Raw genomic sequence first — 1,087,543 nt, 5'->3', positions numbered from 1 at the left:
CCAAACCCACAACCCAGGCATGTGCCCTAACTGGGAATCAAATGGACAACTTTTTGTTTTGCAAATGACGCCCAACTAACTGAGCCACACCAGTCAAGGTCTAGCCACCTTGTGCTTTAGAAGCAACCACTAAAAAATTAAACTTTTGCCTATTACTTTTAAGTCTTTGATTCACCTAGAACTATATCTAGTAAAATTGCTAAGGTATCTATTTCTTCTTGGAATAGACTCTATATTTACATTCATTTCCCATTGTTGCTGTAACAAATTACTACACTCTTTTTGTGGCTCAAAACAACACATTTATTACCTTATACTTCTGGATATCAGAATTCTGAAAATGGATCTCTTGGGGCTAAAATCAGCGTGCTAGCAGAGCTGTGTTCCTTCAAGACAGGCCCTGGGAGAATACATTTCTTGCCATTTCCAGCTTTTAAGGGCTTCTTACATTCCTTGGCTCATGGCCAGTTTCCAACTGTGTCATCACTCGTTTCTGCTTTTGTTGTCATATCTGTGATTCTGATCCTCTTGCCTCCCTCTTATAAGGACCCTTGTGATTATACTGGGCCCACCTGGATGATCCAGGATAATCACCCCATCTTAGAATCCTTAACTTAATTATACCTGCAAATTTCCTTTTGCTGTGTAAGGAAACATATCCAGAAGTGCCAGGGGTTAGGATGTGGGAGTCTTTGGGGAGCCATTATTCTGCCTACCATAACTGTCTTTTACTACTAGGTTTAATTTCTTAATAAGCCCAGTTTTGGGTTTTTTCTTTTTAACTTTTGTATTTGCTCTTTTTAAAAAACGTATTTGGCAGACTAAAATACTCAACATGGGCTCAACAGAAGTAGTGACAGTATCATCCTAGTCTTGCTCCAGAATTTAAGAAACTATTTCTAAATATTTCATCATAGAATGAGTTTGTTGGAGATTTTTGAACTTTCCTTTTATTGGTTAAAGGAAGTTTTCTTTTACTTGTACTTTCTAGAAATTTCAACCACGAATGTGTGTTGAAAATAATTGAATGTTTTTTCTGCTTCAATTTTTTTCCTGTAATCTTTTAATATGAAGAATCACATTAATTGATTTAATTTGCTAGTATTTAATCAACCTTGAATTCCTGTAATAAGCCCAATTAGATCGTGGAGTATTTATTGTTATGAACATTGGTAGATATTTGCATATATGTTAATGAGTAAGATAGGAACTTTACATTTCTTTAGAAATTAGGGAATTTAGACACAGTTAAACTCATAAAAGGAGCTGGAAAGACTTCCTTTTTTTCTATACTCTGAAAGAGTAAGTAGGATTAGAGCAGTGGCTCTCAACTGGAGCAATTTGACCCTTTATGGGACATTAGCAATATCTGGAGACATTTTTGGTTGTCAGAACCGGGGAGGTGCTACTGGTATCTAGTGGGCAGAGGGCAAGCATGCTGCTGAGCACCCTACAATGTACAGGACAGCTGCTTCCTCTTCCCCCAACAAAGAATTTTATCTTACTCCTAATGTCAATAGTGCTAAAGTTGTGATATCTTCTCTCATTCTGAATAAATTTTGTAAGCCAATGCTAGAGAGAGGGGGAAAAACAGAGAAATTCTGTTTTGATTAATTATAGTGTCTAAGAAATTGGCCATAAGCAATGATACCAAGAAACTGAAGGAAAGTAATTAGTGTGATATATGGTCTAGCAATTCCAATTCTGGGTATCTATTCTAGAGAAATGCTAGAATATGTACATAAAGACATGTCTGAGGATGTTTCCTGAAGCAGTGTTTGTAAAAATGAAAAACTAGAAGCAATCTGTATGTCAAATCACTAGTTATGGATAAAGTATGATATATTTATACAAAATCCTAGCAAAGTTAAAAGGAAACCAAATTTACATGAGTTAACATGGATATATCTCAAAATCATATTTTCGAACAAAACCCAAGTTGTATCACTATTCTTATATTTTCATGTTAATAATGTATAAATGCAATACAGCATGTGTTTATGTAATTCATTTATGTGCTATAGCTACACTCAAAGCATTATTATATATTTTCTCTGGTTAAAATGCATGTGAAATATTAAAATGGCCTTGAAGGACATTACTTTACACACTGAACAAGTGTGTAAGAGTAGTTAACTAGGAGAGAAGGGGTACAGGAACAAGATTAAGAAAAAAATGTCAATTGCACGCTAATTTTTTCTGCATTGTTTTAATTTTAAAAGGAAAATGGATTCATATGTTTCATGTTTAGTTTTAAAAAGATTATAGAAAAAATTAGATAAAATCAAGACAAATTGTTAGCAGTGTTAATTTTTGATTGTAGAAATACAGATAAATCGTTGCTACTTTCTGCTTTGTGATTTTGGATTTTCAAACTTCTTCAAAATATAAGTTTGTTTATAAAAAAGAAGTTTATGGGTACCAATTTAAGCTGTGGAAGTGAGATATTAAAACCAACATGTTTATGGGAGAGTTAAGCAGCACCCCAGTTTGAGATACTGGGATGAAATGTCACTCTTGGTGACTGACACCACAGTAATGAATTTAATAATTCATGTAGCTAATTTCAACAGATTTTCCACAGTTTTAACAATCACCAACTTTCTTTCCTTTGGGAAGTAACAGGGTGTGAGAAGAAACACTTGCTCTCCTCCCACATGCTCCTGCCCTAGCCATACGGATGGGGTGATGAAGTCAGCTGATGATTGAACTTTAAACCCTGAGAAATATAGGACTAGTTATTGTGGCTCACTCACTCCTCAACACATTCTGGTTAGTTGATAATCTTTCTAAAGATTATCCCTAAAGAGTCTTATCCCTCAGCCTCTTTAACCACCACCCTTTGCAAGACAGTTTTAATCAGTGGAATTAAAGAATCTAGATATGACAAGATAAATGTGTCTGTTTTTATGGGTGCATGAAATTTTTTAAGAACGTTACGCTAGCACTGAGCTACTATTGTCTGCAGAGTATCCTTGGTTCATGCTAACTTCCAGTCATACAAAGGCCAACAAAAATATTTAAGTCAATTATAGTAAATCTATATAGTTACTTAAAATTATGTCATAGAAAAAAGTTTAATGGCATGGATATTTGTAATATATTCAGTGAGAAGGGGATTAAATAATAGTATCTATAATTTGTACTGAATTTTTTTTTTTTTTTAATGAAAGGAGCATGCCATACATATACAAGTAAAACAACAAAAAATACACCAAAATCTTAACAGTTTTTAATCTGGGCAAAGGAATTATGAAGATTTTTCCCTTTGTGTGTTTGTGTTTTTTGAGTGCGTCCCCAAAGTATCTTCATTTAGCATGTATTGATTTTGTAATTAAAAGCAAATTTTTCCTTTTTAAAAGATGATGGTAGAGTGTGACTGGCTGGCTGTTTAGCCAAGGACTCATAGTGTATGTCCATTTGTGGGGTCATCACAAGTTCAGAGGCTCCTTCTTAACCTTCAAGTTTATATGCACAATTTGATTAATTCACTACAGAAATGATGATGGTACAAAAATGATCAGACTGGTTCCATTTTCTCAAGTTTCATTACCACTGCCCGTATTATTTTCCCATGAGGATAGAGTCCCCCGAATATAATCAATTCTTCAAAGAATTTGACTATTCTATGGCTCTGAAGCAAGGGTACCAAATTAGGTACTTTTTTTTTTTATTAGCAATGCAGAGTTGACAGTGCTACCACACTCAAGGGGTTCCCTGCTTTGGATACTCTATTCAAGAACAAGATGTGGTTGTCCTTAGGCAGTCTTATCTATCTGCAACAAGGGAGACAGGCATTTCATATCCAAAACTCTGTCTCCCAGAAGGGATGTTTAACCATTGCCTTTATACACTATTTGGTTAATTACATGTTTTCTTCTCTGCAGTTGGCTAAACTTCAGGTCAAGTTTAACAGGTTGCTGCTGAGTCTCCAAAGCATTTAGTAAAAACCGCCAAGACCCTGAGAACTTTGTCTTATCTAACAACAACATAGTGTCCTCCTATAAGCACTGAGTATTTTTATTATTTTCTGTCATTTGACAGTTTTGGAATTATTCTTCTTTAATTTGCTGTTTCAAAAAAACTTCTGGTAGCCATGACAAGTTCACATGCTTTTTACTCATTCTATTCCCTTCAGTTATGACTTTGAGAAAGTGGGGATTCCATTGCATGAAAGGAAAAAGCAGAGACGTGGGAACGGAGCACTGGGGTTCTACTGCAATAGCTTTCCAAATGGCTTCCCACTTCCACGCTTGACTCCCTCCAGACAGCAACTAGAGAAGTCACTTTAACACTTCAGTCAACTTCCTCTTCTGCTTAAAACCATGGTCATTTCCCATTGCTTTTAAAATAAAATTCAGCTGTGCCATGATGGGCAAAGCAGTGCTATGCAACCTTGTTTACTGCAGCCACGCAGGCCTTTGTTCCTCAAACATCCCTGTTGTTCTCACATTAGAGCCTTCGTCCTTGCCTGTAATACTCTTTGCTCATTTACGTAGGCACTTGGCTCCTATTCCTTCAGGGTTTTTGGCTCAAACATCACCTCCCTCAGACATGCCTTCCGTGTCTCCCGCATCCAATTCATTATTTTAGTTTCTTTATTGCATCTTTCACAGCCTGAAATTACCGTTCCTTTGGTGGTTCCACTTGTTCTTTTTCTCCCTCCCTCACCACGAAGTTAGGGGACAGGCAAACTTGACCAGCTCCTTTACTGCAGCAGTCCCAGCGTCTTGATTAGACATTGTTAGTTAAGAGAATGAATATCTATCTACATAGGCCTGCCTCAGTGCCTTTCTTCTTAAAATTCCTTTTCTGTGCAGAAATTAAAGCAGCTTATTGGCAGGGTGCCAAGCAAGGGGGCATAGTGAATTAATACTCAAAATCTTAACTCTCAGTGCCCTTCAGCTTTACTGAAGGGGTTACCTAGATGGATGTGAGCAGGTCCAAGTGGAAGTACCCTCGAAATGAAGCCAGAGCCTTCTTGCTCCAGCATTACTACAAACCACGGGAGGAGGAAGTCAATACGGTACTGGGAAGCCAAAAGGTGGAGAATACGAAAAACCAGCGCGGTGGAGTCTTTTCACGCACTGGTGAGTGAAGGAGACTTAGTACGATGCTCTGAGAGAGCCATTTAGGCATAGAGCCACTTGGAAGAGTTTTTCTTTTCAGATAAAGGGACCTGATTGAAAGCAAACGGGAAGGAAACTGAAAAGAGCAAGCGCCGAAGACCTACGCGTCCTCGCACACTTTGGCCCAACCCACATGCCCGGTCGCACGTCGCCCGCCTCGGTGCCCCAAGACCTGGGTCCTCAGCCCGCCCCAGCGACCCAGGTCCCACTGCAAACGCCTCCCTTCGTCCCCTCGCAGATCTGCTTCTTTGGACTGCTAAAAGAGCTTTCAAAACACTAAATGAAACTGACATCTTTTTCTAAGTTAAAAAAAAAAAAAAACCCTGAAAATTTCAGGAATGTCCACAAAAAGAAGGCCCAGCAGCCGCATCCCGCTGAGTCCCCTGCACCTCCACCCGCGTTCTCCTTCGCGCAAGTCTACCAGGTCCAGGGCGGGGCGTACCCGCTTACGCCGCCGGGCGGGGACTGCGCAGCCGCGGGGCGGGCTCTCGGGTGGTGTCGCGCGCCGAACAGTTCGCGCGGGAGCGGGACGTCAGGGCGCTGGGTCCGCAAGTCTGTACGAACGGGAGCTGCTGAGGGGCCGTCGGGAAGCCAGGATGGCGACTTCGAGCCGGAAGACCACGACCCCAAGCCCCCTGGCCTCCAAGAGAGCTCTCCCGAGAGATCCCTCGTCGGAGGTCCCGAGCAAGAGTAGTAAGAGTTCGGCGCCGCCTCTGCCGTTGCCGTCGTCCGGACCTTTTGTGGAAGGCTCTATCGTCCGCATCGCGATGGAGAACTTCCTGTGAGTGGCTGGAGGCCGCGCAGCGGCGTCGGGGAAGGCGAGTGGGCCCGCGAGCTGGGGGCGCGCGGCGTGAGTGTGTGCGCGTGCCTGGGTGGGTGTGTGTCTGGCTTGTGGATCTGGCCTTGAATTCGTGACGGAATTACCAGCACACATTCCTAGGCTGTGGATTGCTGTATGTGTTGGTGTGCTAGGTGTGTATGTCTTGTGTGATGAGATTTTTTAAAAAATTTATTCTGCCAACGTTTTTTAGAGACGTCATTTGCCAGGCAGCTGGAAATCACGGCCTACGGAGGAAAGACGTAATCTGTAATTCACAAAACTATGGTCCCTAAGGACTCCCAGGAAGCAACAGTTAAATCAGAGTGCTAGTGAGGTCGCAAAGTACAATAAAATTAATCCTTACTGTCAGTTGTTGGGCCTCTCAACAGACCCTTGACCCTTCCCTAGAAATCCACTTTTTTTCCCTGGTTCTTTCCTTTCTTTCCCTGTAGACGACTAATAATCATAATAATCATTTTAGAATTTAGCAATGTGTTTTAACACAAACACCGTGTTATAGAGCACCTTACAGTTCGTTTGGTTAAGATTTTTTTTAAGCTTGCACAGAGTGGCGTAGGGGGAAACAAGTGCAGTAACATCAACATTTCTTTTTTTCAAGTATCTAATGCCATTTAGGTAAGTGGGTGCTTTATTTATACAATACTCTCGTTCTTGACAACAACTCTTTATATTATCTCTTGATGAGATAAGCTCACAGAAGTTCATTTGCCCACATTTACACAACTTGTTAGAAGCTGAATTACAATTTGAATCCAGATCAGGAAAGATCATCAAATGAATTACCTATCACCATAATGTATATATCAGGACACCATGGGGGCACAAAGGATAAATGGTTAATATCTTCCACAACTGTGAGAAAGAGCTTTGTGCAGACATTATAAAAGTCTTAAAGAAGGGAAGAGGACTGTGGATGAGACTCAAATATGCCAGTTTGTCATATTTGGGAAGCATCAAGTATTTTAGCAGGCTAGACCGCAGGATGTGGACGTAGGTGGTTGCGAAGAGGTAGCTAACTATTGAAGGTCTGTGTTTACTGTGCTAAGGAATTCCTGCTTCATTCTATAAACAACCAGGATGCATATTAAGTAGGGAATGGCATATGATTTATATTACTCTGGAAACATTGTAAAGGATGACTTAGGAAGGGTGCAAGGTTGGAGGCAAGAAGACCTTTACAATATGAAGGCAAGAGATGATGATGAGGATTTGAACCTAGAAGTAGCACTGGGGAGTAGAAGCAGAAAGAAAAGAGGTTTGATGGGATTTGGCTACAGATTAATTGTGAAATATGAGGGTAAGGAAGAAGTGCAGTGTTAGCTAATTGGTCACACATGGTGCTGTTCAGAAGAGGGAGCAATTTGGAAAGAATAATAATAAGTGCCTTTTGGATCCTGTGACTTGAAGTTCCTGTGGGGCATCTAAGAGAGATCTTCCATAGGCAGTATTTTAGCTATCTGAAGCTTACAGAAAAACATGAACAGATCAGAGATTTGGGAATCACGCATATAGGCGATTGTTGAAGTTGCAGAAATGGTTCAGGTTGTCCAAAAGGAGATATAAATAGGAGGAATAGAAGGCCAAGTACAGAGTTCTGGAGGAATGCCAACACAAGGATTGAGCAGAAGAGGAATTCACAGGCGGAGAAGAAACTGTTCAGGGAGGTAAGAGAAGAACCATGGGAGAGTACTATTGAAGAAGACAAGAAAAAAGTGTTTCAAAAATATCTGCTGCATTGAAGTCAGATAACAGGACAGGAAAATAGCCCAGTGCATTTAGCAGTTAGGAAATCTTTGACCCTTTTATGAAGCAGTGGAAAAAGAAAACTTTCATAGGTCATAAAAGAATGAGTGAGGTAGTAACCTTAGATGTGAAGAGGATAAAAACATCTTCCTGGAAAATGCAGAGCTAAGTGAGGTTTTATTTTCACAATGAAAGGACTTGAGTTTTAGGAATGAAGTTAAGAGAGGTAAGCTTAGACAGCTGAAATGACCAGGAAGAGATTGGTCAAGGGAAGGATTCCTATCAGTGAACCAAGTCAGATAGGGTTGGGAGTGGAGGGAGAGATTTCTAGGCAGAAGGAACAGCATGTACAAAGGCTTGAGAAAGGCAGGAAGCCTAAAATAGTCAAGAAATTGAAAGAAGTTCAACACAGGTGGCAAGGTGTGATTAGAGAAGAGGGGAGGGAAATACAAAGTAGAAAAAGGGGAAGCTAGAGCTAAAATAGGAAGGACCCTATTTTTCTGCTCTTTTTTTTTTTTTTTTTAAGTGACATCAGATTGCATGTCCACCAACATGATTTGGTAATTGATGGAGGGGTGTTGTGGATAAAGTTTAAGGAGATGGTAGCATAAAAGATAGTTCAAAACTAATAAATGTCTAGGTTTCTGGTACGGGCAGTGGGATGAATGGTGCTACCATTCACTGAGAGATCACAGAGAGGTTTTGGACAGCGAAAATGGTGGGTCTTGTTTTGAATGTGTTTAGTTTGGGGTGACTGTTGTGGGGCATCCAAATAAAGTTACTGAGGTGGTGATTTCATTTATGGGTCACCTGGACTTTCAATATATAGATAGTACATGAGATACCAGGCAAAGTATATAGTGTGGGCGTTTGACAGTCACTGTTTCAGGGGAAACTTAGGCAAAAGTGAACTCACAAAAAGGGAATTCCCAATAAACATATTGTAGAATCAGAGCAGTTAATTTTTTTAAATACAAAAGCTTTGTTTTTGGCAACTCTTCCTGTTTATAATGTATGTGTATTGTATAGGCCACAAATGCTAATGCTTTTTTCTGTTTTAGTTGTTTTCTTAAATACCATTTGCATCACTATTAGGAAATTCGAGTGTTAAAAGAATGAGGCTTGTGTCTTGGGATTAAGAAATTCCAAGTCAGGTAGTTTTCCAGATGTGTGAAATTCCCCAACTAGTTCTATTTTAACCATTATAGAGGGTTCTTTTAAGATCCAGCTGCTAACAGGACAAAGCCTTGGAAAAGTAAAGTAGATAGATGTTGTGTAGTGATGTGGGGTTGGAAACCTGCCAGATAATACTCCTTTACCACGTGTTTTTCTGTCTGTTACCACTTGGCATTTCTAAATTATCAATTTCTTTGAGTATTAGAGTTGAAGTGTATTTGGTTAAATTATTTACATACAAGCTATAGCAAAAATAGGTTTACAGTTGCAACTATGTGGAACATAGTTCGTTCTTTTACTATCTATTAATTTTTGTATTATTTTCCATACAAACAACTGTAAACCTACTTTTACCCACCCTGTATGTAGTAGGTTAGTAGCAAATAAAACATTTATTCCTGGAGAATTAGTTGACAGCTAATTGAAACCTCGTGGGAAGAGGACATTCTTTATGGGTTTTAATTCAGAGTATTCAAAGATAACCTAGAAAAACATCTGAGTCAAAGCTTGCTTCACATTTGCCATAGCTGTCACTGGTGACTCCTAAGAATTAGATGCTGTTGTTGTAGGTAGAGTACTAGACAGCATGCAGCTTTCTGGCACAAGGGAATATTACACAATTACTTGGTGTTGATGCATTTTTGTTTCCTCTCATAGGAATGAATTTTATTTGAATATGGACTGTGCATTCTTGGGTAAATTTCTGGCAGCATATTAAAGGAAGTGGATGTAATGCTTTTAAATTAATAATAAAATGAAACCATTGGGTTGATATATATCTTCAGTTTTCTAATTAGAGTAAAAACAATTTCATTGGGTTGTTTCAAGTATTAGACTATGAAAAGTTGCTATTAAGCATTGTAATTAAGACAAATGAAATGGAAAAATCTACAGATTTCAGATGAGCCATGGCTTCTCTTACGTAAATTTTTAAAAAAATTATTTGTATAGTAGCTTTAATATACTTTTCATGTCTTATAATTGTTAAAAAGGAATAAATAATACCAAATTTGCTTTATTCAACAGGCTTATAGTTGACACAGGCATTTGAAATCTTATTTTTCTAATGATATTTTTATCTTATTTATTTTATTTTTGAATTTTATTTTTCAATCACATCCAATATTATTCTGCATTAGTTTCAGGGATACAGTATACTGATTAGACAGTCATATACTTTACTAAATGTTCCCTCTGATATTTTCAGTACCCCCCTAACATTATACATAATTATTACAATATTAGTGACTGTTTTCTCTGTGCTGTACTTTACATCCCTGTGGCTATTCTGTAGCTACTGTACCTATTGTACTTCTTATTCCTTCCACCTTTTCTGCCCAGCCCACCACTCGGCCCTCAATGTGGCAACTATCAGTTTTTTCTCTGTATCTGTGAGTCTTTCTGTTTTGTTTGTTTATATTTTTCCTTAGATTAGCTCTTCTATTTTTTTCACTGACAGATTTTTTTCCCCCTCTAGGTTATTAACAACCTATAAGTAACATTAAATTTATAAGATGAGTTGTCTTTTAAAGGGATTTGAGTAATAAGCCTGTAGATAATTATAATGTAAAGCAAGAAAAAAATGCTTTTGTAAAGAAAATATTCTTCTTCTCTGCTTAGTAATTTTACCTCTTTATAATTCAGAACATATGATATCTGTGAAGTATGTCCCGGACCCCATTTGAATATGATTATTGGAGCTAATGGAACGGGGAAGTCCAGCATTGTGTGTGCCATTTGCCTTGGATTAGCAGGCAAACCTGCTTTCATGGGACGGGCAGATAAGGTGAGTTAACATAAGTACTTTTTTAAAAATTTCAAAGCAGTGACTTGCTTTTACTAAGAAACTAATTTCTACATTTCAGTTCCTTTGATATAGCAAAAGTATAGTGTTTGATTATAAAGAATGAAGGTGGCAGATGGAGAAGCTGGGAGGAGCTTTCCATTTCTAAAAGTATTTGGGGCTCTATATATATGGAGAGAATTCTCCAAGTTTATAACATTTGAAGTTTTTATTTCTAAAATATTGTTGGGTTTTTTTAATGTATTTGCTGGGCTTGTGGAAAGGTGAAGTAAATTTACCAATGGCAGAAATAAAATAGTGTGGATCTGAAAACTTAAGCAAGTTTTGGAGTTGTTTTCTCAGGGGCATTTGCTTACCTTATACCTATAAACCTGGCTTTGAATTGGTTCAGCGGGATAGGGGTCCCTGAAGGTGGTGGGGAAGGGCTAGAATATAAAACTAGAAGCCAACTAGTGTGTGTAGCAGAGAAAACATCTCAGAATGGGACAGTGGGATTACTTACTTATCTCATTGTAAATTCTGAATGCAATGGGCGGGGGAAAAAGAAACTCTTCTAAAGAATTCTTAACCACAGCCTTAACACATGTTTGGGGCCCGAATTCATATTACCTGCATGGCCTAAATATCATAATATCTCCAGGCATTGGCAGAAGTAAATACAAATCTTAAGGAAAATAGCTTCAGTTCTGTCCTCAAAATTATTCAAACATAAAAGTGTAAGGAATTTACGAATTCATAACTAAAAATCACAAAACATAGGATGAAATGAATCACTAAAAGTAAAAGCTCACAAAAATAGTAGACTACGCAATCAGACCTAGAAAGCTTGTAAATGGACAGTATAAAGTAGGAATATTTAGTTTAAGGATATAAAAGAAGATTGCAAGAGTAACAAAGGAATAAGTAACACAAAAGATTAGGTAAATTTGAAAAAGAATCAAATAGAACTTAAAAGTACTTTGGATGAAAGGTTCAGTTCTCAACTTGAATTCACATAATCTAGCTCCAAAACATGTAAGGAAAACCAGGAGAACTCTTCCCGTCCCCCCACCTCCAAGCAGAACTTGTAATGAGAAGTTACCATATGCATAATCACGGTGGGAGGGCTACTAATAATCAATAGATCAGTTAGAGAAAACAGTAAGAATAAAGGCATACCTTGGAGTTAGGGTAAGTTTAGTTCCACACCACCACAATAAAGCAAGTATCACAATAAAGCAAGTCACATTAATTTTTTGGTTTCCTGGTGCATATAAGTTATGTTTATAGTATAAGGTAGTATATACAGTAAGTGTGCAATAACATTATGTCTTAAAAAATGTACATACCTTAATCAAAAAATACTTTATTGTGCAAACCATCTGCACTTCCATAGAGTCACAGTCTTTTTGGCTTTGATAGATTTGCTTAGCACAGGATTGCCACAAAACTTCAGTTTGTATTTCAAAAAAAAACTATCTGCAAAGTGTAATAAAATGAGGTATTTCTGTACGTAAGATCAACAATTAAGCTTGACCTAATGGAAATGCTGTACATACTGTGGTCAGCAATTGGAGAGTACACATTCTTTTTAAGCACAAATGGAACATTTAAAAAACCACATACTGAGCCGTAAAGCAAATATCAAAGAATTGTTACCATACAGACCATATTCTCTGACCACAATTCTATTAAGAGAGAAATAATAACAAAAAAAACACAAACTAAATTTATTCCATTTGTTTGGAATAAAAAACATACTTCTGTATTATACACAGGTCAAAGAAGAAATCTTAATGGGAATTGAAAAGTAAGAGCAGAAAATAATTAACAATGATATAATAAGCCCCACAAAACAAAAACTACTTCCAAAAAGACTAATGAAATCAGTAACTTCTGAGAAGATAATGTGGGTGGTGGGGTAAAGAACAAAAAATAAAGGAACGAAAAAGGTAGGAGTTAAGTGGTTTGAAAATACAAAAGGTTAATTCTTGCTCTTGCTACTTACCTAGTGTGGATCCTTTGTGGTCACTTAGTTACCTAGGCTGATGAAGTCATTTCAATACATACTTCCATGATTGTCACATTGGGGAAGGGAATTGACTGTTAAAATTTCCTCCAAAAAGTGATACATCTTTGTTTCACTCAAATGTCAGCAAAGCAAGTCAAAAAGACACACCTTGCATCAGAGAAATGAGCAAATACAAATCTACTATTGGCTTGAAGGAGAAGCAGAATATTCATGAACTGCCCTAATGAGTACCACTGGCATATTACCAGAATGCAGCAGAAATTTTAAAAGATTTTAAGTGCCCTGACCACTGTGGTTCAGTTGGTTGGGTGTTACTTCGCAGAGTCAAAGGGCGCTGGCTCCATTCCTGGTCAGGGCACGTGCCCAGGTTCAGTTCCCAGTTGGGGTGCTGATGAGAGGCAACTGATTGATGTTTCTCTCCCTCTCTCCCTCCTTTCCCCTCTCTCTAAAAGTCAATAAATAAAATTTAGAAAAAGATTATAAGAGAATATTATGAACCACTTTATGCCAATAAATTTAAAATTTTTTAAAAAATGAATATATAGGTTTTATAACTATAAAAATTATCAAAAGTGACTCTAGGAAAAAAATAAGCAAGCTTTCATGTTTTTCTCAGAACACCAGATAATTATAGATTAGTTCAACAGCAGTAATTGCTTATTTTACGTAGAGAATATGACTCTAGGTACCAAAATTGGTTGAGGAAAGAGTGAGAAAATTACAAGCCTTTCTCACTCATGAATATGGAAGCAAAATTCTCAGAAAAAAAGAAAAGAAACAGTCTGCTGAATCTAGTACTTAAAATGCGTAATACATCATGACCAAATGGAATTTATTTAAGGCATGGGAGAGTGAACGTTAGAAAAAATTAATATATCATGTTTTAAAGAACTGCATGATTGTCTCAAGGTATTATTAAATGCCACAGTAATTTATGATTTAAAAACTCATAGCAAATTAGAAATAGATGGGATCTTTATTAATTTTATAAAAGATATTTATGAAAATACATAGCAAATTTGGGAATAAGCCAAGGTTACCTACTATCATAGTTCCTCAACATTCTACTGGAAGACTGACAAAGAAAAGATACAAGTTGGAAAGACAGAAAACTGTCATTCACGGATCAGATGAGTGTCTGCATAAAAACCACACCAAAAAAAACCCCTCTAGAGAGCTTTCTGATGCATTAATATGGAATTTTATCAGGATCGCTAGATACAAGATTATATAGCAAAAGTCAATTGCAAAAGTACACTAACAGTGAACAGAAAAATGCGATAAAAGTAGGTACCATTTACAATAGCAACAAATATACATTATATAAGTAATAAGTAAACAAAAGACATGGACTATATGCAGAAATTATCAAATTTTATTAAAAACTTTAAAGTTTGATTACATGGAGAGAATCACTGTATCACTGACATAAAAATGTCATTCTTCATATTGATCTGCATATCCAATATCATTCCAGTCAGAATGCCAATACTGTCTATAGAAAATTACAAGCTGGTTCAAAATTTAGATGGAAGAACAAAAGACCAAAAGACTTGCTTAGATACTCCTAAAGAAATAGAACAAAATGGGGAAACTTGACCTACCATATATCAGTATGAAGTTATGGTAATTTAAGACATGTGCTTTTGGTCTAGGAATATTAAATAGACCAGTGTAATGTGACAGAATGAAAAGCCACAATATAAAACCGTGATTAGTATATTCTTGATTTATGACAGAGCTGACGTTGTAGATGTGGCGGGGGGGGGGCGGGAATGGACAGATAATACTGAGACAATTGGCTATCCAGATAGGAAAAAAAGGAATTGAGTCCTGTCCTCACACTTCAACAAAAAATTAATTTAAGGTGAATTGAAGATGTAAATGTGATTTACCAGAAAGGTTTTTTTAATTTTTTTTTAAGATTTTATTTATTTACTTTTAGATAGAAGGGAAGGGAGGGAGAAAGGGGAGAGAGAGAGAAATATCAATGCGCGAGAGAGAACATGGATCTGTTGCCTCTTGCTTGCCCCTAACTGGGGACCTGGCCCACAGCCTAGGCATGTGCTCTGACTGGGAATCAAACTGATGACCTCTCAGTTTGCAGGCTGGTGCTCATTCCACTGAGCCACACCAGCCAGGGCACCAGAAAGTTTTTAGAAGATATTAGTAATAGTATATCTTTTGGTGTTGGGTTAAAGAAAATTTTCTTAACATATAGATAGTAAAGGAAAACACTGATAAATTCAACCAAAATAAAGTTAAGAAATTTTTGCTTATCAAAAGATACTGTGTAGAAAAAGACAAGTCACATTTTGGGAAAATTTATATACCACATATAACAAAAGATTGGTATCTAGACTATATTATAAGCAAAGCAGTAACTGAAGAAAAATGGGGAAAAGAAAGGTTCAGGCATTTCCCAGAAGAGACAGCTCAAATAGGTAATAAGTATCTGAAAATGCTCTTAACTTCTTTAATTATCAGAGAAATGCAAATTCACTCTGGCATGGTATATCTATCAGACTCACAAAAATTCTGGCAGTACTATGTCCTTACAAGGATATGGAGTACTGGGAACTCTGATGCAGTCTTGGTGGGAATATAAATTTGTGCCACCTCTCTGGAAAATGATATGACATTACCTAGTAAGTCTGTAGATGCATATTCCCAAGTCACTAAAAAATTCTGTTTCTGGCTGCCTTAGTAATACTAGGTGGAATTATGGCAATATTTATAGCAGAATTGTTTACAATAAATTCTAGTATACTCAAAATTGAAATATTATATGACAGTGAAAATAAACTTCAGCTAGTTGGTTAAATCTCAAAAAACTAATTTTAAGGAAAAATACCAACTTGGAAGAATATATGTAATAGAAGTTATTTATAGATTGGTCAAAACCATAATTAATGTGTAGAGATGTGTATAGCAGAACTAATGAAAAGTGAAAGAATGAGCAACAAACCAGCTTAAAGATTACATTTGTTCAGGAGAGAGAAGAATGCAGTTGTGAGATACATTAATAATGCTCAGTTTCTTAAATTGGTGGTAGATACTTGGATTGACCAAAAAGCTTGTTTTTTTCTGTAAGATGCCTCTAGTAGTGTTTAGTTTCTTGAACTTTGTTCAAAACAATTTTATTAGATTGTATTGTGACAGCTTTCATATCTGTGTGCATTTAATAAAACTGATCACAATTGGTGAATTTTCGTTTAGCCATTTTAATATTGAATATGGAAGAAAATAAGCAACATTTTTAGCATATTATGCTTTATTATTTCAAGGAAGGAAAAAACACAACTGAAATGCAAAAAAAGATTTATGCAATGTGTGGAGAAGATACCGTGACTTACTGAACATGTCAAAAGTGGTTTGTGCCCTGGCCGGTGAGGCCCAATGGATTGAGTGCTGGCCTGCAAACAAAAGGGTTGCTGGTTGATTCCCAGTCAGGGCACATGCCTCTGTTGCAGGGCCAGGTCCCCAGTAGGGGGCATGTGAGAGGCAACCACACACTGATCTTCCTCTTTTTTCTCCCTCCCTCTCTCTCTAAAAATAAATAAATTCTTTTTTGAAAAGGTGGTTTGTGAAGTTTTGTGCTGGAGATTTATCGCTGGACGATGCTCCATAGTTGGGTAGACCAGTGGAAGTTGATAGTGGTCAAATCAAGACATTAATTGAGAACAACCGTTATACTATGCGGGAGATAGCTGACATACTCAAAATATCCAAATCAATAAAGTTATTGGTGAAGATGAAAAATGTGTCTTATATTTTACAGGAAAAACTAAACAGGCTTTTTGGCAACCCAGTACATGGTTGTTTTATATCTTAAATAGTACATGAGTTTTGTATGTACTGTTTGGTGTATATTTCACATAAAAACATGTTTTAAAAAGCAAGTCTTGGGAGTTGATACCCTACTGTAAAATATTCTTAAAACTTGAACCAATTCTTTATATTTTTCTAAAATTACTATGAATATTGCAATATTATCAAAATGATATTACAAGTTTCTTAGCCAGGCTTAAAATTTAATGTAAGGTTACAATATAGGTAAGGTTGCATAGATTGTTTAAGACTATAAATAAACCTATTCAAAACATGTATGTTTTTAATGTTACATGGGAGGCATTTATGAGTAGAAAAGATACCACTCTGTTAGTAATTAGCCTTCTGACCTTAATCAGTTGTCTGGACTTCCATTTTTCTTTATTTCAAAGATAAGGGGGTTGGATTAGGTATCTTCCAAGGACCAAGTCAGAGTTTTATAAATATTAATGTAGTTTTAATTGTTATAAATTATTTGTTAAATCCTTATCTTTGTGTAATGGTCTGCTAGATTGTATTCAAAGTTTGTATAGTAAGAATAGATTAGGCTGTAACAATTTTCACCAACCTTCTCATTTATTTTTGAAAAATGCAGACACTTCTCATCCTTAAGTGGTAGGGGTTTTTAAGGAGGCTGTGGAATGCATTTTCTTAGGTGACAGGTTGCAGACTTTGGGTATCCACAGATGTACAAGCATTTAGGAACTGCCCTCTTTCTCAGCAAAAATATTTTATTTTTAATATTGTATTTATGTTTAGATGCTAATAGAAAAATTTAACACTGGCATGTTGGGTATCATTCGTGTATGTACTTTACAATGAGAACTGCCTCCTGACTTTTTTTTTTCTTCTGCTTGGTACCAAGTATTTGGATTGCTGCAAGCTAATACGGATGGCACACCTACAAAAATGCCATTGTCTTTTCTATTTATGACGAAATTGAAACAGAGAGGTTAAGATTTTGCTTTTCTCAAGATCATGCATCTTAAATATCGAGTTAAGATTTGAACCTGGACAGTATATGTTAAAGCCTGTACTTCTAATCATTAAGCTGTCCTTTCTAGTTACAAGAACAGGCTTTCTTTTCCATCTTTCTGGAACTCAGTTTCATCATTTATTAAATGCACATAATATATATCATAAGGTTGCTCATGAGTATTGAATTAGAAAATTGTATATAAGGAGCTTAGCATAGCAGCATATAGTAACGCTTAGTAAATGTTGGTTGTTGGTTTTTGTGTTTATAGTTGTCATCACTGCTGTTACCATTATTAAAAAGATAACTATTTTGCAAGGTGCTTATAGCCTGATTTAAGATTCAGTCTCATTTTTTTAGGGCCAGAGTCTGTTTTCATGCTTATGCTCATATACGTATAGAAACTAGCTCAAATAGTTTTACTTAAATTGTATTTATCCTGTGTATTGCCCTTTTTTTAAAAAAAAAAATTTGGTGACAGGTATGTCCTGATTAATAACTGGATAAGTTACTAATATTTAATCTCAAATCCTTTGAAGTTTCCAGTAACTTCAGTGAGATTGGATATATATAGTTCTTTATGATTACTCTGTAGAACTTGTTTTCCCACTGGCTTTCTTCTCTCTGAGAGTGTGTTAGGTATAGGGACTAAGAACCCAAGTTCTGGAGCTAGATTAGATTACCTGGGTTTAGATCCTTGCTCTGTACCACTTAGTGGCTGTGTCATGAGTTTTGTAAGAGGCTCTCTGGCACATGAAAGGTTCAGTAAGTAGTAACTAATATTATTGCTTTTGCGGGTGAACACAATAGAGGGGCATTTTATACAGAGTAGTTATCGAATGAATCTTGATCTGACAAATGATAATAACATTGCTAAGTCTCTTAACCTAGGAATGTCATTACACACGTCACAATGTTTTGTTTTGTTTTTAAATTTCTTAGGTTGGCTTTTTTGTGAAGAGAGGATGTTCCAAAGGCATGGTTGAAATTGAATTGTAAGTATTAAAAGTGCTGAAACCACTTTTTTCCCTACAGTTTCTTAGTTTATGTTCATGCTTTCCTGGTGACTTTAGAAAAGAATAATAATATAGTATTATGATGTAAATATTGAAAATATTTCAAGAATACTTAATTCTGATAAGTTTTTTTTTAAATGCATCTTTAAAACCAAAATTGTTAAGAATTTTCTTTTGAAAAAATTATTAGGAAATTTTATAGGCAATAATGCAGTAGAAATATAATACTATTAAATATTCATTATGAAGTTGCAGTATTTTTTTACAAATTTAAGATGTTTTTGTTGTGTGCTGATTTTGAAAGTAATACTTGCTTGTTAAAAATGCAAGTAATATAGAAGTGTATAAAGTTGAATAAGAAGATCTTCTTGATATAACTGTACTTCTCAAAATAACCACCGTGAATAATTTAGTGAATCTCATGTATGGCAAGTACTTGGCACCTGTGTCACCATTTTCCATTTCCTCCTCATGGCAGAGATCGATAATTCATTATGGTATTCTTTTTCCTCGAGCCTAGATGTTACCGGTTTACCACTCTTGGCACCCATTTCTGATGGATCAGTTAGAATTTAAGATGAAACCAGTTGACTATCTTGGTTTATATACTTTTAGTCTTTTGTAGATGAAAATGTGCATAGTTTAGATGATTTTTAGATAGTGTTTTGGGGAGGAGTGTTTATAGAAAGTCATGGAATTTTTTAGCTGAAATAGCTGTTAAAGATTATCTGATAGTCCTCTCGTTTTATAGGACATGAGGAAGTGATCTTTTTACTCAAAAATTGTTAGAAAATTTTTTGTTTATGTAGAGATAATAAGCACACATGAAAGTAAAAAGAAAATAGATTTTACTTATCTTATTAAAATATGAGTATTTTATTGAAGTTTATAAAACCAAGACCTGAATAAATGTTGAAACATATTCTGTTCCTAGAAACATAAATTTAATATCATTATTAATATATCTGTCACTTCCAAATTAATATATACGTTTCATATAATTCCAATGAGAGTCTCAACAGGTAAGTTGACAAGTTGATTCTAAAGTTCATCCGAAAGAATAAATATGCCACATAACCCAAGGAGATTTTGAAAAAGCAGAATCATGAATAAGGTATTTGTGTACCAGATGCTAAAGTATACTGTAAAGCTGTTGATAGCATGATATTGGTGCAGAAAGAGCAGTAGAATGGAGAAAATAGGGACAGAGATAAATGTATATGAGAATTTAATTTATTATAATGGTAGCTGTTTAAATGTATGGTATAATTACTCATATTACATTGAAATAATTGGTTACTAATTTTTTAACATAAAACAGGCTATATACTTCATTAGTTATCAAGGAAATCACAGTAATGATTTTTTTCCTCTCTGCTAAGAAAAAATTAAATCTAAAATACACCAATATGAAGGTATAGGGAAGTTAATAGTGTCATGCACTGTTTGTGGAAGCCTAAGCAGTATATCCTATTTGGCAGTATTTATCTGCAAAAATAGAATTTAAAATATAAATATTCTTTGATCTCGCTACTGTTGTAAGAAATGTTTACTCATTTTCACAGAATTAGCATTTTCCTAATTTTAATAGTGAAAAATTGTAACTCAGAAGTCCATTGGTAAACAAATTTGATCGACCCATACAGCATCCATATGGATATATCCATATTATTCAGCATAAAGAGGAATGAGGTCTTGATAGTTCCTAGTTTGGGTGGCCCTTGAAAACATTATGCACACTGAAATAAGCCAGACACAGAAGACTATATAGTCTGTAATTCCATTTATGTAAAATGTTTGGAATAGGCGAATCCGTAAGGACAAAATAGATTAGTGGTTGCTAGGGTATGAGGGGAGGAGAGAAATGGGGAGTGACTTCTTAACAGGTATGGGCTCCTTTTGGGGGTGATGAAAAAATTCTGGAATTGTGTGGTGGTGGTATTTTTGCACAGCCTTGTATATTAGGAATCACTGTTGATGCATACATTCTCCCAACTGTATACCTTAAAATGGTGAAAATGATAAATTTAATATGCATATTTTCCCACAATACAAAAGAAAATGAATTTTATACTTTACAATGGTAGAAAATAGATGTGAATTATATCTCAATTTTAAAAATTGCCGAAGATACTCCGGGGTTAGCCCTGGGACTGTTGGGTGATCGTAATGGTTTCTTAGATATTGAAACTAAAACAAATATACTAAGATAGTTATGTATATAAAATGCAGAGGGAGAATTGGTATTTAAATTTTGAAATCCTGTCATGTATGGCTGCAGATCTTAAGCACTCTTGACTTTCTTCTATGACTTACTAAGGCGCAGTTGTTTTCTTAGTTATCTTAAGAGATAAACTACTAGCTCTAATAATCTAACCAATGACCATTAACCAGAGTCTGTTACCAAGTCCAGCACAAGGGGAGGTTTCCCTTCCCCAAACAACATGATTACATTGTGGTCACTTATTCCACTTGGGTCCACATGGCCTTGAGCAACCAAACACAAACCAGTTCATTAACCGTTACTGAAATTGTTATTGCTATTGAGTAAGTGCTGCATTAATTAGCCATGTACTCATTGAGTGGAATGGTGGATGATATAATCTCTAGCATGGATGTATGAAATCATTTTTCAACTCTTTATTGAGTGCCTATACATTAGGTAATATAACATTCTGCCTTCATGGAATTTATGGTTAGGAGGATGGCGGGGCGGGGAGGGGAGACAGAAAAATCAGTAGGTCGAATATATACTGTGTTAGAGGATGATGCGTGTATGTAGAACAATAAAGCAGAAAAGGAGGATAGGGAGGACCAGAGTGGTGTTCACAGTATTAAGGCAACCACGAAAGTTCTCAGTGAGAAAGTAGTATTTGAGCCAAGACTTGAAGGATATAAGGGCTGAGGAGCCAAGACTTAACGAAGATGAGGAGTGAGCATGGAGATACTTGGGGAAACAGCATTTTGGGTAGAGGAATCTGCAAATGCTAAGATCTTCCATTGGTACCCAGTGTGACTGGATCACAGTGAACAGGAGAAGAGTAAAAGGTAAGATCTGAAAATACCAAGAAGCCAGCTAGCCCATAGAGCCTTGTAGGCCAATGTAAAGACTTTGCATTTGTTTTCAATAAAATCTGAGGCCACCAGGATTTGAGCAGAGGAGTGGCGTTTAGATTGCTGTGTAAAAAATAGATTTTAAGAGAACAGAGGCAAAAGCTTGGATTTCAGTTAAGTGACTGATGGAATGACCCTAAGAGAGATTCAGATAGCTTGGGATTTGCTCACAAATTGGATATAAGGTTTGGAAGAAAGAACATCAAGGACTGTAAAGTATATAGCATCCCAAAGTGTGAAGATTCTATGAACTGAGGTCAAGAAACCTGGTACAGGAGGTTTTGGAGTAAGAGCAGAAGTTCATTTTGGAGTAAATCATATATCATTGAATTAAGATGCTACCACTTATAAAATGCAGATTCCAATTAAACTGAGACGGAGTTTGAAACATGCATTTCAATTTTGGAAATGTTAAAGAGTAAAACAACCACAATAAAAGGAACCAAATGCTTTTCAGAGTTAATAGACCACTGAGTAAAGTTTGAGGTGCCAAGTAGACAAATGTTGACTGGCTAGAACTAAACCCTGTTGCACTGCTACATTTAGAGTTTGAATATAGGAAAGAGTAGGAAAGGAAACTGCAAAGAATTTGCAAGTGAGTCAAAAGAATATATCTGGAAAGTAAAGCTTTAAATGGTTTCAGGATGAGTTAGTAATCTGTCTGATGTTAGTGATAGGTAAGGTAAAGTGAGGAAGTGCGGACAGAGCTCAAGATTTAGTCATCATTGTCCTTGACATGGTTTTCAGGGAGCGAGTGCTTTCATTTACTCTTCTTGAACGTTCAGAAAGGCCTGTTGAAAATAGTTATGAGCTGAGAACTGAATGATAAAAATGAGCCAACTATAGGAAGAACTAGGATTAGAGTATTCTGGGCAGAGGGAATAGTTTATGCAGAGATCTAAGGTGGCACTGTTTGTTTCTGAGGAAAAGAAAAGTGGTGGTGTGGCTGGAGTAAAATGAGATTGTTTCTTGTATGATTCTGGAAAGTGCCATTTACATGGTTGGGGATATACCCTTCTGTTTGGTTAATTTCTTGATATTCACCCAGTTTTGCATTCTTAGATTAAGCACAGTGGTCATAATTTGCTTTTGATGCATTACTAGATTTGCTTTTTTAATGTTTAATTTAGGGTTTTTACATCTGTATTGTTTGTGAAATGTTTGAATTTTACATAAAATTTACTGGTAAAATCATCTGGGCCTAGAGTTTTTTGTTATTTTAATTTTTAACTTGATTTAATTTATTTAATGGTAATGGGATTGATTATTTTTTATATTCTTGAATTTTGGTAATTTTTACTTCTCTAAAAATTTTTCTATTTTTCCTAGTTGTAGTTACCCTTTTTATTCATGTTATTTTCTTGATTTGAAAAAATTAGCTTGTCAGTTTTATTAGTCTTTTTATGTATTAACTTTTGAAATTGTAAATTTTATATAAGTTTTTTATGTCATTAATTTCTACTATCTTTACTAATCCTTTAAACTCTTGGTTTCCTTATTTTTTTCCCCCAATTTCTTGAATACTTACTGTACTAATTTTCAGTCTTTTGTCTCTTCTAACATAAATAGTTATGGTTGAAATTTTCCTCTTGGTATTTAGTTCCATCTCCCAAATTTTGGTACATAGTATTTTTCTCTATTTCTTTTCTAAATATGTTACGCATTTTCTTTGCAGTTATAATTAGAAGTTGTTTAAATTGTAATGCAATGATTTTCTTGTTATATTTCACTATTGATTACCACTTTGATATCAGTGTAGTAAAAAAATATATATATGTACGTATCTGTGTGGTCTTTATGTTACCAATCCTTTAAAATTTGTTTAGGCTTATTTTTTGTAATGAGTTTTCATAATTGTTACTTGTTAGGTTGAAAGAATGAGCTTTCTGCTGTTGAATAGGCAGTGTTCTATATTTGTCCATTAGTTCAAGCTTTTTAAGTATATTGTTAAATCTTATGTTTTTGCTAATATCAACTGTCAGATTGAGTCCTAATGACTGAGAAAAGTGTATTACACTATCCCTCTCTGTAGATTTGTCAATTTCCCTTGTCCTGGCAGTTTTTGCTTTATATTTGGAACTTTAGCTGCAACTAAGATTCAAATTTTTTTATCTTCCTGGTGAATTGAACTTTTTATTGCTATGTACAATATTTTTTATGGTTTTTGCCTTAGAATCTTTTTGATTTGTCATGAATGTAGTGAGCAGCTTTTTTTCTTTTGGTGGGGGAGTATTTTTTTTCGCTATCTTTTTATTTATTTCAATCTTTTGTCTTTTGTATTTCATTTAAACATGCATAGCTGGGTTTTTTAATAATGCATATAGTCTATTTATATTTATTATAATAACCTATATGTTTGAACTTACTTTTGCTGTCTTATTCGAGGGGGGGGTAGATTTTATTTATTTTTAGAGAAAGGGGAAGGGAGGGGGAAATATTGGTGTGAGAGAGAAACATCAATTGGGTGCCTCTCGTTTGAGTCCCCATGGGGACCAAACCCAGACATGTGCGTTGAGTAGGAATCAAACGGGAGACTTTTCGCTTTGGGGGAGGACGTCCAACCAACTGAACTGAAATGATCAGGGCTTATTCTGTGTTTTTTATTTGCCCCACTTTTAGTATTTCTCTTCTCTCTGGCATTTGTTTAAATATTTTTGTTTAATTTTTCTTTATTGTTTTGGAAATTATACCTTCTTTCTTATTAGTGGTTTATTAGAATTTTTAACATAATTTTTTAAATTTTTTAAAATTATTTTTTTAATCCTCAACTGAGGATATGCTTTATTGATTTTTAGAGAGGAAGGGAGAGAAACATCAGTGTGAGAGGGAAACATCGATCGGTTGCCTCCTGAATGTGCCCTGACTGGGGATCGAATCCGCAACCTAGGTATGTGCCCTGCTTGGGAACCAAGCCACCTAGCCAGGGCTATATGTATTTTTTTTCTTTTTCTTTTTCTTTTTCTTTTTTTTTTTTTTAATGAAAGCTTTGTTTGACTTACTGCAGCAACGAGGAGACACTTCAGAGAACCTAGGGCATCCCAGTACCAGGAGTTGAGGGGGGCTTTGTAGAAGATCTGGGCTGGTGCTGATGAGACTAACGGTTAGGAAAGCAGGGGCAGTTCTGGATTGCAGTCTCTGTTAAAGGAGGGGGTGGGCAATTCAGTGATTGGGTCTCTTCATAATTTGATAATTAATTATTGTTAATTCATTATTGCTTAGTTTCATCCATAATGATCTTGCAGGCAGGAAGATGAAAATGGGTCCAGAGCCAGCATTATTATGGGAGCAGCAGGCAGTCACTCCTGTTAGTTGGAAAGGGAAATGTTTAGTCCCATTTTTGGTTTCAGAATGGCCTCTCCTCTGTCTGGTTGAAACGTGGATGGATATGGAGAGTCCTTGTAACATGTTTATATTCTGTGGGCGCTATCTATATTCAGTTGAATACATCATAGTCTGGCTGCCAGCAGGGCTGGTTTTTGTTGTGTATTGTTTCCATTTTTTCACACACCAAGAAACTTGGGGAATGTCTTTGCGGTCTCTCTATACCTTGGCACTGGCTGCCGAGCCTTGGGTGGCTGCCTTTGAAACGGGAAAAGCCTGTGTTCCTGCTTGCTGCCTGTCACCTACCAGACCCAGTAAGCAGAGACAGGGCTTGAATCTTTCTGGGCTCTTCATTCAGATGGTCTGAGAGCTAAGAAGACGGCAGGTTTGCACCCTAACAGACCATCTTAAATTCCATTTTAAAATGGCCTTTTTTATAAGGAGAACAAAGTGTAGGTAAGAGGTTTGGAATTCAGGGAAAAGTTAATTGGATTTAAAAAAACCACAGCATTCTCTCCCTGGGCTGTGTTTTTTAGCTGTGTCTGGGGCAGTGGTCATCTCACTCTGGAGTACCGTGGCTCAGATACCCTTTTGAATTGCTTGTAGTCCTCCTGAGGCATGAAGGTGGAACTGTTTATGGTCTCCTGGAGTCAAAGTGGTTCATACTTCAGTTCCTGGAACAATAGCTTTTACAAGTGTTGGTTGATTACTAAGCTTATTAGGTATTACTTAACTAAAATTTTCCAACTTTTGAGTCCCCCATCACCTTCACATCTTGTGCCTTGGATTTCCCACAAGTAGTATGCATTGGTCCCTTTCAATACTGACACCGTGGGTGTCAACAGGGCTCATTGAGAGGTCATTGCAGCGCCCTGAGACCTTCAGCGGGAGCCTCATCTATATAAACGGTAATAAGGGAGAGAAGTAAGAAAGCACAGTTTTAACTGTTTAAAACATGAGACGTTGCACCCATGCCTTGACCCTGGTGTGACTCAATTGCCTGAAATGAGTCAGAGATTTTCAGATACCAGGAGGCAAAGGCACAATTCTGTTCAGGATTCTATAAGAATAATCCAAGCAGTAAATGACCATTAGACCTTTTTTCCCCCCAATGCTGTTATGTATAGGGCCAGGTCATCAGAGTTTGATCAAGTACTAACAATGAAAACATACACTGGATGCTTTTTGGAAAGAAACTCTTTCATTGCTTTGAGTAGAGCCAAGATGTATGAAATTATAGCAGCTGTTATTTTTAAGACCTCTTAAATGTGTCAAATGCTTTGCCTACTTATTTTGCCTAATCTGTGTAGCCACCCTATGAGATAAGTATCATCTTTCCCATTTTACAAATGAGGAAATTGTGACTCAGAGATTTGCAGTAGCTCGATCTAGACCTCTCAACCAGTGAGTGACAAGGAAGGATTCACACCCAGATGTGTGTTACTCTAAGCCCGCTACTTTCTAGCAAACCAGAGAAATTGGGTACTACAGCCTTCAGAGGTACCCCACTGTGGATGTCATTGGCCAGGGGAGCCTGAGACCTACTTTGAACCCCTCTGGGCCTGGCTGCTTCTAACTAGAAGTTTGCACTCACCTTACCCACTGTAGGTGATGGCCATTTCAGCGGCCCAGAAAGAAACCCAGCCCTACACAAAAGTCCTGATCCCTTCATGTCTCAGCCTTCATTTTAGCTCCTGCTTCCCAGTAGTCAAGCTCAGAAGCAATGTGTAAACACAAACCCAAGTAGCTCGACCGAAAGAAAGGAATGGCCCCATTATGTCAAGCTTGAAAATCTGGGCCAATTTGAGGAAACCTAGGCTACTTTGAAAAGGCTAAAATGTTTTTTGTTACCCAAGAGTCCTCTAGGTTAGGGAGTTTTGGTTTTTTAAAACACTGAGCTGGATCCTCCATGGCTTCCTTGTGGCTTGGTGATACCATCAAGACAACACCTGAGAAATTTGCCTTTGCGAGACTCCCTCCTTCCTGTTACACAGGTCTTGCAGTTGTTCATGACTAGGTCTGCTTGGTGTATTGTTTGTGTCCAGCCCCCACCTTCATGCCACACAGAGCAACTCCTATCTCTGAGATTCATGATAAGGATAGATGATATTGTAGCAGGAAGAGTTAGAGAAAGAGACTCATGAGGGAGGGTGGTGATTGGCCTTGATACATCCAAATGACCAATTCAAGACATTCAGAGGATAGTATTTGGTGCATGAATTTACACACAGATGTAGCCATACATAAGTTTTGTGCCAGGTCTTGTGGTTGGACAGCAACACATTCAACATTCATCCAGTATATTAGTTGGCTAGGGCTGCCGTATGTCCAGAGTGGCTCGAACAACAGAAATTTACTTTCTCACAATTCTGGAGGTTAGAGTTCAAGATCAAGGTGTCAACAAGTTGACTTCTAATATTAGCTGTGTGTTAGTCGTTTATGGCCTTTATTATGTTAAGGTATGTTCCTTCTATTCCCACTTTGCTGAGAGTTTTTATCATAAATAATGTGGATTTTGTCAAGTGCTTTTTTCTGCATCTATTGATACACTCAAATTATTATTATCCCTTATTTATGTGTTGTATCACATTATAATTGATTTGCAGATATTGAACCAATCTTGCATCTAGGGAATAAATCCCACTTGATCATGGTGTATGATCTTTTTAATGCATTGATGAATTTGGTTTGTTGATATTTTTTTGAGGATTTTTGCATCTTTGTTCATCAGGAATATTGGCCTGTAATTTTCTATTTTTGTACTGTTTTTGTCTGGTTTTGGTATCAGGGTAATGATGGCCTTGTAAAATGAGTTTGGGGGTTTTCCCTCCTCTTTAATTTTTTGGAATAGTTTGAGAAGAATGAATAGGTTCATTCTTTTTGACTATTTGGTAAAATTCACCTGTGAAGCCATCTGGCTCAGGGCTTTTTGTTCAGAGAATCAGCTCTTGATTTAATCCACCTTTTGTATTGTGGGGTTTTGGGTATTTTTTTTACTATTTTACATATTGCTGCTCTAATATTTATTATTTCTTTTACTCATATTAGGCTTTGTTTGTTGTTCTTTTTTTTTAGTTCCTTTAGGTATAAGGTGAGAATTTTTATTTAAGATGTAGGTTCTTTCACCCCGGCTGATATGGCTCGGAGGATTGAGTGCTGGCATTTGCACCAAAGGGTTGACAGTTGATTCCCAGGCAGGACACATGCCTGGGTTGCAGGCCAGGTCCCCAGTAGTGGGTGTGTGAAAGGCAATCACACATTGATGTTTCTCTCCCTTTTTACCTTCCCCTCTCTCTAAAAATAAATAAATAAAATCTTAAAAAAAAAGATGTGTTTTCTTTCTTGAAGTAAGCTGTATACTATGAATTTTCCTCTTAGAATTGCTGTGGTTCTGTCCCATAGATTTTGGGTCATCGTATTTTAATTTTTATTTGCCTCAAGGTATCTTTTGACTTATTCCTTAATATCATTGTTATCCCATTCATTGTTTAGTGCATAATTTAGCCTCCAGGAGTTTGTGTGTTTTTTAGTTTCATTCTTATAATTGATTTCTAATTTCATACCATTGTGATCGGAGAGGATGCTTGATATGATTTCACCCTTAAATTTATTGAAACTTGATTTGGGGCCTAACATGTGACCTATCCTGGAAAATTTTCCATGTGTAGTCTACTGCTTTTGAATGAAATGTTCTAAAAAATCAAGTAAATCCATCTGCTCTAGTTTGTCATTTATGACCAGTTTCCTTGCTGATCAGACAGATCTATCCTTTGGTGTCCAAGGGGTGTTCCCTACTATGACTGTATTGCTGTATTAAGAACATACGTGTTTACAAGAGATGTTATATCCTCTTCTTGGATTGATTCCTTTATCAATATGAAATGCCCTTTGTCTTCTTCTGTTTTGTCTGATAAAAGTATTGTTACTCCAGCCTATATTTTTTTCTTGCATAAAACATATTTTGTTTCTTTACTTTTTTATTATTAATTATGCTCCCCCTTTGCTACCCCTCCACCCAGCATCACCTACGCCCTCAGGCAGTTCCTCCACCATTGTTCATGTCCATGGATCATGTGTATAAGTTCTTTGGCTACTCTGTTTCCTGTGCTGTACTTTATATCCCCATGGCTGTTCTGTAACTACCTATTTGTATTTCTTAATCTTCTGACCTCTCCATCCAGTCCCTTATACCCCCTCCCATTTGGCAACCGTCAAAATGCTCTCTGTATGCATGATTCTGTCTCTGTTCTTGTTTGCTTAGTTTTTTAGATTCAGTTGTTGATAGATAGGTATTTTTTGCCATTTTATTCATGGTTTTGACCTTCTTTTTCTTAAATAAGTCTCTAACATTTCATATAATAGTGGTTTGGTAATGATGAGTTACTTTAGTCTTTTCTTGTCTTGGAAGCTCTTTATCTCCCCTTTGATTCTAAATGATTTCTTTGCTGGGTAGAGCAATCTTGACTGTAGGTCCCTGCTTTTCATGACTGTGAATACTTTTTGCCAATCCCTTCTAGTATGCAAAGTTCCTTCTGAGAAATCAGCTGACAGTCTTATGAGAACTCCTCTGTAGGTAACTAACTACTTTTCTCTTGCTGCTTTTAAGACTCTCTTTATCTTTAACCTTTGGCATTTTAATAATGATGGGTCTTGGAGTGGGCCTCTTTGCACCCATCTTCTTTGGGACTCTCTGTGCTTCCTCACTTTGCATGTCTATTTCCTTCACCAAATTAGGGAAATTTTCTTTCGTTATTTTTTCAAGTAGGTTTCCAATTTCTTGCCCTTTCTTTTCTTCTGGTACCCCTACAATATGAATGTTGGACCTCTTGCAATTGTACCAGAGGCTGCTTATACTATCATCATTTATTTGGGTTCTTTTTCTTCTTGTTCCGATTGATTGCTTTTTTGCCTTTTTATGTTCCATATCATTGATTTGACTCTTGGCTTCATCCACTCTACTGTTGTTTCTCTGTAAATTGTTCTTTATTTCAATTAGTGTATTCTTTGTTTCTGACTGAATCTTTTTTTATGCTGTTGAGGTCCTTACTAAGTTCCTTAAGCATCCTTATAACCAGTGTTTTGAACTCTGTATCTGATAGATTATCTCTGTTTTGTTTAGCTCTTTTTCTGGAGTTTTTATCTCTTCTTTCATTTGGACCATGTTTCTTTGTCTCCTCATTTTGGCAGCCTCCCTGTGTTTCTGCCTGGGTATTGGGTAGAGGTGCTTTGACCCCGTGTCTTGGTAGATTGGCCTAATTTAGTAGGTGTCCTGTAGGGTCCAGTGGCTGGGCTCTCGAGGTGCCCCCTCTTGCGGGCTGAGTACATCCTCTTGTAATTGAGCCTTGGTTGCTTTTGGCAGATCAATGGGAGGGATTTGCCCAGGCCATTCAGCTACAAGGATTGGCAGTGACCACTTACCACCAACCTCCACCCTCCGTGGAGGATCACCTGTGCAGGGGGCAGGCTGGTGGTGCTTGGATGTGATCTGTAGCTGTCCACTGGGTGCACTGGCACTCATGTTCCCAGGTGGTGCAGGCCAAGGTCAGCCCCCACCTATGTTTTTCCCAGGGCCACCCTGCCTGATTTATAAAGCAATCTGAGATGGCTGCTATTTGTGCTGGACTTGGAGATTCCCAGGCAAAGCCAAGCTGTGAGTTTAGGCCAGCTGCTGCTAGTGCATGTCCTGGCGCTCACTGAGACCAGTTGTTGCTTGTTTGAGATGATTTAGGAAGTTGTGCAGTATGAGCCAAGACCAGCCATTCACATGGAAAAGCCGCTTGGGAAAAGTGCTAGAACTCAGAGGGAGTGAGTCTGAGTAGATGAGTCCATGTGTGGGGTCTTTAAGGGAAACTGCTTGGGGCTCCAGAAGTTTCTTCCGCTGACTCAATCCCCACTGATTTTTGCAGCCAGAAGTTGTGGAGACTTATCTTCCTGGCACTGGAACCCTGGATGGGGGACTGGAGTGGGGCTGGGACTCCTCATTCCCAAGATATCCCTCCCAAATTTTTATCCACCATGTGTGGGTGAGGGACCAGACTGATCCATGTCTGCGCCCTTCCTACCAGTTCTTTAATTTCGTAGTTGTCTGTCCGTTCAACTTGATTCTGATGGTTCTGAGTGATAGCTATTCTATATTTTAGTTGGAATTTTGATGGGGTTGTGCAGAGTGGTGAGCCTTGTCTGCCTATGCCACCCTCTTGACCACAAGTTCCTTCATTTCTTTACTTTTATTCTATGTGTGTCTTTTGATCTGAAGTCTGTGTCTTTAAAGAAGCATATGCACAGGTCTTGTTTTCTATTCATTCAGCTACTCTGTGTCTTTAATTGGAGCATTTACATTTAAAATGTTTGATAGCTATGTAATTATTGTTTTCTAACTGTTTCTGTAGTTCTCTTTTCCCTTTGATTCTCTTGTTCTCTTCACTTTGTATGTTGGTGACTTTCGGTAATGTTGTATTTGGATTTCCTTCTCTTCTTGGATATTTCTTATAGATTTTTTGTTTGACATATTTCCATGTGCTTTCATATGTACCAAGCTCTGTCTATAGCAGTCTTTTTTAAGTTGATGACTCAATTTTGAACATATTCTGAAGTCACTAAAATTTTTATTCACCCCCTTCAAACTTCTGATGACTCAATTTTGAACATATTCTGAAGTCACTAAAATTTTTATTCACCCCCTTCAAACTTCTGCTTTCATCATTTTTACTTTTTGTGTTTGTGTGTATCTGTTAATTTATTGTTGTAATTACACATATTTCTACTTTTGCCTTTTAACTTTTGTAGTAGCTTTATAGTTTGTTGATCCACTGCTTTTACTATGTGTTTGCCTTTTTCAGTGAGAATTTTTTTCTTATTTTTTTAATCTTATCTTTTATCTTTTCTACTTGAAGAAGTCCCTTCAACATTTCTTGTAATACTGGGTTAGTGGTAATGAACTCCTTTTGTTTTTTCTTGTCTAGGAAGCTCTTTATCTCTCCTCCAATTGCAATGATTTCTGCCGAGTAGAGTAATTTTGGTTGTAGCTTTTTGCTTTTCAGAACTTTGAATATTTCGTGCCACCCCCTTCTATCCTACAAAATGTCTGTTGAAAAATCAGCTGATAATCTTATATGAGCTCCCTTGTACATAACTAGCTGCTTTTCTCTTGATAGTTTTAAAATTATCTCTGTCTTCAGTTTTGGGGATTTTACTTATTAAGTGTGTTGGTGTGGACTTCCTTGGTTTTCAATTCCTAACTCTCTCTCTTCTCTTCTGGTTCCCCTGTGATGTGAATGCTGTTAACATTTGTTTTCCCAGGGCTCATTTAAACTGTCCTCATTTTTAAAAATTCTTTTATCTTTTGCTGTTCTGATTGGGTGTTTTCTGTGACTTTGTCTTTCAGATTGCTCCTTCTGTCCAATCCTTCAACTAATCTGTTTAGTCCCTCTAATGTATTCTTACTGATTTCCATATCTTTGTTGAGGTTCTTACTGAGTTCATCTGTTCTTCCCCCTAAGTTTATTGAGCACCTTTATAATCAGTTTTTTGGTTTTTGTTTTTTTTTTAAATTTGTATCTGGTAGATTGCTTGTCTCCATTTCATTTAGTTCTCTTGCTGGAGTTTTGTCCTGTTCTGTCATTTGGGATGTGTTTCTTTGTTATCTCATTTTGGCTGACTCCCTGTGTTTGCTTGTATGTATTAGGTAGATCTATGTCTCCTAGACTTGGCAGAGTGGCCTTATGTTGTAGATGTTCTGAGAGGCCCAGTGGCACAATCTCTCTGTTCTTCTGAGCCCATTGCTTTAGGGGTGCTACTTGTGTGGGTTGTTTGTACCTTCCTATTATAGTTGAGCCTTGGTTGCTATTGACACATCAATGGATAGGATTAACCTTCATGTTGGCTCGCTGTGAGGGCTCACTGTAACTGCAGCAGACAAGCTGTTGTGTGGGGGCTTACCCCACAGTAAGGAGTTGATTTAGCAGGGCTCTGATGCCATCTGAATCCGCCCTTTAGGTGTTGTTTGTGGAGCTGATTGGGTGTGCTCTGGTGTGCTGTGAAGCTGGCCGCTGGGTTTGTTGGTTCTGGAGACTCTTAGGTGGGGCTCTGGTGCAGATTTTAGTCAGCCGTCTTTGCGCCTGACCTGGGTCCACCTAGTGGGAGCTACAAAGTAATCCATGGTTAGTTTATGTTCGTACTGGTCTTGGAGGCTCTTGGGAGAGGCTGTGCTGCAAACTGAGGCTGGCTGCCACTAGTGCTGTGCTTGGAACCCTTTGTTGGGTACCATAGTGTGCGCTGAGGCCAACTGCTTCTTGTTGAAGCTAAATTCCAGGCAAATACAGGCCACAGTGTTTTCCAGTCTTGGGACCATTTGATGGGCATTAAGATGCAAGTTGAGACCAGCTGCTACTTGTGCTGGGCTTGGGGGCATTTAGCAAGAGGTACAGGGCACACTGAATCCAACTGCTGCTTGTTTGTGGTTTTGAGGCCTTGCAGAGGTTGTAGGAAATCTACAGCACTAGCTGAGGCCCTCTGCTTGGGTCCAAAAGCTTCTGGAAGTAGCTTGGGCTGGTGCTTGAGTTGGGTGTGGCTTTGGGGGATCAACAGGCAGCAAAAATGGTGTTAGCCAGGACGAAAAGTCGTGGAGCCTTGGGGATACTGGACAGGCCTTTATTCAAGGGTGGACGAATCTAACACATGCTAAAAGCTGAGTGTGTCGACAGGGAGCCAGCAGGTTGTGTAACAGTGAGATTCTGTGCATGTGAGCTGACTCAGTGTTATGGGAACCATTTATCGGACCCAGACTCAAGGCTATGGGAATACTTACCGGGCCCAATCTCGAGGCTTTGAGAACAGTATTTATCTTAGGTCCCCAGACACCTGGCTGAGGAAGTCAGATTGCCTCCATTTACCCTACATTATCCTTCATCATAGGACTTCTGTTCAGCTAGTCTTCAGGTGGTTATCAAAGACGGTTTTTCTGTAGTTTTGATATGGCCATGGGAGAAAGTGAGCACAGCTTTTGTGTACTCTGCCATCTTGACCAGAAGTCCCTTAATGTAAACACTTTAATGTTAATTAAATATTTTTCTCCTCCCACTGAATAAGACCTTGAAGTACTATTATTTTAATAATAACATCTTCTCTGAACTTATATGCTATTTTAATTAGATCTTATTTTTTTAAACCCTTCAAGATATAACTATTATACTGTTAGTATTTGTTTAGAATTACCCCACATATTTTCTCTTTGCCTTGCTTTTCATTCTTCTATTTGTGTTCTCTTTAGGATTGCTTTCTGCTAGAGGACATTCTTTAAAGTTTCCTTTAATGAGGATTTTCTAGTGGAACACTTAGTTTTTGTCTGAAAATATTATTTTGCTCTTATCTTGAAAGCTGTATTTGCTTGATATAAAATTTTATATCAATAGATTTTTTTCCAGCACATGCAAAGTATAATTTTATCATCTTCAGATGTGAACCTAATCTTAGTTTCTTTCATAGTAATTCTCTTTTTGTCAAGAGGCTTTTGAAATTATATGTGGTTTTAGTGTTTTATTAATTTTATTATATATTTAAGTGTGGGTTTATTTTTTATTTTGTTGGGGATTTAATGAGCTTCTTCAATATGTGATTTGAAAAATTCATCTATTTATTAAATCTTTAAATACTGCCTCTGACCTATTCTGGCTCCTTCACTTTTGGAACTCTTATTAGACAGTTGTTAGGCTTCCTGACTCATTCATCCATGTCTTTCAACATCTTTCATATTTTTCTTCTTTTTATGTCTCTCTGTGACATTCTAGCTCCATTTCTCTTTGGTTCCTTTTCAGATTTTCTTCTTGTTTATTTATATTTTCAGTCTTTTCTTAAAATATATTAAACCTACATATTTTATTCTGGAGTCCATTAATTTTAATATGATTCTACTTTTCTGTTATTTCTGCTAGTTCTTATTCCTGATGCTTTGTTTTGTGTGTGTGTGCGCATGTGCATGCATGTGTGTTTTGCCAGTGAGCCAGTGAGATACTCCCATATCTTTTAACTTCATCTGTGTTAATTCTTGGAGGATAAAGGTAGATTTCCTACACAGGGAATTTTTATTAAGTTCTGTCACAGACCATTGGACACTTTAAATCCAGAATCCCAATATATAGAATTCTCAGTTGGAGAGGTTTTGAACCTCCTTAGGTATGTCATGGAACTTCAAGATACAACTCTGTTCGAGACTGACTGTTTACTAACTCTCAGGGAAGGTTTTTTGCTTGTTTCACAGTTCAAGCCATTGTTTAAGACAGACAGTTTACCCTGCTGCAGCTGGGGTGGGGAGGGTGGTGTAGTATTTCTAGTTTGCTCATACACGGAGGGTGTGGCCTTTAGAGGTTGGTTTCTATTAGACACTGTACCTTTGTAGCTTTAGGCTATGTCTGCAACATCCCTCTCCTGTGAGATCAAGAAAACGAATGTGCGAGATTACCTGGTTTGCCAAATGTCCTCATTTTTTCACTCCTGGGTCCATACTTGGGCTTTTGACTAGAATTCCTTTCTTTCATGCTAATTCATAAGTGAATTTATGTAGATGGTTCAGTATTTTACCTATTAATTTTTGCTGTACGTAGCAAGACAATCAAAAAAGGTTCTTTATTAGTCATTATGCTGAAAATGTAAATTCACAACTACTTTTTTTTTTGCCCTAAAATCTTACTCTTTGGAGAGTGCTGATTACGGTATAATCTATACATACAACATTTATAAATTATTGTCATATAGCTATTGGATACCAACAATTTATCTTTCTACCGCATACTGCTGATTCACAGTGAAGAAGATAGATGGATAGATGGGAGGTGCGGAGCAGTAGTACTTCTAAAAGCAAGAAATAAGTAAATACCCTTCTTTCACATTTTTTTTATTGTTTAATGTTCCTGTATAGCCATGTGAACTAGTCTCCTCTGAATGCATAGTGGGGTACCTTATGAGGGGAAGTCATGGGGAGCCAATTTTGCTGTCTGGAAATGCATATGCTAGAGTTGGCTTCATTTTTCAAGTAGAGGGATTTTCAAGGTTTAACTGTTATGTTTCATGCTTTTATATATCAGTGCATTTTGAACTGCAGTCAGTGCATTTAATTAGAGAATAGCATAATGATTAAAGGATAAATAACTCCACATATGCAAATCCTCTGGCAGTGTTTAGGAATTAGTATTGGCATTTATTTTAATTTTAAGTCTAAATGATTATGAATGTTGAAAGAGTATTAAATCATGTGTTATTACTAATAAAATGTCAAAGTTTTCCTCTTTAGAGGGGCCAAAATGTCAAAAGGAAAAGACTTAAAATAATAATCCTATTCAGCAACCTGTGGTGCAAGAGAAATTGTGAAGTTTTATTTCTGAAGTATTACATTTATTTTGAATGTAAAAATTTTAAAAATATTTTTTTACTAGGTTCAGGACTTCTGGAAATCTTATAATTACCCGTGAGATCGACGTGGCAAAAAATCAGTCCCTTTGGTTCATCAACAAAAAATCAACAACCCAGAAAATAGTAGAAGAGCAAGTTGCAGCCTTAAATATTCAAGTGGGAAATCTTTGCCAGTTTCTACCTCAGGTATGAGAGAATTAAATGTAAAGCTGGGAAAGCTTTGTAAATAAATATTTTCTTTTTGTGCCATGTAAGACTGTAAGTACTTTTTCAGAGATACTGTAAAGATTACCATTTAAATTGACCATAGCATTCTTAATACTAACTGTTCTTTCTAAAAGGTAGCATCTCATCTCTTACAGCAGCAATTTTCAATCGTTTTTATCTCCTGGCACATATAAACTAATTATTAAACTTCTCTGTGTTAACACCAAAAACTGTTTTTTACCCATCAGACCAAAATTAAAACAAAATAGGTGTAATTTTGATTCATTTATATCATACAGCTATGGTTATGTTGGCTGTTGTCATTTTTTCACTTGACAGTCTAAGGGAAAAGAGGTCCACGCCCCTGAATAAATAGTTAGGTATTGCATGTTTTAAAAATTCTTACTACACACTGGTTGAAAGTCACTGTCTTAAAGTATAATCTTATTAATTTATAGTAACTTGGAAAGTTTCGATTAATAGAAAGTCTGTTATATTGTACAGAAGATAAAGTTGTATTATTTTCAAGTGCAGAGAGTAGCTTAAATTGTTATGTGCTTCCATTTGTTGTAGGTTCATAAAATTTTTTAACAACTTAATGAGTAGTTTTGTATAAAATATTTGATATACTGAAACTCTTAAATCTTTTAGCATGCCTTGTAAAACCTTTATATATTTTGTTTAGTAAAAATAAAACATTTGGTAATGCACGTGAAATGTTAAAGTCAAATACCTTTTAAATTTGTCTTTGAATGCTGTCTAGTAACAGTAACTGAATTATAGTTCATTGTTTTCCAGAAACGATGATTTGATTACGTTTATAACAAATAAAATTAAGGTTGGAAAGCATTTATCAGTTGATGTCAGATGATTTCCAGAAGTAGATATTTAAAATTGCTTCTTTTTTAAACTTTCCAATTGATGCACAATAGATGATCATTTCCATCCAGGGGATTTTTTTTTTTCCTTTATCCCAAACTTAATTATGTGAATATAAATCAGCCTGGAAACATTGACATAGAATTTATATTGACCTTATTGGAGTGACATTGGTTAATAAAATTATGTTGGTTTCACAGGGGGTACAGTTCTGTAATACATCACCTGTATATTATATTGTGTGTTCATAACCCCAAGTCAAGTCTCCTTCTGTCACTGTTTATCCTCCCTTTACCCTCTCCAACCTCCGTTCACCCCGCTTTCCCTCAGGTAATCACCATGCTGTTTGTCTGTGTCTGTGAGGGTTTTTTGTTTGTTTGTTAGTTTTTTGGGTGTATTTGTTTCTGGTTTTTTAGTGTTTTGCTTAATCCCTTCACCTTTTTCACCCACTCCCTCAACCCCACCTTCATTCTGATAGCTATCAGTCTGTTCTCTGAATCTATGAGTCCATTTCTATTTTGTTTGTTAGTTTATTTTGTTCATTAGATTCTACATATAAGTGAAATTACATGGGACTTGTCTTTCTCTGACTGGCTTATTTCACTTAGCGTAATAATCTCCAGGTCCATCCATGCTATCTTAAGAGGTAAGATTTCCTTCTTTTTCATAGCCAAGTGTATTCCATTTTGTAAATGTACCACAGCTTTTTTATCCACTCATCTAATGATGGGTACTTGGGCTACTTCCAAATCTTGGCTATTTGTAAATAAATCTCCACCGAACACAGGGGTGCACATATTCTTTCGAATTAGTGTTTTGGGTTTGTTTAGCTATATTCCCAGAAATGGAATAGCTGAGTCATAAGTTAGCTTCATGTTTAATTTTTAAAGGTAACTCCATACTCTTTTCCACAGTGCCTGCACCAGTCTGCATTCCCACCAGCAGTGCACGGGGGTTCCCTTACTGATGATAGCCATTCTGACAAATGTGTGGTGATATCTCATTGTAGTTTTAATTTCCATTTCTCTAATGATTAGTGACATTGAGCATCTTTTTCTATGTCTGCTGGGTCATCTGTATATCCTGTTTGGAGAATTGTCTATTCAGGTCCTTTGTTCATTTTTTAATTGGATTGTTTGTATTTTTGGTGTTGAGTTTTATAAGTTCTTTATATATTTTGGATATTAACCCCTTACCAGATATATTATTGGTGAATATGTTCTCCAACAGCAAGTTGTCTTTTCATTTTGTTGATGGTTTCCTTTGCTGTGCAGAAACTTTTTAGATTGTTGTAGTCCCATTTGTTTATTTTTTTCCTTTTGTTTTCCTCGCCCAAGGGGAAATATCAGAAAAAATGTTGCTATGAGAAATGTCTGAGATTTTACTGCCTATGTTTTCTTCTAGGAATCTTACGGTTTTGAGTCTAACATTTAAGTCTTTAATCCATTTTGAGTTTATTCTTGTGTATGTTATAAGAAGGTGTTCACACAGAAAGTTGCTTAAAGGTTCTTAAAAAGGTGACCATTTATATCCTCAGTTTTACTGTTTTAAAGAATATATGTGAAAAGAGAGTTTATATTAAGATCACATCTCAAGAAAGTTTTTTTATTTTATCTTGACAAGTGTGATCATTGAGTGAATATGTTTTGAAGATATTTGTAAATGGTAATAGTTGCTGATATTTAAGTTTTGTGTTTTAGGATAAAGTTGGAGAATTTGCTAAACTCAGTAAAATTGAACTACTTGAGGCTACTGAGAAATCAATTGGTCCTCCAGAAATGCACAGATACCACTGTGAACTTAAAAACTTCAGGGAGAAAGAAAAACAACTAGAGGTATTTATAAATAGATGACTCATTTTTATTGTCCCTCATTAATTTCCATTTCTCAAAATGTGGGAAAGTGAAATCTGATTCATTGAGTAAATTCATATATTTGTGATTTTTTTTTTCACACAGGGTTGTATTTGTATTGCTAACATTAATTAGGTGACAAAAAGTGAGAATGGATTTGCTAAATGTAAAGTTTTAAAAATTTGACTATCATTTCATTAAATATATGTTATTAATTGAATTTCTAAGGAATAATAGTATTACAAAGTATTTTTCCCCTCTCAGGAAGTTTAAGTATTATTCTCTTACTCATTTAATATTTATTAAATACCTCGTATGTGCTAGGCAATGCGTAAGGTTTTGTGTAAGACAGCAGATACCATACAGCTTTTAATATTGTGTCTCTGTTGAACCAGCTCTGGTATTTTTTTTTCAGTTGCATGAGGGTAGATTTTATAAGAAAACTATACATTTCGTAGTAGTGTTGAGTTTTTATTTTTAATCTTTAATAAAACATATAAACTTAAAATGTCTTTTTTGCAGTCATTTGTAAGGGTGTTTTATTTAATGAATCATTTTTCAGGGGCCAGCAACTAAAATATTTTAGTAAATTTTTTAATAACAAGTCCTGTAAACTGATGATTTTTCTTAAACTGTAACTATCGATGCTTCATAATATGTGTTTTGTTATAATTTAATATTATTTTTATTATTGCACTTATGCAGAGTGAATGACCAAAGGAGTTGTGATTATTTTATCTTACTTAAGATACCCCATCAGTCCTTTTACCTTTTCCCACATCAAACAATCTAATATTCCCATCTGAAACACTTATGAAACTACCTACTGTCTTGTGAAATGAAAATGAGTATATTCTGCTAAATTCTAAGTACATCTTTGTATCTGTTACTCTGTTTTGCAATTTAAAGGCTAAATTTTAGCTTTGCTTCATCTTATTTCTAAGTCTTTAAGTCATGTGTGTTCATAATATTAATAATAATATTTTTACTTGCATATCACATTACACCTTTTGTTGAACTTTCACCTATAGCAAGTAAATTGCTTCTACCCTTGAGACCAATGAGGCAGATAACTTTCTTCTCTTTAGGCAAGAAGTCCAGGCTCAGTGACATGGCAAGGCTTCCTCACAGTTACATGCTTAATAAATTATAGAGCCTAGATGAGAGCTTACGTGTGCGTGTTCGTTTTACATGGTTCTTAACAGCATCTATGGAATTATTTATTGTAAAATGTGTCGGCATTGTACATTTTTTGTTGTTAAAAAATTGACGTGTTGTCTTTTCAGTTAAACTAATTGTTTAAACAAATATTTATTTTAGACCTCATGCAAAGAAAAAACTGAGTATCTAGAGAAAATGATTCAGAGGAATGAACGATATAAACAGGATGTGGAGAGGTTCTATGAACGTAAGCGACATTTAGATTTGATTGAGATGCTTGAAGCAAAGAGGCCATGGGTGGTAAGTCTTAAGTATTAGAGGCTAAAATAGTGATTCTTTAAGTAGCAGAAAAGTTATAAAGAAGGGCTAAGATTCAAATTAGGTGCTTTTGTTCATTTTTGCTTTATATCATATATAATAAAATTTATTTCTCTTTGTGTTATACAGCTGTGTGCTATGTTGTTGTTAATGTAATAACAAGTACCATTTTATTAAGTCTGAGAACTCAAATGTAGGATTCCTTTCAGATTTTAGTTCTTAAATATAGTTTTGTTAAAATCTAAAAATGTTTACCCATGTAGAAATTAAATTTTTGATTATCCTCAGGTCACTGAAAATTTACTTGGAGTGTGTCACTAATATCAAATTCAGCTGTAGACACAGCCGTATTCTTCTACTCAGGAGCTTTACTGAGGCTACTGTTTCTAATCATTGTATGGTTTATATTTTATTATTTATGATCATAATTTGGGTTAAAGATTCAGTTCCCTCAATGCATTCCTTTACAATGGGTGAAACAGAATAAAAAAGTTTTATGATGTTTGTTCCAAGGTTAGGATGGTAATAGTTGTTACTATACTGGAAAAATATGCACTTTTATTTGTGTCCCTCCCACCCCCTCACCCCTGCCCCTGCTTCATCATACCCTGTCCCATAATGCCATTATTAAACTTTTTCCTTTCTTTAGCTTGTTTTCATTACATTTTTCTAAACCTATTATTTTTTCTACCTGTTTTACCTTGTTTTATGAAGTCTTTATTTTTTTATGAAGTCTTTATTTTTTTACTTTCTAAGATTGATCACTTTTTTTTTTTTTGTGCTTTACTCTGTTTTTCTTTTCTCTTTTTAACTTCATCTCATTCACTCTTTACTGCTCTCTTACTGCTCCACTTATTTTAATTCCCGTGACATGACACGCATTTTCACCTGCATGCTTCTTTTTGTTTTTTTGACTCATTTTCCTTTTGTCTACTTTTTTCATTTTTACTTTTTATAACTGAGGGGTTCTTTTTGCTTCTTTATACATTCCTATATCTCTTCCTCGTTGAGAGACAGAGAAGCTCATTTTAGTAGCCACTAGGTTATAAGTTTCAGAAATTGGAAAAAATGAGTATCAGAGTCCAAACTACTGATAGAGATAAAGGCTCAGTGAGTATTGAGACTCTTAGTAAACCATTATGTCAGTATTCACCATTTCTGAAGCTGTTTCAGAGGGCAAATGTTTATACTAATAAACCTACCAAATGGCTATCAAAAGTCTTTTCATTGATTTAGTTTCTGCCTCTACCTCAATTTTAGAATATCTGTTAGTTTAAGCTAGCAGTACATTAACTTCTGTTTTTTTGATAATTGCAAGGAATATGAAAATGTTCGTCAGGAATATGAAGAAGTAAAACTAGCTCGTGACCGAGTGAAGGATGAAGTCAGAAAACTTAAAGATGGGCAGATTCCTATGACACGTCGAATTGAAGAAATTGAAGAGCAGCGTCGCAGTTTGGAGGCTCGAATCAAAGCAAAGGTACTTCTCTGGTTCATTTTTGGACTTCCTCTATTTTATTTTAGCACATACAAAAAATATTCTGCAGATTTACTTGTTGCTTCGGTTCCTTAAATTCTTTGACTAGAAATTGTACCATGACAGGGCTTTCAAGGTTCTAATCATCACTGTTGGAAGGTTGCTACTTTATAGAAATATCAAGATAATGAAAAGAGAAAAATGAAATGTAATTGTTTTAATTATAAGAGGATTCAGAGTAGTATTTCTAGAAACACTGAACTCCTTTTGTGAATTTATTATATTGTCTTTGTAGATATATACTTTTTTGGAGGTGGGTGATAGAGAAAACTTTGATGTTTCTTAGCATAAATATTATAATGGCATTTGGAATATTATCTCTACTTTGCAAATATAACTAAAATGTTGACGACCATGACTTTCGTGCTTTAGGGAGATTTTGGAGTCAAAGGTTATTTTTGAGAATGACTTAAACTATGTAACCCTACAGTCCAATAGGATTGCTTTAGGATCAGGTGAAAAAACATGAGAAATAAGTGTGAAAAGATTAAAAAAACATGTCTGCATATGCAGTTATTTTTAATATCAATAGGAATAACCGATAGATTTGCAAATAATGTATTTTTGGTGATAATTATGTAGTTGGTTTGAATGAAAGAAATGGAAAAGTATTGAGGGTTAACTTCTATAACAACTTAGTATTTGGATGGGTAGAGCACATAATTTGCTTAAGTTTTTAACTAATCTTTCTGGTTCAATCTCACAGGCAACAGATATTAAGGAGACATCTCAAAAATGCAAACAAAAGCAAGATTCTATAGAAAGGAAAGATAAAGATGTAAGATTCTATATTGAAATTTTTTATGCTAATTTGCCCTAACATTTATTTTGAGTCTGGATTTGGGGACAGTCTCTTGTTTGGGAATTATTTAAGATCTTTGTCATTATCTATTTCTTATAATCTATGAGGGAAATTAATATTTGAAAGTGTAACAGTTACAGGGAGAGTGCAGTATGATCTTTGCAGCTGTGTGGCTATAGTTTTTCTTTTTTTTAATTAGGGTAATGATAAAATTGGATTCAGTGACCTTAATAGAATTAAATTATAAGGAATTTATTCAGTTGTGTTAAGAGTAGTGGGGCATTAAAAAGCTGATTACTTTTTCATTAGTGGGGCTTGATGGCAAAGTTGTTTTAGGATGATTGGTCAAGAAAGTAGATTTTTTAGCTGACACATCCCCAGATGTATGCAGGGTTCAATTTTCCGGGACCATTCAGGGACTAAATTTTTAATTATCTGTCTTAGGGTTAGGTATATAACGTGGAGCACTCCTGGTAGTTGAAGCATTATGTTAATCTTCCAGTTTTCTGCCTCATTCCTTTTTCTTTGACTTTATCCTCAAGTTCCAGGCCCCTTTCATTTATTTCTCTAAAGAATAAACCTCAGATTTTCCTGGCAGAAGCTTGGCTGCCACAGTGTTATTGCTCAAAGTAGGTGTATGGGTCAGATGCATTGGGTAAGAAGCAGAGCTGGAGTAAGTAATTCTCTTCTATGCAATGTCTTTTATACCTGACCTTTCTTAGTTCTAAGAGTCTCTGGGGTTTTTTTTTTTCTTTTTCCAGAAGAGTTGGCCTTTTTTTTTTTTTTTTTTTTGGTAGTTTTTAATTGTATTTTTCCCCATTACCATTTAGTTCCCTATGTCCCCCTCCCCTCACAATCACCACACTGTTGTCCATGTCCTTATGTCCTTTTTCCTTTTTGCTCAGTCCTTCGACCCCCTATTCTCCCTTCACCTTAGCTGTCACCTGCTCTCCCATCTATGAGTCTGTCTCTGTTTTGCTTGTTAGTTCAGTTTATGCATTAGATTCTACATATGAGTGAAATCATATGGCATTTGTCTTTCTCTGACTGGCTTATTTAACTTAGCATAACATTCTCCCTGTCCATCCGTACTGTTGCAAAGGGTAAAATTTTAGCTCCTTTATTGTCCCTTTCTCTTATACTCTCTTTTTAAAAAAAAATAGCATTATATAAATTTTAGGCATACAACATAATGATTTGTTATTTGTACATGTTGTAAAATGATCACCACAGTAAGTCTAGGTAATATACATCACTGTACATAGTTACAAAATTTTTAAACTGGATGTATTTATCTTCTGACACCTGTCTTGCATTTCACACATCCACTAAACCCCCCACATCTGGCAACCACCAATCTGTTCTCTATCTACGAGCTTATTTCACCCAGCATAAATCCTACTGTTTCATCCATGTTGTTGCAAGTGACAGGATTTACTTTTTTTTTATGGCTACATAATATTCCATTGTGTATATATCACATTTTCTTTTTTCATTCATCCATTGATGGACACCTTGGAGTTGTAAATAATGGTGCATTGAACATGGGGGTGCATATATACTTTCAAGTTAAGTGTTTTTGTTTTCTTTGGATAAATACCCAGAAATGGAATTGCTAGATTACATGCTAGTTCTATTTTTAATTTTTTGAGGAACCTCTAAACTACTTTCCATAGTGGTTGCACCAACTTACATTCCCACCATCAGTGAACAAGAGTTTCCTTTTAACCACAACCTTGCCATTGGCTACTGGTAGCCATTCTAACAGGTATGAAGTGATACGTCTTTGTGGTTTTGAGTTGCATTTCCCTTGTAATTAGTGATGGTTAAGCATTTTTTCATGTATCTGTATGTATTTTTTGTAACAACATCTATTCAGATCATCTGCTCATTTCTAATCAGATTTTTTTTTGATAATGCGTTATATGAAATTGTTATATGTTTTGGTTATTTTCTCTCTCTCTCTCTCTCTCTCTCTGATTTGCAAGTAGGTTGCCTTTTATTTTGTTGATGATTTCCTTTGCAGAGCTTTTCTTAATTTAATAAGCACATTTTAGGATATTAATTTTTTATTGTTTTTCAGTTTAACTTTTATAATATTTTTAAATCCTCACCTGAGGATATGTTTATTGATTTTAGAGAGAAGGGGGGGAGAGAAAGAGAGAGAGAAACATCCATGTGAGAAACATGCCATACATACACTCCCTGACTGGGGATCAAACTCACAACCTAGGTATGTGCACTGACCATGGATTGAACCCGCACCTTTCAGTGCATGGGATGATGCTCCAACCAACCGAGCCACCCTGCCAGGGTAGATTTTATCATTTTTATTTTAATCTTTTCATTTGTTTAAGGATTTATAGGAATATTTGTTGTTTTAATTTTATAATTATGGGATTTTTAAGCCTTTTCTATGTAGAGTTCTGCTTATATTGCTTTATGGTTAATAAATGTGACCTTTATGAATTTATCTTAGAATATTTAGACCTCTAGAACTTAGAACTTAGACCTCTTTGGAATTTTATATTTGGTTTTGTATATTTGGTTATGTGTGAAGATATATGTGTTAGAACAGGCCTACTATAATTATATTTACACAAATGTCTTACTTTCTTATTTTTTTACCTATCTGATTTATTCATTTTTAAAGTGTCACTACCTGTGCATGTGGATTTGTCTTTTTTCCCCATGAGATTATATTAGTTTTTGCTTCCTAGATTTTAAAGCTTTATGGTTTTGTTCTTTCTGCATCGTTTTATTTACTGTAAATAATATATACTGGGTTTTGTTTTGAAAATGTTTTCTCCTCGGTGTGGGATGCTTCTTCACACAGTAAACAAGTTTAACCAGTTCACATTTACTGTTCTCTACTTTCTTTACTTTTTGTTTGATTCCTCCTATATCCCTTTTACTTTGTTGCTATTGATCAAGTTTTTCTTCATCTGTTTTTTCTAAAGCTATGTATTCTAAACCTAGTCTACTGATTACTCTTAAAGCTTAAATAACACGTTTTTCTAAAAAAGGTTAATTTGTATTTCTTCCACTTGAGATAAAAATCTTAGCTAGCTTTTATTTTGTTTTCCTCCTCTCTATGTGAGTATCATCAAGTGGATTTTATTTGTTGGTTATTTAAAATGTCATTTTTTTATTACGTTTTTATTTAGACTTAATAATATGCTTTATTGGTTTATTTGATCATGTTACTTTTTATATCACATTTCTTCTGGCTCTACCTTTTGAAGAAGTAGAGATTTTTAGAGTTTTTTCTTGTTACATATTTTCTGTAGGCGTTGTAGAGAGACTCTTTGGATGATGAATGTTCTGAGTCCTTGTATAAAACAAAACATGATGCAGAAAGAACAAACAGTAAAGCTTTAAAATTTAGGAAGCAAAACTAATATAATCTCATGAAAAAATAGACAAATCCACAATCAGGAAAAAGCTTTCTGCAATCACTATGGAATATTAATATGGTTGGATATTGAATTCACAATGATATTTTTTTTCTCAACACTTTGACAGTTCTGCCCCAGTATCCTCTTTGGTCCAATATTATTCCTCAGAAGTAGTGATATAAAGGTAGGCAAAGACTGTATTAGATGACCATTGAAGAAAAAAAGAAAGGAAATTGAAATTGATTCTAAATGGAGTAAAAAGCCTGAGAAGCCTTTGAAAACCTTAAAGCAGAGAGAAACAGTATTTTATTTATTTATTTTTAAAGCACTCTGGACTGCCTTCTGGAGAATGGACCAAATGGGGCAAAAATGAAAGTAGAAAGTTCAGTTAGGAGGCTTTTATAGTCATCTAGGCAAGATATAATGGTGGTTTCAAGAAAAGTGAACCAACAGAAGTTGCTCAAGAAGTAGAGGTAATGATTGAACTGTAGTGGAATCACGGATCACATTTAACTTTCTGATTTCACAATTGATGGGTAATGGTACCTTTTACTAAAATGAGGATTGCTAGGAGAGGGAAAGAATTCTATTTGACTCTGTAAAGTTCCATCCTTTTACTTGAAACCTATTTGTGTCTTCCAGTCTAAAGGGTGTTCTCATAAACAATATCGTTGGGTCATGGATTTTTATCCATTTTACCTATCTCTGTTTTTTAATTGGAATGTTGAATCCGTCTACATTTGTTGTAATTACAAGGTAGGATTTGTATGTGTCATTTTGCTAATTTGTCCTCAGCTATTTCTCCATTATTGCTGCCTTTTATGTTAAATATTTTCTGTTCTACCATTTTAACTTCCTTATTTCTTTTACTGTGTATTTTTTTTTTTAGCTATTTTCTTAGGGGCTGCCTTTGAAGTTAGTAACATCTTAATTTATAGTAATCTGATTCCTATTAATACCAACATAATTTCAGTAGCATATAACACTTTGTTCCCATGTAGCTTCATCCCTTCTTTGTGTTGTTATTTCATATAAATTATAGCTTGTCAACACAGATTTATAATTTCTTTTTACAGTTTTGTTTTATAACATTGTCTGATTTTCCGACACCAAATGAGCATGTCCTATATAATTCATTTCAGTTTTAATACTAACTACCTGGGATTGGAACTGATTCTACAGGAAAAGGGCTCAGTTGTACAAGATAGCTCCTGCTTAAGACAGGAGACTCAAGGCCCTAGAACCCAGGATACCCACACTTCTGTCTGACTTGGCTACAAATTCAGGGGGTTCCACAACACTCACACCCCTTTAGTTCAGTATTTGTTAGAAGTATTCACAAACTCAGGAAAACACTACACTTAACAATTACCAGTTTATTATATATAAAAGGTAAAACTCAGAAATGGCTAAATGGAAGAGATACATAAGACAAGGTGTGGGGTTGAGGGTAGAGTGGTGCAAAGCTTCTGTTTCCTCTAAGTATGCCACCTTCTCAGCCTATCAACATGTTCACCAGCCTAGAAGCCCTATCACCTTGTTGTTCAAAAGTTTTATTGGAAGTTTCATTATGTAGAAATGATTGTTTAAATTATTTGATAGTGGTCTCCTGCCCCTCTTCTGTTTTCGAGTTCATGATGGGGTTGAAAACGAACCCCTTTAATCATGTTGGTTCTTCCGGCAACCAGTCTCCATTCTGAAACTATCTAGGTGTCCTACTTAGAGTCATCTTATTAGCATAAATCCAGTATCATTGAAGGAGGCTCAATATGGAAAACAAAAGACAGTTCTTTCACTCAGGAAATTCTAAATGTTTTAATAACTCTGAGCGAGGAACCAGGGACAAAGACCAAGTATATATGAGTTCTGTGCAGAAAAAGTCCATCCATAGTTAATATAGTGAGAAAGGTTTGCTTGATATCAATGTAGCCTGGCAGCCAAGGAAAGTAGATTGGAATGTGTATGCATGAACAGTGACAACCTCACTGTACTAGTCAGTGGGAGAGGTAGACACCATTGAGTGAGCACATGTAGTGTGTGGCCATCGCATTCAAGATGACTGAGCAAGTAGAGCAATGATTCTGCACCAAATATTGCATTAAGCTTGGACATTCCTCCATGGAAACTATTCATCTGATTCAGAAGACCACAGCTATGGACAACTAGTGATTGACAGCTTCATAGCAATAGCATGCCCACTCATGCATCACATCTTGTGTAGAGTTTTTTGGCGAAACATCAAATCACCCAGGTGCCTCAGCCCTCCTACAGCCCAGATTTGGCAGCCTGCAACTTCTGGCTTTTCCCAACACTAAAATCACCTTTGAAAGGGAAGAGATTTCAGACCATGGAGGAGACTCAGGAAAATATGGGGTAGCTGATGATGACTGGGAGAACTGTGTGAGGTCCCAAGGTGCCTACTTTAAGGGGATTGAGGCATCATTGTCTTATGTACAATGTTTCTTTCATCTTCTTCAATAAATGTCTTTTTTTCATATATTGCTGAACACCTTCTTGACAGACCTCGTATATTATTATACCACTGTAGTTGCTTTTTATATCACATAGGAGGAAAAAAAGATTTACAAACAACAAATACCTCTGTTTACCTGTGTAGTTACCTTTACTGGTAGTCTTTATTATCTTTGTATAGGTTCAAGGTACTGTCTATTGTCCTTTCATTTTGGCCTGAAAGACTTCCTTTAGTATTCCTGTAAGATAGGTCTGCTAATGACAAATTCTCTCAGGTTTTGTTAATCTGCGGATAGCGTAAAGATAGTTTTGCTGGATATAAATTCTTGATTTTCAGCACTTTGAGAATGACATCCCACTGCCTTTTGGTCAGGAATCAACTGTTACTCCTACTGAGGATCTCATACTTGATGAGTAACTTTTCTTTGCTTACAAAATTGTTTTTCTTTGTCTTTCAACAGTTAACTGTGATGTTTCTAGATGTGAATCTCCTTGAGTTTATCCTGCATGGAATTAATTGAGCTTCTTGGATGTACAGATTAATGTTTTTCATCAGAGTTGAGGAGTTTTTTGGTCATTGTTGTTTCAAATATTCTTTCTGCCTCATTTCCTTTTCTCCTGCTGAGACTTTCAGGCATATTTTAATACACTTGATTGTGTCCTACATTCTATTTCTTTTTCTTTTTTCTTTTTTTCTTTTTTTTTGTTCCTCAGACTGGATAATCTCAGTTGACCTATCTTATACTTTGTTTTGCCTGGTCACATCTGCTGTTGAGCCCCGCTAGTGAATCTTTTATTCCAGATGTTGCACTTTTCTCCAGCATTTCTGGTTGGCTCTTTAAAAAAAAAAAAAAAGTTCTATGTTAATATTTTCTATTTGATAAGACATTGTTCTCTTACTTTAGTTCTTTAGATTAAAGTCTTTATTTTGTAAATCTATTCTTTGACTTTATCAGGGGCATTTTCTACTGGCTCCTTTTTTTTCCCCCCCCCGTATGTGGTTCATATTTTCTTGTTTTGGTGAATGCATTATAATTTTTTTTTAAAACAGGACAATTTAAATAGCATTTCGTGACCGTTGTGAAGTGGGACATCCTCCTCTCCCCTAGGTCATTGTTTGTTGATGATGTTGTCTTTGCTGTTTTTTAGTTTCTTTTCTAATTCGGTGAAATCTGTACTCTCTGTCATACATGACTGCTAAAGTGCGTGCTCAGTTAGCTTAGTGGTCAGCTAATGATTGGACAAATATTTCCTTAAGTATTGGGAAACAGTATGTCTCCCAGTCTTTGAGAGTCTCCAGGTTCATGTGAGGTTACACCTTTAGCACTCAGTTGGGCAGGAGTTTCACTTTTCACCAAGATTCAGTTTCTTTCTTTTTTTCTTTTTTTCTTTCTTTTTTTCTTTTTTTTAAGTAAATGCCCCCATAATTGTTGCAAATTTTGCCTAATTTTCAGTGCAAGTTTGCAACTCCGTGTTGGCCTTCACTTCCTCTTTGCACAGAGCTTTGAGATGATAGTTCGTTGTTTGTACAGAGCTAAGGGCTCCATAGGTCTTTCTGGGACCATACTCACAGGCCTGGGCATGCACACATTTCTACTTGTACGGTGGCCTTCTAGATTCCCAGTACCTTCCAAAGATTCCTGTGGGCATCCCATGCTCTAGCATTTTCTTTTTATGCGTTTTGGTTAGCTTATTATTTGCCACAACTTCTATGCATCCAGCAACTATGGTGTTAAACAGTTGTTATTTAATCTGTTTTTGACAGATGCTTTCAGAAAAAAGTTGTTTTGCAGTATGCAGGCTGTGGAGTCAGGTCAAATAAAGATAAGTCTGGAGTGTAAGGATTTCCCAGGAAACAGCCAGACAAATCAGATAATTGACAATTCTCTGAGAATGAGCTGTAACCCTGTTCTGACCTCCCCAGTGGCTGCTAGGCTGCTGACTTAGCTATGATTGCATGCTGCTGGTTTTCAAGGCTTCCTTGGGGTTTCTGGTCAAGATAGCAGTGTAGATAAAGAGGTTACTCACCTTCTTCCACAGCCACATCAAAATTACAACTTAACTACAGAAAAAGTCATTCAGAACCACCTGAAATATGGCTGCATGGAAGTCCTACAACTAGGGAATCAAAGAAGCAGCCACATCGAGACTGGTAGGAGTGGAGACACAGAACAGGCTTGTCCCACACCTACACATGGCAGATAAAAATCAGGAGGGATATCTTGGCTGCAGAGATTTCCCCCTGAGGAGTGAAGGGTTCCAGCCCCACACCAGGTCCCCATCCCAGGGTTCCAGTGCTAGGAAAAGTCCGCATAATGTCTGGCTGTAAAAAAACAGCAGGGATTGAGGCTAAGGGAGATGGGGGGCCTCTGGAGTCCCAGACAGTTCCTCTTAGAGGACCCACACATAGACGTTCTTGGACTCACTCCCTGTAAGCTCCAACACTAAGGCAGCATCTTGAAAGACACCAAAAACATATGGGGATGACCTGAAGGGTCTGGCATCAGGGCAAGAGCTCAGGCAGCTTTCTCCCAAACAGAAGTGCTGGCAGTGGACATTGTGTTTTGATATGCCCTTCCCTCACAGAGCCAGTACGCAGGTGCCATATCTGAGTCTCCATCAACCTGGCTCACACTGTTTATCCCTCTCTGGTGATTCCATCAAGCCACACCTCACCTCTATATCAGGCTCACCCAGCTCTTTCTAGTGGCTTTTCCATCTTAATGGACTGTGTTGGCCTATGCTTCAGATTTTTCTAAAATCCCTCCAGCAGCATCTGGCCTCAGCATGCCCCATACCACTCGCTCAGTGGTTTCAGGACTGGCACTAGTGGTAGGTGGCCTTGGTTTGTGTCTTGGCTTCAACTGGGCAACTCTAAGCGGAGCACAAATAGCAGCCATCTGCAGATTGCTTTGTAGCCCATGTCAGGTGGTTCTGGGTAGAATACAGGCAGTGGCTAACCTTGGCTTGCCTCTCAGGGGTCCCCACTACCAGTGCACCCAGTAGACATCTTCAGACCACATCAGAGCATTATCACCCAACCACGTGACACACTCAAGGGTAGACTTAGCAGGAACCAGACCTCCGCTGAAGTCCTGCTTCATGAGCTGATCCTCTAAGGTGCTCAGTGGTTGGTGGTCACAGCTGGTCCTTCAGCTGATCGGTCCATGGGTGTATCCCTCCCATTGACATGCCAACAGCAATCAAGGCTCAACTACAAGAGGAGGGTGTACACAGCCCACAGAGGGGACACACCTCTAGTCCCTAGCTTGGCTGCCTGAAGAGGCTGTGCCACTGGCCCCTCCAGAGCACGTACTACATTAGGCTACTCTTCCAGGCTTGGGAGATGTAGTAGCTCTACCTAGTGCATAGAGACAAATACAGATAGGCTGCCAAAACAAGGAGACAAGACATCCCAAATGAATGAACAGAACAAAATTTCATAAAAAGAATAAACAAAAGCAATCTAGTAGATGCAGAGTTCAAAACACTGGATATAAGGATGTTATTGAACTTAGTGAGAACTTCAACAGTATAGAAAAGCACCAGTCAGAAATGAAGAATACATTAACTGAAATGAATAATTTACAGATAATCAAGAGTAGAATAGTTGAAGCCAAGAATCAATACAGTAATTTGGAATATAAGGAAGCAAAAAACAACCAATCGACAGGAAAAAAAAATCCAAGGAAATGAGGATAGTGTAAGGAACCTCTGGGACAACTTCAAGCATACCACCATTTGCATTATAGGGACACCAGAGGAGAAGAGATAGAGAGCAAGAAATTGAAAACCTATTTGTAAAATAATGACAGGAAATTTCCCTATCTTGGTGAAGAAATAGACATACAAGTCCAGGAAGCATAGAGAGCCCCAAACAAGATGAACCCAAAGAGGCCTTTACCAAGATACATCATAATTAAAATGCCAAAGGTTAAAGACAAAGAATCAAAAAAGCATCAGAGGAAAGCAGCTAGTTATCTACAGGGAAGCCCCTCTAAGACTCAGCTGTTTCTCAACAGCAACTTTGCCAGCCAGAATGGGTTGGCAAGAAATATTCAAAGTGATGAAAAGCAGGGACTGCAACCAAGATTACTCTACCCAGCAAATCTGTCATTTAGAATCAAAGGACAGATGGGCTTCCCAGACAAGAAGAAGCTAAAGGAATTCATCAGCATCAAATCGGTATTATATGAAATATTAAAGGGTGTTCTTTAAGAATAATTTTTAAAAAGATAAAAATATGAAAATTAAATAGCAATAAATACATAACTGTATCAACAATTGAATTTAAAAAACAAATAAATAGAAACAGATTCATAGACACAGAAAACATTTTGACACTTGCCAAGGTGGGTGGGTAAAAAAGGTGAAGGGATTAAGAAGTACACATTTGTTGATACAAAATAAACATGGGAATGTAAAGTACAGCATAGGGACTTTAGTCAATAATATTCTAATAACTATGTATGTATCAGGATGATCATGTCTAATCACTGGAGTATGTACCTGAAACTAATATAATAATGTATGTCAACTTTAACTGAAAAATAAAAGTTATTTTAAAATGGAAAAATAGGCTGCCATGGGACTCTGGACAGAGGAACAGGAATAAGGAGATGTTCAAAATACCATAAAATTTGCTGGTTTTTTTTTTTTTTTAAGATTCAGGCATTTTTCTTGAATAAAAAATTTTTGAGTTGTTGAAAACGTTTGTTTAAATTCCAGAGTTCTGTAAATTCTTTTCTCTCTTTCCCTTTTTTATAGATTTGTTATTTCTCCATACCTGATAACATCCAGGTCTTTTCTGTATCTACAGAAAAGTGTTGCTGTGATTTTGATAGGATTTGTATTAACTGTATATATCAGTTTGGGGATAATTAGAATCTTTATTATGTTGAGTCATCCAGTCTGTTTATATCTCCATTTATTTAGATCTTTGATTTCTTTTATCAGCATTATATAGTTTTTAGCATAAAAGTTCTCATTGTGTTTCGTTAGGTTACACCCAAGTTTTTCTTTTGTTTTTCCCCTCCTTCCCTCCCTCCCTTCTTCTATGTCTGTCTGTCTGTGTCTATCTATGTTTACCTCTCACTAACTCTCCTTCTTTAATAAATTCCTTGGCATTTTCTACATAGGCAGTCATGTCATCTGCAAATGGGGACAGCTTTATTTCATCCTTTCTGATTTCTGTGCCTTTTCTTTTCCTTTTCATCCCTTATTTCACTGGCTAGAACTTCCATCACTGTGTTTAACAAGAATGGTATGTGTAAGTATCCTTGCCTTGTTCCCAATCTTAGGAGGAAAGCATTCGCTTTTTTATCATTAACTATAATATCAGCTGTAGGTTTTTTTAGATGTTCTATATCAGGTTCAGGAAATTCCAGTCTACTTCTGTGTTTCTGAGAATATATATCATGAACAAGTGTTGGATTTTGTCGAATGCTGTTTTCTTCATCTATTGACCGTGTTCATCTTTAGCTTTTTAATATGATGGATTATGTTGGTTGATTTCTGAATATTAAATCAACCTTACATCCGTGTAATAAACCCTGCTTGGTTCTGGTGTATAAACACATACTTTTACATGTTGTCGAATTCTGTTTGCTAACATTTAAAGGACTTTTTGTATTTATGAGGGTTTGGGGTTTTTTTTAGTTTTTATTTTGTACCATCTGTTTTTGATATCAGGATAATAACTACCTTAATAAAATGAATTTGGAGGAGACTATGTAGAATTGTTAATTATTCTTTCAATATTCAAAACAATTCTTAAATGATATTATCCAGATCTGGAGATTTATGGGGGGGAGATTTAAAATTATGAATTCAACTTAATAGTTACAAGGCTATTCAAATAATCTTTTCCAAATTGAATGAGTTGTGCTTGTGTTTTTTGGGGAATTGATCCATTTTGTTTAAGTTGTCAGATTTATGTGTATATAAATTCTCCTATCCTTTTGATGTCTATGAGGGCTGTAAGATACAGTGATACCCCTGTTTCATTCCTAATATTGGTAACTTGTGTCTTCTGGGATTGTTTTTTGTTTTGTCATTCTTGCTGGAGTTTTGTTAATTTTAATGCTTTTTTTCCAGAAGTCAAGGAGCACAGTAGCCAAAGAGTTAGATTGAATTTTCTGTATGTATGTTGAAGTCTCATGAGTCTCATGATAACAGGAGAGCAAGATATTAAGTCAGTTGAGTGCTAAAGTCATCAGTGAATGAAGGGGGTGAGGAAGAATTTTGGGGGAGGTAGTTAACCTGGCAACAAAGATGATGGATGGTAAAGTCGGATCATATGGTCTTCGAAGGAACTGAAGTGGGGCTCAGTTAATGGAGGAACTAGTACAGTGGGGATTAATCAAGATACTTTCCTCACTTCTGAAGGATTATAGCAGGAAAAAGTCACTACTTTCAGAGGGCTCTAGGGAGAAGCATCTCAGGAATAGCCAAATTTTATTTGTATAGTACAAATAATTTGGTACAGTTAGAACAAGAAGAGAGAACATTCACAGAAATGGAAGATAGCAGTATGGGAATGGTATCCTCGTGAAGATTGATTATCTAGAAGGCTTGGACTTACTTTGCCATAGCTAAACATAGGTCTGATGGGATTAGTCATGGTAGTTTATCGAATAATTTTTTGGTACCTAGGATGTCTCTATTTTGCTGAGAGGACAAGATTTATATTTTAAATTTCTTGTTGTTTTTCATGGACCTGAACTTATTACATATTTGGTGATTCTTAATTTTCTTCCTGTCTTCTGTGACATGCCTATTTATTCTCCTGAATGGTTTGGACTTTCTGGCTGAACTCTGTGGTTTCTTGTCTGCTTGCTTCTTTTAGGTCCATTGGACATTGATAATTTTCAGCTATGTAACTTAATTTTTCAAATATTTTTTTCTCTCCTGTGTGTTTGGTACAGGAGAGGGGATTTTGGCATATGTTTGTTCATTATCTTGATGCTTTCAAAGCTAAATTTTTAGGAATAAGAAATTGATACCAACCCAAATTTCCAACAATAGAGAATGGGCAAAATGTGGTATGTCTATATAACAGGCCATTATGCAGGAATTAAAATTATATTTTGCAAGGACATATGAAATAATGAGAGATTGCTCTCATATTTTTAGTGATGCCATTTAGTAAAATACATAGGTTCTATAGAAACGCATTAAAATGTAAATGTTTAAGGGTATTAAAGTAATAGGTTTTTTAATATAAAATTCTAATTTTTTAATGAAATGATTGTGTAAGTATATATTTATGTGTGTATGTGTCTTTAAATCTTAACTGTCTTAGGTAGACTATGTCTCGTTTTGACAAAAATTTTACTGGCATCATACATGATATGGGTTTTTAAAAAAATAATTTACCCTGAATATAAGTTAACAAATCTAAACATACAGGTCGATGTTTAAAAATTACATAATATTAATTTGAAGTGTTGGTAGGAGATAATTTTGTTGAAAGAAAATAGTTTATTTTAGTTTAAAATTAAGAGTAAAATCATTTCTAGTATTACTACTTTATTGAAAATATCATATACCTCGTGACTTTAATTTTGGTGTCAAGATACGAAGCATGTATTTACTTCCTATAAATATTTAGAAATCTGATTGGCTTTATAAATATTGTGTTTATTCAGCAAATATTTAATGAGTGGTAACTATATGCTAAACACTGCTCTAGGGACTTGGGCTCTAGGGATTAGTGAACAAATAAAACATAGATATAGGTAACCTGGTAAGAGTAGCAGTCTTCTACCAGCATACCTTTTAGTAAGGAAAACACCAATGTTCTTAGATTGTTTACATTTTTAAACTATATTACTATAAAAGCCCTGTAAACCAGGAGAACAATCAATCTCCAGTACTGATTGCCTTTTGTTTTATTAGATTGAGGAACTTCAGCAAGCTCTAACAGTAAAACAAAATGAAGAGCATGACCTACAGAGGAGAATAAGTAATACCCGCAAAATGATAGAAGATTTGCAAAATGAACTGAGGACCACAGAAAACTGTGTGAATCTTCAACCCCAGATTGATGTCATTACAAATGATCTGAGACGAATTCAAGATGAAAAGGAATTATGTGAAAGTGAGATAATTGATAAGCATAAAGACAGGGAAACTCTCGAGAAGGAGAGAAAGAGTAAGTTTTATTAAATTTAGGATGAAGAGATGTTTATAAAATGGAGGTACATCTCTAATGATGGGTTTTCTTCTCTTGATATCCTGCCTTTAAATAGTCACGTCTCCCTTTTGAGGAAGCTCAGCTCAATTCTTCCAACCTAGTGCCTCAATTACCTGTATCTGTCATGTATCATGATTTGCCAATGGCTGGCCATTATCTTAAGTCAGATTATGTCAGTTAATTTAATTCTCTAAAAAAGCTTTGCTTTATTTTTTTTTATAAAGTCACTCACTATTATTTCTCAGATCAAATGTAAACTCTTTATTCTAGCTTATATAAACTTTCTATTTACTTTGTTCCTTGAAGACTGTCCAATTACACCTTTGCTTTTCTTTCCTGTAGACCATGTAGATAGATCTATAACATTATTCAAATAGAGGAGATACCCTATTCGGTCTGCTCAGTATATATGAAAGAACCCGTTTTTGTATGTTTATCAAATACTAGATGTGTATGGTTGGAAAAAAAAAAAGAGAGAGACGGAGAGACCCTAGCTGTTGTGGTTCACTGGATTGAGCACTGGCCTGCAAACCACAGAGTCACAGGTTTCAAGTCCCAGTCAGGACACGTGCATGAGTTGCAGGCCAGGTCCCCAGTAGGGGGCGCGCAAGAAGCAGCCACACATTGATGTTTCTCTCCCTCTTCCTCCCTTCCCCTCTGTCTAAAATAAATAAATATATACATACATACTCTTTTAAAAAAAAGGAAGAAAAAGAAACTAGAACAGAGGGGGGGCTCAACCCCTTTTAACTTCCAGACCCCCTCTCAAGCATAAGCACTTTTAACTATTTGAACAGTTTTTTCTAATTGTGCTTCATATATTTTCAGCATATTCTTATTTCACCATAGCTTAATCTGTCAATTTTAGACATCATCTTTTGATACTTTGTTACTTTAGATGTGATTTCAGCTCATAATTCCCCTATTACTATAATTTCTTAAATGAGATTATTTTATTAATAATCGTTATTAACCATTAAAATGTACTAATACTGGTTTATTATAAATAGCTATATTTAGCTATTTGTCATTTAACTGTTCTCACTATTTTCTGAACGTATACTGTAAGCTAAAAACACTAGTACTCCCCTTCTTACTACTTTCCTCTCCCCTCCCCCCTTTTCTTTTTATACTCACGCAAGGACGTGCTTATTGATTTTGGAGAGAGAGGGAGAGAAACATCGATAGATGGCCTCTTGTACATGCCCTGTCCAGGACCAAACCCACAACCTAGGCATGTATGCTGACTGGGAATCAAGCCTATGACTTTTCAGTTTACGGAACGACACGCCAACCAACTGAGCCATACTGGCCAGGGCATATTCCTCCCTTTTTTCTCTCTAAATTCTCTAGTCTATACTCTAGTTTTTATATTTTTAAGGCTGAAAACATTTTATTGAGAACCAAAATCAAATTTTATGTGCTCTGGATATGGGTTAATTCTAAAAGCTAGAAATATTAAGTATTCATGTTTTACAGTGAAACTTGTTCACAACAGAGCCAGGTAATGTATTATAATCTAATTGTTTTTCATTGGTAGCTTTTTTAAAGATTGGAATTTACCTTTCTTAAAAAGCACCATTTGTTTTAGCATTTTTCTTAAATAAAAAAAATTAAAAAGAAAACTATCTTACCATTCTCTTGAGTTCCAGAGCCTTCCATACTTGTCCTTTCTAAACTGATTGTTCTCAAAACCTCCTGCATGGCAGTCATCTGGAATTTGTCTCAGTTCCTTTTCTCTGTTGGATGAAGCTATTCCTCAATTCCATATCTTCTGCTTTTCCTACATTATTCCCTTATTTTGTTAGAGTGCCTCTTCAGGTAACCTCCTAAAAAGGGATATTTTGGAATTAATTATAGTCTTGACATCCCAGAAAATACCTTTATTTTATTATTCTTCTTTCTTGATTTTGTTGTATATATAATTCTAAGTTGAAAATAATTTCTGTCAGGTTTTGAATGCTTATTGTGATTGTCTTCTGGTTGAAAATTTAGTATTTTCTCGTTCTCATCTATGTGACCTATTTGTTTTGGTAGCTCAAAGATCATCTTTTATTCCAGTTGCTTGGAAATTTGAGAATGATTTGTTGAGGATGGGTCTTTCTCACTCCATTGGGAACTTGCTGAGTGGTGTTTGTAACTTGTGGGTCTGAGATACTCCTTTTTATTATTAATAGATTATTTTACTAATGAAAGTTTTCAGAGAAACAGTACTTTGTTTCATTTTCCAATTTTAGGTGTGAATGATAAAATTATACAGTTTGACAATCTTATGAATCAAAAGGAAGATAAGCTGAGACAGAGATACCGTGACACATATGATGCTGTTTTATGGCTGAGACATAACAGAGACAAATTTAAGCAAAGAGTCTATGAGCCCATAATGCTCACGGTAAGAAATTTTATCTTGGTAGCAACTATTAGTTTTATTATTGCAATCATTAGAGATTTTTGTTGTTTAAAGAATTCTTAGTCTTATTTATACCTCTGGGTTTCCATTTTCAAACTTGTAGCAACTAGTAACGTGAGCTTTTTAAAGGGCCCTTGATCAATACATCTGTGAACTTTTTCTAGAAATATGAAAATGGGACCTTATTGACTAAAAATCATGTATTAAATTAGCTTGGTTAGCTTGTTTCTTCTGGCAGTTGCTATTCTTAGGTTATAGCAGGCAATAGATTAAATGCTGCCAAAGGGATAGAAAACTACTGTAAATAAATATGTTGATTTGAGGCAACATTTATTTATAGAAGGTAGACAAGAAAATCACTTGCTACAAAAACAGAGCATTATGAGGATTCTGAGAGTGAAACCAACAGTTTATTAACCTCATAAATATTTAATAGCTCTTATTGATGATCATGGGTCATCAAGAATAGGGTAAACTATTTAGTAAATCATTTAATGAAGTGTGGCCATGGGTTTACTAAGATTTCTATATAAAATATTTGAAATAATAAGTTTGGTCCCAAAAAGTAAAAACCACATTCTTTGGTGATGATATATTAGACACACATACATAATATTAACTTAAAACTTGCCCCAAAATGACTTCTGGATTGCGAGATAATTTCTTATTCTTGAGCAAAGAATGCATACTTGCAGGAATAAATACTTGCAGGATTCCTGAAAAGTTATATTTTCTGTAACTCATGGTTGTATTATACTTTATTAAAAATCATGTCATATAGTTTTTAAATTTTATATTAGGAAAATTAATATGCATAATACTGTATTCTCTTCTTGCTCAGATATGTATTATTAACTATGTTTGGCAGATTAAAAAGGAATATCTATTTTGAACCCAGGCATTATTGTTTTGATTAATCCAGTAAGAATTGGAAGAAAATACAAGAAAAAAATTGTAATTCTTAATATAATAAGTTACAATCAAGTTTAGTTGTAAACAAATTTTTATTAAAATGCCAACTTCAAAATAATACTTTAGAACTTTATTAGAGTGTTTTATTTTCTTGTCATTTGGTTTTTTAATAGTAGCCTATCACTAAGTCAGATGACTAGCTGGTATATATTGTCAATTTTTAAATTTTTGAGATAAAAAGATATACTCTGCTTTTTTATCCTTCCTGGAATAACCCTTTACCTTTCCTACTACCTCCTTCCAACTGTATTTCCATACACACTTATTTAACCCTTAAAGATTTAGTTGAAATGCTACCACTATGTAAGCAAATTATAAGCAAACAATATATAAGCTTAAAATTTTAGTCATATAACTTGTCAATTAGCAATCTGTTTACGTGAGTTATTTCCAAAGATTTCAATATAGAATTGGAGAAGTGTGCAAAGATATTTTTTACACTTACACTCATCACAGGAGTGTTTGTAATAGCAGAATGATGGGACAGAACAAAGTTTTTAAATATACTGTTTAGTTATGTAAATTGCTCTATATCCTTGTATTAGAATACTATGCAGCCATTAAAAATGTTGCTGTAAGACTGTTTACTTATAAAAGGACATTTATTACATGTTCATGAATTATTGAAAAGGTTACAGGATAGAATGTGTAGAAAGATTTCATTTTTAAAAATTGTGAAACAAGATGCTGTCATTAACCACCAGATCATCTTGGAGTGCTACATATACTTCCTATGTCTACCTGTCTCTCTTACTACTGTGACTGTGAAGAAGTGGCTTTGGAGAACTTTACCAAATATTTTCTTCACCAATTTTATGAGAAGGAACATGCTATGAAACTGATAAAGCTGCAGAACCAACAAGGTGGCCAAGCTTCCTTCAGGATATCAGGAAACCAGGCCATGAATGCAGTGGCCTATGCATTACACTTGGGAAGAAGTTTGAATCAGTCATTACTGGAAATTAAGAAACTGGCCAGTGAATGACCCCCTACTTATGTGACTTCCTTGAAACTTTATTACCTAAATTAGCAAGTGAAATCCATCAAAGAGTTGAATGACCATGTAACCAATTTACACAAGATAGGGGCTCCAGACTCTGACATGACAGAGTATCTGTGACAGGTACACCCTGGAAGAGAATGATTATGATAGCTAAGGTCTAGGTGGCTTATCCGTAGCTATAAAAATATTTTTTTTTAATTTCTTGTCATATTGCTTACCCTTTCTCTAAGTTGTAGCAAATACATACATTTTCTTTCATTTGTACTATTCATTCCAGTAATTTGGTACCTGCCCCCCACCCCCAAATTAGTGAAACAATAAACACTAAAATGTTTATAGTGTTTTTGTCCAGGTGATAGTATTATATGTGGTTTTCATTTTATTTTGCTTGCCTGTGTATCTTTTTTCATTTTTCTACACTGATTGATACTCTCTAACTTAAAATAGAGAGTAATATCAACCAGCACTTACGTAACTAACACTGCATTAATTTTTTCATTGTATTACCTCATTTAATTCACTTTTATTCCTGAGTTATGGACTGATTTACTATACCCATTAAAGGATGAAGTTTTCAGAGTTTTAGTAGTATTTGTTCAAGATCATACACAGGATTTTAAGTGACATCTGTCTGATCCCCTAAAGCCTTAGCTTTTAACTAGTATGCTGCACTTTGTTTGTATATAAATTATTTTCATATAATATTTATTATATATAAAACATAAATATGCTTTTATAAAACTTCATTTTTAAAAAAGCTGATTTACATCTGCTGGAGCTGCTCTCCTTTACATTTTCTAGATAGCTTTTTTTTATATACCTCTGTTATGGAGATTTATTGTATTCATCATTTGCAGTAAATAATAGATTTTACTCTTCTTAAAACAATTTTTCCTGACCTATCTTTATATCTTCAGTACCATTGAGTCTCAGCATGCGGAAATGCCTAATTAGTTAATATTTTAAAAGAAATTATTATGGTTTTATACTCTAGTGGTACAAACCTTACGTTTCTACTGAAGGTACTAATAGTGACCATTAACCCATAGCTAGTTTTTCCCATTCATTTCATAAAGCTTTATACCAGTCAGTTATTGTCTTGTATAGTATGAATTCATCTTGAAGATAAAGAAGAAAAATAATACAATTTTGGAGACAGATCAGAAATATTTATACTTTTAGATCACAATCTAAGACTGTTTCAGTGTTTTCAATGAGTGACCAGAAAGGAACTTTACTATTAGACAATATCAAAACCACTATGCATTGGGTACTATTCAAGTCTTAGCTTTCATTGTATTATGTATTGGATGTTTCTGGATGATAAATTAGATTAAATAGATGTTTTACAATGTTGACTCTTCAATAACAAGTTCTTTTTTTATTTTTGGTCTTCCTTTTTCTCAATCATTAATCTAATTAAATAAACTAAAATATAACTTTTTAGTAATCATTTGGGTTTCATTAAAATCAACTTATTTTTTTTGTTTAGATCAATATGAAAGATCATAAAAATGCCAAATATATTGAAAATCATATTCCATCAAATGACTTGAGAGCCTTTGTATTTGAGAGTCAAGAAGATATGGAGGTTTTCCTCAAAGAGGCAAGTATAAACATATTTTTACTCACTTGGCACTTCTAGTTAATTTTAAAACTCAAGTTAGAGCTAAAAGTGATAACGCCTCATTTTACCAGCATTAACTCTTGTGTAATAAGTCACTCAGTTTTGCTAATTTTTGTCCTATTTATACTATTATTGGGAAGTGAATTTGTTTTCTAAGAGGGAAAACAGCCTCTAGTTCCCTCTGTAACACTTCTGTGACATTGTTTAAAGAAAAACATCATAATGATGGACCTTTGGTCTTAAACGTCCTTTTGGGAACGATATTGGGATGAACTTAGTTTTTCTTTGGATAGGAAATCAATATGTTGTTGTTTATGATATAAATAAAATCACTTAAGGAAAAAAAAAAAATTGATCCCTGACCTGTGTGATACAGTTGATTGGCCATCATTCCACAAAGTGAAAGGTCGCCAGTTCAATTCCCTGTCAGGGCACATGCTTTGTTTGTAGATTTGGTCCCCAGTTTGGGTGCATGCAAGAGGCAATCAGTCGATGTTTCTCTCTCTCTCTTTCTCCCTTTTTTCCCTCTCTAAAAAAAATAAGTAAATATTTTTTTAAAAAATGATCATCCTGTATTTGGCTATAAAACACCACTCACCAAGAATCTAAGCCAATGAAAGGCAGCATGGCTTAGGAGTTAGGAGCCTAGGCTCTTCAGTTAGATTGCCAGGATTTGAATTCTGGCTTTGCTACTAACTTGGGCAAGTTGCCTAAATGTTTTGTGCCTCATTTTCCTCGTCTCTAAAATGGAGATAATACTACCTACTTCAAAAGATTTTTGTGAAGATTCAATCAGTTAATAAGTGAAAAAGTATTTAGATAGTGCTTCTTAGCTATTTCATGTATCGTGTGTATATTGTTATATATCTACTGGGTTGGACAAAAAAGGTTTTTTTTCCCCATAAGATGGCTCTAGTATGCTTAGTTTTCTTTTACTTCACTTGAAACAATTTTGTTAGATTGTATTATGACAGCTGTCATCTCAGTGGGCATGAAAAAAATACTATCAAAATTGGTTAATTTTTATGTAGCCATTTTAATACTGTAGAACAAAATATACAACATTTTCAGCATATTATGCTTTATTAATTTCAAGAAAGGTAAAAAATGCAACTGAAACGCAAAAAAAGATTTGTGCAGTGTATGGAGAAGGTGCTGTGACTGATCGAATGTGTCAATAGTTTGCAAGGTTTCATGCTGGAGATTTCTCACTGGATAATGTTTGACAGTTGGGTAGGCAGTTGAAGTTAATAGCAATCAAATTGAGACATTGAGAACAGTGCACATTATACCATGTGGGAGATAGCCGACATACTCAAAATATCCAGATCAAAGTTACTGGTGAAAATGAGAAATGTGTCTCTTTGACAGAAAAAACTAACACACATTTTGGCCAACCCAATAATATATAGTATATGTTGTTAGCTATGTATGCTAGTATATATTGTCAGTACAATTTCTTTTTCCATTTGCATATGCCTTCTACTTCTTTAAAAGCTCCAGAAAGATTAGGCTTAGATTTTGTTTTGTTTAAACCTTTCTTAGTAAGTCTGTGTGAGGACAGGACCCAGAATCAGCTCATATTTTTCTTGTAGTGTGACAATTAACTTTCCAAAGAGTCTCATCAATAGGACCAGAACTTCCTCTTATATGTATGTTTTTTATGTATTTTTAATTGTAAAATTCATTGAATGTAACTTCCTATAGTTGTATGTACTCAAGTACATCTTTCATCCTTTCAGTGACTTGCAAACCATCTTTACAGTTTTTGCCATTTCATATACTACCATGCACTATCATCACAATTTATAGTACTAGTACTAACTATACTATTATTTAATATTTTTCTTCACTTCTTATTACTCAAAATATTCTGAAGGAAAGTATAATATCACCACAAAATTAAAAAACATAATTTGCATAGCAGTAAAGATATTAGAAACAATGTTAGTAAATTCTAGATCTGTACTGTGTTGCTTACTGAAAGCAGAGAACTTTTTTAAAGGACACAAAGAGTTAAGGACATGCATACAGCATACAATGACTTTCTCCTTGTGGTTTGAAATATTGAAATGGAATTGAAATTATTTTTTTAATGTATACAGTTTTATTTAGGGTAACCACTAAAACAGTAACATTTTACAAACGGAAATGAGCCCTACATGCTAGTGTCATTGATTGAGTGATTCATGGACAACATTTTTTCATCAATATTGTTTAATCTATACCTTTACTCTCTTTTTAATAACTTTTTACTTTGATATAACTTTAAACTTTAAGAAAAGGTAGAAAGAGTATACGTAGAAATTCCGTATACCTTTTACCCAGATTCACTAATTATTTACGTTTTACCATATTTGCTTTATTATTTGTCCGTTGCAAATTACAGTCAGTTTCGCTATAACCCAATATATACATTCCAAAAGTCACTGTGCTATGCAAAACCTTTACTATTGTGAATAATGCCGCAGTGAACATTGGATACGTATATCCTTACGAATAAGTATTTTCAAATTAGATACCCAGAAGAGGATTGCTGGGTGATATAGTAGCTCTATTCTTAATTTTTTGCAGAATCTCCATATGTTTTCCATAGAGGCCGCACCAGTTTACATTCTTACCAACAAAGTAGTTCTCTTTTCTCCACATCCTCTCCAAAACTTTTTATTTCTTGTCTTATTGATAAGTAAGTAGCCCTTCTAAAAGGTGCCCCTTACAGCTAGTAAGGTTGAGCATCTTTTCATACCTTGCTTGGCCACTTGTATGTCTTCTTGGGAAAAGTATCTTTTCAGGTCCTCTGCCCATTTTTTAACTGGATTGTTTGGGTTTTTTTGTTGAGTTGTATAAATTCTTTATATACTTCAGATACTAGCCTCTTATTGGATGTATTTTTTTAAAATAACTTCTCTCAGCTGATTAACCACCTTGTTTTGTTGGTGGTTTCTTTTGCTGTAGCCCCATTTATTTATTTTTGCTTTTTTTCCCTTGCCTTTGGGATTAAGTTCACAAAAACCCTGCTGAGACTGAAGTTAATAAGTTTAGTGCCCATGTTTTCTTCTGTGTATTTTATTTTTTTACATCTTATGTTCAAGTCTCTAATCTATTTGAGGTTAATTTTTGTGTACGGTGACAGAAGTTTCTCTCATTCTTTTGGGATGTGAGGGCGATCTGGCTGCAACATCTGTCACCCCATTGATCGCCAGGGTTGATTCGGTTGATCTGGCTGGCTAGGTAGGTGTCCCCTTCCCTTACTGATCCATGCGCGTCCCTCCCAAAGCTGCACGCTCAGTCAAAGAGGACTACCTTCCCAATTAGAGGAGAGGACCGGTCTTCGGTCAACGGATACGAGTAGCTATGCTCCCCTGCTAGAACCTCCAAACAAACTCTCAAGGTCCATTTGTTCCTGATCTTAAAGAAAAAGCTTTCAGTTTTTCACCATGGAGGATATTACCTGAGGTTTTATCATATATGGTCTCTATTATGCTGAGATACTTTCCTTATATACCCATTTTATTGAGTGCTTTAATCATAAATGGATATTATATCTTGTCAGATGCTTTTTCTGCATCTATTGATATGATCATATGATTTTTATCTTTTATTTTGTTAAATGAGGTTGTATCACATTGATTTGGGTGTGTTGAACCATCCTTTCATTTCTGGAATGAAACCCACTTGATCGTGATGTGTTTTCTTTTTAATGTATTCTTGTATTCAATTTGCTAGTATTTTGTTGGAGCTTTTTCCTTTCATGTGCATCAAAGATATGAGCCTGTAATTTTCTTTTATATTTTCCTTGCTTGGTTTGGGTATCAGGGTAATGTTGACCTCATAAAATGAGTTAGGAAGTATTCCCTCTTCTTCAAATGTTTGGTAGAATTCACCAGTGAAGCCATCTAGTCCTGGAATTCTTTTACTACTTTATTGTGTTTCACTACATTTTCTACTACCTCAGGACAATTTGAAGAGAAATGATAAGATTGGACATCCTTCCTTGTTCCCAGATTTAGAGGGAAAACACTCAGTATTTCACTGTTAAGTACTATGTCTGCTGTATTTTCATCATATGTATGTAAAGATGCCCTTTATCAAGTAGATGAAGTTTCTTTCTATGTCAGAATAAAAATTCTTCAGAATTTTTATCATGAATGGCTATTGAATTTTGTCAACTGTTCTTTCTGCATCTACTGAGATGATCATATGGCTTTTGTACTTTATTCTGTTAATACAGTAAATTAGATTGGTTGATTTTTTTAATGCTACATCAATCTCATGTTCCTGGGATAAACTACTTGGTCATGTATATTGTTCATATACTGCTGGATTCTATTTACTAATATTTTGTTAAGGATTTTTGCACGTGTGTTGATAAGGGATATTAAGTTTTTGTCAGGTTTTGCGGTGAAGTTTATGCTGGTATCATAAAATGACTTGGGAAATGTCCTTTCCTCCTATTTTCTGAAAGAGTTCTGGCATTACTGCGTCCTTAAATGTTTCATAGAATTTATCAGTGAAAATGATAAAAGAAATAGACTCTTTTTGTCAAAACACATAACTACAATATAAAAACATAATTATATCAAGTCACACTAAAAACTTTTAAGAACCACTAAATATCCTATCAGTGTTTGAATTTTTGCTCATCCCATGAATGTCAATAGGAATATGGTAACTTTTAAGAATCACTTTGAGACTAGCTGGTAATTGAATAATATTTTTTTCCTTATATTCAGGTTCGTGATAATAAAAAGTTAAGAGTAAATGCTGTTATTGCTCCTAGGAGTTCATATGCAGACAGAGCACCTTCAAGACCTCTAAATGAACTAAAGTAAGTCTGGAAAATATTATTAGAACTAACTTGTTACCTTTCAAATATTGAGTAATCATTTACCTCTTTAATATATTTTAATTGCCTTTTTGTTACATAAATATGTTATAGGCTGTATTATTTCCTTTTAGGATCTCTACTTCAGTCTAAAATAAAGAAAAATCTAGGCCCAGGAACAGATTATGGTATAGCTAGTACATGATGGTGATATTTAAATCATCAGAACAGTATTGGACTATTTAATTAAAAAGACCAAAATAGTTGGTTATTGGGAAAATAAAATGAAAAATTATCACTTAATAATGCAAAAATAATTTCCAGAAGGACTAAATGGAAAAATTGAAATTATAAAACAGCTATAAGTAAATAACTCTGGATGGAAGTAGACATTTTAAATATGAAACATATGGGAGAAATGACAAAAGAACAGATTAATAGTTTGTAATTGTAAATATATAGTGTATTAAACTTTGATGTGATAATAAATTTCAATATTAATCACTTAATCTTAAGTAATTTTAAAATTTTTAAAGAAAAATGACTCATTTTATGTGTTGTTTATTGGCTACTTGTCACCTGTCAAATTTTTAAATGATATTTTAGGAAGAAAACCTAATAGATGCTTTTCCTTTCAGACAGTATGGGTTTTTCTCTTACCTGCGAGAGTTATTTGATGCACCCGCTCCTGTCATGAGTTACCTCTGCAGCCAGTATCATATTCATGAGGTTCCTGTAGGAACTGAAAGGACCAGAGAAAGAATTGAACGGGTAAGAAAGTACTTAATCAGTAGTTTTGTTAAAATTTCTTAGCTAAAGTCAAGGAAAAATTGTGAGAAATTTAAAGAAGTGTATCTTTCTGTTGCTTTTAACCAAAGGGAAAGTATCTTTTTGTATTTTGTATTCTTCATATAACATAAAACAGGGACTGTTGACTAATACTTTGTGACAGGAGTGAGGTGGAGTTACCTAGAGTAAATAAGTATTAAATTACCCTGCAGGTATTAAGTAAGTTAAAACCTGAAAAGAAATACCTGGTACTCTTACCTGATTCTGCCTTGCTTAATAAACCTATGTTTAAATATTATATTAATGGCTTAATCATTTAAATTCTTGTATTCTGGGTTATCTTTCAGACAAATTATACTTCAGGATGGTAGGCTATGATATAGAAATGTTTTAGTAAAACCTCCCCTTCTTAAAGCTTCCACTTAAGACTACCTCATATGTAAATGACCACCCTCTATAGGATCTCATTTTCCTTACTTAGTATAGCTGCTTAAACTCTTTAACTAATTGTTATTTATTTATTTATTTATTTATTTATTTATTTATTTATTTAATTTATTGGTGTGACATTGGCTAATAAGATCATATAGTTTTCAAGGAACTCTTATTTCTTATATTCTGTTAATATGCCTTAGAATTGTCTTCTTCGAAGTACTCTCCAAGATTCTAAACCACATTTTTTTTTATCACAGGCAGAAACAGGGAAGAAATCTGTTGTAAAACAGGTTTTTCCATAACACCAAGTTGCCATATTTATACCACTTGTAAGCATCTAAGACCCAATTACAGACCTAACTGCTATTGAAAATATTGATATTCAAAATATTAAATTTATTAGAAAATGTGTTTAAATTTTTTAACAACCAGTTTACAGTTATCCCATTGTACCTCTCTTTGGTCTTAAGTCCATGGTGTTTAGAAAAAAGGACAAGACGATCTGCATAGACCAAACCAATTTTTGTTGTAACTTTAGGGTTAGGTAGGGCTATCAGAAGGGGAGGGTAGTAGGAATTCTTTACTATTACAAAAAGACTTTAGAAAATTTGGTGAGGGCTTTTATAATTTTACTTCGGAGCGGAAAAGAATAATCACTGCACTTAGGAGATTCTTTTACTTTTTGAAGAGTACTTCAAGTTGAATTAATTTTATGTACTTTTATTTCTTAACATTTTGTTTAAGTCATTTAAAGAACTTTAACCCTACTGGTTGTAATAGAGAAATAGCATTGGAATTCAAATAATTTACATTAATGGTAAAATTAAATTTTATGTTCCACTTCATCTCTTTCAAAGTAATTTTCATTAACCTTAACCTCTGATTCTATATGGGTGATGATATTTTTAAAATCCTTTAACACACTGATGTTTCTTATACTTTATTGTTTCAATGTCCAATTCAGTACTATATTGTATATAAATATCTCTAAATTTTGATGAGATGCTTCTCAGACATGTGAATATACAGTAAAGCCAAGTCAGGAAGTATTTCAAACACTTGTAAAGTCCCTGACATTATCTTGGCTGTTTTTCAGAAGATACAAACCTTTGTTGAGGAAGCTTTCTGTCTTTATGTCTGCAATTCTTTCCATGTCTAGATAATGACAATAATAGCTATATTTCTTCGTTAGACTAGAAATACATTTTTTAGTGTAAGTTTTGCTCTATTATTAAATTGTAACATTTTAGGTTCTCTAATAACGATTATAACTTATTTATGGAAGTGTTCTCTCCCTAATATCTACGGTTCCCCTTTGGTTTAATTGTCTTCTGATGCTCTCGATGTCCTTTTTGGTGGGAGTGCTTTTCCCTCACCATTTCTGTCAGTTCGAATCCCATTTACAACTTATTTTCATGAAACTTAGGTAACCCCTTGTAGGCTTCCCCTTCATTCCAATTTATTCAGCAATTAGGGATGCCACTTAATAAAATTTGCTGAAATATGTCTTCTCTCTTCACTTAGACTGTAAACTTCTGGAGAGAAACAAACCATAAGAGTATTGGTAATAAACCTTTAAAGAATAGGAAAATCTGCATTACAGCAGCTTATTCTTTATTAGCTCTATTTCTGTATATTTATAATGTTACGGCATTTAGAGTGTACTTTATGAACCTCCTTGTATCAGTTCTTGAGAGACAAGATCCCCCCAAAATGCAAAAAAAGTGTCTGAAATCCTTGAAAAGTGTTTTCACTAAGTATTCTCTCAAATATACAGGAACTGAATATAAGATTATGTATCTTTGAATAGTGTAATTGAGTGGAAAGGAAAGTAAATGACTTACTTGAAATAGTACAGTTCACTGTAATGGATCCCTGGGTCCTGGTATATTTTTCTGTAGATACAACAAAGCTTCAAAAGTACACTGAGCTGGGAGATATTGTACAGCAAAGTAGAATATAGCTAACTTTGCTAGTTGTTTTGATTTCCTCCTAATTTCCTAAGTTGTTATTTAAAATAATAACCTGAAATGTTTATAACCTGAAAGTAATCAATGATGTCATTGTATAATTTTTAAAAATGAACATATAGCTACTGTATTTTTATCTTCTAAAATTCACTTGATCTGTATTTTTAATTCTTAGTCCTTTTAAATATATCGTAATTATTAGATGGACACTGATACTTATTTTGTGCTGTAGGTAATACAAGAAACTCGATTAAAGCAAATGTACACAGCAGAAGAAAAGTATGTGGTGAAAACTTCTTTTTATTCAAATAAAGTTATTTCTAGTAATACATCCCTAAAAGTAGCCCAGTTTCTCACAGTCACTGTGGATCTAGAGCAAAGAAGACACCTGGAAGAACATCTAAAGGTTGGATTTTTTTTTATTTCATATTAAAAAAAATATTAACTGGATTTATAATACTCTAACTAGAACTTTTAAAAATATATTAACAATTTTGAATATCCCATAGGAAATTAATAGAAAATTGCAAGCAGTGGAATCAGGGTTGATTGCCTTACGTGAGACAAACAAACAGCTCGAACACAAAGATAATGAACTTAGACAAAAGAAGAAGGAGCTTCTTGAAAGAAAAACCAAGAAAAGACAACTGGAACAAAAAATTAGTTCCAAACTAGGAAGGTATTTTGCATCCACTTTTGTGGGTTGTGGGCTAGGGGCACAAAGCACTATGGGGAAAATATTAGTTTACTCTGGACTGATAGATTCCCACAAGTACATGTTGTAATAATTTCTCTCTCAAACTTTAATTTTACTCCTGGAGTAAAGAACATTGGCTTCTAGTTTCAAGGTTTTTACCATATCCTACCATGTCATAGCTTGGATTTTTTTTTTTTTTTGTCTTTTTTTAAATTATTCTTTTATGCTTCTTGCCAATAGAATAAAGATAGATTTTAATGATATTATCAGCCTTTAATAATCAATAACTGCTCATTGCCTTGAGTAAGGTGTAAGTTGCCTTGGGTAAGATGTAAGTTTACCTAATACAGTGTGTGTTTGTAAACACATAAATTGAGTTGTTTGAGACACATTAAGAAAATTTATTTTTTTTAAAGCAAGCAGTCATTAACTTTTATTTCAAAAGTTAATAATATACCATGGTGCTTAAGGCAAGGTGTCTCTATGTAGTCTAACTGCCTAGAATTTTTTTTTAAATTTGAGCCTTTTCCAGCTTTAACTCTTTGCTTCATTCCTATCTTTAATCATCTGCAAACACTTAACCTTTAATCTGAAGCTACCATATTGGACTGTTGTATTGTCTAAAACTAAACTTCCTTGCTCTGGCTGGTGTGGCTCAATGGATTAAGTGCCAGCCTGCAAACCAAAAGGTCACCTGTTTGGTTCCCAGTCTGACCACAGGCCTGGGTTGCAGGCCAGGTCCCCAGTTGGAGGTGTGCAAGAGGCAACCAACTGATATGTATCTCTTGAACATTGATGGTTCTCTCCCTCTCTTTCTCCCTTCCTTCCCCTCTAAAAATTACTTAATTAATTAAAAAAATAAAATGAACTTTCTCTTCATTAAGTAATGTTTATTTTTGTAATGAAATGACCTTTCATACCCATTATCAGCTCTCTGTCTCATATATATACTTAAGTACTTTTGAATACTACACTGGTGACCTGGATAGTGGTCTCCCTGACTAGTCCCCTCTTTTTTCAGTGCCTCCAGATTATTTTTGTTAAATTTATCTTCTTTTCATGTTCCTGCCCCCATTCAAGAATATCTGTTGTGGTTTCCTGCCATTACCACATAAAATTGACTTAAATACTACTCTTTCCTTAGACTGGCTTTTAAGTTTTTCAAAATCTTATTTCACTCAGCCCATTCCAACTCACCTCCCTACCGGCCCCCAACACTGTCTTCCATGTATTATTCAGTCCACTCTATAACTCCATTGAACTGGTTCTTTTTTGTTGATTATTGCTCCCATCCTTTGTTCTTGCTTTATTCCCTGATGGCAGCATAGTGTAATGAAAAGAACTTTGGTGCTAAATACAGTATACCACTTAATATCTGTGATCTTAGGTAACTTAATTAACTTCAGAGCCTTAGTTACTTCACCTTAAAGAGCAAAGTATTAACTTTTAGGATTGTTGTATTAGTCTTTTTTATTTTATTATATTATTATTATTATTATTATTATTATTTTGCCTATTAAATCCCCTTAGTAAAGCTCCTTAAGGGAAGAGACTATGTTTATAAACAATATTAATAACAAGAGTAACAACTTATATGTATCCATCAGTTATGGGCCAGGCACCATACTAAGTGTGTTATGTAGTTTACATCTTCACCACAGCTGTATAGGAAACTAAAGCCCAGATGAGTAACTTCTTCAGTGTTATACTGTTCATCAGTGGTAAAGAACAAATTCAGATCCATCTCTGTGATTCCAGATACCATTAGCACTAGCATTACCTAGATTACACTGAGCACATAATATATGTCAACAAATACTTTCTGATCCTGAATAGTTGCATAAGATGATTATTTAATCTAGAAGCTATCGGTTTATACATCCTTGTAGCATTGCTAAATAGCCCATAAAATAGTGAGGGACCTAGGATTTGGGCTCAGTCCTTGTGTATAACTTTGATTTATACATTTCATACAGTTTAAAGCTGATGGAACAGGATACTTGCAACCTTGAAGAGGAAGAGCGAAAAACAAGTACCAAAATTAAAGAAATAAATGTTCAAAAAGCAAAACTTGTTACCGAGTTAACTAACCTAATAAAGGTAAGGCATTTTCCTAATTTTAGTCATACTTTTTATATAACAGGTAGCTGAGACTATGTAGTAAAATCTTACTGAGAGATTTTTATCAATAATTTTAACTTGCATTATTATTTGACATTTTTTTATTATAGGTAAAATTAATTAAAAGCAGTCATTAGACTAAGTTATTTTATTCCCAATGACTCAGTAAATTCAAAGGAAAACTAAGTTCTTTTGTAAGAAATAGTTATAAAAATAATGAGAAAGTTATCAGCAATATTAGAAGGAAATTTATTATTTTTCTTAAATGTAAAATAAATTCTTATGGGTTTTTGTTCCTAGATTTGCACTTCTTTGCATATACAAAAAGTAGATTTAATTCTTCAAAATACTACAGTGATCTCTGAAAAGAACAAATTAGAATCAGATTATGTGGCTGCGTCATCACAACTACGTCTCAAAGAGGTAAAATATTTGCTTTTTTTTTTAAGATTTTATTTATTTTATTTTTATAAAGAGGAGAGTGAAGGGAGAAAGAGAGAGAGAGAAACATCAATTGTGTGGTTGCTTCCCATGCGCTCCTTACTAGGGAACTGGCCCGCAACCCAGGCATGTGCCCTGACTAGGAATCAAACCAGCGACCCTTTGGTTCGCAGCCTACTGAGCCACACCAGCCTGGGCATGCTTTTGTTTTTTCATTTTGCGGTTCTAGTCTCAGACCTGTTTGAAAATAATATATATTGTTATTTGCAGTATGCAGTTTGTTGCTGTTTAATTTATAAATTGAATTCATTCTGCTAGATAAGAAAGCAAATACTTTATACTGTGCATTTTGTTATTTGATTAGGGGATGAGGTGGTAATTAAAAAAGAGAAATCAAAATATCTGATTTAGTCACTTGAAAACTAAAGTCTCCTGTCTGCTTTCTTATTAACTCAAATTATAGTCATTACTATTACAAAGCAGCTTTAATACAGTTTGTACATTTCTTAGAGTACACTGCAGATGAGTGCTAATCAACACTAAGAGTGTTGTATACCAGTAATCTTGGCAATTTAATCTTCTGTAAGCATCTATCTGTGAAATGGTGATAAATACTGAAATAGTGTGCAGGAGAGGAACTGCGATATATGTACTCAGTTAACTTAAACCAGAAAGAAAAGCTGGCGACAAAATGATAGTGACCCAGCAGTTTTTGAGTCTCAAATCCTTTACCAAAATTAGAAGAGCAACTAGTGTAACATAGCAACAACAAACCCATGGGCAATATATACAACAAAGCTAAGTTTCAAGGTACCCCTATTTGTGTTCTAAGGTATATTCTCACACTAACCACCCAAAGTTAGCATCCGACTGTGCAAGTTAAGGACACAGTCCCCAACAAGTCTGCCCTTTAGACACCAGTTACAAGTTCAGGGGTTCTCAGGCCATCTGCACACCTGACCAATTTGCTACAAATTGGAGGGATCCCATGACCTCAGGTTCAGTAATTCACTAGAATGACTCACAGAATTCAAGAAAATCCCATACTTACGATTACAGTTTTATTATGAAGGGTACAAATCACTATTAGTCAAATGAAGAGAGATATAGGGTGAGACAAACTTAGCAAAAGCTAAATGAAACTAATAAACCTCACTTTGTTTTGACTTTAGCAATATAACCTCACAGAAGAAAAAGTATTCCAATTGACTTTAAAACACAGACATTTGATATTAAGGACAAAAAGAACTGCAAAAAATTTTGTACTATTTTCATTTATACTGTTAATCATTTGTAATGTTTTTCTGAAAATATTACATTATAGGATAAAGCAAATAAGGGATTATGTTCATGTCATTAGGATTTCCACCATAAGGGAATAGAGACTCAGATATAAAACAAAGGAGTACTAAAAACCTTAAAGTATTTAATTTGAGTTAATAAACTCAGTGTATTTTCTCCAAAAGAAAAAACAAATCCTACATTTGTCTATTGAAAAGACCCAGATTTTGGCCTCTAAGTACTATTTGGCACTAAAATTGGCCATTGGAGAAATGGCTCACTCCCAAGCAGGGAAAGATATGTGTGAGATTAACCTCAGTTATATTGTCATACCAGAAAGCGAAGAAGTTACTAAAGACAACTTGACTCAGGAACTAACATGAAGAATCTCCTATTGGCCATCGGTGAAGTGATAATATATTGAAACACATCAAAATATCTTAATCTATGAATTCATAATGATACTTAAAAAAACAAATTGGCCACCTTTGGAGGATATTAGGGAGCCAGCTCATTTTGAAAAATGGCAAAGAATCTAGCATTTATTCTTTCTTTCCTATGTGAACTGTTATTTAGGATAAACAAAAAATAATGAGGGGAACTTTCTCTTTACCAGAAATAAATTATGAAAGGAAATTTCTCTTTATGGAAGTAATTCAGATAATAAATGCAGAAGGAATTGTTGTATTAGAATATTAACACTTTGTAGCTGCTGATGAATCAGTGGATCACATTAGCTTCAAACATCATAAAAAAGACAGATATTTATGTGTATCCTGATGGAAGGACAGAACACCACCTATGAAATAATGTTGTTGAAAATTAAATTTCAATTTGACTAAATCTCTAGAATGGGGCTTCTCAGCCTCAGCACCATCAACATTTTGGGCTGGGTAATTTTTTGTGTGGGGTTCTGTCCTTTATATATTGTAGGATGTTTAGCAGTATCCCTGGTCTCTACTAGCAAGGTACCAGTATTACACCTTCCCCCAATGCTGGTTATGACAACTAAAAATGTCTCCGGACATTGCCCATTGTACCCAAGGGAGCAAAAATGCTCCCATTTCAGAACCACTTCTGTAAAAATTACCAGTTCTCAGGAAATACAGTGAATTTAGCAAGGTTGCAGGAGATAAATTCAATATACAGAAATCAATTGTGGCTGCATATATTAACAATGAATAATTGGAAATTGAAATTCTAAAACAATACTGTATATAATTGCATCAAAAATATGAAATACTTAGAAATATATGTACAAGACCTGTATACTGAAAACTATAAAACTTTGCTAACGAAAGTTAAAATAGGAAAAAATCAAGATGGCAGAGGAGTGAATGGAAGTCACACTGACCTCCTCCCAGGACCAATCTGGAATTAAAACTAAATTGTGGAGAAATCACCCAGAACAAAAAACTGAACAATAGCGAGAGAGGAGCCTTTAACTTCGGACAGACAGAAGAATCAGCTTTAGCACAACCTGACTGGTAAGGAGTGCGGTAGAGACTTGAGGAGGTAGGCAGGGCGCCCACGAGCAGTAGCACCAGGAGGATATTGAAATGGCCAGTTGGATCCCCCTGAGAAGAGCGAGGTCTAAACCATAAGTGGGGATCTCCAGCCTACAGCACCAGAGCCCAAAATGTACTCAGATAACAACCAGCTACAAAAAGCAGCAGGGGTGCTCTCTGCCAGAAACAGGCGGCTGGAGACAAAAAGAGCCTTTTAAAGGGCCAACGTATAAATTTTTATTTGCAGCCACTTACCCTGGTCTCCATCCAAGGCGGAGGCAGAGTGGACTAGAGATGCTTGAGAAGAGACTGGGGAAGGAGGCTTTGGGGAGAAAACTGAGAGAGTAATTGGTGGGATCATGGTGCTGACTCCTCCCCCATATGGCAGCAGCTGTCTGGCTCAGGCAGACCACTCCCCTGAGCAGCAGCAGCGTGAGAGGACCCAACAACCCTGCCCCCATGAGGGACTCTGCCCCACCCTGTGCTGTCTAAGCATGACTACTGAGTGTAGAGTGACTAGATTAACAACTGAAGGAGACAGCTACAGACAGTAGATTCCTGGAAGTCTCAAACAGTCTGCCTAAGGTCAGGCTGGGCCAATATCTGACACCATCCAAGGCAGATCCAGAAAGAAAAAGCAGTGGTCTCCTACCATAGAAGTTCACACCACAATGTCAGGAAATACAGACAGATCAATTTAAGAAGCAGAAGCAAAAAAAAAGAGTCTCACAAATAATGGGAAGACAAAGAAACACCCTCCAATAGAAGGGAAAGGAGGAATCCCCAGAAAGAGAACTAAAGGAAATAGAGGCAAGTAAACTATCAGATACTGAGTTCCATACAATGGTTGTAAGGAAGCTCAATGAGCTCAGTGAGCTCAGAGAGAATTACAAAAAACTACAGGGAAACTACAAGGAACTTACTGCAAACTTTATCAGCATGAAAAAGGACATAGAAACTATCAATAAGAGATGAGAGGAAATGAAGCATACAACTTCTGAATTGAAGAATACAGTAGAAGGAATCAAAAGCAGGCTAGATGAAACAGGATTGAATCAGCAAGCTGGAGAAAAAGGTAGAAAAAAGCTCCCAGAAAGAACAAGAAAATGAAAAAAGACTCAACAAAAATGAAGAGGCATTTTGGAAAATGCAGGACAACCTGAAACATAATAATATCTGTATAATAGGGACACCAGAAGGAGGAGAAGAGAAGGGTCTAGAGAACCTGTTTGAAAAAGTCATGATGGAAAACTTCCCTAATTGGAGGAGAGAATAAGTTGCACATGTCCAGGAAGCACAGAGAGTCCCATTCAAGACCAACCCAGTGAGGCCCATTCCAAGACACGTCATAATTAAAATGTCAAATATTAAAGGCAAAGAGAGAAACTTAAAGGCAGCAAGGGAGAAATAGGTAGTAACATACAAGGGAGCCCTGATTGGATTAGCATCTGACTTCCCAACAGAAACACTACAAGCCGGGCGGGACTGGCAAGAAATACTCCAGGTAATGAAAAGCAAAGGCCTGCAACCAAGACTGCTCTACCCAGCAAGGCTCTCATTTAAAATGGAAGGTGAAATAAGGAGTTTCCCAGACAAAAGAATACTAAACGAATACACCTCCACCAAACCAGCATTGCAAGATATGCTAAAGGGACTGCTTTAAGAAGATGAAGAAAAAGAGTCTATGAATACCCAGTTCCTTTCAGTCACCAATACTTGATAATTAATCTGATAGTGACAATGATGATGTGTTATTTTAATTGTTCCTTTATTATTTGTTGAAACTAAACCTGTTTTTGTATATTTCTTGCATATTTCTATTCTTTTTAAAAAGCTTTAAATGACTTTTTGGTATTCTTTATCCATTTTTTTTTCGACTAAATGTTTATGAAACTTTTTTTCCTAAAAAAAAAACAAAATAACCATTAACCCTTTTTTAAATGTGTTGCAAATACTTTCTTATTCTATTACATGTCCTTTAACTTTTTTTATATGTATATTACTATATAGTCTTAAATGTTTAATATCATATTGTCAATATTTTACTTTGTAGCTTCTGGGTTTGAACATTTTACTTAAGGGTAAGAAAAAAGTTATTTTGTATTTTCTCTGAAAACTCCTTAGATTTTACATATTGATTTTTAACTCACCTGCATATTTTTTGTATAATGTGCGAAATAGGGCTCTAGATTTGTTTTATTTCAAGTGCTAGTGGTCCATGCACCTTATTTGTTGAATAAGCCTTATTTTCCGCATTGATTTGAAATACCAATTTAACCATATATTACATTGTTATACAGATACATTGGTTTCTAGAATGCTCATTTCATTGATCTACTTGATTATTTTTGTGCTGGTGTCATGTTTTAATTGCTGAAACTGTAATGGATTTAAATTCTTTAATATTTTATCATGGATTTTGATATTTATAAATAAAGCAATCTGAATTTTTTAAAAAAACTTAAAATAGGATTTAAGTAAATGGAGAGATTGATTGTGTTCATAAAGAAAAGATTCAGGACTTGTTTAAATGTCAATTCCCTCCCAAATCCAGAAATTCATTAAAATTCCCAGTAGGGCTTTTAGTTTTTAGAAAATGGTAAACTTGTCCTAAAATGCAGTAGATTTAGAAAAACTGAAAAAGCAATTTGAATGACAATACCTAATTTTAAGACTTATTATAAAACTACAATAATGAAGACATTATTGTATTGCTGTAAAAATAGACATGGATCAGTTAAATAGAATAGAGAATCCAAAAATGGATTCACGTATATACTGTCAGTTGTTGTTTTGCAAAGATACTAAGGCAACTCAATGGAGGAAGAATAACCTAACAACAGCACTGGAATAATTGAATAGTCATATGCAAAAAATGAACCATAATCCTTACCTCAGCACGTATGTACAAATGGGTCAGAGACTTAAATGTAAGAATTAAACCTATAAAACTTAAGAAAACATAAGAGAAAATGTTAGTGACCTTAGAGTTGGCAAAGTAGAACACAGAAGGAATCAGAGGTTGTATGGTATCAAAATTTAAAACTTGCACAACTTTAATAGATACTATAAAGAAAAGGCAGACTACTAATTGGGAGAATATATTTGTAAAACATACACTGGGCAAATGACTTGTATCTAGACAAAGAGCTATTACTGTGTAACCTAAGGTCAATTTATGTAAAGTTCCCTGCAAGCTAAAAATACTTATGGCATTTTTAAAGGGTTAAAATAGAAGAACATATGACAGGCTGTAAGTGGACCTCAAACCCTAAAATATTTACTTACTGACTCTGTATAGAAAAAGTTTGCTAACTTGTGATGGATACTGTAAAAAGAACTCTTAAAATTACCAATACAAAGGACAAATAACCCAATCCAAAAAATGGGCAAAACATACAGTCTTCCCTAAAGAAAGTAAACAGATAGCAAATCAGCACATGAAAGATTCCCAGTCTTACTAGTGGGAAGTGTGAATTAAAGCCATAGTAATGAAGTACCAACACAGACCCACTAGAATGACTAAAATTTTCACACTGAGGACACCAAAGTGCTGGTAATGATGTGGAGCAACTGGAACTCACATACATTACTGGTAGAGATTTAAAGTATATAATCGTTTTGGAAAACCATTGGAAAGATTCTTAAATGCTAAGCATATACCTGTCATATAATCCAGCCAGTCCTCTCCTAGTATTTACCTAAGAGAAATGACAGCCTATGTGCATGAAAGACTGGTACACAAATATGTAGCAGCCTCCTTTGTAATAACCGAAAACCACAAACAAATGTCTGGCAACAGTTAAATGAGTAAACAAATTACATGTATCCGCGACAGACTAACTCAGCCATGAAAAGGAATGGATTACTTATATACAAAACATGATGAATCTCAGTTATATTGAGGGAAGGAATCCAGACTAAAAACTGATTCTATTTATATGAAATTCTGCAAACTGCAGAATACCTAGTGACAGAAATAAATCAGTGGTTGTCTAGGTAGGTACAGGGAATGGATTATAGAGAGTAAAGCTGCTGAAGGTGATAAAATGTTCATTATCTTGGTAGTGATGGTTCCATTGGTGTTGTATATGTTTGTCAGAATTCATCAAGTTTATACACTTTAAAAATCTGTATATGCACATTTTTATGCATCAGTTATACTTCAGAACTGAAAGAGTTTTAAGAAAAAACTTACATTAGGATTTTTATCGTTTGTTTCATTGAGGTCTTTTATATTTTTAAATACGAAATTTTAATTATCTATAAGGATAGGAAGAGTAACATAACATCCATGTGTCCACTATTCCTGTTAAAGAAATATTATACTTTGCCATATTTGTTGCAGATTTTTAAAACTTTTCATGTATTCAAAGTCCCCTTGTACCCTTCACCATCCATTCTTCTACTTTCTCAGATTTACTACCGTGATATGTATGTGATTCACTTTGCACTTTCCACAAGCATACCTGATGTGTAAAAGTGAACTTTTAGTAATATCTTTTGTGGAAAGAGTCATTAGAGGGTAAGTTTTAGGAAATAGAGATGTAGAATTGCACAGATGAATGGAAAGATTCAAAGAAAGTGGAATAGAAGCTTCATTATTCTGAAGCCATCTTCAAACTCTATGGCTTCCTGAAAAAGCTTATGGCTAGGAAAAAACTGGAGAAGCGGGGGGGGCGGGGGGGGAAGAACTTTGCTTGCAAATAAGCATATTAGAGTAGGCAAGCACAAACACACCTAGCCAAAGGGAGCTCAGGGTCAGGTTTGATATGCTAGAATTAGTTCACTTTTAGCAAAGCTCAAGGTGTGGAAGACGGAAGGTTCCTTCCCTCATTCCTCCCCACCAAGAAATAAGGGAAGTAGAGGAGAAAGGCCATACGAGTAGCAGTAGTCATTCTGAACACAGGATGGAGCAAAAGTAGGTTTACAGTTGTTTGGGTGGAAAATAATACAATATTTAATGATAGTATAAGAATAAACCGGTGTTTTTCATAGAACTGTAAACCTACTTTTACCACACCATACACACACACACACACACACACATTTTCCTTTAATATTTGTATTAAAGGAAAAGTATAGATTTACATCAGGATCAATATAAGTTACAAGAATTAGAAATTAATGTGTTTGTTTATCCTAATACTAAATTTAGAAATTCTTTGCTTTCATCTAGCATTCTCTGCCTACCTGCTTAGCACTCGCCCTGACCCCGCAAAAAAAAACAAACCACATTCCAGAGACATATTTTAAATGAGATACATTGAGGGGGGGCGTATTTAACAAGTAAAGAGTACTGTTGCCATTACTTCATTGTTTACTATTAGATTGAAACAGAATTTGTAATCTTATCATTTAAAAAGCCAGTTAAGACCAGATTTATAAATTTCAAATTTGACATTAAAATTTGAAGTTATAAAAAAAGAATGATTAAATACTTTTCATATTTGTAAAATATGTATTCTATCTTATACATATTAAAACTTATAGGTAGCATTTTAATTTGAGACCATTTAAATTGGAATGAAATGTGGTGCCTGTATTTGTATTAAAGGAAAATGGAGGAAGAAATGTTCTAATTTACAGCTAGTGTTTTAGTAAAAGTTCAGGTTACCTAGAACTTAGTTTGGTTCCTTTAACATAGAAATTGATTTTCAGTCTGTTTACTCTTACTTTAATAAGTTGTTAAATTGAATAATTACTGTGTTAAATATTTTCATGTGTAGATGCTATTTAATAAACTGTGAACAATTCTTATATCTTCCACTAGAGGGCCTTCTTAGAGAAGCTTTTGCTTGTTTAATGTCAAGTTAAAAGAATTTCAGAGAAAAGATAATACTTAGTAATTTCTCTCAGAAGATATACCTACTAATCTTTTCTGATCTGTTGGTGGGCAATATTTTGGAAAGTTGCTCTTTTCTCCCCTCATGTCTTACATAAATGAAGTGTTTCTATTGTCTATTAACTATTAAAGGCTAGCCTTTAAACAGAAATGTAGATACAGCTTTTTTCAGTAGCCTAATTCTACAACATTATCTTACATTGTTGTATACCCCTTTTCTTTCCTTTCCTCACCATCCCCTTCAAAAATATCTGAACAACAGTTACGGTGGTGAGGGAAACAGATGTGATATATAGAAAGAACATCTTCTCTGGTAGACTTTATGACACATATGCCACCAAGCAGAAGGAAATTATTGAATGAAATTTTACCCTCCTAAACACAGATCCCCAAATATTCAACTCACAGACATTTCATTTAGCAAGGTCCAGAGGAGTAGGAAGCAGGAATAGAAGACTTTGGGAATGTTTAGTTTCTATCTAGCTGTTCCTTGTTTTACTTTTGCCTGAGTGTGATGGGCTCTAGAGAGTAGTGTAGGGGTGACTGGGAGTCTTTAACATTTTCTTTTATTTCTCCCAGGGTTTAGGGACTAAGAAATTCATTCAAGGAAACCACAGTACTAAGTAGTTAATTTAAAGGCTTGCTTGTATTTTCATTTCAGCCTAGTACATATCCTTTTCCTTTTTGTAACATTTGTCTTGGTTTAGTTTATTTGCTATCAAAATTGTATGCACAAACAAAAATCACCAAGGACCTTCTTAATAATACAAATGTCCAGGCCTCAGCCCCAAAGAACTTAATCATATGGATCCGGCATGTGGTTGGGATATCAATACTATTTTAACAATCTTAACTACCACATCCATCCACCCCAGGTATTTTTTTGTGCAGACCAAAGTTAGAGGTGTAATAGAAAGAGCAAGCTGTAGCTGTCTTCTTAGGCACTTGCTCACCTACTATTTCCATAACTAAGATTTGCAAGCCATATCTAGAAAAGGAGATAATATATTTCTTTTAGATTGTTACAATGATTAGATTAATTAACATATAAGATAGTGATTATAACAAAGGTTGGCCCACGGAAGGCATTCCACGAAGCCCTCCTCATTACACATGAAACATTTGCCTTCTGGCTCTTGACCACCTTGCCACTCTGATCTTTTACATCCTTAATGCTCCTACTACACAGGTTAGATCTTGCTGCATGAATAAGTGGGTCTTTGAGACTTCCATTCCTTTGCATGTGTCATCACCTATCCTGGGAATGCTTTCTGCTGTTTTCTCTGTAGTAAAGTCTTACTCTTTGTTCAAGACCATTCGCTTGTCCTAGCTTCTGTGACCACTCTGGCCTTCCTGCCCACGCTTCCCCTACCACACACACACTCTTTTTCCTTTCCTCTCTTCAGTCCTCTCCCGCTGAGAGGCATGAGTTCTGTAAGTAGGCGTAGATGTGAATCCTGACAGCCTCTAACTAAATGTGTGAGTTTGGACAAGTTGCTTTAATTCCTTTCCGTTGTTTTTTTTTAATATGCAAAGTGGGAACAATATTACTGTTCAGTGTCCTAAGATAAGGGAATAATGTGCATGAAGCACCTAGCATATAAGCTTTCAATAAATAACAGCTGTCTCTTTTATGATGATTTTATGTATCTTTTTACTTACCTCTCTATGATCAGTACATAATAAAAACTGGCATTTAATAGGTTCTCCATAATTATTTGGTGAAGAAACGAATGTGTCCATGAATAAATAACTACATGAAAGGCACTTGAAAAACTATTAAACACTATTTAAAGGTTCTACTTCATTTGAGTGCTGAGTTTTCTGATATGAGGACTACATACTGTGTATTTCATTTTTTATTTGAATAAAATTTTATATGTAGCTAAATTAAACACTTTTAGGTGTTTAGGAAAAGGAAAATTAAATTTAAATGTGAAAGCTCTTAAAAGTTTAAGTTCACATTTAACCTTTACAAGAAAAGAAGTCATGATTTGAGATACGGTTTCCAAATGATTTGCTTATCACAATCAAATTTAGTAATTTGGTATGTATTATAATGTGGTAGTTTAATAAAATAGCCCTCTGTTCAAATTTCCAAAATATTTCTTTTTCTTGTAATAGCAACATTTCATTGAGTTGGATGAAAATAGACAGAGATTATTGCAGAAATGCAAGGAACTTATGAGGAGAGCTAGGCAAGTATGTAACCTCGGTGCCGAGCAGACCGTTCCTCAGGAATATCAGACAGTAAGTATAAAAAGTATATAATGCCACAAGTTAACATTATTTGTAAGCTTAAAATGTATTAGGCATTGTAATGGGCCATGAAAAACATGATGTGCCATAAAAAATAAAAGACTTTCCCCCAATTTTTGTAACTATGTAATTTTGCTTAACAGATTTCTCTGCTGTACTCAGACTTGCACCAGTCATGTTGCTCAATATCAAAGTTATTAAAACATAGGTACCATGTTGCAAAATTACTAGCACCATAACGTTCATTCTTCCAATAAAAGATTCCACCCCCCCCCAACCACCTCTAAGGGGAGGGGTTGAGAATGGGATGTACTTTATCATGGTAACATAGTACCAGTAATTGGAATATAAGAAATAGTAAGTAGAGGTGGTATTTAGAAAAACAGGGAAAATGAAAATGTTTTCCTGGATAGTAGGGTTTCTATTTGGAGCTCAGTGGGAGTTTAATCTTTAGAGTTAACATTTGTTGGTAAGAAAAGGAGAAAAGAACCTTTTCTTTTTTCCATTATATTTTATATGCTGACATATCTATCATTCAGTTAGTAAAATGAGGAGATGCTGCCCTTTAGTCCAATTTCCACCATTAATTATATAGCCCTGTGACCCTAAACTTTATCTGACAAGGAAAAAAACCTTGCCTGTATTCCTATTCTCTCAGAATAATGTCACAATGAATAGAAAACAAATTTTTAAATATTTGGTATTTGTATGGGTTTTTAAATTCTTAATTTTAAATGTTATCTATTTCAGTACATAATGAAATATCTACTAAGTATATAAATAGAACTGGAAAAAATTTGAATTATAATTTTCAGTTCCTCCAAGATTTTACTTTATGATGTCAGACATAGAAACCACAGAGAATAGACCCAGTTGGGTACATGGTAGGAATTAGTAAATTTTTGTAAAAAAAATTTTTAAAGATTTTATTTACTTATTTTTAGAGAGGGGAAGGGAGGGAGAAACAGAGGGAAAGAAACATCAATGTGTGGTTGCCTCTCGAGATGTCCCCTGCTGGGCACCTGGCCTGCTACACAGGCATGTGCCCTGACTAGGAATCAAACCAGCAACTCGTTCGTTCACAGGCCAATACTCAATCCACTGAGCCACACCAGCCAGGGCAAATTTAGTAGATTTCTAAAGACAAAATGAGGAGCTGTTGTTTCTGAAGATATGCTAGAACTTCTCCAAAATACATTGGGTTATTTAAAAAAGTAAATATTAATATAATATCTATACTAATTTTTTTCTTTCAGAAAGTAGCGTGATTCTATCCTTGACAAGTCATGCTGTTTTTTAAAGGAACAGAATTAGAAGATAATTTATATATTCATTTAAAATGTATTGTGTAAAAATGTGTTGTGTGTGTGTATCAGGCATCGAACAAGACAGATATATGCATACTTCCTTCTTTATTTTTTTTAAGATTTTATTTATTTCATTTTAGAGAGAGGGGAAGGGAAGGAGAAAGAGGGGAAGAGAAACATCGGTTGGTTGCTTAATGCCCCCAACTTGGGACTTGGCCCACGTGCCCTGACCAGGAACCAAACTGGTGACCTTTTGGTTCACAGGCTGGTGCCCACTTCACTGAGCCATACCAGCCAGGGCTCAGTAGCCAGGGCTACTTCCTTTACTGAAATTTATATTCTAGTCTGAACCATGTGGCAGACAAAAAACAAATGAAAAAGCAAATAGATAATGTCGGGTAGTAAGAGAAGAAAAATAAAACAAGGTAAGAGGATAGAGTGTCAAGAAAGGTTCCTTGGAGAAGGTATTATTTTAGGTGAGTCTTGAGTGAAGAGAAGAGGGAAAAGTATCCCAGGCAAAGACAACAGTTCATACAAAGCCCCTAGGGCAGAAGAATATTGGCATGTTTCAGAATAACAGTGATCTCAATGGCACTAAAAATTATAATCCAAGCATAGAGGAAGGCAAAAGTCAGATCATGTATGGCCTCATAGACCAGAGAAGGAGTTTGGGTTTTTAACAAGTATTTTGAGATGGAATCTACTGGAGGACTTTAACCATAGGAGTGATGTGATTAACTACTAGAAGTATCAAGGGGAACCCTTTGTAGAGTATATGATTGTTTAACCACTGTGCTGTACACCTGAAACTAATACAAAATAATACTGAAAGTAAACTGTAATGGAAAAAAATTTTAATAGAAATGAACTTCAGAGAACTTTCTCATCTTATCAGAATTGGCAGTTTTCTATTAGTATTACTTAATCTTAAACTATTAATTGACAAAAATAAATGAAAGAACACTCCTAATTGGTATTGGATTGGCCAAAAAGTCTGTTACGTGTTTTTCCCACTAGTAGTGCTTAGTTGTCTTTAACTTCATTAGAAACAATTTTGTCAGATTGTATTGTGACAGCTGTCATATCAGCATGCATTTTTTTAAAAAACTTATCAAAATTGGTTAATTTTTGTGCAGCCATTTTAATATTGAAGATAGAAGAACATACGCAACATTTCGACGTATTATGCGTTATTATTTCAAGAAAGGTTAAAAAAAAACGCATCTGAAACGGCTGGAGGAGGGGAAACATGCAGTGCATGGAAAGGGTGCTGTGACTGATCAAATGTGTCAAAAGTGGTTTGCAAAATTTCTTGATACTATTGACATTTTGGCCAAATAATTATTTGTTGTGGGGCTGTCTTACTCATTGGAAGATGTTTAGCAGCACCCCTGGCCTCCACCCACTAAAAGCCAATTGCGGGAGACAGCCGATAACACTCAAAATATATAAAATCAATAGTTATTGGTGAAAATGAAAAATGTGTCTTTTATTTTATGGAAAAAACTAAACAGACTTTTTGGCCAAACCAATATATGGAGAGTAAAGTAGGGATACAGGATTGGAAGCAAGGAGACCATCTAGGAGATTATTGCCTTGGACCAAACAAGAGATTGTAGTGGAATGGATTAGGGAGGAAATACTGGAGAGAGAGAAGTAAGTTTAGAGATTTGAAGTATTTAAAGACAGATGCTACAGGGCATGCTAATGGATCTGGGGTGAAGGATGAGAGCGAGAACCCCTAAATTTTGCCATATACTGAAATGATGATTGAAGAGGAGAAATAAGTTTGTTCAAATTGGTGGGAAGGTGGTTGAAATGAAGACTTAAATTTAAGATGCCTATTAGAAAGTCAAGTGAAGATACTAAACAAGTGTTGGGCACATGAATTCAAAGTTCAGTGGACAGTCAGATTGAGCAATATATACTTGACAAATACCTGAAATCCTATAGGAATTGTACTATCTAAAAGGTTTAAAAACTTAAAATATTAATGCAGTGTTGTCAGTAGACCTGTCTTGTTCAATGCCTGACATATATATGTATCTGTTTTGTACCTTGTAGTATATGAACTTTGCAGGTTGTGCTGGCAAAACAGTGTGCTTGCTTGCTTCCCCTCTTAGGAAAGTATTTCTAATTTGTCTCTTATGGCGTGGACTCAGAAGAGAGTACTGTGGTGAAATTCTTCTGTCAAAGTAATTGGATTCTTAGGATGCTTTTTTAAGTACAGTATAAAGTTCTAACTTCTTGCTCTCTTTCAATGCCCCACATATTCTGGACCCATTCTACCAATTCAGCAAGTACCCACCATTCCAAATGGACACAACTCCTCACCCCCCATGGTATGCAGTGCTCATTCTTTTTTCCAAGCTCCTATCTCCCCTCTGCTTTGCTTTTTCTTAGCCATTTGCTTTAAGGTCCAGAGATGAATCTGGGCCTCTGAATTCTCTTACTCGCTATAGCTCCCGTAGCATGAACTGATACTTCCTTCTCTAAATCCATAGCCTATATGATATGTACTGCTTATTTTAATACTCAACATCAATACACTGCCTTAAGGTATTATCCGGTGTTAAGTGTATGTATTTTGTTACTGTTTAAAGTGTAACCTTTTTGAAAGCAAAAACCCTATTTATAATTTCTTTGATTCCTTGTGTGTTAGCATGCTGTCGAACACATAGTAGTAGATACCTGACAATATTTTTTTAACTATTTGAATTTAACTGTTTTCACTGTGCTAGCTACAATGATGGACAATTTTTTTCTTCTTTAGGCTTTCCAAGATCTTCCAAACACATTGGATGAAATTGATGCTTTATTAACTGAAGAAAGATCAAGAGCTTCTTGCTTCACAGGACTGAATCCTACAGTATGTTCTTTCTCCCATTGCCTGCTGCCGCTGCCAACACACACACACACACACACACACACTCAACATACACACACACCCCCCACCCCCCCATCCCCCCTGAATCCTACAGTATGTTCTTTCCCCATAGCCCACTGCCGCCGCCACCCCACACACACACACACACACACACACACACACACACACACACACACACACTTTTCTCCAGTACTTGCCTCCCACTCTGTACTAGAGCTCTTGGTAATAATAAGCTAGACAGCAGGAACAATGTGCTTTAAATGCCAGGTTTCTGAATCTATTAGAATTTTAAATAGATTCTTCCTAAGGAACACAGTGTTCTGTGCCTTTTCTTTATAAAAAGAATAGTTGGACTAACCTGAAATGCTACAGTGCCTATTTTTTTCAAGCATTTTCAGTATGTTACAAGAACATACAAACAATGCAACACATTGGCATTTTCAGTTGATGTCTTCATTGATGCACATTTCCTGTAATTTTATCCTTTGGTAGATTTATCTTAAAGAAATAGTTTTTCCGGGCAGGGTGGGATGGGTGGGGAGGGCAAAAGGGAGAAAACTGAGGACAACTGTAATAGAATAAACATGATTTAAAAATTTAAAAAAAGAAATAAAAATAAATAATTTTTCCCTATCAGGTTGTTGAAGAATACACAAAAAGAGAAGAAGAAATAGAACAATTAACTGAGGAACTAAAGATAAAGAAAGTTGAACTGGATAAGTATAGGGAAAGCATTTCACAGGTAATTGTTTAATCTTTTTTTTTTCTTTTTGTCATGTTCTTACTGTTACTCCATGCAAAATGACACGATACGCTTCTAAGAAAATGTGCAATGTATGTGCTCATGATTAATACTGATAAGAAATTTGTTTTATGTAAAATTGTATATCAGAATGTAATAACACTTCTTTTAATTGTGCTTTTATATTGCTTGTGTTTGCAGGTGAAAGAGAGGTGGCTTAATCCTTTAAAAGAGCTGGTAGAAAAAATTAATGAAAAATTCAGCAATTTTTTTAGTTCCATGCAGTGTGCTGGTGAAGTTGATCTCCATACAGAAAATGAGGTAAGCTTGCATTTTAAATGTTTCCTGGCAAGTAATTTTAACTATATGTATATAGTTTATTTACCCTGGATTTGAGTGTGAACATTTTGCTTACTAAAAAATTGTTCAAAGGAAGGAAAAGAGCACCGGTGGCATTGCATCAGGGTCACTTTTTTGTGTGTATGTGACATTTGAGATTGGTGACTAATACTTAACTCTTTTTATAGCCAGACTTAGTAACGGTTATTCAGCTGTGATGAGCAAATGCATTGCATTACTTTATAACTCTACCACTGTCCAAGTTAGAAGAGTCATAAATTGGCAAACATAACTGAAATATATTTAATATTAATGGTTTCCTTTTAATCAAGAATTTAATAGTTCACAAGAATGAAAATATTTGAAAATTCACTGCTAAATTCATGAGCTGTAAGTTTATGCATTGCAATTGTGGGTAAAATAAAATTATATTAAGAAATATATAAAGAGATGAACTGGGATTTGCTTCAAAATAATGAAAGAAGAGTTTGGTGGCGTTACTGTGAAACATTACAGTGGTCATGTATTGATCATAGTTGAGACTAATTGATGATACATTTGAGCTTATTTTTAGGGTTTTAATTTTGTAGATGTTCAAATTTTTCCCTAAGTTCTTTTTTAAGAAGGAAAGAAATGAAGATAAAAAATACTGCCTTCACGTTCAACATTTTACATTTTTGGGTAAAAAATTGCTCATATGCAATTTTACATGTGTGTTACATAAATAAAAAGCCAAGGTAAGGGCCTTTTTTTTCACCTTAGGAATTCTGCCCTGTGACTACATCTGTTTATATTCAGTGTGAGACATGAGGATAGCAAACTTCATTTCACTTTTAAGTTCTAGTAAGATGGTAGACCCTGCCACTGTAATTGTCATCTACCTAGTCACTGGGCTTGTTTGCATTAAGGGACATAATTTATCATATGTTTCCTATGTGTCAAGCACTGTATCAAGCACTTTTAAGTTTGTGATTTAATCCTCATAACAGTCCTATAAAGCAGGTACTCGTATCAATCCTGTTTTACAAATAAAGAACTGAAACTTACAGAAACTTCAGTAAAGGCCACAGAGCTATCAGTTGGCAAAGCAAAAAATCAAACCCCAGACCTGATCCCAGAGCTTAAGCAAGCTCTTAATTACTGCCTCGTCAGTAGATGTGGCATAGTTTTTATGGGATGGAAATTTGATCACTGAAAGCTTTGTCAAACTCAAGAGTGACTATAGTATCTTTATTCAATGGCTTGAGCAGATAAGGCATAAATATGATCAGGTAAGAATAGGGAAGCCTATGGAATTTGACCTGTCATGGAAATCCCATTCTTTAATCTTAAGTCCTATCACATGGTGCTATAACTTTATCATGCACTGTTTCTTCTGGATAACTTTTCTGTGTTTTAAATAACTCACTACCATAACAGTGATCCTTCGTTAAATTGTCCTATCTAGCCATGGGCTCAAGAAAATGGACATCTTTATCTCTTCTCAACCTCCCCCTTGGAGTGTATCTATTCTGTGCTCCTTGGTCATGGTTCTAGAACTGCCTTCTTTAGCCAGAGCTTTCAGAGATAAAGGAAGCTAGAATGAGCAAAGAATGGATGGCAGAAACCAAAAACAAAACTCTAGCAATCAGCGCTAATATAGTTAAGAAATGGCATCGTTAATAAATAAACTTGCTATGGAATAAATGCATTGTACAAATGTAAAAAGTAAGCCTTATGAATCAAAGCCATTAAAATTTATTGTCATTTATTTGTTTTGGTTTTGGTTTTGGAGGGCAAAAAACTTAATGGAGGTATCTTTAAAATTTGATAGCTATCAGGGTCCTCATATTTATGGTTAAGATATTTGTATATTTTTATAGAAGTTGTTACTGGTAATTTTAGACCTCTGCTGTCCAGTACAGTAATGACTAACTCCATATGGCTACTGAGCTCTTGAAACATTTAAAATGTGCTGTGAGTGTACAATATACAAATTTTGAAGACTTAGTATGAAAAAAGAATGTAAAATATCTTCTTAAAAGTATTTTATATTGATTACTTGTTAATGATATTTTGGGTATATTGGACTAAATAAAATATATTGAAATAAATTTCAGATATTTTTACTTTTTTAATGTGACTGCTAGAAAATTTTAAATTGCATAATTGGCTTGCATTACATCTATTGGTCAGTGCTGTCTTAGACCTAAAGCGCTATTCATTAAATAGTTAACCTTTAATTGTCAAGTTATGTGTCTCATTTTTAGGGTAAATCTGAACCTGACTAATCTAGAAATTACTAACAAAAGCAGTAAGTAAGCCTTAGAGCAGCCTCATGGGGCAAAATTTAAAGAACAACAAATATTTAGTGAATGTTTGTTATGTGTCAGGTTTTTGCTAAGTATTATGTGTATATATAATTATATATACAAGTTTTTTTTTTAAGTATGCATATAGTCTGGCTACTTTTTTATTAACAACTGAAGAAGGGGAGGGGCTCTGGGCCCTCTGTAGTGACACACACCAGCTGCCTGTCGGGGCGGGAAGGGCATGCTGCTCCACTGTGTTCTAACTGTTTGCACCTGTAGCTTTACAACCTAGCAGTTTAGGAGCTGCAATAGATAGTGCCTTTCCATGATTGGTCTCTTCACTCAGCAATTCCTAAAAACCCTTGGGAAAGTCTACTAAAGTTGAAAGGAATAGTATGAGATGAGGAAAAAAGTTACCCTCATCTGAATGTTTCTTACCTAACATATCCTTTAGAGACTCACTAAAGCTTGTAAATAGCAACTAGTTTTTTAATATTTTATTGGTTTACTTTAAACTATCACTGAATTTTAAGGTCTTTACTCTTATAATTGATTTACTCAATCTATTTTTTTTTTTAAGTAATAGTATGACATTACCAGAGAAAGCTCTTCATCTTTCATCAACTTTTTAAATGTCTCATAGGAAGACTATGATAAATACGGAATTCGAATTAGAGTCAAATTTCGGAGTAGTACTCAACTGCAAGAATTAACTCCTCACCATCAAAGTGGAGGTGAAAGAAGTGTTTCTACCATGTTATACTTGATGGCACTTCAGGAACTTAATAGATGTCCATTCCGAGTAGTTGATGAAATCAATCAGGTACAGTGATTATTCTCTCACTTGGGCTTTATCCTGTCTTGTATCTTATAAGAGATTGAATGCAATCATTATTGCTGTCATTGTTTAGGGAATGGACCCCATCAATGAGCGCAGAGTGTTTGAAATGGTTGTAAATACTGCTTGTAAAGAAAATACTTCTCAGTACTTCTTCATTACGCCAAAGGTAGGTAATAAGTAACCTGAAAGTGGCTTAATAATGTAGCAAATTTGGGCCCAGTATGTAAATCTGAATAGGAACACTCCCAGAAAAGGAACTAAAAGGATCACAGTAGTAATATTTATATTACTAAAGGGGACAAGTTCCAGTGACACACTTAATCAGAAACCTTATCATCAGAGAAAGAAGTGCAGGAGACATTGGCATGTTCTGGAACAGAGATTTCTTCATGCTTTTGGCATTTACTCCTTTAGAGATGGTCCCCTTTTAGCACTAAAGGAGGACAGGAGAATGCAGACCCTAGAACTCCAGCCTTCCTTATTTCCCAGAAAGGCCTGTCTTTGGCAACACTGTGCCCTTAAATCACTGTTGCTACTGCCCTGGCCTGGAGGAAACCATAAGTATCTCCGCATCTATTCACTGATGAGCTATGATGGAAACAGAAGTACCGTTACAGAGAATCTTCTGTAAGCTAGAACCATTGCAGTGGGAAATCTTTTTGTTACATCTTATGCTATGGATAAATTATAAAACTGATGTATTCAAAGATGTAACCAGATGTATTTCTTTTTTAACTTAGTATTCACACAAAAAAACTGTCATCAGCAAGCAGATCCTAAATTCAATCAGGAATAGTGATTATGTTTCATTGAATAGTATATACTCTCCTTGTTCCAGCAGACACTCTGGAATATCCAGAACTGTTAATACCGCATTGTTTACCAAACATCTTGTCTTATCAACCAAACATCCCTGTGACACACTTTTCAGGCTACCATTCTATCAGATTGCCTGACCACAAAAGTTGCTTGAGAAGTGTTTGTGGAAAAATGAGTGAAATTATCTATCCTAGGGAAATTCTGTAGGACACACTTCTCCAGGGTCTTTCTTAAGACTTCTGATCCCTCACAGAAGGTTCCCTAAGCATGTTGATCATTCCTTACTCCAGGCTTCACATGTGCTGATTCAGGTAAGGATCCCAGTCTGGCAGGATATATAATGAGTTGTTTGAGAGCTTCATAAGAGTTTCATTAATATTACAAATACATTTTTACATACGTAAAGTTGGACAATTGTATTTCTTAATAATACAGCATTATATGACAGTTTATTTTAACACTTACAGCTCCTACAGAATCTCCCTTATTCTGAAAAGATGACGGTATTGTTTGTCTACAATGGTCCTCATATGCTGGAACCAAACAGATGGAATTTAAAGGCTTTCCAAAGACGCCGGCGCCGTATTACGTTCACTCAGCCTTCTCAGTAAAAGTAAAAGCAGAGAACTTGGGATTTTGTTAAATTCTATTATCAGCTCAGCCAAATAAAAGGAAATTCATTAAGGCTAAAAAACCAGTTGTTTTTTGAAACCTGCTATTAAATACAAATGGGTTGATGACTGGAGACCATAATAACTTTTTTCTGTGTAAAAATTAAGTCTTTTTTGGTCTTTGTTGACTGGAGTCCTTAGCAGTCTAACCACAGTCATTGGGTTCCCATGTTAAAAAGTACTATTTCAAATCAAAGTTACAGTGGAACGTGTTACCGGTCACAAGAAGTTTAGCTGATGTGGTAACCCTGAGCTTTAATTGCAGAGTAAGTTTAATTACTTTAGAGTCTAAAGAAGACTCTGGAGTTTGTCATAGTTTTCTCCCAGTGCTGTATTTAATTTTTAAAAATTATTATGGAAAAGTCTAGTCTTATGTACAGTAATAACTTATGACAAATCTGTTCATTTTTTCCTATTAAAAAAAGATTACCTATCACCACTAGGAAATGGAATTTCGTGGGACTTTTTAAAAAGTTTTATGAAATTTGATACTATAATTGTATTGGTATCTCAAAGGAAAAAAGTACTGGGGCTCAAAAATGGTAGTTGGACTTCTTTGAAATGCCACAGGTGGCCACTAGATGATGCAAAATGCAACCAAAAGATTGACAGAAAATAAAATCAAGTGACAAGGGTTTTTAAGGAATAACTCTGTAAAGTGTGGGGTTTTTTAATTTAAAGTCAATTGTATTTTACATCTTAAATTTCTAAAAGCATTTTTATAATTATTTTAGTAAGGTTTTTCTTAAGATTTCATATACTAATTTCTACAATTTATATTTAAAATTTCTCAATGTTATGTAAAGAGTGAGGGAAAGCATTGATTTGTGTAAAACCGTGTTTCTAGAACTTAAGTTTATAGGTTTTTCCTTACAGTGTTGCTCCCACCCCATTTTCTTAGAAAATCCAACTTAAACTGTTTCTTTCAGCATGAAACAATGAGATGAGAAAAATTATTTATCTCTGAGTTATACCAACTAACAGTGCCAAACAAATTCTATTCTTTTAAAAAAAATAAACTTTTAAGATAATGGACGAGTCCAAGGACATGTGTTTGAACAGTGGATTGGATTTGTGCCAGTAATAACAGAGTTATTTTGTTGACTTGATAGCCTGAATAAATAGAAAAATTGCATTCAGTTTGGGTTTTGTATATTCTTAAATAGCCACTGAAATTTATATTCTTATGTCAAAAAATAATAAACCATAGTTTATGTCCTTTCACTTGGACATTTTCTCTTTAAAAACATATTTTTTTCTTTATAAAAATTTTAAAAGAACCTTCTCCTCTTAAACTAAATCTAATGCATGTACTATGAAAATATTTCTAAGTAACATTTTTACTGGTATGGAACATGTGAACATTGAAAAACTTGGTAAGTTGCTGTTGTTGCCAAAAGTGTTTGTTGTCTAATACTTTATTTTTCACCAAAATATCTCCACTAATATGTGCTTGGTGTAGTGTGTTTATTGTCTAAGTACCAGCCATTTTACTCCTACAAAATGAATATCAGTGTGAAAAAGAAGCTTGAAGATTAGGTGTGTTTGAAAATAAAATGCAATGGTCAATTTTATTTCACTTTACATATTCCAACAATTATGGCAAAATACCTTGTTTGTTAGCATTTATATTTCTTTACTGTACAAAGTTAATATTTGGTTTTACATTGAATTTTGAGCTGCGAAGGATAAATTATATCTCATTTCAACATATTAATAAAAGACTAATAAGCCTGGTACATTATAGTTTCTGCCACTTAAAACGTCATGTATTTTCTGCAAAAGTTGATTTTGAATTTCATTCAGATTGTAAAAACTTTAAGTAAAAGTCTGATTTGGTGAATAAAATATTTAAAACGTTAAGATAACAAGCAAGTATTTTCAGTGACAAAAATCTTCATTGATTTGTCTAAGGAGAAAGTCTGTACTGAAGGGTTTTCCATATTCAAAGTAAGAAGAAAGATTTCTTCCTGCTTTCTATGTGTCTTTTGAACGTGTGCTTATTTTCTTTGGAGTATGAATCTTTACTATGTGGAAAATATAATTTTGTCCTTCTATTGTGCGTGCCTGTGTATGTGTGTGTAATTGAAAAAACTCTTGGGAAATACTACATTGTTGGTAATAAATGCATATTTTCACATTCTTTTAGTGTATGGTATTTTAAGTGAGAACTGTTTTTATATTTTGAATCTTTTTAAGAGTCATTTTGGTTTTCAGATTCACTGAAAAACAAGTATGTTGAGTGCCTGCCTTTACAGAACAGTGTTTGGCAGTCCATCTTTGTTCAAAAGGATAGAAAATTAGAAAATTTAGTCCCCTCTCTGCCTGCAAGAAAATTACAGTAAACAAATGAAAAGGGTTTAAATCATCTAAAGACGCCAAGTTATAAAGCAAGTATAAATATTTTTAGCTTGAAACTGTAGATGTGCTTAAAAAATAAAATCATCCCCAGTAGTCACTTTGTCTTATTTCTTATATTAACCTACTATCTAAAGTAATTTTTGGACTATATTTTTTAGTCAAGCAGACTGTCGCTTGCAGATAAGTTACTTCATTCAGTTTCCTCATTAGTGAAATGAGGATAATAACTAATTCACAGCGTTGTTGAGAGAATCAAATGAGATTGGGGCCTATTGGGGCATCACAGCAGTTTATGTTTCCTTTTCTTACATGCTTTTTCAGCTTAATTGAGATCTGATATTTTTAAATCTTAAAAACTGTACTATGCATTTTTATATATCAAGATATGAGAATTCTAAGTTCATGTGGAGATCTTTTTATTCTATTTTATTCCGTTGTTCAAAGGATGTAGACCCCTATGGGCTCTGCGTGAGCCCTGGGCAGTACAGACACAGTTGTTCCCATACATCTTGTTTCCTTCATTAGCCAGATGAGCTGCCCCAGAGGTACTTACACCAATCCATCTCATTACTTTATAGTCCTTTCTGAAAACTTATGATTAATAAGACTTGTACATTTGGGAGACTGACCTAATTGACAATTTGGAGAAGTTGGAGGTAGTGATAGATATTTTTTAATGTTAAGGCATAACTATTTGCTCATTGCTCAAAAAAAAGTTACTGGAGATTGGCTAGAAGATTTTTATTTTTAACCCCAAAGAGAAAGAATAGGGCTACTCTGTGGAGCTTCTTTCTAAGAACTGTGCTTAAGAGGACTTGTTAGAGCCAAGAGGGGCGTCACAGCAGCTCTGGCTCTCTGGGCGCTGCTTTCATCTGAGACACTGTAACAGGTTGGCTGCTATTTAAGCAAGTTCGAAACATGAAAGACGTTTGCCTTCCACTGCCCCTTAATTAGTAAACTTTCATGTTGCTTTTCAGGAGCGTGCTTACATACTTCCGGCATTCAGATCCACGTGTTTAAGAGTGAAGGGACAGGGTGGTCACTTAGTTATTTATGCCAAATACTCAGAAGTATTTGTAAAGAAAGATTGAGGATAAACTGTCCAATGAATGTTATGATAAATTTTAAATTATTTTCATATTATTTAGAGTCTTAATTTAGTCCCAGTGATCTCTGTTGCATTCTTTACCTTCATATATTAGATACCAGACTTGGGGAGGATCTTCCAAGTGGCTTAGATCCTCCTTTAAACAGTTATTAAGTCATGAAAAGGAATCATTGGAATGATTAAGGCTAGCACTGATAAGCCTAAATAAGTTTATTGTAAACCAAATGCTATAATAATTTGTTTATAAGCTATATTATACTATTTTCACGTAATTATACACAACAACCCTGTCTGTAGGTGGAAAAACAGGAACTTAGCAATGTTCACAACTTTTTCAAACTTTCACTACTGGTTATTGGCAGAGGTAGAGCTGAAAAACCAAGTTCAATATTTTCTAGAATACCATGCTGCCTTTTTCTTAGTATACCTTGCCTTTTGAATTGTTCGAGCTCTACCCTAAACCATTCTTGGTTATGCAGTTACCTTCCTTGAGAGTAAATACTGCTTTTCCAATATGCTTCTATATTAGGGTACAGGCTACTTCTGCGATAACGAAAACCCGAATATAGCTTATGCAAGATAGAAGTTTATTCTCTTAACAGCATGAGCAGCCTGGGGCTGATACACCAACTCCTGTTTGTTGCTCTGCTGTCCTCAATGGGTTCCTTACGTACAAGACGGCTCTGTCAGCTCTTGCCAACACACCTGTATCCAAACAAGGAGGGAGAAAGGTGCGAGGGGAAGAAGGCCACTTTTTTTAAGAGCATGCATGGTCTTCAAGAGGCACAAATTACTTCTGCTCTTGTCTTGAACTTACTCTCATGGCCTGCAAGAGAGGCTTGAATATGTCATCTTCAGCTGTGTGTGTGTGTGTGTACCCAGTTAGACTGCAGCCACTGTTAGGAAGGGGAGGGTGACGATTTGAAGGCAAGTGGGGATCCGCCACAGACCCAGAAAGGTAACTGATTACCCAATGGCCTGTTGGCGATGCTTTTAGAAAAAAGACTTGGTAGGTTTCCTATCACAAAAATCGAGTTACTGTTGCCTTCAAAATTCCCAACTCTACCCTTTTCTAAGATGGCAACCTCAAGCCACTGCTATTCTCTTAACCCTTTTATTTCTTAATAGCATTTATCATTACTTTTATATTTAGTTTGTTGTCTCTTCCACTAGAATATGAGTTCTCTGAAGGCAGAGTTTGTCACGTTGATTGCTACCTCCCCAACACCTAGAAAAATGCTTTATATAGTAAGCACTCAGTAATTGTAGCATTAATGAATGCCCTTTCTCCTAACAGTGATTTGGGCATATTTATTCCATTATTCACCAAATAATTAGGGCAAGCATGTGCCCTAACCAGGAATCAAACTAGTGACCTTGCACTTGGCCGGACAGTACTCAACCGACGGCCACAATGGTCAGGGCTGTACCGGAACATTTAAGAGGAATGATAGGAGTGGCCAAAAACAGTAGTGAAAAATCACTTAGGAAGTCAGGACGGGGCTAGGTCATAGAAAATAAGTTACCGAATTTCCCCTTAGTTATATAGTGGTTTTGTTTGTTGAAAGAAGGAGAGCCCTGTCTGGCTGGCTTAGTCTTGTAGGAGGGTAGTTCTATACACCAAAAGGTTGCAGGTTGGTTTCTGGTCGAAAGAGCCGATTCAGTGTTTCTCTTCCTCTCTTTCTAAAGTCAATAAACATATCCTCGGTGAGAAATTTTTTTTTTTAATCATTTTTTTTAGAAGCAAGAGAGTAACAAATAGAACTGGAATTCAGGAAGATTCATTTGACCATCAGATTTAGGGGATGAGGGAAAGGGCATATGGAAGAGAGGGAAAGCAAGGAGATGTGTAATAAAGCTGGGACAGTTTCTGTGCAAAGAATAGAACTATGGAAATAGAGGGAAGACACGAGCTATTCATACGTAGAATATGTAAAAACACTGATCTGCCTACCATTTGTGTAATGTTCGGTCTTTCTCACATCTTTAATTTTGATGAAAACTATAGAAAATGATATCTCCATTAAGGAAGAAGATTCAGAGAGACTAAATGGACTTGACCAAAGTTACAAACCAAGTAAATGCTAGAATTGAGACTCTATACTGAGCAGAGCGTAGAGGATGGTAAAACAAGGTAGGCAAGCTTATAGTGAAAGATACACATGCATGGTTGTTGGTGACACTAAAATTGGGACCACCTCTGTATTTTAAGTTAAATACCCCTGTGACTTAGCAAATTCACATATAGGAAGTTACCCTACCATATTCTTTCACATGTATTTCTAAGCATATATGTGAAAATACTAAGTTCAGTGTTGTTTGAAATAGCAATTGAGAACTGGTTAGTGAATTATGATGCAAACATCTGTTTAATAGAATAGAATATCATACAGTTATTAAAAAGAGGGTTTTTTAATGTATTGATATGATTAGATCTCCAGGCTGTCTCAACTGAAACAGCAAAGTACTGAAGAGTGTGAGTGAGTGTGTCTACCATTTGTGTTAAAAATTAAAAATATCCTGGGGTTCGATTCCCCCAAAAATATTTGGATGGGGAGAATAAATGGGACCAAATATATGTGACAGAAGGAGACTAGATTTCAGGTGGTGAGCTCACAATTGAGTGCACGGATGTCACATGGTAATGTACGCCTGAAATTTATAAGATATTATTAACCAATGTTACCTGAATTTTTTTTTTAAAGAAAGCACACACAAACATATAGCTACTTTTTTTGTCTCTTGATACAGAGAAATGAGCAGTCATTTCCTCTGGTAAGGAACTAGGTAATTGAAGGAAAGGGTGGGAGGAAGATTTATGTTTTACTGTATGCCTTTTTTTCTTTAATTATGTACCTTTTATTAGGGTTTTTTTTTTTTTTTTAAGAGAAAAGAGTGTAGGGTTTAGACTCAGAGAGTTTGTTCTACGACCCAGCCAGCTATGTGACTAAGGCCAAATTATGTTTCTAACTTAATGTGACTGCATTATAGAACATGTGAAAAACTAAAGAAAGTCTGTTGGAAAGCCAACACTTAGACACAATGTAAAACTTCGGTGTAATTCTTCCTAGGCTTTAAAAAAAAAAAAATCTGATTCCAAAGTAAACAATTTAATTTTAAAATGTGTTACAAAATGCATTGGCCCATGTAAATATAGTGATTTATTAATGAAGTTTTAGAATAACAAATTGAAAGAAGTACTTAAATATTTTACTGTTATAAGTGCACCATATTTTCTAGGAACCATCTCTTCATTATTGTCAAATGCACTCTTCCTGACTAACAGCATATCCCACCCACCCCCCGCCCCCCGGAGAAGAGAACAACTATTGTTTACTTCAGATATCCTAGTTCTTGGGAATTTGTATTGCAACAATATAGGTTATCTTATGTATGCAGCCCCTAGTCCTATTTTTTTTAATGCTGGCTACATTATGACTCCTGAGACTGCATCCTCCAGTGACTTCCAATGACTGTCAAAGAGTGTTACTGTGCTTCATTGATGATGAAGACAAATACAAGTCTTGCCCAGAGTAGGCAGGAAAACGTGAACTTTAATTCATTTACTAACCATGTGAAATTTACCTTTTGAAATTTATAGCATACATGCAAAGCAATGTATTTTTCAACATTGCCTTCTCTAAGCTCTTTAGGCTATAATCTCTGCACATTTGGACCACAGCCTTATTCTCTATTGAACACATACACTCCCAGGAGAGAAAAGACTAAGCAAGGGTGCTTGTGCAAAGTGAGAATAGCAGCCCCATTCACGCAAGAAACATCTGCCCCTTGGGACTACGTAGCCACATCCATTGGAAGTAAGTCAGGACATAAATCAGAAGAGCCTGCTGGCCTCCTGGAGCTAGAATCTCAAAAGCTCTCAGAGGAGGAAGGCAGCCACCAACCTTGCCTCTACTCTCTCCCCACCACCTCCCCGACACACAACGCCTGACAGGAGCTCAGAGCTTGTGAAGGATGCTGAATCACAGGGCCCAGAGCAAAGTCTCCATTTACAAAACTCCAAATTGATCTGGACCGGAGTGTCCAACTTTTGGCGTCTCGGCCACACTGGAAGAATAGTTGTCTTGGGCCACGCATTAAATAAATTGCAAAACGTAATTTAAAAATCTCAATGTTTTAAGTAAGTTTATGGTTTTGTGTTAGGCCACCTTAATAGCCATCCTGGGCTGCATGAGGCCCGCAGGCCAAGGGTTGGACACCCCAGATCCTGGACCATTCACACAGGGAGTGTGGAATAGAGGAGAATGAGCATCTTTGTTAAGCCACTTTACCGTGGTGCATCCTTATAATTGTTAATATGCTCCCACATATTAAATATGCAAATCTTTTTTTCATAAAACTTATAAGCCAAAAAAGTATTTTATTTTTGCTTTAATTTGAAATTTGATTATATTAGTAAGGTTGTGCCTATATTTGTATATCTCAATCATTTGTATTTCTTTGAATTACCTGTTTATGCCTGTGCCCATTATTTTCTACTAGGGAACTTTTTCTCATGTTGATTATTTTTAGGGGATGGAGATAAGACACACACACACACACACCCCGCCCTCCCCCCCCGCCAGCCATTTGCCCAAGATATAAGTTATAAATATTTTTCCCAATACATCGTTGAGTGTGTTTGTTGTTCTTGTTCTAGTTAAGATTTGTTGGTTTTATGGGGTTTTTTTTACTTTTAGATTTTTCAGTTGGTGCTTTATGTCATTAAAAGGTCTTCCTACTCTTAGTCAATATGAGTAGTTTACTCATATTTTCTTCAGAATTTTTATAGTTCTGTTTTTACATTTAAATCTTTCTCTTTTCTGAAATTGATTTTGATAGAAGAATGAGGCATAACAAGCAGTTCTTACAATGCCATATATTGATTAGTCCATTTCTTCTCCATTGGTTTGAAATTCTGTCTTATCACATATTAAACCCAATGTGTATTGGGTTACACTGGTCTACTATCTCATTTTAAAAATCACTATTGCCCTGGCTGGTGTGGCTCAGTGGATTGAGTGCCAGCCTGCAAACCAAACGGTCACCAGTTCAATTTCTGGTCAGGGCACATGCCTGGGTTGTGGGCCAGGTCCCCAGAAGCAGGTTTGCGAAAGGCAAACACACATCGATGTTTTTCTCCCTCCTTTCCCCTCTCTCTAAAAATAAATAAAATTTTTTAAAAAACCATTACTGATTCATAGTACATAGTCTTACCATAGAAGTAGTTAGCTTTTCTTTCTCACAATTCTGTTTCACTGTGGTTTATATTTCCAGGTAAGCTTTAGAATTATTTAGGCATGCTAAAAATAAGCCAATTGAGATTTTGCTTGTGGTAGTTATTAATTTATAGATTAAATTTTAAAAACATTTATATAGGAGCTTCTCATCCAATATTAAGATGTCTCATATGAAACATGGATAAGATACCTCTCAATTTAGTTAAATTTCCTATAGTTCATGGAGGGTTATGGTTTTCTTCCTAAAGGTACTGCATATTTCTTATCAAGTGCATTTTATCAATTTTGGTGTCATGGTTGCTTTTGTGAAAGGCAAAATATCAAGGTGGTTATATTTCCTAACAATTTTTAAAAATCAGTAGGAAAGCTCTTGCTTTCTCCCCTCAAATTATTAATTGCACACTGACTTTATTAACTTGATAATGTATACTGGAGCATACAAATAAAACAAACAAACAAACCCCTAATGCATGAGCTTATTTCCAGTACTCTATTTGTAAATTTTGATATGAAGCCATATACCTTAGATTTTACTTGTAAATTATTCAAAGCCTTGAAGACACTAAAATATACATAAGCCAAAAATATTAAGTAACATGTAAAACATTACCCATATTGCTGGTGTAGTTTCAGGATATTGATACCTATTGTCATAAAATACATAATTCTAAGATATGGATGAGTATGGAAACATTTGTTACTATTATTTAAAAACTGAAAATTTCCACATTTCATGAACCCTACAAATCTACAGACCCAAGAAGTCTAACAAATTCTAAGTACAAGAAATATGAAGGAAACCACACCAAGGAACATCATAGCCAAATTGCTCAAAACCAGTAATTAAAAAACAAAAACTTAAAAGCAGCCAGAAGGAAAAAGACCCCATTACATGCAAAGGAACAAAGGTAAGGTTTAACAGCAGATTCCTCATTGAATATAATGCAAATGAGAGGACAGTGGGGCTGCATATTTACTGTATTGAAAGGAAAAAAAAACATTCAATGTGAAGCAAGAATATCTTTATAAAACAAGCCCAAATAAAGACATTTTTAGACATACAGAAGGCAAGAAAATTCACCACCAGTACAGTGGCACCATAATAAATGTTAAGGAAAGCCTTTCCAGCAGAAAGGAAATTATATCAGATAGAAATCTAGATCTACAAAAGAAAGAAGAAACCGTGGTAATTGTAACTACCTGAATAAATACATAAGATTTTTAAAATTATTTAAATCTCTTTTAAAAAGAAAACTGACCATTTAAACAACAATAGTAACAATGTAGTATGGCGTTTATAACATATGTAAAAGTAAAATATAGAACAATAGCACAACGTTTGGGAAGTGAGAAATGGAAATGTATATTGTAAGGCTCTAAAGTATGTGCAGTGGTATATCACTTGAAGGTAAACTGTGATGAATTTTAGATGTAAACAAAAAGGCCTAAAGCAATCACTAAAGTAACTAAACCAAAAATTTGTAGCTAATAAGCCAAAGACATAAATTCATTAAAAATATTAATCTAAACGGTGGCAATGAAGGCAAAGCACAAATGGCATATGAGACAAAAACAAAAACAGAATCTATTTATGAATTGTACATAACAATCCTGAATAGTTATGTACCTAATAACAGAACGTTAAAATTTATGAAGCAAAGCTGATAGAAACTTCTAGAAGAAATAGAAAAGAAATTACAATTAAAGAGTTCAACACCCTGCTCTCAATAACTGATAGAACATATAAACATCAAGACAGTAAAGATATAGAAGAGATGAGCAACACTATCAACCTATGGAATACATTTGGCATTTTTAGAACACATCACCTCACAACAGAATATACTTTTTTTTTTTAACAAGTGCACAAGGAACAAATTTACCAAGATAGGTCATTTTGTGCGTGATAAAATAACTCCATAAATTTTTTAAAGGCTCTATTCAGTGTGGCTCAGTTGATTGGGTACTGTCTTGCAAAGCAGGTCACCAGTTCGATTCCAATTCCCAGACAGGGCACATTCCTGGGTGGCTGGCCCAGTTTCCAGCCAGCACAGGTCAAGGCCTGTGCAAGAGACCACCAATGATGTTTCTCTAACACATCATGTTTCTCTCCCTGTCTTTCTCCCTTTCTTCCCATCTAAGAATAATAATAAATAAATAAATAAATAAATAATACATTTTTGAAAGCTCTAAGTCATACAAAATACCTTCTCTAACCACAATGAAATTAGACTTTAATAAGAGATCTATGGAGAATCTGCAAGTATACAGGAGTTAAATAAAACACTTCTAAATAACATGGGTAAAAAAATCAAAAGAGACTTTAGAAAGTATTTGGAACTGAATGAAAATAGAAAAAACATATCAAAATTTGGGGAATGCTGAAAACAAGATTCAGGGGGAAATTTATAACAATAAATAGCCATATTAAAAACAAGAAAGATTTGAAATCAGTGACTTCAGCTTCTATCTTAAGAAGCCAGAGAATTAAGGGCAAATTGAACCCAAGGTAAGCAGAAGAAAGGAAATAATAAAGATCAGAATGGAAATCAATGTAATAAAAGCCTGAAACAGTAGATAAAATCAATGAAACTAAAAGTGAGTCTGACTGATTAGGAAAGAATACAAGAATACACCAGTAACCAATATCAGGAATGAGAAGCATAACATTACTACAGATTCCACAAATATTAAAAGGATAACAAGGAAACATTGTGAACAACTTTGTGCTTATAAATTCAACAACTTAGATGATGTGGACAAATTCCTTGAAAGACACAAATTACTAATGCTTACCTAGGAAGAAATATATAACTCGAAGAGTACTAAATACATAAAAAGGATAATTTTGACCAAGTGGAGTTTATCTCAACAATGTAAGATTGTTCTGACATTTGAAAATTTATTAGTGTAATTCATCATATTAAAAAACTAAAGAATATGCATCTATAAATACATAAATAAATATATAAATTATCTCAATAGATGCAAAAAGAACATTAAATTTTTCTCAATGATTTCTGATAAAAACTCTCAGAAATGTAAGAATTGAAGAAAAATTTCTCGACCTGATAAAGGGCATTTAACTTAAAATCCTACAACTAGCATCATACTTAATAGTGAAAAATGAAATGATTACTTCCTAAGGTCAGGAACAAGACAAGAATGCCCATACTCAGCAATGAATATTCTAACCAGTGCAATAAGGCAAGAAAAGACAAATAAACACCCATATTGGAAAAGAAAGTAGTAAAAGCACTCTCTCTCTCTTTTTTTTTTTTACAAGTGATATGCTCCCTTTTGTAAAAAAACCCTACAGAAACCAATAAGTGAGTCTAGTGAGTTTGTAGGATGAAAGCACAATACAAGAATTAATTATATTTCTATATACTAGCAAAGAAGAATAAAAAATTAAAACTAAAAAGAAAGCATTGTTAAAATGACATCGAGAAAACAAAAATTCAGCCCTGGCTGGTATGGCTCAGTGGATTGAGCACCAGCCTGTGAACCAAAGGGTCACTGGTTCGATTCCCAGTCAGGGCACATGCCTGGGTTGCAGGCCAGGTCCCCAGTAGGGGGCACATGAGACACAACCACACATTGATGTTTCTCTCTCTCTCTTTTCTCCCCTCCTTCTGCTCTGTGTAAAATAAATAAATAAAACCTTAAAAAAAAGGAAAAAAATCTTAGGAAGAAATCTAATAACAGGTATAAAAGGCTTATACACTGGAAACTACAAAATATTGCTGAGAGAAATTAAAGAAGACCAAAATAAATGAAGATATACCTTGTTTGTAACTCGGAAACTCAGTATTGTTACTAGTTTTCCCAAACTGATCTCAAGATTCAACAGAACACAATGAAAATCCTAGCAGGCATTTTGTGAAAATAAACAGGCTGATTCTAAAATTCATATGGAAATTCAAAAGACTAAGAATACTCACAACAAGTTTGAAAAATAAAACCAAGTTTCAGGGCTAACACTAGCAGATTTCAAAAATTATTATAAAACTAATGTAATCAAGATAGCTCACTATTAGCATAAAATTAGATAAATAGATCAAAGGAACAGAAGAAAGGGTCCAGAAATAGAAACACACACATATATAAACAACTAATTTTCAACAAGATTGCCAAGACAATTCAGTGGAGAAATGATAACCATTTCATCTGATAAACTGGCTATCCATATCCAAATAAAACAACAATGGTGAAAAAACTTTGATACATATTTTACAACATATAAAAAATTAATTCAAAATGAATCATAAACCTAAATGTAAAACCCCAAACCATACAAATTCTAGAAGGAAATGCGAAAACTTTTGTGATGTTGAGTTAGGCAAAGAAATTCTTAGATTTAACACCAAAAGCACAATACATAAAATAACATCATTCAATTAGACTTCATCAAAATTTTAGACTTCTCATTGAAAGATACAGGTAAAAAAATAAAAAATAAAAATACAAGCCACAGATTGGTAGAAAATAATTTCAGAGCATATACCTGATTAAGGACTTGCATTCAAGATAACGTATTCCAAAACTCAATTGTTAGAAAGTAATCCAATTTTTTAAATGGGCAAAAATTTTCAACAGAAAATTCACCAAACAAAATATATAAATAACAAGCAATTTAAGAAGCACTACATATCATTGGTCATTAGGGAAATGCAGATGGAAAACATAATGTAATACCACTACATACTCACTAAAATGGCTAATTTTAAAAAGATATTTAGTACCAATTGTTGACAAAGACTTGGAGGAATTGGAACTCTCCCGCAAGGTGGTGGGAATGTAGAATGGTACAGCCACTTTGGAAAAACAGTTTGCCAGTTTCTAAAAAAGTTAAACATGCGTACCATATGATACAGCTATTCTATTGCTAAATATTTACCTAAGAAAATTGAAAGCATATGACCATGCCAAGATTTTACTTTGTATGTAAAGCTCTGTTTGTAATAGGCTCAAACTGGAAACACAAATGCCCCTCAACTGATGAATGGATAAGCAAGCTATGGTGTGTCCATGCAATGGAATAATACTACATCCATAAATTTCAATATAAGTATGGTGAGCAAGAGAAGCCAGACACCTCTCCTCTTCCCAAAATAAAACATGCCATGTGATTCCATTTATAAAAAACTCTAGGAAATGCAAACTAATTTATAGTGACAGAAAATGGATCAGGGGCTGCCTGAGTACGCGACAGAAGAGGGTGGGAAGGAATGGGCAGTGATTACAAAGGAGCATGAGAAGCTTTGGGGGCCGATGGATGTATTCGTTATTTTGATTCAATGGTTTTATGAGTGTGTACATGTCAAAACTTAAATTGTGTGCTTGTATGTCAATTATAACTCACCAAAGCTGTTAAAGTAATTTGCTAACATACTACTTGAGAACTTGAAAAAAAAATCAATCTGATCTTTCCTATTAACAAGTGGGAGAAAAGGGGGAGACTTTGATAATAGGCTCTTATTCCAGAGCGAGTCAGAGCACAAAGGCTGTTTCTTGCAAAATTTTGCTTGTTTTATTGCTGTTGGTTTTGCCTTATCCTTTGTTGGTCATAGTTCCTAGGAGTCTCTATAAGACTGTTTTGATATAGAGTAAGGAAAATCAATATCTAAAAACCTTCTAGAAAATATCCTCTCCTTTAGAATTAAAAAGGAACCACTTGCCATCTTTATAGGAGAAAATTTTCTCAGGTAACTGCAACTGCTGGTTGTTAGGAAGTTATAACCAGTCTAGTCTTACAAGTCTAAACCAGGGAAGTAAAATGTCCATTAAATGAATTCATTAGCATTGTGTCGCCTATTTTTTTTGTCTTTTTATTCTAATGTGGAAATATAAATCTACTCTGTACAAAACTGAATTCCTTTTTAAAAAATAAGGGAAGTCTTCAGAATCCACAGATACCCAGGTGGAGAAATTCTTTTTATTATCAGTTGTCCTGCCTTAGTTATAGCTTCCAGATGGGTAGGGAGTCTATAGACAAGTTGTACAGTATTTGGATTCTGGCCCAAGGAGAACACAGAGGAGTTTGGAGAGAGGACTGAGCATCACGGAGGCCAATGAACCAGTCAGAGGACAGGACGCCACGGCTTGCTCTCATGGACTTTGCTAGTCATTTGTTCTTTACATTTTTCTAAAACTGTGGTACACAATGTCTGTTTTTATTTTTGAGATATTCACTTTGTGCTCCTCAATTCCAATCAATTGTGGCTCTTCAGAAACCAAATGTTGAGGAATTTAAAGTGAGAATACTGAAGCAACTATGAGCAGCATGGAATATTATAAACTCTCAAAAACTGGGATTGGGATTGGTTGTTAAGGGGTAAGTTTTGTACAAGGTGGAGCAAAAGTAGGTTTATAGTTGTGAGTATGTGAAACATAGAGTTTATGCTTGTATTAATATTTATTAATTACTGTATTATATTTTCCTTATGAACAACTGTCAACCTACTTTTGCCCCACCCTGTATGTCTAGCCAAAGAACAATGCCCGTCTTTGAGACTGTCTTGAAACAGTCATTTAGAGACAAAACAAAAACAAAAACAACAACAATAAAAAAGGTACATGAAGTGATCCTGTTAAGTGCGGGCATTTGGATAAATGTAGTCTTCCCATGTATTGACCACCTCCTTCTCCTTCAAATAAGTTATAAGATTATGGCCATAAAAACTGCTTGAGAGCATTATCAAAAAACGTTTAAAGAATACCTCATTTCTAATGCTATCTTATGGGTAAAGTACTTTTTTAGTTTGCCAAAGCAACTTCCTAGCTCTTTCTCACAGGTTTTAATTATAAAAGCTATCTTAACATTTTACACATATACATACAATTTCCTCCATCACCTAGCCAAGAAATTTTCCACAAACATTGCATATTTTTAACACCATATACATATGGCCATTATTTTCCCTTCTTCTGTTTTTTTATTCTCAAATGTGTTTCATATTCTGGCTTCATTCCTCTGATTCCTACACATTTGTGGACTGTCACACATTGGTATTGTTTCCAAGATCCATTGTTCTTCTTCTCTCCTCCCACTTGAAAATATCCATTAATGAGAAGCAAAAGAAAGCATCTTGGGCCAGAACAGCCCAGAGGCTTTGAAGCCATGCAGACCTGGACTTGCCGCTGGCTCCAACGCCTACATTAGACCAGGGACATAGCACCTCTGTTTCTATTCCAGCATCTGTCAAACAGAGATAGTAATGGTACCTGCCTTGCAGGTTTGTTGTGGGGATTAAAGGAGATAAAATATGCTCCGGAGCCTCTCCCACACTTCCCTTTTATGCCAAGTAGTCAAAATCATTTTATATGAGCATGTTAATACCAACATTGGCTGACCTGCCAGGCCTGGTGTTCAATAGGTTGTATGTACTATATGGTGTTTCATCATTACAACCACTGTATCAGTCTTGGTATTATTCTCAGCTTACAGAGCTGATAATTAAGGCTTTCAGATGTTGTCACCTATTTACTCCAAGTCACACGGTGAGTAAGTGGATTGAACACCCACTATCTTGCTTCAGAGCCTGAGCTCTGGACTTCTGACTGCCTTCTTGTGGGATCCCTGTATCTTTCTTTTGGAGAGATTATATTTTCCTTCTTGTTCTTTTTCACATATACTTTCTAATTTTGATTTTATATTGGTTTTATCACCTCAAATATTTTGTTAAGCAAAATGGATAGGAATAAAAAATTTTATACTGATATATTAAAAGCCCTTTTTTGTACAAAACCTTCCCATAAATTCCTCCCCCCGCCCCTCCGCCCTTGAAGTTCAAATGCTGTAGCTGCATTCTGGTATAGTAGCCACCTTGCTTGCAAATCCATTGACTCCTTAAACCACCTTTGAGATTGCCTGGTATTCTTAATTCATTCCGTCATCTTTCTCATGCCTTTTTCACACTTTGTCTGTTGGGTATCTTCTCACCAGGCCAGTTCTCCCTCCTTTCCAATCTTAAACACAGGGCAGTGGAAATTCAGAATTTTGTTCATGTTTGACTTCTGAGGCTTCTAAGCCTCTTACCCTCATGCACCAGGCCTGGGCGAGCTGAGAGCCTGCGCACACCTTTGATGCCAGCAGGAGGTTCAAAGCTCAGGGGCCCCCGCCCGCCTGCAGGAGCCCTCACCCTGGGCTCACCCCCAACCACAATGAAACCCACAGCAGCCTCCTCTGCTTGCTCTCTGAAACCATTTTGTATTAACTTGGGAGGCCTGCCCTGATCTCCCCAGAAAGACCTGTTTTATGTAATAAACCGCTTCATGCTTTTTGGTGTCGGGAGGACATAATTAGTCCTGACCAAATTTGGGGTGAAGAGTCCATCCTGTTCCTGTAGTGCCCGCAACACCCTGCATCAAAGGAAGCCTTGTTCTCCTGCCTCTCATGAGTTGCCTCTGAGTTTGCCACCTTAGAAGAAACCCATGGTGCCCAGAAGTTGCTTGGCCTGCATCACCACTGTTCCAATGCTGCCTCCTAAACTTCCCTTGAGCTCAGTGTATTTCCCAATTTTTTTCTTTTTCTTTTTTTCTTGGTATAAACCAAAATTCTCACCAGCCCATCCTTTGAGAGTACTTCTTTAATATTACTCACATTATTATAGTTCCCCTTTCTTCTGTGTTTCTGACTTTCCATTTTTGTTCACCTTGCTCTGGTCTCTACAGTGAACTCTTTATTCAGTTCCACAAGTGTTATTGAACAGCAGTGCTGTGTTCTACAGAAGCAGACAGATTTGTCGGGAAATGAGTATTTGCAGTCACGGTTTTGCAACTTTTCAGCCAGTAATGACTCTCCTACCTTAATAAACTATGGCTATACTTAAAGTGAAGGTTACAAATACAGGTCTGTCTCAGAGACATTGCGGGTTTGGTTGCAGACATGATGATAAAGTGAGCCTCACAATAAAGTGAGTCGTAGGCTTTTGGTTAGTGGAAGGTCTTGCCTTCAATTTGTAAAAAACACAACATCTGTGACGTGCCATAAAGTAAAGCACAATAAAATGAGGCATGCCTGTACTGCCTATAATTATTGGCTTGTTCATTTTAAAAGCAACGTATTTTCAATTGAAAAGGAAATCCATGTTCACAGTGCACAAAGGGTAGACAATAGCCTACACCCCTCCCCAGAAGCTATCATTTTAACACTTTCAGTATTTGCAAAACATTTTTAAATATTTATAAATATATCCATACACAGATATGCACATAAACATATACTTAAAAATTATACTTTGATATATGTATTCTTTTTTTAAAGAAAAAAGCCTCACAAATAGAAATATGTTATACTAATATAAGCATGAGAATCAGAGACCTCGTCTGTCTTCAGTCCTGTGTCTCCAAATCTCAGACAACATCTGGCACTCAGAGGGTGCTCAGTAAATAATCTTGAATGAATGAATAATACTATTCACAAAGCATATATTGGGAGGCATCACATATCACACATATATTCTAGCTCTTTCTTTTTAGCAAATTTTATCTCATTTTCTAGATTTCTCATAATTTATTTAACCGAGACCCTATGGTGGACATTTAGGTTCTTTCCAAACTTTTCTCGATAGAAGGTTAAATTGACAAGATATAATCTAGGTAACGGTTTTCACATGTTACTTTCATACAGTAATGTTCATAAAAAGTGTTTTGGTCTTTTCAAGAACATGCCATAAAAATTGATAGTTTATTAGAAGTTTTGGGGGGGGGGTTTTGAAGAAAACTTATTAAAGTTGCCTCAATATGAGAAGGCAAAATGGCTACTTAAGAAAAGTACATTTTAAAAACTTGTAAAAGCTTCCTGGAGTGAACAGATGTTATCTATCTGTGAATTAATTGTAGAAAACATTGTCTGCTTGTTTGTTTTTACCAGTTTGCTTTTGGGCGATTTGTTAGAAATTTAAAAATTTAAACAATGAAAGCATTGTGTAAGTAGCAGAATAGGTATAAAACAACTTAAAACAATGGAAATAGCTCAGATTGAAAGGAATAAAAAACATCTGGCGGGAGTGAGGGAATGAATCCCTGGGTCATTAAAATTACCACCAAAGTCCCCCTTCTCATATTTTTCCAGAATGAGAAGGGCGACTTTGGTGGTAATTTTAATGACCCCAGAAAGACTTTTCATTAATGAAAAATTGTGGTGCTATTTAACTTACAGTAAACTTAATCTCACAGTCTAAAAAAAGTATGAATTCAGAGATTCAAAAATTTTTTTTCTTGTTTTATGTGACAAACATTTTTTTTTCAACTTTGTGACCAAAACTATTACTATTACCAGCTTTGTGGCAGAATTCTCTGTTCTCTGTTGAAAGTTCTGAAAGGATTTCGATCTAAAATGGAACTGGAGGGTATGAAGTGGAGAACGTCACTCATGCACCCTCAGAACTGCACGTAAAAACTGAGAGGCTCATTTCCGTAAAAGCCTGATTCGCAGAACACGGCGACTTATCTCCTGCCCAATGAACATCCGCTAAGAATTTCTGCCTATCCGCAAGCCAGCGAACTTACTGCTTGGACTCCGGCCCGACCTCCGTCCTCTTTGCCCTCGCATCGCGCAAATACAGCCTGCCCCAAATCCTCAGCGGGCTGGCCTGCAGCTTGCGCTGGCATGTGTATCCAGAATTGCAATTCCTCTGCCATTCCCAAATAAACGCAATTTCTGGTCGCTTGAGCTTGCCTCAGTTTACCTCTTTATTTAAGGTGACAAAGTTATAGATGCCAAATTCAAACTAGTTTCGACAAAATAGGAAATTCATTTACACTCGTAGCTGGGAAATATGGCGTGGACCTAGGATTCAGGCGCGTCTGTAATCACAGGTTTCCTGTGCCCTGAGGGCTCCCTGCCCGGCCACACGTGAGCTTTTCTCCCAGTGTATGCTTCCTTTTCTTCTCTGAGCACACAGTTCTTTCTTGTAGCCAGGAAAGATGGCCTCTTGCAGTCCCAGGCTCCCACAGTCCAATTAAGCAAATAGAGCAGACAAAACCACTTGTTCCCTAACATTGGTTGGGCCAATCTGAGTATCTGGAAGAGTCAAGGCATAGGAGCTCCCAAGGGACAGGGTGGAGGCATACTGCACTCAGATCAGGAACAGCTAAGGCACTCAGAGCCTGGTGGAAAGACAAGAATAGACAAACTGGTATAATTTTATAATGCTGTGTGCTACAGGAGCCAAGGAGAATGAGTGACTAAATCTTTGTCTTAAAAACTGACTCTGCCTTCCATGGTTAATATCAATGTTGCATCATCTGAATAAATGCATAGAATCCTTTGACCTTTATATGCCATTTCTCTTAAGTGCAACGTTTTCTCATGAAAAACTCACCAGTTTACTAAGCCCCTTACCCCTGGCTTTCACATCCCACAACCATTCCCTCCTGTTGAGAAAATAAGAGGCTTTTTCCAATTTTTAAATGAGCAATGTTTTCTAATTAGTCTACTTCCCCAAATATGGTGAGCTTATTTCTCAATTGTGTTCCTGTCTACGTTATCATCATTAATATTTCATGTAGTATTCTTTGATGGGAGAGGCAGAATTAAGGCAAAAGCAAAAGCATCAGGAAAATTAAATAAATGCCAGTTTCAAAAGCAAACTTCAGGCAGCCTCATTCTAAAATGCCTTTTGGAATACATATAAAATCTCAGATATTTAAATTGGAGGACACAAAAAGTAAATATTTAAATGCTGAGACATTCCTTCATAGAACTCTGAAGAGGAGAAAAAATACAAATAAGAAGACTTGATAATAAAAATAAACATAAGTGAAACATGCATAAAGGTTGACTCATTGAGGTACATTCCTTGGAGGCCGTTTGGCATTTTCGTAGGTGGTGATAACAGAGAAGTATTTTTTAGGATACCTGAAGCTGATATTCTAAGACCAGCACCAAAACATAGCAGGTGATTGTAGGCTTTTAAAAAGTGACTTCGGTTTTCTATAGAAAAATACTTTTAGCCATTATCAGAGGGAGTGAGAAACAATAGATTGCACTTCGATGCTGATCTCAAAACTGAAAGATAAACAAGTTGTTTAAAATGCACTTATCAGTGGTTCCCTTAAAAATGGGGGAAGTTGGCCGGAACCTTGTAAATCATAAACAGTATATGATGAAATTACTAAACTCATCTAAGAAAATAATAAAAGCTTGGAGAAGCTATAAACAACTTAGCACTTCTTCTATGGGAGATCCTTGTCTATTTTATTTCTATTTTGGTTTGTCAAATGTGTACTTCAATATGCAAAAGAGTAAAGTGTCTGGCCTAGGCCCGCTCTAATATCTGCTGTAGAGGCAAGGGAAAGACCCGGATGGAGACAAATGGAAGGGACTGAAGGGAAGTTAGAAGGGCTGGTATCCTGCTGCTGCTTGAGGAAAATGGGGAAATTCTGCAAACACCTGATGATTCACAGCTAGTCAAGTTGCAAAGAACATAGAAGACCCCAAGGTTTTCCCTGGGATTACAGAAAGCTAGTGAACTCTAAAACTGGGTAAATGAGGTTCTCCGGAGCTAGCATCACGAATCTGCATGCTGTGAGTCTCCAGGCCTGAGAGCAGAAAAGTTTCAGAATAAGCAATACTGAGTTCAGTTTGGCACGATTGTCATCATTCAAACATAGGACTATGGCCCTTTCGACCCTGCTCATATATGTACTGCTCTATTGTTAGTTGTGTTCAAAAGAAGAGTTTTATTTTTATAGGAAAAGTATAATGAAATGGACTGGACAGTATGCTAGACTTGCCCTCTAATTATTTTAACTCAGAGTAGCCGTAAGCAAAACTGGACAGGTTGCAGGCAGTTGCCATCATCAGAGAAGGGGAAAAGCAGATCTTCCTAGAGAGGCTCTATCTACAACAGCCTACTGTCCCTGTTCTGGGGATTCCCTTTTACAGCTTTAGACAGAAACTTGCCATTAGTATCTGGATATCTGACCTACAGAGAAATGTGAAGGTAAAAATGGTCACACTGCCTAGGAACCTTCTCCTTAAAGGGGGGTCAGGGGGTGCCCTTAAAATAGCATCTTCTCAGATGCTTGATTAGAAGTCCTTAAATACTGGGTTGGCCAAAAAGTCTGTTTTGTTTTTTCCATAAAATAAAAGATACATTTTTCATCTTCACCAATAACTATTGATTTGGATAGTTTGAGTATGTCGGCTCTCTCCTGCTATTGGCTCCTAGTGGCTAGAGGCCAGGGGTGCTGCTAAACATCTTCCAAGGCATAAGACAGCGCCACAGCAAAGGATTATTTGGCCAAAATGTCAATAATGCCAAGAAACTTTGCAAACTACTTTTAACACATTCGATCAGTCACAGCACCTTCTCCATACACTGCACAAATCTTTGTGTTTTGATTGCATTTTTATCTTTCTTGAAATAATAAAGTACAATATGCTGAAAATGTTGCTTATTTTCTTCCGTATTCAATATTAAAATGGCTGCACAAAAATCCACCAATTTTGATAAGTTTGTTTTTAAATGCACACTGATATGACAGCTGTCACAATGCAATCTACCAAAATTGTTTCAAATGAAGTTAAAGAAAACTAGGCACTACTAGAGCCATCGTATGGAAAAATACTAAATGAACTTTTTGGCCAACCCAATAACAAGGGAAGCCAATGACAAAGGAAGTATTCTAATGCTGATCAAACATCAAATGGAACCTATGATAGCAACAAATCTAAAATGATAACCATTTAAAAATAAAGATGTAACCTACAAGCTTAAACCTACAAGTTAGTCTTGGCCACTAACCTGGTGGCTTCTAACCCACGGATGGGCAGAGAGTGTCTAGAATGAAACAGGCAGCCAGATGTGCCAGGCTTGAGAACCCAAACTTCTTTCAGGTGTCACTGGGGTTGAAGAAAGGGGATGGTAATACAAACTTCAAACATTAAACCTTCAAAAGACACTGTTTTTCTTTAATTCTTTTAAAAATTTTTTTCCATTTTATTTTATTAATTTATTTTTATGGAGGGGAAGAGAGAAAGAGAGGGAGAGAAACATCAATATGTGGTTGTATCTTGCGCGCCTCGTCCCAGGCACCTGACCTGCAACCCAGGCATGTGCCCTGACTGGGAATCAAACTGGCGATGCTTTGGTTTGCAGGCCGGCGCTCAATCCACTGAGCCACACCGGCCAGGGCTGTTTAATTAACTTTTTAAAAATGCAATCCAATGAGCAATACCTCTCATATTTAAAGTTTGCCTTCAAGAAATACTTCAATAAGAAACATTTTAGAGCGGAGGGTGATGCACTTCTCCCTGAAGGGCCAGAATGAATATTCTGGGTTGCAGGCTCTCCGGTCTCTGTCATGAATGCGCAGCTCTGCCACTGCGTGACAGCAGCAGCCGTCATACACAACAGGTAAACGTACACGTGGCTATGTTCCAATAAAACTTTATTTTCGAACATCAAAATTTTGAATGTTGCACGATTTTCGTGTGTCTGGTATAATATTCTTTTTGTTTTCCTCACCCATTTAAGAATGGAAAAACCATTCTTTGCTCGTGGGCTCTACAAAGACAGACCAAGGGCCCCAGTTTGCTGACACCAATGCCAACAAGTCGCCAACACCTGTGCCCTCCCACCCCCAGTTTCAAGTTCTTTCCATAAACAATGGCTGATGGAGGAAAACTGGACCCATCCACAGGGAGAAACGGGGCTGTAACTACTATTATTAACTGAAGGCCATATTAACACTGCAGGTGAGAGGTGGAAAGAACAAATATTTGTTGAAAACCTATACCGTGCCAGGTACTCCCTGTGCTTAAGTCTTACTGATTTTTTTAAAGTACATTTTATTGATTACGCTATTACAGTTGTCCCAGTTTTTCCCCTTTGGCCCCCCTTCACCCAGTATCCAAGCCTTATTGATTTAATCCTCATAATACTATGGGATATCACATACACATACACTTTCATAGATAAAGAAACTGAGACTTAAAGAAATTATAAGTGCTTTGCCGAGGCTTGGTTCCCTGCTAGGATTTGAGCACGGGTTGGTCTTTTCAGAAAACCTTCGTGTGGTATCTTGACCTGGAAAGAACTCAGTTCGATAGTGACCGGAGGAGCGGAGGCCACACTCCGAAGAGATGAAACTCTAAGTTCAATGCCAGGTACACAGACGCGGCATGAACTAGGACACAGATAAGAGTCAGGAGAATTCACTGCCCTGCAAGGACGGCAACCCCAGAGGCCACCCCAAGTCAATCCAAACCGACTGCAGGGTGTGACCGCCAGGTTGGCCTATCCTGGGGCCACACAGGCAGGCAGGAAATGGATCATTAACAGATCTAATTCAATGAAAGCCAGGCCATGTAGCTAGTTACCCCTCATACAGGATCTAGAGGTTTAATGTTGCTCTCTTAAGAGACGGGATTCAGATTAACTTTTGACATTTCCTTTTTGTCCCCTTTTACAAATGTAACTCATACTCACTTTGTAGAAACACGAGGAAAAAATATAGATAAGTAATATAAATTAAAAATTATCCGTCGAAATAATCCGGTTAACATTTCTGTGTAATAACCTTTAAATCCTTCTAGCCTTTTCCCTACGTATTTTAAAGTGGGACCGGGCTATTCATACCACTTTTTGCACCAAATATATCGTGAACATGTTTCTGTGTCTTTTCCCAAAGTCTAATTTGCTGCGTAAAATAAAGCAAAACCACCACAATCAAACAGGTTTATGCAATTCTGCACTGTCAGCCCCTCGGGTGTTAACAATGCCCATTGCAAAGGCCTGCAAAGAGCTCCAGTAGAAAAACCTGGCTCACCTTGCTAGGGTGTCTCAATCAAACTCCCTTAACCATGGGATTTCTCTAACAGGGTTGTCCAACCTTTGGGCATCTCCGTACCACACTGGAAGAAGAAGAGCTGTTTTGGGCCATACATTAAATACATTGTGACACGTAATCACAAAAAAAAAAAGAAAGAAAAAAGAAATCTCATAATATTTTAAGTAAATTTACGATTTTGCGTTGGGCCGCATTCACAGCAATCCTGGGCTGCGTGCAGCCTGCAGGTTGGAAACACCTGCTAACATAACATTTGGAAAATTAATGTTTTAGAGAATATCTTTGCTGAAAGCTGTTTGACATCACTTGTCATGGATGCATACTATTCCATTGTTGTTTAAACAATCTATTTAGAGCTAAATATTGAATTGTATTCAAATTTTCATTATTATAAAAAAATACCACCAGATAGATTTTTGCAACTGAATCTTTGCAGACATTCACGATAATTCCTTGGACATGCAATTGCTTTGTCAAGAATATGAACATTTTTTACAGTTTTTTTTTTAAAGAAACGAATATAAATTGGTGCTTTGAAAAACTCGTGACAGCACCTACTAAAATGAGTACATGTAAACTGTATGTACTAGTTTTCTGTTGCTGTATAAAAAATTACCACAAACTTAAAACCATTTTTAGCTCACAGTTCTATAGATCAGGAACCGGTCACAATGTGAGTGGGTTGTCTGCTCAGAGTGCCATGGGCTGAAATCCAAGGCGCTGGGAGGGTTCAGTCCTCCATTAGAGGTTCTGGGGAGAAATCCACATCATAGCTCATCCAGGTTGTTGTCAAAATTCAGGTCCTAGGGGCCACGCTCCAGTCCTTGCAGGTGGACCCCTGTATCCTCAAACGAGCAATGATGCAGAAAGAGTATCTCACCTTTCAAACCTCCCTGACATCCTCTTCTGCTCCCAGCTTTTTTTCTCTTGCTTTTAAGGTCGCTGGTGGTATCGGGTCAGGCCCACCTGGGTATGTCCCTGCCATAAAGCCCACCTGGGTATGTCCCTGCCATAAAGCCCACCTGGACATCTCCCTCTCACTAGGGAGTGCAATCTTGGGGGCTGTTTTTGGTATTCTGCCTACTTCCTCCTGTCACTAAGTTCCAATCTTAGATGTATAACAAACAGAAATGCATATAAATATGTCTACCAAAATAACGTGTAAAGGAATGCTATTAGAAACACTACTCATGTTAGCCAAAATCTGGAGAAATTATTCAACAACAGTTGTGGTATATTCTTATAATTGAATGCAGAAATGAGAATGAACACACTGCAACTACTTACAACAACATGAATGAATCCCACAAACACAATGTGGCATAAGCAGATAACAGTGTTTTATGGAAGTCAATCGAGGGCTACCTACCCCAGCCCAGAAAGTCCCAGAAAGCGTCCTAGGGAAGGTAGAGCTCTCACTGCAAAGAAATGGTGAATAAAATGGGGAGGAGGACAGGGCTGAATTTTAAATTAAGAGAATAACATGAACAGAGGTAACATACCTGAAGCAATTATAAGCAGATGGGTATTATGAACAGGTGGCAAAATGATGGGTAAAAGTATGCCTGGAGAATTTGCAGGGGTGCGAGCATGGGGAACCCTGTAAACCATGTTAAAATTGACCCTAAACCTGTAGATGACAGGGATATGAGAGGTCCTTCGAAATGAAGGATATGGACATATTTATATTTGGGATCGCTGGCACTGCAAAGTGGCAGATGAAATTAAACAAGAAAAGTGGGGGAACTAGGCAAGTTGCGGGGCTACTCTAGGAGTCCAGGTGAGAGACGGTGGGAGGCTGAGTTAGCTGGGGTGAAGAGGAGGGACAATAGAAGAAACATGGATGCCTTGTTGGCACCTCCCTTCCCCAAATCTCTCCTTAAAGTCCTAAGGACATTTTCATTGTATTTTAATCCTTACAGACCAATTCTCTCCTAGAAACATGTGCCAATCTGAATTCCCACTAATAATATGCCCATCTGTCCCAATTCTTGACAAAGTGCGTGCTTTATTTTTTAAAATCTTCATCAATTCTATAGGCAAATGACTGTACTTCATTATTTTATATTGCATTTCTGACTGAAAGTACGTTGAACAGTTTTTAAATGTCTATTGACTACATTTGTCATTTTGTAAAGCACAAGTACATATCATCTCCCAGATTTTTCTAAATATGTGCACATTTTTAACTTGTAAGAAGTCATTTATTAAAGACACCCTTTCACCGTGGCTGGCATGGCTCAGTGGATTGAGCACTGACCTGCTAACCAAAGGGTCACTGGTTCAATTCCCAGTCAGGGCACATGCCTGGGTTGTGGGCCACGTCCCCAGTTGGAGACATGTGAGAGGAACCCAGCTGATTGATGTATCTCTTGTATATCGATGTTTCTCTTCCTCTCTTTCTCCTTCCCTGCCCCTCTCTCTAAAAATAAATAAAATCTTTTTATTTTAAAGATATCCTTTCAAAGTACATTTTTCCATATCCGTACATTTTAATTTTGTTTAGGCTAATTTTTCATTTATAATAGTTTCACATTATTAAATAGTTAAATCTATCAATCTATCTGAAATTGGTTTCTACCTTTAGATTTGTGCATTTGAGTTCTTCAGCAAGTTGTGATTGATGAATCTCTATATTTTAAGTGCTTTAACCATTTTGAATCTTTAATTGATATAGGATTTATTTTGGTATATAGTATCATGTACCTTAATTTTTTTTCCATATAATCAGTTGACTAAACACAATGGATATTTTAAGCTTTCCCCATTGATTTGGAATGCCACTCATAAAATATATTGAATTTTTATACATTCTCATGTCTTCCAAATAGGCTATAATTCCTGGTAGGGCAAATTCCCCTCCATTGCTTTTCTTTTACATACTACTCTTAACTATTCTGGTAAGCCAGGGTTAAAATAGCTTTCCACAGTGAACTGAGTTCTTTGCAATCATTTTGTATGTTCTATGTTCTAACAGCTTAAATTCTAAAGGAGATATTTGTTCCATAATGGTTTGAAAGTTTTTGTCTTTAAAATTATCTGGGTGCTGACATTCTATGACAATTTCAACTTCTTTTATAGTTTTATTTGTTCATGAATAATAATAAAATCATATAAAGCTCTGAATTTTCCTCTAAATACAGCTTTTTGGAATATTTTGGATATGTAGTTTTCTCTCATTTTTATTTTCTTAAACTCTGATTATAATTTGTATTTTCTCTTTGATCTAATAAAGAAAGTATTTTAATTTCTGGTATTCTTATTATTTTAAAAATTATCCTTTTGCTATGAATTGTTCACTCTACTGCCTGGTGGTCAGAAAATGTAATCTATAATCTGTTACTTATAGTCTTATTAGGTCCTATATTTTTATATAGGTTTCATGGATATTTGAAAAGAATATGTATATTATCAAAATTCACCCTTTTTTTTTTTTTGTAAGGCTGTGGTTTTCATGAAATTCTACTGCTGTTGCTGTTTTTTGTATTTTTTCTTTATATATTTTCATGGAATGTAGGCACCATTATATTATAATATAGAATGTGCCGATACAAGGTAATCACCTATTTTACCCAGGTTTTTTCCCTTAAATTCTATTCTTTTCTGATATGAATATGTTTTTGTTGACTTCTGCCTCGTTCATCTTTACCAATCACCTTGTTTAACCTTTGTCATTTCTTTTTTAAAAAAATATCTTATTTACTTATATTTTTGAGAGAGGTGAAGGGAGGGAGGAAGACAGGAAGAGAAACATCAGTGTACAAGAGAAACATTTGTCTGCTGCCTCTTGCATACCCGCAACAGGGAACCTCACCTGCAACCCAGACATCTGCCCTGCCCGGGAATGGAAACAGCGACCTTTCAGCCTGTGGGAAGGTGCTCAGTCCCCTGAACCACACTAGTCAGTGCTAACCTTTGTCATTTCATTTTAGGTGAACCTTTAGAGAAATGCACACACGCACACACAAACACACACATGCACACACACGATTTAGTTTTTGATCCCAATTGAAAACCTAAATAAGGAGGTTTAGGTGACAAGTGGATCTTATTTTCCTTCTATTTATCTGTTTTTCTCGTGTCTTCTTTCTTTTCCTATCTTTCAAGTCTGTGTATTGATCAAGGCGTTTTTTGTTTTTTTTTTCCTACAAACTGTGCAAGAATTGATTATACTTTCTATGTTTCTTCTCTGCCTGGTTACTCCTCCCCCCACTCAACCAGATGGTTATTTCTACATTTTTAAAAAAATTTTTAATTGTTGACACTACTACAGATATCCCCTATTCCTCCCTCATTCTTTTACTCCTTTTTCCATTGTTCTTAACATAATGGTGCAATGACTTTGGATTGCTAAATCCAGTGGACATTTTTAAGCACTAGTGTTAACACACCCCTCAGTGCCATTCAAAACAATCAATCACTCTGCCTTTCCCACCACCCCTTATTCTTTGACACTGCAATTTTCTATTTTTTTGTCTTATTTCTTTTTATTTATTTTTTCAATTAAGTTGACATACCATATTACACTAGTTTTAAGTGTACGTTCCAATGATTAGACATTATATACCTTACTTAGTTATCAGCAGGATAAATCTCAAACTCACCTGACACCATACAGAGTTATAAGAATATTGACTGTATTCCCTACGTTGTACCCTACATCCCCATGACTATTCTGTAACAACAAATTTATACTTCTTAATCCCTTCACCTTTTTCACTCATGCCCCCAACCTTCCTCCCACTCAGCAACCATCAAAATGTTCTCTGTATCTATGAGTCTGTTTCTGTTCTGTTTCTTTGTTTATTTTGTTTTTTAGGTGCAATTGTCGATAGATACGTATTTATTGCCATTGTTATTGTTTCATATTTTTGATCTTCTTAAAGAAGACCCTTTAGCATTTCATGTAATACTGGTTTAGTGATGATGATCTCCTTTAGCTTTTACTTGTCTGGGAAGGCCTTCATCTGTTCTTCAATTCTAAATGATAGCTTTGCAGGGCAAAGATGTAGGTCCTTGCTTTTCATAATTTTGAATATTTCTTGCCAATCCCTTTTGGCCTGCAAAGTTTCTGTTGAGAAATCAGTTGACAGTCTTATGGGGGCCCCTTTGTAAGTAACTAACTTCTTTTCTTGTGCTGTTATAAGTTTCTCTCTTTGTCTTTAAACTTTGGCATTTTAATTATGATGTGTCTTGGTGCAGGCCTCTTTGGGGTCATCTTGTTTGGGGCTCTTTGCATTTCCTGAACTTGTGTGCCTATTTCCTTCACAAGGTTAGGGATGTTCTCTGTCACTATTTTTCCAAATAGGTTTCCAATATCTTGTTTTTTCTCTTCTCCTTCCAGCACCCCCATGATACAAATGTTGGCATGCTTGAAAGTGTCCCAAAGGCTCCTCACACTATCCTCATTGTTTTAGATTCTTTTTTCTTTTTGCTGTTCTAGTTGGGTGTCTTTTGCTTCCTTATAATCCAAATTGCTGTTTTGAGTCTTGGCTTCATCTATTCTATTGTTGATTTCCTGTAAATTATTCACTTCAGTTAGTGTATTCTTCATTTCTGACTGGTTTTTATTAGTTTCCATGTCCTTTTTTATGCTAATAAAGTTCTCTAAATTCATCTATTCTTCCCCTAAATTCATTGAGCATCCCTATAATCAGTGTTTGAACTCAGCATCTAGTAGATTGCTTGTCTCCATTTTGTTTAGCTTTTTTTCTGGAGTTTCATTCTGTTCTTTCATTTGGGCCATGTTTCTTTTTCTCCTCATTTTGACAGCCTCCTTGTGTTTGGTCCTATGCATTAGGTAGAGCTTCTACAACTCCTATGCTTGGTAGAGTGGCCTAATATAGCAGGTGTCCTATAGGATCCAGTAGCACCCAAGCTGAGCACTTCAGGTGTGACCCACACCACCCCCTGCCACAGTGTGGGCTGTGTTCACCCTCCTGTTATAGTTGAAGTTTGATTACTGTTGGCATATCAATGGGAGTGATTTACCCCTAGGCTAATCAACTGCAAGAACTGGCTGAAACCACCATGGAGGATCAGCTGTGCAAGGGCCCACTCCATGGATCAGGACTTACTTCAGTGGAGCTCTGGTGCCTCCTGATTCTGCCCCTTGAGTGTGTTGCTTGTGGTGCTTCCACACAATCTGAAGCTTTCCACTGGGTGTGTTAGTTCTAGGCCTCCCGGGATATGCTAACCAAGGCCAGTTGCCACTTGTGTTCTGCCTGAGGCCACCCAGCATGAGCTACAAACTAATGCGCAGATGGCTGCTACTAGTGCTGGGCCTGGATCCAGTTATCCAGAGGTAACAGGGCATCCTGAGACCAGATGTTTGTTTCAGGGATTTTAGGAATGTCTGAAGCATGAGCCAAGATAGGCCATTTGGGAGGAAAAGCCACTGGAAACAGCTTGGGTAAGCCCACAAGGTGGTGAGTCAGGGTCTCAGGGAATCTCCAGGGAGGGGGAAACAATGATAACCAGGTTGATGGAAACTCAGACATGGTGCCTGTGTGCCAGCTGTGGCAGGGTCGGGTGCTCAGCAAAAGAACAATGGCCTCTGCCAACACTTCTGCCTGGATTACTGGAAAACTGCCCCTCCAGCTCTCTCCCTGATGCCAGAGAGTTTAGCTCCTCCTCATATGTCACTGGTGCCTTTCAAGCTGCTGCTCCAGTGCTGGAACTCAGAGGCAGTGAGTCCAAGTCCATGAGTGGGTCGCTATAAGAGAAACACCTGGGTCTCCAGAAGCCCTGTCTCATTCAACCACAATCCCTGCTGGTTTTCACAACCAGAAGCATTGGGTACTTCTCTTTCCTGGCCCTGGAACCCTGAGTTGGGGGACCTGATTCAGGGCTGTGACCCCTTTTTCATAAGGGGGACCTCCACAGCCGAGATATTCCTCCTAATTTTTATCCTCCACATATGGGCGTGGGATTGGCCCATTCTGTGCCTCCTCCCCTCCCACCCATCTCAATACGGTTTCTTTATATCCTTAGTTGTAGGACTTTCATTCAGCTAGATATCAGGTAGTTCTGAATGATGGTTGTGCTGTAGTTCAGTGGTAACTTTAATGCAGTTGTGGGAGGGTGTGAGTACCATATGTACCTACTGACCATCTTGACTGGAAGACTTCTGTCTTCTTATTCTTCAGCTACCTTGCTGTCACTTCCTCCTCTTCCTTTTCTCCCTTCCTCTCCTCTCTCACTTCCTCTTTCAATCTATATTCTAACCCAGGTGATGCCACTTCTGTGGTTTCAATTACTATCAGATATGACTGGACTTCCAAATCTCCAGTCCAGACCAGTTTTTTTGTGGTCTAAATTAACATATAGAATCGTTTTCTTGACACTTTCATGTGCCGTCTGATAGGCACATCAACCTCAACATGTCCAAAATGAGTCCACTTTTCCTTCACGCCAACTATCTCTTATCCTGCACCTCATCAAGCTGCATTAACGAAGACCTGTTTCTGCTCTTGCCCTTGATGTCCTAACATCAGCACATCCAAATGATTCCACCCCCAATGTATTTTTAGAACTATTTGCTTCTTTCCACCTCCACTGTTAACAATCTGGTCCAAATGACCACTATCTTTTGCCTGGGAAAATACAGCCATCTCCTTGCTAGTCTCTCAACTTCTATTCTTACCCTTCTAAAATCTATTTTTTACCCAGCACCCAGACCTTGCTGAAATATATGAATATGAGGCTTGTCCAGAAAGTATCCATCCATGTACTATGAATAGAAACACTTATTGAAGATGATGCAAGAAACATTGTACATAGGACAATGACGCCTCAGTTCCCTTCAAAGTAGGCACCTTGGGACCTCACACAGTGTCTCTGCCACTGTTCAAAACACTGCAAAATCCTTTGTTGGAATTGCCATCAGCTGCCTTGAATTTCCCCGAATCTCACTGATGGTCTGAGATCTCTTCCCTTTCAAAGGTGATTTTAGTTTTGGGAAAAGCCAGAAGTCACAGGGTGCCAACTCTGGGCCATAAGGGGGCGGAGTCATCTGAGTGATTTGATGTTTTGCCCAAAAACACTGCACAAGTTGTGATGCATAAGCATGTGCATTGTCATGAGGAAGCTGCCAATAACCAGTTGCCCGTAGTCGCGGCTGTTTTCATTGTATTCCATCTCTCAGCTGACAAAGAACATTGAGGTGGTATTTCTTATTGTTTGGCCTGGAGGGGTATACTCATGGTGGACACTTTCCCATGAAAAAAAAACAACACACAGTTAACATGGTCTTGATCTTGCTGCAACTTTGCTGCGCCTTCTTCGGGTGTGGAGAGCCAGGTGACTATCATTGAGACAACTGGGCCTTTGTTTCCAGATCACGGCCATAGACCCACAATTCATCTCCAGTTATGACCTTAAGGAAATCTGGTTCATTGGTAGTGGTTTGAATCAAGTCATCAGCAATACAGCACGTTTTTGCTTCTGCTCTGAATGAATTTTGCACCAGCACATTTTATGCCAAGGTCCTGCATCAAAATCTTGGACATAGTAGTTTTTGGAATCTGCATCAGCTTCTAGTTCTCACTGTTGGTCACTGATCTTTGCTGATTGCAGCCCCTACACGTTCAATATTCTCAGGTGTTCTGCTTGTTATAGGCCTTCCAGAACATGGATCACTTTTAACAGATTCTTGACCATCTTTGAAGTGTTTGTGCCACACTTTCATTTGCGCTGCACTCATTGCATTGCCCCCTAAAGCCTTCTGAATCATCCAAATAGTCTCCATGGTGGAATGTTCAAACTTAACACAAAATCTGATGCAGATACACTGCTCTATTCACTCAGTCATCTTGAATGTGACAGCCACACAGTACACATGCTCACTCAATGGTGTCTACCATCCTGATTAGTACAATGAAGTCGCCATAGTTCACACATGTGCATTCCAGTCCACTCTCCTTGATTGCCTGGTTACATTGATGCTGCATAAACTGTTCTTGTTAATATAACAATGGTTGTATTTTTTCTGGAAAGACCTTGTATTACAATACAAGGTCCTTGTAGTCTAGCTTGTGCCAACCACCCCAGCTCCCCCACCCTTCTTGTCCTGTTTATATTCCAGCCACCACACCTTCGTTCATTTCCTCCAAAACCCTGGCTGAATTCCTGCCAAACTCCTTACACTGGCTCTCCTCACTTCCTCCACACCTTTGCAGGCCTGACTCCTCCATGTCATCCAAGCCTCAGATCAGAGGTTCAAGTCCCATCTGGGTACTCAACCTAAAGTTGCCTTTTCCCATCATCCAAGTCACCTGACTCCATTTTGATCAAAGTGCTCATCACTATCTAAAACTATATGAATAATTTACTTGTGTGTCCCCACTCACTAACACATAAACAAGGGCCTTGACTGCAGAGAGCTTTTTTTTTTTTTTCACCTTTGTGTCCTTGGTGCCAAGAATGCCTGGCACTAACAGGTGCTCAATGAAATGGATCAAATGAAAATGATGCTCAGTTAATCCAGTGCTACCTGGATGTAGACATAAAAAGACGGAGATTTGGAGTCAGCAGATCCAGATTTAAATACTGTCTACACCACCTGATACATGTCTTTCAGCAAGTTATGTGACCCTCAAGTTTTTCATCCAAAATATGTGGATAACAACAGTGTCTGCTCTACAAGCTGTACAGAGCTGCTGTTAAGGATTAAATGAGAGAAAAGGCTTAAATGCTTGGTACCATGATGAGCATACAATAGGATTTAATAAGCAATAGGTAGTGAGTATATATTTATATAAATTACACACATACCACACACTTTGGTGTTCATCTTCACTCAGTTTAATGGTTCCACTGCCCTGCCTTTGACACCTCCACCTGGGTGTTCCTAACAATATCATGTCTCAGAAGCACAAGCTAGTCTCTAGCATTTTCTGATCAGTTCCCACCACACGCTGGCTTACTATGAGCTTTACAAACCTCTTTTAGTGATTTACCTGAAAATATAAATATTCCCCTCCTGGATTATACAGTGGTTTCAAGCAGCCTCCATTCTACCTACTGCTTCAGAGATCTGTGAATAGTAAATACACACAGATCTATACAAATATTGCACATGTTGAAAAGCATAGAGTAATAAAATCACCTTTGCATCCTCATAAAATCCTGTGAGCAGAGGTTAAAGTGGCCCCTACGGCAAAATAGGCCCTCATTAAAACACGTAATGGCAGGAACAACGAAATCTTTATCATTTTTATTATTTTTATTTGGACAACATATATACATATGTACAAAATACCTACTGTCAGAATCCTCTATTATAATTTCATTTGATTTACAAAAACAGGACAGCAAAATAACTTAGGTCACTAATACTGTACAAAAATAAAACTGATTAAACAGTTGTAAAGATCAGTATCTTACAGTGTTACAGATCATTCACCTGTTGTGAAGGAACATATCAATCTATCCAGAGTGATGAGTACTGTGCTAAATCAGCAAACTTACAACTAATCAGTTTCTGTAATTATAACTACCAAATATGAGTCTCAAAAGAAGCATGATGTAAAGACAGACCTTAAAGCCAGGGCATCATTCCACAGTGGTGAAGGGCTTTCTTCTTCCCTAACCAAGGAGAGGAGTTATCTTAACTCTAAAACTATTAAATTTTCCAGAATATGACAACTACTTACAGTATTAGATAAAACAACTTTTCTTTCTTTTTTAAACACCTGCAACAGTCTTTCAAAAAAATTCAGTTTGGTTAAAAAAGTAAACAAAAATTACTATCCTGCATTTGGATTTTTATAAGTTAAATCCATGGTCTTTTTAATATAAAAAGTAATTGTTTCATAGTTTTAGTGTTCAATGAACTCTAGTAGTCCTAGTTGAACCATATCTTAATGTAGTAATCTAATTAGAATGCTGGTTCCTGTTTTGTGACATTGGAAAACAGGATTTATCACAAAGAATAAAAAGCCTTGAGTTTATACGTTACATTACTATAACATATAATAGAATATCAAATGTGTGTTCGTCAACAACTTGAAAAGGCAAGGAGCAACTTCTGGGGGGAAGTAAATTGTGCATTTTTTTAAAAAACAAGTTGCTGCATTCACATCCATCTACGTGCTGGACAAAAGCCACATACAGATTTACTCCTGAAACTACAAAGATTGTCTTTCACTGACTTTGCCTGGTTTTCCTTCGTTGCTTTCTGTGAGGGAAAGATGAGTTTGTACAAGTTAGTGGGTTGCTAGGCAACCCCAAACTCCTCGCTCACTAAAAGGCCGCGTGCAGAGGATCACAAGCAGAACCATTCCATGAGTTCAGCAAGAAATAGGCAGCCTAACCTATTTCGTATGGAAGAACAGATGTCCTTAGAACTTATTTTGGACACAGAAATTAAAATTTGGTTTAAAACAAGCGTTTCAAAAATCTGAAACAGAGGTAGAAAGTGTTCTTTATTTTTCCTGACATGTTTTCCCACGAGAAAACACTTTCCGTTTTATTCCATGGACTGCTCCCAGTCCCTAAATGTTAAAAGCAGTTCTCTTTATAGAACTACTAATACAACTACGTTGGTTAAACAAAACAAAAAGAAAAAAACAAAAAACACCGTGCTAGTGATGGCTATTGTACTGGAAGTAGGAGTCAGCTGTGACCCGTGCCTGCTGCAGGAGCCCACACTGGTTCTGAACTGGAAACGAGCCCGTATCAGCTGAAATAACGACTTCACTGCGAGGGAGGTGCCCTAGGTTTACACAACACATCTTACAGCACGTGTGCAAACCAGAGTGCACCAGAGCTCCCTGTTTAATTATCAGATAAAATGGTCAGAAAGCGTTATTTCTGAAGAGAAAAAAAATGTAAACATTTCCCCACAATCACTGCTGACTCCCCCGTCTGAGGTTTCTTCTTCACTATGAAAACTCAGCTTACTTTTTCTGACCACATGAAGGCCAAGATGAAGTTTTCAGGCAAATGGCATGTTATGGGTGTAGTGGTTTAGGCCATTGTAGACACCTGGATACAAGATACATAGTGGTGAGGCTTCTGATGTAAAAGCTACAGTGACGTGTTTTCGTTCGTATGCATGCCATGTGCCTTTGTTTTCCAAAAGGGATGACTTTGCAGTCTCCCCTGAAGTCAACGTGGTATTTCCCTTGGCACTCACTGCTTTTAGGGGTATATTTTTCTTTTCACAGTTCAGCTCCCTTTTCATTTTACATAAATCTTGCACCTGTTAGTGGGAGTTTTGTAGGAACGTGGGAAGGAGACCAACAAACCTTTTCCCCCGCCCAAAATAGGTGTTTCCAGAGCTGTCTACCATTACGCACCCATTCAAATAAAACCCAACAGAGTCAAAGCCCTCTCTCCCTTCGTGGCATTATGGTACAATAAGGTGATATTAACTAAAAGAATAGGAAAATTTGGAAAGTTAATAGAGTCAAAATTCTGTTTGTTCTTTTTAAATTAAAACAAAAAACAAAAAAAACTACCCTCCTTCTCCTTCAGCATCTGTTGCATATATTCTGCCCTCACATCTATTGATTTCTTAGGGAAACGTGTATACTGTAAAATAAGCAGATTATAATGTGGTTCCAAAAAGAATGTCTGTTTCTATCCTTAAAGCATGAACTTAACTTATTCATCCTCTGCATTACAAATTAAAGTGCAGCTTATGTTCAAAAAGTACAATTCATACAAAGCAAGGTTTAAAAGTTCTGTACTTAGTGTAACCTTTCCAAGGTTTGTCATGATTAGTATAAATTCAGACTGCTTACCCATTGACTATAAGTAACTTTTTTTGTTTTCAAGTCTTTAGATGACAGGTCATGCTGGAGGAGATGTGCTCTTGCTTGCATAAAGACAGCTGTGCTATGGCGTTATTTTTTTTTTTAATCTCAAAAGTTAACGTGATTCAAGAGAGTGGTTTTGCTAAAGAAACCGAAGCACACTCGTCATTACATTAAAAGGTACGAAAACAGTTCTGAGAGACAGCAAGCAGAAAGGGCCCGGAATCACCGTGTGATGCCAGTCAACTCACCCAGTCAGACTATGTACACCAGTGTTTAATCTGGAAAATTCTACCCCAGTCTTGGCCTTACCCCTCTCCCTCTACCCAGCTCCCCTGCCCCCCACCCCCCAAACATAAAGGGGAAAAATAAAAAGCATTTGCCTTCTCTCCAAAATTCAGAGATGGTTCAGAGTTGCCTCTGCAAGGGGACCAAGTGTGGACTTTGATCTTGGGCTACAATGTGCTTTTTTTAAAAACAATGCAGGGAGAGGAAAATTCAAATATTGACCAAAGAATAGGGCTTCCTGTGCTGGCAGGCCTCTTCTGGGGCTTCATTTGCATGTCTGTCTTTTTGCTGGGAGTAGTTTCGTCTTTCCGGGTCCGTCCCTCCCTGGCTTCTGTGGGTAGCACCTCACAAAGGATTGGCCAGCGCCTTTTTGGATCGCTTGATCATACTAGGGTGGAACTCGGTGTGACGCCGGGCGTGCTTTGTGAGGTGGTCGCTCCTCATGAAGCGCTTCTCACAGAGCGGACAGCGGAACTGCTTTTCCCCAGTGTGGGTCCGGTAGTGGCGGGTCAGCTCATCTGAGCGGGAGAACTTTTTAAGGCAGTCTGGCCACGTGCAGGGAAAGGGCCGTTCACCTAAGAGAAGGGAATCAAGACAGGATACAGTTTAAAGAACACGCAACAAAACTTCTGAAGGCTGGTCATGGTCAACAAGCCGTATGACTCAAAGGGTAAATCCTTTGTATGTGAGTGTTAGGGGCTGAATTATGGCCACACACCCCCGCCCCCCACCCCGCCATTTGTATGTTGAAGTCCTAACCTCCAGTTCCTGAGAATGTGGCTGCATGTGGAGATAAGGTCTTCAAAGAGATGGTTGAGGCTAAATGAGGTCATGAGGCCGGGCCCTAATCCATGACCCGTGTCCTTATAAAAGGAGATCAGGAATAGACACAGAGAGGAAAGGTCATGTAAAGAGGCTGGGAGAAGGCAGCCATCTCTAAGCCAAGGAGAGAAGCCTCAGAAGGAACCGTCTCTGTCAAACGTCTTAATCTTGAATGTCTAGCTTCCAAAACTGTGAGGAATAAATTTCTGTTGTTTCAGCCACCCCAGTCTGTGGTCCTTTGTTATGGCAGCCCTAGCAAACTAATACCATGAAGAAATTGCTGAGAATCATCTTCTCTAAGTGAATGAGCTTGCTATTTCATACCCAATGGATCCCCAAGAGCCTGGGAAATTATTTGTTCTGGTTTTATTCTACACAGTTGCTGGTTTTGTGAATTCTCCCAGAGAAGTCAAAAAACTCAGGCCTTTGCTGAATTTCCTGGCGTCGTAGAGGTGGTAGAGAACTGAGGAATGTGGTCCAACTAACCTCCCACCTGGAACAGGCATGAACCCTCAAGCGCCAAGTGCTGCGGCCACCCAGCTGCTGTCTGAGCAAGTCTGGTGACTGGGAGCCCCGTGCCTGATGAGAAAGCCTGTGCGTTCCTCAGCACCTCTGTCACATACACTCATTGATGCAACATCTGCCTTCCTGTGAAGGCCATGTTCTAAGTCATATTGTCTTCACACTAAAGATAAGTTTGTTCCCTCTGCCACACACTAATCCTTTAAATATCTGAAGACAGCTGACATATGTTCCTCTCATCTTTCCTTGTCTAGGCTAAACAATCGGAGTTTTTTCCATTTTTCTCATAAAAGAAGAACCAACTTTATTCTAAAATAATAACCTAAGTGCAGATAAAGAGTCAAAAGCATTACCTCATTGAAATCTCACAAGACACCCCAGGGAGGGGGCCCTTTGTACTGATGAGAAAACAGGCATAATACTCAACAGTGGTTCCACATCCCTCCCTATTCCAGCTGCTTTCCTCAAGTTCACATTACTGTCTGTGCCCCATTTAAAATGTTGCTCAATCCTGCCTTCCAGACGTGATCAGGCCAGCATCAGGGGCCTCCGACCCCCAGAATGGCTGAGGAGGGAACGTGTCCACATTTGGGGGCCACATACAAGCAGAGAGGCAGAATGAGCTGTTGAAGGTGAGGGTCTCGCCTGCACCTCTGCAAAGTGCCCGCCGCCCCGCAGCTCCGAGGGCCAGCCTGCTCTTCACACTGATCCAAGCACAGCCCCACGTGGCTGCTTCACAGACACAGGGCACACGACCTCCTGGCTTCCACAGACCTTTCCAGACACAACTTTGGTAGCTGGGAGGCCTGAATATTTTCTCACTCCTGGCCCCACCTTCCTGGAACCCAGGGAGAGACTCCAAAGGCTAAGAGCTGTCCAGCGTGGTGCGACTGAATCATCCAAAAGTTACTCTTTCTTTTTCCCAGCTCCTCCTCACCTGTGCCAGAGATGTGGAAATAATGATAACAACAAAACAAAGCCTCTATCACCTGCATAACAACCTAGAATGACTAAGGTTTAATCTGCTGTTCTCTAAGCAGAGCAATGTTCTCTAAGCACAACCTCTTCAACATACTTGTTCTCATGGGAAACCCAAGGTGGGCAAAATGAATCTGCATACAGTAGTCCTCCCTTATCCACAGGGATATGTGCCTGAAACCACAAACAGTACCAAATTCTATACGTACTATGTTTTTTTTCCCGTACATACTCTTTATGGCTTCTCTCCAGCGTATCTGAATTGCCAACATCACTGTTTTTGCACTTTGGGGGCCAGGATTAGGTAAAATAAGGGTTACGCGCAGCCCTCCCTGATCCTGTGACAGTCTTTGCGAACTGCCATGGCCACAAGTGACTGGCAGGCGTGGAGCGCGTACAGCGTGGATGCACTGGACAAAGGGATGATTCAGGCCGCAGGCGGAATGATGCAAACAGCAGAATGTTCAACACGCTACCCAGAACGGCACAGGATTTACAACTTACGAATTCTTTATTTCCGGAATTTTCCATTTACTATTGCCAGACTGCCTGTTGGCTGCGGGTAACTAAAACGGCAGAAAGCAAAACTGCAAAGGGGAAATGACTGTAGCTGAACTTGCTGTATGAGGGTTTAGGTATAAATTCTCACTGAGCTCTGTGCTGAAAAGCCACGGCAGCAAGAAGCAAGAGCAAGCCGGTAAATGTTGAGCCCGACCTGAGGTGGAGGAGTGCTATTGTTAATAATTCATGAGGATGCTCGCTGTCTCTGGTAGGGACAAAAAGAAAAAAAAAACAAAGAGCTTCAAACTGAACTCTCTGAAAAATGACGACGTGGAGTTGAAAACTGTACTTCGCCACTTTAGTTGAATTAAATAGCATTTTAACCCAGTTCAGCAGAACTCTAAGCAAAAGCTGAAATGCAGGTTGTCGCAGCCCAACAAGGCTGAGCTTCCCAGGGCAAAGACAATGTCACATCTGACTTTGGTGCTACTTGTGCTGCCAAGCATTTAGTAAATGCTTTCACTTTCCCTCCCTCTCTCCCTCTGTATGTGTGTTTGTTGAATCTGCTCATCCTCCAGGTTGCTCACATGACCAAAGCCTGCTCAGAAGTTCCCGGATCATTGGGCAAGACTTCTGGGCTATTCCAGAATTGGACTGCAGCAAAATCCTCTCTAACTCCGATGATGCATCTACAGGAGAAATGTTTCTTTTAAACATGTTCTGTTAAAAAATCTGTATCTATATCTATCTATCTATCTACCTATCTATAATAAAGGGTCAGAATTCATAGTGATAAGTTGTAAAACCAAAACAAAAGAAACGAAAACCCCCCTCTCTGCCCTGTCCTTATTGGAGCCCCTCTCCACTGCTTCGTGATTTTGTGATGAGGAAAGTGACAGAAAGGAAAAGCCACGTTTTCTCGGTGCTTGTTAGGACAAAAACTCATCAGACATGGTTTTCTTGGAGCAGTGGTAATGCGGTTTAGCTTACTCACTGGCACATGTTTCTTTCAAGTGAGTCATGAGAGGTTAATTTATTTGAATGAATCTATCTCCACTGTGGGGAAAAAAGGAGATCAGAAGACCACTCTGCTGTGTGCTAGGATTATCAAGGAAGTAAGCCAGTCCCTCTGTTGAGTGGAAGATGGTTTTATGGAAGTGATAGTGGCTGGAAAACTGTTATGAAGTTTGAATCAGCTGTATGCACTGGAGAACCATTAAGTATGGATGCCCGTAATTTACATCTATTTCCAGTGTAATCAGGGTTCATTCCCACTGAATTCACTTTCAATGGAGCTAGCTTATGGCTACAGTCTCTTCACTGCCCCACAAGAGTTACCCTCATGTGTTTGTTCTCACTGCGTCTCACCCAGATGCTGTCACTGACGTGGCATTCTTATCCCTGAGTGTTCCAGAGAAGACAGGACCACCCACAGAGCCCAGCGCAAACCAGAGTCTGTAGTGGCCTTTGTTCAACTCATATAACTTGTATAATTCAAGTTTACAGTTTCCAAGTATTTTTTAAAAATGCTTGGAAGTGAGCTGCTCTTGTAAAAGCTCCAGGATCATTTTGAGTCTTCTTAGATCCTTTGGAAAAGCATTAGAAACTTTGGAACAATGCACTTAATCAACGGCTGGCAAACTACAGCCAACAGCCAAATGTGATCTGCTGTCTCTTTTTGTCAAGTCCACGAGCTAAGAATGGTATAAATACCATTCTTAGATTTGCTTTTTACCAAATGGTTGGGAAAAAAATCAAGAGAAGAATAATATTGTGGGACAGGAGAAAGCTCTATGAGGTTCAACTGTTCACGTCCACACACAAAGTTGTACTGGGACACAGCCTTGGCTCATTTGCTCACATGTTGTCTACAGCTGTGCTTCCACTACAACAGCGGGGTTGAGTAGTTGCGACAGAGATCGTGTGGCCTACATGGTCTAGAATATTTACTGTCTGGTCCTTTATTGGACATTGTCCAACCCCTGATCGCAATCTGAAGATCTGAACTTCTACCTGGTGTAAATGTAAGTGTCTTCAGAGGCCAGACATGTAACAGAAACAGGTGAAATGCCAGGTGTATAAGATCATGGGTTGCGGTGGGACCCATGGCCAACTGGGGAGTGCTTTTCCCTTTGAAAGGCATTCAGATTCAGCACTTTATAAAACACTGTGTTAGCCAAAAGCAGCATGTCTGTGCAAAGGACCCTGGACTACTCTTGGGACTTACAATTTGCCCCTTCACATCATCCCCCTCTTTGACCCAGTGGAGAGCTTGTGCACAACCTACTATGCACGCTGGTCAAGGATAGACATAGGATAAGGTATGACCTAGACAATGATACATGTTTTACACCTAAGAAAGTATGGAATGGGGAAATTATATGTAGAGGAGGAAGAGAATTTCTGGCTGAACGGGACCAGAGAGGATGTGCAGAGGAGGAAGGAGGCTGCAGAGAGGCCAAGATGTGCCCTGCATCCTGCAGCCAGTGGGAGGTCAAGTCGGGGCCTTTCCGTCAGCTCAGTGCTAAGGCCCCCAAAAGAATCCTTCTTTGTACCGAACAAAGCATGTGGCAAATCAGCTATCAGCTAAAGAATATTTAAACTTGTCTTTAGTATTAATGAGAGAGTTGCCATCCTCCTGGGGGGAGAAAAAGGAACAGACATGTACTAGTGCTTTATTTCTGGCCTTCACAGGAAAACACACCCAGAGGCGGTGACACAATAAACTCTGCTTTACTGGAGCAGAGCTGTTAACAGCCCAAGTTTCTCTGCGTTTTCATTATTTATATCACACTCCCCTCCCCTTTCAGCAACAAGCTAAGCACCTCTCGCTGACAGACTCAGCTTGGAGTATAAAATAAACTCGATCAAAACTGCTCCTGAACACTGCACCAAACGTGTAAATGACTCTCTTTGCAGAGACAGGTCAGGCCTCCAGAAGTCTCCTGGGCCTCCGGTGAGTTCAAGAGAAGTGGAGTGGGGCCTCTGGCTATGCACTTGCCTGTCTAGCACAAAAGATGGCTCATTGCTTTGAGAAGGAGCCTGTACTCCACCTGGCGATTAGGATCACTACGCCAAGTGAAGCTTGTTCTTCTTAGAAAAGTCCTGAAATGAACAGTGGTGAGTTCTCTCTCTATTTTGGGAAAAAGAGGACAAGGGCGGAGATTGTTAAATGGATACTCCCAACCCTGGGATTGGTTTAGCCAGGCTGCCACGGCGGCCCTGGCCGGGGGCCTGGGAGGACTATGCTTTCAGTGCTGCCTCTTTCCCACCTGGTTCTTCTCGCCCTTCCTTTCACAATTCCATGGTAGGCGCCTAAAATAGGCTAAACTTAATCAAAGGTTAAAAATACAAACTGCAGCCCCGGCCAGGTAGCTCAGTTGGTTAGAGAGTCACCTGATGCGCCTAGGTTGCGGGTCTGATCCCCAGTCAGGGAACACACAAGAATCAACTAATGAAGCATGAATAAGTGGAACAACAAATCAGTGTTTCTCTCTCTCTAAAAATCAATACATAAAAAATTTATAAGTACAAACTCTGAGGCTTCCATTGCTTCTGGCAAAAGTAACACAATCTAGTAAAACAAATGTAAGGGAACTAGACCGCCTCTTCAGAACAGAACTCCAAAAACACCAATTAAGCATGATAGCTTCTCACAGATGTACAAAATCAAGGCTGCCTCTTGAGGAAAAGTAGTGATTTTTGATTGCAAAAAAAGAAAAGCAAGTAGGATTCCAAAGATAAAAGGATAATTTGGTATTAGAAAATCATACTGATATTATTCCCCCTTTTAACAGGCCAATACACGCCCCCTAAGCAACACACACATCCTGCCTCGACAAATCAAAATAGCATTTGATAAAATTTAATATCCATGCCTAATAAAAGCTTTTACGAAAGTAGAAAAGCAAGCTCCTAGAGAGGATAAAAAGTACAGATCTGAACCCCTTCTCCAGCAAGGCCAATAGTAAAATGAAGGCAGCATTCCCACCGAAGTCAAGCTCAAGGCTCGACGGGCCCGCCCCCATGATCACTGCCATTGAAGGTTGTTCAGGAAATGTGAGCGCGGCCAGAGGGAATAAGCAGCGAACTGTGGAAGGAGGAAGTGAACTGGGAATTATTTACAGTTGGTACGACTGTCTACTGGGAAAGTCTAAGATAAATAACTGAAAAACTAATATAAGTTAAAAATGCATTCATAGGTAAAAGTATACAAAAGAGCAATGGTTTTCTTACATTCTAACCACAGCCAGTCAAGATTAACCTAACAATAAAAGTTCAAGACCTGTGTGAAGAAAATTATAAAGCTCTAATATAAAAGATGAATAAGTAGAACATTTCCCATGCTCTTGGATGGTAAGACTCAATGGTTAAGAGTGTGGCAATTCTATACAAATTCATCTATGAAATTAACATACCCGCAGAAATTCTTTTTTCTTGAACTTGACAAAATTATTCTTAAGTTCATTTGCAAGAATAAGTATGCTCAACTTGCCAAAGAACTTTAGCATTAGCACAATAATAAGTGAACACTTGCAACACCAGTTATTAAAATGCATGATTAAAGCTGCAATAATTAAGATAGTGCGACGCCGGCGCGGGAAAAGACAAATCAGTGGAGCAAACTCGGGTCTGAAAATAAACCCAAGACTCTACAGGGGTGGGACATGGCAAATCAGTGAATAAAAGGATGTTTAATTTGATAAATGGCATAGACATCTGGTAAATTAAATCTACCTTTCACTTAAATAAACTCCCAATGGTCCATATATGGAAATGTAAAAAATAAAACTATAAACATAAAAGAAAATATAGCTGAGTATTTTTAGAATCCTGAAATGGGAAGATACTGTCTAAACATGAAACCAAGGGCAGAATCCTATTTGAAGAATATATATTATAGAATATATATTATATATTCTACATATTGTATAATATATATATTTTGAAATATATAAAAATGTATTTCAAAGACATTTAAGAACCAGAAGAGTGAACTAATTAAGGAAATTATAATGTATAACAAAAGGTTAAAATCTGTAATAGGAAAAGGACACTTGCAAATCAAAATGAATAGCCCAATTTAATAAAATTGCACAAGGATGTAAGTAAGTTATACAATGATACTAATGGCTAATAAATAAATATATAAAAATATATTCAATCTCACAAGTAACCAAAACATACTAATTAAGACACCAATGAAATATTTATCAGGCTGGTGAAAATGTACCGTTGGTGGAGGCATGAGGAAATAGGTTCTCTATTGCACAGACTGGACTTACAATTAATCCAGAGCCATCTGGCAATATATTCATCTAGGAATTATTTTTGATAATAATTAGACAGAAACACAAAAATATATAGGGATACCAGCATTGTTTATAAAGAATAAAACTTGATAACAATTTAAATGTGTAACAACGAAGAGCTGGTTTATTAGATATAAGTATAACCACACAGTGGAATAATATGTACTTTTTTAAAAGGTACTAGATTGTTACAAAATGAAATCAAGAGATGTTAGCAGTACACCGCTAAGTGAAAAGAGCAGTGTATGATCTGCTGTGTATTTGTGTAAACATGTATGGAGAGAAAAAAATCTTGGAAGAAAATATACAAAATGTTGAACAGCAGTTATCTACAGGTGAGGGGTTAAACAGTAACTTCTACTTCTTTCTATAACTTTCCCCTATATTTTCTAATTTTTTAAAACAGTAAGTAAAGTAAAACAGTAAGTAAGTACGTAAAACATTTCTTTTATAATGAGAAAAAGTCGGAAAACGATAGCATGTCTGAGTTTGAATTTTTTCCATGAATGGATTATATAATCATGGGGAATGGAGGGGGGAGGATTTACTTTCTATTGAGAAATTAGTGGAACACTCCAGTGTCCAAGACCAAAGAAAGGAGAGAAATAATTCTGTTTCTTTCTCAGATAAATTGTTAGAAAGTGAGAAACTTTCAGAACAAACTACATCTGTTTTCTCACTCCTCCTCCACCTTCCCCTCCTTTTTCTATATGTGAAAGAAAAATGGCCCCTAAAAGAACAGACAGGACTCTCCCCTCAGATGCAGTCACACAGAGAGTAATGGCAGGGCTGCCCCACCATAGGAGTGTCCTCATTAGGAATTGCTGAGAATGTTCCTAACGAGGACTGAGAGTGCAGACGTGGGAAGCCAAGAGACCAGTGCAGCGTTCCTCACGGACGAGGCTGGCGGGGCACGTATCCACATATACCTGCCCTGACCCAAGGCCTTCGGTACCCCTTGTCCATTATCATCTCTCCTCAGTACCTAGGGCAAAGTGACAGTGACTTGCAGGTACAAAGTGTTTCTTTGCTTTATTTTTTAATCCCACTACCCTCAAGTGCAGACACACCTATGCAATTGATAGAGGAGGTATGTAGGTCATCGCTGAGTACGGACAACTCTACATTTCCCTACATAAATCAATCTAATTCACATTGGACTCAAAAACCAAGAAATCAAAATCGTCCTATCTGCCGAAAATATTGCTACCTACAAGTATAGATGTTCTGGAAAAATAAAAACACTTGACAGGCTTTGGAAGAGTAGTTCTGCCTGAATTCTATCCCATCCCATTGCCATTTGCTTGTGGCCCCTCCCTGAATCCCTCCTGTGATTCGCCTTTCTTTTATATTTTATGTGTTGATACAACAGACTCACTACAGAGTCTGGATGGATGATTGTACTTCCGGCCCCTGTGTTTATCTGTGAAAGGCAGCCAGCCCCCATCCTTTAGGTTCTGAACTGGGAAGTGGGTGTGTGTCTGTAACCTCTATCACCCAGCACTTCCTCACTGGAGCATGAGGAAGCAAGCCTGTCCGAATACTGCTAGCATGTCCCCCACCTCAACTGATCTGTGAGGCAGCTTTCGTGCTGGGACCTCAGAAAAAGATGGATGACAATAGACTCTCGGCTCTTTCAGTTCTCAACCCAACTAGAGATGTGTCTCGATGTCTCAGGTATACGGCCCCCACCTCAGCAACTCTGAGTCAGCGGAGGTGAAGGGACCTCCCCACAAACACACCACCAGGTCCAGGCCTAGCGTAGCTGCTTCTCTCACCCACATTCCTCCTACCATCCCAAACTACGATGCTTCTTCCTAGTTATTTGTGGGAAAGAGAAATAAGAAATAAACCTACTAGGCATGAAACAATAAGGGGGGGTATAGATGTTTGGTGGCAAAACTGTCCTGAGAACATAGATTCTTTGAATCTTTGCATTCTGGGTGATTTTCATCACCATGAAACTCAAACCTGTCCTTTTTCAGATAAAACCAACTCAGAGGGCAGGTGACATGCCCAAGGACACCCTTAGATTGGAACCGGTTTTCAAATTCTTCCTTCCTTTTGAGCTCAAAACAATAATAGTTGTGAAAGAAGAGCAAAGGCTCTACCTAGATGTAGAGAGAACCTTCTACTACATGTTTTTCTAATTCTCTTACTTCCCAGATGCTTTGCTTTGTGGAGGGCAGAGACAGTTTATAACAAATAAGTTGCTGCTGAGCCTTACATTTCACAATAGAGCTTTAAAGATGGAAAGCGGTCTCTAAAGTCTTTAAACATAAACTCTCTTGATTTGCCAGAGTTTCCTACCAAGACCTGAGCTGTCGAGGAGAGACATTAGAGGGGCTGTGTGCAGAGAACAGATACAGGGGTCTCTTCAGAAGTGCCTGGCATTTTCTACTTTCAGAGACAGGCTTGGGCAGTTCCAGGAGTAGCCACTGTCACCTGGCCCAGAGCCAGCACGAGCCCCTCTAGGGAAGTCCCCACAATGACTCAGGTTAGAGGAGTTGGGTAGCCCTGCTGGGAGAAGGGCCGGGGTGCATGCCTCACAGCTCTGCACCCTTCCAAATGCAGAAGAGGGAAAGGGACTGTGTGCTCCTGAGCCCCAGACCAAGCGCCTGGGAAAAGGCCACAAGGAGGACTGAGTCACAGGGCGCAAGGATCTAACACCTGGAGCCACTGTGCAGTGGGGCGCCTTCCGCAGAGGCCACACATCAGGACCGGGACCCGGGCCGGTGCATGACGGCCCAGGGGAGCCCATCCCGTCGAAGGATGGCATGCAGCACGGACAACCCTCCCACGATGCCAAATCAGGCATGAGCCTCTTGCTTAACAAGTAATAGATCACTCCCAGAAGAAACAAAGGTAAAGGGAGAGGGAGAAAACTCTGATTCTGTGAGCTTTTACCCAAAGGAGGACACAATTTAATAAAGAATTGACTGAGAGACCCTGAACTGCCAAGGTAAAGTTCTTGCATTAACAGCAGAAATGGGTCGGAGTAAAGGGGCTTAAGAACTGTCTAGTTAAGGACAGTTACTCTGCACACCCAGGTTGGTGACAGGGAGGTTCTACCCAAGATGTACAGTTACTTTACAAGGGCTGCTGAGGCTTCTGGCATCATTAGTGAAAACAAGGATAGCCTCCCCATTCGTGCTCTTAGTTAACCTGTGGCATCTACAACTTCCAGTCTGGGGACAACTGCTATCCAGAAGGCTGAAGGCTTTTGTTCAAAAAAGGCAATGGGCAAAAGGGGAAAACACTGGAGAGGAGACTGGTGTCTGGTTAGTAAATGCCTCCTCTTCCTGCCAGCCAGGCTGTGGCACTCAGTCACGTGTTTCTAGCTTTTTCTCTTTGGGTTCAACCTGTGTACCTGCTGGCACCAGAGTAAGGCTGTGATGACCATAGGTCCTCCTCACACATGCCACAGGGGCCACAAAGGATGGCAGGTCTGAGCATCCAACCTGCACCAAACAGCTCCGGCCTGATGTCCCCAGGCCCCAGCCCTCCTTGGGCAGGCATTCCTGGGCAAGTGTTTTGAAACTTCTGGAGGAGCAGGATATTGAGAAGAAATGACTCAGCTTGGAGGGGCACAGCCCGTGTTCCTTTCATGCCAGGAACCCCCGCCCCCGTGGACTAGTGCTCACCAGACAAGCATGCGCGGTTGGCCAGGGGCACAATCTGCAACACAAGAGAGGGAAAGACAGCTGTCTGGTTGTCATGCTGCTTATTCTCGTTAAAACGGCAATGGTGCAAAACTATGGTAGAATAAGGGCAGCACGGGGAGGTACTTTTTGATGTGTTTTTTAAAATTATTTTGAAGATCTAATTTTTGCCTCTTATGATTTATTACAGGGTTTTTTCTTGGGCATTACCCACGCTAAATAGACTTCTGAATCCCAATGGGCTTCGGCAAATGAAGAGCTCTCTTTGTAAAGATGAGGCCTTTATCTATTAGCACACAGGGTGACAACTGTCCTGGGCATTAAAATGGACAGATGACTGGAATGAAGACCAAGTGAATGGTGCTACTGACCACCTGGCTGCTCTGACACTTGTTCCCTGTGATGCTTTGGGTACTGGCTTCTAGCACACGCACTGAGGCAGGTCTATGGGCGTGGGCCTAAGCGTAAGAAATACATGTTGAAATCACCTGTGCTTACAAAGACCATTTAGCACGGGACTGGTGACCTGTCTTTAGGTTGAACTCCAGAGAATTCAGAGCCCTTCTCTTCAACAGGAAGAAAAATATGGAGAAAAAATGTCATACTAATCTCTCTTTTTGTCAAAATCTGCTCTTTGGAACATCCTGTTTATCATTCTAAATGGGTGGATGGCGTGAATGGCTGTTGGTTTTGTCTGGCATCCATTGCCTCTTTTGGGTAATAAATAACACACCCCGAATTTCCTTTTAGAAACCACCCCTTCCTCACTCTGAGTCTACATATAAATTCCAGAGGTGAGCCCACCACCCCAGAGGGTCCATGTAACCCATCCATGCCACGGTGATTGAGGGCAGGAATGGGCACAACATCCTAACCCACGGAAGGAACTTGAGGCCCGGACATTTGCCGGGATCATTGGGAAAGGGGAACTGTCTTTCCCAGGGCTGGATGAATTGACAGGATGGGGACCTGGCACTGCTGTGAGCCACCTAACCCCCCGGTTCAGAGACAGCCCACCCCTGAATGAGGCCAAAGCAAAAAACAGTAGAGCAGAGCCAGAGAGAGAGGTAGACCCTGAGTACCTGTATCTAGAGATACCTGTAACTAGGGCCACACCAGATGTGTTGGTAACTTGGGCCAAGAAAGTCCTATTTTTCATTAAGGCAGTCCAAGATTGGATTCTGCTGCTTGCCACCAGGAGTCCTAACTAATACAGCTATGTCCCCAGAACCACAGTCTTTTTCAATGGCAAGGAAGCAGGTTCTGGATATCTATTGGAAAAGTTGACCAGAGTCCAAGATTTCTACAGAAATGCCTAAACGAGCTTCATAAAAACCAACCACGAGGGAGAGTTAGAACACCGGAGGAGAGAGCTAAAGACTTGTAGCTTTAGGGCCAAACCCAACCCAAGAGAGCCATACAAAACATGGGGTCTCCTCCCACTGGCAGAAGCCCACGAGGTCCAGGTCAACAACCACACATGTGCAACTCCAAGCACCTAGAAACTTATTAGGAAAACTCCAGAGTAACCCTGGACTACATTAACTATCTCCAAGTCCAATTGCTCCTATAAAATGAGAATAAGAGAACCTTCCAAACTCATAGGACTTCTCTAAGTTTAAATGTGACAATGTATGTCAACCATTTGGCTTGGAACTTGACATGTAATAAATGGTGGATACTACTATTAGTACTATTATTAACATGATTATTACTACTATTAATTTACATTATTATTATTGTTTTTACTACTATTTACAACATTCACAGTGCTTGCTATCAACATTTAATGCAGCTCTTTGCATGTAGCAGCTCGTTCAAAAAATAATATTATTTAAATGAATGAGCTGCTGCTAGATTAATTTGGAGTTGTAAACAAAAATTCTAGGAAGAAGGGCTTTCTGGGAAACACATGTTATTATATTTTTAATTGTAACAGTGAATGGGGATAATGTTCTAAATGCTTTAAATAACTCATCTGAATTAAGCCTCATAACAAATCCATGAGTATGAAATTACTGAACCCCATTTTTACAGATAGGAAGACTGAGGCGCTGAAAGTTCTTTTAATTAGAGAGTGGTAGAGGTAGAATTCAAACGCAAGGTCTGAGGGGCCGGAACGCCCTACTCTAACCGCTCTCCCTACTGCAGGTAAAGGCCTGTCTGGAGGGCCCTGGCATTCAGGTCCTTCCAGGGGGCTGGTCTCTTCCTCACAGGCTTTACCCTTCTCTGACTGCCTCTCGCATCAGAGCCTGGCTCCTTGAAGGCAGAGATGGCAAATCCTTTTTTTCCCTCTCTTGAACGAAGATGATCTGTAAGATTTCTTCCAGATCTGAAATGTCCATAATGCTCAGGAGGCAGGACTTCGGTACTTCTGTCTGCCCCACTGGTTCCTGCTTCGGTTCAAGTCCAGTCCTCCAGGAGGCACTCGCTTCCAGAACAGCAGAGCCTTGCCTTTGAAAAACGTTCGAAGTTTGTTTAATATAAATACTACTGCCCGCATTTCAAATCCTTGTCATTTATCTTGTATGGCTGAAGCTCTTTATTTTAATCTACTTAAATAATGTCCTCACTTTTTAAAAAGGCTCAGTCAGGGATGAATTCCATTCTCCTATTCAAATTTGAGATCGTTCTCAACTTCATTAAAAAAAAAAAAAAAAAAAAAGTTAAAGGCTCAGAGGCCCTGGGTTTAGACAGTGAGCTAACTTGTTCCTGCAGCTCTAGGCCCTTTAGAGTTCAGATCCAGGTGATCAATTTTCATCTCAGGATTCCAAAAGCTAACGTACGTCATGATAAACTGAGATTAAAAGGGTAGCCTGCGGGTACATCATCATAAACATGGGCTTTAAGCACAAATGGAAATAAATGCCTTGGAATATCCAGGGCATTAAAAAAAAATGGATGCATCTCACTCCTTTAGTGGGGAAGGCATTCTCTATGAACAACAATGTTAGTCCTATTGTTTGTGGAGGGGACTGCTTGAGGCCTGGCTGAGACAAATGTTTACTCCTGGCCTTAATGCACCAAAAAGGTATTAAAGTTTCAGGATGGCTCCAGGAAGGGAGGAGTAGGAACTCTCACAGGCACTGGGCCTTGGGCTGTTTCACAGAGTAGGTAATACATAATAAAAGGGCAGCAGTCCAGGGCTGACTCCACTTCTGCCCTTTTACTTGGTTAATTTGGTTAATTCAAAGCAGATCTTTAAATCAAGGTTAAATTAAAAAAAAAAACAAAAAACCAACAACTTAACCACAAACTGAAATTCTCAGGAGACCATGGGAGGAACGCATTCAAATCAAAAAGCTGCAAAGAATTCACAACCAAGGACCATCTCGCCACCTGGGCCAAGCTCGGGCCTTCAGCACTTCGTCTTCTTAACAGCCCTTCAGAGTGCCTGGTGCCTTTGTGTGCTGCTGAGGAAACGTGAGGCTCAGGGAGAGTCCATGCGATGCTCAAAGTCACATGCTTGTCAAGGCAGGCAGCCAGGTTTTGAACTCTGGCCGTGCACTTCCAAACCATCCAAGGCTCTCAAAATGCTTAAATGGAACAATCCTCATCTATATGAGATTGCGGAGCATATGCTTTTTGAGAGACATAATGACGGATGTGATGACCTCTCAAGGTCACTTGAACCTCCAAATTCTATTCTTTTGATACTAACAACTGCTGCCACCAAGTGCTCTGAGTTAGGCCCAGGCCTGTGACTAACTTCCCAACAAAACGTGGGGTGGAGCGAGAGGCAGGATTGCTCAAAGGCCACTGCAGAGAATCCCATTTCTTTGCCTTTTTAACTGTCTGTGGGGTTTTTTCCTTCTCCTTCCTCTTGCCCCTCCTTTTTGCATGTGTTGCATAGAAACAGAAAGTGCCTTTGTACCAATTACTAGGCACTAATTTACACTCTTCAGTGGGAGCTGGGACTGCTGGAGAAACATTAGGAAAAGGTGGGAGGGTCGGATGCGGGGGAGGAATTGAGCAGGAGAGGCCTGGAATGCAGCAAGCTTTTTTGCCAAGCCTGAGTACAGACAAGGGGAGCGAGGAAATCTCAGAAAATTTGGAAGTCAAGACTGAGGAAAGTGACGATGCTGAAGTTTTTTTTTTAAAAAATCAAGAATGTCAATGATCATCAGGCATTGAGAAATCGAATCGGTCGGTTAGAAAGCCTACTCTAACCAGGGCATGCCAAGTTGTTTCAGGGGCTACTGAAAGTAAGTCCTGGGAAATCATCCACCCACTCTCCTTCTCCATGAACCTACTAAGGAAGACCACTGTCAGCCACTTTCCCCATAAGTCATATGATGTTTCTCCCTGGGAAGTTCAATCTGGGAATTTCCCACAGATGTTGCGGAATGACAAGTTAGCGGGATAAGTGTCAACAATTGAGACAGGAACAGGAATGTAAATCTGACCCTTGTGTTCAGAGTCCAAGAATTCATTTCCCTCAGGTTACAGCTTTGCTTCTGAAAGTAATGGGGTGTTACCATCAAAACATCAAAAAATATTTACTCTGGTACCTCCCTCCCCAACCGGGGCCCCATGTGCACCCCTCCCCTATCTCTTCTCACCACTCACATAAGATTTGAGAGGAAAATCAAGGGAAACAATGTTTTTACTCTGTAATTCTATTCCACTTGTATTTTCTGCTGTGAAACAGCAATCCTGCCAGCAGCTGAAGCTTTTCTAAGACAACCCCACTTCGTCTTCGCTAGGGCAGCTAGATGGAAGATGATGGACACACAGAACGTGAGGAAGAACAGCAACTGGTCCTTCCCACCTCTGGAACTAGGAATAAAGAGCTGTTTGGATCCCCAGCAGTCCCCTCACCCCAGGCTGCGATTCCAACAGGCCAGCTGGGCCATCTTTCCTTGGAATCAAGGGAATTTTAACCTCTTGTCGGATACCCAAAATTAATCCCCATAGGACATCCTTAGAAACCTTTCATCCTGCACAGCTAGGGGCTCTGTGCAGCCCTTTGCTGTCTTCTCAAATGTAGATTATTTTTTTCCTCACAGGATCCCTGACACTGTCTACACAGTCTTCCTGGGGGAGGGGGAGCGATACTGCCCCTAAGGGGGCAAAAGTTAGATATTTGGCAGGGAAAAATCTTGGCTATGACAACGGTTTGTGGCCTTCGATATTGATGGCTTTACAATATATTGTAGGACTAAAATGGCATGGGGTGGGGTGGGCGATTATGGAAAAAATGTCTAAAGTCTCTTAAAGGGTGATAAAATGAAAGGGAAAAAAAAAGGTAGAAAAGCTGTGTAAGCAAGCCTCACCAAGGCTTAGCTGTAAATCTATCTTGGATGAAGTATGTCAGGTTATGAAATACCATTTCATGTAACTTCAGGAAGTCCTCTGTAAAGAGGAATGGGAAGAGAGAATGTCTCTACTCATGAAGAGAAGAGAAGGTGGTAAAGGCTGGGCGGGGCTAGTTGACGGGCTGCCCATAGCCCGTCTCTGAGCTAAGGCTCCTAGCCTAGGGCTGTGGCTGCAGTAAGACCTTACCCCGTCCCTGAGCCCCAGCCTCCCGGGGTTGTGGAACTGGGTCCTTCTCACACCTTTAATGGCACTAGATTCTCCTCAATCAATTCATTGACCCTAAAGGTTTTTTCCAGTAATTAAGGGAAAAGAGTATAAAAAGCATAGCGCAAGCCTGACATCTATATAAACAAAACTTTAAAACTTTAGTCTCAGGGAAGAAACGTCCCACCTGAGTTAGAACTGGACATGCCTAGAGAGGCCAGAAAATCTACTTCCCATATTGGAAGTTAACTTCCAGGGCGGGGGCTATCCAGGTGCCTTCAGCCAGATGGTCTTTGCAGCGACATATTTAAACAGGATAAGGAGAAACAGAAGTAGCTACTGTTGGGGTATATGCAGCTCTTGTCTCTCCTTGTTTTACATAAACTTCTTTTTGCCCTATTTAAAAAAAAAAATAGTATAAATTCCTTTTTCCCTACAGAACTGGAGTGTGATGGTTGGGATTTAGGCTTTCTAATATTCAGAATCCTGAATCCAGTGTTATGAAGCTCAACGCACTGTCACCATTTGAGGATAGGTAACTTCAGTCCTTCCAAAGAGAGTAAAATTGCACCTAGCATGGAAATAAGGCCTAAGGTTTCTATCACTCGGGTGTCAACCTAGTGTGACTCCCCATCAGGCAGTTCTGATGCCTTTTGATCTGGAATTTGGATGTAGTTGTTTCCTTCCTCCAAAGATGCTCCCCACCCCAACATACCTATCTATACTCTCTACAGGGTGACCACAATATCAGGAAATTTGGAATAAACTTTTTTAAGTGCTCATGGAGGGGCTGAGGGGGCTCAGGTACAGGAAGGGGTCTAAGGAGCGAGTGGGTTTGCGTGGGTGTTTATGGAGGCCAGCTGGGGCATGTGCTGGGAGGTGGAGGAGGGTGTGGGTGGGACTGTAAGGGACACTGGAGTGTGGGCACGCACGTGCCTGCAGAGGTAGGGGTGATGATGTGGGTGTGGGTCTACGGTGTTGTGCCAGGATAAACTTAAAGTCCGTTGCATTTTTAGATAATATGCCCTAGATAATATGCCCTTAAGCTTTCAGGCAAAGTACTTCAATGTATCTAACTGTTAACATGAAACATAAATCTACTCTAAAGTGTCCAAAATATCTGAAAACAGAAGACAGTGCATTTGTTGTACTTTTTTCAGATGAACCATGGATCCACTGCTTAAACTTTAGAGGTGTATCAACCTGAGAAGATATCTGATCTAGAGGCTGAAGAAAAACAGATTGAGCATACTATTAGAAAATGTAAACTAACGTACCACTTAAAAATAACTTTATCCTATGCTTCTTAATTTTGAAGACCCTCTATCACACAAACTAGAAGATCTAGCATTTCTTGAGGGTCTACTGTGTACAGAATCCTATTAAGTGTTTCATAATTATCATCTTATCTTTGCACAAGAACCTTCGCGTTCAGTGATACTATCCTATTTTGTGGATTAAAAAAGTGAGACTCAAATAAAGCAGAGGTTGCAAACTTAAATGCCCACGGAGATGATGTAAATGATTAAAATAAAGGGCATTTCCCCATATAAAGAAAGACCAGTTCAAGCCAGTTGTTGCTAAGCCGGAATTCAGGCCCAGTATTGCTAGATCCTTCGATTTTTCCAGAGAAGCCAGAAGTCTGGATTTGTGCCAAAATCCTCTGATTTTTTAGATATTGGTAACTAATTAAATTTTTTAAACCATGTGTTGGCCAAGCCAAACAGATGTGCAAAGCAAATTCAGCAGCAGGCCCTGTGACCTCTGAATCCAAGTAACTTGCTTAAGGTCTCACAACTGGGAAACAGCAGGACAAATCAGACCCCAGCTCAACCCACCTCAAAAGCATCTTTCTCTTAGGATATTATAGAAATAGCTGTACTGAATTACATGAAATTTTGTTTAAATGATTCAACTTCTAAAGCCACTGGCTCTAGAGAAGTGGCAGCTGTAGGAGGCTCTAGAGGAGGTGAGCAAGCAGCCCGGAGGATTCTTGCTGGGCCACATCGAGCAGGGGGTGTGGCTAGAATTTTAGCTCTTAAAATCTTCACAAAATGCAGACATTCCAACTGCATCTCCTGTCCACCTTCTGGATTTAACACAAACAAAAGGAAAATCAGGAAGCTTCTCACCCCACCCCAAAGACAGTCTAACTGGAAGCTGTAACCGAAACTTCCGAATGCACAAAACCCCCCTGGTCTCTCATTCAGAGTAGCCATTACACACCTTTTTTAGCAGGAGTACCCATCTCCTGATATTTACAGAGGCTGAGGTTTGGTTCAACCGTGTCCTAGCAGTACAGAGCACCAAAACGTAAATCAGACCCCTGCAATCACCGTATCACTAGTTTCCAAAGACTGGCTATGGTATTTAAAACAGAATTAATATTTCACTTCATTTTCCATTCTTGACTGTGCAAAAGGCTCTTCTGAAACAGCTGAGCTGACTTGCCTTATGGAGAATTAAAGAGCACCACGCATGCACGCACACGTAAGCAGCCATTTCTATAAGTGCCTGAGAAAATCACTCAGCTGAGTGGTTCAGAATGTTGGGAATCAGTTTTCTGTGTCGGGTAGATTCGGGTGGCTCACACTGGAACACTGCAGGCCTCCCTAGCTGCACAACCGGGCAGCTCCCTGAAGGAGAAAGTGCCTTTGCTCAAGGTGGCAGTGGGTGTCCAAGTGAACAACGGAACTCCCAGAACATGGCTGACACAGCCAGACCCGCCTAACAGCTGTTGGTAACACCCTCGGTTTAATACACCCCCATTTCACCCCTGGCAAGCAACACTAAGGTCACATCCCCCAATTCAGGCACATGTCTTTCAACAACCTTACAGATACAAACTTTAAAATATGCTATTTTATGGCAACTTGGATGACAACCCCAAACAGAACCTGATTTTGCATTAACCACAGAGGAAATTGTTTTATTCGTGTGCCAGCAACACCTCTACAAGAAGCACTTTCCAAAGGAAATAAAATATGAGATGCAGTTACGTGGCCTTTCTTTTCAAAAGCAAAACGAAACAAAATGAACCAATCATCATTTTAAAACCACAGGCCCGGGGCCTCATCTTAAAAGTGCCAAAAACTACACAAAATGACAATACTTTCCCAAGTAGCTCCAACAACAACCTTTTAAACATGGTGTCACAGGAGAGAGGAGAAAGGAGCTGCGTGAGAAGAGCCAGCCTTGTGCCTCCTTGTCAGAACGGCAGGCCTATGGAAACCTTACTAAAGATGGTGAGGCAGCAAGACCAAGGACCAAGACTTTCCAACTTTTTCTACGTTAAACAGAATCAACGGAATTGGCTAACCATGGTCCAAGTAAGTCTCTTTGCAAAGCCCATTTTATTTTGCAACTGCCTCTCTAGCCACATTCATCTGGCCACCCTGCCTTTCGCTCTTCCTGGGAGAGACCATTTCTTGCGGCCCCCAGAACGCTTCAACAGTCATCACCCTGCCTTGACCTCCAGCAGGAACCACACCTCCTCCTCCCTAACTGCCCTATTCAGGGTGTAGGGCGAACCTAAATCACGTGGAAAAAAAAAATTACCTCTGAAATCTCTCTCATTAAAGAGGTTAACTAGTCGTGAGTTTACCCACCAACCATCACTTGATCAAACTCCTCTGCTGCCCGACGCAGTGTTATTTTAAACCTCTCTGGGGACTCTTGGCCAAATTTAAAACCACCTTGGCAAGCCCTGAAAAGTAGCAAGCATACAGCTAAATGAGTCCTTAGTCATCCTTAAAAGGTTCCATGTAAAGTGTGCCGCATCTACCCAGGTCCTGGCCACGTTTCTGCAATCTCACATGAGAATTAAATAAAAGGTACGCCATTTGACTCCCCCACCCCAACCCCCGCCAGCCTCTGCCCAGGTAGGGTAGCCCCAACGTCGCCTGGTGCGGTAGTCCTGGGGGCGGGGCGGGACAGCGCCACTCCCCGCGAAGCAAAGCACGGGGGCTAGCATTCAGCACTCACTCTGTCCGCCAGTTTAATGCTTTCCGTAGCTTCCAGAGGCTGGGGACAATTAAGGAGAGTGAGCTTTCAGTCTCTACACGGTTCAAATATTTAAATAGTTAAACAGCATCTTATCCAAAATGTTTGCACCCTTTAGGCCGAGTGTGGTGTCCTTAACGCCCAGGAACGCTGCCAGGCCAAAGGTTAACTAACCCCAGAGGTCGGTGGGAGAGGGAGACGACGCTAACCTGTATGCACTCTGTAATGGGCTTTGAGATGGGAGGATTTTCCATAGACTTTCCCACAGCCACTGTAGGGGCACTTGTGCCTCTTTTCGGAGGCGTGTTTCCCCTTCGCAGCCACTCCAGGGTGGAGGAGGGAGAGCGGGCTGGGCGCGCTGCCAGGATCCTGTCTCTCCTCCGGGCTGTGGGAAGGACTCGACCCAGATTCGGTGGTCACGTCGCTGTCGGATCCCATATCCTCATCCGGACTCTCCAGACTGTCGCTGCACACCGAGGGGGTCTGGATGGGTCGGTACTTGTTCAGGTCCAACAAGCTCTTGGCGATGGTGACCAGTGTGCAGTAATCCTTCCAGGTGTCCCCCGGGTCACCGTGTTCCTTGGTCACCTCGCGCTCAGGTAGTCGCAGCCGCTCGGCGTCCGGAGCGCCCCCATGCTCCGGAACCGCGGCGCGGTTCGAAATGGAAACCAGACACTGGGCAGCCACGAAGTCCATGTAGGCGGCCGCGGACATGGTGCGGGCGACAGCAGCCCCGGCAGCGCGGTCAAACTTGGCGGTGGCTGCAGAGGTTCGGCTTACCCTGTCCTGGCCTCGGACGACGAACGCCGCGCGGCGGCCAAGGGGGCGGGGGCGCGGGGCGCTTCCGACTCGCAGGAGCGCCAAGGCGACCTCAGCCCCTCATCTTTACGTAACCCGCAGCGCCTCCGCACGCAGCCGCCACGGTGTGAACTCGCCGCGCTGCCGCCTCTCGCTGCCGCGGTGTCCTGCGCCCGGCGCAATCCCCCCGACGGGCGCGCCCACCGCTCCCAGCCGGCTTCCTTGGAAAGACGCCACACGTGGCGGTCGCAAGTTTATTCGACTGAATACGCCCCCGAGGCGCTGGGAGAGGAAACTGCAAGAGAGGTACACGCCCTCCGCCGCCTCTCCGTAGAGCTAAAGACCCAGGACATTCACCCGACCACCCCGACGCTCGTGGCAAGGGTGGGACCAAAATCCACGTCTAAGAGACACTTTTCCCCCAGTCCACTGACGGTTTCTGAGACCCTGCTCTTGCCCGTCCGCACCGTTCCGGCATTCTCTCGCTCAGTAACAATTTCGCAGAATCCCATCACGTCACAATTCAAACCCCCTCCAATTGGCCAGTGGGGAGGGTGATTCAACTCTGTTTACTTTCTCCCCCTGCCAGTCAGAACGGCCTTTCTGTGGAGAGGTGCGTCTAGAGCTGAAGCGTGCGACCAATCCGACCGTTCCGTTTCGATGCCTCGTGCTACCCCTACAGCCAGGAACGCTGACATTTAAAAGGGTAACAGCTCCGAGACTGGAAAGGAGCAGCCGCTCATCTTCTGGAGTGTCTCTAGCTCAGGTAGCGGGTCCAGGCCTCCTGACTCCCGTTCCAGCTTCTAGAGCTGTGGGACACACCTTCCCTAGTGGTTGCGCTCGTTCTCATGATAAAAGAGAACTTCTGGTTCGCTTTTCCAGATCGCAAACAGTTAAGTGACTTCCTGCAAACGCTACAGTCCCAGCAACCAGTCTTCCAATCAAAAGTAAGTTGGTTGATGTCACTGACATTGGCTCAGCCAATCAGAAGGGCGTTCCGAAAGCAAGCGCTCAACACTTGTAAATGCTTAGAGCTATAGTGAAACTGGACACATCCTTGTATTTTGTGCTGTTGGTAGTAAATTTGAGAAATGTACGAGGAGGGCAGGGGTGATGAGTAAATGCAGTGTGAGTCTATAATTTTAAAAAATTTAAGTGAAATGTCAGGCCAAGTTGCCCAAAGATAAACAATGAGAAAGCAGCAATTCATCGCCCCCCACCCCAGTTTTGGGATGCGGCATTCTTTAGGAAAGACTTTTAATAGTCCCTCCGCCCAATACATTAACTGTGACTATTTTATCTTAAAAATGCAAAGCTGACAAAGTTCTGTTTTAAAGCAGTCTTCCTATTCGTTGTCTATTTTTACACTGAAACACCCCATCATTGCTTTTGTTTTACCTCCAAACCCCTCTCCTTCCCTAATGCAATTTATTCTAATTTTTAACCCACCTTCAAATAAATAAAGACAAAAAACCCCCATTTGTATAACTTAAAAAAAAAAAAATCGTTCTTAGCTCAGTTTCTTTCCCCCAGATCCCTGCATGACTGTTAGGCATGTTTTCTTCCTTCACCTTACAAATGTGAAGACGGGGGACACAGAGAAGTGGCTTGTCTACCTTATCAGGTAGATAGTGACAGAATTCAACTGAAATCATAGATATCCTGATTTCTAGCTCTTTGAACTGTACAATAACTGAGCTCTTTGTTTTTGTGAAATATAAAACAGATTCTTAACTGCAACCAGCCAGAGATCCTTAGCCATTGAATACTATGTTATTACTTGATCAATAATTAGTCTGGGTCTTAGAGTCTGATTAACTGAGTTTGCCTCTCCCTCTTAATGAATGATGGGGTTGTTTTCCATCTTCATAGCTGAAAAAAGAACCTAGGGCTAATGTCTCTTGCAGAAGGCTTACTGTCAGCACAATTCACTTTCCTGTGTGTGAGACGTTCCTGCTTCTATGTGATGCAGAGCCAGTGAGATCCAACCATAACCCCCAGTGGCTGTTAGCCTTTATTAAGGTTTGGGAAAGTAACACCAGGTTCTTGGTTTCTAAAGGAAGGATCTCAAATTGAGCCTTCCCCACCCAGTCTGAAGGCTAGTGTAATTTATTTTGATTTTGTTTTTGAAGTGGCATAGGAAAATACTACAGTAGGTGACTACATGGGAAAAGGAAGTCTAGAAGGGGGATGCTGGCCAACCAACAATATCATCATCACCATCACATCATAGTAAGATACGTACATACATCATACCATGGAAAAGTGTACATCAAAGCATGTTAAAGTGAAGACATCTTAGGCTTCTTGTATACTAATCCCCTTAATTTTAGAAAAAAACTCACCAACCTCAAGAGAATTGGCCTACTTCATGATTTTTCTGGGACAAACTCTGTCCCCAAGGATACGTGATCACTTAGTAATTGCACCTTTGCTTGCCTCTTTAAGGTCCAGCAGAAATACCAGAGGGATCTCTCCAGGGTCCCTATCATAACGCTTGTACAGTCTCTCAGACTTGCATTGCAACTGGCATGGCATTGGGCATCTTCAGACAGCCCTGAGTTAACACTGGGGATGTTCCAGAAAGGAAGGAAAATCTGTATCTGTCCTTAAATTGTAATTCAGGAACTTGAATAGATCCATCATCATTTTTTTAATATAAACTTTCCTTTCCCTATTTCTTGCCTCTTCCCTTTAATTTAATTTGTTTTGGATTGGACATAACTCTTCCCTGAACTCTTCCAACTCATTCATATCAAACATATAAAAGAAAATGAAGATTTCATACACATGAATTTCTCTCACACATTTACAAACATAACTGTTGTTTGACCTAATTTAGAATATCTTTTTAAACCCAACAATTCTAAAATTGTAGGCTACTTTCTTCTTTTTCTCCTTTTCCACTCATTCACTCCCTAGATGTTTATGCTTCTGTTAATGAGCGAGGCATGGGGAAATACAGAAATAAAAATGCACTCTGCCCTCAATTAGGCTTGTAAGTTAAAGATACATATACACACACATAATATGCACACACACACACATCATAACAATAATTCCTACATTAAGACTTTTTTCTTGTATATTCAACAACAGGTTCCCATGCTGTATTGAAACGCATATTACAAGTTATATGATTAAAGCCAGCTTATGCTGTTTTGCCAGCATGTAGTTATTATAATTAAAATTCTGGCAGAATAGATTATCCCAAATTAATATGAATCATTCCTAATTACAATGAATAATTTACCAGTAAAGTATATATTGTGCCACATAAATATGAGGTCTGTTTTCCCCCAAGTTAGTCTTTATAAACACACATTTCAAGTCCACACAAACCAACTGGGAGGAGTAGAATTCAAAGACTATAACAGCGTTTCTAGTTTTTAAGTATGCATTTTCCTCTCTAAATTCTGCCTTAACCTTGGCTTCATTATCCAAGTTCTCAAGAACAATGGCTTCCTGGGCCTGAGTAAAGCTGTGTTCCTTTAGACAATCTCTTAGACCTATTTCTTGTCAATTAATGGGATTCGATTCGTGCATCGCCACGCTCCCTTCCAAGCTCGAAATATTCCAGGGATTCCTCCTGCCCTCCCCCGCGCCAAAAAAATCCTAGGGAAAGACTTGGGCAAGACTTGGGTTCTTTCAATGCCACTTCTTTGCTGCAGCGAATGTCAGAATACATCGATATTTAACGGGATAGCAGGCACAACTATAAATTTGTTCAAAATCCCTTAAAACCCTTCTTCCTTAACTTCATGGTCTCGCTTTTCCTTTTTCCATGCTAGTCTGTGGCAAGTGGCCTGGAGGGCTCATAGGATCCTATTCTTTTTGCTAAGTAAGTTTTCAACCCTAGCCCAAAGTGAAGTATTTCTAGGCTGAATGCAGCCTACTCCCAGGCCCCTCCCCTGGAGATTTTTAATCAACTTGAGCGCAGAGTTTACCCAACTAGCCTGGGTAGAGCTAATCCCCTGGAGGGAAGTGTAGGTTAAAATCGCACTCTGGAGGCACTGGGTTTCGCCAACTCTGGCTTTTTCATTCTTTCCTACTGGGAGGCGTGGCCGGTGCTGGGCAGAGCTGCCAGCCTCTAGGCGGGAAGGAAGGAGAACAGATGGCCCGCTGAGGGTAGGGGATCACGTGTCAGACCTTAGTCTGGGCTGGATCCAGAGTTCTTTCTGGACCCTGGCCCTTCGCCTTCAGCGACCCCAGCTAGGCCCACAGGGCAAATTTTGGCGTAAGCAGTGTTCATCTTAGTGTAAACATAGGAATTAGAAGAAAGCGAGTTTGGGGAGGAGGCGGGGCTGAAGGGATCGGGCTTCCAACAATGGCTGAGTTCCTGGATTTGAAATACAATCAGGCGAAGCCCTACGGGGCGAAACCCCCGTGGCCTTAACGACAGTTAAAACCCAGGGGCTGGAGAGGGAGGGTGTACTCTGACCCGCGTGAAAACTTGCACGACGCCCTACTTTGCTCTCGCTCCACTTAGCAACCTTCCGCAAAACTCCAGGCCTCTCCTTTGCCAAGCAGAAAGGCCACCCGTTCATGCATATGCAGGAGGATAAGTTTAGCTCACAGCCCCCCAAGCTCCGAGAAACCCCGCTCAGCGCACGGTGAATCACCCACGTTCGGGGGCGGGCGCAAGGCTCAGACCGCGGACTGGCGGGCCGCTCAGCCACTTGCAAGCCGCGCGCCCCGGCCCTGGCATCGCCCTTTTAAAAAGTCTTCCGCAGGCGGCCACCGCAGCAGCAGCCTGAGGAGGCGAGTTCATCTGAGGACAGTCCCAGTTCTCAGAAATCCCTTCCCTGCTGGAACATCAAGCTCCCTTTACTGCAGTTGAACAAACTGCCCTAGATTGGGGGATGAGGAACCCACCCCCCCAAACTCGTGCAAGGAGCTCCGGGCGCCCGCGCCCACGTGAGCTAACCTTGAAATTAGCCCCCGCACCGGGGCGGGAGGTGGAGGGGGCGGGAGTGGGCGGGGGCGGGTTGTTGGTCCCTCGCGGTCCAACCCCTTGGGTTTGCGCCCTCCGCGTGCGCGTACCGCCCCCACCACTGTTTCGTAACTCTAGAGGGACTGCATTTTTTTAACTGTCGAGGGTAAGATAGGTGGGGAGAAGCTGTGTGTGTTGGGGAGGTGGGGGTGCGTAGGGAGGCATCTTCCCGATACCCCACGCCTGCGAGGAAGAGGAAAACCTGCCCTGCGGTACCCCCGGGAACACTGCGGAGTAGGGTGTCGGGATGACATCAGCTTCTAAACATAGGCCGTACCGCACCCCAACTCTTGAGCGTCTCGAGCAGGGTTGGGGCGGCGGGGGTGGGGAAAGCGGGGGGAGGCGGGTACTGCTGTCCGCGGGCGGGGCGGCCCGGCTGGCCTGGCTGTGCGGGAGGAGATGACTTTGCAGGAATCGTGCTCGTAGAGTTTGCAGGCAAATCTTTCCCGCGATGGTCGGGCCACCGGGTTAGGAAACATTCGAGCCATTCCGCGCTGTCCCCTGCCCCACTACAGTCAAACACATACACGCAGCCCTTGGAGCTAAGGTGCTTTTATTTATATAAACCAATCTATCCCATAGCCATAGTGCTCAGGTTCGGTCGGTCCGGGGATCACCCCGCGCCCTCCGGGCTAAGCCTGTGAGGGGGTCGGAGTGGCCCTCCCGGTGAGCACGATGGGCTGTTTCCTGTGGTTGTTGTGGAACAGTTTGTCCTTTTTACCATCCCCCCCCACCCCCGCCCGGTCTCCACCCCCTTGGTAAATATAGCGCTCACGTTTCATCATCTCTTTGTCCAACAAGCGCCAGACACCGCGGCCCCCGCGGCCTCCCTCCTTCTCCTCCCCGATCTCGGCTACCTCACTTAACCCCGCGCGGGCAGACGACGGGTAGCAGCCTGCCCCACGGCCCCGCCAGCCCTGCACCCCAGCGCTTCCCGCCGCAGTACACTCCCACACATGTATACCCTCTCCTGCTTCCACTTCCCCTTTAAGTTGTGCCCCTAAGCCTTGGTCCAATCCTCCGCTACCCGGGTGTTTTGGGGACCGGGTCGAGGTGTGTGTAGGTGTTAGGAGAAGACACCCTTCTTTCCAGCCCCTGGCGTCACCCCACACCGAAGCCAGTACTAGATATTCTGCTTATCACCAACCCCCTACCCCCTTCCCAAGACCGGCCTCTGTTCCCCTCCGAAGCTCAGGTGACAGGCAGCTGAGACAGTGTCTAATTCACCGACAGCTGAACCAGCTATGTGTACTTGGGGGTGGGCGCTTCGCGAACCGTCTCCCTCCCAACCTCCTCACCCCTGAGGGGAGTGGACTGGAGGGTCAGGAAAGGAGAAGTAGGAGGACAGCAGCCTAGAAGTGCGTGCTTACTCTTCCCTCTCTCCCTTCCCTTCCCGGTTTCATTTCCACACGTACAGCCACCCACTGGGGACCGGAGGCGGCTGGTGTTCTCTGAACGCAGGGAACTGGCTCTCTCTTTGGTCTCCTGTTTACTTCCCTCCTCTTTCCCCTCCCTCCTCGCCTCCACTACCCCACGCTGCCTCCCGCCCTGAGCAGCTGGGAAACCTGCAGCAAAACACTGCAGTCATGAGACTTCCCAGGACACGAGCTATGGCCTGGGTTTGCCCTGCCCTGCCCTGCCGTGCCTTGCCCTGCCTTGCCCTCCCTTGCCCTTCTCTGTGTCCACTTGGGGCACTTTGTCCTGGAAAGGAAGGCTCTTGGGGCTCCTCACCCGGGAATGTGGTGGAGGTGACCATCTCCCTCCCTCTTCTCCCACCTTGGCACCAGATACTATCCTGTAGGGGCCTTGCCTGGCTGACTTGGCTAGGGCTCGGGGCCACCCCCTTGAGTGGCCACCTGTCCAGGGAGGGGCAGTGAGAGAATGGACAATGTGTAAGAACTCGGGATCCAGGATGCTGCAGAGCTGGCTTACTTGCTTTCACAGGTTGTCCTGTTCATGACATGGTGCCCAAAGTTCCCTGCTGACCAAGGTTTTTAGGCAGAGCTGGGAAACCTGCTCCCAGGGACAGACACACCCTTTCCTTATGGAGTCTGGCAAAAGCTTTTTCCCTTTCAAAGCTTGTTTCCCAGCGGGGAAGAATTCAGCCTCTCTCCCTCAGTAAGCTGAATGAACAAAGAGCTCTGAGCAGGCCATGAGGGTTGACCTCTGGGTGCTGCCTGCGTGAAGTCCACCCCATTAAAAAAACTACCTCTTCACCACCACTCTCTGCTCCACTCCCTTGGTTGCCAGCTCCCTGTCCTTCAGCAGCGTGAAGTGTTGCACAGAGGCAGAAACAAACAAGGGTGTTTTAAATGTCCAAAACACTGCCTTGGTTTTTTGGTAGCAGGGGGAATGAAAGTCCCAATTGTTCCCTGGTTTCCTTCTGACCCCAGGACCCTGAATGAGTCTCTCACCCTGGATAGCCTCTCAGCGGCCAAAGGAGGGAAGGAAGCTTATTGACGTAGGAGAGAGTGGGATTCAGAACAGAGCACGTTCACCCAGGGCAATGACTTATTACCCGAGTAAGGCAATCCTTCCCTCCCGCCTCCAGCCTTAAACGTCCCCCTCTGTCCCCCCCACTCTGCTCAGTAGTACCTGCCTTGATACCATACCACCCCCCTGCTGTTGCTGTCTTCTGTAGGCTCTTGTATACTCCCCCACTTTCCCAGAAGATTCTACTACTTGATAAAACCCTGATTTTGTCTAGTTTAACATGCTGGACAAAAACAACAGTGCTAACTGTTGTCTCTAAATTTATGATCATAAATCTCAAGTGGGCTCTCAACAGTGCCTTTCTACAGCATTTCCCTAGTTGGTTTACTTTCCAACACTCTGAAATAACTACATTGCACCTTCTGTCCTCAAACTTCCAACACCCCTTTCCTTCCTCACTCTGGGCTGAAAACCTTGCTTCTTATTTCACTGAGAAAATAAAAGCAATTTGACAAGAACTGCCTCATCTTTCCACCACCTTAGCTTCTGTCCTACCCGCCTCTCTGCCGGGACACGGCCTTCCCTCCCATCACATGGATGTAGTGTCCCTGCCTTTCCACTTGGCACTAGGGTTCCTTCCTCTCTTCACTATGTCATGACTGTTCCTGAAATTATCTGCCATCTCCTGCTCATCAATTGTCTCGCTTTCCTAAATAATTCACATTAGCACAAAAATATGGTGTACTCCCTGTATTTATATGTACACATGTGTTTATCCCTTTGACCCTTTATTCCCCTCCAATATTATTCCACCTGCTTTTTCTTTTTTTGGCTGCAAACATCACAAAGTTGCTTGTACTCACTGCATATCTGTTCACAACTCTATTCTTTCTTGTTCTCACACCAGTCACATTTTTACCCAATTGTTTTACCAAAACCACTTTTGTCGACATCACAAATGACCTCCATCCTGCCAGATTTATTAGATATTTATTTCATATTTTCTACTTTGAAGCAAAGAAGGCTAAGAATGAATGGGCAGTTAAGTAAGGGGAAAATAGGAGAATATGGTATTCTAGAAGCCAAGAGAAGACACTTCTAAGGAAGGAAGTTTAATTTTTCTTTTCTTGTTTTGGTTCTTCTCCTGGTTCTCCAAAAGTTGGGGCGCCACAGGGCCCTGTCCTTGACCTTGTCTACATTTACTCTCACTCTTTGAGTGACTTAATCTTGCCTCCAGGCTATAATACCATCTATATGCCAATGACTCCCAAATTTTAATCCGCAAGCCAGTCCCCCTTTTTGAACTCCACACTTGACTATCCACCCATCTATTCATCCTCTCCACTTGAATATCTAACAGGCATCTCAAACTTAACATACTAAAATTGAACTACTGATTATTTCCCCTCAGAACTGCTCTATTGTAAACCTCCCCACCGTGGATAAAGGCATTTCTGTTTTTATCATTGCTCAGGCCATAAACCAAGGAGTTATCCTTGATTCCTCGCAGCTAATTTATACCCCGCAACTAATTTCAGCAGGAACTCCTGTTAGTTATAGTTTCCAAATCTCTGCAGAATCTGGCAGTTCTCATCACCTTTGCTACTTCCGTCAGTATCTCTTGCGTTAAATGCAGTAGCCTTCTGGTTGCTCCCCCTGCTCCCACCCTTGCCCTGACTTCTTTTCTCAACACAACTGTGAGAACACTCTTCTTAAAACATGTCAGGTCATGCCCTGGCTTGTGTGGATCAGTTGGTTGGAGCATCGTCCCATACACCTAACTGGGAGTTTGATTCCCAGTTAGGGCACATACTTAGGTTGCAGGATCGATTCTCGATCAGGGTGTATATGTTCACTCCTGGAGAATGAACAAAAGCAGATAGTGGAAGGGAGTTAGCATTTGGAAGATGAGAATGATGTGAGGCGAATTTGTTTATTATAGCTTTTAGCCTGAGGTTAGGTCCTAATTTGTTCCATTTACAATTATTAAAATACAGATAAAAAGCCAACAGTCTTACTGGCTTGAAGAGCCAGAAGGTAAGTTTTGGAGTACCTACAAGTGCTGGAAAGGGGATAAATTCCAGTAAAGAAAGATCTAGAGAAGAGGAGCCCAAAATTCTGGCTCTAAATTCTGCCCAAAGTTCTGGCTGGTTGCTGAATCAGACATGCATATGGCAGACTCTAAGCAGCCCAGGTATGCCTACACAAGTGAACCGAAATTTGAGCAGCTACTCACTGTACAGGAAATGGAATTTTGCAGTTTGAGTTCAGCCAAGTTAACTGTCTGCTTAAACTAAAACAAAAACAAAAAACAATACTCCTTGATGGAATATAACAGAACCCACAGTCTCTACAACCTGTTATTCACAATATCCAACATATATTCCAAACTTACCTGACATATGAAGAAACAGAAAAATATGACCCACTCACGTTAGAAAAGACAGTCAATGGAGATCAACCCCAAGATGACTTCAGATGTTTGAGAGTGCAGATACAGATTTTGAAGTAGCTATTATAATTATGTTCATGGATGGAAAGAAAAATATACTTGCACACTGATCAGTGTGGCTCAGGTGGCTGGGCAAAGTGAAAGGCTGTGAGTTTAACCTGATCAGGCCACACCCTTGGGTTGTAGGTTTGGTCCCTGGCTGGGGCACGTGTGAGAAGCAACTGATCCATGTTTCTCACATCAATGTTTACCTCCTGTCTTTCCCCTCTCTCTCTAAAAAAATAAATAAAAAGTTTTTTAAAAAAGAAAAATATGCTTGCAATGAATAGATAGGAAGTCTCAGTAGAGAAATAGAAACAAATCAAATCGAAATTTAAAGAATTTTAAAACATCTGAAATAAAGTATTCATTGGATAGGCTTGACAGGAGATGGAAGTGAAAAAGGAAGGAGTCAGTGCGCTTGATGATATCAACAGAAATTACTCAGTCATAAAGGAAGCAAGTAAAAGTTCTAGAAAACAAAAAGCCTCAGGAACCTGTGGGGCAATGTCAGAATAAATAACACATGCATAATTGGAGTTTCAGAAGAAGGGTGAGAGAATGTGGCAGGCAATATATACTTGAAGAAATAATAGTAAGACAGATTAACTGATTTAAAAAGTTCAGTGAACACTAATTAGGCAGGATTAATCCAAAGAAAAGCGCTCCTAAATGCATCCTAGTCAGACTCCTGAAAGCTAAAGACAAAGAGAAAATCTGACAGAAAAACAAAAAGCTATATTATATCTGGAGGAATAATGATTTTAATACCACTGACTTCTCATCAGAAGCAATAGAGACTAGAAGATGATGGATGAAATCATTAAAGTACCAAAAGAAAAAAAACAACTATCAAACTAGATTTCTATATCTGGTGAAAATATCCTTCAAGAATAAAAGCAAAATTACTTTCAGATAAAAGAAAACCAAGAGAATTTGCCACCATCAGGTCCGCACTACAAAAAATGCTTAAAGAAATTTCTTCAGGATGAAGGAAAATGAAACCTGATGGAGATTTGCATCTTTAGTAAGGAATGAAGAGAATCAAAAATGGCAAACATGTGAGTAACTATAAAAGAAAATTTCTTTAAAGTACATATTAGCTGTGTAAGGCAAAAATTATAACATTGTCTCATGCAGCTCATAATAATGTACATGCACTACATATGATAATTATAGCATAAAATATAAAGGGAGGGTAAATGGACCTATACTGTTAGAAGTTTCCTAAATTTTATGTGAAGTGGTATAATATTAACTCTTAGAAAATATATTTGATGTACCGCAAATTAATGACTACTATGCTATGCTTTCCCAAAGAGTTCACAGTATGGTGGAAGAAGACATATGTCCAAATAATTACAACACAGTGTGGGATGTGCAAACAATAAAACTTGTACAAAGAGCTCTGGGATTCCAGGCAATCAGTAATTAGCTCTCCCTGATGGTACATAAGTAAAGGCTCAACAGAGAAGTCACATTTTGAGCTGGGCTGTGAAAGATGATTTGAAGATGAGAGGAGGAAAAACGGTATCCTGCACAAGGGAAAAAAAGTATCCTGTACAGATGTGAGGGCATGATGGTGCAGAATGTGTTTAGGGTGCTAATAGTCATCTGATTCTACCTCTGGGAGTAGTAGGGACTGTGAACCTGTAAAGAAAGACCTCAGGTAGAAAGATCATCATAGAATGAAATATGGAATATAAACTGAGGCAGAGAGAACATGGAGGCAAAAAACAAATTGGAAGGTTATTATTGAAATCCTTATAAAAGATGATGAGGGCCTGAACGAAGGTTGTGGCACTGGGACTGGGGATGAGGGAATTATAAGAGAAATAGCTGGAAAACAGGATTAGCAAGACTTAGTGATGGACTGAATGTTGGGAGTAAGCTTCCGGTTTATGAATGTGAAAACTGATGCCACTTACTACAGCAGAAGAAAAGAAAACCCTGGAGGAACAAATTTGAGACCCAGGGAAGGGACTGAAGTAATTATAAAACTAAAATTAAGTAAAATAGAAAACTAAGATATAATAGGGAGTTTCAACAAAGCCTCAAATTGATGTTTTTGAAGAATTTAATAAAATAGCCAAATTTCTGGCAAGATTAATCAAGCCATGGTATAAATAAACACTATTCAGATTATAATTATAGATGCTTAGATATTTTAAAAATTCTCAGATGATGAATATAACAAGCTTATAATACTAAATTTTAAAATGTCAATAAAATGGACTATAATCTGGAAAAACATAACACACCAAAAAGCAAATGAAGAAGAATGATTGGTAAGTATTTAAGATATTGGATTAGTAGTTTTAAAAATCTTCACTTTACTGACATCAAACCCGGGTAATTTTCCAGACAAGCTTTACTGAATCTTTAAGAAACAGATCATTCCTCCTATACAAACTGTTTATAGAACAGCATGAAACAGAAGACTGACTAATTCATTTTATAAAACTAGAAAAACCTTTAAAAATCTAACTCAGAGGTGATGTACCATCATATCTGTGGTGAGCTCCAGCCCACGCTAATGGGAGGTGATTTCACAAAGGTGTGAATACCAGGAGGTGGGCATAACAAAGGACCATCTTGGAGGCTGGCTACCACAATCAGAATAAAGGAGAAAAAACACATGATTATCCTAAATGATGAAGGGAATACATTAATTAAAATTTAAAATTTATTCAGGATAAAAAAATTTAAACAAGGAATAGAAGTAAAAGTTTTTACATTAATATACAGTACATTCCAAAATTGTATAGGAGACATGGTACTTAATGGTGAAATTCAGAAGCTTTCTCATTGAAGTCAGAAACAAAACAATAATGCCGTCTTCACTACGAACACATAGTCTTCACTCAAGACTATGGAGGAAGTTCTAGATAATTCAGTAAGATAAAGAGAAAAAAGAAAAGGCATAGGTTTGGGAAGAAAGAGACAAACTTTTCAACAATTGTATTTTATAGATTTGTCTAAAGAGAAAAATCTAACCACCCAAATTATTAGAACTATTATTGTTCATCACAGGTGGGGACTGAACTTGGCCTGAACCACCCAGGAAATGCCAGAGCCTGCACACCCAGCGGACAGCTGCAGACCACGTTGAAGCACCACCGCATAGCTGAAGCATCCCTGCATAGCTGATCCTCCACCGAGGGTGGAGGTTGGTGATCAGTGGTCACAGCCCAGTCCTTGCAGCTGACTAGCCTGGGTAAATCCCTCCCATTGGCCTGCCAACAGCAATCAAGGCTCCACTACAAGAGGAGACTATACTCAGCCCACATGAAAGGTTCACCTTGAGTACCATGCTGGTGATAGGGGAGGAAAGCAAGAAACTGGATGCCTATGTGAAAAGATAATGAAATAAAAGTTCCCTAATTTGGTGAAGGAAACAGACATATAAGTCCAGGAAGGACAGAGTCCCAAACAAGATGGATGCAAAGAGGTCCTCTCCAAGACACATCATAATTAAAATGCCAAAGATTAAAGACAAAGAGAGAATCTTAAAAGCAGCAAGAGAAAAGCAGTTAGTTACCTACAGGAGTTCCATAACACTGTCGGCTGATTTCTCAAAAGAAATTTTGCATTCTAGAAGAGATTATCAAGAAATATTCAAAGTCATGAAACGCAGGGACCTACAGCCAAGATTGCTCTAAACCCAGCAAAGATAGCACTTAGAATCAAAGAGTAGATAAAGAGCTTCCCAGACAAGAGAAACACTAAAGGAGTTCATCATCACCAAATCATTATTATATGAAATGTTAAAGAGACTTATTTAAGAAAAAGAAGATCAAAACTATTAACAATAAAATGGAACTAAATACATATCTATCAACAATTGAATCTAAAAAACAAACTAAGCAAACAAGAGGAGCAAAAAGAGTCATGGATAGGGACAGTGTTTTGATGATTGACAGGTGGGAGGGGAGTGTGGGGGAATGGGTGAAGAGATAAGGGGAGTAAGAAGTACAAATAGGTAGTTACAGAACAGCCATGGGGATGTAAAGTACAGTGTAGGAAATGGAGTAGCCTAAGAACTTATACACATGACCCATGGACATGAACAATGGTGGGGGGAATTGTCTGAGGGAATGGGGAGTGCTGGGTGGAGGGGAGAAAAGGGGGAAAATCAGGACAACTGTAATACATAATCAATAAATATAATTAAAAATCAAATTAGGCATTTCAAAAAAAAGAACTAATATTATTCAGAACAGTAGCAGGTATATTTCAACAGACTTACAGAAATCAAAACCTTTGCTATAAATCATTTGCAATCAGTTAAGGTATGTGATTTTAAAAGATTGGGCTTAAAATAAATAAAAATTGTGAGGTACTTAACGTCAAAACGGGCGTAAGACCATTCTGGGGAAATTTTAAAAACATTTCAAGAGACATAAAGGAAGATTGAATAAAAAGGGATGAACTGGTTTCATGGGTGAAATGACTCAATATTTTAAAGATGTCAATTAGCCTAACAATCTATAATTTTAAGCTATTCCAAATAAAATCCCTGAGGTAGTTACGAACAGTGTTAATTTAGCTATGTATAAACTTTTTTACCCAGACTTCCCTTCATTGGTCCTGGGTTAGGATGAGCCATAAGAAAAATTTGTTGACTAAGAACTGTTGAGGGTAGGGGGAATTGGAGGGTTAGGTGAAATAGGTGAAAGGATTATGCAAAACAAACAAACAAAAACAAAACTCATAGACACAGACAACACTATGGGGATTGCCAGAGGGAAAGGGTGGTGGGTGAGGTAGAAGAGGGTTAATTGGGGGTAAATGGTGATGGAAGGAGACTTGACTTTGTGTGGTGATCACACAATACCATATACAGATAATGTGTTACAGAATTGAACATGTGAAATCAATATAATTTTATTAACAATGTCACCCCTGATAAATCAATAAAAATATATATATTTATATATGTGTATATATACATGTACAATATACAAAAATTACATGGGGTGACCCCCCCAAAAAAACATAATTATTTTCTGGAGGGCAAGGCCCTTGTCTTGTAGGCTTTCCTCACTAGGTGAGTGTTCTAGGAACCCATCTGTATCAGGTACCAGCTGGTGGTGTTGTGAGAGGCTGTGTTTGGCTTCAGTTAATTTTTTTTGAGGACTCTTTAAATGTGTTTGCCAATTTCATCATGGTGATTAATGAGCAAGTGTTCAGCAATTTTGACCAAAAATAGCATGACTTCTGTACCTCACCCTCCCTATTCACCTGATCTTGCCCCAAGTGACTTTTTTCTCACTTTCCTGGATGAAAAAAGTCCTCCAAGGGAAATGTTTTGCTGATGTGTAAGAGGTGAAACAAAAAATGGCAGAAGCACTAACAGGCATCAAAATCGATGAGTTCAAAAACTGTTTTGAGCAGTGAGAAAAACATCTCAAAAGGTGTATTGCATCAAATGGAGAGTACTTAGGAGGCAACTGAAGTTTAAACATGTAAGAATACACAATTTTTTATAAATAAATTCTGTTTTCGGGGGATCCTCACCTTATACATATGAGGTCTGTCCAGAAGGTATCCAGACATGTAATATGAAAAATAGAGACATTGAGGAAGATACAAGATATAAGAAACATTGTACATAGGACAATGATGCCTAAGTTCCCTTCAAATTAGTTACCTTGGGACCTCACACAGTTCTGCCAGTCGCCATCAGCTGCCCTGTCATATTTTCATGAACATCATGATGGTCTGAAATCTCTTCCCTTTCAAAGGTGATTTTAGTTTTGGGAAAAGCCAGAAGTTGCGGGGCACGAAGTCTGGGCTACAGGGGGCCTTAGTCACCTGGGTGATTTGATGTTTCGCAAAAAAAAAAAAACCAAAACAACTGCAGGAGATGTGACAGGTGAGTGGGGACATTGTCATGATGAAGCTGCCAATCACCAGTTGCCCATAGCTGAATCATTTGAATAGTTTCCATGGAGGAATGTTCAAGCTTAATGCAAAATTTGATGCAGATTCATTGCTCAGTCATTTTGAATGCAAGGGTCACAGTACACATGCTCACTCAACAACATCTATCTCCCCCACTGACTAGTACAGAGGAGTCATCATTGTTCATGTATATGCATTCCAGTCCACTCTCCTTGGCTGCCAGGTTACCTCTATGTCATGCAAACCATTCTTGTTATATTAATAATGGCTGGACTTTTTCCAGACACACCCCTCCACCTGTGCGCACGCGCGTGTGTGTAAATCTGGTTAAGAACTGATAGGTGGAGGTAGAACAGTAGTCCTTTTTTATGCTCAGGTCAGTCTAGGACCAGGCCCTGTCGTAACTCATGCAGTGGCAGCTGGACTAGCTCTGTGTGACAGTTCTATAATGAAGAGTGCCAGCTTTCAATTCTTTCTAAAGCATTCTACTGAATAGGTCATAGATTAGTGGGAGTTAGGATAAAGATGGTGTAGAAGGCTAATATACATGTTCCCTAGGGATCTGTAATGATTATGGGAACCTTCTTTGGACCACCAAGCAAAGGTCTTGGCCAACTCTCAGTTTCCAGCTCCTTGAGTCCAGTGTTTGTTGTTGAAAAGGTTTATGATTTTTGCCATGGAGACACACTTCCATGTCACAGGGCCTATAATGGGGTTTTGGATTTGACTGGAAACTAAGAGAATCAACTGACCTGAGAAAGTTGTACCTTGGTGTTAGGGCCATTTCCATAAGTTAGAAATTGAAGTAGTCACAGTGAGTGAGGCCACCATTCAGCCCAAGTTACGTGAACAGTGGTTTAGGATATCAGTGCTCTCTTAGTTCATATTACCATGCTGAATCTAAATGGAAATTTTACTTGACATAACCACTTAAGGGAGACTATTGTGTCTAAGTTATTTTAAAAAGACAGTCTGTCTTCTCTTTAACACTTTCATACTTTATGTTTGATAGGCATCTCTGTAACCTAAAATGGAGGCAAGCATTATCACTCTCATGTCATGGATGAAAAGTTGGTGCACACGCATTAGTTGACTGTCACCTTGCAAGGAAGTGGCTGAGTCATTTGGGGTCACAGTTCTCCTCTTTGCTGCTTATTCCACAGGACAGATCATCTCATGATCAGTGAGTTAAAACTCTCGGGTTCTATAACTGTTGAAGAAAGTCTGTTGGTGACCTTGAGAGACTTTCGTATTCTTTCTGAATATTTGTTTCTTGCTGGAAGTCTGGACAACAAACCCATACTTCTGTTTGTATCTTTTGAAAGAAAAAATTAGGAATGACGGATCGCCAGTAACTCAGAGGTGAGGGATTCCATGTTACACAGAAGCACAGAATCTCCAGGGCAACTGTCACGGTGGTCCTGAAATTTTGCCTTCCAGGGAACTTAGTGAAGGAGTTAAAAAATACAGAATCTTGAGTCATATCCTACTGAAGTGGAAAATACCAATATGAGGACAGGATTCTACATAAAAAAAATTATTCCAGGTGGTCTGGTGCAGCTTTAGAAATCATGACTGAAGTAGAACCGCTCCAAATGCATGGGAGTAGGGACGTATTCTGCAACTGCTGAGGGGTCAGGTATGCATGTTAAGTAAGTAGGGCTGTGAGATCAGAAATGTAATTCCTTTAAAAGCAATTGAGCAGATGGGAGATGGATTGAGCAGAGGTGTTGGGAAACCCTGTACCCTTTTTCGCCAGTAAGTTCCCCAGCTTAAGTATGGAAGCTGAAAAGAGCCCTGGATAGAGCGAGGCTCAGCGTCAGCCTGCTGTGTGATCTTAGGATAGCCACTATGCCCCTCTGGGCCTTTGTTTCCTATCTGTAAAATGGGACGGTAGATTTGTTCATCTTTAAGTGGCTTCTAGAACACTTCAAGATTTACCTCATGTCCTTTTTTGATGTGAACATTCTATAAATACTAAATGCTGTCCATGACCTTAATTTTTTTAATATAATGCTTTATGGACGCAGTGCTTGTCCCACAGAACCTGTTTTCAGCCATGGGTGCCCCTGAGCAGCATGAATGCTGTGCCCAGCCACTGAGTCCATGCAATTGCCCACAGTAAGCAAAGCATTCCAAGATGATTCTCTGCCATCTTCAGCGGGAAAAGCAACTTCTAAGAAGGCAAGTTCCAGGGAAGGGAGGCAGAAGTCTTAATTGCAGAGGCATTTCGAAGAAAAGGTTGTTTAGTTTAGAGGAAGGTCAATATCTTACCAGACATCTCTGCCCCAGGTGAAGGTAAGTCTATCTGCTGCGTGCCACTTCAGAAGGTGACCAGAGAAGGCTCCATCGACTGGCAAAGACTGAGTGCTTTCCAGTCCATGCTCAGCTTGCCCCTGGGTCATGGCCACTGCTGGCAGGAAAAACGTGTAGTGGCTACAGTTGCTGGCACCAGTGTTGGCTGCTCAGGCCCAACACTGGCCAATGAGAGGAGGCTTAGGAAAGAAAGACTGTATTGGTAGCAGCATCTTTGTTGGCCAGAAATGATCAAGTGTTCACCACGTTGGAAAGGACCCAGAAGAGAACAGTTTAGGTAAGAGAGCCGAAGGCTGAGGAGCTGAGTAATATCAGCTTTCTGACTTCGATCATGGGCTCCAGAGACATCACTTCTCTCCCTCGTATGTCCCCGCCCTCCTCCAAGTCACTTATCAGTTGGGCTGTGTGGAATCCGGCTCCCTGCTCTTACAACCGTCATCCCAGATGACAGCAACTTGGAAGCAGCTGATTGAGGGACACACTTTAAGGATCATGAAGTTCTTGTAGGCACCCATAAGAAGAAAGTACCTACAAAGAAACGTCTGCAAAACTTTTTTTAGGGACTGCGTATTATTTAAGGACTATTACAATTTTGAAAAAAATACATACACATAAAGGTGAAACATTACCTACATGCTAAAAAACTTACAAAATAGAAAAGTACAACTCTGCCTGGTCACAAAGCAAACCTCAGTGTGACCATCTCAGCAGGCTGGAACTGGGGATTGTCAGCCCCCAGAAGCCCTTTCATTACCCCTCCGCAGACACTGTCCTCTTGTTCTGCCACCTCTCCTCCTCCAGGAGAATCACCATCCTCCTGAAAGCACCATTGACAAACCCATACATTTGCAAATTAATACAAAATAAAAGGAAATCTTCCTTCTTTTCCATCTTTCACTTTGGGTTAATTTTTCCTTATCTTAGCCTGATCAACTCTACGGGGTCCCGAAATAGTCATTTGGTTCAATACCTACAGTAGTAACAAAACTGTGATCTGGGTTGCCCTTTGTTCTGTGTCTGTATAAACTAAACTGTGATCTTCATCAATCACCTCTGTAACTTTTTGTAGCTTATACAGCTGTGAGTTTACAGAAAGTCCATTTATCTTGAGAGAGGCATTTGCTTTTGTGTAAACAGTGGTGAGTACACTCTGAACCATTTAAAGAGGGGAAGAAAAGGAAAGGATAAATTGTTGAGCCTAGAATCTAACATTTACTTAGTTAGGTTCTGAGTGTCTTCATAGGCTTGAGGAATTATTTATCCATCCATCTTCCTAAAGCTGCTGTTCCCTTCCTTCCTTCCTTCCTTCCTTCCTTCCTTCCTTCCTTCCTTCCTTCCTTCCTTCCTTCCTTCCTTCCCTTCCTCCTCTCTTCCTTCCTTCCTTCTTCCCTTCCTTCCTCTCTCCCCCTCCCTCCCTCCCTTCCTTCCTTTTTTTCCTTTTCCCTTCCCTTCCCTTCCCTTCCCTTCCCTTCCCTTCCCTTCCCTTCCCTTCCCTTCCCTTCCCTTCCCTTCTCTTCTCTTCTCTTCTCTTTTCTTTCACAGGCTATTAGAATTGTAGGCTGCAGCCACCTCTGATACATAGGACACTTTCATTCATCAAGAAGGGAGTTTTGTATGGAGAGAGGATCTACCTAGAGGAGAGAGTGGATGGCTCAGATGTTTGATGCACTAGAGTGAGGCACATCAGGAGAGGGCTGGGCAGTGGCGCAAGGTGCTATGGAGATTTGGAAAGGCCCAAGAACTGACAAGAAGGCAGCAGCTTCCCTCTTCTGCCGTTCTGAAGGCAGGCTAGGCCAACCTCTCCAAGTTCATGTCAAGGTTTACAAGGGTCAGCGTATTTGTGCTGGCCTTGATATTTTCACAAATTGCTCTGTCGTTGTTTTTATTAGTTTCATTCCAGCTGTTGCTCCAGAACCCTTCTGGCAGCTGGGCCTTCCAGGCTAGCTTGGAATCCTTTATAAATTGACTCAAGTCACGGAAAGGTGCCATCGGCTTTGAACTCTTGCCTGCTCTAACACTGGACAGATCCCAGGCATGCACCATAGGAAAAGCAGTAATGAGGCTCACACCTCCAAGTTTACAGTGCAGAACTCTGTCTGGTCAGGTGTTAAGTGCAGAGGTGAAGTGCAAAGCCAGGGAGAGGGTTTGAAGAGTAAACAGGCCCTGAGAATGTGTTTCCTCCTGGGCCCTAAGGGATGCCAGACTTGGGAGGAGATTTCACAGCATTCCTGTCAAAACCCTGAAGTTAATAGCAACATGATGACCCAAATAAATTCACAGATATCTGTTACTCTACTCTCTGTGTTTTCATTTCACACCAACCAGTTCTCTACAGATGAGCCTCAGCTTGGGGAAAACTTGGGAAGAGGCCTCTGAGATTATTCCTGTGAAGCTATTAGTTTTACCCCACTTCATAGAGAGAAAACATGAAAAAGCTTAAGGAGGTTTAGGAAGAAGGGCCATTGCCACCATGATGTAACTGATAGATACTGCTGTTTGAAATGCTTTCTCCTTTCATATTTATTATTTAAAAGTTATGGCAAGGGCAGCATCAACAGAGCAAAATATTTATTGACTTTCATGAAACATCCCCCAAAGGTAGCATTTTTTTAAAAGTGTTATATTGATTGTAGTATAAAATCAACTCCTATATCCTTCCAGTACAATGTATGATCAGCTTATCTTTCTTTGATAAATTTTGATACTTTAAAATGGACCCAAGTCCAAGCTTATGTGTTATAAAGTTGTATCTTCTTTTCTGAATTTTCACCAAAGGATATGCTTATTGATTTGAGAGAGAGAGAGAGAGAAAGAGAGAAAGAGAGAGAGAGAGATGGATGTGAGAGAGAAACAGATCAGTTGCTTCCCATATGTGCCTTGACTGGGGATTGAACCTGCAATCTAGGTATGTGCTCTAACTGAGAATTGAACCAGCAACCTTTTTGGTGTACAGTATGCTGCTCCAACTAACTGAACCAACTGCTAGGACATAGTTATCTCTTAAAGAGGGGGACCAGTAAGCTGTTATTTTTTCATCAGGAGAGATGAATCACTAGTGGAAATCAGATAACAGCATGTTTACCAAGGCTTGAACAGGTTGTCTCAAAATGTACCAGTAGTGTTGGGTGTGGTAAGTGGGGAAGGGTGACAAATGGAGAAATGTTATAAATTAAAACATATTTAAGAGACATAGCAATGAAATGTAGCATGTGGGCCTAGTTTGAATCCTGATTTGGACAAACCAAATAGAAAGCAAAACACACAAGACAATTGTGGAAAATTAGAATACTGACTATATATCTCATGAAATTAAAGAGTTATTACTTTAAAAAATTTAGGCATAAGAATGGCATTGTGATTATATTTTTTAAAAAGAGGTTTTATCTCAACTTTTAAAGAGATACACTAAAGTATTTACAGGTAAAATGATATATCTGAAATTTGTTTCAAAATAATCCAAAGGGTCAGGTGGGCGTCAAGAGTATGCCTTTGGGTGGGGGTAAGAGACAAAATAAAAGTGGTCTTGAATTGATAATTTTTGAAGATGACAGATGCAAGAGTTATGGGTTTATTTTATTATTTTTTTTCTACTTCATGTTGAACATTTCCATTATGCAAAGTTCAAAACAAAAGACCTGAGTGGGCTCTTGCTTTTGTTAGCTTTAGTTGGTAGGGGAGGAAAAAGGTATCAAGGATTTCCTCCTCAACTGGGCATACAATTTTTATCTTTATTCCATTTATAATCCAAGAACTCTCATTGGGCTCATTCTAATCTCATGATTCTTTAATTAAATGATTCTGTGAAAATGTGGTCAATTGATACATTGATTATAACAAGCATCATCGCTGGCCCCAGTTGGGGTTGGAAAGAGGCAGAAAAGGAAGGGGCTACTTTCCACTGGGAAGATGTTGGTTTTTTACTTACACAGAGTCAAGGACTTGGTCTGAATATTCATAATAGTATGGGGACATGTGGGACAACAGAATGTTATGCTTTGGAGCACTTAAATAAATAAATGTGGGTGGAGTTAAGTTACGGTTTGTGTGATAAAACTCGTTTTAAAGAAACTATATTCTAGGATCAAAAATAATTTGTATTTTAGACTAGATTTCCAGTGTTCTCACAGTGTATTAGTTATCCATGCTGTATAACAAATTCCGTCAAAGAGTGGGACCGAAAACCATAAACATTCATTATCTCAGTTTCTGAGGATCCGGGATCTGCGTATGGCTCACCAGAGTGCTTCTGGCTCAGAATCTCTCGTGAGGCTGTAATCCAAGTGTTGCTTGGGATGTAGTCATCTGAAGATCTGACTAGGGGAGGATCCACTTCTGATTTCAATCGTGCAGCTGTTCTCAGGCCTCAAACATGTTTCCAGTTTCACTCCTGTGGGCCTTTCTACAGGGCTGCCTCATGATATAGCATCCAGCTTCTCCTAGAGCACGTGAACCAAGAGAGAGCTTGAGAGAGAGCATCACGCAGAAACCATAGTCTTTTTGTAACATCATTTTGGAAGTGACCATTCATTTCTTTGGCTATATTCCATTCTTTAGAAATGAGTCACCACTTTAACACTGAAAGTCCTACATCTTGGGAATGCCCTCAATCCTGGGGAAACTAAGACGATCAGTCACCCTACATCTAGCCCACCCTCAAAGGGAGTGAATTACATAAGGGCATGACTACCAAGAGGTGGGGATCACTATGGGTCATCTTGGAGGCTAGTTACCACAGCAGTCATTCTAAGATTTAGTTTTCTTCATTATGGAGGAACGAGGCCCATGAGGCATTTTGTAGTTTATGTATCAGAATTTGTGCCTCAGTTTTTAATGATATGATGAATTACATTAAAGTGAATTAAATAAATGCATAAATCAACATTAGAAACAGAATTTTATTTGAGGGGGACAGTGATAATGAGATTTATTACAGAAATATTTCTATCTGGTAATTATTTCAAAGCAAATACTGCTGTTTGTATACCAGCCCTCCCTTATGCTTTGATTTTTAGAATTCCTGGTCATATTTATAGCCTGTTTTTTTTTAAAAAAAAGTTAATTTTTTAAAAAATTGTACTTATTTATTTTTAGAGAGAGGGGAAGGAAAGGAGACAGAGAGGCAGAGAAACATTGTTGTGCAAGAGAGAACAGTTGCTTCTCAGATGCCCCCAACCAGGACCTGGCCCACAACCCAGGCCTGTGCCCTGACCAGGGCAACTGCTGACATTTTGGTTCACAGGCTGGCACTCAATCCACTGAGCCACACTAGCCAGGGCAGAAAATTTAACCTTTTAATTATAAAAGTACCATGCTTTATTATAGACTACTTGGAATCTCCTAAAGAGTGATATGAAGTGAAAAGGAAAACCTCTGAATATTTTTGCTTATTTCCAGACCTTTTTTAATATATTGGTGTTTTGTATTTAACCTTATAGGTACTTACATTATACATGTAATGTTGAATCCCACTTTCCCCATTAATTATTTAAGCATTTTCTATCTTATCACAAATTCTTCATTGATGTTGTGTGTGTGTGTGTGTGTGTGTATCTACATATTTTTTCAATTAATGGGATGCACCATGATTTCTTTTATATTTCCCATATAGCTGTATACTTTAATTATTTTGAATATTGAAATATATTTAAAAATTTTGAATCCAGGTTTGGAATTGAACATTTTGATGCACGCAGAAGGAAAGTCAAAACATTCATTCATTCAAGCAATAGATATTTATGAAGCATCTACTCTGTGCCGGATGCTATACTCAACATTGAGGATATAGAATTGAGTAAGAAGAACCTGTTTACTTTCTAAATCTCTTGGAACTTGGAGGCTATTGGGTCAGTAAAATGAAGTATTTTTTCCCCCACCACTGTGGGATTTGTTCCCCTCTCTTGCATTCTATTAGCGCCTTTTTCTCATGAGTATTCTGACCTCTAACATTTCATGGAAATTGTCCATTTGTATAAAAGTTTCTTCCACTACACTGTAAAGGCAAGAACTATGTCTTTGTTCACTCTTTGTAAGAAAAAGAAAAAAGAAAGAAAAAAGAAGAAGTATTGATGTCTCCCCATATGCAGGGCTTTCTGCTATGTCTTAGTTCTCTGCTTTCCTGGAGCTTCTAGTCTGCTGGGATGACCAACATTAGACAAACAGACACACCAAAAGGGTTATACATTGAGGTAAATGCCATGAAGGAAATAAAGGGTGCTGGAGAGAATAACAGGAAATGTTAGTTTGGATGGGTTAATCAAGGAAGGCCTGTTTCAGGGAGGACAGTTGAGCTGAGCTGAGACTTGGAGGAAAGGGGTCAAGCATTCATGTGAGAACCTGAATGAGGCATATTTCAGGCCAAGAGAATGTAAATGGAAAGATGGGAAAGGTCTCAGGATTTTCAAGGAACTGATAGAAGGCAATATGGCACCAGAGCTGTGGAGAAGGGGGAGCATGCTGGGAGTGAAAATCGGAGAGCTATGCAGGAGATTCATGTAGGACTGGGCTAGAGGAGCCTGAACTTCATCCTAAAGGCAATGGTGTGTCATGGTGAGAATATATGGGCAGGTGGTATCTACTGCAATTATGATCTAGTTGGGAAGGTAGTAGTTCCCTTTGGTCCCTTCATGGTGCATAAGCCAGAAGTACAACAGAGTCAATGTGGGACACCAATTCAGAGGCAATTTCAGTCATCCAGGTGGGAAATGATGGAGACCTGGAGAAGGCAGTGGCAGATGGAGAGTGACGGTAGACTTCAGATTCATGTTGGACAGGCATCAACACGTTGGTGATGGCTTGGACATGCTAGTATGAGGGAAAGTAATTTCATGAGTTATTTCCGGCTTGAATATCTGGGTGGGTGGTGGTATCCTTTGCTGAAATATGAAAACTGGGAGATGATTAGGTTTGGGATACATTTATAATGACATCAGTTGGCACGTCTTGTGTCTTTTTCCAGCAATGCTTAGCTGGTACAGAGGATGCATTTGTAGGTTTTGTCCACAGGTGAGGGTTTTTCATGAGTGGGCAACAGGAGAGAGAGAACAAGGGAGTGGTTAGGGTTCCTATGAGACTAGGAATCCTAAATTCATAGACAGGAGAATGAAGGCAGGAAGGGGCAGTTGGTCAGAGATCAGATGGTTATGACCAGTGGGTTGACAGTGGGCTACTAGGGAAAGTAAACTGGAAGAATCAGAAAATGTGGTCTTATTTAAAGATTTTATTTATTTATTTATTTATTTTTAGAGAGAGGGGAAGGGAGGGAGAAAGAATGGGAGAGAATCATTGATGTGTGGTTGTTTCTCACACACCTCCTATTGGGCAACCCAAGTGTGTGCCCTGACTGGGAATTGAAGCAATGATCCTTGGGTTCGCAGGCTGGCACACAATCCATTGAGCCACACCAGCCAGGGCAAACATGTGGTCTTATTCATCTTGGTACCCAAGCTCCTGGCATATAGTAAAAGCTCAGTAAATATTTGTGATTAGACTGAGGTCATTGTTGACTTGAGGATAGGTCTTAGAGGGATTGGGTTGCTTATTTCTCTAGTTCTTTATTTCTTGGGTTCAGCAGTCTTTCTGAATGAGTTCATCCTACTTCTATGTTTCCAGTCCCTGGTGAAGTATAAACACAATAGTTATTGCTGGCCAGTCCCAAAGTCATGCTGTGTTGTGGGAAGCTGGATGGACTGTGGGTTGATCTCTGGACATTTGTCCATCCACCCATTCGTCCACCCACCCATTCATCTACCCACCCATCCACCTACCTACCCATCCACCCACCCATCCATCCAATAAGCCCTCACTGAGCACCTACTATGTACCTATCTTCATGCTAGGTTTTTTGGGAACAAAATGAATGAATAAGTGGCCAAAAAAGTTCTGCTCATTAGGGAGCTACAAATAGCACCTGAGTTTCTAGACATGAACTTTTTGGCTCTTTGCCCTTCATACACAGTTATATTGAGAATAAAGGAGGAAAAAGCCTTTATTCTTTTGCCTGCTGTGTTGTTTTAAAATTTTATCAAAATGTACAATGCTCTGAAGAAGCCCAGGCAGAAAGAAATCTTTGTATGGGTCTAAAAATGTACAAATCCGTCCCCACAAGGGCCGTGGTAAGGTTAGCAGTCAGGCCACTGTCAAGGGCAGGACGCAGACTCTCACTACTTTAACATTTTAAAAATGACTACATATTATTTTTCAGAATGGTTTTCTCTATTTAAGGGCAATGCCCACCAACCTCCCTTCAGAAGTTGTCCAATCTTTCATGAGAGACATTTAATTTGAGTTAATTGAATCAGCCATTTATTTGGTTTTTCTAAACCCTCTGCCACTCCCAGGACATTTGAAGAAATCTCTCCTCAAAGACAACATTTTTGGAGTCAACCCTTTCCATTGCTGCATTCAGAAGGTTTGAGGGCAAAAGTCTAAAGCATTTCCTGAGTGTGTCTGGCCCAATGGGGTGCATACTAGATGCTCTTAAATTCTTGTTTTACTAATGCAAAAATTATTAGGGCTGGAATTGTGCCTGTGTCCTCAGCACCTAATGCATATTTACTATCTACCTTTTAGGTGCTCAATGAAGATGTTTGTTGAATGAATGCACGAGTGACTATTACTAGGGACTGTTGAGTTTTAAAAATCCAAAAGTGTGCTTGAGAGTTGACTCATTTGATCCCCTTCAGGCTCTGGACAGTAATATGAGATAGGGCCATGACTTTAGAATACTTTTGCTTGTGTTCTACATCCTTTTGGGGGGGATGGTAAGAGGTTAGAAGTCTGAGGCATCTTTAATCATCGCAGTGATCTGACTTTCTTCTCATCCATTGTCTTCCTGTGAAATGTGCCACTTCAATCAAATCATTGAAGTAAAAGAAAACCAAAACCAAAACCTGGGTTTAATTGTTATTCCTCTCCCTTCTGCAAGAGCTTCATGACCCAAAATGCAGAGGGGCCGCCCAAGAGGCTACAAACAGAATGAGCACTAAAAAATTAGTACAGCATAGGAAATATGGTTAATAATATTGTAGTAACTATGTATGGTTCTCTTTGGGTACTGGAAATATCAGGGGAACACTTTGTAAAGTATAGATTGTTTAACTACTATGCTGTACACCTGAAACCAAAACAGAATAACATTGACTGTAAACTGTAATTGAACAAATAAATAAATAATAAAGGCAAAAAAATGAAAGTTTGGAAAGAAGAAGGGCACCACTTTCTCAGCCATTCCTGAGGCCCTTCGCTGTCTTCTGCTGCACGGTTTATGTCTTGGCTCATGTTGGAGGGATGCTTACTCCCCGCTCATGATGTTCCTTCCATGTGGAAGGGTTTCCTGTTACTGTAACATTCCTGGCCTTTCCATACCCATTTATTTGTCCATCCGGGGAGAAGATAGGTGATATAACAGAAGGATGAATTTGAGAAAAGAGATTGAGTTATGTGACTCAGTTTCTCCCCGCCTTGGGACTGACATGCCAGCAGAGAGCCCCTGTTCTGCCCTCTGCTGGCATCCTTTGAACAGGGCAGGCCCTGCCTGTCTTGAGGGCCTTGTAATCGTTCAGAGCTGCCTGGCACCAGGTGGAAGTCTGTCTGACTCTGAGATTTGGGATTAGAAAGCTCATTGTTTTGGCTGTACACCTAAGTCACATCTTGCACTGAGTAATGTCACAGTCAGTTTGGGCTGCTATAATAAAAATACCATAGACTGGGTAGCTTATATGAGAAACATTTGCTTCTCACAAGTGCAGAGGCTAGGAAGTCCAAGGTGAAGGTTGAGCATGTTTGGATTCTGTGAGGATCCTCCTTCTGGTTTGCGGCTGGCTGTCTCCCCGCTGTGTCCTGACAAGGCAGAGAGCTAGGGAGAGGAAGCAAGTTCTTTTGTGTCTCTTCTTATAAGGGCACTAATGCCACTGTGAGGACTCCACCCTCATGACTTAATCACCTCCCAAAGGCCCCAGCTCCAAATACCATCACATTAAGGGCAGTGTTTCAACATCTGAATATGGGCGGGGCGGGGGGGGGGGGACACAAACATCCTATCTGTAACAAACAAGAACAGTATTTTTATCTCCATCTGCCTCACTCCCGTGACTTTCTCTCAGTTGGTTCCAGAACTGAATGAGGAAGGGACTTCCTCAAATACTAACAGCCGAGGCCTAGCATTTGGGGAGGAGGTTTGATCCGACTGAAAGGGGCAGGGACCAGCAGATGGTTTCTTTTGATCAGCCCTTAACTAGTTTGCATGGAACGAGTCCCATTCTTTTTTCCTTTGTGCGCCTGCACCCATGACTGCCATAGCCCTCTCCTATAGCTGCTGCTCCCTTCGCTGCATGAGTGTGACCTTCCGCTGTGCTGTTTTGCTGCAGCTGCTGTAGACCTGTCTTTTTCTCAGCATTCTCCCTCTGATAATATCTTAGGGGGTGTGTGGAAACTTTAGGGACAGAGAAAGGAGAGAAGGCAGGAGCACTCAAAGTAGTAGCTCTCTAGGCAACCCCCTGTGCCAGCCTTCTTTGATACAAACTGACTCTTCTTCAACCAAGCAGGTGCTTTGAGACTCATGTTTCATTGGGCTGAAGTCTTTCCCATGAAGCACAACTCTAATAGCTGACAAGGTTGCACACGTGCATGTGAGTGCTTGCAATAATGTTACATATTATATAATAATATACACTCCTGCTAAATGCAGGGTGGGGCAAAGTCGGTTTGCAGTTGTGAGTATGCGAAACACAGTTTATTCCTGTATTATTAGTTATTAATTAATTCATTATTTTCCATATAAACAACTGTAAACCTACTCTTGTTACATGTTATATACACCCATATATCTTAGGATTTAATGCTACTGCTGGATACACATATGCACAAAGAAGCATGTTTGTACGCATACACTTGCTAGGTAAAATAGAACAACTCTGCCCCAATAGCTGTTAAAATTCAAAGTCAACAAAGACAGGGGACTATTTCTCCATGTTTCTGCTATTCTCAAGGTTAGCTCTCTGAATCAAGCATCTCTTCCAAATTGCAACTTAATTTTCTTGGAAAGAGAGTACATGGAAGGCAAAAACTTAAGAACTTGGGTCCTTTTTCTGACCATATGACCTGAAGCACTGCCCTCCTGCCTTGTTGCCCAAGTTTCATTGCATGGTTAGTGTGGTGGAGGCTGTGCTCTACTGGCTCTAGTAGCTTTTACACCAAGAACAAATAGCCACTGATTTGTAGATAGCCAGGGGAAGGTGTAACTAGAGGGAGAAAGCGGTGACGTTTGACAAGGCAGGAAATACCGTAGCTCTCACCCACTGGAGACCTACATATTATGTAACTGGCAAAGGATAGGGGGTCACGCGTTCCAAACGAATGCTTTATGTATCTCCTCAATTACTGCAAGAATGATAATAGACAACTACGGTCAGTTTTGCACTCTTCAAAAGAAAGGCATTTACAGGTGTGACAGTAGGTAGGTAGATAGGTAGACAGAATATGAATGGAAGAATATATTGTGGGCTTGGCACTCTATTGGGTGCTGTGAGGGACACAGGATGCCGTGAGTGGACCAGCCATGGACCCTTTCCAATTACGTGCTGCTTGCCATCTCTGGCAAGAAAGGTCAGCTGTAGGCTCCGGAGGAACTGCTGCCTAAGAGCGGGACAGGTAAAGTGCTATGGAATTTGATAAACTAGAACTGATACATAAAACTCTGTTTACATCATCAAGCATTCACCAGACAAATTCCTTCAGGAGGGTGCCCCATGGGATTCATGTTTGGTTCTCTTGCTTTGCCTATCCCGCAGAAGGCATGATAAATATTTATTGAACGTATTAGCACGCATTATTTACAAAGCACTGCGCTTGAATTGTGGTTAGGCAGGGACACATGGGGAGAAGCTCTGTGCTCACTACACGTCTGTGCTGGAAAGGCCTGACTCAAGACGCTGAAACTGAGTTTCTGAAATATTTCCCTTGGTCCTTTGTGTTTTCTGCTTCCCAAGTAAACTCTTTCTCTTCCTCCAACACAGAAGGTTTAGTGTCATGGAACAGTGACTGTCTTACTAGAAACACAGCATTTTGCAAAGCTTGCTTTGTAGAAGATTCCCTTCAGTATCTACCTGTGGCAGGTGAGCCTGAGGGCGATGACATCCACTTAAGGCCTTAAGTCTGGAAAGAACGTTCTTAAAGTGGGAAGTGCTGCCTCACGGAGTCGGGCACTTCTGAAGTGAACGGCAACATGGTTCTAGGTGCCTGGTACACATGTCAGGCTCTGAGCCACAGTTATTATTATTTATTATTAATAATTAAAGCTACTCGTTTAGTGTTCACGGCAAATCTCCCAGGTAGGAATTGTTGTGACCTGCAATTTACAAAGGAAGGGACGCGCAATTTGACTAAGATAGTATCACTAGTAAAAGGCAGAGTGAGAACTCAAGCCAGACTCCAAGTTCTTTCCCTCTTGACGAATGAATGATTTAATGAGTGAGTGGCTGGTGATGTCACCATATGCACCAGGAGCCGACCTGCCTGTTGATGGTTTGCAGTTCTCGTGCTCTCCCCCCACATACTAGTGTGATTCATTATCTAAATTCAAGGTCAGTTAGGTGATGGGTCTAGACCATGGAACTCTGTTACATTCACGAGGTCACTTCTTAAACAAGCATTGTAGTGAAAGGAGGCTCTGTCAATTAAGCAACCGATTTTGTTCTTTGTATATAGATACCTAGGTTCCCACCAAGGTGAACCGATGGAAAGTTGGAATTCAGATACTCTCACATGCTCGTTGTAGCCTGCTGTTCCTTTCCCAATTCTGATGTGAATAGCATATAGTAACCCTGAGTGAACCTAAGCTCTCTGTGTTCTCTCCGTGCTCCTGTGGAATAAATGAGCCCAAGGTAAGCACCTAGGAGCCCAAGGGAAAGGAAGAAGGAATTGGAGTGATTCATATCTTGAAAGCCAATGTTTAATAATAATAGTAACAGGAGTAACTTATGATTATTATTTATAATTTCCTCATTCCTCCTCTTCCAGTTCTGTCAACTTTAAAGTCCCAGGCCTATTTGATTGTTGTCGTTCTTGATAATATAGCAGCTATCATGTGTATTACTCTTAAGGACTTACAGGTGAGGCTTCACGACAGCTCCCTGAGGGAGGTGTCATTACTGTCATTTAGAGAGATTTTGAGAGTCTAGACACCAAGGCTGGTCCACTGACTCCAAGTTCATGGCATCTCCAGAGTCCAGGGCCTTCTTCTGGGAGCTTCTTTCTACACCCTCCCCCCGTCTCAGAGACTGCCACCTGCTCTGGAGAATTCGTATGAAGAGTTCCTAAAGCCTTGGATTTTCCAGACTATTCTACTACCCCACAGAGATCGACTCACAAGAGCTTGCCCTGAAACATACACACTAATTTCTGTGCTAGATACTGACTTTTTGGTATTTCCTGCTGGAGCTCTGTCTGGGTGGAGTTCCCTTTGGAAGCGCCAAAGTGTTCCTGTTTGTGCAGTTGATTTTCAGAACCTTAAATAAACCCTGTTGTGATGTGTTCAGAATCATAACAACTCAGCAAAGACTTATTAAGCACCTACTATGAGCCTCGTGCTCGTAACTGAAGAGAGTGACCTCAGCAGACCTTGCTTTCAGTTGAGTCCAGGACACAGATTAGTAAACAGGCATTTGCCCTCCCCGTGTTAAGTGCCATGAAAGGCAAAGTCCAGGGTGCTGGGGGTGGGAGAGGGACACGAAGAGCAGGCGCAGCGAGCCTGGGGTGGGGCAGGACCTGGGGGGTGGTGTGGGGGTAGGGCCAGAAACAGCACAGCTGCACCCTGAATATAAGAAACTCATTTTTATATAATCTGTTCTCAATTATCTGCACGTAGCTGATTCCACTTGCAAGAAAATTTTAAGCCTTTTCAATGGCTTGAGTATCTCAGCTCCCTCTATTTTCACTGCATATTTATTAACTTGGGGGCACCCACCAACCGAGAGAGCCTGCCTGGAGAAAGGTTTGGGACTGGGTGACACATTGCATTTCCTGCTTGGGCTGAGGACAAGGGAAAAGGGGGTCAGGCCGGGAAAGTGACCTGTTCCCCAAGGTCCCAACAATTCAGGCCTTTACAGGGAAGTTCATTATTTCATTTGAAGTGTATTTTCGGGATATCAAGCAGGCACATCTCTATTCAAATACCAGATAGGCAACAAACACATTCCAGAGCCACCAGATGTAAATGACTCGTAGATTATATTCTCTTTTTAGATTCTCCAGGCTATTGTTCCCTTCCATTAGTGCAAATAATAAAGCCCAACTTCTTGCCAAAGAAAAAATGGGCGTGGGGATAGAGAACAATACAAAGACTTCTATGTGTCTGGCCAGACGGAGTTCCCTGAGATTAGCTTTGGATCTACTTTTGATCTCTTGTTCAAGCAACAAAATGCTTATTTAATTTTAAAACAAACTTTACTAAGGTATAATTTACATGTGCTAAAACGTACCCATTTGAAGTATACCATTCTAAGTTTTGACAAATGTATACAACCAGTGTAACCCGTTTCACAACTGAGACGTGGAACATTTCAACTCCCAAAAGTTCCCTTAGGCTTTTGTGCCGTTACCCCTGCCCCAGCCCCAGGTAACCACTGAACTGCTTTCTGTTCCCATAGATTAAGCCTGCCTGTTTCAGAATTTTCAATAAATGGAATCATACCATATGTATTCTTTTGTGCCTGGCTTTTTCACCCAGGATAATGTTTTTGAGATTCATTCTTCGTGTATCGTAGTTCTTTCCCTTTTTTTTTTTTTTACGTAATATACTGATTTTTGCAGTAGCAAACAATTGTTCAATGTACCACTCAGTAAGATGAGCAGATCAGGGAATTCCCTCTGGTCTAAAAATTCTGTCAACTTGCCCAGGAAATGAAGGCCTGAGAACTGCATGAGGTTAGTATGGATCACATTAAAGAAGTAGCCAGGCATGTGAACTTCTGAGCTCCAGGAGCACAGAAGGTCAGGAAGAGATGAAGTCTAGGTGAATGATTGAACTTATTATAAAGGATGACAGGGCTATTTGTTCAGTTCTGTTATGAGCTCAGCAAAATGTGACAATCCTGAGAAATAAAAATATAGTTTTCTGTATTTATGTGTGTTTGTCTCAGGAGACCTGTCAGGGAGAGGTGGGTAGCAGAGCAGGTTCATGCAGGACTGGAGTAGGCAGAGGTAACTGGGTAAGGCGGAGCCTGTCCCAGGCCACGTCAATGCATAGTCAATAGGTAATTGCAATGAAAGCTAATGTTTATTAAGCACTATGTGCCAGGCCCCATGCTATGTTACTTATACGCATTGTTTCCTTGAACAGGTGCCTGTAGCCTACGTAGCAAAGGCCTTCAGTCCTCTGACTGCATCCCTCACATCCTTTTACTACATTCCTGCACACACTTCCCACCATGTGCTGTGCTTTCAGCGGTCAGCACGGCGACCACTCTGTGTTGCTAGATATTCTTTGAGTTATTGGAACAACTTTGCTTATCAGCCCAGAGAACAGAAGCGTCTTGGACTTTACTGGTAACTAACCAGTGCAGGGGGACAAGTACCCCAGCTTCCTGTGCCCCCTATCCTGTCTCCAGTCCCATGGCATTTGCTTGCTTCTCAAACTTGCTCTCTCTCCTTTCCTTCCCAGTGCCATGCAGCTTCTCAAGCAGTTTTCCTTGGGGACACTTCCTAATAAACCATGTGCATATGAGTCCTTATCTCAAGGTTAGCTTGTGGGGACCCCAAATGGAGGCAAGGTACTGTTTAGTATAGTCATTTTACAAATGAGAAAATCGAGGTTGATGGGGGACGGTTGGAGAGGGAGGGATGCAGCTAATCTCTACTCATCCTTCAGATGAAAACGTGAACTTCCCTTTCTCATGTGTCTGCCCTGAGTCTCCAGTCTCAGCGAAGTTCCCTGCTCTGCTTATGGTCTCAGGACTATCCTTTAGCGCTTACCTTGGTTTTCAGTTTACTATGATCTGTGTGATTATTTCACAAAAGACCAACTCTCCTGCTAGACTGCTGGCCCAGAAGGTCAGCGGCCCTGACTCGCATGCTCCCAGCTGTATCTCCAGCACCCTAATTGAATCTTAGAACATAGTAATTGCTCAATAAATCCTTACTGAATGAATGAAGGATTTGAAGTTCCTTTAATTTCCTCATAGGTGCTCACTGGCCTCCCAGATACTTCTCAGCCTCTTCATGGGCCAGGCAAGCACAATGTATAATCCCCAAGAGTGACACAAGATTTCCTGCGCCTTCTGTTCTTCTGAGTATTTAGAAAAGAGCAATATCCAGGTCAATGTGACAGTAGTTTGCTCCAGGGGAGCAAAATTTAGCATCAACTGTAGAGTTGGATGTGGGCCTGGAAGTCTGGGTAAAATTTGAATGATTAGGATAAAATTTGAATAATAATTTTAATGAACTACATACACATTCTGAATGATATACACATTCTTGGATCCCTGTACTTCTTAAGACAAATATATTTTGTCTCAAGTTCTCATTAAGAAGCCGATATGTATCTCTTTCCTCTTATTCCAGCAGGGATGGTTCCCCAGCTCTATAAAATTTACAAACTGCTCTGAAAGCATTTGTGGAGAAAGATGCCATATGAATGTATGAGATTATTGAAATAAATGCTGATTTAGAGATTTCCCAGGTGGATCGTTAAAATACACCCGTGCACACACATACACTCATGCCCCACACTCAGGGTACTTTCTGCTCTGATCAGCAGAGATAAATTTTTCTACCTGACAGTTGACTGTAAATCAAGAAGTGTGTTTTAATAGACACAACCTTTCTGCTTCTGCGTGCTGCTGTTTCAGGCAATCCTTCACCTCCCAGGACACAGGACCTGAAGGATCTTGGCACATTCTCTCCACTGCACATGAGAGGGGGTGCTTAGCAGCAAGGTAAATATTGGCATGCTGTACATGAGCAATGAATATAAATAAGTCAGGGCATCCTTAGAAAAATTCATCTCTGGACCCACCATTTTTCTTACCAATAAGGAAGAAAAGAGAAAGTCATGAGTTTGCCAGATTCTAGCCAAATCAAAACAAAGTATTTTTGTACTAATATAAAAGTGGGAAAGTATTTGAGACTCAATAAATGCTGAATAAATAATTTTGCTGATAAATAGATGCCCTCATTTCTACAAACCTTGATTATTGGATTGGATTACTGAATTTGCTCCTCTTGACTTTATCCCTGGTAATCCTGTCCATTAGTGTTTACTTGGAATAGTTCAAATAAACCAGCTGTCCACACCCCAGGGCCTTATGCCCAGACTGGAATACATTCTATTAATCTACATGGGCTAGGGACACTTTCTGATCTTTCAACACCTGGTAGACCAGGATCACTTTAATCTAGTTATGAAGCTTTTCTTGACAAACTCTTCCATTCCCATAATTGCCACTTGATCCTGAACAAATGTGATCGCACATGTATATTTAACACCGACATGACTGAGCTCTCTCAGAAAGTCCCTGCTCACACCCTGTGCCCACTCTGAGGCCACAATTGACCCTTTGTTGCTACCCAACTGCCCCCTTGTGACTTCTCAAGCTACCTCCTAAAGTATTTTGAATAATGTACATTTTACTGAAATGTTCACAAGGAAGAAAAGTAGAGGGTGTCTATTCAATACCATATGGCCATACTTCATAAAAATCCTCATTAAAAATCTCCATCATTCCAAAAGAGTTCTCTCCCATCACCAGCTGCCTTATCTCCTCTGTCTCCCGCAGTCTCTGCTTTTCTATGGCTTCCTCCTACCCCTGGGTTCCTCACTGTCACTCCAAGCTCAGTGAGCGATTTAGCCCTTTCAGCCCTTTCTTCTTAATTAACACTCATCCTTGAAGCTTTAGGTCCTGTTCATCAAACAAAGTATCTCTTTAAGATTAGGCCCTGGAAAAAGGCAAGGGTGGAAAACCAAGCACATTTCTTTCCTTTTCACTAAAGCCTGGAGCAACTTGAGGGTAGGAATCAAACCTTATATACCTTTGCATTTCCTATGCAATATACAGGGGTGGGAAAAAGTAGGTTTATAGTTATTTGTGTTGAAAAGACATGCAGGTTATGATTATTACAATAGCTTTATTAACTCAGGATGTCACAATGGCACTATAAACCTACTTTTGCCCAACCGTGTATTTATAAAGTGAAAGAAGAAATAAATGAAAGAATATAGCCACAGATTAAAATCTCTAAAGTCCCATTCTCATCATGGTTTTCTCCTGTTTATAGATCTTCTAAACCTCTTCAACAAATGCTTCAGCCAACTGTCATTTCTCTCTGACCCTGACACTCTGCCCAGCTATGATGGGCCCTCTCCCCTCAAGTTCATTGTACATACTCTTGCCTGCAGGCCTATCCGTTCAGGCTGTCTCTCCAGGCTTGAAATAACCTATGTCATTCATGATAATGATTGGTGGTGGGTTACCATAACCCAATTAAAGGTCAAGGTGGATGCAACTGGTCTGGTTTCGTAGGTCCATCCAAGTCCTTCACACTCTTCAAGGCTCGGCACAGGTCTTCACTTCCTCAGAACACTTCACTGAGGTCTCCAGCCCAGGCAAGTATTTCTTGAATCCTTAGGAAATAAGCCCGAATGCATCCACTCTGATGGTACTTAATTTTTTAGCCTCACATTATTTGGACTTCAGGGTATAAGGCTTTGAGGTCATTTCACTTCCTCAAAATGTGGTCATCCCAGGGTCTATTTACCAGATTTTTAAGGTTGTTCCTCATTACCAGACTTTTGGTAGGTTTGTACTTAGTCTAACCCCTTGAAGTTACATGTGACTAATGTTCTTTGGCCAATGAAATGTGAGCAGAACTGACATGAGCCCCTTTAAGGAAGAAGCTTTTAGAGGAAGAAATGAGAAGAGCTGGTTGAGTGACTGATCACGCTGTCTTTTCCCCCATCATGGTGATAGGCAGTGTTGAGATATCTGGTGGGCTGTCCATCAGTGTGGGTCCTTGAGTAAGGACCCAGCTGACTTACAATGGCTATGGCATATGAAGAAGAAGTAAACCTTTGATGTATTAATGCCATTTAGATTCAGAGATCATCTGAATAATAACAGAAATGAATAAGAATAATTGTGCTTAATTGCAGCACAACCTATCCTTTCCAGATAGATAGTAAGTTCCTTGAAGGCAGCACTCAGGCATAATTCACCTTTCCATCCCCCAGAGAACATAGCACAGCTCCTCATGCATGTTCAGTAACGACTGCTGATTGCTCAGATATAACAAGTTAGAGTAAAATATATATATGAGACTGGAGAGTGGGACTTGGTGTCAAGACTTTACCTTGAGACATCAGTTTCTGAAAAACCAAGATAAATGTATAAGATGATTCCAACTGTAATCTAATAAGATCCTTGCACACAGGAGACAGAAGAGTATAGTGAAAGGAACCTGGACTTTCAAGCTGGATAAAACTGGGTTCAAGTGCAAGCTCTGTCTGCCATCTGTTTGGCTGCATGACTTTGGGCCACTTATTTAAGCTCTTTGAGTTTGGAATAACATCACTACCTAATACACAGGATTCTGTGGGGATTAAATGAGAAAATGTATGTAAAGCACCAGCACATAATGAATGGTCAATAAACATCATTCTCTAAGGCTTTCCTCCCATCAAGCCTGTGGGTTGATAGGAACTCTTGCTTGATTCTCTGGGAACTACTTTTCTTCATTTACTTTCTTTGAGCCCTTGGTTACTTGCCTAGTTCCTGGATTTATTTATATTTAGCTTGGTCTACCTCAGGTCCTTAGGGTTTTGCTTTTCCTGCTACATACATACTCTGGCCTTCTGAGAAAGTCCATCTGCAACTGGCTGGATTAGTAGTAGTAGTAGTAGTAGTAGTAGTAGTAGTAGTAGTAGTATTAGTCCTTGGCAAAGAAGGTCCAGTTGGTGGGGGAGATGTTTTTGAGATGGCTGTCTGCTGCCAGAATTTTAAACAGTGAAGTGGGTATAGTCAGGGAGGTGATCACTATAGGAAAGAAAAAAAATTTAAGATGCTATGGCTACAAGCTCTGAGGAAGCCCCCCTTTGATGTGGGCCCTGGCTCCTAGAGCAGGTGATTCCTCTGTGAATCCTGGGATTGTCTCAGTGATGGTAGCAGGGAAGTTGAGACAAGATCAGTTTAGACAGCAAGAGAAATCTTCAAAGACTGACTCTTTTCACGGGCTGAGGCTTGGTGTGTTGCCTGAGGGCTTGTGTTTTTTTGGACTCCTGGTCTAGTGAGCCTGTGTTTACAGACTTATGTATTGTCCCTGAGTCCTTGAGGCCACCCTGCCCCCTCCATGGAGCAGCAGCAGCCGCCGTTGTGCTGTGGCATGTCCAGCCACCCCAAAGGTACTTGTGTAACTTGTTTTTCAAAGCCTTGGCAGGCACTCCAGTACTGAGGTGAGAAAGGGTGTTTACATTCTGCAAGAACAGTCCCAGAAAAGTCTTGCATCAGGGCTGCTCCTGACCAGTCCCTACTCCCCAGCAGCTTCTTTCTCTGTGAGATGGCTTGTAACAGCCACAGATGATGCATTCGTCAAGCCCCAGGGCTCTGCCACTGCCTTGTAGTCACTGCCCTCCTTGGAAAGTGAAGCTTCTTCAAGACAAAGCTTTCGTTGCCCTAGTGCCTGGTGCTGTGCTTTGCACAGAGCACCGTGCTAAGTGCAGATGCCTAGCAGACATTCATTGTGAATAAACTGTAAGATCGTGCGGGCAAGAAAACATTTGAGAGGACACATTGGTGGACCTTCTTAACTGGCACTCCAGTTAACAGCTTTCTCTGAATAGTACTTACATTAATAATAACAGTGGTTATCATTTATTAAATAAGTACCTACTCTATGACAAACAACGGCAAACATTATTTCCTTATATTCCACAAGAATCAATAGTTCTACAAAATAGGTATTTCTCTCCCCAGTTAATAGCTGAGGGCACGGAGGCACAAAGACTGAGGATGTCACCTCAGGTGACACAGACAACTGGGATTCAAAGCTCTTTGCATAACTGAAGGCCCAACTGCCCCACTTCCCATTTCTCCACACAGCCCCTCACCCCCTACCCCCTCAGCTCCCCCATCCCTGGTCTCTGCATCCTGGAACAGCAGCCGGAAAGGGTGACTTTAAAGGAGACACTGGGCACCAACTCCACTCCCCTGCTGTGGGTAATTATGCATTCTTTTTGTCGTGTCTTCCTCTCGCAAATAGGCTTGAATTCAGCCTGGAGAGAACACCAGGGAAGCAACCCCCACTCCCCACCATGTGGGCTTTGTCAGACGTAAGCACACCCACCCATGTCCAGGGCCTTCTTGTACCGCAGCCTCAAACCTCTCCACCTCTCCCCCTCTCCCCCCTTCCAGCGTGGCCGCAGGCGGCTTCCCTCTTTCCTATCCCTTCTGACTGGCTCCAAGGCCAGGTTTTCGCTTCACTAGAAAAACCTCGGTACAGGTATTATTCTATGGACGGTCCCTGGCACAAAATATGCACTCGGTAAATATTTATTGAATCGTATGCTAAATTCTAGACAAAAGAAGAAAGAGCCAGGGATACAGAAGAAAACTGAAAAGCGTAGGGGGTGGGGGAGGGGGTGCAACAATCAACTTGTCTCTTTTTTCCTTTCCCACCTCCCTCCCTCCTTAGGGAAGCAGAGGCTTATTTAGCGTTAATGCTGTCATTTGATTACAGTAACATCCAAATAGATTGAAAAGCTCCAATCAATGCCAGAGCACAAGTGCACACGCAGGGGGTTGTTTCCTTGGAAATGTTTCAATTGTAATTACTCTCCGAAGAGAAATAACCACACAACTTCCTTGACCCTCTGGGGAGAAATAACAATTGGACAAGTCATTTCTATGGCCTTTTGCGCTTGTGAGTGTGCGTGTGTTTCGCATGCGCAACAAGGCTGCACCTTCAGCGCGGGTCCTGTCTGTAGGGCGCCTCTGACCGCCCATCTGTTCAGACGCCTGGGCCGCCGCGCGTTGGCGGCGCAGTGCCTGCCGCCGCCGCCGGCAGCAGCAGCGGCAGCAGCGGCAGTGGCTGAGATCATGCTGTTGATTTTGTTTCACAGACAGCAGCCCAGTCTGTTGTGCAGGGTACAGAATGTTCTCTTCTGTGAACTGAGCTTGAACTTTTCCAATCCACTTTGTTTGAGGAACTCTACAGACACAGAGGGGAAAACACAGGGAAGATAACCCTCAAATCGTTGAAATCGTGTTGTTTTCTCTGATTTGGGCCCAGATCATTGGGTTTTCCCTGCTTGAATTTAAAAAACCCAAGCATTACCGTTCTTGGAAGAACACAGTGCCTGTGATGTCCTTTTGCTAAGTCCGGGCTTGGAAATTAACAAGTCTGTCACCGTCTCTCCTCAGATTTTTTGTTCCTGTTGGGCATTCCAAGAACAATGACAACAAAAGCTATTTTCCCGCAAGGGAAAGGAAAGGCCCCCAGAGCCTGTGACTTCTCTCTCAGCTGTTCAGGCTGTCACGACATTACAAATAATGTTCCCCAATTCGCTGTATGGCCTGAGAGAATTAATACTGAGACAATTGGGTCCTTGGTCACCACATAAATCAGAGACTTGAGAGGCTGCCAATGCTTAGTAAGGTGGTTTGAAATTTCTAAAACAATCTTTACTTATTTTAAGGGCTGAATCTCCAGTTTGGGGGCACACATACATAGTTTAGGGGTGTGCTTGGAAGATCTAATGGTGAGACCTCTATAGGTTAGGCAGCAGGAGTTTTCCATCTTAGTATTTTTAATAGCAGTGAATTCTTTTCTCTATACTAAAAATTACCAAAAACCCACTGGTGAAACAGAAGAGCACAACTTGGCATGGGCTGTAGGTTTTAAACTTTTCCTATCGGGCAAGTAATGTCTTCTACAACTCCATTGGCGAAAGGGGCATAAAGCTTATCTTGTGTGCTTGCAGGGGCATTTACAAGTGTTAAGTGCTATCCTGCAGTACCAATGAAAGAGACTTTCCTTGAATTTGCAGTTCCAGCACCTACTTCATAGCTTGATGTGTGCTATCTTGTAGGTCTTGCTCACTATTGGTAAATGGGATTCCTGCAAGAGTGTCTTTGTTACCTAATAATGGACCCCTGTTGCAGGGGGCGGGGGGGGACCCAGATACTATTACTGAAACAACACCTCTCCTTCCCTAGGGTCCCCTTGTTCGAGGTTTGTTGCCCGCTGCCCTTAAAAGTTGTGGCTCTCCATGTCAGAGTTTGGTGAAAAGGAAAAGAACTATTTATTCTAAAGTTATACACGTTTTGAATAATGGCTAAATGTCACCGTTAAATCTCAAAATCCCTTTAAAAACACCCATCAACACACACAGTCCTGCCTTTCCCCCCTTTTGCTCAGTCAGGCCAGTCAGGGGTACCATCCTTCAGAAGAAAAAGAACAGAAGTTGGGGCTCGGCTAGGTAGGCCTTTCATGGTTCCCAGCACCATCAGCTGTGTCACTGCGATTTCCGGTTCTTAATCCAAAACCACGTGGCACCTTCTCATGGCCCACTAGCAAGAGTCCTTTCTCCCCTTTCCTTTCCGCATGGTCTTCACATTGTTCCCCTGTGTCTGTGTCCTGTTTTCTCTCTTGCAGGTCCTGTATCTCCTTCCCAGTTTCATCCTGCATTAAAGTTACTCAAACCTTCCTGGTTAGCCTTGCTAAGATGCAAAATAACGGTCTTTGCATGTGAGGTGTGAAGCTAGCCTGATGTTATTTATGTGCAAAATGACTCTCAATGACCCTGCTCCATGTCAGGTATGAAGCTGGCTTGTTATTGATACACAAAATAACTCTCAATGGCTCTACTCCGTGTCTCCCATCCCCCATGGTGGCCTGCCTTGGTGTGGGGGTGGTGGTGGAAGAATATTTATATTTTTCTTGGACACCCCAAGTTCTGGACCCTGTTACAAATCTCCCCTTTGGAGGGAGTCCTGGCTGTGTCCCATTACGTATTTACTTCTGAGATGATTCCAATTCCCAGAGGTGCTCTGTGACCTTTTCTTTCCAAGTCAACATGTCATCAGAATATTGGTTAATTAGTTCATTTTTTCTATACACTTCCAATGAATACTTACTATGTCGAAGTTACTGGATGGGATCCAGGAATTGGGAGAAGAGTAAGATATGTTCACTGCTTTCAAAGAGTTTATATATTGCCCAGTGGGAGAAGCAGAGATACACATACATGCCTATATACACATATGCATATGCACATACGCATATTCACATACATATGCAATACTTATGATACAAAGGAGGGTGATGCATGTTTAACGAAGGTACAAGTAATAAACTGAAAGCAGAGCATTACAGGGACAGAATGGGGGTTCTCCTACTAGAAGTTGAGACGAGAGCAGTTTACACAGCAAGATAAAGAAATCATGAAAATAGTTAATCTTTGTGGTTAATAAAATTGTGTAGTGTATTCAGGTAATGAGTAGTTCTTGCGACTGAGCAGCTGATGCTAGAGTATGTAAGAAGCAAAAAATAGATTGAGCCTAGATCAGGCATGTCTGCATCCCCCTTTGTGTCCACTGTTAACCTTTCTGGCTAATTTTGTATGAAGTCTCAAAATCCTTCTCAACATAACTCCCAAAGAAGCCACCACTAATCAGCTGGGGTTGGCACTTGAGGTAAAACCATTTGTCATTCCTGGCTTGGGCCTTAAATCCCATCCTTACACATTAGTATTTTATTGAGTTGTCCTTGGGGAATTCCTGCATGTTTTTAAGAATAAGAATCATATGAGTGAATGACGTGATTCAACCTGTGTTTTTGTAAGTTAGCTGATGGCTTCCACCAGCAGGGTTGCTTGTGTGGGTCCTAGTTGCTAATAATACTTAATGCTAATAATAACAACAGCATTATTGAATCAGACACTTTACACACGATTAGCACAATTTAACAATAAGCCTCTGAAGGAAGTGTGATTATTCCCTCCATTTTACAGATGAGAAATACTAAAGCAAAGAGAGATAACTTGCCCATGATCAAACAGACAGTAAATGGTGAAACTGAGATTCAACATCAACGTGCAGAGTAGGGACAATGAGCTCTATCTTCTTTGGTCTACCTGGGCCTCTGTGTTGTTCCCATCAGTCCCTTGTGTGTCCCTTAGCAAGACTTGGTCTTTACTTATAGTACTCTTTATTCCTTATCTCAGTAGAGTCTCCATGCATTTAAAAGTTTCTTAAATATAGTCAAATAGCTGACATGCGTTCAGGAAGTGGAGGTTGGAAAAGAAGCAGGAGAAAGAGTAAGGACGGTGGGCAGGGTGGGTTGATGAATAGGCGTTTGAGACTGGGTTGAAAAATGCTGTCTGAAGGGCCTCATCGCCTTTACCTGGCAACAGCGTCTGGACTAACTCCCTGCTTCCATCTTCATCCTGACAATCCATCCACCCTCCACATCTCCACCAGGCTTATCTTTCCAAAGCAGTACTGTCATCATCACTCTCCGACTTAATGCTTCTTGCTGATGCTGCCAGCTCATCTTGTCCCAAACTGAACTCTTCCTCTCTCCCTTCATTGCCAGCTTACCCTTCCCACTCCACCTAGTGCCTGCTCTTCGGATGGTCATTCCACACTCAAAATTGGCCCCATCCTCCCTTCCCCACTCCTTTCCCAGTTTCCCTGCATGGGGCTCAGCAGGTAACGTGTCTCTCAGTCCCTGACCTCTGTGCCTGTGCCCATGCTGTGTCTCTGCCTGGGTGAACCCCTCCTTCCAGCTCTCTATGCCTACCCATCCTTCAAGAGCCAGTTCAGCTCTTGCCTCTTTTCTTATGGCTTCCCCTGACCTCTTTTATCTTTGCATCTTTGCTTTTGGACCATGCATTTAGGAATATCACTAAATACTGTAGAATATTTAGGTGGTTCATGCTTCTACCTTCAACCAGATTCATCCCTTTTCAAACTATGTATCAAATTGCCTGTTCAGTTTCAGACACGGAAAATTTAATGACATTGAAGGTAAGAAGAGGTGTCGTAACTCCAGGATCCACAAACAGGGCCAGCACAGTCAGGGTAGGAGAGCTGTTGTTTTTGACACCCAACTTCCATTCATCTTTGAGAAGAACATCCCAGTTTTCTCTTGGGCATTCTCCAAAGTATTAGTCCATGCTGTATGAGCAAGGCTTGTCGCGGGGGGCGCGGGCGCTCCTGGATCTGAGGGTCACTGTCTGGAACCAGCTGAGGAGGAAGCAGGGCTCTGAGTCCTGCAGAGCCTGACCCGGGGGCGTCATGGATGGGGGAATAAACACGAATCGCAAACACTTCTCTGTTTGCCGGGAGAGGGGACGTGGCTCTTCCCTCTACGGGAGGGAAGGCCCCAAACCCCTGTGTCCAAAGGCTTTTACTTAGAACCATATACACAGGGGTATGGATGTAAAGCTCATCAATCAATGCCAAAAGGCCATGTTTACAGAAAACAAATAGAGATCACGGATAACAATTGGAGGAACACAGGAGATCTGGGAACTCAGGTCAAGGTTTATGAATAATGTAAATCTCCTTCCCAGTATGAGCTGGTTATCATCGCTTTTGAGGGAAGAACAAATCATGTTTACAGGAACTTACTTCTAGGCCTGATTGTCCCTGGGAACTGCTCAATCCAGTTTAGGGCTGTACCTACCTTCAGTATTGTTTCAAGCCTGAACCAGGCGGGTGGGCCAGAGCCACCAAGAGATAAGGAGACTTCTTTCAGATAGAACCAGGACTCTGGCCAGGTCCAAGCCGAGCTGAAGGATGTGGGCCTTTTGCCCTTTCTTCGTGTCCCCATGCCCATGTCTGCTGCCTGTACTGGCTGATGTCTGGCTTAGGTTGTCTCTCCTCTTGAGAGAACTTACCTGTCATCAACTACCAGCAATCACAGGGTCAAGAAGGGTGATGCGAGGGGGGAAGAAGCTGCACCCCTGCCAGGGGGACAGGTTTCATCTCCTGAGGGGCCTATTTTTCCAACGCCTCCCTGATTATTTCCAGCCTTGAGGCCCTCCCACCTGTTGATGATATTACAGTCCCCGAAACCAGGTTGGGCATTTCCCAACAAGGGCTGACCAGCCTGCCTTGAATGAGGAGCAGGCATGTGCAGAGGCCTAGCCAGTGAGAGAACCGCCTTGGTTCGCAGGTAGGGTATGTGAGTGTAGTTAGGCCAATGGAAATTAGCCCCAATTTCTTATTAGAACTATCTGTGGATGCTAACGTGGTGGAAAGTGAGCCAGGAGCTTCTGGAAATTTTTATGGCCACCATTTGGAGAAGGCCTGTCTGCAGATGAAGCCAATGTGGAGGAAATATGAGTTGAGGGATGGGAAGCAACTGGTTCTGGAGAACATCTTTTGAGCACTTAGGTCCAGCCATGACTGTACCTTGAAGTCAATAAGTTCTTTTTTTGTTTGGGTTGATTTCTGTTGAGATTCTATAATTTGTAACTAAAAGAGTTCTGTTCTGGTGCTTCCTTCAAGATCCATGATTCTTACAAGTGAGTAACATCTCAAAGGTTCTCTGCAAGTGAATAACACGTCCAAGGACAGCTCCCTGGCATCTGACCTCAAACTGTTTCCCCCAACCCTAACTAGCCTAGACTGATTTCCATCCAAGATCAGGTTGGGTGGAAGGTCAGGTTAGAGTGAGGCAGTTGGTTTAATATGACTTTAACATGGCTCTGGTCATAAACGAGCACTGCCTTTTTTCCTGCATCAGATCTTTTCCACAGTGCCCTGCTTGGTGCTGATATCTTCCAACTGTTCATTTTAAACCTGGAGCTTCTGTGCTGGCTTATATCAGCTGCTTCATGTAAATAGTTGTTTTTGCATCTCTGCCAATGATAGAGATGATCCACTATCATTTGTGGTAATAGGCATATTTCAAAATGAGATAGGTTCCTCATATTAAGCAAGAGTTATGGTAGTGTGTTTATAAATCTAAAGTGGGCTTGTCAATTGGTGGTGGTGATAAGGTGACTACATAGAAAGGAAAACTGAGAGTAGTTTTAATTTAATAATGCATATATTTCATAAACACCAGCTAGAAATTAGAGACCAAACCTTTTTCATCATCTTGCACAGCCCTAAGGCAGTAGCTGCTTAAAACAAACACGTTTGGTGATTGACAATGCTTTTCAGCCTTGACATTATTTAGAGATATGATTGAACAAATAGAGAACAAGTTCTTGGTTCTCAATATAGTATTCATTTCCACCTCTGCATCAAGGAATGATCAAGTATTCCTGAGCTAGTGGTGAGAATAATTTTTCGCCTCCAAAATTTAGCTTCTTATTCTTGGAATGTCAGTCTCCAAGATCAGAGTATGGGGAACATTTGAAAATGGTTTTAACAGAACAGGTTATGCCTTGAACTAAACCACTGCTTTACCTTAAATGTCCCCAGGCTGCCTGAGCTGACTTCCTGTGCCTACATTTAGTCTCTGGAGAAGGTCACACATGTGCACACCCTTGGCTCAGCCTCAAGTTGGAGCCTCTCCAGCAGAAGGTGCCTCTCTTTGCTTAAGTGCTTCTGCCTGGTGAATATTTGGAACATTTTGGGTGTCCTCTCTGGCCCCTATTAGTTAAATTCCTCTGTAGTAAAATCATAATAAAATAATTTCAGTGACCTTCCACTAAGGAGCCCTATAAACAGCTCCTGTTAGAGGCAGTTTGAGAAGTAAGACTAGCCAGCCACTGGTTTGCATGTGAGATGGGTGGGTAATGAGAGAACTTACAAGAGAGTAGATTTAATTAGAACTTGTTAGGAATATGTTTGGCTAGTCCTATTATTATTTTCTGAGACAGAACAACACCTCTTCACAAAAATTTGGTAACAGTTTTACTTTTCTTATAGTCAGGAGTTGGGAAATATCTAACCCACCTCCTTCCCTTCACTGAGGTTGGGTAGCCATTGGTTTTAGGGTAGACTCCATGAAAGTGGTTCTTAGTCTTTGGGGCATATTAAAATCACCTGGGGATTTTAAAAACCATTGGTGCCTGGAGTCCACCCCCAGAGAGTCTAAATTATGTGGTCAGGGGTGCACCTTCACATTAGGATTTAAAAATCTTCCCAGGTATTTTTAATACATTATTGTCATGGATTTCTGGCCAAGATGGAGGTGTAGGTAGATATACTCTGCCTCCTTGCACAACCAAAAGAAGGACAACAAGAAATTTAAAAACAAAAAATTACCAGAACTGCCAGAAAATCGACTGTATGGAAGTACAACAACCAAGGAGTTAAAAAAGAAACATTCATCCAGACTGGTAAGAGGGGCGGAGATGGGCAGATGGGGCAGAGAGGACCTGAAGCAAGGGGGCAGCTGGAGGACCAGGCAGGCGAGGCGACGGGGGTGGACTAGGGCAGGGAAGGCGGTGGCTGGTGGACCCCGCAGTCCCATAATTTGCGTATGGATAAACCAGGAGAAACAACTGGAGAGCGAAACAGACCGTGCAACCCGGAGTTCCAGAGGGGGAAATAAAGCCTAAAAACCTCTGGCTGTAAAATCCTGTGGGGTTTTCAGTGGTGGGAGAAACTCCCAGCCTCACAGAAGAGTTCATTGGAGAGACCCACAGGGTCCTAGAATGTACACAAATCAACCCATCCAGGGATCATCACTAGAAGGGCCCAATGTGCTTGTGGGTAGCAGGGGAAGTGACTGAAAGCCAGCCAAGAGCCAAGCAAGCAGCATTGTGCCCTCTCTAACCCCTCCCCCACCTATAGTGCCACAAAGCAGCAAAGTGGGTTGCCCCACCCTGGTGAATACCTAAGGCTCCTTCCCTTCCAACATAATAGGTGCACTGAGACAAAAAAAAGTGGCTCAAATGAAAGAACAGACAAAAAAACTCCAGAAAAAATACTACTAAGTGATGAGGAGAAAGTCAACCTATCAGGTGCATATTTCAAAACATTGGTAATCAGGATGCTCACAGAAATGGTTGAGTATGGTCACAAAATAAAGGAAAAAGTGAAGGCTATACAAAGTGAAATTAAAAAAATACACAGGGAACCAACAGTGAAGGGAATGAAACCAGGGTTCAAATCAATAATTTGGAGCAGAAGGAAGAAATAAACATTCAATCAGAACAGAATGAAGAAACAAAAATTTGAAAAAATTAGGAGAGGCTTAAGCACCTCTGGGACAACTTTAAACTTTCCAACATCCAAATCATAGGGGTGCCAGAAGGAGAGGAAGAAGAGAATGAAATTGAAAACTTATTTGAACAAATAATGAAAGAGAACTTTTCTAATCTGGCAAAGGAAGTCCAGGAAGCTTACAGAGTCCCAAAGAAGTTAGACCCAAGGAAGCACACACCAAGGCACATCATAATTACATTACCTAAGATTCAAGATAAGGAAAGAATCTTAAAAGCAGCAAGAGAAAAGGAGACAGTTATCTACAAAGGAGTTCCCGTAAGACCATCAGCTGATTTGTCAAAAGAAACCTTACAGGCATGAAGGGGCCGGAAAGAAGTATTCAAAGTCATGAAAGGCAAGGACCTACATTCAAGATTACTGTATCCAGCAAAGCTATCATTTAGAATGGAAGGGCAGATAAAGTGCTTCCCAGATAAGGTCAAGTTACAGGAGTTCATAACCACAAAGCCCTTATTATAGGAAATGTTAAAAAGACTTATCTAAGGAAAGAGAAGATTGAAACTATGAACAGTAAAATGACAACAGTCTCACAACTATCAACAACTGAACCTGAATACAAAAACAAAAATAAACTAAGCTAACAACTAGAACAGGAACAGAATCACAGAATTAGAGGTCACATGGAAGGTTATCAGTTGTTGCGGGGGGCGGAGGAGGAGTAGGGGGAAAAAGTTACAGGGAATAAGAAGCATAGTTGGTAGGTGCAAAATAGACAGGGAGAGGTTAAGAATAGTCTAGGAAATGGAGAAGCCAAATAACTTATGTGTATGACCCATGGACATGAACTAAGCGGGGAACATTGGTGGGAGGGGCGGTGTAGGGCAGAGGGGAATAAAAGGGAGAAAAAAAATGGGACAACTGTAATAGCATATATATTATATATATAAAAATATGCTATCATTGTATAATCTGACCAGGTCCAGGATAAAAAAAAATGCTAAATCCAGTCTGTTTGGCCAGGTTTCCATTCCTAGAATTTACTTTCTATACGTTGCAGGATATGACTTTGTAATAAAGAAATTAGGAAAAATCCTTTGGTTTTTTATTGTGATTGGGGATTGCTTGTTGCCCAGGATGGTTATGAAGCCTCAGTGAGATTATGCAGCAGTGGTGGGGGGCAACCTGCAGTGCTTTGTAAACCAGGAATTGCAGTCTCACACACCTGCTTGGGAGCGGGCGTGGGAGCAGGCAAAGACACAGGGAGGATAAGGGGGGCAGGACAGAGGATGAGGCGTGGTAGACCCAGGGTGAGGCCAAGTTCTAGCTCAAGGTGGTAACACTGACCCAGGTCTGGCTGATTGTTGCCAAATGAATCTAGCCATAATGTTTCTAGAACTTTCTTTTTTTCAAGAAGAAGACATATGTTAGGATTTTTATGCAGAATCTTTCAATTTTAAGAGCACCAAGTGCCAAAAACACATATTTGAAGACTAGACCCATAGATCATGATTTTGCAAACTCTAAAACTGTACAGAAGTGGGAACTTGTTTAAAATCAGATTTTTAAGAAAAGTAAATCACTCCATTTCCAAACTCATATTCTCATTGGTTTATGGATTAACTCTCTTCTCTATAGGCTGCTTTGCTAGAGGAAGAGGAGTTCTATATCCCTTGGAGACACTAGAGAGCACGTTAGTGTATTTTTTTTTTTGAGTTTCCTAAGCTTGAATGAGTTGACGTGTTGGGCGGGGAAGGTGACCTGGGGAAGAGTTCTGGGCTCGAAGGAATCTTACCCGTTGTGTTCTGCGGTTTCATTTGCCAGAGTCTGGCAAACCTCTGAACCAAGCTGTCAAGGTCAGGGTCTGTGGGTTGGGACTGGAGGCAGAGGGGAGGAGTAGAGTGTCACAAAAAGACACTGGGACAGTACTGACAGAGTTCCTGGTGCACAGCAGTTCTGGTTATGTGCAAAGAGTGGTATGAAGAGAGGCACAAGGGTGGTAGTACTTAAGGTGTAAGTAGGAGGGAACTGAGAAGAGACTACATTTTTTTTTAATCCTCACACAAGGACATATTTTTATTGCTTTTTAGAGAGAGAGGAAGGGATAGAGAGAAACTTTGATGGGAGAGAGGAGCGTCAGTTGGTTGCCTCCCATACACACCTGGACTGGGGACTGAGCATGCAACCTTTGGTTACAGGATGATACTCCAACCAACTGAGCCACACTGACCAGGGCAGAAGAGACTACACTTTTGTCATAGGGGAGTGAGGTGCTGAGAGTCAGAACAGAATAAGACTGATTTATCCTCATGCTCTTTGAAACTGCTAGATTTTGACATAAAAGTTTGGCTGTGGAACCAGTGGATATACTCCTGTGCTGCGCCCTCATTCTTATGACTTTAACGCATGTCAAGGAAGAACAAATACAAGAGGGAAAAGAGAAAACTGTTGTTTGGACACAAATGTCCTTAACAAAGTCCAGGAGTGATAGGGAAGCTGTTAAAACATCAATGATAAGTTGATTTATGCTGAACTGAGCTGCACCAAGTTAAACTTATTTTTCCACACTTTCTTTGAAAGTCTCTTTAGTTCCATATTTATAGCTTGTAATGCCCTCTCGAATGTGGAGAAGCAGCAGAATCCCTCAACCAAAAAACAAAGAAACACCAAAAGGTTGTAAATGCAATTTCTTCAGGCTTAAGACATCATATCATCATAGAAAACAGAAAAGAGAACTGTGGTAAGTTCCTTTGTAAAGCAAATGTAGTGTGTGTAGTCCCACTTAAGTTTATGTGTTTTGTGGATCTGATTTTGGGTTTTCTTAAAGTAGGACAGACCTGTGCCCTATCAGGACCTCTCCCCAAGAGTGAAGCAACATTGAAATGAATGAACATGAACAATTACTTCCATTATCAATTTTCCCTTTCATACCATACTATCTATGTGGATTTCCTATTTTGTATTAGGAGTTGAATAGAGTCACAGCATGTTAAAGTAGAAAGGGAGTGTTGATATCCTTCATTCTGTCCTCTTCAATTTGAAGAACTCTGAGGCCCAAAGAATTAGAGGGATTTGTCAGGGCCACATGGTCAAGTAGTGATTATAATGACATTCTTGATCTATCTAACATCTATGCCCTATTTCTCAACAGAATTCCAGTTTGGGATTTTTTCTTCCCCAGTGTGACTCAGGGATAATCAAAGTGACACAATATCCAGCTTCAGGGTAGATCCTGGTTAGTCTAAACTGATCGATCTATTCTCTTTGCAACTGCTATTGATCCAGTGGTAAGCAGACGATCTATGATGGCCCCATTAGACTGAAAGAGAGGACTGAGAGCGCACGCTTGCAGAACACTCTCCTGCATGTAGCCTCCATTACCATTGGAAGTCACTTTTTTCACCATCATGGATCTATCTGATGTCGGTGTCGAAGCACAATTAGAGCACAGGTTGACCTCTATTAAGGGAAGTGTACTTTTCATTGTACCACAAAATTGACTCACAATTCCCCCAGGCTAGGCTACTCCACTGGGCATCTGGGCAAACGGAACGTTTCCAACTTTTTCAGGCTGCTGAGTAGAATCACACTACTCAGAATGGCACTGAGGAAATTTCTCTGGCTCAGTCTTTGGTGATTGAACCTTCTGTGGGCCCCCCAGTGCTGTGAATGGCATTGCCTGAGTATGATTAATGAGACAGAAGAGGAAGAAACTATCTTAACTAGCCAAGATATTTTAGTTGTAAATGACAGATGATACAATTCATGCTGCCTTAATAAATAAAAAGTCTTTGGAGGTTAGACTCAATCTATAGGTTCAAATGATGTCACTAGACTCTGTCCTATCATCTACATTAACTTTATTTATTCTCACATTCAACACAAGGGAAAGATGGGAGAAACAACTCCAGACACACCTTCTTCCCGGCTCAAGACTGATGGAAGAGAGGTGAGCCTCTCTCCTTCTGAGGTGATGCAAATGCCCTAAACATTGAGGTGCCCAACGTGGGGGTATGAACCCTTCACTTCCCAAGCAGAAGCTCCAGGTTTTGGGCTCCCTAGCAATTTTGTGGGTCGCTGCATTGAGGGTGGGGTTTATGGCCAGACTGTGTCTCAGCCTTTCTTACTAGATTTGATGAGGTTTCCATTGTTTACTGATGTGAAGGGGTCAACTTCAATGTGGTTTCTTTGCTTGTTTGCCCAATGGCAAGGGATCCTTTCACCAGTTCTTATTTTTTTCAGAAGAAATTATTCCATATATAGCTGTAAATTCCTCGTGTCTGTGGAAGAGGAGGAGGAGGAGGTGAGTTCTGTCTCTTTCTATGTCACCATCTTGAACAGGAAATTGCTATGCAAATATCTTCTTGCTTCTCATTGGCACTGGTTGGATCATGTGCCATTTCTGAACCAATCACTATGGGAGTGCTCTGAATGGCCAGGTGTGAGTTGCATATCTTCCTGAAATGAAGAATGTAGACTGAGAATGGCATCAGATCCCAAGGGGAAAATTACTTTTCTGTTACCCAGGAGACAGGGGAATAAGTGCTAGCTGTCCAACTCAATACCTACAAGCTTTTCTAAATGTGTAGATATTTTTGGCTTATATTGTGCAAGAACATAGAATTTGAAATCAGAAAACTGAAATTTCAGTCCTAGCTCTCTGAGATTCAGCTCCACAATTGTTAAATGGCAAAGGATGCCTTTACCCAGTCTGATCCAGGTGTTGTTCTGAGGCTTGAATATGATCCTGTATAGGGAAGCCCTTTTAAAAATATTAAGGGCTACCAGGGGTGTCCATCCTGTGGCCTGTGGGCCGCATGCAGCCTAGGATGGTTATGAATGTGGCCCAACACAAAATCGTAAATTTACATAAAATCTTTTTTGCTCATCGGTTTTTTAAATGTTTGTGTATTTAATATGTGGCCCAGGACAATTCTTCCAGTATGGTCCAGAGATGCCAAAAGGTTGGATGCTTCTGGAATGAGCGAGTGTTGTTGTTGTTATTACTGTTATCTTTTCTGAATTTCTCCCACTCATGCTCTGATTATGATGCAGTTCTTTTCCAGGCAAGACATGAAGAGTAAATACATCGTAAGCAAGTGGAACAAATTTGCCCAGGGTTGCTGCAAGCATATATACTATCTTTGTGAGATTCAGAAAGAAACTCCTCCCTCCACCTCTGGGTGGTGCAGTTCATAGGGAACATGGCTTGGCCAATGGATAGCATCTTTGTGCACAGAAAAAGCCACCCTTTTCCCTAGTTAGACACACCTGCATGCTAGGTTGCATGGCTTGGTGAGTGGAATGAATGTTGATGGCGACTGTTGCTGACCCCTTGGCAGGAAGGTGGAAGGCCGGGTAGGGACATGTTCTGTGCAGTGTACAACTTGCATGGCTATAGTGTGTATCCTGCCACTGGTGATAAACCATTGAGCAGGTTGAACTCTGGAAGCCTAACTCTTTGTTTTCCTGGCAAAGTTCATCTAACCCTCTCAGACCATTTATCCCTTTCCCCTCTTCCTGAGCATTTTCACTTCATGCTGAATACTGCAGTCATGCTCTTTTAGATGACTATCCACTAGCATCCAGATTCTGCTGGCTTTTCAGATGCTCACTACACACCATTCCAACTGCAAGGAAGAGAATCCTTCTGTCTTGAGGGGTGCCGTTGCAGAGGATAGCTAACCCTATGACGAATGCAGTGCATTGGTTGACCACATTTGGCTGTTGCTGGAAAGTTAGATGCTGATTTCTCCAAAATACCCAGGAAGAGGGATGAAAAGCACGAGCAGCTTCACCTAGACTGACCACCATTGTTTGCTATTCTAAATCCTCCTAGCAACAACAACTCCAGAAAGAAATTATTTGAACAAGATTCAGCCAGCCTCCAGGGAACCAGGGATGCAATACAGTAGCCTTTGTGTTACTATGACTGAAAGTCTTCCTATTATTAAAAGATTATCCTTCTCTTGTTTGGAAGATGGACACAGTAGTTCTTCCCCCTGTTATCCACAGGGAATATGTTCCAAGAGCCCCAAGAGCCCGACTGGGTGCCTGAAACTACGAACAGTGCCAGATTCTATATATGCAGTGTTTTTTCCTATACATACGTGCCGATGATAAAGTTTAATTTATAAATTAGGTGCAGTAAGAGATTAACAATAACTAATAATAAAATAGAACACTTATAACAATATACCATAATAAAATTTTTGTGAATGTTGTCTCATTCTCTCAAAATTTCTATTTTATTGTACTCATTCTTCTTGTGATGATGTGAGGTGATAAAATGTCTTACAAAGTCAAGAAGTTTCACCTTTTCACTTAAAGGAAGCACTTAATTGCTTCTCTTTGGTATACCTGAATTTCCAGCATTACTACATTTATACTTTGGGGCCATTATTTAGTAAAATAAAGGTCACTTGAACACAAGTACTGTGATACTGTGACAGTCAATTTGATAACCAAGATGGCGGGTACCAAGTGACCAATGGGCAGGGAGCATATACAGTGTGGAGCCACTGGACAAAGAAATGATTTGTATCCCCGGAAGGACACAGTCGGACATCATGAGATTTCACCACACTATGCAGAACAGCATGTGATTTAAAACTTAAGAACTTTATTTCTGGAATTTTCCATTTAATATTTTTGGACCATGGCTGACTGCAGATAACTGAACCCATGGAAAGTGAAACTGCAGATAAAGGGGACTCCTGTAGTTAGAGCCAAGAGAAGCTCACAATGTTGTTGAGTGGGGACTGTGTTGCCCCTTTCACTTCATCCTTAGTGGCTTGGGGGCGGAGGCACCTGTAACACTTTCAAAGTGCGGTGAGCCAGAATTAACTTGTCAACGGTGGTGTGGTTTAGGTCAATTCTGTCTCAGTTGAAAGCATGCTCAGGGCTTTTTTTGCCGAGAAAACACCATTGCTTAGCGCTGCTGTTCTTGCCTCACTCTTCTTCTTTACGCAGAAAATAGCCTGCTGCCTTAGCTGCCGTTTCCTCACTGTCTCCTTGCTCTTGTATTTCCTCCTTCCTCCAAGTAGTTGGTTTTTCCATTTGTCCCTTTGTCCCCACAGGCTCTTTCCCTGCCCCTCCCGGGTTGCCCTGCCCTCAGGGTTCTTGTTGGCTCATCCAAAGGGAGTCTGGAGTGTTCGAGGGCCCTGATATGAGATGTTGGCAGGTTTTGACCCTCGACGGCAGCCTCAAGAAGGATCGGGCAGAGGCTGTGTTCCTCTGCAGTCCCATTCCTGGTCGGAGGGGTTCATCTAAGTCTCAAGTGTCACTTCATCTCTGATGTGGTTTCATCTCTTCTCCTCTCAAGGAGGGCATGAGGCACTCTCACTCCCTGCTCCCTTTACCAGGGGTAAGAAGAGGAAAAAGGAAAGAGATAAACCTGTCTTCTCATAACTAGCTACTAAAATCGTTTCGTCTTTCTTGTCTGCTAATGTCTTGGGCTAACACTAAGGGCCCATTGAGAATGTCTATGGGGCAACAGTCCAAATGCTGATTCTTCTGAGATGGGCTAAGGTATGCTGTGGTAACAAACCCCTCCCACATTTGAATAATTTATGTCAGCAAAAGCTTATTTCTCTTTTCGTGCTACAAGACCACTGCAGGTCAGCAGCTCTGCTCACCAGACTCAGGGACTTAGGGTAATGGGACAGCCTTGGTCTCTAACACTGCCACACTCAACGAGGGGAATGAGAGCGAGCTTGTAGAAGGACTCGTATCAGGATTGAAATGTAGCCACCAGGAGTGACTTATACTTGCATTTCATTGGCCAGGACCCGTCACACGGTCCCACTCAAATGGAAAGAGGATGGAAGTATAATCTTACCCTGTACCCAGAGAGGGTGCTCCGAAATATTTGGGAACGGGACTGATGATTACCACAGGGCCCAAGTGTGGGTTCTCCAGAAGAGTCAGCACGGCCTGGCTCTCTGGCAGGGGAGATCAGAATCCGGCCTGAAGACCGCTGTCGCGGCCCCTCCCAGGATTGGAAGTGCACCCTCGGCGTCTTTCTTCTGGAGCTCCCTTGCTGGCAGGCAGCCCCCGGGAGGGCGGCTGACAACAGGGCTGAAACCCAGCTGCTATTTTTTTTTAAAGGAAACTATTGTGTTCAAATACACTTAACATGAAATTTACCAATTTAACAAAAGCATACAATTTGATGGTATGTAGTACATTCACAGTGTTGTGCAGCCATCACCACTAATTCTAATTTCCTTTTGCGGCCTTTTCATCACCCCAAAAGGAAGCCCTGTACCCATTTAAGCACTTACTCCCCATTCTGCCCCTCCTGCCAGCCCCTGGCAACCACTGATCTGCTTTCTGTCCTTGAATTTGCCTATTCTGGGTATTTCATATAAGTGAAACCTACTGTGTTTTTAAGCACAGATACTTTTTGAGGTGTCCTTGGGACTCCTGGGAAGCTCCCCCGGGGTTGTTATACCTAATGGGGGCGGCGCAGGTGCTTCACAGCTACCTCTCCATCCACCTGCTGTCACTCCAATTTCCATTTTCCTGGCTCAAAGGGAGAGTAGTACCCTGCTGCCTTGCAGGAAATGAACTGCCTGCCTCCCCCTCTTTCAAGTTCCTCAGTCTCCTTGGGTGAATCTCTATGGGAAGCCCTCCCACACAGGAGGTGGTGGGAAGAAGGCACATTCCTCCCGCCCAGCGGAAGAAAAGCCACAGCGCCCCCTCCCAATCTGTCCGATTCCCACCCGCTTCCCAGCAGAAGTGCTGAGGTGGGGGTGATTAATAATTAATATTAACCACAGTTAATAAATCCTGGAGGAGTGTGACACTTGGCCCAATTTTTTTCTCCTGTATTCCTCATAATATACGTTATTTTGCTGCTGTTGTTTTCAGTTCTGGGCCTGAATGCGAAGTCTGCTACAACTAGAAAGTTTTGGTATCTTCTTCGTCATCATTTTGATCATACTCCTTCCCTACTCAACAACTTTCTGTCTCTCTATTATGAAAGCATAAATTCCAAACTCTATTTTTTTTAAAACAGGAATTCTTTTCTTTTTAAATTTTATTTACTTATTTTTAGGGAAGGGAAGGGAGGGAGAGAAGCAATGTGTGGTTGCATTTTGGATGCCCCTACTGGGGACCTGGCTTGCAACCCAGGCATGTGCCCTACACTGGGAATCAAACCAGCGACCCTTGGTTTGTAGGCTGGCACTCAATCCACTGAGCCACACCGGCGAGGGCCAAACTCTTGACTTGGCATTCAAGGCTATCTACAAACTCGTTCCAGTTTAGCTTTCTGGACTCCTTTCTCACCACCTGCCAGCACAAACTCTGTGGTCATTTCAGTCTGACCTGCTCACTCACTGTCCCCAGGATGGCCTTGCTCATTGTGTTTGTGTCCTTTTTTCTAACATCCCTGCCGGGTGATGTGCTTTCTCTCTTCCTGCCTGTGAGGCTCTTTCTCATTGTGTTCTCTCTGAGTCTATTCTCCCCTCTGAACTCCAAAGCCCGGTCAGCACCCTCTGGGCACGTGTCCTGCTGCCTCACGTGGTTAGTGACTTCCTCACATGTTTATGTCTTCTGTGCTGGGGCGTGGTGAGTTGCCGAATGACTGATTGCAGCCGACCCACCTCCCTGATGTGTCCTTAGCAAGGGACACTAGCGGAGCCAGGCAAAAGTTCTGTTAGCCAAGGCCACAGAACCTGAATCTTTTCCTGACCAGTGAGTGGGGCGTTAGGAATGTGAACGAGGTGACTCTGGAGAGAGCAGCCATCCTCCAGGGACACCTGCCCGGGCCATGCTGGGATTGGGTGTCCAGAGGGGATGGTCATAAATATTCTCAGGGTTTTTTCAGGATGACCCAGAAATGCATTCTGTTGTGGCCAGGTTAAGGTGGAGGGTTTAGAAAAACCAAGAACATGGAGGGAGCCAGAAGGGCGAACTAGGGAAGGCGGAGGAGACAGAAACAGAGAGAAAAAGGCAAGTCAGTGTGGGGGAGAAGAAAAGAGGGGAGGGGATTGGTTTAGGGACCCCAAACCTTGGATGGGAATCTCCCACACCTTGCTGAAGGGAGGAAACCCTGCTGAGTGGCTCCCACTATTTTTATCCTTCCCCTCTAACTCCCACACCAGGATATAACGCCGCCCACCCTCCTCCAAGCCCCACACCCGTTATCCTCAAGTCGCCTGCCTTAATAGGTCAAAAGCAGCCCCAGCCCAGAGTGTATTCCTCCTTGGCAATCTCCTCTCTGTGCTGTGCCTGGCTTTGTTTTTGTGTTTTTGGTTTAGTTTGTTTCAGTGGGAGGGGCTGACTTGTGCCTTGGAGGAATTATTCTGAGCCCTGGAGAAATGCCCAGAGGGACAGAGCTGTGGCCACATCCCCAGTGCAGCCTGACCTTTCTCAGGGTGGCCCAGAGCTGCCCCACGACCAGAAGGCTCCCTTGGCAGTATAGGCACGTGGAAGTGGGCACACCCGGGGCCTGCTGCCTCAGAGTCTGCGGGGGCTTGTGTATTTTTTTCCTTTTAGGGTCCCCAGCCAGGCCTCCCTAAATCAGGCTTAGCTGGCGGCATTCTGTTTGGACTTACTCTGACTTTTGCAAATCACTCGCTCCCTTAAAAGTAAAGGCAAGAGGCTCAGGCACAGGCATTATCAAGCCAGTTCCTGACACTTGTGCTTCTGTAAGGCCCATGACTTGGCATTCTCCGTCCTCTCTGCTGTCTCAGTATCATCTCTGCGCTCGTCCCGTCCGTGAGGACCTCTCCCCGGCACTGCTGCAGCAACTGCACTTGCCGCTAAGCTCTCCCCTCCAACCCATTCTCTCTGTGGCTGCTGGAGTCGTTTTGGGCCTTCTCTTATCATTCTTCCATCCAAAAACAATCTGTAGCTCCCACTGCCCATGAGATAAATAACTCGTTTGCGCAATCAGTTTCCGTGCTCACTCCAGAGGGTACAAACCACCTCAGCTCTGCCACCCTTCCCTAAGGGCAGGCCTGGGAGCTGGGGAGAAGTGAGGGACAATATACTGGGGCCCCTATCACCTGCCCACGTCTCATTCCCAGTTCCAGGGAGCCCCACTTGGAGTGGTGGTTCTGGGATGATCCTGCCTTAGAGTCAAACATCCTTTATACTTAGGGTGCCCTCCTTTCACAGGCTTTTCTCAAGCCTCTAACAATATTTACTTAGATGGTTTGGAGAAGGGCGGTTCTAGGTGAATCTCCAAGTTGCTGATAACGATAAGCTGGTGATGGCTAGTTCTTGGCACGCGTGCTCTCTCAGCTCTCCTTCCTTACCCACAGCAGATGTGACTGCTCTACTTTTGTTCTGTAAGCCCAGCTGAGGCCTCAGACACACTTTCAACACTACTCCAGGAAGCCACTACTGATCAATTGAATTTGGCAAGTGACATGAACTCTCTCTCTTATCCCTACACTCAGCTCTTCCCGGGAGTGAAACTTTAAACCTTGTAAGGCTGGATATAAGAAAACATGAACAGACCACTGGAGTGGACCCACAAGTGTCAGGGGAGCCTCACTATTGTGGGATAATTATATTTGACATTCCAACGGAGCATTTCCCCTCATTTCCTTGTGTCCCTAACCCTTCCCTGTATTCAGGCTAAAGATTCTGCTTTTATTCTCTTGGTGAATGAATGACTCAGCAAAAATACAGAAAGCTAAAGGTCTAAAGAGACTTTTGAAACTCCTGGCCGAGATAATAATTGGAGGAAAAAAGAAAAGCTTCTGAGGTTTAGAAGCGTAAGTTTTGGAGTTTCAAAAGCGTGGCTTTTAAGGGGACTCAGGGTATGGAGAATATATGATGAGTAGAATAAAAGAATGTAAACAGGTAAACAGGGAAAGCTATTCTAGAGTGGAAGTCGAGGTGGGAGGAGAAATACTGGGGAGAAGCGGGTCTTTGGGAAGGATTCCTGTGTCCTGCATGTCCCTGGGCCAAGGCTGGGTGAGACATGATGGCGCCCCAGGCAAGTTTGGGAAACTGAGGCCTCTCTTTCCTGGGGTGAGTCCAAGAAAGTGTCCAGCCTGCTGTGGAATGTGAAGGTCTTCCGACAAAACTTCTGAGTTTCTCAAAGCCTGGGGTAGTGTGAGAGCTTCTGAGAGGGTTTTGTGGTTCTGAGAGTGGCATGCAGGCCGACAGAAGGGGGAACCAGAAAAATATGGCAGAGGACAGAGGGGGCGGGGACCCCTCTGTGATACCAGCACGGCAGGTGATGACATGGAAGACCCGGTTACCCCTTCCCCTGACCTCTTAGGGGCCTTGAGGAAATGAGAATCTATAGGGATCTTGAATTTACTGAGATTAAATTTCTGCCATTGAGCAGAATGGGAGCTGAAAAGGGAACTTAAGTTAAATCACAGAAAAGGAAAGAATTACTTTGTGGGCACATTTTAGCTGATAATTTGTATGCATTCCACATAGAAAGACATGCCTTGAACTATAAATATAACATGGCATTTTCTGGCTCTTGACTGTGGCCCGGAAAGTGTCATTTGCGGTCTCTTTTAGGAAGTATCCAGCGTAAGGCAAGGGTCCCCTTGAAATATCAGATGTGGATCTGGTCAGTGAACTTCAAGGAGGACCTGCTGTTTCAGAGGAGACTCGGGATGCCAGTCCTGAGAGAAGCAGGGAGGTTGGCGGCAACAGAACTGCCATGCAGCACAACGGCGCAGTTAGGACCGGGGCCCAGGATGCTCAGTGCTGATGGGAAATGGAACCAGAGTCGGCCAGGGTGAGAGCTGGGCCCCGTGGATTGTTCGTCAAGCCCTGGAGCATTACAGGGGGATAAAATAGGCCATCTAAATAAAATGGGAGAGAAGGAAAGATCGTTTCTCTCACAGAGGATAATCCATCTTTGAGCCTGTTAATCCTGTGAGAATATACAGGTTGAAATATAAATATTTTAAAGAAGGGTTTAGTTTAGGGTTTCTTAATTTCAGAAGTTCTCTGTTGTAGAGGAGGAAATTGTCCTGGGCAGTTCAGTGGCAGCCCTGGCCTCTGCTCAGTAAAAGACAGGAGTACCCACCCCTGCCCGGACCCAGCGATAACCAATAATGTGTTCAGATATTTCTGTGTGTCTTCTAGGGGGGTAAAATCACCCCAAGTTGAGAATAGTGGGTTAATATAATGTTTCCAAAGGATGGATCATGGAATAGAGGTCGTGCAAAAAAAAAAAAAAAAAAAAAAAAAAAGAAAAAAAAAGAAAAAGAAAAAGAAAAAGTGGGGCCCTGGCTGGTGTGGCTCGGTGGATTGAGCACCTGCCTGGGAACTGAAAGGTCACTGGTTCAATCCCTGATCAGAGCACATGTCTGGGCTACAGGCCACTTCCCCCGCTGGGGGCATGTGAAGGGCAACTGAGCCATGCTTCTCTCTCACATTGATTTTTCTCTCCTTCTCTTTCTCCTTCCCTCCCCCTCTTTCTAAAAATAAATAAATAAAATATAAAAAAAAAGTGGGGTCTATCATTAAGTCAGTCAGAAAATGCTGAGTTAAAACAATCTGAACGGAGTATTTTATTTGTAGGATTTCTCAGGCCTGCGATATGCCAATGGACACGTTAAATCTCCACAGGAACGTGTGGGATGAGCATGCATTGACTACATCCCGGGCATCACTCTGTTAGATATATGCCCGGCCTGTAAAACATGAGGGCTAATAATAACAAACATGTCATTAGTGCTTTACAGATGGAAAGTGTCTGCCAAATAGATTCTGTTTTTTCCTTATCACAATTCTCCAAGGTAGGTATAATTATTCCTTCTTATAGGAGGGAGAACCAGGACTCAGAACATTGAAATATTTGCCCATGGCCACACAGCCAACAGATTGGGAAACTGGGACATGAATGGGTGTTTGATTCTCAGTTCCGTGTTCTTAATGGGTTGCTGCTGCCTCCTGGGCACGACCCTGAGCTTCTATAATTGATGTTGTGCCAGAGTCAAAGTACATCCTTGCTCTCAGTGACACTAACTTTTATATTTAGAGTTCTCTTGAGAGACTTTGCCTGCTGGGCCCACATTCACATGGGCAACTGGAGGGCTCGATGGAAAAATATTGGCCATCTACTGCCCGAGAAAGTTTCTTCTGATTACAATTCTTAAGTAAAACCTTTTTCTCCTTTCTGAAAATGAGAATAAATATATGTAATTGTGTTGTTTTATTTTTTTTCCTTGGTTGCCAGGAAGCTCAGATACAAAATTTCCATCTTGTCTGGCAGTTTTGTTCCCTTTCCCCTTGGTTTTATTATTATTTTTTTGTGAGTAGCTTTATACCATTTTATATGCTGCCTCAAAACCTTGATGGATAAGGATGTATATATACATACATAATTAAGAAATGGAAATTTTTTAAAAACATTCACCCCTTTAAAAAAAACCCACAATGCTTAAAAATGGTTCCATCTGGTTTTATTTACTAATCGTATTAGAATGCCTGTGTGTGAGTTGCAGCCACAAGTGGTTACACTCGAGTGAAAGATAAGTAGCTGTCTATATAGGAGAATGTATTATTTCTTAAAAATTTAACTGTTATTTATATAGTGTTTTGGGTTTACAAAGCCTTTGCATAAACATTATCTTATCTGATCTTGTCACCTGGCTTCTCTGGGAGCTGGGGCAGGTATTAGCAATTATAATTTTCATTTGACTGCTGATGAATAAACCTAGGCTCAATTATTTTAGGTGACTTCGTTTTGCTTTCTAATGTTCCTGGCCCAGGCTGGCTAATGGAAGAGTTTATAGGTGGATCTGTGTCTTTTCATCCAAGTGGGATTTGGGACCTGCGCAGGGGGGCAAACTGTGGCCCTTGTTTAAGACATATCTGTGTTCACCCCTGCCTCCTCCCACACACTTACACACTCCAGGGTCCAAGAGGTGGCAGTAGCAGCCCTAACTGAGCTGAGCTGAGCTCTCTTTTCCCACTGAGCTCAAACATAGCCAGAGTCCTCAACACAGTGCCTCAGCCACGCACCACCAGTGACAATGCACAAGAAATCCCAGGACTGGACGTTTTTTAGAATTCTGTTTAATTCAAAAATTTCAAATTGTATGGTGGATATTAAATTAGAAAACCTGAACTCATAGGGTTTTGTTTATATCATCTGTGTGGCAATTTTAAAAGTAGCAATGTATAGTAAATCCTCACTTAACATTGTTGACAGTTTCTTGGAAACTGACTTTAAGCAAAACAGAGAATAACAAAACCCATGTTTCCACAGGCTAACTGGTAAACAAGTTCCTACCGCATAGTTCTGGTCACAAAAACATCACCATACTTCTAAATAAAGACCCCAAACACTTGTAATATTAAACACTGAAATTGATGTGAGCTATACATACATTTAAGAGGGATTAATAAAAAGTAAGAAAATTCTTTTCCAGCCAACCAATTCCAGTTCAGTGTCCTGGGTGGTAGAGCCTCTCCCAGTAGTTCAGGGTGCAAAGTGGGACCCACCCTGACAAGACACCCTTCAATCACAGGGCCACCCACACCCACACACCCACACCTGGACTGGGACAGTTAGACACACCAGTTCACCCCATGTGCACATCTTTGGGGTGTGGAGGGAAACCAGGATCCTCGGAGACAACCCAGGCAGACATGGGGAGAATGTGCTAACTCAGGCTGGGAACTGATTTTTTCCCCCTTATCAACATTATCATGAAATAACATTATTAGAGGACCAGCTGCTATAGCAAAATACCATGGACTGGGCAGCTTAAACAACAGAAATGTATTGCTCACAGTTTTGGAGGCTGAAAGTGCAAACTCACGCTGCTGGCCAATTTGGTTTCCAATGAGAGCTCCTGTTTTGGCTTACAGGGGGCCACCTTCTCACTGTGTCTGCATGTGGCCTTTCCTCAGCACGTGCATCTGGAGAAAGGGGTGTGGGGCGGGGGAGGCTGAGAGAGGGCGAGAGAGAAAGAGAAGGGGAGAGAGAGCAAGGGCAAGAAGTTCTTCTTTTTATAACACTGCAGTCTTTTGGGACTAGAATCTTACCCTTATGACCTCATTTAATCTTAATTACCTCCTCAAACCCTGATCTCCAAATACAGTCATACTGGGGCTTCATCAATGCCTGAATTTTGTCAGGGGGACACAGTTGCATTCATAGTATACAGATATATCATTTAGGGTAGTCCCCGCCTCCCTCCCTGTCCCCCCTTCCCCCGTTCATTCCAGTTTGGATGGGGCTAACTTTTAAATCAACTGTTACTAATGGACTAATAATAGCATACATAAAACACCTGGCACAAATTAGTTCCCCATTAAAAAAATCTGGTTGCTTCTGCTATACTGCATAGAATTCCCTTATAAGTTGATATTTGGAACCCTGAACTCATAGTAACTGAAAATCTCTTAATATTAGTCAACATTATAGAATAAAAGAATTAGATAGCTAAGAAGAAGGAAAAATGTTTTCTTTTAACTTTTGAGGATGGCTCCGGCCAAAACCAGTTCTTTGTCCTCATGGACACCATGATCTCATCGTTTTTGCTTTAATATGGCATACTTTCTCCAAAGCCTTTTCTTTTATGTGGCTTTCAGTTTAAATTAAGAGCAATTAAAATCAATGACTTGCTCGTTGCATGGTATCGTTTACCATAAATTTGCTTCCTTTGCTATCTGGTCATAGAGGATGTAAAACCTCTGTGGCCATTGATAAGGTGGTGAAATCCCAAATCCTTTTATTCCAAAGGTTGTTGTTTAAGGCCATGATTGTATTCTTTTTGACCAAATTTCCTTAATTTTATGTGAATGTGCTAGAGAATGACCAAGTGATAAAGGAATTTTTGGACCATTGATGGACAGTCACGGATCATCTCTGTTTCTAATTTCTTTCCCTCTCTCTCAAGCATAGGGATTCTGAGCTTTACACAATAAAGCCACAAATGGAACTAAATTATGCTGAGCAAAAATAAATTCTTTTACTGAAAATTTCCCAGGAGTTTTGATATTTTTGACTCTCGCTCACTAAATATGGAAAAGATTGAGACACCATGAGAAGCAGGGGAGTTGTTCTGCTTTTTTTAGTTCTTTTAAGAAATCATTTCATCCCTTTAATGCTATGTTCCCAATATATCAGAAATCCCTTCAATGGAGAAAAGTCACAGCCCTCTCTACATGGTAACAGTTGCCGGAGATATTCCCTATGCTTCTATTTTTTAAAAAAGATTTACTTTATTCTCTTTTGAGAGAGAGAGGAAGGGAGAGAGAGAGAGACATTGATGTGAGAGAGAAGCACTGATCAGCTGCCTCCTGCATGTACCCCAACTGGGGATCAAACCTGTAATCTGGGTGTGTGGCCTGACTGGGAATCGAACTGGCGACCTTTCAGTTCTGGGACAATGCTCCAATCAACCAAGCCATGCTGGCCAGGGTTAGGCTTCTATTTTTACATAAAGACTAAAGCTCTGTGAATTATAATTTATATTTCCTCGTGGTCTGGATATTGTCCAACACATGGAAATGATGGAAACAGACATTTCACAGCATCTTTCATCTTTCAGGACTCAAAATAATCTCTTTTTGTCTCCCATTCAACACAGGCTCAAAGTATTATCCAGTGAGTGTGTGTGTCAGTGGAACTATGGTGGAAAGGACTTGGGTACAAAGGCTAGGGCAGAAATTTTGTACTTCTTTATAAATGTGTAGGATGCCTTTTTATGAAGGAATAGACATGATCAAGAAGTTCAATTAATGCAGTTTGTTTGAAGGTTATGACTGTGGAAATCAAGAAGTGGAACAATCTAAACAGTTCAGTTTACTGAAAATGAATGCATTGTTCAACGAACCGTAGGATTCATTCAGAGTTCTAATAGTTTGACAGCAGTACCATCTAACAGTGGCCTGGTACCCTACAATACCCCTGACTCTTTCACATCTTGCCCTGGTGTTATTTCATGTATTTCTCTATCCCTTGTGATATATGCAAATTGATAGCTAAACCCAAACGTTTGATTAGATAATCATTCTTCTTCTCATTCTTCTCCTTCTCCTTCTTCTTCTCCCCCTCTCCCTCCTCCTCCTCCTTGTCCTTCTTGCTATAACTTCAGAGTTAGTGGTGTATTTTTTGTTTTGTTATCTTTCCCTTAGGATTGTGATCAGCCATTGATATTTGTTGTCTGGATACACAACACACACACACACACACACACACACACACACCCATAAAATAACAATACCAACACCCCAACCAATAATATAATCACTAAAAAGAGTTGAACAATTTTTTCAGTTCTATATCATAAAGTAATTTGAAATAGTTTATTTCTGTGTGGTTATGCCACCAACTGGACACATAAGTTTACTTGCTTTATTTTATTCCTCACTTTTAGGGTTGTTTTTGTATTAAATTAATTTTGTTTTAATTATGCAAAGCATTAAATAGTTCCAAAGTTAAATCTATGAAAGAAGGCATATTCAAAGAAATCAAGCTATTTTTATGTTCTATTTCTTTCTACATCTATAGGTAACTTTTAAAACATTATAGCTTATTATTCTATTTTAAGAATATAAACAAACATGCATATATCTACTTACATTTCCCTCCTTCTTAAATAAATAATATACCATACATACCTTTTCTCCACTTTGCTTTTTTTAACTTAAAGATCTATGTTAAATATCACGTGTCAGTAGCCTATATTGTTCACATTCCTAAAAGGGCATATTTTTAACTGTGTTCTTGCACTATTCAGACCTGAACAGTCTTCAGGGCCACACAGAGAAAAAAAGACCCTTTTAGAAAAACCTTTCATACAGTGTTAGTGAAAATGTTTATTGTTCCAACCACTTAGAAAGACAATTTGGCAAAATCTAGAAAAGATAAAAATGTGTTTCTACAACCCAGCAATTCTCTTTCCAGAGAAACTCTTAATGTTGAGGCATACACTATCATTTACAATAGGGGCAATAGAGCTCCCCTAAATGTCCATCAAAAAAAGAATGGTTAACTAAATTGTGATATATTTAAGTGATAGAATACTATGCAGCAATGAAAAGGAATGAATTAGATCCGCATATAATGATAAACTTCAAAAACATAATTTTAATAAAAACATATTGTAGATGAATATTAATATCATTTATGTAAAATTAAAATCTACAAACAGTATTATGTATTATTCATGGCTGCATAAATAGAGAGTAACACTATTAAAGCTTGAACAGAGGTCTTTTTTCTTTGATCTCGCTGTGGTGGGAACAGAGAATTGTACTTTGTAAATTGGTATTTTTGTAGTGTTTTCCTCTCTGTTTCTCTGCTTATTGCTTTGCTTTGCCTAGGCTTTCTTCTAGGAGTTAAGACTGAGTGATTGATCGATTGATTAATATATCTACTTTGACTTACTTTCGCTAAGAAATACCAAAAGCAATATATTAACCATGTCGGGCAGCAGTGCACCTTGGGGGCCCAGGGTGGAGGTAGCAAAGGTAGTTGAAGTAAGAGAGAACTCCAGGTCATAATTATTTGGTGACCTCTGAAACTTTTTAGAAGGAAGATCTCCCTGTATAACCATGTCAGATCTCTCAAAACTACAATGAAATCAGTTCCTGAAATTGCAAAATATCAGTTACAGCGCTATGTGTTCTGTGACAGTGTAAAGTGCAAAATTTCATCACTGTAGAAGACAAAAACAAAGAAAATCCGAGTCCTGGGCAAGGGCAGGGTAGAAGCCACAGTGTGTTGGATCGGGAGAAACAGTCATGCATGACGAGAAATGAGACCTTGGGCTACAGGACACAAACTGACAGCGCACAGATATTTTTGTTGAAATCATTTTGGAAAAAAATTTTTTGCTGAATTTTTATTGAAACACATATGAAAAAAGGCTAACTTAAAAATATCTAAACATTTAAGTATTGGGGATTTTACATTTAAAAACCAAGATTTCTGGATTTTCTTGAAATATCAGAAGACTTTGCACCACTAGTCCATCGCAGAGCTTGGTAGGCGGCATTCACCTGGAGGTGCTGCCCCCTTTAGGTGGAGCGTGTGGTCCCCAGCTAACCTGACAGTGACATTTATATTACCTGCCTGATTATCAGATTGATAATGCCTAGTTTAGGGTAACAGATAATGGCATTTGTATTTTTCCCCCTAACAGCTTCTCCTCCTTCCAAACATTTCAGTCCTGTGTTTCCAACTGCATTTAAACTGAAACTCAGAGGACTTGCAAGTCAGAGCTTCTAGGCGCTACCATCCTTCCTTGAGTCTTTGTTTTATTTGGAGGTGGAGCAGTGTGATTCAATTAAAATTACAGCTGGAAGGCCCTCGAAGCCCTGTTTCCTCAGTGGCACAGAACTATGGCTTTACTGTTCATTCTTGGTCCTACGTGGCCTTGAGAGATGGCTGTGCAGGAACAGCAGAGTGCAACAGGCAGCAAAAAATAATTTTTACAATTCTGAATGTAGACCTCACTCTATTATTTATAACACCCACAGCAACAAATCCCAAAGAACTAAGTCTAATTAATAATTCCTGCTTATTATGTAGTGAGAAAATAGATTGGGATGATGAGTCCTAGACCCCATCCATGCCTATGGCATGGAGTGTGGGTGGAAGAGCGAGGGCTTGCCAGTTGGTTTCTGTCAGGGTGAGGAGACAGGCTCAACAGCAGGTTCAAATAGCTCGTTTAATCAAAAAGACATTTCTTCAGGGAAACCTCTCAGAAGACTTCTTGCTCAATGCCGCGGTTGGAGGTGGGTTCAAATTAGTCAGTGAGAATTAAAAGGTTCCAATACAATAGATATTGCTGGACTAAGTACAACACACGTAGCCATAGCTGGGCTTTTTACATAAAGTGGGCACATGCATGATGTGAATAACACATGTCAAGAAAGGGAGACACAAAGGATACCCACCAACCCCACCAAAGGTTTCCAAAATTCACTTTCTATCTCTGCTTCTTCATCTGCCTCATACCCCATCATAGACACAGAGTCATTCCTTTGTATTTAGGCACTATCCCTAGCCATTTTTTTGTATTAATATCTTTTGAACAAACTTTTAAAAAGCTTTTAAAAATGCATTTGCTGTTTCTGCCAGGCTTTTCTAATGCATGAATTCATGTCCAAGGTCACATAGCCAGTTAGTGGTCACCAGATTTGGAGCTCCTCTAACTCTACAATCATTCTATGCAGCAGTTGTTAGTGTGTGTTCTTGTGGGTCCTGGGGGTCCTGGATACCCTTCTGTGGATCTGTGAAGTCATAACTATTTTCATAGGCATACTAAGACAGTATTTGCCTTTAAAACTCGTTCTCTAATGACTGTATGGTGAAGTTTTTCAGAGGCTAAATGACATGTGATCACAACAGATTGAAGGCAGGAACAGATTTGAGAATCCAGCTGCCTTCTATTAAGCTGGACACTACAGAGGTTTGCAAACATATACAACAATGCCATTCTACTCACTAATGTTTTGTTTGTTTATTTTGGAGCTCTTTGGAATTGCCAATAATTTTGAAGAGTGTTATACATCTGGAGATGAAGATTCTTGAGAAACACCGCTCTGTGATACAGTTAGGAGGGAGCCTCGCTTTCTTTGTCTGAGCATGGGCTGAATTATTTTTCCTCTGAGATGGCTAGTTAAGAAAGGCATGGGGTATGGAAGTGGGGTGGGGAGAAAGGTGGTCTCTATCCCTGGAGGATGCAGGCTTAGACATGAGAAGGTAGCAGGAAGGCCTTGAGGAAGAGGAGAGAGCACAGAGAGGGGAGTCCAGAAACATTTGGAACAAGAATTTCTCCTTGTTCAGGATGGACATGGTATAGTGGTAGGAACCAAACCTGGTTCAGAAGACTTGCTTTAGCAAAATCACTTAGAAATGGTGTGATCTGGGCAAATTATTTTTCTTTAGCGGGCAGTCACTCTCCTTGGACTAAATCAGAATTTTCAACCCAATATTGTGATAAAATAATAGATAATATTACCTGTAGAAGTAATTAAAGATAAAGCAGTAGACAAAATAGCAAAGTGTATAAATACTTAGTAAAAAAATTAAGCCATATTTAGCATCATCTCCTATCATAATGCACACTACTCGAATTCTGAGGTGCTTTCCTGCATGGGACTACTGTTAGCCAGAATGACTTAGCCTAGTGTAAGTCCCAAGAGCAGAGAGGCAAAGGGCCATTGAAAGTAGAAGACTTGGTAAGGTTCTCTTCCAGCTCAAAATCTCTAGATGTCTAAAAAGTATTGGTGCCCCTATACTGCAGACACGTGTCCTCAAAGAACAGAAAAGAAACCTGCTTAGAATGAAGGTCAAGAGTCATCAAACTTTTGATCCACATCAACCTGGGATTATTTCTCAACTCTGTCACCTGATATTGGTGTGTTCCCAAGCAGAAATATAACCACTCTGTGAAAAGAGGATCGTAACGCTCACTTTATAGCGTGGTTGCAAGCTGTTCAATGAGAAAACATGAATCAAATTGGCTGGCGCATAGCCAGCAGTCAATAAACATTGGCCTTCTTCTCTTTTCTCAAAGTGTACAAATAGAGAACTGAGAGATATAACAGGAAGGGTTTGTCTTTTTTGGTGCCTCTTGATGAGAGGGAGGGCTGCCTCAGAGGAGTGATATTTGGGGCACTTAGATGCCGACTAGGAAAGGGAGCAATTTGGTAATTCCATAACCTGTGGTCGAGCATGTCTGGAGCTGCCTCCATGGTGACGTCTTCCTTCCCGGTGGCCACATGGGATGTTCTCCCTTATTCATTCCTGTTCCCCTCGGTCCCCCTTCCTGGGAGACATGATGGATGAACCACAGCCTACGAAGACTTTGCTCCCAATTTATCATCGTCTGGCTTGCTTAGTGGAGCCATTTCCTTTTCAACAGGTGAGTCAGAGGAGATGGATTACATGTTGTCAAAATAGTGAGTAATGGAATGTTGTGGTCATTCCTTTGTGATATGGAAATGGGAAACATTTAAGCATTTAATATAACTTAACAGAAAGCTCAGGAAATGGGTATACATGATTCCCAATCCTTTCTTCCCTATCTCTTTTACGTATTGACTTTAAAATCACCACAAAAAGAGCCTCATTCAGGTTAAAAATAAAAGCTATTGCCTTGGCAGAAAAATGTGTAGAAAAACAAAGTAAACACTGATGGAATGAAACATTATTTTATAGTACTTTATACAAATAAACAAGGTAGGCAGAGATCTGGGAGGATGTCAGTCAGGATTCATTGGTTAGTTCCATCAAATGAGCTCTAACTGGAGAACTACCCTTTGGCAGCCAAGAACATAAAGAGATACAGAACTCCAAACACATGGTTGCACATGCCCTGAGAGGAAGGGAGTAGGTTAAGCATAGGTCTTGAAGTCTAGCAATTCTGGGTTTGAACTGGGGATCCACTACTTACTAAGTGTGTAACTTTGGAAATACCTTTTAACCATATTAAGCCTCAATTTTCTTATCCATAAGTTGGAGATAATAAAATGTACCTTGCAGATCAGTTTTGAAGATTAGACATAATATATGTAAAATGTCTTGTAATGACAGATCCTTACTAAATGGTAGCTCTGATGACAATGACTTCTGTAGTCTGTACTGACAAATAGGGTACACCTAATTTAACCAGAACTACTTGCTCTATAGAGTTACCTCAAAGTACACTTTTATATACCATGTACTTTTCAGTTGTGTCCTCTAGTGTGGCTGAAAATTCCTAGGTTTTGGGAGAGAGGTTTAAATTATTAATTGACTAGCTTAATATGTATCGTCACAAGCTGCATAAATAATCTTATGAAGAAAGAACATTAACAGCTACGAGAATATATATGTATATTTTATAAGCATAAGACCAATTGCAGGTACCTTATGGATAAGAGGCTCTACCATTTGTATTTCTCTAGAGGTAACAGCGATAACTTTGGAATCACTGAAGGCAGCACCCCTAGACATGGGTGTAAATACCTTAGAATCACTTGCGGGAGGCACTCTTAGGAGGACATGTCGTCTGAGTCACTGAGAATGGTTTCCCTTAGACGGATGTATAGGAAAAGGGAGCATTGTCAGACCCACTCTTTACAGTTATAATGGAAAAACCACTTGCTCCCTAATGTGGATCTTTGGGAAAAGAATGCAGTTACTTCCATCACAGAATCTACAAAGTAGAAGATGACACTGTTAATTGGAATCAGCACTTGAGGGTGGCCTGATGTGCTGTGATGAGTCTGTGATGTGCTGTGATGAACCAGAGAACTGAACTGGGGGCCTATGGAGTAGGTACCCATAGTTCCCTTAGCATTGGTGGGCGGGGATCAGCCTCCTTAGCAGACCGAGCAGCCTGTGTGAAGATCTCGACTGAAGTGATATGATCTCAGGGTTGGCCAGAATCATTAGACGGTGCAGGGCCAGGCTTCAACAGTGCCAATGTGTGACAACAAGAGCCATGGTAGACTGATTAGACCTAATTCTCATATCACTTGAATGTGAAAATAGGACCAACCCTTTAGATGAATTCTAGAAGGGGGGTGCATTTTGCAACCCCCAATGTAATAGTGACTTAGTCAAGCCCATCAACTGATACTAAAACCATTAGGCAAAAGGTTTTTGGGGTAATGGCACATTTCCATGTTACATAAGTATTGCCCCAAGGTTACTTATGAGTTATAAAGGTGAAAATGTATGGTCACATTGGCAAGATCTAGTGGTCAAACTTAGCACCACTATTACTGGTGAAATACTTGGCACTATGTGCCTCCAAGTATGATACAAAAGAATGTAAGATATTTGTGAAGTATTCTTGCCAAATGTGATTAACCAGGATCCGGGAAAGCCTTTAGATCAAACTTCCAGTTTACAGGAAATATGGGGATGGAGGAGTATAAACAGGACAAGAGAAAAATAATTACACAGATTCAGAATATGGGACATTCTACAGGTCAATTGTCCTGGACTCTTTAAAAAGTCAATGTCATGAAAAATAAGTGTATGCTCTAGACTAAAATGCTAAAGAGGTATATCAACCAAATGTGATGATTTGGAAAATAAAATGGCTGCAGAAGTAAACTTGGAAACAATTTTAAGAAATTGAAATATGAGCCAGATATCAGATGGCATTAAGGATTATTGTTAATTTACTTAGCAGTGATAATGGTATTATAATTATGGAAGAGTATATTATCATTCTAAGGAGATAAATTTTGAAGTATGTGGACATAAAGTGTTTTAATTATTATATCTTTTATAATTTAAGTATTATAATTTAATACTTTTCACATATACAGAGAGAAAGCACATAGAGAAAATGTCAGTAATCACTGATCATAGGTGGAGGGTATTAGAATGTTCATTGTCCTATTCTTTCCATGCTTCTGCATGTTTTAAAATATTCATAACTAAGAGTTAGTGGGACCCCAGCCAGCCAGCGTAGATGGTTGGAGCATTATGCTGTACACCAGAAGTTCAATGGTTTGATTCCCGGTCATGGCGCGTACCTATGATGTGGATTTGAACCCCAGTCAGGGCATGTATGGGAGGCAACTGATTGATGTTTCTCTCTCTCACTGTCTCTCTCTCTTTCTCTCTCTCTTTCTGTATCTGTCTCTTTCCCTTCCTCTCACTCTCAAATCAATGGACATATTTTTGGGCAAGGATTTTTTTTAAAAAAAGTTAATGGGCAAAAAGAAGGACTGAGAGACTCAGAGGTTGACACTAGACTGTGCTACCAAGACATGACGATTCAAAGATTTACTGGAAAAACTACAAGATGCGACATAGTTGTAGAGCATCATCGTGGCACAGCAGCTCATTGTGGTTTCAAAAATAGCAGATAGCCTGTTCACTTAGAACGTCTGGGGTGACAGAGAGGAAACCTAGCTAAGTATCAATACCATAAATACCCCAGGAGAAAAGTTGGTGCTTAGATATGGGAGGCTTTCTCATCAGCAGATAGTCCTTCATGGAGGCAGGGAGACTGATCTGAAGACACACTGATAATTGACAAGACTATTAGTTAATATTCATTTCCAGGCAGAACTTACAGTTGGAGGGCTGTTGAATCTTTGGTTTGCAGGAGTCTGGAGGGTGCACAGACTGTTCGCATTGCCTTTGTCAGGAATAGGTTGATTTACTTAATTCAAGATCTTACTGTCTCGACTTCAGCGCATTTGTTCAGCAGCTGTGGAGGAGGACGGCTGGGCGCCTGCGGCTCACATCGTGGCTCATCCAGCTGTCAGCCTGATTTCTTCTGCAGATAGATGTTTCAAAATGACTGTGTGTGCTTCCTGCTTTGCCAGCCTGCACGGAGTCTCAGCTTTAGAACTGGAAACACATTTGATTCTTATCCTGGGGTTCATAGAGTCCTCCTTTGGTGACTGTGGATGAGTTTCTGGGATTCCATAAGCCCCTTTAAAGAGTCTCCAAAAATCTAAGCTTCCCCACCCCCCGCGCTTAAGGTTGACTAGCTTTCAAAAGAGTCTGATAAACGGTTAGTTATAACTCGAGAAATTTAAGAGCCACTGATTTGATCCAACCTCTAAACCCTGCATAACAGAGAAATTGAAACAACAAATTAGGATAAAAAGCAGTTTTAGAAATTTTGGAATGTCTGTATGCTTTACAGAACTGACCTGGTTTTCTGTCACAGCAGACTGAGCTAATGGTCCAGGAAAATTGGTTGAATGAAATAGAGCCACTAGGGAGCCTTTGGTGTGGGGATAGAAACCTAAATAGCAGAGACAAGTCTGGTTGAAATCCCTAAGAAGGCAACATAATTTAGGAGCAGCCTCCGCAGTTCCCAGAAGCCAGTACATGGCAGAGACCAGGTTGATTTTTTGCATGGTTTATATCTGAGCTCTGAAAAAGAAAATATTCAGAAATATCTATGTCAACAGATTTCATCCCTCTACCCACTTTCCTCCCCATGTTTTGCCTAAAATCCTGCGCACGTCCCTCCTTGGACATATTTCTATGTCACAGTTTTACCCAGAACACTTGAGTTGCTTTCTTCTTATCACAGAACAAAGTCCAGATTCTAATCTGGCACCTATACATAAAATGATGAGTCACTTTTCCCCCCATCTGGGACAGGAGAGTAATAATGCTAATTTCATAGATGTGTTGAGAAGATTAAGTAAATGTAAGGGGTTGTTAAACTTTCCCACAAATCTCCAGTGTGAGTACTCTGCCCTGGTCAGGTTGGTTTCTTGCTGTTACAAAGCACGGCTTCATAGTTTTCATGGCTACACCTTTGCTCCTCCTGAGGCTCCAGCCTTGGAAATGCCTCTCACCTTTTGTCTTCTTTAGTCCCTGCCAGGCTACAAAAGTTTGTTCCTTCCTCTTAATCCTAAGAGCATTTCTAGTTTGTTCTATGCAGAATCTCAGAGTCCAATTCCCTATCCAAGTGTGGGAAGCCATCCACACACTGCCTTCTTGGTGGCTATTTTGCTTCAAGTTGAGTACTTTCAGTGTTGATGAGCTAAATTTGGGCTGCTCATCTTCATTTTTTCAACAGCTCTAATTAAATAACTACAACATGTAATTATATTCTTAGTCATGACAGCCTTGCCTTTTTAATAAAATTTTCAGTTCTTCCAGGGGAACAATATAGCTGCTCAAAAGGCATTGATTGTATTTATGCCTAAAATTACAATTTCACGACATTAGTAGTTAAGCCATTGCTACCACTTTTATTATCTTTTCTTCCATGTTCCCTTCCTCAGAGGAGGCAACTTGCCATTGCAGGATGTGTGACTTTTGTGACGATGCTTAGAACAGGTCTCTGAACAGAAAGAAGGCAAAGAAAACCTTCCTGGCTGATGTCTATTAATACTTAAACTAATTCTTCTTAGGCTACTTTGAATTACTTTTAAACAGTATTTGAATTTTTGGAAAAATATTCTGTTGCAAAACTCTTACTCCTTTTTTTTCCTTTTGGTATATTCTTTCAGTCTTTTTACTATTCTTATACAAATATATCGATATCTGCATACCTAGTTTAGTTTTTGCAAAAATGGGGATTAGACCACATATCTGCTGTTAGAGACTTAATAATACACCAATGCCATCCTTTCATGTCAATATACAAAGATTTAATTATTTCTAATGGCTTCATGACATGGCATAATTGATCTGTATTTCTTTTCCTATTGATCAACACATATACTATTTTCAATTGATTCTTGAGCTCTGATTTCTTTACCTGAGAATGCATTAAAAAGATAAATTTGATCACATTTCTACTCACAAATTCATCCAGTGTTCAGGGTTGAATTTTTTTGCACCACCCCCACCCCAATTCCTATGTTGAAATCCTAACCCTTTGTACTTCGTGGTGTAAGCTTATTTGGGTAATAGGGTCATTGCCAGTGTAATTAGTTAAGATCAGATCATACTGGACTAGGGTGGGCCCCATATTGGTGTCCTTATAAAAAGGGGAAATTTGGATACACACAATACACAGGGAGAACACCATGTAAGGATGAAAGCAGAGATCAGGGTGATGCTTCTATAAGCCAAGGGACGCCAAAGATGGCCGGAAAACCTCCAGAAGCTAAGAGAGAGGCACGGAACTCGGTCTCACAGCCCTGGGAAGGAACCAACCCTGCCAACACCTTGATCTTGGACTTCTGGCCTCCAAAAATGTGAGACAATACATTTCTGTTGTTTAAATCACCCAGTTTCTGGTGTTTTTAAAAGGCAGCCCCAGCAAACTAAACTTTGGCAAGAAACCAAATGTTACAGTGTTTCATTCTGGTTAGAGCTTCCAGGCAGCCCTAGCTGCATGGGCTGCGTCTCCAGCATGGACCCCAGTTTTGAGAATGAGTCTTGGCTACTAGCACCTTTATCTTTACCTTCCTTTCCCATTGGCTTGGCCTGCCCAATATTTTGAAAATGGAATGACTGGCATAGTTTTCTGCAAGCACCTTGTCTGTGTTAATCAGTATGCACCTTTATGTTACATACACGATATTTAATCATGCGTTGAAATGGGTTTTTAGTGCTTGAGACAAAGAATATTGGGGGGCAACAGTCCATGATTTTGAGTGAAGGAAGGCTTTTCTAGGATAACACAGTATCTATCCTAATGGTACGTTGTAAGAGAATGACTGTTATACAGACCAAGGCTTCTGGTAAATGACTTACAGTATAAGAAAGTAATGTGCTGAATGTTTGGGAAGAGGCTAAGCTAACAACCAGACTTCAGGAAGGGTAAAAAAGAAAGAATTACTGAGAACATGTTACTGATAAGGGTGTGATCACCTGGACCTTTATATGGCAAGCCATGTTCTGGCTTCTTATCAAAGAGGGTAATATAAACAAACACATTAGTTCAGAGAACTTAGTTGTCATCTACCTCTCTTGATATCTCCTTCAAGAAAGCCCTACAAAGGTCTAAATCTGACATTTTTGCCAGCAAATGATGGTTGACCTGATTTTCCAGGAAATTGAAGACACATGGTTGAATATAGTATGGGTTATAGAAACATGTGTATTTATGGAAAGGAACAAGGTGCTTGCAGAAAACTATGCCAGTCATTTTCAAAATATTGACTAGACCAGGCCAATGGGAAAGATAAAGACAGACGTGCTGGTGGGAGCAAAGCCTCATTCTCAAAACTGGGGTCCCTGCTGCAGATGCAGCCCCTGAAGCTGGGGCTGCCTGGAAGCCCTAACCAGAGGGAAGCACTGCTACATTTGGGTGCTTGTGAAATTAATGTTCCTCTTACCTGAAGTGTCTGTCTCTGCCTGATTAGTTAAACCTTCCCTGCCCTTTTGGGTACATTCAGTGGAGCCTTCTCCACCGAGACATCCTTGTCCTGAGTCACAGAACATTGTCACTCCCCTGAACCTCTAGACTCTCACTTCTCATATTCTATTCCTTAGACAATTAGATGGTAATTACAAGACAGTACATAATTACATTTCATTACAGCTAGATTTAAAACTCCACATGGCAGGGACTTTGCCACTTTATTTATCTTGACATACCACTGGCACATAGCAGGTACTCAAATTATTTTTTGAATAAAGAATTGCATGTATATATGTTCTGCATTTTTCTTCTCACTGTTATTTGAAATTAAAATATTTGTATGCTCAAGGACCATTGTTCATTCTTTCTGGCAGGAGCTACAAGCAGAGTTACTTACTGAGGGGTGGGATTGAGCCCGTTTTTCCCATCCCTCATCATTCTCAAGGCCGGTCCAATAAAAGATCTTAATAATATACTTGAAAATGGATTATGAAAGCATGCCTGCTATATCTTTAGTGTGAAGACAAGTTCCTCATGTGTCTCGTATCCAGGGAAATTGCTACCCTTACGCTTTTTCTACTCAGAAATTCTAGAGCTGCCACTGTCTTTTTTATATCTCTTAATAGAGGGGTCTAGTACTCCGATGCATATAAGGCTTTCCAGGTGATGCTAGTGAGTGAAGGGAACCACATGGAAGAGAGAGAAGGAGTGGTGGGGACCGTAGTATATCAGAGGGTACACGTTCCTTATAAAAAGGCAGCCAAGGTACCATGATTGAGGTGATTATTGTCATGTGGGAATATAGGTCTCATGTTACTAGTTCAGATTTTTCAAGACAAGACAGGAATATGGAATTAGGTGGGAAATGTGTCCGTTTTTATATCTTTCCATTTTAAAAAAAAACACCATGCTAGCCACCAACACCTCTTCTCTGCTGGTGAGGCATGGCCCGCAGGCCACCAGTTTGTAATCTCCATGGACTGAGTCCTAAGCAATCACCTCTGTGTGCCCCAGCAGTTCTTGGCATGAGGATGGTAGAGATGAAATGGAGGCAAATAAATGCACAAGGAAGTCCAAGACATATTTTGAACTACTGAAGTTTTTCTTTTTTTATTGCAAAACGTGTGTTACAGAAATTTCAGAAAGTTTTTCCTGTGGTATCTGCTAACTTCTGCTTCGAATTATATATCTAAACAAACAAGCTCAAAGTGCATTGTGAATCCAATAATAGACCTTTAAAAAAAAGAACAATTCCTCTAAGAATTGATATATATTTATAATGTCGATAGATATGCAAACCGCTGCTTATCCATACATAAAGGAGGAAAAGATGTATATATATTTAACAAACCCAATTTCAAAATTGTTTTATTTATAGGAATTCATTTAAAAATGATATTTTAATAATTTCCCCATTACAAACTATGGTTAGAACATTTACAAATGAGAGTCTAAATTCTATGTTATGAAACAGCAATGAGTACAGTTACTGCGTGTACTCTTTTTTTGAACAGCAGGAGCAACAATATAAACTCAGGTCAGATGCTGTAGTGACAGGAAGCAGAGAAGCCTGACACGATGCTACGGTACTGTTCTTCTTCTGAATCTCCCTCACAAAGATCCTGCATTTGCGTTCAGAATAATGTGGCATATATCATTCGGAACGGTAAGCCCCTGAATAGGGCGAGTTCCTCTCCCCCACCTCAGTTCTCAGTGTGTTTTGTATATATGCTAACTAAGTTGGAATCAAGAATATGATCCCAGTTGGCTCGAAATCAGAGGTCCCAAGCTATTGCCTTTGGGACTGAATGCTGCTGGCAGGTACATTTGTTTGGCTAGCACAGTGTTTACAAATGGGAATGTGAATGTCTTTGTAGAGGGACGTGTGTTCTCTCCTGCCCTACAAACCCCACTTCTTCCTGCTGTCCCTTACCAGTCCAACCTGCACACTTGTGGTTCCGCACCCAGCCTCTCCACCTATTTGACTTTGCAAGCCCACAGTCCAGATGCAGATGGCTGATTCTGATGACCTGCAGGAAGGTGTGCTGGAGGTGTGAAGGACCCTTTTGGGATTCGGAGAGGCAAAGAATTGGTTGCAGCTGAGGGAAACACCAGCCAAGTTGGTTGTGTGGGGTAGAGCTGGGGGAGGAAGCTAAGTTAGTGGGAAGATTAGGGCTGGAACATAGTCTGAATGTTTGGCTTTTTCCACGAAGTAGCCACTATTTCAGTTTACTGTGCCAGGGTCCATAGGGTATTGAGGTAATGGGCCCAGGGTCTGTTGGTCTGGCCAAAAAAGCATCTTGTGCTACACTGAGAGAAAGGAAGAAAGTCAAGGGCGTGAGGGAGATTGCACTCTAGGCACGAGGCTGAACTTCCACTGTGTCCCACAGCTCTTGGCAGCCTGCCTCTGCCTCTGCCAGGGCAAGGCCTGGGCCAAGTTTCGTGATGACACTCCTCAGAAAGCCTATGGATATGTCCTTTTCCAAACATTGTGCAAACAGGCAGTGGTCTGGAAGTAAGGCAGGGAAGAGGGAAGTTCATCTCACTCTTATTGCCATGTAGATTACTCGGCCAATGAAATCCTTAGACAATGTGTACAATAGAAATTGTCATTTCTTGATTTCATTTGCAGTGATCAGTGCAAGGGATTCAACAGATAAAAGTTAACACAACTACCTTCTCAGATAAATTTTAAAAAAAGGAAAAGAAAAAAAAATCTTGTTTTCCTTATATCAGAACCAACCGCTCCTTTGGTTGACTCTACTAAGAGAGAGAGAGAGAGAGAGAGAGAGAGAGAAGTAAAAAGAAAACTTGGGCCAGCGTAGGTTGAGAGAAAAGTTTTCTCTACTCTTTTGAGGAACAGTCCTTTATAAGACTGTGCAGATTGGCCCCTCTCTTTTCCAGGTGTTGAATGGCTTCTAATAATGAAATCGTGATTTCTTTAAAGGGCAAACTCTTCAGAGTCACCCAGTGCTCAATCAGACTCCCAGTCACCCATCTCTCACCTGCCCCCAGGGCAGGCTCACCACAGGAGACAAGCTACCATGTAGGAGGGCAGTCATACGCTTTATCGCGGGACCACTTATTCACGATGATCTGTGGATTTCTGCACTGTCATCAACGGACTTCTCACTCTCATCTCTGGTTTAGCAATTTGTACCCAGTGGCCCTAAAGAATCAGAAACACGTCTTTCATATATCACAGATGCACCGACACCTAGACCTTGGTGAACCCAAATGGCGTTGGCTAGCGTTCTCCAGGTCCCATAGCTATACACTTTGTTGTTAATACTTTATTTCATATTATTTGTTCAGAGCTTAAAAACAGATTTAAAAAAAAACCCTTGGTTACTCTTTTTGTTTTTAATTTTTAAAACTTGAACATAATCCCCAAACAGTGTAAGAAGCCCAACAATTTGAGTGAATTCCTAACTCGTTTAAGTGTCACAGCAGGCAAGAGTAAAATGTGAAGTGTCTTTAAAAAGTCAAAAGAAATGCATAAAGCAGTGCATGCATTATGTTGCCACAAAATTAAGACTGGGTTTAGAGTGGGATTACTTCATTTAAGTCACATTGCTATTGTTCAAGAAGAGTGAGTTATAATGCAATATCTAGAACAAGTATATTACCACTTACACATTAGCATCACTTTATCTAGAAACAGAGTAGTGTTACTAAATGAGCATATTTATAAAATACTGTACACTGCTTCCACATTGGGCCAGCAGATGTAAACAAAGAGCTAGTTAAACTGGAGTTTAAAATATTATTTTAGGTTCATTTGTCAGATAGTCTTTTGCATAACATGCCAGTTTGTCTTTCACAAAATTGCAACGTGCCTATCACAGCTTGCAGGGCTGGTTAGAGGCTGTACATCAGCTTATACAAATATTTTACAGTGGTCTACAGGAAAGTGAAAAACAAAGCAGACCAGGAACAAAAGTGCCCATTTCACGAGGATGCTAAATAACATGGAATTGGGGACATAATTAATCCTTGCAACATGTGCTTCTTTATTGAATGTTACAGATTTGTAATGATTATAAAGCTGTCCTGTAACGTTCATTAATACAACCACATGCTACAATTATGCTCAGTTAAACACGGGTTACATATCTGTTTACATGTATTTTATTATACAGCATTGCCCAACACATTGAATGGAATAGCCTACAGATATAGCATGATGGATGACTGGATAATATTTATTATCATTAAAGAAGTTAAACAGCCCAGAAATTCAGGAAGATTAGACTGTACAGCCTCAGAAAGTAGAATAATGCACTATCCAGTTATCTACCATAATGTTATCTATAGAAACCATCTTTTAGAATACATTTGAAACATTCAGAAGAAACACATTTTGTGTTTTTACAAATACATTTTCCCCATTTGATTATTCTTATATATATATTTTCAAGAGGGAACTTTCAAAGTGCTAAGTAATATGTTAGACCTAGAAGCCTAGAGTTAAAAAAAATCCAGTTCTGTAAAGTGCTGCATTCTGACCGCTAATACACTGTCTGGCTTGGAGAAATACACAAACTAGCCATCACAATGACCCCCAAGCTTTCCAGCTCCTCATTCAAATCCATTAAGGAGGGCATTTCTCACTATAAATATAAGGTATGTTGGTTTATCAGGAAATTTTCATGGTCATTTTCATAAAACATCCTTAATTTTTCAAAAGGACCAGGCAATTTAGAATGAATCATTACCTATAGTAGTATATAAAAATTGGCACCTTAGAAGCAGATGATTAAACCAAAGCTATTACTTCCTTGAGTTCTCTGAGTTCTCTATAACTTTATTTATGTTCCCCAATAACTTGCTGCTCATGAGCTGCTTAATTCACAGAGACAGATAATTAACATCCCCTCGATCAGGGACATGGTGGAATACATGAGCTGCACACAAGCTGACTGTACAAGGCCACAGAATCGATGCCCCATCGGTGGGCAGAGGATCCAGAAACAGAAAGAAATGGATTGAAACATAACACACATGTATGCGCACAGGAAGGAAATGGCTCACAGAGGTTACACAGTTTGTGTTTAAAGTCATTTAAATTTGGCTTATACATTTCATTAAAATAAAGTAAGAACTTTATTTTCATGCACAACAACAACAAAAATAGGTAGTCACAAGGTCAGGACTGTTAAGTACTTTGTTTCCCAGGTCCTGTTCTGTCTTTTCCAGAAATCGCAATGAATGGAAACACCCAGCCTACTACTTTCTTTCCCCCACTTTGTCTGGTCCAGAATAAGGCCCTGGAGGTGCTGTGATGTCCTGCTCTGTGGTCAAAGAGTAATGGTTTCACCTCCTTCTTGGATTCCTCTACAGAGAGCCTTCCTGCTTTGTGAGTGTGCTCTGTACTTATAATCATCAATATGTTAGGATGTAAGCATATCAGACTAGCAAAATCTAATCTAAGGAACATAAATTACAAAATCTTGGTTCTAACTCTGGTGTTGAGACTTGGCCTTCCTGAGAATCACAGAGAATTGGTCTCAAAATGTAAAGTGCCTATTATTACAACTGTATTGATTATGAACAAACATGGTTCCTCTTTCTCATCATCAATCAGTATGGAACCAGGGGTACAAGAACCTTTTAAAGATATATTGCAACTTTCCATATGTATATATATATTTTTTACCCTGGGGAGAGGGCCCAGAGCTTTGATCAGATCCTAAAAGAGATTCATGACTCTAGAAAGTTTAAGGGCAACTGATTTATCTCAGACCAAATGCATATATGCTTGTTTCTGACTCACCTAAATACTAAGGAGTGAAAAAGAAATCCCTTAATTCTTTATATGGGGCCTCATCACTACTTTTACACCCAAAAATCTTATTCAGATTTTTTTTTTTAAATTTAAAGGCTAAAGTTTTTGCCCATGTATTTACTTGATGTCACATAATGAGAAAATTTGGGGTTCCCAACAATCACTAAACAAAAGAACCAGTTTTTGTTTTGGGCCAGGAACATTAAATCATTTTCCTTTAAGATTTTATTTTATTTTATTTTTTTAAATCAGTGATCCAAATAGAAATCAAAAGAATTGAGGATCAAAATTTCTTTATCCCATTTCAAATCCAGATTCTGATGTAGAAGCATGTAGACCTATATTCTAGAATCCATAATACTACCTGGTTTAGAATGATGTCTGTTCAGGTTGTACTTGATGTAATCACTTTGTGCAGGAGAAATGAGATGTCATGAGAGTGACTGCTTTTGGGCAAAAAAAAGAGGGGGCAGCGCGTAGGTAGCAATTCATTCTGACAATTCTAGTTTGGTACAAGAAAATGTTAGGGTCATAGTGATTTAGAAAATCATAATTTCCACATCTCTTGAAATATAATGAATTCTTCCAATGAAATTCCTTGGATATTAAAAATTGTGGTTATACCTCAAGGTGATAGAAAAGTCCAAAGCTCCATATACCTGTTTATATACTATATATAACATGTCTCTTTGTGTAAATGTATATATATGTATATAAGCAGCATATGTTATAGAACTCTTTACATGGTTTCTTTTCTTTCTCTTTTAGTCTACTGTATTTTTTTTTAATAGCTCTGTATATAGGAAAAATACTCATGGTGTGCCTGCAGCTGATGGCTTTGGGTTGATACCAAACTCCCAGTCAATGCGAAGGTTATTTATGGTTTTGTCACTTCCTTAAAAAGTACTTTGGAACATTTCTGTAAAAAAGATACCAGCCCTTGAAAAACTCCAATTAAATTTATGCTGAGCTCAGATTAAATGGCAAAACTCTAGGTATGAAAATATCCACCAGATATTCATATACAAAATGGTCCTGTGATGAGTGGTGTGAAAAATTGGCAGTTACATCTTGGAGATGTTCAGAAGACATGGTGAGGTCATGCACATGATGAAGGTCACACAGCAGCATCACACATGACATGACTGGTGAGATATCCCATATGGCAATTTTAGGTGAGTTCTGCCCGCTCTCTTTTTTGTTAGTTCACTATTATACGCTCAGTGAGCGAATTCATTGATGACAGGTAAGATACAAAATAAATTAGAAATATAAAATTACTTAGTTACATTCATCCTGAGCTTGCTCAACTATACTTGAATGCCCACTCTATATAATAGGCCACTTGACATTTGTTTTTAACATTAATTCTTTCATTTCACTCGCAATATACAAAAAGGCATTTCTTTTCCCTTATTTTCTTCAAAAAAGATGAACAGTTGTGGCACCAGAAGTTAATATATGAGACAGGTGAACTATGACTGTTACCTTGTTCTTTCTTTATAATGATCAATTACAGAAGTGTTGGCATGAGAAGGATGTGGGACGTTAGGTAGAACTGCTTGCTGCCGGCTTATACTGAATAAAAAGGATGCTCTTCATCAGTCACCAGTGATGGAGCCAATGTGAAAAGAAAACAGAATTGAAGTTTAGAATATCTCATTTGTATGCTGGCTACTTTATTTATTTTGCAATTTAGCCCTGCATCCTAAAACTCTTGATAATGGTCAGAAATTGAAAGATGCCTCCTGCCATGAAGAATGCATGAAGTCCCTTCATTCCCAGAGCTCAACGCTTTCTGAAGTGACTAGTGATACACATTCATATCAACCCCTCTTCTCCCTCTCTTTCCCCTCCCTACCCATCAAGTGTGAGCGTGAGTTATAACCGCTGTGTTTGGCACTGGGCCAGATCAAATGCTTTCTTGATCTGTGGCCCAGAAGTCAACTTTGAGTTAACACCTCCCAAGGCATTGCTTTCTTTGCTCAGTTAAAAATAAAGCAGGTATGCTTCAAGGAATGGGAACAGGTGGAGTTTGGGGAGAATTTTAGGGCTGGATTCTGAGCCTCCTGCAGTGCTTATTAGGAAGGTTTAGTTGTGCTTGCTTTCAAAGCTGTGGAAAGCAGAGGTTCTGGACAGTCTCCTCATGGACAGGCTGTCTGCTCGGCCCTCTGGCTTGGAGGACTTACTCCTCTGGAAGGGATTTCGCAGGCTCGCTGTGTTCCGCTGCCTGTCGAGTTTGTCACTGATGGAAAAGCTCTTCCTGGTGTGTGCATATGGCGCACTTGGCTCCTCTGCTGAGTAGCTATTGGCGCGCTCTATCTTGGGAACTGTGATGTTGTTGGAAAGGGTTCTGTCTGAGTTATCGCCCTCCTGGGAGGGTATTGCTAGGGCAGCTCTCCGGCCTTTGCCCTCATTCTCCTCAGTGTCAGAGCTGGGGTGACTCAGTTCTGCTTCTCGCTCAGGATGGCAGCAAGATGAGTCCTCCACTTTGCCTCCAAGACCTCCAGGGAAGGTAGCTCTGTCAGCAATTGCTTGAGGGGCATTGACACACCTTGTGTCAATACAATCTGTAATACTTGTGTATTCTGCTGTTTTCACAGGTACCCCAAAGTTGGCATAGTAGCTCCTCGAAGGAGAAAACATAAAGCTATGAGATTTCACGATGGGGGCCTCTTCTAGGAGAAAGGGCGTGGTGGCTAGGTAGCGGCTACTTTTGGAACGTTCGATGGTGTGGTACATTGGAGGGTCAGTGTCCCACGGGTTTTGGCACTCTGGGAGGTGAGTGTAGTCTGAAGAAAAAGATCTAGTGTCCATGGAGGTGATGTCCTCAAAATCAATGCTCCGGCTTGGAGGTCTGTCTGTGGGTGCGAGAGTTGCATAGGCACTACTCGAAGGAGCTGTGGAAGGTACTTGGGCCAAAAAGCTTGGTTCGCCCAGCCCAAGGATGTTCATGGAATTGTCCAGAGGGTCTATATCACAATGGAGCTCATCCATGGCAGAGACATAGATGTCTATACATGATGATGGTCTTCTGGAATCAGGAACAATGGCCAAGGTGTTTGCAGGGGCCGCAGGAGCTTTGGATTCCTTTGCTATAGAGTGGGAACTAGTAGCCCGGTGTAGGCTCAGGGACCTTTCCTTAAAAAGACTTTCCAACTTTTCTACACCACCTTTGTCTTTCACATTGACCGAATAGAAAGAATGGCTTCGCACACGGGGCATTAGGGTTGGAGAAGTTGGGGACATGGTCTCCTCACCTGCAGGGTCTATACTCTCTTGGAGCTTGAAAGTGTTCCCCTCCTGGCTGTTGAAGCTGCTCTGGCGGACTATGTAGGCTGCGTCTGTGCAGTCCGAGGAGGTCCGAGAGCGGATTTTGTTGGACTCGGCCCGCTCCAGACCCGTCAGACGCTCCAGGGCAGTGGCCATGCGCCCAATGAGGTCCTCGAGCTGTGCCAGCCTGATATCCACGGTCTGGAGTGAAGCCTTCATGCAGTGTTCTCTCTCGTTGACTTCCTCCAGTCGCATGGACATGTTCTCCACCCTGTGCCAAGAAGAGAGAATGTGAGTCACTGCTGTTTGCTCTGCCGGAGGTTTAGAGAGCTTGGACAGGTAGGTCAAATCTGTGCCTGGACCTTGGTCATCAATGTCCTACCAGAGGGAAACCAAGAGGAAGGGTTTTTGCAGTTTTGAGGAGGGGGTAGGGAGGAGAGAAGGGCAGTGATGTTCTCATTGAGAACCGTAGGATCCAAATCTTTTTGAGCTAGAAGGGTCTTTAGAGATGATCTAATCCAGTGACTTTTAATGGCTAATCTCCTTTTACCTCAATGAACTTTAATGCACAATCCTGATAAATAAGCATCAAAGATGAATAGTTCTCATTGCAGTGGAGTCCCCCACTCTTACCACTCCCATGGTTCAGCTGTGACTTGGGACTGGGTTTAATGACCTATATATGTGTTAGGGTGTTGGCTTATCAGAGTCACCAACAAAATGAGAATGTTGCATTATGATGACTTTACCCAGAAATTTTCAAAAGAATTTTAGAATGTAGCTATTCTCATTGTAGTTTATATGGACTGGGATTATTTTATTTGCATTTATACAATAAGCATGTTGTTATGCATAATAATCCTTTTAAAGGATTTAGTGCCTCCAAAGGAATTAATGTGGTCCTGTTACTGAAGCACCTGGAGTCGATTTAATCTAATTCAATACTGTCAGTAACAAAAGAAAAACAACCATCAAGAAATTTAACCAAGATTACATAAAATAATTTGTGTGAAACTCGCAGGGGTGTCCCACCTGTGGCCTGTGGGCTGCATGGAGCCCAGGATGGCTGTGAATGCGGCCCAACACAAAATCGTAAATTTACTTAAAACATTATGAGACTTTTTTGTGTGATTATGTGTTACAATGTATTTGATGTGTGGCCCAAGACAACTCCTCTTCTTCTAGTGTGGCCCAGAGGTGCCAAAAGGTTGAATACCCCTTTGTGTCTATCAATAAGTAAATTACCCTACTCCTTTCTCTCTGTCTCTCTGGGTAGCTGATCACAGATGCTTTACATTACTGCTACTTTGAGGTGTTTTGGCTCTCCCTATTGTAAATTCTTAAGGGCATAATCTGTCTCATATTCCTGTTTCCATTTCCATGTTGCCAGCCCAGCCAATGCCTGCTAGGAATCAATACAGTTTCACTGAGTCAATCACTATTATGAACTTGATTTCAATGATCTAATAAACTACCTGGTCACTTATTTACAAAGACAGAAGCCACATGTTTAAAATAAAATTGTGCCATATTTTTCACTTGCTTAAATTAACTTGGAAAAGACAAACCAAAGCCAAGTCATGGTTTGAGCTCAAATGTTCACTTTTAAAAACTCCAAGGCAAATCTTTTGGAGAACCTGAATGCGATCCATTCTCAACTTTTCTAGAGAGGATAAAGATACTTTCCCAATATTCCTAATATGTACAGTAAATTGCTTGACTGCTGGCCTAAACTTAAAAAGAACAACTGTTGTGTACAGAATATGCTGTACAAAGAACAGTGGGAATTAGCGCGGGGTCCTTCAGCTGTGGTGCTATCGGTGGTGGTTTGTTAATGTGATGACACCTCTGTTAGGGAGGAACATCGTGTCAATGCCAGAAGGAGGTATGAGGCAGTGACTTGTAGGCTTTTTTTTTCTTTTTTTTAAACTGCTCTCCTGCTGGTCAGGGTTGAGGTGTGTGATTCCTTTGTCTTGGGGCCCATTTCTGTTTCTCTCTCTCTCTCTCTCTTTCTCTCTCTCTCTCTCTCTCGCTCTCTCTCTCTCTCGCTCGCTCGCTCTCTCAAGCCACCCAACCAACCCTGCCCAACCAAACTCACTCCATTGACTGCCCTTTTACCCTTCATCTTCACTTCACACAGCCTAAGGTTTGGGAGACATTTTTTCTTTGCTCTTTCCTGCCGCCCCATAACCAACTCAACACTGCCTAGAGTCCAGGAACACTCAGTTACAATAGTTAGGTATATTCTCAAAAGACGTGTAAATTGAGCAATTCTGCACCTGGCAAACCTGATGCTATTCACCCAGCTAACACAGCTATTTCAGAAGGAAAATACAATTTTTCCCTCTTTCACTTTGTTTTGTGGTATAAACATAGCCTGAGAAACAAATTACTTAAAATAATAAGTTTGTGTGTCTTATAGACTTATAATTTACTTTTTCATCATCTAGCTGATGGAGTTTGATTTTGCAAGTACTGCAATTTCATTTTTTGCAATGCAATAAGCTTTGGGTAAGTGAGTAAAATACTTCTTCATTAAAGTCAGGAGAAGGGCAGAGCATGCATTTCTGTAGAATGAGACTTTTTGTTTTGGATACTCTAGGTACTGGGTCCCCCTAGCTTTTTAGTGTTGGCAGAGTAACAAAAGGTAGGATAGTTTTCTTCCTCTTTCTCCTTTCCTGGAGCTTAGTGAATACAAGGTTGTATGCAAGAGATAAAGATGTTCTTTTAGCATAACTGCCTATGGTCATTGGTCTGAGCACTGTGAAATATCTCTTTGGAATGTAGGGACCCTGCTCCCCACATTTCACTTCCCTCCAATCCCAGGACCCTGTACTGCAGAGAAACTAGCAGGTGAGAGATAGAGCTAAGGCAGAAACAGGAAGCACTAAAAGGGTCATAATCTGGTTGGGGGCAGTAAATGGGACACAGACGAAGGAGCCCGAGTCGATGGGAGGAAGACAGGAGGCGCAAGGAAGAAGAGGCTCTCTGGGAAAACAGGAGGAGCCCAGTGGGAGGCTCAGGAGTGAAGTGTGGCCTTAGGAAGCAAGGAAGTAGCGGAGGAAAGCCTGCCAGAACAGGGTCAAGAAACTATTCCTCACCAAATCTTAACTCTCCTATGGGCTCTCAGGGGGTTTGGAATTAAAGACTTGGAAAAAAAGAAAAAGGAAAAAGGACTGTCTCATCCGTTTACTTCCAGGATTCAGGATGTGTGTAACAACCTAACTGTGTATCATTTAGGTCATGGATGTGATAGATAGGGGTTTAATAAAGGAGTTATAAAAGAATAAACATGCCCACAATCAAATTTCAATGTTTGTTCTATAACAAAAGTATGTCCCTTAGTTAAAAAAAAAAACCAACAAAACACTTCTTGAAAAGTTAAGTATAAATGGGCATGCATCACAGATATAAATAGTTCTGAGGAACAAACCAAGAGTTTTAGGTCATGATTGTTGCCATTAGGAGCTGACTCTGGTCCAGCTACTCAAGAGATAAAATGGAGATAAGGATGATACAAATTTATGGATCAATAAAAAGTCCCAAGGGGACCGATACTAGAATTGACTAAGGAACCAAAGAAGAGGGACTATGGAATGGAAGGTGTTGAATAGGAGGAACTCCTTATTTTTCTTTCCTCCTTCACGTGTCCAGACCTTGTATGGCTCATTTCAGAAAAACTCAGGAGGCAATCACAATAGAGATGCAACAGGGCTCAAAGATGCGAGGTGGCTCCTGCTCCTGGGAGCCCAAAAGACTGATAGTCAGGAGGGGCCCATGAATAGGCAGGTTAGTGAAACGCCCAGCTAAGAAGATGACTAGCTTCTCTAGCCAAGGCGATGAGGAAAATAATGTTCAAAAGAAGATTCTGGTGACACAGCTTCAATAGGTAACTGCTTAACTTAAGGATTGGTATTTTCCTGAAATTCATTTTCTTTTCTGATAACCTCGAAATGTGGTTAGAAGAAATATGGTTAAAGGAAGAAGATTCGGCAGGCTATGCCTGTTCTAAATTTCAGACATTCCCTCGAGTGCCCGCAGCAGTGTGGGTGACGGATGAAAGGTAGGAATGACCCTGCAGCAAGGGAGCCCAATCACGGGGGCTCTCGTGGGGAGGAAAGGGCCAACAGTAAACAAAGCCAATGATGCACAACAGCTAAAGCTAATTCTTGCTTATCCATAGGCTGATACTTAATTTATGAATTTTTAAAGTCCCTTAGGGTCATCTATCCTTCCCTTTGAGCCAATTACTCTTCTCATTAACTCTGAGAAGAAAAAGAGAGACAATCTTAAATTTAACTCAATCGATGGAGATACCAAAGACCAGCATGGGGAAAAAATATGGCAGGAGGTGCGTGAAGCTCTCTTTTTTCGGTTTACACTGTTCTGAGGTTTTTATGAATCCCATACATCCTAAATTATTCCTGTCTCTGTTTTGAAAAAGTGTACATCGAATATACTATTAATAGTCAAGTGTCTATCACTTTTTTGGATCTAGGTGAAGTGAAAAAAGGATATAAAGTCCGGTGGCTCAGGAAAGATAATTTTAGATTAAAAGATGACACTAGGAATAATGTATATCCCAGTTTGCTTAAATTGTTACTGCCAAGAAGAAAAGTCAAATTGTAACTTCTTCTGACAGGTGGAGCCTGACAGGTGGGGTGAGGAGGGTGAGGATGATCTTAAAGCTTTAAGTGAGGGGCATAAGAATTAAATGCCTATAAGCAGGGCAGATAAGTAAGTAGGTGAAGCAGGCGACACATGAGAATAGAGGCAGGGACTCTGGGGTAGCAGAGCTTGCCCAATCCAAAGGCATTCCGAATGAATTTTAAATAATCATTGCAAGTCCAACACAGCAGCCCTCTGTGGGCAGATGGTACCTGAAATTCACCAGTATGCAAACGTTGCTTTAAATCAGTGGAAGGAGCCAGTAAATAACTTCCAGCCGTGATCACCAGAAAACGTATGTAACTCTTAATAACCAAAGGGAAATTGCAAAAAATGCCAGGAGGCTGCAGATAGGAAAATGTTTTCCTGATATCCAGCATTCCTGGATTCTAGGAATTACAGGAGTTTGACATAAATCCTGGGCAGCATTAAAGAATGGGGCTTCGTCATAGGTAATTAGGCAGATGGTATCTTTTGAGTACTTGGAAGAGATAGGGTTTGTTAACAGGAGACTACATGGGCCCAATATTACTCTTGTCTGTCTTCTGATAATGTGGACTAATAGAGTGACATAGATACACGCCATATGTGGTAACGTACACTGTTCTCTTAGTGGGGGGCTGACATACTGGGCTGACTAGAGGAATGTAGATACCTGGCTGGCTAATTAACCAAACAAGAAATTATAGAATGATGGACCGATGTCATCATGAGAAGTATTTTTTGGAGTCAAGAAATATCTTGGTACTGTCTTGGTTCACCTAATCTATTCTGGTGAGCATTTTGGTGAATTATATTGAAGGCATAGTAGGTATACTTATTCAGCAAACCATGACATAGAATGGAGTGAAAAATTAATATACTGGATGATGAAATCAGGATCCAGAGTCCTTGAGGTTCTGAAATAATGAGTAAAAATGGAAAAAAAATTTTAAAAATTCATAGCAATGAATGTCAAGTTCCAATTTTAGGTTAAAAACAAACATCTCACAAGAACATACTTGTGGATATTTGAATCAGCTCAGGTGAAAAGGCCCTCATTTTAATTAATTGTAGGCTCACTCAGAACCAAAGATATGACCTGGCTGTAATAATCATAATATGAAATAAAATATGTGATCAAATAATAATAACCACCACCATTCATTGAATGCATACTATCTCATGTCATTTCAATAATGTTTAATACTCTAGGTTAGGTATTAATACTCTATTATACAGATGGGAACATAGGTCAAAGGAATTAAGTAACTTGCTCAAGGTCACATAGCTAGTTACTAGAAATTAATAATAAAATCTTTCCATTGTACTGTGTTCTTTCTTTTATAACATGAAAAGAACTACTTGTCCTATTGTACTGTATGAGTATTAGCCCAGCATATAGTAGTAAAGAAAAGAAATAGTAAAGGAATGAATAAAGGAACTAAATCTAGGCTGTAACTACAATCCACAATTAATTTCCATTTAGGTACCACATTATGGTGATCTTGACAATTTAAAGTGCATAGTGAGAGGACTTCCAGTCAAGATGGAGTGTGTGCAGACATGGCTTGCCTCTTCGCACAATCACATCAGAATTACAACTAAAATATAGAACCACCATCACTCATAACCATCAGAAATCGAGTTGAATGGAAGTCTGACAACGACGGAATTATAGAAACCACATCCATCCAGACTGATAGGAGTGGAAATGTGGAACAGGCTGGTCCCTCACTCATGTGTGGTAGATAAAAATTCATGAGGGATATCTCAGGAGTGAGGAGTCCCAGCCCCACACCAGGACCCACAGCCCAGGGTTTTAGTGCCAGGAAGATAAGTCTCAAATTCTGGCTGCAGAAACCAGCGGAGATTTTTGGTGGAAAAAACTACTGGAGTCCTAAACAGCTTCCCTTAAAGAACCCACACATGGACTCACCTACTCAGACTCACTCCCTCTGGGCTCTGGCCTTGGGGTGGTGGCTTGAGGGGCACCGGAGTACAGCGGGAGGCTGAGGTGTCTGGCATCAAGGCAAGCGGGGCCATTGTCCCTTTTCTGGGCCCTTCCCCCGCAGAGATGGCAGATTGGTGCCATTTCTGAGACTCCATCAACCTGGTTAACACTGCTTGACCTACGTTGGAGATCCGCAGAGATTCCACCCCACACAATTTATGGCTCACTCAGGTTGCTTTTCCATATGAATGGCTGATCTTGGCGCCAGCTGCACAACTCTCTAAGTCCTCTCAAATAAGCAACAGCTGGCCTCAGTGAATCCCAGGCCCAGCTCTAGCAGCAAACAGCCTAGATTCACAGCGTGATTTCACCTGGGAATCTCCAAACCCAGCACAAGTAGTAGCCATCTCAGATTGTTTTATAGCTTAGGCGGGGTGGCCCCAGGCAAAACAAAAGTGGGAACTGGCCTTGGCCTGCACCACCCAGGAAACCCCAGGGCCAGCGCACCCAGTGGACAGCTACAGACCACACTGAAGCACTACCACCCTGCCCCTACACAGCTGATCCTCCATGGAGGTTGGTGGTCAGTGGTCACAGCCAATCTTTGCAGCTGATTGGCCTGGGTAAATCCCTCCCATTGATCTGCCAACAACAACCGAGGCTTAACTACAAGAGGAGGGCGTACTCAGCCCACATGAAGGGTGCATCTTGAGCACCCAGCTTGGGTGATAGGGGAGACTGTGCCACTGGACCCTAAAAGAAAAAAGTGGAGGATATTTTTAACCCAATAAGATAATTATATTCTGGAATTGTATCCCATCAGAATCATTGCTACATAAAAATGGGAAAGACAAGGATTTTTCAGAATCAAATTCCTTCAAGTTATTAATGATCTCCCAAATATTGTATTGAATTCTTTACTTACCATTTAGGTGCAAAATTATGATATAATAGTGATGCATTTAAATGCATAATTATGGAAGTAACTGTGTTTCTGAAATGATTCATGCAAATACTGTCTGCATAAATAAATTATATTTTAAGGACACTGGCAGGGGGAGGAATGTAGGGCTCATTATGTGAAGAAACCCTTTCCCTAAGTCTTTTAGTAGAGCAAAGTGCCAGCTCTTAATTTTTCTGACTTCAAATTTCTGTACTGGAGCTATCTAACATGAAGGGACAGTTTACTTATGTAAATTAAACCTGTACCTACCTAAATGTGTGTATATACATTATCTATCTATCTATCTATCTATCTATCTATCTATCTAATATTAATAGGACAGGTGATTTCACCTCCCCCTTACTCAGAAAAGACAAGATGTCCTAGAAGGTGTGTGAGATGAGTAACATGAATCTACTCTTCCCTTCGTTGATCTCTGTTCCCTCGTGCACCTCATTGGATTTCTGATGTGTTGAGGCAATTATAATGTTTAGAAACATTATTTTTTGCTACATTTGCAAATGTAAAGCAAATCAAAACCACAACCAACACCAACAAAAACAAAACCCCAAACACAGATTGAAGCACCAGAAGCAGCATAAGGCCTTAGCCTAGGCTCTCTACTCTGGCACTTGGGCTTGGCTGTGGGGTTGTCCTGGTCCTCCTGGCCCCCGTGACTCCAGAAGGTCAGCTAATGCTTAGGACACACAGGGGCTGGGCTTACACTCTGTCCTGGATTTCTGGGAATTGCCTACCTTGGTTACCCTCCTGAAGGGTGGGGACTCTGTATGTAGGCAGAGAGGACCAGGTCTTGGGGTAGGAGTCTTCTGGAAGTGTTTGCTGCTGTTGGGTGAGAGGCTCAAGTGGAGGTGCTATAGTTCCTTTTGGTTTCCATCCAACAGGAACTGGTGAGGTCATTACAACATGCTCACATGCCCTGGTGTCTGCACCTCTCATCTCGTTGCCCGAGAGGCAAGGCTTCTTTGTATCTCCACACTTCCTCCTCCTGCCTTTGTTTCCTCCCTTCCAAGTCTATGGCTTTCTGAACCCAAAAAGCATCCGAAAGGCCCCTGGACATAAGCTTTGGAAGTGTGTCTGAGCAATGGGCAATGTGTCTACATGGCACAGTTTTCTGGGAACCACATGGTTATGTGTCCATTAATAAGTAGTTTTTTCAAGGCCTCAGAATAAGAGGATCTTCATATTTGCAGCTCCTTTCTTAGTTTGCCAGAAAATTGCTTCCCATCATATCATCTTGAAATGTCCTATTTAGCAGTGACAGATGTGTATAAAATCTATTCATGGCTTTAAACTTTATTAATATTGGCTAAGTACCTATGGATACAATCACTCAGTAGCATATGCATACACACCTACGTATGTAGACTATATTCTTTGAAGAAATAAAGGGCTAGGGACCGAAAAATGCCATTTGTGTAATTTCTACAAAACCACTAGAAAATGTATGAAGTGGATAAGCAGACAAAATGTCATTTTTTGAAAACTAGAGATGACTGATTCAAATGGGAGAAGGCTGAATTATATCAACTAAAATCATCCGTATGTTATGCCTTTCCCACTATTTATAAGTTGCTTCTGACCTCTTTATATTGCAAATGTTTAAAATTTAAAGAAACATCAAAAGCTTTGTAACACTCTGGGTGTTCTTTAGAACAGGGGCTCCCAAATGCTGGGTTTTCTAATGTGTGAGCCTGAAGTGAAGTTTTTATGAGTCTACAGCAAAATGAGGAAAGAAAGAAAATGTAAGTTCATTTGCCTAAAGCTAGACTTAATTAAATTAAAACGATTCTCTTCTCTTCACTTTGATATTTTTCTTATAGCCCTACTAGTCCATAAAACCATTTGGTCAATAAGATCTAAAAATACATGGTCACTGGGTAGAAAAATCTGATTTTGTTTCTTTGCTTTTATTTTGTTGTATAAGAAGAAAAAATAAAAATAATTCCAGGGGAAAAAACCAAAACATGAAAAACCTCAACTATTATTCTAATTCACAAGTCTCCTGCTGTTGTTTACTCAGAAGGTACAGAGCATCCACACAAACCAGGCACAAGGACTAGCTATACCTTTGGAGAAGACACTCAGTGATTTACATAACACACAAACCTTTTGGAGAGGCTTGAATTGGGTTGGGTTTCCCTTGGTTTGTGTCTGGGTCAGAACCTTCCAATTTCTGGTCTGAGCCAGCAACTCCTGCCCTGTTCTGGGTGCAGCAATCTCTAGCATCCAGGAAGGTGGCTCCTACTGCCTGCTGGAGAAGTCTAGGATCTGTATGTCTGGGATTTTGATCTGTGCACCCTTCGGACAATATTCTGTTCTCTCATAAGCTTAATGATTTCTTGGACAATAACACAAGAGGTCTTTTTTTTTTTTTTTTGGCTGTGCAAACAAAAGCAATTGATAAAGCACACCATGACCTAAAACCTCCCAGGGGGCACGACCATGGGACTCACCTTTCTGAAGTCACTCGTATCCTCTCATCATTGGATGAATTGAATCGATCATCCTTTTCCCTGAAATATTCCTCTATGCACTGCTCTTCAAAGTCATGCACTTTCTTGAGCTCATCATCAGTTATGAACAGCTCTGTGGAAAAGAAATGAGATATGAGGCAGAGGAGTAAAAGTGATGGCCTCTGGTCTGTGGGTCTAGTGACATTTCTAATCTCAAGCAAGGCTAGGAGAAGGGGTCTAGAATCTTTGCTAAGTCTCTAAATCTGAATCCAGTCAGGCAACTTGTGTCACTGTCCCTTTTCTGTGCGTTAGATTCACTATGGGTCCCTGAAGTTCATCTGGGTATATCTGATTTACTGCAGGCACTGGTTACACGTATTCGGGTTGTAAGGCCAAAAATGTAGCTAAAGTCAAGAAAGGGACGCAAACGGAGGTTTCTCAAAAGCTGAATTTTTGGGCTGAGGAGTATGGCAAACAGACACTGTTCCCTGGCCTTATTTAAAGCCCTTTTTCAACCTTGTTCCCTTAACCCCCTTCCTCTTACTGAGGGTGGAAAGCCAAATACACACATTGCCAGCCTCCCTGGAAGGGAGCAGTGATGATGAGACCTAGCTCAGCTCAAGAAACAAAGTAGTCTATGGGGAGAAGGGGTGGTGTATTGGGAAGAGATTTTGCTTTCCTGATAAACTATGGTGATGTGGTTGCTTCTTTCTATGGTGTTTTTTTTTTTTTTTGTTTTGTTTTTACCTTTCCCTTCTCTTTTTGCCTTAAATATAAATGTGATGACTGAAAGTGCAGCAGCTATTTTGCTGCCACAAGACAAGACAGTGCATTAAAGGAATGGCTGAGCCTAAAAATAGGACTCTGGGTGTTTGACTTCCGTGAGCCGCTGTTGTGCTCTGGGTTACCAACCTCGGCACTTTTTTGCTTCGTGAGAAAAATAAAACCTTGTTTATTTGTACTGTTAGTCTGGTTTTCTGTTAATAGCAGGCAAACTAATCTGTAACTGATCTGGGCATAGAAAAATGACCCAGTGTAAATTTGAACCTTTTTCCTCCCCACCCCACCCGCTTTCTATTTGTCTAAATTTATGTTTCAGAGGGAAATAGTGAACTTTGGAATTCCCTGCCCCTTCCATCTCTCCAATTTTTATGTTTAGAAGGAAGTCAGCATTGCTGTGTCAGGGAAGTTGTTAAAAGCTTCAGACTTAAAGAAACAGTTGATTAAATGGCTTTGGTTTTAAACCCACTAGTCATCACCTGGAGATAATTTCTGGGCCTTCATTCTAGAGGCTCCTTCAATAGATTTAGTGTAGGCGGTCTACTTGAGAAACCATTGTAGCTTGCTTGTATGGGGCTGGATGCCTAACGGTCCTTAACTGTGAGTGGTACCCAAGGGACATTTAGCAATCTGCAGGAGCTATTGGTTTTTAATGTGTGGAGGCTGGATGTGCTAAATTCCCTATAATGTGTGGGCCAATCCTATACAATGAAGTAGTGTTCTGCCCCGATGCCAACAGAACTTCCTTTTAGAAACACTGGACTAGAAGGTGGGTGGTGGAGGGTCTTCTGTTTTGCCCTTTGAACAATGGAAAGCAGGGCTGGTGTCCTCATGAAGTCAGATGAACATAACCCCTGAGGCTTGGAAAACATTCAAGACCTAAAAAAATGATTGCTCCAGAAATGATAATGGAAAATCAAACTTGGACACCTATAATTCAACTCAACTCACATAATGATGCTTACATTATATATAACGCAGCATTGGGAGCATCTAACTATAGTTGATATATTTTATAGTGGGACCTCTGGAAAGTAAGAAACTTAGAACCTATGGAGGTACTAAAACAGCCATGCTGGAGCCTGGCTTTATCTCACTAAGAAAGATGTGAGGCTAAGATTGCTTGATTTCGCTCTTTACTGTCTTCTTTCTGGCACTGTTTCTTAGGCAAGCATGCTGCCGTGTTCCCTTCCAAGTCTTCAGAGTTGTCAGCAGTGTGCAGGAAGCAGGAGGAACCAGGTGGCCACAGGTCCTCCAAGACTGCCTATAGGAAGTGGTAGGGCTATCTGATTTGTGGCTGCTGGGAGCTGTCACTCAAAGCTTACTCAGGCCGTAGTCCCTTTCATCTGGATCACTCTCATGTTTCCTCCATCGGCAACACAGGTGCTGGAATATCATGGTCATGTGGCTGAAGATGATCAGAGGTGGGGGCAGAACCGGCCTTTCATGGAAAGTCATGATGAGCTGATACCTCTGAAACTTCCACACTTGGTTGGATATTGATTTTACCTCAAAAAATGTATTGCTGAAATAGAGACCAGAAAGAATCAAGGTGAGAGACTCCACTGCTTTCTGGAGTACCACACCCCTCCAGCACCCTCACTTCACACCAAGCGCTCTGAAGGAGGACCCACTTACTTAAAGACAGCGATGAGGAGGTTGACCAGCAGGATGTTTGCTACTAAAAGGTAGCAGGCCATGATGGCTGGCACGATCCAAGCTCCTGTCTTGCAGGGAGGCAGCTGAATTATTTTACCGTCCTCTCGGGTCTCATTCTGTCCACAGGGAGCTGCAGGAAGCAACAGATGCAAAAAATGAGAAATCATGGCTATTTGATTAAAAAGGTCTGACTGAATGAGAAGGTTTTTTTTTTTGGATGGAGGAAAAATACAGCCATCTCAAAACAAACAGAAACAAAGGTTTTCTTTTAAAAAGTCAAAATGGAAAAAATGAAAGCTTCACGAATGTCCCAAGGGGCTGCTGTTACCCTAGGGGGGACCTGGTTCCTCGCATCTCCCAAGCTGTCAGCCAACTTGGAAGAGGTAGGCGGAGCCTCTAGCTTGCTCAGGCTGTCTCTTGGCACCTGGCTTTCTCTGAGGGGCATCCTTGGTGTCCTTAGGATGCCTGGTGAAGGCATTCCCAGGGAGCAGCGGCAGGAGCAGCGGGAGGAGCAGTCTCCCTGCCCCATCAAGTTCCTTTCAAGTGTGCTGTGGAGGCGGGAAGCCACAGCTGTAGGGGCAGCAGCACGGAGGGGCTATTGATTGGGAATTAATACCAGGCAGCTGTTAATTGCTGCCAGAAACAACCCAGGGCTCTGAGTTAACAGATTTGCTGTCTCAGTGAAGAAGGAACAAAACAGGGCAGCACCTTGGGAAGTATTTAGAAGCTTGTCTCTTGGTGCTCCTGACCAATGGCATTTCATGAAGTTGGGGTGTGGAGGGGGCAGGCAATGAGGGATGATGGGCCAGGACCCCTGAGCCTTTTGTCCGGCAACATTTCCATTCCAAAAATGTGCTTTTCAGGGCACAGGGGACAAAACTTAACTGCATTGAAAAAAAAAAAGGGCAAATGGAAAAATAAAGGATCTGGAGGTGAGGGTGAGGAGGAAGGTGATGTGTGGGACTGGGGAGTGTGAGTAATGTGCTAATGAGGCCTGCTTGGGGCTTCCAGGTAACGTCAAGGGGAAAAGGAATCCTTGGCAAAACTCCTCAGTGCTGCACAGACAGTACGGCTCAGGGAGGCAGACGATGGCCTTAGGTGCCCAGAGATAGGTGAGGTCCTTCTGCTGCTCTGGCTGTCCCTGTCCTTATTTGGCCTTAGAACAGGATCTTTTTGCAGCTATCTATAAAAAGGGGCGTGGGGGCATGAAGAGGTCTCAGCAGTTGCCATCGGCAGCTTTTGAAGATCTGCCAGGAAGGTTTGCAAAGTTGACCCATCTTTGGATCTTCTTGGCCAGAGTACCTGGCAAGGGGAGTCCATTCACGTCTCAAGAGTTAATGTTGCTAAGCTGAGCACTTTTCTGTAGTTTCCACCCCTGGCCATACCGAGGATCACTTGGGGAGCTTTAAAAAGCTGCCAATGCCTAGCTCCACCCCAGACAATTCAATCAGAATCTCTGAGGGTGGCCCGGGCAACACTATTTCTTTCAGAGCTGCCCAGGTAATTCTCAGCTGCTGCTAAGGTAAGCTCACTGAGCTAAAATCAGGCTGGAGAAGCTTTGTGATTTCTGACATGCCCTCAAGCCCAAAATACATCTTCTCAGGCTATGAGAGTTTTCATAATACCAGGACACCAAGGCCCGTTTTTTACAACCAGAGAAAGATGGCCAAAGCGCTGCCTTTGGATCTGCCTGCAAGAGGACTTGGTCTTGGAATCAGATGTTTTCAAAGAGCTGGCATCTTTTTTTTATATATCGGTAGTTGTGGCACTAACCACCCAAGGCAGCTATTCCTCGGGAGGAAAACCTGGTGATGGAGGCCCCCATTGGCTCCAGGACGCAGTCCAAACTCTGAGGGTGGCTGGCCCAGTGCCATCTCTTGCTACTTCCCACCTTTCCCTATGAGCTCAAACTGGACCAAGTTCCTTGTAGTTCCTAGAAATGCCATGCTGTCTCTTACTGCTTGATTTTTGAGCTTTGCTTCTTTTGCTTTTGCTCTGGTGCCTTGCTACCACTCCCATGAGTCACTTGGGTGAATGCTACTCAATTTTCAGTGCTCACTTAGCTCTCTGAAGCCAACCCCAGCTCACTTTCTGCCCCAGGGTCTGGGATAGGTATTGACAATGATTTTCTGTGGAACCAAACTCTACTCAGGCTCTTCTGAGCCCTTTTCCAAGTAGGTCTCAGCTTATGGACTTCTGTGTTTGTCTCTGCATTGTCCAATGTTAGCAAAAATCCTGCTAAGTCAGTTTAGCCAGAATCCTCAATATCTTACCACTGCTGATATCAAATCAGGTTTCTTATCCTCCATCATACCCCAGATGATGTCTGATCACCCTGCCTTCAACAAAAATCCTGTTTGTTCAGTTTAGCAAGAATCTCTCCTATTATCCTTGATGTTTCCTCTAAGCGATTTTCCATCCACTGATTACTATGCCCCTGGCTATAAGTTCCCAATTTTCCTTGCTGTGTTCAGAGTCGAGTCCAATCTCTCCCTTATTACAAAGCCCCATTGCAGTGGTCCCACTTCATTGAATAAAGTCTTCCTCATCATCTTTAACAAGTGTAATGAATACTTTTTTTTTCTTTACCAAATAATGTTTCTTTAGTAATTCTATCTTCCTTATAATCCCAGAGGCCCCCCTGCTTACCCCTTCGGAAAACTTCCCACGCCATGTCACCATTGCCAATGTACTCATCTGTGTCCCACCCGAGATTCCCAGTGGGAAAACTGCTCTCTCTCGATTCCTGTTACATGACTCAGTGCACACACACAACATATCCACATGTACCCACACATGATCACTGTTTGGTTATGAATAAAGGAGATCATTGGACACATTTGGTTGTTGAGCACTGACAGACATTTCCCACAGCTCTGCAGGCCTACTCATGAGGGACAGACCTAGCTCTGAGCTGTTGTTGGCTCCTTCTTTAGTTCCTTTCCAGAAATCCCACCCTTGGCTTGGCAAGGAGCCTTCTCACTCTCAACCAGACTTCAGAGTCTCTGTTACCCCCTGGGCCACGGACCTCAAGGAACCACTTGCTTTGCTTTTCTCTCCTCAGGGTAGCTTGCTCCACTCACCCACCCCGTCCTCCCAGCTGACCTTCTGAGGGGCTGTCACTCCTGTGCTGCCCTCTCCTCTGACGCCTGCTCAGGTTTCTGTGGGGAAACCGATAAAGGGAAGCAGAAAAAACTGCTGGGGGTAAGTTACAAAGTGCACAGTTTAGGCAGATGTGGTCCCTGATCTCCATTTCTCAATGCCATTCTGAGAATTCTCTTTACATTCTGTGAGAATGTAAAATAAACTTTTGAGGGCAGACACATCCATCTTGCTCTTTTGACCCCATATTTAGTGAAACACACAGACACTTCCTCCACTAAGGCCCCCCTTCTAGCCTAGAGAGGAAACCATGTTTCGTGGCCCACACGCATTTCTGTGGGCCTTTGGGTAGTGTCATCAACATATCTTTCTAGACCTCTGCTTGGTTCCTCTGCTTCATTCCTCGAAGGCCCCTCGTGGTTAAAACATTGGCCCAGCTTTAATACCTTTGCACAAGATTTACTTTGGTGAGGGAGCTCCCTGCTGATCATTTGGGCATTACTTTATTTTGGCTTCTCCCATACTGTTTATACATCCTGCCTGTAAAGAGATGGTATTACTTTAGTGGTTAGAAATATGCCTTATAATCAGGCAGACCTGGGTTCAAACCCTGAGTACACCATTTTCAAATGATGAGACATTAGCTTACTTCATGATCTTCAGCTGCCTCATCTGTAAAATGGGTGTAGTAATACTATGAAACTTGGGAGGAGGTTGTCAAGATCATTAAATGAGATAATGCATGCAAAGCACTTAGCTCTAGATACTCTAGCACATTAACACTTGATTAACTTTAGCTGGTGCCATCCTTAGTATTGCTACTTTTGCAATGACTAGACTTTGTTCCTCAAGGTTAGGGACTACGTCTGATTCCTCTTTGTTTTGCAATCACTATGCATAGCACTTATTCTCTAAACATTTAGTGAGTGGTTATAATAGGCTGGGTACAGGGGGCAATGGGAATCAAAGGGACGATCCCTGTTGTTTAAGCACCTCGCAGTTTAGTAGGGGGCAAAGAAAGGGGACAGAACACAGTATTATGGTATGATGTGAGCTCTGTTGGGGCTCTGAGAAGCACTGCAGAACGGCTGCAGGCCCTCTGGCTGGGATCACGCCGAACAGTCTGGTAGTCAGGACCAGTCTTGAGGACCATCATCTAGATTCTACAGCAAGTGCAGTACAAATGAATTAGGTGATCCTGGTGACAGTGATAATGATAATAAAAATGACTCACTGAGCAATAGCCTTCATTTGGTAATATCAGCAAAGAGGCAGTGAACATTATATGCAGCAGTTACTGCAAAACACTGTTCTATAATGGCTGCTAATGATGTCCTTGTTCTGTGTATTTATCTGCATTAGAAAGTGCTCTGTCTCAAACTTACAGATGTCTACCATTGATGAGAAGAACTGGGTGATTTAAAGCCCTGACAAGCAGCAGATTTCATGATGAGGGATGTTACTAGGTTGTCATGAGGCACCAACCCAGGTCTGTGGTGCATGTTCCCAGGAAAACACTCCGTGGCATACCCACCCAAGATGACACATGGGTGGATGTTTAGGGGCATGTGGGCTGGTAGCTACCACTGTGGCTCCTCCTTCCCTGCTTGGAACCTGACACTTGAGCGGTTATTTTCCCAATGATTTTGCAAGAAGTAAATGAATAGTCACTATCACCTTCATACTGTCACCTTTGTCTACCTTGTTAATGATGCAGAGTGCCTCTAGCGGATGTTTGCCGGTTCCACCTGCCCAATATACATTTCCCCTTCTCTGGTAAGAGCACCCTGGCTTCCCTTTGTGGAACCATCCCTGCCCCACTCTAAGTCCATGAAGTTTGGGTGAAATGAACTCCAATTCTGCACCTTGGAGATTAATCAGTCTGCTTTATCCCCAGTTGTATCACTTGGTTCAGAGATGGACATGTGACCTTAGCTTGAGAAATCAGAGCCAATGAACATCAGCCTGGGGAGTCTTGCTGGAATTGGTATAAAACGGGTATCTTTTGACAATGCGATATAATGCTACCAAGTGGAGAGAGAGGGCCTGCCTGGGAGTGACTGTATCATGGGGAAGAGAAACCGATTCCTGATCCAGCCATGCCTAAAACTAGCCCTCATCAGTTATATGAACCACAAAATTCTTTTTTTCCCCCTCAAGTCCATTTTATTTGGGTTTCTATTACTTGCAATTAAGAGTCCTGGCTAATACAATCACCCCTGCCTTCAACTGCTGTCCACAGGCCAGTAATAAAAGACATTGATATTTTGAGCACCCCATTCCCGAGAGGCATTTGGATCTTGGAGTAGCATGAAAAGATTGGAAGGGGCAACTGGGAATGGGAAGTCTGACCTTGGTAAGGTTGAATCACAGTGTCAGGGTTTTAGGAGCCAGTGGCACTGTTGTTCTCCTTCCCTCAAGCATCAGAGAACTTAATGGGTCTATAGTGATCAATGCTCAGTTGTTCAAAGGGAGCCTCTGACTCAGCAACTGACAACACAGATTTCACCTATTATCAAATAAGTAGGGTAAATGCAGTTGGGAAATTGGGTCAAGCACCTGGGCACAGCCAACCTGCTCCTAAAGTGAAGAAAACCTGATTCTAGAAGCTGATCATTGATAGATTAGTTGCAGGGACAGAGGGAGGAAGCTGCATCTACGCAGTTGTGGCCACATTAGAAGGGATCAAATCTTTGGAGATTTATAGTCTCTATGGTTTATCTATGTGGGTCACATTGACACATTGTGTGGCATGAAGTTGGAGGTGCTATTTCTTCTAACTAAGCATTAATAGGTAGTAATGAAATGGGTGATGGGACTCTAAAACAATGATAGGTTGTGCAGTCAAAATTTGGCCATAGTATGTGAATGATAGTAAGAAAACCCTCCCTTTTCTTTACATGTTCCAGAGAGCAGCCCTCCAATAGTTGGACCTTTTTTTTCCCATAAATAAACTTCTATCATAACTAATACAAGTGTCAACAGCATCCCTTACTAAAACATAAATTGCATGGGGTCTGGAGTCTTTGTCTGCTTTGTTCAATAAACAAAACAGCAGTTAGAACACTTCCTGGCACATAGTAGGTGCTGAATAAACATTTGCCAAATGGATACATATTGTAAATTTGACGTGCTTTGTCAGGCATTTCTGTAAGGGTTACACCTGATCATTTCCACTGGGTCAGTGTCTGTTTTTCTACTTACTTTAAGATCGTGAGTGTCACCATGACCTGCCATGGTTCCTGTAAGAGCAGATATTTATTTGTTTGTTTGTTTTTGCCATTGCCAAGTTTTACAGTTAAAGGAACATGCCTTGTCTTTGGCAACAGCTATAGCAACTCTCTCTTCTGCATGCTGCTGTGTAAATCTCCAGGCACACCAACTATAACACCCCCTCGTGTACCTGGGCAGACATTGTCAATCAGTCATGACACACTTTCCTTCTGAGCCAAGTTGTGGCCTTGGATTCCTTTTCAAGACAAAACTACCAAAGGCATAACCAATCAGCTTAAGTTGACACAGAGATGGAAACTTTCTCTCAGTTCCTTTGAAAATGAGAATATGAGGTCAAGGGTAAAAGATCATTTCTGTGCCTGTCTTCAGGATCCTCCTCATGTGCACATGGCCTGGCCAGTACCCAATCTATACCACTTCACAGTTGTCCAGGAACTGGAAAGTTGGGTCAAATTAGACATCTGGCTCTTCTGAAACCCTGACATTTTTGATAAAAGACCACCCTGTGGGACCTCTCCTTCATACATCCTGGGCTCCTGGACACTCCCACTGCTCATTTAAAAGACAGCTTTTAAAATGGGTACTTCCCCAGGAAATTCTGATCCTATTTCTTTATCTGGGATCCTCAAACATGAAGGACAGTAGAAATTTGGGAATAAACATCAAGGGAAAGCATAGCATGTGCCAGCTTCTGTGCTGGGCACTTTACATTGGCCATTGCCTTTAAGCTTTTTAGGAGTTCTATAAAAAACATATTATCTTTGCTTCAGAGCTGAGGAAACACACACCAAGGGATGAAATGACTTACCAAAAGCCACTCGGCTAATAAGGGATAATGCGAGAATCATTCACTCATTCATTCAAAAAATACTGAGGTTTTGCTGTGTGCCAGTGGGAACTGGCACTGGAGATGCAATTATGAATGATACAGAAAGGAATCCTATCCTTTCTCTGACCCCGAAGCTTATATGTACTCTGCCCTATCTCATGTGACCTTTCCAATGCAATAACACATAATAGCGACCACCTATTGTATGCTTAAATGTAAGGCTCTGTGCTTTGAGCTTTACTTCTTTCACCTTATTTTAATCTTTATGATTATTATACCCATTTTACAGATGAAGAACTGAGGTTCAGAAAGCTTTAGCACCTCTATCAGTATCTCAAAGACAGTAAGAACAGAGTCAGGAGGTCCACTCAAACCTGCTCCACCATGAAGTCACTTTCCTCTGTGTTTCTGAACACACAGCCAACAGGGAGTTGTGAGGGACCCCTCAATTGTGAACAAATATAGAAACAGGTTAATAGGCACCTGAATTTTTCTTGTTTCCATCAGCAAGGATAATGGCCTGAACAGGTCAGATGAGGCAACAAATGTATTACACACTAAAATTCAGAATGTGGAGAAAGAAATTTAATTTCTGGAGACAGGTGCAGGCACTCATGTCTCCAAAATTAAGAGATTTGCCCTTTTGATATCATCCTATAAGGGGAGAAGAAACACTGATTTATTTAACGCACATACCACATTGTTCCCCCAAAGCACAAGAAATTAAAAATAAAATAGCAATGTTTGATATAATCAGCATCATTAAAAAAATGATGAAGAAGGGCATTTCTCAAAGATTGTCCCTTCTCCAAAACACAGGCAATGGAATAAAGAGCTTAGTTGAGTATATGACTACATTTATCCTATTTTTTTTTAAAGAAAGGATTTTCAACTAAAAATCCATCTTGAGAAGATAAGGAGCCAAAGAGGATTTTTCTACCTCCTTTTGAAAATCCATCCAGTTTGCCATGGAGAATTGAGAATGCCATTAGCACAGCCCCTATATGTCTGACTTCCAGGGGGAATTAGATGTAGATAGCTGTGCCTTCTTGGCCTTTTTCCTGACATGTTTTTCTTGGCAAGACAGCTGGAGATTCTTCTGTTCATATGGCTACATCTTTCTAAAAGGTTCTTGATCTAATAGACTTAGATAGTAGTAGATCCAGGCAGAAGTTTTCTTTCTATTTATTTTAATAGGCTAGCAGCAATGTCCTCTAGTAATGAAGGACAGGAAGAGCAGAGGTAATTGAAAAGGTAAGCTCCAACTTTGTATAGTCAAAAGCATCATCCGCCAATTCTGCCTCTTACTTCTTTTTGTAATTCATTTCTTTTCCCTACTCATAATCCAACTGCTGATTAAGATGCAAATGAGTAGTGGCAGGGCACTAAGGCAAGCATTGGAAAGGCATAAGAGGAGGCCTCAGTTCCTTCACTTGTGAATATAAGGATTTAGACTATCGATATTCCCTACAGTGTGATGCACACACAATTCGAAGTCCAAGATGATTTCAGGACACAGGAATAGAGCATTAAATAACATTGAATTGAACAGTGAAAAAGTGGTGACCTTTTCAAGCCTCTTTCCATCTTCCTGACTCTACCAGAGAGAATGTGTCAGTTTGAGGATAACATTTCTTGAATGCTTCCTTCACATTTGCTAAATTCCCTTTGCAGTAAAGACTGGGCAGGCTGAAGACTCGGGCATCTGGACAGAATTTCACAACAATGTGGTATTTTCATTCTGTTTATTTTATGATTATCTTCTATTTACATCAAATCATACTGGTTCTTCTATTTATGACCATCATATAAATTTTTAAACATAGATTTAGATTTTTTAAATGGGCCAACTTAATTAAAAATATTAAAGAGTAGAACAGATGTTACAAAACAAAGAATGGTTAATGTGACTAATAATTGGGAAGTGCTGTATTAAATGATCTCTAAGCCTCATCTAGTCCTGATAGTCTATTACTCTATGATTCTATGAAGAGAAGCAAAGACCAGAATAACCCCAGAATGGATTATCTATCCCTTGAGCTAATGGTAGGTCACTTATGGAAGAAGACTTATTCTTGCCATTCCATAAAAAATGTAGCCTGTACTGTATGACATGGAATCCAGCTACCACAGGGTGGAAAGAGGATGACAGAGCCAATCACTCTTCAGGGCTTCTTGGTTGACTTTCCATTTGCACACAGGTTTAGCTTTGAGCTATTTAGAGAGCAATTAAATGGAATAATCCTCATTTTATAACCTGATGAATTACAAAGTAGGATGTCACAAGCCTAGGTAAGTTGTGTCTGAGTTGTGGGGAAAGAAGAGAAAATTCAATTCCCCCCCCCCCCACCCCCGTTATCTTGGTCCTATGTTATTGTTAGTATATCTATCTAGCTTTACCTAGAGACAAGATTTTCATTTATTTGCTGTCATTGGAGAGGTCTTCGTTATTCTGGACTTGGTAGTTCATTATTCAGTATCAGGAATTAGTATCAGAAAGATTCTGTGCAAATATGGTGGGGGAGGATGTGCATTTCTACTAGCCTGTTATACATGTCAGTGAGTTTGTTGCCACAATGTAGCATATTAATTGCATTAATAGCTCCAATTTCTTTTCTCTCCTTGTATCTGAGCTCCTTTGCCATGTGATGTGATAGTTTTCCTCACTAAACAGGTAGGATCAATTTCCTTGCCCCTTAATTCTGAATTTGGTCATGTGAGTTTCTTTGGCCAATGTGATATTAGCAAATGGTGACCCATATAGAACTGTAAAAAGACCCTTGAGTGTTTCTGTTTCCACCCTTCTACTGCAGCCATCACCATGAGGAACATGCCCGAGCTAACCTGCCGGAGGATAAAATATAAGAGCTGCTGCTCCCAGCACTTCTGTTGTCTGAGCTGAGGCTGTTCTGGATCAGCTGACGGCCCGCTGGTTCCCTGGCATGTGATTGAGTGTGATTGAGCCCAGCCAAGTACAAAAGAACCATCCAGCCAACTGCAGGCTCCTGGGCTCAGTACATCTTGGCAGCTTTAACCCACTACCATCTGGGGTATTTTGTCCTACAGTATTATCAATAGGTTATATCAATAAATACATGATATACATTCTCCACTTCCCTTGTCTTGATCACAGCTAGGCAGCCCTAGGTCTTCCAGGGTGACAAAGCACTCTCCTAATTTCTTCACCATATCCCTCAATTCAGGCTGGCTTCAATCATTGCCCAAAGAGCAGGTCCCATCATTACCTTAGGAGGAGTGAGTTCATGATTGATCAATGACTAATCAGACTCTGTCTTTAGAAACTGAACTGAGGTGTGAGACTTTAGGTGACAGCAGATACTTCATTGAAAGATCATATAGAGTCAGATCATATTAAGTCATGCAAAAGAAAAACAAGATGTTTGAGAGGGGTGCGGGAAAGGAAGGTGAGGAAGAAAGTGGAGAGATTGAAAGAGAAAAAAGAACATGAGAGATGATTGATTGATTGAGACGGGAGAGAAGTAGAGAGAAAAACAGGGAGGGATCAGGCCTTCACATTCTGGCTTCCCATTTCCAGTAAGCTCATAGCATGCTTTGTTTCCTGTCTTTTAGTGTCTTAGAGCTTTCCTCTTACACACTTACAGTTACCCTTCCTTTATTTAATCTAGTTTAAGTGGGTTTTGTTTTCTTGTGATGAACATTTTCCTCTAATTAACACCTTAGAGAGAGTCAGCTCTCAAGCTGGTAGTTTCATCAGAGGAGGGAAAGATCCAGATCATTGGAAAGAGTGTGGCAATTAGGGAGGGCCAGTGAGAAGGGGGCCCTGGGAAGTGTTGGAAGGGTGAAAATAAAAAGCGTTTAACTTAGAATTTTACTGAGGGCTCACCTAATTCATTTTGATATTTGCCTAAATAAAATCAAATTAGATATGCTATTTATTTCTTTAAACAAGAACAACAAAAATTCAGAGAAAAAGTCAAATAAATTATTTACCTTCCTAGATTTTCATGCTACTGTCTACCTCCATTGTAATTCTTCACTGTGATGTTTTCATCACAACTCATCATGTTGCAACAATACACCCTCCAGAGCTACAAGGACATCACAAAGTATGGGGAGCTCGATTCCATTCTCACTGCTTGGAGAGTGGAAGGTTTCTCCTTGTGGTCCACACCACCTTAGCTGCCACAGCACACATTGAGAAATATGCTTGTTGTTTCTGTTTAAAATGGGACTGCATGATTTTTTTAGAAATCCATACGTCTGTCCCTTAGGGTATTGGAAGAGGGAAGAGCCAGAGCCTTCTAGAAGAAGGGAAAACCAGCAACCACACATTAGGGCTCTCTGTGCTGAGAAAGATCAGCCCAGTGAACCAGACCATGCATATCTCTGTGTGGACATCCATCAGGGACACCAGGCGGTGCCAGCTCCGCAGAAATGATCCATGGCTCCTGCAAACTACTCTTGGATTATGTCCTCAGGTTATGTGACATCGAGGGAAAGAATCATTGTGGCCCCTAATAATCAGAACACACATATAAGAAAACACATTCTGTGGACATAATCACAAATTCCCTGGTAAACTATAGAAATTGTAACAAATCCATTTGTACTCACAGCTCACTCTCCTTGCCTGTTGTGTTGGCACATTTTCCTCTTGATGCTTCTCATTCCCTTACTGCCCTCTCAATCCCAGACTCTATTCCCTCAGCTTTCTCTTTTTAAGACCATGCTGCCCACTCATCTCTGTTTGCTGTTAAAACTTGAGCTTTCACACTTCAATTGGTGCTCCTCAAAGAGTAAAGAATTCTGATCATGGTCAGTCCAAGTTCAGCTTAAACCTAAATGGCTACAAGTGGGCTCAGGTTCCAGTGCCTGTCACTTGCTGTCATGTTGTGAATATGAGTCCAACCATATGCCTAATATAAACATTTTTATTATTACAATAAAACAATTGGGTGACAGTACACCCTTGTACAGTAGATTAAAAACTTTTTTTTCCCAAAGCAACACTGACATGTATTGGCTAAAACAAGATAAACACTTTCATCTTGAAAGATTTATCTGTTAATAATAAACTCTGATGTCAATTAAGTAGATCTGGTCCATTGTTTTGAGCTCTGTCCGTAACTGGTCCATCTTACTAAGGATTCTTTGAAGTCACTAGACATAAGGCACTAATCTTGGATTGGTAGTTTGAGTCCCATATCTGACATTTTGTCATCTTCTTACTACTAAGGAAGTCACATAGTGTGTCTGAGAGGAGTTTCCTCATCTCTAAGCCTGACATAATAATGATAATAAGGGAGATCAAGATGGCAGAGGAGTGAGTGGAAGTCACGCAGATCTCTCCCAGGACCAACCTGGAATTACAACTAAATTGTGGAGAAATACCCAGAACAAACAACTGAACAATAGCGAGAGAGGAGCATTGTAACCTCGGAGACAGAAGAATCAGCTTTTGCTCAATCTAACTGGTAAGGAGTGCGGTACAGATCTGAGAAGGCGGGCTGGGTGCCCACGGGCAGCAGCATCAGAAGGATATTGAAATGGCCAGTTGGATCCCCCTGAGAAGAGCGAGGTCTAAACCAAAAGTGGGGATCTCTAGCCCACAGCACCAGAGCCCAAAAAGTACACAGAACACAGCCAGCTGTGAAAAGCGGCAGAGTTGCTCTCTGCCAGAGACAGGCGGCTGGAGATGCAAAAAGCCTTCTAAAGGGCCACCCCCAAATTTTCATTTGCAGCCACTTACCCTGGTCTCTGGCAAAGGCAGGGGCAGAGCGAGCTAGAGATGCCTGAGGGGAGACGGGGGAAGGAGGCTTTGGGGAGAGAACTGAGAGAGTAGCTGGCAGGTTCTTGGTGCTGACTCCTCCCCCATATGGCAGCAGCCATCTTGCTCAGGCAGAGACCACTCCCCCTGAGCGGCACCAAAGTCAAAGGACCCAATAGGGCCGCCCCCAGGTGGGATTCCATCCCGCCATGTGCTGTCTAAGCTGCCTGCTGAGTGCAGAGTGGCAGCCACAGACAGTAGGTCTCTAGCTAAAGGGGGTGCACAGAGGTCTGGCGACACTTGAGGAGAGACTGGGGATGGAGACTTTGGGGAGACAACAGAGAGAGTAGGCGGTGGGATCCCGGTGTGGACTCCTCCCCCATACGGCAGCAGCGTGAGAAGACCCAATAACCCCGCCCCCAGGAGGACTCCACCCCACCCTGCGCTGTCTAAGGCACCCTGCTGAGTGCAGAGTGATGAGATTAACAGCTGCCGGAGACAGCCACAAATAGTAGATTACTGGAAGTCTCGAACAGACTGCCTAAGGTCAGACAGGGTCAACATCTGACATCTTCAGAGGCAGATCCAGAGAGTAAAAACAGCAGTCTCCAACCATAGAACTTCTTTTCACAATTTAGGAAATCAAGACAGACCAACTTAAGAAGCAGAAGCAAAAGAGAAGAGTCTCACAAAAAATGGGAAGACAAAGTAAATACCCCCCACTAGAAGGGAAAGGAGGAATCCCTAGAAAGAGAATGAAAGGAAATAGAGGCAAGCAACCTATCAGATATTAAATTCCAAACAATGGTTCTAAGGGAGCTCAATGAGCTCAGTGAGCTCAGAGATTACCAAAAACTCCAGGGAAACTACGAGGAACTTACTGCAAACTATATCAGCATGAAAAAGGACATAGAAACTATCAATAAGAGACAAGAGGAAATAAAGAATATAATTTCTGAATTGAAGAACACAGTAGAAGGAATCAAAAGCAGGCTAGATGAAGCTGAGGACCAAATCAATGAGCTGAAGGACAGGGTAGAAATAAGTTCCCAGAGAGAGCAAGAAAATGAAAAAAGATTCAAAAAGAATGAAGAGGCATTTAGAGAAATGCAGGACAACCTGAAACGTAATAATATCCATGTAATAGGGATACCAGAAAGAGAAGAGGATGAGGAAGGGATAGAGAACCTGTTTGAAAAAGTAATGATGGAAAACTTCCCCAATTGGAGGAGAGAAAAAGTCACACAAGTCCAGGAGGCACAGAGGGTCCCATTCAAGAGGAACCCAATGAGGCCCACTCTAAGACACATCATCATTTAAATGGCAAATATCAAAGACAAACAGAGAATCCTAAAGCAAGCAAGAAAGAGGTAGTAACATATAAGGGAGCCCCTATATAGCTAGCATCTGACTTCTCAACAGAAACACTGTAACCCAGAAGGGAATGGCAAGGAATATCCAAGTCATGAAAAGCAAAGGCCTGCAACCAAGACTGCTCTACCCAGCAAGGCTCTGACTTAAAATGGAAGGTGAAATAAGAAGTTTCCCAGACAAAAGAAGGCTAAAAGAACACACCTCCACCAAACCAGCACTGCAAAATATGTTAAAGGGACTGCTTTAAGATGAAGAACAAGTTTCTATGAATACCCAGTTACTTTCAGAGTTGCCAATACTTGATATTACCAATATTATTAATACTCATTAATTTGATTGTGACAATGTTATTTTAATTGTCCCTTTACTATATGTTGAAACTAAACATGTTTTAGTATATTTCTTGCCTATTTCTATTTTTTTAAAAGCTTTAAATTACTTTTTGGTATTCTTTATCCATTTATTGATTAAAGGTTTGTAGAACTTTCCACGCCCCCCCAAAAAAACCCCTATTAAACATGTTTTAGATGTGTTGCAAATACTTTTCTTTTCTATTCCTTGTCCTTTAACTTTTTTTATATGTATATTACTATATAGTTAAATGTTTAATATAGTCATATTGTCAATATTTACTTTATAGCTTCTGGGTTTAATATTTTACTTCAGGTCATGAAAAATATAAGTTCTATTTTCTTCTAAAACTCCTTAGATTCTACATATTGATTTTTAACTCACCTGAATATTTCTTGTATAATGTGTGAAATAGGGCTCTAGATTTGTTTTATTTCAAGTAATAGTGGTCCATGCACCTTATTTGTTGAATAAGCCTTATTTTACCCATTGACTTGAAATATCAACTTAATCATATATTATATTGTTAGACAGATATATACATTTGTCTCTAGAATGCTCATTATATTTCACTGATCTACTTGATTATTTCTGTGCTGGTGTCATGTTGATTTAATTGCTGAGACCTTATAATGGTTTTATTTTTAAAAATATTTTACAATTAACTTTGACATTTAAAAAAATAAATAAAATCAATCTGCATTTAAGAAAGAAAGAAAGAAAGAGAGAGAGATGGAACTCCTACCTTTTGTGACAACATGGATGGAACTGGAGAATATTATGCTAAGTGAAATAAGCCAGTTGATGAAAGGCAAATACCATATGATCTCACCTATAAGTGGACTCTATTCAACAAAATAAACTAAAGAACAAAATAAACCAGAGGCATGAAGACATGGAGCAGACTGAAAGTGACCAGGAGTGAGGCGGTGGGGGGAAGAGGACAATGGTGGAAAGAAGGGGAAGGGACTAGATAAAGACCATGTATGAATGACCCATGGACACGGACAACAGAGTGGGAATTGCCTGTGGGAGTAGGGGGCAGGGGTGGGATGGGTGGAAGGGGGTAAAGGGGGAAATATGGAGACAACTGTAATAGAATAAACATGATTTATAAATTAAAAAAAGATAAAATGATAATAATAAAAGCAATAGAAATATTAATAATAATGATGATGGTACATGCTAAGCTTCCCTCATCACTCATTCAACAAGTATTTGTGGAGGCCCTGCCACGTGCCAGACACTGTTCTAAATGCTTGGGATGCACCAGTGAACAAAACGTCAAAGATCCCTGAGCTTCCACAGTTAGACCTGCGGAGGGGGGGGGGTGGTGGTGAGGGGCAGTGGTGGTTGTAGGTGGACAGAAAATCAACAATAGCATAATAAATAAGTAAACTAAGTGGTATGTTAGAAGGTGATGACTGCTGTAGGAGAAAAGAAAGGAAGAGCAGGGCAAGAAGGATCAGCAGTGTGTGGGTAGCTGGGAGCCACATTGAGAGGTGAGATGGGAACAGACTCCAGCCTTGAAAGAGGGCTTTGGCCAAGTGGCTCTCCGGGGAAAGGGTGCTCCCAGAAGCAGGCACTGCTAGGGCAAAGGTGCTGGGGGAGAAACATGTCTGCTGTGTTCTGCGAGCCGTTAGATATTTCGTTCCTGTGTCTGAAGTAATGCAGAGGAGAGTAGCTGGACAAGAGGAAAGCATCCTAAGAGGTGGAGGGAGGGAGAGCATCATGTGAGGCCTTTGGAAGGACCTCTTAGGATCCAATCAGATAATAATAATGCATTATTATGTATTGTAATTCTTTATTGGCTTTATTAAAGAAACGGAGTAATTCCCCTTTATCCATTCTAGTTCCTGCCTAATGGTTTCTCATTACTTCTGTGTTTCCGAATGGATTCCCCAATGCCCTTAAATGAAATAGGGACCAACCCGCTGGACCCAGGTTGGAGAATGGAAGGCAGCTGAGTTCTGGTTCTCTGCAGCTTGCAGCAGTCAGACTCGCCTTCGCATCCACCTACCATAAAGAAATGGATGGCTAATGAAAAGAGATGCCTGGCCCACTGAGGCTTTCTCCCAACCCTATCCACATAAAGAGCTATCCTGCCTTTATTGGCCAAACAGCAGCCTGCTGAGCAAATGCTGATTTCTAATTTGATGTGAGAAAAATCAACTTGTATAGGTAGAAGAAACCTTCACAGTGGCAGGCTTAGGAGAGGGAACAATAAGGTTCTAATAGATGACTTCAGAGCACAATCCCAGCTTTTCTCAGGGTGAAACTCCTGAGTGGTTCCTGCGCAGTGCACGCTGTCTGCTGTGTCTGCGTGTCCAAGAACAATCAGCTCAGGTGCAGACAAACCCCTTGTTCCTTAAGTCTCTTAACCTCCCCTGGGGCAGCATTTCCAACCAAAAGCTGTAGCCAGTGCTTAAAGTGAACATTTCCAAACAGTTTTACTCAACAGTTTGCATACCTATCACAGAGTATATTAAGAGTAAGAACAGATTTACATTCTCTTTTCATTTCTTCATGAAGATAGGAGGTTTGTTAATTCTTTTTTAAGTTCAATTGATGGTTTATATAAAAACTGTATTTTTCTCTTAGACTTGAACAAAAAACCACACACACACATGCAGACACCAAAGATGCTGCTGTTTTCACAAATGACCAACTGAGCCAACCATGTTGGTTAGAGTACAGGCGTGGGCAGAAGTAGGTTTCCAGTTGTTGGTATGGAAAATAATACAATAATTAATAAATAATAATACAAAAATAACCTTTGTTTTGTGTACTCAAAACCGTAAACCTACTTTTGCCCATCCCTGTGTTTGAAAATACTTTGTCATTGCAGAAATTATAAACTAGTAAAATGTGAAAACTGACCTACATTTTTTTAAAAAAAATATGGCCATCCCATTTTTAATAAACTTATTCTTCTCACAGCTCCACTCTAAACAATGCTGTGTGGTGGCATGTTCTTTGGCCAAATTGGTCTGAATAGATCTGTGGGAAAATCCAAAGCTAAACCACAGGCAGTATTAAACTGGCTAGTTTCTAGGTCCTATGTAGAAAGGAAACAAGTTGGGCTCTTCCCCACTATATCTCTTGCCTAATTGTTAAACAAAAGCTGTTCTCTGGGCTCTGGTGGACTAACTTGCGGGATGCAGGCCTGGGGAGTTGGTAACTGACTGTTCTGTCTTTCTTTTCCCATACCTTGTATTACTATTTAATCAAAAGAAGATGTTTAATGTGCAAGCTTTGTGCTGCATGCTCATTGTTCTCACACACACACACACACACACACACACACACACATACACACACACACACACCCACCCCCGGAGAGAAGGAAGAGGGAAGAAAGAGGGGAGCTAAAAGAAATTTTGGTGTCAAATCCAGCTTGATTGCTAAGTTAGCAACAGGATACAGAGGAGTATCCTCCTGCTTGCATTTAATGTATGACCTGACTACAGTCACACCCTAATGTAAGATGCAATTCTATTTAAGGTGACGTAAAACCAATGTACAATAGATGGAGAGTGATTATTGTTCCTTGTGGCCATGATAGGACATGCTAAGTTGGACAGACATAAAGTAGATGGTCAAGTTCTTCTCTACAACTTTTCAAAGAACAGAGCTGCTGTGAGTCTGATGTAAGAAGTTTTAAACTCAAGAACAGGAAGCATTTATAATTATATAGCAAACAATTGTGGTTACAATCATTCTAGAGATGGGTGTGTCATTCTATGCCAGATGCTTTCACATATATTAGATAATTTGATTGTCATAATAACAAACACAATTTTTAAGAAAAAGCATTAAAGAGGATGCTTATTAAGACAAAATGGCAGAAATCCTTCAAGATACATTTTAGAATTTCCCACCTATTCATTTGCTTTTTAAAATTTCATTTGGCAAACAATAAAGTACTTGCTATATTCTGGGCATTATTTTGCATTTCTTATAAATTTCATCTCATGGGAAATTGTGAGAAAAAACATAAGGTTGTGTCTTAGCTCAAACTGCTGTAACAAAACACCATAGCCTGGGTGGCTTAAACGGCAGACATTTATTTCTCACAATTTTGGAGGCTGGAAGTCCAAGATCAAGCTGCCAGCTGATTCCATTACCTAGTGAGAGCCCTTTCCCTGGCTTGCAGATGGCTTCATATGACAGAGAGAGAGGAAGAAAGTTCTCTGTTGTCTCTTCTTACAGGGGCACTAATCCCATCATGAGAGTCCCATACTCAGGACCTCATCTAAATCTAATTACCTTCCAAAGACCTCATCACAGTCACATTAGGGGTTAAGCAATCAACACCTGAATTTTGGAGGGACACAACTTAGTCCAAAACAGGTAGGTACTATTGTTATATCCTGATGAGTAAACTGAGGCACAAAGAGAGAAGTAACTTGCCACATGACACATTGCTAGTAAGATGGCTCAGTGCATGGATTCAAACCTATGATTTCATCCTTTGAACTACACACATTGTGCTCTTTCTCATAGTGAGAGAGTTGTTACAGTCAAGATGGTTTGAATGCCCAGACATCTGCATTTAGACTTTCCTTTGTGTTTCATTCTTTTATCTGGCTCAGTGATTCTCATATGGTGATGTCCATTAGTCATGCTCTTTCTATATTACAAAGACTTTTGAGAATATGTTTGACAATAAGAGAGTTTTGACCATAAGTGAGTTTTGGCCGACACGTTTACTTTAAGATCCACATCTATGTGGTTAACACATTCAACATAAATGAAAAATGAATGTTTATCACCACAAATATAATTAAAAAATTGAAAGCCCAGTTTTCATTTTATTTATTATCTAATGGTACCCTTGGAGATGAGTAAACAGATATTCTTTGAAATAGGCATGAAAATTCCAGACCAGGAAGTGTCATTTTTAGTGCCTTGGACAAGGTATATCATGCTACAGGTTTGAACACTTGATTTAAGTCCTCTTCAGTCTGTTTTTAACCCATGGACACAGAGCTCTCTCCTTTTCACTAGAGTGAATAGATAAGCACAAGAATAAGCAATTTGCTAAGGCATAGCTGTTTGCACTCACCATGACTGATGGCTTCATTTTGCAGAGTAGTGTTCGGTTTGCAGTAGGAACTCTACTGAGAAGAGGCTGAGGACTGGCCTAAAATAATGTACAAGCAATGAACAAAGCCAAATCTTGTTTTGCTGTGTGTCATGAAGAATAGCCTATTATTTCTTGTTCTAGGTGAGTGGAGGAACTAGTTATATCAACAGTTGCCATGGAGACACACTGATCCAACTGTTCCCAGATTACAATAGGAACCAGTGATGTTGAGTTAAAGTATATCAGGCAAAGGCCTTTGGCTTACCAACTGGTAGAAGTCTGTATGACAACAATGAAACATGTTTATGTGTTTCAAAATCCAAGAAAATTGCCCTTGTAATGGCAGGTTTACAGGGCCAAGAGGGCAGAGTAGTCCCAATAATATATTCATTGCAGTGCTCTTTTCCTTTAATTAATTAAATTTTCATGTGAATCAGTTAACTTTTTTGTACTTGTCTTACTTACACCTATCTCCCTTACATCTGTCTCCAGTCTAAGTTATATTTCCATATAACTGACCCAGAATATTAGTCCATGAAGTCCATGGGACTTAACCTGCTCCATTTTGAGATTTAAAGAGGTAAAGTTAAGGATGTTTCCATCTTTGTGTAGATTTGGCAGCCTGAGTTACTTAGTGCTCAAGATTGGAGTTACTTTAGGTTCTGGGACTTACTATTTGTATAAAATCTTGCTAGGCAATCCTTAGCTAGCCTAATGTAAAATATTGTACAAATGTAAAAATAATGGATTTGCGTTTTAAAAAATCCTGTAATTTAGGTTTTTCTTTTTTGTGCTAATTTGAGTTCACTTGGTATTAAAATTAGTAAGGTTTTAGGTCATATTATTAGATGATATTTTAAAGAGTTAATTTGCTAGAGAGCAACATTTGGCTATTTTTCTTCTCTGCTTAAGAGAATCCTGGTGTAAATTAAGTCATTTGAATATAGGGCCATTATAACATGACCACTTGACTCTTGGATAGAGTAGATCTAAGAACTGAATGTCTATTGAATGGACAGAAAATCATTTAAGAGTAGGGAAAGGCTAGCCAATTGCAAAGAAAATGCTTGATAGTACTTTATAGCCTATCTTCCAGTCTTCCACATTCTCTTTCCCTTCTTTTTCTCCATTGTCTTTCATGCTTTCTTCTATTTCCTTGCTCATTTTTTAAAGAGCTTATGAGGCCAATTTTCCACTCCACTAGAATAACAATGTCACTCATTTTGAGCTGGCCAGAAAATATAATGTTCCCCTCTTGTGTGTCTTACCAAATGCAAAACCCTCAACATCTGTTCTGAGATTTGACAGGAAAAGCCTCTTCTCTCCAGGTTATTAAGTGGCAGTTAAAGCTTGTTTCAGTCCAAATTCTGTCACAACATACCTACAAGTACATGAGAATCAGGGAGCACTGAACCCAGGCTGGGGAGCCAGCCAGGCTGGGTTCAAATCCCAGCTCTGCCATTTATTTAGCTGTGTAACTTTTGGCAGGTCATTTAAAGCTCTCTGGGCCTCAGTTTCCTCAACTATAAATTGGATGATTATCATATCTTCCTCAAGAGTGTTTTTGTGAAAATAAATGAGTTGTTGATACATAAATGGCCCCAGACAGTGCTTAGTATACAATAAACACTCAGTAAATTCTGACCATTTTTGTACAAAGCCTCGTAGCTTGGAGGCTCCCAACACAGGTTCCTGAGCCAGCTGCCAGGGTTCAAAGTCCAGCTTCACCTCTCAAATAGCTGTGGGACTTAGACAAGTTACTTATTAGGTCAAACCATATAAACTTTCTGAGAGTAGAGAATTTTGTTCTACAAAAATGGCAACTTTATAAGGTTCAAACTAATAATGTAGATAATATTCTCTGTGCCTCAGTTTTCTTACCCTTTAAAAATAAGGGCAATAGTCCTACCTCATAGGATTGTTATGGGGAGTTAATGAGTGAGTGTTCATAAAACATGTGGGACAAGGCCTGATATATAGAGTGCTATTTAAGTATTTGCCATTATTATTTTTATTACCTTCACATCTCATTACTGCTTGAACTAAACTTTCCCCAAGAATAGCCTGCTTATTAATCCCTCTTTTTGTTTCTGTCAATCAGCCTTTCTGCCTTACCTGCAATGTCTCTGTTCCTTCAAAGCTTGGTCTCAATTCATCTGATTGATCCATCTACTCCATTTCCTTCATCTCTACCGTGTCTCTTGGCATTTGCATATCCACTAGGGACATGACGTTTTATGTTAGCTGGCACTGGTTCCCCATGTTTTCTTTTTCTTCTTCATATATTGACCCTGGAGTATAAGGCTCCAGGGAGGGTATGACATTTCTTTTGCTTCAATTGTGTCTTCTTATGACATGATTACTTTATATCTTCAGGAAAATTCTTTAAGTTATGTTTAAATGTGAGTCCTTTAATGGCTTCCTACGTTTAAAAAAATAGACTTAAAAAACTTGAATAATTTTAGATTTATAGAAAAGTTGCAAAGATAGTACAGAGAATTCCTGCATACCCTTTAACCAGTCTTCTCTAATGTCAAAGTCTTAAACAACCCTTGTACATTTGCCTAAACAAAAAAAGATGACATTGGTACATCACTATAAATGAAACTCCAGAATTGACTCAACCTTTCATCAGTTTTCTGTTAATGTCATTTTTCTCTTCCAAGATCCCATCCAGATGTTCATTGCATGTGGCCATGATGTCCTCTTAGTCTCCTCCAGTTTGTGGCAGTTTCTCAGCCTTCCTTGTTTTTCATTAACTTGACAGTTTTGAGAAGCACTGGTCATTCATTTTGTAGGTTGTCACTCAATTTGAGTTTGTCTGATTTTTTCCCCTCATGATTAGACTGGTATTATAAATTTTGGAAATAATGCCACAAAGGACAAATGTCCTCACCACATTATAAAGGGAGTAAACAATACCAACATGATTTGTCACTGGTGACATCAACCTTGATACCTCTCTGGGTTATTTAACAATGTGCAATTTTTACATAAGATCCTCTACATGTCAAAGTTATCAAGAGGTCATCCAAAGGGAATAATTAGGTAAATTCCTAAAATCATAGCATTTTTGAAGCACCGAATAGGCTTGTTCAGTTTTCTGAACCATGTCAGATCCAAAATCCATTTTAAAATAAATATTTTCTACTGCCTTCTTTACTATTACGAAATAAAATTTATCGCTGGTATAATTTACTTGTACACGTAATCCCAGAAAAGTCAATATAATGTCCTAATTTTAATATAAAGGGGACATAAAAGGATAGCAATTTATAATAAAATAATAATTTTGATTTGTAAATTCTGAGGTCTGACTATTCTACAAGCCACAGTGAAGTAGTCAGATTCTTACACTTCTGTGAAGAATCTTCGTGTATGGGACAAGCCTAAATGTAGATTGATAGATGACTCAAGTACCATTAGCAGCATTGTCATTGGTGGTTTGATTTTCTAAAAGGGTGAACAACTCTTGGGAAAGTTCCAAAACGAACAAAATACCATTGCCCTCAATGTTCATGGTGGTTTCATTCCAGGAAAAATTCACTGCTTATTAAAAACATGCAAAAATATTGTGTCTTTAAATGTAAAATAGAGTTAGGCTCAGATAATCATAACCAGGCTTTTTACCTACATGCATGTCTGCTGGGACACTGGAAAGCTGTGTGGGACACAGAACAGTACCTGACTGCGGCAATGTCTTGTGCATGGCAGGATATTTTCCCTTCCTGGACCCTATATTCTAAATGCCAGTGGTGCCCCCCCGAGTAAGGGAGGACAAGCAAAAACACTTCTTTATGGATTTCAACATAAAATTTCTGAGATATGGTGGCCATGCTGTCCCAGTCAGTTCGCATCTAGGAGCTGGGCTCAGGAGAGAAGTCAGGCCTGGAAGTCAGGTTTGTCAGCTCCTAGTCTGCATGACCTGGTGCTTGTTGAGCCCTCAACAGTACCCATTGATAACCGTTGGATTGATGCTGATTGATCAAATCATGCAAGTCATACCACACACGTGCGCACACACACACACTCACATAAGCATGCACACACACATCCTACCATCATCACTAGACCACTATCATCACTACAACTCAGGTGCTTCAATGAAACCCTTCATAGGTTTTCCATTAAGCAGGAATAAATTCACTTCCTTACATTGGCCTAAAAGCCCAACACAAGTTGGTCCTCCTTTGCCCCTTCAGTTTTACTTCACACCATTTTTTCCCCTTGTGTGTTATGCTTCCACCAGGCTGGTCTTCTCCCATTACTAGTGAGGGTTACCTCTTTTCTGTCTCAGGGCCTTGGCATGGACTATGTCTCATACTAGGCTCTTCCCTTATTCTTTGCTTATCAAACTCTTGCTGATTCTGCATAGCTTAGCTTATAAGTCGCTTCTTCAGAAAGCCTTTCCCTGAGCCTGCTTGTAAGGTGATATCATAGCACCTTGTATTTCTTGAACATACACTCATCAGAGCTTATGATTAAGTATTTGTGTGATTCTGTGTTTGCTATCTAATAACTCCATTAGGCTATTAGTTCTTTAGCAGGCAGGTTTGCTGGTTTTACTCATTAATATACTCCCAGTGCATAGCATAGTGCCTGGAACAGAGTAGGTTCTAAATATTTGCTGAACCTATAAATAGATGAATACTGTATAAGCACCCAGAATGACTTTCAGATTGGCTAGAAGGCAGACACAATAGGGCAAACAAAATTGTGGTTTTTCATGATGAGCAGTAGCAATGACCATTGGTTCTAGTCTGTTGTGTGGAGACAGAGGCATGCTATTTCAGACAGCTCGTTTTGGCTTAATTGTTTCAATGGGATTGGTTTTTAAAAGAAAACAGTGGAATAGAGGAGGCTAGAAGGTACCTCACTGTTTAGACCACTTAAGACTCTGGAGTCTATCTAGAGCTGGATTCCCTTCTGGAAAGGACCAGAGGCTCGAGTAACAGCTTTGACTTTATAGGCCTCAACCCCACAAGAGATCTCACTTCATCCTTCCCCTGTTACTACCAATAACACCTTATGTCTGAGCAGCTCTTGGCATTGTGCCTTTTAAAGTGCAAATTTTGTTTCATTCTTTCCCAAACTTCAGTCCCTTGGGTATCATATTAATTAATTTGGCACATTTGCACATCACCAGTGCTACTATTTATTAATGTTTTCCTTTGAGTACATCACACCCTGACATTGATGTAGATTTCAGCTTCATTGTAAACACTAATTTGCATGAACTCCTATGTTTCTTAGGCTCAGTCTATTCATTCAGGAAGGACCACTCTTTTTCTTCACAGTGCTCCTATGGGAGACGCACGCCTAGACAGAGTTCCTTACTGTCTTTAATTTGCTAATACTGGAGAACAAAGAGGTTCACCAACTTGCTCAAGGTCACAGAATTATCAGAGGTGACAGACAGGGATTCAGAGTGTCTGACTCTAGTTCTGTCCTGGGCTGTCCTTGTCACCCTAACTGAAACCATTCTTAACGGAATTCTCCACCCACCCCAGGCATTCCATAAATGTGAACTGTTATGGGACTAATAATCATGTCCCAAAATAAACTCTTCTAGAAGATTGTTTCCCCCTGAGTACATTACATCCAGTGTATGCTGTTGGTATCTTGGGGCTAGCACATTTTAACTGCCTCTTCCCCCTAATTTGTAATTTTCTGACCTATCCATAAGCTATGTCCCATTTACAAATACTGCATTCTTGTCTACATTACTAAGGCATCACAGTTTTGATTATGAATGCTATTTTGACATGTTCATGGGACAGGTGAATCTCTGCTTGGGAGGGACAAGGTATTTTTCACGTGGATGTCTAATTCATCTATGATGGGCGCTTCTGGGAGTATCCAATTTGTCACCATCCCAGTGCCATAGGGACATTTCAGGGAGGTCAGAGCATGGCTCCTACAGCAGAGACAGCTCCCTTCCTGATTCTGGGAGCCACTGGCTTCTGAAAGATTCCCAACCATCCTGACAGTCAGCATATTGTGGTGTGGTGTTTCCTGAATGATTGCAGAGTTGCAGATTCTGTTCTTAAATCTGGTCCCTAATTTAGAATTAAGTCACGCACTTGAACCCAGGAATCCCATCAGGACACATTACACTGACTTAAGCTGCTTTAGACCTTCAACTCCAGTCACACTGGTACCCGTTCTTGTCCCACTTGAACACAGCGAGATCATCCCTACCAAAGGGCTTTTGGCCCAGCTATTCCCTCTGTCTGAAATGTCCTTTCCCATGTTCTGGCCACACCTGTTTTCATCATTCACATTTCAATTCCTTCTCTCTCTTCAAGGACTTTCCCTGACCATCCTACATAAAATTGTACTCCCAACTCCTCACCCCAACCACTTCCTAGCCCACTACTTGGATTTATTTCCTTCACAGAACTTAATACTATTCCAAAGAAGCTCTTTTTGTTTTCACTTTATGTATGCATGTATGTATGTATTTATTTTTACTTACTGTCTGTCTCCTTCCTTCCCCCAGTAGAATGCAACTACCCTGAAGAAAAAGACAAGGTCTCTTTTGTTTACCACTTTCTCTTCCGGGCTGAGAAGGTTCAGTAAGTAGTTGCTAAGTGAGTAAATGCATGGCAGTGCTCCAGTCACCACAGTAGGATGCCAGCAAAGAGCAGGGCTATGGAAGGAGGTGGGAGCGGCTTCATGTTATAACGCAGAAATAAGAGCACTGGCTTAGCAGTTAGATACACCTTGGTTCCAATTCCGTTCGGCCTCTTCCTGGCCGTAAGCAAGGTATTTAGTCTCTGCTCCTTATGTGCACTAACAGTGAATCAGGATTAAATGAATTGCAGTATATTGTGTGCCTGGTCCAGGGCCAGCCATTGTTATAAGATTTCAACTAATGTTAATGGACTTTTGTTCACCTAGAAATACCAAAAGAAACATGTGAAACTCATGACACAGCCTTTGTAATACACCTGACAGCTAATAAAGAACTCAGGCATCCTTATACTCAGTACAATCTGCTTAAGCACAACTGTCACACAATTTTAAAAAAGCAGTGGCATTTTTGACACTTGGTTATTTTATGTAGACTCCTGATTGGATGTATAACCTTAAATCCACTGCAAAGGATCTAGTCTTTTAGTGAATGACCTATATGATAGATGTGTTTCCTGCCCTGTATATTCAATTACTTCATGTATAATAAAACTGCATGTGCTGTCTATAGTTCCTTCAGTGGTTGAACATTATGTTCCTCGGGTGGCATAAGTGACTTTGAAGTACTTGTCAGCAACTGGCTTTCCTGGAACAGTACTGTAACCATTCAGTTCACAGCGGCATTTTACTTCTAAAGCCCTTGTTCAGAATATTAAAAAGGGCATGCCGCAGACTTCATTCTTTTGCTTAAAGGACTATGATTTTGTAGAGCTGGACCCTGTGGGCCACTTATGAGAGAGTCATGGGCTCCAGAAAATGTTCAGAAATGGTTTTGAATTTGGTCCAGGGGTGTTAAGTTGGTCAGTAACTATAACTATTGAGCCTGATCACAGGGAGTGTGGTTTTCCTTCCTGCTTCTTCCTGGATGATGGGCTGGATTGATCAAACTGGATCATTCCATAGGACTTCTGAGGTCACTCTAACCACTTTCTCTGTTAATCCATCATGGTGTTTTCTTGTTTACAAAAATCACTGGCATCTCTCAGATATAAACTTGGGAAGGGAAGTATTAAAGTTTGCTAGACTTCACCGGTATGAGCAAAATATTTGGTGAATTCTAAACAAGTTAAGGCCTCTGAATTTTTCTAATTCTTCAATGGTAGCTGAATTTATTCTATCTAAAACTGGCGCCCACTGGTGTTTGCCAAAAGTGGCTTGTCATGTTGACCTTTCTGACACCATGATTGTATGATGTCCTAACTTGGTCTTTGGTCTGAAAACAGAGTGAGCAGAGTGGAGGGAGATGTTGGGAAATTGGAAGGGATGGCAGATGGGGGCGTGGAGCACTCTGTTCCTGGCCTCAGACTGTGATGACCCAAATGGGATTCTTCTCAGACCCATCCTCTTTAGGACTTTGCAGATGTTGACGACAACTACTTTGTGCCACTTTTCTTTGAGAAGCGATAATAAGAAGTTGAATTTTGGATTCTGACAGCCCAGGTTTTCTGACACTACTGACATTTGTGGTTGGATAACATGGGGGTGGGCTGTCCTGTGCATTATAGGATGGTCATAGAATCCCTGGTCCCTACCACTGGATGCTAGCAGCATCCCCCAAGTGATGACAACCAAACATGCTGCTAGGTAGTGCCAAATGTCCTGAGGAGGGAGAGGGGTGGAGCAAAACTTCTCTGGTTGAGAACCAGTGATAGAGGCCTAACTGTGAGAAATTATTTTATGGTCACAAGAAAACTCAGAGTATTCCAGCTTCTTGAGTTTCTTGGGAAGTAGATTTTTGATAGGCAAACGATGAACTAAGGGAAAAGGTGAGAGAGGGTGGTATCTGAATGCATTTAACTCCTCACCTCTGTCTTCCTTCCTCTCCTTTGCACCTCTGTTAGTCTTCTAGCAGGGGAGAGGTGGGGGGAAGGTAAGGAGAAATCTGGCTGAACTGGAGAAGCTGGAGTTGCGAAGCCCAGTGCCTGCAGACTGAACTGGGGGACCCTGAGGCTCTTAGAACTTCAAGCAATCCTGATATTTAAATTCAGGAATCAGCAATTTACTGCAGATAGCATAGACGGTGGTTTTTGGAGGCAAGCAGGCATTTGGTAGGGCCCTTGGCAAACTGCAATGCAGGCAAGGCTGTTTTTGCCACCACCTCTCTTTCTGAATACCATTCCCTCTCACCCCACATGTACCCTGTCTCACTTTCTTTGCCCTCCAGGCACACTGTTGCCTGGTGCTGCCCGCTGGCTATTCAAAGTCCTCGTCTTCCAGCCTGAGCCATCTGCTTCGTTATTGGCCCCTATTTTAACTCTCCTTCCCTGAATGTTGATTTCAGCTCTTTTGGGGGTTAAGATGAAAGATTCAAATACTTTACACTAAGGGGAGAAGAGTCAGTAGGTTTAACATATTCAGGGGATGTTTTGACTCTTTCAAACTTGCTACTCCTCTTGAAGATGACATTTTGGAACAATGGACCTTTTTAATGGTTTATCTAGTTTTCCTGAAATGAGCACCGCAGTTGTCTAATTTCCAACCATAATCTTCCCACTCAGAAATCACAACCTCTGAATTCTATAAACCATAGCCTCAACTTTGAAAAAGGCTCCACACAAGCTGAGCTGTGCCTTTCCCTATAAGAAAAGATCCAAACTCCTTAGTCTGGCACCCAAAGCCTTTTACAATTTACCTTTCTAACCTCTTCTCCATTCACCTACTCAAATATGGGAAAAGATGCACTTGGCCCCCCATCTTCCAAAATGCATATATGATGCATTTTGTCCAGAAAAAGTCTAGCCATTGTTAACATAACAAAAACAGTTTGTGCAACATCAACATAACCTGGCAGCCACAGAGAATGGACTGGTATGCACATCTGTGAACAACGATGACTTCATTGTGCTAGTCAGTGGGGGCAGTAGATGCTGTTGAGTGAGCATGTGTACTGTGTGACCATCACATTCAAAATGACTGAGTGAGTAGAGCAATGAATCTGTATCCAATTTTATGTTAAGCTTGAACATTCCTCTGCAGAAACTATTTGGATGATTCAGAAGGCTGCAGCTATGGGCAACGGGTTACTCGCAGCATCATCAGAACAATGTGCCTGCCCATTCGTCATATCTCGTACAGTTTTTTTGGCAAAAACATCCAATAACCCAGGTGACTCAGCCCCACTACAGCCCAGATTTGGTGCCCTGCAACTTCTGGCTTTTCCAAAACTAAAATCGCCTTTGAAAGGAAAGAGATTTCAGACCATTGATGAGATTCAGGAAAAATATGACAGGACATCTGATGGCGATTGGGAGAACTGTGTTGGGTTCTGAGGTGCCTACTTTGAAGGGGTCTAAGGCATCATTGTCCCATGTACAATATTTCTTGTATCTTGTACCTACTTCAACAAATGTTCTATTTTTCATATTACATGGCTGGACACCTTCCAGACAGACCTCATATTTCCATGAGGAATACACATAAGAAACCAGACAAACACAATACGATGCCACCTGTTAACCCAGGGTAGGTATAGGAGGCGTGGGAGCACCTTGTAGAAGGGATTAATCACTCATTGCCTGGTCTAGCAATAACGTCTCATTTCCCTGCTGTTTACACCTGGCACACCTTACCATCGCTCTCTAGCTTTGGACATAACGGTCTGTCCAGAATGCCCTCTCATGATCTGTCTGGAAAATATTTCATATCTTTTATGATCCTACTTAACTGTTACCTCCAGGAGAACTTCTCTGGCTGTCCTTTGTCCTCTCTTGCTTTTCTTTAGGTTCCTTTCATTATCCCCTACCACCTGCTACCCACCCACAAACAAAAATATGTTCTTTCCTTTGAGCTAAGTCCTTATACATTACCCCCAAGGAAATATACATCATGCTGATTTCCAGTGATTATTTACTGTTAATCTTCCCCATTAAACTTTTTTCAAAGCTAGGGCAATAATGTATGTCTCTTTTTAATCCCTAGCTCCCAGCACAGTACTTGGCACACAAATGTGCTCAGTTGATATTATTGAATGAACAACCCCATTCAAAACTGAATCTGGAAATGTGATAACAGAGTGATTGTTTTATTCCTTGTTATATGACAACATGAGATATATCAAATATACAGAAGAGTTCATAAAACACATGTCCAGTGTAAAATGAAAATATATATAAACACGAACCAGGTCAAGAAATAGCCCCTTCTATTCTTCATTCATCAGTGCATGTCATGTACCTGAATTGAGTGTGTCACTAAGATGAAGACTCAAAATTCTGTACCTGACCTGAAGTTATTGGGGTCTTCTGCCTAGCACGTCCTCATCTTGAACCTCAGGCCTGATATTCTAGATACCAAATAGTTGGCTGAAAGCCAAACAGTTCAGTCAAATATCACTTGGCAGACAAAGTCTTTTCAGATCTTGTGCAGAAAGCTATTTGCTCCACTGGACAGTGTTTTGTAAAAGATCTTGGGCATCTTAGTTCCCCTACTATATTGAGGCTTCGGGCCCATTCGGACTCTGTCATATTTGAGAAAAGACAATTAATGTGTCAGTACTGCTGGAATGATCTGCTAACAGTTAACCTGTATTGAAAACAGTCTAGTTTTTGGTGGTTGTTAATACAGATGGGTTAAAATCTTGCCATGTTATCAGAAATGGTGTATTCTGCTCTGAGTGAAATCAGCCATCTGCTTCACTGTGTTCAGTCAGAACACTGCCTTTGGAAAGGCTATAGTTACAGGATGCATGGCCACCTCCTCCAGTGTGCACAGAACGGTGTGGGCGGGGCTCTTAGCTTGGGTCTCATCTGGCCCCAATGCTGGGCTCCCACAGCTCTCTCCCTTCCTCAGCTGCTCCAACAACCAAGGGCTTTCCCTCCCTTCCTCCTTCCTTCTCTCCCTCTTTTCCTTTTTCTCTTTCTTATAGCTGAACAACAATTTATTTCTGCATATAGACTAGAAGGATGACTTGTTTAATGAGTATTTCTTGAACCTGGTTTGACTAAATTGCAGAGTTATCAAAGCTAGGATTTCCTTTGAGTTCATCTCTCTCTCTCTCTTTCTCTCTGAAGCATGAATCCATGATCATAACATTTAACTAAATCCAAATTTTAAATTCTTTTATAATAAACTTAACTCCTTTTCACTCTCTCTACTGACACATTTTTAATTCCCTTTTATACATAGTCATTGAAATTTTTTTTGATTGTACAAAGCAGATAACAACCTTACTCTCATTTTTTAAAAATTCCTTACTTGAAGGGGTTTAATTTAAGCACCAACTATTTTCTGAGCACTGACCACATGCCAGACACAGTTTGAGATGCTGAGGCTACAGCAGGGAACATGGCAGAGACGGTCCTGCTCTCGTGGAGCTGGCATTCCAAAGCATTTTTATATTCTAGAACTGAGCTGTCCAATAGGGTAGCCATTAGCAACATGCAGCTATTTAAATTACTTAAAATTTTACATAATTAAAAATTTGCTTTCTCATTCACACTGGCCACATTTCTAAGGCTCACTAGCCATATGTGACTAGAAGCTACAAGATCAGACAAAGCAGATTTAGACTATTTCCATCATCACAGAAGATTCTATAGGACAGGGCTATTGTGGAAGAATCTGCCAAGCCTACTACTATTCTGAGTGTTTAAGAAACCCCTTGAGCAATACTGTTAGATGATTTATTATCACACCAGATTATGATTCCTTCATATACCAACCCCCTCTTTGAAACACAAAGATTACATCTAGCACACCTGGAGCCAATAAGTTAATTTTTATTTTGGGGATCTTGTTTTTATGTACAAGATGGTTAAATCCATGAAGTAGGTCAGCGTTTTGAAATGTTCATTTATTCCTGCCTGTCTTTCAAATGGGTATTGGCTTTGCACCAGCTTATGCGTTGGGTGTTCAAAGTAGAAATAAGTGGAATTAGAATAAAAAATAAAGTTTATTTTCTGGCAGAATCTGCATTTGTTGTCTGGGAGCCATACCTAATCCTAAAGCAGGGTGCTTACCTTATGCACTAATTCAAAAACAGACATCTTCTCCTTTGATCTTTTCTATTTGAAAGAGCAGAAGTTGGCCAACCCTCACCAAGATGATAAACCCTTAAAAAAACAGGAATGGTGGTGATATATCTTCCTGTTTCCTCACAGGGCCTGCATGGTGCAGAGTAGGGATTTGGGAAATATGGTGGAATAAGAGTCTGAGGCTGGAATAGACTTTCCACCATCAAGAATGACATCTTTCAGTGACTCCCACAAACATAATGTCTTGAATTAGAGCTGTTAACTTCAGGTGTGAAAGCAACACAGGTGCAAATAAGTTTCCATCATTTATAATGAGAGAGAGAATCTTATCTTCTCACCTTGTTAATACAGGTGACTAGATCAACCATCTGCTTTATACAGGCATACTTTGTTTTATTGAGCTTCACTTCATTGTGCTTCACAGATGCTGAGCTTTTTTACAAACTGAAGGCAAGACCCTCCACCAGCAAAAAGACTATGACTCACTGTATTGCGATGGTATGGAACTAAACATGCAATATCTCCAAGGTATGCCTGTATGTAATCTGGGTGCCCCATGGCTTCCTACCATGCACTGCAAGGAAGGTTCCTGAGCTTCCAGCACACGTGATATCAGATTGTATCTGAATGACTGTCTTAGATTGGATACTTCCTGGAGTGACCCTTAGTAAAGGATTAAGTGAAAGTGATGTGTTAAGGTAGTGCTCAGAAGAGAAACTGGGTAGAAAGTGGAGGAAGCAGATTGGGTGAAATTTCAGGTCTAAGCCTTAGTCTGATCCCCTAGGGCTCTCTGGAGTATGAATTTTCACCTTACATTCAGGAAGCTATTCTGCAGTTCTGAAGGTAGTAGATTTTCCCACCTAAGCAAGAGACAAGGAACTAAGGCTTATATGCTGCTCACCACTTCCTTCCCAACAGGCATCATCAGAGTACGGATGTCTCGGAGGTACAAAAACTCTCAGGCACGTGAAGCTCTCTGGGTGGTGAAGAGACTCCAGCTGCTCAAGGGCAACTATATGAAGTTCACAGCTAACATCCCTAGCATCAGAGCTCCTAGAAGCTGGAGGATGGGTGCAAAACTTTGGTAAAAGGTGATGAGAGGGGATCTGAGAAGAGGATTAATGGTATCATCAATGTGACAGACTGGGTGTCTTCTTCACTAATATTTATGTGTGATTTGGGATTATATGCCATTTTGAGTTATCCATGTCATTTCTATGAGATGGGTCCTCCATTGTACAGCAGAATCTTCTTCTTCCTCTTTTTCCTTATCCTTTTCCTTCAAAAGAAAATTATTTTGGTGTAGGGAACAGAAAACTCCACTTTTTGTTCAAAGTCTCTCTTTTTATGATTACAAAGATAATATTAAAAAAATCTCTTTAAGACTATATTATTTATCCTGTAAAATCTGTTGGGGGAAATAAATCCCCTAAGTTCTCTTCTTTCCCTGCAGAATGGTGTTTCTTTTATTTGACCTAAGTCTTCCACTTTCATACTCCAAAGGATTCTTGACTCAACTATGCTGGGATTTGGGGATCCATTTCATGTTTACATTGTCCACAGAGAATCACTTTGGAAGTCCACAGATTCCAGGCATGGTCCCTTTCACCTTCCACTGGGAAGAGCTCTAATCTTCCTGATCTTCCCTCAGATGGCAGCTTTTCATTCATTCCCATGATTAGCTTGGCTGCTCTGCTCTAACTCAATGTATTTGTCTTCCTTGAGGGACATTGGTCAGTATTATACTTGGTGTCCCAGGCACAGATTCACACCACAGCTTCACATTAGCCCCTTCAGTTTTGTTTTTTAATGCTATTCTAGATGTTTTGTAACATCTTTTGGGGTTGTTATACACCATGAAGTCTCCAGTATTCAGTCCATAATGATTGCCTTTCCTTGCCTGTACTTGATTATATCTATAGTATCTAGGTATAGTATGGATTATTACTGTTTTTTTAAAAATCCAAGGATATGTTTATTGATTTGAGAGAGAAAGGAGAGAGGGGGTGGGGGAGAGAGAATAAAGAAAATAGGGGTGGGGGAAGAGAGAGAGAGAAAGAGAAAAATATTGATGTCAGAGAGAAACATCATCAGTTGCCTCCTATATGCACCCTCACCAGGGATCTAGGTAAGTGCTCTAACCAGGAATCAAACCTGCAACCTCTTTGGCTCCAACAAACTGAACCACCTACCAAGGGCTGGAGTATTGTTGTTTCTCAATGCCTAATTTCATCTTAAACATGCTCCTAGGAAACATTAGCCTTTCTGAAGTCTTTCACTGTTGGCTTAGTACTTGAAATCACCATAAACTACTTTTTTCTCCAAATTTTGCAGACTCCCATTTTTAGATCGTTTTTGCACATGCTGAAGAGGACAAGTTCCAACACAGTTTTTATGGAAATCCAACTGATTTGCCTGTATGGAGGGGTACACTCTTTTTATACCTCTTTACCCTCAGGAATAAGTTAGTTCTCCATAGATGACAAAATAGTTCAACAACTAGATGGGAAGTCAACTTTTCTCTCCCAATTACAACTTTTTAGGAAGCGCTTTGGTGCTCTTCTGAGGTTTTTAGAATTTTAAATATGTCCCATTTGCCGATACCTTATTTTTCATAGGGTTATATGAGATTTACTAAGGGTATTTGTTCTAGAGTAGAAAAAACATGGGCTTTGGAGTCATGCAAACCTAGGATGTGCTAAAAGCACTCTGTTAATGGCAGAGGTACAGGAGGCTGAAAATGGTCAAGACGAACTAAGCACTAAATTTAATCATAGGCCAAATGGTGAAGGGGTTAGCCAAAGAACATATAAGTATAACCCATGGACACAGACAACAGTGTGGTGAGGGCCAGAGGGAAGGGGGAGCGGGGACTGAGAGGAAGGGAGGAAAGGGGAGAAATGGGGACATCTGCAGTTGTGTTAACAATAAAAGTAAAGAAAAAAGATATGAGCAAGTCTAGAAAAGGTTAAAAAAAATTGACTATCCCAAGCTGATCATAAGAGCTCATTCTTCTGAAAGGTGGTAAGTGATGCTTCTCTAGAATCACAGGACACTGCTAATCTCAAAAGGAGAGCCTCCTCTGAGATAGAGACTTCTCCAGCCATCTGGTTGTTCTGCACCACTACACAAAGTCTAGAGTTCCATCGTTTAGAGCACAGAACAATCTGTTCCCAGTACAATTTTGGAAACCTCAGCAAAGGCTACTCTAGGCTGCCTATGAGACCATGATATCATTAGCTTCATCTGGCCTCTTAGAACTGCTGGGGTTCCAGTCTTCATCTGCCTCCTCTGCCTCAGAACTCTGGAACAGTTATTCCTACCACACTTTTTATATCTATCATCCTCTATTCCTGCAATGCAAGCTGCTCTGGTCAACTATCCTTCCCTATGCTACTTGTCCTCACATGGTGCTGGGTCTTCTGCCCACTGACTTTTCCCATCATTTCTCCCTCTTCTCCCTTTCCCCAGAGCCTTCTGGCATTCTCTTATCATTGAACACAAACTCTGCTTCTTTCTCCTACTTACATAAGCCCACTTTCATAGTTTCTTGCTTTAACCAAAACCCAGTTTGCAGGAAATCACCACCTCCCTGTAACCTTCTCAAATAAAAATTGTACAGTCTTGTACATCCACCATTGTGGTTCCCATAAATAGTGTTTGTATTCTCATTGATACTCTTTGCCTCTTCCAAATCACCATTTTTACTTCTTGTGCAAAGAGCACTTTGTCCTGTGAGGTTCAGGCCATCCTGACCAGAGTCTTCTTTTTCACTCTTTCTCTTGTCATTTTTATGAATACTTCAATATCTCTATTGACAAACACAGAAGAGCCTAGCTTCAAGCTGCTTGACCTCAATTCCAACATATTCTAAAATCCATTCTCATAGGTTCCTCTGGACCTTATCATTAACCTAATTTTTTCCACCTTTTAATTCTGAATGGCAGTTTACTATTCTCTGGCCACATTATCTTATCATTGCTACCCTTAGGATTCTTAGTTCTCAACCAACTTGGTGTTCAGGCTAGACCTCTAGTCCTTAGATCATTCTTTTTTCCTCGTAGGTACTTACCAACATTATACCTTTATTTTCTTCTCCCTTCATCTTAGATTTCATAAGGCATAACTTTAAGAATACTTGCAAGCATCTTCCCTTTCTTTCTGCCATACTGACATTGCAATGCTTCCATCTTAGATTAATCCAAATATTTGTTTTTCCTGATATGGGCCGCTGAGTCTTGACTGAGAAAACAGACAACCTAACTTTGCAAATTGGTGGTCTGGAGCAATTCTTTGATAGGTACTGATTCACTGACTTCCCTGATGGGTGATAACAAAACTTTAGAGTAGTTCCCCTTCTCCAAGATTTCACTTTCTGAGATTTTAGTTATCTGTGGCCAATGACATTCCAAAAAAAATTAAATAAAAAATTCCAGAAATAAACAATTCATAAGTTTTAAATGGAGTGCTGTTCTGAGTAGCATGTTGAAATCTTGCACCACCCTACCCTGTCTCACCCAGGATGTGAATCATCCCTTTGTCCAGTGTATCCATGCTGTATGTGTCCCCCCATCATTAGTCACTTGGTAGCCCTCTTGGTAACCACAGTGTTTGTATTCCAGTAACCCTTAGAGTAGCCTAATGCCTATGTTACGATCCCTATCTCATCCATCTCACTTCATCTCATCATGTAGGCACTGTATCACCACCTCACATCATCCCAAGATGAGTACAGTACAATGAGATATTTAGAGAGGGAGAGAGAGGGAGACCATTTGCAGAACTTTTATTACTGTTATAATTGTTCTATTTTATTATTAGTTATTGTTGTTAATCTCTTACTCTTCCTAATTTCTAAATTAAACTTTATCATAGGTATGTATGTGTAGGAAAAAACATAGTATACATAAGGATTCAGTACTATCCCCAGTTTCAGGCAGTCACTGGGGAGTCTTGAGAAAATATCCTCCACAGATAGTGAGTGACTACTGACTCTTCTTCTCAAAGCTCCACTTCATCAACACCCCTAATACATGTACAGCACTCCTTTCCCTCTCCATGAGTAAATGTTTTACTTTGATGTGCATCTACTCTCAAATCACTGCAATTGGCTTTTGCAGTTACCACTGAAGTGATTATTCTCTAGCCAAAGTCACCAGTGACACCCCAAAGGTCAAATTGAATGGACTCTTCTAAACATTTACCCAGGTGGACTCTTATCTTGCATTTGATACTATTGACCTGTCCACTCTCAGTGTTGTACTCCGGACTTTTCTCTCTACCCATCTCCCCTGGCGAGCTCACCCGCTTTCATAGCTTTAACTGATAGTTATATTCTTGATCCCCAAATCTATATCTCTAGTCCAGCTCTTTCTATTTAGCCCCAGAGTTTTATATACAAAATAGCCATTGTCATGGTTTTCCTGGAATTCCCAAAGGAATCTCAAACTCAGTCCACTCGCAACTGAATCTCCTTCCTGCCATCCTTCCTCTTTCCAGGTTCTCTATGTCAGTAAGTGATATTACTTTTTAGACTAAGCCAGGACCCTTGCAGTGACCTTCAATTCCTCCATCTTAAATCCTTATTCACCTCACCCCCACCACCTTCTGTACCACCTGACTTCTTGAGTCTAGGTCCTTCTGATTTTAGCTTCCTCAAGTCTCTTGTAGCTCATCATCTCTACCCAAACTGCTATTGTGTTAGCTAATGTCCTGTCACCTCCCATCTCAACTCTGTTTATGGACCCTTACAGTTTTGCTAAAACATGTACCACATCGGGAACTAGCCAAGCATGGAGTATAAGTCCTCCAAAATCTATGCTCCTGTCTATCTCTCTCTTAAGACCTATCTGTCCTGCTTCCTGCTTCCTGCCTTTTACCTTACGGTCAGCCATATTCAATGACCTGTTGTGCCTGGAATTTGCCATGCTAACTCCCAGTTTGGAATGCCATTCTTCACCTTCATACCCCTCTTCTCCTTTCTGCCTAGCAAATGTCTGCTCATATTTCAGGGCTCAGCTCAACCCTCTCATTCTTTGTAAGGTTTCATCTATTGTGTTCCTACTTTCACCCCAGAAGTACTGACTACTTTCTTTTTGGGGCTCTATCTCCACCTACTCCTGCCAACGCCAGGTTGACTGTCCGGGACTGTAAACTCCTTGAAGACAGCATCTCTGTCACGTTCTTCTCTGTATCTCAGTAATCACCTCATAGCGGGGGAAAAAAACAAATTCTATTGAATGAAGAGTAAACAAATTAAAAATGGAGGCCAACCTGTGAGCAAAGGCTAAATGAACATTATGATAGTGGAACAAATGTTGATCACAGTGGCATACTGGATCATCACAAGGGCCTGTCTGCAGATAGCTCTGCCATTTGTAAAGCCACTAAGCCTCATTTGCATTAGTATCCAAATCAGGTAGGTATTCCTTAAAATGTAAACTGACTTTCAGGGACAGGGGATAGGGGTGGTGCCTCATATTGGCTTGCTTCCTTAGCAATTTGTGAAAACAAAACCCAGCAAAACAATTCACTCCTTTCCCAAAAGTTGGCACTGTTTCAAGTTTTTCTCCTCCAAAATACTTTCTCTGGCCCAGCAACACTCCCCACGCGATAGCTGTCAGGCATTAGCACGCTCTGAATCCTTCAGAGAAGGTCCGTCCTGAATACCAAACAGATGCAGAGCCCTGGAATCTAACAACTGAAGTGCGTAAACAATAGCCATCTTCCCTCTGTTTGTGCTGTTCTAAGTTTCACCAAAAACAGGTGTATTTTAGACACTGGCCTTGAGTTACTCTAATTTCCACACCTGACGTGAGGAACAAATAATTTGAGGCAGAAAAGTAATGCAGGAGAGGGTTTTAGCTTTACATGCTCATACGTATTCCTTGTTTCTCGACAAAAACAACAGTTGAAATCCAGTCAACATCATAGAGACAACAAGGGTACAACACAGTGAGGATTTTTTTTTAATAGCAAAACTTTTGTACTAATTAATGAAGTAGAGCAGAACCGAATCAAAACTACCAAAAAAACCCTCACTCCAGATTACCTATTTTTTTCAGATGGAAAGCCCTAGGCAGCAAGAGAGAGAAAAAAAAAAGTTGGCCCATGCGTTAAGTAGATTGGCTAGTTAATTTAGTGCAAGTGGAAACAGCCAAATAATATGAAGTTGTTATGGTAGAAAGTAAGGCTTTCACATTACTACCCAAACTTGTAAAAATACTCAGAGAGGCAGAAAGAAGGACTAAATTTAGACCCTGATTTAATGCATTCAAGAGCATGATTCATCTTCCCCTGTCCTGGTATGGCCTAGGGAATCTGTGTGTACGACAGGCAACACAGGGGTGGCCTGTAAATAAAGGGCAGTCTCATTCATTCAGAGGCTCAAGGAGGTCAGGGACACCCTATTTTCTCTGCCAACAAAGGTGTCTTTCCAGGTACCTCACACACCAAAACAGAACCAGGTTTCTCAGCTGGCAAGAGGCCGTCAAATTTTAGCTTTGTCTCAGCCTTGGCATGAATGTGCTGGAAATTTATTTTGTTGCTCCTCTTCTCTAAGTGGCTTTTTCCCCCTCAGGCTCCAGTCAGATCCTGAGTGGCTCTTGCTTTAAGGAGATGCCCAAACGAATGTCATCATCTGGTAGCATGCATTTAGCAACCTGCAGCCCCAGTCACCTCACAGTGGCCCATAGGTGGGGTCTGGGAGAGTTAGTATTTTATACAACAAAAACCTGAGATAATTTTGAGCTATTTGAAAAAACAAAATAAAACAAAACAAAAATGAGCCAACCAACTAGCAATAGCAATTTCAATTCCCATCAGTTTATCAGGTGTTGGACAAAGTGTCCAGAGACGACATTGCTGTCCCTGCCCCAGTTTCACTATCTGCTGTTTCTAACCAGGTGTTTGCACTCACTTCCCCTCCCACCACCAGAGCAAATATTTCAGCCTGTACGTGTACTGAGATTAAAGCCAGACTATCATTTGTGTTAAATCAATGTGGTTTACAGGTTAAAAACACCTATGTCATTTTGTGAATATACAGTGACTCCATTCTTTGTTTTAAATCTTTTTCTTTTAATATGGAAGCACATTTGGAAAGGAACCTTATAAGTCTTATTTTAGCTTTTTTGGCCTTACTGATAGTCTTTGGGCTTAGGACAAACTACAAAACGGAAATGTATATAAAAAAAAATCTGTTGTTCAACATCATTGCCCCCGAAAGTGAGGGCATTAAAGCTGCCCTCCCTTCTGAGATATCAGATAGATATTAAAAACCCAATCCTAGGACCCCATATATCCACATACGTTCATCCCAATTAGGAAAGATTATTTCTGCAGACATGAAATGGGTTCGGCAGTTTTGCAGTTAAAAACAAAAAGGTATAGAGCGCGTGCATTACGTTAGAAATGAGTTGCTCTGCGGTGTGTGTGAACGAACAGCACTTGGAGCGGCCCACGGGGCACATCACAGCAGGGGCTTGGTAAACCCTGGGCAGGGCTGTGGGTCCAGGTGGATACGAGATCCCATCAGCCTGAACACATGCTTCACAAACCAACCTGGACACGGCACAGAAAAGAGGCAAGACACTGCAGGGCAGCATAAAGATTTGTGCCTTTCTCAAACAGCTTTGTACTTGGGTCTCCCTGGCAGTCCTGAATGACCAAGTTGGGCAGCCACCCAATTCTCCTTGGGCCTACCCAGTGCCGTAGCATGAAAACCAAACATTTAGAGGACAGGCATGGTCCTTGACCTTGGCCAAATGTGATGACATATTTGGGGGCATTCTTCTATACCCGTTTGAGAAAGGACAAATATTCTTTAGCACTCTAGACAGAAAACTGGCTGATTTAGCTTAGAACAGTGGCTATCACTGTAGCCAATTTCAGAACATCAAAAAGGAAGTAGTTAGCGGAAGGGTGTCATAAAGGTTGCATCCAAGGCTGGGCTGGTTACATATTGGGATTAGGGGTAGAAAATTATTCTCACACACATAAAGCACCACAGATCTAATTAACAATGTGGGAAATCTGTTTTCATACTTCACTCACACAAAACACCTCTCTTCTTTCTCTGGGGGTTTTCAAGTTCTAAACTACAATCAGCCCTTCTTTTAAAATAACAGTAATAGATCCTCTTATTCAGCCAGATGGTGGTGTTTGTTGCACTAGGCTGGGTTCATAGTACAACATCAATAAATGGCCACTTGTAGAGGGACAGACAGAATCCCATTCATAAAACACACCTGCACCACCCTCTTTCTCCCAACCCAAATGTTATATTATTAAAACACCCATGAGCACTTAATTTCATTTTGGGGAAAAAATTAGAAAAGGCAAAATAATGTAAGTGGTAAAGCAATTTCTTGGGGGAAAATAGTACATTTAGTTTCAGAGGAGAATGATTGTTGGTAGGCGTTTTAAATGTCGTTTTGTCTTGAGGATCCATTTGAAAGGAGGATTCCAAAAGAGCTTCCCCCGGTCCCTGGAAAGCTATCTTGGTGAAGGCTGCACATCGTCAACCAAAGACATTTCAGCTGGGAGAGGGAGTTAAAATTCTTCCTCAGTGAGTTGGCTAAGTCTTATGAAATGAATATTTGTTCCAATTAGGTGTTCCAAAAAGCCTTCTTGCCTCAGATAACTCATTTTGGGAAGGAACGAGTATTGTTCAAAATTGATCATGGAAGGGAAAATGATGGGGTTGTATGTTCTGTTTCCAATGGACACGTGCTCTTCCCAGGCCTGCAGGATTCATACTCTGGTGCTTTGTCCTTACTTGCCTGGTCTCAGTCCTACCTGGGTGGCGATGGGAGAGGGGTACTGACTAGTCTCTGTTCCTGCGTTTAATAAGCTGTACTACCTGGTTATGTAACCTTAATCCATGTCCACAGTCCAGGGCTCAGATGGCTGGCCTGTCAGCAAAAAATGTCTGAAAAATGTTAATTCAACAATGTTGGAGGGATGTTATTTCTAGAACTGAAGTCCTCAGGGAAAATGAGAAATAGTTGCTCTTGGGATTCAACTCCTCAACACGGAGAGTTATTTCTTTCCTGATGCTTTCTTCCCAAACAACTTCCCAATGCCTGGTATGCCCTTACATTTGGTCCAAATAAAACTCTGGAACAGATTCCTAGGATACAACTATCTTCACACTCTATACAAGAGGAGTGTTTATAATAGAAAATCTGTATCTATTAGGGCTTGAAACATTAGGGGCCTGCTGCTGCTGCTGCTCGCTCCCCTCACTGAATCACTTCATTATATAGATACTATTTTATTTTTGGCATTTACAGCAAGCAACTCAGTTTATAACCTAAGGCGTTTTCCATACTTCCAGGCAACGAATACTAGCTTCTTTTGAGTCTCAAAAGCACATAATTTAAGACAGTGGGAAAAGGAGCCGGAGAATAGTTTCCAGTGCAAGGAAAACATGCAGATGTTGGCCCTCACTCTTGAATTCTGATGGTGAAATTGAGAATTGTTTATTTGTTCTGAAGTCAAACCCAAGGAATTTATTTTTTACAGGCTGGAGTAGGGGTGGGGCATAGTGATGTAATAGATTACTAATATTGAAGTAGTCAACACATGGCCTTAAGTTTTGAATCTCTAAAGAATTTCAATCTTGTTAAATGGTTTATTTTTTGATCAAATTGGGCACACCAGATGTTGATTTGTGTCACAGAAAAGACATACCTGGAGAAACACCCGAGGACTACTTTGCTTTGAACTTGCGTATTCACTTTCTGTAATTGTTTTTTTTTTTTTTTTCCTCCAAGATAACAAGCTAGGAATTGGTCCTCTATCTTGAGCCATTTATTGAGAACAAATAAATGAACTTGGAAAAGACATGACCCAATTGAAGTTAAATACCTGACTTTGGTGTATGAGAATCATAAACTTGCTTACGGTCTATCTGGTCCGCAAACACTTCCCCATAAATCATCCAATAGGGCATGTAGAAGATGTTCTTGGCCAATTTCCATGATGGCTCCTCGTTGGGAAAGAGAATGGCTTGCCTGGCAACCCCAAAACTCATCAGCACCACCAGCATAATGATGACAAAGTACATCATGTCTATCATCTGGAAGGGTGGGGAAGCAAAGGGAGAAACAAAAGAAAACTCGTATGATTGAGTGTTCCAATGACACTGACATTGATGGAAATCTTTGAAGGAGATTCATGTTTGATAATGTTCATAAGGGATGTTTAGATAGGGAGCTGCTGTGTCCTGATAAGAGGACACTTGATCTATTGAAGCCAATGTCCATAGAATCTTATCAGTAACCCAAAAATCATTTTTAAACCTCAAACATATGCCCAATGGAACCTTTACATTTTCCATTGTTGTCTGTGGGCCTTGGTCAATACTAGACCCGGGAGTCAAGTATTGGTAATACAGAAGCTTGGATATCTATATAAATTTAGTACTAAGTTTTTCTCTGCTCCTAGGGGAGGCAGATTCCCTTCTTGGGTCTCTTCTTACCAAAATTAGAATTGGGATAGTTGAGCTATTTCAGAACTATTGCAATGCCATAAAATCTCTAAGTTCTGAAAAACTAATGAGTAAGTGGAAAGCTCAAGAACATAATCATTTGTAAAGAAAGCTAGGACAACAAATATCCATCATATACCATGTCATCCTTGTCGCCTCACTCATTGAGTGGTATTCTACAACAAGCCAGTCTCACAGAGAACCACTTTTTGTGCACCTACTCCTCCTGCAAAGTATCTTACCAGTTATGAACGGTGTTTGTTTTCATAGGCATTAGAATCAGGTAGCCCACTCCTGTGCCTGCTGTTGAAAGGTTGGATATTCATCCTGCCATGTTTATAAAATTCTCTTGACTGCATTCAAATATGTTATCTCTTGTTCCTCTTCCTTTTTTGCTTGTTTTCATGACACATGTTATTTGGAATCTGTTTCTTATATGCCAAATAACTTTCCTTTTATTACCCAAAATAGGCAAGGATGTAATAACTATTATTTTTCCTTGTCAGAACCCATTGCCTCCTTCTTTTAGAAACCATTCCCATCCATTTTGGACAGAGTTAGGTGTCTTTTCCTGGCTGGGTTAATCACAGGACCTCCCCCTCTGGCAATAGCAGTGATAGGAAGTAAGCATGTTACACAAGAACCCAACCAGGAACATTTCTTGGGATATTTTTCAGCTGAAGTTGGGAAAGAGATACTCCCTTTCTCTCTGTAATGATGTTAATTCAGAGTCTCTGAGGCTAAGTGCCCCACTACTGATCAGAATTAGTGAAGCAGATATCAGAGAGAGAGAGAGAGAGAGAGAGAGAGAGAGAGAGAGGGCATGTGGTGACAGTGGTTGAGAGCCTGACTGCAGTAGCCATTAAGGCCAGTTCCATCATGCCCAGGTATAAGTCAGTACATTCCTCCTGGGCTTAAGCTAGTTGGAGATTAGTTCCCATCCTTTGTATCAAACCATCTAATACGAAAGAGTAACTTCTCTTTGATATCAAACATCCTGAAGGAATGTCTATCCACAAAGAAAGACCAATGATAACCTTATTAATGATAATAAAGACTTTAAATGGAATTCATTACATTGTGCCTGTTATTAGAATTTAAACATTACAGTCTTCCTGTTTGCAGTAGGGTACTTGGAGCTCAGTATATTTTAGGTCAATTTATTAACTTTCAAGGTAACTTCAAAATCCATCTCTCAAGTATTGTATGAAATAAGAATCTTTCAAAATGTGACATTAAATTCATATTTGTTCACTGTCCTTAAAATATATATGTTAGTTAATTAGTTATTCCTTTCACAACTTAGTGTCCTCAAAACTCTCTTCAAATGAGCCCTGGCTGGTGTGGCTCAGTGGACAGAGTGCCAGCCTTCTAATCAAAGAAAGGGTCACTGGATCGATTCCCAGTCAGGGCACATGCCTAGGTTGCAGGCCAGTTCCCCATTAGGGGGTGCTCGAGAGGCAACCACACATTGATGTCTCTCTCCCTCTCTTTCTCCCTCCCTTCCCTGTCTCTAGAAATAAATTTTAAAAAAATCTTAAAATAAAAACTCTTAGAATGAGCAAGCCAGCTGCTTTGTAACAGTTTGAGAAGAAACATGGGTCAGCTTCTCATCTTTGCTTTCTTTTTTATTTTGTAGAATTCTTTCATTATTTATTTACAAAAAGTTCTACCAATGAAGAAACACTAATGGATTTTTCATGTTATATTTATTTAGATTGACTAAAAGATGGGTGGGGAGAGGAAGGTGTGTACTCATGAGATTGAGGAGCTAGTCTGATCCAAGAAAACTCAGCCAGTAAATACAGCAACTGTTCTAATTTCTCAGGACTGTTTTCATTCAGATTGATTGTGACATTTATCCAAAGGGTCAAAACAACCAAAAATAAGAAACATTCTTCCCAAACACTCAATTTCATATATTTCAAAGAACTCTTAGCTTCCATTCAAATACCAAAATCTGGAAGAGTGGAGTGCAGAAATAGGACACTATTAGTGAGGACTGGGACTGGTTATGTATGTTTTTAAAGCTAAATTGTCCAGCTGGCCCATTATTAAGAGACCCGATTCTGTCTCATTCTTACAAATATTCTTTATTGTGTTTTACAGAGAGCATATGCTGTGATGGTTAAGCCTGTGTTCTCAGGTGTCAGCTACCTGAGTTTTTTCATCTTGGCTCTATTAGTAAAAACAGCTAGGTGGTCTTAAACTTTTTTTTTTCCATTTTTGAGATGGTGATAACAACAACAATAATAATGCATATTGCTTTTGAAAGGATTAAATGAGGTAAAATGTGAGATGCTTAATGTTGGTAGATTTTAGTAGATGTTAATATTGCTATTAGAATTGGAAGAAGAGCAGGCTATGGAGTCAAATAGACAGGAGTTTGAATCCTGCCTGTCCCTTGCCCAATTTCAGTTTATTCCATTGTCAAATGAAGACACTAAAACCTAGTTCATGGGGTTATAATGATAGTATGTCTGATGTGGTATTTGGCACATTGTAAATGATAGCTATTATTATTGTTTTTCTTATTCTGATTTATATAAGTGAACTTCACATGGGCTTAGAGAATTTCATTGAGAAGTGGTACCCTGGATTTAAAGATCAATGGGAGTCATTCTTGATCAGTATTGTATTCAGGTATCTTAGCAGCTGTCTGTCCCTAGATTACAGGGCAGTTACTTGGCAGTTTCGTACTGAATAGGGACTCCCTCATGTTGAGGGACTTCCAGTGTAATCGCATCTGGGCATATTTTGTTAAGCTTCCAGCCTGGCAATCCATCTGGCTCCCTGATAAATTCTATAGGCATATTTTACCTACCTTCTGGAACAGTGACTCAATTATTGAACTAATTATCTTAACAACCCCAGTGAGAACAAAGCCCCCAAATATACTCATTTTCTACTTATTCTTGACTGATAAGTGAAGTCATTCATAAGTTAGAGTGTAGAGAAAATGCAGTACATCTCTCTTGCTTACTCCATAGTAAGATTTAATTCTAACAGAAACTGGGGATAATTATGCCATTATTAAAATGATAGATGTGGATTTTAAAGTAATCTTGCTGCTTTAATTTGACTTTAGATATTTCAACTATTTAAATGCCACCCAATCTTTTTAAAAGTAATGTATTTGGTTTGTATGGGTCTTCTCAGGTTTTATTGATTGAAATAAAATAAAGTAACAATCAAGTAGAATAAAACAACCAATCAGATTATGTAACCACCCAATGTAGTGATTCTCAACAGAGGGCAATTTTACACCCTCCTACCCCTATCCTGGAACATATGGCGATATCTGGAGACATTTTTATTTTGTGTGTGTTTGTGTACATACTACTGGCATCTAGTGGGTAGAAGATGCTGACAAGCATCCTACAATGCACAGGACAGCCCCCCAGAACAATGAATTTTCTTGTCCAAAATATCAATAGTGTAAAGATTGAGAAAACTTATCCTAATTTTGCAGCTGCTACAGTTCTTCACTTTCTTTGTGTCCATTTGAGAATCTCATGGAAGCTTCTCCTTCCTGTTCAGAAAGTTCACATACCCGCACATTTTTATACATAATCTGGGTGGAGGGATTACAGATCCTGTCTTTTAAATGTCTTCCACAGACTCTAAATTGAGACTCTCTGCTTTTAGAGATAGGAATTTTCACCACAATCTCAAATTTATTACTAGAGTCCAAAGAAGGCTGTATTGCAGGCAGTATAATAGAGTAAGATGACTTTTTTCCTAGTCCAAAATCCCCAGCTGAACTGGGATTTGGCTTTGGGATTTGGTCTAACTCAAGCTTGTTGAATTTAAGTTTTTCTTCTCTAGAATAGGTTGGGATATTTTCCCCAAACAATGCTGGCAATATAAATGTCAAGCTTTTGTACAAAAGCATTAGGAATAGAGCAGAATAACTATGCTCACCAATTTCTCCCCTTTTCATTACATTTTAACAAACACGATATGGGCATAATAACAGGTACAATTTGTTAACTACCTACTTAAAAAGCCATAAACTATTGGCTATTTAACACGTGTCATTTCTAATCGTCACAACATCCTTACAAGATATGGATTTGTTGTAACTACTTAAAAAATTAGTAAACTGAGTTTCAAAGAGGTTAAATGAATTGCTAAAGGTCTCATAACCCTCTCTTTTTGGATTCAAGCTCTCCCTCTCTTTGCACAAGTTTGCCAGTGCTTTTGTAAGAAGAGTCTTGGTCTTTCAAGACTCATTTTAGCAGAGTCGCACACATGCACATGTAATAAATATTGATTTGTTGACTGAAAGGTAAGCAGCAATAACGTATAGTAAAACTTGAGGGAGAATGATAAAGAACATCTATTGACAAATTATTGGTTTCAGATGGAAGTCGAGTAGAAGTTATTACCAAAGAGGTTTTTTCAATAAGAGGTGTTTGCCATTGTCAGACAGATTACTTGATTTTCCCACAAATATCCTATAATGGTGAAGTAGAGAATACACTTATAAAAGTGGAAGAATTGATCCAAAAAGAGCAGTCCAGACCCTGATTCTTCCTGTGGTGAGTTTGGAGAGGGAGCTGATTTATGTGGGTGCTCCCTGGTTCCCACTAGTGCTGTCTCCAAGGGCCCAGTTCTTATGGAGGAAGCCTGGAAACGAGAGTGGTCAAGGGCTATTGGAGCAAGTCCACAGCCATGTGGGGGAGCATATTAATTTGTCACTTGGGATTCCTTTTTAAAGAATAAGACAAGTAGGGCACCATTCTGGAACCTAGTTTTTAATAGACATCATTTTTTAGTAGTGTAACAAAATGCATGATATATTGATAGAACTTAATTCAAGCACAACCTAACTACTGGATTCAAGTAAACTATGTTTCTCTCTCCTTTGTGTAGAGAAAGGCATTTTCCTAGCACTTCATTTTAAAAAAGCAATGTTAAAAATCTGTTAAATATTTGGAGTGGAGACTTCTCCAAGATCCATCAAAAATATGTCCTCCATGTGAAACCTTCCCTGACCTACTTTCTCTTTTCTCTGTTCCTATTGTACTCTATATACATATCTGTTACTGCATTCTCTTGCTGTATAATTGTTTCTCTTTCTCTCATCTACAGTCTTTTGGAATGAGCACCTTTATATACCCAACTCCTAATCCAGTGCTTGGCACAAAGTATATGATTTTTATATATATTTTTAGTAAGTAAATGGATGAGTGATGGCTAATTGCCAAATTATATATAGAGAGGTAGTCAAACTTCAGAACATTCAAAAGGAATTAAAAAAATAAAACACTCCCAGGGCCATCTCAGTTAGACCTCGCTAGCAGACCCAAATGAGTTATTTCTCTCCTCCTATTATTACCACTCCTCCTCTGAGAATTTATCACATGACATCAGAGCACCCTGCTTACCATTTTCCCAATCATCATTACATATGGGCCCAAGTACTTGTTCACGCCGAAGATGTCTAATAGGCGGATGTACCAATAAATGATGTTCACACAATAGATGACCCTCCCATCACTCCTGAAGGGCTGGTCTTGGAGACGAAGGATCATCCCAACAGAGAACAGAAGGATGGCTATGAGGTCGGTGACATTCCAGTATTCTTGCAGCCATACCTTCACTTTCTGCAGTAACTTCCCTGGCTCTGACATCAGAATCTAAAAGGCAGGAAAGAGAGGGGCGTTAGTTAGGATTTCCGTCTATATTCTTTGCCAAAGAACTTTGCCAAAGTCGGAGAGTGCTTGGACTGTTAGTTGACATCTGTAGCTTGTTTTGTTTGTCTGTGTCTGCTTGAATACTTGCATGCTATTGATGTACAACTGAGCAAAGTGTGGGCCACCGAGATGCAAATATTCCAGAGGCAGATATAAGTAATAAGTTTGAGCTTTCAAGTTGCCTTATAAATTCTAAGACACAAATTAGGGCTTTGCTATAAAATTATTGATTCCTAATACCCTGTAAATCTCTGAAATCCCCCTCCAATTCAGTAAACAGCACCACATCTTGAGTTACTCAGACCGCTAACTTGGGAAGACTCCTTTATTCTTCCCTTTCACACCCAGATCCTCTGCATCAACATGTCCTATCCCCTCTATTTCTAAATACAACCTAATTCTACCACTTCTCACCACCTCTGCTGCTGCCGCTATAGTCTAAGCCCCATCGCATGTCCCAGGCAATGGCAACATCCTTCTAACTGGTATCCCAGCTGCCACTGTGGCCTGCTCTGCCCCCAGCCACTCTCGGAGCAGCACACAGAGTCCTTAAGCCATGCTCTGGGGGGTGAGTACCCCGTTGTATGAGTAGATAAAAACTCATCAAACTGTACCCTTATGAGCTGTTTATTTCCTTACAAGTAAATTATAACTCAATTTTAAAAAGAGAGTGACTTCAGAGATATATGAACAAGAACAATAAAAACCAAAGCAAATGATGGTAGTTGAATGCGTCAATCTTCTGATAGCTTTATTACAAATAGAGAAGATCCACACTCCTTATCATGGCCTCATTTGATGTCCCACCATATTGTCCCCATTGTCTGCCCCCCTGCCCCAAAAGCCATGGTGGTCTGTTCATAAGTATGGTAAGTCCATCCTATACTCAGAACATTTGCACTTGTTCCTTCTGTTGGGCATTTTTTTCTCCCAGGTTTTTACATGTTTGGCTTCTCCTCATATGCAAAGTTTCTATTCACATTTCTCCTTCTTAGGAAGACCTTCCTTGGGTACCCTACCTGCAGGAGTCTCCACAGTCCAAGTCACTCTGTAATATATTACCCTGTTTAATTTTTTGAAGATTTTTTATCATTATATGAAATTAACTTCTGTATGCTTGCATCGTATGTGCGTGTCTATGTGTTTGTCTGCCTATCTGTCTGTCTACCTACCTACCTGCCTACCTATCTCTGTATTTATCATCTCTGTTCACTAGACTGTGAACTAGGAGGGCAGACCCTGTGTTCCCCAGAGCCTGTCACGTAATACTCAATAAATATTTGTTGACTGACTGATTGTTGAATAGACATGTCACAGCAATTCTCCAGTCCCTTAGCTGCTGGGTGGGGCTCTGACTTACCTTAACCCAGAGGTGCCTTTTTGCTCACACACACTCTATGGAATGCACAATTACATAGCAGAGTTGCCAGCCATCCAGTACCACAGCCTCTCCCAGGACCTAAGGAGCCAGGGAAGCCTGCCTGCTGAGGCTATGTAGCAGGGCTGCTTGCATGAATCATTTGCATTTATCGCCAGGACTTCCTTTCTTTGAGCTATGACCCACTCCCTTCCCAATCCAGGACCTCTCGAAGGAGAGAGAAAAGACTGGGGACAGTCTTAATTTGTGGCTATTTGTTTGAATTGGCATATCACCCTTTCGACTTACTTTGTCTCGAAACAATAAAGAAGGGAGGTCTTAGTAAGTCAGGGCTAGGGCTTGGCAGGCTGAGCAAGAAACCAGGAGATGCCTGGTGGCCTCTTTCCTAAGCCAGGTCTCCTTAGCCCTTAGCATGCGTTAGACTCCCCTGGGAGGCCAGTAAACCACAGAGGGCTGGGCCCCACCCCTGGAGTTTCTGCCTTAGCTTGCCTGGTGTAGGCTCGAGGATTTACCTTTCTAGCCAATTCCCAGGTCAAGCTGTGACCCCAGAGTAAGAACCACTGCCCCTTCGATCAGGAATTCCTGCAGCTGCTGGGGCCCCAGCTCCTTCCTGACTAGGCAAAAATCTGTGCGCACATGTGGGGCCTAGGGCTCGGGTGCCTTAGAGGTTCTCTAACCCCTTGCTCACGCTTTCCTAAAACTGTTAAAACACAGAGGTTTAAAGTATAATTTTTTCAATAGTGAAAATATGCTTGTGAAATCTCAACATAAAAAAAGAGTTAAAAGCTAACGGGCTGGAGGTGAAGCTGGCGTGAAAAGTCGAGCCCCCACCCCCGCTCCTTTCACTCTTCCCACTAGCTCTGGGCACCTCTTAGGGCCCTGGGGCTCTGATGAGCATCCCAGTTTGTAACCCACTGTGTAAGTGAAAAGAACTACCTAGAGAGGGACCAGTTAGTTTTAAGACCCAGTTCCCCTTTCTGGCTGTGGGATACAGAAAAAGAGCTCAAACAGTGAGGATTACTTCCCACATTAGCAAAGCTGGGAGGTCATAAGAGCCACAGCATTTACCTCACAGAGTCATGGGGAGGAAGGCCCAAGTGAGAGAATGTCTACCGATGCACGTCGTAAACTGTTCCGTGCTATTAAGGGATTACCGCGGCTTGTTTTGGTGACTACACGCAGAAGTATGTGGTTCTGGGAATGGGAGGGCAGCATGCGAAACCACAATATCCCTCCTCAGGAGCCTACAAACTTTTCCATGCTTCCAGGAGCTTGGGTCTGAGAACTTGGGGGCCTGCATGCTGACTGTGAGGATGCACGAAGGTGGGACCTGTGGGGTCTCCACTCCCTTGGCAGTCGAGCATTTCTTTAATGGCTTCAGGGCCATGGGGTGGGGCAGGGGCGGGGAGAGGTGAGGGAGCTGCCTCCCCAGGCTGAGGAGGAAAAGGTCAGACGCTAAAGAGGTCAGCGCCTCCCTCCTCACAGCTTCCTCAGAAGCGAGGACTCTTCCGCTGACTCCCTGCTGACCCCAGCCTCTAAGCCCTCTCTGCTATTACATGCTACCTCAGGAGAAATGGATATCCAGGCCTTGAGGTTCCTGGCAGACCGCCTGCTTGGCAGCCTCTTCCAGAACAGTCTGTGGAGTACAGACTGCTCCCTGTCTTCTTCCAGTCTAGTCCCTGGAGAGATTCCAATCTCTCTGCTCAAGTCTTTCCCTTTTCTGCTTATCGTGGGGACAAAATATGCATCTGGGCGTTAAATCACCAGAGAGGGAGCTGACGCTTCACAGCAACAGAGTCCTTCACAGGGGCAGGCCTCAGTTCTCAGAGAGCTGTATAAAGACCAAAGCAAATTTATGACTGTTTTCAGTTTACAAATGGGAAATCCACAACTGGCCAGGAAGTAGAAGGCGCTATCAGCTGGTTAGAACAAGGCAAGAAGGCAAGGCCCCTTTTTTGTTTTTAAATAAATCTAGTCCCTTATAAAATGGGAGTAGTTTACCCACAGCCAGACTTTCAGGATGGGGGCATGCTGGTTAGAATTTAAATAACCCCAAAGCAATTCAAAAGCCCAAGAGAAAGGGCTCGAAATATATAGATGGAGTGTGTGTGGCAAAAGTAGGTTTACAGTTGTTCATTTGGAAAATAATATAATATTAACAAATAATACAAGAATAAAGTCTGTTTGCATACATACAAAGGTGTCTAACAGATACTGCATCTTTGTAAAGGAGAAGATTCTAGAGCTAAAACCTAAGATAGTAAGGGCTTTTTAACCTGTTTTAGTAACAAAGACATGGGTGAATTTGTGGATTTGTAGGAATCCTTTTTTCTTGGAGTCCAATATTATTTTCCCACTCATTATAGTAGAGAGAGTAGGATTGTTCAGGAGCTCTAGATGGGTGCAGTAGACTTGACAGGGAACAGTTCTTCCAGAGAAGACCTCTGTTGCAGATGGTAGTTTCGGGGGGTGGTGGGGGCGGCGGCGGGGGGGCGGGGAATGCAGAGGAATCATCATACCGCACAAGTCTGCCTCCCTTGCAGTTTGGGAATGGGTTTGTGGAGTGCGTTCAGCATGGTGGCAGAGCCCTCTGGCGGACAGTTGCTTAACTACATCCATTTCAGTGGCTCTGAATCTGATGGCCTGAGTCTAATACTGACTTCAAGTGTCCTGTTGGGGTGGTGTTATGAGGGCTTTTACTCGATGGGGGTGGGGGAGAAGAGAGGGACTCACACTCTCAACCTAAAGGGTGAGAAATATGCTCAATTCATCCCGGTGATGCCCAGGGCTATTGGAAAGGCTGGTACCCAGTCAGTGCATAATATATATTAAAAAGGAATGAACCAGAGAACGAATGAAAGCATAGCTCCTCTTAGAGCTGCTGAAATGCACTTGGAGAATCATAGGTATTGGTGGACCCTGTCCAAAGAGACCCAGAGTGATGGGTTTTTAAAGGGAGTTAAAAGTGGAAAAATTTAAAGATGAAAAAAAAGTGGAAAAACATAAAGTCATGTTTCTAGGGATGAGTGAAACATTGTAAACAGTGTTTTATAAACAACTTGAAGGTGTCTTGGGGTGAGAGCTATATTAGCAGAAAATGGACTAAATCCCAAGCACTCATGGAGCGACGACCCTATACACACACTGGGAGGCCTCTCCAGGTTTGTCAGCAGCCCTCAAGGCCAAGGACACATTTCTGTGGTGGCATTAGAGAGCATGTCCACTAATGTTCTGGATCAGGGTGGATCTGGAGGGTCCCATGCCTCCCTCCATGCACAAATTAGGTAGCCACTGACTTTCTCTTTAGTTCTCTTTTATGAAATTAGTTACCTCTCTCATCTTTTCTATCCCCAGGGTGAAAATGTAGGAAATGACGATCCATTCCTGGGTGGAAGGCCAGCGCTCCATCTTCACTAACACGATATAGTTGAAGAGCATCAGGTATCCGATATACGCCAGCTGTAAGGAAACACAATACAGTGCTCTGGCTGCAAATCCCCGGGAGGCCTGCCCTTGGGCAAGGCCACCGCATGGCAGGACTCAAACAAGGTCAGCAAGCAGAACCCGGAACTCACTACGAAATGAACTCCAAAGCGCTAAACTAGCAAAAGGATATAAAAAAGGATATAAAAAGACTGCAATATTTGAAATAACTTGATATGCAATTTCCCTTTTGACTCTTATACTTGTCTCTAGGTCCCAGTGCTTTGCTTGTACTTATGTGTCATGATGTATCCTTTTGTTTTGCAATTATCCAAGTCTCTCATGTCTTCCTGGCAAAAGAGGGAACCTCTTCCTGCAGGGGCTGCTGTTGCTCATGCAGGAGCCTCACGTTCTTGAACTAGGGCAGCACAGAGCATTTTTGCCTAATGAGTGCCAGGTGGATTAAATGTCAGTAAGAAAGAAAAGAAGACGCTTGCTATACTTATAAATTGGTTAAACGAACATAAAAATAGCCCGGGCTTTATCCAGAAGCCCCATTTTAATTCTCTTCTGAGTTAATGTCTTTTTTTCCTCTCCTACCTTAATATGCTTGGCCTGACAGTGCCCTGGCAGGGTCTCACCTATTTCCCATTGCACCACCATGCTCCCCTAGTCAAGGTGGAGCAGTCCTTCCTGGTTTCCGCTTCTTTGAAACAAAACAAGGGAAAACAGAGCAATCTATAGAAAGAAATGGCTGACTTTGTGGCCATTGTGGGTGGCCGGCTATAGCTTGGAGTGGAGTTTAATCCTTATAAAACTCTAGCCCCAGAGGTTGAACCCCATTGGAACTGACTGAAGAACTTGCTGGGTGCCTCTGGAAAACTCGGGGTTCAGGTTTCGTCACTGCCACCCAAGGATTCAGTGACACCTAAGAGGAATGGAGTGTAGGAGGGCCGGTGAGGTTCTTGCAAAAAGGGCCGAGGAGCCTCTGGAGGAAAAATTCACCTAGGGAAAATGGCATATAAATTAAACCTTTTCTGGGCAATGCTTCAAGTTGAGTAAGGCACTAGCTGGCTTTAGGAACCTTAGACACTGTGAGTAGGAACTAAGAGTGAGTTTATTCAAATCTTCTGTGCTCTTTGGAGTCAGCATAGCAAATAAGACACAGAGCTGGCAGAGGATCAAGGCCTTGAGGGCTCTGGAGACACACCTGTGGGCAGCTTAGAGGGTGGAGCAGGGTGCCCTGTGGCTGTGGCTGGGGGAGGCAGAGGGGAACCGGCAGCCTGCAGGGCTAGGGAAGTGCCACTTTCTCCACTAACGGGATCACCCTTTCTTTCTTTCCCTTTCTCTGTCTCTTTCATCCCCTCCCTCCCCACCCTCCCCACCCTCCCTCCCTCCCTCCCTCCCTTCCTCCCTTCCTTCCTTCCTTCTTCTGTAAATGCATAGATTGTTAATGTGAGTCCAAGGTCGGAGCTTTAAGTCAGAGTTCAGGAGATCACAGAGAGAGGCAGGAGGGCGGTTACGCAGATGCTGGAGGGCCCACAGGGCGTGCTCCCTGCTTCCCGCTCTCCGCCTGAGAGGTTTGCTCTGGCACACCCGCCCCCTCAGGGACTGGTATTTTAATCCAGGCCTCAGTTCCTGCTCCTCCCCTTCAGGATCATTAGCACATTGTGAAAAATCTCCCCTGAAGAGTCTCCTGTACATGAAATCACATAGGATGCCGTTTAAAATGGAATTTAGTTCTTATGGTTGGTGTTTACCATTATACACTGGCATTCACCATATGGTCCTTGCGCATATGGTATTTTACAAAACACAAAGAAAGAACTTCAGTGGTTAAACTCTCAAATACACTCTCAGCTGCCTTCTGACTTGGAATCCTTCTCCCTTTCTGGTTGTTTCTTTCTCTTTGTTGAATCACATTCTATTGCTTCTAGATGAAAGGAATCTTGTTAACTGTCCAGCTTTTTATCATTTTACCCAGTTCATTGTGAAACATCCCAAAGCATTATCCTCTTTTGTCACCTGTAGGCCCAGTGATACACACACACACACACTTTCAGAACCTCTGTATTTTAGTGCAGGCCTATGGTTCAGTGCCAGGCCGCTGCAAGAAAGTGAGGATCACAATAAAGCGAGTCCTAATCTTTTTGCTGGGGGAGGGGTCTTGCCTCCAATTTTTAAAAGACACAGCATCTGTGCAGCACAATAAAGCTAAGCGTACCAAAGCAAGGTGTGCCTGTAACTCTTCCAACCTTTCTCTGTCCTTTTAACACAGGTCTGGCATATTTGTTTGGTGGAAGAAATAGTATTTGGTGAAAGGAACTTGGATTTAAATCCTATCTCATGTGCCTGCTGGCTGAATCATTTTGTGTATTTCACTGCACCTGCCTGGACCTCCATTCTGTAAAATGGAGGTGATCGCTACTGACCTTCCAGCGCTTTGGGAAGGATTGGGGTGTCGGTGAGGGGATATGTATTTCTCTCCTGACACTGTAGAGGTCCAGTGAATGGTGGCTAATGATATTATTTGCCTTTTTTGTTAAGAAACTTTTATTCATCTTGTCTTCTCTTACCTCAGCTGTGCTTCCTTTCGATCCCATTAACTATTTATAGCTCTCCTTTTTATCTTGTACAAATTGCCCTCATTGTTTTTGCCTCTTCCATGATTATTCTTTAACTCCTGCCTGTTCTTGAAATCACAGTTACCCTACAATGCTTTTCTCCCCATAATTGAGATTAATATAATAAAATAATTTTCGGACAACTTTCAAAATATGGACTTCCACAAATAGGGCTTTAAACATGTTTAAAAGGAGCAACAGAAGAGTAGGTGCTGTGTTGGAAGCAACCTACCTTAGAACTTGCCAACATTCATGGGGCTTGGCTGCAGATCACTTTAACGTGATGCGCTTTAATGGTGTGTGTGTGTGTGCGCGCGCATTCAAACACATATATTCTGTGAGCTTTAACAAGCTGGATGTAGAGTGTCAAAGCTTTGAAAAGAAATAGAACCTTATGATTCTTATTTAAGTCAGTGGGTGTCTTGTAAGAATTTGTATTTTATATGCTTATATTCTTTTTATAAATTTTCCATTAATCAAGATGCCTGACTCTTAAACTATGAAGTGCAAGCACCCAAGCCTACAGTTGCTTGTGGATCCCTGGTGGGGCTGTGTCATCCCTTTCCTCCTTTTCCTACTGACCCTAGAGAGTGGAGGGGGCCGCATGGTGTTAGTGGAGGAAGGAGTCTGTCCCTGCTGAGCAGAGCACACGCCCTGCCCTCTGCCACTTCACACCCTGAATGTGCATACTCACCAGCTGGGTCCTTGAAACCAGGCCCCTTCACAAACGTGGCCTGGGAGTCAGTTGTATCCCTGCCTTCTTTCCTCTTGGAATAGAAGAGGACCCCGCCTGCTCCTCTGGAAACTTGCTATGACATAGAAGTGAGGTTATGTGTAAACAAGGTGTGTCCTGCTTTCAGAACCTTGAGAGTGTAGAAGGGGATACTTTTGGAAATAAGAGAGGGAAACACTCTAACAGAAAAGGATGCAGCCAAAAACAAATGGCACCTTTGACCTAAAGCTGACTTTTATGGTGCTTCATCTCTGGAGATTTAAAAGTTTGGCACTCCACATCTCTATTTACTTCCTTGAGGCTGGGCTTCGTCAATACCTAAATATGGATTTCTGAAAACCTTGTAAACACCGTCGAACATGACTGGAGCATCCAGTCTGATGGGTTTCCTGAGGCTAATCCAGCCCTCCATGAAGAAGGGAGTGGATACACATGCCTGACTTCTCAGAGAGGCAGCTTCTCAAGGGGAATGGTGTGTCCCAGGCTTCCTGGGCCACAGCGCTCACCTGGGAAGCTTGTTAAGCACACAGCTTCTCAGGCTCCTCTGAGCCTGATGGGGCCTGATGGATCTGTGATGGGGCCAGGAATTTGCCTTTTAACCAAAACCCCTTGTCATTATGGAAGTCTGGGAAACACAGGGCTAAACAGCCCTCCTCTGGGCTAGCTGGTGTCCATTCTGGCTGCTCATTACAACCGCCTGTGAGCTTTGAAAGATCCTAATGCCCAGGCTGTGCCCCATACCAATGACATCAGAATTTTGTCAATGTGTAGCCAGGGCTGAGAACCATTGGCTAGGGCATTTGTGATTAAAAACCTTCTGGGCTAACAACTTGCCTCAGCTGAAAAAATGAGGACCAGAGTAATCAAGGAAATAATATGGACACTGAACACAGATCAAGAGAAAAAGAGAAATGCCTTGGAAGGATAAGAGAAGGGAGTACTTTTCATAAAGGTGGTAGATAATTTTTCTACTGTGTTGTTTTATGATCTTACTGTCACACCTGCACACGTATTTTGTAAAGGACCAGATGGTTCATTTTTAAGGCTTTGTTGGCATGATGGGCTCCAATGCAAGTGATCCACTCCAGAGCTGTAGCATAAAAGCAGCCAGAGTACAGGTAAGAGTGAATCTGGCTTTGTTCTAATAAAACTTTCATATAATGTAAATTTCATATAATTTTTATGTGTCACAAAGTATGCTTCCTTTGATTTTATTTTAACTCTTTAAAAATGTAAGTCCATTCTTAGCTCCCAGGCCTTAATAACAGGCAGTGGCTGGATGGGCCCATGGGTCCTCATTTATGCCAAGCCCTGCTATAGGTGAGACACGTGGGGCAGCCCTCGCATAAGAGGAAGTACAGACTGGAGTATAAAATGCAGTAAAAACATTGCATTGATTGAACTCTTAGATTAGGGAGAGTATATATGAGCACCTAGAACATACTCATAGTAAGCATTTGATAATGATAGTTTATTATTGTTGAGTAGATGGATGAATAAAACACTAACTATTGCTCTGCAATGGAACTAGCCGAGCAGTAACAAGTTACATTTATATCGTGCTTGCAGGCACTGTTCTTAGTGCTTTACACATTTTAAGACATTTAATCTTTACTAAATCTTTTACAGTAGGTACTGTTATTATCCCTGTCTTAAGAAAAGTGGGGACAGAGTGCTAGGAAATCTTGCTTGAAGTTACAAGTTACTTTCCTAAGAGATATAGACAGGATTTCCACTCAGGCCGTCTGACTCCAAAGTCCATGCTTGTCACTACTAAGCTGTTTTCTGCAAGGTAAAAATAATATATAGCTGTATACAACATATGAATAGAAATAATTTTTGCATGCCTTCATTATTCTTTTCTGAGGGAAAATGTCTTTATTGTTGACACTGTTGCAGACGTTGCCCATTTTCCCATCTCTGCTCCCCACCACCCGGCCCCTGCTCCCCACACCCGGCCTCCCACTACATTGTTGTCTGTGTCCATGGGCTATTCCTATATGCATATATGTTTTTTGGCTAATCTCTTCCAGACCCCCTTACTCTCTCCCATCTGAGATAGGTCAGTATGTTCCACATATCCATGTTTCTGGTTCTATTTTGTTCATTCATTAGATTCTACTTATGAGTGAAATCATATGGTATTTGTGGTACTTGTCTTTCTCTGACTGGCTTATGTCACTTAGCATAATAATCTCCAGGTCCATTCATGCTGTTGCAAAGTGTAAGAGTTCCTTCTTTTTAATAGCTGCATGGTATTCCATGGTATAAATGTACCACATCTTTTTAACCACTCATCTACTGATGGACATTTGGGCTGTTTCCAGATCTTGGCTATTGTAAATAATGCTGCTATGAACATAGAGGTGCATAAATTCTTTCTGATTGGTATTTCACGATTCTTAGGATGTATTTCCAGAAGTGGGACTTCTGGGTCAAATGAGGGAGAATTTTTTTTAACATTAATAAACTTAAGTTTGACTTCCCTAAAAAAATCTAACCTTTATATTTTGATAATATCTCTTCCTTTCTCAAGACCATACTTTAAAGCAGTGGTTTTCAACTGGTGGCAATTTTACCGACAAGCGGACATCGGGCAATGTCTGGAGATGTTTTTGGTTGTCATAATTGGGTCCTGAAGAGTGCTACTGGCATCTAGTGGAGAGGGGTCAGGGATGCTGCTAAATGTGCTGCTACAATGCACAGGACAGGCCTCCTTAACAAAGAATTACTCTGCCCAAAATGTCCATAGTGCTGGGAAAGCCTTGTTTAAAGCCGGTATTCAGTGTTACATAGAGGACCACACACACAGCCCTTCATCTGGGCATTTGAGTCACTGCTGCCTCAAACTCAGATAATCCTGTTGCTGACTCAAGTGACTGGTGTGTAGCTGGTTGCGAGAAAGGCCAAAGGGCTATATGCACCGTCCTTCAGCGGGCGCAGCTCCACTGTGTCTGAAGAAAAGCAGAGATGGCCTGGGCCGCAGCTCACCTTAAACTTAAAACATCATTGAAAAGCAGAAGTAGAAACCCAACAGTCGAGCTATTTCTACCACACCAGGAGGCTATTTCAGGGACAATCTTTCATCTTGTGGGCTGGAAATGTTTGCAGGGTGTGCTTAACTGAAAAATATTTGCCATGATTGTATTTTGCTTTGAGTAGTTTTCGCTGCTTTGTTTGCATGTTAACTGTGTCAGGGCAAGAAAGGTTGTTCAATGGCACTACTAGATGGGGAGAAATAACACGCTAACACTACCCATCTTTAGTAGTGTTACTGCTAACGCTCTGCTCAGCTCGTACCTACCAATGTGCCCGTGAACCCAGCACCAGCATCTAAAACAGGCAACTCTGATCCAGCATTCATCTGTCCAGAACAGGGAAGTGTTTTATAAAATGACATCTATTTTCCTGCTTACTCATCTCACCTCTATTTCTGTTAATTCTCACTTTGACTATTTCCTTTATTTTCTGTGAGAAGGAGAAATGTAGAAGCAATGGAAGCAACCTCACACACTCCACAAATCCTTCTAAGCTACTGGAAAAAGCGAGGCCGCTGTAGAGCTTTTGTTTCTGCCCGTGTGGTCCTTAAATTATGACTCACGTAGGATACCACGCAGGTGCATGAGAAATTGACATTGGCTCTTTGAGGCCATCCTTTAGGGAAGGATGATACTTACAGTGTAGAACCAGAACTTCACGATGGGCGCATTGTAAAATTCATAGATTTTTCTGCCCAAAGGGATTAACCGATGCCTGCTCTGAACTTCTTCTTCATCCTTTTTCCTGGAAGATTCTCCATTGTTCCGTCCCAGCATTGCCTAGAGTGAAGGAGAATTAAAACCATCAAAGCAGGGCTCTGAAGATCATGGGGTTCAATGTGTTCATTTACAGAGGAGGAAAACATGCTCATAGAACCTTAATGCTTTGTCCAAAGCCCACAGAGATTGATTTAGAGATTGTGCCCTCCCTGTGCATTTGCATTTTACATAGAATCTGTGTACCTTTGCTTTGGGTAGAAGCCCTTAGGGCTATTTCTTGATTATTCTCATCTCTTCCACCCTGAGGGCCTCTGGAAGACGAAAGTGATAGAAGACACCCAGAATTCTGAGAGGGAGAAAGAGTGTTGCCCGGAAAGGCCATGAATCTGTCTTTTCTCCCAACTCGACTCTCCCCATGTATATCATGAAACAGGCAGACCTGGGTTCAAATTATGTCTTCACTCATGCTAGTGACTCTTAAGTCAAAGGTAAATTGGACCACTAATACCTAATTTATTCAAAGGTTATGGGTATTCAAGAGGTTCGTTATTGAAGAGCCTGGAGCTTAGTTCAGTTAGAATCATCTCCCCAACCCTTTGGCATAAGCCTTTGTTCCCTGATTTCAATCACTGTAGAACCCAAATTACTGCTGGTGATCATTTCATGGCAACTCCTGGGCACACTGTCTTCCTCTACATGACAGAGTCAGCCAGGCGAGGCTAGGAGAAGCCTTCATCTCAAGCTTCTGGAGATTTCCTTGAGAATGGAATTATTTCTTTTTCATTCATGACAATAGCAGCAGCAACAACAACAATAATGATTGCACACTGTAGAGAGGGAAGAATTTGAGAAGAAATAGAGACATTCTGCCTGGATGGGAAGTGACAGGATGCCCTGAAGACGGCCAAGATCCGAACAGGGAAGAGTTCCAGGCTTCGGGTCGCTCAGAAGGAGGATCGAGTCCCTTGGATACTAAGAATTCATTACACCTTAGACAAGTCTTTTACCTTCTCAGAGACTTAGTTTCTTTGTCTGTAGAATGAGGGTAATATCAGTGCCTGCCAGAAAGCTGGTCTACAATCAACAACTCTGGTGCTTATTAAGTGCTCAGTGAGCGTTACAATAGCTAGTCTTTGAAGTGATCCGAAACTCTCAAATACTGTTGACTGGAATGATGTAGTTGGTATGTCTCACCAGAGAGTTATGTTATTAGGTGTCTGTTACAGTATAATTTCTTGGCTTTAATTTTTTCAATATCATTCTGGGACCAGGTTAGTTCTACAATGTTTGGGAAATAAATTTTTCATTAAATATGAGAATATGGTAAAACCTTTTAACTGCTTGGAGACTGATAAAGATTTGGGACAAGAAAAAGCACTGGGAATACAGGTTTGGAGTTAAGAGATTTAATTATAGAAATAATTTAAGGTTATCTTGAAGTTGAGGATGTAGACCACTAGTCCTCAACCACTAGACCACTAGTGACTAGATAATCCTGGTTTCAAACCACCTTACATATAATACAGAATATTAGTTCCGACTGTTTTTGTCATTGCCTCAAATATGCACTTTACTCACCTAAATAACAGTCACAAATGATTTACCTGTAACCAGTAGGACTTCTGGAGAAGGTAACTTCCATTTTTTTTATGAACCCTTCAGCTAGAAAAGTACTTGGAGTTGATGAATTAGGTAACATTCTATTCTATGGCCTATTTAGATGTTGATTTTGATTAGTAAGTTGAATCAATTTTTGTGATGGATATAGCAAACAAGAAATCAATAAACTATTGATCATTGACTTTAAGAAACTGTGAGGTTATATATTTGTCCCTCTATAATTTATACTTTATGTAGCATAAACAACTTATCCTCCTTCTGTTTGCTTATTTATATGCTCAACAACATGATGCTGTTTGGGGACACAATGAGATGACAGTAAAGGTAGCTTAGAGGGTTTAGGCATCTGGGAAAGGGGTATCTTCCGGTAACCTCTAGGGACAGTGGCTTTCCCAACAGAGTCATAACAGTGTCCTAGGTCTGTGGACATGTAGGGACTTCATTAGGCAAAATGCAAGACATTTATATGACAATGCAACAATAACAAAAATAGAACCACCTGTTTTGCCTCTGTTATTCAGATATATTCCAAAGTGAATGCATTTTTAAACTGTTTGTCTTTCATGGGTTTACTAAAGCATTTTTGTTATGTTATTAATTCCAGCCTAAGCAGCTTAAGTTGCTGATTTTGTTGATTTCTTTCCCCAGCAGTCAAGCGTTTCTTTTGCTTATATTCCTTAAAGTAGAATGTAACAGGGTCAAATGTAGACAAAACTGCGCAATATAAATTTGAAAAAAATCTTTGCTGCCTGAACACAGATGTCATCTGAACTAAGCTATTAAATTCTACTAAAATGAAGCAAATTGAGGCTGCTAGGAAGGCCAAGAGAAAATGTCCCATTCCAAGGGAGGAAATAGTGAAGCTCAAATAATCTTACAAAAAAGCTGCATTCTCCATTCCTGTCCATGGTGAGCCAGTATCAGGGTTTGAGTAGTGACAATATTTGTCATTAGGGTCAAGGGAAGCTCCACCTTAAGGACAACTGCGGTTCAGCAGGAGTTTCCCAGCCGACAAGCCCCTCCCTTCCTTTCCTTCCCCTTGCAGTTGTAACCTGGGGGGAAGAAGGTCAGTAGTAGAAGAGCTATTTTGGTGTCTGCTACTTGGGTTCTCAATGAATAACTATGGAGTCTATTTTCTGGGAAGCAGGCTTTGCTGTCAGTCCAGAAATGCATCTTTACTGTGGCTTCTTGAAGGATCACTCCTTAAAGTTGTAGACTGACCTGGAGAAGGAACTGCCTTCTTTGTTTTCTTTCTTAAAACCCAAACCAGAAAGAACACTGCCTTCAGCTTCTGGCAACCTTCCTAAAATCCTTCCTTGAGCCTTCATAGGAAGTATACCAATGTCAAGGTCACAACATACTTGACATAGGAGTCCCATGTATCACTTTTGGATTCTCTCTGCTACATGGTGGACCAAACCAGCTGAGTTCCTACATTTGAGACTAGGGAAAAAAAAAATTAGCATCCCTTAGCTGTCAGCTGAAAGCATAGCCAATGGAACCTCTATGCCTGGGTTCTAATGCCAGCTCTAGGACTAATTAGCTGGTAACCTTGGGCAATTTAACCTCTCCGAGTCTCAGTTTTCTCATCTGTAAAATAGGATAAATAATATTACCTACCCATGGGACTGTTATGAGGATTCCATGATTAAGTGCATGTGAAGCATTTAGTACTGTTAAAACAATATGAGCAAATGTTTATCAAGGCTCACCACGTGCTAGACACCAGTCTACATAGTGGGCATGTACACTTTTTATATAGTTTGCATATGCCTATAAACTATTATTGTTCCCGTGTTAGAGGTGAAGAAACGATGCCTGTGGTTCCACAGTGGGTAGGTGATGGGGCAGGATTCTACATCCAGAGCCCACACTCTTTACCGCTCTGCTGAAGTAGTCAATAAAGAGCCTGTAGTGCTACTACGTTTCTGCTAATAATAAAAATATTTTCTATCCATGAAGGGGTGCAGAGGTCAAAATTATGGTAAGATGTTTAGGGAAGACAGTCACCCCATCAGAGAGAAAAGTAGAGATTCCATCAATTTTTATAAATTGGAACTGAAAGTAAACTTTGGCTTTAAACTCAGTGAGTCAATAGCTATGAATGATTAATCAATCAAAAGTGTGGCCTGATGTGTATACTCTGCTCTATGTAGGATTGAAATTGTGCCTGAAAGTACATCTTTAGAAAGGGCCTACTGGAAGGAAATATTGTTTATTTGGAGGAAAAACAATTCACAGAGTGGTCCTGCTAGGATAATAATGCAAAGACCTTTTGTCACCTGAGCTAAACCAATTTTTGTTTTTTCCCCTTATAGCTTCTCTGGGCCATCACAGTCATTGGTCAGAGTGCTGGGGAGGATGGGGAATATCAGGGAGGTCCCATGGAGTTGTTGCTTGTGTCTCCAAAGCTATGAAGCCTTGTTTGTCCCTTTAACAGCATGTGATATTTTTAGACCTTGGATACAATCCAGCAGCAGTCACGCTGCTCGGGTGGGGGTTGCGGGAAGCTGTCCCATGCCCAGCTGCCCCATTCCCCCTGCAGAACAAAGCATCCATGCTCTATAATTATACCAGGAAGAGCTAATAAAAGCCTTCCATACAAACCTCAAAATTCAATTAGTCCTGCATTGTGAGTCTGACCCTGAAGACAGATAAAGGCTTAGCTTCTGATCAGCAGAACAGTTCCAGCTCAGTGAAGCCGGCTGCTCCCAAATCACCCACTCCCTCTCCTTCTGCATGTGCTCAGGCTGCCACATCTCCTGGTTGTTTAGAAAGCACTGCCTGTCTGAAAAATTTAGGGTGCCTTGCTTTTGAATTTCATTGGGTTGTCCGGCACCACTGATCCTGGCTGAAGAATGTCACATAGAATTAGTTCCTGCAGTCATATTATTTGCGCATAAAGAGGGCACAAATGAAAAGCACCTGGTCAAGGGCTGACCTCAAGAGTTATTGAATCCTAAGCCAGATAGATGGGACAAGGGGGTTAGGGATTCTCCCTGTAGGCAATAACTGAGTAGCACTTTCTTACGGTCAGTTCCATATCCTCTTCGTCTTTTTCTTTTGTGGGTTTTTCTGGTTCTTCCGGCTCCTTCTCTTGGAGGTGGATTTCCTGGGCCTGAGTCATATAGGGCATGTCGTCTTTGTTCTTGAACTCCAAGCTGAGAATTGAAGGAGGAAGTAGAATTCCCAGAATTACCTAAAGTAATAATAATGATAATAATAATAATCACATTTAAAGGGTTAAGATTAGAATGGTTGCTTAGAATCAGAGGGCCTGGGGCTGTGGTGTGTGTGATGTGTGCATGAGTGTGGTATGTGCCCCGAGTGGGGACCTGCATATCGGAATAACCGTGCACGTTAATGCTACGAGAGTCATTTCCATCCACCTGGGAACTGTTATGCAACAACTGCAAGCTTCTTTGCCGTAAATATCTTTGCCATTAGCCTTTTCACCACAAAACTAATTGGCCATAAGGCAATTTTGCCATAAAAGATAAAATAACTGGTTATCAGTTTGGGGTGACAGTTTATACCCACTTTTATATAACATAAACCTTAGCCCTCATGATGGTCTATGGTACAGTGATGAGTAGATGCGGTGGTCTTAAAATAGTGAATAACTATGTATATTGACTTGATAGAAAATATGGTGATAAAACTTACTGAAAAAGTGAAATAAGGGAGTGTAAAGTCAGATTTCATGCTATACTAGAATATGGTAACTGATCTATCAGTTTGCAAGTCTTTTGGTGATTCAAAGGTGCAGAGTTGAACCCACATTTCACATAGGACTTTGGAACATCTATCAATAGACGTGTGACAATATGCCAAGAATAAAAGCAACAGTTAAGAAACTCAGCTCAAAAGAGGAGATAAGTCAACAAGCAAAAAAATGTGTGAGTGCTTAAGTCAAACCCACAAAATAAAATAGGTTATTTGCAGTGTTGACATGAATCAAGACATATTTTAATGAATTGAAATACTTTGTGTTTTGCAATAGTCTTCTTAATTTTGTTATGAAAATGAATTTCATTATGTCCTTTTTAATGCCCCCCCTTTATTTTTTAATTATTTTATCTTTTATGGAAGAATCACCTTATAGCTGATTAGTTTTGTGGAGAACATGTTTGTGGCAATGATGCTCATCGCAAAAATATCTATAACTGGTATGTCCAATCTGATTTTGGAGAAACAAAACATCTTACCCAAATATATATTACCCACTTAATACTCATTTTGCATTGGGGGGAACTGAGGAAAAAGAGAGAAGCTACTCAAGGCAAAAGTGGGAAAGAATTGAGGTTCCTTTTTAGCCATGAGATAACACTTGACTTGGTGAAATCAATTCATATATATGTCAATTGGCATTTATTTGCTAATTGTCAAGTGGAGTTAATTGTATCCTCTGGTTATCTCTAAAAAATGCTGTCCTAAATTGACCTTGAGAAAGTCCATGAAAGAAAGCACGTTATTCATTTTAGAGCTTTCTCCTGCCATTTACTACTATCCAACAGAAACACACCCATGCCTACCCCAAGTGGGCTCTGCATTCACCATGACAAGCCCCTGTTCAAATACCCCAGGAGGGTCCAGCACTGAATTTCTCTCATGTATAAACAACATGCTTAAATGTCCATATGAGGACACTAAATACATGGGCCTTTTTCACAAGAGGGCAACCTTATTCCCCATTTGCCAGTAAACAAGTGCATTTCTGAATGATAATACTGACATCTGACTTGTGTTCCCTAAAGCTCTCACCTCTTCCCTCAATCCTAATGGTTCTGCTGCAGAAGGCTCCAGAATATGAACCAAGGTCAGGGCCGAGGAGCATCCTAAAGCATAAGTAAAAATGATTCTCAAATAATGAGTCTGGGACAGCCTGTGCTCAAATCCCACAGGGACTTTGGAGCAGCTAAAGGAAAAGAAAGAGCGGTGACCCTGAACTCAGGGTGTCTGGCAGGCTGGGAAAGCTCAGGTGGCTTGCTGGCAGCGTCCAGGGGACATGACACCCTGTCCTTGGAGCTGAGAGCCAGGCTTGGCGGTCGCCAGCAGCACAACTATGAAACACCCATGAGCCACTTCATGGAAACCTTCTGTGACTCTGGGCCAAGCGCCCACGGAAGGGCAGCAAGGGCGGGGGAGTGCTGGTTTAGTCAGGGTGGCCTCAGCTATTGCTCTGGTCTCGTGGCCCCTCTGCTTTGGGCTGATCTCAGAGTTACCCAGATCAGGTAGTTCTAGGTGAATAGGAGCCTGGTTTCACTTGTAACAGGCACAAGCTCTAGACAGATAAACTATTTTAGCACATTCTTTTAATCTTCCCTCTCCCATTTTTACTTTTTTTTTTACTTTTTTCAGTTGAATGTTGTCTTTGGAAAACATTCAGAAAATATAAAAGAGCAAAGCCACACATCATCCTTCTTATACTTCAACCCTAGGGGTAACACTACAATTTACGGTGTATCCTTCCTGTTTTTTTTAAAAATTATTCTCTACAGATATAACTATACATGTACATACTTTAAAAAAATGGACTTAGGTAACAAATTGATCTGCAACCTGTTTTCTTTCACTTAAGAATGGATCAAGATTACCTAGCACTGTCTTTACATAAATCTTTTGCACTGTTATCTCAGTTTTAAAAATTTCTCAATTGTAGCTGAATAAGAGCCAATGTCTCTTTATGACATGGTGTAAAGGAGGCCAGGGTGTTCAGTATCCCTCAGCAGTGAATGGTTGCCCAGGTAAGCACTCCTCATATAGCATAGCTTGGGCCAGAGCACATGGTACCCCTATGGTACCTGAGTGTGACCAAAACTTTTGGATCTTCTGAAAAATATTAATGTCTAGGTACCATCTCTAATGATTTAGCAGAATTTAGGGAAGGTCTTAGCCTCTATGTGAAAAATAAGAAACCCAAACTCTACTATACAGAAGATCCTGATGCCCAGCTGGGGTTCAGAGTCACCCTCCTGAGACATGAGAATGCCTAATGCCACTGCATATTTAGTTTGGAAAACGCCAACCGAACCTCTAGTGCTCACAGCCAGGAGGGCCTTCTGGGTGCACTGACCTTGAGGCCTGAGTTTTTGCGCATCCGGAGCCGGCCCATCCACATGTCTGTGAGCAACATTTGGCTGCACGTGTGTGCGATGAAGTCGCGGTGCTTGGCAGCCACAGCGAGCTGCAGGCATGTGGCATTGCTCCAGTTCTTTAGCTCATACGTCAGCAGTTTCATGGCCAGCTGTTCATCCTGCTTGTAGGACTGGTCCAGGAGCTCCACGGCCAACTGGCCAAAGTCCCTGAAAAAGAAAATCTTAAGAGTCATCTTTTGGCCATCTTGGAGACCCACTGGCTGAGCCTAAAGAGGTACATTCTGAGTGGTCTGGTTGTTTCTTATGGGGATCTAGCCTCTTCCTTCATTCACCCAGCCAACATCCATTGAACATCTCTATGTGCCAGACACTGTGTTTAGAACTGGGGGTGTAGTCAAATTGGGCATGACCCCTGCACTCAAGGCCCTCAATTCAAGGTATATGGATGGGGACTGCAGACCAATAAATCAATGATTACAGAGCTGTATGTATGTCTTCTTAAATGTGACAGACCCCCATTCAAATCTGCCAACCACAGGTGTGTGATCTTGGACAAGTTTCTTAAATTCTAAGTCTCATTTTCTTTAGTTGTAAAATAGGCATAACAAGAGGACCTATCTCTTGGGGCAGAGTTCTCAGTATTTTTGCTGTAAGCGTTTTTGTTGCACAACAATTTGGCTGTAAGGCAATTTTACTATAAAAGATAAGATAAAAGGTTGACAGTTTGGTTTACATTGACAGACTTAAGTCACTTAAACTAGTTGTCAGTTTGGTTTCATTTCTCCATGGAGGAAGTTCTACCACTTACTTTCATCTTTTTAATTATACAAATCTTAGTCCTCATAATGATCTATACAATGATGAATAGACATGGTGTTCTTAAAATAGTGAATGGTAGCAACTACATATAAAGCAGATTGCACACTATACTAGAAAATGGTAACACATCAGTTTGCAAATTATTTAGTTTGCAGAGTCATCCTCTGCCCATCAAAACCAAAAGTTTAGCAAGCTGTAGTAAATATAAAAGAAAGGTATAATACTATGAATGAAAGACTTCAAAGACAATGTATTTTCATTTTTTGCAATATAGTTTTTAAATTTTGTTTTTAATTTTTCATGTTCCATTATGTCCTTTTTAATGTCTTTCATTTATTTTTGTTATTTTATCTTTTATGGAAAAATTGCTTTACAGACAATTGGTTGTGTGGTAAACATGCTTGTAGCAAAGATGTTTACAGTGAAAATACCGGACATGTTGGGGCACTCGAAAGGATGAAAAGCCATCTCCTGTGTATCTCTACATACTTCCATATCTAGTACTGTTCACCATATACATAAATTCTTCATGTCCACTCTCTCTGTGCACTATTGAGGTGATACTGCCTCACCTTAAAGTTTTAGGTAGCTCAGACCCTCCATCCAATATTTGGGGCCTACCTCCCCTTCTTGTCCCCTGATCACCCCATTTCCTGGGCTGGCCAACCTGGAGTTGTGGTTCAGCTCCTGGGAGATGTCATCGACCATATCATTCTCCGAAGCCTCATGAGCCATGGCTTTGCAGAGCTTACAGGCCACCAGGGCCTTGGCCATGGCCTCCTCGCCATGCTGCCAGAAGAACAAGGCCATCTTCTGCCGCTTCATCAGGACAGCCCACACCATCAGCTCGTGGAAAGGAAAAGGGAAGTGGTTGATCTCAGGATCATCCAAGTCAATGTCTACCTCTTCTTCACGTTTCTTGGTTGTCTTTCTTCCTCGCCTCAAGGGAACATCATCCTGTAATTTTAGGGAAAAAAACATAGAGGTGGAGTTAGAAATGAATCAATTAAATTCAGTAAACAGATACTGAATATTTTATGACTGGTCCAACTCTGACAGATACATAAATGAACTATAGGCATAACTCATTTGGTTGTGTTTCACTTTATTGTACTTCTCAGATGTTGTGTTTTTAACAAATTGAAGACAAGACCCTCCACCAGCAAAAAGATTATGACTTGCTTTATCGTGGTAGTCTGAGACCAAACCCACAATAGCCCTGAGGTATGTATGCCTGTATCCTATCCCAGTTCCAATCCTAAAAGAACTCACTAACTCATGCATGCCTAATTTTAAGACAAGTTAGAATAGTATAAGCACAGTCTCATGGGAATATGTCATTATTATACTTCACTTTTTTAAAAGTATTTTTAATGGGCCATTTTCTTTTTATTTTTACTTTTGTCCATTTTTTCGCCTCTGCAGGTAGGGTTATTTGTCCCTCATGATGGACAGCGCTCCCTTTTTCTCTCAAAGGACAAGGACATCCTACACTTGTATTTGCATATACAATAATAACCACATTAACAAAAGATGGGAAGAAGGTAATCTATCTTGAGTTTCTGTATACCTTATTAGATGCATTTGTGAAACAGTTCTGGCCTTTGGATCTCTTGCCATTTGTAAGCACTCACAAATACATTTCACTTTCTGGAATATATATGTTTTCTTGGTTTTCAAGTTCATATTTTGAAAAGGATTTATTTCCTTGTTTGCAATGCTAATGTAACCTCATGGTGAAATTTTCAAAGCTACTGTCACCTGCCCCCTCAACACTGGGAAAAATTTTACTACCTTATTTTAGAATCATGTACTAAGCTGTATTACCACTAAGATGAACTTATGTATATATTTAAAATGTGTAGAAAATAGAATAATTGGCACTAATAATTTGAGCACTTACCTCCATTCCCAGTAGTTTCAAGGCTTTGGGCTGTTAAAAAAATTTTCATGTACAAAGTTAGATCTTTCTTTAGAGATATAAGAAAAGAATCCTTCTTTATCTCAAACAGATAATGAAACAATTCCATTGCACCATATAGCATTTATTTATTTCACTAAATAAAATACCACAGAGGGAACCTGTTTATTGAACATCTTAGAGAATTAGGAATTTAGTGATTTTGGTGAATCACAGAAAATAAGAAAACTTGAAAAGCATAACGTGAAGACCCTGCAGGTTTTTCAATCCTTTTGTGGACCAAAATTTTTCCTGTCTTCCCAGAGCCATCCTGTTTGGCGTCTCCATGGCATCAAACACTTGAGTCAGCAATGAAACATTCAGTTAAACCATGAGATGTTTCTCAAACCTCTGAAAGACCTATATTACCTGGACACTTGGGATATTTTTCAGAAGTGTATGTTTAGATGCTTCACGCTGGTCATCTCCCTACACTGCTGTTCAGTAGAGCAAGGGTGAATGGGGCCAGGGGTCACATGCTGATGGTGCCAAAGGCACTGAGCGGCACTGGGAGTGCTAGCACATACAGAAGCATCATTGGTCCTGCTGGGGATGTACAAAGTAGGCACAGACCAAGATGAACAGAGAAGCAATGCAGCCAATTACAGAAACTTGGTTTACATTTAACAAGGGGAGATACAAAATTACATCTCAGGGGTCAGGGATTCTAATTCTATGTTTTAAGTATTACAAAATGGTTGGGTGCCATCCTGAAAGTTATTTGAGTAAAAAATAAGATTACATCACTTACAGTTCTTCCAAATTTTATCTGACCGTTCAAGGACGAATCACTTGTACCTTGTCTCTCTCCCTTTCTTCCCCTTTTAGCTTTCATAATGATCACCAGTTTGAAATTTGTGCTTTTTGAAAATTTACAGTTTTTAGTATTTTCATATTTCTCATCTAGCACCACAAAAATAATTGAATAATCAGAAGATAAGCTTTGGCCAAAACAAACAAACAAACAAAAAATCATGCCTACCACCAGTTACAGCAGAAGTGCTCAAAATGTTGTCCAAGGACCATGTGACCTGTTTGGGGGTTGGGCTGGCGGTTGGGTCCGGTGTCTTTCCTGAGACCCTTCTAGGGATCTGTGAAGTCAACTCTATTTTCACAGTAACACTAAGATGTTATTTGAGATTGATACTGTATTAATATTTGTGCTGATGGTGCAAAGGCAATGGTTGGTAAAATTGCTGGGTGTTTTAGCAAGAATGAAGGCAGTGGTACCAGAATTTATTAGTTATCATTAGATTTTACCATTATATACTCCAAGTTTAAAACAAAACAGTTTCACTTAAGAATGTGCTTGATGAGGCCTAAAAAATTATTAAATTTATTAAATCTCTACTCTTGCTAGTAAAAAAATGTCTTTTTACTACTCTGAGGTGTGAAATGGGAACTATCCTTTAAGCACTTCCGCTACATACCGAACAAGCACGGGCGTCCTGAGGAAAAACACTTACAGGGTTGTCTGGACTGAATGATGTCCAGTCTGTTTCATGAATGATCACGTGAAGGAATAATCGGCAGATAACTACGGTTGTTTAGACTTGAATTGCCGACATTTGGAAAATGAACAAAGTAGGACTGTCATTTTAAGGAAAACAGCTCACAGTATTTGTTGTCAATGATAAAATTCAAATTTTCAAGCACAAGAAAGAATTTTGGAAAACTTGTTCTCCACCCCCCCCGCCCCGCCCCCGCCTGATAGTTTTTCGGTACTTAAAGACTATTCTGATGAGATTGGAAGTGCTAATGAATGCAGACTTTTGAAATTGCATAATAAAAATGTGTCAATATTTGGAATATCTGCACATAACTCAACAAACTGATATTTTACAATTATTAATGTTAAAAGATTCATACATATTAAAGTTTGAATTTTAATGTAACTGTATGAAAAGTTCACTGACATGGTTTCAGGTTTTATGTTGCAGCTAGTCTTCAAGAAATTGCCTTTTGTTGAATTTTGATGTATCAAAAAAGAGTATCTACAGTTATCTGTAAAGATTTCTTTCTCCTTTTATTAAAATTAAAGATTTTATTTATTTATTTTTAGAGAGAAGGGAAGGGAGGGAGAAAGAGAGGGAGAGAATCATCCATGTGTGGGGTAACATCAATCGGTTGCCTCTTCTATGCCCCCAGCTGGGGACCTGGCCCAAAACCCAGACATGTGCCCTGATGAGGAATTGAACCAGCCACCTTTCGCTTTGTGGGATGACACCCAATCAACTGAGCCACATTGGTCAGGGCTACTTCTTCCTTTTTTGTTATATCTGTCATATTTGACATGTTTTGTGACAGATTTTCTTCTTATATTTCAACCAAAACAACATCTTGCAATGGACTGAGTGCTGAAGTAGATATGTGAATCTAGCTGTCTTTTAAGTCAAACATTACAGAAATTTGCAAAAAATGTAAAACAATGCTACTCATCATGGATTCTGGTTTTTGAAGACTTAGTTGTTTTTCATAAACATGTTATCTATGTTAATATGGAATGAGTGGACTTCCTATGGACATCTTAAAATGAATTAATAATTATTTTAAACAGTCCCAACTTTAATTTTCAGCATGATAAATATTGATAGCACTCAATGTAGAGTAAAACTTTTGGGAGCCCTCAATAATGTTTAAAGGTTTAAATAGATCCCCAGACTCAAAACCTTGAAAACTGTTGAGGTACATAATAAGGTTCATTTGAATTTCATTGCTATTCCCTCATCTTTAAGGCTCACTCTCAGTGCCAGTTTTTGATTTGAGGTGGACCTTGGGAGGAAAAGAAAGGACTGTACTATCACCAAATACATTTTTTCTTTTCTCTCTCTTTTAATGGATTTGATGACGGAGGGAAGAAGAGGTGGAGTGTTGTTTCTCCTCTGATCTCCCACTGGGAGAGAAGGAAGACACACCCCAAGTCTGTCTCACCCTAGTCCACCCAGAAGCTCAGGAAACAGAATTTGCCCTCAAGTCTCACCCTCTTGGGGCCGAAGAGATTGTGGTAGAGTGTCCGGAAGCGCTTGCGCGTGTAGTTGCAGCGGTAAGCGCCACCCATCAGGTACTCGATCACCAGGCCGATGTCGATCAGGCTGATTCTGTAGTCAGGGGGCAGGTTCCCCTATGAGGGAAGAACGAAACAAACACACCCAAAAGACAGCGTGATTTACTAGGGATTCTATTCCATGTGCTCTGTAACTATTTTAGAGTAAAAAAAATAATTAAAAAAAGAAACATATGAATGTATTATTATGCTGGTTAATTAATTCACCTTAAAATAGATCCAACCGAAACCTGGATATTCTCGCTTGGAAAGAAGACATAAGTTAAATAAGAAGATGCAGTAATCGTCGGCAATAACAGAAAATCAAAATATTTATTCAAGTCTTCAGCTGAGGAGAAAAAAACACCAGTGTAGCAGAAAGAAACACAAGGCTAGACAAGGCAAATGCTATCGCTCCCAGACACTAGGAGCTCGCTTCCCTAGATGTTCCCAGGCTCCTCTGCTCTGCCTCTGACCTGGGCCTGTTACTAACCTCTTGCTGATGATTTATTTCTTCACAGCTACTGAGTGAAGACTCCTTCCAGAAGCTGATTGTTACTACCAGGGCTCGCATTAGGTGCAGTACACATTGAGCTCAGATCTCTTTTAATTCCAAACTTCTATTAACAATGACTATTTGGCACCTTTTTCTTAAAAGGAGAGCAGAATGGATGTCAGGATGAAGTCATTTCTGAATATCCTTTGCGTTGAAGGAGAAGGCAGGGAGGAATTGCTTTATACTCTTAATTGTTTTATTTATCTTTGTATTCCCAATGCCTTTTATAAGGGCCTGGTGTGTGGGAGCCATTCAAAATGCTTTGTGTGGTTGTTGTTGAAAATGTAAATGAGTAAAACAGTGACATTAACTAAGGTGCTGGGATCAAGTCTCAGTTTGGGATTTTTTTAGTGTCATGTTCTCAGTAACAGAACTAACTAGCCACAGTGTGTGAGTCACCCCTGTTTGAGGAAGCCTTATTTTACTGCAGAAATTTGACTTGAAATATGTGTCTTGATGGGTCTGTGTGGGCAGGAATGAATGGATAGCAACTGACGCAACCGCCCAAGTGGATGGAGACCCCAGTGCTGCCCTTTCAACTTCCTTGCTGCCTGTAGATTTAGTTCTGAGCTCCCCCGTTGTGTTTTACCTCTCCCTTACTTTGGGGTATAAGGGAGGCTTGGGGACCTAATCTGAGCCGCCTGAGCAAAGTGGGGCTGTGTGAAGGGCATCCTCGATAAGATAGAAGCTCTTTGAGACACAGAACCCCTCCCATCCTTGACCTTGGCCCATTTCATTAGCTGAGTTGCCCCTTCACAGACAAGTCTCTCTACTCCTCCCCATCTCTCTCAGAATTTCCAGGTTTCCTTTGTCTGAAGATTATCTCATCGATCTAATTGTCTGATTTCTTTATGCAAAGCATAGCAAAAATATAAAAAAGGAAACTTAGAGGTTTTATCTGAAGATTGTAACTTTTCAGGTATTGCTCTTTCCATAAACATTAAACTGAGGTTAAAAATATTACCTGTGCAATAATTTTCCTCCATTTTTTTGGGACAAGTTAATGAGGCTGCAGTTTCTATCTGGTCTGTCTCTAATAACTCTGGTGTTTCAAAAGCAGGAGAGCCCTAGAGCCTGACACGCCCAAGTCAGCCTCTCTCCCAAGCATTGGTTCCTATAAGAATGACCTTGAGAGAAGGCCCGCCCCACCTGTGTTACTGTCCTTGGCCCTGGGAAGCAGGCAGGGTGGGCAATACTTGCTATGAGTCAGCTGCTCTGGGCTTCTGCCTGTCCTTAACAATTAATTCACTCTCCCTCAGTTTTCTTCCTAGTAGAAAGGGTTGATCTTCATGGCCCCTATGTCTGTAATGTACCCAGTTTTGAAAAAAACCCCCAAAGGATTTATTGTGATGCTGTTGAAAGGCAGTCACAGCAAGTCTATGAATTTGCGCCTATTTTTAATCTTGTAGCAATTTTCTAAATTTGAAACGTGGGTAATATTGAGTCTAACACCTATATATTTCCTTGATAAATCTGTATGTAAGCATTAGTTTAAGTTCTAAGAACAAGAACCAATATTGACTGAAGGCCAGTATTGAATGGCAATATTTATACATTTGAGGTGTCTGTAAGAGTGGGAGTTGTCAGTAAAGTGGTGATAGTAAAATTCAAAATAAATAAAAATTTAAGAGGGGCAAATAAAACATTTTTTGCAAATGACATTATTATTCATAAAGGGCTCTTTGGTTTATATACTACCAAATAAGGTAAGAAAACTTGGTTTTAGAAACTTCTTATATAAAGCTTGGTTCTTTCAGAGTGATGTATAATCTGATCTGAATCAGGAGAAAGGATTCAGAGACTATCATGTGTTCTACCCAACTTTCAGTGAAGGCCAGGATTTTTTAAAAAAAAAAAAAGACTGCATTCTGCTTGACCACAAGGCGGCGATGTTCACCTAACCAAAGCCAACGAGGGTTCCTTCCTCTCCAGCATTTGCGTACCTACTGTTCAGTGTAATAAGGCAATGTAAATGAATACAGAGCAGGTTGGAGGATTTGGGGATAAGGAGAGAGTCAGCTGCTTTTGTAATGATATCTGGAGGAGGGAATGCTTACTTTACCAGGCAATGTGTTTGCACTCAGTCTGCAAGACTGACTGCAGCTGTTTTTTTCCCAAAGCCTTCTGGAAGCAGAGAAATTAAGGGAAATGAGTTTCGCAATTTTTACTGGGAAGTGTGGGAACCTTTTGGGGACGATGAAATAGATTTTCATAAAATGAATAAAACTACAATAACTGTGCCCTGGGTGAGCTCCGAAGGGGATAGCAGCATTGGAACCTATCTGAGCCAATGGCCTCGGCCACCTGTGCCCTGCAGGTGTAATAGGTGTGCAGAAAAGAGTCAGCAGTATGACCCTACAGGGGAAACAGTGCTGCGCTGGACTGTGGGCCTGGCCTGTCAGCCTGACCAGATGACACCCTTTCTTTGTACCTCAGTTAACACTTTGAAAACAGGCAGTTCGAACACAGTTACTTTTAAGTTCTTGTCTCTATCTAAAGGTCCGGTTGTCTGACTACTACCTGGCAGGCTGCCCTTGTGTCTATGCTGCCAGGCCACTGGGCAAAGTCTCTTGTCCAGAGCTTCCAGGGTTGATGTGGTTTCCACTAATCCTCTGAAATGTGGTCAGCGGACCTGGCGGCTTAGAGACAAGGGATGGAAAAGGGATGGACAGGGATGGGGCAGTGCTCATCACATCCACCTTCTGTGGACGAAGCAGAGAAAGCGACCAGCACCCCAGACGCCGCAGGGAATGCCCAAAACCTTCTGCAGGAGTCTTCCTTAGCTCGGGTCCTTCTCAAATAGAACGTCAACAATGATACTGGTGTGTTACTCCCCCCGCTTGCTGTTTCTGTTATTCCCCCTCCTCTTTTTGGTAATTAATTTGGTACCTAGTACGGCCTGAACACTTATTTCCCATTTCACGACTTAACAATGCATGGCAAGCCATGCGATTGAAATAATTTGATCCACAGGATAAAACAGAGAAGCTGGGTCTAGGGATAGGTACAGCTTGAGAACTTGAAAATGTCATCTTATTTTTTTCATGCTATGAGCTACTACTCTGTAGCTAAGTTTTAATTCATGCCATACCTAAGGATAACATTAATTAAAAGAATAGTTTAAATTCACTTAGATCTGCTCTTCTAAATGCACTCTGTTTTTCAGATGTCAGCTTATGATATCACTGTCAGATTTCAGCTATTTAGGAGACTTTTTTTTTTTTTCCTGGGAAACTTACAAGTCTTCAAACAAGGTGGTTTCCTTCTGATGCATGTTAGGTGTGAATGAGAGCTGGCTATCAGGTTTACCAAGGGAGAGTGGCGAAAAGGCTGTGCTGGTGAAAGTTTATGGAAAAAGAAGAGGACATTCCTCCAGTGCCTGGCATAGTAGTAACAGACTGGGCAACTAATTTTATTAAAAATAAGAATGGGTTTGTAAATTTGCATGAATGTAGCAGATGGGATTATAAAATGTCCTTTCTTTACTCAACGTGTGTCTGAAATGCTTTTTTTCTTCATTCCGTAAAGCTCTGAGTCTTGATTCCCATGTGAATGAATTTTAAACTATCATCATTACACACTGCTTCTATGTAAAACTTATGTATCATACTCCTTTGGTGGGGAGGGATAGTATAGGTAATCATCTGAAGTATTAGCACATTTAATTTTAACAACTACTTTAAAACATACAGAGGCACAAATCGAGCAGACAGTTAGCTACTAAAATAGCAAGTTAGAGTTTATGAAAAAGCAGACAGACTCAGGCCACTCTGGCTTAATAAGAGAGCACTGGTACATCCAATGGATTTATGCATGAAAACAGTTCAGGGAATTGGGTTGGTTTCTATCATTTTAAATTTCTAATGGATGCTGAATACCAACTCTTTACTTCATTGCTCCTAGATTGCCCCCTTGGTATCAATAATTTGAGATTTTGAAATTAGCTTGGGAGAAATTCTCCACATTCAACTCTGTTGATTCCAAAGGATAGTCAGACTTTTAGATGTCACACTAGTTACCTTATGATGTCTGATAATTCCGAAATGCGTTCCCTGGGTTTGTAAGGGTTACTTACGTTTCATTTACAGACATATTATCAAACAGTATGTTTAGGGTCCAGAACTGTGTTCATAATTTATGAACAACATTTTGTACCCGGGTTTATCACCTACAGATTAATTTTTTGTCACAGATTAAATCCGTTGATATGTACATAAAGTCCTATACTTATAAAGCACAAAGTACATTCTAATAATTATTTTCCTTAATTTTGACAGTTGCTTAAACTGTTCAAGATTTTCTTAGCAATTTAAACCTAATTTTTGTAGACTTTGACTATCTTATTGGCCTAAATTGCTCGAAGTCTTCTGGAACCACCTGAGGAAAATGTGCACCAATATTAATTTCTCTACCATTCACTTCTTTAAAAAAACACAAACAACCACTCTTATTTTCAGCTCCTTTTTTCCACGTAACAACATGTAGACACTTTCAGCTCCTTTGGCTACCACTGTTTTTCTTTGCTCTCCAATAGTCACATGCTCATCTTTATCACAGAAATAGATTCTGCATTTCCTGCTCCTATTCCCAAAGGAAGAAGCTAAACATAGGCTTTCTGTTTCTCCCCACTTTATTGCCAGTCTCCATTGCCAGGTTAGAAAGATAAATTGTTCCTAAGTCAGTTCAGTACTTTTCTGGGTGATCTGTTATCAATTTTTCCCCAGTTACCAAATCAGTAAGTAAATGAACTCTTATGTAACTATATTCTTGCTCTAGTATTTGGATAACACTAAAAGAAAAATGAAACTGCTTCTAACTAATACTCCTTCCTTCCAAATTCTTACCATTTTGTTCTTTCTTGTTAGTTATTATTTTTGAGGTACATCCGTAGCTAAGAGTTAAAAAAAAAAACCCTACCTTAAGAATACTCTACATGCCTTTTAATACAAGTGAACAAATGCAAGAGGCAGCTACTGGGATTTCAGAAAAGAGAACATGACATTGCAAAGCAGAGTCTGGCAAGGAAGAACACCTATGAGGAGAGGTTCTGATCATTTGTACTCAGTAAAATCTAACTAGAAAATCCCTTTGAAAATCACAAAAGACATTGAGAAGCTGAGTGATGGAGGTGGATGAGTGACTTTATTTAATGGTTGGGATTGGCCGACAGCTGGGACTGAGGAACAAAGGTACAGCTGTCTCCTCAGAGAGCCTTCCCGTTCCTTCAGTGACACAGAGTAGCTTAAGGTAAGGGAGATAGTATCTTATTATTTTAGAAAAACCTCAAGACATTTTATTGAACACGAGCAACAAATATCTTGTCAAAGAATACATATCGGATGTGTACACAGTCTTCTGGGATACTGCCCCCTGTTTAGTTTCTAGGCAATTGTCAACCAGGACAAATTAAACACAATGGAAAGAACTGAAGGAAAGAGAAATAGGTTTGTGGAGAATGGATGTGCTTATGGCTTGAAATGGGGTGGACCAGGGAAAGAAGTGATTTTGGTAAAATGGTTGTTGGGTCCAGCTGGTTCACAGGTACCAGCTGGTAATGGTAAAATACAGGTAATGGCATAAATCCAGACAGTATAAGCAGCCCCTGGGCCTTTTCTTGGCCTTTTGAAGGAAAATGAAAAAGAGGCTACAGGACACCTATGGGTCAGTTCTAGCCAGCAAGTTCCAATGATGTGAAGGGATTGGACTCTATTCTTGACCTTACTGTATAGCTTTCTCTGAGTATGTCTTATGGACTTTGGTGAAGAGTTGCTACAGATTGGTAGGTGGGTATACCTGTGTGTGTGTGTGTGTGTGTGTGTGTGTGTGTATGTACACATGTGTATGGGGTGGGAGAAGTGCCACCATCTGTTTTGTCCATTGGAGTTAATGCATCGCTCCCTGGGAGGGCTGTCAAAGACTCAGACCCAAAGCTGCCTCTGAAGAGATTGTATGGGGCAAAAAAATAAGCACTTGGCTAAATTAAAAAATAACCTCCCTGTGACTCACTCTTCTCATCTATATTTGGGAACAGTACTATATAATAATGAAATAATAATACAACAGCAATTCTACTTCATAGAATTGTCAGAAAGATGAAATGAGCTAAGATGCATAGAAAACTTAGATTGGTGTCACACACTGAGTCACCACTAAATATCAGGTATTATTATTTTATTATTAATCAAAGGTTCTGAATTCTAATCCTAGCTCTTCACTAATTACTTACTACAGCTCTCACCTCCTTGCATTTCAGCCTCCTTATCTGTAAAATGTGACAAATCTCCTGGCTTTCTTTCCCCCATCAAAATCTTAGATAATGAATGTGAAAAAATATACAGGCATAAATAAAGTATTAGAAGAATGGTAGACATACATGTGTTTTAGTTTCTATTTCTCTGAGACTTTCTGAGCTATTCTTACTACACTCTGTATAATGCTAGGCCTGACAGCGATACATTGCATCAGGAGCTACTAAACGAAGATACGTCTTATGGTCAGTAGGGCAGCACGGAAACTAGCTCCCCAAACAGTGAGGGGCATATGGAAAAATACAGGTAATGGCATAAATCCACATGGCACAAGGAAAACGCCTAGAGTTCCACTATCCAAAAGCACCACGTCCAATGAAAGCATCTAGAACACGGAGACTGGAGAGAAACCGCAGCTGCACCAGAAGCAGAGATGTCAGAGTTAAAAGACATACACACATGCTGTGTTCTGAAATGAGGGATCTGGCAGGGATAGGAATACTCTGGCAGCTCATGCAATGCTAAACAGAGGCGCTTTCTAATCACAGGAAGCAGTCAAGATGGCCTCCGACGTTCAGTCGAGAGGGTTCTTACCTTTTTGACATCCCTGACCAAGTGGTACAATGTGTTTGAGGGCCCATGTCTCTGAAAACAATAAAGAAGAATCAAATGGTTTTGCTAGTCGGGCTCTCTCTGACAAGGCAAGAAAGATCTGGAAGGAAGGGTCTGACTGGCGAGGGACATTTGTTAAGATGAACCTTGTTGTAGTTGCTCAGTTGTACCTGCCTTTTCTAAAGAAACACACTGGCAGATTTTTAGATTGTGTTTCCTCAAGAGAAAGCATTTGAGGCTCTAGGTTCAAACCTTATAAAGGAAGCCATCAATGCTGTTGACAGCTAAACCAAGACATCATTTAAGGGGCTAGTTTTGCAGTAGGTGGGAGGGACAAAGGGGCCAGTTTATTGCATTGGAAGTAAACTTCATCACTTTGCCAACTACATCTTTTTTATTATCCATATGGAATGAGAAATTATCTAAAGTAAGGATTGGCAAACTTTTTTGGGGGGGGGGCGGGTAAATAGCTAGGTAGTCAATATTTTAGGCTTTGTGGGCCATGTAGTCTTCATGGCAACTGTTCAACTCAGCTGTTGTACAGAAGCAGCCAGAGATGATACTTAAACAAATGAGGTTGCCTATGTTTCAGTAATACTTTATTTTTGGACACAAAATAGAGTAAAATTTCATATAGTTTGAATGTCACAAAAATACCATTCTTCTTTTGATTTTTTTAACCACTGAAAAAATGTAAAAAATCCCATTCTTAGCTTGCAGGCCATACAAAAATAGGTGGCGAGCTTGGTTTGGCCCATGGGTGGTAGTTTGCAAAAATCTAGTCTAAAGAAAAGGCCATAGGAAGTTTGGGAAAAAGAGAGGCTTGGGAGAAAGATGTATGCTTGCTTAAGGTAAGAATAAAATGAAATGGTTTGCCATCCAATTGTCTTCCAGGAATAGGAATGCTAGCTAAAATACAGAATGCCCAGTTAAATTTGAATTGCAGACAGATGGTGAATAATTTCTAATGTAAATATGTCTCATGCAATACTTTGGACAGATTTATATTAAAAATTACTTGTTGTTTATCTGAAATTTAAATTTAACTAGGCATCTTGTATTTTTTATTTGTTTAATTTGGCAATGTTATTGGAAGATCTCAAACTAGTGATGACAAATCCTTAAGCACAGGTGAAACACAGTTAAGGATTGAGACAATACCTCTCTACTACCTCAGCAACCTGCCCATTTATGCAGACATACCCATCAGAACTCATTTTCCACTGAGGGATGCAGTATTGTGTAGGGATTAAACATGCAGGCTCTAGAGTCAGGATGCCAGCCTCCAAACTTGGGTCTGCTGCTTACCAGCTGTGATTATGGGCAAGCTACTTAACTGTGACTCAGTATTGCAATTTCTAAAATGAGGATGACATCTCCATTTATCTGGGAGAAATGTTGTAAAGGTTAAATGATAAAATATTTATAAAGCTATTGCAGAAATGCTTAGTACTCAATAAATGTTAGCTATTATTATTACTGAGGCCATTCACTGTTTTATAATTCTCAACAGAGTTCTCCAGGGAAACATTACCAGTTGATTGGAGTGATAACATCTATTGGCCTTTCTCCATCTAGAACTTTCCTATTTCTTGACAATCACTAGAATAAATCACCCTACTCTCTTAATTCTCTAATTGAGAGGCAAGAAATTCAACTCTGTGCTTTATTTTTTATTTTACCAAAAACCCATCATTCTACTCTACCAAAAGCCTTATTGAAATATAATTGACATAATATTGTGTAAGTTTCATGTATAAAATGATTTGATACTTTTATATATTGATTGTGAAATGTTTACCATAATAAGGTTAGTTATCACATTTTTCATCTCACATGGTTACCATTCTATTGTTGTTAAGGTGAGATCATTAAAGCTCTACTCTTGTAGCAACTTTCAAGCATACAATGCAGCATTGTTAGCTATAGTCACCATGTTCTACCTTGGATCCCTGGAACTTACTCATTCTATAATTAAAAGTTTGTACCCATTGGCCAATACTTTAATTTTTTTGAGGAACCTCCACAGTGTTTTTGTATATTGGCTCCCTTGTCATATGTTAGTTGACCATATATGCGTGAGTTTATTGCTGGGCTCCTGATTCTGTCCCATTGTTCTATATGTCTGTTTTTAATGTCAGTACCCACTGTTTTGATTACTATAGCTTTGTGATGTAGTTTGAAATAAGGAAGTGTGATGCCTCCACCCTTATTCTTCTTTCTCAAGATTTCTTTGGCTATTCAGGGTCTTTTGTGGTTCTATGCAAATTTTAAGATTTTTTTTTCTATTTCTGTAAAGAAATGCCATTGGAATTTTAAAGGAATTACACTGAATCTATAGATGGCTTTGGGCAGTATGGATATTTTAAAAATATTAACACTTCTAATCAAGAACACATCATATTATTTTATTTGTAACCTCTTCAATTTCTTTCATTAATGTCTTATAGTTTTGGGGGTATGGTATTTTACTTCTTTGGTTAAATTTATTTACTTAAACTCTTAAGTAGTTTATTGTTTTTCATGCTCTTGCAAATGGGATTGCTTTATTTTTTTCAGATAGTCCATTGTTAATGTGTAGAAATACAACTGATTTTTGTATGTTGATTTTGCATCCTGAAACTTCACTGAATTCATTTATTAATTCTAACAGTTTTCTTGATTGAGTCTATAGAACTTTTTTTTTACCCTGGTAAAAAATTTAATTATGCTGAGGCTATACCACATTGTCTCCTTACCTCAAGAAAAAATGTACCTTTTAGATGTGGATAAATGGTAACAATTAATCATTGAGGGCTGTTTTTTTCCCCCCTTACAGAAATGTCTTACATTCAAAACATACTTAAAAATATGTTTTAGCCATCAAAATACCTGTTTGGCATCAATGGCAATACAGGAAACCTCTGTTCCAAAGTAATCTCACATATTCGCATTTAAGTGTTACTTAGGAACTGAGAAGTAATTTCAAGGATTTTTACTGCTGATTTCCCAACTAAAAGTTAATTTCCTATGCTAAATAGAACATGAACAGAGCCATTAAAAAAGAGTGATCATATTAGGCTCAAATTTGCCAACCTAGTTTTAGTCCAGAAAAACCAGCAATAGATACAGTCAGGATCTATTCACTAGGTGAACTGATTTCCTTTCTTGGCTATTTTTTGAGGGATGGATGATACAAATAAGGTGTCAAAGTACCAGTGAAACATTTGGAGAAAACACCTCATTTTCTTCTTAACCAAATTAGTTAGCCACTGGCTAGTCATCTTGTCTCAGTTAGGTCATTAGATTCTTGTGTGCTTGCCTTCTCTGAGGGAAGAAACCTTAAAACCTTACATCAGTCTTTCTTTCAGATGTAAGATGCCGGGTGAATATTTTTTCCACTCATTGTTACTGGAAAAAAGTTCCCCCCAAACATTCAGTAATGAATGAGCACACAAACAACGTTTGGATATTAATCCCATGGTTCAAGGATTTCCTGCAAAGTACCTTTAATATGTTTGCATTGCAGCAGGCATTAGGATGTGCAAATTTTGGCACCGTAAATTTTATGTGTAGCACTACACATTTGATACTAAGTCACTCCAACAATATTTATCCACATGAATAGAAAAATTGAGCAAAAACCATAGTTCTGATAAAGGTTGCACTCATAAATCCAATATAGTTTAAATTAACTGTTTTCACAATCACGGGCTACCATTTTGGAATGTTTTGTTAATGATTAAAAACAGAATTTAGAAGATAAAATACTTCATTCTTCTTTCCTGTTGCATCTTAAGCGTCTTCTATATATAATATACCCTCAAAAAGTCATGATGCTTCAAATAAAAATTAAAGCTAACACTGGTGCTTCAAATAAAAATTAAAGCTAACACTGGTGCTTCAAATAAAAATTAAAGCTAAGTTGCTGCTCAGCAGCTCCATTCAAATGAATGCTGGTACTTCATTCTCAAAAAAAAAAAAATATTGCAGCTGAGGCGAAAGCTTACAAATTTGTATTCTAGCTGTGTAAAAGAAACACCTCACTCTGTATACTTTAAGACTGCCACTCTGCTTCCGTAGCATGAATCCACCACATCTTCAACAGGTAAAGCACTCTACTGAGAATATAAAAAGTTATAAAAGGCAACCATAAAAGATTAAATCTTGGTAGGCATGTCAGCTTTCTTTAAATAAAAACAACAGTCATTGCCATCTAGTTAAATGTCTCTTTGTTATAGAGTGTTTTCAATTGTTCAACCAGGACTCCTAGAAACCCAACTGCCTATATCTTTATACCCTGTCCCTTTTTACCCTAATACACATTGGAGGAAAAGAATCATTTGATGTGCAAATTGCCAAAACAAATGTGGAGGAGAGGGGACTTTTTGAAATGGTGCACCCAATCAATTCTTGGTTTATTTTACAATATCAACTTCTGTCCCAATAACACAAAGTATGTACAGCATGTTTAATAATATGCAAAATGTTAGGCTTTGTGTTGCTGTTAGCAACCTTAATACCCACCCACCCTCCTTATTCACAAGTGTACCTCTACTAAACACAATTATGTTACTAAGCCAGTTAGTTTGAAAAAAATCTTAAATTTGTTAAAACTAGAATACCTTTGTGTAGGGGCTCCACTCATTTGACTCAAGGTTCTAGACTTCTACGGTGTTCAGAAATTCATTGCCATCAAATCCTCCCACCGCATAAATGGTGATCCCCACAGGTGCAATCCCAGCGTTGCTCCTTGGTGAAGTCATATTTCCCATCATCTTCCATTCATTTCTAGTTGGATCATACATCTCCACACAGCTGATGGTGTGCGAACCATCAAAGCCACCACCCACAAACAGTTTTCTGTCCAGAACAGCTACTCCAGCTGATCACAAGCTGCTTGATGGGGACCTACTAGATGGACAGGCTGAGGTGTTTGGCTCCTCTCCTGGCCACATTCATGGGTGCAATTAAAGTCTGGGTGTTATTTACAGGAATGTAACATTCTATGGTGCTCAGGCACTTCCAAGACTCTGTGCCTCCAATTATGTACAAATAACTACCAAGTTCTTAGACTGCAGACTGGTGTCTATGAATGTTCAGAGGAGCACAGCTTTGTTAAAGGATCAGAAACATCACAGTTTTTCAGTGCTTTTTGACCATATGGATCAGAGCCACCAAGGATGTGTAATTCCCTACTCAGAGCATACACCCCTGCATTACAATGGCTAGTTCTCAATTCTAGAACAGGAATCCGGACATCTACATATGGATCATATATCTCTCCCCCACTCAGGTCATCTGAGTGGCCATTTGATTCAATACCCACATAGAGTTGGCCCATCAGCACAGCCATTTGAAATCAGGCTCGTGGTGTTCTCATGGGAGCAAGGAAGGACCAATGATCTGCATGTGGACCATAGCACTCAACTGTTTGAAGACATTCCTCTCTATCATAGACACCTGCAGCTACGAGTTTGCCATTCATCTCTACTGTCCCCAGACCAGGCCATGCATAATGCATAGGTGATGTGGGCTTTTCTATTACCTCATCTGGTTGCATCTCAAAGCTTAAACTTTTTGTTAGTTTTGGAGTACTTGTTGGTGAGCTCTGCGGGCTGTTTCATCCATGAAGGAAGATGAAACAGAATATAGCATCCAGCACAGCCAGGTACAAGTAGGTGTTATTTGAAGTATTTTCTGAAGCAATGATTTTCCACTCAGACTTAGGGCTTTATACCATGGCATTTGGAGAAGAGACACATCCAGTGGAACTGGTAATTATCTGCTTATGGCCATTCTCACGCGGTAGCTTTTACTGCACAAACTGGATATGGTCATCATCACTGCCAAACACCTCAGCCTGTCCATCTAGTAGGTTCCCATCAAGCACCTTGGGATCAGCTGAGTAGTACAAGGTCTGAACCTCTTCCATCAGCTCATCCAGAGTGTCTCCATTCTCCCAGATGCTATGCTGCACCCAGTTGATTACCTTTGTATACAATTTGCCATTGCTGGGTAAGCAAACATTACCTTCAACTTTAGCTGTGGAAGTTTAAGAAACTCTTCCTCTTCTGAAATATGTAACAAAAGCTCCTGAATATAAGCATCAACCTTATTCAACAAACGCAAGTCTCCCATACAACTTGAAAAGTTTCGGTAAGAGATGCAGCTGGTAACATCCATTCTAGACAGTAAGTAAGCACCGCAAACCTGCTTTACTCCATCCATCTTCAACTTTTTGGCTGCAGAATAAACATCTTTTACTAATTCCCTATCAGCCTTCAACTGTGCAGTGCAGGCATAATTCAACAAGACTTCATCAGCTTCTGGGTTGAGATAATCAACTTTAACATGAGAAACTCTATGAGGATCAATATCATTGTTAAATATTTCAAACAGGGACCGCAGCAGCCAGGACTGCTCTGTGCGCTACTGTCTTGTGGCCACACATCTGAAGTCGAACATCACAGACCAGGTCACTTTTCCTCAGGGCGTTTAATTTAGCAATAGAAGACTCAATGAAATTTTCATCTTCGAACCTTAAATATCCATTGGGAATCATTTTTCCTTATAAATTTGGCTACTATACTGTCAAGAAATATACTTCTGGGATGTCTTTAAAAAATCCAAGACAAAGGAGTGTTAAAATTCAGCACTTCATTAAGGTATGAAGACGGTTGAAGTGAAGGCAGAGGTGTCTTAAGCTCTGATGGTGATTCCAAAACTTCAGGCTTGGAAATGATATAATCAAGTCCTTAAAGCTATAGAGATGAATTTCTTCTGTGATAATCATGCATCATAAGCTTGCTCATCTCAGCAAAAATGGAAAAACTCGTTTCTGGAGCTTCCACTGGGAGTAGCAGGAAGCTGGCAGGACCACGCTTAATGGAAAAGCTCCTCGACGCCATGGAGGTGGGAAGCCATAGAGCAGGAGGACGCAGTCGGTTCACTGAGGTTGCGAGGAGAGAGGAGCACCACCAAGCGTTCGCCAGGACTCTCCTCGCTCGCTCCCTCGCTCGCGGGCATTGCCATCCTGAAGCAGCAGGTGGAGACACTGAGCCTAGCATTCCCCAGCAACCGATCTCCACGCGCGACCCAGAGACACTGCTGCCACCGTGCCTTCTTGTACCTTTTGGGATTTACTATGCAGAATAGGAGTGGTGAGAGTGTCCTGTCTCTGAGCTCAGACGGAAAGCTTTCAGCCTTTCACTATTGAATACTATGTGAGCTGTGGGTTTGCCAAATGTAGCTTTGTACTATTTTGAGGTATGTTCCTTCTAAACACAATTTGTTGAGAGTTTTTTTACCATGAAAAGATACTACAGTTTGCCAATATTTTTTCTGTATCTATTTGATATGACCATGTGGTTTTTATCTTTCATTCTATTAATGTGATATAACACTTATTTTTAAAAAATATTTTATTTATTTATTTTTAGAGAGGGGTAAGGAGGGGGAAAGAGAGGGAGAGAAACACCAGTTGTGGTTGCCTCTCATGTGCCTCCCACAAGGGACCTGGCCTGCAACCCAGGCATGTGGCCTAGACTGGGTATCGAACAGCCAGCCCCCCGGTTTGCAAGCCAGAACTCAATCCACTGAGCCGCACTAGCCAGGGCTGATATAACACTTACTGATTTGCATATGTTGAACCATGCTTGTATCTAGGATGGATCTTTCTTGATCATTGTGTATAATCTTTTCAGTGTGCTGTTGAATTTGGTTTGCTAGCATTATGTCAAGAATTTTTGCATCTATATCCACAAGGAATATGGACTGTAAACCACAAGGACTGTAGTTTTCTTTCTTTGTAGTATCCTTATCTAGCATTGGTATCAGGGTAATGGTGGCCTCATAAAATAATCTTGGGCCCTGGCTGGTGTGGCTCAGTGGACTGAGCACCGCCCTGCAAACCAAAATAATTTTGGGAGTGTTCCCTCCTCTTCAATTTTTTTTAAAGAGTTGGAAAAAAAAAAAGGGGTTAATCCTTTAAATGTTTTGTAAAATTTACGTGGTCTTGGGTTTTTTTTTTTTTTTTGGTTGGAAGTTTTTTTATTTACTAATTCAGTCTCCTTACTTGTTATTAATCTGTTCAAATTATTTATTTCTTTATGATTCAGACTTGGTAGGTTGTACGTTTCTAGGAATGCATCTATTTCTTCTATGGCTAATTGTTAGCCTTTTTGTAGGGATGGAAGGTTGGGCTTCCTATTCTGCAATTTTGGTCTATTATTCTTACTGAAAGTCTCAGTATGCTGAACACCCTCCCTCGATCCCCTGCAAGAAATATATGCAGAGTAAACAGAAACCTGGAACCACTCTGATAGCCTGTTTTCTACGCTCATCAGTGGGAATAAGATAAAGCTAGTGTGACACCATTCAACACCTAAAACTGGCTGGGAATAGGTCAATGAGCGTCATCCACTACTGCTGTGGGTGGTGGGATAGAGAAGCATTGTGACAAATGAAGGCAAGAATAATCTCTAAGACAGAAGCTTTGGTTCAGTAGCAGCTTATTTCTTAGGAGATTTGTGACCTTCAGTGAAGAAATTCACCTTTTGGCCTCAGTGTTCTCATCTGTAAAATAGGGGAATGCAGTATCTACATTTTAAATTTTACTGGACCTTAGTGAGTATCAGCTCAGAGTTAAGGTACTGAATTCATTGAATACTTCTCAAAACTTCATAGTTTTTCTTATAATTACTCCTTGGTATCCCTAGTGAATGAATTAAAACATCATTACAAAACAACAAAAAATACTTTCGGGTAGTCCCAGACAAGAGGTTTTTATATTTTATTCCATTACAGTGGAAAAGGAGTAAACTTCATAGTTCTGAGGATAGCAGGATGGTGCAGGATAGTTAATTTGCCTCCTTTGATGCTTGGTGTTAAATCAGTCCTCCTCTGCTTATTTCCCCAGACACCGTCTGGGCTTACAAATAAACTGTGTCCTAATTTCTAAATACTGATGGTTTGGTATAAGAATCTGAGAATGTTACCTTTTGGTGATCACATAACTTTCTGCCTTAGATAATGACAACTGAGCAGTTAAAACAAGCGGAATCTTGGTGACTTGGTTTTTCTTGTCTACACAGGTGTAAGGGAGCATTTGTGAAAAATGATCCATGCATTTGGAGGGCAGGGAGGAGATTCACAGGCATGTAGGGGAAGAGGAGAAGATAAAACAAAAAAAAAATGCAGAGAAAATAAAAAGTGCCTTAGCTTGGTCCTACCGTATTGTACAATTCCTCTAGTCTGGAGATGGTGAGAAAACGGTGCATGCTTACTCCATTCTCTATGAGTAATTTCACAAAATCCACTCTGTCCAGAACTAGGGCATCCAACATGGCTTGTTCCAGAGACCCCACCTGCAAATCAAGTCACTGAGTTAGTCTGCCCCAGGCTCTAGAGATGTAGTTTTTTGGCGTTCATCTGAACAGTTTCAAAATGGATGCCTTTGACATCTGATAAAACTTCAGCACATTCAAAAACATACCAGCAAGACTGTTCCCAACTCCACTTTTAGGGGCAGCTACAATCTCTCGTGTGTTTTGGGGTCTGTCTTTGCAGACAGAACTCAAGGATTTCTAGTTGCTAAAGTTATTTCCTTCTTGAATCTCTCTCTCTGATCCTAAGAAGGTACAAAGATTTACAAGGCTTTTTCTCTCTCAACTCACTGTCCAAACTTCTGCAACCGCAGTAAAGTGCTCAGGTGCGTACTTTGCTGTCTTTGTTTTCATCTTCCTTAGGCTCCGAATTAGACCTCAGCTGGCTTGAGAAGAGGGGCCCCAGTAAACAGAACAAAAAGTAAGCTGTTCTATTTTTTTTAGTTAAGTGATACCACCTTATATTTGTCTCACCCATTCCCACCTGAAGGCATAGCAACTATTTAGGTCCTTTGGCCTGTTTACTAGGGTTTTATTTAATTCCTTTTACAAAAATTTTCCAGTGTCCAGGGTCCTTGGCGAATCTTTCCACACCGGCAATGCACTAGTGACACTAAATGAGCAGAAGCTCTCTGGGGAAAGGAAGGGTTAAAAAAGACCTGTGCAGTAATTCCAGGCCCAGAAATCCAATTTCAGGCTGCTGGTTTTCTCCTGGGGGTATCTGCCTACATCACCCAATGGTCAATTTTCCAAGCTTTTATTTTTGGTAGTTAATTGAGGGAAACAAACCAAGAACAGTTATATAAAGCTTTGGTTCCCTCTGTGCTGTTCTCAGGAATAGGGAAGACCTGCGCTCAGCCCCAGGACCAGATGGCACCTGCAGGGGGAAGCCTGCTCATTCTGCCGCCGAGGTGCGACCGGCCGCGCACCAGCACTGATGCCACCACTTGGAAGCCGCAGCCTCAAAGACAACCAGAAACAAATTGCTAATTCCAATCCCTCCTTCATTTTAATTAATACAACTTTGTATTACACATTTTTTTTCAGACATTTAAAATAAATGGCATCATTTGCTGCTGAGAATTGCTATCGAAGGCCACACAGAGAGATGGAAATGTTTTGGAATGTTTCGAGTTGTGCTCAGTCGTATGTTCCACCAGGTGGCAGTGATTTCCTAAATCATTCCCATCCGAAAACAAAGGCGGCATTTCCCAGCTGCTCTGAGAGGCTGCTGCTGCTTTTTTTAAAAACAAAGTTTAAAAAATTATATTTTATTGTTTATGCTATTACAGTTGTCCCAGTTTTTTCCCCTTTGCCCCCTTCTACCCAGCCGCCCCCTCTACTCCCTCCAGCAATCTGCACACCGTTGTCCATGTCCGTGGGTTGTGCATGTAAGTTCCTTGGCTACTCTATTCCCTACACTGTACTTTACATGGCCATGACTATTTTGTAACTACCTATTTGTACTTTTTGGTCCCTTCTTTTTCACCCATTCCTCTGACCCCCCTCCCATCTGGCTACCATAAAAATGCTTTCTGTAACTATGGTTCTGTTTCTGTTCTACTTGTTTATTTTGTTTTTTAGATTCAATTATTGACAGATAGGTATTTATTGCTATATTTATTGTTCTTATTTTTGCTCTTCTTCTTCTTCTTAAAGAAAACCCTTTAACATTTCACATAAACACCTTTGCCCAGGCAAGTGGGCTTTTCAGGGGTGACAACATATACTCTACCGGCCACTGTTGCCCATAAATAAAGATCTGGCTGCGAGCGATGTCGACTCTGTTCCACGCTAGGGCCAAGCTCAGTTGGTCTGGGGCAGAGGCATTGGCTCCTGTAGACAAGTAGGAGAAAAGAGTAGGACAGGGAAAACAACGAGGAGTTATACCAAGGAGACCCACCCCATCCCTCTGGCATCAATACCCCTCTTCTCGGCTCAGGTGTATAGAAGGGTTTCTCAAACTTGGCACTGCTGGCATCTTGGGCAGGATAATCCTTTATTGTGGGGGTTACCCTGTAATTGTGGAATATTTAGCAGCATCTTTGGACTCAACCCATTAGGGGACAATAGCACCTCTTTCCAAAGTCATGAAAATTAAAAATGTCTACAGACATCGCCCAATTCCCCCAGGGCTGAAGGGAGACAAAATCAGCCATTAAGAGCCACTGCTTGACAGTCTTTCTTAAAAAATTAGTATATTGCTATACAATATTACATTAGTTTTAGGTGTACAGTATAGTGATTTGGCATTTTTATACCTTACAATGTGTTCACCACACTAAGTCTAGTAATTATCTCTCACCATGCAAACTTACCACAATATTACTGACGGTATTACCCTTCATCTTTTTCACCCCTCCCCCGACCCTCACCCCTGGTAATCATCACTTTAGTTTCTGTTTCTATGAGTTGATTTTTGTTTTGTTTTCTTTGTTCATTTTTTTTAATTCCACATATAAGTGAAACCATTTGGTATTTGTTTCTCTCTGACTGGCTTATTTAACGTAGCATAATACCCTCTAGGTCCATCCATGTTGTCACAAATGGCAAAATTTCATTCCTTTTCATTGCTGCATAATATTTCATTGTATATATGTACCACATCTTCTTTATCCATTCATCTATTGATGAATACCTATATTACATCCACATCTTGGCTGTTGTAAATAATGTTGCAATGAACATAGGGGTGCATATATCTTTTTGAATGGGTGTTGGTTTTTTTTTTGGATAAATACCCAGAAAATGAATTGCTGGGATGTGTGGTAGATCTCCTTTTAGTTTTTTGAGGAATCTTCATACTGGCCGAACCAGCTTACATTCCTACCAACAGTACACAAGGATTCCCTTTACTCCACAATCTTACCAACACTTGGCTATTTGTTGACTTTTTGATAGTAGTCATTCTCAAATGGCATTTCTGATTTTAGTGTACATGCTTGTTGGGTTCAGTATAAACCACATACTTGTAGTAAGTTAATTAGTGTTTGAAATGATGAATATTAATTCAATTTACACAGGGATTTTTTTTCCATAAAAATATATTTCTTATCTCTTCATATTACAATAGGGACTGCAAACTTACACTAGGGTTACTGGTATAAGAAACTATTAATGTATTAAATTCTTAGAACAAATGAACCAATTATGAGGTGCCATTATCACCATTTTACAGATGAGAAAACTGAGGCACAAAACCTTGTCCAAGGTGAAGTAGATAGGAAGTGCCAGAGATGAGATTCAAACCCAGGCAGTTTGGTTTCAGAGTAGATTTTTTTTTATTCATAGAAACTTAGAAAGTTTTATTGAACTCACGATAACCCCTACACACAAAGTGAAGTAAGCAAACAGGATTTTCTGTCCTCTATCCTATCACAAAACTTCCCACACTGCATTAATGAACAAAGCCAGAATATCCTCTAATGCTGTATAATTAGGGCCAAAAATGGTAAAATGTTACCTAAAATTCATGAATGAGCTCCTTTGATTCTTTTTAGTTTTCATCAGTCAGCCATTTGGGCTTGGAGATATACTTATTTATCTAGTTTTATTAAAATATAATCAACATATAACATTGTATTAGTTTTAGCTGTATAACTATGATTTGATATATGTATATAGTGTGAAATTATTACCACAATAAGTTTAGTTACACATAGTTACAATTTTTTTTATGTGATGAGAACTTTTAAGATCTACTGTTTTGCAACCTTCAGGTATACAATACAATATTATTTACTGTAGTCACCATGCTGTAGGTTACATGCTCAGGGCTCGCTTATCTTGTAATTGGAAGTTGGTGTGTTCCGGTCACCTCCACCCATTTCACCCCCCCACCCCTCAACGCCCTGGCTGAAATCTTGATGTCTTCATTATATTGCCCCTGGCGCTGAGAAAGGGGACCGGGAGACGCATTAGGGAAGAGAGCTGGATCCCCAAATGGTTTCATTTACTCAACAGATTTTTACTACACTCCAGTTCTCTGCCAGCCTTTCTTGTAGACACCGGGGAAACAAGGTTGGACCAGAGTTTGTACTCTCAAAGAAAAGGAAAACAACCATCCCCTGCATGTGTGTGTGTGCGTGTGTGTATTTGCTGTTGTTACTGTTTTCTTCTACTGAGTCCTCCTTTAGGTTCTATTTCTGAGTCTCTGTTAGGATGAGGTCCTTCGAAGTCTAGCTAATAGTCTGTGTCAGTGGCTGAAGTGACTCACACTTATTCCCTTTGGAAAAGCAAAGATTGGTTCTCATTTGGGCTCCATCCACTCCACCCTGCCAGCCTCATTCGCATCAGTCAAGCCTTAACTATTGCCACATCTCTCTCACAGTCATAAACAGGAAGTCTCCATTTTAAAGTCACGCTGTAAAAAGGAATATTGACAAAACAGTGACTTAGGTAATGTTTATTTTATAAAAGAATTTCCTTCATAAAAGTTTTTCTCATTCTTTATTTTTTCAATCCTCACCTGATGATATGTTCACTGGTTTTAGAGAGAGAGGAAGGGAGGGAGGGAGGAAGAGACAGAGAGGAAAACATTGATTGGTTACCTCCCATGCACACCCTGACTGGGTATTGAACCTGCTGGTTATAACCCCTGACTGGAGTGAACCTGCAACCTTCTGGGGTATATACGGGGTGATGCTCCAACTAACTGTGCCATCTGGCCAGGGCAGTATTTCTCTTTCCTAATTAGAAGTTTATAAATATATCTAAAGTATGATGCAATACGAAAGATAAAGTTTGTAAATATACTTTAAGGAAGTTATTGATTGGATAAAATGTTGGCCACTTCTGCGGGCAGAATAAACCCTTTTTGGACATTTTTATATCTTATTTATTTGGAGACTCTGCTTTCCAGTATTAATAAGATTTTTAGAAAGTATATTCTTAAGTTTAAATTCCTCTGAAAAAATACTTGGCATATTACTTATTTTGTATTTCTCTATGCTGTTTATTTGTTATAATAGGCTTTGGCATTCTGAAATGCAGAGGTGCATTAAAATTTCCCCTGAGCCCACGAGTATCTCTTTCACTGGTGTCTTTTTGTTTATACTTTTTATGTTATGCTATACTGTGATATATTATGGCATATACTTCTACTGTTTATAGATCTTTGAAGACTTTGTAGCATTTAAGAGGTCATTTATCCCAGACATTAAGAATGATGCATGCTGGCCTCCTGGAGAACTGAATGCGATACCAGCCAGATGGCAGCTGCCTGGCTCTGTTCTGATCCGTGTCCAGTCACCCTTTCCTGGAGGGCAGATGTGTGTGAGTGTAAGGAGGGGCTGTAACAACTTCTTTGGGTAGAAGAGAGGGCACTGAGCTCACTTATTATGTGTGGGGCTTGGGAGATTTACGTATCCTTTCCAAGATTCAGTTTCTTCATGTATAAAACAAGATCAATAATACTTCCCTTAAGGGATTACTTCGGAGGTTAAATAGAATAATAGATGGAAAAAGTCTTTGTTAAATTAAAGCACTGTGCAAGTATTTTTAGTGTTTTACATATTTCTGACAATAAGTTTACCAAATTAATAATACTAATTTAACAAATTTATCAGGTTAATAATGTCAGCACCATGCAAACATCCTGGATGGTGAACAATCACCAGCCAGACTATTATTACAGTTTCTGCTGTGGTCAATGTGAATGATTAGGTTTCATTGAATTTTCATAAAAGGAGTACTTACTGTACAGTGAAACAGTAATTTTCAGAATTACGTACTGACAGTCCCTAAATTACCCAGGGCTTATACACATGTCAGAATTGCCAATGGGCATTAGGGGTAGTTCTCTGACAGAGCTTGTGGAGTCGATCAAATGCTACCTTTATTGGAGATTTTTATTTCTTTAGACATTCCCTTAGGTGAGCTGAAGCTTGTAGGTGCTAAAATATAAACAAGAAGAGATGAATTTGTTGGGATGAAAGAGTCTCAATTTACATATAAATGCTCTGTTTGGATTATAAGAATGTGATTGTTTCCTAGGAATGTAAATTGAGAAGATCGATTATGTATTCATGCCTGGGCAGCCCGAGCTAGGGGCACTTAGGGGGTGTTTCTTAGGAACTCTAACCACACTCAAGTAGCAAAGTGCATCGGGCCCCTCCTCAGGGGTGTAACAGGGCGGCCCTCCTGGGCACGGAACCTGCTCACTCTGCTCAGAGAATCGCTGCACCTTCCCTGGCCTGTCAGAGGCGACCAAGGGCTTCTGGGGAGCGGGGGGCGGGGGGCGGGGGGGGGCGCGGTTAAAGGCTGTTCCTCCTCTTCCACGTACCCTGCATGGAGTGACAGCTGGACTCTTTCTCTCACGGGTCCTTACACTTCCTAACCCCTCCCTGCGCCTCAGGGTGTCAGGAGGTGGAGATTAAGCTTTGTTTTGTTCCTCTTCTATCTATTGGGTCTGAATGTTCTGCTTGCTTGGGATAGGACAAATAGGAATCCATTTACGTAGCTGAGTAATTAAAATAATTGCATTCTCCATATTGTGATTCTTAGCTAGCTTCTATGGAAACATATGCTCAGGAGTTCTGCGACATTTTCTGAAATTATTGCATTGATGATTCTGTTCTCTCTTCCTTTTACTCATTGTCTCTTTCTTTAAGAACTGGATAATCCAGGGACTATTATGTACTTTATTTTTACTAAAGTTGTGCCTGCATAGAGATTTGTTACAAAAATCCTGTCTCATCATCCAATTCTTTTTCCCCATAGGCAACCATGCATCTCTAGAAGCTGATTATTTTGTTTCTCCATGGTAGCTGGTCTTCAAACAGAGCTTCCAAGGGAGATACCTCCCATATTCACACTCTTGGGATAGTCTCTCCCTGCACAGAATCTGGGCTGATTTTGTGACTTGCTTTATAGTAGAAGTGACACAGACTTAAGCCTTTGGGAGGTCCTGCTTTTGTCTCCACACCTGGTGCACAACTGTCATCTTGAGCCTCTCCTTCCTCATCATCCAGGGATTTCCAACACCTCTCTCCTATGTTGGTGCTCCTGTTTCCCATGTTCCATGTCATCTCTTTCATTTTGCTTTCTCTTTCCTTTTGGTGGAGTACATGCTCCAGTAATTTCCAAAGAAGTGGTTCCTGGGAATTGACAGTTCATGTCTGACAATGTCTTTATTCTACCTTCACAAGTGACTGGTAGATTAGATATAGAACTGTAGATTCCAAATAAATGTCCTTCAAAATTTTTGGGCATCGCATGATAGCTTTTTGCATTATTGGTTAGAAGTTTAAAATATTTGGGCTCCTGGTCCTTTGCATATGACCTGTTTTTCTCATTGGAAGCACTTATTTTATATATATATTTGGACTCACATATTCCACAATATCATGATAACATGATTTAGTATGGGTTTATTTTCACCTATTGTGCTGGACACTCAGTGGGTCCTTATAACCTGGAAACATGTATTCTGGAATTCAGGGACATTTCTGGAATTGTTGCATTGACAATTTCCTACCCTCTTATATTTTTAAATTGATTTATAGGGAGAGGGGGGTGGGGGAGAGAGAGAGGCAGAGAGACAGAGACAGAGGAGAGGAGAGGAGAGGAGAGGAAAGCAAAGGAGAGGAGAAGGAGAAATATTGATGTGAAAGGGAAACATTGATCGGTTGCCTCTTGTACACATCATGACCAGGGACAACATCCACAACTGAGGCATGTGCTCTGACCAGAAATCAAACCTGTAACCTTGCAGTTTATGGGTTGATGCTCCAACCAACTGAGTCCTACCGGCCAGGGTATTTCCTACCTTCTCTTCACTCTTTTATTGTTTCTCTTTCTGTAGTTTCTGGGAGAGTTCTTCAATGTTATTTTTTAGTTCTTCCATTTATTTTTTATTTGACACTATTATTTTTAATTTCTAAGAGCTCTCTTTAGTTCTTGAATGGAATAGACAAATGCTGTTATTTTTTAATGACTCAAATACTTAAAATTTCTTTGAGGGTATTAATGATAGTTTTGAACTTCCTTCTTCTTTCAAAAGTTCTGCTTGCTCCAGGTTGCACTTCTATGTTTGTTTCTCTGTCTGTCCTCTATGTTAGAGGGCTTTCCGATACGCCTGGTTGCCCTTGGCCATCTGCTCCTATTTAAGAGCAGGGCACGGAAGTGCTGATTGAAAGCCCTAAGTGCATGGGTAGAGATTATCAGCGGTAAACTTCACTGTAAGGTAAACTGGTTGGGATCCTTAGATGTGGAATCAGTCGCGGTAGTATCTTTAGGCCTTTCATTACAGGAACATCACATTTTACGGAAAAGTCTCTTCCCATCTCCTGCCTGAAGGATAAAGATTCCAGCCACCAGCATGCTAGGAACCAAGTGAGGGAAAAGGTTTAGAGTTCCAGCATCCAATATATATTAATTTATTAAGGGCCACACCTCATTTTCAATACTATATATGCCAGCTGTCCAATCTTTACTTTTTGTTTGGAGAGGGCTTAGGGGATTTGGGGAGAAGATATGACATTCTAGCCATTTAAAAAAGACTCCACAAATTATTTTATATTTGCCTCCCTTTGCTCCTTTTTTTGAGGTCCTGGGTACCCCAGTTTCAGTGCCTTTTGAACATTTTAAAGTATAAGTCAGCTTGATACCAGCTTAGTGTTCAGTTTTTTTTCTCTCCTGGTCATATGGTTCCAACCTCTCTGCGAGGGAGGCTGGGATATTTAGCCTTCCAGCATGCAGGAACATAAAATATTGTTTCCGCTCTAATGATTTTAAATAAATAACACTTTACTCTTGCTTGAGGAGGTTCACAGGAGAATAAGTAAATTTACTTGTTTGGTGAACTATATATACCTGGGAGTCTGACTATATTTTTTCCTGCACTAGGAAAGTTTATTCATCATTGATTGTTCAAAACATGAAAAATAAGTGCAGTCTTTAAAATCTGGCCCTGGCCATAGATACCCAGGATGCAAAGCAAGTGTTCTGGACTCAGATAACCTGGGTTCATGTCCAGACACCATCGGTTTCTACCTGTGTGACTATGACTGCCATACTTAGCTTCTCTGTGCCTCATTTTCTTAAACTGTAAAATGAGTGATACTGACAGTACTTGTCCATTTTGGTATCATGAGGATTAAATGAATTAATAATTGTACTATTGTAAGTGCCATATTAGTTGTTATTGTTATATGTTAGTTTTACTGTTGTTATCACTATTACTTGTATTATTAATGTAAAGCATTCATTTGACAAATCATGCTGCTGTCAATCTGGATGATTATATAATTTAGAAGGTGTAATGATTAATTTAATGAATGAAGTTGATTTGTTGCTCTCAGGTAGTCAAGGAAGAAAAAGTGTGATCCCATAGCTCCACTGGCTAGTCAGGAGCACACATGCTTTGGTTTGCAATTAACTTAATGTGCAGATCATTGAGCACACTGGCGTTGTGCCAGCTCCAAGGAATGAGCGAGCCATAGAGTAAAAGGGTGTTTAGCTTCTGTGTAACAAGGAGCCCAAAATGACCACATCTGTCATGCAGAGCTAGCTTCACGGTGCAGGGAAGGAATAATGTGCCTGGGCATCCACAGACCTGGATTCTAATTTCCCTTCGTCCAAACACCAGCAGAGACATTGCAGTGGACCAGACCTTCGTAGCTCTACCAGCTGTCAAGTTCTACGATGAGACAATCTTATGGACACGTTCATGACTTTGGAACTATCCTAGGAATGGCCTCAGGTCCTGTTGTTCATGGTCCTTGCAAACACTTGGATGTGAATGTTGTACCTTTCCTACTGGTGATTATACCCTTGGAGCAAAGAACATTACACTTTCATTCTCTGATGAGAAGCTGGAATCTCAAGCCCCACTCTCATACTTACTACCTATATAAAAGGAGCTGAAGAAATCACTCTCTTCCATGAGTTGGCACCAGCATTCTGCTTAGAGAGGGGAAGTCTTTGTTTGAAAAATACCTTGCAGAGGTTATTTTGGAGATACCTTGCAGATGAGCCCTTCAGGGCTGGGGCCAAAATATCAGAGAACAGAGATGAACCTCTGTGTCTGAAAGGAGAAGAGGACTTTGTTTTACTCTTAAAGGAGAAGCATGAGGAAGAAGGAAATGGTGGAAGAAGATGGGGGAGGGGAAGCCTGTGGGACAATGTGACAGGTGGGGGAGTCATGGGTGAAGGATCTGTAGAAAGTGTCCTGTATGCATAGCCAACATATATCAATATTGGAGCTGCCTGCTGTTCAGTTAGAAGTGTTTACATTATTCAGAAATAAACCTTTTTTTCCAGCCGTACCTATGTTTTTAGAAAAGTCTACTATGTCCATTAAATGCTTTATGTTAAGTGAATTTTATTTTTGTTTTGAAGCTGTGGAAGGGTCAAGTTTTACATTTTTGACTGCTATGATGAGGAGCAGAAATAATATATGTGAATGAGGATCCTGAAGGCAGGGATGACAGGGAGAATTTAGTAATTTTAGCAATTTGTGGAACTCCTGGGGATGGTATAGGATCTGCATTTCTGTGGATTATTGAGAATCCACATTAATGAAATTTCAGGGGTAAGGAGGCCCCAGTTTATGTCTGTGTTGTTTATGTAACTTCGGCTAGTGGTTGATTAGGCCAGGACTCTACTTCTTTCAATCAATGGATATTTATGAAAATTCCATGTCAGAAGTTTTTCTGGGCATTGGGATATAAAGGCAAATAAGACATAATCCTTTTCCTCTGGACAATTTCTAATTGGAAGGTAAAGTTTGTAACCAGGGTGTTAATGGTTCAGAGCTTGCCTGGATATTCTTGGCTTATTCCCATTTTTCTGGCATAATTATCAATACTTCTCACTTTATGCCTAAGAAAGTCCCAATTTAGAGATAAACTAGCTGGTTACCATTGCATGGAGTTGTAAAGATTAGAAGATGATTAAAATTTATGTGAAAGTGCTTTGTGAACTGTAAAACATTATACAGATAGAGATTAAGAGATTTAAGTTTTTTATTGCATTTTGTTATTAGAGACAAATTGAAATGTCTAAAATTGCTGTCTACTTTGGTCTCTGTTATTACTTTGAGATCTACTTGGATTTGCAAGAAAATAAACTTGCAAGAAAATTTATTTCATTTTAAGGCAGCTTAGCATATTCTTGACCATTTTCAAGATTAAAATCCTTTTTGTGGTCTGTTTTGGATCCTTTCATGTATCCTTGAAATTTATTTATTTAGTTGTAAGGAATTTCCCAGACAAAAGATGGCTAAAAGAATATACCTCCACCAAACCAGCACTGCAAAATATGCTAAAAAGACTGCTTTAAAATGAAGAAAAAGAGTCTGCAAATACCCAGTTCCTTTCAGAGTTGCCAATACTTGATATTATCAATATTTTTTAATATGTATTAATCTGATTGTGACAATGATGTGTTATTTTAATTGTTCCTTTATTATTTGTTGAAACTAAACCTGTTTTTTGTATATTTCTTGCCTATCTCTATTATTTTTAAAAAGCTTTAAGTGACTTTTTGGTATTCCTTATTCATTTTTTGATTAAATGTTTGTAGAATTTTTGCCCTAAAAAACAAAACAAAAACAAAAACAAAACCATTAACCCTTTTTTAGGTGTGTTGCAAATACTTTCTTGTTCTATTACTTGTCCTTTAACTTTTTTAATATGTATATTACCGTACAGTCTTAAATGTTTAATATAGTCATATTGTCAATATTTTACTTTATAGCTTCTGGGTTTGAATATTTTATTTCAGGGTAAGAAAAATATTAGTTTGTATTTTCTCCTAAAATTCCTTAGATTCTACATATTGATTTTTAACTCACTTGAATATTTCTTGTATAATGTGTGAAATAGGGCTCTAGATTTGTTTAACTTCAAATAATAGTGGTCCATGCACCTTATTTGTTGAATAAGCCTTATTTTACCCACTGATTTGAAATACCAACTTAATCATGTATTACATTGTTAGACAAATATATACGGTTGTTTCTAGAATGCTCAATATATTTCATTGATGTATTTGATTATCTCTCTGCTGGTGTCACGTTGTTTTAATTGCTGAGACTTTATAATGGTTTTAAGTTTTTTTAATATTTTATAATTGACATTTAAAAAATAAAATCAATCAATATTTAAGAAAGAAGGAAAGAGAGATGGAACTCCTACCTTTTGTGACAACATGGATGGAACTAGAGAATATTAAGCTAAGTGAAATAAGCCAGTTGATGAAAGACAAATACCATATGATCTCACCTATAAGTGGACTCTATTCAACAAAATAAACTACTGAACAAAATAAACCACAGGCATGGAGACATGGAGCAGACTGAAAGTGACCAGAGGGGATGGGGAAGGAGGACAATGGTAGAAAGAAGGGGAAGGGACTAGACAAAGAACATGTATGAATGACCAATGGACATGGACAACAGAGTGGGAATTGACTGTGGGAGTGGGGAGTTGGGGTGAGATGGGTGGAGGAGGTAAAGGGGGAAAAATTGAGAAAACTGTAATAGAATAAACATGATTTATAAATTAAATTTAAAAAAATAAAATACTTAGGTTGGAAAGTTTAAAAAAATAAATTTATGGGTCCTTTCAAATTTACCATTATATGATTCTGATGTGTTTTGGACATGAGGAACATGCCAGTTCTTTAAGAATTTTTTAAGCCTATTTTAGAAAGGAATGGGTATAAAACTAATACATGTTAAGTATTTATCATAGAGAAGGCATATTGCTTTCCTTCAAAGATCTTTTACTTTAACTATCTCATGTGTTCCTTACATCAACCCACATGAGAAAGGTATGATTTCCCTTTGCCCAGGAAGGGAAGTGAGGCTTACAGAGGTTAACTAACCTGCTTGCTTAATGCCACAGCTAGTAAAGCACTAGGATGTAAAGATATATCTAATCTGACCCCAAAGCCTGTTGATCATTTATTCATGAGTGCAATAAATAGTTACTGAATACCAACTATGTGCTAGGTGCTATGTATATGAGGTGTGTCCAGGAGGTATCCAGCCATGTAATATGAAAAATAGAGACATTTATTGAAGAAGATAGAAGATACAAGAAACATTGTACGTAGTACAATGATGCCTCAGTCCCCTTCAAAATAGGCACCTTGGGACCTCACACAGTTCTCCCAATAGCCATCAGCTGCCCCATCATATTTTCCTGAATCTCAATGGTGGTCTGAAATCTCTTCCCTTTCGAAGGTGATTTTAGTTTGGGAAAAGCCAGAAGTTGCAGGGTGCCAAATCTGGGCTGTAGGAAGGCTGAGTCACCTGGGTGATTTGATGTTTCACCAAAAAACTCTGCACAGGATGTGTTGCATGAGCAGGTGCATTGTTGTGATGAAGCTGCCAATCACCAGTTGCCTATAGCTGTGGCCTTCTGAATTATCCGAATAGCTTCCATGGAGGAGTGTGTAAGCTAAATGCAAAATTTGACGTAGGATTGAGTGTAGGAGGTGGGGGTGGGGTGCCGTGGGAGAGAGTGGTGAGAGGAAAATGGGGACCACTGTAGTTGAACAACAATAAGAAAATATTTGATGAAGATTTGTTACCCTACTCATTCAGTCATTTTGAATGCAATGCCACTTGGTACAAATGCTCCCTCAACAGTGTCCACTGCTCCCAATGACTAGTACAGTGAAGTTGTCATTGTTCACACACGGGTATACCAGTTCACCCTCCTTGGCTGCCCGGCTGCATTGATGTTATGCAAATCATTCTCATTACATTAACAATGGCTGGAATTTTTCTGGACAGACCTTGTATGTGTTTGTTGGTTAGTAAAACAGATGGTGCTGGTGCCCTGTCCTCATTTCTGGCTTAGAGGTGGCATCATTGTCGCCATCATCTTCATCATCATCATTATCATCATCATCATCATCATCATCAGGCAGACCTCACTTATTAATGAGATTTCCAGGCCTGAATAACTACTGAAGGCCAACCTGCTCTGTAACACTGAAGTTAAAGGCTTGACTAAAGGAATACACTGAACCATCAGGAAACAAGTGTATTTGGAAAAGCCTGATTTAAAAGTCAGAGGACACATGGAGAACAAAAATTGACCTCATACTGTAAAAGGCTTAATAAATACTGAAGTACAGAATCTACATTGTAAAAATTACAAGGTGAATTTCATCTCCAACTGAAATTTTTACTATTCTCCCACAGTTTACTTCCATCCCCTTTTAAATCTAAAATAAAAGGGAATATGCCAAATATTTTTGATTTTGTATATCTCTTTTAGACAGAATTTCATCTACTTCCATTTGTATAATGTTTAATTACTATAACTTTGTGTCTTATTAGTGATGAAAGTATTAACATGCATGTCTCCTTTTTTGGCCTTAATAAAGCTATCCAAAGAGTTACAGGTTAAAAGAATATTAAAAAGAAAGCAATCATGCATGTGTTGTATGTAGCTGCCTACATGCAGGAAAGAAGGGTGTGAAAGACAACACCTAACTAGAAATACTTTTTTACTTTCAAAGTAGGGTCATAATTAATTCCCACAAAACCTATTCATCAGTCATCACAGTTTAAGCAAGGTAGCCTCTCAGTAAATACTCCAGGATACTATTTCCTTTGAGATGTATCTGGTGCATAGAACTGGTTGGATATAAACTACTTTAGAATATACTACAAAATTTTGTTTTGCTAGGGATTAATTGAGCCATTTAAAAAATAAGAGGAGTTATTTAGCAAGACTAATTGCCTATTGATGTCAGTACTAGTTTGTGATAATTACTGCATTTTTTAGTTAATAGAGTCACAGGGGCATGCATTCAGAAGCAGTTTCAAATTACTAAAATATATTTTTTTAAAAAAAGATTTTATCTACTTTTATTTCAAGTTTAGTTTTTTTAAAAGATATAATTTTAAAGAAAAATGATTTAGAACCTAGTGATTTCATTGTTTTGCATATTATAGTCTAATCAGTGGCATTCTTGACATTTTTCTAAAGTTAGAACATATTGGTTATTCTTTTGGCATTTGAAATTTTATTTTTCAATTACAGTTTATATTCAATAAACTGTATTTTGTATTAGTTTCAGGTTGGCATTTGAATTTTATTTTACACTTTTTTTCTTTATGGTTTGAATAAACTTACAAATGTATATCTTAAAAAGAAGTTGTCATCCCCTACTTAAGAATCTATAAGTAATTAGTTTATTAATTATTGATTAGCATTAATTATGTCTGAAGAATAAAACATGTGAAGTGAAATAGTAGAAACTAGGTAATTTTCTCTGAAATTACTTTAACTCCATAGGGGAATTGGACTTCCTACAAATTATTTTCTGTTAACTTTATATTCATATTTCTCTTGCTTAGGTTCTCTAATGGTATTTTTAATCATTTATTATATCAATAGTGCTCAGCTATTATCCATGTTTATGTGATTTATATAGATATTTTATGTTAACTATTGCCTGTACCTGTTATGGTACTCTGACTGTATATGTACTTGACTTTTACAGTTAATTCCATAAGATGTTTTTTCCTTTTCTATCAGGTTTTCTTAATTTTTAACTTAATACTTTTTTTTTTCTGTTTAAGGATCCCACTCAAGAAGCCACATTACATTTAGTCTTCATCTGTCCTTAGGCTGTAACTATTTCTCAGACTTTTCCTTGTTTTTGATGGCCTGGACAGTTTTGTGTGGGAATGTATTGTTTGTACTTTTATTTAGCTCTTTTAAATTGCTTTGCAGAAAAAAAGTTAGCAGTAAAGTTTACTCTCTCCCTGTGCTGTAGGTAATTTATTTACGAATGAAGATTAAACCCAAAGAAAAAAATTTCTCATTTAGGGAGGACAGTGATCATCACATATTACACTTTATTGCATGTATATAGATAGGTATGAAGAGTGTATACCCATGTGATTCGACTTCCAGGGTGCATGAGAATAAATGAAAAGAAAATTGGGAGTAATTTTATCCATAGAAAGCATCAAATACCATTGCAATAACTTCTGCTATGAGCAGATGTTATCTGGCTTTATTGAGCCTGGAGCAAGAAGTTTATGTTGCTATATGAGAGACACAGATAGTATGAGGTGCCTGAGAGAGCACGCTGGTAAATGCCTGATAGTTTAAGATAAGCCTGGGGTTTTCTCCAGTGGAAGTCTTATGTAGTGCTATGATTTAGGCAGAGCCTGGCTGAGGGATGGAGGCAGGCAGTAGAACTAGGTCTCCCTAGATTCTTGAGTACTTTTCCCATAGAACCTCTCAAGGTGTCAGACCTCCACTGAGTAGGTTAGCCTAATTAGCAAAGAAGAATACAGGACTCCCAGTTAAGTTTGAATTTCAGATAAATAATGAACAATATTTTTAGTATAAGTGTGTCCCATGTAATATTTGGGACACACTTATGCTAAAAATTTGTTGTTTATCTGAACATTCAACGCCCCATATTTTCTCTGGCAACTGCACTCTGTGCCAGTTGCTTGGGCCGCCCCGGTGTGTGGCGGTGGTGGGGGGAGAACGGAGGAGGTGGGGAAGGGTGTCGTCCCGAGGCTCAGACCGTCACCTTGGAGAGTGGTCCTTAATGTGAAGGACAAATGTGACATCACCTGTTCTCAAAAGCTACTCAGGCCAGCCTTTGAAGAAACTACGGGCCTCTTAGATCTCTGTAACAGCATTCACTGTCTTCTTTCTCTCTTCATTTTTGAACAGATACCCAGTAAGTCTGTATCATATAAACAGTATCTTTTAATATGAACAGATCCAGAGAAAAATAAAACCCAGTGGGGTCAGAAACAGGAGACAGCAAAGGTGTATTTTCCCCACAGCCACCTGGTTTCCTATCTGTCTTCTATGCCTCACAGGCTCTGGACTTTTGGACCAACCAGTGGTTAGTTTCATAACTCTCTCCTACCCCTCTTATCTAACTTCTAATTTTCTCAGATGATGGAGAGAATAAAAACTGTACAGTACAAAGGTTTCTCATGTATTAGATAATTGAAAACTAAGTATGGTTATAGAAAAATTAAGTGTAAACAGTATTACATGCTCAGGCATAATTAAAAATACATAGGAAGAATAATTTAACAAACTAAAGAATTTGAAACTGATATAAGTATGCTCTTGGCCTCTAAGGTAGAATCAGCAAATCTACTTTGAAATGCTTCACAAATCTACTGGGTAAAAATCAGAGAGCATTTAAAAGCCTTCACAAAATAGATTTGACATATCATAATTTTTTGATGGCATAAATTCCCATTAGCATCAACTGCTGCATAAATACAGTTCATTATAATAATTAAAATGTTAATTTCTTAGAGCAATCATAATTTCCTTTAATCTTCTGTGGCAGTGTTTTGTAAATTTCAGGTTATGACCCATTAGTGGGTCATGAAATCAATTTAGTGGGATATAATTTAGAGAATAGAAAATACTGATTTTATTACCTATAGTCAATGTAAACATTATTTCATGTACCTTAATTTCAGTTTTCTAAATACGTATGTATAACTAATTGGTTATAGTATAAAATGTATTTCATATGATCTGTCATGAACAGTCAGAAAACAACTATATTCTATTTATATTACAAATACATTCTAAGACTGATGAAAGTGGAAGCACAACTTTAAGTCACAAATTAGTGACAGAGGACAAAAATACTTTCAATAGAAGATAATATGATGGTTAATATGTTTTAACTAATAATGAGGTTACTTCTCCTTTTGCTGTGAGTTTGATTCAAGGTGATAAATATGGTGTTCCACTTATTATTACCAATGAGAATGCCTTGGTGGTATATGTGAGGTCTATGGGGTCAGACTGTCCAGCTTATCTTGGGCATGTTACTAAATTGTTCAATTTCCTTGTCTATAAAATGGGCCTTGTAATAAGCTGGTCATCACACAGTTGTGTTGATTAAGTGAATTTATACAAAGAATGCATCTAACAGTGTTGGGCACTTAATAAGTCCTCAATAAGGATTACCAGCTTTATGTTTTCTTATTTTTATGTAAGAATAGCAAATATCAGAGTTACATGCCTCAAATTTTAATTTTGTCTGATAAATGGAGGAGGGGACCCAGGATGTATGTTGTGGCTCAGCCCATGCAGGTCTCTTAATTTCTCTGCGTGTTTGTATTTCTTAGTCCATTGGAACCAAATGTCTTAGAACACAGGTTCTCAACCTGGGACACATGATACACTTCCTAGGATTGTGACCTTCGTGCAATGTGATCAGAATCTTGAATAAATGTGCATGTCTTATTTGGGGAGTAGATGGAGTAGATCAGCTTCTAAGGTCAAAGGGGACATGTAGTATAATGAAGAGTTAGACATACTTTTAAGTCCAGGCTTACTAATTAGTAATGATAACCTTGAGCAAGTTACTTAATCCCTTGTAGCTCCACTGACCCCATCTGTAAATGGCAATTAAAAACAGCTTCTTCATGACACAGTTGTTGCAACAATTAATATTTATAGCATTTGTAAAAAGCTTAGCACTTAGCATAGGTACTGCCACACGATAGGTACTCAAGGAAATATTAACAGTGGAAGAAGAGTCGGTAGATGGGAAAATAGAATACAGTGGTTGCTAGTCTGAGTTTTAATTTTGGAATTTATCACTGAATTAGGAAGGCATCCATTCGTTCTTTCATTTATTGAACAAAAATTGGCTGAACACATGCCATGTGGTATGGATTATGTGAGGTGCTGAAGAAGCAGTGACGGACAAGACACATTCTCCGCCCTCACAGAGCTTGTAACCTAAGGAGGGTTACAACAGGCAATGGTCAACCAGGTGACAAATGCTGCAGCAGGCAAAGTATGGGCTCAGGAAGAATGAGGAAGTCATCTCTATCCAGGACCACATTCAAAAGTTTTGTGGTTTTGCTTCATCTTATAGTTCCTGTTTTCACTTCAGTGTTAAACAGAGGCAACTTTTTTTTTGTTTATTTTAATACCAAACATTATTATCCAGAGTAAAATACCTATTAAAGGACATTAAAGCAGGGTTTGATCTGCAGAGGTTGAAGAAAATTTATCTTCTCTTGGATATGGCTGTAAGGATGAGGGCATGTAGTGAAGCCTCTTTATAACACTGGGACTAGAAAACAGGACAAAAGCGCCAGCAGTCTCCTTATAAAGGAAAATCAGTCACTCCCGGCATTTCTATTTTTACCTCGACTTTGAGGAAACTTAGAGTTAAATTTAATGCTCAATTATAACAAGTACAGTAGCCAATGTTTTTGGTTTCTTTCTCTATTGCTCTAAATGGTTTTGATTTTCCATTTTAATAAATTATGATATCTCTGTACTATTTTTCATGCTATATTAAGTGATTTTTGAAAGTAGATAGGGCAATAATTATTAAATAACTTCAGTAACTCAGTGTGTCACATATCACATTAGTCTTTTACTTTACATATTTTTATCATTCAGTGGACAGGACTGAATTGTAGTATATTTAAATTTTATGAAATTGAGTCATTCTGTAACAGCTCCATTGTAGAAGGATTGAATAGCAGGAACGTGTCTTTCGGGAGAGGTCCTTATGTTGTCTACAATTGGATGTGTAATGGTGTCATTTTGAATTATGTCCACTATTAGGAGACATAAGGTTGCTGCATTAACCCATTTAAGTTATTTTTGCACTCTCTGGATATACAAACTCTCTTACCTTTGAGCAAAGCTGTCAGGATAGCTAAATCAATGTCCTGGTGTCCTTCTGATCCCATCCGAAATACCGTAATCTGCAATATGAGACATGACCATTAGCAATGCATTTTCCCCCCAAAAGAAATTAAATCAATGAGGCCATATCTGAACACAGACTATTTTAATATCTGTAAGGTAGATTCTTAACCACAACAGAAGCACAGATAGCAAGAATTCAATTAGAGGGCTCTGCAGTTCATTAACAGGGAAATGCCTCAGTAGCCTCCTGACAGAAACCGTCTTGGATAATTGCATTGATTATGGTTACAATGAGGGGAAGCCAGAAACAAAGGAAAATGTCCTCTTCTAACATTTAAGTTTTAAAATGAGAACTTGCTAGACTTACAGAAATGGATACACCATAATGTAAACTATGAGATAAGTAATTAAGTGTTTAAAAATAGCTAGTTAACAGTATGCCCTTCAGCAAATGGCTCCATTATGTGTATGTGTGTGTATGTATGCATGTGTGTAATTTAGCCATTGCTACACTTACTCCTCAGCAATAGCTACTCAAGGTTTTCAATGCTGTGATTCTTTTAGATCCTCCAGGCCTCTCAATAACCTTGAGACCTCTTGAGAATAATTTATCAGTACATCCAGGGGAGAAAAGTATTCTCTGGGGAAGAATTAATACATGTTGGATTAATATGAAGTCCCCAAATAGTGCTTAGGTACAATAAAGATTTTTTTCTAACTCAGAGGGAAGCTACTTAAAGAAGCCAAAAGATTTTTAAAAATTTCTACATTGAATTACTATTGTATTCAACGGCTTTAGGCTTTGAGTTTCCCTGTTTATAAATGGGAAAATAATAGTGCTTGCCTATTTCCAACTACATAGAAAGTAAACATGATAGAATTTGCTAATATATAATTCTAAATTTTGCTACTATGATGGAGAGAGTGGATACAGAACCACAGACTGTTAAACTATCAGTTGCCTTAGAAATTTTCTAGTCTACTACTCACAGAAAAAGAGCTAGTGCTCAAGGTCAACAGCTAGTTAGAACAGCTGTGATTGGAACTCTATAGGTCTTACCTTTTAGTCTTGTACCTTAAGCATTGGGAAGAAGTGAGGAGAATGAACAAGAACATATGTGCTCTTGTGAGTTGCCTAATTCTTTTGTGTCAGTTTATGTTCTGGGATGTGTATAAGGCAGAGATTGCAAGATAAGATGCCTTCACAGGCATTTGAACTCAAAAATGTAAAAAATATAGAAAGCCAGATAAAATTCATTTGTGTGCTGTGTTTGGCTCATGGGTCACAGTTGTGGCCTCTGGTAAGGGCCATTGGGTGAAGTTGTGCCTCATCTCTATTAGATTCCCACAGAAACCTGCTTCTGTACAACCATACATTTGGCCAAAGTGCCATTGAGACATTGCTCTAAATAGCACTTGATGCCCTCACAGAATCCACTTGGGAGATGAGAGGCAGCTTGTATCTGCTCTGTACTCATGGGAAGAAAATTTAGGTTAATTGGATTAAGAACCAGTGGGCAGAAGTGGAATTTTGGCTAACTCTTAAACCCTTAATTCACGGCTGGGTATAGTCTGAAAGGCATTATTGTATAGCAGGCTGAAGCATCGGATAACATCTGAGCTCACCATTTTAGAAGATTCAGAAATTAGACATCAAACAGAATTCCTCAAATATAGGACCTACTTGTTCTGCAGATGGGTAAGTTTTCACAGCCTCATTAGAGGCTACATTTCTGATGCAAATTCTCCTGAGGCAGCAAGTACATAAATCAAATTTGCCTGACAATATGAGATTATCAGGCTTTCCTGGAAATTGACTTGAGGAGGGGGAAAAGAAAGTGTATAATGTTAGCTTTTTAAAGGATTTTAGGGTGGGCAAGTGGAGACCTGGGTATGTGTGCTCTTGTTTGCCAAAGGGTCTGAAATGGAATTGTATGCCAAGACTTTGCAGTTTTTTTTTGGATAACTAAGAGGAGGAAATGGCCGCCCACATGTCCATACCCCCGTCCTTGTATGCTTAGATGAAGAACTCAAGGACTCTAGAAAGAGGGAAAGGAAGCACTGAACATAGGCTGGAGGATCCAAAGATAAAATTTATCTCATAAGTTTGCTTTGAATTGACCTGGGACATTACATGTTCATCCCTACTCTAAAACTTTTAAATTTGAAATTTAAAAATTTCACCTACTCAATACAAATGTAAGTGTCTATTTCAGGGAAAAAAAATCAAACAAGAAAACCAGAGTTTTCTCCTACCACTCCCCAGTGTTGGCAGAGATGCAGAGAATCAGGTGGGAAAGTAAATCAAAATAGTAGTTTTAAAGTCTGATATAAAATTCCTTGGTTTTGATTTGTTATTCTTTAACAGCATGGTTTTTATTTGCTGGTATTTTATCTATGATCTTGGCAGCTATGTTTGTAAGTGAGGTTGGTGCATGTCACAAACTTGACTGCTTTTGGTACTAGAGTTACAGTAATTTTCACTGGGAATTGGGAGGCTTCATTCAGTTGTGTTCCAGAATAATTTACATAACAAAGAATTTGACTTTTTGGCAGATTTAGCAGGATGGTTATAAACTATCTAGCATTGAAGTATTTTTAGAAATAGCTGATCTTTCTTAGAAATTTTTCAAGTTATTGATCAATTTAGATTTTCTGCCTCTCCTTGACTCAATTTCATATATTTTCCTAGAGGAGCAAACATTTTATGTAGATTTTCAAATTTATTGATATACAGTTGTACTTAGAATTCTCTTATTATTTAAATAATCTCCTCTCTATATAGAATTATATGGCAATTTTTGTTTACTTCTCTTTATTTTTTAATTTTTATCCTCATCTGAGTAAATTTTTCTATTGCTTTTGGAATGAAAGGAAGGGAGAGAGGAAGGCAGAGAGTGAAACATCAATGTGAGAGAGAAACATCGATCAGTTACCATCTGACAGTCCAGACCCGGGATCATGACCACCCAGACAGGGGATGAAGCCCACACCCTAGGCATGTGCCCTAAGTGAGAATTGAACCTGTAACCTTTTGGTTATGGGATGAAGCTTCAGCCAACTGAGCCACACTGGCCAGGGCCATTCCTTTTTATTTTTCATTTGATTAAAACCATGGTCATTTCAAAGAATCAGGTTTTCATTTTATTGCTCAATATTGTATTTACAATTTAAATATTATTCTGTTTTTATTATTATCCATTCATTTCTTCTAATTTGCTTCCTTAGCCATTCTTTTCTTAGATCTTTGAGTTGACTTGTTAGTGAACTTATCTTTATTTTTTAAAAAATATATATTCAGCCCTAGCTGGTGTGGCTCAGTGGATTGAGCGCTGGCCTGCGAATCAAAGGGTCACTGGTTCGATTCCCAGTGTAGGGCACATGCCTAGGTTGCAAGCCAGGTCCCCAGCAGGGGGCACATGAAATGCAACCACATATTGATGTTTCTTTCCCTCTCTTTCTCCCTCTCTTTCCTTCCCTAAAAATAAATAAATAAAATCTTTAAAAAAATTTTAAAATTATATATTCATTTTATTTTTTTGTTTTTTTATTTCTTGTTCTCTAACACATGCATTTAAGATTATGTGTCTCACATGCTTTTATATGCATTCAACCATTTTCATTCATTTTAAATATATGCAATTTATTTTCTCTTAGAATATTAGAATGTATATGTATATTTATAACATTCTGCAAATGTGTTATATTGTTTGAAGAAAGTATACAATCCCAATATATATAGATTACACTTATTAACTTTTTATTTAAATACTCTATACATTTACTAATTTCTTACTAGCATGTTAAAAATCTCCTGTTAAGATTATATACTTCCCAATTATTCCTTGAAAGTAAACAGTCCTTACTTTGTGTGTTTTGAAGCTTTTAAAGAATGTATAAAGGTTCATGGCAATCTCTTTGGTGGACTGTACTTTTTACCAGCATATAATAATATCTCCCTTTCCTATTTAATGCTATTGCTTTGTATTATATTTTATTTTCCATTATTATTATAATTGTCACAAATCTTTTTATGGGGGTTTAGGATTTCCCTGGTACACTATTCCATCTGGATATTTGTCACTTTTTTGTTGTCATTTTGTTTTAGGTGTGTATCTAGGAAACAGCAATGTTAGATTAAAAAAAAAAAAAACTAAATCAGAATACCTTTCTCTTAAAGGCAGAAAAGAATCCAGTTATATTTAATATAATTATTGATTTTTGTCTTATTTCTTCCATATTATTTTATGTTTTTTATTTTTCGTATTTTTTTTATCATTTCCCTTCTACATCTTCCTTTTCCTTTAAAAACATTGTATTTGCAAAGTTAAAATCCCAATAGTATAAAGAGATACACAGTGAAATTAGGTGCATCACTTCTGCCTTTAGTTTTCCAGTGCCCTCCACAAAGTTGGCCAGTAGACGAATGGGACTGAATGAATCATGGACTTACCACTTCTAAAGCCCAGCAAGTCTTGCAGTTGAACAAAATGAGGGTATAGAAAAAAAAAATTGGTAAAATTAAACTGACTCTCTTTCAAGGTCTGTTAATTAGCTTAATATGTGATTTATGTTTATGTCACAGTGAGCAATGAATCTATGAAAACAGACATGGAGATTGAAGCGAACTTTTGAAAATGAAAATAACTACGATACTAAACTAAAAAACATCTGTAAGCTATACAGATGCTTTGGCTCATTCTTTCAAAAAATCACTTCCTGGTATGTTAGATATATAAGAGATGATATCTGAGTTTGACAAATGGTTTGTAACACATCTGAGAATTTTAGAGAGATAACATAGCTATACAATGGATAATCAGTAAATCAGGAATTTATGAAAGCCCACCTATAATGTTAAGCAAAGGTTTAAAGACATTACACAGGGTGGGGCAAAGGTAGGTTTACAGTTGTGAGTATGTGAAACAGAGAATTTATTCTTGGATTATTATTTATTAATTATTGTGCTATTTTCCATAAAAACAATTGTAAACCTACTTTTGCCCCACCCTATATATGCTACCTATGGAACTTCCTTAAAAGAAGAAGCATCTTTAAAATGTTTCCTATTTACTCATTCAATTTCTTTAAAAAACTCTAGAGATGTTTCCTGAGGATAGGTGCAGGAAGAGAGGGAGAAAATTAGATCCATAGCTAATTCAATCATTGCAATGACTTCAAAAAATCACTAGCTTAGCAGAATACTTCTATGATGAATTATTAATATTTAAAATAATGTGACACAATTGAATGGTTAATATAAAATGCAAAAATTCATGTTTATCAAGATATAGACTGATACAAGACACCTGGTAGGGATCTAAACAGGAATCCTGGTTGGTACTGTAAAAGGTCTTTAAAGAAACACTGGCTTCAGCTTTCACTTTGGCACAGCAGAAATCAATTGGTAAAGAGAGGAGAACGATGCAACCTGATGAATAGAATACTATGCACCCAAAACATACTTCTATTTGATTTTCAACCCTTGAGAAAATGAATTCCCATTGGCTGACAAAATTCTTAAAGTTAACATTTTGACAAAGTACTGGCTTTTAGAAGTGGACATGCTGATTTTTATGGAGGAAGGGAGAAAATCAGAGGAAATTCCACACACCTGGAATTGAGCAAATGGAAGATCAGTGGAAAGTGATACTGAAAATTTCTGTCAGAAAATTAATATCAAGTAATTTCAATTTTTTATCAAATTCCATATAGACTATACATTTGCTTTCCATGTAATATTTTTAAATAAGACTCAGTTTCATATTGAAATAGGTGAATAAAAAGTGATGTTATTGAGATAGAAATTGATGAAATTAATATAATTCTAATGTGTCCTACTTTGAAAAGTCTGTCATATATGTATAAGTTTACATATTAGATAAATAAGTGATTATTTGACTGTCAAAAGGATATTTTATGATCTCATCTATGAGTGGAAACTAATCAACAAAACAAACAAGCAAGAAAAATATAACCAGCAACACTGAAAGAAAAAACAAACTGACAGTAACGAGAGGGAAAGATGGAGGCGGGTAATGGGGAAAGGAAGTGGAAGGGTCAAATCAAAGAACATGTATAAAGGACCCACGGACAAAGCCAAAGTGGGGAAGGATTGAGGGTGGGAGGTGGTGGTGGGAAAATGGAGACAAATGTATTTGAACAATAAAAAAATAATTAAAAAACCAAAAAAGGATATTTTATTATACAATTTTTTCCAGTTTATTTTAAAGGGGTGTTCCTTCTACTCTTAGTACACAACTCAGTTTAGATTACTCTCAGTAATAGATTGTCTCCTAGATTAAAGCACACCTTAATTACCACTCAACCTCATGCTGTCTCAAGAGACCTTCATGCATGAACTTGGCGATTAATGAAGAGTGCCATTCTCTTCAATAGAAAGTTTTGCTTTTCTGATTCTAATCTTTGACTCCCTTTTCTGTTTTTTTTTTCCCTCCCACTGTAATCTAAGAACACTAGAGTTTGTTTCTCCCATCAACAAATGTAATTCAGAGGCCAGAAACCCGCTGGTTCCAATACAAGAAAAAAATATTTTTTTTCTTATAAAAACAATGCATGATTGTCATTAGAAATTGTAGGAAGTTTAGAAAAAATCAAATGAATAATTTCCAAAATCAAACCTCTTACACAAAGACAGCCAATGATGATATTTTGGAATATTTCCTTTAATTATTTCTCTTCATTTTCCATAAGCATAGTATGTATATGAGTATGTGTGGGGGGACATATTTGTGAAGTTCTATTTTGCATTATTTTCTTTTCTGTTAGGCACTTTTTTGTATTTAAGCACTTTCTTGTATTGCTGGGAACACTTCAAAAATATAATTTTCAATATCTACAGAGTATTTTGTCCAATGAACATGTATTGCTCACTTATCAATACCTCTGTTACATCTAAATCCTTGCTATAAACAATGATGTAATGAATATCTTTGCATGTAAATCCTGTTCTGTATTTGGCATTGTGTCCTTAGCATAAATTCCCAGAAGTTTGGTGCTCTGTCAAAAATTGCCTCATAGCTAAAAGTGAGGATTTTAAGCACATAAAAGCTAGTTGAAGTAAAAGGAAGCTTGTGCTGTCCTTGGACCAGATTTGCTGTAATGGCTGAAGAGAGGGAGGCAGCTCTTAGGGGCTGGTTGTAGCAAAAAGGTAATCAACAACATAGATACATGCGTATGCTGTATGCTGACGGTGCAGCCTCCACACCTGGATGCAGAGGAGTTGTTGGCAGGATCAGCTCTTGTTCCCTTTCTGTTTGCAAAGTCTACCAACTATCAGGATGCGTTTAGGTGCTTGGTTTTTTTTGTTTTTGTTTTTTTTAATGGGTCTTAAAAAGCAGATTAACCTTATCACTTTCTTCCAATTTCAATATCTTGATTTTTACTTTAGCCCTTTGAATGCTGTGTATGTTGTCCCAGGGCAGTGCTGGCTTAAATAACTGGGCGGTGCAAGTAAAATCATTTGATGGAAATGAGCTTTGGATCCTTTTTTAAAGCACATAGGTCATGTCACAGTGAGGAAATTGTTAAATATGTGTCAGGAACTCAACCCAGGCTCTCAGGATGCATGACTGATATGTCCTTTGTAGGAAAAAAGAAAAGCACTTCCTGATCCTAAGGTGACATATAGGGAAGACAGGAGAAAGTGGCCTGGCTGATTTTATGATGAAGGAAAAAAAAATAGGAACAGGCTAAATTCCTCATCTATGAATTCTTTAGAAAAATTTCAGTGGTGCTTTCTGGGGGTTGGAATAGATGACAGCCTGTCATCTAGTATCTCCTACTTTCAGTTCCTCTCCTGACAATTGATGGTACATTTTTCATTTATTATATAACTATGTGATATACCTCAGTGGGTGCCAACAGATTCCAGAGGTCCAGCAATAGTATTTCTAGAAGCTTCTTTATTTATCTCATGGCCTTGGCTAGCAGAATCAAGAGTATTTGTCAGCCACCATCTTGTCAGCCAACCAGATGGGTGAAAATTCAATTTGACCCAAGGTAATATTTTCCAGCTCAGGAAAATACATAGACATCTCTCTGAGGAGAATATGTGGCACAACAGATGGTTCTTATAGGCCAACACCATATGGGCTTATTAGGTGGTAAATATTGTTAGTGGGTTTTTGTTTTGGTGGTTTTATCTTATTTTTTATCATAGCAGGGTAAAACTATATATTTTTCTGACTTCCTGTTGTAATTATCAAGACATCACATACTTCGGCAGCCCAACTACTTCTTTGTGATCTCTCCAGGTGAGAGTTGCCAAGAAAGAACTGTAAAGTACTATAGACAGAGAATTTCTCTTGCCTCCCTTCAAAAGCCAGTCTAGTTCCCCTGGTAATCTTGTTGGCTGTTTGTAAGGTTGGTGTACCAGATCCCCTGGTTTACTGCTCTGGGAACCTGCCCACTAGAAGTCATACCACTTGTTGCTGGGCCAGCCTCACCCTTCCCCTTGTACAGAGCAACCCTGAGTCTGAGCCAGTGAGAGAGGCCTTTGAGAGTAAGGAGAATAACATTCTAGATTTTTTTCTCACTTTAGGAAACGATACATTTCACTTTTCCTTCCCCTCCTGCCCAACTGTAAAGAATACAAACATCTTGAAAGAAGGGCATGTAAATTTTTTCCAGACTTGCTTTCTGTACCTTTCCTGGGAGAGCAGTGGAAGAAAGCTGTTTAAATAACACTTATTTCAGAGCCTGTGGAAGACTCAGCTATGGAGGGTCAGGAGTTTTGGAGGAAAATGCCCATTTCAGACTGTGTGGATACTTTCAGATTCCTGGGTTTTCTTTGTATGGCTGACAGGATGAAGTCTGTTTCACATGGCAGATGTCCCATGTCAAAAGAATCTTGGCCTAATCCCCTCCCTTTTCTGAATTTTGGTTTTATTATCTGTTAAAAAAACAAGAACATGCTCTGCATCACTAGCCATCAGAGAAATGCAGATCAAAACCACCATGAGGTACCACCTCACACCGGTCAGAATGGCCATCATAAACAGATCCACAAACAACAGGTGCTGGCGAGGCTGTGGACAAAAGGGAACCCTAGTCCACTGTTGGTGGGAATGCAGACTGGTGCAGCCACTATGGAAAGCAGTGTGGAATTTCCTCAGAAAGCTGAAAATGGAACTGCCTTTTGATCCAGCGATTCCCCTGCTGGGACTATACCCTGAGAACACCAAAACGCCAATACAAAAGAACCTCTGCACCCCAATGTTCATAGCAGCACAATTTACAATAGCCAAGTGTTGGAAGCAACCTAAATGCCCATCAGTAGATGACTGGATCAAAAAATTATGGTACATATACACAATGGAATACTACGCAGCAGAAAGAAAAAAAGAAGTACTAAACTTTGCGACAGCATGGATGGAACTGGAGAGCATCATGCTAAGCGAAATAAGCCAGGGGGCGAAAGACAAATACCATATGATCTCACCTATAAGCGGAACCTAACCAACAATGCAAAGAAGCAAGGAAAATATGACCAGCAACACTGAAAGGAAAAGAAATCAACAGAGACAAGAGGGAAGGGGGGCACAGGGAAAGGGAAGGGAAGGGGAAAGTCAAGGAACATATAGCAAGGACTCATGGACAAAACCAAAGGGGAAGAGCTGAGGGAGGGGAGGTGGGAGGGGGCAAGGGAAAGAGGTGGGGGGAAGGCAGAGACAAATGTATTTAAAAAGTAAATAAATTAATTAAAAAAAAAAAGAACAAATAACTGATTAAGTGATTATAGGGATTCTTTTTAGCTCTAGACATCACAGAATTTCTTTCTTCATGCTCAAAGTAGCAGAAAATGAGATCAGGATTAGGGATATTGAACAGGTTCAGCTTTCTACCTGACACATTATGTCCCTGTTATTCCCTCACCCCAAGAAGAGATCTGGAATTTTGTGGTTGGTAGCATATGAAAATCTTGTTTCCATTTACTGTCTTATTTAGTTTGTTCAGTAGTTTAGGGAAAATTAACATTTTTAATTGAATATAATGACACACAACATAGTTTAAGTCTAAGGTACCTTTGAATTGATTTGATACATTTATATATCACAATATGATTACCACTTGAGTGAATTAACCATATGATTCAGCAATGCCACGTCCAGGTATACATCTAAAGGATGTGAAAATAGGTTATTGAAAAGATATTTGTACTCTATGTTTATCATGGTATTACACATAATAGCCAAGCTATGGTAAAAAAAGTCCATGAATAGATAAATGGATAAAGAAGACGTGGTATATACATATATACAATGGAATATTATTCAGCTATGGGAAAGAAGAAAATCCTGTCATTTGTCATAACAGGGTAGGTCAGGCCAGATCACTGGGAGCAGAGGGAGGGGCCCCAATCTTGCATAAGAAGCTGCCTCCCACCCCCAGGAGAAGGAAAGGCATGGGGAGAAACTCTGAGGTGGTGGATTGAAGCAGCAGCTGGAGAAAAAGCCCACCTCCCTGAGAGAAGATGGGAGGCACTGCTACAGAGGAGGCTGCCCCAGGCAACAGTGAGCAAAGGCAAGCTGGTTGGTGCAACTGGTGAGTTCATGACATGGGGTGGGGGTGGGGGGGCGGGGCTTGTACAGAGACTGTGAGCAGGGGGTCCGGACACCCCATCCTAGACTGAGAGGCTTGTACTCCTGTGCATGGCTGGGAAACTCTGTCCCCTTCCACAAAATGGCAGCTGGAAGAGGGTCAAAGACACTGGAGAACTGCCACACATGGTGCACATTGATTGAAATGCCGGATGCTTCATTGTGCAAGGGTTTCTGGGCCTCGTCTTTAAAATGGAATGTGTTAGGAAATATGTCGTCTTCGTTGTCCCCTCACTAGTCCAGTCGGCCACAGGGGACCTGAGTTTCTGAGACTGCAGGCCCTGGATACTGCATGGTCTAGCAGCGTTCCCAGCACCACTCTTGCATAGAAAGTGGCTGCAGCGCTGGATGGTGCTGTGCAGCCTTCCCCTGGCAGGTGCACACAGACTCATGAGAGATGCCTGGAGCTGAACTGGGACCAGGAACCTGCCAGGCAGCCTGGATGAGCATGCTATAGCCACCTGTGTTCCCCAAAGGAGAGTACTTTTAAAATGGGAAAGGGATTCCAGGTGCTTCCTGGAACTGGTTTAGCCTGGTAGAGGGTGGCAGGGTTATTTGTCTTTGGGTGTTTTTAAGGGAACAGGGTTCTAAGGCAGAAACCTGCTATTATTCTAAAACTGTATGGCCTTTACATAAACAACTCTTTTTCCTTTTCACTAAACTTCTGACTCCAGAGTTTTGTCTATTGGTGGCACGCAGTAGAGCCCCACTGAGTGCTCTGCAACAGCACTGGCTATTCTGTAACATTGTGACAACATGCATGGACCTTGAAGTCATTATGCTAAATGGCATAAGTCAGACAGAGATAAATACTATATGATATCACTTATACATGGAATCTAAAAAAGTCAAACAAATTAACATTTTTAAACGTTGCCCTTTTATGTTGCTGAACCATGGCACCGTAATCTGTGCTCCTTGCCATGTATACCACATTGTTGATACTTAGCTTTTTATACACCCAGCTCTTACGCTTCTGAAGTTAGTTAAGTGGCACAAGGCAACCCTACCTTTGTTTAGGGAGACCTGTCACTCTCAGTACTACAACTCATCAGTGACCATGGCACAGGACAACACCCAAACCCCTTACTGTGCATACTGCTCTAGCCCTTGAGTTCCCATCGTCCACAGTCCCCACAACCCTCCTGAAATCTTGAAACATTTTGTGCTCTGGCTCAGTGAGGACAGCCTGTGTACAGAATATGAGCTTTAGAATCACAGACTCAGGAGTGAATCATGCCAATTATTAGACTTTAGGTGCCATTGAACCTCTCGGAGTCTCGATTTCTTTCTATGTGAAATAGGGATAACTCTTTGCCTAAAGAATTATTGCAAAGCTTTATGTGGGATCATCTTTTTAAATCATACAGCACAGCTTCTAGTAATTGGCATGGGCTCAATAATTAATTCTCTTCCCATTTGTTTGCTATCCTTGGCATGTTCCGGGGCCTGCTCCCACTGTCTCCTCTCTGCTGGTATTTCTTGCCTCTGAAGCTCTCCTTGGCTATATGCCTTGTGTCCTCTGACCCAGTTCAAGCATCATCTCCTGCAAGCCCATTTTAATCCTAATTATCCTTTGCCTCAGTTAGATGTCAGTTCTCCATTCAAATTATGTGAATATACATCTATCATGGTACTGACACTATAATACAAACAATGCCAACATCAGTGACAGCAATATTACTGAGGAAGCTTATGGGTATTTACAATGTTTCAAGCACTGTGCAAGCACTTTACACACATGACTTCAGCCAGTCCCACAAAAATGTATCATTTAGTCACTGTTACTATTCCCATTTTACCACTGGCGACCATGAGGCCAGAGAGTTTAGATGCCACATGGAAGGCCATGCAGTCAGGAAGTCATTTACCCTGACAACCCAGCTAAGGACACAATCTCCTATTTGTTTGCCTGCCTCCTTCAGTGGTCTTTGATTTCTTGGAGGGCAAAGACACCACTTCTTCCTCTACTTCCCTGTTACCCAATAATGTGCTTGGTACATGGTGGGTGCTCAATGAATGTTTGTGGAATGAATCCTTCATTCTGAGTTCAAATCTGGCCAGTAGTGTTCAGATGAGGACTATCTACGACAAACACTCTCTCTTTGTCGAAAATTTACTCAGCCTCCTCTGAACCTTCTCCTCCACTAGGCTTTTACCTTTGGGCTTCCCTGTTCATCTTCTCATTGCCCAGTTTTAGTAAGAATCCTGCTAAGTCAGGTTATAGAGAATTCCCCACCCTAGGTATCTATCACCCTTAATATCGAACCGAATTCCTCATCCTATACCACCTTCTACATGATACCAGATCACCCTGGGTGCCTTCAGTAAGAATCCTGTTAGGTCAGTTTAGAAAGACGGACCCTGCCCCGTTAGAGATTTTCCATCCACTGACACCTCTCCCATTCTGCTTCTTGGCCATAAATTCCCACTTTTTTTTTTCTTCTATTCAGAGTTGAGCCCAATATCTCTCCCTTATGAAAACCCCATTGCAGTGGTCCCTTGAATTAAGGTTTCCTTACCATCTTTAACAAGCATCAGAATTCATTTTAAGTTAACACATCTGAGACTGAACAGTTCTCACCGGGCTCTGGAAGGGCAGGACTGGAGTCTTAGATGTTCACTGTTTGGATTCAGGTGTCTGTGTATCTCTGCATTATTCCCCATCCAGAGACTGATCAGGTTTCCACCCAGTCTCACCAGTAAAAACAGGGCAGGCTTAGTGCTAAATTCCAAGGTATGTCCAGTATTTTTGTTGTATTCTGGACACACATCTTTGCTTCAACCATTTTTGCCACATTACTAACTGACCATAAGGCAATTTTGGCATTAAAAAAATAAAACTATGACAAATAAAAAATGGACATTAGAAAAAACTAATAAAACATGAAAAAATGAAAAACAGAATTTAAAAAGACATTATTTAAAATGTGTGTAGACTCATGGTAATACTGTGCAAATAACTGGCTTTATTTTGTGGATTGTACCAAAACACTGTCTTCTTTCAGTGGGAAATGTGGGTTCAACTCCGTGTAGTCAAGGAGGGCACTCGCATCTCTTTCTCCTCCCAATGTAGTATGTTTCAAAATAAGAAACCAACTCTTGGAGCAAATCATTATCAGCTGGAAGGAATGCTAACTATTTTAAGACCACCTTCACCAGGTCTACTTATCACTCTCTAGGCCATAATGAGAGCTAGATAAGATTTATATAGAATATAAGAATGAGAATAACTGTGAGACCTTTGTCCATGGAAAAATCAAACCAAACTGACAGGTAGCTTAAATACATTAAGTATACCAAAGATGGCTGATTCATCAATAAATAAAACCAAACAAAAAACACTCAACCTGTCAGCCAGTTATTTTATCTTTTTTTTTTTTTACAGTAAAATTCCCTATGGCCCATTAGTTATGTGTTGAAAATGTTTACAGCAAAGATGTCTACGGCAAAGATGCAATGGTGAAAGAACCTGGAACCATTCCAAAGGTACTCAGATCCTTAAGTGTCAGGATTCACTTCACTTACAGCCTTGCAGGCTAATCATCAGCAAAATAGACACTGCCGTTTTGTCAAGAGTGTCCTCTGTGGTCAGAAGAACCAGCATTAAAATAAATTCCTAGCCTGAGAGAGGGTAAGAAAGAAAACCTTTGGGCTGCTTTGTAGATATGTGCACGAATTCATGTTTGAGGGGCATGTTGGACCAATGCCAGAACATCCTGGGACATGTGTCTGACTCAAGATAATTCTGAATTTTGTGTTTGTTTGAGGTAACATATTTGAAAGCATTTGCACATGAAGATTTGCAATTATATTTTTGTCTTGAGCAATGGCACATAAAAGAGAAAATAACAAAGATCTTTAATGGAAGTCAGACATGCCTCTGTCTTGGAGTTTGCTTGTCTCCCAGGGGCTGCTCTTCTGTTCTTGTCCTGTGGGCCTGGCTCGGTCCCTCCGGCAGAGAAAATCCTTGTTTATTTACACAAATCCCAGCCCAGAGATGCTGCCACTACTGCTATTTTTTCAGTTTTTGATTGCAATTTATGCTTTCTCCACAGCTTTTTTCTAGGGCCACTTGAGAAGAATAAGAAGCAAGAGCCTCCTTTGTCATATGATAAGAATGGAAACACAAAGGGAGACAAAAGGCATCCCTGGTAGGTTTTCTCTGTAACCAGTTTCCCCTTTGTCCAGCTTGGCAAACTGAAAATGAAGAGACATTTTCTGACCTGACGATGGAAGGACATGACATTTGTTAAATGGTAAAAGAGAGTGTCCATTGCTGTCATAGTATACCAACTGACAATGAACCTTATTTGGAAAAGTTTTCCGTCCTTTCAAGCTCAGAGAGAATTGATTCAAAGAAAGAACAGTTTAGTTTATCAGCTCTATTGTTTCTCCCTAAAGCCAAGTAATCCTTCTCTTTGGGCCCATGTAGGCTCACAGCCCTGTATCCTGACATTGAATAATTGACTATATACTCATTGTTGCCTATCATGTAAACAATAGTTGTTAACTGCTCCAGGGTAAAAATTCTTCAAAAAATTGCAGGCTAAGGTTTCAGGATTTTTAACACTTAAAAAAAAATGGCTTGGAGGAATAACTTTTCTCCTAAATGGAGAAATTTTTTCCTCTCTCTCTTATGATCGCTTTACTGTTCCTTGTCATATGTTCATGTGTCACGTGTAAAAACATTTGGGGAGAAAGAGATTGAAACATGATCAAAATGTGGAAGCTGTGATGAAGCCCACAGGAAAACTGTAACTAGGGAAAGAAAGTAGACATTGAAGAGACAAAGGTCATTTCTGGCTGGTGTGACACAGACGACATTGAGAAGGCCAAGATTCTATCTAGACTTTGTGAGGTAGTTAGAGTGTCAGTAGGGAAGTGTGGTGATGAGGAGGAGCAGGGAGAAGCAAATGATAAGAGGAAATAAGAGATAAGGGAACATTTAAAATGTTACATGGAAATATTCAACCTGGCTGGCACATTGGGTAAAGGGAAAGTAACTTATGTAGGAAGGTTGGGGTCAGGTCGTGAGTGATTTATAGTGTGAAGGAATTTGGACATAATTCACTATATACTAGACCATGCACCAAGTATTTTACATCTATTACCTTGTTAATCCTCACATCAACCCTGTGAAGCTCAGAGGTTCAGTTAGTTACCCAGGAACATTTAGCTGATCAATGACAGAGGTAAAATTGGATCTCACATCTGTGCAGCTCTAGAGGCTGTGCTGGCTGTCTCTCTTGGCTACCTTGCTAAAGTTGAATGCTGTTGGAGACAAACTAATCCTGGAGTGAGGACTGGAGGCAGAGCCCAGCTTCATGGCCATCGCAGCAGGCTCGAGATAAAATAACAGGAGCCTAGATTAGGTGGTGGCTTCGTGATGCAGAGGATACACAAGAACAACCATAAAGTGGGTTGCCAGAGGGGAAGGGATTGGACTGGGTGAAAAAGGTGAAAGGATTAAGAAGTACAGAGTGAAAGTCACAAAACAGGCACAGGGATGTAAATACAGCATAGGGAATATAGTCAATAATATTGTGATGACTATGTATGGTGCCCGGTGGACAATGGAAATATTGGGGGAACATTTTGTAAAGTATATGATTGTCTAACCATTATGCTTTACACCTGAAACTAATACAAGATAATATTGAATATTAACTGTAATGGAAAAATAAAGATTAATGGTTAATACTGTAAAAAAAAAGACTCAATAAATTTCTAGGCAATTATATGCTGCAACAACAACAACAACAACAAGAACAACAAACACAAAAGAAATAACTATCATAAGGTGGGTTGATTGTCAGGGGACAAGAGACAAGGAGGAATCAAAGGTGACTTATATGAGTTTTCCAGCCTCAGTGCTGAGAGCATGGGGCTATTCTTGACAGAAATGGGGAAGCCAGAATATTTTGGGAGAAGGTGGTGGGTTTATCCATAACTTACATCCTTTTTGACTCAGAAGTTGAGTGCAGGCCCAGAGCAGCACCGTGGAGGGTCAGAGGTGATTTAGACAGCGCTCAGCTCTGCAGTGAAACCATAATGCATAGAGTCTCTGCCGCTCACGTGCCCTCTTTGCACTGGTGAGCAAAAAGAACAAGCTCTTTGTTTTACTGTCTTTGAATAGAGCCAAGGCATAGCCCTGGGGAGATTATCAAAAGTGAGTAAAGGGAAGTATTTAGCAAAGCTTAGAGGCTATCAGCAACTTTTTAGGTTATAACTGCTATAGAGCAATGTGCGTGTACATGGAGAACCCCACGACTAAAAAGAGAAGCTCTCATCAAATTGCTCTTTTTGAAGAGCAAAAGTGGGGGGAGGTTTTAAACACATCCATCTAACTATTGTGACAATAGGAGACATGTGCATGTGCACAGACACATACATACAGTGGTATCATGAGTCACGTGACTGGGCAATGTTAAATATGTTAACCATTATTCAAGAAAGCAATTCTATACAGTTTGAATGTGGCTCTCTTGGGCAACAGAATGTGCATTTTTTTTTTATCCTTACCCAAGGACATATTTTGTTTTCCATTGCTTTGAGAGAGAGAGAGTGAGAGAGAGAGAAAGAGAGAGAGATCAGTTGCCTTCTCGTATGCACCCCAGCTGGAGATTGAACTAGCAACTTGGGTGTGTGTATATGTGCCCTGACCAGGAATCAAACCTGTGACATTTTGGTCTACTGGACAACACTCCAACAAACTGAGCCACACTGGCCAGGGTGGCAGAATGTGCATTTCAGCACGCATTGCTTTCCCTCAATGAACCATCAGGTTTTATATATACCTCTTCAGTAAAATGCTAGCATTTTTTCACATCTCCTATGACCTCAGTTGTGCATTTACACAATGCCCATTTTATCTGGAGAGGTTAAAGAATGAAGTATTCTAATAGAAGTGAATTTTCCAGTTAATTGTGGGTTTTCCCTTAATGCCAATTAAAAACAAGTGAATTATTTTGGGTGGAAATTTTTCTAAAATATAACACTTTTGTCATTGTAGATAACATTAAATAAAATGAAAATCCAGGGCTTTCTTCTGGTGTGACTTAGTGTTGTTATTGACTCAAGAAAAGTAGAGCTAATTGGCTCTCTTTAAATGGCCTCAGACTGCTCATGTTTAGAGTTCATTTATCTCCTATTTATAGTCTCCTGACTCTTCAGTTTGACTAACTTTTCTCACAACCCTCATTTGTTTTACCTCCCTGTTTTCTTGCTGCAATAGGCAGTAAGAACAGCAGTGGTTTCTATGGCATTTAATGTCTATGACTGTGTGGAATTTAGTACACAGATTGTCTGATATCCATGTCAGTATTCAAATAAGTCTTTTAAAAAATTCTCTTATTTTCTGGCTCTGAGTAGTTGAAGTTTCTGCATAAGAGACCTTTTAGATAAATTAAATATTATAATATTTTTGGCAGGAAAATTTCTAATTAATTTTATTTGAGCTCTTTCTGCTTTTAGGGAGCAGGGATTGAATATTTCTAGACTTTTAGGGAGAGCAGTTGCTATGTGAAATTAACACATCAGCCTAGAGTGGGAATAGAAGCAAGCCCTGATTAATTATAACAGACAGCAGCTGTGGTGTGCAAACCCCCCCCCCCCCCTTAAACATTGTACCTGTGTAACTCTCACTTAACCTTTCTGATGGCCCTCTTTGGAAAGTATTTTCTTATTTTCCAGTAGAGATACCTGAGGCTTAAAAAGGCAAATTAACTAATTCAAAGACACATAGCTGGAATTCCCATGCTGTCCTCTCAAGTGCTACCCGGCTGAAGGCTTCCTGCTCATTCTGTTGGATGACTCGTCAGAGTTTCCTGGATTCTACAGAGGGACAGGAGAATGAGTGGAAGCCACACTGAAGTTAGAGGGAGCGTCCTATATTCGATGTCGATGGCTACTGCTTTCTAGCAAATAAAGAGCCTGCTGAGAGAACAGGTGCAGCAGCAGAGCTCTGTTGGCCACACTGGAGGCTAGACAGCTTCAGGCAATGCTGGCCAGCTGCTCTGTTAATGGAGCCTCATTTCCCCTTATTTTATGGGGTACATTCCTCCATTCAATAGACTCAAAGAAAATGAAAAGCTTATTAGAAGAAACAAATTATGACTGTTAGTCATTCTTCCTTTTGATCTCTATAGTTCAGAATTCAACTCCTGTTACTTCCTGTAAGAACATCAGTTTGCAGAAGAGGATTTAAAAAATCCTGAATACAAAGAAAGAGATAGGGTTACTAGCCAGTCTTGAGCATCCTATCTGTCGCTTTGGCAAGAGAACCTACTGATTGTTCAGATTATTCATATTTTATCATTGATCAACAGCTCCTTTGGACTTTGCTCTTTAAGCAGAGAATTTCTTAGATGCCCAGAGTAGAACTAGCTTAGAATAAAGCAAGCTGCTAAAGAAAGTCAAATTCCAAAAAAATAAAAAAAAAAAGGCATGGAAGAATGGCATGAAAATGTGCATGTTTTTAGCTAGGAATTATAAAGCTACTGCATTTAATGGCAGTAACAATGGCACAAAGTAGAATGTAATTATTTTTTGTCCAGCATCTGCCTTTGAGTCTATTGCTTTGTTATTCATTTCTGGGCATCAGTAAGAGATGTTTCTTTCCTTTTTCACCTTTTCTTTATCAGTCCACTGCAGCAAAACATCCCTTAGCTTGAAAGTTATGTATAGATAGATGCATGGGTACATTCAAGAAATATTCAAATTCTATCTCTCTCATACAAACCCTGCATTTGTTTTGCTTATATTTTCAACTGCCCTTTGTCTTTCCCTCTTCATTCCTTCCCTCTCTTCCTTCTTTCCAAAAATATTAGCTAGGAGCTATTAAAGTGCTAGGCACTGTGAAATGACCTAGAAACATATATTTGTATAAATATATTTATATATGTGTATATATACATGTATACATATTTACGTACATATTTATATACATATTCACATACATATTTATACACATATTTACATACATATTTTATATTTACATACACATTTAAATATGTATATAAATGTGTATACAAGTATATTTACACAAATGTTTTTAAATATATTTATATATTTATACAAATATATATTTAAAGGCTCCTAGTTTATGAATATATCATATTATAGCATATATATGTATATATATACACACACACACACATTAACTAGGAGTCTATACATATATATTAGGAACCTTTATTTAAAATATTAACTAGGAGCCTTTAAAGTGGTGGTGTAGTCACTTGCACAGTGACTTAAAAACTCCTAATTGATATGTATATTATATCTGGTTACTATAGATTATAATTTACATAGGGATATATCTATATTATATATATTTATTTACTCTGACCACCTTTAAAATTATATACTTACCCTTTATGTTTTGGATAATTGGGTAGATATAATCAACTTTTTACTAAACTTTAATGACATTGTGATTCAAGGTACTCATCTGTTTCTCTGGAAGAGGAGCTATATGTAGATGAAGTTCAGTTCAAAGTTTATAACCTTAAAAATGCCATCAATTTCATTGGTTAAAAGAGAAAATATAGTTTTTAGATGAGGAGATAAATGTGCCTAAGAGAGACTTTTTCTCTGACCATAGTTGTTTAGAATAAGAAACAGTAGAATATACTAGCAGCTAATGAAGCTAAATTTAGCCATGGGGAAAAATTTAAAAATTATGTACTAGTCAGAGGGTCCCTAAAGTTCTGAATGAAAAGAAAATTAGTGGGTTTATACCATGTACGACGGACAATTCTAATTCCTTTGAAGTCTAGGTTATTCACCCTTAGGAAAAAGTCCCTAGGTTTTATTAAGTAGTAGAATGTGTTTGCCTCCACCATTAGTGGCTGTTTATAATTATATTTTCTACCTGAAAGAGCAGGCAAGGCCAAGTTTAAACATACTATAACTGCACAGTCCTAAGACTTAATAGAAATGGGGCAGTCCTTAAAATACATTGGACTATGAGAAGAATATTTTTTCAAAGAAGCAATATTTTGTGAATGACAATTCCTTTAATTACTTGACAATATCTGTTCAAGGATCTTATCAGCTTTTTATGAAGACCCTCTAAAGCATGACCACCACGCCACCAGGAACTAACAAGGAAAACAGTCCGTGCATGTCCACTAGTATCTTTGATCTGTGAAAGAAGGGAAGACTCAAGAACATTTTCTAGGTTGCTTGGTTTCTGAGGCTATCTATCAGGCTAGTTCAATTTCACTAAGAATTTCCAGGCAGGACAGGCAGGCAACAGCTTTGTTGGGCATGATAAGTTTCATTTCAAGGAGTCTAGGTTGTAATTTCAAGTAGACTGGCTGCTGTTACAGGTCCAATCAAGCTGAGGTTTCAATTGCCTTCAAGCGGTACTTCATTGAGCACACTAAGCAATCACAGGACCACCCAGGCTAATGTGACAAAGGCTGGGAAAGAACTAGAAAGTCCCTTAAAAGAAAAGCACATTTTAGCGGCTTTCTGAATCAAGCATCTTAAACATAGCTTTTTGTACTGACTGTTCCTATATTTGCAATATGGATGAGGAAAGGAGGCATTTCTGGATTTAGGATTATATCTAGGGGAGAGACTTCCTCTTTCTCACTGGTAACTTAATTTTACTGACTTATGAAAGAATATTGGATACTCTGCTCTCTGATTTAAATTTTTATTGTACTTTACCCACAGTTTCTAAAATTGCCAAGTTTTAAAATTTTGTAAATGTTTGGCTTAAGTATCAAACAAAAGAAATTTAAAAATGTCAGCCTAGCTCTGGCTGGGTTGCTCAGTTGGTTGGAGGGTTGTTCAATGCATCAAAAGGTTGTGGGTTCCATTCCATCCGAGACACATACCGATGCAGGTTCGATCCCCAGTTGGGGCACATACAGGAGACAATGAGTCAATGTTTCTCTCTCTCTCTAATCAATAAACATATCCTCTGGTGAGGATTAAAAAGATGAAAATGTCAGTCTACATTTTACACTGGTACACACCAAATATACACATTACATACCCACATTAAACACATGCAGAATCATTCCTGCTTCAAATATTCTGTCAATTGTCAGCTACCATCCATGTAGTCTAAATTTCAGTTTTGAAAATATGGTCTGTGGACTCATATAAGACACTGTTTTGACTTTAAGATTGAGCTTCATATTTTGATTCAATAGATGTTTTCTGAAACCACCAGATGCAATGCTGGTATTTTAATGCAGTATCTAGTGAAATCAGAGGACCTTTAGTATGTGGGATATGGCATATTATTTTTCCCTGGTTTTCCTTACCAAGACATGGTGGACTTACTACAACACTCTTGAATGAAGTACTTGATGTATAGAATCTTTTAGAAAAATAGATTTTTAAAATTTTAAATAATATTTATTATGTGAAATAATACATTTTAAAATGATATATTATCACATAAACAAATATTATAGATAATATATGTATTTTATAATATGTAACCATGTGATATTAGACCACTTAACTGGTTCTGTTTGTATGAGCAAATTATCTTTTTGTTTTACAGACAAGGACAGTAATAATATTGTCCTCATAAGTTGTTATGAGAAAAGTGAACTAAATTGTTAGAAAAGATCTTGGCATATTCTTAGGGAAATTGAACTAACTTGACAGATAAATTCAAAAAACCAAGCCACCTAGAAAATACAGATGTTTGATAAATGCTGTTGCTATTATTGTTATTATTTAAAGTCCTAGTTTCCTCACCTGTAAACTGAACAGGTAGATTTGATATTGACAATCTCTGCAGTTTCTCTCTTTTTGGGGACCCTCTGCTGCTCTGTCCTTAAATTTTCTACAAAGTGACCTACCCCCTAGATGAGTGGGTCAGCTTAAATTTAACACAAATATAAGTTCACCCTGAAGTATTAAAAACCCATGGTAGCAAAAAGAAGCAGAGGAGTAACTATTTTGCCTTGCTCCATGTGAATAACTTCTCTGTGTTTGCTTTTTTTTATAGTGCCGGAATGATGAAATGATAATAAGCAGGTAATTTCCCCTAGGGGCTTAAAAACTTGGCCTCGTTTTGAATGCTTTGGGATCCAGAAGGACAGACACCCAGCTCAGCCCTAACAGGGAGCAGAACAGCTTGTAAATTGGTTGTTTTACCTCCCTGGAGGCTCATTCTCATACATTAATTTTGTGTTATAAATCTGGGAGAATGTTTGTACAGGCTGAGAGCCAGTTGTTCCAGCAACTGCTATGCAAATCCTTCACTCCCCAAATAGTTGCTCTTTCTCTTCTTATGCAAGATATAGGTTGGTCATGGGGGCTATAAACTGCTTAAAATTAGGCTTTGAGCTAGTGAGTATGTCCTATCCTGAAAAAGACATTTTTTCCTAACATTTTCCGGTATTTTGGCTCTACCAAAAATCCAAGTGTTACAGTAGGCAGTTAGTTAGATATAAATGAAAAAGAAGGGAGCCAGACACCTAATTAAACTGGATTAACTGGGAAGGGGCAGCTTCACAGTCACTCCAGGGAACAGCTGCCACCAGACACATACTAACCCCCAAGTAGGCAGGAAAGTCTAGGTTTCCAATTTCCCCAGAGAACAACGATCCATTTCTCCAGATTAATCGGGATAGGGAGAACCAGTGAGGGAAAATTCTTCTGCTGAAGCATGCACAGAAGAAGCCAAAGTGGCTACCATAAATAAAGGGGAGGTTTCTATCCTGGAAAAATCTAGGAAAAGGATTGTATAGGATAAGGGCATGAAACCTGGGGAGATTCAGGAAAACGATTGAATTGTTTGAAAGGAAGACTACACTCACCCAGACACAAGGAAATATAATCAAAGCTTAACAAAGGCCCGAGGTGAATGCTCCCTTCAGCAGACATGTGGGCCAAAGTGCAGCACGGATGGGCTGGGTGGGAACAGGCTGTGCTGGACTACTGGATCCCTGGATACCAGGCTAATGGCATGGCAGCCCTGAGTCCTGGCCTTCCTCCTGGGCCTGGTGAGGACAAGTGAGGGACTGTGGCCCCAGAGGCTGGACTTCCTCTACAGTGAGACAGAGCCGAGTTACCTGGTCATAGATAAAACATCGGGCATGGTATGTTAGGGGCAGTCCTTTTTTGTTGCTCCAATAAATCTTGCCACTTTACTTCAAATCCTCCTATGCGTGTGTGCCTGAAATGCATTTCCTGCGATACCATGGAAAAATCCTATTTTCTCAGGCAATGCAAGGGCTCTATTTCTTGTTTCCAAATGCATAGAACAAGTGTTTTTTTTTTTTTTTTTTTAAGTAATGGTGACGGAAAAAGCAGCCAAGATGATACAATCTTCCTCAGGGACAACAGTCCAGAAAAGAAAACAAATATTATCTATCAACAGTTTAATTTCAATGATGTCTTACATAATGAACCACTCCTGATCAGACAGAGATTTATTGGCAATACTGCTTGCAAAACAATTCCAAAGGAAAAGAAAGACAAAAAGAGAAATAGAGCATGCATGAGAGAGAGAATAAAAGGGAATTTTCATTTGTGGTTGTAATTGGTTTCTAACATTGTCCTGGACACAGCTTTTGTTGCATGTAAAGAATATGTATACAGTGACCCAAGTCCTCTTCAATAATAGATCACTGTTTTGTTAGTCAACAGCTGGTATGTAAGTAACATCATTGGTTGTATTATAGCAAGGAAACAAGAAACTTACAGGGCCAGCATTATGGGCCCATTCATGGAGAATGCAAATCAAACACGGCAGGACTGGTAGCAGTACATCAGTGAAAGGCTGCATTCATTACCAGTGGCAAGTACAAGCTGGGTCTTCATGTTTCTTTTTGTCATGCAAAGTCTTCTTATCTTGTGGCCTCCTCACTTGGAGCTGTGTATTCAGGGGACAAAGGCTCTGTAGTAGGTTTTGACTACCTCAAAGTCCATGATGCCTAAGAATCCATGATACTCACCAACTCAGCAGATTGCCCAACAAAACGCTGGGACATTAAATGAATTCAAACTAAGTGTATTATATAAACTTCATGAGTGAAAGGGGTCAAGTAGTAAGGGTCATCTCTGTATTATAATATTTAACAATTATCTTCTGTTCAAATGTTAGAATATTATGCAGCCCTCAGTAGATGCCTATAAACAGCATTCATGTGCAATTTTAATGGTTCAGGGAGGGCTTTGTTAGTCAGATGTGGGGTTTGCATGCTTCTAAATCCGAAGTTGTTTTCAAGTGTTCTCAGTAGGGTCATACCATTGGTAACAGAATGACCCCAAAGTATATAATTGCCAAGGCAGCTCCATTACAAAAGCAGTTTTGAGAATTATGGTATAACTGGGGGAAGAAGCTCTTAGTGGCACTGACTTGGGTGTTGCAATCAGACACCTACTCTTTTTTAAAAGTGTGGCTGGGAGGCCTTAGTTGCACTGTCAGTATATTTTCTTGAGTTTAAAATGCAACCTAAATGTTTTTCATGAGGGAGTTTCACTATGAAATAATGAATGATTTAACCCTAAAAAAATGTATGTTTCTAAGTAGTATGAAAAAAATGCAAGGTTTTAATTCTAAATGAGAAATATCACTGTATAAATATTACATGATTATCACTATGTTTAAAATAAAATAAATTTAATAACTTACGTATAGGAAAGAAAAACACCTTAGAAAGAAATTCAGGGTCAAATCAAGGAACATGTATAAAAGACCCACGGACAAAGCCAAAGTGGGGAAGGACTGAGGGAGGGAGGTAGGGGGGGTGGGGCAGGGGAAAGTGGTGGCAGGAAAATGGAGACAAATGTATTGGAACAATTAAAAAACAAACAAACAAACAAACAAACAAAAAACACCAAAGAAACTCACCCAAAGTCTGTGGTGCTTATGGGGCTGTGTGATACTTTTCCTCCTTTTATTTTTTTGGCAGTCTCTAAAATTTTCTACACTAAACACATTTTTAATCAGCATATATTACTTTCACAATGGACACATGAACTGGATAAAAGCTACATTAAAAGTCAAGTGCAAGATGATTCTTCACCGAGAGATATAAAATTGATTTGTTAAAAAGTAAAAGTAATAATTTGCAATATAAAAGAAAACTCTTTCTATGAATTACCGCATCCAGGCAAAGCAGCGCTGGATGGGACTGAGAAGTCACCTGGGTCGTGTTTCCACCTAATCAGGTCACCTGAAGGGGAGGATTTTTAAGGCTGGAGAGCTAAAAGCCTGTCCTTCTCACCTCCAAAGAGAGAAATGGAAAGAACACAGATTTTTTATTTAAACAAGTCTGGACTCAAATTTTAATGCTGCTCCATAACTCTGTGTCCCTAGGCAAATTACTTAACCTCTGTAAGCTTCAGAGAGAAAAGCTCTCAATAATACCTACTTCTTATGGTGGTTTTCAGATTTAACTGGGAGAGGGTACTAATTGCCTAGTACCTAAAGGGGCCAAACAAGTGGCAGCTTTTTAACATTATCATTTCAAATTTAACATTATCAAAAAAATATTAATATTTTTTTCTTTTGAGTTTATAAGGGAATGAAGATAACTACTGAAATCTCTGTCCTGTGTATTCCAGTGTTAGATAGGATAAATATTTCAGGCCATGGTATATTTTTTTAATGGGTAAGAGTTATTGTGGTATCATCTCTTGATCTCTGGTCTCCTCCAGCTTCTCTCCCATTTTTGGTTTTCCTTTATTGCAAAATTTCTCAAAGGCATTTTCTATTCTGTCTCAACTCCTTGCAGTCTCCTTCCCTCTCGAGTGCCCTCCATTCAGGATTTGCTCCCGCAACACCACTGAACCTGCACTTCTCATGGTCACCAAGGAACACCATCTTGCTAAAACTGGTGGCAAATTTTTAATCCTTGTAGTCCTTGATTTATTAGTGCAAGATCATTCACTCTTCCTTTCCATGTTTTTATTTCTTATTTCTTTATTATCTCTTCCCCACTGAATGTAAGCTGAATGGGGGTAGGTACTGCTATATCCCCAGGCTCTAGAATAGAGCCTGGCACATGGTGGGCACTCGATAAATGCTTGTGGAATGAATAACGGCAAAAGTAGTTTGGTGAATGAAAGACTGCAGTAACAGGCAGACTTAACCTTCCTCCGTGTGACTTTGAAGTGGACCCTAAGTGGGATGGGAATGCATATTCTAAGTTGAAGGCCACCGCACCGCTGCCACTCATAGTTTCTAGACTTCTGTGCAATGCTTATCCTTTGTTGGCATGTATGATGCTTTGGCTTTCAAAAAAGATGCATTTCCTACTTGGATTTTTCTGCCGTGAGCTTTGGTTACATACGCCCATGTTTACTTGTGTGCGAGGTGTGCTGGGCCTGGCATCTGCTCTGCCTCCCGCCCTCTGGGTGCCTGTGCCCAAGGGGTGTCTGGGAGTTTGTCAGCGTGTTATAAGGAGGCTTAGAAAATTCTCCTCTCTGAGCCTTCTGGCTTATCTTATTGTGGCTGAGAAAGCTACCAAGTTTCCTCAGTTGGCAGAACGACAGAGTCAACCCATACAAGGAAATAAAACAGCTGCGCTGGGGATAGAGAGCTTCCGAGGACAAATGAAAGGGGAAGACAAAGCGATTATGGCTCATGGATGGCAGATGGTTGAGGTCCGGTTAGAAAGCAGGTTGTCAAGACACATTTTATCTTAGTCAGAGTTGGAGTGTGGGCATTTAAAGCCACAGATAGGCCATTGACAAGTCTGGCAGTCTCCAGCTCTGTGTCACAGGGAGGTCCTCTCTTCTATCACTGTACCCACATCTTTTTTGTCCATATAGAACTTGCAAGTTAGTTCTTGTGAGCCCTGGTTTTTGGGATGCTGGTAGGTGTGTTATCTGTCCACTGTAGCCTTTCTCTGGAGCACTCAGCCTTGCAGCGGCATCTCTCTGAAGGGGCAGGGGCTGGTAATGGTGCATTGAGGTCTGCTGCACTGAGGCTCTGAATTAGGTATTAAGAGAAGAGATTTCTGTGAAAGCTGTGGAAAAACAGTTTGCTATTCAGAGTGGCTTCCTGACTTCAGTGTTTTCAGAGCATGCTATCTGTGACAGGGATTATTTTCCCTGTTTTCTGCCAGTGAGCATGCATGTTTTTTACAATGTGAAATGGGGGCCTGAGGAAAAGAAATGAACAAATAAAGGAGAGGAAGAAAGGTAAACGAGAAGCATTGCTGTTCAGTTTTTTTGGAAAGATTATCTATTCCTAATATGTTCTCTCTCTCTCTCTCTCTTTTTTTCCTCAGAGATAGTGTTACAAAGTGAAAAGAGCAAATGCTTTGGAATTAGATGCATCTTTGCTTGAATCCTGGATATTTCAATGTTATAATGTTGATTTAGGCAAGAAACCTGCTCTCTCAAAATTGGTAAAATTGGAGAAATAACACCTATCACACAGTGTTGTTTTGAACCTTAAAAGAAATACAATTAAAATGCCTAACATAGGGTTTGAAATAAAGTTCATTCTAGGTAATAGTTATGAAAAGAGTGTGGGAAGCATCAGACGTGGCATACCTGGGCTTCATTTGTTAAGTTACTCAGCAAACATTTAAATTGAGGATCTACTTTGTATCTATAAATGTGTGATATGTTGGACAATATAGATATGTCTGCTAAACATGCAGAGAGACAAAACATGTAAACATAATAAATAAGAGGACTGTGAAATGTGGCAAGTGCTATTAGGAAATGAATAGTGGAATGAAAGGGGTAACTGCTCTATATAGGGTAGTCAGAAAAGGCTTCCTGGAGGAGGTGATGTTCAAGCTGAGAATGAAGAATGAGAAGGAGCCAGCCATGGGAAGACTAGAGGATAGGATTTCAGGCAGAAGGAAGGATGCAAGGTAATGCCTGTGACCAAAGATGACTCAGGGTTGTTTGAGGTACTGAAAGAAGACCAGAAAGCTTAGATGAGAGAACAGTGCCAATGTAAGAAGAAACCAAGTGTGAAAATATTGTTAGTCATTTCTAGGGAAAAATCTTTCTTGAGAGACTGCTGTTCCACCCCCTCCCAAAGCCCAACCCCAACCCCAAGAAAATGCTACTTTGTAAAAGATTTCTCCCTTTGGTTATACTATTCTGTCCTATACAATTTTGGAAATGAAATGATGACTTTTTTTGAAGTGCAGTAGTTTGCCTATATAGAATATTGTAATCATTAGTGTTTGATTGTTTCTTAATGCTATTTGGTGGGAGGATGATGGGTTTTTGTGAATGCTCTGTTGTTTCCTATGAGAACAAAGTCTCTGTCTCAATTGCTTCTTAACAGAAGCCCTCCAATCCATTCCTTGAGAAGCCTGGTGAAAAGTCTCACACTCTGCATTCATGCAGCACCTGTTGGAACCTGCTGGTGGAAATTGTTTCCCCTGACCCAGGTCCCCTTGGAGGCTGAGATACTGCCAGAAAACCACAAACTCCATTTCTTGGGCCCCAAGTGGTTCTGCTTCCACCAGGAGGGCTGAGAGCTGTAATTCTCATCCTGCCTGGGTAGAACCTGCACTTCCTCCTGCCTGGAACAAGTTGGTGGGAAGGAGCTAGGGAACTATTTCATTCATAAACGGAGAGTCTGTGTTCTCTGTCCTTCAAAATTAGGGTGGCGGTTCTTTGAATGGATGATGATAATGGGGGGGGGCGGTGGTAGGAGGAGGCCCGATTATGTCACTTACTAACAGAGTCACCTCGAGCTAATGGTTACCTTCTCTTAACACGCTTTTTGGCTGTAAAAATAGGGATGGTAGTATCTCTCTTTTAGTTTTGTGGGGAAGATAAGATCAGAAAAAGCAACTGGCAAGCTAGGTATTAATTTACTCTTTCTTTCCTCTTTTTATTTCTTTCCCTCAGCTAGTCACTAACACCTCTTTCTTGTTTGTCATTTATCACTTAATAGCTCATTGTTGGTGTGCGCAGAGAGCGTGGGGCGTGGTAGTGAAGCCCCAACGGTCATTCTCATCCCTTGTTAAGTATCACGCCCAAGTGCTTGGAGAAGAACGTGATCACAATATTTAAAATCAAGTCCGTTGTGGTCCATTTCATTTAATTATGCTCTCTCTGCTCCAACCCCCATGAGGCCTGCTCTCAATGTATCATGATGCTTCATTTGTGGGATATTTAAAGATGAGGAGTTTCATAAATGAAATTTTAACATATTTTCCAGGAAAGTTAAGCCCATCTCCTGTGGCAAATTATGCCAGACCTTCTCTAGGTCCAAAGGCACAAAAGCAAATAGAATGTGTAAGAGGTAATGGTGCAGAAGCAAGAAGTTCCTGATACCAGGAGGTCCACCCGGGAGAGCTTTTAACATCTAATATCCCACGGGGCAGAAGAATCTCTAGGAGTGGAATCCAGGCATCAGTAGCTTTTAAAGCTCCACATAATTCTAATGTGTAGTCAAGGTTTAGGACCACTGCTGTGTGGTATCTTAACACCCTCGACCTCTATGCTTCTATGGGTTATGTGTCTGTGTTTCTATGGATTAAAAAGAAGGAGGAGGAGGAGGAGGAGAGGAAGAAAACTATAGTCATGTGGCCAACACAGGCCAGTGGGGTGGCCCATAAGACAGGGGTGAATAAAGTGTTAGTCATGTCATTATGGACATGAAGGTAATAGAACAGCCCCGCCATGAAGCCTGAGCACCAGCTCCTATTGCTGGTAACTGTGCCGATAACAGGGCTGATAATAAAAAGTGGCATAGGGAAGTAGGATAAAGAAAATGCAAGAGAGAAAAGGCCAGATGAGAGGGGGAAAAGGAAAATAATGTTTAAGATAAAGGAGGAGATTAGCAGGTAAAACTTTTAAATTCTCTTTGATCGAGAAAATGGCCAAGGAAAGCAGATAAAATCTAAAATCAATGATAGAGATAATGGTAGCAGCAATAATTTTTTTTGTAGTGCCTGTTTGTCTTCCTTGATTAGGATAAGTTTCTCAGGACAAGGTTTGGGCTGGGTAGAGGCAGATAATAAACAGGAAAAATGATATATTGAGCAATACATAATCGACAACATGCTAATGGTCCTGGCTGAAGCCTTGGAATCTGATGAATGTTTTCACTTACTCAGCTTCACATCTAATAGGAAGAAACATAAATACTAACATCAAAAAAAGTGTGGGTGAATGAGTTTAAACAACAGGAGGTATTTTACACACTTGATTAGCATGGAAGAGAAAGCAGAAAGTATCTGGTTTTCAGATACCTGCTTTACAAATAACCCAGGCACATAGATAGCCTCAATAGCTCCTTCCCATTTATTTTCCTCTATCCCTCCACTCCCCTCTTTCTCCTGCAAACACTGTGGGTCAAAAGCACAACAAAGCTTAAAAAGTTAGAGTGAATTTTGTGGAATCAGAAGTGGAGGAAGCAGTAAGCTGGGAAGCATCTATTTTGAAGCAGTGATTTTCAAACTTTAGTCCTACAATCTTTTGACAAAGAAATATTACTGGGAAAGGGTTAGAGAACTAAGATGAATTTAAAACAGAAAGGGTGGATGAGTGGCTGTTATGTTTAGCATTCTCTTTGCCTTCACCCATCATGAACATGCTGTAGGGAACAGTTTGGAAATGACTGGAGTATGAGAGTTGACATGGGAAGATTTCTATACAAGACTCAAATTGTAGTCCACCCCACCCTCACTTCTCCCTCCTGTATTTCCCCCTTCAGTTGTTTTCTTTCCTAAAATTCCCCTAATTAATAATTCTTTTGGTTCAGGATATGTCCTCTATTGGAAGTTCGAATATGTTATGGAGATCATTCTGACATACATGAGTGTAAATTTAATAATATTGGGCCTCCAGAATCCCAGGCCAGTTCCTCTTCAGTAAGGGCATGGACTTAATTGTGGGAGGTGAGGCATGGGTAACTCTGTAGGAAGAAGATGGGGGAAGTTCTGTTAGGGTGGTAAAGGGGGTTTTGGGGGTGTTCCTGGGGAGCAATGCTACAGAGAAGGAGGGAATAGTTACTCAAATACTAATACATTAACAGCTTTGTCTAGGGTCAATCCTATCCCCAAAAAGGAAATAACAACTCTTCTTTCCTACTATGTTTTTTGGTCTCTTATTCTCAGGCTCTTTATAGAAAACCAAATTTTGCTAAATTATTTATATTGCTTTATGAGAAAATTGATTCTAGGATCGATCTTTGGATCATAGACTGTTGAAAAGCTGATGACTTCCTGAAATATATGACTTAGCATGTAAGAAATTACCTGTAATAAACTGCTAAGGAGAAACATGGGGGGTTGCATGTTTAAAGATTCCTCAGAAGTTAAATATGTATCCAGATGAGGTATCTCCAAAACACTAGAAGGATTTAAGACAATGTTTGTGGCTCTTGTGAGTTTAACTTATTGCTGCCATGGAGAGACCTCTGTAATTCAGTGGTTCTTAACTCTGAGTTGCTCATACCTTGGGGAATCTGAGAACCGGATGCATTCTTCCCATAATATGCTTATGTTTATAAAATGTTCATCTTGCACATACTTTTAAAGGATTTTCAGAATTCCATAAAGACTTGTAGTTATTCTTAGACACTAAGCTACGAATTGTTTCTCTGTTAAATTCAGGGAAATCACTGGCCCATATATTTCTATTTGGAATGGAAAAATTCCTATTTGGGAATAGGCTGTAGGGTAGAGGTGGATAATCAATCCTAGTGTTTGTCAGACACAGTGCATTTAGTATGTGAGAGAGGATCCAAGATCTTGCCCAAAATAAAGAATGTATGAGGCATAGATTTTCCGGCAAGGAAAATTAGATTTGATTAGACTAGAGTATAAGCGACAAGAGTAGTAGTACTAGTAATTCTGGCTGGAAAGGTAGACTAGATCTGAATCATGGAAGGTCTTTAATGTCACTCTAGGGAACTGAAACTTAATTCTGAAGGCAGGTATGTCTCAACCTAAAGTCATTCTTGTACAACTTCATCTTTTTGTTATATTTATGTATAAACATTATAAGTAGATTGTTTTTCTTCAAATTGATTTCCCTTAAAATTTGTATTTATTTAGGTTTAATACCTATAGTATTGTGTTATAATAATGATTTCTAATATACAGGGGTCTGGCAGAAGTAACACCTGCTTGAGTGTGGTTGGTAGGGTAATAATATGGGTATAATAATTTATAGTTTTAATTGAACATTTTGTCATATGGTGTGCTTGATTGTGATATTGTTATGTTACAGAATTACATGCTTATGATTTTGTAATAAAAGGGGTGTTATTTGTACTGGACCCTGTATATGCAAATAAAAACATACTTCTTAAAATAAGGAATATAAATTTGCATTTCACCTGAAAGTATCTCATTTGCAGTCAGCATTTCTCAATTTGGGAAACACTAGTGAGGGCAATGGGGGTTTCATTATGAGAGTTTCCCTTTAAAAAGAGCCCTTCTGCAGCGTGTTTGTTAGTTAGAATGGAGAGGATAGAGCTGTGAGACCAAGCAGAGGCTGATTGTCTAGATGGACATGATAAGACCATGGGCTCAGGAGGCAGAGTGGGAATACAGAGTGGAATCTCTCCAGTCTGTGGAAATATCTTCCTAGAGTTGGAACTCAAAATAATTGTCACGAAATTATATAGTAAGCAAGCTCTTAATGCAAATAAAATATTACAGCCATGTTTATTTTCATGTATTATTTATATTTCATTTATTATTTTAATTTTTTTCAATAAAAGAGAGTACAGTATTTTCTATGTTTTTCTATTGCCTCTAGTCTACTGATATGTTTAATGATTATGGCTGAAAAAAGACCAAGGGCCATTAAAATGTTATGCAGTTGTGTTGGTTATGAGAGAGAATCTGAGATCTGGATAGTGAAGTTGAAAATCAAATGGATATTCTCTGTATACTTTTTTAATCTTCTCCAATTTGTTTACTTTTTCTTGTTAGCCAAAAAATAGATGTAATTCTTGCCCCATTGCTGTGCAGCTCACATGGTACAAGGAATGCAACAGAACTTTGTCCATATAACGTGTTATAATGCTTTATATATCATAAGATAAAAGGTGTTATTAGTATTAGTAGCTGTCTTGGCAAGAAATCGTATAAATGGTATTTCCTTCAAACTCCTGTTTTATTTCAATGAATATTTTGTGAGACAGGCATGAGCTGATGTCTAATTTTGGGCTTCTAGTTAACCTGATTAAATATTATACTGAAAAGAATAATTTTAGTTTATCCTTGATGTAGAAATATCAAGTGTCCTGGATGTTGTGCTTACATCGTTCTTGTAGAAATATAATGACTGCTACATAGGGGCAGAGGATATCCCAGGAATAGGGACCAACAATGTATTCTTTATTTTTTTCCTCCAGGAATCTCAAAGTCTAATGAATATTTGTTTAGTTTACTCTGGGAATGAGAGAGAAAATGGGTTTCTACCTAAAATCATTTTAAACTTGGTCATACTTAATATTTACAATATGGGATCAGCTGAAATATGGCAAAAGGAGGCCAGGACTTGCAGAAAAATGCCCTGGGTTCAAGCCATGGGCTTGTCATTTAAGTCTTTGAGTTTTGGTTTCCCTCTATAAGATGGTGATACTAATACTGATGTTGACAAAGCTAGCTGTAGTATCAAGTGAGATGACATAAAAATAATCTTTGTTAAGTATAAAAGGCTGCAGAGACATCATCATCATTGTTAAAATAAAGGTATTTATTGAGTGTTTTCTATGTTCTTTGCATATGTTAACTTACATAATTGTTATAGTTAGGCCAAATAATATAAATACTATTATTATCTCAATTTTCTGGAAAAGAAAACAAAGACCTCTGGAGATTCAATAACTGTCCCATTGTTATGTATTAAGATGACTCCAAAGACTGTATCTTCCTTACCCTTAGAACAGATGACCTTCTAATCATCTAGAGGAGTTTCAGAACTTCCAGAAATTAATCTGCAACCCATTATACATTGAAAAATAATACGGAAAACAATTTTAATGGAGCAATACTTTTTCTTCTATCTTCTTTCCATTGTCTCTTTTAAAATGTTTGGACTTTGTTTATATTAGGATGATAGTTCAACTTGAAAGTAGCTAGTACAATTCTCTATTTCAAAGAACATTCCTGTTTCTTCACAAACATTGTATGGAAAGAACTGTTTTCTAAACTGGATACACGATTCTATGATTTTCAGCTATTTGACTTAAAAAGGCCCTTTCAGCTATAAGAAGTTTTTTATCCTGATGAGCATCGGGGGCCTCCTGCCCATGTATGAAATTCAGAAATGCAGCAGCTTGGAGGAAGACAAGGCTAGGGAACTGTGCATTTAGGAGTTGTCTCAAAATGATAACCGAAGTCAGAACAGTGAATGAAAGGAGATCAAGCCAGGAATTGATATTTGATGAATATCTCTTTATAGAAGAGGGAGGAAGAAGAGGAACAAGCAATGGAAAGAGGAAATGAACTATAAGAAATGAGGAGGCAATAGAGAATCTAGGGAGTCCAATACCATTGAATCCATGAGAAAGTAACTTTGAGGAGGGGAGAGGAGTGTCTTTACCCCCTTCTTCCTGATCCCTTACATTTGCCCCCCAAATTAATATGCTGTTGTGGATAGTTTTTATCTCTTTGATTTTTATTTTTTCTCTCAGATAACAACAATGAAACAGCTCACCGGTTGATTCCTAGGAGGATATATGTTCTCAGAAGGTGATAGGTTTTGAAATGCTGTTTTGACCCAAAGTGGGAAGTAAGCAGAGAAGTGATTTTTTTTCCCATGAACAATATGAACTAAATAGAATGTACTCACACAAAATGTCCACCAATGCATATATTCCATGAGGCCACATGGCCCAGAGTCCCATATTTCACCAGCTAAATATGCATCTATAGTAGAGTTGTTTATTACATGTTAGTAGAGTGTTAGGGTGAGAAAGATGTCGGATTTACTCCAGAACCAAATCCCTTAGCTGAACTTGGCTATGGTTAGTTTGACCTCAGAATATTATGTCTCATTTAGTTTGTAAAGGGAATCAAAGGAAACTTGGAGGAGATTAGAGCGAAATGAAACTCCACTAGGCAATACCTCCTTGTTTTGTGTGCTAACTATGCAGCTAACTCACTCCCTAACTGTGGTGAGTAGAAGATACCTGGGCTCTGGAGCAGGACAGTCCTAGTGGAGCTGCCCCTGCTGTGCGCACGCCCTTCACCTCGCCCAGCCTCAGTTGACCTCCCTGCTCCCTCCAAGGGAAAAATTGATGTCTACCTTGAGGCACATAGATTGTCCTTCAAAAATGGAAATTATTATAATTATATTTATGATGAAAAATCTTAACTGATTTCTATCCAGATGTGCAGATAAGGACAATTTATTTCTTGTTACCATCACATTGCCTTACTTAACAGCTAGGGATACCCCATATATCTTGCAATAAAGATCTCACATTAAAATGCAGTTGACCTTTTCAGCAGGAGCCATAAATAAATGACACGACAATTATCTGGCAGAATCCCAGGGAACAGTCCTGTGGAATACCCAGAGAAGCACATTCAGCTTCATTTGGTTTTATGACTTCCAACTGGTTCCTAGAATTTTAATCCTAACTGCTTTCCTAAGAAACTTGCAGGACCGCTGAAATATATAGTTCTGATAAATTTTCACAGGCAGCATTGGCCTCAGCATGGGAATTAATTGGTACTCAATCAGGAGAAAATCCATAGGGTGACACATGGAAGCTGAGGGTGTCTAGTGCCTCCTTGGGGGCAGAGGCAGGGCTGAGCTGAACAGCTAGCTGTGAGCGAACCAGCTCCTGGATGGGAGAATGCCAGGGGCACTCTCCGTGTTGACAGATGTTCTCCTGGGTCATGACTGTGGACCCCATGTGCACGCTGGCTTCTCTGTGCAGGAGAGACAGGCTGCTGAGGTCTCTGATCACTCAAGGTGATTTGAGGTGTCGACCCATCCTCCTCACCTCCCCCTTTTTTACCCAAACCTGGAAGCTGAATAGAGCTTCTCACAAAGATCACATGGATGTTCTCCAAAGATGGCTCTTGCTTACGTCAATCAAATTCCCCTTTTCTAAATGCTTTGCTTCTCAAACTCAGAATTTGCCTCCCACCTTCCTTCCTGGCAGTCTCAGTGAGCCCCTGTGTGCCAGCCACTGTCTTAAGTATAGGAACACTGTGCCAAGCAAGACAGTCCCAACCCATGCCTTGAGGCACTCACAGTCTAGTGGGGGAGCTGGATAAAGGCTCCTCCTACTCTGTCTACACCCCTGTGGTTGAGCCCTTTACGGTCTGGCCCTAGTGACTCTCTATAGGAGGGCTGCCCCATCATGCCCCAGGGGCAATCAGTCCAGGACAATTACCTCCACTTTAGAGTGTCTAAAACCTGAGTGAGGCCACTGGTAGGGTTTGAAGTGCGCCTTACCCCCCTGGTCAGCAGGTGCGCTCAAGTCTCCCTGCCTGCTGTGGCCTCTGGGGAATCTACCCAGAACGGGCGAGCTCACTACATTGGCTTCGGTGAGACAATCTATGAATAAAAATATTTCTGACAGGCATCAAACACCGCAGGCTTTGAGCCGTAGTCCCTCATTTGCTAATCAAGTGATTTTGAATTTCTTTGTCTTTAAGGTAAAAACAATAATCATACCTTTCTCATTGGGACAATAGCAGACATCACAGGAGTTAGTACCTGTAATGACAGCATCCTGCCTGGTACATTGCAAGTGCTCGTTACTTGTTAGCTGGGTTTTTAATTTCTGTTCACCTAACAGAAGGGCTCTATGACTATACCACATTCTATAAGACACTTTTCCAAGATGCAGGAAATGTTTCAGTAGCTATTCAAGGATACTTAGGAAACTACAAAAATTTCCAGCATTCCTTGGTTTCATTCCCCCATTTTCTACCTGTATAGATCAGCATATTAGCCTGGACACTGTGTTACTAAGATATCTGACAATAAGTACATCAGTGACTCACTACTCACAAGCACAGTGAGACCTTAAACCTGAGAGGATCAATTGAAGCATTTTGCAGGAGGAAACTGGTTTCATCTCCTCGACTCATTTGGTTGAGGCAATCAGAAGCATTAGGGGAAACTTCAATAGGAAATGATGCTGAAACCCTGCCTCACATGGTTCTCTAAATTAGAGCAGGAAAAGCAGTGTCTTAGCCACTGAGGAGAGAAAACTATAGATGACAATGGGGCCTGAGGAAGTTTGTAAGCTTGGCTGGAAAAAAAAAAAGTGTGTGATTCAAGAAAATGGTTAAACAGACAGAGGGAACATGAAGAGAGCTCTGCCACTCACACGGAGTGGTGTTCACATACCAATTCTTTTTTCTTCATGCACTCCATGAGGATGATGAACAGATGCTGGGCCTGGGTTCGAGTGTATGTGAAAGTCTTCTGGATGGTCACCAACAGCTGGTCCCGCAAAGATTCATTTATAAGTCTGCAATTAAACACGTCAATACAGGTCAACCCAACTCCTCTTCAGTATGTATTACTGAGAAATATTATAGAACATAAGAAAGCATTATGGCCATTTAGATAGGGGTTACTTCTTTCTGTATTTTTCTCACACTAGTTATTTTGACTGGGATAAAAAAACAACAACAGTGCATTTAAAAAGAAATCCATTTTCATGTCTCAGAACCTAAATAAGTGAGATTAGTTCCTTTTTCTTTTTCTTTCTTTTAATGGGATGTGTTTAATTCTCAAGTGCTGTAATTAAAATGTCTTTAATTAATCATTAGCATTTTGGTAAAAATTTACTATTACTTATCTAAAGATTTAAATTTCAACTTCATCTCTAATTGTAAAACATTATCTCAGTAATGGAGTTTTGAGCATTGGTAAGGATAAATAGAAATTATGTTTCCTTTAAATCATTTCATGTAAGTGGTAGCTTATCTGGCCTATGACTCATGTCATCATTATTTATGTTGAGATTTGGGTGTGTGATAGCTAACAAGGGTCTGGCCCATACATAAGGAGGTATCATGCTGACTACTTTATAAGACAGTTTTTACACTATAGAAGAATTAGTGAAAGCAAGGGAGGTGCATCTTATCCAATTAATGCTCTGTTATCTCTTAAATATAAACCAATCAAAACTAAGTTTAACTCCTCTCTCACTAGCCTGGTGAGAAAAAACTGGGATATTTCTACCAGCCATTGAATGGCTGGGAATAAAAATTGAGTTTATTTAACAGGTAATATCCAAAGTCAGGAAGATAAAACTTTTTCTTTTAAGAACCAGTGACAAAATTTTAATAATTTGCCTAGTATTATAAAGTTTACCCTTTTTTAAAATAATTGAAGTATCAGCAACTCCTACATACAATAGTAAAATAAAATTATTATATCTTTTTGTGCTTAAAAGAATCCTAGAGCCAAAAGATTTATGTAATTTAAAAGGGAAGGAATATTTCATCCAAAATGAGCCGGATGCATACGGTTACTCAGCAAGTAAGTGGCAGAGATAGAACCAGGATGTAGTTCTGATTCCTTGTCTAGTGCTCTCCCCACGATCCCACACTGCCTTTTATTATTCCAGTTGCACTGCACCATTGCCTTTCTTCATCACTGTAGCTATTTGAACAGGAAATTATAATGTTTCATTTAACACAAAGGCATGGCAAATTTTGTTACTAAAAAGAAAGCAAGATGGGAAGCTTGAGAATATGATCACATCAATAACCTGCTGTGCTCCAGAATTGTGTGAGGACTCAGCTGGACCCCCTAGGTTGGATATTATGGTGGCCCAACTTTGAAGAGGGTGCATTCACCATGACAGAATTATACAAAGGATCCTGGAATGTCTCAGTTTAGTAGTGGAATGGATTACTCCTCTGTCCCTCAGGAAAATTTATCATGAACATATACAGTTCGAAAAAAAAGATGGTCCAGATAAGATTGCAAAGTGATACCAGATCATCTTAAGTTACTATTTTGGATAACTGTGCAGTCTTAGGTATTGACTAGTCTAATACCATTCATTCATTCATTCATTCATTCATTCAACAATTGTTTAATGATGTCTGTGTAGTGCCAGACACTATGGTGCCTGCCAGGGCAATAGGGATAGATGAGATATACACACTCTCAGCTTTCAATGAGCTTACACACCAGTGGAATAGGAAGACATGAACTAGCAATTCAACTGTGATTGACAGTGGTAAAAAGAAGTTGTAACAGTTGAATAGAATCTAATCTAGAGAGCTCAGGGAAGATTCCATTGAGAAGTGCTGCTTTATCTGAGACTTGAAGAATGAATGAGCATTAGCATCTTCAGGAAGTGGTGGGCCTGGGTAAGAGCATTCTCGGCAAACAAAAGAGCACGGGCAGGCCTAGGTTAGAGAAAATAAAAGGTTAGCATGCTTGGAGCATAGAAAATAAAAGATAAAGTGGAACAGGATGGGGCCACAGAAGGGGTGAGCGAGGGCAAGATAACAGGGGAATTTCAGAGAGAGTGTTTGAAATCTCAGATTTTTATCCCTTCACCCCCAATGATAAGCCATTGAAGGATTTAAGTTGGAAAGTGACATGGTTACATTTGTGTTGCCAATAAATTTTCTTGAAGAGTCAGAGCCTGAGCACTTATACCTGGGCATGTGTCTAGTTGATAAATAACCTATATGGATGGGTCTAGAGAATTCTGCAATATCAAGTGTACATAGATGTTTTACATGATTAACAATAGAAGAGATTCTTCTGATTAATCACTTGATAGATCTAATCATTCACCTGCCGGTGTTTAATTTTTATAACTCAAAATTTGTTTTCCATTGCTAACCATCTGTAATAAAATCCCAGTTCTCTGAGGTCATTAACTGCCTGAGGGATCTGCTTGACACTTGTATCCAGCCTGTCATTTTGTAAAAGTTCAGGAGTGATGTGCAACTTATTTGATTGTAGGCTTCAGTGGTTAGGAGAGATGAAAGACACTAAGAATCTTATACTTTTAGCTCAGTTTTGCAGCTGACTAAAGTGGTAGTTTTGGATAAATCATTTAGCAATAAGAATCACGGAATTCTATTTCTAGAAGTACAAGAATTCTCAAGTTTGGTTGTTTTCCAAAGTGTGTGGTACCTGTCATTGATGCAGCAGTTGGTTTTAGGTTCAACAAAGGTGATTTGGTTCTTTTAAAACACTGGTTATACTCAGTAAACATTAATAACTGTTATTCCTGGTTTAGTTCTTTTTCCATCCTTCTGATTGTGTCAAGAGGAAAATTTGATTTTTGGTGGCTTTTTGCCTTTAACTACTCCTCAACATTTGCACATCTCCCCCTTTTGACAAAGAAATAACAGATATTAGGTCTCATGTCTTTGTCCTAAGGAGTTTAATAACGATGTTTTGGAAAAGATCCTGCATAATGTGATATGTACATAGCACATAATGTTTTATGACACAGTGGGTTACAGTGATAATAGCATTTTATCTTCATAACACTCTGTGCATCAAACACCTTTTCCATTTTGCAGAGGAGGAAACTGTGACTCCAGGAAGTTAAATGATTTGTGCAAAGTCACATAACTTGAATTGAGTCTGCTGATTTCAACCATTCCACCATGGTGCTGACTTTCCTGACTGTAACCTATAAATATGTCTTTCAGTTTCCTAATCATCTTCATTGAAGGTAAAAATTTAAATATATTTGTTGTAGGAAACTGATTTTTCTTTAGTGATGTGGAGAACATCTGAAAGAAATCAGGCAAAATATCATGAGGAGATAAGTAAATGACTGGTAAATAAGGACAATGGCAAAGTGCATTTAGTATGTGGAAGATTGTATTTGCTTCTAATTTTTTACAAGTACTTACTGTGCTGAATCAAACACTTTGTGTCTGGCACAAAGGCTTCCTCTGTCTTCTCCTAGAACCCTTTCTTATTTTGTGGCCATATTCTGTAAGATATTGAGAAGCTTGCTTTCTTGAAATTATTGCTTTCTTAGCTCTTCCCCCCTCTTTTTTTTCCCTGAAAAACACTGGAATGATTTAAAAATCTTGACTATGATATTTAGTCATCAGCAAAAATAGAAATAAGCCCAATTTAGTTTTCTTTTTATGGCATTATAATAGTAATTGGAAATTTCTTGATCACAATATGGTCATGTAAAATTTTAGTTTTAGAATTTGGTCTTTGACAAAGGGGTGCCTATTTATGGAAGCTGTTAATTTGTGGCTCCATAGACCAATGCTATTTTTGTCATCCCTAAAATTGGAAGTGCAGCCATTAAAGTGAGGGAAATTTTTGTACTGTGACATTTATGTCTCCTTTTAAATGCTCTCCTTGTGACCTGGAGGTTTTTAGATGAGTCAGAGTTATTTGAAGTAGGTCAGTGTTCATCCAGCTCTTGGTGTAACCAACAAAACTGCTGTTAGTACTCTATTCAAATGCTAGCAATACCACCTGAATACACACTTTCCTCAGAATGAATTTAATTACCTGCAATATCAGATTTTTTCCCCCTAGATTCCAAAATTAAAAAGTGCATTTATAATTCAATGGGACTTGAAGAGCCAGGCTTGAGTTAACGGCTTTCAAGGAGAGAAGCCCTTTTAATGCTTCCACAGACACTCTCTATTAGTTTATTCAGATACAGTATGAGAAAAAATTACTTACATAAATAAAAAAGATAGTTAATAATATCACATTCTGGTATTTAAAAGACATCATTTCCTATGGAATCTCTAATGCTCTAAAGAAAAATAAAATTTTGTTATTTTCTTGAAGCCAAAACAAATTTTTACTAAATGTAACATTAAGGACACAGAAAAATTACATGACTTGCCTAAGGTCACAGAGAATGGCATTTTTCTTTTATTCTTCTTCTTCTTCTTAAGCGAAAGTGACCACTTTCTCCCAAATGTTATAATTCTGGGTTCTAAGTAACAGCATGTCCTTCCCAAAGATGCAGGACAACACGTGAGTAAAAACATCATGGCTGCCAAGGCCAGGCTGTCTGGAGTTAAGCTGTCACTTGCCAGCTGTGTGATCTTGTGCAAGTCATTTAGTCTTTCCATGTCATGTTTTTCACATCTGTAAAATGTGAATTATAATAGCGCTTATCTTATAGACTTGTAAATATTAAGTGGGTTAATCTTTGTAAAGGGCTTAGAAAAGTGCCTGACACATACCAAATGCTATGTAAGCGTTTGCTACTATCCGAATACTTTCCTGACGCTGGCCAGGTGGCTCAGTTGGTTGGAGGATTGTCCTATACACTAAAAGGCTGCAGGTTTGATCCCTGGCCCATGTACCTAGGTTGTGGGGTTTGTCCCTGGTCAGGGTGTGTGTGGGAGGCAACTGATTGGTGTTTTCCTCTCACATTAATGCTTTTCCCTTTTTCTCCCTCCCTCTCTCTCTAAAATCAATAAACATATTCTCAGGTGAGAATAAAACAAACAAAAAACAAACCACTGTCCTACAATTCTCCTTAGGAAAGAGTTGCTAAGTGTTCATTCTTGTTAAGCAGCACAGTCAGTGGCCAGGGCCTCTGCGTGCAATGCAGAGTTCTGTCCTGGGATCTGCAGTGCTCTGCACACCTGCTGAGCCCAGTGGTATAGGACATTCCCAATTCAGGCTGGAGAAATTACCTTTCCACTTCAGAGAGGCCAGAGATCATCAGCTCTTTTTTACATTTGGGGAACAGAGGTACTAAGTAGATTTGGGAGGCTCAGTTAGAGAAGCCCTTATTCCAAACCCTCCATGTAGACATCTGCCCATCTATTTAGTTACTCACTCAACAAATGATATGAGTGCTTACTATTCTTGGAGTAAACAGATGAAGACTATTCAGTCCTATCCTCAGATAACTCATTTGGATCGTATATTCTGATAATCTATTAATTGTTAAGACACCCCAATACTTAGGTAAAACAGTATTTATTTATTGTGTTGATGGTTTTGAGGGTCAGGGATTCAGGCAGAACATAGCAGGGATGATTCATCTCTGCTCCATGATATCTGGGGCTTCAGCTGGAATGGCTGAAGAGGCTGTAAGTGCTCAATTGAGACTACATGTCTGGGGCCTCAGTTCTCCATGTGGCATCTGTTGGGGCTGGAATATCCAACTTGGCTTCTTTACTCCTCCTCTAGTATGGGGCCCAGGATGGCTGAGTGACTGTGGAATGGCCCACATTGCTCCCTTTGGTGGCTGCAGGGTAGATGGACTTCTTACATGGCAGCTGGCTTCTCTCAAAGTGAGGATTTCAAGAAAGAGCGTTCAAAGAGGCCCAGGCAGAAACTGCAAGGCTTTTTATGACTTAACCTTAGAAATCCCAGAATGTCATTTCCTTATTATCAATTAATCAAGTCACTAAGAGCAGCCCAGATTCCAGAGGAGGGAAGGAATAGACCCCATGTCTTGATGGAAGAAAAGTATAAATATACAGAGAAGGAATATATTAATGCGGGTCATCTTGGAGACAAGGAACTCCATCAAATGATTCTGTTCAGAAGAGATATTGTAAAGCATTGATCCTTTCCACATTTAAGGAGCATCAGCTTTTTTACTTTAAACTTCTTCTTTTTCATGGGCATGGACAGCAGTGTGGTGATTGCCGGGGGAAGGAGGTAGGGGGAGGTGGAGAAGGATATGGGGGGATAAATGGTGATGGAAGGAAGCTTGACTTGGCACGGTGAACACACAATACAGTGTACAGACGATGTGCTGTAGAATTGTGCACCTGAAATCTATATAATGTGGTTAACCAATAAATTCCATTTAATGTGTCATCCCAATAAATTCCATTTAAAATAAATAAATAAATAAATAAATAATAATACATTTCCTCTTTTAACAGCTGATTATGAGAACCACAATTCACCTTAAAAGTGGTAGTATAACCACTGATAATATCTTCAAAATGTTATTGCTTATTCGAAGCATAGAACCTACAAATGTTTCCTTTTGATTCAGTGGCAGTGGCCTATTTACATTTCTTTAGCACCTACTATGTCCTAGGTATTTCTTTTAGGCCTTGGGCACCTGGCTGGACCCTTTTTTCCATGGATACTATCATTACACCTTGTCTCTGTTAAATGCTGTCTGTAAGGGACGTCTGTAAAATGCGTGCATGCTTGGATCGAGCTGCAGTGTGCCCTGGTTGTCACCTGCAAAAACAGTGGAGTGTTTTCTGGTGCCCTCATCTCTTTTTGGGGTCTGTTAGGAGAGGAAGAACAACAGCAGCACCTTCCAGAAACTAAATAACAGAAATATAACTTCCCAAAATACTGTTCTAGTCAACATCATTCTTGATATACCTTGGTTTGGGCCCCTTACTCAGATGATCCCGACGGACCATTAATTGGTTTGTTCACTATATGTTTCTAATCCAATCCCCACAGTGTTGATTAAATGGTGCTTCTACAAAGCAAACATGATTCTATCACATCCTTCTTAACCCTGCAGGGCCATCCTGCCAACTCTTGATATTTCTGGAGCCTGTATGTTTTAAGGAAAACACTAATCTTAAAATCCTGCTGAGGGATTTGAACTTCAGGATAAACGAATGATATAACTTCAGAGCAACCATTTTACAGATGAAGAATCTGAAGCTTACAGAGGTAAACTGACTCACTCAGATTATGTTGTAGCCAAAAGCATCAGAGCAGGGTCTAGAGGACAAGAGAATCAGGGAGGGAGAATCTTTGATAATAAATTATATGAATCTAAATATATAGGTTCAACTCAGTGTAACAATGCAAAGTCAGTCATTTGTGGTTTAAATGACTGGATACAAGTGGAGATTTCTTCTGCTTTGTTATTGAAACAGGATCCTAAAAGTCATGTGTGAGAAGACTAAGTTATGTGATTTGAAGGATCCATTACTTTCCAGGAGTTACTCCCTAGCTTATCAGATGCCCAAAGTTCCTTTTAATTAATTAGAAGGGAAATAAATATTTTCAACAATTAGAAGTCCTATGAGCAATTTGGGATAAGTGATGCTTCACGTTAAACTCAGGCTTAATTGCAACTGACTGATGTGGATGGTTTTCAAAAAGCACTAGTTGAATAGAAAGTTGGGGACGATGTGAATGGAACACACAAAAGTAAACCAATGAATGGGATGGGATGAGTAAACTGATTTGCCCAACTTTTTACTGAGGGTCAACTTCAGATACAAATGGCCTCAGTCAGCTAAGGCCTGTGAGACATGGCACATCTGATCTTACTTTAGAGTCCAGCCTAGAGAAGTTGTTCACTGGGGCTTTTCCTAAGGGCTCCTATCCAGCGATATGAGGTAGTTAGAACAATCTTAGAGAAGCTCCCTGTAATTGGGCAGAATGCACACACCTTGATGGTACAACCTGTTCAATAAATTTCACTTACCACTACTCATAGAGTAGGTGTTTCTTACTTTTGTTCATTTTCTTTTGTTTTACTTTTTTTTAAAAAACCTACTGTAGAATCTCAAGCTAGATTCAGTAAAACAGAAGGCATATATACACATACGAAAGGAAACATGGGGTGTTGGTGCCATGGAGTAGAAGGTGGTAAGAAAGGCATTTAGTACCTATTATAAGGGATGTTTTGTGCTATACATTTTATATGTGGCATTTTATAAAGACATATTAGCCTAAGAAAATCCTAACTAGACTGTGACTCCTTAGATGCAGGTGCTGTACGTTATATTACTACATATTCTGTCAGTGCTTGCCCAGACGCCAAAGATGGAGGCTTTTCCACTACCCTGTAACCTTGAAATCCCCTCCATTAACTTTATCTCCTTCTAAAATATTATACAACCTTTTATTATGCTTATTAGTTATTATCTATCTAATCCTGTCAAAGTGTAAACTTCACAACAGCAGAGATTTCTGTCTATTTAGTTTATAGGAGTGTTTTTGCCAGCACTGGGAAGACAGTAGGTGTCAAAAAATATTGTTTGAATGCCTGAATAATATTGGCTGAATGAAAAAATGTCATTAAAAATAAAGGGAACATGGAAATCTGTCAGACATTCAAGGGTTCCCAGTTTCGTAAAACCCAACTGCAGAAATGATAGAGCTGCGCACTCCTGTACAGCAGTCATTAATCATGGGGCAATTTAAACTTAAATTTATTACAATGAAGTAAAGTGTAAAATTCAATTATTAGTCAGTCCAGCCACAATTCCAATTCAAGTACTTAGTGCTTGTCGGATAGGACAGCAGAGGTCCAGAACATTCCCATTGCCAGAGAAAGTGCCATTAGAGAGCACTGCTCTGGAGGCAGGCACAGCTGCCAAGCTCCTCACATAAGGCTGGGACTAGCAGGACATTTAGGTGACAAATACTGATCAGTGTCTCTGCAATTTCTCTTTTTTACTTTGTCTTTGGTTACAAATGTGCCCAAAAGGAGAACTTAAAGCACTGCCAAAGGATAAGGGGCTGCCACATGGCCAGGTATCTTTTTGCTGCCAAAACTGTAAGGAAAACATCCTCAGAGTTCATTCCAAATGAAATTCCATCAACAGCTATTGCATCGATCCAGGCAAAAGGAATATCAAACTTTGTATTGCTTTAGGCCCTGTGAAAAGGACAGAATCAGAGCTGACTGAGATGCGTGGACTCCATGGAAGGCAAAAAACATTGGCACCTCTTCAACTGACTTGCTTTGAAAGTTGGTCCAACATTTGTTCAGAGAAGTCCTTTAGGCAGATAAATTTCTTAGGCCTGTCTAAAAGATTTTGTCTTCACATTAGAGTAAGAGTATACATCCATTGCACTTGAACTGTAAATTTCTTTTTCTGCATGTTATTAATCTGTCACAGTAATCTTTCCTCTGAGCCCAAATGTGATCTCAGAGTCATTCTCAACACATCATCGGGCCAGGAAGTCAGGACCAGTTGATTATTGTTGACACTCAAGATGAAAATGATTTGTCATCCCTGCACTAGAGATACTAAAATCTCAAATGGTAAAAACAAAGGAGATCATAAAGAACTCCAAATTTTAGATCTCTAAGACACTAAACTGTGGCTTCCATGAATTTAGAGAAACCAATTCTTTACTGCTTACTCAAGACCTTGAGCAGTCATTGCTCAAGGTCTTGACAGACACTTGATTTACACTGAATATCTCCATAAAACACAATAAATGTGTCTATCAACTCTAGGACAGTTGTCCACCAATTAGGACAATAAAAGAAAGACTTTATTAAAACTGAATGGACACTTTTCTAGACAACATTAGTTCAGACCCATGTTGTCCTTGGAATGCTACTTTAATGCATCTTTAGTGTTTTTCTGGTTGAAGAAGCTTTATGGCAGATGATCATGATTATATTTAGTTTTTATAAATCCTGTCATCCACAATCAATATTTGAGAATCACATGGGAAATCTGGAGAAAATCCATTAAGTACATTGCAAACATTGTTTATTATCAATGATACCACTGGGCAAGATGTTAATCCACTCTATTTCTAGCAGCTGCCTATTCTAATGTCAGCCAGGTTGATTCAGAACTCATTTCCTCTAAGGTAGGGGCATTAAATACCAGGGAATTTTATTATCTGTGCCTCCCTCAGACATGTTTTAAACAGATTTTAAAGCTCTCACTACTTCTTTCTTTTCATGAGAGAGAGGCTTCTTTTAATGAGAGAGAACTTCAGAAAAAAATTTACTAGCAATTAAGTGTCTAAAGAAGTGTATATGCTGTGTTGCATATTTCAAAGTTGCTTGGAGAGTAGATATTAAATGTTTTCATTACAAGAAAAAAGTTTTTTTGTAACTACGTAAGGTGACTAATTTACTAGACTTGTTATAGTGATCATTTCTCAATGTATATAAATATTCAATCCTTATGTTGTATACCCAAAACTAATATAATGGTATATGTCAAATAAACCCCAATTAAAAAAATAAAAATAAACAATAAAAAAGAAGTGTAGATGTACATCGCATGTGAAGGCAGAGATGCCTATGGCAGCATATTGTGCTTGGACAACTGTGGGGAGGACAGTTCTGTTGGGATGCTGGGTGAATAAGAGGTTCATGGAGTTGGCTCTAGAGACAGGCTGGGGCCAGAATTCAGAGTGAGTCCAGGTGGAGGGATGTGGACTTAACCTGTAAATTAATGGTCTTCAATGGGTTCTTCAAAGAAGCCCCTGGAATTTTGAAGAGGAGCACCAGAGCTGCCTTAGAGCTGCCTCAGAGCTGTCTTAGCAGGTGAGAGCCTGGCAGAGAGGGAGGCTCTAGGCCAGGGGTTCTCCAAGGATGGTCCCTGGGCCTGCAGCACCAGCGTCTCCTGGGTACTTCCTTGAAATGTAAATCACTGGGCCTTAATCAATTTACAGAAGTAGAAAATCTGAGATGGATCTTAGCAATATGATTTTTAATAAGCCCCCTGGTTAATTCTGATGCAAGATAAAAATTGAGAACCAGTAGTTAGGCCTCTCACTCCAGTTTGAAAAGAATAAACTTTTGTCTTGTCTGTTTTATGTATTGCAGTTTTATGTAAGACATCATTTTAGAAGGGTTCAGGGGCTTTATAAAAGTGAAAATCAATACTACACACAAGGGGGAAACTGGGATTCTTACATGGCTGTTCATGTGTGTGAATAGACACACATGCACACACGCACATGAGGTCTGCTTGGAAAATGTCCAACCATTGTTAATATAACAAGAATGGTTTGTATGACATTGATGTAACCTGGCCACCAAGGGGAGTGGACTGGAATAAGCACGTGTGAATAAAGATGACTTCACAATACTAGTCAGTGGGGGCGGTAGAAGCCATTGAGTGATATGTACTGGGTGGCCCCCACATTCAAAATGACTGAGAAAATAAGGCAATGACCCTGCATCAAATTTTGCATTAAGCTTGAACATTCAGAAGGCCGCAGTGATGGGCAACTGGTGATTGGCAGCTTCATCATGACTAAGCACCTGCTCATGCATCACAACTTGGGCAGAGTTTTTGGGTGAAACAGCAAATCACCCAGGTGACTCAGCTCCCCTTATACAACCCAGATGTGGTGTCCTGCAACTTCTGGCTTTTCCAAAACTAAAATCACCTTTGAGAGGGAAGAGATTTCAGACTGTTGATAAGATTCAGGAAAATATGACAGGGCAGCTGATGGTGATTGGGAGAGCTGTGTTAGGTCCCAAGGTGCCTACTTTGAAGGGGACTGAGGCGTCATTGTCCTACGTACAATGTTTCTTGTATCTTCTTCAATAAATATCTCTATTTTTCATATTATATGGCTGGATACCTTGTGGATAGGCCATATCTATCTATCTATCTATCTATCTATCTATCTATCTATCTATCTATCTCTCTATCATCTACCTATTATCTATCATCTATCTATCTACACACACACACACAACAAAGTTTTGTCACACTGTCTTAAAGAACTTGTCCCCTTTACCAGTTTTCCTTCAATCCTCTTCAGATTGATTCTTTTTTCTGTGTTGGGTTTTATAAGGGAAAGATATATATTAGCTTTTCCTTGGTCATTCATGCTGACTCTTAGTTTAGATCTAGTTTTTTGAGGAAAAAAGGAGAGAAGGAGCAAGGGAGTTATTATATAGTCATTTTGTGGATAATTAACAAACATGGTTCCATTGAATAGGTTCTTGTGAAGAATGCTACACTCAAGTACCTTGTCTTCTGTGTTTTTGTAATACTTTATATCTATTTATTAAAGCACATGCCCTTCTAGTTATCTGTATTCATGCTAATGTTTTAATCTCCATTAAAAATCCATGATAGGGCCATGTCTCACTAATCCTCTAACAGTTTCATGATTAATAAATGTTAAGTTGGAAAACAGTTTACAAAAACAAAACTTTTATAATTAAGGCCACTAGAATTCTTCGTCTGTATAAGATGTTTCCCACTTTCCTTACTTCCCTCTGAGAAAGTTAAACAGAATCAAGTTTGGACATGCCTTCCTATAGAAAATTCTAGGAAAGAGACAGGTAAGATGAAACTGACAGGAATGAAATTGGACACTTGAAGTCAGCATGCATGGTATTTGTTTCCTTCTTTCTCACTTGACATTCCAATTATGTCTAAATCATGCTGGGATACAAACCATCGCTATCAATTACTCTCTCTCAGCAGATCTTATAGAGACAGATGATTGGGCTGTGACATCCTTCAGCTTTAGACAGAAATCTTGTGAGCAGCAGACGAAAACATTAGTGACCACTGCATAGAATGATATGTCTGTCCTAGGGTTTAGAAACCCAGACTGCACCTGGGTTTCTAAAATGACTTTTTTTTCCTCCTGTCTTTGCTCATTTTGGTATGTATTTGGAGAGAGACAAACTTCTGTCACATCTCTGCTAGGATATAGTTTTATAATTTGAAACCATGCAACATATTTTTCCTTTTTCATCTCTACTTCATGTTCCATTTATGCCTTTACCTCAGCTAATCTGAAAATGTTGGGACCCTTATAAAGATCCCTTTAAACAAGAAAATTAGATTTTTATTGGAATGTATTATCTATTCCCCTGTTCTCAAGAGCAAGTCATTGCTCAGTTTTTCTTCACAATATCAAGTACAAATTCCACTGGCACATAATATCAACAGCTAAAACTTAATTATCTCACCCACTAAAAATAAAGAATAATTATGCAATTAGTAGAGGTGCTAAATATTGCTAACATGGCAATCATGTTACAATATATACAGCATCTGGCAGAAGTAACACCTGCTTGTATGCCTGTTAGTAAGGTAATAATTTATAGTTTTAATTTGAACATTTCACGTACCATCATATGGTGTGCTTGAGTGTGATATTATGTTACATAATTACATGCTTATGATTTTGTAATAAAAAAGGGTGTTATTTGTGCTTGACACTGTAAATGTATCATATTAACACACTGTACACCTACAGTTTACATGATGTTATACATCAGATACATTTAATTAAAAAAGTATTAAGAGTATTTGGATGTTTGCCTCATTGAGAACTTCCTAAAAGTTACGAACAGACTACTTAAAAGCTGTTAGGTGTTCTGCTTCTGCAAGTTCTACTTCTTGCCCTGGGGTGTTTAAAGATGGTGAATCCAAATGCTTATTCAGGGACAAACATGCCAAATAAACCTAAGTATCAATAATAAAATTTGGTTGAATGACAATTATTCAGATGCCTTTTGCACACTGACACTTTTCATCTGTGCAATGCATGCTCACTGACTGATAAATTTCCCTGTAATATTAGACTTAGGTTGCTGATTACCAGGGAAAGTCATAGCTAACTTCAGTTTCAGCCACCTGCGGCCTGAGAGAAAGGTTTGCTTTAGTGGGTATCTTGCTTAGTCAAACATAGCATAAAATGGAATCCTAGTATTTAAAAATGTAAGTAATTGAATGTAATGCTAATTAGGCAGCACTAATCAATTTATGTTCGCAGTGTTTAGTCCTTTATGATTCAGAAATAAAATTTGGTAATATTCCTCAAGCAATGATGTTGGTTAAGGAAAGTGGAAGAAATCCCTCTTGATAATGAAGTCTCGGTGGGCTAATTCCTTTTTTAGCACACTACTGCAAAATAATGTTCTTTGGAAATAATTTTTTAAATTGGCTGCACATGTGTGGCTAGACAATTTCATTTCAAGCTAAATAAACATGATTAAGCCTGGCAGTTATTCAGATGGTGCAGAAACATTCCAAATTCATTTTATCATGATAAATTTATAATTGCTTTCCGAGAATAGCAAGAAAATACTTTTACCCATAATACTTTATAATTTTTTTTACAATTTTAAAGTTTTAATTTTAAGTAATCCACATACAAAATTATATCTTAATTCTTCATCTCCATACTAGTTATGTGCATGACTTCATATTCTTTGATAATCAGTCATGGTTCATATGTTTGTGTAGATCCCATATAGATTGTGCTCTTGCATATTTTGACCATAGAATAATTAGAACTAAAGCTAAACTTTAGTTTTAAAACTAAAACTGACAAATTAAAGGGGCATGGGATTTCTGACTCTTAGTTTTCAGGTTGGGGTGGGGTAAGGAAAAGAATCCACATAATGTAAGGCTGATCAGCCTGAACACTGGTTTACAAGCAGGAATGCACTGATTTTATCTTTTTGGAATGCACATAATATTAAAAGGATTAAGAAATTATAATGCAAAGAGGCAGCTGAAGGCAACTTAAGTGCACTTTTAATTTAAAAGAGAGAATTATTGAAGTACCTCTATATGAGAAATGCTAAAGCGCATACCAAAAAAACACATTTCAGTGAACTTTTATAGTACACCAGAAAGAACCCTGAGCTGGGATTGTGGGTTGTGTGATCTTGGAGAAGCACTAAATTTCTTCACATCTGTCTCCTAGGTTAAAAGATACAGAGTCCCACCCAGCTCTAACAGGTATAAGATTTCTCTGTTATCAAAACAGAATCAGGAATGGAAACACCAAATACTTTAACATTTTCAAGATACACAACCCAAAATAATGACAACAGACGCTAGGTATAGACTTTCATTGTGTATAGACCCAGAAAGCCTGAAATGCTGAGATACACAGCTTGTTTTTTCATTAGTTTTTCTGAAAGGAAGCATGCATCCTGAATGTAAACTTTACAGAAATACAGTAAAATAATTACAAACACTAGGAAGCAACAAATAAGCCAAAGATAAAAAGTGTATAAATTCTTTACTTATTTCAGAAAAAGGAACAAATTGCTATACTTGAATCAATAGGAACAATGGCTAATTTTTTAATAAAAGCAAAGCACAATTGAGGATCTTGAATTCTTACTGGTAACAGACATGGAAGCACTTGGGCAAATGTTCTCTTTCTTTATCTCCATAGCTAAAAAAGTGGACCAATATTTACTACCCAAGAAGAAGACAAAAGTAATTTAATTAAACTTGCTGGTAAGCAAACCTCAACACCATGCTTACAAAATTAGCTTTAAAAAAGAGTATCAAAAGCCTTAACAGGGCCTAAAATCACTGTCATTGTTTGCAGTGTTGAGCTGGAGGCCCTAGGTTTTCATTCTTCCTCCTTTCGCATAGTTCAGTCCATGCACTTACCAGGGGAGGGCGCTGAGTGAAGCGCTCACCTGGACCGCTGGCGGACATAAGGAAAGGACGGGAAGAGAGGACATGGTTTTGAGCTGCCATGCTGAATCTCTTTACTCTCAGGCAGGCTGGGTGGGAGAGAGGTAGAATGGGGAGTGTCCTGACGTTAGCAAGCTCACCTGTCACTTTTATTATTATAATTTTGTCCATTTAGTAGATTTCCTGTGAGATCTTTGAGGGTAAAAATAGTGTGTTATTCTTTTCCATATCTCAGTGCATGGCACACAGTAAACACTTAACTGTGGATTTGTAAAAGGGATGAATAAAGGTCCCCCATCTCCTTTGGGACTCCTTTCTCCCTCTAGTTTCATGTGTTCAGAGAATTGATTAGGTTAGGAAGTTCCTTATTTAAAACTTTGGTGGCTCCCTTGAGTTGTCCTCCTTCAACGCATTCACACCTTGAAGTGAATTTGATCTAGCAACCTGTGAGTTCTTGGATCTCTTGGATCTCCGGTTGGAGAAGAGGGCTCTGAAGGAAAGTCCTCCACGGGGCTGGGGGCTTCGGATTACTGAAAGCAGCCCTGGGAGCTGAAGACCAAGGAAAGGACGTGAGGGAGTCACAAGGAGTTTATTCAGGGCCAGAGTGGTTACCTTTACAGGGATTCCACTTCCCAAACCCATTCGGAGGGATTTGACAGCACATGCTGCCAACCATTTCTGTAAACATTTAGCATTTGTAAGCACGCAGTGGCGTGGTGATGCCCGTGTTTGGTGGCCAAGCCCACAAGCTGCACATCCCAGTTATTCCCAAGTTACTAACCTGCACTCTATGGCCCGGGTTAGCTGTGCTAATGAAGAAAAGAGACAGGCCTTGATGGCCCCCATTTTCCCCTTATTCTCTTTATCGTCAGTGTGGTCTAGCGTAGCTTTCACAGAATTTCACACTTCATAGGACATTTGGAATATGTTCCCCTGCTCTTCCTCACTGACCTCCCATGTCACCCATCTTAATCAACTAATACCCTCTCTTCCAAGCTTAGAACACAGGCTTTGCACTTACAGCTCTCCTATGGGGCCTGGCAGATTACCTACCCGCCTTCTTCTGAATATTTATGCCCAAATGCCAGGATGTCAGATGCCCGTCCACTCCCATCACAGACCACAACCGGCACAGGAGGGGTGTCTCGAAGGTACTCCAAGACAATTGAGATCACATTGGGTCCTCCTTCCACAATGAGTGCCACCACTGGAACGCCTTGACCGATTCCTGCATTAAAAAAGGAAAATAAAAGGAAAAAAGAGAAAAGAACACAAAGCCAGCACACCAAAGAGACAAAAAAAAAAAAAAAAAAAAAAAGAAAAAAGAGAAACAAAAAGCACAAACTAAAATTACTGAGCACAGGGGGAGGTAACAACATATGAGGGAATAAAATACTGAGCAAAAATTTACAGAAAACCCTTTAGGAGGATGCTCCCACCAGAAAAATCTATATGATTTTGCCCTTTCCCAACAATCCCCAGGATGCTGGGGTGTTAAGGCACTGATTACCACATTTTACAGGACAGAGCACAAGAGAAGGAGGAGAGAAAGGAATTGATTAGTAGATGAAGCCCTGGGCCAGCAGACAAAGATTGGAAAATAAACGTGATCTTAAACAAGTCATGTATGTATTCAATGGTTCAGTTTCTTACATGAAAAATGGGAAGTTAAAAATGCCCCCTTTCTGAAGCCAACACAGTGGTAAGAAAATGCCTAAATGGTTCTTCTTATTAAAGACTGTTAAAATCAGCTGAAGGCATATTTTAACTTGTTGAATGAATTACTGGCTAAATAAGGAGTTTATTTCTGACCATAAATGATCAGCTTGGTTGTTGATTCTTAACAGTGTGATAGTCATAATAAGGTGCCAGGAGACATGGCATCTGCCATCTGCCATTATTGCACCTTCATACTGAGCAAGGAGCCAGGCACATGGCAGCTGGTCAGTAAACATTTGTTGAATCCAGTGATTTCACAGTCCTTTCTTAAAGTATTTAAGCTGAACCACAAGACATTGCTGTTTTCAAGTAAAAATTGCCCTAACATCAGCATTTACCTATGGCTCAACCTAACATATTAACAAGAACTATTAAAAACAAATGTCTTGGAGAGACATCAGAAAGAAATCAAATTCATTTTCAAGGATCATCATTCTTCATTGAATAGATTCCTTTTACTCAATTTGGTATCACACTGTACTTGCTCATTCGACCTTCTCAGGTTTTATAGGGTATACAAAACAGTTATCTTAAAGAACTAATCAAGGTTCTATACCACATCTACAAATAGGAACCAAAATAAGGCTTTAGTCATCTTAGCTCTCCTCCTCCCCCTATGCTATCGTTTTATCTGATACCAAGAAACTGCTCTCCTGTGAGAAATAATAGTTTGGGGTTTGGTTTCTCATTCCATTAATAAGAGATTTTATTTGACTTGTGTGTGACTTGTTTTACTTCTAAATCAGTATTTTTTCATGGCTTGATTTTCATCTTAAAAGAGTGGTCCAAAATGCCAGCTATACAGAATGGGTGCTGTTTTAAATCTACATTTCAAAAGTGTAAAAAAAAAATGACAATTGTTGATCGAGGCAAGATGCAAAGATTTTTTATTTTTGTTCCCTAGAGGGGATTGGGAGAGAGAGAAGACTCATGGTTCCATTAGAGTTTTCTGTGCATGGAGAAGTTCTGAGAGTCACTCCTTCAAATCCAAGGAAAAGGAAGTGAAAGGTCATGTTGCTCTCTCTTTTGACCCAGAAGCCCTTCATGACTTGCTCAAAAGGTTGCTTTAAAGCTCTGTTTGGGTGTCTCTGAGGAAGACCATTTTCCCATTGCTGCTGATTTGGAGGATTAAGTAAATTCCTGTTGAAAGGCACTTTGAAGATTAACATCTAATTTGAAATGTTAATACAGCACATTTCTTTTGGAGGAGAATTTGCTGATATAAAAAATACCTACCCTGATAGATTTGTATTTTAATGTGCTTTGGAAGTGTATCTTTTCCAATGTTGAAAGTTAGTTTTGTAAGGTATCTTTCAAAGTACTATGCTGTTTAACTTTCCTTTTTGTTTTGTTTTAGCACATGTTCCCATATTGCTTCATATCAAGAAACAATGAGCTATACTTGATATTTTATACCAAATGATATATTTAGACTTATTCTAGGTTCTTCTAAGGGAGGCCTTTGCCAAATTTTGACTCTTGAGCACTGATTCTGTCAGTGGGATCTTTATTCCAACTCACACAACAATGGAGATCTACTTACTGTTCTCACAGAGAAAGAAGTCCTATAATGGACTTTCTGGAATGTTCCAGTGATCTAGAGTCTACATGATAATAGGCAAGATGTCTGGAGACCTCTCTTCTTTTTGAGAGGATACATGGGTGCAAAGGATCAATTTTCACAGGATGATTTGAGAGCAATAAATTGTCAGTTTGTAATTAAGTTGTTATACCCTCTAGAAATACAGAGGTTCAGAGTTCCTATGTTAGGAATAAAGTTGTAATCAATTATAATGCTGAAAAACTATATCAATTCTATATGAATATATGATAAGTAGATTAAATTTGGTAATATATGGTAACATTAAGCCTTTCTAACAAGACACACAAACACATACATATATTATCTTTGTTTCTGAGAAAAAAACCCCTCAAATAATTAGTAATGACTAAAACAATGGTTCTTAGACTATTTTAGAGAGTAGGATCTTTTAATACTTTCCTGTATCTGATGACAGCTATTCATACTTTCTCCAAAAAAAAAAAAATAGCTGCACACATGGACAGTCACAAAATATTTCTGTGCAGTTTCAAAGGGGTTCATGGATCCTTGAAACCTGTTCATGAAAAACTTGCTAATGGACTTCTATATAACCCATTGATATTTCTGCAAGGAACATTCATTTGTGTTCTTTTATGAAGCTCACTGAAGCCTATAAGACAAATTCTGGAATGGGTTTTCAAACAAAACTATGCCCATGGAAGCTATATCATGTTATTGCTGCCTTGTTACATTGATTGACTTAACTTTCCAGGATGGAGCACTACCTATAGGCTATCTCTCTTCCCTCCCCTTCATTTCTCTTCCTCGTTTTTGTTTCTTCTGTTTACAGTTTCATTCTGAATTACATTTTAGACTAGAGTATTACAAATATTCTCTAGAGAAATTAACAAACTTACAAAACAGTATCGGTAGCACCTAATTTTATTTGTAAAGAAAAAGCTTTTTAAAAAATCATTAACGGTATGTTTTTTATTGTTTACATAAGGAAAACATTCTGGGAATCAACTGCAGGTCTAGGTAGATGCCCAGTGCCCACTACCATTTTCTTTATGCTCATAAAAATCAGTATTAATTCCTTTGAACATCCTCACAGATGTATGCCTTGCTTAGCCAAACCCACCAACCATTCACAAAAATAGTTGTTTAGACCTGGAGTTTTAAAAATATAATCTCTGTTATTTAGGGAAAAGAAGTTTAATTTTGTCTAGATCCCTCAGGGACCTTTTTGTGAGTACTTGTTCTTTTAGTTTTGAGGAAAAGTAGGTTAATTTCTCACTTGATTGCAATAATTTTTCATTTTCTACCATAACCAAAAACTTGCAGTGGTTCTTATAGATATTTCCATTAGAATTTAATTTTTGAGCAATGTAGATTTACTTAAGAATCTTTTGTAGTTTCTTGCCACACTCTAGCTTTTGCAGTTTTAGAACTGGATGCATTATAGCCTACAAAAATGTGAGCATGAGTCATGGATTTAGTAGCTAAATTCTGCAGGATTCCAGGATGACCAAGGGCTCTCAAATTACTGACTGAACCCCAGTAGTGTTTTACAGAAGATAATCTTTTAGACTGACATCACATTTTACTGTGATTGTTATGCAGTTCAACCTGGGCTCCCAATAAGGCAAAAAGTGTCAAAAGTGGCTTAAACAAAGATTGGGTTGGGTATTGTGAGGAAGGGAGGTGGAAGGAATGGAAGGATGACTTAAAATTCCAAAGGTCTTTTTTCTCTCTTTTTCTGCTGACATGATACCATAATTTATGATCAGTTCAGGTACTTTTGAAAGCATGTGGTGTGTTGTAGTGAACTGCTTAGACAACTGAAAATTTTGATCAAACCATATTTACACTTGGGTTTCATGTCAATATCAAGCTAAATTGACACATTGATTTTACATCAACATCACCAGATATGATCTAAAATGCCTATGAGCCTAAGGAATGATTTATTTGCATTTGGAAATGGTTTATATTTACATGGAGTTAGAATGTGACTGATCTTTAGCTAAATCCTAATGACCAAGGCCACAGATCATATGATTAGTGCAGCATAGGTCATTTTTAAAGGAAAGTTTGAGTTTTATGTTTGAGTTTCCTAAAGATCTTGAGCATTTCAAAGCTATGTCTATCCGTGGTGGGTGGACACTTCTGTTTAACAGATAAAGCTGTATAGCAATAACATGAACACAATTAGTTCACTGGCCTTGCCAGCTCTGGAATTAAGTGATTCTTGGTTTAGAAGTTTGTGTAGAGAATTCATATGCTTTGAAATTATGCATGTAATGAGACTTTATTGAAATATTTTATTTTGCACCATTTAAAATTTGCATAGTTAAATTTTGCTTAAAATTAAAAAGTAATGAACATGTCCCCTTCATCCAGTTTCTCACTTGAATGGCCTGGTCTTTGATTCAATGGTTTACACAACCAACAAAATACTGATCACCATTTCCTGTATTTGAACTTCATAATAGGGCCATAAAAACGCAGTAACCACCTAAGATTGTGCATTTTTCAGATAGAACCTTACATAGACTTGGGGGACATTAGCCATTACTGTAGTGATGGGAGGAGTAGCAGTCAAACTATTTGTCTCATTTTAATGGTCATTTATTTCCTCCCTACTTCCAAAGAAATGGCCCAAGTTTGCACAATACTACAGCTTTTCACAAATAGTTCCAGATTTAGATTCTGGATGTCTTAACTTTTAGTGCTTCTCTTCTGTGGTCTGGAAGTTGTGAGATGGATTTATGAAAACTACATAAGGCTGGTAATTAGCTGTGTTTAACTGACAATGTTCAAAACTATTCTTGATCCAGTATGAGTTGCTTCTTACAATTAGGAATATTCCCAGTGCATGAATATTCAGATACAACTGAATATTATTGTACAGAAAGAGAATATTTAATATGCTATCTCATGCAAAAGAAAATGCTATTGAAAATCTTCAAGCTTCTAAGGGATAGAGTGAGCCCAATAAAATATCTAGGGATGACATATGACAAAACATGCATCTTATTTTAACTAGAATATCTCTTCAGCCTTCTCTGAAAGCAGATGTTTTGTTTATTGCCTTCATGGTTTGGAGGTAAGATACAATAGCTACTCATGACAACAGAACCATAAGTGGAATGTGTCTGACTTTACTTGGAAGTGAGAAATAAACCAAAATATCTATTAGCGAATCCTTATGATGTCCTCCACAAGTGAGTGTCAAACCTACTGCAAAGCAATTATGTGTGTTGTTATCACTACACTTGTTTTGCAACTATAATTCTGCACTTAAATTGATGCTTAAGTAAATACTTGGAATTGTAAATTAATGCACACATTATTAAGCAAAGTAAAAACACAACAAGATTCTTCATTTTCAGATACCTGTGGTTCTCTAATGGGGAAGAAATTCCTTGAAAGATGGCTGGTTCTTTCCTTGTGGTTAGGACTTCACAAGGCATTAATTTTCAACTCACTGTAGGACTAGGCAAGGGTGAAAATAATGTGAATTTCTTAAATGTCTTTTCCTGCCAACACCAAACCCTACAGCAACTCCTTTATTGGTATTTAACTTAATGGACCACTTCCATATACAATCTTCCTGTATTTAAAGCTAATACCAATATTTCAGGATAAATAAACATGTATATTTTATCTTGGCATTTAAAATCTCAGCACATTTGACTGGAGATACCATATTTTGCTATGTATAATATGCACTTTTTTTTGCCCAAATTTTTGAGGGGAAAAATAAGGATGCACATTATACATGGGTATAATGATTCCATGTGTAATGTGCACAAAAATGTGGGTGTGCATTATATACAGCAAAATACAGTTTGAGGTTGTCAAGACACTGAAGATAACAGAGTTTGGAATAATGAGACTGCCTCTCTGAGACAGTGGTAACAGATTGGAAATAATGGCACAGCATTTCTTCTGGGGTCTGAGAATATAAAAGCTATTGCATTAATATGGCAAACACCATTTTTTTCTGTTGGTTTTCAATATTGTTGAAGTAATCTATTTTGTGAATTTTCATTGCTGCAGGTATTTTCATAGAAATCCTGTACTTGCCCCTACCAGCTGGCTTTTATTTTGAGCACTATCATCTTGCTTTGCTTTTCTGTCCAGCAATCAGAGGCCAAAGGACAGAACGAGGGGAGCGGATGAGTAGATTGAATGGGAAACCTCATAAGTCAGCCAAGGTCACTGTGGCATGTGGCCTGGAAACACTCATCATCTCTCCCTTATCCACACTCCCTTGTCAGAGAATTGAACAGTCCACGGCACAGAAGGGCTGCCTTACTTGGCTTCTTTCAGTCCTGGTTTGATTCCAGACCTGCAATGGGCTAGATTTACATTTCTGGAATAGGAGTTGAAACCTGGGCCCAAGGTGAGTAACTGGGAGATCGGTGGGCATTTGTATTTGTTGAGTAAATCCTCTATTACTGGTGGCTTTGATGGAACTGGGTGAAGGTGAATAAGCAGGCGAAGAAGCCTGATGCAGGAAGAATAAAAGGAACTAAGGATAAGGTCCCCAGAGGGCACCATGGAGGAGAGAGCCTGTGGTCTGAATGAGAGGGAGGCAAAGTGTATGTGTGAGAGAGAGAGGAAGATGAGATAGAGAGAGAGATTTCCCAAATTGTAGTGACTTTTCAGTCCAAATTTCAGTCACTTGGCTGTAGTTCCTATACAGAGTCCTCTATAGACCAGGGAGATAATTTTTTTTTTTTGTAAACGGGTTAGATACTAAATATTTTAGCCTTTGTAGGACAATGGGTCAAACTGAGAACATCATGCAGATACTTATATAACAAGAGAGAAAACAAAGTTAAACATTTTAAAGAATATATTTCAAAATACAATTAAATATATACTTTTTTTTGTACTACAAGTATATTAATGAGATAAAGGGAATTTATATGGATGCTGAAGTTTAAATTTGAAATAGTTTTCATATGTCACAAAAGATTTTTTGATTTATTTTTAAACATTTAAAAATGAAAAAGAACATCCTTCGCCCATGAGTCATGAAAACAGGGTAAAGACATATTTCTGTCTCCTTATCAAAAATATCCCTTTTTGTATTTTGAGTGAGTCTCTTTTTATTGCTACCAAACATTCACCTCCTTAGCTTCAGCTCTTCTCACTCTATGGAAGCCTCCACCTGTCTTTACCTTTCCTAAAAGTCCTCATGCACGCTTTTCTCAGCATGAAGACCCTGGCATGGAGATAGTCCTCGCGAGCTCTTTGTATACAAGGAAATTTGGGTAGCTGTGTTTTTTTGTTTGTTTGTTTGTTTGTTTTTTGGTAGGGCTTTAAGAGGCAACACTCAAGTCAAAACTGAGCAAAGACTACTAGATGTACAAGTGTCAGGTGGGCCTTCCTTTTGGAACTTAAACTGATGCTCATATGGGAAGCCTGGTTATCGGTCACAGTGAACTGCTCTGCTTCTCTTACTTCAAGGTAGAAGGATGTCACTCATGTTGTATAAAAATGAACTTTACCCTAACAACAGTAGGGGAGGTTTTGATCCTCTCTTTGGAGACCTCTGTGCCCAATGGAAGAGAAAGAAACCACTCCTCTTTGACTATCCTTAGTTCCTAGAAAACAGCACCATCTTCTACATGAAACTAGTCTGGGGTCTTTGCTTTCTCTTACCCTGACGTTGTGGGGTCCAAAACTGGGGTTTTGCCATGGTTTGAGTGGGCTTCCCTGGAAGCACTTTTTCACACAAGGTCAATATTATCTTTATCCTACACTTTGAAAGCTTTGATCTCCGATTGAAGTTTTTCCTTAGATGGCGGGCTGCATGCATGGAATGGGGCTGAATCTGTCCTGTCCTTGTTCTCAGATGCTGATTCTCAGTTCCATAACTACCCCTACTTTCATTTGTCTGCTGGCTTCCTACTGACTCCCACTTACCCTCTCAGCATGAGTGACTAGTATATTTTACCTCTCTGCTACTGTAAACTTTGACAGCATGGCTAGACTTCACAAAATTAATAACCTGTTATTTACAACCATGCAGGTCTTGGTAGGGCAAAAATACAGCTTGATATAAACTGATATACCAAAAATATATTTTGATATTCTATACAGTATCTAACATATGTAATTCATACGGTTGTTCTGATTAATAAAGAACTTATTATTTATAAAGTACTTAGAACAGATCTTGGGACTTAATAAGAACAATATGGTTAAACAAATGTAAACGTAAAGTTTCTTATTTATATTTATTAAGTTTATATAATGTTTCTACTTTAAGTGTATAAGTAATTTTTGAAGATGAAAGTAAAATAAATGCACTTTATGTGTTTAAACCAAAAAGATGCTCTGAAAAATAAACAATTCAAAACATGCTCTAAGTTTAAATAGTCTCTTACATAGACCAACAACATGCTTAGGAAGCCCAATTCCTTTATCTTATATCCAGAAGGCTAACACTTTGCATTCTGGGACAGCTGACTTTTTGCAGCACCCCTCAGATGCTTTCTGCTAGGGGCCTCTCCTCAGTTCTTCAGCTGGCTTAAGTGTTTTGAGTCCTGTGGGTTGGACAAAATATAAATGCCAAATAACAAGATCTATAAACCATAAACTAACTCCAAATATATTATATGCTAATAAAGTAACTTAGCTTTTGACTTAGTCAATGGGAAACAGTTATTCCCATACGGTCAGAGAACTCTGATTAAAATATTTGGCTATTAACGTCCATATATAACCAGGATATCCAAACATTTCACATGAATCATTTCAATAGAAAGCAAACAGCCAGTCCCATGGGCTCTAAGGCAAGTATTACTTTCATAAAAGGAAAGCCAGCATTATTTTCTTTGGGGCCATTGTTTGCAGGCTGAATGTTTTAATGTAATTGATCTAAGTGTACAAGAAAACTCACCCAAACAAAGCTATAGTCTTCTTAGTCTCTGCTCTGTTCAAAACCCACATCAAAAGGCATTCATTGCCTTCTCAAATGTAAGGTAACCAGAGCGGTTCTAATTCATTTTACTTTATAATGCTTTGCCCACACTCCCCCGTAACTGTGCCAGGAGCTAGGCCCACAGCCTGTGCAAGTTCATTTGGCTTCTTGGCAGAAATTAGTAAGTGACAGAGGAGCCAAGGGAATTATGGATTGAAAAAAACATGGAAAGACCTAGTCCATAGTGCAGAGCAGAGCTGGGTAGGAGAGGCAGATGGCAGGAGAGAGGGAAATATTGCTGGTGATATATGTATTAATTTGCCGTTCTAAAATTATAAAAAGAATCTTTTTGCATCAGTTGAGGGAGACTGCAATTACTTTTCTCTGCCCCAAACGTAAAAGGTTCTATACTCTCATTAAGGAATGTTCTGTTTGGTTTACTTTCTGTGAAGAACTGATACTCATCCTTTAATTTTCAGGTTCAAGGACAAGCTTTCCTCAGGTCCCTTCCTTTGATCCCCACTAGGCAGAATTAACCATCATCATTCGCGTATTCTTGTAGCCTTTGCCTTTTGAAAAAGTATGTGTTAATAAGTATGTACCTTACATATCTCTTGAAGTTTCATCTCATTAATTACATGTTTGGGCATCTCTTTTCTTTTTTGTTTTATCTTTGTATTTCTAGCATATCCTACAGTACTCTCTCTATATAGTAGATTATCACCAAAATTTGGGGTAAAGAAGACAGGCGGGACACTGAATTACCATCAAGTATATCCTGATTTCTCATAGGTTAGATGATAATGTAGTTATTTCCACAGGAATTTTTAAATGTGTTTATAGCATAAGCAACTTTACCTCAATCAACTGACTTAAGACCCAGGATACTCAGATGTGATTGAAATTTTTATGAAATCAGAAATTGTGCCAAATACCCAGTATCTATGCTTACTGGTTTTCCCGTGGACTACTGAGGCTGTGTCCTAACTGATTTTTTTCTGCCTTTCCAACAATAATTGCATAACTGCTGGTTATAATCCATAAACACAGCCTTGTCTGTAACAATTAGAGGGTTCCCACTGCTTATGGATAAAAGTCCAAATCCTTTCATGGGACAGACAAGGCTCCCATATTCTGGACCCAAGCTCCATTTGCAGCCTCACCACTCTCCAGAACTCTACATTCACTCTGATTCTGATCTCTTCAGATTATTTTCATGATCCTCCATCTAGGATTATTTAATTTCCCATTAGCCATCCTAATTTTCATGAAGAATTTTTCCTCACACTGTTGAGTTTTCTATGCTCTTTTACTCACTGGGCTCTTTGGTAAATGTGAGGAGAATTACTAGGCTTGCTGACTTAGCCTCACGTTTCTCCCCTTTGGCATCTGCCTATCTGTAGGGAGCCTGAGATTGCCAGGCTCCCCCGGGGGCCCTGTCACTGAAGGTGTGTGTGTGGTGGGCTGGGGGTGAGTGGGGAAGGCGCACCATGAGATGCTGCCCAATTCAGGGGAGTCACTAAGCCCACTGCCAACAGACTTAACACCACATATGCTAACTTGTCCCCCCACTAAACATGATATTTTGAGTTCTATCAAGTACTTATTTTATTTTTCAATAAAACGAAGATGAGGAAGAGTGGTGCTATTTATTGTGGGCCCTCAGATACCCCAATTCAATCTTCTAGGTCCAGTTTAAATGTTACTAAATCCTGAGACCTTTGCTAACTCCCTCAGGAAGTATTAATTATTCATTCTTTTGGAGTCCCATTGCTGTTATTTTTTTAAACATATCTTTGGGCAGTTATGTTATTCTGCCTTATTTTCATGGAAGTTTCATCCACTCAATTATAAACTCCTTGCGACAGAGACTCTCATTCCTCCTAGGTGACATTCTGGTTTGCACAGTGCCTCACACTTAGAAGGTAGTTCAAATAAATGCTTCTGATATAAAATTAAAGTGTACAATGCCCAGGCTCTATCCCTTGGGACTAATACAGCCAAAGGGACAGGGAGCAGTTGGTGATTGTAAAGGGATTGAGTGTCATATCTTAATACAATACTGTGGATGCATGTTACTGATAGCCATTTAAGGGGCCCCAGAGTGTCCTTTCCCAGGTCTTATCTGGGCCTCAGTGGTCAGGGACATGGAGAAGAACATGCTGAGTGACCTGGGTGGGCCATCACATGTCACTTGTCCATCTGGATTGAGTTTGGAAGAGTCCAGATTCTCAGGGACTTGAACAGGCAATTTCATTTCAGCTGTCTTGTACTTTTAAATTGAAGCCTTGCTATTTCTCAGAATTGGACCCAGCTAGAGTCTTGTGTCCTGGCCACTGGGGAGAAAGATGTACACAAAAGTTTACATTCTTCCCCTTGCGGGAAGGATGTCCCTGAAAATGATTACCTCCTCTAGTTGAGATGAATAGGAAATGATACGACTCAGATTGAAACTTAAATTCTGTTTCCTCTGAGGTGATTAATATGTTTTAGCAGCTAAGGTTCTGTAGGTTAGGAGTGACCTTCATTTACCACCAAGGTTATTAAAATAGCCGACTGCCATTATCATATATGAAACAAAGGAAGGGGACTGATTATTTGGGATCTAGTAATGGTATTTAATGCAATTTCTGACCAACAGTTGGGAAAAGTGATACATTTTTATTTGATTATCTGGACATCTTTCCCAAAAGATAATGCAAACCTAATCTGATCAAGTCTTTACTGTGACTAAATCCTTGGTAAGAACTATGGGTGGCAATGTTGTGGGGGACCTTCTTTCCTCTAGCTTCAAGTTTCCATGTGGAGGAAGTTCCATTAGTGTGACACATTTAGCTCCTTGTCCTTCCCTTACTCCTCTCCACATGCAGAATTGAGTAACCTAATTAGTGGTGACTAATGCCTGTATTTCTTGATCAGATAGAACTAATCTACTAAAAGTCTTCAGTAAGGAGGATTTCCTTTCCCACAATGTACTAGGGCCAGTCAGTGATATTAGTAAAAGTGTCTGTTGCAAACCCAAATTTCTCCTCTGCTTGACTATCTGGGTGGGGACAGAGGTAAGCAGGTGAATCCATTTGGCCCTCATTCTATGTCATTTTCTCCAACAACTTCATCATTAATAAAAATGATATTTTAATCTTATCTGCCTGACCCCAGTGTCTAACTCTCAATTTAAAACTTGTCCTATCAAGAATGAAGTACAATTTATTGGTCTTCCTCAAGCTTCAATACCATGAGCTGCAATACTGTCATTTCTGTTTCTGGTTTTATTTTGCAGCAGCATCTAACAAACTTGAGCCTGCTATTCAAGTTGGTGAACAGGAACTTATTTTTTAGGTGCAAATATGGCCTCCTCTGAGGGGCATTTTTTTCTTTGATGTCATAGCTCCTTAAAAGAAAATAACAATTGCAATGTGTGTTTTTTTTTAAAGGTAATTACAAATGGAGTCAAAGCGAGGTTGATTATGAATTTCAGGGCTGCGGTGAATGATTTCATGTAGTGAAGTCCACTGGGCCAATAGAGTGAAGGCAGCTTCTCTCTCCCCTAGGAGCAGTAGCCATTGCTGAGCTTAGCGGGTACTGGGCAATCAGCCAGACAGGTTGCACATGCTTATTCAATCTACTCAGCAACCCTGTGATAGAGATATTATTATCCCCATTTTACCGTTAAATAAATTGTACATCTGAACTGGGTTTCAAAGAGAGACCCGTTAGGCAATGCAGAGTCTGCAGTCTTTGCACTCTGCCGGGTTGTGTCTCACTACAGTGACCATATGATTTATTATACAAACACCAGGATGCTTTTGCAAGTGAAGAGGTCATCATTCATTGTTACTCTGGGATGACAGGGATAAAGTGGAACTGGACAAACCAGTATGTATGGTCACCCTTTTTCATGTTTTAGGGTCTCAAACTCATTTCTGGCAGGTTTAAAAAATAGATGCAGTCCTCATGTTTTTAGAAATGGGCTTGGGTTTGCTCACTGTTCCTTTGTCGCATCTCTTCCCGCTTAAAAATGCCAAGACTCACAGATGCCCCGCCCTGATTCCTGGGATCAGGTTTCCAGCTCTATCTAAACCACAGCTGTTCAAAGTCAGAGTTGTTCCTCTAGATACACAGAGGGATGAAAGCTCCAGGGAGGGATCAGATCATTAAGCAAAGGAAAATAGCAAGAACAATACAGCAGCACCTGTGTAAATCCTGTAGGGGGAAAAACTACCAATTTAAAGCTTTTCATACATTCTAACATATCCAAGATGGTGCTAGTAATAAATCCTTTCGACTTTTCTCTCCTATAAATGAATGCCTCTTTACATTCTATCACATGCCCATTGAAGAGCACGGTGAGGAATCAGGAGACGGTCATGGCCCAGGGACATGCAATGGGTATCTCGGGTCCTCAGTCACTGGGGGGTGCTTAACCTTATTATCCTGCTTTGCCATGTTTGTGTGAACAGCCACGTGGCTTATTCCTACTGCTGCCACCACAAATCATTTGACTGCAATAATAAGTGGTAATACCAACATTCTAGAAAGTGGGCTATCCTAATGTACTGTATAAGAAAGTGGCACTCTAAGTACTGCTCTGAAAATCCCAATTCAAATGTGCAAAGAACTACTTTGTGTATTGGGGTGTGAAGAAATGCCCATTTCAAGTTCTCAGCTCTTCTTATCAGTGCCTGCTCCAGTACAGTGGCCCTCAAGCCCGGCAAGTATCAGAATCACCTGGAAGAGCAGATAAAACACACACTGCTGTGCCCCATTGTTAGAGCTTCTAAGGGATTTGAGAAAGTGTATTTCTGACAAGTTCACAGGTGATGCTATTGCCTCTGGTCCATGGACCACACTTAGGGAACCACTGCCCTGGTGTAAAGCTGCAGGGAGAGCAGACATTCCCCTGGGAAAAGCACTGACATCTAATCTGTGTCCCCTCAAGTAAATTAAGATGAAAGCCCATGGGGTAGGACTGAAACACCTGTGTTATGTTTCTAACAGTTCCTTTTCAAGTCTATACTAGGAGTTAGCAAGCTTTTCCTGTAAAAGATCAGATAGTAAATATTTTCAGACTTGCAGGCCAGATGGTATCTATTGCAAGTGCTCAACTCTTACTGCATCTCTAAAGCAGCCATAGGTGGTACGTGTAAGAATGAGCATTGATATGGCTGTGTTCCAATAAAGCTTTATTTACAAAGACAGATGGCACACTGGATTTGGCCCACAGGCCATAGTGTGACAACCTTTGGGTCTAACTAATGTGATAAAAATGATTCACATAAGGCAACACCTGTTAGTTTGCCAAGCCTGGGGATGCCTGTGGTCAATGAGAAACTAAACAAGTTGGAAACCTGACTATCTATGTAAGCCAAGCATTGACACCTGTTCTAGTTGTGCATGACTGATACAATATGCCCTGACTGGGCCATATGCAGTCTTCTTGCAGTTCAGCCCCTAGAACCAACTATTTAAATAGGACTCTCTTAAGCACTTCATTCTATTTCAATAGGGGTTTTACTGCCCTGCTGGAAATTGCTTATCTATATTTAATACATTCCTTACTTGGTACTATGATTAAAAGCAAATAACATTTTTTTCTGAGTAGCAGACTTATCTGTAGAGTTATTAATTAACTCATATTTTGTTTTCTATTGGTTTTTTCCCCTCTCCTCACTTCAAAAAGTGTCCGCTAGGCTGTCTTTTTTTTGGGCGAGGCTTGCATTGCTGACCTGAAGATAAGCCTCCTCAATAACTTTTGTTAAAAAACTAACCAATTAATGCCCTGAAGGGGAAGAAGAGAAGGCAAGTGTTTTTGAAGGGAAACGGTGGGAGCAGGTGAGACAGGAAGAAAATCACCCAACCCTGGGACAGGGAGAAGGGACTCACAACATCACTAATGGTCAGTTCCCGGGTCTCTTCTTACTTGGCCTGTCAGCAGCATTTGACACAGTTGGCCAATCCTTTCTTTTGAAAATAAGTACATTTTTTAGTGGGCTTCCAGACAGTCCTCTCTCCTGGTTTTCCTCTTACCTCACTAGCTGCTCCCTCTTCATCTCCTTTGCTGGCCACTCCTCATCTCCTTGACCTCTGATAGGACTGTCTCAAGGCTCAGTTTTGGGTCCTCTCCTGTCCTGTCCTCACATACTCCTTCGGTAGTCTCATCCACTCAGACGATTTCATGCACTGCCTACACATGGCCAACTTCCATGTTTACATTCCAGGCCAAGTGTCTCCACTGAACTCATCTCACATAACCATGCCCCTCTCGACATCACCACACATGCCACAGGACATCTCCAATATGCCCAAAGGTAAGCTCCTGATATTGTCTCCTAGCTGCCATCCCCATCCCCACAGTCTCCCCCATCCTAATAAACGGGAAGTCCACTAAAAAAAAACTTGGAGTCATCTTTGATGCATCTTTTCTCTATCATTCCCCACATCTAATTAAATGGCAAATCTTGCCTGCTCTACCTTCAAATGACAGCCAGATTTTGACTCCTTCTCTCCTCTCTAACCCGAGTCTAAGTCACCACCAGCTTTTTCCATGATTATTGCCATTTTCTCTTAACTGGTATCTCTGCTTTCATTCCTGCTTGCCATTCAGGCACTCTCAGCTCACGTAGTGAAATGATTCTGTTGAAACCTACGAGACCATTCATTCCTTTGCTGAAAGCTCTGCAAGCTCCCGTTCAACACAGAGTGACTGTGAATGTGAAAGGTCTTACAATCCTCTCCGGATTTGGTTCTGGTTCCTTCTCTGGTCTCCTTTCCTACTCCTCTCCTCCTTGCTCATTCCACATGGCCACACAGGCCTCCTGAGGTTCTTCAAACATGTTGCCCACGTTCCCTCCTCAGCACCTTCTTACTGCTATTCATTTGTCTAGAAATAGTCTTCCCCAAGATACCACATAGCTTGTTCTCTCACTTCCTCCAGGTCTTTACCCAGATACTCCCTTTTCAGTGAGGCCTTCCCACTGCTCTGTTGAAATGGCAGTGCCTTCCCTTCACTCCCTTTACTCTTTTCTTTAACTCTGTCCCTAGTACTATCACTATCTAATAGACTATGTATCTTATTTATTTGCTGTCTTCTTTCACCCAAATGTAGCTCCCTAAGAGTGGGATTAGCACAGGCATCTTCTCTGGGGGGACTGCTGTGAAGCGTACCTTGGGGTGCTGAACCAAAGGCTGCTGTACCCTGGTCGCTGGTGAGACCAGCTGTGGCAAAAATCCCACTGTCTGTCCTCAGTGTGGGAGCGCCTCTGGCTGGGAGGGGCCAAGCAAGTGGGCAGTTAGTACATCAATGGTAACCTTGGCTGAGGGAAGTTAAGAGGCCCTTTTCCAATTGTCCAGAAATAGTGTAAGTTTGAGAAAGGCAGGGTTAGAGAGAGGGATGAGAGGGGAGGTGTGGGGAGAGAGAGAAGGAGAAAGGGAAGGATGGAGGAGGAAGGGAGGAAGGGAGAGAGGGAGATGGGGAGGGATGGAGAGAGGAGTGAGAGGAAAGAGGGAAAGTGGGAGGTAGGAGGGAAAGAGGGAGGAGGAGCAGGAGGAGGAGGAGGAGGAGGAGGAGGAGGAGGAGGAGGAGGAGAGAGACAAAGAGGCCTAATAAAGATTAAGACTGAATTTGCAAATACTAGATAAAAAGGGGCCTAAAATTGGATTTATTTGAATTAAGGAAAGATTTTACTACACGTAATTCCCTAAATACCTACATTTATGAAGAGTAATTTATACTCACTACAATGATTCTTATTCCTTGAATACTGGAACCAAATAAATCAAAAGAAGAAAACCAGTCCTGCTCCATGCGTGCCAAAAAAGCAGCATCTCAGGGTGGATTTACAAGGGGAAGTATGCTTTCCACTTCTCCGCAGACTCCTGATGCAGGCACACCACATTTAATGGCTGCTTCCTTCAGAATCTCCCCCCAGATTTCATAATAAGTTCTGATGTGCACTCAACTCAGTGTGCACTTTCTGTGTTCTCCCTCTGGATGGGAGAAATGCTGCTAATGAGGAGGGTTCAGCTCAGATTTGTCTGATGACCAGAAAAGCTGAATCTTCAATCCTCATCCTCCTGTTTTCACAAAGGCGCACCTGTTTTTTTCCACCCTGCCTCATTCCGGCAGGGATTGCCCACAGAACCCCATGTGGACCCAGAGAGCTCAGGCTCATTAGCTAACAACAATTGTTGATTTCTCCGCCAGAGATTCAGGACGTCACTGTTTGCCTGCAGGGCTGTGGCATGTGGAACTCCACGCAGCTTTTGAAATCTGGCCTCCTCACAGAACAGGGACAGACTGTTCAGTGAGGGGAAGGGTGCTTGTTTGTTTCAGCTATGGGTGCCAAAAAGGAAAAAAAAAATCAGCTGTTTGCTTCTTTGGTCAATAATAGGGCATAACATCTTCATTATCCTCACTTTTCTCAGGTGCTAATGATCTTTAGCTAAGGGTTCAAGGTTAAAAGATTTTATTCTGTTAAAATATATGACAACTCTATTAGTGACATCTTGGGAGCCCTATTCCTAGTCATTTTGCAAGCCTATGTGAATTATACTTTACTCTTATGTCCATTACTTTCAAAGGCTTGAAATGTTCCAAATACATTTTTGGGCAAAATACTTTTCATCCTGGGAAGGGGCTTTGAAGGGTCTTATGGTTAATTTCCCTGGCCTGATTCACTTCAAGCAAATTAAAATCTCAGTTCATTTTTTAAGAACCCTAAAGAATGAGATTCCTTAACGTCTCTAAATATAGCCAGGTGTAAATTATTGATTATGGCAGGAAAGTTCTCAGTCAGCACAAGTTTTCTCATTAATTTCATGTTTATCTAACTTTTTAAAGTTAGCTGTGCGTTTCTATGAATGGATTGATCCTCATCTAGACTGAAAAACAGACACAGACAACTATCACTTTAAATAACTGGGGAAAAAATCAATAGGTATTTCTTTTTCTGCATAACTGGAAGCAATGTAGCCATGATGGCATTGGCAGCTATAAAAAAATATATTCTTAGACTCTCTAAATTCATACGATGGAAATGATTTAACAGCAAGAGCAGGAACACAGTAAAATTTCCCAGAGTAAATGTTTTCATACATTTGACAGAAGCATGCATGATGGTCCTTGCCTGGACATGTCCCTATTTATTTATCCTCTTTGAGTCTTTCTATGTATTATTGTTTTATTATTAGTCCTTCCTTTATAGCTTTGAATACCTAAGCTTGTCTATTACATTTTTATGTCAAACTGGGCACCAGATGTAAAAATAAGGCCAGAAAGCCAAATATCAGTGTTTTACAGTAAAAGTTTATTGAGCACCTACCTGCATGTGCCAGGCACTGTGCTCAGTTTACAGGAGGACAAAAATGAGTAAGACTCAGCCTCTGCTCACAAGGAGCTCACGATCCGCAGGTGATGGGGCAGTGCCGGTAGGTAGACAGATAACCACTCTATCAGAAAGAGGCAGTGCTATAACAGAGGTTTGCATAGACTGCTGTGGGAGTATGGAGGATGTGGTGAATAAAAGGATCATGAGAGGGAGGGGGAGAGAGGGGGAGAGAGGGGGAGAGAGAGAGACAGAGAGAGAGAGAGAGAGAGAGAGAGACAGAGAGAGAGAGACAGAGAGACACAGAGAGAGGTTTCTGTTAAGATTTCAGAGAAGAAAAGATTTTTGAGTTGAGACTTGGAGTGTAGGTTTTGCCAATAAGTAGAGTAGGGGAGAGGTTGGAATTTCACCAAATGTCATGACAGGTCAAAAGCATGTTTGACAGGTTATGCCATTTAAAGGAGGCTGCAAATAGCTTGAAATGGGTGGAACATCAAGCCCACATGCATTATGGAAGGAGAAGCAGCTAGCAAAACAAGAGATAAAAAGATACGAAAGTCTTTTGGTAGTGAAACAAAGAAGAGATTGGGTCCCAGCAAGAAGGTTTTGTTAACATGAAAGGAACTTATTTGATCCGACCAGCAAAGCAAACTTCACTGACTTTGAGACCAAATGCCAGTCAAAAATTTGCAAACCAAATCTTTCTGATCTGAAAGGCGAGCTCAGCATTCTTCCCTGCATGTTAAAGAATCTAACTAAGATCTTATCAGAGCAGTGGACATTTCTTCTGTTCAGACTCATTTGTTTACAGGAACTGTCCCAGTCCCCGAACAAGGAACTCTCATGTGGAAAAGGCTTTTTCCTCAAAAAGCGAGAGCTAATAGCTTGAACTGGAAAATGAGTCAGATAAACAAGGCAGACAAACCTTAAAAAATAGGTATTACTAAAATTTGTTCTACTCTTCCAACATTTTTGTTTGTCTCCATTTGTTGTCTTGATTGACAAAGTGACTCTTAATCAACAAGCATGACAAACATTTCAGTGACACAGCCAACTGTGTCAAGCCAAGATGAAGAGAGAAAGTAGATGTTTAAACTATGCTGTCTTCTTTACACAACATCTTTAGAGGGAAAATTCTTTAAAAGGCAGAGAAAACTTTGAATAGCTTGTTCAGTTGATAACATCTGAAAAATGACAAGTTGTCATATCCAAAGTTCATTGATCATGAATTTCGTATTTGTATTTTGGATGGTCTTTTACTTGATTGGTTTCTACCAGCAATAGAAAGTCTGAATGTTTGGGTTGAACAGGTTAAAACATCCACAGATGGCCATGATATGTTTCTGATATACATGTAACCTGCCCATAGAAAGTTTAACTTCCTTTTCAAGTCATGTGATTTGAACCCAGGGCTGTCAGTCTATGGGCATATAAATTCACTGCTTTTTACTTTCGGGATTCCCTCGATGAAGTTTTTCTATGGTCTATAACTTACAGGGTTGTTATTTATCTCATGGAACAGTTATGGGTTCAATGATGGAAAATTTCATGTCATGGTTCCCTCAATGCATTTGATGATGGTACAATGATCAAAAAAGATGCCAGTGATGACAATTGAACGTCCCTTTGCCTTCCCAGCCTCCTTCATATATTCTCAGGCATAGGATGACAAAGGGAAGTCCACGAGTCACATGAAGAAAGACTGTAGCCATGGGAACAGGATCAGGAGCTCCTCTCTTTGTCTCCACCCCACCCCCCAGGCCATCGCCCTGTTCTACCTCCCTCTCATGCTGTGTCCGTGAATTCCTCCACCATCTTTCTACTCACCACTATCCTCTGCCCCGAGTTCTTCCAATGACTAATTCCAACTAAACCAACCTTCAAAAACATGTCTGGAATACTTTGTGTTGAAATACAGTGGTGTCTCAGTACTCGTAAATTCATTCCGGAACTCATGATGAGTGCTAAAACCCATGAGTACCGAATAATGAAGCATTTTCCCTTGCAGGGCAGCATAGTGGCTCTTACTAGTTCTAGCTAGTGCAGTGAGTTCCTGAGCAAATGCCAAGTGCTGGAACATTTTTGACTTGTCAAAATGCACAAGTACAGGGTTTGATAAGAGTTCTGAAGCTGATGAATACTGAGGTATGACTGTAGTTATTGAATAAAATAATACTCTCTAAGTCCTCCATTGTAACAGGATTTTAGGGAAGTGTCTTATTGAAAGAAATAACTCTTTTTTATGTAGGGGGAAAAGAGGAAGTGTTTTAGAATCACATCAGCCTAGGAAGATAACAATTCTTACCTTGAATGCTTTTGTGAGTATTAAAACAGGTAATGTGTGTAAAAATGCCAAGTGTGGTGCCTGGAACATACTAGGACCTCAGTAAATGCTCATTTCCCTCTTTCCTATCTTATTTTAGGATGATAAATAATATGGAGTAACTAATCTCTGATATGTTTGGTTGTCTTAGAAGAGAAAGAGATAAACAGCAGTCATTGGGAAGGATACTGTTAGGAATTTCTAAAGGAAATAAATGTCTCTATGGTTATTTTTCTTGGTTGGGGTTTAAGAGGAAATTCATGTTGTCCATCAGTTATACTTACCAATTTGGTCTAATTGGCAACTACCCCAAAATGAATAAAACAAGCGGGAATCAAGAGAGAAAAACGGCAGGCATCCTGTCAAAAAATAAAATCTTTGAAATTTCTACAACCCAATGGTTGGATAAACATTTTATTAAAGCAGACTGATCACCCGATTTATATAAATTTACACATGTGATGGCAACCCAAGTTGCACATTCAGACTATGCAAAGCATATAGTAGCCCTTCTATATCATCTATAGATTGTCTCATCACTCCTTTAATTCTATAAATAAGTCCTTAAATTCAGCATTCCCTTTGCTGGAGGAAGTATCCTTCACTGTTCTGGTTCAGCCTAGAAGATTGCTGTGGTGGATCAACAATCACAGAAGATTGCTATGGCTGAGTGAATTCATGTAAAGTGCTGCAACAATGCTTACTTGGTAGTAAATGCCTCAAGAAATGTGAGTTGTAATATTAATTACAATAATAGTTATAAATCTTTCAATTCTGTGTCTTCCAAGACTAAACAAGAACTGGATGCCCTCTTCCCTACTTTTAAAAACATTTTCCTAACTGTTGGAGATATATGTCCTATTCTCAGGTGATTACCTACTTTTGACCTAAAAGAAGCACTTTTACAGAGGCTAATGTACTCAATTTCTTTTCTCTCTAAAGGGAAATCGAAACCAAGGCCAATGTATCACTCAACATACATAATATTATTTACTGAAGAGATTCCTACATTTTCTTCTCTTTCATTGGCCAATAAAATGACTAATTAGATAGATGGATAAATAGATATAGTCTCATATATAGATTATACCTATGTCATATATATCTATTTCATCTTTTTATCTCTCAATTTTCAAAAAAGTCATCAAAGCTATTTCATTATAATAGGTTTTCTACCAATTTGGCTATTCTCCCCCTTACTGGATGATACATTTAATGGTAAATCATGTCTCTGATGCTGTTAACCTACTAAACAAGCCAGCTTTGGGTTAGATGGCTCAAGCAGCTTTTCTCATTGTCAAAGGCAGGCTTCAGAGGAGAATCCCATGAGCTTGAGTAGCTATGCTCTGCCTTTTGTTCCTTCCCTAGAAACAGCATCTATGGAGGGCCCCAGTTAGATCTTCTGGCCCTAGCTCCAAGCCAGACTTGTAGAGCAACCTCAAACTGTGACAGTTATTGATGGTTGGTGGTTGAGGAGGGGGTGGCTGATTGGCAACAGGCTTGGTAGAGTCTCATCTCACTTTTCACAGAACTTGGTAAATCCTCACTGCCCATGACTTGGCAGAATTGCCTTTTCATAAGAGTGTAGTCATTGGGGAAAGCACGAAGCAATATCCTTCGAAGCAGAAAATATAAGATTTGTTCCACTAGATTCTCCATGGTTTGAAAAAGAACAAGCCAAGAGTAACTACTGTATATTTTCCAGAAAGTTACTAATTAGCATGTTCCTGAGAACATAAATTCAGCGTGTGAGCACAAGTCTCCTTGGGTTGCTCTACCACAGTATAGAACAATTAGACCGCTTGCTAAATACTGTGAGCAAAGCCTCAACTAGAGAACAATACAACTCTGCTGGAAATGTAGAATGAGCATTTGTTTATGGAACACAAAATTGGCTTAGCTATGTTTTTTCTGCAGAGTGAACACCACAGCCATATTTTCAGTATATTTCTTTATCCCTCCAGTTACCAAACCCTAATGAATGAAAGTTAAAATTACATTTTAGTGAAGATCAGCCAGAGTCTGGATATCAGGTATCCATTGATTGTGACCCCAAATGTCTTGTTATTTCCTTAATTACCCTTCAGGACATAGTGGAAAAAATGTTCTCAAGGGGAAAAATGAAGGAATAAAAAGTCTAAGGATTTTGCTTCAAATGAGCTTAATGCCCTAAGTATGCTGCTTTTGTTCCTTGCTCGGGTGCCTGGAAAAACTTTTCGGATTAGGGTTTCCCTGGTGCTAAATTAAATGAGGTTAGAAAAATACCTCCTAAACTAAGATTGAGACCATGCTGAGCAAAGAGCTGCAGACTAGAAGTGCAGAGTTCTGAGTTCAGATAAAAGCGGTGCCACTTAATTCACTGCATAAGTTTAGGCAGGCCACTGACCTTTCCCAAATGGACTTTCCTATCTGAAAAATTAAGACAATAAACTAATGAGATAAATAAACAAATAAAATATCTATATTTATATAGATATATCTACATACCTATATCAATAGCACATGCATATCATTTATCATATTATTCTATAGTTTACCTTTCTATCATATTAAGAAGAGCTGATAAAAGGTAAACAATGAAGCATATATAACTTTTTCTTATAATTCTAACGATCATATTTCCTAAAAAATGAATCCTAGTTCACATGTAATTTTAGTTTATAGTTGCAGCTAAAATTTTGCTAATTCAGACAGGATAAACAATTTAATAAAAATAAAACACATTTCATTAGGCCACATGTTATTCACTATGTTTCTGGGTGTTGAAAGTTTTCACCTACATCACTTGCCATTATTGCCTGCGTCACACCTATCAAAGTCTTCCTTAAAATACCTCAGCCCTGTACCCTTATGAATATTCCCCCGGAGGTGTTAGGGGAATTCATGTTTGAATTCCTATTGTACTTTGCATCATTGAAGGACATTTCGCACTTGCTGCTTTATGCTCAGCTCTTTGTGTGCTGAGAGGCAGTGGAGCACAATGGTTGAGGCATGGATGCAGGCAGACTTTTTGGGTTTGCCCCTCATTAGCAGCATGACCTTGGGGCTATTACTTGATCTCTCTGTGCCTAAGTTTTCTTTTTGATTAACATGAGCAATGATAATGGTACCCACCACATAGGGTTTCTGTAAGAATGAAATCAAATTTTTTGTTGTAAAATGTTTAGAATAGCTCTCAGTAAACACTAGTTACTAATGTATCTGCAAAACTCTTAAGTTCCTCAAGTGTAAGCTAGGTCTTATTTATCTTGCAACCCCTACAGTGATTTGTATGTTGTAAGCACACAAGCCAAACACTGGTAAAGTAAGAGAGGTACTGTCAAGGGGAAATAGAAGAGAGAGAGCAAATCACTATTTATTTTAAATGAAAGGTATTTTGAGTACTCCTTTTTTGCCACATTTTGAAAAGTTGTAGATCTTCTGACATGTACTTTGGTTCCATATGAGTCATCTTAAGAAGTATAGAGGGATAAAGAACATAATGGGAGCCACTGTTTCCGCAGTGAGCATTGTAATCTTCAACATGAAACAGCTATTCAATGAGCTATTGAGTGAGTCAGTTTCCATCATAGGGAGCAGGACCCAGAGAGAAGGGAGCAGGGCCTTGGGATGCCCAGGAGCATGATGAAGGAAAAATAAACAGTTCTAACTCTAGTGAATTGTACTCATGGTAGAAATTCAAAAGCAGAGGATTTTCAGTAGCCCCGTTATACTAGGATATCTAGTTATGGCTAAGGCCTGGGAATAAATTTAGGCTGTTTTTTCATTCACCAATTTTACTTTCAGTTTAGGTGTTATCAAATTTAAGCATCAAACCCGTTACCTTGGTAGCATAATTTTTATACGTATTCTTTTTATAGGATTAGAGAGGATTATTCTCCATAATGTGTCCTTAACCAGTCTCTCCCCTTAGGTTTTCTGACTTGGCTGTTTCCTTTTGTCTTAGAAGGAGGGGAGGATTGCCAGCAGACTGAGTGAGCAAGGGAAAACAGGGTACACTAAACACAGCCGTGCTGGCTCCTTATCCACAGGCAAGGATGCTATAGTATGTGCACTTGAGGGAAGAAGGCACTAAACCCCTGTATTACATGGATAGGCTGACTATTTCCAAAGTAGTTTTTTTCTTTCTTCCTCCCTCCTGCCCTTCTTCATTCCTTTCCTTCCATCTTTCTTCCATTCCTCTCCTCTCCACCCCTCCCCTTCCATTCCCGCTCCTTTTCCTTCCTCTTCCCTCCCCTTTCCTTTCTTCTCCCTTCTTCCTCCTCCCCTACTATAAAATATATAGTTGCTCACTGCGAAAAGCAACATTGAGAAGTTTTTAGAAGGTATAAGTGAAAAAGTATCAATTCTTACATTACCTTTACCACCTCAAGTCTCATTCTCTAGAAGATATAACTAATAATTGTTCGCTTGTGTCTTTTCAGGTATCTTATTAGTTTATGTGTGTATGTGTATAAAATTAAAAAAAAATGAATGTGATATTAAACACACAGATTTTAACTTTAGAAAAGAAGAAAAAATTACCCTTGAGTATCTTTTTATATGAACCTGAACAGAGCTATTGCATTACTCATAATAACTTCAGAGTATTTAACTGTATGTCTACATATAACTGAATTAGTCACTTATTAGTGAACCTTTGGGTTTTTTCCATTTTTATTCCTTTACACATTATTGCAATAAACAGGTATAGTATATATTCCTAGAAGTAAAATTATGGGGCCAAAGGATACGTGCATATAAAATTTAACAGGGGTTACCAAACAGTTTTCCAAATAAGGTTGCTCATATTTTCACACACACCAGTACATAGTTCCATAGACTACATTTATTGACACTAGATATTGTAAAACTTTGTGTTTTGACAATCTGATACATTAAAAAACATTTTTTTCTTAGTTTTCATTTCTTTGATTTTGACTGAGGCTGAGCATTTGTATTTTCTTCCCTGTGATCTTTCTGTTGATATATTTTGCCCATTTTCTTATAGGAGTTTTCTTTTGGATTTGTTTATGCTCTTTGATTATTATGGAAATTAGTCCTTTCTTTGGATAGCAAATATTTGCTTTGCTCTGCTATTTGTTTATAGTGTTTTCTAATGGGGCTTCTAAACTTTGAATCTATTCTCTGCAGAAACTTAGCTTATGTGCATTAAAGAGTCATAATAGCTCTGAGTTTGTTATTATAAGAAGATGAAGGAAAATATGTTAGGTATGGCAGAAGCAAAGCAAAAAGAACAACAACAACAACAACAACAAACAAAAGATGTTCTACATATAGAGTATCCAGAGAGGAAAGGTGAGGTTTCTTTTCAAGCACTTGCCTTTAGTTTTATTAAACCTGTAAGGCAGTGGATCTTCCTAGGCTTTATTCCCTTAGCAAGGCAGAAGGGAAACCCCAACTGTTGGAAACCTCCACCTTTTAAGTTTTATTGAATAACATGAGCTAAAATCAAAAGAAAAACTAAGGTTGGATCAATAATGGCATGTGTATCTCGGCCTCTAAAACTGGTGACCCCACTCATCATTTATGAAGAGAAGCTCTAAAAATTATTCTTATTAACTGTCAGTGTCAGCAAATACTCTCAATTATATATTTATTGGCATTCAGAAGGTTTCAAGAGTCCTTCAGCTATGTCTTGCTAAATTATTACTTATCATTTAGGGATTATTAAAATGTAGAAATGTCAAGTTGGATAACTGATATAAAAAAGCTTTAAATTCCTCTCAAATTCATTTTCTTATTAGGTCTCATCAAATGTTTCCTCAACAGAGTTGGAAGACGAGCTGTTCTTATTCTCTAAGACAGGTCTCTTGTCCTTTCTCCCCAACAGGACCAAAGCCCAGTTATAACTTTTCCTACTCAGGATGACTTTGAGAAGTTGGCCACTCTCCATTCTACTGTGTGTTGAGAAGATTACAGTCATGTGTAGGTCACATTTTTCAGGATTTATATTTGGAACATAAATATTAACAGTATGGTATCATAGAAACATAGAGTCTATTCTATTTATTTTTAATGTCTTGGGATTTTAAATGTTACCAAATAAAGTGCAATAAAATATGTGGCTAAGGCTCCATTATGGAAGGCACATGCATTATGCATAGCATGGCTCATGCAAGCACTCTTAGGCTAGAGATCTGTTTGAGTTAGTTAACTAAATCAGGATGGTCTAAAATAATCTACATAATTTTAGACAGCTTGTCTCAATCTGATTCCACAGGGAAATTATAGTTTTCAGAGCCAGTGACAGACTCTTCAACTACGTATCACTGAAAAACTCACAGATGAAGGGTGTCAGAGCAAGACATGAAGCATTTACTATGAGTTATTTATGGACATGGCTCTCCAGTGATACTGAAACATATAGGTTTACCCTAGTTATGAATGGCAGATACATTTTATCTCATGTGCCAGCTCCAGTTACTTCTTAATAACCATCTGGAGTGCATATGCTGAAAAGGTGTGGCAAAACCCCTGCTAGTTGTACCCCAATATTTATTCTTTCTTTCCTTTGTAGTGATAGAATTTTTAGCTGGCTATGTGTTTGTCCAGGATAAAGACTACATTTCAGATTCCTTTTTAATCAGATGTGAACGTGTGACCAAATATCGACACATAGTATATAAGCCAAAATGGTGTGTATGACTTATTGTGCCTTTAAAGGGAAGGGTTATGATTTCCCCTTGCTCCTTCCTGATTCCTTCTGGCCAGGATGTAGATACGATGGTGAGCTCCCATGGACCATGAAAAGAGCGATGGGCAGAGCGAAATAAAGAAAAAATCTGAGTTCTCAATGCTGTGAGGCTGTCATATCAGATCTGGACTCATGTTCAGAATAAATATGCATAAGGAATAAACTCCTGTCTCATTTAGGCATCCATTGTTTTGAGTCTTCATTATAGCAGTGGAACCTGTGTTCTAATGAATGAAAATGGTTCTGAGTTCTACATGGCTCAGTGGGAAGAGTGTCAGGCTAGGTTTGCAATGTTGACAGTGGGCAAGGGACTTAATGGTTTCATGAACAACACTTGCTGTGTGGATATCCAACTTACTCAAAACGGGAAGCTTCCCAGAGGCTCTCTCATGTAACTCACATCTTTTATCTTCCCTTTGCCATCTGCCTCCCTCTCTGTGCTACTGTTGACCAGTTCAGGCTTGGCCTCTCTGTATTTGGTGTAAATACAAAGAAATGAGACTGACTTAACAACCATATGAATAAAAATAAATTAATAATAGAAATTAAAAAATAAATTAATAAAAGAAATTATTTCTTTATATATAAGTGATCATAAGCCTCTAAAATTGCCTCCTGGTATGCTATATGTTATTTTAATGGTAGTGCTATTGCTAAAACAGTTTTGAAAATATTTTTTAAACTGTAAATTCACACATTTCTTATAATAATATGACTGGTCAAATCACTTCAATTTCTTTCGTGCTAAACCAGCATCGCTTTATTGAGCACGTACTATGTGCATTAACATTAGTTTTGGTGTCAGAGAGGCTGATAACTCTATTAAGGATTTACGGTGTTCCTTAGATAATCCATGTCAAATTTTCAGGGTAAGTTGACTGCATAATTTAACAATAGGAAAATACTCATTCATGAAAGGTGTCTACTGCAGTCCAGGGGATTGAGAGGCAAATACCAGAAATGAAAGATGAATTTTTAAAAAGCACTCTTTTGTGCTGTTTTATTTCATGAGTTTATTCATTCACTCAAGATTTATATTACTGCCTTCCTCCCTTATTTACAAAATAATTCTCAGTGATTTATAGGTAAAAAATTAGAGTTTCTTTGGATTCAATTTTGAACTCTTTATTCTAGTAGAACCTTAATTTATTAAAATATTCCTTTGCAATGAATTCTAGAGAATAGGCTCTCCAGGGACTTACTGGTAAAGTAACTGCATTTTGGGACCTCTGCTTGTACCCCCAAATCAGCTAATGACTGTGAACTGTCGGATTCCCCTGAGCTTCAAGCCCTCTGACAGGGGAGCTGCCATTGTTGAGCACATCTCTAGAGCCACCGAACTTGCAACAGCTAAAGCAGTGGTGCTAAGAGCAGGCGCTGCTGAACTGGAAATTCTGACTGACTTTATGAGTCAGTTCGGCCTGTTAAGCGGGTCAGTGTGTCTTTCCAAATGAGAAACAGCTTCCTTACAGCCATTACGGCGGAAAGGTCACCTCAAGTCCATTTACAGTTTTCAAATATACCGAGAGCTCTGACATAGAAGTGATTTTGGTCCTCACCCAGGAGAGAACAGACTCAGCATATGAAGTTAGATATAAGGAATAACTACTCAAGAGCAAGTGACATGAGGGTCTTATGTCACTTGCTCTTGAAGGAGATATAGGAGGGCTGATGCCCAGCCTGTGCTGCAGATGGATTTAGGACATCCAAGTCTTCACAGGTTGTTAAATATTTTGAATCTCCCACATGTCTTTTAACTAGGACAGGGTATCTTGGAAACATGGCCTGTTGAATCAGGATGAGCTATTGAAAATATTAAGGAAAAAAGCAAAAAGAAAACTCGAGGTAACAAACACTGTCAGAGTAGTGCTCCCTAAGGGATGTGCTTGGCATTTGGCCTAGGTAATTCTTCATGTGGAACTGCCCTGCGCATGGTTGACGAGTAACATTCATGCCTCCTCACCTGTGCCATGCAGCAGCACCAGAAACTGTGTCAACTCCAAGTCCCCCGGATATTTTAAAATGCTTTCTAGGAGGCAGTGTCATCCTAGTGAAAGATTGTTATAGCCATAGTTAATAGTTACCACCAAAAACTGGTGGTAAAGGAGCTAGGATATGAATGATGCAGTCATGAGTACGTCTTTCTGATTATGGAAATTTCACTGAAATGAAACACTTTAAATTGGTGTGTGTCACCTCACAGAGACAAGCTTTTTAAAATAACACCTCCTGTAACCAATTGGACTTGACCACTGTTGACTCACTCTGTGCATTAGAGTGTTTATGGGGCTCATCTGTCATACAAATCAGTGAAAAGGGGAAATATTTGTTCCATAATGAAGCATAACTTCTTATGGATGATAGTCTGTACTGCTGAGAGACGATATTGTTATCATTATTTTTCTTAGTTTGTGTGAGTATGCACACAATCGTATATGAATAGGTGTGTTGGCTTAGGGACTGAATAATAAAAGACATGTGTTTTCCAGAGAAATCTAGAAAGCATTATCCTCAAATATCACAGTTAATTATGTTTTATGAATTTTGCAATCATTTCTCCTACTTAGCAATGCCAAACCCATTTCAATCTGCTGTTTTAGAGAAACGTACTCTTGGTGGCCTCACCCAATGAGGCCACACTCAAATGTAAGTTGCTAAAAAGGGGGGGAAAAAAAGAAAACATGAAATTTTCTTTCAGGTATATCCTCACTATAGCAAATGCACTGGTTAGGGAAATCTAAACCTATCCAGATACTCCTATTAACTAATATCACAAATTAGGTGTATCTATAACAACTGTGTCTATAATACCTTAGACCTTGGAATTTAATTTGATATAGACTCCACTTTGTAGTAGAGAGATGATAACGTCATAAAATTCTAGTCTTATAAGAAAATTGATGTTCAATTTTCAACCAAATTTGATGTTCACTACATAATCAGACATGCAATCCAAATAAAAAATTTGCATTCAGCCACACCTAAAATAAAATTCAAATACAAAGGAGTAACACTTTAATCAAATATAGCCCAAAGAGAACTAGATTTCTGTCCTCTTTCTCCAATTACCTTTTTTAATAAAATGGCTTAATTTTGAAAATCATAAGAAGAAAATTTGGTACTGGACCAAATCTAAACTTTTAAGATACGTTCTGGGCTAACTCACATTTAGCACAAATTCTGACACCTCCAACAATGAAAGTAGCCAACAGTCCTAACTGGCATTCATAATCATTATTCCAACACACTGAAAGAACTTGAATCTCTAAAGAAAGATTAAATTTTCTCATTATTCTCTGTTTACTTAGGCAGGAGGAACAACTACAGTTTAGGATATATTTTCAATATTATAGAAAAAAACAAAGGCACTTTCTTGTTATTGTTGCAATAACCAAGAATGTAAAAACAAATTACCCTTCGATAAGTAATGCTAACAGAGGTTGCGTGATGTGCTCCAGAATGTAATTTTGAGCCTCATTTTCCATTTTCCCCAAGGATCCAGGGTTTCTTAACGATCACAGCCAGTTTCCACACATGATAGAGATATTCTGATGAACACCCTGGACTCTGATGGGCTTTGAATGGAGGGCTATGGGTCTTAGGATGGAAACTGTGGCAGCCCCACCAAATAAACATGGGGCATGGCTTCCCACAGGGGCACCACAATGCACCAAAGCCAGGAAGGCAACGGATCATTCTGAGCCCCCACATGCCAGAATCCTTTCATTCACTGACTTACTTAATCACAACACTGTGAGGAATTATTGGTTCACAGTTTCAGAAACAAAGCCTAAGAGAAATACAGTAATTTGTTCAAGGTCACAGAGCCATGATGATCTGAACTCCCAGGTCTCCCTGCTGCTTACAGCTTATTATCACTGGCAATAAACAAAGATCTCCTCTTTTTCCAAATGTTATATTCTTCCCTGTAAACTCTTTATAGAAAGCCACAATTTCTGGGGTTTTCTAATCTTTCTTTTTAAGGATTGTTAGATAATACAGGGTCCGGCAGAAGTAAGGCCTGCTTGAGGGTGGTTGGTAGGGTAATAATATGGGGGTTATAATTTATAGTTTTAATTTGAACAGTTCACCTAAAATGTCATGTGGTGTGCTCAAGTGTGATATTGTTATGTTACAGAATTACATGCTTATGATTTTGTAATAAAAGATTTTGTAATAAAAAAGGGTCGTTATTTGTGCTGGACCCCTGTATTTGTTTTAATGGTTTTTGGCCTGCTAAGAATAGAACTTGAGCTTGAAAAGATGATTACCAAATTTTTTGGATGAATTTTAGAATGCAAAAATATAGTTCTTCACTTTTATTTTTTGAAAGAATTTTTAAAGAATTCTTGGATAATATTTGCCATTATGTTGTCACTGAGTTAAGAAAATATTTTTAAGATCTACCCTATATGTTGCCAACACAAGTTAAATAATCGTTTCAGTGCTGAAATATTTATGGATAAAGTATTTATGATAATGAAATATACTAAAAAATTTATGGATGCCTGGATTGCCTTCAAAATTATTCAGAGGAGAATGTAGGTATATATATAGAGTGGTATCATATATACATATAAATATACATATGAGATCTGTCCAGAAAAAGTCCAGCCATTAACTTAGAATGATTTGAGTGACATTGATGTAACCCTGGCAGCCAAGGAGAATGGAGTGGAATGTGTATGTGTGAGCCATGATGACTTCATTTTACCAGTCAATGGGGTGGGGGGTGGTAGATGCCGAGTGAGCATGTGTACTGTGTGGTCATCACATTAAAAATGACTGAGCAAGTAAAGCAATGAATCTGCATCAAATTTTGCATTGAGCTTGAAAATTTCTCCATGGAAACTGTTCAGATGATTCAGAAGCCTACAGCTATGGGCAGCTGGTGATTGGCAGCTTCATCTAGACAACACAACTGCTCAAGTATTATGTCCCGTGCAGAGTTTTTCTGAGAAACACCAAATCACCCAGGTGACTCAACTGCCCCTATACAGCCCAGATTTGGCACCCTGCAACTTCTGGTTTTTCCCAAAACTAAAATCCCCTTCGAAAGGGAAGGGATTTCAGACCATTGATGACATTCAGGAAAACATGATGGGGCAGCTGATGGCAACTGGGAGAACTGTGTGAGGTCAAATGGTGCCTACTCTGAAGGGGACTAAGGCATCATTGTCCTATGTACAATGTTTCTTGTATCTTGTATCTTCTTCAATAAATGTCTCTATTTTTCATAGTACATGGCTAGATACCTTCTGGATAGACCTTGTACACATAGGTGAATGTAGGAAATATATATAAGACTGCCCTACAAGGCTGCCTGTAGGCTGATAAATTTAGAATGACAGTTATAGGAGCTTATTATAACATTCTCTAATTTTGTATTTGTTTGAAGTTATTAATGATAAAAATGTATACAAAAAGTATGAAAGTATGTTTGGGGTTTTAAACTCTCATTAGGCTACCTACATGTTACTTTCTCGAACGGTCCTTTGGTACTCAGTCTTTGTGTCTAACAATGTGCTAAGTTGATTCAACTTGTGTGAATATGTAAACATCGATAAAATAAATAGGAGATATGTTTTACTATGAACCTTTTATTTTAGTTCAAGCTTAGTATATGTGATGTTTAGCAATACTAACTAAAGGTCTGGGTCACCTTTGATAATTCACTTAATCACTTCCCTTTACCTTGGTCTGATCTTTTAAATGAACGATTGTATATTCTCATGAATATCAGCCACAGCATTGCTTTTATCCATGGACATTTAGGGATTCAGGGTAATACTCTTGGGATATATGTATGTGGAATACATGCAGCTTTACCCCCTTGCCTCTCTGTCCCTCTTTTATACTTGCCTGATGAAATCCCAGTGTGTGCTCAACCCAACTTAACAACTATTCTACTGCTGGAGCTGCACACAAGTGGAAAGAAAACATACAACCCTGATGTGTCATACCACTTTAAATTCTTGATCACAAATATCAAGTGGATCCAGGTTGCTGTGCGGTTATCTTATATTTCCCCAGTTCGACCACTCTCCCAGTCTCTACACTAACTATAGTTTTTTCCTCTTTCTAATAGCCTATACCTCTTTCCTTCCAACTCTCTCAGACCATGGCTTGTATTGTCTTCTTTAGACACAGAAGCTATCTACAGAGAATGATCTGATCTTCCCACCAGAAAATGCCCCATTCTATTCATATCTGCACTTATATACTTTGCCTTTCCTCCTTCTGCACAGGATGAAATTGTCCCTGTTTTATTTAAGGCCACACTCTTCATTTGTGTGCTGAATCTCATCTCCTCCTGCCTTCCAAAGGACCTTATTCTGATTCCCCTGACACTAGTCTTCAAATTCTTTTTCTTCTCTGTAAAAACATACTCATTAGAAGCTCTAATCTACAACAGTATCATTATTTGAAGAATGCACTGGTATCTCTATGGATGACCATAGAGCATCCTTGATGTGTCTATTCCTTACCCTGGATGCTCAATTCATTAGCAAGTCCTCTTGAGCTCTACCTTCAAAGTATGTCCTATGACCAATATTGTGATGAAAATTTCTGGGGATAGAGAGCAGTGATAATTGTACACCAACAAAATTTACTTAATGCCATTGAATTGTACACTTAAAAGTGGTTAAAATGGTAAATTTTAGGTTATGTATAATTTGCTACATTAAAAAAGATCAGCGAAGAAAAAAAAATATACATTTGAGTTCAAGCACTTTTTACAACCATATTGGTGCCACCTAATTCAGACTGTCATCTCTCACCTCCATCATCGCAATTGCATCCTAAAACACATCCCTGCTTTTAATGTTGTGCCATGCCTCAGTCTGCTCTCTACACACAGCAGCAGAGTGAAGCTTTCAACCATTAGGGACATCCTGTAACTTACCAGATCAAAGCTTTGTTAGAATAAAATCCAGCTCTTTACAAAGGTCTTGCACTTCACTGAACACCTGGGGCCTCGGTCCCTGCTTTCACTCTTTACAGAATGTTCTTTTCACAGCTGCTCCGACTCCAGGTCTCCGCTTACATATCACCTCCTCATAGAGGCCATTTCTAGCCATCAAACCTATACTATCCTCCCAACAAACATGTGCACACATGTATACACAGATATATCTTTCTGTTTTATTTTTCTTAATAGTGTTTTTTTACTACCAGACATCACCTATTTACTTGTTTGTTTACTTATGGAACTCAGTTTGCCCCTCTTGATTTAAGCTGAAGTATCCACCACTGCTTTTCTAGACCTTAACTATGACTGGTACATAATAGGAGTTCAAGAAATATTTGTTTCCTAGAGGCATGATTAGAATTGTTTGAGGCTTTGCATATTCAACTTGAAGTTTAGAAAACTGCAGATGGAACCGTGTTCCAAAGCAGGCAGCTCCTCACATCTGAAAGAATTCTACTCCAAAAACAAAGCCCTTTAATAACCAGTGCTGATACTTCAGCACAGACTGTTGGCAACAGAAATGAGTGGAGGGAGGGGAGAGATGAGATCATAGATGCCAGAGTGCCATGAAAAATGTCAGACACTGTGCTTGTAATATGTAATTATAAATAATTGGGATGTTGATGGAAAAGGGTTTAAAGGTCTCCTGAGCAGGATTTGCTTAATATTTAAGAAAAATTCTTCAGAAGATTATATTATTATGTAAGAAAATAGACTTGTTGAAAGGGTACTGTGGCATGCAGATGACCCCTAAGTAACGAGGCGGAATGGCACTCAATGAAGAAAATGCCGAGTGTGTGTTCAGGCTTCCCAGGGTCATCCGAAGTGTGATGGGTGGCGGATAGAGGTTTTGTGGTCCCCAGTGGTACAGCGTATTCTGGCAGAGTGTTTAATTTTCAGGAGACTAAATGGGGACCCTCTGAAATTGAGTTCCGCTGGTATATATTAGATTTCCTAAACTTTTGAAGAATGAAAAGAAAAAGTAAAAGGGGTTTTTAAAAATAAACTTCTAGAATAAGATGTTATTTTAAAAGGAAGAACCACGTTATTCCTAATTGTGATATGAAGAAAAAAATCATGTCCAGGTTATACAGCAGAATTACGATGCGAAAATATTGACTAAAGATTTCATGAAAGGTCTCTAGTCTTTATTCTGGTGTTTCCTGTTATAACCGGGTCAACCTTCCCCCTTGTTTTCCAGTCTTGTTCTGGAGGCTTTTCTCAGTGGGCACTTTACTGGTAATTAGCAGAGGTCTCAAAGTGTGGCACTACTTCTGAGAACTCCTTGCTGCTCCCTCCCTGCTTTGTGGGGTGAATGTAGTAATAAAAGAAGTACACGTAATTGCTCATGAGTCTCTGACTTGGAGGGTGACCCACCATCTCAGTTTACCTGAGACCAGAGGGGCCCCGGAACATGAAACTTTCATTTGCTATATCTGAGAAAGTCCTGGGCAAACTGGGATGAATCGGTCACCATTCCACTACTAAGTTCAGCACTTGAACTGAGGTAGGAGCTAACACAATGCTTTTAACTTCCTGTGACCTCAGGGATCTCTGCTGAACACCTTCAATCCTTCTCTTCCGATTTAACTACATTCACTGAATGAGAGACAATGAGTTTCCTATTAAGCCTCAAGTACAAACCCTCAAACAAGAAGGAAAATTATGTTTATAAATTATGATGATTATAATAACCGTGTGGCTCTCTCTACCCCACCTCATTCCAGATACTATCATTTAACCCACTCTGGGGGCTCACACCCACCCCAGACTCTAGGCCTAATCCCAGGGCGGACCTGGAGCATTCCAGGAGTCCCAAGCCAGCTTCTTTGACTTTATCCTCAGCTCAGTAAGCTGTTTGTGCTTCTCTTGACTGGGTCTCCACTTGTGAATACGCCTGTGTGCTGCTATCTGTCTTGACAATCTAACTAGGGTCCAGGGTCTCCACACATGACCGCCAGGGTGTGTATGGGATTTGGCTCCTGCAGTGTGGGGCCCCCCCAGCCTGGCCCATGATGTCCTGACCTGCTCTCCAACTCTGCGCTGCTGGGCTCTGTTCCTCTCTTCACCTCCCTGGGCTGGCCCTGCAGGGCCACTCACATGTGTAGCGCTTCTGTGAGCTTTGGAGAAAGGCATCCTCCAGGTAGATAAATCACAAAAGGGTACCCTTTTGGGGCTGAGCAATTAGAAAATGGCATCCTTTCCTTAGGCAGCAGGTAAGGCACAAGGCTCGGCTAACAGCCCTGGCTATGTTTTAACTCCCGCTGGCGTTGCTAACTGGCACGCTAACTGGCGCCGCTCCTTAGCCGAGTGTGCAATTTAAGCACTCTCACCTATCTGTCCCCCTAATGCTACTGACTGTCTCAGGTGCCACCGGGGCCTGACATGATGACATGCTTGGCATGTCTGGACAGGTTTTGTCTCATTACTGAGCACTGAACTTGAGCGAATGTGCTCCTTGTCCACCCTGCTCCCATCTCCTTCAGCTTTCAGATCACCCCCGTGTAGGGTCTCACTCTTAATCTGATGGCATAAAAAAGTAATGCTACAGCTTATAAAAACTTAAACAGATAACACTAGTTATGTGACTTTTACCCATTCTATCAATTACTATAATACAATTCAATTTTAGTGTAAGAAAACCTATCACTCCTTGCTTAATGGTGCTTTATTACATTTGATCAATGCTGATCTCTGGATAGATCTAGTCTTTTCTACTCTCTCTGTCTTTTTTTTTTTCAGGATAATATTGTTTTCTCTTTCCACAGACAGTTGATGATTCTTAGATACAAAAGAGCTCATTGATATAATTTTTATTTCAGGCCTACACCAAAATTTATTGTTCCTGACTTCCCTGTGAAAAAGATGAAGGCATGAAACTTGACTGCCTAAACAGCAGTAGTTCCTAAAAAGTAAAACCAGAAAATAGAGAATAAGAAAAAGAAGCTGTGGTCTGATACGTTGAACATTCCAGCCCTGGGAGAAAAGTGGTTATGGCAAGGACATGGCAACTGCAACAGATGTCAAGAAAAGACTAAAGAAGAGAAAAGCCATTTGGACAAGTTGAATCGCATTACACCGAACTTTTGAAAACTTATCTAGCCAGGGAGAATCTTTTTCTTATTTGAAACTGTAGGCTTTGAAAGTTGAATCAATTCAATTCAAGTTTCTCTGATGGAACATAAAATTACCACAAAATTTGAACCTGCCACGAAGCCTCATGTGTTACTATGTGAAAATGAATTGAATTGCATTTTGTGAGGAGGGACAGGAGATTATTTTCATACCTCTATCACATTTAAATGCAAGGCACCTACTGGTCTGGGGAGCATGGCTGTTTTCACGATGCTACCTTCCACAGTTAAAACAAATAAGTACCCCCAAAATAAAGCATAGAACACATAGATATTTAAGAGAGAATTTTAGTGTAACCATTGGATATGTATTATGTGGTATACATATATCTAAATACCTACGCGTCAAGAGACAATGGATGAACGCACACATAAAACTGAAACAGAACTGAAGTTTCATCAAGATGGTTACACATCTTGCTGAAGACGCTTTAGTGTAGAGAATGTCAGTTCCCTTGAAATGCCTTTGCTCAGCTGTATCTGTGCTAAGATCAAAGCCAAATTTTTTTTTTTCCCCTCAGTTACCCAAAATAGCTTAATAAATAGAGACAATTTCCCTAGGGTGCCTTTCCTCCTTAAGAGTATTGTGTAAAGGATGAAGGAAAAGTTTGGAAAGAAAAACTTATCTGCATTTACAAACCCCAGATGGGGTTGAATTTTTCCTGCATGGTAAATGAGATGGAGCCCGCGAATGAAGTGTGTGGGCACTTCTTCCACCACCAACAGGCCTCCTCCGGAAAACTTCCTCTAATTCTAACCATTGGCCCAGCAGTCATAATGATCCATGTTGGAAACCTTAAGTTTTCAAAATATTTCTACCTGGTGTACTTAAAGTTATTCATTTTCAACAGACTTCCTAGGAGGCAAGAGAGTGGGAAAAGTAGCTACTTACTTGTGTTTATCTTCTGGAGTGAAATATGCTTTTCCAGTTGCCTCCTAAGTTTCACCTCTGCTCCATATTTTCCGGTGGTCCCGTTGTCAGCCAGAATGAAGTGGGAATGCATGCTGTTGAGAACAGTGAGCTTGCTCATGGGGTTGGACATGGTCTGATAGGGCCGGACAACCTGCAGGATTTCAAAAGAAAGAGAAAGGAGTCAGAGAAAAGAGAGAAAAATGTTAGAAGGAGAACTGAATGGAGAGAAAAGAGGGAATGGAGGAAAATCAATTCTTTGGTGCGGTGAGAGTACAGTCTACTTCCTCTTCTTAGTACCGCTTTGGGCAGAAGTGAGATTTATGGTAAATGTTTTATTAAAAGCAAGATGATGCTTAAAGGATTATATATTTATTTATTTACTGAATGTGTACAGAAACTAGAGTTAGTAATTTCATTGTACACAAAAATTGGCATGTGAATGATTGTTTCATTTTGAAGTTAATCTGTTATTTGCTGATGAAAAATAATTTTAAGATTTAGTTATTTTGTTTCTTTCTCTTCTTTATCATGTCCATACTCTAATACACACAGCAGAGCAATTGTGATTTGGAGAATGGCGGAGACTGGGGGATGAATTTTTCTGTTAAATTCTTTCAATAATCTGAAATTCTGTTATTTCAAATCCACACTGTTCTTATTAGGCACATTATGTAAGTGAAAATGTCGAATGTAAAATAACTGCCTCATGCGGTGAATATGAATCAGGCTCAAAATGATCATCATTGTCTTATGTTTTGTTGTTATTTTAATTTCATAGTAAATTACACTACCTAAAACAGAACAATTCTTAGTGTGGTCTTTCAGATTTTTGATATAAAAAGAAAGTAACACTTATCATGAGTTAGTTGCTTTATATACATTACCTATATTCCTTGCAACATTCTAATAAGCAAGAGGCTGTTATGTTTATTTTGTAGATGAAGAAACAGGCAAAGTACAGTTTCCAAGAGTTTAATACACATAGAACCAGATTTCACACACAGGCTTGTCTGATTCCCAAATCTATGCTCATTCCTCTTTCCCATACTGCTTACATATGATGAAAACAAGTATGTTTCATTTTACTCCTAAAATACTTAGGTAGAAACTCCCCTCAAGACTATGGAAAGGAACATTCAATAAGCTCATGGTCCAACAGTGTCTTTACGGTTATCCCTCTACTGAATCACCAAAATTGACAGGACAGAAACAAATGCTGTTAGGTTTCTTTTCTGTGCCTTTGAGAGGTGTGTATATTACCCACGAAGGTGAGATGTTATTTTTAATTTTCACTATGTCATAACTCATCATGAAAAGGTATAGTAAGATTGAGTAGTTGATTAAAAGAATTACAAGGCAACTTAGTAAGAACATTCTTCAATAGTAAAGATCTCATGAAAGTCATTTTTTTTAGACCTTAATGATTTTGAAACTCCACATTTCTACAATATTTGCCTGCCAATCACAATCTACTCAATAAATAGTGAATGAATGAATAGGACAACTTGAGACAGACATGCTTGTGTTCAAAACTGAAAAGAAAAACCTTCTTTTTTTCTGAATTGTTTTAATCTACATTTAAGATATATAATTCTGAGCTTTTGAAATATCTTTCATTCCTTTTAATGTATGTACTATTTGTTAATGTAACATTAATATAACATTAATTCATAGCTTCATTTTAGTTGGCTCATGTTGATAAAGGAAACAGAACTTTTTGATTCTTATTGTTTCCATGGAGCAGTATTCTATTGCTCCTTTGTCTACATTACTGAATGAGAGTTCTCCAAAATACAGAGACAATGGTTGGCCAACTCCATTCTGATCTCTTTATCACTGGAAGAGTAAGCCACTTGTTGTTGAAATTGCCATTTTGTTGTTACTCTTTTTTTTAATCATAAAACATTCATTCTACATCAGAATGAAAGTTAATAAATATTAATGCTTTATTGAAAGAGGCTTAGCAGAAAGACTTTCTCTTATTCTTAAAGTGCCTCTGCATTGTCTTTTTGGACAAAAGAAATAATACTTGAGTTACCGTTCTCCCTTTTCTGACAGCAGGCTCCATGCCAAGAAGGAAGACCCAAAGCAATTCTGTGAGCAGCAGGGGCAGGGGTGCGGGTAGTAGATTTTTTTAGTGGTTCGACTCTGTGTGACAGTGAACTCAGACATTTGTTCCAGCTAAGACACGAGGACATGTTTTGTAATTTCTGAGAACTTAATTATTAAGGCCATCAGTGAAAATGACATTTTCAAATGGAGAAAGGCATGAAAAAAATTCTGGGCCAAGCTCATGTTCTCACCACAGTCTAAGAATAAAAGAACATAATTAAATCATCAGACTACATTCTATATATCTGTTTCCTCCATCACAGGATTCTAAGGACATTGCTGCTTCTGTCTTCTGAGTGTTGACCTTCTTCCCTTGCAAAGCATGGCCCACCAGTTCTTTGGGAATACTGTATATTTGAATCAGTCATGCAAGAAGATCAAGTTTACAGTATCACTCATGTATTTTAATTTCTTCATCTTGATGTTTCCCATTTCTTTAGAGCTTATATGAAGGGGAAATTAAAGGTGATTACATTTTGGCAGAAATTTTGTCTGCTGAATAGGGGATATAAGTCTAAAATAATGAAAATGTCCTTATTTACTTTCTAGTTATCACTGAGGAAGATGTGCTGAATCCTGAAACAATGCTGTACGTATGAGCCATAGAAATCTGTGTGAAACTCAGTTCTGGCATTGGCTGTTTGAATCTGAGTCTCATATTTTTAATCTCTGGAAGGAAAAGAGTAAAACTACTTACCTTAGATGAGATTATATGTGCAAAGCACCTAACACCATGTCTAACTCCTAGCAGGCAATCTATAACTGTGATTTCCTTCTCAAGCTCGGTTTTATTTTACCAACTATACAGTGATTTTCTAATTGCAAACTGGTGACCAAAAGGAAATGATAGGAGACAATCACGGACTTTGGTTTTATACAAGGGATATAAATCAAGCAATGTAAGTAAAAGCAAAAAATGAGCAATTGTTGAAAAATATGCAAAATGGTTTTTCTTTACCTTGTCCTCCCAGGCCAGTTAAGAGGGCAATGCTCTGGAACTATTTGTTGATGGCTTACAAAGTAGGAGATCACCTCCCAAGTATTTCAGACAAATTACCTACAAAATACACTTGATATTTTTGATTACAAACATACCAACAGTCTATTTTTGTCTGAGTTTCAATTTGCATACCTGCAAAAGATTTGCTGATCTTACTGTTATATTTTTCAAATAGAGAAAAATAATTCCTTTGTATCACATAAATATGAATGAATTTTCCCCTCTGACAAAATTTTGGAGATAATGTATCCACTTTATCTTTAAGAGCTCACAAAAAGAGAAATTTAAAAAAGTGTGTATGTGTGTGTATGCATGTACGTATATGTGCACGCACAGTAAGAACAACTGTGACATGTTCATGGCTTGTAGGTGCATTAGATTACTGTGTACTCCAGCCAGTGTTCCCTGAGAGTGTTGATCCCTAATGACCTACAGCACCCACTGTAAGGAATGGATTACCTACTCTCCTAAGAATAAAGGATGGTCTAGGTTATGTACCACTCCTGAGAGAAATTGAGAAGAGAGTCAATCAAATAAATTTCTGTGTTTGAAATTTCAGATGAGGAATTGGATTGAGAAAGGCTGAATGGTGTCTGAAAGGCCTACATATCCATTGGTTTTTCATGATTGGCAAATACAGTATCTAGATCCAGAAGGAAAATTTGGTTAGAAATGGAATTTAGACACTTAGCATTCTTTGGGTATCATGGACCAGAATACCTCTAAGTAATGACATATTCTTTCTCTTTCTTGTCCCTCAGCAGTACATGAGAGACTTCTCCACTCAATCTGTTGTACACTGACTGGTGTCTACTGGCTGATTGGTAAAATTCTGGTTCCAAGGCCTTTGTATACCTTGACTCTGAAACAAAGAGGCAATGAAGTGGAAGCTGTTTAAGGCGCTAATAGAGGTAGGTGGAGGTCCTTTACAGAAGGCATTTGTAAGGTCATTCTCATTGCCAGGAAGGGACTGATCCAGAGACTCTGTGGAAAAACTGAACATCCTTTATGTACTGGTGCCAGAGTGCTGCATTTATTTTCCCTGGATGGGCTTAAATCGATCATTTAGGAGTTGATCTAAGATAATTGCTTGAGTTTCCCTAGCTATTTTCATGAATGTTCTGATCTCATCCAGGAGTACACAGTGGGAAGTCAGGAGATGGGGGTTCTGGTTCTGGGTCCTCCAGCTACTAATTTATGATCTTTGCTAAGTCTCTGAATTCATTCATTCATTTACTCATTAAGAATGTTTAGAGAAAATGAATGTGATAAGTACTACTGTCCTGTCTTGAGGAGATATATGAGCTCACATCTAGGTAATATCTCACAATAAACATTCAAAATATATTTAGTAGAAGAAATTTTCGGATGGTAGACTTCTCATCTCTAAAGAAGACTTGACTATAACTTTAAAGGCTTTTTACCTCTAAAATCAAGTCTGGATGGCTTGTGTTAAAGAGTACATTTGTCTTTTTCCAAGTTAGTGCAGAACAATGAAACTCTATTGAGTTGGCTACAAAAAAATAGTAGTTCACTCATAACCTGGGGTCTCCTTCATTTTGTTGTGCTTTCTATGATGCAAGGGCAGTTGGTCATCTCTGACTCCTTTCCTGAACAGAACTGAATTGAGCTGAATCAGGTTTTTGATTCTTCATTAATCACGGGCCTTCTGCAATCCCAGACCTCACTATGTGGTGAGGTGTGGGTCAGCATGTCCCAGGCAGGGTAGGGGGTGTGTGTCCACAGAGTCACCCTTCCTCTCTCAGTAGCACTATGATTTTAATTTAGGCAAGAAGAAAACTAGCATTCACTGACCACTTTATACGAGGCACTGAGACTGACTCTTTCACATGGATTAATCCATTTCATGTTCATTTCGTAGGTAAAATTACAAAGGTTTCAGGGACAGGAAGTGTCTTGGCCAAAGTGGTCCCACTAGCAGCCTCTCCTCAAATCTCTGAATAGTCTTGATTTCCCTTACGGACCAGGAGACATTAGAGGGAAGACAGGAACCAGCCTGATTTTAATTTTCTAAAAGATATTATGATTTTGCTGCTGGACATTTTTGCCGGTGGCTTAACTGAGCATTAAAATCCTTCTGACAGCTGATCAGATTATTTCCAGAAGAGTCCTCCAGAACTGTACAGCATACAGAGGTCAGGAAAGGCACCAGCAGGCAGCAAATGAGGTCTGGGCATTGGAGAGAAAGAAACAAAGGAGTGGTGGGGTTCTCTGAGGATCAGGCATGCATTTCGAGGAGAGAAGAGGGGACCCTGCCGAGAAGTGGGAAGCAACCTCTGTGTCTGGGACAAAGGAACATAGGGACTGAGAGAATAAAATGAAAAAGAAAGAAAAAGAAAGGCACTGTGTGTACTTATAATCAGAGAGGCCTGTGCTTGTGGGGCCACTGGCTTGTAATATGCTATTCAGACAGCTCAGCTGTAAGTCTAGTTGTAAAGCGGGGTCATATTGAAACTCAGATGCTGCCTCACAGCTCAGCAATTCAAACAAGAATGCAGCCAACCCAGGGATCCATCTCCATAGAAGGCCCACATACTTGAGCTGTGTGACTCCCATTAATGTACGTGGGAAGACAATTACACCTTTCTGCAGCACTTTGAAACTGTGTCCCTCAACTTGTGGGCTGCAGAGTTACACCATCCTCATTTCAGGCTTTTCCCTTGAAAAGACTCACCTCCCTTGGTCCTGTCCTGAGGGGAACTGTGTGCCATTCCCACACAGGGCCTACTGGCTGTGGGAACAGATCCTTCAGTTCAAAAGGGCGTATGTGCTTTAGAAATCACCAATTAGCAGTGAGAAAATTTTAAAATATGTTCAAATTCTTTGAAAAACTTTCCTTAGTTTGGGCTGTATTCAGGGACTCACTTCTCAAAAATAGAATAACCATAAGCAATGGTATGAGACTTCTAAATCGAGGTCATAAAAGGATTCCTCTTAGCTTTCCCTTGGATCACTTATTCTGGGGGAAGCTGGCTACCGTGTTGATAAAGCAGCCTTTTGGAACTCTTAATCAACAGCTAGGTGAGTGAGTCATCTTAAAGCAGGCCCTGTATCCCCCTTCAGTCCTCAGATGATGCAGCCCCAACTGACGTGTGACTTTAAGAGGGACCTCAAGGTAGAACCACCCAGATAAGCCACTCATACATTTCTGGCCCGCAGAAACTGTAAGACAGCAAATGTTGTTTTTAAGCCATGCCATTTTGGGGTAATTTGTTGCATAGTACATAGATAACTGATACAGTAGCGTATTACTATTATTATCTTTTCTGAGGCTTCACAATGCATCCTTTCCCTTCTCTTCTGGATTGGCTGATGCAACACAATTTCATGATTTCTTGTTCCCACAGTGTTCTCTGTGCTGCCTGGCATTCTTTCCTAGGATTCTTAACAATTCTGGCTTCTGTTTTCCATTGGGGCCATGACTATCATCCTCTCCTCTCCTCATGGTGTGACTCAAACACCATCCTTTCTCATTTAGCAGATGATCTGACTCCTGCACCTGCACACTTGCCAGTCAGGTGACCCTATTTAGGTTACTTACTTTCTGTGTCTCAGTGTCTCCTTATGTAAATGGAGATTAATAATGACTATAACCACCTCGTTGGGATGTTGTAAGAACACAAAATTCATAGAACAGTGCACATATGAACTCAAATAAATGGATAGTTGTTATTATTATGGAGAAATAGTATTGCATAACAAGTATGAATATGGTCTTAGGAGCTAGATGGCCCATGTTTAAATCCCAGCTGCCTGCATTATTAGTCACGTAATATTGGGCAAGTTACTTAAACTCTCTGTGGTTAGTTTTACCATCAGTAAAATGGAGAGGATGATGGATAATAAACTGACAACTTTTTACTACCATTGAGATAATTAAATGGTTATCTGTATAAAAGTACTTAGCTGGGTGCTGATATTTATTAAGCTCTACAAAAGTGCTGATATTGTTTTTATTATTATTTCAGTGATAAATAATAAATCTCCAGATTAAAACTTCAATGTCCTGCCATGAACCTTCTCTTCTTCTCCTTTAGTTACACCAGTACAGATGGTTAATCTACTCTTTAGCTCTGATCTCCTTTACCTCAGGGCCTTTCTAGGACTCATTTTGTCAGTTATTTCCTTTATATCTCTAGATTCCTATCTACCGTAAACATATAAAGAAACTCCAGTCTCTTCTATCTTGATGGAAAACCCCCCCTCAATTTATGGCTCCCTTTGGCTATTTATACATACCTCTTCACTGTTAAACTTATGAAAGAGTAGTTTCTACTTGCCATCTCTACTTCTCCTTCCTCAGCTGATTATACTGGGAGCTTGCCCCTTTACCATTCTTCTGATACAGTGATGCCAATGATGTTCATCTTGATAAATTGAATGAACACTTCCAAGTCCTTTCATTCTATAGCCTCTCAGTTCTATTTGGCATTGCCCTTCACTCCATCCTGAACACACACAGTCCCTTGGATTCCATAACACTCTCTGGTTTTGCTCCTACCTTTGAGCCTTTCTTTTGGTGTCCTTGGAAGGCTGCTTTTCCTCTGCTCAGCCATAAAATGTTGGAAGAGCATCAGGATCCAGGTGTAGGCCTTCCTTCTCCTCACTCTACACACTGTTCTTTGGTGACCCCATCTACGAGAATAACTCTAATTGTCATCCATATGCGGATGCCTTCTGAATTGAAGTGTGTAGCCAGATCTTGCTCCTGAGCTTCTGTCACATAGTCTCACTGGCCTGCTAGATATTTTCACATGGGTGTCTCCAAAGAACTTTGAAATTAACATATCCATATCCAAACTCAACACTGTCTTTACTGATCTGCATTCCCCCATGTAAGTAGATGTAGCCTAGAACCTGCGTGTGGTCCAGGTTCAGTAAGCAGTGGATCCTGTATAACTGTAACAGACTTGAGAGGGTTTCCTTGCCTCTCAACTTTTCCTTTCACATATCCTATTACATCTTATCTAAAGTAGCCATGGAAGTCCAATAAACTCTATATAAGCCCAATAAACCCTAAGCTTACTTGGCTTGCCTTAGAAATAAGTGATACATGTATTGAATTGATAAGTACACCAGAATTATCATCAGGACTTCTGACTAAGATGGAGAAGAAGGTAGATAAACTTTGCTTCCTTGCACAACCAAAAGAAGGATGAAAAGAGATTTTAAAACAAAAACAACCAGAACTGCCAGAAGATCAAACTGTATAGAGATCCAACAACCAAGGAGTTAAAGAAAAAACATTCATCCAGACTTGTAGGAGGGGTAGAGACAATAAACCAGGGTGGAGAGGACATGCAGCAAGGCCACAGACTAGATGGGCAAGGCAGCAGCTGGCTGGAACAGCTGGGGAGCCAGACAGACCACATAACCCAGGGTTCCAGTGTGGAAACTAAAGCCTCAAAACCTCTGGCTATAAAAGGCTGTGAGGATTGGTGGTGGAAGAAACTGCCAGCCTCACAGGAGAGTTCGTTGGAGAGACTCACAGGGTCCTAGAACATACACAAGCCCACCTACCCAGCAATCATCATCAGAGGGGCCCAGTTCATTTTTGGGTATCAGCGGAAGTGACTGAAAGCAGGGAGAGAGTCAAGCAAGTGGCATTGTTCCCTCTCTGACCCCATCCCTACATATTGCACCACCACACAGCAAAGTGGGTTGCCCCACCTTGGCGAATACCTAAGGCTCCACCCCTAACAATGTAACAGGTCTGCCCAGACAAAGAAATATGACTCAAAGGAAAGGTCAGAAGAAGAACAAAGTGATTCTTTGTTCAATTCAAACCTATCAGATGCAGAGTTCAAAACACTGATAATCAGAATGCTTATAGAAATGATTATGACAAAAAAAAAAAAAGGAAGACAATGAATACAAGGCTATGCAAAGTGAAATAAAGAAAAATATATAGGGAACCAACAGTGAAGGGAAGGAAACTAGGACTCAAGTCAATGATTTGGAGAAGGAAGAAATAAATATTCAATTGGAACAGAGTGAAGAAACAAGAATTGAAAAAAAAAAGAGGAGAGGCTTAGGAACCTCTGGGACAACTTTAAACATTCCAACATCTGAATCATAGGGGTGCCAGAAGGAGAAGAAGAAGAGCAAGAAATTGAAAAATGATCTGAAAAAATAATGAAGGAAAACTTTCCCAATCTGCTGAAGGAAATAGACTCCCAGGAAGTCCAGGAAGCTCAGAGAGTCCCAAAGAAATTGGTCCCAAGAAGGAACATACCAAGGCATGTCAAAAGTCTATTACCCAAGATTCAAGATAAGGAGAGAATCTTAAAAGCAGCAAGGGGAAAAGAGAGAGTTGCCTGCGAAGGAGTTCCCATAAGACTATCAGCTGACTTCTCAAAAGAAACTTTACAAGCAAGAAGGAGATGGCAAGAAGTATTCAAAGGACCTACATCCAAGATTACTCTATCTAGCAAAGCTATCATTTAGAATGGAAGGGCAGATAAAGTTCTTCCCAGATAGGGTCAAGTTAAAGGAGTGCATCATCACCAAGCCCTTATTATATGAAATGTTAAAGGGACTTATCTAAGAAAAAGATCAAAACTATGAACAATAAAATGACAACAAACTCACAACTATCAATAACTGAACCTAAAAACAAACAAACAAACAAACAACAAACTAAGCAAACTACTAGAAGAGGAACAGAATCACAGAAATGGAGATCACATGGAGGGTTATCAGTGAGGAGTGGGAGGGCAGAAAATGGCGGAAACATTACAGGGAATAAGAAGCACAGTTGGTAGGTACAAAATAGACAGGGGGAGGTTAAAATAGTATAGGAATTGGGGAAGCCAAAGAACTTAGATGTATGACCCATGGACACGAACTAAGGCAGGGGAGGGGAATGCTGAATGGAGGGAGAGTGCAGGGCAGAAGTGATAAGGAGAGGAAAAAAAATGGGGGAAGTGAAACAGCATAATCAATAAAATATACTTAAAAATGAAGAAAAAGAATTATCAATCATGTTATTAAACTTGATTTTTCTTGGTTTGAAATATAAAAATGACATCAAAAGGATATTTTCCAATTAAATAGAATAACTCTTAAAGATTATAAAATCCTGAGAATAAATCTATAATTTAGAAAACTATAAGATATCCTTGAATGTCAAGATAATTTGATAACCACATAAGATAATATGTTGGAAATCTCCCCAAACACAATTTTCATCCTCAAGTTAAAATGAAAAGTACTTTTTCTTCTGATCATATCTGGATTTTTAATCTGACATGTGTGTTGTTAATCTAGATTTGGGAACAAAACAAATTACAAAGGGTTCAGAAAGTATTCAATTGCCTGAAAAAATCCTGGGAAGATGGTTTTCTAATGGATATAGGTCTAAATGAGTTGTGCGAAAATTAAAATACATTGGAAGTTCTTTCTTGACTTTGCACTGGTGACACTTTCATAATCATCTATGCAGCTTGAGATCTTCTAGAGACAAAGTAAAGGACTCTGGACACTCTCATTGAGTCTATTTTTAGTTCAACCTACAGCCATAAGATCTTTGCCAATTATCTCAGCTAACAATAAGAACACAGTACCATTAAATATTTGCTTATATCTTATTTGGCATATTACTAGCTAAGCGTATGGCTTTGGAGACATTGGATCTCTCTTCTAATCCTTATTTAGTGGCCTTACTAAAAAAAAAGGATAACATATACATCACAAAGCTAATAATATGCGCCATCACAGAGACCATCCCAAAATAAGAGCTCAATAAACTACAATTACCATTATTATGATTATGCTCATATAAATGTTATGATAGACAAAACAGGTGTTTTTATAGTCCACTTAGAGATGAAACAATCAAATCTTACAGAGTTTAAATAAGATGTCAATGTTTCATGTTCATGAAATGTATTACATCAGCGGTTAATATGAAACAAAAAAATAATTCAGTCCCTATTTTTGAGGACTTATGAATTAAGTTGGGGAAGAAGACTGAGAGAATTACAATCAGGATATGATGTTATGGGTGAACATAGAGAAGATGTCTTAGTTGAACAATATACATTTTCATGTGTAATGTCCAGACAAAAAGGTATTACTTTCTCAGTATTCATAGCATTATTCCTAAGCAAAGTCTCCTGTATTGATCTATTAATTGAAAAAAGAAAGGTTTGAATAAACAGACTAGAAGATATTTAAATTTAAAGAATCAAGGCTAGTTCTGTCACTCAGCTGAGTGGATCATGCATTTCTCAAAGGGTTTAGAGAAAGGCCTGTTCTCATTCTACACTTTGCCCCCATACTCAACATACTGAACTTTAACCATCCACCTCCCACCTTGAGTTGGTAAATAAGAAAATAGTTCTATATTCACATGTTTGGTTAAAAAAACACCCTCACTTAGTCACTACAATATGATCAACCTTGGGAATGTGATGAGAAATGAAGTTGTGGTAAAGCTGTGAACTAGTTAAGATTTATCGCAGTATTTTTTCCATAATGTTTATTTTCCTTGTAGCCTGAATTTCATCATGCTCAATCCAGCTTCATCAATACTTATTAAGCATCTACTACATTGTAGGCTCTAATCTGAGCTCTGAGAATCCAAAAATATATGCCTTATATCTTTAAAGTCTAATAATGTTTAGTTAAGAGGTAAGACTTGAAAGGAGGTAAATGCTTCAGGATATCTAGAAGCAGGCTCAGGGTAAGTTAATCTTTCTTCTTTACATTTAGAACTAGTTTTGCCTTTTAGTACCATTCCAAAGGGATATTCATATTCTGAATTAAATAGCAACTAGCAACTGCTGTGCTGACTACTTTTATCAATAAAATAACTCTAGTAGTACTTGCATGTTCAGCTTCTAAAAGTGTTCATTTGAGAGTCATCTCCATAGAAATAAAATAATCTATATTCTCTATTAGTTGGACAATAAATCCACTGAAGTAATTATCAGACAAAAGAAACGGATTCTTTCTTTTATCCTTATATTTTTATTTATTTTGAGTTAATTTCCTAGATTTCCCTTGACAATTTTTTTTTTGTAACACTTCAACATTACTCTGGAATAAAGACATAGACTTGACCAACAATGCAACTCTTCTATTTTTTTTTAAATGATTGCATTCTAATAGAATTATGAAATGGTAAAGATTTTTTTCGTAATACATTAATTTCTTTCCCTGCTACCTGAGGTTTATTTTTTTGATGTTTATTACAAGTGAGTTTGATTATATAAAGTGGAAGAAAAAGGATAGAGGCAGTAAATTAAACTAGCTATGAAAATTGTTATAACCACTTAAGAAGCTTACCAGAAAACACTTGTATTTTGATGATTTTTAGAGGGATTTTAACCAGTGATCACCAATATTTTATTCAAATACTACTTTTAATGACAACCTAGCATTACATTCTTTTTCAAAGATCACATTAGAATAGTAAACACATATGAAAAATTTCCACCAATATGTCATAATATACACCTAATAATTTTGCTAATAATTTTTGCAATAATTTACAACTTGAGAAAAAAACTGCATTATTATACGAGGCTGAGAAGTTCTATGTATATTTCAGTTACCCAGTTTTTGTGAAAAAAGTACTAGCATGGTTGAAATTTAGTAGATCTCAGTCAAAAATTAACTAAAAAACTAAAATACAACTGTTTTTCCTGTGTTCTCTACAACCTGCCAATTTCATTTCCTTTCCTCTATGGTTTCTCTGCAGGTTCACTTGGATCTTGGTGAGCTATGGCTTGTCTTAGTTAGACTCCTATGAGCAGGGATAATGAATACGCACATTTTACTGTATGTACAAATGTCTTTTTCTGCCCTATGGGCTGGTATTGAGACCATTTTTCATTGGAAAGTCAGACAATATAACTAAATCCCGTTGGCACAGGCATGCATAAGTTCCTATTGGCATACAAGTGGTAAGAAATATAGGGAGAAAGAAGAGTATAAAACAAGCTTAAAAGGAGGTAAAATCAGAGAAAAAAATGCTGGAATCGGAGGAAAATGAATCAGGGTGATTCTTTCAACTCAGAAAAACAAGTAAATGTAATATAAGTGTTGTGTTTCTGCAATTATATAGGATTTACAAGATGAACAGAATGATATGAAAGGCCAGAATTCTCTGCAAATGTTTAGGCAACTGAGATAACTATCTGGGTACTCTTTCTTAAATAAAGAAATAATCAGCTTCTGTTTATTCCTAGAACATCTTAATGAGAAAGTTCCAAAATATACCCCCCGCCCCAAATTGAATAACAACAACTTAGGTTTACAATGGAGATCTTGTGCTACGAATATTTAAAAATGACTGCTGAATCATTACAACATTAAATAATTAATTCATTTTTTAATAAAATGAAATAATAAATTCCAGTTCTGGTATTAGGGAATTGTAGCACATTCTAATTCTTTAAGAAATATATTTATTCTAGGTTACAATCAACATACACTTAAAAGCCAACTTGGAATCTAAGGTAAGTATTAACCCAAGTGTACTCCCTCAAAGAGCAGTCCCAGACACTCTGAAAAAATTAGTGATATTACTTTTACAGTAAGTTCTGAATACATAACACTTTGGGAATTGCTGCTTGAGATACTTAATTTGTGTGTGACATAAAACAGCCAGTAAATTTTAATTATGAGCATATTATATTGATTAAACTATCTCATTCCCTATCCTACATATTTTGGATAAATTAGTATGTCAAATATAATTTGGTAGAATTGATATGGACACTTCTTGTCACTTAAAATGAAAGCCCAGAAGGATTTAGAGTATTTACTTACTGCTTGCGTTTCATGATATTGAATTTTTTAATCCAAAGTATTTTGTATTAAATTTGAAAAAAATGCATATGTTGTTTTGCGTCGAAATGAGATGGTTTCACTGTATTGCAATAGAATAGAATAAAGAGCTTATGTCCAGTTAACTCTCAACTGCTTTCAATTTTTTCTCTTTTGATTTTTTTGACAGACCTCATAGAACTTGTAAAAGGCTACTTAGCACATTTGTTATACTCTAATGAAAAGCCTAGGTTGGGAAGGGCTACTAACCTGTTCTGATGTAGTAAAGTAATGATAAATAATTAATTGTTACAATTATTGGGGGAAAAAGAAGTGAATAAAGTACGGCGATTTTTGTACATAGTTTAGTCACAATTTCTATCAATGGAATTTTGAGCAATGTTATATGGGGGAAAAGTTTGGTTGTTAGTAGGAGGGAGGCTGAGAATGGCCTGTTTGTGGTTTCAAAAAAAAAAAAAAAAAAGGAGAGCGAGAAAGAGAGATCCCTGGAAGAAACAGAAATAAGATGATGACTCATTAAATGTAAGATCAAACTCTCTCTGAAAAATTGTTCATTAATTGGTCATTGTGTACCTCCGGAAATCAGAATAGGAAAAAGGTGCTGGTACCCTGCTGAATTTGGTCAAGGCTTCTAGATAGTTTCAGAATGGGCAATAAAGAACCCTACTATGCCTGCTTATTGCCCAAGTATTCAGTGAGAGAAAGATCAACCAAGGAAGCCACAAACTCAGAGGAAAGAGCCTCCCTTTGTAGTGCTCCCAACCTAGGTGAAGGACACTAAGACAGTAAAGAAGCTGGTGACCTGGGGTGAGGAGAGTCCTCTTTAATGTATCGGTCAATGAGTCCATGCTGTTAATTAATCTTAATACAACCTTGCCAACAGCGCTTACAACATTTGATGGTTGAAGAAAGATCACTGCTTGATTCAGACCAAGAAGGCAGTTCATAAATCTTACTTAGGACCTTCTTGGTCATAAGAATTGACACTGGAGTTTTCATAGATAGGCTTTGGAAAATGAATAGTCTCCCAATTCATGGTTCCTAATACAGGTTTCACTTTGGGAGACAGGGACTAAAAGAATACTGTAAGATGCATATTTTTAATTCTAATTTTATTTAACTATTTTGATGTCACCTCTATGAGAAGTCACATGCAGTGGAAGCTCCCAGGACTTACATCTCTTCCAATCAAGTCCTCCTGGTTTTCCACAATTCCCCAGGGGGCGATACCTATGGTACATATCTTCCCTCGAGACTTTGATGCATGGTCTTTTAAGGCATCTCCAACATGACGAATTACACCTAAAAGGAAAAAGAGAAGTATTACTTTTGTCTTTTAAAGCAATTACTTTTCATTGTTCTAAAAGAAATTGTGATAACTGTTTCTCCCAAGATTAAATATATTGGACATAAAATTTTGACACATTTCTACACAAACTGCACGTGTTTATTTGAATATTAACTTGTGCCTCTAACACCAGACACATTTGCCGGACTGGCATGTGAGCTCCAGGAATGCATTTCTTATCCTATTTTATAGGAAAAAAAATGCTTCTAACATCTAGAAAAACATAAATACCAGTCTTTAAACTTAGGAAATCTTTTTCTTGTATTACAAGCTTAATGATGTGTTAAGTGTGACTAAGAACCAATTCCATGACTGTGCCCTATAAAAAGCACCATATATAGTATTATATTTAATCTATACCACAGTTTGTGTAAAAGTTAGGTCATTCAAATAACGTAGTGACAGCTCAGATTTTGTCAACCTTTATTTCATCTTTCTATTTAAAGGTACATGATGTGCAGACCCTACTTGTAAGGAAAATGTTGACATATTCCAAGGAAAGTTTATGTTAAAAATATATAGATACATTGTTTTTTATCTTTACCATTGTAATTGTTTTCCTCTTCTGTCATGAAGGCCTTTGCCATCACCATAGTTTTTCTCACCATAGTTAAAAGTGAGAATTCAGTGTGTAATATGGTAGGGGACCAATGGCTTATCTTTTTATAAACCATTTAAACAAGTGCTATGTCTAATCTTTTACTTCTTTCTCAATGATCATTTTTATAGAAGATATGAAATATATTCTCTAAGAGAAGACGTTTCTACTTACAAAAATTCCACCCATACCTCAAGGAAAAATTCACACCTAGTTGCATCTCCTATATGAAAGCTGAGTTGGATTTTATTTTTCATAAGTTTGAATAGGATTATGGTTTGCATATGTTAAATAGCTCAATAGGCCACCTAACATAATCTGTCATGCATCATAATGACAAATGAAGATGCCTCCTTTAAATGTAAAATGCTTTGAGGGAAAGTTTGGAAGGCCAGTGTCTTACACATCTTTGGGTGTTTCAGAGGCGAGCGTAGAGTGAGGGCTCAGAAGCTGTCACTAAACTACGTAGATACACAAAACATACCAGGAAATTTAATGATGGGACAGGACATACATGTGCAAACAACTCAGTTCTGAAATATTCAAAAGATGGGACAGAAAGATTTTCCTTTAAAAAAAATCAAATAATGAAATACCGTAAATAGCCACTAATCCACATTGAAATATTCTGGGAGTGCTGAGAGGAATATCAATTTCACTTATTAGCTTATCTATGGAGTTCCTAAGTGAGAGTACTGGTTTAAAAAATTTAAGAAGTAAAGCTGTGAATATTAATGTGAAAAAATTTTCCCATTTGTATGCAAAAGCCGTTTCAGGGCCAGTCCTGGACAAGAAGTTTAAGTTCATGGTATGCCCTCCGTCTGCCACAATTCCACCATTATCCCTCATCTAACCTGAGTGTGCACCATTGAATATTAAGCCTGGATTGAAGTAGAGCCTCATGATGGGTACTGCATTGAATATGAAGCCTGGATTGAAGCAGAGAGGAAATCCTTGGTTTACAGTATTTATGCTGTAAATTTTTCTTTGGCTATGAGTTGTACTTCATAAGAGAAGAAAAACAATAGTGTTCCAAGTACACAGAAACAGGAAGTTGGTAAGAATTGTTTGAACCTTGAGAAATTTTGAGTTGGTTTCTATATGAGGTGCAGGTTATGTCAGGAAGGCAAAAGACGTTAATCCCAGGCAATGATGCCTGTTAAGCTGTGAGTGAAAGATGAAGCCTAAAGCCTAAATGATCATTGAAAGAACATTGCCATGAAGATGTTTGATTACTACAAAATAAACAGTGAAGAGCTGACTGAGCAGGTCATTCTAAATCATGTCAGTTTGCAGACCAAGTCAGAACTTCACCGAACTATGAGCACGGGCAATCTGCAGAGCTCACTGCTGAAATGTGTCTACAGAGTTCTGTGCTGAATGTTCACAAATACCAGGTGTGGATGAGAATCCTGAGTGCAGGTCTCACTCGAACATCATCTTAGCTATAAACTCAAGAATAAACAACTCTGAGATAATCTTTTTATTTAAGACTCGCTGGTCCAGGGTTACATTAGAACGTTCCACTAACTCCATGTGTCTACATGTTCAGACCTTGAACTTTGTAACCAGTTTGAATGAAGTCACTGCAACATTACTTGTGCACTTCCAGTTGGCACTTCAGACTCAGGCTGGGGAAGTATGTCAAAACAATTTACAGTCATCCATTCCATTCTCTGCTGCACATTAATTCTGCAGATAAGCACTTGAGTATAAATGAGTTTGTAAGAATTGGTTTGACAGCCTGCCTCTTTCACTTTGATTTTGGATGGTGGACACATAGTGCAACATACAGATTTTGTTTTATAAAAATGTATACCAGAAACCTGTATGATCATCATAACCAATGTCACCCCAATAAATTTAATTTTTAGAAAGGATTGCTCAGCCAAAACGCATTTGGCAGGTATAAAAAACTGTTTGGAATTCAGAGAAGAGTGTATCTTCTACTGATGCAGAGATTATTTCATAAAATATTTGAAATAATAAACAACTAATACTCTGTGCTTTGCTATCACACTTTATGTCCCAGATGGGAAGGACATTTTACAAAAATTAAAGCTATTTGCACTTAAGGGCCAGAGGCAGAGCTTCTAATTTAGAGCAAATGTTAGTCCTTAAAGAATTACTTGTACAGCATAGGGAATATAGGCAATGATATTGTAATAATTATGTATGGTGTTGGGAGGTACTAGACTTATTGGGGGGATAACTTCATGAATGATACAAATGCCTAATCGCTATCTGATTACCTGAAACTAATATAATATTGAATGTCAATTTTATTTGAAAAATATAAAAAATTAAAAAAAATTATTGGATGCTTATTTGGCAACTTGAGGTGTTGAAAATATTCTATGAAGTTCCATTCATCACATTTAAACATTCTGTATAGTCAAATATTAAATATCCCACTTGTTTCTTACATGTAATTCTTCTTGGTTGAGAAATAACAGTACAGTTATTTCAGGTAAAGGAGGGAGAGAAAATCAGTGAAAGGAGAGATAGCCAGTGAATATGGACACGTGGGTGGGAGAAGGTGCGGGAATATTTAACCTTAGGAGAAAATGATCTTAGTTAGAATGTTCTCATGGCCTTATGTTGCCTCCTCTGTCCCACTTCCAATTACCTGTGTTAACCCCTCCAGTGAATATCCATGCGCCAGTTGTCATGGCTGCTTTGATAAGACCTTTCCCAAAGACTTGCTTGAGTTTTGGCTGGAGTTCAAAGTTCTGCAGGCCTCCATGGACAGAGATAAGAAGCTTGGGAAGCTCCAGCTGCCATTCCTTGGTCATCAGGTGTAAGAGGAGATCAGGTTTTGTATCGAAAGATACTCGCACATACTGGAAGAAGAAGAGCCTTGATTAGGGAGTCAGAGCAGGTCTAGCTAGTACTGCTTATCTTTAGTGATTACAATGACATGTGTACTTACTTGAAGAAAATATGTCTCATATGAACTCAGAATTCAAAAAAAGGCCCTGGCTGGTGTGGTTCAGTGGACTGAGTACTGGCTTGAGAACTGAAGTGTCACTGGTTTGATTCCCCATCAGGGCACATGCTGGGGTTGTGGGCCAGGTCCCCAGTGGGGGGCATCTGAGAGGCAACCACACATTGATTTTTCTGTCCCTCTCTTTCTCCTTCCCTTTGCTTCTGTCTAAAAATAAAGAAATAAAATCTTTTTTTTTTAAAAAGGGGCAAATCGTCTGCTTTGCCAAGTGAACATACAACATACAAAGGGAGTCAGCATTTTAAAAGATTTTCTTGAAATTGTGAATTACTACCAACTTTCAAATTGTTTGACTTTCTAAAATGCAGCACAAGCACAATTTTTCCTGGAATGTGTTCTTTGCTCCGAGGAAATCATGTTTACATTTTACCAACACTAACATTTGTGCAACAGTTCAAATGTTTCCAATATGTTCAATATAAGTAATCCCTTTATACCAGCGACACATGGCTCTGCTTCTGTGACCCTATTATTTTGAGAGGTTTTGAAAAGTTCTACAGTTTGACATAACGTAATGAGAATTTAAAATAAGGAAACAGCTGATTATATTTATTTAAATCTATAATAACTTCATACCAAATATTTTATCTTTAAAAGACAAGTAACAAAAGACATGTCAATTACTCTTGCAGAATAGTTGAAAAAAATTAAAGTGTATATAGAAGGTATAATAAGATATTACCAGATGAAACCAGAAATAGTTATGATAAGTGTATACAAATGAAATGCCATAGAACATATAATGATAAATTTATGTTTATGGTTACCTGCATCAAAATATATACAGATACTCCATTTAGATCTCAGTTTAATTGTATAAAGCCTTTCATCTCTATCTGGAAACAACTGAGACACTGAGAAAATATATTGGAAAGCCTTTTGTAGTTTGGTGCTGATCTGGCAGAGAGAGAATATTCAGATTCCTAAATAAAATGGAAGCTGGAACCTCAGGAGACAAGGAAGCACTAGAGCAGGCTTTAGCCCAGACAGTTTCTTCTGAACTCTGGAAGACCCTGAGTACTTGCTTTAATGACTTTCTGCAGTATGGGTGAGTCTAATGTGGCACCCCTATAAATCTGGGATTTAATGCCTCCACCCTCAAGAGTAAAGAAGAAAAAATAAGTCTGATGTACAGAAGAAGAGAGCAGGGGAGTTTGCCTGCTTACCTTTGTTCTAAGTAGATAGGAAAAAAATTCCCCTCTGGTTATTTATAAACAAACATGATTCTCACACTGGTTTTGGTCGACATTCACACTATAAGTTTGGTTTCAGAAACATCAAGCAGAGTAATGCAAAGTGGTTCTGGTGCGGTAAGGGCTCCAGGTAATGGACACAAACAAAATGCAAATGCTTTGTGCAGGAATGTGCCAACAATCCAGGTCTCAAATAATTCCCACAGGAAAATAATAATTTCATAGCAAAAATTAAAATAAATTACACACGGAACTAAAGCAGCATGAATGAGAATAAAAGGAAAGGACAGTAAAATAAGATTCTCAAAGATGGTGAAATGATCAGACACAGAACAGAAATAGCTGTATGTTAAAAAACATAAATGAAAAGATTGCATATGTGAGTAAAGAACAAGAGATTATAAGGAATGACCACATACACTTGAAAAATAATCAGAAAAAGAATTTCTGAAATGAAAATGTAATAATTTAAATGAAGAAAAATGGATAAATTAAACTACAGATCAGACATGCTAATGATAAATCCAGAGAAACAAACCAGATGCCAGTGAGAGAGACAAAAAGAATTGAAAGCAGAAGAAAAATTGAGAACCTTGGAGGAAATAACCAGAATTCTAGATAAAGATAAAAGAGATAATGGTGAATAGGCAATAGCTGGACAGATACTGGCTGGGAATTTCTCAGAATTGTTGAAAAGCATCAATTCTCAGCTCCAGGAAGCTCACTGAATCCCAGGCAAAATAAATAAAAAGAAACCCTACCCATAGACACCTGATAGAGAACACCAAAGGGAGGGGAGGGGAGAAACCTTCAAGAGCAGCTAGAAACAAAGGCAGATCACCTACAAAAAACATTTACCAGACTGAAGACCTATTCCTCAACAGCATCAATGGATGCGAGAAGCCAATGTCTTCCATGTGCCAAGAGAAGTTGTCAATGTAGAATTCCATACTTGGCAAAAATACCTTCTGAAAATGTGAGCAAATTAAAGATATTTCAGACTATCAAAATTGAGAATTTACCTCTAGGAGACTTCATGAAAGGAAATTAAAAAATATATATAGCAGGTAGAAGTTACATCATTCAAAATGGATGATCTACGGTACACGAAAGAATGGTAAAGATATTAGCAAATATACAGTAAATGTAAGAAAGCATTGGTTGTCTAATTTATGGTGGAAAGGGTTAGAACTAAACCACAAACTTAATATAACATATAAATTGGGTCATAGTAATCATAGGTAAAGCATTCTAAAGTCTGTATATTGTATGTGAGAAGAGAAAGTTATTGATTAACTTTAAAATTTGTTAAGTATTAATGTTACAGTGTCATACCCACAAAAAGAATAGACCAACATGTAATCATACAAACACATTTTTGGGTGGATAAATAAACTTTTTTGTGAGATGATAACTTATTGTCATTTTTTGAATCTGAGAGGCCCATTTTTGGAAAAACCTAAAAAATTATGTCAATTCTTTTGTTGAAGTATTTTAAATATAGTTAGTTGAAATGTGAGGCAAAAACACTCAGAATATGAAAGTTGTTTGATAAAATAAACTGCATCATCAAAAAATACCAAAAAGCTAAAGTTTTCTATACCCATATAAAAAACCTAAAGAAGTGTTAGAATCTAATAAGTTGGTTCTATATTGATTTGATCTATGTAGCAAAAATCAATTCCAGAATGGAAAGAGTAAAGGTTGGCAATTTTAGCTAAGTACATTATATCAATAAAGTTTAACTGGAGTTTGCAATATGAAAATGGCATATTTTGTGCACAAACTCTCATGCAGTAGGCAAAGAACTTTCAGATAATTATCAACAGAAATTTTCAACAAAATTGTGCACTTCTGTGCCATGAAGGAAGCCGTGGGCCTGGAGACAGGATATTTCAATATGGGAGCAAACCAAGTGTTTCTTAAATAAAATCTTATTAGGAATCTATTGTTACATTTATATCTCAATGAGTGACTGCTTGTAAGAAAAATATCTAGATAATGAATGCTATAAGATGAAAGAATAAAATGTTTTCTGTGTCTGTACACTGAATCTGTATTACTTGATTAGTTAGAATTTGGCGGCTCTGCTGGATTGAATGTTTATCATTTTGACTAATCCAGAAAGGGATTTTTAATAAACAGAAATAAACAGAACTGGGACTCAACACATCTTTCAAACTATACAAACCAAGAATGCTTAGTGTGAGAGATGGTAAGAAATTTCTTTTCAAGCTGCTGTTGTCTTATTCACAAACTTGAACATATCACTCTCTTATTTCTTCTAAGAAAAACACAATTAAATAAGGACCCATATTCTTCTAAGGTGAGATATGTTATACTTTATAAAAAAAATATAGAAAACCATCTAAAGAATAAAGATCCTTCTAAAATTATGTGTTCCTTGAACAATGCTCCTCACAATTCTGAAGGATTGTAAAGACATAGTTCCAATGATTAGAAAAGGCATATGTGAGAACAGTATGTTTTGAAAAACAAGGTAAGTAGTTATTATTTGTAGCTTTTGGAACTTCAAGACACCTCATTAACCATCCCTACCTATACATTTCATTTATTCAGGTAAATAATGAGAGATTCAGAGCTACAGTTAGTATCAGGAAAAAGAAGTGGGTACATTATTAATTTACATAGTGTGAAAAGAGATTAAAATTGATACTAAATCACCACAGAGATTTGTAATAATTTTAGTAAGCTGAAACCAGCTAAATAGCATAATATGAAATTAAATTATTCATACTAATTGGTAATAATAGTCCAAATGCGTTTTTAGGAATAAGCCTCACTTGGTAAATAATTCACTTTGGGGCCTTCTAAAGTTACCTGTACAACTTACCAGTAAGGAACTGATTTATTGATCATGTGAACAGTTCACTGGAAAATGACCAACAGATTAATGAATGTGATGAGATTTCTGTTGAACCAGCCTTATCCTTTTACTAGTTGGTGAACTAATAAAAGCTTGTTCATGATCACAGAATGCTTGTTACTCAGCTAATAAGTTCTCAGTGAGGGAGTAAAGGAGTGGCCTTGATCACCTCATCCCAGCTTTGTCTTCCTGATGAAGAGATGGAAGCTCTCATTGTCAGGCCTGCGTACAGTCACATTGTTCATAGGCTCTCTTCACATATTTCTCTTGATTCTCAGTTTTTTAATTCTACTGAGGAAAAAATCCTCCAACTAACACCCAAAATCCAGGTGTATTTACTGTGTTGCAGGCACATACATGCTGTGCACTTCCTATGCATCATTTCATGGATGCTTTCGAATCATGAGAAGATTGATATCATCCACATTTTACTGAAGAGGGGCAGAAAGGATCCATCAGGTTCTCAAATACAAGTGGTGATGTCAGGAGTCACAACCCAGGTCTGTCTGACTCCAGGATCCTTGCTCTTGACCTCTAAAATAATAAATGCCTCCCTGTCCTTCCTTCTTTCCCTTCACCTACAACCAAGCAGAGTCCGAGTCCTAATGATCCATTTCTCAAAATGTGCTCTCCACCAGGTTTCCCTCTATTGCTTCAGTTGCTATTTTAAGAATAAATTGTCCTTAGAAGGATGTCAGCTTGGATATGTTAACAGTCCTAACAGCTTCTTCTTTGTGAGACACCAACAGGAAGACTTCTTTCCCCAAATTCTTTTTGATCATATTAATTTCCAATTCAAATTGTTATGTCATATGTGAACTACATTCCCACTCGGCCTGTCCTGGTCTTCCACAATTTGGCCTCACCCTACCTATTTAGAGTCATTTCCCCACTTTTCTCTGTATTTGGCTAAGGCTCTTTCCCAAGCCCTAGAAAACCCAGTCCTTCCCCTCTTATCTACCTAAATTGTTCTAGTCTTTCAAAGATTTTCACTGACTTTTCCTGAGAATGCAAGTTCATGTTGATGTCATATAACTCTCCATCAGACTCAGTCTGATTGACGTTTTTCTTTCTGGTTGTTTCTTGCATGTGTCACTTTTATCTCCCCATGTTGCAAGATCTTAGAGGGAAGGGACCATGTTTGACCTGACCATGTTTATTTCAGTACTGGCTATGAAGTAATGATAGACTTAGGAATAAAATGAAACTTAGAAATACATTAGCAATCATGGGAACTGGAAATCATCTAGTTCAACTCTCTTGCTTTATGGATGAGGACACTGAAACTCAGGGGAGGTGAGTGCCTGGAACCAGGGATAGTTATCCAGTAATGAACCACTCACTAGCCCATTATGAAAGTTACTGCTACACTGGGAACTCTAGGCTGAGCTGTGCTTCTTAAACTAACATGCAGGACTGACCAGGAGGACCTCAGAAATCCCGGTTCTGATTCAGTAGGCCCGAGATAAGGCTTGAGGTTGAGCATTCCTTTTTCTTTTTTTTGAAATTGTTTTATTATGGTTGTCCCAATTTTCCTGTTGCCCTCCCCAGTCCTGCCCCACTCCTCTAGGGACCATGAGTAGCAAGGATCATAATTCCCAGACTAAAGATTCTAAGTGGTGTGTTTGTCATTGGGCCAAAGGAAAGAAAGAATACTCAATATTTTACATGAAAATCAAAGAGAAAAATAGAGGAAATACTGGAAGAATTACTCAGGCCATGACAAATAGGGAAGTGCAACCACTGACAAGTCACTTAGGATATCTCTAAGTATCTTATCCCTGTTGACCAGGACTAATTCTTAAACAACACAACAGTGGTTAATGGTTAAATATAGCTTCCTCTTGCGCCCCCCCACCCCGCACCCGGCCCTCCCCCTCGCACCTCCCCTCCACCCTGTAATTATAAACACAAATACTGGGTGTCTCTGGTCCTTTGATGTTATCTATTATTTGTGATTTAGCTATTATTTGTCCCTTCCCTTTGAGAATGAGAGGCAACATAAGGAAAAAAAGGAAGTATTTAAATGAATCAATTTATTACTTTTTATTATGTTGTTGTTTAGCAACTCAATGAAATGGTTTTGGGTGAAAGAAAAAAAATTCTGAGATGTTCTAAATTAAAGAGCAGGCTGGAGAGTGGGATAGAGACTGAACTATTAGTCTGTTAATGGCTGCTGACCAGCTAACAAAAGACTTCTCATGTTCCTTGGAATTCTGGATTCATTTCCAGGTGGTTATTTCTGTGGTTTATTTTAGCCAGGCACCATCTAACTCCAGGAGCCTTTACTCATTTACACATGGTCTTTCCCGAGACTGCTGCCCACAGCCAATGATCCAAGGAGTGTACATTTCTTTATGTGGATTCTTCTCTCAGGGCTAGCCCTGCTTCACCAGCTCCTACACCTTTGCCTGTAGCTCATATAAATCCATTCAGACTACCTCTTCCTTCCCCCTGACCCTTACTTGATGTATTAAAATGCTTGCAAGACTCAGGGACAATGGACATGCTGTCTTTTTTATCTAGCGCATTTGCTGCTGGTGATTTAGACTCCATGCCCCAAGACCCGTGTTTTAGCTAGCATTTTTGAATCAATAAAACTTCACTTAAAAAAGAGCTCAGTCAAGGAAGTTAAAGATTTGTAATTTAACATGAAGAGAAGAGAAAAATTAAGACTAAGGGCTAAAATAATATTTTATTACATTTGAAGCTTTAAAACTTTAAATTATATTCTTATAAAATCAGGTTACTGTGTAAGCTCTCCAGGTGCTTGCAATGTAACAGCTGAGCCCTGTGCTGAATCAGCAGTCTCAGGGTCATAAATGACTGTGCCTGGAACAATTAATCAATTCCTGCTAAACAGTCAATGTGATTTAAAATTAGGAGCTATTTTGGATGTCAGGATAAGCACTTTTAAGTGTGTACTTATGAGCTCATTAATTGCCAAGGGACCACCTTACAAATAAGAAATCCTCCTAATGTGTACATTAAGTTTTGTCATCAGGGCATGACTCTGACATGGTGACATGTGTTTCCATTTCTAGATTTCTCCGTCACGTGCAGTATCGCACTTGGGCTTCAGAGAGTGGCCCTGTGCACGCCATATGGCCGATGTGAGCCCCCTTTCACACGAGTAGGGAGGATCCCGACTCTCTCTCAGGACACCATAAAGACTAAATTATGTGAAATTCCTGTCATGGCAGAACAACTGATACACGTAAATCTGGTAATGGTTATAAGCATTCACTTTACAAATGATTTCCGCATACACAAGAATTCAAATAACTTGCCTCTAGCCTTTTATCTAGGGTACCCTTCTCAGTAGTGCTTTGTACCTCAACTCTTTGTTACCTGGAGTGACTCGTGAGGGTGTTGATATAGAACGATCTGTCACGAGGGAGAATGCTAGAGCCATTCTGGGCTACCTAAGCCATCCTTCAAGACATGCTCTTACAGCTCCCCAATTTTTAATTTCTAGAGGTAAACTGAGCTCAGATGCGTTATCCATTCCTGCAGCTCTCTTCCCTTTTCCTTTTCCATCACTAGCTCTCCTGACTGACAGAAAGCCTTGTCATGAGCTAAGGGCATTTAGAGTACAACAGATGTTTGCTCGAGTTGAAATTGTACTATTTGATCTGTTCTTAGGTGCTTTGGAGGTCAATGCATATAGCGTAACTTTCACAAGAATATGCATTTTGAGTTCCGAATCAGCAGTTTCAAGATCCAGCTCACAAACTTAAAAATAAAAAATAAAAGTTGAGACTATAATAGGAATCTAGAGATTTGCTGTTGTTCAAATGGCAGGGGGCTTTGCTAACTAAAACTCTTGAGATTTTGTTTTGCCTGGTGCTAAAGATCTTTTTGTTTAGCAGGTGACTTCATTGCAGCTTTTTCCTAAAGCCGCTCTTACTGCTTCCATCCTAGAAATGTTACTATTTACTTATCAGAACAGAATTCAACTTTACTATGGCCTTGCTCCACACTAAACTTAGGGATCACAAAGGTGTCACAAACCAGACAGTATCCTTTCCCTTTATGACACTTGGGATGGTCAAAGGCTGAAGAGTGGGGAAGCAGCCAGTACTATTCACAACAGATTAGGGCTTTTTAGTTAAGAAATATAATCAGTCTTCCTTGGGCATTATGAGCCTGCGCTCCTGTGGAGTGTTTTGGCTCTGATAACTAGTTATCTCTTTAGCCCAAAGTTTTTACCCATATCGCTTTACCCAGCTTTTTAAATGAAAATGTGAAAACAAAACAAAACAAAACAAAACTGCAGAGCAATAAATCTGGCTACATCCTTGGAAACGATGAATGAAAATTCTCCTCCTAACATTGCAAAGCCACCTTTAACTCCTGGAAATAATCAATTGGTGTTTGTTAGTGGTGCTTGTTTTGAGTAATGGAACTGCTAATGCTAAAATCTATTTTAACAGTATTTTTAATGCCTTTCTTATGAGACTGTAGTGGAAAATTTGCCTCATTTTCCTTTCTCTTAAGAAATGTGACAAGTATCATTTCACTTTCTAATTCTCTGCAGCCACATTTTAGATGAGCGCTTTTAATTAAAGCAGTGGCCAAGGAGACCGTGTTGCTCCAGATGACTATGACAATTTTGCTGACATCAGCTTTTCAAGTCTATGAATCCTTTTGCTGTGCAGCAAGAGTTGAATATATATAGTGTTTAATACATGTAAAAGCTCCCTGGAAAGAAAATATTTGGAATGTAAATGTGAAGTGTCACTGTTATTGGATTTCTAGTTTGATGACTCAGAACACTTTGGAAGTCAAAATGCCATTGTAATTTATTCTATATTGTTTTTATAATTCCTCAGTGTTGATACCTGATACTTCCAGGTGATGGGTGCTAATGAGCTAAATCTAAAGGTTTATAAATAATTATAAAACCTCACTGAGAACTATGAACAGGTCACAGTGGGTACTCTATGATTTTTCTGCCAGAATTATTTAGTGTAAAATTTTCTAGTAGTAAGGAGGTGGGAATTTTCTAGAAGAAAGATGAGTTCCTTGAGGAAGATTGGTTCTTCATTCTTTGTAGGTCTATGATTAGGATCAGAAGTTTCAATGACAAATTTTAGTTTTATTCTCAATTTCAGAAAGGTATTCTCAGTTCAATGGCCTGGAGATTACAAGATGAGAATTGGAAATCAATGGAGCAACTACAAAACCCCTCAAATACCTAACCATGCTTATATAAAGCTGCTTAGTTAGCCATACATAGTCTAGTGATTAGCTGTTTTGCTTTGTGAAATGAGATTCATTTAATTTCATATTTGGTGTGTGTCCATCAATGACGATTCCCAGATCCAATTTGCATAATGCAAAGTATAACAAGTTTTAAAAGTCAAATTCAATCCCAAAGCATTTTAAGAGTATAAGGCTGTGTATGACATGCTGCTGACAGCCTCCCCACCCCTAACCTCGTACCTTCCCTTGCCCTCACTACTCCCTACCAACCTCTACCTACAATGCTCAGTGAGACTTTCATCTTGACAGTCTCAATAGAGCATTAAGTATGAAAATAAGGCATATGAATAGTTATCTAAATTATATGAAAACTGTAATAAGAAGCTCAACCTGATCTAACAGGCAGAGTAAATAACATGGCATAACCTGAGAATTATATGTGGGACTTGAGAGGTTTGAATACAAGTCCATAATTATGTTCTACCTACCTTGTCCACAAGGCAGCTCAGCATTAATTAAAAGGGATGATTAGTAAGCAAATAAGATTCTAACTCATTAAGTGCAGCACTGCTTCCTTTTCTAAATAATCTACAGCCTTAGCCCCAGAAAAAGAGTCTTTGAAAAGGACCCAATGTCTGAGGTTGGCCTATCTTGTTGTTACTCTCTAAGACAGTTTTAAGTTACCTGAAATGCTGAAATCAGAGCTTTAGTAGCTTAGTATCTCTTTTTTTGGGGGGGTGTGTGTGGGGGGGTTTCCTCTTTTCTAACTTTCATGATGTGTCTGAATACACTGTCAGGTCCCCCAGAAGCCCAGAAGTGCCTTTTTGGGGGCAGGCAGTTTGGTAAGATGTGGCTTGGTGCTAAGAAGAAAAGGGAGTGAGACACCTTCATTCACTGTCAGCTTTGAATATCTCCTTGCTGCGTCACCATTCCTGTCTGCAATGTGTGAGAGAAGTTGGTTTCATTTCTATTTTACTAGGGCTTGTCAAATCTGGGAGTGGAGGATGGAATACCACAAAGTACAGGAAGGGCTCAGAAAATGGTTCTATTAACAACTTGGATGCAATTTTACAAACAACTTTTCCTGCTCACAGCTTTTGCGTCTTATTAAGCTTGTAAAATAATAGTGATTTTATACCTCTACCACAAAGTTTTCAGAATCCTTATAAAAAGCTAGAAACATAATGGTAATTAGCTTCCTTTCAAAATGCAACTATAGTGTGTACCAGGCACACAGGAGAGAGAAGAAAGAGTACTGATGGGGAGTCCTGGGAGACTGATTTTTGGGAACTATCTCTGTTAAATAATTGGATGACTCTTGGAAGATAATTCAACTTGACTGGGCTCCAGTTGCCTCATCTATAAAACAGGAAGAGAGGATGGGATTATTTAGTAATTTTTAAGCCTCGCTGAACAGAAGAATAACATGGCCAACTTGGAGGCCAGTTTCTATCCCAGACCAATGAAGGAGACTGACTCTCAGGGGGAGACTCTTGCTGTGGGCATTTGCAGCAGCCCCACAGGTTTTCCTGAGCCTCCAAGTTGAGAACCACTGCCCCTAATCCCTTCAGTGTCTTTGGTGCCCAGAGTTCTGTGACATCATTTGGTACTGCCTATGTGCTAACACGCATATATAATGTTCCTGAACAGATGTGGTTTTAATAATTTTAATAACAATTAAAATAATTTTAATAATGATTCTCTTTTTCTCTAACGGTATCTTCTACCAAACTCCAGAAAATTCTGCCTCACATTGTGACCAGACCACTTTGGCATTTTGGAGACCCAAGCACTTCATCTTGGTCTGTCTTAAAAGGAAAAGTTAATGTTATACCTCATTTTTTAAAAAAATCAATGGAGGTCAAAGTTAATCTGCCCTCCAGAGTTTTTGACCACTTTGCTAAAAATCATTTCAACTTTCAAATATTTTTGTCAGGAGCAGGGGGCCAAAGACATAGTGAGTTAGTTGACCTGTTTCACTTAAATCTTGGCCAATAATTAACCATGGCTTTTCATCTAAAGGCTGGTGCTCTTAACACAGCAGTTGCTGATGCTTCCTTTGTCCAAACTGCATCCTTGTTTGTTGGAGAGAACAAGAGATAAGATAGGTGCATAACGACCATCCTGCCTGGTAAAATGAGACCTATGACCTATGGACAGCTCAGCTCCTTGGCCTAGACAGGAGAATCAGAATACATGGAGGGCAGATATTCAAAGTGGACAAATGTTCATTGTGTCTGGTAAATAGCAGGGGCTCCCACATATTAAACATTTGATAATAATAAAAAGGAAAACTGGCCCTTGTTTGGCGGATTAGACTCAGGAAGAAAGGTTTTCCCTTGCAATGGCTGCTCTGAGACTGTCTAGGGCAGATGAGACTTAAATTCAGTGCAGTCACATTACTCAGAAGGGCAGTGAGTATGGTTTAATGCTCTGTACTTATTGTCTTGAAATTCTTAACAATTTTATCCTTGAATCTGTGTTCTGTAAGTGCAGTTTGATGGGGCAATGAACCATGTGCAGAGAGGGCTTGGAACTTGGGCTCACACATGGTCTACAGTCACATAGCCCACCTCCAGCTGCCTCCCTGGGATGGGATCTCAGCTACCTGCTTCTGTTTCAGGAATCCCTGGCAGCCTACTGCATGGCATAGTGACAAGGTGAGTTTCTATCACCACCTTCATTTCTGGCTGGAATCTGGGTGCAGACAAGAAAAGGGCCAGTGCTGGACACATGCCCTGTAGCATTCCAGAGCTGGGCAAGGAACTGGCTGTCCCTGACTTAGGCTGATGGTGCCATGGTGTCTTTTATACCAAGTCTGGTAGGAAGTCTCACTCACACCAAATACTGAGTGTGTTCTAGTGGGGAAATGGCAGTGTCTTGGGGGTTGCAATTCCACTGCAGATTGGGGCTGTCAGCCATGGGGAGGGGCATTGATTTCCCTGCCCCTGTTGAGGGCCTACATTTTCACTTTACACTGGGCTCCACAAGTCATGTAGTTGACCTTGCCTAACCTGTTTGCCAACAGACAGCTCTGGGTTCCATGGAGCTATGTGAGCCTGGGGAGGGCTGTTAAAGTCCCATGTCCACATGTGTCCACTCTCCTGGAACAGAGTGAAAGCTCTACCCATCTTTTTTTTTGTCTACTGCTAAATATCATAATATACATATATAATATATTAGCTGTGTGACATGAAGCAAATTAACTTTTCTGGGCTTCAGTATGTTATTCTGTCATATAAGAATAATACTACTACTGTTGTAAATATGAAGTGAGCCTGCCATACATAAGTACTTGGCACAGTGCTGGGCACAGAGGAGATGTTTACTAAATCTAAGTTGCTATGATTATTATGATTGTCATTATTATTTCCTATGAACCCTGGAAGCAGTTACGAAAGTATTTTGAATAATACTTCGAGGGACACACATTCTAACAAACTCATTTGGGGTTCCAGTCTCCAGGTTTCTTTCCAATATATTGCTCAAAAGTGAGTTTAATCTAATATGTAGTTCAGAATTAATTTTCTTAGGGGAAAACTGGGAGAATAGCTTAGTCAGCTATCTCGGTGAAGAAAATACTGCAGTGCAGAGGGAAGGCAGATGTGCTAAAGGGGAGGGGAGAAGAAAAAAAGACATGGCCTTACTGCATGCTTTTTAGATTGTAACTGGTGTGAAGCGACTTCTGTTGAATTTTGCAGAATGCTTCTCTAAGCAAAATTTTCTCTACAAACTTGGAAACCTCTGTGGCATGCCTGAGAACAGCCACCTCCAACTGCTCCAACCTCAGCTAACTCTCTTTTTTAATAGTTAGAGCCAAGCGTGTTGGAATATAGCATTTCTAGAATTTCCAAAACACATGGTATACTTTTCTCCTGGCAAAATGTGACAGCCAAGTAGGGAGAGGTCCATGATGAAAGATGAAATTTAGAAGTGATAATTCTTAGAAGTAAAATGTGTTTGTTTCCTAAAGCCTCCTTTCCAAAGAAAAATGCATTTCATATGGAGCTCTTCCATTGAGGATGTTATTGAACACAGCTGCTTGGAGAAAAAGCACTCAATTTGATAGAACAGAGAAGAAAATAGTCTGCATGATCATTTCTACTTTGAATTGAGAGAAATGCTAGTTACCATTAGGACAAAAAAGAGACCTAAAGGCAAAATATTTTTTACTAAAGGAGTTAGAAAAACTTGTCTTAACAGATGAGACCTAGAAAGTAACATAATAAAAAATAGGTAGAAAGGTACTTTTAATAAAAACAATAGTCAAGTATCTGATCTCATACTAATTCTTTCTGAAACCCTTGGAGGAAGGTTCATTTGCCTCATTTTATAGAGAAAGAGCAGAGCTGCCTGGGGACAAGGTACTTAGAGCAGGTTACCCAGCCAGGAAATGGCAGAGTTGGGATTAGGTCAAAAGACTAAATCTCTAGCACTTTACCACAGCGTTGCAGGACTTGAGTTAGAATTTGGAAAGTGACTGAATGCTTTTGTAATTACCATGGCTTTGTTGGAATGGCCACCTCCTTGGAATTCAATGGTCCCAAAAGCATCTGTTGGGCTGAGTTGCGTGTGCTTGCTGATGGACCACTTCTCGGACTGGATGTCATTTCGAGAGAGGCGACTCTCGTTTTTCTCATTTTGAAGGACGGAGATACTGGGAGTGAGGCCGACATGCTGGCCTATTAGACGCCCGCAGCAACACCTATAATGTAAGAGGTCAAAGTGAACCCACTGTATTAGCCACAGTTGGAATACACACTTAAGGCTGAAAAAATCTGCACATGGTAGCAATCTAGTTAGTCAGTTTTTAGGTGGAATCCCATGATGTGGTTGTATCAAGCAAAGGGTGAACTCAGGATTTACCTAACAGATATACTTTTCCTTTTGTGCCTCCTCCTCATTTTCCCTTAGCTGTATAAGCTGTTATGTGTCTCCTGTCCTCTACCCACTTTTTCACACCTGTCACATTGTTCAGGATTGGAATCTTGAACAAAAGCTCTGTAGAGTTTTCTTACTCTTTTTGTGTATCAAATATTACAGGAAGGGCACTGAACAGCTTCAAGGGAAGGAGTTTAACATGCACATTTAAATGAGGAATCTCGCTCATAAGTGAGTCACAACCTAACTTGTCTTTTCCAAATTGACATTCACTGTCAAATATCCAGTTTAGAGGAAAAAAAAATCTGCAGGTTAAGTGTTCTTGAAGAAACAATGAAAAAAATTATTCACAAGATACTTGAAAACAAAATTCGCACCTTCCCCCATGAAAATGTCTTTCAGACTTTACTACCACTGTTGTTATGATTACTACTACTAATATTGCTACCTAGTTACCATTTATTAAATGCTAACAATATGGTGTTCATTTTATGTGTAAAATATTGTAGTTTTAAAGGTTAGGTAAATTTGCTCAAGGTTACACCTTGACTCTATAGTCTATATTTTAAACTGCTTAATTACATTGCCTTTTCGAAAAGGCATTCCTAGACATTGATATGTTACTTTATCCTGAATACTTCCCACCTTATAGTCTGTTGATCTTCAAGAAGGTAAGTCAGATATTGAAAATGTGCTTGAATAGGGATCTGAAGGTCTGCAGTCTAATTAATAATCTGCTAGGAGTCATTTATTTAAAAATCTCTTTTTTTACTATTGTAAAGCAAGTTGGTACAAACTAAGTAAGCATTTTGGTGAAATGCTTAAAAGGGAAAACCAGTAACCATACTAAAAATATACATATAAACCATTCTTAGATACAGTGATTAATTTGTCCTCAATGGTATATCTGTTATTCTGAATAGACTCAGAGAATTAACTAACTGCCGAGATGGCATATTATGTAGGGGTATGTGTGTGTGTGTGTGTGTGTGTGTGTGTGTTTGTGTGTTTATCAAACATGTCCAGTAATGATAAAAACTGATCTTTAATTTCACATTGGTCTACATGTAATGGATAGTGATTACTATTGTAGTTTTGTTCCCATAGTGGCTACTTTATGTTCTTGGTATGTTATAAAGACAGCAAGATTACCTATGGGGGTCTTTGGTGCTGGGTATGATGTGAACACATTCCCTTTTATAAAATGCTCTTTCTATCCAGGATTTCTGAGCCTAAAAAGAAAAAGAAGAGTACAAGTGAGCACAATATTTAAGTATTTTTGACTAGGTAGCAAAATTTCAGAATCACATGATAGAATATATCTCATAAACTGAATTAAAATTGTTATACAAACACTGTATATAACAAAAGTAATCACTCCCAGAATATGATGATTAGTTTAACATTATAATGTTGAGAGTTAAAGGAAATGATCATAATGGAAAGAGTGATGGAACCATATACAAATATTTTTGAAGAATGGAAAAAACAATGCTATTTACAGAGAAAATGAAAAATATGGAGAAGTATGCTTTTAATCTTACAGATAACAAATGTTCAGTTGTGGGAAGATATACAGTTGACCCTTGAATCACAGATTTGAACAGTGTAGGTCCACTTACATGTGGATTTTTTTTCAATAAATACTGTGTGTATTTTTTTCCTTATGACATTTTTAATAACATTTTTTTAGCTTACTTTATTGTAAGAATACAGTACATAATACACATAACAAAGAAAACACACATAAATCAGTCATTTATCAGTAAAGCTTCCAGTCAATAGCAGGCTATTTTCAAGTAAGTTTTTGGGGAGTCAAAATTATACTCCAATTTTTGACTGTGCAGAAAGTTGGCTCCTCTAAACCTTGCTTTGTTCAAGGTCAACTATATATCTAAACAAGTATAAAGTTTTCATGGCTGATACTTAGATTTTCCTTGTAGGAGGAAAGAAAAATGATGAGGAAATTACAAGAGCCCTAATCTATCACCATATTTTTTTCTAAAATCTAAATTACCAGTGCTTAAATACAGAGGGGGAAAGAAAGTGAACACGTAAGGAAGATAAATGTCTTCATCACAGTCCACAATTTCACAGGTAATGCCTTTGGAAATAAGCATGATAGCACATTTTCTTTTTCTTTTCCTTTTTATTTGTTTCTTTTTATTTTTTATTGTATTTTTTCCATGATCATTTACCCCTGTTATCCTTTCTTCTACCTCCACCCACACCTTCCTCTACAATTACCACACTGTGATCTATGTCCATCCCACATGCCTTTAAGCACACCAAGTGCAGCTTCTTAGATGGGCTTTGTTAGGATTGTCTATCCAGAAATTTGGCCACTAAGCCTGGGATCCCGGAAAGATAACGGCAGTTCCGGAAAACTGTACCATCTTTGTTCCAAACCAGACTGTCCATCCTGCATCCTTTGACCCCTTTCTTTGCCAGGATTTAAAATAGTAGAGGACAACTATAATTGGACAATAATAAAAAAAGGATAATGCACATCAGAAAATTTTAAGAAAATAGTAGAGAAGTCTATTATGGAATCCAGTAAGCTACTCAAAAGATTCCTTCTTTAAGTGTTTAAGACAAAAGATGCTATAGCAAGTTACAGTGTTACTTCTATCTGGTATCATCGTCAACCTAACAAGCACCAGGACTAAATGCACACTCTTAAAATATGTAAGGCCAAAGTGCAACCAAGCTGTTTACTCGGCCTGTCTCAGTGACCAGTGTTAACTGTGACAAGTCCCCTGTTTGTTGGTCATGCTTGATACTGACTCTGCCCAGAACCCAAACGCCTGTCTGCATCGTACTACATTCTGGTTTGCCCTGCCCCCTTAATCGTGCATCTCCCTCATCTCTGAAAAGAGAGTTTCCACAAACATGTGGCTCTGAAGTCAGTGGTTGGCTAATACTCAGGGCGATGCACAATTTAGAAGTAGCAACGTGGGGGATGCCTGAGGGCTATAAAGGAGCTACATCCTGTGTCAGTCACGGTCACATAATTTCTGAGTGGTTATTTGTTTCTGCATTGTCCACAGGGAAGGTGCACCCACTTTGCCTGAGAGACCCTTGGGGCCCGGTGGCTCTCTGCACCCTTACACCACAAAAGTAGCATTTGCAGTTCTGTTTGTCAGCTGGGCATGAAAAAAAGCCCCAGTGTCTATTCTCAAAGATTTTTCTCTTCAAATATGTAGGAAAAGCTAGTGGTTACATCTTTGCAACAGAAACGAGTTTAGCAGTATAGATGATAACCAGTCTTTATCTCTCTAAAAAGCCTGTAAGTTAAACTATTCATAGGCTGTGATTTTTCCTAGACACTGAATACTTTCATTGATAACATCTCTTGGCAGGAAGATGGTAAAAATATTCCTCACTGGACATTTGAAACCAACTTCCCTACACCTTGGGGAGCAGAAAAGAGTACACTTTCCTTTTTTCTTTGTGGCCCACTTTGGCTAGGATTCAGTAGTATCTTTTGGGGGAGCACCTGGGGATTTCAGGGGGTACTGATCACTGCTCTCTGAGAGAATGCAGGGATGGCAATATCATGGGAAGAGCATGGGGTTCACAAGTAGAAGGAGTGGTGTGAGTAGGGCTCAGCAATGTGGATGAAGTCATGTAATTCCTTCATTCCTCAGTTTTCTTCATCTATAAAATGGGCAAAACAGTAATGCCAGACACACAGAGCTGTCATCTCTATTATTTGGGAACTGTGTTTTCACTTCAAGAAAAGGAACCCATACTGGGTTGGTTCTGGTACTAAAAGTTCAGATGAAGCTTCAGAAGAGACTACTATAAAACTGCTGTAGCAGAATGTCCTAGATTGATCTCACTTTACATTGGGGATGATACGTTCTCAAAAGACCTGGATGGCCACTAACAAGGTATGTAGAAAAGTCACTTAATTTCCCCTGAGCCTTTACTACAACATGAGGATAATCATAGCTATTTTGGTGAGTTGTATTAGTTAAAGAAGATGATTCAGAGAAAGCACCTGTCACTTCGTAGGAACTCAGAAGTTAGTAAAAAATGCCTAATCTTTATTAACAGTGCATTATGTGCCTGAAATTGTGTCCTATATGTATTGTCTCCTTGGAGCTTCGTGAGAACACTGTAAGGGAAGTACTACTATTATAACCATTTTCCCTATGAAGAAACTGAGTCAGATGCAGCAAATCAGTTTTAAAGCCACAGTTTGAAGTTGAGCAGTCTGACTCCAGAGTTCGCACTCTTACCTGCTCTGCTAAACTGCTTCCCCAAATTGGATATTATTAATATTAAATACTCTTGATCTTGGCAGTGCCATCTGGGCATGTCTGGAAGTGCCTTCGTATTGGAACGGAGTTGGGCTTGTAGAGGCATGTCTTAGAGCCAGTTCATACTTGCATCTTTCCCCTTCTCATTTCCCCTTTCCATTTCCCATTAGCAATGAACACTGCTACCTGTTCTTGAGGTGAAGGATTTGGGTGGGACATTAGGGAGCCATCAGATTATGGGAAAGAAGTATACAAAGGGGCGGGGGGAATCTTTGTAATAACTACAACAAAGAAATGTAGTCACAAGACTCACCGCTTGAGAATCTGGGGGGACCAGACTTTTCAAGGGCACCGTGGTTATTTTTCTCACTCATGGATCCCAATTTCAACTTGAAAAGCCCTGGAAATTTTACTCAGAAACTATGTAGTAAGAATTACTACATGTAGATTGCCAACTTGTTTGTTTATCTTTCATTATAAAGTAATTTGATTTGTGTGAAGTTTAGGAACTTAATTATCTTCTCAAAGGTGAAGAGGTACCTCACTGTTAGCAAAGGGATTGAGGATTAGTTTTTATTTCTTATTATTAACAGATTAATCATTTCCCTTGCAAAGGCACAGAAAATTGGGAGGAGGAAAAAAGGAAATGTAATGTAGAAAGAATCTTTCCATCACTCATAATTGAATTAGATGCTTTTTTTGGGGGGGGCGGGGAAGAAAGGAATAATACATAACAGAAAGAATGCATGTATAACACATGAATTAGAAATTATACAAAATATCATGCATAATTTACTATGCTCTATTGTGGGCTTTGCTTCATTGAGGTTTGCTTCATTGAGGTGGACAGCTATTAGACTTTTTAAATTATTTTATTGGAGAGAGCATATTTGAAGTATAATCATGGTTTAAGTTGTTCTCTAAACCAATTCCCTTTTCATCTGTTCAAAGTCTTTGAACTACTCTGCGTCAGGTTTTAACTTGGTTTCAACATCCAACTAAGTGAGTTCAGAATGGCGATCCTTGTTGTTAGAAAGCATGAAATAGCTTTAACATGCCATGTGTCCTAAAGTCTCTTTTTCAATATACTTTGGAAGTCTCATGAACTCTTACCTTAGAAAATCACTTATATATATTCTTTTCTAAAGGTAGAATGGTCACATCACCATGACTGAGTCTGTGAAAGGCTATTTTCTTTCTTGTCTTTCTGCATTGTCAGTCATGTGTGATGTGTAGAAGGAAAGTGTTTTTCAAAGGCTAATGATTAAAGGACATCTTATTCAAAACCACAATGAGGACATTCACATTTTAACAAATATATAATGATTACACTCAGAGAACAAAGTAAGTATAAATTTTGAAAGTCTAATGTACAGTCAATAAAGATCAAAATGATAGAAACAAACAAAAAAAGCTGTAAATATTGCCTTCAAAAGAAAAAAAATAAGTTGTTTCATTTAAGCAGGTTTTGCCTCTTTTTCACAAAGGCTCTGCTACAAATGTTAGTCCCCCAAACTACTTTGAACTACTTTTACTACCCACTCCACACTAGCTACAGAATCAAGAAGTTCTCCAGGCAGGAACGGTTTACAAGTGCATACATAGGGTGCGTATTAAATCAGAAATTTTTGGACAGTGCTATTGCATTCCACCTTTAGCAGGGCAACTTCAAAAGAAGGACAACACCCCAGACCAGTAATCATAAGATCAAAGAGAGCCCACTAACTTTATAGGAATAAATTACAAGCAAATATTCACTATGTTCCTCATTTTGAGATTCTCATGTTTTAAATGTACACTTTGTCCTAATGAGAACAAAACACCCAAGACCCAAAGGTACTGAATCCTCTATTCATTTTCACCTTCTGCTTTCCCTTAACATCTCCCTGGGCATCGTTTCGGTCTTCCTCTAGGTCCCCAGATGCAATATTGGGAAGTTGAAATCATTTTACCTGAGCACTGACTCTGGGTGGTGGCCAAGGCAGTCCTGCGAGCAGCTCCTGTTGCTTTCATTTTGCTGCGTCTGGGGCTGGTCATCCTGTTAATAATGCTCTTATGACCGCCCACTGGAAAAAAAGTCACTTGCCCGGCTCTTCCCCCAAGAGACGTTTCAAGTAAGCAATGAACTTGGGCAGATTAGCCCCTTGGAATGTGCTGCTTTGGGATTAGCCTCAGTAAGAATCCCATGGACATTCCCTCACAGCCTCAAACACTGCTTGATTTGAACATCTAATCTGACACCAGAAGAAAAACAAATCCCCGGAGAGATCGGATTTAACTGGCACAAGTCCTGACAGGCTCTCCCCCCTTTGCTTTTTCCATTTTCAGAGAGAAGGCTTGTGAAAGTGTGATAAGGTGTTCTGAGTTCTGAAAAGTTCAACTTTGGAAAGCAAATCCTTCTAAAGAAACAGTGTATTAATGCTCCAAGTGGGTTGAACACACAAGCTGCATTGTTCGTTCCTCCCCAAAGAATGGAATGATAGCATTTCTTTAAAGAGGAACTGCTAAGAACGGAACATTTCAAAAGAATAGTTTGATCCCTGAACATGAGCCCAAGTAGAATAAAGTTGGAGTTTGCCAGTGACCTTCCACAACTTCTAAAATGTCAATAAATAATAAAACGTGTCTGATCACCCTTATCCTGCAGCTCCTCTCCCACAATTGCAGAGGTGTGATTATAACCCTACACTCCGGTCTCCCTACTAAAAAGAGAGGAGCTGTGACCGCTGCAGCACATGGGTGCAGACTGAAAGCAATGACGCTGCGATGTGTTCATCTGGGCTGGCCCGACGGAGCGGTTCTGGCTCTCACAAAAACGGCCCTTTCGAATATCGCCCAAGAGTGAATTTTTCATATAATAGTCGTTCTTACCTAACGTGAACAATCCTGGGGAGAAAAAAACTCAAATTTCAACAAAGCAAAAATACTTCTTCGATAGGTGACTATTTGAGCACCTCATCTTCAAAAGATTGAACTCTTCCCACAGACAGAAGCTAGAGCTGAAAGGTGGTGTGCACGATCATCCCTGTGGGCTGGAAATCTGTGCGGGCAGTGCCACTTTAGTCTTCATTTTCTCATAATCTCCTTCGAAGTTTCATGTGGACACTCACTGAAGGTCATAGTGTGAACTGAATGACTTATTTCAAACTTAGATTGGATCCTTAGCCTTCTCCTCGTCTCTCTGCTGTTTCCAGGATTGATTTCCCTCAAACTCCCACATCTTTTGGTCTCTCTCACTTACCAAGATTTCCCCAGGCAGAAGGAATAATAAACTACTTAATGTCTTCTAACTGAGGAAACATTACAATAACCAAGACCCAAATTGAACATCAGACTTAGATTTAGCATTAAACGCACAATTCAGAAAGTCCCCTTAGCTATCTTCAGGAGTTGGCTCTGGAATAATATGTAGTGACAGCCTTAATAATTTACATACACTTCCTTCTATGAAGCTGTAACATTCCTAAGCATTTATTATAAGGAAATCATCAGAGAGATGGTCACAGAAAGATATTCACTGCAGCGTTAAGTATAATACAAAAAAGTTGGAAACAAATTAAAGTCCATCAGTGGAAGGCTAATTACACTAATTAAATTGATCATGCCACTACTTCAGCCTTTCATCTGACTTTAAATCTTGAGTTCAATCACATACATACTGAGTCTTATATGTTGTCCATGTATTCTTTTACCCTATTCTCTCTCTAGTCTTACTTATTTTTTGTTTTTCTTATTGCTTAGTTTTTCTTTTTAGAAATATTTGATAGGGACAGAATATGAGGCACCTTCCATGAACTTTATTTACACCAAAGACAAAAGTATTGTCACTAGAACCATAAACATTTTGTTTAAGTAGAAAAGAAAGCCCCAGGTGAAATCAGCACAATTCTTTCATATGAGGTAAGAGATGATCTCAAGACCCTTTGATTTAAGAAGGTAATTAGTTCCAAACAGACTTGTAACTCTGAGCCACGTTGTCCATGTGATTTTTTTTTTAAATTGTATGTATCACCCAACAATGCAACTCCTGACAGCCTCTATTACCAGCCTGATTCAGATGTATTTTAGAGAGAATATAATTTGAATACTAACAAGAGGAAACTACAAGTGTAAGGTAACTGTGGTTATTCTTCACTCCTATCTTTATATAATGACAGAGTACCATATTCTTCTAATTCATCATTGAAGAAAAAAAAATCACATGCAACTAGAATACACTAAAAAGTTTTCACTGATACATAATTTAATTTTTAAAAAAGAAATCCAATTTTCTACAAGTAGAAACTAGATTTTGACATACAAAATGTACATTTCATTGTTGTAAGGACGTCCAAAGCATTTTTTCCTGTGATGTCTACCTTTGACAACAGGCACAACAAAGCATGATATAGAATAGGGGTCAGCAAACATTTTATGTAAGTGGCTGGATGGTACATAATTTAGTCTCTTTACAGGCCACCTGTACTATGTTGCAACATTCAACTCTGCCTTTGGAGTGCAGAAGTGACTTTGGGCAAAACGTAAACAAAAGAGCTTGGCTGCATTCCAATAAAACAGCCGCGGGGCTGGAGTTGATGTGTCAATAAACCTTGGTTTAGAAAAAGGAGGCCTGTGTGATGGGGCCCCTGGGGAAGGGTGGCGGCCCTAAGACCCAGGCATCCCCGGCACCCTCGTTACTTTGTCTCGGCTCTTCCCCCAGCATGGGAGGCAGGTTCCCATCTCGCTGCTCCTGCTCCTGCTGCATCTTCTATCTGGGGAACCCCTTTGTCAGCTACCCCATAGCTCACCCCCTCAGCACATGGGACCCCCGAGAGGCCTTTGCTGACCGTGCCATCTAAAGGCACACCGTGTCATTTTCTATCCCCTAATTCCCTGTATTCTCCTCACAGTCCTCCACATTTCCTGCTATGTCTTTATGTGTTTTATTTTTGTGTCACTTGCTAGAATATAAGTTCTTGGTGGCTACGATTTTGTTTTGTTACTGCTGTCTCCTCAGCACTGTGTTTGGAACATGGTAGGAAAACCGTGTGTGTGTACCACACGTGGTGCTATAAAAACTTAGAAGACACACACACACACACACACACACACATCATTTGATTTGCCATCAATTCCTTACCTGTAAAATGACGGTATCAAGTGGGCCCCTATTTCCTAAAGCAGAATTTAAGGTGCTACCCAGAAGGGTATTTTTCTTGTTAATAGTTGGGTTTATATTACTATATAATATATAAGCAACGGCTAAACCTGCAATTTACCAAATACTATTGTTTAGGGATATACATTTTCCTTTTTGGAGTTGTAAAGAAATGAGTTTATCAAGAATATTTAATAAATTCAATTAAAAATGATTTATAAATAACAGAAAAGTTATGGTATCACAAAAGTGACTGAAGTTGGGGAAACATAGGATCAATCCCCTTTAAATGTCCTTCAGGCTTCTTGTTTTTATTCTAATGCATTAAAATACATGTAATGTGTTCTCTAATGTGCAGAGTTGCCATTAGCCTGTACAGTAACACAACGTGAGAGAAACATGACAAAGCTGGCTGCCTACAGAGCACACCGACACCCACTATGCTCTTCCTAAAACAAGGGATCAGGCCGCCTCCCGGTCAGCACCCTTCTGAGGCACCTGGTCCCCCGCACAGTCAGGCCAGTTCAGTATTTAAAGCCTTTGGGGTCTGGCTCTGGAAGTATCTGTTTAAATCTTCCAATTTCCCTCCAAACCTTGAAACACGTAATGTATATTCCAGTAAACTGAAGTATTGATTGCTCCACAGTTCTCAACCTTTGACTATGTTGTCCCACTGAAATGCTAGGGTCCTCCTCTGTACTTAGGAAATGCCTCTTTACTTTTCCAAATTCTGCACAGAACGTTGTGTCCTTTGAGAGAAATGGCTGGACGTTGCCAGACAGAATGAATCATGGCAACTATTGTATCATTTCCATACCTTATTCAAACTTCTGTTAGGGAAAAAGCTGTACAATATCATCATTATTTATTTTTATTTCAAGTTTATAACCATTCAATACCAATTTCCACTATAAATACACAGTGTCTGCATGTATTATGGCATAACTAGAGTTCTGTAGCCTTGCTTAAGACATGTCCCTTTTTTCTTCTCCTATTTTTAACATAGCTTCTACAGTAATATCAATTTCTTATTCCTAATAAGTAATCTTTCAGGCCTAAGTCTTTTTTTAAAAAGATTTTATGTATTTATTTTTAGAGAGAGGGGAAGAGAAGGAAAAAAGAGAAACATCAATGTGAGAGAGAGTCATTGATCAGTTGCCTCCCATACACGCCCTGGACTGTGGACCAAACCTGCAGCCCAGGCATGTGCCCTGACCTGGAATGAAACCAGTGACCTTTTGCTCCTCGCGACATTGCCCAACTGAGCCACACCAGTCAGGGCTGGGGACTAACGCTTTATGGATTGAAATTATTTATAATAAAATTCACTTTATAGCCTCTAAACCTAAATTATAGACCCTTTAACATAAAGTTAAATTAGGTTGTACTTTTTATCACCAGCCTGGGAAAAGACTCAATAAATTGTATTTCACAATTAACAATGAAACTCTTCTTTTACTAATAGGTTATGCCATAAAAATTATATATACTTCAATACATGCAGAATATTTATGTAGAAGTCATATGAATATATATAAGTGTTAATCTCATAGAATTTTCATAAAAAATTGAAATATATTTCCATGTTTCTTTGGAAAATTGTTTCCTCATTACAAATCAATTATTCATTACTTGGCAATGATACATTATATTTATAAAGTGTTTTACAATTCTTTAGAATGCTTTCACAGACAGTATTTTATGCCACAGGGAGGGCAATATTCACAGTAACTCCATAAGGTGGGCATTATAAGATTCAGTTATGCAAATAAAAAACCAGAGCTCACAGAGGTGAAGCATCATGACAAAGTTATACATCAGTCATTGGCTTAGTCTGATATACTCAAAGCCCTTTTGTTTCTATTAGGGTACAGAGGACCCTGTGTCCTCATATTCTGTGACCGATTTTATAGATTCAGAATGATTTTTTTGTTCTTTGTAGTGAAATAGTTCATTTTCATAATTTTCATCCTAATAAAAATGTGCACACTTCATCAAACATAAAAGACTGCTAAAAAAGTGAAATGAGGCTGTAGGCCTCTGTTTCAAAAGTACAGTGTTATATTGCTGGTCAAGGATTAGCCATCTGCTTGAACATAAAAGCTACACACAAGGTGCTGTTTGTACCACACATGGTGCTACAGAAACTTAGAAGCCACACACACACATTTTGGGACTTTACTGCCTTCATTGACCAAAAAACATAACAATAGTGTCATTCTTATAAAACTGGTATACATCTTAAAAAATAATAATAGTAATAATAGGATGTGCGCTGGCCGGTGTGGTTCAATGGATTGAGTGCTGGTCTCCAAACCAAAGGGTCACTGGTTCAATTCCCCATCAGGGCACATACCTGGGTCACAGGCCAGGTCCCCAGTTGGGGCACGTGAGATGCAAACACACATTGATGTTTCTTTCCCTCTCCTTTTCCCTCCCTTCTCCTCTCTCTAAAGTAAATAAAATCTTAAAAAAAAATAATAGGATAAACTTTACACAGAAAAGAAGGAAATGAAAGATAAAATTACCAACAGAAATACGAGACTGAGATCTGACATGCTCCTCAGCGGCAGGAAGCTTAAATTGATGGATCATTTGTTAGAAGGCAACATCCGTGTGATGATGCCAGCACATAACGCATGACCAGGATGGTTTTCTATATTCACAGAGGCTGTGCCTGTGAGAAACAGAACTTGTTCCCTGTTACAGTAAATGCAGAGCTGGAGCAACATAATGTCATCCTTCAAGACTTTAATTTTGTTTAGCTTTCACAGCTCATTCTTGCAACATTCTGATTGTGTCAGGAGCCAAAGAAATGTGCTGAGTCATGAAACTGGAATTTATGGTATGCAGAAATGTGGCATTTATGTGACAAATAATTTCATAGATTCAGAGGCTGATTTCTATACCGTTTTACCTCTTTTGAGCTGGGAGGATGAAGATGTGGGAAAGAGGGTGAAGACAGATAAATAGCTATATTTGTAGCTATAGTAAAGTTCTCATATCAAGATTAACTACCAAGGAGATCAGCCTCTCTTTCTTCATATATATGTAATTATTATTTTTTTTTTAAATCACTAGTCCTAACTGCTTTATAGTATTACTTGGGTAGATATACTGATTTATTTTAATTAATGGTGATCAGACGGTTTATTCTCACAAGGTACAGACTTAAATCTGACTGTATGACTGTAAGATTTTATTTTTGAAATTTTGATTCTGTTTTTGTTGTTGTTCAAAGCAGAAGACAGAGCCTGGCGGAAGTGTGGCTGATTAGGGGCCCTGAGACATGCATTTCAGCCATGGCTTGTTGACAACTACGCTGTGACCATGGGTGAGTGACGTAATCTGGGTCACCAACAAGGTCAGTTTCAGTTCTTAGAGGAGTCTGGGAAGAAGAACCTGACAGTTTTGTCATTGGCCCTTCATTAATGTGTACAAAGCAGGGGTAGAGGCTTTTTGAAAATAAAAGGGTTAATTTTATTTTAATTTTTACTTTAATTTTTATAAATTTATGGAACCTTAATCTTTTAATAAGAAACAACTGTAGCAGAGCACAAGGTTTTTTACCTACTGAGCACAAAGTACATAAGGAGATTTGAATTAATAAATAATCTCTGAAAGAATTCTCACCAGACTCCAATCATTCTTAAGAATGCCCCTGTCTTAGGAACCTGGCACACATACAAAATTCTAATTCTGTTTCAATAAGACTTCAAGTATTGTGAAGATGTTATTACAATTAATAACTCAGCATCTCTGGTCCTGCTATTGAGAGAGTTTGCAAGACCAGAACTTGGTGTTCTCTTGTCCTAATCCTCCACCAAATGATAAAACAAATCTTGATGATCATTCAGGTAAGAATGTGCAGAGATTGCCCACAATCTGTATGTATTTTTTAAAACTCTAACAATCAAGAACTATTTAATGGGAGAGACTAAGACCAAATCAATCCCATTTTTTATCATCAGAAGCAAGTTATAAGCAGACAGTTCCAGTAATATAACTGTAAAGCTATTCTTATTACTCTCTGGAAATGAAAAATTATTAGATACTAAGTTAACGCAGTATAAATGTATTTCTGTCTGATAGTCATCTTTCTCCGTCAAATTACTAAATTGTTAGGTAGAAAATAAACCTATCCACATAAATTCAGCCTCTGGTTATGTGACAGTTTTAAGGTTGTTCAGGGTTATTAGGTCCAGCTTTGAAATATTGTTAATATTTTTCCTTGCATGCTTATTTCTAAAACCTGTGTCTTTCTTATTTTTACCTTAGTATGTTAATATAAAATCTCTCCAGAAGATTGTAGGTCCTAGAAGATACTAATACCTATATTAGCTTTTTCTAAATATAATAACTTAAACTTGATTTCATAGAAATGAACTCAAACTCAAAAGTAGGTTAATAGGTAGTACAGCACTATAGAGTCGGTCTCTAGTTTGTGTTCCATTAACTGAGATTTTTTTCTCCTTTGTTTTTTTACCATTTCACCTTTATTCCAATGTAGAGTGTTCCAATCTTTGAATCTGATGCCCAAATGAATTTCTGATAGCAAAAGTCTTCTGAAAGAAGCTACGCTAATATACAGTGCTCAGCAGAAGTAACGCCTGCTTGAATGTGGTTGGTAGGATAATAGTTTGGGTGTAATAATTTATAGTTTTAATTTGAACCTTTCACCTAAAATGTCATGTGGTATACCTGAGTGTGAAATTGTTATGTTATAGAATTACATGCACATGATTTTTTTAGTAAAAGACTTTATAATAAAAAAGGTGCATTATTTGTGTTGGACCTGGTATTTTAAAAAAGTGTACCATGCTGTCTTTCTCACCAGAGAAATGAACATAATTCATTCTCCATAAAGCAACAAGAGTGATCTTTTCCTCCTTCCTAGTTAATAAACTATTTCTTAGAGCAGTTTTAAGTTTAAAGAGAAACTGAACAGAAGTACAAGAGAGTTCTTATATACGGCCTCCCTCCCCCTCTTCCGGCAGTTCCCCTGTAATTTGATATCTTGTGTTGGTGTGCTATATTTGTTCAAATGCATAAACTGATATTGATACATTATCATTAACTGAAATCCATAGTTTATATTAGGGTTCACTCTTTGTGTTATACAGTTCTATGGGTTTGCCAAAGGCATAGTCTCATGTATCTATCACTGCAGTATCTACAGAATGTATTTACTGATAATCCTTTAAAATGATAAATTAGCTTATTACATTCCATTTCCCTCACCACAGAATCATTTAGTGACTTTCTGTTATAATAAAATCTAGATTCCTTAATGAGCCTCCCACGTCTTAAAGAATCACAACCCAGCTCATGTCTCCAAACTTTTTCTATGCCAAAGTGATACAATTTACTACCTCCAACCATACCATCCTCCTTTCAGATTTTCCACTGTTCCAAATAAAAAGGTAGAAGAGTAAAAATGTCATGACAGAAGCTAGTTTTTAATTTAAATACTATTTTTGAAGGGACACAAACAAATAATATTCACGACCTTGGTGGAGGGAGCTGTGGATGATTTGATTTTTCAAATGTAAATTTTCATAAGCAGCAATTCTCCACTGATTTGTTTGATAAAGTGATTTTTTAAAAGATGCCTATTTGGCACATGATGGATACATTTGAAAAGTACTTTGGAAGTAATTAGTAGAATTATCATCCCTGGGAAATCTTGAAGCAAAGATCAGTATCTTGATTCATCTGTCAACATAAACTCTAAACCCTAACTTTGCAAGAGTTCTTAGGTCCTTTCTCCAATAGTTAGCAGAAAACGGACTTTTTCCTATTGAATGATACTTTCATTTTAGCTGATAATTTAACCGCAAAGGCAAATCACGAAAGACACATATGCTCAAATGAAACTCCTAACAGTGGGCTGCTATCCCCTGTATTAGAATACTATTGTGAATATTTGTTCCCATTCATTAAAACTGTCACTATAGGTAAAGCCATAAAATATACTATTGTGCTGGTTGACTTTCACATACACCCTTCCAAAATAAAAATATGGTTCTTTTTTATGAACAGGTATTTCTTTTTCCTTTTATTTTTTTTCTTTGAGTACCACATAGCCTCCTGATGTGTACATTACTACTAAATACTGACTACCTGAGGCCATAGTAGATGAGGAACAATAATGAAATATGAGACCAAATTTAGCTATGTGTGTAGGTATTTTGTCACTTCATATCACAATGTTAGTTATTTGAAAATAAGTTATTATGAAATTGGGCATGCATTTCAACAAATGTACAAATCTAGTATTTCACAGGAGGGAAACAGGTAAAGAAAACACCTCCCTGTGCTTACAGTTTTAACACAGAAGTCTTCTAACACTCATTAAGAATAAAGTGTAAACAAAAGCTTAGTTGTGGTATGCTAATTGTACTTTATGAAAGTTGATGCTACCTGAAACTCTGGCTCTAGCCATTTCATGGTGAACTTGAAAATGGGCATTAAGAATTATATTCACTTATTTTTAAAAATTATTTCATACCAGCATCCAAGGATATCTGTTGAACACCAACCTAGTGCAAAGCTTTTTTTTTTTTTCTTTCTTTTTTTTTGCTGAGGAGGTAGGAAACATCACAAAGATCCTTTATCTGCTTTTAAGCTCCACAGCAATGCTTCTCAAATGATGTGTGATAAATGATCATTGTTAGGCAAAATGTAAATCCATTACTAAATAAGAGTTTTGTAAATGTTAGGAAGATGATTATGAACTTGGATTATGAATTTAGTGGTAAATTGCTATAGAAGTTGCTAAGTGCTTATTCTCCATTTTTATACTTTTCATCATTCACCAACTGTTCACGGGCCAGCAGCAGTTCATGAGCCACAAGGCACTACTCAATGTGTAGTCCCTGGATCAGCAGCATTGGCAGCGTTTGGAAACTCATTAGAAATGCAGGTTCTTAGGCTCCAACCCAGACCTACTGCATCTCCACCTGCAATTCAATAAGGTCCTCAAGTGATTCCTTTACATTAAAGTTGGGAAGGCACTGTCTGGAGGGAAATCAATCAGATGAATGAAAAACTACAATAACATTTAATACGAGCAATCATAATAAACTGGTGTATAGTCCTTACAATATATATACACTGGTCTAATTATTTTCATATGTTAACTAACTTGAATCTCATAGCAAATCTGTAAAGGAAGTGCTTTCATTAGGTTCATTTTTCATGTATGGGCAGTGAGGCAGTAGAAGCTAGGCTTCCTGTTCACTGTCACACAGCTAGGAAGCCAAATGCAGGGATGCAGAACAGCTTAAATGATATAAGATAAGTAGAACTGACCGGAAAGGGATGCCCAGAGGAGGGAGGGGCCAGTTTTGGCCAGGAGAGGGAGTTGAGCTGGTTGTGGCACATAGCTGGTGCTCTTAGCATGAGTAGGCATTTAATGCTTTTTGTTGCATTTGCTGAATTAAATAACTTTTGTCCGTCCCTATTTCCATAATTTCAGAAAGATGGTCTCACTTTAATGACCTCTTCTCATATTCCCTGCCTTTAAGATTTAGCTTCGAGTTCCCTTTTCTCTTCTGGTTTCCATCTCTACAATGCAAATATTTGTTTTCTCTCTTGAGCTTCCAATTACTTCATTCTTTCTCTGCCTATTAACACTTCCTATTCTAATAATATTAGGGCATCCTCATGTTATACCCTAAACTCAATTAGGGTAAGGACTGCATCTATGTACCTTTTCATCTTCTTCTCTAACCCTAAGTGGTTGATAAACTCTCAATAAATATTTGTTAAAATGTAGATCATTCAACTGTTGATGGAGCATTCTTTAAGATGTTCACTAACCGAACACCTTGTTCTTCTATTTTTTTTAACATGTTCTGCACCAATGGAACTGTCAAGCCTTAAAATATTGAGCAAAATGCATCTACCTGTCTTAAAGTATTGCCACTAAGTTAACTGAGTGATTGCACTGGACCACATGCCTAGCCACACCTTGCACATTTGCACATTTTTTTTCTGTTAGAATCTAACAGATACACTTCAAGGTCCTTTCTCACCAATTCCATATAATAGGAAACATGCTGCTAGACAATGAAAAAAAAAAGAAATATATAAGAAATATATTAAATTTCCACCATTATCTTTGTTGGTATTATAGATCATTAGCTCTTTTGAAGAACAATGTATCCATACTATCATTCTTGAATGTCTGAGCCTCCAAATTAATATTTCACGGACTAAGGAAAAATCTTAGGGAAGATCTAGATTGTCAAATGCTATTTTAAGAACATGCGAAGTCTTTCCTTAATGTCAGTGGTGTCATTATTTAAATCCAGCCATTTGTTAAATAGTATAATTGCCCATCAATTATATTTTTCCACTGAATTTAGATCACATTAAACATCTTCTTTGCTCAATTTTTTTTGTCTTAAAAATACAGGCTGATGTATATAATCTGAAAAATAATTGTAATCAGCATAATTCAAAATAATAGAGATCAGAACTTACATTTTTTTAGGTGGCTTTTAAATTATAGTCCTTGCTAACTTGTTAGCTTTTGTTTTACACAGATAGAAAATCCCCCATTTTCTATGTTAAAAAAATAAAATTGTGCCAGCAGAATCCTAAATGGGTGGATTTTAGTTGGTATTTGCAGATGTGTGTAGTTGTGGGTGCCCTGGGCAGGTTTAAATGATTAATTAGTCTATACGACTGAGAAAAAAATCCTAAGATGCTTTGTTCAGCTTAATTTAATGACTACCTGTGTGTTCTTAGGTGCACAAATCCTACCCTCACCTATACTGCATTTCTCATTACTTAACATTTAAGACCTAACTGGTGAGTTCCTCATGACACTGTTACTATCAACTTGTGCTTTTGTGCTAGACATCAATATAAGTAAGTAACTTGGAGAATTATTTACATGAATCCTAACCCACTCAGTTAGTGATTCTATTCTTACAGTCCTCTCTTGCCTGGGCTACTTGGAATAGAAAGGAGAGATGAAGTGGTAGTCTATTCATGTTCCCAACTGCAAGTGTGAGAAATTATTCCATTGCCTCAGTTTCTCCTCTTGCAAACCTAAAGAATGCTGCCCATCTCTCATTACGTCACAAAAAAATGGTAGTCTGGATTGATAACAACCCTGGATTCTTTTAGTGTCCCATGAGGAGCTGTTAGCATAGGGTACTGGTTTGCAATAAGCAGAATAAAATATTTTTTTATGTTTTCTTTTTAAGATAATAGATGGCTGAATTTAAGCAGTTTTAAATTACATTCCCACTTGTCTTATACATAAAAGTCAATTTTCTTTGGATTAAAAAAGCACTGTGTGAATTAATGTGACCAAAATAACACACACACATACACATGCACATAATTACAGATTTTCTGAGATTTAAGTTACATGGAATTTGATTACACAGTGCATTCTGGGGCTCAGCCGCAGCAGGCTGTAGATACCAGTCAGGCTGATTATGACTGAAGCATTGTTTCAGTGTGATTTTGCAAAGGATTTCATTTAATGCAGATTAGTGAATGTATTAAGCCGCTGATAATTGAAGCCTCTTAGGTTTAGTAAGTACCATCCAGTGAGGTAGATTAGTAGGGTTTAATTTGTTGCTTTCAAATAGCAAACAAAAACTTAGTAGAATAATTACCTCTCCTCTGTAGGCTAATAAAAGGAGACATCACAATGGTGCTTTTGGCTACTTCTGCGTTTCTGCAGTTTCCTGTAGAGCACCACCTCTAGAGTTTTCTGCATCTCTGAAGTGACGCTCAAACCTATCACCTATAAATCACATGCTTAGATATTCAAGACGTGCTCTGATGAAAGTTAAGCCATGAATGAAAATATTCACTTCAGAGCAAGCTGTCCCCTATCTCAGTTACAACTTTTCTACCGTTTCCTGAAATTTCCTGTCCATCTTCTTGTCCATAGTATAAATACCTTGAGGGTAGCGACCATGTCTCCCCTCTGATTTCTTAACAATTACTACAGTAACTGGTATATTGAGGCACTGAAGTCTGCTTGCCTAAGAATAAATTAATTTGTAAAGTATAAATGAGTTTCTTAAATAATCATAAAGTATGCTCTGAAAATAACATTATCACCCAATGTTCAAGTTCTAGGAAGTTCATTTTAACCAGAGTGTATAGCTGCTGTTTTACTTAAAAGGCTGAGTCAAGATATGAAAGAGACTGTATTAATGAGTAAAATGATTATTTATTATCTGATAGATTCTTGGCCACACAGAACATTCAGCCCAAGTCAGTTGACTAAGCAACTTAAAAAATCAACTTAAGTGTCTTGACATGGCCAATCTTCATTTTAATTGATTTGGTTACCTGCATATGGTATCACTGCAAAATGACAAGAGTCCTTATTCCACTGGGACTCCTAGGTCTGCCATTTTTCTGAGTCACAAACCAGACAGTGAAAAATATGACACTGGGAGGAGCTGACATAAATAAAAATTCTTAACAGGAAATGCCAAAGCTGTTTGGAATGGCTGGAAGTGAATATTTAAGGTCAATCTTGGTTTTCTTTCTCCTCCATTTCTGGATGTTCGGGCACCAGTAAAACTGCAGGTGTGGACACTCAGGCCTGGGATAATTGCTAGTTTCTGTTTTCTCCATTGGCTTTTCAGGGACATTATTATTATTTTCTTTTTTTCAAAATAACAACCAAACTTCAAACGTAGCAAAGCATTTTGAGTATTCTGGAATACTAAAAATCAGTTTTTTCACTGAATGCCACTCCTGTGTCTCCCACTATACATTGTTGATCACATGAGCTCTACCTTGAATTACTGATAAAGTTCTCCCTCACAGATTCTACTAAGTGATTTTTTTAGGCATGCTAGCAGGTCATGGCAGCTGTTCCAAATGACTTCACAACATCAAAAAGAACAAAGGAGAGTAAGTCCTGAATCTTGTCCTTTATTTGAATGATTGGAGACTTTGTTTTAGATTGGGTACCTTTTGAACCATGGACCTGTTTCTCAAAACAACGTCTCTAGTTATATATGTTCCCATGTAATAGGATAGTAACAAATCTCAAAAGGATATATGTGTAAGAGTGCTACAGCCAGGAGTTATAAGCAATACTCAAACCAGTGTACTCCCTAGAGATCTCAGTCAGTGCCTGTCTGTGTACATTTTCCTGGCGATACCGCATCCTCACCCACCCACCGTGGCCATAGCTGAAAAGACCAGCAGACCGGTGGGGGTGCCCGACTCCAGCGAGAAACGTTCATAGGCTAGCCACTACCTTTAACTTATGGACTGGCCCCAAAAAGAAGTTGAGGAATCATCTCCCATTCTTTTAGAAATTTAAAGTTAGAAATTTAGAGAACCTAAGCTAGGAACCATGAAGAATGAATGCAGGGAAGTCTTGAGGTAGAGAAAGTTCCAAATAGGAAACAACACTTACGCATAAGCAGAAATTGAGAGAGGGGAACATATTCATTATGAGAGTACTCTCTAGTACCCATGCAGTTAGAAGCAGAAATGCTGTGTACGACATAGAAATCAGTAGCCTATGAAAGACCAAGAGATGAAGAGAGTAGTCCTGTTTCCTGATGATTTTCTTATTCCAGTCCTAGTCAATTACTAGCCTCACAGTAATTTCCCCTCTCCTGAAGTGACTTAAGTGATTCCCAGTAGTACAGCCAGGAAATGTAATGATAAAATCATATGAGATGAAAGATACCAAAAAAACCCCTTATTTCTTCATAGTTCAGAGATCCAGCTTTCAAGTGCAGTTTCTCATTTGATCTACCTGAGCCCAATGGTGTAAGAAATTGACATTCAGAGAGGGCATATGACTTGCTCAAGGTCACAGCACTGGCAACTAGTGAAGGCAGTATTAAAAGCAAGCTTTTCTAACCCAAAAGCTTGTGCCCTCACTCCTGTGTGTGGAAGGCACAGTTGGCTAGCTTCAAAGATAAAGTATATCCTTCTCTGGGAAAGAGCTAATTTGTAAGACAAGTACAGAGATGCTGAAACACTCTGTTTCTTTCAGGGGCAGGATAGTAGGTATTATTTTGCATTTGGACACGGTAACAATGTTAGCTCTGATAGTCATGGGTCTTCGATGTCCCAATGTTTCACTTAATGGGATTCATGTAAAGGAACTTGATTTTCAGCATTTGGGCAGTTGTTTTGGGGTTGTATTAAAAACATATTTTTTATATAGGGATGTGTATTTACAGTGAGATTCATCTGCTTTGTGTCTCCATCCTTTTCCATTGTTCATAATGAAGGGCTTCCTAGGGTGTCTTTCTGTATTAGGGTGTGGTTCACAACGATCCCTTGTATGCACAGTGCCCAAATGCAAACTCTTCAGCTTGCTTGTTTACAATTTATTTTGTTTATTTTTTCCTTATCATAAAAGCTGTGCTAATGCATTGAGGGCTTTTTGGGAAATAATTACATAAAAATAAAATATAATTTACCTCTAACTCTGACTCCCACCCAGAGCGATCTCTGATAACATGTTGGCAGATGCTCTTGGTAGAAAAGTTTAGGACACCCCAGAAGCCTACAAGGCGAATGTCTGATTTCTCCCTGGGATGCAGTGACCTGGTGAAAGCATGCAGAACTGAATTAATCATGCATCTGAGAATGTGCTGACCAGGCATGCGAGGGCAGAACTAGTGATGGCCCCACCATGGGGCAAAGGTGCCCTCATTACAGGAAAGACATGGCATTTGATATAAACACACCAAACACGTCCTGTATATAGAGGACATAGCTATTCTTTTGTTTTTGCAACATCCTAAATGTGTTTATGTCCCTCCTTCACAGATGGGGGGTTATGTAGTCTTGTAATTTAAGTGATTAAAAGAATTAGAACAATCCTACAAATAATATAAACACCCTGATGGATTAGAAAACAAGTTAGGAATCAACAACTTGAGACAGAACTCCTGCTAAAAATTATCCCAGGAGTTTGGGGAAAAAAGTACATTATGGTCCCTTGCTTACAGGTTGGTGACCCTCACCCGTAGGTGAGGGTTGGTCTCCAGCATCCCAATTTTTAAATAAGAATCATAGATAACCCTGTGAAAGACTCTCTGAGCCCACACTGTGAAAGTTTTGATCACTGGTTGGATCTGAGTCTCTCAAAGTTAGCTGCTAATGTTACTTGCAATATAGCACACCCACTGCCACTGCCTCAGATAAGGTGCTCTTATCTCACTCCAATGCTGTTACTGCAGTTTTCTAACAGGTCTTCCTGTCCCCAGCTTCCTGTCCCCATTCCATTCTTAACAGTGCCAGAAGAAACATCTTCTTAAATTAGATTCTCTCAACCTTGGTACTACTGACATTTGGGGCTAAATAGTTCTTTGTAGTGCGTGGGCTGTCCTGTCCTTGAAGGATGATCCTTGAAGGATCATCTATGGCCTCTGTCCACTAAACATCAGTTGCCCTAGTTGTGACACCAAAATTTTTTTCCGGTCATTGCCAAACATCTCTTCGGAGCAAAAATGACCCTGGTTGACAACCACGGTTCTCAAACTTGAGGGAGGAATGGGCTAATCTCCTTCTCTATTGTTGAAATGTTTACCATGACATTCAAATATCTATGCAATTTGCCTCCAGACCACATTTCCAGCTTTGTCTTCTGCTAAACTATTCAGTGACTCTCACTCTTCACCAACTACACCACTCTTTCAATTAACCATTGCTTTTCATACCTCTATACATTTGCTTCTGCTTTTTCTCAGGCCTTGTGTATAGGTTTTATTGTTGTCATTGTTGCTTTCTGAGGAAAACCTGACTCCTTTCTTCAAAGGTTAGTTCAAAACTCCAAAGATTTTCCTAATTATCTCTACTCCTTCCTTGTGTACTACACATTTACTTCTGCTTCTACTTACGGTTTATTCACCATTTTTTTCCCCCATCTCTTTTCCCTTCAATTGCAAAGATAAGAACTTATTTCATAGTCATGGGCACTTACATAGGAAAAGTACAAGTTTCCCCTTAATATCTGTACAAATGAATAAAAATTTGACATTTAAAGGGTAGGACAGAGAGTAAAACATTTTTAAATCTATATTTTGTAACTGACTCACCAAAAGTAATGCAAATGAAATTAAATGTGTGTTATAGACTTATAGCATTACATTTAAAGCCAGGATATTAACCATTAGCCTTTTACACCATCTCCTTTGTGTTAAGTCCTTAGCTAAAGTTAAAATCAGTTAAAAAAAATAAAAGTTACCGAACTATTCATAAGCACCCCAAATTAAACAAAACCATCTCCCAAACAAACCTATAAGCCATGCTCACTTTAGGGTCTTTCCTCCTTTTTAATAAACATAAATTATAATTAAAGTCATCTTTGAAAAGTAGGTGCTATGTAAGTATCTTTGGGAAAATTATTATAAAGGGAAACCCACAGAGGTCCATGGACTTAGGAATTACTCTATTATTGGCTTAACAGTTGCAGTTATTTACAGCAATTTAGCTTGCCTCCATTTCCCTGTCATTGCCTTGTGCCTTTACTTTATGTTTTAGTACAAACACATACAATTGATTCTAACCATCCAACCGTAGCACCAGATGTAAGTTGCCTATTTCTACTACCATAGCTACCCTGAACTTAGAAGAAGGAAATAGGAAAAATGGCTTGAGGGTAAGGTGAGGACTCCTGAGGCAGATATAATGGTGGTGGTTGAGGTGCTTTGAGAGCTTCTCTACTTATTTAAAAGGTGCTAACATTTATGACTGATAGTTGGGAGGAAATAAAAACAAAGGTTGAGTTGGAAGAAGGAGGGACATTCTTCTATTGATAGATGAAAATCTGTATTAGCATTCTGCCTAGAGTTTGCCAATACTTATGTATAGGCTACACGATTCCTACGTCATTTGGATTTCTGTAAACCACATCTAGCTGATTGGACTACCGCTTAGAAAGAACAAGGGCAGAGGATGTGAATTAAGTTTTAGTTTAGGTTGTCCTGGTCTTATGAAGTCCAAATTGTGTCACATCTACACGTAGTCTTCTTTCTAACATTTGTGTTTGTTACAAAAGAAAAATGAAAGATTATTTAAATGTTGGAAAGATCTTCAAAGAGCTAATTATTCACTGACAAAAATGATTCCTAACTATATCATGACTCATCTAAAGTGCTAATAAAACTTACTGGGAAACAAGGTAGAGACTATAAATATAGAAATGCTCTCTCTTTAACTTTGAAGTGCACACTGGAATGGACATGTGGTGTAAATCTAATGGGTATAATTTCATACTATGATATTTATGTCAATAGAAAGTCATTTTTATGAAATATTACAGAAGAGTGTTTCCCTGGATGTCTGAAATGATAAGAATAAACTTTGGCAGGCAACTGTAAGTTTCTTATTCCAGTAGTTATGATTCTTCTCATTATTTATGTTACGTTCAAGAGAGTGAGGTGGCCCATACAAATCTTACATTTTCTTGATACCTGGATATCTGCATGTTTCAACATCTATTTTTTCAAGTATCAGCCCTTTCTTCTTTACCACCAGAGACTGGTTTGTTCTATTTTACCTATGTACATAAATATGTATTTACACTCTCATATATGTGAAGAATTAAAATTGGGCAGAAGTACAGATATTACGAGAGTCTATAAAGCACTGTGTATCTTTCTCATAACCATCACATGATGAAAAATAATGCCAACAGTTGTGCAACTGCAGTATAACAAGTATGCATGCCCTAATTGGTCAATTGGACCAGGATGATTTTTTTTTTAAACCGATGTCACTTCTAATCTATTACAACAGTAATGAACAGCAAAGGGGCCTATTTCCCACGAATATCTTCAAAGCACTACAGATTGCCATTTGAACCATTCTTTAATTGCATCTGGCACAGACTGGCAGGCTCCATAGAATCAAGAAGGCGTATTAACTAGATTTGGCCATCCCTAAGTCACTATAATGATGAGGTTTTATGTGACTAAAAGTTTAGCTTCATTGTTTACTATGAATGATTATAACCACTGAGCACATAGTAGGTACCTGAAATCTTGATTTTTTTAATTATAATATATTTTCTTTAAACATTTTTCTGAATAGGCATTAAGAGTATTTTTGCTTTTTTTTCCCCCCTGTGTGTATGTGTATGTATGTATGTTGTATGTGGCTTATCTATTCTTGGATGTAAAATTTTCTGGATAATTAAGATAAAATTAGAAATGATCAGATAGTATATATACTCCACTTTTCTCTAAAAGTTTCTCTCTTATTCATTAGGTAATTTTAATTTTGAATTTATTTTGCTGCTGACAGATGTATGTTTTGCTTTCAACTTTTGCTTGTCTTACCTTCATTGTTAATGTATATTGTATATTATTTTAAAAATGTTCCATGATAATTGGAAGGAATGGCTCTACCATACACTGAGTTAGAGATAATTTACTCACTGTTTCTGTCTGCCTCCTTTGAGTGAGGCTCAGCAGATTCACTGTCTTGACCCCTGGGCCTGGAACAAGAATGGGAAGGAGACCTGATTCCCCTCAGGCGGACCTTTGCTTAGCATTAGGTGTGATAATGTCCATTCTGGAATAGGAAGGGGACTGAATTGATTGCACATCAAATAAAAATGGTAGACTGTATATATGCATTTTTCCTGGTTCCTCTCAAATAATCTCCTCAAATGATGATAAACAAATGAACAAAGTTAGGCATATCCCAGAAGGACAAGGGGATGGCCGAGGTGGGAATATATGAGGGATGTCAACAACATATTCAGAAGCTTCAAAGTGAATCAGTGGTAATTCGCATAGCTGACTTGGGAGTGTTCCAAGCTAAGAGTCTGGAAACAGTGGTATAAAGCAACAGAAAATCAGCTGATTCACTCTGCTGAACTTTAGACAGATTAGGAATAGAGGAGACAATAGGTATTTTTGAAGGCTGGGTTGTAGGTATGGTTGTAGGACTAAACCTATATGGTTGAAAGTCTTTAAAAGAAGCAACCAAATTTCCTCTTCCAACCCACATAGCCAGGAGCTGTCCCTCTCTCACCCAGGTAGAGGACCAGAGATTTAGCCTTTTGAAAATTTGAATCTCAGAGGACTGAATCCCAAGGCACAGATGAAAGAAGGTATTAGTCATCGTACTGAAAACAAAAAGATTAAATAAATTCTACAAATGGACCAGTGAGATACCTCATGTTCCTTACTTTACTCAGCTGCTAGAACATCTACATTTGGGCTACATATCCTCCTTACAATCTTTATTCACTCCTATCCCACTCCGCACACACTTTTAGGCAAAACATTGGAGGGCTGTTCTTTGTAAATATTAAAGAGCACCAAACAGAGATCTTGAAATACTACAGAGCAGCAAACAAAGACACAATAATCTTGACTTTTAAGGCCATCCCACAAAATACTGGGTACCCACTGAAAAAGACCACTAGTCAGTAAGTCCCACCTCAGTACAAAGAACTGTCAATTTTAATTTAGTGACTCATTTTCAAGGAAAATAAGCCAGGCATTACCAGGACTTGAGGAAAACCTCTAACATGAAAAATAGAAACCATCAAAATCAACAAAGGAAACAGCACCAAAAACAAGGGCAATATGTATAATCAGTAGCCTCAGATGAATAAAGAAGGCCTGGTATGAACGAAAAGAGACTATAACAAAGGGCATTTCAAAATAAAAAGAGATTATTAGAAAGTTGAAAGTATGACAGAAATTAGAAAATAAAATAAAAGTATTAGAAGATAAAAGTGACATAACTTCTTGGAAAATAGAACCAATAAAGGAGAAAAATTTGAGAAAATCAGAGAATCAGTAATGAAGTTCTGTATAAAAAGAGAACAGAGGAAAAATTATTAATAATTATTAAAAATTGGTGTAAGAGAAGTTTCCAGAATTAGCACTTTCAGATCTTAAATTTACAAATTGAAGGAGCCACTTGGTGCTCAGTCCAATGGGTGAAGATAGACCTCACCAAAGAATAACATTGTAAAATTTCCAAAGTCTGAGAAAAACAGGATTCTTTACACTTCTGGGCAAGGGGAAAATAGGTGTCATGAATAAGATCAAGAGTCAATGAAATCTAGAAAGCCATGGGACTTACCTTGAAATTATGAGGGAAAGTAATTTTCAGTCAAGTATGAGAATAGAATAAAGGAATTTTAGCACCAAAATAACTCAAAAGTTAACCTCCTAAGCACCCTTTCACAGGAAGGGTGGAAAGTATGTTCCATAAATATGAAGAAACATGGCATGCAAAGAACAGGGAAACAAGCATAGGGCAGAGGCACATGGAATTCACAGAGGGATGGAAAAACCTACAACAGCACAAGACAGCTATGCAGCACACCCAGGAAAAATGGTTCCAGACTGGAGCAGAGGGACCGATGTGGACAAGTGGATTGAGACACGTTTCATATTGCTGCTGAGGATATGAGAAAACTAGCTAGAGACAGAAAGAAAGACAGGCATATAGAAACAACAACAAAAACAAACACACACAAATAACCTAAAGTTGTTCAAGAAAGCAGACGTTGTTTTTTGGCTCAGCCGTGAGCAAAGTTTGCTTAGTCATAAAAATTAAAACAATGAATATAAATCGAAAAAAATTCGCTAAACCTCAATGGGGAGTAAAGCAGAAGAGGAAGTGTGTGTTGGGAAAGGAGAGTAAAACAGTTACATCTTGTCCTTCATAGTAAAAATATCTACTATGAAAAATTTTTAAAAAAGTAAAATTGTAGGTGATCTATTTACAAACACAGAGGTAAATACCAGATGATGCTAAAAGAGTAGAAAGTGGATGGGAAGCAGGAATGTGGGGTGAGGAGGAGTGGGTAAAGGACTCTGGCTTTTGGGTTAAAGGCATTGTAGTACTATTTGACTTCTTATGCTATATAAGAAAACTATGTAATAAGAATTAAATTAACAACAACAATAACAAAATCTAAGTAGGAGTCTAGTTTCCTGGATTGCTAAGGTATCCAGCTGTGTAATATGAAAAATAGAGATATCTATTGAAGAAGATACAAGAAACATAGTACATAGGACAATGATGCCTTAGTCCCCTTCAAAGTAGGCACCTTGGGACCTCACACAGTTCTCACTATTGCCATCAGCTATCCCATCATGGTTTTCTGAATCTCATCAATGGTCTGAAATCTCTTCCCTTTCAAAGGTGATATTAGTTTTGGGAAAAGCCAGAAGTTTCAGGTTGCCAAATCTGGACTGTAGGGAGCTGAGTCACCTGGGTGATTTTATGTTTCACCAAAAAACTCTGCATGAGATGTGATGCATGAGTGGGCACATTGTTGTGATGAAGCTGCCAATCACCAGTTGGCCACAGCTGTAGCCTTCTGAATCATCTGAATAGTTTCTGTGGAGGACTGTTCATGCTTAAAACAATATCTGATGCAGATTTATTGCACTATCACTCAGTCATTTTGAATGTGAGGGCCACACAGTATACCTGCTCATTCAGTGGCGTCTACTGCCCCTACTGACTAGTACAGTAAAGTTGTCATTGTTCACACATGTGCTCTTCAGTCCTCTCTCCTTGGCTGCCAGGTTACATCCATGTCAAGCAAACCAGTCTTGTTATATTAACAACGGCTGGACTTTTTGCAGACAGATCTTATAAAACAAACTCATATTAACTATTTTGAGCCACTGTGTTAGGCAGTTTCATATGTACCATGTTAATCTTAATGACAACCCTACCAGGTAGGAATTTTTTCCCCCTTCATTCCATACAAAGAACTCAGGCTGAGTTTCAAAGGCTTGGTTGTCCAAGGTCAGAGGACTAGCAAAGTGAGACCCTATCTTAATCATTTTTCAACTTGAACTCCATTTAATTTTATAAAAATTATAAAAAAAGTTTGGTTTCATATAAAATTTTAATTTTAAAAAAAGTTTGGTTTCAAGAAGTTGTTATGAGCCACCATATTTCTCCAGGTCTTTGGTGGTCCATAACAAGGTGGGATCCTAGACATTAACTTTAATCCTTCTTTAGTGAAAATTAATAAAGAAAGAGGGAGAAAAAAGGAAAAGCAAGGTCTGAGAAGACTTTTTATTCTCAGAATGCATTGCCCACCCAATTTCAACACCTTGTGTCTTAAAGGTTTGAAAGATTGTACTTGAAAATTAATGATTTATGGTGGTGAATCATTTACTCTTTCAGGCAACAGAGTAGTAGAGATGCCAAAATTGGAATGAGTTAATGATACTAAGTATCTTTCAGAGAAAGAAGTCCCTATTACAGTCAGAACATTAAACTAGTTATTTATAAATTGGTGGGAATAACTAGAAAGAGGGTAATTTCCCTATATCAGCACTTTCTCCCTTTACAGTTACATTAATTTACATCATGAGTCAGATCTTGAATTATGAGATTAAAAATAAATTCATTTGATTATTTTCTGGGAAATAGTTGTAGCTTTTACTGCAGCTGTGCCACTTTTTTGTTTTTAAATAATTATCATGAAAGAAATATTATGGTTCAATTCAATTCAATTTTGGACACTTCAATATTTTATGCTTTTGGAATGAAAATAAAAACAACTTAATTGTTCCTTTTTCTTTCAATTCAAGCTTTGCATTTGCCTGTTTGACTTAAAAAAAAGGATCAACAAATTAGCCGATCTGCAAACATTTGTGAAAATGATCATATTCATGGGTGGTTAAAGCCATTTCTAAGAGGATCTATTTCTGCATTAGGTCAAGGGTTTCCAATTAAAGAGACTATTCTAATTCTTAATGAATACCAAAATGTAAGCGGTTAAAATTGTTACTGTTTATTCCAGCAATACTGTGTGGTAGAATAGAAAATAACTTGAACAACAAAAAAAGAATACGATAGGCTCCTCTTTCCAGGTTGTTGTTAATTACCTCATGTATCTGGGAAAGTCACTTAATTGCATGACAAAATATGCTCATAAATAAAATTGAGAAAATACGATCCATTTTAACTATTTATGAGGTTGTGAGTATGCTGCACTTTATACAAGCACCAAGCATCATCTACATACAATATATCCTGATAAAGAGGCAACGTTGATAATCTATTTCCCGAAAGGACAGTCTCCTGCAGTGGATTGCTATTACAATATCTAGGTGTGGATATTGCCTGAGACAGCAATAACACATTTGCTAATAAAACTACTCCCCACAGGACCTCTAAATTGGAAGGGCTGCATAACCATACTGTGGAGATTTGCTTGGTGAAATCACATGGACCATGTCAGGGGTTTGGGTCAAAGACCTGGTTTTGCCACAAGGAATCTTGGGCAAATAATTGAAACATTCTCAGCTCAAATTTTCTCACCCATAAGGGAGGCCCTGTTTGCTTCAGAAAATTTTTTTAGGTTCAAATGAATAAATAATATGAGTGACTATTGTACAGTAAGTTTATTATAAATCATATAGTACCATACAAATATGTTATGATGATATTACTACTAACACAAATAATAATAGAATAACAAATATTAAAATGCCCCATGGTGCCAACCAAGGGCTCGTGGTATACTAGAGATGCTTTTAGTAGTATCTTGATGACTTTGGGATTAAAAGTGCTTCTCTCAGATCTGGGATAGTTAGGGCCCTGTACTCTTATTTATTGGAAAGGGAAAACTAATTCGTGCAGTGAGCATCACATTACTATGGTAGCAAAGCACCATCATCCCCAAATCCCACATGTGGTCAGATTTAAGGGCTAATGGTAATTAAAGATTGACACAGAGTGAATAAGATTAATATTTGAAAAGGATTACATCAAAAAAGATTTACATCAAAGGATTCTTTCTCTTTTCTCCCCAAGAAGGCCTGGGACACAAAAGAAGTCTTATGCAAAGTATTCTAAGCCTCTCAGTTATTTGAACAGAAGTTAAAAAATATGATGAGGTGAGCACAGATTTTTTTCCACTGGAAAATACCAGAAGTTAAAGTATGCTTAAGTTTTTACTTCACATATAGGAAATATATGTGAAGTAAAAAGTTTACTTACTACATCAGAAGGTAAACTGAGTCATGGATGTCCAGGAACTTGGGAATCTTGTTTGGAATCGATAGAGAAGAGCATGTATTGTAGACAGAATAAATAGGTCTCCATAAGTCAACCCATCAAATTTCAATACCAATATATGCTTCTGGTTAAGTTGCAAAGATGGAAGTTTTCTTGTATGGTATTGTAGACAAATGCAGCACATTCATGTCTATTCATATCTGTTTGTAGACCATCTGTTGTACAGCCATAGAACCCCCACCCTACACACATATACACATACACACCAATCAAGAATGTGACCTAGAACCAAAATAAAAATAAGAGAGACATAAAACTAATATAAAATGTCTATTTTGCTTTATAATAGCTTAAAAATGGGGGATTCATTTCATGACAGATATGTGCATGTCCCTATTTTATAAGTGAGGAGAAAGTATGTTCTTCAGAATCACAGCACCCAAAGGGAAAGGACTTCAGAGACAGGGAACCCAGTAGGGTGCTGGGACCTGAGATTTTTCCTTTCAGAGTTGTTTTGAGCCTCACCACAACATCTGTAAAAACACTTGGGGAACTCTTACAAAAATAAAAGGGAAATTTTCAGTGGGGTTGTCCAGGTACACTGACAGCTATTAAGAGGGGGAAGCTTAGGGCCCAGTCGAGGTTTGCTCTGGGCCATGGGGTGAATGGATACCAAGGCCAGATGGACCATGAGCCGTCGCGTGTGCTTCCTGGGACTGCATCACTCTAGTTGGCTATTGTCAGTGTTTACATCTCATGGGACATTTCTCCATAAATCAAAATTTATGTCTTTGGTACAAGAGCAAGGGTACTATCATCAGTTTTCATCCATTCAGTTATTCAACAAATGTTCCTTGAGCACCTACCATGTACTAGGCATTGTTTTAGGAAGTTGACTGTGCAGTATTGACCAAGACAACATTGAACATAATAAAAATATAAGGTTGAGTGCAATTGAGAATTCTGTAAAGAAGAGAAAATGCAACGTTGGGCCTCTGCAGGTGCCAGACCTGTATCTGTTTGGGTTGCCTTATAGAACTGTCATAATATTACCAACATTTATAGTATTGCGCTTGACAGTTTGCTACATGACAGTAGTGTCTTGACAATAGTACTTCTTAGAATAGACCTTGAGAGAATCTTCCAGAAGCTTATGTCTTAGTGCTACATTGGTTTAAGGGGACACACTGAAGCACTTGGGCCCTCCTGCTAAGTCTCTGCATCTGAAATGAGAAAAAGAGCATACGTTTTGGAGTCAGATAATATCAGTTTATGTGCTGAGTCTACCAGGCACTAGGGCCAGGACTTGGGATGTTGTTTATATTTTCAGAGCCTCTATTTCCTCATGAGCCCAGGGAAGATGACAGTAGTCCCTGTCTCTCAGGTGCACTAACCTTCAGATGAGATATTATCCATGAATGCACTTTGCAAAGTGTCAAGTGCTGTACAAACATTAGTAGCATTATGACAGTAGCATTCTGTATGCCAGTTTGAACACTTATGGGTCTAATCTCTGAAGAGATTCACTGCCTTTTCTCTTGTTTATGGAATTCTCAAGTGCACACAACTTGTATTTTGTTCTATGTTTGATGTTTATTAAGTTTTCAGAAACATTTTTTTAAAAAAGTATTTTCTACCTTCAGCCCCATTTCAAATAGGCACATCTATCTACAAAGTATCTTACACACCACTGAAAATCTAGAGGAACACAATAAATCCCAAGCTATTTGAAATGAAACTACATAATTAATATCTGAATGGAATCCTAACTTTTCCTTTCCTTCAGATCAGATATTTTAATTAGAATTACCTAATAATATAAACTGATCAATTTAAGATGACCTATGATAATTCCCAATATTTATGATAGACAAATGGATTATAAAAAAATTCCCAGTATTTATGAGTGAAGAGAATTTTTAGACAATTTTATATTTCATTTATATATGTTACATATATTAAAGTACGTTACATATTCTAACATTATATGTTTATATATTTTATAACTATATTTATGAATGAAATGATATGTCTAAATAGTTTCATGATAATACATAAGGACAGAAAATGTGTAGTAGAGTCAATAAAATAAGATTGGTCATGAGCTGTTAATACTGAAGGAGAGGGATGGGTATATAAGGGCTTACTGAATATAGTACAATATTCTCTGTACTTCTTTGTATGTTTAAATTATGCTAACCTCTACACTTTTGAAAAATCCATTTTAATGATTTTACTGCAGTACAAACTATTTTGAGGGAACTTGCACTGGGGATATATTTTATAGACAGAGTAGGACCTCAGAAATTTAAATATTTATAACTTACAAAAAGACATAGACCACAGACTATTCCTCAAAATACCCCAGGAACTAAAGGGCTAATCTCATAAATACTGCATCTGGAAGAGAGCAAATTTGACTGTGATCAAAAAGGTAGTAAATAACCTCATATTAGAAATGTAGTGATTAACAGGAGAGTGACTCCAGTGAAATCTCATTACAGAGGGAAATGTCCCCTCTTATAAAATCTGTCACTGGCCAAATGGACCAGATAGCAGGTGGTTTAAAGGATGAAACAGGAATTAAAAAAATATAATTGCTAGATCACAAGACAGACCTTAGAGATTAAGAATACTTTTGGGAATAAAGATAAGATGAAGTTCAAACTCTAGAAAAAGAAATAGAAACTAGAACAGTAACAGTTCATGAAGAGGTTTAGAGCGATATCTTTTGTTTTGTATAGGCCATTATTAGTGTTTTCGCTATATAAGGTGTCTACATAGTGGCCAGTTTGGGTCATGTTCACTTCTGTCTGCCTGTCATGCCTTTGTGGAGTAGGCGACACAGGATATAGCTCTATAGCCTAATGGTAGGTAGTGATTCAATTGTATAAATTTATTTAGGTAAATTGATCATTGAAAGGCTAAAACCCTTCACAATATATTGGGATCTGGATGAATTTTCTACTTCAACTACAAATATTGATTATATTACATAGATAGCTGTCATATTTGCAATTATTTTTTATGATAGAGTCATAGAAAATAAAGAACCAGATGATAGAAGACAAAAGAATTAAAAAATAAAAGCATGAATTATTATACAAAATGTACTAATCAATTTGTGAGTAGATAAAGACAATGAGTACTTACAACAAGAAAAGAAACAAAAAATATAGAGCTGTTTAATCACAGATAATGTTCATTATGCAGTAAGATATTTTAACATTAATAAAAGCTGAACATATGCATTGTATATTACTCTTGGATTGAGTTAGACAGATTTTAGTTAAAATATTACCACTAGCAAATAACAATGATGAGATTTGTAGGGATTGATGCCTAAACTAGGAGATTTACATCTTATTGAAACAAATTTCTCTAGTTTACAAGTTTTCTAAGTGACAGAGCAGGGTAAAGCACTGCCTACCACCACAGAGCATTTTAGAGTTGAGCAGACTTTCTGGCTAATCTTTTTGACAGGTTAAAAAACCGAGGTGCACAAGGGATAGCAAATATCAAGTTGGAACCAGACCCTGATTTTCCAACAATTCCTTATGGAGATCTTTGATTATATTGGACAGTTGCTGCACAAAGCTCCAAAGAGTCTTGTAGTGAAAGCTCCAAAAAGTTTAGGCTGAGCTTTGAAAAGGAAATTGTTTTCCTAGAGGCAATTTCCAAGAACAGTTATAAAATCTGTATGTTAGTGTCTCCCCCTGGGAAAAGAACAGATTATGTTTAGTGAAGGGAAGAAGCAGGGTATGTTAATGGGTTATAAAATTAAGCAAACAATGGCTCCTAAATTATGCTGATAGCATGGAAGAAAATTCTCTATTTCTGTGTACCAGTTTACTGGCCCTTAAGAGAGTCTCTTGTGAAGGTCAAAGAGGGTCAGACTGGTAAATTATATAGCAAGGCTCAAGCTTTTTAATCAGTTATCATTAAACCACAGATAATGAGCAGTTCAAGACAAAATAAAACATTAACTGCAATTTCTGGACCGTTGCTAGCTCGAAGGATATCCCTGCTTGAGTAAGATCCCTGGCAAGTGCTACATGTTGAGTGATTCATTAGGACAGTCTTTATTTTGTTATTGCAGAGACCTAAATTTTCACTGAACAGATTACAATAAATTTAAAAGTAAATGTTTGTGAAAGATATACTTGTTTTTTCTCTATTTCTTCCAATCAGAAGGCAGCGTGAGGATAGCAGAGGCTTCTGACAGAATTTGGACTGAAAAAGGCTCTTGAATTCCTGGGTAGGAAGGTGGTCCAAATGGCTTGGGAAATGTGTGCCTAATTGACACGCTTATACCACTATGGAACTTGGACAATAGATACAAATGTACTATTCCCCTGTAGGAAACAACCAGTAAGAGAAACTAAAGCCAAAGCCGGTGCCTGAATAGAGTTCAGAGAACATGAAATGTGATTTTGCTAGAGAGAGAAAGGAGCAGAGAATAGAAGGAAATAGAGGACTGAGGTATCAAGGGAACTGACATGAAAAATTAGGTAAACAGTTGAAAGAAGAAGAGATTTCATTTCATTAAATAACACGAACTGTCATTACTCATTGTAAACCTGTCACCATATTTTGTTGTAGCCTTTAAAGATGACTTGTCATTCTTGGAGGTAATCTTATTGTTATTGTTTATTAAAACAGGTTTTCTCAGGCAAATCTGATTATAACCAAGATCCTCATTGCCTAAAGGTTTGTGTTCAAATTTATAATGATATTCAGAGCCCCTTTTCATCTTTTTTCTTATTTTTTACTATGTTCCACATTCGCACCTCACACGTGAGCCACAGAGCTACTTCCCAGACCCTAAACTGCTTATATTGGTTCATATTCCTTGGTTTTTCTTGTATTCTTCCCCATGGCCAAACTGCTCTTTTTATCCCTCCTCCTGGCCCCTTATGAATCTGCTGTCTTGCGAAACTCAACTGAACCAGTATGTCACCTATGAAGCTTTTCTATATCTACACCCTAGGGAGAACGGACCATTCATTCCTTTTGCCTCAATGTACCCCACATATTCTGAGGCCATAGTAATGATTCCACTTGATGGCATGTACTTAATTGTGTTTTTATCTCTACTAGACCACGAACTCCTGTGGTTAAAAACCCTCTCTGCTTTATCACTGTAGAAATAGTTCTTAGCACTGTGCTGGCATTAAGATGTATCAATCATATCTCAGTAAAGGTGTATAAAAATTTTTGAAAATTCACACAATGTTTGAAGAATGAATGACTGAATCAACCAACTACTGGATAAATGTATGCTTGAAGAGACTGGTCTTATTTATGTTATTGCAGCATTATAATTGCTTTAAAATATCAATAAAGAATATAAGAATAAGCACTGCATAAATTCTCATTGCCCTTTTCTTGCTTGGATGGAAGAAATATTTCAGAGAATCTCAGGGTTGAATGGCCCTTAAAAATAAGTTTATTAAAAAAGTAAACTCAAGTTCCAAGTATGAGAATCATAACTTTTGTAACAGATATAATCAAACATATTAAAGGTAAAAAAATAAGTCCCTAGAAAATCTAATGAATAGGGATACAAGTGTGAGTCATGGTTTAAAGATTTCTTACAGAGAATAAGAAAGTTAAAAAAAAGTAATAGAATTTGGAATTGCAGGGCATAAAAAAGAATAACTGAAGAAAACAAAGAAACCCAGAGCATTATAGAATACATTATTACAATAAGAAGATAATCAAGTAATTAAATATTTTACTTCAAAAGGCATATTCTATAAATTATAGCACAAAACTTGGATGTGTCCATAAATATCTTTTAACAAAAATTTCAAGTCTTTTTCCACTGTAAATGGATGTTCACTTACATCAACCTTTACACATATACTCTTATCACTTTCTCTTAGCCAAAGGTACTGCACAACCTGACTGTAGTGCAGGGCTTCTGATTCTGCCCTATATCATGGTTATGATCAAGACTCACAAGACTGATAATGATATGAGAAAGGTCAGCCTAGAGAAAGAAGTTATGTTTGGCCACATAGGCTGATAGTCACAACACTTTCATAAGGGCACTACTTTCCTTCTTGGCTTATGTCTTTGAGGTTCCTAAAGAGCTTTCCAAACTATTTTCTATGATAATTCCAATGGGATGTAAAGGGCAACTTTCCCCCAATTTGTTTTCAACAGAAATCATGATCGTTTTGCCTTCATATTATCCTTTGGTTCACATTGTCCATTGTCCTTTGGCTATTTGTTTACTGCTTTGTTTCAAAAGGAACAGAATAGCCTGAAATGGAAGTGTCATGAAGAAAAAAATCAGGGTGGGCATGTGTAATTTAATCAAGGTGTTACGTGAAAATGCGTAGAGTAAGGACTTACACAATTGTTATGGGTAGGGCTGTGATGACACAAATGAAAATCAAGATCACTGGGCATAGTAGACTAATAATTGCATAAGCATTTCCACATAATATAGAGTCAGTCCTTTGAGGAAAAATGCCCTTGAAAGTCTCCAAATACTGCCAAGTAATATGAAAGGCAGGATATTTTGGAGACATGTTTCTAATCTGATCGCTTTCTTTGTGTGAGTAAAAACTACCAAGATGTAATATTCAACGTTTTTCCTTAACAAGTTAGGTTAAATGTGACTTTGTAAGCAACATCACAGATGTGTCCAAGGTGGGAAAACACTTCAGGGAATTTGAAATATACCATGGAAATCATTTATTCAGGAATTTTATTTTATATTTAGAAATAAATTTAATGCATATTTTCCAAACAAATTGCAAATAAAATTTAAGCATTCAAAATAAAATTTTAGTTGTTTATAATGGGAGAGGCACAGCCATATGTAGAACTGTGAATAATCATTTGACTTAGACAATTTAAAGCATTTGCGACATTAAAGTTTTGATATTACCTAATGGCACAAAGGAACAACTAAGTGAAATAAACCAGTTAGAAATAGACAAATATCATATTATCTCACTTATATGTGGAATCTAATGATCAAAATAAAGTGATGAATAAAATAGAAACAGAGGCATGGATACAGACTGACAGCTGTCAGAAGATAGTGGGGAAGAGGGACCAGATAAAATAAGGTGAAGGGATTAGCCAAAGAACATATATGAATAACTCATAGACACAGATAACAATATAGTAATGGTCAGAGGGAAGAGGGGGTAGAAGCTGGGTGGAGGCGGGCAAAGAGGGGAAAATGGGGACATCTGTAATAGTGTTAACAACAAAAATAAAGTAAAAAAAGAAGCCAGAAGGTGAGTTTTGTTTCCAAGTTACTAGTATTGATTAGTGACTCCAGAGGATGAGTTATACCGATACATGAGAGCACGCACATGAAAGTACTTTCTAAACTTTAAACCAGATGATGATGTTCATTATATGTCTCAACTAAATGTCACTTGTGTGTGTTGTACAATTAGGATGAGATGACATGGGAAGATACCTGTAGCCACAAAAGGCAAGGTTTATGCACTGCTATTCCTGTGTCTTGGTATTTGGGGGTAGGGTTACATGGACTGTTAGGGTCAAAACTGAATACCTAGTCAGCAACACACAGCAATATTTTTTGTAGTTCTCCTTAACCAAATCTGCTTCTCTCCAACATGCCTAGCTGATAAGGAACCAAATTTACCACTCCTGCAAGCACATGACATGTAGCAAAGGTAGAATCAGAGATAACCAAGGAGAAAATTAGCAGAATCTTGGGAGCTTAGCTGTGGCTTCTGCCCCAGTTCAGGCATGTGCCTTCATCTATTCACACCCCATATTCAGCAAAGCTGCAGTTATGCTTGACCTCATGGCACTCAAGATCTGGAATGAATCATTTCCTTTGTGACTGACACTGTACATAGTCAATAAATGCTGAAGACTGAATGGGAACTGATTGAGATTTATTTTTGTTACTTAGAAGGCCACTTATTTTAATGTGAAGGAGGATAAGAGAGAGACATAGATTTTAGATTTTGCATAAAAGATGCAAATTTATTGCCCCTGTAGGAAACAAGTGTAGTATAGTTTGCCTTCAAATTTTTCACCTATTATTTGAATAAAAATCATGTCAACTGTGAGCAAGACACAGGCCATTCACTCATTGATTCAGTTTTTGGGGACCCATTTATCCCTAGACACCGCATTAGGTACAGGGGCCCTAATGAATAAGTACCAGAGTCTGATGCCTAATGCATCATGAATGAACAAATTAATGAATCAATGAATCAAAGTATCAGTGAATGAGTGAATGGCCTGTTACTAGCACATAGTAAGGGTTCAGGGGAAGAGAAAGTTGTTGGCTTGAATCTTATTAGAATATAGGTCACAGAACCTATTGAAAGAGCTCACTGTTTCATGTTACAAATAGCGGAGCGACATAACTCTGTTCCTGCCTCCAGTTTTCAGTCTGGTACAGAGGTTTCCCCAAGCACATAAGATTTCATAATACAAGGCATAATGTGTTCTGCTGCAAATGTAAAAGAGGAGGCAGAGCGGATGGGAGACGTGAAGATGTTATCCACGTAGCTGGCCAGGGGAAAATTACAGCCGGAACTCTTTCCCAGGAGGGAATTCAGAAGCTAAATCCAGTACAAAAGAAAGATGACTCCGTGTTGGTTTGTATCGTACTCTCCTCTCCTGTGCTGAAATGTTAACATATTCAGATATAATGGGCTTTTTTTCCAGGTCATAAAGCACTGACAATGTGCTTGAGGCCTGAACAAAGTTGGCCCATCAGCAGGGCTTTGCACTTAAAACAAAGATCTGAACTTTCCTGGCTGGTTCAATGAGAGTTGAGGCATTAGTACACAGGGAAATGATTGACAAGTTTGCTTGTGGGGATTAGCTCTGTCATTTGGAAATGCCACGTTGGCACTCCTACAGTATCATTCTGGACCTCTGAAATTGTGAATGGAGGTTTCCATCTGCCTCCCTGAAATGATATTTCCCTTAATATACTATGTTAAAAGTGTTCTTGGGATAGTTTTAAAAAATAAAAGGAATTGGGTAAAAGGAAAGGGATCCCACTTAGAAATCAACATACTATATATTTTTTAAATATGGGAAATGAAAGATATAAAATTTGCTTTTTAGTTGAGTTTATCATAAGGAAAATGAAAAAGCAAAATATTGACTATAAGTACATTTATGTATATCACTATATATGTATATATAGATATCCCATTGACTGTATCACTGAAGAGGGATTTAACTTAAATTTTACCTGTAGAATATTGTTTAAGTTTAATTAGCTTAGAACTCCTATACAATAAAGGCAAGAATCTGGTTTGTCATAGTTTCTTTTATGCTTAATTTTGAAGTGAATACAAATATTAATTTCATTGCTTTTCTGGCAAACCTGACTATTCAAAACACAATCCCAAGCTATAATAATATTTCTTGACTGAATACTTGACTTATTAGAAAAAACACAGGAAAGTTTTCTGAGAAGATACTTCTTTCTAATCAAAGAAGGGCAACTTAGGTGCTCATTCAGAGAACCCACTTTCTCTAATTCACTACCTATACTAACAAGTATAATAAATAATGTGGTTTTCAGGAGCCCATCAGATTGGTAACAGCCAAAAGAAAGGTGTGAAGGAGGAAGAATAGGAAGGAAGGAACTCACAGGAAGATAAGAAATAGAAAGTAACCTCAGAAAGAGCAGCCTGGGGCTGTCTAGGGATGGGATAAATGACCAATATATATTAATGGGACTGGAGCAACACTGACTTCAGCACAAAATGTCACAAAATGACACATCCCCAAGGACGGGCTAGAGTGGGTTTTGTACACTCAGTCTAAGAAGGCATTTAGAATATTTTGTCTTCAAAGATGTTGAAATAAAGTTTTGCTAATTTAAAGACATTTTAAAAGAGGACTTACAGGACAGTCTTGTCATTGGCAATTGGTTCCTTTTGATAATAACAATATGAAAGGAACTTTTCTAAATGTTCTGTTTGTATTCCGGAGTCTAAATTTTCTTTATGGCTGGGGAAGCTTTCCATGTAATGATCTCTGAATCTCATATTATCTGCTTCATTCATGGTGTAGTTTAATAAAGTAGGTGAGCAAAAACCCAACTGCCTTGGCAGGTTTCATGATATCCTAGGGAGATGCCAGTATTACTTAAAAAACCATCTCCAGAGCATGAATAACAAATAGACATGGCTCCTATCAATCATTAATTATCCATTTTTCTTCCACTATAATTTCTAAGCCTACAAATGTAATGTAGGTTATATTCTTGAGTAGTATTTCCAAATCTATGCCTTTGATAGCATTCTTCCTGCAAGATGTTGCTGGAAAGGTTTCTGAAGTTAAGTTGAATTTGAGATTGCACTGCACTGTGATCTCCTTCTGGAGACACACAATAATATTAGCATATGAAGGAGCATATGCACCAGCAAAGCAGCTGTTTAACTTTGTTTAAATCAACATTTCCAAAACTAATTAAAAGTTTCTCTCTCCTTTGTATAGAGACCAGTAGCAACCGTTAACATCTCGCAGAAGATAACAAAGTGCTTGTGTTAGAATTTTCACTGTGTCATTAAAACCAACTGAGAGGAATGGCCTATTTTTAGTCGTAATTATACCATTTCCTCCCAATAAAGTATATTTAATTACTCAGAAGAGTAACATAATACTGTGCAAAAGGCCAATAAGATTTATAGCTATAAAGAGAAGGAACAATACTTTATAAATAACTGGAAATAAGAAATGCTATGAATAGCCATTTGTCATCTCTGTAACTAATAAATATGCCCAGGGATGAACAATATACAGGCATAACATCCATTCTACAAGTCTGTGACCTGGGTTCTGATAAGGGATTAAATTTCTTGTTTGAGAATCCTCTGATTTCTCTAGTCACAAACAAACTGTAACGACTCACAGGAAGACAGGATAAAATTGTGACTTTGTATTTTTCTGACTTAAATAATCACACCCCCTTTTTTTGCTGAATATTTATTTCTGTAATAACTTGAGGAGAAGTCTTGTGACTCAGTAGCTATTTCCTATGGTATACAAATGATCTCAGGTGATAGGCAAGGATTTTAGGATTTGTGTCTATCACAGAAAAGAAATGAGGAGGTACAATAAAGGAAAATCTGAAAATGGGGATGGCACATGGGTTTTATGTTTTGCTGTAAGCCTCTGAGAGAGGCTAGCTGAGCGATCCTTCACTGGGCCTGGGTTTTGAGGGAGAGTGCTCAAATCCGAGGTGAAAAGGGCAGGTGTCCTCTTGCATGTTGTTAGTGCCAATGCTCTGTTAAGTTTCAGGGAAGTAAATGCAAACGGAGTTTTGGAAATTCCTGGAAGTTTGTGGAAGATTCCGCTAGGCCAGCAGAGTAACGTTTAGATGGGGATTTAAAATTTTGTCAAAGTGGATAATAATGATGCTTTTTAAAAGCTGAGAAACAGAAGAGGAAAGGTAGTGGCATAAATGTAACTCATTGTGGCACAAATGAGTTACAGTGAAGTAGAACATACCCAAGTGAATGTGAGCTATACATATTTATCTTGAAACTTATAGGACTTTAGTTTACAGCAGTTTATTAAAAACAGTCTAATTTTACTTAAACAATACAACTGATCCATATTGGTCATTGAGTCCCCCATAATTTATTTGTAATTCCAGAATCAATATGCATTCATTGGACATGTGTAGAGTGGCAAAAAAAATTGAGTTATCTGATGTGTCCATTCCCAGCTGAGGTCAAACAAGGCGATGCTTTGTGTTTCTGTTTCAACTCTCATACTGCACACTTTTCAAGGTCTGTTCAGTGCCATATTTGCCACATTTTTATACTTTTTTGCTGATGATTTCTTTGTTCAAAATCTACACCAAATATTGTGCTTAAAAGTGCTGTCTAGTGTTCCTACAAGAAAGCTGTGATGAGCTTTAGGAAGAAATACTTGTGTTAGAGAAACTTCGTTCAGACATAAGTTATGGTGCCTTTGTCTGTGAATACAATGTTAATGAATAAGCAATTTATGTTAAATGTATTTAAACACAAATGCACATACAATGTTTTCAGTTGATCAGTTGATGAAAATGTTTGAGCAAAGGTTTATGGGAACTCAACCTTATTTTTCTTCCCCTAGAAGCACTAATTCTATATTTGCTAATTCAGTGTTCATGGTGACCTTAGAAACCACAATTACTGCAAATAACAAGAATCAATTATTTAATTATATAATATTTAATTGTATAATATGAAATTATTTAATATATCTAATTATATAATATTTAATTATTTAATTACGTAATATTTAATTATTTCTCTGTCTCTATTTAGAGAGGTAGACAGAGTTTCACTTAGGTAATTGTAGACTAGCTGATTTCAGACCGATACTCCCACCAAGAACTATAAGAGTTGAACAAAATATACATAAAACTTTTAAAGACTTTAAGAAGGTACAAAGGTAACAAAAACTGGTAGGGCCAAGGTCCATGAGCAAAGGGGAGCCCATAAAAGTGAGCATAACCATATTGAAAGAAACTAAAGAAGATCTATACAAATGGATTCTTAGAGTGAAAGATTCAATATTGTGAAAATCAGGTCTCCACTAAATTGATCTGTATTCAATGTAATTTCAATGAAAATCTCAGGTCTTCAAATAATCCAAACAAGCTTGAAGAAGAGAGAATCTGGAGTATTTACACTAGCATATATGAACAATTCTTATAAAGCTACAGTAATTAAGGCAAAGTGATATTGACTCACAGATAGACAAATGGACAGTGCAACAGAATACAGGATCCAGAAACAGACCCACTCATATTCTGACACATAATGTATGATCAAAAAGACCCTTCAGAACAGTAGATAAAGGGCAAATGTTGCTGCATTAGTTAAATGCCATACACACACACACACACACACACATGCTACCCATTATCAAAAAGCAATCTCTGATTGTAGATATAAATGTGAAATGTGAAATAAAACTTCTATAAGGTAGTAAAATATCTATGTATTTGGAGTAGGCAAATATTTCTTAGGACACAAAAGCATGAATTGTAAGTAAAAAGATTGACTCACTGCAATACATTAAAATGTAAACTCCTGTTAACCAACCCCCCCCCAAAATAAACACCTCTCGATTATAAGAATTAATGTAGCAATATTTTTGCTGATATATCTCTTAGGGTAAGGGAAAGAAAGGAAAAAATAAACAAATGGAACTACATCAAACTAAAAAGCTTCTGCACAGCTAAAGAAAACATCAGTAAACTAAAAAGTTTCTGCACGGCTAAAGAACCCACCATCAAAATGAAAAGGGAACTGACTGTATGGGAGAGCACATTTGCCAGTGATACATTGCACAAAGGTTTGATCTCCAAAATATATAAAGAACCCATATGACTCAACACCAGGAAGACAAACAATTCAATTAAAAAATGGGCAAATGATCTGAATAGACACTTCTCCAAGGAGGACATACAGACGGCACATAGGCATGTGAAAAGATGCTCAACATCACTAACCATCAGAGATGCAAATTAAAACCACAATGAAATATCATCTCACACCTGTCAGAATGATCATCTTTAATAAATCAACAAATAGCAAGTGCTGGTGAGGATGCGGAGAAAAGGGAACCTTAGTGCACAGTTGGTGGGGATGCAGACTGCTGCAGCCACTGTGGAAAACACTATGGAATTTCCTCAAAATACTAAAAATGGAACTGCCTTTTGACCCAGTGATTCTGTTGCTGGGAATATATTGTAAGAATCCTGAATCACCAATTCAGAAGAACCTCTGCACTTCATAGTGGCACTATTTATAATAACCAAGTGCTAGAAACAGCCTAAGTACCCATCAGTAAATGAGTGGATCAAAAAACTCTGGTACATTTATGCAAAGGAGTACTACACAGAAGAAAGAAAGAAGGCACTCCTACCTTTTGTGATAGCATGGATGGAACTGGAGAGTATTATGCTAAGTGAAATAAGCCTTTCGGAGAAAGGCAAATACCATATGATCTTACCTATAAGAAGAATCTAATGAACAAAATAAACTAATGAACAAAATAGAACCACAGGTATGGAAACATGGAGCAGCCTGAAAATGACCAGAGTGTATGGGGGAGGGGGATAATGGTGGAAAGAAGGGGAAGGAACTAGACAAAGAACGTGTATGAATGACCCATGGACATGGACAACAGTGTGGAAACTGACTGAGGGAGTAGGGGGCAGGATGAGTGGAGAAGAGCAAAGGAGGAAAAATTGGGAAAACTGTAATAGAATAACAATAAAAATGATTTAATTAAAAAGTGTTTGGGGAGAAAAAGAATTAAAAGGCAAGTCACATAATGGGAGAACATATCTGCAATATATATAAGCAATTAAGAATCTGTACCAGGAGAGAGAGATATATATATTCCTTTAAATCAATAGCTCAGGTTTCCTAGAAAATAGACCCCGAGTAAAAGCTAATGGGATAATATTTTATTAGAGGGTAAAAATTCCAGGGCAACAAGAGTTAGGGAAGTAGGAAAGTCAGGAAAGTAAGTACCTAAATACCCATAGCTTTCTAAGAAAACTTAGCTGATTACTCATTTTGCAGACAGAACATAGATATTTAGCTCAGAGAAGTGTATGGAGGGGAGGGAAGCAGAGGAATTGTATGCTGATCTCATTCTTGTTCCCTCATTGTCATAATAGAGCATTAACTTTTTTTACATTTCCATGTTAAGTCACCTGACTTTTCCAGGGAGCCTCTAGGGAATCTCTAAAGTGGTGGTAGGAAAAGACAGACATTCAATAGTCTGGCAGTGTTGTTTTTCACAACCAGAACTCCTGCAGATCCAGCTTGGTAGGCACGAAAGAGGCCATACTTACTCTGAGGGAGCCCTAGGCAACCTGTGGTGTTAGGAAGGGAGGCAACAGCATTGGCAGTTTGGGCTGTTCATTAAACAGGTAGCTAAGGGCCCAAAAGTTAGGGGTAAAAAGGAGTGAGTCAACTGCAGAGACATAAATTGGGTCCAATAAGCAATCAAATGGGAGAGTTGGCAAATAACTTGATGAAGTCCTTTGAAGATGACCACATGGCCAAGGAACATATAAAATAAAATGTATTCAAGCTAATTTTTCATCAGGAAAATAAAAATTAAAACCATAAGGAAATACCGGTACATTCCTACCCTAATGGCTAAAAGTAAAATGTTGACAATATAAAGTGCTGATGATATGAGAATTGATGAATAAATTACTACAATTTTGAGAGTAAATTGATATAATTACTAGGAATTTTCTACTAATTTTGAGTATATGTATACTCTAAAATGCAGCAATTCTACTCATAGGCAAATATCAACACAAATGCATACATATATTCACCAAAATATATGTGGATAGCTGTGCATATATAGCTATATGTATATGTATCATTATACATAACAGCTCTAAACTAGAAACAACCCATATTTTTTGTTAATTGTAGGATAGATAAATCAACTGTGGCATGCTCACATGATGGAATACTATGTAACTGTGAAAAAGAATAAACTACTACTATATGCAGCAACATGGAGGATTCTCACCAATAAAATTTAAACAAAGAAAGTCATGTGCAAAAGAATATGATTATATTTATATAAAGTTTAAAAACAAGTCAAATTAAACATGGTGTTGGAAGTCAGGATATGGTTGTCTTTGGGGAGGAGGGTATGGCTAGTGTCTGGGGAGGGGCAAGAGGATGGGTTATGGGGTTCTATCTGGACCTGGTTGGTAGATACTTGGGTCTGTTCACTTTGTACCAATTAATTGAGCAATATATTTTTGTTTCTGTGTGCTTTTCTACTTGTTATACTTTAACTTAAAATTTTATTAAAAATAAAATATAGTAAAATTATAATATCAATAGAAATATATTTATAGGAGCTGAATCTTTGATTATTTCTTTATCACATTCTGCTCACTCTTTAGCCTTTAGAAATCAAGATTCTACCACAACATGCAACTGAAATTGCCAAGCAATGAATAATACATTAGAGCACTTAATATGGGCCAGGTACTGCTCTAAGTAATTGGCATACAGTTACTCTTCCTACCCTGCAAGATGTCTTAATGCGTAATTACTAGTATTTTCTGAGATCTTAACCACTGCAGATTACTACCAAATGTAACAGATGGCTTTCACCTCAAATATGTCCTTGACTTGGCGTTGACAAGGGAAACATGTGATATCGCCTTCCTTAAAGTGCTCATATTTTGACTTCTACTAATTAATTCTTTTCTAAAGTGTGTTTCAGGAATAATAGTAGTCTCATGGAATGTTAATGATGTGCACTATGTCTGAAAAGTGCTCTGTGGCCCAGCATGTTGAGAAACCCCTAGATTATATAACTTAAATAATTTTCCTTATGAGAAGATTGTGCACATGGAGACTCTTCAAGGAAGGAATGTATTATACAACATTTTTCAAATGTATTTGACAAATGAACCTCATATCATATCAAATTATAGGAGTATGGTTGCTCCTGAACAACCCATTATGATGGGGTTATGTCCCAGGAAAGCCATTGTAAATTGAAAATATACTAAGTCAAAAATGCATTTAACACACCTAACATACTGGACATTGTAGCTTAGCCTTGCCTACCTTAAACAGGCTCAGAATGCTTCTGTTAAACTATGGTTGGACAAAATCACCTAACGTAATAAATACACTGAAGAGTAGTGGTTGTTTACGCTTGTGATTTTGTAACTATCTGGGAACAGCAGCTCATTGCTACTGACTAGCATTACAAGACAGTATCATACCACATATCTCTAGCCCAAGAAAAGATCAAAATTCAAAATATAGTTTCTACTGAATGTGCATTACTTTACACCATCAAAGTTGAAAAATTATAATTTGAATCATTTTAAGTCAGGGACCACATGGAATATCCTACAGTATATGCTTTGGGAAGCATTTTATGAAATCAATTAGTCTTGGTTTTTCTTTAGCCTTTCTAGACTTTTCTAGCCATTCTTTCTAGCTCTCCTTTTCAAGGTCCTTTGAAACACGGGTGTTCCATAAGTTTCCTTTTAGGGCCTCCCTTCATTTATCTTATGCCATGTTCTCTGTTCCTGTGTAACTTTGTATGAAACCACACCTCAATTACCACCTAAAATTTGATGACACCAAAATCCTTGAGTTAAACCTAGATCTTTTTTCCAAATTCTTTATCTGTACAATCAACTGTCTACTAGTAATTCCAAATTAGATGCTTTGAAGGTATTTTTAATTTGATATGCCCCAACATGAACTCACAGGTTGCTACTACAATTTGCCTCTTCTATATTCTCAATTAGTAAGCATCACCATAGTGAGTCCACCAATGATTAAAACAGAAACCTGGATACCAATAGTCACACTCTTGTTACTTACTTCCTTACCATATAAAATTCACCTGGTCCTTTTGATTCTAGCTCCTAAATGTATCTTAAATCTGTTTTGTCTTCTTTGTCCCCATTGTCACTGCAACTGTCTTAGTCTATGCCTTCATCTCTTCTTGCTTCCTTACAGCAATATCCTCCTAACAAGCTTCATTATATCCCATCACCCTCCTCTTTATTTGCCTCCTTAGGATTAACAGATATCTCTTGCATTCCTTTCACTGTCCCTTCTCTCCCTTCTGGCTTCAACTGGTCTTAGCTTGAATTAGCAGTGGTTTAGTAACCAGGGATGAGGAGTTAATGACGCACAGTAATGAAGGGGATGGCTTTGACCTTAGGTAACGGAATGGTGTCTAACCAAAGAGAAAAGTAAGAATGGAATCAGAATAATCAAAGTGGATTTCTCATGATTGTCTCAATTAGTGACTGATTTGAGGACAATCTTTGCGGCCAATATAGGTAGGAAGAGTTAAGACTGTATTTTCTAAAGTTTAAACATTTTTTCAAAGTTAAAATTCCAGAACCTTTTGACTAGTAAAATATTATATTGAAAAAAGCTATAATTATTCTTGACAAAAATTAAAAACAACAATTCTCAGGTGTTCTAAACAGCTGCCTTACAGTATGATAAAGTGAGGTAACCTTAAACAGCTAAAATAAATTAGAATTCCTTAGTGTGGTTTCTCAGTGTAGATAGTAGAGAACTGAGGAGAGGGGGGGTGGCACAGTAAAATAAATGTGAAAACATGTTTGTGCTGCTTATCTGAAAATCAACAAAAATATTTAGAAAGCACAGCCAAGTGAAAGGAGCAGTGGCTGGGAAGCCAAAGCAAATGTGGACATTGCCCCCAAGTAAGTGTTTGAGAAAACATGCTCAGAAAGGGAGCCTGGAAAGAACAGTAAGTCATGGGAAGCAGCAGCAAACTAAAATGTACTGGGCACCAACTCTGTGGCAGTGACCATTGCACAAGGTTTTTAGATTTCCTCTCTGTCTCTCTTTGTCTTTCTCTCTCTGTCTCTCTATCTCTAGGTCTGTCTCTTTTTCATTTTTACAATGTTACTGAGATACAACTGACATTCAATAAACTATACAGATTGAAATGTGAGATTGGATAAGCTTTAACATGCATATACAAGCATGAAACCATCACCATTTGGGGGATATAAGCCTTTCTCTCCATGGCTACAATTTCCTTGACAGCGGCAATTGTGCCCTGTTTATATCTGTACCCCTCACGATGCCTGTGTGCCTTGCACGTAGTAGGTACTTAGTAAAGTTTTGTTTCCTTGCTTAATGAGTGACGTCGGTGCTTTGAAAAGTCTGTTCGTTTTCTGCTGTAGTGATGAAACAGAAATAGTGAGAATAATGAAATGTGGTATTAGATTAGAAACAAAAGAAATAATGGAAAATGACAGATCACATTAAAATGTCAATAATTCTGGGATTTTAAAGTCTCCTCTGTCACATTTTCTGCTAGAACTGTAACAAGGAGCTAAAACAGATGATTTTGGCTGCTCTATATTTTCCTAAAACTACATACTCATTATTATAAAAATAGTGATGAAATATGCCATTAAAAAGAAAAAATAAATCCCTGAAGATTAAGATGAAGAAACATGATACCCCCAATCTAAATAATCAGACATCTACCCACATTATTTCATAAATAAGAGAAAATATTAACATTCTCAAATATAAAAGATATAATGCCAGTAAAAGATACTTTGTACTTTAAATTAAATAAATGCAAAATGCTTACTATAATGTTTGTATTTCTCATTTCATCCTGAACTGATGAAAAGTGTGTTGTAGAACAACATTAGGGATTCATTTTTATCAGACTCTTCAAATACAGGTTGCACACTCTTAATTCAATATTCCTACTCACTCTGGCCAGAGAGTGTTGCAAACCAGGTATAGGCCATTCTCCTTTGAGTCTGTGTTTCTCTTTTACTCTAATTTGCCTTTTCTTAGTCTGTCTAAAATATTTTATTGCCTCCCATACTAGTTTTCTATTAACGAGATTCATTTCTCTCATGACTGTGACCTCTTCATTCTTTGCCTACTTATTCTTTATCACACAAATAATGGTACTCTTTCACACAGCTTATCTAGGCTTTCTCTTCTAGATTCACCACACAGTTCTCATTTTAAAATTTGCTGTCCCTGTGCACTTAAATAAAATTTAATAATCTACTTCTTCATTCTTTACTGCCTTTCGATTAAGAAGTAACGGGATTTACAATGGAGTATTTTCTGCTTCAGATTTCCTGAGGCCTAAATGTTAAATTATAAATAATTGCCAACACCCTTTACAAAGTAGAGAAAAATAGCTAGCTTGTGCACGTGGGGTGTGCAAAGAAGCAAGCTCCAAATTAGTGCTGTCGGAATCAGCCAGGTGTCCCACTCCCACAATCTAAGTAGGAGATCAGTATTAAATGGTTTGAGAGGCAGAATACTTTGGAAGAGGGTGTTGAGGTGCAATGACAATTCTTAACTGGGGAAAAAGGTTACTTTTCCTTTAGCTAAGTCTTAGATCCAAGTGGGTCAACAGGCAACCCAAGAGGAAAATTTGGTAAGTGTCTCTTGGAGGGAAGGCTACACAGAGTGTGACTGTATTTCTCACCCTAACAGGGCAAAGGTCTCCTCGTTCTCCTTCCCTCTTGCTCTGCCTGCTTCTCTCTTGCTGTCTGTGAGAAAGCAAGCTGCCATGCTGCCATTTGCCATATGGAGAGGCCCACATGGCAGGGCACTAAGAGTGGCCTTTGCTGCAACAGTTGGCATGAACTTGAATCTTGCCAACAACCACATGAAAGAGTTTGGCAGAGGATCCTTTCCCAACAGCGTTTTAAGATGACACAGCAGCTTCCGCCGATACCTTAATTGCAGTCTCGTGGGAGATCCTGGGGATCCAGCTATAAGTCATATACCTGGATTCCTGCACCACAGAAACTGGGAGATAAGAGGTGTTATTGTTTTAAACAACTAGGTTTTGGGATACTTTGTTACATAGCCATGGATAACTAATACACCTGGGAACCAACTCTGGATTCCATGAGTGGGAGCTGGCCTGAGGAAGCCTTAAAAAGGATCTTCTTGCAGAGGAAAACCTGGGGTGTAGAGGGAAACTCCCCAAGAGAGGGACGACCAGTGAAGGACAAAATAACAAAGGGGGATCTCAAGTCAGAAGCCAGAGGAGGAGACATTGCCTGAATCAAGAGAAGATCTCAGGGAGTTGAGTGGAGAATGTGCAGGAGAATGTCTAAAGAACAGCAAAAGTGTCCATGAAGGAAAAAAGTTTGTACTGTCCATGCATTATACCAGAGAACACAGTTGCTAAATTGCAACTGTACCATTCATGTAACTCCCTCTTCACTTGGGCTGGACATTAAAAGGCATGCAAATGGCAGCTCAGGGACCAGAGAGCAAGCAAGTTAGGGAGGAAGGATCAGCTACTCATGTCCCCTTCCTGCTTGTTTCCAGCAGGCCTGAACTGCATGGGAAAAAATGTTTCCTCTAAATGAGTCTGTACTTTTTTTGATATTTGGCCAAAAGATTCTGGAATTTTTTGATTCGTTGCTTAGAGTGGATCCTTAAGTGCTTGAAAGTGACCACAGGACTTTTTATTATCATGAAATGATTGGAGAAGATATGGATCCTGCCTGATACTTTGTCTATGGTGGGACTAGCGAATGCATGAAGTGAGTTTACAGGAGGGTGTCTCAAGCTCAGGACCTTTGAAATGGGGAGCACAAATAATTCCTTTTTATGTATGTGGGTAGAGGAGAATATTCTATGCATTGCGGGATGTTTAGCAGCATCCCTGACTTCTTCCCACCAGATGCCATTAGCATCCCCCATTTGTGATGACCAAGAACATCTCTAGGCATTGCCAAATAACCTCTGAGATGGGGTGGGGATCACCCTCGGTTAAGGCAAATGACTCAAGGACATAAACATCTTTCCTTTTTCAGTAACTACATTCCTTCCTGGTCAATTCTTGACAAAACAGATTCAATTTTGAATAAATACCACATCTCCATATTCTTTCCTCAAGCACACACACATGGCCCCTTGTAGAATGTTATTAAGGTTTGACTGGGGCGATGAAATAGGTTAGGTCTCAGAAAGAAGTTTAATTGGTGTGCTGATTGCAAAGTCCTGTAAATTACCAAAAAATATTGACTAGCACTCTTAAAATGAATTCATTCCATGTTGTACAAATTACACTTCAATAAAACTGCTTTAAAAAAGGATTTTAAATAGCAGAAAGTCAGTGTTCACATTTTTGTATCTGTGCAGGTTTGCAGATACTTTTTCTGCTGCTATTGAAGATATATAAGCCTTTCCTTTGATTACTATTTTTTTCCCTATTAAATAATTGCATTCAGAATTTATTACAACTCCTTTAACTTAGCTTGTGGCTAAACCCTCATACACTGATACTCCACTGGTGAGAAAATTTCATTTCAAAAAATTGGAAAGGGAAACAGCTTGCTCATTTTTATTTGATTTCAGTTATTGTTGTGCAGCTAAGTGGTCTCAAGCTCGTTTTCTCTCCACATATTGAGCTTGCATCTCCAAAGAGGCTATTTTTCAAAAGGATATTTTGTAGGTAACCAGCATGTTATATAGAATATGATATTTCGGGCCTGAGCAAAGAGCGGAGACTCTGCAAAATGTTCCACAAAAGTTCCTCTAAAACAATGCAATTGTGGGCTTATCAAAAATAATGCCCACCAAGAGTAAAAGAGATTGGTCTTCCTGATTTTAGGCTTCTAGAAGGAGTAACCTGTTGGGCCTATTTTAAACTTTGGTGCCTATCCAGGCACAATGAACTGGAACCTATAAATTGTTTGGTTTTTCAATTTCTTTGACAATTTGGGTCAACTAGTTAATGAGGAAGCCTGGAAAACCTGAAGGTAAATGTTACTTAACTATGTGTTTTCATTTTCAAGTCATTTTATACTTTTCAATGCATGTTCATATTTACTATATGGCAATATTACAGGTTTAGTCCTACTTTAAGATGATGAAAGGGACACAGAGAGAAGATAAAACTGATCAGGATTCCATCAGGACAACAGTAGCCACCATCATCAGGGCATTTGCTTCCTAGCCTGCTTCGCGGGTTTCTTAAAACACATTTCCCTCCATGATAACTAATTTGTGTTAACTGTAGAAAAATATAAAAAATGTAGAAAGTACAAAGAAGAAAAAAATAAATCCCTCATCATCACCTGTCAGTGATGAGAATTTTCTTTTGCCAAGAAATGACTACAAAATAATGCAGTTAGTACAAAGGAAAAGAATACCTAAATACCTAAGGGTCATAAGTCAAAATTGTTTTTCCCTTTAATCTATGCATCAATATGAATCTCCTATGAGTTCTTTTTGCCAGATCTCAAATCCATTTCCTAAGAACTCCTTTAGGCGAGACCTTGGAGAGGAAGTAGTCACTTTCAATTTTTTCCATTTGGGTCTTATAATCAGTTTACTGATTAAGTTGGGTTTAGTAATGTACAAACACAGAAATAACTTTATTATTTTTAGTACTTTTCTTTAAACCAGTAGTTTTCACTGAGGGTACACTGGACGCCCAGAGGACTTTTGGAAATGTCTGGAGATATATTTGATTATCACATTGGGATAACGGTGCTATGACATTCAGTGTGTAGAGGCCAGGGATGCTGCTAAACATTCTTTGATGCACATCACTGCCTCCCGTACACACATGACAAAGAATCATATGGCCCCAAATGTCCATAGTGCTGACAGTGTTAATAAAGATAACCACTGTTGACATTTTGTTCCATGTCTGTCAATATATTTTTTTCTTTCTTGATTCCCTTTTGTTTTTCCTTCCAAAATTATATTCACACTGGCCAATTACTTTCATGTCTCTCTATATTTTTTTTTACTTATAATCATATTGTGAATATTTCTGCACATAATTCCTCAAAACATGACATTTAATGCTGTACAGTATTTTATCATATGATATATTTCTTACTGATGATCATTTGTATTTCCAGTATTTCAGCATTATAAATAATGTTGGTATGAACACACTTGACCATAAACTTACTTCCATTACTCTAATGATTTCCTAGAAGTACAATTACTGACTCAAACTAAATGAATGTTTTTAAAGCTCTTCCTCTTCTTACCAAATTACTTTCTCAATTAACATTCTCTCCAACAGTGTATCAGAGTACTCATCAGGCTTGTACTCTTTCTACTTTTAATACATCTTGCTGAGTCAAAATTTGACATGTTAACACTAGTACTTATATCTCAGCCTGTAATGTGACTTAGAGGGTCTAAGCATTTTTTCAATAGAATGACCTCCTCATTGTGACAACCATTCTCTCAGATGATTAATGTGAGGTAGGAAGTTCAGGTCCTCTTCCCTACCTTACTCCTAAGACCCATGTAAGGAACTGGTATTTTGAAGAAGTAATTTCCTCCAGGTTACACAGGTTTAAAAAAAAAAAAGATGAAAGTTAAATCAAGACCAGAAACGTACCTTCATTCTGTGCTCTTGCCACTGAACCATAATGCCTCATTATCATTGAAACAACACAACTTCCATCTCATAATGTGAATTATTTGAACATGAACAAGCATTTTTGAATCCAGGATTCAAATTGCCAGGATCCAATACCTGGCGAACATGTATTGCCCTACCTGCCCCTTTCCAGCAGATGGTGCTTTTTTCCAACATTTAAATCTGCTCCATAGAAAATTATAACAATTGATTTGAGCGGGGCTGCCTAACAGTGTTCAATGAAGTCTACTTTACACAATTTTGAAATTGCTCACAGGAGCAAAATTGAACCTGAAAATGAGACAGCATACTTCAAACACAAAACAAGTCTTTGCACAATATTGATGGGAACAATGTGTTTCCGAAGTACTGAGAAAAAATAAATTATGAATCATCACCCTACAGCAAGGATGTATTAAACTAGACCTTTCTCCTAAAGAAACAGAGGTAAATATTTTGGAGAGGCTGTGAGAGTCAGAGATGGGTCTTAAAAAATGGTAATTATTAAAATAGAATGAATCATTATACAGATTCTATATTTTTCTTTGGGAGATATCACAGAACAGATGTTAATATAAAATGGATCAGATGGCCAGAGTATAAGCAGTGACTCATTTTCCAAAATAATTTAATGTTAAGATGGGTGAATAATTTTAAAAAATTTTAAAAGTATGAATAAAGAAACACAGTACCTCCTTTCAGTCAGACCAATGGAGGTAAATCCTATGATCTGACCCGGCAATTCCCCTGCTGCGACTACACCCTAAGAATCCTGAAACACCAATTCAAAAGAACCTCTGCACCCCAATGTTCATAGCAGCATTATTTACAGTAGCCAAGTGCTGGAAACAGCCTAAGTACCCATAGGTAAATGAGTGGATCAAAAAACTATGGTACATTTACACAATGGAATACTACGCAGCAGAAAGAAAGAAGAAACTCTTACCCTTCATGACAGCACAGATGGAACTGGAGAGCATTAGGCTAAGTGAAATAAGCCAGTTGGTGAAAGACAAATAGCATATGATCTCACCTTGAAGCAGAATATAATCAACAAAACAAACAAGCAAGGAAAATATAACCAGAGACATGGAAAAAAGAACAAACTGACAGTGACCAGAGGGGCGGGGGAGAGGGTAACAGGGGAAAGAAGTGGAAGGTTCAAGTCAAGGAACATGTATAAAGGACCCATGGACAAAGACAGCAGGAGGGGGAGGATTAAATGTGGAAGGTGGGGGGTGGGTAGGGAAAGGGAGAGTAATAGGGGAAAAATAGGGACAATTGTAATTGAACAATAAAAAAATTAAAAATAAAATAAAATGGAAAAAAATGAAATACTATGATCTACTTGTAACTAGGAAAGAAAAAAAGATGTGCTTGAAAAAAAAGCAAAAAAAAAAAATCCCAAACATCTTTAAAGTCAATCTACAATTTGCATATCTCAATGGTTACTAATCCACTCAGAGAAGTCATTCATATTTCAAGAAGTCCAAAAACAATCTATAGGCTGTTTGTAAAGAGATTGATGATCAATGATATTGACAAGTAGATGACCTATAATGGTTTCCTTCCCAAATCTGTAATTTAAGAAGAAATGGAAATAAATTATAAATCTGGATTTTGTGTTTTGTGTGCCCTTCAGAGTGAAGTGCCCCCAAGGCCAGAATGACACAACACAATATTTGTAAAATATTTCAGGTCTAGCCAAAACTAATGTATTTATTTATGAAGTTATCTGTACTTATTTGTAGAGGTTTGTGATTATATAATACAGAGATACTAATGTACTAGGTTGGCCAAAAATTTCATTTAGTTCTTTTTCCGTATAATAAAAGACACATTTTATTATTTTCACCAATAACTTTATTGATTTGGATATTTTGAGTATGTTGGCTATCTCTCACATGATATAATATTGATTATTCTCAATTAATGATTGATTTGATCACTATCAACTCTAACTGGTCTACCTGACTGTGGAGCATCATCCAGTGAGAAATCTCCAGCATGAAACTTTGCAAACCACGTTAGACAGGTTTGATCAGCCACAGCACCTTCTATATGAACTGCACAAATAATTTTTTTGTGTGTTTGAGTTGAATTTTGCCTTCCTTGAAATAATAAAGCTTAATATGCTGAAAATGTGTATTTTCTGATGATGAATATTGATTCATCATCAATATTAAAATGGCTACACAAAAATTCACCAATTTTGATAAGTTTTTTGAAATGAACACTGATATGACAGCTGTCATAATACAATCTAACAAAATTATTTTGAATGAAGTTAAAGACAACTAAGTGCTCCTAGAGACATCTTATGAAAAAAAAACTTTTTGGCCAACTCAGTATATACCATTTTCTTGCAAAATCACACATGTACATATGATCCTATAGAGGTACTAAAAAAAAAATAGATTCTCTCAAAAGGAAATGTTAGGCATTTTGAAAATAGGCAGGCAGATAACAAAGATAGGTCTTGAAACATCCTAGAAAAAAGCCACAACTTTTCTTTCTATAGTACTGCTTCAAAGAAACAGTCCTGGTCCAAAAAACAAAAACAAAAACAAAAACAAACCACCATTCCTCACATCACAGTATGGCGGTATGGGGCTTCAATACTACAAGTCAATTTACTTAGTCTTCTGCATATTCATCGGACGCATTTGGCTGTGTTGCTCCTGCACACGCTGTAACTGATGAGCAATCTCAGTCCTGGTGTGCTTAGAGAAGGCATTTTAAAGATTAAATTTTCACAAGTATCAGCATCCTTGTAGATTTGACATCTCAAATAATCCACACTGCAGAACATGTGGACTAAATCTTCCAATACAAGGAGACCTGTGTTGACAGCTCTCCCCAATGCATTTAATGGATTTAATCAGAAAATTTCCAGCCTAACGGTTGAATGCTAACTTGAAAATGAATCATATCTAAGGAAATTCTTCAAGTAAAATGAAAATTTATTCTATAATTCACCATGACTGCCACAGTTGAAGGGTTCAGTCTTATATCAAGATTTGATACTATACTTTATTACCAACACATTGAAATGTTGTCCTGTTTTTACCACTTAGTATCTGAATTTATTGTACTCTAGTTCTCTTTTCATGGGATGCTGAGGGGGCTAAAGAAAAAGCTCTATTATACAGAGACTTGAGAGAGAGTGCCTCCTTACATTTTCATGAAAATTCAAATTTACTTTCACACTATCATGTTCTGCTTGTAGGAGGTAAAAATACATTAAGCTGCAGATAAGACACTACTGAGTGCTCACTGCACGATATTGTTAAATGCTAGCCATAGAGGACGCGTCAGATAGCTGTATAGACCCATGGACAAAATCTCCAGAAATTCACAGTACGAGAAAAGGTAAAGGGATTTCAATGCAGCTATCAAAGACTTAAAGCCATCGAAATCTCCCAATTTAATTTTGTAAATTAGAAAAAGTACATTAAAATTTTCTCATGAAGAGAGAAAAACATATGTTTCATTATATACTTTCTTGGCTTGCCTGTTTCCAGTGGTTGGTTTAATGATCTTTGCTATTAGGAAGAAATTTCTGAATCCTTTTCTTCTGGTCCGTCCTTCCAGTGTTTCTTTTAGGTGTGGGCACCAAGTCTCAGGTGCTCCATATTGTATGCAAAAGGGAGATTCAGCAAAGTTATAGCACCCTATTGGCCCTGCCAGCAAAAGTGATTTAGGGCAAAATTATGAACTAGGTGCAATCACTCCAGGTCTCTTTTCTTTTAGGTATTGTCTTAGGTTTTAGGTATTTCTACCTCAAATTTAGGCTGCCTCCAGTCTGTTTTTAGCTTTGGAAGAGTTTCTAACCTCCCACTAATTGTTTGTAATAGCATTTACAAGCACTATTTATTTTTTATTAAGAACTTTTCTTAGACATCTCTTATTTCCAAGATAGTGACTACACTGCTTGGAAGCATAGATGCTATTTTGGAGACGTTAAGTATTTCTGAATTGTTATGATTTCAAACAAATTGTCCCATCTTCGTAGGCCATCTGTGTATTTAGCTGGGAAGGAAAATGGGAAGAGGAATCAAGATGGTGGAGGAGTGAGTGGAAGTCACGCTGACCTCCTCCCAGGACCAACCTGGAATTACAACTAAATTGTGGAGACATTACCTGCAACAAATGACTGAACAATAACGAGAGAGGAGCCTTGTAACCTCGGAGACAGAAGAATTGGCTTTAGCGCAATCTAACTGCTAAGGAGTGCGGTAGAGACTCAAGAAGGTGGGCTGGGCGTCAATAGGCAGCAGCACCAGAAGGATATTGAAACAGCCAGTGATATTCCCCTGAAAAGGACAGGGTCTAAACCAAAAGCGGGGATTTCTAGCCTATAGCACCAGAGCCCAAAAAGTACACAGAAAACAGCCAGCTGCGAAAAGCAGAGGGTTGCTCTCTGTCAGAAACAGATGGCTGGAGATGCAAAGAACTGTTTAAGGGGCCAACACATAAATTTTTGTTAGCAGCCACTTACCCTGGTATCCAGAAAAGGTGGGGGCAGAGTGGGTTAGAGACACCTGAGGAGAGACTAGGGAAGGAGACTTTGGGGAGAGAACTGAGTGAGTGGCCGGCGGAATCTCAGTGCTGACTCATCCCCTACGTGGCAGCAGCCATGTTGCTCAGGCAGAGACCACTCCCCCTGAGCGTAGCAGCTTCAGAGGACCCAATAGCCCCACTCCCATGTGGGATTCCACCCTGCCCTGTGCTGCCTAAGCCTCCTGCTGAGTGCAGAGTGGCAGCCACAGATAGTAGATACCTAGCTAAAGGGGGTGCAGAGAGATCTAGAGACACTTGAGGAGAGATTGGGGATGGAGGCTTTCGGGAGAGAAGGAAGAGAGTAGCCGGTGGGATCCCAGTGCTCACTCCTCCCCTATGACACAGCAGCAGCATAAGAGGACCCAATAATCCCACCCAGAGGAGGGACTCCGCCCCACCCTGAGCAGTCTAAGGTGGCCTGCTGAGTGCAGAGTGATGAGATTAACAGCTGAAGGAGACAGCCACAAACAGTAGATTCCTGGAAGTCTTGAACAGACTGCCTAAGGTCAGACAGGGATGACATCTGACATCATCAGAGGCAGATCCAGGAAGTAAAAACAGAGGTCTCCTACCATAGAAGTTCACACCACAAAGTCAGGAAATCAAGACAGATCAACTTAAGAAGCAGAAGCAAAAAAGAAGAGTCTCACAAATAATGGGAAGATGAAGAAATACCACCCACTCAAAGGGAAAGGAGGAATCCCAAGAAAGAGAACTAAATGAAATAGAGGCAAGTAAACTGTCAGATACTGAGTTCCAAATAATGGTTATAAGGATGCTCAATGAGCTCAGTGAACTTGGAGAGAATTACCAAAAACTACAGGGAAACTACGAGGAACTTACTGCAAACTATATCAGCATGAAAAAGGACATAGAAACTATCAATAAGAGACAAGAGGAAATGAAGAATACAATTTCTGAGTTGAGGAACACAGTAGAAGGAATAAAAAGCAGGCTAGATGAAGCTGAGTATTGTCCATGAGCTGGAGAACAAGGTAGAAAAAAGCTCCCAGAAAGAGCAAGAAAATGGAAAAAGATTAAAAAAGAATGAAGAGGTATTTAGGAAAATGCAGGACAACCTGAAATGTAATAATATCTGTATAATAGGGATACCAAAAGGAGAAGAGGAGAAGGAAGGAATAGAGAACCTGTTTGAAAAAGTAATGATGGAAAACTTCCCTAATTGGAGGAGAGAAAAAGTCACACAAATCCAGGAAGCAAGAGGGTCCCATTCAAGAGGAGCCCAATGAGGCCCACTCCAAGACACATTATCATTAAAATGGTAAATATCAAAGACAAACAGAGAATCCTAAGGCAGCAAGTGAGAAAGAGGTAGTAATATATAAGGGAGCCCCGGGACAGCTAGCAGCTGACTTCTCAACAGAAACACTGCAAGCCAGAAGGGAATGGCAAGAAATATTCCAAGTCATGAAAGGCAAAGGCCTACAACCAAGAATGCTCTACCCAGCAAGGCTCTCAGTTAAAATGGAAGGTGAAATAAGGAGTTTCCCAGACAAAAAAGGCTAAAAGAATACACCTCCACCAAACTAGCCCTGCAAAATATGCTAAAGGGACTGCTTCAAGATGAAGAAAGAGTCTATGAGTCTAATACCCAGTTCCTTTCACAGTTGCCAAAATTTGATATTACCAATATTTTTTAATATGTATTAATCTGATTGTGCCAATGATATGTTAATTTAATTGTTCCTTTATTATTTGTTGAAACTAAACCTGTTTTAGTATATTTCTTACCTATCTCTATTATTTTTAAAAGATTTAAATGATTTTTTGGTATTCTGTATCCATTTTTTAATTAAATGTTTGTAGAATTTTTTCCCTAAAAACAAAACAAAACAAAACAAACCATTAACCCTTTTTTAGATGTGTTGCAAATAAATAAAATCAATCTGCATTTAGAAAGAAAGAAAGGAAGGAAGGAAGGAAGGAAGGAAGGAAGGAAGGAAGGAAGGAAGGAAGGAAGAAAGAAAGAAAGAAAGAAAGAAAGAAAGAAAGAAAGAAAGAAAGAAAGAAAGAAAGAAAGAAAGAAAGAAAGAAAGAAAGAAAGAAAGAAAGAGAGAGAGAGAGGGAGATGGATCTCCTACCTTTTGTGACAACATGGATGGAACTGGAGAATATTATGCTAAGTGAAATAAGCCATTTGATGAAAGACAAATCCCATATGATCTCACCTATAAGTGGACTCTATTCAACAAAATAAACTACTGAACAAAATAAACCACAGGCGTGGAAAGGTGGAGCAGACTGAAAGTGACCAGAGGGGATGGGGAAAGAGGACGATGGTGGAAAGAAGGGGAAGGGACTAGACAAAAAACATGTATGAATGACCCATGGACATGGACAGCATAGTGGGAATTGACTGTGGGAGTGGGGGTGGGGGTGGGATGTGTGAAGGGGGTGTAAAGGGGGAAAATTTGGGACAACTGTAATAGAATAAACATGATTTATAAATTTAAAAAAATAATAAAATAAAATTGAAAATAAAAAAGAAAATAGGAAGAGCATGGGCTTTGGGGTCTGAGAGATATATCTAGGATCAAATGCCTGTTCTGTAACTTCCTAGGTAGGTGACATTGGAAAGAAGCTTTAATACTGTGAAGCCTCGGTTTCCTTATTTGTGACTTGCGGACAATACTATCTGCAGGATTGCTGGCTCTATTAGCAATATTAGGTTTTGTTTGAACAGACCATGTCCACTCATTGCATTTAAAAAATTGCCTTCTCTTCAATTTCTGCTACAAGGTTTACTTAATAGAGGCGATTTTAACTCTCTGGCCAACAGTGCGAGATCAGTTCCCTTATCCAAATGGAAGCCATTTAGAGATTAAGTGCTGCCAATTATGGTGTTTTTCTTGAAAATTAATTTAAAACACATACACAAAATATAGTTAAGACACTATGCAGCATGGGAGCTCTTGTGATGTTGACTGTCAACATTGGATTGCTTCTCTTTACTTCATGATGTCTAGCAGCTGAACTTGTTCAACTAAATTAAAAAAAAAAACCCATCATGCCCAGGCCAGTCTGGCTCAGTTGTTCGGAGCATTGTCCCATGGACCGAAAGGTCATGGGTTCGATTCCTGGTCAGGGCACCCACCTTTGTTGCAGGTTCCATCTCCACTTGGGGCACGTATGAGAAGACAACCAATTGATGTTTCTCTCTCATATAGATGTTTCTCTCTCTCTCTCTCCCTCCCTTTCTTTTTCTCCCTCTTTCTAAAAACAATGGAAAAAAAGTCCTAGTTTGAGAAAAAAAAACCCATCATGACAAACCGGAGCCATTGATGACATGGAGGAGTAGAAACCAGGAGGCTCTGAGAAACATGATTTTCAGAGAGATGTGAGAGGGGCAGGGAGGAAAGTTCAGCCAGGTCTCAAGCTTGCATGATACCCACTCCTTCATTCTCATGGCCAAAAACAAAGCAGATGTGTGGAAAGAAGATAGAGTGGGGATTATGCAAGCTTGAGGCCTGGCTGAACTTTCCTCCCTGCCAGTGGATATCTGATGAGAGGTTGCCCTGACATTTAGCCACCTACCATAGAATCTAGCTTAAATGGGTTTCTGTATTTTTCATCCAAGCTGTCCCTAGAAAAAGGCCTCAGTTCCTGTTCTGGCACAGCACGATGTGTGATGAGAATTATTATGATTCCCAGTCAGCCAGTCAACCATGGCTCTCTCTACAGTCAAGGGATGACTCAGCACATATTCAGGAGAGAAAGCATTCAATGGTCTCACTGGTTCTAGCCATACTCACAAATGGTGAAATGTAGCCTTTTGATTTATTTAGTGGTAGCTGTTAAGTTCCAATGATCTTCAAACATTGCCTTTTTTTGGCCTCATCTCTTAAATACAATTCTACCTCTGGCTTTTTCATTCTTTTGAGCCTAAGCCACTGGGAAAGTCAGTTTTAGAAAATCAGATGTTCTGGATGAACCTTGAGGATAGCTCTATCCAAAATCACATATTCTACTGGGTGCTGGCTGAGTTTCTTTACAGCTGATGTTGACAGCTGGATGGTCTATCCTTACCATGGTCAGGGGAAAAAATTGCTTCTCCCATGCTTTCTGACACAAGATCCTTGTCTTAACCAAGAGCTTCTCCAAATGCTTTTTAGGGCCACTTTTGCTGCCCTCCTCTCCAGCCCCACACTTTGGCCTCTTTTCAGCTCTTTGTCTGTTTGCTAGAAGAGAAATTGTGGAATCTTCAGTATCGACTTCTGGATGCACATAATGTAATTTGTTCATGACAATGAATTTTATGAAGTGAATATTGTATTCCCATCTTCCTTATGCAGCAACTGAGGCTCAGAGAACATAAAAAGAGAAAGTACAAATCCTAAAGGTGGTAAACGGTGAAGTGAGGATGTAATACCTTGGGCTTCCTATAGTATTTCTTTCCACACCCATTTGCTTGGGGTTGGAGTGGGAGAAATGAAGAGATCTACAGAGACAATAGAGGATGGTGGGGAAAAACCAATTAATGGAAATATAGTCACATTTGTAAAGTGTCTAGCATGAGGCCTTATACTGAGAGTATGCAGCAAATGGCGGTGACTTATCATTTTTTTTCAAAATTGTCACTAAATGCAGATTACATGAGGTCCTATGTGAGGATTCAGCAGTGCCATGAAAACTATTTCTCTGGGTGAATTTTATACATCATTTTATCATCTTTAATTATCTTTTTCTTATTGTTTTATTACTATTAAAAATGTACTATGTATATTAGTGACCCTTTTATGTATTTAAATATTAACATGTAAGCCACAGTATTTTAATGTTTGAGCCCAAAATAAATAAAATATTAAGGAGAGAGCAGGACACCACAAATTCTTATTAATGTTTTGTCAGGAGGTACTGCAAAAGAAAGTGTATGGTTATTGAGGAACAATGATGTCATGGAATGTGACTGCATTTCTTTTATGTAATGAAATATGATTGAAGCTCAATTCACTTAAATATCAAAAGTTTCCATGAACACTTTGGCAAAGGAATGTCTTCATTTTAAATATTCATTGAAAACAAAAGTCATACATTTAGTTGAGGTGAGGAAAAGCAGAATAAAGAAAAATATCTAAGGAAAAATAAATTACACATATTCATATATATCAAATGTAATAATCAGTGCCAAGAAAATGTAGGTAACTTTAAACACTGGGGCTCTGATAACCGTATCTTCCAAGCTCTGGGTTGGTAAAGGAACCTATTTATTTTTCCCCCCCAAAAAAGTGATTTCAGTTTTTGAATGTAATACAATGGTTTCCTACATTTTATGAATGAACTAAGCAACCAGAGTAGACATTGTTCAGAGTCTGCTGAAACTTATGTTCAGTAGGATTTCTAGTATAATGATAATTATCCTTATAGTAAAAGAACTTATATACATGTCTAAGTTATACATTTTTGAGATGATTTAAATGTGTAATTTGCATTTGGAAAAATATAAGAGCATTCTGAGGACATTCAAGAAACAAAAATAAAAATGCAAAGGCTATTAATTTTAAGACAGTGCATTCAGAATACATAAGAAAATATGTCCATAATTAAAAAATAAGAATGACTTCAAAAATGAGAGCTCCTGATGGCTAACACTGAGTAGAGACAGAACCCAGATAATAGAACTAAACCCAAAGATGTATACCTTTACCTACCAGCTTCCAAATAAGAACAATAAAATAAAGTTTGAAGAAAGCATTTCATTTTTTAAAAAGTGAGAGACAGAATTATTCACCATTTTACTCTTTTTGTTTTCTGTGCCATAATTTTTTTGCAGCATAGAAGGATAATCAGAAAGAAATGGAAAAATAAACTCTACAGAGAATGATGCTACTGTTTTTCCCCAATGACAAACTTCTTAGTATCTTCATCAATTCTTTTTGTATTCATGCAAAACTTTAAAATGAAAAATTATGATAAATCTTGAAGTTTGTTTAACACATATGGTATGGTGTTTCTAGGCTAAATGAGCATGTAATCGAACATTCTACTGAGTGCATGAACTCGTTTACTAAACTTAGTCCCTGAAGTTAAGGAAGCCACATAAGTGCATTCCCTGGCCTCTATTGTTTTTACCAACACACCAGACACTAAAGGGATTTCTCTTTTCTTCGTCCAGAAGATGCATTTGTCAAAATCTTTTTATAAGTGTACCAAAATCTGTGGAATGTACAGGATAGCATCAATGTGTGCTGAGTCTCAGCAGACTCAAGAATAACAAAAAAGGACACATAATAAGTCTACAATATGGAGGGACAATGGGAGGATTTGTCAAGAAAACCGTATTTGATGATTCTAGGATTAGGCCTGGGCAAAACTGAGAGCATTTCAGATTTGCTTTATGAGCATAAGTGTCAGTTACAGAGAAAAAAGTAGGTTTGGGAATCAGTTGGATTAAGGTTCAAATCCCAGTTCCACCATGAGCAAGTTATTTAGTCTTTCCTAGACTCAGTTTCTTCATTACTAAATGGGAATAAAATATGATCTCATAGAGTTGTGAAGATTGAAATGAATAATATATGAAGTTATATAATATATGCAGAGTACCTGAAATATATTAACTGTAACTTGTAAAGTTATTATGATGATGAATATGGGCTAATCATCTACTCTTTCTAAGACTCAGTTTTCTCAACTTCCTCATCCTAAAAAAATGAAGAATTAAAAATACCTACCACCATGGACTTGCTGAAAGAATTAAACAGGATAATGTGTGTAAAATGACTACTATGATAATATTTCCTTCTCACTCAGAATAAAAGTTGAGCATCTTTCTTTACCCATGTGTTTTCAATGAGGAGTGTGCAGTTGAGGCACAGCTCTGAGACACCTAACCTTGGATTTTATGAATTATGCCATAGAATGACCAGAAAGAGCTAGGTATTCATGTGCTGATACAATTCTAGGTAAGACATTTGCAGTCTATCAGGCTTTTTCCATGGTAACAAGTTCTCAAGAGAATGAAGGGCAAATTTCTACAAAGCCCTTCATAGCTGAACCCCAATCTACTTCATAGCCTCATCTTCCTCACTCTCCTGCGCCCTACTTTGCAACTATACCATGATCTTCATTCTACCTCTTTCATCTCTTCCCACATTCATGGCTTCTCTTATCTACCTCATTGATTCCTACTCATCCAACTGAAATAGTCTATTTTCTGAAGACTAACCCAATTCTTCAAGTAGCTGGGGTGATTTTTTTATGTTTGTTCTTATTTATTTGTTACTCTTAGAAAATCTCATTTTTAACTGGACTCACACTTAAGGGTAGAAGCTTTCAGAGGACAGCCTATGTCTCTTGATAACCTGTTCCTCGCATTTTTCTTTGGTGTCCTTCATTCTCTTAGCCAAAAATTTAGCATATTCTGCACCCTCTTCCTTATTTTTCATAGTACATTGTTTCTTCAGAGCAATATACTGACATTTGTGTTGCAGGTCACATGGAGGTTTAACAAGATGCTGAATCTTGGGTGCTTTGGTTCTAGGTTTCTTACTTTCTTTGATTAGGGACTTTCTTACAACATATCGGTGGACATCATTTTCTTTAGAGAGATTGAAAAGTTTGCTGATTCTGCTAGCTCTTTTGGGTTCCAGGCAATGAGGCATAGTAGTATCAGTGAGACCAGGAATATCTTTCTTTCCCTTTTTTACAATGACCAAGTTGAGAACACTGAGATTGTCATCCACAATGTAACCGATTTGAACTGAATGACAACTGAACAGATTTGTGCTTTCTCTAGTCTGTCTTGGTCTGTAATAGGAGTGCTCCTTGCTCAGCAGCAGGCAGACATGGCCATGGGTCAAGGCACCTTGCTTCATGGGGAAACCTTGTTTTTTATTTCCACCACTGATTCAAACCATATAACCCTTCCACTCTTCACCCAGAGCATCAGCAGCAACTTCTGTGGCCATATGCTTCTCACAAAAGGTACAAAGTTTGCATTCATCGTCCACTTAAATGAGTTTCTGGCAGCTGGTGACTGGGAAAGAGATGTTTAGCTTCACCCTGAAGCAGCTGACTACCTCTGAGGTGCAATGAAGTGTAGCAGTAGTTTATTTTTATCTCTTCCCTAGGCTTATCACAGTCTGAACATTTTTTTGGAAACCATTTTTAGATTTCAATTATAGTTGACATACAATATTATATTAGTTTGAGGTATACTCCCTAGTATTTAGACATTATATAACTTACTAAGTGATTATCCCAATAAATCTCTTACCCATCTGACATCATGCATAGCTTTTAGAACATTACTGACTATATTCCTTATGCTGTACTTTACATCCCCATGACTATTCTGTTACTACCAATTTGTACTTTTTAATCCCTTCACCTTTTTCACCCAACTTCCCAATCCCCCCTTGCTGTCTGGTAATCATCAGAATGTCCTTTGTATCTTTGAGTCTGTTTCTGTTCTGCTTATTCATTCATTTTGCTTTTTAGTTTCATGATAAATAAGTATTTATTGCCATTTTATTGTTCATGTTCTCCCTCTTCCCCCCCTCCCCCTTCTTCTTTTTCTTCTTATTCAAGAAGACCCTTCATGACACTTCATGGAATACTTGTTTGGTGGTGATGAACTCCATTAGCTTTTTCTGGTCTGGGAAGCTCTTTATGTGTCCTTCAATTCTAAATGGTAGCTTTGCTGGGTTGAAAATCAAGACCTACAACCAAGACTATGCACTATGAAGGTCTTGAGCATACGTGAATTGTGATACTTATCAGGTTTAATATACTTAGTCTGTTAATGGGTTTGCGTTCCCCACAAGACTTTGAGCACTTAGGGGCAAAGGAACTGATTAATTTTTAGAACCATGTCAGTGCCTTCTGCAATGCTAGGCTATTATGATGTTCAACAAATGCTGGATGAAGTAAAGAATACATGCTGGGGATAATTTAAATAACAAGTCTGACTTGTGCAATTATCTAACATGTATATCTGTTAGAAAATAATACCATCTAAACAGAAAGATGTTCACACTTCACGGGTTGCCTGCAAATATATCTAATCTTTGGCCTGTACGTATTGAAAATTCATGATAATTACCTATTACCTTTTTACATTTACTTTGCTCCTTTTCCTCATGATGTATGCACTGTATATTTGTCTGGGTCATTAGGCACCAGAGACCCTGACAAACTAGCTATATCTAGGAATTAGCCTGATTCCAAGAATAGGTAGACATTTAAATATGTTTTCTGGATAAGACTTAAACATAATCTGTTCATATTTGTGAACTGATTAAAAAGAGGAAACAGATTCCCCTACTCACCAAGCATAAGTGCTCTGTATTCTAATGTATTTTGGTATGCTGTTCACTCAGATCAGTTACCCTTTTCCAAATTTGCTGTGGCATGCTTCAAAGCTGTGAGGCTTAGGAAAAGTAGTATTAGTGGTCCAGTTACTGACAGAACAAAAAGGCCTGCAAACACTTGTGTATTTATGCACTTTCTTTCTTTCAAATGCTTTCTGATAATGGCAAAGACACCTGGCACTGCTTTAGCTAAAGGATTAACTTTGGCTCCAGGAGAGAGAAGAAAGAGCTTTCTTGGGGTGATTGCTCCATGAAAGTAAATTTATAATTTGCAGTCTTCAGGCTCTAAGGTTTTTAACATTGATTTATGACATAAATGTACTATAAGTTCAATAAGTGAAGTAAATGAATAAGCCAATGACTGACTGTAACAGCCTATAGATATGAATAGTAGTATTGCTTTGCTTTGATTCAATTTTCAGGAATTTCTAAAACAAAACAAAACAAAACAAGAACTTGATTCAACTCCATTACTAAATTCTATATGAACACCTGGCAGCCAGAGAATTTTTCTTAAAGAAAGTGAAGTATGTCCATCTTTTGCAAAACTTTGGCTAAGGATGGGGTTCTTACACTACAGCTTTTGACAGAAGGTTTCATTATCAATTCTTTGGAATCAGATAAAGAAATCCAGGTGGAATGAGTGGAAATGGGAAACCTCAGCTGGAACACAATTGATTTATTCAATCAAGACTGCTATGGGTTAGTAGAGGAGTGGAAATCAAAACTAATCATGGTTTGATCACTCCCAGGCTCTTGGATGTTTTGAGTAATGATTCAGATGAACTGAGAGCTGAGATCTTTACCCCTCAGGTACTCGGGGCTTTTGTTTCACATAAGCCTCCTACACTTCAAGTTTTCTTGACTCAGTAAATAGATTTTCATTATGAATAAAAGGGATATGCTCCTTTTGCTCAGGAGAGCTGTGCCTATGGATGAAGTGAATTAGAACTGAGCTCATTCGTACTCAGCCTAAGTGACTTCAGGCTTTGCCATCAAAGAGGAAATTTCAATATAATTTCTCTGCTAGAACTCATATCTATCAAGATTTTCAGACTTTCAGATGCTCTGGCTATACAAAGGATACATGGCTTACCACCAATTTTCAATCTCTGCTATCTCAAATCATGCTTGGGAACAAATCAGCCTGTGGCATCAACTATTTTACCCTTTTGTTCAGTATTAACACAATGAGGAATGTGTCATAGCTGCTGAAATAGTTTTCAAGAAATTAATGAATTTGTTTTGTTGTATATATTGATGCAACTTTGCCACATGGCAAGGACTGATGAGATAACTTCTTTTCATAACTGAACATTACAAAATGAGATATGATCTCACCTATAAGTGGAACCTAATCAAGAAAACAGACAAGCAAGGAAAATATAACCAGCAACATTGAAAGAAAAAAGAAACCGACAATGGCATGAGGGAAGAAGGGAGGGGAGTAACAGGGAAAGGAAGGGGAAGGTCAAATCAAGGAACATGTATAAAAGGCCCATGGACAAAGCCAAAGTGGGGAAGGACTGAGTGTGGGAGTGAGTGGGGCAGGGGAAAGCGGTGGTGGGAAAATGGAAATAACTGTATTTGAACAATAAAAAAAATTAAAAAAAAACATTTTTAGAATTGGTTAATTTAAGTAGAGAGTTAGGCACAAAAACAGGCATTGAGCTCAGGGTTAGATTTAGGTTCTGTTCTCTTTTCTAGTTTTCCTTTTCATATTGGCGATAAACTGGTATCTCTGGGTAAATCTCTTAGCTACCACTTCCTCAGTGTACCCATCCCTAAAAGAGAAGATTTATTTATGATTCTAAAAGCAGTCCTTTGATGATCCAAAGTGTAAGATGCTACTGAAAACAGTAAACATGGAAATATTTCAGAATATTTAATTTCACTCTTGCTGAAATAATGGCAATATATTAGAGAAAGAAGTGATCAAGTTACTGAGACAATACAAACTTTCCTGTGGACAAAAACCAATCACACTTTTTTAATTGACTGCCATTCTTTAGTTAAATAAAGTAGCATATTTCACCGACTCTTTTGTGTGGAAATCTCATTAGAAAAACAATCTCAGAGGGTGGCTGACTGATAATGTAGCTATCACTAAACAGAAATTTGAATGATCATTGGGAAGACTGTGAAATCCTCTTGAAAGTTCTTTGGGTAAGGGAGCTCAAGCAATTGTATTCGTGAATCCTTGTGACTCTAATAGGTCCTAAAGAAAACAGCTGAGGCCCTAACTGGATTCGCAGAGGAAAAAGCTAGCAATGCTTGCAGAGGGGACTGCTTCCAAAGAACTATTATAATCTAATCGTTTTGAATTTTGACATGTTAGTTATTTGCTGAGGATTTGTTCCTTAATTTGCCACTTTTCCTATAGAACTTTCTTCTCCTATTACAGTATCTCAGTATATTTTGTCCAGTATGTAAGCAGAATTTGAATGACCACTTTTAGGACAATGAAATGTACTGGGATGGGAAACAGAACATAGGGCTGCATCACCATAAGGTTACAAAGGAGTGCCTGGTACTTAGGGCTAGGTCACCAAGGTACTGAGGGAGTTAGGGCGCTCAATGATTTTTCTTCTGAGTTTTGAGTTGCTGGGTGAGGCTGCTTCAAAAACTACAGAGATGTGGACAGATTCCAAAGAACCAATTCAAGCATGGAGTAGCCATGTCATCTCCATTTCCTCAGGCCACATTCCCTTTTCAGCTTGCTGAGCCCGGAGCCTGCTCTCTTGAAGGTCGCCACTGACTCTTTGTTGCTGACTCCACCCTGCCCTTTGTGAGTATTATCTGTGAGGAGCCCTTTGCCCATCTGCCAATGCTAACTGTGCCTTCCTCCTTGATACTCTCTATATTTGCTGAATATGTCTCTAATTAATCCTGGCTTTTCTTCTATCTCTCTGCTGATTCTTTTTCAGACTTTGTAAGGTTTCTGTTCTCTGAACATTCTTTAAATAGTGATGCCCATTTCAGCTCCCTTTGTATCATAAAATGTTGTCAGTTATCAGGAATATTATTTCTTTCTCCCTCTACCAAGGTGTCTCAGCAGCTGAAATTCTACCATTAGACATTAATTTCCTTATGATCACTTTGAATAATATAATATCCTATATGTAGGGGATACCTTGCTAAACTACTAATCTGTTAAAAAGGCCTGCTTTCAGAGCCATTCTCCTCTGTGAAAGTTGGGGCATAGTGAACCATGGCTTTCTCTTTCAAAGCAACTAAGAAGGAGGGGAAGAGAAGCCTGAAAGGGTGGCAGGGAACACCTAAAATGAGGTTAGTTTCCTTTACAGTTTTGCTTGAGGTTGTTGCTCTTTACCAAAATTTTCACCAAAGTTACTGTCTTTATTGATGACAGAACTTTTCAAAGTGAGCAAGAAGTTCCACCTACTATTGCTGCTAATTACCCAGCAGTCTCTGAAATTTCTTCTTCTCAGATGTCTGTAGTACTTCCTCACTTTTTCTCATAGATGTTAATTATTCAGTGAGATTAAAAACTTACTCTGATTTCAGCAGTAGAGCAAATATTAGTCAATCCCATTGCTTAGAGCAATGCAGGATCTGAATAGCAAAAGAAATATTTGCCTTAGCACTTTAAGGAATAGTTTCTTGAGATAAGTCAACAAATCCCTAATTGGGTTATAGTAATCAGACCTACCCACAAGGGTTGATTTTGCCAGTGAAAGACTGAAAAGAGAATTTCCTAAGATAAATCCAATTAAATTTTATATTGAAACCGGTAACAGGATATCTAACAGGAGAGACAGCTAAATCTTTTGAATTGAGTGCTGAGCTATGAAATAGACTTGCTGCAATCTCTTCCTAGCATCTTTATTCACTCTTTCTTTTGCCTTGGAGAGTCCCTTCTCCTGGATGTATTCATCATTACGGTAAAATTAATTAATCCTGCTAATGGCATAAGATGTTCCTTGAAGCATAATGATAGCATGAAAATATAGCGCTTAAAGTCCTCTGGAAGTCAGCTTGATGAGGCAGATTCTCCATTATAAATACGGTAAGTTTCTAACTAAAGTGAGGAATCCAGATGATGTCCTAGTATTTGAAACAAACAACCCTGGTTCTCAGTTGGGTAGTTTCAACCTTCTTGTGGTGAACTAGGATTCCTGCAGGTGCTGGAGGCCCTGTATCATAGATTTAAAACTATTTCCTGAGAATAATTGCCAAAATTTGTGTGCCAGCCACTGTTGAAAAGAGCATATAACATGTGTTAACTTATTTAAGACTCTTTACAACCATTTAGTTAGGTACAATTACTAACTCCAAATTGTAGATGAAAAAATTTAGACACAGAAAGAGAAAATATTTTGCCTAAGTTCACCAAACTCTGATGTGGCAAAGCTGGGTTTGAGTTTATGTTTTCTTCATCAAGCTATATTATCTCTTTAAGTTTTGGTGAAAGCTACTTAAGATTCCATTAGACTATAAAGACAGCATGATTGGGAGATATTGGGTAAAAAAGTAGGCAGAAACTGACTCAATCTCAATCTTTTGGTCTTGATGGTCCATTGGTTAAAATCTTAAACATTTACTGCGTGCTAAGGGTGATGTTAGGTGATGGGTGTTCCTTGTGCCATTATGGGACTGGCAGTATAGTAAGGAAACAGAGGAATATGTAACAAATGAAGTAAACAAAAATATGTAAGTGTATGATGGTATACAATATTAACAGTATGAAAGAAATAATCATAGGGCATTGAGGCACAGACCTGTTTCCATAATGTGGTCAGGAAAGGTTTCGCTAAGGAGGTAGCAGTGGAATTAAAATGGAAGGATGAGGACTTAGCAGCGAGAAGTCTGGGGATGGGGAGGTAGAGTGGAGGGAAGGAGAGTGTTTCATGATGAGGGAGCATGTGTGCAAGAGCTTGAGGAGAGAAGGAGCTACTTTGCATTTGAATAAATGAAATATGGCCAGTGCTGGTGTGTCTTAGGGAAGAACAAAACTGCCTCTCTTTTCAGATATCATTGTAACTGAAGTATTTACCTAACATTTTCCTTCAAAATAATGAACCATATGTGATTTCTAATAGTTTGCATATAAAGAATGCAAGAATGGAATTTGGAAATCATTGTGTAGTGTGGAGGGAAATCTGAGGAGGTATCATGGTGGCATCTGCCCTGAGCTGAGAGGTGTTCCAATGGCCTAAGGATTTGATGATGCACAGTCTGGTACAGAAAGGCATGGGTCATGGCAAATTGTCGACTTTCTGTTCACATTGCAAAATACCCAGAGGGACTGGATTGTGCCAAATGAGCATCTGGGTCCAATTTTGTTCCCATGAATCTCAGGGTACATCCTGAGAACTCACTGGACTCTTTGGAAAATAGATGTGATTACTGTTTACCTTGACTCCTCAATTCAGCAAGTAGTTTCCATTCCCAAGTCTGTTACTTGAGACAAAAAAAAAAAAAAAAAAAAAAAAATAACCTGTCTCTATCAGTTTTAAGAAGAATCAGTAGAATCCTTGGGAAATTTTAATGTTATTTTCCTCTAAACCTGCATGTTTTTTTACTTTAAAATATGACTACATACTCTTTTCAACTTCCCTTTAGATGCCATTTGGGTTTCATCTGTGAGTCAAATGGATCATGCAGGTCAGTTAGTAAGCATCAGCAGGAAGCATTGGCCACACTTTAACAGTTAATAGTTAAAGTTTAACTGATGTACTTTCTAGAAACAGACCTTTGAAAAAGTAGAGACAATCTTCCTTCTCAAATGTCTACTCCAGGACCACTTCCTCTGATACTCTTTTTAGAGCTAACCTTGAAAATCTCAAAAAGACTGTTATGTATATATGTATACATGTGTGTACACACGTGTATGGACACACACACTTGAATTAACCATTCAGGTAAAGTAGGGAGTCTCAGGCAAAGGAGAGAATGACAAACACATTTAGGCCGAAAATGCATGGAAGTCCAAGAGGAGAGGCAAAAGAAAAGGATGATAAGATTGAGAAAGAAGCGATGAGCATTTCAACTATCAGCAACCATATCAACATATGGCACTACTTATTTACAAACCAACTCTGGCTGTTGGAGAGCAAAAGCTTGTTTGATAATTTCACTGGACAGGACTTCTTTTCTTCTTTATCAGTGATCATATTGGAATAAACAGTGGCCTTACATAGCGTGTGCCTTCTGTGCCTCCCAGCTCCACTGACATTGCACCCCAATTCAGAAGCAAGGTCTTTGGAATAAGACTGGATTGAGTCTTGGCTCCAACATTTGGAGCTCCACCAATGGCTCCACCACTGTTTTGGGGCACACTACTAATCTCTGTAGAATATCTGTAATAGGATGATTTGATTAGTGGTTCTCAAATTTTGGTAGACAGCTAGAAAAGAACATAAAGATTGAGCTTATTAAAGGAAGGCAGAGTCTGGGCACTTGTACAATATTTTCATCAAGTCCCCCTGGTGATTCTGATGGTCATCAAATTTGAGAACCACCAATTTGGGGGAGTAAAGAAAAGCAAATGTAACAAGCATCTGGATATCAGTAATATTTTCTAACTAGGATCATGTGGTAACATGGAAGGGGATTTTGTCTGCATTGTCCTAGACTGGAATTCCTACACGGGTTCTGCTGCCTACTAACTGTGGGAGTTCAGCTAAGTCACTTAAATTGTGAGGCCCACAATGTCCTCGTTTGTTAAACAAAGATTGTAATGCACCGTATCAACAGGTTACGGGTTTAATGAGATGAAGTGGCTCACAGAAGGTGGCTGATAAATGGCTGAAGCAGAATCTCTTCTTATATTTGGATATTTTTTTTTTAGACACGTCCAGACACAAAACTTATGTGGATTTCATTCATTGAAAACTCATTCAAGACTTTTCAGATAGATTACAGATTTCTTGAGTGTAGGAATTGAATGTATGACTGCCATTGTATTTACTCACAACACTCAGTAAAACTTTTGACACAAAATGCTTTGATTACATAACACATAATTCCTCTGTGCCCTAACTTAAAAACCCCTGTTGGTTTCTTATATCTATTCAATAACCTGAGTTGACTTTCTCTAAAGGGACTGAGAAAATGTTTTGTTTTACTGGGCTACAAGTTATTTTTATTGACTATGAACAAATCCTCCTAACTTATGACCAAAGTCCTAGTTAATCACAAATATGGGCTACAGTTGCTGACATATGCTTCTGAGTTAAGCCAGTCCTTCACTTTATTAAACTCAAAAAATAAAATCTTACCATTTGGTTAGATAATTTTGTATAGACATCAAAGTTTCTAAAATGCCTGATGCTTAATAACATTGTTATTGTGCATAAGTTATGATGATGATAATGGTTTTAAAGTCATTTTTCATGAAATGATGACTCCATAGAGTTATGCAAGTAACAGAGAAGCAAACTCAATCTGTCCTCTGGTTTAGCTGGCAGTGCAAAGAAGGAAGTGTTGCTGGAGGTGGATGAATGAAAGCCAGAGAAGGTGAAATAAGCAGCAGCATCATTAATGACCACCCTACTTGCACAATCCTGCCACCAATAAGCAAGGAAGCCACAAGCCTAAGTGAGAAACAGCCTTGGAGAAAGGCATGTGTTTCTCTCCTCTTCCTTTATTTTGTTCTCTGACCAAAGTGGGCTCAACTTCCTCAGACCACAGAGCCCGCATCCCTCTGCTTCATTTCCACACCCCCACATTCTCTTATTTTCTCATTCCTTTCTTTCCCCTTCCTTTGGCCTGATCTCTTTTTTCTCCAGTGAAAGAGCACATTAGTGAAAAGTTATTCTAGATCCTTCCTCTAAGGACTTCCCCTTTTCTTTTCCACAAATATCCCTCATTCCTTAATAGGTTAAGAGTGGATGATAATGTCATTTGACACCTATTCAAAGTCCTCCACACTGATCGCTTATACCAGTTGGAGAAACTTGATTTAGAGGCACTAGAAAAATGTATAACACAACTTCAGATTTCCCTTCAATTTTCCCAAAGATTTCTTGATTAAAATGACCAGAAGGACAAAATTAACCCATTGGAGTTTAAAATTTTAAAAAAATTATGGTACATATACACAATGGAATACTACGCAGCAGAAAGAAAAAAAGAAGTACTAAACTTCACGACAGCATGGATGGAACTGGAGAGCATGATGCTAAGCGAAATAACCCAGGGAGTGAAAGACAAATACCATATGATCTCACCTATAAGCGGAACCTAACCAACAATGCAAAGATGCAAGGAAAATAAGACCAGCAACACTGAAAGGAAAAGAAATCAAGAGAGACAAGAGGGAAGGGCGGGGGGCAGGGAAAGGGAAGGGAAGGGGAAAGTCAAGGAACATATAGCAAGGACTCATGGACAAAACCAAAGGGGATGAGCTGAGGGAGGGAAGGAGGGAAGGGGCAAGGGAAAGAGGTGGGGGGGAGGCAGAGACAAATGTATTTAAAAAGTAAATAAATTTAAAAAATAATAAAAAATAAATAAAATTTTAATAATGATCTTTTGTGGTTTGCAAAGAAATCTTTACATTCATTTATGTTCTGAAGGTTTTTATCTTCTGCCATTGCACAGAGACAGGTTACTCCCTCACAGGAAAATGGGGGGGGGGGAAGACAACACAGAAAAGCCTCAATACAACTAGGTTAGTAATCAGAAATCAGTGCAGTTGTGTCCATGTTTTCCATTAAATGTTAGGCATCAACAGGAGCAAGCACTTCATTCTTTGGGCCACATTCAATTGTTTTTTTGCTTTTAAAGGTAGCATGCCTCATGGAAAAATCTCTCTGGGGTTGGAGCATGGACATAGGTATTTTCTGATAGCTCCCAGGTAATTCTAATGTGTATCCAGAGTGGAGCAATGTTGTTTTCAAGGAACTGAGGAAGCACTGGAGAGGCTTTAAGCTCTCAGGACAAAAGAGCTCCTACCCAGCCTTGCCAGTCTTTTCCGACCCTGTCATTGTGTTATACTACTTTTTTCACAGCACTAACTACCATTGAAATTATCTTTATATATTTGTGCGTTATTTGTTTATGGTCCCTCTCCTTTTTTAAGAATGTAAGCTCCTGAACAATATTTGGTACAGGGTAGTTGCTCTGTATTTGTCAAATGAATAAATATAAATCTATTAAACACCAGCTTTTTCATCTTACAATAAACAAAATGCTATTACTATCTACCCTTCTAGATCACTTTGAAGATTCAAGGAAATCATGTCCCTGTAGATTACTGTGTATAATGTGAAATGCCTAGAAATATTCTTGTTACTACAAAAAATCCCTATCTAACCCCAAAATATTTCCCCAAATAGCTCCTGGCTTAAATCTTTCAACATTAAGTTCCCTTATTTGGCTTTTGGCTGACTATTGTTAAAATGTGAATTGTTTACCTCGGTGGAATAATATCAGATAAGTGTTTGTCACTTAACAACTACTAGAACAAGTTAATTCTGAATTAAATTTAAAATTGAAGAGGTTCTGTACTATTTGTGCAGGACCACCCTAGTTAGCAGGAGGAACTGGCTAGCGGCATCCACAGGAGGACAGACATGGAGCAGGGAAGTGAGGACACTGAACGAAACCAGAAAAAAAGGGAGAGAGAAGTATGTGAATGACAAACCTTGTTGACTCTGAACAGAGAAGACCTTGGGTTAACTCTGGTCAGAAAAGTGAAGTAGTCATGTTTTTAGTCAGCATTAGTTAAGTACCTTGGGGGCTAGATAGCTGACATGTTTTATATCATTTAACCCTTAGGGCAACTCTGGATGTATTAATATCCCAATTTAATAAATGGTAGTTCACAGATGTTAAGTTCCTAGGGAAGCAGCACAGTATAGCGATAAGGAAACTGAGCCCACAGAAAAGCAGGCTAAGTTAAAAACCCAGTTTCAACATGCCCCAGCCATAGGACCTCAGGCAAGTTACCGCATTTTGCCATGTATAATGTACATTTTTTTACCCAAATTTTGTAGGAAAATAAAGGTTGCTCATTATACATGGGTATAATGATTACATACCATAGGTATAATAATCCCATGTATAATGTGCACAAAAAGTGGGTGCACATTATACATGGCAAAATACGATATGTACTTCTCCATGCATCAGTTTCCTCGTCTGTTAAACAGGGATGATAATAATTGTAACTATCTTTTAGGGTTGTAACTATCTATAAAGCACTCAGAATACTGGAATAGAGCAGATATTTATCATAGATAAGGATACACAGTGATAGGGGGAACCAGAATTTTTAAAGCTAAGAAAGTTTATACATATATAGATGGATTTTCATACACTGAACACACTCATGTAACCAGCACTCAATGAAACAGAATTTTACCTGTACCTAAAATCTCCTCACTTGCTCCTTTCTAGTCATATCATCACCCCCCAAATCACCTGACTTCTTTTTTGGGGGGGGATGTTATTTTTTTATTTTCGTTCAAGTACAGTTGTCTCCATTTCCTCCCCACCACCCTCCCCCGCCCTACCAGCCCCCACCTCCCACCCTCAATCCTACCCCACTTCTGTTTGTCCATGGGTCCTTTATACAGGCCTTACCACCCTGAATGCACCCGATACAGTCTGACTTTTAATAATAGAATAGCCTTTCCGGTTTTTGTAGTTTATATATTGTGTTGGCCAAAATGTTCATTTAGTTTTTTTCTATAAAATACTTTCACCAATAACTTTATTGATTTGGATATTTTGAATATGTTGGCTGTCTCCTGGGTGGTATAATGCTGACTGTTCTCAATGAGTATTTCGATTTGATAGTTATCAGCCTCAACTGGTCCTCCCAACCATGGAGCATCATTCAGTGAGAAATCTCCAGCAGGAAACTTTGCAGACCGCTTTTGATGTGTTTGATGAATCACAGCACCTTTTCCAGACACCGCACAAATCTTTGTTTTGCGTTTCAGTTGCATTTTTACCTTTCTTGAAATAATAAAGAATAATGTGCTGAAAATGTCTATTTTTTTCCATCTTCAGTGTTAAAGTGGATACACAAAAATTCACCAAAGTTGATAAGTTTTTTTCAATGCACATTGATATGACAACTGTCACAATACAATCTAACAAAATTGTTTCAAATGAAGTTAAAGATAAGTGCTACTAGAGCCTTCTTATGGAAGAGAGCAAACTTTTAGGCCAACTCAATATAAGGAATCATACAATCTAAAACCCTTTGTATTTGGCCTCTCCCACTCAACACTATACTTATGAGATCCATTCATGTTGCTGTGTGAAGAGAAAAATCCTTTATTCTTACTGCTATATGGCATTCCATTTGTAAATTTACCACAATTTATATATGCAATCTACTGTTGATAGACACTTGAGTAGTTCTAGATTTAAGCTTTAACCAATAGTACTGTTATAAACATCCTACCAACACTATTTGGTGAACATGTATGCATTTTTATTTGGTATATACCTACAAGTGGAGTTTCTGTCTCATCAGATATGAATATAGCCAGCTTTAGAATACAGCATAAAACAGAAAACAGTTGTACAATTAATACTGTCATCAGTAGAGTTTGGAAATTTCATTTCTTTGTTTTCATTGTATCTGTTTTATAGGTGTAGAGTGATATCTTACTGTGGTTTTACTATGCATCTTCTTGACAATTAATGAGATTGAACTTCTATTTTTGAGCTTTCGGATATCTTCTTTAGTGAAGCAATACAAAGATTTTTCTAGGTCAAAAGCCTGTGCTCTCTATAACCCCACTTAAAAAAAATTTTTTTTGCCCTTCTCCAAAGCTTTTCACAGAATTGTAAGTATTGTAAGTCCTAATTTAGAAACCAAGGGTATTCACTATTTTTATTTTGTATTCACTTTTTTGTAATTTAGAAAATTATCTCCTGGTAATGTAGGGAACAAAGGGGGTTCTTCCATAAAGAACATTTTTGTTCTTTCTTTTGTTGCCATTCAAAATGAGATTAAAAATTATCTTGGCTCTGCAGGCCAGCTCAGAGGAGGGGGAAGGGAAGACAATCAAGAAAGCTGACCTACTTCTGGAGGCTCTGTGGCACCATTTACAGTAACTGCCAGGCGCTTTCATGGCATTTATATCTGAAACTGAGCCAAGTGTGTTGGGGGAAGGAGGCCAGGTGTAAGTGTGAGAAAAATGACAAGACAAAGTCGGTGAGTATTTTATACAGGAAAACATAACCATAGTTTTCAGTTTCAAGTTTTATTTTCACTGTTAACACATACCTGTTTTCTGCACTTTCCCCAAAACTTTTTGTGGTAAAACTAAATAAGAAAAGTTACCATTATAAGATATACCACTTGTAAAACCCTTCAGTTGTTCCTGCTTTTCTTTTTCTATTTATAAAAGTACACAGGAATACCGCTCAATCTCTTAGCATGACTTGATTCTATAAAGAACAGCAAATTTTTATTCTCACCCTCAAAAAGCTCATCTTTTTCTTAGCTTTCAGGTAGAACACTAAAATTCTATTCATTCCCATAAAAAGAGTTCCAGCTAACAAATATATCTTCTCAGCTTATGTTTAAAACACACCGTTTCTTTCTCCTAGATTTGAAAGAAATTTATTCCTTAAGAACCCTTCTCAAATATAAATTAAAAAAAAATTACCTTTTAGTTTGCAAAAAACAAATAGGAAGAAACATTTTGAATCACCTGTGCTAGTCTGAACACTGTTGAAAACAAAATATACTGTAATGGTTCTAACTCTAGGCATTCAGCCCTATTCTGAACTTTTATTGTCTATCTCTCTATTGATACACTAAGCTTAAAAACCAAAGAGCCCTCTGATAGCTGTCATGTTTTTGGAGGATAACATGCCCTCTGGTTTGATATATCTGTAAAGAACTGAGACTGTGATCAGCATCTGGGCTGTAGGTTAAAGATTAATGAATCTGTTAACAATTGGAGAGGCTGTCTTCAGAAACATGACTTGGTTAGTTGAGAGACTATTAAACAAACATCACCCTCATTAGGGATTTAGAATCAGCAAACTGAATTTCCACTGCTCAAGCAGTTGATATTCTGGCTACTGTTCACTGTAGGTGGCCAGTTCCCAAAGTAGTCTCTGCTTCTGGTGCACTCACAGCATAATGTTGGACCTAGAATCACTTTGACACAGATTTTTCCCAAACTACTTAAACCATTTGCCCTATTGGAGGTTGCTCCACAGTTAATGGGCAGACAGGTCATCAGGCAAATGCAGTTAACCACAGTGAAGAGGAGAAGCCTAACATCCTGACCTATGAATTCACTGAAATTAGGATTCTGAAAAGTCCTGCTAAATCTTATCCAACCTCTCCACTGCCTTGAAGTCTTTTCTTGAAGCACATCTACATTGTTTTTATATTTGACTTGTTCTTCAATTATTCAGGCTTCAAGGTTTCCTTCAATATATAAGAAAATATTCTGATTCAATCAACTTAAGGGAAATGATAGGTTTCACATTTTAGGATTCAACTTTAGTAAATGTTTAATTAGTATTTAGTGGATATGTAGAATGTCAACAAATAATGATGATAAACTTCTTGAGCAATTTTCATTTTCATATTTAAGTAACTCCAAATCTGCAAACCATATGACCAAGTTAATTGAAAAAAATAATATAGTGACAGAATTCTATTACCCTGTAAAGCAATCAAATTTTGGATTAGCGGAGCTTGTTATTAATGTCAACATATGTATTATCCATGTAAAAGATCAAGGAAAGTAGGTACAACATTAAGAGGTAAACTAAATCTTTCAAATATACCTGTATTTTGCCATGTATACTGCACACCTTTTTTTCCAAAATTTTTGAGGAAAAAATAAGGATGCACAGTATACACGGGTATGATTCTCTACCATGGGTATAATAATCCCCATGTATAATGCACCCAAAAATCTGGTTGTGTATTATATATGGCAAAATATGGTAATAACATTCAATTCCTATTTAGTCCATTATATTACTAGCTCTTCCTCACTAAACACACTTAAGTCAGGCATACTGTACCATTAATATCTTTTTAGAATTTCAGAAACAGGCCAGAATGTAAGTATTGTTATTTATATTAACTGAGGGGCAGTAAAACTCATTGATAATATTTCTGTTATAGTCTATTCTTGTATCGTTGAAGTAACTTTCAGGGAAATACATATTTTGCAGAACTAAAGCATTTCTTCTGGAAGGCCGGCTTGTTCTTTCCTGCTTCCTATTACTGTTCTACATGACAAGTGTTTTGGTAATGAGAAAGGAATTCTATGTAAACCAACCAACCAATTCATAAACATTCAAATAAGCCATGACTTGTTTCACTGCATTTCAGCCTTCTGGAATTTCTGATCAGTTCAACAAAGCTTCTCTCTAACCCAAGGCTGACTCTGTCCTGACAATGGCTTCTCTGGGGCAGAACAAAATGCTCAGGGTCAGGAGGCTCCCTGGGACCCAGCATCCAAGAAGGTTTGATTCTGCCTCCAGAAAACAAATGCAATGCGGTGAATAGAAAAGCGCCATTCTCCTAACCATCAATGAGCCTAAATTTCTTCCTTAAAAGATTTGCTTACTGTCTTTCAACTAATATTTTTGTATTTGATGAATTTGTGGCACTAATGAAAGCACTTTTTTTTTTTAGCAGCAAAATTTTGTTGCTCATCTTGCAGTCTGAACCCATAGACAGGGAATGGTTTTGCTCCTACAACTGCAATTATGTTGAATTCTTAAGTGGTATGTTAGGACATATTTTTTATGTGAAATTCATAAAATAGCTTTTAATAGGGATTTTAGGAATGGCCAAAAAGACTCATGCTAGTGAGATGTCACAGAAATTAAATGAGCAATTTTTGAATGATTGTTTATATTATATAAGCAGAAGACTCTTGACATTACGGCAAAGATAAGAGAGAAAATGTCCAATTGTAAAGCTCATTTCAGACATAGCAATTGTTGGATTGTTTTGAGTTCCTCTCATATACTGGCTTTCTGATGGGCACCAGGAATTTGGAGATGAATAAGGCATAGCCAATTTTTAGAGACACTTAAAATCTATTTGCTTTAAGGGTAAGTAGAAATTCATTTGGAAGATTAAATAAGCGAGGGGGAAAGGGAAAGATCTGGAGCCATACAGAGGGGTTAGCAAGTGAGCATAAGTATGGGGGAAATGGCAGCCATTCAGTGAGGCTGCAATGAAGAAAACCTGTGGTAGGTCATTGGGAGATGAGTTGCTGAAAGATCTAGTTGAGCCACCTAAAAAAATGTTGGCCTTTATACAGAAAATAAGGGCGAGCCATTGAAGGAATCTTTAAGCAAGGAAGTGACCAGTGATAAAACATTTAAACCATTTTTTCTGCAACTATGCCAAGTGCTAGAAAAATGATTTCTCTACTGACTCAAATAAAATGGAAACAGACTGAAAAATACGTGTTTCTTTTCTGGCTAAGAGGGTATATTTGTAAAATTTGAATGGTGGTCCATAGCTGTAGGACCCAAAACGTTTCTTGCTTCATTTCTACTCAACAGAACTTATATATCACAAACAAAAGACAAGGTCTATGACATACCCTCAAATATTCTCTTTTATTTTCCCATGGTGAGGAATCTACCCAAGAATGTTTCATGTAATGGTCCGTCTGTTTCAAAGTGCTTTTGCTTTTCAGGGTCATGTAACCAGATGAAGGTCTGCTGAGAGGCTGGCATGTTAGCATTTATGATTGGGGCATGGTATTTGCCGGACATTCTTTCAAAGTGAAACCTACTTCAGATTGAACCAATCAGCCCTGGAGAAGATTGTTTGGGTAATCTTCTAATCTCAAAAAAGAAACAAACAAAAAACAAAAACACAAACACCCCCTCCCTTCCAAAAAACACACTCAGTTAAAGATACAATACCATTTCCAGAAAAATTTGCGAAATTGTCAAGCATTTTAAAATGTTTTCTCATGAGCGCATACATACTGTCTTCAGAAACCATAAAAATATTTTTTAAAGAATCCTGATTATGCATGCAGTTTTTCAATCCCCACTCAGCAGCAGTAAGAATGGGCCTTGAGCCTAGAGTACTTTCTTACAAAAAAATAAAAATAAATTAGAAGTGCTCATAGCCTGTGTGGGACTTTACTCTTGTGTGGGAATATGTCTTTGTTTCAGGCTCTTCGTGTATTCCTTTGCTCTACTTATGAGTATGTGTTATAAGACAACTGGCTAACTCCACTGCTATATCTGTCCCTTGTGGGGGATAGATGGGGCTCTTTGTTCTGTGTCACAATTGGGTGCATGTAGTGCAGCATGTGGCCATTGGCTACGGGTGACTGAAACTTACTACTGAAGCTGGTCTTGCTCTGTTTCTCCTCTATGTGAAGAAAGAACTGTTCCATCCATGGATTGACCACATTGTCTTTTCCTTGCAACTCCGATACCAAGATGCAGGGGGCAGCAGTGTTCAGACTTCTACTCCTAATAATGGGCAACATATGCTAATTGTTCAACACTGATTATATGCTACATTTTTTGGAAATTATTTTGTAGACAATAAAAATGGCTTTATTCAAAACAAAGTAAGATTTCTACAGATTTTGGCTAAGGACCCAAGAACTTGGGTCATAAATTGGCCATTGCTCCCCACCAAATCTCAAATGAAATTTGTACACATAACCCCTAAACTCCAGTGTAGAACTCTTCAGTGAATTGGAAGAGGCCCTAGGTAGAAGCCATATCACTTAAAAAAGGAAGATTTGTCCAACCCCAAATCTCAGATCTGACTGTGCCGCTACTGCACACCTTTCATTCAGAGCCAGCTGGAGACCTCAAAGAGGAAGGTAGAGAGACATTTTCTGTAATGCCTACTACAGATTTAAACCTCGCTGAGTCTTCTGAGGCCAGGGCATCAGAAGCATCCCTGAAGAAGCAGCATCCCAAAAAGAAATACAGATAGAAGATTATGCTTCTTCCAAGAGGAAGTGAACCACCTCCACTCTGGGAACAAAGGTCAGAAGAGAGCAGAAGGAAACAAACGAACAAAAAACCCCCCGGAAAATTCTCTACTCCTCCCTAGTATATTATAAGGAAGCCCATGTAAAAAGAGAGGCTGTGACAGTCCCTCTTCCCCTTTCCGTCTCTGCTATGGACAGTGAAACTTTGTCTCCATCACTCCGATAACTCAGCGACCAATACAACATCCTTGAGCATGTCTACCAGGCCTCTTTGGTAGTGGAGTGAAATGTCTTGATCTTGACCCAATTTTTTTTAAAGGATCAGATATAAGTGTGTAGAGAAGTGATTTTCACCCTTTTTCATCTCATGACACACACAAAGTAATTACTAAAATTCTACAGCACACCAAAAAACAAATATTTTTTGCCCATCTGACAAAAAAATAGATATACTAGTCTGAAAACTATTGTTGTGGTGGCTGTTGTCATTTTTTAAGACTTGACACTAAGGGAAAGGAGGTCAGTGACCCTGACTAAATAGCCAGGCATTGCAGGTTTTCAAAATCCTTGCAGCACACCGGTTCAAAACCGCTGGTGCAGAGGTATGTGAGAAGGAATGAGGATTTCCAACTTCCACTAGAACTAGAAATATGAGTAACATCATGTTTCCTTAAGCCTAATCTTTACATTATTATCAGCAATGATTTGGGGACAAGTCTTACATTTGACATGTACCTTTTATGTTGTTTTTTTTAAAGGTCTTATTAAATTAATATTTCAACTCCTAATCACTGAAAATTTGAGTTATCAAAATAGTGTAACATATGAGAGTACAGGAAAAAAGCCTTGTTTCCCCCTCTCAAATACTTCTGATTTAACATTTGGAATCCTTGGTTTGTAACATTAGTCTTTTTATCCAAGTGTTATTAAAGAAATGATTATGAAGAACAGTAGGGTGTGAGCTTGTCTCTGGTCAACTATGTATCACTCCTCATCCTTGGGGAGAAGCCTGGGACCTCACTGCCTAGGGTCCCTTGCCAACTAAATTGCAATAGGAATTATGCCACTGGGAACTACTTGCAGGAAATATGAGAAGAGAAGAAGCCAGGTGAATATAACAGAAGCCTAGGGAAGGTTTTGCCATGGGCTTTCTGTGGGACAGCTGGAAGTTGAAGACACATATTTAAGATCATCAATAGCTTGTCCGTGTTTCCTGTACTTCCAGAGTTCTTGAAAACAAGCAGTAATTTTTCCCCTGACTTTTTCTTCTGCAGCCCTTCCAGCAGCTATATCAGCCCCTGTTTCCATGTATTATATCCTTTTGTTCTCAAAGTTCTTAGAATGACTGAAAACAAAGGAGAATCACATACTTCTCTTACCTAGGTGATACTCCTCTGTGTTTAGCTAACAAAACTTTTTAATCATCACCTGTGGATATATGACTTTAGAGAGAGAAGAATGGGCAGGGGTGGGGGGAGGGAGAAAGGGAGGGAGAGAGAGAGAGAAGTGTGGGAGAGAAACATCGATCAGTTGTGTCCCACACAATCCAATCTCAGCATAGGTATGTGCCCTGATCAGGAATTGAACTGGGTTGACCTTTTGGTGGACAAGATGATGCTCCAATCAGCGGATGAACTGAGGCACCCAGCCAGGGCTGGGGGAGGGGTAGTCTCTTGGAGGCAGTTTCTGTGTTACAGAAGAGATTACAGGAAGACTGAGGACTTTTTTTTTTTTTTTAGCGTTATGTCATTCCCTTGTCTCATCCAATTATTTTTATTTTTATTTATATTTCATGCTCCTGTCTTTAGATGTCCTCCACTATCCCACAAGGCTGTATAATGATAATTTCAGTAGCAGTTAACATCTCTAGTTCTCAATACTTTTTAGTTCATGTTCATGTATACCATCCCACTTGATCTTCACAGTAATTTTATAACTTGAATGACATGGTGTTAGCTGTTCCTATTTTATAGATGGGAAATTTGAGACCTAGAGAGGTAAAGTGATTTATTTGAGGTCCCATAGAAAATCAGGGAATGTGCAAGGACTAGAATCCAAGATTTTTGACCATTGCTATCCCAGTGTATCTGACAGTATCAAGTGAGATAGCAACTCTCTGCATACAAGTTCCTAATCTGGGAAAATTTTCTATGGGATAAGCCCCATTAACCTTCAGTCGCCATGTTTCTTTTCTGTGTATAGAATCCAAGTCTTTGTCAATGCTTTGAATCTCTTTCTTCAAATTCATATAACAAGCTCAAGGGGTACCTGCAAGATCATTGTAGGGGAAGCTCTATGATTGTTGTTTGGCATCTAGTATATTTGGTATCCTAGAAAAGTATAATAATGATGTCAATGACAATATATCATTATCCCTGACAACTTACCTGGACAATACCAATTAGTCAGTGGCATAATATCTACTAAGTGAGTTTCCATACCAGATGAACTCCTAAGACTCTCATTGAACAGTTTGACAGTGTCATTTGAAGGTTGCCCAACTAAGAATCAGGGCAACATAAATGTTTGCTTATGCAACGGTATGCTTTTCTCAGAATAAAGATAAAGAACTGGGAAATGCCGAGGGTCTCAGACAACAGGGTGCACTTCATATATGAGTTAATGGAGAATTTGGAGAGCACTGAGGATTAATCATTTTTTTAATCATGTAAATAAACATAGCCAAGATTGTACTAAGAGAAATGCACATTTTTAACCCTAGGAAGCTTTGGTTTTTAGTAATTCAACATTTCCACCTAAGGGTAGTAAATTTTAAATAGAAAATAATAAGAAAAATATATAAATTACAATAGGTCAGCAAGGCAAATAGATTCGCTGTAATACATGCTTAAAGCAGAGAGAGATGTTGACAATCTGTAGAAACTTGGTGTTAACTAGATATGGGTGTATGTGCTATGTACTGATATGCATATCATATATAAGTAAAAGTTTTAATGATTTACTTCTTATAGTAACAATTCTTCCAAATTTTGAAGTTTTATTTAAATTTTTTCAGTAGCAATGGTTAATTACAATGTTATTTTAGAGAGGTTTATTCCTCAAAATGTACTAGAAAATGTCCAAATCATGAGAATGTTCATCCCCGATGGCCTCCCCTGCATCCAACTTTGTTTCTCCATGTCCTTTCTGTGATTCATCCAGAGAGGCCAGGGCCTCATTTATGTCACTTGGAATAGTTTCACGATGTATCATCATCCTCGATATTTAGACTTTTAATACAATAGCTTGTTTCATCTGTTTCCCCAACACTTATGTTCTCTTCCCACAGCATTGTTACTTTCATGCTTCATTGGATTTTCAATGTAAAAAAAATCCTTAATTTGTTCCTCACTGATATAAAGATGTTTTTCAGGAGATTCAGGAAGACTTCACCTGGCATTCTTCTTCGACAACCATTCATTATAAAAAGGCCACCATTTTTTTCAGCTTCAGCAGTTTCCGTCAGAAGTTCAATTGCCTTTTTCTTTCTAATTATATCACTACTTAGTCTATCAGATCTTTTCTTTGGCTCCTGAAACCTGAAAGACATCTCGTCAGCCACTTCTGAGAATTGTCTTATGTGATCTCATACCAATCTCAATAGTTCATTTCTGGTCCGTCCCATAGTCTGTCTTTGACAGGTCATTTCTGTTTGAGATGACCTTGCCCATTTTTCTCTTCCTTTGAACCTGATTTCTTGCCACCACACATATATTCATTTAGTTCTCTGTCTAATTCTTTTGTTTGTTCTTGAAACTCCTTCTAAAGTTCCTTAGCAAGTAAATAATTGTAGGTCTTGGGTTGTCTGCTTTTGTCAATGGTACCTAACATTTCCTAGATACCAAGTCAGTGGCCTCTGCATCTTGGTTCTGCTCTTGCAGCACAATACCCCGTGTGTTATTAACCTTCTTCCCTCCAGCAAAGGGCAGTTTCTGGCTGCCCTGGCCAAACTCAAAAGGCTTTGGTTTGGGAGGTGGGGTTAAAACATTTTTGTTGCTTGTGTTTTTAAAGAGAGCTATCATCATCTGAATGGGAAAAACTCTCTCTTCACTTGAGTCCGCACCTTTAATGGTCTGATAATGTGATACCAGTGCACAGGCTGTTGCTGTCCCCAGGAAGGGCCTCACTGCACTGTCCCCACCTAAAGCTTTTGATACCTGCAGCGGCCTGTCACTAGGTGCCATCTCATGTCTGAATCCGAGCCTGAAAGCCACCCATTTTCCCTGTTGCCTGCCTCCTTCACCGTGTTCCCACGGTGCAGCACAGCAAGTCAAGACTGAAGTTTTATTTTTAATGCAAATGCTTTTATTTTTTTATTTTTTTATTTTTGAATTTGATTTTTTTTTAATTAATTTATTTACTTTTTAAATACATTTGTCTCTGCCTTCCCCCCACCTCTTTCCCTTGCCCCCTCCCACCTTCCCTCCCTCAGCTCTTCCCCTTTGGTTTTGTCCATGAGTCCTTGCTATATGTTCCTTGACTTTCCCCTTCCCTTCCTTTTCCCTGCCCCCCCCCCCCCTTCCCTCTTGTCTCTGTTGATTTCTTTTCCTTTCAGTGTTGCTGGTTTTAAACCGGACTTGAATATAAATACAATGGAAAAGACAAGAGCAGAAACCATGACCTGCTAATAAGCACTTATGAAACATCTACTGTGTGTTACCAACTGCCCCAAGTGTTATTATTGTCAAGGTGGGAAGTGGCCTGGAGTCAGTAGGACTGAATTCGAACTCTGGCTTTGCCACTCACTGGTTGTGGAACAATAATGTTTTCGGATAATATTGTGCATATCCTTAGTTTTCATAGCTGTGAACCTCATATTTGACTTTCAAGAGTATACCAAATGGGATAGATATTTCAATTATTTAGCAGAGTGCCTGACTCACAGTTGGTCAAAGAATACCCATTCCATTCAGTGTCTGTAAATCTTGAGATAATTCAAGTACTCTGTCCAAAGTCTTTAAAACCATCAGCTGGCCTGCTTGCCTTTCCTCCTGTTTCCCCAAACTTCATCTTGTCTGTGGTGATTAGATAAATATAATCAGTAAGAAGAGGCAGAACTTTTTAAATTTGGGAAACAGATTTTTAGTAAAAAAGTGCCCCTCCAGTTCTTCAGTGCTCTTGCCAAGCTTCCACTGCTGTAAAGGAATGACATGTAAAAAAGATTGTGCTTTGCTTTTAGAACTCACTTCCCCAGAGATACTCCCTGGGTGTACAGGGAAGAGGGTTTAACAACCATAAAATTAGGAATAGTGCCCAGGAGACACCTAACTAGACACGGAGCCTCGTGACTTCCAGATGAAGTACTGGAGAAATGTCAGGTGGCAGGAGATCACCTTCTCTTAGGCTCTCTCCCTCATTACTGCTGTGATTACCCCCAGATGCCAGTGACTCCAGGGCCCCAAGTGTGGGAAATAGGTTCAGAAAGTGTAGGCTGCTACAGCTTGTAGTCCATTTGGTTTTCTGTATGGGTGAAGGACTTCTTCAAGGTGACAAACACAAGTACAAATTCACTAGAGGTTATCTCCCTTGATGATAATACTCTTGTAGTAATTTTTAAGTACAAATGCCTTATAACATTGTGTATTCATTATTTGTTTATGCATGTTTCTCTCAATATAGTGAATCTCTAATACGCCATACTCTGAGTCTTAAAAGATGCTTATTATAATTGAATGCAATACTATAACAATAACGATGATACTAATAAAAAACACAGCCCTTGACTTGTCCTCTTTGGAACCCCCCACATTCTGAAGTCTGAGTCCTCTTGGTGGCTGAAGGGCAAAATGTTCTTGAATGAATAAAATGGGAAGTGTTACTTTTAAAGGGAAATAAAAGTGAAAAGAACCAAGTAAAAAAGAGAGGCATGTTCATTTGGCAGCCAAAGATTACATTCTCCTTAAAAAGCCTCTCTTTGCCAAGTTTTTGGCTTCTGTTTGTTGTTATTTAAAAGGTAAACACAATTAAGAAAGAAAATAGCAAGTCTCTAAAAGCACCAGCTGAATATTTATGTTTTCTCTCGGAGACTTCTGGGCTTATTTCTGAGAATCTGTCTTTGCTATTGAACATCACACAGTTAAACACCTCCATAATAGCTGCTGCACCGTTCTGCCTTGGAAACAGGGAAACATTTTCATTTCATAATGTCCATCCCTTCAGACTTTATTGTAATTCCTCTGAGTCTGAACATGAGCATTATAATTTTCTCTCCCATTTCAGAAAACACATGCTTTTGTTCTGAAAATTCCATGTTATCAAGTCTTAGTAGGCAGCTATCTGATCCATCTTAATTACTTTACCCTAGATAAGCAACTGTATGGATGATAGGACTCCCAAATGAGCTGCCAAACCATTTGGGCTTGCTCACTCCTGAACTACCTGAATTTGCTTTGCCAGGCAGGTAACTCCAGCCCTTGCTGAATGTTAGTGAGAACCCCCCTAAAAATCTCTTGGTCTATTACTGCAAGTCTGCTAATTCATTTGATTCTTGGGCTTTTGTCTTTTGTCTTCTTTTTATTTTTCTAATTTCACACCCACGTGAAGCCATGGCTACAGCTAACTCTAATAAAGTAGCGTTTGAATCAAAACTCATTGTGCGTGACAACTTATTTCAAATTCAGGACAATATGGAAAGGGCAAATGACAGAGAGGAGAGTTAATGAATAGCATCTCAGCTCTATTCTGAATGCCACTCTGGCTTCTTGTTAATCAAATCATTCCTCCCAGCTGCTACCACAAGATATTCCCTACTGTCCATGGAAGCAGCCACTCTGGGAGATCAGTACAGCCTGTATAATTGCCCATTAGAGACTACTTTTTAAAAATTTCCTTGAGAATGGAAATGCCTTTGGGATACCTGGAAGGTTGTCTAGAGAGGTAGTTCCCAGCTCTCTGAATATCCCATGTTTTAAACATGATACCGATTCCTCAGAAACCAAAACACTTCCATATTACTCCTGCTCCAGCAGGAATATTGGGAGGCAAGAAATTTGTGGGCCTCTTTAGGTAGCTGCTTTCCATGGATAAGCAAATAACCAGTTAGCGCAGGCTCACAAGCTGAGGCTGTGTTCACGAGTACAAATGTGGGTGGGCATGTGGGTGGTCTCTCATGCTCACACATGACACACACATAGAAATACAAACACCCCCCCCCCCACACACACACACTGTCAGTGATAGATTCAACGCTCTGTATCGGTCCCCTTGCCTCCTTGGTTTTCTGACCATTGCTCTGCCTTTTACTTTGTACTTTGCTGATGTCACTCCTCAGACTGAAATGTTCAATAGTTTCATGTTGTGCAGGATAAACTTAAAAGTCTACACTTAAAAACCTCTTCAATATGGTACTCATTTGTAGTTGACAGAATAGCCACCCTGTGCCCCGCAACCAGATGCCCAGGTCCTAATTCCCCAGAACCTGTGAATATGTTATCTTAACTGGTGAAAGGGACCTTGCAGATGTGATTTAGTTTAGAGGTGAGAAGATAACTTTTGATTATTCCAGTGGACCCAATGTAATCACAGGGCCCTTATTAGAGGAATTTTGATGATATAAACAGAGATTGGAATAATATGGTCTGAAGAGGAAGGAAGGGGCCATGAGCCAGGGAATGCAGGTGGCCCATAGAGGCTGGAAGAGCTCAGGAAAGATTCTCTTCTAAAGCCTCCAAAAGGAATGCCTTGATTTTAGCTCTACTGATGCCTTGATTTTAGCCCCTAAAACCTATTCTAGACTTCTGACCAACAGAATTATTAGATAATAAATTTCTGTTCTGTTAAGCCAGTAAGTCTGTGGTAGTTTGTTACAGCAGCAATAGGAAACAAACATGTTCACCTCTAACCAATCTCGCCTTGTCTTTTTGAGTTCTTGGTTAAAGCCATGTTTTTTTCAGCCAAGGTGTTTTACAGTCAAGCCTGCAGACTCTACTTATCCTGCAGGAGTACCTTCAATCTCATCACTTTTTTGACCAGGTGGTTACTACTTTCTCTGGACAGCTCTAGTCATTATTCTGAGGACACCTTAGATGTCTTCTTACTCATCGGCAGTATTATGACAATTCCACTACTTTAAACTAATATTTCACTATCCATGGTTATATTATTGTCCTAACTAAATTTTAAGTATGCTGAGGATGAGGTTTATGTCATATTATTTTCTTGTTTTATCCACAGTCCCTAGCATGGTGTAGTGCATAAAGAAAACACTAAAGTATTTGTTAGTTTGGTTTTTGTAAACTTAGAAATATTAAATAATGCTTTAGGAGGATTTATTATATGTAATAATCCAAATAGCCCCTCTTACCAGCAACTTCATAGAATTAAACTTGGCCATGGGTTTCCACAGAGGCTCTCTAGGTTTCTGAAGTAGCATCATGGAACAACTCTACAGGGCTGTGATTATTGGTCAATAATGGAAAATAATGAAATAGGTAAAAATATTATAAAGATGAAAAAGAAGGGAATGTCAGCTGAACTAGAGAGGACACTAAAGTCCCCAAAGGCATTTTCCCAGATGACAGGATATATTCTAGTGCAGGTGTAACACAACAAAAATAGATTTAGGCTTTAAATTTCAGGGCTTTTAATGAGGCATTCTGTGGCCTGTGTCCTTCAAGCTCTGTGGAATGATAGATATTGAGGACCTTCCCCAGTAAATTTAGAGGGGAGAGTGTTAATAGAATTTCCCATTGTTTCTTAAACCAAGAACTTCTCCAATAATAAGTTGAAATCTATAGGTGATAACCTTTGCTAAAGAATTGCAGTAAAAAAATGACAGGATCTATTTGTATCAGGGGCTTGCACATTAGTAGTTAAAAATCTACATTCTAGTGTTCCAGAGACGAATGGCCTGGTGTGACAGCCTAACGCCGTCTCTTAGTGGCTGGGTAAGCTTTCCTCCTTCTGGCCTCAGTACCTCCCCTCTATAATGGGCATAATATGATTCCTTCCTCATTCAGCTGTAGTGACAATGAAGTGAGATAATGTATGTGAAGTGGTAAGTAGAGTGCCTCATGAAAGATTAGTTACAATTATTATCTTTGAACCTGCTTGGGTCACCTCTATAATTTTCTGTGGGCACAAATCCATTGAGCCTCCTTGGAAATGAATGAAGGAGGAACTCCTTGCTGCTCCATAGTAGAAAGCAGCATAGAGAAGAAAAGAGTTTAATGCCAGGATTATGGGCCATTTTTACACCATAGAATTCTGGTGGGCTGGCCATGGTCCTTATCTTGATTTGTGTGGTGTCTACAGAGATTTCTTTTGGTGATAATTTGTTAGGGTATACATTAAAATTTTGAGGGTTTTTCTGTGTGGGTTTCAACTAAAACGCTTACAGAATCGAGGCTCTGAAGGGTGAAGCAAGTTTCCCAAGTTCACATGAAAAATGTCTGGAAGGGTATGAATTCACACCCTTGTTTATCAGAGTGAACTCCAAAAACCCACAATCTTCCCAAAGTTCTGCTGCCTTTAAATAAAGTGAATGAAAAGACTTCTGCCTCAATAATAGGCCATGCTCTGGTCTAGAAAAAAATATTTTAAAGCAAGAGGCTTTTGTTCCTGTTTTTTTAATCTAATGAAGGACAATTATGACCTTTAAGAGCCTATTACCTTCACATTTTTTCTTTGCAAAATGCATTTTCCCTGGTAGTGTCTCCTTTGTGTTAGAGAGGGTTCTAACCTCAGTTTTTTCCCCTTTTTCTTGATTTTATTGGGGTGACACTGGTTAACAAAATTATACAGTTTTAAATGTCATAGTACTTTATTGGCAAATCAGTGAATACCAATCAGTTTAATAGAGTGATTTCTCAGAGAAAGGTGAGATCTCTGTTCATCCGGAGCTGCCACTCTGAAGTAGTATAACCTTCCTGAGTATTTGCCACCATTATTTTCATTATTATTATTTACCCTAACTATTACTAGTATATATTTTCTTTCTTTCTTTTTTTTTGTCTGTGTCTTCTCCTAGACCATAAGTCCTCAGATGGCACAGTGTATATCCAGCACCTAGAACAGAGAATAGGCTCTAAGAGGTTTGAGCGAATGAAAGCTTAAATATATAAATGAGTTTTAACAGAAAGAAAACAGAATAACAAGAATTTAAAAACTATGAGGCATTTTGGAAAATGACAGAGGTACATTACTAAACAATACCACGCAATCACTGTCATTGAGGTTTTTTCCTTGTATTTCCTCATTCTGTTCTGTTTACCCACATGACTAGTCTGGAGAGCAAGCATTTACTGAGAGCACTTACTAAATTCCAGGCCCTGTGCGTGGGGTAGCAATATTCTGGTTGAAGATCTCATAGATAAATTTCTAGCTATATTCTGAACTAATGTGAATTAATAGCAATAATTTTGAATCATCATCACAGGTATAATTCCTTTCCTTGACTACTTTTTATAAATCACAATTTGGATTGAGTAATGATATTGTAATTAACCACAGCATTTCAAGTAAATCATCTTTTATATTCCAAAGATTCTGCTTAGGTGTCTAATTCTATTTTAGAAAATCATGAGAATTTTTAAAATCAAACTTTTTCTGACCCTTCCCTATTATATGAAACAGCTGAAATTAGCCTTAACCTCTATATTTCTGCCTAATTTTAATTTTCTGTCTATAACATAAAAAGCACCGCATTAAGCTTGTGATTGTTTTTGAGTTAGTAAACTAGTAGCTGACACAATCACTCTGTACTTACACCTCATTGTTGCTGATCTAACTACTCCAGTTTAACTCACCCTCTTCTACCTAACTCCAGCGTCCCCAAGGATGGCTACAGTGTCACACCCTCCAGCAATCCTTTACCTACTTTTTTTTTTGAAATTCACAGTAGAAGTGGCTTATGAGAGGTTTCCTTTAGAACATGTAACATATCCATTGGTGCTTTAGGCACAAGGCCAAAGGGTGTCTCACTTGAAAGAGAAGCACTGAGCATATTTATTACATTTTAAATTGAGTAAACATTGTACTAAATTTTACTTCAATAAGGTGCCTCAGTAATAAATAAGTAATAAATAATGTGTTAAGTTTCAATTAAAAAGTTGTATTATATCACTTTTTTTTTGAAAAGTGATTTTAAATAGAAATAGATTTTGATATAGCTGTTAAGTGTTAAAAGCTAAAAGCTATCAAGATTCATACAGGGAGGAGAATCTTATTTTTTTTTTTTGTCAGTTGTATTTTTTTAAAAGACATGTAAGAAATTTAAATGTATGTCCATGTCCAAGTTTAGAAGACTCAAACTTAATATCTGTTTTGTGTAAATAAAATGTTTGTAATTGTGAATTTGGGATTGGATCACAAGGGGAGAAAAAAAGGAAAAAAGAAAGGAAAAAAGAAATAAAGCACTTTCTTTTGAAACTTCAATGAGAAAGTGCTGCCTTTTCTTTTAAAACTGTGGTTTTCTCACAAATTTTACTCTAATCCTATTCAACTTCATGAAATGTGGGACATTTTAATTCTGCGTAATTCCTGTTTCTTAGAGACGACTCCAAAAGCCCCAGTTCCTTGGGGACAGTCAGTACGAGACAGGGCAGAGAACAGAAGGAGCCCTGTGGGCAAGAGGGCACTAAGGGTGGGGAAGACTTTGTGAAAGAGAGAAACCTGGACCCGGATTTGAGTAGGTTGAATTTGGATGGTAAGATATAACTCAAAAAGTGCCTTTTCTTTTTACAAATATACAAGTGGGAAAAGCTACTGGGTAGAATGAGAAGTTAAAGTTAGACCCATTTTTTGAACCAAAGGAACTCTGTTTACTTTGTGACCTTACACTATGATTGTACAAAATAATGTGAGCGATCATGTCACTTTAGGCAAGTATGCATAGGACTGTCATGTGGATAAGCTTTTCATAAAATATATCCTATGGGACGCTTCAGATATTAACAGATAAACTCTGAATAAAGAGTTTCCATGGTCAAAATATTTGGAAAACCTTCTAATTAAACAAGATCCAACCATTTCTTTTTATCCTCAGATACTTCTCAGCATCATTATAATGCACATGTCAATTGAGAATCTCTGAAAGGGGGAATATATTCAGTGTTTTTCAAATTTATTTTAACATAAAACTTCTTTTGGAGTATGTCAAAGTATCTACAATGCACTATGAAAAATACTGATTCACATTAAGTCATGTAAACTCCACAGAACTAATCTGGTGTCCTATATAATCTGTCCAGAAAGTATCCACCATGCATTATGAAAAATACAAGATACAAGACCCAAGAAACATTGTACATAGGACAGTGATGCCTTAAGTCCCCTTCAAAGTTGTACCCTTCTTGGGGAATTCTGCTTAATTGGTAGCGGTTTGAATCAAGTCATCAGCAACTGCAGCATGATGTTCCTTCTGCTCTGGTAGCTGAAGCCGCGGAACGAATTTTGCCATGACACATTTCATACCAAGCTCCTGCATCAAAATCTCAGAAACAATAGTTTTTGGAATCCCCAGATCAGTTTCTAGTTGTCACACTGTCAGTTGCTGATCATGGTTGACTGCAGCAGGTACATAGTCAACACTCTCAGGTGTTCTGCTTATAGCAGGCCTTTCAGAACATGGATCACTTTCAGCAGATTCTTAACCATCTTTGAAGTATTCATACCACACTTTTATCTGTACCACACTTATTGCATCATCCCCAAAACCCTTCTGCATCTGAATAGTTTCCGCAGAGGAATGCTCAAGCTTAAAACAAAATTTGATGCAGATTCGTTGCTCTACTCACTCAGTTGTTTTCAATGCAATGGCCACACTGTACACTTGCTCACTCAGTGGTGTCTAATGCCCCCACAGACTAGTACAGTGAAGTCATCATTGTTCACCCATGTGCATTCCAGTCTCCTCTTTTTGGCTGCCAGTTTGTATCAATGTTGCCCAAACCATTCTTGTTATATTAACAATGGCTGGACTTTTTCTGGACAGACCTCATATATTTTATATCTATCTATCTATGTATCTGTCTAAAATTTCTTGGAATAGTACTTGATATATAGTTAATAGTAAATATCACCACTCTGACTATTACTATTCCAGCGTCACATAGCTAACATATGTTAAAGCTTAGATTTGGAACCACTTTGGATCTCCACATTGTACAGTAAAATTAGTATTTACGTGAACAATGGTAGAACCAGTATATGAAAGATGTATCTTGAACAATAGAAAGAACATGAGCTTTAGCAACAGACAGAGCTATGTATAATCTCAGTAGAACCGATTATTTACTATACACCTTAAGTAAGCTAGTAAATCTCTCCAACCTCAATTTCCTTATCGATTATGTGTCAATGTTAGGACCTGTATCATAATGTTTGAATACTAGAGCTAATGTATGTAAAATGTTCCTATCACATGACTCTTACAAAATGGTAATTTTCACTAATGAAAATAAATGATGCTTGTTAGGGCGATATTGAGGAGGAGATTAAGTAAGGCCCAATATCCTGACTCTAAATCTTGGCTATTTTCTTCTGTGTCAAAGCTGCATCAGAATCCTTTTAGGTAAAAGGCAAATTAAGATTATTTGCTTTCAAGTCTCAGGTGAGTCTATAAAGGCTGCCAGTCTCTCCTTCTAGATCCCTGTGCTCATTTATTATCATTCAAGTTGTTTCAAATAGAGTTGGTACAGCTGATGGGGCTTTTTTTGGTGGGAGGAGATAGCAATTCCCTAATACTGTTTTGGTCTGTTCTTTTTCCCTGCCACTCTCCTCTCTAAAGTGATTTTGAGCTCACATTATTGTCCTAAACATCATTTGCCCATCATTTTATGTTTTCACTATATCCACTGCATTAAACTATAAGAGCTGAAAAAGAAACCTGTGGTAAAAAAAAAAAGCTAAAGTGAATGCTTCTAGGCAGCAAAGCTGATCTGCAAGGCAAATCACCAGCAAATGATGCATCAGCAAGAAAAATGGGCATTTGGGAAGCATCCTCACCTTCATCCTCATCACCTGTAGATTTGCTGAGCTGTCTGAGCAAAAGGAAATATTTGAATAATGGCCTATCACCCACAGATCTGGTATATGTCTACTTCTAAGATATATGTCTACAAAGAAAAAAAAAAACAAAAATGAAAAGAGAAAGTTTTTTTTCCTAACTCATTTGGCAACAAAAACAGACCTAAACTGATAAAAAATTACTTGAGATTTTATGCCCCTTAGTGTTATATACATTTAATTCTGTGTTTGATTATAGGATGCTGCCTCAGACCCTTACCAGAGTATTCTATGATACATATCTGGATTAACCACAGTATTACTTTTCTAAAATCTGAAAAATATGTTTAATTGGAAAACATATCTAGCTCCAAAGAACTGTGGATCTTTATAATCAAAACACTGTAGCTTTGTTTATTTAAAACTAGGTTTCTTTCCCCCTTCTTCCAATTGATCTCTTCACAACTCTCACTCCCATGATATTGAACTGACCTGTAAGGCCCTTTCTGCTACCTTAAACATTAGCGACACGTTGAAATTATTGATGGTCATCAACATAAGTGTTTTCTGTCTCTGCTTTTTGTGCCTTTCTTTAATTTACTTGGTGATTCTTTTTTACTGTTCAGGTATCTGGGCTCTTTACTCAATCCTAGGACCACTCTTCATTACCCTATTAAAACTTTCCTAAAATAATGGTGTGAAAAACGATACCAGAATTCCTTTAGGGAGGGTATTATCTTTTTAGGGAAAAATACATCCTTTGGGGAAGAAAGTGAGAAGCCATGACAACCTCAAGTAAGGCAATGAGGAAATTAAGCGGTGCTGCATGAGAAAATAAGAGAAAATTGTGTTGTATTTCTTGAGAGGGCCTGGGGAGAAGAGCCAAAAAAAATACATTGAGGAAGTGAATTACATGTGTGTGGCGGGGTGGGTGGAGGGGAGCAATTAACAGGGAAACATCCCTTGGCCAAAAGATCTTTGAAGGTTAGGGTTGTCATAACTCTGATTTTAGGTTGTTTGACTGCTAAAATTTTTGTGAACTCTACTATCTAATAGATGTTTTATGAAAGAAGAGTTTGGGTATATGTACGTGTATCTCTGTGTGTCTAGAAATCAAGGAAGAACATGGTATTCTTGTGTGTCAGTGTGAGAACAGAAGCACTATGTGGGAGGAGCCCAAAGGTAGAGGAACCATAAAAGCATCAATGCCACAGCATATATAAAAATCGACTCAAAATGGATCAAAGACTTAACCATAAGTGCTAACACTCTGAAACTTTTAAAAGAAAACATAGAAGTCATTCTTTGTGACCTTGCAAATTTTTACATATAGCTTCTTACACATTATAACTAAATATATAAAAAAATTATTTGCAAATCATATATTTGATAAGGAACTTGTATCCATAATATATAAAGAACACATAATTCAATAAAAGACAATCAGTTTAAATATAAGAAAAGTATTTGAATAGATAATTCTCCAAAGAAGATATAAAAATAGCCAATAAATACACGAAATAATGTTCAACATCATTTGTTATTGGGGAAATACAGATCAAAGCCACAGGAGATACCACTTCACACATAATAGGGTGGTTATAATGAAAAAAGCACACAATAAAAACTGATGGCAAACATGAGGTTTAATTGGAATCCTAATATGTTTGTTGGTGGGGATTTAAAGAGTGCAACTGTTTTGGAGGCAGTTCCTCAAACTGTTAAACAGAGTTACTATATGACCCAGCAATTTCTTTCTTAGGTATATGTCCAAGATAATTGAAAATGTATAGTCACATAAAAACTTACAGACCAGTATTATTCATTATAAAAACTGGAAGTGATCCAAATGTTTATCAACTGATGCGGTATATGGAATATTCAATTGGACAATGTAATATTACTCAGCCATAAAAAAGGAATGAAGTTGTGATACATGATACAATATGGATAAATCTTGAAAATATTTATCCATGTTGTATTATGTTGTAAAGTGAAAGAAACCAGACATAAAAGACCTATATAGTATGATTTCATTTATATGAAATAGTCGGAATAGGCAAATCTATAGAGACAGACAATACATTAGTGTTTTTCAGAGGCCAGGATGAGCATGCACATTAGTGCTCTGGACACTCTCCAGGTTCCTGAAGAGAGCTTTGGACTTGGGTCAGTGCATATGTTTTTCCTACATCTCAAGGGACAAAGAAACCCCAAATGGATCTGGCTTATAATACGTGAAACATTTCTTCCAATAAGCATTATTCAGCTTAGAATGAGAAGTTTCTCTAATCAATGCCCAGTGTGACCCACCAATATTATTATGTTCTGTGGAAGCTATAATTTCTAAAGAATTAGAAGCATGGATTGAGGTTACACATGATTTCTGCTTTTCATATCCTGACTTTGGAATCTCACTCCCTGCATGAGATACAACCATTCTAACACCCTATTATTCATATATGATATTTGTATGATGTTTTTGGTTTTTAAAGCACCTTGGCATTTATGCTTTTGATAATAATTATTATTTCCAATATAAAGATGAAGTAACTGGAGTCTAAATAAGATTTAAGTGACATAGAAAGCAACCCTGGAATTTGGGTCTGCTGAATCACAGCCTAATCCTCTTGACATCTTACTAGGTACAATCATTTCTCAACTCAAAGGCTGTGACTCTGTCACAGCCCTGATGGGCTGTGGGTGGTTAATATTAGCAGGGACCTCTTTTTCTTAGTTTTCTTCCCCTACTAACAAGGTCTCTGCTTACCATGCTTACTTTAGCTGAGTTAGCTGGAATACAAGAAGGTGTCATTCACTTATGAATGTATGTAATTTCTAGCAAAAGTGGCTTATGCAAATATACTCATTCTTATGGAGTCCTCTGATTGTTTGTGTTTATATGAGATTTGAAACCTTATCAACTATATCTACACAGGCGATGGGAAACTGTCGGGCAACTAATATCTTCCACTTCATGAGACATTTATTTTTTCTGAGCTTATCTTGGTATGTAGGCCATTCTCACTAAACTTGAATTTACAGCATCTTTAAGATAAGAAATAAAAAGATTTTACTCAGGGGAACTTATTGTTATCATTTCTTCCCCATTTCACATTGTGGCATCATGTTGTTAGCAGTAACTCAGCCATGGTGAGAGTATTCCATAGGAATTGGCAAATGGTGCAAATTATGTTCTTTATCTCCTTCCATGACCTGGTTATTAAACATCACCCATCTGGTTATAAGACATTTACAGCAAGCCACTGGGTGAGAACTATCTCCCATTAGAAAGAAATAAAAACTTCAGAGTAGAGTCATTGGTAAAGGACTACTAATGGTAACAGATATTTCACTGAATACAATCTTTAAATAGAGCTCTATAAGTTGCACAGCATAAAATTAGTCACTTTCAAAGACAAGATAGAATTCCTTATGGATGAACAGAGAATTTTATAAAGCAGTTTGTTGCCTAAAAGGACAATATTCCCAGTAAATTAAATGAGTTACTATTCACGAAATGCCTAGCACTAGTAAGTGAAGTATATATGCATAAACACTGTGTAAATAACAAAGAATGATACTTACAAATGCTATTAACTGCCTACTAACGAAAGAAGCCAGCAGGCTAATCCTGAAAAGTAATCAGATATTATGGTAGGAAAGCAAATTCTTTCTCTCTGAACAGCGTGATAAACTCACCAAAGCATTTTCACATGCATTAATTTTTTTGATTGCTGTAACAGTTTCCAGATATAAAGAAGAAAGGCTTTTTTTTTTTCATTTTGTTTTTTTTAGCAGAAAATAAACATGAATTTCAGAAAATGTTAAGAAATGTACATAAAAAGATTCAAAATCATTTGTGGTTGATTCACAAGAATGAAAGACCATCAGCTTCTCTAGGATGCTAAAGGCAACTTCTGTAAAGGAATTGTGAGTAGAGTTATTTTATAGTATCATGTTATCCTATTTCAAAATGTACTTTTAAGAATAAAAACCAGATAAATTTAGGATTCTTTAAAAGAAAAAGAGCTTACTACTTGCACCGCAGCTATTCCTGGAAATACCTAGTGGAAAATCCTTTTGAACATCTACAATATTACGAACACCTCTATGTCTTCTTACACACATAACACTACCCAGGGCTTTAGGCCGGACTGCATTATTCATATTAATAAAAGTTGGGTTTTTATATGTACACTTATATAACATTGAATAGTCACAAATTCTAATGAAAGTTCTCTAATCAGTTGCAGTGGATAAATATTATCTAAGCCCTTAAGTCTGGGAAACCTCTCAGAAGAGACCTCTATTACCACATCCCTTGCTAAAAGACAGCTACTTCAAAGGTTAAAGATGTTGCATTCTGTATTGTTAGGATCACCTAGGAGCTTACTCTGGCTTGCTACCTGCCCGGTCTTGGCCAGCCTTCCTCTCAGTAGTCAGCAGGGTGTCATGGAAGAAGCACACTATCTGGAATCACATAGGCTAGATTTGAATTCCAAGTTTGTCACTTTTAACTCTACAACCTTGGTCATGTTACCTAACTTCTCTGAGCCCAGGACTGTCATATATAAGAATAGATAACAAGTTCCTTGAAGGCCACTTAACCAAATTATCCAGCCTAGTGCCTAGGAGTTACATTTTACTTTCCCTTCTATCCATCACTCTCCCCCAAGCTCAAGCTTCATTCCCAGGTTTTAAAAGAATCCAGGGGATCTCATTTCTCTGTATCCAGCACACACTTTCAGTGCAATTATTTAGTGAGAATTAGTCACTTCCAAGTGGAAAGAAAACTATCCACGGTGAGATTCCCTGGACCATTAGAGAAAGGAGAACACAAATATGCTTGCACTCCTGATGTAGAACAACTCAGGATGAGATATTGGTCAAGAAAGAGCAATGTGAAGTAAGTCTCACCCTATGAACCAAAACCTCAGGAACTGAAGTGTCTGTCCCTTATGAAAGAAAACATAGAGCAGGGAAGCTCAACTTCCCCTGCCCAGGGGGTCCTGAAGTAGGGATTTCTTAACTAGATTCATCAACATCCACACAGGTGAAAGTTCTCATGATGCCAAGCAACTAGGGAGAATGTCGAAAGTACAAGGGAAAAGTCAACCAATTCAAAAGTATCCTACCCCACCTCAGATACTGCTTATCTAGACAACAGAGGTGTTCTCAAAATGTGGCTTGTCCACAGGTACCTGACTTTGACAGAAGATTTCTGGGCCCCAGCCCAGACCTACTGAGTCAGAGGGTTTCTGGATATTCTTATTATTATGCTACACTCAGCTACAGTATGAGAACATCTTCTAAAGAAGCTCATTTCTCTGAAAGCACTTATGCCTTTAAAAAGGCAGGCTGTGCAGCAGTTAAGTAAATGGAATCTGAGAACCTGACCATCTGCATTTAATGTCTGGCTCTTCACGTTAGCATCTCTGTGGCCTTGGGTAAGTCACTTAACCTATCCATACTTTAATTTCCTCTCCTGTAAAAATGTGCAAAATAATAGTCTCTACACCACTGAATTTTTCTGAGGATTAAATGAGATAATGTGACACTATATCTGATCTAGTGAGTATTTTGTAAATAAAAGTTATTAAAAATAAAATTCCTTGCCTGAGAATGAAGGATCCTAGCTGCCTCCACTGATGGACAGTAAGCAAGTCCCTGATAACCCCTCTGAGTAGTGATTTTCTCATTTGCGAATCACCATAATGTGATTCTTTTTAAATCTAGATATGTTTTAAGAAGAAGAGGAGAAAGGCACAGCATTAAATTTGAAGGTCAAAACCACAATTAAGAAATATATGTAAATACAAAGAATTTAAAACATGCTCTACCTGTGTGCTGGGGGAAATGGGGGTGTCAGCCACTGTCAACTATAGCGCAGCTTTGACTAATGTGAAATGTGAAATGAAAAGTGTCTCGGGTGGTTTTCAGGACCACTGTCTGCTGAGATATCTATGTCTAGTGACCAAAGCAAATGTAGTTTAGACCATGGAGAGTAAGAAAAATCACTATCTTCAGTAGAGTATATTTTACTTTTTCCAGTCAATTGACATTGCTCAGAAAATCACTTTATGGGTTTCTCCTTTTTCAAAACTTGTGTCCTTTTCCTTTTTCCAGTAACAATTTTACTTATTTAGTGTACCTATAGAGATGCTTTCAGTGCTTCCGAAACATCTGCATTCAAGTTACATTCCGTGTCTTGTCTGCAACATAAATTTCTGAAATGCTGCCTCCATGAGGGCATGCTGTCTCCTGTCATAGGGTAAGGCGTTTAACTTTGTGCTCATTGGCCACCAGCATAATTTAAACAACTTCATAAAACATAAATGGCATGAAATGCAGATACATTTATTTTGTGGCAGTCAGCTCTGTTTTATGGGAGGAAATGTGTCAGGTGGCCACAGGCACGCTGGGTGCCCTGTCAGTTGTGTCTTCGACACAAACACTGAGGTTTGGATGCCACCTATATCGCAGGGAAATGAACACAATTGTTCCAAAGTGCCACGCTCATACCATTTCCACACATGCCAGAGAAAAACCAAGATAAAATGAGATTTATTTCTCCCAGAGAAGAAAGAAAATCAGAAGATTCAATATTGTTTTCTTGGTAAATATCTTGAGATAAGTCATCTTTTAAGAGCAGAAAAGAATTTCCAACTACTAATACAATGACTCCTAAGGCCAGATTGTGCACTGCTTTTTGATACCAGTGATAGGACAATATAAAAAGTCCCCTTTGGGCCAAATGATTTGTCCCTTCAAGCTTATGCCTTCCAATTGGTGCCCCTTATCTCCTGCTATACCTCTCCATTTCCCATCCCATTGCTCATTCATACCACTAGACTTGAGGAGATGTGTATTGAGGGGGAAGGTAATTTCATTTACTCATTTATCAAATATCTACTCATGATGGATATAAAGATGATTACAGTAGTCCTCCCTTATCCAAGGTGGCACCAAACCCTATATATATCATGTACATACATACCTATAATAAAGTTTAATTTATAAATTAGGCACAGCAAGGTATTAACAACAGTAACTAATAACAAAATAGGACAATTATAAAAATATACTGTAATAAGGTTTTGTGAATGTGATCGCTCAAAATAACGTTCAGTAGTCACCTTTCTTTTTGTGGTGATGTAAGATGACAAAATGCCTACTTAATGATACGAAGTGAGGTGAATGAGACATTAAGAAAAATAAGGGTTACTTGAACCAAGCACTGCACTATACCACATACTGATGTGATAATCGAGATGGCAGCTACTAAATGACTGACAGGTGGGGAGTGTACATGGTGTGGAGACTCCGCATAAAGGGATGATTCACACATGTCCTGGGTGGGACAGGACAGGACCTCGTGAGATTTCGTCATGCTGCTCCACAATTTAAATGAATTTAAATGCATGGTGCACAATTTAAAACTTAAGAATGGTTTGCTTCTGGAATTTTGACTTTAATGTTTTAAGTCCATGGTTGGCTGTAGATAACTGAAATACAAGAAAGTGAAACTGCAGGTAAGGAGAGACTACTTTATAGTGATTGTTAGCTTTCTAATTTTAACTTCAGTCATTCTATTGCATTTAGAGGAATCTCCATGAAACACGTAATAACTAGTAAAACCATAGCTTTTTTTCTAAAGAATTGTCTCAGGCCTCTTTTATATTTTACTGGATTGTTGAAATTTGGGAAGCTAGCTTGAGCTAAAGTGTGGGCTTTCTTTCTCTTTTGATGTTTAAAGATGATCAAACTTCAGTTTTGGCTGCCTTTTGCAAAACGCTTTATCTCACACCTCATATTGAAATGAATTCCTAGTATTCCTGCCATAAGCCTGCCCGCTCCCCCAGCCTTCGTCTCAGTTGGTGGTCACTCCGTTTTTCCTATTTCTTGGGCCATATGCTTTGAAGTTATAACCTGACTTTTCTCTTTCTCTCACACTAAGACACAGTCTGTCAGGAAATCCTGCTCGCATCTACCTTTCAAACATATCTAGAATTTGATCTCTGCTCTCCACCTGTCCATGTGTTGTGCCATGTAACTAGCTCTTGCCAATGAGTTGTGAGAAGTGAAATGTGTCACCTCCAGGTTAGGGCACTTAGGTGTTGATGTGAGACACTTGAGAGCTCTTGTTCTTTGTATGGAGATCAGTAATGTTTGTGAATGGCAACATTGGTCTTTGAGTTACTCCACCCCACCAAACTACGATACACACAAAGCATGAGCAAAAAATAAGCCTTGCTGTCTTAAGCCACTGAGATTTTGGGGGTTGTGTGATAACACAGCTCCTCCTGAGTTACTCTGACATATGGAAGATGGAAAAATTGCTTGTCCGATGTCACATAGCCAGCAAGTCCAGACATTCCTCTGCTATCACACATAATGAATTTCTGAAAGTGCATTGGAAGCCTAATGGTCTAAAAGTCAAACAATGTATTTGCATGCTTTAAAATGAGGTCTACTCCCAAGGAACTAAAGTATTTTAGAGAACCTTGCATGTGGCTTGTGCAGATGCTGCCACCTTAAGAATCAGGCAACTAGCAAACAGGGAAAGACTGATAGATAGCTAGGCTTAGGTGGAAGAGACTGCAGAGGGTTATGAGTTTTTTGTACATGCTGGTTTGGTTCATCCAAGCATTTTCCTTTTCCACTGGCCAGGAAGCCACTGTAAACAGATTCTGGTGAATCCTCCTAAAAAGCTGCCTTCAAGACTAAGCTGATTAGGTCCTCAGACTTTCATGAATCTCTGAATTGCCTGGAAGGCATGTAAAACATAGGCTTCTGGGCTCTTCTCCTGGCAGATGTGGGGCAGGCAGGCCTGAGAACTTGTATTTCTTACACATTCCCAGATGATTCTGATACTACTGGTCAAGGGACTATACTTGAGAACCACTGAATTTAACAGTAAGCCAACTAAGTATTAGCCCCTTCAAAAAATAAAATATATTTATCTTAGAGAGAACTTTTTTTTTAAATCCAATATTTCCAAATCAAATTAGGTATCCTGGAAAAGAACCTCCTTATACTTTTTTTATGGTATTAGATTAGGGTAATCACACATCTCCCATTTGCTCAGCACATTCCTGTTTATCCTATTGTCCCGGCATTTGTCACTAGCTGCTCCTTTTACTCTCAAAAGCATCAAGGTTTGGAAGATAAATTATATGTCCATTCACTTTAGGCTTGTTTACATTTTTTACTTACATCTGGTTATACAACGATTTCAGGGTTTAGGACCTCAGCAGTCTTAACCCCACCCAGGTGGCAGTGGTGTGGATAGGAGAAGGCGATCGAGGTTGGGAGGATCTTGGTCCTAGGGGAGAAAACAGCTCTGGGTCCTGGTTCCTGACCTCAGGCCCCCTTTTGGTTTTCATGGGGCTGGGGGAGATGAAGGCAGGGATAAAATGGGATGGGCAGAAGTTGAGCCTGGACTTCCCTCTTCTCTCCTAAATTGACTGATACCTGCCAGAATTAACAATCGGCCTTGTCTGATACAGGCAATACAACATCTGGAATAAGAAAGGGTTTTGGAGTGTTGATGTATAATTAGAAAATGAAAGGTTGTAAAAAATTGAAGATCTCAATACACTTCCCTATTCCCCGCTCTCTGCTCATTCCCTCACAGTGGGTACAGAACCAGAACTAATCTTTCCTCTCGATGGGCACTGCCATTTTATTCTCCATGCTGGCTCTGAAGCCCTATAAAGCACAAACATTTGCTCTTTGCCAACCTTGCAAATATTCCTTTCTGAGGTCCAGGTTGCTAGACTGGAGTATCTAATGGTAAAGAGGGTAAGTCTGCAGGGGCACAGGTAACCTCAATGAGAAAGAGCCCCTCAGAACCACCCTCTTCTGAGTCACAGGGAAGGATTCCTTAAAGTAAAGTCTGCTGTGACTGTGCTGTCCCAGGTTGGAGAATGAAGAATTGCCCCACTACCCTTCTTAATGGCATCTAATTACTTCCAGGTTTCTCCTAGACAGTTTTTCAACACAGTGATTTAATGAGAAAAGTGCTTTTTTGGCTACACTATCATACAATACCTATTTCTTGATAGCTGCAGGTGTCCTTACTTAAAAGTTTGAGTTCTACACCTACAAATGTGTACAACTGGGTATTGCTTTAGTTTAACAGAAATGCTAAAGAGCATGAAAGAGCTATACCTAATTTGCATAACCTCTCAACTCTCCAGGTTATTAAATAACTTTTCTCCAACCTTGTCCTGTATGATCTAGAACTTGCAGTATTGCTACATATGGACCTCTGGTTTCAGGTAATGAGAAGTTTGCTGGAGGCAGAGGAGAAATTAAATTGGGGAGCCAACTGGATGCCTGAAGCAAAATGGGCAGGACATACTTAGTAATATTGAAAGGAATAGCAAAATTTACTGGTATTTATTAGGTACTTGCTTTACTGTAAACATTGTGCTCTTACTATAAATACAGTTAAAGGGGAAACCCTTGACTGTGGGAGTTTTATTCTAACAGGGATGCCTTAAATTTAAACAACACTCTTCGCAACTGCCACCACCTCCTACCCACAGTGTTGTGGACTGTTCTGGCTGTCATAAAAAAATGCCAAAGACTGGGTAGCTTAAACAACAGAAATTCGTTTTCTCACCAGAGACTGAAAAGTCCAAGATCAAGGTGTCAGCAGGTTTCAGTTTGTAGTTAAGGCTCTCTTCCTGGCTTTTTAAAAAACCCCATGTACTATGTCCTCCTGTGGTGACAGGAAATGGGAGTTTCTTTGGGAGGCGATGGGGCATCTCTCTTCCTCTTTTTATAAGGCCACAGTTCTACGAGATTAGGGCTCTAATCTACCCATTTCATTTAACCTTAATTATCTCCTAAAGACTCTCTCTTTAGAGGAAGGGCCATAAAGAAAAGAATAAACAAATGTGACTTCATAAAAATAAGCTTCTGCAAGGCTAAAGAAAACATCAGAAAAATAAAAAGGGAACCAACTGTATGGGAAAATATATGTGCCAATGATAACTTGGACAAGGTTTGATCTCCAAATATATAAAGAACTCAACATGATTCAACTCCAGGAAGACAAACAACTCAATTAAAACATGGGCAAAGGACCTGAACAGACACTTCTCCAAGGAGGACAAACCGAGGGTCTGGAGACATGTGAGAGGATGCTCAGTATCACTAGCCATCAGGGAGATGCGAATTAAAACAACGAGATACCACATTATACCAGTCAGAATGGCCATCATAAACAAATCACCAAACAACAAGTGCTGGTGAGGCTGTAGAGAAAAGGGAACCCTAGTACACTGTTGGTGGGAATGCAGACTGCTGCGGCCATTGTGGAAAACAGTTTGGAATTTTCTCAGAAAACTAAAAATGGAACTGCCTTTTGACCCAGCAATGGAATTGCTGGGATTATACCTTGAGAATCCTGAAACACCAATTCAAAAGAACCTATGCACCCCAATGTTCATAGCAGCACAATTTACAATAGTCAAATGTCAGAAGCAACCTAAGTGCCCATCAGTAAATGAATAGATCAAAAAACTGTGGTACATTTACACAATGGAATACTACTCAGCAGAAAGAAAGAAAGAGCTACTACCCTTCTCGACAGCATGAATGAATCTGGAGAGCATTACTCTAAGTGAAATAAACCAGGTGGTGAAAGACAAATACCATATAATTTCACCTATAAGTGGAACCTAATCAACAAAACAAGCAAGCAAAATATAACAGAGACTTGGAAATAAAGAACAAATTGACAGTAACTGGGGGAAGGGGGATGAGGGGGAATGTGATAAGAGGGAAAAAAAGGGGAAGGGTCATCAAGGAACATATATAAAGGACTCATGGACAAAGCTTAACGGGGGTAGGATCGAGGGGAGAAGTGGGGATGGGTAGGGTGGTGGAGGAGTGGCAGGGGGGAATGGAGACAACTGTGCTTGAAGAACAATAAAAAATTAAATAAAAAATAAAATAAAATTCTGAAGTACATAAAAAAATAAAGAAAGAAAGACTCTTTCTCCAGATACAGTCATACTAGGGGTTAGGACACGTGTCTGGGTTCTAAGACATATGCTCCATGTTCTTATTTTGCTCCAGTCTGTACCCAAGCTGGCTGATTTACTTACCTCTCTGAACTCAATCATCTGGTTTCCATCTCCTTTATTCCCACCATCAGTTTGTTCAATAGCATCCCAGCCCCTGTCAACATATCGCCCCCATCTCCATTCAACTGCCTTGCCTTGAACTTCTGCTTCAAAAAGTGGACAGAGGTGATTAAAAGTCAATTGAGCTATTTTTTAAATGTGGAAATCCAAACTCTTGATGTTTTGTGCTGCCTTTGTCTAAACTTTTAAGGTAAATGTTGTATTATAGAGATAGGCCCAGTGCTATGCCTTCTTCTCCCTTTTTTCCATCTTTGCCTATGTATTACAGTTAAGAAAGTGCATTATGTTAATTTATTTTAAGAAACCTGTGTCACAAAAAATGTAGTTGATGGATGTGTTAATTAACTAGATGGGGGGAATCCATTCACAATGTATACATATATCAAATCATCACAATGTACACTTTAAATATAATACAATTTTGTCAATCATATTTCCATAGAGCTAAAATTAAAAAATATACACACACACAAATCTAAAGCAGCTTTAATACATACACACATTTGAGTGCACACACATGCACTCACACACAAGAATACCTCTATTCTTGGCTGATTGGGAAGCTCAAGAGTCACATAAAAGAAGTTGCTTCCTACTTAGCATGAGCTTTGATGAACCTATAATCTGTGTCAATTCTCTGCTCTTCCATCCCCACAGACTTGCTCACTTCTACTGAGAAAGCTAACAATGTGATTTGGTCCAGAGATTTATACATCTTGATTTTTAGAGCTGATGTGCATGAAAACAGTTCTGTCACCTCTTTTGCAGTTTTATAGCACAGTGGCTTGAAAATAGGAGAGTAAAAGCACCATTAGAGCTATCTCTTTTATTTAGGCCACTGTCTCTACAAATTTCCTAATAAATTATGAATAAGGTGTCTGGGAGTACATGATTAACCCATTAGCAAAGATTGTTTTATTGCCTTGGTTGGAAAGGAGATAGATGTGTCATCTGTCAGAGGAAAGAGTGTTGGGCAAGGTCTGAGAAAGTAAAGCTTAAAGGGAGACAGTGGCAAAAAGAATTGAGACGTTCCTGAAGATGATTTTTGCCTGAGAAAGTCTAAGGTTCTCATCCTGGTTCTATTACTATCCAGCAGGGGGACCTCCAGCAAATCACCTACCCTTTATCAACCTTAGTTTTGTTGATAGTAAGATGGAGATAATAGTAGTATCTAAGTTATATGGTTGTTATAGGCAAACATTTGGCAGACTGGTTCATTGTTAAGTACTCAGTTAATGCTAATAATTATTGTTTTGTCAGGATGATAGCATCTTTTTGCTCACTCCATTTTGTGTGCTTCTAAGACAAAAATAACATATATTTCAAAAATGCTATAGAGAATCATAGAAGCATTTTAATCTTAGAAAATATTATCTTTGTATTTCCTCCAAACAAATTGGACTCAATCCAATAATGCACTAAAACTATTCTTAGGAGACAAAATGATTTCAAGAGGACTATGCTAATGTGCCTTGATATCCTGGTGTGACTCAAGTGAACCTTGCAAAGCTTTTAGCTCCTTCTGAAACCTCGGAGAACTGGAGCTAGCTATCTCACCATCTACATTCCATCAAATTTTAGTCCTGGGTTATATCCACTCTCCAAATTAATTTCACCTCATCCACCATGAACATGCTCTTTTCCCTCTCAGTCTAGCGTGGCATCTCTCTAGTGACTTTACTTCCCCAAGTCAGTTATAATGTACAACCTCACATTCTTGGGTCAATTTACTGTAATCTTCAAATGGGCCTTCAACCCTACCTGGCATTCTTTCCATTACTTCTCTAGTAAACTATCTATAATTTCCACAGAGACTATTTGAAACATTTCTAATCTCATTTCATGTTACTCAGAAAATCAAAAATTTCCAAAGGAACCCTCTTAAAAATGACACACCCACTGAACTAGATAACAGTCCTTATCGTCTCACCTGTGGAATTAAAGGTGTTATTCTTTCTATTATCTAATCTTTAGATCTCTCTCCTTCAGTCTTAGGAAACTGACATAAGGTTACTCATTTTCCTCTTCTATAAAATCAACTAACCCCTTTCAAATGTATCCTTCCCATCAACATTTAAACATGTGCAACCTTAGTTATCTTCAAATATCCATTTCCAATCCTCACATCTTGCTCTGACTCCCAACACATTTTCACCATCCATCTTTACTTAGTCAAACTTGTTGAAAGCTCATTAATCTCTTGGTTTTCATTTCCTCCTGTCTTTTTCTAGATAACCTCCACAGTCTAGAATCCATGCCATCACAGTAAGCATTTCTGCTAGCATATTTAGCAATGTGACCTTCCTATTGTTAAATCCATTCACTTTCATCAGCATTAAATGCTATGAATTACTTCCTTCTTCTAAAACCCCTCATCCCTTGACATCCATGGTCCTCTTGCCATAGATTTTCTCCTATCCTCCTGATATCTCTTTGTACTCTTTTGTAGGCTGATACTGCTTTTCCCAGCCATTAGTTGTACAAGTTCCTCTAGCATCAGTTCCAAAACCTCATTTTCCCCAGCACTGTTATTCACCCTTCATGTCTTAGACCCTTTCGATCAATGTAACTCAGTGCCTGCTTAATATGTATACTTTAATACTTCAAAGACATCAAATGCATCCCCTCCAAGGTTCATTTTCTCTCATTTCAGCATTTCCTCTCTAGTTGAAAGACATCTCTGTGGAAATAAACAAACTAAAAAAAATCCCTACCCAAATGTGAACAAGAAAAGGCTATTTATTCAGACCAAGAACATCAGTCAACACACACTGGTATTTGGCAGAAACTCAAAGGTGGGCAGAGGGATGGAAATGCTTTGTAGTGGAGAAAAAGAGAGGCTTCAAGTTATGTCCTGATTAGAGGCTGTTGACATAGGGTAGTTGTTAAGTGGAAACTAGAAGTGGTTTCCTATATGATTGATTAAAAGTATATATTTGGCTTTCTCCAGTTGGTCCTATATTGGAAATGGGAGCAAAAGTTAGGAAATATGTCAGTTACTAATCAAGCCCTGGCTGTTTTAAGCTGATTGTTATAGGGATCCTTGTTTGGTTTCCTGGACAGGTTGCCAGACATAGTAATCTGACATTCTGGTAGGATAAGTATAAATAGTAGGTTAGCTCCCTGGGCTAGTTGGGCAGATTATGGGTCATATTTCTACTTTATTTATGGTCTGGCCATTGTGTAGCTGTATATTCAGCCTCTCACCTCCATGAGTCCAGTCAGGTAAACCAGAAACCAAAGCAGGTACAGTTATTGCCTACCCAATGGCCACTACTCACACTTTTGTAAAGGTGTTAAAAGCATTATTCATCAACTACTTGGTCCAAGGATAATCAGGAATGGTTATAAGTAACCATTATAAGTAACAGATCCTAAAATGAGAATTTAATTGAAGAAAGAGAGGAGATGGAGGGTATGGAGAACTCCATTGTTCCTACATCGGGAACTGATAAGATTTGTCATTCAATGTCAAAATGTTTAGTTTGGTTTGGTTATTGACTTATTACTTTACAGTAAAGATAATTTTAGTATTATAAGGCAAATTCATCCTATCTATGTGTTAGCTATAGTCTTGTAGAATTCAGTATAGAGTTTAAAGAGTCAAACTTCCTAAGAGAAGCTATTTCTGCCAATAACCTGAAATTTAAATAAACCAAGACTTCTATAATTTGAAGCTTTGCAGCACTGGAATAATGGAATACCCATCTTGAAATAGTGTAAACAGAGAGAGGCAGAAAATACATCTCTCTCCTGATGCCAGAGAGTCCCTGCTTTTCCTATATAAAAAGATATGATACATGCCATTTTTCATTGGGTGTGTTGTTTCTCATTTTTCTTTTTCTTGAATAGTAGTTTTAATTGTACTTCATTTATTTAAATGTACCTCATATATTTACTTCTTTGGCATAGTAGTTTGGTGAGATAGGACTGAACAAGTTTTCTTCTACACTTAGAATACCTAAACTTGAATAGTCATATTCAGATCTGATGCAGGGAGATACCTTTCCACCAGTTACTGCAGCAGGAAAAAAAAACTGCTTAAGACAAGTTTTCTTCATAGGAGAGGAAGTCAGTGTATTTCATGCATACCATTTCTTAATGTATACATGGGGTAATGAAAATTTATGGACCTCAGGTAGTCAAAAAGGTGGACTGTGGCAGATACTTTGGGCAGACAATTCAACAGTCATCCTCTATCCCCTCCCTCACTGATTCTTCATAGATAAAACATCATGCTAATGTGTAAACTTGTCATGTGTTTAGTGTAAGCTGAGCCTTATTTCAACCCCAATGTAAATCTTGTTATTCTGAGTCAGTCTTGATATTTCCATTTAATGACAGTGATTGCTTTAGGAACGAACACATGATGCAATGCTGGCCAATAAGATAGAACAAGAAATATGCTGAAAGGTTCCTAGAAATGTTTTTCTTGTCTTTTTAAAAAAACAATAGAAGAAAACTTTCTCAACTTGATTAAAAAAATCTACAAAATATATATAATTAACATCATGCTTAATGTAACAAACTCAAATCTTTCCCATTAAGATCAAATATAAGGCAAAGATGTCCCCTCTTACCACTCCTTTCTAATATCATATGGGAAGTCCTAGCTAATACAGTCAGACAAAAAAAGGAAATATATATAAATTGGGAAGGAAGAAATAAAACTGGCTTTGTAGATTACATATCATATACATAGAAAATCTGAAAGAATCAACAATAATAAAACCCTCTGGAGCTACTAAGTGATTATAACAAAATTATAGCAAGGAGGCAAGCTTTTTAAAAAACGTCAATCACTGTCCTACATACCAGCAATAAAAGCAGATTTTGAAATTCTTTCTTTCTCTTTCTTTCTTTCTTTCTTTCCCTTCCTTCCTTCTTTTCTTTCTTCCTTTCTTCCTTCCTTCCTTCCTTCCTTCCTTTCTATTTTTCCCTTCCTTCCTCCCTCCCTCCTTTTTTCTCTTTCTTTCTTTCTTTCTTTCTTTCTTTCTTTCTTTCTTTCTTTCTTTCTTTCTTTCTTTCCTTCCTTCTTTCTTTCTTTCCTTCTTTCTTTCTTTCTTTCTCAAATACATTTGTCTCCATTTACCTGAGCCAACTTTCCCCTGCCCCACCCACCTCCACCTCCCTCCCTCAATCCTTCCCCACTTTGGCTTTGTCCATGTGTTATTCATATATGTTCCTTGATTTGACCCAAATTTAAAACATATCATTTATATTAGCAATCCCAAAGTAAACTACTTGACTATAAGTCAAACAAAATATGCACAAGATCTATATCAATAAAACTACAAAACTTATGAAAGAAATGAAAGATGAATTAGAGAGATATTTATGGAGAGTAAAACTCAAAATTGCCAATATATCATTTCTTCCCAATTTGATCTATAAATTCAATATAATCCCAACATAAATCCTAGTGAGTTATTTCACGAATATTGACAAACTGATTCTAAAGTTTATATGGGAAGACAAAAGCACCAAGACAGTCAATAAAATATTTAAAGAGAACAAAGCTAGAGGACTAACACTGCTGAACTCCAAGTCTTACTATAAAGAGACAATAACCAGACAATGTGGTATTACTGAAAGAACAGGCATATAGACTGATAGACTAGAATAGCCCCCAAATAAACCCACATAGTCAACTGATCTCTGACAAAAAAACAAAAGCACTACAAAGGAGCAAAGATATTCTCTTCAGCAAGTGGTGCTGGAACAATTGAACAGCTAAGTGGAAAGAAAAAAAAGGATCTAGACACAGACCTTATAGCCTTCACAAAAATTAACTCAAAATTGACCAAATCCATAAATGTAAAATGTAAAACTATAAAATGTTTAGAAGACAGTATTGGAAAAAACATAGATAGCCTTGGGTATGGTGATGGCTTTTTAAATAAAACTTCAAAAGCACAATCCATGAAAAAAAAGATTGATAATCTGGACTTAATTAAATACAAAATTTCTGCTCTGAGAAGGAAAATTTCAAGAGAATGAGAAGTCACAGACTGGGAGAAAATATTTGCAAAAGACACTTCCGATAAAAGACTGATATCTACAATATACAAATTTCTTAAAATTCAACAATAAGAAAACAAACAACTTGATTAAAAAAACAGGTCAAATATCTTACAAGATGCCTCACCAAAAAAAATATACAGATGGCAAATAAGCATATGAAAAGATGCTCCACATCAGATGCCATCAAAGAAATGCATATTAAAACAACAATGAAATACCACTACAAACCTATAAGAATGGCCAAAATCTAGAACACTGACAAAGGCAAATACTGGCCAGGATATGAAGCAACAAGAACTCTGCTTCATTGTCCGTAGGAATGCAGAATGATACAGCTATGTTGGAAGACAATCTCACAGTTTCTTAGAATACTACATATACTCTCATCATATAATCCAACAATCATACTGCTTGGTTTCTACTCAGAGAGTGGAAGACATATTTCTACACACAAACCTGAACATGGTGTTTATAACAACTTCTTTTACAATTGTTAAAACTTGGAAGCAATAAGATGTCTGTCCTTCAGTAAGTAAATGGATAAACTGTGGTACATATACATAATGAAAATTGTTCAGTGATAGAAAGAAATGAGCTATCAAGCCATGAAAAGATATAGAGGAATCTTAAGTTGATATTGCTAAGTAAAAGAAGGCAATCTAAAAAAATTACCTGCTGTATAATTCTAACTATATGACATTCTGAAATATGCAAAAGTATGGAGACACTAAAAAGATCAGTGGTTGCCAGAGATTAAGTCTGGATGGATGAATCAACAGAGCACGGAGGATATTTAGGGCCTCCAAACTGTTCTCTATGATACTGTATCGTGGATACATGCCATTATACATTCTTCCAAACCTGTAGACTATTCAAAACCAAGAGTAAACTGTACTGTGAACTACAGAATTTGAGTAATTATGGCATGTCAATATAGGTTCATTAGTTGGAACAAATATACCACTCTGGTAGAAGACTTTGATAAGAGGAAAGTTATGCATGAGTTGGGAAGGAAACATATGGGAAATCTCTATAATGTCTTCTCAGTTTTGTTGTGAAACTAAAACTGCTCTATAAAAATAAAGTCTTTTAAAGAAGAGGAATACTTGAGCAAATAGAAAGATATACCATGCTCTTAGAAGTACTCAATATCAAAATGATGTCAATTCTCAGAATTAATTTATGAATGATATAATTCCAATGAAAACTTCATTCAGTATTTTTCTGGTACCAAATTAAGTCAGCTACAAAGTTTATTTGTAAGAATGAGCAAGCACATTTTTTAGGAAACTTAAAAAACATCAATGTTGGGAAGGGGGCAGGAATAGTTAACAGATATTAAGATATTATGTAAGCTTCTCTAATTAATATAGTATGTATAGGTATATGAAGAGAGAGATAAACCAATGAAAGAGGATAGAAAACCCAGAAATAGATCCAAGTACATTAAAAAATTCAGAATATGATAAAAACAATTTCTCAAATCAGTTACTTGAAGGAAAATAATCGACTTTTTATCAAGTCAATAAAGTGAGTAGAAATATGGAAAAAGGTAAAATAGAACAGATTTCTCACAATACACACTAAATATATTCCACATACAGCAGAGAACTGAATATAAAAATAAAATCATACAAATGTTTTCACTAGTTATGAGGAAAAATTGATAAGTTTGAGTATACAGAAATAAAAGCTTTTGACTAACAAAAAGCATGAGCAGTAAAATATAATGCCAAATGCAAAATAGGAAAAATATGTTCATCTTAAATCACAAAACACTATAATCTTAGATATTATGCAAATAGATATGTAATATATAAAGATCGTCTCAAAATTTAGGAAAAAAAGACATACAACAAAATAGAAAAATAAGCAAATGATGTAACCAGACAGATGACAGGAAAATAATGCAAACAGCCCTAAACACTTAAAAAGACATTTAGTCATGCATCTATCAAGACAAATGCAAAAGAGAATATAATATGATTGTACTTTTTCCTCTATCATATTGGCAAAAATCCAAAGTCTGACAATAATCCTCACTAGCTAGGCTATCAGGAAACAAACATTCTGATATGTTGCTGGTGGGAAGGCAAAGAGCTATAGCGTATCACTGCAGAGGGGAAATTATGTTCACTGTTGAAATTACATATGTATTTACCCTTTAAAAGAGCAACTCCTCTTCTGGGAATCTATTTCAAAGATATACTAGAAAGAATTATGAAATGACATATATGAACACATATATTTATTATAACACTATTTGTAATAGCAAAAGGCTGGGATTTATCCAAGTGTCTATTTATAAACGACTGGTTGAATAAATTATGGTAGAGCCATAAATGGAATAGGAAAGAGCTATTAAAAGGAGTGAAGAAGACCTTTATATATCACCAGGGAGTGATCATCAGGGAATATTGTTAAGTGAGAAAAATCTATGGGCAGAATGATATGTCTCATATGCTGTCCTTTCTAAGAAAAGAGGGGATATATACATCTTAATATTTGCTTTTATTTTCAGAAAGAAACAATGAGGGAAAAACCATCAAGCTGAAACAAATGTTTACTAGAGAGAAAGGAAGGTAACAGAGAGGAGACAGGAATCGAATGCTTTTCCTTCTGGATGTGGCCGTGTGGGTAGTGCTGACTGGAGCTGCTCTCGCCAGCTTGCAACTATGATGGACACTACCCAAATGCTCACGGTATGCACTGAAGATGGTGGGTGGACCCAGGATAAACCTGGGTCCCCGATGACATTAGAGGTGATAGATCAACAACAAAACTACCATACTGGCAGACTTTTATTATGCAGTCTAACACTTAACCATATTGAATAGTCTTTTTCTTCTGACTTAAAGCCAACAGTATACTGACTGATACATTATCACCTAGTTATTGTAGAACATGAGAAATAATTCATGAAAAGTATTTAGTATCACACCTCATTACATAGTAAACATTTAATAAATGTTAGTAATATTATTATCTATTTTCTTATTTTCTAACCTATCATCTAAGTCTTTCTGTCATCATTTCCTCAATTTCATTGATACTGTTTTTTTTTTCTTCATCCTAACAGTTACCATAATCTTGCTTCTGGAATATGTAGAAGCATATTCATTGCTAACCTTATCATAGAGTGAACCTGACCCTTTCTTTCTGTTTCCACCCAACTAAAAACCCTCAATGTCTTGGCTCTTGGCATAATAACAAAAATCTTTAACATGACTTACAACAGTCCTCCATGGCCAAGTCATGCCAACTATTTTAATGGCATCCTCCACTACTCTCCCCTTGCTCCCTGTACTCTAACCATGCTTGACTTATTTCAGTTCCCAGAGTAATCTGTGCTCCTTCTTACCTCAGGGCCTTTGCACATGCTGTCCTCACCTGCAGTTCATCCCAACCAACCCTCCCTGTTTTTCTGAATTCATGACTACTCACCATTTAGTCAAATGGTATGTTCAGGGAAGCTTTTCTGGAAAACTTAGTCCAGATCAAGTTCTTTTGTTAATGTTTTTCATAGAAAGTTTCTTTCCTCCTTCTATCTCCTATATTTTATATGTGTGATCTCAACAAGACATAGGTTTCTTGCCTATTCTGACATACATATATGGCAGATCATTCCTTCTAGCCCATTCAGAAGGCTGGGGGTTGTCAATTTAGCATTTTATTTCCTGAGAGAGTCCTTGACTACTTGAGGCTTATGTGTTTTACTTCCTGGTGAGTGCATAGCAAAGTTTTGTAAGGAATATGGACTTTAAAGTTATATAGACTGGAATTTAACCTTGCTCCTATTCCTGATGAGCTGTAAGACCCTGGGGAGTTATCTCTGAGCATCATTATTTTTTACTGTACAATCATGACTATGCAGATTGTAACAATCTGCCATTATTTGCATAAAGGGCCTAATGGAGTACCTAGTAGGTACTATTACAGTGGTTTCTCCTCTCTTCTATATTATATCATTTCTTTACTTAAAGTCTATTTCTGGTCCAATCCTCAGAAATTTTTCCCAAAATAATAGCTCCCGCCATGGTTTAAATCCTTGCATAGTTTGAGACTCGTGAGTCCCCCTCATAGTATTCCTGTAACTGCTCTTTCAAGGTCTGGTGATGCCCTGCAATGCATAGTAAGTATTTCTCATGTGATTATTGGAATCTCTTTCAAAATTTTTTTTTTGAAGATTTTTTGGGGGGGGGGTTTTGGGGGGGGGGGGGTATTTTTTTTTTTTTTTTTTTTTTTATTTGGTGGGGGGGGAAGGGGGGGAAATTTTAATTTTTTTTTTTTTTTTTTTTTTTTTTTTTTTTTTTTTTTTTTTTTTTTTTTTTTTTTTGGTTGGTGGGGGTTGTTGGGTTTTGTTTTTTTTTTTTTTTTAAAATTTTTAAAAAATTAATTTTTTCCCCTTTTCTTTTCACATTAATTTTTTTTTTTTTTTTTTTATTTTTGTGTTTGTATGGGGTGGGGGGGGGTTTTTATTTTTTTTTTTTTTTTTTTTTTTTTTTTTTTTTTTTTTTTTTTTTTTTTTTTTTTTTTGTGTTATTATTTTTTTTGGGTTTGTTTTTTTTTTTGGGTTTTTGGTTTTTTTTTTTGTTTTTGTTTGGGTTTTGTGGGGGGGTTTTTTTCTGGGTTTTTTTTAATTTAATTTTAATTTTTTGGGGGGGGTGGTCCTCCTCTTTCCTTTCTCACCACCCATGCACCTATGCTCATATTTATAACATAAACAAGAAGTGACAATTCTTATCCTCCAAAGGACAAATGTTAGGAAAAACAGCACATCCAGCATTTTTACATATCACCAAGGACTACATAAATGTACATCTCTTTCACTTCACCTCCTTTATTTTGCTGTAAATTCCCTACAGTGTAATAACCTTCCCATCTTGCCACAGGCTTAGTGAAGAACCTAGAAGTGAAAGCAACTGAACTTTTAACTTGGAGAAAATGGCAATCCCCAAAGGCTTACAACTGTAAAGAGCTTTTTCCCTTATTACTGTTGTTGGCTTTTGATTTTCTTAATCCTTCTATATGGCTGGGGGAAGAGGGTTGGTGCTTTTTGCTCTTTTGATCTGACCAAGATCAAGATTTTCACAGAAAATCTTTGGACTTCAGGAAGATCAGTGTAAGCCTCATATGTTTTTCAAGCTAAATCCCAATTGGTTTAGATTGTTTAGACTAGGAACTTGGATATTCATCCAAGCTACATCTTCTAATGTGTTTCAAATAAAAATAAATCTTGTCACAAGCCTCAAAGAAGTCATTGCTAATAAAAGTGTAATGACTTCTTTTTCCCATTTTTATAACTGAAAGCAACTATACGAGTATTTAGAAACCTCTACTTGAGTAGGAAGGCTTTGTGTAATCTATGTAGATAAAAACACCTAACATTTATTATGAAATGATATGCCAACCTCTGTGTCCACTTTAAGTGCATTAATTTAACGCTTTGAGAAAGATACCATAAATTCTACCTAATTTTTTTGGTACAATGAGCAGGAGTATTTAAATAACTTGCCCAAGACCATATAGTTAATAATTGGAACAGTGAGGAAACCAGAAATTCTAGCTCTCAAGTTGTGTATTTTTTAAATATATGTCATTGATTAAGCTATTACAGTTGTCCCAGTTTTTTCTCCTCTTTATCCCCCTCAGCCTTGCACCCCCCTCGCCCATCAGCATTCTCTTCCTTAGTTCATGTCCATGGGTGGTACATATAAATTCTTTGGCTTCCCCATTTCTTATAATATTCTTAACTTCCCCCTGCCTATTTTGTATCTATCAATTATGTGTCTTATTCCCTGTACCTTTTCCCCATTCTCCCCCCTTCTCTCCGTTGATCTCCCTCCATGTGATCTCCATTTCTGTGATTCTATTCCTGTTCTAGTTTTTGCTTAGTTTGTTTTTTGTTTCTGTTTTTTAGGTTCAGTTTTGATGGTTATGAGTTTGTTGTCATTTTACTCTTCATAGTTTTGATCTTCTTTTTCTTAGATAAGTCCCTTTAACATTTCATATAATAAGGGCTTGGTGATGATGAACTCCTTTAACTTGACCTTATCTGGGAAGCACTTTATCTGCCCTTCCACTCTAAATGATAGCTTTGCTGGAGAGAGTAATCTTGGATGTTGATCCTTGCCTTTCATGACTTGTAATACTTCTTGCGAGCCCCTTCTTGCCTGCAAGGTTTCTTTTGAGAAATCAGCTGATAGTCTTATGGGAACTCCTTTGTAGGTAACTCTCTCCTTTCCCCTTGCTGCTTTTAAGATTCTCTCCTTATCTTGAATCTTGGGTAATAGAATTATCATGTGCCTTGGTGTGTTCCTCCTTGAGTCCAATTTCTCTGGGACTCTCTGAGCTTCCTGGACTTCCTGGAACTCTATTTCCTTCCCAAGACTGGGGAAGTTCTCCTTCATTATTTTTTCAAATCAGTTTTCAATTTCTTGCTCTTCCTCTTCTCCTTCTGGCACCCTTATGATTCAGATGTTGGAACATTTAAAGTTGTCCCAGAGGTTTCTAAGCCTTTCCACATTTTTCTGAATTCTTGTTTCTTTATTCTGTTCTGGTCGAATGTTTATTTCTTCCTTCTGCTCCAAATTATTGATTTGAGTCCCAGTTTCCTTCCCTTCACTGTTGGTTCCCTGCGTATTTTTCTTTATTTCACTTTGCATAGCCATCATTTCTCCCTCTATTTTGTGACAATACTCAACTATTTCTGTGAGCATCTTGGTTACCAATGTTTTGAACTCTGCATCTGATAGGTTGGCTATCTCCTCATCGCTTAATTCTTTTCCTGGAGTTTTGATCTGTTCTTTCATTTGGGCCATATTTCTTTGTCTCAGCATACCTGTTATGTTGGGAGGGGTGGAGCCTTAGGTACTTGCCAGGGCAGAGCAACCCACTTTGCTGCGTTGTGGTACTGTATGTGGGGAAATGGTCAGAGAGAGAGAACAATGCTGCTTGCTCAGCTCCACTTTGTCACTTCCCCCACTACCCGCAAGCAAATTGGGCCCTTCTGATGATGATTGCCAGGTGGGTGGGCTTGAGTACGTTCCGTTTTGGTCTCTCCAATGAACTCTCCTGTGAGGCTGGGAGTTTCTCCCACTGCTTTAGCCCCCACATGTTTTTATAGCCACAGGTTTTGAGGCTTTAGGTTCCCATGCTGGAACTCTGGGTTGCATCGTCTGTCTCATTCCCCTGCTGTTCCTCCCAGTCTATCCTCATGTGAATGTGGGATCACGAGGTCCACCAGCCACCTCCTCACCTGGCCCAGTCTGTCACCTTGCCCTGTGTCCTCTCCATCTCAGCTGCCTGTCTCCACCCCTCCTACCAGTCTGGACAAATGATTCTTCTTTAATTCCTTGGTTGTAGGACTTCCATACAGTTCGATTTTCTAGCAGCTCTGGTTGTTTTTTGTTTTTAAACTTGTTGTTGTGCTTCTTTTATTTGTGTGAGGAAGCAAAGCAAATCTACCTGTGCCTTTATCTTGGCTGGAAGTAGGGGAAACTGCCTCAAGTTGTGTATTTAATGCCTATTCTATTCTGAGAACAGACAAATTATTTATCTCAGTTTACAAATCGTCTGCAAGCAAAGCGCAGAGTTTAGCAGAGGATTTCAAAGTATGTTTCTGCTTGGAGAGACAAAATGCACAGGCGTGAAACAAGGAAACATCTAAAACAAGCAACTGAGTCCAAATCATTCCCTCTCCAAACATTTCTTTCTCTTTCACTACTGTTATTGGCGATAAAAATGAAGAATAAGAAAGACTACTTTGAAACTTCTGCCTAGAGCCTAGAAAAATTCAATATGGCACCATAAACCAGACAGTACAGTTTAAGAGTTATAAGAAGATAGCAGCTTTCAGTTTAAGTTATGAGATAAATAGGTCTTGAAAGGTGATTCCCTTGGTTCTTTATAGTATTTTCTTGGAAACTAAATACAATGTACTTGAAATGCTTGTGTTGAAATAAAGGAAGGTAAAATTCACTTCTCTCGATCCTGGGCTGTTTGTTATTGTAACTGATGTGAGGATATTAAATAGCATGTGCATGTGTGCACATGTACACATATTTACAAAATAAATACATAAAGGCATAAAATGCACAAAAAGTTTTTCCTTCCCGGAAGAAAAGATTTTAGAACTACTCAGCTCTCTTCTCACCATGTTTCAAATGGGCTTTGATGACAGAACTAGCATAACTGTATGTCTCTGGAAATGGTGTGTTTTAGAAACTTGCATACCTTGAAAGTGCTATAAATTAAATTATATGTTATAAAGTAAGGGGTACCAATTTATAGGAGGTTAGCAAGGAATCAATTCCAACACAAATCATTACCCTTTAAATGATCTATTTGGAAGTGAATATGTGCTGCGTCAATTTTAAACTGCTCAGTTCAGGCTTCTTCACCTCGCATCTGATCAAATGCAGGGTCTTTCTAACTGCTTCCCATGTCCCCTCCCTCACAACATCCACTCACATTCTTTTGAACCCCCAAGTCATTTTTCTATAACAGCTAGAGTAGAGGCTCTTCATATGGATCCACGGATAAAAATTCAATGGTCCATAAATTTGGATAAAAAATGTATATCTTTATTTTCACTACACTCTAACAGAGATTGAACATTTAATTCCATCATGAGTGGAGGCAACAAGACTCAATATTATTTCCAATAGCAGCGACCTTGTCACCAGATGAATCACAGACATTTTTATATTTCATTACAAATGTAGTAAGTATTCTCAAATATTATGTAAGCTCACCACCATTCAAAACTATCATAATTATTAGACCTGCTGCTAGGTGTCACTATTTAGTGCATTTAATAGAGCACCTCTACTGTTGTTTTACAATTTATTTTTATATATTTGGGTCACTGTATTTCAAGATAATTGGTCTTGTTTAAAAGTCTATATGTGTTTACAAACCAATTCTCAGACTCTATTGGCTTTTGTAGACTGCTAACGGGGTCCGTGGCACATGCACAAGAACTAAGAAGTTCTATTCTGAAAGAATCTTTCTAAAATAAAGTTCTCATAATGGTACTACCTTAACTTTAAGCTTCCTCAGTGGGACCAAGTCATCTGCCTAACAGGGTCCAAATCCTTTGTGGTTCATAGAAGGTCTTTCGTGACCTCTGTCTTCTTCACTGCCTTGTCACCTGTGTTGTCATCCTTGTACTCTGCATTCCACCAGTCCCAAGCTGTTTCAAGTTCCCAGGTGTACTGAACCATCAAAGATCCTGTTTGTCTCTGGGCATACTGTTTGTTCTCTCTGATAAAAATATTTCTTTCTGATTGACTGCTGATACATTCCTACTCATCCTATGAGACCCAGCTCAAAGTCACTTCTCTGTGTGACATATTGACTCTTCATCCCTTCCAGACTCAGGGCAACCACTTGTTTCCTTGTTTTGCTCCTGCGCACCCTACCTGTATTAGCACTTAACGCAGGACATGTGATTGTCTATTTACATGTTCCTTTGATTTCAAGGACATTTAAGTCTGGGAGCTCTTTGTACTGTCTGTTGTGCAAAGGTGCCCAGAATGCTGTGGGCATTTTATGTACATGAGCTTGATTAATGTCCACAAGTGTTAAATAAAGGAGTAAATCTTGAGTTTCCTCAAAAGCTTGTTTTTCAGTCAGTGTAGGACTCTCAGCTAAATAGGAAGTGGGACTGGCTCATTTGCTTTGCAGATAGCCTCTTTATGAAGTAGAACTGCTAAATTCCAAATGTTAATGTTGATATCCTGGCCCCTCTGGGTAGATTAATTTACATTTTCACAATGTTCCTAGGGAGACTTCTTCTGTGATAAAAGAGCCTTTAAGCCAACAGCTTAAATCTTTGTGATGTCTCCAAGTGGCCTCTCCTCCTGAAAAATTAGACTCCTTTTTATACACACCGTTTGTTCATCTACTCATTCACTCATTCAGCAAATATTCCTGAGAGTTTACTACCTGCCAGACACTGTTTGCGAGATCCAGGAATGAATGAGACAAGCCCTAGCCCTGCTCTCCTGGAGCTTACTAACAATGTAGGGCAGTGCTCTCCAATAAAACGTTCTTCAGTGAGAGAAATGGTAAATAAAAAATGATAAATACATGCCTTGTCCAATACAGTCACCACTTGCTACCTGTGAGTATTGGGCCCTTGAAATATTGCTGGTATGAGAGAGAAGCTCAATTTAAAAAAAATTTAATTTAACTTAAACAACCATATGTTCACAGTAGGTACCATATTGACAGTGCAATTATAGAAGGTGTGTGATACAAAGAGGTAAGTGAACAGATATGTGAATATATAGATAAGAAAACAACCAAATAAATTAACAAGAAAAACCTCAGATATTGAAAAGTGCCAATGTAAAGAATTAAGCAGGTCAATGTACAGTCATTGGGGTGTCAGAAGTGGTTCGTTCAAGGAGCTGAGAATAGACTATCAGGAATGATCTTGCTATGGGAAGAAATGGGGAAAGAGAATTTGGCGTAGAGGGGAGAGAAACAATTACAAACCTATAAGAGTTGTACACTTGGCTTGTCTGAGAGATACAAAGGCAGTGTAACTGGAGCAGTAGGTAAAGTGTTGGTCTGAGGAGGGCTAGTGCTACATTGCAGGATCTGTAAACCAGTAAGTAGTTTGGATCTTTTTTCCCCAAGTGCAGTGAGAAGCCATTGAGAGTTTTAAACAAGGGGACATCACAATTTTCTCTGCATTTCCTCAAGCTCATGTTGATGGCTGAATGAAGAATGGCTCTCAGGATGGCAGCCAGGAATCCAGGGGTCAGGTAATGGCAGATTTGTGTCGGGGTCATGGTAATGGAGGTAGAGAGAAGTGGATCGAATCAGCTCATATTCTAGAGGTGGAGTCTCATTTTTTGCACCAATCGAGTGTGTACAGTCAGGAGGAGAGAGAACTGATAGTTATTAATATCACTCTGTCCACCGACATGCCCTGGCAGATTAGTAAGAGCATCTCTATTTTACAAAGAATGTAACTGGGATACAAATAAGTAGGCATGCAGACCTGAATTAAAATCTTGACTGCTTATCGACTGTATAACTTTGGACAAGATACGTAATGTCTCCCAAGTTTTATCAATGAAATGAAGTTATAGAGAATTAAGTAAAACAATGCATAAAATATTGATGCCTAACATATAACAATTGTCTGTGCTGGCTGTTACTGTAAAATACCTCGGCCAGTGTTAGCAGTCCCAGTTGCTGTGCGGTACATCGAAGAAATTTACCTGGGTGTGTGTGCCCCAAAGCCTGTGATCTTCTCAGGGTTCCATGGCTCCTGTGCTTGAGAACTACCTGATTTTGGTTCTTTCCCTTCTTTCTCTTGCTAACTTCTCTAAGGCTCCCTAAAAATAATTTTTTAAATTTAATTCATTTTTTAAAATTGGAAAGTGCCACTTCCTGAAATGGGCCGTGCTTTCTGCTCTCTGGCAGGAAAGTATACAATTTTACCTCTCAAATATATAGGTAAACTCTTTCCTCCATTGTTTCCCATTTCCTCTTCCCAGCCCACCTCACTCTGCGAAGGGACCTGGCCAGCTTCCTCAGCACCCGGAGCTCACCAGCAAGGCATCCAGCACTGACTGCTCTGCCCAACCTACAGTTAAACACAGGATTAGCTATGTTCCTGCTGACTCTGCTTCTGCCGTGCACCCTATTCAATAAACCTCCAGCCACTTTGGATGTGAGAAACAAAGAGATAGCAGATAATTTATTTATCCCTGCTGATCAATTAGAGACAGGGACCCAGATCTGTATCATCATCTCTAAAATGCCTTCTCAGGTTTTCTGCAGTGTAGCCTGCATTTCACTTTGCATTTGCCCAGTGATTCATAGGATCCATGTGGACACTTTTAATGAACAACATCACCAGTACACACTTAGGGGACTTTTGCAGGAAACAGAACATGCAGGTTTCCATGATAACTGTTCTGTGTGTGTGTGTGTGTGTGTGTGTGTAATCTCATCAGCATTTTCTACCTTACTCTTGGCTGAAAATTAGTCTAGGAGTCTTTATAGTGCAACATTTGCATGCTGACCATTTTTTAAACAGCCAGGACATTCTAGAGTTAGAAATTTAATGAACTCTCTTTGGATTGTCCTCACTAGGGTTTCCTAAAAGGATTTATTTAAAAATACATTTAAATCAACAGGTCAATCAAATTTTCTCTAGGTCAGAGCAGATGAGAAGTACAAGAGAGATGGACCACTTGTTAATTTAAACTCTTATTTTTCGTATACTGTGCATGTTAGATGATATTTTTAAATATCAATTTAATCTCCTACTGCAACACACTGGGTACATTTTTACTCAAATCTTCTTTCATTTTGGCATTTCTCATCCCTGTATATCAATTGTCCTGTCAATTAGGAAAGACATCTGGTAGGACTTTTTGACATTTTTCTTTCATTAGTCTGTGGCAGAACCTGCTAAAGAAGAGTGAGATATTGCTTGCCTGGCCATTCATAATCCTGCAACAAGAGACATTTGTTTTAATTAGCTATATCAGAGGTTCCTAGCATCTTTCTACATGTGTGGCAAGATGACAAATCAACTTAGCATTCCAGGGTCTTAAAATATAATCCAAAAAAAAAGCCCACAGAAACCTAGCTGCTGTCTGTCCCCATACAGACTGATTGCTGCCCATTGCAGACAATTTCAGAAAGAAACTTAATCTGGTCACTTTTTCCATTAGCTCTATGTGTCTCTTTACTGTAATGTAGAATGCATTTTTAAGATTGGCTTGGGCTTGTTTACCCCAGGGGACTTGAGAACTGCTTCAGAGCAATTACTGTCTTACTTGCTTTTATAATCACAGAATCTAGTGTCTTATACATTGAAGGCACTATATTGTGGAATGAATAAAAGGTCTTTCTTCACCTTTTTAGGTGAATGGCCAATGATATCCTTTCCTTAAAAATATTGATCACGTATTCATAAAAACATAATTCTGCCAATCATTTTAAGTGGTTAAGAACTTTTACCTACAGACATGAGCTCATCTTGTTCAGTCTATATAGAGGGTGAAGGTTTTGGTGGTCAAATGCATGGACCCCATATTTTTAGATATCATGGGGAATCTGATAAAGAAATGCTCTCCTCTTATTCCTGCTCTATAATGACACCAAAGGATTTGGGTCATCTACGTCTCTTTCAAACAAACCTTGAAAGTCAAACCAAGTAAACAAGATGTCCAAAAGCATTATTAAATTGGCTCCTGAAGGACTGAGCAAACTAGGATAGTAAATATATAGTCTCACCTTACGTTTGCACCCCATGGCCACGGCACTCAGATGGTATCCAAAATTAAGAGTGAGTTATTGGCCAAGTCACAGCATTAAATACTAGTTTGGGTCACTGGAGCATTTCTAATATACTGAACACTCTGATTTAATAGTTTATTTGGAATTATTTTTTCTTTTCATTTAGTAGCTTGAAGTTTTATTTTATTTGGTTTGGTAATTATCTGGTTAAATTTCCTCCAAAGCTTTAACATTTACTACCTGGTATTTCAAAGTTGCCGTTTGGTGCTTTTAACCAGGTAGGTATAGATAACGCTTTTTGGGTTCTCAGGAGTTTTTGGGAGGTTTGCCATTATTTATTCACAAATGAGAGCAAATTTCTAATCATAAAACCTTTAATAAGGATTTACAACTCCTGTTTTCTTCTCCTTCTTCTGTCCTAATTTTCTTTAATGGTCTGTTGAATAGGGTTGTTTGCATCTAAGAAGGTCTAGATGGACAACATACTTCCCAACATTAGATCTCCAAACTGTTTTATAACTTCACTAATAAATTCCTTTTTCTTTTCTTTTTTCTCCTCTGTATCACATTTTTACACTTGTTAATCTCAATGCTTTCTTTGGTTTCCTTCCACCTTTTCAAAATCTGACTTTTTCACATTCTTTCCAGGACTGACATTTCCAATTTACTTTGGAGTCTAGTAAATTAAAGTAAAGGCATTCCCAAACTCTTTGATCTTCACCTTAAGCAGGGACACTAGCTACTTTTGCAGCGCACATCGTTGATATTTAGTTTCAGAATAATCTTCATAATATACACTCTCTGTAGTTAACCTGACAGAATCTTCCACGTTCAAGGTTCCTGGGTATCAATATTAATTTTATTTTATCGTGGATTTCTACTAAAATGTTTACCATTTTTTTGTATATCTTATGTGAACAATTGTACCCTTTCTTATCTGCTTGTGTGTCTACCATATCTGAATTGATAGTAATTTACAAACTTTCAACACTCCGCTAATACTCACTTACCCAGTGCCCAAAAAAGATCTCTCAAAGCCTCACAATAGAAATTCCACATCCCACAGCATACAGCCCGCACAGTAACAAGAAATACCTTGTCCATATGCTTTCAAGCCTGTTCCTATTGTTCTTGGGTTGTGGCTGTAGCTGAAAAATTCTGTTTTTAATTTTATTTTCTATTTATATACCCCATATATTGCATTTTAATTGTATTTCTTAGTTTTAGTTCTTTTCTTATCCTGATGTAACCCCTTTTAATACATTTTATTTGTATTGCTATCACTGGTTTTTAGTTATTTTTGAGTATTTCTCTCTCTCATGCCTTCTTCCATCCTGTTCTATTTACATCATTTCCATGAAAAGTATGCATTATTTACTGCTAGAATTCATATTAAAACACTATAAGACACACAATTTCACTAGTGTGATTTAGAGGTCCTAGAACTGCACTTCCATTTATTTTTAAAATAGTGATCTATGCATGCTGTTTGAACCTTTATTTTCTACCCTTCTATACTCTGTAATACTATAGAGCACACACAGTATTTTCATACTTTCCATGTTCTGTAGCATCTATATAAGGCACTGTGGTGAAGTGTAGACAAACTTATGAGGCACGTTTCTAACAAAGCCCTCTATTTCTGCCCAACAATCACTATCTCCATGAAGTTCTTTGGTTCCTCCCAATTTCACCTCAAGATCAGTTTTCCATTTTTATTCAATTCTAATTGCCTTTTAGGGAAGAGAGCACATGAGAATGAAAGCGCTCAGCAAAGGTGAGTCAAAGTATCTGGCCTATCTTCTACAGGACCTCACTGGAAAGAAAGAATTACAAAGGCACTGACCTGGTAATATGCTGTCTGTATCACCTGAAGTAGAGTGCCTGTGTGCTCTCAATTGAATTGATATTTCAGGCTGTGTGAATGGGGTAGTCTTTCATTGTCCACACTTTCTCATTTGGACTCCTTCAGATAATGGCTTGTGCCAGAATTCAGTATTATACTTAGAATTTATCAGGACAGGGAACAGGAATTCCTTGATAGGACACTGATCAAAAATAATAAGCAGAAGTGATGATATTACCCTGGATGAATCCAGAAAAGGAAAATAAAGGAACTTGCACTTCTTTTCAAATGTGAAAGGGTCAACAGTTCAGTAGGTAACATCAGAGGAGATAAATGGCTGGAAACTCCAGTATAATCATTGTTCTACAGTGATGCTTCTTGAGAGCACTTGGCTAACATGCATACTATCATAGGTTCGGTGTACTTTAATTGCTTGTTATTTTTGGCAAGGTGGCATTTTAAAGTTTTGTTCCCTAACTGCAGAATGCATAAATATAGCACTTGACTCATATGTTGATTCAGGATTATTTATATTTTCCAGCACCTTCCAATGTCACAGTAGACGAAGATACAACTCTTTCTGGGCACTCCTCCTACAGACCATCAAATAGCCACATGGCCTTTAGGAGCATCTGAAACAACCCACAGTGAGGTTCACCAGGAGTCACTCAGGGGGAAAACGTGTTCTTTTTCTATGAATTCGGCATTCAGACCATTTTTAAAGGCAGAGCCTTCTACAAAATGAGGGGCCATGCCAAGCCTTTAGTTTCCTATATTGCGACAGTCTGGAGTTTTTCTGATCTCACTTACCCTGAGAAAGCTGACAGGGAGGGCCCTACACAGACAGTCGACCCCAATTATGGCTTCTTTCAGGGAAGGGAAACCCCTCTAGGACAAACAGGAAATGATCTTTCAGCATAATGTATTCCCATTGGGAGCAAGTAAACAGTTTACTTTCCAGTTCAAAGCAGTGAATTCAAGACACATAAATTAGTTTTGGCTCAATGTGACCCTAAAATCAAGTCAAATGGAATGAGTTTACAATTCAAAGCCTTAAGATTCTGTTCGGCTGAATACTGAGGTTGAAGTGTTGAATTCCATCTCATTTTAGTTATTGTTTTTTCTTCAGTCATTTCCAAAGTACAGCTAAGTTTTGGAAATAAAATAAAGAAAGTGCTAAATTGGTTTTCAGATCCATGACCAGGCTTTCCTGGTGCAAAAATAATCCCCTGAGGTGTGCTGTTAAATATAAAATAAATTTTAAATGTATACATATAACATAAGAATTTTTTCTTGATCTAATTGGGATCTTGGAGAAATTTTAAATTTGCTTTATATTTTGATATTTTTTCTGGCAGTTAATAGTAAAACTTATCTAGTTTTATCACCTGTAGAGCTAAGTAAACACAGTTTGCTCATTAAATAACAGTTATCTGTCATCACAAAGAAAAAGGATCTTGCCCTTTACTTCATTAGCCAAGACCCCTTATAAGAGGCTGGCAATAAAATGTACATCTGCTATTTAGCCCACAGGGTTGAAACACTCTGAAAAGTAAGGTGGATTGTTTCTCCATTTTTTCATTAGTATGCATAAAATTAAAAAGTTTCACAGAATCAACATAAATTGCAATCGCTCCATCTTCTAATATATTAGTCTTGTTTTTCCCATAGAAGAAACTGGTATCAGTCTGATAAATTTTGTTGGTGTAAACATAATTCTAGCCAGAAAAAAAACAAACAAAATACTTTTTCTTATTAGAAATGCCTCAACAAAATACATGCAGAATACAAAATGAGTTTGCCCTGATAAATTTCCTTAGTTCTACCTAATTGTCTTCCATTCTAATAGATAAAAAATTGGAGTAAAACATCTTTGAGTAGTAATTGGTGGATGGATTATTGAATGAGTTCTGATTATTGTGTTTTGGGAACCCAAAGCCAGTTTCAGGTCACTCTAGAACCCTTGGGTCTTCCCAAAAGTAAGCCCAATATGAGGGTTATGTCTCTAGGCAACTCGGTACTCACTGTGCCTTCTGATACCATTTATAAGCCCTGGGATAACTACTGAATACAGACACACAGGAAAAGACATAAACACAACATTGCTGTCCCTTAGGTATTTACATATTTGTTCTTTCTCTTAAGGTCATTTTGAACTTTAACGCGGTAAGCCTAGGACTTACGGTATGTCATAGTTACAGCATCGGAAGGTACAATGTTTCTACTGATCCAAAAGCATTCTGAATTATTTCCAAATGGCTTCTAAATGCTAAATGTCCATTAAGGGGAGGAAGAAACCAAACCAAAAAAACCCTCACAGACCATAGAGGCATATTGTAAAAAAACCAGACTGTCCTTTTATTTTTCTCCTCTAAAAACAGCAAGTCCATAACCTTAAAATATTAGCTTTTGGGGTGTTGAATCCAAAGCAAAAAAAAAAAAAAAAAAACCACTCTAATGGAAGGAGGACAGCACTGCTCACCTATATGTGTCCAGGCAGCTATTTTGATTTTTAACCCAAGGGGGAGTACGAGACACATGGCATCTACTGTGTGATGGTAGTAATTTGGAACTTACTCAGTTTTGTTTTGCCTTTCCTGATCAGTTGGCAGGGTCACATGTGAAAGAGATGGAAGCTGCCCAGAATGGTTTTGTACAGTATAACCCTAAGGAACAAAAGAAGTACCTTTGGGTCGGCACACAGGCCACAGACCAGGTTTTGGGTCTTGAGTGCCCCCTTGTGGTTGATATGCCAATACATAAGGAGAAATTTAGTAAGGCTGAGGAGGGGGGAGAACAATTTGCATCCTGTTTTTCACTATTCATCTTTTCCTTTTTTTCATCAGTTTCTAGAAATATATCTCTACATTGAAATTAGAGCAGTGGTTTTAGCTTTTGAACTTTAAAGAGGAAATTCAGCCTCCAGGAAACCAAGGGACCACATTTCTTTTTAATGAGAGCTCTCAGAGGAAATGATGGACCAACAACCTTTTAGCCACACAATTACTCTACATTGATATTTTCAATAAAACTGCATCTAGCGTGTTGATCATTTTTCTCCTTTGACTCCCCTGTCCTTCCACTACACTTATCTGTTCTCTGGTAACCCCACTAGATTCTTTTGTTCATTATTAAATAACAAATATAACAGATATTCAATGAATGTTTCTTTGGTTAGGATGACCAATTTATTGCTTTTAAACATTAAAATGTACACCCAAATTCTAATGAATTACAAAATAAGTAAAAGACATAGTTGTTATTTAAATCATCTTTTACTCTGGACAATCCTTTTGTCCTTCAAATTATTATTTGAATAATCTCAAATTTGCTTTTGAGTTGAAATAACCATACAATGAGTAACACTATTTATTAAGAAGACTATCTACGCCATTTATTACAGATGTTACTTTTTCATATACTACATTTCTACATATACATGAGTTTGTTTCTTGATTTCCTACTCCATCCTTTGGTTTGCCTGTCTATTCATATGCCCATCCCACACTGTTAAATATAGGAGCTTTATAGTTTGTTTTCATATCTGGTAGGGCCAGTCCTTCCCTTACTGCTTGTCCATTGAAGCACTTTCTTAGCTATTATTACACATTAATTTTTCGTATAAACTTAAAATTAACTTGTGTATCTCCAGGAAGAACAAAAATGTTGTGTTTAGTAGGCAAATATTACATTTATATATTAACTTGTTCACCTTTACTTTTGTATCTTGTATGATTGCTTTGAAGTTTTTCTGATACAGGTTTGGCACATTTCTAATTGCTTTTCTATGTGTGCATGAAAGCTAATATTTATATGTTTATTTTATAGTAGTTTTTATATGTTTATTTTATATAATAAAATATGTTCATTTTATTTTATCAGATATTTTACTGAATTCTTTTATGATGAATTCATAATGAGCTTAATTATTAAGGCTGTTAAGATTTTTTAGATATCATACTATTAGTAAATATAGAAAGTACTTTCCAAATTTTTATAACGCCATATATTTACTCGTTTTACCTCATTGGCTAATACAGTCGATGCACTGTTAAACAGTGGTAGGTTATTGGCCATCTTCCCCTTGTTCCTGAGTATAATGTGAATACCTTTTATGCCCTTATTGGTGCTGTGTTTTTATTTATATATATGCATGTATATATATACATATGCATGTATACATAGATATTTATACACATACATATACAACACGGATCTACGTATGAGCAAGAATGAGAACAAGAAAGAGAGAGAGAGAGAAACAGTGAGTCCTGCTAAGGAAAAAAATCTATTAATTCCCATTTTGTTGATTGTTGTTTTAAGTCAGAAATGGGTGGTGAATGAATGAAATGCCTTGTTTTATGGAGATAATAATATGATTTTTCTCCTTAGATCTATTACTATGGTAAATTATATTGGTGGCTATCCAGTTATTGAATCATCCTTAAATTTCTGGAATAAAACATTCTTGGTTGTTCCAAAAATTTTAATGTGCTACCAGTTTTTATGATTTTTACATTAATAACCATATGTGAAAACAAGCTATTGATTTCTTTTTTGTGCTATCTTTATGATATTTAGGAATTAATGTCATACTTATTTTGTAAGAATACTTTGGAAGCTTTTGTTTTTTGTATTTCTGCACAATGAAACAAGTATGTTTGAGATGGTCAAGCCTTTGAAGGTGTGGTAGAATTTGCTTGTGAAACTATTTAAAGGAGATTTTTCTGAGGTAATACTTTGATAACTATTTCTATTCTGTGGAAATTGGTCTGTTTAAAATTTTTTTCTCTCTTAAAGGTCAGTTTTGTAAATTGTATTATCCTTTAAAATTATCCATTTCAGCTAGATTTCCAAATTTTCAAAATTTCAAAATTTTCAAATTTGCATAGAGTTGTGTGAAGTAGCTTTAATAATTTTTTTAATTTTCTTTGTTTCATGGTGTTTACCCATTGCCATTATAAAAGAGTGTCCCCTTTATCATTACACTTTGAATTTTATCGTTTGGGTCCTCTCACATTTCTTCTGTGTTCTTAATCTCTAAAACCAAAGCTTTTCTTGTAAAAATAGGCTAAGCAAAAAGAAAGCCAGTGAATTACTGTTGACTTATTTGATTCCCTAAGAATTTTGGACATACTTTTGTTTCAGTGGAGTATTCATGTGTCATACCAAGGAGCAGGTTTTGAGCAAGTCCTTAGACAGCACTTCCTTTAGAGCTGCCTAATAACAAATCACAAGAAGAAATTCTGAAAACAGTATCTTCTGTGAGTACACTGCAGACCACATTAACAACCCCTTCTAAAATTGTAATAAAATACATATCACTTAAAAGGTGACTTTTTAACCATATTTAAGTGTGCAGTTCATTGGAATTAAGTCCATTTACACAGTTCTAAAGCCATCACCGCCCTGACCTGAGTGGCTCAGTTGGTTGCATGTCATCCCCAAATATGAAAATTCGCTGGTTCAATTCCCGGTCAGGGCCCATGCCTGGATTGCAGGGTCAGTCCTTGGTTGGGGCAAGTACAAGAAGCGACTGACTGATGTTTCTCTCTTGCATCGGTGTTTCTCCCCTTGTCTTTCTCCCTCCCTTCACTTTTCTCTAAAAATAAATAAATAAAAAATCTTAAGAAAAGTGAAACCACCACCAGCATCCATCTCCATAACTTTTTCCATCTTTCCCAACTGAAGCCCTGTCCTCATTAAATAAAAACTCCCCATTCCCCCATCTCTACCCTCAGTCCATGATAATTACCATTTTAATTTTTTATCTTTATGAATTTAATTACTGTAGGTACTTCATATAAGTAGAATCATATAATATTTGCCCTTTTGAGCTGACTTAATAAGTCTTCAAGGTTCATCCATGTTGCAGCATGTGTCAGAATTTCCTTACTTTTCAAGGCTAAAAATATTTCATTGCATGTATATACCTTCTTTTGTTTATCCATTCATTCACCCATCCCATCCATAGTGCAAAACTGTTCCAATTTCTCTACATTTTCACCAACACTTTATCATTTACTTTGTTTGTTTTAACAGCCATCCTACGGGGCATGGAGTGGTATCTCATTGTGGAACATGCCTTATATGCTTATATTGTATTTATATTATAATATATAGCTATAAACACAAGATTCAGATTCAGCTGAGTAGACATTAAGACATTATGCCACTATGTGCCAGGTATTGTGTTATATACTCTTATAATTATTTGCATATTTACTGCATATAGCAAATCAGTTAATCTACTTCTCATGTAAATATATCAAAGAAGCTTTTCAAAATGTTCCCAAGGAGACTTAGAAAGGCAGCTATAACATATTTCTGCTCTACTAAGTTTTCTAACATTCTTAAATAAATTAACTTTCATAATAAAAGAGGACAATAGAGAAAAGGGAACCCAAAGGATATGGGACCAACACAAAACAAATAGTTTAATAGTATATTTGAATTAAAAATATATATATAAATTAGTATATGAAATCTCAATGGACACAAATTAATGAACTAATTTAATTAAAGGGCATGCTGGGTCAGAAAAAGCAAAATAACAAATTAATAATGAACAACAAAGAAACATTGTATACCGATTTTAAAAAACACATTCTAACTATAAAAATATAAAAAGGTAGAAGATATATTCCATGTAAAGATGAAGCAAAGAAAGGCAGACTAATATCAAACCAAATAGGCTTCAAGGTAAAAAGCATCATTAGAGATAAAGAAGATTATTTCATAATCATAAAAGGTCATTCACATAATAAGACTAATATGTATATACTTAATTATATAGCCTTACAATTTATAAAGCAAAAATTGATAGACTCAGTAAAAGAAATTCTATAATAATTGTAGAAAATTATAAAACATTTTTTCATAACTGATATAATACATGGGGAAACTATCAGGTTTATAGAAAATAACTAACAGACCTGACCTAACTGACATAAATAGAACTCTAATCCAAACTAAAAAAGTTTCAAAGAAATAAAATCATGTAGAAATTATATGTGATCACAGTGGAATTAAGGTAAACTTTAATTATAAAAAGATAACTGATAATCCCCAATGTTTGAAAGGTGAACAATACAATTCTGAAAAACTCAAGAGTCAGATATAAAATCAAAATGGAAAGTAAAGAATATATTAGAATGAGTAACAATGTATAAATTATAATTGGAAGGATCTTATATTATATTATATTTATTATATTATATTATATTATATTTAAAGCTCTAGATGGAAAAAAAATACAAAGCCTTGGTTGAATATATTAAAAAGAAAAAAAAAGCCTGGAAATCAATGATTCAAACTTTTTTCTCAAGAAAATGCAAAACAAGACCTCAACTAATTAAATCAAATAAAGAATAGAGGAAATAATAAAGAAGTGCCAAGATTAATGTAATAAGAAAACAAACATAAAATGGAATCAGAAAGCCAAAAGGTGACTTTTAGAAAAAACTAATAGAATTCATAAATTTTTGGCAAGACTAATTTTTTAAAAAAGAGAAGGCCCAAACACCAATAGTATAAATGTAAAAATGGTCCTTACCTTACTACAAATGCACATTTTTTAAAAAGAGAATTTTGTAATAATTTTTATGCCAATCAACTTGAAAATTCAGATGCAAAGGGCAAATTTCTAAAAAAATAAAGCACCAAAGTTGACATAATAGAAAGACTAAAATATAAAAACCCTACATCTTTTTAATAATCAAAGCCATAATTTAGAACACCCTGACAAAGGAAACTCCAGGCCTAAATGGAAATTCTTGCAAATACTCAAGGACAATAGAACAGCAATTGTAACCAAATACTTCCAGAGGACAGGCAGGGAGTACATTTTCCAGATTGCTATGAGGCCGACAAATCCTTGATACTGAATAGTGACAAGCACCTTGTGATAAAGATAAACTGCAAGCCAATTGCTTTCATAATCTTAGATTAAAATATTGAACAAAAATGAAGTAAATCAAATCCAGTAATACACAAAAAGGATGCTACATTACAACCAGGCCAGGTTCATTTTAAAAAGATGTAAGGATGGTTTAACACTCAAAATTTAATTAATTTACCATATTAACTTAAAAAATGATGATGGTAATAAATTCATGTGATTATGTCAAACATGCATATAAAGAATTAGGAATAAAAGGAAATTTCTTGTTATTACTTGTCTTGTTAATAATGGCCATTCTAACAGGTGTAGAGCGGTATCTTATTGTAGTTTTGATTTGTTTTTCCCTAATAGCCAGTGAAGTTGAGCATCTTTTCATATATCTTTTAGTCATTTGTATGTCTTGGGAGAAGTGTCTGTTCAGGTGATCTGCTCATTTTTTAATTGGATTGTTTGTTTGTTTTTGAGTTGTAGGTCCTTCATATATTCAGCTTTTTTGGTCATCAGGGAAATGCAAATTAAAACCACAGTGAGATTTTAAAAACCTACTCACCAAACTGGGTAAAATTGAAATAACAATCAAGACCACTGTCTTTGTGTAGAAAGTGATCAAATGGAATTCTCATACATGCTGGTGAGATTTAGGAATAGCAAAACTTAAGAACACTGTTTAGATGTCTCCTTGGAAATACTCATATTCTTTAACAGCAATTGCACTCCCGACTTAAGTCCAACAGAAAGTTTACATGCATGTACCCAAAGACAGGTAAAAGATGTTCATAAGATGTTCATAAGAACGTAGTCATAATAGTGATATGGGGGGAAAAAAGCAGCAAGTTTTCACCAGAGTTGGAATAAAGAATTATAGCATTTTATACAAAAACTACTTTACATCAACAAAAATCAAGGAATTAGTGTTAAAATCAGCTATATGAATGTCTCTCAGAAACCTAATGTAAAGTAAAAGAAGCCAGATCAAAACATCAGTATTGTATCCTTCAATTTTATATAAAATTTAAAATCAGGTAAAACAAATATAATTAGTGTTTGAAGTCATGACAATAGTTACCTTTTGATAAGAATAAAGAGTGACTGGGATGGTGCACATGTTTTTTGGGTGCTGGTAATGTTCTATTTATTATAAAAATGTATCATGCTATATTGTTACACTCTATGCTTTTTATAAGTCCATATATACTTCAATTAAAATAATTTTAAAAGATTGGCAATCGCAAATTAAGGAATAAAAAATTTATCGTTCAAGTGTGAAGTAATCTAAAATTTGACATAATTTTGATTAATAGGTGGGGACAGTCTATTTCATTTGGTATTAGGAGCATATTTATTGGAATGTTCCTTGGATAGTTATTTGGCACAGTAGAGAAATTTATAATTAAATATTTATATGTTTAAAGCTAGTAATGTTGAGTAATTTTTAACTTTTCATATTTAATTGCAAATTAGAAAATTATTATAATACAGAAAGCAAACGTTGAAAAGTTTGAAAATCTTTAAGACACAGAATTTGAGGAGAAAGAGTTGGAGAAGCAGAAATGCCATTTTACTAAGTGAGGAGTCAGAGTTGAAGGTCCAAGTATATGTTTTGAAAGTGTACGGGTGACCAGTGAACAATCTAAACACAATGGTTGAACCATAGGGGAAGGGGGATTGACTTATGTGAGCTAAGACCCTATGTAATACAGCAGAAAGCAAATGCATAACATCAAAAGTTAATAAAGCCAGAGGTAGCAGTTTGAGCGTATGAGGGTATGATTTAGAGATAAAAAGTCAACAAACGTAAGAGACTAAAGTACAATTAGGAGACAGTTGTTGCTTCCAACAGGCTGAAATAAGGATGTGAATGAAGCATGGGGTGTTGCTGTTCACTGCAAATTTACATTATAAGTTAAATATAAAACATTTAAAGCAAACTTGAAAAAAGTGGGAAAATTCACTGTACCCAAAATTAAGTCTGACTAATAACTAGATTAATCAGGACAGTGTGGTGTTTGTAGAGACCTGTGCACATGGACTAATGGGACTGAATAGAGAACCCAGAAGCAGAGCCACACAAATATGTCCAATTTATTTTTGACAAGGGAGCAAAAGCAATTCACTAGGAAGGATAGCTTTCTCAAGAAATAATACTAGAGTTATTGGAATCCATCGAGAAAATAAATAAATAGATAAGCCTGGTCCTAAACTTCATACCTCATACAAAAATTAACTCAAAATAAATAATAGACTTATGGAAAACCAAATTATGAAAGTTTTAGAACAGAAACTCGAGAAAAATCTCTTAAGTCTAGACTAGGAAAAGAATTCTTATTCTTGACACCAAAAGCATGATTTATTAAAGAAATAATTTTAAAAAGCTGATTGTTTGGACCTTATCAAAATTAAAAAATTTTATTCTGCAGATGACTCTGATAACAGGAAAAAAAAGGCAAGTTACAAAATTTGAGAAAATATTTGCAAACTACATATCCAGCAAAACACAATTACCTAGAATATATAAAGAACTATCAAAAGTCAACAGTAAAAACCCCCCAAAAAACAACAAAACAGCCCAATTAGAAAATATGCAAAAGACATGAACAGGCATTTCACAAAATAGGAAATAAAGCTGATAAACACGTAAGATGTTTAACACCATGAGACATCAGAAAAATGCAAATGAAAAACACAATGAACTATCACTATGTACCAATCAGAATAGCTAAATTAAAAAAATAGTAACAGTAACAAATGTTGGTATGGATGGGGAGAAACCTATATCACTCATATTCCTGGCAGAACTATAAATAATACAGTCATTCTGGGAAAATAGCTTGGCATTTTTTTATAGAACTAAATATCAACTACCATATAACCCAAAAATTGTACTTTTGGATATGTGTCCTAGGGAAATGAAACCTTATGTTAACAGAAAAATCCGTATATGAATGTTAATAACAACCTTATTCATAACCGTCTCAAAGTGGAAACAACCCAGATGTCCTTCAATGGGTGAATTTTTAAAACAACCATGAACTACTACCCAACAATAGAAAGGACACATTTTTGATATGTGCAACAACTTGGCAGAGTTTCCAGAGGACTGTGCTGAGAAAAAAAAAGCTAATCCCCAAAAGTTATATACTACATAATTTCACATATATTAAACATTGAGAAGGACAAAATTTTAGCAGTGGGGACAGGCTCGCCATTGTCAGAGGTTAGGGACAGGGAAGGAGAGTCTTGGGAGGGAGATGGTGTGGTTTATAAAAAGGGCAACACTAAAGATCCTTGTGGTGATGGAACTCTCCCATATCTTGATTGTGGTATAGACACAGGAATATACTCATATAATAAAACTACAGAGAACTAAATAAACAAACAGAAAAATGAGCACAAGTAAAACTTGGGAAATCTAAGTAAAGTTAATGGATTGTTCAATGTCAGTATCCTGGTTGTGACATTATATTAAATATCCTGGCTATGATATACTATGGTTTTGCAAAATGTTACTATTGGAGGACACTGGGTAAAGGATACATAAATGTCTTTCTGTATTTTTTTCACAACTGTATGTAAATTTAGATGTATCTCAAAATAAAGTTTAAACAGAAAAATATCGTTAATAAACTCAGAGTCTGTGTGTGTGCGTATAGATATGCAAATATATACAGATAGAGTTATACCCACACATTAAGACAAGCATAGAATGAAGAACTGAGCCATTATCAGGTTCTGGAAAAGAAAGAACAAATTGGATAAAATAATACAAGTGAGGTAAAAATATTGAGGAAAACTTAAGCTAAAATTTAAATGAAGAGTTGGAAAGGGGGGGGGGGGGGGGGGGGGGTTTTCTCCAAAAAAAGAGAAAAAACAAAAAAAAAAAAAAAAAAAAAAAAAAAGAGAAGGGGGGGAGGAAAAAAGGGGGGAAAAAAAAGCAAGTTTCTACCTACCCAAGGAATGAAAATCCAGGGAAAGTATATCATGGTACCTTCTTGATCTGAATATATCATCACCCAAAATATAGAGTAGAGTATAATTTTTTTGTGAGCTCTAAACTTGACTTCCTGCCAATTATTAGCAGTATGACTCTGGACGATTTATTGAGACTTCTCTATGCCTCAGGTTCCTTAGAATACATGAATCCCATAAGGTTATTATGAGGACTTAATAACTTAATGTATATAAAAATCATAGAAAATTGCTTGGCATTTACTCAGTCTTAGCTAACATTATTGTTATTTGATAGTAGGACATTTCTTATATATGACAAAATAAGCTATTATTTTCCTACTTTTTCTTACTACTTATTGTGTTTTGATGATTCCACTATCTGAATTCATCCCGCAGTGTCCAGGGGAATTGATACCTCCTCATCTCTGATTTCTAAAGTCATTTGAAAACAGGTCAAAGAAGCACAGCGTTGGGTAGGTGGCTGCTTACCCACACAGGCACTCACAACATTACTCAGAGAAGGAAGAAACTGACTCATCAATACAGCTCCCTTGAACTTATCCCCCTTTTCTTGGCTCTAGTTTCTAGCATATCTTTGTTTTGTGAATCCAGTACAAATTATGGGTCATTCTAAAGTTTCTTCACCCTTTCAGCACCACACAACCTATTTATTCTTGGCCAAAGCACAACACACCATTGAGACATTCTTTTCCCAAAAAGAAGGTATAATCATCATTTTGCAGCCCTGCCAACATTTTTCCCCCTTATTTTTTGCAACCCTCTTGACTGATGAAGATTGACAGATAGTAATGATCTAGACTGAAGTTGTCAGCTCTAAATCCCTTACGAGGGGGGTGCTTATCAGAGCAGCACAGAAATAGCTGCTGGAGTAGCCCTGAAGCTGACAGAATGACAGCCATGAGAATTCCACTCTGTGAGAGCCTGAGCTTTCCTGGCAAGAATACCTGATTCATGGAAAAGAGATATTTCTTAAATTTGTAGGGATGAGAAATATGAGGCTGATATTTTCTAATGAGCCGTAATACAATCACTCCTAAGGAAAATACCATGTTGGTAGTATAGACCAACATTTTTTCTGACTTAGCAGCCATAACTATTAGTGTACCATGCACAAAATGCAGGCATAGAAACACACAAAAACCACACAGTGCGATAATCAGAATCCAGTCCATTATGTGGCTCCTGTTAATGTCACTAAAAGATATTTATCATAAGCAATGGTTGCTCTCTCTTGTTAGTTAACTGCAGGAGTTTCGACATGTAGGTTTATCATTTCTACTTCCCCTTAACCAAATCCCTTTAGAAAGCCATCATTTATACACTAAACTGTTTTGAGTTCCCTTTCTTTGTTTATATTGACAAATATCACCTTTGGAGATGAGTAGTTTCATGTTTATTACTTGCTGGGTATGGCGTTTCTATAATTCATTCTTATTTAATTTCTTAAATCCAACCATTTAAAAGTTCTAGCTTCCAGAATTTGGTTAACAGAGTCATCTCTATCTTATTTTTACCCTTAAAAATTGTATAGGCCTTGAGTTTGTTCAGTCCTCGTCTTCTCAAATCAGGACATATATCCATCCCTTGTTCATTTTAGCTAACACTCACTAAACTTTCTCCACATTAATCCTTCTTTTTGTTCAAATTAAGAAACCAGAAACATACCCCTGGCAAGAGTATATAATGATTAGACACATAATAGTAACAAGATTTTTATTTTTTTTCTTTCTGGAAATCCTCCTGAGGATAACCAGCATTGGCGGCGGTGGGAGGGGAGGAAGGGGTTGGAAGGGGAAGCACTTCTGACTACAGAACACTACACTTTAGGAAAAAGTCAACGATGGCTTCTAGATCAATAGATGATTTTTCTAGAACTGTTTTCTACTTTCCTTAAGAAAGCACATATGCCAAGACTTATTAGTTCTTTTTGAAATGATCCTTATTAATCTGGCAACTAATTTCCTGGATGAGATTAGCATAATCTATAGATAGAAAGATTGGAAATTCCCTCTTCTAGATCCTTTGGGATCACCCTGTTTATTCTTCTCCATCTATCTTTTTATCATTCCATTTTGTTAATTTTGAGGTTGATTTCCTATCCAAACCTTCTCAGTTCTTTAATCACCTTTCTTTTTAATATGAAAACTAATAAGATATTCTGAAGTATAAGTATCAAGAAAGATTGGCCCTATATGATACAATACAAAGGAGTATTATGTAACCATGAAGAAAATGTGCAAAAAATATTTAATGATAAGGCAGAATCTTTCTGATATATGAACAAAAAATAAGTTATAAAACTCGATACATGCTATCATACCACTTTTATAAATATAAGTATGTGCCTAAGACTGGAAAAACAGACATCAAATAACAAGTTATTTCTGAGTAGGAAATATAGCCAACACCTATCTATAAATGAAAGAAAAAGAGGTTGATATCAGTACTGTTGAAATAAGCATTTAAAAATATATATCATAAATAAAAATCTAACTATGGAATTTGGTTTATAGGTCATCTAGCCTTATTCTTAGAAAGCTATTAATGTTCTAATCTAGATATTATTTTTATGTGTTGACATATTATCCTAATCTTTGGGAATGAAAATGAATAGGTGGATAATGGTCTTGTTCTCAAAATAGTTTTTATGCATAAAATAAACTACATTTATTTACAAATAAAACCTATTGAAATAGTAAAATACTAAATATTGTTATTGAAATATAGAAATAAAAAATTGATGGTAGAATGACATATGCAAGCCTTTATTAATACATAAATATCAAGATTTAGCAGTAGGTCTACTAATTGCTGTAATTCAAATTAGTGATGAGTGTAATGAAATTTTAAGATATCTATAACAACTGTAAAGTCATGCAAAAATATCTGTGAATTTCATTGGTGACAGTTATAGATATTGCTAACACTCCTGTGGTTTGTTGTCTACATTTACAATTGAAGAAACTGCTAAATTTCAGTTTGAGGTTAATGGAGATGAACATGTATGTGTTTTTCTTATAAATTCAATCCTTGAACCCTTTGGGGATCTGAGGATTCCAGGTAAAGATCTCTAATGAGAGCAAAGTAGTCCCATCAATAGAGAGTAAAAAATAAATAGCCAAGATATGGAAGCAACTAAAGTGTCCATCAACAGAAGAGTGTATAAAAAGTTGTGGTATATACACATATAGACATTATTATTTTTATGTGTGCATATTGACACACATAATACATATATTATGCATACATATACACATACATTGTGTATACATATATTATATATACATATATATTGCTATATATACATATATATTTTTATATATGTGTATATATAAATACATATGTTATTCTATCACTAATTTTTGGTTTCTATATTTCAATAATAATATTTATTATTTTAGTATTTCAATATAATATGATTTATTTATAAATAAATATATATACATATTTTATATATAATATATAGGTATTATATATAAATAATATTACTCATCCTGTATATATATACATAATATTACTCATCCATAAAATAGAATGAAAACTTACCATTTGCAACAGCGTGGATGGACCCAGAAAATATTATGCTAAGTGGAATAGGCCAGACAAAGACAAATACCATATGATATTACTTATATGTGGAATCTAGAGAACAATAATAAATGACAAAACAAAATAGAAACAGACTTATAGATACAGAGAACAAACTAATAGAGGCCAGAGGGGAGGGGTTTGGGGAGAAGGGGTAAAAAACAAGGTGAAGGGATTAAGAAGTACTAATTGGTAGTTACAAAATCAGCATGGGGAAGTAAGGTAAAGCACAGGGAATATAATCAATGATGTAATAGCAATCTATGGTGTCAGGTGGGCACTTGAAGAATTGCAGGGAACACTCTGTAACCTATATGAATGACTATCCTTTATGCTGTATACCTGAAACTAATTTAAAAAGTATTAAATGCAAACTGTAATAAAAAAATAAAATTTAGAAAGCTTTAAAGAAATAAAAAAAGTAAAAAATAAAATACTGACAGGAATCACCTTAATATTAGTAAGAGGGGTTATTTAATATATTCTATGTATTCACAGATTTCTAGTACCAATGATATACAAAATTCAGTATGGAGTAAAAGCCACATTTGAAAGATGCCAAAATATAAAGTGACACCAAATTAAGACATAAATATTGTATTAATAAACAGTTCAATATTTACCTATTTGAAATTCAACTATTATGTGAAGATATGATAAAGGAAGTTACTATTGTAAACTTATATGCTCCCAATATAGGAGCCCCCAAGTTTATAAGGAAATTGTTGGATGACTTCAAAAAAGATATAGATAGCAACACACTGATAGTAGGGGATTTCAACACCCCACTGTCAAAAATGGACAGATCTTCCAAACAAAACATTAATAAACATATCGTGGCGCTGAATGACACACTGAATCAAAGAGACTTAACTGACATATATAGAACCTTACATCCCAAAGAAGCAAAATACACATTCTTTTCAAATGCTCATGGCAGTTTTTCAAAGATAGACCACATGATAGGACACAAAGCAAGGCTCAGTAAATTCAGGAAAATTGAAATAAACCAAACTTTTTCTCAGACCACAAGGCCTTGAAACTCGAAATCAAACTCAAAGAGAAACTTCAAAAACTTGGAAACTCATGGAGACTGAACAGTACACTATTAAACAATGAATGGGTCAATAATGAGATAAGAGAAGAAATCAAAAAATTTCTGGAAACAAATGAAAATGAACAGACAACTGTCCAAAACCTATGGGACACAGCAAAGGCGGTCCTGAGAGGGAAGTTCATAGCAATACAGGCTTACCTTAAAAAGATAGAACCATTTCAAATAAAAGACCTAACACTACAACTTGAAGAACTGGAGAAACAACAACAAATAAATCCCAGAGCAAGTAGAAGGAAGGAAATAGTCAAGATTAGAGCAGAACTGAATGACATAGAGACAAAAAGAACAATTCAGAGGATCAACCAATCCAGAAGCTGGTTCTTTGAAAAGATTCATAAAGTTGACAAGCCTTCAAGCAGACTCATCAAGAAAAAAAGGGAGAGGACCCAAATTAATAATATCAGAAATGAAAGAGGAGAAATAACAACTTATACCACAGAAATACAAATGATTATCAGAAACTATTATGAACAATTATATGCCAAGAAATTTGAAAATCTTGATGAAATGGACAAATTTTTAGAAAAGTATAATCTTCCAACACTGAAGGAGGAAGAAACAGAAAGCTTGAACAGACCGATAACAGCTGGGGAAATTGAAGCAGTCATCAAGAAACTCCCAGCACACAAAAGGCCAGGGCTAGACGGTTTCCCAGGAGAAGTTTACAAAACATTTAAGGAAGAGCTAACCCCTGTCCTTCTCAGACTATTCCAAAAAATCCAAGAGGAGGGAAGACTCCCAGACTCCTTCTATGAGGCCAGCATCACCCTGATCCCAAAACCCGATAAAGACCCTACAAAGAAAGAAAACTACAGGCCAATTTCGCTGATGAACATAGATGCTAAAATCCTCAACAAAATATTGGCAAACCGCATCCAGCAATACATTCAAAAGATTATCCATCACGATCAAGTGGGATTCATCCCAGGGATGCAGGGATGGTTCAATATACGCAAATCAGTAAACGTGATACACCACATAAATCAAAGAAAAGACAAAAACCACATGATCATCTCGATAGATGCAGAAAAAGCATTTGACAAGGTACAGCACCCATTTATTATCAAAACACTCAGCAAAATGGGAATAAATGGGGCATTCCTCAACGTAATAAAGGCCATATATGAAAAACCGACAGCCAATATCATACTCAACGGGCAAAAACTGAAAGCTTTCCCACTAAGATCGGGAACACGACAAGGATGTCCGCTCTCACCGCTTCTTTTCAACATCGTATTGGAAGTCCTAGCCACAGCGGTCAGACAAGAGAAAGAGATAAAAGGCATCCAAATAGGAAAGGAGGAAGTAAAGCTATCATTGTTTGCAGATGACATGATAGTGTACATAGAGAACCCTGTAGACTCTACCAAAAAACTCCTCAACCTAATAAGTGAATTTGGCAAAACAGCAGGATACAAAGTCAACATTCAGAAATCAAAGGCGTTTTTGTACACCAGCAATGCAATAGAAGAAGAAGAAATCAGGAAAAATATACCATTCGATATAGCACGAAAAAAGATAAAGTACCTAGGGATAAATTTAACCAAAGACACAAAAGACCTGTATGCAGAAAACTATACAACATTGAAAAAAGAAATTAAGGAAGACACAAATAAATGGAAGCATATACCGTGCACATGGATTGGAAGAATTAATATCATCAAAATGCCCATACTGCCAAAAGCAATTTATAGATTCAACGCAATCCCTATTAAGATACCAATGACGTATTTCACAGAAATAGAACAGACATTTCAAAAATTTATATGGAACCATAAACGACCTCTAATAGCCGCAGCAATTTTGAGAAAGAAACACAAAGTAGGAGGGATCACAATACCGGACATCAAACTCTACTACAAAGGCACTATACTCAAAACAATCTGGTACTGGCACAAGAACAGACCCATATACCAGTGGAACAGAATAGAAAGCCCAGAAATAAGCCCAGGTCTCTATGGACATCTAATATTCGACAAAGGGGGCAGAAGCATAAAATGGAGCAATAACAGCCTCTTCAACAAATGGTGTTGGGAGAGCTGGATGGCTACATGCAAAAAATTGAAATTGGATCATCAGCTGACACCATACACAAAAATAAACTCAAGATGGATAAAAGACTTAAATATAAGTCGCAACACCATCAAAGTCCTAGAGGAGAACATTGGTAGGAAACTCTCAGATATCCCACGCAGCAATTTTTTCACTGATATGTCTCCTAAAGTAAGGGACATAAAAGAAAGAATAAACAAGTGGGACCTCATCAAAATAAGAAGCTTCTGCACGGCTAAAGAAAACATCAGCAAAATGAAAAGGGAGCCAACCATATGGGAAAATATATTTGCTAATGATACATCAGATAGAGGTTTGATATCCAAGATATACAAAGAACTCACTCGACTTTACTCCAAGAAGACAAACGATCCAATCAAAAAATGGGCAAAGGACCTGGGCAGATGCTTTTCTAAGGAGGAGATACAGAGGGCCCAGAGGCATTTGAAAGGATGCTCTGCATCACTAGCCATCAGAGAAATGCAGATCAAAACCACCATGAGGTACCACCTCACACCGGTCAGAATGGCCATCAGAAACAGATCCACAAACAACAGGTGCTGGCGAGGCTGTGGAGGAAAGGGAACCCTAGTCCACTGTTGGTGGGAATGCAGACTGGTGCAGCCACTATGGAAAGCAGTGTGGAATTTCCTCAGAAAGCTGAAAATGGAACTGCCTTTTGATCCAGCGATTCCCCTGCTGGGACTATACCCTGAGAACACCAAAATGCCAATACAAAAGAACCTATGCACCCCAATGTTCATAGCAGCACAATTTACAATAGCCAAGTGTTGGAAGCAACCTAAATGCCCATCAGTAGATGATTGGATCAAAAAATAATGGTACATATACACAATGGAATACTACGCAGCAGAAAGAAAAAAGAAGTACTAAACTTTGCGACAGCATGGATGGAACTGGAGAGCATCATGCTAAGCGAAATAAGCCAGGGGGCGAAAGACAAATACCATATGATCTCACCTATAAGCGGAACCTAACCATCAATGCAAAGAAGCAAGGAAAATATGACCAGCAACACTGAAAGGAAAAGAAATCAACAGAGACAAGAGGGAAGGGGGGGGGCAGGGAAAGGGAAGGGAAGGGGAAAGTCAAGGAACATATAGCAAGGACTCATGGACAAAACCAAAGGGGAAGAGCTGAGGGAGGGAAGGTGGGAGGGGGCAAGGGAAAGAGGTGGGGGGGAAGGCAGAGACAAATGTATTTAAAAAGTAAATAAATTAATTTGAAAAAAAAGGAAGTTACTGTACCATAATAAAATTTACATAATGCAAGCGTATGACTGAAAGGATAAAATCAATATATTTTTTAATACATGTATTCTTGAGAACAGTCCTTGGCGTTATAAAGCCTTTCTGAATCAAGGTATGTAACAATGTTTTATGAGAGACCTTCAACAAGAAACCATAATAAGTCCCTTCAGATACTTATATAGATATGACTTTAAGTGTCAATATTATGGATACCAATAAAAAGCAATAGTCAGACAGAGAACTAGAATTCAGAAAATATTTAGTAGGAAATTAGAATAGGACTATAATATTGCTTTGGTGGGTTATGCTTATAATTTGAGTCACCGTTTCAGGATATAGACTAATCTCTTCCCTAAAAGAAGCAACTCCAGTGGTCCAAATACTTGAAATAATATGTTAAGGCTTTCTATAGACACAAGAATGTCTGATTCACATTCCCCTTCTACTGACTCACATATCATAAATAAAGTATAAAGTCTCTTAGGACACAAACGTATGTTTATGAATGCTCACTGTGGTTATCTTAGGCTCAGGAGATAAACAAGTATTTGATTTCTTATTTTTGATTATACTTTCTAAAGTTTATCCAATGAACACATTATTTCATAGTTAGGGAAAGTTATTAAATTATTTTAAAATAATTTTTCATCACTTGTTTTTAGAGATAACAAAGAAACCTTATTTGGTAAGAGGAATTCTTTTTTTCCCTCATGACAAAAGAAACCTTATTTGGTAAGAGAATGCTTTTTTTCCCTCATGACAGAATTTTACATTTTAATAAAGCTTTAAGATTGTTAAGCTGACATGAAGGTTTTCCTTGACTAATCAGGCTAAATGACATTTTAAGAACACAGAACATTATTTTAGTATAAGCAAGATTATTCATTTTGGAATCTAGTGCAACAAAGCTATCTTGGACATAAACAATAAATATATTAAGTTGTATTAGAAAATTTATGAATTAAAAACCTAGGGTGTAGTCAATACTATTTGGTCATTTCACCTGGGTTACAAAGACTGAATGAATATAAATCTATTTCTCTTAGAGATTTTAATCCTTGCATTTATTATGCTGATAGATAACATGGAACATTTGAAAAGAAATTGCATAGGCACAAGGTATTTATTGGTCACCAATAAAATTATTTGAATCAAATGTTAAATTGTTGAACTAATGGAATTTTTAAATTTATTTAAACATCTCTGTCATCTTCCCTAGATTATATCAGGAGCTCCGACTACTCCCCACTGCTCCATGCTGAGGAGTTAAAATGCTGCAGCCACCTGAAGTCATACGGTCTCACTAAATGTCTGAAAGTATGAGAAAAAATTAAACATTATAATTCTCACTTTATAGACAAGAAAACAAGACAGCTAACAAGAACTTAGAAGAGCTGCTCCTATGTTTTTTCAATCTACACATATACATTGAATGCCAAGCAAACTATTAGGTGCTGGAAATAGAAAGGTGAGCATGATCAACATGGTCTCTGCCCTTTCAGAACTAAACATAAGATGGCCCTGGCGGTACAAGAGCACAATTAGGGTCAACTTGATTTGAGTTCGAGTATTGGTTCTACCTCATAGTCTACTCTGAAGTTCTCTAAGCTTCAATATCTTCATTTATAAAAAAACAGGATAATGGTAAGTCCTTTGTCAAGTTGCTATCAAGAATGGATGCAGCATATATGAAATACCTAGTGTAGTACTCAGCACTTAGTGATACTTAAGAAAGTCAGACACAAAGCAGAACTTTAAAAAGCATATAATTATTACTATTTTTGCAGTTGTTGGCATTTTTAGAAATATTAAAAATATCATGCCAAGTTATATTCCACTAGGGCCTTGGAATTTCCAATTTCTGAGATCATGAAAGATTTACATTCTCCCTTTTCAAATGTAAAAATCTCATCTCGAGGGTCCAACCTGGAGACACTGGGCAAATCCCATCCCAATTGTGTTTGGCCACCAGTTCTTTCATAAAATATATTTTATAAACAGTAATTTGAAGCCACTGAAATTTGAAACATCTTACTTTTTGACCTAAGGAGAAGATATTGAGACCTATCCTTGACATATTTACTAATGTCAGGATTTTAAAAACTAAACACCAGGTTATAAATCCACCATTAATTTTAATACATTATAGAAATATAGTCTGAATATTTCAAAAGTGTAGCAGACTAATTGGTCAAGAGTAAAAATGGAGACAACTCTAATTAAACAACAATATATTAAAAAAAGGAAACAAATAAAAAACCTGCCTCAAAAAAAAGTAAAAAGAGGGAAGATGGCAGAAGTGATAGTTAGAATAAGAAAATAATCATTATAAGTTTACATAAATGTAATAACATTTCATTAACTAGAGATAATATAAAAGAGTACACAATGTAAAGATCTGGACCAGTAAATTGAAAAAGCAATCTCCTGTGTCCAATTAACCTGAAGCCTGAAAATGTAGGCATTTATTTTTTCCTTCCACATCACTGAGAGAATGTTTTTGAAATCTGTTTAAAGGCAGTTTTACCATGATGATTCCTACTATTAGCTTTACTATTTTGCCTGTAGATTCGAAGAAATGAAGTACTTTATATGGAAAGACATGCTGGATTACTCTGTCATTGACTTTGTATTATAAAATTTCATCTAAGTTTTTAACTGACTTCAATAAGGCCCTAATTCTGTAGATGAGGAAACGGTTTGTTGAGTAGAGGCAGACAATTTCTAGAGTGCCAGAATCATGCCATTTGGTATGTTATAATATATGACACACACCTATTCATATCATCTAGGGTTCTCAGTATGTATTTATTCATTGAATTTACTGAATCTGTAAAGAAGTAACTTTCCTCCCTCTCAGATGCATTTTACATATTTGGATTAAATGTAATCTTTCTTTTTGAATTATACTCTACTACTTCCTGGACTTCATTTTACAATCTATTCATAACAGTCCCATTTACCTTGATTAAAACTTTCCACTTTACTTGGTGCCAATTATTTATTATAAACAGAGTTAAACAACCATATCTTCTTTCCATCTGACTCCTTTGCACCCATCTGATATGCTACTGAGGAGTCATCTCTCCATCTCAAGCAGGTTGGAGCTCACAGTCAGTTAACAAAGGAAAAACAAGAGAAGGAGCCCTGAACTGTCGAGAAGCCAAAAGCCAGACTGAGTTCTTCTAAGAAGCAGGTTGTTGAGAGCCAAGGAGCCAGGGATGCAGCTGACTTTAATATCTCCAAAGCGTATACTTTGAAGCTGCCCTTTCTGGTTCTCCTGGTGGCCATGCCCCAGTTCTGCTTGGGATAGCTGACCTCCAGGCAGCACTCAGCTTGCTCAGTAAGTCACGGTCATTGGCAAGATGATAGGAAGGTTTGGTGAAGAATTCATGCTTATAGATATCATTTATCAATTGAACGTGTTTTACTAAATTGTGCTTATTCCCAAGAAGAGGTAAACCTCATTGTTCTAAAAGTTGACTGAAACATGGGGATAAGAAAGATAACTATTTCCTTATACTAGTTTAGATAATTTTATACTGGATTTTGGGTCACTTCTGTGAATGAGTCACAGATTCAAAACCTGATATATTAGAGGTTCAATGGTATATGGGGGTGGGGAGTGCGGTGGTTTGCTTGAGCTAGTTACCTCAGTGTAAGAGCTAATTGCACATCCATCTTCCCAACTCTACACTAAGTAATATCAACTTCATAGCTTGAAATGGGCCATGATGGAAGTCTTCACACCATGAAAATCAACAATGCTAGTAACCAAGGCATTTGTATTATTATTTTTTTTCAGAAAGCTGTTGTGTTGTTAAACACATATTAGCATGCCTTTTAGTGGGTGTCTGTATATGTGTACATGCACTCATTCTGGAAATTTGATTAAAATAACTTTAAATCTTTCTCTACCTCACTCATGCCTTAACAAAGTGGTCAGGTATATTGTTTAGCATGTACAAAATTTCTTAACATTGTTACCTTGTTACTTATTCATTTTTCACAGTAAGAAGTTGATGACAGTGGGCTAATCTCAACAGCGGGCAATTGGTAATTCCAGATCAATTCTTTCCTTTAGTGGACCAACCCTTTTGCTGTGGTTAGAATTATTCCAACTACATTTCCATTTCTCATTTGTTTTTCTTGAACAGTAAAAACTGGTTAACAACAACTGAGCTACCCTTTAAATAACCAGCAAATTTCTAGAATATAGATTGTTCAGGAAAAGAAAAGTAAAACTACCAAAATGATTAATTGATTAAAACTCTTTAATCTTCCCAGAAAAATCTAACAACAACAAGCCAGAAACTACTTTTGGAGACTTGATATACTTCAAGAACAGGTGCCAGGAGACAAAGTTGCCAATTCATATACTGCATAAAAACATAATATAAAAATTTACTCCATCAAATTTTCTGGGGATTTGTTATAATTAGGACCTCTCAAGAATAAATGCTGAAAGAACTCACCATCTCATTGGGGTCATTTCATAAATGACATTGCAGTATTTATTGAGTTGAGATAGAGGAAGTTTTTATAAAGAAATATATTCTAACTGAATTTATTGTATACCATGTTAAAACTTGGTGATGCAAATCTGGGTTTTCAAAAAAACAGTTTTGCGATGTTTTTCCACTTTTAGCAAGAGACAAAACAGAAATTATCAACAAACCTAATTTTATGATCTGGAAAGGGAAAGTTTTAGATTGGATTTGCAAAGTCTCCATCTTCTAAGCTGTTAAGAGATTTCCCTCTTTGCCACATTACATTTTCATAGCTATGGACATTAATTTATTAACCCTCAGTTGATTGGAGGAGTCAGCTAAATACAATACTCTGTTCCCTAACCAAACCAGCAACCTGAAGTGTAACTATAATTGCTTCTTATCCAGATGACAGAAAGCAATTTCAGTGACCGCTTTGCTTAATTAGGATGCATGAAGTGTGGACCTCCAGGTCACATCCCTTTAAATTATGCCTCTCCAATTTTCTTGAGAAAGCACTTAATGTTTCAGGCACCTTGACATGGTTTTTAGTAAGACCAAATATAAACTCAGTGCAACCAAATTTCACTTATTTGTGGATATATTATCTAGACTACCTTCTGGTTTCTCCATCGACCCCAGTTCATGTATTTATTTATTTTCACTTGCTGGGCATTAACTGAGAATTTAACAGTAAAAAAAAAAAACCACTTCACTATATATTTGTTGGCACAACATTTTTGAAGGAATAGGTGGGTGCAGTAGGGAACTCCCTCAGTTTACTTTGCCTGTGGAGAATTCTTTGAAACCGAAGCTTTTGGCCTCTTGCTTAGATTCAGAGAACTTTTGAAAGAAGACTAAGTTTGCATTAGTCTGAAGAAAACTGGCTGTCTACTGTCATGAAGCAACTTGTAAGAATGGCAGCATGAGGGAAATAGAAAATTTCTCTGCACTTTGGGGATGCCACTGCTCATCCCCAAATTGCAGCTGAAAAGCAATAGCCACTCAAATATGAGCAAAATACACATTTCAAAAACGAACACAAATTGGTCATTTTTAAATTATGCAAGATTCAGGAGAATCCACTACAACAAGATTGCAAAGCATTTACTAAGCATCTATGATGACAGGAAACTCTTACTGAGATACCAAGAAATAAGAGACATAGTTTTGCGCTCAAACAGCTTATGACCAATAGCAGTAACAGCAAGAGAAGCATCAGCAAGAACCCAAAACTTTATAAAAGCGTTCCATATGTAAAAGTATACTATATTATGTATAAACTCTACATTTATTTTCTTTCTTTTTAGGGATATTAATTAAGAATTAACAGCATCTTAATCAGCCAGCTTTGATTAATTCTTATTGTGATTATTTTTAACTTTCAATAGTGAAGAGATATTAGATATGTAAGACTATCCTAGTTTAATCAGTAAGTAGCTACTCCTTAAACCTCAGAGTGAGTTTTGGTATTCTGGGAAGTACCACATTTAGGGTTTGAGCATACAACACAAATCCAGTGTTTTGATTTAATTTAATTTTGCTAGGTGGAATACAAGAAAGACAGTAGGGCAGGGGAGAGTAATGGGGGGAGAAATGGGGACAGCTATAATTGAACAACAAAAATTTCAAAAATTTAAAAAGTCAGTGGCTTTTCCTGTATTTATAACATTGTACATATATACGCATGTGTATATTTGTGTACACCTTCAAGTGGGACAAGTTTATGTGTGTGTGTGTGTGTGTGTGCGCGCGCGCAGAAAAGTATGTAAAGTGTGTGCGCATCCACTCAGCATGACTCTTGCCTTATAGAGTTACAAGGCTGCACTTCTTGTTTACTCAAGTCTTCCCATTACAGTTGACTATGTAGTTCACTTCCTTTCTTAGCTAACAGCCTGTGGAACACTGGTATGATAAAGTACACACACACAGGAGCCTCTCCATAAAATGTATCACATTGGATCAAATCAGTAATGTACAAGGACCCCACTGGCTGTATAATGCAGGCCATGTTGCTGTTCTTCCTTCTTGCCCACTCACAGTTCCAACAAGCGTGGATGCCACAGGAGAATCCTAATCAAGAAAAACCTGGATAACTACATCATTCCTTTTAGAAAATAATATCTGTGCATTCATATAAATGGTGCAGCCTGTCATTCTTGCTGTTCAGGCTCTTATGTGCTTTTATTTTGCCTTTTTCAGTCAAAGTATAGTAGTGCTTACTGATTACAATGAAAAAGAGGTCTGAGAATTGAATTTAATGACTATTTAACTTTCAACAGTTTTAGTTTACTGAGATAAAAGCTGGAATGCTAGAAAACAGTGTTTTCAAACATTTGCATTACTTCAGGCCAACGATTGTTCTATTCTGTGGGATGGAGAAGTGCATATTGGGCATCTGAGAACACTTATTTCCAGACAACTGTAGTTCTGCAGAACAGCAGACTTTTTAGAGATTTGAGATGCCTCTTGTCATCAAGTTCAAATCCTAATTTTACTAATAAGAACTTAGAGGTTCAGAGAGGAGAAATAATTTATTCAATACTATAGAACAAATGAATAAAGGGGCAACTAAATTCATGTTTACTGGTATAAAGTCAAGTTTTTTCACATTACAATACAGTGGTTGGAAAAAGTAGGTTTACAGTTTGAATATGTGAAACAGGTTATTCTTCTATTATTATTTATTAAGTAGGATAGTATTCATTTGTATTATTTGTCTTATTCACATTATTATTTTTATTATTTCACATCTTTACTTATGGTTTATCTTTTAGGTAATGATGGCTGGTAATTCAGCCTACCTTTGCCCACCCCTGTATGTTTGTTCTATAACGTAACAGAATTTTTCTTTCTTCTCCTCTCTACCTTTCTTTCTCTTTCTCTTTCTCTCCTTCTCTCCCTTCTTGTCTCTTTCTAACAATATCTCTCCCTCCTTCCTTTTCTCTCCCCTTCTGTCTTCTTCCCCTTTCCTTTCATTTTCATCCTCTCATTCATCCATCTATTTAACAATTATTCACTGAATATCTACTATGCACCAGACATAGTGTTAATGACTAGAGACTCAAATGGGTCCCTGGCCTCAGGGAACTTACAGGTCCGGAAACGATTTGTGAGGGAGTCATATTTACATTGAGACCTGAAGGATGGGTAGGAGACAGCTTGTCCCGGAATGGGGACTATAACATTCCAGGCAGAGGAACCGCTTAGTGCTATGTTCTCATGTCAGAAAACTGCTAGAAGAGGCCATGAGGGGGATCATAGCAGAAATGATATACGAGGCAAGGGCAAAAGAGTATTATTATTTGACTACGTCCTCAATGTTAGGGGCCCAATCTCCAGCCCAAAATCCCCTCTAAAATGTTTTCATTCTTTTATAATCTTTAAACTTTAAAATCGGGAGTAGACATTTTGAAGTAAACTTAACAGAGGAAAATGTGTCTTGTGTTCGTGTTAAGACGCTGTGCTGTAAACGTGCACATTAACCACACATCCCTGCACCCTTGTGAAAGCCAGGGTGGTCAGTGTGGCATGTGGATTATGGACTCTGGAATCAGACCAAACACGGAATTTAATCCTAACTCTGAACTTCCTGATGTTATGATCTTGAGCAAATTTATCTCCAAGTGTCAGCTTCCCCACATGCAGAATCGGAATTTACAACTACCATCCAGAAGGTATGAAACCAGAGGGCTATACATGTAGATCCCACCACAGTTCCAGGCACATTATGTACTCAGTAAACATTCAATAAGTGGGTTAAAAGGTATAGAACATTTTAAAAGTAAAAGTTTTAAACAGTAGGTTCACTTTAATAATACCAATGGATTTACAGAAAGGTAAATCTATATTCTCTCACTAGATACTGCCAGGGATGAAAGAGTGTACTATTTCCAGTGAACATCTTACGTCTGGAAATGCCACATGTGACCACAAAAATAGAAAATATTAAGGGGGAGGGTCAAGTTAAAGTACATGTATAAGGATCCATGGACAAAGACACCAGGGGGAGGGGACTAAAAGTGGAAGATGGGAGGTGGGTTGGACAGGGGAGAGTAATGGGGACAACTGTAAGTGAATGACTATAAAAATGTTTTAAAAAATATTTATGAGCCTTTTGAACTATGGCATGGTCAACTCAGTCTCAATACTATTCTCATTAGCACAGATGAATAAAAACAGGTTCTAACTGTCACCATTTATAAGTAGGACTCATAAACACTGGAAATGAAATAATACTTAACTGCTCTCTGTCTCAGTTTGTTTTCTGTAAATCAGGATAATACCCCACAGGGTGGTTTGGGATTATCTGAGAATACATAAAATACCATATTAGTGTATCCTGTACCTGGGTCATAAGTGATAAGTACATGTTATACTTTTAATTTATGATATACAAAGGTCTTATTTCAAAATATGTTTGAAATGCTAATATTTGATAATTTGATTATAAGGACAATAATGAAAAAAGTGGCTGAACTTTTTTCTTTACCCAACACATCTCATAGGTGTTAGGAGAATTAATTTTTGGCCATAATTTTCAGGTAATAGAAAAAGTGAGTTAGCTAGTGTCCCTATGCAGGGGAGAGAAAGCCTGTGGCTGTTACAAACAAGGTTTTAAAGGTTTCTAATCTGCTTTCAGTCACATACACACAAATTTATTGCTTCAGCAAAAGCAAAAGACAAAATTTCTCATGTCTTTAAGCAGAAACAGGTCCTGGTGGTGAAAGCTGGAATTCTTCATAAAAATAGTTTATGCCACAGCACATAATATTCTCAATGGTTTACCGAAATCATTAGTGCACAAAGTTCTGTCTGTAACAGAAGCTTTGAAATGCATAGGTAGCTGTTCATGGAACTGATATAGCGTCCTAGACCTTTTCAGGAGAGGCTAGCTCTATGACATTAAAAGTCACAGCTGGGTGTTAGCAATGTTTCCTCAGGTTGTATATAAAAAAATTTTATTTCAAGCTGGCATTTTGTAAACTAGAGTCATTCACATAGATTAGCATCTTCCTGAATACACAATTTTTAAAAATTGCTTTTAACCTGGAATTTTAAAAGTCATCATTTAGCTATCATCATGGTTGTAACTGATTCAGAAAAAATCATCAACGCTGCTAAAACAAGTAAGATAAACTTTAATTAGTAATTTGATATTTACAAAATTGGAGAGTGAGGCAGAGGAGAGCAGGAGAAACCTGGTCGGCGTCACCTTAACCTACTGGTGAAAACTGTCACTAGAAATGAGAAACAGACATTAAGTGCCTCCAGATATGATGCACTGCAAAGGACACAAACAATTCTGTGGCAAAAAATGTATAACCTGAATGTAATCATGAGGAGATACCAGACAAACTCAAATAGAGAGTTGCCAAAAATATCCGCTGTCCTGTTCCCATCAAAAGTGTCAAGGTCATGAAGGACAAGGAAAGACCGAGGCATTTTCTCAGGCAGAACAAAAAATCTGGAAAAATCTGAATAAAGTATGTAGGTTAGATAATATGTTTGTGTTAGTTTTCTGAGTTAGATCTCTGTACTGTTGTTATGAAAGATAATGTCCTTGTTTCGTGCAAATACATTAAAGATACATTATAAGTAAAGACACGTTGTTCTGCAACTACATACACATGCATACACACAATCTAACTTTTCTCTAAGTCTTCTATGGGGTAGCCATTATTATTCTCATTTTACAGCTCAGGAAACTGGGGACCAAAGTTAAGGCAAGTTGTTAGTCGTTTGGCCTTGCCATTTCCACACTCATTTCCTAAAGTATGTACCTTAGAATGTTGAAGTGTTTATTTGAAAAAAATAAAATAAAAGAGTACATTGGTCAAATATGTTTGGGATATGCTGTATTAAATAAAATTAATTAATTAAATTAGCCTCTACTGTGCTAATTTGTTACTGTTATTCATTGCGTATGTATTAATGCAGCATTTCCCATTTAATATATACCATGCTATTGAACAGGATTTAAAAATTTGTTTGTCACTATTTTATGTAACTTTGTATTATTACCCAAATAGACAGCATTTACTTGAAAAATGGGATTACCCAAATAGACAGTATTTACTTGAAAAATGGGAAGCACATAGTAGGTGTATTTAATAAATACACCATAATTACTGGCAGGAGCACACTAAGTCTCTTATATGGTCCCATTTCTTTTTATCGTATTCCTTAGTAGTTCTCTTTGAATTTTCATTCCTCCCATTTTCTGTAAAAAGCTAAAATTTACATGTAAACTAAGTAACCTTTTGATGTCCTGAAATTGACTTCTAATCATTAACAGAAGCTTCAGCTTTCTGACAGCCTTTGATTACATTTGTGTAACACTTCATTCTCTCCTTACTCAGGTAAGAGTCAATTTTGCAAAAAGCAAAAGGTTTTGAATAAGAGAGAAAAAAATTTAATTTAAATAAACATTATATACCTGGCAGCTGGGAAAAATGAAAGGGCCATAAACAGTTCATCAGAAGCATCATGGTGTGTTAAATTATAGGCAATAAAATCATAGTGTCATGAAGAAAACCACTACACAGACTTTGAAATAGCTTTTCTAAACTGCAAGAGTTGCACGAATTCACATAGCCTGGGTTGCACATGAGCATGACTGCATTTGGTGGGAAGCACACAGACTCACTGCCAAACTCTTGGAGTTTTCTGAGAAAATAGAAATTCTGATATCTTTGCAAAAACATCTTGAGTTTTGAAGCACATAAAGGTAAAAATGCACACATTGCTGCATTTTCAAGGCTACAGTGATCTTTGACATATTCCCCTGATCATTTTAATCATTAAACTCTGCAGAAAGTTTCAAATTTTCCTATATCCCAAATTTGATAGAGGGCAATTTTCACACTACTGGTATATTCTGGATATAAGCTGAAATTTTGGGGCAGTCTGGGGGAAAGAGATGGAGGAATTTAGAAAAGGTGACTATATTTAAGAAGTCTTCTCTATCAGAGCTAGGAGAAAAACTGGCTATTGGTTATCTTCAATGTACAGGTAGCTCCTGAGTACCTAATATATATAAGCTACCATGCCTGACTCTATGGGAGGAAAAATCAGTCCCAGAACTACAGCATTTTCCGATCTATTTTTCATAAGCAAATATGTTGAACTTGCCTCCATTTGCTGTATAGACATCATATTATCATTTATTCCCTTGTTCTCTGGCACCTGTTACAATTTTCCATCACTCCATTACAGTTCCTGTAGCAGATGGCTCCTGTACTAGAAATATTAGCATTAGCATCAGTTGGGAATCTTAGAAGGGGGGATTTTCTGGCCTTACTGAAGATCTACAAAAATCACACTCTTTGGTAGGGATGGTTAAGAAAGAGAACTGATCTGCAACTTGGGTTTTAGCAAGCCCTCTGAAGAGTCCCAGTGCACGCTAAGTCAGAACCACTGCCCTCTTGGAACCGCTCTCTCAAAGTTCGATAGTGACCTCTGATCCACCACGCCTGGTCCTTCTTTCCCTCTGTTCTATCATTCTGTCATTCATTTCTATCATTCTATCATTCATTTTAGTAACAGGACTTTTACAATTTTATATTTTATCTGAGGCTCTATATTATTCTTCAAGTTTGCATTTCCAATTGCATACATAGAAATACTATCTCTATATTCCATGGCCTCTTAAAAGGAATACGTCAAAACCCAAATATTCAGTCATTGCCAATCCCAAAGCAGCTGCTCCTCAGCTTTCACATTTTTTCCTCCAGGCTCTCCAACAAGAAAAGTTCAATGACTCAGGCTCATCCTTGTTTTCTATTCTCTCCATGACTTGTTGAGATTGTTCATATATTCTTTACGTTTCCATCAACTTCCCAGTGGACCCAATTTCTACTCATCTTTCACTTGAGTTTTTCCCCTAGTAATTGCTACGAAGTTAATCTTCTCACTGTTTTGATTGTATCAATGATTCTCTGATATCTGCCTCTGCCTTCCATATTAAACCTTCATTCATTAGCTTGACACATGAGATTATCTACTCCATAACTCTGAACTTCCTTTCTAAGTTTAGCTCATACTGCTCCCTGTTATATTCTTGCCAGGCTGGGAGTCTCTTCATTAGAGAGACCCTGGGCTTGATTATTATCTTTAGTATTTCTGTACTTTTATTTTTTTTAGTGCTTTCACCCAATGTGGAATACCTTTCACCTCAATTTTCCTCTATGTCTTTCTTTTCATGTAGTTCTCATCTGAATATTATCTCTCCCTTATTTTCACTCCTTTATATGTTTTTTATGGCAGATGACAGATGTGAAAGTTATTATAACAATGTATACAGGGCCTCCTCTTCTTGGCTAGATTGCAAACTCCTTGAAGAAAAATACTGAGCTGATCTCTAAGATTTTCTTTTTTACCTGAGTACCGAGTGCACAATTTGTCACATTATAGATGTTTAATATTTTGTGTACTAAATAAATAAATTGTCTGTAGTTTGCTTATGAGAGGCTTGATGGGTCTCGTAAGGCCAATGAGGAGGAGGGAGAAAGGACAGATGGAATCTAAAGCAAGCAGATAAGAAGTGTTATGACTGAGGGAAACAATGACTGGAGTTTTCCTGGAGCAGAGATTTAAGAAAGCAATGTGGGTTTTTCTCAATTGTGAAGAGTTCTAAAAGCAGGCTAAGGAACTGTTACGGAAGAATACTTGAAGGGGTGCTTCCCACAGAGCTCAATGTACTGTGTAACACTAGTTCTGAGGAAAATGAACAGCTGATGTAGCTCGTTAAATTGGGGGTTCTATGGTCAAATAACTGAGGAAAACCTGACACACAGAAATGAACAGGATTCCTTATTGTATCACTTCCTAGATGTTTCCATTTATTAATGTGTGACCTTCCAGGAGGGCCTGTAGCCTGTGATACTTCCTACACTTACAGGACCAGCCACTCTTTTATGTAACAGGGGTGTCCAACTTTTTGGCTTCTTGCGCCACACTGGAAGGAGAGTTGCCTTGGGCCACCCGTTAAATACATTGTGACATGTAATCCCCCCAAAAACTCATAATGTTTTAAGTAAATTTATGATTTTGCGTTGGGCTGCATTCACAGCCCTCCTGGGCTGCCGGGTGCCTGCGAGCAGCAGGTTTGGCAACTCTGACAGAGCACCCTGTGGGAACAGCTTTTTTGAGGAACCCATAATGGGAAATACTGCATGACTATCTCTCTGCAATGGGATGTTTTGTGAGTTTTTAAATAAGAAACTAAAGGCAAAGTTAATCTTCACTACTTTAGAAATGGAAAAAAAGTAAATTAGTTGGCCCATAAAATGGTAAAAAAAAAAGGGCACTTCTATTTCAAGCATCCAAATATTGTTGTCTGCTTCACAGTCCCCTCTCCCAAGAGGACTTCCCAGACTACCAGTAATTTGTTGCCTGTTTCTAGCTTTATCCTCTACCACCAATTCTCACTTCATGAAACACTTTTTTTTTTTTTGGGAGGTATCTTCTTAGCAATCCAAGAAAGGTGGGAGAAAGAAAAGTAACTACACACACAACTTTCAGGCTCTTATAATTTAAAATGGAATTACCATGACTGTAAAGTGTTGCTAAAGCAACACATCTATTAAATTGCTGTTTACCTGGGGGTACAGAATAAGAAACTGACCTGAATGGAAAGGAGTTAATATTCTACCTGGTTATTATTATTTTATAGTTGTGGTACATTTTAAAATGCCATGACATTTACTTAAGCAATGTTCAAAATAATCCTTTACAGTAATAAACACCAAATATCACATGAGTTTCACACTATGCCAAAATAGTCACTCTTGTAATCCCTAAGAACTGACTTTTATAATATCCTGAAGGTAAAATACAAGCTGTATTTGTAGTGTTTTATAAAGATGAATTCCTCAGGGCTGTTCTTTTAGAGGAAAAAAAAGAGTGCATGCATGTGTGTGTTTGTACATATATACATATACATATGTATATATGTACATATATAATCAATTTAATGAAATGTCTTCCCAAGAGATGAAAATGGTCCCAAATTAATCTGAAAAATAAGCTCATATGTGGACATGAACCTGGCAATTTAGAATCAAGATCATTAGTGATTAGTAGGAATTACCTACTAATAGTAGGTACTTTTTACTGTAATTACTATAAAGAATACCTTACTTGTACATCTACTTTTGTTTATATCTATATGTATTTATATCTGTCTATATCTATATATATTTATACAGGTGTATAAATATGAGACTCTTTATTCATTCATGAACCTTCAATATTTTTAATATTAGTCCAGTTTTGTTGGTTTTCTTCTAAATATTCAAATGCTCTAGCTTGAACTGATCATCAGCTAAGAAAACTTTAACAATTTTCTTCCTGAAATTCTCATGAAATATTTTACTTAAATGCCCCAGAATCAGGTTACATCATTAAGAATGTAGACATGGCACAAATACTGTGAAAAAGAATTCAATTAATAGGCTGATTTTGTGCAGGGATTGAAATCTTCTGGTAGAAAGGAAGCTGTCCAAGCTCCTGCAAGTTTGGCCATCCACTAGATAATATAAACACAGGGCTTATTTGATTATTTCACTTGAATAGCATTTAGAGAAGACATGACCTGGGCTGCTGGTTCACCACATGCAAGAATTCATTCCTTCATGATCAGTGAAAGCTAGCAATGACTAAATCTGCCCCACATTCAGAACTACATAACTGCAAGTTTGTATATATGCAATCACTAGAGAAAATCACTGCCCTTCAAATGTAAGTCCAATGTTCACATCCCCCTAGAACAAAAGTGTGTTAAAGGCAGAGAATTTGACTATCACTTGCAAACACTTTATAGAGTACCTGGCATACAGTAGGTGTTTAATAGGAATTTGTTGAAATGAATGATTCCATCTTGTCTTCCCCAGTCATATCATTAGTCGACTCTAATATAGACATTTAATCTAGTATGTTATTGATATTTTTTAAAGGTAAGAAATATTATCAGCTCACACAGAGTCCAGGTTGGTATTCTACTGAAAATAGATGCACAATATATTTGTTAGTTGAAAGGATGACTAAAACTATCTTACTTTTGTGGAGTGTTTACTTATTAAACTACCTGCCCCATTTTATCCCAAAAAAGAAAAAAAACTGAGCAACTACTCTAGGCTAAACTGCCCAGAATGTTGGTCTTCGCCTAATGGCAGGCTAACTGGCATCAAATCCTTGACTTTTGGACCACTTCACTCAATGGCCACCCATGAAGTGCCCAGCCTTCCCTAAGCAGGCATGCCAGGCAGCGTGTGCTTTCAGCAACAATCCTGCAATTCTTACTGACCACATAAATCAGGAAAATTCTCATTGGTTCTGTTTCCCCTCTAGGCCTCGATTTATTATGCCAGCCAGGGTTGGGGGCTGGTTGCAGAGAGAGCCTTGTCTAACTCACCTCAGTTGATTCTGTGATTTGAATCGACTCTGTTTTATGTGTGAGTTAGAATCTGAACCTTGCACTGAAAGGGGATGAGCAACTGCAGACCATCACACCCCTGCATAGAAACTGCAGGTGACTGGAAAACAGTGTCCAATTGTTGAGACTGCCTCAGAGAGGAAAAAAATCTCACTTTGATGCTGATATGAGGGGAACGTCAAGAAGGGTTTCCATGGGGTATTAAATAACTAAAGCAACTGGAAATCACTTGTTGTTGATATAATGGGGATGTAGGATTTTTCATCAGGAGCTTGAGCTATGGCTTCATTCCAGTCCATGCTAGCTATTATAAGATGAAAGCAGAAAGAGATTATTCATTCCTTTCAAGCTCACATTCTTAAATTTTGTGCCATGAAATAGCTTCGCCGTGATCGTTCACTTCCAGGAAAATATGACAAGTGGGCCTTCCCACAGAGTAGGCTAAGGACTCTCACTTTCTCCACCACATCTTTGCTACACTAACATTTCTGGCACCGTTGTTCTTGCTCATGGTTCACAGGAACTATGAACGACTCCATATCACTAATCTTTTTTATCACGAAGCACTTCCACCCTGACTACCTCACCCCAAGGCTGTTCTGTCCTGTCTTAGCAACTCAATCCTCCTCCACAGCTCAGCTCGCATGGGGTGCCAGTGAGAGCCACGTCAGCCAAAATGCTCACAGCCGTGGCCACAGAGTTCATTAGCCATCTTTCAGGGCATGGGGACACTCTGCATAACAATGCTCTGACATTTTTCATATCTGAAATGTGAGTTTTCATTCCTAAAATAACATTTTATAATCTTGTAGAAACTAAGTGAACCAAGTTTTGTCTAGCTCATGAGAGGAAAGGCAAACAGGTGGGACCAAGGGGCCCAGGCCTGTGTGTCGCCAGAGTTTGGGAGAGGAAGGGAAGGAATGGACAAATGAGAAGACCTTTGGAGTAACTGACACTAAGTTTTAATTTCCCTGGTCGTTATGGGTATATTGGATTGGCTCGGTTGAACTGTTACTCTGTGGTATAATAGAAAAAAGAACAAGGTTTAAAGTTCTAATGAGCCTAGATTAGAATCCTCTTTCCTCAGCTGTGTGAGTCTGGGAAAATTACTTCACTTTCTGAGACTCAGTACCCTTGTCTGTGATGAAGGGAGATTATTAATAATCATCTCCCTTTATTAATTATTATTAATAATCTCTCTTGGTGTACAACATTGTACCTATTATCAACAATCATCTATTAGACACTTAAATATTTGTTAAGAGAGTGGATCTCATGTTATGTTGTTCTTATCACAATTAAAAAAACCCACACCTTCCTCCAGGTTACCTTGGGGTTAAAAAAACATAATGTAAAGTGAAATAACAACTGGACTTGGAACACAGAAGGTGCCCAGAAACCTTACTATTCTACAAAGGGACCCCCTCATGACACCTGCACATTGTAGAAAACAGTGCAAATAGAAAATTATTATATGAGTACTGTGACTCTTTCATCATTGTTTTGCTATTGGGAAACACTTGGGACCCAAGAAGCTCTCAATTAATATTATGCATATGAATGAGATTTATCAATTATTTTTATGAGACTCTTTTAAGTCTCAGACACACCTATAATTGTATAAAATAATAAACACTTCTCTTATATACCATACTCAAGTATATTCACAACTCTGATGTACACTCATTTTTTAGACATTTATTCATTCATCTGCCCATGTAAATGGGCCCATAACAAGAGAAATGCAGGTCAGCAACTATTCTAAGTAAAGGAACTAATATTAACTTAGAGCCCACGCTTTATTTGGTCTCCCTTTTTAATGTCTCTGGACATCAGTTCACAGAAGAGGGTTCCACATAAGTTTGTAAATGCAGTGAAGGCACCTGATAAGATGGGATGGGAAAAAACCTCTGATAAGATGGGATGGGAAAAAACCTAACATATTGATTGACTAGCAATCACCAGTGAAGATATTGTCTTCAGTTCATGAGGAATAAGTCCCTCACATCCATAGGTTTATCATTCTTATCTATAAAATGAAAGATTTTGAACTGAGCAGTGTTTTTGAAAACTGTCTCTAGCGGCCCACAGGTAGTTTCAGCGGAAAGGGTGGGTATGCCCAGACTGGGCTTTGGGTTTGCCTCTTCAACCCGGGCAGGATCTTTTTGAATCTGTTTTCATTATTGGCCTTCCATAGTAAGGCTTTTTTTTTTTTTTAAATAAAGTGTACTAAAAGATCTAGTAGGTCGGTGATCTCAGCCTCTGTTACATACTTGGTTTGCATTAGTTCAGTATCTTTGAGCATTTTTAAAATTAAATGTATTGGGATAACATCGATTTCAGGTGTATGACTTCATAATCTGACATTTATATGCTCTATTGTGAGCTCACCACCCAAAGTGTCATCTCCTGTCACCATGCATGACTCCCTTTACCCTCTTTGTTCTCCCCTCACTCCCCTTCTCTTCAGAGAACCACCATACTGCTGTACATATCTAAGGGTTTGTTTTGTTCATTCATTCCACATATGAGTGAAATCACACAGTTCTTGTCCTCTATCATCTGATTTATTTCACTTAGCATAATACATTCAGGATCTACCCATATATTGCAAATGACAATGTTTCATCTATTTAATGGCTGAGTAGTATTCCATTGTGTACGTGAACCATATCTTCTTTATTCAATCTCTTTTAAGACTCTAAAATACATATAAAGGCTTTGCAGTTTATTTAACGCATTACTAAATCACATTCACTATCTCATTTTAACATTGCTATGAAGTTGGTACTATCATTCTCATCCGTTTTAAAGATTGGGAAGCTGAGGCTATAGCAGTAAGCCATGTACCCAAATATGCACAAGTTTTCAGTTTTACACCTGACACATAAGCATAAGTATTCTGATTGCCAAGTTCAGTGTCCCTCTCTCCATAGCCGCTGCCTCACCCACACCAACATAGGGGGTTCTCCTCCTTAAACTGTACTGTACAAAAGAGGAGAGAAGTAAAAAATGGAAGATTATGTGCTCTGAGTGTTGGGGCCAATACATTACTTGGCTGTTTTTCTTTTCTTTTTTGTTACCATGGGTTATTATAGGACATAGTTTTGGTGTTCATTTCAGTCATATTATCATCAAGGGGATAGGAGGAAAATTGATTATCATTTAATGTCACCCTTTTTAGTGTTCAAATCTGCATATATTATCTGCTTCTATACTACATGTATTAATCAATTATATTCCTGACAATGGAATATGCAAGACAGAAGACCAAGAAAGCTGGACAGTGTGAAGGAGAAAGTATAAAAGGAACACTATGTTATCATTGGTGGTTGGCTCTATGTCATGGGGGAAAGCAAAAATTTAGGGCACAATTTGGCATCATGTTAATGAACCATATTTCATACTAGAGGAATAAGATGAGTTAGGAATCTTGGTTAAGGTCACATAGCTAGAAAATGACAGATCAAGGATTCATGCCCCAGAATCTCCAAAGCAGCTGTTAAAGGTACAGTTAAAATTAAGTTACGGTAAAGAGATAAGAGCTCATTAACCCAAACCATGGAAAATTAAGTGTGCTATACTTAGAACCCCTATCTGTTCCTTGGATGTCCATGAGGCTGAATCTTGGAGTAGCGATTGGGTTTTGAATACTAATTCTTGCTAGCTGATAGCAGCTTCTTCAACTGTTGTGTCAAGAAAAGATACTGAGGTCTTGACCCAAGTCAGTAGGAAAGAGCGACATGTTCAATTAGTTATATCTGCAAGGAGTATGTGGGTATGTAAGCAGGAATGGGGACGTCAGTACTCCATGCTTCACGACCTTTACCCTAACTATTGACACTAGAAAATAACTAATGCTCCTCACAAATACTTTATAGAAATTTTTAACCATGAATTTGCCTCCACCTCTATTCACTAGCTGAACCCAAACCCATATAATCATCTATAAAATCCTATAATTCCAGGTATCCAGGAGTTTGCTGCACACTGTCAAGGAACCATTGTTTGCTTTCTTCAGTGCGCAAACAAAGCATAACTTATTTTCACCATATAAGTTGAACTTCTCATACATCAATGAGAGATGATTATTTTTATTGTTGACTGGAATTACTATCAGAAGCTCTATTTTTATGAGAAAAATGTATACATTTACAAAAAAATAAAATGGCAAAACAACATTTCACCTACCCAAAGTGGATCTCAGTAAGTCTCTTGGCACCAATGATGAATGGGAAGTTTCATAATCAGTAAACTAATATACCTCTTTTATAGGACCATGCTATATAAAAAAAGATGAGCAGAGAGAGAAAAGGGAATTTGTTTTCTAGCCTATCAGTAGGTGTTCAGAATCTTGCAATTACCAGCCTAGAAGGGGCCTCAGAATCAACCATTTCAACATTATGCAGAAGAAGAGGGTGGCTGAAGCCTGCGCCACACTGACCTCTGCAGATGTTTGAACAATGCCGGGTCTTTCAAGCTAACACATTATCCTCATGTGTACACTGCTACCCATCTTATTTCCCATCACATTCATTTAAGGGTTTCTTATGTCACTCCAATTTCACAATGATTTTAAAAAAGAAGTGTCTCTACATCCTCACCAACACTTGTTGTTTGTTGATTTATTGATAGCCCTTCTGACTGGTGTGAGGTGGTATTTCATTGTGGTTTTAATTTGCATTTCTCTGATGATTAGTGACATTGAATATCTTTTTAAATGTCTATCGGCCATTTGTATGGAGTTTCTTCAAAAAATTAAAAAAGGAATTGCCTAATGGACCCAAAGATTTCACTTCTGGGAATATACCCAAAGAAACCAAAAACACTAATTCAAAAGAAGGTATGCACCCTTATATTCACTGCAGTGTTATTTACAATAGCCAAGATTTGGAAGCAGCCCAAATGCCCACCAGTAGATGAGTAGATAAAACAGCTGTGGTACATTTATATAATAGAATATTACTCAGCTAAATAAAGAAGGAAACCTTACCATTTGTGACAGCATGGATGGACCCGGAGATTATTATGCTAAGTAAAATAAGCCAAGGAGAGAAAGCATATGCCATATAGTTTCACTTATATGTGGAATCTAATGAACAAATTAAACAAAATAGAAACAGAGTCATAGATACAGAAAACAAACTGATAGCTGTCAGAGGGGAGGGAGGTTGGAGGGCTTAGTGAAAAATATAAAGGGATTAAGCAAGAATAAAACAAAACAAAACAGAAAACCTCGAAGACACAGAGAACAGTAAGATGATTACCAGAGGGAAAGGGGGTGGGGGCAGGTAGAAAATGGTAGAGAGGGATAACTGGTGATGGAAGGAGACTTGACCTGGGGTGGTGAACATACAATACAATATACAGATGATGTGTTATATAATTGTACACCTAAAACCTATATAATTTTATGAACCAATGTCACTACAATAAATTCAATGAAAATTTTAAAAAATAAAAAAATAAATGAAAAATATATCCCAGAAATGAAAAGATTTATTGATAAATATATACACAGAGGTTATAGCTTTTATTTTTTTTAATTTTTTTTTAATTTATTTACTTTTTAAATACATTTGTCTCTGCCTCCCCCCCAACCTCTTTCCCTTGCCCCCTCCCACCTTCCCTCCCTCAGCTCTTCCACTTTGGTTTTGTTCATGAGTCCTTGCTGTATGTTCCTTGACTTTCCCCTTCCCTTCCCTTTCCCTGCCCCCCCTTCCCTCTTGTCTCTGTTGATTTCTTTTCCTTTCAGTGTTGCTGGTCATATTTTTTCTTGCATCTTTGCATTGTTGGTTAGGTTCCGCTTATAGGCGAGATCATATGGTTATAGCTTTTAGAATTTAAGGTCTCCTCCCAAGGTGATAGTCACAGGGGATGACTAGCAACTTTCTCATTGTGTATGAAACCCAAGATTATGAAAGTGGTACAGATGGCATCTACAATTCTCCTACCCAATTTTGACAAAGGTGTGCTATTTTTCAGCTCTGTTAAGTATCAGATTGTCTCCCAGTGATATGAACTTGGCAACAGAAGCTTCTTTCTGGAGCCTGCTCTGCCTCCTCATACTCCCTGGCCAGCACGGCCTCAGCAGATGTAAACCAAACTAGGCTATAATGGCTGGTATTGCTCCAGCAGGCTCCCCTAAGGCTAGAAGTACAAAAATCATTAATGCTTATTGTTGGCCAAACATCACAAAACAGTGTGAAGGATCTTCAGACGCTGAAACGGAAGAGCCTCCAGCCAACTCAAGCACTTCAGAATCAAAGACAACCTATGGGAGAATCACTGAATTTTAGAGTTGGAATGGGTTTTAATATATTAGTGTTAAAGCTTTAAATTCAGTTAGCAGGCTTAAATCCTAGCTCTGTCTCATACTAGCTGTGCTATCCACAATTGACATATGTAAGTCTTTATCTAACATATAGCATATAAATGTTGGTAGATGTTACTATCTTCATGAGTCTCTCTTTTTGCATTAGAGGTGAGGAACTTGGTAGAAAGAAGTGAAGTGGCTTGCCCGAGACAATCCAGTAAGTTGTGTGAATGCTAAGCAAACAAAATGGTCCCAGTGAGGGTGACAGCCAATTTTGTTGACTGACTTGAGATTTTTCCCACATGCAGGGTTCTGCATCTTTGGTTATTCAGGATGCCAGCTATGCAACTCTATTTCCTCTTGTAGGAGGCCACATATCAGCAATATTCTTTGATGTCTATGAACTCATAAAGTTCACAGACTTTGTTTATTCTGCCCTTGAGGTAGACTGAGGCAGTTGTGAAGTGCAATGAGATTTAATTTAGTTCAGCTTTTGCTTATGTAATTCTATATGGTAACACTAGGTACCAATTTGTTTTTTAGTTTTATTTTATGCTTTATCTGAAATCATCTGTTCCATCTATTTATTTATCAAACATTTATTGGGTATGTGCTGTGAAGCTAACACTGTGCTAAGTTGTATAAGATTATATATATATTAAATATATACATTATATATATTTTATATATATATCTTTCTTATAAAGATAATGTAGTGATATAAAAAGATGATTTAAGTTAAGCGTTCTGCACAATGTATGGCAGCTAGTGAGCATTCAATAAATTTTAGCTAGGTTTACAGTTTAAGCAGAGATTCCAGTTTATCTGAAACACAAGTGAGGTGCTAAGGCTCCATTTAGTTATGTTGAAACCAGATTTTCCTTGTGCTTAAACCATTTGGGAGGCAGTCTGCTGACTAAATATTTGCTATTTCAAGTGGTGGGTTGAACAGAGTTATATTTTAAGAAACTTAATCAGGGAAGTGGTTGAACTGGAGAGGAGAAAGAATGAAGTCAAGGAGACTAGTTATAAAAATAATAATCTTGGCAAGAGTCAGTGAGTACTTAAGGAAAAGTCAGTGCAACAGACACAGATAGATACACTGAAGAAGCAGTCTAAAGATAATTAGACACCATTAGAAAAAGAGAATAAAATGGAAGGAATTACATGTGTCCCTAAGATTTCAAATATAATGCCTAGCAAAGTAGAGAATTCAGGATGAACAATAGAGTTAAGAGGAGAAAGAAAAGTGTCTAGTTTCTTATTTTCACATTTATTTTTGTAGCCAGGGCTATGAGTGGCCAGAAAATATTCAATGCACACCCTTTCTTTTATCCAAATGAAACATTTTTTTTCCCCTAAAAGGGCAGCTTCAGCTGGATAAGAATTCAAATGCATGCATATCCTGGCAATATCACTTATTACTTCATGCTGTTTTCTCTGATACATAGCATAGAATCCCCAGCCTTACTGCTTGCTCTCTTGAAGGAACTAATAATGTAGATAGCAGACATAAGAGTTCATATTTTTAAGTGAATTATTTGAAGACAGTATTACATGTGCTGGGGCTGCTACAATTTAATGTGAGTGTGTCCTTCTGAGTTCATAAAAGAATGCTGATTTGAATGAATGATTTGGAAGTAATCGGGAATAGTTTCTGCTTTTGACAGAGAACATGGTTTGAAGATCATTTCTTCCTTCTTACTACTTCTCAATCCACAATCCAAGAAGTAAACTTATTTTCTATATATTTTTTATACAAATAAATGTCATAGCACTTTACAGCCATTATGTCTTGCTATTCCTTAGCCTCCTATCAGGTAATAATCATCCCTATCTTACATAGGAATGGACTGAGACATAGATGGGCAAACTTGCCCAAGGCCACTCAAATAGTGGCAGAGCCATGATCCAAATCAAGCTTAAAAGAGTATTTTTTTTCTATTTTATTTATTTATTTTTTAATTTTATTTTAATTTATTTTTTCAAATACATTTGTCTCTGCCAACCCCCCACCACTTTCCCTTGCCCCCTCCCTCCTTTCCTCCCTCAGCTCTTCCCCTTTGGTTTTGTCCATGAGTCCTTGCTATATGTTCCTTGAAATAGTATGTTTAGGGCTAGAATTGAGGCTAGAAAAACTGAGGAAGAATATATTATATTCCAGTGTTTACAAAACACTCATTAGCTGTGAATGGCAATTAACACACCAATCACAGTGTGCTGCCTCTTATTTTGATCTTTTTATAATATGTTCAAATGAAATTGAATTTTATTAATTTTAAAACTTCAGAGAAATTTGCTTATTTGACTCTAATCCTTAAATTACACTGCAAAGATATGGACAACTAGACACTGTTCATTGAGACGAAGACAAAGCTTATTGTCTAATCAATGGGTCACAATGTAAATTCTTTCTTTCCAGGAATGGTTAATGGACATATAAATGCCCTGAGTTATGTCTTCCAAAATTCATATGTTGAAGTCTTAACTTTTGGTACCACAGAATGGGACTATAATTGGGAGATAGGTTTTTTCAGAGGTAATTAAATTAAATTAAGGTAATGAGAGAGCGTCCTAATCCAATATGACTGGTGTCTTTAAAAGAAGAAAGTTGGACAGAGGTGAACACAGCAGGAAGACCCAGGAAGCAGGTGGCCATACACCAGCCAAGGAGAGAGGCCTCAGAGGAAACCAGCCTTGGTGACACCTTGACTCAGAATTCTATCCTCCAGGAGAGTGAGAAAATAAATCTGTTTTCTAGACCACCCAGCCTTGGGTACTTTGGTATGGCAGCCCTAGGAGACTAACATAGCAAGCTAGGATTCATCCACACGCCAGAACCTGGTTTCCCTTGTGAAGAAAAGCATATCAGCATATTGAGTAAGACAGATGAAAGGATGGGAAGAAATACTTTGGAGGCTTGAGTGTTTAGTGACAAGATATGAGTCACTAAAATAGAGAAAGGGGATAAAAAATTCAATCTGTATTGTCATTTTCATTTTATGAAGTCTCCAAACATCCATACAAGGGGCTCGTGAGACCCTTGACACAGAATGGCATTTCCTGCTCCTCTTCAGTACTTCCAATTAGCCAGGGGTCCATGTCACACTGTCTCCATTTCCTCTGAAGGGCCAAAGGGCTGTCAGTCCTTTCTCTCTTAACCTTTAACTGAAACGTGGGACACTTTCCATACCATTGAATCTACTTTCGTGTAGGGTCTAGCCTGGCCTCACCCCGGCTGTTGTATTCTCATGCTGCTTTTGTGTTTGAAGCTAATGTCAGATAATGAAGTGCCATAAACTGGGTCAGCTAAACTGCTGCTTACTTACTGTGATGCAGGCTCACAGATATAACGAGTTTTTCTGCCTTTTTGTCTTACTGCTAGATCTTTACACTTTGTTCTTGTCTTCCTGCTAGGCGTGGCATTTTCTTCTAATAGATCTAAAATACTAAAAGCAATAAATTCTATTTATAGAGTGCTTATAACGTGCCAGGTACTTCATATTATTAGCTCTAATCCTCAGACCTATCCTAAAGGTTAAATATTATCATTTCCATTTTATGGATGAAAAAATAGAAGACCTTAAAGAAGCCATCATGGAGATGAAATTTAAAGAGAGTTCTCCCAGCAAAGTCCAGCCTTTTCTCAGTGGATATGTGTGTTCTACCTGTAATCATTCTCAGGTCACTGTCATAATCTTTGCCACATCCGCCTCCTGTCTGTTATTTATTTAACATTTTTCTTTGAATAGACTCAAATTTTTATTAACATTATGTTAAGCGATGTGAAATAACTATAATTTTACATAGCTTAATACAATAGTTATACTATCAAAATATGTGTTAAAATAAATACAAACTTATATCACATTTTATAAGAATATGTACTAAAATAAATAAGCACAGCTACCTAGAATTAAAAAATCATCATCCATGTAGCACCTAAAATTATCTGGTGAGTCACCGATGGTATGAATATCCTTCACTGCGAAGCACTTCACTACAAATTGATACCTCTTATGAACAGGATGAACCCAGAACATACCCAACACAAAACTTGGTGTTTTCCCAAAGTCACTAAATACATGTTTTAAGCAAGTTTTGTAGCCACCTGGCAGCATCTTAAAATCTATAGATTTAGATGATGGGTGTTGCAGTTTTACACTATTTTTGAAGTAAAATGCTCCATTCTTTTGTTTTCTCCTACTGATCCTTCAGCTGCTCAATCCCTCTTGATATTAATAAGGGAATTAGGAAACCAAACCAGGGGCAGAGGCAGCACAGCTGCCTAGATGCAGGAGAGCTGGTCCTGTAGGCTGGCAGGGCAGAAGCAGTTCTGGGAGAGGTCAGCCTCTTGACAGGGAGAGTGAACAGATCTCAGGAATGGAGAGTGGGACACAGCTGGTCCACCTGATGAATCTTGTGCGAGTTTCCAAAAATAGCTCTCTCCCAGCCTCCCTTTAAAGTCTAAAGTTCAACTGCAATGAATATATTCCTATGACATGGTTTCCAAATTTCAAGAATCATCTGTTAGGCTGTAAGTAACTTGTACAAGAAATAATACTATAAGTAATTGTTAACTAATACTATGCTAGCAGCTTCTATCTAGGTAGCAGTTAGGGACATGTGCACAAAATGGCCGGACTGGGGATGAGGAGGGGTATGTTAACAGCTATTGAAAACAAAGTAGGAGCCTGTCAAAGAAAACTGTCTCCTTCCCTCCCTCTGGGCTCCTTGACAGAGTCCTTCTACTCCCCACCCTCCCTCCAGTTTGGGCTTTTCCTTTATTGTCAGGCACTCTCTCACCTGGAACAGAGCTTCTCCAGCAGGTTCCAGGCCCCCTGCTTGCAAAGGTGTTCTATGTTCATATAAATGAGTGGGTGCCATCTGGATATATCTTAAAGGTTAATAAAATATTAGATCACATTAATACAAAAGTTGTTTCCAGATCAAAGGAGCTAACATTATCCACGTGGTACCCTAATCAAAGAAAATATTTTGTGCTTAGTTTTAATATCATAGTTTAAATATACTGCCTGGGATAGCTTTATGCCTACTTGGCTAGACTATATTACCCAGTATTTCATGAAACACTAACTTGGGCATTGTTGGGAAGGTATTTTGTTGATGTGATTAACATCTATGATAAGTGACTTTGAGTAATTTATCATTGATAATATGGGTGAGTAGACTTTATTGAATCAAGAGAAGGCCTTAAGAGCAAAAACAGGTTTTCCAGGAAGAAGACATTCTCCCTCAAGACTATAGCATCAGCTCCTGCCTGAGTTTCCAGCCTTCCAGGGTCTGCCCTACAGATTTTGGGCTGTGAATCCTTGCAATCACATAAGTAAATTTCTTAAAATTTTATATATATCCTACTGGTTCTACTTCTCTGAAGAATCCTAAATGACCCACTGCCCAAATGAGCAATTGTAGAAGGAGGTACCCAAGATAGAATAGGGTCTGAAAACCAGGATGGCCTGAAAATTATAGTATGGGAGGGTTGGTTGAGGTACCAGAGATACTTAGTCTAGATGAAGGGGGTCTAAGTGTGATCTGACAGTTGTCTCTATACATTTAAAGGTCTTAAATACAGAAGAGAGATCAGACTTATACTGTGTTATGCCAGAAAACAGAAATGGGACCTAAGTTTAGAAGTTACAACAGGCAAGGTTTGAGATGAATACACACAAGAGCTCACTAGCAATTTGAGCTGGATCAGCTCTCTCAAGAAGTGAGCTCCCAGGGACTGGCTCTCTTAACAAAACCATGATGCGTGGAGGAAAACTATAAAAGGGACTCCCTAATTAGGTGAGAGGAAAGAGTGTGACTTTGAAGTTTCTACCCACCTTGACAGTTCCAAGACCATCACTACCATTTACTGAATGCTTCCTAAGTACGAGGCACTGTGCTCTGTACTTTATACATTTGATTTTACCACACCATTCTTTCAACTCCTAAGATGGGCTTAGTATCCTCACTTTAAAGACAGGAAAATTAAGGCTCCTGGAAGGTCAGTAACTAGTCCAAAGTCATCCAATAGGTTGGTTTCAAAGCTAGGTTTCATCCCAGGTCCAGCTGACTCCCTAGGCTCCCCTGAGGAGCCATTGTGCTCAGAGGCAACTGTATGTGGAAATACTCTTCTTACCCAGTGACAGTAGGATTCGAAGTCACAGGCATGAGCACAAGTTGTTGTCTATTCTACCTTTAGCACATGCATCCTAATGATATATTTGTGACCTTCAGTTCAGCATGGTAAATTTATCTGTGATGAAGCCATATTTTATTTGTCAAAGCATTGAATGTAAAAGAAACATTCTTTCATTCAACAAATACTGATTGATCACAGGTAGTAGTAATCTAGGAATACAGTTGCAAACAAGATAGACACAATCCCAGCCCTGCCAATAAACTTATATCTAACAGGGAAGGCAAATATTAAATTAAAAGGTACAGATAAATATTTAACTACAATTGCCATCAATGCTGAGAAGGAGGATGGAGTATTCTGAGAGCAACAAATGGAGCCTTATCTCATCTGAAGGGCCAGGAAAGATGTCTCTCAGTAAGTAGTTGCCAGGATAGGAGCTGAAGGATGCACAGTGCTCAACCTGGTGCATTTTACAGCAAGGCCCTGAAACAGGAAACCACTTGGAGCATTAGAAGAAGTGAAAGAAGGCCAGTGTGGCAGACTTCTTATTAACAAAGAGGCAGTGTCATAAGATCGACTAGACAGGTGGACAGAGGCCACTAAATGCAGGGCCATGTAGAATAGATAATCTTTTTAAATGAGTAAAGGAAGAGATAACTTGGTGGCTTAGGACATCCCAATCATATCATCCTGAAATGCCATTGCACATGGGACTTGGGCAGTGTGTAGAAAGACTCAGCATAGCAGACCTGAGACTGATATCCTTATAGAGTCCTGTTTGCAAGGTTGGTCCTTGGCTGGCTTCGAGACACTTGGACACTGAGAAGGCTCCCACCATTCTCAGAAGTGATAAGAGTGGCTCGCTGTGCCTAAACTGTTTGGGAAAACAATATAGCCTATGCTGAACATCTTTGTTGTTTTTTAGGAGTTGGGAATCTTGGTTTGTGTTCAGCAGAGGATGCCTGTATGACCAATCCCTAGTAGAAACCACGGGTACTAAATGCCTAATGAGCTATCCTGACAACATTTCACACTCATTGCTACAACTCATTGCTGGAGGGATTAAACACATTCTCTGTGACTCCACTCACAGAGCTGTAGAAGTTTGTACTTGGTTTTCCTCAGACTTTACCCTGGGCATCTTGTTCTGTTGCTCATTTTGCTTTGTGTCCCTTCTCTGTAATAAAACTTAGCCATGAGTATGACTCCGTGAGTCTTATGAATGCTCCTAGTAAATCACTGAACATGGAGGGTAGGGATTGGTCTTGTGGACCCCTGATACAGGGAGTGTGACCTTGTGATCCAAAAGCCTAGGGTAACCATAGAATCAAGCCTTCCTTTCTGGCCACAGAAGGGCTTAACAGGGTAGACCAAAATGGTTTCCCTTCTTCTGGGGAACTCTAGCCTCTGCAGTTGCTTCACTACTCTAAGGTCTAGGAATTTGTGCAGTGTTCCACAGCTGGGTAATCAAAATTTAACAACATACACCAATTTCCAATGAATATTCATAATAAATATTAAAGAGCCACCTGTGATCCCTAGTGCCACTGCCCTGGATTTACCATCTTACCTTCAGAAGTTCAGAAAGCCAATTTTTTAATGCTCTATAGCTTTAATCTACCTGCCCTTTATTAAAATGCACATGTGCCAAGAAGCCTAATAAGATGGTCTTAAGGGCATTTCAGTTTTATATCTTTATGTTACGTCAGCCAAAGTTATGGTTGGAATGGCCTCTTATTTTATGCTTTCAATGTATTATTCAAGACCAGGATAAATTAGAGTCTTTTTTTTGTATTTTATATTTTGCTAATTGCAAAAATTATCAATATAAACATACCAGAGAACTATACAAGAGCAAATTTTATAAAATGTATGCCAGCTTCACTATAGCTAGGTGGAGCAATGCTTAAAACTGTTGATTTTGCTTACTAAATACTTTTGTTTCTTTGAGGAAATGAAGATCCAATATAGTACTTACTCTGATACTCCCAAGAGAGAAAAACAGCAATGAAATATTGATGAGATAAGAACTGGCATGGAAAACAAATCTTGCTTTCTAAAGTAAACAACCAACCAATTCTACTGGCCTTTGTGCTCTGGAATCCAGCCATTCTAGTCATATTATGAAAGCAGGTCATATTTCCTATCACAGCACTTACTCTCTCCTCCATGACATGCCACTTGGGAGAGTCATAACACTCTCAAACCTGTTATCTCTGGGGAGCCTGGCAAGTTATTCCTATGGAGGTTCTCATTGATGTGAATCAATAAAATGTCTTTACCTTTGCTGAGTACAGTTAAAATTCTTTTATGGACTCAATAAACATTTACTGGGCTTCATGCAAGGCATGTGCTATATTGTGAAGGTGACATAGTCCTTGATGTCTAGCAACTGTCAGCCCTAGCTGTGTAATCACATGTTGCACTACAATGAAACAATAGAAGAGCTGTGTTGCTATGTACAAAAAACAGATGAATATCTTGACATCAGAAAGAAAAGAACACTCTGGATCTAAACAACTTTACAGAAAGGATCTACATTGAAATACGAGGATTGGTGAGATTTCTGATGGAGTTGAAATTTATACACATTATGGAGAAAACAACTAGAGTAAGGTGGTTGAAGGGAGAGTATATTTAAGAAAATAATGCAAGATAAGGCTGGGCAGGTAGGCTTGGAGCCAGGCTGAGGGCAGCCTAAATGTAGCCTAGGAAGATAGGTCTTCCTCTTGCTGATGATGGAAGACCACCAAAGGATATTTGCTTTCAAGGTAACATTGAGGATGCTTAATTTGGGGGAGTGGCATAAGAATGACAAAATGGGAGAGAGGGGTGGAAGAGGCTGTAAGTCACTAAAATAGAGATCTGGAAAGTATCTGAAATGGAAGGGAAACATAACATGTCTATTGAAATAAGAAGAGCTCAAATTAGATTGAAAACATAAGAAGAGGGGGAAAGATATATATATGATAAGCAAAACGAGGGACTTGCCAATAAACATTAGACATTCTTGAGATATGGAGCTCCTGTAAAAAAAAAGTTTAAACAAATTCATTTTAATACACTTGTATAAAGTGTTGAACTTCTAAATCATAACGTTAGCATAATCAAAACAAAATATTCATTAGTGTAATTATTCTTATTGTTATTCTCTTCTAGGCTATAGCACTTTGCAGGCTAGAATTGTGTCTCAGGTGGCTGGGGTAGAGTGTGGCATACTACCATTGCTCAATACCTGGGATTTAGTATGTAGGCATATTAAGAAGAGGAGCTAGTTTGAGAAAAAATGATAAATCTAGTTCAGAGAAGGTGAATTAGAAGTAAAATGCCTAGTAAGACCTGCTTATTTATAACACAACTTACTACAGTCAGATGAGAGAGTTTGCAAGCAATTGCTATATATCATACCTTTCATGATATTTTGTATGTGACATTTGTCTAAACCCCTGTAATAATGAGCCTTGACATGAAACTGGGCTTTACTGTAAAATATAATTGTCCCTGAAGAATGGAAAAGTTGATAGATGAAGAAATCATGTTTTAAGTAGGATTGTCTTGTCAGGGTGATTTTTCGTGCTAAATTATTAAAAAATGCCTCTAATTGGCTTACATTTTTTTCAGGCTTCTCTTTGTTTGAAGCCCCGTTTCCTCTTAAGTTTCAATAACTTCAAAATCTTTCTGCTTATAAGGACAAAATTAGCCCCTTTAAAACACCATCTTGATGAGTGAATGAATGACCAAATGAATGAGTGAGAGCCCTGCACAGCAGCAGATTTAGGCGACCATCTGTGCTGGAACGGAGGGGCTGACACTGACTGGCTACGTAATAGTGCTACAGTCAAGTTGCAATCGCAGCATTCTGTGACCCAGCCACCCATCCTACATTTCTAAACAATGGGACCACTAACGTGTTCTAAAGACTTTGAAGGGAAGGAGGGAGGGGGTCGGGGAAAAGGAAGGGAAGGGGAAAGTCAAGGAACATATAGCAAGGACCCATGGACAAAACCAAAGGGGAAGAGCTGAGGGAGGGAAGGAGGGAGGGGGCAAGGGAAAGAGGTGGGGGGGAGGCAGAGACAAATGTATTTGAAAAAATGAATTAAAATAAAATTTAAAAAAATAATAAAAAAAGACTTTGAAGGTATACCATTTAGTTTAGTGAATTCATTAAAAAAAGAATTAAAAATACCTATTGATGCTGATAGCAGAGTATCTCTTATCTAAAAATAACATTCATCTAATCACCTCAATGGCCTGAAGCAATTTGGGAACCCAGGAAGTTAAGAAAAGTAACCAAAATTCATATAACTTCTCTGTGACTGGCACACTGGCAGGAGTAAGAAATGATATCTAGAAGTGGGAAAGTAAGGGAAGAGATTTAAAAAAGTTAAGTGCAGACCTACAAACTGCCCTAGCACAGTAGTCTAAGACTTAAGTGTAGGGGAAATACTGCAAACCCATCAACCCTTCAAGTATGTGCAGTGGTGACCCCTTAGTACCCAGAGGACAGTGTTTTGCTTCAAAAAAGACAGAAATGTATTACATATTTGAGTAATGATCCTACCCAGGTTTCAAGTTAGAGAAAATAAACTTCAAAATCTTAAAATTATAAAATTCAGTCTTATGAAAAAAATTCACTTAAGTACAGTATTTTATATCCTGATGACAATAATATCTAAACAAGGCTTGACTTTGTGACCTTCATTATTAAAAAATTGTCAAACTTGCCTATGGCATAGCTTGTCACTTGCTATGAGAAATACTAAGATTCCTAAGAAACAAGGTATGGTCTGACCTTCATAGCAGGAGGCACAGTCCTAGGAAATGAATTTTGTACAGACTTTCCAAGAAATTACCCATGAACTTCAGATTTGAAATTATAACAAACTCCATGATACAGGCCACAAATAACAGATTCTAAGAATGTCTTTATAAATGGGGCCTTGGCAGATGGGGTGTAGTCTTTTAAGTTGTTGCTGATGCTGTTTATGACAGCATAGGGCAGAGCAGGCCCCCTAGGACCTTCTATGTGGAGCAGGGTCACACTTCATGCTGTTGTCTAATTAACAACTCCAAGTGTCAGCATATCAAGACACACTAATAGGTCCTTGCTGGCTAGCACTGAAGAATGTTGCATATTAAATTACTTTTTCTATAAGGTGAGGAAATTACCACTGAATATAATTTATTCTTTATCTGTTCCTGTGTAGCCTATCATAAAGACCAACCCCCACCAGTCTTTCTTAGCCCCTGTTCCCCCTTTCCATTTGATCTCACCAGTTTCCAGTCTTATTCACCTCTCCGTAACCAAAAGTTAACTCCTACATTCCATCCTTTCATAGTGTTCTACAGATGAAGTTTGGAGAAACTCTTTCTTTTTGTTGATTTTAGAGTTTGGTGCTATGGTGTCATATTTTAACCTATGAAAGCATTAAAACAGTTGTGTCAGCCCTAGAAATTCCCACTGTACAAGAGCACTCTGAAGATAGACAAGAATATACCTTAGAGGCTTAATACTTGACAGTAAATGTCTGTAGAGGTCAAAGATTCTGTTCAATGGCCTGAGACAAAAATGAAGGCAATGAATGTCTCTAGGTTTATTGTATTTTGTATAATATTTTTTAAAATGTATTTATTTTTTTGTTCAAATACATTTGTCTCCACCTTCCCACCACCACTTTCCCCTGACCCCCTCCCCCAACTCCCTCCCTCAGTCCTTCCCCACTTTGGCTTTGTCCATGAGTCCTTGGTATATGTTCCTTGACTTGACCCTTGCCTTTCCTTTCCCCTCCAACCCCCCCCCCCTCTTGACTCTTGGTGTCTTTTTTCTTTCAATTATTTTTAAAAATAATGTTCTTTTTTTGACTACCAAAATAGCAGACACATTTTGTAGAAAAATTAGAAAACAGAAAAGCACTAAGCAAAAATATAATTACACACATTGCATGATCCAGAGATAACCACTGTTGACATTTATCTTTTACCATTAAAAACATCTCAATGGTGTTTCTTCATTTTAAGGCTCACCCTGTTCAAATGCAGAAGTTAGCAGGAACAGAGCCAAGGTTACCTTCTCTTGTGTTTCATGAAAGTGTGGATTTGTAAAAGCTTTGGTTGTCATTCTCCCAATTGACTTTAATCATCATTTCACAGAAAGAAATGACAGAGCATAATGATGAAAAGATTGCTTGGGGAACCAAACTGGTGAGGTTGAATTAATACATTCCAATGACTTAAAATTTCTCTGTACTTTATTCTCCTTGTAAATAAAATGGGGATGATAATAATAATACCCTTACTTTATGGAGTTATTATAAGAATCAAACGAATATGTAAGTACTTAGCACAATGTCTAACACAAAGTAAGTGCTCAATTAACACTTTCCATTATGAAGACTGCAGATCCTGGCAACGGCATGTTGATTTTCAAAGGCTTACTAGGCCATCTTTATATATTATTTCTAAATCCTGATTTACAGAATATTAAGATGTTAATATTCTGGCCCCATCCCTGCCACAAACAATTCTGTGACCTTGGTAAGTCATTGCAATCCTTTAGATCATTGTTTCATCATTGGAAAAATAAGGGTGCTAGGCTGTATTAGTGATTATATTCTTAATCACTTTAGGGAGCTCAGAAACCCTTTTGATGTGGAATTTTATTTATGATTTCAGGGGGTCTACTGACGCCAGGAAGTTAAGAATCTTTGTGTTACATGATCTCTGATGATTCTTCAAGACCTGACATTCCGTGGTGTTCAGTTCCATAGGTAAGGTTCAATTTTTATGATTCCTGATCTGACTATGCTGGAAACAAGAGAAAAACATGGAAGATCAGTTCAGGATGCAATTCTTACTCATAAAAGATTTCTTTGTTTTCTGTTATTGGAGATTGTAAGAGTTTCCTATTTAAATCCCTCACACATAAGTGCTTTCAACTCCTGGTACACTCTGGTTTTGGGAATCCAACAGCACTTATTTATATGCTAATTTACAAGAGAACTGTAGGCTTTCTCAATCCCAAAATGAACAGACAACTCACAGAATAAGAGAACATATCCACCAATGATACATCTTCTAAGGGGTTAATATCCAAAATTTATAAGGAAGTTATAAAACTCAATACCAAAAAAACCAAACAATAGAATTTTAAAAAATGGGCAAAGGACCCAAATAGACACTTCTTCAAGAAAGACATACAGAGGGCCAATAGACACATGAAAAGATGCTCAGTGTCATTAATCATCAGAAAATTAAAACCACAGTGAGATATTGCCTCATGTACATCAGAACAACTGTCATCAATAAATTAACAAACAACAAATGTTGGCGAGGATGTGGAGGAAAGGGAACCCTTGTGCACTGTTACTGGGGATGCGGATTAGTACAGCCACTATGGAAAGCAGCATGGACTTACCTTGAAATATTAAACATGGAACTGCCTGATGACCCAGTGATTCCACTTCTACAAATATATCCAAAGAAACCCAAAACTAATTTGAAAGAATATATGCACCCCTGTGTTCATTGCAGTATTATTTACAATAGCCAAGGAGTGGAGGTAGCCCAAATACCCATCAGTAGATGAGTGGATAAAAAAAAAGCCAGGGTACCTTTACACAATGAAATACTACTTGGCTGCAATGAAGAAGGAAATCTTAACTTTGCAACAACATAGATGAACCAGGAGAGTATTCTGCTAAGTGAAAGAAGCCATTCAGAGAAAGACAAGTACCATGTAATTTCACTTATATGTGGAATCTAATGAACAAAATAAACTAACAAACAAAAACAAACAAAATAGAAATAGACTCTTAGATACAGTGAGCAGACTGACAGCTGTCAGAGGAGAGGTGGTTGGGGGCCTGGGTTTAAAAGGTGAAGGAATTAAGCAAAGAAAAAAAACCCCATAGACACAACAACAGCATGGTGAACATGAGAGGGAAAGGGAAATGGGGCAGGGAGAACAGGGTATGGGGGAATAAATGGTGATGGAAGGAGACTTAATTTAAGGTGGTGAATGCACAATACAATATACAGATAATATATTATAGAATTGTATACCTGAAACCCAGATAATTTTATTAACAAATGTCACCCCAATAAATTTCACATAAATTTTTAAAAAAGAGATATTCAGCCTCATACTTTGCTGCACCCACTATAATCTAAGACAGGCTGTATGCAGCCAGGATGCCAAGTGCCTTGGAGAACATAGGCTACTCCCAAGTACCACATGGATCCAGGTGGTAATGCCATTGACTACCAAGCATGATGCCCTTACACAGATAATATGTGCCTCTAAAGACTGTCAATAGCTGTGTGTTAACGTGTGGCCCAGGAATCATTGCTCCCAAATCATCTAGGGTATATGTTAACAAGCAGGGCCTCTATGTGAATAGCCATGATGGAATTTGGCTACCTGGGATAGCTGTGTTCCAGCAACTAACCCCAGACATACTAATAAGAACTTACGAGAATGAAGCCAAGAAATCTGCATTTTCAAAGGTATCAAATAGTTTTCTTGTATTCTGAGAATCTCTCACACAGAAAAACTTAGTTGTGAGCATATGGAGAAAGACTTTCTTAACAATACCCAGTATTTGAGAACTGATAGTATTAACTCCAGCATGGTGCCGTAATGTAAACCGATCTACCGGACTCTGGAAAATAGAGATCATCATGGCTATACTGTAGGAGCTCCCTGAGCTATGGTTTTATTTGCAAATTCAGTATAATAATGCCTACTTTACAAGCAGTTTAGGGTTAATTGAATAATGCCCCTTAGACCGGTTCTGTAAATTCTGTCACAATGGAAAAGTATGCCGCTCTATAAAAGAATAAGTTAGTTGCCTATGTACTCATATCAAATAGTCTCCAAGACATTTTATGTGAGAAAAACAATATACACAGTAGTATATATAATACTTTATATACTACCTTTTATACAAGAAAGCCAGGGAAATAAGAATAGGTATTTGCATTTATATGTAAATGCATAAAGAAAGTAATAAAAATGTTTACTATAGAGGGTCACATGATGGAGAGAAACAGGTAGGTAGTCAAAAGAGGACCTCTACATCAAAATTAAATTTTTAAGAAAGCATACACTTCAGCTTCTTTCCCTAATTAACATAAATTTATTCTAAGCAGAGACCAGTGGACTTAGAGCCACCAGTCTAGTAGTTTAATTTGCCAAGTTATTACTCTTCTGTTTAATTTATATTTTGATGAGTATTGACCATGAAATTATATTTCATTCTGACAGTTGACAAAACTGCTCATCACCTAAATCAACTCACAGATGAAGGGGAGAACATATCAAAATGAAGTGTTATTATTAAAATGTATCAGTAATTTGCTCCTGAAATGGGATTGGGAAATGTCCTACATCAGCAAAAACAAAATAGGAGAAGACTGTTAGCTCCTGGTGAACTTATTTGTGCAGTGGGATTTCTTCATTGATTGCTATGCACTTCGTCTGCCCCATTGGATCATGAATGATGCATGGTGCTAGAGAAGTTCAGCTATACAGCTCTCCACTGATGACTGAAACAGAGAGGACTGTTAGAGAGTAAAGAAAGATGTTTCACTGTTTTTTTTAGCTTTGCACCAGCTTGTGAAACAAATCCACTACAATTTTTCTGAGCTTTATTCCCTAAATTCTCTAGTACCAGATTTCTTATCAGATGTATTTTCCTTTAAAAAATACCAAAATAAAACAAAATCATAGCAAGATATATTAGAAGAACAACATTTGCAAAATTCTGAGTTACTGAATACTCACTGTTGACTAATATCTATGCAAATAACAACATATTCATTTTTTTTAAATGAGGTTTGGAAAGGGAGAGAGGTAATAGAGGTGTCCAATTCTGAAATTATTTTTTCAGTGTAGTTATTGCCTTTTATAATACAAATGTAAATCTCTGTCTCTAGTTAAAATAAATAGAAATCTAATTTTCTCCTATCACACTTGCAGAACTCTGCCATGGAGAAGAGCTAGAGAGTTTCCCAACTCAGCTGATGGGCCTGTAATATATAGACCTTTCTATATATATGTGAAGACCTTATTGTTGTCTTAACAGATTTTTGTGTATATATTCACGCAGAAAAACAGATTTCTTTTCAGCTCTAAAATTGACATAACCCGACATTGGTGAGGCTCCAGAGAAAAAATTAAGTGGGTAAGGTGAAACTTCATCAGAGAAGACATTGAAATCTAGGTCAGCTTTAACAGAAGAGACAGTGGGGAGTGTTAGAGGTTCTTTAGTTTGGGAGTGATGAGTCAGATAGCAATGATTGTACCCCAGTATGTATTTTTTCTTCTTTCTTTTAGCAGTACAACCTCTATTCCTGCAGCCACTTGGTTAGAGGGTTCACTGGTTTTATTGTATGAGTACCTTTGGACCAATGAGATATGAATGGCACCAACATGTGCCACTTCTGGGCCATCTATTTGGCTTGGCCTACCTTTTTCTCACTTCTTTGAACAGAAGCAATATTCAAAGCCATGTTTTGAGAACAGCAGAAATGCTTGCTAGTCCTGACTATTACATGAGAGATAAACTTCTTGTTTGAGTCACTATATTTTGGGATCTTTGAGTTACAAAAGCATAGCTGGTATCTTAACTAATAAAGATGGCTTGATATAGGAAATATAGGATATAGGCTTTTTTTAGGAAATTAGCTTAGCTACAGGTAATCAAGAAAGGATAGGGTCACAAAGAATAAAGGATGAGAGGGTGTTAGAAGATTGTAGCCACAGGAATACAATCATGACAATGAAATGAACTATATTAAACTATCCAGGAAAACTGTTCTTCAAAAATTTAAACAGGAAATTGTAACCCAGATTTCATATCCATTGCTACAGATTCCTAATTAAGCTTGACTGAATTAATGCATTATAGCTATACCTTTATCCATAGACTGTGGTATAGTGATTAGAGATACAGAATAGACTATATCTATAATAAAATGGGCTTTAACACCATATAGACCAGAGTTTGAGTCCAACTTTGCCACTCACTAAATGTAAGATGTTGGGAGATTCATTTAACTCCTCTTAACTTATAGTGTAAGTGAGGATATTAATATTGGCTTATGACATGAGGATGCAAGTTAGAGTTTTGAGCAGAGAACATGGTTTGTGCATTGGGAATGAACAAATGTCAGGTGTATTTATCTCTCTTCTACTTCTTTTGAGGGACATCATAGACATCTCAGTGCCAGAAATGCAAGAAAAAAAGAGATAAAAGAGTATAAAATGGGGTTCTTATTTTTTGGGTATCAGATTTCTTGATTAGGTAGGATTAATCTCCTAACCAGATGGAAATCCTAGCATTACTTGGCCTAAAACTGTAAGACATAGTTTTAGAGAGGAACCAATTGATACTGTGACAAAACACATGCCCCTCTGATTTTTTTTTAATATAAGAAAACTCAACATTCATATCTAGTTTCCAGGAGTTTATAGAATGCCTTCATTGATTACAACTTGTACATTGTTTGAGATTTCTCTATTTACAATTATAGATGGTAAGTATCAAGACCACATTTTGCTTTCAGGGTGGTCAGCAGTTAAATTTTTGTTTAAGTGAAGGTAGTTAAACCTACCATTATGCCCACAAATCATTTTATCTTATATTTGCCTATTTCTGCCACCCTTATTCCAGGCATGGCTGTCTGTCCATCTGTATCTTTAATAGCTAATACTTGTTGAGAACTTGCCAAGTGCCATACTCCTTTCCAAAGCACTTAACATGTATTACATCATTTATTGTTTACAATAATAACCCTAGGAGGCAGGTGCTATTATTATACCATTTTACAGAAGAAGAAAATGAATGACTGATGAATTCAGTTGTTTGCTTGAAATTACACAGTTCGTGAGAAGTAGCGTCAAGTAAGACCTAGGCAGTCTTATACCAGAGTCTGTGCAGTTATACTGTCTCTTTAAGAACGCAAAATGATTTGCAAAGACTAAAACAATACACAAAATAATGCACAGAAACAAGAAAAAACTAAAACTATGAACAGAAGGCTAAGAAGGGAAATTCAAGTAACGAAGTTGAGGATGGGGCATGGAGGGAAGGTGAAACTTAACGGCCAAAAACACAGCCTTAATACAAGATCATGATTTTGAGACAAAATTGTGCCTCTGAGCTTCCTGGAAGTTGAGGGAGGAAAAAAAGGATAGGTGGTATGGTTCTTACTACATGGTAAAAGTAAGACTACTAGTTTTCAAGGAGAAACATACTGCAGCATACAGTATTCCCAGCCTCTCATTTAATTTCCCAGTTCTAAGCTTGAGAAAGCGCAGAGATATCATCAGTGATTAGCTCCTGACACTATCTAATTGCTTTAATTTTGCTGGCCAAACATGTAGCTTCAACTAATGTCCTCTCCCAATATACCTATTTATATTTCTTGAATAAGATTTTAAAGCAAGCTGTAATGTGTTTCTCCATTCCATTCCACAGATTATCAAATAAACCAATTTGTCTAGAAAATATTATTTCTGTGTCATATAATATTAAAGCAGACAACTTTGTTTTTCAAAATGGAAGCTTATATATGGCAGGACTCTGTGACACATGAATTAAATATTTTTTAATTTTTAAAAACCCAGAAAAAAACATTGCTGAGATAATGCTGAAAAGGAATGCCAGAATTTATAGGGTACAAAGGCATTTATGATTATCTCGATTTCATTTCCCTAAGTAGCTATTAAAAAGCTGGAAATTCCCTAATTTAAGGAAACAATATAAAATTATTCTAAATTAAACTTTCTTTGCTTGACCAGTTTGCTTCTTTGTAAAAAATATACCTTTTGATTTTACTAATTTGGGGTTTGTAAACAACACTAATAATGTTAAGACCTACCATATGTGTCTTCCCTCCCCTTGACTAACAAACCAGCAGCACCATGATTACTGCTAACAATACAATTCAACAGCCTGCAATTACCAGTAATTCTACTTTAGTAACTACCAGAGTACATAAGGTGTATACAGTTGGCTCTTATTTAAATTATTGTCCAACTGTTGTACAATATTTTTTGGCACATGACGCAAGCTGTCTGTGCAGCTGTTTCTTGCAGTATATTTTACTCCAATTAGTATCTGAACAATCTAGTTACTAGGTAAAGGATTTTCTAGTATAAGTGTTTGTTTATTCTTGTTAATAGATTTATTTCATATTTAAAGTAGATAAGAATATGACTTTGGTCACTCCCCCATCCCATTGTGAAGAATTGAGAGTTCTTGGTATTCTTGGCTCTGTTTTGTCACTGGTAAACATTGATGACAGGCTCCAGCCTCAGATGACCTGTGTCTAAATCCTGCCTCTCCTCCTTGGCAAGTTACTTATCATCCTCCAACTTCAGTTACTTCACATGTAAAATGGTGATAATAAAATTTATATTTCACAGGATTGTTGTAGCAATTAAAAAAGATAACACTTATGAAGTATGTAGAGTAGCACATAGTAGAATAGTACATAGCAGATTCTCAGGAATTATTATCGATGTCATTACTACTAAAAGAGTAGGGACCTGGCAAGCTCTGGGTAGAATTCAGAAGTACATCACTGTGGTTATTTTAAGGATAACGGTTACTAAGGAAAGGCTAACTTTATAATGACCCTATTTAAAGATAGAAAAACATTTCATTATAAATAGTGGGTGCAAAAGTTTGAGATTTTATTTAAAAAAAGATTCTGCATTCCCACCAACAGTGTACTAGGGTTCCCTATAGATAACTGTACTTGAACAACAAAAAAGGAACTGAATTATGAAAATAGCTCCTACATATCAAAAAACTGAATTATAATTGCTTCTATATATGGATCCTTAGAGTTAGCCTATTGTTTCCAAACACAAATGGGTTCTACTATTTGTTTGTTTGTTCTTGGTAGATGGGAATTCAGCTAAGTTTCTTAATAAAGATGCATAATACCTTGTAGTGCAATTATTAAGCTACCCATTTTGGCAAAAATACCTAATAATTTTTGCAAAATTTTATCTCAACATTCTGGTATTTGAATAACTCACTTCTGAAGAAGCTATCTTGTCTTCATCCTCAGACTTTCTCAATTCCTGATTCAGCTAACTCAACAGATCATCATTTGTTAATGGGTTTGCAAAAGATTCATACCATTCATGAATACTGCCTTAGATGAAATTCCACATATTCAAGGATTTCCAAGTTTTCTTAGAAATCAGTCTGTGTTTTGTACTGCATTTTGTTTAGTGTTTAAACAGACAAGATGCCAAGAGGAGAGGGTTATTTTAATGGGGGCTAATTTTCTAAGCAGTTAGTTCATTTGTGAATATTTTCATGACGTGGTCATCTTTGCTTCCCTATTCAACCTTGTCCCCATAGAGACCTGGACAATAAATGCTCAGAAAAAAACACCCCCTCTCCTATACTACTTGATAGATTTAATTTAAATATATGTCTGTTTTAACATTAAAAGTCCATAAAACTTTGTAATCATGAACCAACTTCATAAAGCCATATAAGAGTAGCTGTGGGTCATGAATAAACATAAATAATAGATATCTGGACCATTTATTTAAAAGTTGAAAAATAAAATATTAAAACAAATGCATTTTATGCTTTGAGGAAAATGGTAATTCTTTTGGGGTAAGTTTATAACAGGAACTCTCAGAACACAAATATTATTGTACACTATTTTTAATTGTGATTATATAAATGAAAAGTCTTAAGAGTGCATATTAAATAATAACAAGATAAAATGTCCCTATAAATGAAAATCAAACAGAAGATGGAAATATCTTATCATGGTAAAAGGAATGAAACCTACACCTGAATTCTTCACTTTGTTTTATGTTTACTTATGTAAGTTAGATATTGCTTATATACAATATAAAAGTGCCAACTCTACCTTTATGCGAAAGAAACTACCAAAAAATAAAAGATAACTGAAATGTAGGGATGGGGGAAAGATACATCTAGCTGTGTGCTGGAGCTAGCTCTTCAGTTTTCCTGAACCTTGCAAACCAGGTGTTAAGCTGCTGTCAGCTTAAAATCAGCCATGGGAGAGTTTTTACGATACACCATGAAATTAACGAATGCTATCAGTCAGAGATTCTGTATTTTTCCAGTGCGGATTGTTAACCATTCACTAGCATATCACTGAATCTTACAATGAAAAACAATAGGCTAATTTGCTACTCGATCAAGTGGCCATCCTTACGAGAGAGAGAATAGTTCTTATCTGTTCTCAGATTCCTGGACTGAGTAGAGAGTTCTCTGCAGCAGCCATTGTCTGAGAATGGGAGGCCACTGCACACACAAGGAAAAAACCTCTGGGAGTCACTGAAGCTCACCACTCCACTGGTCTAAGCACTCTCCACTTAGTAAATGAATGACATATTCACTTCCTCTTCTCCATTCCACCCCCAAAACTGTTGACAATACTACCATCTTTCCCCTATATAAGAAATCAGGGAGGAGAGGGGAGCTGAACTGGAAGATGAGGAAAGCTAGAAAAAGGTAATTGTTCCCTCTTCAACCTCATACAGATCTAGCCAAGGTTCTCAATACTTTAGCTCTTAAGAGTCTCCCAGGGAGCCTTCAAAAGATATCAGTGCTTTTGTTCATAAACTAATGAACAAGGTAGAGACAGTTTCATGGATGGATACAAAGAACAAACTGACAACTGTGAGAACGGAGGGGTTTGGGGCCTAGGTGAGAAGGGTGAAGGGATTAAAGAAAAAAGAAAGACAAGCAGGGAAGGATTGAGGGAGGGAGGTGGTGGGGGGTGAGGCAGAGGAAAGTGGTGGCAGGTAAATGAAGACAAATATATTTGAACAATAAGAATAAATTTTAAAAAATTTTAAAAAAGAAAAAAGAAAAGGGAGGAAGGGTGGAAGGAAGAAGGAAGGAAGGAAGGAAAGGGGAAAGAAAGAAGGAAAGAAAGAAGGAAAGAGAGAAAGAAGGAAAGAGAAAGAAAGAAAGAAAGAAAGAAAGAAAGAAAGAAAGAAAGAAAGAAAGGAAGGAAGGAAGGAAGGAAGGAAGGAAGGAAGGAAGGAAGGAAGGAAGGAAGGAAGGAAGAAAGAAAAGGCAAGACTCCTGGACACAGACAATAACATGGTGATTCCCAGGGGAAGAGAGATGGGAGGAGGTCGGAGGAGAATAAAAGGGTGGTAAATGGTGATGGAAGGAGATTTGGCTTGGGGTGATAAATCAATACAATACACAGATGATGTATTGTAGAACTGTGTACCTGAAACCTATATAATTTTATTAACCAATATCACACCAATAAATTCAATTAAAAATAAAATAAAATGCTTTGAGATTTTATCCTTAAAAAAACAAACAACCATGAATGCTTGAGCTCCTAGAACCAGTGATGCATCTGAGGATGAAGCCCTGGTATTAGGTGCAGTGCAATTGAGAATCATTTATCAGAACCATTGAATAGAGCAAAAACCAGAATATAAACTCAAAGAAAGCAGGGACCTGCCTTGTTTATTATCATCCTGTCCCCAGGAACAGAGAATTCACACCCTGCACTTTTCCAAAAAGAAGAAAATTCACTTTCCTAAGATACAAACAAGCATTCCATACATTATAAACACCTGACCTTAACAAATGTTGCTTATACCATAAACAGATTACAGGTAGTCTTTCTTCCCTTTCACCCAAAGCTGTGTAGTCTATCTGGAGTGGTTCTCAATCCTAGTTGTGCATAAGAAACCCCTGGAAGATTTATGCACCTGGACAGAAAAAAATACCAATTCCTTTGGCTTCCCCCTTGACTTCCTATATTAAATCACCAGTATTTTGGAAATGCAGCACCAGGAATCTGCATTTCCAAAATTTCCAAGAGAGGCTGAAGCAGTTTCAGGCTTGACAACCACCGGTTTCAAGCAAGCACTACTAAAGCCCACTTCCCTTTAAAGATCAGCCAAGGGTTTTGGGACAGACATCATAACCTGTTGGACAGTTTGCAGAGTTGATGCCAAGCTTCATCACCGTACAGGCCCCAATTCCGTTTCAGAACACCTTTTTCCCATGTTATACACACCGTATTCAAATTCAGTTTTTTTTCTACTCTTTCTTCCACCTCTTTCCTTTTCACTTCAGGAAAACCTCTCCTGATCCATTTCCATGGTTCAGGAAAAAAAGCTAGTGGCAAAGGGAAAAAAGTAGATATTAGGATAGCTTTTTTAACTTCTAAAGCCCCGGAAAGTTTCCAGAGAAACAGCCAGTGTCCTTCAGTATCTCCACAGACCTTTTCTTCTCTTTTTTTCTTTTAAATAGAATTTTTTATTTTTCTTTTTTTATTGTTATATGGGTTCTGGGTGCACAATTCCACAACACATCATTTGTACACTGTATTGTGTGTTCATCACCTCACGTTGGGTTTCCACAGACCTTTACATTTTCCTCTAACTTAACCTGGTAGTCTCCAAGTGCATGTTAATGGTAAGCTACTTATTTAAATGGATTGTTTTATCTTTTGTTTAATTATCTATTTTTACCACAATATTGTTGCTTTCTTTAACCACAGATGTATGATGTCTTTCTGCTACATTGTGGGAAAGATATGCTTTTATGTGATGGTTTAGGACCTGAATAAACTATGGCAATGTTTTAGTGAGGAAAGGTCCTCGATGGACTTAATCAACTTTGGAGATTCAACCGATAGCTAAACAGGGAGCAGCCTGAATTCCAATTCTTCTTGAATTGCATATAATGCTATGGGCTAAAGCAGAAAGATATTTGATGTTCAAAAAAGAACTATGAACATGAGCCGTTTCTCCAACAACAGACCTATTAAAGGGAAACCTCAAGGGTGAGAGAGCTGCGGCCAAGCTCACCGGCGGGCAGCTTCCTCCTCCCGCCCTCCATCTCCTTCTTCTCCAATACTGCTCAGCACCGGTAGGTACCACGTGTTTGATAAACTGAAATAAACTACTTATTGTTTTTATATTCCATTTAAGTTACTATTTCTTTCATGCTTTTAGCCTCTCATAACATATTCCTTCAACTCATAGTCATCTGTATGGGTTTTACGTTTGTCTTTATTTTGCTATCTCATCACAGTTTTTCAAATGCTGGCCAATCACACCAGCTCCTTGGAGTGTACTTTGAAAATACTTACCAAACATTTTAATTGCATGCATCTTTTCAGCTAGTAACTCCACCTTTAGAAAATCATCTTAACTATTTCTGCGTATGTGTGAGCAAAAGCATATTCATGAGGGTTTTTTTTTAGTGGTGTTGGTAATTGCAAAAAATCTAGAAACCATCCTATTTGAATTTTTACATAAATTAAGGAATATCTTTAAAATGAAAATATATATAGATGGTAAAAAATGAGACAGGTCTATTTGTACTTATATGTAACTGTCTCCTAGATATAGTTTTACATGAAAAAAAGATGCAGAATAATAAGTATTTCTACCATGTGTATAAACACACATTTTTTTTTATAAATAGCAAATTTCTAGAATGATACAGAAGGAATTTTTAACAGTAATTGTCTCTTGGAAGGGAGAAGTTGGAATTAATTATCAGTGATGAGGTGCCATGATATTTTTCATTGAATATTTTCTTGTACCCTTTAAAATTTTTGCCATGGCCTCTATTACTTCTTGATTAATAACTGCTAAAAACAAAATGACCATAATTTAAAAAAAACAGAGTTTTTACATATTTAGACTACAGCATATATGCAGGTATAACATTTTGTTAAATAGAATGTGCAGTGTTAAAGAGATTACCAAAGCATCTTCCCATAATCATCTTGCTTCTTTAGGGAGTACGATGAAAGGGTTTCTGCTGGCAAGTCCTAATGGGGGAGCCTGTTAGAAAATTTAGTCTGTGAACCTAGAATTTCAACTAAAACATTTTCCAATGGTATTTCAATGTGCAGCACAACAAATTCAGGAACAATTCCAGAGCAGATGCCTAAACCAGCACAAAGCAAACAGGCGGTACAGTTGCCACCTTTCCTGCCCTGGCGTCTGGAAGGCCATGGCCACGGCTCAAGCCCACTTGCCCAATGAGCCTGGGTGCAGCTTCAGAATCTGCAAGGAACTCCTTGCCAGTTAAATAGAATGAGAACCAATTTTTTCCACCTCAGCCCCGAACTGCACCCTCGGTCACTGCCTTGAATTCCAGGGGAGACAGGAAGAAGCCTCTGTGCTGGCCCGGCTATGGGCTCTGTTTGCACAATTCAAACATCTGAAAAGAGAGAAAATGTTTGACGAGGTCCATCAGATTTGGTGGCGGGTAGTTGGAGAAACCACCTGAATGATGCATGAGTAATAAAAGAATGTGTTCTATGGGGAAGGAAAAGGTATGGTCTATGGGCAGTGACAAGTTGGGGTCTGGAGTGAAGGAGGAATTGTCAGGGTAGCACTCTGCACTGGGATATGTGGCCTCAGGTTGGCTTCGATCCCAAGGAATTTGTGTCAAGTTCCAAGGGAAAGTGTGCTATGACAAAAACCAGGCCAAATAAAATTATATTTCTGGAGGTGTGTGACCTTAGGTGAAGTTAAGTTACCTCCCCAGCCTCATTTTTGACTTTGGTAAAGTGTATTGGTGAGATGACTTCCAAAGTCTTTCAACTTGCACATTCAGAACTGTACCATTGGAAGGTAAGCTGGGAAATACCGTATTTTGCCATGTATAGTGTGTGTTTTTTGCTCAAATTTTTTAGGGAAAAATAAGGATGCACATTTACATGGGTAGTAGTAATTCTGTATCTAAATAACTGTCTTTTATTCTTTTGTTTATGCTTATGCATTAAAAGTGTAACTCTAGAAAGAAATAACAATATCCTTATGCAGAATAATACCCTGGAATACAACAATTGGTTTTGTTGAACTTTTTAAATTGAATTGAAACATTAAAATGAAAGATTTTTTTTCCTGAAAGTCTGAGCAAAAAAGTGGGTACTCATTATACACAGCAAAATATGGTAAATAGTTCTTTATTTAAAATCCCTATGAAACAAAGTGCTTGGTTATACAAACTGCACCTGGCTGCTGCTTCTTCAGCTTGCTTAGTAGTCAGTGTTTCTCAGTGAGTCCAATGAACATGGACACTCTGCCATCACAACATGGGGCGAGTTCTCTTATCACGCTGGCAAACCTGGTCCATCCTGAAGTGGGCTTTCGGTACTGCCCACATTGCTCCCCAGCAGTCCTCTGGTCACCTTGGGAAGGTTTGTAAGTCCACAGAGGTGATGCTTGGCCCTCTGAGACTTTCAGTCGAGTCACGGGACTGAGACAACAACAACTACCCCAAAAGATGCTATCATGCTAATAGTGGCAGGAGCAAGATGTAGCTTAGAGGGGCTTTAAGCCATACTCTCTACCAGCTCTGATCCTTAAGTCAAACCAAATGTATACGTATAAAGAGCCAGCTTCATGATCTCACAACCAGTGCATTTGCCCAGACCCTATAGTCAGAAGAGAGAACTGTCCTTGGAATTGAGTACTTTGCAGTTGCCATTAAAAATTCTTAGTAATTTTATTTTAAATTTGCATTCTGGAAGTGAGGTTCAGTGAAGCAATGGAGGATGCGCTGGGGCTTTGGAGCCTAGCCTCCACCACAGTCCCATCTCCCACTGCCTCCTTGGAATGGGTTCTTAGTTATCTACAACCCCACATCAATTGCCGTCCCCCTTCCTTCTGCAGAGTCCTAGGTGCATTTGTCTAGTGAGTAATCTCCTGCCTGAGGGAACATAACACTGAATTGCAAATAAACAATCACCATGACAGACACAAAGGGAGACAACAGAAGAAAGAACATTTTCTCCTGCTTTTTGAATAAGGTTCCCCACATATTTATTTTATCCTAGGCCTAGAAAATTATGTAGCTGGCCTAGTATTGGGTTGGTCAAAAATTTTGTTACATTTTTTCCATATGGTTGTTCTAGTAGCTAATTGTCTTTAACTTCATTCAAAACAGTTTTGTTATATAGTATTGTGACAGCTGTCATATCAGTGTGCATTAAAAAAGACATCTAAATTGGTGAATTTTTGTGCAGCCATTTTAATATCAAAGATGGAAGAAAATACACAACATTTTTGGCATATTATGCTCTATTATTTCAAGAAAGGTAAAAACACAACTGAAACGCAAAAAGAGATTTGTGCAGTGTATGGAGAAGGTGCTGTGACTGATCGAATGTGTCAAAAGTGGTTTGTGAAGTTTCTTGATACTATTGGCAGTTTAGCCAAATAATTCTTTGCTGTGGGGCTCTCTTAAGCATTGGGAGATGTTTAGCAACACGTCTGGCCTCTACCCACTGGAAGCCAGTAGCATGAGAGAGCCAACCTACTCAAAGTATCCAAATCAATGAAGTTACTGGTGAAAATGAAAAGTGTGTCTTTTATTTTATAGGAAAAAAGTAAAGAACTTTTTGGTCAGCCCAATACATACATAGTAGGCATGAAAGACGCTGATCAAGAATGGCTGATCCTAAACTGCTTCTATATACACTTATTCTAGGGTCAATTATGTACCTAAAAGAATGAACGAAGAGCAGGAGAGCATATGGGGGAGGTGTGTTGGAGGTAGGACTACTCCTTCCAGCTCTACACTCAGGATACCTCCTCAACCTTCACCTTTCTGGATATGAAGCTAAAATGATCTTTGTCAAAATAAAATATACTCTACCTTTAAGAGTATAAAGAGGAACAGTGCCTATAATGTATTAACAAACTACCTGAAAGAAGAGGATCTAGTCACCTAGAATGGTAATTAACAGTGAAGGAGTGAGGCAATCTATAAAAGTAGTTAGGAAGATGGGCTTTCAAGGAAGATTGTGCTTAGATTCTACTCCTGGCTAATTTCTCACCAGCTGCATGCTTTTGGGAAAAGTGGCCTTTGTATTTTAGTGCTCTCATCTTTAAAAATAGGATAATAAGAGTAGCTCCCCTAGTAACTGTTGAAAGGATTAAATGCTCAGAACACTGCCCAGCATGCAGAAGGGCTCTAATCAATGTTAAATATAAGGTTTCAAAAAAGGAACGTTTTTGAGAGTCTCAAGGCAATCAAGGGAAGATTTGCAAGGTGCCAAGATGAGTATCCCATATTGAAAGTTTGGACAGCATTGCTAAGAAAGCAGTTGTGAGCTTAATATAAAAGCTTTCATAAGAAGGATCTTTAGTAGAAAACCTAGGTGAAAATGCTTTATGTCATTATTTGAAAACACACTTATACACACACACAAGAGAACACTTAGAAATAAGAGACTTAGTTTAACTACATGCTTTTGAAGCTATTTCTGAAATGATTACTTTTGGTTATTCCAATTTCACAGAGTCTTGATTTGGTATTAAGCAGTTCTAATGAAAGTGTGCAAACATCTGTCTTATATTCTGGCTCTTTCCTTAGCTACTCTGCCACACTGACTTACTGGAGTTACAATTTAGGATGATTTTGCATAAGATAAAAGCCACATCTGTCTATCTACAAATCTTTATTTTTTTTTTCTTGCAGAAACTTAGGTCCCTTCACAGATGTAACAACACCACCAATTGATGTTTTAAAATAAATCCAACTGGAATAATGCATAAAAATGCATCTATTCTGACTATGAATGTATGTAATAGACAGGGTTCCTAAAGTACCACTTTAGTTAACTGTGCGTTCATTTAATAATTGTATACTCTCAACTAACCCTAGCACCGATGTGCTGAGGGCAATTTCATTGACGTTTATTGATGATCAGTTGGTTGCTTTGGATTTAATTTCAAGTACTCGTTCCTATGAGTATGTGCCCAGAAGGCTAGATAGATAAATAAGTGGAAATCATTCAAATGATACCAGTTTTTTTGACATTGATGGACTGTTATCTTATTAACAAGGCTGGGTAATTTTTCTGTTCTGCAGTGTCCTCTCATGTAATACCTACTAGCATAAGGAGCAAACAGAGAATGCCCACAAGTTCAAATGGAGCTGTGTTCCAATTTCATTTTAGGTAAACAAAGGAAATCTATGCTTGGTTTTAAGACATAAGGCCCAGACAGTATTAAATGTTAGTTCACAAGACGCCTTAACTTCTCAGAACTTTCCCTTCATCCTGTGTATAAAGAACAAAGTGAACTAGATACTTTACAAAATGCCATCCAGCTTCAAAGGTCTACCGAAATCTATTTTAGTGGATTACGTGATCTTACATGGCTTGATCCCCTGTCAAATCAGAAAAGAGGGAGCAGGTTGTTATTGGAATTAAAATGATCAATGTCAGAAATAATGTAACCATCCGTAGTGAGTTTACCAGGAAGAGCATCTCTGTGGTACTGGAGGCAAGAAGAATTGAATAAAAACACAACAAAGTACTGAATTTCACTTCCATTGTAAGAGACTTTGGAATGGCAGGAAGGAATTGAAAAGGCAGGAAGAGGACAGATAACATCTTAAAAGAAAATTTGAAAAATTCTTTACATGGAGGTTTCACATGGAGGATTTTAGCTTGTCCTGATAGAGAAATCTTGCAAATTTCCCTATGTGTCTGTTCCAAGAAAGAGCTTCATTTAGATGATAAAACATGACAGGTAATGCATTTCACAGAACCCACTGACCGCTTAAAGGAGGTGTGAGACTGAATTCCAAGTAAACCCCTTCGAACATACTAGAACTAAAGTGGCTGAGTGATTGTATGAGATGGAAATTATTTCATAAAATTGTAATTAATGTCATTCTGATAATAATAGCTACCATTTATTTAGTGGATCAGAAACTATAAGGGATGATTTACACATAGCATCTCATCTAATGCATATAGCATTGTAGTGGCACAATTTATACTTGAAACAAATGTTCAGAAAGGAAAGCAACCTGCTCAAGGTCACAGCGATGGTAGGTGGGAGACTGAAATCCATGGACCTTACTGACTCAAAGCCCATGGGTACTCTTTCCCATCTTTTATCCTGCTACTCTTGGCATCTTATTGGGTGAGCCAATCATAAGAGGCACATATTCTGAAACTGTAAACACCACAATGCTCTGACTGTGCAATGTACTGTTTTCGACAGATGTACAATGTTCTGTTTCGACAGAAAATAAGTAAACGTAGTCCTTATTCTTAATGACTATTACTTTATGCATTATTTGGTTTTTTTTGAAATTAGTTAATCTATATACTGAAAGGTATATATGTGGTCTGTCTGGAAAAAGTCCAGCCATTGTTAATAAAACAAGAACAGTTTACATGATATCAATGTAACCTGGCAGCCAGGAGAGTGGACTGGAATGAGTATGTGTGAATAATGATAACTTCACTGTACTAGTTAGTGGGGGCAGTAAACACCATGGAGTGAGCATGTGTACTGTGTGGCTGTCACATTCAAAATGACTGAGCAAGTAGAGCAATGAATCTGCATCGAATTTTGCATTAAGCATGAAGATTCCTCTGCAGAAACTACTTGAATGATTCAGAAGCCTGCAGCTATGGGCAAGTGGTGATTGGCAGCTTCATCATGAAAACACATCCAGTCATGAATCATGTTTCCTACAGAGTTTTTTGGCAAAATATCAAATCACCCAGGTGACTCAGCCCAGATTTGGCATCCTGAGACTTATGGCTTTTCCAAAAATTAAAATCACCTTTGAAAGGGAAGAGATTTCAGACCTTTGATGAGATTCAGGAAAATACAATGGGGCAGTTGATGGCAATTGGGAGAAACCTGTGAGGTCCCAAGGTGCCTACTTTGAAGGGGACTGAAGCATCGTTGTCCTATGTAAATGTTTCTTGTATCTTATATCGTCTTCAATAAATGTCTCTATTTTTCATATTACACGGCTGGATACCTCTAGACAGACCTCATATATACATATACACACACACACACATACGCATAATATATCACTACTGTATACATGTACCAACTTGTACGTTATCTATATACACACATGCCTATATGTATTTATTTAGTATATATATATATAGGTATGCATAAATGTTAACCGATTTTTTTCTTCCAGGTAGTGGTAAGATATATTAAAATGAATCAATTGCCCGGCATAGGATATTTAAAAAATACTATAGAAGAATTGTCTTAGCAGTGGAATCTTAAAGTTAAGTGATGTGAATCCAGTCCATGGGGGAGGGAGTGATTCTACAGAGAAAAAAAGTTTTTCAAAGAAGGGAATAAAGTGAACCAGTATTTGACTGAGGACACACAATGTGCCAATATTGTGATAGGTGCTTTCTGAATAACTCTTACATGGGTGAGAAACAGCCTGGCAGACTGTAGTTGAATAGACATTGTTGAATGGATACTCAAAACATATTGTACACTTTAACAATGGACCGTAAGTATATTTACAGCTTAAAAACCATTCTAAGAATCAGTGATTATTCATGACTTCACATAGGCAATCAGTGATGAATTAGTAATAACATGAAGACCATGAATGATCAAATGTTCTGTGACACCTACTTCTTGGTTTTAAGAGAGATTCATTGTAATTTTTTCTCTTTTCAGCAGCCTTAAAAATGAGCAGTAAGGCTGAATTAACATAATGAAATACACAAGTTCATTGCTCACAGTTAAATGCTCATCACCAGTCTGTTAGAGATGTCCTTATTTCTACCCCAGACCAAAAACCTAACCGAAAGAGGTCAAAATGACAAAGACCTGAGAGGTGTTATGCATATTCTGTCAGGATAAGTGGGAACGCAAGTCTATGGAGAATCAGACCTTCTTCTAATTGGCCTGGTTCACTGTAATACCTCACTGCAGTACAACCCTTTCATGCAAATTAGCCTCCCTCTTTTCATACAGAAATTGAAAACTGTGGCCTAAGGAAAGAAGCTAGTTGACCACTTTCAGAGTCACAGAAAAAAGAGATTGGAAATATATGAATATCATTCACAGCAATGCCAACTTTATTCTAAGCAGGGCCAGGACTAGGTTAAGGTGAATGAGGCACCATTTCATGCATTTGCATCATTCTAAGAATGAGTGTCTCCTTAAATTTATATCCCAATGCACCTCACATGCTTTTCCCAAGGCCCAGTCTTTATTCAAGAAGAGGAGAGTTATAGCTAAGCTTTTTGCTTCCTTATGAAATTACCAAATTTCCTCCTGTTTATAAATTTACTCTGATATCTCTGATCTTGCAAAATTCTGAACACCATGACTTTTCTTTTTCTTGCTTCAAAAACTTTAATTATCTTCCTATTGCTGCCTGATAAATTAAAGCCAGGTCCTTACCTTTTAACAAAAACTTTTGGCACAAATCTAACTTTCCACTCATATTATATGGAGTCAGGGGGCTGACCACTGGCTACTTTGTCAGCTCCTGCATTTTATACTCCATCTCCATTCCTACATCCCATTTGTGCCAAAGAATAGCTTTTAACCTGGTTGCTTCCAGTCTTTTGACCAACATGTTTTCCTCCTGGGAGTTCCCTCTCCATACTGCTGACACTGTACAATGCATATACTATTTACTAAGAGCTCAGTGAAATGTCCTTTTCTCTGGAAGGCATTTTCAGGTCCCACCCATATGAATTAATATTTTTCTCCTTTTCTTACCACTCTCTTTGTTCATAACATTGAGACAGCATGTATCTCAGTGCTCCTTTTACTAAGAGAAAAAACATTATTTGCAATTATGTCTGTCCTGTGACTATGCTTTGGACTCCTGGAGGGAAGAGTCCTTTTTATTTGTCTCTGTATTCCCAAAGGGCCCTGCAGTGACTTGCAAATGGTGAGCCCTTAACATATTTGCACCTCACTGCATGACTGGGTACATTCTTTAGTAAAGTAAGTGTACATGGATTAATAAGTTTTGGGGAGGGTAAATGCAAGCTCACTTCCTTCTTTCAATCAGCAAAGTAGATTTTAAATTGAAGCTGTTGCATGTTTAGGCCAATTTTACTGAGTATAAAGACTAGGAAAACACATAACTAATAAATGACTTCAGTGTAAGTACATGGTGTAATTGTATTTTGAAAATTACAACCTGCATGAGTACAAAACAAATACATATTGGAAGCTCAAATATTTGAAAAACTCAAAAAATGTGGACATGATGTTCTTTGGATTCAAATGTTGACAGGAAGAAATTTCATTTACGGCAGTCCATCTGCCTTAACCCTTATACTGCTACTCATTCCTTAATCAAGTGTTTACTATATGTCTCCATTGTGCTCGAGTTTAGATTAGCTGTTAGAAATACAAAAAAAGAAGACAAAAAAACACTATATTTTCAGTAAGATAGTGTTAACAATGAGATGAGTTATACCTATCAGTTTGCAGTAACTCCATAGCCAACAATGGAAGAAGAGACACATGGTAGGTATATATACAGACATTGGTAGAGAGAAGCATTTATGAACTCAAATTCTATGGAGGACAGAACATTGGTTTTATCAGAAAAGAGGAAACCGATTTCAAAATGGAAGCTGTTCAAACAGACCTTGAAGGTAGAGTGGAACTTGTCTGAATGGTAAGCGAGGAACCGCATTCTATGAAATGGGAACGGAAACATTAAGAATTCTGAATGGGCTTAATGTATTCTAAGAGCTATTATGTTTTTAAGATATAAAATATCTTTGAAAGTCAACATAATCTAGAAATACAATATAATGATAGTATATTATACGAAATAAACTCTTGCTACCAAAATGTTTCTAAATATATCAATAATATTTGTATCTGGTTCTGGACTCGAGCTCAATTTTAAGGAGCCCAAATTGCTTATGCCAGCCAAAAGCCAACTGGCATTTCTAAGTATAAGCACCAGAATTTCAAAGGTATAATGAGGTTTTCTCATTCTTAATTAGTCCAAGATAATATAATTAACATATGAATGTTGGTGAGCTCATTTAAAGCTTCAAAATTCTATAACCCCACTTCACCCAATTTTCCTCTCTTTGAGAGATTCTTCATGCTCTTTGGTTTTGGAAGTGGCTCCACCCACACTTGTTATTTGTACTTGTATATTGAGACCAAATGATAAGATTTATAAGTAGAGAGGTAAAAAATAGAGTGAGGAAAAGGGGTAATGTAGGTTGGAGGGGGAAGGAGACAGCTTCTAATATAGTGGTCTCCTTTTTTCTCTAGTTCATTCTTTCTTAAAAGTGAGCCTAGCACTATCATAGCTGTGTTCCAGGGTAAAAAGGCAACCTCAAATATCAAGCAAAGCTTGTAAATCACTGTGTGTGTGAACGAGTTGTATAACATATACATATGCATTGTATATACACATTATACATCTATAATGTGTGTATATATGGTTATATATATTATGCTATATATACAAATATTTGCTTATATGTACAGTTTCTATGTACCTAAAAAATGAAATGATTTTGCAGAACTCTGTTATAACTCCAAACATATACAAGGATATAGCATGCATGTAAGAATACATATATACAATACATATTTTTCTTTACATAGAATTTCTATATCCACATAAATTGTATAGATTGTCTATTTAATAGATAAGAGATAGTAACAGGCTCTATGTCTATATTATCTATATCTTCATTTATATAACCTGAAAGTATTTCCGTCTAGCTAGAGACATCTAGACACTTCAGAGACAGAAATTCATTTAGAGTTGATTTTTTTCCTGTCAAATGCCTAAAATAATATTTGATAATGAGGTGAAAAAGTACAAAATGGGTGTAAAATTATGCCATAAATATCATAGAATTTTCGAATGAAATGGGGTGTTAGAAGTCATATAATGTACCTTCCACTTAATGAAGGAATTTACCTTCATGACCGTGGTCTTCAGTTCTGCGTTGAAGATGACCAGGGACAGGAGTTCAGTGTCTCTCCAGCTAGGTCACTTTAGCAGGTGTCCTAAGCATCTGCTATGTGCAAGGCTGTATGGGGCCCTGGGGAGTGATTTGCAGATGAAACTGGCAAAGCACTTGTCCTTAAATAGCTTATTGGCTGGAGTCAGAGGTAAGATATCCACATTAATAAAGGATAGTACAAGGCAGTGGTGGTCTCTTAGGAAGAGCAGAGTCTCAGTGCTCTGGGAGTTACTGGAAGGAGGTAAGCCACTTGATGGCAGTGCTAAAGGGAAATCAAGCAAGGCCTCATGGAATAAAGGGCATTTTAAACGGTCAAGACTGAGTTGTGTTTAGACATGTAAAGAGAATGGAGAAACATTCTAGAGAGAAGGAATGGCATATGCCAAAGGGTAGTGTCTAAAAAGCCTTTCCTTAGTTTCTGTCTCCCTGAAATATCCAATGCAGGGTAAGTATAATTCCATACCTACAAGCCAGTTCTCACAAGTAGCATACTATGAATATTGCGTGACCCAAGCATTCATATATAAAAACCCTCATCCCAGTGTGACGGTATTTGGAAATGGAGCCTTTGCACGGTAATTAGGTCATGAGGATGGAGCCCTCATAATGGAATTAGTGCCTTTATAAAAAGAGACACAAAAGAATGTGTTTCCTCTCAGCACCTGTCACGTGAGGACACGGGGAGAAGACTGCCATCTGGGCACCAGGAAGGAGATCCTCACCAGAACCCTCTGTTGCCTTGATCTCAGATTTCCAGGCTCTGAAACTGTGAGAAATAAATGTTTGTCACTGAAGCCACCCAGTCTATGGTAACTTGTCTTAATAGCCTGAACGAACACACAGGCAAAGTCATGATGCCCTTTTCCCTTGATGTGGTCCTTCTCATCGGCCAGTTTCTAGACTTACCACCAACTTGGCCATCCTCCATACCATGTTTATGAAGGTCTCCCCTAATTTATGCTTCCCAGGCTGTCTCACTGCTCCATTTGTCCTGAATGGTACAAAAGCAGTGGGGAAACAGCTTTGCTTGCTACGTGTTGTTTCTGGTAATAGAGTAGGCCGAGAGCATGGGCCGCTGCCACTCTCTTTCAAACTGCACTGAAGTTTAAGGCTGGCTCTCCTGTTCATTCACTCTGTGATCCAGGACAAGTTATGTAACTCCCCCAACCCTCAGGACCCTCATTTGTAAAATGAAGAAAACAACTTACCTATTTCGGTGGTGTTGGTATTTCGTATAATGCCAGGCATTTCGCAAGTGCCTAATAAATGTTAGGCACTATTAATACTCCAGTCATAGGTATGTATTGATTTTAAAAGTACCAATAAAACTTTCAGATACTTGGTTCATACCTCCTGTTGAAAATTTTTAACTCCCTCCTCACCACTTTTTTCTTTTAACAAGTCATTTTCTACATTTTAAATTAATTTTTTGCTCCATGGCTTTTGACTCTGGCTCTTTAAAGAACATGTAGAAACACAAAGATTTGAAAATAAAATGTTTGCCATTCCCTCGCAGATAGCACCGCTTGTATTTTGCATGTAGACATTCAGGGTTGGAGTGTGCATACGGGCCTAAGCACATAAGAGCTTCACATCCCCCTTACAACAGGGGTGGTGAGACACTCTCAGAGCTTTTGTTGTTGCAGTCACCTTCAGCCACAAGAGGAGATTATGACTGAGACGGGAAACAACCCAAAGAAAATAAGAGTAAAAAGATGAAACAAGAGAAGCTGAATACCAGCAATGTTGTCTACTCTAAGTCATGCAACTCCTGGAATTTCCAGTTACAGGACCCAGCAAATTTTTGTGCTTGACACTGGTTGGGATTGGATTTTCTGTCACTTTCGGCTCACAAAGAACCAAAGTTGATACAAATCAAATCACTAGTGACATGTATTGCTAAGGAAAATCAAGGATATAAATCCTAGAAGACACCAGGTTCCAAGCTTCTTCTAGTATTGGAAAGCCCATGCATCGAAAGAGGGAATTTGGGCTATTGTGAGTGGTGAGTGTATATTAGGAATAAAAAAGTCTCTGTGGATGCCCCAAATTTAAAATACCAAAATAGCCTTGGTTTCTAGCTATCCAAGCATAGCATATATTATTTATATCTCTATACATCCAAACCTCTAAATATCTGTACCACTAGATCATCAATCACATCTGCCTGTAGATAAAGATACTGTCATACCAGTTTAGTGTTTTTCGTTGACAGATGGTAGGTAGATCTCTTTTAGAGATGTCGTATCCATCTGACATACATATTCAATAGTTTTGAATACATATTCAAGTAGTTTTCATATTATATTAATATGAAAAACATCCCTGGATAAACTGATGGTTTTTCAAATAGGAATCTATTGCTTTCACCTAAATGGCCCATATGGAGAGAAGGACAGGGAGGGAAGCTGGTGCCTATGAAACTGGAGAGCCCCGTGAGTCAACACAGACTCACAGCAATGGGAACGGTGACCCCTGGCGTTGTGCGCTGGAATAACCTGAGCAAGGTTTTAAATTAAAGGAAGTAAAACAACATGGATTATCTATCTTCAGGATAAACAGGAGGAGATGTGAATTTATTGAAATTTAAATATGTTTTCTCACCCATTTGTTTCCCTAGTGGGAGTAAGAATAACTTCTCTACTTACCAAGTATAGATTTTTTTCTGCTTTTATTTCTTAATATTTTATAAATTATGAAATAAACTCAGCTTGATATTTCAGGATCTGATTAGGAAGATAGCCACAGTAATGTCAGTTATAGTTCTTAAAATTGTAGTATTGACTTAATAACAACAAAGACAAAATATTTAATTCCTTTGTGCTCTGATTGTAAGTTCCTGAATTTTAAGACCAATATGGCAGCATTCACTTGAAATGACCAATCAACATCCTCTGCTCTTTGGCTGTTATTATAATGTATCTTTTATGTTAAACATAGTAACATATTTAAAGATGTCTAATATAAACATTATTTTAAAATATTTGGGTGCCCCTATTTGCTAAGCACTGTGTGCTAGGAATACAAAAATGAAAAGAATAAACAAGGTCCTTCTTCATGTAGAAATTATCTCTGATGGACATTTAGGACAAAAATTGAACCTTCTTCCAGTCCTGGTATTGTCACATTTTATTAACTTGAGTGCTTATCTGTTTCTCTTCCATTTCTATGCGCTGTGCTTTACCATTTGAGAGAATCCCCCTTATTCCATGGAAGGGACAGAAGAGTATAGCAGGAGGAATAGAGCAGGAGGAAATCAGTTAGCAGTTAAGGGCACAGACATCAGGTTCAAACCCCAGCTGCCATTTACTACTATTTACTAGCAGTGTAACATCTAATGCTCTAAGTGGTATGTAGAAAGGGTGATCTTATGTCACAGGGCTGTTGGGAAGATGAATGAGATAAATGTATGAAGATAATAAACACAATCCCTGCCACACAATAGTTGTTCTGTGGTATGGTAAATATTATATAGGCACGTTCTAAAAATCAAAATATGTCCTAGCTGGTGTGGCTCAGTGGATTGAGTGCTGGCCTGTGAACCAAAGTGTCACTGGTTCGATTCCCTGTCAGAGCACATGCCTGGGTTGCAGGCCAGGTCCCCATAGGGGGCGCACGAGAGGCAACCACACATTGATATTTCCCTCCTTCTCTTTCTTCCTCCCACCCCTCTCCCTAAAAATAAATAAAATCTTTCAAAAAATAAATAAAAATAAAAATTTGCCTTTGGTTTAATCCCTTATAACATTAAAGAAAAAATCTGTTCTCAGAAATATGACATTGATTTCATGGGATACAGTCAGGATTTACAGGGAGGGCCAGGAAAAGAACAGCCATAAAGCTCTCCAGGTGCGGAGTACACACAGCTAGGAAGGTCTTAAGTCCTCTCAGCACTCTCCATTCAAAACAACTATTATACTTTGTATTTGGAGGAGGAACCATATCATCTCCACAGATGACTATCTACAAAATGGACTGTAATACAAGCCCTGGGAAATGCCTTGGCTTTTATCTGAAGTAGAGCTCAAAGGACATATTCCCATTTCCCTTTTGCTTTTTGGACTGAGTTTCTGATTACATCTGGCTGTTAAAATTTATGTGAACAAAACCTCTCCTGTTTTCACTAACAAAAGATTTGCTTATTAAATGAATACAGAAGGGGTCAAGCTGACTCCACCGTCATGTATAAGAGATAGAAGCATTTTCCAGATTCCCGTCTTTTTCTTCTCTCATGAAATAATGTGGAATTGGGGGGGGGAGGGGAAGGGACATGAAGGGAGAGGCCTTTGTTTACGCTGTCGAACAGTTTCTCATGAGCTCTTAAACACAAGTTAAAACAGGTGGAAGGCAAAATGAAGTCTTCCAACCCAAGAGGATTTTGAGAATTTTCCATATAAGTGTATTATTTTCTAATAGTTATGCGGATATTTCCATTGTTCATCTAGATCACTACCAGTAAGGAATAGACACCTGAGATTTTCATGAGAATAACATCTCAAGGAATTACAGTTCTCCTTTTCCATTATCAGAGAGATCAGTCATATAAATCAAAGGGGGCCTGAGGTTTTCTTTTCTGGAGACCACCATGGGTTTATCCAGTTAAGAGTTAAACAAAGGTATTTATTCAAGCAGGATAACTTACAAGATAGGTTTCTTGCTTTTGGAGGAGCAAATTTGATTTTAAGTGAAATTAATGTTTCAAAATAAGTTAATTGACTACCACCTAAAAACACATCAGTGGTCAGAAAAAATATGGTTGAAAATAATGTCAAAAATGTTATGTTTCTGTCCAGAATCAAAACAACATAGAGTAAAGTAGCCTTTAACTGCAATTGATTTTTATATCTAGTGGCTTTTCTCTATCTTTGACTACTAAGAATTGCTGTAACTACCCTGCTAGGACTTCAAGGAAGAGTTAAATTTCTAAGTGAAAATCGTTAGAATAACTTTAGTCAGGAAGCCTATGAAAAAGCAAAGTATATACTACATTGCCTCTAGGTGCTGTGGAAACTTCCAGAGGTTGAGAGAATAAGAACCAGGATGTGAGAAGCTAGCAGCATACCAGAACCCTCACCCTCTGTGTGTACGCACACACAATTGAATAAAATGGTGAGGGAAGTACAAGAACGTAAGCAAGATGGCCCTGGAAGATTTTATTTACCTGCAGTGCCATAATCATTACCTGTAAACAAATAGTCCTTCATAATTAAACTTTAACTTTCAGATCAGCTGGTGGTCAACTTAATTTATGTTTCTGCAATTTGTGTGAGTGGAAAAACATTATCTGGAGCTATTTGAGAGGAAATTTAGAATTCAAACATAATCAGACAATCTCTAGAATGGTGCTGGAGTAATCTGTTTAGTTATACCACAGCAGTCACTTCATTAATCACATATATCATTTGGTTCAAAGTAGTTGGTGCTTTCAAGAAGGAGGTGGGGGTAGAAATGAATGACTGTGACCTATCTCACCAGAGCCCAGGTAACATTAGCAATTTCCATGTCTTTCCTGACTCCGGCAGTGTTTACGGTTCATTATCAGAAAGATGCAAGTATGGGTTTTCTTTACAATGTTTGTTTGTCTCTTTTTAAACAAGGGCTTCATGCTCATTAAAAAACAACTGAAAAACTCAGAAAATATACAAGAAAATATAAATTGTAATTCTGTCCTGTAATAATACTAACACTTTTAGATGTACATATGTACATATACACACCACTGGCCAACACACACACACACAAACATACACACATGTATATGTAATGAAAGTTAGGATATGTTTAATTTACATGTCTGTATAGTATTTACTTACAGTTAATATTATGCACACAAAATACATTGATATGTAAACATATGCCTTTTAGGTTCTGGGTTTTTTAAACTTTTCTGAGCTTAAAGCAGATCTTTCTGATCCTTCAAGCTGTGTGTTCTCATTCTTTCTGGCACCACTGATTTCTCCTAGACCAAAATACATGCTTTATAAGAAAAACAACTTTACCATTACTCAAGCTTATGTGGTTCTGCATTTTAGAGTCTAAAAGAAGGTCTAAGTGACAAGAACACCATATAGAAGAGAGATGATTATCCCAACATCATAGGTAACAAAAAACAGTTTTAAAAGACATTGCCAACAAACAAAGTATTTCAAGCTTTACTCCAGCTGACAGATGCAGGGGCTAAGGGGTAGTTTGGATAAACTAGCAGCTGCCAAATATCAAAGGTGGCACGAAGTTAGAGATGTGAGGGAAAGAAGGGATATATGTTTAGATCAGTCCAGTAAGGAAACGATGCAGATAATAACGCTCCTTAAACCATTCCTGCTAACGGACACTCATGAACATCCTGCTATAAAGCAGAAGAAAAGAGGATGCATACATTCACCCAATACCAGTATAGCTTCTTTGGTGAATGCTTATACCATGAGAGTTTCATAGTGTAATCATGGCTCTGCGGTCAACACTGGAATATGGGTAATGTTTATTAAGCTCCTATTCACCCCTTTATAAGGGCTATGAATCATGTCAGTTATCCTCATGTTATTAACACAATCCCAAAGCAAAAGGAAGGAAAAGGAAAATAAAGTAACAAGTAAAAATAAGCGCTAGAAATCACAGTGTTTAGTATGAACCTAGTCACTCCTCAACATTGATTGATTTAGTGTGTGGGAGTTAAGAAAGTCTGTTTCAAACTATCAATTAACTAGCAACCTTTAAATAGAGATAAAGGAGCAGGTATATGTGGGAAAATAAAACAAGTAAGGCTCCGTGGTTTTTTACACTGAGGTTTTCCGGTTTAATGCAATCACTTTCACATACTATTCAGCTCAGTAAAACTTTTCATAATGCTGGTAGGCAATTGGCTTATACAGCGATGAATGTTTCCCTGTCACTCAAACTGTTAAACATACTTTTATTGCAGGGTTTTTTTTTTCCATTTTACTTTATTTATTTATTTTTTTTGAAAAACTGTGAAGCACTTTTTGTTTTAATCATTTTTTTTAAAATACATTTGTCTCTGCCTCCCCCCCCACCACTTTCCCTTGCCCCTTCCCTCCCTCAGCTCTTCCCCTTTGGTTTTGTCCATGAGTCCTTGCTATATGTTCCTTGACTTTCCCCTTAAAACCATCATCCAGGCTCTCTGGATCACAGATTAAGGGATAAAATTGGACCAGATGACCAGTTACATTCTTCTCAGCTCTAGAATTCTACATAATTCCCATTCCTCAGACCACACTGGTGTGGAAGTTGTAAATGTATGACTATAATTGCAGCACAGTTCTCCATCTCTGACCTCATCCAGAGGATCTTTAATCCTCCTAAAATTTTGTCCATAGATATCTTGGAGCACCCTGGAGATTTCAGTGGCCAGTGAACTTGTGACAGCAGCTCACAAGGATCGCTACATCCAAGACCACTATTCTGGAAGTGATACCCAAAGCAATGTTAGCTGATACTTTCAATATCTCATGCACTTTATAGGAAAAGAGCTCCTCCCTCTCCCCACTATATTTACTTCATAATCCCTGTTTCCTGAAATGCACAGGTTATGTACAATGCTGTATATCAAATTACCCCTCCCATCTGGTGTCAGGCCTTTTTAATGATCCAAGCTTATGTGTATTATACCTTTAGATGAGTTCTTTCCCAGGAAGCCAGGGCAAACTCATTGCATGGGCTATACACATTTCAGAAAAGAAAATGTCACTTAGGCTTCACTTAAGATCTATGCTGCATTTGTATTATTACTTTAAGTTCCCTTTCATTCATTTAATATCAAATAATAAGAGCTAATATTTATTGACTATTTATATCTATAAGGTTTTAAGTGCTTTATGTAAATTACATTATTTGATCTTAATAACAGCTGTAGGAATCATTACATATAAGGAAACAGGTTTAAAGAGATTGAGTAATTTACTCAAAGTGTCCAACGATATTTGGGCATATGGAACACCTAAGATAACCAGAATCCTTTTTGATGTTTATGGAGCCTATCATGTGCCAGACAATATGCTGTAGTCTTTCCCATTATTTTTAACACTAGAAGAAGTTAAATGTGCCTTTGTTTAAGAAGTTCTACCTGACATAGCAGGGCCTCAGATCTTATTTGCCTCACTTTAAGGGATTCATACACGTATTTCTGTGTGTCATGTTTGGTAAAAATCAATTCCTTTCAGATTTTCAAATTCTAATTTTTATACCCAAAATTTTAACTCCTTTCATTAACAAATCAGTTCACAAACAAATATTCAATTGACCACAATGAGCCAGGAATTTTGAGTGAAGAAGATTCAAAGACACCAAGTCAATGTCTTCACTTTGATGAGTATAAAATTCATAAGTCAGTAGTCTTAAATGATGAGAAAATAAGAAATCATTGGAAATTAGAGGTGAAAAAACTCTGAAGCCTCTGGTCTTATTTCTTTACTATGAGGCAGTGATGGCCTCTGAAGGCAGAGTCTCTAAGTTCAAATCCTAGCTCAGCTACAATTGTCCCCTGAGTGTATTTCACTAAAGATTTTGCATCTACAAATGACCAGAACACTACTCCCCTCTTCTCTTATACATTTATGGCAAGGATTAAATAAAATAACATATCTAAAGCATGTAAAATGCTACCTAACATACAGAAATCATTTCCTAAGTCTTTACTACAATTGTCTTAAATGACAAATTTAAGTATAAGAGTCTCCAAATTATTTTCCTTCTGCATCAAAATCTATTAGCCAATCTTATTTCTGCTTTAGAAGATGAAGTGTCATTTCTCATCCATTGACTTATTCAACAAATATTTATTGTGTGCTCACTGTCAGACTTTTCCTTCCTAAGGAAAACTACTTAGCTCTTATTTTGACTGATTTTTTTCCTTAACTTATGTTTGAATTTTAAATCTCCTTTTCTCTGCTTGCTCTTCTTCTGTGTCTAAAAGCTAAATACAGAGGGTATTTGACATACGATGGTTCAACATTTAATTTTTGGACTTTACAATAGTATAGAAGCAATATACATGAATTAGAAACTGTACTTCAAATTTTGAATTTTGATCATTCTCTGGGTTAGCAACATGCAGTACAATATTCTCCCAGGATGCTGCGCAGTGGCTGCAAGCCACAGTTCCCAATACTCTGCATTGTCCTGCACTGACAGCATTTTTGGATATTGTGTTTTCACCTCCCATTATGTCTACAAAATGCCCATCTGTGTCTCCAGCTTCTGGTGACAAGAAGAGGAAGGCAACTATTGATGCTCCTCACTTACCACAGGGTTACGTCCTGATAATGTAAGTGTTCTGAGCACAATTAAGGCAGACCAGGCTAAGCTATGATGTGAAGTAGGTGTATTAAATGCATTTATTTTCCATGTATATTTCAACTTAAAATGGGAATCAGGACATGACCCCATCTTAAGTCAAGGAGTATCTGTGGGCCCACATAACTTTCCTCTGGGAACATGTAACTACCTGAAGCTCACCCACTATGTTTCTTCTCCTCCAATGTTTATTCTGTTGAAATACTATACCCATGGCCTTCACTTCCTGCTTACTTATTTACATACTTATTCAGGAAATATATGAATATCTACAATGGCAGTGCATGCGTTGTGGAATAAAACATGAATAACTTATGATTTCTTTTCCTGAGATGGTCATGGCTGTTTTTGTTACTTGATCACCCTATCATAGCTCTACATTTAGTTACCCTTTATCCTCCAAATCACTCAACTCAAGAGTCATTTTTTAGTCCTCACTGACTTCCTCCTACTAGGGAGGTTGATGTAATAAAATCTGCTGAAGTAGTCTCAAACAATTGTTAAGACTGTTTCTAATGACCAAAAGGAGGAATGATTTGTGCATTTATGTGTAATTGAATACAGATATAGTGGAGAAAAGTGATGAACACAGGTAGGGTGAGATGAGTAATTCCCAAGAAAGTAGTTCAAACTCAATTAACAAAGCCTAAAGAGTGGCACAGAACTATGTTGTCAAAGATAAACATCACAAAACACATCATCCATCAGAAGCAATTTGCTTAGGAAATACAATTGATTTCTTCAAGGTAATGAATACTCAAGACATCACTTCCTGTGAGGAGGAGAAAAGAACACTGTAAATGTGTTCTTTGTAACCCTTCTGACCCAGTTTAGTCACTAGTTTAATATTCAAAGAGCATATGTGTCCTTTTCCCTTCAGGAATTTTGATGTTCGAAGACAATTTAGGTCATTGGCTCCTGTGACAGCAATTTCCCTGTGAGAAAGCTACATTTAAGCATATATATCTTGTATTATTGATAATACAAGGCCTGCGAAGTCCAACAGCTTTCTCTCTGGGCTGCTCAGAAGAAGCAATTAAATCAAGACTACTTTCTTTTATAAGGATATGTATATGCTTTAAACCCCAAATCTGTGACAGTTCTAGCATAAATTTTTCTCTTCAAATATATTGCAAGCATCCCCTCCATACCAAAGAAAAAGCAGAAACAACAATTACAAATATATTAAATTTTTGGTTCCCAACATGAATATTTTTATCTTGGTAGTAAATGGAATGAGTTCTTTCAAAGGCAAAGCAAAACAAAGCCCCCTCCCCTATGCTCTCAAATCCTTTCCCATTAAGGAAAGAAAGATACCTCTCCTTTATTTCTGTGCTGATCTAGCTGCACTTGGGATTTGGGAGAGCTGGGAATACATTTTTACTCATCATTGTGATCCTAGTGCCTAGTTCAGACTATGCCACATAGCTGATTTCTGTAAATAATTGTTGAATATATTTTCCCCTAAGAACATTTTAGAGAACATTTAAGATGTAAATTCCAAAGGACTGAGCATTGCAATCAGGTTTTTCCTGTCCTAGCTCCCTCCGCATTGCCCACTTTTCCCTCAGGCCTACTTTACTTAGCTTCACTGATCCACTTGGTATCACCCAACATGGCAGGCTCATTCACATGGCAGTGCTTTTGCCTGCATTCTGTTTTTTTATCCGGAATGTCCTTTCCCTCATTCTCTTCTTGTTGAAATCATCTTTTAAAATTTGTGCAATCCAGATATGGATTCTATGGTTCCTTTTTCCTCAAGCACAATTAGTTATTTCACACACTGTTCTCTTATAATATCTGGAACACTTTTCTATTACATTTTTATTAGAAAGCATTATGATTAATTGTTCATGTCAATATCTGCTATCAGTTGGTCAGATCCTAGAATGTACAGATTATACAATTTTCATATTTGTATTGCTAATGTTTAGCATGGAGTTTGAAAAATAGGAAATGCTCAAAAGTATTTATTGAATTAAGTTGATTTATGGTTCTCAGTCTGGCACATTATGCTTTGCCCCTTTCTGATAAACTGGTATTATTATGTTCTCCCAAAACTTGTGTTTTAACAAAGTTCTGACGTATAGTAATTTTTTTTAAAAAAACTGGACAAAGAAGTTGTTTTTAATTTTTAATAAAGATATTATTACTTAAAATTCTCTTTTACATAAGAGGACTGTAAATAAGTAAAGAGTATAACAGCTTTGGTCATTTAAAAATACTTATCCCTTATAAATCACATGATGAATTTTTTAATTGAATTCAGACTGTAACCAAAGTAAATACCCCTATTAAATTTTATTATTATGAAATAATAACCATTAAAAATGAAAAGTGAAATAGGAACCTTAGAACAAAGTGAGGCATATATTCTCTCTTATCATCTGACTATTTTGTGAAAATGAGTCTTTCAACTTGATGAGGTCAAAATATGATTATGTATTTAAGAAGTCTGCCAAATAAGGTCTGAGATTTTAGAAGCCAAAGTTGTAAAAAAAATTATGAACTACTTGCATAGTAATTTGTGTCACTGTAATCTTTGAGGTTTACTTGGAAGGGACCTCTAAAAAACAAAACAGACAAAAATCCTGACCCAAACACAAACATCTTGCTAACTGTAGACACCTGGAAGCCAGTAAGTCTTCAAAAGTGCCCTAAGTGTTCTAAATATAATTGATTAAGGAATTAGATGTGTTGAGCTGGGGGGAACAGAGTACATTGACGAAGAGAAGAAAAGAATATCTTTGTGATTTCATGAAAGCTAACAATAATCACTATACAAGTTTGCATTTCCAGCACTCACTATGACATCTCATGCATGGGATACATCTGAGAAGTTTGGTGGAAACAGTGAATTCCGCACTCAGTTAATGACAGGCTATGTCTTCTTTCTGAAATATAAACATTCACTACCCAAATCAAGCTACCTGGAATAACTATAGCTGAGGACAATTAACCCATTTATCAGCTTTTCAAGGGTAACCATCACCACTAATATAAATCTATCCCTAGTGATATAGCCAACATTTTGTAAAACTTCCTCATGTTAACATCAATAGCATAAATCTGTGACCTAACACATCCCAATTTTCCTTAAAAGCCACAAGCAAAATTGTTTTTATTTACAGTTTGTAGAATTTGTTTCAAAACAACAAACACTTGAATGCTTCTCATGTGCCACGCACTACTCAAAGTACTTTATATAAAAAAATAACGTGAAAATGTACAACCCATTCATTTCTCCCAAATACATAGTAAAGGAATTAATATTATTACCCTCTTTACTTTATTTAACATCTCTCAATTACAAATTCCTCATCTGAATACTGGAAATAATATTACCTCATTATTAAAAGTTGACAGGATATAAATCATGAGTCTTATTTTCTAGATACAATAACAGCTCAATAAAAGTTAATTTTCTTTCCCTCTTTCCTCAATTTTACCCATACACATTTTGCTATTGTTACTATTTTTTACAAATATTTTTATATGTGAAGTACAACATCACATTACTCATTAGAGAAGTAAAAATTATAATATAATAAAATGTAATAAAGCTATACACCCAACAGAATGGCTAAAATTTTTTTAAAAAGAAAGATAATGCCAATATAGGTGAGAATATGTAGCAACTGAAACTCTCATCTATGGTGTTAAGGGGTATGTAAAATGATATGACCATTTTGAAAAACTCTTTGGAAATTTTCTATCTAGTGAGGTCAATACATGCCTACTCTATAACCCAGCAATTCCCTTTCTAGTATGTAACAAAACAAGTAAGTTCATGCGTTCACAAGAATGTTCATAGCACCTTTATTCATAGGAGCTCAAAACGGGAAACATCCCAAATGTCAATTAACTGGAAAAAGGATAAGACAGGATGGTATACTTATAGAATATGATACTACACAGAATGATTGACAAAACAAAATGGATGAATGTCAGAAATATTGTGTCGAATGGAAGAAACCAGACACAAGTAAGTACTGTGTGATTCCATTTATTCAAAATTCTAAATCAGGTGAAACTAAGATAAAGTGATAAAAGCCTGACAGTGGTCACCCTGGGTGGTAGTGACTGTGGGTGTTAACTGGGAAAAGGCATCAGGGAACTTTATAGGGTGGGATAAATTAATATGTCTTGATATGAGCAGTGGCCACATAAGTGACTATATTTGTAACAATTATTGAACTTATCGTTAAAACTCATGGACTTTACTGTATGTAAGTTTATCTCAGTTTAAGAAAGTTTTTTTGATGATGTTCAACAGTTCACTTAAGTAGTTCACCTGTCAGAGCCTTTTACAAGGTTGTAGGGGATGACTGTCCCAGAGAAGTTAGGTCGCATTTAGACAGTCCTGATGTCTACAGTTCATTGGTTATGTGAAGGAGGCACATCTGAACGCACACCTATTCCTTCAGCTTAGTGATATGCCATATTGTCAACTGAAAAGTAAGCTCCCAATTCCCTTCGCCTGACATTTTATAGAAGTACAAAGCAAAAAAAAAAAAAAGTCTTGCACCATAGCTTTTGTTTACTATCATTCTTACAAGGCCATTATCTCTCCACAGGAGGACATTTTAAAATGTATAAAACAGGAGAAAACATTTCTCCATAATGAGGCAGTTTGCAAAGTTGTTTGGATATGAAAAATGAGTTTGCTAGGGGCACAAAGAAGAAAAAACAAAAAGATAAAGGAAGATCCCTCCTACAGTGTAACACTCTTAATAGAGCATTCTGCAGCTGCTGAGCAATTCTTAAATGACTATTAAATCTGGTTCGCCCCTGCATTTGCGCAGCTGGGGGCAATGGTGCCATCTCCAGGGCTTTGAGGCAGAGGGTGAGGAGGTGGCAGCATCCCACTTCAACTGGAGCAGCCTAAACTACTGGGAAGACTGTTAAGTGGGTATGAGCTATACACCAGATATATATTCCCACACCCACCAGCAGCGGCAGTTTCTTGCTTCACATCACTCTCCTCAACCCACTGCTCACTACGAAGTCCCTGTCACATGGGAAATTTCAGCTTCCTTCATGGAACTTCTTCCATGAGCTATACTCTCTAGGGTGCCTCCTTGCTTTTATAAATGCCACTCTTCTATCAGGAATATTGTTTTCACCCCAACTTCCCATAGGTATCACCTTCAATATTCAGATAAGGAGTTGCCTTTTCTAGTTACTCCCAGGCTATCTTTGGTCATCCTTATTTATAGTTGCCAATAGGAGAACATATAGCAAGCCATTGTGTCATTACCAATTTGCTCATCTTGCGTCCCTTTAGCTCCTTTTAGCTAATCGGGGGCCTACTATTTTCCATTTTTCAATTTCCAGTACATTTGCATTATTTCTGAAACATAGCAATAGATGATCATAGAACAGATAAGTGTATGAAGAATGAATAAATGTGGGAGAAAAGCTAATTTTATATTCTTGTTTTGATTTGTGAATTATTGTACAATGAAAAACAAAACAATACGCAGTCTGACAGAATTAAATGTGTATGAACTTTTCTTCTTCAAAAGAACATAGACAAAAACAGGATTATTCTGATTAAAACATTAGTGTCTCTTATACAGAACTCCTTTAAAAATGATTGTTTTAAAAAAAATCATAAAACTTTTCTCAAAGTCAGTTTACTGTCATATCACTACTTCTAAACAATGAGATTTCGCTTTCTTCTCTCAGGGACATGAAATCGGGGTGGTGCAATTTCATTCAGCAGGAAGAGCTGACAAACACACTGAAAGCGTCCCAAACCTTTCAGTAGTGGTGAAACCATAAACAGAGGGGGAACTCAAGGCGGGATTTAAGGGGACAATGGAGCCCATCACACTGTCTTGGAGTGGGACTCTAAAAGCATTTCTTCCTGACTTCAGTGTGTTCCTCCAATAGAGAAGAACCTACTACTTTTCTGGACTCTCTTAACCAGAAATATTGTCTCTCTAGCACCCCTGAAATCAGGTTCTGTAGTTGGAGTTCAATTTTTCCTGCTATGTGTTAGTGAAGGATGCACAGTAATTGGTTATCTTCATGCGCAGAGTGAAATTTTAGTTTTGCATTACTTGCAGTGAAGTTTTAGGCTTGGGTGGCTTTCAGAACCATTAAGCTATTGTATGTCTAGGGGATTCATGCTAATTGAATTAGCAAAGCCTTGTGCCTACATTCTTGCTAAAAGAGTCTGTTCCCACCCACATTACATACTAGAAGAATGGGTCTCAATGGCCAGAGTTATAGCTGATGATTCAATTTCTCTGACCTTAGCTTTGCAGGCAAGGGTGGATACTCGACAAAACCTGACTCAGTGAGGTTCCTGAAGGATATGGGAGAGACATACTGACAAGATGTAAGAAATGCAGCTGCAAGATCATATAGAACTAGACACTGTGGCAAGGATCAGTGAAATACAGAGAAAGAGAGGAAGCTGTTCTACCGAAAACCAAAACCAAACAAAACCAAACAAAACAAAACAGTATAGAGTTGATGAGCCAAGAGACTCCAGGGCCTCATAATAGAGAAGCCTGGATTCCTGTGTTGCCTGGCTTTGTTTTCATTCCAGTTTCTGAATATCCTAAAAATAAGCCTTAGGAGACAGTTTTTATTGAAGTTAGCATGACTATATTTCTCTTATTTGCAAACTACATTTAAAAGAGTAATTTTAATATAACTGCAACAATGATTTATGTAAAGGTTAATTTTATATGTCAGCTTGTCTAGGCCACAGTGCCCAGATATTTGGCAGAGCATTATTTTGGATATTTCTGTGTGAGTGTTTTTGGATGAGATTTGCATTTAAAGTAGTGGTCTTTGAATAGAGCAGATTGCCCTCAATAATGGGGGTGGGCCTCATCTAATCAGTTGAAAGCATAAAGAGGAAATAAAAGGCAGGTCCTCACTGAAGCAGAAAGAAATTCTCCAGTTGACTGCCTTTGGACTTCATCTGCAACAGTGTTTCTTCCTGGTTCTACAACAGATTGCCTTTGGACTCTAACTGCAATGCTTTTATGAGTCTCCAGCCTGCAAGTCTCCACCATCAAATTTTAGGCTTGCCAAACCTCTACATTCATGTGAGCGGATTGCTTAAAATAGAACTCTTGATCTACATATGCACACACATTCTATTGGTTCTGTTTCTCTGGAGAACCCTGACTAACACAACCTATAATAACTACAAAGTATAATTAGTTGTACCTAAATAAAATGTATTCCCTAAGTTCAAATTATTACAAAAGACATCCTGAATTCTGTTTATTTGCATTGCATCATTTGTTTTATTTGCATTGCATCATTTCTGTTTTATTAGGTTGAAAGAAAAGACCTCATATTTACTGAATACTGAATAATGTGTATGCCAGCAATTTTCAACCTTTTTCATCTCATGGCACACATAAACTAATTACTAAAATTCTGTGGCACAGCAAAAATATATACTATATTTTTTGTCGATCTGACAAAAAGTAGATAAAATTTTGATTCATTCACACCAGACAGCTATTGCTATGTTGGCTGTTGTCATTTTTTTTTATTTGACAATCTACAGGAAAAGAGGTCAGTGCTCCTGACTAAATAGGTATTGCATGTTTTAAATATCCCTGCTACATACCAGTTGAAAATCACTGGTATATGCTGACACCAAACATGTATTTAGTTCTGAACAATACAAAGCAGTATTTTTATTTAATTTTTAACTGAGAAAACTCAGGTACAGATAAGTTTTGTATCTTGTCACTTTGAGAATATGCCTTTTAATTATTTTCTTTCTTTTTTTGTCTAGCACCCAAATAATCTATGCATTTGTATTGTCAGTACATAACTCTTTAATCTAGCTGGGTTTCATACTAAAAGAGAGTTAAAGGAGGGGGACAGATGCAAGATGCAGAGAAATATCAAGAGGGAATTATGAGTTTAGAATTAGAAAAATCCAGTAATACATGGCTTAACCTATCTGCGCCTTTTTTTTTTTTTTTTTTAGCTACAAAGAGGAGTAATTGTGTTTATTATATTTGTTTCACAGGCTGCTATGAAGTTCAGTTCATTTTATACATAAGCAAGGTACTCTGCAAATTAGAAAGAACTTTTCAAATGTTATGTTTTAATATAATTTAACCTTAGGCCCCTGTACATGTCAGTATAGATTGTAAATAATGACTTCTTTTTTGAAAAATTGCAATCTTCTTTTTTTAGAGACATAGAAGTATACCCTAACATACACTAGATGTGAGTTACATGGTGAGATAGCAAGCCCATGGCTCACTGCTCCCCAGTGAGCATGAGATGATGCTATAATTATATAAATAATTTACGCTAAGCTTTTTCAGCTATCACAGTAATTTTAAAATAAATAGGGCACACATGGATTTCTATCATTCCTACATAATCCAAGAATGTTACAGCTGTCAGGGACCTTAACGATCACCTCGTGTTTGGCAAACTGAAGTCCACAGACCAAGTTCTACCTGCCCCCTGTTTGTGTACAGACAGTGAGCTAAGAACAGTTTTTACATTTAAAAATGTTTGAAAACGATGAAAGTAAGAATATTTTGTGATGTCACATGAAATTCAAATATCAGTTTGTCTTCGTTCAGGCTGCTATTAAAAATATATCACAGACTAGGTAGCTTATAACAGCAGAAATATATTGCTCACAGTTCTGGAAGTCCAAGATCAGAGTCCCATTATAGTCGAATGATGGCCCTCTTCTCGGTCACGGACTTCGCCGTGAATCTTCACATGTTGGAAGGAGCTGGGGAGCTCCCTGGAGCCTCTTTTACAAGGCACTCATCCTAGTCTTAAGGGTTCTATCCTCATGACTTAAATCCCTCCCTAACACTCCACCTACTAACCTCATCACCTTTGGGGAATTAGAGAGTCAACATAGGAATTTTCAAAATGTGAATTGGAATACAATTACATTCATCAGTTTTATGTTGTGTATGATTGCTTTCTCCAACTTTGATGACAGACTTAAATAGTTTTGACAGAGACTGTATAACCCACAAATCCATTTACAATGTCTTTTATTTTTTAAAAAGTTTGCCAACCCTGAGCTAACCCAATTCTGTCTTTTATAGATGAGAAAACTGAGGCATTGAAAGATAAAACTATGCTAGGTAACTTAAGAAGGATATTAATTAATGCAGTATCAGGGCTAAAATCTAGTTTTTCTGTTCACTTTTTGTGCTGAATTTAATAATAAAAATTAGCTTTGATTAGACTAATCTTTAAATTAAAATGTATAGCCTCCTTGTACTAATTCCTGGATTTACTGCAAAATCTTTGATTGCTCACATAAACTAACTTTATATAAAAATGCATCTTGATAAAGTAAAATATTTTCATCATTTATTCACTGAAATGAATTTATATTGTATTATTCTTCAATAGTTCTAAATAGAAGTTATTATAGAAAAATATAGATAAAATTAAATATTTTAACTTGATATATCAATCAAGTTAAAATATCCTCTGCTTTTAATTCACAGAGCAATAATATATGAAACATTCAAACACTTTCAGAAAAATTGGCCGCATTCAATTTTCTTACAAGAGATGACTGACAATAAGATGAGAAATAATTCATTAGTCATTTTGTGTTTAGTTAATAGAGCTAGACCAGTTATTTTCCCAAATGTAAGCTAAATTTCAGTCTTCTATAAAATGAAAAAAAAAAAGTGTGCCTAAAGTCAAAGTACCCCATTCATATCACTAGGAAGTCTCTATTGGATTTCCAGTAAAATCAATTACTTACCCACCCTTTAAAATACACCTGTAAGATGAAATGCTTAAAGCAGTTGTTCTCAACTGGGGGTAATTTTGCCCCCCTCCCTATATATTTGTCAATGTCTTGAGAAGTTTTTGATTGTCGCAATGGGAGATGGGAGGTACCCGTGGTGTCTAGTAGAAAAGTTCAAGAATATTGCTAAAAGTCCTACAATGCACAAGACGGTTAGCCCCCACAACAAATATTTATGCAGTCCAAAATAGCTGCAGTGCTGAGGTTGAAAATCTCTATTTTAAAGGAAAATCATTAGGCTAGCCCAAAGCATTCAACAACTACAAAGACAGATTCTAAATGTTCAAGTCATCATTTATTCATGAACTAGCACTATAGAGCAAATATTTTTATGGATGTTAGTATGACAGCTCATTTTCTGAAATACCTTTATTCATTTCTTTCTTCTAACAATGAGATGTATCTCTCCTAGTATAGAGATTATACCAAAAAGAATGATTTACCTTTTTTCCTTCCATATCTATCATTAATCTTAACCAACATGTAGTAAGATAATTTTCTAATGATTCTGATATCTTCTATAAAAAATTTATTTTGAGTTCAATTTTCTTCCCAGTAGGAACCTAATAAACTAACACTTCTATTTGACTTTTATCCATGATACCTGATATAGCAAAATAATCTAATATTAAACATAAAAACATGTCCCAAGTCCAATTTACCCTTAAATGGAAATGCCAACATACTTCAATAGGATTGTGTCTACATGGTTATCTCTAGTCATTTGCAAAAGGCATAGTTAAAGGATAAAGCAAGAATGGCTCGGCAAGTTTAACAGTGTAGTTTTTCTTTCAATAGTACTTACTCTAATTCATAGTGTAACCCAGTCAACAATATTATTAAGGGTAATATATTAAAGTCTCTTAGAGCACTAAATTAAGGAATACACTTTCACCAACATAATTAATAGATGAGGTAATTTCAATCTCTTTCAGTAAATATTTTCAAAACAGACATCTGGTGCTACCTACTTCCAGTTTCTTCCTTGAGTACATATTGGTTATGTACTCAATTCCTTAACTCATCTTTCAATTTGGGGAACATATGAAGTGCAGAGTGGGGCAAAAGGAGGATTACAGTTATGAGTTCACAAAACACAGAGTTTATTCTTGGGTTATTATTTATTAATTATTGTATTATTTTCCATTAGAACAACGGTACACCTGATTTTACCCAACCTGGTATGTCACCTCAAGCTCAAGTATTCTTTAATTAGACAAAAATGCCAAGACCCTATAATACCTATAAAAAATTTGGTTTTTCTGAGTAGTGACTTTGGAGCACTGCCTCGAGGGCCCAGTTATCCATTTCCTCCAACATTTGCCTATTCCAGCATAGTTCATCTAACACGCAGAATATCTTAGGCTCTCTGCTAAAAGCTGCATCTACCAACTTGTCTAAGATATAATTTCCTGACTTTAAGAATATCTTTAGATGATGTAAAAGACCTAATAATACTATGACACATTAAAAGCAAAGATAGAAGCACCCACTGACTTTTATGGCCATGCACATAAAAAAGCTTCATCTGGTTTTGGAGACTGAGGGACATTTTTTCCTTAATTCATCCAGCTCACCTGAGTTTAGTACTAAACTATGGGCAGGAGTTAGGTAGAAAAAGGCATGGTTCAGATTTTCCAGGCAGTTAAAATTGCTTGTGCAAAAAGCCTAGCTTTAAGGAAAGCAGAGGACAGATCACTGAGGGTCTTATACACCATAGCAAGGAGCTTAGATTTTATTCTACAGAAGGAGAACTGAAGAATGTCAAACATGGGAGCATCCTTGTCTTTAAAGTGAGCCATTTTAGTGGCTGTTGGAAGGGTCAACTTGAAGTAGACAGCTGCAGTGTCTTAGACCCAGGAAAACGAGAGACTGATGTTAGGAACTAGGAATAGACAGAGGGGGTGGAGTAGAGACATATTTGTGAGGAAATCTGATAGAACTATTTGCCTGATTACATTAAGGTTATGAAAGCAAACAAAGCAAAAGGCATATGTCCAGGTTTTCCAGTTTGAGCAACTTGGATGATTCTAGCAATTAGGAGAAATTATCCAGGAAAAGGAACAAATGTATGGGAGCTTGCTTAGTTCACCAAGAGCCAAATAATTAGGACAGAGTTTAAACTTAGTGCTCTTTCTTTGTGGCAAAGTTTTTCTGCCTTCAACCATCATTATGTAAATGTATGATCCCTTGAAATAAACAAGAGGTAAATGTGCCATCTTCTAATTTAGGATATTACCTATCTGCTACACATTCCTAACACCTAAAGCAGTTTTCCTGCATGGTCCCTTAAGAAATAATTAGGAAAGTCACTCAATGTTCTGTCAGTATGGGGACTTGCAAGATGCAGTGATGTTATGAGCCTATATAGATTGACAGAGAAATATTGGGTGCTCAATTTTAACAATAAAAATTAGATACTGAGGTGTGGTCATACCAGAAGCATGATTTTAACGAGCTAATGTCTCTTTACTAAAGTGTCACACTTCAGAAGAGATTGTCTCAAATGACAAAAAGCATAAGGTTCATCTGGGTTGCTTGTCAAAATGTAAGACTGCACTTTGAAAAACGCTTCTTCAAGAGCTCATTTTGATGGCTAAATCTCCTTCCAAGTAAGGTAATTCAATATATAAAATGTTGCTGTTAATGGATTTATAAACAACAAAATTCTCCCTTTATCTATCTACCACCTGTCATCTATTTGTCTATTAATTAAATCTTAAAAAAATCTTTAATTATTTGGAGGAGAAGCAACACTTATCCATACTATCCCTAAACTGCAATTTCCATGCACATGCCTCCAAAAATGGAATAAGAGGAGAGCCGCTGGTTGGAGCAGAATTCCTAAATGCTTTTAAACATAAATTTTACATGATTAATGTGAAAATTAAATGTCCCCTTCCTAGGGAATTTGTTTTATCTGCCCCCCCACCCCCAACCCCTGCACCTCATCAGTTATAGCATTGTATCCTCCTCGTGTGCTCAGGAGCCAAAACTTTTTTGTTCAGCTCAATTTTCCATATTTATTAGTCAATACTAGGTATCTTTTTTTAAATTTTTAAATATAAAATTAATTTTACTTTGAATGTAGTGTTCCAAATTAAAGCCTTGGGTGTTGTCTTCCTCTTCCTCCCTGTCCAGAATCTCTTTCTTCTTTAGTTTCTGAAAACTATAGGCGGGAAGGGGGATCTCTACCATTGTGGGCATCAGTCATAGATGCTTTGGCCTTGGCCCCTGAGTGAACTGGCCTCTTCTCACTTGGTACTATCACATACCATTGGAATTGAAGGGGCATGCACTTGAGTGACCACTGCAATTCCAAGGGCCATTACAGGGAACGTTAGATAAAAGGAGCAGGATGCTGAAGAATCTTGACCATGGACGCTATCTTTGGAAGCTCATGTTTCCATATAAATTCAATAAAATAGAAAAAGCTAAAATTATATGTCATGTGACTAAAAACAGTCATGAAAATATGCAGAGAAATATATAAACAAAACATTTAAAAATACAGACAAACATTTCTTCAGATTATGATGTTATATCATCTACAAACAAAACCAGGTTAGCTGAACACAATTTACTTCTCTACCTGTAAATAATCTTTCATGATTAAATTTTGAAAACCCACGAAATGTTTACTTAAAAAACTTGCTCTCACCGTTGACTAACACATGATCTGTTCTGCCTAGATGCCAGTGTAAGAGAGGGCATTTAATGGGCTTTTTCCTCCAGCTCAGCTCAATCCATGGCAGCTTTTCTCAATGTGTGGTCCTTCTAAGAGCTGTTCAAAACAGAATCACTGGAAGAGCTTGTTGCAATGCAAGGTCCTGGGCCCACAACCGACCTACTGAATCAGCACTCCTGGGATGGGCTTTAATGTCTACTTTGCTTACAAGCTCCCTAAGTGATTGCTAAGCTCAAGAATTCTTAAGATTTCATATATCATTTACGTGTTTGTTCAGCCCTTTATTCTTCAATAAACATTTACTAATTAAGTTTGTTAGCCACAGTTTTTAAAACTCTTTTTTAGATGAGCTCGTAGCTAGTTCAGTTGCGCCAAGAGACAGAGGGAGGCGGGGATGTGAAGCCACTGTGGGCAGAGGCAGCATTCTCTTTCCCTGTAGGAAGTCGTCTATGAGGAAGGCAGACCCTTTCCCTTGAGACAAACCTTGCCCCATATTCCTGTGGCTGCACAGTCATCCCAGAGCCAGGTGGCCCTAGACTTGGACCTCCCAGCTACATCCTCCCTCATTCCCCAGTGACCACACACTTTCCTTCTTTCCTCCACAATAGAGCGCATCAGAAGCCAGAGCTCTCCAGAGAGACAGGAGGGTTTCTTGTTGCCTCAGGAATTTTCTTCAGGCTGCCCGAGGAACATTTCACAAAAAGGCAAGTTGCGTGGTCACTGTTCAGCAGTCTGAGTCGAAGCCACCATTTGAAACACACCAGATAAATTTTCTTTCTATGGGGTTTTAATTTGGGCACATTTTCTTTTCTTTCTCTCATTTTGTTAAAGGGAATCTGAGGCTGGCGTGCTGAGATGAAGAGACAAAATTTCTTTATTGTTAGGCCCTTAAAACTTCACCTAACAATACACTGTGTTCTCCTAAACACAATTTGTTCTTCAAGTTTTCCATCTTTAAAGCACTTAGTGGAATTGGTTCCTAACAAGTTCCCTGACCTAACTCACCAGCATGTCTAGATATATTAGGTGTGTGTTTCTGATCTTGCTATAGAAACCAGTTCATTGGTATTATTTTACCTGCCATGTAAAGATTCAGAATTTTAGATATGTAAGGGAGAATTTCAAAGTCCTAAACTTAAAACACAAATTTAAATGATTCTCAATATAATTGTTTTCTAAGAGAACATGAAAGAAAAGTCAGTTTCTGGAATGTCTGGCAGAACAGAGACCCAATTCATTTTGTTAGGATATTGTTATGCTTAAGAGGCAGTATAATGGACATTGATTACCATTATATGGAATTAAAGGGGCAGAAAACATTGGTATTTGGGCAGAATTGGTGATCTGTTTGCCTAACTTGATCACTGTACTTTCCATTATTTTCCTTGTGTTACCCAGTTTACTCTCATTAATCCTTTGATTAACATAAAAGAGAGATTGGAAGGAAAAATAAAATAAAATTCTGAGTTTTTTTTAATACTGGATTCCAAAATATTTGGAGTTTAATATGCATTGGGAGTTGTTTTATAAGAAGTCAGGGTATAAATTGCAAAAGTACAGTCTAAGAAAATTAGAAGTGATATTACAAACTGTATATGATTTACTTCAAAGAGGTCCTCTATCAAACATTCAGTGGGGCTCATACCCATCAATGATATGGAATTATATTTCTTACTTTTGTCTTAGTCCCATCAGAATCAGTGACATAATTTTTCTAGCTCACAAAAGAACTACAAAGTGAGAAGTTCTGTCCTTTCTTCTCAGGACACTTATTCTCAGACAGTGGGACCACCATCCAGCCAGATGACAAAAAAAGAAATGTGGAAGTTATCCTATATTCTTTTATCCACCACAGCTAATCAATTCAATAAGGCCCTTTTAATTTTACCTCCATTACTATTGCTTTAGTCCAGGTCCTCATCAATTCTCCAGGCTTCTAATATAATCTCTTAGCTTTCAGGCCTGCCATCTCTCCATTCTAGACATTACACCCAGAGCATTGTATTTAATACCTGAATTGTGCGGTCACCTCCCTGATCAAATCCCTTTAATGGCACTCTGGAGCTTTCAGGATAATGGTCCAATGCCTTAGCTTAGCAGTCAAGGCCCTCTATGATTTAAACCCTGTTGACTATTCTAGTCCTTCTTCCATTTTAATATCTAATCCAGTTTAACTACTTTTATCCCCAATAAAGTATGTTCTTCATTGCCCACAGAGCATGGCAGCCTTCATCAGAGGGAAGTCACAGTGTTGCATCTAAATCAAATCAAGATATAATCTGTTCATTTAAAAAAAAAAAAAGGACACTAAGCTACAGAGAGGCTAAGTAGCTTACCTAAGGTCACACAGCTGGTTAGAAACACAATGGAATTAGGACCCAGTGTTTAGGCTTAACCTTTTTTTTAATCTCTTTCTGACATTGCTCAAAGTGGGCAAAGTCATACTCTTTCTCAGAAAAAAACTTTGAAAATCCTAAAATCATACTAATCCTTTGGTCTTCATTAACGAACTGGCTTTAACATGTGTATAAAAAATCTGTTACAAGTACAGAGTTTTCCTTTCACCCAATGCAACATATTTTTCAGAAGCCTTCTCTTTAGTAAGTCCACCAAGACTTCAATACAGAGAAAGCTCTCTACCTGAAGATTAATCTTCAAATTCAACACATTGCCAAAATAAAATCTCCCAAATAAAACAATGGCTGAGGCAGATCTGATAATGAATATAAAATATGCCAACAATCACCTGTCACAGAATATAAAATATGTCACAGAATCACCTGTCACTTGACTTTTGTGATTAATAGTAAGATGAAATCTTGAAACACATAAGAATAAAGCAAACAACCAAACAGGAATATTTTGGAAAGGGTCCTCTTTGAAATGTACCTGTTAGAAAACAGATTCTGTCTTTTGGTTATTATCATCAGATGCCTACCCAGAAATTCATTTTCAAATCTTATAACCCAAATGCAACCCCAAATTCAAAATTTGAATTGGTTGGCGTGTTCAAAATCTGCTCTGAGATGGACAACAAACGAATGAAATGTTTTCAGAAGGAATAAGCAGCACATTCCAACATTGATTGGGTTAATTCATGCTTCAGCTGATGGCCTTCCCTTTCTGGTTCTTTAGTATCCTGTTTCTATTAGGAAATGAAGAATCCAGGAAATGGGATTATGAAGCCATCTCCAAACATTAGTATGGTACTGAAAAAAGTGAGCAAAGAGACACAGATTTTCAAGGGAAGGATGGGGAGGGAAATTGGCTTGAGCCCAAACTGTCAGAAATGGTGAGTGAGGTGGGTTTATCGAAATCTGATCATGTCATCATGCCCTACACTGCATTTACTGGCAAGTCAGGGCACTGGAAAGGGCAGATCACATTAGGAAAATGCTTGGAAGAGGAACAGAAATTACCTGTTGAATAGTAGAATTTGATTTGTTAGCTTAGGATTTCAGTAGACTCCTGGATACCCAGAGAATCCATCCATCAAATTAACATGGTGGTGGGAGTGTGGGGCAAATAGAACTAGAGATTGTGAGGAGAGGGAAGGAGCAGAAAGTAAGGAAAGAATAGTAAGAATTACTATTACTAAATATTTAATTTATGGATTAAACCAGGAAGAACATTGACTAAAAGATGCAAAAGATTACTCAGGAACTTTCATTTTACTTGAAATATAAAAGCCAGGCAAGTATATATAGGGTGTAGTGAAGAAAACACAACAGCAACAACCCAGAGGGAGGGAAATTATATAACACTCATATCCATAATGTCAATACTACAATTACTCATATAAAAAAGCAGATTTAATTTTTTTCAAAGTATTCCTGAAATAATTTATCTCTTTATTTTTTTCTTTATTTCTTTTTTATCCTCATCTGAAGACATTTTTTCATTGCTTTTATAGAGAGAGGAAGGGGTTGCGGGGGAGAGAGAATCAATTGTTTGCTTTCTCTTCTCGTAAGCACCCCGACCAGGGATCGAACCTGCAACCTGAGTATGTACCCTGACTGGGAATCAAACCTGCAACATTTTGGTCTATGGTACTACACTCCAAACAACTGAGGCACACTTGCCAGGACACTTTATTATTTTGTTTAAGAGCTTGAAATATGCTCTATATCAGAAGTCTCCTAGGATAGCTATGATCTTTCAAAAATCCAGATGTCACCTGGAAAAGAAGTTCTCTAGTAAAACACACCCTGCCTTTTGGATATTGAGAAAATTGGAAAGGTTCTGCTTTGTTGGATGAATTGTAATAAAGCACCTTGTTAATAAAGGATATTAATAAAAGATGGTAGGGTTGAGCTGTATGCCAACAACAGTATTGGTGTAGTATTGACAATGTCTGCTGATACATAGCATGGCCAGTACTTTCAATTAAAAAAAGATGACAGGTCTTCTAAAAATATTTTATCTCAGATAGACACTTCTCTGTTGGTTTTGTGGCATGTAAATGATGAATAGCATTTCCCATTAAACAACTAGACTGTTAATTAATTAATAATGACAGTGATATGTACACACCTGTTAAGAACATTCTGTAAGTTAGAAAGCATCATTTTAGGGTGAAGCCAATGACTGACTTTAACTGAAAAATGCTTTTCATTGTACATCAAATTGCTAGAATCAATTTTCACTACCATAGTTGGATTTGCCAAGACATTCTTTGCCCCAGACCCTTGATTCAGCAGTGATTCTGGAGAAAAATTTACATTCATTTGTTAGTTCCCTGGTCTCATTCTTTTTCATACCTTATTACACACGTGGTTCCAATACAGGAAAAGCACTTATATCCAAGAAAGCTTCTCTCCCATTCCCCATCTTCAAACCTGCTTTTCTTCCTGAATACTCTTTTAGAGAAGCAAACCATCACCATGACAACAATATGATGGGGGTTTGTGCAGGACATGGGGGCAGTTTGTGTTGAACAGAATAAGGAAAACTCAGAAGGTGGGAAATAAATACTCCTTTGTGAAAAGCCACTTAGCTATACAGAACTAATTGTCCACATCAAACTTGACTCAACCAGAACACTGCCTTGGTGGAGCGGGGTGGGGGCAGGGGGCAAGGTTGAAAAACACACATTGCAAGTGTAGTCTACTCAGAGCTAATTCTTTAATCTTTCATGTGGCTGATTGGACTCAATGTCCAGTGGTTATTAAGCCAAAATATCATATTAATATGGAAAAGAGAATTAAGAACTTTGCCTTGCCTTTTTAACTTCTAATGAAGGTGGGATATCCAGAGATTAGCACGTTTCCCAAATAAATGTTTCCATATTCTCTTTTTCTGGGGAAAAATATCTGTTCTCTGTACCTGTTAAATTTCATTTGTATTCCTTTCCCTACAAGGCAGATGATGAAGGCAAATTATTATGGAGTTGTGGGGGCTTTTTCAATACCTTTAATGTATTTGCTTCTACAAAGAGGAGTGCCGCAGACACAAGGTAGCAGTCCTAGCCCAGGTGTAGTACCATTCTTTTGTGTATCTCAAAGCCTGTGAGGGAGAGCTCCAGGCATACATTGAGCATATATTTAACAATACTTTCCCACTACTGACTCCTCTTAGGAGTCTAAAATTATCATGCTGGTTTTTAAAAAACAAACAAAAAAAAAGACACAAAAAAACAAAAAAAACAAGAACACCCAAAAAGTCACAATCTCATGAGGTTCATTCTTTGTCTTTACCTGAGCAACCACCTAAGGACACAGGACTTTTAAAATAATGAGGAGAATCCTTTGTTCTCTCAGGTTCCATTTAAAGGGAAAGTGGGTCGCAGGGCTTCCCCAGGGAAGGGGGAAAAAAACCCAAACAAACCCTGGAGCCAAACACAGGGGAGTAAAAGATTTCATTCCCACTATTGCTCCCACCTTCCCAAAGAAGTTAATTAATTCTGTTTAAGGGATATTGTTGAGGGGTGGAGCACTCAGGAAGCCCATTTTCTGGACTATAATCTTATTCTCCAATGTGGCTCAGACCATGGTCTCCTCCCTGCCACCATGGGGTAAGAGGCACTGAAAACCTTTCCAGCCATGGGCAGCAGAGTCGGTATTGCATGCATTCCTGCTCCCCAAAATGTGCTGTCCTGGCCCAAGTGCAAAGTTGGGTATTGACACCTGAAAAGCACAATTAGAGCCATTCAAAGCAGCAAGTTACAGTACCTTAAGAAGTCTGACAGATGGGAGAAAGGCTGCGTGGCACAGCTTCCGAATGGTCCAGTTTAGGGGTCGAGGAGCATCAGTCTGATTCATGACCCCTTGAAAATTCCACCGGGAAAACCAGAAACTGCAAACCTGAGCAACGCCTAGAAAATAAATGGCCCCCCACGCCCCTGGCGTCCCATGGTCATTTCCACATCTGCAAATTCCATTAGGGCAGAGGCTTCCTGGAACTTGGGAGACTAGTCAAGTGGCGGTGCCTGAGCCACTGAACCTTCTTGAGAAAGCCACCTCCCCTCTGCCTGCAGCGGTGCTCATGCATACCAAATGTGGCTGAATGGAGGCACACTGCCTGCTGCTTCGGGGAGCGGATGCACGGTTTTGAAGGAGAGGGGCAGCCTGCAGGAAACAGCCTGTGGTCGGAGTGAGAGCAGCCTGCTCAGAATGCGCGCTCCCTCTCCCGCTCTCCTCCCCGTAAAGGCAGGGCAGGCACTGGGGGAGAACCCGGGCCATTTGCTCTGCTCGCTTGGTTTTGGGGGGAGCCAGGAAGAGAGGAAAGGGGAACATCAATAAAGCCAGAATGGGGAACTTGCACTTTCTTACACAAAGCATCTTTGAGGGGCTGGAAACTGGCACAAGGGGAGGGGCTAGGACACAGGGAGAAGGGAGGACTCCGAATGATAAGATAAACACTTCCCTTTTGATTTATGTGACAGAATAAATTGAGAGCTATTATAAAATTGATCTATACTAAAGGGGATCTCTTTCATGTTCTGGGATTTTTATTAACTGTGATTGACGGTCCTCATCCCAATATAAACATTATATAGGTGACAGACGGCAAAAGAAAAGCAAACTAACACGCACCCAGGAGCTGCGAGTTATTCCTTTCATAGAAAGCAGTGTAAAAGAATGCGTGTTTGGCTCGTCTTTCAAATGTGGCACTACCTAAATTGGGGGTTATCCCCTTCTAGAAAGCTACTTGACACTCTCTGCGACAAAATTTTAACCCCTGAGGTACCAACTGGAATGCTCTCTATAAAAGATGGAGTTTTCTGAAGCAGGGATACACACCCTCATCATTTTCCAGGGAGAGCTTTAAGAGAGAATTGCTGTGTTGGCGTATGTAGTCTTTAGAGATCCTGAGGTAAGAGAATAAAGGGGAACTTTTCAATTTGAAGGTGGACATTGGATAATTTCCCTTACAGTAGTGAAGTTCGCTGGTTGGGCAGTTGAATTCCCCCATGAGTCCAGGCGTGGGAACTCAATGGATGCAGTTAGCCAGTTGCTGCCCCTGAGAATTCCCACATCTTTAGAGCATTGGCCTCTTATTTTTCCTCTCTATGTCCCTCCATATGACTATGATTTTCTATTTGAAAAATAAGATTTTCTATTTTTAATTAACTTGAAGAGACTGGTAAATCCCAGATTCATGACTACTATGAATTCTGAAGCAGAATGAGGGCGGTAAGAGCAGATGTGAAACACAGGAACCCCGCTGTGATTCAGAATTTGGGAAAATGTGAATCTTCCCTGGGGTGTAATAAACACCTGACACACTGCATTACAACACTGTTTCCCGCACAATGGTCCTGTGTTCCAGATCTAAGGACACTATTGCAGAAAATCTAGTCCATTGGTGGAATCCAGACCCTTAACTTGCCTCATATAATAGAATTCGTGCATCTGAATATCTTCTATTAAACAATGTTACTTTAATAGACCCCCCACACAGTAAGTTCATTTGCTGTCACCATTCTACTTCCACAAAGGAGTAAAGGTAGCTTTAACATAAGTGCTAACATGTCAGGCATTGTGCTGGGCAACTAAATGCATTACACAAGTTCATGTCAATACAACCTTATGAAGTAGGTGCTACTGTCATATCCCCATTTCACAGATTAAGCAACTGAGGTCTTCAGAAATGAGTAACAGGCCTAAACCACATTACAACTGAAACAAGTCGACCAGACTACAAAAATAAGCTCTTTTTTTGCTCCGATTTCTTTCATAATTAAGGGGGCCACAGCAGTAAAGCCACTGTCCCATTTCCTGTTGTTTTAACCTTATCTAAGTGGCAATGTAAAAGATCTTGAAGAACTGCTCAGTATTTCTTTCATATTATTTCTTTGGTATGACATTGAGGTGGTAATTAACACTATGAATTCTGAAATCAGGCTGCACGGTACAAATTCTAATTTTGACCCTGGCCTTGGGCAATTTACTTACTCCTTATCTATAAAATGGAGATTAAAAATAAAACCATTCACCTAAGGCTGTTGTGACCAGTAATGAGCTAATACCGGGAAGGACTTAGAACAGTGCCTGACACATACTAAGTCCCTTACACCAAGATTTATCTTCTAGGCAGCATGTACTGATATTGAGGACAGAAACCACTGATAATTTCCAGGAAGTAAGCACAAGTGTGCATACTTATACTACCAGGTAATGAAGTCAAACAAGACAGATTAAACCTGAATGCTTCTTATGAGTTACCATGAGTTGAATAAATGGGGTAAAGAGGAAGGTGGGAGAATACGAGGGCAGTACACATTTCCTTATGCTATATTGCAGAGTGGTATTCATCAGATCACAAATGTTGCCTTTAGTTAGGCTACAAGGCTCCAGCCTTTCTAAGCTATTAAATGCATTAAATGCTATTAAGTGGTTCCGTTGTGGTTGGGAGAAATCTGCTCCACGAAAACGCTAAAACACTGCAGTTGCCTCTCCCCTGCTCTTCGAGGTGCCAAAATGTTAAGGACCCCACAAAAATGATAGCATCATTTTCATAACACACAGCCTTTGATCCTCCTAGCCCCTTTAATTTTTACTGAATAACTTTGGTCAAAGAGAATAGTTAGGAACTCTGTGGAATGGGGAAGTAGGAGGATTCACAGTCCTCTCTAACATCAATTAGAGGAAAGGAGCACAAAACTTCCAGAGAATTGATTTGGAGATTACACTGCAAAACGGGTAAAGATCAAAGAAGGAGGACAGTGCATGAGAGGGTTTTTTTTCTTCCATTGTTGGAGTAGTTTGTGACAGAATTCTTTGCTAACAAAACATCTAAAGCAGGATCCCCCGGACCCATCTTTCAGGAAAGGGTATTTTGACATGGAATGATGCCTCCCTGGGTTCTAGAGAACAGTCTAATGAGGAAAGAATAGAGAGAAGCAAGCGTAGCCCCAAAAGTTAGCATCTCATAAATCCAAAATGCTTGTTTACAAATTTTATGAATGTGGATATTTATAAATCTACAGAACAAATCTAGCAGGTTTAAAAGTCTGGCTTGACCACATTAACTTTCAGTACTCTAAAACATAGCAAACCCAGCATGTCAAATCTCTGTACTTCGAAGCCTGCACTTGAAAAAGCTAATTCTCTCCCATGCTACATAAGCCTACATCCCACTGATCATCATCACATTTTATTTCCTATGTAAATGATGTTGAATTTAAGAACCATGATAGGATTGAACTTCCTTAATGCTAACAATAAGCCACAGTATAGACATTTTGCATTCTTTCTTTTTGAAAACCATGTTCCCTTTCTTTAAACACATCACAGCAACATCGATGTAGCATTACACCCCTTTCCAAATGTCTTCCTTTGTACCCCTTAGATATAAAAGAAGCTGACCCATGAAAAACTAAGAAACAGAAAAGGAATGATACAGTGACCAGGTGTTCCAAAGCCTCCTGCTAAAACTTATTTTCTGTTCACAACACTCAAAAAATATTCCAGTGTAATTGTTAACAGTGTATTACTATAATATTGGAATTCATAGGTGCATGGGCATTAATTGAACATTTTAGGGATCTACTAGATGAATGTAATATACATAGTACAGAAGAACAATATTTATTTATCCTGGAGAAATATCAGGACCGGCCCAATAGTGAGCCTTTGTACCTAACTTCATTTACCTTTATATTTTACAATCTCAGCACTAACATCTTGGCTGCTTTATGACTAACCTCATTTATTAGCTTTGTTGTGTTTGATAATTCACCCTTTTTGTCAGAAATTAATTTGTTATGAATCCTATGGCAATTTATTAATTTTTGGTCAAAAAACATGTTCTTCCTGTTTCTTCCCCTTAACTGTACTCAAAAACAGCTATACATTTTTTGGAAATTTTAGATGTTTCTACAATATGTTCAAAAATATTAAATATCTTTATAGATTCCATTGACCTAAAGAATAGTTCTTAGTTATTTTCAAATATTTGCTCTTGAAATAGATAAAATAACTTACTTTCTTTACTTATTTTTTGCCTTTTGGCATCTTTTATGGGTAGTAGATTCTAAGGTACATTAAAATCTGTTAAAATAAATGACCACGTTGTTAGGTAGCTTAAATAGCATTTAATCTGTGTAAAAAGAAAAGACCTCAGAATTAGAGTAGTTTTCTACTCTGTTTTCTCCTTAGAATTAACTGGAAGCTTACCACCTGCTTCCCTGACTACTGCCCACCCCCCAGCCCCATGAACTCCTGTAGTGACAGAGAGCAGGTGAGATTTTGAGGCAGCCCATTCTGTGGCTGGACAGCTCTAGTTGACAGAAAGTTTTTCCTAAAACCTAAATAAAATGTGCCTCGCTGTCACCTCCAGGTTGAGTTTCTCTTCTGGAGAATGCTTCTCCAAATGTATAATGACAGGCAACAAGCACCACTCAAACTTGCTCTTTTCTGCATTGGACATCTTGGGCCTTAAATCCTTCTGCACATGTTGGAGTATAGTTATTTAAAACCCTCTTCAGGGCTAGAGTCAATAATATGTTACAGGGGCACTTTAAATATAATAGTGTCTAATCCTCTTAAATCCTTTGACTTCTCATAAATTCCTTTAGGGATCTTCACTAGTAATTTAGCTTCTTTGAAAAATTTTCTTCATGAAGGTTATGCAACTTTGGTTTAAGTAATAGCTGATCCCCCCTGCCCGACCCACACAGACTCAAAGCGAGTGTGCCAAACAGAACCTCTGCTGCAAAGTGACCTCCATTATATCTGAAGCCAGAACGCTTCTAGTTTCCCTCTCCCTCCCTCCCTCCCTCCCTCTCTCCCTTCCTTCCTTCTATCCTCCCTTCCTCTCTTCCTTCCTCCCTCCCTCCCTCCTTCCTCCCTCCCTCCTTCCCTTTCTCTCTGTCTCTTTGACTCTCTCACACTCTTTCTTTCTCTTGACTCACAAAGAAGGCAGTGATACCCCCTGCAAATTGGGGATAATAATTCTACCTATGTCAAAGGAATACTGTGAAATTAATTAGCTATTACCTGCAGAACCCTTAGAAGAGGAACCAGTACACAGTAAGAGCTCAAAAATATTAGCAATATGAAGTCATTCCCAAAGCTGATGCTCTAGGAAAAGCAAAGCAAAACAAAACACCTTAATTTCCTTCTTTGCTTCTTCCAGTATGAGAATAAGCTGCAGAAAACACACAAAAAAGAGAACCATATCTGACTTTACTTAACTGCTTTCCTCTCTGCAGTGGAGAAGGAATGATATATTTTACTACTAGAGTCTAAAACTTTAATACATAAAATGTTTCACTTTGGAAAGTACTAGGGTTTACAAGCAACTTCTTTCACCAAAATGCTAAGACATATAAGCTACTTCTTTTTTTCACCAAAAATAGAAATTGTACATATACACCCACAATAAAAATGTATAACAAATTTTCAAAGGCCAAAAGCTAAAATACATCCTTATTCAAGCTTTGAACTTTAAAACTTCTATTCACAAAGGGAAGGAATGATTTTTTTGTATGATTCTAAGATTTTAATGAGTCCATAGAGGCTTGTTAAAAATATAAGAATTTGAGATGTGCATTCCTAAACCAATTAACATTTGCATGTTTCTAATATGGTAGATGTTCTTTTTTCTGAACCTAGACATCACAAACACACACACACACACACACACATGCCACCCACATGCACACACTAATATAGGTATTTAAAATAATTTTATATCATGAAAACCATAAATCTGACCAACATTAAATCATTCATGAGTTCTTTAATTCATGAATGAACACCTTTCGGGAGGGGAATTTAAATAGTGAATCTCCACTTGCTGCTTGAATAAGTTGTGTGAAGCAGAGGGAAGCTCAGCATTTCAATGCAGCATTAATCAGATCTCCTGGTCAATGGGGATTCAAAGTAGACACAAGTCCAGGCTCAAGCCTCACTGTACCTTCTCAAACACCAACTGATTCCCACCTGTGAGAGCAGAAAACCTGCCCCAGCCTCACACCAAACTTGTGCATCTGGGTTTCTGAAACTAATGGCTAGCACTGGGTTGAACCATAAGGCCAGCTACCTGGGAAAGAAAGACATGCTGTGATCTGGAAAATTCTCAAAGCGGTAGATCTGCACAGTGGAGGATTTTAATGAAGAACGCTAATGAAAACAGTATTTGTTATTTATTTTTGTCAGCTTGTTAATTCTTATTCTGGTATCATATTTTTATAACCATGAGCTTTAAATTTTTATATTACTAATAATAGTGGCAGGGATTACATGATTTCAGTTTTTGAGAGGTATGGCACGATTTTATTTTTCCTCATGAGGAGGCATAAAATCCATGCAAGCAATTTGGATTTTGAAATCAGGAGAACTGAGGTTTAATCTACATAAAGTCATTGGGCAATTTATATATTTTTTACAAATTCTCATAATTAAACACAGTGGATAATCACAATAATGTTAACATAATGATTGATAATTTTTCGAGCGCTTAATATGTGCTAAGGGTCTTCTAAGTGCATAGCTCATTTAGTTATCACAACAAACCTATTAAACTTGCGGCATTATTATCCTTATATTACAGATGAGAAAATAGTCTCAGGGGGCCATAGTTTCAGAGAGGTTAAGAAAATCACAGAAGGTCACATGGCTGGTAAATGATTCTATAATCTGTGTTTATTCATTACACTATGTTACTGTCAATTAAAAAATATATATAAATGTGTGTGTATGTGTGTGTGTATACAAGTTTCCTGTGGCTTTCCAAAAGGAAGACAGTATTTGATCGCTAACAAAATCTGAAAAGAATGAAAGTAGCTTAGTGTATCTAACCTTAACATCAGATCTTGCACAGCACAGGAAAGATCAATGGTTGTCCCAATGGTTCTAGGTTTCCTATGTTTTTACTGCTGACTTCCACATTCCTTCCCTACTCTCCAGTTCCATCTTGCTGGAGCAACCTGTCCTGGGCAGGAAGTTCAGGCCTCTCTGGAGAGACAAGGATTTATCCTTACTCATTTGGTATATCTGATATATAACACAATGCCTGGGACACTGTATTTCTTAAGTAGAAAAATAAATGTTTCTGAGGAACTCACGTAATTGAAAATATGTAGCAAATTATATATGTACATAAATATATACATAACTTAGCTAAAAACTTAGTTTTATATATAAAGTTATGTATAATACACATACATATAGATGGTAAATTATATATACATATATATATATATACACACTCAATTAACTCTCACTACTATCCTAATTTTATCTCCACTGAATTTTTTTAAATGAGGAATCTAAGGTACAGAGTTTAAATATTTGACAAGATTACACAGTAAGTTTCAGAGTCATAGTTTTAATTAAAATATAAAATCATGCCTTGCATAATGTTCTATAATATATAAATAAAAAATGTATTTTAATGCAAGTGAATTAGTTTCAGATACTCAGATGTTTTATAAAGCTGTGGTGTATCATTCTTCATGCCTGAAAGCATATTCTAGATATTTGTCAGGGTAACAGGAAGCTTCAATCACATAAAAGATACACTTGGCCAGAAAACCTGGTAACTATTACCATAAGTACCTGCATTTTGCCATGTATAATGAACACTTTTTTGCCTAAATTTTTCAGGGAAAAATAAGGATGTGCATTATATATGGATAATACTATTCTGTATCTATATAACTGTTTTTAATTATTTTATTTGTTTACACTTTAAAAGTGTAACTCTCAAAAGCAATAGTGATATCTGTATGCAAAATAATACCCTGGAATATGATAAGTGGTTTTGTTTTAAAATATAAATAAATAAAAAATTGAATTAAAAAATTAAAACGAAATATTTTTTTTCTCCTGAAAGTTTGGGCCAAAAATATTGGTGTGCATTATATACAGAAAAAAATGGTAAATACCAAAGATATCTTTGCAATTATATAAATTGAATTATGATGATTATTGAAGGTTACTTGACTTTTATATAAAATGTAGAAAACATTTGGTGAGAAAACAAAACAAAATAGGATCAAAGTGCTAATTTTGCCCTGAAGCTATTAAATTAGGAAATAGTACCAAAGAAGAATTTTATAATAGCTTCAAAATTGGCTAATAAGTTAGATTTTTAAAAATTTTTTATTTTATTTTTTTTAATTAATTTATTTTTTCAAATACATTTGTCTCTGCCTACCCCCCACCACTTTCCCTTGCCCCCTCCTTCTTGCCTCCCTCCCTCAACTCTTCCCCTTTGGTTTTGTCCATGAGTCCTTGCTATATGTTCCTTAACTTTCCCCTTCACTTCCTTTTCCCCTGGCCCCCGCCCCTTCCCTCTTGTCTCTGTTGGTTTCTTTCTGACTGCTGTTATTCTAAATCTAGCCAAAACCAACCACAGGAGCCTAAATGATACATTCGCCGACATGAAGTATCTGGTTGACGGCAAGGGACCCCCAGCTGTCCTCGGGAAGCCTTCTCCAGTAAGGAAGCCGAGAGATGATAAGAGAGGAAAGAATCACAATGCTTTTTAGTACCTGAAATTATCCCAAAGAGAAAATATTGAGAAATTATTGTTTTAGAAAATAATGGATGGATAAAACTTTAATGTGTGAATTTTTTTCCTTTTGTCTTAAATTCTTTTCAAGTAAAGTACTGACTACAGATCAGGTGAGAGAATAATCAATTCAATTTTACCCAAAATTAAAACAGATCAAGACACCACCATGAGTAAAACCGCTCAGTTCTCCCCATGGAGTTAGGACAAAACCCAAACTCCTCATCTTGGTCTATAAAACTGAAAGTGATTTCATCTTGTCCAACTCTCCAGCTTTATCTCTGGACTTTTCACCACTCATCATGCTTCAGTCACATTGATTTCTTTTAATTTCTGTATTCCCTGTCACGGGTCATTTACCTATGGCGTTCTCTCTTCTAACGTTCCTTCACCCGGCTCTTCACAAGGTTAGCTCCTTCCCATACTTCAGGTCTCCCTCAGTTAAAGTGTAATTTCCTTAAAACACCCTTTCTTGATTTCTCTGCCTCTGTCTCACCAGCCACTGCAGCTCTGTGTTTGAATTTTTTTACACTCATAAGAACCTATAATTATTAAATAGTTGGGTTTTTTATTTCAGCTCTTCATCTCCTATGTGAATGTTACAGCAATTATCAACTGAATCCTAGGTCCTCCAGAATGTCTAAAACGTGATGAAACCTCAACCAAAATTTGGTGACTATAGAATAAATAAATGATAAATGAATGACCTAGACATGTCTGTTGTATTCTTTCTTTCAAGTCATTTAAAGTTATCTTATGGTGCCTAGGGCTTATTTGCAAACTGGTAAGAACACATTGATTTTTTTTTTCCAGTGCCTTCTTTTTTTAAGAAGGCACTTAACTACTTAACTCCATTGCCTTGAAAGGTCTAAGAATTACTTATTTAGATATCAAAAAAACTAATAAAAGGAGGACGTTCTCAGACTCAAACCTTCTAGTAGAGACCAAGCTCTAAACACATAGGGATTTGGAACAGAAGAGCAAAAGGAGAAAAAGGGAAAGTATGGATATCAGGACTTCAACCTGAAAACAACTCAAGCTAGAGAATTCAGTCATTTACCAATTGTGACAGCCTGGCCCATTCTCAAGTGTCTGTCACCATGGCAGTTTATTAAGGGATTAACTCAATACTAGACTATGCCTTTATGAAGGCTATTCTCCATTTTATATACACTCAAAATTGGTAAATTTTTTATGTACTAAAGGTGGGAAAACTACATTTACTATTTTTTTCCTGATTATAAAAGAACAACTTTTCAATACAGAAAATATATAATATGGAAAATTTTGAAAATTCATAAAAGCATAGATTAATACTTTTTATTTATTTATGTATTTATTTATTGTCTATAGACAATAAATAGATATTCCATATAATTTCATTACCCATAAATAACTACTGATGTGATATTTGGAAATTTTACCATGTATTTTAGGAACCATGTTTTATCTATAATTTAATATGATTATAATGTGAATTGATCTCCATGTTATTGAATAATTTTAGAAAATAGATTACAGGTTTATATGGAATTCTACTGTTATTTTATTCACTGCAAGATCATCAGCTTGTTTCCATTTTTGTCATAAATAATGCTCTTATAGATATTCTTGATCATACCCTTTTATGCACATCTCTGATTATTTCCTTAAGATAAATTTTGAGGTGAAAAAATAATTGGTTCATGAATCATGAATATTTTTTCAGGCTCTTGATAGTTATTTCCAAATTGCTATCCAGCGATGCACCATTTTACATGCCCTTCAGCAATATATAAAAATGTCCCTATTACTGAATCTTTGATAAAACCAGACATATCATTAATTTAAATTAAGTTTTAGCCAAGTTTTTTTTCACAGAAAAAGAAACATATTTATTTGGTAACTTATAAAGTTCCATTTTCTTGTGGCCATCTGTAATTGTTTAGTAAATTGCTTCTTCTTTCCATTAGAATTTTATTTTTCTTATTAATTCATAAGAGGTCTTTTATACTTAGGACATTAATCAGTTGTCATGAGTTGCTACTGTTTTTACAGTGTTACATTTGTCTTTTAATTTGGTTTATGTTCTTTTAAGAAAATTTTTACTTATAAAATTTTAAAAATATTTATACGTTCAAATTTAGCACTCATTTCCTTTGTAACTCCAAACTTAGATGTTATTGCTAAAGAGAGACCATCTTCAACCCAAGCTCAGATAAACATTCTTACAACTGTTTCATGGGCTGTTATCAGCTCTTACTACCATCTCTGCTTCATTCTCCTTCCTTTGTGACCTTATGATTTTATCTACTATCTATGATAGTCTGCATGTATGTCTCTATTTCTGTCATAATAATTTAAATATTTTGACTAAAATTTACCTGCTGATACTTAACCAAACTGCAATCCTATATTACTTCTTTTTATTATAGACCCAACCAAATGGTGTGATAACATTTCTGAAACTGCAACTGTGAAAACAGGAATCTTCTGTTCCATGATATAACCCACAATCTGTTCTAAATGAGGCATGCTGCTTCATATTTTCAAAAATTATTAAGGGTTTTTCTTTTTCACAAATACTATCTCCATAGACTAAAGAACCCTAATGCCTTGAAATCTCTGTTTGCTTCAGCTCTCGCAATGCAGTCCTGAAGCATTCAGCGTAGCAATGATCTCTTCCTCAGAATTGACTGGCAAAGCAATGAATGAATTGAATGTTCCCTTACTGCCAGGATACTGAGTAAAGGTAATGTAGAGATTTCTCAGTTTACCAGGATCTAAGCCGCTGGAGACTCTGAAGATCCGAGCCAATACCTTGAACTAAGCTCTCTGGACTGGTAGCCAGAAAATAGAGAACTTCTGTTTTTAGAGCTGTCAACCTGGCACCAAACCAAATGGGGAAAAATCCAAGTTGAAAACTCACGAAATCCTCACAAGAGGAAAAATGGGCAACTGGCAGACATAGAAAGAAGAAAGTCAACAAAAGGAACTTGAAACATAAAAACAACCTTATAGGAATATACCTAGACCCCCAAATTCTGGAATTATCACTTAGGATAACTTTCAGCATCCTTGAGCTATTTTAGTGACTCCTCAAGCATTCACCTAGACCTCAAAATTATTTCTGGACTCATAGAGTAGCCTTTGTTGGCATCTTTCCCATACATAGGACAGAAAATTCTCGGTCACCCTTCAGCTTCCTATTCCCCTTGTTACACAAATCCTGCCATCTGTTACCTTCAGTTCTGATGGAAAGGCAGAGAGAAGAGTGATAAGAAGTCATTGAGACATGTTCATGTACAGTGGGAGTAGCACAGAAGCCCATGCATCTGGATGGTCCCCGTGCTGTACCACTAAGGAGCAGTGTGAACTTTGTCAGGTTCCTCACTCCTCAGGGTCTCAGGATAGTGCTCTGTTGAATTCTTTCCAAAACTAACATTTCAGAGTTTAAGACCAATCCCTCCCTATATTGTTGCCATCCATTTCCAGTATGCCCCAGATAAAACATTTGTAGCATTACCTATTTAGAATAGAAAGTGAACATTACTTAGTATTTACTAAAGGGTTCCGGGTAACAGGGCAGCCTAATAAACTCACTGAGAGCCATGTGGAATCATAGATGTAGAGAATTTTTGCATACCACAGCAGTTTTTGCTGTGAAACATCGGGGCTAGATATACCTGAGCATGTGTTTATCTTCAAGCAAAAGGGAAAGTACCAGCAAATTTTACATGATACATTTTATTTTCTCAGTAGATTAAAATACTCCTGGCGCTATAAAATACAAAGATTATATGTTATTCACTGAGGAATTACATAAATATATTAATCTAGACCTAGAATTTATTTGGTGCCACATGCAGCTTGATCATGAAACTATTTTAGCAAGCTTATAAATAATATTTTAAAAAGATTTAATTAACATTGGCTTGACTAATTGCAGATTTGTTAGTATAACCAACTCTTTTTGAATGCGTGCTAGGTGTCCAGCACTATGCCATGTGCTGATGGTACACAGAGATTAAAATATAATTCACAGGTTAATGGAACACATGAACAGATTACTCAAGAAAACAAGATGTTCACATAGTATGGTAAATGCTAGCCTAAAGATAGGATTATACAGGACAGCCTCCTAGACAAGCTAAAACCACCAATTCTTTAGCTAATGGTTCAAGAAAGTTGAATCCTTTCAGTATTACTTTGGAGGCGTGGGTGAGTGTCATGTGGTGAGTGATTTACAATTGCTAGGCCTAGAACAGATATTTCAAAAATTTACATGGAACCACTGAATAGCAACAGCAATCTTGAGAAAGAAGAACAAAGTTGGAGGAATCATGCTACCTAATATCAAACTATACTCTAAGGTCATAGTAATCACAACAGCATGATACTGACATAAAAACAGACACATAGATCAATGGAACAGAATAGAGAGCCCAGAAATAAACCTAGGCCTTTATAGTTCATTAATATTTGACAGAGGAAGCAAGCACATATAGTGAGATAAAGATATAGTTTATTCAATGAAGGGTTTTAGGAAGATTGGACAGGTATATGCAGAAAAATGAAACTAGGTCAGTTTGTTACACCACACACAAGGATAAATTCAAAATGGATTAAAGATTTAAATGTTAGATTTGAAACCATAAAAATCTTAGAATAAAACATAGTAAGATCTTGGACACTGCTTATAGCAATTTTTTTTTCTGATGTATCTCCTCAGGCAAGGGAAGCAAAAGAAAAAATAAACAAATGGGACTACATCATACTAAAAAGGTTTTGCACAGCAAAGCAAACAAGCAACAAAATAAAAAGACAACCCACTGAATGGGAGAACATATATGCCAATGCATTTGATAAGGAGTTAATATCTAAAATTTATAAAGAACTTGTAAAACTCAATACTAACAATCAAAACCCTCCAAATAATCCAATTTTAAAAATGGGCAATGGACCTGAATAGACACTTCTCCAAAGAGGATATACAGATGGCCAATAGACATATGAAAAGATGCTTAATGTCACTAATTATCAGAGAAATGCAAATTAAAACTATACCTCACACCTTTCAGAATGGCTATCAATAAATTGACAAACAACGAGGGCTGTTGAGGATGAGGAGAAAGGAGAACACTTGTGCACTGTTGGTGATAGTGCAGAATGGTGCAGCCACTGCGGAAAGCGATATGGAATTACCTCAATAAATTAAAAATGGAATTGCCTTATGACCTAGCAATTCCACTTCTGGAAATATAGACAAAGAAACCCAAAACACTAAATAGAAAGAATGTAAGCACCCCTGTGTTCATGCAATGCTATTTACAATTACCAAGATATGGAAGCAGCCAAAGTGTCCCATCAGTAGATGAGTAGATGAAACAACTATGGGACATTTATGCAATGGAATATTCCTCAGGCATAAAGAAAAGAAGTAAATTTTACCCTTTGTGGCAGCATGGATGGACTTGGAGAACATTATGCTAAATGAAATAAGGCAATAAGAGAATGACAAATACTAGATGATTTCACTCATATGTGGAATCTAATGAACACACTACACTAACAAGCAAAATAGAGCCAGGCTCAGAGAGAGAGCAGGATGACAGCTCTGATGAGGGGCAGAAAGGGGTGGAGAGGTTGAACAAAAAAGTAAAAGGACTCATGATTTGCGGGCACAGGGAGAGGGAGCGGGGTGGGTGGAAGTAAAGAGGGTAGAAGGGGGATAAATAATAATGGGGAAAATGCAATAAAAAATAAACTATTAAAAAGAGATTGGTAGACCTAGGCTCTCCTCTATTGCTCCAAATCAGTCAGCAGTGACATCAAACATGGATACTCCACCTGGCAATGCAGACAGGTCACAGGGACCCAGACTCACCCACCAGAGAAGGGAGTTTGGGGCTAAGGCCATTTTGTGACTGGAACTCGCTTCCTGGGGATTTTCACTCTTTGGCCCGACTTACTCTTTCCATTAATTCTTCCCAACCGCACTGTAGTCTTGCTGAGAGGAGTTCTAATGAATTTAATATCCCCCTCCTCCAGTGGTATTTCCACTGGTATTACAGTATGTCTAAAGAGATTCAAATGCCCATAATGGAACAGGAACCAGAGAGGTGCTCCCACATTTGCTCCTTAATGCAGGCCTGGATGGACATATGCACCAAATGCTAAAGGGAGCACAGTTAGGGGAGCATCTGGGAGTGGCCTCTGCATCTGGGGCTTTGGGAGACAAGCAATATCTGAGCTACTTCTGGAAGCACAATAATTTAAGTCAGTTTCACCATAGAAATGGGAGAAAGTCATTCTAAATAGTATGAAAAGCTCTGGTAAAGGCAAAGAAGCATCATAATTTTTAGACAGAAAGTAGTTTTGCATGGAGGTGGATCATAGTTTGAATTATGATGCTTCTACTGTATCATTAAATCGGATGGGGTGGGGAGGTCATTGAAGTTTTTAAATGTGGGAATAAATGCGATCAGGATTGTGTTTGAGAAAATGACTCTCATATCTGTGTAGAAAATGGATTGGAGTGGGGCAAGACTAGAGGAAGGGAAGCAAACCTTGTCAATTGCAGGAAACAAATATTAATTCTTTATTTTTGAGTGGCTTATATAAAATATTTCTTTAACCCCTAAATCCGAAGGTAAAGAGTCGAAGTCAACCTATGCAGAAGTTATTTTTTAAGTTGTGGTTTTTCCATAAAACTAATACAAATATTGAAGTGTATACAACAGAGACAAAAAAGAAGATATTACTTCAAAGAAATAAAATGCCACCATTTTCATGCTTTACACTAACTCAGAAACTTGATATGTCTGATATAACTTCTCCCCTGTAGAAAGAACTGATATCTAAAAAGAACCCTAATAATCTAATAAATATCAAGTAAACAGATTATCTTAAATACTTAAGTAAATACTTAAGACAAGCTTGTCTGAGCATAATACATTTAACATGAATAAGTGATAACTGAGTTCTGAAGATTCATTAGTGGGATTATAGACAATATATTTGGTATGTGTCAGCATAAACTTTGGTAAATTGAACAATTCCAATTATTTTCATCTTTTTTCTGGAAAAAAACATTGTTCTTATCTTACTCCCCTTTTCATTTCTGAATGGAAGAGCATATGACTGCGCTTTAATCCTTTATTTTCATTTGTCAATGATGGACTCACATGGAAAAGATTCAAGATATCCAAATATCTGCAACATATCCAAAAGGAAACTTCATGGTTGAATGATACATTTCAAGTATTTTTTTTAAGGAAAGTAACATTTTTACATTATTTAAACAATATATGTTTAAAAATTCTGCAGTTAACATTAAACAATAGCATTTTGTGAGGAGGAAGAATTAGAAATCAAGAAAAAATAAAAATGACCCATAGCAACAAAACCTCCTTTCTCAAATTCACACACTTTGTTCCCTGTCAAGGGTCTCTTCGTCGTCTTTCTCCACCCAGCTTTCTCCCTCTGTATTTGTTTGTATTTGATCCCAGCATCTGAGAAGAAAAGCTGGTACTTTCCTACTCACAGGTGAGTGATCAGATGCACACACTAAGGATGTCTGAACTCAGGAAATGGAGAGCAATGCAGTGCTTGAATATTACTTTTAATTTGTTCTCAGGTTTTAAATAAAAATTTGTCCTCCAGATGATTTTTTTTTCAGTATTTAGCTGAGCTTCTAATTGAAAATCAGCATTTTCTAAGCCTCCTCTCTCTCTTCTTTTATCTCTTATTTTTCAGTTTGCTTGCTTCACTTAAAAATAATAGGACCAAACATTGAATTGTATACTGTAAATGAGTAAACGTTATGGTATGTAAATTATAACTCAATGTCTTGTTTTGTTTAAAAACAAAACAGATAATAACATACAAAAATAATAGGTTTGGATTATAGGATTATAATCTCAATTTCCCAATATTTCAACTGTTTATTAGGTGGAAATCACATCTGGTTTCCCTGAGGAAGGTCTCCCTTTCCTAATTGGCTCTCTGATCCCTCCTAGTATATTGATGTCATACATTGCAAACAGTCATGCATATTTCTGCCTGCTCCAATATTTAAAAAAAGATTTTTAAAATATGATTATTTTTCTACTTATAAACATGAAAATATTATTGCTTAAGGCTCCTGACTTTGCAGGTTATACTATTATATAACTTATATAATATAAAGTCTTATAATTACTAGTACATGTACAGGGAGTCTCTTAATTTACTAGCATAACAAATTTGGCTCTAGATTTTACTTTCACCCTTCTCTCTCTACTCTAGAGGTTACTTTTCATTTTGTTTGTTTTGTTTACCTCTTTGGTATTCTTATTAGATTCCCTGAATACATGCTATTTTATCTTCCCAAAATGCTGTTTCTTTTACCACAATTCATGTTGTAACTGAAATGAGCAATGTCCTCAAAGATTAAATTGATGGGAACAGCATATTAGATGAATTTTCCCGTTAGCTATATCGTCCACATAGAAATGGCTGTGTGGCAAGGTATTATCTCAAGAGGTTTTCTGCAATGAAAATTTTATAAGTTGTGAAACTCTGAGGTAAAATTTAACCTTAATTCCTAAGGATATTTTTTAAATAATTAAAACAAAAACTTCTATTTATCTTAATTGATATTTTTTTAAAAACTATTTACACTTCAGCCCTGAAAACAGGAACAAACTCCTTCTCTTAGATCACAATTTGCACAAAAACAGAATCGGGGTAGGATAAAGAAAGGATGAGGGTGGAGATAATAATACTAAAAAAGATAATAATGTTGTAGTAATGACTGAGTTTAAAATTATTTATAAAATAATTGTATGTGACAGGAAGTAGCATATTTTACCATTAAAAAAACCCCTTAATTATACTGGAATGATTCTTTATGGTGCAGTACATAATAGTTATAATACTAGTAATAGTTATCAAATAAAAAGTATTTGATAATAACAATATCAAACCTATGCCAGGCATGATACTAAACAGTCATAATTCTCTTAACAATAGTAATATACACTCTTGGCTGGCAACCCCACTGCCATTATCAGCCTCTTTCTTATTTGTCCTTCTGCTAGAAAGGCTAAAAATAAGTTGTTTGTTATTTAAGCCCCCTTACTGTTAGATCTGGTCAATAAGGGAAAGAAATGATGTGGGGTTTGGGCAAAGATTTCCCTTCCTGAAAAATGAGAAAGGCACTGAGTTATCTTGCAGCCCCTGCCAAGCCACTTAACTGTCTCTCCAACTGTCTCTACCTTTGTGATGCTGTCATTTGAGAAGGGGATGCCTGGGGCTATAGTCATCATCATGAAACTGTGAGGGACCAAAAGAAGACAGACATGGCAGTTCAGTGGTCTCATATCTTAAGATGCAGAACTGATCTAGAATCTACTGCCTCTAAGACTTCTAGTTATACAAGATAATCAAATGTTTTTATTATTTAAGCAACTAACAGGTCTTCTGTTATTTGCACTCTTATACTTTAGAATAAAAACAGTCATATGAAGCAAAATATGGATGAAGAAATATAAGGACAGAAGAGCAACCTGCTCAACGTCTCAGAACTAGGAAGAAACAAAGACACAATTTTCACTCAGGTGCTTTGTCTCCAGTGTCTTAATGCCTATTCGACATTGTCCTGTATTTTCAAAGGAAATGGCACAGTTTTTGAAAATAAAGTTACTTCCCTTTTCTTCTTTATTCTCCTAATTTGTTTCAATTTAACCCCTCTTTTTCTCCTCCCCTTCCTAATACAGCATCCTGACATTTCCCCAAGTTCGGCTCCTTATCCCATCCAGAAATAATGTTTGAAACTATTTAAATGTCACAGAACCTTTAAACCAAACAGACCTATAACTTTCCCCAATGACCATTCTAAACATATTGGGTTGACCAAAAAGTTCATTTTTTAATGTTTCCCCTAAGATGGTTCTAGAAGCGCTTAGTTGTCTTTAACTTGATTTGAACAATTTTGTTAGATTGTATTGTGACAGCTGTCATATAAGTGTGCATTTTTTAAAAAGAAAAACATCAAAATTGATGAAATTTTATGTAGCCATTTTAATATTAAAGATGGAAGAAAAGCAGTATTTTCAGCATATTATGTTTTATTATTTCAAGAAAGAAAAAAAATGCAACTGCAATGCAAAAAAAAAAAAGACTTGTGCAGTATATGGAGAAGGTGCTGTGGCGGATCAAACATGTCAAAAGTGTTTTGTGAAGTTTCATGCTGGAGATTTCTCACTTAATGACGCTCCTTGGTTGGATAGCCCAGCTGAATTTGATAGAGATCAAATTGAGACATACTCAAAATATCCAAATCAATAAAGTTACTGGAGAAAATGAAAAATGTCTCTTTTATTTCATGGAAAAACCATACAGCCTTTTTGGTCACCCCAATATTACTTCATTCATTTATCCATTCATCCCACCCACTCATTTACTGAGCTTCTGCTATGTGCCAGGCCCTGAGATAAGTAGAAAGGACTAGTGTCTGACAGTTGAGTCATACATGTACCAATGTATGTACCAATGTACAGGAAAACACTGTATAGTAATAGATTGTATAAATAAATATAGTGAACAAGCTATGATTTTATCAGGGGAATAAAGCAACTTGTTCTGTCTGGCGTATCTTGAGGGTTCACAGGGGGCATGCCTGAGCTGGACTATATCACATTCAAGTTTAATTAGTTTCTGTACTAAAAGGTAGGCAGATAAGACCCTTTATATCTAGTTCATTTGTCATGTGTTCATTCACGTTGAAATATAAATTTCAACATAAATATCATACATATCCCATCTTTACCTTTTTATATTTATAAAAATCCAAATTGATTACATGAAACATGATGCAAAAAAACCAGGAAAAGTTTGCCCTGGCTGGTGGTTCGGTTGGAGCATTGTCCTGTACATCAAAGGACTGCAGGTCTGATTCCCAGTCGAAGTATCTGGGAGGGGCAACCAATCAATGCTTCTCTTTCACATCGATGTCTGTCTCTCTATCTCCTTTCCTCTCTAAAATCAATAAACATATCCTTGGATGGGGAATTTTTTTAAAAAATCCTAGAAAAAAGCTAGAAAAAGCAGATTCTTAAGTTTCTAATTCCTACTCTACTTTTAATAATTTAATTAGTTGTACTAAAATATTTAATATTACAACTAATCAATGATCTTCTCTTCAGTGGTCTTTATAACCAGCATCTAGTTGAGTAGGATTTTGATAAACTTGCACAATTTACAAATATCTTGAGCATTTAATATAAACACAAAAATACTGAAATTCTTAAGATGAATTTTAATGTTTAAAATGAGTGTAATAAGCTGTGAACATTTAGTTTTTTTATTATTATTATTTTTCAATCTTCATCCAAGGATATGTTTATTGATTTTAGAGGGAAAGGAATAGGAGAGACACACAGAAAGAAACATCAGTCAGTTTCCTCTTGTACATGCCCTCACTGTGGATCCAACCTGCAACCTAGGTACATACCTTGACAGGGAATCGAACCTGCAATCTTTTGATGTTGGGGATGACACTCCAACCAACTACTCCACCTAACTAGTGCAGCATTTAGAGGGTGATGGATGTAATTTAGAACTTTGTCTTCTGATTCTATTCTTTTACTAATGACTTCAAAGCAGATCTTTCTTAACTAAACTTTTAGTTCCCAAATAGTCCTTTTATACATTATTTATTAGGTTAAAGGGGCTTCTCAACAAAACCCTGAAATAATCTGAGTTAATAAGATTACATGTATTATATGTGATTATTTGAATCTGCAGCAAAACGTGACAGTGTTTGAAGCATATCACTGAGGCCTTTAACAATGGAATTAATAATATCACTAGCACATAAAATACATTTTTATTACATTTCATAGGTTGACTACACTTTTCATATGCCATGTTCACTCATGTTTGTACAATAATTCTATTAGATTTTGCCATCTTGCAAAATCCCAATTATTAATACTTCGGTATGGCCTTTTGATTTCCAATGGAATGAAGCTTCTTCCTCCATAAGAACATTTTCATCACTTCATTACTGTACTGGTTATGTTTTGATTGTTTCTGAAATTCCATTCACTGGACCTATAAGATAGCCAAGTTGTTTGTCTATGAAGGATATCATCAAAAAGGCCAGTTTGAAATGTCTTCAAAACTAAGCAGAAAGGGTTTTGTCAAAACTACAGTGTTTTTATCATAATTTTTTATCTCTGTAACATAAAGACTTTTACAATGTCTAATAATATCAAGAATACTAAATTTGGAGTCCAGGGGTAAAATTCCCTCTCTTTGAAATATGACACTGGATGAGGTATCAATCCCTCTGGACATCTGGGTACCTACTTCTCAAGAGAGGTGCTTGAACTGAGTAATTTCTTGACTGGGCATCTCTAAAACCCATGTGTACATGGTGGCTACTCATCTGAAATGGCTTAAAAATCTTAAAGGTCTGAAGTTGCTTTGAGTTCTCCCTAAACAAATTTTGAAACAAAAATGTGAGTGCAAGAGATCTTTTTGGTAATTATCCCAGGAAACACAGAAGGATAGAGAAATTGGTCCTGGAAGGGAAAAGACAATGAGGAAGATGTTATTAAGCTACTAGAGTAAATACCTAGAGTTTCATGGCACCTGGATGCTTTGGGGCCTGATGTAGAACATGCTCACCTGCTCTACAGAGCTGTCTTATCTGAAGGCATAAGGAGCCAGGGAATTTGTACACCAACTCCTGTCAGTCACTGGCTGAAGGCTGCTGAGAGGAGAGGTGCTAACATCAGCACTGCAGCCTGCACCCAGAGGAAGTTCTTAAGCAATGAGGAGCTGTAAGGTGGGTCAATGTGCACTGAAATAGGCTGAAGACATAAGTGAGTCTGCTACACCCCTCTTCTTCTGTTCTTCTCCCAGTTTACCTAGCAGACTCATGGTCATCATCTGGACTAGCTCAAATGGTACACCATCTGTTTGCAACTTCCCCTGACTCCCCAACTCTGAGGACCACATCATTCCATTACAGAAATGATCCCTTTGCATGTCCCTCTCCTCACTAAACTCTAAGTTCTTTGTATCTCTAGACCAGCAATCTATCTACGTATTTGATCAATGCTGTTGGATCAGCCTGTGGTTCCTTTGCAAAAATTTAGCACTCACCGGGCTACCTCTTCATTTCTCTAAAGAAACAGAACATGCAGAAATTACTAGAGTTGCTTATGCCAAATAGCCATCCTTGTCTTTGACTCTTAAACTATTTAGACATCTAAATAGTGAAGTAGTTTGTGCTGACATTTTAATGTTGCTGTCAAATTCATAACACCAAAAATTCAGTGAGCTCTGATGTTTAGAAATTCATTCAGCTCCAGCAAACATACATTGGATTCCTAATGTGATTAAGGTGCTATGTTACTTACGACTTTTTTATTATTCTGCACACACATGCCCACTATACACACACACATGCACACACACACATAATTTAACCTAAGATAAAAATCTAACATTTGAATTTTAATTCTTAAATCAGATTACCAAAAAACATCAACCAAACTAATTTGAGCATGTTAACTGTAACAAAGCTAACATCCTCAGATTTTGTTTTCACTGATAATTTATAAAAAGAAGCTTATCTGACAGTTTATATTAAAGTTGTCTTTTCTGCCTATGTGAAGATGCATTTTTTCATGCACTGTCAGATTCTGTTACTTTCTATAAGTAGTATAGTCTTAAAGCAGTTTCATATTTTTCCACTGGTAGAACTTTGTCTGGTTAGCTATTGAAGTAGTTAATACAGCTGCCCTTAAATAAATGTTTGCATTTCTTTAGTTTCAACAAAATATCCCTTACTTTATGGCTACTCTATGATAGAGAAAAAGTACAAAAACATGAATAGGTGAATAGGAAAGTTCTAAATTTTGTAATGTTCATGGTTTTTAAACTTCTTATTACCCAGGTTTGATTCTGTGTACCCAGCAGAAGCAGTACTTTCTATTAATTTCAGCCTCACCCAGTGCTGGCCAGCTCAAAAACAAAATAAAATCTTTTTCAACTCCTTTCATCCAACCCTCTGCTCACAGACCCTGATCAATGTCTGGTTCTGCCCATTCATCCATCTATTCTCATTCACCTCCTTCTTTTGCTGCTAGTCTATACTTAATAATTGTTATGATATCTTTAAAATAGGCAGAGCACAGTGATATTTTGGGACTTTTCTTAGAGGATGTTAAAGTTTTACTTTTTATTTCTCCCCTCTGGGTCAATTAGGTTCCTAGGAGCTCCCTAGTGAGTTGGTCTAACATATTATAATAAGTATTATTCTGACGGTTATATATAAACCTTACTTGACATATCAGCAGGAGAAAGGAAGACTAGCAAAAGTCAACCTAGACTGCTGCTGATCAGTCATTTTGACACAGTTCAAACTGTTCCCTTTAGCAATAAAAAGTCTTTAGAGGAAAAAAAAACAATAAAGGAGCAATAGGCTAAATAAAATAACCTTAGAGAAAAAGAACCTCAATTACAATATCAGTATTTTTGGTTAAACTACATTATACACTAAAAATAATTTTGAAATAAGTTGATAAAGGAAGCTTCTGCATGTACATATACATGACAACCCAGGTTTATATTTTAAGTTTGAAATAGCTATGTCACCAAAATATATAAATTATTTAAAAAGTTATAACAGGATACAATTGTTTCCATAAATATCTATTAGTTAATAGTCTAGTAAAGAAACTTCATAGCAAATCACAAATTATGAAGTGTTTTAAATATTCTTAGAGAAACAAGAAAAGCTATTTCTTATAATAATTATAAGGAAGAGCAAAGAGTTAAGGGTCACATGCCCTTCAGACTATTGTGAAAGTCAACAAGGACATAAAAATAAGAGAAAATGTACATGCTGCGTTATATACCATATGGAGCTCCATTTGGAAGTGTGATATGGTAACGTCTCTAGAGCTAATACACAATAAAGGAGAATAACAATAGAAGAAAGAGTGAATGTGAGCATTCAGCAAGAGTTTCTGCTACTTTCTTTTTTGCAGCAAGAGGTGTTTAGACAAGGCTTTGAGAAGAGAATATGGAATAATCTGTGAGTGAAAAAGCAGAAAATACCATGTGTTTAGATTGTGTTTACTCAGATTACTCTGAAAGCCCCAGTAAACTCTTATGAAGCCTGAGGTACCTTGTAGAAATAATTTGAATTTCTCAGAAAAGAAAATATAGATAATATGAAGAATGGACAAAATAGGCATTCCAAAATCTATTTTCTTATGTAGAATCCTAACTGTCCTTTTGTGTAATCAAAAAGTATACTACTGTTAATATAGCATTGTAATCATATGCACAGAAAAAAAGCATTGCAAGAAGCATGTCTTAAAATGTAGAATTTAATCTTCAGATTAATATTTTCCAGTGGAATCTAAAATTTTCTTTTAACAAAGGAAATTCTTACAAACTAATGAGAATGTAATATGAGAAACAAAGAGAATCCCAAAGTACAAAATTAAACATTTCAGTTCTCCCTCATTACTAAATTATATTTTCATCTCATCAGGTTTGGTGAAAAATTCCAAAGAACTAAGAAAAATTGGCCTAATGACATGGTGCTTCATGAAGACATATGAGGTGGAGTCTGATGTATTCCATGATGCTAAGTTAGGTGCACATTTACTCTTTTAGGCATATGTCTGCTATTTAGATCAATTCTTCACTTTCAGGCAAAAATGAACTAATAAATTCTTCTTATATTTGCATATTTGGCAAAAAGAAAATGTTACCAAATCATATTTCATTTTCTAGACATGTACTCAGATGTTTCATTTCCCCCCAAGCTTTACTGAGAAAAAATTGACATATAACATTGCATAAGTTTAAGGTGTACAACATGATGATCTGATATATGTATATACTGCAAAATGATTACCAGTAAGGTTAGTTAACACATCAAGCACTTCATATTATTACCATATTCTTTGTAGTGAGAATATTTAAGACCTATTTCCCAGAAACTTTCAAGTGTACAATACAGATAACTAGAGTCACCATGCTGTACATTAGATTCCCAGCACCTACTCATACCTGGATTTTGTACCCTTTGACCCTATCTTCCCATTTCCCCCATATCCAAGCCAAGCCCCTGGCAATCACCATTCTACTCAGTTTCTCCCAGTTTATTTTCGATATCTCATATAAATGGAATTATGCAGTATGTGTTCTTTTGTGGTTGGCTTATTTCTCTTAGCATAAAGTCTACAAGGGTTGGCTTACCCATGTTTTTGCATATTGCAGGATTTACTGTTTTTAAGGGTGAGTAATATTCCATTGTATTGTTAGGTAGGAGCTAGAAAATTAGGAAGGAGGAAGGAGGAATTAGGAAGGAGGAAGGGAGTTCATTGTTCTTAACAGAAAAACAAACCAAAATAATTTCGACTAACGGCCTCTGGATACATAGCTGTTTCACAGTGGATGACCAGATACTGCCTGGAGAGGAAGAAAAGGACCCAGGGAACAGACCCCACCCGTCCCCATGTTTAGATGGTCAGATCCTTCATGGAAAAGCCTGCATGTTAGCAACACTGTTATCTGCTAACCACTCTGTAACCCCCATTCTCTAATGTCATACTAACCCTCACTCCACCCTGAAAATTAAATAAGTCCTCAGGACAGGGAGCCTATTCCTCTCTTGCCACCCTCAGCAAGTCCCTTTCTCTTCCTTGAGAATGTACTAATAAATTCTGCTTGCATACTTCTTGACTTGCTGATCTGTAAATCTTTACTGTGTTGGCAACAAGAACTGAGTTTTCAACAGGATTTCACATATACCACATTTTCTTTATTCATTCATCATTTGATGTACATTTACTCATCTTGACTATTGGAAATAGCACTGCAATAAATATTCAAGTTCTCTTTAGGATCCTGATTTCCATTCCTTTGGATAAATACCCAGGAGTGTATTTGCTGGATCATACGGTAGTTCTATTTTTAATTTTTTGAGGACTTTCCCTAGTGATTTACATAATGGCTGCACCATTTTCATGTCTACCAAGTTCACAGATGTTCCAATTTCTCCACATCCTCACCAATACTTACTGTCCTTTTGTTGTTGTTGTTGTTGTTGTTGTTGTTAATAATAGTCTTTCTAAGAGGTATGAGATGATATCTCTTTGGAGTTGTGATTTGCATTTCTCTGATGATTAGTGATGTTGAACATCTTTCATCTGTTGGCTAGTTGTATGTCTTCTTTGGAGAAATGTCTGTCAATTCTTTAGCCTGTTTTTCAGTTGACTTATGAGTTTTGTTTGTTTTGCTATTGAGTTGTAGGAGTTCCTTTATGTATTTTTCTCTTAGAGCTCAATTATGCTCCAGGGTAACCCTAAAATAGCAGTAGTGGAGATAGGCTGTTTTGTCTCAAGCTACATTCTTCTGGAAGCAGAACCATTCTTCCCTAAGGGCAACCAATTCTGTTTCCTGTCCAGTTGTTCTCACACCTGCTATATGACTCAGCCCAGTGCTCCAGATTCTGCCCACAGTGACTGGTTCTAGAATAAACACGTGGCCCAGACTAAGCCAATAAGAGCTCCCCTTGAACTTTTCTTCTAAATCTATAGGAAAAGGCTACTATTTGCTGAGTTAACTAAACTGATAAGATGTATGCCTGAGGCTCCTGGATGTTATCTTCCTACCCCAAAGAGAAATTTTGCATGAAAACAAAGCTAAGTAGGAGCAAGCAAAACTGGAAGACAGGGAGAAACACGACAACTTTAGTTGAGCCCCCAAATCTAGCTATCCAAAATCAATAACACCAATTTGGATTTCCCAGTCTGGAAGCCAAATATTCCCTGTTTTGCTTAAGCTGATCTGAGTAGGGTTTTGTCACTTGAAAACTACTAAGGGTATAATGTTTTTAACAAGGAGATAGCTCCATGAATTTCTTGTTTAATATTAAATAGAGCTTAAAAAAAGAAATTCCTTAAAGAATATTTCTTTCAAAATATTGTGTTATAAAGTAAAAGTTTCCTTTACCCTTTTCTAGAGAAACTAGAAAAGCTATTTCTTATAATAATTATAAGGAAGAGCTAAGAGTTAAGGGTCACATGCCCTTCAGACTATTGTCTGCAACAGCTACCACATTTATTTTTATTAGCTTAGTTTGTATCATCAGAATTACTTTTTCTTCATGTTTACAAATGAAATATAGAAAGAGGGCTAAGTATAAGTATACAAACGAGTAAATAGCCTCTTTTACAGATACAGGAATAAAAACAATAAATGAGTAAATATCTGGATAAATGAATAGACATTTTTATATGCTTTAAAATAACTGAATCATTTTATGTGTGGTTGTATGTTTTTGCATCTTGCTCCATTAGCTTATCAATATGCTGTAGTGATCCTTAAAGCGTCAGTATATTGATCTTTTTAAAAATGCTAAATGGCTCCATTGAGGTGAATGTATTATCATTTGCCTGTTTCCTTATTAATAAATATTTGTGCTTTTTCCTTTATAATTATATACAATGATACAATAAACATCCAAATCTAGGTCTTTCAAAACTCATACGTGCCTGAGGTAAGTAATGTTGGATGTAGGAATGGGACAACATCCATCTCCTTGGAAACTTGAAAGAACATGTTTTCTCCTGAAGATCACAACAGCTGGTAGCCTTGCATATTTAAAATTTATTAATATTCCCTCATTGAACAAACATTTGTTAAATTACTGTCTAATGCAAAGCACTGTCCCTAATGCTCAGACTGAAAAATTGAGAGAACTTGCATCCTGTCTCTAAGGAGTTTACAATTTATTAACAATAATTATGAGAAGAATATATACTATATACACATTATGTGCAAAGCATTTTGCTAAGTCCTTTACCTGTATTGCCTCGTTTGGTCTTTTTAGTAAAAAGACCAAACGAGGCAATACAGTTACAGTTGACTTACGTTATTACATTTAGTCTTCAGAGGACCCTTCACATCATTCTTGTTTTACAGATCAAATGAAGAGGCTAATATCATACAGTTAATAAAGCTCAGAGACAGAGTATGACTCTAATCTCTGTCTACAAACTCCAGATTTATAAACATTTCATCAACTGCATCTACAATAAATAAAGGCATTTAATTTTGTTTGTATTGGGTGAGAACTGGTTAGAAGGAAAGGGATAGAGGGAGGGGCATGCCACAGGCCTGACTTGTTAATGGGAAGACAGGAAGTTGGATGCTTAAGAAGCCCTAAGGTTAGGAAATACCTAACTCATTCCTGAGCTCCCTGTCAGTTCTGGGTACTTCCCAAAATTCCCATGGATTTGGTCTCTGCTTTCACTGGTTTCTTGGAATGTATGTGTATTAACATATTTCCTTGTGTTTCCTTAATTCACAATACTCAACATATGTTTGTTAAACAAAATAAAGAATTAAAACATGTAACATACTTACAGCTATATCTCAGGAAAAAGAGCCTGAGAATGACTGTAGGATTTCATACAATATTGAAAGACATGGGTTAATGTGCTCCTGTTTAACAATCTTGCGTTAAAAATAGACCTTGGAACCTTTAGAACAAAAATTTCATATAGGAACTATTTAAAATATAACTGTACTATAATTGAGATAACTATATCTCTTTTCTATTAAAACAAAATACACATACCTACCATTAAACACTCTCCTACCCTACCCCCATCAACACACCCAGGTCAATAAAATTTATACTGTCTGGATAAGGTTAATGGAAGCTAATTCAACTTTTCTTCCTCATAAGGGAACTCTGTCCCAGAGCTTCTTTGAAGTTCTATGCCCACACTTGACAGAAACCCTCAAGAGATCTGGATTGCATACTCAGTGATTCTTTTAAGCCAATTGCCAGTGTGAATAGAAATCATGTTTAAAAACTATTTTAGAACTCAGCCTGTTTCAAGAGTTCTAATCACATAACAGACTCAAAAAATAACTTTATCTGCTGCCAACCCTGCTGACTCTAGTTCTCCCAGATAGAAAATGCTACCTCCAGACAAAGGTGTGTGCAGAACTCTTATCTCAGACCTGCTGGAAGAATCAGCAACACTATAAAGAGGGGCCTCACAAGTGGTACTAATTACGTGACACTTTCTGACCAATATTTTATTTTCCAGGAATCTATAAATATTCTCTCTCCCCTCTCTACCTTGACAAACATTTATCCATCTTAAGAGTTACCTCATCAAAGAGCCTGCCTTGAAGTATCTACCCAAAAAGATTCCCTCCTTCCACTCACTACCATATTTTATTTTGTACTTAAGTACTGATTCTTTGGTTTTTTTTTTAAGATTTTATTTATTTATTTTTAGAGAGGGGAAGGAAGGGATGAAGAGAGGGAGAGAAACATCAATGTATGGCTGTATCTCATATACCCTCTACCGGGGACCAGGCCTGCAACCCAGACACGTGTCCTGCACTGGAAATCGAACTGATGACCCTTTGGTTTGCAGGTCGGCACTCAATCCACTGAGGTCCACCAGCCAGGGCTAATTACTGATTCTTAAATGGGAATGACAAGGATTGGTAGAAAGGAATTGTCTTAAGTTTGAAATTCTTCTCAAGTGATTATGACATACTTGTTCTTCCATTTGGAAAAACTATTAGAGGCAGAAATACCACATTTTTCTTGACTCCTTAGGAAATAAAAAATTTCACAGAATAACTTTTTTAATCAGCTAAAATTATCATATAATATTTAAAATATTATAATATTTCATTAGTTGCTAGAATATTTCTAGTGCTTACTTTGGTAGCACATATACTAACATTAGAATATTTCTAAAATATTATACATTTGCTTCAATTTTTATAAATAATATTAAAAGTAATTTACATTTTTCTTAAAACCCTGGGTCATATTAATACATACCATTACTATGTGATATGCTACAATAATGCTTTGAGATACAACTAGTGCTCTGAATGTTTTTTTTTTTTAGAAATACTTTGCTGTTATGGGATGTAAATTCTTAGGTTTTGAGAATTTTTTGAGGGGTGGTTAATCTTATTATTTTTGACTTTAATTAGTTTTTTTATATCTCAATTACAGTTGATATACAATATTATATTAGTTTCAGATGTACAACCCAGTGATTAGACATTATACAATCTACTAAGTGCTCCTCTTTTTTTCTTCTATCAACTGTTCACAGAATTCTCCAGAGCAGAATATGTAACTAGTACATGGTAGAGTGATACCTAGGAAGATATTAGGAAAAGCATGAACCAACAATTTTATACCCAGATAAGCAATCATTTGAATGTAAATGCCACAGAAAAGCATATTTGAACATGGAAGAACTCAGAGAATAGTGTTACAAGAAAGCTTTTATGAAATAGTTTAAAATTTCTTGAAAGGAAATTTTAGAAGATAAACTTCAGCAGAAGAAATAAACAATGGAATAAGAATAGCAGATGGAAGTGGCTATTGAACCTAATTCCAAGATAAAGAAAAAAATCAAACATGTCAATTATAATAACAGAACTATAAAATGTAGAAATAATACAACTACAAACATGAATAAAGAAGGAGATGGTAGTAGATATATACTGATTCCTCTCTTTTTTGAGCTGAGAATTCAAAAGGTATCACATATAGCTGATAAATCAAGTAATAGAAGTAGTGGTATACACAGATATAAATAAAAATACCAGAACTAATAAAAATGTGGTAAACCAAAAGTGTGAAGGAAAAGACAAGAAGGAAGGCAGGTGGCATGGAGTGACAGGATACTAAATTAAACAACGCATATAAAGGAAAGCCAATAAATTTTGTCTAAATAAATAGGAATACACACAAAATAGAATGACAGAATTAGTCCTAACCAATCGGTCTTATAAATAATAATTTTTAAAATATCATTATCCATTGACCTGACTGGTGTGGCTCAGCGGATTGAGTGCCAGCTTGCTAACCAAAGGGTCACTGGCTCAATTCCTAGGCAGGTCCCCAGTAGAGGGCACGTAAGAGGCAATCACATACTGATGTTTCTCTCCCTCTCTCCAAAAATAAATAAATAAAATATTTTAAAAAATCATTATCCATTGATAGAAAGACATTCTTAAAATAAATCATAGCTATGTGTAGTACACAAGAAATGAACTTATAGTGATTAAGAGTAGTAAAAATAAAAATTATAAACAGAGGTACTCCAGGAAATGCAAATAAGTGGAGTTTAAGGGTTATGAAGTTAATATTAAACAAGGTTAAGTTCGGGGCCATAAACATTAAACCAAAACAAAGACATTCAATGATGATTAAGAGTTCAACCCACTAAAGATTTAACAGTCATGATACCTGTAAATAAAATAATATTGCATTAAATTTATAAAGCAAAAACTACCGGAACATAGGGAGATGCAGATGAAATTGCATCAGTCATAGAGATTTTAATTCCTTTTTCCCAGCTCACAAGAGAGCAAGTGGACCAGAAATATCAAGGCCATCTTAGGCTTAAAGAATAAAACTAACAAGGTAATTAATATAAATTTTTATATCCTGTAAACCAAGACAATAACTTCTTTTGAAGTAATGATGGAATAGACACCAAAAAATTAACCATGTATTGGGGCATATAGAAAACCTCAATAAATCTCCCCAATATATATTCAGTACAGATGTATGTGATTTAGAGGAAATGAATATAAAATTACAGAATATTTAGGCTATTTAGATAATGAAAACTACCTTAGAAATAATAATAGCTAAAGCCAGATTTAAGATAAAATTTGGAGTCTTAGTTATAAAATAATGAAAAAGAAAATTACTGAATAATTATACAACCTTATGCAAGAACTTTGAAACAAAGCAAAATGAAGCCAAGCAATGCAAAATGAAAGAAATGGTAAAGAAAAATGAAAAGCAAATAAGTGAATACAGAAGTGTGGCAGAATCAATCTGCCACATTTAAATTTAAATACATTCAATTTAAAAAATACAAGAGATACTTTAAAAAAATAGAATAACTAATAAATACAACCAAAGAAGGAGGCACATACAGAAGGCTGAAAGGGGAAATAATCTCAAGAACAGAGGAAATGAAATAACACATGGCTATTATTCTCAGCAATTTGAAAATCTATATGAAATGTGTGTTTAGCTAGGAAACATAATGTCCACAAACTGAGCTAGAGTAAGGAAACAATGAATAGGCAGAGCACAGAGGATTTTAAAGCAGTGAAAATACTCTGTATAATACTGTAACGATGAACATGTGTCATGTATTTGTCCAAACCCACTAAAAGAACAATGACAAAAGCCAACCCTAAGGTAAACTATGGACTTTGAGTGATCATGATGTGTCAGTGTAGGGTCATCTTTGGTTTAAAAAAATAAAAATAAATTAAAATAAAGGAAAAGAAAAGAAGTACCAGTCTGGTCAATATGTTGGTAATGGGCATTACCAACATGCATGGGAAACCTCTATTTCTTCCTCTCAATTTCATTGCAAACCTGAATGAGTTAAAGAAAAAAAAGTCTTTATTACTAAAAACTGACCTAGATAAGCAGATTATAAATATCCTAATTGGTGAAAATAAAACTGACAATATACTAGAGGAGTCATTGTCCCCACCTCTTAATATACCTTTGAAAAATCATTAGGTTCAGATAATTCCCAGGTTTAAAAAAATATGTAAGGAGTAAATGGATACAAACCTATTTTAAATTTGAAAGGGCAGATATCTCCAATACTATTAATACTGTTCAAAAAAAAATCTTTCATATTATTTATATGAAGCCAGTATAACATAGACTCAAATGAAATAGGCTCCCATTCCAATCACATATATTGGGTTGGCCAAAAAGCCTATAATGCTTTGCTTTGTCCAATAGTTCTAGAAGTGGTTAGCCATCTTTAACTTCATTCAAAACAATTTTGTTAGATTTTATTGTGACAGCTGTCATATCAGCGTGCATTTAAAAAAAAAGCACAACAAAATTGGTGACTTTTTGCGCAGCCATTTTAATATTGAACATGGAAGAAAATACACGCGCAACATTTTCAGTATATTATGCTTTATTATTTCAAGAAAGGTAATAATGCAACTGAAATGCAAAAAAAAATAAAAGAGAGAGAGAGAGATTTGTACAGTGTATAGAGAAAATTCTGTGACTGACTAAACATGTCAAAAGTGGTTTGTGAGGCTTCTTGGTACTATTGACTTTTTTGCCAAATAATGCTTTGCTGTCTTATGCATTGGAAGATGTTTAGCACCCCTGGCCTCTACCCACTAGAAGCTAAATGGTGGGAGATAGCCGACATACTCAAAATACCCAAATCAATAAAGTTATTGGTGAAGATAAAGAATGTGTCTTTTATTTTAAAGAAAAAAAATGTAAAGAACTTTTGGTCAACCCAATAACTAGCACTTAAGAAAACTGATGCACAAACCTTAAATACAATTCTAACATATTAGACCTATATCAAGCTGTTTATTTAACTCACGTGGAAGAATAAATGTGCACAGAAACTTTTTTAGAAAAAAATTCTGATGAATAAGAGGGGGTAGAGTGAAAGTTAGTTTTATTATAAGTCTACCACTATTATTAAAATATTGTGGCTCTAATGCATAAAAAGATAGATCAGTCTTAGTCATAAATCAGATTAGAACCTAGACATAAATCCCAATACATATGAGACTTTAGTTTATGTTGTAAGTGGCATGAATAATCAGCAGGAGAACTAACTTAAATGTCATTGACAGAACTGGGAAGCCATCAGGGAAAATCAGACTGGATATCTATCTCATATCAAAATTAATTCCAGATAAAACAACTGGAAACAAACAAGAATGAGAGAGAGAGAGAGAGAGAGAGAGAGAGAGAGAGAGGCTGCAATGAGAAGTCATAAAGATTCATAAATGGAAAAAGTTAAAAAATCCCTAAATTTTCTTCATGGCAAATATATCAGTAAAAGACAAATGAGTAAAACTAATACTTGAAAATCCTATGAAAATCATAGATTTTCCAATATGGAGTTTCAACAAATCAGAAATGAGCAACTATCCAAGATTTTAAAATGGGCAGAAAAGACAGAATTCATAGAAAATAATAAATAATCTCAAATGTTCTCTTTTGTAACAAAATCTGTATAAATTAAAAGTATATCAATACCATCTTTCATTTTTCTGATTGGTAAAGATCTAAAAGCTTGATATACATATGTAAAGAATGATGCATCTTCTCACACTCCTGGTCAGAGTATAAATAACTGCAAACCTATCCAAAGGGCAATTGGACCATCTTTATCAAAAATAAAAGACCCCAGTGCCTAGCGATTTTAGTTTTCTGCAGAATATTCACCCATTAGCTCAATGACACATGCACCCAGATATTCTGTGGGTCATTGTTTATAGCAACAAAAGTTTGAAAACACATAACCATCCTCATATGGATGAAAATTCATCTACATTATGTAAACCCAAACAAAAGGATATTTAGCAACCATTTTAAAATTGAGGAAATTCTATATGTACTAATATGGAATGGGCTCCATGTGGAAAAAGCAGGGTGGACAACAGTGAATATTTCAGGTTTCCATTACTGTAAAAACATTTTTCAGGCTCTCATGTGAATGTTGCAAACTTTTTTACTTCAACTATCTGCCATCAACAAGTGAAAAATGTGTTATAAAAACCATATTGTGATATATCGACCTTCCCTTTTAGAGGAGGTTTAAGAACCATGGCTTGTTTTGCAATCAATTTATATGTCATAGCTGATTTTATAATAATGAGGGGTTTTTAAATCTGAACATATGTTATAAATAACCAGAAGTATATGTCCTTAATCACATATAAAATTGTGAATTCCTTATTAATAAGAATTTTATCACCTTCAACTTGCTCTGCTATAAACTGCAAGAGAAATGGTTCTGAGATTTACTACATAGTAACTTGGAGATTTATTTTTCAAGTCAAGGCCACTGCTAAAAACCAAGTCACTTTAGAGGGCATTATGTTATGTATTCTCAAGAAATGTGTTCAATGTTGATTGCCTAGGGCCTTGCTTCTAAGGACTTACTGAGAATTTCTTTACAATTACCACTGTACTTATATGCGTAAACCACTCATTAACAGGCTTCAACCTCAAAGAAATCTTTAAATGGGAGAGTAAATACAGCTGTGAGGAAAAAAGTTCTATTTTTCCATTTCACTGGATCATTAATGTCCAATGAAAATATGATAAATAAGGGAGAATTTTAATTTATGAATTTCAATCCATTAAAGGCCTACCTCGGAGATACTGCAGGTTCCATTACAGACCACCACTATAAGGTGAGTGTCGTGTAAAGCTGGTAGTAATTTTTTTTGCCTTTGGAGGGTCTCCCCATCAATTTGTAAAAAGCACAGCATGTGTGAAGCCCAGTAAAGCAAAGTACAATAAAATGAGGCGTGCTGCATATTTCAAATGAACTGAAACACAGAGGAGAGACTCAGAGGAAGATAACACATAGATATACTAAGGTCCGTCTTCACATTAGAGTGATTCAGCACCGGCTCTTCCTTGTCTTACAGCTTTCCAAAAAGGTTGAAACCATCAAGGAGTAAAATACATACTCAGCCCTCCTTTATCGGCTCATTACTCTATTAGGGCAGAGATGTGAACTGTCAAAGTAATAACAAGATCCCTAGTAAAGTAACTTTTGGATGTGTATTTATTTCAGCTCTTTAAAGAGGACCTACTCCCTATCAAGAACTGTACTTGGAAGACTCAAAAAACAACAACAAAAACAACAACCACAACAAAAACTGTGGCCTTACCCTGAAGAAAACCTAGTAGAAGAGACAGCAGGTTGGTGTGGGGAAAAAGCAGCTTAACAGTAAACACTGAGAACTGAGAAAGAGCCCCGAACTGTGGCCACAGCCAATGACGACCATTTTACTACCTATCTTACAGAACGTTATAACAACAGCCCTGTGAGGGTGGCAGGGTCAGAGGGGTCACCGGCCACACTGAGCCCAGGGAAAGTAGGCCTATCATATCATCTCCATAATGTAGGTAACAATGCTTGTCACGGGGTGGCTCTCTATCTTAATCACTCTTTCTCGCTAATTAGGTGTTAAGCTTAGCATTTATGCTGTCAATATGTAAACATTACACTATTGTAAACTGTGCCATTAAAATTTTATTTTTAAAAATGTTTGTACTCCCTTGGGAACACACCCCTGTTCACTTTTGTATTTTTATCTCATAGTAAATTCGAGGCTAAGCCAAAGGAGCGGCAGGGAGGCCCTGTCACTTGCTCTAGGGCCCTGGTTCATAAGAAATGGAGTAAGACTTGCAGCCAGGTTAACCTGACTCTGAAGCCTGTGCTTTCCAACTACAAAATCTCCCATAGAAGTTAAAATTCTTAGAGTAGCCCTCCCTTGTCTGTCTCAGGGGATATGTTCCAAGACCTCCAGTAAATACCTGAAACCACAGCACCCAACCCAGTATACACTATCTTTTTTCCTATACATACATGCCTACAATAAAGTTTAATTTATAAATTAGACACAGTAAGAGAATAGTACAATCATAAAATAGAATAATTATAAAAATACACTATAATAAAAGTTTTGTGAATGTGATCTCTCTTTCTCAAAATATTGTATTGTACCTACTCTTTTTCACAATTTTTGTTTTCTTCACGATTTCACAGATAGAAGATTTATCCATAACAACCTTGGCATTCTTAATATGTAGAGAACTTTTACTCTCTCACCTAAAGGAAGCACTTTGTAGTTTCTCTGTAGCATATCTGGATTGCCAGCATCATTACTCTTGCACTTCAGGGCCATTGTTAAGTAAAGTATGGGTTACTTGAACACAAGCACTGTGATACCAAGGCAGGTGATCTGATAACCAAGATGGCAGCTACTACATGACGAATGGGTGGGAAGTATATAATATATATGGCATAGAGATGCTGGACAAAGGTAAGCTTCACGTGACCCAGGCAGCATGAAGCAGGATATTATGAGATTTCATCACACTACTCAGAACTGTGCACAATTTAAAACATGCATTGTTTATTTCTGGAACCTTCCACCTAATGTTCAGACTGTAATTGACTGTGGGTAACTGACACCATGGAAAGTGAAACTGCGATAAGCGGGGACCACTGTATCCCCCAAACTGTGACACAGCAAGTGCAACGAGCACCTGCATTTTTTTCTTGCAACCTAGGAACCCAACGTACTTTCACATAGTCTAATTTAGAAAATTTTCTTTGAAACTCCTTTAATATTTTGCAATTCGAAGTGTATATAGCCATCTTTACAGAAAGCCAATGTTAGAACACCAGGAAAAATTTTATTTTGGTACTGGGAAGGTAAGTCTGGAGGAAGCTGCCATGACAAAGTTCAAATCTTAAATACCAAAAAAAATTTGGAGTTTATAATCTTGGAGTTCTCCAAAAGTAATTTTATTTTAGCTATATCCACAGAAAAACTTTAGTTTCAAATTGTCAGTTGAAATGACTGCTTATTCTTCAGATCTCTCATCCAATGATATTTTGCATTTATTTATATGCATATATATTCTGACTACAAGATATCCAGCCATGTAATATGAAAAATAGAGACATTTGTTGAAGAAGATACAAGAAACATTGTACATAAGACAATGATACCTCAGTCCCCTTCGAAGTAGGCACTTTGGACCTCACACAGTTCTCCCCATCGTCATCAGCTGTGTCATCATATTTTCCTGAATCTCATCGATGGTCTGAAATCTCTTTCCTTTCAAAGGTGATTTTAGTTTTGGGAAAATCCAGGAGTTGCAGGGTGCCAAATCTGGGCTCTAGAGGGGCAGAGTCACCTGGGTGATTTGATATTTAACCAGAAAACTCTGCACAAGATGTGAAGCATGTGTGGGCACATCGTTTCGATAAAGATACCAATCACCAGCTGCTCATAGCTACAGCCTTCTGAATCATCTGAATAGTTTCCGTGGAGCTGATGCGGATTCGTTGCTCTACTCAGTCATTTTGAATTCAGTGGCCACACAGGACACATGCTTACTTAATGGCATCTATTGCCCCCACTGATTAGTACAGTAAAGTCGTCATTGTTCACACATGTGCATTCTAGTCCATTCTCCTTGATTGCCAGGTTACATTGATGTCACATTAACTGTTCTTGTTACATTAACAGTGGCTGGACTTTTTCTGAACAGACCATTTTTTTAATAGACACACATATTATATAGATACACACATTATGTTTAGAACATGTAGTTCAGGCTTTGTAAGCACAAATAAAAAGATTTTCTCTAGAATAAACATAAAAACATACAGAGTAAACAATCCAGTATCTTAGTTAAAAAAGGCAAAGTGGTCACACTGAAATTACCAAGAAAAGTCAGAGTTCCAGATTCACTTCTTTCTGGGTCTTAGTTTCCCTGATGTAAAATGAGGTGAATAAACCAAATAATATGTAAGGTTTCCTCACACTTAAAGATGCCTTGAGTACATTGTTACTTTGCAAGGTAGCAAACTTCAATTGGTAGCAGGTAAAAAAATATTTGCATGAGATGGAACCCACCTATCCTTTTCTCCCTTCAAAATAATGTAGCTGAAAAAACTTTTCCCATCCCACAATAAGCACTGAGCCAATTTTACTCAAGAAAGGATCTTTCTTTTATATTATCTATAAATTTGTACCTGAATTGGGCAGTCTCTAGAAATTGCCATCCTGAATAAGCAAAGACCAAGAATTTCTCCTATGAAATATTTTAAATATCCCCTACTGCCCAACTTCTCATCTCTACAAAAGGAATTTTTTCCAACCAATTTTATTTCATCCAAAGAATATTGTGCCATGTCGAAAAACCTTGTCACCAAAAAAGAGAATGATACAGTTTCTTGGGAATTCAAAACCCAAGATTCCCTTCAAAATGATATAAACTACAGAATTAAATCTAATGTTAGTAATAATATACATCCATCCAAAATTCATTGCCTTGAAATTTTTCTGAATAGTCTAAAAAAATTAACCTTGCTACATATTAAAGATGTCACTTTACTAGAAAACATAATGAATATTTCTCAAATACAGTGTTGTATACTGAAACAGGAGTTACCATACCAGCTATAAATAAAGGCTTTATCAAATAACCTTAATTCTAAACTAAATCCAGAATACTTCTACCCGTACACCAGCTGTGTTCTCTTCCTAATTATCTAGGAAATAATGATATACATAGAATCTGTGCTCAAAATTAGGAGAGTCAGTTTAATTTACAACCAAAGAAATAAACCAAAATCTATCCTAAATTTTCTCTGTTTAATCACTCATTCAACATATTAATTGAATGCTAACTATGTGCTGAACTCCACACCTTGTGCTAGAAATACACACATGCTAAATCAAGACAATCAAGACAGATGGCAAGGACACCAACAATAAACAAGTGAAAATCAGAAAATTGAAAAAAAAAAAAAGAGGGGGGCGGGAGGCAGAGCTTCATTGGATTTTAGGCCAATTGGAAAGACCCTGAGGCAAAAGTGAGCCACGTCCATTCTTGGTTTAAACTTTCGTTCCTAATGCACGCTACTGTATTTTTATTATAATTATTTAATAGCGTGAATGTATTAAAATTAAACTTGAAACAAACCCGAAACATTCTACTGAATGCTAGTGTCCTACAAGAAACAGATTGCTCTAAAAAAATGCCTTATATATTGGCTGCACATTAACATCAATTACAGAGCATTTAAGAAACACCAGTGCAGAGGACTCCTCAAGACCATTTGAATCAGAATCTCAATATATTTTAAATTTCCTCAGATAATTCTGATACACGTGAGAGTTAAAATCCATTGCTCAAAATTAATCTAGAAGTTGTCATATTCTAGCAATTAGACTCTTGGGGTTCCTCACTCTAAGGGTCAAACCCAGGTTGAATTTTGCTAGTTCAGGCACATTGAGAATTTGAGAAAAGCCATTGAGTATGGTGGTAGGTGCCATGGGGTATGGAGTCAGATCATTTCTAGTTTGAGTCCTCTCATCTGGTGTACAGACTTGGGCAAGTTAAGTTCTTAAATCATTGTTTCTTTATAGACAATATGAGGATATGACCAGTATTTACCTTGTTGTTCATCAGCTAATGAACATACAGCATTTATCACTGCACCAGGTAAATAGTAACTGATCAGTAAATGCCAACTATGATAATAATTAAAGAAACAACCTAGTCTTTTTACCTACTTTTGTTTTAAAACAAATCTCATCTCCTGCTCTCAGGATTAATTTTTAATGCTTTAAATGAGAAGAGCTGATTGTGATCAGGTTGCTACCCATATCATCCCTTATAATTGTTTTATTAAATGCTTTTCATTATAAGATAAAGGTGTTCTTATATTTCAAAATAATTCATCATCATACAAAAGGAAACTTGTTATAAGCATTCCTCGGGATTTTTTGTTGTTGTTGTTCAAATACATTTGTCCCCACCTTCCCACCACCACTTTCCCCTGCCTTCCTCTCTGACCTCCCTCCCTCAATCCTTCCCCACTTTGGCTTTGTCCATGGGTCTTTTACACACATTCCTTGACTTGACCCTTCCCTTCCCTTTCCCTGCTTACCCCTCCCTCCTTCCCACTTGACTCTGTTGGTTTCTTTTTTCTTTCAATATTGCTGGTGATATTTTCCTTGCTTATTTGTTTTGTTGGTTAAGTTCCACTTATACGTGAGATCATATGGTATTTGTCTTTCCCATCAACAGTGTACTAGGGTTCCCTTTTCTCCACAGCCTCGCCAGCATCTGTTGTTTGTTGATCTGTTTATGATGGCCATTCTGACCGGTGTGAAGTGGTACCTCATGGTGGTTTTAATTTGCATTTCTCTGATGGCTAGTGATGCTGAGCATCCTTTCAAATGTCTCTGGACCCTCAGTATCTCTTCCTTAGAGAAGTGTCTGCCCAGATCCTTTGCCCATTTTTTAAATGGATCATTTTTCTTCTTGGAGTGGAGTCATGTGAGTTCTTTATATATTTTGGAGATCAAACCTCTATCTGATATATCACTGGCAAATATATTTTCCCATACAGTTGGCTCCCTTTTCATTTTGCTGATGTTTTCTTTAGCCGTGTAGAAGCTTCTTATTTTGATGAGGTCCCACTTGTTTATTCTTTCCTTTATGTCCCTTGCTTTAGGGGACATATCGGTGAAAATATTGCTGTGTGGGATATCTGAGAGTTTCCTGCCTATGTTCTCCTCTAGGACTTTCATGGTGTTGTGACTTATATTTAAGTCTTTTTTCCACCTTGAGTTTATTTTTGTGTTTGGTGTCAGATAATGATCTAATTTCAATATTTTGCATGTAGCTGTCCAGCTCTCCCAACACCATTTGTTGAAGAGGCTATTTTTACTCCACTTTATGCTTCTGTCCCCTTTGTCAAATATTAATTGACCATATAGACATGGGCTTATTTCTGGGCTTTCTATTCTGTTCCACTGGTCTATGTGTCTGTTCTTGTGCCAGTACCAGATTGTTTTGATTATAGTGACCTTGTAATATAGTTTGATGTCTGTTATTGTGATTCCTCCTACTTTAAGAGACATATATATTTTAAGTATAGGATGAGGAAAATTCTACCCTTTTGAAAATTTGCAAAGTCTTATAAGAGAATGCTCACTCTCACTTGTGAATATATCCCAGGTTGCTTTGGAAAGAAAAATCATGATAGCTTGATGACAACCATCCTCCAAGACCAAATCACTTGAAAGTGCTTTAAGTTATAACCCTTGTTAAAAGGGGCTTCCACGAGAATTGTCTTAAGAATATCAAAGCCCAATATAATTTCCATAAGTGTATTCGATCAAACATTTAAACGTTCCACTTCTGTCTCCTTCCCACACACATAAAAGAGATAGGGCTTCCCTGACTGTAATAATCCACATTGGACACATACTGACTTTTTTTAGACCCCAGGTTTATTTTCCAAATATTAATAGAAGATGATTAACAGTTTAGCAAAAAAAAGAATAACACCTACACTATGCTGAGGGAACATTTTTGTTTGCTGAATTAACAAGTGTTAGAGTTCTGAAGGCTAAAAATATTTCTGCCTAAGCAAATAGCAAAGTGTCACAACTTTTTTAAAAAATCAGAAGAAAATTAAAATGAACACATATATAATGCTATCTAGACATTTTGCATAGTACTATTTTTATTCAAAAAGTTTTGAAGGCTATAGCTATCAATTTCAAAAGATATTGGTTTCTCCTATTTTCTATCCTACAGTCACCTGAACATGCAAGTAATATCTTTTGTCCAACTCTTGCCTCTTCTACAATACAGCAGGATAAAATTCAATCAATGTCAGTCTCTAAGGAATCTTGTTATACTACAAAGATGATATCAATTAACATCTATACGACAAAGTAAATACATTCTGATTTTGCATTAATAAGTATTTTTCAGAGACTCAGAGCTCTGACTGAAGTTCAGTAATTAGCTATGTTATTAGCCTACAAATGCTTTATTGTATCAATATCAAGTATTACAAAGGAAAAAATGGATTTGTGATAGTCTAACATTTAACTGACACTTAATATTTGAGTGCATATGGTAAGTAATACAATATATTGGGTTAGATATACGCAATTTTTACTTATTCTTTCATAGATAGGAGGAATTGAGTAGCTTAATGTGAGATCTAAGCTGAAGAACACACAGGCCACTGAAACTGAAACAGTTAAATTATGCAAAAGCTATGAGGACAGATTGTCAAAAATTTTGTGCATTTGACCCTACAGAACACTTGACCAGGTTAAATGAGGTTAATACAACTGGTGTGCAAGGCTAGGAATGAACTTTCCTTATTGAGACCTAATTATAATGTTTTACAATGAACTGTATTACATGCAATTTTGAAGTTGTGACATCATTTATACTATTAATCCTTAATATAGTAGCATACTTTGCCAAACACAAAGAAAAGGTGCTACTATAGTCAACTAAAAAACTGTATAAAGAACTCATACAACTCAAATATCAAACAAACAATCCAATTAAAAAAATGCGCACAAGACCTGAACAGATACGTCTCCCAGAAGACACACAAATGGCCAACAGATATATGAAAAGATGTTAAACTTTACTAGCTATTAGGGAAGTACAAATCAAAACTACAATGAGATACCACGTCACACCTGTAAAAATGGCTTTTACCAAAAAGACAGGTAATAACAAGTCTTGGAGAGGTTGCAGAGAAAAAGGAATTCTCATTTACTGCTGGTGAGATGTAAACTGGTACAGCCACTATGGAAAACAGTGTGGCAGTTCCTCAGATGATTAATAAAGTTACCATATGACCCAGCAACCCCTCTTCTGGCATCTACCCCAAAAACTCAAAACTATTTATTTGCAAAGATATATGCACCCCTATGTTCATTGCAGCATTATTCATGAGGGCCAAGACATGGAGAAAACCATGATGTCCTTCTTTAAAGGACTAGGTAAAGAAGATGTGGTACACATATACTGTGAAACACTACTCAGTCAAAGGAAAGATGAAATAGTGTCATTAGAGAATACTATGCTAAGTGAAAGGTCAGTCAGAAAAAGCTAAGAACCATATAATTTCACTCATATGTGGAATACAAAACTGAAACTCATAGACACATACAATATGGTGGTCACCAGAGGGAAGGGGATTGAGGGGATGGTAAAGTGTAAAGAGGGCCAACTCTGTGGTGATGGAAGACAGTTTGACTGCAGGTGGTGGGCACACAATACAGGGTACAGATCATGTATCATAGAAATGTACACTTGAAACCTATATGATCTTATTAACCAATGTCACCCCAATAAATTTAATAAAAAATAAAGAAATAAAATAAAAATATAAAACTGAAGACTTACTTAGTCTAAAATGTACCCTTATTCAAGTGTACCCCTGACAACTCTGCAAGGTAGATGGGATTATCTTCATTTTATAGATCAGAAAATGAAAGCTCAAAACTGTAAAATAACTTGACTAAATTCTGACCATTCCTTAGGGGTGAAGCTAAGATTTGAATCCAGAACATCTAAGTCCTACTACCTAAATTAGTCTAGGATACCATATTAGGTAAAGATGAACTCCCTATAGCCATCAACCTATTAAAATATATTTCTTCTACTGGACTCTAGTTACATATTATTCACAAAGTTAAAAAAAGATGATAATTTGATACAAAAAGTTTAAGATCAGAGCAATACGAACTATTATTACAGCATTAAAACAAATAAGTTGTGCAATTTGGGTAAAATTAACTTCTCTAAGCTACAGGTAACTCTTCTATAAAATGTGAATAAAAATAGCTCTCCTATAGAGCCATTGTAAGGATAAGTGATAAATTATAATGCAAACAGTAGTGAACACATTGGACTATAGAAAACCATTAACATACTCAGGCACACACAAACATATGTTTTTACATATCCTTGTTGTCGATGTTGTCATGGGGTAAAAGAAGACTTGGCTATACAATCTTTCCTAATAAATTTTCCTTGAGTATTCTTGAGGGTAAAAAACCCTTTCCAGTGAAAAATATCTTATACCTGGATATGTTTCAATCACAGGGAACATTTAACAATCTGAAATGTTGCTTTCTTACTATTTGAAGACTCATAAAATCATCTCCATTCCAGAGATCTATGAGGTTGACTCAAAATTTGAAATAGAGAATCTATGTTGATTCCTTTTGCTAGGATACAAATAAATAGATCACCACATCCCTTCCTGGGGAAAGCTGTAGCAGAACACCAACTCCACATTTATTATGAGATATCAAAATTGTGATCCTGTTCATAGTTTGGGGCAAGTGTTGGCAGAGGATTTAAGAAAATCCTTAAATCTTCTATCAGACCCTGTATGACCCACCATCACCCCTCCACACACCTCTCTAACTAACCTTTGATTTCTCTCCTATTTACTAAGCAGCAGTTATACAGGCTTCCATGTTGTTGCCTGAACACATCAGGCACACTTTGATGTCATTATTCTCTTCTCAAAACATTCTATCCTGACATATATGAATGGTTCTCTTCCTTATTTCTGTTTCTTCTCAAATGTCATTTTTATCAATGAATTTTACTTGGACTATCCAACTTAAAATGTCAGTTTGCATCCTTCAGACATTGCAATCCTTTCACCCTTCTTTAAATTTCATTTTTATACCATAAATACTTCTAAAAGCCTTTATATTTTCTTATTATGATTATTGTTTATCATTTGACTCTCTACACTTGCACATAATGCTCAATATTTGTTTAATGTTGAATGCAAAGCATGTTCTTCCACATAGAGTATTTTCTTAGCTTTGCATCATGTCACCTCTGTCTTAACCCATGAAGACCATTGACCATTCTCCTTGCTCTTCTTAATTTCCATGTTTTTCTCAGAATATAGTTTTAATTAAAATTATCATTGTAATTCACTTCTACCTGTTAAAATCCAACTTTCTTTAAAGCCTGCTCATGTCCTATCTCCTCCGTGAAATATTCCCAGTTTTCACTAAAGAGAAATAATCCTCTTTTCTTCTTTCCCATCATAATTGGGCCTTAGTTATAGCATTTGCCACGGATATTTGTGTATCTTTTATCAAGATGTCCAAGTAAGTATGGCCTTTAAAATATCATCTATAAATTTCCCTTAGCTCTTAGCACAGTGCCTGATAACTTATAGGTCTTCAGTTATACTTAAAAGATTAAGCTGGCCATAACTCTGTTTTGGCGATAAACTAGCCATAATAACTCTTGCCCCAAACTATGAATAGTTTCACAATTTTGATATCTCATACTAAATATGTAGTCAGTGTTCTGCCACAACTTTGCCCAGGGAGGGATGTGGTGATCTATTCATTTGTATCCTAGCAAAAGGAATCAACGTAGATTCTCTGTTTAAAATTTTGAGTCAACCCCATAAATCTCTGGAATGGAAATGACTTTATGATCTTCAAATAGTAAGAAAGCAATATTTCGGATTGTTAAATGTTCCCTGTATTTTTGGTAAACAAAATATTCGCATAAATAAATCTTATACTTTATAGAGAAACATACTCAATGTAAATCACTTCAGTCTGATTTAACATGAGGTATCTTAGTAACATTTTACTGAGCATGGTGGTGACTCCAGAAACCTAAGATTTTCCCTGAAGTGTAGGCAAAATTATATCAATCTTCCCAATCAAATAAATGAAAATTATCAGAATTACTAATTTTGGTTTTATAAATATCCCTCAATTTATTTATCACAATTTTTAATGTTTCCTTAGGAGGAAATCCCAACTTCTTTTATGGAATCTAAGCCTTTCTCCACCTTTTGGCTACCTCTGGTTTGGCCCTATCTCTTGTTATGTCCCAGTGCAATAACCTTCATTCCATAAACAGCCAAACGTGATTCTACAGCTAATCTGAGATCCATGTGCCCTATCTAGAGAGTCAATAACACGCTTTTGGTGATCTATGACCTCCTGAAAGTTTATAAACACTTATAAGTATACATACATTCTTTTCAAGTGAACATGGAATATTCTCTAGGATAGACTATGTTAGGACACAAAACAAGTCAATAAAATCAAGAATATTGAAAATATATCAAGCATTTTCTCAGACCATAATGGTATCAAACTAGAAATCAATTACAAGTTAAAAAAATAAACTGGAAAACACTCAAATACATGAAGGCTAAATAACGTGTAGGAAATGATAAATGGGTCGACAATGAGATCAAGGAAGAAATAAAAAGTTACCTTGACACAAATGAAAATAAACACATTACAACACAAAATCTGCAGGATACAGCAAAAACAGCCCTAAGACGGAAATTCATAATGTTATAGATATACCTGAAGATGAGATAAAAATATCAAATAAATAATCTAATCCTATACTTAAAAGAACTAGAAAAAGAACAATAAACAAATCCCATAGGAAGTAAAAGGAAAAATAATAAAGATTAGAGCAGAAATAAGTGACATAGAAACTTAAAAAAAAAAAAAGTCTATAAAAAAGATCAATGAAGCCAAGAGCTGGTTCTTTGAAAAATTAAACAAGGTTGAAAAACCTTTAACAAGACTCATCAAGAAAAAAAGAGAGGGGCCATAAATTCATAAAACAGGAAATGAAAGAGTAGAAGTAAACTAATGGGCACAAGAAAAATACAAAGGATTGTAAGAAGATACTATGAACAACTAACTTTATGCTGACAATTGGGCAGATTGGGCAAAATAGATAAATCCCTAGAAACATACAACATTTAAAACAAAATCAGGAAGAATCAGAATATCTGAGTAGAACAATTAAAACTAATAAAATCAAAGCAGTAATCACATAAAACCCAGCAAACAAGAGTCCTGGAGCTGATGGCTTTACAAATTTTATCAAACATTCAAAGAAGAATTAACACCTATCCTTCTCAACGTATTGCAAAAAATTCAAGAGGCTGGAAGCCTCATTTTACAATCTCTAAGATATGGAAGCAGCCCTAGTGTCCATCAGTAGATGAGTGGACAAAATATCTATGGGGAAATTTACACAGTAGAATACTACTTGGCCATAAAAAAGAAGAAAAGTTTACCTTTTTGTGACACTGAATGAATGGACCTGGAGAACATTATTCTAACTGAAATAAACCAGACAGAGAAAGACAAATATCATATATTTCGCTTATATGTGGAATCTAATGAACCAAATAAACTAAAAAGTGAAATACAGACACAGTAATAGTAGAGCAGGATGACAGCTACGGGAGGGAGTGGGTGGGTGGGGGTTAAGAGAGGGAGGGATTGAGCAAAAAGGAAAAAGGACCCATGCACATGGACAACAGTGTGGTAACTGTGGTGGGGAGGGGGTATAAGGAGGACAAATGGTAAGGGAAAGATACAATAAAATAAATAATGTGCAAAAAACCGAAGTGAAGTCACTGCTCTTGACTAAAGAGATGAGTTTGCGGTAGGGGACCTAGGCAGTGACCTCAATACACTGAACAGTGACCTCACTTCCTAACAAGAGCCCAGTGGATTTGGAACCCTGGTAACCAGGCATCCACATTCTAAAGCTGCCCCACCTGGCTCATTTGGCAAGAGGAATTTGCCCAACAGGATGTTTTCTTTTTTATCTGCCAGTGTCTCAAGGCCATGGCCTCAAAAAGGCAGTGATGATAATATATTCTGCTGAGGCCACAAGTGGGTCTGGACTCAGCCCAGATGCCTGTGGCCATTCTACATCAGGTCACAGAGGTTACACAGGGAGGCCCAGGGCAGTTGTTCGGGGGGGACAGGCCACCATTCAGATCCCACCTAAGCAGCCCTACATCCCCTCCCTGTATGAATGTGTGAGTATGTGCATGTGAAAGGGGGTTCACATGGGGAGGGCCTGCCCAAGAAGGAACAGGCTGGGGTGAGAGGTCAGAAGCCTGGTGGGCCCCTCACATTCACACGTCAAGTCGAGGCTGACAGGGTGGACCTAGAATGTGGGCAGCGCCCTCTGCCGAGGTTTATCCGTAGCCCTGGAGGTGAATCTCACTTCCCCTGGGTGGAGGTCTGTGCAGACACAGGGCTGGGCCTGATCCAGGAACAGAAGGCCCAGTGAGCAGAAGCAGCAGCGACTAGAGCCGGGCAGGGCTTGAGGCCACTGAGCTAGTCACTATCATTGATTGCAGAGCTCAACCCAGGTCATGGAAGAACAGCAGATGGTGGACAAAGACCCCTGCCCCATCACCACTAGCAAGGGGCAGCTGTGCCACATCACCAAGGGCCAGAGAAGGACAGAGGTGACTGGCCACCCGGGAGTCTGGGGACCCAGACCCCATGGACAGCCAGAGAAAGATACCATCCCTAAAGCCACCCAGTCTCCACAGCCCATTCACGATTTCCATCTGCAACCGGGAGCAAGGTACCCACATGAAACAAACCACGCTGGAGGACCTGGAACCCGAGGAGGCAGAGCCCAAGGGTGAGAAGTTGGGAGAGGTGGGCGTGAGATGGGCGTGAAGGTGCATGTGAGCTTATGGGGAGGGGTTGGTTCCAGACACACAGGGAGCACCTGAAAGTCTGGCCAGGAGCAAAGACTGGCCTCACCATGTCTGCTGGACTGCCTGAGGAGAGAGCGTCCTGTGGTGGTCCTGTGCTCTGGCTGTGTCCTGTCTGCAGGGGACACACAGAAATGCTGGCACGTGGGTGATATTTTATCCCCTCACAACTCCAGCACCAGTCCAGGAGGCAGAGCTGGCTCCTGCTGCCACACTTGTCATACATCCCGAGGAGCCTGATGCAGGGGCAGACCGGGGGCCGCTCCGGACCCAAAGGGGTGTCCACCTCCAGCGATCGTACCATGTCTACCAGATGCTTCAGCCACGGCTCTGGAGCTGGAGCCGGACTGTGCAGCATCCTATGACCTGACTGAGGCCCCACCACCCCTGCCTGAGGGGCCCTCCCTGGAACCTGCCCTGGCTCTTGCCGCAGAGGAGCCGCCGCCGCAGGAAGATGCAGCAGGGCCAGCTCTTGAGCTTCCTCTCTCTCTCTCATCAGAATTTGTTTTACCTTCATTCCTTGACTTTTTTCTTCTATTTTCTCTTATTGTTATGTTTTTCTTTTCTCCAAGGCATGATTCCGTTTGTTATTTTTTTATTTTTTGTTTTTATTGTTTGGGGTTTTGGGGGGTTTGTTCTTATATTCTTCTTTTTTTCTTTTTCGCTTTCATTTTTCCATGGCATGATTCATTTTAAGCAATAAATAAAAATTATTGTTTGTATTTTAAATTGTGCCATTCCTGAGCATGCTGTACATTCATGGCACTGTGTGAGCATCACCACTGTCTAGTAGCAGGATGTTCCATCATCCCAAAAGGAAGCCTTGCGCCAGAAGTACTCACTCCCCACTCCCACTGCCCCGGGCACCCTTGATTTGATTTCTGTCTCTATTCTGTTAACTATTCTGGACATTTCCTATAAATGGAATCTTACAACAAGGGGACTTTTTGTGTCTGCTCACATATTTTTGTTTGTTTTTATCTGAAATAGCATTTTAATTATTTCAAAGGGAAATTCCAGATGGATTACAGATCATGGGGTGGGGGGGCCCTTTTAGTAAGTGTGTTGATAGTCTTGAGATAGAGACCACTGTGTTAAGTGTGGCCCCAGAGCCGGAAGCCAGTCATGACTATTCCAAAAAATTCGAGAATATCAGTATGTGCATTTTCCTTAAAAGAGGACCTATTTCAGATTCTGAAAGGGTCCACAATTCCAAGGAGATGAAAAACAGTCACTCTACTTCCTGTTCTCTGTTACCTTATAACCTTGAAGATATTCTTGGTTTTGCAGATGGTATATTAGGGGCTTTAGTGGGTTAGAAATCCTCCAACTGTGATAAAACTAAAAAGAAGAACATCTTTGGAAAGCAGACTCAAGATAATGTCACTGAGGACCTGAGTATTGTGTCCATGCTAAGAAAAAGGTGAAAAGAGGAATCTCTGATTACTCAAAATCTAGAGCAAAGTGTAGTTACTTTAGGAAAAATTTGAGAGGACCCACGGACAAAGCCCATATGGAGAAGGATTGAGGGTGGGAGGTGGGGGTGGTGGGGCAGGGGAAAGTGGTGGCAGGAAAACAGAGACAAATGTATTTGAACAATAAAATTTTTTTAATTAAAAAAAAGATGTTATACATTTAACAGCGCTGTAATAGAGAGGAAGGTAGTAAGTACTACATGAACAAAATAAAAGAAAGATGATTGATTAGAGACTTCACTAGACATGTAAGGACAGGAAATTTGTCTTATTCACACAATGTCAGGCACATGACAGTTTCTATATAAACACTGGTTGAAAGACTGGGAAAAAAATGTTGTATTCCAGGAAAGGTATTTTAAAAAAGATTCTTAACAATGTAAAATGTTGCACAGAAATGTATAAAATACCTAAAAGTTTGTTATGCTTATATTATTGAGTATATACAAATGTCAGAGGATATTTTAAAACAATCTTATTAAAAGGAAATGGCTGCATTGAGAGATAGAGAGTAAGATTAGTTCATAATAAAATATAATACTTCTGACTTTCTGATAGCCTACAGGTCCCTTATTTATCATATAGTAACAATGGACAGTTATGACGATGGACATAAGACAGAAAACCACTGAAGATTCAATCACCTACACTATGATATTTTGGAATTATGTATTTTATTATATTCTTATTCAGTAAAATGGGCATACTTTACATGGCAAATGCAGCTTTATACAATATATACATGAAGAAGGAGCATCTATGTTAGGTTAAAAGGTCAGAGGAGGTTTCCTTGGGGAGAGGAATCTTCACATGTACCTTATAGAACAAGGGTAAAGGCTTGGAAGAATAAGTCTACATGGTGCATTTAGAAAATGCTATGTTTGCTATTGCTGGAATGATGGGTACATGTCAGAAAGGAAAAGAATAAATGTTAGACAGGTAAACGGGGGCCAGGTAATAGGGCCTTATGCTCATGTTAATGAGATGATTCTTTGTTCTAAAGGGAATAGACATCTAATGACAACTTTTACCCAGAGAAGTGACATAATTTAGAAGAGCACTTCAGAATTTCCCGCCAAGATCATGATTTTAAGGATAGATTTGAGGGAGATTTGAGTGGAGAGAAAATAATCGTTCAGAAACAGTTGTGGTGATTTTTGGAAAGAACAGATGAGACCTGCATTAAGGCAGGAGCAATGGTGATGAAGAGAGGAGAGGGGAGAGGAAGGGTTAATAATAACTGGGGCGATGGAAATGGTAGGATTTGGTGACTGAACGGATATAACAAGGGTGGCTGAGATGGCTTGGTGACGGGGTGAATTTACCATATAGGCAATATAGGAAAACTTGGGGGAGGAGGATGAGTTTGAAGTGCTTATGAGACGATCAAATCAAGATAACAAGTATAAGGTTGTACATGTGTCTGGAGGTCAATAGGGAAGACAAAACAAGAGAGGTGTTTGAAAATTATCAGTTTAGATGCATTATTTGAAGCCATAGGCATGGATAAGTACATTTAAGAACGTAAAGTATGACACCAGAGGGTCAAAAACTGAGTCCTGGAGAAGGACACTATTAATGGGAATGGATTGCTGAAGAGAGATTTGTAAAGGGGATATAAGTAATAGCTAGAGAGGCCAAAAATCCTGGAAAGAACAACTCTGGAAACCAAAGAAAGAGATTTTAACGAATAGAGAATGATCTCCATGGCAAAAAGCCATAGAATTATATTGAGAAATATGATAGAAATGTAGCTACTGGATTTGCCCATTGGAGGTCAGTGATCACTGCGGCCAGAGAAATTTCATCGGAGAGTCAAAAATACAGCAGGTAGCTAAGCCGCAAACCTAACTCTGTTAGTGTGTTATTTTATATATATAGTAAAAAGTACAGTTTTAAAGACTTGTGATCACACATGGTCTGTGAGCGAGAGAGGGGCACAGAACACGTGTGATCACAGGAACCATGAATCAGGACTGCTGGATGTCCCCAATTTTCTGCTTCTGCCACTCCCAGCAGAACTGCTCAGGGACTCGTTGAACTAAGATTCTGAAGCATTAGTACTTTTTCCATCCAGAACTTTTAGTTACTTTTAGTACCTTTGCCAACCAGAATCAGCTTAAGCACAACACATTCTGGTATCACAGGATGAGCTGAACAACCAGGAAGGCAGGAACCAGGACACCTTCAGGGCCAATATCCCAAGATATAATTCACCATTTCACCAGCTGGCTGAAGGGCCACTTTATTTAAAGCCAGTTTGCTAAAAGCCAAGTCAGCAAACAACCAGATCACTGAATTTACTTGTTCCTTTTAACAATTTGATGGCTTACAGAAATTTGTATTGGATGAGGGAGAGAGAAGCTTGTGAAAAATTAGGCTGCTTTAGTTGAGCAGTTCTTAATTTCTTCTCCAAAACGGCATTGTCAAGAGAGCTCAGTTTGCCCCACTATTAGAGCTGAAGTGAGCTAGATGGAGACGCGGTAGAGAGCAAAGAACCTACAGGTGGAAGAGAGCAGAGAAGGGAGTCAGAGAGCATCACAGCTGCTGCTGTGGATCAGCTGAAGGGGAAATGAGTGGGTGGAGAATGAGGGGCAGAGAGAGAGGAGGAGAGAGAAGGGAAGTGAGAGAGATGGTTCAAAAAGTATGCTTACACCTAAAAGGAGGTCATCAGTGATTTTTAAGGAGATAAAAAGTGACAGCAATGAACTTCATTGTTTGAACTTTGATTTTATTTGTCTATAAAACAAAATAGAGATACTAGATAGTATCTGAGATGAGATGACAATTGCGTTTTGAACTTTTTAAACTTGACTTTATAAACACATCTAATATATTCAGGGACATATACTCACTAAATAACTGCTTTGACACTTATCTTTGGAAGGAATTGCTTTAATGTTCTCAATTCTGTCATGACTAATGTTTGTACTTATATTAAATCCATGAAGATCTTTATTCACTGAGTACAAATAATTTATGAAGTTGCATACATAAATAACAATCACCTGATTTTCTTAAAAGAATCTATTTAATTAAACTTTGATATGTTCCTTCACATACCAAATCAGACTGAGCAAATTATATTTTTTGTCTAATTAGCTTTACCAACAACACCTGTTCACAATAATGCCATATATTTATAATAAGGACAATCAGCAGAGATGAGCCTCAGACCAAGGCTACTTGGGTTCCAAAACCAGCTTCACCACTTACCAGCCATGTGACCACAGGCAAGACACTTAACCTCTTTGTTCATTTTCACAAGGCAGCATTATAGCAATAATACCAACCTCATAGGGTTTATGAGAATTTAATATATTAACATATATAAAGCTTTTAGGATAGTGCCTAGTCTATAGATAGAACCATTTAAGTGTTTGCTGTTATTATTATTGCTTTCTATCATTTTATTGTTAGCAGGGGTGAAAAATGCTGCAAGACATGGTTTCTGTCTCAAAGCAGCTTAAAATCCACAGAAAAAAGATAGAATGTCACACATGTGTATACACATACTCTACCAGCATGTTCAGTTGGACCATTTATATTGCAGAAAGGGTCCAAAATTGCACTAACAATAAGCCACAAGGTGTGTTCCTCTCCTAAAGGAATTAGAGGTGGCAGAACCAGCTTCCCCATTCTCCAACCTTTCTCCCTGCTCTCTATTACCCCAGTCCATAGGAGAAAGAGCTAGAAGGACAGCCTTAGACTTGATGAGTATGCACTTTGTGCTGAAAGATTGCTTATCCCTGTCCCAACCACAAAAGAAAGGCAAGAATAGTCTGTTTCTAAAGCCAAGAATTTCAGGGGAGGAGGAAACTCATTTATAGCAGTTGGTAGGGGCGCCTGGCTGGTTGATTTTTGAGTTGAGCACAGTGAGAAAGTTCTTAGGTGAGGTTAACATCCATCCCCTGGAATGCAGGAGATACACACATACAACACATATACACATGCATGTACATATACACACATATATACATGTACATATATATGTACATATACATATATATATAGAACCTATTCTCCATCTCTGGGCTAAAGTTGTCTGCAGGCAGAAAGGCCTTCAGAGTAGCCTAGTCAGCAGGTGTTAAAAAGACTAAAGCCCATGATACATGTGAAGAAATATGATAGGGCAGCCCCTTGTAGGTTCCCAGAGGCAGCCAGTGGGCAAAAAGAAGACTGCCATGTTTCCTGTGGCTCCACATGAAGGAGCAAGGAGGACGGAGGAAGGGCAGAGACAGGTGGGAAGTCCCCACCACAAAAAGGGATTGAGAACATGCCTTCTGGAAGGACTCAATGGAAACCAGCTGTCCTTCTCTGCAGGAATCATCAACAACAGAAGTCACCAAAAGGAGGATAAACAAGGCCCTCACTTCCCTCCAACCCCACCAAAATGTAAAGCATCTATGTGGAGCCACTCTCTCAGCAGGTCCCAGATGGAACAAGAGCAGCCTAGTTACATGAGCAGCCTAGGGACATAACAAGTTCTGCTTTCACCATTCCTCTGTTTTCCTATTTCAAGGAACTAGACCTTGACAAGGAAGAGGAAATGAGGATATAAAAGGTAGACCCTCCTACTCTCCGAAGTCCAAGTAGCCAAGATGATAGCCTGGATTAGACTAATTATAATTACCCAAAGTGAGGAGACAGCTATGGTAGCTAGTCAAACTGGACTGGAAGGGAATAGGAAATTCAACATAGTGCATTGAAAACTGTTACTAAAGAAATAAAAGTTTTCATGATCGTATTTTTTTCAAAAACAGCATTTTGAGAAGGATTAAAAGGACTAAAGAACCATCAATGTAGAGGCTCAAAAGCAAAAATTAAATATGACTTTGATGATACAAAAGTAAATCTAGTTTATTATTAAGCGTAAAATATTGGAAGTTGACTACTGAAGAGAGTAACAAAGTAAAATAATGGGTTGCGTAGGTTGAAATTTTGCACAAATGACCTGGAATCATCCTCTGATTAAAAGCGTTGTGGCAAAAACTATGGAAATATCCCAGGTACTATCAACATCATTTCAATTTCTTCTTATCATCTTGTTTGAGAAAAATGAGATAAATGGCAGGATAGATTTAAGAAATTCATTGAGTATTATATTCTCATAACCAGTAAATATCAATGGTGTTGGTCTCTAACATAGAGTTGATCCACAGATAAAAGAAATGGGTTACCAAATATAAAACAAACAAAAAAGAAAACAAAATTTATTGGAGATAAGATTTCAAAAAACTGCATCAAGTGAAATATGTGATACATTACAATGTGAGATGATGGTTAGTGGTTAGTTCAAAACCAATAAGAGAACATCCAGATTATTCTGGGAAAAAAGTTCATTTCAGTCTGACTTACCTAGTTAGTTCATTTTCTCATTTATTTAACTTATTTCCCTCATGTGTTGTTTGTTTTTTTTTTTTCAAGACCACTGGGTATGGTATGAAGGTACTGTTATCTTTCAATTAACATTCATTGTTATTTCCCTCTGCTACCCCAAAAGGTATACTAGAAGACTTTGAGAACACAAGCGGAATTTACAAAAATAATGCCTGTTTTGTCTATAATACCAACCAACCAATGAAATATCTCTAGCCCCCCAAAATACCCATATTTTATTATCCCAAGATATGAACTTCATATTCTTTATGAATATAACTTCTCCACATAGTGACAATACATTCCTAACTTCAACAGTCTTTTACCCTATTCAGAGGTTAATTTTTGGCCTAATTAGCAGTTTCCAGAATTCTGAGAATCATAGGTTTATGGCTGAAGTTACAGATAAAGGTCCCTGCTAACATACTAACTCTCCCCTTGCATGAGTTACAAGGCTTTTTTAAAGTGTTTTCCCTACTAAGCTATGAGAGACTTATCCAGACTTTCCCAATAAACCACTTACAGAGGGAATCATGAAAGTATAATTTTTAAAAGTCTAACAGCATCCTAGTTGCATTACTAGGAAGAAAAAATTGAGAAATTAGAAGAGCTAAGTGGAGGGTAATAGGTGGGAGAATAGAGGAAATAAAAGAATAGTTTTTATTAGGTACATAGTTATCTTACCTACAGCTATATAATACCATGAGAAATAGACTGCTGAGGGATTGTTTTTGGTGAAGTTGAATATAAATACACTATGATATACTTCATTTAGAGGAAGAACTGTTATTATCATCTTATAGAGAATATAAAACTGAATTGCCAAAAATATAATTTTAATAGGAAAAGCAAACCAAATTAAAAACTAACACCCAGTATTGTAGTGGTATTTAGTGGTATTGTTTGCATGTCTTTGAAACCACCAGGCACTTCTGTTTCCAAGTGACATCCAGACTGCAATAATTCTGAATTTACTATTTATCTGCTGACTTCCCTTGTGGTCTAGTTTACACTCATGTGTACTCCTTAGAATCAGAGAATAAACCAGGGCAGACCCTGTAACACCTGTCTTCTCCCAGTCCAGCCTCCCATTCCATGTGGGTGAAGAGAAAAAGACAGCAGTGGGTATTGTATGGTGATTTAGAGTTGGAGGGAGCTTAAGTCAGTGCCTTGTTTCACCTTTATTTGCAACTCCAACATCTCTGACAACTTTGTTTAACCCTGACCTTCCTACGTGGATTATCCTGTGCCACTGGCAAAGAGTTGCTTTTGGGACTGTTACTATTATTTTAACAGCGACATCATTCTTTTTTTATTTTTCAAGCGTCACCAACTTAAATGCCTACAAGAACAAGAAACTTAAATGAGTGAAGATGTCCAGTTAAAGTTCTAGACATACATTTTATTTCACTTGATATGTAAGAATATGCTACATAGACACAAAGAAATAAGTAGTAGTTTCCAGTTTTTGCTTGAAATAAGCTGCTCTCTTCAGCCATCTTTCATGTTCCTTTAATTGACAAAGCCATGAATATAAGGAAGTATTTCTCTACAGTAAGAAAATACAGTGAGGGAACTGACTGTGGGAGAGGGGGACAGGGTGGGATGGGTGGAGGAGGGCAAAGGGGGAAAAATTGAGACAACTGTAATAGAATAAACATGATTTAGAAATAAAAAGAGGAAAAATAAGAAAACACAGTGAAAGGGCAGAAATGACTAGCAAGCCTCCGTATCGGGGAGACAGCAGGGAGTGGTGAGGACTGAGCTCTGCTGGGGACTGAATATTTATAAAAGATGATGTCATTGCTACTAAGCCCCCACTGATTTTTTCCATGTTGTAAAATGGATTATCTGTTGGAGGTTTTAAAAAAGCAGAACCTGGAAAGATGAATTTTTATGTGAAACCTTCTAACTTTCATGTGTTATCTGAAAAATAATTTTTTTCTGTACTTTGCTCACCAAATTTGCAAAGCCAAGCCTCCAGTTTGCAAGGCTTGCTGTTCATGTTCACCAGCAGCAGCAAACAGAATCCCCCAAATTTATTCTGCATAGGAGGAGATGGGGAAATGCAGCCTTGGAAGGGGAGGGCATGTAGGTGAAAGTTATTTATGTGCAACAGACAAGTGCTGTGCAGAATGTGGCCACATGTACAGATCTAGGATGGATCAGGAATGTTAATTAAAAACTATGTCTGGATAGGAAAAAAAAATCTATTTAGAGACAGTTGTTCTAATCAGTTACTTTGCTTCAATTAGACAAACATTTGATTCCTTATTATTAAACCATTTCTCCCCTCCATTGGGAAGGAAGGCAGTGATAAAATCCAAATTCAACGTTTATTGCTGAATTTCTGAATTTCGGTGGCAAGTGTGGAGGAGGACAGTGAGGATGCACAATTAAAATAAGGAAAAAGCCCTGCTGGAGAAATTGGAAGTGGTAGAGTTTTAAAAAGATTCTTTAGTATTATTTCTATAAGGTTAATGAGTCAGGGGGACAAGGTGATAATGGCCAACGAACAAGGTTACAGCAGACAGAGAATGCACAGATACAAGGACGGGGAGAGATGGTCAGATCAGAAGTGTACAGGACTCTTAGGAAATGGAAAGCCCACTATTTTGGATCAGGAGTCAGAATCGAGGAGAAAGTCTGAACTGCTAAACCTCTAAGTCAGGATATGTAACAACCTTGTGAATTTAAGCCTGTCTTTGAGTCATCAGTGAGGTTTGAATTTTACAAAGTGATTCAATTTGGTTATTTATTTATTTGTTTGTTTGTTTGCTTATAAAGAGGCTGGAAGGGAGGGAGAAAAAGAGGAAGAGAAACATTGATGTGCAAGAGAAACGTTGATAGGTTGCCTCTCGCACTTCCCCAACCAGGCACCTGGCCCAAAACACAGGCATGTGTCCTGATTGGTAATTGGCATTGTATCTCACTCCACACAGCAGTCTTTTGATTTACAGGCCAGTGTTCAATCCTCTGAGGCACACCAACCAGTGCAATATTTTTTTTTTCAGTAACAAAGTAAACTTTTATTCTGTGCTTAATATGGACCAGGGATTAAGTCATACTCTCTGTCTCTAAAATACTTACATATATTAGGAGATAGAAATATAACTGAAAGAAAACAATACTGCCACAGGGGAAAGCAGTGGGTGCTGTGGGATAAGTACCCAAGGCTGCTGCATGTTGCCACTCAGTCTGGAAAATGCGTAAGCTCAGGACAGCCGTTCACATAGACTGGAAGTAAAGGTGTCCCCTGGAACTGAATTACGTGGCATTTTCAAGCGTCTTACTGGGATGAGTTTGGGTCACAGGGCTTTTTGAAGGAAGTCGCTCTTAGAATAACTTTTAAAACTATCAACAGAATTCAGCCATGCAGAAATTGGTGGGGGAGAGAGAAAAGGGGGAACAGGGAAGATCTCCTTCCTGTCAGAGGAACTTAAAAAAAAACCCAACAAAAAACAGGATAAATGTCCTTATTAGTTTCATCATTGTCATGTTTAAAGGGCATTTGCCACCAAACAGGAAGTCATATCTTTGTGAGGTCTCAGAGAGGAACAATGAAAGCTTTCTCACTGTAGCCCAGATTTACTGAATGTGATGTGCATAAAGGAATTCCCAAACAGAATTCCTAAATAGTTTCTTCTCGTTGACCTGAAATGGACTGAATCAGGTTTCTCATTGACCTGAAATGGACTGAACCAGGTGCAGTGTAAGAAACACAAAAATCAAAGATGGTACAAACTAAAGTATAGCAAGGACATCACACATGGAAATTGGAGGTATTTAAAGGGCAGAAGAGTGAGTGAATGAGAGATGTTCTTCTCTACAACAGCTCCAACACTTATTATTCTTGTCTTGTTGATAGTGACCATTCTAATAGAAGTGAGATAGTATCGCATTGTAGTTTTGATTTGCATTTCCCTAATAGCTAGTGAAGTTAAGCATCTTTTCATATACCTATTGACCATTTGCATGTCTTCTTGGGAGAAGTGTCTGTTCAGGTCTTTGGGTCTTATGTCTTTTTTTTTTAATTGGCTTGTCTGGGGTTTTTTTAATGTTGAGTTGTATGAGGTTTTTTATATATTTTGTACATTAAGACACATGGAAAACATTATGGAGGCTTCTCAAAAAATTAAGAATAAAGTTACCATATGATCCAACAACCCATCTTCTGGGTATCTATCCAAAAATTTATAAACATTTACTTGCAAAAATATATGCACCCCTATGTTTATTGCAGTATTATTTATTCACAGTAGTCAAGACATGGAAACAACTGAAGTGCCCTTCACCAGATGATTGGATAAAGAAACTGTGGTCCATATAAACAACGGAATACTACTCAGCCATAAGAAAAGATGAAATACTGGATTTGAAAAAACATGAATGGATCTTGAGAGTATCGTGCTAAGGGAAACAATTGGAAAAGCCACAGAGATACATGAAGGAATAGCTAGTAGGACCTTTTCTCTGCAAACCATAATGTCTCCCTCCTCTGACAACCTTTTGACTGAACCACCCACTTGTCAATGATGCCCTACTTTCCTTTCTAGTTTTTTTGCTCTATCTTCATTACTAGACTTTAAGTGTCTTGTCTCATAAGTCTGAGTTTTTCACAGAGCCATGAGCATGAACCTGGGGCATTAATGTTGATGATGAGTATGAACAGAAAACAATAGCATCCCCAACTACTTTATGATATGAATTATAACACCACCATGTGCAACTGCCCCCATGCAGACTTTATGAGTGCCATCAGGATGTAGAAATCTTTGCATTTTCCCAAAAGTATCTGCTTACACTGAAAAGGATTAGTAAGCAAAGATTTTCCTGAACATTGCATGGCATAATTGGAGAAGGGCATTGTATCTCACTCCACACAGCACAAATTTTAAGTCCCCATTTGATATGTTTCTTTTCCTCCAGTTCCTTCACCCAGCCTCCTTCTGAGGTCCTGGGAATGTACCTAGGACAGCGTATTTACCATTTGCCCTAATCTTCCTCTATGCCTCTAATACTTCTACCCATCCCCCCCTCTTTTTTTTGCATAGCAATTTAACTTTGCCCTAGACTCTCCAAACTTAGTGACTTAGTTTAAAAGATCTCTCCTGCTCCTAACACCTGTTTTCCTTAGTAAGGTATTATAATTAACTTTTCTAATTACAGAATAATAAGGAAAACTAGAGAAACAAAGAATGCAAAAGGGGGGTAATGGGAAAAAAAAGGGAAAAGGTAAAGTCAAGGAACATGTATAAAGGACCCAGGAACAAAGGCAAAGTGGGGAAGGATTGAGGGTGGGAGGTGGGGGTGGATGGGGCAGGGGAGGGTGGTGGTGGGAAAGTGGAGACAAATGCATCTGAACAATAAAAAATTTAAAAACTAATTTTTTTAATTTAATTTTTTTTTTAATTTTAAAAAACTAAAAAAAAAAACCCCAAAAGGTAAACTGAACTGATGGAGTTCAGGACATGCTGTGCTAAAATATGGTATCTTGGCATACTGAATATTTAAAGCTCAAGGAGTCTGAGAAAACAAAAGCAGGAAGGTGACTCTGATCTTTCCCCACAACTTCTCCCCTGAAACAAGTGATGACTTCACAACCTCATATGTGAGAGGTGCTCCTCCTCCACCCAGAGGAAAGGAGCATACATATCTCTGAAGACAAAGGGATGTCCCAGTGTCCACACAGGCAGATGTTGCTAAGTTCCCCCCAGGAACTAGACTTAGACCTCAGACTCTTTAACCTATATTCTTCCATGACCATGCACTCTTCATCAAACCTTGCATAACAATACTTAGGTCTGTTTCTTCACATCACCATGCCCTTATGAAGGCTCCTGTGTCATGTAAAACTTACATTAAATAAACTTGCATGCTTTTTTCCTGTTACTCTGTCTTTGCCTGTTAAATATTCAGATCCAACCAGGTACCCTAGGAGAATGAATGAAAACTTTTTCCTCCCCTAAGGGACGTATATAGGAAGACCATATATTGATCTTATAAATCATATATTTGGGGTTGATGTACAAAACGAGTTTACACTTTGCAAGGGTTCTATTCCTTAGAACATAGTTAGCAAGGGAAGCCCCTGTATTTGAAAGAAAAAAGATTCATAGCTGTGAATTGATGGAGATGCCTGGATTCTTTATGGAAAATTCCATGGGGCTACAGGGAGAGACAGAGTACTACCTTCCAGTAAGGGAGCTTTGGAGATAAGCACATCACAAATCATCCATTTAAAAATTTTCATCTAAGGTAGAAATGATATTGAAATGGCTTCAGGACAGCTTAAGTCAACTTTTAATTTCTTTTTAGATGTATTACCGTAGAAAACTAGTTTATTTCTTGGAATTACTGTTCTTACTTGTGAGCTTTAACTTGTAAAAAAAAAAAAAACAGCGAATTTGATTATCAAATAATTGACATGATTCTGGGCATTGTTTTGCATTACAAATTGCTAAAAATAAAGTTATTCCATATTCACTGCACTCAAACATAAACCAGATCACAGTAATCATCTGCAGTATAATGTACTTTCTGAGAAGGAAAATATTTCAAGATCTATGGAGGTGATAACTCGTTCTGCATATGATTATTTTAGCACCAAGCCAAAAGACTGTGTTTCTCTTAGTATTACATTTCTTCTCTCAGATATTAAAATAAATTTGGAAATAAAAAAATCATTTGGAAAAGGAATGGCATGGGGGAAAAGTTTGGAGACAGATAACTGATTAAAATTTAGACAGTTAAAATTTTAGAAAAAAACAGGAAAATTTGTTGAAATGTTCAGGAGTCCTTTGAAAATGGAGTTGTAATTTTGGAGAAAGATTTGTATTGGGGAATATTTTGAGACAATACGAAAATATAGTTGATAGTTGGAACTAGGAAATGCCAAGCAAAGAATAAGGAGGGAAAATTATCCAATATAAACTCCTTAAAAGATATTCATCTTAGAGTCTGACTGGTTTAAAAAAAAATAGCCATCAGTTAACAAAAGGAGAATCAGAGCAGGACTGTTGGCAGAATTGGGATTCAGCAATATTAGAAGCCAGAGTCCAAGGACTTAGGGAGATGCTGCTGAGGAAAATGATGTAGCAATCAGGTAAGGACCACACATCCTAGCAGCTCAAAAGAAGACAGTTAGCCAAGAATACTGAAAGAGGCCAGCAAAGCCAAGCAAAAGCTGTTTGGTGCTTCATTTTTAGATACAGAAAAGCTAATCCTGTTTAAACATAGAGAGAAGGAGATGGAGTTATTGGAAGTCAATGATTGACAGAGAGCCTTGAAGCAGGTAGGACAAATTCTGTGGAGGCATGATGTGTAGGAAGAAGAAGACTGGAATGAAATGACACATGGAGATAACATGACTGAAGATACAGAGCAAGTTTTCAAAACTGTAATGATCTTTGTCATAAATTTGGAAGTGAGGAAGACAGGATTGAGATTCAGAGTAGAGGAATAGAAGGTTACAAGTGGCCTCTGTGGAGTAAGTTTAGTGTTGCACAAAGGGGAAGTAAATGGTTTGTGAAGCTACATGAATAGCCAAACTGAGTATTTGTGACCCTGAAATAGACTCAGCCTGTATATTTCTACTCTTTCTCCCATCAAGCTGAGCAGTTGAGGAGCAGGAGAGCAGAGAACATGAGCTCAGACAGCTGCTAGTGTTATCAGTGAGTATGGGAAATAGAGGCTGACAACAAGGGACAGACTGTGGGCAGGGAAAATACATTCTATCTAATATTACAAAGACTGGAGGTAAATGAAAATGAAGAGTATGATGAGCTGGAAAGCAGCCAGTGCTGTAGATGTAACAGGCAGGCTGGAGTGCCCAGGCAGTGAGGACAGTGTAAGAGGATGGAGGAAAGATCTCTGAAGCAATGCTCATCAATCAGGTTCAGTGTATGGGCTCCTGGTGAATGGCTGTGTCATCAACAAAGGCGTAAAGCCATGTGATATAAAGGTCAGGTTGGTTTTCAACATAGAGATTAAAATCAGCAAATGTTAAAGGACTTAGATAGACCAGGCATTAAAAATCCAAGCCAATAGCAGAAGTGTTGGAAGGTATGAAAAGAAATCAGTGATTTCACCCTGCTTGGCTTTGTGAGGGTTGGTAGTCAATGTTGATAAGATCCCTTTAGGAGGGAAAACCTAAGCCAGACACAGCTGAGATGGGCAGCAGAAGACAGATTTTGAGGACACGGAGAAAGGGCAAAAAGGCCTGCACCCTTGGCTCAGCTTGGACATGGCTAGCGTCCTCATTCTATCTGAAAGAAGTCTCCTTGTCTCTTAGTGGCTCCCTCCACCCACCTGCCTCAGGCTCAAAACAATACTGCAGATAGTCCTAAACTGGATCTGGCAGTTCCCAGGGAAAATCAGGCCTAGAAGTAAATTCTTTAAAGCGTGCTTTGTTTCTCCGTCAAAAGCTATGATAGCCAGCTGATGCTGGGAAGGAAACTGACATTCGCAGACCCAAACCTTATACCCTTTGGCGCTCTCATGTTTATGCTCTCATGTTTACTAGTCTCCTCTCAGACCCAGGTAAATCAGCATGTTCCCACCATTTGTTTTCTTCAAAACATCACCTATTCTCTGTAAACATTAACATATTGATGTAATGAGATCACCTATTACTTAGCACCACTGATAACCCTTTCAATAAAAGCCTTTGGAAAAAGGAGCTCAGGCCTTCTCCACTAGAAGGAAGTGCCGTTTCTCTTCCGGCAAAAGAGAAGTGTTCGCGACGACTCGTGTTTATTGACCACATCTGTGACAACCCCAGGACAGGCTTTGCAGGATTCAGAGTCCCGTGTCCCACCTCAGCTGGCTCCTGACAGTGACCTTCAGATCCAGGAGCCCCATGCTCCCCACAACACCAAGGAATACAGAAGACACTTCACAATGGGTGGTAAGGAGATTTTATAGGTGGAAGGGGAAATACCTACTGTGTGGCGCCTGCAGTCACAGAGAACCTGTTTAAAGATCACAACTTTACAGCTCCCTCCCCTCCCAGGGCAGAGAACTAGCAGACCCAGGCCAGGGGTGACATGGATATACAAAGTCAGGGACATCCAGGCTACACACACAGAGTGAGCAGAACACCCATAACTGAAGCAACAAATGCCAACCAGGAGAGTGCCAGAGAGAGAGGGATTCTTTCTGTATCTGGGTCAGGCAGAGGAGGCTGTCCACAGCCAGCCATGACTGTGAGAGACTCTTGACTTTTTGGAGAGGAAGTATATACGGAAAGCCCGACAGAGACTCAGTGCTGCAGTGGGAGTGCCCAGAGAGACTTTTAAAAAGTGAAACTGAGGCGTGCTGGATGGGGACCCCATGCACAGCTGCCCTGCCAGCAACAAGAAAGCCCAGCCTTTCTCTAGGGCTAAATGAAATTGAGGCAAGCAATCTATCAGACACAGAATTCAAAATAATGGTTATAAGGATGCTCAAAGAACTCAGTGAGAACTACAAGGAACTTAGTGGGAACTACAGCATCATGAAAAGAGACATAGAAACCATGAATAAGAATCGGGAATAAATGAAGAATACAATATCTAAAATGAAAAATACACTAGAAGGAATTAAAAACAGGCTAGGTGAAGCAGAGGACCAAATCAGCAAGGTGGAAGACTAGGTAGAAACAAATACCCAGTGAGGGCAACAAAACAAAAAGACTCAAAAACAAGGAAGATAGTTTAAGGGAGCTTCAGGACAACATGAAATGTAACAACATTAGCATCACAGGAATATCAGAAGAAGAAGAAAAGAAGCAAGGGATAGAAAACCTGTATGAAAAAGTAATGAGAGAAAACTTCCCAAACTTGGTGGAGGGAAAAGCCATGCAAATTCAGGAAGCACAGAGGGTCCCAACCAAGATAAACCCAAAGAGGCCTATTCCAAGGCAAATCATAATTAAAATGGCAAATTTTAAAGGCAAAGAGAGAAGCTTGAAGGCAGCAAGGGAGAAACAGCTAGTAACACACAAGGGGGCTCCAAGAAGGCTGTCAGATGATTTCTCAACAGAAACACTAGAAGCCAGAAGGGATGAGCATGGAATATTCAAGGTAATGAAAAGCATGGACCTACAAACAAGACTACGCTATCCAGCAAGGCTCTCATTTAAAATGGAAGGCAAAAGAAAGAGCTTCCCAGACAAAAGAAGGCAAAAAGAGTATATCTACACCAAGCAAGAACTGCAAGAAATACTAAAGGGACTGCTATAAAAATAAGAAGGAAGAGAGATAAAGGAAAAACACAAGTACATAAAAAATGGCAATGAATAAATACCTATCAATAATAATCTTTAATGTAAGTGGAGTAAATGCTCCAATCAAAAGACATAGCATAGCTGAATGGATAAAAAAACATGACCCACATATATGCTGTCTACAAGAGACCCACCTCAGAACAAAAGATCTACACAGGCTGAAAGTGAAGTGATGAAAAAAAATATTCCATGCAAATGAAGACAGAAAGAAAGCTGGGGTGACAATACTATATCAGACAAAATAGACTTCAAAGCAAAAGCCATAAAAAGGGACAAAGAAGGTCATTATATAATAGTTAAAAGAATAGTCCAACAGGATATAACTCTTGTAAACATATGTGAACCCAACATAGGAGCACCTAAATATAATTTAAAAATCTTGGAGGACTTCAATAAAGATATTGACAACAACACAGTCATCATAGGGGATTTTAACACCCCACTGTAAACAATGGATAGATCTTCCAAAGTATCAAGAAGAATATTGTGGAATTGAATGATACATTAGATCAAATGGACTTAACTGATATACATATATATAGAGAGAGAGAGAGCCTTTCATCCCAAAGACGCAAAATACATATTCTTGTCAAATGCACATGGAACATCTTCAAAGATAGACCACATGATAGGACACAAAACAAGCCTAAACAAATTTAAGAAAATTGAAATCATAACAAGCATCTTCTTGGACCACAAGGGCTTGAAACTAGAAACCAATCTCAAGTAAAAAACTAAAAAATATTCAAACTCATGGAGACTGAATAGTATGCTATTAAACAATGAATGGGTTAACAATAAGATTAAGGAAGAGATCAAAAAGTTCCTGGAAACAAATGAAAATTTGTTTTGAAATGAAAACAGTCCAAAACCTATGGGACACAGTGAAGGCAGTCCTGAGAAAGAAGCTCATAGCAATAGGCCTACATAAAAAATATAGAAACATTTCAAATAAACAACCTAACCTTACATCTACAAGAACTGGAGAAACAACAACAAACAAAGCCCAGAGCAAGTAGAAGGAAGGAAATAATCAAGATTAGAGCAGAACTGAATAACATAAAGACTAAAAGAATTCAAAGGATCAATAAATCCAGGAGCTGGTTCTCGAAAAGATAAACAAAATTGACAAGTCTTTAAGCAGACTCATCAAAATAAAAAAGCGGGGGGACAGGACCCAAATAAATAAAATCAGAAATGAAAGAGGAGAAATTACAAATGATACCACAAAAATACAAAGGATTTTAAGAAATTACTACAAACAACTATGCCAAGAAATTTGAAAACCAGGATTAAATGGAAAAATTCCTAGAAAAATATAATCTTCCAAAACTGAATGAAGAAGAAGCAGAAAGCCTGAACAGACTGATAACAGCTGGTGAAACTGAAGCAGTAATCAAAAAACTCCTGGCACACATAAGCCCTGTCTGCACTGTTTCACAGGAGAATTTTATAAAACATTTAAGGAAGAGCTAACTCCTGTCCTTCTCAGACTATTCCAAAAAAGCCAAGAAGAGGGAAGCCTTCCAACTTCTTTTTATTAGGCCAGCATCATCCTAATCTCAAAACCAGATAAAGACAGAACAAAGAAAGAAAACTACAGGCCAATATTGTGGATGAAATTTATGCTAAAATCCTCAACAAAATTTTGACAAACCAGATCCAGCAGTACATTAAAAAGATCATACATCATGATCAAGTGGGATCCATCCCAGGGATTGAAGGATGGTACAATATTTGCAAATCAATAAATGTAATACACCACATTAAAAAAATGAAGGACAAAAATTACATGATCATATCAATAGATGCTGAAAAAACATTTGATAAGGTACATTTATGATAAAAACACTCAGCAAGATGGGAATAGAGGACACATACCTAAACATAATAAAAGCCATATACAAGAAACCTACAGCCAACATTATACTCAATGGGCAAAAACTAAAAGCTTTTCTCTTCACATCAGGAACAAGACAAGAATGTTCGCTTTCACCACACTTATTCATCATAGTACTAGAAGTTCTAGCCACAGCGATTAGACTAGAAAAAGAAATAAAATGCATCCAATTTGGAAAGGAGGAAGTAAAGCTATTCTTATTCACAGATGACACAACAGCGTACATAGAAAACCCTATAGTCTCTACCAAAAAAACATTTCAACCTGAGTGAATCTGGCAAAATAGCAGGATATAAAGTCAATATTCAGAAATTGATGGCATTTTTGTACACCAACAATGAAATATCAGAAAGAGAAATTAGGAAAACTAGCTTATTTACTATAGCAACAAGAAATATAAAGTACTTCGGGATAAATTTAACCAAGGAGGTAAAAGACCTGTACTCAGAAAACTATACAACAAAGAAGAAAGAAATTAAGGAAGATACAAATAAATGGAAGCATATACTGTCTTCATGGATTGGAAGAATTAACATCATTAAAATGTCCATAGTTCCCAATACAATCTATAGATTCAAAGCAATTCCTATTAAAATACCAATGGCATATTTCACAGATATAAAACAAATATTTCAAAATTTTATATGGAACCCAAAAAGATCTCAAATAGCTTCAGCAATCTTGAGACAGAAGAACAAAGTGGGAGGAATCATAATACCTGATATGAAACTATACTACAGGGCCACTGTAATCAGAACAGTCCGGTATTGGCATAAGAACAGACACATTAAATCAATGGAATAGAGTAGAAAACCCAGAAATAAATCCAAGTCTCTATGGTGAATTAACATTTGACAGAGCGGGCATGAGCATACAATGGAATAAAGACAGCTGCTTCAATAAATGGTGTTGGGAGAACTGGACTGGTACATGAAAAAAATGAAACTAGACCACCAACTTACACCACACACCCAAATAAACTCAAAATGGATAAAAAACTTAAAAATAAATCATACCATAAAAGTCCTAGAGGAAAACATAGGCAGGAAAATTTAGATATCCCACATAGCAACATTTTTGCTGATATATCTCTTATGACAAGTGAAATAAAGGAAAAAATAAACAAATGGGACTACATCAACTTAAAAAGCTTCTTCATGGCTAAAGAAACCATCATCAAAATGAAAAGGGAACCAATTGTATGAGCGAACATATCTGCCAATGAAACTTTGGATGAGGATTTGATCTCCAAAATATATAAATAATTCATACAACTCAACACCAGGAAGACAAAAAAATCCAATTAAAAAATGGGCAAAGTATCTGAACAGATACCTCTCCAAGGAGGACATACAGATGGCCCATAGACATATGAAAAGATACTCAACATCATTAGCCACCAGAGAGATGCAAATTAAAACCATGATGAGATACCATCTCACACCTTTCGGAATGGCCATTAATAAATCAACAAACAACAAGTGCTGGTGAGGATGCAGAGAAAAGGGAACCCTACTGCAGTGTTGGTGGGAATGCAGACTGGTGCATCCAACTGTGGAAAACAGTATGGAGTTTCCTCAAAAAACTAAGAATGGAACTGCCTTTTGACCCAGTGATTCTGTTGCTGGGAATATACCCTAAGAATCTCAAATCACTAACTTAAAAGAAGTTATGCACCACTATGTTCATAGCAGCACTATTTACAATAGCCGAGCACTTGAAACAACCTAAGTGCCCATCAGTAAATGAGTGGATCAAAAAACTGTGGCACATTTACACAATGGAACACTACACAGCAGAAAGAAGTCCTACCTTTGTGACAGCATGGATGGAACTGGAGAGTATTATGCTAAGTGAAATAAGCCAGTCGCTGAAAGACAAATACCATATGATCTCACCTAGAAGAGGAATCTAATGAACAAAATAGAGCTACAGGCATGGAAACATGGAACTGACTCAACGTGATCAGAGAGGAAGGGGAAGAGGGATAATGGTGGAAAGAAGGGGAAGGAACTAGTTGAAGAGCATGTATGAATGACTCAGGGACATAGATGGCAGTATGGGAATTGACTATGGGAGCAAGGGGTGGGATGGGCGGAGGAGAGCAAAAGCGGGAAATTGAGAGAACTATACTAGAATAGCAATAAAAATGATTTAAAAAATGGTTATAATAAACCTGTCTTTCCTAACAGAAAGTGTTTTTTATTAAACCAAGGAAGGATCTTAAACTCTGTACAAGTATAAGCATTATTCAATTTGGTAGTCTTTGGGTTTTATTTTCCTCCAGATAAAGTTATTATCATACAGAGACACTGTAAAAAGAATATAAAAAACCTACAAAATGGAAAATGTAGCAATAGTTATTTATGATTTATAACATAGCATAGCATTTATATTGACAAACCACACTTCAGGAGGAATTCTTATGTATGTTATATATATTTCACAGCTTAAAAAACAATGGAATAGAGCATATTACAGAAAGTGGGTACATAAACTCAATATATTTTGTTTTAGGTAGTATAAAGATAATAAACTAATGTTTCCCATAGTAGTTTAATATAAAATCCTCTGAATAGAGTGGTTACATGCCTAAGAAATTTAAAATAAAATGAAAATTAAAAATAAAATAGAGTTTCATTATGGAATATCTCAGGCAATTTATTTTTTGTTAAAATTAATAATTCTTCATTATTACCTAATACGGCCTCTGTCAGTAGCATTTCAGAACTTGCTTACATTGTAGACTTTTAAGATTCAATAAATCTGACTGATATATTGCAAATAATTATTAAATCATAATTATTTTCTATTGTGGCAACACCTAAGACTAGATCTGTTTTAGGATATTATCTTTATGGTACTGGTGTTTATAGGATAGTATTTTTTTAAATAATCACCAGAAACAGGAAAATTATAAGAAGATGAATAATATACATTAGGGGAAAATAGCAATTTTATAAGATTCATTTCTAAGAATACTTTTCAATTAAATACAAGGCACAAATGTTTTGAATCCATAGCTATCTTAGCCATCAGCATCTTATCCCTGCTATTCTGATCTGCTGTTAAGTATGTCTGCTTCCTCCCACTGCAACCCTGACAGACAGGGATGCTCTTCTTACTTCGAAGGAGCTCCTTAATTAATCTGTTTTATTCCCTCAGTGATACTCCAGCCATCACAGAACCTAGATTCTAAAAATTAACTTTTGTTTAAAAACATTTTTAAGAGAACAGTTTAAATTTTCATTAAATAGAAATTTCATGCATTAGAATGATGAACTAGATAAAAAGTAATTTCCAGAAGATATGGCACCTTGATTTTCCTTAGCTTTTATATCCCAGCATTTACCCTGATTACAAGAAATTGACAACCCAGTTTAAAAGAAAATGAGAATACATCTACAACAAAAACACTTTGGTGCTAAGTGCAGTGGGCCAACTAAAAATGCATTTAGTGCCAATATTGGTGAGAGATTGGACTGATGTATTCAAGATTGGGCCTAAAAAAATTGATAGAAAGAGCCAATTATTAAAAGGGGCAGGGAAAAGCAAGAGGCATCACCATTTATGATCCCAAAGACCGTTAAAAGTCACCAGACAGGTATCATTTTTCCTGGCAAAATAGCAAAGCTTATACCATATCCAAAGTTGTGGGCACAGAATCTCCCCACATTTTTGTTGTTTGTGCTTGACTTTGCTTTACTTTATTAGGAGCCAAATCTAAGGGCATATTTTGTAAAATAAAATGGAGGAGTCACTATTTTTTAGCAAATTTGAAAAGTTTAGTAAATATTGAGGCTATAAAACAAAATGCAAGGCAATAAGGAAACTAGGCTCTACATTTTTTTTGAAGAGGCAGGATATCAATTTAGCTAAAGACGGCTGTCATTAGAAGCACTTAACTTATCTTACCAAGTATATATAAAAAACCATTGGGGGAATTTTCAATTTGGGAATATTTTTCTATAAACATTTTGTGTAAACAAAATTTAAAAATCATATTGAGAATTCCTAATCAAATCTGTCTCCCAAAATAGAAAGTAGACTTTAGTGGTTCCCCTGACAATAGCAGCAGGACCCAACATATAGCATTTACGTGTCTGGGATGCTAGCGTTCATCATTGCAGGAAATTGCTTCATTGGAACTTCCATGTCAGAAATCACCTCTCAGTAGAACACAATAAAAAGGGAGATCCTTAACATTCTTCTTTCTTAGAAAGGAACATCATACCAAATGTATTTCAAATTAAGTTAATATAAAAAATAATTTAACCTGCAGATAATTCCCTAAGGTGCAGGTCATGACCTGACCCCATTTCTAGAAAGCAGCTTATACTTTAAAAGAGTTAGAGATGAGGTTGACTCTCATTTCTTAACCTCGTGCAGGAAAGATTTCACAACATGAATCCAGGTGATTTTTTAAAGGATGTTTAGTAATGCTGGAGACAGTGAAACAAAGGAAGGGCTTAAGATAGAAGAGACAAGACCATAGCAACAGCAGTGAGCCTAGGCAGCACTGTCTTGGCCCTTTGGAAAGAAAGTAATGGAGACAGAAGAAGTGAGCCAGCTGGGCTGCGTGGACTCCAGAAACAAGTTACAGAGGCAGAAATGGGCCCTGGGAGATAGGTTCATGGGCTTAGCCCAAGTTAAGTTGCCAATGGTAGTCTCCTAGGAGTTTTTAGAGCTTAGGAGAAAGAAAGCAAAGACATATGCTTGAGGAAAGAAGTGAGGGAAAGATGCAGGCATGGTTCAGGGAAAGCATGCACTGGATCCTTTGTCTTAAGAGTTTTTATCTGTTTTCTAAAGGCAGGAATTTCAGGGGAGGTCTTAGGAGAGGACCTCAATAGAATATTCATTAGCTTTCCAGGTGTGTCCTTTCAGGATCGTGGTCTCTGTTGATTGGTCAGCACTAGGGCATGGGATCACTAGTCATTGCATCTGGTCCTGGTGGCAGCCATGGCACCACTTTGTGGGGTTTCACTGCTTCTGGGCTTGGAGATGAAACACAAGTGAGGCCTAGATGCTATCCCTAGTTGGGCTAAATCTCTGTCCCTGTGGTCAGCAGACCTGACACTTTGCTCCTAAGAGTATCTGATGTTGATCAGAGTCTCATTATCTTAATTCTTAAGGAATGTGTCTACAAGGAAGGAGGAGGCAGAGGAGTTAGGGTGCTGGACAAGACTGGTTTGAATCAGTTATCTGTCTCAGTTTCTCCATTCCATTTGCCAAGGAATTTTCTTAATTTCTTATTATTCTAATTTGCAAGTTCTATGCTTAGTGAGAAATGTAAGTTGCAGTACCACACATGGAAATCCATAACAAGACGTTCTAAAATCAGATTAATTTCTGAAAATGTGTTGTATCGAATATAAGGGAAGGAGGCAGAGTAGGTACACAGTTTTCATTGAAACAAGTAGTGAGTTTCTGCAGGGATGTGGAAGATGTCCTAGACCACATGTTCTTTCCATTGCCTAGAAAATGCTGAAAATTTTTACTATAAAGAAGTAAGCATATATTATAAGAGATTTCTCTCCTGTACAAAACAAGATTTAAATGATTTGACAGCCCCAGTTAAAGCTTCTAAATCCCAACACTAGATAGAGCAAATAAAAGGCTAATAGTTATTGAAAAGAAACCCTTCACTTAAATTCTGGCATATTAGTTCTTCTAATTACAAAATAATAGTTCCATTTAAAGGTTTGGCGTTTCAGTCTTGTGAGGATTAAGTTGCTAGAATAAAAGCAAGTGATTTTGAAGGCTTTACAGTGTTTATTTTCATCACACTAATTTAGTCACAGGGGATTAAAAAGATTGCCATTACTTGAGGACTCAGATGCTTCCGAAGTTAGATTCATTTTTATTAAAAATAATTTAACAATGACTTTTTTACTATTCCTCCCTTATAGAACAAGAACAATCTGTGATCTTCATGAGAACAAAGGAATATTCCCAGTCATTCACCACTCAGGCTATTTAAGGTTCTCTGTAAATTGTATTGCAACTGATCATATATTACTACAGCCTTCTACAACTTTAAACCCTATTAGGAAAACTATATAGGCTTTTTTTTTTACTACAACTTCTGTTTCAATCAAAATAATTGGACATTGCTTTGCATTCTTTCCAATGTTTCTGGCTCCTGACCTAGATTTTTAAACAACTAGTCCTTTGATTTTGTTTTGTTTTGGTTTTTTTCTTAAATAATGCACTGGGAAACTGCTGTTTTCTTTTGATTAGAAGAAAACCTAGTTCTTCAAAACAGTGATAAAGATGAAAAAGCAAACCCATGCGTCAATTTACACTATTGAAAAGTTAGCCTTAGTGGGTGTGGCTCAGTGGATCGGGTGTGGGCCTGCGAACCAAAGGGTTGCCAGTTTGATTGCTAATCAGGACACCTGCCTCTGTTGTGGTCAGGTCGCCAGTAGGGGGCGCATGACAGGCAACCACATACTGATGTTTCACTCCGTATCTTTCTACCTCCCTTCCCCTCTGTATAAAAGTAAATAAATAAAATCTTAAAGAAAAAGGAAAAATAAAGCAGTAAATAGAAAATGCATAACTTACATAATAGGATGATAAGAATACATGATGTTCATTAAACATATTATCAGACACTATGTGAAATACTGCATGAAGTATTTTACAATTACTGTCTTAATCTTCCCTATGAAGTAAATGCTATAATTATTGCATTGGGTTGAGCTAAAACTTAATTTGGTTTTTTTTCCATAAGATGGCTCTAGTAGCACTTAATTGTCTTTAATTTGAAATAATTTTATTAGGTTGTATTGTGACAGCTGTCATATTAGTGTGCATTTTTTAAAAAAATTACCAAAATTGGTGAATTTTTGTGTAGCCATTTTAATACTGAAGTGGAAGAGGATATGCAACATTTTATGCTTTATTATTTCAAGAAACATAAAAATGCAACTGAAATGCAAAAAAAGATCTCTGCACTGTATGGAGAAGGTGCAGCAACTGATGGAACATGTCAAAAGTGTTTTGCGAAGTTTCGTGCTGGAGATCTCTTGCTGGACAGCACTGCAAAGGTGGGCAGACAAGTTGAAATTGACAGTGATTAAATTGAAACATTAATTGAGAACAATCAATGTTATACCATGTGGGAGATAGCTAACATACTCAAAATATCCAAATCAATAGTTATTGGTGAAAATGAAAAAAAAATGTGCCTTTTATTTTATGGAAAAATCCATACAAACTTTTTGGCCAACTCAATTATTTCTACAGATCAGCTTTTCCTTTGAAAACTTAGAAAAGTGATGCCAAATGAACCATTGTTCTTTAGTAACAAAAAGGTCATTTTTCATTTGTCTTTTCTTATGTCTGCCATATACACTCGTTCCCCTGGGACTGCTGTAACTGAACTAGCCAATGAGTAAGTCTTAGGTAAAACTTTTGCTCAAATGTCTGACCCCAAGTAATACTTTTAAGATTATCTCACCATGACGAGCATAAAACATAGGTTTAAGATTATCCCTTCAGTGTTGCCTCTACTACCTACCTACATGTATCATAATCACCCAAAATACAAATTCCTAAACTACTCTTTAAATACAGAACAAGAATCAATGGGGGCCTTGCAATCTTTGACAAACTCCACAGGCCATTTTTAAAATTGAATTTCAGAGGGAGTGAGAGAAAAAGGGAGAAAGAGAGAGAGAGACAGTGATTTGTTGCTCTACTCTTTTATGCAGTCATTGATTGCTTCTTGTAAGTGCCCTGTCCCACAACCTTGGCATATTGTAATGATGCTCTAAGCAACTGAGCTACCCAGCCAGGACTCCACAGGCCATTTTCAAGCACAATGAATGATGGAAAGCACATCCTCTACATGATTCATGCCCCAAACTCTTTCAAATGTTATAATCAGCTATCTTATTTTTTTATATAAACCATATTTTGTCAGGCCCACACTAGCATAGGATAGGTACTTTAAGAGTGTTGAATAAAAGTTCATTTGGTTTTTACTGTACTCAAACATATTCCAAATATGTATTTGGCGCTAGAATTTCAGAGATGTTTAAGTTGAAGTTACAGCAGAGAATAAGAAATAGAACAATTATTGGTGTTGTGTGACAAATATGGCTCCTCCACCAGGTCACATATCCCTAGAGATGCACACACTTTCTGCCCCATTGAATTTCCCTCCTCAAATGTTAGCCTCAAAAGGAAGAGCGACTCTTTGGGATTCCAAGGCTACATAAGCCACCTGGATTCCTCTGAGTCTTAAAATTATTCTAAATGGCCAAGTAAAACCTGACTATTTCTCTTTTTTTTAACATAGCAGGTAGATCTCAATGAAGACAATGGTTCAAAAATATAAAAGAGCCAGTTTGTCCTAAAATACCTTTTTAACAATTTTTAAATCTTATTTGATCAAATTAAACATAATTCAGAATAGTATAATGGTTTATTTGTATGACCAAAAATGCTCACTACTGAAAATTTTAAAAATAGGTCAAGAAATGTAATGATTTAACTCATTCCCCAAATGAGGTTAAAAAAATATTAACCAATCTGATGGTATACAGATAAGATATACTTGGCAAGGCAATAAACAGGGAGTTAGATATATAGGAGAATATGCTTTATGAGATTACCCATCATTTACCACTTGGGTAAGACCTAAAATCAAATAAATGTTCATGATCGAGAACTTATTAATGTATGCCCAATTAGATCAGCACAGTTGATGAACACTGCAAGGTCAAGGCGTGGACTGTGCTTTCTGGTTCACAATAGCATCTGTTCATCTTCTGCCAGGTTCTCTAAGGATAACGAAAGTTAAAGAGCAAAGAAGGAAAACATCTCACTTGAATCACATCTTTCTCTCGGAAGTCCTCAGTGTGGTAATGCTGGAGGCATTTCTCCCTCAGCCTTCCAACCCTTTTGACAGTGCCTTTCCTCTTCTGGTCTTTAATTTCCTGTCTTATTACAATTATTGGCTCCTTCTCCTGCAAACCACCCTGAAAACAGTCTAACCAAGGAGAGTTGCATTGAATGTTTTTCCCATTATATACCAACTTATTCTTTTCCAAGCTTTCATGATTAATACCATGCTAATTCCACAATTTATATTTAATATGATTTATTTAGAGCACTTTCTCATCCAAATACACACAGCTAGGAAAATCTTCCTCCTCTCTAGTTTCTAATCATATCATTGCAGCTAATTACACTCTCAGTGAACACACTAGTTTTAAATAACATGAATAGCATAAGTTGTATAATTTTCTCAATGTCCTCTTTAAAAAAAAAAGATTGTATACCATAATTTAACCTACGGAAGCATTTGAAATAAGAAGTTTTAGGATATTTCCCCTATGGAGGAATACAGGCTAAGGAACAGTAGGAAAAAAACACAACAACAGCTTTCAGGCCTCCCTGATATGCCCATTACTGTATACAGTGTAGATAATTTAACAACAATTCAATCAGGGCCCCTCTGACAAATAGTGAGCCATGTAATTGTAGCTTTGTTACGTCTTTTCCCTCACTCTTGTCAGGAAATGTCAGTTACTACCATCAGCACAGCTAAAATCAGGACAAGTTTCCAGCTACCCAGGTAGCTAGCTTTTCAATATAAATCTGCAGAAGCAGCTTTTGGGGATTTTCTTCCCCATGTCACCAGTGTGCAAATGTCAGATAAGTGACTAACACCTTCCACAATGAGGTATAACTATTACCTACAAATAATCAGTCTCAAACATAACATGTGGAAATGGATCAAAACATAACCAATAGCATCCATCCATGCCAGGGCCTAGGAGTGGGGCTCAGAGACAACCACTGCTCACACTTTGGAAGAGCCTCAAATGTGGACTGCTGGCTTTCTCTCTAAACAAAAGAAGAGTTAACACATTGAATGTAATAATTTAAACCATACTGCAATTTTTGTGACCTGATTTGGCAATTTTTAATTTTCTTTTTAATGTTATTGAGGTCCTAAAAAAGAAAGTACTGTGGGCCTTTCTTGATATTGTTAGTCCTCAATTGATTTCATATCTGCTCCCCACAATGATGCCATTTGGACAGATCTGTGTCTGTACTGAGCAGGCAGACTATCTTCTGAAGTGTTAACCCAGAACTAGCCTTGGGCAAAATCAGGAAGAAGGCAGAAAAAAATCTCAAAAGCACTCACCCTTTGCCTTTTTCCTGTTTTATTGACCCTTTCTTTCTCCCTACATTCTTTTAGCCTCTGGCTCATTAAAAAATCGCTACTTCACCCTGTGCCCCTGCTCTCAGGCAAGGATCTGACAACTTTTGCATGAAATTTAATTTCATGTGTTGCTTACTCCAGAAGAATTTGCATTTGAGTCCCATTTTTAATTGATGAAGAGGCTTTTTAAAATTCTTATAAAAAGAAAGGTGGAGAAAAGTAAGACATAGGCTGTCAAAATACATGCACACGCGCATGCACACACACATTAGAACAACATATCAAGATATAGGAAGACCAGCCTAAGATTAGTTGGTTCACTAAGATAAGCAGATATGAAAGTACACGCATTGATGAGCAATGTTCATGTTCAGAGAAACCAAAAGACTTTTCAAAAACTGTGCTCTTGACTGAACTATAGCTGTGGAGAAGCTACAAACTACAGCGATAATAACAGTGCATAACTGATACATGAAAGGAAAAGAAAGACATTAAAGAAATCAATTTAGAGCAATCTTGGTTGTAAAACTTAGTATAACTACAGCTGTTTTATTTCCATCCTTTCTCCTCGCTTTTCATCACTGAAAAGCATTATAATGGTCCTTGAAATAAAACAAATCTATTAACTTGTAGAAATTCCACAAATATCTACATTGTCATAGTGAATGATAAAAATATAACTGAATAGACACAACAACAAAACCAAAAAAGCTTGTTTTGGAAGTAGCTAGCACCTCTTTGTTTCCTGCTCAGTGGTTTGGGCCAGGCAGGGAATAGCCCAGTCTCTGACATAGACCTGGCTTCACTTACATAGAGTCTAATTGCAACAGACCTTAGACAAAGCTTCTCAGGGGCTATCTTCTGCCCTCACAACTCACAAAAAGACAATGCATGAGAACTCATGTTTATTTATTAAGCATCTATTATGTACCAAGCTCTGTACTCCCTGTTTTATGTGTGGTCTCATTGAATGACCGTGCTATGAGGTATTAGTCTAAATATTTTATAGATCAGAGAACTAAGGCTCACAGAAATAAGGTAACTCATCCCTGGGCAAATCTGAGAATGCCACAGGGTTTTAAACATATTTCATATTTTCCCCTATCAGCTAAAAATTCTTAAAATCACCTATAATGGTGCATAATACTTTATCATGTTTTAGAAACACGCAATTCTGGGCCAGTTTTAATTAAAAGATAAGCCTGGTTTATAATTATTAATATATTTGCATACCACTAATTGGCGCACTAAATTTTTAAAAGGAGTTCTATAGAGCAGAACAAACAAGGCTTTGGTTATCTTTATAACAGTACTACTGTGATTGAAAAATTTCTTCATAATTCAGATAAAGTTAAACTTTAGTTCAATTTAAGTTAAATTATTCTCTTATTTCTAATTAGTCAATCTCCATTCAAGAGGTTTTATACTGGCATCCCCGTCTTTATTACTACATAGTTTGTTCCAACTGAATTATCTTTCGACACACCTTTTGAAGTTTTCTCTTCCCTCCAGGAAATTCCTACACACAGTGCCCACAAAACTGTGTTCACCTCATGTTCTTCTGCATTCTACTGGATGCTCAGCACTCTAAGCAAAGGCTACCAGCCAGAAGGGGTGAATGGAGTGGAGAACAGATGTGCTCTCTTGGTCTTTCTACCAGGTTTATTCACACTGCACCACTATCTCCAACAAAAGAATTTCTAGGAAACTAGTCTGAGAAGATTGGCATTAATGAAATTTGGGAACACAATTATCTCATGCAGAAAACTAACAAAATCAAGTGATTTCTTTAAACCTAAGGTTTATTTTTATTTAAAAAGGCTTTATAATATAAATGTCGAACACAGAAGTATCTTAAGCAAAATTTAAAAGTTCCCCTTCCTACTTCCCCATTACCCAAAGCTAACCACTCCTAATTTTGTTTTTATTTCTTCACTTTCTAAGAATATAGTCATGTATAGGCACATGCTTCTCATACCACAAAAAGGAATATATTGTACTTTCCATATTATTCTATAACACTCTTCTCTCTGAACATGCCTTCTCTTTTCACAGCACAACACGCACATACATTTACATATATATTTTTTAATTTAAGCATTATTCAATTATATAGCTATCTCATAATTCATAACTTATTTAACTTGTTCTCTTTTAACATTTAGGTTGTTTTTATTTTTTTCTGTTACAAACTGTAAAAAACATCCTTATACAACTTTATTCAGACACAAACATTGTAAGTGTCTAGAAGGAGAAGTGCTAAATAAAAATTTGCACATTTTTTATTTTAGTGGGGAGCATCAAAGGCTGTACCAGTTTACATGCCTGGCAGCACTGTGTGAGAGTGCACACTTCCCCACATTCTTGCCAACACTGGGTTTCATCAACATCTTAATCTTTTCCAATCCGATTAGGAAAAGGGAACTTTTTAATTAAAAACATATCAACTTGACAGCAGGGCTAATTTATAAAGCTGACATGCATAGGTTGACCATGCCCCTAGGTAGGTTTATATCACTGTAATCACAATGTACAAGCAGTTTTATGTGTTTCCCTTCTTGTTTAACCTACTGGTTTAACCTTTTGGGGCTACCATGCAATGTTTGTGATGATAATGCTTAGAAACACTATACGGTAGATTTTAAACAGCTCAGGGGCTAGGGAGGAAGTGCATGTCTCTCAAACACCACGGAACTGCCCTAGGCGGACCTCAGAGCACTGCCCCAAGACACCCCTGTATATTCCACATGGTCCAGAAGCCACTGTGCTTCCTCACCTGGATATAAATCGCAATTTTACAAACTCAAGAAATGAAGAGACTGACTGTTATCATCCCCAAGCCCTGAACATGTAATTCCCAGAACTGCTTTTAAATCTATCTGCGGAAATGCCACTTCAACAAAGATGCTTCTGAAAGCCAGTCAATCAGCACTAGCCTCTCTTCTCTGGTGTCCAGGGTTTCAGGGATAAAGGTCAGCCAGTTCCTAGACATTCTCACCTCTAAAAGTCCTCTAAACTCTAATTCCAGCCCTCCTAAAATTCTGTATAAGATCATCTGTTTACTTTGTCCAATCTGCTTTAGAATACAGCTTTCCTTTGCTTAATAAGCAATATATTCTGGTTTTTGTTTCTGATATGGTACATTTGTATGAAAACCCTAAGGCTAACATATTCCCTTTATTTGCTATAGAGTGAAATTTACCTCTTCCTTTCCCTATGAATATTTCAGTCTCCAGCATAAGCTCTATATCATCTAAGTTTTCTTGAGAAAAGAGAAATAAAAACTGATTGCTTTCTCAAATCTTATCATACACACCCCCTCCTTCATCAGAAAATTATTTTTGAGTGGAGGATTAAGGTAGGTCAGTTTATAGGAAAAACTGTTGTTCCTGCCACATAAATCAGTCAAGATAGGAATATACATTTGATTTGGGTCCAACTGAGTGTATCGTTGTTTTAAACAAAATTACCCATGTGGTAGATCGTGGTTATTAATTCACATACACATGCACAAATCTACAAGCTGCTGAGTTTGGCTTATATATTATTGGATATACTAATGTCTTAGCCCCAAAGACAGGGGTTTTTTTTGCGTTTTAGAACTATCATCTCAGTTTTTTTCTTTTAATCCTATCCCATGGCTCCCTGGCAGCTTCCACTTTTTCATGTCTTTGTACTTGTGAGCACACTGCCCCTCCTGCCTAGAAATACTGCCTCCTCCCCACACAGCCATTCATTTATCAATCTCCCACCCATCCTTCAGGCCCAACTCAAATGTCTCTTCCATCGCTTACCCTCATTCCTCTCTCACTTCTCCCATAACACTCTAAATATGTCTCAAGTTACCTCTTTCTACATATATCTTAATTTATCTATGTATCTCTCCCTCACCCTAGGGATTCAATACCTCTTGAGAACATATACCTAATGTTTTTAAAATATTTTGTCTCCAAGACTTTCCATATCAACATATGTGTGTGTATAGTGTGTCTACTCACATACACTATTTATATAAAAATTCATCTGCAGCCCACAATAAGTTACAAATTGATTTCCCCAATGGCTATCAAAGATGTAAGGGTTTGAATGAGCAAACCAAATAGCTTGCTTTGACTTTGTATTAAAAGGTTTGGGCTTGGTTGTGTCAAGAGTTCAGTACAAAAAACAAGAGCAGTAGTACCGAAGAGTTTTTGTACAGCTGCACAGTATACATGTCATTCTGTACAGTTGCTCAATATACACAAGGCGGCATTGGTACTGAAATCTCTTTTTGAATTGGGATGCACAAGTGTCAAACATGCTGAGCAAAGCAGCTCAGTCCATCCTGCCCCTAAAGGACTTCCATAGATGCCTGAGTATTTAACATTCAATTCAATTAACATATGCTGAGTAAATGCTGGGTCAATTTGTATCCTCACCGATTCAAGTACTCCCGTTCATATCCAAGTACCATACTGAAGTTTTTGCCACAGAAACTTAATGCAATTAGCCTGAAGACAACAATGCTCTTTTCACATTCAATAATTTTATTTAATTTATGAAATATCTGAAAATGCATATGTCTTCTGGGTATCCAAGGCCACTCTGTAAGGAGAGATGGGTAGGCTAATCAAGGGTGGGGTAAAGGGAATGTTTAATTTTGTATAGGCACTTTATAAACTCTTGGCATTAATGTCATACATTCCATTTAAGACATACATTTCGTATAAAATAGAGTTTCCATGGCTACCTATGTACAGAGAACCACAATATCACTTATTCTAGGATATCAATCTTTAATAGCACCCAGATGGCTGCCTTGTTCCTCTGCTCTAGAGCACCTGTTACACAACCACTATGATCATGATATAATGTACTCTGGGAAGACTACTGTGAGGACTTCTTATGAGCTATAGAACATGCTCAAATTTCCAATCACCACTGAAAACCATTCGCAGATTGTCTCCCAACCAAGCACCCTGAGGAACTCTCCTACTGTTCCACTAAATGTAAGTTTCAATCACAGAAGAGCATCTTCCTTTTCTAAGCTCTAAATTATATACACACTGCATTTATTAGCAGAGATATATTTTCTCATTTACTCTTACAACAGTTCTGGCAAAGAACCATATGTCTTAGATTAAGAGATGAGGAAACTTAAGCCTCACATGATAATGTAACTCTTCTAAAGCCACAGGCTAGAAAATAATGTAGCTAGAATTTGAATATGGACTTCAAGCCCTCTTAAACCTGCAGCTGTATTGAACAGGCCTATAGTTTCTCATTTCAACCCTCGTCTCTATCCTCAGTGGCCAGTATAATGCTGAGTACATAGTAGTCACTCAATAAACAAAAGGATCCTGCGAGATATGCTCCCTTTTTGAGTCTACTGACAAAGCCCCCTTCCCTAATCTCCCTTTAACTCCCTTTCTAATTTTATGTTCTTCCACAATACTTTCCACAACTGGCCTTTCCAGATCATTTCTCCCTCTCCTTAACTCATGGTCTATACTAGAAAGTCACAGTTAATGCACTGCTTCCCTGAAACATTTATTGTATCTGTTATCTTTATTTTTCATTTATTTTTATTCACATGGACTCATTAATTCTTAAATTCAATACTTTACACCACTTAGCTACATGACTGGACCACAATGATAGATTCTGTAGACATTTTCTGTGCTGGACTGTGTTATACTTGCCTGCAATACTATGAGATAACTATTTGTAAGCACTGCAACTTTGACAATTTGAAGCAGTTCTTGTTGAAATATAAATTTTTGTGGACAAATTATTATTTTAACTTTAATATGTTTTTATTTCTCTAAGAAACAAATGAATAGCAATTTTCTGAGCTCACCATGTCATCAAGGATCAGAAAACAGGAGCATGAATTAACATACTATGTGGTTCATTACCTTCCTCTTTCCTGACCTGCAGAGCTGATGAGAAGCTGCCTTTGGCTGCTTTGCTCCCTTATGTAGAAATGAATATAACATTCTGATGGACTTGTTTCTTTTTTGCCTTGCCTTTTCAATAGAGAAATAAAAAAAAAAGAAAAATGCATCTCATATATGGAAACCTTTCATTCTAAGCTTACAGAAGTCAATGTCTTAAATCTTCATGTAACTATAGCAAAAAAAAAAAATATGGAACGAGAAGTCCAAAGGGTGTCATGTGACTCTCTCCTTTCTTTTAAATATCTGAAAAGGTGGGGTAAAATAAGGCACGTAGTTTTGCTCTCTGAAAGTAATTTGGCAATGTGAGGTCTAATCTTAAGAATGTTAACCAATGAATGGAAATTCTTTTAAAGGAATTTTTAACAGAGAAGTGTGTGTGTGTAAAAAAATTTTAGTAAAGATATAATATTAATAATTATTTAAAAACCATTTATGGCACTAGATATATTTCTTCAAAGGTGAGAGAAAATTATTTTTGTTTTTATGAGGAATCTACTACATTCTCAAAAGTCCTTTTATCTCCATTTTCAGCATAACAATGTAGCCTCATCTCCCTCTCATTTCCCCTGTGGCTATTGCTTTTGTGTCTTCTTTTTTCTGCTCTTCAATCCATTTTAAAGTCTTCCACCTTCCCGATTCTACTGAAAATACCTGAAAGGGGTCACGGATGCCCTTCTTGGACTCAATATCTGATGCTGCTGCTGCCCATTCTCTCTTCTTAACTTTCATGACTTTATTCTTCCATATTAAACCAAACTCTCTTCAAAGTTCAGTTTCTTGAATGAATTCAGATCCCAGATCCCCTTCATTTATTATCCTTGCTCATTTCCCAACCTCCTCTTTCTTGACCAGTGCTTCCTTAAATACATATTTTCCTCTTTTAATTTCAAATGACACTACGATGCTAGTTACACATTTTCTATCGCTAATCTTCAACTTTCTAGTTGTCTCCAAAATGGAAATTTAAATGACCTGTTAAATTTGTTCACAAAATATCTCATGTCAAACCCAGTAAGTCCAAAACTAAACACAAACTTGTCTCTTTTACTCTCCACACTTCCTTTTATTCTCCTGTGCCCCCTAAGTCAATGGATGGTGTTGCCACTCAAGTAATTCAAGTAAGAAATCTAAAATGTGCAAATGCAGTGCGGGTTTGGGAAATATGCTACTCATAGGTGGTTTGACATTGAAAAGTGACTTATACTAACTGAAATTCAATTTCTTTGTCATCAAAATGTAATGGTTCTGTGTTTCTCACATTGGCAGCATTCATTAAAGCATCAACTAATAAGAATTCAGGGTACATCAAAACCATTAAATTTAGGTAGAGTTAAAATAAATACACATACATAAAAATTTTAAAATAAAAAATAAACCCTTTACAGTGTAGTTGATACTGAAATCTTTCATTGTTGCGAGGGATGCTATTTTTTCCAATTTTTGTAATTGGGTACGGTGATGGGTAGATTGATCAGGTTTTTCCCACCACCTACTCTTTATTTCTACTAAATAAGAAAATTGCATTTACAGTTACTGGTCATGGAAATATTTATTGTGTTTGTTGGCTCTTCCTAATAGTTCAGAATTGATTTTAGGAAGGGGATGAGAACATTCAATGTGTGGGAGAAAGAGTGAAATAGATACATGGTGACCAAGAAGGTCAGTTGTGACAGAGACTATGTGGTCACCACATCCTGTTCATCTCTTTCTTCTGCGTACATTATACTATGTTTCTCAACCTCCCTTTAGTTCCACATGACCCTGTTGCTGCCTTGTAGCCAATAGAATTGAGCAAAAGAATGCGTTCTGCCTCCAGATCCACTGAGTCCATGAAAACCTCCCAAAGGTGATCACTGGTTGGAGTGAATCCAGCCTCCATCCAGCGTCTGAGCACCATAAACTGAGGATGGTGACACCACAAGACGGCAAGAGCCCAGGCGCTGAGTCACTGCTTGGAGGAAAGCCACAGAATTGGGAGCATCCTCCCTGATCTCTGACAGGAGTGAAAGGTAAAGTCTTACTGTGTTAAACCACTGGATTTACCTACCACAGAAGCAAGCTTTACATTAACTGTTATACATGAATTAGGAAATGTTTTTACCCACATACGATGGGTTCCTCTATGATATTAAAAGCATACTTCACAGTTGAAGGTGTGAAGTTATTTAGGAAAAAAAAGAGAACCTTGATTTTAATAGTTCTGAGAATTCAGCTAGACTTGACAAAGTGATATTATCAAAATGTGTGTGACAACAACAAAAAAACCACCAAGAATAATCACCCTGAACTTAAGTAGGTCACTGATTCAGGATCAATGGCATATATGTTACACATAGAAACATTGACACCTTATCTCTCATTTCATTAACTAAAAAAAGAAGCAATGCAGAACAGACATCAACCATCAATTCAAAGAATATTGTAAAATATAAATATATGCATTTTTAAAGTACTACCTAATAGTGTTTTGTTCTTATTTGCTCTACTCATTGTATATTTATTTGGTTTCCCAACTTCTTGACCTTAACTATTTGTTTTTCTTTTTTTTAAATACATTATTTCAGACAGTAGTGAAATAACAGAAAGCAAAAACAAAACAATAAAAAACTTATCACCTATATTACCATCTCCAACTGCATAGTTTTAAATCTCTGTCATTCTTTGGTCCTAGTTCATGTGTATATTCAATATTTGCATTTGCACTCTTATATCATGGGTAGAGTTTGACAGTCTACATTTTCTGTTAGTAAATGTCATGTGTTCTTTGCCACATTCACTTTCACCCCTACATATTGACCTGCCCTGAAACTGCCACCTCACCGGACTCCTCCCCAATCATCTTTTAATGTTTGGTTTCCTAGTTGACACTTGGCAATTAAACTCCCACTTAACCAAATAAATATCAGAAACATTATGGGTTTCTCTTTCCTTTAAATTTTATTTAGCAATACTTACAAGACTTCTACATATTTCCACAGAAAACGAAGATAGAACAGCACATTTAGCCATTGTTTATGCACATAGGTGCAACTGCATAGCACTCTTTGCTATAAAACAGAATGAAGTATATGTCAGTTCTTTCTGGACAACTTACAAGATGATTTGATTAGTAATGTTTTAACACGACTGGGTTACAGAGTTCCCTGGCATGGACTTCATAGGATGATAACAATCTGAGGTTGTTATTTTTAACAGTTTCTGACTTTGGCTTTGTGCTCGCATCTTTCCAGGTATAGCAGATATATGTTAGGTTCATGGAGAAGACAGCTAGGGCCAGCACTCAGTTGGACAATGCAGGATTGGGTGTCAGTAAGTTAAACTTCAGTACTCTTGGTGGTACTACTTTGATGAAAAATCATTTTTGAGCATTCAGAATATGCAGCCAGACTGCTCAGGTTTCAATGCCAACTCTGCTGCCTACGAGAGCCTTTACTCACTGCATTCCCATTAGTAAGATGAAGCCTATAATACAGCTTACCTCATAAATGTGTTATGAAAATTAAACAATAAAATTTATGTAAATAGCTTGAAATAGTGCCTGATACACAGTAGATATTAGAAAAGGATTCTCCAAGCAAGGACAACTTAAATATTGAATAATGTATCTTTCTTTGCTAAAAGAGATACTCCAAAACTGGCAAGTAATACCATAGTATGCCCTGACTATATGAAAACAATATCAATTATTTAAAGCGAGGTTGTGAGTTAGTGACCTGCGAGTTGGCGCCCAGAAGCATTTGGTTTGGCCAGCATACATGTATTACTGGTTCTGCCTCTCCGGTTGACACTGACTGATACAAGCCCTCCATGGAAGGTCTGGTTCCAGAGAAGCTTCGGAGCAGAACTGAGCTGTTTAGAATGCTGGCCTCACCACTTAGCACATCATGCACATTCATTAACCTTTCTTGGCTTCATTCTCCTTTATCTGCAAATCTGGAAAATATTCTCCTCATAATGCATATTCAAAATTATTTTTACCCCCTTTTCCCTTTTAATATGTCTCAGTAACTTGCAGCCAAATCTACCATACTTGCTTTTATATCAAGATATAACAAATTCCAGCATTTTTAAACTTTTATTTGCTCATTTGTTTAATCAGCCAAAGTTATGTCTTAAAGACTCAGTAGGGGCTGGGTAAAACTCAGTATTAATGATATTAGATATTAGGAAGGCAGAATAACCCTGGAGACAGACTGCCTGGATTGAAATCCCAACTTTGCTATGGACTGCACTAGCTGTGTGACCTTGGAATTCTCGCTTGACATCTAGGTGTCTCAATTTCCTCATATGTAGATGATTATAGTTATATCTGCCTCTTACGTTTGTTGTGAGAATTAAGTGAATTAACATACCTATGGCACTTTAAGCAGTGCCCAGCACAGCATGAGGAATTTTATACCAGTGTCAGCTATCATCAGCCATCATTATACTAAATGGCAATTTAGTGCCACACTTAGCAACAGAATTGTCTGTAATCCCATATTAAAGATTTAAGTGTAAACAGAGGGGAAAAAGATTGTTTGAGAATATTTATGAAATATTCTCAAAGCTTAAAATAAAAGGCTACTCATGGAGCTCAAAATGAACATAATGTGTTCCACTTTGAATGTACTCGAGTTTTGTGAGTACCTGCCCCTAGGTGAGCTTCTTTTTTGTGACGGGGTGGAGGATAGTTGCGGAGGAGTGGAGCTGGACAGAAGGGTGAAGGGGATGGAAGGGTACCCATGCCGAGTTTCTTGGGCACTTTTAAAATAAAATTATATGCAATGCTATGTGAAGTGTTAAAACCCATTAGGGGTTGTCTGAGGACACAGATAATATAAGAGCTATGTTTACTGATTATACACTTTCCTAAGAATATATATTGGTATATTTTGAAATATGTACTATGTAGTCTGAAAGATATCAGCTCAAAAAGTAATGATTCATCCTTCCCAAGTTTTCATTTTGTATAGTGGCAAAAGTGACTCATTCACACAAATTAATAAATGTCTGCTGTCCCCAGAATGAACAAATTGAACTGTCTACCTGTACTTTTCATGAGAAATGACAGAAACCCCTATGTTTGCACGCTATGATTTTAGGAAAAATGAAAGTGTGAAAGAGTCACCTCAGGTAAGGAAATCAGTCAAATGAAGCCGTGGCTTCCACTCTAAGAATACTCTTCAGGAATTTGAAAGGAAAAGATGAGGGATACTAGATGGCCAGAGTAAAGAGAAAGTTTACCAAGCAGAGAAAATGCATACATTTGCAAAATGCTTTGCAGGATGAAAATGATTTATAATATACTAAATGGGTTCTCTAACTTACCCCAAATATACCTCAGACAGCCTTTATGGGATGGTCTACTTTTCAACAGTTGGAGTGGGTACAAAAGCTAAACTAGGAGACTAAGTAGCTGTTAGTATAAAATAAAGTTGATCTTTTAAGTCCATGGTATTTACCAGGACTCTGAACAGAAATGATAATATTTTTCCTTGAAATTTTATGGCTCAAGCAACTAGTTTCTACTAAAATTCTTTTTTCTTACATACAAGAATTAAGATACTATAAAAACATCTAACATGCCACTAACAAATACAGACCTAATTCCTGTATTTACTTATTCCTAATTACTTATCCTGAGATAAGTAATACATCTCATATATTTTACGTTTTTTCAATGAAAAGATGAGATTCTTCAACAGGGTGTGCAATTGAGTCAAATTGGTCATTATTTCCTAAAGTGACTTTTTCATAAGAGATAAAGAGATAAGTGTAAGATATACAACTGATATTGTAATAGATATCGCACATCATTTATTTTAGTTAATTCCTCACTAGATGGAAATTTGTCACTTTGTAGTGTGGCACTACATAATGTTTCCATATAGTAATGGATAGTGTAGTCACAGGAACTGCGTGAATCAATTATTGTTCAAAATGAAAATGAATTTTACAGAGTTTTTAAATATGTCATATAAAACCAACTGATCTTTTTTAATGCTTTCTTATATCCTCATTGCCCATTTAAAAAATCAATTTAAGAAAACATAAAAAGTTGGTAATATGTCAAACATTTTTATTTTTATCAGTTCCCCAATATAGCTCAACTTTTTTTCCTTAAGTATCCCCAAATTACACTGATAAAATCTTTGATGAACACTGTGTCCCTTTTCCCAAAGCTTTCCTTTCCTAGGTCTACACTTGACCAATGGAAAAAAGGTGTCTTATATTAGAGAAGTGAAGAGGAGGGAGGGAAGCTGAAAAAATTGGTAAAGGTGTTATTTCAAGTTTGTTCTGTCGTCTCCAGTCCTGAAAAGAAGAAGAAAAGCAGTCCTGAAAAGAGAGCTATTTTTTGGAGCTGTTTTGCCAAAAAATAAAAATAAAAATAAAACAACAACAACACAGGGCAGAGAGAACATTATTGAATTTTAAAATAATTATTTTTATCTGGCATGCATATCTACCCAAAATTGGCATTCACCTTAGATGGAATGCTCCACTGAATAAAAAGCACTTGAAACATTGAAATTCTACACTTTGACTTTCATACTTTACCCCAAAACCTGAAATAAAAGTCAGTAGAAGTGGAAGATATATAAACATTTGATGGTGGCGTGTGATGGGCGGGAGGGTGATTTAAAAATAAATAGCTCACGTTGCTCTATGAAAGCCAAACTTGGTTTGCATTAATTAACACTGACTGTGCAGTCAAGTCCCAAGAAAAAGTCAAGAATCTACTTAGGTCTTTGAAAACAAAATAAAATATTCTATTTTTATTAATGTTAATAAAGCTAACAAAAATAAATTCACATAAAACTTTTCTAAATTATCTAATTACAATCATATACCATCACAGGAATGGATTTTATTATCAAAATAATATCTCTAAATATTTCCATGGTAACTGCTAAATAACACACCATAATTCTCCCTTTTTTTTTGGTCCCATTTCCCAAGGTAAAAAGTGAAATGGCCAAGGACATATACACATAAATGTAACCCTCAGTGACTGAAAAATTATGTAGTTTTATTATGTATCTTAAAAATCCTAGTAAACCTAAAACATTTCTAGTTGTGCAAATCTAAAGACGTTGGTAGCAGTCCATGAAACTATTTATTTGTGAAGAATTTACATGAATATAGACCTCTTAGCCCATCCAGACATGATGTAAACCATGAAACTTCAATCCTTTTAATTATTCATATGCCATAGTTAGAGATTGAACTCTGGCCAATGTTAAACTGGGAAAGAGTAATTAGCAAATTGATACTCCATTTCTATTCTGCATCATGATTGCTAATTCTGCTTGCTTTAAAGAAATAAGCTTGTAAATTATAAATATTAGGAAGTAAATGTTTGCATTTTCATAAGCAAAATTTACTTTTAAGCTTTAACTCAGAAAAGGAAGCCAGTTCCATGAGTCATCTTGAGTTAAAACATCTAACCAATGAAAGGGGCCTTCAATTAGAGAGATAGAGATAGAAAAATGGGGAAAAGAGGGAGAGAACTTACTTCTTTCAACAAAGTATTTTTCTCTAACATGAGTATCAAATTGATGGAACAAAAATAAAAAAACTTTTCATAATAATCTCTAACCAAATAGTACCAGGTAGCGGAGCCCACCTTATTTATTCCTCAACATCTGCCAAATTATCATTGGTACAAAAAGATCATCAGGGAGCTTGGCCAAATTCGAAGGTAGGAGCACCTGCTGATGAGGAAGAGGAACTACCTATGATAAGGAGAGCAAGCTACTGCCCACAGGCCAAATCTACTTCACTGTCTGTTCCCATATGACCCATGAGATAAGAACAGTTTTCATATTCTAATATGGTTGAAAAAAATGAAATGGATAATATTTCATAACATATGAATTTCACATAAAATTTAAATGTCAGTGCCTACAATAAGTTTTATTGTTGCATGGCTATGCATATTCACTGATATTTGTCTACGGCAGAGTTGAATAGCTATGACAGAGACTATGGGGTGCACAGATCCTAAGATATTTCCTAGCTGTCCCTTTACAGTAATAGTTAACCAACCACTAAACATGATATTTGGTTTCTTTCTTTAGTTTATTTATGCTTAAGCTTAGAATAACTTTTAAATCTTTATAATGGCGTCATGAATCACAAGGCCATTGTTTGTCTTTTTTTTATTTTTTCCTTTTAAGGAAGGGATACAAAACAAATGAGAAACATCAGTTCTTGAGGCTACTAGGAAGTGAGTGCATTCAAGGGATACTACAAAGATCCCCAACCTTTATTTACATGCTGACCAGAAGGCTAAGACAAGGCCCCTATTTTGCATTAAGTCTGTAGTTACTTCTTGTATAAATAAATGACCCCATCCATTGACTTTTTAAAAGTCAAGAATGCCCAGTTTTTCTGGTAATATAAACACATAATAGAACCAGTTTGCCACAGTAGAGCCAGGTACAAATTTATGTTGACTTACTTAAGTCTAAAGAATGTGGTATTGTGATATTTTTTATTTTTCTCTTCAAATGCTTCCTTTTTCTGTCTCCAAGTTTCAAAAGGAAAGTAATTTTACTTGGGATGTAAGATTATTTCCCTCAAATGTTGTCTCAAAATGCATAATTTCTTAAAAGATACTGAAACTCATAATTATGTAATAGGATTTGTTGAAGTAGAAAACCTCGAACTCATTTAACTGTTGTAAACAAGGCCAAAGGCAGGCTGCCAGCATCCCAGAATGAAGAGACTGAGAGAACTGAAAGTCTTGTTGGAAAACGGCAACTGTTAAAGGAATGGAACCTGAATCATAGCTTAACATATTAGATAAATCGGAATTTCCACACACTGCAAAAATAAATTGTTAGTAGTAGTAAAATGGTTTGGAAATTACTTCAAAAATTAACTATATCTATATCATACAACTCAGTAGCTCCACTACTGAGTATCTACCCAAGACTAATGAAAACCTACATGCACACAAAGAGTTGCACACAAACGTTCACAGCTACACAATTTGTAGCAGCAAAAATTGTGGCAGCAGAAACCTCCTTTACAGGTGTTACTTCCAGGTATCACGTATTCCGGGTATATGAGACTAACAACCTATCCCTGCATAGTCCATGTACTTCCACATTCCATACCTCTGCTTCTGTTAATTCCTCTGCCTGAAATGTTCTTCTCCATCTTATTCACCTGGAAGCTTGTCTTCCAAGGTCAAATGAAATAGACTCTCACTCATCCTTGATGCCTTTTCTGAGTCCTTCCACTTTCCCAGGTAAATTATCCTATTGTTTTATACCCAGAGGTCTTTTTGCAACTGTCATAATTTTATAATTTTTCACCTTTTAGCAGACATTACTATATATCTGTCCATCCCTATTATAAGAAACCCTCAATACTCTAAGTTCTATCAAAATAGGAAAAGTGTTTTATTCATGCCTTACTCACAAATGCCTGACAAAAAGCTATGGTTCATAAAGTATTTGTTAAGTGACTACTATCCTTAAACACACACATATTTTTGGTAACATTCATTTATTTTTTAAAAATAAACTTTCAATTTTAGAAAGTTTTAGGTTAACAGAAAAATCATAAAAATAGTCACCCCATACGCAGTTTCCTCTATTAACATCCTATATTAGTAAGATGCCTTGGTTACAATTAATGAACTAATATTCATACATGATTATTAGCTGAAATCTATACTTTATTCAGCCTTCCTTGGCTTCTACTTCATGCCTTTCTCAGTCCCAGGACCTCACCCTGGACACCACATTGCATTTCGTTGTCATGCCTTGTTAGGCTTCTCTTGGCTGTGCTAGTTTCTCACACATGACTTGTTTCTGATGACATAGACAGTTGTGAGGAGTACTGGTATAGCATTGTACACTACTCACCAGCACAAAAAAAAAATCTTACTTCTTAAGGTATCTTAATAATACGTTGAATTCAACTTGTATACTGAGATGTTGAACAGCACTCATTTAAAGCATAACATTAAGCCAACAATGAAGACAAAGATCATTGTTTCAAGGCATTTGTTTGTATTTACTACATAGTCTCTGTAGTCCCATCTCTAAAATCTTGTAAAATTTTTTCAAATTAAATTTATTGTGGTAACATTGGTTAATAACATTATATCAATTGCAGGTGTACAATTGCGTAATACATCATCTGTATATTTCATTGTGCTCACCGCCCAGTGAAAGCCTGCAGGTTAAACTAGACTGGGTTCTCTGCTTTGCAGTTTACTTTTGCTCATGATCACAAATTTAATGTTAGTATCCATGGGATTACATAACTTCTTAACTCCCCTGATTTTTAGCTTAAGATATTCCTTCTAGAAGCGATCAGAGTTAAAATTTGTTTTTTCCTTTGAACTTGGATGACTTCCAATGGATGCACTAAATTTTCTTGACATCCTGGGGAATCCGAAGTTCACTATTAAGAAATTGGCCAATTTAGGAGGCAGATTTATTTAAGTATGAAATAAATTTGAATGAAATCTCCAGAGTGCCAGTTCCACTTTGGAAAGGAATTGAGGACTTTTCTTTCCTGGTGGTTTTAATTGTATAAGGCACTTACTCATTTGCTGTGTTAAAAAATGTATCTACTGCTTTTCTTTTTGCCTTCTTTTTTTTTTATGCCAACATGAACAGACATTTAAGTGCAAAACAGAGAAAATTTATATCACTGAGTAACAGGGAGACCCTCAAAGTTACTTACAACATATGGAAATGTCTGCTTCTAATGGGCTCACATGATGGGAGGATAAAGGCAAATGTTAAATGTTACAGCTAAAACAGAATCGGAGCTAACAGGTGTGAGCCAGCAGAATTTGTGGAAAAGGGTCCAGCAGATGACTACTGTGAAACCTCATCATTTGATGATTGAAGCAAGAACTTACACCTTGACTGTAACTGAAGTATAAAATTATTGACATAATTTTGCTCCCAAATAAGGGGAACTGTAAAAATTTTTGGTTATTTATTAACAAATATGAGTTTATTAAAAGCAAGAGAATTACTGCAAACAACTAAATTGTAATACTAATCATTCACTACTAATTTGTGTACATCTTAGAATAAGTTGACCTTATAGATACCTATCAGAATAAAATAAATTCAGAGATATTTATTCTTAATTGCCATTCATATTTCTTAGTTCTTGAATAGAAAACGAATCAAAGATTATAAATCACTTCCACAATGCAGTTGCCTAAAAGAACTCACTTAATTATTTTACTTTAATCTACATAAAATATAAATAAAATAAAGCTCTTTTCTTTGGCAGAAGGTTGCAAATTTGACTTTGGGCCTTTGTGTCCATATTTCAGTACATTGGTCCATGTTGACTTTTAGATACATGGACATGGAGAGAAAGGTAAGCTTATTTGTTAATTATTCCATAGGGCTGAATAGAAAATGAAAAGTTAAGCAAAGAGCATGTTTGTACTAAATTCAGTATGAAACCTAGTATATATATACACACATATATATTTAGTTAGATCTTCTCCCCCATAAATTCCTTTAAGGAAGAAATTTATCTTCTCATCTCTGTAGGTTAACTTCACTAGGCACAAACTGGATGTGCAACACATGTAGTAATACCATTAATTTGAATATCAGCTTTCTAGCCTTATCGCTCGGGGAAAGAGCAAATACCTCCACACATATCTCCAAGAAAATCTACTTCATGAGAATACCCTAGTGAGATAAGCCTTGTACAAGCACATTCAGTGGCCCTCTTTTAGAACATTCTCTCTCCTATGGATTTTAGACAGTGCAATGGAATTCATGGCCATATGTTTAGCAAAGACATTCCATGCTAAGTTCAGCTTATTACACTTTGCAGGCACTAATGTATATGTGTGTCAGGGGTGGGGAGAGAGAACTAAGAGATGTTTCATGTTCGTACTCTACGATCTAGTAAAATGTTAAGCATAGCAGTCATCTGCGCAGCTACCTTCATCACTTCCCTGCAAAGTCAAAATTTATGTCCATGGTATTTAGTACAGTATCATTATTACCATGTGTATAATAAAACTTTATTGATTGATTAATGCCATTTAATAAAATATTAGGCTAAAGATTAATGGAAAGCCTTTGACATATAAAGGTTTAATGCAAAGATTTAAAATATGAATTGAAATCAAGCTCTCTTTATTGAATCCAATGTTCTTTCATCAGTTCATCCTACTTTGGAGAGAGCTAAACAGCTGAGTTTGGAAACAAACCAGCAGCAAACTTGGAGTAATGGACAGAAGGTTTTAAGCAACAGTGAATCCTGGCCACAGTGACCCCTCCAGGCCTTCTGTTTAACTGTGCTTGGCGGCAGTCTGGGGGGTCTGGAAGAATTCAGGAGCCTCATCTACCACCCAGCTCATGATCCTGGAGTGACTATGACCTAGAAAAAGAGGAATTACTGTTTCCATTCAAATATTTCCTTGCCAAACTGCAAATTAATTCACTTGAATCAGACCACATCCTTCTGTGTTCCCATAGCACTTTGCTTTAACATTTATCGTATTTTGTCTTATATGCAAATTCTTATTTGTATGACTTTCTATTGTGAGGGCTTTATTCCAAGACAATTGTAAAAATGTGAGAATAGCCAACCAAGAACACTGTTGGGATCATGGGAAGATGTAGATATGTTTGTGAGTTAATGAAAGACTCAGAGAGAGAGGCAGAGGTCCAAAACCCAAAGAAAATCAAAGTCCTTGCAGGAAATAGTTACCCATTGCTTCAGGTCTACGTCAAGTGTCCATAAACCATGGTCCATAGTTGAAATTGGTCCGGCCCCTGTCGTGGACAGTTTGTGAATATAGCCATACTCGTCCATTTTGATCTATGACCACAAGCCAAAACCATTTACTATCTAGCCATTTACTGGAAAAGTTGCTTCCTTAGAGTAGAGCTGTGAAATACGTGTAACATGCTTTTAAATTTTAAAGGTTATGTAATATACATATTACATAAATTACATAACTTTAAATTTTCTAGTAGACACATTAAAAAAGTAAAACAGCATTATTTTGCTATTTTTAATCCCATATTATTAACAGCATCAAAAATTGCTAAAGAGATATTTTACTTCCTTTTCCCCATACTACATCTTTGAAATTCAGTGTATGTTCACACTTAAATCACATGACAGTTGGACTGGCCACATTTCCAGTGCTCAATAGCCACATGTGACTAGTGGCTACTGCATTACATGATGCTGGTCTAAAGGCCCAAGCGTGGCAGTGGCATGATGAGGACAGAAGCGGCTGTGTGATCAGGCCTTGGCCAGGTCACGAGCCTAGACACTGGCATTTTACCTCAGGGAGCCTATCAGGCAATGAGTAACTCTGGAAACTGTGTTAAACAAACGAGGGAATGAAACACAGGTAAGGTAGGAAGCAAGGAAGTTAGCATGTGCCTGAGGGAGAAGGATGGAGGGAAATGACAGCCCCAGGAGATGGAGCCATCAGTGTTGCTGTGAATGAAGGTGTATGCCCAGCTCTTCGAAGTTTAATAAAATTCATAAAATTAAACATCAATTTCTCTACCACTTACCTGTAAGTGGTAGAAATGTTTCAAAACAATTCTTACATTTGTTATGTGCCCCTAATGGATCATTAGGTCGTGAAAGGCAAAAGCTACGTTATATTCACCTTACGTGACCAGGGTAACTACCATGGTGTCTGGCCCTCAATGTGTGCTTAAAATGCACCCATTCCAGTTGAAGCTAAGCAGTATACTGGTGATAAGTGGATAAAGAATAAATGACTCTTTACGAATGACCAAAAATACAATAATAAGCCATTTCTCAGTGACTGATCAAAGTTTCTACCTCCCCAGAATGCTTGGAGTTTAATAAGGATCAGAGTCTGAAAGTTACATAAATAAAGTTCTACTGACAAACAGCAAGCATTATCCTGGTAATATAAGAAGTGATCTTTTACTCTTTTGGTAGTTGTTTTGGGTAACTCCAGACCACAAGTCGCCTACATGTATTCTTTCCAATAATTAACACAGCTAATTTTAACACAGTAAACTAATACAAAGGTGCTTATAGGCCAACTTGGACAAAAGCCAAAAAAAAAAAATTCTGCCCAAATTTCTGCAAAATAGATGTGGTTCAGATTCCTTATGTTCTCACTCTGAGTAATTTAAGGGCCCTGATACACATAGCTTTTAAAGCAGTGAAATACAAAATTGGACATAATCTGAAGACAATCTAGGGGTACACTCAAGCTTCCAAGACTTGTGATTGCAAATGTTGTTCTGCCATTTCCCATGTGTCTTATCTCTAAAGCACTTATTTCTGTTGTTTTACACGTTGGTTTTCTTTAGCACGTAAAAGGCAAACTTCAAATTACTCAGACCATAGGAAAGTATTTGTCACAAAATATAGAGAAAATGTCTATTACTTTTTAGTTTCACTAGGTTTCAGAGTCACAATTTAACCAGTACCACCTAGCAAAACTTCCCCAACAGTGACACAGGGAAGAAGATAGTGTTCTTCTGTGGAAAATGGCAAGCTACTTAACATCTGCATTGTGGAGACATTTAGATCAAGACAATAAAAAACTATATTCAGCATAATACATAAGGAATTCATACAACTTACCACCTGACTTAAAAAATGGGCAGAGACCTAAATAGACATTTCTCCACAGGACATACCAATGGCCAACAGACACACACAAAGATTCTCAACACTGCTAATCATTAGGAAAATACAAATTAAAACCACAATGAGATATCACCTCACACCTGAAAGACTGGTTATCACCAATAAATCAACAAATAACAAGTATCAGTGAGGATGTGAAGAAAGGAGAATTCTTGTGCGCTGTTGGTGGGATTGCAAATTGATGCAGCTTCTATGATAAACAGTATGGAGTTTCCCTCAAAAAATTAAAAATCAAACCACTGTATGACCCAGAAATTCCACTTCTGGATATTTATCCAAAGCAATCCAAAATACTAATTCAAAAAGATACATGCACCCCTATGTTCATTGCAGTATTATTTACAATAGCAAAGAAACGGAAGCAAGCTAAGTGTCCATTGATAGATAAATGGATAAAAAAAGTTGCAGTATATATTTACAATGGAATATTACTCAGCTCTAAAAAAGAATAAAATCTGGTTACTTGCATTAAAATGGATTTACCTAGAGGGTATTATACTAAGTGAAATAAGCCAGATAGAGAAAGACAACACAATATAAGTTCACTTACATGTAGAGTCTAAAAAACAACAATAGAGAACAAACAACAGAAAAAAACATAGGAATAGAGAGCAAATTCATGGTTGACAGATGGAAGAAAGGTTGGGGAGAGAGGTGAAAAGGTGAAAGGGGTTAAGAAGTACAAATTGCCAATTATAAAGATAGTCATGGAGCTGTAGTATACAGCGTAGGAAATATAGTCAATTATATTATAATAACTACTTATAGTATCGGATGGGTACTAGGCTTACCAGGGTGATCATTCGCAAGGTATATAAATATCTAATCACTATGTTGTATACATGAAATTAATATACTATTGTATGTCAATTGTAACTGAAAAATTTAAAAAATCAAAACATGACAACCCATAAATAGACCTAGAGAATATTATGTTAAGTGAAATAAGTCAGACAAAGAAAGACAAATACCATATGATTTTACTTATATGTGGAATCTAAAAATCAAAATAAACAAACAAAACAGAAACAGACTCATAGATAGAGAGAACAGACTGATGATTGCCAGATGGAAGGGGTTTGGGGGAACTGGGTAAAAAAGCTGAAGGGGTTAAGAGGTACAAATTAGAATTTACAAAACAGTCATGGGGATGTAAAGTACAGCATAGGAAACATAATAATACTGTAATAACTATATATGGTGTCAGGTAGGTACTAGACTTATCAAGGGGATCACTTCATAAGTTATATAAATATCTAACCACTCTGCTGTATACCTGAAACTAATATAATATTGAATTTCAACTGAAATTGGAAAATAAAATAAAAAGAAAAAACAGCAACACCTGCAGCTGTGATATTTCAAACAGACAATCACTATAACAGCAAGTGACAACCCTGCAGCCTGCAGGATCTGCTAATAAACTGTCTGCTGTGACTGCTACTAAAGATGAACTTATGAGTTATTGTTATTCAACCATTAAACCTAAGCGGAGGATGTCATAGGCTGAATAATGGCCCACCCATGCCTTCATCCCCAGAGCCTGCAACTAGGTTACCTCCGTGGTGAAAGGAACTTTGCTGATATGATGAAGTTAGGGATCTTGAGGTGTATACATGACCTTGGATTATCCAGGTAAACCCAATGTAATAACACTAGTCTTTATGAGAGGAAAGCAGGAGGGTCAGGGTCAGAGAAAGAGATTTGATGATGGAAGCAGAGAGTGAGAGACATTGGAAGATGCTCCCACCTGGATTTGAAGATAGAGAGAGGGTAAAGCCATGAACCAAGAAACGCAGGTGGCCACTAGAACATAGAAAATACATCTAAGTTTCTCCTCTTGATCCTCCAGAAATAACATGAGCCTGTCCACTAATATTTTAGGGTTTTTGGACACCAGAATTGGAAGACAATAAATTTGTGCTTTCTCTAAGCCATTAAGTTGGTGGTCATTTGTTACAGCAGCAACGGAAAACTAATACACACATTATCTATACACATATACTTACATTTAAATAATAAATTTAAAAATCAGGTTATTATTTAAATACTACATTTATATGACTCTTTTCAAGGATTTGAACTCAAAGCACTCCAAACACACTGTGTTCCACTTGGGACTTAAAAGATGCTTGCTAGCTAATAAGCTATCATCTTTCAGAAGTTAAAAGTAAAGACTAGCCTTAAAGAGCAGGATTTCACGCAGATGTTAATAGCAAATGGGGAAGATGCTAAGAAGGAAAAGAACAAGCGAACATAGGAAACTGGAGCCTCCCGGCTAGAAACAGACTGCAACTAGCACGCTCACACATTAGTCTGGCCTGCACCACAACAACAATCTGCCAAGATCAGACTATTGATTAGTAAATAGCAGAACCAGGAGTTACACTGAAATGGATATGACCCCAATGTACATCCTACCAGTGTTCTACCACTCTGCCTCCCATATATTTGCTACAACAGTATTATTTGTTCATTTTCCTTACCCTGTTCACATCCTGATGTATATTCTCATGCATTTTATAAACTGGATTCAGTGTCAAGGTATTGGTTCTTTAATTTGTACCCGCCTCCCTTCCTGGTCCTGGTCCACTTTGTATCTCTCTTCCCTCCATTGTGTTGTCTTTGCTACTGTGCTTTGATGAGCTGATGCTACAGACCCCATCATTACCCAGCTGTCTTGGGGGAATGTGGGGATCACTTCCCTTCCATGAGCAGGCTTGTATCTGCTAACTGTCCTCAGTCTCCATTCAAGAGTGACCCAAGCTCCAGACTCTTTCTGAGGTGACATTTGAAAGTGCCACCTGTAGCTAGGAAAAGGCAAGCCAAGGTGTTCATTCTACTGTCCTGTTTTTCTATCCAACAGTATATAATAGCATAGGACAATTAAATTTATGAACATAGTAATGAAATAAGAGAATGTTATTTTCAAACAAATAAATTTTATTTCCCTCTTTTAAAATTCAGAAGAACAATAAAAAATCCATATTAACTTTATCAAAGACTTTGTTTCATTTTCATTTTGTAAAAGTTGTAATCCCTTAAAACTGACAGACATCTTATGTCTCCAAATGACAATTTTGGTAATTAGTGTTTCACTACCAAGTACTATATTCAATCAATATATCTGCTGTAAGTATATGCAGATACCTTCAATTGCTCATTTCCTTGCATAAGTAGCTATATGCAAAATTAAGTGGCATGTTAAGATGGAGTCTTATTTTAATTTGCAAAGGCATAATTTATACCATTAAAATCAAAAAACATCATCTTACCCATCATCCCATGGGGAACAGCCTGGATGCTTTTAGAATACTAACTATGCAAATTCTAGGAAACAGCAGAAAGAATTGCCATCTTCAAGATTAAATTAAACACATGGGGGCATTCATTTAAAACTACAGTTAAATAACTTGTAGGTGTTATTATTAGCATTCCAGAGTTTCCAAGAAGCCAAACTTTCAAAGATCCTATCCAAAAATTTAGTTAGGCCTTTTAAACATTCTAGGCTTGGAATTTCTCTTTGCAGTGAAGCTTGAAAGTCTTCCCTTTAATTCAGACTGAATAACATCCCACTCACCAACTATTAGATTCACAAGAAGTAATAATAGCTATCTTGCTGACTCCCTTTCTCTCTATTATATTACCTAGCTATTTTTATGTAACAAATTACCCCCAGATTTAGTGGCTTAAAACAACAATATACATTTATTATTTAATGATCCCTATGGGTCAAGGTTGAAAGCGGCGTGGCCGGGTGGCTTTGGCTCACGGTCCCTGATGAAGTTGCTGTCAGGATGTCAGCCATGACTGCAGTGTCCGCGTCTAAGAGTCCTCACTCTCACTCACATGCGGGCTATTGACAGGAAGCCTCAGTCCCCTGCCACGTGGACTTCTTTACCGAGCTGTTAATCTGTCCTTATAACATGGCTGCTGGCATTTTTCAGAATGAATGGTCCAAGAGAAAGGTAGCAGAAGCTGCAATATCATTTATGACCTAACCTTGGAAGTCCACCATCACTTCCCATGAGTTAGACACATCAGTTCTATTCTGTATGTGAGGGAACCACACAAGGGTGGGAATACCAGGAGGCAGGGACCACTGGGCACTATCTTTGGTGCTGACTACCACAACTAGAAAATTTCAATGGCTCCCAGATTCATTAGCTTTCTAGGGCTGTCATAAAGTACCACAGATCTGGTGGCTTAAACAGTTTTTCCTTCACTGTTCTGTAAACTAAAAGTTTGAGAACAAGGTGTGGGCTGGGGTGGTTTCTTCTGAGCCCTTCTCCTTGTTTACAGGTGACTGTTTTCATGTGTCTCCACTGGTTTTCCTCTGTACATGTCTACATCTTAGTCTTTAATTCTAAGAACATCAGTAATATTAAATTAGGGCCCACTCTAATAATTTTATTTTAAGTGAATTACATTGTATTTTATTCTTTTATTGTTCAAATACATTTGTCTCCACCTTCCCACCACCACTTTCCCCTGCCCCCCTTATTTCTTTAAAGGTCATATCTCCAAATAAAATCATATTCTGAGGTGCTGGAGTTTGGGACTTCAACGTGTAAATTTCGGTGATGTACAATTCAGTCCGTAACATCTTATAGTCTGTCATCTTCACAATAGATGTTCTTTGACCTTGACTCATGACAGCAAGTATGCACAGTGCTTACTCAGGAAGTCCTTTAACAAATAGTGAATAGGTGACTAGTTTATATCTATCTACATGTAAGTCATAAGTTTCTAAAGGAAAGCTTCAAGAAGATAGGCACTAACTTCAAATTCTTTTATTTTATTTTATTTTATTTTTTTTAATTAATTTATTTACTTTTTAAATACATTTGTCTCTGCCTTCCCCCCACCTCTTTCCCTTGCCCCCTCCCACCTTCCCTCCCTCAGCTCTTCCCCTTTGGTTTTGTCCATGAGTCCTTGCTATATGTTCCTTGACTTTCCCCTTCCTTTCCCTTTCCCTGCCCCCCCCTTCCCTCTTGTCTCTGTTGATTTCTTTTCCTTTCAGTGTTGCTGGTCATATTTTCCTTGCTTCTTTGCATTGTTGGTTAGGTTCCGCTTATAGGTGAGATCATATGGTATTTGTCTTTCGCCCCCTGGCTTATTTTGCTTAGCATGATGCTCTCCAGTTCCATCCATGCTGTCGCAAAGTTTAGTACTTCTTTTTTTCTTTCTGCTGCATAGTATTCCATTGTGTATATGTACCATAATTTATAGATTCAACGCAATCCCTATTAAGATATCAATGACGTATTTCACAGAAATAGAACAGACATTTCAAAAATTTATATGGAACCATAAACGACCTCGAATAGCCGCAGCAATTTTGAGAAAGAAACACAAAGTAGGAGGGATCACAATACCGGACATCAAACTCTACTACAAAGCCACTATACTCAAAACAATCTGGTACTGGCACAAGAACAGACCCATAGACCAGTGGAACAGAATAGAAAGCCCAGAAATAAGCCCAGGTCTTTATGGACATCTAATATTTGACAAAGGGGGCAGAAGCATAAAATGGGGCAATAACAGCCTGTTCAACAAATGGTGTTGGGAGAGCTGGATGGCTACATGCAAATTCTTTATTATAAACTGAATTTTCTCCATCTGATCTGGTCCCTGACTATCTCTAACCTAATTCCATACCGCTTTGCCTGTTTAGCACACTTCAGCTTCCTCCTTTCTCCTTTAATAGGCTTCTTTGGAAGGTCATTGCCATGCTGTTCTCTCCCTGGAATGTTCTTCTGCTGTATCACTGCAAGACTTGTTTACTCACTTATTAGGACTCTGCTCAAATTACTCCTTTTCAGAGAGAACTACCCTGACTAACCAATCTCTTTAACTTTCCTCCCTCTTCCCTAGTTATTCTCCTAAAGTTTACCCTGGCTTAATTTTTATCATAGAATATATAGCTACCTGAAATTATAGTAAATATTATATTTCTAATTCTTTATTGTATGTCCCCCACACTAATTTATGGGGCTCATAATAATGGGGGCTTTATTTATCCTGTTCACTATGTATTCCTAGTGCCTAGAACATAGTATATACTATATAAGCTTTCCATTTATTTGTTGAATAAATCAACAAATGACTAAATAAATTAGGCTAGCTTGGGCAGCCTTACCTGCAGATGTACCAGAGAAAGATAAATTAAAGTGGTATATATGTTTTGGGGTCTATATCTTCCAGGATTTCTGATCAGCATACTTTTGTTTTTGTTTTTGTTTTTTTGCTTTGATAATATAATTTCAGCAAATTGCTTTAATCATACTGGAAATTGCCAGTCAATGTTTGTTTTCCCTAAATGCAAGACTCTGACATTTAAATATTACATATGCAATGTTGAACAGGCAAACACAAAAATTAATGCCAATCTGGATACGTTTCCCAGAAATTCTCATTATTAAAAAACTCAAGTTCCCATATTTGCAAAGGTCTCTCTGTTGATGAACACTGCTTTGTACGTTATCCAAATATCAAGCTTACAAAGTGATTCATAACTTTTTTTTTTTTGCTATGCATTAATTTCTTACTTGGAAACCAAGTCCTGAGCCTAGAAAATAACTTATCTATCGTGGTGTGACAAAAGATTAAATAGCTCAGCAACTGTATATTCTACACATGCCATATAAGAAATTAATAGCCATAACCAACATAAAGCACTTCCAGAGACACATAAATTATCTGTGCCCAGTATCAAATTTATTATGTGTTATGTGCCTCATGACTGGGGTTCAGAGGACCTGATTTCTAGTGTTAGATCCACAAATAAGTGTGTATTGTAGCAAGGCATTTCAATTCTCTGGACATCAGTTTCTTTATTTATAAGTTGAGGAGTGATTGTTCAATTTGTATTACTTCTTTTGATTCTAAAGTTCTACCACTTACTTTTTTTCATCCTCTTCCTTCCAGATTTGGAGACAAATACAAAGAAGTAGCTGGAAAAGCTTAGGAAAAAAAGTAGTATATGAGGGGACCCTCCCAAAAAACAGAATTTATTTATTTAAAATTGTGTATACATTCTTACATGTTGAAACTTTAGTCACCTTCAAAATACTCTCCATTTGATGCAATACACCTAAAGACATTTTTTTTTCCACTGAATCAAAAATCATCACTTTTGATGCCTTTTAGTGCTTCTGCCATTTTTTGTTTCACTTCTTCCACACTAGCAAATGTTTTCTTTTAGGACTTTTTTCATTTGGGGAAATAAACAACAACAAAAAAATGTCCCTTAGGGTAAGATCAGGTAAATAGGGAGGGTGGGGCATGAGGGTCATGCCATTTTTGGTCAAAAACTGCCAAATACTCAGTGCAGTGTGGGCAGGTGCATTCATAAATCACCCATCATGAAATGGGAAAATGGCAAATGCATTGTGTCTTCAAAAAAAAATTCATTAAAGCCAAATGCAGCCTCTCACAGCAATGCCAGCGAGTCCACTGATACAGATGGTTCCTAGTTCTCTCCGCTAGCAGGAGAAGCCTGTACTGCAAGGGACCTGCCCTCCAGAAGATAATTCCAGTTTGGGGGGAATCCTCCCTCATATAAGTAAATAATGTTATTTCACTTAGTAAAAATTTTAAAAATGTACTTTACTATTACTTCGTCCTCAATTGGTATTCCCAAACCTGTAGAGGATTTTCTGGTGATAAGAGATCCTAAGATACACACCTCTGTTGAATGTTCAAGCTAGAAGAAATTATGCACCACTCTGCTAATATCAATTAAATAAAGGCAGGCAGCATTAAATTAACTTTCATAATTTAAACTCTACACATACAACATATTCATAAACATTAATTGAGCATTAATTGAGTCCTCTCAAGACAGAGGCAGGATAATATATCTTATGTTTTATAGCAATTATGTAATTAGCATGCTCAAAAATTGTTCATAATATGCCAGGGTCTTTCTCACTTCTATAAGTTTTGTGTAAAACTTTTCATCTGTTCTGAGAAAAAACTATATGAAAGAAGCTAAACATTGAAATAGGTTGGTTCTGAGCTATACAAGAAATGGGTACAACTAGACTGTGTGGTTTTGACACTTCCTCATTCATCATCTTGACCTATTCCAAGTCTTCTTAATATATACTCTTGAATGAAATGCTGTTTGCTTTTGTCTGAGTGTAGTGATTATAATATGAATAGTCCAAGAATATATCCAATATGACTTTGACATTTCCCTAGATTGTATCCTTTAGAAATATTTCCCCCTTGAGTTTTTAAGTAGAGTCTTTCTTTATCCAGGCACATTGTTTCAGAAACCTCCTTCGTTTTCTGTGGGGAGCAGGTCTGGGTAGCAGGAAAAAGTGCAGATTTTATACTTTTATTTATTGGGTGGTCTAGAAGAGGAATTCCATTCTAAAGTCCTCTGGAATTTCTAATAGGATTTAATCTTTTTATAGTTATGACACTATTTTTTATTTAAACACAAATCTCCCCAGCAAAAGATCAGAAGAATCTCCAAAAGTGACTGGCAGATTTTTCTTTTTCATTTTTCCCCTTGGAGGGTACAGGTTCTACCTATCAAATTTCTTATGGCTCATTGCAATGAAGAACTAACAGATATTTAACATGTTTTCCAAAGTAACATGCATTTCCCTAAGGTATGCCTATGAAGAAAAAAGCTGTAGTAGCATTAAGTTATTAGGATATCCATTTTTTCTCCTCAGTTAATCTACCTTTATTCCATCTCACACAGATCATAAGTATCTTCTGCCCAGGATTTCAGAGAATAAGTCTGATTTCTTTCTCCATATACCATTCCCTAACTCAGGTTAAATGATCACTATCTCTCCCCATCCAAGTATTACACAGTGATGTAAATTTAGTGGTCAACTCAACCACAGGGAAAACTACTACTCTATTTTGTGGCACCCTCAACTAATTTCGGCCATCTTTCTCCCTTACCTTTCAGGTTTCAGTTCTTCTCAAGCTCCTACTGCTCCAACATTTACTAACTGAGTGAAGAAATCCTCTTTCTAGAGTTATATGAAATGAAAGTATGATGAATATCAAATTTAGTACTACACATCTTCAGTTTTCAAGAGCCCTTTCCTTATAAACTCAATGTCTCTCTAATCGGTAGAACTTTGAGCAGTGAGACTGTGAAGACTGTCAGGAAAACAGGTAAAGGAGATCTTCTTGATGCTACTTAAATAATATTTCAGAGTTACTTATTCTTCAGAGTGGAAGGGTATTTGGGCTTTCTCTCTTCTTGAAGAATGCCTTTAAAAAATTGTCAATCCTTGCTCTAAGAGGTATTATGTTACCTTTGGCATGACTCCCAACCAACCGTACCTGTGGTTACAAAAATTCGGTATGCTGTGAAAGATATCAAACTAGAATATTCCGGAAGTGTATATGAATGTATTGGATCAAATGCATATCTCTTCTTGAGATAGCCTTTCTTTGAAGAAGAAAAAAACTTAAAATTTTTAAAACCTGGTGCTACAAATCCAATGTGGAATTTTAACATTTCATTCAGGAAAATTTAGCAATGTAAATAATTTTTTTTTGTACAATAGCATTTCCAATATCACAATTGTTATATTTTGAAAAACTTAACACAGAAAAGCATTTCAAAATGCATAGTGCTTGCAATTCAGATGTCTTTGGGCACTTCTGAATCATTAAAATAGTAAATTACTATGTACATCAATAATTTTAGGAAAATATATACCACATTGATTCATGACTTATCATTCAAAAATTATTAAATGAGTATTTTGAAAAAAATTAATTTTGTTAAAAAGCAGCACAAACTTAAAACAAAAATCACCTTTCCATATCAAATATCATGAATCAAAACAGGGATTTCATTAGCTATAGGAAATATTTGCCTGGTTCCTCTGAAAAAACTCAGTATATTATATAATTGAAAATATAATGTATTTTTTCATTCCTTAGAATGGTAATATGCTATGCATTTCTTAGAATGAGTAATTAACTGGTGATCTTTTTTCTTTAAAGATGAATGAGAAAACTGTATTTTATAACTTCAAATCCTTTTTATTGACTTCAAATCCTTAAGTATACCAAATATAAAAGTTATGCATTGAAATTATGATATCACTGTTAATAGAGCCTGATAAATTAGAGTTTACAAAGACTGCTTTGCCTACTTAGGTCTTTGTTAAAGGAAAATTTCATTGTATTTAAAAAATGGAATTAATTAGCACAGCCCATGGAATTTATTCATAACATTTGCTACATAGGGATTTATTTGCTTGAAAGGTTTCATTCTTTTGTCAAGGATTAACTGAAGAGACCTTTATAGCATCTAAATATAGTTCAGAGGAATAATTTAGCATATCTTGAAATCCATTACATAAACGTAAAGTTTCTTTTCACTAGAACTGGATGAGCTTTATGTGTACCACTTTTTATACCTATTCCAGATTATCAAAAATAAATTTTTACATCAACACTAAATAAATGTTTTGGTTCATTTAGGAGATGTTTACGTTATCATTACAACAAAATAACCACCAGGAGAAGAGAGAGTAGCCAGGTGACAAACTCTTGGAGGGCAGAAATTATATCACATTCATATTTTTATCCCTGGCGTCCCATTTACCAGAATAAGCAATAAACAAATGTTATCTTGAATGAGAGAAAGAATAAATACATTGTAAATGTAGCCATGACTATTAGCCAATGGGATACATTATCCTTACCACCTGGCTCTACTTATTAACATCCTTTATCCAAGTCTGTATTGATTTTAATACAGATAGTTTGTGAAAGTGTCAATACTACTTTAAATATTTGCATTAAACACAGAATTAAACAACAATAAATGTATCCTTTCTTATTTAAAACAAAGATAAGCATTTGAATAAAGGTGTCTTGTGTTTAAGACTTTTATGGAAATGTTTTTAGCATTTAATATAGATTTTTTTAAAAAAGGAGAGAAAACAGAATGGGAGAGGGAGAGAGGGAGAGAAGAATACCAACATTTTTGGGGAAATTCAAAATAAAACTTAACAGAAATCTGTAGCCTACCCATTGTAAGGTTAGCTTGCTAAAAGGAATTCAAAGAGTGGTATCTAGGTCATGCCAGGAATAAAATTTTAATTGAACTTTTGGACTCCTAGTAGGAAACCAAATTGGCTATTAAAAATTTCCTACAATGTAGATTGTGCTTTATATTCTTAGTTGATTATTAGAACTTTTATGAATATTGTGTCTTTTAAAAAACTATTTCTTTTCTTTCCAAGACATGAAAAGCTTTATAAACGTTCTGTGTTTCTTGGCTTTTAAGAGAAATGCAAATGGAAGGAAATACTTCAAAACTACCTTTTCTTTGTAGAGTATAAAGTTCAGAGCAGAATAGATTACTTCACCTAAACGCAGTCCTTCAAATAGACCTTGACCCTTAGGTAAGTATGCACTCTCCGGTTCTCCTGTTTCACGCCTTCAAATTTAAAATCTTTGGTAGTTAAAGAGGCAAAGCTGCCAGAGGTTTTCCTGCTTATGCTCTTTGTAGCTCTTCTCACTATAGTTTCAGTGGCTTTTTAAAAACCATTATCTAACCAAAAATTTACTTGGTTCAACACTCTAAATATAATTCTGGGTTGAAATACGGATTTAATAATTTTTACATGATATATTATAATTCTATTATGTAATGCATTAATGCTTCATAAGCTCACCCATTTGATATACAATGAAATCTAAACTCATCTTGCAAAAACCTAAATCATAGAAATAAATGTGATAGATGCAAAGTTACTTTAAAATTAAAAGTTGAAGAAATACACTTTGGACTTGGTGCAAATTAGTGTTGACTTAAAATATTCTTAGGCAAAAACTACCTCACATGACTTTATTCAGGACATTCATTCATCAGCTATCAGCAACACTAGTTTTGCCAGTGGGCACACCGAATCAAAATGACTCAGATATAATATTGCTTTTGGAAGATGACTTTAAGACAAAAAACCCATTTCTCACATTTGCATATGTGTCAGCTGGGGAAATCTCTGCCTCTCAAGAGATGTAAATAATTCTTCTAGCCAGCAGATGTGGAAAGTAGTATTTCAGGCATAAGTTTCCAATGTCCTTAAGCAGCACAAGGTACGGGCTACAGCAGCGCATGGCTGCAAGAGACAAGAAGCCACAAAGAAACCGAGTCACCTCCAGCTTTGGTCACTAAGTCCTTGGGTGCATTTTCTTCCCTGGCAAATGACCCACAGGTGACTTTCAGTTCTAAGAAGCTGATTCTGTGAAATGATCAGTTATCTGAGGAAATATCTCATTTCCTGCAGCCTAACACCCTGTAGAACTGTGAAGTGCCATTCTAAAAAGTCTAGGTGCTTATTGGGTTAAATGGGGAAAAATGATCTATTTACTGAAGCTTGACTTTTGTTAACAGAATGGCATGTCAGTGAAAGAATTTAGATTTTGACCCAAGAATTCAATTTAAGTTAGCTGTTTAAAAACTTATTTCTACAAGTATTCAATTCAGAACTTGACAAAGAAAACAAGCCTATATTACTATTTTTGCTATATTACTGATACAAGCATTGATGCTACTTTTATGATCTTTACTACTGGTACCACTCCTATTACTATGACTCGCCACCATCATTACCACAACCGCTCCCCGCCTGACCTTCTGTAATAGCCTTCTCACCAATTTCTCTACTTCTTCTCTTGGCCTTTTATTGTCTATTATTGCCTTTAGCAATTTTCATTATCCAGTCCTCATATGGCAAACAAATTGAGCTTTCAAAAGTGTGAATTAGATGATCTCAGTCCCCCGCTTAAAGCCCTCCAATGATTGCCCATTTGCTCAAAATAAAATGCAAGCTGTTTATCTTGTTACACAAAAATTATCTTGCCTTGCTTACCAATTTCATACCACACTAGTGTAGCTGGGCTGCATTGGAAGGCACAGTCCACTGGCCCTCATTGCCCCCAGTCTCGTTGAGCTCACTCATGCCCCAGGGCCTTTGCACCTGCTGTTTGTTCCCACTGCAAAACCTGGAATTCTCATGCTCCAACTTCCATGTGGAGGTTTCTCCCAGCCACTGGCACCTCTATTGTTCAACTGTCACTTCCAGAGAGTATGCTTTCCTGACTGCACTGTGCTGCCCTATAACTCTCTAGCATTTCATTTTCATCTTTTTCATTGCTTTTGGCATAACTTGCAATTCTTTTTAAGTCCTTACTCTCTGTTTCTCTAAGATGTAAACTTCATGAGGGCAGGAATCCTGTCTGTCATTTTCACATAAAATTATGCATGCTGTATTGTAATTCCTAGATAATATTTTTAACAAATGAATGGAAGACTGAATTACTACTATTAAAGTGAGTTTACATTACTAATCACTTAGGAACCAGGCAATGCATTGTGATTAGATTATCATAATTAATCTACCTGTCAGCCTGTAAGGGAGGGAGGTGTTAATTATCTCAGTTTCATAGCTTAGAACATTCAAGGCTTAGGGAAGAAGACAAATGGAGACCTGCACACCTTGTGTTTAAATACTCAAAAAGTAATAAACCAAGCTAATGAACTGTTGAATAAAACACGTTCTCTACCCTTATCTTGGCAATACACCGTCATTAAAACATAAATGAGGCTTGAATTCTTAAATTCCTCAAATTCCTCACTGGCACACAAAGGCGTGGGAAAGACCACCGTGACCCCGTCCCTTAGCCAACCCTCCATTGTCTCCCACCCCCAGACTGTGTCCCATACCGTGAGAAACATCATGTGCAGCCTGTGGACATCTCAGCCTGCACGTCTGATCTCAGTGCACACCCCCTCAAACAGCCATCCATGTGTGCCCGCCGTCTCCCCTAGAAGACAGGCTGAGGAGAGAGGCCTGTGACATTGTGGAAGCATGTACAAGCTCATCTAGGGTAGAAAGTCCCAGGACTCTCGAGTATTATCTAGATGCAGAAATACTGGCTCCAGGTAAGCATGCCTTCTTTGTAGCATGAACGCTTCATCTTGTGAAGAAAAGTGTGGCCAGAGGGAGGCCAGAGCAGAGCTTTCCAAAGCAGAGGCCCCCTGGACCCAAGCCCAATAATTAAGACTCAAAAGTTTGAGAGGCAGAGTCTGATTTCTAATCCCGCCGTTCTCATTCCTGCAGCCATACTCTTAACCGCTCTGCCAACCTTGGTCATATCACAGTAAACACAGAAAGTGATAACATTTTTAATTCCTACTGGGGTAAATCATTCAAGCTATCCCAAGCCCTCTCCTGATGCCTTGAATGAAAAAAAGGATGACTATTTGGACACATATAAAATTTACTTGAGGCAAACTAGTGCATTGCATACTAGAAAGTTGAGCACTGTGCTTTGCTTTTCACTATAAATGTCAAAAATTATAAAGATCACATCAAAACATAAGTCAGACTATTTGAATAACAGGTGATTTCATTCCAGCAAATGTTATTGAGTTTCTGCTACGTGTAAAGCACTCTGCTAAGTGCTTGGAGCAGGGAAGTAGAAATGGTTTCAAAGTAAGAGACAGTCACCCTCCTCAAAAGATGTGTCATCCAATGGGGAAAATGCAAGTGAATCACTAGATACAATAAAAAGCAGGAAAGGTGAAGTGATTTGATAGCACTATGAAGAAATTAGGAGGACAGGAAATGCTTGGTTAATCCTGACTGAAGAAATCATAAGTTTATGAAAGTCTGGGTGACATTTGAAGTGGATCTTGAAATATAAGTAGGCCTTTAAGATTTTAGGGTGGTGGGGGGGGACATTCTGGGTAGATACAACAACGTGAGCGGAGGCATGACAATCATAATGATTGATGCCGCATTGGCAAATGCAAGGCAGCTAAATCAAGGAATATTCTGGGAGAGGAGTTTGCAAAGGTAGTTTTATGTCAGAGTGAGGAAGAGTGTAAATGAAAAGGGAAGACATCTAAATTTAGCCTTAGACCACAGGGAGGCACTGAATGTGAAGCCAAGACTTAACAATTCTAAATTGTTTTTAAGAATATAGCTGAAGGAATTCAGAACAAGAATAAATTAGTGAAAAGGATGTACTGATGAGGTAGGAATTGGATAGAAGAATTATGAAGTTAAATGAACAGGAATGAGTAATTACTTGATCAGGGGCCCTCGGAAGGGACTAGTAATGATCTGAAACTGTCTAACCTGAGTAACTGGAAGGACGGTGGCTAAAAGGCTCAGGAAAGAGGAACAGGTGATATCGAATATACAAGGCTTGGAGTTTACATTGACCTAAAAAGGAGAGGAATGGAAGAAATATTTATAAAAGAGAAGTGGTAAGGATATCTGGTGAAGTTAATAAAGGATGAATTTTATTTTCTCAGTGAAGCAAACCCAAAATCATTACTTAAGAAAGAAAGAAACTAGAGCTTGGTTGTGGTTTTAAATAATGTTTTAAAACTTTTAAAATTATGGAGTGAGACTTAGATGGGGGTTTGGGAAATGAATTGCAGGATTGTTCATTCAGATCCTGATTAGGTTCCCTAATGTACCTTTTACTTGGTTCACTGATGGGGGAGAAGTAATTCTATGAATGTTTTAACACTAAAATGGTTTTACAAGAATGTTTTATGTTCTACTCCAGGGTTTGTAAATTTTTGAATGGTTTTTAAAAATTTTAAAGTATGCATATTTTAGAAAACGCATGTTTGTCAAATCTGCAAATACGACTCATCATATTTTAGAATTGTGAATGAATGAAATCAATGAAAACAGAAGTGGAGCGGTTATCAGAGCACTGGGCTCACACTAAATGGAATTACTTAGGGTGCTGCCCCTTCTCACTTTCAGCACATAATTATGGAAAATGAGATATTTCACCAAGCCCTTCAGTCTTGGCCATATTATAAAATGCATTGATATTTTAACTAGGAAAAACGGAATAGAGTAAACAATGGTTTTTTACAAAGAGCACCCAGAATTGAATTGGCCCTATGTAATAGCCATTTATACAAATAACTAGTTTCACAAAATTAACTGACATTCGCCTACAATTGTATCAACCTATTTTCAGGGTATGAATAATAATGGGATTTATTTTGTCATCTCAAAATTGGCCTCTGTAAATTCACACAATTCTATTTATCTACCCTAATATCAGGATGATTTAATTGTAAGACACTTTAATTAGTGCTCTCTCTCTGTACTGGTAGTTAGTTGCTACCATTTTAGCCTCCTCAGGTTTTATGTACACCCTGTTATTCTAGTGTGCTACAAAGCAAATATAGAGAACAAAAGGTTACCTCTCTGAATACTTTATAAAACTAGCAAATAGCAGAATAGAAATTCTATTTTAAATGCCAGGCTATTGCACAACTAGATTCAAGACACATAGTCCACTGAGCTCCAAGAACCTAAAATTACTTCAGCAAGAGAAGTCGGGAGTGGCAGTCGGGAGGTATAAGAGTGATAGCTAAGAGGGAGAATCAATAGAAATTGGCAACTCATTGCATGTGGGGGCATGGAAGGGTCAAAGTTACGTCCAAAGTGTCGTTGGAGAAGGACTGAGATGACAAGGCTCAAGGAGTCAGGAGAGAAAGGAATCAGAAACAGCGGTAGTGAAAAAACAGCATTGAAGGGAGGCGAGGTACTCCATACTCAAAAATGGGATAGAAGGAGGAGAGACTCAGAAGTGACAAAGGGAAGGCCATCAGTTAATGGGATTCATAGGAGCTGACCTTTATTTTCTCAGTGTGGGGGAACAGCTGCTGTGGGTAATGAGCTAGCAGAATGCCAGAAAACATTGCTTTCTTCTGCGTAGATATTAACGATGGCCTAGAATTACCGTTGATGGTAGAAAATATAGGATTCAGCAGTCATGAACTAGGCTTTAAAACAAGGAGGCCCAGCCCTGACCGGTGTGGCTCAGTGGGTTGGGTGTCATCCCACAAAGTGAAAAGTCACCAGTTCTATTTCCAGTCAGGGCACATGCCTGGATTGCAGGTTCGGTCCTATGAGAGGCAACCAATCAATGTTTCTCTCTCTCTTTCCCCCTCCCTTCCCCTCTCTCTAGAAATAAATAAATAAAGTCCTTTAAAAAACTAAAAAACAAAAAACAAAAAAACAAGGAGGTCCAGACCCCAAATCTTCATTCTATAACAAATACTCTATTTTACTAGCTAGAGTGAAAGCTTTAAAGTAGATGCAATAGTAAAATATTTGAGGGGACAAAAAGGAACCAGCTTATCCCAAGCTGACAGCACATCTTCAAAGGCTGAAGGACCATCATTTTCAAAGTGTCCATGATCTAAGAACATTAAAACTACTGAGATTTTTAAAGCAAACTCTTACTTGATTCATGAAATTGTTCAGCCCTCCCAAGCTTCTAACAATAGAGAGAAAAGTAAAGCATCAGAAACAGTTGGTTGTCTACTCAAAGTCCATTCACTCCTCTTGGGTGTTTTTCATTGGAAAAATCTCCCCACCACTATGTGGCTCAGTGGTAAACTGAATAGTCAGAGCAATCATAGACATAAATTGCTTTGCCATACATTAGTTTAGAGAGAGTTCAACCAATGAGACCAGGGAAAGTTGGCCACAGGCCTCTGTGTATGGTTAGATGGGATCCTCTTTCTCTGGACTTTCTAGTATTTGAATGTAACTCTAGAAATATACAATCATCTAGTGACTGTGAGGGAACAAGCCAGAAGACAAAGCCAGATGGCTGGGGATGGTAGAAGGGAAGGAAAGAGGGGATATCTATCAGGCTCTATGTTAACCAACCCTGGAAACATTTTACCTTGGTTCTTCTTTTCATATATAGGAGGACACATGTTTCTTATATTTTACTCTAGTTAAATTTTTGTTTGTTTTCTGTTATTTGGAGAAAATTCCATCTTAATTGATTTAAGAGGACATAGAAGAGAGTCCCTATTCCTAGCTAATTACTAGTTTCATTGCTTGATTGACTCACTCAGCCAAGGCACTTTTAACAGAGCCCTGATATACATTAAAATTCATGTTTAATTATTGTCACATTCTCTATGCTTGTCAGGCTCCCTGAGCACTAATACTTTGAAGAACTCTCAAGATCATAAATATAATTTTTGGGTATTGTGGAAAGAAGAGAGCCTTATTCTAAAGTATAAAGAAAAGCCATTTGAGGATACACAGAAAAAAAATTTTCATGAAGAAAAAATATAAAAACATTTATTTCAAAAATAGATCATCTTAATAAGCTTTAAGATCTCTATGATTTTCTTTTAAAACAGTAGGCAATGAAAAAAATGTTTTATGTGGAATATGCTCTCTGACTTAAAAACAGCATTTACAAACTAGTAATAGCAAAACTCATCTGGAGCACCTTAAAAGATGCTCTGAAAGAGGACTCTCTGAAAGTAGGATGCCCAAAGCTTTGTTATAGAGAATGCCAAACAAAATTTCTATTTAAGGCCAAACAAAGAATTTAATAAGGAAACATCCAAACTCAAAGGAAAAATTTTCTTAAGGAAAAATATATACATTTTAAAAGGTTCGTTTGTGTGCAAATACAATAAAACCAAAGTCTAAATTACATTGGAGCTTTGGGGTGGATAGATGTTTTACCCTAAATACTTAAACCAATCATAGGAATTTTTAATAAGCAAATGAGGTTTAAATATTCTGCATTTTGCTATGAAGAGTAGAGCTTAAAGCTCCCTATGTGGAATCATAATATTACAGTTCAACAACCTGATGCTATTATACAAGCTAATCATAATGCCTTTAAAACAAAAACATGACACACACACATTATATATACATAATTTTCTCATAAATTTTAAAGAATCCTACACAGTTCTCCATTTCATTTAAAACAGAGGGAAAATTTTCTTTGTTTTAAAGTACAATTGAAGCAATTAGAATGGAAATTTTTCACAATGAATACCCTTCAAAAGAATGTCTTAAAGGTCTTCTTTTTAGGAAAACTTACACATGACTAGTATTGCAGGTGGGAATTTATGTGACAGGGAAGAAATGCAGAATGAAAGCAATACAGACAGACAGGGAACACAAAAGGAATCAAGTTGAGTGTGTCAAGAGTTCTTGAAAACAATGGAGAGATGCCATCAAGTGGCCAAAGAAAGAATTTCTTGAAGTGGGGAATGGTTTTCCCAGACATTGCCATCTGGTGGTCACCACTGGAAATCATTTTAGTTTGACAACAATGTGAATATTGGTCTTTCACGTGGCCCATGCTTTAAGGTTTCATAACTCCCCATTGTACTAACAAAGTAAACTCTATCAGTAACTTTTATTTCACATTTTAAAAAATGAAAGTTTTATAAAGAATATTAAGAATGGAATATATAGGGGGTGGAAACTATATTTAAAATTATTACATCTATTTTAATAAGCATTTTTTAGGAAATTTTTCTATACTAATTTCAAATTAAGTAGATATTTGCAATTGTATTTAATCTTGGCATTATAATTTTTAAATTAACTCATCAAATTTTTTCTTTTGCTCTTTTGCTTTTTACCTGAAATGACTCATTCATTCATTCATTTCCATCTTCAAAAAATATTTCTTGGCAATCTTGTCATTCTGGCACTGACCTAGGCATTGGTTATAAAGTGCTGAACAAAATAGACATTCACCTTGCCCTGAAGAGGTTTATAATCTAGTGAAGATGACAAACACTAGAAGAGATGTATTTGTTTATTCATTCAAAATATATTTACTGATTATAGACCATTCCTTATGTCTTGTCCAGGGACACATCAGTGAGCAAGGTAGACAAGGATTTCTACTCTTAAGGAGTGCTTTGAAGGAGGAAGTGACCACAGGTTGTGATAGGTATCTTTTCTAGGGAAGTGACATTTAAGCTGTGATATAAAACATGAGAAGCAGCCAGTAGAGGGACAGGGAGGAGCCAAGAGCAGAGAGAATAGCAAGGTTCTAAGATGGGGGTTGGGAGCAGACTAGCTAGAGCACAATGAACAAGAAGGGGACAGTGATATGACTTGAGGTCAGAGAAACAGGAAGATTTGGCTCATTGCAGCATCTGGTAGGTCATGGAAAGGGATCTGATTTTTAGTTTAGGACCAAGGGAAGTCATTGAAGGGATTTAATCACTGGAGCAATGATTTGATGTTTTGGAAAAATCAGTACAACTGCTGTTCGGCAGATGGATGTGTGGATGGGTGAATGGGTGGAAGGAAGAATGGAAGGACAAGAAAGGGTATTTGCATATTTTTAGAGAAACTTTCCTTTTACTGTTTTGTTTAAAGAGAAAAATGAATTCAAGACCAATCTATTGAAACCACCGTGACAACTTTCTACGAGCTTCAATAATATAAGAGGATGACATTTTTGACCTGCAAACAGTCTTGTGCTCAAGAAATAAGAAAGAGCAAAAACTGATGCTCATTTTGCCTCATTTATCAGTTATACTTCTTCACTTCCTCACTTGAGCTTCCCTACTACATCACAAGTCTGACTTTCTAATGATCTAACCTAATTATTTTATGCTCATCTTCCCTATAAGACCATAAATGCTAGAGAATAAACAGTGTCTTCATTTTTTTTGAAGTACACAATACTGTCTTTTATATTTGAGAGCTTTACAATAAATATTTAGCTAAGTAAAAAAACTGAATTATAATGTTAATTCATTGTGACATAGAATTTTAATGTTTAAAATTAGAATCTTTACCTCTCCAAAGGACAATTTACATCCAAGTTAATTTATTTTGAGTTCATTTATTTTATAGGCTCTCTAATATAATAATTGAAGTAGAATACATGGTTCTTCATAAATTCTGATGCTCAGTTCTTCAAACAAGGGCACCTGAGCATGAGAGGGTAACAAAATCATTTTTCTTGGGTATTTATATGACATTCTCCGTTTTGTTCATTTTCTTTAAAGCTATGACACTGGTTCACCTGACATTGACTTGCTTACTTAATATTTCTGAAAATGATGAAAATTTGTGATATCAACCACCTCTGTCACAATGATTCTCTACATCAACACCCAGGAATGCTGTGAAAGTCACTCACCAGGACCAACTTCTTTTAAATAAAATAACACGATTTTTATTGGAAGCAGGTTCTAGTAACTAGTATTAGTGATGTCTCCACACCTACCTGGCTAGAAGGGGACTTATCTCCCAGGGAATGTATCTAAAACAGGAGAAACAGCTCTGAAAATAATACAAAGGTGTTTTGCATTACAAAACTTCCCTGAGATCTTCCTCTTGAATTTGATTCTGCATCCCTTGAGCCCCAGTAGCACCGCGGACTTATCTCTATAGAATTACACTTTGTACCCTACAGAGTCATGATTTATTTCATACATCTGTCTTCCTTATTAAAATGTAAGTTCGTGAGAGCAGCTTCTTGTTTATTTTTGTATCCCTAGCCTCTGATTCATTGTAAGATGTTCAGCATATGTGTGATGGATAAAGAAAAAGGGACTTCAGTACTAAACTTTTCCTGACTGAAAGGCAACATTTTACTTCACAGTAAGCAAAAAACCACACACTGCTTTAGGGCAATTTAGGCCCCCAGGATGCATTTGTCAATATCTGGAGACATTTTTGGTTTTGTCACAACTGAGAGAGGGCGGTGTGTTACTGTCATCTAGTTAGTAACGGGCAGAAATGTTGCTATATGTCGCTAAATCATACTTTGCACAGGACAGCTGAATACAACAAAGCTTTATGCGATCCAAAATGTCAGTAATGACAAGGATGAGACACCCAGCTTTAGGGTAAGTTTTCAATTACTTTTCACACATATTAAAATAGAACGGCAGCCCACAAACTTATCCTACCATACACTGCTTTGGTTTTATCCAAAGTCTTATGATCTACAAAAACAGCATTTTTTAGAGAGTGAATGCAAAACACTTTAGCATTCTGGCCTTGTATATCTTCAGATATTTTGTAAAAGCTTTATGTGTACATGATGTTAAAATAAAATACGAAATGGGGAGCAAACTTGAAAATTCCCAGAGCCAACAAAACTCCTTAAGCCATGTAAGCAAAACTAAATCTAGCTCATTTCCTGAACATGAGCAAAACGTAGGTTATTTCTTGTAAATGTCTGTGATCATCACACAAAAAAACTTGTCATCCTCCTAAAATGGTAGAAGATAATCACTTTTAACAAATATCTTTCCTTCTGAAAACCCTCATTGTAATATCCATTCATTGTAAAGGTTAAACTACTTTCTCATTTTTACTTTTCAAGCCACCCTGTAAGATCATGCTTGAGAACTTCATACTGGTTTTGGGTTTGAAAGCTCCCAGTTTGCAAAGTTCTTTTCTGCACAATAAACTCTTGCTAAATACAACTTTACTGACCTAGTTTAATGTTTGCTGTTTCTGGAATGTTGACAATGTCAAGATCGAATCTCAAGAGCAAAGAGGGAAAAGTAGGCAGGAATGAAAATAAAGACAAGAGAAATAAAGATAAATGGTCCCTCCTTTTGTTCAGATAAAGTTGGCCAAAAATTTTAATAATTTTTATTTGAAATATTAAATATTTAAATATATTTTAAGTATCAAATGAAAGCCCTACCTCTTTCATAGATAGCCCTCATTCCAACAAAGCCACACCCAGTGTTGAATTCTGCTGGTTAGTGTAACGTGAAGTGGTGGCCTTTCCAAAGCCAGCTCGAGGTGGCCCACAGGAAGACTGTGTCAAAGTCCCTGCAGCTACCACCAGTCCATGGCCGATCACACTGTGAGCAAACATGACCAGAACCTGCTAATGTGACCATCTCTGCCCATTTCCACCTTCCCATTGCCTCATACCTCAACTCCCTGGCTTCCATAAATGTTAACATTTTCTGTGTTTTTTAACTAATTTTTCAAATGCTCATTTTAAAGAAAATGCAGAATAGATGGTCAGTAATTTGGGTTTCCCTATATTAGAAAACAAATAAATATAAATTCAAGAAGTATGCTTTAGATTCATCTTGCAAAACTTTTCCAAGATGGTGATCCACTAATACACTAACTAGCTGGCCAAGCATCACTCACCCTGCCCACGTTTACAAACACCATCCATCACTTCCTAAACCCTTCCTTAATATTCCTCTACATTGAACTCTGCTAAAACAACTTACTAGCATGAAGCATCAGTTAGGGGAAAATATATTAAAAGACATACACTACACACAAATTGAAGGTAAAAAGAAAAGACAAAAGCTTGATAACAATATTTTGCTAAATGATCATCCAGTGTACACTGGTTTATTTTTCTAGTCTTATTTAACCTGTCTTTTTAAATATTGGGTATTTTTTTTCTTGCAACCTTGGGAAAGTCTTTAATTCTAGGCCAGCCCCATTTTCTTTTGTATTACAACATGGGTTCTATATGTCCCCTTTTAACTGTAAAATCCCTGTAATGATATTATTCTGAGTAAATTCATTCTTTGAATCTTTTCTCCTGGGATAAAGCCAGCTCCACTGTTTGCTTCTTATAGACATCTGTTGCCACAATTATCTTTTTTTCTAAAACGAATGATGTACAGCCAACCAAGAATGAGTGGTTGAATCAAAAGGGGGAAAAAAAACTATTATAGTTTTTCCTTTGATCTCCTTCCAAGATGTGAGATGTGATATATCCGATAATGATTTCAGCCCCTCTGAAGGCCATTCTGTTCCTTTCCTCTTTTATGCAGGGATACGGTGGCCATGAAAGCAGGAAAAAAGAGAAGGTAGGAAGTAAGCTTCCAAGTTACAAATGCTTAGCATTTCAACTGAGGACATCTATTTGAGTAGACAATGTAGTTGGAACTCTGATGCTATTTCTGCTGATAATGTTTTCATATTTGAAATTTCTATGTATTAATGAGTAAACAGCCTTGCCTCTGTGCTTTCATTACAGTCCTAACTTAGTTGCACCTCAGCTCTCTTCCGACAACAGGATGACCATTTACCTCTACAAAGCACTATTCCTTTTCTTATTGAATACCAACCCCATGCCAGGTGCAAGGGCACAGGATTGAAGAGCACCACCGACAATTAAAGAACCCCTGTCTGGCACAGAAGGGTGGCTATATACAAATATCTTATTATTAATAAAATGTGATGAGGATGACAAGAAAGAGAAGTACCAGGGGGGTACAGAGGAGCCATTGACCCTTGTGTGGGTCAGGGAAAGTTTTACAAAGGAGGTGTTGCTTGTACTCCATCTTGAAGGATAAAGATGAGTTCACCAAGCAAAAAAAAGTATGAAGAAACATTTCAGGTACCGAGAGCAGTATACACAAGTCACGACAATATACATGACATGGGGCCTAGGTTGAGTTGCACGGGGCCAGAACAAAAAGGTCTGTGTGTAAGAACAGATGCAGGGTGTGGGGCTCAGATGAGGGGGTGGGGGTGACCACAGGGGTTCCTGCAAGCCAGGTTCTTCCTTTACATGCATTATCATATTTAACCTTCTCATTATCCACAGAATATTTTACAGGTAAGCAATCTGAGCTCCAGAGGGCTAACAAGCATTTTACTGGTCTCAGCACCCTTACAAAACACTGGGCTTTATCTTACAGGTTAATGTGAATTTTTAGGGTTTGTAGAGGCAAATAAAATAATATTTCACAAAGTGCATTTTACAGAACACCAGTCCTCTCTGTACTCTTCCAAAATGGAGGGTTTTGGTCAGTAAAGTTGAGGAAAAAAATGTCTTATAATAACCTCTTGGAAAAGCATAATGGGTAAATTTCAAAACCATGGTAAGTCTTACCGCGAAGGATCCTGCTTTACATACTTTAACCCAGAATTTCCCCAAAGTAACATTTTTAACATCCTGCAGGATGAGTGTTTGCTGAGCAATATGGGAAATGTCTGATAACATAATTAGATTTGCATTTCAGAAGAGCTGCTTCCAGGTCATATTCTAAAGTAATGTAGCAGATGGATCAGAGGGGGAAACAGGTAGGAAAGTGCTGTAATGGTGCCGATGAAGATGACAAGGCCTTAAATTAACATTTAATGGGCTTTTAGATAAAGAACATGCAGGGGAGAGACTTCGAAGAATACAGTAGCTGACTGGTTGGGAGATGAGTACCCTGTCAGGAAAAAAAGAAAAGATGAACCCTAGGCTGTCTAACATGGTAACAGTAGATGGCAGCCCATCTGACAGAAGAGGAAAATAGGAAGAAGAACAGGTTGGGAGCAAAACAATGATTATAGTTCTGGTGCAAATGAAAACTTTCATGTCTCAGTTCAATGGCTGGTCAATAAAAACTATGTGATAGTGATGACCAAAATATTACATATAAAATATTTTTCAATATAATAGCAAAGGTTATTGGTCTGAGCTTTTAAGCATATTTTGTTTACATATTTATATATACAAATTTATATACATTGAATTGATTTACATCAAAAGAAAATGTGTATTTATAGCAATCTTAAGGGAATTTCATAAAATCTGTAATCACAGTGGAATGCACCTTTGCCCTAAGTTTACACTAGCATACATCTTGATTTATAAAGCCGAGACCTACTGGTGGGTCTTTTGTAATGTCATTTGACAGTCAATACTCCTCCATTATTGCCAATATCCTGGTAACTGAGTGAACTGTTTTAATTTTCATCCAGATGTCTGATTGCTTCACATCCTGAGAATGAAGTAATGCTTCTTTATAAAATACATAAAATTGGGGAGGAAGGTAAATTGGTCACTAGTATTAAATTTCTCTGTGGGTATATTTGCCTGCACTCATTTAACAAATATTCACACCTCAAGAATACAGCATCTGAAGATTTTCAAGATCTAAAAGCATCAGGACTTACATTTTCCAAGAATAGTATTTTATTTTATTAACACAGTGAATGGATGAGTGGCTAAAAATATGAAAATAAAAGTATTATATGGCATAAAGCTTCACAGTCACATTTTCTAGGTAAATTACATGGCACTCATTAATGTACCAAGCACTGACTTCAGCTCTTTGCACACATTAACACAAATCTTACAGTAACAGTATGAAGTGAATGCTGTGATTAACCCCACTTTACAGACAGGAAAACTGAAGCTAAGGTGTCCAAGTACATGCAGTGAAGCTGGAGGTGAATCCAGGCAGCCTGGCTCCAGTGTCTGGGCTCTCGATCTCCTGGCCACACCTTCTTTGTGTTTGCCCAGCAGTGACCTTCCGAACTCATGCCCCTCCCCGCCCCCATGAATTCAGTTTATTACAGGGAGCACAATCTATTCATCATCTGAATTTTATACATTATTGAGAATATACACCTATATCCTCTTTTTTTTCTATTCAAAAATAAATAAATGCTTTTCATGATCAAAATAAATGGGTGTCTACTGTGTGGGATTTTCATTTTGAATTTCTACCCCTGAAAGTAATGTTTTTATTTTTAATTGATATGTCAATACTTTAAAATATACCAATACATTAAATTAATATCTTCCTATGTGATTGCTGACTGCCAGATACTGTGGTAATTGCTTTACATGCATTATCATGTTTAATCTTCTCATTATCCACAGAATATTTCACAGATAAGCAACCTGAGCTGAGAGGGCTAGCAAGCCTTTTCCTAGCCTCAGGCTCCTTAAAAACTACAGGCTACTTACAATTTGCGGATCACAATAGATTCGTAAGTTCTTGGTGATAACAATTGTATTTAAGTACCTGACCTCCTCAATTTTTAAACTGCATTTAAAAGAATTTTAATGGCTTTAAGGAAAATTGGAAAAAACTAATAATCATTATAAAACCACAGTTTACACTAATGACCATATTTTAAATCTTTTTTTTTCTAAAACTACTATAATCCTGACTTCACTTAACATTCACTCATGTGTTTTATAATTATCATTTATAATGGAGACATCTTATTTCACTTAGTTGACATTATAGCAGTTAACTTTCCTCCAATCATTCATATTTAGCTTGATTACAATTAAAAAACATTTTCTAAAAGTTACAGTAACTAAATTTGTGTAAACTTTTTTCCTTCTTTTTGGGTTAATTCTATAAGATTAAATTTCAAAGTGAGCAGGAGACAGTACAGTCAGAGATTGTTTATTTTGTTTGAAATTTACTTCCAAAATCATGAGGTAGAACAGTCCCATAAGATAAATCTCATGAGGGCTTCTGTGTCTTCAACAATATGTTTCATCTTTCAATTCTTTGAGTTATAATTCCCATGACATTCATCACAAATCTTCATGTAATTATAAGTAAACACTGTATATGCTGTGATGATTCATTCCTTAGACTAAGTATTCTTGCCTATTTACCTTCTCTATACAGAAGTTAGCTTGTTCTGCTTAGAGGGCAGAAGCAAAGTTGAGTGTTGATTTTGGCATAACCCCAGCGAGTCGAGAAATAAAGTGTTCATGAATATGTACAAGAGGCATAGAACCTGCTGAAGGAATGACCACCCAAAATCTTGAATAGGGAAGTCCTCACTTGTTTTAATTTGAACTAACTTCCTACCCCTTTTTCTAGCCTGCAACAATGAATGTCTTTACCTTTGACCCAATTATTCTGATTCTGGAGTAGCAGGGGAAGGAGAAGGAAACAAAAGTGACAAAGAAAAGGATCAAGAACTGAACCAAAAAAAAAAAAAAAAAAACACATTGTGGAATGGTGTGCTCCCTCTAGAGGGTGGAATGGTGAATTTCACCTCTAGACTGACAATAGTGGGCTCCACTTCTCTACTGCGGGATGTCCTGAGGAAACAAAAGTAACTGATTTACCCGTCCTCCCATTAAATGATCAAAGAGAGGTTCCCAATATACCATAGGAATAGCCTCCTCTTAGAAGAAGATTCATAACAGCTGAGGCTGCACCATGTACAGTCTCTAAGAGTTTTAAACACATTCACTTATTTGATCCTTAAAAATCGTCTGAGGCGGAAACCATTACCACCCATTTTGCAGATATGGAAACTGGAGCTAGAAATTCTGCGTGGCTTAGTCAAGGCTGCCCTCGCTCAGAGCCTGAGTAAGAATCCAGGCAAGTGTATTTCAGTGCTGCACACGTACTCATTGGGCCTCTCTGGGTTTCCCTAAGCTTCATTCTACCTTCCTTTCTTCTCACATCATAAAATTATTTTATCTTTCATCCTCTATAGTTAAAGCAGAACATTTCTATGATAGGGTATATTTTGAAACTCTACTGTATGCCAAATTTAAAAAAAATTCTTAGATGCACATTGGTTGTGTGTGGGTGTATAATTTCTCATTAAAACCGAATAAAAAAGAATAGAATGTTTAAATCTTACACAAGGTGTTCTAACAAAGAAATACATTTAATTGGATGATAAGAAAGCATCCAATTACCATTAAAATCAAATTATCATTTTGTGATTTTTACTTTTCTTTGAGTATTATAATACCAAAGCGTCTGACAGTAGTCACACAGACTATTCATCTGGGTTATCTTTTTGACATTAACTTAAATTCCTCAATCAGCTTATGAAACGTGTTTATTTTCACATTCTTTAGAACAATCACTTGGATAAGATATGGAACTATGAATTAGTAAGATTAATTTTTTAAAAAAACCTTCTTTGAAAAGGTTGACATTTTTTGGATATATGAGTGTGTGCTGTTGCTTTATTGTCCCACCTGATTATATATGTCAAGTTAACTAAAATTCAAGACATCCTTGATTCCCACTTCACTAACTTTATTCCCAGTGCCTCCTTTCCCATCATTCGTTTTCAAACTTCTATTTTCAAAAGATGCTCAAGCCTCTTTTAATAGCTTTTACTCCTCTGTGATATGCAACCTAAAATTACTTACAAGTTCATTATCATAAGCGCTCTAGCATCACGGATAAATCTCTGTGATATTAACAACATCAGCACCATTTGTGTTTTCCTTTCTAATGTCCAACAGTTGGCTTGGTTAGTTAGCTAGTTACTGTTCTGATTCTTCCCTCGCACTGTCACCTCTCCCAACCAGTAACTATTTTTCTCTCTCACTTCTTTTTCTCCCATATTCTACATTCAAGTGACCCACTCCACTGAGATCCAAAACTGTCCTAGCTATTATCAACTGATGTCACACTCTGACTGCCCATTGAGAATAAGTAGCCTCTTCCCATTTAGTATCAACCAACTTGCTGTGCTTGCCACCACTGTGGCTAAAGAAAGGTCATTTGTGTCCATCACACTTCTAACACCATGAGTGGTCGAGGTCTGTCAGACCCCTCAAAGCTAAGGAGCCTTCTGCGGTCAAACCCAGATTCCTAAGATACTTGCCATTTCCCAGGTATTTTCATAGTCTAACTCACATACTTGCATTCCACTGCACAATTCCAGTTAGCTTAAGCTTCTCAACTTTTGCCTCTATTTTATCTAGCCTTCAGGATTATGTGATTCTGGGCACTAAACCTGGAGAATAATTTATTTGAAGATGTCCAAATAAAGAAAAGTTGAGGGTTGTGAACACGTGCTAACCTAGTAATTTTTCTATTGTGAAGGCATAAAAAAAAGATAGTAGTCTGAAACGTGATGTTCAGCAGTCTGAACCGTGATGTTCCAGCCAAAAAGAACAAAACTATTTAATTGTTCATGCAAATAATGCATCGACATTTTATTTACATTTTATTCTGTCTAGTTGCTCTTGCTGTGCCTTTGTCCCTCCAGTAATTCCCTCTTGGAATCCTCTTCTTCCTTGTATCTTTCTCTCCCTTCCTACACTTTCTGCAAGCAGCAAAATGAGCACAGATGCATAAATAAAAATAGTTTTAATGTGTTCTTTTTTTATTAATAAACAAAATATTAATTCTTCAAATGCCATTCCCTCCTTCCCCACCAAAAAAGAATCACACCAAATGATAAGTGTTCATTTTAATTTCACGAGACTCAAACTTTTTTTAAAAAAAGCAAGAAACTGAACCCTGTTAGTCATTTATGGTAAATTCGTGGACGAGAGGACCCTAGGAGCCTTTCCGTCCACCTGGAGCGCTGGCTGTCCCATCGCCTTCCTGCCCCACCCCTCCTTGTCCTCCCCACATCCCGCCCTCTTGGCCAGCCTACCTCTTTGTTTAAGACTCAACTTAAATGTTACCTCCTTAGAAAAGCCCCGACAAAGTTAATGCCCCATCAACTATTATGTGCTTTCACATCCCCAGAATATTACTTATGAAATATAAAAATACAGTAATACAATTGATCCATGTAATCAAGTTTGTCATCCTTTCTACACTGGAAGCACCATGAGGACAACGTCTGTTCTGTTTCATTCAAAACTGTACCTTCAACACCCAGCACAGTGGCTTCCCAAAGGAGAGCTTGGTAGATGAGAGTTAAATAGATGAATTAATAAGCGAATGCACAGGTAAATGGATGATAATTTCCCTAAATACTCAGCACTGCTCTATTTCCTGTCACCCTCCCACTCCACAGAGAGAGTTGGGAGTGCTAGGCAGGCTCTTTACTGACATTCTATTCATCATCTCTGCCCGTCCACCCTCAGAGGACCCAAAACTTTACAGCCCACATCCCACTTTAAATGCCAAGGCTCACTCTTTTAGTGCAATCATTACTTATATTTCCTTTTAGAATCTTCAAAGACACAAGCGGGCATTTATTTGCTGCCACATGATCTAAATGGACATAACAGAAGATGGACTTCAGTATCATTTTTCTCATATTCCAGTGGGTAATAAATGACGAGAACAATCATCACATAAATAAAATGAATTTCAGATCTTCCTGATTTTTGCTCCCAAAGCTTCTATGAGTATGCCAAAAAAAAAGGATGGGAATTACTTTCCATCTCAGTGCATTTAAAATCCCTTGAGATCAATCAACCTGAATTTGTTCCTGTTCTTGAAGCTGTTACAAGATGCTAATAAGCAAATGATACAGGAACAAGTTTGCCCAGAAACACTGAGATACCTTACACTGATGATTTAAAATGATTTGTGCTAATTCTTTAAGATAAACATTTATTGAGTTTATGATATATCAGATTATGAATTATGTCTTTAAGAAAGTATGGTACTTAATATAATCTTCCAACACTGAAGGAAGAAGAAACAGAAAGCTTGAACAGACCGATAACAGCTGGGGAAATTGAAGCAGTAATCAAAAAACTCCCGGCACACAAAAGCCCAGGGCGAGACGGTTTCCCAGGAGAATTTTACAAAACATTTAAGGAAGAGCTAACCCCTGTCCTTCTCATACTATTCCAAAAAATCCAAGAGGAGGGAAGACTCCCAGACTCTTTTTTATGAGGCCAGCATCACCCTGATCCCAAAACCAGATAAAGACCCTACAAAGAAAGAAAACTACAGGCCAATTTCGCTGATGAACATAGATGCTAAAATCCTCAACAAAATATTGGCAAACCGCATCCAGGAATACATTAAAAAGATTATCCACCATAATCAAGTGGGATTCATCTCAGGGATGCAGGGATGGTTCAATATACGCAAGTCAATAAATGTAATACATCACATAAATAAAAGAAAAGACAAAAACCACATGATCATCTCAATAGACGCAGAAAAAGCATTTGATAAGGTACAGCACCCATTTATGATCAAAACACTCAGCAAAATGGGAATAAATGGGGCATTCCTCAACGTAATAAAGGCCATTTATGAAACACCCACAGCCTATATCATACTCAACGGGCAAAAAATCAAAGCTTTCCCACTAAGATCGGGAACATGACAAGGATGTCTGCTCTCACCACTTCTATTCAACATTGTATTGGAAGTCCTAGCCACAGCGGTCAGACAAGAAAAAGAAATCAAAGGCATCCAAATAGGAAAGGAGAAAGTAAAACTATCATTGTTTGCAGATGACATGATAGTGTACATAGAAAACCCTGTAGACTCTACCAAAAAACTCCTCAACCTAATAAGTGAATTTGGCAAAACAGAAGGATACAAAGTCAATATTCAGAAATCAAAGGCATTTTTGTACACCAGCAATGAAGTAGAAGAAATCAAAAAAAAAAACCAAAAACACCATTCGATATAGCAAGAAGAAAAATAAAGTACCTAGGAATAAATTTAACCAAAGAAGTAAAAGACCTGTATGCAGAAAACTATACAACATTGCAGAAAGAAATTAAGGAAGACACAAATAAATGGAAGCATATACCGTGCTCATGGATTGGAAGAATTAATATCATCAAAATGTCCATACTACCCAAAGCAATTTATAGATTCAACGCAATCCCTATTAAGATACCAATGACATATTTCACAGAAATAGAACAGACATTTCAAAAAATTTATATGGAACCATAAACGACCCCAAATATCCGCAGCAATTTTGAGAAAGAAAAACAAAGGAGGAGGGATCACAATACCGGACATCAAACTATATTACAAGGCCACTATACTCAAAACAGTCTGGTACTGGCACGAGAACAGACCCATAGACCAGTGGAACACAACAGAAAGCCCAGAAATAAGCCCAGGTCTCTATGGGCATCTAATATTTGACAAAGGGGGCAGAAGCATAAAATGGAGCAATAATAGCCTCTTCAACAAATGGTGTTGGGAGAGCTGGATGGCTACATGCAAAAAATTTAAATTGGGTCATCAGCTGACACCATACACAAAAACAAACTCAAGATGGATAAAAGACTTAAATATAAGTCACAACACCATCAAAGTCCTAGAGGAGAACATTGGCAGGAAACTCAGATATCCCACGCAGCAATTTTTTCACTGATATGTCTCCTAAAGTAAGGGACATAAAAGAAAGAATAAACAAGTGGGACCTCATCAAAATAAGAAGCTTCTGCACGGGTAAAGAAAACATCAGCAAAATGAAAAGGGAGCCAACCATATGGGAAAATATATTTGCTAATGATACATCAGATAGAGGTTTGATCTCCAAGATATATAAAGAACTCACTGGACTCCACTCCAAGAAGACAAACGATCCAATCAAAAAATGGGCAAAGGACCTGGGCAGACACTTTTCCAAGGAGGAGATACAGAGGGCCCAGAGGCATTTGAAAGGATGCTCAGCATCACTAGCCATCAGAGAAATGCAGATAAAAACCACCATGAGGTACCACCTCACACCGGTCAGAATGGCCATCAGAAAAAGATCAACAAACAGGTGCTGGTGAGGCTGTGGAGAAAAGGGAACACTAGTACACTGTTGGTGGGAATGCAGACTGGTGCAACCATTGTGAAAAGCAGTGTGGAATTTCCTCAAAAAGCTGAAAATGGAATTGCCTTTTGATCCAGTGATTCCCCTGCTGGGACTATACCCTAAGAACCCCAAAACGCCAATTCCAGAGAACCTATGCACCCCAGTGTTCATAGCAGCACAATTTACAATAGCCAAGTGTTGGAAGCAACCTAAATGCCCACCAGTAGATGATTGGATCAAAAAGTTATGGTACATTTACACAATGGAATACTACGCAGCAGAAAGAAAAAAAGAACTACTAAACTTCTCAACAGCAGTGGATGGAACTCGAGAGCATTATGCTAAGCGAAATAAGCCAGGGGGCAAAAGACAAATACCATATGATCTCACCTATAAGTGGAACCTAACCAACAATACCAAGATGCAAGGAAAATATGACCAGCAACACTGAAAGGAAAAGAAACCAACAGAGGCAAGAGGGAAGGAGGGATGGAGTGCGGGGGAAAAGGAAGGGAAGGGGAGAGTCAAGGAACATATACCAAGGACTCATGGACAAAACCAAAGGGGAAGAGTTGAGGGAGGGAGGCAAGAGGAAGGGGGCAAAGGAAAGTGATGGGGGGTAGGCAGAGACAAATGTATTTGAAAAAATAAATAAATTAAAAGAAAAGAAATTATGGTACTTAGGTCTAATTTCTCTTTATAGAGGCTTGAATATCCTAGCATGAGTTTATGGAGGGAAATGGAGTTAGATACGTTCATAGGGACCAGAGAAGGCTTCTCAGGGAAGTGACATTTGCCTTGAACTTTGAAAGGGAAGTATAAATTCACAAGGGGAGTAAGATTAGAGGACATTACAGGCAGAGCAAATCACACATGCAAAGGAGTGAAGATAGGAAAGTACATGGTATACTTATCACTGATTAACAGCGTAGAGTGTACAGTGTGGGCACAGGCAGAGAGTGAATCAAGATACGGGTTTTCAATTCTATAAAGAAAGTACATTCCAACTCTTAGAAATATTTTAAATAAAAAAAACACAAAGTTTACTAGATTCATATTTGAAAAGTTGGTACATTATATATAAGTCTCTAAAAGCACGTGTTCCTGGTAAGTGAAAAAAAAAAAGATGAAAGAAATTTAAGCAGTAAAGAGATAAGAATGTCACATCAAAACATTATATCTGGAGTGCTCGCTTTGGCAGCACATAATACTAAAATTGGAATGATACAGAGAATATTAGCATGGCCCCTGAGCAAGGATGACATGCAAATTTGTGAAGCGTTCCATATTTTTGAAAGAGCTGCTACCCTTTGCGACAGCATGGATGGAACTAGAGAGCATTATGCTAAGTGAAATAAGCCAGGGAGTGAAAGACAAATACCATATGATCTCACCTGTAAGTGGAACCTAACCAACAAAACAAGCAAGCAAGGAAAATATAACCAGCAACATTGAAAGAAAAAAGAAATCAACAGAATCAAGGGGAAGGCGGGGGCGGGGAAAAGGAAGGGAAGGATCAAGTCAAGGAACATGTATAAAGGACCCATGGACAAAGCCAAAGTGGGAAAGGGTTGAGGTAGGGAGTTGGGGGAGGGGAGCAGGGGAAAGTGGTGATGGGAAGGTGGAAACAAATGTATTTGAACAACTTAAAAAAAGAGAGAGATAGGGAAAAAAACATTAGACCTGGAGAAAGGTTAATTTTGCATACATGATCAGGATCAGAGACTATGAACATTTTTATGTGTGACATTCTAGTACCGTTGAAATGTTTTGAAGAGCATGACAGATATTCAACAGAAAAACTGAATATATTTCTCCTCAAGTCAGTGAACTGTGGCTTGAATCTCAGCACCTGCACAGAGCAACAGAGCAGAATAATCTCATTTGAAATAAAAGGCTGCATTTTCTCTGGTTGTTGGATCCACCTTAAAAAGAGCAAGACTCACAACTGTAGCTGAACAACAATAAAAAAGAAAGAAATTGGGTAGCAATTAGAGAATAATAAAAATATCTGCTACTGCAAAACAAAACAAAACAAAAAAAAAGGGCAACACTCTCCATTGGCCAGTGAGATGGAAAGTTAAGATGTAGAGTCAGAACAAAGAGCTATTATTTTATGTCTGATTGAATTTTCTAAAAATGAGTTAAAGCCTACTTTTTAACAACACAAGAAAGAAATGGAGAAACTGGAGTGAATGACACTCTATCTGGCAAATAACAGGGAGAACTCACAACTGCTTCAGCAGGAATGTAACTTGGCCCTTGAAACATTTATAAACTACCACCTAGATATATTCTTGCCTGAAATTCCCTGTGGATTTTGGTTCCAAGAAATGGTCAGGATGAAAAGTAGGGCCTCTTTTCAATTGCAGAACTGACTGGAGGTCAGGGCAGATTCAGAGAGCTCACACTTCAATCCCTGGACCACTTTTGTTCTATTACTCAACTGAGTGGAATAAATATTTCTCATCTTTCTGAGTTTTCACACTATGATCATCAAGGGAAAAAGTCAAGATTCTTAGTCTAACTCATTCTCTTTAGTATTATAATTTTTCAGGTCCAATTTATTTCTTAGAATTATACTTTTGTTTAACAGATAGGCATGCAGTTTTTGTTAACTCCTCTGCCTAAAACCTCCCAGCAGTGTCTCTCCACACTCAGAATAAATTTCAAACCCTTATAAGGTCCTATGAAATCTGGCCCTTGCTCATAGGACTCATCCTATACAACCCTTCGACCTACTCAACCTAGCTTTATGTCTACCTATTTTCTTCCCAATTTTATTTTGTATTGGTTTCAGGTATACAGCTTAGCAGTTAGACAATCATAAGCTTTACACAGTATTCCTCTCTATACTTCTAGTACCAAAATGGGCAACATACACAATTAGAGGAATATTATTGACTATATTTCCTATGCTTTACTTCCCTGCCCATGGCTATTTTGTAACTACCAATTAGTACCTCTTCCTTCACTTTTTCACCCACTCTCCCAAACCCCTCCCTCTGGCAATCACCAGTACCACCAGTTCTCTCTCCGTATCTATGACTCTCAATTTTGTTCATTTATTTTGCTCTTTAGATTCTACTCTTAAGTGAAATAGTATGTTATCTCTCTTTCTTTGTTATGTCTATTTCTTGAAAACACGAAGATTTCCCTGCTGCAGTGTCATAGACCTGCTGTTCCTTCCAACCAGAATACCCTCCTCTCAAGCATTCATGTAACAGATTCCTTCTAATTGTTCTGGCCTCAGTTCAGCCATCCCTTCCTGTGGTAGCAAGCATCCAAGATGCAACCCCAAATGATCCTCACATCTCCTGGTATCCATACCCTTGTATCTATCTCCTCCCACATTGCAAGATCAATAGTATAGAAGTAAAGCCATGTGACTTACAAGGTTAAGAAATAAAATATATTGCTGCTCTGCTTTGCCCTGTTGGATCATTTGTTTGGGAGAAAATCAGTCCACATTTCATGAGAACACTGTGAGCCCTTATGGAAAGATTCATGGGGGAAGAAATGGAGGCATTGTGCCCATGGCTGTGGGAGTGAGCTATCTTGGAGCGGGGTGGAGCAGCTTCTCCACCCTGGTCAAGTTCTCAGATGGCTGCAATCTCCTAAGAGACCCTGAGATAGACTTGCCCGTCCAAGTTGTTACTGAATTTCTATTTAACAAAAGTCAGGTGATAGGATAAGTGTTTGTTTTTAAACTGTCAGATTTGGAATAATTTATTTATTCAGCAATAATAACTATAAAACCTTCTCGAATAGGTCTTCCCTAACATGCAATCTAAAATGACTCTACCCCATCACATTTTATGAAACTATTCCATTTTATTTTCTTTCTTGTACTTATCCATAGCTTGTTATCGTGTTCATTTTTATCTCTTTTTTTTTGTACTTGTTTCCCCTACACTGGAATATAAGTTTCTTGAAGGCAGAAATTTTGCCTGACTGATTCATTACTATTTATTCCCAGTGTATTACTATTTATATTATTACTATTTAGGTCATTTAGAGTGGACAGTCAATAAAATATCTGTTGAAAGAAAAACCAAGCATTCTGTACAAATATGATTCCACTTATTCCTTCAAGGTGTAGAAGGTTGGCTGGGTAGTTGAATGGTCGTCGCAATCTGTACAGTGTGTTAACACCCTCAGGTTCCTTGCAAGAGTAAGGGAGTGTTTTTACCCAGCAAAGAAGGGGAACCGGGGGTGTCAGTTATCCCTTAGCAAAAATGAATTCTTAACTATAGAAAGGGTCAAGTTTTTGTTTTGTTTGAGTGATCTTTAGGACATTTTTTTAGGACAGAGACTATACGGAGATCCAGTAGAAATGTACATGATGTGAAGAAAAGGATTTTTTTTTAGCACGAATAAAAAGATATTAGAGGATCAGCATTACAGTAGAAGAGATGATCACCATCAAAAAAGGGGGAGGAGAAAATATAATCAGGTGGGAAACAATTTAAAGAATTGTAATGGAGGTAGTCTGGTTATCTTCAGACCATCTAAATATTTGCACCTGAACCATCCAAAGCAGTTATAAGACCAAGGCAGGGAAAACTACTGTATATCAAGTCACTTTCTCTGCAAAGTAAAACATACTTACTTAAAGAACTAGTTAAAAGTCCTATGTAAGTACACGATTTAAAGCCTTATAAGCATAAAGTAGGTGTAGTATATACAATTCCATGACCAAAAAGTGGGGTAAAAGATCTACACACATCCAGCATGAATATCCACACAAACAGCATGTTATTTTAATGTGGTTTTTACAGAAGATTCAGTGGAGAAAAACTGGATCGGTTTCTTGGCTTCATTTCAGGAAACCCTTTCAGCCCCTCTGGTTTAGGTCTTGCCATCTGTACAAAGTCACAGCTGCAGAGAGTGTCTGTTTAATCACAGCTTTCAATAATACAGCAACATTATACCCCAACACACCCTCACACGCTTGCCATGTGCTCCCGTATGTATGACTTTCCAGTCCCGCTGCCCCAGACAGTATGCTGGTATTCATGTACCAAGAGAGGCACAAACCATTCAATGTGTCAAATTCCAATCGAAATTTTAAGAGAAAAATAAAATATAGTTATCCTAAATTTGATGTGGAAAATATTTTCCATGCAGTTAAAAGATAAATTTTGCAGGGAGTTATGCTATCAGAGGTTTGGAAAACCATATCAACCATATAATTTTCAACAAGCACTAGTAATAAAATGAGTCTCGGCTGACAAATATAAAAAAAGAATAATTTTTTTCCCCTGCTTCCCATCCTGTAATCAAAACTGACAAGTAATTTGCCTACATTTAAAATTATTAAACCTATTTTAGTTGCAAAACTTAATCATTGAATACAGATGATCACAGTTGGAAAAAGATGTCCCATCCTTTGACGTAACATATTTTCTGGATTTCTCAACTGTGGATGCAAACTTAGTACCAGCTCATCAGGTCCATAGATAAAGGAAATGTCCATGGATAGAGGAAATGTAGATTGTTCTTACAGTAAAGAAAAGGGCCCTGGCTGGGGTGCCTCAGTAGATTGAGCGCTGGCCTGCAAACCAAAGTTTCGCTCGCTTGATTCCCAGTCAGGGCATGTGCCTGAGTTATGGGCCAGGTACCCAGCTGGGGACGCACAAGACAACACCACATTGATGTTTTTCTCCCTCCTGTTCTCTAAAAATAAATAAATAAAATCTTTTAAAAAGAGAGAGAGATGATTGTGCCTGAGAGGCCATTAGAGGCCACATTAAGTGAGCTCTGATGGGGCAGAAGAAGAGTGTCTGGTTAGGGAAAACAAACAAACAAACAAACAAACAAACAAACAAAAAACCCTAAAAGAGCCACGAGTGGCTCCCAGAGGATCCTGGTTTCATTTGGATAATGACTGAACTGGCAAATGCTCCTCCACGGAGCTCTCGATGGGAGGTGTCACTATTGTCCCCAGAAGTCCCAATCACACAAAGTGCAGTCATTTTTCACTTGATGAAAAATAACAGAAGTTGTCTCTTTGAATCAAAAGACAGGAAAGAGGTGTCACATGAAACAGGAGTGTGAGGAGAGGAGGGAAAAGATAAAGATCTATTCATACTCTCTCCCTGGGGGTCCAAAGCAGGGGCTGCCATCCTTCCTCTGTGGAGAGCAGATCAGTATCACTTATCCCAGCCTTGTTTTGCCAGCTGGAGCAGCTGAGACAGAATTCTGGGTAACAGGGGGAACACCTTTTAATTCAAAACTTAGAAAAGTAAGAGTTTTGCTTCAAAGGAATCTTGGCAAATGAACCCCAGAGGCAGTAACTTGAAATGAGAGAGTACTCTATTCAAACACTGCCTGGGTATGAAAGGAAAGCATATAATTTTTTCTCATCTTTTTTCATTTTCAATGATTAAGACATCAAAAAAGCAGAAATGGCATGGAGAGAAACTGATATTTTTGAAAGGTGATTGCAATTTTTCTAGATTCTAAATAATAACAAAAATAATTTTAAAAATTACAAATACAAAAACCTGTACATTAATATAAAGTATTTTTAAAAAGTCAAAGAATGTGTTCTCTTCTTCTCTTGGCATTGGTCTCTGACAGGCATAGCTTCAAATCCTAGCCTCAGCCACAGAACATGTCATTCAACTTCTCAGTGTCAGGATTTCCACTCTGTACAAAAAACTGAAAGTAGAATATATACCTCACCGCATTGTTTTGAAAACTAAATAAGGTGATGCCATAAATCTTGGCAGGATACTCGATTAAATTAAAAAAAAACAGTAACTAATAGCCTTTCAAACTATTTAATTAAACATTCTCCCCATTCACAAAGTATAATTTTGATTTTTTAAATTATTTTTCTTAGCAAAGTTCCTTTTTAAAGTTTGTTGATAATATTCTCACATTATCACAAATCCTGATTAATAAAGCAATCAAATTAGTTTACAAATAGATTGCCACACAGGCAGAAAACAAAAATAAATAAATAAAAGTGGAAGTCTATTTGGCAATATATTTGCATAAAGCTTAAATAAGCCAGTATGTACCAACTAGTTTTCCTAGGGAAATACCACGTGTTAGCATATTTATGTATGTACGTTATTAGCTCATTTACTACTTTATTCACTTATTTACTTATATATTAACTCATTTATTAATTTATTCACTTATATACTTATGTATTAGCTCATTTAATAATTTATTCACTCATCCATGTATTTATTTATTTGCTAAGTACTTAAAGAGCTTGGGCAATACAAAGGTGAATCAGACTCAGAGGTTTAGAGTCTAGGATGAGTAGATTAAATGCAGCTGTATTCACTAAAACAGGCTTATATGTCTATACAGTATTTAGTTCATTGGAGTCTGATGCCATGAAATTAGCCCATTTGGAGTTGGAACCATATGAATTATTTATTTTATATATTATAACATTTTATATAATAATGTTTATTTCATGTTGTTATTTATTCATAATTATGCTCTGTGTAAAACGAGACCTCAGATGTATTGTTCTAGTAAGGTAAATTGGGGGCCAGGTCAAAAACATATATAAATTTATACTATAGAAATTGTATTGAAGCATGTTTAATTTTCTAACAATAATTTTACATGGCCAGAATCCTGCAGTGAAAAATAAAATCAAAATTTGACTTGTACTATGTCCCCCTTAAGCATCATAGACATGTTCACTTCCATCTACAGAGTTTTTCAACAGTGATTACTAGAGCAAAGCTGTAATCACTGCGCTGTGGTGTTGACAAGAAACATGACAATGTTGGAAGAAAGAAAATGATAGCCCTGTCATCTGACTTTTCACTACCAATCTGTTTTCCTGTCATCTCTTGGCATAGGAACAGAAAGATGGCCTTCACAGATCAAGTTGATGCAAATAAGTGATCATTTGATAGTGGTCATTACACCCAGTACTTTTTCCCTGTTAGGATTTCAATTAAGAATATCAGTAAGGTTATACATTAAGGTTTTAAGATCAAAAAGAAGGCTTTATGTGATTCTGAGAACTTTACAATGTTTATTATTAATCTACTCCCCAAAGTGGCAGTTAAGGATGTTGTTCCTATAACAGACTTGAAACTCTTGGGGAAGATAATGATTCTCTAAAAATAATTTCGAGTTTGTGCATCACTTTAATGTTTGTGCCCAGAACAAAGTTTGGCTTACTCTGGCGGAGACACATGTCTGCGAGGCATGATGAAATGTGTTTTCTAGGCCAACCTTAATCACTACATTAGTAGATTCACAACACCCCAATTACATCTCACATACTGTTCCCCAAGACTCTCTCCCTGAGTTACCCTACATCTTTCAACTCCGGTTCACAACAATAGTGTAGAATATGACACCTCATGTCTCTGAGCAAGTATTTATACATCAAATATATCCATGGATAAAATCCATGCATTTCTTGCTCTGATATCAATGGTTGCAGTATAAAATGTTTATTCCCTCTGCCCCAGAACTGTGAGCAAACCATCTCCATCATCCATTATTCACCCACGACCCAGGCTGTTCTGGTGGTTCATCTTATTTTCACTGTGACAGGTGTGTGCCAGCCAGTGGTGCTCCTAGACCTGTTATGCGTTGGATTTGATTTCTAAAATCTCCAGGTTGATTTGAGGAGAAAGTCTCCTTTATGCCAGGACAAGCACTGAGAGTTGTTTTTATTGGGGATAGAACTGAGTGGTTTTTACTGAGAGCTCTGATGTTTTTTACAATGAGACAACTGAATAGTACTATTGTACTGTTTTCTTTCCATCACTTACATTTACACTTACCCAGTAAGGTACTATTGAAAGAGCACACCAGGTTCTCTCCTACACTTACTGGGACCCTTAATGGGCCCTGCAAGCACATGTCCGCATTCCCTTTCTCCAGAAAATGCTGCAAAGACTAATTAACCTGGCAGCCACTGTGTTGCTCTCTAATGGGGTGATTTTTGACAAAGGAATTCCTTAAGAGATTGCCCACTGAGAGAGCGAGAAAATGCTTACATGAAACTCTGATGAAATTTTATGCACTGGAATAAGTATCATTTTCTCAAAAATATTCACTGTGTAGTGGCATGTATTTTTGTCTACAAACTTAGATATACAAGAAATATTTTATTTTTCTCTAATAGAAATTAGTTTTTCCTTTGAATCCCTAATATGCTTTGTGGCATAAACATAACCTTAATTTGGCATATTTTCCTCTGTCTCCAGTGATTTGTGTCAATTCTTAAAAGCTTACATAAAATGTTAAATCTTCATGTAGACTGGGGCAGCTCATCTGATTTTCATTGGTGAAATATTGAAACCATCTCCTTTGAGTTTGCAAAAAAAGGCAAAAATATCTATTATCACACCTATTTATGCTTGTTTTGGCATTCCTAGCCAATCTAGTAACACAAGAAAAAAATTAAGGTTTAAGGATTGGAAACGTAAAAACCAAAATTATCTTTATTCACAATAACATGATTATGTTTGTATACAACTTTTAAAATTTTGCCAATTATCATAGCTATTAATACAATGAGCATGATTATCAGATATAAATCCAGCACACCAAAACCGTTTGAATTTCTATTCACCTGCAACAAAATTTAGAAAATGAAAACTTTAAAAAAAGACACAATTTACAGTAGTATACAAATCATATGCAAAATATCTACAGTGAACTCCTAATCCTTTATTGAAAGACAATGTAAATAGTTTAATAATTATTTAAAGACTAATTTACTAAGTGGAAATGGCATATTAAAGATCTAGAATACTCGATATTGCAAAAATATTATTTGACCACAAATTTATCTATAATTTCAATTCCAAAAAAATGCCAGCTCTTTTTAATTGAAATTGAAGTTATAGATCAATTTGTGATCAAAGAACATGCATAAAGGACCCATGGACAAAGCCAAAGGAGGTTAGGATTGAGGGAGGAAGGTGGGGGTGGGTCGGGCAGGGGAAAGCGGTGGCAGGAAAATGGAGACAACTGTACTTGGAACAACAATAAAAAATAGAGAGAGAGAAAAAAATAAAATATATGGGAAATTTTTAGTTCCAATAATTGCCAATATTCTAAGCAGGAAGAGGAATAATATCATGGTATGTGATTACCAGATACTAATCTTTATTGTAAAGAAATATTAATAAAGGTAGTCAAGTATTGGAGCTGTGACTGACAAATAGAATAACTAAACAAAATAAGATAGTGATTGTATAAACACAGTATATGACTGAGTTTAACTGCAGATCAGTGGAGAAATAAATTTTTTAAGATAAATTGAACTAGGGCAACTGACTACATATGTCGAGGGGGTGAATACCTCTCTGTTATACATATAAATCAATTCCCAATATATTAGGCACTTTAATGTGAAAGACAAGATATTTTCAGCAATTTAGGGAACTTTTTTACCTTGGGGGGTAGAAAATTTTTCTCAAGTAAGTCAAATTATAGGCAAACTTTGAAAGGAAAAATTGGGAAGTACAATTACATAAAAATAGAAACTTCTATCCTTAAAAGTCATGATGGAGTAAAAATAAAAGCTACAAATTTAGACAAGAGACTTACAATACAATAAAAGGTTTCTATGCAATATATACATACAACTCTATGACTCAGTAAGATAAAATGAAACAACACTATTGAAAAATGGAAAGAAACACAAATTTCTTGAGAATAAATAGCCCCAAAGCATACTGAAAGATAACCTTTTTAGTAATAAAAGAAAGTGTAAATTAAAATCATGCTTACATACAATTCACACCTACAAGACTGGCAAAAAGTAAATGTAGAATAATAGAGAGTGTTGCCATAAACACAACATGTAGCAAAGAGGGTTCTCTTCCATCTAAAATAGACACGGAAATGGGTAAAACTAATTTGGAAAATCGAGTGGAAAAGTTGAACATGTGCCTAGCCTATGAGTCAGGGATTCTACTTTTAGGTATTTATCCTGGAAGAAATTCTTGCACAGGTGCACCAGGAAATATGTATGTGAATATCTACAATTATGCTGCTTATAATAGCAATTAAACTGAAAAACCTCTATGTGTACCTCAAAAGATGGAGAAATAAGTTGTGATATAATTATACTATGGAATAATACACTGCTATTAAAAAGAATAAACATTTTTAAAGGTCCTCTTTTTTAATATTTTTATTGAATTTATTGGGGTGACCTTGGTTAATTAAACTATATAAGTTTCAAGGTACAATTCCACAATACATCACCTGTATATTGCGTTGTATGTTCGCCACCCACAGTCAAGTGTCCTTTCACCATTTATGCCCCTTTACCGTCTTCCCCCTGCTCCTCCCTACCTATCCCTCTGGTAGTCAGCATCCTGTTGCCTGTGACTATGATTTCTTGAAAAAAAATACACCTAAGCTGTGTTTATCACAATAGATAAAACTCAAAAATAGACTACTGAACTATAGCATCAAATCACCTAAGAATTCATAAAGTATGATTTTATTATAATTATATAAATTACAAAAACAGACAAAACTAAACAATATGCCATTTAGGAATTCCTACAAAGTTCTTTTTTTTTTAAGCTATTAAGAAGAGCAAGGCGATACTTAATGCGGTATTTAGGATCATAGTGCCCTCTGAAGGCCTGCAGAGAAAAAAATGAGAGTAACAGGGAAACGGTGAAAATAATTTTTGCTTTGGGTGACCTATACACAGATAAACATTTCTGTATTATTCCTAAACTGCTTATGTTTTTCTGTATCTTTCATATGTGGCCTATTCTCCTCAATAAAAATATTTTATTTTACTTTTTATTTTTTTTAAATTTTTATTGTTCAGTTACACTTATCCCCAATTTTCCTCCATTACTCTCTCCTGCCCTGCCCACCCCTCCTCTCCCACATTCAATCCTCCCCCTTCTATGGTCCATGTCCATGGGTCCTTCATACATGTTCCTTGACTTGACCCTTCCTCCTTTTTCCCCCATTATCCCCCCTCCCTCCCCTCTGGTCACTATCAGTTTGTACTTTATTTCCATGTCTCTGGTTCTATTTTACTTGCTTATTTGTTTTGTTTATTAGGTTCCACTTATAGTCACCTATAGGTGGAGATCATATGGTATTTGTCTTTCACCTCCTGGCTTATTCCATTTAGCTTAATGCCCTCCAGTCCATCCATGTCATTGCGAAGGGTAGGAGTTCCTTCTTTCTTTCTGCTGCATAGTATTCCACTGTGTAAATGTGCCACAGTTTTATGATCCACTCATTTATTGACAGGCACTTAGGCTGTTTCCAGCACTTGGCTATTGTAAATTGTGCTGCTATGAACATTGGGGTGCAGAGGTTCTTCTGAATTGGTGTTCCAGGATTCTTAGGGTATAATCCCAGCAGCAGGATCACTGGAACTAAAGGCAGTTCCATCGTTAGCTTTTTTAGGAAATTTCGTACTGTTTTCCACAGTGGCTGCACCAGTCTGCATTCCCACCAACAGTTGTAAAGTTTATGATGGACTATTTATACTTCATGTAAAAATATGTATGAGTGGAAACTTTTAGAAAAGTCAGTATGACAAACCAAAGGAGCATGATTAGATTTGCTGATTTTTAACACTTATTTAAATAAGAAAGATAGGACCAGTAAAGAGCAGTAAAAGGTGGGAAATTCTGAAGTGTACAAATGAGGTTTAGTAGGCTATAACATGTTCGTTCATATGGTGAGTTAAAAAGCAGAGCATCTCTCCAAAGAGAAAATGCCTATGGTCCAGGTTGAGTATAATGATATAACTTGTAATGATTTACTTTTCCCTACAAACGTCCAGCCTATATTTAAATTAGAAGAATACAATATTCAAATAAGAAAATCATTTCATTGTTGTATAATTCACATACACATGAAATAGCTAAACACTATGCTCCACCGATGGGTTTCAAGAAAAGAGGATGCAGACACAGATCAGAGAGTCAAAATGTAATGCCTTTTATAAACATAAAAAGGGAAACATAAGAAGGAAAGAAAAAAGAGAAAGAGATCTAAGTAGAAAGAGTGTAGAAGAGCAATGCAATGCAACACAACACAATTGTCTCTGGGGTAACATCAGTGCTGTTCTGGGGAAGCTGCTCACACATATCACGTAACAGTGAGCTGGAAAAAAATAACTACTCTATCCTTGATCCATGGGAAACAGCCTAATTAGTTCAATTCAGGTATAAATACATACATACATACATACATTTATACATTAAATGGGAATCTATTATGAAGCAACCACTGTCCTAGATCCTAGGACTTGGAAGTAAATAAAGTGCAGTTAGGGGTAGGAAAATCAACAATACCAGTAGAAGTGGTACCTTCCATGGGAGAAGTATGCATAGGACCCCACTGAAGCACAGAACATCAGCACCCAATCAAGCCCAGAGGGTCAGAGGAGGCTTCCCAGAGTGGGCAATACTTGGGCTGAATCTAAAAGTTAGAGAGGATGTGAACAGCAGAGTCTTAGAATCAGAGGAAAAGCAAAAGGTACCAAATCAGCTAAAACCAGACCATGCTGGAAGAGTCTTCTAATATTATAAACAAGAATAAAGTACTTATTTTTAAAGAAACACAATTTTTAAATAAAGGAATAAGTATAGATTATTAGGCATGAACAAAAAAATACATATGAAACTTAATATAATCTGGAGTGAGTACAAACACTAAGCCTGACATCAAAGGAATAAACTATTTAGTTTGAACCACATGTAATTGCTAGAGTTTTTAACCATGTTTGATGAACAGAAACGGCAATGGCGTGTGGCTCAACCAGATATAAAGGACTAAATGGACAGATTTGACCAGAAATAAGAACCTGGAACATGTGACAAAGCGTTAATGATTGCACATTAACATATGCATATGAAACATACATATAACAATCTTACCTATCAATAAGAAAAGCCAAGCTTCAAAAGAAAAACAGGTAAGAGACATGAAGAAGAAACGCACAAATGATATGGTAATGGTCAACAAGTATAACAAAAATTTTCATCTCAATGATAGTAAAAGAAAATAATGAGCATAAATGGTCATAGGGTGGGGTTTTTTTTGTGTGTGTGCCTAAGCAGGATAAGTTTTGGTTAAAACAAGCTAAAGCAATAAGATACTCATTTTTATTCATCAGATTGTCAAAGATTACGTTTATTTCTCAAGTTCTCTATTAACCAAAACTTATCCTGCTTAGGCACACACAAAAAAAAACCCCACCCTATGACCATTTATGCTCATTATTTTCTTCAAGTCAGGTTGCTGTAGATTACCCCATACTGGAAATGAAAGTAACTTAATTTTTTTGACAGATTGTCCTTTACAGCAAATATTTCCTTTGGCCCAGCTACTAAGCCCAAAATGTTCAGAAAGGCAGAGGAGGGCAACCCCTTCCTGTGAAAGTATCAACAGCTGGAGTGATATCCACTGGGTAAAAAATATACTATGAGAAAAAAAAATATGGATAGTTACACAACAGAGCTCAAAGCTATGTTGGCTTACTGAGAGGTTTGCCAAGACAATAGATGGTGTAGTTAAATATTTGCTTATCTGGCACTTTCAAAAAATAAAGTATTTTTAAAAGAGAAACTAGATGTAGGCCAAATATAAAAACTTTTTTTATCTAAATGGGAAAAGTTGAAATAATATATTTTTACCCAGCATGTGTGTTGGTGACAAGGGTCTCAGAAGAGAAGGCATTGAGGAGGCCTGGTATGACATGGGGAACTGATAGGGATTCTATGGCATCCTAAGAAGAACGATGATGGGTGCACCTGGAAGTGTTAGCCCCCTGGATGCACAGAGAACAATGTCTGAAAAAGGAGCCGAAATGGTGGGACTCAGCGTAGAGAGGGGCAGATGATTTGGAGAGCGATGCGGATTCATGCTTTGTCAACATCCAGCATGAACAGAAATGACCCCCAGGTTCTTGAGAGAGAATATGTGGGGAAAAATTAAATAATGATTTTAATGAAAAATTGAATACAAAATTTAAAGTTAAATAAGGTTTTAACATAAAGTTTGCTGTAAGAAACACATTCAGGCCACCCAGTGTTCCAGTTCAAACTCAACGTCACGAAAGCCTTTGCAAAGGTCATTAAAGGTGCGGGATTTTGTTACCCTTTTGTTTCCTTTGGCTAAGGGTCTTTGCACATGGTGTTCTTACTGCTTAAAATGCAACCCTCCCCTCACATAAATATTTACATACACAAATACACATAAAAAGGCTGATTCCTTCTTCCGACTTCAGCTTAAATGGTACATAATCAAGGAGGAATTCCCTGAATACCATGTCATGTCTAAAGTAATTTCCCTTATTGTTCTCTATTTCAACATCCTGTTTGCTTTCTTCATGACACTTACCGGATTCACCTGAGTGTTTATGTGTTTTTTGCATGTTCTTTCCCCTATCTAGGCAACAAGCTCCTTGCAGGCAAGGACCTTGTCTGTATCATTCATCACTGTGTGTCCAGCACCTGGCACAGTGCCTGACATATAATACATCCTCCATAATATTTGTTGAAATGACCATTGAATGCACTGAAGCAAGAGGCACTGCCACAGTCAAAATCAGGACTTCCAAAGTGAAAGTGAGAGGTATATTGATGTGACAAAAACCTATCCTGGCTCATTGTAACCGCGAAAGCTTAACCTTCAAATATGGAAGATGCCAAGAAGGCAGTAGCAATTCAGAGCACAAGGGGCAGAAGAGAGGCAAACTTCAATAGAGACAATGATCCAACTGGAATGAGTGTTAAAAAAAGAGCGTGTAAGCACCTGAGACGCATAAGGATCAGGGAAACTTGGGTCGCCTAGCCTCCAAAACACTCAACTCCATCTACATGCCACCTGTTTTATTTTTACTTTCTGTAATAAAGCTCCACAGAAAAGCATTTTGCCCATTGCATCTGGTTTGTAGTATGCACTCAATAAATATTTAATGATTAAACGAATTCTGTTAGTAGGGGTTTGGAAAAAATATGTTATAATTATCACTGTGATTGTTATCCATATCTCATTGTTCTTTCCTAAACTAGAGAAGTGTGCTCTTCCTTTTGTTTTAGAATTTGCTGGATCCCTGAGCCATCTTGTTATTTCCTACTAAAGTCATAAAAAGGAAAGAAGAAAGCCACATTCACGTGCACGTGCATATTCACAACAGTGAGGTACATATAAATGTGAAAATAATAATTACATAAAGGTTCACTCACTCCAAGTAACTGAGACTGGTATTATTTTTAAAAAGAAAGGTATGCCAAAGCACTACAAAGTCTGTGTGTATTTATGTTTGAAACTTGAAGTGGAGTTGTGATATTTAGAAATCTGTTGTTTGGAAACATCTGTTAGTACCATCTGTATGGAATTCAAACTCAAAGTGAGCAGCATGCTCTTTCTTGTTTGAGGCCCAGCCGCTGAAGAAGCTAAAATCATTGGATTGGTGTTTTCACTTTAAAAAATATTGCTATCCCTGCCCACTATCCCCTGTGAAGCAACTGATTTCCTTATTTTTGGAATATAATCAAACTGCGGCTGATGTGACCAGATCCCTTTAAGTCATTATCAGGTGTTCTTATTTAGGCAGCTGTGTGTGTGTGTGTGTGTGTGTGTGCATGCGCGCATGCATCATGCTACAGCACTGTAAGCTACTCTCAACGTGTGAGAATGTTTGTCTTGTACCCCCACGGGTACTGCCATCGGTAGCTCTCCCATCTCACTCACCATTCTTTTTCAGTCTTTCGGGCCACCTGTGTTCTTCTCCAGTGTTCCCCAAACTCCCACATTCAGACCCTCCCTTTATACCTATAATTTGGGGGGACAGGAATTGCATCTACTCCCATATTTTCAATGACCATCAGTATTCAAAAACTGGGAGAGATTCCAAGCTGGGTGTGTTTTCAAAGGCACCATCATCCATGTGCACATAGTTATCTGTCTTCTGATGTTTGTGTTTTATAATTGTATTTGTACTCTTCATTTTTAATGTATGGATCTGTCACATGCTCAGTCACCAGTGGGGCTCCTCCAAGCCTTCTGATAGGGACACAATATATCAGGACCCAGACTGCCAAGATGTGAACTTTGGGTTCTGCCACTTGCCCTCTGAAAGACCCTGGATGGCTCTTGGGAATTTGCTGAATGTTTGTGGCCCTCCGCTTTCTCACCTGTAGTGTCAGCCTCAATGGGTTCTTGTAAGGACAGAGGAAAATGAAACATGAGAAGCGTAAGCATTGTAATGATATATGGACAAATGTCTGATATGTTATAAAACCAAACAAAAAACTATTATTACCTTAAATTTAAATTAAAAAATTATCTTTGCAAAAATAAAGTAAACATATTTCTTTATAAAGGCTTGTGATTCAGGTTAAGAGTCCAGTGCTTTTAATATTTCAGGTAGCTTACCTCAATGTTTGTGAAGATCGAAAGTTCATTTTAAATTTTCTTTAAAAATCAGCCATGCTTATGTGTGAGGGAAACATGGAGAACACAGCTCTTTACCAATTAATGTCAGAGGAGACTAGACCTGATGGTCTTATAAGTTCTCTTGACTTTTTTTTCTCTCCAAATCTGATTCTAATGGGTTCTTTGCTGTTATATCATTTAATGGTTCTTTTGAGTGGTAACATTACACATTTCTGATGACAAAAAAAAAGAAAAACACATTATATGTTAAAACCTATTCAAAATTAAACTATTTTTAAAAAGAAAACATCTATAAGTTATTATTTAGATTTTTAGCATAGAAAACTCTGTTACTTAAGTAACTTAGAACACTAATTTTTTTAAAAAGCTTATAAATGAGCATAAAACTATATCCCCTTTAATTTAAGGAGACAGTGAAATAGTCATTGCTTATTTTGTTTCAAAGGCTGACTTTTTAGTGCCCTAGTTTTGAGGGGAAAGTGTCTTCCAGTTAATATTTTTGTAATTCAATATTGAATCAAACTTATTCTACTTGGCAGGTTCTGTCTCCCACTCTGCAGACCTGTAGGCCAATTTGCAAAATCTAACCCTTCTAATTATGAGACTCATCTATTTCTATAGCCACCAATAAATAAGTAAAACTGAACATGCTAATCACTTAAATACTCTGTGTAGGGTAATGAGGGCAAAGTAATTACTAACCTTTACTGACTTTGTACTTTATCATACTCAATTAAGATTTCATAGGTTAAAAACTGAAGTGCTATATACATGACTTAGTATAAACAGTTCTGAACTCAGCTGGGGATTAAAACACTAGTCATCCTGAAAAATGCTATAAAAGCTAGATTAACTACTCCTAAGAAAGGAAGAATAGCAAATTAAGTCTGAATTTTGTATTCAAGACTAAAAAGCTGAAATTCTGAATTCCTATTTTAAAAATATAGTCTCCATAAAATTACTTTTATTTAAAAACAGCAAACAAAAACCCAGTAAACCCAGGGGTGGACCTACCATGAAATTCATGAAAAAGCACTCTACTTGTTTTTGCACATTTGCAGGTTTTTACAAAACTTAAGATATTTAGCATTCTTTTTCTAAAAGGAGGTCCTCAAATTATGTAAGTTTTAGGCCCCAGTAAACCTCCACCCAATTCTGCTGGGGTATGCATGATTCGCCTGAGTGTTAGAAACAGTTCAATTATTCCAGACTTGCTGTTCAAATTACCTGCATACTTCCCATGGCCCACGAGAGGGCCCTAGCTACATTATGTAAAGAGATGCTCCGGGCCTCTTTTTCTTCCAGTTCCTTTTTGTGTGACCAGACAAGCAAGTAAACCCTGAGCAAACAGCTCTCATAGTTGAAAAGCTGTCCCTTAGCTCCAAATTGAAAATGACTGCCATCAGCAGACTGGTGTGGCAGAAATGCCTTGCTCTGCTCCACTGCTGCCAACCCCTCACTTGGCAAACTTGAGAGGAAAGAAAACCACAGCATGCCCTTAACATTTAACAAAGTTAAATGAAAGATAATTTCATCCGAGGGATACTTAGTCAAAATCAAATAATGCCTAAGCTGTTTGGTCCAAGCCACACAAGTGCCCGGACATCACATAAGGCTTTCTTTGCTGAGAACAAGTGCCAGCACCACCAGTTTCTACACAGGTTCTGCTTGTTCCTGCTGCTTTCTGTAGCCTAACTTCCCAGCAGGGGTTTGTACCAAATTCCAAAATCAAGCCTCTCAGAGAACTGCCACCTAGACTCCCTTTGACAACCACCCTGCAGGAGCAAATTAATCTATTATGTCCATAATTTCAAAACAGTAGCATACCCATCTTTCAAAAGCAGATTTATAATGCAACAGCAAAAAATTACTTATACTTGCTTATAGTTTTTCTCCAAATCCTTATCCCTTCCAATGCTTATATCCTCCAATGCAAAAAGCCATGTGACTTTGAGAAAAGAGAAGGTCTGTGTCAACAAATGTGGAGACATATGAGCCATGAGATAAGGGTCCCACATCTATGAGAAGGATATAAGGTTTAACTATGTCCCCTAAGATCACAAGAATTCCCTTTCAGAGGCCTCTCGGAGGGGGGTAGGCAAGTGTGGTAACCATGGCAATTCTGTAATGAAATTCTGGGTCATCAGATCGGGAATAGTCGTTTCATAGCTTCCCAATCAACTTGTTGATAAATCATAATTAACAGTTTGGGGAACTCATATTAGACAATAGTGATTCAAATTAAGCTAAACCAAGGGAGGGCATGTAATTTATTCAGATTTGCAATCTGTTTATTGCAAGAAGCCAAAATCTTGCTGTGATCTGCCCTTCATGTGCAAAGCTCACTTTGCAGAATCTGTCTTCCAGAGAGGGAAAAATCTCTTCCCAGAGAATCCAGCTCATTAATACCATTATTCTTTAATGTCTCTATTCTTTAATACCTCATTAAACAAACTAGCTTTTTTGGTCACTTGATCCCCAAGGAGTTACCATGAGTGCAGAAGGCTGGGATAGAAAGAGACATTCGCTGGCATCAATAGCTTACATAAAAGGAATAGCAAAGAGTTTAAAGGGGAAGAGACAAAATGAAGAGGTCAATATGGTAAATGCTATTCAATTCCAAGTGGAATGTTGTTGATAAAAATCCATATTGAATAACCTAGCCCTGGTGTGCTTCTCAGATTTCATCTAGTACCACTCCATGCCTTTTTTGTTATGTTTCAGTTACATTGGCCTTCTTCCTGTTTTTCAACACACCAGCCTCTTTCCCATACCTAATTGTTCTCTCACGTGCTCACATGCTTAGTTTCTCTTCATTTCTTAATTCAAAGCTCAGATGACACCTCTCACAGACGCCCTCCCTGGCCCCCGTTGCCAAACCAGTCCTTCCCATATCACATCTCTTATGACTCCAGAGAACTTACAACTATTTAAAATCCTTCTTAATTTACTTGTTTATTTTCCTGCCGATGTAAATTCCATGAGAACAAGGGCTTGTGTCCCTTTTTCACTAATATGCATGCATAGGCCAGAGCCAAAAACCTTTCTATCAGGTGCCTTTTGGTAGGTGTTCAATGAATACTTGTTAAATGAATGAATGAGAGATAAGCTTATTCTCAAAAACAGTATTATTTTTAATAATTAACATTAGAAAACTATATTAAGATACCCATCCTTTGGGGATTTGCCATCTAATTTGGGAAGTATATTATATAAGAAAAACATTACCTGGATGTATTGTACAAATGCCAAGAGGAAGAATTATAGGTGTTCAGGGAAGAAGCAATGACTTGTCTTTCCTTCCTGAGTCTCAGGGATATTGGAATACACGTCGATGTACTTTAGTGGCTGCATATCAAACAGATTTTTACGCTGGTAATCACTATAGGGTTGACACACAAATTCCACTTTATGTGAGGTACAGAAAAAAACAGTAACCTGGGTACAAAATTCTGCATGTGCTCTTGGTAATAGATAAGATTTTTTTAATAAATGCTGAGCAATTTCAAAAAAAGGTAGAAACACAACACTTGTAGGTCCTCACTTGGGCGGGTAGGGGGAGGGCCTTCAAAATTCAGCTGCTAGACTTAAATACACAAAAAGGCTAAAATCTCTAAATCATAGAATATGTTGTCATTTACTCAGAAAAATAAGACCTGAGCTATTAGTACCTGATTCTAGACATGCACTATGTAGCTGGGTGCATATGCTCTTTTATTTCTCACAGCGGCTATATGAGACAGATAAAACTATTATTTTCATTAAACCCATTGTGTAAATGAGTAAAGAAGCAAGGTACCCAATGTCACATACATAACAAGAGCTAAGATTTGAACTCTAGAACTTCAGGCAAGGTCACATTTCTGAGAATTCCTCTGCCTCTTTGCTCAGCTATTTACATACACTGCCAAAGACAGGTAGCCATGGCCCTGAACTTAAAGTTCCTGACAGAAAACCTGCATCAACTGTCTCTCTTCTGTGACTGAGTCCAATCCTAAATGTTTGTGGAGGTGGCTTATTCTTTGTTGCCAGAAAACTTTAGAATATTTGCTGCCTTCTCAAAGTAAAAGGTTTCTCCCCATTATCCCTTGCTATAAATTCCTGATATTTCATTTAAACTGTGACATTTAAAAAAAGATACCTTGAAGAATAGCATGAGAACTTATGAATATATAATGTGGCTTTACAGTATATGTAGTTTTCTGTATGTAGTACTAAAGTTGGTTATTAGCAAAGTTAGTTTACTGACATTATTTTTCCTTAGCATTAAATTTTTTCATGAACATTTGTGTACACATAGACACATGTATACATGTGTGTATATGTGTACATACAAACACATAGACAAACACAAACAAAAATAAGACACATCTGAATATAGCAGAATGTTCTCTAATGAAAAATATGCACATTTGGTTTCCAATAGTATGGCAGATTAGTTTTAAATAAACAGACACAGAAACTCTGTGACAGAGAAGATCTAAAAATGATGAATTTTAAAAGCAATTTTAATGCAGGGCTGAGCTGGTGGAGAAATGAAGAGAATTCCTTGAAGGATAGAAATGACAAAAAAAAAAAAAAGGATGAATCCAGAGGTAAACAACACTGAAGCCAGTGTTTGCCAATGGAGTATCAGCCAATCCAGTTACCCAGACCCAGATTCTTGAAGGTTGTATGACCACAAGACAGGAGGAAAAAAACCTTACAGCTCAAGTTGGCAGAAGATCACACAGAAGACCTGCATACATGGAAGCTGGAATTTCTCAAATGTTTGAGCTAGAAAAACGAAACCTCCTGCAGAGGTTGGCAGTGGGCATCAGGCCTTTGGGAGAAAAATTTTCGCCTGAGACTTGCTAACCCCAAGTCCAGTTGTATTTTGGGAGTTCACCGTAAGTGGCTCAAAAATTCCTAATGTACACATTTATTTTAAAGAGGTAATGAACAGGTAGTGTATCTAGCACCACACACAAAGCAAACTCAAATCCTCTCTGTAGAACCTGTAATAGAAATCAGAACCTTAATGAATGAGCTTGACAGGAGATTAAACACAACTGAAAAAAAAATTGTGAACTTTAAAGATAGATCTGAGTAAATTAATGTAGCAATGAGAGGCAAAATATAAAAGAGTCTAAAAAGGCTCAAGAACAGAATGAGAAAGGGCAACACCAGTCTGTTCAAAGTTCAAAAAAGAGAGGAAAGACAAAATGGGCAGAGGCAACATCTGACGAAATAAAGACTCTGATTTATACAATTTAGAAGCTCAAAATATCCCATAAAGAGAAATCCATACTTAAATATATCATGGTGAAATTTCAGAATATACTCTCCAAAAAAAGACATTGAAAATAGCAAAAAAACCCCAAAAACCAAAAAAAAAAAACCTCTATAAATAAGAGACAACTAAGTTGAATGATAATTTTTATCTGCAATAGTAGAAACTAGTAGTTGAAATAATAATTTCAAAATATGAGAGGAAAAAAGTCAACCAGAATTATTATCCAGTGGCATGAGGAAAGAACAAATATACAGCAGAAGTAAGGCCTGCTTGAGTGTGGTTGGTAGGGTAATAATATAGTGTAATAATTTATAGTTTTAAATTGAATATTTCACTTAAAATTTCATATGGTGTGCTTGAGTGTGATACTGTTATGTTACAGAATTACAAGCTTATGATTTTGTAATAAAATATATTGTAATAAAAAAGGGGTGTTATATGTGCCAGACCATGTATTTTTAGATCAATCAATAGAAACAGAGTTTAGAATTATGAGACTATCTCTAAAGGCCCTTCTAAAGGGTATATGTTAGAGAAAAGAAAATATCTAAAAATGAATACATAAGATTTAAGAAGTAATGAACAAGGGAAATTTGTGAAACTGTATAAAATAAGAATACTAATACATGCTTATTTCTAGACAAAAGAATCAAGATACAGATAAAATCTGGGACAACTATTCAAGTCAGGAAGAAAATAATGCAAGTTAAATCACTGTAAAATACATTTGGGAAAATGTTAAAATATAGGTTAGCATTGGACTTTGCTAAGTTAAATATTCATTTTTTTCCTCATTTCATTATTCTCCTCCATAAAAAATATATATGAATTTATATATATGAAATTAGAATTTTTATGTATGCTATGTCTATTCTAAAACACTAATGAAATGAGGAACATTTGCAAACAGGCAAATAAAAAAGAAGAAACAAAATAGAAAACACAAATAATAATTAGAAACAAAGAAAAATATACTGAAAATATTAAATGTAAATGGACTAAACTCTCCAATTAAAAAGATCATCAGATTTGATTTAAAAAAATCCAAATATATGCTGTTTGAAAAGAAACAAAAAAAAAAATAAAGGTAGTAAAAATTATGTTAGTTAAATACTACCTGAACCAAAGTAAGATAATGTATGATTACTAATCAAAATAAACTCTAAAGCAAAAATCATAACAGAGATAAAATTTGTCATCTATTGATAAATTATTTAGTTTTCTAAGAATATATTAACAATTCCAAACTTCTATGCCCCTAATAAGGTAAACTCAAAAATACATTAAGGAAAAATTAATACAATACAAGGAAAAATATGCCATCCAATAGAGGTTCTGATATGCACTGCTCAATAATTTATATTATAAAACAATAAAAAACAAAATTGGTAAAAATAGCAAAGATTTGAATAGCATAATCATGAGCTTGATCTGATGGACAAATAGAATTCTGCAATCAATCACTGAAGAATATATATTCTTCTCAAGTTAACATGGGGCATTTAGGAAAACTGATTACCATTTAGAAAATAAAGCAAATCTTACCATATTTCAGAAAATCAGTGTCATATGGATCATGTTCTCTTACTACAAACAAGTTTGAAACAAATAATTAAAGAGATAAAAAGAGGCATATGACAAGAAGAGCAGGTAGAAAAAGGAGGAGGAAGATATAAAACAGAAATTTAAAAATTTCATTTCTAATAACATATGTGTAAAATAAAGCATAATGAAAATAAAGAAGAAATGTTTAAAATTCAAAGAATAACTAAAATATTTCAAAACTTGTAAAGTATGCTTAGAAAAATATAAAATGCATACACATAGATTCATACATGTCTAAAATTGGCTAAGAAATCAATTTAAGAAGATGAAAAATAGAATTAATTTTTTAAAAGTCAGCAGTAGAAAGCAATATAATAAAAGCTAATATAGAAGACAAAACAAAGAAATGGAAGTAGAAAACAGATACAATAGAGAAGATTAGTGAAGTCAAAATCCTTGTTTTTAATGGTTAATAAAAATGAGTGCTATAAAAAAGATTGGATTTTTAAAAATAAAGGCACAAATAAATATTAGGAATAAAAGTACAGTTTAAGAGAATATTAGAAACAATGAAATACAATTAAATATAAAAACAAAAAGGACAAAGTCTTAGAAATGTATAAATGATTAACATTAACTCTAGATAGAATATTTGAATAATCCTATTAACATTTTTAAAATAAGTAAGTTTTTAAATTTTTTTTTCAAGAAAACATCATACCTAGAGCATTTTATCAGCAATTTCTACAACTCCTCAAGAAACCAATAACCTCAATATATTACTGTTACTCTTAGGAAATTGAAATGATGGAAACAACCTTCAATAATTTTATAAATCTAATCTTTGACACTAAAACCAGACAAGCAGAGAGCAGGAAAGAAAAATACCAGACCAATCCTTATTTTAAAAATACATACAAAAACAATCAACTAAAATAGCATGACTAACAGCAATGCACAAAAGAAACTAAATGCATTATGACCACATTGTGTTTATATCAAGAATGTAAAGTTGGTTGGACATTAGAAATCAGAAATGTAATTCATCATATTAACAGTTCAAATGGGGACAATCTACACATTTACCTCAATTTATTTAGTAAAAATATTCTATAAATTTCAGCAACCCTTCATATTAAAACCCTTTTTAAAAATTAGAAATCAAAGATTCTTTTTATCAGAAAAGTTATGTACAATAAAAAGAGCAAAATCTTATTCAATGGTAAAATGTTAAAATCGTTCTCTTTGAATTTACACCAAAAAATGCCAACTGTTACTCTAGTCAACATTTGATGTTTTTTAATCAGTGTAATAAGTCAAGAAAAAAAATAACATACAAAAGGTTTGTAAATGAAGAAATAAAGCATCTATTATTCATCAGTAACATTATTATATATATAGAAAACTGAAGCATTTCCAAATTATTAGAATAAAATGTATTACTTTTCAAAAGAACCATTTAGAATATACAATTTTTGAAAATATAGTACAGTTCAAAAAATTAAGGAACCTAGAAACAATTCTAACATAAAGATATGCAAACATTTATGTGGAAAGTATAACATTTTATTAAAAGACAATAAAGTATATCTAAATAAATGGAAAGAAATGTTTGTGATTAGACATACCCAATACAGTAAAGGTATCAATCCCCTCCCCCAAATTGATCTATACTCTCAATGCAGCTCTAATAAAAATCCCAGTGGGATGTTTCATAGGGCTTGACAGAATTAGTCTAAATATTTTCATGTAAGAATAAAGGATCAAAAAATGATATAAAAATTGCCCTATCAGTTATTAAGACTTATTATAAAGCTATAATTTTAAAACTATGGTATTGTGCCAGGAATAGATAAAAAAAGCCAATGAAACGAGTGAGCGTTCAGAAACAGACTCATGTGTATGTGGAGACTTGATATATGATAGAGCTGGTATTTCACACCTGTGGGAAATACATTTTTCAATGAATTATGCTGCAATAATTATACATTCACATAGAAGATAATATAAAATTGATTCCTTCCTTGGAATATATTTAAAAATCTATTCAAGGACTTTAATGTAAGGAATTAAATATTAAGGTTGTTTTTTTTTTTTTAATATAGGAAAACATCTTTAAGACATCCAGATGGGGGTTTTAGGTACCAATTTAAAAGAAATAAAAATATTGATAAATTCAACTGTATTAACACATAAATATTCTGTTTATCAAAAGGAATCATGAAATGACAAAAATATGGGAATGCCAAATAAATAGGTATTTGAAAAGATACTCTGTCCCTTTAGTAAACAATGAAATTGAAATTAAAATCTCATGGAGATAACATTTCATACCTACCAGGCTGGCAAAACTTGAAATCTTGACAATGTTAAGGAGGCTATAAAGCCCCACAAATTTTCATGTGTCGCTGGAGGGAAGTGTAATTTGAAATGATTACATTTTAAAACAAGCTAGCATTTCATAGTAGAGTTGAATATGAGACTATACTGTGACTGAGTAATACAAATTCTAGGTATACACGTAAACCCTACAAAAATATTTGCACATGTGTACTAGCAGGCATACTAGATTGTCCACAACAACACTGTTCATAATAGCAAAAGAGTATAAACAGTTCAAAAATCAATCAACAAGATGATGAAGAGATGAAATATAATTTATTCACATAATGGAATTCAGTACTGATGTGAGCATCACTGAAATACAGTTACACTCATTGACATGGGTGAATCTCAAGCTCTTAAAGTAAAAAAGCAAGTCACTGAACAATCTATACAGTATGATTCCATTTGTATAAGATGAACAAAAAATAGGCAAAACTAAACATATTGTTCAGGGATATAAAGAAAATCATGGGAATCATCTAAGTGGAGAGGGAGCACACAAAGAATATCAATGATACTGATCTTGTTATATTTTTAAAATCTGAATTGTGAAAATATATATGTTCATTTAATTGCTTTTAAACAATAATATACTCATTTTACACATACTTTTGTACATGTTTCTCATGATATGTTTCAATATTCACAATTGCATCCATAATATAGGTATACAAATGTGAATCTTGTCAACTCATTATGAAAATAACATGAAGCTCAAAAGGATGAATAGAGGCTAGATATGAAAAATGAGAAATGCCAATGGTCAGTACTTTCAAAGTTTGGAAATAGAAATTTAAAATTATATTAGAAAGTTCATATAATTAGCTGAATATAGTACTATAGAATGAGAATTCATGCCAAATATTGAACCTTAGAAGAGGTGAAAAAATATATAGAAAATTAGCTCTAAAAACAGATTTTAAATGATTACAGGAGAGCAAATTCACTGTCATGGGTTCAAAACCTGTTATAGTGGTTTCCTTTTTTAAAAAAAGATTATAATTTATTCTTATGCAGTACGAGAATATATCTAATGTCTCTTAAAACTTAAATGTTGACTATATTCTACTATAAAAGTTGGGTGATAAAGTGAGGGAAATCCTGGACAAAAAGCCCCAAGATCCAGGCATTAGTCCTGACTCTCTTTGTACCCTCTGGATTTTAGAGGAGTCTCTTAAGCCTCTTTCTTGGGACATTTGCTGTATTAGAATAAGAAAATATGGAAGTGACATAAAAATACTAAGAAACACTAAGGACAAATATTCATCAGTTGCCATGTGCTAAGCTGCTTGGCTGCTTTATGCATAGTTTCTCTTTTAACCTTCAAAACAAGCCTGTGAGATGACTGCTATTAGCCCCTTAAGTAAAACTGCATTCAAATGTTAAATATACACTGAAATGGAAATAATAATAGTACTTTTAGATGCCCAAGACTTGCATGGCCCCTGCCCCCATGCAGCTTTAAATTCTAATAGGATGATGGAAAAATAAACATATAAACAAATTTAAAAATTCAGATAGTGTGTTGAAGACTACTTCTACTTGGGGTGATGAAGGACTGTCTTTCTGAGAAAGTAACATATGACTGAGACTAGAATAAAGAGAAGGAATCAGGCTTATAAAGATCTGCAGAAGGAATATTGTAGGCAAAGGGACATCAAACACAAAACACCAAGGAAGAAGCAAGCTTTATTTGGCCCTGACTGCCATGAATGAAGAGAATGAGATTAGGAAGGCAAGTGGAGAATTTGAAGGTCACTTAGATATTGGAATTTTATTCTAATGCACTGACATCCTAGGCAAATTATCTGATGTATGTTTTAAATTAGTACTCTGGTCATTACTGATAAAAGGACTATGGAGGAGTACAAGCCATTAAACAGTTATCTTGCAGGATCCCAGGGAAGAGATAACAGTAGCTTGCACATAGCTACTAATATCTCAAAAATAAAAACTAGTTTTGAGATATATTTTGAAAGTAGAGAACAAAGAACTACTTAGGTTCCTCAGTTTTGGTTCTGCACTACTGCCTGAAGGGCCATGCGGTTCACTGAGATGGGATACAATGTGGAGAGAAGATTTAAGGAGATGAAAATTGAGTAATACCTGAATGTAGATGAGAATATTTCCATCCTTTCTCAGTATCTCCGGGAGAAAAATCTGCAGCCTCCTTTAATCATCGTCATTGTAGTAGTAGTTGGTAATGGTAGTAGTAACATTTGTTGAACATACTGTATACCAGACCCTGTTCCTGATCTGAACCCTTAGATATAGATACTCTCATCATGTCCATTTGATAATAGATAATGAAGCACTGACTTTCTTAACTGGCCCCAGGTCTCAAGGCTAGTAAGTGGCAGAAGCAGGAGGTTGAATCTTGAACTAGACACTCTGGCTCCATTATCTTTACTCTTGTCCACTTCACTGTGTGATTTCATGTTTTACTTAGCACACACAGAATACAACTGGCCCTCATAAATAATGCAAGGTGAATACTAAAGTTCAGCAGACTTAGCTAACTACCAACTCCTCCGGTCTCCTAAATTATTTTTTGGAAACATAGCAGCAAAACATTTACAGTTGCAACTGAGAGATACTTTAGTCCAGAGTGGTCATTCCACAGTATACCAATGAACTGCGTCACACAAAAAAAGTTCCTTTAGGAAACTGAGTGAAATAAACCTATCTTTACTAAAGTACATCTTAAGTTTTTAATGTAATAATGTGCATTCTGAATCTCTGACAGGAATACCAGATATTATATGCTGACCTTATTTGGTCAACAAATCCTTGGAGTTTGTTTTGCATGACATTAAAAAGCATGATCCATAGGCCCAGTTGGATCAACCCAGCAGATCAAGAATGCCATGCACTGAGATAAGTGACATGCCCAAGCCCCAAGGGTAGAATATGAGTTTATGGCTCTGCTCACATTGAAATTTGATCCCCTCCCCCCAATTTTATTATGGAACAAGAAAGGACTTTAGAGATAATCAGAACAAGTATTTTTCTTCTTACAAAGATGAAGAAATCAAGGTTCACAGTCGTAAGTTTGTCCAGCAGAAGTAGGTGCTTAATACAGTACGTTACTAATCCCTAGACCATTGCCTACTCTTTGTTTTGTTTTTCTCAATGTTAAGAATTCAGAGCCTAAACAGATGCCCCATCACTGCTTGGCAAGGGTCCAAGAGTGAACTGCAGGTAGGAACGCAGAAAAGGCCTTCTAATGTCACCTCTATGATATCTCACTTCCTCTTTCTAGCTCCAAACAGGCCTCCTTCAGAGTATTTGCGTCACTGGGTAAATGTGCTTTTACCTGCAGAAAAGATCTGAGTATTTTTATAGAGCCTTACCTTTTAAGGAAAAAGAAGACACAGAATCACAAAAGTAGTATAGGAATAAGAACCAAGTCAATTTACAGCCCACATTGTCCTACTTTCATAGGTAAGGCAAACAACTTAGTATTTTATTCTTCCCATTTCTACAAAGGTAATACCAGGTAAATCTTTGCCCAGAGGAAATTAAAAAAAAAATTACTGGATTTGATTTCTTAATGTTATCCTCGAACCCAGACAACTTTTTCCTACTTAAGACTAGTGCTTTCTGATATACACCTTCTGAGTGATGAAAACCACTGATTTTGTGTGCAAAACAGAAGAAAGGCTGATGCCATAGAGCCAAGAGGTTTGGCTTTGAGGTCTCACTTTGCCTCTGACTAGCTGAAATAGCTTAAGCAAGTCAACAAACACTAAAATGATTAAGATTACTATGGCTCTGTATATTGTAAGCCTGTGTGTGTTTTGACTGAGATGATGTTAATATTAACCCCCAAAATCATGTGTTCGATTTAACAGCCAAATTTGATTGAATAGTTACTCTGTGCCCAGCACTGTGCTAAGTGCTAGTGCATGCTGATATCTTTTTGTTTCAAGAATTCTCTTGACATATATTAGGTGCCAACATCATCCCAGTCTGACAGATGAGGAAATTAAAATCTAGAGTATTATATGAATAGTTCTTTATTTCAAAACAAGAATGCTGATTCTGAAGGACGCTGTCATGGCATTTGAATTTTATCCTACAAACCAGAGATCTGCTAACTTTCTCTGTTTGCAGCTCCCCCAATCTCAGATATGTTTTTCACTGGGATTCTCGGCCTAAAGAAATACCTAAAGTCATTCTTTTTGTTCAAGCAGTTACATATCTTTAAATATTTATATCCTAAAAACTTAGTAACCATTTCCAAAAATAATACACATAGAATGAAAAAAAAGTAACATTTTTATTTCCTCCTTAAGCAGCCACGTTACTTACCACTGGGGCGTGCTTGGCTGGGCACTGCATATCTTCACAGTCTTTAGAGTCAGAGTGGACACTGCCACCTTCCATTTTTGTTTTACTTTTTTTTATGCGATACTTGTTTTTTTATCACAAACACCACTGGAAAATGAGCTTCACAAAACATGACATCATCAAAAGGAATGCAGCCAATCTAATGTTGAAACTGAAAACCCCAAGCTGGTACAGAGGGTATTCAACAGATTTATTGCTTTGTTTCCCCCCAAATATTTAAAATAGCTCATCATACTCGATGAGGTATGATGTTCACGGCAGTGCCTCCTGCACTGTAGCATTCAGCTTGGGAACCACAGCTCTAGCCAACGAGGATTCATGGAAACGTTTCAAGCAGGAAATACACATGATTCAGATATACATCAAAAAAGATCATTAATCATCAGAAAAACGCAAATTAAAACCACAACGAGATACCACCTTGCACCCGCGAGAATAGCTGTCATCAAATTAACAACCAACCAAGTGATGATGAGGATGTGGAGGAAGGGGATCCCTTTTGCACCGTTGGGGTGAGAATGTGGACTGGTGCAGCCACTTCAAAAGCAATAGGGAGATATCTCAAAAAATTAAGATTGGATCTGTCTTTTGACCCAACAATCCCACCTATGGGAAAATATCTGAAGGAACCCAAAACACTCATTGGAAAGAACGTAAGCACTCCTCTGTTCATTGCAGCGTTATTTACAATCACCAAGATATGGAAGCAGCCCAAGTGTCTATCAGTAGATGACATAGGAGTAACTATGGGACATTTACACAATGAAATACTACTCAGCTGTTAAAAAAAAATAGCGTTACCCTTTGCAACAGCATGGATGGGCCTGGAGAGCATTGTGCTAAGTGAAATAAGCCAGTCACAGAAAGACAAATACTATATGGTTTCACTCATATATGCACTCTAATGACAAACTGAACTAACAAGCAAAATAGAAATAGACTCATAGATAGAGAACAGCATGAGAGCTGGGGGGAGGGGCAGTGTAAGTGATGGAGGGATTGAGCCAAAAGGAAAAAGGTTTCGTGGACATGGACAATAGTGTGGTGACTGTGGTGGGGAGGGTGTATAAGGGAACTAAATGGTAATTAAAGTAAAATAAAATTATTAAATAAAAATAAATGTATCAAAATATAAATAAATAAATAAAACAATCACCCTGGCAGCTGGCTGGGGAAGAGAGGCAAATGCCAAAACTGAAGACAAAAGATGTAATTCAGAGATAGCTTCAGCATTCCAGGATGAATTTTAGGTGTTATTAAACCACTGTAAATCTCTAAAAACAGCCTCTTTAAATCAGATTAAAAGAAAAAAATCACTCATAAAAATATACTATCAGTTTATAAATAAGGGTAAGATGGAAGGATAAAAGGAGGATGTGGTCTGAGGTTATTTCATTGTATTCTTACAAAATATGCATTATTTTCATTGCTATAGACCATTCCTGTTACCCGGGGGCACTCACTAGGTGTTGGAATAGAGGTGAAAAAATACAGCCAAGAAAAAAATACAGGTGAGTTTTGATAAATATACTATTGTCATGTAAAATATTAAAGTTTAATAAGTTCAAAAGCAAATGATATCCAAAAAGAAAATATCAGGAAGGGGAGGGAAAGAAAAGAATTACAAATTTAAGGGGAAAAGGGAGAGAAAAAAATAAGGGAAGGGAAAAAAAGGAAGGGAGGGGGAAAAATTAAAGTATTCCAAGTTGCAAACTTTATCATTGCTCAACTACTGGTTTTAGTGTAAAATGTATGTCTCAGTTCTCAGAAAAATCAAAGATCTCTTTCTACCTAAAAAAAATTTTCAAGATGGCAAACACATCTCTATCTACAGGTTATTTTCTACTGGGAAACTGGAGAAGATTTATGAAAAAAATATAACTTTTGAGGAATAAACACTGGAAAAGGGGCAGAGATTTTCTAAGTTTAAATAGGCATATCAGCTTGCATTATAGTAGAGAAGGAAAATGGCATAAGAATCCATTAGAAGGGTGCATTTATATGAAAGAGATTTGGTAGTAGAGGTCTTTCTAGGAAAGTAATATAATTAGCTAGACCTATCTGCCTTCATGTGTTATTTCCTATATACAAAGGGGAAATGGAATTTCTAATTAAAAATTATCTTTCTCTATACTTGGAGCCATAAAGAAGCAAGACATCACTGGCACTGTCCCTTATTTCATGGCTCCTAACAGGAAAATAAATTCTATTGTGATGAAATATTATTAATTATAAGGCAAACCAAAAAACAGCAACTTAAATATTAACTTTATAAATATTGAATTTAAATGCATTCTCACAGATGGTCAAAACATATTTTTGAAATGCGCGAAGTTGTGAGCTGGTTTTCATGGAAGCCCAGAAATGGTATGCCTGCCTATTAATGGGATAGTAAATTATATAATTGGATTTTTTTCTCCATTTAGTTATAGAGTATGTGCATTTCTTAGCTCACATAAGGTTTCTTAGTGTCTTCTTTTTTTTCAGATGTTTTTATTTTATTTTTTATTCATTTTTATTGTTATTCTATTACAGTTGTCCCAATTTTCCTCCTTTGTTCTCCTCTGCCCATCCCAACCCCCACTCCCATAGTCAAATTCCCACATGTTGTCTATGTCCATGGATCATTCATACATGTTGTTTGACTAGTCCCTTCCCCTTTTTTCCAACATTATCCTCCTCCCCTTTCATTTCTGGTTACCATCAGTTTGTTCTTTATTTCATGTCTTTGGTTCTATTTTGCTCATTTGTTTGTTTTGTTTATTAGGTTCTACATATAGGTGAGATCATATGGTATTTGTCTTTCATGACCAGACTTATTTCACTTATCATAATACTCTCCAGTTCCATCCATGCTGTCATGAAGGGTCGGAGTTCTTTTTTTCTGCTACATAGTATTCCATTGCGTAAATATACCATAGTTTTTTGGTCTACTCATCTACTGATGGGCACTTAGGTGGTTTCCAGCACTTGGCAATTATAAATTGTGCTGCTATGAACATAAGGGTGCATAAGTTTATTTGAATTGGTGATTCAGGATTCTTAGCATATATTCCCAGCAACAGGGTCACTGGGTCAAAAGTCAGTTTCATTCTTTGTATTTTGAGGAAATTACATACTATTTTCCACAGTGGCTACACCAGTCTAAATTTTCCCTAACAGAGTACTAGAGTTCTCTTTTCTCCACAACCTCAGCAGCACTTGTTCTTTGTTGATTTGTTAACAATGGCCATTCTGACTGGTATAAGGTGATACCTCATTGTGCTTTTAATTTGCATCTCTCTGATGGCTAGTGATGTTGAGCATCTTTTCATATGTCTATGGGCCCTCTGTGAGTCCTCCTTATAGAATCTACTTTGTCAAAATGCAGAGTGAGGATTTAAGTGTAAGATTTATACACTTAACCACAACTTAAGATATTTAACCCTTTTCAGCTGTGCACAGTTAAATCCAAACAACTTCCTGAATAATGAATAGGGCAGAGCTTTTGTTTATATGTTTGTTTTTACAGATGATATTTATATAAAAGCTTAAATATAATTCTTTCAGGAATTTTCTCATATTCCAAATTTAGAATCCTTAACTCATTGTCAGTCTTTACAATGCAGAAGTTCATTATTAAGAAAAGCCCTCTCCAGTCAAGATGGTCAAGTAGGCAAATACTATGCTCATTTCCTTCCATGAACACATCAAAATCACAACTAAATTATAGAACAACCACCTTTGAGAACCACCTGAACATTACCTGGACAGAACTCCTATAAATACAGATAAAAAGAAAAAGCCACGGCAGAACTGGAGGAGGGGTGGGGACACAAAATGGACTGGTCCCACACCCATGTGTGGCGGTTAGGAAGTGGAAGGTATATCTTGACCATGGAGGTCTCCCCTGAGGAGCCAAAGACCCCAATCCTGCACCTAGGTTCTCCAGCCTGCACTACCAGTGCCAGATAGAGGAATTCCCACAACATCTAGCTGTGAAAATAAGCAGGGGTTCCATCCAGATGAGACAGAGGGATACTATAGTTCCGTGCATATCCTTTAAAGGGCCCACACATGGACTTACGTGCTGATGGACTCACTCACTCTGAGCTCCAGTGCTGGTGCAGCAGCTCAGAAAGCTGCAGGGACATATGAAGAAGAACAGAATTGTCTGGCTTCAGGGTGAAGAGCAGCTCTCTTGGGACTAAAGGGCTGGCAGATGCCATTGTTCCTTTGTTGAGCCTGCCTCCTATCCACCTAGCCTGCAGGAAGAATCAGGCTCCAAATCTGAGTCTTCCTCAAACATACCCAACCCTGGAGATTCCCTGAGAACTTGACTCACCCAATGCACAGGCTGGAATCTCTTTCAGCCCACTCTGTGAACTTACCTAAAGTCTAAGAAAAAAATTTGCAAACTTCAAACAAAAAGCAGCTGGTGTTGGGGTGCTCTGCATCCCTTCCTAAGTGTTCCCTAGTCTGGCTCTAGCAGCACCCAGTTTACAGCACAGCCTCTCCAATGCACCTTGAAGCCCAGCATAAGCAGATACCAAGTACAGATCACGTTGTAGCTCCTATTACACTGGGCACAGGGAGCAGCTGACCTGGTCCTATACCACAGCTCCTTCTAAGGGGTCCTGAAACCGACATATCTGAAAGCTGGCTTCAGACCACACCAGGGTACCACCCAATTAACTCCACAAACAACACATTCAAAGGGTGGACTCAGCAGGCATTAAATTTCTACTACAGCAAATCTTACACCATGGGATCAGGCCTCACACAACAGCTCATCTGTTATGACCACTCCTCATGGCTAGCGAGAGTGAAGGTTAATTCCACCCACGGACGTGCCAACAGCAATTAAGGCAACTACAACTCTAGGTCACATATAACCCACACAAGGGACACTTCTGGAGCACAGCTCAGTTGACTGAAGAGGCTACAGCACTGGACCCCACAGGACACTTTCTACATAAAGACCACCCTGCCAAGACTATAAGTCCTATCCATGTACCTAATATGTAGAAACAAACACAGGGAGACAAACAAAATGAGAAGACAAAGAAACATATCCTAATTGAAAGAATAGGATGAAATTCCTGAAGAAAAAAATAAATAAATAAAATAGGGGCAAGTAATCTACCAGATACAGAGTTCAAAACACTCGTTATAAAGATACTCATTACACATGGGGAAAAATTAATGAAATCAATGAGAATTCACACAAAGAGGCAAAAACCATAACAAAGAACCAGTCAGAAATGAATACAATAACTGAAATTAAGAATATACTTGATGGAATCTACTGCAGGTTAGATAAAGCAGAACATTAAATCAGCAATCTGGAAGACAAAGTAGTGGTAAACACTAAATGGAACAGAAAAATGAATTTAAAAAATGAAGATAGTTTAAGGGACGTCTAGGACAACATCTAGGATAACAACATTCACATCAGAAAGAAAAGAGAGAGAGCAAGGCATTGAAAACCTATTTGAAAAAATAATAACTGAAAATTTCGCTAACCTAATGAAGGAAAAAGGCACACAAGTTCAAGAAACACAAAGTCCCAGAGGAGGCCAGGGGAAAGTGGTGGTGGGAAGGTGGAGACAAATGTATTTGAACAAAAAATTTTAAAAAGTTATTAAAAAAAGAAACACAAAGTCCCAAACTAGATGAACCCAAAGAGGTCCACACCAAGACACATCATAATTAAAATGCCAAATGTTAAAGACAAAGAAAGAATCTTAAAAGAAGCAAGAGAAAAACAGTTAGTTTCCTATAAGAGGGCTTCCATAAGACTGTCAGCTGAGTGCTCAACAGAAACTTTTCCAGGCCAGAAGGAATTGCTATGAAATATTCAAAGTTATGAAAATCAAGAAACTACAATCAAGATCACTCTAATCAGCAAATCTGTCATTTAGAATTGAAGGAGGCATAAAAAACTTCCCAGACAAGGAAAAGTTAAAAAGAGTGTCTCGCTACCAAACCAATCTTACAAGAAATGTTAAAGGGACTTTGTTAAGGAGAAAAAAAGTCAAAAATATGAATAATAAATGGCAATAAGTACATACCTATCAGTAAGTACTTTAAAGGTAAGTGGATTCAGTGCTCTAATGAAAAAATATACAGTGGCTGAATGGTTAAGACAACAAGACCCATTTATACAAGAGACCCAGTTCAGATCAAAAGAAACACAAACTAAAGTGATGGAAAAAAAATATTCATGGAAACAGAAACAAGAAAAAAAAAAGAGCTAGGATAGCAATTCTCATACCAGACTAAACAGACCTTAAAACAAAGGCTACAACAAAACATAAATTAGGACATTTCATATACAGTAGCCAAAATATGGAAGTAACCTAAGTGTCCATCAACAGACAATTAGAGAAAGATATGTGCGACATATATAAAATGGAATACTGCTTGGCCATAAGAAAGAGTGAAAGCTTACCATTTGCAACAACGTGGATGGACCTAGATGGTATTATGCTAAGTAAAATAAGTCAGACAGAGAGAGACAAATACCCGATGATTTCACATATATGTGGAGTATAAAGAACAGAATATGTGAATAAACAGAACAAGCACAAATTCATAGATACAGAGAAGAAACTGGTGGTTGCCAGATTGCAAGGGGTCTGGGGGATGGGTGAAAAAGGTGAAGGGATTAAGTGTAAATTGGCAGTTACAAAATAGTCATGGGGATGTAAAATACAGCATATGAAATATAGTCAATAATATTGCAGTAACAAGGAATGATGCCAGGTAGGTACTAGACCTATTGGGGGTTGTTATTACTTCATAAGATATATAAATGTATAACCACTATGTTAGACTAATATAGTATTGAATGTTAACTGTGATTGAATTTTTTTTAATTATAAAAAAGCTCTGATAAGTTTTTCTAAATTGTACAATTCATTCCTAAATGATATACAGTAGTTCAAAGAGAATTTTCTTAAATGGATAAAAGTACCTAAAGTCAATGATGTCCCCCAAAAGATACATGGAATTTCATAGCTTGTAAAGGTGCCTGCTACTAACTCAGTTTCTCCAGATAAGACTGCGTCCTCAGTCATCGTAAGAAGCACCTTGAAAATCAATTCAATGTGATTAATTCATATTCAATAGCTAATTGGTACTGGATTCCTCACTACTATACAGAGGCTCCATTTTACCATTCTTTCATCCCATTACCATCAAATGAATATGTACAGGCACTTCCTACATATATAACATCGTAAAGTACAAAAAGAAATCTAGGAAAACAGCATACCTTCCCTCAGGACTGTCTCAGGGCAACATGTGCCAAAAATGTTTTAATTTAGTGTTGACATCAGATTAGATGTAAGAGATTATATCTTACTTATCTTTGTCCTGAGTGTGTGATGTCCAGCCCGGCACATAGGCACCCAAGGGATGCTTGGGGTCCTGAATGGTACTATGAATAATTTTTTGCTTTATGGGTAGGACAGAGCATGAGAAGGGAAATCTTCCTTTTTCTAAAATAATTTCCAAGAGGGGATACTTATGCTTTCTATGTTGATTACTGTTATGTCAAACTCCCAAGAATCACTGTATTTATGACAAACTATTATGCTCAGTGGTCTAAAAAATCATGTATTTATACCTACTTTCAAAGCACATAGTCAATATGTAGGCAGAGTCAGGCTAAATTTTTATAGGTTACAGCAAAACATAATGTTATTAAAATATGTTTTTAATGACTTTCTGGTTACATAGTTAACTGTTTTCAATGAAATATCCCTTTCAGAAATATGACCTTACTCAAAAGTCACCTGCTGCTCATCTGATGGAGAGAAACTGTAAAAAATGAGTTTTGCATTTGGCATTAGGTTGAAAGAAAGAGACGTAATTTTTAATTACAGTTTGGCCCTATGCTGGTTGCTTCATTATAAAGTACTTCATTGTTATAAGAACTACATATCTAACAGAGATTAAATAAAACATTATATGCATATGAGCTATTAGTGTAGTACCTGGCATATAGTGTATCCTTCATAAATAGGAATTCCTTTTATATTTCTGTGGAAATATGGATTTACCCTGAAGATATTTTCTCAATAGTTATAAAATCTGATCAATTATTCTCCCTACCTGTGGTGCATTGAATGAAGCTTATTGAAATAGCTTTTGTGTTTATGCCCTTCTTTATCCTGACTCATTAGAGATAATTGCCATCACACTGGGAATAATAGAGCAAACTCCAAATGTCTATATAAAACACACGCACACACACACACACACATATGTATATGTAAAATTTAGTATCACAGACTAACCCCTACAATGTAGGGTTTTAAATTGTTTTGTATGTAACTATAGTTTTAAAAATCTACACAGTAAAAAAAAAAAAAACAGTAGTTATATAAATCTCACAGAACAAGGGTCATTGCAGAAATTTTTTAGTGTGTGTGGAATCATAGGGATCTGCCAATGAATATTAGTAAATTTTTTGTGCACTATCATTACCTACAATTTTTTGATCAAATGGAAAGGCCAACAGACTATTTGAATAAGTAGGGCTACATAATTAATGCACAAGTTTAAGAGAAGGAAATATTTTCTGGAACAATACTGTACAAAACTAATATGCAAGATCTGTAACATATTTAAGGAAGATGGGGACAGACTCCTAGATGGAGAGCAGGGTGACAGCTAGTTGGGAGGGGAGGGTTGGGGGAAAGGGACTGAGCAAAAAAGAGAAAGGGCTCATGGACAACAGTGTGGTGATAAGGGGGAGGGGGTTTAAGGGGAATAAATGGTAATGGGAAAAATACAATAAAGATTAAATAAAAGATAAATTAATAATAGCAAATAATTCTAAAATACTATTTAATGCCATTTTTCTTTAATTTTGCTCTTAGTCTGTATTCTTCAAAGTTAAAGTATCCATTAGTTCCGAAGAAAGGCAGAATCTAGCAGAAAAATAAAATAATATTCTACTTCTGATTTCTAAAATAGGCTCTTCAGAGACATCTCTAATGTCTACTTCAGAGACATTGCTGTGAGACCTAAAGCTCTTATTTGTAAGAGCCAGGTGTTGAGAGCCCAGATTTATGAGGCCCAATGAGTCAAAGTTGGAAGGCTCGGCATGCAAATACTCGAGGTCAACTGCAGAATATGGAATTTTTTTATTATAAATGATTTATTTAAAAAGCCCTTACAAGCTGTACTGCACAATGAAGAGATTGTAAATGTAGAAGTCTAGTGTTAAGATACTGCCTATGTCACTGAGAAAGGCCTGGGGTGAAGATGAGAGGCCAAGAGAAAATAGTACCAATTCCAGACAGACTGAAGGGTAACCTAAAATAGAGAGGACTTATGCCCTGGCTCATATTTGAGGCTGTGAGAGGAGAATACCGGGTGGTCATCACAGATTTGAAGTAGGCATGTGTAGAGTTTCTGAACTTTGAGGCCTGAGGCTATCCCAGACTCCAGGGACAGGAGCAGTGAGTGGCAACCAATGTTCAGATGAGGGCAAATCTGGTTACCTCCCCCACAGTGGCCAAAGGGTGCATAGAGGACATACGGAAAACTCTATCCCATCTCACCTCCTCACCATGGTGTTAGGTAAGCTTTCCCCTCTTTCCCAAAAGAAAGAAAGGAAGGCGGGGTGGTAGAAAAGGATTCTGGACTCATTGTCTTATACAGAGACTAAACTATGTCAAGGGAGAAAATGAATTACTTGGAAAAAGTAAGACAAAGTTTCTTTTCCCCCACCATAATGGAAGCTCATAATCCAGTTGAGTTTAATTACAGAAAACAAAGTCAAATTTCTGTGTATCTGCATCCTGCAAGTAAATTCTAATGGATTACAGGGTTTGTTTGTTTTTTTCCTTGATGTTTTTTAAACTCTGGCACAACAGAGAAGCAGAAATACTCAATAAGAACCTCAAGATAAAGAATTAAAAAGTTGGCAAGAACTCAAAGTGGACTCAGGTAAAAGATGTGGGGACCATCCTCATTCTGGTGGTCCTAATCCCATGCATTCTTTGGCACATCAGTGTTTTTTAAGTTTCTAGCTCATTACTGGAAAAAAGAGATGAGCTTCCTGAAGGGGAAAAAAGAGGAATGATTAACCCTGTAGGAGGAAACTAGCCCTTACCTGCTACTAGGCAAAATGAAATCTAAGAGCCTAGATTGTCCAATTAGCTTATTAAAAGAAGAGATACACACAATAAATTGTAATATCAAGACCACAGAAGAAAAGGTAGAATATAAAGGTTTTTATATTATTTTAAATGGGTTTTTAACAGAAGTACTTAAGGAAAATAAAACTATGCTTTATGTTCATTATATTGCAGTGATTATTCAAGGTTTGTTACTGTGAGGTATAACCTCCCCAAATAAACTGCTCTCAGACTTACACAAAAGCACATGTAATACAAACATACCTGCAAACTCTGAGACACATACATTTTGGGGATTTATAGGGGAACTTCCTAACTTGAAGAAATTATACACACCACTGATGTAACTAATTAAGCTTAATATACTTAAAATAAATTGTCTACATACCGATACATAGTTATATAATGATATTATGTAGTAATAAAGCTATATTATAGCTTGATTAAATTAACATACCAAGATAAGAGTAATTAGAGTTCTCCCAGTGTAATTTTGATTTTGGTTTTAGTTTTCACATCGACTTTATTTCTTTCAAACTAGTGCAGGCCTTGGAAAACTGCAGTGAATGAGCCTTACCTTATTCAATAGAGGGTAAAATTCCAGAACTCTCTTTGTTCAGTGAGATGAGAAGTCTGCATCTCTAGGACTGGCTTAACTTATAAATAAGCACAGTCTCAGAAAGCATCAGCCACACAAAAATTAGAATAAAGATTTACAAATTTCAAAAAAGAATCCAATCTAACATTTATTGTGAAGGTAATCCTTTCACTAAATCAAGTTCCATTTTTAATTAATCCTAACTGAATTCCTCCCAAGGCCCCACATTGAAAATAGTGCCTAAGGAATAGATAGATCATGCTACTATATAAATATGAAATATGATGCTAAAAATTAGGTCAGCAATTATATTTACAAAAGTTATTCTTTAGAGCAGGGGTCTGGCCTGCGATGTTCTCTCTTGAGGCATACTTAATACTTCAGCATAAAGTACAAAAGTAATATAGACATGGAATGAATTCATGTGTACACAGAATGGAGTTACCTGTGATTCATTTAGTTTGGTTCTGTGGCTTGAGTGAGTCTCTAGTTTCGATCATGGCGACCTCTCCCACATTTAAGATTCCAAGAGCTTTTTACACACCATCATTACCATGAAAAATTGTTCAACTTATAGAGCATTTTTGCCTCATTTGATCCTTGCAATATCCTTGTGAGACAGAGATTAGTCTCTCATTTTACAGATAAGAAGGAGGGAAGAAGTGGAAGGGTCTAATCAATGAACAAGTATGAATGCCATGGACAACAGGGAGGGGATTGATTGTGGGAGCAGGAGGTGGGAGGAGCAGGGGAGAACAACCAGAGAGAACTGGGACAACTGTAAGAGAACAACAATAAAAAAAGAAAAGAAAAAGAAAAGAAAACTAAAGTGGAAGAGAGCAAGTCATTTGCCCAAACCTACTCAGTGATAAGAATCCAGACATGCCTGTGAAGGCCTTGCTCTTCTCGTTATACCAGCAAGAGGGATGTGAACATTTGGTGCAGTGAGAAAACCAGGCATGCTTTAAAAGGTTTAATTATAATTAAAATACAGTCAGAATGCTGTGGGATCAGAGGAAAGCAAGAACCAAAACAAGAACTAAGATTTGAAAACTGCTAGATTCACTGAGCTGGAGGATCATCTTTAGACATGTTGGTAAAAATAATCTTTCAGGAATGATGAACTTCATTAAGTGACTGAATTTCTCATTCCAGGGGAGTATAATGCAGAAAACTGCCCACATAGATCTAATTTATGTTTGGCTTTCTGATACTGCAGTTGCTATTTTTCTCTAATTTAAGGGGTTTGTAAATAAAATTTTAGAAAAATATGAAGAATAACAGCAAAGATGGAACTCTCTGAAGCTGACTGATGCAGTTGGAAGTGGTTAAAGTGACAGATTTCAATACAAATATTATATAGCTTGTTTCTACAGGATTGCATTTCCATGAAATTTAATGGGCTCCAATGCAACTAAAAGCACAATTCCTCAAAATACTTTAGTGTGTAAAGAAAGGTTCACAGTGAATTTAAGGGTTGCTTTTTAGCCTGCTGGGAAGCCCAGGTTAATGACGTAGCCGACAGCCGAGCTCAGAAAAAAGGCAGCCTCTTCCCACCACAGCCATGCCGTCTGGAGTTGCAACTCTAATCATCAAGGGCAGTGGTTTCCAAAGTGCAGTCCCAGAACCAGCAGCATCAGTCACCTGGGAACTTCTTAGAAATGCAAATTGTTGGGACTCTCAACACAGATGTATTTTAATCATAACTCTAGTGGTGGGTTCCAGCAATCTCCAACAAGCTTTCCAGGTGATTCTGATGCAGGCCAAACCTAGAGAACTGAGAACAACTGATCTAGGGAGATTTTAAAATATGACAGTGCCAGGCTCCACCCTGGAGCATCAGATTTAATTAGCCTGGGGTAGAACTGGGCATTCCACCTCCCGCCCCAAAGGTGCCTAGGATTTTCTAATGTCTCAGCCACAGTTGAGAACCACTGGCCTGTTTTCTCTTACGGTTTGGTCCAAATGGTACTAGTACCCATATTATTCCTCCCAAAAAAATAGTACAGAAAAAAAAAGTATCTGGCTGAACTGAACAGACTAATGTTTTCCTTCTCTCAGTAATTCTGATCTCCAAAGAGTTCAATTACTGGGTCCATGCCTGACAGATGGCAGCTCCAGTAACTAACACCATAATAACAAGGAAATCATAAACAGCTTCCAGGATGTGCCTCATGATTCAACTGTCTTAGAAAATCACACGAGATATATAAAGACAAGAAAAAGACACCACACTTCGAACCAGACAATCCAAGCACACATGTTTGGTATATGAGGTATGGGCTCTGGGATTTGCCAATCATCATCCCTGCCAACAAACTGGGAAATTTGGAAGTGCAGAAACAGCTTTCACTGATTTCCATGAAAAACTTACAGGAAAAGGATCTCAAGTGGCTCCTAAAATTGGCAATTAATAGAACTCAAAGATTAGTGCTGGCTGTATGGAGGAATACCTTATAATTATATTCAACATTAGTATTTATTTTTTTCTAACAAGGACACTAACAAATATTTAAAGAACATCATTTTTCCTCTAACCCAGAGACAAAGGGTACAAAAATAGATCATTGAAAAAATAAGATTTAAAGATCCAAGACCTAAGGCTCCAAAATGTGGTTCCCAGTCAGCATCGGCTGGAAACTTGTTAGAAGTGCAGGTTCTCAGGCCCCTCTCCAAACTTGCTGCTCAGAACCTCTGGAGATAGGTCAGCAATTGTTTAACAAATCCTCCAGGGGATTCTCATGCTCATTAAAGTTTGAGAACCACTGTTCTGTAGATGCAATGTGCATTTTCTTGTCTAGCTGGCCAAAGGAGAACATAGTTTCCTCCCACAAATTCTGCCCAAGAACCAACCTGGAGAAAAAGTCACGTGGTAGATTAAATGAGCTTATTTAGATTATGGAGCTAACAAGAGGCAGAGATGGTTTCCACAGTAACAAGCCAAGTATGGGTCAACAATGCAAAGATATGCTCCAAGCCTCAGACTCCCATGCGGTTGACTCATTTGTTCCTACAGTTCTGTTTTTACTAACTTGTGTCAGAAAGTATGGAACCTACTCTGATCCGGGAAGAGTTGATTTAATGTTACATTGTAAGAGCAATTTATCAAATCCTTTTGGCTAATAATCTAACTGACCATGTGCCTTAATTCTAGTGTCTTGACCTTATTTTTGAGACCAGACATTTTGGATACTTGGATTCTTATCCAATTTTACAACCAATGACTAATTCTTTTTCAAATGATTCAATAAGGTTAATTGATATGGGACCTTGATAAGTTTACTCTAGACTAAAGAATATGAACTGCCACCCTGCCAGCTAGATTTAATCTGTGAGCAAAAAAACTCACAGATGTATAATCTTCTGCTTGAAATGTTGATGTGCACTGAGTTTTTTAAAAATTGGGGTGTCAATATTTAAATATTGAGTGGCTTCACATGGAAATATGAATCTGTCTCCATATGCCCAAATATGGGTCTGCATTCCTGCATGATGAAGGGCAGCTGCCATTAGTGTAGCTGACAAAAGTTAATTGTTCTTTCTTACCTTCCTAGGCAGCAATTTTCAACCTTTTCATCTCATAGCATATATAAACTAATTGCTAAAATTCTGTGGCACACCAAGAAAAAATATTTTTTGCCAATCTGACAAAAAATAGGTACAATTTTTATTTATTCATATGGAACGGCTGTTGTTGTGCCGTTTTCATTTTCTAATTGGACAGTCTAAGGGAAAAGAGGTCTGTGCCCCCGACTAAATAGTCAGGTACTGCATGTTTTAAAAATTCTTGTGGTATACCGGTTGAAAATCACTGCCCTAGTACTATGTGTATATATATATATATGGTAATGTAGAAACTAAAATACATCTATGCCAAGTAGCTATTAAAGTTGAACAAGATAGACCCCAATGGTCATGTGTCTTTAGAAAGATGCAAGAAAGCATATATGTTTAAAGTACAAACTATTCCTACACGTTAAATATGTAAGCAACGTTTGTGCTCTGAAAGAATACCACTGAGGACATCATTATGGGAAAAAAAAAAACCTGGACAGCTTCACTCATTTGGACTATTTATCAGGACATTTTTTATAATCTCTGCTTTTCTTTGCAACCTCTCTTTATGATATAACTATTTTTAAACCATTGATATTTCAATAAGGCATTGATCTCAACATTGGCTGCATATGGGTATCTCTGGGGGAGATTTAAAAACACCCCAGAGGCTCCATTTTAATTGTTCTGTCATGGCGTGGAGGTCAGGAATTTTTAAGCCCTCGAAGACAATGCTGACATGCAGTCAGGGTTCAGAATCTTTCTACAGAATCGCTCTGTGAGGATATAAAATGTGAGCTCTCAGATTAGGTTTACAAAATTTAAAAAGCTAGTGTTGCCCTCCTTTCCATTTCTTTAGGCCACTTGTTCTTCACAACTACATCTTTTTATAACCAGGATTTACTTTACATGTATACCAGAATTGTGTTTTTCATGTGGGAATTTCTTTATGCAATTATGGCTTATTCCTGCCCGGGATGTTTATTTGCAGTTTTCTGTAGCTGCAAGAACGTCTGAGAAAGGTGATGCGTGTACACTAAATTTTGCCAGTCTGCACGGGGGAAATGGCTTCGCTTTGTTCCTTGCTGTTACCATAAGCTTATTTGGTTGATTATAGTTTGGAAGATGGGGGAAAAAAAAACCATTTTGACCACTGAGATCAAATCATAATTCCCAATGTACCCTGCAGACTTAACTTTTCTGCAATATAAGCGGACCATTTCTTCCCTCTTACATGAGTTCTTGCTTGCCATGCAGCAACGCACTTAAACTGGCCTCGAGAGCCTTGATTTATGTAACTGGTACCCGGCGGCAGAGAATTCCTGCCTGAATTGAATGAGCAACATCCCTAAGGACACTTTGTATTTTCCTTCTTTCAGTTTGATATTCTTATAAGTAACAGACAGGCACAGTCAATATAAAAAGATTTTGTTTATTTCTCAGTTTAATTTTGTTATTTTTATATTTAAAAAATCAAGTAACTTTGGAAAACAGGGGGTAATATATAAATTCACCATTCTAATATAATTATCTCTATGTCTTTATATTTCTTTCCAAATGCGTAGTTTAAAAACACCTTGAAGTACCTGCTCAAGGATATATCCATATTCTCCTGATTTTATCAGTTACTGTCTATAAAAATATTCCTCTGGCATTACTACAAAACATAATTTAACACTTCACATCTTGGTCACTGTTTAGTTTGCTTTTAATTTTTTAACAGAATAAATGCTGCTGTGCTGGACATGTTATTCATTTATAAGCCTAATGGTTTTAGTTTTTCCTCATTTGGATTAACCTGGAATGCCAAAGTGGGATTACTGGGTCAAAGGCTATGACTATTTCTGTAAATATTAATAATCTTTGAACTTAGTTTTATAAGTACTGACTGAAGCAATATAGATACTTTATTGCAATGGTCTGGAACTGAACCCGCAATATCTTCAAGGTATGCCTGTATATAGTGGTTTTATGGCGACCTCATGAGAGAAGGTATTTCCTTCTTCCTTACTTTTTATTTTTATTTCTTTTTCCCTTTGTTCTTTAATTTTTTCTAGTATAACAGGTGCTTTAATCTTTCTCTATTTTCATTTTTATTTACTAATATAGTTCCTCTTTTGTGAATTTTATGTTTGACTTGGCCTTTTATTTACTTAATCAAATGTTTTTCATACCAAATTACATAATTACATATTTTATTATTATATACACTATATTATATATAAAATGTATTTTAAATATAATATAGTAATTTAAATTATTAATATTTTTAGTATTGTACTTATGTAACTTTTACAAAATTTTATATAATTACACTTATTGATCTTTTAGACTTCTAGCAATTTTAGATTAGTTTTTCATGTAAGAGCTGATAAATGTTCTATTATTTCTTACTTATTTACATATTTATTATAATTTAACTCTTTGGAAATTATTGTAGTAAAATGTGCATCTAACTAAATTTGCCCCCCAAACTTCCAACAATTTAATTTAAAAAAATTTATTTCATATATAGTTCATTTCACCTCTTTTCAGTAGGTTGGGAGCAGTGTATATGTGTATTATAATTAGGTTTATTCAGTGGTCACCTTTTCTTTTATAAGAACTCATATCTTTTCTTGGATAAAAGCATCAATTTAAAAGATTAATTTTGGATGTATTGCTATATATATATGAAATATAGTTTTCCCACTAGAAGTATATCTATTTACATTAGCTTTTTATTGTCTCAGTAAAGTTTCATAAGAAATGCATGGTCCCTTTGCATGTTATTTTTTAGGTATTTCATAACCATCTGCTGCTATTAGGAACTGGCTTTTTCATTATCTTTTCTAATTGGCTAGTAAGGAATTTTTTTGTTGTTTAATTTTTTACCTTGTATTCATCTACTTTACTAGAGACTTTTATTAGAAGTTGTTTTAAATTAATTACTATAAATTTTCATGGTTATTATAATACTGATATTTTGGGGTCGATATTGCATTTGTCAAAACATCAAAAATACTATTATGTTAAAATAATCATGACAAACATATTTTATATTTTATAAAAACAGAAATGTTTTTAGCTAGGTATAATTAACATATTGCTTTGAAATATGTACATTAACTGTACATTAACTGAAATATGTACATATAATATGTATGTCAAGGAAATATCCTGACATTTATATTCTGAATGGCTTTATAAATTTGCATTAATATATATTAATTTTTTCTTATCTATTAACATAACCCTATTGGTTTCCACCAATTTGCAATTTAGGTCTCTTTCACTAATGAATTTACTAATATTGAACAAATTATAGAGTAAGTCTGAGTTGTTTGAGAAGGGTTATTCCTTTATCATATTGTTTAACTTTTCTACTTTAGATTTTTATGTCCCCAAAGTGGTAATAATTATCATGTTTTAGGGTTATATTTTTAAATGTATTGTGATTGATTTCCCCTTGAAAATATTTTTATCTTCCCTGGCCAGGTGACTCAATTGGTTGGAGCATTGTCCCACATACCAAAAACTTTGCAGGTTCAATCCCCAGTCAGGGTCCACACCTAGGCTGTAGGTTCAATCTCTCGATAGGGTACAAAAGGGAGGCAACTGATCGATGTTTCTCTTTCACATTGATGTTTCTCTCTATACAAAATCAATAAAAACTTATCTTTGGATGAAGATTGAAAATATACATATACATATTTTATTTAAGATGTTTATTCATATATCAATAAGCAATGTTTAAGGTTAATGTGAGTTTCAATATACAGGGGTGGACCAAGGTGGTTTACAGTTGTGAGTACATGAAACACAGAGATTATTCTTGTGTTAATTATTTTTTGCATTATTTGTCTATTTCCAAATGAACATTTGGAATTATAAACATACATTTGCCCATCCCTGTATTCTGGTATCCCTAACCCTCAAAATCAATGTTAAAACTTTATACTTACAGTCTATATGAAAGTAGTTATAACATGTGAGAACTATTTATCTATTTAAAAATATTACTCCACTTATTTTGATACATTGTCACTGCCTAAGTATAGAGGGTTACTTGAGACTTCCTCAGTATGAATTCAGAACTAAAGGGAAGATTAATAAGGTTCTTTATACATCTAATTAAAACATCAATTTGTGTTTACTACATTTATCTGGTCTTAGGAGTTGAGGCAGAGTGTAGTTGTCATTACTATTTAATGATCAGTTATCACTTCATTATAATGCCTATCTTAAAGGTAGTATATAACACCTTTAAATTAAATAACCTAATCATTTTCTGTTCTAGGGCATGCTGGAGACCAGGTAGAACTTGATCTGACTCAGAATGAAAATTTTTCTATACTTCAGTAAACAAAGTAATCAGGTGCTTTGACATAAACAGTACTACTGTGCCCTGTAATTGAAGCTCAAAGACAGATTGTGAAACCACAGATGCAGAAAACTAAAATAAACTTTCAATGAAAAGAAATATAAGCCAATGGTGCTTCTGGTTAAGACTGATTCTCAACCTTTAGAAACTTAATTATGAAGCCAATTAATTCTAATGCATTGGGATCTTGTACTGGCATTAATTGTACTCCTTCCTCACAGTCGCTCTTCAAGGTTACCAGAGACTTTATTTTTCTTGCATCAAGGGGCATCATAGCATAAGATTTACTGGGGCTGTGAGAGTTTTCATTGGAAAGGATCTTGCCCTTGCTGGACATTATTTGAAGGTGCTGCTACATGTTTCTAACCATCCTATTAGCCACTCTACCCAAAGAACTTACGGTTTAGTTTGAGAAATATAAACATAGCATTTCCTGAAAAGTACTTTTAATCTTTAAATGTGCAGTAAATAGTGTAACTTCTCCATATTATTTATTCCTTTTCAAGCAGATTCACAATAAGCTATCTTGTCTATTGCTCATTTCTTTATAGATGTAATTTTCTGAAGAGAGATTCATAAATATTCTACTTTTGTGCTCTATCCATGGCAAAATTACCATTTGTTTCATGGATATTCTATACAAATAGGCTCAAGGTAATATAACAAACAAACATTTCTCATATTTTTTCAGAAAAATACCAAATGTGATAGTTTCATTTTTAATGCATGCAAAATGGACATGTCCCAGTATAGACTGTTAAAGGCAAAATCATTTCAATTACTTAATAGACTTTTAAGCAATGGAACCTGTCCATCATTATAACCACATATCACAAAAATAAAATACATTTTGCAAGATCCACCACAGTTGCATTTTCCTAATGCTGAATCTTATTTTTGTAATCTTATAATTTTAGTGTAATTATTAAAAGTATGCACATGAATAAAATGTATTTAATAAACATTTCAGGAAGAGTCACAACTTGTATATTGTATTTATTTTTATTTTCTCAGAATGACATTTTTTACAATCTATATTTTGACATTTTAATTTAAAACTGAAATGCACACACTTTTATTTTCATTAAAATATCATAAAAACATCATAGCATAATTGACAAAATGACAGCAAAATAGATTTCTTCGGCATGCTATTTTTCTTTTACCTTTCTAAAGGCAATTTGTGGGATTCAAAATTGAATAAAATATTTCTATCTTTATGATTCAGCCTATAAGTAGAATTATGTAAAAGACATATTACGGAGAGCAAACCTTTAGAAAAAACTTAGCTTTCATAAAACAAAGAGTATACCACATATGGTGTGTATCAAAAATGCTAAACTACTGATATTGATAAACTCTCAAAATAAAATATAAAATTAAAATTTAGATCTTAGTATATCATAAAGTGTTACAGGAAAGAAAACAACAGGCCAAAAAAAAAAAAAATAGGAGACATTCTTAAGTCAAAGTATGTCAGTCTCTGAAGTTAAATGAACTAAGAATCAACTTTCAATAGCTGGAACTCTTTGTAATCTATCTTGTATTATTACTTTTAGATAGTTTCTAAAGAAGAAAATGGCTATGAGTCAGCAGAATAAGCCCACAGTAAAATGAAACTAATCTGAAATAGACCATACCTTTAATATAGAAACCAATATTTTATGAAGGATAATTTAATGACAGTATATTACAGCAACTTTAAATAATCTAGAAAAAATGAGTTGTAGAGTAAAAAAAATTAAGAGGAGATCTGGGCAACATCTCTAGTTATTAAAATAACCTGAAGGGGCAAAGGGCACTTTGTTAATATTCAATTTCCATTGCTTTAATTTCATAGCCTCCCAACAAATTTCTTATCTATAATTTGGCCACTAGAATATATGCACTTCCTCACAGGGAGTATCTTTTTTTTTTCAATTACAGTTAGCATACAATATTTTATTATGTTAGTTTCAGGTATACAGTATAGTGATTAAACATGTGTGTAACTTACAAAGTAATCACCCAAATATGTCTAGTACTTATCAAAGGGAGTATCTTGTACAGTTAACTGATCCAATTATAGTACAAAATGTAGCTCCCACTGCAAATTGAGTGGGCATGAAGACTTACAAATCAGTCTCTTGAGACTTTGGCTAAAATAATCAGTCTTTCAGACTGTATCACCTTCAGCTCACCAGACATGCCCCGAGTTTTCAAGTGTAGGACAATATAGTAAATAATACCCTTTACCAAAACCTAGGCACCAAGGGAGGCTTAACCTGAAATAGCGCGATGTATTTAAATGTACCGCAGAGCCAGTCAACAAAGAGATGAAATAATTAAAACAGTTTATAATTTGATATTACTTGTTAATTTCTCAACCCATCCCTAACTGTATTCTTGAATAGAACTTCCCACTAAGATTATTAGAAAGATTATTCTAGAATTGTGGTGAATAGAAACAATAACGGTTTCTTTTTCTTCACTTAAATACTCTTTCGGAGAGTGACTTAAAAAAATATATACAAAATAGAAAATTTAGTTCAATATCATTCTAATAGTTAATCCATGTTCATTCTTACAGAAATTAAGTTTTAAATTTGCATAAATATACAGTAATACCAAACTGTCACTAAGAAAGAGCATTTATCAAAAAAGTGTATTTTTCTGTAATTTTTAATTATTTTTTAATACAATTTAAGCTCTCTGGTATATTAAAACTGATTTCAGCATTAGAAAAACATTCTACAAGAATACAATTACCATATTTTGCTGTATAACGTTCACCCATGTTTTTTCCCAAACTTTCAAGGAAAAAAATTTTTTCATTCTTAATTCAATTATTTATTTATTTATATTTAGATACTTTTTTATTTTTGAATATATGAGTATCATTATTGGTTTCTAAAGTTACACTTTTAAAGCATAATCATAAATAAAACAATTAAAATCATATAGATACAGAATTAGTACTACCCAGGTATAATACACATCCTTATTTTTCCCTCAAAAATTTGGGCAAAAGTGCACATTATGCATGATGGTATTTTGGATAAACTATGTATCACACTGAGGCAAAAAGAGCTTTATCTCCTATTAGTTTTCAAAGTATTATCTCTTCAAGGCAAATAATAGATGTACATAATAATGGAACAGAATAGAGAACCAAGAGACAGCTTCACATAAATATAGTCAATTGATTTTTGACAAGTGAGAAAAGGCAATATAATGAAGAAAATAGTCTTCTCAACAAATAGTACTGGAACAACTGGACATCAACATGCCATAAAATGATTTTAGACACAGTGTTTATACGTTACACAAATATTAACTCAACATGGACCATAGATATAAATGCAAAATGAAAAGTTATAAAACTTTTAGAAAATAATATAGGGGGGTTTCTAGATGACCTTGAGTATGATAATGATCTTTTAGATACAACATCAAAAGCACAATACATGAAAAACTATTTGATAAACTGAACTTCATTAAAATTAAAAACTTCTATTATGTGAAAAACACATAAAAGAGAATAAAAAGACAAGCCCCAGACTGAAAAAATATATTTGCATACGACATAACTGATCAAGGAATATTATCCAAAACATACATAAAAGAACACCCACAACACTCAGCAAAAATAAAATAACTCAATTAAAAAAATGGGCCAAAAATCTGAACAGACGTCTCATCACATAAGATATAAAATAAATGAAAAAGTGTTCCACATCAGATGTCAATAGGGAATTATAAGTTAAAACAAAGAGACATACATTTATTAGAATAGCCAATATCCAGACACTGACAATACCAAATGGTAGTAAGGATGTGGAGCAACAGGAAATTTCATTCACTGTTGGTAGGAATACAAAATGGTACAGCCACTTTGGAAGACAGTTTGACAATTTCTTATAAAATCAAATATACTCTTATCATACAATCCAGCAATCATATCCCTTGCTATTTACCCAAAGGAGTTGAAAAGTTATGTCCACACAAAAAACTGCACATGTTGCTAGCAGCTTTATTCATAATTGCTAAAACCAGGAAGCAGCCAACATGTCTTTCAGTAAGTGAACAGATAAATAAACTGGTACATTCAGACAATGAAGTACTATTCAGCACTAAAAAGGAATGAGTGGACCTCTGGTCAAGATGGAGGTGTAGATAAACACAACTCATCTCCTCACACAATAACAGCAAAAATTACAACTAGACTATGAAACAAATATCACCTGTAATCATCAGAAAATTGAGCTGTATGGAAGTCTGACACCAAGGAATTAAAGCAGCCACATTCATCCAGACGGATAGGAGTGGTGGAGACAGGGAAATATGCAAAAAGGTGTGCAGCCACAAGGAGAGGCACAGTGAGGTGCAGAGGTGGGTGGTCCCACATGTACATGTGGAGGATAAAATTAGGAGGGATACCTCAGGAGTGAGGGATCCCAGTCCCATACCAAACAACCCAGCCCAGTATCCCAGTACCAGGAAGATAAGTCCCCAAAACTTCTTGCTGTAAAAACCGGGGCGGGGGGGGGCTGGGGTGGTGGAAGTAACAGCAGGATTCTCAGAAGTCTTTTCATAAAGGGCCCGCAACAGACATGGGACTTAGAGACTCTCTATCTCTAGGCTTCAGCACCAGAGCAACAGCTGGAAGGGCATCAGTGGCGTATGGGAAGAAATTGAAGTGAATGGCATCAGGGAAAGTGCCAGAAGACAGCTTCCTTCCAAACAAAACTCCAGAGGCCAGGCAATGCCATTGATCCCTCTCTGAGCCCTTCCACACACAGCCACAGAGTGGCAGCATGGGTTGCCTGGCCCTGACAATCACCTAAGGCTCTGCCCCATCCAACTTCCCAGTGCACTTTTCTACAGTAGGCCATCCTACTAAGACAGGGAGTCGAAGCAACACTACCTAATATATAGAAACAAACACAGGGAGGCTGCCAAAATGAGGAGACAAACAAATATGACCCAAATCAAAGAACACAACAAAACTTCAAAAAAAGAACTAAACAAAATGGAGATAAGCAACCTACCAGATGCAGAGTTCAAAACACTGATTATTAGGATGCTCAAGGAACCTGTTGGGTACTTCAACAGCACTAAAAAGACCCAGGCAGATATGAAGGCTATACTAAGTGAAATAAAGAAAAAAATTATAGGGAACCAACAGTGGAGGGGATAAAGCCTAGAAGCAAATCAATGATATGGAACATAAGTAAACAAAAAAACATTCAATCAGAACAACAAAATAAAAAAGATCTAAGAAAACAAGGATAGGCTAATGAGCCCCTGGGACATCTTCAAACATACCAACACTCAAATCATAGCGGTGCCTGAAGGAGAAGAAAAAGAGCAAGAAACTAAAACTTATTTGAAAAAATAATGAAAGAAAACTTCCCTAATTTGGTGAGGGAAAGAGACATACAAGCCCAGGAAGCACAGAGAATCCCAAACAATATGGACACAAAGAGGACCACATCAAGGTATATCATAATTAAAATGCCAAAAGTTAAAGATAAAGAGAGAATCTTAAAAGGAGCAAGAGAAAAGCAGAGAGTTATGTACAAAGGAGTTCCCATAAGACTGTCAGCTGATTTCTCAAATGAAACTTTTCAGGCTGGAAGGGACTGGCAAGAAGTATTCAAAGTGATGAAATTCAAAGGACGCACAACTAAATTACTCTATTGAGCAAAGCTATCCTTTAGAATTGAAAGGCAGATAAAGTGCTTCCCAGACAAGGTAAAGCTAAAATAATTCATCATCAACAAGCCATTATTATATGAAATGTTAAAGGGACTTATCTAGGAAAAAGAAGATCAAAACTATGAACATTAAAATGGCAATAATTCACAACTATCAACAATCGAATCTAAAAAAACAAACAGAAACAGAATCGTAGATATGGAGGTCATTTGGAGGATTATCAGTTGGGAGGGGGAAGGAGGAAAAGGGGCACAGATTAAGAAGTACAAAGTGGTAGATACCAAACAGACAGGGGAATGTTAAAAACAGTACAGGAAATGGGGTAGCCAAAGAACTTATATGCATGACCATGGACATGAACTAACGGGGGAATGATGGAGAGAATGGGGGCTACAGGGTGGAGGGGGACAAGGGGAGAAATTGGGACAACAGTAGTAGCATAATCAATAAAATACATTAAAAAACAAATTAAAAGAAATGAGCTATTGAGCCAGGAAAAGACATGAAAGAACCTTAAAAGCATTTAATGAAGTGGAAGTAACCAATCTGAAAGGACTACTACTTTGTGATTCCAAATATATAACATTCTATAAGAAGCAAAGCTATTGAGGCAGTAAAATGATCAGTAGTTTCCAGAGGTTACAGAAAAAGAGAGATGAATAGGCAGAGCACAAATATTTTTACAGCAGTGAAAGTAGTATGATACTATAATAGTAGAAAAATATCATCTTAATATCTGTCTAAACCCACAGAATGTACAACTATGGACTTTGGGCAATAAAGTTGTGTCAGTGTAGGTTCATTAATTCTAACAAATGCACCACTCTGTTGTGGCGTGTTGATAGTGGGAGAGGCTGTGTACATGTAGAGCAGGAGGCATATAGGAATATGGGAAATCTATGTACTCTCTGCCCAATTTTGATGTGAACCTAAAACTGCTCCTTAAAAGTGTATTTAAAAGAAAGAAAACACTATAAATTTAAGAAGTAATATCTTTATGAATTAACATAATCTAAATCATTGCTTACTGATATGAATACCCAAATCTATTATTTTAAGAGGTTTAAAAAGGATGGACTGATACTTGATACAAGTTGGTTCCTAAATTTCTAGATGACTTGAGTAGTTCATTAGACAGAGGTAATTTTATTTCAAAGTAAATTACAAAGAAAAAGAGCAAATTAAGATACTATTTATATCTTACATTGAAATTATATAATTAACTTATATGATTGCTTCCACAAAAAAACATTTGTTAAAATTTTTCATTTATCCTTAGAGAGAGGGGGAGTGAAGGAGAAAGAGAGGGAGAGAAACGTTGATTGTTTGCCTCTTCTACATGTGCCCTGACCGGGGTTACTGAACCTGCAATGTAGGCACGTGCCCTGACCGGGAATCAAACAGGCAACATTTAGCTTTATAGAACGATGCCCAACCAAATGAGCCACATCATTCAGGGCCACAAATCAACATTTTAATGTCTGAAAACATGTGCCTTATATGATTTTAGACATGCTTTTTCTTGATTTATCAGAACTGAGAAATTTTTGTTGAATTACTTTTCTAATTACTTTTTCCTGTTGTTAACAAGATTATTTAGGTCTGCAGTCACTACCTGATTTCTACCAGCTTTAATCAAAGAAAGATCACTGAATAAATTAACCTGCAACAATGGTAAGTCCCATCTGGCCAAAAGGATCTTTTTCTTCCCTAATTGGTCACTTGAAAATTCTCATAAAATCTTCTTTTTCATTTTGGAACCTTATTTGTTTTCCTGGTTGTAAATATTGGAAGAATATAAGGAAGCAGAAAAAAATATCAGCAATAAACCAGAATTCCCTAGGCAAGGCAACCACTGTTAACATTTTAGCAGTTTTATTTAGAATTTTTATGTATTTTCAACACTAAGAAAATATATCTCTAACTTTGCATCTTATTTTTAAAATATTTTTATAAATTCTTTATAAACTCCACTGTTAAAGGCTAAGGATATCCTATTAACAATAATAATTCCTTTAACCATTTTCCTATTGCCAAGTATTATGAGGTTACAATGAATATCTTTTTCACAGCAAAGTGTGTCTACATTTTAAGAACTCCTTACTTGTACTTTTCTAAATGATATCATATTGGCCTTAAAGATAATTCAAATATATGTGTTATAAATAAACGATGAATACAATTATATTTTTCTTTACCACATGAAATTGTCATGTAGATCTATATCATTTTATCAAACATTTCCCACATATTCCTACCTTCCTTACTCCTCAATACATAAGAGGTTTTTTTCTCCCTTCAGCAGTCTGTGTGGTAATTCATTTCATCTAGTTTTGGCTATAGTCCATGTTATTGAAGAAGTTCTTTTAAAATCAGGAAAAATTATTTTGGGCCCATTTCTACCCCACTAATCCCCAGTGAGTATAAGGAATAGAGGAATAGACAAGAAAGCAGGAGTGTTCAGAGAAATTTCGTGAGGGTTGATAAGACAGGGAGATCTGAGCTATAACCATGCCACATCACCACGCAGAAAACGCTACAGACTGCATAGTCAGTCTGTTCCCAGAGAAGATTCATAACTTGTGAGGAAGGTCTAGGTTAGAGAAGTGAATGGATCATACAACTAAGATTGAGAAAGGCTTGGTGATGGAAAGGCTTTTCTAATTCAGGGGCTCTGGTGTGCTTTGGGGGATCCTGTAAACCTGTCAGAGTCAAAGGCTTTGAGGGATATTTTTCTTTTTTGATTTTTCTTTTAGGTACACAGTGCCTTCTATTTGAGGAGAGGAAGCAGAAAGATGGATCTCAAGGTCAAGAAGCAGCATGGAAGCAATGAAAATAACAAAGCTTTGGGGTCAAGTCTATGTGAGTTCAAGTCAGGCTATTTACTGCGTAGGGTGTGTTAGACAAAGTTCTTGGCCACTCCAACTCTCTATTTTCTCTCCTGGGTAATAAATAACTCAAACAATTGTGACAACTGGTGTAAAGCATGAAGCTGTTTACCCGGTACGGGATAGATGTTTAAAAGGCATTCATTCCCCTCCCTGCCTCCAGATGACCTCCACTTCCAGCAGTCCTTTCTGTTTCTCCTCCAGACTCAACAGTTATGAGATTAAGGAGACTCTGGATTCTTTCTAGGTTGTCCAGCCCATTGCACGATGTGGAGGAAGAGAAATATACAGGTAAATACTGTGATAATTTACAACCTCATATGGGTTAACTTTTAGAAATAGACCATATAATTCTATTGCATAATTCAGTTATTTATTGTATGTAAAACCAGTTATTAAAGATCAGTGTTGGAAGGAGGGCATTTTTTCCAACATTTTGTATTTGAAGCTGAGGAATTTCCTGTGACATGCAAAATAATCTTCCCCCTCTGCCTGGATCACTGTTTTTCTCACTTTTCCCTGATTTTACAACTTGTAGCCAATTAGTTAGTTTTCAGACCATCAAATCCACCTATACTTTCAGCTGTCTACTAGATTCACTTGAGTGGTAATTTTACCCTGCTCATTTGTTAAAATCAATTTAAGAAAAATGCAGTTTTAAATGAATTCTTTAAGAAATTAAAGGCATTTAATTAATTAAAACAAAGAGGATATATATGGCAATGCTTTTATAAAATATTTAGTGTAATCTGACTTTTCCTATCAACTAAATTTTATATCAACTGGAATTTTTTGTTTTGATAATTTAAAAGGTTGAACTAAAAATTGCCCTCCTATTGATGTTTACATATCATAGTTTTATCTAAGGAAAAACATCTTGCTGAGAAGACATTTGGCCTCTAGTAGAGCTCATCCACAGTCACTATCACTCTCCTATGGATCCTAAATACACCCTGAGCAAAAAAATTCTAGGTTGAAAAGCTGTCCATTAACTTAATTTTCTTTTATCTTAATAGTTGTCAATTAGTTCTCATAAGTGTTTGCACCAGAACTTCAAGTACCTAAATGATACAGTTGCACCTGCTACTCAGATTAAGAAACAGATGACAGATAGGATTATTAGTGTAGTTTATTTAAATGTTGAATGAACAAAGAATATCACTCCTTAGGTACGAAGTGTCGTAATTGGTAACTAAAATGTGTTTTCCTAATGCCTATTTTTCTTTTGGTTAATAATTTTCTGTTTCATTTGTTGATTATCCTTGTAGAAAGCTACACCAACAGACAGTCTCTAAAACTTGCTCATTTATTCAATCTCCCCCTTGCCCCTGTTTCAGCCCCTAACAGTTCTTGTACCTCAGCCATATAGTAGGCAGAATAATGGCCTCCCAAAGAAGTCTATGTCCTAATCCTTGGAACTTGTGACTATGTTACCTTACATTGCAAGGGGTGTAGGAGTTCTTAGAAGATGTGATTAAGACTATGCACCTTGAAAAAGGGAGGTTATCCTAAATAATATGGGTGGGCCCAATCTAATCACATGAGTCCTTCAAAGAACCTTTCTGACTTGAGATAAGAATCAGAGAGAGGTCACAGGGAGATGCCCTCTTGCTGTCTTTGAAGATGAAGGAGAGGGGGCGTGAGCCAAGGAATGCAGGGCAGTGCTCTAGAGGCTGGAAAGGGCAAGGGAACAGATACTCCCCCAGAGCCTCCAGAAGTGCATCTAGCCTGCTGACACTGATTTTAGTGCAGTGAGATCCTCAGAACTCTAACCTAGAGAACACTAAGACAATAAACTTTTATTGTTTTAAGCCACTAACATTGTGGGAATTTGTTATACCAACAATAGAAAACTGATTAAAAAAACCCACAAGACTTACTCTCATTGTAAAAGAAAAAAATATTTGTGGACCAGCTGACTACTGTGCTTTTCATATGAGTAATGTCATTCACAACTCTATGATATTACTTCTAAAATATGTTTCTATATTAAGACAATCTATATGGTGAATCCCCCCAACTTTTTGAGAGATGGAAGATTTTGAGGTTATACATAAGCCACATTCCTGGTGCCACCTTTTGATTTCTGTCATTCTCTTTTGCTCTCTACTCCAGAAGACTTCAACTATGTGTTCCTGCAAAGAGGATGTAATTCTGACCTCTCATACTATGTGTGCACTGTAGTGCACCTGTGAATGCTGAGAAAGGCTGAAAAAAAAGAATGCATGAAAAAGAGACTAATTACTTCTTTGTAGAAACAAAACCATAAATATTTTGGCCAGAATGATAACAATGTCTTGTTAAGTGAAGAATGGTGATTGATTAAAAAAATGTGTTTTCTACAGGATCAAGAAAATAAATTGTTCAAAATATAGAACAGGAAAAATCCCCTATTATTATAATTCTATTTATAGTTTTGAACAATTATTCTTCTCATTTATTCTTTCACCTAACAAAATACTTTTTATTTTTAAGAAAGTACTTAAAAATTATCAAAAATAGCATTAATCATGTTCATTAAATTTTGGCACATCTATGACCAGATGCTTTAAATAAAAACAATACGTATCTTTTAAATATATCCTAGAAAAAACTGCAGGCAGAATGTTGGGTTTCAACATTTTAAATAGAATAGGAAAAAGAGAAGCTTTGTAAGTGATATCTAATAATAGAGATTTTGTGATAATTCAGAAATGTATTTGGTCATTATTGAATTCCAAGTTATTAAAAAGTACTCAAACACTGGTTGGTGTGGATTGAGTGTCAGCCTGTAAACCACAGTGTCGCTGGTTCAATTTCCAGTCAGGGCACATGCCTGGGTTGTGGGCCAGGTCCCCAGGAGGGAGCATACAAGAGGCAACTACACACTGTTTTCCTCTCTTTCTCCCTCCTTTCCTGTCTCTTTAAAAATAAATCAATAAATTCTGAAAAAAAAGTAATCAAAATCTGGAGTTTTTGTAATACAGGCTTAACTCCAAATATAATCATGTCCCATTAATATATCATTATTTTTGACAACTAAAATGACATTTTCTTTATAATCTAAAATTTTGACTTGTGAAAAACTTGGTCAGGATTTCCATCACTCTACATTAGTAATGAGGTTTTATTGCATGTAAGTAAAGGGTATGTGAATGGTTAGTATACAATTTGATTAGCTTTGACATTTGAAACCATCACCAGAACCAAAATAATGAGCATTTCCATTATCTCCTAAATTTTCCTCTTGTCCCTTGCTAATCCATCTTAGGCCTTATCTCTAGACCCCTGTAGCCACTAACCTGCTTTTTGTTACTATAGATAAATTTGAATTTTCTAAAATTTTGCATTGTTAAAGTTACACAATTTGTATCTTTCTTTGCCTGACATCTTTCACTCAGCATGATTTTGCTGCTTATATCAGTATTTCCTCCCTTCCTATTTCTGAGTATTATTCCTAAATTTGATTTTTTAAATTCATATAATGAACTTCCAGTGAGCAAATTAATGAACTGGGATTCACAGTTATTTCCATTGCTAAATGTTACATGCACTTTGCAAGATAATATTACTAAATTAACATATTATTACTATTTCAAAATGTTAACCTCAGACATTACACTACTGTGGCAACAAGCAAATGGCCCTTAGCAAATGGTTATTGCTGCATGAAACGGGAAGGGAGTTTTGAGAGGGGAAAATAACACGACGTCCCTTGTGCCATCCCTGCTGGTTCCTGAGATGCCTGACAAGGAAAACTGACAAAATCCCAGTGGAAGAATTTATATTTTCTGTGCTTTGTCATTTTGAAGGATTACACTACAATATTTAGAACAGATGAGCAAAGCACATGTAAAACATGATTTCCAATAAAGCTTCTGGAACGATAAAGATTTGAGTAAGGGAGGAGGGAGTATCTTCTAGACCACAGCCATCTCAGAAGATACTATTTGTCTTCCTTAAAGTGCAAAAGATCTATTAAAAAAGAACAGAAGAGGCAGTGAAGCTAATTCTAGAATTATATATCCTTTAATTCTGGTGCTGCAGACATGTTTGCAATGTTAATTAAGAAGAAAAACAAATATATTTCCAATGGTCTAAGCACTGAGCAATTGTTCACAAAAGAGAATTCTCCACTTATCAAAAGAGTCTTCGTAAACAAATCAGACCAACGTAGCTTAGAGTGGAAATTAGAAAATACCAATGCTGGTCAGAAACAAAAGAGGAAAAAAAACCCTTCTATCAATATCCAATATGTTCTTTATCACTCATTTTTTCATTGCTCCTGCCCAGTGAAATCCAACCCTGACAGCTTCTCCATCGCCTTTTCAGGTTTAACTTCCTTGGCCCAGTGGGTAAATGCTAAGGTTTTTCTGAGCTTCGCAGTCAGCCCTCCTTTTCCTCTCTGACAATCTCATCCACTCCCGTGCCTTTAATTAGCACCTATACATGATGACTCACAATAGTATTATTTCCAGCTGAGACCTCTCCTCACAGCTCTAGAAATACATATCCTTTCACTTACTTAAAAATTCCTCTTGAGTGTTTCAAAGCCATTTCAAAATCAACATGCCAAAAATAAACTTTTGATCTTCCTCCCAAACAAGATCTTCTTCTACAATTCCCCATCTCTGTGAGTGATTCATCCAGTCACCCCTACACAGGGACCATCCTTAACACTTCCCTCCCTTACATATCTCCCACATCTAAGCCATCCTTAATGCTTGTTTTCTTTGCCCTCTAAACATAGTGTCTCTCTGGAATCGGTCCATTCCCATTCATCCACTGCTTTCATCGAAGTCCAAATTGCCACTGTGGACAAGCGCAGTAACTCATGAACAAGTGAACCCATACTTCTTCCGGTGCCCTCTATTCGTTCGCAGTGCAGCCAGAGAGATCTTCAAACCACAAACCATATTCTCCTCTTGCCCCTTTCGGCACACTTGAAATTCACTCAAAATTTTAATTCTACCTACCAAATATCCCTTGAATCTGTCCATCTTTCTCCAATCCCAATGCCACTCAACTAGACCCTGATAGCATCACTGTCTCTTGCCTAGATTATATCATCCATTTTGGAACTGTTTGTTCCATCTCTAGTCTTTGCCTTCCTAATTTGTTTTATAAGTGCAAATTCATTGTTCTAAAGAAAAAGATTATTTCTCTCCCTTGCTTAAACTACTGAATTGAAATCATACAAATAGAAAAAGAATGATTAGCATGAAACTATGAATATACATAAATATCACTTTCAACTTATATGAGTCTTTCATATATGAGACTTCCCCACTCCTAGAATGTCTAAGACACAAGAAACAAAAATAAACAGTTAAATTTTTTATGCATTTTCCAATAAGATATAAAGTATATTACATAGATGTTTCAACTAAGTCAGAATACTTACTGTGAAGAGAAGCCCTTGGTAAATATAACCTACTAGAGGTATGAGAGTAAACATGCCTATGAGCTGCTAAGGGGTCTAAGCTGGGTCTACCACCTATAAAAAGAAAACTTATTCAAAAAATGTTTACTGAACAGCATTTTTTCATTAGGTTAGTGAACAACTTTTGGTACATACAGAGGTATAAAAAAATGGTCCTTATGTTCAAGGTGCTCATAATCTAGTTGAGATATAGCTAATATATAAGATAAAGTCCAAAAGCATGCAGTCAGAAGCTATCACAGAAGGAAAAAAACAAAGTCAGGGAAAAGAGATTAATAGGTACATATAAGCTTTGTAGGAAATAAACAGAAGGAGGAGACCTAAATAAGAATTTAATAAAAAGGTGGAGATGAAGTAGTCTATAGGTAGGGGACCAGGAGGTTTGCCTTAAGGAATTAATTATCAAAAAAAATTTGGTTATATAGACAACTTGGACATTTTGTGATATGGTGAGGAATTGTGGTATGCCATAATATTTTATCTGGTTTGAGTTCATTATATGTTTAGCAGTGCTTTTAAGTCCCTAATTATTTTATATTATTAAAATCATTTGTCATTCATTTGACCATAAGCCATCTTAGATGTCAAGAGACACACCCCTGGCATGTTAAATGAATGTTGGCCTGTGAATTTTGCACAGATAATTTACATCTGGACAAACCACTGAAATGACTCACACAACCAGATGATGATATCATAGTTGTTGGCTTAATATATTCAAAACATGTACGTAAAACTGCAATAAATTCTCTTAAATGAAAATTTATTAAGTATCTTCATATATAAGTAGCTTTCCAACCTGATATATTATGCTAGAAATGACACCTCAGTCAGTCACATTACCTCAGCTTTAAATTATGCCAGCATGTTCTATGTGAGTAAGGTAGTTACAAGGACATGCTGAGTCCTGTCTCATGAACAACATTTAAGGAGCAAGGCAAAAAAAGTATTTAGCATTTTTCAATTTATATTTTATGAGGCCAGTAGAGACCATTGAAAAACAAACTATATCAGATAAACATTTATCCCCAGATTTTGTGAATAAAGTACCACATCAAACAGCTAATATATATTTTTTATTTTCTAGTTGATTTCTTTTTTCAGTTGCTGTTCAGTTACAGTTGTCCTGACTTTTTCCCCATTGCTCTCCCCTGCCCTGTCCTCCTCTCCCCACTTCCAGTCAATCACTCTCATTGTCCACACCCATGAGTCCTCTATTCATGTTCCTTGACTTGCCCCTTCCCAATCTTTCCCTTGTTATCCTTCTTCCCCTTCCCCTCTAGGGTTCCCTTTTCTCCACAACCTCACCAGCACTGTTGTTTGTTTACTTATTAATGATGGCCATTCTGACAGGTGTGAGGTGGTGTCTCATTGTGGTTTTAATTTGCATCTCTCTGATGGCTACTGATGTTGAGCATTTTTTCATGTGTCTCTAGGCCCTGCGTATGTCTTCCTAGGAGAAGTGTCCTTCAGGTCCTTTGCCCAGTTTTTAATTGGATTGTTTGTATTCCTGCTGTGGAGTCATGTGAATTCTTCATATATTTTGGTTTAGTTGATTTCTAAGTTCTGAGACAGTTTGAAATTTTTTCATGTAAAAGCACAATAGCAAAGAACTAACTTCTTTATTTTTAGACGATCTCTAAGTTCTGATACATGTTCAAAATGATGAGTTTCACAGTTCAGCAATTCTCCTTTGATTTCATCATTTCCAAAGTAGAGAAAAAAAGAGTAGTTTAAGGCAAACCATAAATTAAGTACATGAACTTGAAAAAAAATTAATAGTTCAAGTTCAAGGTTATAGTTCAACTAATAAAGTATGCTCCTAACAAAAAAGATCAGTCACTTTCATTCACCTTTTTGGAATATTTCTAAGTTATTTTTTGCCCTTTGTAATAAAAAGGTGATATATTGTAAATGTCAAGATTAGATGATATATTAAATATTTCAACATTTGGGAAAACAAAAATCTCTTTTTCTCCTATACAGTTTCAAACTAATTTGTCCTGTTTTTATATCCTAGTAATTTAAACACACTGTGGTCTCTGTTCATTCTTCAGAGATATCATTTCATTAGTTTTCATGTCTTATAGCACAGTTGGGGCTAGAGTCCTCAAAATGAGTTGGAGTGAATTTAAAGGGGAATGGCTATAGTCTCAGGAATACCAGCTGCCAAATGCTTCAACTTACCCAGTAACAACTGAAACCCAAAGTAATTGTTCCTCGCTATAAAACTCTTTACCTAACAATATCACATGGTTTTATGTGATTCCTACATTATACTTAGAAGGTAGTACTATTTACATTTTTGTCAGGTTACAAAATATATCTGAATCTAATCCAAGCTTGCTGAACTAGTAATGGTTTACCAGATATGCTTTCTTAACTGTACCCTTCCCAAGCAAAGCTACCAAATTCAGCAGGCATGGATATTTGACCTCAAGCAACTAACAGCCCATAAGATTGTCTGGAGAATTTGAACCAAGACTATTGTCAATCACATGTAGGCGCTGGAAATGAAGGTCCACGCTGCAGTCTGAGGGACCACTAAATGACTTTACTAAGCCATATCAAGTATGAGCAAGCAAAAGAAACTTATTAAGAAAATAAAATGAAGTCAACCCACTAACATCAAAGGGAAAATGACATGAAGGGAATCATGCAACTTAAACAGAAAAAGAAAGGGATCTCATAGCTGGTTTTCCGGCTCTGATCTCCAAGATGTGGCTGTACTTTATTTCCTGATCTTGGATGACAATGAAATTGAGTACTGGAGACTTAAGATAAATCTCCTTGCTTAAACTAGCCTGAGCAGGCTCTGTTACAACCAAAACTTTATTTAAAAAACAGTAGTAGAGACATGACTTGAATCATCATTTTCTGGATTTTATTCTTAGTGCAATTTGGTGTTCAAAAAATTGTGAATTTTCCCTTCCTTATGCAATTCATTCATTCAATACCTTAAATAGAATGTCAGAATATGCTCACTGGTATAACCTTCTATTCTCTCTATATAGAGATAGAAAGATTGGCTGTATAGAATTGTTGTTATATATAATTAGGAAAATAATAATTAAGTTAAAAATAATTAGGAAAAATAGATAAATAAAAAGAGTCTTGAAAATCATAGGTCTCTTGAATAAGTGATTCTAAATTATGTTTTCTGTAACCTAAACTAAAAAACAGATTCTCTCTACCATAAAACTTTAAAGCAGACTTCCACATGACTGTGAAATAGGACTAATGTAAACAAAAGCCAGTTTCTACATTTAGAGCCAATGTGATATGCAAGGAAATGTGCTGTCATGTCTTCAAGCACAGTTTATCATATGTCATCTTTGAAGGCTGCCTATGTATTTGTGGTATTTTTCACATAATGCATGTTAAATCCTCACAACAATCTCATAAGGAAAGTGTTCCCCCATTTCATAGGTAAGAAAACTGAGGCTCACAGAGCCCTTGCCAACTTAACAGAGAAGGCAAGTTATAAAACTAAGATTGAAGAGACTATCATGTAACTTTAATCCACTTTTGCCAATAGATGAGAGAGAAGAGGACACATTTTAAAGAACTGTCTTTCATCTAATAGATAACTTTATTAATAAATGAAATTGCTTAGGTAGAGGGAAAGAATCAAGACAATAATCAAATCAAATATGCAACTTCCCCCTTCTTTGTTCTCATAGATTCTGGTCCCACGTCTCCCTCTTTCTTTCTCTTCCTCTCTCTCCCTCCCTCTCTCCCTCCTTCTACCTCTCCCTTCTGCATACATGCACACACAAATAATGATGTAGATCCTGCCACATACTTCATTAAATGGGAATAGTAATTTGATGACAGTTTTCTCTTGGGACTTTGTTTCTCTCATTCTGCTTTATAACAACATATTTTTAATTGCTAATCATAACTGATCCACCTAGATGTTTTATACACATGTGGCAATCTTGGGCAGAATCTAGGACTATCATTTCAGAAGGTATTTCCACTACAGCAGAAGTCCATTCTAAAAGTTAGATTCCAGCCATAAGATGAACATTACACTGTATCTGAATTGTATATTTCCTCCAATTCAATAATACTTGCCTGTGTCAGAAAATACCTTTCCTTTTTAGGTTCAAAAGTTTTAAAATACAGACATTGAGCAATTTACTGTAAGATTGTTGGTTAAATGTTTGATAAATATGGGCAAGTGCACATGTAATAACTGAATCAATAAAATGATGCCATCATATAAGAACAAAATATTCTACATTCCTAAGAACCGTGACATTTATTGATAATAGGTCAGAAAGAATCATGGAAAACCAGACATGAATAAAAGCCATGGAACAATTTCATACAACATTTCTATTGTACCGATGAGGAGATTAAGGCTTTTCCAGGTGACCAGCAGAGTAGCGATGCCTACCTGGTATTCTTTGTAATACAATTATTTCCCTAGCTAACTATGAGCTCTCGAATGGCGAGGAATATATATTTTATTTATCTGTGTATCCATAACACCCAACAACTTACAAGGTTGAGCACGTCTGTGTTGTAAGTGGTTGAATGAGTGAAGAATCTGTAAGATACAACTCAGATCCCCAAAACATGAGTTATAACAAAGGCAAAGCAGTATATGAATGCTGTTTTAACACAGCCTTTACCATGGTTTCCACTGCATTGAGTGTTCCTACTTGGCTTGCAAAGCATCCCAAGAATGCTGTTGTGACATGGAAGATGGACAGGGAAGACAGGAGACATCTGGAGCCTCCCCAAGTCCAGAAATATCTTTTTATTCTTAGTAGCCCTGAGCCCTGAGTATGAATCAGGGTCCTCTCTCATAACTTCCTCTGAGCCAGCAGATAAAAAAAAAAAATAGAGCTGGTATCTCCGGTATGACTCGCAAGCCCTGGTCTTCCTAAATGCACACTGTGGGAGAACAAGCTACCTGTAGTCTTTCTCTCCAAGTGCAGTACACACCAGTTATGAGCTCAGCCCACATGACAACATTTGGATTGTGTCTCTAGATTAGGCTGCATGAACTGACCAATCATGTGTGCTCTTCATAGAGACTGTACACCAACACAAAACTCCGCTCAGCTACAGATTCAGGAGTTTACACTCTTTCTTAGAACTTGTTGTTTGGAGTTAGGCTGCTTCTCCATCTTCCTTGGACTCAGCATCTGCTTTCTTGTGATATTTAGGATTTTGTTCAAATGTTATAAGGGTCAAAAGATCATTGAAAAGAGGTGATCTGTGGACAGCAATGGACAACCATCCAGTTCTAGTATTTCTGGGAATGCCTAAAGAATCCAGCATGCTGGAATAGGTAGATCGATCAGCCACATCACACACTTTCTGCCTCCCCAGCTAATGTGTCCTTCAGCAAGGAGGTAGTGGCTTTCCAGGTTACAGAAGAACTTTATCTGCAATAAGAGTCACATTGGCAACTTTTGAAACAAAATCACTGCATAAATGTGAAGTATGAGATTAACACCATGACCAGAAGGAAAAACACAGAACAGAACCAATCACTTACTGTCTTTTCCAGCAAAAAAAAAAAAAAAAACAAAAAAAACTATACAGTGAATTAACCAGTGTTTCAAAAGATTTAAATAATGTAGTCTTTTTTTTTACTTTTGTGTATCTGGAACAAAACACACACTGTTCTTAGGTTCCCTCAACCTTTGTTTTCTCTAACAATCTCTGAATTCCCTTCAGAAGTTAGCTTTTCTTCTCAAACAATCTATGACAACTTCCTGAGAAGTTCTATCAATGTTTTTTAAATGTTGTAATACATTAATCTTTATACCTTGACTGCTTCCAAAAAGGAGGTAAGGAAAATTAGATCATGAATGTCAGCTATCTGTATTATTGAACTTTAAACAACACAACAGGAATGCAGTCCTTCAAGTAGCCTGTTGTTCTCGAGCCCTGAAGCTGTGCTGGCTGCTCTCCAGCACTACGGGCCTGGATTCTTTTGGGGGATGATGAACCTCTAGACATTCAGGAGAGTGCAAATGATTTCATATGGCATTAGCCAGAGAAAAGGTATACTGTCTTTTTGAGAAGAAAAAATATCCAAATGACCAGTATGAAAAAGCCAAAGGGTCTCCAAACACTTGTCTATAGATTCTGTGACTTCTCTTTTATCTTTGCTACTTCCCTGGAGCTAACTTGTCCCAGGTTTGTCACTCAGTTGCCCTACTAGGACACCTCACATTTCATACAATCCTTTCCCGGCCGATCTTTTCCTTGTCCGCTCCTGTCCCATAAGGCCATGGGCAGTAATGAGTATGAGCTCAAAATGTGAGGTGTAGACTTTCTGAAATTTTGAACCAAGGAGCAAGGAGGGAAATGGTTTTAACTAATTCACTAATAATACTCAAGAACTAACTGACTACAAGGGTCTAAAGAATGCCTGTCACTACTACTGCCTCAGTGATTCCACTAGGTTTCAGGTAAGCAGGCTTAAATTCCTCACAATTTCTGCTGGAGCAGAATATGATCAAATAATTAAGGGGTTCAAGTTAATTCCAGAGCATGTGAAAGATTACTAAAAAATGAAGAATAAGCATCAATCAAGTCTCCATGTCCAAATAATTAATGTTAAATTCTCATCCAAACACTACGTTGACAAGCATGGGTAACTGTTATAGACTGAAAAATTGCTATTAATAAAATATTTAGGCAGCCCACAAAAAAGTCCATTTTTTCACCGTCAGTTCTGAAGAAAACCTTGGTTGAAGAAGTCTGAGATACCAAATTCTATTTCCAGATCTATGACTAGCTCTGTAACCTAGGATGAATCATTTAAGGTCTTTCAGGGATTTTTTTCATCTTTCCAATGGACATAGCTATACCTGTTACAACACAGGAGCTTGTTGTGATAAATTCATATCTATGATAGTATATAGGAAGCTGCTTTCAAAGTACAAAAGGTTATGCGGTGGATTTATTAATTTTATTATGTCTCATGCATTGCATTACAGCACAGATCTGATTTGTATTTTAACTGCTTTCAGTGCTGTCAGACAAAGAAATGCATTCCTGTCACTGTGCTCCGGAGGCCAAGTCTCACATATGGACAACCCTGAAAGCCAGCAAAGTGTGACAACAAAAGTGTGGATTTAGCAGGTTTCAAAACTCAGCTCTGGTGCATATGGGTAAGACACTTAACCTCTCTGAGCCTCAGTTTCTTTATCTGTAAAAGAGGGGTGATAACAGAGATGTCTTGAGGTTGAAACAGAATAAGGCAAGAAAAGTACCTGACACTATTGAATTAAGTGTTAGCTGATCTTTGTTATCTTGGGCTTTGCAGCATCCATGCAGCAAGATCCCCCAGACCATCTACATATCTATAATTAATTATTTACATGATTGTTCACACTCATTTCATGTATTTTATATTGTCTCTTAAATTAGCACCTGAAAAGACATGAGTAGGTCTTACAATTTTCTGTATTTTGTATAGTATTTAGTATGATTGTGAGCACACAGTAGACAGATTAAAGTGGTTTGAATTATTTGAAAATTCTTAAATATTTCAATTAGTCAGAAAAGTTGAGTAGGGAGTATCCATAAGCCATATAGCTAAACTCAGCCTCAGGAATATAAATGATATGTAACCACAAACACAAATCGATATGCACCTTAGATATCTTCCATCAAACCACTTACTAACTCTAAATTCTACAGTGATCTTCCTCTATGTTCTTCCTGCATTCCTTATCCTGAGGAAGAGACATGTGCATGATCCTAAAACTTGGGGGGTACCATCTCTCTATATCAAGGCAAAAACACGTTTGAATGTACCCCAATTCTGTTAAAGAAGCATTCCTGAGCACCTGTTGTATGCTGAGCATCCAACAACTGAAACACAAGTTACCCATGAACCTTTATGGAAATATAGAAAATTTCTTGGAAGCATCATATTCTGAGTTTAAATTTGAAGCAGCGGTGGGACGTAATCATACCAGACAAAAAATAAGGAAGAAAAATAGGACCCAAATTTAGAAAGAAAATAAAAGAAAGCCATCACTCCAGATATTACTTCCTGGTAGCAGGTGTAACATCATTCTCTACATAGCACCCAAAAAAGCATTCGTTATGCATTGTCCCGGTACATTCTTCAAGCAGGTAACTCTCATGTCTGTCAGACCACACACAGGAATATCTCATGAACGTTGCCTAAGTACAGCAGTAACTTCAGTCTGAATTTGTGAAATACAAAATTGCACAATTTTTTTTACATAATTTAGTTACTTTTAAGATTATAAATAACTCTATTAAGCTAATAATAGGTTTACAATTTGGCGGGGGACCTACTTCAATGAGTAAAACATGTTTTTTATAATCATTATGTTAATTCATACATAAATTGTATTGCCACAATTCAGAATCTTATACTAATTGGTTGCACTAAAAGAAGGATAATGAGCATTATTTAATAAATGCCAACTTACTAGATATATTACTAATGATCAAAATATTGCTAAAAAGTTAAAATTTGTTATTGCCAATACTTTTTGAAATAGTCCCATATCCCCATACCCATCACTAAATATCTACCATTTATGATAAACTCAAAGTCTCAGCCAGGAGATAGTAATGAGTAATACTCCCAGTCCTAATGATAGCTTCCTGGGGTGAGGGGTTTTTTGCTAGTGTTGAGAGATTAGAATGGAAGACAAGATGAGACAAATTCTCTTGGGGACCAGGTTTCTTAACTACATGACAGATCTATAATTACAATAAAATCATATCATATTAAGGTAGTAAATGGGATGAAGGAAAAAGAATCATGTAACAGAAATATATCAAAAGAGTTGTGTTGTGAACTCCTAAAATATCTGTGTTTAGAAGCAAAAGAAACTTTTCATTAATGTTCAGGTAAGATAAACTAGCCATATATTTATTTTGCCTCGTAAGTAGCAAACATCCTTGAAGTGATCTAGGTTATAAAGTAGACTTACAGTAAAGATGACTGATATTTGATTTGATAACAGTGTTACTGCACATGACTCTCTATGAAATTCTACATGGAGGGAAAAAAAATACCTAGCAAGAGGAATCATAGTAGACACTAAGCATACTTTTAAAACTTCTTATCATTTAAGTTATATCTTAAAAATAGTGAAAAATAATTATGGTAAATAAATTAATATTTATTCAAGTTATTATTCTGACACTGTTTATAAAATAAATTATGTAACACAGTAGGGTCAGGTAGTAGAAAATTCTGGCTAATTGAATATAGTGGTAAAATAATAATCAATACATCTGAATAACTGATAATCTCTTCAACATAGAAACTATACTATATATATTCAAATATTGGATGATTAAAAAAGATATTTCAGAATCTTGCTGTACCTCAGAGTCAGTATTATAAATATTTGTAGCTATTTAAGAAGTTAAGCTTTTATTCTAATTGTCTATTTTATAATTTTAATTAGGAATAATAGAGCTTTTACTGAAAATATATCTTGGTAAAGTCTCTCTAACCCGAAGGAAAATTGGTCTAGCTCAGTGGTTTTGAATATTGTTTATGTTTTTTAGCAATGAAATCCTTTGCAATTGAGCTGAAAGTGGATTTTATTAACATAAATAAGTTCATATTTAAAAATTTACTAATAAAGTCAGTCAATGAGAATACATTCTGTTCTGATAGAACAAAAAAATGTGAAATTGGGGATAAAAACAAAAGTTACAGAGGTATATTCTCTTCATTATTAATTTATTCATATATTTCATTTTAGCTGAATAATTTCATGAAAAACTTGCTTCATACCTTTCCATATGAATGCTTTATACCTTTCCACATGAATGCTTCATACCACTGAGCATTTATGTATAATTTTATAGAATTTTTTTAAAGACCAGTACAGTGCCACAATCTTTTAATTAATAACACATCTACATGTATTTAAAATGTATGTGCAGATCATTTACCCAGAAAAACACAAATTAAGCTTTGCTGGTTTCTAAGTGTGACAACATTTATGGAATACCTTCTAGTAGGTTTTCTTAAACAGTTTTTAAATAATTGAAACACCTATGTTAATGGAGTTTGGATTAAAATTTAGAGTATTCCTAAAGAACTTCTGAAACACTAAGTGGTACATACTAGCCAGCCAGTCTACATTAAATCTGGTCCTTTTCAAGTATACTACTCCGACTCCATGTGGTTATCTTGCCTCCACAGGGCAGAGAAGGGAAGAATTTGGAATTGTGGAACAGACATTGCTACAAAAAAGACAGTGACAACAACATTAAACAGGGCTTCCATAGAATCTCAGCAGGGGATGTAACCAGGTTAAGGGGACTGGACAAGGTCAGCTGTTAACCAGAGAGTTCATGGCCTACTCCTAGGGAGCCAGTCAGCACACTGTCAGCACTCATGGCTGTGCTGTGAAAACTCAGGGAGAGGGAACAATAGATGACTTCTAAAATGGTTCCTTTTTTTTTTTTAAGTATATTTTACTGATTAAGCTATTACAGTTGTCCCATTTTTTTCCTCCCTTTTATCTCCCTCCACCCTGCACCTACCTACACACCAGCATTCCCCCCTCCTTTAGTTCATGTTCATGGGTCATACATATAAGTTCTTTGGCTTCCTCATTTCCTATACTATTCTTAACCTCTTCTGTCTATTTTGTACCTATCATTTATACTTCTCTTTTCCTCCATTCTCCCTCTTTCTCCTCCCCACTAATAACTCTCCATGTGATCTCCGTTTCTGTGATTCTGTTCCTGTTTTAGTTGTTGGCTTAGTTTTTGTTTTTATTTTTGTTTTTTATGTTCAGTTGTTGATACTTATGAGTTTGTTGTCATTTTACTGTTCATAGTTTTGATCTTCTTTTTCTTAGATAAGTCCCTTTAACATTTCATATAATAAGGGCTTGGTGATGATGAATTCCTTTAACTTGACTTTATCTGGGAAGCACTTTATCTGCCCTTCCCTTCTAAATGATAGCTTTGCTGGACAGAGTGATCTTGGATGTAGGTCCTTGCCTTTCATGACTTTGAATACTTGTTGCCAGCCCCTTCTTGCCTGGAAAATGGCTCCTGACAGCATTCACCCACTTAGGTAATCTCCCCTTGGGTGTGGGCTAGAGCTAGTGACCTGCTTCCAATGGAGGGGGAAACCAAACAAACAAACAAACACCACAGCAAAGGTGTCTGAGTGGCATTGCCAAGATTAGGTTACAAAAGATTGTATCTTTGGTCCTGCTGGTCCTCTCTCTGGCTCTTATTTTTGTTCCGATGAAGCAAATTGCCATGTAATAAGCTGCCCAGTAGAGAGGACGACATGTAAAGGAACCAAGGGAGGCCTTCAACTAATATCCCTGAAGAACTGAAAACTTCCAACCACCTTGGCAGTGAGCTTGGATGATCCACTCCCAGTGGAATCTCATAAGGACATGATGACAGCAATCCTAGCAGACGCCTCGAGTACAGCTTTGTGAGAGACCCTCAGCTGCTCCCAGATTCCTGGCCCACAGAAACTGAGATAAATAGTGTTTTAAGCAGTAGATAGCTAATGCAGTGTCACCAGATTTTCCAAATTTCCAAAGCAGCTAGATAAAAATTCAGATTCGTATGCATAAGATCTCCTAACTTTCTAAAGTTGAAAACTAATTTATTTAACAGATAAATACATAGTCACATCTGAAGGCTGAAGGGGGCTACAAATTTCCAATTTCTCACTGATGCACTAACAAGGGATATGCCAGGGGTGATGACCAGAAGGGAATGCGTATATATAACCATGTGGGATGAGGAAGAAGTCCTCTAAAACTGAAACAAAAAGACATTTTGTCTTCTAGTTATAAAGAACAGCATGACAGAGAGAGTATATTGAAAGGTAAGAAGTTCCTGTTGCAAGTAAGTATGACAGTAATAAAATTAGAGGGGAAAAAAATCTAACTAACTGAACAATTCACCAGAAAGAGACCTTAAATCAATCAAAGTTCTAATGTTAAATCTGCTTAACATTTTGCTCATGTTTTTTTCTACTAAATGCTAACAGCTAGCAGCAGAGTGAACCCAAGGGATTTTTTTTTTCCTTTTTAAATTTGAAAACCTATACTATTGTAAATATACATGAGCTCCTAACTGCTAGGAAAAAGAGGCCAATTTCTAATGCAGAAATGTTCTCAGGGATAAAAGTCATACTAAAATACTTTAAGACTAAACGTTTCTCTAAATTTGTGCCATAGAATTACCATAATATCATCTGCTCTGTCACCAATGATGGCTAATCCCATCTTACTCTCAACATTTCATTTATCACTTCTATGAGAATGAATCCCAACTATGCATTTCTATCCCTGGCTACATCCCAAAACTTCAATTCTTTATTTCAAATTGTATTTTCTCTTAGCTATTCCACTTATTCAGCAATCATCTTTCTCCTCAGTATGTCTCCCCCATATGATACCATCACAGCCATTTTCATTCAGTTACCAAATCTAATTAAAGAAAGAAAATTAGAGAATATCTAGTCATATTATCTTAAATTATCTTAAATATTTTAAATATTACTTCCTTTATATTTCTACAGAAATGACACTGGCTCAAGCCCTCACCAATTAACTATGTTTCTATTTATTTTTTCTTTTGAACTACTCATTATTAGTTTATACACATTGGTACATAACACCAATACATAGTCATGCCAAGACTGAGTTCCTTAAAATATCACTGTATACAATATCAATTATTAATAATAATAGAATTTCGCCCTACACTGCAAAATGCAATCACCACCAAATTTTTAACTGCCATAATGCATGAAATGGGCTAGGAGATATTAGAACGGAGATAGACATAACCAAAAATTATGGATAAAACAAAGTATAATCAATTTTAATGACCTGGATATATATTAATTTATTTGCCAAAATGAGACTTATGGTCAAGACTCACTTGGTAAGATTTACTGCTTAGCACAGGTTGGTTATTACAGATTGCAGTAAATCCATATCTGGCCCTGAAACTCTGGGTAGAAGTTTAGGCAAATCAAACTCTTTCAGATTACATTTTATTTCAAAATATTAGAAGCTCACTTACACAAAATCCATATTAATCAAATAATGTTTTATAAAGTGAGTAGACATTCTTAAACTTAACAACTAGTAAGTTCTCATATACTAAGTTCTCTTAAAACAAAACACACTTTTATAATTTTCCCATTATATGACTCATACTAAACCCTATAACTTGATGATGCTGCAAAAGAAAGCCTCGGTATCATATATGAAACAATTCTGGAGACAACTGACAAAATTAAATTCACAATTTTTTCATTTAAAATGAGGAGGAAGAAATCATAAGTTAGTCTGATATTATGCTCCTGGGACCAATAAACTAGTAAGAATAAGCAATCTTTTTAAAAAGAGGTTTTCTCTTATGAATTTGCCATATATTTTCCAAGTCTTCAAATTCATTTTCTAAACATGACAAACATCTGGGTAATGTCTAATATCAGGTAATATCTCTTAGAATCGAACATTTTAAAACTAGTTTTGGGCTTCAATACGAATTACATGAAGGCTAAAGGGAGTTACAAATTTCTAGTTTCCCACTGTTACAACAACAAGAGATATGGCAAAGATGATGACCGAAAGGGAATGTGTATATATAACCATGTGAGAAGAGGAAGAAGTCCTCTAAAATTAAAACAAAAAAAAATTTCTTCTAGTTACGAAGTAGAACATGAGAGGGTATATTGAAATGTAAGAAGTTCCTTTCAGTAGAGGTGGGAAGACGCTTCTTATTGGGAAGACAAGGTGCTCTTTGGCTTCAGTCTCTGTATATAAACAGCATAAAAGCAGCAGGGGGATCACCAGAGTCAGGCAAATCATCACGGGGCTGGCGAGGGTCTGTTCAGGAGAAAATATTTAAAGCGGCTGCTCCCTCTAACTACCGACGAATTCATTAAGAACAGTCAAGCTATTAACTTACTACCACACCAACACCACAAGGTATCTTCTGGCAATCCAGTTTTGATAACCAAAAAATTGTCAAACACATAGGAAATACCAATCAAGTAGGTAGGGCAGTGTGGGGGAATGGAACAAGCACAGACATTGGAGTTAATTCCACTGGCACAGGTCTTGGTTCTAGACTTCTGAATCCAATTGGCACAGTTGTTTATATCAGACTATATTGTAACTTGCCAATAATAATATAAAAAAATCTAGGGAAAATATTTTTAAATGTGTTTGGAGATATTGGAGAGTGACCAAAATTAGACAGGAACTGGAAAGAATCCATCCCTTGAAAGAAGGAAATGACACTGAATGAGATCCACATGTATACAGTTACTCCTTTGAGAGCACCAATCGCTCTTTCCAGAGCAAGGGCTAGACCTCAAGCAGAAAATGGTAATCTTAATGAACTGAAGATGTCAGAGGCAGGTTGCCAGAAAAACTAGAAATCCAGGAGGAAATTCTTGAAAGAAGGGAGCTACATAGTAGGGAATCCCAAATCTGCATACAATTTTTCTCTTGAAGTGTTTACATGGCTCCTAACCACACATGTTCAAGGCAAGAATCCAAGGCAACCCAGGGGAAAAGATAAGAAGGTGAAATGGCTGAGCAGAAACTTCGGCATCTGTCCACTATACAGAGGGGCTTGGTAAACACTTCCGTCATTCCATTGAAGTTCTTGGTTTACTGGAGGAGTAAAAATTACATTTCATGACTAACAGATGTTCCTTAGATTAGGGGCAAACTTGATACAGGACCACTCCATCAAAATCTGAAACCAGGCCTCCAGAAGATCAAGGTGATCTGCCAGTAACTTAAGTGGCTGCTAGAAAAACACTCAACAATCTTCACAGGGACATGATAAACCCAAAGTCTCCTCAGGGTGTCATATATATCATGTAGCACACTAGCAGAGAAGCATGAAAATGTGACTCACAGTCAAGAGAGAAAAAAAAAAAACCAACAGACCCACTGTCAAGACAGATTTTGGAATTAGCACACAAGAATTAAAAAACAAAAAGAACCTATGGTCAATGTTAAACTATAAAGATAAATTTTTGAGGGAGATTTTAGGGAAAATATGAAAACTATAAAATAAACCAATAAATCCTAGAATTAAAAATAAACAATATCTGAAATAATATATATAATTGGTTGTGGAAATGCCTTTGACACACTTTAACAGCTGTTTCTAATAAGACCCTTGATAAAGGGGAATGAATAGATACTTTCTTATATATGCATACACACACACATACACACACACCCCACCTCAGTCTTAGGACTAGTATTTAACTTGATGGGGAGACAAATATTTCTATTAAGGTCAAGAACAAGGCAATGACTCTAGTATTCACTGTCTCCAGTGCTAATTAACAGTATGCAGGAGACATTAAAAGGAAAACAAAATTATCTCTGTTTGCAGATAACATGATATTATACCAAGAAACTACAGAATCAATGAGAAAACTAACCAAAACAACAAAATAATTAGGTACCAGATATAAAATTAGCATGGAAAATCAGTATATAACAAATAATAACAAGCTAGAAGATAAAATGGAAGAGAAAATTTAATTCACTATAACAAGTAAAAATAAATTCAGAAATAAATTTATCCACTTAAATTAAAAATATTTATGAAGTAAATTATGAAAACATCCATAACGTAATAACTAGAGACTTGGTAAATGGAAACTATCCCTTTTTAATTGATTATAAAGTCTTAATATCCTCAAGATGTAATTTCTCCCAAATTTAATTAATAAACTTAATGTGATCACAATAAAAATCTTTTTTCCTGGATCTAGGCAAGTTGATATTACTGTTCAAATGAAAAAAATAGATATGCAAGAATAACTAGGAAAACAGTAATTAAAATAAAAACTAAGGAAACTATCTCTACCTGTTATTTGAATATTCTATAAAGCCTTGAAAATTAAAGCAGTGTGGCTTCTGGTGTATGAATAAACAGATAAACCAATATAATAACTAAAAAGTCCTAAAATAGACCTAGCAATTTACAGAAATTTAAAATATGATAAAAGAGGCATCTCAAACCCATATCTTCACACCACTAGAACTGACTGAAGTTTTGTGTATAGAACTCAAAATACACTAATTTTTTAACTGTAAACTGGATTTCATCAAAATTAAGAACTGCTATTCATCATAAGACACTGTTTAAAAAATAAAAGTGCAAATCAAAGACTAGAAGATTCACAATAAACATATATGATGAATGACTTATAACCAGAGTATATAAAGAATGACTACAAATCAATAACAAGAAGACAAACATGCAGTTTAAAAACAGAAAAAAGATTTACACAGACAACACAAAAGAGGCTACATGACTATTTAACAACTATATAAAAATATGCTGAACATCAGTCATTGGAGAAATGCAAGTTAAAACTAGAAATATTACCACACAAACCCTATAATGACCCATGTTGAAAAGACTGATAAAACACAATGTTGGCAGGAAAAATGAGACTCTTAACTTAGCCAGAAGTATAACCACTTTGGAAATTGTTTAACACACTTTTCTTAAAAAGTTATACGTTTATTTAGATACTTAGGTATTTTCCCAAAAGAATTGAAATTATGTCTCCTCAATATTCACAGCAGTTCTATTCATAATATCCCAAAATTAGAAACGTCTATAAAGAAGGGAATGGATACACAAATTACATGGTATATTCATATGATATAATACTACTGAGCAATAAAAAGGAATGAATTATTGATACATAAAACAATGAATCTCCAAAGCATCAGGCTACATGAAGGGAGATAGGAACAAAGGAGTATGTGCTACATGACTGCATTTCTATGAAGTTTGGGAAGAGGTAAATCTAAGATAAAGGGATGCAAATTAGAACAATGTTTACATCTTAAGGGAGAGAGAACTTTCTGGGTGATGCAAATTATGATATCCTAATTGGAGTAGAGACATATGCAGTTATCAAAATTTATCAAACTATTCATTTAAGATTTGTGTATTTATTGCATACAAATCAAACCTGAATTTAAAAAAATTTAAATCTTGACCTCTTCCTGTTATGACCTTTTTTATTTCCAATCCATGAATCTTTGTCCCTGCTGTTCTGTAAGTTTTTACCAAAAGCAGGTCCACAGCTTAAGGGTTTGTGTGCTGCTTCTACAGTTTTATGACCTTATTTTAAGGAAAGGAATGCAATATTGCAAGTACAAAATTAGGTACAGAGCCTAATTAAGCTCCATTAGCTTCAAGGTAAACACATTCCTGATTGTTACAGACCTTACCTACGGGGAGTTCAAACTCTTTGCAAAGAGAGCCAGTGTCACTATTAGCTGCTGTAAACCAGAAAATATAAGAAATAATTTTTTTAATTAGAAAGAGGCTCCTTCTGGGAAAAAGAGGAGTCATCGGTTCATGAGCCAAAGGAAGCAGAGAGGAAATGATAGGAAAAAGAGGTTGGCCTCAGATGAAGTAATGATAGAAGACATAAAAATTAAGATGAGTGGACAAAGACATCTCCATCTTAATGCCTGGGTTGAAACAGGAAAGCAAAAGGAGAGATCGCCACCACTGCACACCCGAAGGGGCAGAATGGGGTCAGAGTGGTGTGTTGATGGAGTGGGGGAAATCAAGACATAGACTCTTGTTTTCTATTTTTGTTCTCTGGTCCTCAACCTTTAGTATATAACATTGCTCCTTTTGTTTGGCAAAGAAATTTGGCACAAACCGCAAGTGAACCCTAATGAGAGAAATCCTGATGTTTCTGGTATGTTGAGAAGGCTGATTATTAAGCAAAAACCTAAAGGAAGAATTCCCTCTAAGGGAAAAACAGGCAATGTACAGTGACTCTATGTTCTACTTTCCAATTTATTCCTTTATTCCAATATCATGCTTAGTTTAGCATTTTAGTGGTTGAAAGCTATCCCCATTTGGACAATAAATTATATATTCACCCAAGAATGATGTTGCTGAGAAAATTAACCATGGAAACAACTGCAGAAATGCCTAGCACGTAGGAGGCATTTGGTTATGTCCATTCCTGTTACTCTCCGCAACTCTTTTTCATCATTAATATCTTTGCATTCCTTTGCATCTTTTCCCCCAGTGAGTTGAAGTTTTCTTGTTTTGTTTTCCTCCTAGGCATTTTTCTATCTAGGCAGAGAGAGCCTTTGTTCATAAATTTTACTCAGGTATGTTCAATGGTCTAGGTAATCTACTTACTATTACTGAAATACACTATTATTGTGCTTGGGAGAGAATGGTTGATCTTCAAATGAAACTTTTATGTGGATACTGTGGTTTTACAGTTTTAAAATCACAAAATATATGTTTTGGATTAAGTAGTTTAATATTTTGCCCACCAGATAATATATTCCTTATCTGCACTTTGACAAGAAATTAAGAATAAGTTAATAAGGCTAAACAACTTTTTAAGTTAAAAATTACTTAGTAGCAGTTTACATGTAAAGATATGCTATCGAAAGCTCATTTTGTGAAACATTCAAAAGATACTATATAATAGAGCTGACTTATTTGCACTTTTACTAAAAAAATTTTGCTCTGCTTTTATTGAAGAAAAAGTCCAAATGAACAATTTTCATGAACTTTAAGGAATATTTTCTTTTCTATCAAAATGTCACGTGACCTAGAGAAATACAAAATTTAAAAAATTTGTCATTTGTTCTGCTTATGGACAAAGAGTTTAAAGTTTAAAGCACTAAAAAAGAAAAATTACTGTTTCTTATTTTTGCCCTAATGGTAAGAATCTAAAAGTTGCTATATCTATACACACACACTTCCATGAGTAACAGTGGTAACAATTCAAATAAATGTCAATGATTATTCAGAGACTACCCAGGAAAGATTTTGTGGCTTATTTATAAATCATTGCCGCATTTTAGACATAATATTTTGTCTAAATCTAGACAACTATTTTCTGTTATTTGTGATTGAATATCTTAAAGCAAAATTCTCTTACTTCACTGCTTTCTTCTAGGTAACTACTGATGGGCTAAGCACTGTCACAGAAATCACAGCTCATTTAATCCTCAAAATAATCCAGGAAAAAAAGCACTACCATTTTCATTTTTGCAGACTGAGAAACTGTTTCAAAAATTCTTCAGTTCATGTAGTCATAATTTTATAGCCCACTTTTCTGAAAACAATTTTTATTATTTCTGATTGAATGATGAGCATACTCTTTTCCTGGAATAGCCACTTAAATTGTTTTTATGCTATTTCCTAAATAAAGCTATTAAAGATCAGTTAGGTTAGCCAACCTGTGAAATCAAAAACAAATAAAACATCCTATCTTTAAATCCAACCTTCCTGGGCTTCAAGTACATAATATATTCAAGAATATCAACCTATTTTATATTAGGGCCAGATAAGGTTTTCATTCTTCTGAAGGGCACGCCTCAAGTACCCAGCTTGGGGGATAGGGAGGCTGTGCCACTGGACCCTATAGGACACCTACTACATTAGGCCATGCTACCAAAGCACAGAGTCCAAGTAGCTCTATGTAATACATAGAATCAAACACAGGGAGGCTGTCAAAATGAGGAGACAAATTATCATGGCAAAATGAAAGAACAGATCAAAACTCTAGAAAAAGAACTAAACCAAGAGGAGATAAACAATCTATGAGATGCAGAGTTAAAAACTCTGGGTATAAGAACGCTCAAGGAACTTAGTGAGGACCTCAACCATAAAAAAGATCCAGTCAGAAATGAAGGATACACTAATTTAAATGAAGAACAATTTACAGGGAAACAACAGAAGAGTAGATGAAGCTGAGAATCAAATCAACGATATGAAACATAAGGAAGCAAAAAAACAACCAATCAAAACAATAAGAAAAAAGAATTTCAAAAAAATGAGGATAGTTTAAGCAACCTCTGGGACCACTTCAAGTGGTCTAATATTTGCATCATAAGAGTATCAGAAAGAGAAGACAAAGAAATTAGAAATCTATTTGAAAAAAAATTGAAAGAAAACTTCCTTAAGTTGGTGAAGCAAATAGACATGCAAGTCCAGGAAGCACAGAGTCCCAAATAAGATGGAAGAAAAGAGACCCACTCCAATACACACATCATAATTAAAATGCCAAAGGTTAAAGATAAAGGCAGAATCTCAAAAGTAGCAAGAGAAAATAAGTTAGTTACCTACAGAGCAGTTCCATAAGACTGTCAGCTGATTTCTCAGAAGAAACTTTGCAGGCCAAAAGGGATTGGCAAGAAATATTTAAAGTCATGAAAAGCAGGGGCCTATAGCCAAGATTGCTCTACCCAGCAAAGCTATAATTTAGAATGGAAGGGCAGAGAAAGAGCTTCCTAGAGAAGGGAAAACTAAAGGAGGTCATCATCACCAAACTATTTTATATGAAATGTTAAAGAGACTTATTTAAGAAAAAGAAGATCAAAACTATGAACAATAAATGGCAAAAAATACAAACCTATCAACAATTGAATCTAAAAAACAAACTGAGCAAACAAGAAAAGAGACAGAATCATGGATACAGAGAGCATTTTAATGGTTGCCAGATGGGACAGGGATATGTGGGAATGGGTGAAGAGGGTAGGGGATTAAGAAGTACAAATAGGTAGTTACAGAATAGCCATGGGGATATAAAGTACAGTATAGGAAATAGAGTAGCCAAAGAACTTACACGCATGATCCATGGACATGAACAATGGTGTGGGGGTTTCCTGAGAGAATTGAGGGTGCTGGGTGGAGGGGGGGCAAATGGGGAAAAATCAGGACAACTGTAATAGCATAATCAATAAAATATAATTTAAAAAGAAAAAGAAAAACTGCCTGCTTGACTATTTCTTCTGTGGCTGTCCCTGAAGAATTGTACACTGCTACTATCCTCTGGTTAAAGCAAATTGCAGCAAGGATAGTCCATACTCACACACTCTAAAAATATAAAAGCAGAAATTAATGTTTCAAATTACCAACATTCAGAATTATCCTATTTAATATTACTGCTTGTTTCTATGACTATAGGTAAACCTTCTGAACACAACAGATAACAATTCTTGTAACTTGTAACTAAATACATTTTCTTCTAACTTAAAGAACTAAATTGAAAGTTTCAAATTAAATAGTATGAGTACCTACTAAAGCCGAGTAACTTGGGCACACAAAGTATGGCTCTAGTTAACGATTCCATGAAATTTCATCCAGAACTTGTAAGATAAAAGAAATAATAACCATTTCAGGAATTAAACTTAGTAGATATGGGTTTGGGTAAGCACATTGGCACTTTATTGGGATTGCTTAAGAGCATTAGCAATTCTTTAATTTAACACAAGTGAACAAACTGAAAAAGTAAAATCAGTTTTAGAGCAATACATTGGAAAAAAAGAGCCTTCCTAATGGTAAGGTTGAGAAATTAGAAATGTTAATTTTTTTCATTTTATTACCTATGCTATTCATGAGGGATCACAATGATAAAATTTTCATTTGGCAAAATCTCTGCATGAAGTCTCTACTGGAATCCAACAAATTACTATTGGAGAGTTAAGAGTATATTAGGAGAAACACCCAGCTAAACAAGAGGATACCTGCTATTATTCCCAGGCTAATAAAACCATTTACCATCATTTACTAATGTGAGTGTGAAATTACTAATTTTGGTTTAAGCCCTATCCATACAACACCAATAAGTAGTCAACCTGCTAACAGACCTGGAGTTGTACTGCTTTTTAATGTTTCAAACAAATTGAGAGATCAAAGTTGCCATTAATTGAATTCTTGCTCTATTCTAATCATGAAGTGTGTACTTTCTATTTATCATCTTAATTAAACATGAAATCATTGTCAGGTGGCTATTATTATTGTAGTAACTATTATAGTAATTATTATAGAGATGAGGAAATAGAGGTTTGGTGATATGAACTTATCCAAGCTAATTTGTAGCAGGGCCAAAACTGGAACACAGAGTAACTCCAAAACCTAAGTCCCAACCTCTCCACTGACTGCTTCCCTTACAGGTGACTGTACAACTGCATAAATGTGATGTGCCATGGAAATTATTTCACAGAATCTGGATTGCTGGGCTGTTAAAAAAAATCAAAAACTTTAGGTCCCATCAAATTTGTCTTTTTAAATTTAAAGGAATAAAACATAAAACTCCAAATGTGTACTCCAGAAAAACACATAGGAATGAAATACTCCAAAATTCCTGCACAGGTTCTTGAGCCCAAAAAGAAGATATAAAATTCATTTGTCTGTAGAAACTATATTTATATTCACTATTAATTGCAAAAAAATGCAACTATCATCACCCTCTTTCCTGGAATAGGGTTATTTGATCCTGAAAAATGTACTCATGCCATGTCATAAATAAGGGAGCAAAATTAATCACTCGATTCAAATACCTTTTCATAGGCTAACTAGCTCACCCGACTGCGAATGTTTAATGTTATAGATGGCTTTCAGATCCTTCCGAGAGTCCTGAATCAGTAACAAAATGATACCATTTAAAAAGGAGCTACTGCCCTGACAGGTGTGGCTCAGTGGGTTGGGCATCATTCAGTGAAGCAAAGGGTCACTGGCTCTATCCCTGGTCAGGGCATCTGCCTGGGTTGTGGGTTTGGTCTCCCACTCAGTGCACACATGAGAGGCAACCAATGGATGTTTCTCTCCCTTTCTTTCTCCCTCCCTTCCCTTCTCTCTAAAACTAAATAAAATCTAAAAAAAATAAAATAAAACAAATAAAAAGGAGTTACTGTATACTGATATTTTACACTTCATTTAATCTTAACAAACCCTAGTAAGAAGAGAAAATGAAGACTGACAGGGTTAAGTAATGTATTCAGAAGCACATACCATATTTTGCTGCATATAATGTGTACATTTTTGCCCAAATTTTTGAGGGAAAAATAAAGATTGTACCCATTAGTACATGGGCAGTACTAATTCTGTAAATTCTGTATCTATATAAATGTTTTTAAATCTTTTATTTATGCTTATGTGCTATGTAACTCTAGAAAACAATAAAGATATCTGTATGCAAAATAATGCCCTGGAATACAATACTCAGTTTTATGTATAAATTTTAAAAATTCATTAAAAATTTAAGACGAAAGACTTTTTGCCTGAAAGTTTAGGCCCAAAACATGGGTGCACGTTTACATGGCAAAACACAGTAATCAATAAAGAAGAGGTGGGATTTGAACCTAAGCTCCCATCATTTCAGCATCATTCCATTTTCATGTCACTATGCTGCCCCATATAGCTTAATTTTATATTAAGTTTTATTTTTTCAACTCAATGAATTGCTTTTTGTTTGAAACAACTCTTTTGGTCATAGTTATCTACGTAAAATACATTTGCCAGAACTGGAAGCCCATAAGCACATAAATGAGTAAAAACATGCTTTGTAAAATCTCTTTTTCTAAGCTCACATTCTCACCAGCATGTCTCAGCTTATATCACAGTTCCTCTGGGGATTCTTCCCGGCTGCCTCACAGGAGGCCCCTGACACATGCTCCCGTAGCTCCCATGCACTGTCAAAACACATCACACTAGATTTAAGTGCTTGCTGAAGCCTGCCACCCCACTGGTCTGTAAATTCTGTGAGGGTAGATCCTGAGCTTATTTTAGACCCCACTCTCTCCCAAGACCTGATACATAATAAATGAACAAAAATGCTTAAAAAATAAATGGATGAAATCGTATGCTAAACCTGTGGTATTTAAGTTCACTTGGATTTTGAAAGCTGTTTGTTTATTAATGCCAACAAATAAAAATAATAAGACTGGAAAAGAACTTAGGGCTATCTCACAATAGAATAGACATCTCTATGCAAAGAGAAAAACGAGATATTGAAAAGAAGCAACGCACATGGAGTATGACCAAAATATCTAAAAATATAAAACGTGTTGGGCCCCATGTACAAAGAGAGCATTGTCATTCCAGGGGCACTGTCAATACTGGGAAGAAACATTCCTTAACATTTCTATTCACCCCTATTAGGATATATCAATTCCAAAACAGTATTGTGTTTTTCAATAAAACAGTATTGAAAACTAATTCTTGAACAATTGAAAGGAACTTGAGCATTTAAAGGTAATATGAGACACAGGCAGTCTTCATTTGCCTCTGCCTAATTAAATGGGCTATTCTTCTGGATATTTTCAACCACTAATTGGTCCGGGTAAAGCATGTGTCTGGTGGACAGATTACCTTAACACATCCGCCTGCAGCAGTGTCGGGGAGAAAGGGAGAGTCATTAGGAAAAAAGGTTGGCTAATTTGTTTACTTATCACAGAACCCAACTAGTCATTCCAAATGACTATAAAGGATTATAAATCTTCTTAGAGTTTAATGTAAAATTCAGAGCTAAAGTAGGACAAGGAAGTGATTTTAAAATCTTCACAAATCCTAGGAGAGGGGAGGTGGCAAAGATCCCATGGATGAGACAATAAGAGTATTCATACCTACATCTTGAGAGCAGCATGTCTCATTAAACAAAATGTCTTTTATCATCCTAGACAACTGAAGTTACTGACCCAGGGAACAGAAAATGTCAACAGACGCATCTACAATTAAGAAAACCATAAACTGTGAATCACTACAGATTTACTCAGACGCAGGAACAAATCCCTTTTCTTTTTAACTGAATAATCACATGAATGTTCATAAATATTCCCCTGAGGGGGAAGCTATTTTTCAGAAAGGAAATAACATCATAAGATACACTCTCGTTTCTCACTAGAATCTGCTTATTTTAACAATGCAGACCTACAGACAAAAACAAAGACCTGGTGTCACTAACACCAGGTCAGAAAAGAAAAAAACAACAACAAATAATGAGAAACGATACAGAAGAATATAAACTATCAAAGGACTTAAGAGCAGCAGAACTTATTTCTCAAGGTCACTGTAGACAATAGGCAATGTAGACAACATGTCATTGTAGACAACAGACCAAGACCCTTCCTCCTCTGTTCCATGACCATGGGTCCCTGGAATAAATGAGCAAATGGACTCTACCTAAAAATGTCCCACTGGTTCATGATAAATTGTTATATTAAGTCACATAATAGCATGTTTTTTCGTTAAGATTTATTTTTCCACTAATCAATCCCAAACACCATGTAAAAGTCATAACAAAGATTTTTCTCTCTCTTTCTCTTTTTTTTTTTTTTTTTTTTTTACTATTTTTCAGTACCCAGGCGACATATTGGGCTGATCTTCAAATTATTTCTTTTATTCTACAATAATGTCCCTTCTGACTTGATTTCATTCAAGATACCACTTTATCTTAGATTCTCAAAATTCCCCAAATATAAACATTAAGTGGATAAGCTATCTGCACAGATAGAACAAATGGCAACTTTTTTATTATGATTTTAGGGATTCTGAAGGGTATGCCATAGCAAAAGAAAAAAAAAATCCTCTCCTAAAGAGCTCTTATATCTTCTGCCATTTAATAAATTAATAAATTAGGGCCCTTCTTCCTTGTTATATCAGGGGTGGGGAAAGTTACAGCATGATGTAATAAGAGTCTAAGGATTTAGAGCCAAACAAACCTGGATTCTGACCCACCATTTTCTATCTATGTAGGTTTGTGCTCATTACTTAACTTTTCTGAGCCATTTCCTTATGAAAATAGGGATAATGCCCAACTTCATTCAATAAATATACATATGTAGCCTCTAATGTTATAAATATGGGGGATACAATGGCAAACAAAACAAAGGTCACATTCTCATGGGGCTACCATTTTAGTTGATATGACAGAATATGAACAAACATCTAGATAGATCTTGGCTATAATACCAATTTACAAATGATATGAAACAAAATGAAGTAGCAAAAGGGGGTAAAGGGGGACACAATGGGTGCCATGTCAGACAGGAAGGCCTTTCGGAGGTTGTGCTTGAGCTGAGACATGATTAGGTAAAATTAGGTAAGACTGTTAAGAGAGTTCTCAAAGATTGGTCATCATTTAAAAATTATAAATAAAGGACCTAGTGCAACAAATGTTTAGTGCCTAGTTTGCATTCAAACATGGTAGGTATCATGAAAAATTTGAGTTCATTTCTTTTCTATCCTTAAGGCCCAAGTTATTAAAATACAAAAGTGTTATTACCACTTCATGATTGTCCACAAGCACCCTACCCTGGATAGCTTTATCCTCTTGCTGTTTCCTTGGACAATAAGAGAAATGGTGTTAGAGAGCCTAAAGGAATGATAATACTTTGTGATGGTAGCAGGGAGAGGAGCAGGGAGGTGCATGGGGCTTGAGACACACACTGGCTGAGGAAGCCGTGCAGACATCCTGGGGTCTTAAGGCACAAGCACAAAGAGAGACTGAGGAGGTGGGGAGAGAAGAGAAAGAAATATGAGTCTTCACACTTAAGCCCACCTATGGACCAGTTCACTTAGAGTTTGACCTTGTAGAGCCACTATAATTGTCTTTGTATTTTAAGGATACACATTTAGTTGCTCACTTAAAATATTATATCCCCAACAGAGCATCCTTCTACTAATAATTAATTCCATAGGGCAATAGGGTCATAAGATGATGTTTCAAATATGTACTTTTTTTAATTACCTGAGAGCTGTATCAAAGATGAATTCAGCAACTTCAATAGAGATTACTCTCTAATAGAAACAATTTGGCAGTGGTGGATCTGTACATTCAGAAATTTAAAAAGTCATTACAAATTCAGATGGATTTCTCATAGATGAGATTCTACCAATTGAAATCAGCTGAAGACATTCATAAAGCAAGTAAGCCTATTCAATTGACTGTTTGAAAGTATCAGGCAGACAGAGGGCATTAACTTGTATATGATGAAAAGAATCAGGACTTTCTTACATATTTTTTAGAACTTTTCTTACTTTTTTTTAGAACTGTCTTGTTCTAACAAGAAATACACAAAACAAAATGATCATAAGAAAAATACTCAATGCAATCTCAGAATCAAATTTTCTTTCTTAAAACCAAAGCTTGAAAAATCTGGTGATATTAGCAATGCTTTGCCCCAGGCTAAGAGCACAATTGGAAAAGGATATATATGAACAATAAAAAGAGATCATGCATAGGAAAACATTTTGGAAAGTCTTGCATAATAACAGCTGACCCTCCTGGAGTGTAGACCTATGTCCCAGGTGCTCATGCAGACCATTAATCCTCAGGAGAACTTTATAAGGGAGATTTTATTATCTCCATTTTGTAGATAGGGAAATGAAGATCTGCTAAAGGTCATCAAGCTGTCTAGAATTCACATAGTAAAATACAAGTTTATAAGTAAAATATTTTGTGAAGGTTTTCCTTTTTTATTCTCTTTTGATTAGTGGCAAAGTAATATCACAGAGAAAAAACAGTGATCAGAGGAGAAGACCTGAGCTCTAGTTACAATCTCACCCTTCTCTCCCAGACTGTTTTCCATCGAAAAGATCTAGTCCAGTTCCATGCTCACCAAAACTATTAAATAAAAGACAAAGACAAAGTGCTCAATAAACAAAAGAGAACAAGACATGAGGAAGTGACAATTTCCCCATGTTGCTAAATTACTGGCAGAACACCCATGAAGAAGTTATCACCTTTCTTAGGGAACATATGCAGTTGGTGTCTGCCCAAGTCCTGGGCAAATGTTCAGCTACTATTAGGATGGTGGGAGGTTGCTTTTTTGCCACCCTCCTGATAGGTGTTTTATCCTACTTCAAATGCCTTAAATAGCTGGTCTTAACTTGCGAGCTTAGTGAGTGAATGAGAGAGAGAGAGAGAGAAAGAAAGAATTAGGTTCACTGACAGAAGTACCAGTAACTAGGGACAGACCTGCAATCATTGACAAGAACCAAGATTTTAGTCACGATGCCACTGTGACCTTAAAATAATTTTTTTTCTTTGGTAAAATGTGATGAGGCTCCCGACAGTGCTATTCCCTCTGATTGTGAGAACAATTGTAGAAGCTGATTTGGACCTTCTGATTACTTGTTTGAGAGATACAGAGTTTATCCATTAGCTTAGGGGAACTAGTGCCACCCTGAAACTTTTACTGACAAACTGAGTGATTAGAAAATCTGCAGTCAGCTGGTCACACCAAGCCTGAACTCCCACGGGAGTTCTAGTGACAGCAAGGAAACATTTATTCCAAGGCCTGTCGGGACAACGTTCCACCATTGGGTTGTTCTGTGCCAAAGTAGTAAAGCGGTGCTCCACTCGGTAGATGGAAAGCCCCCTGAGAGCAGGGACCCTGTATATGGTGCTCAATCATGTCTGCCCAGTAGAGAGAAGAAGGAATAGTATACTTGAGTGAGGTGCTCTGAAACATGTTAAGTGAATGAATGACTAGACCTGCAATAAGATGAAAGATTCTACTATGTCTATGAGAAGCCCCTGAACGTGTGTAAGTTGTGTCTGACGGGGGAAAAAAGGAAAAGCAGAGAAATGTTATGACTAGAGTCCTATACACATTTCAGGGTAATTTCAAAGCAATACATAAGTCTGTTTATTATTGTCTATGTCATGACTCCTTCCAATAAAGTTTGGAAGCACAAAACATAAAATTTCCTTTAACTCCGAATATGTCTTAAGTTTTAGAGTTTCGTGCTTAATAGCATTAATCAAATCACATACTCTTAAAACCTCCTAGAATGGGCAGTGTGAGTATTTAGGATACAGATCACAGACATGGTCTGAATCTTTAGCAAGTATACACTCATTAAGAGGTGCCACAAACTGACAACATATACATGCAGCAACATATACATGTGGCCCTGTGCACTTTAAACCACATTCTTGATTTACTGTGTGCACTTCGTATTTTTTCTTTTCATTTTCACTTTCCTTTCATTTTCTCTTTGAAAGAAAAAACGGTATTTTAAAAGCTAAATTTTCTGGTTGATTTGTTACCTTGCTAGTTAATCAGCATTGTAGACAATACCTGCTTGTTGTTATCACTGAATATAATCTAGTGGTATAGCCAGAGAATAATAATCTATACAACCACTTTTAACTATATCATCATCTAAATCATTTTTTAATTTCATGTTTTTAGAGTTAGGTAGTATGGACCAATAACCCACTGTCCTTTAAAAAAAGTGAAACAAGGAAGCCAGACACTTTTTTTTACCCATTAATTCCTAGGATCTTAATTTAAAGCCAAAAGAAAATTAGAAGACAAAAGAAGCTTGTTAATCATAAGTTCAACTAACTGAAGCCATTTTGTCATGAGGAAACCAATCCACCATTACGCAACAAAATAAAGTCATAGATGCTAGTCAAAGCACTATGCAGAAAAGTGCTTTGGAAAAAGTAGCACAGTATGAAGGTCATAAGGTCACCTCCTGCTTCATGAGCGCTACACCCAGACTAAAGTGTTTATTTCACTGCAGCCTTCTATTGTGCCATGGAAACCTCTAATTTTTCAGAAATTGTCTACTTTGCTCCCCTCCCTCCCAAAAAACACCACTGGACCTATAGTGCAGCATTTAAAGGCATATCAGCAAGTGCTTCTAAGAATTTGTAACAAAAAGTGCACTTATAATTTCAAGCTGAGGAAACAGAAAAAGGCATAATTAGCAAAATAGTGCAAGTAAACAATCTCATTTTTTAAATAAAACATAGTTTTTTGATTCACTCTTTTATGGATGGGCACTAAGGTTCCTTCCAGCTCTTGGCTATTGTAAATAAAGCTGCTATGAACATTGGGGTGCATAGATGCTTTTGAATTGGTGTTTTGGGATTCTTAGGGTACAGTCCCAGCAGAGGAATTGCCAGGTCAAAAGGCAATTCCATTTTTAGATTTTTGAGGAAATTCCACACTGTTTTCCACAGTGGCTGCACCAGTCTGCATTCCCACCAAGAGTGTACTAGGGTTCCCTTTGTTCTCTTTTCTCTGTAACCTCACCAGCACCCATTGTTTACTGATTTGTTTATGATGTCTATTCTGACTGGTGCGAAGTGGTATCTCATTGTCGTTTTAATATGCATTTCTCTGATGGTGAGTGATGCTGAGAATCTCTTCATATGTCTCTGGGCCCTGTGTATGCCCTCCTTGGAGAAGTGTCTGTTGAGGTCCTTTGCCCATTTTTTAATTGGATTTTTTGTCTTCCTGGAGTGGAATCGTGTGAGTTCTTTATGTATTTTGGAGATCAAACCCCTGTCTGAGATATCATTGACAAATATATTTTCCCATATGGTTGGTTCCCTTTCAGTTTGCTGATGTTTTCTTTAGCCATGCAGAAGCTTCTTGTTTTGATGAGGTCCCATTTGTTTATTCTTTCCTTTATGTCCCTTTTTCTAGGGGACATGTCAGTAAAAATAATGTTGAGTAGAATATCTGAGAGTTTCCTGACTATGTTCCCCTACTGGATTTTTATGGTGTCACAACTTATATTTAAGAGTGTTATCCATCTTGAGTTTATTTTTGTGTATGGTGTAAGTTGGTGGTTGAATTTCAATTTTTTGAATGTAGCTGTCCAGCTCTCGCAACAGTATTTGTTGAAGGGGCTATTTTTATTTCATTTTATGCTTCTGCCCCCTTTGTCAAGTAGTAATTGACCATAGAGACATGGGTTTACTTCTGGGTTCTCTATTCTGTTCCATTGATTTATGTGTCTGTCCTTATGCCAGTGCCAGACTGTTTGGATTAGAGTGGCCTTGTAATATAGTTTGATGTCAGGTATTGTGATCTCTCCTACTTTGTTCTTCTTTCTCAAAATTGCCGAGGCTCTTCAGGGTTGTTCATGGTTACATATAAATCTTTTAAGTGCTTGTTCTATGTCTGTGAAATATGTCATTGGTATTTTAATAGGGATTGCGTTGAATCTATAAATTGTTTTGGGTAGTATGGACATTTTGATGATGCTAATTCTTCCAATCCATGAATACGGTATGTACTTCCATTTATTTATGTCTTCCTTAATTTCTTTCTTCAATGTTGTACAGTTTTCCACATACAGGTCTTTTACCTCCTTGATTAAGTTTACTTCTAGGTACTATACTTTTCTTGTTGCTATAGCAAATAGAATTTTTTTTCCTGATTTCTAATTCTGATATTTCATTGTTGGTGTACAAAAATGTCTTTGGTTTTTGAATATTGACTTTGTATCCCACAGTTTTGCCAAATTCACTAATTAGGTCGAGTAGTTTTTTGGTGGAGTCTGTGGGGTTTTCTATGTACGCTATCTTGTAATCTGCAAACAATGATAGTTTTACTTTTTCCTTTTCAATTTGGATGACTTTTATTTCTTTTTCTTGTCTGACCGCTATGGCTAGGACTTCCAATACTATGTTGAATAGAAGTGGTGAAAGCAGAATTCCTTGTCTTGTTCCCAATCTTAGTGGGAAAGCTTTTAGTTTTTGCCTGTTGAGTATGATGTTGGATGTAGGTTTTTCATATATGGTCTTTATTATGTTGAAGTATGCCCCCTTTATTCCCACTTTGCTGAGTGTTTTTTATGATAAATGGGTGCTGGACCTTATCAAATGCTTTTTCAGCATCTTTTGATATGATCATGTGGTTTTTGTCTTTCCTTTTGTTTATGTGATGTATTACATTTATTGATTCGCAAATATTGAACCATCCTTGCATCCCTGGGGTGAATCTCACTTGATCATTGTCAATGATCCTTTTAATGTATTGCTGGATGCAGTTTGCCAATATTTTGTTGAAGATTTTAGCATCTATGTTCATAAGCGATATTGGCCTGTAGTTTTCTTTCTTTGTTGTGTCTTTATCTGGTTTTGGGATTAGGATGATGCTGGCCTCATAAAAAGAGTCTGGGAGTCTTCCCTCCTCTTGGATTTTTTTGGAATAGTCTGAGAAGGACAAGGGTTAGCTCTTCCTTAAATGTTTTGTAAAATTCTCCTGTGAAACTGTCTAGTCCAGGGCTTTTGTGTGCAGGGAAGTTTTTTGATTACTGCTTCCATTTCACCAGTTGTTATCAGTCTGTTCAGGCTTTCCGCTTCTTCTTTGTTCAGTGTTAGAAGGTTATACTCTTCTAGAAATTTGTCTATTTCATCAAGGTTTTCAAATTTCTTGGCATTTAATTGTTTATAGTAATTTCTTACAATCCTTTGTATTTCTGTGGTATCAGTTGTTATTTCTCCTCTTTCGTTTCTGATATTATTTATTTGGGTCCTCTCCCCTTTTGTCTTGATGAGTCTGCTGAAAGTCTTGTCAATTTTGTTTATCTTTTCAAAGAATCAGCTCCTGAATTTGTTGATCCTTTGAATTATTCTTTTCATCTCTATGTCATTCAATTCTGCTCTGGTCTTGATGATTTCCTTCCTTCTACTTGCTCTGGGCTTTGTTTGTTGTTGTTTCTCCAGTTCTTGAAGTTGTAGGGTTAGGTCATTTATTTGAAATGTTTCTATCTTTTTTAGGTAGGCCTGTGCTGCTCTGAACTTCCATCTCAGGACTGCCTTCTCTGTGTCCCATATGTTTTGGACTGTCATCTTTTCATTTTCATTTGTTTCCAGAAATTTTTTATTTCTTCTTTGACCTCATTATTGACCCATTCATTGTTTAATAGCATGTTATTCAGTCTCCATGAGTCTGAATGTTTTTCACATTTTTCCTTGAGGTTGGTTTCTAGTTCCGAGCCCTTGTGGTCTGAGAAAATGCTTGTTATTCCTTCAATTTTCCTGAATTTGTTGAGGCTTGCTTTGTGTCCTCTCATGTGGTCTACCTTTGAAAATGTTCCATGTGCATTTGAAAAGAATGTGTATTTTGTTTCTTTGGGATGAAAGTTTTTATATATGTCAGTTAAGTCCATTTGATCTAATGCATCATTCAGTTCCACAATATCCTTGTCAATGTTTTGTTTGGAAGATCTACCCTTTTTTGACAGTGGGGTGTTAAAATCCCCTGTTATCAGTGTGTTGCTGTCTATAGCTTTCTTGATTCCTCCAAGATTTTCCTTATATATTTAGGTGGTCTTATGTTGGGTGCATATAATTCCTAGTAATGTTGATTAAAGGACAAAAAGGTGGAAAATCTAATTCTGTACCTAGATACTTCCTGACAAGACTACAATCTCTTTCCTCAAGCTCACAAATCATAATATTAAATGTTGGATGGTGAGTGTGTAGAGGTTATATTCAAATCCCGTTGAATTAAACTAAAAGAAATGTGAGGGAAAATCAATTTTATATCTCATTATTTTCATTTAAGTTTAAGAAAGATCAGGCAAAAATATAACAGAGCTTTCAGAATATTAAAGCCAACACTTAAAACTTAGAAAAAACAATTTTTCCCTGAAAATGGTTTATATGAAACCCCTTGACAGAATAAGATTTAAAATCTACAACATTGTATTTCATAATTATCAGTAAATTGTTCTATAACTCAAGTAATTTTCCAAGAGTTCTATATTTGTAGTACATTTAAAATGATGTTTTAACCTTTCTCTTGTTGGGATAATAATAATATAAATGTTCTATTTTATCCAAGTTGTTAGGACTTAATAGGGAAATTTATATAGAACTGATATAATTGTGCCTGCCATGTAGTAAGAACTTAATTATTGCTAGCTATTTTATCACCATGTTCATCATTAGAATATTTCCTTTTCTCCAAATTAAATGTATCCCTCCAGGGACCTGTCATCAAAAATAGGTAATATGGTTTATATTTGAGTCTATCTAATTTGCTAATATACTAAGAAAATTGAAATTTGGAAATTCTGTGTTTCTACTCACAAAGGCACAGTGAACTATGAATTAAAATGTATACTTCTGCTCAATATGCAAGTTAAATTTAAAAGTATTTTCTATTTTATATGATAATTACATAATTTAATAATCATCTTTATTACTGCACTTTAAATTTTCTCAAAAATAAAATTTTAAATTCTTGAAAGGCCACAAAATTATATAATAATAGCTGTCAATGATCATGTACTTACTATGTGCCATGAGAGTGTTTTTATCGTATTATATAAATTAGAAATCACTCAAAAATGAAGAAACTTATACAGAGGGAACAACTGATAAATGATATAAATGAGTTTTACAGCATTTTCTTGAAATGCCACATAATCTTTCTCTCTACCATACCACACTGCATCATATGCATAAAAAATTTAAGCATAATTGTCACTTATTAACAATTCCTATTAACCAAAAATATTTTGGTAACAGGTTATTATGATAAACTGGGATATATGGGCATTAGGGCCTTCTAAGAAATAAATTATCCGTAAGTTTAGAAATGAAGTCTTAACTAACATCCAGACAATCATCTGAGCCATTTAACAAGAAGGAAGGATAGATGTCATGGAGGTTCTTATCTAAATTTCTTTAAACCAAATCTCAAATTTAAGCTTAATATAAAATATTGTTACTTGCCCCATTAATTGCTTATATTCAACAGCCAAAAGTTTGATATGGACCTTGACCAGAGCCAACACACCATGAGGGAAATCTGAAGCAAATCATGATGTCCATTACTTTTCATCCTCATTAAAGAAGTTCTGCCTTTGATGAATATCCTCTTATTACTGTGGTTAGCCTGTATCTTTCAATGTAAGGTCTTTATTGAAGCACAGCATTCATATATAGAAAATTATACATATATACCAAAAAGTACACAAATCATAAATGTGTAACAATGTATTTTATTAAGTACACACACCAGTGTAACCAACATCCATAAGAAAAATACCTAGATATAAAAACAGGGCATTACTAGTCTCCTATCAATTACTTTTGGTTTTTTATGAATATTACATATAAATCAACTCATATAATATGAACTCTTTTGCATCTGGCTTTTTACATTTAACATTATGTTTGTAAGATACATTTATATTATTCATGTAGCTGTAGTTCATTTTTCTCATTGCCGTGTTGTATTCAACTGTATGAATATACCATAACTTATCCATTCTGTTATTAATGAACATTTAGATTGTTAAGTTGACACTATTCAAAAAATTAAAAAGCAAGCTACAGAGTCGGAGAAGATATTTGGTATACGTGTATGTCTAAATGATTCAAAAATAAAGATAAAAAAACAGAAGATATAAATAATACATAAATTGAGAATTAAAAGACAGACAACCCAACTGAAAAATAAACAAAAATATTTGAAGTGGTTAATTCAAATAAAGGATGTATAAATATCAATAAACATCTCAAAAGGGACTTAATTTTATTAAACATCAGGGTGATGCAAATTAAGACACAGTAAGATACACACACTGGAATGCTAAAGTGGAAAAGACTGAAAATATCTAGTGATGACAAAAAAGTGGAGCAACTAGAACTTACACAAACTACTGCTGCAACCGCTTTAGAAACTGATAAAACCACTTTAGAAAACTATTTCACAAAAATGTTCATAGTAGCACCATGTGTAATATTCCTCATTTGATAATGCTATACTTAGAGCCATTCCAAGACACCGAACACCTTTGCCATAAGTTTTCTAGCCTGACAAAATGGAAAACTATGCAGTCAACAAACATTTAGTGAATACCAAGGACATCACAGACACCATACCAGGTCTGAGAATTCAAGGCTCAAACTTATCGTATTTTACTATATATGATGCACACCCATGTTTTTGGTCCAAAATTTCAGGAAAAAAATCTTTCATTTTAATTTTTTAATTCCATTTTTTATTTATTTATATTTAGATACCTGTTTTTTGTATTATAAAGGAATTTTAGCATTTATTTTTAAACATATTATAGTACAAGAAATCTTATGTAACAAATAATTATAAAACAGAAGAACAGATACAAGTTATTTCAGGTTCTAATCATGTGTAATGGGCATCCTTACTTTCCCCTCAAAAATTTGGGCAAAAAGTTAGCATTATCCATGGCAAAATACAGGTACTTCTTGCATTTTTACTCTAAGATACTTCTTGCTGCCCTTTGGAACTCTTAGGGGATGTTTCCATATTGTCACTATTCAAATTATCAACCTTAGAATGTAACTTTAACAATGCCCTTTTGAGTGAATGCCTTTATATATCAAGGTAAAACTTCTTAACAAATTATGTTCATTAATTTAAAAAATAAATCCCCTTGGATAGAACCTAAGCAAGTCCAGCCTTTACATTAGATACCATCATAACATTTTACATTATTGAATAATATATACTGTGTGTGACTATCTCTGAAACACAGTCAATGGCATAATATAGACTTATATATTTCTTCTTAAAAGTCTAACAATAGTAAAATTAGAATTACAACTTTATGTAAGTTTGAAGATATAAATATTAAATCAGCACAAATTTAAAAGACAAAAATCATTGTTATCTAACTTTTTAAATCCATTTTAGGTAAATATTACATCACAGAAATTTATACCTATACCTATCCTCACTAGAAATAAGACCATGTTTGTTTCCTTATTATATAATACTTAAATATTCTACTCAATATTCAACTTCCGATAAACGGCATATTTATAATACAAGGAAATATAAATGCTTAATCATATCTTTATGATGTGTGACAGATCTACTGTTCAAGCAGGTCTTATGAAGCTACAATATATTAAAGAGCATTATTTGGAACAAAACTTTAAATCGTATCAGTTTTTCTAGAACAGGATAATGTAGCTCAGGTTTGCGAAAGCATATTTTAATTTTTACTGCTTTCATGATTCTTCAGCATAGTCAATTAACTAATTGGCATTTATCTACATTTGATTCTCTCAGTAAACGCTTGTAACAGAAACATCTACTTTAAATAATGCTTTTAGACTTTGTATTTATCATCTTCTGGGTATCCAACAGTTACTGTATTGTGTAGAGTATTATTGACTATCATTTCTTCCACAACAGCCAATTATGAAAGATAATCATAGTTTAAGAAAGCAAGGAAAAAAAAAAAAACAGAGAAGGAGCAGCTGAGTTTCATGATTGGCAGGCTACAGGGTGTTCTTTTCTTCTATTCTCCATAGAACTTGTTATTGTTTGGGGAAGATTAAATTATTTAAGTTATTTTCCTTTTGTGTTTAGAATTAAACATGAAAGAGTACAATAAGCCCTGTTCAATATAGCTACTTTAAATAAATGCATGTAATGGTATAACTATACTATTTAACTATAACATACATGAAGAACTAGGTTGAATTGAGTGTAAGTTTTCACTGACAAACTTTACAAAGGACGATGAATTCTGTTCTAAGTTTGAATATAAAACCAACTCTGTTCTGTCTACACAACGGGGTCAGTCCACAATCTTTATGTGTCCCTACTATGGGAAGCAGTGTTCAACACTTAGGCAGTAAGATTTTAGTGAGTAAGAGTGAGTATTATCAAAATGGAAGATTAAATTTTTATACAATGGACTTTAATATTTAGTAAGATTTTTTAATTATAAAAAGGAATTAAAATTTTAATTACCATATTTACCGATGTTAAACAATATATACTATACTTCTGCATTTGTAAAAATTAATGAACCAGGTTAATTGGTATAAATTGTTTAAAAAGATTCATGATATGAAAGGTTTCTTTAAATATTTCTTCACTCCCTTCTTCCCTATCAACCATTCTCCCAACCATTATGTAATATAACAATATCACAACTGTTTTCAGGAACTTTAACATATTTAGAGTATAAAATAAATGTGATTTTTTTTGTAATCTTTGTTATGATTTTTCATATACTACTCTTAGTACATGAAAATGAACACTCCTTTTCATGTCAAGTAGTAACCAGATGTCTAATTCTAATTCAACAATTATTTATCCCAAATCTATTTGGTGTCCAAATCTCTGCTAATTTTGCCAATCATTGTTTTAATTTATGACTAGTTAGTTTGATTCTAGGTCAAATCGTATAGAGAACCTAAAGAGTCAATCATTTAAAAGCTTTTGTGAAGAAATCATCACGAAAGAAAACTACAGCACACATACACACATACATACTCCCTCTTTCCCCTTTCCCCCACCTTCCCCCTGCCCCGCCACACCATATTCTTCCATTTCTACAATTATGTCTTATCACACTTTGCAAGAAACAGATATTTTCCCTTTCATCTCGCTCAACCTAATTTTTAGGAAACCTAATCTACTAGTTACATAGAGACCATGCATATTGCAAAATCTTTACCAGCCCACATAATCTCATTAATAAAGAAAAATAAAAAGGAAAAATATTAAATAGTATCAGTTGTACCTCTCCAACATGAATTATTATTAATATTTGTCCTATTAATTTAGATATTCCAAAGGCTATATATACAATATAAAATAAACATAATTTATATAACTTTGGAAATACTAAAAATCCCACCATTCTTAGTATTTGTTGATTATTAAGATATATCAGAAGTTTGTCCTGTCTGCTTTTTATTTTTTGACATGGTAACACAGATTAATCTTGGGATCACTACCAAAATAAAAAACAGTGGCTCTTCATTCTAACCACAGATTGGAATCATTTGAGCAGTTTTCATATCTAAAATAGTTTCACCCACTTAATTGTTTTGATGTGGGCTCTGAATAATACAACTTTATAGAGCTTGCCAGGTGATTCTCATAAACATGGGTGGCAATCACTTGTCTACAAAATTATCTTCCAGATTATAAAAGAATTACTATTTTAACTTAAATAAATGGTTGATTTCCCTCTATTTATGAAAAAGAACTAGCTTGGATACACATTAATAAATCACACATGCCCTGCCCTCAAAAACTGTATAATCTAGCAAGGAAGATGCTAAAAAGTTGTATTTCCTCCACTGGTTTTGTAAAATGTGTCAAGGGAAGGCATAGAATCAGCATTCTATTCATTCCTACAGAGTATACTCTTTGTGTATGAAAGGTTTTCTTTCTTAACCACTATCCATGTGTTCATTCCCTGACCTCTGGTTCTATTTTTATTTAATTTTAAATGAGGAGGGGAAAGCCAAGGCATATTCTACCATTGTCTTTCTGATAGTGTATATGGGTAGATTTGAGAAGTACAAGTCTTGATTTAAAATGTTAGTGTCCATCACTCTCAATATTGGAACACCTAGTTTTTTCCTCAATGTGCAGTGATCTTTTTGATTATTTGTCTGGAGGAAATTCTTTTTTGAAAAAAAATATGCCAGTAAAATGTCCTTAGTGTTCCTTAAGCTTGATATAGCAAGCCATGAGGTGTCCCCAAAAGTCATATGTACAAGGGACAACATAAAGAAGAAACAATGAAAGAGTTTATAAACACTTTAAATCTTTCCCTATATTATGAAAAATTATACATGTTTTTAATTGTATAATATTACTATCGCAGGATTAGGGAGCCCAACTCTCAGCACCAAAATTAAGAATGGAAGAGTTTAAACTTGATTTTATCTTTGTCGATCATTTCATAGACTAAGGAGGGAGGCAGGTCACCTTGACCGTGAAGAAGCAGTAGTCATCTCAGGTTCACAGGACTCAATCACGGATCAACTCATCCAATCCACCCCCAACCCCCCGTGGGAGACAGGTCCTCCCAGGGGAAAAGCCTTCATCAGCAGACATCTAAGAAATCAGTGTAGCCAATATCTGATTATTATTTAATACTATGTTACACAGGAAATAAAAGTGAGTTTACTAAAAAAGTCCATTTTTCCTGAGTGTTGTCTCTTGAGTTTCTAAGTCTTTCACTCTCTCTCTCATGAATAAAACTTATTTAATAACTTAGGGCCTGAAAAGCAGAAGGCAAGTCCTCTGATCTCTGGCCAAGAAGATCGCTGAAGCACCAAGCATCTTGACTCAGAATCCCTTAAAACACTTAGAGAAAAAGTTACACAGCTTGCCCTTACATGGTAGGATGAGAATGAAGAGTTGAAACTTTTCTCACATCCCCTGTGAAAACATAATATGTAGATGTTGAATAAGCATAGTCAGGGCAGAACCTGCACTGAAATAAGGATCAATCATGACTATATCTAAGATTAGACATAGTAACTGTCTGTAAGCCTCACCCGTATGGAATGATACCAGACAACTTCAGACAGCATAAAATAGTGACATATTACATGGTAGAGCCTAGAACACTCAGCCATCAATAAATGTTAGAGGGCAGGGAAAACTTTTGGGAAGAATCGAAATTGACATTATATCTTAAAGATCTGGTGACATTCAGAAGCAGGGAACAGAGAGGAGGATTCATCCCAGACAGAAGGTGAATATAATCAAAACTGCAGAGGTAGAACAGAGCAGCTGAGTACATTCCTGGAAATCACAAAGTGGGACAAAATCAGGGTCCCCTAAGGTCAAGCAACTGTCAAGTTTAAAGCTGAAAAAAAAGACCTGGCTGTATTGAAAAACAGGTGACCTCAAAGTAGTCTTACTACAACCACATATTGAATGTTAATATTTAGCAGAAAACAACAACACATACTCACAACAACATAATGATGTAACTACTATTAACCACAACACTCAGGTAAGGAAACTGAGGCTCAGAGAAGTTAAACTGACTCAATAAACAAGCTAATTAAGATGTGAATGCAGGTATGTCTATTTCAGAATCCACACAATTCATTTTGACACATGGTTTTCTCTAATATTGGTCATGACTCTAGTTTTCAGACAAGGGACTATGTTCTCTCTTGTTCCTCACCCCTTTTATTTGTCCCCAGCAGCTAGAAAAGGGCCTAGGTTCAGTTAACATTGAGTGATTCTAGTTTTTGAGCACCTTCTCTCTACTTAGACCTGGCCACGCAGTGCTGCAAGACTCATGGGAAAAAAAAAGAAAGCAGACAATCACAATACACTGTGATACACGACAAAGTTGAGTAAATTAATGAATTGACAGTTGAATAAATAAATACAAGCATGTAATTTAACACAATTAAGTATTTGAAATTTTGGTTTTGATTAAGAACATGGCTTTAAAGTGTTCAACTTTTGAATCCCACTTTTGGCATTTCTTACTTGCACAACCTTGTACAAGTGATTTAACTTCTCAAACCACAGTTTATTCCTCCATAAAATGAGGATTCTAATACCTGCAAGTTACAGGGTTCTTTTTCAGGTTAAGTGAAATCGTGTATGTGAAGTACTCAGTGCAATGTCTAACATTAGGTTCTCAAGTAACTGATACATTATTGTCATTGTTCGTGTAGGAAGTGGTGGTGTCCTGTGGTCTAAGGTCTAGACGGAGACCTGTGTTTTTGTGCCACTAGGTAGATACAAGCACTAACAAGTTTGAACATGAATAAATGTTTATCTTTCCTACTATTTATCAATGTCTACAATTGTAACATGGTCAGTAAATTTGAGGAAACCAGTTGAGAGTTTCTGTAGACTTGGGTCATGAAATGTACAAGTAGACCAGAAGCTACCTATGTATAACTTGTGGAGCAATGAAACTGAATCCTTGAAAGGGACTACTTGTTTCACAAAGGGGGAAAATGAGTCACAGACTAGAAAAATCAATGAGAATTTTAGTTAATTAAACTTTTGAAGTGGTTACATTTCTAAGCCCTCACAATAACCCAGCAGACTGTTTAACTGGTAAATAGAATGGGCTTATTTTATTTTATTTTATTCTAAGTTCACATTTTATGCATAAGAAAACTGAGGCACTAACATGTTAAAATCAAAATCACACTACTAGAAAATAGTAAAACCAAGGTTTGAATTCATGTTTTTTGACTAAGTACAAGGTACTTAAAATTGAATTTAAACAATCAGAGGAAAAACAAGCAAGCCAGGCCCATACTTCTAAGACTAAGTGAGAGAGAATTTTAAAAAATGCTTGCTTGTGTAGTGCCAGAAAAAGTACCAAATGAACCCCCAAACAAATGGTATTTTAATTCTTATTTGGAAAGCCAAGACAATCAAAATAGTCATGGAATTTTTATCTCTAAATTCACTTTTCCAGTCCACCACATATTGCTTTACATGTTCTTTAGTCCCTTGATGATAGTCTTCTTTCTCAAATAATTAGTTCTTTAAAGGCCAGAACAATGTGTCATACTTCCTTTTTACCTTTACTCAGAAATGAGCATATTCATAACATTCAACCACTCATTGAGATAGTTTATATAATAGCTTGTCTGAAAACAGACATTATGCATTAAAATAGTGTCCGATAATCTTTTTCAGGTCTATGATAGCTTTTTAAAAGGATTATTTAGCTTACTTTGTATAAGCCCCCAAAATATTTTATACTGTAAATAATTACTGAATAAATGGATGTGAGCATGTGATTTAACACAAGTACTTGAAATTGTTTATAAATGATTATTAATAATGACTAAGTAGAACTCATTAATATTTTAATCAACCCACATTAATGTTCAATTCTGCTTTTCTTTTTGCTTTTTTTCTTTTTTTGGTAGAGCATAAAAATAATTCTAACGTTTTACATCAATATTTATATCACTACTAACCCAAACTAATACAGATATACTTGTACATGTATACGTGTGTAATATTTTAAAATCAAACATTTATTTACATTCTTGACATTTTGAAGTGTGTGTCATTTCTGGTAATGCTGGGTATCTTGTGTTTGACCCTCGAGATCCACTTTCTCCCTTTCTTTTCCCAGTTCTGTGTCATAGTAAATTGACCATTGGGGACTTGGTCTATTTGCTTGTCTTCTGATTTGTGCTGGGTCCAGTCAATGGGAGTCACCAGCAAGAGACTGAGAGGGAGGTGAGGGTGGAGAGAGCAGTAGGGTATTTATTCCCAGGGCTCTTGCTCTCTCCTAAGCTTCAGCAAGTCAATCATCTGTATCCCTCTGCAAAAAGCGGAGGATCTTGTCAGGTGGCACTCTTCCACAGCCACTCGCTCCGGGTTGTGGGATTACTCCTTTTCTTTTGCACCATTTAGCCTAACTACTCCTAGCTAGTAAGAGCCCTGAGGATACTATCCCGTTTTTGCTTTCCCTAAATCCTGTTTACAGTTATATAAATTTTACATTTCCTCACCAACACAAACATATCAATCTCACCAAGCAGGCCTCCAAAAAAATGATTACACAAGCATCTGCCCATGAAACAAAAACAAAATGTTTTCACAGAGTGTTTTAAACCTCAGGCATAAGGCCAGAGTTTATTTCTGTGGTTGAGTCAATCCTTCACTAACACTTCATATATGCATCCCTAATTATGCACTCAGCACATTCAGGCATGGTCCATTTCTTTAGTGCTTATGTGAAATTAGAGATTTTCAAAACACAGCAATAAGGACAATTCACCAAAAGCTGTTACAAATGGAAGCATACATAGGAAGAACTTGAGTAGTGATTACTTTTGAGCATTCTTCTATTCTATGCCAGCTGTACCAACAAACCCTGTCTTTCTAATGCAACAAGAGTAAAGCTTTAATACGTTATGCATTCTGGTGATTGACTCATGTTCATAAACATCAGAAAGTTGGAATAACTCTGTAGTTATTTTCACATTTGGAGACACCACTCCCTGAAATAAATGTTTAAATTTAAAAGTAAAATCATTTGAAAAATCTGCATTCTTTGGGTTATTTCAGGAATGCTGCCAAAGGAGTAGTTTGTAAGTGAATAATCCTCTCTGTAATACAAATGTTTAAAAATGTTTGTTAAGAATACCTCAAAAATGTTAGAACAAGGGGAATTCCTTATTTTGACTATGTATTTTGTAAAGAATAGAAAGATATTAATTTGTTGAGAATTTTCTTCTAAAATAACCCAATAGGCTTTTAAAACAAATCTCATGAGCATAAATTTCCCCATTCACAATGCTGTTGTCATGGAGACAAATCTCTGGCACATTTGATGGTGTAACCTACACATCTTTCTAGCCCGAAAATTCCGTTGTTGCCATAGAAACTGCCAGTCGCTAGCCTTTTTATTCCTTGATGCCCCCGTAGATACCACTGAGATTTCAGCTATGATTTTCTTAGCTTTTAGCAGTCTTTGGCTTTCTGGCAATGCCAGAAAAACAAGCAAACAACTCCTTTTATCTTGTGCCTAAAATGTAACGACTTATATCAGTCATCAAAATCTGGGCAGTAAACTTAATATTAGAAATATTTTAATAGAATTCCAAGTGAGCCTTAACACTGTTCAGGAACTCTCAAGATTCTAAAATGAAAGATTATTTCTGCTGTCATTTAAGAAAAACAACAGTCCTAAACGACCGTAATTCTTCAGTTAATAAATACCTTTCAGATAATAGAGAGAAAAGGTTACTTAATGTAATGGATTTTGAAGTCTATCCCTTTTGGCCAAATATAATCAAGAACATACAAATTGTTGAGTCTCCTGAGATAACTCAACAGGGACACAGTTATATTCCATTCCATTTTGGGAATAAAGCTAATCTTCTTCCTTGATAAAGAAAAAGACAAAGAAAACATCCAAAAGGTTTGAGCAGCACATGAAAAGCAATAAATTTGGATTAAAGGAGTTCTCTTGAAGTTCCAGAGAATGGCTCCAGAATATGAGGAGGTAGAATACTATCTCCACATTTGTCCCTCAGTAATCTCAAATTATCTCTTCAGTATTCTTAAAATATCAATCTATAAAATCTGCTTTTCTGAAAATGTAATTATTTCTTTAGTAACTATTTAGGGTCTTTAACTTGATAGCAGCAAATTATCTGTGGGATCTCTCTCAGGAAAGGACCTAGTTTTGCAGATAAACAGATGACCAGAAGTGATAGGATCATAAACACCACATCTTTAGTTTTAACAAGAACCATGGTATTTTGCAACTCTAATTGAGTTAATGAAAAATTTTTGTGAACTACAAGAAAATAGAAAAGGAAGATTGAATCTTTATGAATAATAATATTAATTCCACAGTTTTTCAAACTAAATATTTGGTATCTATAACACCTCATGTTAATACAGTTGGCAAAATAAGGAAAATAAGGTAACATTATTTTGATTATTAATTTTTATAGTTTGATTAAATATTACTTGTTTCTTTTCTTTCAGATTTTATTTTTAGAGAGATGGGAAGGGGGGGGAAGGGAGAGAAACATCAATGTGTGGTAACCTCTCATGCATCCCCTACTGGGGATGTGGCCTGCAACCTAGGCATGTGCCCTGAGTGGGAATTGAACTGGTGATCCTTTGATTCACAGGCCAGCACTCAGTCCAGTGAGCTATACCAGCCAGGGTTACTTGTTTCTTATTAAAATATTTATGTGTTACATAATGTGAGATGAGAATTAAAATATATAAGTAATTTAGATAAGGCATTAACAATGCCTGACACATTAAGCCCTCAAAAATGACCACATATTATTATTAGGTACTTTTACTATAATTTATTTTTTTACAAAGACCACATCAAAAACCAAAATTCCTCCTCTAGAGATAACCATTATTAGCACCAAAATGCATATCCAGCAGTACACGTACAGATACAGGCACATACAGATGCATATACACATAATTTTTTTCCCTGGATAAAAATAAAATCATATTTTAAAAGCCATGTTGTAACATGTTTTTTCCATTCAGTCATATACTGTGAATATATGTCCAACATCAAAATATATATACGTTCATCTACATTTTTCATTAACTCTTCCATGGCCCAAAACTATCCTTTGGACAGCTCTGGTTCTAAGAACTTCAAGGATTCTTTTCCTGTCTTCAAAGAAACCACAGTAGTCAAAGGCTCATTAATCAGAGATTTCTTTGTCACTGTCTGAAAGATTATGGCAGCACCCATCGTGCAAAGCTAGACAAGAGAAAGAAGACCCTCCAGTTACTTGAAGAAACAAGGGAAAAAATCTTGCCTTCAGGCATGTCTTTTCATAGTTTTTCTTTTTACAGTTTACATACATTTTTATTTTCATTCAGAACCATGCATAGGCACACAAAGTTTAGAGGAATAAAAAAGTAAAAAAAAGCCTCATGTCTTTAAAAGAAAGAACAAAAACCACAAGCTCTGGCTATTTAATTACTTCTGTCTGAGTCAAATTAAAACTAGGCCATGGGGAAGATTTAAAACAAAAATTAAAAATGTGGGAAAAATTTGCCACAAATCCCTTCCCACAAAATTTCTAAGTTAAAAGCCTTAGAATGCATACATGGTATTTGCTGTAGTATCTTGGCCTCATTCTATGGGATGCATACAGGAAAACCGATGATAGTTTTAAAAGTCCTTTAAGGAATATGTAAGGCATTTGACAATGAAGCAGAAATTAATCTATGCTCCTGCCAGGTCTACCTATTTCAGCCTAGAGAATAGTTAACACAGTGTTCTGGGGCCTACAGACACATTTTACTAGACTCTAAGTTCTGTAATGGCTCTACATATACCAGCCAAGGGAGGCTTTAGCTTCAGAGCAAAGTCATTTAAAACTCAAGAACAACAACAACAAAAAAATTGTCTTCAGTTTTCCTAATGTGGCTTCAGTAATCTCCGGGAGAGATTACTCTTAACAGTCTGAGGAAATGCACATATGCAGTCCAGAGCCCAGGGATCAACAGAACCTACTGCATTTCAGAGAAATCAAAATGAGAATTGTGGAGACTTGAACTAATGTAAATAGGTTTGACCATTTGAAAAGTATGAGTTCCCGCTGTAAGAATCATAGCAAAGCAACAGTTCCTTAGAGAAGAAAAAATTATGTGATTAAAAATAACATAACCTCATCTCCATGTAAAATTCAAATGATCACCAAGAAAACTTATTTAATATTTTAGGGAAAATATCATTGGTGAAATACACATATATATACAGATGACATATACATATACATACATGCATACATTCATCAATGTACTCCATATGGTGGGTGGATGGATGGATGGATGAATAAGTAGGTAGGTAGTCAGATGATAGATAGATGATAAGTAGATAGATAGATAGATAGATAGATAGATAGATAATCCATCTATCTCACTGGCACATAGAAGGAGACAGGAGGTAAAACTATTAGGAGCCCATTTATTTAGAGAAAGAAAGGAAAGGAGAGGGGAGAGAGGGAGAGAGAAGGAAGGAATGCACTGTGTCATTTGTTATACATATTTAAGAGAAAAACAATAATAAACAACTAAATTACTTTCTCCATCTGAGTAAAGAATGGCACTTAGCTCTTGTAGTCTGAATAGCACTTATATTTATAAGAGTTCTCCAAATTTTAGCTTCAGTCACTTGCAAATTTTTAAATTCTCACCATTCTAAATACAGAGCCCATGTGCTTGGTTTGACTAAAGACAGGATTCTCCTTTCTACCAGCTCCATAAATAAGAATCACTGGTCCCTCTTTTAGACACACATTATTTATAACTGAAAAATTACCTTGAAGCGACTATGACTACCTAACAGAGTCTTACCCATCCTGATCGTGCATGTGCCACTCTAAGTCTTGACATTCACTAATTACATGTGTCAGGCAGTCTGTCATTGATTCTTCAAATATTCATTAAACACTACAGTACTATGGGTCAGGTAGCATGCTTGGCCCTGCAGTGATGGGAGCGAATGAAACTGATGTAGTACCATACTGGAGTTTTAAATATTAGAGAAGATATTAGACACTGAACTACATGATTGCTTTTTCATTGCACTAGTGGTAACTGCTACAACGGAGAAAGAAGCTCAGGGTACTGTGAGATGTGCTCTTGTAAGTATGAGGAAGATTACGGTTCAAGCAAAGATTAAAAGAAGACTTGAAGCTGGCTGGAGCAAATAGAGCAATAGCAGAATGAAGAGGTAAAAGTGTTGATCACAAGGCCAGAGATATTTATTAGGCAGATCCAAGTGAGTAGAACGTGAATAAATAAAACAAGCAAACATAACCTCGATAATTACAAATTAGCCTTATTTGTCACCAACACGAGTGTCTATTACATACTAGGCATTGTCCTTGGCCTCCTAATATGTACTCACTTATTTAATCCTCCCAACAAACCTGTGAGAAGGGTATTATCACCATTATACAGCAGAAAACTGAGGCTTAAAGATGAAGTGACTTGATAAAACCAAACTTTAAGTTCAGATAACTGATTCAACTAAGCAACTACATCTACCTCTTCATTTCTTGAGGAAAAAAATGGTAAAATATATAATGTGATTCTCTCAAAATAATCTTTTCTTTAAAAAAATATTTTTTTCTATTTTAAGTATGATTAATAATGGTTATTCATATACTCAGATTAAAATGACTTTTTAAAATTCTAACTTATAAATGTAATAGTCAGACTCTATTAAATGCTATTGGCATTTTTCCACATGAAGAGTGCTAAATAAATGAACTTTCACTAATACAATTTTAAAAATCTGTTTTACACTGGGAAAGTATTCCTAAGAGAGAAATTCATAGCATTATAGGACTATCTCAAAAAAAAAAAGCTCAAATAAACAATCTAACTTCACACTTAAAGGAACTTGAAAAGGAACAACAAACAAAGCCCAATGTGAGTAGAAGGAAGAAAATAATTAAGATGAGAGCAGATATACATGAAATAGAGTATTAAAAAATAATTAAAAGATCAATGAGTCCAAGGTCTGGTTCTTTAAAAAGATAAAGATTGAAAAACATTTAACCAGACTTATCAAAAGAAAAAAAAAGAGAAAGGACCGAAATAAATTAAATCAGATATGAAAGAGGAGAAATAACTGATACCAAAGAAATACAAAAGATTATTTTAAAAAATTATGAACAATTATATGCCAACAAACTGGACAACCTGGATGAAATGGATAAATTCCTATAAATATCCAATCTTCCAAAACTAAATCAGGAAGAATCAGAGAATCTGAATAGACAGATTACAGGTATTTTTTTATCTGAATAGACAGATATTTTGTATCCTTCAATTGCAGGATATAAAATTAATATTCAGAAATCAGTTGCATTTTTATATGCCAATAACAAACTGACAGAAAGAGGAATTAAGAAAACAACACTATTCACAATTGCTTCAAAAAGAATAAAATACCTAGGAATAAACCTAACCAAGGATGCAAAATACCTGTACTTGAGAATTGTAGGACACTGAAGAAAGAAATTGAAGAAGATACAAATAAGTGGAACCATATACCATGTTTATGGGTAGAATGAATTAACATCATTAAAATGTCCATGCTACCCAAAGCAATCTGTAGATTCAACACAATTCCTACCAAAATTCCAATGATGTATTTCACAGAACTAGAATAAATATTTCAAAAATGTAAATGGAACCACAAAATGGAGCTTGGTATAGCAATAGCGATCCTGAAAAAGAAGAGCAAAGTTGGAGGAATCATGCTACCTAATATCAAACTATACTACAAGGCCATAGGGTCAAAACAGCCTCATACTGACATAAAAACAGACACATAGATCAATGGAACAGAATAGAGAGCCCATAAATAAACCCATACCTTTATAGTCAATTAATATTCAACAGAGGAAGCAAGCACATACAATGAGCTAAAAATAGTCTGTTCAATAAATGCTGTGAGGAAAACTGGACAGATATGTGCATAAAAATGAAACTAGACCACCTTCTTATACCACACAAAAGAATAAATTCAAAATGGATCAAAGACTTAAATGTAGGCCCAAAACCATAAAAATCCTAGAAGAAAACATAGGCAACAAATTCTTGTACATTGCACATAAAAGTTTTTTATAGGATATAGCTCCCCAGGCAAGTAAAACAAGAAAAATAAACAAAGAAGCAAGGAAATCATTAACAAAATAAAAAGACAACTCACAGAACAGGAGAACATACTCGCTGATACATCTGATAAGGGGTTGATGTTCAAAATTTATAAAGTACTTACAAAATTCAATGCCAAAAAAACAAACAACCCAATTAGAAAATGGGCAAAGGACCTGAATAGACCCTTCTCCAAAGAGGACATACAGATGGCCAATTGACATATGAAAAAGATGTTCAATGTCACTAATCATCAGAGAAATGCAAATAAAAACCACAATGAGATACCATCTCACACCAGTCAGAATGGCTATCATCAATAAATCAAAAAACAAGTGCTGGTGAGGATGTGGAGAAAGGGGAACTTTTTTGCACTGTTGGTGGTAATGCAGACCAGTGCAGCCACTGTGGAAAGCAGTATGGAGATACCTCAAAAAATTAAAATGGATCTGCCTTTTGACCAAGCAATCCCACTTCTGGGAATATATCCAAAAGAATCCAAAACACTAATTTGAAATAACATGAGCACCCCTATATTCATTGCAGCATTATTTATAATCACCAAGATATGGAAGCAGCCCAAGTGCCCATCAATAAATGAGTGGCTAAAACAACTATGGGGCATTTACACAGTGAAATACTACTCCACTGAAAAAAGAAAGTGTTACCTTTTGCAACAGTATAGATGGGCCTGGAGAATATTATGGTAAGTGAAATAATCCAGTCAGAGAAAGACAAATACCATATGATTTCACTCATATGTGGAAACTAAAGAACAAATTGAACTAACAAGCAAAACAGAGACAGAGTCGTAGATGGAGAACAGATGACAGCTAGTGGGGGGCTGGGGTTAGGGGGTGGAAGGGTTGAGCAACAAAGAAAAAGGACTCATGGACATGGACCACAGTGCAGTGATTGCTGGGGGGAGGGGCATATAAGGAGACTAAATTGTAATGGAAAAAATTAAAAAGGTTATTAAAAATATATTTAAACAGAAAAATCCATTTTAGGAAATTTCATAAATTTAGAAATTTAAAAAAATGAATTTGATTTTTATTATGTTGAACGGGTTGAAATTGCTAATATTCAGCCACTTAGACCAACAAAAAATAGTCATTCCATATGGTGACCAGAGCAATCCCTCATTATGAAGAGCGGTATTGCCCAAATGTCAATAGCTCCTGTGAAGTGAAACACTGAGCCTTTGCCTGTGTTCTTCCCATCCTGCCCTCTTCCCTATGAAACTTCTCCAAATACTTCACTGCACCTCTCCTCTGCATTTCCATCTCTCACACTCTATTTGGTTCTTGTGGTTTCTCAAATAAAGATTTAACAGCTTCAAATATAAATGCTTCATATTCATTAACGTAACTGTGAGCTTCCAAGTGTGTGGTGATCCAGGAAAAATCTTAGTACTATCATCTAAGAAAATGCTACGCACTATCTGAACAAATGAGAATACATTACATAGAAAAGGTCAGATATTATAAACACTTTAAATTTTCTAGGAAGAGTGATTTTTTTATTAAAGAAACAAGCACATGTTGAGCTGAACAGTTAACCTTAATGTCCTGTAATTGACAGCAGCAGTAGTCCTGTGCTCAGGCAATATTGGTACCAAAGTAGAAGATCAAACATCATTAACTATTTCCCTTTCTGATTATTCTAGTTCTAGCAAATTAATGAAAGCTTATTACAACATTTTGATTTGACATCTTGACTAAGGTCTTAAAACTCTAGTTCACTCTTTATCATCAATACTAAAAGCACTTATTAGGTTCATGTGCTGGGCAAGCTTCATACCAATTAAAACTGACAAAATGTTTACCTTTGAGTAGTTTACCATAAAAAAAAGTATAATTTACCATGCGGAAGTAAAGGACTTAATTTTATGGGCCTAGGACGATGGGGGTCAGGGAGAGGGCCTTGAATCCAAAGACAGGAACAAAGGAAAAATGGATGCTTTGGAAAAGAAATAGCTGCGTGTTGAGGGGGGAGGAATGACGCTCTTTAGCCATTAAAGTGAAAACAATTTTGAGAGAAAGATGGAGTTACCGAGTTGATGTAAATTTTTAGGAGTTGACAGTCTGAGAGCAGGAGACAATTTCTGTTTGGAATGAATTTGGAGAACAAACAGGGTAGGAGTGGGAACAAAAAAAAAAAGATCAAGTGAAGAAAATGATCAGGAAAATCACCTTGAAAAGTAATAATGGGGAAAAATGAGAATAGAAAAAGTGAATATCTCTCTATAAGAAAAAATAAGACATATACAGTTGAGTAAAAACATACACAAGTTTTATGGGGGTCTATGTTTATATTTAAACCTAACTATGTTATTTTGTGAGGCAGGAAAAATAAAGCCTCATATCACAAATAAAGAAGAAAATGTGTTTCAAACATAGAGAATTAATTCAGTAACATTAATGTAGTACAATAAGATATTTCTAAATAAAAATATCACAGTTGGTGATCAGGATTAAATCATGTCCCTCCAATGGTGAAACACATCTCCATTTAAATAAGGATCATTTTGCTGCTACTATTATACTCCTTTACAGCTAATACAGTAACTTTTAATCTGGAGGATATTAATAGGCCAAGGATAATAGATTTTGTTTATAAAGCATAGTCATATATTTTCTAATACTGCTCTGTTTTTAAACACTTTTAGGTGTAATCACACTTCCCAATCTTTTCTTCTCCTTTTTACTATAAAGAATGGAATATCTTTCTGAAATCAGCTAATCTGAAGGTAACTGTGGACTTGAAACCCTAAGATCTGTTGAATATTACATTCAGCATTGCAGTAAAGTGTTTATTGGATTAAACCTTTAAAAAATGCAAATTTCACTACAGAAGAGTTGGCGTTTCCCTCCTTCCCCAAGGTTCTCTTCAACTACAGTCTTTCCAAACAGAAAGAATGACAAAAAATTAAAACTAGCATCAAACCTGTGACCCCCTAAATCAGAGGAGCTTGAAATGAAATTCCATATGAGCATTATGAAATCTAAACTCATGAGTCTAATATTAAAATACATTTATTCAGAACTCTCACTTCCATATCATAAAGGAAAAAAACTAAAAAAGGGAAAGATGGAGAGACTCCATTTGTACTCAGCAACCGTGTATGGAGTGCTCAGTCCAGGTCAGACACTGGCGTAGGCACTGATAAACTGATGAACTGGTTTGCTTCTTGAGCTTCACGGTGCATCAATTTAATTATAATTGATACTCTCAGGTAGTTTTAATTTCTCTTTTACCTTAAAAGTCCAAGGATCTCTCCTTTGAAAAGATTTTCTTTAGGCTAGAGTAGGGTTGAGGGGAATCTTTAGGATAACATATAAAGCCATGTTCTAGTCCCAGCTGCATCCTTGTTAGTTTACTACCCTTAACAAACAACTTTTGAAATCTCTCTTCATATATGAGTGTATAACATAAGACTCACACATGGCACTATCTCTCCTACAAGGTTGTTGCACTGAATAAATTAAGGTGTTGTGTGTACTTTGAACCTATAAATCACTATACAAATGTAGTGGTAAATATTGGGTTGGCCAAAAACTCCATTTAGTATTTTCCATAAAATAAAAGATATATTTTTCATTTTCACCAATAACGTCATTAATTTGGATATTTTGAGTATGTCGGCTATCTCCCACGTGGTATATAACATTGCTTGTTCTCAATTAATCTATCAATTTGATTGCTATCAACTTCAACTAGTCTACCATGGAACATCATCCAGCAAGAAATCTTCTTGCTGGAAGCACAACACTTCACAAACCACTTTTAACACGTTCAATCAGTCACAGCACCTTCTCCACACAGTGCAGAAATCCTTCTTTGCATTTCAGTTGTGTTTTTACCTTTCTTGAAATAATAAAGCAAAATATGCCGATAAGTTGCTTATTTTCTTCCATCTTAATATTAAAATGGCATACAAAAATTCACCAATTTTGACTTTTTTTAATGCCTCCTGATATGACAGCTGTCACAATACAATCTAACAAAATTGTTTCAAATGAAGTTAAAAACAGGTAAAGTACTGCTAGAGCCATCTTACAGAGATTAAAAAAACCTTTTTGGCCAACCCAATATAAGAAGCATCTACATAAAATACAGAACACAGAATGTGAACAGGCAATCGATGACAATAATAATAGAAATCCTAAATGTTAGAAAATATTTAATTTCACAAATAATAAAAAGTAATGCAGACTTTAAAGTAAAAATTCTCTTTCTTATCCATTCAACAGAAAGAGAAACCATCCCAAAATTGGTAATATTTATCAAGGGTACTAATGATATCCATAATTTGTCATTAAATTGAAGAATTTTGGCCATACTCTTTGCCTCAATAATTCAAGCATTTATCATTTTTTAAAAGCCAAATATTTACAAAAATATTTGTGTTCAGGAAGCTTCATAGCACTATTTTATAAGGAAAAGTATGGCAAAAACCTAAATACAGAAAATAGGGGGATGTTCAAAACAACATAGTATATTGTAAGATGGAATATAATGAAGCCATTAACCATCATGATTGAAACTATTTAATATGGAAATAAGAACAGTGGATTGTCCTTGTCAGTGTCCAGCAAACATCAGAGAATTTTCAAGGTACCAGAAGAGTAAGCAGACAAACTCCCTGCTTCATGGAGCTTAGAGTCTAAGTAAAATGGCTAGATAGAAAATCATAGATTTCAGATGGACACAATAATTATAGTTATACATTAAATATATACACAAATAAAAGACTGCAAGGAAATCTATAAAATGAGAACAACAGTTATGTTTAGATAATTTTTAAAGTATATTAATTTTATTCTTATATTTTATTCTCCAGAGGTTCTAATTACATGGAAAAAACAAATTTTATAAAAATACCTTCAAAGAAAGGATTTCTAATTATCATTAATAAAATGACACACATTCAGTAAGAATCAATGATGTAGCCAGTAATCACAGCCTTCAAGGAACTTAGAATTCACCCTGGCTGGTGAGGCCCAGTGGATTGAGTGCCTGCCTGCAAACGAAAGGGTCTCTGGTTTGAATCCCAGTCAGGCATATGCCTGGGTTATGGGCCATTTCCCCAGTAGGGGGCACTCGGGAGGCAACCACACATTGATGTTTCTCTTCTTCCCTTCCTTCCCTGCTCTATAAATAAATAAATAAATAAATAAATTTTTTAGAAAAGGAAATAAGGGTTCTGTGTAACTGAAACAAATGGACATGGAGAGGAAAGAAGATGAGGAAAGGATCAGATCAGAGTGGGCTGGAATAGGTAGAGGAGTAAGGGACCTGGAGGATCTCAGAGGTCACCTAGGATTCACATGAAAGGACTACTGAAGAAAAGTCAGGCAGATGGGGGACATGGTTTTGAGAGGCCCAAGGGACAGTAAATAAATTCATCTATTGGAAAATGTTTTTTTTCCAACTTTACTGAGATACTTTTGAGATATAAAAATTGTATATACTTAAGGTATACAACTTGATATTTTGATATGTGCATACATTATGAAAAGATCACTACGATCAAGCTAAATAATTTATCACCTCTACAGAGTTACCATTGCATGTGTGTTGAGATTTATTTTAAAATCTGTCCTCTTAGCAAATTTTGAGTATACAATACAGTAATGTTAACTATTGTTACTGTGCTATACATTAGATCTCCAGAACTCATTTCTCTTGTATAACTTTATATCCTAATTTCTCCCTCCCCACCCCGGCCCTGACAACTACCATTTATTTCTCTAATTCTATGAGTTTGACAAGAGATATCTGCACTCCCATGTTCACTGAAAACAACCCAAATTTTATAAAAATACATTCCAAGGAAGGGTTTCTAATTTTCATTAATAAAACCAGACACACATTCATTAAGAATCAATTCTTCATAAGAGCCAAGATATAAAAACAGTATTTTCAGTTAGATAAGAGAAAATCCAGGATTACAGAGACAGGTTGGAGCCCTATTTTAGAAGACTAAATAGCTGAAGTGAAGAATTTGTTCTTGACAATGTTCATTGATTATTCTGGGACAAATAGTGATATCCTGAAAGCAAAATTAATACACAGGGTTTTCAGAGAAGAGAGTAATTAGGAAATGGGCAATGAGCTAAGAGGCTGAGGTGCTAAGCAGTTGAACAGGAGTACTGACAACCAGAAGGAAGAAGGAAGCACAGCACCTGCTTGTCATTTCAAAGGAAAGTCTCTGAAATTCTATAGGCTATGTAAAAATAAAGCTTAGTCTCAAATACAACCACAAACAATTAAGTAAGGAATTATTTTAAATAAATGATTTATCCAGCTGAACAGCCTTCAAGCAGAGACAAAAACCTAAAATTTCAAAAGTTAATATTATCCCCTCAGATCACTCTCGTGGTTTACTAGGAGAAAGGCCGCTATAAAAAGGCCACTATACACGATCTGTATATAATTAGCGAAGTGATGGCTGGTCTACGTATTCGAATTGTTTCTGCCAACTTTCAGCCAGCAAGGTTGAAAAGGAGAGACAAATGAACATTTGAACAAAATCGTCACCAATTGCTTATCACAAATTAGAATCCGCACACAAGTCAACATAGCCTGGCACTTTGCTGCTTACATATGCCAAAATAAATTTAAATCCAAAGAGCTGTTTTAGATATATCATTTGTTTTTAAGTGTCAAGACAACTTAACAAATATGTGAAAAGATGTTATAAAACCTTGTTACTGTAGTTGTCAAAATAAGTACACACAATATCCTGAAATTGGAGAAAAGATGTCTTAAATTTGATTTTCTATCATGTGGTTTGCCATCTCCCCCAAATGAATTCTCCTTTGATAATCTTGGTACCCCCTATTTCAGCCTCCTCCCTACTCAGCTATGTTTAAGGTGCACTAACGTCTTACATGACTGTATTGTGGGTCTATGGCATTGCCTCTACATATTTCGATAATCTATTAGCAGGCCTTTCCAAAGCATACAATTAATCAACATCCCCTTCCAAAACTCTTTTTCCACGTCATAAAATTATTAAAATTGTACTTAACTGAATCATCTCATTTCAAAGACATGAAGAAACAGTTTTTATTGAATTGTTTCACTTCAATGGCCTTTTAAAGTTGTACTCTTTTTGTAGGGAAAATAACTTATTTAAAAACAAACAATAAGGAGTTTGCATATGCCTATTTCTTGTTATCTCTGAGGAAGAAAGCCTCACCTTTCCCAACTATAATCCGTGCTGGTTTGGCCTCAATTTGAACCTCCCACTAATCTTATCAGTTTAGGCCAGATTTCTAAAGAGCAATTGAATCACAAAGCCAGTGCATAGCACCCTGCTAATGAAATTCATCCATTCACTCCAAAAACATTAATGAGCCTTCTCTATACTTGGAAAGGTATAAGAAGTCTGAAAAGGCAAGCTGCAATCCCTGCTCTCAAAGTTCTCAGTCTTGTGATAAGCAGACACAAATTCCCACGTGTAAAGAGTGCCTAGTAACAGGTAAATAAATGAGTAGGTAAAGGCCCACCTGGAAGGGGACCCACCTTAGATTGGAAAATTCAAGAGAATTTTCTAAAAGAGGTTGGCAAACCATGCCTGCAGGTCAAACCTAGCTGGATACTTACTTTTGTACAGAAGTTTTATTTGAACACAGTCACAGTTATTTCTTTAATATGCTGTCAATGGCTGCTTTTGTGGTACAATGACGACATTAAGTAACTGCTATGTATACCTAATGGACCTCAAAGCCTAACATAATTACTGTGTGGCCCTTTTCAAAAGTTTTACCAACTCCCGTGCTAGAGAAAGAGGTGATAGAGGATTTGGAGATAGGTTTTGACCATTCCGGGTAGGAATGCATGTACATAGATAGCAAAGTAACAAAAAATAGTTGTTTCTGGAAACTAGGTGTTTCAGGCTGGCTAGAGGGCAATGTGCTTGGGGAGTGGGCAAAAATACCGCTAAAAGGATAACACCAGGCTACAAGTACTTCACGCTTAGGTAATTGAAAAAATACGTGTATTAATAATGACTACCACTTTTTAATGTTTGCTATATGCCTGATACTACAATACTAATTATTTCACATTCATTATCTCCTTTAAGCTTCACAACAGTCCTATAAAGTAAAACTATTACCTTCATTTGAGATGTGAGCAAACAAATGCAGAGAAAATCAAAGTGAGGTCACCTAGCTAATAAATGACAGACAAGAGATCTCTACTCAGGAGGTATGGTTCCTATACTCTATAATTGTAAGGCGAAGTCTCTGGCAGATGCCATTAAGAGAGCTTAGACATATGGAACCCCACAGGCTGCTGCAAAAATAGAGCATGTACATTTTTCTAAGGATAATTAAGGATCCACAGGAAAAAAAATTGAGTCAAGAAATTCAGTGGGTGTCAACAGTTGGTACTTCTTAATGACAAATTAGAAATATTTTTTCTTTCAAAATCCTGAAAATACAGGGTATATGAAATTCTGACATAGAGACACAGAATAAGCTAACGCAAAGATGAAAGATTTAGGATCAGACATGTCCAGTCTTTGTTCTATTTGTAAACCTTTTACAAGTTCAGCAAGTTACACAGGAAACTAATGATTCAAAATTTCAGCATTCCTCATCTGTAAAATACATACTGTCATATACACCTTCCACAGTGACTGAGGATGACAAAAATGTCTCAGTGTGTAGCACCATGCCTAACACAAAGTAGCAGCTTAATAATACTTGTTATTATCATTGAACTTTTAAGGAGAAATGAATGCTCAACACATAACAGAAATGAAGCTGTGTTCGATAATTGCTGGTTGTATTAATAGATCATCATTAGGATATGAATTTAGCTAACATCAACCTTAATCAGATGCATTTCCACTGGAACAACATAACACAATATGAGAATCTTTTTAGGAATTGAAATTACCCCAGATGCCTTTCTCTTGTCTTCCATCTCTCTGTTTATTACAATTTAATTAATCACCCACTTGTTTCAACTCTACCTTAAAAAATCTTAAATCTCTTCTCTCCTTTCTTATCTTTGTATCTCATCAGGCAGACCCTGGTCCTCTCTCGTCTGGTGCTATCACCTTCTGATTACTTTTGCTGCTTCCAATCTTCCTCTCCTACAGCCCATTCTCAAAACTGGCTGCTGGTATCTGAAGATGATATCACTGTTCTTGTAACAACCTCCAATGGCTCCTCATTGCATAAAGAATAAAGGTCTGAACTTCACACAACACACAGAACCACCCATCCCTGGCCTTCATCTAACCTCTCTGCTTCTGTGTCTGCCACTTCTTTATGAATTAGGTTCATCTGCCCTTGTCTTGTTTGACAACTAGAAAATCTCTGTAGATGTAAACCAAGTATCTCCTGTACTTTGTGAGGCCCTCTCTAACTTACCCGGGCAGCAATGGTCCATGGTCCCTTTGGTTTCCATAGTTCTTTGTAGCTATCTATATTTTGGCATTCCCACAATATATTATAATTAACATGAGTGTGTCTCACTTAAACTGTAGGTACCTCTAAATTAGCAATTTTACTTTATTTGACTTCTCATTCTCAACACCTTGGTTATTTCTTGTCTCATACTAATTACTAGTAAATATGTGTCAACTGGTAAATGAAATGATAATTACTTCTTATCTGACTGTCTTCATAAATTCTACCATCATATAAAAACGACATGGTTCTGGGTCTGTTAGAATTTAGCGTTTCCATACCTACTGTATGTATGGTCCTGTCCTGTGCCCAATCAGATATACGAAGTAAACACACATACATTATCTTTTCTCTTGTACCAAATTCTAGGAATTTAGGAAAGGGCACAAATGATCTTTCATTGTTGAATTTAGATTCGTTAGACACACACACAGCTGCCCAAGTCCTCCCCCAAATTCCCAAGATATTTCAACACCAATAGTTGGTAGGTTTTCTTTTCATGTAAACAGGATCTTATTCTGAAACTTCAAACATGCACATGGATTTTTTTTTTCCTTTCTGTCAATGTTGTACAAATAGGTATGTGTGCATTTCTTTAGGAATATGAAAGACAAAAGCTTAAACCATTCTAACCGCCAAAAGTTCAGAGAGTTCTTTGGAACATTTTTTAATGCATTAAGATCTAATTATAATTGTTTTTTAACAAAAATATCATTTTATGAGTTTTCTCTCCTCCTGATGTTTCTTTTTTTCACAGTGCCATAAATTATCAACTCTATCTGTATTTATTCTCTGTAACAGGGCTGCTTCAAAGAACAGCAATTAATATTTGGCAGGTGACAACTAATACATATTCAAAACAAAAATATATTTTAAAGGGTGCTAAAAGCTAAGAAAACGTCTATGTACCTATTCTTCATTGCCTGACACCTAGGTGCATAAATACTCCAAGGCAATGGAATAAAACAAGAAAAATAAAAAATAAAGTCTTCCATCACTGAATACAGTGTTAATTTTTAAAACACTAAGAAGTTGGTAAATAACTCCCTTTCGCATAAAATCCAAACCCACCTATTTTGTTTACTGTAGCATTCCTAATGCCTAGCACAACGTCTGAGATATTGGGCATGCTTAATAAATATTTGTTGAATAAAAGAATGAATAAAGAGAAGAATGTAGAGCAATGTAGGAAGAAACACAATATAGTCTCTGTCTATGGAGATACAGTCTATAGAAAAAAAGAAATTTAAGGAAATTAAAAGTTGACCAAAATTTTCCTCAAGAAATAGAGGACAGTGACATATATTGGAAAGGGGGAACACTGAGGGAAGAAAAGTTAACCTAGTTAAACTTTACCAACCGCAGCATTTAGCCAGGGCTAGCCTTTCTCAATAAGGAAACCATTTATATCAGTTTACCAAGAGAAAAATACAACACACACACACACACAAAGTACAAATGAGTCTTTTATTTTTTTAAATAGAGAGAGAAATGGAATGTCTGTCCATGGTAGGGGGTGGTGAATTAATGTAACTAGAACTTCTCCAGAGACTTAGAATGATCTGTAATCCATTCAACTCAAAGATGTTTCTCTGTTTCCGTCCAGCACCCTTGTGACAATCATGTCATCTGTGTGACGGCCTTTATGAAACATAACAAGCAGTTTCTATTAGATTAAGGGACTTTGTTTTGAGGTATTGAGTCTCTTTACAAAATTAAAATGACGATATTGTTTGAGGGATCAAGGATTTAACTCAACGACAACAAAATGGTCTGAAATTAGAACTCAGGCTTTAGGGGTGCAGGTTTAGAGCAATGATTAGTTTTGAAGCAGTGGATTTAAGGGCCAGTTGTGGGGATTGCCAAAAAGCTCTGATTTATATTAAAGGAAAAACTTTCATTGGGTGTGTATGTTGACTATGACCTATTTATGTTAAATTCATCAAACTGGCAATTTTCTACTATATGATTTTATATCTAGTTCTGACCCCAAAAATCAGTAGCTCACATTATTACTAGACAGTAGGTACTAGTCCTTAAGTGCCTTGTTCATTTCACTTGACTTAAACCTCAAAATTATTAGATAATAGAAACTATAATCCTTTTAATAGATAAGAAAATGCTTTGGGGGCTGACGTAAATAAATTTTTCAAGGTCATAAAATTAGTAAACAGCTGCAATGTGATTTGTGTGCATATGGTCAGGTCCCCAAAATCACCCCAAACAAGTCTGAATATTGTTTTGTCTCTTCATGTTTGTTCAATGGGTAAATGAATAGTGCTTACTGGGTATGTTTATCTCCCCCCCGGCTTGTATAGTGTCTGCTTACTTTTCATTCTCTTCTGTTTCACCTCCTACAACTATGGGCCCTATAATGCCCCCAAGAATAACCCTTTGCTTTGTAATATTTATAAGGCTAAATGAAAACAGTCTTCTAGTACTGCAATGTAGAAATGCAATTTAATTTATCCCATTGCATTGCAGTTGTTGTAGTTCCATTCTTCCTAATGTATAGGGTAATCTAACCTCATACACATGCTGCTTGTCTGTGGTCTACCAAGCTAAAGACACTAAGAAAAAAAAGATTCTATCATTTGAGAGCAGATGCCAGCCTCTAGTGAGACCATGGAAATAAAATTTTAATGTGATAGTTTTTTTTCTACATCAATGCCTTTTTATAAGAGTCAGTTCATCATGACAATAATAGGCTGTCATAATTTTATGTTGTAAAACAGACTTGATATCACTGCTTTTAACAGCTTATTCATTGATTACCTTTTTACTTCCTTTCACAAAGTGAAAAATAGAAGTGGGATGTAGTGAAGCTGGAAAAATAAAATGCCATTAATCTCTTGAAGAGATACTTTTAAAAGGCCTACTCTGTCTGATGGTCTATATGCAGCAATCACATTTTCTGAATCAAAAATGTGACCTTTAATGGATACACTGGTTAACAACAGGACTGAGTGTTTTAAATTAGTACTCTCATGGAAATTCCCAGGTACACGATATATGGAATAATGTGCACATAGATCATGTGCTCAAAATCTTTACTCTTGTACTGAAGAGACAAGACACTAACTCGTGAAGCAGAGAAAACCCGAGATTCTTCTGATTATTATGAATGGCAACAGACAGTGTCTTATACAATAGCAGTACTCAGTCTTTTCTAAGTTAATAATATACTTATCCTGCAAAATGTGTAGGAATGTGCTTTGAAGTGACAGGGGGAAAAAAAGCAATGTAATTAGAATAGAAAGCTTCATTTTGTAGGTCTTTGTCATAGGCTGAATAATGGCCCCCAAAAACATGAGATCCTAATTATTCTCTGAAACCTGTAAACATTACCTTATTTGGGGAAAAAAAACAAAAACAAAATGGTTTTTGCAGCTGTGATTGCATTAATGATATGGAGATGGAAAGATCATCCTGCCTAGATTACCTGGGTGGGCCCTGTATAAAATCACAAGTGTCCTTATGAAAGAGAGGCAAAGTTAAACTTGACTAGACAGAAGAACAGAAGGAAACAAGATGGAGGCAGAAACTGGAGTGATGTGTCAATAAACCAAGGAATGTCAATAACCACCGAAGCTGGAAAAGACAAGGAACAGATGCTCCCCTAACGTCTCTGCAGGGAGTGTAGCCCTGATGACACCTTGATGCCAGCCAGTGACACTAATTTCTTCTAGCCTCCAGAAACATGAGAGAATACATTTCTGCTGTCTTAAACTATGTAGTTGTGGTTATTATATTAGCCACAGGAAACTAATACGATGATGAAATTTCAATATAGTATGATTGTCTGTTATTCAAATACATATAAATATGTAGTTTTCTATTTATCTAGAACTGTTAAAAACAACCTAATAAGAAAAATTATTTTTAATTGCAAATAGTAGTATTAAGGGTGATACAGAAATTGCTTTTAAGAGATAAACCCTCAACTAAGTTTCAGAACTACTTATAAAAACTGCAGGTTTTTAAAGAAATTATAAACCTCAGCTGCTATTTATTGCCGTTAAACTCTTAATGACAATGTAAACATTGATTGATTGATTCCAGCTTACAAAATACTTCACATACTTTCCATTGCTTCTTCACTGATAGAGTTTTTTACATACTCCCAAACTGAAATGGGTGTTTAAGAGACTGTGAGGTCTCTGTTCCTAACAGCTTCTTGAGATTTATGATACAAGGATTTTTATAAACATAAACACTAAAATTTAAATAGTATTAGAAAAGTAAAATTTAAAAAAATTGTGAAACGGTTGTTGCGAAAAAAAAAAAAATTGCTCTGAAATTGTACTAAAAAGGGGAATGGTAGAAAAATGCTGAATTTGTATATTACCAGAGACTTTGAAAATACACATTTTTAAAAATAATCCTAATATAATATCTCAATGATGGGGGGGGTTGTAAGATATTACTTCCCATTACTTGGACAGGAAGGCTGAGGATTGCCCTTCCCAATTAATGAGCTTTTAATATGCCCTTACTTCATACACACAAAAAAGAGGGACGTATTCATATTACCTAAAGAATCAAGGTATCGTTGGTATTCATTTGCACCTGTTTAAAGTCGTAAATCAATGGAGAAGGTTTAATAACATAAAGAAGGTATTTAAGAGAGCATAAGAAAAGTTAATACGATGTGTTTTTTTCTTAAAAGTTTTATAAAATATATAATCAAATATTAAGTTAATAAATTTAGGGTATGATCATCATCATTAGATAAGTCAGTTGGATTGGTTGACAATTTCATACCACCTAAGATAAAAATTTGTGTTTTTGCTGCTCTAACATTTTCCCCCAAACTAGTAGCACAAGTTACTTAAAGATATGAGGACTTGTCTAACTCTTGTTTCATAATCAAAATAAAACAGTTTTTAAGTAGAAAATATATTTGGTTTCTTGGATAATTTCCTCATCTTATATCACTATATATAGATGGGAATTTTTATCTAAAATTCTCAAAACACTATATGATAATATAAGTAAGTGCCTCTTGATGTTTCCAATTTAGTTACAACCTATTTCAGATATGGCTTATAATATCAAAGGTCTTTTAAGGATAGAATCCACCTATATTTTTCCCAATGTCTTTAAAGTACAATTTACATACAATAAAATGTGTGCACTTTAAATGTACATTTCAATGAGTTTTAACAAAATTATACATCCGTGAAACTCAGGGCCATAAGTTGCAGAACCCCAAAAGTTTCCTATGCTCCAGCCCAGACAATGAACGCCTGGCCCCAGGCCTGGACAGTCACTCATCTGCTGTCACTGGGGAGTGGTTTTTCTGGAGGTTTATGTAAATGGAATTATATGCTGAGTCTTCTTTTTTGCCTGATTTCTTTCACTCAGCATATATTTAGGATTCAACCCATGTAGTCACATGTATCAATACTTCCTTTTTATGGATGAGTCTGCCATTGTAAGGATAGAGATCAATCTGTTTATTCATTCACCTAGTAATGGATATTTAGGGTATTTCCAGGTTGGGACTCTCACAAATCAAGTTATTACAAACATTCATGTGGAAGACTATGTGTGTTCATATATTTTTGTGGTGATCATAGGACTACATGGTATATGTTTAATTTTATGAGAAATTGTCAAACTGTGTTCTAAAGTGTGTCTGTTTGTAAATAATATATAAAACTTCCAATTGCTCTATATCCTGGCAACACTGGGTATAATCAATATTTTTAATTTTAGCCATTCACCTGGGTGTAAAATAGTATCTTGTTGTGGTTTTAATTTGCATTTCCCTGATCATCTAATGATACTGAACATCTTTTCATGTGCTTATTGGCCACTTATATATCTACCTTTGTGAAGCTCCTGTTCAAACCTTTTGGAGAATGACTATTTGACTTGCTGAAATATATATACCCATACTCTAACTCAGTGCCTGCTCTATGGGCACTCAATAAATACTAACTGAATGAATGACTGTTGGGTATTCCAAAGTATCATCATATAGTTCGCGGAAATGAGTGCTCTGATCTAAATTAGTGGATAAATAATCTGTAAGAAATAACTACTGGAAACAGATACCTGAGGAGGGTATTAAAAAACTAAAATGCCAAAAGAATGGAAATATTAAAGAACACAGTATGTTAGACTCTCTACCTCATAGACTTCTAAACTAGAAGTTCTCTATTTCTAAGAAAATTACTTTAAAGGAGGAAACAATAAATCCAAAAGCCAAACATCAAACAATTTCATACCAGGTCTATTTAAGCATTACTGACTTGTCTCAAGGCATTTTTTTTCTCTTAAAACAAACGATTTGCCTGAACTTGATAAACTCTCTTGATCATGCTCTGTCACTAGCATAACACCTGAAGAAAATAAATTTTAAAACTTCTTTTTTAAATTCTCAAAAGACTAAAAACTTTTCTATGGTGACAAGGGCATACTGAAAAGGGGGGAGGAATAGAAAAAAGATTAAAGGAATTGGAAATCATTTTTTAAAAGAATGAGCAATTATTCCTTTTAATTTGACTTTAATAGTGTGCTTTTATAGAACCAATATGTGTTAGCAGCATGATGGAACACAATGAGCCCAGGAATATCTGGGTCCAAATACCAATTTTTCCAACCCTGACAAAGGGGATGATCTCGTGTTGGGTTTCAGGTGGCAGGCAATAGAAACAGATCTTGGCAAACTCCAACAAAATGGAATTCATTGGAAGGATATCAGGGGCTCCAAGACTTTCTAAGGTTTTGAGAACTTGAAAGAGAAAAAACAAGGCAATTCTAGATTAAGGAGTATGGCAATTCATTAGCTCCTACAGCATAAATACTCTCATCTAGACACACCTTTGTGTGGAACTTGATCTCTGGCAGTCTCATTGTTCGCAATCCAAAAACAGAGCATCTAATAGTATTTTAGGTTTCATACTGCCCCCATGATCAGGTGTTGGTGGGTCCCTCACTACAGCTCCTACAGACTACATTTAGAAGAAAATGGTATTCCTATGTGGTTAGGAAAGGGGAAAAAGTCCTGAGCAGTCAGGAACTAATCAATCTCCACTAACAACCTCAGAGAAGTTAAATATCTCAATCTATAAAATGCCATGGAAAATGACCCTTACTCCCCAACTTAAAAGGATTCTGAAAAGGCTCTAACAATGCAATATATGGAGTACGTAAGTGCTTTGAGGACCATAAAGCACCTAGCAAATGTTAACATTTCATTACAATGATATGTACTGGAAAAGAAAGTATGAAAACACACAGTGGGGGATGCAAACCTGAAGAAAATAAACTAAAAAGCCAATATAGAATGTAAACCATCAGAGCCTTTATGAACTTTGCTTATCCTAATATAGTATCTACTTCCTAAGGCAATTTTTCTTCCTAAATAACTTGCAGGACTAGTAAAAAGAAAAGACCTCACTGGTAGAACTTAAAGAAATACAATAATTATATATAGTTGTAATAATGTGTGGTTATTTGTTTATTCTAAAGATAATTTTTTGTATTAAAAACATATTCCCCCCAAAAGGATGCAGAAATCAAATAACTATTCAGATATTACAAGATTAATAAATTTATTCAAACGTGTAGAAGACACTGCATTGGCAAGTGGTATTTTTATTTGTTTGCAAATTGGTAGGTTTCTCCTTACCTGAGGAATAGAGTTCTGAGATAATTTATTCTTGAGCAAGTGAAAAATCAGTCAGACATCAAATCAGTTAGTCTCTGTTGGCCGTAAATTGTGAATTCTCTTAGTTTAATTTTCATAATTGGATGAGTAGTAAAAATAATCAAAACATTTGCAATTAAACCTTGGAACCAGAAATACAAGTCACAAAACATGTTCCTTTAAAAGTTCTGATATAACAATGTGAATGTAGTTAATGTCAGTGAACTGTACAGTTAAAAAATGGTCAATTTTATGTTATGTATATTTTACTACAAAAAGAGTTTAAACATACTATTAAAAAGTTCTGACATAATTTATCTCATTTTGGCTTATTTTCTTCTGATAATAAAACCAGACCAAAGAGTTCTATTCCAAAATAAATATGCAAATAGTGGTAACTATGGGTCACATTTTGGTTCAGATACAAATTTCAAGTATAATTCTGACATTCTCTGAACATTAAAACTCTTGAGTTTTATTTAATGAAATCAAAACTATTTTTTGAAATAAAATCATGCATTATGTTATTAGTAATTCACGGTCCAATTGGTTATACATTCTTACATTAATGTATTCTTCTACATCTCATTTTAAATAACAGTTTTTATTGTTTCCATATTTAAAACCATCATAAATGTTAGCCATTCTTCTTGTCTCACATTCCTGTACATAAGGAGGAGAGAACAGTAGGGATCTGAGACACCACGAGGTGGGTGGTATGGGTAGGGTGTCCGCTGGGGAGGGAGCAGGAACAGGAATGAATTAGAGGGGAGAGTGAAGAAAAACACCGAGGGCAGGAATGCTACATGGCCCTTCCATTGACAACTTCCTCCTTCAAAGAGCCACCTAATTAATTATAACACGTTTGTCGTGTATAAACCCCTCCTTCTTTTAGGATGATGTTTAGAGCAAATGTGTAAAGCACATACTCTGAAGGGTATAATGTAGCAATTATCACAGAAATGATAATACAAGTACCAATTTATGAAGAAGCCATGACTATTCTGACATCATACTAAAAGGAAAACATGAAAAAAGGAATCAGCATCTTCGATGCTGAAGGAAAATGTGGTCGATTTTCTGTACAGTTATAAATAGACACTCACAGCAAGCAATGCCATCTGCATGTATTATTTAAGGCAATGGTTTTCTACCCTTTTGACTGAAAGAACCCTTTTGCCTTTGAGACCCCCTCAGTCTATTCACTACTAGACCTAGTGGCAAATAAACGGTCATGACCTCTTGAACACATGTCTAGTTTCCCAAGGAATCCCCATACACATTGTCTAAAAACCTGGGATTATACCAAATATAGTTTGAAAATGACTGCCCCCTTAGACTTCACAAATAACGTAACTCGGCACATTTTTCTCTAGTAGTATACCCCCAAAGACTTCCCAATGGACTAGAAACATTTCTGTGATCGCTGAAATTGAAAGGGACTCCAAATAAGAGATGTTTGGCTGAATTTGTATCATACTGCTATGTTTAGTTTCTTAGAAACAGATAGCCTTTGAAAATTATTTCACTGATAATTAAAACAGACATGTTACTTGATATTTTCCAGTATCTCTGAACCTTAAAATAACTGTACACTATAGCAACTCGGATGCCTTTTTTTCAGGGGTGATTTAAGAAGTTTTTAAGCCTTTATCACGTGGTAAGTGTGACGACCTTTGAAGTGTCCCTGACACTCATATTACTACATCAAGATGCAGTATCTACAAAGCAAAATCTACTCTGCCTAAATCTCAGCCCAGTAAACTAAACAAATGTATCCTATGACAATCTCCTACATAGCTGATTATTGAAAATTCCGGGAAATGAGTAAAACTCTTATTTCAGTCTACGATCACTTGCTCACCAAAGCAAAAATCCAAAGTAAAACTCCTTTCCCTGCTGTGAGCAAATTGCTTTCATTAACATTAAATTCACTTCTCATGTTTACAGCAGTTTTTCACTTTTTGACATTTAACTTTAAACGGAACATATTCTAAGACAGTGATAAACAGAAAAGATCCCATGAAGGTGGCTAGAAAGAAATCCTTAAATAGAAATTATTTTTTATTTTGTATGAACTACTCTTTAACAACCAATCAAAATTTGTCATTTTTGTGTTCAAGATTCATCTTTTTTAAGACTATGTGTAAATGTGACCAGAATACAGAAACAAACGCTTAACCTAAAGAATTTTTAAAAACCTGGTACTTTTTGGGAAACTATGCCTTTGTTTTCTCAGAACAACTTACTGTCATTATTATCTACAAAACAGTCTTCCAGAACCAAATAAAGCCTGACACCATGAAAGCAGTTTAAGTTAGTTTGCTCATGACTGAATCTCCATTGATAGAAAACATTATCTCTGTGCTTTTCTAGATATAAAAACAAAATTATGTACATTATGTCTTTTGACTATGAAATTTAGGAAGTATATATAGTTTGAGTAAATCCAAAAGGATGATGAAAGACATTAACATTATGGGGACAGTTTTGCCTAATACATTTAATATTTCTCTACTATTTCTGACAGTTTATTTCTTCTTAACTCTTAGCCTCAGCCCCCTATTTCATAACCCAGAGAAGCACTATGTTCTTAATGAGGTTAAAATTATTAAGATGTCAACCAAGCCTACATGTAACTAACCTTCTTCCTTCATCTGTCTTTCTTCCAAATCCAATAACATCTACACCGTTTTTGTGACAAGCTGCCATAAGGGGCTGAATGAAATTAGGCTGGTTGAGCTTCTAGACCTTGAGTGCTTCCAGGCACAGCAAGCGCAGCTCAGAAGTTTTCCAAGTTTCCAGGGTTTGCCTTTGGGTTTCTCCCCAGGACTCAAATCATTTGGATTCTTAAGGATGCCTTCCTTATAGATTACAATCAACTTTACAATGTCATGAGGTTCCTTACAGGTAATTCAGTACAGTTAGTCTTCAATAAAGAAATCTCATTTCTTCATTGTTTTATATCAAATTCAGCAACCTTAAGTTCTGATTGGTATTTGTGTGAAGATACAGTTCAGGAACTGCCATTTTGTACCCATGGCAAACTATCTACCAGTTAAGAAGTCTAGGTTTAAATTTCCATTTTTTTCCCACTACAACATTTCAGGAAACTCATGGGCGGCACTTACGCTGAGGCACTGTGCTAGGGGCCAGGTCAATGAGGCAGGTTTGCCTCCCCTGGGAGCTGGCGAGCCAAGGGGAGAAATAGAGAATCCGTATACAATCCAAGTTAAATAATCCAAATATAAGCAATGCCATAAGGCAGGATAATGGCAGGTTTATCCTGGTGTCTTCTTATTCTCAGAAAGTCAATCTGCTTTTTTGTGGAATCTTATTTTATAGAAGAGCCATCCCCTCCAGCTTTCTTTATAACTTTGTATTTTACAGTGTCCCTTCTCTTCCGTCATCATTCCTCTCCTCTACAGGCATAGCTCATTTTATTGCACTTTATTTTATTGTATTTCACAGATGCTGCTTTTTTTTTTCTTCCAAATTGAAAGCATAGCCCTGCATCGACAAGAAGATTACGACTTGCTTTATTGCTGTGGTCTGGAACCAAATCCACACTAATTTTCGAGGTATATTTGTATGTAGCATCACTCCTATCAACACACAAACATGTCCTGGTGTTGTTCATCTTAAAAGAAAAGAAGTATCATGATTGCACACATCCTCCCTGGTGCCTATCCAACAGTTCCTGCTCTCTTGTACACTGAACTTCCCAAAATATCGAGTACACACACTGTCTCCTCTACCTCACCTCATTCCTCAGCCTACACCATGTGCCTTCTGTCCCCATTACTATAACCAAAATGCTCTTGGCAAATTCACAAAGAATTTAAATTGCCAGATACACCAGGCTCTTTAGTATCTTCGTTTGTCCTGACCATCTCAGCAGCATTCAACCCTCTTGGTCACTTCTTCCTCAAAAGACCGTTGTCTCTCAGCCACTGTGACATCATTGTCTATATACATCTCTGATTGCACTGTTTTCTTAGATGGCCCCTCTACCAAATAAATCCTCAGGATTCTAACCTGGTCCCTCTTATCATTTCTCTATGCACTGTCATCCAAATTAACATCATTCATTCCCAGGGCTTTAAAATACCATCTATAAACATAACACCCAGATTATCTGTAACTCTGACCTCTCTTCTGGACTCGTCACATATATCTCACTAACCAACTTCCTATCACCATCTAAAAATCATTGTGGTCAAAAGGGAACTTTTGACGTTTGTCCAAAGCCCATTTTTCTTCATGTCTTCATGATTCCTGTGAATATTACCATCCATTCAGCTGCCCAACCCAGAAACATGGGAGCTATTCTTGACTTATTTGTCTCTCTTTACACTTACAAGAATCCCTATTGCAAATCTCATTGCCTCTACCACTAAAATCATGAGAAAACCAGTCAATTTCTTCCCATCTCCACTGCCACCAAACGGGTCCAGAACATCATCGTTTCTTACCCTGTTTTCCACAATAGCCTCTCACTTGCTCTTATCCCTCTCCCAAGTATTGTCTACAAAGCGTTTGGAGAGAGTCGAGCAATACCAATCAGCTCACATTATTTCCCTGCTGAAAGCTCCATGGATTTTCCACCATGCTTAGAATAAAATCCAGCCTCCTACTTTGACCCACAAAGGGCTACAAACCTGGCGCTATGATCCTCCCCAGTTTCATCTCCTAGCACTTTCTACCTCATTCTCTGGCTGCAGCCTACTGGTCCTTTTTTAGTTCCTTGAACACATCAAAGTTTTCCCTGTTTAAGAGGCTGTGCATAGGCTATTCTCTCTATGTGGAACACTCTTCCTATAACTGGATTTTCCTCCACCTTTAGATTGTAGCAATTTAAATGCCATTTCTTCAGAGAGGCTTTTCCACACCTCTTGTGGCAGTTATTTCCTTCCATTGCACTTTGTATTTCACAAACACATTTTCAGCCACTTGTTTATTGGCTGTGTCTCCCTCTAGACTGTGACCTGCATGGGGACAGTGGTGAGCCCAGCACTTAATATACTACCTAGCAGCTTATAAATAATCAACAAATATTTGTTAAATGAATCAGCTTTATAAGACTATGAGATATGACATACTGGGGACGTCAATATCCAGTCCTGCCCACTTTTTTTTTTTTTTTTTTAGGATTTTTTTCGATTGTCTTCCTAATACCATGCACTACCACAGGGATCTTCACTATTGAAGACCTAATTGCTTTTCTCAATAAATTTTGAAAGTAATAATTATTTACCAAACTGTACATATCAAGCAACTGAGGAGAAAAAGTATGTCACTCATGATAATACAGAATGTCAGGGATGGAATTCAAATCTAGCTCTTAACTCTGAGTCCTTTGAAGCCCTTTTGATTATACCCAGAGCTGGTTTCATGGGTTTAAGAAGCTTTTAGGCACACAGGGTCCCCCATGCTTTGTTTAGAGATCTCACTGCCATCTCAAAATTCTTAATTTCTGAACATGGCCAGGCACTTCATTTTGTACTGGGCTCCACAAAGTATGCAGCTGGCCCTGACTGTACCGCAGGTTTTGTTGTGAAGAGCTTCCTAAATTTATTCCCACTACTTTGGCATTTTCTTACTTGGAACAATTTAGGATCTAAATACCCTGAATGATATACCATTGTATTCCCAGTTGTAAGGCATTTGCTAGTGTTAAGGAAATTTCCAGACCTAATCCCAGAGGTAATTCACTACAGCAATATCTCATTTTATTGTGTTTCACAGATATTGTGTTTTGGGTTCTTGTTTTGTTTTTGGGTTTTTTTAACAAATTAAAGGCAAGATCCTCCACCAGCAAGCAGATTGCTCCTCGCTTTATTGCAGCGTTCCGGAACTGAGCCCGCAATCTCTCTAAGGTGTGCCTGTATTTCTCTTTCTCTGTCTTGAGAAATATCTGCTTATTTTTTTTATATCTGTCATTAAATCAGATCTCATCCTTGGATAAAAGATTACTTTCCCACCTCCTCTCTTTCCAATCCCATGAAACTAGATTATTTTAGAAGTTCTTAGTCTAGAATCCAATCAAATTTTTGTCCGATCAATTATTGCCCTGGTTAGCTCATTATTCACCAAACTGCAATGGAGTTCATTGAAGGCGGTCCCCCTTAGCCCTTAGGGGGATGTTCCAAGACCCCTAGTGGATGCCTGCAACCAGAATGGTACCAAACCCTTCACATACTATGTTTTTCCCTGTAAATTCATACCTATGACAAAGTTTAATTTATATTAGGCATAATAACAGATGAATAACTAATAAAATAGAGTAAATATAATATACTATAATAAAAGTTATGGGAATGTTGTCTCTCTGAAAATATCTTATTTCATGAATGGAAGGTTGGTTCTTACCTTATATCTTAGCAACCTCAGCATACATTTTTTTCCTTTCCCTATTAAGTTGAGAACTTCCATCTTTTCACTCAATGGAAGTGCTTTCCAGACTCTCTTTGGCATATCCAAACTGCCAGCACCATTATTCTTGCACCCAGGGCCATTACCAAGTAAAACAAGGATTACGTACTTGAACACAAGCACTGAGATACCACAACAGTCAGTCTGATAACGGGCTGCTAAAGTGACTAATGGGTGGGCTGTGTATGTGGCAGAGAGACACAGGACAAAGCAATGATTCACATGCTGGGTGGGAGAGAGCATGATAGCAAGATTTCATCATGCTACTCAGAATGGCAAACGATTTAAAACTTATGAGTTGTTTACTTTTGGAATTTTTCACCTGATTTTTTCAGATCACAGTAGACTGCAGGTAGCTAAAACTGCAGAAAGCAAAACTGCAGATGGGGGAACTACTGTACCTTAGAGCAATGATGTTGCCATACTCACTATAATTTTTTTCTTAAGTGGTCAGTGATTCTATACCATGGAGTCTTTTGGATACTGTTAATAAGTGACGTTGCTTACCTGTCCTGTAGCTTCCCATTTCCTACTCTGAAGTTCTTGTAAGTCAGGGATTCTCAAAGTGTAATGCCCAGAGGAGGAGCCGTCAGCCCCAGGTCTGGGAACTTGTTTGAAATGCAAATTCTCAGACTATTCTTTGGGTCCATTTAATTAGAAATGCCCACAGCAGGGTGGTTTAACAAGCTGTTCAGATGATTCTGATACATGCTAATATTGAGAATCACCATCACAGATAATATTTATTAAAATAGTAGTATTCAAATACGGGTTATCATCTAAATCACCTGGGTAATCTTTTCAAATTACAGTTGACCTTTGAAAAATTGAGGCTTAAATCACGCAGGCCCACTTATATGTGGATTTCTTTTTCAGTTGACTCTAGCAGTTTTATTGAACTGGGCAGCTCAAACCCAAGTGTTGCTCAAGGGACGGCTGGCTGTATAGGGTTCCCAGGCTTGCCACAGAGACAGAAAGTCCACAGGTGTGGTGAGGCCAGTCCCTAGGTGATTCCAATGGCCAGCAGGTTTGGGATCCCTTCTTTAATGCAGTTGTTGAAAATCAGTTATACATTTCAGTTTGAAAAACAGTTTTACCATTTCATCGTTGAATACCTTCAGATTACTTTTCATTGATATATCTCTGCAGAGCTTGACAACTTTAATCTAAAACTATTTGTTCTGATGCTCTGGCATGTTTCAGCAGACAAATTTGCAAGTAAAACAAGCCAAAGAGTCATGTGTAGTGAACAGCACAAAATGCAAATTTTTAAAAATATGGCAATAACAAAAACAAAGTTAGACTGTCTCATAACTTCTTTAAACCCTTGAGCATATTTTGAATACATTATAATCATCAAATTGCCCCAGGTTTCAATAGTTGGCTTCTAGGCTTAGTTTAATATAAAAAACATTTGAAGCGTATTTAAAGGGCTACTTATTGAGGACCTACTATGTGTACACTATTGTATGTCATTGGTTAATCAAATTTTCACACTGACCATAAGCCAGAGGAAAGCTTGGGGGAGAAAACACTTTGACTAAATGTTCATCTTTACAACCCCCCATCATATTCTTCCTTTTATATTCTTCACAAGGATGAGTGATTTTTTTTTTTGTGATAGCTCATCTGTCAGTCTTTGCTCCATCTTTCAGGAAAGTAATGGATGAAGAAAAAAAAAAGAATGAAAGAAAAATTACATCTTTTCCCATTGTGTTCATTTCTTATGAGTGAGTACAGAATATAGAGACAGGCAGCCTGATTTTAAACTTAAACTCCATGACATTGGTCAAGTTCCTTAATATCTCTATGCCTTAGTTTCTTCATCTGTAAAATGGGTACAATGAGGTTATTGTAAGGAACAAATGATTCAATAAATGTAAGCTTCAAAGAACAGTTTCTGGCATGTAGAGTTCAGTATGTGTAGCTACTACTAACATTCCCATATTACTGCTCTTTGTGGTTTAATCTGCCCTTTGCCATTTTAATTTGTAAATCCACATGTACCTGTACCCTAGAGCCTCAGCCCAGCAGCCTGTGTCATCTGCCTCCAACAAAACATCTTGCTGTCCTATTCTTGATTTTCTATGATACTAACAGTCTATCCTGCAAAGCCTGGAGTTGTCTCTAACTTCCTCTGTCATTCTCCTTCCACTCTCCTCCTGGCCCACTCAGCTTCAGTGTCTTTGGCCTTCTTGTTCCTTGAACACTCCTTTGCCTCAGGACACTTGTACTTGCTGTTCTCTCTGCCTGGAACATTCAACATTCTTCCCCAGGGAATCCCCTTTCCTTGCTCCCTTCGTCATTCTGACATCTGTCCCATAGCACCAATACAATTCCCTCTAGCTGAAATCGTGCCCCCTCTCATTTTCGACTTCTGGCTTTATTTTTCCTCAGAGTACCTATAATCACTAGACATTTTATTCTATATTTATTTGCTCGTCTGTGTATCTTCTGTCAGCCTTCACTGGAATATAACCTCTGGGATGGAAATTGGTAAAATGGAAACAACGCTCACCTAATCAGATTGTTTTATGGGTTGAATAAGGTAATGTGTATAAAATATAACATTGTTATAAATATTAAAAAGCCTAACAAAATATTGAGCACATAATACATGCCCACCCTCTCCCTATTCTCACGATAACAAATGAAGAGGGTAGACGCACGTTGCTTCTCCTATATCCCTACGACCACTACCGTGCCCCACAGTCAGTGCCCCAGAGGTCTGAGAAAAACGAATGACAACTCTTCAATTGTGTGATCATTATTTAGATTTGTAGCACAAGTCAGCATATCCTGATTAGATTTTAAATATACCTGTGAAAATATAGGCATATACTTCTTTTGCACACACAAAGTCAGATTAAATAGGAGTGCTTGTAAAACGGGATATTTTAAGTGATTTTTCTAGTTCATTATCAAATCAACTTTCACCCATTGAACATGTAATTGAACATATCTCTTCCTGATCTTTATTCAGTTTCTTGCCTTAATAAGTGGGAAGCATGGAACCTAAATCCATTTTCTCTTATATCTGAGTACAGCATCTTGACTGAAGGCATTGTTATGGACACTGATTCCCACCTGATATAATTAAAGACATTAAAGATACAGCATATTGAACCAACTCTATTCTGACCCCATGATGAACAGATGTAATTACTTTTTTCAAATTAAACTCCTAGTAAAGGTTCTTATTTAGCTCTTATTTGTCACATTTTTCTAATAGTAGATCACATACACACAGTGAGAACCTATTTACCAAGGATTCTGTACTCAAGTTCTGTTCACATTTGAAATGTTTTAGACCTGGTTTTGATAGACATCACATAAAATAACCAGAGTTTATTTACAACTTGAAAGAATAAATGAATGATTCAACATGCTAAAAATAAAGGAAATACAGTCTTATGATCATGTAAATACAATTATATTTCCTTATTTTCACTGTAAAATATTGAGAAGTAGCATCAAAAATACCACGTTTTTCTTTCTTTATTCAATGGCTTATTCCTTTAACTAAGCTTTTTTGCAGGACTACTGACAATATAGTTTCACTGCTTTCATTATCTAGTTCTACTCTGAGTGACATCACCACCCATAGTAATGTAAAAACTCTTTATGCTGTTTTAATCATCTTATCCCTAACTCACAAGTCAATGGAGTATTGAAAAAAAATTAAAGAAGGTACATTTGAATGTTATCTCTGTCATTGCCCAACTATCCTACTTAACACTTCCTTGACTTCTCTGAAATTTAGTTTTTTTGCCTGGGCTTTGGGCATCCAAATAAAACCTACCTCAGAATGATATTGAGAAGATTATGAAAGAGACCATTGAAAGTGCCTGGTATTTTAAAACACCAAAATGGTGCTTGTTTTTCTCCTCTTCTTCATTGTTTCTCTTTCCGGGGTATGAAACACCTAAGTCTAGAGCATTTTCACTATGTCCTTTCACTTACTCCACACACAAGTTCCAAATTTTCACAGCATGCCAGACACTGAATAAGATTTGGGATACACTAATAAATAAAATACATTCCTTGTCCTAAATGAGATCCTAAACCAAAGGACTAGGTTTCATTCCAGGTATACCTGAGGTTATGTTTGACAATCAGACGTTTTCCCCAGAAAGAAGAAATAATGCCTGGCTTTCGAAAGCTTTTACAATGTGTATGATTCACAAACTATGTGGTAATACAATATCCTGTGAATTACCTCACAGCTCAGATCAATGCAGGACCATGATGTTATCATACCAGCTTAGTTGTCTGTCTCCATCAGTGGACCCAAAGGCACCAGTTGTACACAATACGGTATGAGCTTTTGGGTAAATTTAAAAAAAATTTACCTTTCCCAACTGTACGTAACGGATAATGAGACAAAAGAGGACTTAGCCATTATTTATCACTAGTTCATCCTGCGTTCAGTTTTCGTAGTCTATTTATTTGGAGTATGTGATCTTCATAACATGAATTAAGCTCTTGTTTTAGTTACTGTTACCACTGCATTCTATAGTTCCATCAAATAATTAGACACTTCTTTTAAAAAATGAGCTCTTTTTGTAGCTGCAACTCAAATTGTTCCCACTTTGTCCTAGGTTCTGCTAATGTGAATCATTATTGTTTATATTTTAAGAAAACTAATTTTATCTGGTGCTAAGGTATCTAAAGTTTTAAATGCTTAAAAACATTTAGTTCTCACAAAATGGCTGCTAATAATCAGAACAAAGAAGAGCAATCTTAAAGTTTATCTTTTTGTTTAAAATATATCTTTATGTAAAGGGACAACTCTCTGATATAAAGTCAAAACAAACAGGAACAGATCTTATTTTGATACTGGTACTCACATTGGACAATGAGTCAGTGACCATGAATGTCTATCAGGTCCAATTATGCTACTTTCCCTCAATAACTCCTGAAGGGCTTCTTTTATGACAGACTTTACAAAGGCAACAAAAAGAACAAATTGAATAGAGTTAACTTCCCAATTACCTTAAACTTAATCACATATACATAGTTATAGCCATAGTAAAACCCTTAGTCAGAAATGATAAAGGGAAATGTGTCTATCTTGAGTCAGGGTCTGAATCTTTTGTCTTTATCTTGGTCCTTTTGCCTTGCTATGGATGTGGTTTTCAGCTCTCTCTGGTTTCTGTTCCATGTTTCACTAGTAGTTCTTTGTAGCCACTAGTAACCAACTATAGAATAGCTGAGCTTTCATGTCCTACTACTTAAATAGAGTCTTCATCAGTTGTGTATCTTCAAATACATCAGTTTACTTTCCCTAATTCTGAACACATGGTGAAATTTCAAGTTTTAAATATTCCTTATATGTATAAATGACTATTTTTGATACATTGCCCAAGAATGCTACAAATACTATAGTCAGAATATTTTTATCTCTATTCATCCATATCTCCCTATCTTCCCCTCCCCCTTCCTCCCTCCCTCCCTTCCTCCTTCTAGCTCTCTCTCTCTCTCTCTCTCTCTCTCATCTGGGATAAGAATATAGGAAGATAGCAGCTCCGGGCCAGGGTACATCTCACTCCCAAACTCTCTACTCCCAATTTAGAGGCTTCATGCACCACAAAAAAGTTCCCAATTTCACCATAGAATGTCTTCTACCATGTGACAGATGTTTTAGGGGAAACAATTGACTTGCTGCTTCCCTGAAATTGTACAGTTTAATTGTTCACTGCCCAATTTGCTGTAGCTTAGGCTATCACACTATGGGTCTCTAAAAATTACTATCAGCTATTGCTTTAAAGATAAAACACTTCCTTGAACAAAACTGCTTCTTCAGTTGTATTTCCAGTAATTTGGTCAGAATTTGTTTTGTTTTATAAGGATTATATTACAATATATGTGTATCAGATTAACATGTAACATTCCTTAAATTTGCACAATGTTGTATACCAAATATATTTTAATAAAAAATTAAATAGGCATATTTTTAAAAAGACTCAATTTCTCACCTCATTTGACCTCAACATTTTGAAGACTTTTATCTATTGCTATGTCCTAAATTGGTGCTAATTATTCATCCTCATTTCTTTCCTATTAACATTAATTTATAATAATTATCTTCTATTATAATAATTATTGAGTAAAGGAGACACACACTTTTGTGAAAAATTAGAGGTCCTGAAATAACGAGAAAAAACTGTAATGGCCCTATTTAAAAAATAGTTGTAATTCAAACTTTCAAGTAAAAGGTTATTTTCATTCATTAAGAAGAATAAAATTAATAAAATATTTACAAAGCAGTAAAAATTGCTCTTTGCAAGATCTATATAGAAAATATTTTAAAAAGATAACCAAAAAAATTATTTTACCTGTACAACTTCAATTCAGTGAATCAAAATCTGAAAACTCCATCGTTTCTTTATTCATAGAACCAATCAGTTGATTTTTTTATTCATTTGGCCAGTCTTACCAAGCTTTATAATGGGCCAATATTTTAATTAAGACAATTTTAATGTACTTATGAATATAGTGTTTACTTATAATTGTTAACCACATACCTATTATGTTTATAATATAGCGTATCATGCTGCCCTCCCACCACTATAAGTCTCCCAAAAGCCTTTTTCACGTTTGTTTCTCCTGTAGCATAAAGTTTTATCTTGTACAGCGTGAGTGCTTATCAAAATGTATGTCAAAACAAAATATTTATATTCCCAAATCTACTGGTGAGGAAGGTAATTTTCACTTCTACAGACATCACTATAAATTCAACACTCAGAAAACAAAAGTCTAAGTTTCAGTTATGCAGGATAAATAAGTTCTGGATATCTAATGTGCAGCATGATGACTACAGTTAATAATATTGTATTATCAATACATACTTGAAATCTGCTAAGAGAATAGGTCTTAAATGTTCTAACCACAAAAACAAAAATAGTACCTATGTGAGTTGATGGATATGTCAATTAGCTGGATTGTGGTAATCATTTCACAAGACATTATATCTGGAAACATCGTGTATAGAATTGTATATATTTAAGGTAAGTTGTATAGCTTAAATTTATACTATTTTAATTTGTCAATTATAGTTCAATAAAGCTGTGGGAATGAGGCAAAGAATGCAGTGAATTCTCATCTACTCTGTTCCTTTGTTTGCCAGCAGAAACTCATTCCAAATAGATGAGTACTTACCATGGATTTAAAGGCACCTTAGAGAGAGCATCTTTCACCACCATTTTCAAAACTTTGTTTAGTAAAGATTTAACAAATGAGACTGATACCTTAATGCCTGTAAGAAGCAAAAGAATGACCTCCCAAAGTAGTCCAAATCTTAATCTCCAGAACCTGTGAATATGTTACTTCACACAGCAAAGGGAATTAAGGTTCCAGATGGAATTAAAGTTGCTAGTTATCTGACCTCAAAGAGGCTGCTGTGACTTATCCAGGCAGGTCCAATGTAATCATAAGGGACTATAATATGGAAAAGGAAGGGAAAAGAGAAGGTCAGAGAAAGCAATGTGATGATGGGCGCAGGGGTCAATGAGATGCAGTTGGGCTGCCACTGAAGAAAGAGAAAGGAGCCACGGGCCAAGGAATGGTGGACTTTTCTATAAGATGGAATAGATAAGTAAATGGATTCTCCCTAGAGACTACAGAAAGGAACACAGCCCTACTGATACCTTAATTTTAGTCTGGAAAAATCTGTGTCAGACTTCTGAACTACAGAACTGTAAGATAATAAATTCATATTGCTTTAAGCCACTAACTTCATGGTAAGTTCTTAAGGCAACAGTAGAAACACAATGCCCAGGATTTTTTTTAAATTCTGAGAGCAAAACCTTTTACACAGAAATAGTTAGACAATATATTTTTACATACTTCTATTTCTTAATGACAGTTTAATTGGCCTCCATGATAAATGAGCCAAATATTTTCTGTGAGTTAACTGAACACAATGACCCAAATAAAATTTAAGCCTGAAAACAAACAGATCAATGCCACAATGTAGCTTCTATTATTACTATTAATTCAACTCTTCAGAAATTACCTCTCTCAAGCATTTATCTTGACTTTACTGTATGAATTATAATTCAGGGTAAACAAACAGTTGATGGGGGGGTTCCTGTTTATAAAATTAGTTAATCTAATAAATTAAAAAGGAAGGAAAGAACTGAAATATCATCATTTTGCAATGCTTTAATGAAGCAATGTAAATGGCCAGGGATCAGCAAACTCCCACCAAGGCCCATGTCCAGTCCATGTGAGCTGGAAATGACTTTTACATTCTTAAATGGTTTTTCAAATCAAAAGTAAAATAGTATTTCACAACATGTAAAAATTATATGAAAATCAAATTTAGCATTTGTTTATAAAGATGAATTGGTAGAAGCCATGCTTATTTATTTATATAATGTCTATAGCTGCTTTTGAGCTATTACAGCAGAGTTGAGTAGATGTGAGAGATCTTATGGTGCTCAAAACCTAAAAAATTTACTATTTGGTCCTTTGAATAAAAATATTGCAAATCCCACTGTAGGCAATGCTAATCTATGATAGCTAATACCTAAAATGAGAGTCAACCAGCACACCTACGAAGTATTCATACCAAAATAAATCAAAACTGATCAAGTATGTTTGTCAAACTACCAGTTCACAGGAAATACAATGGACAGAGAAACATGTAAGATAACACCATTGGGATGTATTCAGCAAAATATAGAATGTAGGAAACAGTATATGACACAAATTTCTCTGACAAATAATTTTTGATGGAAAAAAATTATCAAGAGGTAGGGGAAAACTATAGACATAAAAAAAGAAATGGGATGTGTCAATTAAAAAACTGTGGTTAAAAAACAGAATTATGAGATAATCGAGGAAATGTAACCTAATTTAATATGTAAGGGTAGTAAGAAAGTATTAATTTGCTTAAATTTCATTTTAATAAGGAGTCTTTATCCTTCAGATATTTTTTAGATGAAGTGATATTTATCTGGCATTTGCTTTTAAAAACATAGTGGGGAGGGAAGAAATAAAAAATAAGGGCACAGACAGAAATAAATGCAGACCTCTATGATCAATCAATGTTCAACAAAGGATACAAGAGTATAAAATGGAGTAAAACTAGTTCCTTCAACAAATGGTATTGGGAGATTTGGAAAACTACAAGCAAAAAAATGAAACAACCACCAGCTTATACCATACACAAAAATAAACTCAAGGTAGATAAAAGACTTAAATATAAGTCATGACACCATAAAGGTCCTAGAGGAGAACATAAGCAAGAAATTTTCAGATATTCCATGCAGCAATATTTTCACCGATATGTCCCCTAGAGCAAGGGATACAAAGGAAAGAATAAACAAATGGGACTACATTAAATTAAAAAGCTTCTGCAAAGCTAAAGAAAACATCAGCAAAATGAAAAGGGAACCAACTATATGAGAAAATATATTTGCCAAAGACCTCGGACAAGGGTTTGATCTCCAAAATATATAAAGAACTCACACCACTCCCCACCAGGAAGACAAACAATCCAATTAAAAAATGGGCAAAGGACCTGAACAGACACTTCTCCAAGGAGGGCATACAAAGGGTCCAAGGACATATGAAAAGATGCTCAGCATCACTAGCCATCAGAGAAATGCATATTAAAATGACAATGAGATACCACTTCACACCAGTCAGAATGGCCATCATAAACAAATCAATAAACAACAGGTGCTGGTGAGGTTATAGAGAAAAGGGAACAAAGGGAACCCTAGTACACTGTTGGTGGGAATGCAGACTGGTGCAGCCTCTGCGGAAAACAGTTTGGAATTTCCTCAGAAATCTAAAAATGGAGCTGCCTTTTGACCTGGCAATTCCTCTGCTTGGATTATACCCTAAGAATCCCAAAACATCAATTCAAAAGAACCTATGCACCCCAATGTTCATAGCAGCGTTATTTACAATAGCCAAGTGCTGGAAACAGCCTCAGTGCCATCAGTAAATGAGTGGGTCCAAAAAATGTGGGACACAATGGGATACTATGCAGCAAAAAGAAAGAAGGAGCTCCTACTCTTCACTACAGCATGGACAGAACTGGGGGGTATTATGCTAAGTAAAATAAGCCAGGCAGTTAAAGATAGATACCCTATGATCTCACCTATAAATGGAACCTAATAAACAAAACAAACAAGCGAGCAAAATAGAATCAGAGACATGGAAATAAAGAACAAACTGACAGTGACCAGAGGGGATGGGGGAGGAGGACAGGGAAAAAAGGGGAGAGTCAAGTCAAGGAACAAGTATAAAGGACCCAAGGACAAGGACAAAGGGGAGGGAGGATTAAATGTGGGAAGGGGTGGGCAGGGCAGGGGAAGGTAATGGGGGGAAAATGGGGAGAAGTGTAATTGAACAACGATGAAAAATTCAAAGAAAAAGAAAAAATAGGGGCATAGATGAAGCAAGATTTGCAATGATTTGATAATTGTTGAAGCTGGGTTATGGGTACATGGGACTTATTATATTACTCCTTCTACTGTTACATAGATTTGAATTTTCCTTAATAAAACTACTTTGAAAAGCTATCTTTCCCAAAAGTCATAAGGTTTTGAACAGAATAACTTTATAACTATAATTTATTTCATAACATAAAGAACTCAATGATAAAAATGCCAAAAACAATGAGTATCTTATATGTTAATATGGTATAGATTTCATAGTTATCTCAAACTGTCAAAATTATACCTCCAGTAAAAACATAAAATGCTTGACATTTCAAGGGCCAGTATCTATGTGAAAAACAACCATCTTGAAGAAGACAGGCTGATTTTATTTTTGGGTATGGGAGGATAAATGGTAATGGAAAAAAATACATTAAAAAATGAACTATTAAGAATAAATGTTTTTAAATCAGAAGCCTCATACAAACAAACATTATATTACATCTTGGCGATAAACTATGACATTTCAATTTCAGAAGAATTAAAGACTGCAAATAGCACTTCCCCATCAAACAAAAGCATCTTCTGCTTTTGATATTCGCTGTTAACACCTCTAGTTAACACCATAGTTATGTAATGTTCCATTTACCAAGTAGCTCTTGGCAGACACTGAACTAGCTCTACACATCAGTGTACAACATTCATACTTCATCCTGGGGGCAGGTATTCCCATCCTCCTATTTTATGATTAAGGTACTGAGACACAAAGACTAAATTGAAAAACCAGTTGATGACCTAAGTCAAACTGGAAATCAAGTCTGTCTGATTTGAGTGTCAGCACAGTCTTAGAGCAGCAGGCCAGCACCACTTCCTTCAGCCCATTGCAAATTTTGGCCTTGTTCAGACATTAAGACCTAAACAAACTTGACCTGACCTTTCTTCCCTGGAGCAACTTTAGAGAAGAAGCCCTGCTCCTTATGTCTTCCAAAGAGCAATCTCAGTTCCTGATTTCCTGAGTTTATAACCTGTCAAAAGTATTTGCAAGTACAAGTACAAAGAGACAAGTGCAAAGATGTTCATGAATATTGTTTGCAATAACAAAAAAAGGAAATAAACCAAATTTTTTCCATAGAGCAATGAGTAAATTACCTGTGGTACTAACAGATGCTGAAATAATAGGCAACATCTACATGTAACACCTTGATATACCTCAAAATATATAATGTTGAGTGAAAAAAGCAAATTGCAAAACAATACATACTATACAATAAACACATGTAAAAAACTTTAAATTATTTATGCATCTTTATTAACACATATGTAGAAGAGATTTGAAAAATAAACCTATATAAGAACAATAAGCCTCAAGTTCAGAATATTTCTTACCTTTGGGGAAAGAAACAAGAGAATGGTAGGGAGATATTTCAATTGTATCTATAACACTTTACTGTTAAAAATATATAAAGAAAATATGTCAAATTATTAACATTGATTTAATGTGTGTTAAGAGTATATGGATTTTTTCCATAATATTTTGTTATTTTTGTATATTTGAAACAATTCAAATTTTAAATAAAAATAAATACAGTAAATATTTTTTCTTTAAAAAGAACACTTGAGGCAATTTTAAACATTGGGAAAGGAAAAAGGAATTCTCCTGATAAAATTGGAGAGGAAAAAGTCATAGAAATATAATTTGTCTATGGCCACACAGCTAGTAACTGAGTCAGGATTTCAACCTAGATATGCTTGATTCCAAAGCTACCATACTATTCTCTTAATTCCAATTTCCATACAACTCCCAAAGTAAAGATGACCTGCATTCAAATTGAGCCTCTTGGGAACACTTGCTCAATAGAGCCCTCCCTCCTAATCTCTCCATTATAAAGTTCATTCAGCGAAGTCCTAGAAAAACAGCAACCTTCAAAAAGGACAAAACTTAATCCGTTATTAACCATGGATGTGTGCCCTTTTATGTGACTACTTTGTGGTTGAAGTTTTGATATCCTAGAGAGGATGTTTTGAATGAATATGCAATCCCATAATATTGAATGCATGGATTGGCAATTTCTTACATCAACTCTGACCTTAAATAACTGTTTTTAGGACAGTGAAAGTAATGATTCCCACCTTTTGGGAATCTTAGAAATTTCCCACATCTCTTGAGGTATTTGGAGAGATCAAAGTATTGATGTATTTGAATAGGTCAAAGACTCAAAGTAACACTTTTGCAATCTCTGAATTAACAAACAAAGGTTTTTATAAAAATACATATTTTTGTATGATAACATTGAATTATTCACTAACATTATAGACTAAACATGTACTAAGTAAAACCTGGAAAGAGGGCAATAATGACTCTCAGAAAGGAATTATTGCCCTTTTACCAAATGCAAACAACTTTTTATTCTTTATCATCTTTTAACTTTTAGTCATCAAGTCTAGGAAACTTTTTTATCTAAACTTCTTATCCTCTTTTCCCCTTATAACACATCAACTATTTCAACCTTTGCTCTATTGCATTCTCACTATAAGGCTGAACTTTATAATCTCTCTCTTGTTGCCTGGCATGTGCGTCCTGTATTAAGTCATCAGTTTTGTTAGGAAAGTTGTTCAGTACCTACCATAGTGCCTAACATTTTCTGACTACTGAACCAAAGTTAGATAAATAAAACTTTGTGTTTTTTTAAACATTGTTCTCTCCAGTCCTTCCATTTTTGCTCTACCAGCCATCCTCTGGCTATGCAAATGAAAGAAACAGAAAGGAAAGGCAATGCACAGACCATCACATCTGGTTAGAACAGATGACTATAATTTTTTACTACTATTTTTAAGTGATTTTAATGATTCAACTTTTAAAAATATCTCAATAAAGGGTGACAGGAGGAACTGTTCTAATATATTTTTAAATAACTGAAAACACATTTAAAAACATAATTGTACAAGAGTAGCTTACATCTCAAAATATTTAATTACTCATTTGCCTCCTAATATATTCATGGCCCTCAAATTAAAGATGAAACCAAGTAAAATTTTAATTCACTATGACTGATGAGAAAAAGCTTGTTGGTTGTTATATTAATTACCAGGAAAAGATGTCATTTCAGAAATGCTTCAACAAAATGAACCAGGATCAGAAAATGGGTTTTTTTCCCCATGAAAAAAAAAATCACAATGACAAGAGAATACATCTGTATTCCTGAGCAATAAAACTTTGCTCCTTTTTAGTTTTTTAAACACAGTGAGTAAAAGGCAGTAGACAAAAATCAACCTGTCAGGAAATGGTTTATTCAGTAAGGGGCTAGCACTGCAGGGGATTCAGTCTGCTTTCACCAGGAGAGCCCTTTGTGTAACAAGAACAAACTATTAAGGGTTTAATGACAGTACAATAGCATATTAGACACTGAAAAAGGAAACAAGGATTCTTTTCAACAACTTGCTGTTGTTTCTACTATAGCCACCAAGGGATCTACCATCCACACAATGCTCAAGCGGGCAATTGGTTTGGAGATGAGTTTTTCTGACTTTAGCCCTGCCTTTGACTCAGTTTTTCCACATTTATTTTAAGATCTTGAAAAACCCAGCTTCACAACTAGATCTTGAAGAGCCAGAAGTTACCTACTAGGCCCAAAGGGGTAAGTCAGCTCCAGAAATGGAAACAGTTTTGTTCATGGAATCCTCCTGCACACATACCATCTCAAACAGCTGTGGGAAGAGTAAATTTGGTAACCAACTGAACTGGACTTCCCTACTTTGCAGCACTGTGGCTTCTGTACAGCCACTGTGGTTTCTATACACTCTCAGTTGCCCACGCGCCTGCACAAGGTGTCATGTTCTGTGATTGGCATCTGCTGATAAGGGTAATTGGGGCATCAGTGGAAGCAAGCATGCCATCTACGGTTGAAAAACAACTCTAATTACAACTCTATCATTTCACTCCCTCAGAACTGTATTTTTTTGTTGTTGTTCTTGTACATAGCACTTACTTGGAGATTAAATTAAATCTGCAACTATTTGAAAACAAGCCTTTAAATAGAGGAGAAAGTCACCTTTCAAAATTAAAAATATGTACATGCCAAGGTGAACATTTGATATTTGTAATACCAGACGGCACTTGTTGAATCACCTTTCAATAGATCTCCATGCATTTCTGTGTAGATAGAATTGAAAAAATAATAAAAATAACAAGAACAACACTTCAAGTAAAAGTAGGAAATTCAGATCATATAGAATGGAGGCATAGAAATTGTATAATACTTTTATGTCTATTGACCAATTCAATAGACATTATGTAACATATTAATATCCAGAAGCTTAATTTCATATCCCAAATTCAAATAGGTAACCTTTCATGCTAACATACCTATAAAACTGACATTATTTTAAAAACACTGTTTTTGATTTAAAAAATGTAATCTATGACCCACTTCCAGAGAGGAACAAATTCTAAGGAGTAAATATGATTAAATCCTATTTCACTCTATCAGAATTTTGTGACTTGGAATGAAATTTGAATACTGTAGATTATAGATTAAAGGTTGCATTTTCAACCAAAAAGCACAAGAATAAGGGGCAAGAAGGGTGTTTCTTAAATTATAAAAAAAGGAAAACAATATCCTTGTAAATCATCAAAAGTTGATTTGTTAGATATACCCATGACTGTGGCCCAGAACTTGAAAACACACCCTTTAAATGCCACCATTGTGACTCAGAACAACTACCTTTTCCCCCAGCTGCATAGGATGGTGCTGAACAGAAGCAGACCCCAGAGAGCTGTGGCCGGGACAATACACTCTCTTACCAGGGCCCTACCTTACTCCATAAAGAACAGCAGAAGACCATTTTCTGCATCCCAAAGAGAAGGACAGAAATGCAACTTTTCAATTTTTTTAAAGACTTATTTACCTTTAGAAAGAGGGGAAAGGAGGGAGTCAGAAGGGGAGAGAAACATCCATGTGTGGTTGCCGCTAGCAAGCCCCCTACTGGGGACCGGGCCCACAACCCAGGCATGTGCCCTGACTGGGAATCAAACCTGTGACCCTTTGGGTCACAGGCCAGAGCTCAATCCAGTAAGCCACACAAGCCAGGGTACAACTTTTTGATTTTTAACAGTGGCATTAAAATCATGGGGCCAGCCTCTAAGAAATCTCTAAAAAAACTACAACATACTTAGTGACAAATAGGTAGAAAATCTAGTTACCAAGGCTGACTCAAGCAGACCTCCCCTACACTTCACACCCAAAAACCCCATGACTCAGATCATAGAAGAAAAGTACTTTTTATGTGACCAAGAATATGTCAGATCGCTCCTTGCTAGAGAAAATCTTTCCCATTATTTATGATGCATGCATGCTTTGTTGTTCATTAAAATGAAAAATAATGCAATCATTTTCATTGGGTAGAAAGTCATGAACTGTATTGTTCATTGGGAATAACTTTAACTGGAAGTGATTTCAAGATTCTAACTGTAGCAAAGAAAAGAGTAACAAAGGCCATGTTAATAAAACAACTATATAATAATTTTACATTCTCAAAATAAATATGTAAAAAAGCTCCCAATGTATTATTAACTAAATTTTTACACATCTATTTTGTCTTCAAAGAAAACAGTAAACTCCTCATGATTTTTATCAGGATGGATGCCACAATATTTCTGAGTATAACACAAAATAAATAAAATCCAGAGCCACATCACAAGATATTTTATTTATTCATAAGAGTAAATTAAAAACAGCATTAGTCATATTAGTCACTTTAATCATTTCCTACTCTATAGTTTCAGCTATTTCTTTATATGAAATACAGTACATTGAAAATAGCACCAGCTCATCTTAAGAGAAAAAATATCTTACCCTGAAGATTAAAATTTGTACAAAGTATATCTGCTGCAAGCATTCTTATCCCCTCTCTCCTGTTTGCATATATAAGTAGGGTGTCTGTCTTACAAATGAAGGAAAAAATCTTTGTTAACAATTAATGGAATCAAACCTTGGTTAGAAACCTCATTAGCATGGCTAGGAGCACTTATATTTTTCAGAACAAAATCAATATCAAACTTGCCATGCAATATGAGAAGAAGCTCAGGCTTTTACCATAACTGGTTTTTAACTGAATTACTAATGTTTCAATTAACAACTACTGCAGAGAAAAATAGTGCCTTCATCACCCTTAGTAAACAAGAGGACAAGGTTACTTTTCCAGATGTCTTCTGGTTGTCATGGTATCCTATTATGCCCTCTTTCTCACACTCATCTTTATTCTAGGTAACAAACGTGAGAATAATTTAACCCAGCTTATAAGTTATATGAAGATTTTATATGTTCCTGATAGAGACTCTGCACACACCTGTTGAACAGAATCAAAGAAGCAACATAAGTTATTTAAAATAATGCTTAGACTTTCTAGTAAAAGGGGGATAAAATTAATTCTTAGTTCACATAATTGATAGAAACCAGAAGTCATCAGTGTTATATTTTTACATAATTTGTTTCAGAAAAACCTATCTTCAGATTAGTAATATTCTTTAAAAAAGTATTTAAGCCTACATTTCTAAACAAATAGTATTTCATGCCTGTAATAAAACTAGTTGCATTCAAAGTGTACTATATCCATATTTAAATAAAAACTCACAAAATACACTAAATACTACAGAAAATATTTCAAATTTAATAACATTTTCTGTTAGTACTATTTGTGAGCAAGCAAACAAAATAAACACACCATAAATTTTAACATGTTTATATATCATTCTGTTGAAATAATGTTTTAAACATCCTGCCTTTCAGGGATTAATTTTTATCCTTTGATGATGACCCTGCTCAGAAACAGAGCATGGTGACATTATTCGTGCTACGAAACACAATGCTTATGTACCATCCTCTGCTCTAATTAATTCGATTTGTCTTCACCATGCAATATTTGCTGTCAATTCCTCTGTGTGTAAAACGTAAATACACACACACACACACACACACACACACACACACACACACAGGCTGATGTCCTCAATATTTTGGAAGTTAAAATTGGTGTGTCCTTCTTCCCTATGAGCAACAGGAGGGCTTGGCACGCTCTTTTAGAACAGAGTTCTCTCCCTCTGGGCTGAGAAACAGCTAATATTTAAATACTAAAAATGCAAATGAAGCTGAAGTTTTTACCAACTGTACTTCTCTACACACATGATGCCTATCTTTATTTCACTTGAGTGTTTCTGTTGCATTAATTAGACGTTGAGGAGGAGCTGACACATGGGAAAACTGTTTTCTGAATGCTTCTGTGTTAACAGTAGGATTATAAGCACCTGGGATATTTTTGCTATTCTCTTCATGCAAATGATATTCTGCAAACAATTAAACGCATCCATTAACATAGTGGGGGTGTGGTATGGAAAAGAGCAACTGTTAAGAGTAAAAATCTGGCATGCCCTTCCTATGCCACCCTGATTCAGCGGTTGCCCAGTACCTCCTAACATGCTGCACAGAATGATCCTCAGGACGCACAAGAGTCACAACTATACACTCTACAGCATCTCACACGCTCTGATAATTGTTAAACTCTAGTGATGACGAGCCCCTCGCCTCTCAAACATAGCTTTCCAGTTTTTAAGAGAAACCAGACACGTTAGGAGGCTCTCCATAGCTGAAGGAAGAGCAGTCATCCCTTCTTGCCCTTCCTCACAGACCCCACTTTTTTCATTAGAAGCGACTCCAGAAGTTCCCTGGCTCGAGCCCCTAAGGAGGCAAGTTCAGCACCATGGAAAGGGCTCTAGTCCTGTGCGGAGGGAGAGAGGGAAGGAGAGACCTAGGGCTCTCTCCCAGCCACTCACCGGCGTCTGCTGCGAAGGGAGTCCCGAGCGCTTGGTGGACCCCTGCTTGGAACTTAACCTTTTCCACGACTCGGCAAACCTGCCCCTGCTGGCGCTCCGGCTGCGCCTGCGGCTCTCCGCGCTGTCCTCTCGGTCCGAGCAGCCCCGCTCCATTTCCGCAGCATCCCTCCACTTCTTCCCCATGCTAAGTTCGCCTCTCGGCTGGATAACACCCCAGCGCCGGCGCCGAGAGCTCTCGCTCACTCCTCTCGCCGCCGGGGTCTCACCACCCGTCGCGGAGCTCTGGGTTGGCGCCGCCTTTGCCTCCGGTGGCTCCAGGAAGAGCCCCGCGCTTGGTTATCGCCGCCGCCACCAGGCTGCGCTTGCGCCCGCGATTGGCTAAACTGGGCTGGGACTGCGAGCGCCACCTGCGCTGGAGCCAGCTTCCTTTCGCTCCCCAAATTTCTCTCCACTTTACAGCAGCAGCCGCCTTCCCTGGGGGAACACGGCCCACGCCTGGGGCTATTGTTGCGCCGCTGGGTAGGTACCTCCAGTCACCAGACCCCACCCAGTCTCCCAGGCCTAAAGACCAACCTCACCCCACTCCAATCTGCAGGTGCAAGCCTGCGTTAACCACTCTTGGTGAGTGGAGATTTCCTTGACTTGGAGAAAGATAGGAAGGGTGCGACTTTGTCATCCTTCCTTTCTCTTTCTCCCTTTCCCCTCTTTGCAGGAACAACCGTCTCGTATCTTTGGAGAGCAGAGCTTCATCTTGTCAGGTCCCACACTAATTCCTTCTCACTCTTGCTCGGACTAGCCCACTGGTTCTTAAGCTTGACTGCACACTCTAACTATCTAAATCTTTTGTTGTTGTTGTTGTTGTTGTTGTTGTTAATACTGATATTCCTAGGAGGTTAATTTAATTGATTGGGCTGTGGCCTGGGTATCGGAATAGCCAAAAATCTCCCCAGGTGATTGATTCTTTCTGCTCTAACCCCAATTAACATCTTCAGGGACCCATACGATGGGGACAAGGCAGAAGGGGGTCCTTGAAGGGAGGAAAGAGTTGATTCTTCTTAATCAACTCATTTTTCTCCCGGGGTAGGAATGGGACATTCAGTTTACCCTCTCACTCCTGGAGCAAGGGTGATACAGTCAAGCAGTGAGGATGATGCTGAGCTCCTGTGTGTTGTATATTCTTTTACACTTCCACCTCATCCTAGATTCGCATATCTGCCTTCTGCTCATTAGAAGGAAAGCCCGCAGTCTCTCATAAGTTTTGTGTCAGCTATTTTAACAGACTGAGCTTCTCTTATGCTTAGAAATGCCCTTGATAGGAAGAGAGAGAGCCGTTAGGGGCATCACAAATTTACAAAAGCTGAGACAATCACCTTACTCATTATTAAAGAGAGGAAGACCTGAAATTGCTCCTGGTTGGAAGGGTTGTCTGGTTGTTTATCTGTTGCAATGGCAACAGACGTTATTTTCATTCTTTTTTCTTTTCTTTTCTTTTTTTTTTCTGAAATAGAGCATACTCCCTCCTATTTGGAAAACGCCAAGTTCTCCCAGGGGAAAAAAAAGGTAAAAAAGGATCAAGAGGAAAGGTGAGCAGTGAAAATACTGTGCAAAAATTGATAATGTGATGCCAGTTGTGAAAATCATAATCTGAGTTGTCAGTGGTCAGTCTGATTAAGCAGAGATTTTGGAATCAGCTAATTTACGGAAATGAAATACAGAGCTCTAAAAACCCACATCTGTGCACCTGTGTGTAGTGCTACATTAATATTAATCTTGTCATTTTAAGCAAAGGGACTCAGAGAGCATACTTCCTATCTCTTTAAACAACTGTCTGTGTCCAGAAATCATACGCCCATGTTAAACAAAATGAAACTCTAAACACTGTTTGCACCGCACAATGCCATTTCATGGGAAAACCATTAAATGGCTCCATTTTGCAGTTTCTTACTTCCTATCTAAGTTCATGGATTTGAAATTATTAGTAACATTTCATGGAAATATAATGATTCGATCCATATTTCTCCCTCTCACAAAAATAAATCAAAATCATTATGCATAGTTTACAAATTAGACGGGTATGAGAACTAAACATCAGTTGAGGAGTAGAATAAAATTCAGCAAATTATATACTTAAAGTAAATACCTTATCCTTTACTTCACCAAAATAGGAGGAAACTCCCTAGAAAATGAAAAGTATGTGTGCTAAACTAGATGCCTTGAAAATTCCCTTTTAATGTATAATGGTAAAATCCCTGATAAGGAGCTAAGAGGGGCCTTCGCAGATACAGCAAGGAATGTTACCCAAGAGCACTCACCTCACAGAGCCATGAGGCCCTGGTTCACCCTCATCAGCCTGTTAAGGGGAAAATAACCCTGTCATCAAGGGTATCTGTCATGAATGATAGTACCAGCATTTTATGAGCACTCACAGCAACTGATGATTTTTTTTTAGACATACTTAGAAAAATGTAATGATGATTGGTGATTGCACATATCTTTTTTTTATGTTCAGCCTAAAAATGAGCTTTCCATTGCTCTTGTCTAACAGTAGTGTTTTTAAAGCCTTGTTTGAAAATGATCTCTGCTTTTTTTTATTCTTTTTGTATTCTACACATACTAAAAATATCTGGGAACTGTACAAAAGGCTAAATTGGTGTGATTATAGGCAAGCAGAAAATGGGCGCTTTCCACTTCTGATGTTCATTTGTCTTCTCCAAATTTCCTAATAGCCAGGAAGTGGGAAATTGAGTTGAAAGTCTATCATATTTCTTACAAAGTTAGGAGAGAATGGCAGCACCAAAGCTAAAAAAACATTTAAAATCACCCGCGCTGAAATTCCAGAATCAGAGTTGAAAGCCATTTCCAGAGCAACTTAACTTTACTGGAAGAATCACTGTAATTAAAAAACATGGATATAATACATTAAAATGCAAATGGGAAGTATGATATAAACCTTTTGTCTGCCATGGTGAATGTGAATATTAGTCGATCAAGATTAAGGCAAAAATTAAATTGTTAAATAAGAGATATTCTACATAAAATAAAAATATTAGTTATATCACCCTGGCCAGATGCTCGTTGTTTGGAGAATCCTCCGCGAACACCAAAGATTGCCAGTTTGATCCACAGTCATGCTGGTCACGGCTCAATCACCATACAGAAGGCAACTGATCAGTTTCTCTCTCACATCATTGTTTCTCTCTCTCTTTCTCTCCCCCCCCCTCCTTATTTTCTCTCTCATATCAATAAGCATATCTTCTGGTGAAGAGTAAAAATATAGAGAGAAATAAACGTGCAAATATATAAATATTAGTAGACTGAGATTAAAGCAAAAATTAATTATATTGTTAAGTAATAGTCTATGTAAAATAAAAATGTAAATATATATTTTTATGTTTGAACCAATCAAAATGTAGTATTGTACAATGTTCTGGTCAGGAAAGTAAATTTCAAGTAGTATCCCAAAAAATTCTCAAGAAAACCTCAAATGCCAACAGTACTCTATTAGTCCTAGGAACTCTATGAAGCTTGCATGGCCCTACTAGCCTGATGGGTATGTTATAAGTCAATAATCAGAACAAATGCTCTCCAAACCCCATTTGCCCTAGGTCACATGGTCATGTACTTATTGTATGGGAGTTAATAAGAAAATTTCTTTTTCTTTTGGTTATTTCCAGTACTTGTTAACTCTCAGGCACATCCTGGGACTAATTAGATCAAGTGAAGTACAAGTGGTCGATAAACAGGGAAAGTGATGAAAACTACAGAGCCATGTTTGATCCAAAAACGCTTGTCAAAAAATAAGACAATATAAACCAATATTCTTAAAGAATAATTTATCAATTCTGCCACCATCTGTTTTTTTACACTTTGAACCTCCCTGAAACAAGACGTCTTTTATAATAGATGGTACCTCAGATTCGGTGTAATATGAATCATAGAGCCTCAGAAACAGATAGGCTCCTAGAGTTCTGGCCTTTGAACTCCAACACTCAATCATTCATTCTTCATTCATTCTTCCTAAACATTCATTCTCCAGCCTTAGAGTCTTCTTTCTCATAAGCAGGACATTTCATGTTTAAACAGTTTTAATCAGTATGCAGCCCATCTTTATAAATTAAGCTAAAACCCATACCTTCTACCCTTATTTTATATTCTGGAGTCACAGTAATTTAACTTACGTTCTCTTTCTTGTGATAATCATCAAGTACTTGAGGGTGGCTTTTGCAAATCCCCTTAAATTTCTTTTCCCTTAAGTTATATAATGTCTCATTCCTTTTGTCGCCTCCTTACACCATAAGGGAGCAAAGGTAAAATCAGCACTCTTGCATACTAAGAGAAAGGTGAAAATGGTGAGTGTGAAGAATCTGGGGCCAGCTGTTCTGTGGATTCACTAAAAGCTTAATCACTGTGACTAGCTGCACAGCAAAGTGGAATTAGTCAGTACCTATGAAGCAGGAGACAGGATGTGGAGTTTGTGTTCAGTCATTATCAGGTTCCCTTCCGTAAACATGATGGCTGAGTCTCACACACGCCAAACAAATGTGAGAGTTGAAATAATTATTTCCGTAACTGAAATGAAAAATCTCCCAAAGCCCACAACTATTAATAGAGAAAAGGAATAGTAGGGTTAAACAGGTTTATATAAATCGACCGGCTATGTGGATTAAATTTACTGGGTGATAACTTCCTGAAAAATTCTCCTCCTTCTCAGTGAAAAAACAAATCTCATTTCTTCCCTGAAATACCAGCTGACAAGGCCTTCTGGTTACACATCCTGTCAAGACCTCCTACAATAATCATTGCAGGTCAGAGAATTGAGCTACATATCTGTACAGTTTCCTTTCTTATTTGTGCCCTACCTACCTACCTTCCTATCTCTTTTCCCTCCTTCCTTTACTCCCTCTTTAGTGCTCTCTCTTTCTGTTTCTCTTTCCTTCCTTCTCTCTCCTCCTTTTCCTTTCTTCTGTCTTCCCTTCTTTCCTTTCATTCTTTCCTTCCTACTTTTAATTTTTCTGTAAACCATTCCCTCAACATAGAACAAACAAAATCCTACAGTTGCCCAGGCTTTCTACTCTTTAAATTCTATTGTAATCTGTAGAAATCTTTACTATAAACCCTCTTTATATTTCTTTGAAATATTAGTATCAATTTATATATACATTAACAATTTTTCCTCTTTCTAAATCTATACAAAGATATTTTATAAAGCTTTGTTTCAAAATTAAGAGATAATGACAGAAGTGGATGGTATAAAATTATAATGGTAAATGGTAATATTGGGTTGGCCAAAATGTCCGTTTAGTTTTTCCCATAAAATAAAAGATATGTTTTTCATTTTTACCAATAACTTTATTGATTTGGATATTTTGATTATGTTGGCACTCTCCTGCTATCAGCTTCTAGTGGGAAAGGACGAGGGGTGCTGCTTAACATCTTCCAAAGCATAAGACAGCCCCACAGCAAAGAATTAATTGCCAAAATGTCAATAGTACCAAGAAATTTTGCAAACCACTTTTGACACATTTGATCAGTCACAGCACCTTCTCCATACACTGCACATATCTTTTTTGCATTTCAGTTGCATTTTTACCTTTCTTGAAATACTAAACATAATAGGCCAAAAACATTGCTCATTTTCTTCCATTTCAGTACTAAGATGGCTACGCAAAAATTCATGAATTTTGATAATTTTTTTACATGCACTCTGGTATGATAAGTGTCACAATACAATCTAAAAAAAATTGCTTCAAATGAAGTTAAAGACAACTAAGCACTCCTAGAGCCATTGTACCAAAAAAAAAAAAAAACCCAAAAAACTAAGTGAACTTTTTGGCCAACCCAGTAGAATTGAAAATAATATAACCATTACAATTGGGGAGAAGGGAGAGAGAACTGAAAGGGGATAAAAGGGAAATATAAGTGAATTAAATTCCTACCTATTATAAAATAACATCTAAAATAAATGAATAAAGAAAGGTTGATATAACACTCCCATCAGAATGTCTAAAATTCTACAGATAAAAAATTTAAGTAGAAATAAACATAGCAAGTATTTTCAAGGATGTAAAACAGCTGGAACTCACACACAGATCGTGGGAGTATATTGGTACAACCATTTTGGAAAACTATTTGGCGCCATCTTTTAAAGCTGATGATACGCATACTATGGCTCTGCATTTTTACCCCAGGTATATGCCCAACAGATAGGCATAAACAGGGTCATTAAAAGAGCACAAGACTATTCATAGCAGCACTATTTGTGAAAGTCCCAAAATAGTAACTACACAAATGCCCATCAACATCAAAACAGATAAGTAACATATGGTATATTAAAACGAATTCTATACAGCAATGGGAATGAATGGACCTTTTTTATATGCAAAACCAGAGATGGTGCAACAACATGTTATAGACTATCGTGAAAAAATATAATAGTGATAAAGTAGAAAAAAGACAGAAGTTGGCATCTACCAGAAAGCTGTGCAGTTATCATTAAGATCTCTATTTTAAAGAAATGAAGCTGGAAATTAGATCCTGCATTATGGGTGTGGTTTATGTAAAACAATAGGTCAGAGGTTCAATTACTAGATAAAATGACCCTTATATGAAAAATAGTAAATCAACATAATATGTTTTAAGTTAAATAGGATGCTTAACCTTATTCAACATTTCAACTGGTAGAAGAGTCTGCTGTCCCCAGGTGGAAATGGTTTTGTTAACAGTCAAAGAAAAAAGTTTCTACCCATCTAAAATGACTTCATTTTTCCTCAAACTGCTTCTCTGAGATCATAGATACCTGAACATCTACCTTTACAATTTCACTACCTTTACTTCACTAGAAATGCAACTCCTTCTGCAATGAATATTCCTTTAAATTTTATCACTTATTATCACTTTTGTGGTCAAGATTTTTTAGGTGTGTAACAAGAACTCTAGCAAATTGGTAGAGAAGGACACACAACACAAATGTGGCAAGGAGAGGTCCAGGATCCAGTGCCTGGGGGTTTCTAAAGGTAAACTATTATTTCCTTCCTGCTCTTGAGTTAGAACACTGAAACAGAAGGCAATCATGTGTGCTACAGTCCAATTATTTTCGTTTGTCCAGTATAAATGGCTGGTAAACATCAAAAGTCATCTTGAAAATTAACACACATTTTTAGAGGCAGGATGTAGTCATTAGGGGAAGTCATTACTTTTCTTCTTTTTTATTTTTAAGAAAGAATGGATTTTTTTCAAAGTAACACACAGGTCAAGAAAAATATTTAGTAGTAGGTAATAAATTATTAGGTCCAGCACTTAGGTATGTTTAGTTTCCTAAATGTAAAGGCATTATAAATGGGCTTATAAAACTGAGATTATAAACCGTCCTTTTGAACAATTTTGTTCAATTTTGTCGTTTTTGTGTGGAAGCACAAATAATAATGTCATCTGGTCCTTTAAAAAACAGAGTGAAAGAGAACATGGAAGTGACCATGCCAAATTCTCACATTTCTAAGAGTCACAATTCCTATTTACGCTGGAAAAGAATTATTTAAGTGTGATTTTGAATCTGAACATATTAATTAGAATCCTATCAAGCATTTTTCACTGCTCAAAAAAACAAATTTGAGCATTTCTCCCTTCTAAAGTACAAAGTGAAGTGAAAGTAATTACTTAAACAAGTAATAGTTTAGTTACCTTTTTATTTTTTATTATACTTTCAAAATTCACTTCCTACAATTCATGCAAAATAATTATTGGAGCTTGAAGAGCCTGAAGGCAGTGGTTCAATGAGCTAACTAAAATCCTCAAGTGTTTCACAAGTCTCCTTTGACTTCCACAAAAGAAACAAAGCCAACAATATGCTAAAAAGGAGACAAGCCATGGTCATTAACACCATGTATTCCATGGATATTATCTTTGCCATGTGAATGGGGTCTTGAGATATTTGGAAGAGATTTCAATGCCTGCTATGATACTTACAATTAAAAGATGGTCTGTATTAAATTGGGTGGTTTAAAAAAAAATACACTGTACCAGATTATGCAGAGTCATGCCAATTATTTAGTTGAAAAGAAAGCTGATCTGAGTGGCTAAAATGGTCAACAACAAGGGAGGTTAGCAAAGTTGCATGTCCAGGTTGGTGTCATGGAAACAAACTCACCAGGGTGTTGAAAGCATAAGAAGATGTACAGCAATGCCAAGCAGGTTAAAATAAAAACATACCCAAAATAAGAAAGGCAAATGGGAGAGTCATAGGCCTCCTGAATGCTTGCTTTCGAAAAGGCTTTATAGAGAAATGTTACTTTTACCTAAAGGGGAAAAAATTAAGTGATCCTTAGGATTCCTACCAACATGATGCCTCAGTACTTGTAGATAGGTTAGTCAGCCTTGCTTCTTACTTTCTACCAGTATTCTTCAGTCAGACCTAACATGGGGCCACGGCACACACATCGAGTGCTCCTACGCATTACTTCCATCACACCCACTGATAAAGACTCTGCTGGATGCTGCACGCAGTTCATCTATCTGAACAAATTTGCAAGCTGGGTGAAAGTTTCTCTCTGGCCAGCTCTGCAACAGTGGTGTGCCCTGGCCAGCGGGGCTTCAAATATTACAAGTATCTGTGATTTTTTTTTTAAATGTTTTCAGAATCTCAACTTCTTGACTGTTTCGATGATGAAGCTCAACTGAAGATAATGGGTAACATAAAAATGCTGTGTGTCTGTCATGACCATATGTATCCTTTTCAAATTGCTTTATGATGCAAGGCCAGCATACTAATCAAGAATGTGGTGGTAGTTTTAGTTCTGCCACCAATTTATTCACATTGTATAAATGGGTGGTCTAGAAATCCAAGTGATATGTTGAAAAGAATCCAAAAGAGAAAGAAAAGCAGAAAATGTATAAAAGGAAAAAGGGAATGTAAGAAGCTAAAGACTAATAACAGTGGAATTACAATGGTTAACATTTATTAAGCACTTACTATGTTCCAGGCATCATCTCTCTACATGCATTAATTTGCTTAATTCTCACTACAACCCCATTTTATAGATGAGGAAAGGGAGGCAAAAGAGGCTAAATAAATTGCTAGAAAGCAGCAGGCCCTAGACTTGAATGCCGGAAGTCCAGCTCCTGAGCCCACGCACTTTACTGTTATGTCATTCTATGCAGAAGAGCAAAGAGGGAGGAAATAATTGTAATGTCTGCCTGATAAGGGTTGCTTCCTTTGTGCCAAGCACTGTGCTAAGTGTCCTGAATGAGATCATTAATGCTAGAAACTCTGTGAAGTATAAAATATTATTCTAATTTTGCAGATGAGAAAAGCAGAGATTCACACAGGATAATAACATGACCTAAATGATTCAACTTTTCAGTTGCAGCATGGAGATTAACCTCCAATCCGCAGTTAGTTACTGACCTCTTCACAGTAACAATACCAATAACAATAATAAACTCCTGATATTTATTATTTACTATAGAACCATCACTGGGTCTCACACATTTTGGAATAAAGTCACTCAAAACTCAAAATATTCTGAATTCATATTTTATGTTTCTGCTTATCTTTTTAAATAATCTATATTAAAGAATGTTATTTAATGCTATTTATCAAACTGGCTATTAAATATTTACATATTCTTTCTTGGTAATATCTGCTCTCCATCAATTTCTTATTAATCTGACAGAGTAAATTATTACTTTTAAGTGTGGAGGCACCTTTGAGATTGTTTACTGTTTGTGAAGGACTCTGCACTAACCGTGGCAGTGCATTTTTTAGAGACTTAATGAGAACATACGCAGGCACAGTGTTTCTTACCTTTGGGAGAAAAAGTAATTAAGCCACCCAATCTCTTTCTTTATGTTTTAATTTATTACAACCTGTGTTTTTGAAAGAGAGATTTCCTTTTCTGTTGTACTATTTGTAAATAGTCCCAAAACTAAAGTTTTGGCTTTCTCTAAAAATTATAAAATCTCCTTTTGAAAAGCCAATTATTTCCTTCATTATTTCCCTTCCTTTTTGCCAGATGTATTTAATTCCCTTTACCCTGGAATGTCTCCTGGCCAGAGGAGTTACAGCTGGACCTTTATAAACAGCTCTAAAAACAGAAGCTGTGATCTCCACAAAGGAGAGAGTCTCTGTTATTAGAAAGAATTATATGGAGGGGAGCGTGTGTGCATGTGAGTTTTCAACCCCAAAAGTACACAATGCATACCATTCAAAAGTTTGATTGAGGGTCATGTCTCAGACATCACATCCCACCCCATGTTCAACCCACCTCTCGTATCTTGAAGGCTTGCTCTGTTTCAAGCCAAACGATGCAATTTGGGAATCAATTAAAACAACCCATGGGAAAGCCAGAACTAAAGAAGGTTCCAGAATTCCCAACTCTTCTGATGCATCCTAGATTTTTATCAGAATAAGTCTGTCATCTTAGTCCCTCCTCTAGTCCAGCCTAAGAAGCCATGAGCACTTTAAGTTTCATTTCCTTTGAGTCCCTTGCTGTCTGGATTCTCACCCTTGGAGATGCTCCAGAATATGCCCTGTCGTTGGAGAAGGTGGTAACTTGAGGGTCACACATGCTGACGGATTAGAGGAGGCTGGCAAACTCTTCCCTGCCTATTCCCAGCTCCATGGTTCCATAATGCCAATCCTACTCTTTTACCCAAGTGCTGTTCTCCAGATGATAAAATAGCATACCACTTCTCACAGCAGACATACCATATGGTGCTCATTATTTCTTCTCTCCTAAACAAAATGACTAGAATTATAAAGATTTTCTTCTAGCTGCAAAAGATAATACAGCCTAGTGTTTGTATTTGTTATATATACATATATAAAATATTATGACAATCCTTGTTGACAACCTCATAAATTCAGCAAGTTTCTGGGGGAAAGGCTCCTGCCATGAGAATAACACGAGGTGATCTGATTCTGAAACTCCAGCCCATCGAGTTTTCCTTTATAAGCTCAACTTTCAGAAATAAAAGTTTCCTAGGTGATCTTTCCCTTAAATACCACATTTTTGCAAGAATAACAGTCTTTTACCTGTAGCTAAATCGTGGGCTCAAGAAGGCCAAGAGGAGTTTGACCTTTATGTCAGTCTTGTCTTTGAAAAGAAAACACTTTGTCTATGCCAGGAAAAAAATGATTAAGTCTAAAGAGCAAGATTTGGGGGATCAGACAGGTTTGAGTTCAAACTCCAGCCCTTACTTTCCATGTATGTGATTTGGGGCAAATATCTTCACTTTTCTGAGCCACAGTGTCCTTGTTGTATTGCATGGCATATAACGTGGGCATACTATCATCTATCTGGTGGTAATTATAAAGCACAGAATACCATGACTATTGGGTAAATGGTAGCTAAATAATACCTATTATTTCTCAATGTTACAATAACTAGCTTTTTACAATAACTACTTATTAAACATGTACTATTTTCAGAGTTTTATATATAATTTAATATTTAAAACTGACTCAATCATTTCATTGGCATTATTCTTTTTCTGTTCTTTAATCAAACAAGCTAACAAACTCTCTTCCTCTTAAAAAGATTTGTTTTTTAATAATAAGTGTATTTGCTTTTTTATTTGTGGGCATAATAATTAATAAAATTTAGATATGAGGAGGGACCCCCCCCAAAACTGGAAATATCCCCTGGAGTGTGGGCCCCTTAGTATAGGCTTCGCCCACTAGGTGAGTGTTCTAGGAACCCATCTATATCAGTGTACCTGCCGGCATTGTTGTGAGACTCTATTTGGCTTCAGTGAATTTTTTTTAAATATTTTATTTATTTATTTTAGAGAGAGAGGGTGGGAGGGAGGGAAAGAGGGAGGGAGAGAAACATCAATGTGTGGTTGCATCTTGCGCTCCCCCTACTAGGGACCTGGCCCACAACCCAGGCATGTGCCCTGACTGGGAATTGAACTGGCAACCCTTTGATTCCCAGGCCAGTGCTCAATCCACTGAGCCATACTAGCCAGAGCTATTTTTTTCTTTTTTGAAGACTCTTTCAATGCATATGATTTACAAATGCACCTGCCCACACCGCAGTGAGTGTTCGTTTTTGACTCAAAATGGGAGGAACCCTACACCCCACCCTCCCTATTCACCCAATCTCGCCACAAGATATTGTTTTTTGTTTCCCCAGATGAAAAAAGTCCGCAAAGGGAAACGTTTTGCCTATGTGGAAAAGGTGAAACAAAAAACAGCAAAAGCACTAAAAGGCATCAAAATCAAGGAGTTCAAATACTGTTTTGAGCAGTGGTAAAAACCTTAATAGGTGTATCACATCAGATGAAGAGTACACTGAAGGTGACTGAAGTTTAAACATGTAAAGATAAATACATAATTTTTTATAATAGATTCTGGGGGGAGGGGATTGGTCCCACCTCATTCATAAGCTCTAAAGCCTTTTTTTCCTAAGTTAATGAGTCACAATACAATAGAAACCACAAGAACCTGGTAGTCACAAGACTGCTCTCTGCACCCTGTTTCTGTATAGAGGAGTTTTGCAAGGGTGCTGGTTGTATCGCAACACTGGAGCTGCAAATATAAAGTAAGGAAAATAATACTGATCAGAGTTACACGCAAGTGCTCACACACACAAGCCAGTAATAGTAAATATAAAGACAGTTATACCTCTTTAGAAAAGTAAGCACAGAAATCTAAAACATGAAAGAGCTATAACATAAAACTTAGAAGACCTAAGAAAATCATTGCAATGTTTGTCACATGATTCGACAATGTTGCAATAGAGAAAATCAGTAACATTTAAGGTTTTATTGTAAATTGGTGGATTTAGATAGCAGTTAAAATAACGTGTACAAGGTGGGTAAAGAGCAGGTTTACAGTTGTTCATATGGAAAATACAATAATCAATAAATAATAATACAAGAGTAAGCTTTGTTTCATGTACTCACAACTGTACGCCTAATTTTGCCCCACCTTGTATTCTGAGGGTCTCCCAGAAGAAAGGATAAACGGTGATGGAAAGAGACGTGATTTGGGGTGGTGCACACACAGTACAGTGTACAGATGATGTTTCTAGAATTGTGTACCTGAACGCTATGTAATTTTATTAGCCAGTGTCACCCCAATAAATTCAATAAAAAGGGAAAAAAAGAAGAATTTAAAATTCATTTGTTTTACTCTGAGGGGAGTAAAATGTTGAATGAGAAAGACCTCGGCCTCAGAGAGCTACCACAACATTGTACATTAGGAAACTTCGAATAGGGATCTAGCAAAATCACTCCCCCTGTCATTTTTGTCAGGCTCATCTCTGGCTTGCCGGCCAATCAGAACATGCAGTCCTGAAGGGCGCCCTTTAATGCATATGGGAAGTGGGAAAATGAGTGCTCTAATTCCTCACTGGAAGGAGCCAAGATCTACCCAATGAAGGCTATAGCTTCAGGAAAGAGAGGACTGGGATAGAGTCACACTGACAACAGCAGAACACAAATATTCATATCTCCTAGGGTTATTGACTCATCTGCTTTTATTATTTTTTAATTATGGTCGACATACAATATTATGTAGTTTTAGGTGTACAATCCAATTATTAGATATTTATATAATTTACGAAGTGATCGCCCTAGTAAACCTAGTACCCACCTGACACCATACATACTTATTAGAATATTATTGACTACATTCCCTATGCTGTGCTTTACAACCCCGTGACCGTTCTGTAATTCCCCATTTATACTTCTTAATCCCTTCACCTTTATCACCCATCCTCTCACAGCCCTTTCCATCTAGCAACCATCAAAATGTTCCCCATATTTATGAGTCTGTTTCTGTCTTGTGGTTGATTTTGTTCATTAGATTCCACATATAAGTAAAATCATATGGCATTTGTATTTCTCTGGCTGACTTATTTCACTTAACATAATACTCTCCAGATCCATTCATGCTGTAACAAAGAGCAGGGCTTCCTTCCTTTTTACAGTCAAGTAGTATTCCATTGTGTAAATGTACCACAGTTTTTCCTTTTTTATCAACTCATCTACTGAAGAGCTTATGGGCTATTTCCAAATCTTAGCTATTGTAAATAATTCTGCAATGAACATAGGGGTGCATATATTTTTTTTAAATTAGTGTTTTGGGTTTCTTCACATATACTCCCAGAAATGGAGTCATTGGGTTATAGGGCAGTTCCACTTTTAATTTTTTTGAGGAGTCTCCATATTGTTTTCCACAGTGGAAAATGTTTTAGTTTGATGTAGTCCCATTGGTTTATTTTTTCTTTTGTTTCCCTTGCCCAAGGAGACATGTCAGAAAAAATATATATTACTACAAGAAATGTCCAAGATTTTACTGCCTATGCTTTCTTCTAGGATTTTGTGGTTCTGAGTCTTACATTGAAGTCCTTAATCCATGTTGAGTTTATTCTTGTGTGTGGTATAAGATGGTGGTCCAGTTTAATTTTCTTGGATATATCTGTCCAATTCTCCCAACACCATTTACTGTGAGCTTATTTTGTTTAGCTATGATTTCAGTGCAATATCTTAGCCTACAAATAATCTGCTTATGCTACACTGAACACAGGAGATGCTTATGTAAACCAAAGGACGATACAAAACAATCACCTTTTCGTGACTTCCACCAATAAAGTAAACCTTATCCAAGTGAAAACTATATTTTTAGACATACTTGTAAACAGAGGAGACACATTCTGTCATTGAAACATGTAACAAATAATAAGTAATATTTATTTGGGACTTACTATTGATCAGCAACTAATCTCAACCCTTCAGTAATTATAATATATAAATAACATCAAATAAAGCTAATCAAAATACTTTCAGAGTAGTTATTGTGTGCCAGACTCTGTTAGAAGTGTTTCCTCTATTAGCTCATTTAAGCCTCACAACAACCCTATAATATAGGTACAATATCCCCATATTGCAGAAAAGTAAACTAAGGCATTAAAGGTCACAAGTAACTTGCCCTTGGTTATACATCAAGGAAATGGCAGAGTTAGGATTCAACCCCCAATCTGCCTTATTCCAGGGACTTCACTTTAAACAATTACCACATTTCCTTTCTACTTAATGATTACCTATTTGTCGCTGCTTCAAAGTGGTGTTTACAAAGGATACTTAAGAAGTATATGTCCTGGAGATTAAGAAATAACTAGCGAATGGCTCAGGAACCCCAGGTTATACCCTCCATGAGAGAAAGGAACTTCTCCATTTTGGTCATCACTATATTCCTATCACCTACTGGAACATTAACCCCACTTGGAAACAGTACATAGTAGAAACTCTCCTGGAGGGAACAAGCTGATCCACATTTAGAAAGATCTAGGAATTATTCTACTGTGAGGCTGGAATTTTACTATGAGACTGACTTTGATGAAATTCTAAGCCTTATCTATATGCAGACTTTGGAGGATTCAGAGTATCTTTCTAAAGAAAGAATATGGGAACTCTAAGGAAGCTGTGAACCTCAATCCACATACAGTCATGCGTTGCTTAACAACAGGGATGTGACATGAGTGCTGTTAGGCAATTTCACCATTGTGCAAACACCATAAAGGACAGTCACACAAACCTAGTTGTATAGCCTACTACACACCTAGGTTATATGGATAACCTATTGCTTCTAGGCTACAACCCTGTACAACCTATTACTGTACTGAATACTGCAACACAGTGGTAAGTATTTGCAACACAGTGTTAAGTATTTATGTATCTAAACATAGAAAGGTACAGTAAAAATATGGAATAAAAAATTTAAAATGATACACATGCTTAGGGCACTTCCCATGAGTGGGATTTGCAGGACTGGACGTTGCTCTGGGTGAGTCAGGAATGAGTGGTGGTAAATGTGAAGGTGAAGGACACACTGTACACTACTATTAACTTAATAAACACTTATGCTACACTAAACTTATCTAAAATATTTTTCTTTTTTCAATTATAAATCAACCTTGGCTTACTGTAACTTTTTTAACTTATGAACTTTTATTTATTTAAACTTTTGACTCTTTGAACATAGCTTAAGACATTAACTCATTGTACAGCTAGCTGTACAGATGTATTTTCTTTCTTTATATGCTTATTCTAAAACATTTTTCTTTTAAGTCTTTTTTGCTTTTCAGACTTTTTTGTTAAAATCTAAGACAGACACAAACAACACATATTGTCCTTGGCCTAGACAGGGTCAAGGTCATCAGGAACACTGTCTTCCACCTGTGCATCTTAGCCCACTGGAAGGAAAGTTTTCAGGGATGATAACAAACATGGAGCTGTCATCTCCTATGATAACGATGCCTTCTTCTCAAATTCCTTCTGAAGGACCTACCTGAGGCTTTCCTTGAGGAGGTGTCTCTCTTCTCAGAAATATGTTCATGGTGGATAGTTTGTTTTTGTTTTTGTTTTTGTTTTACTATAGATTTACTTTCTATTAATGAAAATACTATAGTGCTGAGGTTCATGTTTTCAACCTTTTGAAGGAGCTTGTTGAGATTTGCAAACGCTTTTGCTAAACCCTTCACTGTGAATTTTCTTGAGGATTTTTCTCTTCGCCTACTATTTTATTTTCTCTTGTCTCTTCAGCTGCGCATTCTTGTTCCAGTTGCAATGACTCTTTATTTGTCATTCCTCAGGAACCACTCTAGGAGCTCCTCAGTGTCATCCTCATCCACACCCAGGAAGTCCTACGCTTGTTAATTGCTGCAAGCTTTATGCTACCTTTCCTGGCAACCTCCTAAGAATCTGTAACTATTTAAAACTAATTTTCTTAAATTCTTATCACCTTCTATCTACATAATTAAACCTACAATTTGTGAAAAGAAATATTTTATTCTTTTAACATAATTATACTTAATAATAGCAAAAGAATTTATTGATGCCAACTGCAACAAAAAAATACGAATTGAACATATGCAATATATAAGGCATGCTGCTACACCAGAAAAGAAACATTAGGCTTCTTATTCTTTTTGGGAGGGAAGAAGGGATTCCTATTAAAAGTAGTTTTATAATCCTCATTCTTAATTTATCAATATATAGTGCTCTTAAATTTTATTTTAATAAAGATACCTATGTTAAGTGAAGAATGAAAAAGTCATATTAATTTTTGCACTTCAAAATTTTGGCTGTTCATGGTACTTGAAAATGCCATCACTGATGGTGATAATTATCTTTAGAACAAAATGGAAAAAAATATAATTAATACACATTTTACAATAACGTTTGGCACTTGTATGTTATTTCTCTTTTTACTTATGTAACCAATTTTAGCCCTGTGAGAGTGGGGAAGCAAACAGTATTAACAGATATAAACATACATATTTAAACTGCTCTAAGGCAAATGCTGACAATTTATTCAGTCTTTAATGGAGAAAGTCAGTCCTTGATGTCTCATCCCCAGTACGATAGTGGTGATGGTGTTACAGCATATGAACGATAATAATGATGCTATACTTATTTCTGTATGGTCCTACTACCTTATCTACTCTTTGGTTTAGGCCTAATCCAGAACAATGTCATCAAGCATTTTAGTGCTTTTGGAAACACCTCCCACCAGCCAGATTTCTAGCAAGACTTTCCAGCTAAGAACTGATACTACAGAAGTTCTATCACCAGCCGCCCTCGTCCCTGCTCACCAGGGCTGGGGAAGAATGGCCTGTGAGTCATGGAAGCAGTTGGTAGGCAGGTAGCAGCTCTACCCACCAAAGGTTATTTTTTTAAATAACTGAGGGTTATTATCATACCTTCAACCTACAATTTCTTAGCCTCTGCCACTACCAAGCCAATGTAGTGGCGCACACATCATCAGGGTTTTTCTATTCATTTACTATTTTCTATTAATTTACTATTCATTTTTAAAATTTGTTTTAGGTGGATTTTTTTAAGCATTCTGATATTGAAACAGAAGGGAAGGGAGAATGTACAGAAGCGTCAGCCCTAGTTCCTTCCTCTCTAGCAAATGGCAGGGCCCCTGAGTTAGACTCCTTTCTGTGCCTGATAATCTCATTACATTTTCCTATGTGAAGGAGAAGTACAACAAATATTGCTTCTATGCTTGTTAAGTTCTAAGACCTAACTGTAAGCACTCTTGGTGGGCCCTTGACAAATGGAAACATAAAAACTTGGAGCTCCTTTCACAAGTCCTCTTTTTGAGCTTGGGAACATGTACTAGGTATCTCTTATATATATTCACAGAGTTCTTGATGAATAAACCACTCAATCTACTTATGATGTTCAGTTCCCATCTACATCCAGATTTATCTACTTATTATAAGTAAGGCAATGCAAATCCATGACACTTACTATTTTTTAATCTTCACACCTACTTGCTCCCCGTCAGATATATCAATCTGCCACTTTGCTCAAAGGTGCAGAACTCTAGGAAGCATTTGACATTCATCATAACAGGTGGATATTTATTGAATATAATTAAGTTTATAGGTTATTATGTTTCTCATATACCCTGCCTTCTTCTAAGGGAATAAAAATTACCTTAAACTTTTTATTAACTTTCTTGTGAAGGTGGAAATACTTATTTATAAATGGATTTGTTTTTCATTTCAACTCTTCCCACTATCTTAATTATTGCTTTTATTTTTCCTTTTTGTCAGCAAGAGATCCCGCCTTCTGTCTGATTTAACTATAATTAGCTTCTCTGTTTGTTAAGGTTATTGTGTTTTATATTTACCGTTTAATCTCTTGCAGTGGTTTAAAATTGCTTCAAATAAAGTTTTAAAATATGTGACATGAAAAAACAAAATAAAATATATGACACAATATTTCTTATTTCTTTATTCTCTAAAATTTCTTATTTAATCTCCTAATCTCCAAATTACTCTACTTTGCATATAGATTGTATTTAGTAAACACATGCTTTTTTAAAATATGTCTTCTAATAAATAAAATCATGAAGGAAGCTAGTAAGCATCAAAGACAGACTTAAGTGGAGAAACAAAGTCCCAAGACTAAAGCATGCCTCATGACCTTAGCGGAAGATGGATGAAGGGAAAGTTTTTGAGGTAGAACAGGATCCAAGTAATTGTATTGATTGGCTATAATGATGATGGCTTAAGAAGTTAACATGTATGCATTCTTAGAAAACATTGAGATAAAAATAAGAAAAAGTAATTGTGAGGAAAAAATATCCCATATGGGAAATATAAAGACTACTATAAGCCTCCAGGCTGGCCTTTTATATCTGCTTGCCTTTCATTTAGCATCATTCTATTCAATTCTCTCTCTCTCTCTCTCTCTCTCTCTCTCTCTCTCTCTCTCCCCTCACCCCCACCAGCCCAACCACCACATCCCTCCTTGTAGCTCTGTATCTATACACACAGACACACACTCATACTATATGAGTATCTTGCCATTAAGTCATCATTACTTTTTTAAACTTCATTTTGAAATAACTGTAGATTTACAGGGTTTCAAATATAGTACAGACCTCATAGACTCCTAATCCACCATGGAAGAAAAGATACAGAATTATTCCAAAAATCTAGTGATGTCCGGCTTTTAAGAGAGTGAAAACTTCTCTTCATTTAAGGCCCTTTACTCTCTTCTATTTATAATTGTCTAAGGAATTTCCTCTGCACATTTTGAGATCCACATCAGACAATGTTTTACTTTTTGCTTAGGCTGTCCAGTATAATTTGGGAAACTTGGGAGGAAAAGAAAGTCTGTTGTATTTACCCATATTTTGGCTTTTTTTTCATTTTCTTCCTTCCTTCTAGCTGTTCTAAGATATAGCTCCTCTTTCAAAACTTCTTTTTTTATGTGTAATTTTGTTAAAACCTCTTTAAGCTATTCTTTTAGGGTAGATCTGCTGGTGAAAATTCTTTTTGTTTCCCTTTGCCTCACAGTTCTGCATTTCCTTTTCATTCTTGACAGAAAATTTTGTGTGATGTAGAATTCAGAGTTGATAATTCTTTTTTTCAGCACTTGAAAAATGTTTTGCTACTCTTTCTGGACCCCATGGTCTCTTTTCTGATGATAATCACATGCCCTTTGAGTTGTTACTTTGACAGTGTGGTTTCTCTATCACTGCTCTACCACTGCTTCCAAGATTTTTCCTTGCCTTAATTTTTTTGAAGTTTAATTATGATGTGCCTTGACACGCATTTCTTTGGGTTTATCCCATTTGAGGTTTATTCAACTTTTTTTTTATTTTGACAGCTTAATTGAGATATAATTCACATACCATGAAATTCACCCATTTAAAGTGTAAAAGCAATTATTTTTAATACACTCACAGACATGTGAAACTATCACTACAATCTAATGTTAGAATATTTCATCACTTTAAGAAGAAACCCCACACCCATTGACAATCGTTCCCATACTGCTTGCCCTCCCCTCGTCCACGCAACCATCAGTTACGCTACTTCCTGCTTTTATGGATGTGTCTTTTCTGGACATTTTATATAAATAGAATCACACAATATGTAGTCTTTTGTGTCTGGCTTCTTTCACTTAATATAATGCTTTCAAGGTTTATCCGAGTTGTAACATTTATCAATAAGGTATACCTCACTTTATTGCATTTCGTTTTATTTAGCCTCACAGGTGTTGTGTTTTTAAAAACTAAAGGCAAGACCCCTCACCAGCAAAAAGATTATGACTCATTTTATTGCAATATTCACTTTATTACAGTGGTCTGGAACAGAACCTTTAATATCTCTGATGCATGCCTGAAGTTCATTTCTTTTTATTGCCAAATACTGTTTCATTGTCTGGAATATACAACAATTATTTATCCATTTATCAGCTGAGAAACTTTTGGTTTGTTATCATTTTTTACTTAGTATGAGTAAAGCTGCTAGCAACATTTGTGAACAAGTTTTTGCATGCATGTTTTGGTGAGGATATATACTCAGTAAAATTATTGTGTCATATTGTAAATGTGTAACATTTTGAGGAACTGACAGATTTCCAAAGCACCTATGCCATTATTTTACATTCCGACCAGCAATATATGAGGTCTCAATTCCTTCACATTTTTATCAACACATTATCTGTCTTTTTTACTATAGCTTTCCTAGTGGGAGTAAAGTGATACAGCCTTTTGGTCTTGAACTAATGATGTCATTCATTTTTACATGACATTATTGATCATTTATATACTATTAATGTCTATTCTAATCCTTTAATCATTTTCATTGATTTTTATGTCTTTTTATAATTGATTTGTAGGTTATTTAAATATTTTATGTACAGGTCTCTTATCAAATACGTGATTTACAAATACATCCTCCCATTGCGCGCGCTGTCTTTTCAAAGCCAGGGCGGGGTCAAGTCAAGGAAGGGGCGTAGAGGACCCATAGACAAGGACAACCGGGGGGAGGACTGAGCATGGGAGGGGGCTGGGCTGGGCAGGGGATAATAATGAGGGAAAAATGGGGACAACTGTAACTGAACAACAATAAAAAATATTTTTAAAGCATAAATGTTTTAATTATAAGGGAATCTAATTTACCTATTTTTTCGTTTGTTTGTGCTTTTGGTGTCATATCTAAAAAACCATGGCCTAATTTAAGGTCATGAAGATTACCCCTGTGTTTTTATCTAAGAATTTTATATCTTTTACATTAGGTCGATGATGAATCTTCTTTTTTGTGTCATGTAAGAAGGTGTCCAAACTTCATTCTTTTGCATATGGATATGTAATTGTCCTAGCACCATTTGTTGAAAAGATGGTTCTTTCTTGCATTGAATTTTCTTGATAACTCTTTTGAAAAAACAATTGATTGACAATGTAAGGGTTTACTTCTGAAATCTCAATCCAATCCCATTCTTCTCTCTATTCTCATGCCAGTACCAGACTGTCTGGATTACTGTCACTTTGTACTGAGTTTTCTAATTGAATAATGTGAGTCCTCCAACTTTGTGTCTCAAGATTAGCTTGCATATTCAGGGTCCCTTGCATTCTATATAAGTTTTAGGATCAGCTTTTCCATTTCTGAAAAATACAGTCATTGAGATTTTGATGGAGATTGCATCAAGACTATAGATCAGTTTGAAGGATATTGTTATCTTAATGATAATATTTTTCTAGGAAGACTACCAACCCATGAATGTGAAAGTTATTTCCATTTATTCAGACCTTATTTAACTTCTTTCAACTATGTTTTGTAGTTTTTAGTGTACAAGTTTTGCAATCCTTGGGTAAATTTATTCCTAAGTATTTTATTCTTTTTGATGCTATTTTAAGTAGAAATGTTCTCCTAATTTCACTTTGGATTGTTTATTCCTAGCATATAGATATATAACTGATTTTGTATTTTAATCTTATAGCCTGTATTTATGCTGAATATATTGACCAGTTTTAATAACTTTTTAAATTAAATTATTTAAAATTTTCTACATATAAGATTATGTCATCTGCTAATAGAAATAGTTTTACTGCTTCTCATATTTTTATTTTTTACTTTTTTTATTGTTGTTCAATTACAGTTGTCCCCATCTTGCCCCTATTACGCCCCCCACCCTACTCATCCCCACCTCCCACATTCAGCCCTCCCCCACCCCATTGGCTTTGTCCGTGTGTCCTGTATACCTGTTCCTTGATGACCCTTCCCCGTCTTGCCCCTGTTATCCCTGTCCCCCATCCCCTCTGGTTACTGTCAGCTTGTTCTTCATTTCTATGTCACTGGTTATACTTTGCTTGCTTGTTTGTTTTGATGATTAGGTTCCATTTATACTGCCTCCTTTCTGATTTGTATGATTTTATTTCATTTTCTTGCCTAATTGCCCTAGTTAGAAACCCCAGTACAATGTCGAAGGGGAGTGATGAGAGTGGATAGTGTTATATTTTTCCTGACCTTAGAGGGAAAGCATCCAGTCTTTCACCATTAAGTATGATGTTAGTTGTAGGTGTTCTGTAGATGCCTTTTATCATATTGAGGAAGTTACCATCTATTCCTAGTTTGTTGAGTGTTTTTTTTTAATAATAAAAGGGTATTGATTTTGTCAAATGCTTTTTCTGCATCTATGGCTTTCATTGTGTCTATGACCATGAAAAATTGATGATAATATTCATTTCACAATTTCTAAACCCTCCCTACTCTAAAGGACCACTTTCATCTGCCTGTAATGACAGTTTCTGCCAGGATTTGGGGGTGATAGCTGATTCTCTGATTTTGTATACTATGTCTATAGTGACTACCCATGACTCTTGTCTCTTTGTTTATAAATACAGGTTGTTGCTGCCAAAGAAGACATAAGAATATTATGAATGATAGGAGGACAATATGGTCATCAACTTAATTAAAATGAAGACAAGTAGTTTATCTGAGAATCTTACTCCAAGTGCAAACAAATAAAGTAAATGTCATACTCTGAGGACATAATCAACTTTATGAAGTAAGATGTAATATTTTCCCAACCTCATAACCATACAAAGTCCATGAGCAGACTGCAAGCACAAGCATGTACTTTTTCACTGTGAACAAAGATGAGAACTATAAGAAAGGAAAGTGAAAGAACATAAATATATCTACAGGAAAGGATTAATTATGGATAAAGTCAATTCTTTAAAAAATGGCCTGGTTTAAACCTTCCTCTGTTCTCCTTCATCTATGCCTGTTACTTTTCTAAAAATGAGATAAGCATTTTTAATTCCAAAACTGTATCTTGTGAATTCTGCAAACAATTGTTACCATGGAGCTCTAAGTAGCCCAAAGCAAACTAATACGTTCTTTGGGCTAATGCTGTTTTGGCATTTAATGTGCTTGCTACTTCAATAGAGAAACTTGGGATGGAAGAAAACTGCCTCCATGCCCGATTATTGCTTTTTAAACACATTGGTGTCTCTCTTTCTTTCATCAAACTGTGTTAAAAACTCATAGATGAGAAAAATTAAGAAATGATTTCTTTTTTTAAGAAACTTTGTTTAGATGTATGCTATGCAAATCTGACTGTGGTAAAATAAAGCAGGCATATAACCAAAAAGATGAGTAGTAAGTTAAAAAAAACAACTTTCCATTGTGCAATTTGTTGTTGAACATCTCAAGACAAAAACAATGTAACAGAATATACTGTTATTAAATTGCCTATACCATCTTTCATCTGAAGCTTTTAAATCATGTTACAAATTTACCTATCCCACAAATAATCACAGGTGAGAGGATGTAAAAGAAAAACAGATTCAGATCCTGGACATTTGCCCTTCTTCAATAACACTATCATTTCTTAGATGATACAGCAATAATCTGATCAGCCTCAAGAAAAAAAATCTCAAAAGGTATCATGTTTAAGTGTAAAAGATTACTACAACTACTTTATAATTAGAACTTTAAGGCAAAGAACAAATTTTTTAAAGGAGTTATCAGAAAGTTAACTACTCAGCAAACCTTCTCTGTGCTTTCATTATTCTTTTTTTAAAGATTTTAATTACTTATTTTTAGAATGATAGGAAGGGAGAGAGAGAGAGAGAGGAGAGAAACATCAATTGGTTGCCTCTTGCGCATCCCCTACTGAGGACCCGGCCCAAAACCCAGGCATGTGTTCTGACTGGGAATCAAACTGGCAACCCTTTGGTTCGCAGGCCAGCACTCAATCCGCTGAGCCACACCAGCCAGGGTATGTGCCTTTATTGTTCTTACTGTTGCTAAAAATGTTATTGTTTTAAATTATAATATATCACTCTACAGTTCAGAAAGAATTTTCAAACACACTTAGAGAACAATCTTATGTAATATGCTTTCATCATAAGGATGGGAAAACTAGAGTTTAAAGAATTTGTATCACTTGCCTAGAAGCATACACCTAATAGTAAGCGAGAAAATAGAATTTAAATCTAGACAATAGAACATAATAATTATGTGCATAAGTTTTGGAGCAAGGGTGTCTGAGTTCAAATCTCCACTCTGGCCCTTGCTGTCAGCCCCACCTTGAGCAATTTACTATCTCTGTGCCTTAGTTTCCCCACATGTAAAGTGAGTGTAATGATGCTACTGCTTGAATGGATTATTATTAAAGCTAGACAAATTTAAAGTGTATAAAGCAGTATGAAACATACGTCAAATACTCAGGATCAGGTCTTTTTATATTCTAACAACCCACTTTTTTCTAGATTTTGTTAATTTTCATGCCCACAGTATCCCAAATCTCTTTTAAAGGAAGCAGGCCATGAGCAGCCATTGATGTATTATGGATTAGACCAAGATATAAGCTCTTGACATAAATATAGAAAATCCACTGTGAACAGCAGAGCTGGGCCAATCTTACTCCCATGGAATTTGTATTCTAGAAATGGGGAACAGATTAAGTAGTTTGCAGATAAGCCAACACTAAAAGGGTGTCATGAAGAAGAGAAGTAGCCATAAGTAGAGCTAGAGGGAGAAGTATGAAGGAGAAAGGCACCATAAGAGGAGTGCGCAGGGTTAACGTTCCTTTGGTTCCTAACTTCTCACTTCTGTCCCATACAGAGTTTTTAAATATTTCCCAGTGTGCTTTTCCCAGGATAAACATTAGTATGGACCCATCTCAGGTCTTTCAAGACACCTGAGGCCAGCTATGCTCCCTGACAGTGTCTATTTTCCTGAGTTACTCCACTCAGCTACTGACTTCATTGTTTCCATCTTATTTACTATATACCTTTTACTTCCGAATCATGATTTCTTTTACTTCATTACTTCATTTTGTCTTATAAGTTCCAGACACCTTATTAGTAGTCAGCTGTTGAAGAATGAATAAATCAATTTATTAAGAACGTTTATTCAGTGTGGCCCACCCACCCTTCCTTTCATGACCCCTTTGCCTGAACCTAAAGGGTACAATCCATTTATTAGGTAACGAAGTATTCTTTCACAATAAGAATTGAGCTTTTAAAGTGTAAGAGTTAATGTATTTTTTTTATTTTCTACAAAGTTATAAATGGTTTCCTGAGAGCAAATTTTGAAAATCAAATGGCATTAGAACTCAAAAAAGAAAGCACAGCTGGGAAAAGACAGAGGAAAATTCAACTGAAGGCCCTTCAAGCCACCACACACTCCCTCCTGAACACCCCCCTCCATTATGGCTCACTGAGAAAATTGTCTTCCACTCAGCTGTGTATATCCAATTTCCAAATTTTGGGTTAAGTTAAGGCAGAAATGTGTTACTATTTATCTAATAACTTAGCAAGAAATAATTTTGTTATTAGAAGTTCTGTGGAGTAATAGCAATAGTTAGAGAAGAATCTGTTTTGGCAAATTTAAGGGTTTTGCAATAGTAATCTATTTTAAAATCTTACATAAAATATACAATTTTGCATGAAAAATGAACCTGTCAAGTGCAGGATCTCTACGGGGAAGTTAAGTCAGGCAATATGGATTATAAATAATGTATTACTTACTATTGCATTTATTCATTTATTGTATACCTCCTATGTGCAGGTCAACATTCTGCTTTCTCAGTCACTAGAAATGGCATTAAAGAGAGTCCTTTGATGCCACAATAAAAGGGCAAAACTCTATCTTGTATCCCCAGCACCTAGCTGAGTGTCTGGCTGGAATGTTGGGGGGTCTCTACAGATCTTCTAAAAAGAGGGAGATATGCGATAAAAGCAGACCGCACTCCTGAGAATTATGTGAACAACATATAATATTGTTTATTCAATATAGTATAATAGAAGAAAGTATCTTACCAAGTCCATTTAGTTGATTAAACTAATTTTCCCAAAAGCCGGATCTCTTCCCACTGAGCCAGGGCCATGAGGGTATGCAGAGGCAGGCTCTGAGCCCTGGCCACCTTCGCTCCCAGCCCAGGGATGCCTGCCTGCTCATCGATTACCACCCTGAAGGGATATTTTGAAGTCCCATTTTTATACTTATGCTTTCAAAATTAATGTTTAAGTTTAATATTTGCAAGTCCAGAATTGGGCCTTTTCTGCAGATGCAGTCAGCCACTGAGATGAATATTGTATGTGAATTCAGCTAAGTGTTTGAAGAAAATCACTCAATGAAGTTTCATCCATCCTCATGTATGAGCCATATGTGGCCTTTCCATGCCTCTGTTTACTTTTTAAGACTTTGCAGTTGTACGATTACTGTGTTTCTTAAAAAAAGAAAAAAAAAAGGATAGGTAGCAACTCCTCTATCGGACTGGAGCTAATAAAGTAGCACGTTGTTTAAATAGGGCACTCATTCTTTACATAGAGATATGAAACAATAAAGTAAAAACAATGGATACTTCAAATGGTTTTTTTAAATACCAAATTTTGATCTCATAAAACAGTTTAAAATAGTCTCCCCATGTAAGCACTGACTAAATAAATGAGGCACTGACTCAACAACTCAGAATGCAGACCCGCTATCAAATAATGATACAGCAAACTACTAATAGATTATTAAAACTGTGCCATCATACTTTTGCTAAATCTACCTGTATTCTTATTGATAACCTTAAAATGTTCATAAATTTGGTGAAAGATTTATTTCCATTGTGTTGGAAATAAATTTCCAACCGACAGATTACAAAGAGTCTGTATGCACCCACATACATGCATAGTTTCCCTTCAGTCATATTTCAGGAACTAACTCTACCATGAACCATTTGCTAAATTTAGAAACCTAGGCAAGTCATTCTGACTCCTCCCTTTTCTTCATCCTATATGTTCTATCAATTACCAAAACCTGACAATCTCATCCATATACTTCACCTGACTGGCTATTACAATGGCCTCCTTACTTCCATTTTTAGTCCTTTCCAATCCATTCTGCCCATGAAGCAATACTAAATCTTCTAAAACATAAACCTGACCATATAATTTCCTTGCAAAGCCCTTAGTTATGCCCTTTTACTCTTATGATTATGTGGCAACTTAATATAAAGCTATAAAGTGCTTCATGGCCTGATTTTGCCCACTCTTTCAACAGTGCACCTTTCTATTCTCTCCTTTTTCATCCTACACCCCAGCTCCACTCAACTTCTTCTAGGTCTTGGAGGGCTCAATGAAAGGTGTTGGTCACCTCTTGTTCTCCCTTGCCTACAACACTCTTCACATTCCTATTTACCCTGGTGATGCCTACACATCCCTCAAGTCTCAGCTGAAATGTAACTTCCTCGAGTAAATAAATCTTCTATGATACTTTTCCTAACACTAGTCTAGGCTATTCTCCCTTGCCATTGGTTCTATGTCATGTTTCACTGTACGTATTTCACTGGATTGTGGTTGCTTATTTAATTACTGTATTTTGCTGTGTATAATGAGTGCCCAAGTTTTGGTGTGCGTTATACATGGATTATTGTACCCATGGTATGTAGTCATTATACCCATGTATGATATGCATCCTCATTTTTCCCTCAAAAATTTGGGCAAAAAGATGTGCATTATAAATGGCAAAATATGGTGGCTGCCATATCTGCTAGATTACACACTTGAAGAACAGAGGCATCCTCAACCTCTCTTTTCATTCTAACCCTTCACCAAATACAATGCGGGCACTTAGTAAATAATGTTACCTACATAAACACATGCCTGCCAGAAAGAGTCTTTCAAAGTATAGTTTTCCCCATTAATAAAAACTCAGTAGATTCAAAAGAAGGATCCAGTAAATTTACCCAGGCTATTGCCTTTATGCCGCCTTATACACTGTATTTCTAGAAAAGACCATGTTCCCCACACTTAATCTTTACTTTCCTGTTTATCTCCTTTGCTCATGCCGAAATGCTCATCTTTACCACCTCTACCTGTTAAATCCTACCTATTATTCAGAAACTAACTAAGGTTTATACACATTTTTAATGATTATTATTTTCTCCTATAACCCTTGTAATTTCATGCAAAGACTAACTCTCCTTCCTATGGCATTTAGTGCATTTTTAAAAATATAAGCCACATTTTTTTCTGTAGTGTAGTTATTTGTCTATATGTTGGCCATAGTAATAGATTGTATGTTCCTTGTAGGATAGTGTTGTTTTGGGGGGTTTTTTTTTGGTCTGTCTTCTTTATCAGATGAGATCATTAGAGAAGGAACTATCCATGTCTCTTTCATTTTGTATCTTCCAAACAGTTAGTATAGTGCTAAGGCGTTGTATAGGTCATGAGAGAGTAGAAAGTGAAGGCATTTGCATCAGGCAAATTTGGATGTTTGATCTTGTTTATGCTACTTAATATCTGTCAACCTTGGTTTTATCATTTGCAACTTGGGGTTAAAAGGGCTGCTATATGTTAAAGTAATATTTCTAAATTCTTTCTTATTCAATAAATATTGACAATTTACTATGTTTAAAGGATTGATTTTTTTCAATAAATATTAATGGAGCACCTACAATGTGAAAAACACTGTTCTATGTGCCTGAAATATATAAGTGAACAAAATAGACTAAAATCCCCACATATGTGAAGCTTACATTCTAGTGGGGGGAAAGAGAAAATAAATCTAATAAATCACTAATTTTCATAGCATTTTAGATAGCAATAAATGTAATAAAAATAGTTTGGAGGGGAAAGGGGAGAACTTCAGAAATTCTAGGGATGGGTGGGAGGTAGGGCAATTACAATATTAAATAGGGCAACCAAGAGTGACCTTACTGAGAAAGAAAGACAAAGTTGAGCAAAGACTCAAAGATGTGAAGAGGTGAAATGAGCTATGTGGATACATAGACAAATAGTGCTCCAGACAAAGTGAACAGCTAACATAAAAACCTACATGCAAACAAGCCGAATGTTTTGCAGGAAAGGCTAGGAGATCGTGTGGATGTGACAAAGCAAGGGAGAGAATAGCAAGAGATGAGTCCAGACAGGCAATGAGACGTCCCTTGTCACAGGATTTTGCAGTCCATTGTAAGTACTTTGGCTTTTACCCCAAATAAAATGGGGAGACACAGGAAGTGTTGAACCAAGGAGTTGTCTCACCTAAGTTATATGTTGACAGTCTCTCTCTGACTGTTAAGTTGAACATAGACTGTAGCGGGCAGGGCTGAAAGCATGAAGATCACTTAAGAGGCAATTGGCTACAGCCCGACTCAAGGGAGATTGGCTATGATCTTGAATCAGGGTGGTAAAAGTGGAGGTGGCCAGAATCTGAATCAAGTTTGAAGACAAGGGTAATGGGATTTCTAACAGTTTGTATGAACAGTATGAAAGAAAGGAGTCAAAGATGACCCCAGGGTTTTTCATTTGAACAATTGGAGGAATGTGTTTCTCATCAGCTGAGATGGGAATATTGAACATAGAGTAGGGTTAGGAAAGAAGCAGAAGTTTAGTTTCAACATGCTAAGTTGCAGATGTTGACTAGTTATCTGTGTGGAAGTACTGAGTGGGTATATGAGTCGGGAGTTTGAAGTTGTGTCTGGGGCTTAAGATACTGATCTGGAGTTGTGAGCGTAAAAATGGTATTTAAAGCCAAGAGACTGAATGCTCTGGTGGTAAATGAAAAATCAGAGTGCTTGGTGGCAGGAAGCTTATAGTCTGCTTATAGTTAAGTGCTCACAAAATATATGTGTCCTTTTCCCCTACTGGTGATACTCAAAGTATGCTTTGTAGAACACTAGTTATTCGTTAGTATCACCTGGGGGACAGTTGTTAAAAATATAGATTTCTGGGTCTCATTCCTGACCCAAAGAATTAGAAATTCTGGGAGTGCAATCTTGGAACCATTTTACTTTTTTATTGAATTTATAGTTTTCAGGTGTGCAACTCTATAATACATAATCTGTATATTGTATTGTGTGTTCATGCCTCCTGGAACCATTTTAAATAAGCCTTTCAGATGATTTTTCTGTTTGATATTTGAGAACTACCGTAATGGGAGCTTAAATATTTGTTTAACTCATTCACATCTTTTACGTTTTAATTTGTTTAATAGCAATGTAACACTCATTGGTTCAACATGATTTCATTTCTAATCATCATTGTTGAGGCTGAATTTCAATCCATATATTACAGATTAGGGCTAATATTTCCAAGCTGCTGAATGCCATGCTGTGAGAGCTCAAATGATAGAGGACAGAGAAAAAATTCAACTGGCATCGTGATCCTAATTTCTTCTGCTAACATGGGAAGGGAGCACTGGAATTATACAGTGTGTCAGCGAGAGGGGAGAACATCAAGGCTGCTTTTTTTTTTTTTTCTTTTTCTTGTTTTCTTTGTCTTGGGCTCTCCCTGGGCGGCAGGCCAGATGATATCTCAGAGGTCCTCCCAGTTATATCCTTCTGTGATTCCTCCCCTTGAGGCATCTACAAAAGTCACCGTGAACCAAGTCAGCTGTCAGCTGTCACCAAGTGTGATCGCCCACACAAATGCACATTTCTGATTTCCAGCCCAGGACAGTCAGACAAAGCCTGTAAATAAGTAGGCAATCCCAGGGGCATCAGTTGCCACCAGACACAAATCATGTTGGTGTTGCTGGCCTTAAAAAGAAAACGCTGCTCTGACTGGTGTGGCTCAGTGGGTTGGACATCATGCCACAAACCAGAGTGTTGCAGGTTCAATTCCAGGTGAGGGCACATGCCTAAGTTGCAGGCCAGGTCCCCATCTGGGAGAGGCAACCAATCAATGTTTCTCTTTCTCTCTTTTTCCCTCCCTTCCCCTCTCTCTAAAATAAATAAATAAAATCTTTTTTAAAAAAAAGAAAATTCTAATCCAAAGTAAAACTATGTGTCCATGATGCTTGTGACTCTGTCATCTGGGAGCACAGAGCAGCGGGCCTCTGGAGTAGACAGAATCAGAGATGTTTTGAACTGAAATTGATTATACTTTGCTAAAGAGTTTGTGTGAATCTACCCAGCATCTTTGTTCTTACTTTGCTGAACTCTGTTCAGCTGGATGAATGAAGACTTGCTATCTCCATATCAGTTCCAAACTAATTTCAGAGTTTATTCACACCTTGCCAGGGATAAGTTTGGCTCCTCCAGGAGCCTTGGATACCTACATATCCACAGAATCACAGGTTTCCCTTACCTTCCACTTTTCTTGCCCCTACGTATGATGGGTTTCTGTTATGCTTTGTGTTTCCATTCTCTTAAGGGATGAAAATCCTGTCCCCAAGGCCAGGTGGCTTGGTGGGGATGGGGAAAGGAAAGAAAGAGCAGAGCCTGCCTATCTCTTGCCCCAGCCTCCTTCCCTCGAGTGTTGTACCTTTGGTACTTTCAGCTAATGATGGGAAGCCTCTGCTTTAGTTGCCAATTCCCCAGAACTACACTGTGATCACTCACTATTTTATTGTAAGTTTTACTTTGGCATGTTCATACAGGTGATAGATGGTGGATCTGGTCAGATCTCATTTTTCTAAAACAACTATAAGCTATTGTGCTGTACCACTCCATGTTGGCCAATGCAACAGTCAGGAGCCAACTCGGCCCAAACCTCAGTCCTGCTCACTCCCCAGTTCCTTCCCTCCCCCAAAATCAGTGCCACCAAGTGTTCAGCATGACTCAAAGACAGACTTACCCTAGCTATGACCAGGCTCTGCTCTTCAAGGCTTCCAGATTAATACAATGATCAACAACCATGCCCACAATGCAAATCATCTAATTTGGTGATCATTCTTCAAACCACTGTATGAATCAATGTAATTTAGTATTAGCCATAGCTGTATGAATATAATAACTGCAATACTTTCATTGGCAGGCATACTGCTTATCTTCTGGGCATATGCTGTAGTCAATAGCTGAAAGGACAGACATTCTTCATCTTAATAACCCAGTTTCTTTGAGTGTTGAACACCCAGCTTCATTCACTGTAAGCCGCACATATTGAAACCTACTAAGAGATAACAGAATATCAAATTAAAGGACAGAGGCTACTAAAGAAGCACCCAGGATGAGGTGAGGAAATATCCAGGGCAAGCAAAACATAATGGAGAGTGGGAGGCAGCTGTGTCATGCCTCAAAGAATCTAGTGTAATGAAAGTGATTTATTAATGATCTGGGGTGCAATAATTATAGTTTGAGCCCAAGTTTGAAGACAGAATCTATATTTGAGTCATCTTCTCCCCCCATGATCTTGAATATTGTTCTCACCTCTGAGGGCCAAATAAAAATCTAGTGAGTGACAAGAAGGAAAGGAAAAAGAAGGGAAGGGAGATAATGAGAAGAGAAGAAAGAAGAGAGGAAGAAAAAATAGAAGGGGGAAGGAAATTGTTTTCACCATTGGTGAGATTTTTAATAAATCACCAAACCAGAAAACATATTACTTCTTCTAAACCATCATGTCTCCTTTTTGCCTATGCTGGTTAATATTCCTGTTTTTTAAGATTCACATTACAAAAAAAAGTTTTTCTTTCTTTTGATATACCTAACCAACTTCTATTTTAGTCAATTAGACTGAAGTTGTACATGCAGGTCCTGTCTTTATCATTTTTAGGAAAAAAGAGATAACATTCATCTCCAGATATATTATAAAGCAACTATTTTAACCGCTCCATCTTTCTGCAGCCCACCTCTGCTCTCTACCTTTCTATCATTGCAATCTCTTAAAACTGTTCATTATAGAGAATGCCAGGTATAGGTCAGTGCAGTTCTCCAGGAAGAGAAGCGAAGAAAAAGACACCTTACTTCTTATTGAATGCTTGTTAGTGTGAAAATACAATAGATCTGTTCTCTCTCTCTCCTCCCCCTCTGATAAATCAGCCTGCAAGTCTGGTCAGCTCACATTGGATGTGAATTTGTTTTCTGACCAAGTAATGAATCATTCTAATTAGAATCATTAATTTATTTGTATTTCTCAGCATAAGAGGGTGGGGCTAAGGTTTTCACCTAGAAACAATGAATCTAGGAATTCAGGGGAATCTATATTAAAACAGTAATACAGGCAACCCTGCCCTATAAATTTGTCAAAAGTAAAATCTTAGAAATTTTTAGTCAAACATGAAGAGAGAAAACTATATTATAATGTAGCCTTCTTCCTGTTTTATTTATGTATACCTAATGCAATAAATGGCTCCCTCAATGGTAGCGGACAAGAGCAGCAGCTTCACCTTGAAACCCAAGAAATAAGTTTAAAATGATATTCTCAGACCCCTGCTCAATCTCCTATTTCCAAAACTCTGGGGAGGACACCCAGCACTCTGTTTCTCTACAAATCTTCTAGGTGATGCTGAAGAGGCACTCCTGATGAGTTCTACTTGTATAAAGAATGAAGTATCACGCTTAACGAAAGTATGATAATGAGGTCTTATCTGCCTGGCTTGTGTTAGCGATGCTATTGATTTATTTTTTAAAAAAATTTTTTTTTATTTTTTTACAGTTCTATTGATTCTTGGTAAAAGCTGTACAGACCACCAGGAGGTGACCTAGCTAGAAAGCTCCATGATGGAGCCAAGGCCATGGAGTTCAACAATATGATTGGCCACCAGATGGCTGTTTCAGCCTTACAACTTCATCTGACACCATCCATGGCCATGACTGAGGGACTCTAAGAAACATCTTCACATGTGGGCTGCCAGCCAGCCACCTGGTTTTGATTTTGCAGTGGAATAAAAATGAAGCAATTAGCTTCCTGTTGCTAAATGGACTTCTCCTGATGCTTCTTACACATGTATTTTTCCCCTGTTGAGATTTGCTGTGATGAATTTGTGGTTTTATTGTCCCACCCCACATTCCACACTCTTAATAAATACAAAGATGGCTCTGTTGGAAGGATCTGAAGCTACAAACATGACACCACCCTATATCTGGCCAACATAGAGCTGCCCAGATCTAATATCAGAGCCTGCAAAACTCACAAAAATAAATCTCTTTCTCAAGTTCTTTTACATTTAAATACTTATATAGCTACTTCTCCAAGGTATTATTTTTTTATTTGTTATAATAAACAAATCACTTTTACTAAAGAAAAGATTGACATTTACTTTATTACTTCAGTAGGACTGAGAACCTGGGAGAATTTGGATATAAGCTTTTTTTTTTAATTTCTCTACTTTTATCCACAACATGCAGAAGTAAAAATATTACCTATATATCATTTGAGAAATAGCATGTCAATCAATTCCAAAAAATATTACCCTTGGTCTTTAAATATGAGTTGACTTCATCCACCCCTGAAATTCTTACACATATCCTTTTTTGCCCAACTTTTTTATTCTGTCTTAGATTCTGACCCTTTTTGCTTTTGCATCCTATTTCTGTGCAAAATTATAACTCTAGAGTTCTAAGAATATATTTCATGCTTGACTGTAAAGTCAGCCTCAATACTTCAGGATCATAACTCTCATGTACACACATCTAGGTCTTTATATAGCAACATTTCTCCAAGTCATGTTTCCACCAGTCTCTATGGGTTGTGTGTATGTGTGTGCATGGTTGCCCAAGAGGCAATCCTAAAGTGTCCTTATTTAAGTACTTTTCACAAGGGCTAAAAGTAATAACGGCATAGCTCTATGCTTCTACACCTGAAAAATTCATGTCATTGGCACATCATAGTCAAGGGAACTCTCCTGAGAACACTGGGCAACTAATTTCCTGAGAATGTGGTGCTGGGAATCATCCACAGTCCATAATAAATATCAGTTTGATTAAGTTAATGCCTAAATTAATGAATTAAGAATATGTTAATGGAAATATGAATAAATGGAACACTGGCAGCTGAATTTGTTGCTGTGGGTCAAGGCCTCCCAGGAAAACATCTTGAAACAGTTTGAGTATTTTCTTGCACTCTAACATTTCTGCCCTGCTTCATGATACCACCCAGGACCTCCCAGGGATGGCTGCTCAGAACTCTCCCTCTCCTAAATCCCTACCCCACACCCCCTACAGTATTTTTGAATGCCCAGCTTTCCTAAGAGTAAACACAGGCATAAGTGATCGAAGAAACGCAAAGCATTCTATGATAGGGAAATCCAGACCAGCCTGACTCCTGCCTCTGAACCATGGGATGCCAAGGATCAGCCAGGCATGAATGTCTTCTTCCCTGGAATATTCGGGAGAATGATACTTTGAAAGGAGAAATTTTCTTCACCTTTACTGTGTGTACAAAATGGAAAGAGTTGGGAGGAAGTCCACACAGGTAATAAAGATGCCTTCAATCTGCCATTGAAGAAATTAAAAGACTAAAATGATAATGGGGAAAAGCTTGATAATGAGTGGTCTTATCTTGGAGACCCATGAGAAAAAGGCTACAGACAAGATACTTAGAATTTGACTGCAGAAAACTGAATAAAACAATATTAAATAGAATTATTTAAAAAGTCTGATTTTGTTTTCTTTCTTGGCATATAAACCAGTATCTTCCTGTTATTAAAAAAATACATTTATTAAAAGGTCCAAGGTTAACAGGTTTCAAACTACCAATTTCTTAAAAACAGAAGTAACAATTATCTTACGAGTTTAAATCAGTGCAGTAAACTCAAGAATCACCAGAGAGATCCTATCAATATCGAATGTCATGTTACTGACACATGCACTTAGAGAGGCTTTTCCTTTTGAAACATTTCAGATGGGAAAAGGATAAAAACCAGACTGAGAAAGAAATTGAAAAGTAAACATTTGAGTTCCAAGGTAGCAGAGCTGACACTCTTGATGACGGTGGCCTTTTGACTTCAACAGATCATAATAACAGCCTGTCAGCTTTACCCCCTCCCTGTACCTCTGCTGAGGTCTGTGAGCAAAGAAACCATGTAAAAAACCTGTGAAAAATTAACTGAGAACATCATCTGTGACATTTATCTGGAATCCTCCATGGATTTTTGGTCATGGTCTCCTTCACCTAAACTTAACACCAGCCTAATGATTTTCCCAAGAAGAAAAGCTTTAGACAAGTTGTGACTTTTAAAATTATTCTGCTTTCAATCAGAGAACTTCCTATAAAATATTATTACTATTTTTGTTTCTGATTTCCAGTGAAAAATAATGCAAGACTGGTTTTCTCTACACAGTCTTTCAGAGCACAGGATGTAAGAACATTCATATGTTCTGGACTATGGCTTCTTAAAAGATATATATATAAATTCCTATGCTCGTATATCTTGTAGACAACATATAAATGTAGAGAGAACATTGTTGTTAGAGACAAACCCTGGGTTTGAGTACCAGCTTCAATACTGTGTGTCAGGAGTAAAGCCTGGGCTCTCTGCGCTTTGGTTTTATATTTATAAGCATGCTTCTTGCAACTTAAGTTGGCTGTTTTAAGGCTCTAGTATTGAGGAATAGAAATTGCTTTATCTCCTATAGAATGCATACAAATAAAAGTATTACTATGTTTATTTCTCACTTGCCTTGATGTTTGGTTCATGTAAGAGGGTCCAGCTTTTTTGCAGTACAAGTGTCTTTGACCTATGTCTTTTTGTTGTTGAGTAAAACTTATTTAAGATTCCCAGAGTAGAATACATAATATTATCAATTAATAAACCCATTTGGTAAATGCTTTTTAAAACATCCATTTGTCTTTTAATCTATACTTTCCTGCACTCTGTTTGCATAATGCACAATGCTCTAAGATTTATGTCAGCACTTTCGACATTAAGGGCTAGATCATTATTTGTTGTGGGGACTGTCCTGTACATGGTACAGTTTTTAATAGTATCTCTGGCTTCTACCCACTGGATGCCAGTTAACGACTTACACACATGCAGACTCACATGTGACAACCAAACTATCCCCAGGCATTGCCAAAGGGTACACTGGGGAAACAACATTACCCTTGTTAAGAATCATTGCTCCAGAGTTAGAGAACATAGACAAAGGAGGGAAAATAGATTTGCTTTGAATTCAAGAATTCTGGATTCAAATCCAATCCCAATTCTGCCTCTGGTTATAAAAGCTTGAGCTAATTTTTCTGAGCATGATTCCATGTCTACATGAAACAACTGAAAAGGTAAACTTCAACAAACATCTCAATTCTAATGTTTTTATAACAGCCATCAGTCTGTTCTCCGTATCTATGTCTGTTTGTATTTTGTTTGTTAAGTTATTTTGTTCATTAGTTTCCACATATCAGGGAAATCATATGATACGTGTCTTTCTCTGGCTGATTTATTTCATTTAGTGTAATATTCTCCAGGTCCATCCGTGCTATCATAAAAGATGAGATTCCTTCTTTTTTATAGCCTAGTAGTATTCCATTGTGTAAATGTACCACAGCTTTTTTATCCGCCCATCAACTGATGGGCTCTTGGGCTGCTTCCAAATCTTGGCTATTATAAAAAACACTGCAATGAACATGGAGTGCAAATATTCCAAGAAGTGAAACCATTGGGTCTTAAGACAATTCTTTTTTTTGGGGGAGCGGGGGGAAAACACCATAATATTTCCACAGTGGCTGCCCCAATCTGCATTGCCACCAATGGGGCCCAAAGGCTCCCTTTTCTCGACTTGCCAGCACTTGTTGTTTTTGATTTATTGGCATTAGATGATATCTCATTGTGGTTATAATTTGCATTTCTCTGATATTAGTGACATTGACCATCTTTTCATAGATCTATTGACCATCTGTATGTCCTCCTTGGATAAGTGTCTTTTCAAGTCCTTTGACCAGTTTTTAATTGGATTGTTTGTCTTCTTGGCATTGAGTTGTACAAATTCATTGTTTTGTTAAAAATGCAACTATATTTAAGCACAGTCAAAGACCTAGAAGCAGAAACAAGTACAGCAACAAATATATTTTGGAAATTAACCCTTTCTCAGATGTATCATTGGTGAATACATTCTTCTATTCAGTGAGTTGTCTTTATTTTATTGATAGCTTCCTTTGCTGTGCAAATGGCAAATGTTCTTAGTTTGATCCAGCCCCTTTTGTTTATTTCTCTTTCTTTCCCTTGGTCGAGAAGATATATCAGAAAAAAATATTGCCTCAAGAAATGTCTGAGATTTTACTGCCTCTGCTTTCTTCTAGGATTTTTATGGTTTTGAGTCTTACAGTTAAATCTTTAATTCATTTTGAGGTTATTCTTCTGTATGGTGTAAGAAGGTGGCCTAATTTCTTTTTCCTTTTTTTTTTTTTTTGCACATATCTGTCCAATTTCCCAGAACCATTTATGAAATAGAATATCTTTATCCCATTGTATGTTTTTGCCTCCTTTGCCAAGTATTAATTGACTATAAAGACTTGGGTTTATTTGTGAGCTCTCTATTCTGTTCCACTGATCTGTGTATGTCTGGGTTTTTATACCATTACCATATTGTTTTGATTACTATGGCCTTGCAGTATATTTAAATATCAGGTAGCATGAGTCCTCCAACTTTGTTCTTCTTTCTCAATTGCTATGGCTATTTGGGGTCTTTCTGGTTCCAAACAAGTTTTTGGAATATTTATTCTGGTTCTGGGAAATACACCATTGGTATCTTCATAGAAATCATGTTGAATCTATAGATTGCCTTGGGTAGTATGAACATTTTAATGATGTTAATTCTTCCAATTCATGAACATAGCATATACTTCCAATTATTTTCATTTTCTTTCACTTCTTTCTTTAGTGATGTAATTTTCCAAGTATAGGTCTTTTACATCCTTGGTTAAGTTTATTTCTAGTTTTTTTTATGCAATTCTAAATGGAATTGTTTTCTTAGTTTCCCTTTCTGATAGTTCATCATTGATGTATAAAAATGCAACTGATTTCTGGATATTTATTTTGTATCCTGTTATTTTATTGAATTCAGTTATCAGTTCTAGTAGTTTCTTTGGTGGAATCTTTAGGATTCTCTATATCCAGGATCAAGTCATCTGCAAATAGTGACAGTTTTTCCTCTTCCTTTCCAGTCCTCTGCTTGTCTGATTGCTATGGCTAGGAATTCCAGTATAATATTGAATAGGAGTGCTGAAAGCAGACATCCCTGTCTTGTTCCTTATCTTAAGGGAAACACTTGTATTTTTGCCCAATGAGTGTGATATTGGCTGTGGATTTATGATATATGGCCCTTATTATGTTGAGGTATACTCCTTTTATTCCCACTTTTCTGAGAGTTTTAACTATAAATGGGTGTTATACTTTATCAAATGCTTTTTCTGCATGTATTTATATAATAATATGGTTATCTTTCATTTTTTTATGTGATTTGTCACATCTATTGATTTGTGGATATTGTATCAACCTTGGGTCGCCGGAATAAATCCCACTTGATCATAGTGTATGATCTTCTTAATGTATTGCTGGATCCAGTTTGCTAATATTTTTGTTGAAGATTTTATCATACTTATTCATCAGGGATATTGGCCTAAAATTTTCTTTCTTTGTAGTATCTTTCCCTGGTTTTTGAAGTAGAATAATGCTGACCTCATAAAATGAGCTTGGGAGTTTTCCCTCCTCTTGAATTTTTTGAAATAGTTTGAGAAGGATAGGTGTTAGTTCTTCTTTGAATGTTTGGTAAAATTCTCCTGGGAAGCCATCAGATCCAGGATTTTTGTTGTTTGTTTGTTTGTTTGTTTATTGCTGCTTCAATTTCATTAGTTGTAATCAATCTATTCAGATTTTCTAATTTTTCCTATTCATTTCTGGAATATTGTATATTTCTAGGAATTACCCATTTCATCTGTGTTGTTCAATTGTTGTCATATCGTTGTTTGTAATATTTTTCTTACAATTCCTTATATTTCTTTGGTGTCCATTGTTATACCTCTTCTTTTGTTTCTGATTTTATTTATTTGGATCCTTACTTTTTTTCCTTAATGAGTTTGATTAAAGATTTGTAAATCTTGTTTATCTTCTCAATGAATCAGCTCCTGATTTCATTGATCTTTTATATATTTTTTAGACTATTTTTTTTTCTGCTCTTACATTCATTATTTCTTTCCTTATATTCACTTTGGGCTTTGTGTTTTTTCTTTCTATTTCCTTTATGTTAACCTGAGATTTTTCTTGTTCCTTGAGGTCCAGTAATGATATGATTCTTTTTCTCTTAAGACTGCTCTCTCTGAATCCCATAGTTTTTGGGGTTTTGTGCGTCAATTTTCATTTGTTTGAAGGATCTTTTCATTTCTTCCTTGATCTCATTGTTAATCAATTCATTGTTTAGTAACATGTTACTTAACCTCCATGTCTTTGTGTGTTTTTCACTTTTTCTTGTGATTGATTTATAGTCTCATGCCATTATGGTCAGAGAAGATGCTTGATATGATTTCAATATTCTTAAATTTATTGAGACTTGTTTTGTGTCCTAACATGTGGTCTATCCTAGAAAATGTTCTCTGTGCACTTGAAAAAATGTATATTCTGTTGCTTTGTGGTGAAATGTTCTGAAGATATCAATTAAATCTAACTGATCTGTGTGTCATTTAAGGCCACCATTTTCTTGATTTTCTGTCTGGAAGATCTATCTATTGATGTCAATGGGGTGTTAAAATTCCATACTATGGTTATATTACTGTCAATCTTTCCTTTTATGTCCATCAAGATTTGATTTATATATCCAGGTGCTCCTATGTTGAGTGCACATATATTCACAAGGGTTATATTCTTTTGTTGGATTGATCCCTTTAGCATTATGTAATGTTCTTTGTCTCTTGTTATAGCCTTTGTGTGGAAGTCCATTTTGTCAGATATAAATATTGCTACCCCAGATTTCTTTTCATTTTCATTTGCATGGAATATTTTCTCTATCCCTTTACTTTTATTCTGTGTGTATCTTTCATTCTGAATTGGGACTACAGTAGAAAATATATGTATGGGACTTCTATTCTGATTCAATCTGCTATCTTATGTAATTTGTAGGAGCATTTAGGCCTCTTACATTTAAAGTGATTATTGATAGGTATGTATTTGTTGCTAATTTTACTCTTTATTTCTTCTTCTTCTTTCTTCTTCTTCTTCTCTTTCTTCTTCTTCTTCTTCTCCTTCTTCTTCTTCTTTCTTTCTTCTTCATCTTCTTTTTCTTGTTGTTGTTTCTTCTTCTTCCTGTTTTCTTCCTTTTCTTCTTCTTCTCTTTTCTTCTTCTAGAAGACCCTTTAATATTTCTTGTTATCCTGGTTTGATGATAATGAATTCCTTTAGCTTTTTCTTGTTTGGGAAGCTCTTTATTTCTCCTTTAATTTTAAGTGATAGCCTTGCTAGTCAATGTGGCCTTGTTTGTATGTCCTTGCTTTTCATCACATTGACTATTTCATGCCAATCCCTTCTGGCCTGAAATGTTCCTGTTGAGAAATCAATTGATAGTCTTATGGGAGCTCCCTTTTAGGTAACTGTCTTTCTCTTGCAGCTTTTAAGATTCTCTCTTTGATTTTAGCCTTTGCCATTTTAATTATCATGTATCTTGGTGTAGACCTCTTTGGGTTCATCTTGTTTGGGACTCTGCAGTTCTTGAACTCATGTTTCTTTTCTTTCACCAGGTTAGGAAAATTTTCAGCCATTGTTTCTTCAAATAGGTTTTCAATCCCTTGCTCTCTCTCTTCTCCTTCTGGTATCTTTATGATGTAAATGTTGTTATGCCTCATGTTGTCCCAAAGGTCCCTTAAACTATTCTATTTTTAATGGTTTTTTTCTTTTTATTATTCTGATTGGGTGTTTCTTGCTATCTTGTCCTCCAGATCACTCATTCAACCCTCTGCTTCATCCAATCTACTTTTTATTCCTTCTAGTGTATTCTTTATTTTGGATACTGTATTCTTCATTTCTGACTGGTTATTTTTTATGGTTTCAATGTTTTTTTTTTTCATGCTGTTGAAGTTCCCATTAAGTTCTTTGAGGATCCTTATAACCATTTTTTTTCATTCTATATCTGATAAATGCTTCCTTCCATTTCATTTAGCTCTTTTTCTAGAGATTTTGCCTATTCCTTTATTTGATGTATGTTTCTTTGTCTCCCATTTTGACTGCCTCTTTGTATGTGGGTCCTCCTGTTGTAACTGAGTCTTGAGTGCTCTTGGCCCACCTATGCATACAGTCAACCCTCAGGCTGGCTGAATGTGAGGCTCAACTTTAGTCACAGTGTACCAACTGCTATGTAGGTGCTGACCACACAAAGCAGAATTCAACACATCATGGTTTAGTGCCTACTGAAATCTCCCTTTGGATATGCTGCTATGAAACTTATTGGATCCTGCTCTGGTGTTATCTAAAGCTGGCCACTGTGTGAGTTGGTTCTGGAGCCTCTGGTGTAGACTAATGTCAGATGCCACCTGTGACTAGATTTGGGCAACTTGTCTGGAGCTACAAAGTGATGCAAAGTTTGTGGCATCCTCTTCTGGCCTGGGTGTGTGTGGGAAGGACCAAGCTGTGCACCAAGGCTGGTTTTTTCCAGCACTGGGTCTGGGGGCTGGTCAGCAAAAGTCCCAAGGCAACCTGAGATCCACCTCCATCTGCCTCTATCTGTCAGCTGCCTGTTAGGTTCAGTCACTGAGAGAGCATCTGGCCATATGTGAGTTGCAAGAGGTAAATTCTCAATAAATCATCAGGTAGCAGCAAGTGCTGTTCACCAAGCTGATCCAGGTTCATACTCAATGTCAGTGTTGGTCTAAGGCCACCTGGAAAATGTCCCAGGATATACCAAGTCCATCTGCCATCTGCTGGGTGCTCAGTCACTTTTGCTCAGGGGGAGGGTCTCAGGGAGTCCTCAGGGTGAGGCTGGCAGAGCTTATCAGGCAGAAATAGACCAAGATTTGGCTGTGTGAAAGGAGATCCTCATGTGTGCAAAGGGAAAAATGAATCCCATCCTAGAGCCACACAACTCAGTCAGTCCCAGATTCTGCCAAGGGCTCAGTGTCAGCCTGGAAGGGTCTCCAGGAGGCAGGGGTATGAGGTTAGTAGATCTCCTATGACGGGGAGGTGCTGGTGAGGCTTGGAAGTAGGTGTGGAGAGTGGCTCCCTCAACAGAACCACACAGCTCAGTCAATTCCAGATTCTACCTCAATCTCTGGGAGCCAGGTGAGTGGGGCTAGTAAATCTTCTGCGAGTGGGAGGTGCCAATCAGGTTCATGGGGAAGTGGGGGGAATAGCCCTACCCCTAAGCCATACAACTCAGTCACTGACACTCCCTAAGTCTTCCCAAACCCCTACACCCTGGCCAAGGCAGCTGGCTCCTCAGCATGGTGCTAACTCTGAAGGGTGGGGTGAGAGGGAGTTCAAAGGGAGGGGCTATTGCATTCCCCTAGGCTAATGCTGTTTGGAGGGGAGAACTCCAACCAAGAAGGATGGCATCTACAGTACAGGTGACTCACTACAGGGATCCTGATGGTTGTCCCTTCAGCTTTCTGACAAGAGCCACAAACCCCAGTCTGTTTTCACATGACTCTAGTCTGCTCAGTCCTCCCTCCACCGAAGTCCTGTGTAAGTGGCTGCAAACAAGATTTTGTGCATTTGCACTTTAAGAGGGCACCTGTGTCTCCAGCAGACACTTAACTCTCTCTAGTGGAGAGAACCCCTGACCCCTGCTGATTTCACAGCCAGATGTTATGTAGGTACCTCTTCCAGGCTCTGGTGCTCTGGTCTGAGGAGCCTTGCAAGGGGGTGAGACCTCAGCCACTCAAGGGAAAGCTTTGCAACTGAGATACCTGTCAGGAATCTCAGCCATCACTGTAGGTATGGTGCCAGCCCTTTTCCATCTCTGCCCTTCTTACCAGTCTTGACATGGCCCTTCTGTAAATGCTTGGTTATAAGACTTCTGATCAGCAGTTCTTCAGTTAGTTATTCAGGTTGATTGTTCTGTATTTTAGTTGTAATTCTAGTTTATTTCTAGGAGGAGGTGAGTGTAACATCCACCTTCTCTGCCACCATTTTGGATCTCCTTCAGATTTGTCTTTTCAGTAAACTGAGGTTTTATGTCTTTTGTTACAAAGAGAGCTTTATTATTAATGTATACTTGATAATGGCTATTTATATGGCTGTCATAATAATGTTTCCATAATTCTACACTTGCATTCCACAATTCCTACAGCTGGATTTTCATATAATACATTGCATTTCTAAGAAAAGAGAAACCCATATAGGTGGACTTGGAAGTAAAATGATCTCCTACATAACTATATATATATGGGGAGTCAGCTGGAGAAGGTAGCACATGTGCAGAATTCTGCTTGCTGGAAGAATATGATTTTGTGGCAGGAGAGTAGACTATTGTAAAAAAGGAATGAGTGAAGAAAGGTGTAAAAGTTAGAGGCAAATACCTCAGACACTGATTTTCTATATATATATATATATAGTTAATTGCACTCCCTTTTATCTGTAACATCCATTTACTATTGGCTGTGAGTCAAACTTCTAAATGAAATACTATATTCTGTAATCACTTTGAACCAAGTATTTTCTCCAACTTGATGAGCTGCAAGAAAATATCAAAACCCAACTTTGTTGGTTGACTTCAGGGACAATATGAAAGGCCTAATAATTTTTACCCACTCAAAAATAATGCTCAGAAACAAGGGACAGTTAGTTCCCATCCTAAAGTCTTGAGAGCTATGAATTACCCACAGTGATCCTACTCAATGACAGCAGAAACCTCCCAAGTCTGAACTCAGATTCTGTTGTTTATGGAGCCCCTGTCCTCCTTCCACTCCTCCAGGCTTGCCTCTCAATATGTCCTCATTCTCTGCAGGAGCATTACCCCAGTAAGGATTAGAAGAGCACAGAGAAATGAACCTCGAGCCCAAGGAACCCATGGGGAGTCAGAAATGAGAATTCTGGATGCCGGGTAATACAAGGATCCGAGGGCTTGTGTCAGGGTGATTAGAACTGATTTGGTTTGGGCTATCTTATGTATTCTATCATACCTGATAAGAGGACTTAAGAACATAATGTCCACTTACATCATTTTTTCTATGGGTATAAGTTGTCCAAAGTTCTAAACCATACATTAATATGAAAATAAAAAAATCTGTGAAGATTGAAATGATGGAATTGATCAAATAATAATAAAATATACACTTTTAATTTATTTTTAAGAGTTGGGCTTTAGCCTAGAAAGACTTTTAAAATGTTTGTGTAAATACAAAAATTATCTAGATCTTTTTAAAAATGTATCAGTGGTGTATATTTTTTTTAAAGAACAAGCAAAAGAAAATGAGTTCCTCTCATTTCCCCTCCAAGAAAAGCTAATGTACTTTTCCTTTCTGATGGGTAATTGAAGTATTCTCAAGACCAGTCACTTCATTGGACAGTTTCCTTTTATAGTTAGTACCATTCCCTCAGGTTAACCTTGAAAAAGCTTGGCTTATTTTCATGTGTGATGACAATTACAACATACTGTGCTTTTGCTCAGGTTTTGCCAGAATATTAGGCATTAGTAGTCCTAACACAAACCTTGCCATATTAAATAGGGACCAGTAATTAAAAGACCCTCTCACAATGTCCCCTCCCTGATAAAATCCACTCCAGATCTGTGATTTCTAACAGTGGAATCAAGTCATGTTATATACAAATAAAATAAGGGCCATCTGGGGAAAAAATTCATTCAGGGTTCTTATTTGACACCAGCTACACTCTCCTCTTCACGATTCAGTTGTTAATTATATCTCCTCTGACCCCTGTTAAATACATCAGCACTACATGTGTGAATTTTAACAAAAGCATCCCTAGAATTAAAAGGTTTCCTTTGTTTCTAGATTACTTCTCTATTAATAAAAGCAGATCACATGGCAACTCATAAAAATAAATAATTTCATTTAATTCCACCTGAGTATTGTGAGCAAGAATAGCCTTAAATAAAATTATGAGATAGATAAATATATTTAATCTGCTACCCTTTAGTGCCCGTGCTCACTTTGTAAGTGACTCGTGCCCCTAGCATTCCAGGGTTCTCAATGAATCCCAGTCCTTCTGCGACCAAGAGTAAACAGATGAATGTACTCACACTGAATCATTCTGTATACTTATAGAGCCAGGTTTGAAAATTTTTAACACAGAAGAGTGAATTGGTAATGGTGCAATTTCAAACCTAAACTACATAGCATTTGGAAAGATATTTTTTTATTGCAGGGCTTTGTTTCTGCCCCTCAAATCCCAGTATCTAGATGACAGCTCATTTTACCACCACATAAAACTAGCAGTGGCTTCAAGATGTGGGTAGGCTTTCCAGACAAGATCTAAAGCAGCTTTCAAGATTCCTTCTCATCCTACTCAATTCAGTAGCAAGAAACAGTCAGGAGCCTTTGTCAGTCTTGGTCTTCCCTATCCAGACCAAAGAGCTGATTGAGACCTGAGATTGATGGGAAAGGTGTCATGATTCTGGCTCATATCATGTTCTCAACTGCAAGGACTCCATACTGCACTCCCCCTTACATAAATTTGGGTAACCTTGGAAACAACTGTTATCTGGCTGGAGGGCCAGCTGGAGAAGGTAGCACATGTGCAGAATTCTGCTTGCTGGAAGAATATGATTTTGTGGCAGGAGAGTAGACTATTGTAAAAAAGGAATGAGTGAAGAAAGGTGTAAAAGTTAGAGGCAAATACCTCAGACACTGACTTTCAGATTTCAAAGTAAATAAACAAGATGTGAACATTTGGGACCAAATGGATGCCCCTTGTACCCAGCCTGCACTAACACACACATCTTTCACGAGTAGGGAGACAATAGGGAATCGGGGGATTGAAACATCTTTGCCAATTAAGAAAGCCATTGAGGAAATGGCCTGTCATGCACTCAGTGACTTTCTATGCCAGGGAAAGTTTTGCTAAGGCAGGGATATTTCTCTCTCATGTTAGTAACATAAAACTAACTGTAGAACTTATTGTATCTTACTAAAGTTTTGGCTGCCTACAGAATTTGAACAAAGTTGCTAGTTTAATTATAGCAAGTAATTGAGATTTTATAGCCCAAATTTGTCATATTTTCTCTCAATCTTAGTATCCTACTCAGTGTTTCTAACATTTGTTTTTATTGTTTATTTGTTTATAAGATGTTATTTTATTTCATTTTATTTTATTTTTTGCAAATGTCTGTGTTGTATAGATTTCATTGAAAGAGTACTAAGAGCTGTGTAATTTGGGTTTGGTTTTTTTTCGTGTTGAACTTTTCTTTTTTTATTGTTGTCCAAGTACAGTTGTCTCCATTGTCCCCCCTCATCTCCCGCCACACCCCACCCATCCCCACCTCCTACCATTGATCCTACCTACCTTTCACTTTGTCCACGTGTCCTTTATACATGTTCCTTGATGATTCTTCCCCTTCCTCCCTCCCCGTTATCCTGTTCCCCTGCCCCCCTGGTTACTGTCAATTTGTTCTTTATTTCAGTGTCTCTGGTTATATTTTGTTTGCTTGTTTGTTTTGTTGATTAGGTTCCACTTAAAGGTGAGATCATATGGTATTTGTCTTTCACCACCTGACTTATTTCACTTAGCATAATACTCTCCAGATCCATCCATGTTGTCACAAAGGGTAGGAGCTTCTTTTTTCTTTCTGCTGCATAGTATTCCATTGTGTAAATGTACCACAGTTTTTGAGCCACTCATTTATTGATGGGCACTTAGGTTGCTTCCAGAACTTGGCTATTGTAAATTGTGCTGCTATGAACATTGGGGTGCACAGGTTCTTTCGTTTTGGTGTTTCGGAATTCTGAGGGTATAATCCCAGCAGTGGAATTGCTGGGTCAAAAAGCAGATCCATTTTTATTTTTCTGAGGAAATTCCAAACTGTTTTCCACAGTGGCTGCACCAGTCTGCGTTCCCACCAAAAGTGTAGTAGGGTTCCCTTTTCTCCACAACCTGGCCAGCACTTATTGTTGATTTGTTTATGATGGCCATTCTGACCAGTGTGAAGTAGTATCTCACTGTGGTTTTAATTTGGACCTCTCTGATGGCTAGTGATGTTGAGCATCCTTTCATATGTCTCTGGGTCCTGTGCATGCCGTCCTGGAAGAAGTGTCTGTCCAGATCCTTTGCCTATTTTTTAATTTGGTTGTTTGTCTTCCTAGAGTGGAGTCATGTGAGTTCTTTATATACTTTGGAGATCAAACCCCTGTCTGAGGCATCATTGGCAAATATATTTTCCCATACAGTTGATTTCCTTTTATTTTTCTGATGTTTTCTGTAGCTGTGCAGAAGCTTTTTATTTTGATGAAGTCCCATTTGTTTATTCTTTCCTTTATGTCCCTTCCTCTAGGGGATGTATGGGTAAAAATATTGCTGCATGGAATATCTGAGAGTCTCCTGTCTATATTCTCCTCTAGGACTTTTATGATGTTGCAACTTATATTTTAAGTCTTTTATCCATCTTGAGTTTATTTTTGTGTATGGTATAAGTTGGTGGTCAACTTTCATTTTTTTGCTTGTAGCTGTCCAGATCTCCCAACACGATTTGTTGAAGAGGCTATTTTTACTCTATTTTATGCTTCTGCCCCCTTTGTTGAATATCAATTGACCATAAAGACATGGATTTATTTCTGGGCTCTCTATTCTGTTCCATTAATCTTTGTGTCTGTTGTTATGCCACTACCAGACTGTTTAGAATATCGTGGCTTTGTAATATAGTTTGATATCAGGTATTGTGATCCCTCCTACTTTGTTCTTCAATAACAAATAATATATTTCTACTTCAAGTCTTTTGTGTAATAAAGCTGAAGAAAATGGGAGATACTTCTAGACACTAAGATGTTAAGACATGTCAATGTCATCCTTATCTCCATGAGACAGCTCTATTCTTATTACAAAGGTCCAACAATGTGTTCCTCAAAGTATAGATTCATGACCACCTTCAAAAGAATTCCCTGTGTATTTTTTAAATGCTGATTTTCTGTTTCACCTGAGATATGTTGAATCAGAAACTTTGCGGTGGGTCCCAGAAATCTGAAGCTTTGAAAGCATCCCTTGTTACTATCCAAGTTAGAGAACCAATGATCTAGGGGAAAGGCCTCTTTCTCTAGTGTGTAGCATGTCCTAGACAAAAGTTAAAGCCTTAGGAACCTGAATTTGAACTTGGAAGATTGGTCATGCTGCATATTGCTTTACCGTCAAAATATCGTGGGATTCCTTAATAAATTTAACTGGAACTTCAGCCTCTACAAATTCTGTATTCCAACCAGTGTTATATTAATAGAATACAAGGATTACTAACTTATAAAATTGAAACGACTTGTTTTTTAACCTGTAGGTCAAGAGTACCTGTGTGTTTACAAAAAAAAAGAATTTAAAAAATTTAAAAATCCAAAGGACAGCAATTTTCTTGTAATTTGGTCAGAGTCTTAAATTACCTTTTCTGTTATTGGGGATAGTGTGCCAATATTTTACCTATCTCCTAAAACATTTAGCCCTTGGGAAACATTCCCATGTTTCATTTGCATGATAACACATCAAATTAGTTCCAGTGGTGGTGCTGGTTTGGTGCCATTATATGCAAACCAAGTGGTTTCATCTTACCTGCTTTATAAAAACAATGAATAGCTGAAATTAGAATTAACAGGCTGGGACACTCTACCAAGACCCAAATATTTATACTAATTATGTTTTCATTTTCATTTGACATTTAGATAACATAAGTGAGAAAAACATTTATTTCCTTCCAAAAAGAGAAACAAACACTGATTAAAGAGGAAAAGGTGAAATTTCATTCCAGTCAATGGCTGACTTAGTCTAATAACATTTAGAGCATGTGTAGCTATTATCACTTTAAAATCATACAATCCATTTATCTGCCAATCACTAATTCATTTGCATTCCGTTATCATCAACTTGATGATCCCATTCAAAGCTAGTTGGATCTGTGCCTTGCACATTGTACCAGAAAATTCATTTTAATTCACTATGCTAAACTTATTCTCATACTGCAAGATCATCAGTCTGTTATACATGAGACCTAAAGTGAGCTGGAAGATTAGTATTTTAAACTTCATGAGTATCCTTCATAAATACCAAGGTCATTTTCAGGTCTTTCAAGGAGAAAAGTGGAGTGCAGTATTGTGGGTGTAATTGTTGTGCTAAATGGAATCACCCCTAATTTATCCAAGGTTTCTTAAGTGAACATGTTAATGTCTTCACTGATTGGATGGTGAAAAAATAGCTGCATTATTTGTTAAAGGTATCCAACCTGTAAAAAAAAATTATGTGTTCTTCTAAACCTATCTATCCCCACTTGTGCAATTTCTACTTTACCATCCTGGTAAAACTACCCATGCACTTAGCAATCTTTTTAAATTTTATTTTATTTTTATTTTTTATTATTATTTTTTTTCAAATACATTTGTCTCTGCCTTCCCCCCACCACTTTCCCCTGCCCCCTCCCCCCAACCTCCCATGCACTTAGCAATTTTACTGTAGAAAATTCGGCATGCCAGTTGGCCTTACAAAGAATAATAACAATAATAACTAATATGTGGACCGCAGAATAAAGACTAATGGAACTGACTTGAGTCCAGCACACAGTAAAAGCCAAGGTCAGTTAGCAAACAACTTGAAGCAGTTATCCCAGCCAACTCACAGACATGTGAGAGTAAATATAAGCTTTTAGATTTTAGCTTTTAGTTTGTTACACAGCAATAGCTCACCAATACAGGGATCATCTATAAAACATGAAAATTTATCTGAAAGTAGACTTCCCAACAACCATAATGGAAGCACATTTTCAATTTGCTCACATAAAGTAATAGCTGAACTAGAATTCTATAACCCCCAAAACTATTCCTAACTAGTTAGAGGAACAGGGGGAAGAGTTCACTTACACACAACAGATATGTATCAAAGAAACTTCAGAAAGGAAGTACATGATCCCCAGAAGAAAAGTCTGAGATGAAAGAAATAATGGTGAGTAAATTGGGAAATATGTATGTATGTTTAAACAAACAAGGTTGATATAAAATAATTCTTTCTAACTAGCAAGATTTTTTAAAGAATAGAATTAAACTGCTAAATAATTCATCCTGATGAGAGTAAAGTCTCTGACATTCTTATAATAGGATAATGATTAAAATAGTAACTATAGATTTTGTTACATTAAATGCTCATGATAAAATTTTTAAATTAACCACAGAAGGAACAGAAGCAGAGTGCATAGCTACTAAACTAGTAGGAGAAACAATTAAGTAAGGAAAGCTATGCAAGAAAATTAAAACCTCAAATAATGTTTAAGGGCATAAAAGAAACATATGAAAGAGGACAAAATAAAGAGTATAGAAACAGACCTATGCATATATGAAAATTTGATATATGGTATGGTACTTGGATTATTCATTATACATAAGGCAAAAAACTGAAATTGAGTGCCTACCTCACACCATTCACAAAAGTCAATTCCCAACATATTAAAGATAATGTAAAAGTAAAATATATGAGAATATCTTTATTACTTTAGGTAGGAAAGAATTTCTTAAATACAAAGCAAGAAACACTACTCATAAAAAAATATTGAAAATTCTGCTGCACCAAAAATAAGAACTTCTATTCTTCCAATACTACCATGAAATGAAAAACAAACAAAAAACAGCAAAAACAACAAAAAAACAGAAGCCACAATGCAAAAAAAATGTATTTGCTGTGCATAGATACAATAAAAAAGTAATATCTAATATCACAATAAAGGACTCCAAAAAATCAATTAGAAAAAGTCAATCCAAAATTTGAAATATATGTGGGACTTGGCCTGACCCTTTTCAAAAGATGGAACATAGGGATTAAAAATATAAAATATGGTTCAGACTTATTTGTAACTCAGAACAATACAAAGCAAAATCACAGTGAGATCCAATTTTACAGCCACCAGAATGGCAACATCCGATGCTGCTAAAGATTTAATAAAGTCAATTCTTGCACACTGCTAGTGGAAATATAAACAGGTTATATCCCTTTGGAAAATACATTGACAATAATCTTACAAAGTTAAACATTCACATATCCTGCTACCCATCAATTAGACTGAGAGAATCTCTTACGTACAGCAAGAGGAGATGTGTATGAAAATATTCATAGCAGCATTAACTGTCATAAAAGAAATGGTCTAGAACAATGAAAAATAAATAAAGTTGTGTACAGTAACATGGTTGAAACTTAGAAATATATTCTTGAATGAAACAAAAGCAATTTCCAGGTTCTTATTACATTATGCCATTTTTAAAAGCTCATGAAGAGTGATACTTTAAAGTATAATGTATAGGAAAACATATACAATGCATTACATAAAATTATATTTTTAAAGCAAGGTAATAATAAATACAAAATTTTAAATACCATTTACCCCTGGTAGGGGCAGACAGGAGAGGGAGGAACTCTAAGATGCAATAGGATAGGTAGGCTTCTTGCTGTTAAGTTGGTGGTGAGTTCATGAATATTTGTTATGTTTTAAAACATAACTATTTCATACATATTCTGTTTTATATATCTAAGAGAGCATAAACTAACTGGATTATAAGAGTAATGATATAATGAGGCAGAGTTCCTTCACAGACTGAAGTTTAGGACCATAGCAAGTAACTGAAGTGAGGTAAATGTGTGAGATTAGGTAAAACGGTGCAGCAGATAATTATTGGCAATTATGAGCTGAATAAAGTCTTTATGCTAAGATATGAGTTACAGGCTATGCAAAGGCAAGAGTTAGGAAATGTCGACACTCTTTGCAAATCGATTTCAGGTGGGGAACATTGCTAGCTCGAGAAGGGCAGAGACGTGGCCGTTGACCTGATTCAGATGCATAGTGGGATTTGACTTCAACCAGCATTATGCGCTAATTCAGAGGGAAAGGGAGCTGGCCGAATATTTTAGGACCCTCTCCGGAACAAAGGGTTTCAGTCATATCTGTTTGAGATGCCAGCTATGAGCCCCAAACTATAATAATGGCTATAATGTGAATATCCAGGAACATGTGAAAATTTTGCCACTCCTGAGGTATCATTAGAAAGAGTGGGGAAACATCTCACAATAGGGAACGCAATCACTTAATCACACTGGGCCTCTTTTTCCAACTGGAAAATGTGATCGCCAATAATACCTACCTTAGAGGATTGTTATGAAATATATTTTCATGAAGAATTAAACATACCCCTACCATATAACCTAATCATTCCAGTCCTAGGAATTTACCCAAGAAAAATGAAAGTTTACATCTATACAAAGACTTGTATCTGAAAGTTCATATCAGCCTCATTTGTAAGAGCCAAAAACTAGAAACAACCCAAGAATCCATCAACAGGTGAATGAATAAACAATTTGTGTTACTTCATCCAATAGAATACTACTCAACAATGAAAAGGAACGCCTGCAGATACATACATGAACACGGATGAGTCCCAATAATTATGCCGGGTGAAAGATGTCAAATCAAAGAAAGTACAAGTATATAAAACTCTAGAAAATACACAAATCTATAGTGACAAAAGGATCAATGATCATATGGGAATAGAGTTGGGGAAAGGGCTGAGGGGAAGAGGGTGATTACAAAAACGCAGAAGAAAACTTTTGGTGATGATGGCCATGTTCATTGTCTTGCTTATGGTAATGGTTTCACCACTGTGTACAAAATTTATGTACACTTTAAATAGGTAAATCTTACAAAGTTATTTTTAAAGAAGGCAAGTGCTAATGAGAAAGAATGATGGATCAAAGATGAATGTTACCTACTTAGAATGGCCAGAACTAGTGCTTCTCAGTCTTTAAAAGTACACACAAGTCCCTTGGGGGATCTTGTTGACATGCAGATTCCGACTCAGCAGGTCTGGGGCAGGCTTACCCATGTTGCATAAGGTGGGTGGACGGATGGATAGATGGATATCCACGCTGTGATCAGTGAATCAGAGTTTGAGCAGCAAGGCTCTAGAACCACTGCACAATGTGGTTTTCATTATCATCACCTGTGGATCTTCAAAAAAGTGACTGATGCCTGGAGGTTGTGATTTAACTGCTCTTGGGAGAGTCCTGGGAATTGGGAAGGTTTTAGGACCATACCCCTCCCAGGTGATTTTAATATGCAGCCAAAGTTTTAAAAAAATTAAAAAACAAAAAACAAAAAACCCAGCATTTTAGGCTGTGATTGAAGTTGCACCAGATGGCATCTCTGTGAGCTAAATTGTGTATAAAAGAGGCACAGTGTCATTTTCTTAAGAGGTTAACAGCCCTGATAATTATAGTAACCATATGCTTGAAATGGCAGACTATTGTTTACAAAACCATAGCCAGCATATATCTATTAGATACTCCTCTAATGCCACCCAACTCCATGGCTGCAAATGAATTCTTCATAGCCACCCAGGGAACTCCTAGCACAGCATGACTCCACTTTCCTTCCTGAACACAAATTCTTCCCTTTCTCTACTCATACACAAACCCAGGGCCTCCTGTTGTCTCACAATTCATGAGGCTCCCTGTGGTGGCCTCCTATCAGTGCCAAGCTAACCATTATCTCAGTATTTCCTCTTTAAATAAAGTGAGAGTTTCAGGCACCTTAGCAATCAGGGACTGCACTGCCTGTCAGTCAGGATTCAGTCATGAAAACTGCAACCTCTGTACATTGTCCAAATTTAGAAGTAGAGACATACATAGCCCCTGAAAGTGTTGAGAAAGCAGAAATAGGAAAGCTGTCACTGGTGACCCTTTTGCTGGAAAGTGGCTAAAGAATCTCCAAAACTTCTGAGATGCTCCCCACGGCTAGCTCAGGCTTCAACATGAAGTGGGTGGTTCTCCAGGATTTGCCCAAAAGTTCTTAGAACTGCTTGTTCAGGATCGCATCTGTCCACCACTGTCTAGGAAAAATAATGGTCTCTCCGCCACCTCCTCCTTCCAATCTTACATAAGTGGCTTTCAGTAGCAGACCCTAACAATGAGCCCAATGGGGAAGGGAATTCTGGGGAAAATAGTTCTTCAAATTTAGAATGAAGTGGTCAGGATGTTGAGTGGACAATATTACATGTTTGCACAGGATAAATATTTTCCATCTGTGTCTTCAGATCCAGTCTCCACACTTTGCTACCTACTGTAAACTTCAGAGGCTCCCTTGCCTCTGGCTGATGGCTGGTTTCGGCTAATTGGAAGAAAAAGTAGGAGGAGAGTGAGCCAAGGAATGTCTTGTCTCGGCTCCCTCCCTGCTAGGCTGTCACAGGCTGGCTGTGTCCATCTCCTGGAGGACACCGCTCCTGTCAGAAGGCCGTCTTTATATAGCTGCTCTGTCCAAGTAACAGGTAACTGCTCTCTCCTAGGGAAAGTAAAGACACTGATTGGTTTCCCTAAACCTGGCCATAAATTTTGCTGTTATTAAATATTCAATTATTCAGTTTGAGCCTTCTTTGTTTCCTGCCAGGTCTCGGACTCACAGATTAAGGACAGAAAAAACAGCAGGACAGGGATGAGGGGAAAAAGTAATGGGTAGAATGAAAGGGTATTCCCCAATAGAAGCATACATAATTTGAGAGTAGAGACATCAAAACACCTTTCCATCAAAGATAAAGGCAGCAAGATGGGGCATGCCAAATATTACATGAAAACAGCAAATTTCTCCAGGAGAGAGTGCTCAATGTTAACCTTTGTTCTGGTTTTCCATCTTGTCAAAAAAAATTAATTAAAAAGCATAAAAAGCTTTGACTTATGCTCCCAAATTTAGGTAGCTATATTTATGTTTCAGCTCCTATCAGATTGCTGACAGTTAATTAGTCTTCATTTTCATCATGACTGTACATTGTGATAGGGGAGAAATATAACCTGGGGAACATAGAAACCTACACAAAGTACAATAAATTATTAATTTTATATCATTCAATTAAATGACACTATATTAAACAGCATTTCTGCTCACATGTATTGTATAACATGGTATTTTACACAGAGAAAATATTCAACAAATGGGTATTAGACAGAATAATGTATAAGCCAACATAAAAGTAAAAGAATGATTAATTTTAATGGCTCCAAAGTACAATGAAATACTGAACTATCTTCAGAATTATCAAAGAAAGGTCAGACACTATGCGTATTCCACCAATCAAGATATTTATTGTCAGAGCATATTATTTTCTAACCATTGCTGTTAGAAAGAAATTGCTATACCTAAAATTTCATATTAATAAATAAAATACAGTTTGGGACGGTAAAATGAGATGAATATCCATAGTGACAACAAAAGTAGCTCACTTTTACAAAAAGCCTTTTTCTTTTTGTCCTAAACCATCACCTTGATTTTAGGAAATACAGCGAACTGACTTAGACACAAGGTGATGTTAAAAACCTCTCTAAGAAGGCACGTTCTCTGGGACATTCACCACTTTGGCCTCCAGTGAAGAGAGCTCTTCTGCTCTTATAGACTCATTAGAAACAAGCAGTAATTCCTCCAGGGTAGAATCCCTTTCATTCATTATTCAGTATACCAATACTGATATGCATTCAAAATCTCTCTTTGAAATGAAAAATACCCACCGTTTTTCAAGTGCTCGGCTATCTTCTGTTCAACTGTATGGCCTTCTTAAGAGAGTTAAAAGTAGCACATGTGAATGAAGAATAATGTGTTTAAAATTTTTTTTGTCTTTGGAATATTTTATTTTCCAGATACTTAGATATTGAATTTTAGGTACTTTGTCCCAACTATTTAGACAGCTCAAAAAGAACTTGCTCTAACTTAAAAAAAAAAAAAAAAAAAAAAAAAACTGGTAAATTTGATTATGGAAGTTCTATAACCTGTAAATAGTATTGCTACTATATTTTTTACTAGATTAAAGTGGTAAGTCAAATAGGTCTGTGAGTCTTTTAATATCAACTACCAATATGTAAACACTGTTGTAGACCAAAATAGCAACGTGAGCAATGCAGTTTTGCCTTCAACAAATGCACACTTGTTTTCACGAAAATTAGATACATTCTTTAAATAATGCACACACTGACTGCTATTTTGACTCATTCACTATCAGTCAGATATATACTTGGAATGTCCAAAGACAGATAATTTTGTAGGAGATCAAGCAAACATTTTGAAGATAAGCACAAGGGAGAGAAATAAGTCAACCCAAGAAACCAAGGTTTGATTAGGGATTATTTTTCCTCTAAGCTAAAAATTTTAAATAAAATGAAATTCTATTTTCTTATATGAAAATGAGCAATATCTATGCCCAAGAAATATAAGGGATATACTAAAATAATCAACAATATAAATATATAATTAAGAACTCATTAGTTATGTTTACATGTGACCAAAAGTAAGCAGATTCTGCGGTATGAAATGGGGGTAGAAATTTTGAAGAAGGGAACAACAACAATAAATTTCCTGATTTTAAGTCCTTTAATCTAAGGGCAATTCCCTTCTATCATCATGCTGATGAAAACCTGCAGTTCTACTTGCATAATAGAAGGAGAGATTTCAGGACAATCACAGCAACTGGAAAGTTAGAAGTCCCAGATAAAAAAGAGAACTGAAAGAGTGATAGCCCAAAATCTGATGTGAAAACTGCCCAAATCTTCACCTAGCCTATAAAATACTCATAAACTGCACAGACTCCAAGCAGCTCGACTAAGGGTAAAAAAAACTGGCCTAAGATGTTAGTTCCCCACACGGAGAAAATTGAGTTGAAAGTATCAGTTCAGCCCCATTAACTGCCTGCTAGAAAATTCAGGGTGTGGGGGAAGTTCAAAGAAATACAACAGAATATAGGGTTTCTATAATATATAATCAGCCATCAAGATGGAGGCGTTGGTAAGCATGCTGCCTCCTTGCGGAACTATAGCAAAAAATACAACTAGACTTAAAAACAAATATACCCAGAATTGTCAGAAAATCGAGCTGTATGGAAGTCCAACAACCAAGGATTTAAAGAAGTCACATTCCTCCAGACACGTAGGAGGGACAGAGGCATGGAGTGGTGTGGAGAGGCACAGAGATGGGAATGAGCAATCCCACATCCACATGTGGTGGATAAAAATCAGGAGGGATCCCTCAGGAGTGAGGGATCCCAGCCCCTCACCAGACCACCAAGTGCCAAGAAGATAAATTCCCATAACTCCTGGCTTGAGTACTCAGATTATGGTGCCAGGATGAGTCACAGGCTCTCAGTGAATTACATTCCATTGGTTCCTAAGGCTCGTGCCTCTTGGGAAAAGACACAGTCAGAGAAGGGTCAGAATACATCCTTTAAATTGTTGGATACAGAACATGGGACCATTTGCTTAGAACTAAAAGTGGTACTGCTCATAGTAGACTCTGTACTTTGGATTAAAAAGGAAAAGTTTCTAGCTCTGAATCTTTTACTTACTAGTTACATGACCATGAGCAATTAATTTGATTTCTGTGCCTCACTATCCACATCTATAAAATGGGTAATAAACACCCTGGTGTTTTGCAAAGATTAAATGAGGCCATGCTCTCTGTGCACAAAATAAGATTTCGGCCCATTTTAGCAACTCTCATTATTTTTGTTTCTCTTAATGGTTATTGGTATTTCCATTCTATTATTATATTTCCACTGATCTGTATGATTTGCATATCTGAATGGTTTTAAAGTATAAGCTGTTAATTTTTAAAATCTATATAACATCTCTTTTTATGAAGAACCACTGTGGTACCTGAAGTGAAAGTGAGCCTTTCAAATTCTTTCTCACTTCCAGATAGTGAATAATGCACAAGTTCTTACAATCATCCATAATAAATGAGAGTGTTTATGTTCATTGACTGTCTATTAAGTTCCAGGATTTGGGCATAAAATTCTGTATACAGTATTTCATCTAATGTCTTTAATAAAGTTGAGAAGCAGACGCTTTCCCCATCTTATGGATGAGCAAATTGAAGTTCAAAGAGCTTTAGCATGCCATGGTCACATTGTTAGTAAGTAAGCATAATGAGATTCAGATCAAGCAGCGTTGTGATTTCTTTATTTAGGTCATGTGAAAATTGCTACCTATTATTAGAAATGCTCTTTATCACAATCACAATGTTAGAAAATTAAAGCTTTCTGTTTTCAGTTCCTTTCAGATCATGATCTCAAGCTCATAGAACATGAGCAAATAATTCTGTGTTATACATCATGTAAAGATACTATCATTAAACGCGCACCTCTATTTATTCCTAAGTCACATGGATAAGGTCCAAAGACAAAACTTCAGAAATTGGAAAATGATGAAAAAAGGTATGATGTCATCAAGACAGTGACATAGATTGTTCTTGACTTCAGTGAACTATTCATAGACAAGAAACCACTGAGAAAATCCCAGAATTTGGGGGCAGGCTGAAGCACTCCCCTGGACCATAGGATGGAGGAAGGCTTCTCTTTGACTACATTGCCTCTCTTCCAGATGAGCACAGAACTGCACCACACCAAGATGACCTCCCCGTCCCATAATTTCTCCAGTGGAGGAAGAGAACCCAAGGTGGACAACCACATTCCCCAGCATTACTGGATGCCTCCAGGGAGGCCCACTCAGAACTTGCTTCACAGAATTCACTAGGAGTGACTGTGGAAAGTGGCCACTGATCAGAATGAGACAGAGAAGAGGAAGGGCTTATAGCAATTAGTGCTCAAACGATGGTAGAACACCTTCCTTCTAGTAGCAGCCACTAAAGCAGAGATCCCAGCCAGTGGCTCTGTGCTTCTGACATGCTGGTAGCCCCATCTGGCCTGGGAACTCAGATGGCATTTATGGCTGGATCCCCAGCGAATGAACTGTAAAGCACATTCTTTGACTACACCCTAGTCGGGGAGAAAGCCTACAGTACTACTCAAGTGTTGAGTATTGCCTCCAGTCCTGCTTCTCTGGGAAGCCTGGCCGCAGACACTTGGCAGACACTTGGCAGACACTTGGCAGCCACTAAACAAATCCTGTCGCCACCCAGGCAGGGAGCCAAGCCAACAGCCTTACTATTGAACATAGCTTCTAGCTCCACATAATCAGGGACCCTGAACAGTTGCACAGTGCAGCCTCAGGGTCCAGCCTACGGTACCATCAAGTCATGGAGCCCAGCCTACAAACCAAACATTTTAGGAAGAATTAACACCAATCATTCTTAAACACTCCCAATATACTGAAGATAAGGTAACACTTCCAAACTCATTTGACAAGGCCAGAATTACTCTAATACCAAATCCAGATGAGGACACTATAAGCAAAGAAAACTATAAGCTAATACAGATGCAAAAATTCTCAACAAAATACTAGCAAACTGAATTTAATAGTACACTAAAAGGATCATATACCATAATCAAATGGGAATTCATCTCTGGGATGCAAGATTGATTCAACATACACAAATTAACAAATGTAATATATCACATTAGCAGAATAAAGGATAAAATTATATTATCATTTCTCTTTTTATTTTTTAAAATTTTGACTGTTGCTCAATTACAGTTGCCCCCATTTTTCCCCCATTACTCTCCCTTGTCCTACTTACCCCCCACCTCCCACATTCAATCCTCCCCCAATATTATCTTCTCGATAGATGTTTAAAAAATCATTTGACAAAGTTCAACTTCATTTTATGATAAAAACTCTCAACCAACGAGTTATAGAAATAGCATACCACAACATAATAAAAGCTAAACATCACAAGCCCACAGCTAATATCATAGTCAATGATGAAAGGTTGTAAAGGTTTTCTCTAAGATCAGGAATAAGACAAAGTATCACTTTACCACTCTTATTCAACGTAGTACTGGAAATTCTGGCCAAAGCAATCAGGCAAGAAAAGAAAATAAAAATCACCTGAATCAGAGAGGAAGAACTAAAATTTTCTCTTTGCAAATTAATGGTATTATGTATAGAAAACCCTAGAGACTTCATGAAAAAACTGTTAAAACTAAGTGATGAATTCAGTAAAGTTGCATGATACAAAATCAACAGACAAAAACAGGTAGCATTTCTATACACTAACAAATCATCTGAAAAATAAACAAATAAAACAATCTTATTTGCAATGACATCAAAAAAATAAAATACTTAAAAATCAATTTAACCAAAGAGATGAAAAATCTGTATACAGTAAATTATGACAATGATGAAAATATTTAAGAAAATAAATGGAAAAATATCACGTTTATGGATTGAAAAAACTAGTAATGTTAAAATGCCCACAGTATCTATGGCCATCTTTAGATTTGATGCAACTCCTATCAAAATTCCAATTAATTTTTTGCAGAAATACAAATAACAATTCTAAAATTTGTATAGAACCATAAAATACCCTTGATAGCCAAACTAATCCTGAGAAAGATAACAAAGATAAATGCATCACACTTCATGATTTCAAACTATACTACAAAGCTATGGTAAACAAAACAGTATGGTACTGACATAAAAACATCACATAACTCAGTGGAACAGAAACAAGAGCTTAGAAATAAATCCACACATACATGGTCAACTAATATTTAACCAGGGATCCAAGAATACTTGGGGGCAGGAGATAGTACTTTCAATTAATGATGTTGGAAAATATGGATATTCACATCCTGAGGAATGAAACTGGATCCCTGTTTTCCACTCACAAAAATTATCTCAAATAGATTAAAGACTTAAATGTTAAGACCAGAAACCATAAAACTCCTAGGAGAAACAGGGGGAAATCTCCTTAACATTGGTCTTGGCTATAACATCAAAAGGACAAAAAACAATTTCAAAAGTAAATAAGTAAGACTACATCAAACTAAAAAGCTTCTGTACAACAAATGGTCAACAAAATGAAGAGGCAGCTTACAGAATGGGAGAAAATATTTGCAAATCATATATCTGATAATGTGTTTACAGCCAAATGTATAAGAAACTCTCAGAAAAGGGAACCCTTGAGCGCTGTTGGTAGGGTTGCAAATTGGAACAACCACTGTGGAAAACAATATGGAGAGTCCTCAAAAGATTAACAGTAGTACTACCTTGATGATCCAGCAATTCCACTTCTGGGGCTATATCCAAAGGAAATTAATTCACCACTTTGAAGAGATATCTGGACCCCCATGTTCATCACAACATTGTTTACAATAGCCAAGACATGGAAGCAACTAAGTATTCATTGATAGATGAACAGATAAAGAAAATGTGATACATACACACAATGGAATGTTATTTATCCATAAAAATAAGAAAATCCTGCCCTTTGCAACAACATGGATGAAAATTGAGGGTATTATGCTAAGTGAAATAAGCCAGACAGAGAACAGCAAATACTGTATGATTTCATTTATATGAGAAATTAAAAAAAAAACAAACTGAACTGATAAGAGTAAATGAGTGATTGGCAAAGGTGGGGGATGGGGGAATGGTTATGGTGATTAAAGGGAACAAACTTCCAATTAAAAAACAGGTAAGCTCTGGAGATCTAATGTACAATAAGGTGACTAGAGTTACCAATACTGTATTGCAGCAATTTTCAACCTTTTTTATCTCATGGCACACATAAACTAATTATTAAAATTCTGTGGCACACCAAAACATATATTTTATTTTTTGCCAGTCTGACAAAAAAAATATGCATAATTTTTGTTAATTCACTCTGGATGGCTATTGCTGTACTGGTTGTTGTCATTTGTTTTTTTATTTGACAATCTAAGGGAAAAGAGATCAGTGCCCCTGACTAAATAGCCAGATATTGCTTGTTTTTAAAAATTCTTGTAGCACACTGGTTGAAATTCACTGCTATATTGTATACTTGAAATGTTCTGAGAGTCATAAATGTTCTCCTCTCCCAAAAATAAAATATAATGGTAACGATGTAAGCAATGGATGTGTTAACGAATTTATTGTGGTTCTCCTTTCACAATGTATGTGTACATCAAATTATCTTGCTCTGAACTTTAAACTTACACAATGTTGTATGTCCATTATATTTCCATAATGCAGGAAAAAATGAAAATTAAAAATAGAAAATTATGAAGAAACTACTCAAAGGAAAAACAAAGACGAGTGAAAAGAAGCAAAGAAAGATCAGTATCCAGCTCCTACCAAAGTGAATGCCTTTGCAATTAAACATGTAGTGACTGTGACCTTAGTAGAGAAAGAAAATGACATCTAACAGAGTATCACTGCTAATTCTCTACCTTTCCCTTCCAGCACCACAAATACTGTTAAGTGAGCATTGATGATCTCCCTAGCAACAATCTCCACTTGCAATATTTGAAGATGTTATTAGGGGGTGACAGTGAAGCACCAGTGAAGGGGAGAGGATCCAGAACACCTCAAAGTTCTAATGGTGCAGAAGGACAGAGCACTGCCAGGTCGCGCACTCAGCTGCCCTTTATTAACCTGTGCCATCTCCGTCTCTAAAACTCAACGGGCACCATAGCACATCCAATCTTGTTTTTTTACTTAATCTGTTACATACAATCTAACAATTTAATACAGCTTATGTTCTTTGCTCCTTTTTTGGTTTTTAGTTTGCATACCTTGCTAGGCTAACTACAAGGCAGGTTTTCAAGTGCAAGGGCTTTGGCTAAAACTGCCCTTGAACCACGCATGGTTTCACTGTATGGAATAGCTGAGTTGATACTCAAAAAATCCGAGTGAGAAAAGCTCCTAGCTGAATAAAAAATCAAAAAGCAACTATATCTAGTCTACTTCTCTATTTCTCTTGGCTTCCTGATTTTTCTCAGAATTCTATGTTTACTCACTTCCTTGCTTATTTATTTCCTTTCCCTCCCACCAGACTTTCAGGTCTAGGATCAAAGGGATCTGGTCTGTTTTGTTTACTATTATTTTCTAAGAATATATAGTGACCCAGTTCATAGTGAGCACTATTCATATACATGTATGTGTTCAATTCAGTGAATGAATGGGTAGCTGGATGGATGGATAAAAAGGCTTTGATGTCATATTCTGTATGCAGATTTCTGAATTCCCTTCAGCCCAACAATATAGACATACTAGAAAGAATGCAATGTCTCATTCAGCCAGCTAGATCATGGGTGGGGCAAACAGGAGTTTTTTAGGTGGAAGGGTATTTAAGAACTATTTTAGGGATGTTGGATTTGAGAAAGAGTGGGCTGGGCTAGTGCCCTGGCAGTGGGGCACTGGCATGTTCAATAGAGGGCTTAGTACACACTTACTAACCCAGCCCTGCTGATGTTTGGCTTGTGGACCCTTGAGGGAATTTTTTCTTCTTCTTACATTTTCTTAAAGTTGTTTACTTAGTGTGCTTTTTGAACTGGGGTGGAGACGGAATGAGTTATCATAGTTCAGAGTATTTACTGAGCATCTGGTATTATACATGCTCAGTTCTGTAATGGCAGAATTGAGAAAACACAAAGAAAATACAAGGCATGGTCCTTGCTAAAGAGGAGCTCACAATTTAGTTCTAGCCTTAGATCAGTCCGAGGCTGTATTTAGCGGTGTATGTTGCTGAGTCCCTGCAGGACCTCCTCCCCTCCTTCTATCAGCATTAGTCTGAAGCTGATTCAAACTCAGTTTGGTAGTATAGGAACTGAAGAACCCAGGCAAATAGCCAAGAAGTCTCTCTCATATTTGCAAAACTGAAAGGCGGACTACTCCAATTTGTAAAGAAAATCTGGGGCATATTATTTGCAGATCTCAGGGGCGAAGAGAGTTTTGAAAAGGGATTGTGATTTATGTTCCCTTAAAGATGCGACTGCTTTCTGGTTAAAAAAAAAATGTTCTTTAATTGATATTCTCATTTTTCAAGTGAAACTTTATGTTAATTCATGTTGAATTGGCAGTATTAAAATCCATGGCTCATTTGAGAAGAAAGCTGTTCTGTCTGTAGTTATTCTGTCTTAGAAGAGTGGGAATCCAGGGGTGTCTAGGGTGTGACAGGGTGATACACGGCTACTTGGGGAGATGGAAATACAGTTGGAGAAAGAGCAGTGCAGCCGCTGATGATGAGCTTTCTGCTTGCTGGTGCTGAGTAAAGATGAGATGCCAGTGATCTTAAACTATTGTTACTACATGGAACAGGAAGTTGCTCCTGCGGCAGCTGCTAACCGTCACTTCAGACAGCTACATTGATTTGATTGGGTAATATCTGCTAAAAATAAAAAGATGTGAATAATCATGAATAATCACAAAAGCAGTTATGGGGAATCTTACAAAGTTAAGAGGTGATATTAATGGAACAATTGACACCTTCTGAAACTGGTAAAGAATCTTTTTTTGGTGGAAAAAAAATTATCTACCTATAAAGGTATGCCAATGGGCAATCTAGGCCTTTTTTGCCTTAGCAATGAGTCTGTTTTTATACAACTCTCTCTTGGGGTCTTCAAGGAAGCTGAGCAGAAGTAGGACTGGTGTGCGTAAAGAATAAAGGACACTGAGAAATGGGATACCCCTGACCCTATACATTGTATGGGGCATGTTACGCCAGTTAGTTTCTCCAGTTTATTCATGGGACCAAGTATGAAAATATTATACTGTTTGAATACAAATATTAGACTCCAGTGATGGAAATGAGCAACTGAATTGAAATACCTTTAAACAACAGAAAGCATGAGTGCATGTGTGCCTAAAGGATGTTTCCAACATACGATAGCAAATTATGACAGCAAAATTATGCCCTTATCACAGAAAAATGATCATGCCTTCTTATTTGCAATGACAATAGGGTCCATCTATGGGTCAAGAAGCAGAATCAGGCCACTTAGATATACTTGTGGAACACCCTTATGCCTGGCATTTTGTGAATTCAGGATATTTTGAGTCTCTTAATGTTAAAATATAGGTTTTTATAAGTATTAAGAGATAGGGAGTAATATTAAACTTGAACATTAAGACCAACTCCTGTTAAAATAAAATAAAATTATAATACCATGCCAGATAAATAAAACCTGTAAACAGAATTGTGTTTTTTCTTGCTTTAGTCTCATAAAATGGGAGAATAATAGTTAATGATAGGATGGTTTCACCTAAAATGTTTTCTCTCCATTTTAAAAATATCAGAAACAAGAAAGGTGGGTTTTTTTGTTTTGTTTGTTTTATTATTATTGTTCAGTTGCTTAGTGTTTTAAATTAGTTTAATTTGAAAGTTTAAGAGGGGGAAATATAAAAGACTTTTAGATCACTAAAAACACATGAATCTTACCTTGTCTGGCCAATTCAGGCTGAAGCTCTGATCCTCTTAATCCCAGGAAATAAATTAGCACTTCTTGAAACAAAAAGGAGGCCTTCCTACCCCTAGAGCATTTGACCACACAGCCTCCATCAGCACTTGTTTCTAGAAATGCTATACCAATGTTTGTGCCTGCAAATCTACACTGAGCACCAGTACAAATAATTCAGATATTCAAAAGTCAGTTCTTGGGGGACATGAAAAGAAGCAGTTTCATTTTCAGTTTCCATTGCATATTTTTCTTCCACTCAGTCTCTTTGAGATCAATAGGCAGTCTACAGGGTACAATCAGAAATAAAAACACATCCAAAATGCAGAGAAATGCATGTTGGATTAAGGAAACAGCACTGGGAATATCTATTAAATTCCCCAGCATTAAACATGTGTAATTTTTCAGTAAGGAATGTGCATTAGGGACTGTGCAAAGCCAGAATTTCTCCCCACACACTCTTAAAGGAAAAAAAAACAAAAAAACAAAACCATAAATGGATTTCTCTTTGACCGACTTTAGAGGAGCTTCATGAACAGAGGCCAAAGGAGGTCAATGTTGGTACCAAGTACTAACCATAAAGATTGTCTAACATTTACATTCACTCAGCCTCACTTAAAATCTTTGGTTCTGGAAGGAAAAAAAGAAAAAAAGCACTTGACAATCTGGTCAACATCTGGTTTTCTGGCAACAACTTAAAACTTTGCTGCAACTTTCAGTTTCAAGACACCGTGGAACTCCCTGTAGATAGTGCCTGATCTTGGGAGGTTTAATGCAACAGATGGCTCTTCTAAATAGAAAAATAAAACTGTAGAGGCAAGCACCCAACAAGCTCCCTCAGAGGAGCAATTGTTCTCATCCCCAACTCTCACTCTGCCAACACCATAGGAAATCACTTATGACCTTTTACCAATTTTTTAATGAAATAATATTTAAAAACCAAAGTGATCAATTGCAGCCTTTTATCTCATTTCCCATTCAGAGTCTTTATCAGGATAAAGAATTTATTTAGTATTATTCTTAAACAAGGGAGCACTCCTTTAAACCTGTGTTCCTCAGACCACTTTCTACACTAGATTTTATATTTGTCAATCAATTATTTTCATTAATACATCAAAAATCCCTCGTGGCTTATGATGCACACATTGGGAAGGACCTCATAATTAGATGTTCTGTAGATAAATGTTTCTCTGTTCACAAGTCCCTCTAGAACCCCAAAGGAACAAGTCAGCAACTCTGACTAATACCTAAAATCAATCACAAATACTCTGAGCATTATATTTTTCTCTTAAAGATGAAGAAAACACATATTTCTCCTCACTTGGCACAAGAATGAAATTCTAGTGCCTATGGCATGAGTAAGACTCTAGTCCCTTAGAATGTCCATTTCTGGTCATTCCAGTATTTATTGAGAACCTATATGGTAGGAACTGTGTTAGAGGCCAGGCATACAGTAGAGAACAAGGAAACATGGATCTGCCTCATGTAGCCTATAGCCTAAAGTTTTCCCAATCCCTCAACCATATTCTGCCATGACACACATGGTAGATAAAGCACACATGAGTCACATACTCCAAGAGGAATGAAAATTGTAGGTAATTCACGATGCTATCCCAAACTCTACCCATTCTTTCCCCACTAAGGAAAATGTCAGAATGCAAATGAATGACAATAACATAACTATAGGCATAAGTTTGAATATACTCAGTTTTTAAAGGGGCCCTCTGAAAACTGGATCTTTGTAATTAGTAATAAATTACTAGCAACAAATAATTTACTTCTTGCAAATTATGATGACATTCCAAGATATCTACACTGGGGACAATAACCAAAGCTCTAACTAGAGCTTTGTAGGTGACACATCAGTTTTACTCCTAACGTCCATTCTACCCTTATAATCACCTTGTAAGATAAATGAGGCGTGCATTGTTAGACTCGTTTTGTGGATCAGGGAATTATGACTCAAGTCACTCAACTAAAGAGTAGCTAATTCTCTCCCATGGTCCTCTTTCTCCAGACCACATGCCCTTTGCACCAGTGCAGGAGTTAGCCATTGGGATCTTCCAGGTAAGAAAAAAAATACATGGCAAGGGATTTGCAAGCATTAAAAACTGCAACTAAAACATTGGCATCAGAGAAAAGAAGAGAACAGAACTCTGAAGAATTTGATAGTTAAGTCTACATGGTGTATAAGTTAGGTCTGAAGCATATACAGGGTAGAGCAAAAGTAGGTTGGCAGTTGTTCATATGGAAAATAATACAATAATTAATAAATAATAATATAGGAATAAGCTCCGTGTTTTGCATATTCACAAATGTAAACCTACTTTTGTCCCATCCTATATATGGTGTCCAGCTTGGTCCTGATTAATACATATACAAGTCAATCCTTTCTTTTCTTTTGCCCGTTTCATTGTTAGAGAAGGTACCCACATCATCCTCTGAAATTATCAGCCAGGCCATTTCTTACTGAATGGATAGCAAATTTCTCTGAGAACTGTCAAGGGAACCAGGTGGATGCCAGACCCAACCTCAATCAGTCAGAGTCTCATTCTCTTAAATTTGAGTATTGGGTTATAAGAACATGTAAAGTCAGAGCTAAGGTGGCCATGTTCAAGACATGAAAATAAACAAATAGAGAAAATCAAACTATAAGCACAGAAGGACAGAATAAAAACAGACAAAAAGAGAAGAGAGGTTCCAGAGAGAGAAAAAGTAGCAAAAAAAATAACTACTCTTATCCCTTGGGCATTCCTGTTTGAGGCACTATGTGGCACTAGTTCTCTATGTGGCCAAACTGTATGGTTTGTCTTTGAATT

At 37.5% G+C, this 1,087,543-nt stretch overlaps 3 protein-coding genes, 1 long non-coding RNA gene, 1 other non-coding gene and 2 pseudogenes across 17 annotated transcripts; 3 read left to right on the top strand and 4 right to left on the bottom strand.

Annotated features, from left to right (window-relative positions):
* Window positions 1–5,617: 5,617 nt before the first annotated feature.
* SMC5 (structural maintenance of chromosomes 5) lies at window positions 5,618–97,371 on the top strand. 2 transcript variants are annotated; one of them, XM_054583034.1, is made up of 25 exons: window positions 5,618–5,910; window positions 10,534–10,675; window positions 18,454–18,506; window positions 36,389–36,551; window positions 39,152–39,286; window positions 40,625–40,765; window positions 42,102–42,263; window positions 43,027–43,098; window positions 56,892–57,147; window positions 59,427–59,581; window positions 63,067–63,180; window positions 67,935–68,029; window positions 68,665–68,797; window positions 71,453–71,626; window positions 71,730–71,899; window positions 73,894–74,017; window positions 74,339–74,461; window positions 85,238–85,363; window positions 88,977–89,021; window positions 89,453–89,548; window positions 90,204–90,308; window positions 90,510–90,629; window positions 93,582–93,761; window positions 93,850–93,945; window positions 95,066–97,371. In XM_054583034.1, exons 1-25 carry the CDS (start codon window positions 5,726–5,728, stop codon window positions 95,207–95,209), a joined length of 3,309 nt encoding a protein of 1,102 aa, XP_054439009.1. In that variant the 5' UTR covers window positions 5,618–5,725; the 3' UTR covers window positions 95,210–97,371. The 2 variants fall into 2 exon arrangements, with proteins under 2 accessions (XP_054439009.1, XP_054439010.1); XM_054583035.1 differs by lacking the exon at window positions 88,977–89,021.
* Window positions 97,372–129,525: 32,154 nt separating this feature from the next.
* On the bottom strand, window positions 129,526–155,030 carry KLF9 (KLF transcription factor 9). Its single transcript, XM_054583033.1, has 2 exons — window positions 154,363–155,030; window positions 129,526–133,406 (listed from the first exon to the last, which is right to left on the bottom strand). The coding sequence occupies exons 1-2, from the start codon at window positions 154,865–154,867 to the stop codon at window positions 133,177–133,179; spliced, it is 735 nt and encodes a 244-aa protein (XP_054439008.1). The 5' UTR covers window positions 154,868–155,030; the 3' UTR covers window positions 129,526–133,176.
* A 76,391-nt stretch (window positions 155,031–231,421) lies between these two features.
* Window positions 231,422–325,664, top strand: LOC129078268 (uncharacterized). 9 transcript variants are annotated; one of them, XR_008529947.1, is made up of 7 exons: window positions 231,422–231,794; window positions 234,421–234,572; window positions 238,106–238,265; window positions 242,217–242,306; window positions 287,245–287,348; window positions 308,749–308,943; window positions 325,591–325,664. It is a non-coding gene; the product is annotated as an uncharacterized LOC129078268 (long non-coding RNA). The 9 variants fall into 9 exon arrangements; XR_008529943.1 differs by lacking the exon at window positions 325,591–325,664 and having other exon boundaries at window positions 308,749–309,910; XR_008529946.1 differs by lacking the exons at window positions 308,749–308,943; window positions 325,591–325,664 and adding an exon at window positions 287,739–287,911.
* On the bottom strand, window positions 238,254–731,901 carry TRPM3 (transient receptor potential cation channel subfamily M member 3). 4 transcript variants are annotated; one of them, XM_054583031.1, is made up of 27 exons: window positions 731,524–731,901; window positions 493,265–493,344; window positions 491,732–491,936; window positions 477,566–477,779; window positions 474,168–474,292; window positions 459,040–459,211; window positions 420,546–420,720; window positions 403,780–403,903; window positions 365,889–365,961; window positions 347,989–348,089; window positions 346,101–346,235; window positions 336,871–336,921; window positions 329,701–329,736; window positions 329,410–329,550; window positions 326,373–326,402; window positions 325,137–325,426; window positions 323,629–323,857; window positions 320,584–320,751; window positions 315,852–315,992; window positions 308,725–308,853; window positions 303,708–303,959; window positions 297,729–297,903; window positions 254,404–254,554; window positions 254,091–254,290; window positions 251,986–252,118; window positions 241,955–242,238; window positions 238,254–240,290 (listed from the first exon to the last, which is right to left on the bottom strand). In XM_054583031.1, the coding sequence occupies exons 1-27, from the start codon at window positions 731,611–731,613 to the stop codon at window positions 240,268–240,270; spliced, it is 3,927 nt and encodes a 1,308-aa protein (XP_054439006.1). In that variant the 5' UTR covers window positions 731,614–731,901; the 3' UTR covers window positions 238,254–240,267. The 4 variants fall into 4 exon arrangements, with proteins under 4 accessions (XP_054439006.1, XP_054439003.1, XP_054439004.1 ...); XM_054583028.1 differs by lacking the exon at window positions 238,254–240,290 and having other exon boundaries at window positions 240,429–242,238; XM_054583029.1 differs by lacking the exons at window positions 238,254–240,290; window positions 329,701–329,736 and having other exon boundaries at window positions 240,429–242,238.
* Window positions 341,484–343,432, bottom strand: LOC129078267 (influenza virus NS1A-binding protein-like; annotated as a pseudogene).
* On the bottom strand, window positions 581,301–703,808 carry LOC129078457 (phosphorylated adapter RNA export protein-like; annotated as a pseudogene).
* Window positions 731,902–864,372: 132,471 nt separating the features above from the next.
* On the top strand, window positions 864,373–864,480 carry LOC129078518 (U6 spliceosomal RNA). Its single transcript, XR_008529969.1, has one exon. It is a non-coding gene; the product is annotated as a U6 spliceosomal RNA (small nuclear RNA).
* The last annotated feature ends 223,063 nt before the right edge of the window (window positions 864,481–1,087,543 follow it).

The sequence above is a fragment of the Pteronotus mesoamericanus genome, unplaced genomic scaffold (assembly GCF_021234165.1).
Source record: "Pteronotus mesoamericanus isolate MK-2021 breed Mesoamerican mustached bat unplaced genomic scaffold, CSHL_Meso_final contig_73, whole genome shotgun sequence".
Lineage (NCBI taxonomy): Eukaryota > Metazoa > Chordata > Mammalia > Chiroptera > Mormoopidae > Pteronotus > Pteronotus mesoamericanus.
Note: the sequence above shows the minus strand (reverse complement) of the source record. Positions and strands in the feature narration are given on the sequence as shown.

Coding starts and splice junctions, on each gene's coding strand:
- SMC5 (XM_054583034.1), top strand. CDS start 5,726: ATGGCGACTTCGAGCCGGAAGACCACGACCCCAAGCCCCCTGGCCTCC. Junction 5,911..10,533: donor ATCGCGATGGAGAACTTCCT/GTGAGTGGCTGG, acceptor TTTATAATTCAG/AACATATGATATCTGTGAAG. Junction 40,766..42,101: donor AAGCAAAGAGGCCATGGGTG/GTAAGTCTTAAG, acceptor GATAATTGCAAG/GAATATGAAAATGTTCGTCA.
- KLF9 (XM_054583033.1), bottom strand. CDS start 154,867: ATGTCCGCGGCCGCCTACATGGACTTCGTGGCTGCCCAGTGTCTGGTT. Junction 133,407..154,362: donor CCATTACAGAGTGCATACAG/GTTAGCGTCGTC, acceptor CCCTTCTCTTAG/GTGAACGGCCCTTTCCCTGC.
- TRPM3 (XM_054583028.1), bottom strand. CDS start 731,613: ATGAATCAGACTGATGCTCCTCGACCCCTAAACTGGACCATTCGGAAG. Junction 323,858..325,136: donor GAGCTGAACCACAACTCCAG/GTTGGCCAGCCC, acceptor TTTCTTTTTCAG/GGACTTTGGCCAGTTGGCCG. Junction 315,993..320,583: donor AAGAGGATATGGAACTGACC/GTAAGAAAGTGC, acceptor CCTTCACTCTAG/GCAATGCTGGGACGGAACAA.